Genomic DNA, 1,126,419 nt, shown 5'->3' on the forward strand with positions numbered 1-1,126,419 from the left:
CGGGTTGGGACTCTAACTGGGATATGGAGCCAGATCGGCGCCGTTCATGGCGCCGTTGGACCATTTATATCCCCCTGTCCCTCCCTTGCTGCCGCAACCTGTGCCTCGGGCAGTGGAGGGGTCTGAGGACCCTCTTTCACGGCAGTGCGAGTAGGAGCAGGAGTGGGCAGACGAGTCCGAGGATGCAGGTGGCCTTGACCTCTCGTCTGAGCCTGGTTTCCTTTCTCCTCCTGCTGTGGCCATGGAGGAGGGCGCCACATACGCTGAGGCCCTTGACCTGCCTACGGTAACTCTAAATACTAACCTCACTGAAGTCCTTCAGCTGGCGGCAAGCTCTGCTACCGTTCAATGAGGCGTTAACGGGTTTGTTAATGGGCACCTGGTCTAGGCCAGCCACGGGAGTCCCTGTGGATAAGAACGTGGCCAGGCGTCATCGCCCGGCCCCGGGTGACCCTGCCTTTTTAACGACTCACCCAACTCCGGAGAGCCTGGCCATCCAGGCCTCCACCTCCCAAAGCGCATTCCCTACTGCCCCGCCGGATAAGGAATCTAAGAAGCTGGAACAGTTAGGCAAGAACACCGCATGCCTCTTAGGCCGCTACTCTCACGCTGTGTGGGACACGGTTGCGCAGACGCTGCCTCAGTGTCCGGAAGAAGTTCGGACGGTGCTCTCCCAAGCTGTGGCTGAGGGGAAGATGCTGCAAAGTTCGCCATCCGGTATGGACTAGACACCGCAGACTCTCATTGGTTAGGGCGATTTCCACCACTGTGGCCCTCCGTCGTCACGCCTGGTTACGGTCCACTGGGTTTTCAAGATTCCGGATTCCCGACTCCATATCAATCTTTTGGAGCTTCGGGCGATCCGACTTGCACTGAAGGCATTCCTTCCCTCTGTCCGGGAAAGTGTGGTGCAGGTGTTCACGGACAACACCACCGCCATGTGGTATTGCAACAAACAGGGCAGGGTGGGGTCATGGACCCTATGTCAGGAGGCTCTGCGCTTCTGGACATGGCTGGAACATCAAGGCATTACCTTGGTGGTTCAACATCTGGCAGGTTATCTGAACGCCAGGGCGGACAAACTCAGCCGCCGGTGCATGATGGATCACGAATGGCGTCTGAACTCGGACGTGGCGCAAGGTCTCTTTCTGCAGTGGGGAGAGCCTTGGTTAGATCTATTTGCCACAGAAGAGAACGTGCAATGTCATCAGTTCTACTTGTTGGAATTTCCAAGGCGGCACTCGCTCTGCAACGCTTGTCATCGCGAGTGGAGCTGCGGTCTATTGTACGCCTTTCCGCCTATACCACTTCTGCCAAGAGTGCTGAAGAAGATTCGGTGCGACCAGGCCCAAGTCATCCTTGTGGCTCCGGATTGGGCACGAAGATAATGGTATCCCGAGCTACTCAGCATGGCAATCGATCCCCCGACCTGACTGCCTCTTCGGGAGGATCTTCTGTCGCAGCAGCAGGGGACGGTCCTCCACGCGAACCTGTCCAGCCTCCACCTCCATGCGTGGAGATTGAGCGGCGACAGTTGACAGCTTTCGACCTTCCTCCCGAGGTCTGTGATGTCATTCTGGCAGCCAGGCGTCCCTCCACTAAAACGGTATACGCCTGCAGGTGGAATAGATTTGTGGCATGGTGCACAGCAAAGGCTATGCATCCCCTTTCTGCCCCTCTTTCCGAGGTCCTTCTGTTCCTTCTCTCCTTGTCCCAGAAGGGCTCTGCTCTGGGCACTATCAAAGGTTATCTTTCGGCCATCTCCGCCTTTCTACGGCTTTCAGCCCAGCCTTTTCTTTTTAAGTCCCCAGTTGTTAATTGCTTCCTCAAAGGCATTACACACACGTTTCCCCCCGTGCCTTTCATAATGCCTCAATGGGACTTAAATCTTGTCCTGACATATCTGATGTGCGCTCCCTTTGAGCCCCTTCATAACTGTCCCTTACGTCTTCTCACTTTAAAGACGGCTTTCCTGGTAGCTATCACCTCTGCCAAAAGAGTGAGTGAGCTCCAGGCTCTTTCTTCTAAACCTCCTTTTCTTTCTGTTCATCCGGACAAGGTGGTTTTAAGGACTCGTCCTTCGTTCTTGCCAAAGGTTGTCATACCCTTCCACATCGGGCAGACCATCACTTTGCCCACCTTCTTTCTGCCTCCGCATCCTTCAAAAGAGGAAGAGAGGCTCCACCGTCTGGACACAAAACATGCGCTCTCGTTCTATCTAAAGCGCACACAACAGTTCCAGGTGGATGACCAACTTTTTGTTGGCTATGTTGGCGCCAAAAAAGGTTGGACTGTGCACAAACGGACCATCTATCGGTGGGTCGTTCTGTGCATCAAAGCATGTTACTCGTTGGCTAAGAAGGAGCCTCCTGTGGGGCTGCGTGCCCATTCTACCAGGGCAGGCAACTGCAGCCACTACTGCCTTGGGACGCGGCGTTCCCTTGCAGGACATTTGTCAGGCAGCTATGTGGGCCTCGCTGCACACGTTTACCAAGCATTACTGTCTTGACAGTCAAGTCCGGAGAGACAGCTTCTTTGGCCGTTTGGTTCTCCGTGACTTTCTGGTGTAATCCTGTTCGCAGACCCACCACCGGGGTTGGTATTGTTGGGGTATCTATTCTAAGGTAAGGAATCTGTCACTAACGTGTCTGTTTCAGTTGCATAAGTTACTACTTGTGAAACGATATATCTGTAAGACGTTAGTTAGTGATAGATTCCTTACCGCCCCACCCATCCTCCCCGTTCTGCAAACTGTTTTCTAGGGTCAAGGTCATCCCTTTCAGGGCCCTAGTTTCTTAGCACCAGTGGTCAGTTTCTTGCATGGCTCTGCATTCCTGGCGCAGAAAGTCGTGTACAGAACTGACTACAGCGCGCATGGGTGGCGCCTAAGAAGTCTCTGTGACGTCATCTCGGTGCATACGACGCCAGCGACGGACGTGGAGCCGCACGACGCCAGCTTCCGACACGCAGGGGTACTGCTGACGAAAAACTTTCCGGATCCAGCCTGATGCCTGGGGATATTCTAAGGTAAGGAATCTATCACGAACTAATGTCTCTTACAGATATATCGTTACACAAGTAGTAACTTGTGCTTTTGTGCAAAAACTGAGTCGGACTCGCTAGTGAGCCAGGTTTCGGTTAAAATAAGGTGTCAGGGAGCTCATCCTCTAAGGGCATGGAAATTTCTGTTGCATGTTTTGGTAAAGATCTACAGTTCAGGAGGAACATTCTATAAGGTACGCGTTCCCTTTTACAACTTGTGCTTTAAGAAATGGTGTAAATGTAAAAGAGCAGTGTGGGCAGGTATTAGTGATCTTGGGTGGGCCTATATAATTAAAGCAATTTTCACGTACAGCACCTCTGAGAGAATTAAGATACTCAGGGGCATATACCCGTTTTCCTTTAGACAAATGGGCAGGGTCTGTGGCCCCTAGTCCCGTCTGGGCGCAGACAGGCTTGCCTTTGGCGCGTCGCGGCTGTCATTGCCTTATGAATGTTTCAGCAGCTAGGCTGCTAACCATGGGCTCTGCCTCCGGCCCGGAAGTGCTGTTCCTAATTGCCACCTGCTCCCTCCATGTAAACAGGACAACCTGCGGTGGAACGGGGAGCGGGGCAGTAGGAAACTGGATGTGGTCATAAAAGGTGAGAGAGAGTGCTGGTACGAGTATGCTCAGATCGCCGAAAATTCAATTTAAAATATTCTATTTCTAACAATAAAAGCGTCTAAAAGCGCTTACAAGAGGTTAGAGTTACCTTGCTTGATCACGCGTCCGCTTTCAGGGAAGGTTTAAAAAGAGTCATTGCAACGCATACCCACCTCTCACACTACATGGAATTTAAACATTGTGTTAACAAGACTCATGGGCCACTATTTGAACCATTACGCAAATGTAAAATACAATTTTAACACGGAGGGTTGCATTCCTTGTAGCGTTAACTTCCCTTTGAAAGGTCAGTGAAATATTCACCATTGATAAAACATATTTTCAGGTGTTCCAAGACAAAATGCATTAATGCACAAATCCTAAGTTTCTACCAAAGGTCATATCGCCTTTCCATTTAAATCAAATTTTGTATTCACCATTTTTTTTTCCAAAACCAGAAACAGTAGCAGAACGAGCATTACACACACTTTATAGCAAAAGCACTCTTTTTATGTACTATTTGGAACGAACAATACCCTTCCGAAAAAAACACAACTGTTGGTATCTTTCGCAAATCCACGCAAAGGTAATGCTATTTCTAAATCGGGAATAGCTCGATGTATAGTCAAGTGTATACAAATTTGCTTCACCAAAGCAAAACGAACACTAACAACTATGCCTAGAGCTCACTCAACAAGGAAAAAAGAAGCAACAATGGCCTTCTTAGGGAGTTTTCCTCTGATTGACATTTGCAAAGCAGCAACATGGATAAACCCAAACACTTTTTCAAAACTATTTGTGTAGAGGTGCAAGCCAGACAACAGGCTCAAGTCGAGCAACAGTCCTACGTACATTATTTCAAACAAATTCACCATCTCATGCCTAAAGCCACCGCCGGAGGGGTACTGCTTTACAGTCTATGCAAAGCTTGCGTATCTGCAGCCAATCCATGCTACGAATGGAGTATGTTTCTTACCCTGAAAGTATCTATTCTTAGCGTGTAGTGCTGCAGATTCACATGCACCCTCCCAGAAGGTATTAAATGGTGACACATATACATACCCAAATACAGCATGTTCAACAGCGAAGCTAACTTAGCAGACTATATCATCACATGACAGGGGGAAAAACACTATCTTGCAAAGGAGCAGTTGAACATGCACAATACCTCAAGGGGGAGGAGAGAAGACGCACAATGCCAACCATAAAATGTTCTTGAGAAAAACAACTTGCAGAGTCCGGCCCCAACACTAGATGGCAGGAGTGTGCAAAGCATGTGAATCTGCAGCACTACACTCTACAAATAGATACTTACAGGGTAAGTGAAATACTCCTTTCCCTTGATGTGTCCCACGCTCAACCAATTAAGTGGAGGGTGCCTTTTACTTAAATGTAGGTATTCCTATAATGCCCAGGGGTTGAATGAATGAATGTTGTATTTATAAAGCTCACAGGTGCTCAAAAACTGAACGTTATTGCGTTAAGACTTTAACTAACTAGATGAACTGAAAAAGGGCTGTCACACAATGGAAAAGTGCCTGATTTTTAAAAGTAATAGTTTGCAGAAAGAGGCTTCAGGTGTAGTGGAATGAATGTGCAATTGTAAGATTTTTCCAAAATGTAGCAGCCCCATATGCGACAGAATGATCACTGGTGCGGAAAGTGTTAATCTAAGGATAGTGGGAGGTCTCCGCCCAGAAGATCTCAAAGGCTGAGCAGGTATGTACCATGAAATCAGTCAGTCAAAATAACTTTAATCGATTCATTAGAATCATAAAAGTTTACATGTATACTTAATAAAAACAATTAAAACATTTTAAAAAGTTGGCAGATAAATCTTGGTTTACCGACAAAATTAGACGACTTTAAAAATCATCATACCCTTCCCCAGCACAGTTTATGCAAATGACTAGATCTTTCACAGTTCCTCACGTTTTTTAATTGAAAATGCAATTTTAAATATAACTGAGCACTGCGCTTGAGATTGCAGCCGTAGATAGTGCCCTCAAATAGTCAAAACCCTCCTGATAAGAACAGGGCCGTATAGCTTTTAGTATGGGTTAATAAAGCGTGCTCTAGGATCTGAATAAAATAAACAAAACAACATAAAATGCATTGTGGTTTGTTTGGCCAGGTTATTACAGGGACAGGGGGCTAGTCTCTCACACCAGCCTGCCTGTTTCGGATAAGCCACTAAAAAATGCAGCGTACCCAACCGGAATCTGGTCAGGAGAAAACGCAATTGTACATGCGTAGTAAAAGAAAGATAAGGTTGCTGCAATCTTAGCGCCCCGCGACGTTCCCCAATTCTCATTAGACATGCTTAACTCGATACGATATGCATTTTATATAATCATTTCCATGTTGGGTTGAATAGTTTCTAGTTTATTATAATATTCTTCTAAACCTATTTTATAAAAAGTATCCCTAACATAGCACAACCAGGGGAGTGACATTGCTTTGTCCAGAGATATACAGTCTTTAAGGATACTCCTTGAGAAAGACAAATCTTCTGAGGATCAGATTTTCCCCCATAAAATAAGTGGTGCAATATTTATCTTGTCTTTCACATATTCCAGGCCCACCTCAGAATGACAAAATGCTGTTGAAGAGCAGCCGGGTATCATTAATAATCTTTTTTAAAACTTGTTCTCTAAAACCTGATTCCGGTTCCTCTTATGATAACCCCAGACTCCAACCCCTTAGGTAGCCACAGATAGACATTTTGACTTGTATAAAATTATCATTTCGGCTACCGGCTTGTGTCCTAGTTTACAAGCAAAGCGGAACAGCCCCTCTTATTCTGCAGGTCTGTTGAACCCTTATCAAAACCAGATTGTCCCACTTCAGTTTACTATTAAAAACATTACCTAGATAGGTAAAATTGGGCACCTTCTCAATAGTTTTAAAAAACTTGTTCTCTAAAACCTGAATCTGGTTGCTCTTAGGATGCAACCCTGGCGTACCCCCTCCATGGAGGCAATAGGCCTAGTCTTCTCCCCTCCTGGGCCAAAGCGAACAACTTCAGTGGTACATTCATGCAATCTACGTAGCAGGGTGATGAGGGGTTCTTCAAATCCCATTTCCCCCATCATTGTCCATAGCTTTCCCCTACACACAGTATCAAAAGCACTGGACAAGTCCATGAAGGCCAGGTGGATCGAGACCTCCCTGGCCTCCATGTACTTGCCCATAATCAGGGATAAGTTAAGACACTGCTCATTTGTTCCCATCCCCTTTCTAGAACCATATTGAGTGTCCGCCATTAAATCTGATGCATTTGCCCATTAATCTAACCTGGCTAAAATCACCCTCCCATGACCTTGCATGTAGTGTCTATTAAATGAGATTGGCCTGAAGCAGGTAGGGTTGTTTCTGTTACCTTTTTTAAAAATTGGTACCACCACTGCTTCCTTCCATGAGGATGGAATGCAACCAGCTTTTACCGACTTAAAAACGTTAAGCAGTAGAGGGGCCCATAGTTGGAAATTGCTTTTAAGCAAGTCTAAGGGAACACCATCTGGGCCAGGCGCTTTTAGGGGTATACCCTTAGCTATTGCTTCTTTGACCTCACTCACGGAAATTGTGTTACTCAGTTCATGTGCAGTTTGTAAATTAATGACTGTCTCAACCCTTATCTCTTGTGTTGATATGCCCCGTGAATTAAATATTTTTTAAAAGTGGGCTTCCCAGATGTCACCTGTTATGGTCGAGTCCATGCTCCTGGCATCATTAGAGAAAAGGGGCGATTTATAATCTCCCAAAAACTCTTAGAGTCCTTAAGAGAGCTAGCTTTCTCTAAGTCCTCCCAGGCTATTCTTCCCAGTTCATTTTCCCTACAGTTGATAGCTTTTTTGTAAGTCTGTCTCGCTATCTTTATCAGGGCCATATTCTGCGGGGTCGTTTGCAGTGCTTTCTTTAGTTCTCTTTGCGCCCTAGAGCACTCAGCATTGAACTACCTAGTTTCAGGTAGATCCCGTTCCTTAATTGGTTTAATTTGTTTTTTAGCCACATCTGCACAAATTAGCTCAAAAGACTGTATGACTATGTCTGGGGGGAATCAAAATTTAGGCAACTCATACATTTTTTTGATTTTCTTTAAGAATAGCCTCCTCAAATAGCTTAGAATCTATTAAATTCCATTTGAGTCTCACCCCTTGGTTGCGATTATACTTTAGAGGGTGCTCATTTCCCCGGGCTTTCTGTGCTGTGACACACAAAGCCAGAATAAGGGGATTTTGGTCACTGACAGGATGTGATTCAACGGCAACACTATCTATAAACCAGGTGTATTTGCTGATGATTAGCATAAAATCAATTGTACTCCCACTACCTCCTCCCTGGTAGGTTGGAAACTGCACGGAGAGATTACTATCCTGCGGTTTCAGCATGCAGAAGTCGTTTACCATGAAATCCATTAGGATATTTAGTGCTATGCTTATAGCTTTTCCATGTCCACTAAGAGGGATGTTTCTGTGAAATCTGACAGAATCATCCTGTAGGGAGTTGGTCCTAGAGAACTGTTTTTTTCTTATTTTTTTCAATCTGAAAGAGACAATTAGTTATGGATACCTCACCTTAGAATTACACCCAGGCGTCCGACTGGATCCAGATAATTTTTTCCTCAGCAGTACCCCTGCACGTGGATAGGTGGTGTCGGTCGACTCTGCGTTCGTCGTTGCCGTCGTAGTCGCTGGAATGACGTTGCAGTATCTACTTAGACATCGCCCTCGCACGCTGACTTCAGTTCTTTCTTTTTCCGCTCCAGCCAGCGCAGATCCGGAGAGAGCAGTACCTCGAGTCACTTTTTTACTCCACTTTTTGCGACTTTTGTCGACAACTTTTTTGAGTTGATCGACTGCTGGTGCACGGAGGAATGTCACGTCGAAATGGCTTCAAGGCTTGCGACTCCTGTCGTAAATTGATGTCGGCAACGGACCCGCATCTCGTGTGCCTTTGGTGCCTGGAGCGCAACCACGCCAAGTCGTGCTCCGACTGCTGGGCCATGAACCAGAAATGTTTTGCGGGAGTGGTCCCAAAAGCTTCTCGAGTCCCGGCGCTCCGCTCCGTTCGAGGTCCCGGTCGAGAGGGAGGTCGCAGAGCCACCGCCACCACTCCTTGTCAAAGTCTTCGTCTTCGGGTAAGTTGCAGCACAAGATGAAGGCGAAGCAACGTCGTCGGTCTTCGCGTTCTCCCCATCCGTCAGCCAACGGGATGCGGGAAGTAGAGGGTACTCGTCCGGCTCCGCCCGTGGAGCCTGTTGGGTCGACACTGGCCTTCCCTCTCTTTCCCGGACCCGGAGTGACCCCTGCCCAGCTTCGAAGCTTTTGCGAAGCCTTACACTCCATCTTCAGGCAGCCTGACACCGCTGGTGGGCCTTCGGGCCCTGCGGACCCAGTGGGGGAGTCTAGGCCTTTGATGTTGGCGGCTTTGGCTCTGATGCCACAGGCCCCCCCCAAGGATCCAGGCCTGGATTCGGATCGGCGCCGGTCGACCTTGTGATACCTCCGGTGCCGAATCCAGTGATGACACCGGTTGTGTCCCCAACTGGCGTCGAACCCGGCCTCCCCCTCGATGAGAACACGGACCCGGACCGACATAGCCCAATGTCGGAACCGGCGCAGACCGGTACTTTTGTACCACTGTTCTCTCCTGATGTTTCCTACCATCCTGAGTGGCTAACATGAGAGGGTGAGGAGGACTGGGAGGGGTCTCTGGACTCTCTTGCAGAACAGTTGGAGGTCTCGGACTGGAGAGAGGAGTTGGGTGAGGCCAGTGATCTGGATACCTCCCCAGACCTTGGCATGCTATCTCCCCCAACCGTGGCTACGGAGGAGGGTGCATCTTACACAGTGGTGTTGCGTAGGGCAGTCGAGGCCCTAAACCTCAAGCTTCCTACGGTGGCGGTCAGGACTAACCTCTTGACAGAGGTGTGCCAACCAGCAGCAGCCTCTTCGGAGCCCCTGCTGCCGTGTAAGGAGGCCCTTACGGGCATCCTTTTGGGTACTTGGTCCAAGCCCAACACAGAAGCTCCTGTGGACAGGATGATTGCCCTAAGCCACCACCCGGCCCCGGGCAACCCAATTTTCCTCTCTTTCCCATCCTACTCCTGAGAGCTTGGTAGTCCAAGCCTCAACGTCCAAAGGCGCATTCCCTAATGCTCCACCTGATTGGGAATCCAAGAAGCTGGACCACCTTTGGAAGAAGATGTTTTCTTCCTCCAGCTTGGGACTGCGGTCGGTGAACACCGCACGTCTATTGGGCCGTTACTCTCACTCGGTGTGGGATACGGTTGTGCAGGTGCTGCCACAGTGCCCGGAGGAGGCCCGGGCCGTGCTCTCCTGTTCTGTTGCTGAACGGAGAGACGCAGCGAAGTTCACCATCTGGTGTGGGCTGGACACCGCTGACTCACTGGGCAGGACGATTTCCACGTCAGTAGCACTGCAATGCTACGCCTTGTTGAGGTCCACTGGCTTTTCGGGTGATGTCCAAGCAACACTTTTGGATATGCCCTTTGATGGCCGTTGCCTGTTTGGCGACAAGGCAGACAGCGCTTGAGAGCTCTAAGGATCCCAGGGCTACGGCGAGATCCTTAGGCCTCGCTTCCACCTCCAGCCGAGTGCAGTCTGCTTTTTGCCTCTTTTGTGGCTACGGAAAGGGTGCCCCGTCACGTTCTGCCCAGAGCCACAGGCCTGCGCAAGCTGTTCTGCCTCTGCACAGCCGGGGATGTGGTTCCCACCGCTGTGGGTCAGGGGGCCAGCGGGCAGGCCAGTCCAGTCCACCAGCACCCTCTCTGCAGCAGCCTCTAAACCCTCCTAGTCCGGTCTTTCAGGCCCATCAATCGCCAGTGGGTGTCGGGATTCGCCATCACCTCCCCCACTGGCTCAACATCACGTCGGACAGGTGGGTTTTACAGATAGTCCTTTGGGACTACTCCCTACCCTTGCATTTCATGTGGTAGGATCATCTGGCCCTTCTCCAGGAGGAAGTTTCGGCTCTCTTGGCCAAGGGAGCCATCAAGCGAGTTCCTGTCCCAGAAGTAGGTCGTGGTTGCTATTCCCACTACTTTCTAAGGCCCAAGAAGGACACAGGCCTGCGTCCTACCTTGGATCTCAGGAACGTCAACCGCTTCCTCTGGAAGGAGAAGTTCATGATGTTGACACTGGCTCAGGTCCTGTCTGCCCTCGACCAGGGAGACTGGTTGGTAGCGTTGGACTTGTAGGACGCTTATTTTCACATCCCTGTTCTTCCAGCCCACCGGCATTACCTGCGGTTCACGGTAGGCCACAAGCACTTTAGGTTTGCCATGCTCCCCTTTGGCCTTACCGGCACCCCTCGGTGTTCACAAAAGTAATGGCGGTGGTCGCAGCTCATCTGCGCAAATCAGGGGTTCCAGTCTTCCCCCATCTCGATGACTGGCTGTTGAAGGCAGGCTCGCCCCAGGCAGTCGTCTCCCACCTCCAGACTACTGTGGACCTCCTGCATTCACTGGGGTTCACTATCAACATGCTGAAGTCACACCTGACTCCCTCTCAGAAGCTCCTTTTTATCCTCCCGAGCAGCGAGTCTGGGATATTTGGGCTATGATTCCGATCTTTCAGCCTCTATACCGGGTTTCGGTCAGACTGGTTCTTAGGTTGCTGGGCCCCATGGCCTCCTGCATCCTGCTGGTGGATCATGCCAGATGGCATATGCGGGCTCTGCAGTGGGACCTGAAGTTCCAGTGGGCACAGCATCAGGGGAATCTGTCAGATTGCATCCAGATCTCGGAGGGTGCTGCTCGACAAATGCAGTGGTGGCTCACGAACCAGGATTGGGTTAATGGCAGATCCCTCTCCCTTCCCCAACCAGAGTTTACAATGGTGACCGATGTATCCCTTCTGGGGTGCGGCGGCCACATGGGAGAGGCGGAGTCCGGGCTCCACATCAACCTTCTGGAGCTTCGGGCAATTCGTCTTGCACTGAAGGCATTCCTTCCCTATGTCCGGGGAAGAGTAGTGCAGGTGTTCACGGACAACACCACCGCCACGTGGTACTGCAACAATCTGGGCGGGGTGGGGTCGTGGACCCTATGCTCTCCGCCTTCGGACATGGCTGGAACATCAGGGCATACCCCTGGTGGTTCAACACCTGGCAGGTTCTCTGAACGCCAGGGCGGACGAACTCAGCCGCAGGTGCATGATGGATCACGAATGGTGTCTTCACTCAGAGAGATGGTGCAAGTTCTCTTTCAGCAGTCAGGAGAGCCTTGGTTAGATCTATTTGCCACCAAAGAGAACGCGCAATGTCAGCAGTTCTGTGCTTAGGAATTTCCAAGGCGGTACTCGCTAGGCGATGCTTTTCGTCACAAGTAGAGTTACGGTCTTCTATACGTCTTTCCGCCTATACCACTTCTGGCCAGAGTGCTGAAGATCAAGCGCGACTGGGCCCAAGTTATTCCTGTGGCTCTGGATTGGGCACGAAGAGTCTGGTATCCCGAGCTGTTACACATGGCCATCGATCCTCCGATCAGACTGCCTCTTCGGGAGGATCCTCTGTCGCAGCAGCAGGGGACGGTCCTCCACCCGAACCTGACCAGCCTACACCTACTTGCTTGGAGATTGAGCGGGGGCAGTTGACGGCTTTCGACCTTCCTCCCGAAGTCTGTAACGTTATCTTGGCAGCCAGGCGTCCCTCCACTAAAACGGTATACCCATGCAGATTGAACAAATTTGTGGCATGGTGCACAGCAAAGGCTGTGGATCTCCTTTCCACCCCTCTTTCTGAGGTTCTCTTGTTCCTCCTTTCTTTGGCTCAGCAGGGCTCTGCTCTGGGCACTCGTAAGGGCTATCTCTCTGCCATTTCAGCCTTTTTTTAGGCTTCCTGCTCAACCTTCTCTTTTCAAGTGCCCTATTGTAAATAGATTCCTTAAGGGCATTACTCATCTCTTCCCACATATTCCTTTCATAATGCCTCAGTGGTACTTGGAACTTGGTTCTGACTTATCTTATGTGCGCTCCCTTTAAGCCGCTACATAATTGTCTCAAACTTTTAACTTTCAAAACTGCCTTCTTGGTTACCATCACCTCTGCTCGCAGGGTGAGTGAGCTTCAAGCCCTTTCTTCTAAACCTCCTTTCCTGGCTGTTCATCCGGGCAAGGTTGTCCTTTGCACTAGGCCTTCTTTCCTTCCCAAAGTGGTTGCCTCTTTCCACATAGGACAGACCATCACTTTGCCCACATTCTTTCCGCCTCCGCATTCTTCTAAAGAGGAAGAGCGGCTGGATCCAAAACGTGCGCTTTCCTTCTATCTGGATTGCACAAGACAATTCCGGGTGAATGACCCACTCTTTGTTGGCTACGTGGGTGCCAAGAAAGGTTGGGCCGTACAAATACGGACTGTCTCTCAATGGGTCGATCTTTTTATGAAAAATCTGCTATTCCTTGGCGAAATCGGAACCTCCAGTAGGGTTGCATGCCCATTCCACCAGGGCAACGGCAGCTACTACTGCTTTTGGACGTGGAGTCCCTCTTCATGACATCTGCCAGGCAGTTACGTGGGCTTCACTACACACGTTTACCAAACACTGCTGCCTGGACAGCCAAGTCCGGAGAGACGGCTTCTTCAGCCGTTTGGTTCTCCAGGACACTCTGGTGTGAACCTGTTTCGCAGACCCACCACCGGGGTTGGTATTGCTGGGGTATCTATTCTAAGGTGAGAAATCCATACCTAATTGTATCTTTCAGATGAACAAGTTACTTTACCTTCGGTAACGATATATCTGTAAGAGACATAGATTAGTTATGGATTCCTCACCGCCCCACCCATCCTCCCCATTCTGCGAACTGACTTCTAGGGTAAGGGACTCCCTTTCAGGGCCCTAGTTTTCGTGCACCAGTGGTCAGTGTCTTGCATGGCACTGCGCTTCTGGTGTGGAATGTTGTGTAAAGAACTGACGTCGGCGTGCGAGGACGGCATCTAAGTAGATACCGCAACGTCATTCTGGCGACCACGATGCCAACGACGAACGCAGAGTCGACCGACGCCACCTATTGACGCGCAGGGATACTGCTGAGGAAAGAATTCTCTGGATCCAGTCTGACGCCTGGGGGTAATTCTAAAGTGAAGAATCCATAACTAATCAATGTCTGTTACAGATATATCTTTACCGAAGGTAAGTAACTTGTTCTTTGGAGGGAGTAATGGAATTGGTCTGTAGTTAGATTAGCCGGATCCACTGAAGGCTTCTTTAAAAGCAGGTTTGCAAAACCCAATTTCCATACAGAGGGAACCATTGACAGTATGATTGAGTGGTTAAGCAGTTATCTGAAAATTGGGCCTTTAACTATTAGTCCATTGGAAAAGGTCTGTGCATGGGCATGGATCCGTAGGGTAGCCTGGCTTGCAGTTACAGATCGTAACAGCCATATATTCTTCTGACAGCAAATTGAAATTAGGAAAAGAGACATATCCAGGACCCTTTGAGGGTCTCAAGAGTATATTGATCATGTTCTTCTGAAAAACCTTTATAGTAATGTAAGAATTTTGGTCCTGATAGAATTTGGGCAAGTTGTCACATAGTTTTTTTTTATGAGGATATCGTCTGACTACAAGTGGTGGATTGAAGGAAATATTTCTCTACAGCAAAGATTTCTCTAGCTGAATTGTTAGCTGAGCAGATAAAATTGACATATGTCTGGACATGTTTTACAGGCTAGTTTATAGTATGATTTCAGTAACTTCTTATATGTGTCTTTGGCTGTACAGGCACGGCTGCGACGCTAAAGGAGTTCAACATGTTTACATTTGCTTTTGGCCCTTTATACTATATCACACTAAGAGAGCAGTGTTTAGACTTCCGCTTCCTTATTCAGGATATTTTGTCCTAGGCTTGTGAAATCCAAGCAATGAAATTGATGACATCTGTGATTATAACCCTGGTAGCAGAAACCAATGGGTCAGGCAAAGAGCTATTAAGACTTTCAGCTGTGACTTTACTCGACATGCTCAAATGTTTGGTTGGGGCAGTGGTGGGAATGGGGGATGCACACGTAGATTGAAAAGGGAAGGACATTTCTCCATGATCAGCCCAAATAAGAGCGGAGAGCCAAACATCCATTGATTACTGCAGAGTTTGAGAAAAAGAGATCAAGGGTCGGACCTGCTAATTGTGTCGACAAGGTAATTATTTGGACATGGTTTAAAGCCATCCAGGCTTCAGTAAAGAGCATGCAGAATTTAGTGTGTCAGATTGCCTGGGTCAAGGGGATATCAGCAGGCCATAGGACTAGAAGAACAATAAATGAAAGCCCTCAGTAAACAGAAAGATGGATTAGCTTGAATACAGAATTTATTTTTGCTTCCTGAAACCGGGATTGATTTCAGATGGGGCAGATAAACTGGGAGCAGTAAATTATGGTATTACCACCTCCATTAGGAAATTGGCAGTCATGAAGAAAGATGTTGCAACTATCTGATATAGCAAGTGAGCTATAGAGGTGGGAACTGTTTTAGAAATAATATATCTGGTTTTTTTGTCAGAATGAAATTGTGTAATTGAACTCAGCATTTAGGGAGTGATCTCACATCCATAAAATATCACAATAATAAATTAGTTGTAGCAGTAGTGGCAGGAACTGGCTAAGAGTTAGAATTTTGTTTGTAGCCTATGCTTGATAAGGGGGCTTCAGGTGATAACAAGTGTGTCATTTGGTGGCACGTACCTTTGCCATATAGCTTGTGAAGAGTTTAGGTAGAATAGGTAAGGCACCCCTGGAAAGCAGGGTCCAGAGGACTAAGGTTTCAGGTGCAAGGAACAGAGAGGGGGCACAAATGTATTTGCCTTTGACTTGCCTACTGCATGGATGCACAGTAGCATCTTTAATGAAGGTCACCATGAGAGGGTGAGGGCGTTTCATAGACCCACTAGAGGACGTAGCACTCACTGCGTTACAATGGCGTTCTGCAGATAAAACCTGGGGAACAAAACTGGAGCCGGCCGGGCAGCTCCTGTGCCTCCAGCTCTGTCTGATGTACTACAAGGTATTAAAACATAATCGTGACGAAATAGAGTGAATAAGCATAATAGAAAGTATTTTGAGAGTCTTAAAAGTAGAGCCGTGCACCGCCCAGAAAAGCCTACGAGGAAATGACAATGGCAAAGTGCAAATAAGATTAAATGTGGTAGTCCAATATCCAGTGAAAGAGGGCAACACCACCTGCATGGTCTGGCGGTAGGACATGTGTAGCATATTTTTTGAAGCTCGCCTGAGTGGTTGGACAAGATGTAAGAGAAACACTGGATCAGTGGTTCTTAACCTGTGGTCCGTGGACCTGTGGCTGTCTGCAAAGCCTATACAGGAGATCCACGACTGCTCAGAATATTAAATCATATTAACAGATTATTAAAGTGTATATAAATAAAGAAGCAAACTTTAAAGATGAAAATTTTAAAATGTTCTTTGAACTGGAAGGAATTTGAAATTGAAGGCTACAAAGTTAATATTCTCAGACTGATTCATAGGAGAATTGCAAGTTCATCAAACATATATTAGTGTGGACAATGAGTGGCCTAAATTGAATTTAGATATGTTCCAATCTTCTGATTCAAATTGTGATTTTTTTTTTAATGTTCGTTTGTGAATGAAATAAAACATTTCACCGTTTGTGTATTTGTTTGACTAATGATTGTTTCTGTAATTTGATATATTATTTTGTGACTCATATGGCAAATGCTTATGCCCTGTGTTGGGACAGAAAAGTCTCCCTCATGGTGATGGACATGCACCCCTGCCCTAAGTACCCCAGCTGCAATGATGTCTGAATCCCCGGTGCTAATTTTTGTTGTCACCAAACAAGGATAATGCATGTGCACCATGCCATAGGCTTATCTCACAGATTGCTCTCTTGTTGGGCCAGGAGGGGCACCCAAGCCCTACTGTCATAGTTGTGAAAGGCTCCTGCCTTTGCCAGGAGGCAAGTAGCATGAGCGCGGTGGTGGCAGCATACTGTGAATTGATTAGAAGAGAACAGGCATTTTTACCTGTGTCACTGATATGAGTCCATAGGCTCACTCATGTAAAGTTCCACCGCTGTGTGCCTAACCCACCCTTGTCCTACATCAAATTAGTATATAGTACTGTGCAGCACAAGTGTGGTTGTGGTTGCCTGTGAATAGTACAATTCATTAAAGACTTTGAGTGCCATTTTGGGATACCTAGAGCTGACTGGAGGAACATAAGGAGGTTGAAGAATCCCCCCAGACAGATTTGTGGATTGCTGTATTTCTGTGAGCTGGGTGGTACACACACTGGAGGAAGGCGAGACAGGCCCTTCAGTACACTTCAAAGGGTGCCCTTTGATTTAGGGAGTGGTCACATCTTAGGAAGGAGATGGGGCTGATAAGAGAATTTTAAGGAGTAGTGCTTGGGCCCTGGGATGACCTTTTTATATAACCTTCTGATGCATATATCACTGTAACTAACATTGAGGTGTGAACCTCTAGTCACTCCCATGGCCTGTGCTGTGGGGCTATCTGATTTGGAATAATTCCTGCTGTGACAGATTGCTTTCTGGAGAAAGAGCAGGACAGAGGATTGGGTGCTTCAAAAGGAATCAGACATCCAACACAAACGTTAAAGGCTCGGCTCCTAAATCATATTTGGTGTCTAGAAATGGACTATAAGAACAGGAGCTCAAGGCCCCCCAAAATTGTCAGTCGGGCTGTATGTGAGGTGGAGAAGCTGTGCGAGACTTCTGCCTGTGACCAGGACTGTGGGCTAAGGTCTACCAATCTTCCTGCTGAGTGAAGGAATAGCTCCCAAGAAAATCTAAGACCAGCTGTCTCTGGAGCACCAGTGCCTGCATTCCAATACCAGTGTGCCCTTTGAGGAAGAGGAGAGCGCTTGCAGGGAGCAAGGTCCAGTGGGGGTATCCTGGCGAGTAAATCCCCTTAGTGAGGTGTGAGGAGACTGCTGCACTGACCGGGCAATCCACCATGTGCAGATTCAAGTTGGTGACCCCGTATGACAGAAGGGGCTACGTGAAGTTAGCCATAGTTGCACTGATCAGGTCTTCGTCTGTGTGCAAAGTGAAGTCAGCTACTCTGTATGCTAGTGGGAGTCGCCGTTAATATTGCATGACTGCCATTGTAATTGGGCCATAACCCATGTGCAGATTGAAGCTGGCCACCCCGTATGCCAGAAGCAGCTGCTGTGAAGAAGAAATTACTGCCATGCTGATCGGGCCGTTGCCAACGTGCAGAGTAAGAGCAGTGACCCCGTATGCCAGATGGGGGCCACCATGCAGAACAAGGAATGTTTCCTGGCAAGTATTTTACTGGACCATCATTTATTTCTGCTATTGAGAGTATTTTGAGTTGTGAAACTGTTCACCCCCTGAATTTACCCCCCACTGAGATGACTTGGACTGCTCTACCCGCGGTACTGTTGAATCAAGTGCTGGAGGGGTACTTGGCCCAGTTGCTCAGGACCCATAGTGAGTCATCTCTCGGAAATCGGGAGTAAAAGGCCTCTACTCCCACAGTTTGGCTCAGTAGCTCCTACTTGCCCCTTGGCCTTCTGAAAGGACTTCTGACACCAGGGTTCCTGACTTCCAGTAATAACTCCATATGGGTCCCCAGATCCCGAGTTCCTGTAATGATTAAGTGGAGGTCCACAGAAGTCAAAAGGTTAAGAACCACGGCGCTAGAGTCCGCAGTGCTCATCGCACCACAATAGCGTTGTGCAAATAAAACCAAGGTGGACAAAATAAAATATAAACTGTAGCCCAGCGGCTCAGTAAGGCTAAGAGTTATGCACATCTGGCTGGTAGAGGGTCTATCTGGAATGAGTTAGGAGTTAACAGTGTCCGCGTTAGCACTATTGGGGCCGTTTGTTGAGGACCAAGGGCTGTCCTGGGTGTGCACAGCTGACGCTTCAGAGGTAGAGCAAAGACCAAGGCCGCAGTTATTCTTGCCTGATTATTTCTTGTCCGGTTTTTTCCCAGGTGTACCATTATCATTCATTGACTCGCTCTCTATTACTGTGGCGAGCGAGTCCTGTATAGCAAACCTAAATATTAGTTACCAGATCAACACTTAGATCGTCCATCCTGAAAGTTAACACTTAACTGTTAACAGTTAATGGTTTACAGGACACCTATAGCTTATTACATCTCCGCATGATGGGCCTGCAGTTTTTCATTCCCGCATTTCCAAAGTGATTTCCTCTTATCATATTGTCGTTTTTTCAAGCTTTTAAGTTTAAGCATATACCATATTTGTGTGTGTGGGTGGGTGGGTATGGAAAAGTTACTTATGTTTGATGGGACCAACATTTATTTTCATAAACTCCGAATATCTCCACCCATGCGAGGGAGCCTGGTTCCCTTTTAAAATGGAGAGATGAGCACTTAAAGCGAGGTCTTTGTAAGTTAACATTTTATTTTTATTTTCTATGTTTTAATTCAGATATGTAAGGGAAGTGGTAGGTTTATTTTCAGACATATATGTTATGTGCACTTAGTATAGCTCAGCAAATCACCCCTGGAGGGGTATTTCGGCACTGGAGCGCAAATATAGGCAGAAGAGGAGAGTCAGATAATTAAAAAAACAGGTCTTAAGAAGCTGTTTGAAGTCGTCAAAATCTGAGCCGGCCCTAGTGTACAAAGGTAGTCTGTTCCAGTGAGAGGGGCCAAGATAGGAGAAAGATCGGGGCCATATTTGGCCGATGAAGAGATTTTAGGGTGAGCCCTGAAGGAGAGCAGGGAGAAAGTTTACAGACCAGACGTGCAGCAATGTTCTGAACCACTTGAGGCTCAGATATTAGCGATTCATTTGCTGCTACCAAAAGGGCATTGCCATAGTCAAGTGGCTTACAACTAGTGCCTAAGTAAGAGTTCTTCTAGTGAGTAATGGTAACCACTAAAAAGACTTTGAGCATGCGCCGCAGGTGGAGCCTACCTACTCACAATCTAGATGCCAAGATTTTTTACTACCTTTTTAGGGTGAGGGTTGCGCCCAGTTCAGATGGCCACCAATCATCCGACCAGACCAGTGCGAGTAGGCCTTCCCAAACAGCAGGATCTCCATTTTATTGCATTTCAGCTGAAGGTAATTCAGGGACATTCAGGAAGGACATTTCCTCATACATTACCCAAATTAAATTTTTGTGGTTTCTCGTATACAACCCATGGAGATGATCAATTGTGTGTCATCTGCTTATGAGATGACTTCAAAGCTGCATGATCTTACCACTTGAGCTAAAGGGGCTACATAGATATTGAATAGCGTGATGCTTAATAGCAGTATGACTACCTAAAACCTTTTCCCATTTTTAAAACAAAAAAATGAAAGTGAAATGTTCCCATAGGCATCCAGTGTCACAGAGAGGAAAAGCTATGCAATGACTTAAAGGTTGCCCATGGAGGCCCATAATGCCAAACTCTACCTCAGTGACCACTCATCAGCTCTATATTCTGGCTCTCTGGACACATCGGTCATATAATGTTAGTTGTAATGGATACATGTACCTACAGGCTCCTAACCTTTTGAAAATCCCCAGGCACAAGACTGGAGTTGGAAACTTTGCAGTGATTTTCCTACACGAGGAGGTGGTGCAGGCGTCTGTTGCCGCACGGATGTGACATCGCTAGAGACATATCATGCTATCCTGGCGCCCTCATGTCAGTTAGATATAATCTGAACCCTTAGCTGCAGTTTCAATGTTGCTCTCCATTAATTATTTCCCTAACAATATTGACTTTTTGCAATCATTAGGGAGATCTCTCCCAGATAAATCAGATTTTAAGCCCTGCATCACTTGTCATGGAGAGATATCCAGTTATACAGATATCAAGTTCAGTCTTTGGTGCTTGAGGCCGAAGCATGAGTCAATTGACAATTGAAGCCTCAAGTGAACTATTTATGTTAAGGAGTGGGAAGCAGAACCTTTTATGGTCCATGATGAGTGCTGGGCTCAGAGTCCATCGGACTCCAGGTCAGAGACAAAGTTTAATTTTTCTCCTTCCTTAAATCCTTCAAAGGAGAAAAAAGGAATCACAAAAAGAGAAGACATGATTCCTCACCCAGATATCGGCCCTGCTGAAGGAGTAGGTCCCCTTCACGCTCTTCACCTCTGGTGGAGTCCTCCTAGGAGCTAGTGGATATTGCTCCAGTAGAAGAGTCCCTCCTCTCGAAGGATCATCATCTTGAAGTGGTTGTGGGGCATGTCTCAGTGACGAGGAGAGTTATGCTGGTGGGACCTTAGTCTGCTGGCAGAGTCGTACAAGCCGAACAGGTCAAAAAGTAGTGACTAGATGAAGCAAGATCCCCTGGTTCTCCAGGTTGGCAGTTGGGCACAAGGCTAACAACCATGTCCCATAATAAAAAAAAAGCATGTGTTACGGAAACAGCAGCAAGAACATCTAAATCGTCTGGGCAAGAGAGACTTCCAGTCTCTACAAGAGACATGCATGATGTACAGTAGTAAAAGCTGCAAGGAAATCACTGAAAGGATGACGGAAGTTCAGAGTTAAAAGTGCAAGACCAGAATTGGATTCTGTAACATACGGACTATGTATGACATAGGAAATCTGGTTCAAGTAACATCTCAGATGAGGTACTACAACCTACACATCCTTCGCGTCAGCAAAAATAGGTAGACCGCACCTATCAGACTGAAAACCACCACAGGAGAGACGGTACTGTTTTCAAGAAGGGACGATGACCAACATCACAAAGGAGTAGCCGTCATCCTAAGCAAGGAGACAGAGAAAAGCCTAATTGAGTGGAAGCCAGTCAACAGCAGACTCATGACAGCCAGCATAAAAGGCCGACACATAAACACCACCACCATTCTCCAGTGCTATACTCCAACAAATCACACAGAGGAAAAAGTCAAGAACATATTCTACAAACAGATGAAAATTGAGCTTGAACCAGTGCCGAGGCAGTTCCTGAAGATTGTAATGCAGACTGAAATGCTAAAGTGGAAAATGACAACACGAACCATGACAGAGCCATAGGAAAGGAAGGTTGTGGAACATTGAACGGCCATGGAGAGAGACTGTTGAAAGTTTGCACCACAAATGATCCAGTCATAGGAGGAACTCTCTTCCCCCACCGAGATAGTCACAAAATTACTTCTTGCTCACCCAGTGGCAGCAACAGAAAGCAGTGACAACCTAATAATAAACTGCACCTGGAGATGCTCACTGCAAGAAGAGCGGCGTAGATATCAGCAGTGATCACCTTCTAGCAGCTATTCTTGTGAAGCTGAAGCTTCACAAGTAACTACCATATGACAGGAACCAAGTGTGAGAAAGTGGCTCTGTATATACTGTTCCCAAATAGGTACAGTGTGTACAGAGTCCACAGTCCCCAGACGTTTGGCAGAGGTTAAAGTTAGATATAACCTTACTCTCTAAAGTGGTAGCTTGGTCGAGCAGTAAGGCAGTATCAGAGGACAGTGTAAAGCATTTGTTGTACACACTCAAGTCAGCAAATGGTCTCACACACTCAAGAACTGAACTCTAGGCCAATGGTTTATATAAAAAATATATGGTTGTTTTATTTTAGAACCAACAATAGGTATCAAAATATACTTTCTCAGAACGAGAGGCTTTAGTTAAATACTTTTGCATTATGCAATTGGCTTTTGTAGCTAATAATACATTGAGCTCAATGTGAGTTTTAAGTTATTTGCAATAGATTACTTTCAGGATTACTTCTCTAATTTCAGGACTGGAGCCTAGATTCAGTCCTGGGACAGTGAGTAAATTCGTTTTAGTTACTGTTGTGATTTTTAGGCAATATTTTGCTATTTTAAAAGTTGACAGTAGAAATTTCATAGAAAACAGTCAATGATTCCCTATGGGAGAAAATTCAAGTTACAGGTAAAGTATGTTCTTGTTACTTTGTAATCCAGGGCTGGGCTCCTAGGCTCAGTACTGGGACCTCTATCTCTACAGGTAAGTAATTAAGTTTTTACAGTTGGTACGATTTGTAAAGAATATTTGTAATTTGCAAAAAATCGACAAGAAATTTCACAGAAAAACAGTCAATGGTTTCCTATGGAAGAATATTGGGTTACTGGTAAGTACATTTGTGAGTACTTTTCAGGGTCATTGCTGGACACCAAGATCCAGCACTGGGATCTCTCCTAATAGCAGGTGAGTATTTCCGTTTTCGTTACTCAGTTGATTTTAGGTGAATATTTTAAGTTTTAGAAATTCCACACTTAGAATGAATTTCAGAAGAAATCAGTCAATGTTACCCTATGGAAGAAAATTGGGTTATCTGCTTTTGGGTAAGTACTCGTCTGGTAGAGTTAAGGTTCTGGGCACAGACTCAGGGGTCTCCCAGGGTCAGGTTGGTACAGTTGTTACACCCTCAGCCCGGTGCAGAGTGAGTTAGGCCCAATGTTATCCTATGGGAGGCAGGGGGGCCTTGGTTGGTGGCTGCTGACTAGCAGGCCATGCGGCTGTGGGAGCTGGGCTCCTGGTCACTTGCTCTGGGCAAATGGAGAAGTAGGTAGGAGTAGAAGTTACACTGCCAGGGCCACTCGGGCTGCTGGTTGCAGGGTGCTTTTGAGCCTTCGGGCGCTCAATGGATTTCAGTGGGAAAGCTCCAGGACGAACAAAGGCTGCAAGCTCGGGGACAAAGATGCTTCAGGTGCTACCACCACTTCGAGAAATAAGTTGGGTAGTTGGAGGATAGGTAGGTACCCAGGAGTCGGGCACAGGGTGCTTCAGGGCGCCGGGTGCAGGGGTGCCTTTTGGTGTCGGAAAATCTTACCCTCTGTTGATCGTGGTTGGGGGGGCCCCTGGTTCTGGGGCTGCAGGCGTCGTCAGGAACGTCGAGGTGAGTCCTTGGGTGCCGGATTCGGGGTCACAGTCACCGGGGGGACGTCCTCGGGGTCTTTGTCCACTCCGGCACAGGCCAGACTTGGCGGGTGCAGAGTGTGCAGGGTTCGCGGTTCCGGGCTGATGCCAGGGGTTAGAAACTTGCTTTGAGCAGAGCCACTGCTCATGGGAGTCCCAGAGTCACAAGGTAGCCAGGTCCTCCGGGGTTTGTGAGGTTGCTGGCCACAAGTGGTGCTGGAATTGAACAGGAGAAGGTTCGAGGGTCAACAGACTGGTAGGGCTGGGGCCGAAGCAGGTGGTGTCTTCCTCTTCTTAGCAGCTGCACGGCGGGTCTTCTTTCTTCTTGCTCTTCTTTGCCTTTTCGGAATCTGGAATCTAAAGAAGGAAGGTTCAGGGTGCTCCTAAATACTAGATTTAGGGTCGTTACAGGTAGGTAAAGGGCACGGACCAATGGGTCCCTGCCCTGGGATGGGTACCCCGCCACTCTCCTGGGGGAGGGGGGCAGTAGACTAGTCCTGATTGGTCAGGGCTTCCCATCTTCAAGATGGCGAGTGCCCGGAGATGTGCTTCACCTTGCCTCCCCCACCTGAGGGGTGGGGTTGGCAGGCTGGCACATCCCCTGTCCTTACTTGGGGTTTCCGGACAGTCTTCCCGCCAGAGTAGGGGTCAGAACCGGTGGGGGCCAGTTTGCTGGGTACAGCAAGTGGCCTGGAGAAGCTCACAAAGGCGGCATGACTTTGAAGCTTCCCCCTGCCCATCCTGTGGGAGGAGACCTAGCACCTCGCCCAGGATGTGCATTGTTGCAGGCCCAGGAGAGCGGGGTCTCTTCACCCAGGGTTCCAGCAACATGTCTGCTGTGTGGCAGCCTAGGGAGCCTCCCAGACCAGATGTGGATTGTAGGTTAGGTTTCAAGGGGCATCTCTAAAATGCCCTCTGTAGTGCTTTGTACATTAAATCCCACACTGGCATCAATGCGGGTTTAATGTGCTGAGAAGTTTGATACCAAACTTCTCAGTATTCAGTGTTGCCATTATGGTGCTGTGGAGTTCGTGTTTGACGAGCTCTCAGCACTATATACTCTTAAATGGCAGCACTGCACTTACAGTGCCCAGGAATGGACCTGGGTACTGTAGGGGCACAGGGCTCATGCTCTCGTACCCACACCACTGGCATAGGGCACCCAGCTAGAGGGGTGGCTGATGTATGCCAGGGCAGTGTAGGTTGTGGGCATGGCACACAGGGATGTTTGCCATGTCGACTATTTGTTTTGCCTTGTACCCAGACACTCAGCCTGCAAGGGCAGTGTGGTTGTGTTAGGGTACAGGGCCTCTAAGGGTGGCACAATAAGTGCTGCAGCCCTTAGAGGCCTTTCCTTGTCACAGGTCCCTGGGTACCATTTACCAGGGGCTGACATGTGGCCAGGGTTTGCCAATTTGGGATTCTAGGTTTTTAGGGAAGGAACATAGGCCCTGGGCACCTGATTGGCAGGAGTCCAGAGCACACTCAGTCAAAGTACATTCAGCAATTCAGCAAAAAGTGGGGGCATACCATGCAAGAAAGATGGCACTTTCTCACACCACATCTTTCTTCTGAGGGGACGACGACGGCTCATAGAGACTATTCTGATGGCAGAAGAAGTTTGAACAGGATCCGAAGGGGCGGTCGCGGCTACACCCGGCGCCCGCTCTGCCTGCGGGGATCGAGCCGGAGGAGAGTGCCGCCTCTCGACGAGAGACTTCACGTGAGGTTGCGGCTGCGGCCTGGATTGAGACTGGATCTGCAGGTGGGGGCTGGTGGCGCTGCCATCCCCGGAGGTAAACTGAGCGAGCGCCAGCCGGTTCCCTGTTCTACGTGGGTGTATCGCGGCACGGGTGGGGCCCTGGCGTGCATCGAGGCGACCCCCGCACTGAAGCCGTTGCCTGCATTGTGTCGGGGGCCCTAACATAGAGGCTGGCTTCACCCGGACCTTTTCCCCCCGCTGCTGATCTTTCCTGACGTGCCCGCCTAGTGGTGCAGGCAGAACAGAGGGCCTGAGTGACGGCTGCTGGCCGACCCGAGTGACTCCCGGGGAGATGGGCGGACCTGAAGGGGGACGTGAGAGAAGCTGAGATACACGGAGGCCTCGAGGGGGTCGAGTGCTCCGATTGGTGGCCCGGGCTGTTCTAACCCTTCCTGTGAATGCTGGACAGGGAGACCAGAGAGACTTGGGGCCCATTACTACCCACTGGTGGAAATAGACTAGAGCGGCCATTACCGGCCCACGGGGAGGGGAGACTTTGCAGTGGGCCCCGCAAAGAGTATTGAACTGCTGTGGCTCCTCTTAACAGCATCACGGACTGCCTCCCTTGCCTGTCCCGGGGCTGTTCCGGTCAGTGGCCTTCACCGTACCTGACAGGAGGCGAATATATCCGGCCCTGGACATACAGCCCCGTACTGGGTCCCCCTGAACTCGCCTGGTGAGTGTTCTGGGCCCCTCGCACCTCCTTTGAACGCCACCGGGAGTGGTATTGATTGAACGGCTGGGGTTGCACCTGCCAAACCCAACAGGCCGGGTGGGGGAATTCACCGCAGTCGATGGTGAGTAGCGGGTGCAGCTGGATCCCCCCCACCCCGTTGCCCCCTGAGGGAGAAGGCATGGCGACGTGCCGCAGCGGTCGCGTGACGACACAGGCCAAGCTGGACAAGTTTGCTTGGCAGAAATAGCAGGGTGAGGTCCACGGCCCAAAGTGACACATCGGAGCCCACGAATAAAGACCTCCTTGCAGCGATCACCGCAGTGCGTACCTCCCTAGAAACTCGGATTGACACAGTCCCTATGGAGGTGACCCTGATAAGGGAGGACATGCGGCGGATCGTGTAAGTACTGTCGAGGCCACTATGGCTGAACTGGGGACTGACACCACCCTCCTTAAAAAACAGGTTTCCGAACTGCGCACCTCTCATGAAGCACTGGCTCTACAACTGGATGACTACGAAGGTAGGATGAGGCGCAATAACGTCCGCATTCTTGATATTCCGGAGCGAGCGAAAGAGCAAGCAGCAGATCTTTTCATGGAAGACCTCATCTTGAAACATCTTCAGCTGCGTGGCCTGTCTAAGTGCTTTTCAATTGAACGGGCCCATCGTGTACCTAGGGGAAGGCCGAAACCGGGTGCTCCCCCCGACCGCTCCTCGGCCGCGTCTTCAATTTTTGTGACCGAGACGTAAACCTCCACATCGCTCGAGCGGCCCCCCGTTGACAATCAAAACAGCCGGGTCACATTCTTTCCGGACTTCACCTTGAGGGTCTGGAAGCAAAGATGTAGTTTCTTGGAAGTGAAACTGGCCCTCAGGGATCAGGAGATCAAGTACGCCATGATGTTCCCAGCAAAACTCCAAGTTGAATATGATGGGAAACTGTGGTTCTTCACAAGGCCGGAGGACGCTTGGGACTGGCTCGATGGCTGGTGGCCCATTGGCAAGAAACAGCTTAAGTCTGTGTCTGCAACGACTGGCCATGACAACTGGCGGCAACAGAGGCGCTCCCCTCCACACTCTGATTCTGACTCTCAAGGTCCCACTGGGTGACTATGAACACTGATCTGCGATGATAGATTGATTGGTGGCCCGTTGTTTTTTCCTGTATATTGGTGTATTATTGTTGCTTCGAATGTATTAAGTTCCACACTTGTATCTGTCTGGTACCTCTGCCGTCCTCACGGTTTATGAGCTGTAGGTAACACAGCCTATCTATGATTTTTCCTTAACATTTGCAAGGTGTGCCCTATAACATTGTGTTATTAAGTTTTGCCCTAAGGGCCTAATGGCCGAGGCGGATTCTGGGTGTTAAGCACAGTGGTTCAAGGGAGTGGGATTGCTCATGTTCCCGATGTTGGCAAGGGTGGGCGACAGGCACTCTGCAAGTTGGGGGAGGGCGGGCGGTTTTAGGCTCGCTGTGTAGGGAGGCAGGGTGGGGTTTCAGTTTGGATGGGGAGGGGGGTTTGTTCAACATGTTTCTTTTGTTTTTTGTATTGGTGCATCATAACGCTTGTCATTCTAATACCGCACATGTTCCTACATTCAGCTCTACCTGTGGACATTATTGGAGCTGTCATTGGCAAATACATGTTCTTGCAGTCTTCTATACATGTGGAAAGTATTGGTGCTGCCTTTGGTAAATTATTAATCCCGATCGTGCCTGGTGGGGGGATCCATGCTATCCTTCCTGGGTGGGCCCATCCGAGATATGATCTCTTCAACGCCAGGGTTTGATGGCACCCGAAAAAGGACTTCGAGTGGCCACTTGAAATGTGAATGGACTGGGGGACAAGATCAAGCGGGGTATTGTCCTACGCTATGTTAAAAGGCAAGAACTTGATGTGGTAATGTTGCAAGAGACTCATTTGGTTGGAAACTCATGCCAGGCCCTGAATAGGAAGGGGTACACTATGGTGGTACATTCGGGGTTCTCAACGGGATCCAGAGGGGTGGGGGTTCTTCTCCAGAAAGGTTGCCCATATATTATACATAACACATGGACTGACACTCTGGGCAGATACTCAGCCGCTACGGGCACTTGGGAGGGACGCACCCTGAATATAGTCTGTCTATGCCCCCCTGGACTACAGCAATTGACACTACGTGATGTTGGGACGTTGTTAATGGAACTACCCCTGAGGACAGTGATTCTGGGAGGTGACTTCTATCTAACAATGGACAGCTCTAGGGATCGTCTCCCACCCCGAGTGGACCCGGCATGAGGCTTGCAACTCCAGGAGTTTGCCAACGCCCTGGGTATGGTGGACATATGGAGGTGGCTGAATCCCATACACACATACTACACCTTTCAATCGGGAGTGCACGGAAGTCAATCCCGCATTGATTACATGTTCACCCACGCCCAGGACATACATACTTTCAACGAGGCCCACTGTCTAGCACGTGGCATCTCTGATCACTTTTGGAACGACTTTTGGAATTTCCCAGGCCAGGCAACCTGGCTCAATTAGGATACAGCCGTGGGCGCTTAAGGTACCTCACATTAGAGAAACTCTCTTGCAGGAAACTGTCTATTATTTTGAGGAAAACGTAGGGTCGGTGACCTTGGCAGTGACGCTCTGGGGGGCGCTTGGTGCAGTAATAAAGGGCAGGGCACTATCTCTGATGGTGGGGCATCGTACTGAACGCTCCTGACGGGTGGTTGAAATAGAAACAGATATACTAGCTCTGGAGGCAACCCTCTCACAAGCACCTGATCCCACTGTACAACACACTTTTAAAATCAAATGGCAAGATTATAGACAGGCATCTGATCTATGAGCAGGGCGAGCGTACAGGCAAGCTCCTGGCTTGGCTGGAGCGGAAAGAGCAGGCATCACGCTGGGTCGTGCGATAATTGGCTCCGACAATGCGCTCCTTACCGATTCTCAGGAAATCGCGAATACATTTGCCTCTTATTTTGAAGACGTTTATAGGGTCCCCGATGCTTCTCAGGCCCCACTATCTGCTGATCTCCTTGCCACAGTCAATATGGTGTGTATTTCCCCACAGGATAGGGACGCATTAGAGGCAGCCATTACCGTGCTGGAGATTCAAAAAGCCATAATGGAGGTCCGCTCCGGCAAAGCGATGGGCCCTAATGGACTTCCCATTGAACTCTTCAAACCCATGTCTGCAAAACTAGCAACCCATCTTTTGAGCCTTTATAACGAATGCTATCAATCCGGGCTACTTCCTGCTGATAGCCGTACTGCAGCTATAGTGGTTGTGCACAAGCTCAACAAACCTGCGGAAGAATGCAAATCGTACCGTCCAATATCCCTACTCACAGTAGAAGCTAAAATCCTCGCCAAGCTCCTGGCTAATCGACTCCTCCCTTACATCACCGATTTAATTTACCCAGATCAATTCGGCTTTATGCCGGGTAGGAATACGGCCAGAAATCTGCGACGGGTGCATGGGGCCCTGGGTAGACTCGGTACCATTGAGGAGGAAGCAATCCTATTATCCCTGGATGCCACCATGGCATTTGATACCATTGAATGGGACGTCCTCTTTGCAGTGTTGAGTCGCGTAGGATTCGGTCCCCAGCTGATTGGCTGGATCAAGTTATTATACACACAACCCACTGCATATGTCACTGTCAATAACCATCGTTCTGCCACTTTTTCCCTCCACCGGGGCACAAGACAAGGATGCCAGTTATCCCGCTCCTTTTTGCCCTAGTATTAGAGCCCCTCACGGTTTTTGATCAGGGGAGACCCAGACGTGTGGGGCCTCAAATGGACAAACAACCATGAAGATCGTATTTCCCTATACGCGGACGATATCCTCCTCTACCTAGCTTCTCCCACACGTTCGCTGCGGAGGGTACTCCATATATTTCATATATTCGGAGCACATTCTGGATATCGGATAAACTGGTCCAAATCCCAGATGTACATATTGTGGGGTGAACCCCCACCTAACCCGAGGGGATACGAGATACCGGTTGCCACTCAAGGCTTTCAATATCTGGGAGTGTTTGTAACCGCAGATATTAATACTTTTTTCGAGCAGAATCTATTGGAGCCTCTCCAGCATCTCAAATCGGACGCCCGACATTGGCGTTCTCTCCCTCGGACACCCTTCTGGGATGTGAATCTTTGTTTAAGATGCTTGCGCACCCGCGCTTTCTTTATGCACTCCAAAATGCTTCTTACCCCATCCCAGACTCATATTTTGCCCAGATTGACACTGTGGTGCGGGGATTACTCTGGGAGGACCGCCCACCTCTGGTCGATATGAACAAACTCACCATGGCTTGGTACGACGGGGGGATAGAATTGCCTGATATATGTCTTTACTACCAGGCATCCCAACTGACGGCGATTAATAGTTGGGTGTTCGGCCCACAAGACGATCCCAATTTCCGCACCGACCACTGGCTCATAGGACGAGGTGGCTATACTAGGGCGTTATATACCAACCCCCGTAGACTTAACTTGACAGGTTCCACTGCCCGCACAGTTGAAATATGGCACGGCACTACGAGAAGACTGGGTTGGCACAACCGCCTATGAAAGCAACTCCGCTATGGGAACCGGATATCCTGGGTCGTCTCAGTAAGTGCCCCGGGTTTGATAAGTGGGACACTATCGGGAACTCTACTGTAGGGGACATGTGGGTGAAGGGGAAACTGGCCACATTCTCTGACCTCCAGACTAAATACCACCCCGCGCCTTTGGAGGCATTTAGATATCTCCAGATCAGGCACGCTATCTCCACTGCCCTACCTAGGGGAGCCCCTCTCCCTGACTCTTCTCCACTTGAGGATCGGTTGCTATTGGACCCAATGGAGCACAAGGTTATTTCCCTAATGTATAAAAAATTGGTAAATATTAGCACTGATCCTATGCAGAAATGATGTATGCACTGGGAGTCTGATTTGGGAGCTAACATATTTTGATGCTAAGCTGCTATTTCGACGGAGGAGGCGACCAGATTTGCTCTGTCTGCGACATTGCAACCAGGTCGGCACTTTTACACATATCCTATGGAAATGTCCGCACATACAAACCTATTGGGAAAGGGTGACACGCCAAATGGCTAGGACATGCGACAAGCCCTTGCGTCCCTCTCCCAAACTTTGTCTCCTTAACATATGGGAGGCTACCGACCTTTCCCAGATGGAGCAGGAGTGGGCCGCCATGGTTTACTCAAACAATTTGGTTTTCCAAGCAAATGCCTTTTTTTTACCAAAGGTTGTGACTCCATTCCATGTAGACTAGAACATCACCCTGCCTGCATTCTTTGCTTCACCTCATCCCTCAAGAGAAGAGGCAAGACCCCACCACCTGGACCCAAAAATCACGTTGTCGTTCTACCTTGACTGCACAGGAGAGTTCCGAGTAGACGAACGACTCTTGGTGGGCTATGTGGGAGCAAAAAAAAGGGAAAGTTGTACAGAAGAGAAGCATCTCACAATAGATTGTCAAGTGCATTAAGATCTGCTAAGCATTGGCCTGGAAACAGCCACCTGAGGGCTTGTGGGCACACTAAAAGAGCCAAGGCTGTGACTACTGTGTTATCGTGTGACGTTAGCACCACTGTACACATACACAAAACATTACTGCCTGGACAGTCAGGTCTGTCATGGTGGCACTTTGCCCGTTCGGCCCTGCAGGACTTTTTGGTTTAATCAGGTTTGCAGATTCACCTTTAGGGAGGTATTGCTTGAGCATCTATTCAAACGTAAGGAATCTGCAGCTAGAAGTCTTTATCAGATGAACAAGTTACTTACCTTTGGTAATGCATTATCTAGTAGAGACTCTGTTTAGCTGCAGATGCCTTACCGACCCTCAAATCCTTCCCGCTCTGCAAACCCGTTCATGTGTAAGGGACAACGTTTTCAGGGCCTTAGTCTTTTCCACATCAGTGATCAGTTCTCATTGTGGCTCCTCGCTCCTGGCATATAAAGTCGCAAGAGTAACTGACGTCAGCGCGCCGAGGTGGCGCCGGCACAGATGATGCTGATGCGTAGCCAAACTATGGCACCTACCAGCGCACATGGATACTGCTTGAAAATCTACCAGATCCAGTCTGATGCCGGGGTATATTCAAAGGTAAGGAATTGGGGGTTAGATAGAGTGTCTACCAGATAAGGCATTACCAAAGGTAAGTAACTTGTTCTTCAAGGACCTTTAGTGGAGTTATATGGCTCAAGTCACATCACATCTGTGCTGCAACTGACACCGAAATGGAGCTGGGACCACCTACTTGCACAATAGAGCAATTGCAAAGTTTCCAGATCCATTCTGATGCCTGGGGATGTTACTGAGGTAAGGAATCTGCAAGTAGATAGACTATACACCAGATGAAAGATCATCACTCAAAGGGAAATTCCTTTTTCTCTCATCGTTTAGGTCCCCCTTTTCCTGCAAAAGGAATTTCTGAGGCTTTGTTTTGTGGATGGTCTTTTTCATTTGGTTCCTTGCTGATTTTTTCTAACATGAGTTTTTCTCCAAGTGGTGCATTGTGTGAATGAAGGAATGTATGCAGGCATTGCACGGCTTAATTCCCCTGAACATTTGAAATGTATTTCCAGGCTGTGGAGTAGAACAGCGAAGGAGGCAGGAAGGAATCGGACCTTTACTTTTACCAATTTGCTGCCTTCTTTGAGTTCCGAGAAAATGAAACTTAGTCATTTTCTACATTTCCTTTATGCCCCTTGACATGGAGAAACTGTTCAGTACTGATCTCTTCTACACTTGAATGATGTGTGCATTTTTCTGCAATATAGTGGTTGGGAAAGTTCCCTATTTCTATTTTTTGCTCTTTTGTAGGCACTGACCACAGGAGTTGTCATAATATATGTTGTAGTATCCTGCATATGTATTGTAATGTATTTTCCACCGCCTGCTCAGCCAGTGCCTGTGCTCTGAACTCAATAGAATGTTGGAGTCTGGATGAGCCTCGGAATGTTGGGACACAGAGAGGTGAAGTGACAGTTGGGAATGTGCTGAGCAGCATACAGGCTGCTCCTGGTGGGGCTCTCCTTCAGAACTTAACTAATTGTTGTCTAGAACTATACTACTTGTTACCTGCATGGATAAATCATCTTTAATTACAACGTACCTGCGTGGACCTCTTTACTACTTATGTCTTATGTTGAGTATAAACCACAATGCCCCAGCAAGTGTTTGCCATCTTGAGATTATGTTTTTTCCACCTATGGGTTCAGGAGAATTGACGAGGGTGCTGGGTCAATGAACTTTGAAAGCAGAAAGGAAGAATAGTGACAAACGTTGTAGAAGAGACTGTGAACCATAGCTTTATGGCAAGGCAATGACATGCATAGAAGCCCCAAGACAATGAAAGACTAGCATCAACAGTTTTTTTTCCTAACTAGACTTCGACTACAAGAGCCTCAGGAAGTGTACAGTTCGGGATCAGTGACGATCTCAGTGTCTCTTCAATGTTTTGGAAACAAAAAGAATGGAACATTCTTTGCCCCACCACCATAAGCTACTCTTAAGGGTTCATTGACAAATTTGTGACATGCAAATGCCCTGTTCAATGGCCTTGATAGAGATCTTACTTGAAGTAGCCTTAGGTACATTTCTAATTTCATCCTGGTGAGCTGAGTTGAAATCCAGAACCCAATGCAGTTGGAGGACCCCATTACACTTTGAGTATGTGGTGCATCCACAGGTGTCCTAATGCTATTCCACAAAAACTGCGCCTATTGAGGGGCTTGCTGCCAAACTATGCGGTCACAAATCATGGCTTTGTCTCGAGCCGGTGACTCCACATGGTTTTCATTCATCCAGAATTAAACATCACAGGAATGTCAGACAAACAGATGTTTGCATGCGTAATAACAAGGATTGTGGTACTCGTGTAGCCATGCCAGAGAGCCTGTGACAATGTAAAATTAAGCTCAATGTTAATCTAATACTACAGAAGACTATGCTTCAAGACGGCCACAGCTTCTGAGAGTGATCCTACTTCATTGCGCTGTCTGTGGTTCTCTGATGATCGCTACATCACTCAGCTATGCCTTCTGAGGTCAGCTGCTCCTTTGGATTCAAGTTTTCTTTGAGATCCAGGAATATGGTATCGCCTCTTGATGTGTTTGACCTCCGGGTTTAGTTTGCAGCTTGTGTTGTAGTAGATCATACACTGTCCTGCTGTCTCGGTGTTGAACATGAAATCATATACATTGTTTACTTCAAAATGTAAGTTTCAAGAATGACTTGGGATCACATAGCCTAACCGCGCAAAGCATTAGTAAGCAAACTAAGATATTTTTTTTTCTGTTTGTTGGTTTCAGAGCTGAAGTTGTGTTGTCCATCTTTGAGACTGTGTTGATTGGAAAAACTGAAATATGTTTAGCACCAAAGAACAGACTGTACCGAACCACATTGAGACCATTGAGTCCCACACCATAACCTTCCTGGTCATAGGAGAATGACTCCATAGGTGTACTGGGTGGATGGCAAATGTGCCATTCGATTATGTTTAGGGTGCAATAAGTAGATGGCCCTATCCAGTCTTCACCAGGCCTGTAATATGAGTCTACCTTGAGATCACGATGAATAACGTGTGCCAGGATACCAAGTGTAAATGGACTATCCATAATGGTTGTGTTCATGGGTGGGGGCTTATTACGCCGCCATGGACTTGAAAGAACCAGCTAATGTTACTTCAGCCAGCTAGTAGTTTACACATAAGAAGGGCAGTAGTAAAGTCTGGGGAAGGTAAGAGATTGGCCCTTTCGCTGTCATCCTCATCAAGATCTTAATCTACCAGAGTTGGGAAGACAAATGTACCTGAAGCTGACCCAGAGATACCATGCAGGCATTGAAATACCTCTGGTTCATGTAGAGATGGATTAGATAGCAGTCTTAGTTCCTACAGCCTATACAGTAGGCTGTCTTTGTCTTATTATGCAAAAACGAGACTTCTGACAAATATGTTGAATTACAAGCTTAAGGTCTGACTTCCAAGGAAGCTTTAGAACAGATGTTGAAGGGATTACAAACATGGGTGTTGAAGGGTTCTAAGAAAAGACCAAAGTTGTTGCCAATGGTCACAGTCGGTGGAACTGAAACATGTAGAGACCTCGATGGCCTAGGCAGGTTCACTAAGGGATGGCACAGCAAACCTGGCCAACAAAGGCCCTCATTACAAGTAGACACTTATTCACAGTGAGTCCTGTGACGTCACTTACTTGCCCCACTGGAGTTATGACTTTCATGCTAACACCCCTGAACTGTTTAATTTCATGTGCACATTTCTCAAATTGAAAGTCTGTGGCAAAATGTGGAATTACTGGGGAAATTGAATCCAGAATTACTGATTCGACAAGCTGTTCCTCATTTCTTAGTGAACCTTCAAAGTCCAACTCCTAACGGACTGCATTTTCTCTGTCCCGGGAGATACATTCTATCAGTAACTCTAGAGGTGGGGAAATACTAGCACATTTCCCTTACCCCTTTCAATGAAGGCCACAGCCTGCTACAAGGCTTCTATTACAGGGACATACACCGCAGGTTTTGCAAAACTCACCTTGTACGATATACCCTATAACAGAGGGATTGTTTACAATGAAAGAAATGAACGTTTCCTTGCACTTGCATTTTTTCCATAGTGAGATCAATCAACCAAACAACATTTGTGGAGCGCACTACACACCCGTGAGGGTCTCAAGGCGCTGGGGGGACGGGGGAGCGGGGGGGGGGGGGAGGCGTCGCTACTGATCGAACAGCCAGGTCTTGAGTAGCCTCCTGAAGGTCTGCAGGTCTTGGGTCTGTCGTAGGCTCAGTGGGAGGGAGGACCTCCCGTCGGTGGTTGTTCTACGGATGCGCGGGACGGTGGCAAGTGCGAGGTCGGCGGAGCGGGGCTGGCGGTTGGGGGTGTAGAAGGAAAGTCGTTTGTTGAGGTAGGTTGGGCCGGTATTATGGAGTGCCTTGTGTGCATGGATGAGGAGCTTGTTGATGGGCAGCCAGTGCAGGTTTCTCAGGTGGGGGGTGATGTGGCCCTGGCATGGTACGTCGAGGATCAATCGTGCCGAGATAGCAGACAATTCTATTTTTTATGCTTCTCGAGCCACTTCTACGAAGAGCAACTCCTGCAATGGGCCAGGAGGCAAATCTTCTACCTCAATATTGTTCATGGCACCTCCATCATCCAAAGCACTTTAGGAGGCAGCTGCTGACAAGCGTTCACGTACAGAATCTAGGAGAATATGTGACCAATAAAGTTATTATTTAAATGATTAGCTAGATCTGTAAGGGGCAGCCAAATATCCAAGAAGGATAGAACATTTATTGGAAGCTAGCTCTTGGTGGCAATGTGAGCATCCTCTGATATAGTAAATCTTAAAAAAGAGCTCAAGCTTGACATAGATTTCACTGTGCAATTTTTCATGACTCATTCATACATGTAAACGACTTGGGACTGTCCGGCTTTTAGCCTTTTTTACCATGCATGGCTTTATCTGGAATTTTTCCCATCCGAACTCAGGTGATTTTAGACAAATGGATATTGTTGTTGTTAGCACAGCTAGGAAAACATGCCCCTACCTGCCTCCACAAGAGCTGTAGGCCATACAGTACCTTCGTTTCTGGAGGAGAGAGTAGTGACCTTCAAAGTTCAACACCTGTTTTTCAGGTTCATGTTCTGCTTAAGTTGTCTCTATCATTGGCTTTATAAAGATCCCTCAAGTACACATAAGGATACATAAGTAGGGAGCCTGAAGTCCTGATGAAGTTGTTACCTTGTTTATTAAAAGATTAAACATATTGACCCTATCTAATAATCGATGAGTAAACATTGAATTTGCTTTAATTTTGTAGGCGGTGTGTAACTTCAGAAACAAAAAAATGTGAGAAGGTCCTCAAGTGATTTAAAACCAACCATGACATGGCTCATTTGGTGCCTTGAGGTTTGATGGTAATGGACATTTGGTCATTTTTTGGAGTAAACTATAAATATGAGTACAATCCACCATTTTAAGAATAGACTGGGGTGAAAATGAAGGTGGTGGAATATGAACTATATTTACTGTTTCATCTGGAAACTGGAAGATTTTCAGTTATTGTCAAACTCTAAATATGGCCCATGGCGCTTCTAAAAGCGTCCATATCACATGAAATATTATCAACTTCAATGCCACGCAGTGTCCTTTCTGTTGTTCCTTACCCTAAACGTACAATCATTTTTTAATCACTAGGTAATCTAGTTTTGTCACTGTTTTCTGAGGGTGACGCTTGTTATATGCCCTTGCAGTCCCCTTTTTTAATTACTATGCGCCGTGGTAACCCCCTGCACTGATCACAATAAAGCAAAAACTAACGTCTTGGGGTACTGGTATAACCAACAGGGATGTGGAATTCTTATAGCCCGACTCCCGAGACATATTGTTTGGGGTCAAGGGCAACAAGTTTTCATGTGCATTTTGTCCTTGGGACATGCAGGCCCAACCCCCTTCAGCACAAACCCCTTGGCTGCCAGTTTACAGTACTACATTATGAATCAGGGAAGGGCATTGCCTGCAGTTAAGGTAATATTTGTGTCCATGTGTCAGTGCTATTCAAACTTGTATTTATGGTTCACTAATGCAAAAAAAATATTATTAGGTTAAGCGCTCTAAGTAAATGTAAACTCAGACTGCACTACTGACAGTGGTTCCAGTATAAAAACATGTACACATGTTTTCAATGTTTAGCAATATGAGGCTATGTATAATGCTCCCAGAATGCTCTCTGATTAGATGCCAATATTTGCAGAAGCTTGAATGCAAGATTGATGATTCTTTGCTTTCAAAATAAAATGTTCATGAAAAAATGCAAAAACATTTAGCTAAACTACGGTAACATTTTAGGGACCATTTCTTTGCAGCATCATTTAGTAAAATGTGTTGATGTATGCTAGTATTTCCCAAAAATATTCCTAATGGAAAATCAGTGTAACCAGTTTTAATAAGATTATGGGAAACAGAAAAATAAATAAGCATTGGTAAAGCCAGTAGGTCTGAAAATGTTGGTCAGCCTTTTGGTTTTGTCAACTCGTGACTTGTTTTGGCATGGCTTTTGTAAAACCTTATTGGTGTGGGAGTTCCTGGGCCCTCACCATTATAAACAAACTTTGGCAAAAGCACAAATAGTTTTTGGACTCAAAAAGCACACATTGCCACATTAGTTCCTGGCACTGAACAAAACGACTGTGTTGATATGCTCCTTGTGAGAGAATAGAACGCTGTCACTCGCAGTTAAGGTAGCCGATAGACAGAAAGACAGAATTGTAATAAACACAAAAGGTCATGGTTAACACTAGACCTAATTAGGGGTCCAATTATGAAATAAAGTCTCAAACGTGCACCAATGTCCTTGCATTAAGTGCAGATATACAGTTTTTGTGAATTCACAAGACTTTACAGACGTAGGCCAAGAAATGGTACTCCTCGAAAATATTTGTGAACTGCCCTTAATTATGAGCAAATATGCAGGTGTAGATTTGCTCGTGAAAATCTGAGTGTTTGCTAGTTCACTTTCCCTCCAACCCCTTTTTTCCCAACCCTGGAAGAAGTTTTATGTCTGCCATTGTCAGGAGTAAATTTCCCACCTTTCTCAGTATGGAAAAAGATTAGAGTTGGTGGAAACCCTTAAAACATGCAAGTTAGTAGGTTTGCACAGACTCAAAAAGGGCATAACATCCCTGGAACTATTGCTTAACATTACTTTCAGCCCCAGTATGTAGATTTGCGGAAACATGGCAACATAAGGGAATTTCTAGTATTCGTCCCCTACTTTGGAAGGAGCCCTGACATAACCAGAGAGACTATTTCAGAGCTCTTATATAATGAGATTGCTGCCATAATTTGTCACCGCATTACATGGCACAAAAGGGACAAGTGGATTTTGTTACAGGACAAGTACATTTATCAAGCAACCTACCCCATGGACAAGTAGATATTTTATTAAATTCCACACCCCTGAACCATAACTTTCTTCCTTGGCACGAAGTATGTAAAGCTGAGTGCAACTATGAATTAGGGTGTGCGTGAATGTGTGGCCAAGTGACAGACACACTAAATTTGTGGACCCGGGATTAATTCAATAAATAATTGCACAAATGTTTGTGTGTTTCTTAGTGCAGGTATTGTTGGATAAAAAATGTCACTCTGGGGTCGTACTTAGTACGTTTCTTCCTACTCCTTTAAATGTTCATTGCACGACACTATGGCTTTAGCTTTGTGATTGGATGGGTTTGTTAACTTTTTCCGACTACTCTTTCCTTTTACAGTGAAGTTCCATCCAGGTGACATTAGTGATATAATCTGTAAAATTTAGTATGTTATGTACGAAGTTATGCATGAAACTATTAATAGTGCCTGGTGGGGATTCGTTTTAAGGTTTTGTTAGTACCCTAAATGGTTAATTTTAAGCCTTTTAAAAAAATCTTTTGTCAATATAGTCAGAATGCCAACGTGCCACTCGTCAATCTTACCTAAAGTTTCAGTGAATTCTAGGATGGTCAAATGAGTGGAGGAATTCACATATGACATCGCCAGTGAAATCATTGGTGAGATCACTTAAGTTGTGGTGAAAGGGCCTCCGTCCAGTCATTGTGCTCAAGCCCCCTCTTGAAAGGGTTTCAGCAAATGCTATTGGCCAGTGGGCCCAATATGGTTTCCATACATGTCATTTGCTTAGTTCTCATGCACACAAACACACTTGGTCCAGCCTTTGGCCAAGTGCAGGGCCACTGTGAAATATCTTGAATCCAACCCTGATGCCACCTAACCCACTGCTCAGAAGCTTAGGATGGGAGACTGAGAGAGGGGAGGAGATTGAGGGGGTCTATTGTGGACTTTCAGCTCCATGTCACTGTCACTGGTTGGAGAGCGTGAGTGCGAGGCCCCTCCCTAACCATTGGGAAAGAGTGGAGGAGGCTCACTAGGCAATGCATTTCCCTCCCTGACCCTTGGGCAAGGCTGGTGAACGGATACAACTACTTCTGACCGTCTGTATGGTTGGGGGAAAAGGTTGGCATGTTTTCCACCCTAGCCCATCAGCAAGGTCAGGCAGTGGGAAGGCCGGGGAAGAGTAGACTTCCACCCCGACCAATAGGAAAGACCTGGCTGCATCGGTGATCTCCCAGGCCGCCCTGGGCAGGAGCAGGGACTGTAGCCAAGCCCTCTTTTTTGGAAGAATTCTCCCAAGCGGCCATGACAGGTCATGGATAGAATTAGCAGCACCCCTCCTATCACCCCCTTCTGTTGTGCAGCAGTTTTCTTAATTGCTTATAACGTTCAGGAATGTAAGGAGTTTTGTGTGCAAATAAGGTGTTTCCCCCGAAAAAAATGAAAATGCTACATCATGGCGAACATTAATAATAGATGTTGTGTTCCTTTTTAAATAGATAAACAGCACATTTATTCTGTTTTACCTCCTTTGGTACTAAACATCTTGATAACCGCAATTATATGAGAAGGAAACCAGATGGCTGTCCCCGTGAAAATTTGTCAGATGGATTTCTGTTTGAAAATGTTTGGAAATAAAAGCCATCAGGCAGCTTCTTTGCATGTTTGAATTATCGTGAAATGAAGGAGGGGACCAATAGATATATTCAGAGCTCATGCGCAGGGCACAATTACATTTTTGGAGTTTTTTCAAACATGGATGAACTGAATTTCACCAAACCTGAAAAAGGCTTAATAGGAACAAGCCACGCGCACCCTCTAAATTCAGTTGATTGTCGTTTACCCCCTTTCGAGTTTTTGAAAGAGAAAGTTTCAGATTGTAATTCTCATTCAGACCACTTACTGATTACCGAGGCCTCCATTATTGGGTCACAGCCTACAGTTTGCTAAAGACTTTTTGCGGACATGCAGAAAGTTGACCTAGGAATGCATTTCACCCACTGTTTACCATTTCCCTTTGTGGTTTGTAACTCACAATTTCTGGCTTTCTATTTGCTGGCTTTATTTGCTTTAGGTAGTCCCTCTCGAGTTTGTCCCTCCCGTTGTCCAAACCTTGTTTACTGTATTCTTCCACAAATTTGCTTTCTGTAAACAGGCTTTTAAATCTTGTTCTTGTCACATTTGCTGTGCTTTCAAAGACAGAGGTTAAATGTCAGGCTGTATCTTCCAAGGAGCGTGGTATTTATTTTTCTTTCTTTGACTTCAAAGTGAGAGGATTAATGTGACAATCATGCTGACTAGTGGGGATCTGCTTGAGGAAGGCTGTACAGAGTTATTTTTAAGGTTTAGCCTTGGCAGCGCATGCGCTGCTCTGCGAGGCATGCTGTAATCAGGTATGGACTTGAAGCTCAATCCACTCTCCACCCATCTTTTCAAGTGGCTCCTGTTACTGTCCTTTCTAATTGGTTGCTTTTGATTCATGAATAGGCTTAGTAGTCCCTCCTTTGTACCGCCTTTTCTACATTTGTAACCTCCCATGAGGACTGGCCCATTTACTGGTGTTGTTACACAGTATGTGTTATTTACAGTCTGTGAGCACTATTTTCTTTAATGATTTTCTCCTATTGCAGGCAATACATGCATTCCTGCAAGGGTGCCTGCTTTGCCACCGGGTGCCGTGTTTTAGGTTTCAGCACGGCCCCAACCTTTACGTTTATATTATCAATGGCTTTAAAATTTCACCTTTTTAGGTCTCGCCTGAGCCAGCGCATGCGCTGGTCTGGCGAGACATTTGGTGAGTGGGAGCTTTAGAAATGTGACCACAAGCTTTTGCTTGTGGCCGAAGGCTTGCTGTTACGCGCACGTGCACGCGCACAGCCGCCATCTGGCTTTTCTCACGATGAGGCGTCATCTGGCTTTCCTCTCGCTTGCTCTTCAGAACAGCGCATGCCCCTCCCCCACCACAGAGGGCATCTCGTGGCCGCAGGGTCAGCACGTTTTTCGCAATGTTTTTCGCAATGTTTTTCGCTTCATCAGGGCCATGTAGTGTATGCAAATAATTCACTTTTAATTTTCAAAGACCGAGCACCTCGGGATTACCTGAGTACTTCCACGCAGACCGCCGCCGGGTGACCGGCTCCAGCGCAGTGGTCTGTTTGAATCGGTTGTGTCGTTTCCAGTGTCGGAGCACGTCAGGCCGTGGTGTCACAGGGAACCTGGGAGATGGAGTCCCATCTTGGCGCTTCATCTTGTAGCATTTTGCAATCATTGCCAAATCTTTCGCATTTGCGGTCTGCAGAACTAGATAGGCCATTCTCTGTGGTGTTATCAATATCTTAAATTGTTTTTTTGCCCCAAGAGTCGGATATCTTGCATCCACCAGGGGGCATTTGCCGCCATTGTCATAGAAACCCTTCAAACGACGTGTTCAAACTTTCCCCTTTGTACATTTTCAGTAAGTTTCTTGTGCGCTCGAATGGGCCCCATCAAGAGTGCTCACTCGTCGTCCCATAATATTCACTCCTCTCACATGCATACTGGACTCACTTCTTCAAAGACCAAGCACCTCGGGATTACTTGAGTGCATTCCACGCAGACCGGCGCTGGGTAACCGGCTCCAGCGCGGTGGTCTATTTGAATCGGTTGTGTCGTTTCTAGTGTCGGAGCACATCAGGCCGTGGTGTCACAGGGAAACTGGGAGATGGAGTCTCACTACCTCAATAACTATCGCACTATCTTGCTCACTCAATAACTACATCACTAATTCTATCTTCATCTATATAAAACAAAAAACAAAATACATCTCTCTAACTTACTCTCAAATACTACCTAAATAAATATCACACTCTATCACTAACTAACTAGATCTCTCAATAACTATATTCCATCTCTAGCTAACTCAGCGCCACCACAGCATCACTCAACACCACAACACCATCACTCAGTGCCACCACCCACTCTCTCTCACTGACTAACTAACTGACTCACTTACTCTCATTAACAAACTCTCACTGACAGACTCTCTCACTAACTGATTTACTCACTCACTCTCACTTACTGACTGACTCACTAACTGACTCACACACTCACTCACTCACTGACTCGCTCTCACTAACTCACTCTAATTAACTCACTCTCACTTACTCTCTCTCACTAACAAACTCTCACTAACAGTCTCACTCTCTCTCACTAACTAACTGACTCACTCTCACTAACTGACTCACACACTCACTCTCACTAACTCACTGACTCGCTCTCCCTGACTCACTCTAATTAACTCACTCTCACTTACTCTCTCTCACTAACAAACTCTCACTAACAGACTCACTCTCTCTCACTAACTAACTGACTCACCCACTCTCTATCACTTACTAAATCTCTCACTAACTAACTATACCACTCTCTCACTAACTGACTGACTGACTCACTCTCACTGACAAACTGTCTCACTCTCACTAACTATCTAACTCTACAACTCTCGCTTACTAACTCTCCCGCTCTGTCTCACTAACTAACTCTCTCACACTCACTATCTAACTCTACAACTCTCTCTTACTAACTCTCCCACTCTATCTAACTGACTAACTCTCCCACTCTGTCTCAGTCACTAACTCTACCACTCTCTATCACTAACTGGCTCACTCTCTCTCACTAACTAAATAACTAACTAACTAACTATTCCACTCTCTCTCAATAACTAACTCACTCTCCCACTCTCTTTGACTGACTGACTGACTCTCCCACTCTCTCTCACAAACTAACTCTCTGTCACTAACTGACTCTTGCAGAAAAAAATACTAATTCTCGCTAAAAAACAAAATCACTCTCGCTGAAGAACTAACTCACTCTCACTAAACACTTATTCACTCTCACTAACTTACTATCCCACTAACTCACTCTCTTTCACTCAATAAGTAACTAACTCACTCTCTCACTCTCATTCACTCTCACTAACTGACTCTCACTCTCACTGTCACTAACTGACTCTCACTAACTAACTCTCACTAACTAAATGCCTCTCTCACTAACTAACTCTATCACTCTCTCAGTGACTCTCACTTTCTCACTTACTCACTAACTCTCACTCTCTCACTAACTAACTTACTCTCTCACTCTCACTAAAACACTAACTAACTCTCTCACTAACTCTCGCTCACTTACTGACTCTCTCACTCATTCTAACTAACTAACTAACTAACCTTCACCGTCCTGTTATTTATGTCCCCCCCCCCCATAAAAAAACATTGGCATAGCCAATAGGTCTCGCCTTGGGGACCTTATAAATGTTTAGCCATTCAATGATTAATGTTGTTGCACAAAGGATATTGTGCTACATAACTAAATACTTATAAGGTCCAGAAAGCGAGACCTATTGGCTATGCCAATGCTTGTTATCTATGTAATGTTTAGTATGCTTGGAGTGAGGTCTCGCATTTACGAGAGTTTGAGGTATTAGCATTGTAAATAACAATGGGCACCATGCATCAACGAAAAAAACGGTCGCAAACGGGCAGATTCTCAGAATCTGACCCTTTGTGACTGGTATTTTTGCATTTGGGATGCATCATCCCAAATGCAAAAATCACAATTTAAGTAATAGCAAAATTTGCGATTACTTGAATTGTGATTGCATTTAAGGAATCGTAAATTGCGATTCCTTAATTGCAATGCATTACCTTTAAAATTTTGCGATTTCAACCCGGTAGGCCACCGGATCAGCACGCATCATACAGACCCATTTCCCTTTTGAACGTGGAGGCCAAAATCTTGGCGAAGGCCCTGGCAAATCGCCTGTTACCACATATTGCAACTCTGGTCCACCCGGACCAGGCGGGTTTTATGCCTCAGAGGGCGACTAGACACAACATTAGGCGGGCAAATATAGCAGTGGCGGCAATCCAACGACTGGGTGCACCGGCGGCGCTGTTGCTAAGATACATGGATAGGGTGTTCGACTCCCTTAACTGGGTATACCTCTTTGCACTATTACGCAGGCTGAATTTCGGACCACGGTTTATATCCTATTTGACTCTACTGTATACTGACCTCACTGCTTCGGTGCGGGTGGCTGGCGCAGTCTCCTCTGTATTCTCTATAGGTCGGGGAACAAGACAGGGTTGCCCCCTATCCCCATATTTATTTGTCCTCACAATGGAGCCGCAGGCCGCGTGGGTGCGAATAGACACGCAGGTTCAGGGCTTTCAATGGGCTCAGGGGTTGTCGGATAGGATCGCATTGTACGCGGATGACGTCCTCTTCTTCCTTACAAATGTGGATAGAACGGGACCAAGGCTCCTGCGCATAATGCAGATTTTTGGGGAGACCTCTGGATTATATATGAATCCCCGCAAATCTATGCTGTGGTTGCTCGGAGGTCAGGGAGAACTGGGCGCCTGGGCATCGTCGATCCAGCTGGCGACGGGAGGACTGAAATATTTGGGTGTATTAATAACACATGTGCCCGCAGTCGCCAGGGAGCGTAATCTAGTACCGGTGTGCGAGCGAGGGTCTGAAGATATTAAGACCTGGTTCCGTATGCCACTGACTATCTATGGCAGATCAGCCATATTTAAGATGGTCGCACTTCCCCGTCTTCTTTATCAGTTGCAGAACCACCCATATCCGATCCCCCCCGTTGGTTCCGGCAAGTAAATGCGGCCCTTGGGCAGTTCTTGTGGGAAGGGGGCAAGGTGCGTGTGGCCCTGCGGACGTGCTTTTTTTCTACCTACTGTGGGGGGACTAGCATCGTCAGACATCCTGTCATATTATCAAGCATCTCACCTACTTGTATTGAATGAATGGTGGTATGGCAATTGGTAGGACCAGGCATACGCGGTAGAACGGCGGCTTATAGGAGATCATTCGCTACATACGGTATTATACTCGGCACCACTGCGGGGATCATTGCCTTGGGCAACAAAGGTCGTGTTCCAGGTCTGGAGGCAGGCATTGCGTAGAATAGGGTGGTGGAACAAGCTGACGAAGGAGACTCCCCTTTGGGAAAATGGGTGCTTGCCGCAACTAGCTGCCTTGCAGGGATTCAGAGGCTGGGATCATATAGGGATATCGGTCTTGGGGGATTTCATGAGCGGTCCAGTACTGAAATCATTCCAGGACCTTCAGACGGAATTCCATATGCCAAAGTCCCAATTCTTCAAGTATCTTCAATTCCGGCACGCCCTGTTACCCAGTCTGGTAGGATTGGAGTCTGTAGCTGAGTTCAGCCCCCTGGAGGCCAAAGTCTTTATGGGAGAACTCCAGGACCTTAAGAATTCCAGGATATATCAAACCCTAGTTATCCACTGCACCTCCACACTACAGAAACTCTGGGAGGATTGGGAGGGGGATTTAGGACCCTTGGCAGAAGAGGACTGGGTGGATGCCCTAGCTGCTCCTCGCGGGCGGCCATTGCGGTGCGTCTGTGCCTGGTCCAGTTTAAATACCTACATAGGGCCTATTACACACGAATGCGGTTGTGGAAGGCGGGTTTGATTGCCTCCCCTGTGTGCCTCAGATGCTACCGGGAGGACGGTACGTTGATGCACACGGTCTGGCAGTGTCTCTCACTGGATCGTTTTTGGAGGGGGGTTTACACTTGCTTATCGGAGGCTCTGGGCTGGGACCTTCCCCGCTCGCTGAAACTTGCTCTGCTGCACGTCCTGGAGGGGATAGGTGGCAATGTTTATAAACGCCATTTATTATTATTGGGTCTTATCTTAGCAAAAAGAGACATAGCGAGGGCGTGGAAAGCTCTGAGGCCCCCTGCAGTGGCCGCATGAAAGAATGGCTTGGACTTTTGCATGGGACTAGAGAAACCCATCTTCATTTCCAGGGGTGCCCCCTAAAACATTTTAAAATATGGAAAAGGGGGGCAGACTATCCGGGATTGCTCCTAGACCCGGTTCCAGTGGATCGGGACCCGCGTTTATAAGATTTGGGCTCGTTGGGGAGGATCCAGGGAGCAGGGTGGGTGGTGGAACCCCGGTGGGTAGCTCTACTGTAAATATTCGAATGGTTCTGTCTAGAGTGGATGTATAGTGCAATCGGGGGAGGAGGAGGGACAGTTAGATTTTTGTTGTATTACCTTTAATGTTTCTTGGGTATCATTATGAAAAATGTCAAAGTCAATATTACATGCTCTGATTGTGCATACGCCTCTGGGTTACAGGGCCCTGCTGTATATGTGCCGCTTGACAAATAAAAGTTGATGGTAATTTGCGATTTCTTTGAAAAATGCACTAAAGTGCATTTTTCAAAGTCCCATGTTACACACACACACACATATCCTTGTGGCATGTGTGTGCGCAACATGTGGATAAATTGTAATTTCAGGGGCGCAACAGGGTGTCCTTTTGGCACCCTTGCAATTGCATGCGCAATTTGAGAGTACCTCCTATGGGCCTCTAGGCCCCTAGGAATGAATGGGAATCAGTTCCTTAATTGCGACTCGCAATTTGCGAGTCGCAATTAAGGAATGTGTAGGAATCGCAATTTTGTTTTGCGATCCCTACATGCATAGGCAATAGCGATTCCTTAAAAATCGCAATTAAAGAATCACTATTGTCTATTTTGATGCATGTGCACCAATGCCTTTTACTTATGTGTTGGTTTTCAAAAGAGATAAATAAAAGGCATTGTCATTCACAATGCCAATAACTTAAACTCTTGCAAATGCGAGACCTATTGCATTGCAAATGCTTGTTTTTCTATCACTCAACCAAATGTAAATGTCTGTAAATAAACTGTGGTGACGAGCAAATCAATACATTAGGTGATACATGTGAGTGCAAATATAATAGTTATTTCAATTCAAGATGTGTTGTCTATAATGGTAGTACCTCTACCATACTATGCATACTCCATGTTACCCCACTCCAGTCTTCTCTGCACCACTTCATGCCACTGCACTCTACTGTACACCATCCACTACGCCACTTCACTGCACTCTTCTCTGAAACAGTCCCCTACTCTCTACTCTGCACCGCTCCACTCTATTCCACCCTACTCTGCAACACTGTGCCACTGCATTAACGCCAATGCACTCTACACCACTTTACTCAAACCAAATGTACTCTTCAACAATCTAATCTGCACCAAATCACTCTACGCCTCAGCACTCTATGCCATTCGATTCCACGTCACTGCACTCTATGCCACTCTATTCTACTCTGCGCCTCTGCTCTCTACGCCACTGTACTCTGCGCCTCTGCACTTTACACTCTAATCTAAACTCTATGACACTGTACTCTATACCACTGCACTCTATGCCTCTTACCTCTACTCTGAAACACTCTACTCTGCCACTGCAGTCTACGCCACTCTATTGCACTCCGAGCAACTCCACACTACCCCACTGCACTCTACTCCACTGCACTTTACACCACTTTACTCAAAACCAATACACTCTATGCCACTACACTCTATGCCAATCTACCCTGCACCACTGCACTCTATGCTACTCTACTCTATGCTACTGTACACCATTGCACGCTGTCACTTCATTCTGCACTACTGTACGCCACTGCACTCTACGCCACCCTACTCTACACCACCCTACTCTACACCACTGCATCTTACGATATTCTTCGCTGCAGCACTGCACTCTCTGCCACTCTACTCTGCACCACTTTATTCTATACCTCTGCACTCTACTCTGCTCCATTCTACGCCACTCTTCTGCACTCTATGCAAATGCACCCTATGCCACTCTAATTTACTGTGCACCACTGCACTCCACTATGCCACTTCACAGCACTCTACTCCACTCTGCCATTCTACGACACTACTGTGGTCTACGCAACTCCCTCCATGCCACTTTACTCCACTCCACTTTATTCCATGACACACTACTCCACGCCACTCCACTTATGACAATCAACTCCGCTGTATGCCACTCTACTCCACAGCTCTCTACTCCCCTTTATAAAAAACCCTCTATGTCACTCCCCTCTGCTCTACACCACTTCACAACACACTATGCCACTCCACGACACTCAACTCTGGCTCTATGCTCCACTCTGTGCCACACAACTCCATGCCCTTCTACTCTACGACACTCTACTCCCTCCATGACACTCCACAACCCTGTTCACTACTTCACTCTACTCCACTTCACTCCTATCCATAACACTCAACTCTACTATACTCCACTCTACTCCACTTTACGACACTCCACGTCACTCTCCTTTACCCTACTAACTTTTAGCCATGCTGAACAGCAGCCACTCTGGTGTACAACATTGCTAAAACATAGTGGCAAAGCCAATAGCTCTTGCGTAGGTGAGACAAATTGGCTTTGCTAGTGCTTATTTTGTGTACCAACACCCTCAACTTCCACCCCTCTCACCTTCCCATGTCGTGATTCATGAACAGGAAACATGCCTTGGATTATTAATGTGCCCGTAGGTTTTTTTGGCAAAGTTTGTGGCAGCCTCATCAACAGAATGGTTTGTGAGCATGGCTTAATTTGAGCAGGTGGTTGCAGGTATTCAGCGCCAATATTCCTTTTTGGCCACGACGATTACTTTTCATCTTCAGACTTTGATCCAGAGCAAAACAGAAAAGGGAGAAAGAGGCCAAAAGAGAACGATAGGGAAAAAATTACAAAGTGAGAAAGCAGAGATGAAAAACAATATATAAAAGCAAGATAAAGAGAGAGAAGTATATGGTGGTGGAGGAAAAATGCATGAAATGAACTCAAGACAAAGCAGTCTTCGTAATTAGCAACGACGGGGGAGGTTCCTATGAAAAACGTTGGGCCCTTGAGCTTACCTTTTCTTACTAATTAAGCATTGTTTGACGGGCAAAGTTACTATTCAAAAACATATTTTCCTATAACACGCACGCTCTCTCCGTCACGTAATTTCATTCTCACGGGTTTCCAAGGAAGCTATTTTGTTTGCAGAGTCCAAAGGACAGATGGACCGGCTCCAGAGTATGCACCAGGAGGCTGCCGCAACCGCATGTTCTATGCTAATTTGAGCCCTGGGCCACGTCACTCAGTGATATTGTTGCTTGCACCCCGGGGTGAAAAATCTCTCTTTTACACATCTAAATATAAAAATATATATAGTTTACTTAGAATAACTCCCATGCAAGCTTATTCAGACCCTTTATTTTTTATCCAGCTACTTTCATTTGTTCTGCAAAATACCTTCCTCATTTTTCCTCCTGCTGACATGTCATCTTTTTTACCAGTTGCCTTTTCTTCTAGCGCCTTCCCAGTACTCATGTCTGAAATGGGTAAAATATTTTAGACCATAGAGTTAGTGTTCTGTCTTCCCCATCCGCGCATTATTTTCTACACAAATACTGCGCGTTGTTGGCACAACCGCAAGGGTTACTCTTTAACCAGGGAAGATATAAAAACCTCATAGAACAGCTGTTCCTCTGTACAGTTTATTATATTTTTTTCGTTGTGAGCCCCAGTGCCAAGAGCATTCCTGTTAACAGCACTTCCTCGGAAAACTAAGCCAGGTGTGAGGAAGTAGGTGCAGGTGGACACTACAGGATTCATCAAAAGTGCTAAAAGAATGTAATAGGGATAGGATGTGGTCTCTCGGCTAAACTGCGAGCCTGAGCTGGGAAACCAAGGTTCGAGCCTCAGGGTCGACTCGACATCCTGTGATTCTGGGCAAATCACTTAATCTCCCCGTGCCTACCCAAAAAAAGCATTTGCAATGCAATAGGTCTCGCAGTTGCAAGAGTTTAAGCTACTGACATTGAAAAAGACAATGCATTTTATTTATGTGTTTAAAAAACCTGCAAGCGGTACGTGAACACGTACTTATAGTCGTTGCTTACGCGAAGCAAGGCTGGCAATAACTATGCCTCTTTTACTGCCAGCCTTGTTTCTCGTAAGCAAGGACTATTAGTACAATGGATATGAAGAGACAGGGTTCATCACTTCATGTAGCTGCATGGGGAACAGTGTCATAAAGAAATACTGCCTAGTTAATAAAACTTGAGTTTTGCCACTTTGGACTCACAAATGACAGATGTGCCTCAGAGAGTAGTCAGGACTATGATAAAAAACGGTGCATCAAAGCAAACAGCACAATGCATGACAAGGAAGGGAATACAGGACTGGCAGAACATTAACTGGAAAGCATCAATCCACCACCACAATACAGTGTTTATGACCAAACCCGATAAACACTAAGCAAACTCATCAATTAGTCGGAGTTATGCAAATAAATGTCTGAAATGCCTATTGTGGCAATCAATCGCATGCATTTGTGTCCTGTAAACATAGCTGGGGTTGAGGTTTCATGCACATTTAAACTTCCATCAAGTGTAGATGGAGTAAAGAAATTACTTACAAATATGTCAATATTACAAAAAGTATGTTAATGTAAAAACATTCTTGCACAAGGCACATACATGTTATTTCAGATGTCAATGTTTCATAAATCAATTGATGACCTTGCAGCTGCTCGGAATGTGCTGGCAGCCACATGTGAATTTGTAGAAATTAATCAGAAACAAGTGCAATGTGATTGGATCCTTATGCACACCAAAAAGTAAGAAAAACAGGAACGGCCTTAGAATGGAAAAAGTCCCAGTCTCCAGGACAAACTAGCAATAATGAGAACATTGAGCAATCTTAGGAATGTGCATATGTGTTACATGCGAAGGGCAATGGGGAGGTCTGGTTCATCAATAGTAACAGGGAAAGATGCTTCATATGCAGGAAGGAGGGATATCTTGGAATCTTAAAGTATGACTTGCTTGGATCAGGATGTATAGGGTGTAGGTTAAAGAGCATTGAATGCAGAGACATCGACAGCAATTTTGCAATGGGGTTTCTATTGAAGAAAGGTGGGTGGCATTGTTGCGTCGTGACACATGTGCACAGTGACGCACAGCTTTCTAATATGGTGGAGGGACAAGTGAGAATGACATATTAACAGTAATAACGAAAAAATTAAGTGTGCACAAGTGCAAAAAAAGAAGCAAGTGGACTGGTGGGAAAATGCAGCTGCCTATCTCTCTCTCAAAAGAATATATAAATATATTGAAATCCGGAAGTGAGAAGGAGAGCGGGACAGGGAGCCTGAAAGAACAGGGGAATGAAATGGGAAAAAAGAAGTGCATGGGTTAGGGAGCCCTTGATCAAACGAGGGAGAACAAGGACCTGCAAACACACCCATGGGCACTAACTGCTAATTAAGAGTTCCACTAGGTGAGCAGTGAAAGGATACAAATCATGGAATCAGAGCACTGAGACTGAAATGCTCCAGGGCAGCACAAGAATAGGGAGGAAAGCCACTGCATTAAAGGCAGACACCTGGGATGACAACAAGGTCATCAAATCATGAAGATGGGACTGACCCACCGCCTACTCTAAGTATATGTTATGCTTTGGAAACTATAAGTCTGTCAATAAACAGCTAAAGCTGCCTGGGTTAAAACCTAAAAAAAACCTCAACAGTGAGATAAAGACAGCAAGTGTAGGGTATTCAAAAAAAGATGTCTGAGGGGGTTATAAAGGTCAGGCAGCCTTGGCATTTGGAAACCCCAACAGTAGGAAGTGGGCTCCTCAGAATATCTTTGGGTCAATGCACTTACATATTTTTTTTCACACATTACGCTCTGGATTTAGATAACCATCCAGGGGCTAATGGCGACATAGCAAAACACTGGATAGATATGCACCGGTTAGCAAGGAGAACAAAGGCAAAGTTATTCACATCAGAGAGAGTTGGAGGGAAAAATAGTCAGACTGGTTAGCATGTAGGTAAAACAAGCTCTACAAATAAGACTTGATTAATGGTTTCAGAAAAGAACTTTAGCTGCAGCAGACAGAGCAATCTCACTTCTGCATTTGAACCTCAGCAGCACAAATAAATGTACCCAGGCGCCTTCCAGCGGTGACCCCTGAGTGCCTCGTGGTGGCTGTGTGGTATGAAGGTGATGGGCATTGTCACAACATGAGCAGGTGATTGCAATTAGCAGGGCCTCTTGAAATGCCTGAAATAATGGTTGTGGCACCGACATATCTGACGGACACTTCTCTGCTTTCAGTTGTCTCCCTGGGTGGCAGCTCTCGGGCAGATAATGAGCGCATTAAAAGGGAGAGCGTTCTTTCCGGTTTCAGCACTGTGCCGGACACGCCTCGACGCTCTACCAGCCTGGCTGGGTGCCAGGGCGATAGCGCGCCACTGAAACCTGAGCTCGGGAGCAGTCCTCGGTGCAGCAGGCAGGGCGGGGAGGTGCAGGTGTAACCAGACCCGCGCTGCAGCGGGGACGGATTTCCACCGAGGCCTGAGTGACTGAAGGAGCGGATAGATCTCCAGGGGAAATCTACCGGAGAGATCTCGGGGGGGAAATCTGCAGGATCTCGGGCACGGATATTCAGGGGAAATCTTTCTGAGCAGAGAATTGCACAGCCTTCGAGGCGATCCCAGCGGCATGAGACACATCCGCTATTCGTCATATTAATTATATAATATTAAGAAGCATCGGCAAGGCAGTCTCACAGTGGCAGGTTGCGCTTGTTACAGAAGCTTGTGCAGGTAGCTCATTCCTAGTAGTTAAATACAATGTCATATATGGCATATTTACAATTAATAACAAGAAGCACACAAGATGTCAGCGGTTCTTTCATGTAGTTGCTTCCGTGAAATGGATCCAAAAAGAGAACAATCCCGCGAGTGGTGCGTGCGCGCGCGCGCCACAGCGAGACATGTGCTTTCAATTATCGCGCCCGTGTCTGGGCACGATAATTGAAACCACATGGCCTTTGGTGCACGTAATAGACACCAATAGGCCATGGGCGGAGCAATGCGCCCGCCTTTGGCCTCTTGCGTGCCATCTTTGTGAAAAACACGCACGCAAAGGCCAATCGCGGAAGCCAAAAGGAATCGCACGAGCGTGTGCGATTCCTAGGGCGATTTTAAAACCCCATACAAGAGGTCTCTCGTGCACGAGCAGTTCTGCGCACTGCAACGCTAGGCGTGAGACCTAAAAATTAATATGTTCTTGCATAATCTAACTGGTGCTCATGTAAAGCGCTCCAATACCTTTGGTACGAGTTCGCCCTATATAAATCTGCGCGCAAAAAAAAAAGTACAGGCTATGGCGTGGCTTACTTACAAAAGTATCATGGCCCAGTAGAAGTGGATGGGTTGCTGTTTACTACAGACGGTGAGAAAAATAAAAGTGGGTAGTCAAGATAGCACAAAAATGTGCTGATATATAGTTCGTTATGCCCTCCAAGTGTTTGCAAAGGAATATTGATAATAGGATATTCTTCATGTTTAGCATCAGTAGCTGAAGGCCTCTCAACACAATTTAATTGCATTCACACGTTTAAGACTCGTATCTACCTTAAGTCTTTCAGGGACTGCAAGCTCATATTTGCCACAGGAAACTGAATAGCCTGACCCATGTAAAGAGAGATGCTGCCTGCGAGATCCGACCCCATTCTGCATTTTTTGCAAGATAATGCTGAGTAATCTAGCAGAATAGAGACATAACATTGTCAAAGAGTTATGTTTAATTTCACAGTGTTGTTTAGTGCAAAAACCTGCCAGACATGGTGCTCTAGCGGCTGAACGCTCTCAATATGCAGCTAGTACCCAAGGCCCAGTTAAGGACAGATACATTTAATACCGGAAGCCCTGTTGATGGGAGAAGAGGAGCATGGCCGGGCAGAGCCTGGGGGTGATGCCATCCAGTTAAGATACCTCTGCAGCATGAAAGGACTCAGGGTGAGTTACATGCTCGGAATTCGCCTTCTGAACAGTGTCTCTGGGCTTGGCATACAGGAAAAATGCTTTGCAGGCTGGAGACTAAGACACTTGGAAATCCCTGTTCCAGTCCTGTCCCTGCTGCAGCTCGGCAAGGTGCCCAGTTGCTGCCTGGATAGCGGTCTGCACGATCTCCGCAGCAGTTTCATGGAGTAACCTTTTCTCACGCTCTTGTGAGTCCACGCTGAGATCGCTCCCCTCATTGGCGATGGGACTGGTCTGCCTACTAGCATTTTGTGGACCTCCGCCAGACTGCAAGTTCTTTTCCAGACTGGTCACATCCACAGCTCCGGCCATTATATTTCCCACACTTTTCATTCTAGCCGGGCTTCTGTCTTTTTCCTCTGGCCTGAAGTTTGGGTATGTCGTAGAGCCCTCAAACTTGCCATCTTCATCCTGATTTGTTTTGTTGGAGGGGTAGCTCGTAGGGGAATCCTGTATGATTTTGTGGAAATTCCCTGTGTGCGCCTTGTCATCGCCAGACGAGATCTTTCTGTTATCCTTCGGCATGTCCTCTCCATAGGCAGACTCAATGTGTTGTCTTGTGCTTTTCTCTGATAATATCTGCACAGAACTGTATCCAAAATAAGTGTCTGACAGGACATGCGCTAAAGGGATCTCTAGGTCGTTACTTTCACAGCACCCCAAGATCTCAGCAAAGTCTTTGTGTGTGGTTTCTTGGGATGAGGGATGCACACATGACGGAAGCGGAGCATCCCACTCATTCTGATTCTCCGATTCGTTACCACCATTAAATTCTGGGCAAGACTCCAGGGATATTGCAGTGATATGAGTGATATTGACATTAACCTCTTGCATGAGTTTATCTGTTGGCAAGTGTGATAGATCTTGAACCCTCTTCTTGACCCTTGCACTCTTATCCTGGAGGTGCAGATCAGCCAACAGTCCGCAGGATGTGCTGGCCTTTGCATCTCCTTGAACTGATTCTTTTTGTGAGTCTTCTTTGCCGGTCTCATTTGCCTTATCTCTGCCAGCATGAGTGACCCTGGCAGGTGCTTCAGTGTTCACCAAGTTTTTACACTCATGGTGGTCTCCGGAGTCACTGTGGGCTGTGACCAATGGGTTCTTCATATCATTGGCATCTCTGTACATTGCCAGCATCTTGCAATTGCTTTCAGGTTCGTTGATGTCACATGCTTCTATGAATATTTCTGTGACAAAATTGTTTTTCTCCTCTCTTTTAGTTTCTAGTGAATACCGCGTCGAATCACAAGCCAAACTGTGGCTTGGTGATACCTGGGCCTGCTTTCCACGGGATATGTGCTTCCTACCTGAAATTACTTGGGACCCATCTGAGGTTTCATTACCAGAGTCTACATCTTTAACTGATTCTACTTCACTATCTAGAGGGAATAGTGCCTGTTCCAAAGTGATGTTCCGGGATTCTGTGGGCTCTGATACCTTTGTCACAGTAAATTTTTTCTGAGATACCAGGGAACCAGTTACTTTTGCGTTAATAGCATCCTCCTGACTTAGCGGAGGAACGTCCACATGGGAAGTAATGGGGGATTCTGTCTTTTTTTCAATAACCATGCGGTGCGATATAACTGGGCCTGATACCTTTGCTGCTGTGCCATCCTCTCGAGTGATTAAAGATCCTGATAACTCTTTTGGAATGCCGTTCTCCTCTGATGCTGCGAGTAATCCTGTCCTTGAGGCAGTTTCATCCTTCTGCGCTAAAAAGAGGTGTTCCGGTTTCTCTGTATCAACATTCCCTGGAAGTACCATGACACCTGCTGATTGTGGTACCGTATCAACCTCCGGTTCGGCCATGGGCTCTGCTACAGTAACACTGCTTTGAGATTCCATGGTGCCCATTAAATGCGGTGCACTAACATGAGCTTGTGAAATCATATCACACGCTCCAGTAATTTCCTTATGGCAAACAACGTGGGCTGCAAGGTCTGAAACCTCCTGATCTACTGTTAGCCCAACTACAATAACATCCTCACAAAGCTTAGGTCCTTCTGCCTCTGCAGTAGTGTCATCCTTCTGAGATACCATGGGGTTTGCTGTGGAGAGGTCTGCTAATGTTGCAGCAGTGTCTCTGGTAGTGGGTGCAGTGCGCTCTGCTATACGTGTTGCAAGACTGTCATTTGGAGAGATCATGAACTTAGAGGCTACCTCTACTCCAGATACCCTCTCACTGGAGGCATCATTAGAAGCATGTTTGTCCTCATAAACAGACTCGCGTTCAGTGTTGGCATTTAAGACCTCGGTCGTCTTATGCAGCCGATTATATTGCCTTATCTTTCTGAAAAAAGATAACTTTGAGTATGGTTTGGAAACTTGAGCTCTCCCATCAAGATCATCAGAACATTCTGATATTGGTGTAGAATTAAGGACTGTGGATTCAGAATCTCCTTCACTGGGGGCTTCATTTTGTCTGCATTGTGACTCGGAATTGGTCATAAAAGGGACTGTCCTCCACGACTTCATTTTCATATAGTTTCTGGATTTTAAAACCCCTTCAGACCCTGCTGCGCCCTGTTTCGTGTGAGCTAGCACCGCCAGCTCCTCTTTATTCCTTTCAGTTGTGCTGGTAACCATTGAGTTCTCTAGGGAGATGTCAAGGGTTCTTTCTTTTTGTTCCCATTGGTTCGGGGTATTACAATGGTGTTTTCTTTCACCACGAATTCTCTGTAATCCTTCACCTGTGTTTTCTGACCTCGTAAAGTCTTGTTTGTGTGTTGATTGACATATGGTAGGTGATTTCTTTAGGCTTGGTATCGCAGGGTTGCCTTCCTTTCTTTTGCTTTTGTTACCAGACCTCCCTTTCCTCCATCCTGTTAAAGTGGTACCTTTACTTTCCTTGACTAGCTCTGCAGGTGTGAACTGTCTATTGTCCCTGGATTTCTCCTGTGGTGTTTTCAGGCACAGTAGTATGTTTAAAGAAAAACAAGGCGCTCTACCTTTCTTTTCTGACTCAGAACCTGCGTCTGATTTTGAGCTGACAGAACATAATTTCTCCTCATCAACACTTTTCTCCACTTTTCTTGTCCTGGAATCTTTAGCTTCTGATGCCATACCGTTTCCTTCACCTGACTGTTTAGCTTCACTTTCCTTACACCCACAGGGCGATTTTCGTTGAAAGAAGAGTAGGAATTTTCTGTGATGGGAGCCTCTTTTAAGCATATGCCCTCTAGTTTGAATTTCATTTTCACAAGTGGATTTGAAACAGTTTTTTTCTTTGTCGTCAACATTTTTTACATGGAACAAATGTAATTCTTGACAATCAGCCTGGTCATGAAACTCTGTCTTTCCTAATGAATGTGGCCTCAAAGCAGCTACTTTTCCTAACTTGGCCAGACTTGAAGTCAGTCCTGCAGTAGTCTCATCACTTGCCATGGAGGCTGACTAGGATGGGCTAGTATTTATATTCTCGGAAACTTTAATGATCTCAACTTAGGTTAGACTCATGTGGTTTATGGCAACTGTTCTCGTGAATTATGGTAGTTACTCCTTTCCAGAGGATCATGGGAGCAGTACATTCTTGTGTCTTCCTTGTGTCACTAGAATGCTCAAGTCCTCCAGTAATGCTGTGCTCTATTTTTCATTCTTCTTGACTTGCTTTCTCCTTTTAAACTTGCCGCACCAAGGATTGTCGAGGTGCAGAGACAACCTTTGTTAATTCCACAGATTGAGAAATTGCCATCTACAGGGGGTTGTAAGGCCAACTTTAAAAGATGCAATCAGAAAGCACTCCCTCTTCCGTGTCCTTTTACAGCAGAGAATGGGTGTCCTCTTTAGAGGCTGCAAAGCTTGAAATGAACTTCTGGTCCGTGCCACTGGAGAACTATTGGAAGGAGCTGTAGAAAATCTTCTGGTCATTCCAAACAAACTTACTCAGGCTTTAAATATGCTTGAAGCTTAACCTGAAGATAAAGAGTAAACAGAATTACTTTCAGTAAAAAGATTCCACACTCAATTACACTCAACATGAATAGGTCCGTGTACATTGCAATGTATTTCCCTCTGAAATGTTCTTGTATTGCATTATACATTTTAATAAACACTTACTTAAATGTTTTTGTTTCATTTGACGTTCTGTAAAGTTGGATACAGAAAAGTGGTTTGGGTTACAACACTTGCTACACGTACACTCTCCTCTCAAGAATGATGTATTGTAATTCATAAAATAAAAATCTGCAGAATTTTAGAAGCGAGTTGTCAGTTTTAAAAGCTTAATTTCTGCCACTTGCGCAGATTCTGCAGTCATAAGTGAAACCCAGGGCCTGACTTACTATTTTTCAAGCAACGCATCGCAGTGCAGCACAGCAATCACATTTGCTGTGCTAAGTTGGGCAAGTGCGAAGACACAGCCAGAGCCATATCCGTTAAGATTTACATGCTGCTGTAGTCATCCCCTCATCTGGTGCACATAAGGCCAGCCTTGCGCCAGCCTTGCAACAGCCTTGCACCATGATGCAGAGGTAAGTATGCACTGTCGAGCAGCGAATATGTACTGCAAGCTCCTTGTTCTAGTACAAATGCCTATCCCTATACAAACATAGGATTCATGCATTGGATGTGTGCTTTGCACTGCAGCATACTTGCGATGCATGGGTATTTTGAGAAATAAACCGTTTACCCTTGTTATTGCCTCCTTCAAGGAGTCGTAGGCTTTTGAGGCAAAAGCCCAGTCTGGCTCTCTTAGTAGACTGGGCTTTGCATTCAAACCTATGTGTATTTGTGCTGCTCTGCCTGAGTTACACCCTCTTGACGCAAAGCAAGGCAAAGGAACTTTACACTGAGAAAAAGCCACCTTTCTGGCACAAGACTTCTTTTGGACTGGATAGTAAATAGCCTGGCAAGACTGCATTGATTAGCATTGCTTTGCATCCGCCCGCACAAATCTTTCGTAAATCTGGGCCCAAGTGAGGAAACAAATCCTTGCAAATATGGCAAACCAACCAAAAAGTTGTAACCCTGTTGGTATTTCAAAACATTTACAATTCTGTTCCAAATCTTATCTATACTTCTAGACTTGCGCCAAAATGAACCAGCAATAAGTGTTACGCAAGCTTAACCCCACGCACTCATCCATGCACTAGGGTGCAAGGTTGTGTGTGGTGGTGCATGGCACCCTAAAGGGCGCCAGCGCAGGGACAGAGGAAAACAGCAGCATATCTTAGTTGATATAGTGTTGTTCTGCTCTCTCCCTTTCACGCAAAGCAACGCAATGACTTTGGGGCTGGCACTCCGTTACATGAAAAGTTAGCAAATCTGCCCCATAATATTGTTAAATAAAAGTAAGGGGGATGGTTTCCTTCGAGGATATCCTCCAGTACAGCGCATAGTTATTTGGCCACACATATACACAAATCAGAGCCAGTTTAATTTCTGTGTTTGCAATACATTTAATCCTCACCTCTAGCCATAGTTGACATAAAGGTGTTGCACGCAAAAATGTTCTCACTAATTGCAAAAAGAATTGACAATTTATAACTTCAGATTTCTGCACCGAACTAACAGCTTTTGCTTGATAGACCTTTACCGTCAGATCCATTGATTGGGACCCAAGTTTAGCTTTAAATCTGGTCAGAGGATTAATTACTTTCTGATCAGGCCAATGCAGCCTAGCTTGGATACTGATTTCACATTAATCAACGGCTTCAGCGTTTTCTAGTTCATTACCATTTATCTGTGAGTTAGGTGTCAAGAGTCAGCAGGTACTGAGGTCTAGACTTATCAAACCTCTGCACTGTCCTTGTGTCACGCAAGGCGGAAAAAGGACAACACAAAGGCTCCGGTATTAATTACAAAGCCACTCGAGGTGCGATTTGCACTGTATTGCTTGACCTTGTAAAGAAACTACCTACACTGTGTTGTGTTATATTTCAAACTGGGGGGCCTTCCCAGGGTGGAACATGGCCTTCCCTTGCAGGAAATGGGTCAAAATTACACACATTCCCTAGTGAGGTGTAACAAGGAGAAATATCCTTATTTCTCCTTGTTACTTCCTCTTTACATGTGTTCTGTGTTCTGCAGCATTCTTAGAAAGAGGAAAATGCCTCTAAGGATTGTTCTTTCTTGTGCAGGAAGTTATCCATTACTGCACAAAAACAACCTTGCCTGTAATGCAGGTACCCTTGTACTATGGTGCAAAGGTGTCTACATTGGTGCTAGGCAGCACACATGCACCAGTGCAAGGAACAAGCAGAAATTAACCATATCTTCATAAATTTGGAGCATTTCTGCTTTCGCTGTTTCATGCAACATACTGCAGCAACTTTGTTTGCTTCCCTGTGTTGCGTGAAAGATTAGTAAATATGCCATGAGTCTTTCCATCTTGGCCTTAATTTCACTAATGACTAAAACCTTGTTTTGCACGGATCTCTGAGTATTGTTAACCTAAGATACAAAGACATTTTAGCCAAGGAATTAATTAGGCCTCATCTTCCAATAATAACATATTTATTAGGATGCGCATTCATTTTTAGGTTTAAATCGATTCAAACATCAAAGTATATTTCCAAATCGTTTCAAAAGATTCTGAACAGTGCAGGGGTTTATGGAGAGGCTCGCATAAAACCTGAAGGAATTCGAAATTCGTGGCTGCATTCACAGTTTAACTTATTAAGCATATCGTCATTGCTGAATGACTTGCATAAGTAATTCCTATCCTCTGGGCCAAACACACTTTTCACGCCAATAAAGTTTATGCACAGAAGCAACCCTAATCCCTAAATATTTAAAACAAATCAAGTATGGTGTAAAATATTGGTCAATTTTGCTTGTGAAACACCTGAAGCCAGCTTCTGTGTATGAGAGACTTTTTCCCTCATCTAGTGAATTTTGTATGTAGAGCGGTAATACTTTGCCAAATCTCGTTCCAGATGTATCCGTGAGGGAAATCAACCCATAATTTAAAAGATCACTTCTGTTACTCTTTGTATGCTTTCGAATAATGACATCTGCCTCATTAAGGGCGAAGCTTAAATGGAGTTTTTGCAGCACGTAGCTCAGTAGTCCAGCATGTAACATAGGGGAGCAGATGTCAATATCAGTTAAGAATACGGTGCTAGACACAGGGGAGCAGATTAATAATAATTTCATGCAGTGTAGAACAGCAACCAAATTTGCTGCTCTGCACTTAAGCAAACACAGCACAGCGACATATTTACTAAGATATGTTACTGCTGCCTTGTTTGTCACACAGCATCGCAGAGGTCAGTATCTTGTGACTCGCACAGGATTTGTACTGAAAGAATACTGTTGCATTCAATAAAATAAAGATGAAAGACTCCTCGTTGTAATGTTCAAGTAGTGTATTTATTATTGAGATTAGGTGGTCAGGTACAGCATTCAAGTAGGAATGTAATCTGGTAAGAAACCCCACCGGGAGCAGATAACCTCCTGCTCAGCCTCCAGGAAACTGATAAAATCCCTTGAACAGCAACAGGTAGAATCATGGATGACATCACAGAGACATGACATAGACAAGCAGACACTAACACTGAGGAGGGACAAAGAGGGAGGAAGAGCAGGATGTAACACACCTCCCCCCTTTAACTGAAAAGATGAAGAAGATAACACGGAAGATGGCAAAAACAGAAAGGCAGAAGAAAGAAAGAACATAAACGCACAAGAAATAAACACCCTCTTCAACATGGTGGAAAGAAGAGGTCACACCAAAGGGCGCAGGTACAAAGGTTGTTCAAGCACTGTGCGCTAACAAAAGAATGTAAGCATAAGTAAATGTGGTAAAGACCATAAGATGACAAATCCACAAAATGAAAACTGAACATCTCAAAACCAAATGAGCAAAAGTAAAGTATGGCTAAGTATTGTAGATAGAAAATGAAATTTCAACTCCTCAAATTCGAATATTTTCGATTCCTCTAAAAATAAATCACAATAAAATTGAGCCCAACTCTTCACAGTAAATACATGAACACCTCTAAAAATAGAGCACAATAAAAGTGGTTCATGACAATAAAACGGCTCTTCACAGAAAATGCACGACTTCTCTAACAATAGAATAAAACTGAGCCCTTGGGGCTCCTCACAGTAAGTAACAGAAAAATCACCAATAAAACTGAGCCCATGCGGCTCTTCACAGAAAATACATGAACTCCTCTACCCATAGAGCACTATAAGTGGTTCATCTGAAATGACAATAAAATTGAGCCCCTATGGCTCCTAATAGCAAGCACATGCAACACCTCTAACAATAGAGCACTATAAAGTGGGTCATAACAGAAATAAACACCAAAACTTGAGCATCACTCTAGCTCATCATCACTAAGCATTAAAACAAATTGGAGCACCTCAACATAGTTGAGCACATAAATGACCCCAATAAGCATAACGCCTGCAAATCATTACCAAAATGAAAGCAAATGAGCACCTCAACGAAGGTTGAGCACAAACGTGGCTCTAGTAAAGTAGGCAATAATAGAATACATTATTTCCAAACGCACCACTTGCAAATCCACACAGAAAAGAACATGGAACAGCATACATATATAACCTAGAACCAGAATTATAAGCATTTAGTATATAAATCGATATTTAGCACACCACAGTACTTAAAAGAAACGTCATGGCTGACACACACACTGTAAATTAAAACAATAATAATAAGGCAGGCAAATCCTTCACGCAAAGTACTTGAATAATGCACACAAGGGTAAATTACAGCACAAACAACACATTGCATAATTTAGGAAATATGCAAAATTGTTCACAACATCTTAAATATAACAAATCAAAATAATAGAAGTAGTCAACGTTGTCTTCGCAGTTGAAAGTTGTACGAACTAAAATCCCAATCAGTTAAAAAAAAATTGAAACTGCTCTGTAGGACGGATTACGTCAAAATCCATAAGGTGGCAGTACTGTCAAAAGTTTGATATTGAACTGTCTCTCGCAACCAAGTTAAGTATTCTGCGATCTCGAAGGCAAAACAAAGGTTGACAGAAGCACTTTGTATAGTCACTCCCCTCATGTCAAGAAGATTCAATCTCTCAGAGAAAATTATTGCAGTACAGTATTTAAACATGAGAGGAAGCAGCATGCTGGTAACATTAGAAACATTCCATGTGAAGCTTCTTGAAAGTGACAAAAACACAAAAATTTGCAACACAAGAGGCTTTACTGAGTCAGTGGGAGTGCTGGATGAGCACACTAATCTAATCTTCCTCCGGAAATAATCAGGTCCATATTATCCAGGCTTGTACCACGATGTAGCTTTTGGACTTTTTAGCCGTGCAGTCCTTGAGGAAATATGACAACATGAGGAATGTATGTATTCCGCAAAAATGGCGGCACGTTGACGACACATGGCGGGATGGTTCACGGAGTGTCAGTGCAGCTGGGCGTAATACAACCAGGCAGATCATAAGTCCAAGACGTCACACAAGACAGAGAAGCACGAGAGCAGGTAAGGTGCACGAGCTCAATGTGTGATTTAAATGTAATTCAACGGCTTCATAACAGTAGTGTAAATTCGTAGGCAAGCCAAATAACACAGTAGAATAGTACTTGCGTTGCCCAAAACACCTCAGAGCACACAGAAATCACCAATTTACATGAATTGAAATGGGCTGACGTTTCCAAACCCAGAAAGTTTGAAATAGTTCATCCTCATAAACGTGAAAGCCGTCTCTTCACACAAACCAGTGCACAACCTCCAAGGTACCGAAACACGCAGATTGATGCAGGCACACTTTAATTTTAATTGCAGGTACTAACGGTCCAAGTAGCGCTTTTGTAAACAGGAGACCTTTAAATAGCAGGTTGGCACAAACAGCGCAGTCACACCGAGAATAAATCAATTTCAGCATTCAGTTTAAAACGCTGTCGCCGATTACTGGCACACATCGCTGGTCCCTCTAGACAGCTTCAATTCAAAACGAGAACCAGATGTTATGCCCAACACTTACTTCTTTAGGCTGTCTGATGTTACAGACACCGGTGGGGCATCCAAGTCGTTAGGCATTTAGTTCAGTTTCTTCTCTTTAGTATTGGTACGCGTGGTTTCTTTTCACCAATAGTCGCCAGTGTTGCATTCAATAAAATTAGGATGAAAGACTCCTCGTTGTAATGTTCAAGTAGTGTATTTATTCTTGAGATTAGGTGGTCAGGTACAGCATTCAAGTAGGAATGCAATCTGGTAAGAAACCCCACCGGGTGCCGATAACCTCCTGCTCAGCCTCCAGGTAACTGATAAAATCCCTTAAACAGTAACAGGTAGAATCATGGATGACATCACAGAGACATGACATAGACAAGCAGACACTAACACTAAGGAGGGACAAAGAGGGAGGAAGAGCAGGATGTAACAAATACCCTTCAGTGCAAATTTCTATGCTAGACAAACAATGAAGAATCCCACCCACTAGATGTGTGCTGTGCACTTCAGCATACATTAAATGCATGGGTCATTTTTAGGACGAAGCCTACCAGACAGCTGCTTGCTAAAGACATCTTGGGGATATTCAGAGCGCTTCCCTGAGAATGCATTTCGCCCACACTACCCCTCCTTGTATTCTTCCACAGGTGCTCTTTTCTGTAAACAGGCCTGTAAACCTTGTTCTTATCTTGTCACATTTGCTGAGCATTTAAAGACAGAGGTCAAATTTCAGGTTCTGTCTTCCAGGGCAGTTTGATATTTATTTTTCTTTCTCTGACTTCAAAGTGAGAGGATTTATGTGACAATCTTGCTGTATACTGAGTGTAGGAAAGGTTTTTTTTTATCTAGCACACATCAACATTTAAGTTAACTATGCAAGTATTACAGAATATATCAGAATTTGGAAAGCACAATGGAAGCAATTTTTTTGTTAATTCTGAAGGGTGTTGGAAACAAATACTTTTATATGATCAAAACAAATCAATACACTAGGTGATGCCATTTCCACACATTATTGTTTGTGCACTGTATAGTTTTATTAGTAAAACTGTATGTATGTGCAAATGTAATGGTCATTTCAATAAAAATGTGTTGTCTGTAATAGCAGTGTGCTGCTACACCATGCATACTCCACGCCATGCCACTTCACTCTACTCTGCATCACTCCAGGTCACTGCACTGTACTTTGCACCACTCCACTTTACACCACTCCACACCATTGTACTCTGCACCACTCTACTCTACACCACTTTACTCTATGCCTCTCTAATCCACACCACTCTACTCTGACAATGCACTCTACACCACCCTACTCTACACCACTGCACTCTTCACCACTGCATACTACACCACTCCAGTCCAGGCAACTCCACTCTACTCTGTACAACCCCACTCCGTGCCACTCTGCAACACTGCATTCTACACTACTGCACTTTATTCCAATGCACTCTACTCTGTACCACTTAATTATGTGCCCCTGCACTCTATGCCAATCTACTGGATGCCACTCTAATCTACTTTGCACCACTGCACTCTATGCCACTGCACTCTACACCACTCTGCTCTATGCCACTACACTCTACCTTGCATCACTCCACTCTACACCACTGCACTCTACTCTTAAACAATCTACTCTATGCCACTGCACCCTAAGCCACTCTGCTCCACTCTATGCCAAGAAAGACACACAAAAGATGGACGGAATGCGGAACAAATCAAACATTCACCCCAGTCAAAAGATCTGGGTTAAATCTATTGCTCTTTTGCTCACTATGCCCCCCCCCCCATTCACCCCAAATTTAGACCCGCCAATATGCACATCATTCTTGACCCTGCTCCTCATTGGAAGAGTCTAGCTTGTTTCCGGTCCAGGAAGGACCTGGCCTGGCAGTTCTGGCTGGACTGTTCCCATGGGGGCATGGTCAAGACTGATTTGTTTATTGCTGGGTCTAAACCTGAATGGCGTGGTGAGCAAAAAAACTATGGATTTAGGCCCAGATCTCTGTACTGGGAGTGAATGTTTGACATTGCTCAGCATTCCATCCATCAATTGTTCTTTTTGAATATTCCACTGCAGTCTATGCCACACTACTCTAAAACACTGCACTCTACAACACTGCACTCTATGCCAATGCACTCTACGTCACTGCACTCTACACCACTACACTCTACTCTGCACTACTGTACTCTACACCACTGCTCCCTACTCCATTCTACACCACTGCAATCTACAACACTCTACTTTGCACTACTACACTCTATGCCACTGTACTCTGCATCACTCCACTGTACTCTACACCACTCCTCACTGCACCATTCTACGCCACTCGACTGTACTCAGCACTACTGCAACCTATGCCACTCCACTTTGCACCACTCCACTCTGCACCACTCCACTCTGCACTGCTGCACTCTACGCCACTGCACTGTACCATGCACCACTCTATTCTACGCCACTGCATTCTATGACGCATTGTACGCTGCTGAATTCTATGCTGCTGAACTCTATGCCACTGCACTCTTTCCCACAATACTCTGCAAAACTCTACACCAGTTAACTCTACACCCGTCCACTCAACTCCACTCCACACCACTTATGCCACTCTAAGTCACTGAGTCACAGAGTAGAGTGCACTGTACTAAGCACCACTGCACTCCACTCTGCCAACACTTCACTCTACACCACTTTACTCTGCACTGCTGCATTCTATGCCAATGCACTCTACACCACTGTACTCTGCATCACTCCACTCTACGCCACTGCATTATGAAGCACTACACTCTACCCACAACACTCTGTGCCACTGCACTCGGCACAATACTCTACACCACTCTACACCACTGTATTCTTCAGCACTCTATACCACTCTACTCTACACCACTGCACTCTATGCCGCTGTACTCTGCAACACTCTATGGCAATGCACTTGACACTAGTCCACTCCACTCCACTCTATCTTCGCCACTCCACTGTATACCTCTCTACGTGACTCCACTCTATGCCACTCCAATATACAACACTCTTTGCCACTCCACGCTACAACACTCTACTCCACTCTTCGCCGTTCCACTCGATGACACTCCATGCCACTCTCCTCTACGCTACTAACTTTTAGCCATGCTGAACAGCAGCCACACTGGTGTACAACATGGTTAAAACACATTGGTAAAACCAATAGCTCTTGCATAAGTGAGACCTATTGACTTTGCTAATGTTTGAGTGAGAAATTAAATACATTTTCCTTAATTGTCTGGCTTTTTTAGTAGATTCGACTTTGCATCAAAAACTATGGGTGCTTGTACTATAATATCCCTGGTCGGAAAGCGATATTTGAGCTGAGGGAAGCAATATGTTTTTGCTGGAAATCAAATACCCTTGCAAGAGCAAAGCCTTAGTAAATCTGGGCCAGAGTCTGAGATTGAAACAAACTTTTACACTCCAAAGGTACCCTTGACTTCAGATAAGGTGCCTAATGGCATTGTTAAGTGGAGTCCATGGCCATATGAATAGGACTAAATTAAGCATGTGTCCCCTTCTAATGGGATTAGCTCCCACACATTCAATACATGAACCCCTTCCCAGGTATTAGACTGGAGTCGGAATTGTTTTCTCGCAGTTCAGAAGTACTCGCATCAGGTTTTGCGGCATGGCACTAGCAAGGGCACCTCTCTCTATTTGCATAAGTGACACAATGCTCTTTGCAGCATGTCACAGCTCCAATATGAAGACTTTAAGACCTGTTTCAACTGTTGCTGACACATGTTGGTAACAGACTATCATGTTTCATGCAACCTCTATCAATGAATGCACTCTAATACCTTGTATGAGATGGACGCAAAGTTATTCATGGCTTCATGAAAAATAAAAATTGTATGTTAGTCTAATAATCACATTTACATCGCACTACCTCCACTTCACCTGCACTACATGGCGTAGAACTATGTTTTTGAGGTGATTATCACATTATATTTGCCACTTATATTACTATATCAACCCTGTGTGAGTGAAGGGACACAACAAACTTCCAGATGTCTCACCTGCAACTGCCCTGCTGACCAGCACTAAATGGACCTGCCTGAGCCCTGCTGCTGGCGTGAGTCCTGATCCCCGGGAGGTGCCCTAGTGTGTCCTGGACCCTTAGCTGGCAACAGAGTGTACTCCTCCTACCAAACTGCAAGTACTGAGCTACACATGAAAATCCAGATGTTTTGGTCTCTTAATAACTAAGAGTGGGCTCTTCACATCAGCAATGACCGCCACCTCTCCGACCAATTTGGGTTTCCGATGGCCAGCCGCTCTTTGCGCCAACAGTGACCACCTGTGTCTCCTGCCAATGTGAAGCTCTAGCAGTGAGCTGTCCTTCAAGCTGACAACAATCTACTTGTGCCACCGACCAAAGCAAAGCTCCGGCTGAGGCTCCTTGGAATGTGAGAAGGGAAACTCTTCACAGGGACAAATTTGTTCCCTGTATCCGACATGCACTCCATTGTGGTCGACTGGAACTTGTGGCTTTGGCCCAGTCCAGTACGACCAGATACCCAAGAGTGGTGCTTTGTACTTTTTGCCACTAATTTCACCTGAAACTTAAAAAAAATATCATAACTCTGTTTCTAATTATTTGATTGTTTTGTTTTTGCGTCATTGCATTTATTAAAATGTACTCTATTTTCTAAATTGGTTTGCGATTTTTCTTGTGTTGTGTTTTCACTTTATTACTGTTTGAGTGGTACAAAACACTTTACACATTGCCTCTAAGTTAAGCCTGACTGCTGTTCTGCCAAGCTATCAGAGGGTTAAGCACAAGTTTATTTAATTACTTCTAATGGTTCACCCAGACAAAGATTGTAGTTATTGCCTGAGTGGGGTTCTCACCCCTGTGTTTTTTGGTGGAAGGAGTTGTGGCCTGGAGGCCCTAACACGCACATATCCTGGCATAAGCTTATTTGCATACCTATCACCCTTCCTCTTTCCATGCCAGCCTGGTCTTTGGCTGCCTTTAGGGCTTCTACAGACTCTGTGAATCTTCAATTTCAGGAAAGTGGGGTCTGGAAATTGTAAAAAGGTGATACAAAACTGTATGAGACCAGTGCATTGATTAACGGCAACTGCAGATCCATGTTGTCCTTTAGGATATCAGGGTCTTCTTCTTCAGGGAATTCAAGAGCTACCATAAAAGGTGACCACTGTCCCAGTTCCAGAGACAGAGAGGGTATCCATAAGAATGCTGACCGGTTCAGGACTTGAAAGAAGTGACTTCCTTTCTCCCCTGCCAGCCATGATGATAACAGCACTTTTATCCATTCTTCAACTGGTAGCTTCAGGGGGCTTACTGGCTTCAATGACTCCAATAGATACTTATCTCCATGGTACCGTCCAACCACCTTCACAGAAGTACCTAAAGTTCTTTGTAATGGATCAGCACCATCAAGTTTGCATTCTACCTTTTGGACTAGCTTTGGCTCCAAGAGGGTTCACCATATTTTGGCTTGTACAGTGGGAATCTTACATCCCAGAATCTTTTTAATCTTTCCCTATCTTGATCATTGGTCAACTTGTGTCTCTTCTTCCTCTCAGGGATCCAATGTAGTTTAACAGGTATGCAAACTTCTCCAATCTCATGGCTTCATTCTGAAAGTTAGCAAATCTCATCTGACTTTATCTCAGAACTTGTAGTTTATAGGTGCAATCTTCAGGATGGATTAGGGGTGATTGTTCCTTCCTCTGTCTCGTCAAAAAAAGCTGCCTTCTCACTTAACGTGTCTACAATCTAAACCTTGGGCTTTGGCCTTTCGTGTGACTGTCAGTCCAAGAAAACATGGCAGTCAACCTCCAGCTTGTTCCTTGGTTTCTGCTTCCCTTTCAACCATCATCTACTACAGTACTTAAATTCATCCTCTGTGGAATGCAATGTTCAGATTAGATGACTGCCTAGATATGTTAAGACCTGGATTGGTAATAGGTCTCTGCTCACCTGCTGAAAGGTGTTCCTCTAACACCTCCACCTCCAGTGGTTTTAACAACAGATCCCAGCAAAGTGGGTTGGGGGCAATGTTGAAAGACAAGTGCATTTAAGGTTTTTATTCTGTGGAGGAAGCAATGGTTTTCTCCAATTCGAGAGAGTTAGAAGCAATTCATGGAGCCCTGCTCTTTGATTCTCTCCTGAAGCATAAGGCAGTAGATGTCCAGATGGACAATTGGGTGGCTTGAGCTTACATAAATCACAAAAGGTCAGATTCCATCACCACCCTGAAAGCCAACACTAAGACTTTGCAGTTTTAAGTTAAAGAGTTAAGTGCAATCTCCCAGATCCTAGAGGCCAAGTTGGAAGATTTCAAGGGGTGATCCAGGAGGAATAATGTTCGACTAATAGAGGTGCTAGAGTGCTCCGAGGGAATGGCAGAGGATCTATTTGTCGAGGACCTTATACTCAAACACCTGCAACCTTGTAGTCTCTCTAAATACTTTTCGGTTGTACAAGCCCACAGAGTCCCAGGTACCCCTCCAAACTGGGCACACCACAACGCCCCATTCCTGCTCGCATTTTCAACAACTTGGACATCCTTCTTTAGGTTAACCCGATCTGCACCACCGGTCAAATGCAATAATGTTATGATCACCTTTTTCCCAGACTTTACTATCCGAGTGCAAAGTCTATGCCACTCCTTTCTTGAACTTAAAAAGAGAACTGAGAGAATGTGACATCAAGTACTCCATAATATTTCCAGCGAAACTAAGAGTTGCGGCGAATGGTAAGATCTGGTTGGTACTTTACCACCTCAGAGGAGGTCTGGGAATGGCTTGAGGGCTGGAGAGTGGTGGGAAAAGTAGGACGCAGACCCCGATCAAAGTGACAACAAGAGGGCAGAAAGACCGCGCATAAGCCGGGTACTGAAGCCAGTTAGAAGCATCACACTGATCTGTTGGAGAATTAACTTTATCTGGGGTTTTTTTCCCCAAGAGATCTGGCTGCACATTGACTCACAGTGGTAACTTGGCACCTACCGCTAATAATTGTCTCCGCACAGGAGGAATTAATACTCCTTGCATTGGTTCAATAACTGTGGTAACATTAACCTTTTCTTCACTATGGGTGGCGAGGTGACCTTCAGGTGGTACCAGCAGCCTCCTTTGGTTTGTATCATGTTTTGGGGTGACTGGAGCTCTGCACAGTTGGGGGGCTGGCAGTTTTAGGTCTGCCATGCAGGGAGGCAGGGTAGGGGTATGATATTGGGGTTTGTGTTAACAGGTTTGTTTTCACAGTGTTTTCTCAGTCTTATGGTGACAGCATTATAATGTTGCAGCACAAAGTGGTTGATCCCGTCTCCTTTCCCCCTATTGTTCACCCCAGTCAGAAGACCCACTGTAGGCCCACACATTCTGCTCCTGACGCCCCATAGAAAATTGCTGTGGTCCATGCTGCGACATGCCCCGGACCTTGATTGGGGTTGTCGGCTGCGGGGACTCCCCACTTTTTGCCACCAGTGGTTCTCCATGGCATCCACCATAAGTACTCCTAGTTTTAAGATCCTCTCCTGGACAGTCAACAGACTGGGAGATAAAATCAAGTGAGGAATGGTCTTGCAATACCTCAAACAACACTTGCATGAAGTAGTCCTATTGCAGGAAAGGTATCTTCAAGGCAACACCTGCCGTGCCCTAGATAGGTGGAAATCCAATATTTTTCACCCATAGGGGATTTATGAAGGGGTCCATAGGGGTTGGAATACTTTTGCATATACAGCTCTCCTTTATTGTGCAGAATACTTGGCCTGACCCACACAGGAGATAAGTTGGGCTGACAGGACAATTGTAGGGTACAATCCTCAACATCATTTCACTCTATATTCCTCCCAGACTTCATGATGCAGCTTTTGCAGACCTAGGCATGCTCCTCCTTAAACTCCCTGAAGATTGCTTATTGTTAGGGGAGACTTTAACGACACTATTTGTGAGGCCAGGGATCGATGGCCCCCTCGTCACCCAAAGATGCGGCGTCGCCCACTAGCTGACTTTTTGTCAGTGATTGGCCTGGTTGACACGTGGTGTACCCTCCATCCCGCAGTATGACAATACATGTACCATTTGGATGCACGTGGGAGCTTATAGCATATTGATTGCATTCATACCCTGGCTAGAGACCTTTCCTGCTTTCGGTGAGGCCCTCCACCTCGCCAGCGGCATCTCTGATCACCCACATGTGTGCGTCACTAATGGCCTCCCAGACCTTGGTGGCAGGTGAAGGGTGGCACTTAATCCCTGGTACCCTAAGATACCCTACATTCGCAAAGGCATCCAAGAAGCCACAGAACACTACTTTCAAGAAAACGAGGGCTCAGTAGAATCTGAACAGACGCTGTGGGAAGCTTACAAGGCTGTCATTAGAGGTCAGGGTATAGCGCTGATAGTGGGCCATAAAAACTCAAAAAGAGCCCAACTGGAGCGTGACATCCAGAGGTTGTAATCCCAACATCTAGCAGACAACCAGGGCCATTTACATCAAGCACTATCCCTAAAAGAGAAGGAATACCGAGATGTCCTGACATAAGCTGCTAGAAATCATTACTGAGCCACTCAACACCGCCTATATGAAGTGGCGGGCAGGGATGGTAGATTACTGACTTGACTGGATAGGACAGGACAGGCGGTGTCTTGATGGGCTCTTGAGATCTAGAATGACAGAGACACATGGACTAGGAATAGACAGGGCAGAGGTGACACATTTGCAAATTAATACACTCACCTCTATTATTCAACACAGACAGACGCAATTGAAGAATCTCATGAGGAGCTTGCTGATATTCAGATTCCGGAACTCTCACAAACCGATAGATAAGCCCCAGCGAAAGATCTGACAGAAAGCGAGGTTATGCAGGCTATCTGTGACTTAGCGTCTGGAAAGGTGAAGGGCCCCCAATAATTACTAAGCTGAAGCATGCCACCTCTGGTGGGTGAGGGAAACTGTCCGTTAAGGGGACGCCTTTTCAGTCTTGGTGTTGATTCTGTTAGACTTACTTCTTTATATAGACCCGAAGGCTGTTGTGTGTTTGATTAATTGAGTAAAGGAAGTATACCCTTGCTGGTCTATATACCTCCTCCAGCCCCCATTTTTGCATATTTCCTTTTTGTGAAACAAACCTTGCCTTTATGGATTGCCTCTGGTTTACGTTGGGATTGATGGTGGCCAAACGTAACATTACTAGGCTTTGTTAAGCTGATACAGCACCGCAATTAAGTGACTGGAAGAGAGACATGGACTGGTGTATGCAAGCGAAGAGAATGGTCTATGAAAGTAAGGGTTGTCAGAACAAATGGACCACAGTATGAGGAAATGGAATGTCTATTGAGGGAACCTGTACTCCTGTTGTATGCGCCACTCTAAATGCTTAAGTTTGGGAGCGGATGGACATCTTTCCTACCTAGAAGGTTGTGGGGGTGGGACGGGGGATATTGAGACTCTACCACAATGTGCCAATGTACATTCTATATAATGCGTGTACCAGAATGTCACCATGTTTCTTTTTGGTTTGTATGCAAATAAAAATAATTTTTAAAAATCAGAGACAAAGGTATCTGCACAGTTTAATCAGGGCAATCAGAAGCCTGTAGCTAATAGTAGTGGCTTGTAGTCTTAGAGATATTACTTTCGGCAGCGAAGGGTAACTTCCAATGTTAGCCGACATTTAGCTGCCCCAGAGCCTTGAATTGATGTTTGTCAAGATCTTTTAGTTTGATCTCACCGTTTATGCTGGCCTTGGAGTTTGGAATCATGGCTTGACCGTCTGTGCAACGTCTATAGTAGCCAACTGCCCATGCTAGGGAGCAGAGGGAAAGGGGAGAGTTCCAGCAGTGTTAGTGAAGCTGCAGGTCATGATCCTCCAACTCCTTGTGAGGTGGTTGCTGAGCATCTCGTCAAACACCTCCAGGGAGGCCAGTTGGACCGAATATACCACACCCCTACTTAGGACTGAAGGGAGCACCCAAGTCAAGTCTTATTGTCAAGCCTCTGACAAGAGTAATACAAGAATTTGATGGGTTCTTGCTGCTTTCACACTAAAATATCCACTAGGAGTACCAATGATGACAGATACGATGAGGGTAATCAGGAAAATGGAAACTTGGTCTAGGTAGCAATTGTCAGTGACACTGCACGTCAATCAGTCAATATTCAAGCCCCATGGCCACAAGCAATAGGTCAGAGAGGGCCAAGGATTAGAGAAAGCCGCCATCTGCTCTATTCTGAAAAGGGTTCTGTGTGCCAGATCAGTCACCCACAAAGATAGGCCTCTGGTCTACTCAGAGACATGTTCGGGAGCACACTAACAAAGGGCAAACCGGGGGTGTGAAGGAACGACGACAACAATAACTGCTCACTACAGCTCCTGTCAAAGTGGTGCCTACGCAACCTCTCACTCGGTGCATCACACTTGTGTCTACAGTCATTCTAGCAAAGTTTATTATTGCTCCAATAAAGGGGATGCAGCTCATTCTTCAGCCAGCTTCTCAATATAGAGATACCTCCTCCGAAGCAGCCCCGTGGGATAGTCACGAAAGGCACCAGCTATGGAACTCAGAAATCTTTCCGTGCACACTGGTGTGTGCCACCTGAACATCGGTCAGTGGAAGACCCTGGCACACTGACTTGGGGACTCTACCCCATATTTATACCTCGCTATCAGACAGGTCTGTTATGGGTAAAGTCTGATTTTAGGGAGTCTGGTTTTAGGGTAGGTGATTTATGTTCACTCTATCTGCTCTGTCATATCTCTCTGTTCTGTAGACCTGGCAGGATGGGGCTGGAGGTGGGTGTTCCCTGGGAGGAGCTTGTGAAATAATGACACAAAAGGAGCAGTACCTTCCTGGCTTGGCTATTACAAAAAGCAATCTACAGCACACCTTTGGGAAAGAATGTGATGGAAAGGGGCAGAAACTGCCCCTACACTTCAAAAGAGTCACCTGTCCTTCTCTTCATATGAGTGGTCCATTTCAAAGAACTTCAGAAATGTTTTGGACTTTGCTAGAGTTCACATTCTCTCTCGATTTTTGTTCTTGTGAACCACACGATCACATGAGACCCAAAATTGATTACTCTCTCCCTGCAGCCAACCACAGTACAGGCACTCCAACATGCCACACATTACCACCCTTTAAATCAGTGTAACAAAATCCTACATGCTCATGTAAAACTCTCTGTATTTTAAGAAATTGCTTTGCCATGTGACCAGTCAGCACATGGTCGACTTCTGTTTGGTGGTTTCATACCCACCCACCTACAGAGCTCTGAAACCCTGCCCAGTGAGTTTGCACTATTTAAATCAAAACATAAAAAGTAAATAAATCCATGTCCCACATGGATTGAGCAAAGGACTCCATTAAATAGAATTGGCAGGCCTTTTAAAACAGAAAATGCCAGTAGGTAGCTCTGCCACTGAAGCCAACCAGTTAAAAGGCCTACTTTGGATAGAGTCATTTGCTACCCTGCTTACCCAATGTGTGTCAAGGTCGGAGGCCAGACCAAGGCCTGTTGGTGCCCCTACCACTGGTTGATGCGTTGAGGTATTTGCCCACCCTAGGGAATACCAAGTCTTCCCCTGGTAGTTTGTGAAGTAAATCTTCCTTAAGAAGGTGTATGATTCTAAATAACTGCATTATAGTCTTGGTAGCTATGGATCTCCAACCCAGTCTCATGATAGATTAGTGGATTTCATTGTCCTCCTTAATCATGTAACATTGACAGAAGTATAGAAGCCTTTCTAGTTAATAGGAGGAACATCTAATAGAAGATTGATGGGGATATTCTCAAGAACATGTGATAACCACCACAAGTTTAGCCTAATGCAACTTTGCATATCGCAGTCTATCGCGGGAAAACAACATCGCGTTAACGTAGTATTCCCAACCTTGCGGCACCGTGCGATAGTCCCACGATAACACGTCAAATGACTGTGTTAAAATCAACGCGACGCCGCAAAAATGCAAAACACGAACGCGAATAAAATTGCGATGAGGTCAACCGCGATACAAAAATCAGCGATAACCAGCGACAGGCCTGCAATTCCCACGCGTCATGCGGGAAAATGCACTATAAAAGCTGAACAAGAAAAACACACTATAAACAAAATAAACTGCGTAGCAACATGGATGCACCAGGAACGAGTGCCTAGGTCAACGCGATCCCCACTAGCCCCACAGACCACCAGCAAGGAACCTCGGGGTCGGGGAAGGTGAAGGAGAAGAGGAATAGGAAGACGGGGTACAGTCCGCAGGAAAATAGGATTGTCGTCACGGAGGTGACAGAGCACTAACAACAACTGTCCGTCACCTCCACCCTGTCATTGGCAACACAGACGGAAAAATGGCATTCCATTGTGAATGCAGCCAGAGTGCCGAGGAGGCCAAGATGTGCTGGCACGATGTGAAAAGCCAAACCCAGCAGAAACCCGCTGCCAACAAGACGGCATCAACGGCGAATGCAGGTGGAAGTTCTGCGCCACAAGAGGAACTGGAGCTAATGGTGGCCACAGTTATCAGTGTGGAGACGGTGTAAGGAGTTAGGAGTCTGGCTACTGCTCGATATGACCTGACACAACATCAACAGGGTGAGTAACGAACAGGGACTGGGGGGACGGGGAGACGGGCACAAAGGCACGCATGCACAACGATGTGTAGCACACCGCACACTCACAATGACCCTGGGTCATGTCCCTGATCACCGTGGCACACTGCAGCACACATACAAACATCAAGTAGGCCCCCATCCTCCATGTGCCCAAAGGGGTCACAGCACACACATCCCCAATTCCACAACACACACATGCACCCGTGCGAAACACAGCAAAGATGTGGATGTGAGAGCCACACTGACAATGCAAGTGACACCACATGACGAGCAGCATGGCTGGAGTCCAATCATCATGACATTGTGCACGCCATGACACTGAGGTGGCCGAGTGTGGACCACATCCGGAAAGGAGCAGGTCACACTCTGACACATCCACGGGCACAAACAACCGCTGACGTCAACAATACATCTGCAGACAAATAATGCACAAGAGTACAAAAACCGTCCAAGAGCACAAATGACCCAAATCGCCAACATCACAGCACCTTAAAAGCACAAAAGCCAATGGCACACCTCCTCCAAGGGATAAGGGGCAGCAAAATCACAGCTGCAGGTGTGACTCTCCCACAATGCAGCACACACACATAGCAATGACAGCACAGCCACATGGATGACAATGTGGAACACAGTGGAACACTTACACTGCAGAACAGAGGACAGAACTGAGTCCGCCTGTGTGTAGAAAGTGGCCAATCATATCTGACATAGCAGGAAACTGTGAGATGAAAATGTACGTGTACAACCTCACCTACGTCATGTAGTATACATGTACACTGTCCCGCATCAAATAGTCCGCCCCTCCCAAACAGTCACAATGTACATTGTCATGCAGTCTGTATGTAAACTTGAACAATGCGTCAACATACATGCCAACACAATGTCAACAAGCATCTCCCCTTCACATTGCAGAGGGACAAACAACACCTCCAGCAGAGCAGACCAGACAACTCTACAGTGATGCTGAAGAGGACCTCCACTCTTTCGACACCGATGCCCTACAACAGCTCATGGACATCTTAGGCAATCGACCTCCAGGAGCAGGGCAGCACCACTGCATCGTGGATACCCCACCCCCTGCACAGACAACACAGCTGGACGCACCCACCACCCCGTCTGGCTCCCAGCAGCCCACCGATGCACACATCGCATTCCAAGGCCAGGTGTCAGACTGCCAGAAGGGTGTGGCTGAACATGTGCGGGTGGGGTACTACCTCAAGGAAGCCGAACCAGATCACATACATGGCTTTCTAAGGCCCATCAGGGACAACCTACACTACCCAAGGGAGACCCACACTGCGACAGAGACACATGCCGCTGCACATTTCCAGTACTGAACCACATCCAGAGCCACAGGATAATCACCCACACCCCACGCTGGACTGGCATACGCTGGCCCAGTTCACTCCTCTTACGTATTGAGGGGGGGACGACAAAGCTACATGTGCAATGTCTCACCTGCTGCCTGCGGTGACATGGCTGCGTCCTATGTAAACGGCACAATGTAATGTTGTAGGGCCCAGGTCCCTAGTGCAGACATCATGAGTACACAGACACACTCAGATAGTTCGATGAACTGGCTACGGGCACGTGCGCTCAACAGCTTTATTGGCATGATGTACAGTGACGCATGTGCTGGATGTGTGTGGGGTGAGTGTAAGCCAGCCCTCATGGAGACATTGGTGCTGGCAACAACTTGAACAGTGATCACAATTAAAGCGGAAACAGAAAACACCAGCATAACAGAAACAACTGTGAAGCATCATGGTGGTAGCCGGAGAAAGTACAGTGTTCACCCAACATGTAAGCCAAATGGTTCATGATTTGTTGTGTACTGAGTTAGTGGCACCTAAAGAGCTGAGCAGGGTATCAAGCGGATGATGCCACCCACGACAGGTGTGAGCAACTCTGATAGCCTGGCAGTATGACACTTCCGACTCTGGCACCTGTTGTTTGGAGTTGGTCCTGGCAGTGGTGGCGTGTGCATCCTGTGGTGATGCGACATCCGGGCAGGTCAGAGCACGATTTGATGTGTTAGCCCAGGTAGAGCGCAGTTGGGGCCAGAGGCAGCGGACAGTGCAGGGACACAGACACATGGCCTTGATGACCCCTAGTCCATCGACCCAGAGGCCATCCAATATGCTATCAGACAGGGGCCATGACTTGAGCTGCACAGAGTTAGTGGCCCCAGATGCACTGCGGCCGGCACAGGCACACCGCCACGGGACGGTGACTTGCGGTGCAGTGAGATAGGGCCATGCGAGCAGAGCGGGTCCTCGTCGATGTCAAAGGTGAACGTAGTGGAGGTTTGAAGGGGACAGTGGAAGGTGTCCTCCAGGGCATGATGCAGAGGGCAGAAGCCAGACGGAAGCGGCAAATGGAGGAGTGGAATGCTACAGCCACGTTTTTGCCAGTATCTCCGATATGATGATGAAGACAACACCCAGTACATAGACTCAGTCGCCACCGAAGTTCGACCAGAAAAGTGTCCATGGATGTCGGGGAACAGACTTAGTGGCACCGGAGCTGAAAGGGGATGCAGATTGCGATGAGGCAAGTACAATGATATCAAGTCTGCCATAAATAAATCAAGACTGAGTTCCCAATGTGTGACCTACTCGACCGCAGTGTAGGCCGGAGGCAGCAGTAGAGTACGTCAATGGGAAAGGAGTAAAGCGGGCCTGTGTCGCGGAGGCCTGGATGGTCTGAGGAGGCTGCCTAGGTCGTGGGCCTCGGGCTTGGAGCTTGCGGCGGCACGTGGTGGGCCCTCTTTGACACACGCCGGTGTCGGCAGGTGAGCAGTGAGGCCTGGCTGCGCAGGGGAGGGCAGGACGGGTTCGCACACCAGCGGTCCGGGGTGCAGCAGGCGCACAGGATCGCAGGCCACACCGCTCACGGCGACGGCCTCGTGGCGGGGTGGGAGGCGCCGCCCTGGCAGACACGTTGGGCATTCCATAAGAGAACCACGCCCAGGGCTACATGCTTTTTATTCACACCCCTACGCTGGCCTGACGTATGCCGGGCCAGCTCATTCTGCATACACTTACAGGGGGGGGACGTCACAGGCTCACTTCCGCGATCCTCCCCACTGGCTGGGGTGACATGGTTGCGTCCACTGTCCACTGCACTCCAATCACCAGCAGTGCATGTAGACATGGATATGTCTGTGGTCTGCATAATGCAGTCTGTCCAGCACATCTCTGCCACACTTGGCATTGTGTACATTCTCATTCATGGGTCACTTGCCTCCTTCGCACATGCCTGGTTCCCACCTCTCCCCACATTCCACTATTGTGTGGCTGAGGTGCCATGCCGTTGATGGCTCATGTACATGGCTAGCCCAGGTTGCCACAGTAAGTTGTGCTGTCGTGTCTGGTGGGTGGGTATGTTGTTTGGCATGTTGTATGTGATTTTGTGATGTGTGCATTGCCAGAGTTGTGAGTTGAATGATTGTGGAGTTAAGGTGTGTGGTGTGTTCATTTGGTACTTGCCAACGAGCAGTGCATTCCCATAGGTGCCATCCTGGAAGCGCTGGTTGATGTTGGACTGTCAGAAGATGTTTGAATCATGCACACTGCCTGGGTAGTTGGCGACGACATTGGTGAAGAGTCCCCGGTGGTCCACTTTTGCCTGCACATTGATGTTATGCGTGTGCTTTCTGTTGCGGTAATTGTGTGCAGTGTTGGCAGGGGGCACAAGTAGGACATGTGTGCAGTCGATTCCCCCCAATACGTGCGGGAATCCAGCTATGGCGTATAGTCCTTGCTTTGTCTCCAGCTGTTCCTGTGCATTGTGGGGGAAGTATAGGTACTGGGGTACCTAGCTGATGATGACATCCAGGACAGGTGTGTGGAACTTGGATGGGGCTGGCTGTGAGACTCCTCCGACTCTGGCAGTTGTTGGTTGTGAGGTCCCAGTGGCCAACAGGTACAGCACAGCCAGCAGCTTTGTCTGCGGAGGGATGTTGGTTGTCCGCTTTGTTCGTACTGTCAGCCTGTGGGCAATGATGTTCAGGCTGCAGAGGATGGTTTTCCTTTTGAGCCTGTAGTGGGCATTGACATTGTCTGATGTTGGGTCTGTGATGCTGGTGCATTTCCAGATGGTCCGCTGTCTTTGTCTGCGCTGCCTCTGTGGTGGTCCGGGGGTGCGGGGGGTTCCAGGGGGGGGCGGTCCTGGGGGTGGTGGCGGTGGGTGTTGTTGCCCTCTCGGGGCTCCGGGATGCATGGTCAGTGGCTCCATGGCATCTGTTCTTCTTCATGTATGGCTCTGAGCTGGGCTCCCTTTGCTGGTGCAGGTTGTCGCCCGACTTTACACCAGGTCAGAGCAGGTGTTAATTTCCTGCTGCTAACGCGCCTTATCACCTGTTTTGGGATCTTATCGTCAATGTGGCTGGTCGTTGAGAATGTTCCGGAGTGGTGTTGTCGTGGATTTTTGCTCGGGAACGCCTACTCTGTATCTCATTAGCGATAGTTGCTGGGGTCATCTGTGGCAATGTTTTTTGCAGGTGCTATCGCAGGTAAACTGGTGGTGTCGGCTGTTAGCACCAGCTTGTGAATAGGGCGATAAATTTATCGCGACTTTGGCTGCAATAAAGGGCCGATAACTCAACGATAGCTCCTTGAGAATATGCACCTGAGAGTAATAATGTACACCATATCTGGGGAAAGAAACAATTAGGTGATACACTCCCACAGGTTTAGAGTCATCCCTATTCAAGATTCTTGTACTTCTGCTGTGAGAAAGCTTATAAAATAAGAAGGGGCTGAAACGTGCCACAACTTTTTAGAGGCTAAAACTCAAAAGAAGGAAGTTGAAAAAGTATGAGATGACTTAAACAAGAGAGTGTAAAAGAAAAAAACTCTATCAATGTAACCAAGCATTCAGTATATAATGGAATGGTATGGTGCTTATAGAACGGACTGCAAGGACTTTTTTGATGATCTTTTTAATGCTTTTGTACTTATTTTGCGATTTTTACAAAATGACAAAATGTATGACAATGGAAAAAATAAATCATATTGAAATAAATTTGCTTCGATATGTATATGACATACCTGCCTTACTGAAATGTAATACAAAGGTTCTCTGGTTTAAAAAGTGCTGTATAAAATAAGTTGAAATAATAAGTGCATTCTATTTATGAAAACACAGGACCCATGATAAAGTGACGTATGGTTCCTATTTTTTCAACTAAGACTAAATGTATCCCTAAATGATAACTTTATTTACATTATTGTGTCCATTCTAAAGCTGAGATATAGCATTGTCAGTGCATTTGCCCTCCCTCCTCCCAGGCGACTAATATATTTTGGTTGTGGTGATCATGTCACCAGGTACCAAAAGGTAGTCCCCTGAAGATCACCACTACCAGGGTATTAAGTAGGTCTCACCTTGAAATCTTCTCCAGGGTTGAATTTCCCAGGACTGTGGTTTCAGGATGAGGAATCTCCTTAATCATGAAAGAGATGTGTGATCTAGCTGGTATGCTACTCAGGATAACAGAGCTTTGCTCTGGGTCTCAATTCATATCCTGCAAACCCTGAGCTTGCATGCATGATTGGCATGCACGCTAAGACAGACAATTAGAAATACACAGAGACATGCTATCACGGAGCTCAGGGCAGTTGTTTGAGCTCCACTGAGCCATGCAGAGGACATTCCCATCCCAGCACATGGCTGTTCCCATTCTACGTCATGGGTCTTCAAGTCGAAGAACTGTCCAGATTTTTCAGCACCATGGCATCGTACAGTGATGTAATCTCACTCGTGTTGAGGACTTCATCAGCAAGACCATCTTGAACATCGACATTTTCACTATCAATAACCTTGATGCCAATTTCACTTTTCTGGCACCAAGAGACCACTGTCGGGGTTTTGGCATCAGAGGTGATGAGGACAAGTACACCCCCTCTGGGTGACTGAGACCATCCTTTAGATCTCAAATCTTCATTCGAAAACTGGCTACTCAAAGAAAGAGGATCTATTTGGTTAGTCTCCTAAAGCCCCCATTGATTCTAACAGAAAACAAGAGGTTGTCTGAAGCCGAAGGCAAGAGCTACCCCAGTTTGAAAACACTTTCTGCCATTAACAGATCCACATGTTCTCTTTGAAGAGTTCCAGTATATCAAGAGTTAGACTATTTGAAGCATTTGAACTGGCATGCTTCAGCTGATTCAAATATCAGTTTATAAAGTAGGCCACCACATCAAGGACAGTGGTAGTGTTTTGACGTAAACAGCTCCACTGTAAAAGTGTGGTTCTGCAGCTTTTTCCACTTAAATATGATTTTGCATTTGCCATTTTCAGATTTTGATAAAAGTAATAGTGTCGAGCTAAAAAGGATAAAAATCATTAAGTTATCTTCACAAAGTGTACTGTGCAGCACTTGACACTCTGCACAAGTTGAATAGTCAAGCTGAAGCTGTTGATTGATATATTCAAGTCAAGTTTAACTTTATTGAGTTTATGCCAGTAAACAATAAAAGCATCACATCAATACAAGTAAGATTTAAAAGAAGGAAAATTAATAAATAAGCATCCAAATGCACGAAGTAAAACGAAATAAAATAAAACATTAAAAATGCCAAATCCACAAGTTAAAATACAATTGCTGAAATTTTAACTTTTGGAGCTCCTTTTCCTTTCAATGTGTTCCAAATGCCTTCTCTCAGCAGACAAAGAAACAGGTTAGGTGCATTTTGAGTACTTATTGCACAGGGCACATAGTCTAAGTAAATTACATTTCCAGGGCATTCAATTAGTCCCTATCGTGAAGTACCTGAGATAAAAACATAGCAATCCGATGGCAAGCTATCATGTCTTTCAGGTCGTACAAATACTGGAAGGCCTCGTGAGGTTAAAAAAAACTTTTTTTAAAGTGTTCTAAGATGAAATTTCCTATGTGCCAAATAAAACCTACAAAAAGGTACTATGTGCTTGGCAGACTGCTCCGACTTAATATCACATTGGCATTTCCGGTGAGGGAACCCCACCCTTCCCTCCTAGGAAATGAGACCATACCATGGAAGATAAGAAGACAAAGGCGAGTCAGGGGGTATCTGTGATGATTATTATTTGTTAGCAAACGGTGCGAGTTACAATCGGGTTACTCGTTCAGTGCTGTGCATCTGAACACAGAAACCTTACAAATAAGTGCGGGCCTTATTCTCATAGCAGGCTTAGAGTATGTATTCCCTTAGGTCATTTTTGGAGTAGACCGTATGCCCCGGAATCCCTTTTTATCTGACGTAGGCCCCTCAAACTATGTTTAACATGTTGTAGCCAGGATATTTTAGTGGGGTGATCGAGACCCTATGCAAGCCTTGATAATTTGTCTGGTGAAATGTGTTTCTTCCTTAGACCAAAAAGATCACCATAGTAAGATGGGATTAAATTCCAGAGTATCTATCAGAAAGTCGGTTCCCAGTTCCCAGTGAATAATGGAGTCTGGTGTTGACTGGGGTAGAGCTAGGAGTCTCCTTAAAAACGTGTCTTGCTTCTGCATAATTTAATTATCTCCCACACCCCAAATTCCTGCTCCATAAGTAGCTGAAGAGATGGTTTTGGCGTTAAATAGAGTTAGCAGCTCTTTAATTGGTTTTGTGCCTAACTTAAAGCAAACCTAAATAGGGCGTTGTTATTTCTGTTTGAGGATAGCTAGTTTCCTAGATATTTAAAGGTTTTGGTGGTTTGTATCTTACACCCCTTATTATAGAAAATATTCAGCCCGTCCCTTTTTTAGCCACAGCTCATAGTAAAGGTTTTTGCTATATTGATTTTCATATCTCTTTCTTCCATGAAGTCAGAGAAGCAATTAATCAAAATCTGTAGGCTTTTTGAGGTTAGGGCCATAATAGCTGCATCATCAGCATAAAGAAGTATAGGAAATTGCCACCACCCAACATTTGGGGTGTCTGCACCTGCTGCCTATAATGTCTTGACTCCGTTTATATTTAGGAAGAAGAGGAAGGGGGCCGAACCCCTCTCCCTATATCAAACGGTTGGGTCAGCTCTTCTTTTGTCCCATAGCAGACTTTGGCTGTAAGATTGGCAAACACGTGCGCCAGGAGCGAGATTATCTCTTTTGGGGCCCCCATTTTGTCCATACAGACCTAAGGGTTCCTATGGCAGACCAACTTAGGTCATTAAAGCATAAGTGTAGTGAACCTGTTTTTGTTAGGGTGTACTTCCCCATCAAAAGGTCAACTCATCCGTCCCAAGCCCTTTTCTGAACCCATATTGGAAGTCTGTTAAGATTGCATTCTCCTCTGTCCAGGATTCTAATCTCTGTAACAGGACCGTCCCAAACGTTTGGCATAGGAGTCGAGTAGAGAGACTGGGAAAAAAACATTTTGGGTCATTCCTTGATCCCTTTTTAAAAAATGGGAATGATCAGTGAATGCGACCAGGATGGGGGTACGTATACTGCTACAGACGCATTTAGGGCCTTAGTCATCAGTGGAACCTATAGAGCCGGCTCTAATTTATAGGTGTCCAATGGAACCATGTCTTAGCCTGGGGCTTTTCACCCTAGGTCTTTTGTTTATTGCCCTTAAAATCTCTTCAAATGTAAAGACAATATCTGTTCTTGAGAGAGACACTCTAGACTGTTGAGTTCAGTCATCATCTCTTGAACAGGAAAATATCAAACCAAAATGGGCCTCCCATTGGGCAGGGGTGATTGAGGAATTCAGATCGGGGCCCATCCCCATGGCGAACAATGGGGCATTGATTGCATACTGTCCTTGGTTTCTGCGGCCTTCAATAAGTTCCCCCTGGCTTCCCCTTGCAGTTCTTTCTTTCTGTTTTTAATAGCGGTTTTGTAATTCGATCTGGCTTCCAGTACCGCTGTGGGATCCCTTGGGCGCTGATGTATATTCGGGCATTTAAAGAGGTGACAGTTTTGCCCGAACAGTATAAACATCCACAATTGACTAACTGATGGAAGGGCATTTCTCAGCAGCATTAACTAAAATCATAAGTACTTAAATGCAATTCAAACATGATGGAAAGAATCGTGACATCCTTCCCATGGAAGGTTCTCTTTCACTACCCATGCACATTAATGTTCACATTACAGCTACTGCTCTCAAAGACGGGACTCTGACCTTAGAAGAGAACCAAACATGCTGCATATGTTTGTAAGGTATTTTGATGTCTTGAATTTTAAAGTATTTGCTAGTGAGAGACACATAAAGTACATACAAAGGATACCATTGTTCCTCTGCAAGGCTATTTCCCAATTAAAAGAGGCGCTTTGAGAGGCTGTACAGTATGAACACTGAGCAAACCTGAAACTGAGGGCAAGTCTTAGAACCTAAATTGCTTTGAAATAGGAGCTAAAATGTTAGTTATCCCATTCATTACTAAACAACCCCAATTCTACTCTCTGGCCTTCTTCCTTTCACATTGCTCCACACACGCCAACTTTTGGCACAAATATTTAATGAAACAGTGGACTTTCAACTCATCTTTAATCTGTATGGGATCTGAGGCAATTTTAAGAAAGCGGAAATTTAAATTATATAATACATGGGATTCTGTAATCCCTTTATAAATGACAGTCACTTGATTTCTTTATAACCAGTGACGCACCAAGTTACCATATGTAAGGAAAAGACATCAGAACTCGACTATTATAAAGTAATTACAGTCGAGTTTTTACGTCACAATGCCTGCGAGTCAGCAACGGAGGTAAAAGGCAGGTCACAGAACATAAATGGTGCAGCTGTTTTAAGCAACGAAAACGGAACATTGCTTTTGTTTCTTCTGCTCTATTTCAATAGCTTACAATGCCAAGCAGAGGGAATATGTTTATTTTTTGCACTCTTTAGATAGGGAAAAAATATACAATTGTTCTGCATCTTTTTTGCACATTCTGAGCTACTGCAGCTTTTGGGTTGTGTGTTTGTCAAACTGACTTTATTGAAAGTTTTAATACCTATTTGCAACAAATATATAACGTTTTTGATGTTTTTAGTTTTGCATTAGAGGTTTTATTTGTATTCCTCATGTTTGCAAACATGCTCGCTCTTTTATATGAAAGAGCTATGCACCAATGTTTTAAGTGGTTTGTGGGAAAGGTGATGGTGTGACCATGTATTATATGGGTATAAACTATCCCCTAGCATACCTGATAAGGACGTTGCAAGTCACCTTGGACTTCCATACCCTTTTAAAGGAACTTGCCCTTAGGCTTTGTTTCTCTATATGGTTACTTGCAATTTCTGTATAATGTATGGCAGGGGCTACTTTATCCCTTGTATAATCTTTATCTAGGAACATCTGGAGTTTCCCACCTCAATCAAGAGAGATGGCACGCATGATGCTGATTCTGGCAATAGGCATTGTGATGTTACAACTCAACCATAAAAACTTATTAGAGTAGAGTATTTATTGGCGCCTCATACAAGAAGAATCCCATTGGCGGAACCTCTTTATCTATACAGGCAACAAAACTATGGAACTTCTTTCGCAAAAGACAAGAAACATCCAAAACCACAAGCAATTTAGGAAGATACTAAAGACCTAGGCACAGATTTACTAAGATTTTGCGGCTGGGTTGCATAACTGTTTTGGCGCAGCTCCGATGAAAAATCTCATTTGAGATTTACAACGCCACTCCTAGCCCATTTTGCATGACTGTTAAAAAAAAAAGTAACACAAGGCAGTGCATAGCGCACAGTGGCGTAGCTAGGCCTCAGACCACTTGTGGCGGTCCTAGCCTTTGCTGCCCCGCAGCGGCTGTAAGAGCAGGAGGGGGGTCGGGGGTGCTGGCGAACGAATCCTTTGTTTGCCGCCTCACTCGGCCACAGGTAACAGCGGGGGAGGGCCAACGCCCCAAAACTCATGCCGCCCGGGACAGGCCGCCCCGCCAACCCACACCTCCTCCCTTGCTATGCCACTGATGGCGCAGTCTTGCATCAGGCAGTCATTACACGGGAGGAGCACGAGCATTCCTGTGCACCCACCCATGTAATTTCACACAACCCTCATTTACAAAGAGTTGTAAACATAGGCTTAAGTCAAAATAGTGTGCCTACCCAAGGCTGGTGTAACAGGAAGAAACAACTTCAGTCCTCCTTTTTACTTCCTCTTTATGTGTGACAAAGATGAAAGCAAGCTTCCAAGGATAGTTTTTGTGCAGAAAGGTACCCCTTCCTGCAGAAAAGTTATCCTGACCTTAACGCAGGTGTCCTTGCGACATGCCTGAAGGGTGTCTGTGTTGGTGCTAGGCCGCCACAAATGCACCAACACTAGGTGAGAGCAGCACTGTGCCATACCTTTGAAAATATGGCACAGTTTTGCTCTCTCCCTTTCACGTAACGTAGTTCAGCAACTTCACTTGCTGCGATGCGTTGCTTGAAATTTTAGTAAATATGCCCAGCCCCCATGGTTCTTTCCCAACCACCAATGAAAAATTCGACCAACCAGTAGAAAGAACTCTTTGCCATCACAATAAAGTCATAGACACCACAGAACTCAGGATCATATCACACTAGATCTAGAGCTTTTCACCTTTAAGGATGGTGGCAGGGGTGCAGGCTTCACTCCATCCACCTGTTACAGGCTTGGATTGACACGGTAGGAGCAACCTCTTCCAGTCGCGCGCAACACCAACACATTCCCACATGTGCTAAACTGCGTTCCATGAGAATTCATCCCACACTATCAATGACATCACTCTCCAGTATCCCAGCTCTCACTCGTTTTCACTCCCCTACACGCGAATGGCACAGTAACATATGGCACAATAAAAACACAATTCTGGCCATTATGTATGATATAGGCCGCTTTATAAACCAACACCATGCCAATCAAGCATGCCCCACCATTCCACTTCCCCACCTTATCAGGGTATGAGGTTCTATATAACTGCAAATATAATAGAATATAATTTTCACATTACAGGTGGCTTGTGATTTCACAGGTAGACTGTAATAATAAGATTAGGGCCTGGTTTATATACAAGCATTGCCGGCTGCAATAACATACTTATCATCCATTTCATGTTCACAAAACTCTTTATTTGAAACTGTACGAAGTGGCAAGAACTGGAGGTGGGGCAGGCCGGTTGAACCAACAAAAAGGGTGACGTATTACAGTGCAGACGTTGATTAAACGGAGGCCTTTTGAGAATTCCGGGGTGAATGTGCCGGTGAGTTTGGGAGTGAGGGTGTACGGAGAGAAGTGTAGATTATACGGAAAATTCCCAGCTCTAAACTGTGGACCAGATGTGACGCGCACGGGGTGCTGCTGCGAAAGGAACCTGGTAGGGAGGACAGGGCCTGCATTTCCATCCCCTTCCCTCTCCTCTCATGAGCCACCGAGGAGCCAGAGGATAGTAACAACATCACTTTCAGCGGCGGTTGCTGCTGCGAGGAAGGGGTAATATCGGAGGCATTCATGGCTGGGTCCGAATGAAGCCGAGAACACCACCTCATTTATCCCAGCAATCTTTACCTAGGCATTTCGGCTCCTCCTCTTTCTAACATCTGCTTTTCAATATTTTACCTAGCTGTGTCTATTTTACCCTTCGTGGCCGGCTATGGCTATGCCATATGCCAAACAGCCCCTACCGGAGTTTCCCCTGAGGTAATCTTAGAGTGCGTACGTACCTTACCCAGCTGTTGGCGGGAAACGGACACGGGCTAACGACGCGCGTCTTCTCTGTTGTCTCCACCGCGCGCCTCCTCTAACTACAACAGCCAGCTGCGGATCAGGCTGCTGAGCGCGCGGACAGGGGAGGGGTGTGAGGAGGGGATGGAGGTGAGGAGAGCAAAGGCGAGTGGGGAGGGAGGCGGAAGGGATATAGAGTGCGTATTTGATAGTGAGCGTGTGTGTGTGTTGTTGCAGAGGGTAGTGGATGGTGGGTAGGCGAAGATGAAGAAACAAGAGGTGGCTTGTGAGGTGATGAGGGTAGAGGAAGAAGAGGCTGATTATTTGTAAAGGGAATGCGGAAGAACAAAGAGTCCAAGGAAAACGCAGGACCATTTAAGAAGGACGCGCTTGTACAAAAAAGGGACAGTGCACAGAGAGGATGTGTCAGTGAAATGAAAGGTGGGATAAGATGTGATAAATAAATGAGTGTGCGAGTTTATTGAGGATTCACCTGCAGCTAGCCAACAGAAAGAAAAAAAGCTCTAGAAAATGGCGTGAGTAGTAAGAATTAAGGGGAGTCAGACTGAAGGAAGCCGAAGGGAGTGTGAGTTTGAAGGAGTTGCCTGTGAATAGAAAGGGTTAGTGAGGAGAAAGAAAAACGTATGGCCAAGGTTTTGTAACAAGAAACGTGTGAAAACACATAGGGGTGAAGGGAAATATAGCCCTTGACTTCCTTTGCACTACTTGTAACCAAACCACCCACCTGCCTTTTATTTTTAGATTTGTCAGCATTCTTTGATGCCTTGACCATTCAATTTTTGTTCAACCGTTTCAAAGATGTCTGCCTCACTGACATGCTCTATCTTAGTTTACGACCTTCCTTTCAGGCTATCAATTTGATTTCCCCCCACATTTGTGTTTGAAAGATTTGGAATTGAAACTTGGATTTCCTCAAGTGTCTGCACTGTTATCTATTGCAGCAGTTCTCAACCTTTTGTCTTCTGTGGACTGGCCCCACTGAATCACTATAGGAAGTTGTGGTTCCACACCGTAAATATTTCTATGATTTGAACTCTAAAACAATATACAAAAGAAGGAAGCATATATCAAACAAGTACGCATATTATGAAATATTTTATTTAATGCACAGACAAAAATATGCAAACATCAGACTTTATGTTTTTGAACAGCTTCATTTATTTAAGATTCACTATACAATAGTATCATTAGCCTGGAGTGGATGTAACCCTAACTTCCACTTGGTAAAGGGGTATAAGCCATACATATCTGTCATTTCTGCAAAATAGCTAGTAGAGGATAAACAATAACAAACAGTCTATGCCCATTGACTGCAGTTCATGGTAACATTAGCCACCTTCTATAACCACATGAGATATATACAACTCATGTATTTCAATCTGAGGTATCCGATACTGAAGAATTTGTTCTCGCCACTCTCACTAGTTCAGGCAGACCCGGTAATCTTGTTGTTACCTCAGTTCTTTTGACGTATGTTACAAATGGAGTCCATATCTTTTTGAAGGAAGTTATCCGATCTCTAAGCAACACAGTTAATTTCTCCAGTCAAACTTTAATTTTAATTGGAGGGTTGGAGCTGTTCAAAACTTTGTTTTATTTCTAATAGACGATTAAATGTGCTAGACTCCAGCATATCAGTTAGTCTTTTTTGCATGCTCTCATTTTGTCTGAGGGTACCAAAGCTTCAATTGAGACCCCAATTGACCACACTGGATTCTGTTTATTGTAATTGCGCTGCTTCGTCTCATCATGTTAAGGATAACAGCTTCTTTTATAGCCTTTTTGGCTTTTAAAATTTCTTCACATTTAAAAAGAATTTTAAACGTTGCTTTTTAGGTCCGCCCAGACAGCGCGTGCCTGTCTCTTTGAAACCAGTTGTATATACTTTGTGAGCTAACAGCCAGCCCATTGTTTTTCAATTGTTTCTTTGAGTGTCCTTTAAAAAGCCTTGCTTCCACGTGGTTAATCTTTCCTATTTGTCCCTCTTTTCATGGGATGTTTACTCCTACGGAGCAACGTCCCATTACTTGTAGCCTTACTCTTGTCCCACATTAGCAACTGCTTTAGGAACTTCTTTTTTCTTTGTCTAAGAGCACTTCACATGAGCGCTCCAGTTTTCACTTGCTCCGAGTTTTTCTGTGAACAGAGCTGTAACTCTTGTTCTTATCTTGTCACATTTGCTGTTCATTCAAAGTCCAAGCTCAAATGTCATACGCTGTTTCCCCTAGAGCACCTGTTTAATTTTCTTTGTCTGACTTCAAAGTGAGAGCACTCATCCCTCCACCCCCTCACTCATCGCTGCTTGCCCCCTCCTTGCTTGCCCCCTTTGTCCCTCATTGCCTGTTTTTGAATGCCTTCTCTTAAATGCATCACGATTCGATAAGCTGTCCATCCTTGCTAATTTTTAGTCAAAATTGTTGGAGACGATCCATAATGTAGGTAACTTCTCCACTCATCAGCAGTCTACTAAGCAGAAGATAATTTGGCCAAGCATTGATACACAAGTGCTTCCAAATAACCATTTTGCTTTCTGACGATTCTCCTGTGATATGTCCTTTCTCTCTTCTTAGTTGTTTGTTTGAGTACATTACTATCGACAGTCAGCTAAAGTCACAACCTTCCTAGACTAGCATGGACCGGCTCTTTGCTTTTCCCCAGGACATAAGTAAGGTCTTTGGCCCATCATGTCGCTAAATGCTAGGAGCTCACTGGGCAGGAATTTGTTGGACTAAAACAGAGCAATGTTTTTGATAAGGATTGTTGTTGAAAAACAGTTTGTAATGTCGTTTTGGAGAAGGGGCATGCCGAGACATAAGAAAAACCAAGAAACGCTATGTATTTTAACCGCATGAAATACTTATAAATTTATCACTTAGAAGAAGAAAGAATATACTACGCCAAATCTTTTAACACAATGAAGATTTAAGTGGAACACATAGGCTTGTTCTCTCTGGTTTGTGGCAGCTGTCGAACGACATAAACACTGTGGAATTTTGGAGGAGAAATTGCTATAATGAGTATAAATGTTGAGCAAAAGTGGCCCAAGCCAAAGGCACCGTGAGGCAAGCTCAGCATAAGTTGAATTTGATGTGCTAATTGTCTCTATTCTCCGTAATAGCATGTGATTCATTATAGGGGTGTCAAGCCACACCAGGAACACTTTATTGGTTTCCTTTCCTGTCCTGCTGACCTGTATGAGAAGTCACAGTGGCCGTGATCTGAGATGAGTGGTCCTAGAGGCCTTATGAGACAAAACAAGCACATCTGACCTAAGTCCTACACAAAAAGGCGCAAGGATGGGTGTACAGACTACAAGCCCACAAGTTTGGTTTGAATGATGACATCCCTTGGTTCCAACTGGGCCATTAACTTTTCATTTGTAATTGTCCAACAAAACTATTATGCAAAATAACAATCTTACCATTTTTGATCAGTGTACGTGATGACCTCCATGGTACTGTTCATTAACTTGACCCATTTGATAGAGAATACCTTTCACCTATTTATGTGATGTAGCCAATGTTTCCTTCATTGGAAAATCCCTTTGGATGGATATCTGACTGCACTGATGCAGCATATCTACCTGTAGAATAATTATTGAAAGAGAATGAGCAATATTCAGTGTGTGCTTTCCGAACACATGGAGATTGTCATTTCATTTCATTTCATTTATTAGTCTTTATTTCGATCAAATTGATCATAAAAGACACAAATATTTACAACATCACAAGATAAAATCCGTTATTCCTTAGGTACTTTTACAAAAATGTAATAACACATATATTAAAAACATATTAAAACCCGTGCCAAAGGGAGCTTTTCTTGAAGTAAAAAATACCAAGATGCCCCTGTGCAATTATACAAATATAAACCATTTATGAATATATATAATCACAGTTTTAACAATACCAGGTGAAGGAAACTAAGCAGAAGACAGAACGCTAGGGTTTACTGTCGCAGTCTGCTTGTTTTTTTCCAGCTGTTGTCTTATTCTCCATGCCCATCCCAGAAATTTCGCTATGGCTATTACAATTAACTCTTGGGTACTAGACTTTAGTATTCTTAGGGCAGTCGTACTAGACATGGTACCAAGCTTCTGACAGACTGGTTTTAGCCATGTCCTTCTAGGAGAACAATATGCTGGGCACACAAAAAGTATGTGGGAAATAGTTTCATCCGTGTTTTTACAAAATAAACATTTACTGTCTAGGGTTGAGTACCATGATTTTGTAAAAGCTTTGGTGGGTAATGATCATACCCTAAACTGGAAATAGCATTTCCTATCCAGTGGCTTAGCTAGAATATCCCAGAATTCTTCGTAATGTGGATCCAGCTTATGTTCCAGGAAGGCACTGGTCAATGATATAGCCCCAGAATGTCTCAGTATACCTGTTCTAATCATAGACCAGTACGCATCCTTCTATTCATTTTTTGACGGAAATAGATTGCGGGCCGGATCATCCCATAGCTGTCTCATACCCATGTCCACTAGGGATCTTTTAACCTGCTGTAACCAGCTAATCTTATGGGAATTATCATTACCTTTTATGTCCAAAAGGGCTGTAGCATAATGGGCTAGTTACGGAGTGGACCATAGCCTTCTCCAGTAAGCCAATGGTTTAAATCTTGCAATCTCTGTGAGCTGGTGGCACCCCAAATCAGAGTATAAGGGAATTAGGGGGGTACTCTGAGGGAGGCCTGTCAGACCCCTCAAAAAATTCTTTTGGGCCTGGGCTAATACAGGCAAGTTTTCAAACCCCCACAATTCTGCCCCATATAAGATAGATGCCATGGCTTTGGCCTGATAGATCTGAAGTGCGGGGCCTATTGGCTTTGTTTGGGAAAGCCTATGTTCTTTCAAAATCACCCCTGCTATTTGTGAGTGTTTGAGTGCCAATAGTTTTATTTGAGGCTTCCAATCCATTTTTCGATTAATGGTTACTCCTAAGTACGTGAATATGTCAGTTTGTTCGAGGGGCTCATTATTCATTAAAACTCTTGACTTTATAACTTTATGGTTATGGAGCACCATAAATTTGGTCTTGTCCACGTTCACCATTAGTTCATGTTCAGAACAAAACACCTCAAAACGTACCAGGGCTTTTTGCAACCCGGCTTGGGTCTTAGATAAGATGAGGGTATCGTCCGCGAACATGAGAATTGGAACTTTGATACCTGCTACAGAAGGAGCATCAGTAGGGTGATCAAGGAAATACCTAACCACTCCATTTATAAATAATGAAAACAAGGTTGGGGCCAAGACACATCCTTGTCGTACCCCTTTGGAAATTGGAAATTTATTTGTGGTATTCCCTTGACCGCCCCATCGAACCTGAGCATAGGTTGATTCGTGCATTTTAATCACCAACTGCAGTAGATCTAGTGGAATTCCTAGGTCTCTCAACACAGACCAAAGTTTATTCCTTGGTACAGTGTCGAAAGCTGCTTTGAGATCCACGAAAGTGGCGTAGATGGTACCCCCGCCAACTGTACAACACGCCAGTAGATTAATAAAAAATAAAATACTTGGTCTATCGTACTCACGTAAGCCCTGAAACCAGCTTGAAAGGGGATAATATATTGTTCTTCGTGATCCATGATTGAATTCTATTCAAGACCAATCTGGCCATGATCTTTTGCGTAGAGTCAATCAAACTGATAGGCCTATAATTATTGGGACTCGAACGATCCCCCTTCTTGTATATGGGGAGGATTTCCACCCCACGCTAGGAGTCGGGGATGGATGCTCCACTGGCGATAGCATTTGCCAGAAACAGTATATACCTTAACCAGAGTTCTTTGTCTGACATGGAGATTGATAATCCCTCTTCGCAGCTTTCAGTTATAATCTCTCAAAGTGTGAAACAATTATCCTGATTTTTTTGTTCCAAAAGTCGACTTTGTTTGTGCCACAGGAATGTGTTCACATCCCAACCACAATGAAATATTATTATTTCCAGTAAAAAAGTGCAATTTCTAAGCGTTCGTCCTCAAAATGACTTAACGGTTAGTTATAAATGCGCAATATGAGGGGGAATAGAGCTCTTTATTGTGCTTAGCCAAGGTGACTTAAATGTACACACCCGAATTGCATGATGAGTTGGGATTGATCTGACCAGGAGGCACAACTCTGGCGTCACAGGCGGACCGAACACGGTCTATAAAACACATGCTACCGAAGAACTCACTCGTGTTCAAGAAGTGAAGACTCCCCTATAGGTGTCCTGCCGAGTTTATTGGATAGGATGTTCTATAGGTATAGTATAATGAGTGCAATACGGTTGCAGTGTGCTTTTCATTATTTTAAAATGTTCACAGACACTTTAGTTTCGTTTGCTAGAGTAATAATGTTATCCAATCTATTGTATTGAGTGCTTAAAGGATAAAACACAATGGCTAACAATGATTTTTGCTGTGTGCATGTTATTGCATCTTCAGAGAATAGTTTGTGAGGTTAAAGGTTTAGTATGCTCTTTTTTTACACAATAAATGTTTTGCATCCACTTACAGCTTAGCTTAATGCAGGAAGGAAGGGCAAGGGTATTCTGTGGTCCTGATAAATGCCATTGAACTTATTTTGTGAGCACACAGGAATGGCAGAAAAATGTTGACCAGTGACATGAGGATTAATAGTTACCCTTGATGTCTCAATACACTTTGATTTTAACCTTATCATAGGTAGCAATGATAAATAACATATTTTATCCACAAGCAATTTTATAAATTTACGGTTCCACTTAGTAGCAGCATACAAAATCTGGTATGACACTCTACGCCACCTCACTCTATGCCTCTCTACTCTATGCCAGTGCATTCTACCCCATTCTACTATGTACTAAGGCACTCTTTGCCACAGTACTATACATCATTCCAGTCTAGGCCACTCCGCTCTAGTCTGCACCACTCCACTCTACAGCACTCTACTCTGTGCCACTCTACTCTGTGCCATTGCACTTTACGCCACTACTCTATGCTACTCCACTCTACACTGCACTACTCCACTCACCCTCCACCACTCTACAGTACTCTACTTCACTCTACTCTGAAACAATCTACTCTGTTCCACTGCACTTCACGCCACTCCACTCTGTGCTACTTCATTCTACACTGCGCTTCTCTGCTCTAAACCACTCTACTGTATGCCAATGCACTCAACCCCACTTTAGACAAAACCAATGCAATCTACGCCAACTATTCTGCACCACTGCACTTTACGCCACTATATTTTACAACACTCTACACCACTGCATGCTGCTAAACTTTATTCTACTCTTCACCCCAAGCTACGTCACTCTACACGTTGCACTCTGTCCATGCACTCTATGCTATTATGTGCCACTGCTTCTGTGCCCCACTACTCTTCAAGACTGCACTATCCACCACTGAACTTAACACCACTCTCCTATGCACCACTGCACGCTATGCCACTCTACACCATTATGCTCTACGTCACAACACTTTATGCCACTCTGTTTTACACCACACCACTGTAATCTATGCCACTGCTCTCTGCACCACTCTACTCTGCACAACTCTACTCTGTGCCACTGCACGTCTATTGCACTCCACACTGTTGTGGGGATTCTGCACCTACACAGAACTATGCGCAGGAAAACAGGACCTCAGTGTATAGGGGTGTAACAACCTATCACCTTAGTACCCAAAATCCCCAAACCAACTAGCTATAGTGTCTCATTCGTTCTCCTCCAAAAATCACGAAGCTACGTATGATTAGACATCCCAGAACACAACACTCCCGACTCTCTCAGGAATCGTGGTAGCAAGACATACTTTTACGCTCACTCACTCGTACTTGTCCACAATAAGAATAGGCAGAGTCCCTGTAATAGTTCAAAATGTTTATTTTAGCTATCATGCTCTACAATACAGTATACGAGTCACTACCAGCAGCAAAATGCATAAACTCAGAATGATTAGCATTGTTACAATTCCATAGAATACAAAGGGGGAAGTCATTTTTATAAAGACAGTGGAATAAGGACTGTAAGGCCTAACCACCCTACCCTTGACTAGAAGAAGCTTATTTATATAAAAGAAGATCTCCGGGCTTTGACAGCAGACCCCATACCTTAAAGCCTGGATGTAAGATTTACATCATAGGAACAGCATAGCTCTTCTCCATGTAAAGGCTTTCTCCAAGTGTGTGTTTAAACAACATGCATCCCCGTAATATCAAAGCACGAGTCTCCAGTATTGCAGCTGTGTTTAGCATGTTATGTCTAGGTACTAGGGACTGACCAGAACAGAATAATAAGGGGCATAGTTTATCAACCTTGTACAACGTGTTCAGACTAAACTCAAATAACGCAGCAGAGAACGTGAAAAGCAGACGATTCTCATGTGAAAGGCATAAATAAAGTCATGTAGTAACGTGTGCAAAAGCAGCATCATGACAGCAAAGCTCATGCTAACTTAGCAATGTTGATAATGTACCTAAGGGCCATATAACGCCCTCCCCCTGGTAAGGTCATAGTTCATAGACAAAGGACTAAAACAGAGTTCAAAATCTAAGGAGCTCAATGCGCTGTTAAAAAAAAACAAATTGGGGAAAAAAAAAATATATATAAAAAAATGTCAAAATGTTCGTTGAGGGGGGCGTGGCCGGCAGCCGATCTAGATGGCCGCCGCCTAAGTGAGCTCCGTACCTCCAGCGGCTCCACCAGCTATCTGGACAGCCATCCGTACTCCAAACCACGCATAAACGACAGGGGGAGGTGTCGTAGCCCCCGGGGATCCAGTCATGCTGCCCGCAACGCCACGACTCGGAGACCCGGCGGTGTTTGGCCAACTGTAGTAGGTGCGGCCTAAGACCCACGCTGCGACCGGGGCCTCAATTGCTACGGGCACCCGGCGGGTGGGAATCGACATCGGCTGCTCTGAGGCGCAGGTAGACGGTGCACGCCCCGGCCCAGATCGGACTTTTGGGCCCCTCAAAAGAGGCTCTGCCAGTGACGCGCCAGCCTTTAGCCCACGGAAACGACCTGCCAGGAGCTCCGTAGAGCAAATCCGACAGGCTTTGGAGGCACTCGCGCTCGGATCAGCACGAGAGAGTGGATGGCACCGGGTGACGCTGGAGGAGTTTTCCAATCATTGATTGTGACGGGCACCGCGGTGGAGGCACCGGTAATGCCCTACAGCCCAGTTAGCGCGCCAGAGATGGGCGGAGGGCCCGCTACAGGTGTGCATGTGTCCAACTTGTGAAGCGCCAGAACTAACATACCCCAGCTACTAAGACATTGGAGTGAGATATACTTGGCTGGGGGCCCGCCCGGCGGCGCAGAGTTGCAAACAACAGGGCCTGGTGCCCAGAAAGCGCACAACATGACTGCTCCGCGGTGCCTGTAGACCCGGCCTGGTTGGACCGTTGCTACCCCTGGAATACACCGCCCACGATGCTGAGATGGGGTAAGACTCCATATCACAGACCGCATTGTCTCCACTACCTTGATGCCAGCAGGGCCGCTGGTTGGTAGGAAACCCGACAGGCCGCAGTCTTCGCAGGATTGCACTGGCAGGCGGCGGTGATTACTACTGACTAGCGAGTAAGTACTGAACTCTGGAACCACGGACCACAGCGCAATGGGAGGCCGCGGCCAACGAGTGCCTCAGCAGAATAAGCTTTAAAAATACGCATACTCTAAAACCACTCCAGACCCGCAGGAACACACTCCTACTGAAGTGGCCGGGTAGGGACCCGAGACAGGAAGGGACGTTACACTGCAGGACATTATGGCTACACTCAATAAAGTGCATACCTCTCTGGAGTCCCGCATCGATACAATCGCTACTGAACTCACATTAATCCGCGCAGATTTCAGAAACCTTAGTTCGTGAGTAACTGACGTAGAAATGTCGACGACTGTGCTGAGTGTGGACACCACCTCCCTGAAGAAACAAATGAAGCACCTGGAAATGGAAAATAGATCCATGGTGGCTAAGCTGGATGACTATGAGGGCAGCTCCCGTCGTAATAACGTGTGTATTGTGGGAGTGCCCGAGGGAACGGGAGGCCCCGCAGTGGCCCTCTTTGTGGAAGACCTAATTAAGACTCACCTGCAGCCTAAAGGCCTCTCCAACTATTTCTCGGTAGAACTGGCCCACCGTGTTCACGGGGGCAGACCCAGGCCGGGTGCGCCCCCTCGGCCTATATGGGCACGCATCTTTAACTTCCGCGACCGAGACCTGATTCTGCAGACAGCGAAAGTGGCCGCTTCGCTACAGTATCAGCAAAGTACGATCTCCTTCTTTCCGGACTACACGGCTACGGAGGCCAAACAACGGCGAAGCTTCATTGCCATCAAACAGGAACTCAGGAATCGTGAACTTAAATACTCTATGCTCTTCCCCGTGAAGTTGAGAGTAGAGGCGGACGGGAAGATGTGGTTCTTCTCAACTCCAGAGGAAGCACAGGACTGGCTTGAGGGATGGCGTAAACCGGGAAGACACACCAACCGCAACATGGCGGGACTGACCTCCTCACAACTGAACTGGAAGAAACGTCGGCTGCGACCACGAGCCAGGAAAATCAGCTCTAAACAAAATCATGTTTTTGTTCCCCATCAAGACAACGTGAACGGTGGCTCCCTTCACAGCCTTGGAAAAGAACTGCGAACTTACACTGCTGATCCCTACTTCCGCTGAAGGCATGGTGGCCTTCTCTGAGCCACAAACGGACACCCACTGCAGCACCGCTGCCTCTGGAACGGAATGGACACAATCTCCTGACCACTATTCGTCATTGACTGGAGGCGATAAAGCCTTTTAGAAGTGAGTTTTCCGGTGATTCTGAAGTGGTATATTGTTTATAAGGTGGCCCTAGAGGGACAACGAAGGAGCTCTCTCCCCCTTACGAAGGTACCGGGTAATGGGGAAGAGGCACTCTGCAAAGTTGAGGAGGTGGGTAGTTCTTGAACCGTCTTGCAGGGAGGTAGGGAGGGGGGTGGGAACGAGGGTTTATTGGAAAAGTTTGGTTTCAAATGGTTTCATTGTTTTCCAATGTTATATGGCACTCTATACACTTGTACATACTGCTCAGGCATTACCACAAAAGCAACCAGAACGTGTAACACACATCACCGATACGATCCATAATGACGTCACCTGACCCGGCAGATCCAGTAATAAAAAACCCACAGCACCTACCCATCATATCCTGGAATGTCAATGGGCTTCGAGATAAACTCAAGCGGGGAGTGGTCCTACAGCATCTGAAGCGTAAAGCACCGGCAATCGCTCTGATACAAGATACCCACCTAACAGGAACAACATGTAAAGCACTTGACAGTTGGGGCTTTAAGCTAGCGGTACACTCGGAATTTACAACCGGCTCCCGAGGGGTAGGGATCCTCATTAAAAAACAACACCCTATTATAATAAAACATACATATACAGACAATCAAGGCCGATTCACGGCACTATTGTGCCAATGGGAGGGACGGGTGATTAATATAATTTCGGTTTATATCCCCCTGCGCTTCACTCATTGGCGTTACCGGCGTTCAGTGCATTCCTACTCCAGCTCCCGCAGGGTAACTTAATTATAGGGGGTGATTTCAACGCCATGCTGGATGATACCTTAGACCGGACACCCCCTAGACAACAACATCAGACGCACACCAACTTTGCAGATTTCCTTGACACCATGGGTTTGATGGACACCTGGTGACTCCGCTTCCCACAGGCGCGACAATATACATACTATTTAGGTGCACACAATAGTCTATCAAGAATAGATCACATACTGGCACTGGCAGGTGAGATCGGGAACTTCCTGGATATTACACACCTACCGAAGGGTATCTCGGATCGCTCCCCGGTCAGCATTCTCTACACGTGGCACGTCACAACACAGCGTCCCATATTCCCCATATACTCCGGATATCTAAAAAATTTGGCAATTTGGAAGGGGCTGAATGATACCACCACACACTATTTTCATGAGAACAAGCCCTCATTCTCCTCCCCGCTCGTCCTGTGGGAAGCATATAAGGCGGTGCTCCATGGACAGGCGATCTCTCTTATAACAAATCACAAAAGAGAGAAAGTCCAGACTGTGGCAACCCTTGAGCGGGAGGTGGGTGACCTCGAGAGGGCCGAGGACCAGGACCCCTTTGACGCAACTGCCCATCGGTTACTCCTAAAAAAACAGGAGTACAAAGACTATTTATGGGAGGAAGCAAAAACGCGACTCTCTGCCACTCAACATACAGTATATGAATTTGGTGATAAAGTCAGCAAGCTCCGGGCCTGGCTCGACAAGTGAGAGAAGGCAGACAGGTGGATTGTGGAGCTTGAGACCCCCACGGGTGATATTACATCAAACCCCCAAGACATAGTAGACATTCTAGCACAACACTATGAGCAGGTTTACACCTCAACGCTTACAATAACGGAAAAAGAGGCGGAGGACTTCCTATGTGATATCCGACTTCCCAAGCTCACAGAAGAAGAATCCCAATTATTGGAGGTGGAACTCTCTGCAGAAGAAATAGCGATAGCGATCGGTAAACTCCAGTCAGGAAAGGCGCTACGTCCCAATGGTATCCCAATAGAACGGTACAAGCAAAATACAACAACACTTACACCCCACCTAGCGGCGATGTATGAGGCCAGCTTGGATAGGGGGGAACTCCCACAAGACCAACAGACGGCGACAATAGTTGACATTCACAAACCAGATAAACCTGTCCGGGAATGTACCTCCTACAGGCCAATATCTCTGATCAACGGCGTGGCCAAAATGCTGGCTAAAACCCTGGCCATCAGACTGACACCGCATCTAGCTACATTAATACACCCAGACCAATCAGGGTGTATGCCGGGATGAAATACAGCTTTAAATCTGAGGCGCCTTAATGGCTTGCTGGGATGTAAACATACTATACAAGAGGACACGATTGTTCTGTGCCTGGACGTGCAAATGGCCTTCGATACGGTCGAATGGCCTTTCCTCTTTGCCGTCCTCACAAAGATGGGTTTCGGACCTAAATTCTGTTCCTGGGTTAGGCTGTTATATACCACTCCCATGACGCATGTAGTGGCCAATGGGCATATCTCCAGAGAGTTCCCACTGGACCGAGGCACGAGCAGGGCTGCTTGTCACCGCTCCTCTTTGCCCTTATACTAGAGCCCCTGGCGGCCAGGGTAAGACAAGACCCGGTCATTGTTGGACTTCGCTGGATGGAAAGCTGCGAGGATCGAATATTCCTATATGCAGACGATGTTCTCCTCTATATGGCCTCTCCCAGGCATTCCCTCTCACGTCTATTAGATATATGTAGCTCCTATGGAAGACACACAGGATATACGATCAAGTGGGCTAAATCGGCCCTATATCAGACCCCCCAGGATATAGCGGAATGAATTAGCAAATTTAGAGGCACAAATATGGAAATTTAGCAGCGCAAATATGGAAATTTAGCGGCAATTTGGCGGCATTTTATTTGGCAGTTTTTCCTACAACAAACACAGATATCTTCGTTTTTTGAGTTATTTAACAACATGAAGCAATGTATATTTGGTTTATTTACAATGTAGACACTTTGTTTGGCTTCAAGGCTGCATATAGGACATAAACATGTTAATGAATAAATGCCCACAGAACCTTTATGCTTGTCGTGTTAATCTTGCAGTTCTTCTGAGCTGTCCAAATCTAGCCCAATATTATGCTGCTGATTATAATGCAAAAACAATAATGCACGGGTGGATTGCTCTGAGAGGGACCGTCGTCTGGCTGACAAAATAATTTTGTAGATGCTGTTGCTCCTTTCAGCATCTGCAGAACTGGTCACACAGTCCTTGTACACAGCTGCAAGCTGTGAAAGGACTGGTATGCAGTCAGCCATCCCACGCCAAAAGAGGTCAGTGTCAATCACCCCAGAAACAGATGCCTGTACTGCTTCTGGGCCTACATGTTCAAAGTAGAGACAAAGCTCATGATCGGGAACTTCGCTGAAACCAAGGACGGCAGAATATGCACTCTTGTCCTTAGGCAGGATGCTGAGTCGTGCAGGATTGAAAAGGCGCACTTGCTTCAAGAACCCAATGCCTGGTTGGGCCTCCCCCATGTATTTGCCCGCCTTTTCCAGAGAATTTTCAAAAGCTTCATTAAGCTGGGCTGTTATCTTTTTTTTCTGTGTGAGAGTTAATTTAGCCCCTGCAGTGGTCTGTAAAATGGTTTTAGTGACTCCAGAGTGAGGACTGAATTGTTTGTTAGGTCCATGTGAAGGTCCTCCAAATAATCATACACCTTCATTGTCACTGGTGTCTGACTCTGGAATAAGTCCATCAGATGTAAAATGTTTTGGCATTTTTCGGCCACAATGTCCAATTGCACTTTAAGGCAGTTTCTTTGGTCGCTGTTCAAAATCCTTTGCAGATTTTCAAGGGAATCTGGGGGAGACTTGCTGAGTTGCATCTCAGAATCAACAAACCCAGCATAGGCCTCAAAATGCTTGCAATGGTACTGAACAGCAGCAAACCAAGAATTCCACCGGGTACTGCAAGGGTCAGGTGCCATCCGTGGTTTCATCCCATGGTTCTCAGCAAGATGGTGCAGGTACCTTCTCTTTCTGCTACCGGCCATGTAAAAGATGCGCGAGAAGTACAGAAGGAAAGCATTTAGCTCCACAAAAGGCTTCCTAAATGACTCTCCAATAAGGTTCATTATGTGTGCCAAGCAGGTGATATGTATGGAGTTTGTGTACAGATTTCTCAAAACAGTGTTGTATGCCTTGAGCATGTATGCCGCATTGTCAGTGTTAAAGGAAATAGCGTACTGAAAGGCTATGCTGTAGTCTGTGAGCACCTTCACAACTGCTTGCGCTACAGTGCCATGGTTGCACTGTGAGAGGAACACTGTGTCTGCTAGGTGGGTGTGGATCTGACGGCCACCCTGCGCAGAGACCACTGCAAATAACACATTCAATACACAACTCCCTTCGACATCAGGTGTTTCATCAAATATAACACTGATCTTCTGATCTTGCAAGTGTTCTTTCAGCTCGTTCTTTGCTACTATATATCTCTATGGGAGATAACGTTCTTGAAGCTGATGACTTCCAGGTATCGCTCCACCATTTCGTACTCGCTCATGGAGAAACTTGCGCAACACAGGGTGGTCGGTTTTGCTCAGCTGAATGTTCAGCGCTGTGCCGACATTGACCCACTCACTTATAATTTCCTGGTTTGAGGCATCTGCAGCTGTACTCTTTGTAAAAAGTGAGTTCACAGTCATCTGACGGGCACGTTTTGGCGAAGAGTGAGGGTCTGGCTCATCTGAACAGCGTGTCAAGTGTTTTTGGGACCGCACATGCATATCCACTGTGTGTTTCCGGATGTGGTCCACCGCCACATTGCACACACTGCAAAACAGCACGCCACCATCAGCATGCATCACGGCGCTGTACTCTTTGGCCGATCTGCTGCGGTTATATGGATAGGTAGGTGTGACCGGTGCTTCACAGCCTTCACAGGCTGCAGAAACTTCTCCATCCTGCTTTTGTTGTGGTGGCTTGTTGCTCCTTTGGAATCCAAAAGATCTTGGGGTTGTTGCGCAGTCATGTAACTCACCTGCAAATGTATTTTGTGTTACTAGATGTATTTCAGAGGGGGAAAACGGATTGCAATTGTTGAATGGAAAGTTAAAAAAGCGTAGGGAAGCAATGATGAAAAATGCATGTAACTCGGAAGCACCAGCAAATGGCAAAAAAAAATGGAAAAATTGTTCAGACAGATTCACGATGGGGAACCAGGGGTGAGAGGTAAACATAAAAAACATAAGGCAAGTGTTTCCCCCAAAAATACAACCCTGCCCCAAAGTGACTGCAAATAAAAAATAACATGAAAAAGGTTGCATGGGTGGAGAACAAACAAAAAAAAGGGAAGGATGAGCCACCTGAAAAAACAATTATGAAAGCTACATGATCACACAGAATTCCATCGCCAAACCATGCACAGCCCGCCCACCCATCGCAAGTAGGACTTCACAAATATGGTTGGCGACCTCAAGGTTCAGCACGTTAGCATATGTAGAGAACCCAAAACGTACCCGTGCTGTGCAGCAGCAAGCATATATTAGTTGCCAGATGGCGCAATGGCTCTTGAACCAGCAGATTCTTTCCTCCAAGACTCGACAATGTAGACTACAAAAGAAGAAAAAAGCGTTAGAGCAGGCTCGGCTAGCCCTTCCCATGTCACCTGTCCCACAGCACTGCCACTTACCCCACTACGCCTCTTTAATAAAAACCACAGCCCACCCATATGTCCCCTGGGCCCCCCAACAAACATTTTTTTTAAATAAATGGCAGCCGGGGCCCGCCTTGCCCTGTGTGCGGCGAACCCCAAAAGAAATAACACCCGAGGGCCCGCCGCACACTGGGCACGCGGCGGGCCCTCCAACAAACATTTTTTTTTTTTTAAATGGCAGCCGAGCCCGCCGCGTGCCCTGTGTGCAGAGGGCTCCAAAAGAAATGCCACCGAGGGCCCACCGAACACTGGGCACGCGGCGGGCCCCCCAACAAACTTTAAAAAAAAGAAAAAATGGCAGCCGGGGCCCGCCGCGTGCCCTTAGTGCGGCGGGCCCCAAAAGAAATGCCACCCGAGGGCGCGCCGCGTGCCCTGTGTGCGGCGGGTCCCCCAACAAACATTTTTTTTACGAAAAATGGCAGCCGGGGCCCGCCGTGTGACCTGTGTGCGGCAGGCCCCAAAAGAAATAACACCCGAGGGCCCGCCGCACACTGGGCACACGGCAGGCCCCCCAACAATTTTTTTTTTTAAATGGCAGCCGGGGCCTGCTGCGTGCCCTGTGTGTGGCGGGCCAGAAAAGAAATGCCACCCGAGGGCCCACCGCACACTGGGCATACGACGGGCTCCTCAACAAACTTTTTTTTTTTCAAAATGGCAGCCGGGGCCCGCCGCGTGCCTCAAAAGAAATGCCTCCTCAGGGCCCGCCGCACACTGGGCACGCGGCGGGCCCCCCAACAAACTTTTTTAAACAAAAAATAGCAGCCAGGACCCGGCGCGAGCCCTGTGTGCGCCGGGCCCCAAAAGAAATGCCACCCGAGGGCCCGCCGCGTGCCCTGTGTGTGGTGGGCCCCCCAACAAACTTTTTTTAAACAAAAAAATGGCAGCCGGGGCCCGCCGCTTGCCCTGTGTGCGGCGGACCCCGGCAGAAATGCCACCCAAGGGCCCGCCGCCGCACACTGGGCACGCGGCGGACACCAATTGCAAACTTCCAAACAGCAGCAAGCAGCAGCTTACCTGGGCTACCGCACCGACGATCCGCCGACGATTCCGAGGATGCTCCAGCCAGATGAGTCAGTCAGCCTCAGAAGAATGTAAAGAACAGCACAGCAGGGCAGGTGAGGAGTGTAGATAAACATCACCTCGCCTGCCTGCTGTGAGGACCCCCCTTCTATTGGCCCGTGGCAAGAGCCACGGGGCCAATAGAAGGGCGGGTCTGGATGCCTGGATTTCGTGGGCACTTTTGTAAAAATCGCGGCATTTTTACAAAAGTGACGATTTCGTGATTTTTTTGCAAATCACGAAATCCTGGAGGGTCTGCTATATGTACTGCACGGGCCTCCACCAACACTACCAACGGGCTGTGATGTAACAATAGTGAAGAATACTTTCAAATACTTGGGAATTCATATCACCCATGATCTGGAGGTCTGCATGACTCTGAACCTCCAAGCTCCCCTGCAACGACTGCAAAGGGACACGAAACACTGGCAATCGCTGCCTCTAACGATCTTGGGGAGGGCAGCACTCTTTAAGATGATGGCGCTCCTGAGGTTTCTGTACGCCTTGCAAAACATGCCTTTCCTAGTCCCCCAGTCATACTTCCGAGCCATAGAAGCGGAAGTCACCAAACTCCTCTGGGATAATAAACCAGATCGAATAGCTATGACGAAACTGTTCCGGACATGGTACGATGGTGGCATCGCGCTCTCCAGTATACAGACGTACTATTGGGCGTCCCAATTAACCGTAATCAATCAATGGCTACATATTCCCCATACGGACCTGGCCTATGGCCCTGATAGACTTGAGTTGGGTGAGGAGGGACTATTTAGAGTACTCTACAACAAGACCCGGGCCCAGTGCTTAATTTGTGCCGGTGCTTTCCGGTGCTTAGCACCGGCCCTTAGTTATCAGGGCCGGGTCTACTTGTCTGCTGAACCACCCACATAACATTACGAATATTCACAATCTATTGATTACCTCCCACTGACTAAGCACAGTGTGTTCTCAAGGTCTCCCACAGACAGTTGCGGCTGGCTGTGCGAGCCTGAGGCAAGATTGAAGTTTCAGATATTATGGCAACGCATTGGCGCCTTTGGCGGTCCGTTGCTGGTGCGTGCAGTGGTGGGTGGGACACTGTCTGATCATTGGGCTGGATTTGGGCTGGAGGATGTGGTTCTGCAGGGGCAGGGGCTGTGCAGCAGCGCGCAGACTTCACTCAGATTGCCACGCCCCGGCACACCCGCAAGGCAGCCCAACGACTACGTTGAGGGCAGGCAGCAGCACCAGGCCAAGTTTATTTCTTGGTAGAAGTTAAAGGCAGAGTGTGCCCACAACATAACTGACCGCAAGTAAGTCCTAAATGGCGGTAGCCATTAACTGGTCATTACTGTCCGCCCCCTCCCCCCAGCCTGTGGCGTAGCTTGCTTGGGCCACCAAACTAGGCTCTTTGGTGTGGCACTGCACCAGTGTCTCTTTTTAAATAAAGATTTTCTTGACTGCGGCCCGGTGCACAAACATTAATTGCTGGTGCTAGTTCATGTACTGCAGGCTGTGTTTGGTGCGTGCACACATCTTGTACCACCTTATGGAAAGAAGATTCTGGACGTATTGTGTGTAATGTGTCGCACATTTGTTATGCTGATAATGGTTTCCGTGTTATTGTGCTACAGTGTCTGCATTGCAAACTATTAGATGGGGCAGAAAAGGTGCTGGTCAGTTTGCCTTTCATTTAGTTTTGTCACGCACATTTAGGTTTAGCTGTCATGGGGACTATTCCATTTTTTTTTATCCTTGTACTACTTCAGTACAAGTGCATCACCAGGGCTGAGCTCGGCGAACTGGGACGTGAAGGGAAGCTGCGTGCTCGCGAGCCTGGCCACCTGAACCTGCATTGTGCACTGTAGTGGGGTTTGAGCAGCAGCTTTTGCCAATTCTGTGCACGTTGGGCCCCAGGGACTCTGAACTTTGTTGGAAGTATGGGGAGTGCGCAGCTCCATTACGTGTTTTACTGCCATGTGGGACCTCTGGACTGTGGGGGTGGCCACCTGAATCTGTACCTACTACTCGCTGGGGTTGCTGAGATCATAAAAGCTGATGCAGGGCCTAGCGACTGCTCATTGCTACACTAGTCGTTTTGGGCCCCGGGAGACTCCGTCGTTGATGATTGAAGCGATAAGCATGCTTGATGACTTCTAAACTACTGAGCCTGACTGATTTATTATACTACCCTGTTGAGGGGCTTGGAGCTACAGACAGGACCCTCGATGCATAAACATTGACATTGACGGCTGTGGGGCTGCCTGGGTGAGCAGGTGGGGCGGCTGAAGGGCCTGCGAGGCTGAGGGGCTCTGTTCTCTTGCCTCCTTAATACACTCTATCTTTTTTAACATTGGTGTCTTAAGGGAAGAGCTGTGACTGCTCGAGCTCCCCCATGCCAGATAGTACGGCGGGGTCACTGTCCCTTTATGTCACTCAAACCAACTATTCAGCAGGGACTCTTAACCTTCTTTTGCTGAGGGAACTTTGCAAAGCTTCAGCAAGACCGCCAGCCTGCACACCATGCAACTACTTGTTGTATTGTAGATTTTTCGCATTAAAGGGGTGATACTGTGATAGCCTGGAAGCCCTAGCCTGCCTGGGATCACGCCTTGTCCTGCACTATTACCCCATGCTTGCTTGCCTTGGGCTTCCGGGTTACTCACCTACTGCACCTCTTCTCCTTGGTGGAGTCGTAAGGCTCATGTTCCACCCATTCACTCCACAAAGCGCTGGAAGGCCAGGGAGATGAGCCCATGCATGACGCACATCCTGGGCCCCGGCCAAGAGGAGGATTGTGAATCTCTACCTTTGGCAGTCTCTTTCCTACTGCTCATGAGGGTGCGCACAAGTATCCTACGCCAGTGCATAACTCAAAATAATGCCCCCCCTTCCCCTTGCGGAATGGGATAAGGTCAGGAGCCCATATATCTCCCATATCTGAGAAATATTCGTTGATTTTGTGCTGACTGGTGCTAAAGCCGGGCCTGCCCAAGAGTTTCCTTGACAGTTAAGCACAGAATCTGCTTGAAAGGGCCTTATTTAGATGGTTCTGGAGCAGGGCGGACACACATTTCTCAGTGATTCGATCATGAAGGTGATGCGGAAGATGCGCTGTAGTTTGAGTAGCCAGAGGGGGCAGCGTGGCCTGACTAGGGGCAGAATAGCACTGTTACAGGTTGCGACTCTGGTACATTGTCAGAAACATGTCTGGGTTTACAATCGTCAAATAATAAAAGGCGGTGTGGATGAAAAAGAAAATGTTAGCCTGTCTGTGTGGCGTTCGAAACCCTTGAAGGCCAGGCCTGGGGTGCAAGTGTAGAGATGTGTTGGTGTCGAAGTACGGGGACAGGCTTGTATTGGAAAGTAACGGCATGGTATTATGTGGATCCCACTAAAGAAATGGCAGAGGCATTGCTGCTCTAGAACAGAACAGAACTGAGGTGCACTAGCAGCGCTTTTCAATGCCCCAGGACTGGCAGCGCTCACTGTGCTGTAGGGCAGGGTTGGGATGAACTGTTATAAATGCGTGATACTGCATAATTACTGAGGCTGCGTTTGGTGCGTGCGCACATCTTGTACCTCCTTCTTATGTAAACAAGATTCCGGACGCAGTGTGTGTAATGTGTCGCACATTTGTTGTGCTGACGAGGGCTTCTGTTTTATTGTGCTACAGTGTCTGCTTTATTGCAGTGTGATCTGTGTTACAGGGGTGCGATGGAGACCTCTGGCTCTGCAGCTACTACGGTGCATGGGGCCCCACCATGACCTAAAGTATGTGAATCGCATTGCAATGCAAGCTATGAGATGGGGCACAAAAGGTGCTGCGCAGTTTGCCTTCCATGTAGTTTTGTCATACGGTGAGTTAGGATTAGCTGTCATGGGGAAGGGTTAGGGAAGGCTGTCTGGGATCCCTGACGAATCCCAAAGATTATCTTGTCAGTCAAGCAGTGTTTGCTCAGTGAAGAGCACATTTCTGTGGCTCTCAAAGTAGATTAAAGAACGGTCGAGCCACTTACATTACCAACAAGTTATCCTAACTCCAGCCAACCATAAACCATGATGTATTGCTGTAATATTCCAGTTAAGTTTTCCGAATTACTTTCAGTTTCAAATTAATAAATTAAATAGGAACAGAATTTCGTTTTTAAAAAGCACACATGTATTATACATGACTGTTTCACACACCGTGTTTACATTGCTGATCACGTGTTTACTATTTTTGTCCTTAGTGTGATGTTTGGATTTTTCACAATCTTGTAACTTTTTCAGTGATGTAACATTGAGGGCAACACCAACACTCTGAAAATTGCTCCAGCGCCACTGGCTTTGGTGCCTTTGTGTGACGTTTCCATGCTTTCTGGCCTGTGTGGCTTTGTGTGACGTTTCCATGCTTCCTGGTCTGAGTACAGTGTGAGATTTTCAAGCTTTCTGGCCAGGATGCCTTTGTGTGACATTTCCATGCTTTCTGGCCTGGGTGCCTTTGTGTGAAATTTCCATGCTTTCTGGCCTGGGTGCTTATGTGTGACATTTCCATGCTCACATCATGCTTACATCTAACTGTTAGCAGTGCCAGTTGAGGATGTGGGTGGAGCTAATAGAGTAAGTGGGTGGAGCCAGTGGGGAAGTGGGTGGAGCCATAGAAAAGTAGGTGTGGCCTCCGACAAACATTTGAGCACCTGCACTTCATATTTTACAAATTAAGCACTGCCCGGGCCCGACAGGCCCAACTAACCACACACTCCAGATATGGAACTTAGCGCGCAAAAAGCTGGGATGGCATAATAAGATCACACTAGCAACGCCCCTCTGGGTTACAGATAAATTGGGCTGGTTGGGGAAAAGCAAAGGCTTCAAGCGCTGGGACGATATAGGAATATCTAGGGTGGGAGATCTCTGGGCACGGGGAAAGGTGATCCCCTTCATACCGCTCCAGGAGCAGTATGAGATGGCACCCACGGAGCAATTCCTCTATCACCAGATCAGACATGCCCTGAAGGCAGCAATTCCCCCTGACACTACCCCACCTGAGGCTTCACCATTAGAGGACAGATTGCTAACATATCATATGCACACCAGAGCAATCTCACTGACATATCAAAAGATATTCAATAACATGACTGACCCCATGCAAAGGCTACAAGAGAAATGGGGGGAGGAGGTAGGCAACCTAGACGATACTGATTGGCAAGAAGCATTAGCATCACCCAGAGAGGTAGCGATTACATCAAAGCTACGCCTAGTGCAGCTCAAAATCCCCTATAGAATTTATTACACTAGAACCACTCTCTATAAGATAGGCAAAGCTGATACCCAACTCTGTCTATGACAATGTGGGGCGATTGGTTCCTTCTTCCACACACTCTGGGCCTACCCCGCCATAATGCAATACTGGAAATCTGTCCTGGACTACATTACGAGAGTCAGTGGGAACCCTGTCCCTCCGGAACCCAAACGGTGCGTGTTAAACATCTGGGAAGTAACAGATCTTACCGCCATGGTGCAGACATGGGCGACACTAGGAAGAATGCTGGCAAAAAGGAACATAGCCAAACACTGAGGAGTAGCTGCCACCCCCACACACACGGAACGGTGCAAAGATATGCATATGGCCATGGTGGCGGAAAAGAAAGTATATGTACGTAGAGGGTGTCCAAAAAAGTGGATAAAACTGTGGGGAGGCTGGAACAACTACAGGGGAGGAATATGTGAACTGCCAACAGTGACTAATGACCTAGAAATGTATTAAGGTGAAAGAAACCAATACATGAACAGATACGTGTATGTGAAGCCCAATGCAAGTAATGTCTTAACAACAAATGCGAACGATGAATACTATATAAGAACGTAAATGTACAATATTTGCTGTATAACTGAATGACTTAACATTGCCATTTATTCTCAAATAAAAAGAAAAGAAAAAAAAATGTTCATTGAGACTATTGGTAAATCGTGGTCTCCGGGATAATGTTATTATGGAGGAGGTGGTTAATCCATGAAAGTATGTGAAGTCAAGAATGCAATTCCCTCCAAAAGATCATTCCTGTCGATAGTAGAAAAATGGGATGCCATCCAATCAAGAAGGTCGAAGGAACACATGTGCTCCTCGTAATCTGACGCTTCCAAAAGCATAACTCAACAACTTGCGTAATATTGGATGAAAATCTGATGCAGGAAGTCCTGGCAGCCACACAGATATCCCATTCAGCCGATATTCCATGTGCTGCAGCAAGCGCCATAAGGCCATTCCCAGAACAAGCCTGGTCATGAGCCTCGAAGGGACCCATTAACTGGATAAAATCCGGGACTGAACATGACGTATTGGAGAGGCAAAAATCCATAGCCCAATAGAAGGGGCACCGCCAACAGTAGAACACTGGTTGCACGCAAATAAAGTATGCAAAGCGAAAAGTTAATCCATAACTCACGGCAAACGTTGCTAATGGCAAGCATCCAAAAACTTGTTGCATTTGATCACGGTACAGCTGTAATTGACCTGGTCTGTGCAGTACTACAAGATGAGCAGCCATTGCGCAGCAGGAACAGAAGAAGCAGGATTCCACCAGCTAACGCCAGTATTAAAGGGAATCCTCTGAAGACGCTGGAAAGAAAAGAATGAATAAAAGCCGGAATTACTCCAAATATAGTTTTAAAGAAAGTCACAAGGCTGGATCTCACACGTTAAAAAAAATGTGCAAGGACTTTAGTGTCAGATGCATTAAATATTTGATGTATAAGCTCTCCAAAATGAAGTGGGAGGTTAGTGTTCAGAAGGGACTGTATCTCGCTAGATGTCCTAGCCACCTGTAATTCGAAGGTCTCTTGAGCCGAAGTGAGAGCCACCTCTTGTTGTAATAATAGCGCTTTCAGCCTGCTCAATTTGTTGAAATCTGTTTTCAAAGTGGGAATGGAAGGCCAAATTAAACTATCTATACTGACATGCGGGGGCGCAAAAAGCACATTGCTACAACAAGTTATGCGCTGAGAAACTGTTAATAAAGACGGGATTCCTGCCCGTAAACCACAGCAGTCTTGTTTGTTCAAAATAAGATAGCTGCCGTTAGTAAGTAAAGTAAAAGCGGGAATTATTGATGGCACTAGGTTTCCTTTAAAAAAACAAGCGACGTTAGGTGCTGATACCTTACACGTGCCGTGCAATTTAACGTGTTTACAAACCAGGGAATGTCCTACTGTGGAATATCAGTCATCCCCTGTTAGAAAAACTTCCTTATCCTCCCGCTGACATCTGTAAGTGAAAGGCAGGGACCATAGTTCGTGAAGAAATGCACTACCCAGTGGTTCAAAGCAGCCAATTGGAAAATGTTGTATGCATGACTTAAATTGAAACAGTGAAAAAGGGAGAGATATAACCCCATGAATTAACCACACAGCAGAGTCTGTTTCCCCTACAGAGAACGGTAAAGGCTCCAATTGTTCAAAATGCAACAGTGTGTACACAGCAACTTTCATGGACAAACGAGGATTCAGTCTAGTCTCTATGAAGCCATGTGTTACATTATAAAAACACAATTGACACGCATTTGAATTTGTTTGCCACACCAACCACCCAGATTAATCAATTTCAGAAACATTGAAAGTGTCATTTCTAAACAATGTCTGTAAAGCATTGATAGTATAGTTCGTCTGAGCACGCCACTTTTCGTAGTCCGCTAAGGACGGAATGGATGAGATATTTAAATTCTTTACAGTGGTCAAGCAAAAACAAGTAGTTTGGTACACTGTATCATTTCAAAATAAAATTTGAGTTGGGATCAGGCAGGCACAATATAATGCTTCAGTTCCCTGAACCTGCCAATGTTTAGTGCCCCAAATTGACTTTAACTCGATGGTCTCTTTCCAGTGATCATAACCCTGTGTTGAGAGTTGAAGTTTGAATTAACAAGGCGGCCCCCTAAAAAAGTTTATTTAACAGGTCAGGGAACAGGGGGAAAGACAATCAAAACTACAAAAGTGATACTCCCTCTAGACCTGAATTTCTTTAATTTGCGGCTTCTCAAAGCTCTAAATAAGGGCATAAAGAACATTATCCTCCACACAAAATACTTAGTTCTTATTACAAATTTTATTTCATTTTTTTCTTTTTTTGATATTTCACAATATAAAACAAATTATATATATTTTCAGTTATTATCACAATGTTTTACAAAAATGTGACTGTCATGATTGTTCAGGTGATGATGTACATATAATACAGTTGATTTCAACACCTGTAAGGTCACAGTTGACTGAATAATATCAATATAATTCAACACACCCCCACACACACACTCACACCTCTCTCCACTCTACAACCATATCCCTTGCACACAGTACACTCACACTCTACATTCCAGAACAACACTGCATGCACAGAAGGAAAGATCCGGGTGATAAAATCAACCCTCTGTTGCTGTGCTGGTAGCTGGGGTGTCGCACTCTCTTTTCTGGTCGAGGTACGTTTCAATGGAAAGATTAATTGTAAACCATCTTCTTCAGGAACTGTTATTTTATACTTTATAACGGGTGGAAGGAGGGGGGGAATAAATCTGTAATTGTAACGGAGAGAATAATTAGTCTTTGCTTATTTTACAGAAGCCCAAGGAGATATCTTACATTTCTCCTAATATATATCTATGTAACAAGCGAATGTGCCACTCCAAAGCATTTTCATGGAGAATGACCTCCATTATGTGAGGTTAGTGGAGTTCATGCTCAAACTAAAGTGAAAATAAAAATAGAATAGGAAGGATTTAAACACCTTGGAAAGGAAATAAAATAGAGTAGAGCAATTATAAATTCTCTATTGAAAACTGTACACATTGGTATGTTCATATTAGTAAGTATCCCCTTGAAAATGTAGGCCTCATGCAATATGCTCAGTTTGGCCAAAACAATGTTCAGAAACAAAGAGCTCAGAATATTTTCATACATCATATTATATAGTAATAGATATTTTAGAATTTTTATTTTAAAAAAAAGTTAGCAGGCAAAAGCAGACAAGAAAAGTTATATTAGATTATGCATCTATTGTGTGTTCTCCTTTACCTTAATCTAGGGCATACTTCTGACAATCTGAAATAAGAGTAATGCTAATTACCTGTGACTGCTGTATAAGTCGATTTCTATGAGAACACTAGTACACTGAGCAGGCAATTGATTGTGTCTATACATGTACTGAACTTGGCTTCACGGAGTAGAGTCTTGCAATTATCTACAGGTGATATAAAACAACAAAGACAGGTCTATCTGTTATATCATAGTCATGATACTCATATGTCTAATGCTCTAGTATTATCGCCTCTATAAGTTAATTCACATTCGTTACCTTTTTTCCTTGGTCTCCTGATACACATTTGGGGTCCTAGTGGAAATCGACGCAACTGTTTAGTTTGTGATACTTAATATTCTCAACAAGATGCTGTGGGTGTTCTCGCACGGACAACCTATACATCTGGAGTGATAGGATCGGATTCTTGCCTACCTAGTTATCTCCAAGAATCCTCTCTGGTTGCCAGGATCTTTTTATCTGCCAAATAGTGTAGAGGGGACGAACACAATTATCAAAATATATCTACCAAAATTAGATTTCATTTGGAAAGGACCACTGACTCTGAATCTAAAATTTGTAAGATTTTATTATAATCAAAAACAGCTGAACATACAAACACCTCAGTACAAGGTGTAAAAGGTAAATAGGCACTAACACAAAAGCAAGCCTACGCAAAATTCTCATTCGACTTAAGACAAAGAGAATCATTGATTCCAAAAGCATCAAGAAAATAATTGTTAGGCTAATATCTATTTTAGGAATCATTAGTCAAAAGAAAAACATTTCTGTCTCTACACTGCCTCTAAGGTGACATCTCTACATAGCATTCCCATCCCAGGTAAGAGATCAAGAAAAAGGTGTCAGAAGTGAAGACTTCCTAAGAAGTACGTTCACTTAGTCATAGCTCGATCTAGGATGCTCCTTCTAGCTTCCCACCTAAACCTCTTCTGCTCAACCCACGGGGCACTGTCCCTAATACAAAACCCCAAAATCATAGAACACGCCCTTCGGCACACCTCTTCGGCCAGGTCTTCTTTCGGTAGTTTTCCATCAGAAATTGTCTGTCCTCCAACGTCCGTTAGCTTGACCTTGGGTCCCAGGCACCTTCCTCGCTGAAAGTAACTTCTCCACATTCCAATGCACTTCCCTGTTGGCTTCTCACAGCATCCTAACTCCTAAAACAAAGACCTATTCTCGCTAACGAGCTAAATGTCCTTGCACCTGCAACAGAAACATGGGAACGAGAAAACCAGCTCACATCTTTAAGATTTTACATTTCCCTGAAACCCAAAGCCTTTGCCAAGGGAACCATTTTCGGACTACAACATTAGCTAACATAAGAAATGAACAGGCCTTCTCTTCTAACGTATATGCAGTCAGGCCTTTACAAAATTAAACACTCTATTAAATCACACTCTAAGCATTAGTTTATCATTCTCATATGTGTGAATAAGCAATCTACACGTATAACTGTAGCATAGCACAAGTTTAACCTAATACATTGCATTGTACGAAAACTAATCATTGTGCATTTTACTAAATACATTCAAGATAGCTTGCAACGTTGATCCTCACAAGAGCGTTATTACATTTCCAATCACCTCTATGTTAAACGATTACAGCAATACATTTCTATGGCACTTCTAAACATACATTGATTAATATGCGGGTGCTGACTAATGGTGAATATGATGCACCCCTACAAATTTCAAAATCTCATAACGCTCTATCAGTTGAAAGCAATGTAATGATTAGGGTAGCCTGGTCTACCTATTATCCCTATTTATTGACACTGAAGTAGTTTGCCTCTATGCGGCGTACAGCGTCGGGAGCAACATGGGTAAATCGCATACCTCTTAGTTAACTTCTCCTTGTCAAGGGTAATTGTCCTCGCTGTCTATGCAACGTCCATATTACTTATGTGGCTTCCGGAGTGTTGCCTCCAGAATTTCTTCTCTTTATACATATCGTTCCTAGTGCGAGCTACAATGCGTGCGGAGAGGAATAAAAGTAAATAAAGTATTGTTCAAATTGCACTTGCCACAATGTGTGCTGAGAGTAATAAAAGTAAATAAAATGTTGTTCAAATTGCACTTGGGGCACTATTTGATTATACGTCTTCTGTTGTCCACCTAATGAAGTACGGATATTTTGAAAATCAAGCTCCCTGATAACGCAAACGGCTACTTTTGTATGCCAACAGTATTATGCTTTTTTAAAAAAGTTGTACATCCTCTAATAACCTACTACTGACCTATGGGTACTTTTAAAACAAAAAAAAGACTCCCCTTGTCGACGTCAATGACTGCTTGTATATGTGGACCCAGTGACAAATATACAAGTCGATATTGTGCTCTTAATGCCAGATTGCAGCAGCTGCTGGTTGATTTAAATTATACTAGCCATATCTAAATCTTGGGGAGATTTTTGCTAGTCTCGTACTCCCATCTATTAATTTGAGCGACAATCATGTTACCCGGCCCACTGTCGTGTTGCCAGCGTTAGAGGCGTTAAGAGTTCTGGGTTCAGCCTCAGTGCTTACCTCTCATTTGACGATCGCTCGCGGCGTTTCCTTCTTCTCTGGGCAGCTATCAGAAGAATGTTCTCCTCACGCATCTGTTTGATACCCCATGTGCAATCAATGCGTGGCTCCCAGTCGTGTGTGGCTGCTAATTAAGTTGACATCATTTCCGGGTCAAACGAAACTAATCGTAAAGAATACTACTATATCTCTTAGAAAAACGCGCCATGTTGGACTAGTGTTTTATGTATTAATCAATAACATAATTTTCCCGGTCGCTCGAAGCAGATCGCAAGGTGTAGTTCTGTATCTGTTAAAGAAACGCGCCATATTGGACTGATATTTTAAGTATCAGTAGATATTTGAGAATCGCAGTACTTCTATCGATTTATTTTAATTTTTACAGCTTGTCATTCATAACAAAAAAGAGGCTTTTGCCCTTTGTACATCTGAAAACCTTATATACGGTATTAGGTTATAACGCTTATTTGCCAGCACGACATATTGGACTATTGTTTAAAAAAGCGGTCGACATATAAGGTTCACATTGCTTTTCTGGTCTTATCAATGTGATGTTGTTTGGCAGCCGATAGTTCAAGACTATGGTATATACATCTGTATACTGCCATAGGTTAGAAGTGTGGGTCACTACTAAAGCAAAAAGGAACCGGTACGGGAACTATGTACGGTGCGTTATGGCAGCCATCTTGAAATAAATAGTATTGGAGATAAGCCCTTTATTTCCTCTTAATACGATACTCCATGAACAGCTGATAAGACGCCCCTAACTATTTACATCACTAACATAGTGAATAAATAGGTGGATACGCAGAACACTCTCTTTAAGTACTAATAAGAGGGATCATCGAGTGCACAAATGCTGAATAAGCTGCAGATTTCTAATACCTCTGGTCTAGAAGCTATTAAAAATAAGGATATATATATGTTGGCTCTCTTGATGTCAAAGAAGTTCATAGACATTATAAGATCTTGTGTATTATAGATATCATCCATACCCCTCATCATAATACCTTGAACTCCTTGGTCTCAATATGAGATCATTATTGCTCATCATATCAAAATCGTCAAGTTACCTGCCAGACTATCTCCTCATTCAGACCCTCTTTGACTGAGTTGAGGGTATAAATCCAAAAGGTTTCTTGACATTTCTGTACTTCATCGATGTTTTTTCCAGGGATGCCTTTTATTTTTTCCAAAATAAGCCATCTGAGCTCGTTTTCATTATGATTTAGGTGGATACAGTGTTGAACCATAGGGGACAAAACTTTCCGAGTTATAATAGCTGATCTATGTTCACTGTACCTGATTCTGAACTCACGGCTTGTTTCTCCTACATACCCTTTGTGACAAGGGCAGAGGATAAGGTACACCAAATTGTGGCTTCTACAATTTGTGAAGTCTCTTAGTTTTCCCTTCTTGCATTGGCATTCCCAAAATTGGGTAACAACTGCAGTGTCACATGCCACACACGTGCCACATTTGTGATTTCCCAAGATGGGGGGACCTGTGATAGTTGTTTGTCTCTCTTGTGGGGTCTGTCTTTCCCTCGTGTACATCAAGTTGTCCTTGAGATTTCTGTTTCTCTGGTAGGCTACAATGGGTTTCTGTATGATTTCCTGGTCCTCTTTGGTATTTAAAATGTGCCAATTTTTATTCAACACATTTTTGACTTTGAAGTTCAAAGGTGAATGGTATGACACAAACCAAGTTGTCATTTTTGGGGCGGATGTTACCTGCCAGGAGAGCCTAACGGTTGTAGTAGCGCACCCTTTTATAGGCTGTCCTGATAAGACGTTTAGGGTATCCCCTCTGTAGTACTCTTTGCTTCAGTTCTTCTCCATTTTTATCATAGTCTTCAATGTTTGAACAATTATGTCTAATCCTTAAAAATTCTCCAAAAGGAATTGAGTCTTTTTGACAATTAGGGTGTTAGCTATCATCTGTTAAGATCGTATTCTTGGCTGTAGGCTTGCGGAAAAAATTCACCTGGATTTCTTCCGCTTCGCCATTGATGACTATATCCAAGAATTCCACTGACCTTGTACTTTGATGGCATGTAAATCTCAGGTTATCATCGCTAGCATTAAGCCATTCAATGAACATTAGAAGGTTAGTTTAATCTCCTCGCCAGATGAACAAAAATATCATCACTAAACCTATGCCACCTATGGACATTCTCATAAAATGGGGCCATTTCGTTGAAGACATGTTTCAGTTCATGTTCTCCCATATATATATTAGTCACACTAGGGGCGCAAGATGCCCCCATACTGGTCCCCTTGATTTGGTGATACAACTTGCCAAGTCAAGTCAAAAGATACTTTATTCGACAAATCAATGCCATAAAAGCGAACATATAGGAGGAAACATTTCATCAATAAAAAGACATTGCTTTACAAATGACATTTAAAATTTTAAGTTTTGTAAACCAGAAGATAAAGTTAAAATTATTGGATAGAGCAGAGGGTTTCATACAAAGTGCATAGTGCCAAATTCATATTACTATATACAAGAAACAAGTTCAAATTCCTAACTGGGGCAGATGATAAAGTATAAAATATCGAATACTAACTGGTGGAGTACAAAATACTACATTCACATTATCATAAACAATTGGACAAATATTAATATTTAAGAAGTTAATTTTAGTACTCACAGAATAGTAGACACTACAATTAAAAATTACTAAATAGAACAGGGGGTATCCAGTGACGCGCAAAATGCTGTAATATAAAGTGCAACATGCTAAATTTACAATTTAAATAACAGTAAACATTCAAGTAATCATGATTACATAAACAAAAAAGATGATTTGATAGAAATTGTTAAAATGACAACTTTTTTCTACATCTAATGGCTCCTGATAAAAAACTTGCAACCCCAAAACAGACCATAGGTGAAGATAGCACTTGGAGGTATAGCAAAGCGGGCCTAACTTGAAGAAAATGGCAATCTTTAAGAAGGGGAAGTATAAATCTTTTACGCAGCTGAGCATAAAAATCACAGAAAAAGATAAAATGTAAGGTATCTTGTTCTGAAAAATCATCACAAGGACAAGGTTTACGAGTACCTTGTTTCGAAAAACCTTGTGGGACAGCTAAAAACCAAGGGATCAAGTGTAATCGAAATCTTGTTAACAGAAAACGATGAAAAACATTATTTACAATAAGTAAATATGGTTGGACTTGATTATGCAAAGGTAATGTGATATATCTTCTAACCGTTGGTTTTATTAGCTCCTTTTCCTCCCTTTGGCCCTGTTGCTTCTCCAAAAATTGTGATTTAATGGCTCTAATTTTAGATTTGCTCATCCGTTTCGGCCTGTTATATAAATCTGGGCAACCTAGCCATTTAGTTAGGTCCATTATATACTTCAGCCATGGAATATCCAAGGCTCTATCCAAGGCTATACAATCCATGATTACCAATTGGTTTAGTTTTGTGCTGGGGCTAGCCCAAACTCTGAGCCAACGTAGCAAAGGGGCTATCGCTATCTCATCCTCAATATACCCCACCCCAGCCTCTTCATGTAAAATAAACGCTGGGGTGGTGGAAGGTACTGCCAAAAGTTTACGTAAAAACTTATCTTCGGCTCTTTGAATCTCTTTACCTTCCTTATAGCCCCAAATATCACAACCATAGGACGCCATGGGGATACACTTTTCTTTATACATTTTCAACAGGGCGGGTAAAGGTTTGGTTCCTAGCTTCTTTGCAAAATTTAGGGTAGCCCCCGTTGCTCTGGTCAAGGTATTCTTTTTTTGTATAATTTGTGCTCCCCACGACCCACGGTCATCAAAGAGTACCCCCAAATATGAAAATGTTGGGACTTTTGTTAGTTCGACCCCCTTGTAATGAAATTTGAACTTCGGGGGTTTTCGGGAGCCAATAGACATTATATGTGACTTCTTAAAATGTATTGATAGATCTAAAGAGCCCATAAAAACTATAAAACCATCTAGTAATCTTTGGAGCCCCACAGCTGTTCTTGCAAGTAAAACCGTATCATCTGCATATAACAATGCGGGTATTTTCTTGTCACCAACCCTAGGGATAGCTATACAGCTAGTTGTTAAAAAATCCCCCAGCTTATTTATATACAGAGAAAAAAGGAGGGGGGCCAGTATACATCCCTGACGTACTCCCCTCTTTACATCCCAAGGCCTTGTCAAGTCACCATTTTTATTATATCTAACTGCGGCCGTGTTTTTTTCATGAATCGTGAATAAAAAAGCCACTAACTGTGGTTCAAGGCCCATATCCCTTAAAATTAGCCATAGTTTGGACCTATTTACGCAATCAAACGCTTGTGTCAGATCCATAAAAGCCAAATGTAGTACTCCCTTTTTGGCAATCGCATACTTTCCTATGACTAGATGTAAGTTAAGACATTGGTCCAGAGTCCCTTTGCCTGAACTAAAACCATATTGTAGATCAGAAATAACGTTTAACGGTCTAGCCAAGCCGTCAGGCGCTCTAGAATGACTTTGCCCATAATTTTAACAGCAGAGTCTAAAAGAGAGATCGGCCTATAAATTATAGGGTCGTCTCGTGCACCTTTTTTAAAAATAGGGACAATGACTGTCTTTCCCCAGGATGACGGGAGACTTTGTGAACACGCCGCGTTAAAAACATGTGCTAAAATTCTCGACCAAACACTAGCGTCAGCCTTAAACAGGTCTGCTGGGACCCCATCGGGGCCCGGAGCCTTTCCCCCCGCTGTGGATAAAATTGTGTTATAAACGTCCTCTACGCTAAAAATAAGTTCTGCACTAATATGCTCAACCTCCACGGGCTCTGTAATCTCCTCTATACTGGCATTATTAAAAATACGGCTAAAGTGCGAAACCCATTGGTCATCTGAAATTAAACACTCTTTATTTAAATTTCTGAAATCAGAGAGGAAAGGTCTATTGACTACTGACCAGAAATTTGCGCTATCTTTTAATACGCATGCTTCGCTCAGGGCTTCCCACACCTGCTCTTTTAACTGGTTCTTTCTGTTTTGAATAGCCAATTTGTAGGCCGTCCTTTTAGCTCTAATTTCTATTGTATCTCTGGGGATACGTTTGATGGCCTGTAAAAGCTTCCTATGAGTTTTAGAACAAGAGCTAGCAAACCATCTTTCGGCCTTCGAACAGCTGACCTTGCTCACAACAGTAAGGTCTTTGGTGATACAATTTGCCTTTAAAATCAAAGTAATTATTCTTTAACACAATTTCTAAGCATTCCAGTATGAATGCATCAGGCCTATCACCAGGCGTTCTGCCTAGGAGGGTAGCTACAGCCTCTATGGCCTGTTGTTGAGGTATGTTTGTATACAATACTTTGATGTCTAATGTCACCAAAATTTCATGGTCAGGGTCGTACATTGCATGTTCTAATTTGCTAATGATGTCCCCTGTGTCTCTGATATATGACTGATATTTAGTGGTGAGCGGGCACATGAATGTATGTAATGCCCTGATTTAGAGCTTTGAGAAGCTGCAAAAGAAAGAAATTCAGGTCTAGGGGGAGTGTCACTTTTGTAGTTCTAAAAGAGTAGAAGTAAATTAATTTAGTGTGGGTCAATATAAATTTAGATTGAGATGACAATTGTAGTTTAAAAAAATAAGGATTCCGGATTAGATGTGTCATAATCAGTAAAATATGTGAATTTATCCCTAAGAGTTTTAGAACTCCCCTGTACAGGAGTAGGACAATGTTCCCATTGAGTGTAATTAAAAACTGGTCTTAACGTGTTTGTTTTATGCAAAAAATAATGCCCATGATGTTGATAACAAAAGAGATTAGCATAATTGGCAGAATTTAAATACAAGTCTTCAGCATCAAAAGCAGCATAATATTTTAAATCGGAAAACAATGCATGTACTGCTTGCACACCCCAATCGTCAGAATGTATATCCTGTGTTACCACATCTCTTAATGAGATGCAAAATACATATGGCCCCGTTAGCACCTCAGTCAGACCGTGAATTTCGAAAGCTACATTGTCCCAAACGATGCCTTCTGCAACTGGGAATGCTGAAATGTTCACAAGTGTTTGAGCACGTTTCATGATATGGGACAATGTGTGAGGGGCCAGAATTCCATCGACCAAGTTCACAGCAGAGCGTTCAGGCAAATAATGACCATTGATGAGTAAAAAGAACACTGTCACAAATCCAATTGACATGAAGAAGAAAATCATGATAAGGACCAACCAAATGTAGGCCCATGGAGGGACCAAGTAAGTCTTTTTGAACCAAGAGAAGAAAATACTTAATTTAGTTGGCGGGACTGCCAAACTCGATGTCGAGGAGGATGAGTCAGAGGAGAAGCTGGAATGAGCTTCAAAATAACCACTTGTCATTCTATTAATTAGAGGTGGCAGTACCGGGTCCGCCTGATGTTGTCGAGGACTCGTCGGCACTTCAATCGTGGACTCATCTGTGGAATATGTGTACTCGACGTCCGTATTGGAAGATGGAGGCAGGACGGGTGAAAGGACAATTACAGTGTCCATCACTTCCTTAGCCACACAAGCACCAGTGGAAGAGGATGAAGCCAGAGGATTCAACGAAATTGCGTTGCACAAAAACAGCCGGCGTGACACTATTCAGAATCGGCCACACAGTGTACCTTGACATTATCCACTGAGATGTATGTGTTGTCTTTGCGACCAGGTAAAGGGAGTAATATGACTGTACGAATACCCTTCAGTCCGAGCACTGGAACCAGTGCACGATAAGAAGGAGCAAATTCTTTTTTGTTCTCCAGCTTTTCTCGTACCAGATCTCTGATTTTGGGAAGCCAGCCGGCAACTGGAATCAGCAGTGCAGCAGTGGAAGAGGGTAAATGTTCAGTTACATAGCTGTCACGGGTCATTTGTAGATCCTGTAACACAGTAGAATGATTATCTACGTCAAAGGTTGCAGCAGCCGCCACAACGTCTAGACCATCAAGGTCTTGCACAAACATTTTAATGCCAAAGAGCATTTCGTATGGGGTCCGCCCACCCAGAGATCTTTTAGGGAGATTATTGAGTGCATGTTGAACCCCATACAAGTGGGCCAGCCAGTTCCTGCCAGTAACTAAGATTCCAGCTGTCAAGGATTGCTTTAAGTCACGTTCATTCGCTCCACAATTGAATTGCCCTCAGGCCTGTATGGAGACGAAAACTGCACCAGCACCCCCATTGACTTCATCGCATCCTTGTATGCCTGAGAGGCGAACGCTGGACCTTGGTCAGAATGGAAGGTACCACAGGCAAACATTCCGACAAAAACAGGCAAATCCCTGATGACATTTCGAGCGTCAGCACTGCTTTGTGGCCAAACCCAAAGGAATCTAGTGCACAAATCAACTGCAACAAGTATATATTTATACGCAGTATCAGAAGAAAATGGATCGCAGTGATCAAGATATACACAGCCAAATGGTTGATTAGAGATACATAACTGTGTTTGAGGTGGGCGTGTGACCGGAGACGGCTTAATTTGTTGACAAATGGCACAAGAAAGTACAAAATTACAGGCCTGGTTATATAAACCACGCCACCAGTAACGTCGCTGTAAAATAGAGACCGTCGCTGACACCCCGGCATGTGCAGAAGCCATGCCTTTGTATGCGGCTTTGCTCAAAGTAGGTCTGCGGTCCAAGTTGGGATTCAGCCGATCACCAACCAAAGGAATCTTAGTATAAGGAACCTGTTCAGGAGTTATATGATAAGAGTATTTAGAGGGGAAACCCTGAGGATAAACAGTTCCCTCCCTCGTTGCAGATACCGCTGCCAAAATATACTTATCTCCTTTAGTCATGGATCTTGTAACTGCTGCTACGGAACACGTGGCTACTGCAGACTTGGCCGCTTCATCAGCCAAAGAATTCCCAAGAGCATATGCTCCCACACGCTGATGGCCAAGAGTATGGATAACCTGTGTGAGGGGCAGACGTTGTTTAAGGTCTGCCACTCAAACCCAAAGCGTCTTATGCTTATTTGCACTGCCTTTAGAGTCTCTATAGTCATTTTGAGACCAAAAGAATAAGTTGTCATTGTAAGATTAAACACAGTAATAAGAATTGCATACAATAAGAGTATTCACATTAGGATCAGCAAACTCGAGATCAAGAACAAGAGCATGCAGCTCCACCAATTGTGCCGTACAGTCTCCAAGTGCCTGAGTATGCACTATGGAAGACTTAAACTCTCCATTTACAATTGAGCTAGCGACAATTGTGCAAGCCGCTGAATAAGCGTCTTTCGAGCCGGTGGCCGGTTGAGCTGAGCCATAGGTATAAATTATACATTCAAACTCATGTAAAGGAAGCAACGACAATGGAGGAGGATGAACATGATCATAGTCTAAAAACTCCTGATAAACGTGACATCTGAGGATATCAAAGACGTAGCCTATTGTATCCAACGGGGAGGTAGTGCCTTCAAGTTAGGTACACTTGCTTAAGTCACGGCCTCTAAAGCAGGGAAGGGCGTGACCATAAAAATGCATTTACCTTGCGCCAGTGAGCGTTCTTTCAGAACCGCCATCTGCAACGCCGTCAAAAATGTTTCAACAGTGGAAAAACGCCTTTCAGCTGCAGTGTATAAATGTGATTTATATGCAATAGGTACTGTGTCTCCCTCATTGAATGTCAAGTAAGTGAAACCCACTGTCCCTGGAACTATACGTATCACCGGGTTCGTGGTGTTATCACGCGTCAACAAGTAATTAGTTGCAAGCATGTCAGATTGCAAAGAATGTAAGATAGTAGTATGTTCTGGATGACAGCTGGCAGAATAATATGTAGGTTGCATCAATGCATAAAGAGGTTTGATAGCATAATCGGGAATGTATGTCCTCCCGAAATTCAAGAATCCCAGCAAGGACTAAAGTTTCTTCAGTGTAGACGGGGTTGCAATTGTGCACATTTCTCCAAGAAGTGGGGTGCGAGTCCCTATCCTTGATTATTGAGCTCATAGCCTAATAAGAGTACCATCAAATGGGCGGTGTGCGATTTTGCAAAATTAAACTCGATCCATAGTCGGCAAAGGACAAAATAATATTGTCGACTCGGACTAGATGCGGCATAAGCTCGTCGTCCGTCAGGTAAATGTCATCAACGTACAAGAACGCATCTCGGTCTATGTCGTGTAACAGAGACACAACACGTTTTATAATATTCTTTTTTTTTGCAAAAACAATTTTTATTGCATAATTCAAGTACCATAGCCATCTGCAATAACCAGCATATCATTGGTCTTCTCCTAGTAACATACTCCAGTGCATAGTACAGTGCAGACCACTTCCAACTATCAACGCATTATCCCCCAACACTCCCCCAATACTAATACTCCCTCCCCCCACCCGCATGTCAGTGCACGTTTTATAATATTCTTATACCCCATAGGCAAACACGTAAATTCAGATGGCGGTAAATGGTGTCAAGTCACGACTCCAAGGTGCGAGATTATGACTGTAGAAACCATTGGAAACATCCAGTCTAGTTTTGTATTTTTTACGGGCAAGATTGTTCACCAGCGTAGAGCTGTGAGTGTTTTGCACTGCAAATGTGCGACAATGACTATTCAAATTTCGGTAATCCAATACAATCCGATATGAACCGTCAGGTTTTGATACCGTAGAGAGAAGATTATTCATTGGTGATGTACATGGTTGAATCACTCCTTGATACTCCAACTGTGTTAAAATGTCACAAACGTGAGCCTTAGCTTCACGGTTGATTGGGTATTGCGGTTGTGGCTGCGGCATGGATCCTAAATGTATCTCATGAGCCGGGGAATCGACATCCCAGCCCACCTGATTATGATATACCGCCGGGGCAAGAGTCACAGCCCACCCTGCTGCGAAAGCCTTGGCATGCTCCTCAGGGACGTAACGCGAAAAACTCAGAAGTATCATGTCCTCCCCTCTAGAAGCGGCCAACACAAAGGGTGGAGGCCAGTCTGCTTCCACTAACAAAATATCATACGAGGAGGTTAAACTCTCCCAGAAAAACCGCCTTGATTGGACGCAGTATATAACCTTCAATTTGGAAAATAATGTCATAGAGTCTATCCGGGGGGGGGGGGGGGGGGGGGGGGCGGGGGCAACCCGGGTATCTGCTGTTTCCACTGTAATAAATGTATCAGTTGCTGTCACTTTCAGACAGGGAAACAGTGCCTCTCGCACTATGGTAACCTCCGCTGGGCTGTCGAACAGAGTCACTGCCCATGTCCAGTCCTGGAGTCGCGTACTCACCGTCTGAGGCATATCTCGCTGTCAAAGCGGCAAACTTTTTCTTCTGATACGGGGGTCAGAAACGCGGCAGTTCCTCCTGTTTGGCTTTAACGTCAAACTGCCGAGGTTGATCTCGTCCCTGTTGAGGGCTCGGACCTTTGCCACGATCCTGGCGCTCCCTTCCACCGACTTGAGAGTCCGATGTGTCCTGTAAAGAACGAGGAGAGCGCTGATCAGGGACCTGAAAACTATCAGGAGTCTTAATTTACGCGCAGTCGCACAAGTCATAAGTATGCTCAGAAGACTCGGGTGTCGGTGAACCCACACGCGAACCCTGCTTCTGCTGTTGCTGCCCCTGTTTTTTATGTTTTGCGTTTGAGTAAAAGGCTTAACTCCCAGACTATTGCGGCCAATGGTTTTATAAGCCTTTGCAATAATCGTTGGCAATTCGCGTGGCTTGTCTGCATCTGGTACAGCCTCCAAGCGGTTTGCCACTTGAAAGCTCACAGGATCACTCTTGACATTGGCAAGGATCATATCAGCAACCACGTCGAACACCCCCACCAATCTCATTGCCAACTCTACTGCCGCTTCGGTACTGTGTTCCTATTGAACACGTTTTATCACAGAAGGGAGTACAGTCATGGAGGAAGTGCCCAAACACTTCGAATATACCGCCGTAAACACCTTGCCCCAGGTGTTACAATCAGCTAATTCGGGAATTAAGTCTTTAGGCAAACTTATAGTAAGAATCCTTTGTTTCTCCACAGGAGTGGTATTTGGAAAAACAGCCTCTAGGTGTCCAAATTTCTCAGCAAACCAATAAGGTAACTCATTCTTATTCTGTGGACGCATCACTGCATTAACCATAAGCTGGTTGATGGTCACAGCACCAGGACCCGCAGGTTGCGCTGCAACGCCAGGTGGCCCCACCTGAAAGTTGCGTGACATGAACTGAATGACAGCTCTATGCACACGTATCAAGGAAGTATGCAATACGCAGAGTTCTCCAAGCATTGCAATTGTCAGATAATGTGGGTGTGGGGTATACCCAGCCAAAACGGGCCATGTGGCCCCATCTATTGATAAAGGGCCTAAACGGACCGGCGTTATTGGGTGAACAAAGGTGCCATTAAACCATATTTGGTGTTGTCAAGCCGTGAGCGGAACTTCGAGAGCCCTATAAGGCTGATAAACTCAAGGAAGGGCCGTGGCAGTATATTCGTGAAACCAATTATCTGTTCCATCCACAGCCAGAAAGGTGAACCAAGAATAAAACACCTTGAAGTGGTAAGCTGCATCCGCTTCTACTATAAAAATGAGCGCAACAGCAGTATCAGGGACTCCATACTGAGTCAAATAAGCTGTGACTGCCACTCGATTAGGCGGTGTAATATCAACCGCCATAACGAATAACAAAGAACAACAACCTAAAGGGTGGCAGCGCAATAACAGGTGAAGAATAAAGAGAAGGAACCTTTTAAAACTTCAAGCTTGAAAGAACCTATAAAACATCAATATAGGAGGTTGCACTGTCACAGCTGTCTCTGGAAACAGAAGTGAGGGGATTGTGGACAAGCACAAGCACTACTCAAGAGTCTCGCAGATAACAATTAGACCAAACGTTGGCGGCGCCATGTTGCGGGTATTCTGTACCTACACAGAACTATGCGCAGGAAAACAGGACCTCAGTGTATAGAGGAGTACCAACCTATCACCTAAGTACCGAAAATCCCCAAACCAAGTGTGTGTTAAAACAACATGCATCCCCGTAATATCAAAGCACGAGTCTCCAGCATTGCAGCTGTGTTTCGCATGTTATATCTAGGTACTAGGGACTGACCAGAATAGAATAACAAGGGGCATTGTTTATCGACCTTGTTCAACGTGTTCAGACTAAACTCCAATAACGCAGCAGAGAACGTGGAAAACAGACAGTTCTCATGTGAATAGCAAAAACAGAGTCTTGCAAAATAAAGTAATGTAATAACGTGCGCAAAAGCAGCATCATGGCAGCAAAGCTCATGCTAACTTAGCAATGTCGACAATGTCCCTGAGGGCCATATAACAACACCACTACGCTCTATACCACTGCAATATACAATACTCTACACCTCTGCACTCTACCCTGCACCACTCCATTCTACATTCTACACCACTTCACTTCACTCTGAAACAGTCTACTGTGTGCCACTGCACTATACGCCACTGCACTCTACTCTGCACTACTTTACTGCACTCTAAACCACTGTACTTTACGCCACTGCACTCTATGCCACTCTACTCTGCTTCACTGCACTCTACGTTAATGCACTCTGTACCACTTTACTCAAAACCAATGCATTCTACACCACTGCACTCTACACCAATCTACTCTGCACCACTGTACTTTATGCCACTTAAGTCTAGGCAGTTCTACTCCACTCTACAATACTCTCCACCATTCTACAACACTACTACACTCTACAATGTTCTAAGCAACTCCCGGTATGCCATTCCATGCCACTTTACTCCATGCTGACACACTACTCCAGTCTACGCCACTCCACTCTTCGCTACTCGACTCTACAACACTCTACTCAACTCTGTGCCTTTCCACTCTTCTACACTACTCAACTCTGTGCCACTCCACTCTACGACAATCTACTCTGCTCTATACCATTCTGCTCTACAACACTATACTCCACTCTAAACAACATTCTCTGCACCACGCCACTCTGTTCTACACCATTCCACAACACTCTATGCCACTCCATGACACTCTGCGCCACTCAGCTCTACTCCACTCTGCCTTTCCAGGCTATGACACTCTATTCCCTCCACGCCACTCCATGAGGCTCCATGACACTCCGCTTCACTTCACTCCACGCCACTCAACTCTACGCCACTCCATAAGACTCCACTCTACTCTACGAGTTTATAAATATAATTCATTACTCTGCTTATATTGTTCAATTTTTCAAACTGTCACAGACCCCCTGAGTAGGTGTTGCAGACTCCCAAGGGTTAATTGATTACAAGTTATGATTCGCTGATCTATGCTTTTCAACACATATGTCCAGCCGCTAGGTAAGCTGATCCGGCACTTCAGATTTCAGGTGATGTCATATGCCGATGACATCCAAAACTCCATTCATTTTAACAACATGGTTTCTGATTCAGTGTTACCTTTCAAAGAATGTACGTTCGCAATGCAGGGCTGAATGGTTGTCACTTCCTTAAGTTGAATGGCAACAACATAGAAATCTTCATTACGATATGAGGCTCTGTCCAGCGGTCCAGGTTTCAATTGCCATCATCTCTGGAAGCCTTTCCCTCCACAGTCAAGGAAAAGAAAAAAAATGGGCTTTTGATTAGATAATTATCTATCTCATAAAGCACAGATCCAGAAAATCTTAAGGAAGATTCTTCCATTCTTTCAGTGGAACAACTAAGCTAGAGGGATCAGCGCATTTAATCTCTCTTATCTGGACTATGGGAATGCTTAATATCTTGTTATATCAGAGCATCAATCATCAAAATCAGAGACTTTAAAACATGTTATTATGTCTTGCAACAGGTCTGAGGAAATGTGACCATGTCTCTGAGGCATAACAGGCTCTCCACTGGCTTCCTGTCACGAAGTGGATTCAGTTCAAAGCCGTGTTACCAGTCCATAAATGTTATCCTCCTTGATCACTAACTACACTCTACCCAGACCTCTTGTGGCTGGTTCTTTGTCATTTTTCCAGAACACTGTTGTCCATAAGCAGGAGGTAGCTCTTTCAGCTTGCTTGGTCACAGAATTTGGAGCAACCTGACATTGGAGCATTGCCGGACTACCTTGCACCACGTTTTCACAAGCTTCAGAAACATTCCCCTTTCGTTAACCTAAGTTATTTTAGTCTGGTTTCCTTTGCTCCTTATTTATTATGCTGTCGCATTAGGTTCTAGGCCTTAGATAACTTCAGGCAATAGCATCATTTTACAAATGAATAAATAATAAAGGACATTGTGGGGAGAATGAAGAAAAGAAGGAAAGCAATGGAAAGAGAAATGGAAAGGGGGATTGAGGAACATGGGGTGATTGGGCATGGGAAGTGCGAGTAAGTAGGGTGAAAGGAGGACAGACCTTACCCTTTACTCATGCTTTCTTTGTTGCTTCAGCCCCTCCCTCACATTAAACTCGCTTTGAGAAGAATGGGTGGGTGAAGCGACATAAATGTAGTGTGAGAAGAACTGTGGTGTGTTATGGAAAGATTGAAAAAGGATGGAACTGTAATTGGAAAATGGGGTCCTGTCTTCTACTGAGAAAGGTGAATGTAAATGAACATAAGAATAAGAAGAAAGGAAGCAGTGTGTGGAGGAAGCGTCTTTATTATGTAGTGACAAAGTTGAATATAAGGTTAGTGAAGGAGAGTTTGTGTAAGGCGAAATATTGTGAGGGTAAAGAGGAGTATTAGGCAAAAGAGAAAGACCACAGCCCTCCATCGTAAGGTGAACTTTATAAAAATGGACAAATTATGGATGTTATTTGTAGGGGCAAGTTTAACCTAATTTCAGCCGAAACGTTTTGAATCCTGCAACTACTGTATTGGTATGGTATGGTATGGTATGGAAGAGGTTAGGAAGGGAGCAATCAAAAATAAGACACAGATTGTACATGACTCTCATTATACAACAAGTCAAAATGGGTATTTTTATATTTTATTCTTTAATATAAATAGATCCAAACCATCACAAACATGCCTATATGTTGCACTGTGAATAAGAATTAAATTGTGAAATTACTTAAGAGGTTTGGTCTACAAAATGGATGAGAGTGATAAAGGCCTCCATGTGTTTCCAATATAAAGAAAGCATCTATATAATAATTACTCTATGGTATTTGACCCTCGTTCACCTGAAGGCAATGTTCAATACTTCAAATTTGTTCTGGAAAGGTTTTACTGCAATTGGCATAGTGTTGTATATGTGGTGGTCCTGCTCCGCTTCCCCCCGCCCCCCAAATAGTGTCATGCTGGAAAGAGATTCTATTGCATGTAAATGTCATTACAAATATCGAATTAGAAATGAATCCCTTGGTACTCTCCCTGGGTGACACTGATGAAGAAGGGACCTGCCGTCTAATGGCAATTACAGGATGTCAATTGTCTTTTCCATACTTGAAGCTCCTTGACCCATGCACGGTTGCTCTATGGTGTTTGAGATTATATAGACAAAGACCAAAAAGATGGCTTTATTTTGTACTTATGCTAAAAGGGATAGGAGTGCAATAAGCAATGGAAAGTATATGTCCATGAGAATTTGTCAATCATGTGTAGAATTACCTTTTCCTCAAGTTCTGCTGGTGTACACAAATCTAATTGAATGGCTATAATATGTTAAAATTACTGAAGTTATACAATCATATGCTCTGTATGACATGCATAGGGTTTATTCTTTGTGTGCTTTAACATTGTGCCTGCCTCTACCATAATTGTTAGCTCCAAGGAACATTACACTGTACGTCAACTTATGTTTTATGCACCTACTTAATGTCTGTATTCAGATCTTAAATACAGTTGTTAAAAAAAAGATGGAAAAGACAAGAATAGGACTTGTCAGAGGACAGAAATTAAGTTAATTTGCAAAAAAATGAAATACATTAAAACAGCCCAAAAGACACTGATAAAAATATGTTCTCACATCACTTTACCTTGAAATAAATCTTTAAGTTAGAGTTAGTTGATGGGTTTTTCATCAAATTCATTTGAACAGCTTGACGTTCTCATTTTGGGTAATAACTTTAAAATGCATTTTAAATCAGCCCCACAGGATTAGAATTATGAACTGTGAGGGGTTTACTTAAAAAAAAAAAATAGTTAGAAAATTAGTTACAAAACACATTCATTTTTGAATCACAATAAATACAATATATTAAAAAGATTTTTTAATTGAAAATATTTCCATACATTAAGAAATTTTACATAATTATTAATTCTCAATGCACATTACACCAGCATAGGTTTCTGCATTTTTTCCTGACAATCTTTAAAAATCGGTCATTGTGTCTACTTCCAGTGTTGCATATTTAAGGAATGCGCAATTGGCATAACAATAAATATATTTTTTTTTTTTGAGAAATGGAACCAGTTTGAGTGTATCTTGCAGCCTAATAATATTATAAACAGATTTGATTTAATATATTGCAGCTTAAAACTGATACATTTGAAAATGTCACCAGAGATTGACTAAGACAAGGAGAGCCCCCAATCATTTGTCACCAGTCATCTAGCACATTTTCTGTCACCTAAAACAAAATGGTGAAGGACCGGTGTGATGCTTATTGAAGAGTGCAATTGCTTCCATCTAGAATAAATGTTCATTTGTCTTAAGTTAGGAGTGAAATAACTATTTACTAAAATAAAAAAAAATCAATCCATCCTTTCATTGGGATTTTATCCTGATCTCTTTTACCCATTTATTAAAGTCAATAATGTTTATGGATATCATGTTTAAGGAGTCTAAACCAGCTCCCTAAACCCTTTGTTAAGGTCACGAATAATGATTTAACTATATAATGTAAAAAGATTTTATTATGTACTACTAGGGGTGTTAAAATTATATAATCTGGTGAAACGTGACCCAATACCAAGATTGATTGTTAGTGCTATTCTGAATCTGTTCCAAGATTTCAATACTGGACTTGGTACAAAACCTGTGATTACCTTAAAGCCTATTTGTTCATATTTCTTAAGAGCACCTATCTCAAGACTGAGGCTCAGTTGTTTTAGGGTTTTTAGCATAGTGTACTCGCATGTCTCTTGAATGTGAATACAAATTAAAAGTTCCCCTTATGTGAGAGCCAGAGTTTGTGTAGATATCTGGTCTTTTTGGGCATCTCTTGATTTTACAAACACCGGTAAGTCAATTAACAGCTAATTAATCATTACATTCAAGATTGAATTATCATAATCAGTAAAACATACAGTACCATTATGAAGAGAAAAAATAATATAGTTTGAACCTGGGCAATGAAAATCTTCCTTATTCTTTATAAATTGCAGGCGTAATAATTTTAGACAGGGATGGTGGCCCCTTTAAATAAACATGTGATCTATTTGCATAAAAAAATCAGTTATAAACAGACAAAATATAAAGAAGAGACATCTTACTTAATGCCACACAATCCACAATGGAAATTGTCATCTCTGCATGAGATTCATAACTTTGTTGAGCAATCAAAGATGATTTAGCTTGAAAACATCTTTATAGTTATCTGTAATGTAAATTCCAAGATACCTAGCAAATATTTAGATTATATCTGCTACTTAAACTGACAGGTAAATTACCATTGGAGTTGTTAAAAAGAATTGTCTCAGTTTTATTATGCTCTACTCAACTTCCAAGTTTGGTACATTTTTAGATATTATTGAATGTGTGGGATATATTATTTATTCAGAATTTAAATAGAGGATCATATCATCAGCTTATCATTTTAATTTATCCACTCACTGGGTGGTTGAGTCCTATCATCTACATGAATTGAGATTTTCAAGGGTTCTATAAAAAGAGTGAAAGCAATGGTGACATAGGGCACCCTTGATGGGTGCCCTGAGTAACGTAATCATGCCCACCTGTTCTGAATTGATTATGATAGCAATACAAGTTTTGCAATACAAATTTTTAGTACATGAAGAAACTGAAATGGGAAATCAAATATTTGCAAAATCAGAAAAAAGTGCCTTGCAATTAACTAAATGGAACACGTTTTCGGCATTTCCCAAAATAATGGCAGTTTCCTGAGTATTTGGAGAAAAATAATCAATATCCTCGTACGTAATTCGTATTGCTGATATCTGCCTCCCAAGTAAAAAACATTGTGACCTGTTGTATTAACTGTTGCATTACTTCAATAATTCGATTTGCTATAATTTTTGCTAATAATTTATTGTCACAGTTTAAAAGACTAATTGGTCTATATGAATTAGGATCTACTTTTTGCTATAAAAACAAAAGTAAAAAAAAGTACAGCTGTGGCTTCCAAAAAGGAATCTGGAATAGATCCCTCCATCAGGGCTCCATCATATATCTTTTTCAGAACATCCTTTAGTTCTGGAAAAATATTTTGAAAAATTATGACGGTACACCATCATTACCGCAAGCTTTAAAATTTGCTAAGCTATCTAAAGTAAGTTTCAATTCCACATCAGATATAGGTCGAATGATTTCTTGAACCTTTTCATGTGTTATTGTTTGAATATGGATTGTATTGTCGGCAGCTACAGAGATGAATTTATAATGCTGAAGAAATATTTCTCTGAATCCTTGGTCTTGTTTTATTAGTTTCTTGGACACTGGGTCCAAAATCTCTCCAATTCTGTTCATATTAGATTTAGCTTTTGCCATCGAGGCCAACATATTCCTTGTATGTTCACTTTCCTCTTATGAACATTGTGCAATAGCTTTCGCATTAACTGATTGTTCATTCAGAAAAACATCTTTTAATGTTTTCCAGTTGTTTTACTGTCTATGGAACTTGTACGCAACATGTGTAAGACAGCATTCTCTATATTTTTTTAATTTCCATGATCCATGAGTGTTTTAACTTTTTTGCTATTGAAACATGAGCATTAACTTGTCCCCTAAATTCGGACTTAAATGTATCCTATATAACAGAAAGCCTTGCTGTACTCATGCTCATGGCAGAAAATTAATTAATAAAAATATTCACATAGCACAGCTGATCCACATCCTGGAGTAATTTCTTAGAAAAAGACCATCTGGCAATAGGGAGAATGAAGTTGTTTCAAAACTACTTCTAGTTGTATGACATAATGCTCAGATAAACTATTCACAATGATTTCAGATTTTTTCCTAATAATTTGATGTACAATTTAAGAAAAATATGTAAGGGCTGGCAAGTAAACATTTTTGGAGGAGCATAGATATTGCTTCAAATCGCCTACAGTTAAAATCGTATCCCATTACCAGATAGTCATAGCATTTCAATATGAAGCATCTGTAGTGATTTAACATCATCCTTTATTGGACCGCAGTAACTAACATTGTCATGAAGAGAAACTGTGACCATAAGCCATCCCCTATCTTTATCCAAAATAGACTGCATTATTTTGCAATTTGACTTTCGCACAAAATAGATGGTACCCCTTCCCCCATGGGCTGAGGAGGTGCTTGAGGAACACGTGGGATATCCGTCTGGACCCAATATTCTAGGTTGACTACTTTTGAAATGAGTTTCCTTCTGATAAATTACATCAGGATTATATTCTTTTAGCCATCTCATCAATGGACTATACTTGTGCTTATTATTCAGTCCAAACGCATTACAGGATACTATCTTAATCACAGGCATTGATCATTTCAAAAGAAGTTTTTCTGAGAAAACAAACAACTTTGCCAAAATACTAGCTAATTTTCATACTTTTTTTGCAAACACCAAATTGTGTACCGCTGCCTGCCTAATCCCCTTAACACCCTCCCACCACTCTTCTACCAAGTGATTCCCTGTGCGGCTGCCTGCCTTCCTGGGAGCCTGGCCCACAGAGACCCTCTAGCTGCTGGTCCTGTCGACTCCAAGTAAGAATGTGCAGTTCTGCGCCTTGTATTGTATGTAGCTACTTATCCTCTGTACTAACACCTTAAATAAAGTTGCTAAGAAAAGTGATGGAAGAAGACACGATTAGAAGCGCTGAAGGTTGGAGAGGAGAAAACTTAGTTTAGATGCCAAAAAGGAAATCTATTCAAACTGCCAAAAAGACAATGACAAAAATATGTTCTCAGATAATTTTACCTTGAAATAACACCTCAAATTAGAGTTGGCTAGTGGACTTTTCAGTTTATTTGGGGTGGTTGAGATTCTCATTTTGATTGATAACTTCAAAATACATTTAAGTTAGCCCCAAAGGGTAAAAATTACGAACTATGATAGCTTATTCACAGATCTCAGCAGGTGGAAATAGCACTATTGCATGATACTGATTGGCTCCTCGTAAAAGGGATCTGTTTAGGAGTTAAAATAAAGCAGGATGCTGAGGGTGAGGGTGAGAACAGCTGGCTTGATGCACTGAAAGATTTATATAGTAGCAGAAGTTACACTGCACCAGATTACTACTAAATTTAGACTGAGATTAATTGACCAAGAAGTGCAAAGGACTTTTTATTGGAAGAGGCTATTAGATGGGAGCAATTGGTGGACTGTGACTACATGGAGGATCCGAACTATACAAATGCAGGTAAGTATTATAATTAAAACTATTTTTGATGTAGTCCATTTTTTTGAGCTGGTATGTGCTATTACACAAAGGGACCAACCATATGTAAACCAGCCTGGCTTGGCCTAAAAAGAAGGGTCAGCCTGACCTGCCAGGCAGTGTCTCCTCTGAATAAGAACACAAGAAACTTCAGCCAGGTTTTGACATTGCACCTCATCAGTGATGTAAAGCTGGAGCCAAATGGAACAGCAAGATCAAGATCCCTGTCTAGGAACAGACTCCTGTTAAGAGAGTTCTATTTACACAGTTTACAAACAATGGTTGGAATGGCTGAATTAATCTTATCCAGTGGTAATACCCTAAACTGCACTCATCACATTGTTTTTTTTAAAAACTTGTATGTGCCATTACCAACGGGAAACAACCATATGCAAATCAGTCTTGGCCCTGACTGCAAAGAGAGTGTGCAGCCTGTACTGCCAGTTCCCACTACCTCTGAACCGGAACATAAGCAGCCACAAACCTGTTTCGACATCTTTGGGCCTCATCAGTGAAAGCAGCCTTTTTCCTATGGCACAACAAGTTCACGACCAACATCTGGGCATGTCCCTCCTACTTATGGGGACTTAATCAAACAGTACTAAAATTATGGTTTGAACATTTTACGTAATCTCAGCCACTAGAAGTCACTCCAGTCTACATTGCAGTCAATTGTTCATCAGCACATCTATGCCTTGGAGGATAAGGACCTCCATATGCAAATGAGTCTTGGCATACCGCAAAAGGAACACTTCTTTCCAAAATTCCATGCTTTGGCCACTGCCCGCGCTCCTCTAAATGGGAACACAAAAGACTCCAGGTTAATTTTGGCCTTATTGAGCTTCATCAGCGAGGTGTAGCTAAAGTTCGATGGCACAACAAACTCTGGAATCATGTCTGGGTGCACAAAAGAGTAAGATGGTTGGTGTGATTGAATTAGCTACTGGTCAACACCCTGAGCTGCATTCCAGTCCATAATTCTTAGCTCATTGTTGACAGTGCAACAGGGGCCAACCATGGGCAAATATGTCTTATATAAGTCACAAACTAATAGCCTGAACTGCCAGGTTATGTTGTCTTCCCCAAGAGGGAGGGCATTTGCTCTTTTTGACCCCTAGCCTTTTCTAAAGTCATGGAGGTATCTGTTTTTTACCCTAAAGGCCTTGCCCACAGTGGTGGCTCCCCCACAATGGTGTAGGAGCATCGCCCCACTGCCTGCTCTTGCATCGTTTTATTTAGCATTTTCTGGCTCTTAGCCAGCACTGTTGTGCGGGGCTGAGGCATGGGAGGGGGGAGGAGTAGTGCTATGTGGTGCACACTCCACTCCCTAAGTGCTTATATGTGTTTGGCCGGCCGTCTCAGGCCAACCAAAACACACATGTGCACTTAGGTTTCTCCAACAGAGTGGGCACTTTTTATTTGTATTTTTATAACACCCCTAACTTGTTAAAGGTCAAGCATTTTTATTTAATATCAGCCAATGTTCACTGACATCATTTGTACTCCCAAATATTGTGTGCAAGGCTTTAATTTTTACTCCCCTCTCCCAACTTGCATAGTGGCGGGGGCATTAGGTTCTTTTTCAACCCCACTCCACACTTGCTCAATGGTTAGGCTTTTGCATTTTTAAACTTTACGGCTTTGTCCAAGGGCAAAGCAGAGTAATTTGTATTAAACCCCAGCCAATGGGGAGCGTTCCTCCCCTTAACAGTCTGAGCCATCTTTCTGCCCCTCTGATGGGTATATTTGGGTGTTCCCTCCACAATCTGCCTCTCCGGGGTTTGGGCGGAAAGCCCACTACACCCTAGGGAAAATTATTCCAAAACAACGAAAGGCTGGGGCAGCTCGCCATCATATCTGGCCTTGGCCATACAACCCATAATGGGTCCAACAGTCTTTCTGCCCCCAGCAGGTGGACTGTTCCTGCCCTGGGAGGTAGGCTGGAGGCTTACTCTCAAACTGCCCCTTTGCGGAGGCCGAAACCAGTAGAAACCAGGGATATTGTTTTTTAAAAAAATAGAAGGGCTGGGGCAACTTACCTAGGCATCAACCGGTGCCCCCACCCAATAACGACCACCAACAGTCTTTCTGCCCCGTGGAGCAGTTTAGAGTGGCATATTCTGCTCCTCATGGGGGTAGGGGGGCAAAAAGTCCACTAGACACCAGAGAAAATGTGTCTAAAAAAGGAGTGGGATGGTCTGCCCAGGTTATACCACCACCCATAAAGCCCAATCAGTCTTTCTGTCCTTCACCTCAGAGGAATAAAGTAGGATTTACCCCCAATATGCCCCTGGGCAGAAATCTCACTGGATGTCAGGGATTTTCATTTTTTAAATGGTGGGTGGTGGCTGGCCTTTCCTGACATCAGGCCTCATCCCCATCCATAATTCTCCAACAGTTTTTCTGCCCATGGGACCTAGAGGATCCTCAACTCCATGACAAATGAGATGAATTTTGGATTCTTTGGGGCAGATTTACAAGCCACTTGCGCCACTTTTGCGTCACTTTTAACATGGGAAAAGTGACGCAAAAGTGGCGCAAGGGGCTTGTTAATCTGCCCCTTTGTATTTAGTTTTGACATAAGGGCCAACAGGGTAAATCCCAATTTCTTCACATTTACGATGGAAATTGATCGCATTATGAAAGCTGTGGGGCATCCAGCATCCAGTGAACCCTACAAACACTGTGCTTTTCTGAAACTTAGAGACCCAGGTGAAACTAGGATAGTGTGCTTGAGTGGATTTCACTGCGTTGTCTTACTGGAAGGAAGGTACTTGCACACCCTTGCTGTGAACTGAACTTGAACAATTGAATATATGTTCTGAGTGCGACGTTGTCTTACACAGAATTTCCTGTAAACTTAAAAAACTTTGGCTAGAATAACACATTTTTGTCAGATTTCTATTGAGGACAATTCAGGAATCTGCATTAATGGCAAAAACTCCTACCGCTACATGTTCCCAGACTTCTCCCAAATAAAACAGTACCCCACTAGTGTAGCTGAGCCTCTTACCTCAGACAAGAACAGACTAACCGATGGACCATGCAAAGACCATATTCATCGTAATTGGCTTCATATGGTCACAGTTTTTATCTGATCCTGTTGTGGGCGATAGGCTGACCACACAAGTGGTTCTATCAGGATATCCTCCCATTACAATATACTATGCTTAGATATAGTTTAAAACGTATCTAAAACATTTTATGTGTGGTGTACATTACAACACACATGCAAAGTTATTAACATTTTGTGAAAAGAAAATATTTCTAGAATGTTATGTTTGCCTAAAGGAGATATACCATTTCGGCACAAAGATCTGTCTGCTTTGTGTGAAAAACTATGGGTGGTTGCATGGGTACAGTCATGTACCACCCATTGGACGTCATATTGAAGCAAGGTCCTGCAAAGTAGCATTACTTTAGGGCTCCTTTGTAGGGCAAACCAAGATGTGACCTGGAAAAGAAATGGCAATTCAAGAATTTGAGTCAGTTCGTGTAATATTTTGTGACACTGCACCAGCGCAAAGCCTTAATAAATCTGGCCCTTCATTACTGTTCTCACTGATCACCACAACCTCTAGCCTAAAAACCTGACTGTTGAAGGGGGTTTCTTCTTTGCTAAATCAACGTTAAATGTACATATTAACTTTGTTCTTAGAAGTCAAAGTTTAGCTTCTTGTTCAGAAACATACACAGGGTACCAATATGCAAAAGGTGATGCAGAACCAAAGGGTGCCTTCATGAAGATATCAGGTGTATGGGCCTCATCTCATATATGATAACCTGAAGAAGAAATTATATACTGCGCTTTATTAAGCCGTGTGACATATTGGTGACAAAAAGATCCAGAGAATTAGCATAAAGCAAGGCTTTGCATATTATTCAGAGCCGAGAGTCTCAAAAGAAAACCATAAGTGCTTAATCAACCTTTGCTCACCCAACCATACACAGTTCGTAAAATGGCCAAGGCTTTGACAGGGTAATTGTGATAATAGATTTAATGACAAATATTTAGTTATTGTGTATCTTCAAAAGGATCACTGTTAGCCAACACTCTGTCACAGGTGTTTCTCCTACATGTGATTCACATCCATGTAATACTGAGTATACAAATATAGGATTGTGAACCTCAATTTAGGTCGCGCTTCTGTATTTTCTAAAGAACATGGAAACAGATTCCAATCTTGTTACTTTCTGGAGACTGACCGGTCAAGCCAAATAGGTGACTTAAGCTATGGTGCAATGCTTACAATGACAGCTCAAACAGTAGAAATAAACCTTGCTAATGTATAACTTAGTTTGCATATAGGAATATGATTGCATGTAATAAAGGTGCATGTTAAAATGTTGACTACATTAAAGTTCAGTTTGAAATTGTTGAGGTACTAATGTGATGGCCTTCATTATTACCTATGACAATTCCAAAAATGTTGACTTTTAAAAAGTTGTTTTTATTATGTGCATTCTTTAATTAATCTAACTATAACCTAATAAGCCCTTTGTACCCTTAAGGCTAATTTTCCCTGAGCCCTCAAAAACCCTTATTAACGCCTATTACTACCTCTCCCTGTACCCTGAAAACTCTTACTGCCCTTAAACGCTACCTTTTACTCCCCTTAATGCAACCCTTCCTTAAACCCGGTAAACACTTACTGCCCCTTAATGCTGCCCTTCTGTGAACCAAAAAAAAATACTATTCCTTAACGCTATCCTTTCCTCAAAACTCCTTGCTCCTCCTTATTGCTACCCATCCCTCAACCTTAAAACCGCTTACTACCATGTTAGCTTCCCATCCCTGAACCCTAAAAAGTCCAATTTATCCCTTAATGCTACTGTTCCCCAAACCCTAAAAATCCCTTGCTATCTCGTAACTCTACCCTTCCCTAAACCTAAAAAAATCCTTAGTTACTCTTATTGCTACCCTTACCAAGCCTCTAAATACCTCTCAACTATACCAATCCCTTTATACTACAAACCCTTACCTACCCTGTAATGCCGGACTTCACAGAGTCCTAAAAAAAACCTTGCTAGTCCCCCTTACCTTCTACACCTCACTGTAAATCAGAGGTCTTCAAACTTTTTTATGCCGAGACCCCCTTGTCAAACTTTTTTTTAGGCGTAAGGACCTCCTCCTGACAAATATTTCTAGAACCTGGTACTCTTCATCATTTACAACCATAAAGGCCTCTAATTCCCACAGCAAATCATTTTTATGGTTGGGAAATAATATTAAACAGTGTTTAGCCAACCAAAGGTCTGTCAGATTGGGGGCGTGGTCAGAGGTGTAGCTAAAAACAAAGGGCCTCATTTATGAAGAATTGGCGGAGGGCAGTGCTGCAAGTTTTCTTTCTGCACGGCCCTACGCCACTGTGAAAGGGCAGGAATGCACCATATTCATGAAATGCAGTGCATTCCTGTCCTTTCCGCTTGCGTTGGCGCACAAATTGCTGCCTATCACCAACATTAGGCAGGATTGTTTTTGTGCAGGAAGGGGCACCTCCCTTCACAAAAACAATCCCAAGAGGCATTTTCCAGAATGGAGAAATTAAAACATTTCTCCTTGTTACGCCTCCGCTGGGGAGGTGTACGTTTTTGGCGCTGCCCCAGGTTTACATGATTTTGTAAATTTGGGACAGCATCAAAATCCATGGGTGTAGCGTGGGAAGCCCCATGCAACGCCTAAGGAACACCTCCTTGATGCAGAGTAAGGCAACGCAGTGACTTGCGCTGCTTTGTCTTACTCCATATCTATGAGGCCATGCAAAGCCATGCAGGGTGACTTTGCGCTGCCTCATAGGTATGGTTGAGACACTTGTGCTGCCGGAGTGTCACAAAAGTGATGCTCTGTCTGGTGGCGCAAGCTTCTCATAAATAAGTTCCATAATATTCTGTATGTTTTTTAGGTCTTTCACCCTGAAGTACCTACATATAAAATAATCGGCAGCGTAAATGAAAATTAAATTTTAAAAAGTTTTCACTCAGTGGGAAATGCACTGTAGTACATTATGAAACCTCTATTAGTTAATGTACTGCAAAGGTCTGTATGTAATCAGGGAGCCACACAATTAAATCTTGGTTGGTGCAGTGGAGAATAGTCACTTGTGTATTTTTAGTGCTATGAGGTCACAGCCTGTGACAGAAAGCACTGTGAATATGTAAGTCATTATTTCATACTTGTATTCCATTAAATATAGTATAAGATAGACTGATAAAAGTGTGTAAATAGATTTACGATACAATGGTGCTTCCAAAATGTAGATTTTAGTACTACCAGGGTGTATGTAATGCAATTTTCTTTTTTTTTTACATAACTGTCCCTTCAACACCTCCTTAGGGGTACTAAGGGCAGTGTAAATACAGTTAGGATTAAAAGGAAACACTTCACAGCCCAGTTGTTATCTCTTTGCACTACTACTAGAAAAAAAACAAATCTTTGTCATCACAAAGGTTGGAGTGATTCATGCGGTCCCAATCACCCTTTGCACTTGCAGATTAACTAATAGGGCACATTTGCATTTCTTTCAGGCGACCAGGCACTCTGGCCCGTAACCTTTACCCAGCACAGGATACTCATATGAAGTAATTTAACATGCAAAATTAGCCATCCCAAGAAGGCTGTCTTTTTCCAAAACGAACACAAATGTTTTAGAATTGAGGCACAAGTAGGGTGACCAACTGGCATGGGTGCAAATTCTGGACGGTGGGTGTAAAAATTCAGGACAAAGGGTCAAAATTCAGGACGTAAATTCAGGACTGAAGGTCAAAATTCAGGACAAAACTTCTGGGCAAAAGTTACGTTTTCCAGACACATCAGTGCCATTGTGGATGTTAAGCGGCTCTGTATAGGATATAGCTAATTGGGACCTGCAGTGCTGGACTAGAGTGCAGTCCTCCGAGTGGCCAGCTTTATGTGTCAGATCGCTCCAGGTATTCCAAGTCTGTCCAGCTGGTGATGCCTGGTTTAGGAGCTGATCCAGTACTGAGTAAGGGCTAAGACCCATAGCGGACAGGTTTTGTGTGAGGGTAAGAGCATTAAGCAGGAAAAGGGAGTTATTAACCAGCCTGCATGAGATATAATTGGCTGCCCACTGCTGAGTGTTATGGTATAATTATGGGGGAAACAGCATTTACAACGCTGTTTCCACCATGCATGGCTTTACAACGCGGTCGTTACAACAACTGCATTGTTACCACGCGTGCCATTACATCGCAAGTCGTATCAACGACTTGCTGTAGGGGGCGTGCAACACAAGGGAATGTGTTGGATTTTATATCCAACACCTTCACTGCAGTTGCACAAACTGGAGTAGTAATAGTAATTAATACTATTTCTAAGTCCGGCGCGCCCCCTACAGCAAGTCGTTGATACGACTTGCGATGTAATGGCATGCGTGGTAACAACGATGTCGTTGTAACCACCGCGTTGTAAAGCCATGCGTCGTGAAAGTATGCGTGGAAGCGTCATACATTCAATTGAGGGTCAGAGTGGTTCGATAGGAGTTGAAATTACTATATAATGACCTGGCTAGTGGCACCATATATCAGCCCTCCTTATTTTACCTGTATATTGGACATAGTATGCTGCTTGGGCTGTTTCATTTCTGTGAGCTGTAAACTGCAGATTCTCATTGATGCTACAGACTAGAAAATGTATACGCTGTTGAGGCAGAAATTGTAGAGCAGAAGGAGGCACTGTCTTTTACATACAGAACATTTTCTATTGAATGGAGGCAAAATGCCAACATGCAGTTTTACTGATAAAACTATATAGAACACAAAAGCTAATGTGTGGAAATGTGGTTTTGGCAAATATGTATCATTTGATCATCACCAAGTAAAGTGTCTTGATTGTTTTGATCCTGCTTAGACTCTGTTTCCAGCACACTTCTGAATTACAAACAAGTGGCCCATTTGTGGTTTCCTAACTGCTGAAATGTTTTGAAACATTTGCACAGTTCATTTGCAGATATTTAAAAGTTGTGTGTTGGGGGGCGGAGTCAAGATGGCGGCGGAGTAGGAAGTTCACCTCGGTCCCTCCGGCGCCTGATCTGCAAAGCATTGATTTAGCGGCCTCCCGAGGACTCCTAGGACCTGCCTGGTGTAGCGCTCGGTGCCCTGCAGCAGCGGAGGAGCTGTGGGGTCTCCGGCGGGCCCTCCCGAGGTGCTGGCTGTCCCGTCCTGGTTGCGGCCTGTGGCGCGGCTGGCGGAGGAGCCGGGACCTCGCCTGCGAATCGGGGCTGACGCTGTGGAGCCCGGCTTCCCATCGGGGGCGGAGCTGCATGCCGGAGGTGGCGACGTGGTGCTGTCGTCCGGCGTGCGGAGATGCGCGGCCTGTCCAGCGGGTGAACTCAGCAGTGGGGGCACGGATTCCCACCCCGGCACTGGGGGCGAAGCCTGCGGGGGTCCCCAGAGGGAAGCGCTGCAGCGCCGGAGCTTAAGCGGACCGGCCCGCCCCGGTGATGCGGTGTGTGGGATGGCGCCCGGACCCCTCCGGGTTCCCGTGAGGCAGTGAGCAGTGGGGATAGTGACGGTGCTGCGGCCATTGGAGGGCACGAATTGACGGCGTCTGTGGGGACCTGGGGTGTGGGAGCCTGGAGTGTGCTCCGCCCGTAGTGGCGCTGGAGGGCCTGTGACCTAGCCGAGCGTGTGGGGTCTGCTTCGGCCGCTAGGACTGTTGGGGGTGACAAGGATTGGAAGGCCCCCCCCCCTTGACGTAGGCGACTCCAGTGTGGGCCCAGTAGGCTCAGTGGGGGCCCGAGGTGGGGTTGATCCCCCTGGGGGACTCTCGCTGGCGAGCGTTTGGAAAAACATAGCCCCACTACTCTCCCTGTTGGCTGTGTGTCCCTTGAGGTGGAGAGTGGACGGGTGTCTGAGGAAGCGGGGGCGTTCGTGGAGTCGCCCGGTGGCCGGGTGCGCGGCGGCCCCATAGCTGGACTATCCGAACTGCTATACGCCGGCCTGTGTCTGCCTATCCCCCACGCTTGGCACGAACTGAGTGGCTTTACCCAGAGACTGGCTTCCCCCGTTTGCAGGGTCACGTAGTGGTGCAGCGCCAAGAGTGGTGACGCGCAGCCTGGCAGTGGGTGGCAGCGAGTTGCCCCTCAATAGGGCACGATGTCTGGCAAGGCCCGGGGAGGCAGATCCGGGCGGGACGGTCCGCAGCGGGGTGCCACCCCTTCGTCGCCGTCTGGCGCTGGTGCCTCTTCTAAGCCGCCTGATGATGATGCGCCTGTCACCAAGGCATTTATGCTGGACTTGTTCAACGCCATCAAGGAGGACATCACCAGCCTCCGCTCCCAGCTGGCTTCTGACCTCCGGGAGGTGCGTCGGGATGTGGATGGTATTGGGGAGAGGGTGGCGACCCTGGAAGAGCACGACTTGGGGCTCGCCGGCGACGTCCATCAGCTCCAGCAAGATGTTCTTCGGCTCACAGAACAGAACTTGGATCTCCAGGCCCATGCGGAGGACTTAGAAAATCGGTCCCGACGGAACAATATCCGCATTCGTGCGGTGCCGTGGGATGGAGAGGCTGGGGACCTGCGGGGCTACGTGGAGGGCCTGTTTCTGCAGATTTTGGGAGAGGACGACGTCCGCGAAGTCCGGATGGACAGGGTGCATCGCGTGGGGTTGCCGAGAGGGACGAGGGCTCCTCCCCCCGACATCCTGGTTTGCGTCCACGATTACCAACTTAAAGAGCGTATACTTCGGAAGGTGAGAGGGATTCCGTCGCTGCTGTACCGGGACCACCGTCCCCAGTTGTTTCAAGATCTGGCAGCGTCGGCGCTGCAGAAGCGCCGTGACTTTCGCCCCGTGACGTCCTTCTTGCGGGACCAGAACATTTCCTACTCATGGGGCCACCCGTTCCGGCTGATCTTCCGGTGGCGGAACAGACTGGTTGAGGTCCGCTCTCTGCAGGTTGCCAAAGACATCCTTGGTTTGGACGACGGGTCTCCCCGCTGGGGGCTGGGGACTCGCCGGTGAGGCGACGTCGACGCTCCTTCCCTTGGCAGCGAGTGGGGCGCCCTGCCGCTCCTGTTCGGCCAGGCCCTGTGACCAGCGTACAGGAGCGAGATGCCGCGGTTGCCTCGGTGGTGACTGTGACGGAGGCAGCCTTGCAGGACTCTTCTTCGGCTGCCTAACTACTCGGGAGGCCTCTGCTTGCTCGACGCCGGAGGGCCACCCTCCTTTCAGGTACCACTGGGTATTGATGTACTTTGCGAGGAGACACCCTGGGCCTGTTCATTGGAGGGGTGGGGGCGGAGACCCCGCCTTACAGACTTGGGGGATAACTACAGTGGTCCCGGCTTTGGGGTTGTTGGGTTTTCTTTTGTTTCAATTTATTTCTTGGTGGGATCCTGGTTGGGGGGTCCCCGGAGAGGGTGGGGGGGGGGGGGTGGGGGGGTTGGTTGGGATTGGGGACGGGAGGGTCCGGTGGTGGCGGCCGGGGGTGGCGTGTGCGGGATATGTGGGAGATGTTGGTTGTGTGGGGGATGGAGGGAGGTCCTGGAGTGAGTGGTAGTACGCGACTTGGCTACGGGCGGGGGAGTGGGGGGCGGCATTGGCTAGGGTCCTTGGTCTACTTGACATGGCAGGGTATGAGGCGACAACTGGCTGCTGGGTCCGATGAGACGCATGACAACTTAGGATGTGACCTGGAGTCTCCCTGGGCTGGGATCCGAGAGCGAGGGATCTGGGGGACGCTGCCGGTCCTAGTTTGGAGAGGGTGTTTTGAGTACGCTGGCAGATGGGTGACGGTGCTGTGGTGTGAGGGGGGAGATCTGGCGGAGCAGGGAGAGGGGTGTAATGTAGGATGCCTGTTACATTAGGTAATTGGAATGTGAAGTGGCTGAACTCTCCCCAGAAACGCCAGAAGGTCTGGAAATACATTCTGGATCATCACCTGGATGTGGTGGGACTCCAGGAGACGCACCTGGCCCGGAGAGACGAGTCCCGTCTCAAGCATAGGCAATTCCCTCTTATCTACAGGTCTTCAGCGGCGTCGAAGCACAGGGGAGTGGCCCTGTTGTTTCGTTCGACCCTTCAGTTTCAACCTCTGGGAGTGCGTGGCGATAAGGAGGGCAGATGGCTCATTGTTAAGGGAGTGCTCCTCGGCAGGACTTGCACGTTCCTAGTGGTATATGCTCCCAATGCCGGGCAAAACCGGTTCCTCCTGGAGCTGTTGCGCTCGGTGGAAGACTTTGTGGAGGGCGGCCTCTTTTTAATGGGCGACTTCAATTTGGTCTGGGACAGGGACTTGGACTGTTCTCACCAGCAGAGAGCCGAGGCCGGCCTCTTTTCTGAGGAGACACGTCAGCGGTTTGAGGAGCTTGGTCTGCTGGACGGGTGGCGCTCTCTGCACCCCCTCTCTCATGATTACACCCTCTTTTCCCATGTGCACAACTCTTACTCCCGCCTTGACCATGTTTTCTATAGCCAGTCCCTCCAGGGGTCTCTGAGGGAAGCGAAGATTTTTCCTCTCTCCGTCTCTGATCATAGCCTCCTGGCGCTGGGCCTTCAGTGGGATCCGGAGGGGACTGCGCCGCGAAGGTGGTTTTTCCCGGCATCACTGGTGCGGGACGAGTCTTCTTGCAACGACCTTCGCAAGGCGATTCGGGAATTCTTTCAGCTCAACCCGGTACGGGACACCTCGATCTTCACTACCTGGGACGCCTTCAAGGCGTCAATCCGGGGTAGCTGCTTGGCCCTCAATGCGGCGCTCAATCGGCTGCGGAGGGTGGAGCGGGAGGCGCTGGAGAGGGAGCTCTCCACACTGGAGCAGGCGCACAAAGCCAACCCGACCAGGCAGACGTTGCGCTCCCTTACGGCTATCAAGGGCAAACTTCGAGCCCACTATAACAACAGGGCTGAGTTCACTCTTCTGAAGCTCCGTCATCTCTCTTACTCCCAGGGGTTGAAGGTGGGGAGGCACTTGGCCCGTCAGCTTCACCACCAGCGGGAGAGGAAGTACATAGGGGGCATAAGGGATGCCGCCGGCTCGCTTCAGCACAACGGCGCGACCAAGGCGGAACTTTTCGGGGACTTTTATGCGGCATTGTACTCAGGGGACGCCCTGGACCCCACTGCCCAGGAGGACTATTTGCGCACTCTTCCGCTCCCTCGCGTATCTCCCGAATGGAATGACCTGCTCTCTGCCCCTATCATTAGGGAGGAAGTGTTGGGCGCCATTAAATCTCTGAAGCCCCGCAAGGCGCCTGGCGCGGACGGGTTCACGGCCCTTTTCTACCAGACATTTGCGGTGGAGGTCTGTGGATTTCTGGTTCGCCTTTTTAATGAAATGGCTCGCTCGGGGGTGTCCTCCGTCTCCATGGCGGAGGCGGTCATCTCGGTGATCCCCAAACCTGGCAAGGACCCCTCTGTTTGTTCATCATTCCGGCCGATAGCGCTTCTCAACCTAGATGCTAAACTCTACTCTTCTATTCTGGCGTCGCGCTTACAGGATTTGATGCCGGTATTGATTCACCCTGACCAATCGGGTTTCATTAAGGGGCGGCAGACCCATGATAACACCAGACGGGTGGTCCACCTTATTGAGAAGGCCAACCGGTTTCATATTCCGACGGTGTTGATCGGATTGGATGCCGAGAAGGCGTTTGATCGGGTGGACTGGCAGTTCCTGTTCCGCACTCTTCAGGCCTTTGGCTTCTCAGACGGGTTTGTGACCATGCTTAAAGCCAACTATAGCGGCCCCCGATCTAGAGTCGCGGTGAACGGGTACCTGTCCCCCTTCTTCTCGCATTCGCGGGGTACGCGACAGGGTTGCCCTCTCTCCCCTCTGCTGTTTGCCCTGAGCATCGAGCCTCTCGCAATGGCAATCCGGGAACACCCGGACATTCGGGGACTGCCCTTCACGGGGGAGCAACATAAGATTTCTCTGTTCGCGGACGATGTCCTTCTCTCCCTTGCGGATCCGGCGCACTCCCTCCCCCATGTGCAGAAGGCCCTGGCGCACTTTGAGGAGGTTGCGGGGTTTCGGGTCAATTATAGAAAATCTTACATCCTCAATCTCACGCTCTCAGCGGCGGAGGTGGACCGGCTTCGCCCGCTCTTGCCCCTACCGTGGTCTCACTCCTCCCTCTTGTATCTGGGGGTCCGCTTGACCCCCACGGTGGGCAAGCTGTACTCGGCCAATTTCCCTCCGCTCTTGGCGTCTAGCCAGACTGAGTTGCAGCGTTAGAAGCCGCTGTTTATCTCCTGGCTAGGCAGGATCCATGCGCTCAAGATGACGCTCCTTCCGAAGCTTTTATATCTATTCCAGGCCCTTCCTATTGCTCTGGACGGGGACTTTTTTCACCGCATAAAGACTCTCATGCTACGATTCGTCTGGCAGGGGGGGAGGGCTCGCTTTTCTTTTACCACTCTTCGGCGGTCGCGGGCGGAGGGAGGGGTGGGCCTCCCTGATATGCATCTCTACTATAAGGCAGCGCAATTGAGGGTCTTGGTTGAGTGGACCCAGCCCCTTTCGGAGAAGCACTGGCTCCACATGGATAGGATTGTGGCGGGTCGCACGATCTGGGACCTGGTGTGGAAGCCTAAGGGGGATAGGCCCAAGAATGCTTATCTTAGCACCCCTACCTGCACCACCCTTAAGGTTTGGGATTCAGTCTCCGGAGACGAGCGATGGACTATTTTTCCGTCGCCCTTCACCCCCATACATTTCAATCCGGCCTTTCCGCCTGCGCTCCGGGAGGGCCCCTTTGACGCCTAGCCCTCACGCATTTGTTCCACGGCTCTGCCCCGCTGACTTTCCAGAACTGTGGGCGGAACTATGGGATGGCTGAGAGGGAACGGTTTCGTCACGGCCAGTTGCTACACTGGGCTCTATCTCCGTCGGTTCGGGAGGCGGCGACTAGGCCGCCTACCCCCTTTGAAGCCTTTCTTTCCCGCACCTTGACCATGCGTGGGGCTATCTCTTTCATCTATAGCCACCTCCTGACCACAGCTGTCTCGCCTCGGCCACGATATATGGGTCAATGGGAGGACCTTGTTGGGCGAGACATCACGGATGAGGAGTGGTCCCAATTATGGCGGGACATGGCCAGACATAATCATTCGATGGAACTTCGGGAGGCGCATACTAAAACTATGATGGATTGGTATCTCCCCCCTGCCAAACTTCATCACATTTTTCCTAACTCCTCCGACAGATGTTGGAGGGGCTGTGGTTTGTTGGGGGACTTCCGCCATATCTGGTGGGACTGCCCGGTTATCCGCCCCTATTGGGAAGAGATTTTGTCACATATCAAAGACATCCTGGGGTATCCTATCAAGGATTCACTGGAGCATGTGTTGGTGGGTCTTAGGGACCCACTTTTAGAACATCAGACACGTGCGGACAAAAAAATCCTTTGGCTTTGCATCGGAGCGGCTAAAATCACTTTGGCAGCGGCCTGGAAAAAGAGGGAGGCCCCAGCGATTTCTCTATGGCATGCGCGGATGTGGAAGTTGTTGAGCATGGAGCGAAAGGCGGACATCTTTCTGGGGGACTTCAAAAATGTTGCTTTCCGCTGGGGCCCTTTGGTGCTCTTCCTTTCTCGGGGGCTACCAGCCGCGGTGTGCCCGCCGTCGATTCAAGCCCTCCATTTGTTTCAAGTGAGAATAGCGTTGGAAGCTTGCTGTAGTGTGACTGCATGCTGCCACCACTGGAGGGTTGGGGGAGGGAGGTGGGTGGTTGTTGGGGGTGGGGGGGAGTTTTCCCGGTTTTATTTTTTTTTTCGTTATGGAAGATTATCGTGTCAGTCCTCAACGGCGAGAGGGGAGGGCCTGTGGCCATGGGTTTGGCTGGTCCAGCCCTGGTGGCTTGCCTGTTGGTGTTCATTCTAGAAGGGCGGACTTTGAACGATTGTATGGCGCCCGTACTGGCGGCCTGGACTTGGTCCCCTTTCATCTCCTTTAGAATTGATGCCCTGCTGGGCCGGACAACAGGACTCTTGCTAGTCATAGTGGCCCCCCCTTCACCTTGTGCATCTCCCCTGCGTGGGAATTGTGGCGAGATTGCCGCGTGTTTTCCTTTTTCTCCTTGGTTTTTACCTTCGTAAAATAAAAAAACAACTTTGAAAAAAAAAAGTTGTGTGTTACAAACAAACTGACAGCTTACAGCCATTTGTTTTCACACCCCCATGAAAATTTGGGGAAACATTTTGCATTCTAAAACACATTTGTCATTATATATCAATTGTATTAGCTTCTAAATCATAGTAAATGATGACTTTACTGTGCACCAGGATACGACAATCTCTAACAGGGTTCTTCAAGTATTCCCTCACTATCACCAACAGTGCCTCTCTCTCACATGTATTTCATTTGTTAGTGGGTTACCTGACTGGTATTCTGCTACTTCTGTTATTGCATCCAGAAATATGATACATTACACCTACAACAAGCCGGGACTATTGGCTTTGTCAATGGGTGTTGCATAAAATAAAAAAGAAGCAACTATGGTTTCCTTGTATATAATATTGAAAATGCGTCAGTTCTAAAATGATGAGACTATGAAAGAACTTATAACCCCTTCTTTTTAACTTCTTTCGCTGGCTTCTTTTCATGAACTGGATTCTGTAGATTTCTTCCATCTGGTGAGGTGCAACATTTTTCTTTATATACTGTTAAAACAGAATGCCCTGCCCCAGACCGAGGCAGGAGGAGGCCCACCTCATGCTTTAACAGCCCAGACTGGCCCATTGTCATTCTGTATGTGGTAATCAGCTGGCATACAGAATGACAAAGGGCGAGGTGGAGCTGCTCTTGTGCTCAGAGGATGAGTGCGAGGTGGTCCCATCAGGAAGCTGAGGCTTCTCGCAAGGGAACAGTGCTGCTCCCTTTAAACCCCAAAATTACAGACAAAAGGCGACTGTAAAAGCAATTATCATGGAGAACGGATGTGAGATCCAAATCACGAACAGTCCGTGAAATTTACAGACGGTTGATCACCCCAGGCACAAGTGAGGCTGAGGAATGAGCAACCCCCTTCCCAGGACACCATGGCTTCCCTTGGGGTCGCACCCCACACATTTAGGACCTCTGCTGTAAATGCTCCTCTCTACTTTTGGAGGAAGATGCCCTGTAGCCCCTGCACCAACTTACATTTGTCCTATTAGGCACACTATTTTTGATTTTTTTGTAGCCACAACTTTTTTCAGGTTTTTTTGCAGTAGACAACATTTTTGACACAACTACTTTTTCAGTCTTTTTACCTCCCAATATTTTTTACTGCAAACCAGTAAAACCGGGAAGCTAGGAAAGCAAAGGCCATGTACCTCAATGCTTTATATGAAGGCTTGGGGGTGATTAGGAAGTACTAGGAACCTCACATAGACTGTGAATACTTGCATAAGTGCCAGAATTGGCATGGCCAGGGATTGACAGGTCAAGAACTACTTTGAAAATCAGAAAGAAACATCTATAGAGGGCATTGTTGTATGCTAACCTTTATAGAGGACATTGCCTTATGTTGACAGCCAAGAGTGTCTGAGAGCAAAAATAGGAGGTGAAGGTGGGCTGCAAAGGTTCACGAGGTGAATTTGGTAAAGATGAAGACTTTATCTAAAGGGTGCAGGAACAATGAGGGAGGCTAAATATGAGGCTATTACAGTAATCAAAATTTCTCAGGTCCACAGTTTTCTTCAGAGTCTTAGCCAAGTGGGTGAAGAGGTACATCAGATACTGCAGATGCTGAGAAACTGGAAGTGAGACAATGCGTTCAAGCAGGTGATGCAGGCAGACAGCTCCATGCTGCTGTTGACATTAAATAGATTATTTATATATTTACAGACAAGATAAGTCTTGTTTGGAATGGTTGTCAGGCAGTCTATGATTTTGACTGGTGGTGTGGATTAAAGGAAGAAAGCAAAAAGTAGATTTGAGTATCAAAAAGGAGCCACAAAAATTTAAGAGGGGGAATATTAGCTCTTGTGTGGAGTCCACTGTGCATTTAAGCTACACAAGGAAGAAGGCAGTCATGGGGGGCAGAATCTGGTGAGCTTGGATGCAGATAGACATGTAGATGAAGAGGTGGTTAGAATCAGTGTAGAGTTCAGACATACATGCTACTTCTACAATATGTAATACTGCCTCATTTGCTGCTCCAAATGTTCTTGTTTGTATTTTGAAATTAGCTATGTGTTGGGGTTGCACTACCTCGATCTGGATCCAGTAAGAGCAATCATAGTATCCACACTTCCTTGAACCCACTGGCACCCCTACAAAGCATATTGACACCAGTCAGCAGTGGCCCCAGGAATTGTAGAACTGAACAAGAAAGAAAGAAAGACAATGAAAATCTACACTCTGCCTTTTCTTACTGTTGGGCTCAACCAGCACTGCAAAGGTAGGTGTCTACAAATGAAATATTTCTTTTAGTATTTTGTCTATTATGCTACAAATTACTATTTCAACTATGACATATATACCATGTGACAATTAGTGTATAACCCACTCTCTATGGTTGGTAAAAACTCTATGACTTAGTAGGGTGTTGAAAACTAGAATAAACGTTTGTGATAGATAAATGAAATAGCCCAAAATATAACACACATTTATCCAGTATTGGGGTATCTTTCCTTTTTTTTTTTAGTTTCATGTTGCGCGAACTAGACTCGAAGGTATCAGAGAAATTTACATGAACACCAGTTACGTTACAAACAGACACATTCATTTTTTTTGTTAGGCACGGGGAGATTAAGTGATTAGCCCAGAATCACAGAATGTTGAGCGTCCCTGCCGAGACTCAAACACGGTTCCCCAGCTCCAAGAGTGACAGCCCTAGCCGTTAGGCCACATTCTCTCCCCAAATAGATTCACATGCTTGAATCATTCCCCGTCGTTGAAGTGGGGTCCCACGGTATCATAATCAAGCTGTAATTATCACCTGAGGTTTCCGCAGGAGTGATGTGCAAGTCACGAAGCAAGGTCTCAACTTTCCTCACCCACCATTATGCCCAACTCTGTCAAAGCAAAAAATGGTGAGATGGGGGAAGAGGGGAAACAAAGGAAGAGAAAAACACAAGTTCCACAGAGTATTCAGGGATGAAGGTAAAGCTCAGAACATTTCTATGTGATTCCTGCATGTAAAGAAAAGAATATGAATGTTAGTATATGTATAGGGTTTTTAATCTAATATAACATACTCTTATTCTAAAAGTATCCACAGCTCACTGCAGTAGCTACCTGTTTAATTCCCCTCTTCCACTTATGATAGAGTGGTTGCAGATACAGTATCAGATCACAATCTATGTAAGTAAGAGAGGTAAAATTAGGTGTTTATAGCAATCAGAAAAGAGGACATATAAAGGAAGTGAGAAACAGCATATGAACACACCTAAAACATGGTATAGTAGGGAATCAATGACAGCCCTAAAACATATTTTCAAAAAAGGGAAGGAAGATATATTCTAAACTTGAATTGTTCCTCTAATCCAAACCAACGAAAAATCACACAAAAATGTGCAGGGCTATATATACTGCATATCTCCTTACCTTCAGCAATTAATGCTTCCTTTGTTTGTATATATATCTTCAACAAGAATGAACAATAAAAAATGGAATCTTCAACCGCCGTGGGGTTCATAATCAGATAAGTAGCAAAATGCTTTGTTAGCGCAGAGCACGTTACCACCTTAATTGTAAATGTTGATGCTTTATTGGCCCTTTGTATTTCATTTCCAGGTTTCAAAAACTAGCCAAACGTAGCAGAAGCAGCGCGGAGATCTGAATCAGGATTTGTGAGGGAAGGAGAACCGCCACACTGCCGCCAGATGAAACTGCCACCCGCGACGTGTGGTGACCACGGAAGGGATAGGTAAATGAAGGGCAGGACGAAAGAAACATGCGCGTCAACTAGAACGTGAAACGCTCTTCTGCCCATGCCAGCCAATTATATGCCTGCACTGCTCCGCCCGCACTACATACTAGGCTGGGTGCAGAGTAGGCATGACACACGCAATAATAAAAACCTATTGAGAACCTTCCCAAGAGAGACTGAGTCCCTCAGATTTTCACTGAACGTCATGTGTGGAGGGAGTCTCCCTGAGCTCTGGACAGTATTCTCATTTAAAAAAGCATTATTCAACTTGGATATGTCTGACAGTAAAGGGCTTTTCTGACTCTGCAGCACATGTGGGAAGAAGAGAGTTCATGCAGATGACCCACATAAGGATTGCCTTTACTGCCTCCATCCCAAGCATGAGGAAAGAAAGTGCAAGATTTGCCACACTAATTCCTCAAAAACTTTGAGGGGAAGGGAGGCTACTCCTAGGGCTTCAGAAGACCAAGACTCAGAAAACATCTTCAAGGAGGAAAGTAATTCCTCTGGCAGGTCTCACAAGAGCGCTAGATATCTTGAAGGAGCTTCAGAGAAGTCCTCCCTCATTGGCAAGCCATTACCTTGGACAGATGGGTATTGGACCTTGTCATCTATGGCCAAACCCTTGAGTTTCCAGAAAGACCACCAACTACCTTGTCAAAGGGAGCCTCTTCCCCATTTCTTTTCTTATTGCAGAAAGAAGCTCTCTTAATGCTCTGAAAAGGGGTGATAGAGAAGGTCCCAACAGCACACAGGCTGAAAGGATTCTACTCCAGTTTTTTCCTCATTCGTAAGAAATCAGGGGAGTGGAGACCGATCCTAGATCTCAGGAAACTCAACAGATTCCTCCGAAAGCAATCATTCCTGATGGTAACTCTCTGCGACATTCTTCTTCGCCTTAACAGCAGAGACTTCATGACTTCTCTAGATCTGGAAGATGCTTTCTTCCGTATCCCCAATCCATCCCAAACACCACAAATATCTTCCTTTCTCAGTATCTTGTACCCATAACCAATTCAAGGTCCTCTCCTATGGGCTCAAGTCTGCAACTTGGATATTCACCAAATGCCTTGCCGCAGACGCAGGAGCACCCAGGAAGCAAGGTCATCTGGTATTCCTTCACCTAGGCGACTTGCTGTTAAAAGCCCCAATGCCAGAACAAGCTGCCAAAGCTACAGAAAACTGTCTCTCGATGTTTTGCAAGTTGGGCCTAACTCCCAATTGGCAAAAGTCCTCCACTACTTCCAGTCAAACCATGACATTCCTTGGAGCTGATCCTGATACTATAAAGAACAAAGCCTTCCTCTCCCAAGGAAGGCAAACAAGGCTGGCACAGTTAGCTCAAAGCATTGCCAGAAAACAGTGCATTTCTGCGAGACTGTTCAAGTCGCTCCCTGGCATGATCTCCTCTGCAATAAGCTTGGTCCCTTTGGCACGCCTCATGATGAGACTGTTATAAAAGGAGTCCAGTTCCAGTGGATCTAGTCAGAAGGGTCCTTCGAGGACTTGATCTCTATCCTCAGATGTTACCCACGCTGGCATGGTGGTCTCACATACCACATCTCTTTGAAGGCCTTACATATCTATCGCCAGTGCTGGATTTTATCATGAATACGTACACCTCCATGGAGGGCTGGGGGGGCCACATGCAAGACCTCCAAATCCAGGGAAAGTGGTTGACACGTCAAAAGTCTCTACACATCAACAGCTTGGAGCTCAAAGCCATTTTCTCACCCTGCAAACCTTCCTCCTAAGGATCGCAATCTCCTCTGTGCTGGTTCGTACTGACAACACGACCAGCATGTATTATATCAACAATCAGGGAGAAACTCGATCTCTCATGCTATCTCAGGAAGCCCAAAAACTTTCGGATTGGTTCACAGCTGACAAGATATCCTTAATGGCCGAGTATCTGTCCGGATTCCAAAGACGGCTGCCACCAGTGGGAACTCGACCAGCAGCAGCTGAACAGGATATTTTCATTGTGGGGGAAACCAGCACTGGATGTCTTCGCGATGGGAACCAATAAAAAATGGCAGTTCTTCACTAGTTGATTTCCTCTCCCAAGGTCATGGGGAAATGCCCTTTCAATGCTCTGGTCGGAGATTTATGTGTGCACTTTCCCCCAATCCTACTGATTCCCAGAGTCCTCACCAAGATGAAGGCAGAATACTGTTATCTCCTGTTGATTGCTCCCAAGTGGCCCAGACAACACTGGTTCTTGGAGCCTATTCACCTTCTACCGACACCATCTCTCCAGACTTGGAACGAAGGTCAGATATGTCATCCAGAACCAGCATCTCTCGACTTGCATGCATGGCTCCTGAGTACTATGAATTTCGGATTCTGAGAATCATGCAAGAACGCAGGGATAGTCTATCCAAATCCAGAGCGGAAGGCAACGACAAGACTTATAGGTCAAAGTGGAGTAAATTCTGTCAGTGGCGTCAGCAAAATAACTTACAGCTGTCCCACGCGTCTGCTGACCAGATCTTACCTTACCTTCTCTCTCTGGCCAAGTCAGGCCTGGTATATGTATTGGTGAAAGTTCACCTTGCGTCAATCTCAAGTTACAGGCAATCCTCACAGACATTATCTCTGTTTCACAAGGCTCGTAAAACAATTCATGAAAGGATTCTTCAGAACTTTCCCTCTGGTGCAATCTCCTGCAAATAAATTCATGCCTATTCACAAATGATGAGGCAGCATTTCAAACTTATTTATCAGGCTGAATTAAAGTTTCTCACGTGGAAAGTAGCATTTCTCCTTGCACTCACATCTACCAGAAGGGTCAGTAGCTACAGGCCTTTACCACTCAGCAACCCTTTCTTCATTTCACAAATGAGTTTGTGTGTCTTAGAACAAACCCGGAATTCATCCTAAAGGTTCCTTCTCAATTTCACCTCAACGAGCCTGTCATTCTTCAGGAATTTTTCCCTAACCCAGCCACACCGGCTGAACAGGCTCTTCAAACTTTGGACATTAAACAATGCCTCAAATTTTATTTGCCGAGAACTAAGACAATTTGCAAAACTGACCAGTTGTATGTAGCTTATGGTCAAGGTTTTCAAGGCTCAGCTGTGACAAAACCCACCATTGCAAGCTGGACATCAGCGGTAATTCAATTTTGCCATACCAAGGAAGGCAAGCCTTTGGCGAAAAAAGCTAGAGCTCATTCAACGAGAGCAGTCTCCACTTCGGCTGCTCTGTTTGCAGACATTCCAATGGAAAAGATTTGATGTGCTGCCACATGAAGGATTAACCACACATTCATACAGCACTACTGCTTGGAATCACTGCAGCGTAGGTTTAACATTCTTAATGTTGTTATATGACTAGTTGGCCTTTCTCTCAATTTCGCTTATTTTCAAAACAATTAGTTAAATGCTTTTCATCTCAATGTACATAATGAAGATGTTTGCATGCTTACATATGTAGAGGAATGGTTTTCTATCTTTACGCTCTTTTAATACATTACTTGCAAATGTATATTAATATTATCCACCATCTACTAATGGTACTTGCATTTATCTTGATACTGCTTGCTATTCTGATTCAAGCATGTTAATCTATGAAAGATACCACAATACTGGATAAGAAAACAAGTTACTTACCTGTAACTGCAGTTATCCAGTATTGGTATCTTTCATAGATTCACATGCGACCCACCCTCCTCTCCGGAGAGGCTCCCCTTATGCCTTGGGTATTGCTCCCACTTTTGCTGGGAAATCTGAAGGAGTCTGCCTCTCTTGGGAAGGTTCTAGAGGGTGCTTGCAGCTGATATGTTATTGTTGAAGTTTGATCCTTTTTTAAAAAGGACACAAATAGGCTAGTAAACTCATGGCCTGCAGCTATTATAGCCTATGATAGTTTTGTTATTACTGCTTGATTATGATACCGTGGGACCCCCACTTCAATGAGGGGGAATGATTTAGGCATGTGAATCTATGGCAGATACCTATACTGGATAACTGCATTTACACGTAAATAACTTATTTTCTCATGTATAGATAACTACCTTTAAGGTAATTCTTCTGTGAACAAAGTGCAAAAGAGGTTATAATATTTGGAATGATGACTTATGTACTAATGTGCAGCTCAAAGTCTAAATCCATGATATCATGTGTTATCCAGGTACTTCTCGGAATCCAACAAACTTTGATAGCTCCTGATAAAAGCACAATAATTTCAATAAATCCATGATATCATGTGTTATCCAGGTACTTCTCGGAATCCAACAAACTTTGATAGCTCCTGATAAAAGCACAATAATTTCCAGTTTCCTGGCAACAAGCTTTCGGCTGAAGCAACTAAGAATCTCATTACCTAACAAGGAACACTCTAAAATACGAGGAACTTGTTCTTTATCGATCTAAGATGGTCACCACCATTGCAAGTCTTGTGAGAGTCCTGTGGCACTCTGCAGCATGTCCTATGTCTTGGCATCACTTGCGTATTTCGCAAAGTGCAAGTCTCACAGCCATTAAGGCTCACACCAAGTGATCTCCTCTGCAGTGGAAGCCTCAAGCCCCTCTGAAGTTTAAACAAATGCATTCTGCATACCTTCCTGGCATACATAGGTGAGTGTGGGCCACGGATCGTGACAGTACGGCTTTAAGCATGATTCAGTGAGTCTTTCGGCACTGACTTTCAACATAACCTGTTGTAATAAGGCTCAAATAGCCGCTATTGGACCCAACCACCGCCATAAGAGTAAAGCTTTTTTCTTTGGCAATATATGTGCTTTGTCGTCCATTTTCAAAGATTACTCTGCTCAGTTATGAATGTGTATTAATCAGCGAGATGGTTTATTTGTACTTGAGGGGGCCTGACATATGGGTGGATATAAGACTAAAGGCATTGAGTGCAGAGAATGATGACCTCACATCTTTTAAGATGCCATGCAACTGTTTGAAGTCTTGATGCCTTTTTGGTGGCCGTGCACTCTATAGATAAATACACTTAATAATACAACTAGGTGCAGAGATATCCCAGAGGGAGGTCAACAGGAAATGGTATAAAGAACTTGGAATCCACAAGTGGTTAACTCATCTTAAGTTACATTTTCAGCAAAATTCTACTCAGAGTTTGGAATATTTTCTTTAAAGATATTGTACAGAGATTTTTAAAGGTCACTGTATTCTAATTTCTGCACCAATCAATGATCTCTCATTGGACTATCTGCCGTCCACACACCTCATATCCGCCAGCTGTGTTTTACAAAAACTCTAAGTAAATAAAGATATATATAATCTATTTCATCTTTCTGAGTATGAGCCCTTCGGAAGTGACCTCATGCTCCAGATGAGACGTTACCGTTGATTGATAAAGTGATCTCACAACGTCTCGTTTTCGCTTGGTCTCAGCATAGGCCTGAAAACAATCATCCTTTTCTTCGTTTGGCCTGCATCTTCGTTCAAACACACTGAAAAGAACCTCTAAAACAGATCCATGGTGATGAGTGCGTTTATTTCTTGCTGGACTCTGACCGAGCAAAGGGTAGAACCTCATATCTTGACATTATCTGTAATATTCCAATGACATCACACATTCCCATTTTTCTTTAGGCTTAAACTTATATGAGCCATAACTTTATAGGGTGGGGGGGCGCTAGGTGGCGCTAAACCAAGATGGCCGCACTGTAGTGAGGCTCCTGCCCGACCGGGCACTCTCACCATCCTTCACGCTATCCTGACCAGACTGTTCCACCTACAACCCTCACCGCTGTGTGTGTGAGAGCCTGCGGAGTCCAGCGGTGTCACAAATGGAGCGCCCGCACCCTGGCGAGCCGAGATAGCTGCGGTTGTTCTGGAGAGCGGGGAACGGCCCCAACGTGTAACCTGACCTAATCGGCAGCTGCCCGCTGAGAGATCCCGGGGATCGGGGGCCTGCTTCGGGCTGCGGAGGCGGAGGCCCGCTTGGGGCACTGAGTCACGGAGGAGGGGGCACTGGGCTGCCTGCGGCGCTGACGCCCGACTACTGCCGAGGTGAGAGGAACGGAGGCGGAGAACGTATAGTTGATCCTTACCGGCCGCTGGCTTTTGCACCGGACCGCTAGTGGAGGTCCCCCCCTCCCGGAGGTATTTTCTCGAGCCACGAGACATCACACCCCGCTGCGCTGACCCCATACATGCCGAGCGGGCTCATCTGCTGTCGGTCACCCTGCGGACCGGGGAGGGGGGCCTCGGATCTTTTGCGGCCTGCCACTGACTGGTGGGGGCGGCGCTGCCGCTGGACTTAGGAGCTGGGAGGCGCGGTAGACCCGCGAACTGCGGACACGTCCTCGCCGCCATCTTGGATATCGACCTGCTGCATCGCGGTGCCCTGCCGCCCTCCTCCTGAGGGGCCTCTGGCGTCGCCCCCCGGACTGGCTGGAACCTCGTGGCCCCCACCGCAATACACAAGTTGAAACCTTTGACGCTTCCGTGGCCTGGGTTATTCCCCCCCCAAAGCATGGAGGGTGCTTCCCCCTTCGCTACAGCCTAACGGAACATAGCCCTTATCTGAGTGGAAGCCCCTGCAGAGCGGCCACGTCGCGGGGACTGCTGTGGTGTCCGGTCGCCTGGGATTGCTGAATGGGTCCCCTTCTGGGCTCGGACCCTTCCTCCCGCTGAGCCTGAGACCTGCGTTGCTGACGATTGTGCCCCCGACTGGAGTGCGGCGGGAGCGGGAAACGACCGCTGTCTGTCCCTGGGCCACTTGAACAATACACCCGGTTTGGGCCCTGTCTGCGCTGCGGACCCCCGGCTGGGCCCGCGACGACTCCTGCTGTCCTATCCCCATCGCCCTCATTGCGTGGCTGCCATTGACCCTACCGGGAGTCTGACTGATCCTGGGTGGTTTTGGTCCCCTGTCGCCTGCCAGTCGCTTTGGGGCCGGGCTTGATCGACGTCTGGACGGCTGTGGACGGTGGGCTCCTACCGTCGGGTTCCGGCCGACCCCCCCCCCTGGTGGGATAGAGGGATTAGCGGGGGGGGGGTCGACTCCTCACCGCGCCATGGGCCGCAGCGAGACGCGCCAGTCCAAACTGCCCTATGAGACCAAGAGAAACCCCCCTCCGTCGGCTTGGGCGGAGGGGGGGCCTCCGCTTACCGAGGCCCCGGACGAGGACTGGAAGTCCCTCTTACTGGGCATGAAACAAAGCCTATCCTCCATCGACTCCAAAATTGACACCATGAATGCCCGACTGGATGGAGTCGTGGCTAAACTGGATCAACATGACGCCCGCATCCAAGAGACTGAGGAACGAATCTCTTCCCTTGAGGACGGCGCTGCCTCCTCGGGCAAACAGCTGACACAAATGGACCGGCTCCTCAAAATTATCGCGGACAAGAATGAGGACCTGGAGGCCCGGTCCCGCCGCAATAACGTTCGCATTCTGGGCCTTGCGGAGTCCACCAATACTGGGAAGGTGGAGACCTTCGTTGAAAACCTGGTGATTGAACTCTTTGGAAGGGACTCCTTTTCCCCGCACCTTATCGCGGAGAGGGCACACAGATCCTTGGCCGCCCGCCCTCCACCTGGATCCCTCCCGAGGCCCATCATCGCTCGATTCCTGAACTACAGGGACAGAGACGCCGTGCTCCGCCGGGCGCGGGAAATGGGCACCGTGCGCTACGGCAATGAAACATTATCCTTCTTCCCCGATTTTACCGCCACTGTCCAGGAGTCCCGACGCAAATTTGCTGCTGTCAAGAAGAAATTGCAAGCACAGGAGATACCTTACGCCATGCTGTATCCAGCGAAATTGAAAATAACACACCAAGGTAAACAACTCTTCTTTCAGCAGCCTCAGCAGGTGGAAGACTTTCTTAAACGCCACAAGAGGGACAATGCTCGAGACAGAGATGGACAACACCGCTCTAGATCGCCCTCTCCGATGGTACAGCAGGATTGACTCCTCTCGCTGTAGTGACACTGACATTCCTATGTGCCACTGCTGCATATATCTGCTCGAGCTGCTGCACACCCCGGTGAGGTAACCCTCTACTGGTATCAATGTTCGGTCTGGTCACTGTTGATGTATGTGCCCGGTTACCCATCTCCGTCCCACATTGAGAGGCTGGACTAGCTGTCTAGTTCTCGTGGGTGTAAGTAGGGAGATGGGAGGCTGGTTTGGCGCCCCCTGGGCATTATCCCCCGATGGGTGAACCCCACTGCACCCCCCCCCCATGCGGGGTAGGGGTTGCTGCTCCACAGTTTTTTCTAGTTGGGGTGGTATTGTTTGGGACGGGGTGGGCAGGGTGGGGTCCTTATTCCCGGCCAGTTGGGGTTGCCGGCGTGGGTGGGCATGAGTTCCGTTTTCGTTTTCCTACCACTGACTCCCTAGTTACGAAGGGGTGGGGTTGGGTATTTGAAGTTGTCCCCAGGAATGTCCTCTCAGATCGTTACCACGCATGCTATGATTTGTCCCATGCTATGTCTACCGGTCATGTGTTATTGAGCCTGGATCCATGGGGAGCGTAGAGAACACTGAGCCAGTGCAGCAGATTCAGATAGTCTCCTGGAACGTGCGCGGGCTGAATGACCTGAGAAAGCGTCGCCAGGTCCTGGGATACCTAGATAGGCAAAACGTATCTGTTGCCATGCTTCAAGAGACGCACTTGTGGCCGGGTGGGAGCCCCCCCTTCGCATCGCGGTGGGCTGCATGCAGGGTCTTTTCATCTTATTCGACTTATGCGAGGGGTGTGACCATATTGGTCCGGCGTGGGATGGGGTTTATACCAGCGGGTACTGAGGTGGGGCCCTGTGGCAGATATTGCATGATCTGGGGGACACTGCATTCACACACAATACTGTTCGCATGTTACTACGGCCCCAACGTAGACGACCCGGCAACGCTTCTGAACCCGTGGGGTAAGATACACACGTTAGGTATCTCTCATGTCATCCTGGGGGGAGACTTCAACACCGCACTCAGACCCGCAATGGACAGATCGACCCACAGCCGTCACACTACTCGCGCACCCAGCGCAATTTGGTACACTTAACGGATGAGCATCAGCTGGTTGATGCGTGGCGACATCTTCACCCGACACTTCGACAAGGCACACATCATTCCGCTGTACACTCTACATGGGCTCGCCTCGACTATATCTTTCTCTCAGAGGGCCTTGCCCCGTGGTTGCTCGGGGCGCGTCACCTGGCCCGGACTTTCTCCGATCACTCCCCTGTCTTACTGTCGCTCCGCATTCCCCTTGATACCTCCCCATACCTGAACTGGCGTCTCAACCCCGCGCACCTCACGGATTCTGCCTTTATGGCGGAACTGGAGGACGACATGACAGACTTCTTTGACCGTAATACTGCCTCAGTCTCCCAATTCACTACGGTATGGGAGGCTTTCAAGGTTACCGTGCGGGGATGGTGCATGGCGAGGGGCGGGGGGGTTCTTAAGGTTCTGCGCGGGGATGTGCGCAAACGTGAGGCTGAGCTGCTCCTCTTAGAACAAGAAATGGCACGGGACCCACATGATCGCGCAGTCGCGGCGCGTCTCAGGGAAAAAGTGACCGAATACACTGACGCTGCAGCCAAAGAGTGTGAGTTTCTAGGAAAGCCTTATGTTGCGCGGCTGCATGGGGAGGGAGACAGACCCGGTAGAGCATTGGCCGTTGCGGTACGTCCCCCTAGGTACCGAAATTACGTATCCACCCTTCTGGATGACCAGGGTGTCCCACAGAGGGACCTTTCGGCCCAGCTTCAAGTCCTTACCGAACATTACGTAGGCTTATACACCTCTCGCAGGACTACTCCGATAGCTCTGCAGGAGTACCTGGAGGACACCTCGATAGCGTGGCTGGGCCCATCCCAGCAGAAATTCCTGCACCATGAACTAGAACTTGATGAGATAAAGGAGGCGATAATGTCCATGAAGTCTGGCAAGGCGCCTGGATCGGACGGCTTGCCGATAGACTTTTATAAGGCCTTCATTCATGTCCTTGCCCCTATACTGAAGCGGTTGTATTACTCCGCCCTTGAAGAGGGCATCCTGCCGGGGACGATGCGTGAAGCCCTCATAACATCCCTGTTGAAACCGGGCAAGCCCCCGGAGCACTGCGACTCTTATCGGCCCCTCTCCTTATTGAACACGGATAGCAAGATCCTAGCGAAAGTGCTCGCTACGCGCCTTAATCTTCTGATGGAGCGTCTGGTCCTTCCCGATCAGGCCGGGTTCGTCCCCAACCGGGCGACATCCCACAATCTGCGCACCCTGCAAGCGGTGATGCAGGATATTGATCCCAATTGTGAAGCCGCGGCAGTTTTCCTGGATGCCACCAAGGCGTTCGACACCCTGGAGTGGGACTATCTTCTGGCCTTGTTGGAGCGGATGGGAGTGCCCTTCAATTTCCTAGACTGGATCCGGTTGTTATACCGACATCCTCAGGACACAGTCCTGCTGAATGGGTCCCGCTCTGCTCCCTTCACTATCCACAGAGGCACCCGGCAGGGATGCCCCCTCTCTCCCGTCTTATTTGCCATTGCTATAGAGCCGCTGGCGGCCAAGCTACGGCAACACCACAAACACCGCTCTCTTATTTATCCGGAACGCCAACTCCTTATCGCGTTATATGCGGACGACATGACCCTGTTCGTCCACAGGCCGCGAGAAAATCTTAACCCGTTATTGCGTGAGGTAACTAAATTCGGAGCCATAGCGGGCATGCAAATTAACTGGGCGAAGTCTGCTTTGTTCCCCCTGACTGACAGTACTACGCGGTTCCCGTTGGATTATCCCTTGGTGTGGGAGGCGGACGAGCTCACTTATCTGGGGGTTCGGGTAACCAGGAACAAGGAAGCCATGATCAGAGCTAACTACGGGACTGTCCTGGACAAACTCACGGATCAAATCACACAATGGATCCACCTCCCTCTGTCCATGGCGGGACGCATCTCCCTGATCAAGATGGTGGTGCTTCCCAAATTGTTATACCTATTTACCAACATACCCTATAGCCCGGGGGCATACTTTTTCAAGACCCTGAACTCCCAGATCTCTCGGCTAATCTGGGGTGGGAAACAGGCCCGGATCGGACTACGCACACTTATGTTGCCCTATCATCAGGGAGGGCTCGATGTCCCGAATTTTCAGAAATATTATGACTGCGCCCAAGGCCACTTTGCGGTTTACTGGCTCCACCCCCCCCCCCCCCTTTATGGCCCACCTTGCAGTTGAAGATGGGTTCATGAGGCCTGCGCAACCATCGGGGTATCTATACACAGAGGTTCAACCGGGGGCTCGCGACCCCACTACGGTCGATTGCACAGTGCAGGCCTGGAGGCGCTTGGCGGATTACATGGATGTCAAATTTCTATATTCTCCCCGCATGGTCCTGGCGCATGATCCCAGACTGAGCGTCACTCGCGAGGAGCTTGGACGCCGGATGCTTACGCGGCTGGCGATTCACACGTGGGGAGATCTATACCATCAGGGGAGCTTTCGAGCGGCAGCACACTTTTTTGGAGACGCTACTCCATCTGCAATGGACACGTTTCTCTACATTCGCCTTCGGCAAAATATCAGGGCTGTTACGCCACACTTCCCGGCTGAGCCGGAAACTGTGGCACCATTGCACGCTCTGCTCCAGACGCCCGCCCCGACACATGTGGTCTCGCTGTTATACACACATGTGCAGGCGGCTCCCACCCCCCCCCCTCGCTCAGGGCGCGGAGGGACTGGGACGGCGATCTGGTTGATCCCATGTCAGATGACCAATGGGAGGAAAGTTGCTCCCACATTACTGCAGTGACGTGTAATGCACGCCTCCGCTTTGTGCATTATAAATTTTTGCATCGCCTTTATTACACTCCTGCCAAATTGTACCGCTTTGGACTCCGGGTAACGATCATTGTCAGCGATGCCGGGAGCCGGGTGCAGATTTCATACACCTGGCGTGGTCCTGCCGTGCAGTGGCTACGTATTGGGCTGAGGTGTTCGCTGCCCTCTCCGTGATGGTCGGGATGGATATAGCGCCCTGCCCTACTATTGCCCTCCTGGGCCGCTCCTGCCCCGCGATAAAGGCACATCGGAGATTTCTCGCGCTGGGTCTTTTGCTGGCCAAGCGCCATGTGGCGTGCAGATGGGGGCGAGGGCGAGCGCCCAAATTTGAGACTTGGCTGGCGACGATGTCAACCTGGCAGGAACAACTTCACAATTACGCGGCCCTGTTGCCTTGCAAGTCCCGTCCCAAAGACTTATGGGGGCCCCTCAAGGCATATCTCCTACGCTCTCAAGACGCGATCGAAGCGGGGGAACCTGCGCGGGGATTCGGGGGGGATTGCCCGCCCGCTACGAGCTGACCTGCGCCTACCCCCAATGGCGTTCCTCGCTGCTGCATCTCCTCACCCCGCTTGCCCCCCTTCCTCCCGGTACACACCTAACACGGCGCTTCTTGACGCATCCGGATCGGCTACATGCTCTCCAAGGTACTCACATATCGCATGCCTGAGGCTCGGGGGTGATGGGCGGGGGCTCTGCGATTCCCCTGGCTCCGAGGTCCTGGGACCCTGGTTCCCTACTGGTGTATATGGCATGGCATCTTAGATGGTAACACCACTTTCTTAGTTTCCTGATTGGTTCATACCGACCCCCCTCCCAGATCAGCAGTTTTGCGAGCCGGGGCTGCGCTGCACCACTTCATGCTCCTACTTTGTTCTGCGGTGCGCTGCGCGGTGCCGCAGCCCCGCGCTGTCAGATACGGTATTCCACATACTGTGTATGGTGGACACACCCTGGGAGGGTGCTGATGTTGTGTTTTCTTTGAGTTAGTTAATACAGATAAACGAAACCTCGACTACTCCCTGTTTGACCTCTTATTGCTTTACGACTATGCATTCGCTTCCCACATAAGTAGCTTGTTGTTCCTATTCTGCTGCCGGCCCTTGAGGGTTGTAGGCATATGAGCTGTGTTAATTGGTCGGTTTTTGCCCTGCAATGCTTATCACTCACGATATTGAGTTGTCGCTACCGGCCTGTTTCAATGCAGGATGTAGGTAACAAGCTGTGTAAAATTTGACTTTGACAATAAAGGTTTTCGAAAAAAAAACAAAAAAACTTTATAGGGTGAACAGTCTTAATATCGAAAAAAAAATATCAAATGGACATAATATCGAGTCTAAAATATAGAATGGACAGAATATCGAATGGACATAATATAGTTAAAAATATCGAATTGCAGGTAAGTAATATCGAAGTACATAATATAGGCATTAAAAAATATCGAATTTTTATTAATATTAATTTTTTTAAAGTGTTTTGCATGTTAGTATATGTGTTAAAAGTGTATATTAGTTTTTGTAACGTATGTTTAATTTTTTTAAAGTAATGAATTTTATGTTATTACATTTTTGCGTAATTTAATTCCGTAGCGGGTTGTGGGTTTATAGGGGAATAGGGTGGGAAGTAATTTAATAGTAATTAAGTAAATATTTATTTTAATTTATTGGTATTGATAATTAATGTATGGGTGGATATAAGACTAAAGGCATTGAGTGCAGAGAATGATGACCTCACATCTTTTAAGATGCCATGCAACTGTTTGAAGTCTTGATGCCTTTTTGGTGGCCGTGCACTCTATAGATAAATACACTTAATAATACAACTAGGTGCAGAGATATCCCAGAGGGAGGTCAACAGGAAATGGTATAAAGAACTTGGAATCCACAAGTGGTTAACTCATCTTAAGTTAAATTTTCAGCAAAATTCTACTCAGAGTTTGGAATATTTTCTTTAGAGATATTGTACAGAGATTTTTAAAGGTCACTGTATTCTAATTTCTGCACCAATCAATGATCTCTCATTGGACTATCTGTCGTCCACACACCTCATATCCGCCAGCTGTGTTTTACAAAAACTCTAAGTAAATAAAGATATATATAATCTATTTCATCTTTCTGAGTATGAGCCCTTCGGAAGTGACCTCATGCTCCAGATGAGACGTTACCGTTGATTGATAAAGTGATCTCACAACGTCTCGTTTTCGCTTGGTCTCAGCATGGGCCTGAAAACAATCATCCTTTTCTTCGTTTGGCCTGCATCTTCGTTCAAACACACTTAAAAGTACCTCTAAAACAGATCCATGGTGATGAGTGCGTTTATTTCTTGCTGGACTCTGACCGAGCAAAGGGTAGAACCGCATATCTTGACATTATCTGTAATATTCCAATGACATCACATATTCCCATTTTTCTTTAGGCTTAAACTTATATGAGCCATAACTTTATAGGGTGAACAGTCTTAATATCGAAAAAAAAATATCGAATGGACATAATATCGAGTCTAAAATATAGAATGGACAGAATATCGAATGGACATAATATAGTTAAAAATATCGAATTGCAGGTAAGTAATATCGAAGTACATAATATAGGCATTAAAAAATATCGAATTTTTATTAATATTAATTTTTTTAAAGTGTTTTGCATGTTAGTATATGTGTTAAAAGTGTATATTAGTTTTTGTAACGTATGTTTCATTTTTTTAAAGTAATGAATTTTATGTTATTACATTTTTGCGTAATTTAATTCCGTAGCGGGTTGTGGGTTTATAGGGGAATAGGGTGGGAAGTAATTTAATAGTAATTAAGTAAATATTTATTTTAATTTATTGGTATTGATAATTAATGTATTAATTAATTATTAATTGGTAATTAAATGTTATTAATTTATTAATTGATAATTATGCTAATTGTATTAATTTATAATTTGTAGTGGGTTGTAGGTTTATTGGGGAATATGGTGGGAAGTAATTTATTTGTAATTAATTATTGAAAATATTTTTGTGGATTGATAATTAATTTACTGTTAATTAATTATTAATTGGTATTTCTTATTATTTATCAATTTTTGTTATTGAAAATTAGTTGGTTGTTGATTAATTATTAATTGGTAATTAATTTGTATTAATTGGTAATTAATTTTTATTAATTGTTTAATTGATAATTATGCTAATTGTTTTAATTTATTATTTGTAGTGGGTTGTGGGTTTATAGGGGAATATGGTGGGAAGTAATTTAATTGTAAATAATTAATTATTGAAATTATTTTTGTATATTGATAATTAATTTACTATTAATTAATTATTAATTGGTATTATTTGAATGTACTCATTTTTGGTATTGAAAATTAATTGGTTGTTAATTAATTATTAATAGGTAATTAATTAAAAAAACAATATGTATTGGTATTTATAATTAATTGATTATTAAATATTTTGTGGTTGGGAATTAATTTTAATAATTTTTGTATTGGTATTAATAATTACATTATTTTTACAAAAATGTTTTTTTTATTATTTTCCCTACTACTGCACTCATTGGAGTGGGAATAGTACTTTTTACCCCTACTCTATCCAACGCTTTCCCTACTGTTGCACTCTTTGGAGTGGGAATAGTAATTTTTACCCCTACGCTATCCAACGCTTTCCCTACTGTTGCACTCTCTGGAGTGGGAATAGTAATTTTTACCCCTATGCTATCCAACGCTTTCCCTACTGTTGCACTCTTTGGAGTGGGAATAGTAATTTTTACCCCTACGCTATCTGACGTTTTCCCTACTGTTGCACTCTTTGGAGTGGGAATAGTAATTTTTACCCCTACGCTATCCAACGCTATCTTTGCTGTTGCACTCTTTGGAGTGGGAATAGTAATTTTTACCCATATGCTATCCAACGCTTTCCCTATTGTTGCGCTCACTGGAGTGGGAATAGTAATTTTTACCCCTACTCTATGCAACGCTTTCCCTACTGTTGCACTCTTTGGAGTGAGAATAGTAATTTTTACCCCTACGCTATCCAGCGTTTTCTTTATTATTGCACTCACTGGAGTGGGAATAGTAAATTTTACCCTCCCGCTATCCAACGTTTTCCCTACTGTTGCACTCTTTGGAGTGGGAATAGTAATTTTTACCCCTACGCTATCCAACGCTATCCTTACTGTTGCACTCTTTGGAATGAGAATAGTAATTTTTACCCATACGCTATCCAACGCTTTCCCTATTGTTGCACTCACTGGAGTGGGAATAGTAAATTTTACCCTCCCGCTATTCAACGCTTTCCCTACTGTTGCACTCTTTGGAGTGGAAATAGTAATTTTTACCCCTACGCTATCCAACGTTTTCCCTACTGTTGCACTCTTTGGAGTGGGAATAGTAATTTATACCCCTACGCTATCTGACGTTTTCCCTACTGTTGCACTCATTGGAGTGGGAATGGTAAATTTTACCCTCCCGCTATCCAACGCTTTCCCTACTGTTGCACTCTCTGGAGTGGGAATAGTAATTTTTACCCCTACGCTATCCAACGCTTTCCCTACTGTTGTACTCTTTGGAGTGGGAATAGTCATTTTTACCCCTACGCTATCTGGCGCTTTCCCTACTGTTGCACTCACTGGAGTGGTAATGGTACATTTTACCCTGCCGCTATCCTTCGGTAAAAATATTGATTATTTTTTATTAATATTACGTTAATATATATCTATTAAAAAATAAAAATATAAGTTTATTTTTTTTAACTTACATTAATTATTTATTATTTTTAAGGTTATTTAAGTATAGAGTGCAGTCCTCCGAGTGGCCAGCTTTATGTGTCAGATCGCTCCAGGTATTCCAAGTCTGTCCAGCTGGTGATGACTGGTTTAGGGGCTGATCCAGTACTGAGTAAGGGCTAAGACCCATAGCGGACAGGTTTTGTGTGAGGATAAGAGCATTAAGCAGGAAAAGGGAGTTATTAACCAGCCTGCATGAGCTATAATTGGCTGCCCACTGCAGAGTGTTATGGTATAATTATGGGGGAAACAACGTTTACAACGCTGTTTCCACCACGCATGGCTTTACAACGTGGTCGTTACAACAACTGCATTGTTACCACGCGTGCTATTACATCGCAAGTCGTATCAACGACTTGCTGTAGGGGGCGTGCAACACCAGGGACTGTGTTGTGTTTTATATCCAACACCTTCCCGGCAGTTGCACAAACTGGAGTAGGAATAGTAATTAATACTATTTCTAAGTCCAGAGCGCCCCCTACAGCAAGTCGTTGATATGACTTGCGATGTAATGGCATGCGTGGTAACAACGATGTCGTTGTAACCACCGCGTTGTAAAGCCATGCGTCGTGAAAGTATGCGTGGAAACGTCATACATTCAATTGAGGGTCAGAGTGGTTCGATATGAGTTGAAATTGCTATATAATGACCTGGCTAGTGGCACCATATATCAGCCCTCCTTATTTTACCTGTATATTGGACATAGTATACTGCTTGGGCTGTTTCATTTCTGTGAGCTGTAAACTGCAGATTCTCATTGATGCTACAGACTAGAAAATGTATACGCTGTTGAGGCAGAATTGTAGAGCAGAAGGAGGCACTGGTGCCGATCACGATCCGGTAAAAACCGGGTACGAACCGTCGGACGGAGCATATTCTCCGTCCGACGCGTACCCGGTCGTCAAAATTTACAAACAAGGAATTACGATTCGCACGGGAACACCATTTCCGTACGATTCGTAAAAAAGCCCGACCGAACAAAATAAACCTACAAATGCGATCCGGGAAAGCGCCGACCTGACGTCGGGACGCTCGCAGCCTGCCATTCACGAACCAGGAATTACGATTCGCACCGACGTCATCCCGCACGGTGAATATTTTCTGGCAGCCAAAAACTGCCGGGAAATCAGGACGAGGCGAACAAGGACCACCAGTACGCGACGGACACACAGGACGACGCCAACAAGGAGGACCAGTACGCGACAGGACGACGCGATCAAGGAGTACCAGTACGCGACGGACAGACAGGACGACGAGATCAAGGAGGACCAGTACGCGACGGACAGACAGGACGACGCGAACAAGGAGGACCCGTACGCGACGGACAGACATGGACCCGAACCTACGTGTCATCCCGGCCCTCATAGCAGTCGACCTCCTCTACAGGTTCGGACGCAGACGCCGCAGAAGGTCAGAATAACTAAGGGAGGGGGGAAAGTGGGGTGGGGTGGGGGTGGCAGGACCAGGGCAGGCCACAAAACCCCCACCAAAGTCACACAGCACACATGCCCAGGACATACCTGACTCCCATGCCCTGGTCACTACGAGGGGGTGGGGGCGTGTCCAGCTAAGCCAGCGACCGCCACAACGGAAGTCCGTCACCACGCGAACCTGCAACACAACCAGACCGGTACGTCCCGTACCCACACCTGAAGAGCGTGGGTACGAGACGTACCACGCCCACACCCACGTCACCCCAACAATGGCGGGACGGATCGTACCCACGTGGCAAAGGCCTGGGTACGGCCTGCACAAGCATCACATAGCGTGGGGACGGATATGTACGGACCCTACCCCCACCCGCGTACGTATGGAGCGTACCCCCACCCCACCAGTGTAAGTACGACTCGTACCCTCACCTGCGGACGTACGGACCGTACCCCCACCCCCGTAGGCATGGAGCCCACCCCCACCCCACCAGTGTAAGTACGACTCGTACCCTCACCCGCGGACGTACGGACCGTACCCCCACCCCCGTATGCATGGAGCTCACCCCCACCCCACCAGTGTAAGTACGACTTGTACCCTCACCCGCGGACGTATGGAGCGTACCCCCCACCCCAACAGTGTAAGTACGACACGTACCCTCACCTCGTATTCATGGAGCGTACCCCCCACCCCAACAGTGTAAGTACGACCCGTACCCTCACCTCGTATTCATGGAGCGTACCCCCACCCCAACAGTGTAAGTACGACACGTACCCTCACCTCGTATTCATGGAGCGTACCCCCCACCCCAACAGTGTAAGTACGACCCGTACCCTCACCTCGTATTCATGGAGCGTACCCCCACCCCAACAGTGTAAGTACGACCCGTACCCTCACCTCGTATTCATGGAGCGTACCCCCACCCCAACAGTGTAAGTACGACCCGTACCCTCACCTCGAATGCATGGAGCGTACCCCCACCCCAACAGTGTAAGTACGACCCGTACCCTCACCTCGAATGCATGGAGCGTACCCCCACCCCACCAGTGTAAGTACGACTCGTATCCTCACCCGCGGACATACGGACCGTACCCCCACCCCCACCAGTGTAAGTACGACACGTACCCCCACCCCCGTAGGCATGGAGCCCACCCCCACCCCACCAGTGTAAGTACGACTCGTACCCTCACCCCGTATGCATGGAGCGTACCCCCACCTCACCAGTGTAAGTACGACTCGTACCCTCACCTCGAATGCATGGAGCGTACCCCCACCGTGTATGTTCCAAGCGTACATATCCAGAAATAGGAGGTGTGTGTGTAGAGTCCTCCCAGCAGTGCCCTGAGACAGGAGGGGTGGGTGCAGAGTCCTCCCAGCAGTGCCCAGAAACAGGAGGGGTGGGTGCAGAGTCCTCCCAGCAGTGCCCAGACACAGGAGGGGTGGGTGCAGAGTCCTCCCAGCAGTGCCCAGAAACAGGAGGGGTGGGTGCAGAGTCCTCCCAGCAGTGCCCTGAGACAGGAGGGGTGGGTGCAGAGTCCTCCCAGCAGTGCCCAGAAACAGGAGGGGTGGGTGCAGAGTCCTCCCAGCAGTGCCCAGACACAGGAGGGGTGGGTGCAGAGTCCTCCCAGCAGTGCCCAGAAACAGGAGGGGTGGGTGCAGAGTCCTCCCAGCAGTGCCCAGACACAGGAGGGGTGGGTGCAGAGTCCTCCCAGCAGTGCCCAGAAACAGGAGGGGTGGGTGCAGAGTCCTCCCAGCAGTGCCCTGAGACAGGAGGGGTGGGTGCAGAGTCCTCCCAGCAGTGCCCAGAAACAGGAGGGGTGGGTGCAGAGTCCTCCCAGCAGTGCCCAGACACAGGAGGGGTGGGTGCAGAGTCCTCCCAGCAGTGCCCAGAAACAGGAGGGGTGGGTGCAGAGTCCTCCCAGCAGTGCCCAGACACAGGAGGGGTGGGTGCAGAGTCCTCCCAGCAGTGCCCAGAAACCGGAGGGGTGGGTGCAGAGTCCTCCCAGCAGTGCCCTGAGACAGGAGGGGTGGGTGCAGAGTCCTCCCAGCAGTGCCCAGAAACAGGAGGGGTGGGTGCAGAGTCCTCCCAGCAGTGCCCAGACATAGGAGGGGTGGGTGCAGAGTCCTCCCAGCAGTGCCCAGAAACAGGAGGGGTGGGTGCAGAGTCCTCCCAGCAGTGCCCAGACACAGGAGGGGTGGGTGCAGAGTCCTCCCAGCAGTGCCCAGAAACAGGAGGGGTGGGTGCAGAGTCCTCCCAGCAGTGCCCTGAGACAGGAGGGGTGGGTGCAGAGTCCTCCCAGCAGTGCCCAGAAACAGGAGGGGTGGGTGCAGAGTCCTCCCAGCAGTGCCCAGACACAGGAGGGGTGGGTGCAGAGTCCTCCCAGCAGTGCCCAGAAACAGGAGGGGTGGGTGCAGAGTCCTCCCAGCAGTGCCCAGACACAGGAGGGGTGGGTGCAGAGTCCTCCCAGCAGTGCCCAGAAACAGGAGGGGTGGGTGCAGAGTCCTCCCAGCAGTGCCCTGAGACAGGAGGGGTGGGTGCAGAGTCCTCCCAGCAGTGCCCAGAAACAGGAGGGGTGGGTGCAGAGTCCTCCCAGCAGTGCCCAGACACAGGAGGGGTGGGTGCAGAGTCCTCCCAACAGTGCCCAGAAACAGGAGGGGTGGGTGCAGAGTCCTCCCAGCAGTGCCCTGAGACAGGAGGGGTGGGTGCAGAGTCCTCCCAGCAGTGCCCAGAAACAGGAGGGGTGGGTGCAGAGTCCTCCCAGCAGTGCCCAGACACAAGAGGGGTGGGTGCAGAGTCCTCCCAGCAGTGCCCTGAGACAGGAGGGGTGTAACACATGTGTGTGAGGCTGGAAGTACACACATGCATACTGCCTACAAGGGAACATGTCCCCATGAACTCATGTCAACAGACTCCATACACATGTACAGTGATCACCAAGGATGCCACGAATGTTGCAGGTGGAGACATGGCCCTGCATGCATGGCCAAAGTAGAAGGGCTCCGTCACACACACAGCTCATGTAGACACAGCTCTGCGCTAAATATTGGGAACACCCTGCAGGGAAGATATCAGGGTACACAGAGGGAGGAATACACCCTGGGACAATTGCACCATTCAGTAACTGCTTACATGAACAAAGAAAGTTAGCTAACACCTTGTGATGGCACACAGATCCCAGGGTCCCCCCAATGAGCAGCCCACTACTACATTTCCCACACACCCAACACATAAACACCACCCAAAACCATGTAGCAGCCCCACCAACACCAATACCAGCATAGCAGTAGTGTCAGAATGAAAAAAAAGTAAAGCTTTATTCAGCATGATCACAGTGTCCGTGGATCGCAGGCAGTTAAATATTCACAAAGCCCATAGGGCAGTCAATAAGTCTCAGCTGGATGGGGGACACAGTGGGATGCGTGTCCCCTAGCTTGCCTGCACAGTTACATGCCGTCGTCTTCCACAGGGGTGAGGGCATCAGGGGGGGGGAAGCACCAGGCACCGCAGGGACATCAGGGCAAAGGGTAGGCGTTGTGGGTGCAGGGATGGAGGACTCCACCACAGGGGGTGGGGCAGGGCCAAAGGCGGAGGCCAGGATGGCACTACACACCTTTGCAAGGTCCTCCAGGGATTCCCCTGCACCCGAAGGATCCACAGGCCCCAAGGAGGGGGGGGGGTCAGAGGGATGGGTCGCAGCGCCACTGTGGGAGGGTGTAGACAGGGGGGGGGAATCAAGCACCCTGACCGGGGACCTCCTTGACCGCTTGCGGGGTGGTGTCACTGTGGGGCTCAGGGACAGAGCGGCCATGAAGGAGTCTTTGGGGGAGAGGTAGCCAGGAGAGCTGAGGGGAGGGGATTTGGAGGGAGTGGACTGGGTGGAATGCGGACTCCCACTCTGGCTGCGTGTCACACGTTTGCCCCCCGACCCAGTGGGTGTGCCTACCTCACCCTGTGTGTGCGTGTCAGGAGGAGTGCGGTGGACCTTCCCTGCTGGTGTGGTGCCTGTGTCTGTTGATGTGGGTGCATGCCGACGTCTGGGTGTACGTGGGACAGGCATGGGAGTGGGAAGTGTGGATGGGGCAGGGGTAGGTGGTGGGAGGTCGCGCTGCAGGAGACCCACTGCTGCAGTCAGTGTCGAGTCTATCGACCGAAGCAAGCTGCGTTGGTCAGCCTGCGATGAATGAATGCCCTCCAAGTATGCCTCGATGTTGTTGAGGGTCTGGCCGTGGGCATGGAGGACATTAAGGATCGCAGCCTGACCAACCTGCAGCTGCCGCTGGATGTCCACAGACTCGGCATAGGCGGCAGCAGTGGAGACAGGGGCAGGGGGTGCGGTGCCTGGCATGAAGGAGACATGCGGTGACCGGGCACGCTGGGAAGGGACACGAGCAAGTGGGAGGCGGCTGATGGGAACGGAGGGGGCGGTGCGAGGTGTTGTTCCGCTGTCAGCTGCTGGTGCAGCCTCCGCCCACTCGGAGACATCCTCCTCGGACCTGTCAGCTTCGTATTCTGACGTGCCAGTCGACAGGTCCTCGCCCACACTCTCCTCCGCCTCTGTCCCACTCGATGTGCCAGCCACGATGTCACGGCTGGCACTGGTGCTCGGTCCCTCTGCCTGGTCTGTGTCCATGTCTCCCTCTGTGTCCCCCGACGATGCTGTGGGCAGGGTGGAGAGACAGAAATTAATCAGACACCTGTACACATCTGTCACATGAGTCAAATCTACATAGGTTACATTGCATAGCCTGAAAAGGAAGATCCCTAACATCTACTAAACAAGGTACCGATGTAGGGCATGAAACACACAGTTGGTTGAGCCACCATGCCACTGAAATACCATGGAGAGCATGAGACAATAGCAAATGACAGGAAACGGAGTCTGACATAGCACCCAGGCCCTGGGGACAATCCAGCACTGCATCTGCACCACACAGCGTTGGCGAAAATTGGGATGACCTGGGACCATATCCATGAACTTGAGACACATGCTGCATAGGTAATGCTGAAAACATGCCCAACATGACTGGGTCACTGCACCTTGAGTGTATGTCCAGACAAACATCACACACTGCCCAGACCCAGCAAGTAGAAATCAGGATTTGACATATAGGCTTTGCCCGCCCCAACCACCCCCTACACGAGGCAAATTGTTGAGACACAGGTGGCACCAACATCTCATAGTCTGGGTGATAAACACAGGGGCAGGCAAAATGCAAGATTGGACGCCAGACACCCAAGGTGCGCCTGCACAAATAATGAGGTACCAGTGCCCATCCTCAGATGAGTATAACAAGACACACAGGCACTGGCAACTGTGAGTATGAAGAAGGACATTCAGGTCAGGCTGCACAGTGGACACCTGTACTAAATTTCACGTCTATGTACATGGTGCCAGGGGACAATGGCACAGAGCACAACCTACGCTGTAGACACTGAGAGTGTCCACGTTTTGGGATGACACATACAACACCGAGGAAAAGGTGCCCCAGGGGACAGTAGTGGCCACACAACTCCATGCTCCTGAATGGTAATGACTGCAACACACGCCACCATCCCTGCACTATGCGTATCGCACACTCATGCACCGCATGTCACAGGCCACTACATAGGACATGCGCGCAGTAAGGCATGACACTTGAGAGACTAACTCCCATGTCTGGACTCAGCATCAGTGCCAACTGACATGGAACCCACATGCAGTGAACTGGACAGGGCACAGGCAAGGTCCCAAAACCAGTTACACACCACCCCCACACATGATGCTACAGGCATAGTTCTCGTGGACAAAGCGCCAGCCTACATTACCTTGTGAAGGAGTGACTACACACAGACCAGGGAACACATTGCAAGGAGGGGAAGAGTGGCAGGAGCGCAGCGCTATACTGGGGCAAACTGGATCTGCACAGCACCTTTAAACCCTGGCAGTGAATTCATGCTACTGTGCCCTTACAAATGCCGGTGACACACAACAAACACACATGTACCTACCCCATTCCGGCTGCTGCATCTCCTGTAAGCGCCTCTCCAAGTCTGGAAAGACCACCGGCAGCACACGCCTGTGGAGGTGGCTCAGACGGCGGCGCCCGCGGTTCTTGTGGCTCACAGGTGAGTCCCCCAGCAGGACCCGTGCGATCCTCCGCGTCCAGCACCGGATATCCTGCCAGCGTTTCCTCACCTGGGACAGGCTCCGCCTCCGACCATCCACACCCCTCACGGCACTGACGGCGGTCAGCCAGATCTGCTCCTTGGCAGTGGCGCCTACCTGTGAGGAAGAACAAGTGACACCACATCAATACACCAGCCACATGTCACAGAGAGACATATGAGAAAAAATTAGCTGGTTACAACAAGGCATGTCATGCAGCCAACGCATTGCACCTTTGTCATAGGGACATGATCCTCTGGGGAGGGAAGAAGCAGTACGTGCCATTGTAGGTACACAGGTGGAATGATGGCAATGTCACAATCAATGATCAAGGCTCACACTGTGCATCACACCCACCCCTCCTGGCTCAGGGCACTGCTGGGTGGACTCTGCACACACCCCTCCTGTCTCAGGGCACTGCTGGGAGGACTCTGCACCCACCCCTCCTGTCTCAGGGCACTGCTGGGAGTGATAGGCCCCCACCCCTCCTGTCTCTGGGCACTGCTGGGAGGACTCTGCACACACACCTCCTGTCTCAGGGCACTGCTGGGAGGACTCTGCACCCACCCCTCCTGTCTCAGGGCACTGCTGGGAGGACTCTGCACCCACCCCTCCTGTCTCAGGGCACTGCTGGGAGGACTCTGCACACACACCTCCTGTCTCAGGGCACTGCTGGGAGGACTCTGCACACACACCACCTGTCTCAGGGCACTGCTGGGAGGACTCTGCACACACACCTCCTGTCTCAGGGCACTGCTGGGAGGACTCTGCACACACACCTCCTGTCTCAGGGCACTGCTGGGAGGACTCTGCACCCACCCCTCCTGTCTCAGGGCACTGCTGGGAGTGTTAGGCACCCACCCCTCCTGTCTCAGGGCACTGCTGGGAGTGATAGGCCCCCACCCCTCCTGTCTCAGGGCACTGCTGGGAGTGATAGGCCCCCACCCCTCCTGTCTCAGGACACTGCTGGGAGGACTCTGCACACACACCTCCTGTGTCTGGCCAGCACCTCAAAGCAGTCACATGCCACAGGCCACTGACGCCACCTCAGCAGAGTACACAGACACAGGACATTCACCTGCCATTGCCAAATGCAGATACAAACCTCACTGCACATGTGCCACTAGATCGGGGGGGCTCACAGGTGTGGGGCTGGCTCTGCACGTCAGACACACAGCACTGCTCCCTGCTCACATGAGATGTGCAGGGCATATCCAGGCCACATGCATCTGGGGTGGTCCACTACACATATGCACCCACACAAATGACATTGGACTTACACACACAGATGTCCAGGGGACGAACACATCATGTGGACACTCTCAGCATAGGTACAGTGGACAAACACACATCTGTAGGTACAGTCACCTGTCACACTGGGGTAACCACAGAATCACAGGAGGACTGTAGTAGCTCCATACCCTGGAGGATTAGACAGGCACAATGTGTAATGCCACATGCAGTGAATGTCACAGTAAACACAATGCAAGTGAGGAGAGCAGACATGCACCACAGCATGCTCTGGCTGGGAGACATCAGGCATCCCCCCCTGGGACCCCCCCTACAGTACATAGCATGTGTATCACACCAGGACACAATGCCAGAAGTCACAGTCACAACAAAGGGACAGTCTGTGCCAGTGGCCTATGCACTCACCTGATACCCTGGTCGCCCATACAGAAGGGGGTACTGTGGGAGGATCACATCCAGCAATGCCAGGTTCTCCTCCAGGGTGAATGGCTGTGACCTCTCCACAGCCCTTGACATGGTTCCAGGGAATCAGTAGCAGCAGCTGGGTCGACGAATTCAAAGATGTGCAGGCAAGTGCTCCCTCATGGGACCTGGCTGCCTTATATCTGCCTTTCTGCCCTGTCTCATGCACAGGAGTACAGAGTGATTGGTCACTCACATTTGCATCCTATGTTTCCACCAATCCCTTCAAACCTAGCAGTCTGTGTGTACTCTATCGGTTTCATTCTCCTGCATGATGTCAGCCCCCCAAACACATTGCAACAAAGTAGATTAATTCCAACTGACTTCTGCTGTGCACCTTCCAGAACAAATTCAAATTTTGAACTTGGTCTCCATGACAACCAGCATGCATGTAGGCCTTAATACTTGTCCCTCATGTGTCCCCTATGTAATTTGGAGCTTCACACACAGGTACGGTGCGTTCCGGGGCCCTAGGGCACCCCAAATGCATTGCAAGGGCCCGTACACGCGTGCCTACGTTCACTATCACTATGGGTGTCCTCGCGTATGCGTACACGTTGTGATAGTGAGCGTACAGGCGTGTGTATGGCCCGTACCACTACGAGTACGCATACGCGAGGCCACCCAAAGTGATAGGGAGCGTACAGGCGTGTGTACGGGCCGTACCACTACGAGTACGCATACGCGAGGCCACCCATAGTGATAGGGAGCGTACAGGCGTGTGTACGGCCCTACCACTATGGGTGTTCTTGCGTATGCGTACTCGTAGTGGTACGGGCCGTACACACGCCTGTACGCTCACTATCACTATGGGTGGCCTCGCGTATGCGTACACGTTGTGATAGTGAGCGTACAGGCGTGTGTACGGGCCGTACCACTACGAGTACGCATACGCGAGGCCACCCATAGTGATAGGGAGCGTACAGGCGTGTGTACGGGCCGTACCACTACGAGTACGCATACGCAAGGCCACCCAAAGTGATAGGGAGCGTACAGGCGTGTGTACGGGCCGTACCACTACGAGTACGCATACGCGAGGCCACCCATAGTGATAGGGAGCGTACAGGCGTGTGTACGGCCCTACCACTATGGGTGGCCTCGCGTATGCGTACTCGTAGTGGTACGGCCCGTACACACGCCTGTACGCTCCCTACCACTATGGGTGGCCTCGCGTATGCGTACTCGTAGTGGTACGGCCCGTACACACGCCTGTACGCTCACTATCACTATGGGTGGCCTCGCGTATGCGTACTCGTAGTGGTACGGGCCGTACACATGCCTGTACGCTCGCCATCACGATGGGTACACATACGGCAGCACTCCCATAGTGAAATGGTTACGTACACAGGCCCTCTTCGCAGCAGTACAGTGGTTTTCACACATCACAGTGGTGACAGGCGGCACACAGGTAGGGATAGGGCGGACATACTTGTCCATGGATGGACATACTTGTCCATGGATGGACATACTTGTCCATGGATGGACTTCCTTGTCCATGGATGGACATCCTTGTCCATGGATGGACATACTTGTCCATGAATGGACATACTTGTCCATTAATTGACATCGAGGCATCGTCTGTGCATTACTACATGTGTGGGGCACAGGTGTGACGGCCTGTGATGTGGAACATGACCCCTGAGTGGAGAAGGCACCAGATGTATGATGAGATGTCTACAGATGTACTGTGTGAAGGTGCAATGTGTGCCAGGCATGCCCTTGACTCCTTTGACATGTGTGCATGTCGTACTGCACACTTGGGGTGAGCGTCACTGGCATGGCACGGACACCAACACACGGAAGTGTCCCCTGATGCCCGGTACAGGGGTTACCACACCTGACTTGTCACTACCCACGGTGCACAATGTGACTATGTCATGTATGTGTGGGGGCTTCCCATCAGGTTGATGTTGGAGCACCCTCAAAAGCTGCAGCCGTTGCAGCAACCAACATGTGTCTGTGTGTAGATTGACATTGCACACTGTTCCGCACACCATGCCACATGTGGTATCGGATGTGAGGTGCACATGTATGCATGGGACACGGAGTAGCGTGACAAGGACATGTCTGCATCCTCACAATGAATGTGTGGTGAGTCATGACATGTGCACCTTCATGGCAAGGTGTGTGGGCTGTCCTAGTGTGATGTCATGTGACCTGTGGCTCTAGTGTTCCGCTACCAGTCTCTGCAATCGGCATCCTACTTCTGCTGATGTGTGGGCGTATGTCACTCCTGTCTTGCGTCTGGCTGTTCACTTGCACTGGGACACAGCTATTCCCATGGCGTGGCATGGGGAGGTTCTCAATATCCGTGTGTAGCTGGGTCTTGGTAGGAGTGTCACCTTGCATCCATACGTGTCCTGGGCATGTAGCACATACCTGACTCCCTATGTAGCATATGTGTATTGACAGATTAACATGTGCTCAGTACATATGATTTGTTGTCGTAGTGCACTCACTCTTCCTTGTCACTTCCAAATTACTGCAGAGCGCCGCCTCTTGCCCGACCAATTCCGGACTTGGCTGCCATGCAGGAGAATGACAGCATCCAGCTCTACCGCTTCACCCAACCGTTGATTCTGGAGTTGACGGCGAGACTGGCAGCACACCTGCAACCGCAGCACAGGTATCCTACGGCACTGACACCCCAGCTGAAGGTAATGGCTGCCCTAGATTTTCTTGCCACGGGTACCTTTCAATATACCATATCTAATGTTGGTGGCATGTCCCAGAGCATGTTCTGCCGTGTGCTGCATGATTTCTTAGAGGCCATGTTGATTCACCTGGATGACTTCATCAAGTTCCCAACCCCTGAACAGATGACTGCGGTCAAGCGTGGATTCTATGCCCTGGGAGGGATGCCCCATGTCATTGGGTCCATAGATGGGACACATGTAGCTTTGGTACCACCACACGCACGGGAGGTGGCGTACCGCAATCGAAAGCACTACCACTCCATTAATGCCCTTGTGGTGTGTCAGGCCAACATGGTGATTTCACATGTCTGTGCTCGTTTTCCAGGATCAGCACACGATGCCTACATCATGAGGCGTAGTAGGATGCCTGAAATGATGATGCAGCTGCGCAACGAACGGGCATGTGTTGTTGGTGGGTACAGTCTGTCTGTCCTGTAATTTTGCATAACCTACCAGCACGACCGCTTCACCAGTTCTAACGATGTCCATGTGCTTCCCATGTAGGGGACGCTGGCTATCCCAACATGCCTTGGCTGCTCACACCTCTCCGCAACCCCATCACGCCGGCCCAGCTCCGCTACAACACCGCACATGGTCGGACAAGGCGAGTGATCGAGAGGACGTTTGGCCTGCTGAAGAGCCGTTTCAGGTGCCTCCACAAGACAGGCGGCGCACTCCCATATGCCCCGGCGAAGGTCTGCAAGATCTTCATGGTCTGCTGCATGCTGCACAACATGGCAGTTGAAAGAGCTGTGCCACTCATCCTGAATCAACATGACGAGGACCATCCACCCGTGGAGGACGAAGGGCTTGGCAATGGGGCTAGTGATGTGGAGGATGTGGAGCCGCAAGAGGACATCCGGACTCGGCTCATACGCGACTTCTTTGCTTAGTGGTGAGTACCAGTGTCTGAGTGTGCACGCATTGGTCCCCGTGTGGCATGTGTTGTGATGTGTGTGTCCACCTGCATGTATGGCACGTGAGTCAGAGGTGTGTGTGGGTTTGTCACTGGAGTGATGGTGCCAGTGATGGTTGTATTTCCCCAGTCATAATTGTGACCTAGCATGTTGTCATCCATACATGTGTCGAGTAAATGCACATGCAAGTGGCTGTGCTTTTTGTGGCTGACTACTTGTGTGTCTCTCTTCCCCAGGTACTTGCGCATGCCGTCTGCTGCTTGCATTGTTGTGGCACTGCTATTCCTCATGGACATGACATCGTGGGCTGACTCAGCGTTACAGGCACGGACACGTTTGGAAGTCTCCATAGGGTAAGGGATGCATCTGGGGTGTATTGGGTGTGGCAGTTGTTCACGATGTATGCACACTGCCCCTGTCGATGTTAGGTTCCTCTGCAGCCATGTAGCCTCACCATGGGACACGACATGCAGCTGTGTACACCTGAATAGATGGTCTGCCTGGTTGACAGTCATCAGTGATGGGATAGGGGATTGTGATGATGGCATCAATGTGTGTGACACTGCCCTCGGACACATACGGTTAGCATTGGCTTGACATGGTGTGGGACTTCCACATCAGCGGATCTATGGTGTATGGCAGGCTCTCCGTGAGCAGCTGTGGGTGTTTAGCTGTTAGCCGACGCTTGTGTGCCAGTTCCATGGCGAACACGCTTTTGTGCTGCAGAAGGGGGGTGCCAGTGTTGGTCCCACATGTTACTCCACATGATGTGTTCATGTGTACTTCAAGTTGCCTCTGCAATCCCGAAAACATGACTAATAAAGGTGTCCCTATGCCTCCAAGGTGCCTCTTCTCAGTCAATGCTGGTGTGTTGCCACGGTGCATCCAGCATGTCTGGCATGGTATTCCCTGATTGTGGCTATGTGTCAATGTGTCGAGTAGCAAGATGCAAGCTGTGTGTGTGGGCTGAGACTGTGTATTGGGCATGATGTACATGACTGTGTGGGTATTGTGACATGTGCCATCCCCATGCATCCAACGTTGTCCAGGACCCCATTCTCTGCATCCACCGGACTCAAGCTTGCAGGACATGGTTCTGCCACCTGTCTACACATACCTGGATGCCCCCCAGGACACTGGACTGGATCCCTGACCTCTGCGCATGACTGTTGCTGTACTCAATGTGTCTGTCTGCACGGTTGTTCGGCCACCCCCTAAGCTGGTTGGGCCCATCACGGGTGTGTATGGTGCTCCATGTCTGTCTTGCCTAATACACTGTGACCCATGTGTCCTGTGCCAGACTCAGGCCCCAGGGTGTGGATGGTTGAAGACAAAAGATGACTCAGGCATGTTTAGACTTTACAAGACACATGTTAGGTAATAATGCAACCAGCAGGCTTCTACTCTTCATAGTGTGATTTATTATTGGGGGGGGGGGGGGGGACAAAGTGAGGGGCTTTCCGGGAGTTTGGAATCCAAAGTTCAGTAGGGGAGTTGGTGTCCTTGCCATTTGAAATCCTCAGAGTCCATGCCACAGTCTTTGTCAACATTGGTCAGCCAGTGACCAGCAGGGCCATGTGGCAGAGAATGTCTCTTGATGCTGTGATGCTGTTGCTCCAGTGGGCCAGGTGCCAGGCCAGGTGTCCTGGGAGATGGTGATGTTGCGCAGACCCTCACGGTCCTTTCCGTGGACGACCCGGCCTCCTGCGGGGACCCTCAGCAGCAGGCCATGACGACGTCTGGGATGCTCCATCGGATGTTTCCTCCTCCTCCTCCTGATCCCTACCTGTGGGTGATGATGTTCTCCGCCTTCTGGCACAGGGAGGGTCGGCCATGTTGTCGGCCATCCGACGGAGTGTATCGTGAATCCCCTGGAACGCCGTCACTTGCTCAGCCTGTCTGTCCTCCATCCTCCGTTGGTGTCGCAGTAGACAGGCATGTTGCTCCGCATGTTGCTGGGCCTGCTGGGTCTTTATCTCATCGAGGGTCCCCTTGATCTCATTGAGGGTGGACACAACCTGGGCCATGCCTGTGGTGTCCTGCCGGTATGTGTCCATGATGTTTCGGACATGTGCAAATACCGGTTCCCCAGCCAACTGGTCAGGCTCGCGCCTCCGCCGTCCTCCACTCCCACCACCCCTGCCCACTTGCACCTGGCCTGCCCTTGTGGGTACATCGGGTCTCCGGGACCCCTGAGGGGTGGCATTGGCGTTGTCGCCTGCCTCCTCCTGGGTGCCCGGGACACCGTGTCCCTCCTGGCCAGGCTGGCTGCTTTGTGGTGGTGGGGCAGGGATCCTGGGTGTCTCCTGGGATGTGGCAGGAGTGGGGGTGGTGGTTGGCACAGTTGTACCTGACGCAGGTGCTGCAGGTGGTTGGACACCAGAGGGGCCAGGTCGGTCGGGGTCCTCCACAGAGTGGTGAGAGTGGTCGCTGCCGGTGGGATCGGGCTCCCGCAGATCCGGGTCCTGTGAGTCTTCCCCCCCAGTGTTGGGGGGTGAACCACGACGTTGACCTGTGTGTGAGAGAGACAATGTTAATTTTGGTCCATGCAACATCCATCTTTCATCTGTTTCAAAGTTGGGACATTTCCTCTTGGAATTTGGATCTGTCTTGCATTCCACTCACAGTGCACTTGTGCATGGGTGTGTCCCTTGGGCACCACATTGGCCCCTTTAACTATGTGTGGCACGGTCTTACTTGCTGCGTCAAGTGTGACTGCAGTCAGCAGTGGAGTGGGCAGGTGTGGCGAGCCATGCATTGGCGCCTTCCGTGTAGCACTGTACATGTGCACATGGAGTGGATCCACACACTTATATGATCCAGGTAGCTGTCGTTGTGCTCGTGAACAGGTTGTGACATGGCCCTGTGTCTTGCCATGGTGAAGAGGGGGGGTTCTGGGACTGGCCACCCTTGTCTACATGCACGCAGTCTACCTGCTGACGAGCAGACATTCGCACACGCCACACGGCTGATTTGCTCTCCCTGTGTCTCGCTCCCTCTCTCTGTCCCCCTCTCCCTCCCTCTCTGTCCCCCTCTCCCTCCCTCTCTCTGTCCCCCTCTCCCTCCCTCTCTGTCCCCCTCTCCCTCCCTCCCTGTGTCTCCCTCCCTCTCTGTCCCCCTCTCCCTCCCTCTGTGTGTCACCCTCTGTCACCTCAGCCCAGCTTCCTGGGCACACACTGTTAGCAGATCTTTGAGTGGCCCTTGGCTTGTTGATGTGAGTTTGTTTCTGATCTCCAGGCACCCATTGGGTGTGATGTGTGTCTGTGCGCTGCTGCTGTGGTGGTGTGTGCTGCCACTCTTTCACAATGTTGGATGTTCATTAGCTGCTGTCATGTGCAAAACAGTGCCTTCACCCCCATGTGTTAATGCAAGGCGTCCGCCATTTGCTGGCGAGTCTTTCCTGTGTTGGGACACACTGTTTGTCTGGCTGTGACCTAGGCCATATGGGCAGAGGGCATTATTGTCTGCTTCGGAGGTGCACTATGTGATTTTTGGGGCCCACCCTCCCGCCATCCGGGTTACCGTGTCAGGTGTTGGTGTCTTCTGTGGCCTGTGACTTGACATTGTCCAGCTGGGTGCATGGGGCATGGTGGCAGCAGTGGCATGTGCGTGCTCATGGAGTGTGGTTGAGTCATGCGATGGCTTGGGGTGGTTGCGTGCCTGTTAGTGATTTTTGTTGTGGATGCCGTTCCCCCCATGTGAGGTGCGTTGTTTGTGTACTCACCCGGGTCTCGGAGTCCTTCTAATCCTTCGACTGCCTCCACCGGCAGTATGGCCATCACCCTCTCCTCCCAGGGCTGGTAGTGTACGGGTCTGCGGGAGGGCCCTCCTCCGGTGGCGTTGGCCTGGTCGTGTTCCTCCTGCCTCTTGGCTCGGACCCTCCTCCGCAGATCGTACCACCTGTTCTGGCATTCCTGCCTGGTCCTTCTGGTGTCCGCAACAGCATTCACAGCATCGACGATGGTCTGCCACATGGCTGTTTTAGCTGCCATGCTGGTGTTTCTGACCAATGTTCCAAAGAGCTGTGGCTCGACTCTGAGGATTTCATCGACAAGAACCTCCAACTCTCGGTTACTGAACTTTGGATTCTTGTTAGTGGGCATGGTGAGGGGTGTGGATGGTGGGGGGTGTGTGTGGATGGTTGTGGGTGTGTGGGTGTGGTTGTGCAGGTGTGTGTGTGTGTGAATGTGATGAGGGGGTGTTTGTGAAGGTGGTTGTGTGAAGGTGTGCAAGTGTAAGGTGTGGTGAAGCTTGTAGTAAGGTGCTGTAAGTTGTCTGTGGTGTCTGGCAGCAGTGAGTCTGTTGCAAAGGCTCATGGTTTGTGTGTGTGGGCCCTTTTTATTGGTCCATTGGTGGGTGTGGCTGTGTTTGAAGTTTGGGTGGGTGTCTTATAAGGAGTGGTGGTGTTTAGGGCCTCTGTTTGTTTTTGGCAGTTGCAGGTCAGTGAATGTGTGTTTTATGAGTGTTTGTTGGCCATGTTTAGTGGCTTTGTGCCATTCGAATAGTGTATTCTTGTGTTGTATTGTTTTGTCCTGGTTGTGTACGTGCGTTTTGAGCGTGTGTACGGTGTGTAGATGGTCCATTTGGTTGTACGGTTCTGTCCTTGTGTGTGGCTTGGCACGACTCGTACATGCGGTTGTGATGTTGGGGCATGGGGTGCGCTCCGTACTTAGGAGGTTGCGGTGGGGGTGCGACTGGAACGTACTGGGGTGTACTTAGACGTTGGTACGACACGTACAGGGGTGGGGGTACGACTGGAACGTACTGGGGTGTGGGTACACGGGGGTACGACACGTACAGGGGTGGGGGTACGACTGGAACGTACTGGGGTGTACTTAGACGGTGGTACGACACGTACAGGGGTGGGGGTACGACTGGAACGTACTGGGGTGTGGGTACACGGGGGTACGACACGTACAGGGGTGGGGGTACGACTCGAACGTACTGGGGTGTACTTAGACGGTGGTACGACGCGTACAAGGGTGGGGGTACGACTGGAACGTACTGGGGTGTGGGTACACGGGGGTGTGACACGTACAGGGGTGGGGGTAGGACACGAACGTACTGGGGTGTGGGTACACGGGGGTGTGACACGTACAGGGGTGGGGGTACGACTGGAACGTACTGGGGTGTGGGTACACGGGGGTACGACACGTACAGGGGTGGGGGTACGACTGGAACGTACTGGGGTGTGGGTACATGGGGGTGTGACACGTACAGGGGTGGGGGTACGACTGGAACGTACTGGGGTGTGGGTACACAGGGGTGTGACACGTACAGGGGTGGGGGTACGACTGGAACGTACTGGGGTGTGGGTACACGGGGGTACGACACGTACAGGGGTGGGGGTACGACTGGAACGTACTGGGGTGTACTTAGACGGTGGTACAACGCGTACAAGGGTGGGGGTACGACTGGAACGTACTGGGGTGTGGGTACACGGGGGTGTGACACGTACAGGGGTGGGGGTAGGACTCTAACGTACTGGGGTGTGGGTACACGGGGGTGTGACACGTACAAGGGTGGGGGTACGACTGGAACGTACTGGGGTGTGGGTACACGGGGGTGTGACACGTACAGGGGTGGGGGTACGACTCGAACGTACTGGGGTGTGGGTACACAGGGGTGTGACACGTACAGGGGTGGGGGTACGACTCGACCGTACTGGGGTGTACTTAGACGGTGGTACGACACGTACAAGGGTGGGGGTACGACTGGAACGTACTGGGGTGTACTTAGACGGTGGTACGACACGTACAGGGGTGGGGGTACGACTCAAACGTACTGGGGTGTACTTAGACGGTGGTACGACACGTACAGGGGTGGGGGTACGACTGGAACGTACTGGGGTGTGGGTACACGGGGGTACGACACGTACAGGGGTGGGGGTACGACTGGAACGTACTGGGGTGTGGGTACACGGGGGTGTGACACGTACAGGGGTGGGGGTACGACTGGAACGTACTGGGGTGTGGGTACACGGGGGTGTGACACGTACAGGGGTGGGGGTACGACTGGAACGTACTGGGGTGTGGGTACACGGGGGTACGACACGTACAGGGGTGGGGGTACGACTGGAACGTACTGGGGTGTGGGTACACGGGGGTGTGACACGTACAGGGGTGGGGGTACGACTCGAACGTACTGGGGTGTACATACACGGGTGGGGGTTCGACACGTACACGGGTGTACATACGGGGGGTGTACATTAACGGGGTGTACGACTCGAACGTAAGGGTGCTGGGGGGAGTGTTTGGCGCGTATGCGGGCACATATCTCCATGGTTGCAATGGGAGTTCGGTGCGGACGGTGTTTTTACCATACGGTTGTGAGTTCGGACGCACGGGTAGGATCGTGATTCCTCGGTCGGACTTGACTTTTCACATTTGTACGGTAAATCGTCCGAGGACGTGTCGGACACATTTTCCGACCCGAGGACGTGTGGGGATTTATTCCCGAGGCGGTTCGTATGGACTTTTTACCATGCGAATCGTGATTGCCAGTTTGTACGGCACTTGTCCGATTCGTACGGTAAAAAGACCGGATACGAGTCGGACGGGCCTTTTTTTTACCGGATCGTGATCGGCACCACTGTCTTTTACATACAGAACATTTTCTATTGAATGGAGGCAAAATGCCAACATGCAGTTTTTCTGATAAAACTATATAGCACACAAATACTAATGTGTGGAAATGTGTTTTTGGCAAATATGTATCATTTGATCATCACTAAGTAAAGTGTCTTGATTGTTTTGATCCTGCTTAGACTCTGTTTCCAGCACACTTCTGAATTACACACAAGTGGCTCATTTGTGGTTTCCTAACTGCTGAAATGTTTTAAAACATTTGCACAGTTCATTTGCAGATATGTAAAAGTTGTGTGTTACAAACAAACTGACAGCTTAGAGCCATTTGTTTTCACACCCCCATGAAAATTTGGGGAAACATTTTGCATTCCACAACACATTTGTCATTATATATCAATTGCATTAACTTCTAAAGCATAGTAAATGATGACTTTACTGTGCACCAGGATACGACAATCTTTAACGGGGTTCTTCAAGTATTCCCTCACTATCACCAACAGTGCCTCTCTCTCACATGTATTTCATTTGTTTTATAGCACCTCTCACACCAGTGAGGGGGCCAGAGCACTTTACATCAAACACATGCAGAGACAATGAATCATACATTTGTGTAAATCAGTGTATAGAAAATGTTAACTAAGTCATTGGGGACTATAAGGTGTAGGATGCATAGCACCCCTGCACATAGGCAATCTGAAAACTTCGAAGTCATGAGTCATGCACAGTGCCAGGACATGAGGTGACTATGACATGGTGTTGTTTTCAGGGCTTTAAGTGAGTTAAAAAAACGTGGAGGTCTTTCCAAAGGGGATGGCCGATGTAATTAAGGGTGTGGCATAAAACACATAAGCTAAAAATCTGTGCTTAGCATAGTGGGTTACCTGACTGGTATTCTGCTACTTCTGTTATTGCATCCAGATATATGATACATTACACCTATAACAAGCCGGGACTATTGGCTTTGTCAATGGGTGTTAGTTGCATAAAATAAAACAGCAGCAACTATGGCTTCCTTGTATATAATATTGAAAATGCGTCAGTTCTAAAATGATAAGACTATGAAAGAACTTATAACCCCTTCTTTTTAACTTCTTTCGCTGGCTTCTTTTCATGAACTGGATTCTGTAGATTTTTTCCATCTGGTGCGGTGCAACATTTTTCTTTATATACTGTTAAAACAGAATGCCCTGCCCCAGGCCGAGGCAGGAGGAGGCCCACCTCATGCTTTAACAGCCCAGACTGGCCCATTGTAAGAGTGACAGCCCTAGCCGTTAGGCCACATTCTCTCCCCAAATAGATTCACATGCTTGAATCATTCCTCGTCGTTGAAGTGGGGTCCCACGGTATCATAATCGAGCTGTAATTCTCACCTGAGGTTTCCGCAGGAGTGATGTGCAAGTCACGAAGCAAGGCCCCAACTTCCCTCACCCACCATTATGCCCAACTATGTCAAAGCAAAAAATGGTGAGATGGGGGAAGAGGGGAAACAAAGGAAGAGAAAAACACAAGTTCCACAGAGTATTCAGGGATGAAGGTAAAGCTCAGAATATTTCTATGTGATTCCTGCATGTATAGAAAAGAATATGAATGTTAGTGTATGTATAGGCTTTTTAATCTAAAATAACATACTCTTATTCTAAAAGTATCCACAGCTCACTGCAGTAGCTACCTGTTTAATTCCCCTCTTCCACTTATAATAGAGTGGTTGCAGATACAGGATCAGATCACAATTTATGTAAGTAAGAGAGAGAAAATTAGGTGTTTATAGCAATCAGAAAAGAGGACATGTAAAGGAAGTGAGAAACAGCATATGAACCCACCTAAAACGTGGTATAGTAGGGAATCAATGACAGCCCTAAAACATATTTTCAAAAAAGGGAAGGAAGATATATTCTAAACTTGAATTGTTCTTCTAATCCAAACCAACGGAAAATCACACAAAAATGTGCAGGGCTATATATACTGCATATCTCCTTAACTTAAGCAATTAACGCATCCTTTGTTTGTATATATATCTTCAACAAGAATGAACAATAAAAAATGGAATCTTCAACCGCCGTGGGGTTCATAATCAGATAAGTAGCAAGATGCTTTGTTAGCGCAGAGCACGTTACCACCTTAATTGTAAATGTGGATACTTTATTGGCCCTTTGTATTTCTTTTCCAGGTTAAAAAAAATAGCCAAATGTAGCAGAAGCAGTGCAGAGATCTGAATCAGGATTTGTGAGGGAAGTAGAGCTGCCACACTGCCGCCAGATGAAAATGCCAACCGCAACGTGTGGTGACCACGGAAGCGATAGGTAAATGAAGGGCAGGACGAAAGAAACATGCGCGTCAACTAGAACGTGAAACGCTCTTCTGCCCATGCCAGCCAATTATATGCCTACACTGCTCCGCCCGCACTACATACTAGGCTGGGTGCAGGGCAGGCATGACACTTTCAATAATAAAAAACTATTGAGAACCTTCCCAAGAGAGACTGAGTCCCTCAGAGTTTCACTGAACGTCATGTGTGGAGGGAGTCTCCCTGAGCTCTGGACAGTATTCTCATTTAAAAAAGCATTATTCAACTTGGATATTTCCAATATGTCTGACAGTAAAGGGCTTTTCCGACTCTGCAGCACAGGTGGGAAGAAGAAAGCTCATGCAGATGACCCACATAAGGATTGACTTTACTGCCTCCATCCCAAGCATGAGGAAAGAAAGTGCAAGATTTGCCACACTCGCTCCTCAAAAACTTTGAGGGACAGGGAAGGGAGGCTACTTCTAGGGCTTCAGAAGACTAAGACTCAGAAAACATCTTCAAGGAGGAAAGTCTTCTTCGCCTTAACAGCAGAGACTTCATGACTTCTCTAGATCTGGAAGATGCTTTCTTCCGTATCCCCAATCCATCCCAAATACAGCAAATATCTTCCTTTCTCAGTATCTTGTACCCAAAACCAATTCAAGGTCCTCTCCTATGGGCTCAAGTCCGCACCTTGGATATTCACCAAATCCCTGGCCTCAGACGCAGGAGCACTCAGGAAGCAAGGTCATCTGGTATTCCTTCACCTAGACGACTTGCTGTTATAAGCCCCAATGCTAGAACAAGCTGCCAAAGCTACAGAAAACTGTCTCTCGATGTTTTGCAAGTTGGGCCTCACTCCCAATTGGCAAAAGTCCTCCACCACTCCCAGTCAAACCATGACATTCCTTGGAGCTGATCCTGATACTATAAAGAACAAAGCCTTCCTCTCCCAAGAAAGGCAAACAAGCCTGGCACATTTAGCTCAAAGCATTGCCAGAAAACAGTGCATTTCTGGAAGCCTGTTCAATTCGCTCCTAGGCATGATCTCCTCTGCAATAAGCTTGGTCCCTTTGGCACGCCTCAAGATGAGACTGTTACAAAATTAGTCCAGTTCCAGTGGATCTAGTCAGGAGGGTCTTTCGAGGACTTGATCTCTATCCTCCAATGTTACCCACGCTGGCATGGTGGTCTCACATACCACATCTCTTTGAAGGCCTTACATATCTATTGCCAGTGTTGGATTTTATCATGAATACGTACAGGGGCCACATGCAAGACCTCCAAATCCAGGGAAAGTGGTGGACACGTCAAAAGTCTCTACACATCAACAGCTTGGAGCTCAAAGCCATTTTCTCACCCTGCAAGCCTTCCTCCTAAGGATCGCAAACTCCTCTGTGCTTGTTCGTACTGACAACACGACCAGCATGTATTATATCAACAATCAGGGAGGAACCCGATCTCTCATGCTATCTCAGGAAGCCCAAGAACTTTGGTATTGGCTCACAGCTCACAAGATATCAATCTGTCCAGATTCCAAAGATGGCTGCCACCAGTGGGAACTCGACCAGCAGCAGATGAACAGGATATTTTCATTGTGGGGGAAACCAGCACTGGATCACTTCGCGATGGGAACCAATAAAAAATGCCAGTTCTACACTAGTCGATTTCCTCTCCCAGGGTCATGGGGAAATGCCCTTTCAATGCTCTGGTCGGAGATTTATGCGTGCACTTTCCCCCAATCCTACTGATTCCCAGAGTCCTCACCAAGATGAAGGCAGAATACTGTTATCTCCTGTTGATTGCTCCCAAGTGGCCCAGACAACACTGGTTCTTGGAGCCTATTCACCTTCTACCAACACCATCTCTCCAGACTTGGAACGAAGGTCAGATATGTCATCCAGAACCAGCATCTCTCGACTTGCATGCATGGCTCCTGAGTACTATGAATTTCGGAATCTGAGAATCATGCAAGAACGCAGGGATAGTCTATCCAAATCCAGAGCGGAAGGCAACGACAAGACTTATAGGTCAAAGTGGAGTAAATTCTGTCAGTGGCGTCAGCAAAATAACTTACAGCTGTCCCACGCATCTGCTGACCAGATCTTACCTTACCTTCTCTCTCTGGCCAAGTCAGGCCTGGTATATGTATTGGTGAAAGTTCACCTTGCGTCAATCTCAAGTTACAGGCAAGCCTCACAGACATTATCTCTGTTTCACAAGGCTCGTAAAACAATTCATGAAAGGATTCTTCAGAACTTTCCCTCTGGTGCAATCTCCTGCAAATAAATTCATGCCTATTCACAAATGATGAGGCAGCATTTCAAACTTATTTATCAGGCTGAATTAAAGTTTCTCACGTGGGAAGTAGCATTTCTCCTTGCACTCACATCTACCAGAAGGGTCAGTAGCTACAGGCCTTTACCACTCAGCAACCCTTTCTTCATTTCACAAATGAGTTTGTGTGTCTTAGAACGAACCCGGAATTCATCCTAAAGGTTCCTTCTCAATTTCACCTCAACGAGCCTGTCATTCTTCAGGAATTTTTCCCTAACCCAGCCACACCGGCTGAACAGGCTCTTCAAACTTTGGACATTAAACAATGCCTCAAATTTTATTTGCCGAGAACTAAGACAATTTGAAAAACTGACCAGTTGTATGTAGCTTATGGTCAAGGTTTTCAAGGCTCAGCTGTGACAAAACCCACCATCGCAAGCTGGACATCAGCGGTAATTCATTTTTGCCATACCAAGGAAGGCAAGCCTTTGGCGAAGAAAGCTAGAGCTCATTCAACGAGAGCAGTCTCCACTTCGGCTGCTCTGTTTGCAGACATTCCAATGGAAAAGATTTGATGTGCTGCCACATGAAGGATTAACCACACATTCATACAGCACTACTGCTTGGAATCACTGCAGCGTAGGTTTAACATTCTTAATGTTGTTATATGACTAGTTGGCCTTTCTCTCAATTTCGCTTATTTTCAAAACAATTAGTTAAATGCTTTTCATCTCAATGTACATAATGAAGATGTTTGCATGCTTACATATGTAGAGGAATGGTTTTCTATCTTTACGCTCTTTTAATACATTACTTGCAAATGTATATTAATATTACCCACCATCTACTAATGGTACTTGCATTTATCTTGATACTGCTTGCTATTCTGATTCAAGCATGTTAATCTATGAAAGATACCACAATACTGGATAAGAAAACAAGTTACTTACCTGTAACTGCAGTTATCCAGTATTGGTATCTTTCATAGATTCACATGCGACCCACCCTCCTCTCCGGAGAGGCTCCCCTTATGCCTTGGGTATTGCTCCCACTTTTGCTGGGAAATCTGAAGGAGTCTGCCTCTCTTGGGAAGGTTCTAGAGGGTGCTTGCAGCTGATATGTTATTGTTGAAGTTTGATCCTTTTTTAAAAAGGACACAAATAGGCTAGTAAACTCATGGCCTGCAGCTATTATAGCCTATGATAGTTTTGTTATTACTGCTTGATTATGATACCGTGGGACCCCCACTTCAATGACGGGGAATGATTTAGGCATGTGAATCTATGGCAGATACCTATACTGGATAACTGCATTTACAGGTAAATAACTTATTTTCTCATGTATAGATAACTACCTTTAAGGTAATTCTTCTGTGAACAAAGTGCAAAAGAGGTTATAATATTTGGAATGATGACTTATGTACTAATGTGCAGCTCAAAGTCTAAATCCATGATATCATGTGTTATCCAGGTACTTCTCAGAATCCAACAAACTTTGATAGCTCCTGATAAAAGCACAATAATTTCCATAAATCCATGATATCATGTGTTATCCAGGTACTTCTCGGAATCCAACAAACTTTGATAGCTCCTGATAAAAGCACAATAATTTCCAGTTTCCTGGCAAAAAGCTTTCGGCTGAAGCAACTAAGAATCTCATTACCTAACAAGGAACACTCTGAAATACGAGGAACTTGTTCTTTATAGATCTAAGATGGTCACCACCATTGCAAGTCTTGTGAGAGTCCTGTGGCACTCTGCAGCATGTCCTATGTCTTGGCATCACTTGCGTATTTCGCAAAGTGCAAGTCTCACAGCCATTAAGGCTCACACCAAGTGATCTCCTCTGCAGTGGAAGCCTCAAGCCCCTCTGAAGTTTAAACAAATGCATTCTGCATACCTTCCTGGCATACATAGGTGAGTGTGGGCCACGGATCGTGACAGTACGGCTTTAAGCATGATTCAGTGAGTCTTTCGGCACTGACTTTCAACATAACCTGTTGTAATAAGGCTCAAATAGCCGGTATTGGACCCAAGCACCGCCATAAGAGTAAAGCTTTTTTCTTTGGCAATATATGTGCTTTGTCGTCCATTTCCAAAGATTACTCTGCTCAGTTATGAATGTGTATTAATCAGCGAGATGGTTTATTTGTTCTTGAGGCGGCCTGACATATGGGTGGATATAAGACTAAAGGCATTGAGTGCAGAGAATAATGACCTCACATCTTTTAAGATGCCATGCAACTGTTTGAAGTCTTGATGCCTTTTTGGTGGCCGTGCACTCTATAGATAAATACACTTAATAATACAACTAGGTGAAGAGATATCCCAGAGGGAGGTCAACAGGAAATGGTATAAAGAACTTGGAATCCACAAGTGGTTAACTCATCTTAAGTTAAATTTTCAGCAAAATTCTACTCAGAGTTTGGAATATTTTCTTTAGAGATATTGTACAGAGATTTTTAAAGGTCACTGTATTCTAATTTCTGCACCAATCAATGATCTCTCATTGGACTATCTGCCGTCCACACACCTCATATCCGCCAGCTGTGTTTTACAAAAACTCTAAGTAAATAAAGATATATATAATCTATTTCATCTTTCTGAGTATGAGCCCTTCGGAAGTGACCTCATGCTCCAGATGAGACGTTACCGTTGATTGATAAAGTGATCTCACAACGTCTCGTTTTCGCTTGGTCTCAGCATGGGCCTGAAAACAATCATCCTTTTCTTCGTTTGGCCTGCATCTTCGTTCAAACACACTTAAAAGTACCTCTAAAACAGATCCATGGTGATGAGTGCGTTTATTTCTTGCTGGACTCTGACCGAGCAAAGGGTAGAACCGCATATCTTGACATTATCTGTAATATTCCAATGACATCACATATTCCCATTTTTCTTTAGGCTTAAACTTATATGAGCCATAACTTTATAGGGTGAACAGTCTTAATATCGAAAAAAAAATATCGAATGGACATAATATCGAGTCTAAAATATAGAATGGACAGAATATCGAATGGACATAATATAGTTGTTAAAAACATCGAATTGCAGGTAAGTAATATCGAAGTACATAATATAGGCATTAAAAAATATCGAATTTTTATTAATATCGATTTTTTTAAAGTGTTTTGCATGTTAGTATATGTGTTAAAAGTGTATATTCGTTTTTGTAATGTATGTTTAATTTTTTTAAAGTAATGAATTTTATGTTATTACATTTTTGCGTAATTTAATTCCGTAGCGGGTTGTGGGTTTATAGGGGAATAGGGTGGGAAGTAATTTAATAGTAATTAAGTAAATATTTATTTTAATTTATTGGTATTGATAATTAATGTATTAATTAATTAATAATTGGTAATTAAATGTTATTAATTTATTAATTGGTAATTATGCTAATTGTATTAATTTATAATTTGTAGTGGGTTGTAGGTTTATTGGAGAATATGGTGGGAAGTAATTTATTTGTAATTAATTAATTATTGAAAATATTTTTGTGGATTGATAATTAATTTACTGTTAATTAATTATTAATTGGTATTTCTTATTATTTATCAATTTTTGTTATTGAAAATTAGTTGGTTGTTGATTAATTATTAATTGGTAATTAATTTGTATTAATTGGTAATTAATTTTTATTAATTGTTTAATTGATAATTATGTTAATTGTTTAAATTTATTATTTGTAGTGGGTTGTGGGTTTATAGGGGAATATGGTGGGAAGTAATTTAATTGTAAATAATTAATTATTGAAATTATTTTTGTATATTGATAATTAATTTACTATTAATTAATAATTAATTGGTATTATTTGAATGTACTCATTTTTGTTATTGAAAATTAATTGGTTGTTAATTAATTATTAATAGGTAATTAATTAAAAAAACAATATGTATTGGTATTTATAATTAATTGATTATTAAATATTTTGTGGTTGGGAATTAATTTTAATAATTTTTGTATTGGTATTAATAATTACATTATTTTTACAAAAAAAAAAAATTATTATTTTCCCTACTACTGCACTCATTGGAGTGGGAATAGTACTTTTTACCCCTACTCTATCCAACGCTTTCCCTACTGTTGCACTCTTTGGAGTGGGAATAGTAATTTTTACCCCTACGCTATCCAACGCTTTCCCTACTGTTGCACTCTCTGGAGTGGGAATAGTAATTTTTACCCCTATGCTATCCAACGCTTTCCCTATTTGTTGCACTCTTTGGAGTGGGAATAGTAATTTTTACCCATATGCTATCCAACGCTTTCCCTATTGTTGCGCTCACTGGAGTGGGAATAGTCATTTTTACCCCTACTCTATGCAACGCTTTCCCTACTGTTGCACTCTTTGGAGTGAGAATAGTAATTTTTACCCCTACGCTATCCAGCGTTTTCTTTATTATTGCACTCACTGGAGTGGGAATAGTAAATTTTACCCTCCCGCTATCCAACGTTTTCCCTACTGTTGCACTCTTAGGAGTGGGAATAGTAATTTTTACCCCTACGCTATCCAACGCTATCCTTACTGTTGCACTCTTTGGAGTGAGAATAGTAATTTTTACCCATACGCTATCCAACGCTTTCCCTATTGTTGCACTCACTGGAGTGGGAATAGTTCATTTTACCCTCCCGCTATCCAACGCTTTCCCTACTGTTGCACTCTTTCGAGTGGGAATAGTAATTTTTACCCCTACGCTATCCAACGTTTTCCCTACTGTTGCACTCTTTGGAGTGGGAATAGTAATTTATACCCCTACGCTATCTGACGTTTTCCCTACTGTTGCACTCATTGGAATGGGAATAGTAAATTTTACCCTCCCGCTATCCAACGCTTTCCCTACTGTTGCACTCTCTGGAGTGGGAATAGTAATTTTTACCCCTACGCTATCCAACGCTTTCCCTACTGTTGTACTCTTTGGAGTGGGAATAGTCATTTTTACCCCTACGCTATCTGACGCTTTCCCTATTACCACTCACTGGAGTGGTAATGGTACATTTTACCCTGCCGCTATCCTACGGTAAAAATATTGATTATTTTTTATTAATATTACGTTAATATCTATTAAAAAATAAAAATATAAGTTTATTTTTTTTAACTTACATTAATTATTTATTATTTTTAAGGTTATTTAAGTATTTTTAAATATGTTTTAGTTAATTATATTTATTATTTTATTATTTTTACATTACTTTTAAGACATTTAAAAAAAATCGATATTTTGACTAACTATATTTTTTACAACGATATTTTTGATTCGATATTTTTGTACTTACCTGTTTGTAGATAGGAATCCGATATTTTTGCATTCTATATTTTGTCATCGATATTTTGGTAGGTCTATATTTTGGTAGTCGATATTATGTCAGTGATCCCTTTATAGATAGAGTCCTGTTGCTTTTAATTAAAACTCATATCACTGAGTAAGTATTTGCTATAAGATTTGAGGATGTCTTTTTGCGATGAAAAGACAATCCCACACCAGGATAAATTTAGGTGAGCCCTAGCAGGCTCTGGTGAACATTTGTAAAGGAGATTTCCCCACCATTTTATCCTATAGCCAGAGGCAGTATAAACTCCTATGCTGTGCAGCGCAGCAACAACGCCTCAGCTACTTTTAGAGGCACCTCGATGTTTAGAGGACTCCAACATTCTCTTAGGCTCTCGATTCACTCCGAGCATCATCAGATAGGGGTGAGGTTGCTTGGAAAAGGATCTAATCGCTTGTGGCATGCAGTGTTGCTGGTGATGAAGTAAAGTGGAAAGTTGAGGAGATTTATGTGGGCTAAAGTGTAGAGTGTGAAATCTGGAGTGATGGAAGTTTGGATTGGTGGTCTTTAACAGATGCCCTCGTTTGTTTATGGACCTGCTCAGGATGCTTCTTGAGTTGTTCACGTCTTCCATTAAAAAGAAGACTTTCACCTCTTGGGCTTGCATCTTTATTTCCGTGACCACCACTATGTAACACATCTGACTGCCTTCAGATAGGAAGAAACCTGATAGGAAGGCAAAGTACAATAAATTGAAGTGCACCAGGATAGGTTTCCATGCAAACCACTCTTCTAATCAGTTTAGTCCAGTTTTCCTTCATCCTCCTTAACCCATCTTCTGTTAATTCACTCGCTATAGAGCTCCATCACTACATTTCAATGCATCCCACAGTAATTCGACATTTAGCATATATATTAGGGGCAGTGCCTAAAAATAAGTCCACGGCTCTCACCAGGAGGCCACTGCAGCTTGCACCGCATATTGCCCCTGCTATGCTGCATATGATAGTAACAACACAACTACTGACCATCACACTCCTATAAGTGTGACAATTTGGACTATTTCAAGCCACCAAAGCCATAAGAATAGCTTGACTGGTAGGCGATAGTCATTTTCATGTATATTGAAATAATAATTAACTGTTGTGGTCATCTCTAAATTAGCCAGACACTGCTACCTTGTGGCAGACTGTCACAACTGCCGGCGTTAACAATTGCGCGCCAGTGTCGAGCACCGGAAACCACTGGCTCAAATTAAGCACTCATTAGGGGGCAGATTTATCAATATTTAACGCAGCGCAGAGCAGCAAGCCACCTTGCTGCACTACGTGAAAGAGAAAGGGCAGGAATGCACTGTATTTACCATCATACAGCTCATCGCTGTCCTTTCGTTGTGCTGGTGCACAATGTGCTGCCTAGCGCCAATGCAGGCACCCTTGCTCTGTGGTGCAAGGGTGTCTGTGTTCCAGACAGGGTTGTTTTTGTGCAGTAAGGGACACATTCCTGCACAAAAACATTCCTTTGAGGCATTTTCCTTTTTCTATGTGCGCTGCAGAATACAGCACACATAAAATGCGAAAAAATGAGGATAAATATAACTATTTCTCCTCGTTACGCGTCACCTGGGAAGGCGCAGCATTTTGACGCGTTCCCAGGTCTACCACTAACAGTAAATCTGCAAATGCACAAAAATCCATTGGTAGATGCATGGGAACATCCACGCTGCACTCATGGAACGCCTCACTGGGGCAGAATAACGTAATGCAGCAATTTCTACTGCATTCAATTACTATAGATTTTTCGAGCCATGCAGGGCCATGCAAGATGGCCTTGCTTGGCTTGATAAACCTGACTTTGTGGTTGCATCGCCCTTGCTCCCCTATGTGTGGCACAAGGGCAACGCAACTCATTGATAAATCACAGGATGATATATTTTTTGTTGTTTTTCCTAGCAGATTTTAATAATGTTGCTCATAAGCCCTCAACTGTAAATCCAGTGTATTGCCCTAGCTCAACAGAGCGAAGCCGTGTTCTAGTTTACTGACACTTTAGCGTCTGAAATGGCGGCATAGCAACAAAACCTTTCATGTGCCGACCATAAACCTGGGGCACACGCGGTTACAGATCACTTAGTCTATGGCATTTAATTATTGCTTGAACTGTTCCAGTGTTTATGCTATAGGTGTAATATTTTCCCTTCCATCATCCCTTTTTGTACTGTATAATAGATATTGAGTTGCTAAGTAATACAGTCCCAGATCCCTTGGGTTTTGGCAGCAAGGCAAGTTTTATTGCTTTCGTCTGTCAAAATCTAATAGTCCTGGTACAGCATAACCCTGCTCTCTGTTTTGTTGAACACTTTTAAAAGCAAGATTTAAAATCTTAAATGGGAATTGAGTGCAATGCAGAAAGGGAACTCATTGTAAGGATCTCATCGGTCCCTGTGTGAACCCCCAAACATTTTTCTTCTTCTGCACCTAACTTTTGAATGACAGCGTGGTCTGAAGACTTTAAACCCACCTCAGACCCCAAGAACTTCTTTCCAAATGGGCTAAAATTTCAAATCACACTGTAATATGAATGCAGTGTGGTGCTAGTCAGGCATTTTCCCGTGTAAAGAAACACACATTGCTTTGTATTAAGTACACATAATAAATATAACTGGTGCATGTGGACCAGACATAACATTGTACTAATTATTAACTAGACTGGAGAGTAATATTTATTTATCTCCATGTGCCTTTTTTCAATCATTGTGCTTCGTCCTTTCCAAGTCAGAAACCAAATCTGCCTGTGGGCCACTGTATGAAATGTTCACTAACACTGAATTCAATTATAAATTTTTCTGGTGTTGGCAGTTACCTATACAACAAAAGAAAGGTTATCTGTTACATTGTGTGATGCTCATTGATCTGTAAGCAGTTTGATTACATTTTGTTGCAAATCCTATTTTAATAAGAGATTGCAAAATGTTAATTTAATAAAGTCAGCTAGCTCCGGGACAATAAACAAACCCTTGGATTGGTTTGAATAGTTGTTACAAATGGTAATGAGCCTGCCCTGTAAAGATTTGGCAGCAGTGTCACAACGCCTTTCTAATTAGGAAAGGAATGGTCCACACCTTCATCTGTCTCATCAGTGTCCTCTAATGCACGAGGGAAAGGATGGAAAACACCCCTACACTCTTGATTTTAGCACAAAATTGGAATATAAGGCTTGGGCAGCTCCCAAACATATCATTCTGGATTTGGCTATGTCACATTGTGGTAAACGTGGGTATGGGGAAGCTAAGGAGAATTAGTGAGGTAGCTTAGAGTCAAAAACTACCAGGGTCATACAAAATGTGATACTAATATGGCACTTGGCACAGAGGTAGTCATATGAACATTGATCTCTGATATAGACCCCAAAAATCTGCCACCTCCCCCCCCCCCTTTTTTTTAGGAGTGTGATGTCATAATACAAATTGGCAGCCACCAGGGCCAGTAAATTATCGTAAATGTAATAGGATTTAAAAATGTTTGCAATGTAATTGACTCATAGTACACTATGATAAGTATGTAGATATATCATAGATATGCAGGTTATTCCACATAACTTGCTTACCCCTCTTAACTTTTTGAACGGCTAAAGATAGAAATTTTAAACAAAAATCATGGTTCATCAAAAGATTTTGTTTATATTGTTACTATTTTAGGGGTACTTGGGCCCCACATACAGAGTGTACAAAAAGTCTATTACAAAATCTTTATTGAAACCCTTCATAATTTAGCTATATTTCTTGTTATAACATAAAACGGATTTTTTAACATTTAAACATTAAAACATTTTTTTTTTAAAGAATGAAGATACAAATGATATTGTTATTAATTTTTAAAGGTTACAATTTGGTCAGTCATCTAAAACATGTCCTCCTGATTGCATTGTCTATCACAAACACAAAGACTAGTACATGGAAGAGACAATTGTTTACATTTACAAGCATGGGTACACAGTGATTTACATCCACACTAAGCAAGTTCTTTGCAGTATTTTGAAGCATCAGGCAAAAGTGACCACAGAGGTTCATATCTAGAATATTTTCTCTCGCATCCCCACTGAGCTGGATCATGTATATCAGGATACACATTCAACCACTGAGACCACACATAACCCGCTTGGAAAATAGCTCTCTTGCTGTGCTGTAAAAAAGCAGCCTCGCTTGGTGGCACATTTTCTAGAGAGCGATCAAGTTTGTTCACCATCATTCTTTGATAGTCGTTAACAGAATCTGTTTTAATGTTCTTATTGTATATTTTAAGTACACATTTCTGAAGCTGACTGAAACTGTTATTTGAACTATCTGGTGGGCAAAGCGAGAGCTCAATAAATGTTTCCGTGACAGGCTTAAAATGTTGCCACATTTCCCAACCTGTTTTCTTGCCACGATCTTGAAATGCAGCTACAGTGTTGCAACTGGCAAATGCATGGAAAAATAAAATACCATCACAAACACTTTTGCCAAGTTTATTAGCATACTCATGGATAGGCAGTAGCCTTTGATGTTTCCCAATACCAAATTCAATATACAAATTTGAAAGATTTAAACTGCTATATTCAAAAAGAGTGGTGTCAGGTTTAAGGCCTCATTTAGATTTTGGACAATAGTGTTCTGGAACTCTCTAATTAGGGCCAACTGTTTGGCATATGCCCCTTTCCACCAATCTCTAAAGTAAAGTCCTTAATGCTTAACAATAGCACCAAGAGTAGATGCTCTTCCCCTATGTAGAGTAAAGCTTGGGCGCAATTACTTTTCTGCTATTTTTGATCTCCAATCGTTTCCTGACTTCCTGGATGAACAAGAAGAATACTTCATCCTTGTCGGTCTGCCTGGATTTAACTACTGGGGTTGGGGAATTACCTTTGCGTTCCACTTTTTGTTAAAAGCATGGATGCCTGCCGTCCAGACACCGGTATAGTCTGGTTGTTGAATATTAAGAATGAACAGAAAAGTCAGAGACCTCCAAATGACACCCTTAAAAGTTGAGATCCTCTTTGAAATAAGTCCTGTGCCTGGCTAAATGCTTAAAGGGTGAGTATGTTCTTGTATGAAAAGCTGTGACTGATTTGTAAAAATAAAATAAACGAAATTCTGCAAAATCTCAACTCCAGAATTCATGAAAACACTTTCAGTCACTGTCATGGTGTACACAGGCCACCATCGGCTCTGGAAGTAGGAGTGCAGGGAAGACAGATAACCTTATAATTCAGATAAAGAGAGAGCAATAAAAAGGCCCTTGAAGTCTGTTACTTCCAGAAGCATTGGCTGTGCTTTCAAAGGCAGACTACCAAACATTATTCAACTTCTTTTGATAAACTGCTGGTAACTATTTTAGCACAATTAATGAAATTTCAACTTAAAATTAGTGACAATCTACCTGGAAGACAGAAGTGTGTGAAAAATGGTTTAACATGCATAAAAAGTTAGTTTGCTTTACAAGGTAGATGTTATTCTGTTTTTAAAATCCTAGCAGCCCGCACATTATACATGGGGCATATTTACTCTTAATTCTGTAGTTTGTTGGATACAAGGAATTTAGTGGGATCAAACAACTGAAAATACATGAAGTTTGCTTCATTTGATTCATTGAAGAAGGTAAAAAATACTCTTCTGAATAATTTCTTATGGTCACATTAGGTACACTTCTTTATGACATGAGCAGACAGATTCTTCATAACCCTAATCCTTTCATTATGTGACTTAAAGGAAACAGCAACCTCATTCTTTTTTTAGGTTTCACCTAGACAGAGCATGCGCTGTCTCTTCAACACCTTTTATTTTCTGTCAATGGGCTTAGACACCTCCCATTGCTTACTATTGGTTTGCTTCATTGTCACTCTTATTTGCTTGCTTCTTGTTGATCAGCTGCTCCGGTCTTCATTCGTTTTTGTGTGTTTGCCCTTTGCTTGGAGCATGGACGCATTACTTGTGTCTTTCCACTACTCATTTTGTAGGTGCTACTTTTTTCTTTGTGTTTAAGCACTCTACCAGAGTGTGTTTTTTTCAGCTGGCTCCCTCGTGTACTTTTCCCTTTCAGAGTTCAGCCCTTGTCCATTTTAACGTGCCACCTTCCCTTGTACTGATGTCCCTTCTGGGCCCACTCTGGTTCTCCCTTAGTTTAACTTATTAGACGTTTTAGGCTGCTTCTGCTTTTGTTTTTGTCACATTATTTTAGAAATATGATGTAGATGTTGTTTTGTTATTCAGTGCTTCCTCTTGGGATTCCATCTGCACATTTCATAAAAGGATGTTTAGAATACATAACACCATGTTGTACTGTTTTCTGCTTGATCAGCAACAGCTCCAAACATTTTTTAAATAACATGGTAGTCCAGCCGCAGCTTTCAAACACAGTAGTTTAGTCATATAAACCACGTTTGTTCCTTGGTGGGCAGAGAGGAGAATTCTGGCAGAGAGACCTGTCCTGGAACAAGTGCACGGCAGGTATGGGGTCCTTTGCTAATCCCAGAGATCACTGATATATCCCTTTACTTACACAGTAAGAATAGGCCTAGACAGATAGATAATCTGCCATGGTTGGACTGTTCATTGTATACAGTCTGCTAGTAATTTTGATTACTTTGCTTAGTTGTATTTGCCTATTATTCACAGTACATCTGCTTTATAATAGACTACAGTAGTTTCAATAAATGTACTGTAAATATTCATCGTGTATTTCTTTTGTTTACTGAAGACATGCATGAGTGAGATTCAAAAGGTGATGATCTGTTTCCACAGTTCCATTGAGAACTAGAGATTCATGTTCTAGGTTTGCCAAAATAACATGTTACTCTGGAAAGGTTAGGAGTTCAGGTGAGGCACTGTGAACTGGCCTAGATTTGGACTGCCAGGTACTGATGTGGTAGAGAGAGAGAGAGACAGTCCCTACATTCTGACATCCTGTCATCCCAAGGCACAGTTCTGATTACTAGCAGAATCCCTGTGACATGGCGCCACCAACGACTGGTCAGGTACTTATTTAATGGGTCTCCTGAATAGTACTTGTGCATGCCCAAGGATGCTTACACCTCCTCTGGAGACGCCCGTGGTGTTGGAGTTTAATTTTCCAGAATATTTTAGGAAGCACCCAAGTACTGTTGTTGGTTGTTCAAGCTTGAACCTTTAAAAGGATTACCCATATTAGTGTTTGCATTTTGTTTTCAATACTGTTTTCTTAATGGCACAGCCACAGCCTATTCCAATCACTGACAATTGCAGACCTGCTTTGTATCCACATTTAACTTTACATGACCTTGGCAATGTAGGCAGTAACATTGCTAACACAGGACCATTTCATGAATACACTAACGCTGCACTCCAGCAAGCATACAGAGCATATCAGCTCTTAGAAATGTCACTGGTTCCGAGGTGCCCTAATACATGCAATTGCTCCCGTACGCATGGGTTTCCTTGGTAATGAAGGGGTCACCAGCCCATCGTTGGCTGGTTATACACCGTCCCTAACCTACAGGGTCTCAATGTTAATGACACATACACTTGTCTGGTTAGACTATAGGGACGCTTAACTCAGTATGTTTTGCTCACCTTGATGGCTGTACCAGCAAGGGCAGGCCTAACAGGGCAACCGCAGTTGCCTGCAGTACCTACCGGTAATTATTCATTCAATTATGGGTAAAATTCCCGCAAACCGTGAGGAAATTCCTTTTTGAATAGCTCAAAAATAGATCACATTTATGCTATGTTTCCACTTATGGGACAACAAGACAAGCACAGGATATTGACTATGTGCTTATCCCATGAGATGATTCCACAATAGGTGACTGTAATACTTCAGGCACAGTCTTTGCTGCAGTCTCTACCATCACACATGGCACTCCGTCCATGTCAGTCTTGCCGGAGGTGTTAAAACAAATACAGAAGGAACACGAGGCAGCTTCTGCCTTGGATCTGGGGATGAAGTTAAGGAGAAACTTACTTGTTGTCTCCTCAATGATTCTGTCAAACATTAAAGGCAAAGCAGCTTCTCTGGCTATACGCCAGCGGCTGTTGCAGGTTGCACCAGTCAAACAGGAACGTGAGCTACCTATATTTATTGCTGAAGTATATACTTTTATAAGTTGCAATTATTTAGGAGCCAGACCCAGTAAACCACAGCTTGTCAAACCTAGTTCCAGCAAGGACACCGCCAAGCAGAATCCAGAGTTTGTTAAAAACAATGGGACAAACCCAAACCTAAAAAAGAGGCTAGGTCTAGAGGAGGTTCTCTGCCACTTCTGTCATTACTTTACATTATTCACATTATTTCAAAAATATGCTGTACATATTGTTTTGTTATTCAGTGCTTCTTCTTGGGATTTAGTCTGCACATTACCTACAAGGACGATTAGGACACATAACACCATGATGTACTGTTTTCTGCTCGGTCCACAACAGCTCCTAAAGATTTAGACATACCATGGTGGCCCTGCTGCAGTTTTCAAACACATTAGTTTTATCATATAAACTGTGTTGTGTTCCTTTGTGGGCACAGAGGAGAATTCCGGCAGAGAGACCTGTCCTGGAACAAGCCCACAGCAGGTATGGGGTCCCTTACTAATCCCAGAGATCACTAATATATCCCTTTGCTTCTACAGTAAAAATAGGCCTAAACAGAGAGGTAATCTGTCATGGTTGGGTTGATCATTGTATACAGTTTGCTAGTAATGTTGCTTATTTTGCTTAGTTGTATTTGTCTTGTAATCACAGCACATTTGCGACATAATAGACTACAATCGTTTCAATAAATGTTTTGTAAAGTTATTTTGTGTCTTTCCTTTGTTTACTGAAGGCCATGCAAGTGTGAGATATGAAAAGGTGCTGATCTGTTTCCACTGTTCCCTTGGGGACTAGAGGTACATGCTCTAGGTTTATCAAAATCAACTGTTACTCTGGGTCGGTTAAAAGTTTTGGTGAGGCATTGTGAGCTAGCCTGGATGTGGGCTGCTAGGTACTGACATGGTAGAGAGACACAGTCTCTACATTCTGACGTCCTGTCATCCCAAGGCACAGTTCTGCTTACCAGCAAAATCCCTGTAACACCCTCCCTCCTCCTATAGTCAATGTTGCCTTTCCTCCTTGTTTTTTCCTCTTTTTATGTGTGCTGTATTCTGAAGCATGCATTGAAGGAGGAAAACACCATCAATGATTGTTTCGTGCGCAGGAAGGTGTCCCTTTCTTCACAAAAACAATCATCCCTGCAATGCAGGCACCCTTACATCATGGTGCAAGGGTGCCTGTGTTGGTGCTAGGCAGCCTATTATGCGCCAGCACAGAGAAAAGCACAGGGATGAATCGTATTGTTGTAAATACGATGCATCCCTGCACTTTCCTAATGACGCAGCTCGGTGCAGCAAAATGGCTTGCAGCGCTACGCTGCTTCATTAAAAAAATGGCCCTAGTGTGTACATTCGCCTATCCTTGCTTCGCCTCTTACTGTCATTTCCTGCACTATTTGTTTAAATGGGCATAATCTCCATAACTGCATATAATTTGCAAATGGTGGACGCTGAAGAACTTTCTTAATTGTTCTTTCCCATATCTTTCCCATTTGTCTTAAAATGTAAGGGAGTTGTGCCGTTATGTTTTTTCATCATTAGAAATCTTTAAGCAGTATAGTCTCATGTGTTCCATACAGCAAGGTTTACTCACAGTTGTGTTCTTTGTCTAGCCAATGTCCAGCAGGTAACAACTATAATGCCATATAGTACACTTTCATATCCTGTATCTCAAATTTTTTGTTTCCCCATTCCAATTTGAGAGTCAAATCTTATGCTCCCTCTTGTACTGGCCCATGAAAGCAGGTTCAGCAATTGAAAATATGCTGTGGGACTGCATATATGTTCCTCTGAAGTGATGCAAGCATCTAGACAACAGCACTATTGTAGTGAGCAAAACTCTACCCATAACTGATAATGGCAAAGTGTTCCTTATTGATATAAGTGATCTCAACCCATTCAATATTTAGCCATATTTAATGCATGCCCAATTCAGCATTATGTGATATCTGTATAACCAAATACTGAAAGTGCTTTTCGACGCATGGCAACCCACGTCTGGTTAGTCGCATCAGATTATAAACCTAAGCCTCACTTTCGGAACAGCTTTCTTTTATCTAGGTTGCTACGCAATCAAGAGAGTTCCCACAATTGTGTTAGCTCTTGTATTAGTGCCGGAACAGAGTTTATAGGATCTCTAAGATAAAGCGATGCATCATATACATAAAATGATATAGAGTGTGTGAGAATTTGGGTACATTATGTGGTAAGGCTGTGCGGCCTAACCGTATAATACACCCGCAAAAACTGTATTGAGTCCTGTCAGGCTCATTCGTAAAACCTTAAGTTCAACCCTGGGTAGCTATTGCTTTGAGTAGCAAGAATTAAACAAAGGAACCAGTGTTAAGCATTTAACAGTACCAAACAAGAAAATAAGAAAGCCACATGACACGAAAGAAATCTGACACCAATGTATAAAATTAGATTACATTTTTATGATTTTTTTAGAGTCCAGGAAGAGCAAAATCAACTGGAGGGTTCCAGAGATGCAGTTTTGCAAAGAAGACTTTAATCTCAGGTTAACCGCATTCAAGCATTGTTAATCGTAAAATTTGTAAACTTTTGAAAAGTTTGTAAGATTTGAGTTTGACTACTTCAGTCCGACTTGTACAACCAAATCCAACTGGGAAAAGGTCTGGGGGGCTAATTGGGAGTATTTGGACAGTTCCCTGGCCACTAAAGTTTTTTCCAGTCCAGTTCCAAACTTTACAGCATGACCGCCATAGACTTCATGGAGTGGTCCTGATGCTGTGGATAGAGAGGATGGAAGATGATCAAGGATGCGCTGGGTGCTGTGCGGCTGATGGGGGTGCTTTTGCAGTTATTCTTCGATCCACAGGTGAGTTTGGGCAACTTGGACCCCAGAGGTCGGGGTTCCTCAAAGTCCTCTTTGAGACAGTAGAAGGCCAGCTGTGGCTTGGTTACTGGTCTCCGTCCACAGCAGTACCAGCGATCTCTCTTTGTGGCAGCTGGTGTCCCTCTTGCACGACAAATCTGGACTCAGATGACACTTTCGGATCTGGCTGACTCTTGAGCAACAGTTGCTCACCGACGATTGGTCTCTTGGGGCGCCCAGCAGCAGTCAGTGGAGATTCCTCTGGAGTGGCTACTGACTTGAGGAGTTAGGTTACTTCAGCTTTGTTGGCCCTGGTGCTTGTTCCAGAGGGTCAGCTGACTGACCCTTGGAGTCACATTTTTGGTCTGGAGAGCTACTTTTTCTAAAGTCAGGAGCCACAGGCACAGTCCTCTCTTTGCTAACTAGAGGTGTTGCAGGTGCCGTGCAGCAGACGGTGGGGCCTCTCTTTGCCAAATCCAGGGGTCAGCAGGCAGTCCTTCTTCAGCCTTTGTCCCATTCCAGCGTAATGTTAGGTTCATGGTGCCAGTGGTGCCATACTGATTCCCAGAAAGTGGCCTGGGGAGATGAGACGATCATTAGACAATTGGCTACCAGGTCCCCTCCCTCTAGGTGATGACTTTCTGGCTATGTGTGGTATCTAGCAATCCCAGAGTGCACTATTCTGCCCACTCTCAAGACGTCAGAACCCTTCCTCGAATGTTAAGAGCTTGGTAGCCCACCCTAGAGGTTTGGCTACCTGTGGGCTACACACCCTGGGGAAAACCGGTTTGGTTACTGGTCTTCCCTCTCTCCTCTCGCCACCGGCCCATCAACCTGAACAAAGGGCAGCCACTCAAGAGTGTTATCGCCATTTCCCCTCCAAAGGCTGCTTCACATTTGAAGGTCACCTTTTGGGCCAACATTCTGAGTGTTGGTAACACCTTGCCCTGTAGCAGGCTGCTATTGTTCCTAAGCCTGGGAGCTGTTCACGCTACTCCCCAGGAGGGAAGAAAACTGTCTGGTGGCCAGTGACCATGTGAGGCCACTGGACAAACTAGGTCACAGAGCGGCAACTTTCTAAAAGTTGCATTTATTTTATAGTGACATTAAATTCAACTTTAGCATCAAGTCAAGTTTAATGGCACAATTAATTTGATACCTTACATTACCCATCTAAATAGTCCCATTTAGAAGTTAGCCAGGCTGACTGTATTAGCCAATGAGGCTACTAACTGTCTCGCAGCAAAACGATGATTAGGAAGTGTTGCTGTTAGGACATATATATAAAAATACATGCCTTACTTATTAATACAGAGCTTAGAGCTTGATAGGCGTTCCTTAAGGGAGACTTATATACATTGTTAGGGGAAGTAGGGGCCCTGCCATTGGTTTGAATGGCAAAATCAAACTAGCAGTGTTGCGACTGCCCGTCCAGTTGGCAGTGGAAAGTTGGGAGACATTTTGTACATTGCCACACACAGGGCGCCACAATTAGTGCTGCAGCCCTAGGTGGACACTCTGCCTTACATGCCCTGAGTACCATATACTAGGAACTTAAACGGAAATCAGCCTCTGCCAATTGGCGGTAGCCAATTTGACATACACTTTGTAAGCTGCTAGAACACTGGCTCTGAGGTCTGATTGAAAAACCTGCAATATCAGCTCGAAAATGTAGGTGCCCTCATCTTTACAGTCTCCCTGACTCTACATTTTCTCCCCTGAACAGTATCCTACATGCAACAGAAAGTCTCAAAATGGCCTAGAGAAGTTTGAGCTTATCACTCTACTCCTGATGATACTACAGTGGCTACCCCTCCGAGTCCGCATCATCTTCAAGATAACTCTCCATACCTGGCAAAGAAATTAAACACCTCAGCTGAACCTCAGAACACAAGTAGCCAGGGCATTACTGGAATAGTAACTGAAAAACTACAAAAAGGTGAAAACTAAAAGACAAGCTTTCACCGTCTATGCTTGCAGGATCTGAATTAACATTCCCACCAACAGCCACCTGCTCCTAACCTTCTGCAACTCAGAAAAAAGCAGAAGATTCACCTTGTCAGGGAACACTTTATCGTGACACAATAGAATTTACTACCAAGGAACATCCAGCATCATTGGAAAATGGCACTCATTAACTTGGTGGTGCGTTGCTTGCGGCAGGGCCAAGCCGTGTAGACATCACAGAGAACCTCTCTTCACCGAGAAAGGAGTGAGCCGCACACAATGCGATGAATTAAGCAGCTTTTATTGCTTTTTCAAACAGCGCTGGCGTTTCAATTTCTCTGATGCATTTCGGTCACATTGACCTTTTTCAAAGGGGGAAAGCCAGATGCATCTCGAGGCTGAAAAACGAACCAACCTAATTGCTCCTTTTCGGTGAAGAGAGGTTCTCTGTGATGTTTACACGGCTTGGTCCTGCCGCGAGCAATGCACCACCAAGTTAATGAGCGCCATTACTGCCTGAAAACGGACCCTGTTGGTGAATGTTTGTGGAAGCAACAAAGGCAGTGGCAGCCGCCAGGGACTGGACCTTGGATTTGGGCCCCAGCAACTCGAAAGTTAGTATGCACGGGGAATGCAGTGAAAATGTAAATAAGCAACAATGTCAATGCATCGCCCACTGAAGGGAAGTAATTGTGGGACTGGGAGCAAACTACCATAACCAGAATGCTCAAAGAACTCAGCCTATCGTGGCGCCCACCAGGGGGCAAACATTACAAAAGGAGCAATTAGGTTGGTTCGTTTTTCAGCCTCGAGATGCATCTGGCTTTCCCCCTTTGAAAAAGGTCAATGTGACCGAAATGCATCAGGGAAATTGAAACGCCAGCGCTGTTTGACAAAGCAATAAAAGCTACTTATTTCATCGCATTGTGTGCGGCTCACTCCTTTCTCGGTGAAGAGAGGTTCTCTGTCTACAGAAGTTGCTACCATAGTTCTGTGGGCCGTTCATCATATACTTGAGTTAGAAAGATCAACCTTACATCCCACTTACCTTGAAAGTGATTTTCTTGTAGAGTTTAGATCAAAACACTCTCTATTCAAGTGTTAAAATACAAGTAGATTCCACTCAACAAGTAATAACGCTTTGCAACAGAGTCTACATATCTTTGCACCACTTCCCCGGTTAAAGGCTATTTGAACCCTAAGCCAAAAGACCCAAGCCTGAAGATCAAATTCCAACCGAATGAATTGAATGATTGTGTTAGGTGAAGTCTAAATGACTTTCAATAAAATAGTTTCCAATTAGTCCATATTTGCTGCAGCATTAAAGTGCAATAAATCTCTTTCATAAAGAGCAATCAGCATCACTGATGTTAAGAATCATTTTAAATATAGGCCTATCAAAGGCCTTACAAAAAGACTATTCAACTTATGAAGGCCACCCAAACTAAACAAACCAAGGTTGCCTCACAATGGTCCTTCCAGGTTAGCTTAGAGCCGAAATAAAAAGGATTTCTAAGTATCTATAATGAGATACTTAATCTAATTTTTCCACCTTAGAGATAAAAGGCATTATTGTAAAAAAAAATGATAAGGTCACCAGCTAGAATAAACATAATATATGCTGTGAACCAACTTTAGGAGAAAAGGAGGTTGACTTTTCCAAAGCATATTGAAGGTTGCCCAGAAACTGATCAAATAGGGGAGGGGCCAGGTGACAGCCCTGATTGAGCTGATTGTTCACACTTACGAGCATATTTACAAGGGATTGGCATAGGGCAGCATCGCAAATAATTTTGCTGTGTTGTTCTACACCAACCTGCAAGGACATGAATGCACTGCGTTTACAAGATACGGTGTATTCCTGTCCTTTCAGCCCGCGCATATTTTATGGCCTTCTGCTAATGCAGGCACTCTTGCACCATGGTCCAAAGGTGTCTGTGTTGTTGGCACAATTGTTTTTGAGCAGAAACGCATACCTTCCTGCACAAAAACAATCACAAGAGGAGCTTTCCTCTTTCTGTGTGTACTGCAGAATGCTGCACACGTGGAAAGAGGAGAAAATGAGGAGAAATGTATGCATTTCTCCTCGTTATGCCTGCTCTAGGGAGGTGCAAGGTCTTGGCGCTGCCCTAGGTTTACCTGATGTTGTAAATATGGGGCAGCTTCAAATTCCATGTGTTTGAGTGGGAACTCCAACACCAACAGAATGCCTCTTTTCATAGGGTAAGGCAAGGCAGCAACTTGTGCTGCCTCACCTTACTCCATATCTACAAGGTTATGAAAAGCGACGCAGGTTGGCTTTATGTGGCCTAGTAGATATGGCTAAGCCCTGTGCTACACTTGAAGTTACACAGGGCTTGTAAATAGGCCTCTTAGTTTTTAGACCACTTCTAATTTGACATGTATCTAATTCCCTGTCCTGTGTACAACATTTGAATAATACACATGTTAGGTCATCTGGGATTTTCTAGTTTGTAAGCTTCGTCCATAGAACTTCACTATCAATCTTATCAAAGGCTATCTGGAAGTTGACGGAGTAGTTATTCTGTTACTTCAGTTGATCTCAAGGCACTCACCATCTGCCAACCACCCGTTCATGCTGAAACCCTTCTTGCTTATACAGAATAATCCGTCTTTCCAACATCCCTCAATTAAGTTGCATTCAAACTATTATTTAAATATAATTTAGATATTGCATCAGACAAGGGAATGAGAATATCGTTACCAGGTAACTCATGTAAACCTTTCTGATAAAGAGGTTTTATCATAGCTCTCCACTACGAATTTACCAGTAAGGGTCACCCATTAAAAGATTGATATTACATTGCAAGCCCACCATTCAGCATTAATTTAGAGTAATGACCCAGGCAAAATATTGCGCTGGAGACGCTTCAGCAGTTAAAATCGAATATTGGTTTCTTTATGTTGAAATGGGACTTCAAGAAATTCCATTCTTCATTCACCAGGAGTGAAAATTTAGCCGAGTCAGCACAGCGAAAAAAAACCTGGAAAATTTCAGGATCACTTGTTCCACACCGGGTGCATTGTTGATCAAAGATTAACCAAACCATTTGCCCATTGCCACTTGCTGTCACAACATTCATATTCTCCCAATTTGAGGCAATAAAAACAACTTTACCCTCTTCAATAAGGTACTGTAATCAAAGAAAACATTAAAATTATTAATCTTTTCATAAAATCCAAGGCCCTCATTTACAACATTTTGGCTTGGGGCAGCCACACAAGGCTTCTTGATCCGCTGCCCTGCGTAAAACAAAAGGGCAGGAATGCACCGTATCTATGAGATACATCTCATTCTTGTCCACTTTCACTGCACTGGTGCACAAACTGATGCCTTTTGCCAATGCAGGCACCCTTGCACTATGGTGCAAGGGTGTCTGCGTTGTAGGAATGATTGTTTTTGTGCAGGAAGAGGAAGGGACTCCTTCCTGAACAAAAACAATCAATGGAGGCATTTTCCTCTTTCAATGTGTGCTGCAGAATGGAATGGAATGGAATGCAGCGTTGTGATTGGTCTGAGCACCGTGGTTCGGCACTCAGACAGGGGCTGGGGCCCTGGGCATGTTCTCCACCCAGGCTGTAATGCAGCGTGTGTGGAGGACATGCAAAGTGCCCATGACACTTTGGCTGGCCGAGACGTTCTGCCAAAGCGTCATTCACACTTTAGAGTGCAGCAACCACTCCTCCTCCTCGACGTCACTGGAGCTAGGCCCGCCCTGCCCGTGACGATACTAAAAATAAAATGATAACTTCAGTTATTATAATTTCATTTTTCCTTTTACACTGCTCCTTGAGCAGTAGGGCATTGCCACTGCCAAGAGTGGAACAAATAATTAGTCTCTAGCTGAGTCATTTCTTCTCAAACCAAGAGGTAGATCTTATACTATACAAACTACACTTACACAATTTCAGAGGTCTAACATTTTTCAGCAGGCTATTCTTTATTAATAGGGCCTTCTTAGGGACTGAGGAAAAATGTAATCAATATGAATGTAAGCATGCCAATAAAATGTTCTACAAGCAGAGATTTCTAAAGCAAGACGACTGTTAAGACGTGACAGTTCTTAAATTAAAATTGCACCTGACATTTTAGCATTTGTATACTGAATTCACTCGAGATGCTTCAAGGAAACCTACATTTGGTTCCTAGATATAAGGTGGTAGATTCCTTCTTCACAAATTAATCAGAAAGGCTACTGGAGATTTCAATGTGACAGTCAGTCAGTCAAAAGTAACTTTATTTGGTTTTCACAAACCGTAAAGCATATAAAACACATTTTCAGTTCATAAAATTCTACTTAGTTCCTTTGTGGCACCAAGCCTTCAGACTTTGCCCACTATTGTGAGTAAGCTTTCTACCGCTATCATAAATTTTGTCCCCCTGCATATTATAATGTTTGATGCGGCACCCATCCAACTTGTCGCCGCCTGTCTGCAGGTGCGGATATTTAAATCTTTAAAAACTGTTCTCAGCATCTTCCTTCTTTCTGATTTTACTGTTTCACAGACACACAGTAAATGGCTCAGAGATTCAATATGATAACCACATAAACGACATGCCTTTGTTTGATCCTTATTTTTCCAGGAGGGCACCAAGTCTAATGAACAATGATCTCCAAATCTGTATGCCATAAACCTCCTTTTTAAGGACAATCGGAAATGAGCTGCTAGGTAGGGTTGTGGTCTTAGCCGTGTGTAAGAATTTATTATGACCCATGCGTGGCGGCGTCTTGATAATCCCCTCTTGTCCTCCACGAAGGATAATGCTTTTGCTTTGTTATTGCAAGCTTTTTTAAATGAGGCCTTTTCCAACTTGCAGTTCCAAAGCCCATAGAGCTCTAATTCTTCCAGGGCTATCCTCAGTTGGCCCCCCCACGAGTTTGGGATTCTTTGCTCTAGTTGTTGTTTTATTTCCAACCAGCATAAGTTGTTCAAAGTTCCCAATCCTGCTGCTCTAAGTTTCCAGCATAGATTTACCATGGTTGCCTTCCTTTGGAATACTTGGTTCTGTAGTCCGAATTCCAAACGAATTTGTGCTGGCGAGGAGCCTTTAAAGAGGTTGAATACCGTTTTATAAACCTTGGTTTGTAATTTATTTAAGATGTTACTTTCTTGGCCATGCTAGGTTTCCAGACCGTAGGACAGGGTCGGTAGCAATTGGGCTGCCATGATTTTTAAAAGATGCCCGTGTGAAGGGCTTTCCAGTTTCTTGTATAGTTGTTTGTAGGCAAATATTAAGGATTGAGCTTTTGCTGTGATCTCCTTTTTCTGCTCCACCATTAACAGATTTCTTGCCATTTTAATGCCCAAGTATTTATAAACTCTCATTTCCTCTATTTAAGAGTTCTTTGCATACCATTTGTAGTTTCCTTGTCTTGGGCCCGCTAATCTTACCACCTTGGTTTTGGATTTATTCAATTCTAAACCTGGGGCGTCCATGTATTCTATAAGTTTGTTTATTGTCCTTTGTAGCCCTATCGGAGTTTGACTTACCAGGACAATATCATCTGCATACTGTAAGTATTGAGCCGGCTCATTTGCCAAATTTGGTGGGTGTCCATTTATTTGTTCTAAGTGGCTGTTCAAATCTGCAAGGTATAAATTAAATAAGCCTGGAGAAAGGACACAGCCCTGTTTTGATCCGTTTGTTATGTTTATTTTTGAAGACACTCTTTGTCCATCCCCTAGTTTTACAGTAGCCCATGTTTCGCTGTATAGTGCTTGTATTGCGTTTATCAGTGGCTGTGGCAGTACCCTTGCTTTCAGTTTCTTCCACAAGCGGTCCCGCGGCACTCTATCGAAAGCCGCTTTTAGGTCTATATAGCAAGCCACTAATACTCCCCTTTTTCTTTCAGCTTTTTCCGTAAGAATTGTCAAGGCTGTTAGATTTGTAATGGTGCCCATTCCCCGTCTGAAGCCTGTTTGGAATTTTGGGATAATGTTGTTTTCCTCTGTCCACTCTTGTAGATGTTCCAAGATGCATGAAGCATAGAGTTTGGCCTCTACGTCGATCAGGGCGATCAACCTGTAATTCTGTTCTAATGCCGCTCTTGTAAATTGGGTGGAACAGATTACCACTCCAGGATTGTGGGATCTTGTTGTCACGGAACACATGGTTAAAAAGAGGTGTTAGATAATTTGCCCAAACTTCCGGGTCTCGTTTGAACAGGGCATTTGGTAGCCCGTTTGGGCCTGCTGCTCCTTCCGTTTTCAAATTTTTTATCAGTGTTTTTATGCGTTTAACAGTTGTCAGGGTTTGGTCGTCTACTTCCCAGCTAAACTGATTTTTTCCACTTTCAATATTATTGCTGGTTACCTCGGAGTAAGGTTCTTTTTCCTTTACGTTCGGTGACCTTACTGCTTCCACCTTTTCTAATCCTAGTTTGGGGTTATACAATTTATCAATGTGTTCTAGCCAAGTGTTTTCGCTTATTCCGATGGTATTTTGCTTTCCGTGTCCTTTCATTAATTTGTTGATTATACCCCAAAATTCTTTACTATTTGGTAGTTTGCTTGCCCACAGCAGATCTTCCCATAACTTTTCTCTGTATTTTCTTTTTTCCACTCTGCATTCCACCTTGTAGTCTTTTCTCAATTTTTGGATCTTTCCGCTGTCTATTTTTTTCCCCATTTTAATTGCTTGCCCGTTTTGTCTTACCTCTTTGGCGATGTTTCTTTTTTTGTTTCTCATCTGTATTGTGTAACATGGAATGGAATGGAATGAGGATTTGTAAAGCGCGTTGGCTACCAGGGGCGTCCCAGCGCTGTAAAGAGCTTGAGCTGAGCTGGAGAGGCTGGAATAAGGGGGGCTTGGTGAAGTTTTAAACCGAAGTTTTGCTGAATAGCCAGGTTTTAAGAATCTTCCAGAAGGTGAGAAGGTTGGGTTCAGACCTGATATGGCTAGGTTGTAGGAGAGCGAGCGGCCTCCGCATTTGGCCTTCCTGATGCGTGGTACTGAGGCGAGGTGGGAGGTCGCAGATCTGAGGGAACGGGTGGGCTGGTAGGCTTTCACAAGGGGGGAGTTGATGGAGGGACCTGTTCCCCAGTAAGAGCGGTGTGCGATGCACATGCTCTTAAATTCAATTCCGGATCACACCGGGAGCCAGTGAAGATCTCTCAGTCTGGCTCTTACTGAGGTTCGGCGGGGAATATCCAGGAGAATTCTTTCCGCACAGTTCTGAATGACCTGGAGTTTGTTGAGTGTGGATTGAGGTGCTCCAAGATATAAGGCGTTTCCACAGTCGAGGCGGGAGAGGATCAATCCTTGAACCATAATTCGTCTCGAGTGGAATGGAAGGAGAGGAAGGATTTTACGAAGCAGTCTCATCAGCCCGAAACAGGTGGCAGCGAGCTTGGTGGCCTGATGGTTAAAGGAAAGAGTGTGGTCAAGCCAGATGCCTAGGCTCTTGATTTGCTCCTTGGGTTGCGGTGGACTCCCTAAACAGAGAGGCCAGATATGGTCAATGGTTTTTGCGATGTTATTTCCAAGGAGCATTATCTCTGTTTTGTCCCTGTTAAGTTTAAGACAAGAGCCAGACATCCAGGTAGCAACTGCTTCCAAGCATTTGTGTAAACTGTGATAAGAGTTAAGGGGGGGGTCCAGCGCTACCACTAGCTGCGTGTCGTCCGCGTAAGTAACGATCTTCACCCCAAATGGGCGGACGACATCAGCTAGGGGGCGTAGATAGACATTAAAAAGGGTAGGGCTCAGGGAGGAGCCCTAAGGCACTCCACAATTAAGAGGTCTACTAGCAGAAGTGAAATCCCTCTCAAAAACCCTGAAGGATCTATCTGTCAGAAAAGATCTCATCCATCTGAGTGCAGTCCCTGACAATCCTATTCCTTCTAACCGATGGAGAAGGATATTATGATTAACAGTGTCGAAGGCGGCACTTAGGTCGAGTAGGACGATGGCCGTGGACCCGCCATCATCCAAGATCCTTCTTGTCTCCTCCGTCACTGCAATCAATGCCGTCTCCGTTCCGTGACGGGGCCTGAAGCCAGTCTGGGAGAGATCTAGTCTGTTATTGGCTTCCAGGAAGTCAGTGAGAACGGAGTTGACATGCTTCTCGAGAAGCTTACTGAGCCATGGTAGAAGGGAGATGGGTCGGGAGTTGGCAGGGTTAGATTGGTCGAGACTAGGTTTTTTTAATAGAGCTTTGACCATTGCTCTTTTCCATAGAGGAGGGACAGTACCAGTATGGAGTGAGGAGTTGAGCAGGTCTAGAACAGTGGGCGAGATCTGATGTGTGATCTGGGTGAGAGTACTGGGAGGAGCTGGGTCGGTGGGTGATCCAGATTTAACCTGTCCCATAAGTTTTTCCAGTTTAGTAGGTTCTAAGGGAGGAAAGTTATTGAGAGCGTGAGGAGGAACTGTCGTACAGCCTGAGTTGACAGAATCTGTGGGCAAAGTGACAGGGTGGGGGAAAGAAGAGTTGATGGTTTCTATTTTCTGGTAAAAAAACTCAGCTATTTCCTCACAATGGGTCTGAGTATTGTTATGATGCTTTGGTGCCTCCGGTAGTGGCAAAAGGGTCTTGGCTATTCGATAGATCTCCTTGGGTTTGGACGCGGCATTCTCAATCTTGAGTTCGAAATATTTAGCCTGAGCTAGGTGAATGTCCGCTTTGTAGTTTTTAATTGCTGTTCTATAGCTCAATTTATCTGATGGGAGGTAGCTGAGGCGCCATTTCCTCTCCAGTCGTTTACATACACGTTTGGCCTCTCGTAGTTCATTCGTGTACCACGGGGATGTAGGATTGCCCCGCTTAGGATGGGAGTTTTTTAGTGGTAATACTGTATCTAGGGAGCTGGTGATCCACGTGTTATAGTTATCATTATCTTGAGTGGGGGTAGATGTGTGAGTGGGTTTGGTACCTTGTAGGAGATCCTCCCATTCAGGTAGGTGGAGTTTAGACCAATTGCGTGATCGTTGAGTCATCGGGGGTTTGGGGGGGAGATGAGAAGGCAGGGTCCAAGTGAGCGGGATAAGGAAGTGATCAGACCAGGGAAGGGGAGAAGGTTTTCCAATGTGAAGGTTTTTACAGTTACTAAAGACGGGATCTAAGAGGTGTCCTTTTAAGTGAGTGGGACCAGTGACACGTTGGTGCAGTTCGAGGGCGCTTAAGCTTGAGGATAGTTCTCTTGCTATAGAATCATTTGGGTCATCCAGGTGGATGTTAAGGTCACCGAGAATAGTGAAATTGGCAGCGCTAACTGCAAGACTTGCTGCTATCGAGGCAAGGTCTGAAAGAAACTGCCTTTGTGGTCCAGGCGGGCGGTATATAAGCATACCCGAGAAGGTATGTGTGGCGCTGAATTTTATAAAAAAAGGAAGACATTCACAGTCAGGGAATTTTACAGGGGTACTGGTGACAACGTAATCTGATTTGTAGATTATAGCTAGACCACCGCCAATGCCTTTTTTTCGGTCAAGGCGGAGTATTTGATAGCCAGGAGGAAGTGCTTGCACTATATCAGGTTCAGAGTGTTCCTGTAACCATGTCTCTGTGGCGAAAAAGACGTCTGGGTATATCTCCTCCAACAGTAGAGAGATTTCCGTAGAATGTTTAGGAAGCGAACGGCAGTTAAACAACAGCATAGAGAATGATGTCGCTTTCTTTACGCCATGAGAGAGGTGGAAGCCACACTGATTACAAGCGGAATGTTGGGTAGAGGGATCCCAAGTGTGTAAACAGGATGGGCCAACTGTCTGGTTTAGTTGGCGAAGGAGCTGCGGGTGGTAGGTAATGGTATGGCATAATGATTGAGCAGGGGGGGTGGCCCCTGGCCCCGGTCGGTCGTGGACGGGCGCAGACGGGCTTGCCTTAGGCGCGCCTTCGGCGCGCAAACGTCGCGCCCGCTGTGCTCGCCCGCTACGCGACCGGAATATGCACATTGTTTATACCACTCCGGGGTTGTGGCCCAGGGGGCGTGGCCTAAAAAGGGGCATGGCCTCTGCTTGTGGTGCGAAGGAGAGATTGCAATGGGCGTGTAGCGTCAGCGCTGGCTCTGCTGCGACTGGCAACTAGTTTCCCCAAAGTAAGTGGCTTTTAAAAACACAAGTTATTCTGTGACAAGTTTAAAAACACAAGTACATCTGTGATGAAGAGTTTTGGGAAATGTGGTTCCTCGCTCCCGGCTTCCGCCTCTGGAGCTTGACTCTAAGCTTTTACCTGGTGCCCTGAATCGGCGTCTTTAGTAGGAGTCGGCGTGGGGGCGTGGCCTAAAAAAGGGGCGTGGCCTCTGCTCGTGGCGCGAAGGAGAGATTGCAATGGGCGTGTAGCGTCAGCGCTGGCTCTGCTGTGACTGGCAACTAGTTTCCCCAAAGTAAGTGGCTTTTAAAAACACAAGTTATTCTGTGACAAGTTTAAAAACACAAGTACATCTGTGATGAAGAGTTTTGGGAAATGTGGTTCCTCGCTCCCGGCTTCCGCCTTCCGCCTCAGGAGCTTGACTCTAAGCTTTTGGCTCTTTAATAAACCCGTGATTCCCTTTGCTTACTGTTTTTGCTGGCAATTTGTCCAGGAGTGATTCACATAGTTCCTCCCAGTTACTTAATGATTGTACTGCTGACTCCTCAGCATTCTTTATGTGTTCATTCACCATGTCCATTATCTCTTCCATGATGGCTCCTCTCCATTTAAGCTTCCGTAAGTTATATATTTCGAGCCATGCAACTAATGATGCTACACACTCCTTTTGCTTGATGTTTAAGTCTAGGACTGTCTCCTGAGGGAAATGATCGCTCTCAGGTCGTGTTGAGATGCGGAAATTGTCTACCCGGGGCGTTAGCTCTTTACTGATTATCGTGTAATCAATAATTGATTGTTTTTTTCCAAAGGAAAAGGTGATACCTGCCGGTTGATCTCCCTTCGTATTTCCATTTAGGATGACCTAAAACTCAATATGACATACATTAAATAACATCTTATCTTAATAACTAACATCAAATGAAGAAGGTTGGCTGAAACCAAAGTTAGAGGCCCTAGAGAGGTTACCACATTTTATATTAGTTGTTTTTTTGTCTCTCAAACATTGAGGAGCAGTTGTTCTTGGGATTTAGCCCTCTTTGGCCTGTCTAACTTTGGTTTACGGATTTTCTGTGTTTATCAGAATAAACCAGAAGTACCACTATGGGGTGGGGGCGGGGCTGCTTGCAATGCCGTCAGAGTTCACAGCAGTCACTGCCAGGCTCAGGTTCACTCTGAGTTCTGCTCATTCAAGCTTCTGCACACACTTGTCACTTACTTGCACTCAGTTACACTTCTGCAAGATAGACGAGTCACTCTGTGCTCAGCTCACTCACATTTGTTCTCAGAGCCACCCTGTTTTCACTAGTGCTCAGACCAGTGACTGACATGCTGTTTGTGTCTGCCCTGTGTTTGCTTGAATGCCTTGTTGGCTCTTTTAGTTCAGCTCATGCTTACCATGGGTTGTTCTTGGCGTGGGTCACATTTGGCCATGATTATAGTGTAATTGCGGATGGGGAGAATATCAGCCCCATAAGATGGTGGCTACCATTTTAGGGGCATATTATCAATGGCCTCACTGGCCGTGCTTAGCGATAAATTTCTCATCGCAGGCTATCGCTGGAATTTATCGCCCTGGCAGCACGTTATTAACAACGCATTTCTCCAGGGCGATAAAAATTCCAGAGATAGCGAGGTTATCGCCGTTTTGCAGGGAACATCGTTGGTTTTCCAGCGATGTTCCCTGCAAAACAGCAATAACCTTGCTGATATGACCCTGTGGTCGTATCATCATAATCCACCCCCTATGTCAAACATAGGTAAGTCAGGATTTTAGCAGACGTTAGATTTTGGTGAAAACTGCAGTTTTTGCCAAAATCTAAAGTCTGCTAAAGTCCTGTGGGCTGCCTTGTAAATATCGCGATGTGAACATCAGCGATATTTGCAAGGTAGTCCATCCGGGGTACGCCCAGTGACGCCCACTTTGCATCTCATTAGAGATGCAAAGGGAGGCGCTGGGAAAAAGGGTGCTAACATGCGTTTATGCATGTTTGCACCCTCTTGTAAGATACAGCCCTTGTAAATATGCCCCTTAGTTTCTAAAATGCAGTTGCCTGTTCTTACACTTGGACTGTGATCAGTTTATCATGATTGCTTCAAAAACCTGTCTCTTGCGAACACGCACTTTCTGTTCTAGTAGCGCATAAACACTTTTTTATCAGTTCTTCATCCAACATCTTCCCTGGATCCATTTTTGTGTTGTCTTATCAATCTACCTCTCAAGCTCCACTCCTGCAAGTTTAGTATTGATGTTACAAAAAATATACGAGCTCCAGTTCTGTTGACTGCATTCCAAAAGCTCAATTTCTGCACACTACAGCTTCGCAACATCTAATGGAGTAACTTCATCTCAACAACTCTGCCACTGAATGTAAAGCTATAAATGATGGTGCTGCAATCAGGCTCTATTAACCAGAAGGTGGGTTTCCAAGGGCCTTTGCCCTTTGCCTTCTAGCGGATTTGCTCTATTTTACTTTCAGAAGCCATTTTTCTATAACTCATATTGCTGTCAGTGTAAATGCTGTTGTTTCTGTCAAGGTCAGATGGACTGCACATCATACAGAACTGGAAGTAGTTATCACAGAAGGTAGGACTCAGTTGGGCACAGCCATGGATCATATTTTCCTTAACCTGCTTGTAGTGCTGTAAAAGGTGTCCTCATGATACCAGGGCCTAAGGGTAGAAGGTAACCAGGCTGAGGACAACCAAGGGCATAAGAATGCAAGGACCGACAAGTAGCCTCTGCTTGTATGCATCTCATAGATTTTCTGTTTTGTGTGAGACTTCTTTTAGAAGTTTGGAAGCTTGCAGCTTTCACAGTATCTCAATGGAGCCATCTTTGATGGCATAAAAACCCCACTGTAAATTTCAAATGCTGCTTGACATTGTGGGCCATATTTATGACCCGGTTTGGTTCACTCTTGCACCACGCAACGTGGTGCAAGAGTGACACAAACCTTGAGTCATATTTTTGAAGCCACGCAAAGCCACTTTGCATTGCTTTGAGTGACTCCAAAAATATGGAGTAACACAATGCATCGCAAATCGCTGCATTGCATTGCTCTGCCCTGGGTAGGTGGTCCATGGACAACTCCTATGTTTTTTGATGCATTCCCAGATTTACAAGACTTTGTAAACCTGGGAATACACCAAAAACATACACCTCCACAGGGTAGGTGTAACGGGGAGAAATAAATTCACTTCGCCTAGTTTTTTCCTCTTTCTATGTGTGCTGCATTATGCAGCACACATAGAAAGAGGAAAAAGCCTCTCAGGATTGTTTTTTGTGCAGGAAGGTGTTCCTTCCTGCACAAAAACAATCCTGCCTGCAACACAGGCACACTCGTTGGCGCTAGACTGGCAAAATGGTGCCACAGAAAGGGGAAAGCACAAGAATGCACCGTATTGGATAAATACTGTGCATTGCTGCCCTTTCTTGGGACACAAGGCAGCACAGCAAGGTGACTTGCTGCGTTGGCCTGCACCACCAATGTTGTAAATATGGCCTGAAGTGTCAGAGTGGGAACAACAGTCTAGCAGTCTTCTTCATTTACATTTCCCTTCAGGCCGACATGAACATGACTTCAACCTCCAGGCAACAGGAGCATCAAGCTGAAAGCACAAACTCCAAGCAGTAGGTCCAAGTCAATATTGCAAACTCGAAACAATGCATATTCTTTATTAATAGTAATGCACAACAGCCATGAGAACAGTAGCGGCTCCTGGAGGGAGTGCTGCGGGGCGGTGAGGCGGGGCGGGGGGTAGTAAACTCCGGCATACGGCCGAACCGAGGTAAGTACATAAATAAATAATTTTTAAAAATTACATTGCGCACGCTGCAACGCCAAATGGCGATGCAGCGTGGGCAATGTAATTTGTTTCATTTATTTATTTATTTATGTACTTAGCTCGGTTCGGCCGAATGCTGGAGATTACTAGCCCCCACCCTGCCCCTCCTCCGCCCCACTGCCGCGCAGCACTCCCTCCAGGAGCCGCTACTGCATGAGAAACTTTGCTGAAGGCACTCATGCAGCACAGTGCATGCACGACTGTGTGATTCAAAACTAACACTTTTGGCTGTAGTATGTGACTAAAGTAACAGCTTGAAATCAACACTTATGATTGAGACCCAAGTAACATTTTTGACTTATACATTCAATTGATACCCAAGTGACAATTGTAATAACACATGTGAGTGAACATGGGGTGATAACATAACATGCGTGTGCACGAAAATGTGCCAGAAGGGCAGAAATCAGCCAATATTACCTGTGTTGCTGGAACCAGTTAATTGAATGTTGTCCTTAATTAGTGTACATTACAGTTTAATATGTTTAAAATGTAATTTATTTTTTAATAAGTCAACTATTAATCTTTAAAATAACTAAATCTTTAATTGTTAATTGTGCCTACACACACACACACAGACACACACACAGATATATATATATATATATATACACATTTAAAAGTCCAATTAATTAAATTATTTTAGCATTATTTCTTATGGGGTTTTATATTAAGCCCCTGCCTCTTTTAAATTTCTTTGGACGTGTGTAGCAATACTTGAGAATGACCTATAGGGCTGTAGTAACTTTAGAGTGCAGATAGTGAATAACCATGGTCTTACTCTTCTGTGGATGGGTCTTTGTGCCAGCATGTTCTTACCTTATCCCTACTTACCCCTTTTTACATTTCCCTAAACCCACCAATTTAATAGTAGGTATTCTCCATTATCCAGCCACTCCAGGTAGTGCCGCCCACATTCACTACAAAAAATACTTATGTGTGATATCTTTGTACAGAAAAGATAGGAGTGGTAGAAGTGGAGGTCTCTGCACATTGTTTTGTGAATAGCATTTGTAGTATGTGAGTAGTACTACTGTAGTACTACTTTATATACTACAAAATGCAGTTTGTTGGTAGGCACCTCTGAGTAAGACATTGCTCAGTATTCACTATTGTGATTGCTGCCTTGTAGATATTTTAACCTAACATTCAGACATATGTTGTATGTTTCTGATTCTTGGGACATATATATCATGCATGTTACCCATCGCAAATGGCCGATTTGCAGAATCGGGCTGTTTGCAACTGGCAAAATGCATTTTGGTATGTATGAATTCCAATTTGCGATTCAGAAACATGTAACCGAATCGCAATTTGGAATTGCGAATACATACTGATTGCGTATCAGGAAGGGGCATGTTTATGGCGTCCCTTCCTAACACCGAATTACACCAGTATGAAAGAATGTTTTACGACTGAAAAGCAATAACAAAACATTCACATTTTACCACCTACTTCAACTTGGTGGTAACCCATTCACAATTGGGAAGAGGTCCCCAAGGGAATGGTAGCAAAAATGTTTTTTCATGGCACTGCGTGCTCTTAAAAAATGAAAAGAAAGCTTTTCATTCTTTTTTTACACGTAACATGTTTTCCTTTAAGGAAAACAGGCTGCATTAAAAAAAAGAAGATTGCTTTATTTTAAAGCAATCACGGACATTGTGGTCTGCTGACCCCCAGCAGGCCACCAGCTCCATGATTTTAATAATTTCTTATGGGTGGCAATTTGCGACTTACCTCATTAATATTCATGAGGTAGGTCGATTTGGGACCCACTAGGAATCGCTAAATGAAACTATGAGTTTCATACTTCAGGAATAACGATTACCTAATTGCGATTCGCAGTGAATCGCAATTTGGCAATCGCTGTTCTCAATATTGATACATCTGGCCCCTTGTCTTTAAACTAATTTTCGGACGCTTTTAACTCTAGTTCTTACAGAGTTTTCTTGCATGTATCTCCGTTGCTTCTGCAAGGTCATCTTAAACTCTTCATGCTCTCAACCATGTTCATTACCATCTTTGCTGAGTCACTGTCTGTATTCAGTGATAATCTCTCCATTAGTAATCAAAAATGTTTGAAACACACAAACAAATAAGTACTATGGGCCAGATCTACTTACAATTTGTGCCGTGTTTGAATCATAAAGGTGACACTAACCAGCGCAACTTAATGTGTTGGGATTCACTTTCCAGCTCTAAGCTTTGTTTGCGCTTGAAAGTAGTCCTAAATTAACATTAGTGTGCCTTTGTATTGCTGTGCATCAAGGATGTGTTTCATGGGTTTTGCCATGTGCTTTCTCATGGGTCTTGATGCTAAGCTCTGTCTACTAACAATGGTAGACATGGCTTTGCAGGTGTTAAAAAGGAGAAATGCTGTAATTTCTCCTAAGATGTCCAACATTGCATGTGTACTTCACTGAACAGTACACGTCCAATGTTGGAAAGGTTTTATACTATGTCTAAAGTATAGCTTTTTGTACTGTAAAGGTACTCTTACAGTACAAACCTTATGTTAGACATCACCTAGAGACCTTTGACTAAGGTGCAAGTGTGTGTGTGGCGGTAGGCAGGCTTGTAGTGCACCGGCCGACACATGGGGGGAAAGTAACAGCATTACATCTTAGTAGGTATTGCCCTACATCACTCTCCCGTTCACGCAACGCACCACAGCAACTTTGGTTCCTTGGATGCAGTGCATAAAATGTTAATACATCAACAGGAAAATAGATAAGGATAGCTAACCGTTGTTCCAGAGATTTGATGATCTTGATAATTGAGATAGCTAAAGAATTAGTCTCCACGTTGAAAACGGAAATCTCAGAATTGGAAGACAAAATCAATCAATCAATCAATCCAATGTACTTTATTCGGTTCCTGTATAAAACCATAAAAGTATTCTAAAACTGTACATAGTGTTGAATATAATCTGGATCAAATTATACATGCAAAAATCAATGGAATAGCAAATCTAGCTTCAAAACCACCTACAATACATAAAAATATGTTATAGGATGCATATACAAGAAACATTAAAACAGGGAGGCAGAAAATAAACACAGGATCCCTGACTAAACTGGTTGTATCACCAACATGCCTAATAAGGCACTATACCATCGTTTAAAAACCACTATCAGTTAGTCACAACAGCCTCTAAGCCTCACCGATTATTTAAAAAAGTTAAGAGCAAAAAAAGACAGTATCACCAGACAACAGTTGTAAATAGATGAAGGCTGGTCTCACCCGCTTAAACTCCAAACTTTTTAAAATAGGAGTAATAAAGGTTTTCCGGGGAGTTGCATAATACTTACAGAACATTAAAAATTGAAGCATGTCCTGTGGAAGCTTACCGTCGCAGCCACAGGACTCTAAAATCTGACCCCTACTACACCCGCGTGGCTGTGCCGACAAGAGATGGTAGAGATCAAAGCGAAACCTTGTCAGTAAAAAACGCTCATAGGTACTGAGAGGCCCTAAAAGGTATGACTCCGTCGATTGTGCAATTTTCAAAATAATACATTTACAGACACTGGGTTTCCTCAGTTCACACTTTTTCCTGCCTAGTTTCCTCTGTTAATAAAGTCTCCCGCACCCAACCCAGGTCTTTCTTGGTCACTGTGTCTGGGTTAGTAAATAGTCTTTCAAAACCTCTCTTTATATAGTTAAGCCACATAATGAGGTGAACATGGTCAGGAGCCATGCAGTCCTTCAAGATCAGTTTGCTTAAAGACGGACCGTCATTCAACCAGATCTTCATCCATAATGTTAAGGGTCGGAGAGCCGACAAGTCAGAAAGGTAAGGCACCCCCAGTTCTTCATGTACCACCATGTTAGATGTTCCCTGGGGCACGGATAAAAGGTGTTTCAAAAAAGTATTCTCAGCCACTTGTAGCTCATCCATAGCAACATAACCCCATATTTCACTACCATAGGAAGCTTTAGGGACACATTTAGCCTGATATAACTGTAGGAGTGCAGCAACCGGTCTCCTACTTAACTGTGAAGCAAATTTAAAAATAGCCGTATTAGCACACACTAAGTCTCCCCTGTTTCTATGTTTAAGTGGACCCCATTTCATCTTTTCGTCTATCAGCACCCCAAGATACGAGAAAACATCTGTACGGGGAACTTGGGCAGATCCAACCGTAAACCAATAAAGCTTTCTGGAGCAATGTCCCACCTGCATCACATAAGATTTAGAACCGTTTATTGACAGGTCCAGATCCACAATAAATTAGGAAAAAGAGTTGAGCAGTACTTGTAGCCCTCTTGCGGTCCGAGACATAAGGACCACATTGTCTGCGTATAATAAAACCGGTAGGCTGCACCAACCCACCTGAGGGTAATCTACCTTTGTCTCTAATAAAGCTGATACCAGTTTGTTGATATACAAATTGAACAAAAAGGGAGCTAGGATACACCATTGGAGTACTCCTCTTTTTACTGAGATCATACGGGAAACCATAATATCTAACCTCAGTCTTAGTATCTCTGTGAAGGTCCACCAGAAAATGAACAATATCCCCTTCCACCCCAATGGCCAACATGGTCTGCCAGAGCTTAACTCTGTCCACACGATCAAATACGGACGACAGATCCATGAAGGGTAGATAGATAGTAACGGTGCGGGCGACCATATATTAATTAAGGATCATAAATAGGTTAAGACACTGGGCTATGGTAGACCTCCCAGTATGCAACCCCTACTGGACATCGGTCAAAATATAATTTTCTTCTGCCCAGCTTTTTAATCTATCTGGGTCCTAGGAGAACTTGACCCACCACCTTAACCACAGAGTCCAGCAAGGATATTGGTCTGTAGCAATGAGTGTCATCTCGGTTACCCTTTTTGAATACCGGCACTATGGTGGAGATGGCCCAGGATTCAGGGGGGCCAGATTTTACTGCTTCATTAATAACTGCTGTAAGGACGGGGGCACAGAAGTTTGAGTCAGATTTATAAAGATCCGACGAAATGCCTTCCAGGCCCGGTGTTTTGTTATTCGACAACCCGACAATACCTTTCTTGACCTCTTCTACTATAAAACCCAATGCTGAGTTCCCTTCCTCCCTTCCATGGAGACGAGAGAATCTGGGGGACACTGAAACATGGCTTCAAAGTGGAGCACCCAGTCTTCCTCTGTGATATGTGCGCCCACCGCATCATCTGCATCCTCCTTCAAAAAGGGGCTGTTTATTATACTTCAAAACTTAGAGCTATTCAAGTACTAACCTCAATTAGCTCTTTCCATATTTCTACCTTTAACGTTGCCCTACGTCTGGTTAATTATGTCTTATACTCCCTTCGACGAGTTCTAACTAGAGTGGCATCTCTTGGGTTCCTACTTAGAGCTTCCTTTAATTTCCTAGCAGCACAGGAACACTCAGAATCGAACCATCTAGGAACCTGAGTAGCAGGTTGCCAGGCAGGAGCACTGAGAAGGTCTCTTATATTAGCAGAGATTATATTAAAGGCTTTCATAACCTCATCCGAGGAAGCTAATTCATAAACACACGAGGTGGTTAGAGATTCATAGAGTGACTCTTGGGTTATCTGGTCCCATTTTAACCTTCTGCCTCCGTCCGTCGTTTTCAATACCCCTCTCTGCCCAACCCCCCCCACCCCCACCCCCCCTGTGAGCTAGTAAAGGCCCACTAATGTGGACACATAAAGGGTTATGGTCGCTGTGTATACTGGCCTGGATGGTAAATCCCGAAATTTGTTCAAGGAGGGCCGTTGATACCAAAATGTGATCCATAAAAGTACCACCACCCCGCCCATCAAATGACGGAGTGATGGCCTTACTGCCGGAGCCTATTGTGGCCATCGTAGAGGATGAATCGAATTCATCTGAAACCTCATTTACTAAATCACCCAGTGCAGTGTGTTCAAAGTGAATCCCCCTTACACGCAAACAACCCAAATCTATCAGGCTAGTGACAATTGGGTCCCCACATATATAAATATTAAAGTCCCCGGCAATCACAAGATTTTTTGACACTGCTGAGCTGGTTCCTTAAGAAGGAGCCCAACAGGAAAATATTACACATGCACACAGGACAAGCTATTGCATTATAAAAATTCAGGAGCCCCAGTTTACGGGATCCCTTGCACAGCAACAACGACTGTAAACACAAGCTCTCCGTGGGCAACACTGATATCTTACAATCAATTGCTAAAGAAACATAAATTGCGAGCCCCCCCCTGGATCTTCCTGAGGTCGAGGGAGTAGCCGGAACAAAAAACGGACTTGTAACCCTCCAGGGGGAAACTATACACAGTCACCCAAGTTTCTTGCAAACAGATTAAACTGAACTTTTTTATAAATAGGATCCATGAGGGGTCAAGCAACTTATTAGCTAAACCAGCAGTATTCCAAGAGACAAAATTACAGGTCATTCCACCCAAGGTGCTGTAGCCTTGTCAACAGTTATCCAGTTGTGTATACATTTCCACACGAGCAGTCCACTGAGGCAATCGCAGATGTCCAGCGCACCCAGGGGTGAGAAACGATTTGAAAGCTCCATAAAAGGTGGTGCAACTTGCTGTCAGCCATGTGGTGTCCATTGAGTATGGTACGAGTTCAGATTTATAAGCGTGGAGGGCAGAAGAGAGGGCATCTGCCTTCCAGACGAAGCCCTACTATTATGGATCCTATTGTTCCAACCTGAGCAATCACGTTTCTAAAAGAATCCAAGAGGAAGGGCCACAATGGATGTCTGGGAGCCGAGAGAGGGTCAATCGGGGCTGAGGCCAAACTCCTTTTAGTCACGTGCAACCTGTTAAAACTGATTAGAACGCAGTCTCCTTTATAAGTCTTACAGGAGCTTCCTACCCAATTGACCCTGCGCACCATGCTGATGTTTTTTCCCACCCTTATACCCAAGGCAGTGTTATGGAACAGCCAGTGTAGCACTTTGTTCTTCAATTGAGAATAATCTTCCTTAACACCCGGGGGAAGAGATGGCACATTTCCCAGGATCACAACGTATAGTGTTGATTCCGGCGGAATATGTACATCAACTAAATTCCAATCAGGGCCTCCCTCTTTACAATGGAGTGTTTCCCCTGCTCCGTCGTTCTTGCTGTTAGATGGGTCCGTGGTGGGCGCCCTTCCCCTTCCCCTGGACTTAAACCTAACCTTGGTCCCACTTGGTTCTGTAACAAAGGCGGGGACCATAAATTCTGTAGATGATTAACAGCAATCTCCGTTGGTCGCTTTAGAGGAGGGGGTGAGTGCTTCCTAGTGTTAATATTAGGATGTGGAGCAACTGTATTAGGTCCCTAAGTTATCTGGTGGCCCATCGGAGTTCTTGTTTCCATACTTAAGGCCTCCATCCTCGAAGAGATACAGTGTTTGAGATGTTATGTTATGTTAATGGTTTTTATGTTATGTTAATGGTTTTTATACCGCGCACAGCTGCCCCAGCAAAGGGGCGTCCTGGCGCCAAGAAAGGTAAACACAACATCACAAAATGCAACAGAGTCAGTTGATTTTATTAAAAAGAAAAGTTTTGATGACACGTCTGAACCTGGTTAAATCTTCCAAAGCACGGATGTCATTAGGGAGAGCGTTCCAAAGCTTAGCGGCTACTACTCGGAAGGAGCGGCCTCCAATCCTGCTCAGCAAAAAGCGAGGAACAACAGCCAAATTCTGGCCCATCGATCTCAAAGAGCGAGAGGGGACATATGGAGTCAGAAGGTTCATGAGAATAGGTGGAGCCATGCCTTTCAAAATTTTAAAGGCCAGGCAGAGCACCTTAAACTCAATCCGCCGAGCAACAGGCAACCAATGGAGTGTTTGCAATGCTCTGGACACTGAGCAACGTTTGGGCAGCCCAAATATCGCTCTTGCGGCGGCATTCTGCACTCGTTGTAGCCGCAGAAGTTCAGCCTTGTTCGTGCCTGCTAGCAGAGCACTGGCATAATCTATCCTGGATAGTACCGAGGCCTGGACCACAAGCTGTCTAGTGGGGGCATCGAAGAATTTAAGCACCGGCCTGATGCCCCTAATAATGCCAAAACAAGAGGCAGCCACCCTCTTAGTCTGGCAAGTGAAGCTAAGTAAAGGGTCCAGCCAGACCCCGAGGTTTTTTAACTCCATAGCAGGAGAGGGGATCATTCCTAACTCGGGGGGCCACCAGCTGTCATTCCAACATCCAGGTTGCTTCCCAAACACCATCACCTCTGTCTTCTTTGTGTTCAATTGGAGACAATTCTGGTTCATCCAATTGGCCACCGAGCGTAGCCCCTCACAGAAGTTGAGGGCGTCCATGGCTGAGTCCCCACTTAGTGTGACCGCCAGCTGCGTATCATCCGCATAGGACACCATTGTCATGCCCCAGCCTTTGACTACCGCAGCCAGCGGCCTCACATAAAGATTGAAGAGAGTGGGGCTCAGAGATGATCCCTGTGGGACCCCCAAGGTGAGCGGGTGAGAGGTGGATTTACCGGGTGGTATCGCAACCTGAAAAGATCTATTGGAAAGGAAGGAGCGGAACCAGCCTAGTGCCAGCCCCCTAACCCCAGCTTCCTCTAACCGCCGCAACAGGATTTCGTGGGACACCGTATCAAAGGCGGCGCTCAGATCTAACAACAGGAGTGCCGCTGTTTGTCCGGTGTCCAGCACGGAGCGCAGATGTTCAACCATGTATAACAAGGCAGTCTCCGTGCTGTGGCCTGTACGAAAACCATTTTGCGTGGGATCCAAGATGTTAGCTTTGGCAAGATGGTCGGCCAGGATCCCATTCACGTGGGCTTCGGTGACTTTAGCAGCCCACGGCAGCAGAGAGATGGGGCGATAGTTCTCAGGTTTTATAGGGTCTAGGGTAGGCTTTTTTAGGATGGGGGTAACTACCGCTTGCTTCCACTTGGTGGGTACAATCCCTGAACCCAGTGACATATTAATAAGGGCAAGCAAAGGTGCGCGACATGTGGCCTGCATGTTTTTAAATAGGGCCGGTTTGAGGGGGTCTGCAGGGGAGCCAGATTTAATTTTTTGGCTCAGTAAATCAAAACCCTCCTCAGATAGGGGGGCCAAAAAATCCAGGATCCTATCATTGATCTTAGGACAATCAGATGAATCCGAGCGGTGCACAATAGTTGGAAAGGTGTGGTAGATTACTTGCACCTTTTGAACAAAGAACAAGGCCAGACTCTCGCAGTGAGAGTCAGTGCAGATTTCTGCCGCGGAGGCCCTCTTAGTTGTAAGGTCCTTTAGGACCTTAAAGATTAGTTTGGAGGGATTAGGGCTGTTCCGGAACTCCTGCGCATAAAATGCGGCACGTGTTCGACACACCGCTCTGTGATATGCCTTGGATAGAGTAAGGTAGCAGGTTTTGAGCGCGGGATCATAGGCTTTCCTCCATCGCCTTTCTGCTTGCCTACACTCTCTCTTGAGAGACGACAAGGTCTCATCATACCATGGACTATGGGCCTTGGTCCGGCACTTGGAACGTACAAGGGGAATAAGAGAGTCCAAGGCCGTGCCAATCCAAGTACAGAATGAATCATACCCACAGTCAGCATCGGAGAGAAGAGGTAGGGGTGTTTTTCCTAATAAAAGGTAGAAGTCTTCAAGTTTTAATTTACTCCACTGGCGGGAGAGAGATGTTTTATTCTGTGCCACAAAAAGAGAATCTACCACAGGGATAACTGCCTTCACCAGCATATGGTCTGTCCATGACAACTGAACAGGTTGGCATAAAGTAATGTCCTCTAAGGAGGTAAAGAACGGGTCCAGTATGTGTCTGCCAGAGTGGGAGGGGGACATCACTCTCTGTAGGAGCTGCAAGGCTTCTAGATCTGCTAGGCAGCTCTTAATGGAGGATTGAGATGGACAGTCAAAGTGCAGGTTGAGGTCACCTACCACATTGAAATTTGCACAACCAAGAGCTTCTATGCTAATGACGTCCGGGAGAGCGGCCCTAAAGGCAGCATCGCAGCCCGGAGGCCGATATATTAGAAGACCTGAAAAGCTATAGCAATGGGACAGAGAGACTCTAAAGCGAGCACATTCGCAACCTGGAAGTTTTAGTTCTTTCCATTCACAAGGAAAGCGGCGTTTCACCGCCATTGCAATTCCACCACCTCTCGAACCGCGGTTGAGAGTTGCCACGGTATAGTCAGGGGGGAAGGCAAGGTTTAAAATCGCAGTGTCAGCATCTTGTAGCCATGTCTCGGTCATAAAAAACACATCAGGGGAGTCATTGGTGACAATATCAAAGATCTCCGCCTGATGTTTGACCAGAGATCTGACATTTAGGCTATATATACTGGCAGTATTCACCCCCGACACGTTAATCTGCCGGGATGAAATTTGCAAGGAGCGGACGCGAGAAGGGGGAGGCAGGCGCCAACAGCAACAGGTGCACCAATAAGGGCCCCTTAGCGGTGCTACAGGCGGAAGTGGACAGATAGTAAAATGTTCACGTAAGGCCAATAAGTCTGCTCTACCATACCTGAGGATGGAAGCAGCCATAATGAAGATGAAAAGGTCTGCCGCACCCCGCACTTCCTTAGCGCTGACGGGCGCAGACGGGCAGACTCTGGCTTGACTCAGGCGAGAGTCAGGCGCTACCGCTGCGCGTCACCGCTGCGCGGCCCATGTGAGCATTAAATACCGGCTCACCTGGAGTCCTGGCAAGCGCTAGAGCGCTCGAGCAGATGGCACAGTTAACAAAACACCACCCCCAAGATGGCGGCCAAGCGCCACGCGAAGGAGCACAAGGGCTTCCAGCAAGGACAACAGACTCCGCAAAATGCGGTGAGGGCACAATTTATAGTGCAAGAATGTGGGCGATATTATAACAATATTAAAACCAAAAAAACGATTTACAGCATAGAGATGAAAAACGCTATCTAAAATAGGAATTGTAAGCGCTCCACGCTTAACTAGCTAGCAGCACATAGCGCAAGCATGCACCTTTCGTCAAGATGAAAGAAGCCATTGAAGAAAAGGTGAGACGTTGAAGAAAAGAATCAAATTTTGAATCCAATATAACCCTTAGTGAGCCCTGAAGAGATTCCAATATAATCGCCATCTCTGCCTTTGTAATTACTTGGTCATTGGGTTCTTTCTGACATGACCCCTCAGCCCTTGGTCTTTTGGCCTTCCCCTCAGGCGTTTGGCCCTTTTTTTCGTACCCAATCCTAAGCTGGCCATCTCTCTTCCGCCTATTCTCCCTTGCACAAGAGGTGCAATGTTTGTTGGTTGTTCATCAATACTACTGGCCACTTGCTTCTGGATTGGGGGTACTACAGCCCCCCTTTGGTTGAGTAACCTTGATGGAGGGCGAGAGAGGTATATGCGGGCCAGCCATACAGCCGACTAGGCCCTCTACTTCTTGTGCTACACTATATTTGGTGGACTGCTGACATTGTCCAGAGTCCCGAGCATCTCAGGAGCATTAAGGAGAGAAAGGATAGTAGGGGACCGAGAGAGACGCCTGGTTACCAGCTCTATCTCTATGTTGAGTACTCCAGCCGCCCTCTGTAGAAAACAGTTCATAGTCACTACTGTACCCCATGTAGCCCTTCCTTGTTCCGTGACGACTTTACATTTCCCCATGGCACATCCGGACAAATATCCGGTCTGTACTTTCTCAACTGTAGGCGTACAATCAGCTGTATCCGTGCGCGAGCAATAAAATGAGACACGGGCGTCCAGGGAGGGACTGCAACACATGATAAGAAGCCTGAGGCAAGCCGTGCAATCTGTTCAGAGAGTCCACAAATCTTGTGGACACTATAACACTATGGCCAGCAGCAATAAAATATTTAGAGTTACTAAAAACAAAACTCGAGGGGGCGCTGTCCTCCCTACCTGCTCCTCAGACGTCACCCCTGATGATGAGGACAGTGATCCAGTCACAGCTTCCACTATGCTCGATACTGATCCCCACCTCTCTCAATCAGCCAGGTGGTGCGTTGTAACCATGAGATGTTGAAATGTTGGGAAAGTAAGGAGACCAAGAGGGTGCTTCCTCAGTCTGTGACTGGCGCGGACAGGCCCGCCCTTGGCCCGCGCCATGGGAGCCAGACTTCGCTTTTCAGCATGGCGTGGGCATCCCACTGTGCCCCTCCTCCTCTGTAACAGGTGTTTTGGGACACCGAATCCCCCACAGAGCAGCAGAGTCCAAATCAGGCAAAGACAAAATCAAAAAATACAATGCCTTAGAATAGGCAAAAAAAAATTAGAAGAGGCCGATAGAGAACTAGCCTCCCTTACTATCTAGTCAAACTTAAAACTTAAAACTGACAAACTTAATAAAGATATTTGTTATAATTCTAAAAAAAAACATATCCTTACCTGTCTTAGAATTACTATAATCAAGGCCAATATCAAATTGAAGATAATTTCAGAAATCAGAAAGTTTTAACTTTCTCTGACACCTTGGATTCAGAGGCAGAAGGGAGTACCCACCATTTCGATCAATCAGGGCGACTTACCCCTTTTGGTTCTAACCAGAGCAGGATGCAACCTTTTTTAGCCCAATGTGGCACAAGCAGAGGCAGACAGAAAGCTCGCTTTCAGTCCAACTTCAGGGGCAACTTTCAGACTCAATAATATCCACCCAATAATTAACATATGTGACCGAAAAGAAATGGTCAGTATTGGAGACAGGGAATTTGAAACCCATCTTTCATTTATCTTCTGCATCGCTTGACTCTTTGTGTATTACCTTATTGTCAAACTGACTCTCTTTTGTACCCCATATCTCTGTTAATGTGTTTGAACTTTATCAAGACATCTTAGCATTCTTTCGCAAAGTATGACCTAAAAAATTCTTTGCCAGTACTGAGACATCACTTTCCATTTCTTCGAACTTATCTGGACTTTCCAAACCATCTACATTTACTCCAACTTTAGACCAAGTTGGTCTTGAAGTGGCTGTGTCCGAAGATTCGGGACTCAATTGTCTCAATAGAGCTACAAAGTACATCCCTAAACCCTGCTACAATCTTAATAAAGACAACAATTATCACATGACAAATCCCTTATTGTCATGAACTGTGACAAAGGAGGCGGGATTGTTGTACTGGATACCCTACAATATGAACAAAAAATGAATACTTTAATAATCGATTCAAGTTTTTACATGAAAATCACTGCAGATCCTACGATGAAAAAAGTATCTAGAATCCAATGTTTAACCAATGAGGCCTTACGAGCAGGTGACATCTGTGAGAAAAAGTTTGAATTCTTGAACATCACTGATCCTAAAATGCCATTTATTTATGGTATTCCGAAAATCCATAAACATTTGACAGATCCACCATGTTGTCCCATTATTATGACAATTGGATCAGTCACTGAACTGTTGTCAAAATACATAGACAATTGTTTGCGACCCAGTATACCCACTATTCCTTCTCACATTAAAGAGTCATGGGATATCATCAATAAGGTTGAAAACCTACCATTTCAATCTCAAGGTCACACTGTGGTAAATAAAATACCGGACTGAATTTCATACGGAATCTTAAAATAAAGTAAAATAGCTCAAAATAACAAGAGGCAGAATCCGTGGTATAAGAGGGTTTCTAAATGGGCTTTATTCCATTCAAAATGGCCGACTCGAGTCGCGGCCTTCAGGTTCCGTCACCACGAGGGTTCAGGAAGTGAAGTACAATACTTTATTGACAGACATGTATTTTTATAATAAGTGCATTACAATGAAACGAATGTAGAAGGCGTAACATTTGATAAGAAAAGTGACAAAATAGGTACGTAATCGAAACTAGGCGTAATAAGGAATAAAAGAAACATGATTGGTTAGGATTATCAGACATAGGTGGATCTATAAGATAATACTTGGCATAGATGCGCGCGCAGCAGCATGACGTGTAATTGACGTGCAACTAGGGGGTGAAGGGGACTTGACATTTAGCTCTACATGTGGAGACGAGAAGTCTGGGGGGTCAAGTCAACCTAATCCCAAATCATATCTACCATCCTATGTTTGGAGAACTATGTTATCCACAAGGAAGGACTCTCGGACAGAATCTATTCTATACTAACTGTGTGTGCGTGTACAAGCGTCTAAGTGTCTATATGAGATGCGAGGGGCAGAAAACTTTCCATGGCAGCAGGGCTATGAATCACTTGCAGGAGGACGGAAAGGCTGAGTCCTTTGCTTGTGAGCTAAAGGAAATGTTTACCTAAATCACTAGACAGGAATGCATCGGCTGAAGAGCAAAATAGATAATTCGAAGGTGAAATACAGCTTCTTGGCAGGCATGCGAAAACTGGCCGAGGCAGGCACCGTTAGCTGCACAGGGAGTAAGACAAAGTTCATGGATACAGATGCGAGCTCAAGTTGAAGCTGTCAGAGACAGAGAGCAGGGAAAGGCTTTGAGGACAGAATCGGGCCTACTTGCCTGAACTGTAAAAATGTAGTAACTTAGCCATATAAAGTCGGTGGCCTTTCATACCTAGGAATCGAATATCCAGCCCATCGATGGCGGATCTGACAGAGAACATGTCGACGGTAGACACACATATGTTTGCGTCTTAGAAACTGGAACTGGAGGGAACATACATGTACTTGTAACATGCATATAGAACCGTTGGGGTCCAAGATAGGGGACATAACTGATCAGGAAAATCCACATTTCCACATTCCCTCCTTGTCCCCTTCTTGCCCTTCAAGAGACATCAATCTTCATTATTCCATCGATTTGCTCATGGAGCATCATTTCTTCTTCCTTCTTCTTCCGGCATTCTGAACGAGAACTGTGATATGGAATGCATGATGTGGCGCACAGACCACAAATCGCTGGTCCACATTGCAGACATAAACAACAACTGAAGAGCATAAGAAGGCCAATACCTAGGAAGGATAGAACTCTCCATCCCCAGGCTGATATCACACTCCAAAACCACCCGGACCACGTCCAAGTGCCTGGATCCTCGTGTATCTGGCTTACAATCTTATGAAGGCGTGTTATAGCTTTATATACAGATGGCGAATTTTCTGGTATGAATATGCAGCAGCTGGATCCGATGATCCTGCAAGCTCCGCCCCTATCGGCCAGGATGACGTCAAGGACAAGACGATTCTGGAGAACAACAATTCTCATCACTGATTGTTCCTCTGTCAGATTGCCTAGGGCGGCTATAGTCTCGTTTACTACAGCTTCAAGAGTCTTGGTTAGTCTACGTATCAGCTTACTATTTGATATTGTACCTATATAGGGAAAGATACCTTTATTGAAATCTACATACTTGTCCCATGCCGTTTCAGTATAATCGACAACCGGGAGATCTCTACGCTCTCTTTTGTGTACTATATGAACATTTCGATAATAATCAGGGGGGGCTAGGAAAACAGGTGGCAGAAGGAATGCTATGTAACAGGTACCATCCCAATCTAGAGGCAGACGCATATATGCCGTCTGACCACATATAAAGTAAGAATGGCGAGAAACTCTAAATGAAGATTTGCCTTGATCACTATATTCTACTGTAGTAACGCATTGGCTATGGCCCATATGTATGGAACCAACTTTTCTTACACATAATTCACCCTTAACTGGAAATACTGACATAGTGGGCAGAATTAGTTCAACTTCGGATTTGACATTCAAAATCATAAGATTAGGCGTAAAATTACCTAATTTATACACTTCATTTTCTAAATCAGTTCCTGTTCTACTGGGGTGACCCTCCTTATTGGGGTGACAGACTTTGAATAAAACTAGATTCAGATTTCCCCATATCCAATGTTGTTGATAAACTGCTGTGTCTGGGTCTATGGAATTTAATAAACTAAACCATGCTCCACAGGAGCCATTGTGTGTGAACGGATGTGGAAAGAAAGGCAGAACTCCTTTGGTATTCTGATAGGGAGGGAGTCGGCCACACACCCAACAATTGGTGGCATTACTAGTCTGATGGGAATGATGTAACATACTAATGAATGTGTTATTGCGCAGCGCAAGTCTATAGGACAACTCATGTGGGGGTAGGTCACTAAAAGAATGTTCATCAGTTATATTGAAAGCACGTTTAGAAACAGGATAATACATATGCAACAATATACTTGCAGTAACTATTAAAAAACTCAAGGAAAACAAAATTAATAAAGTCACAATACAGTGGTTACGCAGTAATTTACAATAAGCATGTCGTTTCATTATGATTCTGGACTCTACATCATTCAGACCTAAGGGATACATGTCGGGACAGATTCAACCGCTTCACCTTGGAGAGGACTTAAACAATCAAATCGTCCGACAGTTTAGATCTGAACCTGAGTTTCTGCTTATAGAGTTCGGTGCTACTGGCCTCAGCCAAAGGTAGCTTTGAGTCAATGGGGGAAGACACACGGGAAGTACTGTTTGTGTCAGGAGGAAGTCCATGAAATTTCTTTATATGGCTGGAATGCACCCATCCTTTTCTTCCTTCGATCTTCACAGCTGTTCTGGTCGTCAGCAGGACCAACTTAGGAAGCCTCCACCTTGGCTCCAGTTGGGTTTTCCGATCAAAATTTCTGATGAGAACATAATCACCGGGAATTACGTCATGAGGTTTCACCTCGGTGTTGTCGGGAAAAGCTGCGACTACCTGTGAACGACAAGATTGTAGTGCAGACATCAAAGAAGCCAGGTAATCTGTCAGCATATTACAGTCAACATCAGTTATTTTACGGGGTATAGGCGTCCCCCACATATTCGGTGGTCTACCAAAGATCACTTCATAAGGGGATAGCCCTGTTCGAGAGTGTGCTACCATTCTCATGTAGAATAGCGCAACTGGTAAGGCTACTATCCAGTCCACACCTTTTTCCTGACATATTTTAGACAATCTGATTTTTAAAAGCTGATTGTGTCGTTCCACGAGACCTGCTGCCTCGGGGTGTCGGACACAGTGGAATTTCCACTGATATCCCAACAAAAGTGAGACATGTTTCATTAATTCGGATGAGAAAGGCTGGCCGTTATCTGAATATACAACACGTGGTAACCCGTACCGTGGGAAGAATTCTCGAACTAGCTGCTTGGCAGTAGTCGGGGCAGTGTAATCTGATACGGGATACGCCTCTGTCCAACGGGAGAGAGCGCAGACAACTACGAGAACATATTTGAATCCTCGACAACGTTCCATCTGAATATAATCCATCTGGAGGACTTCAAAAGGATGGTCAGGAGGCTGAAATCCACCCTGCTCTACGGGAACACTCTTTCCTGGATTAAACTGACAACATATCATACAGGTACGAACTTTTTGTTTAGCTGCTGCTCGTAAATGTTTGTTGAACCAAATGTGCTGAATGCTGTCTAGCATAGCCTTCTCTCCTAAATGTGCTGGACTGTGAACTGTAGCTATAATGGCTTGAACCATGGAATCAGGGAGAAACCATACAGATTTCTCCTTCGTCATCCATCCTTGATCTGTCTGGATCCCTCCTAGTTCAGTCCACTTCTTCATTTCTTCTGCTGTGGCATGTGTCTGTATGTCAATTACGTCAAGTGCGGGATCCTTAATTGTCATACACTGTGTTGGTGTCTGAACTATTGGCTTTGTCATGTCTAATGTGCGATTCTGAGCAGTCTGTTTAGCTGTTCTGTCAGCTAAATCATTGCCTTGAGAAATGGTATCAGTAACCTTCGTGTGTGCTTTACATTTCATAATCGATATAGCAGTGGGTAGATGTATTGCGTCTAACAAAGCATGAATGAGGGGTCCATGCTGAATGTGGGCACCATGGGAGGTTAAATAACCTCTCTCTCGCCACAGCACGCCGAAGTCGTGTACAACTCCGAATGCATAACGTGAGTCAGTGTATACATTAACTTTCTTATTTGTGGCTTGAATACAGGCTTGTGTTAGAGCAATAAGTTCTGCTGCTTGGGCTGACAAAGTATCTATACAATTTGTCTCAATAACTTCAGTGTCTGTTGTGACTGCATACGCGGCCACTAAATCTCCTGTACTTGTTCTCATGCACGATCCGTCTACATACAACGTCAGGTCTGGATCTAACAATGGAACGTCTGTCAAGTCTTGTCTAGGTTTCGTCTTTATTTCAATGATTTCAACACAATCATGAGCTAGTGGGTCTGTTCCAATTACAGGTAATAGTGTAGCAGGATTCAATGTATTACACCGTCGGATCTCTATGTGTGGTTGAAACAATGTCAGTTCATAACCGGTAAGTCTTGCTATGGTCAAGTGTTGTGTTTGTGTTCGGTTCACAAGAACCTCTACTGCGTGTGGTACTTGAACTGTCAATGGGTGTCCTAATACTATGGCATCGCTTTGTCTGATTGCTAAAGCTGTCGCTGCCACTGATTTCAGACATGCAGGCAAAGCCTGAGCTACGGGATCTAATGTACTGGAAAAATAAGCACATGGCTTGCGTGATCCTGCTTGGTCCTGAGTGAGTACTGACAAGGCAGTACCTTCACGTTCTGTAACAAAGAGTGTAAAATGTTTGCTATAACATGGTGTTGCTAAAACAGGTGCTTGACATAAAGCTTCCTTTAGGCTTTCAAAAGCTTGTGTATGTTCCTGAGTCCAAGGGAGAACAGTCGATGTGGCTGCCTCCTGTGTGGTTAACTGAATGAGTGGTTTTGCTAGAAATGCGTACTGAGGGATCCACTGCCTACAATATGAAGTGAGGCCTATGAAAGCTCGCACCTCCTTTTGTGTCTGGGGTATTGACATGTTAGCAATTAACTGGATGCGATCTGGTGTAAGCTGCCTTCCCTCCTTGGACAGCGAGTGACCAAGATAAATAACTCGCTGAACACAGAATTGCAGCTTAGAAGGGGACACCTTGTGCCCCTTGTCGGCTAGGAAATGTAAAACTGTCAGAGAAGCCTTTTCACATTCTGGCTCGCTTCTCGCTGTGGTCAGCAGATCATCGACATATTGAAGCAGTGCAGTATTGACTGGCATGTGGATACTGTCAAGTTCTCGTTTCAGTGCTTGGCTGTAGATGCTGGGGCTTTCTGTGAATCCTTGGGGAGCGCGTGAGAATTTAAAGCTGCGCCCATTTAAACTGAATCCGAACAAGTATTGGCTTTCCGGATCTATTGGGACGCTGAAAAAGGCATTCTTGAGATCGATTACAGTAAAGAATGTTGCTTCGGAATCAATTGCTGTCAACAATGATGATATATCAGGGACCACAGGGAATTGTGGTACAATACACTTGTTTAGTTCACGCAAATCAATAACCAATCGGTACACTGGTGGGGCAGTAGGATCAGTTCGTTTAAGAATCGGAATTATCGGTGAATTACATATATTGGAGTCTGTTTCTATAACTACTCCCTGGGCAATCAGCTCATCAATGATTTTCAGCAAAGCCACTACAGCATCATGCGGTAACTTGTATTGTCGCATTCGTGGTAGTACCACTCCTGCTTTCAAGGTGACTCGATAGGGTGTAATGTTCATGCAGCCAACATCCGTAGGGCCTTGTGCCCATAGATGTACTGGTAAAGTCTGTAGTCGGGGATCCATATCTCTAGACACATAGTGACCTTTAAAATCACGCAAAAACAACCTTACTCCTTCCGGAGAACAACATATTATGGCTCCTAGTGCTTTCAGAGTTTTAATTCCTAACAGATTTTCTGGGCATGATTTAGTAAGCAATAAATCTGTAGTTCGTGTCAAAGGTCCTATCGTAAGTGGTAGAGGCTGTGATACTTCATTAACAATAGGTTTTCCCGAAAAACCAAGGGAAACATTTTGAGAGCCTGAGAGGGGTGCCCCTGGAACTTCACTACGTTTTATTGTTGTTCGACTTGCCCCTGTATCGAGTAAGAATTTTCTATTTTGACCTAATAATTCACTATGTACATAAGGTCCTTCTTGATCTACAGGAATCTCGATGAGCGGTAAGTCAACTTCCCTCTCTAGGCTGGTTCATGCGTAATGCTGATATTCAGGGTATTCATACTGTGCAGTCTGATACATTTGTCGTGTTGTGGTTTGTGTGGCAGTAGCAGGCAACGGTGGTGCAGCTGGCACAAACTGTATGGGTTGCTGTGAGGCTGGCATGGACTGTTGCTGAACTGGCATGGACTGTCCATGCTGCATAGCTCCTTGTTCATTCTGATCTTGTCTAACTAATCGTGGTCTCTCTTTTGCAATACCTGTAGCTATATTACGTTTCAGGACTGGACAATCATGTAAACGGCTGATCTGGCTAATTCTTGCTCATCCATGGAATCGAGGAGGTGGTAACCCCTTCGTTCTCGTAGTATCTTATCTGCGGCTTGAAACGAATGTTCAGGAGATTTCAGATTTATTACAGGCGTCGGATACGTTCTGCTATTATTTGGACATACAGAGTGTATGGGATCAGAAAAACATCTAGCATTATCACAGGATCTTCCTCTGCCTACATAGGCTATGGTCTCTGACTGTCTTGCAGAGTTCCCTGATTCGGACACTTCATCTTGCTCAAACTCGTCTGTTCCCAATCTTTCTTCATGAATACGCTCTATTTCTTTACGGATTTTTCGGCACATGGCTATTATACAATTTTGTTTATCGTGTCTCCCTTCTGATATATTCTGACTCCATCTTGTAAGAATAAGCATTGCATTCGGGTCTACCCCCGGACGATCTTGATTTCTGATTACACAGTTTATGAGGAAACGTAACAGTTCCCCCTGTATTTCTACTTTCTGGAATTCCATAGCTCTGTTAATACATCCTGGATCTCGTCCTGTTTGAACAAAATGATATATGTTATCTAGATGCGTAGTCATTCCAGGACCATTTCGTCCTCTTTACCAACCACCGGGTCATATCTACAATTAACAAGGAGTTCCTTAAGCGTACGTTCACTTACGAATTTTGGTGTACGTGAATGTGCTGACTCTTGAAAGACAAGTTTATTTATTCTAGGTGGTGTAAAGGTACTGCTAGCACCTCCCGTGGCCCCCTCTGGGGCGTCGGGTGTGAATGGGTTCGTTGAACGTGACACAGCAACTATTGGTGTCGATACCTCTGTAGAGTCGACTGCGGAGACAGATGCAGAAACAGATGTGCTTGCCGAAGCTTGTGTCGGGACTTGCTGTTGCACGGGAACAGATACCTGATCCTGACGTTGAACCCTTCCGCCAGACGGTCTATGTGGTGCGGCGTTAGCATACTCGGGAGCTGCGTCGTCTAGATATGAGGAGAGAAAAACATCTTCTGCGGTTCTGGGATGCCCTTTTGGATGTACCTTAATTGGAAATAATGGGGGTGGCAAGTCTTTTGGCATCTCTGGAGCAGCCTTAGGTAGTCCTTCGGCTAGAAGGGGATACATACCATTCATAAGAGCATTTCTTTGTCTATTTATTTGTTCTGATTTCACTCGGATACCTTCCTCAATTAATAGATTTTCTTGAACTTTATTTGAACTTTCTTTACTCCTCTCTTCTTGTCTACGTGCTTTTTCTGTTCGTCTATGAGATTCTTTACGCCATAACTCAACAGCGTCTTTCTGTGACTGTCTGACCTTTCTTTTCCATAACTCTTCCTCCACTTTCATGATGCACTCTGCATCCCAGGTTCCCGCTGCGGGCCACCTTTGACTTTCCGGTAATCCCTTGGTATAATCTACCCATAGATCAAGAAACAATATGGCATCTAAGCCATGGTTATGGTACATAAAATGTCCTGGAGTGTCCCTAGGAGGAATAGGAACTGCTTCTTCAAGCACCCCTTTTCTGGTAGTAATCTGTCTTAACTTCGAGAAGAGCGGCATATTGCCAACTGATCTGATACTTACTCTTGAACTTACTTAATACGAAAAAAACACAATAATGAACAGTGAACAATGAACAATCATTCATACCACAATATGCAAGACATTTCTGAATACTTTAAACATTAAACATTAAACATTTTAACAATGACCGACAATGATGATAGTCTGCCTAACTAATCACCACGCTGAATTCTTGACAATAACTGAATACTTCGGAATACTTGATATACTGCTAAACAGTACATATACACTGCTAAACAGTGCAGACCGGATTTGTGTACCCAAATCCGTCTTGACCGGCACAACCTATGTGCGCGTCAACACGCCTCCCCGGCGATGGTACTCACCGAGTAGCTCCTTGAAACGGAAGGCCTCAGAGAATGGACAGGACTCGATGACTGCGGACATCGGACCCTCTGGACATCGGGATTTCGAAAACCTGGTGGGCCTCTGTATACCTCGGATCTTGCTCTCTCAGCTAGGCTCTGGTCGGGATACTTCGCACTTCTCACCGCCTCGTCTGGGTTGATCGCAGCCTCAGTCGCCCCCGCTTGACCGGAAGGAGCTTACAGGAAATCCTGCTGGTACGCGTTTATGGTCCGTCCAGCTGTGGCAGGAGACCGGGCCTGCAACGCACCGCCGGCGCGTGAGATGAGAAAGTGTCCCTATTCGGGCGCCATTATGTGGTAAATAAAATACCGGACTGAATTTCATACGGAATCTTAAAATAAAGTAAAATAGCTCAAAATAACAAGAGGCAGAATCCGTGGTATAAGAGGGTTTCTAAATGGGCTTTATTCCATTCAAAATGGCCGACTCGAGTCGCGGCCTTCAGGTTCCGTCACCACGAGGGTTCAGGAAGTGAAGTACAATACTTTATTGACAGACATGTATTTTTATAATAAGTGCATTACAATGAAACGAATGTAGAAGGCGTAACATTTGATAAGAAAAGTGACAAAATAGGTACGTAATCGAAACTAGGCGTAATAAGGAATAAAAGAAACATGATTGGTTAGGATTATCAGACATAGGTGGATCTATAAGATAATACTTGGCATAGATGCGCGCGCAGCAGCATGACGTGTAATTGACGTGCAACTAGGGGGTGAAGGGGACTTGACATTTAGCTCTACATGTGGAGACGAGAAGTCTGGGGGGTCAAGTCAACCTAATCCCAAATCATATCTACCATCCTATGTTTGGAGAACTATGTTATCCACAAGGAAGGACTCTCGGACAGAATCTATTCTATACTAACTGTGTGTGCGTGTACAAGCGTCTAAGTGTCTATATGAGATGCGAGGGGCAGAAAACTTTCCATGGCAGCAGGGCTATGAATCACTTGCAGGAGGACGGAAAGGCTGAGTCCTTTGCTTGTGAGCTAAAGGAAATGTTTACCTAAATCACTAGACAGGAATGCATCGGCTGAAGAGCAAAATAGATAATTCGAAGGTGAAATACAGCTTCTTGGCAGGCATGCGAAAACTGGCCGAGGCAGGCACCGTTAGCTGCACAGGGAGTAAGACAAAGTTCATGGATACAGATGCGAGCTCAAGTTGAAGCTGTCAGAGACAGAGAGCAGGGAAAGGCTTTGAGGACAGAATCGGGCCTACTTGCCTGAACTGTAAAAATGTAGTAACTTAGCCATATAAAGTCGGTGGCCTTTCATACCTAGGAATCGAATATCCAGCCCATCGATGGCGGATCTGACAGAGAACATGTCGACGGTAGACACACATATGTTTGCGTCTTAGAAACTGGAACTGGAGGGAACATACATGTACTTGTAACATGCATATAGAACCGTTGGGGTCCAAGATAGGGGACATAACTGATCAGGAAAATCCACATTTCCACAACACATTGGTCACATTAGACATAGAGTCTTTATACAGTAACATCCCCCATTTGGAGGCTCAGGAAGCAGTGATTTGGTTCATAGACACCCAGAAAATCAATTACCCCAGAAATGTTCTACTGGAATGCCTCAAGATTGTATTATCAGAAAACACCTTTGAATTTGGTAACGTCTTATGTAAGCAAATCAAAGGTGTTAGTATGGGAGCATCCGTAGCGCTATCGGTGGCTAACATTTACATGGCATTGTTTGGAAAGAGATTTATTCATAATGAGATTGCAGTTTTATGAATCCGTGACATACTGGTCACGCTATATTGATGATATATTTTTCATCTGGACCGACACAATGGACTCATTAATAGAATTTCTGGAATGGCTAAATCTTTGCAATACTATTCTGAAATGTACTGCACATACTAGCCACTCTCAAGTCGAATTTCTTCATATCTTGATTTGCGATGATAACGGTAATCTTGAAGTAAACCTTTTCGTTAAACCCACAGCAAGAAACACTTTGCTGCATTATGACAGTTACCATCCACGGATGCAAAAACAGAGCATTACTTTTGTACAGTTTCTGCAACTTCATCATAACTGTTCCAATTTACAGGATTTTGATCTTCAAACTACTGCCATGAAGAAAAAAAATTCTCACCAGCGAATATCCCAAACGCCGCATACGTGAATCTTACAAACGAGCCAGATTCTATTTTAGACACGTTCTTTTAAGATCACAATCTCGTCCGCCAGTAACCCAGCTGGTATGTGTCACAAAACATTAGATGATGAATGAAACAGTTAGATAAACTGAAAACTCAGGTGACACAAACACCCAACTTACCTAAACCTTTATTCGCTCATCGCCGTAACAAGAACATTAAAGACATCATTCTACATTCCGGTTTTGCTAAAGGTTCCTCTTTTATCCCAAAAACTATTGACAGCACTGTGCCTTTCAAAGGAACCTTTAAATCTACTCAATGCAAAGCATCTGCGACTGTACTTGAAGGCGATATTTTTACCTACAACGGGTATACCATACACGCTAATAAATTCACCAACTTCAAAACCAAAAATCTAATCCACCTGTTGTTATGTCCTTGCAATTTAGGCTATGTAAGCGAAATGGCACGTTCACTGTCCACGCAACTAACTGAACATTGATCTGCGATTCGAACGTTAAAATTGACAGCTCCTCTAGTTAAACATTATCTTGAAAAAGAAAATACAGCTAATGACATCAGATGGCACATATTAGAAAAAAATAGAAATATCTCAAGAAATCAAAAGCAACGAAGTTCACAAAATATCCTTCGTAGATAACGCACCCGGTAATTGAATTTCCAGTTCATTCTCAACATTGTGCCGCAGGCTGTGGGCCTAGTTGATATGAGTACTCAGTATTTTGCCTGTTCTCCCGCATTATCTTGACCGCATGGTTCACAGCGTCTCTCGCTTGATGACCGATCCAAAAAGCTTTTTTTTCCCTCTTGTGTGTCGTATTGTTCGATCTGATTTCTCTTATTCATCGTGTTTCCTTTTACAGCTGAAGCTCTCAGCCCGTGGGTATTTTCAAATGCTGGCATCAAATGAGGACTATCAGCGTCTTCATCATTAGGGATTCACTCATTATTGCATAGGGATGCTCTTCTCTGACTCCTTGTCCTATATGTCAGTTACTTACAAAAAAGGTACATTTTGAGATTTCTTTCTTCCGGTTTGAAAAGAGCTAGAAGACTATGTGGCTATAATGTGCTAATCTAGCATTTTATTTATGTCTGTAGATTCTGCCTTACCCACTGTTGTTCCTTTACCGAATGGATATACATCAAAACCTTACTTAAAGGTTTATCATCATATTGAGAAGGTACAGCTAGTTATTATGGCTATTTATGCTTTGACCATAGTGTCCTTTTTTTCTTATTCCATCTTTTGCTAAACTGACTACCCTGTTTTTATTTTCTCAAGTCATCCTACCGCCTCTTATAGTTGTGTATATTCCTCGGATCCGCTTTGATGTGTTTTTGACTGACTTTAACTTGATGGTCCTGATAAGCAACTTGAATATCCCTGTTTCACTATTCATTCCTACTCCATTTGTGAGATTGCACTCAGGGTCAATTCTTGGTACTCTTTCTCAATGTTATTTTACTTTATCTTAAGTTTATTCACAGGAGCACTATTATTACTTTATTTGCACATTTCTTCGTTTATTTATTTGCTTCATCTTGTCTCACTGTTGGTGCTAGAGGGATTTGAAGTATTTACTAGTTAGTTGGTTTTATTGAGACTCCATGTACTTTTCACTTTCAAGCATTATTTTGCATGTGGCTTTCCTGAGGAAGGCGCCTTGTTCGCCGAAACTCACGTAGATACATTGAAGAACCATCATTGAATGATTTTATAAGCCACCATTTTGTATTGTCTTACCCTGTTTATATTTCACTGTCTTTATTTTTTTGTGTGTATTGTTTGTATACATTGTGATGCTATTTACTTTCTGTGTGATTAGTCAGACTTCTACATGTTAAATAATTTTATGGGTACATTCAGTTGTGCCGGCTGTATGCGACATTGTAAACATACATCCCAGGTCTGAAATTGATGTGTTTTGTTTTGTCTCCTGTCTTGTTCCTGTATTTAATATGTCTTTCTGTAGAGAAATCTAGAGACCATGTGTGTTGCAGTAATTTAAAAAAATATTTTGTATTAATAAAATGAATTTTCTATTGTCACTAGTGGTACATTGACTCTATTGCTATCACCTTAGAGCTATGGTCTGATATTCTCTTGAGAGCAACCAGTTGCCTTGGGATTCTTTTCATGAACGATTGCATTATCCCTGTCCTAGGAACTATTAGCAGCAGCAGAGGGTCCTTATATTGTGGGATACATCAACCCCAGTCTTTTTGTAACATCAGCACAAATATCTTCTTTTCTACCTGTTACTATACATCAAAGAAAAAGCTGATTTTCAGTTCAACAACTGATTTCAAACTCTGAAATCACAAGCTCTTATTTAAGAGTAATTCAGCATCAACTATTTATAAAAAAAAGTTTACACCATTGTACACTACTTTGTTCAAAGCCATTTGAAATGTTTATTGAAAAATCTTTTTGCAAAAAGTTTAAAAACATTCAATTACATAATATACAAACAAGTGCAAACAGAAAAAATGTCTGGGCTGTGTTTAGGAGTTGCTTTGTGTGCAGAGCAAAGTGCATAGTTGTCCAGCTTCCAGAGTGCACCATTTATCATCATGCAATGACAATTTTTTACATATAGCCTGTTAAAGTTTGTATTACGTTGGGTAGGACATTGGAGACAGCAGTTAAATAATAGGGATTAAGAACAACAAATAGATATTATTAATGTCTGATACGAGGAGTCTTGGTCAACACTGGACTAATAGTCTAAGTAACAACAGGGCTGTGTTTATGAGGGTGTTCAGGACATTATTACTTATAGACAAGTTCATGAATGAATAACAAAGAACATAAAGAGCAAAGTTGTATTGAATATCCAGAAAACCACCACTCACCTGCAGAATGTGCAAGCGGGCACTTAGGATTCCAAGAGACAACATGCAGTTGTTACCTCATACATCAGTGAAAGGTATCAATCATTGCACTCACTCACAGACACTTCATGGCGATCAGGCAATCATGCACTAAAAAACATATTGAAACAAGTGTAGGGGACATTCACTTTTAACATAAAAAATAACACCATAAAAATGCCACACTATACGGTAAAGTACGTAGAATAACAGAGTAGATGTCCTGTTCTCTTCTGCATTACCATCTCATGGCATAGAATGCTTAAATGCAAATGATGCAAAGCTTTAATATGCTTAGAAAAGGCAACATAAACCATCATGCTAAGTGTTACATGGCATCTTGTTTGCGTACTAAAGAGTACATGGCAGTGCTTAATTTGTAAAAGAATGAGTGGTCGTGCCCTATGCTCCTCTCAGAAGCTTGTGGCCAGTGCTATTAGATGTCTGAATATGAAGATTGCATATTTTGTGCAACTTTACTCCTCTACCAGACACTCCTTGCCCCTTTATCTCACTCTTGCAAGTCCCTGCTTTCTCCCTTTGCAGTGGTTTTCGTATTTTTCTCTTCCTCCTCCTTTTCCCTTGTTGTGTTTTTACTTCTTTTGCTCTCTGTAAATGTCTGACCAGGAAGAAGTGCCAGTCCCCAAAAATGTGTGCTAGAGGACCCCACTGGCACCCACCGGCTTAAATTAAGCACCGGTACATGAACTGTAATGCTTGGGAGGCTTAGAGCTGTCCAGAGCATGTCACTTTTGCTATGTGAAAAAAAATTGGGATCCGCCATTTGAGAAATGTTATCACCAATTAAAAGCACACACTACTTGTGCAGCATAAGGGATATGACTTATAATAGAGAGAATGTGTTTGCTTTACCATGATATACTCACATTCACGAGATTGTAGCGGTTGATATTCTGAATACAATAATATAGCAGGACGATATTTTGCAATTTGATATAGTAACACTAATTTCCTTGCTTGAAACTACACTCAGCCTGTGTGTAGCTGGGACAGAGTGCGTGGTTCTAAACCTTCAACCTATGCATCCTAAGAGCACAAGAGCAGAGGCAATAATACCCACCCAATCACTCGCAGGGTGAAAACTAATGTTGTAGGTCTCTCCCAAATGGCTTGTGGACCACCCTTTCTGCCATAATAATCCACGCACCCTCATAATTTTAAACGATAAAGCAGTGTGGGTAGGCGGCATAGAGGATGCAATCATTAAACGTGTATTTGGTAGGCGGGTAATTAATTTGATTTATAAATGTTGACCTAATTCTGCATCTCTAACCTTTCACTTCCATAGACGTGATTCAGTGATGTACTTAGACATCTGCAAGAAAGTTCAAAATCGGAGGTCCAGGTGTTAGAAAAGAGTTTGTTGAGACTTTGTTGCTGGGACAATTTGCCAAATATCTTGTTAATGCAGTAGGAAAATTCTGCGGTAAATGGTGGTGAGGGAAAGGGACTGGTGTGCCCCTCTCACTCTAAGCCATCATGGGCACCAAGTTTCCAGTGCTGGAAAGTTCACTTAAAGATCTTTGCTACTAAATGTGTTAGTGTAATCTGTGCAGTGCAAGAAAATGATGCATACAACATCTACACTGCATTGCTTTGCCACATGAAAACCCAGCATTGGAAACACGAGGACATGGACTGAGTGGTCTACACTATGGATACTTCTGGAACATCATGTTTCTGAATGTGGTGAGTGGCATGACATGGAGCACTGTGAGCGGTGTGGGTGTGAGTGCCATGGAAAGGATTATCTGCTGGACACATGGATAAATGACTGAGATTCAAATGTTTGACACGCTTTGGTCCGTCTGTATACACTGTGAGGACTTTCATAACATTTAGAAGCTAGTGATGACCCGAGGGACAGGGTCCTGGAGTCAGAGTGTCACAACAGACTGATCCATTGTTTTGGCATGCATAAATGTGTATATTGTTGTGCATTTTCCAACATTCTTTTTGAAGATCAATTCTCTGATCTGTTTCCAAGACCACCATAGCTGCGGGGTTGCTATGGGCTCCGTGGCAATGGGATGGTACCTTGAACAGGTTAGACTTGTGTTGATAAAAGCACTCTATGACTGAATATTGTATTAATGGCATACATAAACGCTGGGTTCTTTTGTATCAGAAAAAACATTTTTTTACATTTCAGTTGCACCGATCGAACATGCTTTAGAGATCCCGAAGCCTTAGACTTTGCGTTTTTCGCTGAACTGTAATGAGCTTATAAACGTTCTCACAATGTTCACATTGATTTGGGTCTTGCACATACGTTGTTCTATGTAACCAATTGCTGCTGTTCTGAAATACTTTATGAGTCCATGCTGTTGTCCTCCAATTGCGTCTTCTACTTTGGGCCTCCATGCTTCCGTTGGCAAATGTATACATTGTGATGTCCTCAGTGCTTTAAAATCTGTTTCAGGGTGAAATTTCAAAACATATTGCATGGTCCTAGCTCCAGAGGGCCGCCGCCTCTATCTAGGAAAGTATGCTATACAGTTTTTTTCTACATTACTCATATGTACAATATGCAATTACATATATTTACAATTTGTAAGGCAGGAAAATAAAGATTTATGCCCACACATTCTCTGGTTAATTTCCAAAGCTGGGATTAGAACACAAGTTTCTAGATCCCAAAAGTGCAAAGAAGCGATGATACCACCTGACAGGGACTAAGTGGGGGGCGGGCCATTCACATACTGCAGCATAAAATGGCGAGACCAGGCCCTGCGGTTAGCCAGAGGGCAGGTAGTATCCAGAATATACAACACAAAAATCCCAGTTAGGAATAGCAGTGCTAGCAAAATGGACATCAGTACCAGCATCTTGAGCCAGGTAAGGAAAGACCGCTTCTTGAATGGCGGGTGCATCTCAGGGTAAGCAGGAGGCAGCAGGAGTTCATCCCTATAGAGGAAGAAAGTACAAGGGAGGACAATGAATGTCTGTTACTGTTCATTATCAATAAGATCAATAATATAAACCTACAATAAGGTACCAATCCATAAAACAACATTTTTCTGGGTTTGAAAGTGTAAATCAATTATAATAACTTGAAAAGGTGCCCCTCCTTACCTATCACTAAGCTCAATGTACACTAATAGTCTCTGAGTTTACATTTTCCCAAAAGCTCATAGAAAAGCCACAATCCAGTCAAAGTGAAGAATCTGAAAGTGTTATGACTTTAAGAGTGGCCTCTGTTTTCCTACCCATGCACCAACCATTATTTTTCAGGGGGTCGTAATTAAGTTATACGACTTTTATCTCACCTGATAATTACTGGGTGCAATAAAGTTTGCATAGTCTGTTAAATTTCGACTGGTCACATCTGTCAGATTTTAACTTGGGGGTAAAAACATGGCAGTTACCAGGAGATGCGGATATTGATGCTGAAAGGACCAAAAGCCACTGCCTGCTCTTAAAAAAGGTTTTTGCATACATTCACAAAGGGGAGGGGATCCCTTGGGGACCCCTTCCCTTTTGCGAATGGGTTACCATCAACTTGAAGTTGGTGGCAAATTGCAAATGTTTTGCGACCACTTTCATGGTCACAAAACATTCATACTTACCGTTAAGGTCTCTTATTTGGAAGGGACGCCCTAAACATGCCCCTTCCAAATACAGAATCGCAATCCCATTTTGCAATTCGGTAACAGGTTACCTATTCGCAAAAAATGGTATGATAAATGAAAACAGCCTTTTTTGCGTTCCAAACGGGCCAATTAAAATTGGTTGATTCAAGTGGCCCTCTATCTGTCAGGAACCTGGTGGTGAATGGCTTGATTACGAGTCAGTTCCACTTTCCCTTAAACTCTGAGACAACAGCGAGAGGGTGTGGCTTAACAGCTCGAGCAGCCGACTTTGAAGCTGGGGAACCAGGTTCAAGTCTGGCGGGAGGCTCAAGCATCCTGTGATTCTGGGCAAATCACTTAATATCCCAGCGCCTAAAAACTAAAAATAAAATTAATGTGTCTGTCTGTAATGCAGCTGGTGCTCATATAAACTACATAAAAACAAAAAATAATGGAAGGTACAGTTCCAGGACCCCAGGGAATGGAGTAGGAGGGAAAGAAAAACACTGGTCCAGAGTTGGAGGGTGGTAATTCTCGGGAACCCACTTGTCTTGGGCTAACATTCCTCTTAGACACAGAAAGCATCTCTTTAGAGGGAGAAGAACATACAATAAATATAAGAAATGAAATATAACAAAAAATTACAGAAAAGTCTAATTTGAACTCCCAGTGCATTTTCAACCCGGCTTTTCACGTTTGTAAGCCATGGTGAGCCCCAGGAAGGCCCGGAGGAGACAAGTCTGCAGTGAGGCACTGTCCGGACAAAAAATTTAACAAGGTGTTGTTCCATAAAGGCACCCAAGGGATGAAGAAAAACAAATTGGAGGAAGGGCAAAGGCCTGGTGTGAAGTGACAAACAGAAAAGTGAATGCAAGGACGAGAAGTTTCCGGGCACTCACCCATGGGACTTTTAAATATTGTCACCTCATGACCCAGAAATGACCTAACAAAATAAAAGTGAAAAAAAAAAAAGTAGGAGTAAGGGTACAAGTCCCGCCCTTGGTTTACAGCCTACCAGATGCAAAATCCCAGGCTCCCAAATTCGCCACGGAACTTTTCCTTGTAGCAAACTTTGCTAGGCACTTGTTCGACAAGGTGTTATCACTGATATGCAAGGCCTATTCCTTCAAGTACTTAAGAGGTATTTGTTGCCCTTCCCCCTCTCATTGATCCCCTGTAGAGTGAAAACAAAATCGCACCTTTTTTCCATCGTAACCTTAACTTCTTGTGAACTGCGCTGTCTTTGCTTCATCAACGGCTTCTGCAAATATGAATTCAGATGAACAGTAAAATACTGAAGCTGATTTGGAAAATATGATTTTGTTTTACCAAATTCCAATGTCAAAGTAGTAACCAAAAGCTGTGTATGTTTGTGGCACTCACCTGTACGAGCCTGGTTGTGGATTTTGGTTGCTGAAAATGGTGAATTGTACCCTGTTGCATAGGACAGCAATTTTTGTTTGTCTCATATTCCGTTGGAACACACCGCTGTTCTGAGGTGGAGGGTGTTGAACAAAGTGTCCCACGCTTTTCTGGTACTTCCCAAAGTGTCTTTGTGTGTGTCTGTCCAAGCCAAGTTTCAATTTGCTCTGGGTTAAATGTAGGGCGTTCTGGCTGGAAGCAAACGCCATTCATAATAATTTCTTGTTTTTTGACTCTCTGTGGTTGTTCATTCCGTTCAGTCGGTTTGGGAACTAAAGAGATGACAAACAACCAAGAAAGACTCAATTCAGTCATACTGCCTCTCTATCAATCTATCAAAAATACTTTATTTCTAAGAAATAAATTCTTATAGAAACATTATACACATTTCCCAATTCATAAAAATAGACAATTTTCAATGACCTAAAACAGCAGTACACATTCTTATAATGTATACAACAGACATATAAACATTAACATTTCTCAATACCAAGATTAAATACACTCCACAACCACAAATCTCGCATAAATTTAAAACATTTTAGAAAAATAATCAAATTTAGCTAATAGCAAACCCTTAATTTTGCCCCAACAGACATTTATAGCATACAATGCGAATAACAGCTTATCTGCAATACAGTCCACTGCCCCAAATCTAACATATTCTAAAACAATTTAGAATAATATTACGAATTTAACTTATAGCAAACCATTCATTCTACCCCAGTAGGCATTATTAAAGTGAAATGTGCATAACAGCTTATTGCAACCTCTGGAATCTCTCTTAATCATACTTCTATTACGGACATATTTCCCGTCTTCATAAAAGAACAAAAGAATTATTCCCATAGGGAGATCCTCTCATTGGGCTTAACATCTCCTTACTGAGTAAAAACACACCCAGTAAAGAAGTTACTGCCTGTCTAAAATAATATTAGAGTTACAACGGCATGCACGATCTGATTTTTATTACTTTGTACTATCTTTTTGAAAACAATTAAATACACGTTGAAGAAAAATATACAGAAAATAACCGTCAAGTTTAAACTAAAATTAGTAAAGCTGTACAGTGTAGTTCACATAGCTAGACTACAGTATGCAACGGTAATAAAGGCAACTATAGGATACAGCAAAGCTTATTTCATGTACATTCTTATATGTTAAAGTCTGTTATTAGCTAATACCAACAAACTAGGTAGAAGACAAATGTCAATGAGCACCAAAGGTAAATAGAAAGGACAACAGAAGAAAAGGAGGTGTGGGAGTTGACAAAATCAAACCACTGCTGGCATTGTATAATGCTTTAGAGAGTGTAATTCACTATATAAACTGTTTCCATATGTTCTCAAGTATGTAGCCTGTTCCATATTTATATGTAAAAGCTTCTCAAGTAATGCTTGGTCATTAATCCATTAATTATTGTCAGGAAGCATGTTCAAGTATCATCTTAGAAATCAATGCTTTATATAGGAATTATTTGTCACTTCTTTGTTAGCTACATTTGATTATCATAACCCAGAGTCATCAATGTTTTGATACTATTACATGTACTCCCAGAACTAATAACATCTTGTCAATATTGGTTTATTCATTTACATGCAAATCTTATTTAGTAGACCACTCCCTAGGCCATTGGCCATTACATGCCCAACACCTGTACTTATTAAACACCACTAATCATAAAGGTTTCAATGGTGACAATAGTTTCTGAGATGTATTAATTATTTCGGTGGATATTACATTTTCATGTTCTTGAGTTACAGTCGCAAACTTTGCTTCTTCAAGAAAACCATCAATCTCAAATTCATCAGTTGCAGTTTACTCTGGATATAGTAGTTTAGAGTGTTCTACAAACACACGAGGCATTCACAAAGGTAACTTGCACTAGTGAGTAATTTTCACATGCAATTTACTCTTACACTTTTGAGGAACTGTAGTATTTTTGGCTATTCACAAAATCGGAGTGTAAAGTTACTCAAAAGTGTAGACTTGTAGACTAGCACATCTGCATCCCATGAAAAAAGGGGTATTGCCAAAATTATGAGTGTAAGTTACTACTCGCTATAGGAAATAATGTTAGATCAAAGTAAATTATTTTAAATTGTTAAAAATATAAATAAATATAATTTAGTGTTAAACGAAATTGAAAAATATAACATATTTATTATTTAATCATAAAATATTTTAACCTTCTTTAATTTATAAATTATTGTAATATTAAGTTTTACTAAAATATAATTACATTCTTTTTAGTTAATTCTTTGCATCACTTTATTAATGTATAATTAAAAATGTATTTGTTTTACATTATGTGGGAATTTATTTTTTAATTTAAACTTTGAAAAAATCATTTTCATTTAATTTACTATATTTAAACTAATTAAAGATTTACTGCAAAATTAAGTTACTTGGGCTGTAGCATTTTTATTAATTTGTTCTACATTTAAAATAAATATATGAAATGTATTCACAATAGTATTTAACATGAAAATGTTTTTACTATTTTTTTCTAGTTACAGAAACATTTTCACTTTTCCCTAAACTTCATCATAGGGAGACTCTACAGTTAGGGTGGAGATCTCCATATGAGAAAGCACAGGGGAAATGTATTTTCTATGGGAAGGTGTTGCAGTACCAGGGATTGGCGATGTGCAGTGATGTTTCTTTTTGGCAGTAACAACTTGCTCGTGTAAATTTGGCTTTACCTCCTTTTTCAGGGGAGGCAGTTTATAATTCTATAGTTTTTAGTAACTTTACACTCAGATTTTGTGAATAGAAAAAAGTGGTAAAGTTGCTTAAAATGTAAAAAGTAAATTGCACATGTAAATTAGTCACAAGTTTAATTACCGCTGCGAATAGCCCTGGTAGTATTGGGCTAGGAGTAGCACAAAAAGGAGGGTTTGTTCAATAAATGGAAATACTCAGATGAAGGGTTAACTAATGTAACCTGTCACAGACATATTTTCTTTGCAATCCTGGGCCTGTGGACAAATGCAGAATATTTACTAAGATATGGCGCACTTCTGCTCTCTCATAGCGCTGGTGCACGCCAAGCAGCAAGCGCCAACAAAGGCATCCTTGTACCATGGTGAAAGGGTGCCTGCATTACGAGCAGGATTGTTTTTGTGCAGGAAGGGATACCTTCCTGCATAAAAACAATTCTTGGTGCCATTTTCCTCTTTCTATGTGTGCTGCAGCACACATAGAAATAGGAAGTAAGAAGGAGAATTTAAGATATTTATCCCCTTACACCAGCATCGGGTAGGCATACCATTTTAGTGCAAACCTAGGTTAATGCCTTTAGTAAATCTGGTTTTACGTCAAATTCCATGGGAGGATACATCAGAACTCTCATGCTCCACCCATGGAATGCCTCCCTGATGCAAAGCCTTGCATTACTTTTTTTTACTAGGCCATGCAAAGCCCCGCAAATCGTGCTTTGCGTCACTTAGTAAATCCTGAAATACTTTTTATGTTGGGCTGCGTCACTTTTTAACCTAGCTCCAATGTAAAGTGTTAGTAAATCTGAGCCTTCGTGCTTACCAAATCAAATTCAGCATGCTTTGGAATTTACCACACAAATGTCCAACTTTACCACACAAATTTCCCCTACAACTATTAGCAAGTTTAGCTGAAGTGCAAACATCTGTTTGCACAGGGATCTGATTGGTGCATAAGTCTCTTTTTTTTTTTTGTAAACAAATTTTATTCGTCAAATACACATGTCGCGATGCTCTGTAACCCAGAGATTTCCATAGCATCAAGAAACAACATATCGGCTTTGACAATTTTCTCATGAGATACCTAATGGAAATTACAGAAGAGACGTGCATAACAAAAACCGTCCCCCCAATGAAGTGAACATTGAACAATCCCTCCCCCCACTCCCCCACCCATCGCACCGCCAATCCAGTCAAGGCAGCAAATCTGTTTGCGGCTACAATTCTGTCATCACTACAAGTCATGTCCAATACAACACAGCTGCGCCCAATATACACATGTTGCACGTCCCCCAAAAGCAAAGAATTGAGCGCCGGCCACCCAGGCAATCATCCCACTGGAATGGGTTCCAATTCTAATCCCCTGTAATCCGCCCACCGCTTCCAAATTTTATAGTGTTTTCGCGGGCAGCCCCGCGCCACATAAATGGGGGCCTCTAGCCCCATACAGAAATCCAGCCCAGCCTTCCAAGCTGATATTGGGGGGGCGACCCATAAGTCTCTTTTTATTATTTTTCCTACCAAATGTTACCTTTTGTGGAAATACTTTGTTTGAAATGGTCTCTTCTGCAAATAAATAAATAAGCAACATACAATCATGAACAGGACTGACATACATGTTGGCCAGAGAGCTACATGCTGGCCAGAGAGCTGGTGATTCCCAAAGCTGCTTTGAAAGTTCTCCGAAACTTAGATGTAAACACTTTATTACTCCTCTAAGTAGGAGGCACCATCCTTTCTTAACAGCTAGCTCTCACATCCACATCCCTCAGCTCAGGTAACATAATTCCTCCTGTTTTGCAACAGTTACAGAACCGGGAGGGGGAGGTTTAACCAGATAGCTCTGGTCCCCTGCTTGGTAATGGAGAAGGCTTAAGACGTGGGGCATGAATTAGAGTTGGGTCGTTGACAAAACTAAAGAAACACTCACCAGGGCTGCAGTGTAGGTTATTTAAGTTGCTGTTAGGGACTGCTATGGAGTTTATGATGCCATTGCTTCTTTTCGCACCACCAGGCAGATCCTAAAAAGACCAGAAGCACAAACTTGTAAAGTAAAGACAAAAATCCGGGAAGACAACTCATTTTTACTCTGTCCTTTACTACACGCATGCAGGCATTAACATTTTGGAAAATTAAGAAAGATTGGGCCGCACAAGATATTTATTTCTTTATGTGTTTAATAGGTTTATATTGCACAGATATGACGTGGACATGTTAGAGTGATTTATAGCTTCAAGAATAGAGCTAAAAGCGTGCAATTAAATAGCAAAACCAAGTATCAGCACATTTAACGGTTTGTGGGAATTACAAACAGAAAATCTGAACAAAGACAGGTTACAAACAGACAAAATCTAAACAATTCTTTAAGTATATTTACAAAGGAACATAGTGGGAACTTTCTCAGGAGTCCCTGGTAATCAGGAGTTACTGGGCTCAGATTGTGTCAACCAGAGCAGTGTACCACTGTTGTCCATGGCCTAACCCTACAATTAGACCTAAAACTGATCACAAGAGCAACCTTTAGTTCTTTTTCCACAAGTTAGAGGAGTTGAGCATTCCAGTGCTTACTCAGGCCGGTGGTGTGCGGTTAGAATTTCCAGTCTCAACAAGCCACACATATAGGCCAATAATGGAAATGGAATACTCAGTTTGTGCTTATTGATTTAAAAACTATAACTTTACTATTAATCAAATAAAACACAATCCCGTACATAAACGCTTTCAGAAGGAATTTACAGTAAGGGAATTATCATAATTCCAGAAAAATCAGTTCCTAGGGAGAGCAGTGTGTACCACCTTCGTGGCGGGCAACTTTGCCAGGAGCTCTTGTACTACTGTCTCTCTTATTCCCATGAACCATGTGAGGGAGCTCAGGGTGTGCCCCAGTTCCCCTCCCCAATGCCCACAATGCATATGCTGTGTATACCTCCCTACTCGTGGGTTGCGCATTGTATGGTAGTATCGGGATGCTGTTGTGTCTCAAGCTCTTTCAGCTGATGTGTGACAGGATCTGCATCTCGTACGGCTCAAGGGTGAGAGGACACAGTGTCCGCACCAATCAGGGAGGTGATGTGGAGAGCACTGTGCTTGTCTCTCTTTTATGATCCCACACTTGTACGTTTTTCCTCGTGCTACGCCTAAAACCACCACCGAAATTGTGAGTTGCCCACTCCAGACTAGTTACTAGCTGCTGGTGCTGATCTCTCTGTCACATTAATTTGGGTTCTTGGTAATGCTGACCACAGATGACAGACTGACCGGTTGTAGGGTGCCACAGCCTTGTGGCACTTAGGTGATTCCTTGATGCTCCTCACAACTTTGTGGCACTGACGTGTGGAGCTTAGACAGACTTACATTCCTCAACCATTGAGGTATACAATTCAGTCGCACAGTTGTTACTCCTTATACATATCCAGATTGTATCCTCATCATAAGGCACACATCTCAACTTGGCACACAAGCTATTTCTCAGGCGTGTTATGCCTTGGCTACTTTACAGCCTCACTTTCCTGGAGTTTCATCTTGTTCATGCAAGGCCAACACCTAAGTCCTTCCTAAGCAGTTGGTCAGCTGTGCTTCTCCATAGAGTCCAGGCACCATCTCCAGAAGGTTCAAACAAACGTTCCAGGAGTTTTGGTCACTAACCAAAGCAGGGAGTTGGAAAAGGATAACCCAACCCTAAAGCTCAAAGAACTTCTTTATTCCACTTATGTGGCAACCTCGGCTTCAGAAAAGAAATCTTAGCACACTGACTGGAATTTTCTGCCCCATCTTTATACACAAATCTCAGATAGACTCTGTATTCCAGCAGTTTAGTTCTGTGTCTGGTTCTAAGATCTGCAATTTTGGTATTTCCGTGCAGACTGGTCGGGTTATGGTATTTGTCCAGAGTGTGGTATGGAAGGTAGGGTGTAGTTGGGAGTTTCTTGTCATGAAAAGCCCAAAACAAAGACAGAAAAGATGTGCAGGCTGTCCCCTGCAGCTACCCACGAATCTGGAGTCCAGCCATAATATTTGCCCAGATTGTGATGCTGTGTCCTCCTGTCCACAAAGACAAGCTCTGGGTCTCATTCCATATCACAAGAAGGCCTCATGCAAATGTATGATCGTTTTATGTGTGGTGAGGTAGGGGTCGAAGAATGATACAGCTTGCTAGGGGGGACTCAAGACAGGGGTGCACACACTCCTGATCCTTAAAGGAGACCTTTCTTCATTCCAACAAATATCTTAGCAAACCGTACTATACAATCAGCTGAATACTTACATCCACATTAATAAGCTTAATGAGTCAAGATTATATGGGTGAAATAAGGGAGAAGAGAAGGCGAAGGATAAAATTGTGAAAATGAGAATGTGATGGTATTTAAAGGCATAAACAGATTGAGAAAGTTGTGAATAATATTGAGAGTTGAGAGATTAAATCAAGTATTAAATACCCTGACAGTCTGACTCTAGAATGAGAGGGTAGAACGGGCATCCATAAAAAGAGTCATGGTTGGAAGTGTCATTCTTATCGAAGTCATGGACAGCTCCGCTCTCTGCACAAACAGAGGCTTGCAAGGAGTCAGTTTTATCCAGCCCACTTGTAACCAGGGTATTAGCTTTTACTGTTCTCTTTCCATGGGTGCCCTGTTCCCAACTCAGAATAATGATATGTCTTGGTGTTTTTAATCTTATTTGAAGGAACACTCATTCACAATCCCGTGGAGAATTACAAGATCAAAAAGTAGCAAAGATGTGAACCATAAGAAGGCCACTTCTAAAGAATAACCATAGGTAGATGCATGGGCACGGTACTACAGAGCATTCTTGTGCAATGCAGCTACACACTTCTAGCTCGAAAGGACACTTCTGGCGCTTTGCTACCTTCTGCATATATGACTATAATAGCTGTGTTGTTTGTTGTTCTCCTTAACCCTCTAGCCCTCCACACACCCACCTTGGATTTAATTTGGTTTTGCTTTGCCGGGTATTAGTGCACACAACAATGAAGCACACTAAACCAGTTTCTCTGGCTCAGGCGTGTCCAACAAGTAGCACATGAGCTGCTGGTAGCCCTTCAGCTACCTGTAAGCAGCCCAGCCTACTAAATTAGAAGCTTTTGCTTGGTTGAATTGCATGTTTATATCTGAGATAAAAATGTGTTTCTTTTCAGAACTCATGAGCTATTTAAAGGAAAATGGCAAATTTAAAAAATATATGTAAAGCTGATATTTAAGTGATAAATCATGGGGCATTGGAGAGACTTTTTACAAATGTTATTACCTTGGTACCAAAAGATTGTACTACTAGATATCGACACCAACAATATTGTGGCATACTAATATTGAGGATAGAATACCGAGGGACTACATATTAAAGGATTACTGCATATAGGAAAGTATAGATTTACTGTCCCTAACTTCACATCTACATACCTTGAAGATATATGTTCTACATAGGTACATATAATTGGGGAGTTAGGTATGGAAAATCTAGACTTACTTACCTGTCAATATTTTATTTTATATATCCTGTCTCATCAGTATTGTTGATTCGTTATTCAGAGGGTTCACCACACCAGAGGCATTGCAGCTATGGCTGTTATGTATTACTCATATAGATGCATTACTTATTGACAAGATATTTTTTACATTATTGCTTGCAGCCATACCTGATGCACTGGGGTGATCACTGGAAGTAATCTTGCATATTTTGCCCACTAATGGAATCTTGTCTTTTGTAATCACTATTACAACACTAGTAATATTGGTGGCTCTTGATCAGTTTCATTTAACACAATTACCTCTTATTACAGAAATGGTTGGAGACCCCTGCTCTTGCCACAATACCTCAATTGCCGTTTTTAAAAAAACAATTCAGCCACATAATAAAACCTTTTAATCTTCCCAAGCCCAGTCTGTGACACTGCGTTTTGCATTTCTGGTCCTCCAGGCTACTGTGTCAAAGATATGTGTTTACTAACATATTCCAATATTTTTGTATCCATGTGGTTGTGTATAGTGTATATGCAGATGTGCAGAGGTAAATTAATTACCATTGCTCAGTGAGAAGACCGATCATGACACATGAGGTCATGATACTACTCCCCTCACTCAACAATGGTAATAAATAGCATGTTACACCAACCAAAGTGAAGCCTCCTTGAGCGCCATCCTGTTGGAATATGACCTGTGAAAGTCACAGACTTTTGTATGAAGCAGGCTGTAGGAAAGGATCAAAATGTGGCATATCTGAGGTCTGTTGTTTCAGTAGAGATAGTGAAAGTGTTAGTGGCGGCTGATGATCTTTGAAAGTGGTGAGGCGTAATACCTTTCCCACTATACGTACACACATCACACACACACGCATCAACAGAGACATGCAAACCAACACACCAATACACACAACTTCCCACACCTCCCCTCCTTCTGATTCTTCGTCTCTGAAGTGTTTTAGTGAAAAATTAAATTCACAAACTTACATGATTAATACACTAATCATATTGCAATTTGTAATACTAAACACTGTGACAACAGACCAGAAATGGGACATAACTAACTCATAGCAGGGATGAGGGTGTATCCTGCCACAGCCTTGAAATGTGTAATTTTATTTTCATTACTTTACCTTTGTTGTCTTGGTATAATATTGCACTTTATTTATTTTTCTATTTCCTGCCCTGTTTAAGTTCTTTATTTTTCTTTCTCTAGTTTAATTTCCCTCTTTTTTTTATATATATATCCAGAGATGTATCTCCTTCCCTTCCTCTGTCAATTAATCTGTTCTTTATTGGTTGTCTTTTCTTTGTATTTTGTTTTCCTACTTTCGTTCTTTCAATTTTTTCTTTTCTTCCTTTCAGATTTTTCTTTCTTTTTCCTTCCTAATGGTCCTTTCTTTCTCTTCCTTTTCAGTAAAATAGCTCAGTGAGGTAAACGCTCGCCGCTTGGACTGTTTCGCTGCAGGGCACGAGTTCTACTACTGGCGTGACCAGCTCAGCTTTTCATCCTTCTGTCGTCGGTAAACTGAGTACCGTTAAACTATAACTCCACTAGTTACAGTGCTAAGTGATGGCAGAATTGGGTATGAAGTGAAGTGTAAAATGCGAGTCATTATTAGAATTGTTACTTTGCATCTGTACATTGTTTTTGTGTCTACTTTTCTTTCACTTTCTTTCATTCTCTTTCTTTCTTTCTTTGTTTCTTCTTTACATTTTTTCCATTCTCTTCTTTGTTTTCTTTTTGTTTTTCTTTCCTGTGTTCCTTTTTACATTCTTTCATTCTTGTTTCCTTTTTTTTGTCTTGTTTCTTTCGTCTCTGGATTCCTTTTCTTTGGCTCCCTTTCTGTTCCCTGCTTCTACCCCCCCATACGCCCTTTTCTCCGATTATAAACACGTAAATATCTAAACAACGTTTTCCTTTTGGAAATGAGCCCCACTAGATCCTCCGTAGCTATGCTGTTACTGAATCTACAATAAAGCCATCATTTGGTTTTGTAATCATTTTACGACGCTGTAAGACAATATAAAAAGAACTGCCTGCCGTAGTCAGCCCCATCTGTGCCCCCACCCGCTCAAGTGGCCATCGAGTAGGGTAATCATTGCCCTAATCAGAAATCAAAACGTCCTGAGTGATTAATTTGCCATATCAGCACAAATTGCAATCAAAAACTAAAACGATTTATCTAGGGAGATGCGTCACGTTGTAAAGCCCGGCGTCACATTATACCTGCGTCAGGTATAATACATGCAGGGTGGGCGTTCCAATGCAAAAAAGCCTCGTAGAAGTGACGCATTGAAATCTAAAAGATTTCACTGCGCCACTTCTAGGATGCCACTGCTTGGAGCAGGCGTAAGGAGTGACGCAGCACAATGAGGATATGCCTCCCCATGCATTGCTGGAGTTGCGTCGTGCTTGCGACATGACTCCAGCAATGTGTGACTTTTGCGTCAACAGATGCGTCAGAATTTCTGACGCATCTGTCAATCCTTGTGCCATGGTGCGCCGTATTGTAAATACAGCGCATCTATGGTGGCGCAAGGGTTTCTCAGGGTGGGGCAAGGAAAGTGACGCATCTCTGCAGATGTGTCACTTTCTTGTAAATCTGCCCCACAGTTCCGGTGAAGCCAGGGCTCCTATGTGGCTCACAATCCCCATCAAGTTGCAGGTCTCATGGATACAGAAATGCCACATCCTCGCAATGGCGGCTCCTCCGCTAAGGCAAAGGAGCATCGCACCACTGCTTTAAAGCAGTGCTGAAGAAAAAATAAAATGATAATAATGGAATGTTGTTATCATTGTATATTTTTTATTGGAGTTGCCGCCAGGTTAGGGTGAGGCGGGGCTGAGCTCCCCACGTCACAGGGAGGAGTAGTGGCTGATGCTGCACCTAAAGTGCACATCACTGTTTGGAGGGCTGCCTCGGGCCGGCCAAACGGTCATGCGCACTTTGTATGTTCTCCACTCAGGCTGCATTACAGCCTGCGTGGAGACCATACCCCGGCTTCTACTGCCTCTCTGAGTGTAGAACCACGGCGCTCAGACCAATCACAACGCTGCAATCAGCAGCATCGTGATGGGTCGGGGGAGTGTGGAAGTCTGGGTGCTTCCTATTCCTGATTCAGGAGAGGCAGTGGCTGGCGACGGCGACCAGTAGGTAAGTTTTATTTTTTATTTATATCCTAAACCCCCCACCTTACCTCGCCCCCCGCCACCATCCCCTACCAGCTGCCACTGCATCCTGGCCGGTATGATGCTGTACCAGTTTCCTGGTGTTCACTGACACCCATGAACTCACATTAACCTTACTCTTTGTGGATACTTACATGTGGTATGTATTTATACAACATATCATGTACTCGCGCATCTGAGGTATTCACAGTTCTCATTTCGTTACATGCCTCACCTGCTCACCATGTACTAACATATCTCAGATGGTTACAAGCACCATGTTTTACAGCTTCCACATGCATTTCTCAAGTGAAAATAATTTGTAGGACCCGTCCAGCTTTCTGCTATGATCTTTCAGGGTGTTCATTTAGCCCAATGAATTTCAAACGAAAGTTCAAGTCAAACAGACACTGCTTGGGACGGCAGCCCGGGATCAAAGATGCACTGTCCCTTCGGATAAAGGCGGAGCAGTCATTGGCATGAATTACCTGCCATATTCTCCTTTTTTCCACAGATAAAGGCGCCTGCATGTTTTAAAACACAAAGTGTCCAACCACGGGGGCAAAAGCCTAATGGTGTGTCCTGTGCCAATCCAGACACTGCTCCTTTGCTGTTATGTTACAGTATGAGAGCAGTGCCAAGATTGGCCTGGGCAGGCAAACCTAATGCTCATTAGGAGTCCGTGAGGCTGCAGTTGTAATGTCCCGGCTCACTTACTGACCAGATGTGGAGACTCATTAGGGCCCAATTACAAGCTTGGCAGTGCGACACCTAGTCCGCAACCCCGCCACACCGCTGCACCGCCAAACACGTGGTCAAGCCGCCCGCCAGATTATGAGTGTTCACAGAGCGCACTGAGACACCGGCCCTTTGGCCAATGCCCGACTGCCTGTGGTGCCAATCCGTCCCTGGGATGAGGCGATGGAGGTGGCCTAGGCGGCATCCCTGGTGCCAAGGTGAGGTGAGCGGCAGTCTACTGACCTTCCCATCAGGGGCCAGTGTTGTTCTGCTCCTGACCTCTACCCTGCTGGACACTGCACAGAACCACGACCCTGCAGTGCTCACAGTCTGCCACTGCAAGCTTACCGGCAGTGGGGTCTTATGCCGAGGGGAGAGGAGGGAGAATGGGGTGAGAGAAGGTGGAGAGTGAGGGGGTAGAGGTAGAAGGAGAAGTGGATGGGTTAAAGGGGAAAAAGAGAGACAGAGGGAGTAAGCGCAGATGGAGATGGGGAAGCTATCGTGGCAGCTATGGAAAGAGTAAGAAAGGCACGGAGGCAGCAGATTAGAAATACAAAGAGTGATGGTAGAGTATGATAGGATACAATTGGGGTAAAGAGAGTTGGACAGAATTAGATACAAATGGGAGAGAAGTGAGTGGGGGAGGGATCAAGAGGTTAGAGATGTGAAGACTGTTTGCTTGTTTGTGTGTACATTTGTATGTGAGAGAGAAATGAAATCAGAGAGGAAGAGAATCGGAACACTCAGGAAGAATTTGAAAATAAATGCTTGTTTCTGTGTGTATGTGTGTGCACTCTAGAATATGTAGGAATTGTGCCAACTGCAAGTAGGAATCATATGACATTAAGAAGCTGCAAATATTACAATGCAAGGAAACATTAACATATGGTGTTTGACATTCATTTTCTGATACGAGTTAACACATTTTGTTTATATTGATACGTTTCTCACATATTTTGGTATGCCCTGCGACTGGTGTAAATGCCAGTCTCTCTTGTCCTGGGGCACATTGATAATTAGCCGCAAGTGCTAATAGTACTGTTGATGGCTCGGCTCATTCAGGGTATAGCAGCTTCTTCCATTGTTCCCAGCAGGTCCTCACACCACCTTGTATTAGCATATGTAGCTGTTATTCTGCACATATGGAAAGTTTGAGACAATGGTCAAGGGCAATGCAAGGGCAAAATGAATACTCAGCAGAAGTGTTTTCGTATCATCATGTCTAACCCCGCGATCTACCTCGCCCCTAGCTCAATTTAATGAGTACCTGCACTTATTTTTTTCCATTTAAAGCACTGGGTCAAATCAATTTGTCATGTCCATATTTTGGATGGATACACATTACTGTGGAGTGCTGAGTGAACCAACAGCAGAACATTCCAGAATGTGTTTGTCTTCCATGGCTTTAACATAGCAATTTTGTTCTAGTTTGAAAACGCTGTAAGCCGGCTTCACACTGTATGCCAGTTCTCAGTTCACCTTATTTATAATCACAGTCACATAAAAAATCTATGCCAGCAGAGGGAAACATTTCTAAACAAATTAGAAACTCAATAAGAAATATTTTAAAGCTGCAATCTCTTGCTATATGTGATAATTTTTAAGTAATCCAATTTGTAAAAATTTAGGCAAAATGTTTACAACTAACCTACTCAGGCATGCAGAATATTTTCAGTCACTGTTAAGAGCTATATTCACCTAGAATGTCGACCTCTTGCAGAGGGGAAGGATTAATTTAGCTATTTTAGCGAAGTGCTGGAAATCATTGAGCTGTGTTAGTTTTCTAGGTCTCTATCTAGTTCATTATTCTCTAAACTAGTTTCCCACTCATAATGTCATGGGTATTCAAAATGGTAGGCAGTCTCTGCACTACATAACAGAGTTTATAGGATTTGCAGACTGAGGAGATCATTTTCTCTCCTTATCAGCTCCTGTTTCGGCTACAAACTGTTTGTTGAATCCAAATCAGGATTAGGACAGGTGCGCTAATAGCAAACAGTGCCTATATAAATCTAGCACATGTCATGCAGGTAAACCAAATACAACACATTGTGAGGGAAATTTCCATAGATAGAAAGAAAGACTTTTGCAACAACTAACATTGCTATTTTACTTCCAACTCAACTCCGACAAAACTGAAGTACTGATCTTCGGTAAGAACACCTTCGCATGGTACCACAACTGGTGGCCTGCAGAACTCGGACCTACACCCAAACTTACTGACCATGTACGCAACCTCGGCATCATCCTTGACAGACAACTGACCATGAAACAACAGGTCAATGCAGTCGCTTCCTCCTGCTTCCAATCACTTTGCATGCTCCGCAGGATCTTCAGAAGGATACCAACCAACACCAGAAAGACCGTCACTCAGGCCCACATCATCAGCAGCCTCTGCTACGGTAACGCCCTCTACGCTGGCATCTCCATTCAGCTCTTCAGAAGACTCCAGATCATACAGAAACCCGCAGCCAGAATCATCCTGGACCTCCCCAAACAAACCCACAGTGCCCCCCACCTGATAGACCTCCAATGGCTCCCTATCCAGAAGAGATGCTAGTTCAAGATCCTCACACACGCCTACAAAGCCTTCCATGACCTAGGACCTGCCTGCATCAACCATCGACTGAAATTTCACTAACCCTCTAGACACCTGGGCTCCTCTTCACTCGCCCTTGCACACACCCCACATCCATCGCATTGTCATAGTGGTGGTCGCTCTTTCTCCTACATTACTGCCAAGACCTAGAACGACCTTCCATTCCAGCGCCGTACAGCTGCCTTGCTGGCAGACTTCAGAAAGAAACTCAAGACCTGGCTCTTCGACGGCGACACAGAGCCCAGATAGCCCTAGGGGTGACAGTGTTGCACTTAATAAATGCTGTTGATTGATTGATCATTAAACTATTTAATGAAAGATCTGCCCTACAAGAACCACACCTACCTTGAGTGCAAATATAGTCTTGAAACAATGACAGACTCACCAGTGAACCCAATGACACACATCCTGTCATTATGATGACTTTCAAATGAATGTCAACTACATAAGTTTGAAAAGTAAATGATTAAGGCATTTTGATCAGATTTGTTATATTGAGTTTTTCTTTAAGACCAAAGGGTCTCGCTGACCCCAAAATAGTCTTACTTCCATTAAAACAGGTCTCTGTTCATATCAATTAGTGAGGCTAGGCTTTCCACTACAATTGGGTTAAGTAAACTTGAGTATTGCAACTGCATACTGGATGGTGTCCATCTCCACACCTGCATCGCACGGGTCAAAGCCTTAAACTTTGCAGATAACCATGTACAAACCCTTGTGCCTCTTCTTTTGCCACTAGGCTGGGAGCTGCGAGCAAAAAATTAGGGTTTTTTACAAAGTATTGATCTTACTTTTTAAAACAGCTAATGGTATTATTTGAAATTACCTCACCCAAACTCTCATCTCCTATGTCCTATGCTCAGCTAGTTAAAACCTCCTAACTACTTAAAAACATCGATCTTCAGTTTGTACTCCTCATTTCACTTGTATCAAACTACCCTTCAGGCTCACCTTGCAAGATAACTCTTTGCGACTCCTTTCATTCTCCAGCCCATCAGCTACTGTAAATTTGTATAATATATTCAAAATATTATGGTTTTTTTTTTGCCTCTGTCTTCACTCACGAACTGTCAAACTAACTACTCTCTATATATCTGTAACTATTGACTAAGACATTGTCTTACACACTTACGTACTTAAGGGCCAATTTATGGGGAAATCACGCAGCGCAGCGCAGCAAGTCACCTTGTTGCGCTGCACTGAGTGACGGGGAAAGGGCAGGAATGCACTGTATTTAAGGCAATACGGAGCTTTCCTTACCCTTCACCTGCACTGGTGCCCTTTTGGCTACCTAGCACCAATGCAGGGCCTCTTGCACCATGGTGCAAGGGTGCCTGCGTTGCATGCAGGATTGTTTTGTGGCACCTTCCTGCACAAAAACAATCCTGGGAGACATATTCCTCTTTATATGTGTGATGCAGAGAAATAAAGATATTTCTCCTTGTAACGGCTCCCCTGGGAAGATGTAAGATTTTGGCACATTCGCAGGTTTACAAGTTCTTGTAAATTTAGGAATGTATCAAAAACCATGAAAGTTGCATGTGAACACCCATGCAATGCCCATGGAACACCTTCCCAGGGCAAAGCAACGCAACGCAGTGATTTGCGCTGTAGTACTTTACTTCATATTTTTTAAGTCACTCAGAGCCACACAAAGTGGATTTGATTGGCTTCAAAAATCTTTCTTACGGTTTGCGTCACTCTTGCAGGGGTACAAGAACGACGCAAACACCCTCATAAATAGGCCCCTCCATTAGATTGATGTGTCAGGCATTTCCTGCAGAAATTCACCTGCTGCGTGGAGAAGTGTGGCTCACTGGTTAGAGGCGGCAGACCCGTAAGCAGAGGACGGCCTGGGACCAGGGTTCAATTCCTGACGCGGCAGGGTCTTGGACCAGGGTCAGCGGACTCGATAATTCTCGCTTCGGTGCCTTCCTTAGTCAGGGACCACACTCGGCAACTCTGGGCATTAGCTTGCCTCATCTTCACAACGGCCCCCCCAGACCGCCAGGGATGCTTGGTCGCACCTTGGAGATACCCATTAGGGACCATCTCTCAGGGTGAGCCAGGACGGGTTCCCCAGCGGTCGAAGCGCAGAGATACTCCTCCGTGAGTCGATTCTAGCGCTATATAAACCCACAATTAAATTAAAATAAATTAAATATGTACAATATACATGAAATCACGACTACCTCCAAGCTTCTGACGTGCTTTAAGTTTATATTAAGAATTAAAAAATAGGTTCTCGTGTTGATGATTTCAAGGTTTTGGTGGCAAGCCAAAAGTCCTTAGCAATGCTACAGTTTTAGGTGGATTACCCAACGCATCAGACGTGTCTACAAACAAAAGAATGAGTTTGTGCCTCAAGGCCTCTCAGCATATTGTACAGAGCAAAAGTGGCTTTTCTGTCTTTAGTATGATCAAGCTTCTACTGGAGACCTGCAAGGCTGCCACTTGAGCATCTTTAAGCGACTGCGTCAAACAAGATTCGTGCGACGTGGCGCCAAGGCTGAAATCAGATTTCACAGATTATTCTTGAAAGAAAAAAAAGTTTTCACTTCCAATTATCACATTCAAATGTTCACTGGCCTGACATCTGAGGGCGGGTGCGGCTTGGTTACTGGATTCACTAAAGTGACTAGGACTGAAGAAGATGACAAAATAAAAATTACATTGTAAATACAGGGCACTGCTTTTGCTATTATGAGTAGAATCCCCAAAAGAAGCAGTTTAAGTTAGCACTCCAGTAGTTACATCTCGGGAAAAATGACAAACAAAAAGCAACTATCATAAAATAAAAAATACTGAAACAAATCTTGAGGATGTTCATTCATTGGGTGTATTTTAGTTAAACTGTCCTTAAGAGGTTCATCATTAAAGTTTACTGGGTTAATGATGGTTGACTACAGATAATTACTGAAATGTAATTGGAACTAATTCAAGGACACCCATTGCTGAGTCCTGCCAGAGAGACCCAACAGGAAGAGCGTGTAGCTACCGTCTTCAAGGCAACACACTTATAAATATGTTTTTAATGAGTGCCTTTCACCCAGCATTTCCAAAATGATAATTGAGGTACAGTTAATCCGAACCATTTGGAAACCAACGCCTTTCTACTTCTTATTATTAAAATATGATTAAAACTTCCACGAACTTTAAACATGGAGGCTTGAGGAACTGAGCTATCTACGCAGGCTACACCTTTGCCATATTAGAAGTTACTTATAATTTTTTCAGGTCTAAAAATGATGGGGAAAAAACAAACTCTCAGTGCTGCATTGCATCAAGCATTGTTCTGGGGTATACTTGGCTGACGACCAAATGCCCGAAGAGCCCACAGTCAAAGGCTTCCAGTAGAGGGAACACTGACTCTAAATAGTTGATGGATTGAACATTCGTTACTTTTTAGACAGAGTGCCTGTGAGAAGTTGGCCTGGCATATGCTGGTCACTAGTTACAGTGACCACCTTGCACCAGTCCAATTCGACTCCTATGGTAGATAGGTTTAAGACAACCTTTTAAAGAAAGCTATCCTAGTGGTAGCTGTGGAGAGCAGCCTTCAGGCTAAGTCTCAGAGGAATGTAAAGCAGCTTGTTTACCTTATAATCTCTTGAATTACCAAATGAAACGACACCACACAGGTATATATATCAAATATATATGTATTTATTTCTAGACACACTCTACTAATCTCTTTATGAGATTAGAAGTCACGAACACATTCAAATATCAACGTTTCACAATAAGTTAAGCACAAATATGGCTGGGGCCCTAGGGGCGTACCAGACCATATACTAAAAAAGAGGTTTAGGAAAGTCAACTTGCAAGGGGACAAGGCCTAGGGCCTGTAGAATTGCTGGGGCTTCACTAATGCAGCAAAAGCAGGTAAGTAACAGACCCACGGGAGGCGCGTGCAGTGTGAGAACACAGCCGCAGGTTCCCTATTGATTTCAATGGAGCAAGTCGCGGTTGGATTTTTAAAGTTTAAGGGTACTTCGAGGAACTCTACAAGCAAGCCACTTACAAGGTAAGTAATTCGAGGGCCAACACACACTAGGGCACCGGAGTGCACGAGTTACCTCACCCAGGGAAGCCGTGTGCATAGGTGTCTTTTGGGGTCGGGTTGCGTCGCGTCGCTGTTTTCTATGGAAGCCAAAGAAGATTTGCTGCTTGCGAAGACTGAAGAAGTATCCGGTGGAATCCAAGGCTGGATTCAAGATGAAGATGACCTGAAAGCAGAAGGGACAGTGTTCACAGTCACTTGCCAGTGACCCGGGGCCAGGAAGATGGATGCCCACGGATGTCAGGTGATTTCAGGCGATCAAGGGTGTTTTGATTCTTCGCTCATGAGGACCAGGAGGGATTGACGATGACCAGCAGCTGGATTCGGAGTGTCCCACAACGTCTGCAGCTGACTGCGGTGTCGGCAACCGGATTGGAGCCAACAAGCCTTGGCAACAGCAAGTCTCGTGGAAAGTGAATTTAGTCAATGGTGCAGACCAACAAGGTCTGAGTGACTCACCCAGTGAGGGTAAGTGAGGGCAGGCCTGGAGCAGCCAGGGGAGCACTTTGGTTTGATAAGAAAGTCTTCAGGGGACCCACAAGCCAACAGGCAAGGGATCGCAAAGACGCCTTGTGAGGAAATGCTTCACAGGAGCCCACGGTCACTCGGGACGGGGTAGGCCACTGATTTTCGGTGCACAACCTGCTGGAGGCTTTGGCCACAAATGGTCCAAAGCACAAGTTCGTAGAATGTCGTGAAGGGGTTGCACTTGATAATAGTGCACGGTACGCAGGTATTGTGGTTCCTCGTCACTCGTGGGGTCCATCCGCCTCAGCTCTGCTGGGGACTCACAATGGTTGTCGAGAAGTCAGGAAATCCACTTCTGGGGCTGCAGGGACTTCGGACTCCGGCGGGAGTGGGAAAGGTTGTGACCGTTGATTCAAGTTTTTGGTGCCTGCCAAGCAGGGGAGTCACTCCTTGACTCCAAGGGAGATTCTTCCGTCTTCCAAAGGTAGTGGAATGTCGAAGGGCCAGGATTCTTCTTGTAATGCGTTGTCCATGGATATCTAACTTGCAATGGCAAGGGTTCCCTATCTTATACTAAAATACAGGGAGGGACTAGCTCTATGACCACTCCTCTGGGAGGGTCAGGGTAGGGGGTGGTTACACCCACTTCCCTTTGTCCAGTTTCGCGCCAGAGCAGGGACAGGTAGCCCCTGAACCGGTTTGAGCTGGCATATGCACAGAGGAGCCTACTGCTCCCCCAGTGCAGGACTTCAAAGCACTCTAGGAGTGCACCCACCCAGCCCCAATACACTAAATCCTGTCTGGAGGGTGGTGACATCTCCCTGTGACAGGATGCCTATTGTTGGGCCTCCTCCACTGCGAGTTTCAGTCAGCAGCAGGAGGACAGCCCAGTGTCTGTGCTGGTGGCATCCATTTTGTGATGCCAGGGCTCTTTCAGATTTCTAGCGTGTTACCACAGTAGGTACATGTCGTCCCCTCTAGAAGGGTGGGATCATACTCCCACACCAGTTACTGGTGTGGGGGTATGATTCCAAGTTGTTTGACACCAAACACAACATGTTTTGATGCAGTCATTCCAAAGTTAGCATTTACCGGGAGGTTATAATGCACTTAAGAGTATATGGTTTAACTGCATCCACAAACAGCCACAGGGAATAGACCCTGCCAGCTGCAGAGGGGCCCTGCTCAGGCAGAGACACCCCCTCACATTGTAAACCAAGCACCCTGCCCTCAGGATTGATAGGGCCTGCCTTAGGGGTGACTGATAGGTTTATATGTGTGTGTATGGTGAGATATAGGAACCTATACCTCAGTGAGGAGTGCTAACACTACCTCACCCAGGCTGCAGTAGCAGGTCTGTGGTGTCAGATTTAGTCTGCTTCCCAGGGGTGGCATAATACATGCTTCAGCCCCTGGTAGGCCTGTGAAGTACCTATGCCCTTGGTACCTAGGGTACCATATCCTAGGGGCTCATAAGGTACCACAGTATCCAATCACTAGTGCATCTAATATGCACTCCAAATTGTTTACAGAGAACAGAGAGACTGGGGCCCTGATTAGCAGGGACCCAGCCAGACTATAGCCAGAAACCAGTGTTAACATCAGAAAAAAAGTGGGGGCAACATAAATGCAGATCCTACTCTCCAACAGTGCCCCACCCGCCACAGTCTAAATAAGGCACAGTGTGGCATTTTAAGAGAAACTTCTTAACACAGGCATTTCGGTCTTTTTTTGAAGCAATACCTTGTTTAATATTTAAGGTGTTTACCCCTTGAAACATCAATATGAATTCTTGAGTTATTCAATTAAGATAAACACAGTTTTATGACAGTCAGACCCCAGTTCAGTGGCCACAAGTCAAGCAGGGGCTACTAGGCCTCAACTGTGGGAGCTGAGGTCTTGTGCCTCTCATGGCCCAGGGTCTGTCCTGCTATAGCTCTACAAACTGGGCAAAGTACAACACTGTCCTCTCCTGACTGTTTGAGGTAGCGATGGCGAGCAGTTACAGGCTTCTCAAGAAGGTAGCAGCGGAGTGCTGGAGCTCAGAGCTCAAAAATCACCCAACTACCCCATAAGAGAATATCCACCCCAGTTCTTATCTTTTCAAGAAAGAAAGCTCTTTGTTTCACAATAGAACATAATACTAGACACTATTAATATCAGAAAACAAATTAGTGGTACTCGCACTCTGTGGGTCAGTGATACGACTCCTACTCTCACACCCTCACCCTCCAGTCCTGGCTCTCTCTTTCCCAGTTCTGGGTGGTCTCCCCTTCCCCACAGGGCCAACAGTAGTAGTGTGAATGTGTGTCATGTACTGTCACAATCACCACCAAGTAGGGTGTGCACACAGTCTCAACAAGTCCCTTACCGCTTGAACTATTCCTCTCTGGTATGCTTCAACAGCTTGGACCGTTGAGCATATCCGCACACTTCAACTCAGTGGTGCACTGGCTAGCTGTTCTTCACATTTCCAACCTCAGGTGTTGGAGCCGTGCATGATGGTGCGCCCACTACAGATCTTTTTAGTGAGCAAGGGAAGGAAGAGACAGTCCTGATGGGGCACGGTCCTGACCAGACCATCAGTGAGTACCTTAGAAATTGGGATTTTGGCAATAGGCCCCTACTGGGGCTGGCTGGTCCTCGATGAGGCCCCAATTGTGCAGATGGAGGCCCATCAGGCTGTTCATGAGTTTGGTAGTTGTCGCCCTATACAGGCCATAATTTGCAGACCTTGCATACCTCTCACACCTTGACAGTTGTGGCCACATATGGTCAATCAGCTCTTGAGCAGGTGTGCCCATGCGCAGGCCAATCTTCAGCTGGGCAGCTGTAGTCACACACACAAGCCGATCACAACGTGCAATCACAGTCTCAACTCTGCCTCTGAAATTGTGGTTGGAGTTGTGTCACCTGCCAAGAATTGGGTAGCAGAGTCTATCCAATAGATTGCTCTCCAACAGTCTACTCTTCTGTGTGCCCTACAGTCACTGGTAACATTATTCACCGAACTCATGCCAGGACAAACACTCCTTCTGCAGGGTTTGGAGGCTTCTTACCTCTAAGCAGAAAGTCAGTCATCAGGATAGGTGTACAGCTCCTCTAGCAAGATATTCAAGCGTCGGGTGATTTCTCCTCACCTTTGGGCAACTGACTGTCGGGCAGACCCCAGCTCTGGTTTCACACCAGTCCTCTGACTACTCCGCAGTGCACTCCCTTCCTTGGCCATAGAGAACTTGGAACTGGAAAAACAAGTGTGGTAATGGGGTACCACTCTCATACACAACTAGCAGAAACATGTATATCCACTGTAGAAAACTTACAGCAGTTTAGGACGGTTCTCCTTTTGAGGGACCTTATCAGGCTAGACTGTGGCCACAGCCTTTGTGTAGAGTGATGCTTCTTACAGTAGTGCGGTCTCCAAACTGGGGTACCCACAGCAGAGGCAAAAAGAGATGTAAGGTTTCTGCACTTGACTGTCAACAGCCAAATTAAGGAATAATTAGAGACAGACAAGGCCAGGCCTTACCTATATATTTTGAACCTTGTAGCTGGGGGGGTCTACCACTACAATCAACTAAATGGCAGTATTAAGTAAGTTTAATCAGCAGCTCGTTGAAAAACAAAAGGCCGAATTGAATACCAAAAGAAGCCCTGTCTCCATTCACCTCACTGCAGGGTCTATTTCTCCTACCTTCAGGTACAGGAACGTGAAAAATACACTTCCACTCTCTGGGAATACAACCCTCACCTTCCTCTTGTACAAAGCCAGGACTGGATTTCCAAAATAGTTCACAGTGGCCCCAATTTCCCTGGTTCATTCACATACACCATGCAGACTACACATATCAACATTTCTAACATGCTCTCTGGATGTTAGCTCAAGGAACTGGATAGGCACATAGAAGCAGAACTTTACATGAGCTAGTAGGAATCCACTCCAGTGAGTCAGATAAAAAGTTCTGATCGCACCATGAATTCTCAAAACACATATGCCGCTACCACAACTCTGTGGCCCGTTTACAAGTTGCATGGAGCGCTATCCCTAGGGGGAATACAGCTTCGATCAGCTACAAGTTTTGCGTTGTCCGTACCCGTAATAATTAGGTCCTCAAATCTCCTAAGACACCAAACCCATACACATCAGAGGAACTGTGGAGGCTGTATGCAGCTGCTGTGCCTGACCACCACCCAACTGCATAGTTCAGTACAGGGGAGCAGAAGAAGCTCGCTGAGATGAAGAAAGATAATACATCCCTTCCCACCGTTCCACAGCCCACTTCCGCCTGCCCACATGCACGAGAAAAAGCCCATAGAGCATTTGTCACCTACTCCAAGTAGGAGATGTGGATCAATTGAATTTCCCCTCAAAGATATTTCATAGTCCCCATGTTATTCCCCACTCTGGGGGAAAACTTGCAATCCCTGTTATTGCATGAGGAGATACTATCCAGTATCTTAAATGTTAGCCCCAGTATCTTCCCATTGAGACCTTGTGATAAAGGGGGAACTAATGATGGGGTGCTAAATCTGTGACGGGGAAAAAGGTACACTGTGAGTAAATTAAGGCACCAGACGCACACAGTCGAGCACTCAGGATAGGGAAACATGTCTGTACACTATGCATGGCACATTCCTGATCAGATAATAACAATATAATTTTAAGTGGAAAACCTATGTTAAGTGACATCATGGTTAAGCCATTAAACTAAAAAGCTCTGAAACTGACAAGTAACGGTAAAAAAGGAACCCACCATAACATCACACTTTTTGGTTGTTTTTCAGTATAGAATCACTGTGCATGATTCTTTACTGAGAAACAATGAAAAAGTGTGATGTTATGGTTGTTTTCTTTTTTACCGCTACGTATCAGTTACAGAGCTTTTGTTAACATTATGAACATTACTACATGAAAACAAAAACACTCCACTGTGCAACACTGTATTTTTTACCTATGTTTGGCTAATTAGGCACCAACTAGGCCTCGCTTCCGTCTTGTTTTCTGTCACAGCCATGATGTTTGTTTTCATTTCTCCTCTCACCGCACAGTCATAATGTGCACTGTTAAAATGTTCTATATTGACCACCACTGAAAAAGCCTTTCACAAAATTAAAGGCTCTTCCTGAAGGCCTCCATTTGTGTTACATTTGGGTAACTGGAAGTGTACTGCCATACCCAATGACATTAGGTTAGAGTAAGGCACATTAATATTCAATTAGGGGATAGTGCCAGGATGGTAGCAATAGATGACAATGTATAATTCGGTGTATGGATTCTAATAGCTTTGCTCACCATGTGCGATTTCCATTGGCTTATATTGTGAATTTCTCTATAAAATGGTACATTTGGGATGTGAGTCAGTCTTCTAATTCCCCTGCTCTAGAGACAGAAACCTTGTCGGTTTATCTAAAACATCAGCCTTAAAAAAAATTCCCTCTGAATCTTGACGTCAGGTCATGCTCTCTCCTTCATTTGATTGAGCCTTACACTGATTCCCGATATTGAATTGATATGCATTTTTGTAATTTACCTTGAATTATTTAAATAAACCTTTATGGTTTACAATTTACTTCCGACACCAGAGAGGCTATTTCCTTGTAATGTTAATTATTTCATATGTGTTTGGGTGCCCTTTAGGGACAAATTGCCTAATGGATGTTTAAGGCTCAACACATTCCTCGATCCTGCGTAGGTGTTTTATCTTGTTATGAACAAGAATCGACACTTCTGGTTGCCAACTGTAGCAAAGACTGCCAGAATAAAAATCATCTTTCTTTGAGACAGCAACTGAACGTCAGGAGGTTTGGATCCGAGAGCAATGAGATCAAATTAAAGTATTGTTCCAGAAATCTATGATTGTTTATTTATATTCCAAACAGTACTGCAGAGAGATACACCAAACAACAGAAGGATTCCAAGTTAGACCAGACAACATCCTCCTGCAATTTTAGGTTAAAACATCTATTTAGAAGTTTTTGTATTACACTTGAGCAAATATCCCTATGGAAATTTCTGTTTCAGCTAGATCACATTAACTTTGTGCCTCTACTTGATAAATGTGCACAAAACGGGCAATCATATCTCTCACCCACGGGTGTGGCAAGCTTCATCATCGGGTATTTGCTCCTCATCCAGGACATGAATTGTGCCAGAGGTGGGCTCGCTTCTGTTCGATGTTCTTTTTCTCAAATCTCTTTCTTGGTTGTGCTGTTATTTTAGGACCACGTGTAAATAGTATTATTTTGTTGTTTTGGTGATTGATTTTACCATTTTTTGCAAGGGACCTGAATAATTAAAATTAAACTAAGGTCAATTAATACCCTACTTTTATTTCTGCCATCCTTCAGCCACTAAAAAGTAAGACAGTTCTTTATGGCCCTTGATGTCTTATGTGTCGACATGTTCTTGCCTCGTCTCAGGTGCCTACCTGGGTCAGGGGCAATTCTTCAGTACAAGAGGTTGGTTTAGCCCCTACTTTATTTTGCCTTTTTATCAACGGTCTTATTGACCACCTTAAAACAATTGAGGACAATGATGCCCCCTAGCTAGTTCGGGGAGGGTCCCTGCGCTGATGTTCACAGATGATACCCTGCTACTCTCAAAAACACCAATGGGTATCCAGCGCACTTTAGATGGCTTTGCCAACTTCTGCAAATTACGAGGGCTAGAGAACAACCTAACAAAAACCAAATACATGGTCTTTAACCCCCCTCACACGACCCGTCCAAACCCTTCTTTACATGGTATTCCACTGGAAAGAGTGAAGATATTTGATTATCTGGGAGTTACCCTGTCAGAGCATTTTGAATGGGGTCCACAATTGGACAAAGCAAGACTAAGGCTAATCCAGACAGTGGGCGGTATAATGAAATTGTAGAGAACCTCAGTTTTTAAACCAGACGCCCCTGTGGTGGAGATTTACAAAGCGCAAGCAAGGGGTGCCATATTATACGGGGTGGAGTTGTGGGGGCACTGCCCTACCACTAATCTGATGAAGGTGGAGAACAACTTTATGCATCAGCTCATAGGCCTACCCCGTAGCACCCCCCTCATTCCCCTTTGCATGGACTTGGGCATTAGGCCCCTTGATGAAGAAATTGCCCTGAGACCTCTAACTTTCTGGCGGAGGATATGGGTGACCCCAGAGCTATCCGCCTATAGGGCGAGCTAACTGAGCTCTTATCCATTTGTACTGTCAAGAAAATTCCATGGCTGTGGCACATAAGGGAGCTTGCCTTTAAGCTAGGCAAGCCGGATCTCTGAAAAACACCCGAGACATCATGTGCCACGCTTTCTAGGCTGGAACTAGTTAACTGCTATAGATTAGCCAAACTAGTGTCTATCCAAGAAAGTGCCTGTTGTGGTCGTTTGACAGCAGAATTTTTGCATGTAAAAGATGTATTCAGCAAAGAAAACTTTCTGGATTTTATTCAACCTCCACTGGCCAGGAAATTGTATGTGCAACTTAGACTAGGGACTCTCCCATTATTAGCGCACACCAGCAAATGGGTGAAAGATCAAACGGGTGACTGTCCTGAATGTAAATATAAGGAGGAATCTGAACTGCATGTCCTGCTCCTCTGTCCTGCTTATCGGCTGCCGCGCACGCGTTGGATAATCCAACTATGCAAGAATTTGGGATTTGTGCGCAACATCGAGGCCTACAGAGTTTTAAAGTATGCCACCCACCCACCTATTGTTTTTGCTGTATCTCGATTCCTAAACTGCCAGTGACACATTAAACGGGCCTGTTTAAAGTAGCTTCTACGGGGAATACCAACTGTATTGAACTCGCATAGGTCGAGCAATTCTGTCCCCATGCTCTGGGCTCTGCACCTTAGTCCTACAGTTTTATCTTTTGCAAAATTTTAGACTGCAGCTTATCCCTCGATGGTTGTTTTTCTTCTGTTTTTAATAGGTTGATGATAGTATTATGTATAATTTCACATCCCTGCTGCACTTTTACGTACTGTGTGTTTTGTCCTTTTCATTTTCGGGATGATCACTGCATTAGAAGATGATAGTGTGTTATCCTAATTTTTAACCACAAGTGTATATCATTTGCTTTTATTTGTTTGTACTTTTATGGCCCTAGAGGCCGAAACAAAGTTAATAAATGGAATGGAATTAACTTTGTGCCTCTAACTTGATAAATGTGCACAAAACGGGCAATCATATCTCTCACCCACGGGTGTGGCAAGCTTCATCATCGGGTATTTGCTGCTCATCCAGGACATGAATTGTGCCAGAGGTGGGCTCGCTTCTGTTCCATTTTCTTTTTCTCCAATATCTTTCTTGGTTGTGCTGTTATTTTAGGACCACGTGTAAATAGTATTATTTTGTTGTTTTGGTGATTTATTTTACCTTTTTTTGGAAGGGACCTGAATAATTAAAATTAAACTAAGGTCAATTAATACCCTACTTTTATTTGTGCCTTCCTTCAGCCACAAAAAAAGTAAGACTGTTCTTTATGGCCCTTGATGTCTTATGTGTCGACATGTTCTTGCCTCTCAGGTGCCTACCTGGGTCAGGGGCAATTCTTCAGTGCAAGAGGTCCCTAGTGCCTAAACTCTCATAAAAACCCATAAACACTTTTCTCCACATTTTCCTGGAGGTCGATCAAAAGAGGACTCAGTTATTATCTATGAAAAATGCTTTCCCTACTATTCAAAACTTAAGCATAATCACAGAAGAGTTATTGCTCTTTTTTAATTATACATGCCATAATATCTACTAAATGTCAGTTGTCCAGTGAAATGTTTTATTAAGCATCAGAGCAATAATTAGCTAATAGTCTTATGTAATACCAAAATACATCACACAACCTCTTAAATATGTCCCAGTCGAGGTTTTCATCAAACTAAAGGCCATGTTATTTCACTAACAGAAACTTTTACCTCTATGTCCCAGTCATTAATAGTGAGACATGAAATCTCCAGGAAGATGCTAAAATGCAGTCTCAACTAACCCTTGAGGGTTGCTCTAAATGATCAAGTATTCTCAGCATTCTCTTGTTTTTTCTGTCTGTGACTGAGACAAGGAACTTTGGAATATCTGCTGGTACGGAGTCTCGAACTCTGGTGACGGGTGTTCTTCCTGTGCTGAACTCAGGGTCACCTAGTCATTCTCAAGTACGTACCTGCACTCATATATGGCCGCTCCTGGTCCATGCTAACCAGTTGAAGGGGGACATGTTTGGCTCTAATGCTGGTCTAGCTTCTGCTTCACTCACCTGTGGCCTCCAAGTAGTCCAAGTGCTTTTTTTTATAAAGTACACTTCTCTGCCTTGGATTCTGACACATTCCTATCCCTTGGATCTATTCTAGATTGGGCAGAACGTAGCCTTCATCTATGGCCATCACGCCTTATTGCAGATTGTGGCTGTTGGCATGGTTCTCCTGTTTGAGTGGGGTACTGGCTTTAAACCATGATCTAATGTTTCCAAGAGTTACAGGGTGCTAGTAGATTCTTATCTCCTTGTCACAGGTCATTAACTGGAAGCAGGCCATTTCTTTCTGGTTGCAGGTGTTGGTACTCTCTATCTCCCCATATTCTCCCCGTATTCTGGCGATTATGACACCAGTCATTATAGTAGTTGCCTCTATTCTTCCTGTTGACCCATAGGCAGGGGGACCTATTCACAATGGCAAATTTACACAGGTAAATCTACACATGTAAGTTTACTCACACACTTTTGAGTAACTTTACTACTTAGGACTATTGACCATTTCCGACTGTGAAGTTACTCAAAAATGTAGACTTATATCTCTAAACTCCCTGAAATAGGGGGTGGAGTTAGTAACAACTTCAATATAACTGTAACGTTACTTCAAGTAGTGACTTTGAGACTGAATTTGATGCAATGCTGAGGATGCCGAAGCCCATTCTGTGCATTGTATGGATCTCTGTCCTGTTTGATCATTCGAGATGGTCTCTGTTGCCTTCTTTGGCAAGCATGGAATGCCTGACTCCATGTCCATGGGTTTAGTTGTGCTATTGCTGGATTCTTAATCATGCCAACAGTTTTCTATTTTGTTTTCCTCCTCTGCAAGAGTTTCTTTATCTAGTTGAGCAGGCTGTGCTAAGTCTTCCACTCCTCCTTGAATGCCTTCCCATGTCCTACTGTCACCAGATCTGTATGCTGTTGAGTTGGATCCATGTTTCTGGGCTCCAATTATCCTAGAGACTCTTTTGCATCTGCCTCTGGTTTGGTGCTCCCTTACTTTGTCTCACTCATGTCTGGGGACTTGTGAGATGACTGTATCAGACATGGATTTTCATCACACCTTCAGGTTGCCCTTTTCACAATTTCCCATGTTTCAGGTACTTCAGTTGTTTTCAGGGAATTAAAGTATTTTTGGTGGTTCCCTCAGGCCTGCTACTCTCCTTTTCCTTCCCAAGGTTCCAACATCAGTCTTGGTGGCTGCTCCTGCTACCTTCAACTTTCCTATTTCCTTTTCAGTTTGGCAGTAGGACATTGTAGTTGCTGAAACAGCTGGGGTTTTCTGCTTTGTTGACCTTCTGCTCACATTTAGGAGGGTTTGTCTATTATGTTACCAGGACATTTCTGTTTCTCCTTGGTTCCTTCAGGCAATGTTCTGAGCCTCTCAGATTCCTTGTTGCTACTGGAGCAATGTGCACCTTTTTTGTCTTTTGTAGTCTTTCTTCTTAACCTCAACTAGTACATCACCTTTTTTCCTACCTGGGACTTTCTGTGGTCTTCTTCACATCCTCAACCATTATAGATCTGCATTCTGACATTGGTGATAGTCTTTGGTTGCTGTCTCATCAACTGGCTGGGTTGGTGAGCTTCAGGCGGTTTTGTCAGGCCCCATTATCTGCAAGTTCTTTTTTGGTTCTGCTTCATTGGTACCTTTCCTCTAACTGTGGGGTTTCAGGTTCCCCCTCCTCCCCTCAGAGTGCACACTTATTTTCCTTTGTTGTTTGCAGGACTTTCATTATGAATTCAACTCCTCTCAGTCTTTCCAAATTTGAACATTTCATTGCTAGTAAATGGCAGAGCTAGATTGTCTCACTAATTCTTATCTATCTTTTGCTTATTTGTTTCACCTCCATGGCTTTGGTCTTGCTCCCATCATGGCTTCAGGGTTGGCCTGCAGGTGTTGGAAACTTCCTGGCCTGAGGTAGAGTGTATTCCTCTGTCTGGGTTTTATGATGGAGCCACTCAGTCTTCCTTTGCTGGTTTCTGTTTGACTAGGTAAACAAGGCATTAACACCTTAGGAATGTTCCTATCATATTGCCTTATGTTTACAGTAGCTGTCCCTTAAAAGAAGAAATATGAAACACATTTTTCTAAATATTGCCATATTTTCCTTTGGGTGATTAACTTCTCTTTTCTTCTGCTGGAAGCACTGCATTGAGGAGGGTTGTGTGTGAAGTTATTGTCACTTACACAACCTTTCCCTTTTTCTCTACTTTAGCAGATCATCTTGCTTCTGTAATTAAAATAAACACTTCCAGTTCACTCACAACACTCACATCCACCCTAACATATGCCTCTTCACACTCACTCACTCACTTTCTTTTTTTTTTTTAAATATATTTTTATTTTTGTTGTGCGAAAACAAGAACCAAAAGAAAGCATAATAAAATCAGGTACAGTCGTACAATGCCATTCATATACCGTCCAGATTCTCCAAGTCCCACCCAATCACCCAACTTTGTGGTAATATCTCATGCTTCTTCCCCTTCTGGGCTGTCAGGAAACAAGAGAACCAGTACTCATTGTTAGGGATGAAGGAGGAACTCCCAAAAGGCCCGTTAACCATCACCCAACCCCCCATCGAACCCATAGTATGTCCTCCATTTGCCCCATACCCTGCGGAACTTCTTTGGGCAGCCTCATGCCTTGTCGGTGACTCTTTCTGCTGCCATATACATGTTCATTCCCCCCTTCCACTCTCGGAGCTGGGGTGCCAGTGCCGCTCCCCATGTTCGTGCTACATCCCGTTTCGCCACCACCAGAGCTAGCATAGCGATTCACACTCACTTTCTTGACCCATAACATTCTCCTCCTCTTCCTAGGTTAACCTAGACATCCAATCAGCATGAGTGCTTTTCCTTCCTGGAATGCATTCCAATTTATATTGGTAAGCCTGTAATTTAGCAGCTTACCCAAACCAATCTCTCGTTTAACACGCGGAAATCACCTGGAGACAGCATGTTCACCAAAGACTTGTGGTTTATCCTTACAGCGACCTTTGTCCCCCACAAAAAACATTTTAAATGTTCAGCACCCTAAACACAATAAAGCTCTCTTTCAAGTATGGAACAATTACGTTATGAACTGTACGATACAATCCCCTCCGTTCCTCAGTCATATTGCGTGAATATCGCTCTTACACCACAATTACTTCCATCCACGCTTAATGGCGCACTCTTTCCCAATAGAACATGGTTTCATAGATGGCACCTGAGAAATTTCTTTCTTAAGTACTATAAAAGTAAAATCTTTGCCCTTGCTCCAACAAAACTTTGCATTTGTAACAGGCTTTTAAAGGCTCAACATTATCAGCAAAGGTCCCAACAAATTTAGTGTAGAATTCAGTTAATGCCAATGGTTATTATTCTTTCTTTTCTTTACTCTAGGTCACTGATGCTTCCACAGCAGCAACAGCATGAGTCATCCTCAGTTTAATGCTATGGCTGATTATGCAGTGTCCAAGGTACCCCACTCCCTTTCTTCTGGATTTTTTGGATACCTCCAAAATCAAACACATCTTATCCAGAATGGTAAAGACATTCTCCAGATCAGTCATGTTCTTCCTGGTCTTTGCTGTGGACCTGAAGGCAGTCCTGAAAAACCACACCTCTGTCCACTCCATCTAATTTCTCCTTCATGAGACGTTGAGCAATGAGGCAGTGATAGCCAACCCAAAAGTCATGCTACAGTACTGCCACATTCCTTTAACTGTGACAAAAAGCTGTAATGTGCTTTGGTTCTTTTGCTAAAAGAGCACTATTGAGGTCTAGCATGGAAAAGATATTTCTTCCCACCAGACCTGACACACTATCTCCTGTTAATTGAGCAAGGGGTAAGAATCAACCTAGATGGACTCAGTTATCAAATGTAGATATATGCATAACCTTCATTCCTGAATGCTTTAAAGAAATCCCTACTGTAGAAATCCACTGTGAAAACTCATTTTGCTCAATAATCTTGTTATCAAAGAAATTGTTCAATATTTCTTTCGGCGTTCCTTTTACACAGATGCGCCAGGTTTAAAATGCTATTTACTGTGATTGTTTAGTGACCACCCAAGAACACCAGTGTACACATATCTGAAAACAGGGAACAACACAATCCATAGAGAAGCAACAATCATAACAAATCCTGTCAACAAGTCACAGGCAGTAGGTGCTAAAGGACTTCTTATATATATATATACCTAAAACCCCCACAAAAATCCACAAAAAAGTGTATGGTTATCCATATCAAAAATATCCAGCAACATTCATAAAGGAGGGCATCTAGCATCACTCAGCTTTGAAATGTGTACCCTTCAATCCTCTAATGAACTCTATCAATCACATGTTATCTTGTGAACATAACCCAGAAGTGGTGTGACCCCACTCGCTAAGTCTCAACTTACATATGTATCTTGACAAAGGTGATTAAAATATTTCATCATAAAATAATAGTTATATTTAATTATATAATTATTATCTTTAAATTAAATGTACATATTTTTTTTAAAAAGTTTAAATGAATTAATTTATTTTAACATTATTTCCTATGGGGTTCTATGTCACTGCTTTCATTCTTTTCAATGGGAAGGTGTTGCAGTACTAGTGTTGCATTATCAGTGGATGGTAGGTGTGATGCTGGACTTACTCCGGCTCTTTAGTTCGGGTACGTTTACTACTGTTTTGGGTCCTTGTCGACTGTTGTAAATTTAGAAAGGCAGTTTGGGCAATAAGCAATCGGTTTACTCCTTTGTGGGTGTGTGTCTGTCCCTCGTTAAACCCTAATTCTGTCCCTCCCTAAACCCTAATTAGCCCTCCTTAAATCCCTCTTTACTCCTACCTAACTCCTTCCTAAGTCTTCCCTAAACCCCTACCATTTCGCAGTAGTTATGCACTAGTATCCAGTCACTCCCCCTGTTCCCTCCCTCATTTACTACTCAGTAGTAAATTTACATGTGTGAAGATCTCCCAACAGAAAATATAGCACCCGTGGAGGTGGTGATTTCAAGCTGTAGGTTTGTGAATTTCATTTAGGAGTAAGTAAGTAGTACAACTGTAGTACTGCCTTATTTACCACAAAATGCAGTTTGTGACTGAGGCCCTATGTTTTTGTTGGTATTCATAGCTGTATGAGAGTGATGTATTAACTGGGGTGAATGTAAATCCACCACAAGTATAAAAATCACATTAGGTCCAGTCAAATGTTTCAGTAATTGAAACATTAGATCAACCACTGGTAGCTATGGCAAAGAGCAGACAGAGAGAATATAAGTAAGTACTAAAACAATTTTTAAAGTCAAAGACACAACACATTGAAAATCCCACTCCAATTTCTAAAAACAGAGAAACATTTAATAAGAAAAATGACACCAAATCAACAAAAATCCAATGAGGGGAACCGGAGATATGTTTTTTAAAAGGATTACGTTGGAAAAAGAATCAAGAAAAATAAAGTACCCAATGTAAATTAGTGGACGCAGGAGACCAGGACCAAGATGTAATTTCAGGATGATCACGAAGGAGCCCGGGTTGGATACACCAAGTGGATTGGTCATGATGAAAGTCTGGAAGTCTAAATGTTTAAAAGGTTTCTAAGTGCAGTTCAGAGAGGGACTTTGTATTTTTTTTAAGAAAACTGTTGGAATTTCTCCTAAGTCCCAACACAGAAAGAGACTTAATCACTTTTTGAGTAGAAAAATCATCTCTGGGCTGGTCGTCGCTAAAACTGTAGCCACCACTGTGGAACTGAAGGTTGGTTACCTGAAGCAGGTTGGTCCCACTGGAGTGCTGGTGCTTTAGAGATTTGTCACTAAAAAATTTCAAGTCGTAGTCCAGAATAGGACCTAGTGCCTGAATATGAGTTTGGCGGTCTGACCGCCGCAGCGGCAGTCTCCTGCCTGCTGTATTACGAGATTCCCGATGGGCCGGTGGTGTTGTTTCTGACAACTGTGTCTATTTATTCATATGTGTCGATGCAGGTGTGTTTTTTTTTACTGCAGTGTACACATATGTAAGACACATGTGGAAAAATACCTACTACCAGTACTTTACTATCGCTGGAGTCTGGACAATTTGTGCCCAGTCCAGTCAATGGGTAAATAGCACAAAACATACTTACCTATATTTCGGCACCACCAGGGTCATTTTCTTTCGGGTCAGGATGCTGCTGTGAAGGGGGTCTCGGGGAAGGTATCCACGTCAGTGACTGAATGGAGGAAACGGAAATGGGTGAGTATGCACCTCAAATCCTTCGATTCGGCCGACGTGAAGTAGGCGGTCCCTCCACCATGGTCAGCTCGTTGGAAGGCCAACTCGTAATTTTGATGGAGGTGAACACCTCTGTACCATCCTATGACAGTTGCTTTTCTCCAATGGCTGGCAGTGCCAGTGGTCTCTTTTTCAGAAAACTGCTAAACTCCTAATACGGCAGTCGTGCCGCATAGTCAGCGGCGGTTAATCCGACACCACCACAACGGCGGTCTTGGGACCCCCAAGCTCGTAATTAGGTCTTAGTCGTATTTTCAGAGGTGCAGGGACATTTGAGCAAGATTAAGCTGAAATCCAATTAGAAGCCGTGGATCTGCTGATCAGGTACTTATTCTTGGGGGATCTGTGAAGCTCTGGTACTCTGGAGGAAAAGTTTTTAAAAGTTTCCAACCATTCTTCTGGTGCCCAAACAACCCCAGGAGTACACTTCTAAATCTCCCATGACATCAGGGGGAACACTTAGAGACTTTCAAGATTTCAGGCAGAGGTCAACAGCAGGATCCAGTCCAGGTTCAGTTCCAGTTGACACTGGTCAGCTTGGCACTTTAGGGAAAATGCTTCCTGCAGCTTGTTGTGTCCCTGTACCCACACAGGTCAGTCAACTGACCCTTGGAGTCCACTTCTTTGTCCTGGGTACAAGTGGGAGTAGGTCCAGCCCTTCAGGTCCCCTCACAGAGCTCAAAGAGCAGGTGGAGTCCTTCTTCTGTTCTTCCACTGGTCCAGAGAGCATTCTAAGGGTGGTGCATTGGGGTACCATGTTTATGGTGGCACTAGCCAGTAGGTGGGAGTGACTCCTAAGCACTCACTAACCAATGCAGGAAAAGTTCCAGGGGACAACCTTACCCACTTCTTCAGTAGTTCCTGCTTGCCTTACTGCAAACAGGCCCAAAATGCCATGTGCCAGAGCAAAGCCAAGATATCAAAAATCTTCAGCCACATGAAACTTGGCTCTGAGAGTGGCAGGTGTGTATGGGATGGCACTATGGAAATCACCAGTATCCTCCCACATCTAACTCTAAAATCCCCTGGGAGACAAACGTCTTGTGGGACACAAGCAGTACTTCGGCAACCCGACAGGAGATACACAGGAATTGTGTTCTGGTCCCAGTCAAGGGCACAAACGTTTTACATGTGCCGCATGTAGACATGCCAGGTAGAATTTGAAGCGGGTGTGCTAACAGGAGAGGCAGAAGACCCCACCCCTAAGTTCCAACTGCTCTTAGATGAGTAATTCCTTCCCATTCAAGACAACCTGTCAATCAAAGTGGTCGATTGTCTATTTCTTGGGAGGCATTTCACACCTCATTAAGGTTACACACTTGATTGACAGTTGCTGGTATATATGAGCCTCCAGGCGCTTCAGGCAGGGAAAAAGTAACTTTCTACAAGTTACATTTCCTAAATATTCATTGAACATCCAAGTTCTCCACTGAATTGGATCTTTAATAAATATTAAAAAAGAGTGGTTGAATGTGTTTTCTAGCTGGTTTCAAACTTGAGATAGCAGAATTAATATTTTACTCTGTACTCAAGGTTTTTCATAGGAAAGCCAGGACATTTCACAGTGAAAATAACTTTTGGAGGATTGTAACTGCAGGGGCATATCAACATTATATTTCGACATGTTCCATTTTTAAATACCGTCCATCCTACCTTATGGGCTACAAGGCCAACCTTGAGAATGACTTTTTAATATTAAAAGGACATGTGTTACCCTCTGAAAAAGGTTATTTTGGCAGGTTTAAACTGCAGCAGTCAGGTTACACTGGGAGGCCAGAAGCCATGTTTTCCTTGACATGCTAGTGGATGGCACAATAAGTGCTACAGTCTGCAAATGACATTTAACCCTCCATGCCATGGATGTAGTTACTACACCATATACAGGAGACCGATGGCCTTACAGGAGACTTAACTATGCCAATCAGGAATTAGATGATTTTGATATGCTTTAGAGGTCAGAGCACATACACTGAGCACTGGAAAGCAGTTCCCCAGTGTTTAGAGTCTAATAGTCAGCAATAGAATCCAGGAAAAAATGTGTCTGACCATGCAAAAGGGCCATTTTCTCACAGTAGCTAAAACTCTGAAACGAGGCTTGGAGCACATATATCTACAGCCTTTAATCCATTTCAATACCAAAAGGTAAACCCAGTGGATCTCAAGACTAGATGTGCAAGGTAATCGACATGCCTCATCTCTACCCAAGCATTATGACACTGCCCTCTGCCTGGCAAGCATTTCAACACTCCGTTTACATCCAAATGTATTGCATGGGGAGCAGGAGCCAAGTTAGCTACTGGAGCATGTATGTATGTATAACATATTTGTAAAGCGCTCCAATCACCCAACGGGCATCCTGGCGCTATAATCCAACTAAACCTGTATAAACAGCGACAGGCTACTCTATCCTAGGAAACAGATGAGTTTTTAATTGTTTTTTGAAAGGTAGAAAGTCCCCAGCACATCTAAGCGACAGTGGGAGATTGTTCCACAGCTTAGATGCCATGTAGACAAACGAGCGTCCCCCCATCCGCTTCCTCCGGATTTTGGGGACCGTTACCAAGCTGGCTGACGCAGAGCGAAGAAGTCTGGCAGGGCTGTACCAAATGAACAACTCCTGTAAGGGGAGTGGTCCCAAACCATGTAAGGCCCGGAAGACCAAACACAGAGCTTTATATTCGACCCGCTGAGCAATAGGCAGCCAATGCAAATCTTTGAGGGCTGCAGATGATGAGTCAAACCGTCGGCGAGAGAGCGCTAGCTTGGCGGCAAAATTCTGGACCCGTTGCAGTTTGCCCAGTGCCGTGATGGGAGCCCCCAGAAGTAGTGCATTGCAGTAATCAAGTCTACTAAGAATGATACTACGCACTACTTCTGGTCTGGCATGGGCAGGGAGCAGAGGAAGAATCTTCCGTAGGGTACGTAGAAGCCCCATACAGGAAGACACTGTTTTGTCAATGAAACCCTCAAGTTGAAGGTTGGGTTCCATGGTCACACCCAGATTGCGAACCGAGCTTGCTGCTGCTACTGTGCCTTGAACAGAAGGGGGCCAAAAGTCTTGCGGTAGAGGACGTGAAACACGATCCGCTGAGCAATGCAACACCTCCGTCTTGGAGCTGTTAAATTGCAACGAGTTGTTACTTAGCCATGTTGCCGTGGAGACCATACAATGATGGAAGGCCTCCAATGACACCGCTTTCTCCCCCTCAAAGGAGAAGACGAGTTGGGTGTCATCAGCATAATTGGTAACCGTTATGCCAAAAGATTTGATTAATTGGACCAGGGGGCGGAGGTAAAGATTAAAAAGAATAGGGCTGATGGCTGAACCCTGGGGTACGCCCTGCCCAACCCTTCTGATGGTAGACTTGAAGGGAGGGAGGGCAATCACCTGATGTCTATTGGTCAAGTATGAAACAAGCCAATCTCGGGCCAGGCCCAACACCCCAGCCTCCTCTAACCTCCTGGTCAAGATGGCATGATTGACCGTATCGAACGCTGCCGACATGTCAAGCAGCACTAAAAAGGCTGCCTGACCATGATCGGCACACGAACGAAGGTCGCTCAAGACGGATACCAAAGCTGATTCGGTTCCATGGGCTGGTCTGAACCCAAACTGCGCTGCATCTAGATAATCATTAGCTTCCAGGAAATTGGATAGATGTCTTGTGACCAATTTCTCCAAGATCTTAATCGGGAACGGGAGCAATGAGATCGGTCTATAATTAGCAGGAGATAAGGGGTCCAGTGATTCCTTCTTCAACAGCGGAGAGACTACCGCAAGCTTCCAGCTGTCCGGGACCTGGGCAGAGCCTAAAGATTGACAGCAGATTGCATGGAGAGGAGGAAACAACTCCCGCCCAAACACCTTCCAGAACTTGTGCGATAGAACGTCTAGAGGTGAGCCTGAAGACACACTATTAGCTAAAGCCACAAATTCCGTAAAGGAAGGGGCGGGAAAACTATCCAGCCTTGCTCTTCCATCCTCCGCCTCCAGTGTAGACAAGGGAGTAATCACCGAGATGTTAGGATTCATTTTACTCAGGATGGTCGCAATCTTGTCTTCGAAGGCCGCAGCCAACGAATCACAAAGTGACTGAGAGGCAGGAATGGCGGTCGACGCACTAGCCGGTCGAGAAAGCTCATTAACCATTTTAAATAGGGCCTGAGCTTTATTAGAGGCTGACAACAAAGTCTCCTCAAGGAACCTTGCTTTTGCGCCTTTAATCTGGGTCTTATATGCTGCCAACTCACGCCTAAAGAGTAGCAGATCCGATGCCAAATAATGTTTCCGCCACTTTCTCTCTGCCCGTTTGCACTGGAGTTTTAGTTGGAGAAGCTCTCTCGAAAACCAAGGCATAGCAACCCTTTTCCTGTCTCGTCTTTTTCTTAATGGGGCCAACTTATCTAATGACGCCGTAATACGCTGAATGAAGATCTCATAGCTTTGCTCCACATTCTCATCCAGGTGGAAGGTATTCAGGAGCAGACTAGGAAGAGGTTCACTCCTCAGGAGCCTAGACCATTGTCTACCGATCTTGACATTTCCCCGGCTACAATACTTTGGGTGATTTTCCGGAAGGTCGGCCAAGAACAGAACTAAGGCATGGTCCGACCAACATTGTGGTAGGATATTTTCCACCCTTACCTGACCATGATTGGCATAGATCAGGTCCAGGGCATGGCCCTTCTGATGGGTTTTTGAGGCCACCAACTGCTCCAGGTTGATGTTACTACATGCCTGAGTGAGGCAAGAGTAAGCTGAGTCTGTTGGACCGCCTGGCCATAGATTAAAATCCCCCAGCACTATGAGTCTGGCGTGTGAATTAGATAGATCATAAATCAGGTCTGTAAGTTCGGACACAGCCGACATAGCACCGGCAGGGGGTCTATAGCACACAAGTACCGTAAAGAGTACACCCCCCTGTCCTTTCAATGAACAGCCCATCAGTTCGAGGTCCCTGATTTTCTTGATTTCTAACGGAGAGAAATCCAATGACTCTCTGTAAATAAGCCCTACACCTCCTCCTCTGGCCCCAATACGTGGGTTATGCCTAATCTTGTATCCTGGGGGACAGGCCTGCCCCAGTTCAACCCCACTATCTAGCCGTGTCCATGTTTCAGTCATGAACAAGGCGTCTAGGTCGTATTGTTCTATTAGGAGCGCAATCTCTACATGATGCCTACCTAAAGATCTCACGTTCAACAGACCACAAGTCAAAGACTGAGGTCTGTTGGTGGCAGTGAAGTGCTGACATTGTGCCAAATCAACAGGATTCAAAGCACACAGATCCTCTTTTGTATATATTATGCGCTTAGGTGGGGGTGACTCCACTGTCTCAGCCGCCAGCGCGCCCGGTGCGCGAACGGGCGCAAACGGGCTTACCTCTGGCGCACCTCCGGCGCGCCCACGGCGCGACCGCTGCGCGCCAACGCTGCGCGCTAGATCCTCCATTCCTCTTTATCACCGTGGAGCGCGGGAAGCCGCCTAAGTGAAAGTCTGGTACGCCAACCAAGATGGCGCCTAGTCCCCGGCCCGTTGGTCAGCCACTCACCTAAGATGGCGCCTAACGCCGCGATGTGTACCTCCCCGGAAGCCCTACACACTAAGTCCCACAAATGTGGGTGAAGTTCCAATTTATCGTGCAGGTAAGTCTCCCTAAACACCCTCCTACGCGGCTGCACCAATTAATATACTAGCGCAAACACATGCGCGAGTAAGTTAAAAAACGATAATTTAAAAGCTAAGTAGCAAAATAGCAAATAGCGCTGTGGCGTAAGTGCAGGTTCAAAAGGATCTACCTGCTTGTGGGAGAGATCGCCTTAAATACCCGAGCAGAGCAGGCAAGATGCGAAGCAGTGCGCGGGAAGCCGCCTAAGTGAAAGTCTGGTACGCCAACCAAGATGGCGCCTAGTCCCCGGCCCGTTGGTCAGCCACTCACCTAAGATGGCGCCTAACGCCGTGATGTGTACCTCCCCGGAAGCCCTACACACTAAGTCCCACAAATGTGGGTGAAGTTCCAATTTATCGTGCAGGTAAGTCTCCCTAAACACCCTCCTACGCGGCTGCACCAATTAATATACTAGCGCAAACACATGCATGTAGGCTATATTAATCATGCAATGCTAGCAGTGTACACAGCTTAACAGAAACTCATACAAGCCACAAGAGCATATCAACTTGACAACACACACATAAAAGCCCATTATGTATGAAAGCTAACACCTATGCAAAAGAGCTGACTGATGCAGCAGGCCTTGGCGCAGGAAACACAAATGTGAGCATGTGCAGTTTGAGAACAACATTGATCTTAGCAAAACCAAACCCCACATAGTTCCATTGCCTACAAGTTGTCAGGGTGGGTACTAAAAGGTAAAGAAAGCTCTAATAGGAGCAAGCTCTTTAAATTTTCTGGTTGATGTGGCCAGCAAAATGTCGTCAAAGGCCTGCTGAAGGTCAAGGATTTCTTTGCCTTGCCACAGCACCATTGCAGGTGACACTACAGTTCCAAGGTGACATACGCTGGCTGATCTAGGTCTTGCTTTGCAGAACTGCTTACTGTGAACATGCCGCCCCTGTCCAGTGGGCTTTTTACTATTTCAGCAGACAAATGCAGTCCACTGTCCCAGTCTAGGTTCGGAGAGTCTAAGATTCCAGCAGTTGAGGCACCTGTCCAGCCTATTTTGTCCCTTGTATACCAACCTTGCTTTCTGCCTACCCATATGCATGTGTGAAGTTTGCACTGCAGCTGCCTACCCGCACTGAACCTATTCAGTTATCCAAGGGAAGCTTGCACTGTCAATGCCCATGTGATACCTGGCATGCATGGGTGTGTGCTTACCTGTTGTGTTTCTTCTACTTGTGCTATACCCTTTTTGGGGATTGTAGCTTGCATTCTGCTCATTTATCTTATATTTTATCTAATTTTACACAAGTTAATTGTTCAGATAGTTTTATTACAAGTGTAAGACCCCTTTCAGGGGTTGTCATTGAGCAAGCAGGGGCTACTGTACCTTAACTGTGGGGGTTCAGGTTGTTTGTCTCAGATGCCCCTACTATGGTTATGCAAACTAGGCCAAGTACAGCCCTTCCCACACTTAACTCTCAGGTTAGCAAGGGCGAGCATTCACTGGATTGTCAAGGAGGCAGTGTGGGGCACAGAACTCAGAAATCAATCAACAACCCAATAAACTGAATGCCCATCCCAATACTTGTCTTTTAGAAAAGAAAGTACTTTATTACTCAAAGATACTGAATACTTCACACTAATAGCAGATGAAACAATTTAGTGTCTCTGCACTATCTTGGCAGGTCTCATGCCCACCCTGCTCCCTCACTGTCCCCACTTTTCACAGGTTCTTTACCCCGTTCTGAGTGGTTCCCTATAAATCTAGGGGATAACAATATGAATCAGGCAATAGTGCAGTTTAAATCACACCAAAACAGTATGTGTATGCAGTCTTGTTAGCCTAGTACCCGCTCACGAAAAGTGGGAGGCAGCAGTCCTGATGTGCCGTGGTCTGGCCTGGACCAACAGTAAGTGTTCTGGGCCTGGCGAGGGGTCCACACTTGGGCAGCAGGTTCATGACAAAGTCCTTGACACAGCCTGGCAACGCATGGCAGAAGCATTGCATTTGTGGGTTAATCACGAATTTAGGTGATGCACCCTACATGGGCTAGTCACTCCTTCAGTAGTTGTAGCTCTCCATGAACCAGTCACAACTTCAACAGCTGCAGCCCCAGACCAACTGATCACAACTTTGGCAGTTACAGCCCCATGTTGGCTAATCACAACACACAATTCTTAGTGGCCTCAGCAATTATACTATAGTGAAGTTGCAGTTCCCACCTGGACCAGAAAGGAAAAAGTGTGGAGGCCCCTCTGTACCAGGTTCCTCCTGGATCTCTCTACAGCCCTTTGCTCCTCTGGGCAACCCACACTAAAAGGTGATGTGCTTGCATCTTGCTACTTCCTGGACAGTCCGTCCTTCTGCAGGGTAAGCAGTCTCCTTCCTTCTCCCAGCAAGAAGCAGCCTTCTAGATGCTTCAGGACAGATATATAGCTTCCAGCAAGACATACAGCTTTCAGGTGATGGCCCCTTCCTATGGAAGACTGGCTGTCAGGCAGACACCAGCCCTGGGTACACAGCAGCCCTCTGAGTAGTCAGGGCTGGAACACTCCTCTCCTTGGCCATTGAGACTCAGAACTAGAATAATAAGTGAGAGTACTTGGGTGCCACTTTTATACACAACTTGAAGACAGAAGATGTGGTTCCATTGTCTGAAACAGTAAAACCAGGGTGGTTCTCCTTTCAAGTGCCATCTCCAGGCTGTTCTGCAGACACATTCTTTGCATGCTATGGTACTCCTTACAGCAGGGTCGCATCCATCCTGGAGCTTCCCTAACAGAGGCAGAAAGAGGTCTGTGTTTTCTGCATGTGGTTAGTATCAGCAAAACTGAAAGTGTATTCAGGAAAGGCCAAAAGGGCAGTCCTCACCTCAACGTTTCCTCATGTTTCACAACAGAGTCTGCAGTCTGCATTCAAATGGCAGTGTTCAGAAAGACAAATTAGCAACTCCATTCTAAAAACACGCCTTGTTGGCTACTTAAAGGACCCCCTCTCCTCTCCCCTGACTTTGGTGTTCAAGTTTCCTCCCTCCAGTAACAGGAATGTAAGCAATACACTTCTACTGTATGGGAGCACAGTTCTCAACTTCATCATATGCAAGGCAAAGCCAAAGGAATAAAACAAATGGATCCCACGGACCTCTATTACTCTGACTCACTCACATACACCATGCATGTACTAGGCAGGCTACAAACATCACCACCCTCAGCCTGCCCTCAGAATGCTAGAGGTATTTCAGTGGGCTTCCACTCCAGTGACTCAGATAAAAGGATCCAGTCACTCTAAATATTCTCAATACATTGTATGCTCTCACTACCTCTCTAAATGCTAAACCCATAACAGGGACAGTAGTCTACTGTTAGTTAATGAACAAGTGTGGTGCTCCCCTTCAGACAGGACAGGTCCAGGGCCTACTCATAGTCAGGGACATCTAAACACAGGCGAGATGAGCGTGACCCCAGGGCAAAAAATAAAAAAATCTGACTCCACCTAGTGGGGCACTTAGGCAGGGGAGCATGCACATTTACCATATAGGGACAGCCTTGTCTCAACAGATGCCCCTCCTATATCTGAGTTCCCAGATTCCTATTCGTCATTGGAGAAGTCTGGTAGTGAGATCACCAAAACAGATGCAAAAGTCCATTCGCATCTCCTTGATTCATTTACGTTTTATAGTTCACTGTGAAATCTAGAACTTGTAATAGACCATCTCAGCAATTTAGGAACCCCACCCCTTTTTGCCATCAACCATTGGAGTTGCTTTTGATCTATTTGTACCTCAAACTCAGTCCCAAATAGATACACCCAGAACCTTCTCAAAGCTCAGATTATGGCAAAGCATTCCTTTTGATGGGAATCCCAGTTCTGTTTCCAATGAAATTTCCTACCAATGAGAAGGGCCACCAGATGCACACTACCTTGGCCATCAAGTTGAGTCATTACTGGTCTGACTCCTTAATCTGAAGCATCTGTTGGTACAATGAAGGGTTGACAATGATGTGTAGAGGTGCATTGCATAGTGCTCTCTTCAGGATCTCAAAAGCTTTCTGACACTCCTCAGTTCATATCAATTTCTTGGGCTGTTACTTGGATGTCAAAGCTGTCAGTAGGGCAACTAAGCTCCCATAGTTGGCCACAACGTTTCTGTAGTGTCCAGTGAGTCCTAAAAAGGCTCTCATCTGTGTCTGGGTGGTGGGCACTTCCCAGACACTGAATCTTGGTATCTAGTGGGCAGATCTTCCTATCACCTACATAATGTCCAAAGCAGGTGAGAGTGGACTATTCACTCTGGAACTTGGTTGGCTTGATGGTCAGTTTCACCCACTTTATCCATAACAGCAACTTTTTAAGGTGCTTCAGGTTATCCCCAAAGATTGCAACACATTGCAATGTCATCAGGTAGGCCATGCAGAAATCTTCTAACATTGATAGAACATAGTTTATCAGGTGCTGGAAAGAGGCAGGAGCATTCTTAAGATCAAAAGACCTGACCTGTCACGCTGCGCACGTCTACAGCATCATCATGGTCGGGGGACGTGACGTGACGTGACGTGACTCTGAGGCGAGGTCGACTCGAGACAGGCATTCAGAGGCCAGAGGGAGACAGTCAGGAACAGGGAAAGAGAAGGGCACCCTGTGATTTAATTCCCCCAGCCTGCAGGACGCTACGCTGATTGTGGGGCCCTTGAATCGCCTGAAACTACGGGACTGCGAGGACCGGGGAGCATTGCGCTCCGTTAATCTGGCTCACCTGCTCCTCTTCCCGCTGGTCACCTCACCGACGCCACGCCTCGCGGCCCCCGCTGCGCGGGAGCCGCTCGCAGGCTCCACCACCATCACTTAAGAACTCGGCTGGTGCATCGAAGGTTGGGTTTCCCTTTTGCTCCCTGTGCCCAGGACGCTACGCTGATTGTGGGGCCCTTGAATCGCCTGAAACTACGGGACTGCGAGGACCGGGGAGCATTGCGCTCCGTTAATCTGGCTCACCTGCTCCTCTTCCCGCTGGTCACCTCACCGACGCCACGCCTCGCGGCCCCCGCTGCGCGGGAGCCGCTCGCAGGCTCCACCACCATCACTTAAGAACTCGGCTGGTGCATCGAAGGTTGGGTTTCCCTTTTGCTCCCTGTGCCCAGGACGCTACGCTGATTGTGGGGCCCTTGAATCGCCTGAAACTACGGGACTGCGAGGACCGGGGAGCATTGCGCTCCGTTAATCTGGCTCACCTGCTCCCCTTGCTGAAGCCCCGCCCACTTCATTACTTAGTTCCGTCCACGTGAATCCGCAGCGCGGATCGCAGCGCGGGCAAAGCCCGGGCCAAGGGCGGGCCCGTTGTAGCCCGTTTGAGACCGAGAGAGACCGGACCGGGCCACCTCTCTTTCACCCACGGACCATTCCGTACGTGCTCATTTTACTGTACTCTTATTGCACTTGGTTATAACTATTTTTATACTGACCTGTGGAGGGTACATTGTTGCTTATAATTTTATCTGCTTATTGTGTTACATTTTAATCGAGCATGGCAGCTAAAGAGGGTAGAAACCATGCGACTAAAGGCAACCTCACCGGTACACTAGATCAATTTATAGTAAGAGCTAATTCGGTGATTGATCAGGGTATTGTCCTCATGGAGCGCAGAGTGTCGCAGGATTTGGCCCAAGCAAGAAGGTCTTCTTTGGGCCTCCTTGCATCTGCACGCACCCCAAATGGCACTGGTGCGAGCAGTAATGTCCTCCCTCTGACCCAATTTGTTGATGACACCTCAATTAGTGATCTTTCGAGTGACAATGATCCTACGATCAACTTAAAAATTACACCCCCCCCCCGTGACTAGGTTGGGACCGATTCTGCGGAAAAAAAGGGTTACCAAGGAAGGGCCGATTTCAAAAACCAAGCCAAAAGCAATTAGGCAAGTTAAATCAAAATCAGGGGGAGCTAAATCCGCACAACAAGGCGCAGCCTTGGTTACCGATTCGGTGGCCAGAGAGGGACAGGGCAGTCGTACCCTTCCTTCAGCTTCGACTTTTTCCAACTCCCCTGGGGAGCACCCTGCTCAGGTACCAGTCTCTCCCACATTTATGCCGCAGTCACTCGGGGACCCATTGGCTCCGCAGAAATTAGATCTTCTGCTGCGTACGTTATTGGTACCCCTGGAATCTAGGTTGGAGGGAATAGTGACCCTTCTTACTAAGCTAGAACACCAAATTAAGGGTCTAACTGAGGGTGCCATCAATAGTAAAGTACTCCCCACATGCTCCTGTAATTGTCATGGTACCACTATAGCTGGGGTTTTACCAGTCCCTATGGCCCAATGTATAGCCTCACGGCCACTATCCGTCCCAACAGCCACAGCATTGGCACCTCCAGCCACTCTTAACACTCCCTCACTAGTACAACATGAAGTTAGGTCCCCCACTGACCATCACATAGATAGTAACATCTCGGGAGAGGCCCCCCTGATTAATAATAGTGACAACGTGAGGACAGCGAGAAAGCGAATCCAGGATGAGGCTTCCAGGCCTATTTCTAGAATAGACTTGCCCCCGGAAGCTAGTCCCTACCTGGTTGTCCTTACAGGGGTCCCCGAAATCAATGATCACAGCATTGAGGAGTTCTCCAACCTGAAAAACAAGGCAATCCATTGGCTTTCTAATTTTAGGCCCTTGCCACCGCAGGTTAGTTGTGAGATCATTATGGTCAGAAGGGTGGGGTGGGTAGGGCACACCCCTAAAAATTTAACCGGCGATTGTGTCATAGTTAACTTTCGGGACGCCAGGACAGCAGATTATATCTGCAATTGGGTAAAACCCCGTCTAGACACCAAAATCGGGGTGCGTTCCCTTTCCTACTTTTACCCAAATGATCACCTGAAGATAGATGAAAGCGGCTGGACCCTTATCCCGCATTTGCTAAGGAGAGGTGGTGGGAAAGCAAGACATATCCCTTCTGGTGCACATTGGGCCTATCCTGTCTGTTCAAACAGGTTCAGCTGTCTCGACCAGGTTGATTGACTGGCTAAGTCAAACTATGTTGCTCAGGGGTCCATGGGGGGTAGTACCTTAGGTTTAGAGCCCATTGAGTTGCCTAAGGAAGGGAATCTGACTCCTGTTACCAAGGGGTACACCTCTAGTACAGTGGGGACTAGTAATAGCAATATTATTGGTACTACCCAAGTGTATTCTATGCAGCCTTCTGCTACCCTCCCAATGCCAGCCACTTTCCAGAGTGCTAGTCCCACCCCTACTGGGGAAATTGATCCCCTTCAGCAGAGTAGTACTCCTTCTTTACCAGATCCCTCATCTCATTGTACGCTTCGTCCCCAATGCATGAACCTTCTATCATGGAATGTGGCAGGCCTAAAGAATAAGCTAGCATGTCCTGCATGGGGTTCCTTTGTGGACACTGCTGATGTGATTTTATTGCAGGAGACCTGGGCTAGGGAGGAGGTTCATAGAGCCGGGTTTGCGTCCTTTAACATCGCAGCACGGTGGGGAGGCAAGGGCCGCCCTTCTGGGGGTCTGACAACATGGATAGGCGTACATCTGGGCTGCAGGGTGGATTTGATTCAGACTAATTCGGATGATATCCTATGTGTCCAACTGTCCTGGCCTAACTTATACAAACTGGCAGTTGTGAATGTTTACTCACGTCCCACTGCTATGGCTAAGGAATCTAACACCGTAGGTGAATTATCAGCCCTTCTTGAATCCTTGGACCATGATATTCACTGTGTAATTGCAGGAGACCTCAATTGCCACTTCGAGCCCCTCCAAGGGTTGGGTGAGGGGGCACTGCAGGATGAAGATGAGTTTTGGGGCATCCCGCAGTGTAGGACCACCTATGCAAAGGCATGGACCCCATTGGCTATGCAGATTATGACTTTAACCCTGCAATTCTCAGTTAGGGCGGTCAATGGTCGGATGCCCTCGGACATTCCCTCCAAATGTACCTATAACAAAAAAGATCAAGAATCCCACCTGGACTACTTCATGGTTCAGACCAGGATGTGGTCCAAAATTGTGGACTTGGAGGTTGTGAATAGATCGGACAGCGATCATAACGCCCTGCTGTTGAAAATGGAATTGCCAAAATCTGCTAACACCCACACGGAACCAACCGTCGACCTAGGATTGGTTCTTACAAACAACAGGAGGAGGATTAAGTGGGAAACCCTGTGCGAAAGGCGGGATGCATTGCCAAGATTATACTCTTCTATCCTTCCCCTGCTCAAAATGGCAAGTGATATCTGGGCCCAAGAGCGGTCTAAGGACAACTCTGCACGTCTTCTCAATGTCCATCGGGATCTAATTGATACCCTTGCAGACTTTTTAAACCCTATCGCCCCCACCAGGCATCCCAGGACCGCCACCTCATCCTGGTACAATGCCACATGTAGGAGTGCCAAATCTGCTTTGATTAATGCCATCAAAACCGGCAGTGACAGGCTAACAATCTGTTCACTCAGGACTGCCCATAAACAAGTTCTAAAACAGGCAAAGATAGATTGGGATTGGGACAGATGGGAAAATTTATCATCTGCTCTTGCTAACAAGGAATCGAGTAGATTTTGGGCCATTGTGAATTCAGGGTGTGCGGAACCCCGCAATGCAATCGAAGTTAATCTTGATCCGGGGGTGTGGGAATCCCACTTCAAAAACCTTTACGCCGCCACCTCTGATTTAGATCTTTTGCCCTTTCAGCCATCCTCTGCGGGGGACGCCGAAGTTTTGGAATTCTCCGTAGAGGATGTTAGGAGTGCCATAGGAAAACTGGCAACGGGAAAAGCACCTGGTATAGACAAGATACCCGGGGATATGTTTAAAGATCAGCCTAAGATATGGGCACCGTATCTATGTGCACTCTATAACTCAATCTTGCACGGCATAGAGGTTCCGGGCTCTTGGCTGGGAGCGGAAATTATACCTATATATAAAAAGGGTTCTCCTCTGCTCCCCGTTAATTACAGGCCCATTAGTCTCATTGACGTCCCACAAAAAATAATGGCAAGACTTATTTTAGATCGCTTGCTGGACTGGATCAATGAGAATGAAATCCTCTCTCCCTATCAGGCTGGTTTTAGAAGTAAAACATCTACCATGGACCAGATCTTCCGTTTAGTAATGTTGTACTGGAAGACTGTGGTATTGGAGGGTGGCAGCCTCCACATGGTATTTGTCGACTTACGCTCTGCGTTTGATACAGTTCCTAGGGGTAAACTTTGGGCTGTTTTGCGTGATCTGGGCGTACCCAATTCCTTATTAGGTATATTGGTGAGGCTGCATACTGAGAATTTTGCCCAGGTCAGGTGTGCAAGAGGAGGTGTATTGTCCGCTAGGTTCGCTGTCAACAAGGGAGTTAGGCAAGGGTGTGTCTTGGCCCCTACTCTGTTTTGTATATATGTGAATGGACTGATAGCCAGTCTGGATGCAGTCCCCAACAATGATGCACCCAGGTTGGCAGGCAGGAAAGTAGCAGCTATAATGTTTGCTGATGACACCTTGCTCCTTTCCAAGACATCAATGGGTATTCAACGTACATTGGAGGGATTTAACAACTTCTGTAGAGAGCATGGACTACAGATTAATGTTGATAAGACCAAATACATGATTTTTAATCCCCCGTTATACACTAGGCCACCACCTACCCTTGATTCGGTCGCACTTGAGAGAGTTCACACCTTTCAATACCTTGGTGTCACACTAAGCGAAAAACTCTCCTGGGGCCCACACCTTGCTAAATCTCAACTCAAACTGACTCAAATAGCTGGGGGAATTTTAAAAATGACAAACGCCTCCACTTATAAACCCATTAGCCCTAGCCTTGAAATCTATAAAATGAGGGCTAGAGCGGCTGCATTATACGGAGGGGAACTCTGGGGGCACGTCAATAGACCAGGATTGATCAAAGCTGAGAACAATTTCCTGAGACAGCTGCTCTCGCTCCCCAAAGCACACCTTTATTACCGCTGAGGCTCGACTTGGGTTTACTTCCCATCCAGGAGGAATTAGCCATTAAACCTCTCAGGTTCTGGAGGAGGATCTGGCTGACCCCCGAGCTAGAGCAGTATAAATTCGAGCTCCAAGAAATACTGAGATCAGGCAGGGCAGCACATATCCCTTGGCTTTCGTACATCAAAGCCAAATTTACGAATTTGGGTCTTGCAGATATGTGGGCCAATCCAGTAGTAGCGTGTAGGGAGATCTCAGGGAACACATTCACTGAGTTGTACAGATCTCGATGCTCCAACGCATGGCTCCATGACTCAAAGAATGGTACCTTGGTAAAAGCATTTATAGAGATTAAATCTGTCTACTCATTCGAAGCATTTCTGGATGTAATTTTCCCTGTTTTGGCTAGGAAGCTATACATACAATGGAGGTTTGGGGCACTCCCCCTAGCGTGTCTAATAAGTAAATGGACCCCGACTAGGTCCTCACATTGTCCTGGCTGTGGTATGATCAAAGAGGACGAAAGTCATATTCTTTTTTTCTGTCCTCTATACAGTAGAGCAAGGCGGAACTGGATCGTACCTATCTGTAGGAACCTTGGATTTAGGAAGTGCTCAGACGCACTAAGGGTCCTTAAGACTGAAACTGCAGGACACATTGTATTTGCTCTAGCTAAGTATCTGCATGCTTTCTGGATTAAAAGGAGTTTTATACTATCAAATACTGCCTAGCAGCCGGGCTTATATTTTGCTTGTGTAATTTCAGCTACTGCTATAATGGTGTATCCTATCAATGACCTCAATTCCTGATCTGTATTTGCCAAAGTTATTTTAGATGCTGTTTTAACATCGTAATTTTAATGTGTATAATACTTTATGTACTCTTTTATGGCTGAAATATTACCGAAATAAAGATTGAAAGAAGAAGAAGAAAAGACATCATGATAAACTGGAAAAATCCCTCTGGCATGCAGAATGCAGTCTTCACCCTGGCACTTGTCACTAAATCTATTTACCGACAGCTGTTGGTCAAATCAAAGGTGCTCTGATTCTTGGCAACTTTTACCCAGTTCACTAATTCATCAGCTCTGGCGATCGGGTGTGTGTCTGTTTTTTTTACTTCATTGAGAGCCACGCAGTCCACAAAAAGAAAGCACACGTCTGCAGAACCCTGCTTGGGCTTAAACACCACTGGGCTGGAACAAGGACTACAGGATCACTTAACCACTCCCAAGTCTAGCACCTCTCTGCCTTTATGTGTTCTTGCACCCGGTCAGACATCCAGTAGGTCTTGCTCTTCACTGGCAGATAATATCCTGTATTAATGTCACTGACACAGACACATGTCAACCCACAAGTCAGTGAGAAAAGGTGAATAAATCAACATGTTATTTTCTAGCCCATCCACAGGTCCATCCTGTACTTCATTATGCCGCAGATCAGGAAATCTTACTGGGGCATATTTACAATGAACTGGTGGAGCGCAGTGTTATTCCAAAATAGGTAACACCACACTCCAACAGTGTTAAAATGTAGGGATGCACCGTATTTACCAAAATACAGGCACCATAGCGCCATTTTGCCAGGGTGCCTGCACACGTGGAACGAGCAATATATGAGGAGAAATAAAACATTTCTCTTTGTATCGCCTATTTAAGACCAGGTATTTCTTGGTCTTATTTTTGGTGCTGCTCCATACCTTGTAAATATGGGGCAGCGTTAAAAAGCAATGGATGTTGAGTCGAACGACCACTGCAACACCCATGCATGTCCCTTTTATGCTGAGTGCTGCGTGAAGAGAGGCATTATTTATAAGGCAGCATTAAGCCACAAAAAGTGCCTTAACACTACCTTGTAAATAAGGCGAAGGAGTTAACACCACCAGAATTTCAAAATAAGTGACGTTCTGGTGGCGTTAACTCTTTGTACATATGCTCCACTGTCTTCCTCAGCCATCTCTACATTAGCCATGAGGTTCACTGTGCAAAGACTCCAGAGGTGAAGCTTAAGCAGGTTCACATGGAACATCTTCCTGGTTTCACTGGTGGCACCTCTACCCTCCAAGCAGTATAATTCAGAAACCTTCCTCACTGCCTTGCATGGCCCACACCTCTTATCCTACAACCCTCTGTGACTAATGGTCTTCATCTTCAACACCTGCTAACACTCTTGGTACCGAGTCAGTGTTGCTTTCTAGTCATACAATTCCTTCATTAGCTATTTGCTTGCCTGAAGATTTTTGCTCACCTTACCTATGTATTGCTGCATCAGATTCCTCACGTCAAGCTCCTAGTCCACCACATCCTTTTCAAGTGACTCAGAAGTTCCTTTGCACCCTTCTTTGATCAAAGTGAGTGAACAACGCACTGTGTGCTCAGACAAATGTTCAAAGAGACTAAAAACTACCCCTTTCTGTGTAATTTATCAGTAGGCAAATAAAAGATATGGTAGGACAAGATCCTACTTCCTCCTCAAGTAGATTTCCCGTCATGCTCGTAAGGGTCTTATTGAATGTTTTCACCAATCCATTTCTTTGGGGGTAGCATGCCACACCAGCTTGATCCCACATGTCTCTCATGTATGAGAAGATAAAAATGGGTTCTTGGTCAACAATAAAGGTATTTTGGAAATTCAACCGTAGAAAAGATATATAGGCATGCACAAGTTACTACCTTTACAGGCGTGCTCCTTAGAGGTACTGTCTTGGGGTACTGGTGGCATGATCCACCACAACCAAGATGTACTTGTTGCCTGGAGCCAAGGGGGTCGGTCAATTAGACCAACAACATAAATTCCCACCATTTGAAATGGAACTCCTACGACCAGCAGAGGCACCAATGCTATGCTTAACCTCCTGACTTTCCACTCACGTGGCGAGTGTGACAGGTTCTACAGAACCTCTCTGTGTCCTGTGCACTCCTGGCCCAACATATCCTGGTTCTTTGTGATGCCCAAAATACCATGTCACATAATTTTCACATAAGTTTACTATTTTATTTGAACCAACAGAACAAAGAACAGAATGCCTTTTTACATAATCCAAGTCCTTACCCTCCCGTCAAACAGACCACCAAGGTGTTGGAATATTTCATGAGTATGCTTTTTAAGTGGATGGCCTTTTTAGCAAATTTAAATGGAAACAGGGTGGTTAATGAACTAATTTTCCCATTTGTTTCACACTTATTTTTGGGGTGTGGAAGATACCCCCAAACTCCCCCTATGCAAGGTGAGCTTGCTGACATTGGCTTGTCTAGGTAGGCAGTGGCGGGTAAGCAGAGAACTGTCAGAGGAAGACGTGGGCCGCACCAGTGTGGTAAGTGGAAAGAAGCCTCTTAAGAAAACTTTTGCAAACCTGCAATTTTGTTACAAATGAAGCACAGGGAACAGGTATATAATATAATGCACAACTAACAACATGCATATTTTCATAAGGTCACTAAACATTGTCAGATTATTTAACACAATATGTAAGAAATTCCCTTACGTTAATCTTGGAGCTGGTTTCTCTTCTTGGTCTGGCCCGTCCTCTGTGCCTCTGCCTTGGTTTTTCCAATGGGAATATTCCTGAAATAAACAAACGATCATAGGTAACAATGGATACCCAAGTTGCTTGCAGACTTTTACTTAATTTCTCATTTTAAACACATGATGTATGTAGACGATGAGTACGATAGAGTAGTGTTTTTGACTTTTTTAAAAATAAATATTGCAGTCCTGATTAAATGACTGATGCTGCAGCTCGTACATTACTGACTCTAGTAATCCTATGTCTCCCTCTAGTATTCAATTCTGTGGCTTCCATTCTCATAAACTTGTAGGGGACTGATATACAACACTTTCTAATGGTGGCAAACCCTCCCATTTGCTAAATCAGAGCATTTGCGTCCATTGGAAACTCATTTTTGAATTTATTGAGTATATTTGCCAATTCGGAAAAGTGTTTCCGAATTGGTAAATGAGTTTAGATCTGGTTTGTAAATTGCTATTTGGAAGGTATATGCAGTGTGTGTCCCTTCCAAACAGTGATTTGTATCCTGAGTTTCATTGTTTTGCAATTTTAAATCTGGTCGCAAACCATTGATCAGTTATTAACTCCCAATCAAGGAAATAACTGATGCGCAAAGGGAAAGTGGTTCTCTTAAGACCCCCTTCATGAATGTTGGAAAAAAAGTTTCAGGGAGACTAGGCATTGGTACAAAGGATCACTGAAAGTTGAAAGCCTTTCTGTTCTGAACTATTCACTCTCAGGCACATGCATCAAGCACAAAACCGGTCGCAAACGGGCAGATTCTCAGAATCTGCCCCTTTGCGACCGGTATTTTTGCATTTGGGATGCATCATCCCAAATGCAAAAATCGCTATTTAAGGAATCTCAAAATTGGGATTCCTTAAATAGCGATTGCATTTAAGGAATCCCTAATTGAGATTCCTTAAATGCAATGCATTACAGTTTAAAAATAGCGATTTCGCTATTAGCGTGAGCAAATTACCATGAGGCTGGACCTCATGGTAATTTGCGAAAACTTAGAAAAATGCACTTATTTGCATTTTTCTAAGTTTCATGTTGCCCACACACATGCCCTTAGAGCATGTGTGTATGCAACATTTGTGCAGAGTGAACATACATGGGTGCAATAGGGTGTCATTTTGACACCCTTGCACCATCGAAATTGCGGGAGCAATTTGCGAGTACCTACTGGTACTCGCAAATTGCTCCCGCAATCTCTAATTCATTCCTATGGGCATGGAGGCCCATAGGAATGAATGGGAAGACATTCCTTAATTGCGACTCGCAATTTGCTAGTCGCAATTAAGGAATTTGTGGGAATCGCTATTTCTTTAGCGATTCCTACATGCATAGGGTTTTGCTATTCCTTAATTGCGATTCCTTAATAATCGCTATTAAGGAATCGCAAAACCCTATGATGATGCATGTGCCTGTCTGTTCCTTCTGCTTCCCCCTGCCCAGGATGTTAGTCTATCAGGCAGCGCCGAGATGCCCTAGGGTGAGTTGAGCGCTTTACAAACTTTTTAGCATACCATAACATAACACTGACAACTCTCGGTGAAACCTTTAAAAAAAATAACGTTTTTGTTTTAAACACTGTCCAGTTCCCTTTGAGGAAAGTGGTCTGCATTTACAAAAAAGGTTTTTATTTAAACACTGTGACACACAGTCTGCTGATCTTGCAGGCCCTCTGCCCTGTGATTGCGTCTAATGTCAGGGGCCGCAAATTGCAACCTGCCCAATAAATATTAATTAGGTAGGTTGTTCCTCCACCTACAGTGATTCTGTGCTTTTTTAACTGACCTATCTGTACATAAGTCAGTTTGCAAAATCTTATTCCATTCGCAAAAAGTTGGTGAGCAATCTTCCCAGACATTTTGCAAATGGAATAACAGTACATTAGGCCCTTACTTTCTAACAGAAGTAGAAAGCCAGACTGTTGCCCATCACGTTGGGGGCGTTTGTCTGGTTTATCAAAAACACAGGGTTAAATCAGGAAGTAATTCATGCAAGGTTTGCAAGAATGTGCTTCCTATTAGGAAGTTCACCGGGCAAAGTGAGGTATCCCTAATCTTTGGCAACTGGCTATTTGTGTTAGTCAAAGGGCATTCCAGTATTTCAGAGACAGGGACGGACTGGGACAAAAAATAGGTCCGGGTAGGGAAAAATAAAAGTGGCACCCATTAGCAAACCAGACAGCTAAAAAAGTGGCCCAAATTTGCAAATCAGGCCAGTTTAAAACTTGTAAAGGTACGGAATATGGTTATTTTGCAAGGAATTAGAGATTGCATGCATTTGTGCTTGTTGCAGGCAATGTTTATGATAATATCAGGGAAATCAACAGTAACAACCGGCCCACCACACCATAAAACAGCCCCACAAGCTGCTAACAAACCAGCCCATACACTGATCTGTCAGTTCAGCACTGCCTGATTGCCCTATATGCCAGTCTGATCCTGTACAGAGAGCATGGAAAAAGGTTACAACTGAAAGTAAAAGTGTATTTGGTAGAAAATGCATAAAAAATAAGACATACTAAGGGCCTGATTACGAGTACGTCAGGCACAACGCCAGCCAGTGGCGGCGGTCGAGGGAATGCCACCAAGCTAGCGCCATCCTGACCACCACATCTCGAGTTTACTGCGGGGCTGACGGTGTGCCGGCAGCGCAGCCACAACGACGGCATGCTTCGACTCTAAGAGAGAACCTGAAGGCAATGCCGGCCACACTGCTGCACCTACAGGCACACTGTTGCCATGCACCATGTCATGCATGGCAAACAGTGCATGTACCAATATGTGTCCCCTGCCACAATCCCAATGGGCTAAATTGCCCTGGGGTCCTTTTGTGGCCCTTTAGCTGCCTTTTTGCCGACCTTTTCATGACAGGGTTCCTACCATGAAAAGGTCAGCGGAAAGGCAGGCCATAATTCCCATGGCTGTGGTGACCGCCGCTGTCCACACTGCCGCCACCACCAGGGCTCCTATCTTAGTGGTGGAGGCAGTCCAACTGAACACATCATATTCGGGCAGTCGTACTGTCGAGGAAGCAGCGGTCACACTGCCACAAACGGTACAGCGGTCCCAAGACCACCAAAGCCATTATCAGCCCCTAAATTCAGAATTCCAACTTTATTCATCCAGGAAAACATGCATCAACTCTCTGCTTCCATGCAAAGATGAGGACAATGTCATTCTGCTGAAGGAATATGTAGTGCAACCGCCAAATATTTTGCTTACCCTTTTAAAGGATCTTGTATAGTTTCACAAGATTGAACTATTTCTCTGGTCAAGCTTGGAAACCGATGTAGTGAATGTCAAACAGCAGTGTTATCAGACACTCATTTAGCATTTCACTATATGCAGCCACACTACCTCATTGTATGACCCACATTTTAGGCAATTTGATGGGGAGGCAGTTTGCTATACAGCCCCTGGAGGCATCCATAGAGGAAAGTGAATCCTCTAAAGCTGAAGATGGTTTTTTCAGGCACAAGAAACAGCTAAGACTTTATATATGAGTCTAACATCTGTCTTGGAGTGTGTTACTCTGTTCTTTTTTTCTTTCTAGTTGCAGGACGTGATGGGTTTCATCTGTCTCATCTTTCTTTGCCATTCCAGTCCCAAGAAGGTTTATGACTCCCTTTAGTTTAAAGGTTAGAACCTCATCATGATTAAGATGCCATAAAAATCAAAAGATATCTTCAAGTACCTGCAAACCGGTGGGAGATACATGGTTTTTGCTGAGGACCTGCAAATGCAGTGGATTAATAAACTGCATCAGCTGTAAATCTTATCAACAAAATGCCTTAAAGATACAGAAAAAAAAGTTGTTGTTCTCCCTCCAAGTGAAGAATCAGTGGTGGTGAGTCATGATCCTCCTCTACTTCTGATGAAGAGCACAGAGAAGAGGAAGCAAAGGGATCCTAACCTCGCTGATGAAAAAAGGGCAAACGCTTTCTTTGTAGACGGTTTGCCCTGTTCGACCACTAGACCCTCTGTTGCTGTCTCCAGGGTGTAGGTTTTCCACCAAAAGCACAATCAAAGCTTTTGCCATCTAAACAAAGGATGTCTTCTTCATCATCTATGAGCGTCATACACTTGATGACCTTTTCAATGAAGAAATCAATTTCTGGAACATATACACACATACAGCTGCTAGTCACACCATTAATCATATCCTCATCAATGGTAATTCTGTCCAACACTCATACATTGTCAACGACAATCCCACCAACCATCTCATTATTGACTTTCATGCTACCTTCCTCATCAGCGAAACACTTGTTGATGAGAGATGCTACTTCAACTATGCTCCTGTTGACAATACTGTTGAGTACATTCTCGTTGAAAACAACTGTGAATTCACATGCATTGAAGGATTAACTTATTGCATTGATCATGCTTTTCAATCACCTACCATAAAGGTGTTCCACTGAAGATTACTATTATATTGGGAAATAGAATCCCTACCTGGCTATGAAATATACAATTTATGTTGCTGCTAAGAAGGCTTGTATTTACCCTTCCAGCCCTTATGTAATTGCTTTAAACAGGACTTGGCAATAATGACCTAAGCAAGAAAATATTGGCATGCCACAAGTGTGTGATAGTAAACAGGTAACTCAAGCCGCTTTTCCAATTTTAGGGCACTCTGCAAATCAAATCTGCTCGGCCCTCCTCACAATGTGAAATGCCCATTTTTGCCAAACACAAAGTGGCATGACATGATAACATTCTGGATTCCCTGGAATAGGATTTTCTTTCCGCCGAGCATCTTCCTTCCTTTCTTCATCTTCAAGAGGAAAACAGATTTGATCACCTGCATCAGTTACTAACCAGAGAGCATCATGATCCCACATCACTTAACTTGACTGCATGGCTGCTGAGAGCTTAGCATTTGTTTTTCATTTTAAAATTCTTTTTGTTTACAATTTAGACAGATTATCCGGTGATGATAGCCGAGGTCACATTACTTATATGTGTGTTTATTCAAGAGCACATTCTGGTGAAAACAATGCAATTTACAGGTCTATTTCAGGACACCTGAGACCTACCTCCTATTAAGCAGCCATAACTCAAGGGTTTCCCCACACTGAGGTTTCTAAGGTGAAGTATCATCTACTCCCACACTTTTTAATACAGAATAACTTGTCCATGGCCGGCATCTTGATAAAGTTTTGTGATCATAATCAAGTTTGATAAATCACCCTCTGCTTCCCAATGTACTGGTCCATATCAGAGCACTATCTCTCCTCTTTAGCCATTAAGGATTGCCCCATATGTAAGCAATGTTTCTGTTTGCTATCATGATTCCTAAGGAGCACATATTAAGCCCTTTTCAAGTGAGGCCAATGTAATATGCATCACCTAGTAGAGTCATTTGTGTAGTTAGTTGTATTAAAGTGCCAAATACGTCCAATAGCTCAGTTGCTTGGCCTTAGAACTTGTACCTTTAGATAGACCTAAGAATTAGAGGCACATTTTGAAAGCAGCCAGAACATAACCTGCATGTAACTCTTAAGCAGTCAATGGAAGTGCTTCTGCCTATGCACATGTTGAATCCCTTGAACCACTATCTACCAGTTCACAGGAAATTCCACACAATCTGTTCCAAATAGCAGAATTAGAATCGAAATACTCATCAATCAGGGTCAATTCAGTAAATATTTCCTGATAAAGTAACTGTGAAGCAAATAGGAGACAGTGAAACAAACAGTCTACCTTCTAAGGAATTCATCTCAGATGTATTTATTTACCTCTCCCCCACTAAAATTGGTCCTTCCCAGAAGTAAAAAAATATTTTAGGGCCACTGAGATCTCCATTCAAGCCAGTTACAGGACTTCTCTGCAAACCACGTTTAGAATTCAGCGCTCCTGCAGATAGTAACATTATTGATGCATGGAGAGCTTCAAAGCTTTATAATTAGAGACTTGTAGCGTATATTCTGTAAGGTTATCCATAAAGCAAATATGTGCTTCATCCCAAAAATACCTGCATCATTTCACCTAAACCAGCAGGTGGTTTACCTATGATTTTTCCGCAACCAACACCTACCGCTTAAAGATGGCTTTGCATTCTTCACATGAAGAGAAGTCTAATTTAATTTGACAAAACAAAGAAGTTTAAAAACTCAAATCAGTTATTTGCATCTTTTGGAAATCCAGACATAGTTCAAACTTTGTGAAGACAAGGAATTGCCTGCAGAAGAGCAGCATGTACTACTCTTTGTCACTAAGACGCTGTCAACACCTATTTGTAGGAAGATATGAACTCATTCATCCACAAAAGAACCACTTACTTTGCTCGTAAACTGCTCACTGACATATGGAAGGCCACAACTGCTTGGATGTGAAAGCAGGATCCAGTGGCGTAGCTAGCCCTTTGCCCGCCCGTGGTGGTCCCTTTGTCTTCCGCCCCGCTGCAGCCTCATTGAAGAGCGGGGGGGGTTGCTGGCAAGATTCCTCAGATGGCTGCCCCGTGACGGCTGAAGAGTGGGGGGTGATGGCGATTGCCACCCCGAGATGCCAGGTAAGAGCGGGGAAGGCTGCTACTCCCAAAACTCGTGCCGCCCGGGGTGGACTGCCCCCCCAACCCCTTGCTATGTGACAGTTATGCGATATGGAGTACTGCAAAATCTATACAGATAAGATGAGTTTCATTCAAGCCTTAAGCTCTGAATCATAATTTTAGTTGCAATTTAGTACCTGAGAAAAAATATGAAATACCAGTAAATACAGCACAATAGCAGTTGTGTTTTACACTAGCTTAGAATATCTGATGTATGGAGGCCTGTGGTGGGAAAGGAGCTTATGTCTCTCCACTTCACTGGCGAAAGGTTTGTTCATGCAGCCAAGGTGTAAAGGCTTCACAGAGTGCAATGTTAAATGAGTGCTAAGTACCACTGTTGTTTAACACTGCCAGACAACCCCAATCTGACAACGAGGAATAATTTAAGTATGTGCATGTATGAAAGAAAACAACACTGGTGAACTGTAATTAAATGTTCTTCATATTTTTCTTATGGGTAGCAGAGTGTGCCCCACGTCTGTACGTATCCAGTGTTAGAAAAGCCTAATGTGGTCCTTCAAGTATAGCTGAACTCTGCCACATTTGTAGGTCTCGGCTAGACAGTGCACGCACTGTCTCAAAGAGATGTCTTGTGTTCTATCTGTGGGTTTACAGGCCGCCCATCTCCTTCCACTGGTAAACACTGGCTTGCTCTCATTGTCTTTGATGCTATTCACAATGGCATGCGGGTGTTATGCCTTCTTCTTGTGTTTGGACCTCCCATAGCGCATGGACCAAGTACATGTCTCCTTACACTGCTCCCGGTTTGCGGAGCTATTTTTTCCTTGGTTTTCAAGCACTCCATAAGAGTACTTGTGTTTTCAGCCCGTCTCTCTTATACACTAACAAACTTACAACTATAATGCATGCGCATGTACATATGCAAATGGATTTCATAAAAAGCTGTAAACACACAAATAGCACTTTTTTTGCACGATCTGATAGTATTTGAGCTCTTGCCTCGTCCTCCATCTTGCCATAGCGCAAACACCAGCTCATGGTATTGGAGCGCTTTAAGTTCTCACCAGTTACATTACACATTGACACATTGATTTTTGTCGCTAATCCTGCTTCAATGAAGGTCTTTTTTCCCCTTCATTTTTGCTTCCCTTACCCTCTCCCGTCGTTGCTTGCCCATCTCCCCATCCCCTCCTGCTTCGCTGCTTGACTCGTCCCCCATACTTCCCTCGTCACTGCTGTTTTTATTTTTTAATTTTTTAGTATTATCCAATGGTATTGGAGCGCTTGCTCCATCCTCCATCTTACCATAGTCTCTCTTGTACACATACACATACCACTGAAGTGCATGTATGTGTGCATTTCTTTAAATGTTGTTAAAACACAAACAACACCTGTTTTATATATTATTTTTGCACGATCCAATGGTATAGGAGGGCTTGTTCCGTCCTCCATCTTGCCATAGTGCTAACACCAGCCAATGGTATTGGAGCGCATTGAGTGCTCACTTGTTACATTACACAATGATGCACTCATTGTCGTTTGCAGGAAGAAGCGTAAATGATTTGCGTAGAATCACAAATTGTTACGCCAACTCTGAGATTTAAAGCTCGTTCTCAGTTCCCCTGTCGCCAGCTCTGGCCGTTATGCAACATCCTTGCTTCACTTTAAAGCTCACCACCTGTTTCTCAGTATAATTTTCACATTTGTCAGCAAGACCCCGTCACCACAGAACAAGCATTGGCAAAGCCAATAGAGCTTGGGAATGCCTGAGCTATTGGCCTTGTCAATCTGAATGTTTTTTAGCCATGTTGTCTACTAGCACATCTGCTGTTCGGCATGACTGAAAATCATTTTAAAAAGTGCTGTGATGTGACCAGCGCAGGACACGTCATTGCGCCTTTTTAGTGTATGAGAGGCAGGACAATAAACTCAACATGGGGGGCGAAGAGACTCGGCATCGGCTCAACATCCTGTCATTCTGGGCTTTGAGTAACTTTCAGCCATGCGGACCAGCAGATGTGCTGCTAGACAACATGACTAAAAGACATTAACATTGACAAGGCCAAATGCTGGTGCATTGATGAGACCTATCGGCTTTGCCAAGGCTTGTTTCAAAAGGCTGTGGCTGAAAAAGAAAAAAACAGAAGTTCCAGCAGCATCTGTTTAACTGGAAGCACAACCAGTACACTAAAGGTGTTGGACACTGAAATATCCTTAACATATTTTGACAGTGATCCACAGATCAGATGGGAGGGTGTGCAAGAGAAGCACCAGTGATCACCAGCTGTTACTATTTAATATCGGTCAGTCTGGTGTGTGTGATAGATTGAGCATGCATAGGTATGCAACTCAATTAGAATCAAACTGCATTTGAAGGAAGCTTAGAAGTAAGTTGCTATCAGGTACTATGTAGACACTCTCTCACAATTAACAAGTTTTCTTGATAAGCAAAATATGTCCCTCTTGTCTCCCCAGATGTATACGATAGCACATTTCAAATGTTGCCCACAGGCATCCAGCATCTACGCCCTTTGTACACAGGGAGGTAACAGCAACCGAGTGAGTTCAGAAGCAAACCAGAAGAAAGAGGATATTGCCAAACAAATAGAAGAGGAAAGAGACAGGAGGCACATAAAAGCCTAGGCAACTGGAAGTCACGGAAGACAGACTGTATTTCGGTTCCTAAGGGAGAGTTAGAGTAGAAAGGAATGTGAGCCTTAGATTACTAGACGTGGTGAAAGAATGAGATAACAAATATTCAGGAATAACAGACCCGTAAAGGCACTGTGGAAAGAATCATCTTCATCATGGGAAGTGGATCCTCCAACGTCAACTGAGGGATCCCACTCCAGGTCCAGACTACCTCTGGTTGAATCGTTGCAGCGATGGACGTGGTTCTGAGTAGGGGGAAGCTCATAGCTTTCACTTGTGTCCGTGTCAAGGAATACGCAATTATCCCTTTTCTCAGGCTCTTCACTTTCTTCCGATGATATGTCAGAGAAGCGATCAGATTCCTGATTTGTTTCTTTGTCTGATTGAAACTCTTCTTCAAACACCTACCAGACAATTAACAGAAGGAATGTTAATAGAAAAGGATAATTATACGAACCACTATAATTTTTAAGAGATTCATCACAGTTTATGTAACATGAGCCCACTTTGCTCTGAAGAGCTACCAAACTTGTTTAACCAATAACAGGAAAACTTTGAAGATCAGTGTTAAGGTTGTTTTGGGAATTTAGAGGAAAAAACCATCCTCCTGCTCCCTAAGGTTTTCTTCAAATCTGGCAGCCTGCATGAGAGTGCACTCAGAGTCAAGCTGCCCCGGTTGTCTCCTAGTGTTTGGGAGGTGGCCGTGATTAAGAAGACTGCAAACTCTACTCAATGTTTGTATGGTAAGACTGAAAGCCAACACCATGTAGCAAGTTTAGGTTATACATGGCAGGTGTTCTGCATCCTCCAGGTATGTAGTACGGGTCTTAGAAATACACTCTGGGACATATTTACAATAAAGTGGCAGAGTGCGGGTTAGATCCAAAATAGCTAACGCTGCGCTCCGTCACTTTAGAAATGCAGGAACGCACCTTATTTACAATAATACGGTGCACCCCTGCATTTCTCCCTGCTCTGTCGCTAAATTGAGCTGGCTAGCACCAGCGCAGGCACCCTTGCATCATAGTGCAAGGGTGCCAGCTTTGAGGGAGTGGTTGTTTATGTGCAGTAAGGTGTCCCTTCCTGCACATAAACAATCACAAATGGCGATTTGTAACTTCTATGTGCGCGGCATTGTGCAGCACACGTAGCAGGGTTTTTTAATGATTGTTTATGTGCAGGAAGGGACACCATTAAACCATGTTAAGTGGCTTAAAGCCGCCTTGTAAATAAGGCGAAGCCTCTATCGCCAAAGGAACGTCTTTAAAAGTGACTTTCCTGTGGCGATAGGTGCTTGTAAATATACCCCTCTATATTTTCAGAATAGCTACCAGCTTTACTCTAATCCGTTTGGGGCATGTCATGGGTTTCAAGAACTGCAAATCTTAAACATGCTCCCCTGTGTCTGGTTAGGAACCCTGGGATGAACATGAGAGGAGTCTCTGATGTGGCCTTTTTGGTGTTTGGAATAAAACGCTCCATCACCAGTAACACATGCAGCTCTGATGAAAGTGGGCATCCAATTCTCCTTGGAAGACTGATTGCTGATTATAACATCCTTCAAACTAGTAGAAAAAAAAACCACTGGGCAAAAAGAATCACAAAACAGTGCATTTTCTTGAGGGATTAGTAAGAAACTACATTACATGTTAAAAGGGAGGTGGCAACTGGCAAAAGAACTGAATAAAGCTTGTGATGTCTGGTAAGGGATGGGCTGTCTCCATACCAGCCTCATGCTGACAAGCCTGCGGCGGAAACGGAAAACACGGCTGAAGACTTCTTGGCAGTAGCAGCTTAGCAATTGCAGCTCCTCCTCCAGGTACTCTGCATCCAGCGGCTCGCTCCGCTGTATCAGTTGTTCTCCAAACACCAGGAGCCCATCGACTCGGTCAGCGTTCACCTGTACATCCTGCTGTAAGGGCTGATACAAAGAACACCAGGGAGGGACTTTACCATGAGCTAATTAGAGTTTTGCAACACCTTGTACAAGACCAACCAGTACAATTTCTCAAGAACATTGTATACACTAAATCACACATGCCCCACCCTCACGTTTTGCCTCCTTTGATCTCTTGACTTCAAAGAGAAAAGCAAGCACCTTGGTTTACACAAGGCCTCTCTTGTTTCTGTTTGGTATGCCTCTTTCTTCCTCGTCTGCCCACTTATTTGCTCTAAAATAACTCTAGTGGTAGATTTATGTCTTGCCTAAAATTCAGTGTGTGTTATTTCCCAAGACAATGCTTATAGCCAATAGAATCACTGATGCCATGAAACAGAGAACTAATTTTAGAGCTAATTATTAAACAGGATATTTTACTGGACCAGTAAACACATGTGTGAATGAGGCTTCCATACAAATTTCTGTGTTGGGCCATGTACATAAATCCTCAATTTAGTAAGTTGGAAATCTACTCCAGTAAGTTTCTTACTACATGCATGAGAGATGTTAAACATTTTGGTGACTCAAAAACATCCTCATGTGTAGCCTGCAAGCAGAAATGACCGAGAAGATAGCTTAATTTTTAGTGAAAATGTTGTAATCCATGAGGTTTGCAAAGAACATCAAGCAGGATTCGTAAAGAGATTAGAAAATCTACATTTGTTTAGTTTGCATTTTTACATTTATGAAACTTTCAGAGGCTCCAGAAATTCCGAGGAAACTTTGACAAAATCTAATTGTTGCTAATGCTAAGGCATTTCTATATATGGAATAACACATAGTTAACTATCATTCATGCAGAAATGGCTGTCATAATTGCAAAGTCACTTTGAAACTTTTTTTTCCCTTCTTTCTTTAAAAAGAATATTTTCTCCCATGGTGAAGCACCTTCTTCTAAATCCCCTCATGCACATTCCAGATAGAGTAAATAGTGCCACAGTTGTAATCAGTCCACAAGCCTACAGCTAGTTCAAGGCTGGAAACAGGGCATGAAAAAAAATGAACACCCACAAACATACGTAGGTGTGCGCAAACTTTCCATGGCATTCTTGCCCTGGAGCCCTCTCACTCAGCCATTGACGGCAGATTAACTCCCACGTAATCATACGTCATACTGAGGTAATACTATCTGTTAGAAAATGAATTCCTGAGAGAAATGTAAACTTTTTTTCAAGTGCAAAAGTGGATTTGCAACCATAAATTATGTCATTTGCAAACCTAAGATTATAGTCTTTGCGAATCGAACCTATCAATTATAAAATGGTGGGAAAGTGGCTTAAGAAATACCAGAATGTGATTGGTACACTTACCACATCTGGGCTAGAGCCCAATAATTGATCGTAACTACATATCAGTGACCCTTTGGCCGTGGTGGAACATTAGATTAACTAAGGCGAAGCAACATGTAAATATGTTTTTTTCCACCAATAAAAGTAGCGATAACAGGATGAGGTGCAGGGTGCATCTAGGTCATAAGTCACTTGTATTTACCTGGGAGCCTGCCATTAGATTATGTACACCTTATAAACATATTTTAAGATTACAGTGCAAGGGTTGCAACGTGTCTTTTCCCCGTGGCTTAGAAAGACCTAGTAGACTCGGGTAAAGTGAGACAGATATCATGGGTTGGCTGCTACACCATGAAATACGGTTCACCGTGGCCATGCAACGAACAGTAAGGATTTGAAACTTTTTTGTGTGGGCAAGCATTGTCTCTACCAAGAGGGGCTGTTAAATAGTCATTTGGTTGTAAAGCGTTTAAATCCTTGCAGTGAAACAAAATCTCACTGCATCAGTGTGCCTGAAGGCCCCTTATAATATGACTTGTAGATAGCAGCCATTTGCTCTCCTACACAAAGCTCCCATCTACAAAATGTCCCAGAATGCAAGCAGAGACTGACCAAAGACACCATCCGGCAAGAGTTCCATGTGTACATTTTATATGAGGCAACTGGCATACGGCTTTACCTGAGAAATTTACTATAGGTCAGAAGCAAGGCTTTGTAACATACCCCCACAATCCTAGGCCTTCATACTTTAGTTGCTACACTACTTGTAGTCACCTGAAGCTGTTTTATCTTCTCCAGAGTGTTGCCACTCGAAAAATGTTCAACGTCAGTCAGTTTGAGGTCCAGCTCGATCAGCCACACTTCGATGATCTCCCGCTCGCTCTCAAACTCTTCTCGTTTGCTCACAAAGTACTAAAGAAAAAAATGTAAAAACACCTCAGAAGCCAAGCTCATGACTACTGTCTGGTTATTCCCCATTCCTAAAAGCACAACTTGAAATGGTGATGTAAACCTCTAGGTGAATACCACACTCAAAGGTACCTGTATTTACCTGGCACCGTATTCCGCACTCAAAGGGCCTTTCAGATGTGATTGACGCTGCCAACTGAGACAAAGTTAATACTCTCACAGTTACATTGTGCACAGTCTGTGTCACATGCCTTGATGAATGCACCTGCTGTGGAATTCTAACTTCACTAAAATCAATAAAATTGATTTATAAAAAAAGGACCTTTCAGATTGAGAACCTCTGTCTTGTCTTAAATGGGAATAAAGCACAATAGTGATGGAATAGCCTAGGTGAACTAAATATACAATAGCATTTCAGTGGATTTGGTATCACAAATATTATTATATGGTTATTTTAACTGTGGGGGAAAGTTGCGCCCAGATGTGTAATCTATTTGATTTTCTAACAAAACATTTTTCTGGATTTGCTCCTTTTGGAGCTTTTCATGTAAAAAAACATACCAGTGAACCTTGGATTTTTTTTATCATTTCACAGGCAAATGTACAGAACAAGGATAGGTCCACATCACCTAAACTGATTTGGGCCAATGTTATTGTAATTTGTCAGCAATGTAGCCAGACACAAAAACAGATTTGTATTTTAATATTTACAATTTGTCAGCTGTGTTTGAAGCTGTTAGCATCACTGTTTCATATTAGACCCATATTGCCCTATGCAATTTCAACAGGACTGACCAAATTGTTTAAGTGATCACCTCTCCAGCCTGTAACTAACCCACTGAAAGAGGCGCCTGGGACAACCTTATTTCTCCTGCAATAGCACATCAGTGTCCTAGCAGTGATTAAGAACAACATACAACTCCCATGATCCTTTTCAAAGAGTAGTCTATGGATTTATTTTCAAGAAATCTCTTGAACTCACTATGCGCCATGTCACACCACATCACCTACCATCATATGATCAAACCACCCCGTCAGGAAGCCATCACCCACTGCTTGCCACCACAATAAACAGGCAAAAACCAAATGGCCACCGCTCTAATCCTTAAGCATCCTGTCCTCAGAAATCCTGGAAATACCCCTCTGAATAACAGAAAGCTAACCTTCATCTAGGTAAAGAATCAACATTGTGTTTTCATATCATTGATTCACCTCGAATTAATACAGCAATGGTAATAACTTTGGGCCACATGCATCAAAAGAAAAAACGGTCGCAAACGGGCAGATTCTCAGAATCTGCCCCTTTGCGATCGGTATTTTTGCATTTGGGATGATGCATCCCAAATGCAAAATCGCAATTTAAGTAATCTCTAAATTGGAATTACTTAAATTGCGATTGCATTTAAGGAATCGTAAATTGAGATTCCTTAAATGGAATGCATTAAAGTAAAAAAATTAGCGATTTCGCTAATAGGAGTCGCAAATTACCATGTGTGTGTGCAACATGTACTCATATGCAGATTTCAGGGGTGCAACAGGGTATCCTTTTGGAACCCTTGCACCCTTGAAATTGCATGCGCAATTTGCGAGTACCTATTGGGTACTCGCAAATTGCGAATGCAATTCCCATTCATTCCTATGGGCCTCTAGGCCCATAGGAATGAATGGGAAGACATTCCTTAATTACGCCTCGCAATTTGCGAGTCGTAATTAAGGAATGTTTAGAAATCACTATTTTTTTAGCCATTTCTACATGCGTAGGCTTTTGCGATTCCTTAATTGCGATTTCTTAATAATCGCAATTAAGGAATCTCAAAAGCATACCTTGATGCATGTACCCCGTTATTCTTAAAAGGGGCTGCTGGTGCAGAACGTGTCCTTATGCCCATACCAAGTGTTACTATCATCACACAATTCAGTACTTAAAGAGAAGATCTGCCGTCAGCCACTCTAGCACTTAAACCTGTGACCTTCAAGTTAACTAAAAACCTATGGCATGGATGATTTAACAATCTGGACTATCGTGTTTTCCAATACTTACAGTAAGACTTTTAAAGATAGAAGCTTTGTTCTTTTCCTTACTTGTCTATAGGCTGGGTGCATTGTTAAATTGAAGCCATTGTACAAGTGTTCAGTGAAAGAGAGTCAACAGCATTCAAAGGCTTCACATAACACAGGTAATCGTGACCTTCATGGAAGGAAACAAGCTCACAAATCAATGTCCTCTTTGTAGTTTCTAGTTATTTCATGTTATGTTTTTTGCACTCACTCAACCTTAAAGTAGCTTCCAATTGTTGGCAATAGGTTTTACAAGAGTCTCCAGGAGTAAAGCAGCTTCATTGTTGTGTTGAGTTTGAGGTTCCCAGACTTGGCACTGAAGTGCTTCACGGTGAGTTTGGAAGCAGGGACATTAGTTTAGGCAATAAGGTATTGCGTGGTTACAAACAGGGTGGAGATTTGGCAGCGCTAAATAAATTACTGCCAAAGCTCAGTGCTGGCACTGACGAACAGCGGGGATGCCAAGTGACCCTGTTGCCAAATACCTAGACTGCCTAGTCTTGATTCCACCTTATGCCTACTTCTTTCTGCAGCCTACACTTCATGCCACCTTATCTCATTCTTGCAGGGTCTCTTTCATCCATGAATTCTCCCTTTGTCACTGTTTTTATGTTGCTCTCTTCTTCCTTGTATCTCCCTTTGCTGTATTCGTCTTGCTTTCTTTGGGTTCAGGACCGATGATGAAAAATAAGTCCCTGCAACCAAAATGTGTGATGGTGCCCACTACCTGCATCCACGGGCAAAACTGCTGATCCAAGCAGGTTTCCAGACTTCACACAAGTTGATTCCTTTGTAAAGATGGCGAAGAAATGTTTTGCAAGTGAGACCGTCCCAGATTTATAAATGACACATATGGTCTTGTTAATCTGCATATATTCTCAACTTTAATTTTTCCCTCCACCTCTTTGTGTACACCCTCATTAATACCTTGTGTAGAGCCCTACACAAAACCCTTTTAGCTGTACCAGTTAATAGCATCCCCCATTTCCAAAGGTGTCAGACCACTTAACTTGGACAGGGTCTATTACCTCACAAGAGGGTGGAAATGGGAGAACTACAGTAGCCATCAATAATGGACACCCCCTTAAGCGAATTACATTCTTCTTCATGGGGGAATGTTTTGTGTAAATGTGCCAGTGATTCAAGCTCCTCACAATGGCTGGCATGAGGAAACCCATAGGGCTCAGGACTTCCTTGAGTACTCTTTAACATTTAATTGAAGGCTTCAGCGCAACACATCATTCGTATAGGTGTCAGTTTGTCTATTAGACAATGACACACACATTATCTGGTAGAAAAAGGCATTTGGAAATGATCAGAAGAATCTTATCCATGCCATTTCTTTCGTAATGGTAAAAACTTTGAGGGTAAACAATTTCTAAAGTCAAACTTATTGAAGGCAGAAATCATGATTGTAAGAGCACAACTAGAAACAATAAGGCACAATTGGCAGCATTAACAAGGAAATTGTCCACCATCTTTGGAAATCGAAAGCAGTGGTTTTATTTAACACGTTTGTTTGTAGGTCCATAGATAGTTCACATTTTGAAGAGGGTTCTTGCATAAGCACTATAAAAATCTTTCCCTACCTAGACATAACACACAGAATACAAGCTATATAGGATTGCTTGTATTTGTAAATCAGATGGCAGTACACTCACAGAATGCTGCATTTTGATTGGTTCTTAGCTGCTCAACCTCTGCCCAGGACATTAATAGTCAGTCCCTGTGCTGAATAAAACATGTGACATCATCTGTGTCTGTTGTGAAGTGATGTTTTATCCTTGGGCGAGGTTCGCCCTTTGTAAAACTGCCAGAAATAAAATGTTGATTCTGCCTGTCACCCAAGCTCTAATCTCATCCTTCAGGTAAAAGCATTAATGAACCTTTGATTTCAGAAAGAGATAACCATCTAGTGGCTGAATTGCAAATTGCAGAACTGGAAAATCTGAACTCAATCCCTGCTTTCCTGTTTGACCATGTAGTGGCATAACACACAGAGTCATGTTTGTTAGAGATAGCGGGACCCCTCTGGACCCTGACGGACACCGTAGAATAGATAGGTGAGTGATTGGGTGTGGTTGAGAAAATTAATTACATAGTACGTTCAGTCAACGGTCACACTCTGAAGAATAAAGACTTATATTACTGAGCTCCCTGTGTGGCGTGATTATTTACATGTACCCGGGCTGGGGAGGATGCTACAACTGGTGGCAAGATAGGGGATTCCAAAAAACCTGCAACCCGAAGAACCAAGGGCGCTCTCACAGAGAGTTTGTCGTGGTCCAGCAAACTGCTTGTGTGCGCCATGTGTACCTCAGTCGAAGTGAAAAAAGTGACAGTTGGCGTATGTGGATTCAAATTGCCACCCAAGCCAGTGCAAGGCCAGAGATGAAAGTAAAGGCTTTACAAAACGTTTGTTTGTCGTCAACTAGAATTTGTTGGTAAAGTCGAGAAAAGAGTTCCTGCGCCACACAGAGCCATCATTCACACAGTTCGACAACACTAAAGGCAGCGACAACCAGGCACAGAGAAGCGCTAAAGGCTTTGATAGCCGAGTGCAAGGAAGCGCTAAAGCGGAAACATTTTTGATGCAAAGAAACGCTAAAGGCAGTAGAAACCAGGTACAGTGAAAAGAGGTGAGAGTGGGGACCATTCTGTGCAAGAAACAAAGCTGCTAATCATCGCCAAAGAAGAAGACGGTGGCTCACAACCAGAGAGCAGGCACGACAACCCAAATGTTATTACATGGCTAGTGCTTAATGAAGGAGCCGGTCTGTGTGGGCAGCAGGTGCTCCAGACAGCAGAATGTTTCACAGGTTATGATGCCTCCACATTCCTAAAACCACGTCTCCCTTTGATACTGCCAAAAAGTAGAATATTGGTGACAGATGGATCGAATCCTTCAATGATTTCATTGATGCGCTGGAAGAAGCAAATGACAAAAAGATAATTAAATATTCAAAGAATTTGGTGGGGGAAAGAGTAAAAGAAGTGATAAAGAAAATACCACACGGTGATGAAATGACGTACCGTCAAATCAAAGAGGCGTTAAACACCAAATTTAATCCAATGCCAAATGTCAACTGTGAAAGGTACATTTTCAGTCAAGAAAGACAGAAAGCTGGTGAAATGATGGATGAATTTATAGAAAGACTTGATTCGCTCATCAAGCATTCCAAGTTCAATGAGTTCAACGATGAAGAGGCCATGTGTCTCAGGGTAATAGATGGCTGTCTCTCCGATTCCTTCAGATGACGAATGTTGAAGCTTGGAGTGAGTGCTCATGGCTTCTAGAGCGGAAGAAAGAGCTGACACACAAGCGCCCAACACGAAGGCTGGAACAGCCAAAAATGAATCGGCGCTGAGTGTGAAAAGTAAGCCGAAATACAAGGTAGATGGCCACAAAGTAATGTCTGCTAAGCAAAAGAAGTTGTGTTTTCAATGTGCATTTTCCTTTCCACATGAAGGTAAATGTCCCGCCATTGACTGATATGCAAAGTCTGCGGGAAAGAGAACCATTCTGTAATGGTTTGCAAAGGACAGATCAAGTGCATCACATTGAGAAAACAAAATAGATGCCAGATAGTTCCAGAGACGTTCCCACCACACCCACAAGGCCAAGCGGCAACATCAGCTGATTGTCATAAAATTCCTCGTATATAAGTTCATCACCATCATTGTCAAGCAACAGTGAGGAAGATGGGTCTTGTCAACATTGACCACTGGCCAGGGTGAACATGTACGATTAGATTCCTGCAAGGAAGAATGTTGGTTGAAGCGAGATTCTTCTGGACCCTGCCCCAAATTCACACTGAAGGTGAATGGGTGCTCCATACCTTTTATCATAGACAGTGGCGCGTTGATAAACATTATGTCTGCGGAAAAGTACAATGAACTGTCTACAGTGCCCCGTTTAACTCTGTCGAAAACCAAAGAGTATACGTGGCCTGCTTTGATACCATGGCAAAGCAAAGGTTAATTTATAGCAACTGTGAAGCATAAAAAGATGAAATTCCAAGCACCAATTCATGTCTTGTCAAGCACTTCATCGAAATCATGTTTACTCACTTTCAGCACTGCTGCTGACACCGGGCTGATTACTGTAAACTACAACGTCAGTGCCTATCATGGGAAAGTGAATCAGTTTCCATCCTTGTTTCATGAACTAGGGAGACTTAAGACAATGAAAGTGCAACTTCAAATAAATGAGGACATCTGTCCTGTTACTTATCGACATCGCCAAATTGCGTTTCATTTACAAGAGGCCGTTGAGAAAGAACTTGAGATGCTATTAAAGCATGACATAATGGTGCAATCCACTGGTCCGACGCCATGGGTGTCCCCCATGGTGGTAGTGTCTTAGAAGGATAGTGGAGGATCAGGAAGGATCTGCATTGATATGCGTCAAGCTAACAAGGTGATTGAAAGAGAATGACATCCGGGTCCGCATAATGCTGACATGATTACGCAACTGAATGGAGCCAAAGATATTGCCTGGCTTGATTTGAACAAAGGGTATCACTATTTCGAACGGAAAGAAAATTGCAGGTACATTACCACCTTTTCAACTCATATTGGTTTATTAAGATATAAAAGACTATGTTTCGGAGTGCAGCTGCAGAACTCTTTCAGGATGTCATTCGTTGCATAATACAGCCATTCACAAATACTTTCAATTACAGTGATGACATATTGGATTTTGGGGCCACACGAAAGGAACATGATATAGCTCTGACACAAGTGTGTCGTGCACTTGTTGCTACAGGTCTCACTTGAAATGCAGCAAAGTGTGAGTTTCATAAAATAAAGCTCAAGTTCTTGGGTCATATCTTTACTGATGGGGGAATGACTCCAGATCTAAATAAAGTACACACTTTGTCATCTACTTCTTCCCAACAAGTTGTATCTATGCTATGATTCTTCCTTTGTATGGCCAGTTACTGTTCAAGGTACATATGTGACTTTGCCACTGAAAGTGCCCATTGAGTGACTTAACAAAACCAAATATTTCATTATGATAATCTTGTGAATGTGAACAAAGCTTCAAGAAAATCAAACATGAGATTGACAATGCCACTAAAATGGCATACTTTGATTTAAAACTGCAAACGAAGTTTGATGTTGATGCCAGCCAAGTGGGGTTAGGTGCCATGCTTGCCCAGCACTCTGGACATCAGTGGCGGCCGCCATAAACAAAGGGTGGTAGACAGGTGGAGGGTACGTGAAAGGGGTCGCATGCAGGGCAGTTAGAAATACTTTTTTTTTTTTTTACTTACCTTTAGCTGCCAGCCACCTCCAGTGTCACGTCGTGCCGCCTCTCCGCTTCCTGCCTGGTCCCAGCAGCCCCTGGGATAGACTCCCATCCAATCCCCAGGCTGCAGAGCTGCACATGGATTGGCCTGAGTGGGCTAGAAAGACTCTCCGCTCAGGCCAGGGAATCTGTGGGGTTTCTCCAGCCCAGCTGCTCAATGCAGCTGGGCTGGAGAAAACTTAAGTGAACATGTGTGTTTTGGTCGGCCTGAGAAGCCGGCCAAACACATATGAGCAATTAGGGAGTAGAGTGCGCTTAGCACTCCTCCTCTCCCTCCCATGCCTCAGCCCGCCCCTCCCAACAGCACTGGCTAACAGATGGCAAATGCAAAATAAAACAATGCAAGAACATCGTTTTATTTTACATTTGGTGGCTCTGAGCCAGGCAGTGGGGCGATGCTCCTCCGCCATTGCAGAGGAGTGACGTAAGTGATTAGGTGTGGTAAAGAAAATTCATGACATAGTACGTTCAGTTAACAGTTACACTCTGAAGAATATAGATGTGTAATTCCGAGCTATGAGTGTGGCGTGATCATATGCGTGTACCCAGGCTGAGGAGGACACTACAGACCAAATTGTGTGATCTAAGGCAATTAACTTATTTAACTGATCCTCTATTTTTGTTCACTATCACACTTGAGAGCATCTTGAAATATGTGCATTCAGGATGTATGTTGTGCAAAAATCCATAGGGTTTGGTTTAATAGCCTATAATGTTTCTCCATCTATGCAATGCTTCAAGTGGGATGAAAAAAGTGTAGGGAGGTCTCTAAATGGGACATGGCCTATTTAATTAAGGGTGTGGCCTAAAAACGTAAACTACATTTCTGTGATTTGAATAGCATGCCGCCTGACCTTTATTTTGGTGCTCCTCTGATCTTTTTGTTATTGCACCCTGATATATAACACAACAACTGACACACGTCCAAAAGCAGCAAGGTTTTGCCAGAGTTGTTAGTTGTTTAAGATAAATGAGTAAAAACAATGACTTTGTTGTAAATAGTTAATATTGAAAATGTTTTAATTCTGAAATTAGGAGACTGTAAAGTAAGTATAAGTGAGGTCTGTGGAAAGGGCAGTGGTCTTCAGAGAGTCTCAAACATTCGTGTTATTTTCACTTGGTTAGACACGCACACCCTTTTTCTATTCACATCCTCTCAATCTGCATATCTTTTACCTCTTTACTCTTTAGCAAACTCTTTTCACTCTCTCCTGAATACACCTCCTTGCATCTCCTTCACTTCACCACCCCCAATCACCCAACACACTCACTCACCTATAAGACCTGCATTTTCTTTTACTTTCACATTGTTAATGTGTTAACAATTGTGTTCAGCCTTCACACATAGTGCTTAATTTGAACCGGTGGTCGCTGGTGGGGGCCACTGGTACTCATTTTTGGGGACTGGCACTTATTTTTCTGCATCGGACATTTATGAGAGCAAGGCAGGGAAAAACAAACAAAACAGAAAGATGACGGAATAGAAAAACGGAAAATCCGTCACAAAGAGAGAAAGCAGGAACCTGCAGGAGTGAGAACAAGCATTGGCATAGCCAATAGGTCTCGCCTTTGGGACCTTATAAGTGTTTAGCCATGCAACAGTTGCATAACTAAATACTTATAAGGTCCCAAAAGCGAGACCTATTGGCTATGCCAAGCGGGCATGCGGCCGCGAAAGTGAAAGTGATCGCGATCAAAGTGGCCGTGGGGCCACGAAAGTAATCGCGGTAAAGTGCGGCTTGTGCGCCCGCGCACATGCACTGTAGCCCCAGGCTGGCCTGGTAGCACTTTTTGGAGCCCTCTCAATAAGTCTCGCCAGACCAGCGCATGCGCTGGGTCAGGCGAGACCTAAAAATGTCTAATAGTGACTAGGACTCCAGATATACAACTCAGCTGCCAGGCATTTTAGTGTTAAAGCCCAAATGGGCCAGCCAATCCCGAGTTCATCACAGGTCTCTCGGTCTCTGAATGCCTAAGAAAATATACATCCTATTGGTGTACTTTTGCATATTTAAAACATGTAACTTGATTCATGAACTACATTTAGCCTTTTAAAGAACTGGATGCCTGGTGCAGTGGAGCGCTTTATAGGCAAGGAAAATAAAACTTGCAATTGGCATTTAATTAAATCTCCAAAGCACGTGCTCCATACATGAAATTGTCAACAATGTTTTTGCACCAGTTTTTATTCTCAGCCTGCTGCTGTCACTGGCTGTCTATTAATTGAGCTCTCAGTCCAGCAGTTGGCTATCTGACTGCAGCCTTCACTTGTCTACCATAGCTGTGATGGTAAACAGCCTCCCTGGTTTGTCACAGAGTTTAATATGCACCCTACATAATTATGCAGGATTCACTGTGCTATCAAACTGCAATTCAAATCAGTTCAGGATTAAAGGCACAGAGCAGTACTGCTTCCTTAATTGCACTGTACTGTGCTGATCACATTCAAATACCCATTACTCGTTCCCTCTGTGGAGCAATAAGTCAGGGGGATTCATATTCAGGCAGGTGACAGGGCCAAGCCATTAAAAGTCAGTTATGCAGAAAGCATGGCTGGTTTTATTCACGTTAATGAAATCAGTGAAATGAAACTGTAATAGATTTATCAAAGCTCAGATGGATTGGCTGTAAATCAGTTTGATTCAGGCAATCAAACTGGACAATAGAGATGGGTTCCAGCCCTAGCCGTGGATGTCAGACAGCAGCATGTGAGAAGTGCTGATATTCCTCGTGTATGGGTCTCCTGCACATGGGGCCTATTCCCAAGGCGCTGCATTTTATTTGGTGCCTTAAGTATGTGACAGAAGTGGATAAAACCTACAGCCGAATCATTGCACAAATTGTTTTATGCCTCTTTTCAACTCGGACAGTAATAGCTTTTTTTCCTAGGGTTGCCATTTTTTTTTTTTTAAAGTTGTCAACATTTGAGATGCTTAAATTTCTGCGTCAATAACAGGTCACCTTGTAGCTCCTGCACGTGTCCAGTCGTTATTTAATAATACATTTTTTTAAAAAGGTTCATTCTTCGCCGTTGCTGTAGGAAACCAAAATTCAAATATGTCCAGAAAAGGTGCCAAATGCACCGGAGTCTGTGAAAGTGACGAAACTGCGAGTGATCGATGTGCACAGACACAATAAGTTATCCATAAGAGGGCATTATAAGAGCATAAACTAAGGACTGTGAAAAGGCATCCTTTGAAAACAACAGTGTGGCACCTTTCTTTAAATACATCTGCAGATTGCGAAACACTTAATGCCAGACGCATTGATGAATAAAACGCCCAAAAAAGCGAGCACATGAACTATATGACAACGACGACCTCAGTTCGTCAGCAAGTATCTACCAACTAAAGTTGAATCCAGGAGATTTAAAAACAAATTATAAAAACGTGCAAAACTAACCAATGACAGCAAGAGACTAAACACAGGGTGCACTTAGCTGTTTGCAAACCTCAGCACGACCTCTGCAGATTAGAACTCGGATGATTTGCATAAAACCATGAATGCAAAACGAAAAAGTTTTTTGTGATGGGAACTGTACAGTTATTCTCCGTAAAATGCCCGATTATGTGACTGTTGGGAAGCAGCAAAGAAAAGAGCGCTCCGAGACATAAGTCAGCCGGCCCATTTCAGCTGTACATGTTCTAATCAATGCATACAGCCCCGCACACTTCACCCTTGTTGGGGAGTGAAAGCTGAAATCTTAGCGAGCGAGCAGCCGGAGACGCGATATGTGGTGGGGGAGGGGGAGTAGCGGGAGTTGTGTGTGCGCGTGCGTCATCGCGATCGCTCTGAAAGCGAAAGTGATCGCGATGACGCACGAGTTTTCAAAGCACTGCTGAAGGCTAGCGCGCGTGCACGTTCGCGTGAACGCAAGCGCTAGGCCAGCCAGCAGCGCTTTGAAAACTCACATACAAAATGTCTCTCGCGAGACCTAAAAAGGTGTAAGGAATGTCTGGTGGTGGATTAAAGGGGGCCTGAGGTGGATTTAGGACTAAGCAGCCTTGGTATTCAGTGCACCGGCATTCAATTGCACTGGCCACAGGCTACTAAGTAGAACCCTGGGCACCAGCACTCATTCTTTTACAAGTTAATCGCCGTTCATGTACATTTGCACAGAACCACAATTGCAACTGGAAGAAGTGACCATTGCTCTGTGTCCTCAAAAGAGAGGCCAATGCTTGGATTGCCATGCATTCTGAATACCTTCCTGACCCCCTTACACTGTGTGAAACTCACAGTGCCTTACACCTCCACTCCACAGCCCTCAATCGTTGCTGTTATATACTCTTGGCAGTGATTCAGTTGAAAGTAAGCATTATACAACAGTAATATGGTACAAGAAAAACAATACAGAACAACAACATACTGGAAATAGCAAGCACTTTTAGGGAATGCAAGATTAAGTAAAATATGTAAAATATAAACAGGAACTAAATTGCTGACATGGATTAATTTAACGGTTTTGCACCCTCATTGGTCAGAAATCAATAGTTGATTTTGCCAGTAATGTTAATGAATATAGGGCCTGATGGGTACCCGTTTCAATGTCTGTGTTTTATTAGTACAATGTCTGAGACCCAGAAGGACCCAGCCCACTTAAAGATCTGGAATTTTAAACATGACAAGTGACTTACACCTCTGATTTCTTAGTTTGCTTATAATTTTATCAGGGTGTGGAAATAATTTTTCTCAGTTCATGTTTAAAAACTCTTACGAGTTCTCTTTTGATAAATATTCATCGAATAATCTGATGTACTAAGGTAAAACCCGTAAAGCCAGTGTTCCAAAAAACATTTTTTTTTAAAAGCTGAAGTCACCTTATCGTTTTCTAACATGTTTGTTGCAAGATTAACATGTCGAGCCTTGGCTCGTTGGTTCGGCTTTCCCTGTTAACTTGTTGGCTCCCTCACCTAAATTAGAAGTGTTCCCCATTTCTGGATAATAAGAGTGGGTGAAGATCGGTAAAAAGAGACTTTGGGACTTTCTTTATCCTGGCCTATGGAATATTCAAGATCCCATACCATCCTTCAAATACCATAAGTGCTAAATCTTTCTAAAATACAAACTGGTATTTCATAGTCGAGGATACATTAGAGGAGGGTTAGGATGACAGCTTAGCATGAGTTGACAGTGACTAGCACTCTGTACCTACCATAAGATAATATAGCTCCTGTTAGTGGAATTCCAACGCCAGACAGAGCTAATTTTGTAAAATGAGTTAAGTAGTGACTGATCAGGAGTTAGAGGGGAGGGTTGGGTTGGGGGCGTGGGGGTACCTCAATTCACACAATTTGCGACTTTGTGAACCTTTAGGAAGTCAGATAGTTATCTTGGTTGATTAATGCGTCTTTTCCTCAGGTTTTTGTAACCCCAAGGATTTAAATTCTGTCAGGGTTGGCTCAACCCTTCTTTTGCTTGTGGTAAAAAGGTTAGCAGTTTAAGTTCTAAGGACACATTTTATAGCAACGCTTAGAAACCCAAAGGAATATTCCACTGTGAGCTCAGGCCCAGTTTACTTCTGTTTTTTGTATACGAGAGAAATGAATAACACCAAAAGTAGAACTGAGCTTTTGACAATGAATTGAGGACATTGTTTCTTGCACACAAGTTTAGTGTAACACTTGTTGCTCCAGTGAAAGCAGGAATTACTTGTTGAAAAATGTGGACAACTGTGGGTCATGTTTTCAAGTTGGAGTGGAGATTGATAGCTCATGAGAGGGTTGACAGCTGCAATGTAGATTGTTAACTGTAGGACAAGTTGGCATATTTAAAAAAGGGTGGAACCAGAGGGCTTCTTTGAATATGCAGTGGCTCTGCCAAGGTTAGAAGCTGTAGGGCAGATTGACAATTATAAACAGGTTAATGATAGGGTGGAAGATGAGGGAGAAGTAGCCAAGCGTGACAAGTTTTTAAACATAGGATAGAATACTGATAACCTGAGATAAGGTGGTAAGTTGTCTTACAAGTTGGCATCTGTGAGACATTAAGCAGCTCTTATTGTTTTGGAAGATTAACTATACCTTCAGTCGCTTGTGGATGGCCTGGGCCTGCTTCTGCAGCCGATCCCATCGCTGGTTACACTCCTGGACCATGGGTCTCAGTCTAGTTTGGAGACCAATTCCATTGATCTGCGTGAGTTGCCGATACTGTCTGTTCAAGGACTCCAGCTGCCCCAACCTCTCACGAACCTGCCTTAGCAGAACCTAAACGAAAGACGAATTCACTGTGAGGGCCAACAAAAGTCTTGCATTTATACTGACCAAGAGTCCATGGGCCATATCAGAAAGGTATAAGTTACCCACAAACGAACAACTGCCACCAACACACGAGTATCTTACAGATAAGTATAAGACACTGGGGGGCATATTTACTAATCTTTCACTCAGCACAGTGCAGCAAGCAAAGTTGGAGCAGAAATCATCTATATTTACAAAGATATGGAGCATTTCTCTTTTCTCCGTGCGCTGGCACACTGTGTGCTGCCTAGCGCCAAAGCAGGCACACTTGCACATAGTGCAAGGGTGTCTGTGTTGTAGGCAGGATTGTTTTCTGCAGGAAGTAATACCCTCCTGCACAAAACAATCTTTGGAGTAATTTCCCTCTTACTATGTGTAATTCGGAATGCAGCACACATGAAAGGAGGAAGTAACAAGGAGAAATAAAGATATTTTTCCCTGTTAGGCCTCACTGGGAAAAGTGTAGCATTTTGATGCTTTTACAGGTTTACTAGGTTTAGTAAATCTGGGAATGTGCCTTAATCCATGGGTAGATGCATTGGAATACCAATGCTTCAGCCATGGAACGCCTCCCAGCTTGAAATGTAACGTAACGCTGCGCTGGCAGCTGCGTGATGTTACATTTGTTTACAAAGCCACGCAAGGTAGAGCAAATCACCCCTTGTGTGACTTTGTAAATATTTTAATGTAGCCTTTGCCTTGTCCTTGCGTCGCCTTGTGCAATGGAAGGACTATGCAAAGGCATGATAAAACTGGTACTTAATTCTTGTGTATAATGTACACTATACATGCATGCATTGTTTCTCAAGTCATGACTTCAAGCAGAGAGCTAAAACGTATTTTACCGTCACAGGGGCAGATTTACAAGCCCCGTGTGCTGCCAGTCCATCACTTTTTGTGATGCACTGGCAGCGCATTTCCCTGCCCCATATTTACAAGAACAGGAAAAGCCACCCTGCCTGGCTTTTCCTGTCCTTGTAAATTTGGCTCTTTTACACGCAGCTCTTTGCGTGAAAGGGGCGTTCCATGGGTGTTTCTATGGGTGTTCCCACTCATGGAACGAGACACATTTCCAGATTTACGAGGAATCGTAAATCTGGAAATGCGTGTGAATGCTACGCCTCCCCAGGGGAGGCGTAGGGAGGCGCAACGAAGAGAAATGTATTCATGTCTCCTCGTTTTTGTTTCCTGTTTCTATGCATGCTGCATGCTGCAGCACACATAGAAAGAGGAAATCACCTCTAATGTTTGTTTTTGTTCAGGAAAGGTTCCCTTCCTGCACATAAACAATCATTGAAAAAATGCTGTTTTTCAACTTCTATGTGTGCTAATGCAGCAAACATATAAGTTGAAAAACTGCATTTCTGATTGTTTTTGTGCAGGAAGGGTACCCTTCCTGGACAAAAACAATCTCCCCACAACACAGGCATCCTTGCACCATGGTGCAAGGGTGCCTGCATCCGCGCGTGGCATCAGTTTGTGCGTCAACGCAGGGGGAAGCGCAGAGATGCCACATATTGTAAATATGTCGTAAGTCTGTGCTTTCCAAACTAACGCAGCATGGCGCAGCAAAATGACTTGCTGCGTTAGTTTATTGTAAATCTGCCCCATAGTATCTACTTCTTTATTCGTACCCTAATACACAGATTATAGAACTCTGAAACAAGCTGATCCTACACTTTTAACATTCCAGTTTGCAGCTGGCGAGCTATCTTGCAGAGTGTTACCTTTAAAATATCCATTTTGGAGCAATGTAACTCATAAATGTTTTACTGAAAAAAATGGAACATCGGCATGCTGACTACAGAAGAAGATACATATCCTGTTACTGGTAAGTAATGTTTTTGTCTCCAGCATGAGATCTTCTTTTCTTAGTTACACATAAAATATAGAAGGAAGTATGAGAACAAATACCCAAAAACTATCTGTAGAGGTTTTTTGTAACCTCCTCAATGATCTGCAAATCTATCTAAAAAACGGTGTCAAGACAGTGGTAACTATCGAAAGAGCGTGCAATGAGAACAGCTGAGGACTGTACAGATAAGAGCGGTGGGCCCCAGGGCCGGAGTGGCCGTATCGGGCACCAGGCATTCCACCAGTGGGCCGGAGGGGTGGGTGCCGGTTTTGTGCCTGTTGGGCCAGGTTTGTCTCTGGGGGCCGGTTTTGCAGCAGTGCTGCAGTATCGGCACCCTGTAACATAAGGTGGAGCGGTGCTTCTTGCTAGCACCCCCCTGACTCCCCCACTCCCAGGGCCGGTCAAGCAGCAGTCTTCCAGGGCCGGTTACTGGTCCCATTCCGGCCCTGGTGGGGCCCGGTGGGGGGTGGATTTTGACGGATGATGATGAGGGGAAATGTATTATTTATGTAATTTTCCCTCATCATCGTCCATCGAAATCCCCCCCCCCCTTACTGGGACCCACCGCCCCACCGCTCCTACCTCCACGGGTTGCGGCTGGATGAGAATTAGGTTGCAAGCAGAAATTCAGGCCCTATAGGATCTAACTGTCCTTCAACGGCTGACTCTCCGTACAGTTCCCAGATTGGATAAGATCACCTGAGACCTTTACAAAGCATGTTCTGATATTGTAGAACCATTCTTATGTGAACCCTTTCATTTCCATATGGATAATGCTAAAAACTCTCATATGATACAGGGAGCATTAAACAAAAAGACATATAGTTCATAAGCAGGATAATACTAAGCCCGGGCGGAGCAGACGTAGTCGCACTACGCGGACCTCCACGGAGTTGGGCAAAAACTCTATGTAGATCCGCTCTGCTCCGTGCCTCCACCCCACCCATAAGTAAATAATATATATATATTTTTTAATTTGATAAAAACACACTTACGTTTATCGCAGTGTCTCCAGGCTGCCCTCCTTCTCCTCGTCATGGTCTCTTCTGCAAACAGAAACCCCTATGTCAGACATACATCGTGGTAGGACTACGCGTGCATGCACAGTCCTACCATGACATACGTCTGATGTAAGGGTCTCTGCAGGAGAGACCACGGTGAGGAGGAGGAGGGCAGCTCAGCGATGCCGCGATAAAGGTAAGTGTGTTGTTTTTTAATCTTTAGTAGGTTTTTAAATATATTTATTGGGGGTGGGTGGAGAGTCGGAGTTTTTCATAAATTACGCATTCTCAGCGGAACGCGGAGTATGCAAAAATACGCAAGCTCCGCCAGCGAAGCAGAGCTCTCTGCCCACACTTAGATAATACACTCAAGAGAGATTATGCTAGACATGGAGGCTAGTCTTACAAGCCACTTGTTAAGACATGCCCAGTTAAATTAAGGCTGGTATTTGCATTTAGAGCACCAGTATGGCTTCTATACCTTCATAGTTCAATAGATGCAGTAGAGTGTCCAGTTGTCAGAGGAACAACTATCATAGGGTCAATATGTAAAGGGTTGGGTTTGATATCAAGCTGGAGTGTTTCTCTATATTTATTGCTGGAAAAGGTAATTAAACTAATGTGGTCTCCAAAGATTTCATACCCAGGTTATTTTGCAAGAATTTTCTAAATAGCATTAATAAGGTACAGGAAGCATCCTCTCATATTGGATGAAATGGGCTAATGTTTTTTAAACTTTCAGAAGTTAATATTTCGCAAGTAGATGTCACTGGCTGCATAAGAAATAAATTAAGTATATATTAGGAGTATTTACTAGAAGGGTGAACCTTACTACCCTTGTTCGATAAAATGCCTGTTACATAAAAAGCACCACTCAAATGATTGCCACCCAGCAAATTTGGATTTTATTACCAATTTGGTACAGTGGCAACAGTATGCCAGAATACTCTTCTGTCATCTGAGTGTTTCAGAGTCTAGGGCAGGCATGCAATATATGTATTGAATGTTACACCTCTTATGGTTTGTGAGGGTGACTGTTTTGAGTTATTACCCCAAATTCTATAGCATTGAGCAAGACCCAATATAGTTTGTCAAGTACAAATTGATCAATACTGGAGTCTACAATATTAGTTGTGTTTTGAATGCATTAAAATGATTGCATTATGATCATTATACATGTATTAAAGAAGCACATATCTTTTGTAATGTATTTAATTGACCACAGTTTATGTATCATAAATGGTTTCTGATGAAATTGGAAAATTGAGATGGATTCTGGTAAAGGACTCTGGATTTTAAGTGTGCAAGAATTACAGTAATAAGATATTTTGATCTTGTTGTGTAAAAGACTATGTGGTTGTCGTAAAATATGCATACTATTCATATGCTTTATTTAAACCTATTGAAAATAATTAAATGAAATAAATTGAATACCAAAACCTGAAAGGTAGCATTTAAAATGTGAGAATTATCAATTGATTTATTTACCGACTCTCAACATTACGTTCTTGGTTTTGGTAATAACAACTAAAGCAAACACATTTATGCCCAAATAATTATTCATCCCTCTCAATTTCGTTTTATTGCTTTGAGGCATAGTATGAAAAATTGTAGGACATTGATTGGCTTGCTAAAAATCAAAAGGAATAGTTAGTGAAGAGCCTTTTGCATAAATATTGATCCTGAGAAGGCACTCGATTATGTAAGCAGGAGGTATTTCAAGTTCAATGTGGGAACGTTAGAGTTTGGCAGGAGCTTCTTCGACACTTTTGTGAGAATTTTCATTAATGGCTTTATGTTGAATAGGGTTTATCATTTAAGGTGTATGAGCTGTAGAACAACTCAGAGGTGAAGTAAGACAGAATAAGGACATTACTTAAATTGCATTTTGGGAAATGCCAATCGGGTTTTAGGAAGGGTTGCAGCACAAAAACATCTAATCTGACTATAGCAGATGACATACACAAATCCCTTGATACTAATAAATGCTGGCTACTCATTCGCCTAGATTTGTCAGAGGCCTTTGACACGGTCGACCACAAGTTGCTTCTAAAATCTCTACATAAACAGATTGGAGCTGACGGCTTGACTTTGAAATGGTTCGCCTCTTACCTATATAACCGCTTCCAAAAATTAAAATTATATATCGCAATTTCAGAGATCTCCGGCATAACCACGGGTGTCCACCAAGACTCAGTGCTCTCACCTACGCTCTTCAGTATTTACAAGAAACTCCTCACCATCATGATTAAACAAGCTAACATTTCATAGCACCTTTATGCTAATGACACCCACCTCTACTTAGAAATATCCTCACCAGGGGACTTAAGACAACTAAATACTACACACCACTCCGGACTCTCGGCGGGTAGGTCGGCAGTGCCATGCACACCGACTACAAGAATCGGTCGTGACACCACAGTACTTCCCTGGACTACGGAGCAGTCTGCCACCCTGATCGCCCACATGGGTCTCCTTTGATGAGGATCCTACTTATCGAGGATGCACTGACTACCGATGGTGTATTTAAAAAGGAAGGGTGGATGCACTCTATTATTTAGATGTGTACTAATTTCCTTCCTCCTTGTTTTTGGAGTAGTTAATAGTTGTTTTAGATCCTGAAGAAATCTTCACGATCAATCTTGACAACTTAAGGCATGAAACATTTCAACCACCACTTACACTTAAATACTTGACAAGACTATTAACGTCTGTTTTCCAAGTATTAACCATCTTTTAATCATGACGTGAAACCCACTAATTAAAGTTAGTTCAGTGGGGTCTCCATAGTTGTTTTTAACCCACATTCTTTCACACTCCACTCACCACCTTAATACACTATATCCACCCAACACACACCCACTTCATCTACAGCCAAGACTACGGTCTATAAAGATCTCCTGCAAAGAGCCCCTTTGCAGGGCCCGTTGGGCATTGCAGCGCCGGCTCAATGAGTAGCTGCCCTATGATAATGCATGCAAAAACAACAGTTGATGGACAGAATGCAGAACAATGTCATACATTCACCCCAGTACAGAGATCTGGGCCTAAATCCATCGTTTTTTTGCTTGACACCCCTTGGGGTGTGTGAGGGCCCTTGCTCCTTAGCGGAGCTATTCCTCCTTCTCTTCCTTCGTTTCACCCTTAGGAACAGCATACCTCTTGATTTACTGTGCACATGTTAGGGCATGTATGCTGGACCTTAATTGCCCTAGGTCCCCCTTTTGATTTAGGACTAAATACTACACTCATTAAAGTCCAAACCTAACCTGTTACAGGCAACAGGGATGGCTCAAAGATGTAACGGAATGGGCAGTGGCTGAAGAGGTGTGGTTCCGTCAGTGTAGGAGGGATGACTACGTAGAAGAGCATTTGCAAACATGGTTGGGGATCCTTACTTGATTTGGGGAGGTCGAGGAAGGTTCTGCAGATGTCAGGTAGGCAGGGATCGGAGGGTTAAGCTCTAAGGGCAAATGTGGGAAAGGTGGCAAATGTCTGGGAGCGAAGGATTATCAGGTGATTTTTCCTACTGTGATGTTCTGTACAAAATAGTCCCTCTAAGTGTTTATTTGACATATATGGGATGGTGGCTTAATTGTTCGAATTCATTATTGATAAAATGTTTGTTATGTACTGACTGATTTAATAAAAAAAATGAATACTTTCATAAAAAAAGAATAAAGTCCAAAACTGGTTAACACACAACCACCTGAAAGTCAACCGAGATAAGACAGAAATCCTCCTTCTAATAAACAAGGGACCGACGACCCAAGTCCGAGAATGGAATAATACCATTGATGCTCTAAATTGGAAACTGACTCCGGCTGATTCTGTCAAATCCCTAAGGATCACCTTGGACCGAAGTCTGAGCATGAACCGGCAGATAAAGAATACAGTGAAGAATGCATTCTACAACCTAAAACTCCAACATAAAATCAAGCCTTTCCTCCCCCAGAATGATCTAATAACTGCCACACAAACTTTGATTCTTTCCCGACTGGACTATGGAAATGTTACCCTCACTTACACCGCGAAATCGCACCTACCTCTTTTAAGAGCCACACTTAATGCAGCAGCAAGGGTGGTCACTGGAATCAAATATCACGATCACATCTACCCCTCCCTGAAAAATCTAAGGTGGCTAACGATTGAAGCCCATTGCTGCTACAAAACTGACTGTCTCATTCACAAAGCCCTTCACACAGGGAAACCATCCCAACTTGCTTCCAAACTCACAAAGGCAGGAATAATGAAAAACTTAAAGCGCTCCAACACTATGCTTCTTATCCCTCCCCCAAAAAACACAGACAAAAAGCCCTAACACTCTCTTTCTCTGGGAATGCCTCCAAAATCTGGAACTCCCTCCCAGTAAATATCATCCTCGACTCAACGCTCTCAATGACCAAGCAAGTCAACGCCGTCTCCTCCTCCTGCTTCAACACCCTCCGCATGCTCCGCAAGATCTACAGATGGATCCCGACAGATACAAGAAAGGCAGTCACTCAGGCCCTCGTCAGCAGCAGACTCGACTACGGAAACGCCCTCTACGCAGGAGCCCCGACCAAGCTCCTCAAATGACTACAACGCATCCAAAATGCCTCAGTGCGACTGATCCTCGACGTACCACGACATGGCCACATCACCCCCCACTTGTGAAACCTGCACTGGCTCCCAGTCAACAAGAGGATATCCTTCAAGCTCCTCATCCACGCACATAAAGCACTCCACAAGACCGGCCCAGCCTACCTCAACAGACGGCTCTCCTTCTACATCCCTCACCGCCAGCTACGCTCCGCCGACCTCTCACTCGCCACTGTCCCGCGCATCCGAAGAACAACCACCAGCGGGAGATCCTTCTCCCACCTCGCCGCCAAGACATGGAACACCCTCCCACTGAGCCGACGACAGACCCAAGACATGCTGACCTTCAGGAGGATACTCAAGACCTGGCTGTTCGATCAGTAGCGGCCTCCCCCCCACGCCTTGAGACCCTCGCAGGTATGTAGTGCGCTTTACAAATTATTGATTGATTGATTGAATATCAGGAAGAACCCCTCCTTCATGAGCTTCAAAAGACTATTAAAAATTCATCTCCTCAATCAGCACCTCAACCTCTAAAGATACATCATACAACCTGAATCCCAACTGAAACCTCCTCCTTGAGTTTCACTTTATTGTTTATCCCTCTCCAGGAATTGCTGTGATCTGACTTTATACAGACTCTATTATTCACGGGTCGGAGGTTCACATACAAGCTTGTGCAGTGTGGATATATATATATATATATATTCGTATACCTTTTCCCAAAAACAGGAATGCCGCGCACTCGCAGCATATGCGTCCTGTGTTTTATTGTTTTATGTGTAGCCAACCATCACCACAAACTGACAGAAGCGTTTCAGCCTCACGCCTTTTGTCAATGTCAATTACACTACTAAACCTAACGTGTTAAATACATAAAATTCTATTGGTAGGCGGCATATGTTACAGACACAAATAATGGATTTATGCTATAGATTGGCTGGATTCCTCTTTACACTGCAGTTCTGATACTATTGGAACTATGTTTATAATCCGGCTTTTTATATTACCAATTACACTCATTCCATTTCTGTTGGTACATATTTTCATAGTGCTGTCTCTTGAATTAAGAACACGCATAAATAAATTGATATTCAATAAATAGGTGAATAAATAAATAAATACAGTAATTTGCCAGATTATCCATACTGTCACAGTCAATCGATCAGATGTGCGCTACACTTTTTAAAAGCATGTAAAAAGTTAATTTTGCCTGCAAAGTCAAGATGGTAAATTCAAATGGATTTCCTTCTATGTGTCTACCTCCCATTGTTCCAACGTCAGTTTAACCCATGATTGATCTTTTAAAGCTCCACTTCTTCCCTCTTTTTAATTTGACCCGCCTTGAATAGATCTCAAATATCCCTGGATGGGCTATAATTTTATACTCACAGCCAATATACAAAAAAGTGCCAGTGCTTCACTAAAGTGATTATGTGCACAAAACTATATATCCCTTAATTCATAAAGTGCCAGAAGGATGCCAGTACTACTGATTAGAGACATTTCTTCCCCCAATGTGGGTCCACAGTTCTTCATCACTGTTTAGACCCCATGGGGCACGGGTTCGCAATTCAATTATATATTGTTATTCAAGCCTTTTCAAAATGCACACTCTGTCTCCTCCTCTCTCTTTGTGTGGTACCTGGTCCAAACAGAAGAAGTGCAGGAGACTGCTATCACTTCTGTGTTCTGTGGCAAAATGGCTCGCCATAGGGTAAGATTAATCTTTCTTGGTTATTGCCGTTGTGTGCTTCAGTATTCTTTTATTGGCCGGATGTATTGTGCTCCCTATGTACTGCTTCTTACAAGGGCACACCAGGCAATATACCACAAAGCTAGAATTACAATTTAACAATTTTGTGATATGTTTCCTTTTCAAGGTTCTGCCCTTAGCCCTTGTCTCCAATAGCATACTCACCTATATAATTTCTTCCTTTGGTCCATACTATTGCTTCTATAGAGCTGGCATCCAGAAATTTGTCCCATGCTCTTCATTCAACTCTGACCTACACAATACTATTTTTTTTATATATACCCTACTTTCATTGATTTTTTAATGTACTTTCCTTTGCAAGTGTCCTAAAAGCTCTGCATTATGGTAACGTCAGCTAAGATTACAAAACAGGTTCTGATGAATCATTCTGCTAGGTTGAGTCCTAATTTTTTTCTTCTGAACTGTAGTATCCACCTCTTGGGATTCATCCTTGTTTATGTGGACCATAAAGGCTGCATAACTGTTTTGGCAACAACTTCTTACACCAATTCTCCTAGTAAGGCTTTTATAGCAACACTGGTTTTTCAAGTTCTCAGTATATGGTCAGCTCTGAAATAAGACACACAATCTACAAGTGATCAGTAAAATGTGCTACATTGGCTGAGCTTTGACACAGGTAAAAAAATCACTGACCCTGTTATTTTGACTCACATAGCTCTCTGTTGAAATGTTTTACTTAATAAGATGTTCCTGAAAAAACATCAACATCCAAAAATGGAAATGGTTTAAACTGGCCCGTAATTCAACATATATGTAATATTGCACCACATCAGTCCTTTCATTACAGTGTTAATTATTTTAGTTCTAAGCGTTGCTGTTTGAAGTATGCTAGAAAGTTCCACCAGTCAAGACTTTTATGTTGGCACACTTTTGATTTTGTAGCCCAGCATAAAGCTAGTCTCACTAAACAGCAGGTAGCAGTAAAAGGTTTTGGCAGGTGCACAGATAGCTGCCAAGTTGAGTTCTTCATACTACTTACAGGCAGTGCTAGATCACAATTGTGGTTTTCACCTTATTATGTTCTAAAAGCTCAAATATGTTCTCTCAGAATTCAGACAATTGCGGACATAAAACATTGGAGTATGCCCATCAGCAGCAAAATCACATCTCTGACATATCACATCTTGCTCCTGCTATATTTTACTAAGCCTGGCCAGTGTGAAATGACGTTTTTGGAGCAGGACAGAGTTGGGTTCAAAATATGAATGCTTTCTTTCAATTTAGCTTTGATTGGTTGTTTCCAAGCAAGTTTACAAGAAAATGAGTGTAGGTTTATAACACAAGATATATATATAGTGAGTTCTGTTTTATACATTATTGCCATTTTATTTAAGGGTTGTTTATTTCTTTAATGATATGTGTTTGGGTTAATCTTGTACACCAAATGAAGTATCACAAATAAGGGAATGTCTATTAAGATTCTAAAATAACCATCTCTCTAGAAAAGGTCTTGAGTTCTATAGCATGAATACATTATGTCTGCCTTCCTATATTCAGCAACTATTCTAAATTTCGGATTTAGCCAGTCATTTTCTATTAACAGTGGAACATGTAATCAATTTCCATATGTCCCTCTGTGTGTGGCATTTGTATTTAATAATCATTTCTCTCAACTCTGCACTTATGTTCAAAATATGGACAAAACAAGGACCTGAGAAGGTGCCTACTTATTACCTACTGTTTTAACTATTGTGAGTTTTACTCCTTGTAATCGCCTATACCTGATAATTAATCGAATATGTACAATGACTCTTGTTGTTTTAGTTTTAGTTAAAACTAATAAAAAACTACTTGAAGTAAAAAAACATTATTTATCCTTATAATTTTAAAGTGACTTAGGAGAGCCATAATGGCCCAGAAAGTCTATCGGATTACAGGGGTGTATTAGGTCTATTAGGCAGTTAAAATAGACTTACCGCAACATTTTTTGTCTAAATAAAAGTTGACTGCTGTGCAGCAATGACCCTATTAATTGATGTGAAAGCTAGGTTTAGCCAGCCTTGTTTACAGACTGCCCTGCATATCCTGTAATGTGAAATCCATCTGGATGTGCTGCTCTAAATATATTTGTATTGGTGCAATTCAATCTTCCTATAGGATGTTTGGGACTATAAATAGGAATATGCTGATAAAAATGTTGGGCCCCATGCATCAAACTAAAAACCGGTTGCAAACGGGCAGATTCGCAGAATCTGCCCCTTTGCGACCGATATTTTTGCATTTGGGATGCATCATCCCAAATGCAAAAATCGCAACTTAAGGAATCGCTAAAATTTCGATTACTTAAATTGCGATTGCGATTCCTTAAATGCAATGCATTAAGCAAAAAATTGTTGCGATTTCGCTATTAGGAATCACAAATTACCATCAAACTAAAGTTGATGGTAATTTGCGATTGCTTTGATAAATGCACTAAAGTGCATTTTACAAAAAGTCACATTTTACACACACACATGCCCCAAGGGCATGTGTGTGCTCAACATGTGGAGAAAGGGCAATTTGAGGGGTGCAACAGGGTATCCTTTTGGAACCCTTGCACCTTTGAAATTGCATGCACAATTTGCTAGTAGCTATGGAGTACTCGCAAACTGCGCATGCAATTCCCATTGATTCCTATGGGCCTCTAGGCCCATAGGAATGAATGGGAATCAATTCCTTAATTGTGACTTGCAATTTGCGAGTCGCAAATAAGGAATTTTAAGGAATCGCATTGTTTTTGCGATTCCTATATGCATTGCATTTTGCGATTTCTAAATAGCGAATCACCAGTAAAATTCGCTATTTAGAAATCGCAAAATGCTGCTTTGATGCATGTGCCCCTTTGTAATATAAGCTGAATTTTAATCTTAAAATAGTTTAGTCTGCAAATTAGATATGTTGAGAGAACCTGTCATTTATTATGTAAGGAATGTTTCTCTTGCCATTTATGAGTAAAATGCAAATGTGCTAGTGATGGAGCAAGTACTCGTAGAAAAAAGACTTGCTTGGAAGTAATCCTCTCATTTAACTTTCTAACATGAAATTAATTACGTATTGTGTAAAACTAATAAGCACCACATCAAAATGAGGGTTAGAGAATCTTGCCTATGTGTTTACTAACATGAGTAACTCGAACGAATTTCTAAAATGGCTGCAAACGGGAAATCTTTATTGCGCATGCGTCAACTGCATCTACGCAGTATGACGAGCTGTCGCTTGGAGGGAAATTCTTGCGCATGAGCAGAAGATACTAATATGGAGTCTTGAAGACTCGCATGCATAGCACCTGCTTAGCTGGAACTAAAATCCAGCTATTTTACTAATGCGGGGAAAGTATTAATAAATAACTCCTTAACCGCGGCGTGAATTCCGCCACGGTGCGGGAGTTTTATTAAGTGGGTGGGGCCGTGTCGGCCAACGGACATGCGCAGCACTACCGAGGTAGTGCTCATGATGGCCGTTGGCTGAAGCGCGCATGCAACGGGTTAAAGAGGGTTAGAGTAGAGATGGGTGGTTTACAGTGAAACCATTTATTTTTTAAAGTATCATCTGTCTTTCTGACTTTATTACTAGTGCGGATTTGGGCCTCTTGGGTATGTCTGAAGGGAGCCGAGAGATGTAGGTTTTGCGGATGACAGCTGAGAGATAGCCCGGAAGAATGACGAGTAGGTTAAGAAGAGGACAAGGTCACAGTCTGCCTGAAGCCTGGGAACCCGCAATGAAGAACCTGAATGAATAAGAGCATATGTTCTAAGAAATACATTTGTTACGGATGTAATGTGAATGCGGGTGGGAAAATAAAATATGAATAAAAATTAAGGGGAAGGGTTTGTTAATAAAGAGCTAACTGAGAAGAGTGATATGTAAGCATGGTGTGATGATCTTCCCCCCTTGCCTGACCAATCAGAATTAGTATTTTTACGATATTGAAACTTTAATGGGTGGTACATGAATTATGAAGGATATAATTGAGATAGTCTTAGATAGGTAGTCAGACGGAGATTTGCTGAATGATGCAGAGCTCGGGATGCTGTCAGAGTAACGAGAGATGCTGATGAAGAATCAAATGCAGAACCATCTATCTTAACATAATTGAATTAGAAAGAAGATCGCTGAAGAATCTCGAGGAGGAAGAGAGTGTCAGAGAGGGGTGCGACGCAAGCATCGGTGCTAGAGAGGTCATCTATCCTGTCCTGAAACCTGTCCTGAAGCCTTTCTCGCCTGATCTATCCCAGGGGACCCTTACCAGCCCTTTGGCCAGGAGGTTGGTCTTCACACCATCCTAGGTAATTATAACTTCATGAATTTGCAGATGTACTTTTCTCTCTCTGTCCTCTCCTTTCTGAGCGAAAGTCATTGCAAAGTACAAAGTATGTGTTAGATGATTGATTAATTGAGTGTTCCTTCCTGTGAGTGATGGTTACTGTACTGTACTTTGAAAGTGGTTCACCTAAAATTAATTTAGATAAAGTTTTCAAAAATCTTCCAGAGTCTGTGGTCATTTCATCTTAATATAAGAAGATTAATTTATGTAATTTCACCATCAACTAGTTCAACTAATGGTCCATTGACCAGAGGAAAGAGCTTTTTGATCCGTTAAAGGTTAGTTAGGAATAAGAGGTAACTCATCTTGAATTTGGAATACATAAAACTGTAACTCCAGCAGTATTACCCAACTTTGTGTGCGTGTGTTTTTATGGGCCCAGGTGAGTATAGTAATCAAGAATAAGTTTATGCTGTTCCTTGTAAAGAAGAAGTTATAGAGTCACGGAAGACAGTGGTCCCATGGGCCCCATGTAAAGGGAATATTAATGGGAGTCCATAATTTGGATAGTAATGCCCTCACACACCTTTGCAGGTGTCATGCTTCATCATCTGGGCTGCTCCTCGTCGGGTCGGCGGTGCAATACCCGACGGGCTCCCTAAAATTAGGGGCTCTTTAACGGAGATCTTTTAATCCAATGCCGTATGGTGAAGTGCGGGTGTGGGGCCAATGTTGTGTAGATGGGGTGAGTTAAAATAGAGCTGGGAGTACCGAGGTAAATACGTTTTTTATTCTGGGGGTCTCCTACTCTAGTTAAAAATGGAGAGCAAGGTACTAGATTGAGTGCAATGTCTCATATAGTGTATCCTTGGTCTGTTAAGTGTAGGTCAACATGTTTCTCGCTGTTGGACAAATATCCATGCGATTCTTCAGGACCAAAAAAGGAAAAAATAACTATCTACACATGAGCTGTGTGGTATTACTCACAGTAGTGGTGCTTATTGGTTAGAATGTCTGGATCTACCTATTCAGGGAGACAGAAGAATGCATGGATTTCTTTCAGAATGAGAGACAATACATAATCATTCTAGACGCAGTCTCAAAGTGACTCTGGCTTCTAATCTTTAGCACACGTGTAGTGAACATAACTACATATAGAGAAAAACATTAAAATGAACACACTTGGTGGTGGATCTCCACAGTGAGCTAATGTGATTCTAAACCCCTGTAGGATACCATGGTGTAGCAGCAGAAATGGTTTGGGTACTCACCCTATTTAGTATAATCCCCAAGCATCAACAGTACCCGGTGGAGTAAGCATAACAAATTGCTCCTACAATGTTAGGACTAAACAGAGAAACAGTTATGCAAATGGCTGTTTTTAAAATGATATAACATTGAGCAAAGACCTAGCTAGTCTAGAGTAGTTGATCATTCGAAATAGTGGGGAATCTCCAGTATTCTAACGTGCCCCGTGTTGTCATTTCCTTTTGTTTAGAAGGCATTAGGGGAAAGTAAGAAGTTATCTATATCGCTCCGTAAAATATAGAGTTTTAAGTTAAATGCTTGACCCTCTTAAGACCCCTCCGTAAGAATGCAGTCTAGCTGAGTCCCTGGGTATTGAGTCCCTTGTATCTAGGAACCCGTCGTTCTAAAGTTCAGAAGGGGAACGTTAGGTAGTATGCAAACGGGTCAGTGTCATTGAATGGCTTATCTGGTGAGGAATTTGCAAAGTGAACAACAGACAATTCAACACGCCGAGTACGGAAAAACTCGGAGAAATGTCAAAAGTGGTTTAAGGAAGAGATAGCACCTGCCGGTCTTACTCACAGTTTACGTTCGTTATGCACATCAATCGACCTGCCCTGTCCACCGAGTCCGGGAGATGATGAAGTCAATCCCCCCTTCGTTTTTAATCATTAGAGTGTACCACGTGTCCCCGGGTGTGATTTGGGAGAGGGGTTGTTCCTCATCTCGTAGCCACGTAAAACGTGGCGGCCATATTGTAATGGTGACGGGAATACGAAAAAGTGGATAGGAAGACAAATATCATTTATATTATGTAGAAGGACGTGTGGTTTATAAATAAGGTCCTGCTTCTTTTGTTGATGTGGTAGTGACGCAAAAGGATATAGTACAACAATTAGCTGTCAGTTTTAATTTAGGCCGTTGTTTAAAATTGTAATGCAACATAGTGTAGAATCGGGATAAGGTACTCGGTTAAAACAACAATAGCTAGAGATGGAAGTAAAAAACATATTGGTTAGTGGAAAAAACTTTCCTCCAAGGCCCGTTCTAAAACATAAAGTGTGCACTGGGATGTAGTGATTGTGTCAGCAGCCTTCTGCATGTGGTGATAAGTACTCGCCTATGTCGGGGTTTCAGACATATCAGTAACAATAAGGTGTTATATTTAACTAGGGTACAATAACCACCACAGCTTGTATGGTATGCCGAAGGTCTAGATTCGAATGGAGCTCCAAGGAATATCATCATTGAGCCCTTTGTCATGTGAAGATAAACAGTGTATCCATCTTTGTTCTTTAATGAACAGATTGGTTTTAGAAGGGTTCTGCGAGGCTTCCAGAACCACCCATTTTAGGGAGTCTGGAGAATGCTCTTTTTCCAAAAAGTGGACGCACATTTTAGTATTGTTTTTTCTACATCGGAAAGTACTGCGATGTTCTGAAATGCGCACTTTAATGGGGAGGGTAGTCATACCCACATAGTAAAGGTCACAGGGGCAAGTCAGTAGATAAATACAATTAGCTGTGTTGCAGTTTGTATGAGTTCTCATTTCCCAAGTGAATGTCTCATTCAATGTGATGGTCTTGTGTACAGAGGTAAAGGCACAAGCTGCACAATTACCACAAGGGTAATGGCCAACAACAGCTGGTAGTTGCCAAAGGGTCCCCTGTCTGTTAGTGACTTTTTTCTTGGGTCTGGTGTTAATAAGTATATCTTTTAGATTCTTGATCGCTTGAACGCGAATCGCGGTGGCTCCAGATGTAAGGACCCAGTATTCAATATACTCCAGTGTTTTCTTAACACCTTGGTAAGTCTATTTGAAGTAGGTGTAAAGGTTGTGACGCAAGTGAGTGTCTCCTGCAAGGCCATCTCTTTGTCTCTGGGTTCTAAAGGAGCTTCTCTGTTATTATTACGTGCTCGCTTTCTAGCAAGTGCAATGCTCCTTGGTGGGTAATCTCTCGCTGTCAGGTTACTGATCAGAATTTCTGATTCATCCTTATATTCGTTAACTGTGCTACAATTCCTTCTTATCCTTAGAAATTGGCCAAAGGGTACGTTTTCTTTCAGTGATTTAGGGTGGTAGCTATTAAAGCTGAGAAGGCTATTCCGATCGGTACTCTTCCTGTACATGGTGGTAGCTAGGTGGCCTCCCTCAATTTTGATTGTGAGGTCCAAAAAAGATATGGCTGTGGGTGAAGTGGTAATGGTAAAATTCAAATAGGGATTGAGATTGTTAATCCAGTTAAAAAATGCTCTGTAAGTCTCGGAAGTACCCTTCCAAAAAATTAGGATGTCATCGATGAAGCGTTTCCATACCAAGATGTTGTCATGGTATGGGTTAGAATCATGATGAATATGTTGTCTCTCAAAAGCTGCCATGTAGAGGAATGCCACTCTAGGAGCAAAGGTACTTCCCATGGAAGTACCTTGTGTCTGATGGTAGAGCTGTCCCTTGAATTCAAAGAAATTCTCTTTTAGAGCCAGTGTGGCGCACTCCATGATGAAGCATGGTGGTGTCAACGACTCCCATATAGTCGTGTTCAGATCATCCTCAATCACCTCAAGAGTGGCCCTCTGGGGGATGTTCGTGCAGAGGGCCTCTACGTCGAGGGTGATGAGGAAGTGAATCTCCTGTGCCCGTGGAAACTGATCAAGTAAACGTAAAACGTCTGTAGTGTCCTGTAAATATGAGGGCACGAGTTTGACCAAAGGTTGTAAAAAATGATCACAGAACTGTGATAGTGGTTCTAAGACCGAGTCAATACCGGATACAATAGGTCTCCCTGGTACTGGGGTTATCCCTTTGTGAATTTTTGGGAGGATGTAAAAGTAAGGATCCTTTTTGATAAGGAATATTGCCTCCCTCTTACTCAGCCATCCCTGGTTTTCGGCTGAGTCTACAATACTTGTGATGACACTCGTGAGACGTTTAGTGGGGTTGCTAGTCAAGGGAGTATAGTAGTTCCTATTGCTCAGTTGTCTCAGGCACTCAGTGTCATAGTCATAGGTGGCCATTATCACTGTAGCTCCACCCTTATCAGCTTGTTTGATTGTGATAGTAGGGTCACTGGCTGGGGATTCTATGGCCTGTAACTCTTTTTTAGGCATATTGTTGAAAGGTCTTGAAATGGTGAGGGCTTTTACCTCTTTGAGGACAGCTTGTTCGTAGGTGATCACTTCATTGGGTATCATACCGTTACTAGGAGTAAAAGTAGATGGATTATGTAACCCAGAATCATCACTCGGTTGGTATTCTTTACCGTCAAAGAAAGCTTTTAAGCGTAGTTTACGAAAGAATCGATGTAATTCACATGACTGTTTAAAGAGATCAACTCGTGGTGTGGGCACAAAGCCTAGACCTTTTTCCAGTGCTTCTCCTTCGATTGTGTTGAGTACTCTGGGTGACAAATTGACCACTAGGGTCTTCTTTTGTTGTTCGTGTGGCTCCGGGTTTCGTATACCCGCTGCTGTGGCTCCTCCCACTGGACCCGTTTTTCTTGCTGATTCCCTCTTCTTCACCCTCGCCCTCTGCCCCAACCTCTGCCTAAAAAAGGCTGGCTCATGCCTGGGGGTGCAAATTGAGGTGGGCCTTGCGGAAAAAGGGGATATTGCCATAATGCGGGTCCCTGATATTGAGGTGGTGGTGGTACATGTTATACCCTTGTCTCCCTCCTCTCTTGAATTGGTTAAGTTGCCAATTATCTCCACTAGAGTCGCTGTTACTTGAAGACCCTCTTCGGGTCGAATTGGAGCTGTTGTCTGAAAGGTAACCTGTTCCAGAAGGTTTGAAATCCGCTTTAAGATAAGGGTATACTTTTTCCTTGTCAAAGCGTTTAATGTCTTTTTGAAGTTTAGTAATTTTCTGCTTCAAAAGATATTCTTTATGTTCTGTGATTTTATTGTTCAGTTCCGCTAGTTTGGTCTTGAAGCTAGGGACTGGTGCAATGTTCTTGAGGCTGCTTTCAGCTAATTGAATGCGGGTCAGTAGGTCGTCAGCCAGTCTCTTGGCCGTGTTGATAATCAAGATCAGCAGATCCCTGGTACATTTCCAAGAGATCTGTGACCACTCAATCTTAAAATGACCATCTTCCCAGAAAATCCTAGGAAAGTTTTTCACTATAAGGCCATTAGGTGAGATGTTTGCCCTCAGATATTCCGTCATTAAGGCGCCATGTAAAGTGATTTTGACCCATTCCCTTTTCATAGCAGTTAGGGATTGCCAGTCTTCTGATTGGCTTGCTGTTGCACCATCATTGTTGGTCGTAAGAATAGAAGGTGTCCGCTGCGTGTTCCTCTCCAAAACTCAGGCCCTGGCCCTCCATGGCTAGGTGGGCAGGGAAATAGTATGGGAGCTTAAAAGTTAGACTTAGTTCAAAGAAACCACTCAAATGTAGTGGAAATGGATAAAGAGAGCAAGAGGGGGATTGAACAATTTTCACCCACCGAGATACGGGTTGTAACCGTGCAAGGAACTGAGACCAAAAAAGACAGAGGGACACAAGGGGCTTTTTGCTGCTTACTTGGGAGCAGGAGGTCCAGCATAAATGAGAGCCCACACGAACATTGTAATCAAGAATAAGTTTATGCTGTTCCTTGTAAAGAAGAAGCTATAGAGTCACGGAAGACAGTGGTCCCATGGGCCCCATGTAAAGGGAATATTAATGGGAGTCCATAATTTGGATAGTAATGCCCTCACACTCCTTTGCAGGTGTCATGCTTCATCATCTGGGCTGCTCCTCGTCGGGTCGGCGGTGCAATACCCGACGGGCTCCCTAAAATTAGGGGCTCTTTAACGGAGATCTTTTTATTCAATGCCGTATGGTGAAGTGCGGGTGTGGGGCCAATGTTGTGTAGATGGGGTGAGTTAAAATACAGCTGGGAGTACCGAGGTAAATACGTTTTTTATTCTGGGGGTCTCCTACTCTAGTTAAAAATGGAGTGCAAGGTACTAGATTGAGTATAATGTCTCATATAGTGTATCCTTGGTCTGTTAAGTGTAGGTCAACATGTTTCTCGCTGTTGGACAAATATCAATGCGATACTTCAGGACCAAAAAAGGAAAAAATAACTATCTACACATGAGCTGTGTGGTATTACTCACAGTAGTGGTGCTTATTGGTTAGAATGTCTGGATCTACCTATTCAGGGAGACAGAAGAATGTATGGATTTCTTTCTGAATGAGAGACAATACATAATCATTCTAGACGCAGTCTCAAAGTGACTCTGGCTTCTAATCTTTAGCACACGTGTAGTGAACATAACTACATATAGAGAAAAACATTAAAATGAACACACTTGGTGGTGGATCTCCACAGTGAGCTAATGTGATTCTAAACCCCTGTAGGATACCATGGTGTAGCAGCAGAAATGGTTTGGGTACTCACCCTATTTAGTATAATCCCCAAGCATCAACAGTACCCGGTGGAGTAAGCATAACAAATTGCTCCTACAATGTTAGGACTAAACAGAGAAAAAGTTATGTAAATGGCTGTATTTAAAATGACATAACATTGCGCAAAGACCTAGCTAGTCTACAGTAGTTGATCATTCAAAATAGTGGGGAATCTCCAGTATTCTAACGTGCCCCGTGTTGTCATTTCCTTTTGTTTAGAAGGCATTAGGGAAAAGTCAGAAGTTATCTATATCGCTCCGTAAAATATAGAGTTTTAAGTTAAATGCTTGACCCTCTTAAGACCCCTCCGTAAGAATGCAGTCTAGCTGAGTCCCCGGGTATTGAGTCCCTTGTATCTAGGAACCCGTCGTTGCTGGTACGCCGCTAGATCACTAGGCTCAAAGGAATGATAACTTTAAATATGTTACTCTCTTCACTAGTTGCAGAGCACAAATTCCTTAAACTTGTTAGCTGTTTAATTCAGATTTGAATGTATTGTGTAATCATCATATTTCCAGATGTTTTATATGGTTTCAAGAACTATTGAAATGACTTCAAACGTGCTAGTCATCATCAATAGGTTGTCTTCATATAATCTGATTTGATGCTGCACTATTTCAAAATGGATACTTGAGTTCTTTGTTCTTGATGTTTTTTGTACTAGTGGATCGAGGTAGAACTGCAGGGAACAGAGGTGCCCTGTCTTGCCCAGCTCGTCCCATAAAAAATACAACATATATTTGGTGGTTGCCATTTAACAAGGAATAGGGCAGTTGACATTTCTAATAGCTTTCTCCAAACTTATAGGTGCAGCTTCATGTTCTTATACGAGTTAATGCTCTATCCATAGCCCTTTGAAAACCATGAACAGTTTTGGGATAAAGCCTACCTGAGCCTACATTGACGTTTTATTGTCTATTGAATCCTATACTTCTGCTTTACGGATCAGTATGTTAAGAATACTCATGCTGAAAGATTTGAGGTAGTTTGGGATCTTGTTAAAAAAGAGTTCAAATGATTAATAAACACTAGTTTGTAACTTATTTAAACTGACCCCTTTAAAATGCTGAGGGGCACATTCTCAAGGATCTATCACTGAGTTGTCGGCACTTTATCACAGCCAAAGTCGCGATAAATCCATCGCCCCATTCACAAGCTGGTGCAAACAGCCGATACCACCAGTTTACCTGCGATAGCATCCGCAAAAAACATCGCCACAGATGACCCGGCAACTATTGCTAATGAGATGCAGAGTAGGCGTTCCCGAGCAAAAAGCTGCGACAGCGACCAGCCAGATCGGCGATAAGACCACAAAACAGGCAATAAGGCGCGTTAGCAGCAGGAAATTAACACCTGCTCTGACCTGGTGCAAAGTCGACGACAACCGGCACCAGAAAAGGAAGCCCAGCCCACATCCACACCAGAAGGCCAACAGATGCCATGGAGCCACTGATCATGCAGCTCGGAGCCCCAACAGGGCTACAACACCCACTGCCACCACCCCCAGGACCGCCACCCCCCACCCGGACCACCACAGAGGCAGCGCGGACAAAGACAGAGGACCCTCAGGAAACGCACCAGCCTCACAGACCTAACACCAGATAATGTCATTGCCCACTACAGGCTCAAAAGGACAACCCTCCTACGCATCCTGACCATCATTGCCCACAGGCTGACGGTACCAACACAGCGGACAACCAATATCCCACCTCAGACAAAGCTGCTGGATGTGCTGCACATGTTGGCCTCTGGTACCTCCCAACCAACAATCGCCAGAGTCGGATGAGTCTCACAGCCAGCCCCATCCAAGTTCCCTACACCTGTCCTGGATGTCATCATCAGTTTGGTACCCCAGTACCTATACGTCCCCCACAATGCGCAGGAGTAGCTGGAGACCAAGCAAGGACTATACGCCATAGCTGGATTCCTGCATGTGTTGGGGGCAATCAACAGCACACATGTCCTACTTGTGCCCCCTGCCCACAATGCACACAACCACCACAACAGAAAGCACACGCATTCCATCAATGTGCAGGCAATAGCGGACAAACGGGGACTCTTCACCCATGTTGTCGCCAACTAGCCAGGCAATGTGCATGATTCCCTCATCTCCCGACAGTCCATCATCAACCAGCGCTTCCAGGATGGCACCTATGGAAATGCACTGTTCGTTGGGAAGTACCAAATGAACACACCACACACCTCAACTCCACAATCATGCAACTCACAACTCTGGCAATGCACATGTTACAAAATCACATACAACATGCCAAACAACATGCCCACCCACCAGACATGACAACATAACTTACTGTGGCAACCTGGGCTAGCCTAGTACATTAGCCTTCAACGGCATGGCACCTCAGCCACACAATAGTGGAATGTGGGGAGAGGTGGGAACCAGGCATGTGCGAAGGAGGCAAGTGACCCATGAATGAGAATGTACACAATGCCAAGTGTGGTGGAGATGTGCTAGACAGACTGCAGTATGCATACCACAGACATATCCATGTCTAAATGCACTGCTGGTGTTTGGAGTGTAGTGGACAGTGGACGCAACCATGTCACCCGAGCCAGTGGGAAGATGCCAGAAATGTAGCTTGCGGCTCCCCCCCTGTAAGAGTGTGCGGAGTGGGCTGGCCCGGCGTACGCCAGGCCAGCGTAGGGGTGTGAATAAAAAGCACGTAGCTCTGGGCATGGTTCTCTTCCGGAATGCCCAACGTGTCTGCCAGGGCAGCGCCTCCCACCCCGCCATGAGGCCGACGCCGTGAGCAGTGTTGCATGAGAACCTGTGCGCCTGCTGCACCCCGTGCCGCTGGTTCCCGAATCCGTCTTGCCCGCCCCTGTACAGCCAGGCCTCACTGCTCACCTGCTGACACCGGCGTGTGTCAAAGAGGGCCCAACACGTGCCAGCGCAAGCTCCAAGCCCGAGGCCCGCGACCTTGGCAGCCTTCTCAGACCATCACGGCCTCCGCGACACAGCCCCACTGTACTACTTTCTCGTTGACGTACTCTACCGCTGCCTCCGGCCTACACTACGGTCAAGTAGGTCACACATTTGGAGTCTTGATTGTTCAATGTCCGAGTACACATATCAATGCAGAGTTTAAATCACTATACTCCCTTCGATGTGGTGACACCAAGTCTGTGCATAGCATCCCAACCACACGTGTCTGTGGGCCCTTGATGACTACGCCTTCGGCCTACATTACGGTCCAGCAGGCCTCACACTAATCCAATCCATTACGTACCAGGCAGGACACGGCATCATCGCTGGCTGAAACCCATTCAGCTCTGGTGCTTCTACCTCCGTCAACCACAAGTCATCCCCACATGCCATTTCAACGTTGTGTGTCAGAGTTCCAGGAGGAGCTTGCTGAACAGCGGTTGGCCCGCGCTGACCGCTGCCTCCGGCCTACACAGCGGTCAAGTAGGTTACACATGTGGAACTGAGTCTTGATTTGTGTATGGCAGAGTTCATATCATTGCACGCAAGGAGAGGTGTAAGTGGAAGACGCGTTTGGTTCTGGAGGAAAAAAGGATCATCGTTACGGAGGTGATTGAACACTGCCAACAACTGCTGTGGTGTCACTAACTCTGTGCATCGCGAGCCAACGACACGTGTCTGTGGGCCCCTGCTGACCGCTGCCTCGGGCCTACACTGCGGTCGAGTAGGTCACACATTGGGAACTCAGTCTTGATTTATTTATGACAGATTTTATATCATTTTACAGGCCTCATCGCAGACTGCATCCCCTTTCAGCTCCGGTGCCACAAAGTCTGTTCCCGACATCCATGGACACTTTCTAATTGAACTTTGGTGACGACTGAGTCTATGGACTGGGGGTTGTCTTCATCATCATGTCGGTGATACTGACTTTGTGGCAAAAATGAGGCTGTAACATTCCACTCATCCACTTGCCGCTTCCAGCTGGCTTCTGCCCTCTGCATCATGCCCTGGAGGACACCTTCCACTGCCCCCCGCAACCCTCCGCTACAGTCACCTTCGACATCGACGAGGACCCGCTCAGCTCACGTGGCCCTATCTCACTGCACCGCAAGTCACCGTCCCGTGGCGGTGTGCCTGTGCCGGCCGCAGTGCATCCGGGGCCACTAACTCTGTGCAGCTCAAGTCATGGACCTTTTCTAAATGAATTATGGATGGCCACTGTGTCGATGGCCTGGGGCTCATCAATGCCATGTGTCTGTGGCCCTGCGCTGTCCGCTGCCTCCGGCCTCAACTGCGGTCCACCTGGGCTCACACATCAAATCACGTCGCATCACCGCAGGATGCACACGATACCTACCGCCGCCAGGGCCAACTCCAAACAACAGGTGCCAGAGTCGGAAGTGTCTAACTGCCAGACTATCAGAGTTTGTCACACCTGTCGTGGGTGCCATCATCAGCTTGATACCCTCCTCAGCTCTTCAGGTGCCACTAACTTAGTGCACCACAACTCATGGACCATTCTGGTTGCATATTGGGTGAACACTGTACTTTCTCTGGCTACCACCATGATGCTTCACAGTTGTTTATGTTTTGCTGGTGTTTTCTGTTTCCACTTTAATTGTGATCACTGTTCAAGTTGTTGCCAGCACCAACGACTCCATGAGGGCTGGCTTACACTCACCCCACACACATCCAACACAAGCGGCACTGTACATGTGACCCTGGCAATAAAGGTGTTGAGCGCAAGTGCCCGTAGCCAGTTCAACTAACTATCTGAGTGTGTCCGTGTGCTCATGATGTATGCATTACGGCCCCGGGCCCTACAACATTACCTTGTGACGTGTACAGTGGATGCAGCCATGTCACCGCAGGCAGCGGGTGAGACCTTGCACATGAAGCTTTGTCGTCCCCCACTCAATACGTAAGAGAAGTGAACTGGGCTGGCATACGCCAGTCCAGCGTGGGGGTGTGGATGATTATTCCGTGGCTCGGGTGTGGTTCAGTACTGGAAATGTGCAAAGGCATGTGTCTCTGTCGCAGTATGGCCTCCGTTGGGAGTGTAGGTGGTACCTGATGGGACTTGGACATCCACGTATGTGATCTAGTTTGGCTTCCATGAGGTAGAACCCCACCTGCACCTGTTCGGCCACCCCTTCTGGCAGTCTGACACCCGGCCTTGGAATGCGATGTGTGCTTCAATGGGCTGCTGGGAGCCAGCCGTGGTGGTGGGTGCATCCAGCTGTGTGGTCTGTGCAAGGGGTGGGGTATCCTCGATACAACTGGGCTGCCCTGCTCCTGGAGGTCGATTGCCTAAGATGTCCATGAACTGTTGTAGGGCGTCGATCTCGAAAGTATGGAGGTCCTCTTCAGCATCACTGTAGAGTTTGGTCTGCCCTGATGGAGGTGTTGTTTGTCCCTCTGCAATGTGAAGGGGAGATGCTTGTTGACATTGTGTTGGCATGTATGTTGACGCATTGTTCAAGTTTACATACAGACTGCATGACAATGTACATTGTGACTGTTTGGGAGGAGCAGACTATTTGATGCGGGACAGTGGACATTTGGACTACATGACGTAGGTGAGGTTGTACACGTACCTTTTCATCTCACAGTTTCCTGCTATGTAAGATGTGATTGGCCATTTTCTACGCACAAGCGGACCCAGTTGTGTCCTCTGTTCTGCAGTGTAAGTGGTACACTGTGTACCACATTGTCGCCCACATGGATGTGCTGTCATTGCTATGTGTGTGTGCTGCATTGTGGGTGAGTCGCCCCTGCAGCTGTGATTTTGCTGCCCCTTACCCTTTGTGGGAGGTGTGCCTTTGACTTTTGTGCTTTTAAGGTGCTGTGATGTTGGCGACTTGGGTCATTTGTGCTCTTGGGCGGTTTTTGTACTCTTGTGCATTGTTTGTCTGCAGATGTATTGTTGACGTCAGTGGTTGTTTGTGCACGTGGATGTGTCAGAGTGTGACCTGCTCCTTTAAGGATGTGGTCCACACTCAGCCACCTCAGTGTCATGGCGTGCACAATGTCATGGCGATTGTACTCCAGCCATGCTCCTCGTCATGTGGTGTTACTTGCATTGTCAGTGTGGCTCACAAATCCGCACCTTAGCTGTGTTTCGCACGGGTGCATGTGTGTGTTGTGGAATTGGTGATGTGTGGGGTGGGACCCCTTTGGGCACATGGTGGACGGGTGCCTACTTGATGTTTGTATGTGTGCTGCAGTGTGCCACAGGGATCAGGGACATGACCCAGGGTCATTGTGGGTGTGCGGTGTGCTATACGTCATTGTGCATGTGTGACATTGTGCCCGTCACCCCCCGTACTCCCAGTCCCTGTTCGTTACTCACACTGTTGATGTTGTGTCAGGTCATGTCGAGCAGTGTCCGGACTCCCGACACCTTGCACCGTCTCCACACTGATGACTGTGGCCACCATTTGCTCCAGCTCCTCCTGTGGCGCAGGACTCCCACCTCGATTCGCCATTGATGCCTTCCTGTTGGCAGCGGGTTTCTGCTTGGTTTGGCTTTTCACATCATGCCAGCGCATCTTGGCCTCCTCGACACTCTGACTGCATTCATGATGGAATGCCATTTTTCCGTCTGTGTTGCCAATGAGACGGTGGAGGTGACGGACATTTGTTGTTGGTGTTCTGTCACCTTCGTGACGACGATCTGGTTGACATGCAGATTGAACCGCGTCTTCCTCTTCCTTTTCTCCTTGGCCTACCCCGACCCCGAGGTTCCTTGCTGGTGGTCTGTGGGGCTTATGGGGTTCGCGTTGACTTGGGCACTCGGTCCGGGTGCATCCATGTTGCTATGCAGTTGATTTTGTTTTTGGCGTGTTTTTCTTGTTCTGCTTTTATAGTGCATTTTCCCGCATGATGCGTGGAAATTGCAGGCCTGTCGCTGGTTATCGCTGATTTTTGTATCGCGATTGGCCTCATCGCAACTTTTTTTTGCATTCGTGTTTCGCATTTTTGCTGTGTCGCGTTGATTTTAACGCGTCATTTGACACGTTATCGTGTGACTATCACATGGTGCCGCCGGTTTGAGAATACTACGTTAACACAGTGTTGTTTTCCCGCAATAGACTGCGATGTGGAGAGTTGCGTTAAGTTAATTTTGCGATAATTATCACACGTTCTTGAGAATATGCCCCTGAGAGTTTTCTCAAAGCAAGTCTCTTTTTGGCACTTTCCACCCTAAATTCATAGCACATTTTCTAGCTAGAGGTTTTTTTTGCAATTGCAGTTGGCAGGTAGATTTTTCAAAATTCATTTTTCATCAATTTCATCTACAGCACTTTTGTTTTTCCAGGCCACGTTTGACATTTCATTCTTTCAGATGGCCTATTTCAAGTGGCTGATGCATGTATTCCATATTGTCTGATTCTACCTCCTCAATAACCATCAATTGGGATATTTGGTATTTCTATAATGCAAATCTAGCCAAAGGGCAGTGGACCGCTGTACAGAGTCAAGGACAAGTCTAAAGGAAGCGCGTCATAGGAGAGTTAGCTTGGTTGTGTATTTCGTAATAATATTTATTTTACACTTTATCCTTTTTCAGAATAGAGGCAATGTATATTATGGTAGCTAATGAAAAATTTCCTAGCTATCATAACGGAAAGTTTCAATTCTATTGAGGACTCGGAGGCAAGGATTATGTTATACTTTCTTCATTTTATTCATACAGTAGCCACATCAACATGTTAACAGAAACTTCATTTCCCATAACCCCCCAGGGAAAAATAAAGTTGCAAAGAAGCAAGTCCATAATCAATCAGCTGCAGCGAGTATCTCTAAAAGGTGCTTCTGTTGCCCTCTTTCTTTCTGAAACCAAGCCGACATTGGACTCTATTCCTGTAATTTAGAGAGCACTGGTTAACCTCTGGATATAGTTCATCAGAGAACTAGAGACAGCATAACCTAGCATAAGCAAATCATTAACTCTTTCCAGCACAATGAACCCTACTTTAATATTATTACCAACTGAAATGGAAAAAACATTACTTACATCTATAAGCAGATACTATAACCCTGGTGGGTCATGATTAGGGCTCCCTGTTTTCCGTTTTTACTGATTTTTAGAGATAAATACAGACAGAAAACCATTTATTTTCCTGTCTGTATTTATTTTTAAATGTGGATAAAAACGGAAATTGGTTTTTTTTTTGGGGTGATTCTAAATGATGTCAATCATGACTCCCAGGCCAATAGCTCTGTCGATCGAAAGGTAAGGGGGTCAAAAATATAAAGGAATTTTAGTAAAGAGCCTTAGACAGCAATAGATATGCACAACCTTGATATTAAAATGTGCATGTTTTCTTAGAGAGCATATTTTATCATCTGAGTGTGTTTATATCCGTGAAACCTGTCAGTAGTTCAGACATGAGTGTCTATTTATCGGTCAAATAAATTCAGAAATATACTAATTTCAGATTAATTTTTTCACAAAACCCAAAATAAATATGGATATATACAGATAAAATAAGCAAAAAATAAATATGGATAAATACAGACGGAAATGTCCCTAGTCATGATTCATCAGAGGTTGGGCTCATATTCGCCTCCGAGTCCTTAATAGAATTGAAACTTTCAGTTACGATAGCTACGAAAATGTTCATTTCATGGCAGGAACCGGAGGCGAGGATTATGCTAGTTTAAAGCCTCTCCACCACCATAGCTGCAATGGAGGAGAAAGGCTTGAAATAAAACATCGTAACGGTCGAATCTGGGGACCAGTCCACTGCGTTCAAAACCTGCTTTGAGCTCCAAGAGCAAAGGCTTTTGAGGGCATTGCTCCTCGTGTACAGTACGCCCCAAAAACCGTGCTATCAATACCTGCTACTTGCATTATCCACTGCACCCATCTTGCGATGGTCGTTGATGATATAGCCTTGAAAGGCATCCTTAGAGCAATCAATAGTTGCTTCTACCCATGTTAATGAAGCTCCTCAGTCATGGTCTCATAGGCATTGATGCATCGAAAAAATGCACAACTTGGATGAGTCTGGAAAGGCTGGATATGAAATCAAGTGGGAATGACATTTAGTCTGTCGAGTGAAATGAAATGTGACACCGTCCTGTGTAAAGGTCCTTCCCATGATGTCCAGCGCTCTGACGTCTGATACCCTCCTGCATGAGATCAAGCACAAAAGAATGATTCGCTTGTCCGACATCTGTTTGCGTGAGAAGTACCTGTTACTTGGCCATGAGGAAAGAAGGTTTAAGACCTTTAACACATCCCAAAGGACTGAATACCTTGGTTCCAGTGTAAGAGACAATCTAATGCCCCACAGCAATTTCTTAACCAGGGGATGCTCTTCGACAGACAGAACCACAATCACAGTGTGGCCAGCAGAGATTGCTGATCTAAATGTATTGATCGATCTATAAACCATTCCAGCTGAAGCCAAGAAGGCTAGGAAATTCAGGACGTGGGCAACATCCACCCCCATGGGATCCAAACAACATTGCAGACACCAAACCATCTATCAAGACTAGGCCGCTCGATACCTCCAGACAGTACATTCCGCCCATGGTCATGAGACGAGATACGGTGCATCTCTCAAAGGCCAAGGACTTCATCAAGACCTGTAATCCTCCACACTATAAGCTGGAAGCTGCCAGTTGTCACCAGATGATGGAGATTTCAGGAGGGATCGTCAGGAGATGTGGATTTTGGGGTAGAGAGATTGGAGAAGCCCAGGGAAGTTCCATCAGAACTTGAAACCATACTTGCGACTTCCACACAAGGGTGATTACTACCAGGTCTGCCGTCTGCCTGTGCACCTGATCTGTCAACCACATAATCATGGCAAAGGGAGAAAGGCATAGCCCTCTTCCGTCAACGAATCCTGGAGGAAGGCATCAGTTGCTACTGCTCCCGGGTTCGGGCTCCAACTCAAGTACTGGGGAAGTTGATGGTCGATGCTGGATGCAAATAAGTTGATCGTGAATGGGCCCAAAGGGTGGAAAGGTCTTGAAACATTGACAGAAGTAGTCACCATAGACCCGAATCTCAGAGATGTTGAGATTGCCAATCGGCAACTTGTCTGTCTAACTCTGGTAGATGCTCCGCCATCACCCAAAAGTAGTATTCCAGGCAGTTTTTGGCCAGATCCGAGAGGGCTATGGACCACGTACCCCGCAGGTGGCTGATATAGCAGACCACTGCCACATTTTCCATCTTCAGAAGGACACAAGATTGTACTTGGTCTCTGGTCCAACATTTGACTGCAAAGGAGTTCCAAGAGGTTGATATGTAGGGACTGGGAGCTCCCCAACCTGAACCGCTGACATTGGACTCAATCACTACATCCAGTTCTGAGCCGAAAATGGCACGACCATTCCAAGTCTCCATTTGGGAGAGCCATCACTCAAGTTCCTTTTTAGTCTCTTTTGATAGGGGGAGGTACAGGGAGTAGGTGAGACAGCGTCAAAGGTGAGATGCTTTCAACCGATGAAGGGCCCAAAAAGGAAGCCGTCCTGGGAAAATGTCCGAGGTCTACCATAGGTCTACCATCCTGGCAATCTGAGGGAGGTCTGTGGTTTCACCAGCGTTTTCCTCACCTTGTGTTGTATTTTGGCCATCTTCCTGGAGGGAAGGCTCAGTATTGTCTCTACTGAATTGATTACGAACCCCAGGAATGCTATGGAGCGAGAAGGGGAGAGACTTGACTTCTCTCAGTTGATAACAAACCCCAGTGACTGAAGAAGATTCCCCACCATCCCCAGATGTACTGACAGAGCATGCAGACACTGATCCATGAGAAGCCTGTCGTCCAAATACACTATCATGCACCCTCAAGTGTTCGATCACCGGCTTGATAACCTTAGTGAAACACCAGGCAGCTGAAGAGAGGCTGAAAGGTAGAGAGATGAATTCAAAGGTTTGTCCCTGCCACTGGAACTGAAGAAACCAGCAATGCAGTGGAAAGATCGGGACTGTAAGACAAGCATCTTTGAGGTCCAGTTGGACAATCCAATCGTTGGGGTGGAGGAGGTCGCAAAGGAGGTGGATGCCCTCCATCTTAAAGTGGCAGTAAACCAATCACTAGTTGAATTCTCGGAGATTGATCACAAGGCACTGACCCAGTCCTGCTTCTAAACCAGAAACAGGTTGCTTAGAAACCCAAAGGGGTGAGGGTTGCAAGGGGGAATTGCCCCTTTGTCCAGGAGTTCTTGTGAAGAAAAAATGGAGAAGGCGGGGAGGTAAAGGCTGGAAAGGGGACCCATAGAATTCTATGTGGAACCCTTGCACCATTTGGAGCACCCAGGCGTCGGACTTCTAGGGGGTAGAATCCCTAGAAATGTGAAGAGACCTTCCATTGTCCTTGTTGGGATGGCTGGCTCCTACTGGAGGCTAAATAGTGGGATCAGCCGGACAAGCGCCCCCTACTGAGGCAGGCCCACATGCATTGAAAATGCGCTTGACGGTTGACTGGGCCTTGTCGAGAGAGATAAAAGTCGACACAAATTTGCCAAGTTCCTTGCCGAACGGGCCACTAAAGATCCCTCCTTGTGCCACTTGCCCTGCTTCTGATGTCACCAATTCCCATAACTTGGGGTCAATCTTTATCAGCAAATGGCCTGTGCCTCTCTGTAGAGATGGCGCAGTTGGCGTTGCTAAGGAATATTATTGCCCACTGGGTCTAATTGGAAAGAACCTCTGGGGAGATCAGGGACCCGGACGCCTTGGCGTCCTCTGCCATGTCAAAAATGTTCATTAACCGGCCAGTTATGTCCAGGAGCATGTGATGGCATGACCGCAAGGAGCGGTTGATACCCTTTCTTTGGGTCCTTCATATATTTGGCAAGAAAAGTGGGCATGCGAGCATCAAATTTTAATGTGACAGCCACTTTCTTGTCCACCAAAGATGGTTTCTTACTCCTTGGTCAAGGGGCTTGCGGAGTCTGCTAGCCACATACTTGGCTACTTTGTCGCCTGGAGCCCACTCGGATGAGTGGGATGCATACGTTCCTCAGGCTCTAACAAATCTGAAAGTGAGCCGCCAGGCTCCTCCGCAGTGGGACCTGCCCCGGCAGGGGGTTGGATACAGGTCTCCAGGACCGGTCGTGGTCGGAATCACCATTCGATCATATGTGGAAACCCTCTGAGGTCGAGGGGGGGGGGGAATTTTGCACAGTCTTGCTCGGGTTCAAGGAGACTCGTAGGGGTGCTGGCGCCTAAGAACACCTCCTTCAACCTCGCAAATGCGTCCACCCCTGAGGATTTTGGGTACCCGCGAGGGTTCTCGGGGGGGGAGGCAAAGCCCAACCCTGAGGTTCTTGGGCCGAAGGCCCAGGAAGTTCTTTCCTCAACACAAGGGGATGTAGGCACCGTTGTGCCAACTCCATCAATCTCTTCTCCAGGGAGGCCATTGAGTCTAAGATTGCTTTAACTATGGGGACGTCCACCGCATCACAGAACTCGTCTGTGACCGGAAAGTATGAGACTTCTTCCTCCTCCGCATAATAGTCTCCATAATCCTCCATGAGGCCGGTGAGGTCAGTACACTCAGCCGTGTACGAATCTGTATATATTGTAAGGTGGCCACCCACCAGGTAAAAAGGAATTAGGGACTGTGGGGGTTAGGCACCAGGATTATAGTGTATTAGGTTACAGACCTTATCAGGCCTACAATAATGTTGAGGAACGGTGCAGCAAGCCACAGGTCTTGTAGGGCCTTGTATGAAAGGCCACAGGCCTTGCATGGCCTAAAATAGTGAATAGCGATGATGCAGACAACTCGCCCTCAGTATCTCATGGACACTTTTCTGCCCTTATGTAGGAGTCACTGCTCCTTGAAATTTCTACCCCGCAGGGTGTTCTAAGCTCCAGGCTTATAGGGGGCCACCCAGCTGGCTGCTACCTAGGACAGAGGTGCTCAGCAATGTAGGGAAACTGACGCGCTCTCTGCGGTAGAAATGAGAATGAGCATCTAAAGACACATGTGAGGTGTGCACCCCGTGCCGCGCTCGGGCCCCAAAGCCCTCAAGGATGAGAGAAATTAATTTGGTGAGCGGCCCCAAAGGAGCAACAAGGCGTTCCAGCGGCCGCTTATTTACATGAGGCCTAAGTGCCTCAATTCGAAGACATTAAAGCAGAATAGCAAACCACAGTAAAAAACATCAAATGGGACCTGAGTCCCGACATTTAACTGACACGGACTGGGAGCAGTGAAGAAAGAGGGCAATAGAAGAGGGACAGCACCTTTTAGAGAGACTCGCTGTGGCTGATTGGTTATGGGCTTGTTTCTTTGCAACTTCACTTTTTCCCTGGGGGTTATGGGAAATTAAGTTTCTGTTAACATGTTGATGGGGCTGCTGAAAGAAAGTAAAACAAAGAAAGTATAGCATAATCCTCACCTCCGGTTGCTGCCATAGAATTGGGTATTCAATTGCCTTATTTCATCTTACAATACAGTGTTAAACTTACATCCCAATCTTTCCAATGAATCTAAAATAATGCATCATATTTGAAGGAATGACGACTAAGGGGTCTATTAGGATGGCGGACGGATGGCCGCCGCCGGTCCGGCGGTGCAACCGCCGGACCAGCAGCAGCCATCCGCCCGCTATCGAAATCCGGAAAACCGCCGGTCCGATTAGCATCACGGTCATGACCGCCACGGTGTGATTTTCCGCCCGCCACTTTTCTGCCGGTTGCAGTCCGCCCGCTTGCCTGGCAGGTGGAGCTGGACCGCTACAATTGTTGCAGATTAGGGGCATGCACCGCCGGCACGATTATGATGCCGGCGGTAGCCAGCCTTTCCGCTGCGGTGGGATCACCATGGAAAAGCATGCAGAGACATGTTCCGGGGGCCCATTGCAGGCCCCCAATGTGTTGGGGGGATGTGGGTGCACATGTCCCTGTACCAGGTGGCAGGCACTGTGCAGTGCCTGCCACGCAGTCCAGGGCTTTCCAGGACATGCTCTTTTTGACATCGCGGCGGTGCTGCTGGTAGCAGCGACCGCCGGAATGTTAATCGCCAGAACCCGACCGCTGCGGTCGGATTTCGACTGCGGAGCATCCTAATTGGACCGGCGGTTATGCCGCGGTCCTTGCGGGTGGTCTTTTCCCGCTACCATGGCGGTTGGGGAGATTTTCCGACTGCCATCCTAATGGGCCCCTAAGTTTCTATTTATCAACTGCACATTCTAAGGCATGTGTGAAATTGTTTTGAGAAAAGGCGCTGTTAAAATCAAGGCTGCTTTTGGTGAGTGCATGATGACAACGCATACTAAATATTAGTTTTGTTCTTTATTAATCATATATTGTTATTTATGAATCCCATCTAATCCTATCCATGCTTGCGTCATCTGTTTCCACCCGGATGTAAATATGTTTATTTGCAAGTGAGGTATACCTTCCCTGGGAGGACACGCTGAATTAACCTCTTCAGGTGATTTTAGTTGAATAAAAATATTTTGGGGATTTTGTAAGAATGTGATTATTATGATGCTTTATTTTATTTTATGCTTTTATTTTATTATATATGTTTTTCTAAAATAAGTTTTTGTAAATAATATTAATATAATGTAGATTTTTGGGGGTTGAGTTGTTGGGCTTATGAAGGGGGTGGGTGGCGAGTGATTTTTTAAATTATATATTAATTTTCTATTATTTAATTTGTTAAATATGCTATATCTTTAAGTTGTTATTTACTTTCTTTAAAATATGTTTAAGATTTTATATTATTGGGGAATGGGAGACTAGACTTTTTGAATAATTATATATTAATTAGGTAAATTGGTTAATTTTTTTATTGCGTTATATATTGTAATTCATTTTGTTTAATTGTTTAATCATTTTTTCATTTAGATTTTATATTCTCAATTTTGGGTTGTGGGGTTTATTGGTGCATTTGATGGGTAGTTTTTTTTTACACATATACATTAATGTTAATAGATTAATATGTTCACTTTGCATTTGTAAAATTGATTTTTTGCAATTTATTTGTTTAAATGTTTCACAGTTTGTGGAGTTATATATTGAGCTATATATTTTTTTTTAAATACAATATTTAAAAAACAATTACTTGATGAATGTATAAATTATGTTATTTTTCAGATTTACAATTAGTTAATTGTATTTTTATTATTGATGAAAGAAAACATGTTTATCTATTTTATATATTATTTTTCAAAGGTTCTTGTGTAATTTGTTTTGGTTTGAGTTGTTAAACCAATATAGATTTGGTATTTAATTAAACGTTTATATTTATAAGGTAAATAAAGATATTTGGCTCAGAGGAGGAACCCGCAACACACCCAGTACTCCAGTACTTTGCATGAAAGGGGCGTGACATGGGTGTTGCTGGGGGTGTTCCCAGGCAACACCCATATATTCTGCCGCATTTCCAGATTTACGAGAAGTCGTAACCCTGGAAATGCGTCAGAATGCTACGCCACCCCAGGGGAGGTGTAGCGAGGCACAACGAGGAGAAATGTTTACATTTCTCCTTGCTTTTGGATCTTTCTAGGGGTGCTGCATTCTGCAGCACACATAGGAAGAGGAAAACGCCTCTTTTAATTTTTTTGTTATTGTTTTTGTGCAGGAAGGTACCCTTTCTGCACAGAAAAACAATCTCCCCACAACGCAGGCACCATTGCACATAGTGCAATTGTAACGCACGGCAGCCGATTGTGCACCAGTGCAGGGGAATGCACAGGGATGCGTCATATTGTTGTAAATATGACGCATCCCTGTGCTTTGAAAGTGGCGCAGCGTGGCGCAGCCAAAGGGCTTGCAGTGCCGCGCTGTGGCACCTTCTTGTAAATAAGGCCACAAGTAACTTGCACTGAGAACATTTCCACAACTCGGGTTTGCAAGCAACTTCCTATCCAGTTTAAAGGTCTGTTTGCTGATCTGGCCTTTCAGTTGTTTTTAATTCTGGATTTTGACAGTGCAGCTCAAACAGACCTATTTCTAAAATTGAGAAGCTTTTGGGTCTAGTCCTTTCAACCACTGGCTTTCCTCAACCAGCCTCTTTTGCTATTGGCATAAGCCTTTGACAAATAAGTCTTGGCTCAGTCCAGTGGACTATTCATGCTTCACCTAAAGATAATGGCGTTTTGAAGTTTCCTTCCACTTGAATGCCTTCATTGAACTGCATGTCTAACTACTTTCCAACTATAGCTCTCTGTGTCTGCTCTTGCTGAGTCCATTTTGGGGGTCTCATTCTGATGTGCTAGCACTGCATGCGTTAGTATATGAATCAAAGACAAACTGTCTTTGCCAATGCTTGTTTTAAAATTGTGTTTTGGGTCAGAATATAACTCGCTAAAAGCTTGATGCTAAATGTATCCTAGAATTTCAAAATATGGGCTAATACACCATATTTAAATGGCACTGTCACCTCTTTACTCACTATAAAGAAAACCTGCTAATAATGCAGCACCAGCGAGCTTCACTCTTACCCAATACAAAGCTGGCCTCTTTGCCACTACTAAACATACTCAGTGGCGGATGGTGACATTTGCAAGTGGTGAGGTGTAAAACAATTGTCAGATTTAGGCCTGGGCGAAGCACTACGCTACGCTCGCGTAGTTTGCGAAGTTCGCGCTACTTCGCACTACGCGAACTGCACGTAGCACAGTGCGAACACGCGTAGCGTAGTGTTGCGTAGTGCTGCGGTCATTTTTTGCTTGCTCGCGGTCCTCAACGTCAAGTTGCCGACCGCGAGCAAGCAAAATGACATCCCGGCGAGACTTTTTCCTTGTTCGCGATCAGCAACTGCAAGTTGGCGATCGCGAGCATGGAAAATAAACCTCCCGGCGAGATTCCCAACGCGAGGAGGTCAGGTTTCTCATTGCGCGTGGTCGCGTATACTCGCGACCGCTCGCGATGAGAAACTACCAGTTCGCGTTGAGAAAGCTGAAGCTCGAGTAAAAATCTACTCGAGCAGCAGAAAACTACAGCTCGCACTGTGCAAGATGCCATTTTCAATGATTGCACAGTGCCGGTTGCTTGTCCGCACTGTGCAATCATTGAAAACAACATCTTGCACAGTGCGAACATGTTACTACGCAGTTCGCGAAGTGCTACGCGTAGCTCGCGTAGTGCGAACTTCACTTTGCGTAGCTTCGCGAAGTGCTACTTCGCGAACTACGCCCACCCCGATTGCACTTTGGCGAGCGAGTGTAGCGAGCGAGCCCGAACCACATATGGGGTGCTTTGAAAAAAGAGTGGGCAAATGGTGCCTTTTCAAGCAAATTTGAGAAAGCAGGAAGGAGCAGGAAGGTGTCAATCACTCTGAGGTCTGATGACCTCGTCCAGTCCCCGGCCCGGCCCCTCCACACCCCGCACCCCGCGGGTCCTACTAAGGTCACCCCTGTGATCTCTATTGCATTACACAAATCAAACGTGGGTATATTAAGAGGCAGGTAATAACCTCTCTGATCTTGTCCCTGCAGGATACATCCCCACATGTCTGCTCAGGGCGGGCTTTCACCATAAACGGAGGCTTCACTGCCTAGCTTAGCATTGAAATCCCCAGCCAAAATCACGTTCAGCCCACACCACTGTGATTGCAACTCCCCTATAGAGCGGTCAAAAAAAAATAAAAAGCAGGGCTAATTTGGGGTTGGAAAATGAAATACATGTGAAATTGTTATTATAAAAATGTATAACACACAGATTAAAACCATCATCCCATACCAAGTGGAAAGCCTGTGATAAATCTGAATCGGTGTTTAGTGCAGCAGTGCTACATCCCAGAGATGTTTTGAGCCATGTAGCTAGCCCTGCCCGTGCGTTACCAACCAGCGAGAGAGTAGCATAGCTGAGTAACTGTAACCCGCGCAAAAAAACTCATTTGTCGAGGTCAAGGACTTAAGTGAAGACCAGTTCCATCACCAATAACGAGAATCATCTCCATCAGTCAACAAAACCCCACAAAGAAACCAAGAAACCAGTCAGAAAACACATGTTTGTACAAATACTTCGGTGTCATGATGCGCCAGGCGCCTGTCACCACAGTACGCTCACAGGGTTCAGAAAGTGAACCACGACGGTGTGGTCGTGGACGCCAGGACGGACTCACACATGTGCGTGTGCCATGTGAAGGGACTGCCTGTGTGGGCGGCAGAGTGCAGGAATGTGCAACAGATTGCATTACAAGCCCCTGTTGCCCAGCAGTGTCCTGTCAACCGACACCACGCACTGCCTGTCGCCAAAGGCCCGACACTGCCTCGCTGCTCCCCAGCGCTGTCTGTGAACCCAACAATCAAAACTGCCCTATGACCCTCACCTCTACCCTGTCACCATAATGCCAGGACGTCCCTGTTCCACCAGCACTCTCCTGTTACCCCGATCCCAACACTGCCCTGTCACCCTACACTCAGAGATGCCTGTGAACCCAACACCAAGACCTGCCCGGTCACCCCCAACATAACACCGATTGCCTAATCCCAGAACTGCCATGATGTCGCCCTAAATCCATCACATCACCTCCAGTATTGCACTGTCACTTCACTCCCAGCACCCCCTTCTCCACCCGGACACTGCTTGATGGTCTAATCCTGCTGCTGCCCTGTGTCCACAGACTGCCCTTTCACACCGATCCGGGTACTGTCCAATGTACCTGTCACTTCCCTTTGACCCCAACACTGCCCTGTCACCCCCAGCACCGCACTGTCACCTGAGCTCAGCCCTCCGCTGTCCACAGAGCCCCTGCCTGTCACTCTAATCCCGGAAGTGCGCTGTGGCACAGGCACTGCCCTAACATTCAAGTCTGCGTACTGTCGCGTAACCCTTTCGCTTCCGTGTTATCCCCAGACTGCCCAGTTACCTCAGCACAGCCCTGTCTCCCTAATGTAATTACTGTCTATTGCCCCCCCTTAGACCAGTGCCAGTCCAGTGTCAGGCCACCTTAGCCATTGCCCTGCCACCAGTGGTTGAAGTGGGGGGGAACGGCAGGGCACGGCGTGCCCCTACTTCTTCATTTCCAGCGATTCCGTTCCCCTACTTTTTTATTTTCAAAATGCGTCCCGGGACGCAAGAAATCACCATCGCCTATAAAGCTCGACGTTCGAGCATGGGCGGAGTAGGAAGTGTGGGGGACGCGGGGGACAAGGGTGGGGGGGGGGGCGAGGGGACAAAGGAATTTCCCCTCTCCCTTCTGTTATCGCAGGGCCATTAGCACGCGAATGCGCTACCTAATGGCCCTGCACTTGACCTGCCTGGAGTCAGAGGCCACCCGCCCTCCGCCTTTTGTTCTGCTGCAGGAAGGCTCAGCCGTTCTGGGAAGGGCAGAGAACGGAGAAAAAATAAACGCTGTCTCTTTTCCTTCAAGGACCGTGTCCACTACTCCTGACCTGCCTCTGGCGGCTGCCCTCCTCTCTTTATTCCTCCATCTCTTTCTGTCTCTGTCTCGCTCCTGCTTACGTGCTGATTTCAAGAGGCAGCTCTTAAGGTACTCTCTCTTGCCTCTCCTTTTCTTTATTTGTTCCCCTGTGAAATTGATCCAAAAAAGGCTGAACACTTTGGCTGTAAATGTCCTCATTTTCTGACCGTTTTCTATTGAAAAGAAAAACCTCGGAATGGAGAGAAAAAATAGTTAAATACCTAAATAAAGCAATACAGAGTGGACAGCAGACAGGCCAGACTGTTATTCACACCCACACACATTAGCGCCACTTTACAGAGTTTGCCAGTGAAAGCGCTACTTTCTTTTTATCTTCATTCTTTGAACAACATTGTTTTCCCAGGGTGGGTAAGTGCGCCATTCCTAAAGGGACTGCAATACCCTGTTGATGGATAGAGTGGAAACGTTTAATATGATCGTTTTCAACTTTTTAATTATTTTAGCTTATAAAATGCGGCTCTGTGTTTGGGGATGTGGTCTTTTTTAAACCAAACTGCATACATTTTGAAAGGATATAAGCAATGGACATTGAAAGGGGTCCCTTCCTGGTCCTGTAGCCATGTCTTGAACTTTTCAGGCAAAATCACTTACTGATTTCTGAATAATGAGTTTAACCCCTTGCATGCCCGCCCCTTTCCCCGCCCAGTGCCGCGCCTTCCATTAGCGGGCGGAGTTCATGACGAGCTGGACTCGTCATGGGCACAGCGCCACCGCAGCCCATGACGAGTCCAGCTCGTCATGGGCACTGAAGGGGTTAAAACCGTTAAGGTAACCATGTTTTTTTCTGATTACAGTTCACATGTTTTGCTTATTCTTGCATTCCCTATGAGTGTTTGCTTTTTCCAGGGTGGTATTCATTTTTTTTCAGGCAGCATTTTACTGTTGTCTAGTGCATAATTTGAATTTAGTCGCAGCACAATTGAGTTGTGCTGAAGGCAGTGCGAGTTTCTCTCAGTGGGGCAGTATGGAGTTCAGTGTGGGAGAGAATGTGGCACTCTGGCCAGAGCTGCTGAATTTGGAACTGGAGAACCATGTTCAGACCTTCATGACCAGTTCACCATACCACACTCCTGACGGAACTTATTCCGATGCTACACCTTAGAAGGCCCGATAGACCTTAGAAGCCCAGGTGTCTTAGCACCCGCAGGTGGACCTGTCCACCACAATCCATACTGCAGTTCACTTCCAGTCTTACGGGCAGGCATATGAAGAAGCACATCCTAGATCGACAGTGAATCTGTCACTGAGGTCACAAGACCCTTGAGGCCAGTCCAACTCACCCATTGGTACCTCCATTGGCCTTTTTCCAGCACTAGTAGTGCAACTTGCCAGGGGTTGGCAATGTAGGATTTGCATGCACACCAAACTTAGGGGGTGATTATAACGGCAGTGGGACCACGTCGGTGGCGGTCCCACCGCCATTGGTGACTGCATCACAGCCCGCCATATTACAATGGCGGGTGGTTACCTGGCGGTCGGAAAGACCAACCACCACGCACCCGACGGGCTTCTTGAGCCCGCCGGTGTGGTGGAGGGGCTCGTGGTTCCTACAATGCTGGTGGTGCCTACCATGCACCGCAGCAGGGATTACGATGTCCCTTACCCACCAGCTTATCAATGGCGGTTCACCTGCCATGGAAATGCTGGCGAATGGGACATTGGGGGCCCGTAGCAGGCCCCTTTACCCCTGGCCCCCAGACATGGGTCCTGGGGGGCATCTATGATGCCCCACAACATATCACTGCACCATGTGGCAGGCACCGATATATTTAACATGTTCCTTTTTTTTTACTTTGCAGCGGATGATGCAGCCAGCAGCACCTGCTGCAATGTAAAAGATAGGCACTGCGAACACCGTAGTGGCAGTCGCATTGTAATGCCTATCGTGGGGCCTCCACCTTGAAGACCAGCGGTCCCATTCCCCGATTCGATGGCGGTGGTACTGAAGTCCGCCTGCCTTCGTAGTCAGCCCCTAAGTTTGCATTTTATGAATATGATTCAGCGGGAAATAAATTGATGTTTGCAATTTAATTGACTTTGGTTGGCCTCTTATCTATGAGATTTCCCTGTTGAATGTGCCCTTAAATTATACATTTTCGGTTGTATGAATTGATTGCATACTACACTCTCCTACAGGTATTAACTTGAGTGTCATTAGGAGTGTCTGGGACCATTTGTTTTCTTAGGAATTGTTTTCTTTACTAACCATTGCAAAGGGCCCTAAACTTCACAGCAACACAAGTCACATTTCTTTTAGTAATTTGGGAACCGTTTGAGCTACAAAATTGTTTTGGAGGAAATCGTTAGATTATGCAGCAGATGATGTATTATGTGGCAAATATGATACAGCCTTAGTTAAGTGGAAAATATTTTTCCACTTAATTTTGCCCCAACATTGTCGTTGATCAATTTGTAAGTTCCCCAAACCCTCAGGCTTCAGCAGTGCACACATGCAAGCACAGAAAGGGCTGCTGGCCTCTAAACTGCCATGCCTTATTATATTCTAGGGACTTAAAAGTAGTTCTAATCCCCCTGCCCTATTATGTACTAGGGCCTTATAGGAGAGGTCATGCCAATCATAGGGGTACCCTAACCCATAGTGCACCCTAGTGTATGTAGGTGTTTTCACTGTATTTTTAAGTGCCTCTTTCAGAATAGCACTGGCTGTTTAGGCAGAGGCCAGGGTCAGTCAGTCAGGTACCACCAGTACCAGTCAGCAAAAAGTTGGGGAGTGCCCAGGGCGGCTTCGCAACACTAGAGAAACACAAACTCAGAATGTAAAACAAAACACCATGGTTGGGGGCTTCGCTTCAATAATCAGAATTGATTTCTATCCTAATTAACCCATTTTCCAACATTAGGATAGGGAAAGACTGGGGAAAAATCATAACGTTCTAATCTATACATTGAAGTTTTTATACAGCTCTTTGATGACGGTTAATAGCTCACTGTTCAATGTTAGGATTTTAACTTATAAACTTCAAATACCAAAAGAATATCTCAGACAAAAGCAGTAACTCACTGACCTTTTGAATTAAAACTTTCACTAGACAAGCCTTCGATCTCTCTCAAAAAAAGAACATTAATCACCAAAGTTATCTTCACATTTTTATTGTTGCCTGAAAATTGCTGGAGACCAGGAATGCAGCAGCAGGTACTTTTCAAACCATAATGCACTTGCAAACACGACGCCCCCACCCTAAGTCAGCGGCCTTTGTTTGCTTTGTGCATTAAGATGCAAGATTCATATATATGTTTTTTTTTTAAACATTTGGTCTCATTACTATATGAATGTAAATAACAATAAAGCATACATGCAAACTGTGACTACATGCCTGCTTTTCTCAATATTTCACTTCGAAAGTATGCAATTGTATTTGTGTAACGGGCGGTGATTTGTATAGGGTCACTGGAAAGTGCACAAGGTTGACCCTGTCCCCCCCAGAATTTTAGTGTCTCCTACGCCCCTGCGTTCGAGGATGGGCGGCAGAGAAGTAACAGGACTCTGTCTTTTTCTTCTTACCCAGAGAAGCAAAATACAGTGTCCGCTTCTGTTCTGTAGCTTCAGCTGCCTTCCCCCCTCCCCCCAACTCTTTCCCTCTTCCCTCTCTTTCTGTCTAGCAGTTCTTCTCTTACAGAAAACCGAGATTTCAAGACAGGGTTTTCACTCTCTTTCCTCTCCTTTCTTTTATTTCCTTACCTGTGAAATGGATCCAAAAAAGAAAATAATTTTTGCTGGAAATGTCCAGCATCTGGAATAAAAGGTTAAAAATAGGAAAAATAACTAAGTAAAGTAAGACAGACTGGTAGCCAGAGGCGCTACTAGAGCCACATTTCGGGGGGGGGGGGGGGCTTAATCTTTAAGCAATAGGCAGAGTGGAGCTGCAGGGGCTCCTGGAGGGGTGAAACAACAGCAAGGCCTCATTAACATGCAAATGGTCTTTAAAAGACCTGTGAAGTGCTCGGGTGCGGCTGTGTGTGTGCCAATGGGCTGCTGGTAGCAATCAGGTAAGCCTAATTAGAGGTAAAGTTGCCTTCACAGGGACCCACCAGTCGACGGACTAGGGATCGCGAAGGGACCTCGAGAGAAAACACAAAGGGCCAGCTCACGGAACACTCATGGAGTGTAGGCGGGCAATCTTCAGTGCAAATGTTGCTCGGGGTCAGCGCTATAAGTAATCCAAAGCTTAGCTGCAGGAGTTGTTGGAAAGCTGATGCTTCTGCAAAGTGACGTGGTGTCCAGGGGTTCGGTTTGCACAGTCGCCACGAGGGATACGGGCCTCAGACTTGCTGTGGGCACTGTTCGAACTCTAAGACCACGGAAACCCACCTCCTATGTTACAAAATTCTTCGGAGTCTGGCGGGAGCTTCGGAGCTGCAAACCGTTCAGATCTGTCTTTGGTGCCTGCCTTGCAGGGGAGTAACTCCTTTACTCCAAGGGAGATTCTTTACTTATCTAGTTCAATGTAGATCGTTGAAGTTCCAGGATTCAGTATCAGAGTTTCGTCCAGGTGTAATCTAAAGTCCTGGAGCCAGGGGTTCCTTTCTTATACCCAAGGAAGGGGTGGGCCAAACTCTAGGGAGCCACCTATGGGAGGGTCAGGAAAGAGGGGTGGCTACACCCATTTCCTTTGTCCAGTTTCGCGCCATTGCAGGGGCTGGACTATGTACAGGGACACCAAATGTGCCCCCAGTGCTGAACTTCAAAGCACTCTTGGAGTGCACCCACCCAGCCCCAATACACTAAAGTCTTTCTGGGAGGTGGTGACACCTCCCTGTGACAGGAAACCTATTGTCCAGGCCTCCCCTGCCGGAGTTTCGTCCAGCAACAGGAGGGCAGACTCTTGTCTGTGGCTGGCAGCATCCATTTTGTGATGCCAGGGCTCTGTTAGCTGGTGCCGGGTATACCGGTGCTGTCATGTCTCTCCCTCTAGAAGGGTGGGATCATACTCTCACACCAGTTACTGGTGTGGGGGTATGATTCCAAAGTGTTTGACACCAAATACCACATGTTTCCGTGCAGCCATTCCAAAGTTAGCATTTACCGTTTGGTTATAATGCACTTAAGAGTGTATGGTTTGGCAGCATCACAAACAACCCCAGAATAAAGGTTCTGAAGGCTGCTGAGGGGCTCTGCTCATGCATGGGCACCCTCTCACATAAAACCCAGCACCCTGCCTTCAGGATTGGTAATGCCTGCCATAGGGGTGACTGATAGGTTTGTATGTGCAGTGATATGGAGAGATATAGTGAACCTATATCTCAGTAAGGGGTGCATGCACCACCTTACCCAGGCTGCAGTAGCAGACCTGTGATGTCATTTTGGAAGGCTTCCCAGGGGTGACACAATACATGCTGCAGCCCCTGGTAGGCCTATGGGGGTACCTATGCCCTTGGTACATAGTATACCATATACTAGGGACTTATAAGGGTACCCCAGAATCCAATCTGGAGTGTACCTATAGTACTTGTAATCAATTTAAGGGAGAAAGCAGATAGGCTGGGGTCCTGAATAGCAGGATCCCAGGCAGACTAAGTAAAAAACCAGCAAAACACCAGGAAAAAAGTGGGGCAACCATGTAGTCAGATTCCACCTTCCTACACAGATCACAAAGTGCACATAATGTAAATAGGTCAGTGGGCTACTGCTTTTGTCAGAGAGCTCCTTTTGTTACTTGCAGTTTAGAAGTTAAAATCCTAACATACAACAGTGAGCTATTAACTTTCACCTAAGAGCTGCATACAACCTGCAAGGTATAAATTAGAGTGTTATGTTTCCCCCCCAGTCTTTGATTATCCTAAGGTTGCAAAAAGTGTTCTTTTGGACAGAAATCAATTCTGATTATTAAAGAGTACCCCCAACCATGGTATTAAGTTTTAAAATTCTGATTTTATGTTTCTCCAGACCAATCACTATTAAACTATAGCGCCTAGTAGTATGGTTGTCATGTGACTCCTACACCTTGTAGTCCTTAGTCTTATGTAACATTTTCTATACAGTGATTTACACACATATTGATTGTCTCTGAGTAATGTGTGTGATGTAAAGTGCTCTGACACCCTACACTGGTATGAGTGGCGCTGTAAATCAAATTAAATGCATCTGAGAGAGAGTGTTGTTATGGAGACTTGAGGGGCACTGTTAAAGGGTGGTAGTGAGGGAATCCATGACAGAGGTGGCCATTAGAGGGTAATAACAAACATTAATGCACAGGGCACCGCCAGTGCCCTTGAGGCCAGTCTGCCTCACCCATAGTTAGCTCCATTGGCCTTGTTTCAGAAGTAGTAGCTGCAACTCACCAGGGATTGGCAATGCAGAATTTGGCACGCACACCAAACTAAGTTCGCAAACTTCACAGTCTCTCTGCTTCATTCACAAGCACTTTAAACATGTGCTGCTTGCTGTGGGGCCACTGGAATTAAATATGCAGCAAAGGAGGACACAATTATGCCACAGTGTTGACTAAATTATGCATTTAAAAAAAGGCTGCAGCGTAATGCAGTATATTTTCTGATATTTTATTATTTTGACGTGTACACATGCTAACAGTCTTTGGAAAGATTTTGCCTTATTAGCACCAGTGTAACATACAAATGCAACAGTGAGAAAGATGATCAGTCAACCTTTGCAATAAGCCATCCACTCCGCAGCAAAACAAGTCACAATTTTTGTTAACTTTTGATACATTTGAGCTATAAACAATTTATTAGTTTAAATGATCAGATCATGCAGCAGATCTTGCATTAGGAGGCAAATATGGCAGAGCCAGAGTTATATAGAAAACATTTGCAAACTAGGATATTTTGCCATTCATGTTTGAACTGCTGTTGTGGAAAAAGGGAAAAGTGCTGATGATAAACACCATGGCTCTGCGAAAAACTGCTTGTGCTTTCACATTTTATTGTATTTGGGACATTCTGTGATTAGAAGCATATCCCACTTTGTGAATGTGTTTTACTGTCAATAACTCATTATAACCTTATATAATCATGTGTATCCATTGGTTGATTAAACTGGGCAGTGAAATGCCAAACAAATACTAAAAATTGGGATATTTGCGCATTCTGGCCACACCTCTGGCTCCGCCCACTGAGCCAATCCTTGGGTTATTCCCGCCCTCTGATTCTCCGCCCACAGTTCCCCTACTTTTTTTCCCCCACTTCGACCACTGCCTGCCACCCCCACCAGTGCCTTTCCACCCTCACCAGTAAACACTACCAAGAGCAATGCAACAACCTCAGCGCGTGCTCAAGTCTCACAAACACCAGTTGCATTCACGCTGCCGCCATTTACTTTTACCGTCAATCTAGTGACGTACATGTGCGAATGTGTATACTGCTAACACAGGCACGCCACAAATTGAAATATACTCACACCCTGAAAAAATGTCTGTTTTACATATTACAGAACTGCTGCTTCACTATAAAACTTATGTGTCTTAACATTCGAACATATCCACATTACTAATAACCAGTTGCGGCCGGCAAAACGGAGGGTGGGTTCGCGTGGGGCGATTAATCAATATAAAAAAATAAACGTACCTTCCTCCGCAACCGCATTACGCGCCGCCGCCTCAGCTTCTGCTGCTCTTGGCACGTTTTAGGGAGCCTCCCTCCTCCTGCTCCCCTAAGCCACTCACAACGCTGCAATGGCCGCGTTGCGATTGGTGTGGGGCAGAGGAGAGCGCCCCAGTCGGGCGCCAGTAGGAAGGCCATTTTCTCTACATAGGCTGCATAGAGAAAATGGAGAGTGCGCATGACTGCCAGGGCCGAACAAACAGTCAGGGCCCATAACATTGGGCAAGCCACCTCCCCCTGCCCTCGAGCAGGACCACCCACAGCCCGCCACCAACCAGGCACTTCTGCTTTCTTGCAGTGCGAGAAGCAGAAACACAAAATGGTAGTTTCACCATTTTATGTTTCTGCTTCTTGCACTGCAAGAAATCAGTGAGGCGACGCCCCCACGCCCCAATGGAGGAGCCGCCAATGGACATACTGCGCTAGCGCCAAGCTTCAGCCCCAGTATTGTAGGGTTGATTTGTGCATATTTAGCAGACGTTTCATCCCATTATATGCAATCAGGTTTAACTAATCATTGCCAGTGCCCATATATGGGATAATGATGTGAAGTTTAAATCTCACTGTAAAGAACGTTGGAGAATCGCCCCTAAATAATTGGGAAACCTGTTCTATTATAGCTCCTTTGAGGTTCCAAGTAAACATTTATAACTTTTACTTTTCATTGTGGAGCACACTAAGGCCCTTGGATCTCTTTGTGCTACTCAAAACTATAATTAAATAAATAATAAGACAACATTCTGGCAGCTGATGTCCTAGACCTTTTGTGCCTTCATCTTTGAGAAGATAGATGTTTCATACAGGATTTAGCCTAAGGTTTGCACACAATTGGGAACAACTGTATACCTGTTATCTAGTCATATTTATCCTTTATTGTTTTACTAGCAGCTCAACTTTACTGATTGATATATCTGACCAAGTCTGGCCTACAAACTTCCTTTTTGATGGGTTTGTTTTATATAAAATTCTATAAGACAAGGTAAGACCCTTTATTCATATATTTCTTGGAAAGTTTCAAGAAGAGATGAACATCACCATAGTTATTATTCTTATCGTTCTCTGTGTCTTGTGGCTCTGTGGATTTATGTGCTCTCTCCTGAAATCTGTGTGTTGACATGATTGTCACAGACTCGAATCCTGGCAGGTCTCCTCTCATTTTCATCCTTGCTAGGTAAAATGAGCACCATTGAGTTTGGTAGCAATAAACCCCAACTATTCATTGCCAAAATGCCCCAAAGGGCCAATGTGTGCTATTCGGGTACATATGTTATGTAATTATTATTATTACTCCAAATGTTGTTGATATATATTTCTTTATTAGCTTTGTTCATAAACAATAATGAATACAGGGTTCCATTATTATTCACCCTTTCCAGCCATCACATTGGCAAAACTACTCCAACTTTTATGCTACTAGACAATGCATTATATTTTAAAAGTTCAGCGTGCACACAATTGAGTAGATTTTGTAACTGCTGAGAAGAATATTTAATTGTAGCCTAAATATCCCTGAGGAGGTTACTGCAGATTTCCAGAGTAAAGCTTATTTCATATTTTAAGTATAAGAATCTCTCTAGATGTTTTCTTTGCAATTCCTTGAGCTCCTGCAAAATTCTTCCTCTTGATCGTGAATGACAAAAGGTCTCGCGAGGATTAGACTGATATAACTAAACACTTCATAGGACAGCTTTGATGGTTTATCGTTAGAGGAAAGGCTTTCCCTAAGCAAGGGATAGGTTGGTGGATTGCTGTGCGACAATGTAGCCCATTATTGTTATGCTTCCTTTGAGCAGAATGAGAGTCGCAGGGCAGGGTAGAGTTCACCACCCCCTGAGGAAGGAATACATAATGAGCACAAATACAGTGTCGCGTAGCCTGAATGACATGCATTTGTTAAAATAGTATCTAAACTTAATTTTCTATTGTCTCCAGACAAACCCTTTGGGCCCGATGGAGAGTTTGGCGGTGCGGGAACAGACCGCCAAGCCGGCAGCCCGCTCCTGCACCACCAAACTCGTGGTCGGGCCGTCCCCCAGATTACCAGTTTCCTCGTGTCTGGCGGGCTGTTTTTGACATGCATCTGTAAATGACCATTGCAATGGGAATGCCAAAAACAGTTCCTGCACGAAATAGACTGTAAAGTCCATGCTGTGCAGAAACTGGGGTGCATGCACACAGGGGGGCACATGTTGCGCCCCTTCATGCATCCCCATGCAAATGGGCAACAGGGGGCCCTGTAGGGCTCCATTTGTTTCAGAACTGCCAGCCTGTTCGTGGGGGAAAGATCTCCATGACACAAATGGCGGTTCTGAAACTCCTAATATGCTTGGCGGTGCCGCAGCGGCACCACCAGTATATTACTCACGCCCTGACCCCCGCGTCACCACCAGGGAATAACGGCGGAGCAATGGAAATCCAACCGCCCAACTTATAATGGGGCGATCAGATCGCCGTTGCGGCGTGGCTGGACCGTCACTGCTACGCCATCATGAGTCTGGCGGTCCGTGAACTGCCAGACTCATAATCAGGCGCTTTGTGTCACATGAAGTAGATATAAAACAAACTGCATTAAAGGAAACAATTTTACAGTGAATTGCACCCTGATTTATATATTGGCATCAGAAAGCCAATGTGTCTACATTAAAGATTTGTAGAGAAGCTACTTGGAAATCTAGCCACACTTTGTTATGCAAGTTCTGTTATTGTCTAGTCATTGCACTCCATTTGCAATCAAGTCTTGAAAATGTAAATGTACAACCATTAATCTTCAACAGATCCAGTGGGTAATTGAAAGAAAAACAAAAGACACGGAGAAAAGATGAATCATAAACATAAAATTATGACTGAGGCACATTGGTTTCTGACCTCACATTTTTTCAGCTCTTCCTTGGCATCGGCATACAAAACTTGTGAAGACTTTGTAAAGGTAAGTACAGCTTCTGCGCCTTGTAACCAGTCTTGGTATCTTGAAAAGCAATCTACAAATTTTGCCCACAGCTGCCAGGCATACTCCATCCTGAGAGACAGAACAGGAGAACAGTGTTAGCCTGTTACGGGAATGGTGACAGAATGGAAGGCAGATAGGCAGATAAATGACTGGGGAAGAGAATACATTTAATTTATACTTCCTTAGCTGTAGGTGTGCATCTGCACTATTGCCTTCCAGAGATACTGACCCATCTATGGACTCTTATATTTGGGTTATTTTTTGTTTTGGGATTTACGCTTGCGAGGGGAACAATTTGTCCAATCTACCAACAGGAAGGGCCACCATCAGTCGTATCCACCCTCCAAAGAGTACACGCCTTATCATAAGCCGCTCCATTCACTCTTAAGAATGGGCTATTGTAGCAGTTACCTTAGCAGGAGGACACCATCTGTCCTATCTAACCTTGGGTAGGTCACCAGCGCCCTCCCCACCTATATGAGTGGACATACTCTGTACTATACAACTCCAGGAGAGGTTACCATCTACTAAATTCAGAAGGAAACTACTGTTTTTCCTTTCCACTCTCGGGAAGCATCCATCCTCAATCTTTTTCATTCTCATGAGGATCAATACCTCTTTAGAGGGGTAGTCAAATTAATTTACTTTGATGAGTGAGGGCACCATCTATCTAACAAAATCCAAAAATTCAGATCCATCTGCCTACTGTCAGAAGGGGGCATAATTTACTGGATGCCTTTGGGCAACATTTGTTCACCCTGTGCTAGCATGAAACCCAGGAGAAAGCGTATTTTTTTTAATGGGAATGGGATAAACCTTTTACATGAACCACAGATACAATTGTGTAGGTGCCATGTGTGACTATGCTATCCTGGAAATCTTTGGGTGCTTCACATTGCCAGAACACTCCTTGAAATTATGGCGTAGAGTGGAGTGAGGTAGAGTGTTGTAGAGTGGAGTGGCGTAGAACGGTGTGAAGTGGCATAGAGGGGAGTGGAGTTGAGTAGAGTGTCGTAGAGTGGAGTGACGTAGAGTGGAGTCGAATGTCATACAGTGGAGCGCTTAGAGTGAGGTACAATTTGGAAACTTATTTTTTTAATAGGATTAAAGAAGATAGCATTTGCCTGATTATAAAAGTGACTCAAATCAACAGCATTTGTAAAGCGCAACACTGTCACCCATAGGGGTATCTGGGCGCTGTACCTCTGTTGAAGAGCCAGGTATTGAGTCTCTTTCTGAAGTCTGGCAGCGATGGGACTGTACATAGCTGGAGGGGAAGGTCGTCCTTTTTCTTGGCAGTGATGTAGAAGAAGAAGCGGCCACCACTGTGGCTGCAACGGATGCAGGGAGTGTGTGCTAGGGCAAGTAAAGAGGAGCACAGGTGTCTGGGGGATTGGTGAAAGTTCAGTTGGTGGTTGATTTAAGCAGATCCTAGGTCATGGAGGGCTTTGTAGGCATGCGTGAGGATCTTGAACTGGTATCTCTTCTGGATGGCGAGTCAGTGGAGGTCTCTCAGGTGGAGAGTGATCTGGTTACATTTGAGGAGGTCCAGGATGAGTCTGGCTGCAGCGTTCTGTATGGCTTGGAGTCTTCTGAGAAGCCGGGTGGAGATGCCGGAATAGAGGGCATTGCCATAGTCGAGGCAGCTGGTGAGGAGGGCCTCTGTGAAGGTCTTTCTGGTTTTGGTTGGGATCCATCTGAAGATCCTGCAGAGGATGCAGAGTATGTGGAAGCAGAAGGAGTCAATTGCGTTGACTTGTCATTTCATGGTCAGTTAGTTGTCGAGGATGATGCAGAGGTTGTGTGCATAGTCGGTTGGTGTGGGTGTAGGTTTGAGTTCTGCAGGCCACCAGCTGAGGTCCCAAGCGGAGAGGTTTTTCCCAAAGATCAGAACTTCAGTTTTGTCGGAGTAGAGGTGGAGACAGTTGTATCTCATCCACTTGGCTAAGTTGGTTATGGTGTTGCAGAAGTTGTTTTTGGCGTTGGAGGGGTCCTCTGTGAGTGAGAGGATCAGATGAGTGTTGTCTACTTAGGTGATTATGTTGAGTCTGTGAGATCTGACGACGTCTGCGAGAAGGGTCATATAGATGTTTAATAGGGTGGGGCTGAGGGATGATCCATTTGGTATGCCCCATATGATGTCTTTAGGTGAGGAGGTAACGGGAGGCAGTCAGATGCTCTGTGTGCATCCTGTAAGGAAGGAGGTGATCCACTTTAGGGTGTCTTGCTGTATGCCTATATTGCAGAGTCTGTTGATGAGGGTGTTGTGGGAGATGGTGCTGGACGCCGCAGAGAGGTCGAGGATGATCAGGGCCACAGTTTCTTCACGGTTGAGGAGACTTTTTATGTCGTCTGTGGCAGCAATCAGAATGATCTCAGTGCTGTGGTTGGCACGGAATCCTGATTGTAACTCGTCCAGTAGATGGTTTTGATCCAGGAATTCGGTGAGCTGCTGGTTGATGGCTTTCTCGACTACTTTGGCCGAGTAGTGGAGCAGGGAGATCGTCCGTTCATTTTTGAGATTGCTGGGGTCGGCGGAGGCTTTCCTTAGGATAAAGAGAAATAAACATTCCCACAGCTTGAAGTCCACTGGTGTTAATGATGTGTTCTGCTAGAGCTGCTCTGGACTATGTGTTACCTAACTTCGTAGAGAGCAGATGTAATCTGTGGAATAATGGTTTAACTTTCCAATTTAGAGGCAGTGAATTTGCCAGACAGTGTGTTCTATAAAACATGTTTCATTCTTGGACCTCAGTTATAATTGAAATTTGAGCATGCTTAGAAGTGTGATGGTCAGTAACTTTGCAATGTTACTATGAGCATTCGCTAATTATGTCAAACTCATCAAATCACAAATAAAAACTCATTGCAGAAAAACGAAAAAGGAATACAGTTATAGAATATGGGAGTTCGCCTTGTACTTACTTGATATGCTTTTCTATAGATGCTGTGCAGATGTTGCACCCCGAAAACTCCAAAACCTTCTTAGATGGAACTTCATGTTCAGTGGGTTCCTGACCAGCGTTGGCCAAATAATCATGAGAGGCTACCATAGTGAAGTAATCTGTCGGCATGTCCTGTTCTTGGAACTGTTTCTGTGACCAGCAAAAATTAAGAGAGAAAGAGAGACAGGGAGAGAGAGAAAGAGAAAGAACGAGAGGGAGAAAGAAAGTGAATGATAAATGTTTGGATCTCACTAACGACTTTATTGCACAGTTATTTGCATTGTATTCATGATAAGCTTAAAACACATGGAGCCATGTTCATTGACACTAGATATATCTGCAAGTTACCAGGACTCCACAAATGATTATGTTGTGATCATGTCTTCCTAAAAGGAATGAAAGGAGAGTAGAAGTAAAGTCCCACTTGGCCAAGAATCTTCCTCTCTGTCTTTGAAATATTCCCTCTCAACTTGGATGTGATTACTAAGGGCCTCATTTATGAAAAGTGACGCATCGCTGCGTGAAAACAGCGATGCGTCACTTTTTATTGCACCCTCCTTGCGACATGCTGGATGCGTCATATTTACAGTGTGACGCATCATGTCGCAAGGAGTTACAGATACGTCAGTATTTCTGATGTATCAGTAGGTGCAAAAATGACGCATTGCTGGAGTGTGTCACAAAAGTGACGCAAGTTCAGATAAGGGTCATTTCACATGGGCAAGTCCCATTTCAAATGTGCCTGCGTCAGTCTTACGCCTGCAGTGAGGCAGGCGTAAAATATTGACGCATTTGCGCCCTAGAAGTGGCGAAGTGAAATCTCATAGATTTCACTGCGTCACTTCTACAAGGCTTGGTTGCGTCGGAACGCCCATCCTGCATACATTATACCTGGCGCAGGTATAATGTGGCGCAGGGGTTTACAAAGTGACGCATCTACCTAGTTGCATCACTTTGTAAATATGACGCAACATGGTGCATTTCTTACGCCGCTGGTGCGTCACAAAATGTGATGCATCGGCGGTGCAAAAGTGACGCAAGGGCTCATAAAAAAGCCCCCAAGTCCTTTTTTCAACCATCCATCAATGGGTAAGATGTTCTTTTATGACTGCATCTGTATGGCAAACCTAGGATTCCCTTATTCTCCATCAGAGATCATTGTAAAACAACGGAGGCAAAGGAGCACAAAGTAGGAAAGCCATTCTCTCTATGCTTACACTACTGGATGTTTCAATTGCTTAAAAGGTATTTCTGGAAGGAGGTAGATACAAAAAGAATTTCCCATATGCTCCAGATGGCTTTACACCCGGAGATCTGTGAAGATTAAGCAGAACATGGCTAGGGAGAGAGATCCTGGAGCAACAGTATCAAATCAGGAGCAGAAATCCCAACCTGCTGAATGATTTCCCCATATACTAATTCACCACTAATCCTTTATGGGTTCCGGAATAGCGTGCTACTCGCCGAAAAAGCGCTTTGGCGTCTCGTCAGGGGTAGTAAGCGCTATATAAATGCAATTACAATACAATACAATGGTACACGCCTTTGGCTGTTCTGTCTGATGAGTACCCCCGAAGGGATCCCGAGGGGGGGGGGGGGTTTAAAGAGAAGACAGGATACTGGGCATCTTTGGTGGTGCCCTCTAGCTAAGAATTGGAGGACTAGTCATTGGTGAAATAAATCGGTGCATTTTGTGACAGCATTTATTATATTCAATTCAAGTCGCTATTACTGAGAATAGTCCCAAAACGCACTGGATTGGAGGGGCAATCAACTAGTATTCATTTATGCAAACTTATTTTCGTTATTTTTTCAGATGCTTTATTGCTCAGTATAATTCATTCTGTATTCCTAAAAGTGAATTGTTCGGTACATATTTCATATTCTTCATCATAGGGACTTAAAGGCTACTTTTGTGTAGTACAAATTCCAATGCATTTCTGACAACTATCCTTCATCGGTGGAAATGTCGTTTTATATTTACAATGTAAAGTATAACTATTCTTAACTTGAGGAAGCTAAAAAACTTAATAATGAAATAACATGTTACCATACCAAAGATTGCATGTGAGACCCCATGCTTTTATTGTGACTGTGACGTAATGCTCACTTTATCAATATTGGGGCTTATTTACAAGCCCCTTGAGCCGCCGGTGCATCACTTTTTGTGATGCACTGGCGGCCCATTTTGCTGGCCCATATTTACAAGGACACGAAAGGCCACCCTGCATGGCTTTTCCTGTCCTTGTAAATACAGCCCTTTTACACACAGCACTTTGCGTTAAAGGGGCGTTCAATGGGTGTTGCTGTGGGTGTTCCCACGCAACACCCATGGAACCTGACACATTTCCAGATTTATGAGAAATCGTAAACTTGCCAATGTGTCTGAATACTACGCCTCCCAGTCGAACATAGAACGAGGAAATCACCTCTTGTGATTGTTTATGTGCAGGAAGGTGTCCCTTCCTGCACATAAACTATAATAAACTATAATTGAAAAAAATGCATTAAGCAGCACACATAGGGGCCGATTCCGATCCGGGTCGGAAGGCAACCGAACGCAATCCGGCCGGAAAATCTACGAGCCGTACGCGTGTTTTCCGCCCGACTCGAACAGCTGTACGAGCGAGCAAATACGATGCGAGCTACGTGAAATTCACCGACCGAGTCGTTTCCGGGTCCATACCGTTCCGTACATCTCGGTCGTAAGCTAACCGTGGCATTCAATGGATGATATTTACGACTGAGTCAGTATAATGCACGCGTCGGACAGCCTGTGCGAGCCGGAGTGTCCGGCTCGCAAAATGTCCGGGTGGTTGCTTTTTGGGGTCCGCGTCGGACACCCTGTCACCCGCAGCACTACGACTCGGACACGGGGGAGATCCAAGGGTCCCCCCAACACAGGCATGTACGGTGCGGATGGCACCGACACGTACCCACTGTAGGGGGGGGCGCCCTTGCGTGAGACGTACCCATTCAGTCAATGGGAGCCGATGTACGCGTCGTACGACCGGCTCCCATTGACTTCAATGGAAGTCCGACCGAACCGAGTCCGACAGCATACGGCCGCATCGTACTCGCTCGGTCGGACTGCAGGACTCCGGCTCGGTCAGAAAACAATCCGGATCTGGCTCGGTCGGAGTACTTTCCGACCCGGATCGGAATCGGCCCCATAGAAGTTTAAAAACGTAATTCCAGAGTGTTTCTGTGCAGGAAGGGACACTTTCTTGCACATAAACAATCATCCTTTGATGCAGGCATCCCTGCACCATGGTTCAAGGGTGCCTGCGTTGGCAAATGGCAGCTAATTATGCGCCAGCGCAGGGGAGAGCAAAGGTATCGATCATATCATTGTAGATATGACGCATCCCTGTGCTTCGGAATTAACGCAGGGCAGCGCAGCCAAATGGCTTGAGCCACCGAGCTGTGTTAATTCTTTGTAAATGAGACCCATAGTGTATTAAGAGAAAGGCACTGGAATTTCAGTGTGTATGAATTAAAAGACTGAAATAAGAAGAATCATAAAATGTATGATTAGGGCTCCCGATTGTATGGCATTTATGCTTTTTAACATTGCCATCTGTATTTGTCCATATTTATTTTGTGTTTCGAGAATAAATGAAGTTGTAAATGGGATGTTTCCGCATTTATTTAACTCTTAGACGTGCACTCATACTTGGACGCCTTTTTAGCCAATTAAACAGCCACATATAACAAAACACTATGCCCACTGGTGCATATGAGTGTTATACTACAAATATATGTTTACATATGCCTGTATCTAAGGAAATCTCACATGCTGTCTATCTGCTCGTCTTTTGCCTGAAGTTCATGAAACACAACATGGAGATTCCCTCACAAGAACCACAATTTTCAGTATTTTTCAACTTTAAAAATAATTAGAGATAGGAAAAACATTGTTTTCTGTCCGTACAAATCAGTAGAAAAGGAAAACTGGGAGCTTTAAGTATGATCATCAGCGTCTATGTTAATTTACCAAACACGTGCATTGACTCACACATGCTTAATGTCCGCATGTTTGTGCATGTACAGAGTGTGTCTGTAAACATAGCTGTCAGTGAATTCAGCCGACATAATTATTTTTCCAACATTCACTGTATTAGTGACAGGATGCTGTTGGTTGATGAGCTCAACATGCTGTGCTTGCCAAACATTCTTGCATGTGTTATGTTGATAAAGTGAGCATTCGGTCACAGTCACGAATGTTGTACAGCAGCACGGCTGCTGTGCAGCATGGCTAAAGCTATTTTCTTTTTAATGGTATGATATGGCCAGAGCATTCTTTTTTCATTTGTAGCCATATGCTTCCCTTAAGCAACACAGAGAGAGGGAGGGGTAGGAGATAAGGATGTTGGTAGGGAGAGGACAAGTAAGAGTGATTGAGCAAGAAAACAGAAAATGGAGGGTGGGCCGGAGTACCTAGGGCAAGAAAACGGACAACAGGGGTGGGTGGCAGGGGCTGGGGCATGTGCAAGGACAATGGAGGGTGGACAGGAATGGCTGGGGCAAGCACACGGACAAAGAAGGGTTGGGTGGGGCGGCTGGGGCAAGCACACAGACAACAGAGGGAGGGTGTGCAATAGGGCCTGGGCAAGGAACACCGAGGGGGAAAAGTACACGCAGGAGACAGTTGAGAAACACATGCACTCTCATAGAGTGCTCAAACAAAAATGAAAAAAGTAGCACATGAAAAATGGGCAGTGGAAGAACACATGTAATGTGTCTATGGTCCAAGGGTGGGACAACCACATGAAGAGAAAGGAAGCCTAGAGAGACTGGCAAATCTTTTTTTTAACTCTTTTTATTAAACCCATGCTCATCATACAACATACACAGTCAAGTTATGTCATATATTATATTACATACATGGCATTTTTTAGAACAATGACAGCTGAACCAGGACATATATCCTAAGTAAGAATGGCGTTTTTACAACCTATCATCCTTTACATCACAGGCTACCAGCCCTCAACTGGTATATGGTTTCAATCTAATCCAATCCAATCCAATCTAAAATACTAAATTCGGATAACAACGTATCCATAAAAGTAAAACATGTACAAGATAAAAACACATTAGAAAAATAAATAAATAGCAATGTCCAATCCATGATGTAACAAAACAACAGCAGCATAGGTAAAGTGCATATTATGAATAGCAAAATACGAATGACTTCATAGATCACACATAGATTTCCGTGCACCCGTAGCTACTCTCAAAAAGGTGCCAATGCGCAAGATCAATTCAACATTGTCCAATTTGAGTATACAGTCAAGAGCGTCTGTTGAATTAATAGGTGACAATTTTTTAATATGGAATTAAAAGCCATTTTGCACATTTCATATAATATTTACAAAAGAATAAAAAATGTAAAAGTGTTTTGCCGCTATGACCATCACATGGACATGGCAGGGAGTCAAGTTTTGTGTTATACACTTAGGGAAAAACAAAGCAAATATCTTACTGTCCTGGCTCTTAACCGGAAGAGGAGGCCTCTCTCCCATTGGGACATCGATAGTACGATATAACTTGGTAGACAATGCTCAGGGTATTCAATGGGTATACATTTTGCAACAGTTTGTTTCTTCAATTCCCTTTCTAGTCTTTCCACGCTATAAAGTGCGTACAGTGCTGTCTTTAAATCTTTTTTGTCCATTGTTACAGCTGTGTTAAAATTGGCAAACAGTCTACCGAAATTGACGCTCTCCAGACTCTTGACTACCCCAGCAAGCCATGGAATGTCCATTCCTTTCTCACAACAAAGACAATCATCTATTATGTCCCTTGTGAGAGAAGCCTCTGGATTCTTCATTACGGCTAGCCAAAATAGTGCAGGACGGGCCCTTATGATGTCTTCAATATATCCTAATTTCAGTTCGTTGTGACATATAAACAGAGGGGTGGAGATTGGAACACCCAAGAGTTTTCTGCAAAATCTATTTTCCTCTGATTGGACGCAGGAGCATTTAGCAACACCCCATACCTCTGCCCCATAGGTAGCTATTGGTACACACGGAGTCTTAAAAATCCTTAAAATAGCTGGAATTGTCCCCGATATTTTAGGGCGGGGGAGACTGAGGATTGAATTAAAAGCCCTCGAGAACTTACTTTTACAGTATGCCATGTGTTCACACCAAGTACTGTTCGCAGCGAAGACCATCCCGAAATAAGGAAAAGTAGCAGTGATAGTTAATTTTTGGTCGCCCACAGAGATACAATTAAAAGGACATTTCCTTGGCCCACAAGACATTATAAAAGATTCCTTAAAATTTGTACATAAATCTAGGCCGGACATAACATCTGTGAAACCTCGGACTAAAGTGCGTAGTGTGTTTGGTGTACGACCAATTAAAACCGCATCATCTGCGAATAAAAGCACTGGGAGAGATTTACCTTCAATTCTAGGAACGTTATTAGTTAATGTAATCAGTGATTTATGTAAATTGTTTATATATATGATTAATAGGAGGGGGGCCAGAACACACCCCTGTCTGACCCCTCTGCCATCACTGATGTTATTGGAAACTTCTCCCCCACCACCAATCCTGACCCGCGCTTTCAGGTCTGTATGGAGATAAGCCAAAAAATGAACAAGGGCCTCATCCAGTCCATAGTCTAAAAGAATGGACCATAGACAGGACCTGTTGACAAAATCGAAAGCTGAGGGCAGGTCCATAAAAGCTAAGTAAAGTGGCGAGTGCTGTGCAATAGTGTACTTCCCTATGATCAAATTAAGATTAAGACATTGCTCATTCGTGCAAACTTTACCCCTGAAACCTAGCTGACATTGTTCTAAAATCCGATTCTCTTCTGTCCAGGTAAAAAAAATTGTATATAAAACTCTGCTAAAATGTTAAGGGTGTTATCTATGAGAGAGATCGGTCTGTATCAAATAGGTTGTGTACAATCGCCCTTTTTAAAAATGGGAGCAATCGTGCTAGTAGACCAGGTCTTTGGCAGAGGGGCATTGGTTAGATTATTAAAAATATTTAACAACAGTGGGGCCCAAAAATCTGGTTTTTATTTGATAAGTTCGATGGGCAGCCCATCAGGGCCTGGGGCTTTGTTGCCTGCACTCTGACACATAGCCTCTTCAACCTCATTTATTGATATCGAGACACCTCGTGGCGCCCTATTAATAAAGGGGTCAAATTCAAAAGCAGGCGCTTGCTAAATAATGAAGAAGTGACTCTCCCAGCTTTTGCTCATTATGTGGCAGCTGATGGGAGTTAAAGGTTGTCCCATTGATCTTAACTCTTTAATGGTGGTCCAAAATATATTCCCATTATTTAAGCTGGCAGCATTGATGAGCGCATCCCAGTGATCAATTAATAACTGTTCCTTCCTATTAGCAATAGCCCGCTTATATATCAGCCTTAAGGACTTGACCAGATCATTACACCTAGGGTTTTGAGATAAGGCCTTGCAGAGCTTCCTATTGGCAATTGAGCACTCCTGGTTAAACCATCTAGGTTTGCACTCTAGTGTAGAAATGGGTTTAGAAAGCGAGGATTTAATGGCTCCACAGAGTTTGGTAAAGGCACTGATAGCCTCAGGGTGCAGATCCAGGGCCTCTAGACAGATGTTAATAAGATTCATGTTTTCCTTAACCATAGAACTGAATAGGTCGGCGTTATTAACGCCTCGCCAGACCAGTCTAAGGTTATCTGTAGATGGTAATAGGTCCCTAGCACCACATTCTGTCTGAGGCATTAAAATTGGGGACATTCGTAACATTATTTGTATTGGGTTATTGTCCCCAAAGGTTGTGGCCATAATTTCGGCTTTGAGCAAGCTTGTTTCTAAAATGGGGGAAATAAAAACATAATCGATTGTAGATAAACACCCCCTCCCTCAAAATGTGGGTTCGAGGGGGCATTATCTTTTGTAATTGCAGCAATTTCCATAACATTAATTAAGTTGTGGGTGTTTAGGTGGTCCATTAACTCTCTACCCCTATTGCATATTTGTCTGCTGCTACGTGAATATTCACTTAACCCTGAGTGAGATAGTTTAGCATAAAAATCACCCCCAGACAGATTCTTATTGACTTAAAAGAGTCTTTGGATTTTCCAATGGATGCAATGAAATGAAACAAATTATTAAATGCATGTTTGGAACGGAAAGAAAATCATTGTTATAAAAATTAATTATCCAAAGGGAAATTTTCCTATTAAATAATATGCCCTGAAAGTTGTTGTTGTCTGTATGTACAGTTTTTATACATCCCCCTGACTTGATATGGACCCAGATTGATAAGCCCCCAGATGGTCCACCCTGCTTGGGGGTTGTTACTAAGATATTATGGCATTCAAACCCCTCAATATGCAAATCTTGGGTGGCTCATGTTTCTTGAAATAAAAGGATATCTTGGTCTTTGATTCGTTGTACCCAATCTGGCTGATAAAGTTTAGAGTACAACCCTGCAACATTCCAGCTTAAAATACGGAGGTCTGAGCGAGCTGGGGCCTTTGTTTGCATAGGCAGGATAAGCGGATTGTGGGGGAATAGTACACTTAGTTACTGGCAGGACATGGGGTGACCTAGTAGCGGAATCAGTATTTTCCCCAAAAGTTGATGGTCAGTCTTGGGTATCTAACCCAGACAGGGCCTGGAACCTATTAGATGTAGTGATTAAAGAGGACTTCTTGGTGAAAGAGGCATAACTTGGTTTATAAAAATAGCCAAGGGGTAGTGTGCATATGTTAGTGCTGTTAGGTGTAATGAATTTGCAATCCCTTAGTAGGTGTCTCACCAATGAAGGTCTGCGAAAGTTAATTACAATACAGTCCCCTTCAATATTTTTTGTAGATGCACCGACCCATCCAACCCTGCGTGCCATAATGATATCCTTTATTTCGGATACGTGGAACCTTCTATGCCTTGATAGCCAATCCGCACATTTATTGCGTAGCTGATCCCATGGTTCATGCTGATCCCTCTTTAAAGTAGGTACTCCTGCCAGTACCAAAACATAGGGGCTAGAAGCGGGCGGCAGACCCAGGACATCCTGATTACCCATCGGGCAATTTATAACGGGGGGGCAGGAGCACTAATACTTGAGGTACTAAACTGTCTATTCTAATTCGAGCCGCTAGGCCTGTTTAACCTGTGGCACTATTTTTATCTATAAGCAATTGAGGACAGCCCCTGGGTTGATCGTATATCGAGCGAGGGGTGATTGCGGGTGCAGTAGCTCTGTCAGTTTGCGACACAGTTTCGGGATCTAAGATACTCTTTCCTAAGCCTACGCTATCAATCGCCCTGTTTCCCATCGACCTTGTTAGCAACCATCGTTTGTACATTTCCCTTCAGTTGAACGTCCCCTCCTATGAGTGTAGCCAAATTATCTAGACGGCTCTGTAACAAGACAAACTTTTTATCAATAAGTTCAGTAATTTGTTTGGTCACCAACGCCGCAACAATATTGGCAACAATATCCCCATAGTTCTGAAGGCTACATATAGCTTCAGTCTGTGTACTAATAGAACAACTCAATTTCAGTCTGTATGGACACAGGGGGATCAGGGGCTTCAACTGTGCCAATACCTCAGGGGCTTCAACTGTGCCAATACCTAGTGATGGCTGTATCCAGGTAGAGAGGCGTGTTTGACTACGGGCCGGGGCACTGCGAATAGGCTGCTTCCTTTTGCTACCAATTGATTTCCCAGGCACAGACTTTCTTTTCCGTTTGACAGCAGGAATTCCCACCAATGTGACAATATTGGTATCAGATTGTGGGACTGCTTCCTCAGTTATATCTTGCCCACTTGTGCTTCCACAAACAGTTGGCGAGTGATGAATTGCGGGACCCTCCAGCTGCGGTTGGGGCAAGTCTCCAGTATGCTCTGATAATGTACCTCTGAAAATTGTAAGGTCTTTCCGCCCCTCAATACCCATAGACAGACGCCGCTCCGTAAACTCAATTTCACTTGAGACAATACTAACGGCCCTTTGAAGCATACTGTCAATACTGGCAGTTATAGGTCGTGCTGGTTGTGGTGTTGTACGTTTCCCCATGGTGATAGTAACAGCTTGACGGCAACAACTGTAACAACGCCGGGTCAAAGCAACCTTTGTCAGGGGTGATAGAGCACTTGCACTGCACCCCTCACTCATACTATAAGCTCATCATTTGTGGATTTAGTCTATCCTCTAGATTATCTCAAAACATCCCTGAGCTCCTCCCTCTCAGAGAGGAGGTTGTAGCCCCCAGAGGAACTAGGTTTTTCCTCTGGGAGGAGAATCCCAAATGATGAAGCATGTCACCTATGGTGAGTGAGGGATTACGTCCTATAAAGGGATTGCCCTTAGCAATAATCTAATGGGCGTAGTCTGTTTCTATACTTCACTTCATGATTTAATTATTTGCATTTGTAGACCTCAGGGTTTCGTATTGTGTTTTGTGATAGAGCACTCACCATGTTTTTCCACCGTTTCCCAATACTTTTCTAAAAGGGGGGTGGCCCAGCCCAGCCTCGTCCAGTCACAGACGGGCACAGACAGGCCTGCCCGTGGCCCGGGCTGCGGCCAGGGCACGCCCGCGCTTGTCCCGCGGGAGCCCTGCGTGTCTTTTAAAGAGCCTCCTGGCATGTCATTCACTCTCTCGCGGCATCCCTGCCGCTAAGCACGCTGGGAGAGGTAGTTTCCTACCTCCCAGCAACGATAATGGTGAATGGCAAGAGCTGCAGCTGTGGGCTGTGGCTGCCGCGATTACGGTGACAGGCGCGCTGGCTCTCTGTGCTCCCAGGCAAATGCTCACCTTGAGAGGACTCACGCACAGCGGGAGCCCTGCGTATCTTTTAAAGCGCCTCCTGGTGCGTCCTTCACTCTCTCGCGGCGTCCCTGCCGCTAAGCACGCTGGAAGGTGTAATTTCCTACCTCCCAGCAACGATAATGGTGAATGGCAAGAGCTGCGGCTGTGGGCTGTGGCGATTATGATGGCAGGCACGCTGGCTCTCTGCGCTCCCCAGGCAAATGCTCAACTTGAGAGGACTCTCCTATATGTTTCATTCATCTCTTGGAACATGTTCTCAACACGTCAGTACCCCCTAGTTGTCTGCCTGGACCCCATACATCCTCCTATTTCTTAGGATAGCCCGACTCTGATACACCACCTTTCCAGCCCTCTGACAGCAGTCTGAATTCGGACTCCCAATCTGAGAGTCTTGGTGGGTCAGCACTCCCCATGCTCTTGCAATATTTTACTCGGCCACTCCCGCAGCTAGTCTCAGCCATATTATCTGAAATTTCATCCAAGACTCATCTACCGACATCGATAAGAGGAGCTATTTTACATCCAGTGCGATCTCAACAGACAAAACCCAGGACATAACCCCAGTGACCCCCTTCCAGTAGTCTTGTATCACTTGGCATTCCCACAGGGTATGAAAGAAAGTGCCTTCCTGTCCACACCCCCGGAGACATGTCGATGTGGGTGCCCTCCCCATCCTAGCCAATTTGGTCCTTGAATAATAGGATCTACGTAATATCCTGAGCTGGACTAGTCGAAACCCAGCCCGTATTGCTATCTCACGTGGACTCTGAATTGCTTCCACCCTGTCCTCATCTTCAAAGTCATCCACATCCCCAACCCAGGCTTCCCTCAATGCAACCAATGGATCAGTCGAATTATTGACTAGCTTTCGATAAATAATGGTAATCACCTTGTCTGGGCTGTGCTCTGGTAGGAGACAATCCTCCAGAGGTGACGCCTCCAGGAGCTGCTCTCCTTCTAGTATGTGTCTCCTCGGGTATGCCCCAGCTGTAGATATTTATAGCGTTCTGAGTCTGCAAGCTCAGGGCCTCTAATGTAATAAAAGCCTGGGATCCCCCGGTGTTCAATATCTATTAGTTCCCAGCTAACAAAACCCTTTGATCCCCCAACCTCATGGAGTTGGTCGCTGATCCACGGTGGAGTCATGTTGGTGAGTTGCTGCTCCAGCTTGAAAACCTTGTAGCCTACCTCCATACTAGGACAACTGTTTGAGTGTGGTTCGGCAGTCCTCACTCCCTTCCCCTTCAGTAGAGGATTGCTTTAAGACCACTTCGACCCATCGCACCTCTATCCACTCTATACAAACAGTTCCTGGCTATTTGTGAAAACCCAGTCGGTAACCACCACTAGATAGGTTGCTCAATAGTACTTGATTAGATCTGGAACTACCAGCCCCCCATCGTGCACCCCCCTCTGTAGTTTGGAGAGTGTGATGCGTGGTGATCCCCACTTCCACAGCAGTGAGCGGACTTCATGGTCAACTTCTTGGAGAAAATTGTGTGGGACCCTATGATGGGTGTTCTGGAGCACATATAAAAGGCGTGGGAGTGTCACCATCTTATATAACATGGCTCTGCCCACCAGGGACACTGGAAGCATGTCCCAGTGAGAAACATCCCCCTCAGCCTTTACAATTGTGGGAGAAGTTTCCAACGTATGAAACCCTGTGAGTCTCGAGTAATATATATCCCAAGGTAATAAAGCTCCTCCCTCATCAGAGGCACAGTGCAGTCTCGGGGGAGTTGTGGGTTGTCATCTGACAGGGGGAAAACCAGCAATGTGGTCCAGTTAATTTGATAGCCCGAATGGCTGCTGAAAAGGTCGAATATACGCAGGATTCTGCTCACGGAGAGGGTTGCATTTTTTTTTTTGCAGAGTTTTATATAGCGCGAACTTGACCCGAATCCAATCAGGTATCAGAGCGCTTTACATAGCACCAGTTACGTTACATGAGGACACACATTCATTTTTTGTTAGGCAAGGGGAGATTAAGTGATTTGCCCAGAATCACAGGATGTTCAGCGTCGTTACCGAGACTCGAACCCAGTTCCCCAGGTCTGAGGTCGAGCGCCCAAGCCGTTAGGCCAAGTCCTCTCCCCAGTAAGCTGTCATCAGCGTAGAGTGATGTACGCTCCTTCCAACCCCCACCACATCTCACCCCGCACCAGCGTTCCTGCCATATCCAGGTCGCAATTGGTTCAAGGGCCAGCCCTGTCTTGTGCCCTTCTGTAGGGCATAAACTCAGGATGCTGCACCATTAACACAAACCCTGGCCAAAGGCTCCTGATAAAGGAGCCAGACCCATCTACAAAATTTGTGACCTTGCCCTTAGACGTGCCAATGTAGCAAACATATAATTCCGCTCCATGCTGTTGAACGGTATTTTAGCATCTAGAGACATTACTATTGTCTGGTCTGCCCTCAGCTATGAAGTTTCATTGAGTACTCCAAATAAAAGTTGAGTGTTTCTATGTGGCATAAAGCCCGACTGGTCAGGATGTATGATAGACGTAATGACAGCACGAAATCTATTTGCCAATATTTTGGCCAACACCTTAGCCTCTACATTGAGCAAGGATATAAGTCTACACAAACCACAGTTCGTTGGTGACTTGCCATTTTTTTGTATGACTACTATTGTGGCAATTTGTTGGTCTTTCGGCAAACAACCTCTTTCGCTCACCTCCTGGAACTTGGCTAACATATGTGGAGCCACCTAGTCTAGTAACCCTTTATATAGCTCTTCTGGTAGGCCATTGGGCCCGGCCGCCTTCCCAGACTGCAAATCTCGCACTGCTACCAAGAGTACCACAAGTTCCTCTTCAGTCAAGTCAGCCTCAAATGCATCCCTCTCCTCATTTTTAAGTGTGTCGTGAGTAATCTCTCCCAGAAAATCCCCACAGTCAGCAGTAGTTCTAGAAGTCTTGGATGCATAGAGATCCTCATAATAGTCAGCAAATGCATCCAGTGGCGGCGGCCATGTACCGAGGGCGGTGGGGAGGGAGGGCAGGGGGGACGCAAAAAATAAATGAAAATAAAAAACTCACCTTGAGGCGGGATGTCCTCCTCCACCAGTGGCCTCTCTTCCCCAGGACCCAGCCAACTACCCTAGCCCATCCTGGTGCCGCTCTCACCAGCATGACAGCAGCGCCAGGGCTGGTTAGAGCGGCCTCACTCATCGCTCTCAAGAGTACTGCAGGCCTGCACTCTCTCTAATCTAGACAGCTACGTTAGAGAACTTTAAAATGTGCCTGTCCGGCTGGCTGTCACAAGACTGATGGCCAAAGAGACATGCACATTTTAAAATGCACAGCTCCCTGCTGCCGCTCGGCAGCACTGGCTTTGTCCCATCCTGTCACTTGGTTTAGGATCGGACGGTTGCTACAAAAATAAAATGGCAATAAATGAACTTTATTAACATTTTAATTTTCAGCTGTGACCTGTGGGGTGACGCTCTTCAGCTAAAATGGAGGAGCCGCCCCATAATGCCTCTGCTATGGCTGCTCTAGTTGTTCTGGGAGTGGTTTTACTATCTATCACCTCCAGTACCCAGGATCAGTGCCTATCTCTTTTTTCAAGCCAGGCCAATAGCTTATTAGCTTTGTCTCCAACATCATATAGTCAGCGCTATTCTACACCAATACACTGAGGTCTTGTTGCAGGAGACACAGCTGGTGTCTAAGTTCAGCCGTGCCCTCAGTCAGGCCTCTAGTTTCTATTGTTACAATATCATTTTCAATGCTGGAGCATCTAAGTCTTTGTTCTTTCTTTGTACCACCTATTAGTGCCTGAGCATGGCCTCTCAAAACAGCCTTGAAAGCCTCCCATAGGACACAGACAGAAGTCACAGACCCTTGGTTTTCAGCAAAGTATGTCTCCACTCCCTCCTTCAGCTTCTCCTCAAGGCCCCTATCTTTCAAATACCAGGGATCTATTTTCTAGGGCAGCACAAACTCTCTTTCTGGTCCTTTTAGTAATACTCCCACAGGAGAGTGGTCCGAGATGCCCCTGGCATAGTGTGTCGCTGCCCAGAATCTGCCCACGTCCATATTGTAGGTAAAATTGTAATGCAGATGGGAGAAACTACTGTGTGGTGCAGAATAATATGTATACTGACTCTGTTTCGAGTGATGTGACCTCCAAAGATCTACCATACCCATAGCCTCCACGAAGGGTTGCAGGGTCCCCTCTCACTTAACACGGTAGCCCCAGTCTCTCTATCAACCCCAGACTCTACCACATAATTCATGTTTCCCCCCAAAACTAGGGTTCCCACAGGCCTATCAAATAATAAGGCACTTACATCTTGCAGGGTCACTGCGTGTAAGTGTGGAGGAACATACATAGAACATATATTTAGTGTTTTGCCTTCCCATACTCCAGATATTGCCACATATCTACCCTGGGGATCATGCCACGTGTTCCACAGTATGAATGGTAGTGACTTCTTGAGTGGGATTCCCACCACTCTGGAGTCTGTGGTGTAGCCCGCATGTGCCACCAATGAGTAGCAAACCTGTCCAGGGCCTTATAATGGTTCCCTTTAAGATGTGTCTCCTTGAGAAGTACGAGGTCTGGGGCATGCTGACATAAATGCTGAAGCACCAATGTAAGCTTAATCTTATTGTCCAACTCATTTACATTCCAGGTCCAAATATTCCGCTCCTTCTGGGATCAATCCCCCAATGTAGTGTCAAATTAGTCTCTTCTAAGCTCTGCTCATATGGAACCTACTTTATGTGGATTAATCCGTATCCTGTCACTCGCTGTACCCCCTTTATCCTTGACTGTGGTGTTCGTGAGCAATTAGTCGAACCAACAAAAGCAACAATTAACATCAATCTTGTATGTACCCCTTTAACTCCCCCACCCCACTACCCTGCTACAGGCATCAAAAACCACCCACTTCCCCAACTTGCAGAGTGCCTTTCACCCAAAAAGAAGCATCTTATGATGGGGAAGGCTAGCTCTGCCACTATGAAATCTGATATGGATACTCAGACGGAGTTTGTTATTCCCACAAGGCTAGTGGCTAAAGAACCAGTGCCTCATTTAATATCATGCATCTTCTTCCGTGATACCCCAGTCCTCGCACAGCCCAACCGACCCGACTCTTCCCGCTGCCCCCCCACCCAGAGACAGTACCAATCATCAGCCCTCAACCCCCACAAAGCTATCATGTGTCCTTTGATGAATCTCTGGTCCGTAGATGTTCCGGCGAGGCAAAGCGCCGTATCTCCCTCTCATTCTCCCATCACTTGTCCCTCTGGTTTTTGGCACCTTTTTTACCTGACACACGTCAACCCTTGATCCAGCTCCACGCTTCCTCTGGGGAGGTGAAATGCCACAACTTGCCACACTCCACCATTCGCAGTCTAGCCATATAAAGCATCATGTACTGTATTCCTTTGGCCCACAGGTCCCTCTTGACCTCCTCAAAGCTTCGTCTTTGTTTTTGCACCTGGAGGGTAAAGTCTGGGAAGAAGCTAACTATTGCATTTTCGACCTGTAGTTCCATATGCTTGTGGGCTGCCTGTAGGATAGCATCTCTATAGTTCTATATCCTGTCAATTATGGTTCTGGGAGGGGCCCCTGGCCTCGGCCGTGGCCCCAGCGTCCTGTGGGCCCTCTCCACTGAGAAAAGGTTGGATAGCCTTTTAGGCCAACAGGTATTTAGGATAAGATCTTCAAGGAAGAGGTTAACACGTGGGCCCTCAGAGCCCTCCGAGACTCCCATGATCCAAATATTATTGCGCCGGGCTCTTCCTTCCTGGCCTTCCAGCCTGGCGTTAATGACTTCATTGGGTTTTGTTAGGGCCTGGACCTGCTCCTCCAGCCGTTTCCTCATAGATTGAAGGCCATTTATTTGCGCCACTGTCACCTTCTTTGAAATTTTCCCAAAATCTGCTCGTAACAGATTGACGTCTATCGTGACGGCATCAAATTTGGGCTCAATTGTGCCTTTAAGATCTTGGATTGCTGACATTATTTCTCGCAGCGAGGGTTCAGCCACGCATACCATCGTCAGGCCTCCATCTCCCCAATGACATCACTGGATCCTCCACCTGGTGTTGCCATGGCTACCGTGTATTGGTCCAATATATTGGATTGGGTCAGTTTAGAGCCACAATTTCTGATCTTGACCCCAGGGCTGCTACCTATGAACTCCCCTGCATGCCCGCCTGAAATCAACTTGTAATCTGTATCAGTCGACCAAGAGCAGTGCACTCCACCACAGAGGGCAACCCTCCACTGAGGTTGTCCCCCCCCCACATTCGTATGGCCAGGGTCTCCGCCTCTGCACAATTCACCGTCAGTATCGGGTGAACTTGATCCACTCACTCCACTCCTGACCAAGACAGTCTCACCCAAAGCTGAGTCCCTGCTGCAAAGTTGGCCTGCCCCTAAGGTGTAGCAGCTTGTTGCCGCCCACGCCATGTCAGTGGAATATATAATGAGCAGCATAGCACCGGGCGAAATTCAGGTATTAGGCATCAAAAAGGCAGACACAAAATCTTCATCCAGAGATGGCCGTAGGATCAATGGAGGGCATCAAGGCAGCAGGTCACTCAAGGAGAAGTGTCTTCCCAACACACTGGAACCACTACAGCAGGCTGTGGTCGATCGTCTGCACCCACAGCATTTTCAGAGTCTATGAGAAAGGCAACGTCTATGAGAAGGGCACAAGGGGAGGGGTGGATATCCTCAAAATTTCCTTTGTGGCTGACCGACGATATGGAGACGGGTCCCCTGCACAGTCCAACCCCTCTTATCTCAAATATGCCCAGCGAGGCAGGATAAGTCCCCTGGCTGCTCGTAACAAGTTACAATTTCAGGGCCCCTGTGTCCGCCCCAAGTCTGGGGCCCGGTGAACCAGGACCTCCTCTTGGCAGATGTGAAACTCAGCTTCCCCTGCCAGTATGTGAGCGACACTCCTCTCTGCACAACTTCAGGCGCTCAGGGTGGATTACAGGCCTCCTTCAATGTGAAGCCCCAGCGTAGGTCCTAGCCTCACTCCAGCTGCCCAGCCGATCAGGGCCACTCTCGACCCCTGCCAGCCCCAGCATACGGGGGGGACATGAAGAACAATGCCACCTCAATATCGGCGCGGCAGCCAGGTATGTTCAACCCCCAGTGTCTCCGCCGCAATGCGCCATCCAGGGGCGTCACAGCCCTCAAGGCAGCCTATATGCCCAATCCAGTCTTTAGGGCCAGCGATCTGGTCCCACGTGCACCCACGAGCGCCTCCGGGTTTAGCTGCACATCCCGGCTCCCACTCCCCCATCAGGAATTGTTGGGGGGAGTCTATACCGGGCACTACATCGCTTCGATGTGGGAGCAGCAGCCAGGCACATCCCTCTCAGCCCCTACGTCCACATTGTCAGCTCTAGGGCTTCGCAGTCACACCAGCGGCCAGGCCCCAGTCTTGTTTCACGGGTCAGCAGCCACTCAATCCTGGCACCCATAGACACCTCTCTACACCACCAACTCGCCCCCATCTCATGTGCCTGAGGGGAATGGCGCTCCTATTTGTAGGCTGCGAGGTTCACCACTGTAGGCCCTCACTCCTCTGGATCCATCGCACCGCCTTAGGTTTGTCTTGATGCATCATTTGCACCACCTGACAATTCTTCCAGGGCCCAGAATTACGGCAAGAAGGGGATATAATGGCCCTCAAAGTCTTGGGGTATCACTGTCTTCGTCGATTGTAGGTCACAGGATGGATGTTTGCTGGATTGCACGGGATACGTTACCGGCGGCTAGGAAGCTGACTCAATGTGCATCCATTTTCATCAGTGGCTAGCCATGCCCAAACCCATCAAATATTAAGTAAACATATGAGAGTGACAATAAAGGCAATGAATGATAAGCAATGGTTTGCCTCTAAACAACCGGAAAGATAACAAAAGTCATGCAAGAGACAGCGCATGCGGGGGCATATTCACAAGGATCTATCGCCGAGTTAACGGCACTTTATCACAGCCAAAGTTGCGATAAATATATCACCCCATTTACAAGCTGCTGCTAACAGCCCATAGCACCAGGCTTACCTGCGATAGCAGCCGCAAAAAACATCGCCACAGATGACCCCGGCAACTATCGCTAATGAGATGCAGAGTAGGCATTCCCGAGCAAAAAGCCGCGACAACATCACTCCACAACATTCTCAACGACCAGCCAGATCAGCGATAAGATCACAAAACATGCGATAATGCGCGTTAGCAGCAGGAAATTAAAACCTGCTCAGACCTGGTGCAACGTAGGCCCACAACCTGCACCAGACAAGGGAGCACAGCCCATAGCCACACAAGAAGAACAACAGATGCCCCAGAGCAACTGAACATGCTGCACCCAAGAGGGCCACAACACCCACCGACACCACACCCAGGCCCGCAACACCCGCCCCCCCCCCCCCCGGCCCACCCCCTACCACAGACAAAGAAACTGCACACCAACACCACGAATCCCAAAACAAATATTTTGCCTGATGTCACACAAGCAGGAAAATCAACATACATTCGTGGCCAGAAAATGGAGAATCAGTCATACAGCAATGCAATCACCAACACAAAACACCATTCAAACAAAAGCCTAATCAACCATTCGGATGAGTCCTAGTGGGTCCTCACTGGACAATCCGTAGGACACAGCCTGGAAGACAAAATCCAAGAGAAGAAGGTGTTCCATGCGCCCAACAAAGGAAAGAGAGGGAGAGAGCGAGGAAGAGAGACGGAGTGAGATTGCACAAGCAGCACAAGCCCTCTCGGGCACCTGGCTCCACATGCCAACATGTGTGTGTGTATTGCCATCCGTACAGCATGAGCCCAAGGCTGTGTCCCAATCCAGCACCAAAGCCACATCACATTCCGAAAACGTAAGTAGTAGTCAGACAAACATCAGGGATGAAAGCTCCATTGTCCCAATGCAGAAGGCGGGAGGACACCTGCACCCCTGACCTTGGTCCAGAACGCGGCTGGAACACCCTGAGAGAGATGCCATTGCAGATGGGGACGACTCCCACACAACGCATTGCACAAATAAACTATCCAACTTATCCATACCCCACACACAGATGCCCTTGCCTGAGGTACCCCCGTATGGGATGCCCTTGACACTCATGGAAACAGCAACCCATTCTCCCCAACGTCCCAGAATAGGTCCCAAATTCTAACCCATGGATAAATCAAAACCCTTCCTTTGGAAAGTAGCATTGTTAAAATACATTACGTCTGCTTGCAGTATGAGTAAAGGTCAGCCTATCTCAATAGATGAGTCATAGACAATATTTCAAAGGTAGAATATTATGTGTCATACTCATCAAACATTTTTAACCAAAGTTACTTCTGACTTTCATGTGGCTAAATCTGGTATCCATCCAGTTTGCTTTGCAAACCACCTTCAGTGGCTTGGCAATCACTCCTTGTTCTTGATATACAGCACACTTTGAAGTAATATCTTAATTGGCGTGTGGCCGCTCCATTGTTTCTAATACTTGTATAAATGAAGCCAGCACCGCTTTACAACTGCTCCCTTCACTGATACTTTAAAAAGGATTTGCATGAGGAGAGAAGAAGTGGTATGAGGAGCCTTCATTAAAATTCTCTGGCAGGAGAAAAGGAGGTAGGCTGCAGAATGGAAGCTAGCTTTAGTGCCAGTTCCACATTTGTTCCAGATCACTGCCCAGCTCCAAAACTGTTTGCCCAGCGTCTATTTTCCCTGTCAGATTCAGACAGAAAAATAAATTATGCACTGCTGTGGTGAACCACAAAGGACTTCCATCACAGTTATCGAGCATCAGAGTGAGAGAAGCCTTTATAAACAAAAAAAGCAAAGCGATTGGAAGGCCGCCTGTGCTATGAGTGTGATGGTGAACGCCTTGCAGTGAAATCTCCTTAAACCATCGATAAAACTACAAGAGTGAGAGCTTCTAGATATGTATTAGTAACATGAAGTAGTTCAGGTTTTGTGCATCAGTATCTAAACGGGGAAACTTATTGCTTCCTGAAAGAGATTTTGTTAGTAGAACTCAAAGTGTGCACTGTCAGAGATCTCGAAGGCTCATTCCACAGGTTGGTACTAATAAATATCTCTCTCTGAGGGCCCAATTACGAGTCTGGCGGTCCGATGACCGCCAGACTCGTGGCTGCACAGCAGTAGCGATCCATCCACCGCCGCACTGGTTGTCCGCCCACCCCATTATGACTTGGGCGGTCGGACCGCCATGGGACCGCCGAAGCTGGCAGGGAACCTCCATTCCCTGGAGGTGGTGCAGCGGACCTGAGGCCGCAATTTGCTTAGCAGGACGCTATGGTCCCGCCAAGCATATTACGAGTTTCCTCTCCACCATGATTTTCATGTCGATTCCACTGCATGTGGTTGAACACTGGGGGGTATACCATGTACCAGCTTGAGTGCCTGCACACCAGTTCCTGCATGTCATGGACATTCGAGTCCATGCTATGCAGGAACCTTGCATGGAGTAACGATTGCAGTGCCTATTCCAAAGGCACCGCCGCCTTTAAAGAAGGCACCGCAGTGGCAACCGCCACACGCCCATCCGCCAGGCCATTTTTAAGTTGTAATCTGGGGTGCAGGCAGCTGCGATTCTAGGCAGTGCAGTGGCGCAATGCAGCGTGCCACCCGCCCCTGCACCGCCAAAGGTCTTAATCGGGCCCTTAGATGTTTGCTGTACAGCAACTAAAAGATTTGCTCCTTTGGCAGCATATTTACGAGGAAGTGGCGGAGCGCGCCGTCAGGCACCTTGGCTTAACGCAGTGCTCCACCCTTTCCAAAACGCAGGGCTGCACTGTATTTACAAGGATATGGTGCAGCCCTACGTTTCCGTCTGCGCAGGTGCTAATTTTAGCTGCCTAGCACCAATGCAGACTATAGTGCAAGGGTGCTTACGTTGTAGGGGAAGATTGTTTATGTGCAGGAAGGTGTCCTTTGCGGCACATAAACAATCTGAGATGGCATTTTGAAACTTCTATGTGTGCTGCTTAATGCAAAGAAGTTGCAAAACGTCATTTTTTAATTAATTGTTAATGTGCAGGAAGGGTCACCTTCCTGCACATAAATAATCAATGGCCTTTTGCTGTTTCTATGTGTGCTGCACAATGCAGCACACATAGAAACAGCAAAAACAAGGAGAAATGAAACATTTTGCCTTGTTGCGCCTGTTTAAGACCAGGTTTTACTGGTCTTAATTTTGGCGCTGCACTTGTAAATATGGGGCAGCGTCAAAATAAATGGGTGTTGTGGCAGAACGCCCACTGCAACACCCATTGCCCACCCCTTTGACGCTGAGTATAGTGTGAAAGGGGGCCTTATTCACAAGGCGGTGTTAAGCCATGTTAAGTGGCTTAACGCTGCCTTGTGAATAAGACAAAGCCCCTATCGCCACCACAACATCAGAAAAAGTGACGTTCTGGTGACGATAGGGGCTTGTAAATATGCCCCTTGGTTTGGAAACATTACTCTTTTGGCGCCGGTGACCACCTCACTCAAGAGTACTATGTTATGTAATGTTAAAAATTCTTGTAATGCGCACGCACACCATACGGTTTCATGGTGCTGGAGCCCAAGGACACTGTCTGCAGTCCCAAGTTCCTCACCTACAAATCATTGATTTCATTTATGTTCATTTTGTTAATTGGTGGGTGGGAGATTCTTGCGATTTCTTTTGTTCATGCAAGAATGCACTGTTCATGATGAAACTTGTCGGATATAATATTAGTATTATTGTGAAAATCAATAAAAATATGTTTACATTTTTAGTTTTACAAAAATGTTAATTTAGTTAATTTAGTTAATGTAATCTAAGGAAAAGAAGACTACAACATCTAGAATACATTATGCTATAACACAAAGGTCCAGGACTGGACAGAGTGTGCTTAGTGACATAGCGGGAGGTGGCCATCCCATTGCTCACACTTATTCCAAAGCATACTCATGAGAGAAACAAATCTGACTAATAATTCGGTTCCATTAAAGGCACATTTGTTCTACCTTTCTATATATTGCTGACAATAGATTGGATTGCTGCTTGTGACTGCTGGACAGGTGATGAATAAAGATAAAGATCTGAAGATCCTGTGATGGCTTTCAATCATGGGAATCTTCATGATGTTCATAATGGGACCATGCTTGCTCCTTTCCATGTAAGAGAACCCTACAATATGATTGATTGCACTCAAAATGCCCTATGTTTACAACAAGACAGCCCTCATGCAATATTTGTCCTCCATGTCTAAAAGACTGAAAAGCCTGAATGGACAGAATCTATCCTTGCCTTAACCAAAAAGGACTGTGATTCGGGTTCTAGGAACAAGAAATCTTACAAAAATCCCTTTTAATTGGATGATACATTTAGAGCCTCCTAATGCTCTTACTAAAATTGCAGATAACCTTAGAGTGAATGACTCTGAGTTCTCATTTACCCCACAATTAAAAGTGGTGACAAAAAACGCTCACTGCCAATTATAAAACCCACTCAAAATATTCCCAATACCAGGCATCTTCCGCAAGGTTATATTCACCCAAGCTATACCATCCATAGCACTATACTGTTACACAGTTTATCGCAATACATTCCAGCCCCTTATATCAAAACTGCAGGCTATTTAAAACAAAGTTATCAGAATCATCATCGGACTGAAAAAACATGCGCTTCTCTCCAGGTCGCACCTTACATAGAACTAGCTTCTTACTGAATCATATATCAAGATGGACACCAAAAAATCAATTGGAAATCAATCCCCCACCAAACACCAAAATACCCCATCAAAGTCTTTCTATTTTCTATTTCTCAGAAACTTACAATCTTCTCTTGAGTCAAAAAGTTCCATCAGCAAATAGTATTGGCAAAGACTTGCCAGAAAAAGTTTGACCAAGGCTGGAGCCACTCTATTAAATGTAATATCCAGGTCCATTTGAGACTCTACCAAAAGTAATAACTTCAAGACTGTGGTAAAAAGAGTTTTCTCATTCAACCAACATACCATGGCTAGTCTTTTTCCAAATACATCATACACCATTAACACCTCCTAAATCCTATATACCATACACCATTAACACCTTCTAAAGCATCATCCCACCCCACACTGTTACAATAGGTTATATAGATGATGAAGATTCCCAAGGTGGAGAACACGATTGTAAATATGTAACTTTTCTTTTTGCGAAATAAATGACTAATTGGATAACATACTACATCGCTAAATGAAATCCGGGGACCTTCTAGTTCAAAAGGCATTAATGCACACTGTGCCAGAGCTAGGGCGGTTTCCATGCCTTTCCTGCGAAATGTGTTAGTCACATCGGAAGGCGGTCCCAGTGACTTCACATAACCTCTGTAAGCATTATGCTCAGAGCACTTTACGGAAAATGCTGTGCTTGGAAAAGCTGTTCTTTCGCAATATATTACGTTAAAGATTAGCTTGTGTGTATTCTAAACCCTTCCAAAATTCCTTGCTTTTAAGTCTTACTCCTCAGGTTTGTCAGTAAAAGCTGATTTAAGATTGAGGAAAATTGACCTTTATGGTGACTTTGTTGCTTTTAGTTAATAGGATTTTTCCAAATACACCATACACCATTAACACATCCTAAAGCCTCTATATCATACACCATTAACACTTTCTAAAGCCTATATATTATACACCATTAACAGCGTCTAAAGCCTATTCCTTCTCAGTACTTGGTAAAGCCTTCTTTGTAGCCAGCTTCGAGCTATCGGAACTGTAGTGGGTGCTCTGGGATGTAAAAACTGGAGAGGTAATGATGGCTGCTACATGGCAGTTGTGCATACATGCTACTAACAATGTGTGATGTTTATTGCTTTCAGATAGAGCTAACACCGCCTTGTGAAAGTGCTATACGATGGCACGCTATCTAATACAGAAAAATGAATACACAATTGAGGTCAAGAGAGCCAGATCTAGATATTTCAGACTCAATGTTAGACACAACATGTGGGTTTTCAATCATTTTATGAATTTCATGAAGTCCTTTTCTATGTGCCAGTGGAGAATTTTTCAAAGCGTGGAACCCAGTGTGTGAGAGATCCACCACCCAAGAAATGTATACCTTGCAGGTTGAGTAGACAGTGTATCATGCAAGGTTGAAGAAGGGATCCTGTGGCTAGTTTGCGCAGAACACTCTTAAGTTGTAAACATGGTGGATCCTGTAGTTGCTTGAGCATCATGCCCAAGACTTTAAAGTTGAGGAGATGCTAAACAGGCATCAAATGTTTCAATCTGGAAATCAACTGGGTTATACTGTCCTTAATTCTTTGCCGTCAGAGCAGCGATATGCCTTTCTTAAATATTACAGCATATACGAGGAGCTCCTGGTCCCACCATTAATTGTTACAGATGCAACATACTGGTACTGGCAATGAGCCCTAGTACTGACAAGTACTTTGTGTCACCTTAAAGTGTCATGCATGAGAGAACTCTGCTTCCTAACTCTTACTTTCTTTACCTCGATTGCAGCCAGCATTGGTGCGTAGTCTCAAAAATAGGGACAATACTTCCCAACTCCACCTCCTCTTTGTCCCAGTCAGCTAGCCTTAACAAAAAGACAAGTCCTCCTCAGATCTACTTGAATTACTACACCCGGACAGAAGGACTCTGTTAAAATGACCACCTTCAGGAGATTCCAAAGAAAAACATAGACAAGGGGTAAACGGAAGAGATGGTGTTAGTCAGTAAAAAGAAAGGATGAACCAAGACCCCTGTGCACTGAATTGTTTATGCCGCTTCCCGCTAAAAACCAAGATGTGTCTTAAAATAAAGACTAATCAGAGTATGCCGGAATGCATTTTGAGTTTTGTTCGGAACCGTGCACTGAACCAGTAAATGGTTGCTCCTGGGCATGTCCATACCATGTAGGTTGGAATGCAAAGAAAGGTAAACAGTTGGAGGACAGAAAGAAAAGACTGGAACTAGGATGAAGGAACCAAGGAGTGAAGTGACAAAGGCGTAAAGATGTACGCCACCATAGGGTATGAAGAGGGAAAACCTGAGTTCCTTGACCAATAGTAGGTGCCATGGTAGCTTATTGGCACTCTTCGCTGGGTTGTGGTATCCCATAATAGGGCGTGGAAGCAAAAAGAGTCAATAGGCTCAGAGATCCTCACCTAGAAGTATAAATTTGGCTGCCGTTGTGTTGGATTCTGCAGCACAAGAGGAAGTTTTTTTGGGTGGGCTAAAGGCCAAATTAGTTTCAGGGTGAACAAATTTATCAAAGACGTTGGACACTAGTCTTTGTCCTGAAATAATCAAAAGAGCATTACAGCCCAGTGCCAGCGGGTAGAGACAGAGCAGTCTGCGGTTAGATGTTCTTAGGAGCAGATCAGGTTTACCAAGGGTGTGAACATACATCACCTGAGCAAAGTCTTTGGCACGAGAGGCAGAAGGAGAACAATGGGCGGCTTCTGCTGTGTGTTTCACTTCGAGGGATATTGAAATGCACACCCCTCTGCACAACTTCCTCCAAACTGACTGTACTAGGGAGTAGGAGGAGCTTACAAGAAAACCTAAGTCTGATGCCTGTTTTACCCCCAGTTTAAAAAGGTCCTTATTTCTGTACTGTCCTTGCCTGGTTTTTAAAATCCCATCCCAATGAATAAGGTATTTCCAATCCATTAGTAGAGCAGATCTAGAATCGCCAGGAAGCATTGGAACATGTCAATGTAACTCAGGAATGGATTACGGTATCCCGCTCACGCCTGGATAACTTTACTACTATATTGTTTTCACTCTGACCTGGTGGCAAATAGAAGAGACGATATGCTGGTGAGGAATGGTTTTTCCAAAAAGTAGCCCAACATTTGGGTTTAAAACATGACATTCCACCACTTTTTCTATACTTCAAAATAGATTTCTGTTCTCTTGGTAAGATAAGCTTGTAAAGCTGGGTCTCCCTTCAAAACACTATTTCCGCACAGCACTGGAATAACCTCATCTCCCCAAACCAAAGTCTAATCCTGTACGGTCAGTTGCATCTTAGTGACCCCACCCTTGAGTTCTGATCAATCTCGTCAATCAATGACAAGCACACCTGCATCCATTTTCTTCCAGATAAGTAAATATTCACAAGAGGGATATATTTTTATATCAGGAATATATTATGCCATTGTGCTCTACATTGGAACCTCTCTGTGTCTAATGCTCAGAAAACAATGAATTCAGAAAACCCCTGCCAAAAATACACCTAAATCCGCTGCGAAAGCCTCCACTTCACCGCGGCCCTCCCTGCCTTGCACTGGCTTTCAGCTGCAGGACGTATCTCTTCTAGGCACTCTGCATTGCTCAGTGGGTGGTGCATAGTGCACGCTCGATTGCCTTTCATTCAGAACTGTGGGTCTTATTTACAACAAAGTGACTCAGCACGGTGCCACAAGCCATTTTGCTGCGCCGCACTGAGTCACTTACAAAGCACAGGTTTATGATTTCTTGTAAATCTGGAAATGGGGCAGAACCATGGGTGTTGGATGGGAACGCCCCTAGCAACACCCATGGCACGCCCCTTTTACGCAACGTGTTGCATGTAAAGGGGCTGTATTTTCAAGGACACGAAAAGCCACGCCGGGTGGCCTTATGTGTCCTCGTAAATACGGGGCAGCAAAATGCGCCACTGGTGCCTCACAAATAGTGTAGTGTGACTCTACCGCTAAAAGAGTAAGCTCACGCGGAGTACTCTGCTCTCGGGGATACCCACCTTAAAAAATCACATGCGTAGGAGCTCTTACTCTATAAAGAGACGCTCCCTAAAAATATGAATCGCAAATCGCAGATTATAAGATGTACCGGCAAACAGCAACCTGATCTCTCACATTCTCAATTCATGCTGATGCACTGATAAAAGTCACCGCCAAACCTCCGAACCTCACGCATGCACCAAACAGCACACGCGGGCTGAACCTTATAACAACAACGCAGAGCAGAGACGATACCTAGTCAACCCCCAAGGAGGGCATTGAGCCATCTCTAGGAAAGCGCTACACAACTGCCACAATGAAGCAACGTATTTCACAAACTAAAGTAAACTGGAAATTCTGGTGCAGGCAAACTGGTATGCATTGCAGACCTACTGAGTGCGCACTGGTGAAGAAGATAAAGGAAACCCCCAGGGACTCCAGCTTCTTGCTCAAGTTGTTATTTCAAAATAAACTGAATTGTCATAACTAGTCCTCCAATGCGCATTTGTTTTTAAATAAGCAAGCCTTAAAATGTAAGTAGTTCGCTTGTATAAACATCCAAGGTAACATCTGGTATCTGCCAGAAAAAAACTTATTAAAAACAAATAAACCTTACTTATCAATGAAACGTTATCTGTATGAAATGCATCTATATAAATTAATGAAGCTGTAAACTCTGACTTTCCGGCAACTGGTGTCATCTTTGGTGGAAGAAAGCGCTACACAAATGGTACGAAAGTAAAATATTTCACAGACTAAGGTAGCAGCACATTTTGGGTAGAGATATATTTATTCTGAGTCGAAGGCATGCAAGACTTTTTGAGGGGGATGGAAAATGGAAGAGTGGCCTTGCGCTCTAATTTTGGAACATCGATCATCAAGCCACGTCTCAAGAAAAAGAAAAGACAGACTTAATCGGTCTGTACTGTCTCTGACGCGCCCAGAAAGGTGGGCTCGTGGCCAGGTTACTGCAGTGCTCGAAGCAGGTCGCCTCTCCCTGACTGACTCCTCATAACCCTGCCACGCGGTGAAGTCAGTCTGTGTGCTGACGCAGCAAGCAGCCTGTTGTAACGGCTACAACAGTCTCCGAGCAAACCGGTTTTATTTTGATCATGATATCGCCTGGCAAAAGTTCAGAGATTACAATGTTTGCAGTTCTTTTTTATTACTGCCGTGCAAATAAAGCCAGCGATGTTTGCCTTTTGCAAGTTACAATGAAAAGGATGGTACAGCCAGCTGGTAGAGCATTTTGCCTGCCGCTTCCACTTGCCAGATGGTAGGATGCAATATGGGCGACAGAAGAAGCCCAAACGTGAGCATGAGTTCTCCTTTAATGAAAATTAAGATTGGTTTACTCAAGCAGGCGTATAACAGAAAACACGAGCTAAAGCTCAAAGTTCTTTGCCACCTTTGCACGCCACTGATATGACAGTCAGCCACCCTAAGAAACGGAGACCCTTTATAGTATCCTTTTTCATGAGCTGATGAAAAAAAATTGTGGGGCATATTTATCATTATTTCACGCAGCGCAACGGGCAAGCCACCTAGCTGCGCTGCGTGAAAGGGCAGGGATGGGTCGTATTTAACATTATATGGAGCATTCCTGTCCTTTTCTTGCGCTGGTGCACTTTTGGCTGCCAAGCGCCAAAGCATGGTGCAAGGGTGCCTGGGTTGCAGGCAGGATTGTTTTTGCGCAGGAAGGGATACTTTTGTGCACCAAAACAATCTTCTGAGGCATTTTCCTTTCTCTCTGGGAGAAGTGGCAAAACAAGGAGATATAAAGATATTTCTACTCATTGGGCCCGGCATAGGGAGGTGTAGCATTTTGACGCATTCCCAGGTCTACCAGTAATAGTAAATCTGGGAATGTGTCAAAGGTCCATGGGTGGATGCGTGAGAACATACACTCTCCACCCACGCTCTACCCATGAAACACCTCTCTTAGGAAAAGAGTAACGCAACGCAGTGAATTGCGCTGCGTTGCGTTACTCTAGATTTATCAAGCCGCTCAGGGCCATGCAAGGTGGCTGTATGTGAGTTGATAAATTTGACTTTAGTGTTGTGTCGCCCTTGCGCCCCGTTGCGTGGCGCAAGGGTGACGCAACACTAGGATAAATTTGATCCTGCATTTGTGCCCCTTTCAACACTGATTCATTTTAGAAAGACAGCACAAATTGCACTTCGTCTATGTTTGCACGGGCAGTCACCACCGGCCTTTACCTGGTGTTAATTACGGGTGCAAACCTGTGTGCAAAATGTAACAGCATGCGCAAAACGCTATGGCGGCTGGTAGGGAACGGTGGCGGGGCAGGGGGAGGTAGAAAATAAACAAAAAAGATAGAAAACGTACCTGATGGTCACGTCGCCAGCCGCCCGCTCTCCACCACCTCTCCTCCGTCGCAGGAAGCACCTGGACTCCAAGGCTCCCTAAGCCAATGACAACACTGCAATGCAGTGTTGAGATTGATCTGAGCACAGTGGTTCGGTGCCCCAATGGGGACAGGGTGCATGTTCCCCACCAGGCTGTGTAATGCAGCCTGGTCGGGAACATGGAAAGTACGCATGATTGTTTGGACGGCCCAAGACGGCCGGCCAAACAGTCATGGGCACTTTGAGTGTGCTCACCACTCCTCCCCCTGGCCCCTGCTCTGGCAAACCCTGCCCAGTCACCGCACCTAGGAAAGGAAAAAGGAAATGATAATAACGTTGCGTTATTATCATTTTATTTTTCCTCTGCACTGCTCTTAAAGCAGTGGGGTGACGCTCCTCCGCCTTAGCGGAAGAGCCGCCGCTGGCAAAACGATTGCAATTAACATACGCTAGTCTCTTTTTACTAGCTCACAGGTGCTAGTCGGATTCAAAAACAAACCAGAGTCCCGCCATAAATGTACTTAGTGCTGGACATTTTTTCGACCCACTACTACAAGGGTAAAATTACCCTGAATGAATTTCCACCCTCTATCACTAAGGTTTATTATGAGTCTAGAGCACAAGACAACCTTCTAAAGTGCTACTGCCATCTCCATAAACCTTTTAGCAGGATTCAGGAACTTTCATGAGGTCAGTAGCAGATGTGAGCCCACAGACAGAATTGCGCCATACATTGATAGACTCTCAGCCCACCCCTTAACGACAGAAACATGGCCCAGATTTACAAGGACTTTGCAACAGGTTTGGGTTCATTTCTTAAAGCAAACCAGATGCACAATGGGGTGCTGGTATTTACAATCTAACTCTAACAAAGTGAGTTGGATTGTAACCAGAAGTAAGGTAAAGCTGTCATGTGCTGCTTTGAATTACTTTGCGTCACAGGGGTGTTGCATGGATGGGTGTTCCCATGCAATCACCTTTAGGTTTGACACAAATCCCTGTCTACAAATAATTGTAGACAGGGATTTGTGTAAAAATCCTGCACCTTCCTGAGGCAGGTGTAATGAAGAGAAATATTTTAATTTCTCCTTGCTTTTCGCTCTTTGCACACGTGCTGCATTGTACCGCATACATACAAAGAGGGAAATGCCTTAAAGCAGTGGTTCTTAACCTTTTGACATCTGTGGACCAACACTTAATCATTAATGGAACCTGGGGACCCCAGTGAATCATTATTGTGATCTACGGACCCCCATTGTGTCATTATTGAAAGCCGTGCAACATCTCTGCAGCTGTGTGGCTGAGCATTTCTACCAGTTATACTCAAGAGATCTAGCCCAGGTACCATTCTGGGCTTTGCCCCATACCTAGGAGACCCAGCAGGGGATTAGTACATCTGCTGGTGTGGCTTTGGATGAGACATCTATTGAAACAGTGTCAAAGTGGGCCCATTCAATAACTAACATAGAGCTCTTCAAAGCACGGGATACGATCATACCTAACAAGTCTGCAGGCCTGGACAAATGCCTGGTGATCTCTTTAAGTCTTAAGAGACATATGGAGCCAATATTTTGTCCTGTTTTTTAACGCTATTTTGACTGGTACTCCTTTGTTGCCTACTTGGGCCAGGGCGGAGATCACTCCAAATTTTAAGAAGGGATGGAGATCCCTACCTTCCAACTACAGACTAACCAGCCTGATGGACAGCTCGCAAAAAATGTTCAGTCGGATACTTTTGAATAGGCTGAGTGAGTGGATGACTGATTTGAGCATTTTGATTCCACTTCAAGCTGGTTTTAGGGACGGTGTTGCAACAATTGATCAGGGTTTTCTCCTGCAGTTGTTGTACAGAAAACATGTTGCCCTGGGGGAGGTAGATGTATGTGATCTTTGTGGACCTCTGGTCTGCATTCGACGACTTCGTCCCTCAAGAGTCTCTTTGGAAGGTTCTGGTTGAGTTGAGGGTTCCTGCTTATCTTTTAAAAGTCTTAGTCAGATCACATCCTAACAACTATGTCCAAGTTATGCAGGTCCCAGGGCAAGCAACAGGTCAAATTCCTGTAAATTGGGAGTGAGGCAGGGGTGTGTGCTGGCCCCTTTCTGTTTCTCATTTATATTAATGATTTGGTATCTCAACTTGAGAAATGTGAGGGTGATGCTTCGTGTCTTGCTGGGGTTAAGATTCCAGCCTCACTGTTTGCGGACAACATCTTTTTGTTATCCAAATCCCCTATCGGGATTCAGAAACTCCTGGACTGTTTTGGGTCCATTTGCAGACAGCGGGGCTGGAGTTCAATCTCGGCAAAACCAAATACCTGGGGGCTTTTTTACAAGCCCCTGGCGCCGCCGGTACATCACTTCTTCTCATATTAAAAGTGACACACCAGTGGCAAAAGGGGCTTGTAAATAAGCCCACGTTTTTATCCTATGTTCAACTTCCCATGCTAATCCAACTTTTAACAGGTTAGCCCTGGAGCGTGACCAGGTGTTTGACTATCTAGGGGTCACGCTTCCAGATTGTTTTGACTGGTCATCCCATGTCCAAAAGTGCAGGCTCAAACTTGAGAAATATTGAGGAGGCATTCTGCGGGCCCACTGTAGCTCCTCCTTTCACCGAGTCACACCAGCTATTGAGATCTACAAATGTCAAGCCCTAGGGGCAGCATTGTATGGTGGAGAACTGTGGGACTTTTTAGACAGTAGAACCCTCCAGTCAATTGAGAATTGATTTATGAGACGCTTAAGTAACCTCCCTTCCAGTACCCCACTGAGGATAGATCATGGCCACAGACGAATCAACTATATAGTGGGTTTATAACTGTTGTTGTTCTGGTGGAGGCTATGGTCAGTTAATGAGTTTATTCCTTTTCGTAGGGGTCTTGAAGATGTATTGGGGCAGCTTGTGACCCGTAAGATCCCCTGACTTTTTGTTATAAAAGATCTATTGAGGCAGATTGGGTTTGAGAATATTTGGTGTACCCCATAAGAAGCCATCTCAGTCTACAAGTCTGAATTAAAAGGGGCCTATTGGCGCCATACTGACCATTTAGACCTACACTCTCACAGGGGTGTATCCCTTACTGGTCCCTTCTTTGAGTTTAAGGCTGATTACCATCTGGAGGCGTTTTTAGATGAGATTGAACCTCCCCTTGTGAAGTCCTTATATATTAAATTTCGCCTTGGGATCCTGTCCATTCGTTCCTTCACAGCCTCTTGGAAATGTGAGGACTCCGACTCCAGCAGGTTCTACCCATTTTACCCCCGGGTGGTGGAAACGCTTGAGCATGTTGTACTCTTCTGACCAGCTTGCCACGGTTTTAGAAGGACGTGGATTCTACCAGTCTGTTGTAATTTGGGGCTTAGGAATTATAGGACTGTGTTTAGATTATTTAGGAGTGATACAAGACAATGTGTCATTTTCGTTGTTTCTTGGTATTTGATGCACATGTGGAGGCTTCGGCAGACGAGGCTGTTCACCTGATGGATTGGGTTTTATTCTTGCTCTTTTTATTTTTTTTATTTTAAACTGTATTTTATCTTGCCCTGTTTTACCTGCACCAATTGGATCATCTTGACATGTATCATTACAGATTTGAATAGAAGGCCATATGATTTGGAAAATGGTCGTAAATGCTTTTATTGTTTTATTTATCTTATGTATTGTATTTTAACTTCCTTTTTTATAACCAGTGAGCCAAAATAAAGGTTTTGATGATGATGAGGAAAGCCGAGCACTCAGTCATAAGCATTTCTGATGATTTCAACCAAAAACAATAAACAGAAAATACAGAAACAAACATTCATTAAACAAATACAGAAATAATAAAAAATGTAACTCACAACTAAATGTAAAAAAATCTAACTTTTTATGGGAAGAAGGGAGCTTCAATAAATTCGATTGAGGCCACTCATCGTCCATGATCTATTCTGTCTGATACATAAGCACTACTCGCACAAATCAACCTGAGGATACTAACTTAATATTTAGCCCCCATGTTCAAAGTTTTTCATATTTACAGAATTTTTTTTGAACTTCATCTTTAGATTTTGCTTTTTTATTGAGATACACTTCATTAATCTGTTAATATTATTAATTTTCTAAGCAGTTGTGGATCCCTTGAATAGGCTTCGCAGACCCCAGACCACAGGTTAAGAATCACTGCCGTAAGACCCAGTTTTTGCAAAGGAAGAGAAACCTTCCTGCACAAAAACTTTGCTTACCACAACACAGACACCCTTGTACAATGGCGCAAGAGTGTCTGCGTTAATAGTGCAAGGGTGTCTGCGTTGGTACATGGCTGGGCAGCCACTCAAGTGCCAAGGATAAGATGATCTCATTCTCAGCACAGTCAGCACCAGTGGAGCGGAGGACGAGACCATCTCATCCTTAGAATTCAAAGGTTTAAAGTGTGACATCACAGGGAAAGAGCAAACAGCACCACATCTTAGTAGATATAACACTGTTCTGCTTTCTCCCATTCACACAACATAGCACAGCAACTTTACTTGCTGCTCTGCTTTGAGTTATTTATTTGCAAATCTGGGCCAGTGTTTGCAAGGGCTCAGTGTTGGGCCAGGCTGAGGGGAGCATGTAATGGCTAGAATGGCTTCAACAGTTTTTTTCTTTTTTTAGAATCACGATACATAATTTTACACTCACCTGAGCAAGTTTCTGGTCCCTCTGTAGACAATCTGAGGTGGCTTGTACTGCCACAGAAGATGTTTACCTCCCGAATCCTTGCATAAGCATTAACCAGCACAGCCCATTGAAGAGCCACCCTTATAAATAGCATTACTTTCATGTATGCAGAGGTCAAGGTGGCTCTGGTGGCAGTCACAGAGGAGGCAAGGCGGATCCTAGATCGGGGGGGATCAGTGGCAGTGATCCTCCTTGATCTGAGCGCCGCCTTTGATACGGTGAACCACAAAATCCTCCTCCACCGCCTTCTAAGCCTGGGAATATCAGGAGAAGCCCTAACCTGGCTAGAGTCCTTCCTTAAAGATCGCACTTTCCGAGTCTTCGAAGGAGCCTCAGTCTCCTCAAGCAAGCCTCTGGGATGTGGGGTGCCACAGGGCTCTTCACTTAGTCCCACGCTTTTTAACGCATAGATGAGACCACTGGCAGAGATTGTTCATCCGCATGGCATTAAGATCGTCACTTATGCGGACGACACTCAGCTAGTGGTCTCTCTTGCGCATGGGAACAGTCAGCATTCACCGACCAACTTGATTCCCTGTCTGGAGCAGGTGAAGAGCTGGATGACAAAGTCATGCTTAAAGCTCAATGGGGATAAAACCGAGCTAATGTTTCTCGGCCCCTCAGCCCCTTCCACCTTAGAGCTTCTGTGGCCCCCCAACTTAGGCGCCCCCCCTGCTCCCAGAGACAACATAAAAAGCCTTGGAGTATGGCTAGATAAATCCCTGACATTTAACACGCAAGTCACCAAACTGTCAGCTACATGCTTTGGTCTGATTAGGCTGATGAAAAAAATTCCCTCACTTCTCCCCTTCGTGGCAAAACAGGTAGTCATCCAGGGCCTAATTCAGTCCCGCATTGACTACAGCAATGCTCTATATTTAGGGGCCCCTGAATACTGCCTGAATAAACTCCAGGGGATCCAGAATTGCGCAGCCCGCACTCTCCTTGGAATCCCCCGCAGAAATTCCATAGGTCCTGGTCTAAAAACTCTGCATTGGCTCCCTATTTGGGAGAGAATTAAGTTCAAGGCCATGTGCATTACCCATCAAGCCTTCTGGAAATCCGGGCCTGCAATCAACCACTCCCTGATTACCCCCTACTACCCCAGGAAAGAGCTTCGCTCCTCCAAAGCCTTTCTAGCCGTTGTCCCACAAATACGAAGATCCAGATCAGGAGGCCGTTCCTTCTCCTACAACTCATCCAAACTGTGGAACTCTCTCCCCTTTCATTTAAGGTCCAACTCCAACTTACTAACTTTCCGTAAGCAATTGAAAACCTTCCTCTTCGACTAAAATAAATTAATAATAACCTACCCCCTTAGCTATCCACCTCAGCAGAAGGTTCATCTATTCACTAGCGCCTGGACGCCTCAGCGTTACAACAAACAAATGATGGACGGAATGCTGACAATGCAGACATTCTCCCCCAGTCAAGAGATCTGGGTTAAATCCATCGTTCTTTTGCCCACTACACCACCCCAGTTTAGACATGGCCATATGCAAATCAGTCTTGACCCTGTGCCTCATGGGAACAGTCCAGCCCGAACTGCCAAGCCATGTCTTCCCTGGACCGGAATCAAGCATCCTAGGACCGGTTTCTGGCTATCAACCGTCATCAGCCAGGATAGCTTGACTCCAGTGGCGTAGTGAGCACGGGTCCCACGTCTGGGAATACCCATCCCACTTAGGGCGAAAAGCGTTACAACAAACAAATGATGGACGGAATGCTGACAATGCAGACATTCTCCCCCAGTCAAGAGATCTGGGTTAAATCCATCGTTCTTTTGCCCACTACACCACCCCAGTTTAGACATGGCCATATGCAAATCAGTCTTGACCCTGTGCCTCATGGGAACAGTCCAGCCCGAACTGCCAAGCCATGTCTTCCCTGGACCGGAATCAAGCATCCTAGGACCGGTTTCTGGCTATCAGCCGTCATCAGCCAGGATAGCTTGACTCCAGTGGCGTAGTGAGCACGGGTCCCACGCCTCAGGGCAGCTGTTCGCGCTATATAAAAATTCTTTTCATTTCATTCAAGGTGGACGGGCTCTGTGAGGCGCAATGTGCCCATGCTTTTTTAGTTTAACAAAAACAGTTCCCCTACTTTTTGTTAAAGGACAACCATCCTGGGACAGTTAATTTCAATAGCCGAGATGCCCCAGCTTAAATGGAAGGAAGGGAGTCACCAGCTCAGTGAAGCCGAGGGAGGGACAGACCACTTATCAAGAAACAAGCCTTCTTGGCAGAGTGCCTTCTGTCTCAAAGAAATGTAAATGCATGCAATTGGTTAATCTGCAGATGTAAAGCCTGCATGGAAGCTGGTATTGGCATTAATAAATGGAGGCACTTAAAGTTTCCTGATGACAAAGATTTATCACTAAGCAGTAGAGCGCATGCTTTTAATTGACATTTACAAAAAATGTTTGCATTAGATACAGTCTGATTATGTTTTACTAAAATATATATTTTGAAAGCATTTTTTTATTCTAAGCCTACGTTTTTCTGCACATTTTGTGACCGCCTGTCCTGTGCATAATGCAAGTTTAAAATGATGACTTACATATTCATAGTGTTTTCAGTCACAGTCTGGGACCCTGTAGCACTAAAAATACACAAGTCACTCTTCCCCACTGTACCAAATAGGATTCAATTCTATGGCTCCCTAGTTACACACACAGACATCTGCAGTGATCACATTAACCAACAGAGGGCCCAGATTGTAACATAATGCATTTCCCACTTATTAGTTTAACTTTCACTTATTTTTCATTTGAGGTGTGTGCTATTTTATATGCAGGTACCCGAAGGTGCAAAATCAACAACATTGTTACATAATATGTTGTTCTTTTTAGCACACCATAGACCCGGCCCCTATGCTTACTGACCCCCTCCATTGTACTCCGGATCATAGTTCCCAAGTTTTACTAATGGACTTTGACTGCTGCATTTGTGTTGCCTTCAGTTAGTCCTGCCTGTCTAACCAGCTGCATGATGCAGTCTACATCTTGTAGATTCGCATTAACATTGCAAGTAAAGTGCAGCTACTATGTGTTATTGGATACAAAGTGCGAAGTGACTCAAGGTGTTGTACTTGACATGAGGCCACTTGACTATGCTCCTTCACAGCTATAAATCTACTTCTCACATTACACTTTTGCACTATTAACCCCTTGTGGGCCAGGGCGTAGAGGTGTATACCTCTATACCTGATCTCCACAGGCAAAGCCTGATGAACCTTAATCCTTAAACTTGAAAAAACAAAACAAGTCCTGGTGCATAAAAAATGAGTGCTACTCTGCTCACCACCCGCAGCCAGTGGCACAAAGTAGGCAAGGGGTACAGTCTCCAAGGTCCTGAGAGAACCCAGAAAGAGATCTAATTGCTTACAAAGAAGACTGTGGTCTCTTGCTCCAGGGAGGCCGAGTGGCATACCTATTGCCTTTCTGTGTAATTTATGTATAATTTATCATTTTTTATTCACCATACAATAGAGCTCATACTTGGCTAGAGGAAATCTTTGATTCTCAAGAATGCCATCTGAAGAGGTGATCGCCATTACCTAAGTGGAATGTGGTTGTCAGGAGGAGCTTTAAATTCCCACCATAGAATTTTCTTGTCTATAGTCTTCCGCATATCAGGGCTTGGAGGGGGTCATATGAATTTTTTTTTTAGGCGGTGGGGTAGAGGGACAGGTAAACCTTATTTTTTTCTTCTAACTCCCATAGATTGTTTGGGAACAGCTACTGACAAGGTTGTGTGGTATACACAAAGGCTTGCAATGCAGATTTAACACTAATCTCCACTTTCAAACTTGCACGCCTCACTGGATCAGACACAGGTGCTACAGTAAGTATAAGGAAGTGCCCACAACATAATATTCTTCCGCAAAGATAGATAATATATATGTGTGTAATTTCACCATAACCATATCCCCAAGCTAGGTGGTCTTCTGCAAGGCCTACAATCGATTCTATAGGGTCACAACAAACATGTGTATGCCATGGAAACTTCTTCTTTTTCCAAACACGTATGTCTGGTCTTTACACATGCTTCTGGGGAATGCCCACATTTATTAAGAATCCGATCCAAATTGTTTACACCTTCATCCACTTAAAGGAAGTTGAATAATGTTTTGTCACCTCATTTAACTATAGTTGATGTGGGCCATTGTTAGGGATATGCAATATTAATTTGCTAGTAACGTTTTGTAAGGTTGGAACACTTGGGAACTTTACAAAGTTTCAACATTTGTCAACTTTGAGAAACTTCACAAGTTCGTGAATGTTCTCATAAATTCTAACAAAAATGGTTTTGGTGAGCAATTTCCCCCACAAAAACGTGTTTTAAGAGGGAACAAGGGTTTTTATTGAAAACAACTTTGCTACCTTGAGGGGTTAACAATGTTTTAAAGTTTTAAAAAGAATCATTAATGACGTTAGTTAGTCAAGTCCAATTAGCAATTTTCTTACCCCACCTTCACTGTGTGCCATCATTACCTGTCATACTTGTTTCATATAATTATCCGGTTCTTTAAATTGTCTCCTACTCAAGTGCTTAGACCATGATACATGAGGGAGAGAGCAATTTTACCCTTAGGAAGTGCTTAAAGTACATTTGTGCATTTTATTTTGCATTTTATTTTATTTTGCAATTTATTTTATTTTGCTATTTTATTGATAAACACTCATTTGAATTTATTATTATGCTCCATAAGAAAAAAAAGAAAAAAAGCCTAGTCTGCAGAGAAAGCTAATGTACAATATGTGTACAATTGTATTCATCTGCAGAAAAGCAATTGGCAATTCAAAGGTTGTATAGTGATGGAACCTTGAACCTATTTCGGTAAAAGTGTAAAACAGTTCCAAGTAGCATAGAAAAAGCCATAAGGTTGAAAACAGACTGTATACAAACGTAGCATAATCAATAACATAATATACATTTTATTATTGCCCTGATCACAATAGATGATGTCTTCTTGACGCATTAGAAAAAAAATTCATAACATTTTCTCTTAAATTTGACCAGAACTCTGAATACTCAATAATAATCCTATTATTATTGTGTCTGGAGGGCCTTTTTACGAACTGTATTTATGCTACTAAAGGTCAACAAATGGCACATTTCATTACATCCTTACATCTAACAGTGATTTTGACATCAAATAACTCAATTTAATGCCTAACTGAAAGAGCAGGGGCACCGCTTTGGGCCACTCACCTACCCCGGTGCACATTTCCAGGGGAATGGATATAGGTGAGCGGATAGGTGTATCTGCATGTGGCCAGTGGCGTAACAAAACTTGAGGGCCCCCCCCCCGGCAAGGTACAGGGAGGGCTGGAGTCCCCCCCTCTAGACTAAATCAGAAGCTCTCAGGCCAGGGTAATGTGCTGAGGGGGGCCCCTGCAGCTTGGGCCCCCGCGTACCGTAGGGGCTGCGGGGGCCTATGGTACGCCACTTCATGTGGCGCTCCTGTGAGTCGTGTCATTCTAAAAATTGGTTTGTGGTTCTAAAATGTTTGGGAAGCCCTGACCTAGCCACAATTCTTTGTGGTGCTACAGACGCACAGAAATACATTATTGCACCCTTGATATTATTCAAAGTGTTAGTGAGCACTATTTGCACACACTTCCAATATATTTGCCTTCAGTTCCCCTTTTCTCTCAAATAACATTTATAGGCTTCAGGCTTTTCCCAATGGAAACAAACAGAAACCACATACAAACAGTTCAAAGTCCTATATAGATAAACCTATCAGGCAACAACTCATCAAGTAGATCTATTTAATCACTTTCCCAGACAGGGAGCAGGAAAAATAGAATATTATCTCCATTCGTGGAGAGGTGTATGTACCTATATTTTTTTTATGTTGGAAAGCAATGGAGCAGACCATATTCAAGAAACTAGAGTAAGCTCTAGTATGCCTATACATCATCCTCTGGGAAGGGTAGATAGAAGCAACACCATTCTGAGGTATTATAGATTCTGAACTAGAAACTCCACTCAGCAGACTATCTCAACCCGTTGCTATTACACTATTTTAGTACTTTGCAAAAAGAAAACTTTATTGTGTGTCCTTTTAAGGTCTCTAGTTTTAATTACTGTGCCAGCTGTGGCAAGGTGCACATAGTGATGGGATGGAGTGCTTGGCTCTAGAGCTCAAAGAGTTCCACTGTTGCACTTGCTGTATACTGTATGCATTCTTTGAAGATTTACCAGATTTGGCAGAGAAAACTTGCCTTCACTTACTTCTGCGCTCAAAGTTTGTGGCTTCATAACCTCTGAGACAGGCTGGAGTAAGTTAACTTCCTCTCGGTGTTTCAAAATTTAGAACAAGGTCAGCTCTTCGTACTACAAGGAAACAAAATTCCTAGTAGCCAGAATTCAACTCTATAAGACAATGGGTTCTCTGACAAGAGAGGGGGAATAAAAGGAAGCATACATTCTGATCATTCTGATTCAGTAGCCAGAGCAAATGTTCATTATTTAGGAGAGTGTACCTATGTATGGACAATAGCAGTAGGGACGAGCATAGTTTTTACTTTTTTATTTTGAATTGAATGCAAGTTTAACATTGGTTTATACAAAAAGCTATAAAAAGGTAAGAACATAATTCATAATAGTTTGCTCTAGTAAATTAGAATTTAACATGACTTTAAAATGACTGCTGTATGGAGGTCCTGCCACAAGTAAAGGAACTCCGCTGTGACTGCGAGGCCTCCGCCGCGACTGTGGAGGCCATTTGTAAATCAGGCCCTCAGTTTTTAAGATGTTACCAAAATTAAAATACTAATTACATTTGTGTGCTTACTAGGCTAAACAATTATTCTTTAAATGTAAATGCTTGTGATACTGAGCTAATAGGTGTTCAGTTGATTCAAATTCTTTTTTGTTGGCATCTGCATATACATCGTACCCTATTTTCCTCCATGTACCTGTAACGGTGAAGACTGGAATGTGATTAAAACCTAATACACATGTGTTTTTGAGCTTCTGATGACATTGTAAATATTCATGTTGTCTCAAATTGTGCCTGTACATAGGTCCAAATAACCTTTGTTAATTTTATTCCTACTTACTGCCCATAGATCAGCTTTACATGAAAGCTTAATGGTGTGCTATTGCAATCCGCTTTTCTGTTTCGCTGCATTAATAGGTGGAATGTGGAACACAATATTTAAACTGAGTGTTTCTAGCTAAAATCACAGAAGTGAGAAAGGCCCATCTTTAGCAGTAAGGATGTGTGAAGTTGTGATGTTTTTCTCTTGCAAACTTCCGATAATTCTCAAGAACTCCACAATTATTACCCATAAGTCGAGAAGGTTTCAACTGTTGATTTTCATATTAAAATCTTGATTTTCATGCCACTTTTAAGCATTAAAGTTGGTTTTAAAAGGGTGGTAATTTTAACTCGGGAGAATACTAAGATAACAATTTGTTTTCAAGGAAAAAGTACATGAGTGCATAGGTATAGGAAGACTGGATTACAGGTAGGCAAATAATCATAAACTATGCATAGATAGATACAGGTGTGTGTGTGTGTGTGTATTTATATATATGTATAGATAGATAGATAGATAGATAGATAGATAGATAGATAGATAGATAGATAGATAGATAGATAGATAGATAGATAGATAGATAGATAGATAGATAGATAGATAGATAGATAGATAGATAGATATTACCTACTGGCGGTCACCAGTAGGTAGCTATAGTTAGGACCATGTTTCCATAGGAAAAACGTTTTTTGACTTGCCTATATCTTTGACATCGGTTGACGAATCTTTAGTCACTCACATAGCCTGATCATACAACCACTCACACTCACTCACACACCCACACAACCACTTACATACCCATTCAAACATCCATGCAACCACTCACACAACCACTCACTCACCCTTACAGGCAATCCCACACTCATTCTTCCATACATCCACTCACACAACAAATCACTTAACCAAATACTCACTCAAACAGTCACTTACACACCCCATCACTCACTAGTACAGCCATTCAGACACCCCTTTACTCACCCATACAATCACTGACACACCCACTCACCCACCCACAAAGCCACACACTCACTCATCGATATAGCCACTGACACACCCACTCACTCACCAATACAGCCACTCACACAGCCACTACTCACCCACTCAGCAGCTCAGACACACACTTATACACTCATACAGACACTCAAACACCTGTACAGTCACTCAGACACACACTCACACAAGGATACACACAGTCGCACAGCGACTCACATAAACTATGTTAACAAAAGGTGCCTTAGTATATAAGTTTAACACACAAAAACATTTAGAAAACACTCACAATCACTGGATTATGTCATCAGTGATGTCATTTGAGATGTCATCAGAGATGTCATGAGTGATGTCACTGATCATGTCATGAGTGATGTAATATGTGAAGTCAAAAGCAGTGCATTGCGGGAGCGTAAATTATAGTTAGCTCAAGGAACTATAACTGCTGAATTTCACTGGTTTTGTATGAGTAAAATCTGAGCCTAACTATAACGTGACAGTAACCTTTTTTTTCAGTGAATACATATATGTATACACATGAAATCAAAATCCTAATATACCTACCTGCCATTTTTTTAGGGATCCCAATAAATGGTAATCCGAAATTGTTGTGAATCCAAAGCATTGGATCCAAAATTGTGGATCCAAAATTGTGGTGGTACACTGCTGAAAATTATTTTGCCGGGAGTAGGTATGAAATCTTTCCTGGTCCACTGCTTATGCGAGCAAGCTCCCCGACTCAGAAGGGGTGTATTTAGGTGGTAGCCTTAAAGAAAATCCCAAAGGTAACTGAGGTCTTGGGTCATTTAGCTATTTTTCGAATACTACAACTTTTTGCCCCACTGTTGGACTACTTTTGGGTCACCTTGTGGTGTGCTGAAAGTTACAGTTGAAATTTCTGCTCTCTGAGGATGGAGAAGTGTGCAGCCTATAATATCCTAGGCCCAGAGCTAGTTGCTTACAGGAACTTTGTTTTCCTTCGAGCCCAGCCCTCAGTTTAGATGGTTGATAAGGCAAATTTTTGAGTTTAATGTACAATATAGCACTGTGTTGCCTTCTGTTGTTCCCCTGTTCATTGTATGAAAGGCTGGACATGTCAGGAGTGTAGTAACACTTTACTTACTCTTCTTCGTTTTAAACATGGTGATATATGGTTATTGAAGATTAAACATTTGTATATTTTTCTCAGGTGGGAGCCATGAAGAATCAACACTCCTTTCTTAGACACACGAGGCTCTTGCCCATGACTTGTGGGCCATGGGATGGGGATGGTCTTGGACAGGATGTATTGGACAACTGCCTGGTATAGTATGTGACTGGACACATCAGTGATGAAATATGATGGTCTGAAGTAGGATTTATATTGATTTTATTTTCAGTTTTAAAGCCCATGACTGCATATATCAATCGGAGCTCTTGAGCAAATGGAACAAATTCCTCACTAAAGTACACTGCCACACATTACATAAGGACATTCCGTACCAGAGAGTACACTAAATGAATAATAAATAACATCAATAAAGAAGTATTGCATATAATATTAACTTCCCCATTATGAAACTAAAGAAACAGTGCATGTGGTTAAAAGGTGACATAATATTTACATTTGACAGGTAATACAGTAGCACAGCCACTCCTTGTTCTTAGTTCAGTCGTCACCAGATCTGATTGATCAGACCCCACTAAAATACAATCACCCATGTAGCTCTGAGAAGAAGAATCAGAAACAACATGTTCAGAGTTTAATAATGCAGATCTCATACCAGGATTTCCCTTCTATTTCCCACATTGCTTTTCTTGACTTACAGTTTTGGTGTCACTAATTTAAATGTTAACCCAAGTAGCACAATCAGAATTGTTATTCAAATCACAATGTCCATTATTTATCATACGTTGAGCTTGCTCAAAAGTTATCTGGACAACTGCATTAATATTCCATCACCATTTCTCTTTAAAAAATGGTACACCTAGTCATCTTGACAACTTTAACTGGATATTTAGATTCACCTTTAACAACCTTGACATCATTTTGATAAGTAGCCAGTCCCTTTGTTTCAACTCAACACTCCTAACATTTTTCCTTACATCTAAATATTTTGTAATATTATCCTGTCATTCTTCCACTTTGATGTCATCAGTGATGTCATTTGAGATGTCATCAGTGATGTCACTGACCATGTCATGAGTGATGTAATATGTGAGGTCATAAGCAGTGCATTGTGGGGGCATAAGTCATAGTTAGCTCAGGTAACTATAACTGCTGAAGTTCTATGGTTTTGTGTGTGTAAAATCTAAGCCTAACTATAACATCCCTGTAACCATTGGTATTTGTAGTGAATTTATAAGGTTTTTTCAATTCTATTTCCTAATTATAACGACCCTGTAACCTTTGGTTATTTGAGTAAATTTCCAAGGTTTTTAAATTTGTTTTTCCTAACTGGAATGTCCCTGTAACATTTATTTTTTTTAGTGAATTTCTAAGGTTGTTTAAATTCTGTTTCCTAACTATAAAGTCCCTGTAACCTTTGTTTTTTTCAGTGAATGTCAAAGACTTTTCAAATTTCTTTTTCCTAACCATAAAGTCCCTGTAAGCTTTGTTTTTTTAGTGAATTTCTAATGTTTTTTTTAATTCCATTTCCTAACTATAATGTCAATGTAACCTTTTTTTGTGTGATTTTCAATGTTTTTTTATGCTATTTCCTAACTATAATGTCCCTGGAACCTTTTGTTTTTTTAAGTGAATTTCTATATTTTGTTAATATAAATTCCTTACTATAAGGTTCCTGTAACCTTTGTTTTTTTAACTGAATTTTGAAGGTTTTTAAAATTTTGTTTCCTAACTGTAACATCTAGCCTTTGTGAGTGGGTGAGTGATTGGCTGTATGGGTGTGTGAGTGGGTGTCTGAGTGGCTGTATGGGTCTGTGAGTGGGCGTGTGAGTGGCCGTATAGATCTGTAAATGGGTGTATTAGTAGCTGTATGGATGTGTGAGTAGTTTTCTGGGTGTGTGAGTGGTTATGTGGGTGTGTGAGTGGCTTCATGGGTGTGTGAGTGGGTGTGTGATTGACTGTGTGGGTCTGTGAGTGTATGTGAGAAAGGCTGACTGGTATGTCAGTGGGTGTCTGAGTGTCGATGTGGGGGTGTCAGTAGCTCTGTGAGTGACCGGTCCAGAATGCAACCTCACATGCCCCTTTATTGAACAAGAGTCCACAGTTTTGCAGAAAAAGTCAACTGAACAGGAGTACTTTCTACTAGTTAATTAGTATGTGCTACCTACTTGGGTAGATTGCTAGGGTGTATTCTACACTACAGGTATGTAATGGGGCAGGAGGAAATGTCTCCAGTGACCTTGTGTGCGTTTCAGCAATGTGATTGTTTCACTTGCGTCTTCGTCCAGAAATCTGTGATAACATGAATCCTCCTATAGAAAAGACAACAAGACTACAAAGGGGTGAATCTTCACCAAACAAGGGTACTTCCTCTTAACTGTATGAAGCAAGTGCTTCTTTTTTTGGTGGAGATGTCCTCATTTTCTACGGTATCAAGAACACGTCCCCAAAATCACCGGGAAACACACTGGGGTCTTTTTGGTAAGCTGGCTATCATCCTGACAAAAGGCAAGAAGACCATTGGATACTACTAAGGTGAAAGGGGCGGGGACAAATGGGTGCAGATTCATGTTATTTTTTACACTTGAAAACTCATAGTCATTGATAGGAAGAACAATAGACTCTGCTCTCACCAGGAGAGGCCAAAAAATAACCCACTCGTCACAGTAACTACAGATTGTGATCCGATAGATTAACAATGCATTCACCTTCACCAAGGATTTCAGATCATTTTTCAATGTGGAATTGCAGAGAATGCACACTTGCTTTGCCTTCACTAAGCCCAGGAAGTTGAGATAATTTGTTCTTTACATGAGTGGAGCTTCTGGAGCACCTGCTATGTGTATATTTGTAAGTGCCTCCACTTGCAGTTTAATTTTTTTTTTACGAGCATCAGGGCTAGAACGGCCCAGGCAAAACTTAATGGGGAAGGGGGCCACACAGCCCCCCTCCACGGGCCAATTTTGACCCTGGGTCCCATCCCCTGGACACGCCTCCTGATCCTGGGTGCCCTGGAGCCCACCCAGGGCACCCAGTATGCAAGGTTGGGGACTGTGGGGCCCTCAATGCCCCTGTGGTCCATTGCATTGCTCCTGCAGCTCCCTGTGTGCGGGAGCAGTCATTTCACCTGTTACCCTTCCCCCTTAACAGCGGGCAGGGAAACAGATAATAAATCAGCTACCACCTGGAGGGAGCAGTTTTTCTGCCCCTGCCAGGTGGGAGCGGACTTACTATTTGCTCTCGCTTGGCAGGGGCTGTCAAAGATCCCGCCAAGAGAAGGCAAATACCGATGTCCCAGGGTGTACACCTCCCGGATTATAGGGTGCAGGCACTGGGGGTGGCAGTCCCCAGATCCATTAATGGCTCCAGGAGGGGAGGGGCACCTTTCAATTTGCAGGGTCTATCACGGGGAGGCAGTGGTCCCCAGTGCCGAGAACAGCCTCCCTCCTTCTAAATATTTAACAAACCCCAGGGGAGGCGGGGGTCCCTGGGGCCATAAATGTCCAGGGTTGGGGCTGTCGGGCCCTCCTTCTCCATTAAATGTAATTTGCGGTCCCGGGGAGGTAGTGGTCTCCGGGCCCTTAAAGGTAACAGAAAGGGGTCCCTGCGGCCCTCTACAATTTCTTTTAATTAACCCCCGGGGAGGTTGGTGGTTCCCAGGGCTCTTTAAAGCCTCAGGAGGGGGCTGCAGGGCTTCCCTCCATCACAAAACACACTTTCACAATCACTCACTCACACGTACAGTCACTTATATACTCTAATACTCACCTATACTGCTTTTCACATATGCAGTTACTCACCCATATACCACTGACAAATCCATTCACTCACTGACCAAGCCATACGCACACTCACTCACCCATACAGCCCCTCACAGATGCACTCAAGAACCCATACATCCACTGACTCACCCACTCACTAATCCATGCAGGCAGTCACACACACCCTCATCCACCCACACAGACACTCATACACCCCTACAGGTACTCGGACAAGCAATCAATAACCCATACAGACACTCATGTACCTACTCACTAACCCATAAAGCCACTTACACACCAACTGACAGACTGATACAGACATTCACACGACCTAGTCACTCACCCATACATTCACTGAGACACGTATAATCACCCACTTATATAGTCCATCACACACTCACTAAATCATCCATACAGGCACCCACTGATTCATCAATACACCTTGGTGTATATATATTTAACACTCATAAACTTTTTAGAAATACTCACAGTCACCGGATGATGTCATCAGTGATGTCAATGACTATGTCATGAGTGATGTAATATGTGAGGACATAAGCAGTGCATTGCGGGGGCGTGAGTTATAGCTAGCTCAGCTAACAATAACTGCTGCATTTCTCTGGTTTCAACGAATGAAATGTCAGCCTAACTATAACGTCCCTGTAACCTTTGATTTTTTCAGTGAATTTCTATGGTTTATAGAGTAGGAGTCATGTTTGCAGAGTAGGGGAGAAATTGGGCAGGGCCTCTGACCAGCTCTCTGGAATTCCACTGTGTAGGATTTACAGGAGGTACCAGGTGGGCTTCTTAGCCCCCAAGGTCCCTCTGGAGCCCAGGGGACTTCATCCCCGAACTAGTAGTGAACCGGGAGGCATGTTTTGGGGGGACTAGGAGAAGCTGTGTCAAGATGGCTGCCAACACTTTCCAGTTGAAGTGTTGGCAGTCAATCAGAGCAGTGCATTTCCCTGCACGAGCTCGACTTTGTTTGCATAGACTTCGTGACCACAGATATCACTATAATTTGTTACTTAATTTTCTCAACAACTATTAAATGCATTTACACCAAATCAGCAAAAGGTACTTCCTTGAGCCAACATCTACCTCCCTGCCAAATTGGTGTAAGTCTGTTCCGCAGTTCAGGCTGTAGGTGTGGCTAAAGGTTCCTATGGGAATTAACATTACAAAGGCACCCTTATTTCGCACCCCAAATTCTCGGTCCCCACTGCACAGATCCCCCCAAACTTTCCATGACAGCCAGAACCTACCTTGACACTTTTTTGGGATAATTTCATTAAGATTGGTCAAACAACGTCAAACAAGGTCCTAATTATAACTACCTACTAGCAACCACCAGTAAGTAATATATATATATATTATCTACTGGCGGTCGCCAGTAGATAGTTATAGTTAGGACCGTGTTTCCATAGGAAATCTCAAAATTCTATTTTGAATAACTTTGGCACCGTTTGACGAATCTTCGCGAAATTTTCAAAACTAATGGGGCGCTCCGCTCCGCTCCTACCCTGAAAGTCTCGGGGTGATTCGTCAAGCGGGGGCCGAGAAAAAGGGGGGGTCCCAAAACACGTTTTCCCCATGCATTTTTCCATAGGGACTTTAGTCGCAGCTACAGCCCGAACGGCTGAACAGAATTACGTGAAATTTGGCAGAGAGGTAGCCATAAGGTCCGTTTGGTGCCTTTTGCAGGTTTGGTGTAAATCTGTTTAGTATTTTCTGAGAAAATAGCATTTAAATCAATATATATATCTATACGCGCGCAGCATGCGCGCTGGGTGCGCGCACTCGGCAGTCCGCGAGCGCACTTCTGATTGGTTGTTACATCTTAGTAAACATTCGAATCGGTCGAAACCAGGAAGTGTCGGCCGCCATTTTGTCTCTCGCATTGAGAGGGGGGTGAAACACAAAGGAGAAAAACATGTAAAAGGGGCAGGCTGGACAGTTCCTGACCCCCTAGCAGGGGTCAACAGGTCCCCTGAGGTCCCCCAAGAGTAATGAAATTTTTTTTATTTTTTTTGTAAAATCGCCGAGTGCGCGTAGGCTGCGCGCACTATTGAAATTAAAAAAATATCCATATAGTTTGCGCAGCGTGCGCGCACGCTATAAATACAAAACAAAAAATTGCAATATCAATTACCCCGTGTGCGCAAGCTGTGCGCAGCGAAGTTTTTGTGCATGGCATATTGAAATCATACCAATTTAAGCCAAAACCCTTAAAAACAATGCGCATTATGTGTCCTCCGTGTGTGGACGGTGCGCGAAGCGCACCGTGCGTACATGGGCCATAACGTGTAACGTGGGCGCGCGGTGCGCATAGCGCACCGCGTGCCCACCGTGCGTGCATGGTGTGCAAAGTGCACCGTGCGTGCACGGCACTAACTGCGTGAAGTGGGCGCGCGGTGCGCGAAGCGCACCGCGTGCACACCGTGCGTGCACGGCACGAACGGCGTAAAGTAACTTAGCATTAAAAAAACTGTACAAATTCACTGAAAAAACCATAGGTTTCACACACGTTATAGTTAGGAATTAGCATTTAAAAAACCTTGCAAATTCACTTAAAAAACCATAGGTTTCACACATGTTATAGTTAGCTGGGCATTTTCCTCGTAAAAAACCAATGAAATTCCCCTGTTATAGTTAGTGCAGGCAACTATAACTCACGCGACCGTAATCCGCTGATGATGACGTCAGATATTACATCACTGATGACATATGTGTCTTTCTGAAAAAAAAAAAAAAAAATATGTATAGCTAAATAAAAAAGGAAGAAGACATGGCTATATAAATGTGTAAATACAGTGATGTAATATCTGACGTCATCATCAGCGGATTACGGTCGCGTGAGTTATAGTTGCCTGCACTAACTATAACAGGGGAATTTCATTGGTTTTTTTATGAGGAAAATGCCCAGCTAACTATAACATGTGTGAAACCTATGGTTTTTTAAGTGAATTTGCAAGGTTTTTTAAATGCTAATTCCTAACTATAACGTGTGTGAAACCTATGGTTTTTTCAGTGAATATATATATATACACACACACATACTTATATGTATATATATATATTTTTTTTATAAATATATATATATATATATATGCAAACACGCATCCTGAATGAGTTACATTGTTACATTAAATGAAGAGGGAAATTTCCATAAACCAATGCTTATATAGTGAATAAGTCCCAAGCAGAAGGAGGGAGCCGATCGAAAATATAATGCTTAACTTCTAAACATTTATGAATGTGCTTCACACAGTCTAATATTTCAGCAATTGATGCTCTGCATCTACGATACATATTTATCTTAAACATGGCCACCAAACCGCATTACACACAGAGTTGTGACATCCAAACTACATAAACATGCTCACATGATTAGCATAGGTGCGTCATTGAATTCTGCTGAGCAACATTGTTTGCCGAAAAGAGCGCTGAAATGGTAAGTGCGATGACTCACAGGCTTTTTCTTCAAGGCAATGTTTTTAAATACAAACACTGCTCAACAGTTGCCTGAAACCTTAATAATACTCTTTACGGCCAAAGTGAAAATCCAAGACCTTTTCACTCAATACCATTTAATTGTCCCAAAGATTTTCTAAACGTACTTTCAGATTTTTTTCATTAGCTGAATGACAGTTCTTTAACTATTTTACTTGCTGATGCGCAGAGCTGTTGATGATTGTTAGCAAGATGGTAGGCATACCAACTCCTGTGGTCCTCATCACCAATATGTAGTGTGTGATTGCACACAGCGAAGCCTAAACAAGCATTGGTAAAGCCAGTAGGTCGTGGCAATGTCTTTACAACAGAGCATCTGTTTATCGCGAGAGCAGCACATGTCATGGTCCCCTTGATAAGCTGAAATGCAATGCTGCTTGACCTTAGCCGAGGCCCGAGTAATGGAAAGGAAAGTAGGACTCAACTTGCACTCTGAAGAGGACACGCGGGACATCAGGCAGCTTGCAAGTGACTGCCTCATTTTCACATGTAAACAAAACAGATATTTACATATGTCAGCACAACTAAGTGAAATTAAAAACAGAACAATCATTCCAAAATACGGAGGGAATATATAGTCTGAATACTGCTTACCATACATTAACATGCACAGTATATTTGTCATAAGTCTATTAAATCAAATTCACATACATGAGCCTCCTTTATACTATTTTTCAGAAAGTTTGCCTTACTTCGTACAAAGTCAATGTTCCTGGGGAAATATTCAAAAGTTGCTGTTGTGTCCATGTATCTTTCTGAAAATAACATGAATCAGCACTAATCAAGAATGGCCGCCAAGATTCACATATGATACTATCCCTGGTTTGGATGTCAGCGTCGAAATATGCAGTTGTGAGATTCTGCTGTGGGTGTCTTTTAGGTAACCCGCTGCCTAGATTTTGATCTGAACTAAAGTGCAACTTAGATTGGGTGGTGGGGGACAGTACACGATGCAGGCAGCGCAACAGGTAGTTTGCTCCATGTGGGGCAGAGTGGACTCCTTGGTGGCAGCTCTGCTGCTGATGCGTAGAGGTAAGAACCCTAATTCTTGAATGCAGGAAGAGAAACCCCAGTATTATAGTTAGGGGATGGTATCTGGTATTAAGAGACTAAATCTAATTTTGACGAGATAAGAACAAGATTTTTAGCCAGTTTACAAACTGAGCTTAGAGTGAGCAAAAACACGAACGCTTGTCTTTACAAACGGAGCACGGAGTGATTGAAAACACGTACCCTCATGTGAAGTGCTCATAAACAAATAAAAAAGTAGTTCCTAAAACAGTGGCTAAAATGAAAGCAGTGGATGGATAGTAGTAATTGGCCCATGCTCTCGGGGAAGGCTAAACACAGGAGGAGGCATGACACATGCAAGCCATGGACAAATGGGGAGAATAAATATGAGAGCAACATTGGAGCCGGTAAATGGGAAGCCTAAGGGTGGGCTGACTCCCACAAAGTATATACCAAATGTCTCTTCGAGCATGCACTGTCTCAAACCAAGACCTAAAAAATATGTATGGAGGCTTTATTTCCAGGCATGACTGCATAAAGCGCAGCTCTCAAATGAATGGAACAAATTCATCACTGAAGAACACTGCTACACATAACATAAGAGCATTCCATACCAGACCCACTACAGCAAGTGATACAGAAAGGATAACTAAAGAACTTTCACAACATGAAAAATAAATACCATCAATATAGCATATATAACACCCAGGTTCGTTCCCCGAAATTGGTCCGTAGGTCACAAATGTTCTTATGCAGTTGTTATTTTCAATATTGTTAACCTCAAAAAAAGAAAAAAATGGCTCTCAGGATATCAAAATGTATTTATGTGCAAGTGTGGTGATGCACAAGTGCATATACATCGTCCTGTTGGAAAAAATCATTGGCAAAGCCAAATGGGTAGATTTATTGTCCTTGACAATACTCCTCAGGTTAGAAAGCAAAGGGTAGCAACAGAAACATGTGAAGGAGGTGGCTGATGAACAGGGGCCTTGGCTATCCATGTTACAGCCGGTACAGTTGCATCAGGGCTAGAGGTGAAAGGAGCTCACTGGATAAGCCACTTAGTGCAGCTGCTGCTAAACTTTCCATCTCATATCCAGCCTTTATTCCCACAATGAATGTGGATTGTACTACCCAGCCCCTCCCAAAATGTAACTGAGGGTCGGGTCTGGGCCTCGGGGGCAGGCTTTAGAATTTCCCTGATGCTCCGAATCGGTATAGTTAGAGTAGCTGGCCTGCATGACAGTCAGCTAATTATAAAGCAGCTTACTGTTGCATCAAGCGTCCCATTCCTGTGTGTAGAAATAGATCCCTGTGGCCTGTCTAGTGATGGCCCCGGTGCTTTGCGGGCACTCTCTCCCAACACACTCATCAGATTGCCTTATGGTCTCCATTACCTAAGGGGGCCAGTCTTGAATACCCCGGCGATCTGCTGTGCTGCCTTTTCTTGTCTGAATGTATCTGCCACGAGAGGCCTCTTAATTCTGATGATGCTGCTAATTATGAAATCCATGAGAACACCAAGAATATCTTTATATTCACCCAGAGACTTTGGCTGGTGAAAACAGACAAAATATCTATGTAAAAGTATGGGGTTAATGAGCAATTAACATGGGAATCAGCCTGGGAAATACCAATTCCACACTTCTAATGAGCTTGATTTTCCCCACTCTGTGTTACCGGTACCCCCAAAATCAGTAACTCTGTGGTTGTAATATCCAGCCCATTTAACAGGCTACTCATAATGAGGGCCTTATAGAGGAGCTGACGGATTGCTAAATCAGTCGCTTCCTTCACAGTGTCTCTCATGTCCATGCTTGGACTACCGACAGATATTGTGAATCTGCACAGTGAGCAGAGCATGCACATTTACGAATGTGGAAGTAAAAAACTAAAAGAAGCTGAGGATGAAAGATGGGGAATATGAGCATGGTATAGGGAAAGAATCACATGGAAATGAACAAGAGACACAAAACAGAAGTGCAAATATTATGAAAACATTTAAAGGTAATAGGTGAAAGAAATTAGAAGAGTGAGAAAAGAAGGGGAAAAGATATGGGAATTGTGGAAAGGAGTAAGGGAAAGGAAAAGAAGACAAAAAAAGGGGAAGCAGAAAAAGGAAAGACTAGGTGAGAGAAAGAGGAAGATGAAAAGTAAAAAATTGAAGGAAAGAGGTATGAAGACATAAAAAAAAGAAAAATGGTGGACAACACAGAGTGAGACATTGGGTACAAATACTCACACAAAGTTAAACAAGCATTGACAAAACCAATAAGTCTCTTCTTTGAGACCTATTGGCTTTGCCGTTGGTTTATAGCCATGCTGTGCAGCATCCCAAAGGGCACGGGTGATACAAAGCAACACAGGGGGTAAAGGTGGCTTGAAGCAACATGGAGAACTGGGGGCAGGAGGAGTCAAAAGCAACAGGTAAGGGTAAGTGGGAGAAGAAGCACATGGAAAAACATGAGGGTGAGAAAGCAACATGAGAGTGAGCACAACATGGGGGGAAGGGGAGAAGAACAGAACACAGGTGACATGAAGCAACACAGCGTGTGGCCAGCAAAGAGAAGTACACAAGGGAGGCAGCTGAAAAATACATGCTCTAGCATGGAATGCTTAAGACAATAGAAAAAAATAGTGCTTGAAAATCAAGCAGAGAAAGGACACATGGAATGCTTCCATACTCCAGGGAAGGGTCAAACACATGAAGAGGAAGGAAAGTCAAAAAAGGGTAATGAATAGAAAGCAAGAGAATGATAGACAGTAAAACCAACCAATGGTAAGCAAACGGCGAGCTTTATGCCCACAGTAAGCTGACAATAGGTCTTTTCAGGAATAGGCAGCTTGCATTGCCTGGTAGGAGAGACCTAAAATGTGAAAGGATGGATTAAAACATAGCAGAGGGGTGCATGGTAAACTCCACGACACGTTACATGAGTTTTTTCCTGCTTATCTCATAATCTACAGTCATAACAGTCTATCAGAATGAGCGCATTTCATATATTGTGAAGCATGACGGAGAATGGAGCATATGTGAGTGAAAGGAGATGAAAACTGAGAAACAGTGGAATGAAAATCTGGAATGTAAGGGAAGACAGAAAGATGAAAAGGCCCAGGCTGGTGCTACCGGGCACTAGGCGTTTTCCTGGTGGGTTTACAGGATGGGGACAGTTTTATTGCTAGAGGGGGCCGGTTTTGTTGCTGCAGACTGGCTAAATGCGTTTCCTGCCTGCAGTGTTTATAAATAAGCAATGCAAAAGAAATGGTTTTAAAGCGTGCTTCAAAACCATTTGATTTTGCATTTGGGTGGTTCCTGTATCCTGCAGGGTTGCCACAAACAGCAATAACCTTCAGGGCTTTAGGGGGTAGGGTTGTGAGGTGCTTGCTGTTGCTTGGCTCAGGGAGTCCAGTAAATATATGGTAAAGACTCTTCAAAATTCAAAACAGTGGTTAATATCCGTGAATACGATGTTGTTACACACCATGTTATATGCAGGCCTGACCACAGCAATACCAGTAAATGCAATGTTGATGTACGTCATAAAATTTGCTCCCATAACAATGTTGATGCCAGTTGAAACAATGCCAATGTATACCATAAAAAATGCATGCATAACAAAGTCGATACCAATTGTGAACAATGCCAATGAATGCCATAATCTATGCACGCATAACAATGTCATTATCATTACAGACAATATCGATGTACGGTATGACAATTGTACACACAATACTGAGGATGTCAGTAAAAATGATATCAATGACCGCCATGTTAACTGTACCCAATTTAGTAAACTCATATAATTTCTGTTGGATTCACCCATGGTGACCTCCCCATCAACCCAGAGTCAGAGATACGTGGTCAGACAGGCCCTGTGACCCAAACCCAAGACTACCGATTGACAGGTCACAGGTGGGATTACAATTAGCCCAAACACAAACGCGCACCCAGGGAAAACCCTGATGTATCCCACAGATAGGCAGCTGTACCACAAACAGGTCTGAGGAAATTGGCCCCAATAAAACATGTTTGACTAAAGGCACACGTTCCCAGAATACCGCAAAGATAGAGGCCACATGCATTTAGGAACACTCAGCCAAACAGGACAAAGCATACACACCACATGTAGTGATCACACGCTCCCCAAGTTGGACATCTAGACACATACACACTGGCCCACACTAGCTCTCCCCAAGGTCGAAAGCCACCTGTGTCCCGCTATCAGAAAGTTGTACTTGTTGTTTATGACTTGGCCAAGAATGCCGGATCAATTTTTTGTACCTCATGAACGGTATAAATGGTCAAAGAAAAACTTCCGTACAACGAGAGACTTTCTTCAGAAGCTACTTTGTCGATACACTCCTGGCTGGTGCGTTTAATTAAACCAACTTGTTTCTGTTTTGCAAAACACTGCTTGTCTTTTCATTTGTTGAGGTATATTCATATACGAGCAACACAGTGTACTTCTTTATAATATATTTTCAAGCATTTCAGTGCAGTACATTAGATTATACTTTTACTTGAATGGCACTTGATAGAAATGACAGTTTCCCCTGGCACCACCCCGACAACTATGCTATAAATGAACCAAGAGAAAAGTTGGAAGGTCCTCTCATTTGATGATGAAGGAATAGGAGGAACTGTGAAAAAAGGGGGTGCTCTGAGAAACGTAATTGCCTAAGATCACACAATGTGCTCAAGTGGAAGCCGGGATTGTTGCAAAGTTTTAGTGTAAATCAATCACAACATTTTTATCACTTTCTCTCTACTGTTTTAGTTCAAAGCTTAATGCTTTGTGTTTAATTCATTGAGGTGCTAAATCAGTACACTGTGTTAAAAACATTCAGTCTATGCATGTTTCATAAGGATTGGTGGAAGCAATGTTTCTGAAGGGTTATGTTTTAATGTGCGAGCACAAATAACAACCACAGCACCCACCCTTTGTCAGTGCATTGAGATAATTTGCTCCACGTAGCTAAACATCTTTATTCATTGCCATCCATTCTTGAATGAAGTTATCCACCCACTCATCACCATCCAACTTTTCATTCACAGAGTCATGCAGCCATGCATCCAGTTTCCACCCATCCACTGACGATTCAACAAGGTTGGATAGTGAAAACTGCTGTAAAATGCACCATATTTGCAATTTTTTCTAAAGTTTCTAGCAGGGAGAACGCCTCAAAACCATCCTTAGAGAGGTCAGGCTCGAGTGCTATGCTCGCTCCTTACCTGTAGTATGGGGACTGGCCTGACAAAATTTGCCAGGGCTGCTTTTGGCTCACAGTCCTGACCTGAAGACGACAACAGTAGGATGATTAGATTAGATTAGCAGCACAGAGTGACAGAAATAGAAACTTAGGAGTTTCAAAAGAAACTAAAAAATACAGGGGTAAGAGGGACAATGGTGTAAAATTGCAAAAAAAAGGTTGAAGCGAAATAAAATGAAATATGGAAGTGAAAAAATGGAATGTGAGAGAATAAAAAATAGGACGAGGTTTGGATAGGGATTGAGGTGATGGTGGCCTGCTGAGGTAAGTAGACCACCATGTCTGTGATTGCTTTTAAATAAAGCAATCTTTTTTTTTAAACACAGCAGTTTTCCTTAAAGGAAACTGGGATGCATTTAAATTGAAAAAATTGAAACTTGGAAGTTTCATTTTTTAAGACAAGGCAGTGGCACGTGGGACCATTGCCTGTTGATAAAAAAAATAATATTTCAACCATTCTCAAAGGTAGAGGTTCCCTCAATTAGTGGTAAATTGCAAATGATTTGCTACCGCATTTCTTTCGCAAAACATTTGTACATACCATTCCAATTTGGTATTAGTAAGGCATGCCCTCAACAGGCCCCTTCTTAATACTGAATCTTAAAACCCAAATTGTGATTTGATAAAAAAGTTACTGAATCGCAATTTGGGCTTTGTACATTCCAAACAGCATTTTTGCAGTCGAAAACAGTTTGCAACCTCAGAAATACTCTGTACATGTAGCCCTTAGTGAGAGAGAGCTAAGAAGAGAAAAACTTCTCTAGGGGACAAACAGCCATGTAACTATGACCTGAGAATATGTGAACATACATCTTTTTTTTTATAGTGGCACACATTTTTCACCCTCATCTGGATTCCGCAGAATCTAAGTGAAACAATCAAATATCGTAAGAAGGTGTGGAAGTACAGTGAATTCAGTGCTTTAAGGCACATAGCATCAAAGGGCATGAAATACATATGAGAACAGATCACTGTCCCACATCTGTCAACTTACCGTCGTTTGGCAGGGGTCACGCACTTTTCAAGGACATTCACCCTCCTAAAAAACAGCATGCCTAAATAGACTTCAATGAGGTCCCCCTTCACCTTCCAGTAAATGTCCTTTTCTTCATTCACTTAAATAGGATCATCTTAGGAATCTGCCTCACCATCACTTTAGAACCAATAGGTTGACAAGCTTGCGGTCCTTCAGCTGCAATTTCCCATAAACATCATCTTTCTTATTGAAGGAGTCATCGTCGAAAAACTTAAGTATCACCAAATAAAATAGCGACTGTTCAACAGAGTAGTATTGGTGATCAAGGAATCATCACAAGTGGCCTAGTTAATTGCCAAATGTGCGGTCACACCAATTAAGGCAAATATCTCATTTATGAGTTTTGTGATAAAAATCGGCCGATTTTTATGAAGAAAAAAATGCCCAATATTTACCGTATTTACCAGAACATGTAGATTTTGGTGCCGTAAATACCAAAATATGCATGTTATTTCCTGAAAACTTGTAGTTCTGTGGCATTTATCTCACCCAACCAATTGTGACTGCGCAGAGTCAGATTTTATCAAGTACCATACATTTTCAGAAATGCTAACCCTCCTGATTCAGGTGGGAGACTACTGATTTCAAGGCTAGTTTCCCGCCTCCCGATTCCTGCATGCAAAAACCCGATTCCTGCTCAGGCTTCTGCAGGCAGGGACTGGTCTGTGTGACTCAGAGTATGCACTGACAGTAAGCAGTAAACTTGTGCCCCCCCCCCCCCCCCTGCAAAGTACAAGGAGGGGGCCCCCCTTGCTCTGGACCCAGTCAGGAGCTTTCAGGACTAAAGGGGCCCCTGGAGCTTGGGCCCCCCCGATATTTTTACACCACTGCGTGCACATTATTTTTGTAACGCTTTCTCTGCCTGCCATCCAGGCTCCTTACAGGTATGGTAAAAACAAACTATATTTTCGATTATTCCCAGTGAATGAAAATAGGCCTGATTTAGGCCTCAATAGAAGTCAACGGGAGAAATACAGTCTGTCGATTATTTCTAAAAAATCTCCCACTTTTCACTTCTAAAATGTTGACATGTATGTAAAAATCACACCAATTATTGGGCACTCGTAATGATAAGTGGTAAAATGGCAGGTGCTAGTTGTGCCAGTGAGAATGGGGAGCAGCAAATAACTAGAAAATAAGGGGCAACAACCCTACGACAGGGCCCATTTTCCTTGCAGGGATTAGGGCCCTGGCAAGCTTGCTTTGGCACTGCAGCTGAAACACCTAATAAGGCATCATATGTGGTATGCTAAATTATAGGGTTTCACCAGTGTTGGACTAGCCTTTTGGGCTTTCTGAAAGCACCAGATGGGCCAGCTTGGGATGGCTAGTCTTTGATACTTTTTTTTTGTCGTGTGCAGCGTGACAGGACCAAAAGATCAGCCCGCTGGCCATTTCAAGCTGACCCATTTGACAGTGCCAGACTGCCCGAAAAACGTGGCAAACACTGGCTAAAACCCTGATGCGGAAATTACATCTCACTTAAGGATTTGCAGGCAGAACGCAGTAAATGAGGAATAATTGTGGGGCTTATTCATCTGAATGTTTTTTCTGCAATTTCTTTGCACATTTTCCCAACTTTTGTGACTGTAACAGCTCACAGCTTTTACGTTTTCAGCTTTTTTCTATTAGCTGAAGCATCTTTCAGTTTGGTATTCTCTCACAGTTCTTTACAAGATGCACCGTTACCCAGGTAGTTAATGCAGTTAGGTCTGACGCACCCACCTCAAAGTGTTCCACCTCTGCAAATCCTGACATGCCACAATCTTGTCGCTGATGCAAAGTCCATTTTGGTGTAAGCAGTAGGGCACACCGTAGATTGGAACCATGCCACCTTTATTTTGTTTGGTTTCAAAATAAATGAACCAAGCATTGGCAAAGCCAACAGGTCTCACCTTTGGGATCTATTGGCTTTGAGAATGGTTTTGAGTCATGCTGCACAGTTCAGGGATGATATGCTTCCTCTGTAAATAACAAAAAACAGAACCATTTTATGCGGCTACTCACATTATTTTGAAGGGATGTGCAGCATGCATGTATGCTACTACAAAATGATGCACGCACGTTTTTCTTCAGTTTAGTTATTGATATGCGATGGATTGGTAACAAAAAAGAAACAAGCATTGGCATAGCCAATAGGTCTCGCCTATTGGTACCTTATAAGTGTTTAGCCATGCAACAGTTGCATAACTAAATACTTATAAGGTCCCAAAAGCGAACCCTATTAGCTATGCCAAGCGGCATGTGAAAGTGATCGCGTTCGCGATCAAACATCAAAGCGGCCGCGAAAGTGAAAGTAATCGTGGTAAAGCGCGGCTTGCGCATCCGCGCACATGCACTGTAGCTCTAGACTGGCCTGGTAGCACTTTTTGGAGCCCTCTCAATAAGTCTCGCCAGACCAGCGCATGCGCTGGGTCAGGCGAGACCTAAAAAAACATTTTTAAAAAGTGGGTGGGGAGAAAGCAACCTGGGGGGGTGTAGAGGGGTGAAAGCAACAAAGAGGTGGCTCAAGAGCTGAGGAGAAGCAACAGGTGAGAGAGCAAAATGGAGCAGGTGGGGGGAAGCACGCATGCAAGCAATGGAGGAGTACAGGGGTGGGGAGGAGAAGCAACAAGCGATAGAGGTGGGCGCGGGTGGTGGAAGCAACAGGGAGTGCGGGAGTAGGAAGAAGAAGCAACAGGTGACAGAGCAACGTGGCGTGGGCAGAAAAGAAGCATACGGGGACAAAGCAATGGGGAACTACTTGAGGGCAAGCTCAACATGGATGGGGGCAGGAAGAAGCACATAGATGACAAACAGCAATGTGGAGTGCAGGGGTAGAGAAGCACTGGAGGCGAATATTTGGAAAAAATATATAAACTCTCGTGGAGTGCTTAAATGAAAAGAAAAAAGTAGTACTTAAAAACAAGGACGGGAAGCATAGACGCCAGCCAATCAAAAGTATTGGTAATCTATGTTGAGCAATATGTGGAGTCTAAGCCCCTGTATGATCTTGGTAAGTGCACACGTTTGGCTCATATGAGACAGCACACACACTGTGTAGTAGGCAAGACCTAAAAATAGTCATTTCTGAAACAAATCAGTTCGCCCTAATTAAGTATTTTTGGTGCAAAGGGTGATTTCAAATGCATGTGGCATACTCTGCTCAAGAAAAGGCCCTCTGGACAGCTGCAAATGAGATACATTTGGGGTAGTCTGATAATTGCATTCGACCAGGTTAAAGTGGTATGACAGCGTTACAGACGCCGTAATACCACAGAGGGTGGGAAAAGTTACCCTGTCACTACCAGTTTTTTTCCTCTGGCAAACTCGCCCAGTGACTGCCGAAAAGTGTGATGGAAACTGTATTATCTCAAGTTATCCACTCAAGCATAGAAATTGCAACCATCCTGCGTGCCTCGAAAGGGGTACTCGTTTCTGCACCAGCAGTGCTAGCACGGAATATGAGGGCCTCCGTAAAGATAGAGCCTTTCTTTTCTGGAGAAATCGAATCTCATTTAAATCTAGGTTTAGTCAACAACAGGTGAAAATTATAACCCATGGCCCAGGGGGCAATTACCCAAGATGGTGATGTCACTCACGCGGAAAAATCCTTTTTCTCTAAACGTGAGATCTGGACAGGGCACTTTAAAATGGCTGCTCTCAGATAATGTAAATTCCCATCTGATACGAGCATTAATTGTGAAGTCAAAGAGAAGCTGCGGAAGCCCCATTGACTTTTCCACCGATGGTATCAGTGCGAGGGGCAGGACAGAGGACGTCTCCGGGCGACGCATCGAAGGGGGGAGGGGCGGGGAGGATTAGTTACCATAACGGCGGGTAAATTGTGCCAGCCAGGTTGCGGAAGAGTCGAGGGGGCATTGATGTCACTCTCAATGCCCGCGTTCTCTGATGTGACCTGATACTGACTGGATTGTACTTGAACCAAGCACTTAATTCGGAAGCTCTGGTTGCCAAGGAAACCTCATACCTTTTTACTGTGCTGTACTTCAGAAGGGAAGCTGCAAAGAGCTAAGTGCATTTCACATTAGAATCTCCCAGGCACTCTCTATGGCTTCTCTCTGTCCATCAACCAAACACCAGACTGTCCTTTTCCTGACTGGGACACCCAACAACTTACCCAGAGAGCCCTAACTTATCACCTCAGACTTTAACTTTTTTTATGATCAAGGGTCTCGAGTCACACAAAGACAGCAGGTGTAACAGAAGAGATAATACACACAGTTTGACACCCCCTAGTCACATCACAAGGTCTCCCCCTTGACCCAGCCATGACCCCTCAACCTCCTCCTATTAGCTGCTGCGGAATGATTAGGGGAAGGGCAAGAAGCAGAAACTCCAGGAAGTAAATAGGACTTTCAGGCTCATGTTTACTTTTTCTACGTTAACTTGAGACCAAGGGGTAACTGTACCAAGGATGCCAGAGGGCAAGCAGGTGTAGCAATTTCTATCCCCGAATACCTGTAACTGACATCAGTTGCAATGGTTCTACGGTTCATTTTTAGGCCTGCCCTTTGAGACAGCTTTAACTGTCTCACCAGACAATTGTTTAATAAAAAATAAAAAAAAATCAATCATACACAACATACATAAAAAGAGTAGGCCTGGCTGAAATGTTAATGATACCACAGTAATTTTGCGTTAATCTTGTGATGTGAAATTACAGAAAAATATGCAATTAAGCCAGTTTGTGTAATTTGGACTAATTAAAGGCAAAAATGCTTGCCCAAGAGCACGGGAACAGAGCACGAGCAGCTACTGATTTGTTGCATTTAGCACTATTTTCTTAGTGCAAAATACGTTCCCAGCTCCATTTTGGACGCACGGGTCGTAGAAAAATAAGAGTATCACCAAATAATGTTTCTCCTTCAGTGGACTGACATCTGTGCGATCACTAGAGTTGCTAAATGTGATTTTGGGTTGCTCAGCAGCAGAGCATAAGTCTGTGCTCTACTGGAGTTGCAACCAAAGTGTACCCATGTCCTCCCTCGCCCTATTAACCCCTTCCATGCTCATGACGAGCCCAGCTCGTCATGAGTCACAGTGGAGCTGTGCTCATGACGAGCTGTGCTCGTCATAACGGCCGCGAGTTGGGCTCGTCACGAGCACTGCGGCGCCGCCGCCCCCCCCACCCCTCCGCACAGTGGGGGAATTACCCCCGCGGCAAAGGGGTTAATAGAAGTGAGTGGTGTTTGCCACATTGTCAGGGTATGGGTAGTATAAACCTTTAAAACACATTGCTTTATTTTATTGTAACTGTAGCTTGTTACAGCCATATTTTATTCTTCATGCTAACTTTGCCTACCGGATGTGCTTATCTCTGAAACTAGATGCTCTGCACCTTAGAAATTTCCAAACCTGCTTGCTCATCTGAAACTTTTTTTAGGCTAAGAAAATAGAGCTAAATGCAGCGTTGCACTCCTCACAAAATTTCACACAATTTGGCTAACATTTTGTGTAATTACACTCCAGTAAATTATGGGATTTATGCCCACCCCTAATAAAGAGAGACTTTTGGTCAACGTCTGCTAAACTTTCATTCACATTTTGCTTCCACCCACCACAGCATACAGCATGGGGCAGTTGGTCAGCCCACTTTACCCATTGGCTCCCTTTAGTGACTGCATAAAGACTTTGTGCATTGTTCACATCCATCTAAAAAGCATTCTTCTCTCTTCACTGACAAAGTGGGTTCAAAATGGACTTTATTTCTGTATGTATTCTCTTATATTAGTTTTAAGCTATTTTTGGCTGCTCGTTGAGGACCCTGTTAGATAGTCATTTATTTTTTCTACTTCTTCAAGTTGCTTTTATAACATGTTTAGTTGCCATTATAACACCAATGCTACCTGCGAATTGAGTGCTAGGTTATGTGGTGATTTCTTCTTGTATTCTTCACAATAATAGTAATAAAATGCATGGCACAACTGAAAGGCTTGTTGTTTAAAAACCATCCCTAGTTAAACAGCTGCTCGATACATGTTTTTTAAATTATTTATGGCAAGCATTTGGCTGCCACTTGTAAGTGAAATGTTTTAATATTGTTTCTTGTTATTATTGTGACAAGTTGCAATAAAAATACAATTTTTACCCTCAGAGCATATTGTCAAGTTCAGACACAGTTGTGTTGCCAATGTTTGTTCCATTGTGTCTCTATAGCTTGCAGGGAAGGGATCCCCGTGTAACCCGCTTTGTCTCTGGGTTACTGTGTTACTATTAAATTGTGCGATGACGAACACCTCAATTCCTACTCTTTCCATGTGGGTGTCACTCTAAAAAGCATGGGCTCACTCTTTACAAAGTTCTCAATGGCCCCAATGACATTCAGAGAGTTTCAGGTCTACCGATGGTCATTTTCCTGTTGAAATGCTACCTTTCAGTTCCAAACATACAAATCTCACTTCTGTAGATTCTTGAACTTCGAACTCAGAACCTTATCATATGCTATGCCAATCTCACTCATCCCATCTTTTTCTTTGACCTGTCACTGTGGTACTGTGACAGGCCTCAAGCACTGATCTCTCCAGTACATGTACGACTTGATTTATTGTTACTGTAAGATTTGCAAAAAAGGGATTACTTTGCAGTCACATATGATAATGGGCAGTAGACGCGCATTCAGACTGATCTGTTATATCTGTTGGCTTCAATGCCATACCTATTGCAGATGTTTGCTGTAAGCAAAATAACAATATCAATTACAATAGAATGTGTTTGTGTTTGATGTTCTTTGTTACCCCATGCCCAAAGAACAAATATCTAATTTAAATGACTTTAAAAGGTTAGTGTGGACAGCAGAGGAGAAGCAAGTAAGTGAATGGTGTTTTTTAGGAGAGTGAATGGAATATGGGGCATTAAAGAGGGGTTTAAAGTAACAAACATAAACAGAATGGCCCTGTTCACAATAAAATTTTGTAGTACATAATGTAGCACGCTTGTAGTTTTCTTACATGTTTTTGTGAACAGGCTGAAAAAGAACTAAAATGGGAATACTTATGGAATATTCACATACAGTTAGTACAAATAGAAAGGATTGTGCCCTCTTTGCACTTTTACTGATAGGAAGTTGGACATTTCAGAGTCAATTCACAAAGGAGTATGTACAAGAGCACTACTGTAGTACTACTAACATTACTCATAAACATTTTTGTGAATCAGCCCTCACATCTGTACAATCAGCTATCAAGGATCGTTCTGATGCAGGCTCTAAGTTAGGGGAGAGGAAGTTACGAAGGCAAGCGAGAGTAAAGAAGCTGAGGGGTCTAGGGAGCCGAACCTATTAAAAGAAACATTTTAAATATTGTATGGTCATCTGCTGACATTTTATACATAACAAACATGAACATGTGCATTTGTCAGAACATAATTTGTGACTGAAATGAGGGAGTATAATTGTATGCCATTGACAGGTCCGTTCTAGGGAGGTGAAAGTGAGGTGATCAGCAAATCTAGGGTAGAGTGAATGTTAATTTCATGCCATGTAGTCCATCATTCAGTTTACTTAATATAAGCATTTACTGCTTGTGGCAGAGGAATATAACGGTGTACAAAGACCTACATCCAGAGTGGCTCTGAGTACTACATTTAAATTGATTTTCAATTCTATTTTATAAATTTAGACCACAGTAGCACATTGAACCCCAGGATATGCACTCTTTTCCCCACTCACAAAATGGCAAAATGTTGTTAAAACAGATGGTCTCTACATGCTTTTAAGGCAATATTTAAATTGATTTTCAATTCTATTTTATAAATTTAGACCACAGTAGCACATTGAACCCCAGGATATGCACTCTTTTCCCCACTCACAAAATGGCAAAATGTTGTTAAAACAGATGGTCTCTACATGCGTTTAAGGCAATATTTAAATTGATTTTCAATTCTATTTTATAAATTTAGACCACAGTAGCACATTGAACCCCAGGATATGCACTCTTTTCCCCACTCACAAAATGGCAAAATGTTGTTAAAACAGATGGTCTCTACATGCTTTTAAGGCAATATTTGCAGAGGTGTCCAATGAGATAATGTCTTTAATCAGTTAGCCTACTGCACAAATAACTGGATTAAACAGAGGGCATTTTGCCAGAGTTATCCGGGAAGAGAAAACAATTATCTTGTAGGTTTCAGCAGCTGCTCAGAAATGTCATCCATCTCTAATCCTGCGACTGATTACTACAGAGGAAGCTTTTGGAGAATCACTAAGGTGGATTTAGTATTTTATCCCAAGAATCCCTGACACATGTTACAAGAACAAGACATTCGTTACTAAGAGATTTGACACATCGTGCACCTCAATTTTGGCACCCTTCGATTGTCTAAAAACCGCCCCTGAGAACATTGGTTTCCCACCTTATCTCAGTTGGATAGAGCACCGTGTAGGCCCAAGCTGCGAGATTCAGGGGGCACCTTTTAGAATGGCAGTGACCTCCATTATAATTCACTTTCTGGATAACCAAAATGATGTCCATTTCCATTCGCTAGACATTGAAGAAATATAAACACCGTAATTTGACAGACAAACAAAGTGACGAAAGGATATCAATTGGACGAAAATGAATGTGCCACCACGTTGTGTTTTAGGTGATACATTCTTCCTGGAATTATTTTGAATTAGAGTCTTGAACTTGTGTTTTCTACCTCTTGCCATTGCGCTAGGTCTCTACATACAAGAATATCAAATTTAGTATGCATTTCCTGGTTTAAGAGCGCTCACAAAAGCAAATGTGATCCTCATAATCCTTTAGATTTGTACTTGAGAACACAATATGCAGAGAGGGTTTTCAGGAATTCACCTGCACACCACGTTCAGACGTTTGTTGTTATTACTGTTGCTATGTTGACTGTGCCCTCAAAGCTCCTCTGAGATCATTCGTATGGCAACGAAGACACTGGAAAAATCAACGGTGGGCCGAAGGAAAGTGGCTTTTTCAGAGCTGAATCGGTTGAGTTGCCTTCAGCTTATCCAAATCTGACTGCAGTGCCATGGAAGGGACACAACTTTCATATTTGCATATATATATATATATATAATGTGTTGCTGTGGATAGGTAACTCTCCTGGGTGCCGTGCCAGGTGGTGATGTATTTGAATATTTTATCAGCTCATCTGGGATTGGTATTAACCCATTTCCAATTTCTGCTTTTAGTTTCTATTCCAGTCCTGCCACAGGCTATTAGAATTTCCTTAGGCAAAACAAGAGGCCATCTATGCATGGGCAGGATTAACAGATAAAAAGATAGATGAACCCAGGATTGGAACTTCAACATAAGGGAGTGATTCTCAAAAACAGTTGTTAATTGTGACAATTTATCAATGTATGAATCTTTGGATATTCATGGACACTGCCCTCAGACACATAAACAAATTATACAAGTCATGATTTGAGTGTGAAAGTGCATGCTATTCAAAAACATACATGATTTGTGTGCATTTTATTTTCCTAACCCTATGTGTGAAGACTGTTTACCAAAGGCACTTTTTAGGGGTAGAACAATTAACAAATGTATGCATTTTCTATTAATATGTTTTTCGTCAAAAGTAGGTCATATACACATTCATGGCACCCCTTTCCTATTCATAAAATACTTAGCTATTATTATTCATATGTCAATATCTGGTAAGGTGCAACCATTTCCATGGATAGCATACAGAGCATTTTAAAAGAGGGTGATCTTCACTATTTGACCAGTTCACAAATGTACATGAAGTAGTAATCTAGAAGGAATACTTCACACGCTACTAAATAAAAATCACCAAGGTGTGTGTGGAGACTGCCACCTGCGGTTCTCCAATACCATTGACCCCATTCACAAAGGGCCCAATTCAGAAAAATTTAGGGCCTGATTTTGATTCTGGTGGACGGGTTACTCCATCACAACAGTGACGTATATCCAGTTTGCCGAAATGTAAATCCCATAGGATATAATGGGATTTATATTTCGGCGGATGGGATATCCATCACCGTTGTAACAGTGTAACCCGTCCACCAAGATTATCATCAGTCCCTTCCTCTTGTAGTACTCCTGAATTCTACGAGTAAGCCATACATTAGACAGTTGTACTTCTGGCCTACTCCAGAAGGAGTCACTTCACAAACGCATTTTAGTGAGTGTAGTACTCCTCCTGTAGTACTACTACGGAATACAATTCACTAAAGTGTGGGTGGAGACTTCCACCTATGGCTGTCCTATCTCCTGTGCCTACTTCAGAAAGATTTACTCTGCTAGTTCTCCTTATTTCCAGGAGTAAGCCAGGAGTACTATAAAAAGTAAATCAGTTGAAATTCACTAAATTTACACCCACATCTGCTCCAATAGTGCTACAGCCAAAACAGGTTCAAATCTGTTCCAGGCAAGTGTTGGAGTTAGTCATACACCACACATGGCCACTCACAGGTGCAGCATGGGAGCCACATACAAATCAAATCAATAGAAGCATGGAATAACACTACCAGAACAAAGTCCATAATATAAAAACTAAAACAAGTAAAAGAAAAAAAAGGGCATATTACTTTACACCTTGCAGACAACCATGTACTCCACATCGCACAAATGTAAAAACATTATCAAATAAAATAAATGAAATGAAAACATATTTTGAAGATAGTCATATAAATGTAATTGTTTACACCCACGTACATGACATTCACAAATATTAAAAAATACCAAAACAATTAATATAAAAATGTACAAAATAGTCATATAAATGTAAACATTGCATACACCTAATTACATTATAAAAATATTTAAAAATAAAATAACAAAGATGTAAAAAAAGAGTTAACAACATGCAAATATTGCAGAAACATAATACAAATGTAACTATAAAAGATCCACATACATAGAAAATTACAAATATAGAGTAACCTTTGTGGATTGAATCAAGTGCTAGATACACCTACCCATTGCAAAATATTTATGAGCTGGGCTCACTAAGTTAATGTCTACAAAATGTTCTAAGTTTACATTTTACTCTGACTTCAGGCCCTTCATACTAGAACAGCTTGAAGCACTTTACTGAACGGCACCATGTACACTTAATTAGATTTATTGTAAGTTAGGTGCTCAAGTAAGTTTAGGAAATTAGGAAATTCACATTTGACGTTTTATGTGCACCCTCCGAGTTCTACCTTGTGGGTGTTAAACTAATATGTATTTGATGTGCAGGGCATTCCTCTTAGAACACCCACTTTCACACATTTATTTCGAACATAGCAGTGCATAATGTGCACATATTTTCTATACATTGTGCATGTGTATTTACCACCACACCTTGCAATTGCAAGAAATGTTGACATGCTTTAATTGATTACTGTTTCCAGATGTAAGCCACATTTAACATAGAATATAGCTTCCTGAATTGGACCTTTAGGGGCTTATTTACAAGCCCCATGCGCTGCCCGTGCATCACTTTTTGTGACACACTGGCGGCGCGGTGTGCACCCCATAGTTACAAGGTCACGCAAAGCCAACCTGCATGACTTTTCATGTCCTTGGAAATATGGCCCCTTTTCACGCATCACTTTGTGTGAAAGGGGCCTGCAATGGGTATTGTTGTGGGTGTTCCCACGCAACACCCATGGATTCTGCAACATTTCCAGATTTACAACATTCCGTAAACCTGGGAATGCGTCAGAATCCTACGCCTCTCTAGGGGGGGCATAAGGAGGCGCAACGAGGAGAAATACTTTTATTTCTACTTGTGTTTTCCTCTTTCAATGCAAGAGGAAAAAGCTGCTTGTGGTAGTTTTTGTGCAGAAAGGTGTCCCTTCCTGAACAAAAGCAATCATCCCCACAACGCAGGCACCCTTGCACCATGGTGCAAGGGTGCCTGCATTGGCGCATGGCAGTCAATTGTGCGCCAGCGCAGGGGAAAACACAGGGATGCGTCATATTGTTGTGAATATGATGCATCTCTGTGGTTTTAAAATGACACAGCTCGGCACAGCAAAATGCCTTGCGGCGCCACGCTGCGTAAATTTGTTGTAAATAAGGGCCTTATTCTGAAGTGTTGCATAGGGATGAAGAGACTGGATGTGTCAGCCAATCAGCATCTATGCATGTTGGTTGTCACTCACATAAGGCGAAATCGCAGAAATGTGAGTGTAGATATTATGGCCTGATTGCCAAATATGTTTTGTAACTGTAAGTTAAGTTTATATCTAAAAATCACATTTTACTGTGAAAGCACATTTCTCTGCAAATTTACGCTAACTTTGGGGGTAAATGTAAACATTTTGGGAATTACAATTTTTGGGAATGCACAATATTTCCAAGCTGCACAGTCGCTGCTTTCCATGAGTACTGCTAGAAACCACTGTGAGTTCCCAATTACTGTCACTCAAAGGCATTTACACATTCCTTATTGTACACAGTGCAGAGAGAAGTGCATGTGGAAAACTCCTTTGGATACGGCCATTGCACTTTATTTTTTCTTCTTTGTTTTCTTGGCATGATTTTTTTCCCTTTGAAAAATACTCCCTAGTTGAGAACCCCATCCACTATTCTCCACTATTTCGAGGGTGCCCCGCCAGCCAATCCCCCTGGAAAGTAATTTGTCCATGTCCTTGGCAGGAGTAATTCTCCAATCATTTCCAGGGTGAGAATGGGTTAAGAAAAAGCTTGTGAATACCCACAAACAAGTACTTCAGTGGGTTTTCCCAAACTTTCAGAGCATCCTGCCCTCCTCTGCACCTTCTACTCACCTGAAAACCTATGTGTGAGCAAATCTTTTTACACATGTAAAAAACATGAGAAAGTCAAAAGCAGTTTTACTCTACTTAGGCCCTCAATATGAGTGGCCCAGTATATTGGTGGATTTTCCCCACCCCTGAAGTTACTGGGTGTTGGTAAGTCAGGGAGTGGGGGACATTCGTCCCATTACAAATTGGGGCATGCGGTCCACTAAGAAATGAAGAATTACCAGGGGAGTTTGTAATTCATGAACGATTCACCAGGTAATTCTTCATAATCCCCTGGAATTTCAGATAGAGATTTCAGCTTTTTTCAGCAGCCAAAATCTCCATGAGAAAGTAAAGAGATCCGCGGTGTTATCGCGGATCACATAATTCAGCTGGGGCCTGTAGCTGTTGTGAACTGTCCCATCCGAATTAATGAGGGTCTAAAAAGGTAATTAGCCTGTGTAAACTGAAATTATAGGTGTAATAGCTTTGAGAATTTGGCGCATTGTTATATTCCGTTTTTAAGATTTAAAGAAGACTGTGTTGACTAGACGACTAGACTGCATGAGAATTGTTTAAAAAACAAAAAGGTAAATATATACTTCCCAGATCTTGTGAGCTCACCTACTGACGTATTGTTTCGAATGAGCAACCTTAGACTTGTTATTTGTAGAACATGTATGAGCTATTAGCTGCAGGCGCATTTCCTTCTCCTGTTCCTTTGAGATTACATGCGGATAGAAACACTCTGGGCTTTTATGTTAAACTTGTTACACCAGGGGGTGACAGGCGACAGCAGGATTTGGTTTACAGAGCAAGATAGTGTTTCAGTGTTAATTTATTATTTATTATAAAAGTTACAATGCATGCCACCTACAAGCCAGTCCTAACAGCGCCACCCACCCTAAGTCCCCCAGTGAAACCTGTTAAAAACATGAATGGCTGCAATGTTCAATTACACTTTTTTTTTAATTTAATGGGGCAGATTTACAAGCCCCTTGCGCCTCATTTGTGCCGCTGTTGCGTCACTTCTGTGACGCAGCGGCGGCGTAAACCTTGCGCCACGTTGCGCCCTATTTACAACATGAAGCATCTAGGGAGGTGCATCACGTTGTAAAGCCCTGCGCCACATGAAACCTGCGTCAGGTTTCATGTGGGCGTTACAGCGCAGGGAGGACGTTCCCTCGCAGGTACGCCTCGTAAACGTGAAGCAGTGAAATCTACAAGATTTCACTGAGTCACTTTTAGGGCCATGCTGCGTCAAAACCCTGCGCCTGCTTGAAGCAGGCGCAAGGAGTGACGCAGCATGTTAGGCATAGGGCGCCCCCGAGTCTTGCTGGAGCAGTGTCGCGCTTGCGATGCGACTCCAGCAATGCGCCGCCTTTACGACGGGGGAAGCGAAACGCATCTGCCCATCTGGGCGCCACGGCGCGCCGCATTATAAATGCGGCGCATCAGTGGTGGCGCACAGGTGGTTTTGCCTGTCGCAAGTGTTCCGGGGCATCTTTGCTGATTTGCAGAGATGCGCCAGACCTTGTAAATATGCCCCAATGTCTTTACTTTTTGCTCAAGCTCTCGTTGGGGGGCATGCAGCGAGTAGCCTGCACACTTAAGGCCTCATTTACTATACTTTGACGTAGGGCAAGACCGGAAGCCTTCCTGCTGCGCTGCCCTGCGTTGAAGAAGAGGGCAGGAATGCGCTGTATTGAGATACAGCACATTCCTCTCCTCTTCCACAGTGTTGGAGTACAAATGGCTGCCATGCGCCGACGCAGGCACCCTTGGGTCTGTTTTGAAATCAGGTTGTTTCTGTGGGGGAGGGGACGCCTTCTCTCACGAAAACAACACTTACGCCACACCCGGGGAGGCATAGGCTTTTGACACATTCTCAGGTTATAGTGTGGGAATGTGTCAAATGCCATGGGTGTTAGGTGAGAACACTCACCAGAACACCCAAGGCACGACTACCCATCGCACTGTGAGGCTTTCTGCCCGACATCATAATGAGGCCCTAAGTATTTGGTACACTTTTTTGAGTTTTGTTGAATCCAATTTGCCTCAATCATTTCCTTTCCTAACATTTTAGCATTTTAATGTTCCAGTTGTCAGCAATGTCCAGTCTGCTTGTTGTCAGTAATATTTCCTCCCTTTTCCAAAATTACTAATGTGCACTTTTTTGCCATGTGTACACTAAAGAATCACAGGTTTGAGCGGAGAATGAAAAGGGATAGGACTAAATGAGACATATTGAAGCGGTAGGACTGAGTGCAACAACCCGGTGTGTGCATGTCGAAATATAAAAGCATTGTGATGGCCTATGGCCACTGCTCATAAGAAACTGGAACAAATGCTGAATCAAATGAATTTCAAGGGCTGCAAAAGCATCACATAAAGAGATTACTACATAATCCCTTATCACAAGAGCTGCGGCATCCCGAAATACAGCTTCAGCTGTCACTTTAGGTAAAGGTGAATGTAATGAAAATGAGCATTACTCAGAGAATAAATTATGTAAGGTCAGTGATCCCTCTGCCAATCAACCATCCACACTTAATGACTAAGGCAGGACCAACCCTTGTTTCAAACCACATCAGATTACAAACAGCTATTCGGATGAATAAACAGAAGCTGGATACTTGTGCTGAAGTGCTACCAATAATATTTGCCATATAATTGTTGAAAACAATATATAAGCTCTTTTACGAAGATAAAACAATGATGAAGATACCATTCTCCACCTCATGCTTGAACAAATACTGATAAACCTCATTTGTCCCTCATTCGCTGCCAGCCTCTAGGCTTTGTCATTGATTGTTTTGGTTGGTCGTGGTTTCAAACAACATATGCATTACCACAGTATTCCCCAACACTGAAGAGAACTACTTTGTGCAGGTATGCTCCTTGTTAAAAGGGAGAATGCCCTATAATAAGGAATTGAATGTGCTTTATTGCAATGAAGATTTGTAAATATTTTGATGAACGCATTAATGTATGTTGAATTGACTTTATTGAAATTCACCTGAATAAATCGTAGTAATTGATTGATTGAGTTTAAGAGGGTTTTGTGGAATAATAAGGGGGTATAATGCGGTTCACTCCCCTCATACCAGCAAGTAAATCCAAATCTGGTACATCTGATAAAAATAATTTTGATTGGAAACACTATTTTTGAGAAAAAGGTAGAGGCATACGCCATGCAACAGAGTGGAAAAATACCAGGCCAGGTCCCAAAGCGAGGACTCCTGGAGGGCCATCAAGGTACTGTAGAATGTAATATGGTTCGTGGTATCACAAAGAACTACAACAAGCATTGGCATAGCCAATAGGTCTCGCCTTTGGGACCTTATAAGTGTTTAGCCATGCAACAGTTGCGTAACTAAATACTTATAAGGTCCCAAAAGCAAGACCTATTGGCTATGCAAAGAGGCCGTTCGGCCGAAAGTGAAAGTAATCGCGGTAAAACGCGGCGCGCGCGCCCGCGCACATGCACTGTAGCTCTAGGCTGGCCTGGTAGCACTTTTTGGAGCCCTTTCAATAAGTCTCGCCAGACCAGCGCATGCGCTGGGTCAGGCGAGACCTAAAAAGGAGACATTTCTGCTGTTCCTCTAATAAAGAGAAGGAAGAGTCACGAAAGAAGGATGGATCCAACTAAGTCCACCATGTGTCTATAGTTGGTAATCCATTTGTTGGATAATAATGCCCTCACACACCCTTCAGGTGTCATGCTTCATCATATGGGCTGCTCTTCGTCGGGCCGGTGGTACAATGCCTAACGGGCTCCCTTTAAAAGGGGCTCTTTGGCGGAGATCTTCTATCCAACTGCCGTATGGTGAAGTGCGGGTGTGGGGGCCTAAATGGTGTAGATGTGAAAAAGTGATGTAAAACCGGACTCGGTGGAGAGGGTAGGTCACATAGAACAGCGTGAGGTATGAAAACTCCTACTTACTGAGGAACTTTGCTCATGTTCAATCCACCGAGCACTGTTGTGGTCTGGACCTTTACTGAATAGGGTAGCTCCAGACAATAACAGGTATTTTAGTCAAGAGACACTGACTTGCTATATACTTTATAACCAAGAAGATTTTAGTTATAGCTTTCTTTTTGTAGATAGTTTTTTCTCCTAGGTCCTGAAGAATCGCGAGTGTACTAACTCTATGCGAGAAACATGTTGACCATTAATTATTAATACAGGCCACTCTTACATGAAACATTATACTCTGTTCAGTGCTATACACACACGTTTTTAATCAGGGAAGGAGGCCCTTAGAATAAAATTGATTCCTATTAGGCACTTCCAACCCTGTTTTACATCACTTTTTCACATCTACACCATTTAGGCCCCCACACCCGCACTTCACCATACGGCAGTTGGATAGAAGATATCCGCCAAAGAGCCCCTTTTAAAGGGAGCCCGTTAGGCATTGCACTGCCGGCCCGACGAGGAGCAGCCCATATGATGAAGCATGACACCTGAAAGGTGTGTGAGGGCATTATTATCCAACAAATGGATTACCAATCATAGACAAATGGTGGACTTAGTTGGATCCATCCTTCTTTCGTGACTCTTCCTTCTCTTTATTAGAGGAACAGCAGAAATTTCTCCTTTTTGTAATTCCTATCATTGGGGCACTTTTTCTTGCTGGACCTCCCACTCCTCCGTGAGTGGAAAAAGCCCCTTCTGTCCCTCCCTTTGTAGTTCATCACAAAGAACTAAACACGATATTCGTTATTCATCTTTGAGAATGTCACTTTGTAATGCATTGTTCGTGCTGTAATAAAAACGAAAGTGTAAAAGTAGACGAGCAACTATTGTATTTATTTCCTTGTAACAAACCTCTTCGAGGCTGAGTCAGCCCTAAGTCTGGAAAGAATTCAGAGAGACATTTCCTGCTGATAGGCAGAGCCAACCAGACTCTTCTGGGAGGGTTTAAATATATTGTCGGCCACAGTCCTGAACACTGAGGGCATGCAGAGGAGTGAAGCCTTTTCTGCTCATGAGCAAGAAAGTCAGAAAGATTGAAGGATTTTGCCCTGCTAGAGAGGAAAGCTGCTGAATGCCCTTCCTGGAGATATCCCAGTCGAGGAGGAGCGCCATACTTCCAGAAGGAACAGTTTAGGAGAACCCTCAGGGTACCTGTCATTTGGGGATTACATTATTCTTCTGTATTACACCTGGGTTCCTATCTCAGTCATCACATGTCTCCGGTACACCAGTGGGATGCACAGTGTTTGCTAAATTAAAGCAACATAGAAAACCATGCGAAGACAACATAGAACGTGTTTTTGATGCAAAGACCTTTTTTTCTACTAAGGATGTGGAAATAACTAAGCCATCTCCCCTGGCCATGGCCAAGGGAACCACCAAGCCATATGAAGTGGACTTGTGAGTACTGTCACCATGGGGCACATTTGCGAGAGAAGTGGCAGAGCGCGGCGTTAGCCTCCGTGGCTTAACACCACGCTCCGCCACTTCTAAAACACAGGGTTCATCGTATTTGCAACAATATGGTGCCGCCCTGCGTTTCCCCCTGCGCTGGTGCTGATTTCGCTGCCTAGCCCCAACGCAGGCACCCGTGCATCATAGTGCAAAGTTGTCTGCGTTGCAGGGGAATGATTGTCTATTTTTTGACGACCAACTATCCATGAAAAATCATGTGGTTAAGACCTCTTCCACTTGTATCACTATCATTAAGTGGTTGCGTAAGATCATTTGGATGCTCCCTCAGGATACTCAGAAAACCGTGGTCCAGGCCTTAATCACCTCCAGACTGGACTACGGGAACATTCTTCTCCTGGGAGCTTGTAAAGAGGTGACTCGTAAATTACAAACAGTCCAGAACATGGCAGCGCGTCTGCTCTGTAAACTACCCAATACATCCTCTACTTCCAACTCTTTACGCACTCTGCACTGGCTCCGTATCGAAAGCCGGACTAAATTCAAGGCCCTCTGCTTCATGCATAGAATAAATGCTGGTTCTGCCCCGTCCTATCTTAACTCCTTGGTACAGCACTACTGCCCCCCCCGTACTCTGCGATCATCTAATCAGCATTTGTTTTCGGTCCCTAGAATCAAAAGATCCAGAGTGGGTGGCCGTTCCTTCGCTTGGTTGGCCCCTTCACTCTGGAACTCTCTTCCTTTCCGGTTGCGTACTGAACCCTGCTACCTTAAGTTTCGTAGACAGGTAAAAAACTGGCTATTCAATATGTAACAGCTTCCTCCTGACTTTTCCCTTTTCAGTTGGTCTCTAGCGCCGGGAAACCTATGGGTAGCTGAGCGCTTTACAAACTTAAATATAATAATATAATAATAATAATAATATGTGCAGGAAGGTGTCTCTTCCTGCATATAAACAATCAGTAATGGCGCTTTTTAACTTCTGTGTATGCTACTTAATGCGGCACACATAGAAGCTGGCAAAATGTAATTTTTTTCAGTGATTGTTTATGTTTAGGAAGGGTCACCTTCCTGCACATAAACAATCAATGGCGTTTTGCTGTTTCTATGTGTGCTGCACAATGCAGCACACATGGAAACAGCAAAAATGAGGAGAAATAAAGCCTCTTATTTACGCCACCCTTGTAAATAGGGGGCAGCGTCAAAATCAATGGGTGTTGTGGTGGAACGCCCACCGCAATACCCATTGCCCTCCCCTTTCACGCTAACTATAATGTGAAATGGTGCCTTATTTACAAGGCAGCGTTAGGCCACGTTAAGTGGCTTAACGCTACCTTGTGAATAAAGCAAGCCCCTGTCGCCACCACAACATCTGAAAAAGTGAGGTTGTGGTGGCGATAGGGGCTTGTAAATATGCCCCCAGTTACTTTGTGGCACATGTTGGGGCAGCCACTGGTGTTTAGTGCGTCCCTCAGCCAATATAATTAAACAGAGGCTAAATTAGCTAAATTCAATGTTTGTGGGTCTCTCTAATCCCATGCAGTCCATGATCAGCACTGGATGCTGCTACAATCTGATGTTCATTAGGCAAAAATTGTAGTAATAAGTCTTTGCAGAGTGCACTTCAGAAAAATGTGACCCAACCACAAAATATCAAGACTTCGAACAGAGATAGGGGAGTTCTTTTGCTTGTTATATGCACTCTCACACAGCGAAGAAACACATCTTCCTTCTGACAATTTATGTTTGTCCTAAAGATGAAATATCAGGAAATTAACTCACAACAGAAGGTTCGATCCTCTAGGCATATCCCTAAATCCTTATCCTCTCTACTGGTCACTGTAGCTCAGATTTATCTGACTGGGCAGGGGTAGTGCACGCACCCAATTTGGACCGCTTACCTATAGGAGCTCTGGGGGTGCCAATATAGCCGTAGAGCCCGCCGTAGCAGGCTCTACCGGCCATTAAAGGCCCGCTCCAGCATTAAAGGCTCGAGGCGAAGGCTATTAGAACATTCCTCCCCTAGAGGGCAGAATGTTCTAATTTGTAAAAACAAATGCCTCTTGGAGCCCTAGGGTATTTAAATCCCCTTGGGCTCCGAGAGGGCTTTGTTCACAGCAACAGTTGTGAACAAAGTCAAACATTGGAATGTTGGAGCTCCGGGCTCCTACCAGCCATTAGAAGCCAGGAGCACTCCATTGTTTTCAATGGAGCCCTCAACATTCCAATGTTCTAATAAATCATCAATGACTACTTTGGGCTTAGGGCACCAAAACCTCTTGGCGTCAATGGCCCTAGAGAGGATGACAAGTAAGAGTTCTGCTTCTGAGCCACAAGAAACCCAAAGAGGAAAGTCACAGCTATAGTGGGATGGCGTGGCTGAACCTCCACCCGTGCAATCTTCTTGTGTAGATCCTTGGTTCACTTGGCTTCTCCCTGTCTTTTAGAGTCTATGCAGTGTCCATGGCTCTCTCCCGGGGTATTGTTTAAAAGACATTCAAAACGTCTCCATGTGTCTCTCTTTCTGGCACTCTATTCTTAGATACAGGGTCTTGGGCACTTGTGGTGTTGGGCGAGGGGTTGGGTTCTAGCAGCTTTCTTGCACTCTTTGGGTGCTTCATGTAAGGGCTGAAGGATGCAACAGACACTAGTCCCCAACAAAGAGGTGGGGGTGTTGTTGTCCCCCAGATAAAAACATGAAGTTAGGGAACAGAGCACTTATGGAGCTGTACAACTCCTATTTCCAGTTTTGTGAGACTAAAGCTTCTCTCAGTTAGTTGCATGTAGTCAGCGAGTTGTAGGTTTACTTACTGTGAAAGTCCCTGTATCTTTCACTGGTGCAGTGGGTATGAATGCCTTGCTACAGTGAGAGATAGTCTGATAACTGATGAACACCATCAGGTGTTTCTCAAGGAGAAGCCCTGAGTTTTCTGGCCTTCACGGCTTTCCAAGGAGCATAAGATAGATGATAGGATTGGGCGGTGTTCTCTTGGGGAGATAGGGAGTGTCCTGCTAAGTATGTCTTCAATTTTTCCCTGTATCCTTGTTTTTCTTTAAAATGCTATTGACTAGTGAGCTTGAAAAAGGCTGACAGGATGCAGGGGACCTTGTTTAGAGTATGATAACCAGCCAGTCGAACGAGGTTGTGGCCTCTGCCGCCCTGGCAGAAGATTGCAGCCATCTTGAGAGATCCCGGCCAAGGAATAGGGATCTCCGTGCCTTTAGCAGTTGCTGCAGCTAGGCTGAAAGTACTGAAGCTTTGCTAAGCGGGTGCCATGTGGCTTTGCCATATTGAAAGCAGCTATTCTGCAAAGTTGTGGGTGAACAGGAAACCCAAGCTGCACCAGTAAACACTAGATCTCCATGCCCGGCTCTTGGTGTAGACCTTACTGAAGCAGCTACTGGCTCTGTCTTGTCTAAATAGTGCACGAGTGCTAGAAAAAGACATATCATTTTAGAGTTCTGTTGCAGTTGTGCTGTTGTGTAGTTATAGCCTTGCTGTAGAAGTGCAGAGTTGGAGGTAAAGTGCTGTAGTGTACTTTAATGTGTTGTATTATTTTGTGGTGATGGGTGCATCTAAAGGTGTTGTGTATGCTACGGTTGTACGACGCGACAATGCAGGTAAAGACATTGTCTGCCATTACCACGCATGTTTTTACCACAAACATACCTTTACAATGCATGCCATTACCACGCATTGTTTTTATATATAAAACCAATGTATTTGTAGGGGGAGACCCCCCCAACTTACCTTAACTGTGTGGTAAAGGCATGCGTTGTAAAGGCATGCATGTGGTAAAAATATGTGTGCTATAAAATGCATGGTAAAGACACAGCGAGGTAAAAAAAAACTCGTTGTAAAGGCCGTTTCCCGTATGCTACTGACAGGTACAGTGGCAGCAGGGCCCGGGCGCTTCAGGTCTCTCCCTTAAGAGTAATGCCCACCTGCACTTTGTAATGGTACAGCTGATGCGCAGAGGCACACAGAGCAGGCAACGAGCAGGGGTGCTCTGTTTTTCTTTGGTAGCTGCCATGGACAGCTCTTGGCTTTCTTGGCCTCTTATATACTCACAAATGCAATAGTACTGGTTATAACTTAACAAGGTCAAACCTCGAAGCTGCTTAAAGTATTACATTACAGATGTTACATGTAAAAAAAAGGTTGACTACAGGATGAAAGGGTGATGCACTTTTTTGCTGAACTTGCACTAATGTTCTTGCTTAGGCATAGTTGAGGGTGACAGGGTGCCAAAGTCCAGCAGGAAAAAATAGATTAGGAGCAGTTTAGCAGTTGATGGAAAACTGAAATAAGAGTCAGTTGGTGAACCTGAAGATAAAGTAATGAATGCACTTTGCATGGGGACGGGAGGGAATCCTTTTCTGTTACCATCAGTAAATGACTGACTTGTGACAGTTCCAAGAAAGAACCTCCCAGTGGAACCAGTTGACTGCTGCATTCAGCGGCACTGAACCTAAGGGCCTGATTACAAGTGGGTCAGTTAATTCCGAACCGTGCCTAAACGTGTGATTACGCATACGACAGAATTACAAGTATGAAGGTATTTAACGCATCCAATAATTATCGGATGTGTAGGAATTACAAATTTGAAGGTATTTAACGCATCTAATAATTATCAGTTGTGTTAAATAATTCAACCTTTGTTGAATTTTGGCAGGTCAAACCTACTGAAATTTAATGGGGGAAAAGCATATGGTATTTACTGTATCATGTGAATTTTGATGCGTTAAACACCAAAATCCTCGTTATTCCCCACATACTCGCAATAGGTGCTACTTAATGTACCCGATAAATAAAGTACCCGTGGTATGGTTATTTATCAGGTAAGATAAATAGCACCTACACTCGTAATCAGGCCCTTAGTTTATAGGTTTTGGTTTCTAGACCCTAAATGATTCTATGCTTTGAACTTATTGGCATTCACTTTAAAGGAGATGTGCTGTGTGACTAGTGAGTGGTATTGCTCTTTTGTGTCAGACTACAGTTCTGTGATCAGTGTGCACCTGTTTCTATTCTCTGAATACATTTATGTGGACAAGTCTCTTTGGGTTCTGTTACAAAAACTGGCCCATGAATATTAGAATGGCATCCGGACAGTGCAAACATATTTGGTGCCCTGTGCCAAGCAAAATTTCGAAGCTCCACTTCCCTGACAATGGGGCCATAGTTCATGCTTCTTGGGTCAGTAGCGGCCACACCTTGCTGGTGACACCATAAGAGGCCTACATAGAGCCGAGCCAAGATGCACAAGGCAGCGTCTGTGACTTCTGTTGAACCAGGATGCAAGTTCCTCCTTCCAGCATATCCAGAGTTCACCTTTTCGACATCCCCCGCCACAGTCACATCACTGCCCACCTGAGAGACCTGCACTGGCTCCCCGTCAACAAGAGGATCACCGTCAAGCTCCTCACCCACACTCACAAAGCACTCCATGACACCGGACCAACATACCTCAACAAACGACTCACCTTCTGCACTCCCAACCGCCAGCTTCGCTCCGCTGACCTTGCCTTCGCCACCGTTCCACGAATCCACCGAACGACCACCGGCGGCAGATCCTTCTCCAACCTTGCCGCCAAGACATGGAACACCCTCCCCATCCACCTGCGACAGACCCAGGACCTGCTGACCTTCAGGAGACTTCTCAAGACCTGGCTGTTCGAGCAGTAGCAGCTCCCCACCCCTTAGCGCCTTGAGACCCTCATGGGTGAGTAGTGCGCTCTACAAATGCTTGATTGATTGAGTATGTTCTGCACACCAGTTGAAAGGAAGATGACCAGAGGAAGAATCAGTGGCTCTCCCCCTTTTATGGGGAAGGACTTTTCTCCTGCTGATGGTAAGAATGTCTGCTGCTAAAGGACCATGGTGGCAGCCTGCCTAGTGTGGAGAGAACCTTCTTCTGCAGCCAGAAGGCAAGTTCAGATGAATCTCTTTTGACAAGCGTGGAGAAGTCAAGATGGAGACCTTCCAACTGCTACTTCTCTGACCTGCCTGCATCTTTGAAGCTGTCGAGATTCAGCATGTTTCATGCACAACGATCGCGGGAGGCAGGTACACTTGAAGCCACTATCACTAAATCCTGTTTTGTGGTTTATCGTCAGAAGACATAACCCTGAATTCAGTGGCACTGCAAGGGTGCCATGGACCCTGGTTCAGGCAATGAGAATATCCCCTTTGACTGCTGTTGGTGTAGTAAAATCAGCAATTGTCAGGGTTCAATGAGCCCTTTAGAGCTCTGAGGCCGGGTACCACTGTATTTTCTGCACCAATGGTAGCGACGCCCCTGCCTGAACTGTCAAATCCTATTCGGGGCAAAGCAATCTTGAATCGCCCAATCCTGTTTTCTGCCCGATGATTGTGAGAAAGCAAAAGACACACAATGGCCAGGTTTAAACTGGGGTGGCATGGTGAGCAAAAGAATGATGGATTTAACCCAGATCTCTTGACTGGGGGTGAATGTATTGATTGGTTCTGCATTCCGTCCATCAATTGTGTGTCTTTTGCTTTCTCGCCCTAAGTGCGCCGGGTATGCCCAGACGTGGGTCCCGGGCTCAACTGTGCTACTGGATTCAAGCTATCCTGGATGAAGAGGGGTGAAACCCCGAAACCGGTCCTAGGATGCTTGTTTCCGGTCCAGGGAGGACCTGGCTTGGCAGTTTGGGATGGACTGTTCCCATGAGGCGCAGGGCCAAGACTGATTTGCATATGGATAGGTCTAAACTGGGGTGGCATGGTGAGCAAAAGAATGATGGGTTTAACCCAGATCTCTTGACTGGGGGTGAATGTATTGATTGGTTCTGCATTCCATCCATCAATTGTGTGTCTTTTGATGATTGTGAGAGGCTTGAACCCTGAATCGCCCAATCCTGTCCTGTGCCTGATGATCATGAGAGGCCTTAACCCTGAATCACCCAATCCTGGTCTATGCCTGATGATCTCAAGAGGCCTTAATCCTTATTCACCCAATCCTAGTCTATGTCCGATGATCGTGGGAGGTCTTAATCTTCAATTTCCCAATCCTGGTCTATGTCTGATGATCATGAGAGGTTTTAACCCAGAATCACCCAATCCTGGTTTATACCCGATGATCCCGAGAGGCCTTAACCCAGAATCGCCCGATCCTGTTCCTAGGCCAATGATCCTGAGAGTCCCTTGTGACATGTGTTAAAATAGGTACATTCCTGTGCTCAGAAGCAGTCTAGCATGTTTCTGAGATGAGCATGAGGCGCCCTTCCTGTTTTCAGAGTATTGCCTCGTCAGAAGGAGGCAGAGTGTAAAAATGATTTATACACAGAGGTTTGTTTCCTAATACTCTTTGAGACGTCACTCTCTGACTGACGTCTGGAGTGGAGCCTCACTAAACCAACAATCTTGGTTTCTCAGACATGTAGGGCGGGTTGTGCCCAAGAAACATCAATATTTAGTCAGATAGAATGCCACGCCCACTGACCAACGAAACAAACATATTTAGAAGGCATGTGAGGTGTGCTCTGCTGGTTAAGCTAGGAAGGGAAATGCGCTCTGCGCCCATCCAGAGGTGGCATGGAATAGCTGCTTGGACTGGATTGTTACTATTGGAGGAGGACAAAGACTGACTTGGCACAGGAAGAGGTCTGGATTTAGGCCCGAAGGATTACCAGGGGCTGAGATCAACTCCAGCATCCCACCCATCACTTTTTTATTTTTTCTAGATATAAACAAGACTAGGCAGCTTTGGGATTCGGCATTTCCGGCATTGGGTAGCACAGAGGGCTTTTAAGGAGAAACTGGGGGACTTATTTTCTTATAAATTATGTACTGAGGCTCTCGCCGCTAGACCCTGAAGGGTTTGAATAGTACATCAGGTGACATAATTATGGAAATTACCTCTGTAGAACAGCCAGTGTGATTCCACCTGTGTCTGTTTACATCGGCCAAACACAGATGAGTCACGTTAACGTGGCTGCGTGTACACGTGAAGTTAATGAGGTATTGGGAACGCGCGCGTGCCCTATTCAAAACGCGCCGCCTATGCCCCGAGAACTTGTTTGCATCTTCCCACCACCTCCAGGACTCTTCCAGAGCAGGCGGCATGTTTGTGTTGCGAAACGAGTCTTGTGTGTTTTTATTATGTTGTTATGCTGCAGTAAAAACAGTTGTCGCTCGCGCCAACACCCACCCGGGAAAGGCGCCCGGGTGGTGTTACCTGGAAGAGGGTAGAACGTTTTCAAATTGCAAACCAGGCCTCCTAGCGCCACTTAAGCTCTGCTCTCTGCTCTGAGACTCGTTTCACCACAAGTGCACAATTCGAAGCGCACTGTGACTAAAACAATGTAGACATTTTTAGGGCACTATCTTAGTTGAGTTGAAATTAGTTGTATTTTATTTGGCACTAATAAGTGTTCCATATTACGTAAACGAGAACGCCCCCCCCCCCCACACACACACACACACTCCCCCCCCCCCCTCCTCCTCTCAACCATCCCAAAACACGCCTCTCCACATTATCGGACCCTAGGGAGCCCGCTACACTGTGGGTATGGCGCTTGGTTGGACGGGTGTTGCACTTGCTGTGAACATTTGTGGGAGGCGTTGTGGTGTCGCGCGTGACTGACCATAGGTGTGCTTTTATTGTGTCTTTGGACACAGCACTTAGCGCTGCGAAAAGTGATGCCATAATTGAGAGATGGTGCGAATTCAATCGGCTTTATTTATTTATTCAGCCGGTCCTATATGCCGAGTTTATTCTGATTCAGTTTCATAGTGCAGTGTTTCAGGGCTCACTTTATTTCTGGCAAGGACACGGCACGTTAATGCAGAGCCGCCGACAGGGTGTGAAGAGACTGAAATATATCTGTAAATCCGCCCAGAAGCTTCTAATGCATACTCATAGCAGCAACACTGCAAACCACTCCGCTAGTACAGCGTCCGTGAGAGTTTCATAGTACAGTGTCTCAGTGCCCCCTCAGAAACTCGTCACGCGGTATCCCAGTTCACTCCTAAATCAACGTCATGGCACAACATACCAGGAGCTTCCTTGCACAATACAGTATCTCAGTTCGCCCCATAGCAGCGTGAAGACTGCAATTTACCAATGAGCCCGTCAGAAGCTTCATGTCTCAATATATCAGTGCAGTGCTCCCTCAAAGTATCATTCATAACAGCACAGTATATCGCGTGCCCTCAGGGCCGCACAACAGTACCCTCCTCCCTCAGTGAACCATTATTTCATGACTACTACATGCTCCCAGAGCTACAGTACAGCACCATAAAAGCACACTGCCTCAGTGCATCTTCATAGCATCATAACAGTACAGTATCTGAGTGCAGCCTCGTGGCACCACACAGCACACTCATAGCATCATAACAGCACTCTATCTCCCTGCACCCTTATTGCATCTTAACAGCACAGCTTCCGAGTGCAGCCTCGTGGCAGCACACTACCACACAGCACACTCATAGCGTCATAACAGCACACCACACCATCCCAGTGCACTCCTGTGACACGACCGACAACAGCACGCTGCCTCAGTGCACCGTGATAGCATCATAACAGCACTCTGTCTGCTTCTTAACTGCACAATATATCAGTGCAGCATAACATCACACTATATCAGTGCACCCTTATAGCATATGAACTGCACAATATATCCGTGCACCCCCATGGCAGAATAACAACACATTATATCAGTGCCCCCTGATACCATCTGAACTGCACAATATATCAGTGCACTGTTTGAGCATCTTGACAGCACACTACCTCACTGCACCCTCACAGCATATTACCTGCACAATATATCCGTGTACCCCATGGCAGAATAACAGCACATTATATCAGTGCTCTCTGATAGCATCTGAACTGCACAATATATCAGTGCACTCTTTGAGCATCTTGACAGCACACTACCTCACTGCACCCTCACAGCATATTACCTGCACAATATATCAGTGCGCCCTCATGGCAGCATAACATCACACTATATACCAGTGCACCCTCTTAGAGCATCATTACAGAGACTGTCTCAGAGCACGCTCATGGTAGCACACTGTCTGCCTAAGTTGGTGATGATTCTTTGAGATCCATCATATTTTAAGGTACCTGAAGAACATAGACCCTCTTGCACGCGCTTCATCATATTGTCACAATTGTGGTAGTCATCCGCGTTGTTTAGGTTCTCTGTATTATTTCCTATAATTCAAGTAATTGACGATAAAGAAGGTGTTTCCCGATTTTTATACACTTGGAGATGTGAATGTTGTGGATGTTGGTTTAATCTGGAGGAACCAACTCATAAGAATGTTTGACTGGAATGTGAAGTTAAGTTGTACGCATATTGATTGCCACATTTTTTGTGGGTGGAAGGTAAAGATTTAACCGTCTTCTTAGTTTTCACTTTTGGCAAAAACATGTTTTTTTTATTTATTGTGATTAGATTGGATATGATGGTTTTTTAAAGAGCTTTGCTATACTAATAGATTAGGATTTAAATTAAATGTAAATTTGTAATTTACATTTGGTTGTTTAGCTTTAATCTCTCTCCCATTTCTGTAATATTGTTTTTTTATATGAAGTACATTTTGGGATGTTTCAGTAATAAACTGTGAATGATTTTTTTAGGAATGTATTGGTTCAATGTATCTGTTATGCTGTATTTCCAAACATTGCAACTATCGCATTATGATGTATCATGTCTGTGATGATTATTACAGACATTGTATTGTTTTTATTTATGATAATGTTGTTTTACGTTCTATCTTTTTACAGCCTTGAAAAAGCAACAGGAGTGACGAAACACGTGTTTGCTATTTTGGCGCAAGAAACTGATGCTAATTTCATTGAATTGTTTTGCTATATTGCTAACAACTGTTATACGTGAATTGGACTTTGCTATCCGTACAAATTAGTAAAAATTAGTTCATACTGTAAGTTATGGTTGAGAGAAATAAGGATATTCTCAATAAATAATTATTTGCTTATGCTAAGGTTACTGTATCTTTGAATTCATTTTAGGTGCCTCTTTTTATCTACTGATTTCCGACCTTAAAAGCTTCGTAGCAGGGCACTATCTCAGTGCACTCTCATATATATTAACTGTACTGTTTATCAGTGCACCCTCTGGATAGTAAATCTGTCCCACAGTGTGCCTACACGGTGTCGTCGTAACATTAGACTATCTCAACGCACTCTTTTAGCATCATCACTGCACAATATATCAGTCACAGCATCATAACAGCACCGAATATCAGGGCACCCTCTTTGCCTAACAATAGCATAATATATCCGCGTCCTCTCATGCCATCATAATGGCACAGCACATAGCTCAGTCCTCATGGCATCATAATGGCACATAGCTCAGTCCTCTCATGGCATCATAATGGCACAGCACATAGCTCAGTCCTCTCATGGCATCATAAAGGCACATAGCTCGGTCCACTCATGGTGTCATAACGGCACATAGCTCAGTCCTCTCATGGCAACATAACGGCACATAGCTCAGTCCTCTCATGGCATCATAATGGCACATAGCTCGGTCCTCTCATGGCATCATAATGGCACATAGCTCAGTCCTCTCATGGCATCATAATGGCACAGCACATAGCTCAGTCCTCTCATGGCATCATATTGGTACATAGCTCAGTCCTCTCATTGCATCATAATGGCACAGCACATAGCTCAGTCCTCTCATGGCATCATAATGGCACAGCACATAGCTCAGTCCTCTCATGGCATCATAATGGCACAGCACATAGCTCAGTCCTCTCATTGCATCATAATGGTACATAGCTCAGTCCTCTCATGGCATCATAACGGCACATAGCTCAGTCCTCTCATGGCATCATAATGGCACAGCACATAGCTCAGTCCTCTCAAGGCATCATAACGGCACATAGCTCGGTCCTCTCATGGCATCATAATGGCACATAGCTCAGTCCTCTCATGGCATCATAATGGCACAGCACATAGCTCAGTCCTCTCATGGCATCATAATAGCAAATAGCTCAGTCCTCTCATGGCATCATAATGGCACATAGCTCAGTCCTCTCATGGCATCATAATGGCACAGCACATAGCTCAGTCCTCTCATGGCATCATATTGGTACATAGCTCAGTCCTCTCATTGCATCATAATGGCACAGCACATAGCTCAGTCCTCTCATGGCATCATAATGGCACAGCACATAGCTCAGTCCTCTCATGGCATCATAATGGCACATAGCTCAGTCCTCTCATGGCATCATAATGGCACAGCACATAGCTCAGTCCTCTCATGGCATCATAATGGCACAGCACATAGCTCAGTTCTCTCATGGCATCATAACGGCACATAGCTCAGTCCTCTCATGGCATCATAATGGCACAGCACATAGCTCAGTCCTCTCATGGCATCATAACGGCACATAGCTCAGTCCTCTCATGGCATCATAATGGCACATAGCTCAGTCCTCTCATGGCATCATAACGGCACATAGCTCAGTCCTCTCACGGCATCATAATGGAACATAGCTCAGTCCTCTCATGGCATCATAATGGCACAGCACATAGCTCAGTCCTCTCATGGCATCATAACGGCACATAGCTCAGTCCTCTCATGGCATCATAATGGCACAGCACATAGCTCAGTCCTCTCATGGTGTCATAATGGCACATAGCTCAGTCCTCTCATGGCATCATAACGGCACAGAGCTCAGTCCTCTCATGGCATCATAATAGCACAGCACATAGCTCAGTCCTCTCATCGCATCATAATGGCACATAGCTCAGTCCTCTAATGGCATCATAATGGCACATAGCTCAGTCCTCTCATGGCATCATAATGGCACAGCACATAGCTCAGTCCTCTCATGGTGTCATAATGGCACATAGCTCAGTCCTCTCATGGCATCATAATGGCACATAGCTCAGTCCTCTCATGGCATCATAATGGCACAGCACATAGCTCAGTCCTCTCATGGTGTCATAATGGCACATAGCTCAGTCCTCTCATGGCATCATAATGGCACAGCACATAGCTCAGTCCTCTCATGGTGTCATAATGGCACATAGCTCAGTCCTCTCATGGCATCATAATGGCACATAGCTCAGTCCTCTCATGGCATCATAATGGCTCATAGCTCAGCGTACCGTGGTTGCCTAATATCAGCACAACACCTCAGTGCACACCATAGCCGAATCATGAATGTAATTTATGTCAAATTGTCAGTACACTTTTCTATCATCATAATTGAACAATACAACGGAGGAAGGTCGAGGCGCACTATTTCGGTGTAACCACACAATACCACCATCGCATCTAAGTGCATCCTTACACAATCAAAACCCCACACTTTCTCATTGTGCTCTCACTGAAGCATCAAAGTACAATACCTGGATGTCTCCTCGTAGGATCGTGCTTCTTTCCAGGTGCCCTGGTCCAAATATCTGCGCAAGGCCTGGTCAGTTTCCAGGTCTCCCTGTCACAGCTCCCATGTGCCGAGGATCACATCACTCCGAAGGAGGCAGGCCACTGTGCGTCTGAAGACGTGTAATCATTAACCAGTAACCGAGAAACAACTGCCGAGGAGGATGGCTTCACACTGCCCTTGCTGCTCCGTAACTTTGCCTCGAACCTACCGCAACGTGGAAGCGGCGACGGGGGCAGGGACCCCCGTTTTTGGGACGCGTAGACCCCGCACGTCCCCCACGCAGCAGGTGCTGGGACACCCGGGCAGAGGCGATCACTGCACACACACCGAGGAGGATGTGCGGCTTGGCAGGTAACCCGAGTGCAGGTAAGAGAAGCCGTGGCCCCGCCCACTGCCCTGCCAGAGAGTCTCTCATCCCCATCGAATGTTGAATTTTAACCACTTCCAGCCCGCGCCTCGAAGCAGTGCAAGGGGAGAGCTGCTACAAACTCCAGGGGCCGCTTCACATACACACTGCGCAGGTCACAGAATATGCACCGGTTACCAGAAAGTTTGTCACCAACGTTTTCACAGACTGACCCGTACAAAAGGGCCCCCTTGCTCTGTTTGGGCAGTGCAAAGTCTGCGCTGGTCACTCAGTGTAAACGCAGATGCAAGTCTGCTCGGATATTGGCGATTAATAGCTCTGTCACTGGTCAATATTTTGCCACCAAATATTTAACTAGTCCTATACTCAGTGCTTCTCGCAGCTTGGCTTAAGAGCGAGAATGTTTTACGGCATGGGCAAAGTAAGCAATTGCCCAAAGCCCCCACTTCTTTCATGTGACCCCCTAAAAAGGAGACCTTTCTCTCTATTTACCCCTGTCTTTTCTATTTGTATACATTACATTCTCTCTCTCTGTGCTTACCTTTACCTCTGACTAATAATGTCTCTATCCAGTGTCATCTTAAGGATTTTTTGGATCCCTGGACAAGACATATTTTTCAACTAGTTTTGTGTTATTCCTTTTCTGAAAGTTTAACATATAATTCCATAAAGTTTGGCATCATGCGTGTTTGGATTAGTGGGAAATGCGTACTAAAATTCGAAGTTGTTCTGAACAGTGGGGCCCAAAATATGTCTTGCCCAGGAGCTCAAAAATCCTTAAAATGACACTACTTGGGGAGAAGGATTTAAAAAGAAAACCAATGCCAAGATATTGAGAAGTCAGTCTCTTACTGCAACTTTAATTGCTTCTAAACCTTTACATTTTGGGAGTAGAATCAACCCCCATGGCAAACATGAACTAGATTTTTTTATACAGCACCTCATTTCTACTTCTGGTGTTTCAAAGAAGTATAAATACTGGCAAATAGCCTTTCCTACGCAGCCAGAACTACTCAGTACCATTACAACGTGGGCAATACAATGAACGCGCTGTTACCACGTGTTCCATAACCATGCGTTCCATTACCATGCAAGTCGTTACAACGACTTGCAGTAGGGAACGTGTTGTTGGATTTTAAATACAGCACCTTCCCTACTGATGCACAGATTGGAGTGGTAATATATATGATTCCAAAGTCCAGCGCTTCCCTAAGGCAAGTCATTGTAACAACTTGTGTGGTAATGGAACACATGATACAACGCGTTCAGTGTATTGCCAGCGTTGTAATGGCATGCATTGTAAAAGCATGAGGAATTTAGCACTTAGAGACCTGAAGGTGACAATGCACTTTATAAATGGCAATTACAATTGTGTCATGCATCCATATATAACAAGTTCCCCTATCTACCAAATTTCCCTACCTCGGATGGAGGCCAGGTTTCTCTTGCCAAGATTCAACGTTGTGACCTGCTGATCACACAAGGATCCCGGTGTATTATCAATGAGACAAGGGAGTTCTGCATGAAAAATTATAGTGATCGGTGGTGCTTGTGGAGCGAATGGCTGCTCTGTGTGGTGATCAGCCTTGCGCTTTGAAGCGCAGGTGACTCATCAGTGTCTAGCGTTGGATTTGTTATTGAGTTACACCCTCCAATAAAATTGCTATACTTAGACAGTCGCACAGGTGTCAGATGTGTAAGATGTGTGCTTTCGTGCAAAGCAAGCGTTACATGTACTTATATTCGTCAATGTACTGCACAACTTCTTACCTGTGCTCAGTTTCACTAGCCGTTAGGTTATCACTCGAACCCAGATCAGCTACTTCAGTAGATCTCACATTTTGTGACAAAACATATTGCAGCATATTTACCAAAAACATGTCGCTCTGACATTTCTAAAACTCAAGGATGCACCATATTCACAAGAATACGGTGCACCACTGAGTTTGCCCTAGCGCTGGTGCAAAAAAAGCTGCCTAGCGCCAGTGCAGGCACCCTGTCACCATGTTGCAAGGGTGCCTGCGCTGCAGGAGTGATTGTTTATGTGCAGGAAGGGACACCTTCCTGCACATAAACAATCATTCACGGTGATTTGCTCTTTCTATGTGTGCTGAAGAATGTAGCACACATAGAAAGAGAAAACAAGCATTGACATAGTCAATAGGTCTCGCCTTGGGGACCTTATAAGTGTTTAGAAATGCAGGTCATTATGCCCCACTGGCTGGGAACATCGACAAAGTGAACTGATCGATGAGCTCTGCGAGAAATGGCATGGATGAGAGCGATGTGTTCGCGGGGAAATATTAAGACGAGGAAGGCCCTGGGCTCAGCGTGAAAGGATGAGAGCGGTGTGTTGTCAGTGACATTTCAGGATGCGCAGAGCAGTGGAATCAGCGTGAAAGGAAAGGTGACCGGGTGAGAGGGATTGGCTTTTGTGTGAAAAGTGAGAGGAAAGAGAAGCTGCTAGGTGAAGCGGAGACCCGTGGGATCTGGGTGAACGGGCAATGGAGAGCGACAGGCTCTTGGTGACAATTGAAAGGAGAGTGGATGGGGAGGGTGAAGGGCTGTGGGTGAAAGGACAGAGGAGCAATGTAAGTATGGAGGAAAGATCATTTGAGGAGTGCTATGGATTTGGTGAAAGGACGGACAAGGACGTGGAGTTGGTTCAGTATGAGGTGAGTGCGGGGTTGGGCTGTGCGAGTGAAAGGGGCTTTGCTTGCCTGTGCTGCTTGTGTTAGGGGCTGAAGGCAGTGACGATGCTCCTCGCGAGGACAGGACTGCCGAAGGACAGCGAACCATGAAATGGGCAGTGTGCAAGGGAGGGTGTGGAGGATGGAGAGCACCCGGAAGAGAGAGTGAAAGGGCCTTTGCTGGCCTGTGCTGCTTGTGTTAGGGGCTGTTCGCGAGTGAAGGGCTGCTAAAGGACACCCGGCCGTGAGGTGGGCATTGTGCAGAGGGATGGATGATGGGGATTACTCGATGTGTGAAGAGGAAGGTTAAGGCAGTGAAAGGGAATGATGGGCTTGCTTGCGTTCTGTGGGGCTGATATGCCTGTGGTGTGGGGAGCTGATGATGGCACCCTGGGCGGGGCTCTGCTGGCACATCATCTATCCAACAAAAGGGTATTTCTAATCGGGGGGGCTAGGATAGCCTGCACATTGTCGTGAGAGGAGGGGTGGATGGTGCCCGTGTCCGGGAACGGCAGTGAGATGAGGATGCGCGCACTCTTGGGGGAGGAAGTGCTTGTAGGTGGGAGGGTAGCATGCGTACTCAGGCAGTGTGAGGGGAGTAGAGCACACCACATACGAAGACCGAGGCGCTGGAAGGTGCGTGCGCATGTTGTGCAAGGGTATGTGTTGAGGAAGGTGAGATTTGAGCATGGGGAGGACAGCGATATCTACATAGTAGTGTCAGGTTCAGGGTATGGAAGGGTGTAGGGGCCCACATCGTGCAAGGTGAACGCGCGGGAGGGGCAAGCTCGCAGATAGATGGCATAGGAGTATTATGAGGAACAGGGCAGACTGAGGGCACTGGTGTGCACATGGCATGGAACAGTGGAATTGTCTTGGTGCCCACATGCATCGTGAGAGGTGGGGGTCACAGGAGGGGGGCAGTGCAGGTTAAGGGCGCTGATATGCACATGACATGCTCATGATGTAGATTTGTCGGGTGGAGATGACCTCATTGTGCACGAGGGGAGGCTGGTCGGACTTGCATGACAAGGGGGAGCCTGACATTCAGAAAACACTTCTCTCCCTAATAATGGGACACGGGGCTCCCAGACCCTCACTTTATAAACAAGCGTAGCATCAATCGTTGCTGGAGTCATCTATGAGAATTTTCAGGAAACGCGCGGCCGCAAAAGTGAACGTGGCCGCCAATTAACGCGAACGCAAGACAGGCAAATGGAAACAAGTGCGTGCGCGATAATTCGAAACAGATGGTGGGACATGCACCCGCCTTTGCCCAATTGCGCCCTGTCTTTTTACAAAGACGCATGCAAAGCCCAATAGAAAAAATGCTAAAAAGAAAACACACACACGAGCATGTGAAAAGTCCAGAGTGATTCCAAGAGGTCGTTTTCCTAGGGCAGCACATGCGCGCAGCGCTAGGCTCGAGCTAAAACATGGAGAAATCAATGATTTTTCCTTGTATCGTCATTCTAACGCCTGGTAAACCATGGCGTTAGAATGGCGCTGTTTTTGGCGCTGCCTCAGCCTTGTAAATCTGGGGTAGGGTCAAAAAGCAATGGGTGTTAAGGTTGAACGCCCACAGCAACACCCATTGTATGCCCCTTAGCCACAGAAGACTGCGGTGGAAAGGGACATATTTACAAGGTGGCGTTAAGCCACGTTAAGTGGCTTAGCGGCACCTTGTAAATATGGGAAACGGTGCTACGCCACCAGAGCGTAAAAAAAAAGTGAAGCTGTGGTGGCGAGAGGGGCTTGTACATATGCCCCATTGTTTTTGCGCTGATCCCACTCGACAAGTCCCCTTGAATAGGTTGACAGTTTTGTACTGCATGAGGGTCAACCTTTGGTGTAAAAAACATTTTTGAGCTAGAATGCTGATCACCGCTGCCATTGGTGCCGCTTTGTACCCTTCAGTTAATCTGGGCCCAGGTGGCAGCAGCGAGTGTTACCTCCCTGAGCCTGCTTGGTGGAAGTCAGGGTTAATCTGAAGATCCAGAGAGAACATCTCTGTTGTGCCATAATGGCAATAAAAGGGCTTGGTTTGGCGGCATGATGGTCTGCTAGCTATTAATATATCAAAACAATTTACAAACCGTCCATTAGCTAAACATTATAGCACACAATCTTTAAATATACCACAGATGCCATCCCAGCAAAGTGTTACATGACACAAAAATGTTTGTTTAACTCTCCACAGCTGGTAGGAATATGTTAAGCAAATCGTAATCTATGAGACTATTTCTTTATATGTATTTATTAGCATTTTTCATATTATACTATAACACGTACACATTCTCAAACAGAACACCCACTGTGACATTATCAGATTGCTAAAGTACAGTCTCTTACTCAACACACTCAGAAATATTAAATATATCTGATCTAAGCCAGCAGCCTGTAGTTTTCCCATAACATGCCTGTGTATGTTTGCCGCACAGTAGAGGTGGGCAAGACACAGTAGCCTGGTTCCTGATCAGCTCCAGGTCCTCGCAACCTTGAGCTCAAAACTAAGCAAGCGTTCATGGAGGCAATGTGGCTAAGTGTCTACAGGTTTCGATGATTTGCAGACATTTCGCAATGGGGCAAACATCGACACACTCTCCATACCCATTTTTGCCCTGCAGTGATCGCATTTCCCGAAGTAATCACATGCATGAAATTTATATACATGGAATTTACACCAAGTGGAGCATTTTATACATAACCAGGGTCAAAAGATAGGAGCCAAATATTGCAATAAACAACGCTTAAAAGGGAGGAAAAAGCACAGTTGTGAATAATACCATCGATATTGAATCCCATCAGCCACTATGAATAGCGCATATCATCATATGGGATTCAACCATACACACAACTCTAGTGCTAGAGACACGTGTGGTGTATGGAACCAGGGGAAGGCAATCAGGTTCACAGAATTCACAAGCCCTGGTATGGTATGATGTCGCTAACATATGATTGAAAGTGGCAAATGGTCTTGAAGCAGTGCAAAAAAACAAACAAAGTGAGTGCAAATGTTAAAAACAACTACTAGGTCAGTCCCACAATTTATTCATGACTGACCAAGTGATGTAGTTAAAAACAGTGCAGGAAGCAGTTTGAAATAATAACTGCTATTGTCCCAAAGATGGTCTACATGTTTCAGCCATAATGATTGAATAGCAATCAGGCTTTCGTCAGAACCAGATCTACAAGCTACTGCTAATTGGTGTAATAATCCAAACAAAAAAAGAAGAAAGATATGACCTACTTGAATAGAAGTATTGAAACACTCCCGAATGTACGTGGAGTGATTAGTAAATCCTAAAACAGAAAAAAATTGTAAATGACAGAGATTGTGATGGAGAACAACAACGTGGTTCACAAGCTTTTTCTCAATAATCATGTGAAAATACTTATAACGTTTAAAAAGCTCTCATTGTTAGTTTAACTAACTAACTTGTGTCAAAAATTATAACAAATCAGTTTAAATACCCAACTTGATATCACCAACAAGAAAAACTTAATTGGAAAAATGCTTACCCCTCAATGTAGGGGGTCACGCCTCACCCCACCTGGCATCCGCTCAGATGAAAGATGCCCCGCTCTGTATCAGAATAAACGGGTGTAATGATGTACATACCAAGCAAAAATTGCTGGTCAGATAAAATAAAATCTCTACGCTATTGTCCTAACGATAGGAACATGGCTAAGAACAAACAAATGACTTATTAGTAAAAACATTTTTTTATAGTCTTGGCTATAGATGTAATAAGCCAAATTACGAAAGCGCTCGTATTATTATTACAAACACAGAAGCGCCGCTAAATGTGCCTCAAAGCCAAATTCAGAAACAAAGTCAGAACTCACTGTGGTATTGAAATTGGGCAACAGGAGTGGCTATCGCGGAACTAGTGTTTCGTTGATAATGTATACTCACTCTAAGACTCGACTACTGGAGTGTCAAGCAAAGGTATAGAAACAAACAAACACGCCGCATCTACTCAGCGCTTACCTATCCGTCGGTACCTCCGTCTGGAATGAGCTGGATGGGGAGGCACCGGCGCTGGTGTCTAGCGCACGTAAATAGACGCGCGTCTCGATGACGCGAACATCAGCGTCTGTAGGGGCTTCTGGTACTAGAAGTTTTACAATAACGTTCAAACTCGTATAAATACGAGAATGGGCACAGAAATGTGTCGGCAATAACTTCTGATACTCAAAGTTTAGCTTCTAACATTGGAACCACTGAACCTCAGAGATCTCATATCCATGCAGATTTTTTCTCTTGAGAAAACGGAAGAGCTCAATACCAGGAAACTAGTAATCCTGCGGGAATGACCACAAGAGTGTATGTAGTGTATAACTCTCTAGAACAGAGGGACAGAATATGTAGACCTGTGAGGCCATGCACCATTGAACTCAGGAAGTAGATTATGTTCAATCGCGGAGTGGCTCATGAATGTAAAGCAATCTACTCAAAACTGCAAGAAAATATTAAACTACAATGCGGTACAATCCCTGGCATTGCCAACAGGTCACGAAATGGAAGAATGTCCCCCCACGAGTTTTTACAGGCTAGTCCACGGTATATCATCGTTTAGCCCTTGTGTGTCACTGTGGAGTGAATAAATCCATTTCTGTTCTTTTCTGAAAAGAAATCGGGTAATGTCGCTGACATGTGGAGGAATAAACGGCTGCTCTAACACCGTCCATTGAAGTTCCTCTGCTTTATGTTGGAAAGTGAGGAAGTGTTGAGTCAATTTGGTCGCTTGTTTTTTGCACCGGATAGTGCTCTTGTGTTCATTGATGCGAAGCTTTATTTTACGAGTCGTCATTCCGACGTACCTCAATGAACAGGGGCAAGTGATAAGATATATAACTCGTTCAGAGTTACAATTACTATGTTTTGTTAAAGCCCAAGGTCTCTGTGTCCCAATATCAATCTCTTTGGTTGGTGCAGTCTGTGGACAAGCGGTGCATGTACCACAGGGAAAATGTCCTTGCACCTTCGGTAAATCCCATAATGTATTGGTTCTGACAGATGGGATGATTTTGGGTCGAGTGTGCACGAGAGTATCTCGTAAATTAGTGCCTCTTTTGTAAGAAAAAAGGGGACTAGGAAGAGTACCTTTGCCGATGTTGAGAATTGACCAATGTCTGCGTATGCTTCTTTGAATCTTGTTCGTCTGAGTACAGAAAGTATGTACAAACGTAAGCCTCGACAAAGGTGTCTTAGTGACAGGAGGCTCCAACAAGGCATCTCGATTATTATTCAGTGCTCTCATCATTGCCTTCTTCACTAAATGTGAGGGATATTGGCGTTGTTGTAGCTGGACCGAAAGATTGTGGGCATGTTTGCGAAAATTTTGCGTATCCAAACAATTTCTGCGGAGCCGCAGAAACTGTCCTACCGGTAAATTCTCTCGTAATGCTCTAGGATGGAAACTTTGATAAGTGAGTAATGAGTTTCTGGCCATAGGTTTTTTGTATAGCTCGCAACCTAATCCACCATCTATAGGATAGATGCAAATATCCAAAAAAGATAATTTTTCTTTACTGTATTCTATGGTGAACTTAAGAAATGAATTTCGATTGTTCAACCAGTCATAGAATTCTGAGACCTGTAGGGTGGTACCTCAAAAGATGACAAAGATGTCATCAATATAACGTTTCCACACTCTAATTCGGTCTCGGAAGGGATTGTCAGAATTGAGTATGTGATTCTCTTCGAACACGTGAACATACAGATTGGCTAACGAAGGGGCAAAAATACTGCCCATCGAAGTTCCTGACACCTGAAGGTATAGTTTGTCTTCGAACTTGAAAAAGTTTTCAGTCATTGCCAATCTTGCACATTCCATGACGAAAGGTGTAGGTGTAATAGTTTCTGAATCCTGGATACTAGTTTCCAGTAGTTCACGTACAACCTCGAGGGTCTCAAGTTGTGGAATGGCTGTGTAAAGTGATTCAATGTCAAAAGACACAAGATAATCCTGGTCTACATCAAATGTTGTTACTGACAATAGTCTCAGGACATCCTTCGTGTCTTGAAGATAAGTGGGCATCTTCTTGACTAGAGGTTTTAAGAAAAAGTCGACAAAAGTAGACAAAGGTTCCAACAGGGAGCCTATTCCTGATATAATAGGACGACCTGGTGGGGGTCTTTGTGTTTTGTGAATTTTTGGCAAGGTGTAGAAATAGGGCACAATGGGATATTTCGTGGTCAGAAAATCTGCTTCATTAGAAGTGATCCAACCTTCAGCTTTCGCCTCTTCAACCAATTGTCGGATTTCATTAGTTAATCTCATAGTAGGATCAAGAGAAAGAAGACGATAAGCCGTGGTATTGTTTAATTGTCTTAAACATTCTTCACGGTAGGCTGTTGTGTCTTGAATAACAATGGCACCGCCTTTATCGGCGGGTTTTATCGTGATGGTAGTGTCATTGGCTAGAGTGGAAAGAGCTTTCTTCTCACTTGAAGGTAGGTTCTGATAAGGTTTAGAGTAGCAATCTTCTAGACTGTTGATGTCTTCTAGGACAGCTTTCTCAAACGTCAGAACTTGATCTGGTACTTGATGTAGAGGAGGATTGAAACTCGAAGGTGGCTTCAAACCAGTGTTATTCATCAGTGAATCAATTGGATCCACACTTTTATCTTTAAAGAAAAAATGTAGTCGGATTTTTCTGAAAAAAAGTGCCAATTCACATCTGATTGCAAAAGGATCTCCTGTGTTGGTTGGTACAAAGCCAAGTCCTCGGTTGAGAACTGTAAGTTCATCTTTGTTGAGAGAACGTACACTCAAATTGACCACTAGGTCATCTGGTTGGTGCTGGTACTTGGTTGTGCTAGACCTGTTCTGCTCCTGGTGTTCGGTGGATGTGGGGGGTCTTGTTCCCAATGTACCTGTGCCCGGCCTTTTCTCCTGTCTCGATTTCTCCCACGACTTTGTCCTAAAAAAGTCTGGTCAAAAATTGAGGCTGGGGTTGGAATTGTGGCATAGGATGCGAATATTGTGGAAATGGATATTGCCATGGGGCTGGTGGCCACCAAGGTCCTGGAAATTGAGAGGGACCAAATCTACCACGCCTGCGATTTCTTCTGAAAGAGGTGGATGTGCCTCGACCCTGTTGGGTATCAAATGAAGATGTCTCAGAATCATTAGAATATGTATCTGAGCCTGAAGAAGAAGAATTTGAGTCCGTGCGTTTGCCCTTCCTATTGAATTCAGGGAGTGTGTACCCTTCTTTGGTGTAAGGGTATACGTTTTCATGGGAAAAGTGTGCAAGGTCTTTTTTGAATTTTTCTATCTTGGTCAATAAGATTGAGTCTTTGTACTCCTTATTGGACTTATTAGTCTCTTCTAAGTTCTTTTTGAAGAGGGTGTTAGTGATTGTCGTTTTAATTTGCCCTTCTAGGACCTGAATCTCAATCAGGATAGCATCTGCTATCCTCTTGGCTGTGTTGATGATCAATATTAACCAGTCTCGCGTGCATCGCCACGTGATCAATGACCAGTCTTTCATGAAGGGCTTGTCTGTGAGGAACAGGCGTGGTGCATTTGTCACTAGTAGACCAGTGGGGGCACAATTCTCACGTAAATACTCAGTCATGATGGCCCCATGAATGGATGTGCGAGAATGTGTGCGTTTTAAATTAAGTAAAGTAGGCCAATCACTTGGAGTGTTAGATGTTATATCTGAAATGGTGTTCAATATGCTAGGGTTCTCTGTGAGGATGGTCTGTAGAACACTATCATCAAAAGAAAGTCCAGTTTGTTCAGCCATGTTCAACTAAAGTCAGAGACAAATTATGTCGCGTAGAGATGGAAGTAATCAATCGGTAATGAAGAGATAGAGGAAAAAAGAGCCCGCAGCCGTAGCTGCTCAATATTATACCAACAATAAATTTTGAGAGAGGGCCAAAGGGAATTATATTTACTGACCCAATGGTTACTAATCCCTTAACCTTACATGTAATAACAACCAGAAATAACCAGGGTCAAAAGATAGGAGCCAAATATTGCAATAAACAACGCTTAAAAGGGAGGAAAAAGCACAGTTGTGAATAATACCATCGATATTGAATCCCATCAGCCACTATGAATAGCGCATATCATCATATGGGATTCAACCATACACACAACTCTAGTGCTAGAGACACGTGTGGTGTATGGAACCAGGGGAAGGCAATCAGGTTCACAGAATTCACAAGCCTGGTATGGTATGATGTCGCTAACATATGATTGAAAGTGGCAAATGGTCTTGAAGCAGTGCAAAAAAACAAACAAAGTGAGTGCAAATGTTAAAAACAACTACTAGGTCAGTCCCACAATTTATTCATGACTGACCAAGTGATGTAGTTAAAAACAGTGCAGGAAGCAGTTTGAAATAATAACTGCTATTGTCCCAAAGATGGTCTACATGTTTCAGCCATAATGATTGAATAGCAATCAGGCTTTCGTCAGGACCAGATCTACAAGCTACTGCTAATTGGTGTAATAATCCAAACAAAAAAAGAAGAAAGATACGACCTACTTGAATGGAAGTATTGAAACACTCCCGAATGTACGTGGAGTAATTAGTAAATCCTAAAACAGAAAAAAATTGTAAATGACAGAGATTGTGATGGAGAACAACAACGTGGTTCACAAGCTTTTTCTCAATAATCATGTGAAAATACTTATAGCGTTTAAAAAGCTCTCATTGTTAGTTTAACTAACTAACTTGTGTCAAAAATTATAACAAATCAGTTTAAATACCCAACTTGATATCACCAACAAGAAAAACTTAATTGGAAAAATGCTTACCCCTCAATGTAGGGGGTCACGCCTCACCCCACCTGGCATCCGCTCAGATGAAAGAGGCCCCGCTCTGTATCAGAATAAACGGGTGTAATGATGTACATACCAAGCAAAAATTGCTGGTCAGATAAAATAAAATCTCTACGCTATTGTCCTAACGATAGGAACATGGCTAAGAACAAACAAATTACTTATTAGTAAAAACATTTTTTTATAGTCTTGGCTATAGATGTAATAAGCCAAATTACGAAAGCGCTCGTATTATTATTACAAACACAGAAGCGCCGCTAAATGTGCCTCAAAGTCAAATTCAGAAACAAAGTCAGAACTCACTGTGGTATTGAAATTGGGCAACAGGAGTGGCTATCGCGGAACTAGTGTTTTGTTGATAATTGGTTGAAGAGGCGAAAGCTGAAGGTTGGATCACTTCTAATGAAGCAGATTTTCTGACCACGAAATATCCCATTGTGCCCTATTTCTACACCTTGCCAAAAATTCACAAAACACAAAGACCCCCACCAGGTCGTCCTATTATATCAGGAATAGGCTCCCTGTTGGAACCTTTGTCTACTTTTGTCGACTTTTTCTTAAAACCTCTAGTCAAGAAGATGCCCACTTATCTTCAAGACACGAAGGATGTCCTGAGACTATTGTCAGTAACAACATTTGATGTAGACCAGGATTATCTTGTGTCTTTTGACATTGAATCACTTTACACAGCCATTCCACAACTTGAGACCCTCGAGGTTGTACGTGAACTACTGGAAACTAGTATCCAGGATTCAGAAACTATTACACCTACACCTTTCGTCATGGAATGTGCAAGATTGGCAATGACTGAAAACTTTTTCAAGTTCGAAGACAAACTATACCTTCAGGTGTCAGGAACTTCGATGGGGAGTATTTTTGCCCCTTCGTTAGCCAATCTGTATGTTCACGTGTTCGAAGAGAATCACATACTCAATTCTGACAATCCCTTCCGAGACCGAATTAGAGTGTGGAAACGTTATATTGATGACATCTTTGTCATCTTTAGAGGTACCACCCTACAGGTCTCAGAATTCTATGACTGGTTGAACAATCGAAATTCATTTCTTAAGTTCACCATAGAATACAGTAAAGAAAAATTATCTTTTTTGGATATTTGCATCTATCCTATAGATGGTGGATTAGGTTGCGAGCTGTACAAAAAACCTATGGCCAGAAACTCATTACTCACTTATCAAAGTTTCCATCCTAGAGCATTACGAGAGAATTTACCGGTAGGACAGTTTCTGCGGCTCCGCAGAAATTGTTCGGATACGCAAAATTTTCGCAAACATGCCCACAATCTTTCGGTCCAGCTACAACAACGCCAATATCCCTCACATTTAGTGAAGAAGGCAATGAAGAGAGCACTGAATAATAATCGAGATGCCTTGTTGGAGCCTCCTGTCACTAAGACACCTTTGTCGAGGCTTACGTTTGTACATACTTTCTGTACTCAGACGAACAAGATTCAAAGAAGCATACGCAGACATTGGTCGATTCTCAACATCGGCAAAGGTACTCTTCCTAGTCCCCTTTTTTCTTACAAAAGAGGCACTAATTTACGAGATACTCTCGTGCACACTCGACCCAAAATCATCCCATCTGTCAGAACCAATACATTATGGGATTTACCGAAGGTGCAAGGACATTTTCCCTGTGGTACATGCACCGCTTGTCCACAGACTGCACCAACCAAAGAGATTGATATTGGGACACAGAGACCTTGGGCTTTAACAAAACATAGTAATTGTAACTCTGAACGAGTTATATATCTTATCACTTGCCCCTGTTCATTGAGGTACGTCGGAATGACGACTCGTAAAATAAAGCTTCGCATCAATGAACACAAGAGCACTATCCGGTGCAAAAAACAAGCAACCAAATTGACTCAACACTTCCTCACTTTCCAACATAAAGCAGAGGAACTTCAATGGACGGTGTTAGAGCAGCCGTTTATTCCTCCACATGTCAGCGACATTACCCGATTTCTTTTCAGAAAAGAACAGAAATGGATTTATTCACTCCACAGTGACACACAAGGGCTAAACGATGATATACCGTGGACTAGCCTGTAAAAACTCGTGGGGGGACATTCTTCCATTTCGTGACCTGTTGGCAATGCCAGGGATTGTACCGCATTGTAGTTTAATATTTTCTTGCAGTTTTGAGTAGATTGCTTTACATTCATGAGCCACTCCGCGATTGAACATAATCTACTTCCTGAGTTCAATGGTGCATGGCCTCACAGGTCTACATATTCTGTCCCTCTGTTCTAGAGAGTTATACACTACATACACTCTTGTGGTCATTCCCGCAGGATTACTAGTTTCCTGGTATTGAGCTCTTCCGTTTTCTCAAGAGAAAAAATCTGCATGGATATGAGATCTCTGAGGTTCAGTGGTTCCAATGTTAGAAGCTAAACTTTGAGTATCAGAAGGTATTGCCGACACATTTCTGTGCCCATTCTCGTATTTATATGAGTTTGAACGTTATTGTAAAACTTCTAGTACCAGAAGGCCCTACAGACGCTGATGTTCGCGTCATCGAGACGCGCGTCTATTTACATGCGCTAGACACCAGCGCCGGTGCATCCCCGTCCAGCTCATTCCAGACGGAGGTACCGACGGATGGGTAAGCGCTGAGTAGATGCGGCGTGTTTGTTTGTTTCTATACCTTTGCTTGACACTCCAGTAGTCGAGTCTTAGAGTGAGTATACATTATCAACGAAACACTAGTTCCGCGATAGCCACTCCTGTTGCCCAATTTCAATACCACAGTGAGTTCTGACTTTGTTTCTGAATTTGACTTTGAGGCACATTTAGCGGCGCTTCTGTGTTTGTAACAATAATACGAGCGCTTTCGTAATTTGGCTTATTACATCTATAGCCAAGACTATAAAAAAATGTTTTTACTAATAAGTCATTTGTTTGTTCTTAGCCATGTTCCTATCGTTAGGACAATAGCGTAGAGATTTTATTTTATCTGACCAGCAATTTTTGCTTGGTATGTACAACATTACACCCGTTTATTCTGATACAGAGCGGGGCCTCTTTCATCTGAGCGGATGCCAGGTGGGGTGAGGCGTGACCCCCTACATTGAGGGGTAAGCATTTTTCCAATTAAGTTTTTCTTGTTGGTGATATCAAGTTGGGTATTTAAACTGATTTGTTATAATTTTTGACACAAGTTAGTTAGTTAAACTAACAATGAGAGCTTTTTAAACGCTATAAGTATTTTCACATGATTATTGAGAAAAAGCTTGTGAACCACGTTGTTGTTCTCCATCACAATCTCTGTAATTTACAATTGTTTTCTGTTTTAGGATTTACTAATTACTCCACGTACATTCGGGAGTGTTTCAATACTTCCATTCAAGTAGGTCGTATCTTTCTTCTTTTTTTGTTTGGATTATTACACCAATTAGCAGTAGCTTGTAGATCTGGTCCTGACGAAAGCCTGATTGCTATTCAATCATTATGGCTGAAACATGTAGACCATCTTTGGGACAATAGCAGTTATTATTTCAAACTGCTTCCTGCACTGTTTTTAACTACATCACTTGGTCAGTCATGAATAAATTGTGGGACTGACCTAGTAGTTGTTTTTAACATTTGCACTCACTTTGTTTGTTTTTTTGCACTGCTTCAAGACCATTTGCCACTTTCAATCATATGTTAGCGACATCATACCATACCAGGGCTTGTGAATTCTGTGAACCTGATTGCCTTCCCCTGGTTCCATACACCACACGTGTCTCTAGCACTAGAGTTGTGTGTATGGTTGAATCCCATATGATGATATGCGCTATTCATAGTGGCTGATGGGATTCAATATCGATGGTATTATTCACAACTGTGCTTTTTCCTCCCTTTTAAGCGTTGTTTATTGCAATATTTGGATCCTATCTTTTGACCCTGGTTATTTTTTGGTTGTTATTACATGTAAGGTTAAGGGATTAGTAACCATTGGGTCAGTAAATGTAATTCCCTTTGGCCCTCTCTCAAAATTTATTGTTGGTATAGCATTTTATACATATACATTTAAAGCACATTACATTTAACATTTGTTTCTCTATAGAAAAACAAATATTCCTTACTAAGGAGACTTTGATCCAAGTAGTCATAGCTCTAGTTTTGTCTAGATTAGATTACGCAAACTCAATTTACTTGGGCCTTCCTAAAATCCTCCTGCGCAGGCTCCAGCTAATTCAAAACCAGGCTGCTCAGCTGATATACACCTTGCCCAAACATTGCCACATCTCCAGGCAACGATGGACCTTCATTGGCCGCCAGTTGCACAGAGATCCATGTTTAAAGCATGCTGTATGGCTTTTAAGTCCCTCTACCTGAATTACTCTACTTTCCTAAAGTCTAGGATCACAAAATACCGCCCAACCAGAGCTTTAAGAGATAGCAACTTGCACCTCTTGACAACTCCGCCTTTTGAAAAACACAAAGGATCGGAGGGTGTAGGTTCGCCGTTATTGCCCCTCGTGTATGGAATAGCCTGCCTTTGGACCTAAGGTTCTCCTTGGATCTTGCTACATTCAGGAAACTCGTGAAAACACTGCTTTTTAGACAGGCTTACCGCTAAGGGAGGTTGAAGTTGACTTGCTACCTAGCGCCAAGAGACCATCTGGTGGATGTGCGCTTTATAAATGGACAGTAACATAACATAACATAACATTGTTCCTCTTAGAGAAATACCTTTCTTTACACAAGTGTTTCCCAAACTGTGGGTCCCGAGCTGATTTTTGGTGTGTCACGAAAGTCCAAGATATAAATAAAGACGCCTTTGACAAAGTGCTGCCATGGCGATTGGTGTTCACAAACTCGTCTCACCATGCAGTCTGAGAAATAAAAGTAAAGTGAATTATGTGACAATCTTGCTATGGTACAGAGTGTGAATGGAAAGGCTGTAGGATGTCGTTTTTGTAACAAACAGCAAAATGTAAACACCTGTAAACAAACTGTGCACATTTAGCAGATAGGAAAGCAAAAATTAAAAACATTTTTTGTAATTCTGAAGCAAAGAATTTAATATGATCAAAACAAATCAAGACACTTTACTTGGTGATGCAGAAAATTATTCACTGAAACCCAGTTCCATACATTAACTTTTGTGTGCAATATAGCTTTATCAGTAAAACTGTATGTTTGTGCAAATTTAGTGACCATTCCAATCGAAAATATTCTGTCTGTAAAATACAGTGCGCTTCCATATGATGCTTTAGTTAAATTTAAAAAAGCGTCTGCCTCATGGCCAATAAAGCTAGGTGGATTGCGAAAGTTTGTCATGCTCAAAAGTTTGGGAAGCACTACTCTACACACTTGTTAATGTTCTCTCACTATTCTGTTTCATGTACGCAATTGAACAGGAGAATACATGTTTGTGTTTCAATGGTAAGAAATAACCTGTATGGGTTATTTAAGTTTCCAGAAGCATATTATTTTGTATGTGCTCGCTAACCCTTTCCTGGAACCTCTCTCCAAAATGCCATAATTCCTGCCCCTTCTTCTGGGTGCAGCTGATCCATCCAACTAGCAGGTTTTCCATGTTTTCACGTGACTTCTGCAAAAGTACAATTCACGAACCAGAACTGTCATTTTGCATTTATCAAGTGACTTCTTATTCATCTAAGGGCCTTATTACGACAAAGGCCATCCATTGGACCGCCGTGGTGGTGGTGGTGGTGGTCTGTGGACCGCCACGCTGGCGTTCCACCTGTCATATCCTGACTATGGCGGTCGGACCACCACTGCTAACGCTGGGGATCCGCGATGCCTCGGCGGCGGCGCAGTGTTGTGAGGCCGCAATATGACTCCGTTAAGCATATTACGAGCTTCCTCACCTCCACAGTTTTCATGAAATCTTTTGGGATAAGGAAACTAAGGAGGCCCTACAGGGACCCCTGTTGCCTCTGTGCCAGGGGATGCATGCAAGAGGGCATATGGTGTGCGTGTGCCCCCTTGCTTGCATGAAACCCCAGTTCCTGCACGGCATGGACTTCACAGTCCATGCCGTGCAGGAACGTGCAATGGTGTTTTCATTACTGTGCCTTGCTAAGGCTCACATATATGAACATTAGACAGGCACCTCGTGGGCCAGCCGCAGCAGGACTACCCGACCTAGATTCCAGTTGGAATCCAGCAGGCAGTCTCCTTATTGGTTTGGAGGTCTTGGAGCAAGACGCTGGCATGGCGGCCTGCTCCAAGACTACCAAACACATAATAAGGCTTAAGTCAAAATGGGTCCGCTATACCTTTGGAAATCCGGCCCATTGTGTTCACTTTACGACCCATTGACCCCAACATCTTGGTGAACACTGATTTTCACCTTAGCATGGTCAACTATAACTCTTTCAGATGATAGAGTGTGTGGTGTATTCAGACATTTCCACAGCAAAGCAATTTTCCATATTGCCAGTAGGAAAGGTAGCTCTACCAATGGGCCCAAATAGCCTATTGTTTCATCTATGGACTGAGAGATCCAATAATGCTTTTTGCTGATGCTAGCACAATGTGAAGCAGTGCAGCTAGGCAGCAGTGATGTATCTTCAACAGCAAAAGGTGTCCTGAACAGGAAAGGTGACTTTTCACATTGCCAATTTTACTTTGCATTAATTTGTATCAAAGGGGTGTTTCCTGGGCAGATCTGCGCAACTCCCAAAGGTTTTGAAATAAATCCCGATCTCCTAAGATAACCTGTCCAGACTTTCCATCAAAATTTGATGTTTGGTGGAAAGAGGCAGAAACAATAGGGAATGCATTGACTTTCCCCAGAAACTGATGCACTAAATGTGTGCAGCAGTGCAGAGCACGTATTCAGCACGCCTGACCTTCTGCGGTTGTCTATGCATTGGAATTGGTACTGGAAGAGTACGCTTCCAGAATAAATCCTGTGCTGGACGAGCCTTAGTGTGAAGATGGATGTCACAAAAGGAAGCCTGTTGGTGCTTCCACGTAGAGGATGACACCAGCAGGAGGCAAATCTTAGCTCCTGATTTAGATTTTAGCGGTAATGGCTCAGCAGTCATGTTTTCAACGGATACCCCGTCCAACTACTAGGCGGTCTGCCCGCTCTATTTCGATGCTGGTGGTTCGACGTACGAAAGACCATCCGAGTGCCCCTGACTCCGTCAGGTATGTTCACCTGCATCAACGGCGCCATGGACAAAAGCGGCTGTCGGGCTGGTCACGATGTGCCTTCCCCCCGACGTGACCGTGGCGGTAAAACCTCCACACTTGATTTGGCAGTTTGGAAGGGAAATAAGGCAGAAACTCACCTTTTCTCACTTTCACACTTCCTTTTCCGCCATCGACCCGATCTTCCAAGTCCTGCCTCTGCTGCTTGATGCTGAACAAAATCAACAGTCGTGGACTGAATCGACGGTAAGCTCCACTTATACTTGTTACTTTTTGAGTAGTCTGTTAACATTTGCACTGGACTCGTGCATTTTTAAATCTCTCTTGCAAGCATTAGCATACCAATGTGCAATGCATATGTCTGTAATGTTGACGTTTAAGAAATTTAAGGAAACACATCTGTATGATCACATTATATGTATGAATGTGGTGCAAGCTGCCTTAAAAAATGGACACTTGATTTTTGTACCGTACTATGCTATACTAAAACATGCAATAAAAAGAGTTTTTTTAAAAATGGACACTTGCAGAAAAAAGGGTATCAATCAAAAAGTGACCATAAATGTGTTTTTAAATACATTAAAAAAATTGTCAAATTAAAAACAGATGGATTACACATCCTTGGGATAAGTGCAATGTAGCAAGAATTTGCACTAGACTAGGTGTAATCTTTATCTTTACCTTATTAATTACCAGTAAAATCAATGTCTGTCCTAAATTTGAATAATTGAACATATTCATCCATGTACGTTTTCCCCTTGTCTAGTGCAAGTCCTGTTTTATATCCAATTTCAATTCTCCCATTATTTTATAAGGTGTAATCTATATGTGTTCATTCCTATCAGTAATCAAGGTGAAACAAACACACCTGTAGTTGCACTTCAAAAAATAAATGTAGATTTCTATTTGTTGGTGCAAGTGTCCATTATCATGATGTATGCCTTCACCTATTTAAATGACCATCACATACTATTTTAACCAGTGTATGCACTTAACAATGCAGACATTAAAAACATATGTTGTATTTTCTGCCATAATGGTAAATAAAAATATGTACTTCACATTTTAGTCAAAACATTTCTAGGAATCAAACAATTGCAAATGAAAATGAATGGCAGGATAAACTTGGTGAAAAGAAAATTAGAGACTTATTCAAACAATGAGATACAGCTCTCAAAATAAATCCAAACCAAATGCCTGTCCATGACAATATAAAAAAGTCCACAGCACTGTTGTGGCACTGTTATGTTATGTTATGTTAAAGAGCATTTTTACAGCGCAGGTACACCATCAGGTCTCTTGGCGCTGGATTACGAAGTCACTGGTTGAGAAAGTCCATGTCTAACTGTAAAAAGCCAAGTTTTCAGCTTTTACCTAAAACTCATGTGGTCAGTTTCTTGTCTCATAGTGGTAGGCAGAGAGTTCCAGTATTGGGGTCCCTGTATTGAGAAACACGACCCTCTGTCCATTTGCGTGTGAATCTAGGGACCACCAATAGATTCATATGCATAGATCTTAGGGTGTGCTGTGGGGAATATCTGTGAATACTAGAGGATATGTACTTGGGAATTTGTTCATCTTAGTTTTATCAGAACAACCGTCCGTACAAAGGTATGTGTCATTTCAACAGAAATTGCAGATGAGCCAAGCTCACCCGCCTTATCGCCCTGCAACTTGGCGGGTTGCGTAAGTCTGTCAGTAAAAAAATGTGGGTTGGGGTTCCAAAGTTTTTGAGAAACACTGGGTTACAGCACAGACGCTACATTCATGGGACATCCTGCATTCTCACAATTTAAGCAAAGTGGTAGGGGCCTGGGGGGAAGGTACAACAACTTTGGAACACAAGGTCCAAACCTTTGTCGTGTGGACCAAGGACCAGGGCAAGAGTAATTTCTGGGTCCCATGCCACATGGCTGCAGTGAGTCATTGCGCCAGGCTCATGGGCCAGCAGGATCCTACTAAGTCATTCACCATCAGGGCAGCGCTGAAGGAATGGGCAAGAGGGCAAACACGAATTCCAGACTCCAGGTCACCCATCGAATTCAGAACATTACACGACATGAATGAAGTAGTACACAGGGCCACCCTTTCTCCTTTTGAAGCCATCCTCATCTCAGCGGCTTTCAGTTGGGCATTCTTTGGGGCCTTGAGAATAAGTGAATTAGTGGCCAGGTCGAAGAAGGATGGGTCTGGGGATGCCATAGGGGAACAGGATACCATGCTCACAGGAGAATCCCATTGAATTCATGTGAAGAGGTTCAAAAACGGAACTGGCTCGGCGGGAAAAGGTGATCTGGCTACATTTACTGGGAGATAAAAGGTACTGCCCTGTTGGCTTGGTCGCTGATTACCCAGTCCTTCGTCTCGCCGCAAGTGGCTACTTGTTCATTCATGCTGACCGAACGCCCCTTACCAAGTTTCAGGTGGAACAAGTCATGAAGTCTTGCTTGGTATTGTCAGGTAATGCTGGGCCTGGTAAGCGCTTTTGCAGCCATTCCTTTAGGATAGGAGTGGCTACCTCAGCATTCAAGGTTGGCCTGGCGTCAAACCGCATCAAGCCGGGGGGCGGTGGGAGTCTCAGTGATACAAACGCTTCATCCGCCCGGGAATTCAGACAAGGGCGGGTGCCTCTGAGCAGCAGGAGCCTGGCAGTTATGTTCTATGTGTTTGCAGTGTGGTTTTAGAGCATATCATTTTCAGTTATGCTTAGTAATTGTTTGCCAATTGTGTGCTGTGTTTTTCAATAAAAGGTGTTTGCAACTCTGCATTTCTTTATTTTGCCAGGATCAAAGGTGTGGGTGTTCGGCCACTCAGGCATCGCTAGGGTGGCGCAACGGGCAGAAAGCAGGAGTTGTAAGCATGGGTTTCCCCGCTCTAAGATAGTCTTGTTGGGGTTTCCAGGCATGCGATGGCACAGCTTGCTTAAGAACCTGCGGCACATACTAGCAGGAGACAGATTCCCTCCCAACATTTTGGTCATCCACCAGGGAAGCAATGACCTGACTTTCATGGGTAGAAAGGCTCTGCTTCAGGCTATGAAAGCCACTATGAGTGAGTTAAGTAATCAGTTAGGCCCATGCGAGTTATGGTGGTCTGAGATCATTCTACGACTGGTCTGGCACAGGGCCAGGTCAGGAGAGGCCGTTGTAATTTCACGCAGGAGAGTAAACAGCGCCATGCGTAAATTCACTGATCAGAGGGGTTTTGGCTTTATCAGACAGGGACACTGACATGCCAAGACCACAGGGTGTTTTGATGAGGATGGGGTTCACCAGTCTAGAGTGAGCATGGACCTGTTCCGGATGGGCCTGGGCTACGCCCTAGAGTCAGCAGGGTGTAAGTAAGAAAGGTGCCTGCCTTGGTGGGGGGCCCTGGATGTGACCGGTGCCACACCCAGAGCTATGGCGGAGTTGCAGGGTGATCCAGAGGCTGAATGGTACTTAGGCGTACCTTCTTCAGAAGCACAAGAAGGGTGCAAATGTCAAACAACCCCAGGAGTACTTACGGCAGGACCCTGGAGGAACGAGGCACCCCGCTAGTCCTTCGGGCGGTTGTAAACCTGAGCAACCCGGGCTTGCCTGGACACGCTCTGCCCCTAAAAGGGCGTGAGTAAAAGGGTGGACTGGTGGTCCATGGTATGTAAGGGGGTTAGTCCCCAAAATGGTTAGCACCGATTGGTTTGGCCACGGTGCAGTGACTCATCAGGTGGGCAGGGCAGCTTAGGGGAGTCACTGCTGCCTGACCTTGGATCGCCCGTTAGTTGACCCACCATGTTAGCATATTTCTTGTATGAAATAAACCTGCAGCAATATTTTCTCCAACTATTTCTGCATCTTGTGTGTTTCTTTATTATGAGATTGCTATGTTGTGCGGGTTGGGTGAGTTGGCAATATTGGCACTAAGGCCTATGCAGCCATTTCCCTTTTCGGGGGTGGAAGGCTTGTACGTCCCCGCCCAAAACTCCCCAATCTACAAACAGAAGTTAAAAAGGAACAGAAACATAGTAAACAAGTCCTCATTGGAGACCATGTGGGGCTTGGTACCGGTACTACCCATGGTCCATGAAGGCTGGGGCCAGTCATCAGGACATAGTGACTTCCCCACTGTCACCATCCCACATGACAAGCAAGCATTTTAGTGAGACAGTTCACCTCAGTCATTTAAATACTGTGAGCAACATACAATAGGAGCTATACCAAGTCATCTGCATTTTCGCAGGTGTGTCTGCCACAGCAGATCTCAGGCCTGACTCCTCAGCAGTCGAGTCAACGTTTTCAGGGCCCTAGATATCCCCATCATGCTCCCTGTGGCTGGAAAGTAGCAAGGAGGCCTGACAGGTGGAGGGCGAGTAGCGGTCAGTAGTGAAGGTGTTCAGTGCAGCTAATGCCACTGATGGGACCCACACTCGGACTAAGCACCAATCAGCAGTCCTGCCAAGCAGCAGTAAAAGACCTGTGCTCAGGTATCAGTGGGGACAGTCCCAGATTAGTGTCCATGTGTGTCGCACTGCGCAGAAGCCCCACCATCAGGAGCACCAGCAGGACTCACGGCACCCTCACGTGACCTCAGGAGGCAAGAGGAGTCCCTTGGTTCCATCTGTTGGCTGTTACATGTAAATCAGTGGGGCCCGGTAGCACAGTCCAACAATTGCTCAAGAGAAGGTGGTATGATCCCCCGCAGTCCCAAGGCTGCTGCATCTCAGCATCCATAAAGGAAGGAGTACATCAGGTAACTGATACTCATCCACATCCAGGCGAGGCACCAGTAGGGTCATCTGCGCCATAGCGTACAGAAGACAATTGGGGGCCCGCTCTAGGTGCATCACAGAGCTTCCATCACTGGTGCGAGCCTCTCCACAAACCCACTTCCCGGCGCGATACCTCTGGCGAACATACCCCGCCTCATAATAGGAACAGCACCAACCCAGTATGGCCTCACTTCCACGGCCTCAGAAGGCCCAGCACGATGGTCCTGCCACCGATCTCAGCCCAATGTTGTTAAGTGTGCACTGGCTGTATAAGTGTCGTGTCACACAGGCTGATTCCTTGCTGCAGGCGGGGAAGCGCTTTATATGGATATAAATCAAGTGACCAGTGTCCCATGCGGGCACCGTCTGTGCTCCTAAATCACCCAGCGCAATCTTGCTGGGGAGCCAATTGGCAGCTTTGGAGCACAGTGAAGTGCAGTCTTGCAGTGAGGAAGGAGGCAGGGTTGAAGCTGGCCTCAAATGCGTTTGGCATCGTGAAGTGCGGACGCCACTCTGACGTGCTTGTGATCTCCGAGCTATGAGTCGCAGAGGGGGTAGTCAGCCCCAGCGGACCACGGTGGCCCTGCTCCTTCTCAGTCAGGACGGGGGGCTGAACGCAGGCGGCCGTCGGCAACGGGGCCATCCAACACGTGGAGTTGAGCCCTCCAGCAGCACTCAAGCACCTCACCCCTTCTGGGTAGATGTCTGCCAATAACGGAGGCAGTCATCAGACTGTTGGACCTCGTTGGGCCAGAATAATAGCATAGCCCAAATGGAGCTCATTGAAAGAGCGTCTGATGCGGTCTCCAACTTGGCCACCCTTCCATGAAATGAAATGTTAAACCAACTTTTAATGAAATGAGGACGAAAGTCTGTGCAGGACATTTTTTTAGAAAGGCCAAGTACAGTGACAACCGGAGCAAAGATGTTTGCTGATCAAAGTTTTGACACATTGACTACTGTGTTCATTAGCATTATACATCTTTGATTGTTCTTAGAAAACAATTCCTCAAATATATTCATCTGTAGGGTCTCTATTTTGTAAGGCCATTTAATGAACCTTTTTGTTTTGATCTGTTTTAGGACCCTTCACCATATCATCTTCATTTGGACATTTCAAAGTTGTTACATTTGTAGTTATATGCTGCTGTTGCAAAATGCAAAAGGAATTTGGATTCCCTGTGGAAGACACACATAGACGGTATGTGTACTTATCTTGTACTGAGACAACTTGCACAGTGATTTAATGGAAGTATTCAAGATTGCACTTGACTTTTTTACTGTTGAATTTTGGTACCAAGCAAAAATGTGCTGCTTGATTTGTCCTAACCACATGTGTTAATGAACCAAAAGCAAAGTCATCTCCCTTCACATTGGCAAAATGCTCATTTTGTGTTAAGTGTATGAACACGTTGATGTGTCTCATCATTGTAGAAAGAACGTCTTGTAGCACACCACTTAAAGTTGGTTGTGACATTTCCCCAAATACTGCAACAGTGTATTGGAATGAACGTGTGTCCACAAGATTGAGTACTGCCAGGATTTTGGACTATTGGTGTTATTGTTGTGCTACAGTGTTGTGAAGCAGATCTGGCTCCAGCTGATTATATAATTGAATAATAGTTTGCCTACTGAATCTGATTGTTTTGATGATATCCCCTTCTTCTATGGAGGCAAGGTGTGGAACTGGAAATGTAAAACATGGCACTGAGTATTAGCGTTATGTATGGTGTTAGAAATGGGGTTTCTGGTTGGCTAGGGTATCTTATATATTCATGACCAAACAACAAAATCAAATTAATATCATGAGTTATTCACTTGCTATAAAGAGAGAGTACTTTAACATTCAGTTAGGTGCAGATTATGGGGATCTAGCAGCCAGTGCACTTTTATGGAGGTAATTATGGTGATATGGTAGGTCACTGCAAGAAGCGCAATGTAGCACATTGGAAACCCTTCGGTTCGAAGTGAGAGAACGAAAAGTTTTTCCTGAAGTATAGTAGTGCTACTGGGTCAGGAAGTGTTTCTAAAAAGCAGGCAATGGCTTATCCAACAGATTGTGTCAGTCAGCAAATTGCGGGGGGCTCCCTTTAAGGGAGTTATGGTGCTGTCTCTTCGCTTCCACAACAGTGCTGTCTCTGCTGCGGGGTGGCATTGACGCGGCCTCATGGGGACCGGAATGACCCAGGAAGTTCCGGCAATACTGCCACGGGCAGGGCTAGCACTTGGGGAACACTTGAGACTCATCTGCCCTGTGGTCTTCTTGACCGGTCGAGGAGTCCTCCAGCTGGTACCCTTACCCAGGCAGGCAGAACACCATGTGGTGTCTCAATGAACCTTCTCACCAAGCTGACCAAACCACAGATTGCGCAGATGCTACCATGCGGGGCAGTGCAACTGCAGTGAGCCTTGTGGGTGACAGTTCCTTTTACTTTTGTTGGGGACACTGGCCAGTCGCAGATGTGGGGCACTCCCTGGGAGAAATCACAATACTCTGCGGACTGTGCCCACATTGATCATTGGCATCTCACGGGGTCAAGATCACAGGCGCAGGTGGGGCTGGAGGTGGGACTCGGCTCTCACAGGGTCAGCGGGACCTGCAGAGAAAGTAGAGATTGCAGGAATCCTGCCGCAGCGTGGCGTATAGATGAAGGCGAGAGCCAGCAGCCCTCAGCGCTTCTCGCTGATGGCGATAGGAACAGGAGCGCTTAGGACCCCCAGCGAGGCAATCCCAATGCAGTGAGTGTGGTGCAGGGCTCAATGAAGCACTGCATTTGAGTCCTTTAAAGATGACCACGCATGCTCCTGTGATTTGGAGCACACAAAAAAGCAGCAGTAAAACACGAGGTCCTTGATGTCCAGGGGACCTCTGAGACAAACCAGAACAAGCCTGACAAGCCCTAGGAGTTCTTGGGGTGTTTGGATGAAGACAGCAGGATCCTTCCGCCCTCACTGCAGAGGCAGCAAGCAGCAGGCCAACACAGCAGACCCCAGTGCAAAGTAGCAGTCCCTCCTGACAACACAGCAATCAGCTTGTGGCAAGCCAACACAGCAGAGCAGTGGCAAAGCAGCAAGCCCTCCTGGCAGCATAGCTCCTCTTAGTTGCAGTCTCCTCAGGACCCCAATGTGAACTTGTTGGGGGTCATGGGGTGCTCAGAGATTCAGTACATATACCAAAATGTGTCTTTGAAGTGGGGGAGACAACAAATGAGGCCTTTGATCCTCACAAGGTCCCTGCCCTTCCTTCTCTGGCTCCAGACGAACTACAGGGGAGGATGCAGCTCTTTGTGTGGGGGGCAGGCACAGACCCCTTCAGGGGCAGGTGTCAGCCCCTTCCTCCTAATCTACCACAGGAAAGCCCATCAGCCCTGGCGATGAGCCATCAGGATGCAAATGTCACACAAAAACAGTACAAAATCCTTGGGTCTATACAAAAAAACAATATAAATGTGTGGCAAGCCACTACCAGAAATTTACAGAACTATCAACACAGAACCACTGGCTATACCCCACAGCAATAATTGTGGTCACTTCCCTCACTCACCAAAGGTGACATGCTTCATCATATGGGATTCTCCTCTCAAAGGAAAAACCTAGTTTCTTTGAGGGCTACAACCCCCTCTCTGAGAGGGAGGAGCTCAGGGATGTTTTCAGATATTAGTAGGATGTTCTAAATCCACATATGAAGAGAAAACCGTGTGAGTGAGGGCGCAGCGCAAAGCAAAAACAAGTGTGAAGGAAGTGAAACTAAAACTGGCAAGGGAGCGTAAAAAGGTATTCTTTATTCCAATACACCCACTGCCAGGATTAAAAGACCAGCGGTATGGATTTAAACCGCATTGGTGGGATGGAAAATAGTGGTCAATGCAAATGTCACACCCCAGCTCCCTTTATGTGACTGTCTAGCTGGAATGCACAAAGCCCAGCTATCACCCTAACCCAGATGTGTATTCAGAGACAGGCAGAGGTACAGAAAGATTAAAGCAAGAAAATGCCAACTTTCTAAAAAGTGACATTTTCAGACCTGCAATTTAAAAAACAACTTTACTAAAAGATGTGTTTTGAAATTGTGAGTCCAGAGACACCAAACTCCAATTTTCTATCTGCTCACAATGGAAAGTTACACTTTGAAGAAGTTTTAAAGCAATCCCCATGTTAACCTATAGGAGAGATAGGCCTTGCAGTAGTGAAAACAAATTTAGCAGTTTTTCACTACCAGGACATGTAAAACTCAAAAGTATCTGCCCTACCTTTAAAAAACACTGTACCCTGCCCATGGGGTTGCCTTGGGCCTACCTTATGGGTGACTTATATGTAATAAAAGGGAAGGTTTCAGCCTGGCAAGTAGCTTAACTTGCCAGGTCGAAATGGCAGTTTAAAACTGCACAAACATGCCCTGCAGTGGCAGGCTTGAGCCATGTTTAAAGGGCTACTGAGTGGGTGGCACAATCAGTGGTGCAGGCCCACTAGTAGCATTTAATGTACAGGCCCTGGGCAACTATAGTGCACTTTACTAGGGATTTACAATTAAATTAAATATGCCAATTGTGGTTAGGCCAATGTTACAATGTTTAAACTACAGAGCATATGTACTTTAGCACTGGCTACAATTCTGTTGTCATAGTAGACATTTGTTAGAAACATTATCTACTTGCAATCATTCATAAAAAAATAACCTTTTGTTTACATTTTAAAATGTATGTTGGAAGGCAAAACAATTGAATCAACACAGGAAATAACTTCAGCACCAGCCTTTAACTTAGTTATTTATTAAATAAAGCCAAATAAACTAAAACTGGACCAAAAAGAAAACTCAAAAAAGGAAAAATCAATCATGGTGAATGAAACCTTAATTGTTGAGCCAAAATTGTGTGTAATCCAGTGCCCAAAATACAAAAGGGAAATGTGTCCAGAAAATGGTCAACAGAGTGAATGGCAGTTACACACTGGAGGAAATTATGTTATGTGTCTCTTGGTGGTGGTGGGATGGTAGTCTTGCCATCCTCTCCACGTGGTCTGGTTGAACATGTGCTCCTGCGGGGGGCTGGTGGATTCACAGTTGCAGGGACTGTGGTGGGTGTAGGTGTTGCCTCTTGTGGCAAGGCCTCCCTTTCTGAGGTAGTTGGGCCAGATGTAGTAGGACCTCAGAAAGGGGAAGATGGTGCTGGGAAAGCCCTGCACATATGAGTGCACATGTCCTGCAGCACCCGAGACAGGGATCCCAAATTGGAGTTTAGATTCTACATCTGTACATTTTGCTCCCTCTGCAACTGCTTCATGTCCCGGAGCTCTGTAAGGACCTGGCCCATGATGTCTTGGGACTGATGAAATGATTCCAAGACTTGGTCGATGGTGACCAGGGTGACAGTGAACTCATTGGCGTCACTATGCTGGCCCACATATTCCCTCCAACTAACCCTCCCCCACTACTGTGTGCCCTTGCCTAGTGTGCCCCATCCCACTGATTCCTGGATGAACTGGAGGTGGTGGTGGTGTTGTCTCAACAGCAACGAGGACTGGGGGGCACAAGATCGGTGTGCTGTTGCTTTTGGACACAGGAAGTGGAGGTATACGTAGGCTGAGCTGTTGTAACAGCTGGGGTGGGAGTAATAGGTGTGGGCCAAGTGAGACTCCCTGGACCTGTCTACCCAGGCAGACCAGATTTACCAGGCTGATCCTCTTCATCCAGACATTCAGGAGTGGAGTTCTCATTGGAGGCTTGATCCTGGGCAGGAGTGGAGGTATCCTGGGTGACTGATGTTTGGACACATGCTCCGACTGTTGGACCTATTATGAATGGAAAAAAATAATATTTGGTAGAAGTGTGGATTACACATACAATGAATTCTAAGCAAACGAAAGTAGCAACCTAAAGGGAAAAGGAATGGAATATCATGATTAGACCTTTCAGTGGAAATGTAATTAATTACTCAAACAGTTTATAATTCATACAAAATGACTTCAAATAAACAGATAAGAAGATGTCCTGGAATGTGAGATTAACCATTCCAAGGCCTAGCAGGCTAAAGAAATAAACATTTACACAACTTAGAGGGCTGTTCAGCATTTGTTATCATATGAACAGTGTTGAGTTAAGTTTTCACATATGCCACTTATATTCAGCATACACATTTATGTGGTTCAACAAACTTTGATTTGTGAAACTAATGACATCAATTCAATTACATGACAAAAATTTGACAACATACACAATTCTACACAAACAATTTCCGAAGAGAACATTTAATAGAGATTAGTCAATGACTTACACTTTACCATAAGTCAACATATGATAGAAAAGGGAGAATGAGCAAAATTTAATGACAATATTATTTTCACAAAAACTGAGAAAGTAGTTGTAGTAATTTTGATGAAACATTCACTACACTTGCAAAATTGTAACTTGAACATACTTTGTGAAAATCTGCTGTAAGGAGAGAACATACATTTACTAGGTGGAACATATATTTGTTATTTGGAGTGCAAACACTTACACGCACCATAACATCATGTGAAATGTGAAGGCTAATCAAACCAGTTATCTTAAATACAACTCAATACATTCAAACAAACAAGCCAAACAAGATGTTACTATATTACAACTCAATACATTCAAACATACAAACAAGCCAAACAAGATGTTACTATATATTTAGGTTTGTATGTAAAAATAAATTGTGTAGCAAACAGGACATTTAGGTAAAGTGACATATAGAAATTATAACTTACCAGTCTCCACTCTACCCGGGATTCCTGTCAAGCCTTCAGGATGTTGGATCTGCAAGGGCTTCTCTTCCCAGGCAAAGAGTTGTAAGGGGGGGCCTAGGAGAACCACCAGCAGTCCGCTGGGCCTCCAGGTGAATGCTTGGAGGCCAGGGAATGCACTCTCCTCCGTAGGTTGTTCCACCTCTTCCTGATTTCCTTCTGTGTGCACAGGTTGTTTGCTACAGCATTCACTCTGTCAACTATTCTGGCCCACATTTGCCTTTTCTGAGATAGGGGTGTATTTTGGGGTTCAGTTCCAAACAATTGTGGCTCTACTGTTATGATTTCATCCACCATGACTGACAGTTCTCCCTCAGTAAAACGTGGGTCTCTCCCTGGCATTATGAAATAATATACATAAATGTTGGGTCTCTCCCTGGCATTATGAAATAATATACATAAATGATTGTAATAACAAAAAATAATAAATAAAAAAAGGAACAAAATTAACAAGTTACAGGGAAACAAAAAAAAACAGACGAGTGAGAAATCGCCGTGGGACAATTTTGTGCTGCTGTGGAATGGTGGAGGATCATGGTCTGAAATGGAGTGAGTGTTTTATAGTGTGGTATGGTGGTGCAAACAATTAGCCAAAACGCGTCGGTTGTGTGATGCCAGCATCCAGCCTACAGCCACAGGAATAGTCCAAAGTTGACCATGTACCAAAACGGATTCACTTTAAGCAGGCTTGGTGCAACCCACCGCCCTGACGGCAGAGAAGTACTACTCGCCAGCAGTGTAGTCCTCCGTCTTGGCAACAGTGAGCTGCGTATGCAGCACTAAAGACTCTGCCGACGCAGACAGAGATTCAGCCTGCACACATCTAAATTCTTTCAGCTTGGCAGAGTACCTGGAAATGCCGCCAAGGCTGGACAACGGTAGTCCCGCCAAGATCTAAATCAGGCCCCTAGTCCCTATATCTGTGCACTATTTGCCCCCTTCATGCAATGCAGCACAGCGTAGCAGCAAGTTTGGATGCTGTGCTGCACTACTTAAAATCTAAGTAAATATGGATCCATGCCTCCGAATTGTATTTATTAGGATTTTTTTTTAGCACTGCACATCCTCATTCATTCACTTCCAGAGCCCCGTGGTTAAGTCAGAGTCTATATTTTGAGGGGAGTGAAGTTAGAATTCTGTTGGGCGAGGAAGACCTGGGTGATACCCTTCAATTCCTACTCCTGTTTTCATAAAAATAAACTGCAGAGGAACAAGAACAATTCTGTTTAAGGATCTTTCAGAAGAGACTGTAGTTTGCTTTAGCTCTCAACTTAATGTCCCGGGGCACTCCACATTCTGGGCCATGAATTTCCAGTGCTCTATTGTAGGATAAACGGTTTGGAGTTGATAAGAGGGCTGTGTTGGGTGCATTGTGGAGTGATAGATGAGGTATTTCACGTTTGGTTCCCAGAAGTTCATATTTACAGTGAAGTGGGCTTTAACTTGATTTTTGCATCCACTGGGAGCCAGTGAAGCACTTTTAGGGATCATTTTATGTGGACACCATTTCTCAGGTTCAACCATATTCAGGTGGCCTTTTTTTGGATGCTTTGCAACATATCATTGATTTACAATAGGAAACCAACAATGTAGAGAAAGCCTATATATAATAGCAAATGGCATATCATTTTGCCTTCCCACACATCTCCTGATTAAAATAGTACTTTGTAAGTGAGGGTGAGCCTATTATCCATGACAGGACAGGAAAGGACTAAAAATGCAACCAAGAAAGAAGCTTGGAATAAGGTTGAATTTTGCAATGTTGATAGCTATTTGAACCTGGGGTCGGCTCATACCTAGGACCTCTTTGAAAAGCACACACTAGATGGTGTGGCTTCTTTAGTTGCCTCCCTATTTAGTTAATTTGCTCTGCAAAAATCAAACTTTGGTTAAAAAAACTGAATTTGCTCACATTTATGTGATGGGAAGTTGTGGACTTTGTGATGAATGGCTAGCAAACACATTTCAAGCTTATTGTATTCTACTGGCCAGTCAAACACCCAGTAAAAGAAACTTAGGATGTACAAATGTATGGTTGTACTATGTTTCCATACAGCCTAGGTGTGAAAGTTGCATACAAACGGTAAGCCCCATGAGCTAACATTTCTCTTTCAATTGCTTTCCAATGTTCCCTGATGCACTGCACCCAGTCTATCACCTGTGGGCACCCCAAACTAATAGAAAAACCATAAATGGCTGATATCCCCTCAATCCTCGGGAGACCAGAGGAACACAAATTGGTGTCACTCCTTGTCAGGGATATTTTTTTGCTTTAGAGAGAGTGGAGGGAACTTATAGGTTTTGGAAAAAAAAATGTAAAATCTGACAAACCTCCTCTTCAGTAAGCCAGTCAATTAGGGAGGAAGCGGGCTGGCACACGCTAGAAACCATTTAATTTGTACATGTTAAAAATAAATATTTGTGGTAACTGTTCATAAAGCTCAGGCACAATACATGTGAACAAGAACAGGTACCCTAAGCTGGCATTTTGCTTTCATTTGCTTTATTAATTTGTCAAAATCACTGTTTACAGTTAATCAGGGAATATAGAAGAACTCAGATGTGGGTCAAGCCTTGGCAGTCATATGGTCCTGCATGAGGGAGACTGAAGAGAATTACAATGTTGTTGAAGAATGTGTTCAGAGTGTTCTACAAGCCAATCAGGGCAAGGGATGTCTGGCCTCCCCCAGCATATTCCTTAGGTTATACAGAATCAGAAAATATGTTTTCTGTATACTTTCCATATAGTCCTGAGTTTGATGTCTATCATCAAATGAACCGTGATTCTGGCACAGTGATCTGTGATGATAATGCAGCAGGCATTTTCCAGAAAACAGACACATATTTGGAATTGCCTGACTCCAGACATTCAGGGCAACATTTTCTTGGTTACCATTTCACAATCCAGATCACCCTGCAGCAATGATATTGCTACCTTACACATAATAGACGATGCCCTGTTGACCACAGAAAAGATGGCCCCTGCATCTTGATATTGCTAACCCTCTACGTTGCCTTCTACACAGCTGAACATTCAACTATCATATGTATCCTGGAGTCTAGAATTTGATTCACTGGTAATGTCCTTCACTGGCTCTCCTCCTAGGTTAGCACCGTACACCAATTTGTTCAAATGGGCACCTCTAGGGCTGAAAAGATCTCTAGCAGGAGTGGAGTTCCCAGGGTTCCATAGTTGTTCCTGTCATCTTCAGCCTCTGTATAGAGCTTCACATGCTCTAATCACAGATAACAGCATCTGAATTCACCAATATATTGATGATACACAACTTGACGGTCTTCTCTGTTTCAGACATTCTATGCAACAAATATTGCCTGAACATCATGTAGACCTGGATGTCCAGTGCCTATCTGAAACTCAATGAAATCAAGAAAGAGTTCTTGTTCTTTGCCTAGGAAAACAAACAAGAAACAGTACCAACCTGGATCAATGCCAAGTACCTTGCCAGCTTTGAACCTCAATTCTTACTAAAAGCTAGGTGCCCGGATGTCACCTGGACACCAACTTCACTCTCAAGGAACACAGTCCTGAAAACACCTAGATGGCTTGTTATCAGCTCTCTCTTCTAAAGCAACAAACAGTTTTTATCAGGAAGGGTTGTAAGTCCTGCTATTCAAGCCCTCGTACTTTTGCATCTGAATGATGGTACTAACCTGCCCCACAGCCTCTTAGACTTCACAATGGCACCCATTATGAGCACACAATATGCTGCAGCATGTCACATCCACGGCTTGAAGAAATATGATCACATCACCCCTATCTTGATGTAACACCATTGGTTCCCCTTGCTAGCCCAAACCATCTTCAAAACCAGATGCATCATTTACCAAGCTATCACAGCCAGCACTCCCACATATCTTGTAGACAAGCTCACCATTGCACCCAGAATCTGGAACAACATCCCTGTATCCATCAGGACTGCTCCATCACAGCTGTAATTTAGGAAAGAGTTGAAAATGCACCTCTTTAAAGAACACAGCTTCACAATGCTTTAGCAGTTTACAAACTAGACATCTCTCTTAACACTATTAGAATGTATGCTTGTCCTTGACCCTGTACATCGCTCCACTGTCTTATGGCTAAGTTTGCACTTTAGAAAATCCGCATACAGACATTTGTACATTTATGCTTGGTCATTTGAGAAATGTAACACAATATTGAACATATCTGTTAAAAAAATCACAATTTTGTTGATTATATCTTCAAGCTGCAATGAAATATAGAGGTGAGGGTTTCACCTATAGGAACCCCTGAATATACTGAAAAGGCATAATTTGCATGGGTACACAAAGAGATCAAAGAGGTACATGTGCTTAAACAACCTAATGCCGATTTTCTAGAAAAATACTCCAGCACAGAGATGCGAAAACACCCCAGCAATTAAAGAGTTAATGAAGATGGCAAGGGTTGCTTTCAATTAAAAATCTATAACTAACTTTAGCTGAAGCAGTATTGAGGGAGGGGCCTATGGCCTTATGCCATCTGTCAAACCATGACAGCCCTGCATATAGAATTGAAGATATCTACACAGAACGCAGCACCCGCCCCCTTCATCCGCTCACCGTCAATCCACAGAATCAAAACAGAAATGCTATACATGGACAAGCTCCAGGTGTGTAACACCATAAGCAAAACTGTGTAAGCACACTTTAAAATTCCACAGCCAGCTGCCTTTAGTGCATCTTGCAGCCACATGCCATACATTTAATAGCATGCTATTATTTAAGGCATGTTTGTTTATTGTTTTCTCATTTTAGACGACAGCCTCTCACAGTATGAGTTATGTGTGTCCCTGGCACATTCATTTGAATGCTTGTTTTTTATGGGCTTTGACTGAATGGCTTATTTTATTGCCCCAGGCCATTGCTTTTGTTTTTGAACCCACTCATGTCTCAGACAAAGTGTTGTTCTCACAATTTTTAGTCTTTTTTTGGAAGAGGGGGGTGGTAACGCTTTATTTTGTGTGGTTTTCATTGTCTTCTTTTGGCTTAGACGTTATGTCCCCTCTCACCACAGCCCCAGGAGTTTGGGCTGCCTCTTTTGGCAGGCGTGCCCCATCTCGAACTTGACTTTCTCCTGTTCCCTCTCTGTTAGGATGAAAATGAAAGATTAGTATATTGTAAGCACTTGAAGGCACACAATGGTTTTCTAAAAAAAATGTAGTTCTGAATAAAGTTAGAAGCATTGCTTCTCGAAAACATTGTGCATGATCTATTCCAAGCTATTAGATAATCCACCCCATGGTGCTGCTACGTCATCAATCCCATCCTCTCCAGCATGGTGTGTCACTCTCCAGTTTTTCATATCTAATGTAAGCACTTTCAAATCATTGAAGTGAAACGCCTATTTCTAACAGAGTTCGTCCTCTCCACAGTCATCTTTAGCTAAAAGGACAGCCCCCTTTTTAAAATTAGAGCCAATTTCCGAAATTGTGTCACTGTTTGTGTTAGGCGTGGCATCCTTGGCGTGGTTTCCCCTGACTTTTTGCCTTTGACCTATTGTTTTACTAACTTCATTTTTGCTGGCTTTAGGACTCTGGGCACTTTACCACTGTTAACCAGTGCTAAAGGGCATGTGCTCTCTGCTTTAAACATAGTAACACTGTCTTATCCACAATAGGCATATTTAATTTACTCATAAGTCCCTAGTAAAGTGCACTACATGTGATCAGGTCCTGTGAATTAAATGCTGCTAGTGGGCCTTCAGCACCGATTGTGCCACCCACTTAAGCAGCCCTGCCAACATGTCTCAGGCCTGCCATTGCAGAGCTTGCGTGTGCAGTTTAAACTGTCATGTCGACCTGGCAAGTGACACCTCTTGCCAGGCCCAAACCTTTCTTTTTAATACATATAAGCGCTGGTGGGGAATGTGGGTGGCGGGGTGGGGTGGGGTAGGGGCAACGGGGGTTTAAAAAACCACTTACCTTTTCCACCGCTTCTCCTCCGTCTTCGCTTCTCTTCTTGACTCCAGTCCGGAAGAAGCTGCAGGAGGCATCCGGGCACATAGGCTCCCATGAGCCAAACACAACGATGCAATGCAGCGTTGTGATTGGTCTGAGCACCGTGGATAGGTGCTCAGATGGGGACTGGGAGCCTGTGCATATTCCCCACCAGCCTGTGCATTACAGCCTGGTGGGGAATATGGAAAGTGTGCATGACTGTTTGTCCGGGCCAAGAGAGCCGACCACCAAGCAGTCATTCCCACTTCAGTGTGCACAAACCACTCCTCCTCCCTGAGCAGGATAACACAGCCCCACATTAACAAAAAATAAAATGATAAGAACCTTATTATCATTTTTTTTTCTCTTTTCACTGCTCTAAGAGCAGTGGGGCGACGCTCCTCCACCTTAGCGGAGGATCCGCCACTGCATATAAGTCACCCCTAAGGCAGGCCCTGTTCAGCCCAAGGGTAGGGTGCAGAGTATTTAAAAGAAGGACATGTATTTTTAGGTTTTACATGTTCTGGTAGTGAAAAACTCTTAATTCGTTTTTCACTACTGCAGAGTCCTACCTCTCACATAGGATAACATTGGGATTACCCTATTACATCTTATAAGTGTAATTTCCAATTGGGAAGAGATGGGACCCCAAGTTTCGTGTTTCTGGAATCACAATTTAAAATCCCAACTTATGGTGAAGTTAGATTTTAAATTAAAATTCTGAAAATGTCATTTTAAGAAAGTTGTCATTTTCTTACTTTGGTGCCTCTGCCTGCCTCCAAATACACGTCTGGGGTAGGTGACAGCTGGGCGTTGTGCATTCCCTCTATACCGCCACACACAAAGGGAGCTTAGGTGTGACTGATGGCTATCCACATCCTAATTAGTCCATTTTGGGCAGGATCAGAGGTAGAATCTGACACTTACCCCTTAATAGGTTGTGTATTGTCCCCCCAAAAGAAGGCAGCATACTCCCCTATAGTGAGTCTGGAGCCAGGGCAGGAAGGGCAGGGACTCTGTGCACTTCAAAGGCCTCTCTTTGAAGTTTCCTCCACATTTAAGGCAGAACTAGTTATAAGTACTGGACCCCATATCACCACCAACTCAGTAAACGTCTGGACCTATGGATACTCTGCCAGGAAAAAGGACAGCTGTGCTGCTCAAAGGACTGTCACTCTGCTGAACTACTGCTCTGCAATGCTGATCTGCTGCCTGATGCCTTGGTTTGGGAAGGACTGAACCTGCCTCTCTCCAAGCCAGAAGTAGACTTCCATCCTCTCATCTACAGCACCTGGACTCTGCCACCTGAGAGTCTTTCCCTGCCCAGAGGTGCTAATCGAGTCCTGGGCCCTTGGAAGTAAGCATAAAGTGCTGCAACTGCCAAAATCCATGCATCGCCATCATTGCGTAGCTCAGAAACGTCTCATCCCTCTCGATGGCAATGCATTGCCGCTGCTGCTAGGACCAAAGACATCGCATTGCCTAATGTGCGGCACATTGCATACAGTTTGTGACATATCTTTGACTTGTGCGGCTCAACAACAACACATCACCTACAACTAGGGGTTTGACAACGACACATCTCCAATTTGCATGGCTCGGACAATGCGGCAAAATTCTAATGATCTACTCCGACCCATCAAGGCTGGCCCCTGTATCCGACTCGCACTCCATCGCAGTCGGCTTGAACTTTAGCATGACCAGCTAGCCCTGGATGGCGATTTATTTTTTTAAGCAGTATAATACAAGATATTCTTTAAAAATTCATACTTATTATTTCTATGTCATTTTGGTCTTATTTTGTTCATTAAATTAAGCACTGTGTTCCTAACCAGGTGTGGTATCTATTTGTATGTTGTTGTCGCTGTTTTACTGTTTGAAGTGTTGCACAAATACTTTACACATTGCCTCTTACCTTAAGCCTGACAGTTCTGTGCCAACCTACTAGACAGGCACAGGTTAATTTAGGGTGTGTATCTGACTTACCCTGACTAGGATTGTGTTTCCTGCTTGGACAGGGTGCATACCTCTGCCAACCAGAAACCCAATTTCTAACATTGCTGATCAGACGTGAGGATAGGACTTGTGTTTGTGCAGTGCCATACAGTAATTTGGTTCACACTATCAATCCATCCCACAGACTAATTCGAGTCAATTCTCCCTGATTGGCTTTTTTTAAATTTTATTTCCCTAAAATCATGTCTCTGATTGGAGGTTCTACATCTGCACCTGCATCTGCTAAAATGGACACTGAGCTGTACAACCTGGAGGCTTATACTGTGGCCCAGCCCAGGGATATCTGCAAGGGAGTTGGGATTACTGCGAAGAGCTCAACCAGGAAGATGAAGCTGCAACAGGTGCTAAGGGCCTTGGCAGAAGCTCATGCTGATTTGAATGCAACCCCAGAGGAGGATGAGGAGCTGGATGGGGAGGTGGATTTGGACCAGGACTTACAGTAGAGTCTGGGACTGGTACCTGTGGAGGAGGGGGGAACATCATGCCGGGATTAGTGATTCCACCCAACCAGGGAGCAGTGTGTGTCATCTAGAGGCCTGTCCTCACAGAAAGGAGGAGAGGAAATTAAAATTAGAACTGGCCAAGTTGAAATTGGAGAAGGAGAAAGCCTTAGATGAGAAAAGGCTGGCTACGGAAACAGAGCAAAATAAACTGGCCATAGAAACAGAGCAAAATAAACTGGCCATGGAGGAGAGAATTGCTCTGGAGCGTTTGGCTCATGAGAGGATCTTTAAGGAACTGGACATAAAAGCTATGCAAGTGGAGTCCAGTGGTGGCAGCAATTCTTCTGAGACAAGAGGGTCCAAATTCCCAAGTGTCTAGTGGTTGACTTTGTGGTGGGAGATGACATAGACAGATAGTTTGAGGCCCATGAGATTGACCTGCAGATGCACAAGATCTCTGAGGGTGATTGGGGGGCTAGTCTGTGGAGGCATATCCCTAGTGAGGGGAGGGACACCCTACTGGCCCTAGATGTGGGTGACAGGATGGATATCCTCCCCATGAGGAAGTTTGGTTTGACCCCAGAAAAATACAGGCAGATGTTCAGGGACAGTCAGAAACTATCCAACAGAACTGGGTAGATTGTGTTGATTCCTTTTGCAAGGCACTGGATGATCGAGTGAAGGGCAGTGAGGTAAAGGATTATCAGGGGCCATATACCTTGTTTCGTAAAGAGCACATGTTCAGTCTTTGTTTTACAGATCTGCAGCAACACCTTGCTGACAGTAAGCTCTCTGACTCCATGGAGCTTGCTAAGGAAGCTGACCGCTGGATCAGCACAAGGGTCCACAGGAAGGTGTTTGGGAGAGATCACCACAAGGGTGGGTAGAGTCCTCACCAGAAGAAAGGGGTGGAGGCAAAAACAAAAGCAAGGATTTGTCTAAAGGGCCCAAAAATAGTTTTTTGACTCCCATCCCGCTATTGAGAAGAAAAATAAATGATTCCCTGGCAGTAGGTCTGCAGGGAAGGCACCCCTGAAGTGCTTTGAGTGCCAGCAGGAAGGGCACTTCAAGGGAGATGCCAAGTATCCCAAGCAGGCACAGTCCCCCACCGGTCTGCAGTCACTGGGGCTGGCCAGTGTATAGCTTGGGGAGGAGAATGTCCTAAATAGTTTGGGGGACAGAGTAGATATTACCCAAGTGTCCCTGGGTGACAGAGGGATGGTGCAGATAACCCACATGCCCAGCAATACTAGGAAGTACAGGCAGAGGGTCACCATCAATGGGCAGAGGGTGGAGACTCTGCGAGACACTGAAGCCAGCATGACAACCATCTGGTGTGATCTGGCATCTTCAGAGCAGTTAGTCCCTAATGTGTTCCAACAAGATGTTGCAGCTGACAACTGTGAGAGCCACTATCCAGTGGTTCTGGTTCCCTTTGAAAGGGGGTGGGGGGGGGGGTCTCAGGTTCCTTGAAGGTAGCTGTGAGTCCATTCATGCCTGTGAAATGTCAGGTTAGCAATTATCTGGTGCATACCGCTTGGAAGAAGTTGGAGCTCGGGTCTCACTTGGTGCCTTAAATATTTTTCAGTGGTTGGTGTCTGTATTGAGAGAAATGAGAACATAGTGATGGGACATGGTCCCATACTCTGAAGAAATATTACTCACTCGGTTGAAAACCCAGTCCATGACACACAGCAGACTTACAAAGGATGAACAAAGCAAACACAAGGAGATGATGGACGGAGCGCTGAAACTTTTCAGACACTCACCCCCAGTCACAGATCTGGGTTGAATCCATCACCGTTCTTTAGCTCACTTTGCCACCTCAGTTCAGACCCAGCAATATGCAAATCAGTCTTGACCCTGTGCCTCATGGGTAGGGCTCCTGGTTTTATGGTATTTATTTTTTTGACATTTCCGTATTTATCCATATTTATTTTTTGCCAATTTTATCTGTATTTATCCATATCTATTTTGGGTTTTGTGGAAAAATGAAGCTGAAATTAGTATATTTCCACATTTATTTAACGGGTAATTATGCACTCATGCATGAATACCTACTAGGTTTAAATGTTGTAAATCCCCACTGAAGATAAATCAATGCACTGATAAGAAAATTTGCATATTTCAGTATCAATTTTGTGCATATCTACTGCTGTTAAAACCTCTTTACTAAAATTCCTTACTTTTTTAGCCCCCTTACCTATCAATCCACACAGAAATTGGCCTGGCAGTCATGGCAGACAGTATTCAGAATTGCTAAAAAAGCAACCCAATTTCCGCTTTTTTCCACATTTAAAAATAAATACAGCCAAGAAAATAAATGTTTTCTGTCTGTATTTATCTGTAAAAATCAGTAAAAACGGAAAACAGGGAGCCTTACTGATGGGAACAGTCCAGCCCAAACTGCCAAGCCAGGTCTTCCCTGAATCAGAAACAAGCATCCTGGGACCGGTTTCGGGCTACCAGCCCTCATCAGCCAGGCTAGCTTGAATCCAGTGGCAAAGTGAGCAAGGGACCCACGTCTGGGCATACCCTGCCAACTTAAGGTGAACAAACCAAACACAAGGAGATGATGGACGGAGTGCTGAAACTTTTCAGACACTCACCCCCAGTCACAGATCTGGGTTGACTCCATCATCAAGGATGAGCAGCAGATCCTCGCTGCCGAAAATATCATTCTTAAGGTATGCTAAAATTTGAACCTGTCTGTAAATTTGATCCTGTAAATGAGGACTCCAGTGGAGATGAAGTTGAACATGATTGTCTAGATGTCATGGATCTATGCACTAAGCCATGGCCAGACATAAAAGACGAACTTTTGATTGAGCCTAATTATGTAATCTTTGTAGATGGTTCATGTCTGAGTAATAATGAAGGCACCTTGAGAGGAGCTTACGCTGTCTGTACAATTCAAGATGTTGTGGAAACTTCATGGCTTTGAGGTTTTACCGCAGCAGAAGTTTCAGAATGAATTGCCCTTACAAGAGCTTGCAGTCTAACAGCCCAATTAAAAATGGCTATATTTACAGATAGTCAATATGGCTTTGGTGTGGTCCATGAGTTTGGACATCTATAGTCACAAAGAGGTTTCATGGCCTTTTCTGGTACACCCATCAGAAATAGGGAACATGTAATGAAACTGCTTGAGGCATTACAAATGCCTACAGAAGTTGCAGTTGTTAAATGTGCAGTTTACAGAAGTGGCAATGGATATGTTACCACTGGGAACAGATTTGTGGATGAAGTTGCACGGGATTGTGCACTTGTAGCCTACACATATAATGGGGCTAACAAAAATGAATTTGAAGAGGACACCGCATCTTCGATGCTGTTGCCAGTAGCGGACTCATGGGAAGAGCTCAAGTGATTGCAGGAAAATGTTTCAGAAGTAGAACAGAAGGGTTGGATCAGAGCAGGATGTGGGAAACAGCAGACGGAAGACCAGTGTTGCCTGACACTTTATTGTTTCCTATGACATAACATTTCCATGGCCCAGCACATGTAGGAAAATATGCTATGGTGAGATCATTTTAACAGAATTGGTTTAATCCTAGATTTAGCATGCATGCAGAAGAACTGTGACATTGTTGTGTGACTTATCAGCAGACCAACATAGGGAAAAGAACACCAGCAACATTGAGTCACATAGAGAGATCAGGTGGTCCCTTCAACAGAATGCAGATAGACTTTATCAAGACACCTATCTGTAAAGGGCTGATATATGTCCTGGTTATAGTGTGCACTTTTTCTCGATGATGGAAGTGTACTCAATACGGAGAAAGAACAGTCTCACTGTAGAAAAATTGCTATTGCGAGAGTTGATACTCAGGTATGGATTACCGTTTCTCTGGAGTCAGATAATGGGGCTCATTTCAACAATATGTTCCTAAGGATGCTTTGCACAGCATTACAAATCGAACAGAGATTACACTGTATTATCGACCAGAAGCTTCTGGAATTGTTGAACAGGTTAAAAGAACCATAAAGTTCCGGTTGGCAAAAGTTTGTGCCTCCACAACACTGAAATGGCCAGATGCTTTGCATTTGATGTTGATGAGTCTCCAAAGTATTCTTGACAAGAAGACATGGTTTTACCCACTTGAGATATTTATGTGGCTTGCAATGAGACTGCCTGGTTTACCTGCATATGTACTTTTGAACATCACAGATGACATGATATTCGATTACTGCAAGAAATTGGCTGATGTATCGCATTATGTTTCTCACCAAGTTGAAGCTGCTATCTTAAATAGGCATCAGGAACAGTGCCACAACCTCAGTCTTGGTAACTGGATGTTGATCAAAAAGCACGTGTGAAAATCTTGCTTGGAACTGAGATGGAAAGGCCACATCCAGGTGATTCTCATCACACATACTGCTGTTAAGTGTGCCGGAGTACCAAACAGGGTGCATGCATCACACACTCATAGAATAAGAAGTCTATAAGAAGAAATAGTGTCCTTTGAACCAGAACCAAGAGCACTGGTGACAGAATCACTGCAAGATGGACAATTGCAAGAATCAATACCACAAGAGACACAATAGCAAGAAGGAGAAAGAGGTGAAGATCTACAAAAAGTCGCATCAATCCAGATTCTTGTGATTTCACAAAGTGGCTTTGAAGTTTCTGAAGAAGAAGAGCCCAGATCTCAACTTGAGAAAACAGTTGAGAAAACACCAGAACAGATAGATGATCCGGGTGACTGGACAAGTATTGGATCAAGAAGAGTCACGGAGAATGCTGAATAGCCACATAATTATGGTAAAAGGAAATTGAGATCAAATGTATTAGTTGATCGCATACCTTAGAGTATTGCTGAAGAAACAGAGTCAAGTGTTCTAAGTGACACAGAAGAAGATCAACAGCCACTAACAAGATCAAAGAGAGCCTTGTTGAAGGTATTCTGCACATGAATGGACATATTACGCGAATCAAATGTTGAATGTATCAGTGGAGGATTTGAGTGACCTGAGATCTGAACTGTTTGAGCCCCCATGACATCACACTAAAACAAATTTGGATAGAGTAATTGGAAAAAGTTTTCTGAAAGACATTAATAAATAACAGAGTGCAAAAGACGGATTTGTTTTTTTAAAGAATTAAGAAGATTCCCTAGGCCCAAGGCTGCTGTGGAAGAGTAGGGGTAACACATTTTGAAGAAGACGGAGTTGGGTTATGGCTGACTAAACAAAGATCACTGTAAATAAAGTTGAAACAACTCACTGCAAAAGAAAAACACAAGAAGCTGCCTTAAAAACAATCTGATCTGAACTTTGAATTATAGCTGCTATATTTTTGCTGACTACAGACAAACGTGTTTCCTAAACAGGGCTAGATGCAAGATCATTATGGGTAGTATATTTTTAGTAGCCGTGTTAGTGATCATAATAATCTGATAGGGTTTTATCTCACATCAGAGAAAGAGAAAATTAAGTCTACACTTGCCCCTATAACATCTACACACACAACAGATGAGGAAAAATTGAAGGAATCATTTGTGAACTACATGAAAGAAGATTACTCAACAAAATGTTTATTCTAGGTTAGTTTAGCAATACATTCAGGCATTAGATGCAAAGGATTGCTGCATCTGTACACACTTACCTTCAGCAACTGCAGAGGAAGTGACATACCATCACATACCTTTGCATTACACAATTACAAGTAGTATTGTGCTTCGCATAGTATATAGCAAGAACACATTGAACATTATTACTCAAACTATGACATGATTCTTTCAAAAGTTTCATTAGAGAAGAACATGAATCTACACCCATAGGCAAAAGAAATGGACACAGCTTGGTATTATTTTAGGCCACTGTAGACACTGTTAAGGCATACAAAAAACATTTTAACTTGCTTAGTGAGAACTTTAGAGAAAAGTCTTAATTATGACATTAGAGGGAAGGAGAACAAACATATCATATAGTAGAAACAGAGAGGAAGACATTTTGAAAAAACGTTTGGAAGCAAGAAGAAGGCAAAAAAACCAAAGATCTATCTAAAATTAAAATTAGAGAGGAGAGAAAAGGGAAACATATGTGTTTACAAAAGAAGAAACCAATTTAGAAATAGACCAGTGGGGATTAATATTTGCAAACACACCTTTGAAATTATGGGGGGTACATGGCAAATGTTCCAAGGAGCAGAAACAGTCATTCCAGGAGTTTATTTCACTTGTGGACAGGATGCTTATTTTCAATTGCCAGATGATTGGGAGGGTATTTGCTATTTAGCTTTGCTATTTCCTAAGATTTATCATGTATATAGTATAGATGCTTTAGCGATGACATAATCACACAGACATACACATAGCATATGTGATGGAACCCAACTAGTTGGAGATATTTTGGGAGCAATCATTGAATATTGAATGACGAGAAGATTAGAAAACTTTCAACAGTGGTGGACAAGTTGGCAATCAGTACTTCTGGAGCTTTATTAGTTGTTAATACGGAATTAGTGGCTATTAGATCCATGATTTAACAAAGGGGCCTACCATTAGACATTTTGCTCGTAGAAAAATGGGGAGTCTGCAAGATGCTGAAAGTTCAGCATTTCTGCTCATATATACCGGATGAGAGTGAGAGTATTCTTGAATTCACGAAGAACATTTCGGATCTGAAACCTGAATTAGAATCATTAGAAACTCTTGGGAATTTAGAAATTTAGGTAAAGGAGTTTCTGCTATTGGCAACTGGTTTGCTGCTGCTTGGGGGGGGGCTCTTAGGGGGGTATTTGTGCCGGTAATAATAAGAGGGTTTTGCTTACTAACCTTGCTTGCTTTTTTATAAAAATTGCAGATATTATTTTAATAAAAGAAAGAACAGAGAGAGAAACAAACAGATAAAGAGGGAATTAGAATTAAGTGAGCACATCAATCAAGAATCCAAGAGGCTAAATGAGTCTGAGAATATGAAAAGAAAGAGAAATGGCTCAACTGTGGGTGAGAGCAAACTCGAAAGATTCACTTGTGAAGAAAATGTGATGGTTGGATAATCAATAGAGGTGGGAATTGAAGAAGCGTTTTAAAATTATTGAGAAGAAATATTAATTACTGTGCAAATCTACTGAGATTCATAACACAAATAATGCAATCATTTCACTAGACAAACATACTTAAATGCTAGGCCTGATATGATGAGACACTGCCACATTGATCTTGACCTTTTTTATTTGTTTCCAATGAATGGCTGCTGTGCAAAATGTTTTCTTTTTGTTATATAGCTGTTTCATCTTCTACATAGACCATTGTTAGCTAATGAATAAACTTGCTTTATTAGAAGGTTAGACATATAGTTTGTATGTGGGAATGAAGACTTGAATGGGAAAATGACTCGTGTGAAACTTAGAAATGCTAAAACGTAGCTGCAAGCTTAGAAATTGCTGTCTAAAGAATACTGTGTTCCTATCAGAAGACTCAGGAGTGAACACATTCCCATGAGAGCATCAAAAGCTGATGGTTAGACAGAAGAGAGAAGAAGCAAAATGAAGATTGCAACAATATTTTTGTTTGTCTATAATAGTGTGTGTTTCTAGAATAGGCCCGACTTGCCAGTAGGACATTTTGCTCCATGCTTCTAACTTACCCCATTCCATGCTGCTTTGAAAGTCTACTGAGTTTCTTTAACATCTCTTTATGAGAAGTTCTGCTTTGGTCGATTCTTGATTTATTGAACTGCTTTTTTTTTAGTGTTATGGTTGTACTATCACTCTCTCTAACTAGAACTCTTTATGGGATCTGACTGACACTGTTTCGCCTCATTTCTAGAATAGGGATTATTTTCTTTATGGAACACACTTAATGCATTTTATCATGATTGACTAATATTGATTAATGATTTCTGTCCATATTTGATGATTGAGATTAATACAAATTAACTTGTAACCTTGAATAAAGATTACGTACTAGAAATTTCAATATTAAAACCCTTTAACTCATAACAAACTCTCATTATTGATTAAAAGAAATAGATTAGTAAATTGTGTTTAAAATTTCATGGGGTGTACAGGCCCTGAATAATCTCACTCAATGTCAAAAGTCCATTCACCCATAAATAGCGGAGATTAGCTCTGAAGATTGTAGACTAAAATTTTGATTGAAACCAATTCTCTCACTCCCGCAGGGCCAAGTGCAAATAATTTAGGTACCTAAAGGCTGTGATGAAGAAGGCCCAGTCTCCAGCTGTTGAACATTAACAGGGTAATGGGCAGATTTATGAAGACTTAGCACCTATTCAATGGCAGGAAAAGAGATGCAAACCTGTGCAAAATCTTGATAAACCATTTACTTTGCAGGGCAAAACTTTTTTTCGTACTGAAAAATTGCATCAAAAATAACACAAATAGCGGATTGTGCTGCTTTGCGTTACTTTGCAAGACTTTGCATCAAGAGGCGTCCCATGGGTAGTACATGGACATTCTCACATTAACATCCGTGGTTTTTGATGCAAAAGTCATATCCACTAAAACTGAAAGATCTTGCTTTGCAGTGGTGCAAAGTTTGGAGAAATCTACCTCACGGTGTATTTGACTCAGGCCAGCAAGTTCTCACATTGAAGTGTGAGGAAGTGGAATGTTCACTGTACAGGAAAAGGTGTGGCTTTATGCTGAAAGAGGATCCTCTAATCGACATAACAGTTGCTGTAACACGTTTCTTTAGAGGGAACTGGAAAGTCTCCTGATGGTTGCTATCGTAGATGATGTCTGATAAAATCGTGTTATTTGTTGGGCACATAAACTTTTCATGTTTAACACTGTGGAAGACTAAGGGCCGAATTACAACTACCGCGGTCCATGGGACCGCGGTAGTCGTGGTGGCGGTCCAACCACTGACCCACTTCAGGCCCGCTGCAATATTAGAAGTGTGGTGGTCGGACCACCACTGAACCGCTGCTATCTCAGCGGATCAAGGATTCTGCGGCGGTCTGGCAGTGGTTCTAGGCCAAAATATGCTGGCAGTGCCGCAGCGGCACCACAAAGCATATTTTGAGTTGCCTCACCGCCACCCTTTTCATGGGTCAACAAAGGGGACTCTACAGGTCCCACTTGTGCATCTGTGCACAGGGGTGGATGCAGGGGGGCACATGCTGTACCCCCTGTTGTTTTGCACCCCCCGTTCCTGCGTGAGAAGGAATGCATGACATGGTGCATTCCATCTGTTTTTCTTTTTTCGGTCAGAGGATTAGCTTGGTGTATCCTGGAAGTCTTCTTCAGGATTGATAAGGACATATTTAAAGTGTACTCTAAGCTGTGGAATGCTGTGAGCTAAAAGCCAATAAGAGAACCCATCAGAATGTCCATGAAACTGATTTATCATCAGGACAGGAAAAGTATGGTCAAATCAAATAATAAATGTATCTCCTACAAACGTTCAATGGATTCCAAAAAAACTATCCCACTGAATTGATTAAAACATTTGGAACGCTCTCCAGAGACCAAAACTGGGACATTTATGTGAGGAGAAAAGGTGACATTGGGGCATCCCCATTTCCATGAAAAAGGAAAACCTCTGGTGGTTTTTTTCAGAAAGATAATAGTTTTTATTCTAACCCCGCCTCAGTAAGGAGTTGCTTTCAGCATAGGGAGGCTTTCACTTGGAAACTCACCTTCCCAAAATTAGCAAATGTGAAACGTGGGTCCACCAGAAGATGTTGGTTATGGAACTGCAGTGATCTGTTGGGGACAGAGAAAAGGGAATAGTACTCGTTACAACGCAAACGCATGCCTTTACAACGTAGTTTTTACATCGCAACATCCATTACAACGCATGATTTTACGTCGCATGCAATCACAATGCATTTTTAGAAACTACATCTACAACGCATTCCATTACATCGCATTATACCATTACAACACATACCATTACAATGCATACCATTACATTGCAGGTAAGGTAAGTGTTGGATAGTGTAGGGGTAAAAATTACTATTCCCACTCCAGTGAGTGCAACAGTAGGGTAAGTGTTGGATAGTGTAGGGGTAAAAATTTGTATTCCCACTCCAGTGAGTGCAACGGTAGGGTAAGTGTTGGATAGTGTAAGGGTAAAAACTATGTGTTGTAATGGTATGCGTTGTAGTGACATGCGTTGTAATAACATGCATTGTAGTGACATGCGTTGTAGTGACATGCAATGTAATGGCTGCTTTGTAATGGCATGCAATGTAAAGGGTGTTGCGTTGTAATGACTGTGTTGTAAAGGTAGTAATGACTGCGTTGTAAAAGTTGTTTCCCAAGAAAAGGATACGTTTTAATGATATATTTTATACAGCACCTACAAACAAAGAAATGGCAACATTCAAATTGTTATGTATGGTTAGAAGATTACACTGTATGTTACTATATTTTCAAGTATGATTGTGAAAAAGTTAACTCTCATGTCATTCATCTAGGTTTAAAATCATGTATCACCTCTCTTGTGTTAAACTGTCCACCACCATTCTCAAATCATCCCACCCTGCATATATTAGAGCATTGCTTAGTTCTTGAACAAGAGTTCCACTTTCCCCAAATAAGCCTGTCCTCTAAATACCATATCTTTTCTTACCTGTTGAACAAGAGTTACACTTATAAGCTAATAATCCATTTTCATTAATCATTTGATATAAAAATGGATCTTCAGAACCACTCTTCAGAACACTCCTGGACGTGTGAAAGATTCAGTAGGACTGCCCTGCTGCCATAAGGAATGCAATGCCGCTGGAAAGACTGATCTGCTGTCTGAAGAAAGAAGATTGGACTTGCGTGCCTTGATCCCAGGCAACCCAGAGTGACTCCAAGGGTCAGTTGGCTGACCTCCTGTGTGAGCTACAAGGACAGAACAAGCTGCCAGAGGCCTTCCTGCAACTGCCCTGCTGATCAGCACCAACCGAGCTTGCCTGGACCTGCCTGAACCCTGCTGCTGGCCTCTGCGGGAGTGAGCCCTGATCTCCAAGAGGTGCACCCCAGGTCTTGGTACCTTGGTTGGCATCATTGTGAACTCCTCCTCAAGAAAAGAAAAGATGAAAAATCCCGATGTTTGGGCTCCTCATGACCTCAAAGTTACCTCTTTGCACCAATAATTGACTACCAAAGACGACCGCCTACGTAAAGCTCTTACGGGACCTGCTCTTTGCACCGACAGCAATTGTCTATGATGGCCAGCAATTTAAGGCTTGCACTTCAGGCCAGTAGCAACAGCCCGCAACAATCAACCAATGTGAAGCTCCAGTGACAACTTGCTGCTTGTGCTGAAAGCCTCCTCCTTGCGTCCTCCTCCAACACGAATGCACCTCTTTGCATGGGACTTGAGAAGGTAACTCTTCAGCAGAACTAACCTTGTCCCTGTCTCTGACCTTCGCTCCATTTAGGTTGGCCTGAGCTTATGACTTTTCCCCGGTCTAGCATGACCAGATATCCACAAGTAGTGCTTTGTGCTTCTTGCCACTATTTTCACCTAAAACGTTTAAAAATTAATATCTACGGTTCTACCAATTGGATTTTGTTTGTTTTGGTGTTATTTTATTTATTATAATTTACTCAATTATTCTAAATTAGTTTGGGATTTTTCTTGTGCTGTGTTTTCACTTTATTACTGTTTGTGTGCTGCAAGCATACTTTACACAATGCCTCTGTTTTTTTGCCAAGCTACCACAGCGTTAAGCACAGGTTAATTTAGTGACTTTTTGTGGTTCACCCCGACAAGGATTGTGGTTGTAGCTTGAGTGAGGTTTCCACCCCTCTCAACCAACAGCCCAATTTCTCAAAGTACACTAACCCCATATTCTTATTCTACGTCTGCAATAGGGTTACAGTAAAGAAACATTGACCACAGAGGCATAACTAGTCATGGAACAAAATCTAGTACAGTTCCAGAGAGCATGTTTTCAATTTTAAGAAATCTATTTGGCAGGCTGATGTGGAATTGTGGCCACTGACTTCACACCATGGTATTGCAAAGCATTCACAACTCATCTGGCCACGGAAACTGCGTTGTCGTAATTCATGTAATGTGCGAGTGGTGAAGCAAAATGGCGTGATCTGTTCGAGATTGACTGAGGAAATGCTCTGAATGCCCTGCAGGTCCTGGGATTTGGAAGTGTTAGCTGTGAGTGACTGGACACCGGCGTCTGGTGGGGCATGCGTGTACTTTTTCCTGTAACCTATGATGAATAAACCAACGGTAATTTATACGTCCGGCGTTCAAGTCATGTTTATATTGGTGACGATTAGTAACTGAAAGTGACACTGCACTCACTGCCAACTAGAAACATTTGTCAAGCTACCAGAGAGACAAGGGGCAACAACACTTCCTGCAACAAGGTTGATTAGGGTGGCAAGACAATCCATGGAAAAGCCTTTCTTCCAGAGATGCTTATGCAGTGAAGCACTCACACACAACACATAAGTTACCTCCAAATGCCACTAACATGAGGATAGGTAAAGGACCCTAATTTTAGGGGACTTTAACAAGGGGAGCTGATATGTAATCTTCTCTCATGTTTGCTGATAAAGTGGTCAGTGCCAATAAAGAGGAATCACTGCCAGAACAGCAAGTCACCTCATAACCTGGGAAGAGGGGACATAGCCTCCCTCGCTATGTTTGGGGGTGCACTTTGGTTGGACCCCCTTGGTGGAGCTTCTTTAGTGGGCTTGCAGATTGTTGAGTCCACAGGAGGAAAAACATAAGGTAGAGCAGGGATGGCAGAGCTCTACAAAGTGACACAGTTGACCCCAACATTGGCACCTTCAATTGTGGGTCACTGTTTCCACTTGGCCGGTTCTCAAGCCCATGTGTTTCCCGAAGTCGGGGATGTGGGCTGGGACCCCTGCAGGAAGAAGTTCTATTGCATCCGCTCACCTCTCTGCACACTTGTGCTGCAGCGCCTCATGTCTAACCAGTTTGACAGGACTCACCTGCATAAATAGCCCCCAAAGCGATGCATGAGTTCTTGTAAAGATATTCATGGCACATACATAGACAATCTTGTGATGCATTGCCATTCCCAAGCACATGACTCACGGATTGACTCCTTCAGACAGTTTATAGGATAAACAAGCTTTAATACGGGGCAGTGGAAGTACAAGTGTGGATCCCAGAGAGAGAAGAAGACAATGGGACAATTGGGGAGGGGGTGGGGGCAAAGGGAGGAGTGATCTGTTAGGAGAGGAGTTTCAAAACTGCCCATATGGACTCTGTCCTTTTCTGATCAAGGTGCTGGTGATACCAGCTGTTAAAGGCCACAAACAGAAGGACACTGAAAAGAAGGTGCCACACAAAGGTGCCCGATTGACCCTCTGAGGGTCAAAGCAGTTTATGTTTATGTTTGTTTATTTATATAGCGCATGTATACCAACAGGTCTCTTAGCGCTTGACAGAAGGAGATTGCATCAAAGTAGGTACAGACAGTCCTTGTGGCGAACAAAGTTAAAGAGTGTCTTCGAATAGCAGAGTTTTTAACAGCTTCCGGAAAGGAAACAAACCCGGTTCCTTACGCAAAGAATCAGGTAGTTGGTTCCAGAGTCGTGGCAAAACAACTGAGAAGGCTCGGCCACCCTTGGTGGCCAGATTACTCCGAGGGCAGACTAGCTGGAAGGCATCTGTAGAGCGAAGTACGCGCCTTGGCACGTACTAAGCTAAGCGATCCCGTATGTAGCCAGGGGCATGGCCGTAGAGAGTTTTATGAGCTCCATTTATTACTTTTACCTGTCTTGCTGCAAATAGTGCTCGCCACAACCTCGTCTCTTGACCAATCTTTTGCTTCAATTTGGACCAAATAAGTGAGGGTTGATGCAACATCAGACATTATTTAAACCTTGTAAAGCTCGCCTGGAATAAAAATACAAAGCTTTAGATGCGGATGAAATTCCCCTTAATTGTCATCCCTCGTTGAACTCTGACGCTGCCTTGGTAGAATGAATGTATGAAGAGAATTATGCAGGTTATTTAGCACAAACCTACCTACAAAGCAGTGTGAATGAATGAGAATGTTACAGTGGGTAGTGGAGATGAGCAGGGAAGAGAGGAAATGGAAAGTTACCACAATTAGGGAGGGGTTCACAATAGTGGCGAAGGTAATACACTTCATGTCCAATCAGCATCACAAGGGAGCTCAAACTTTGATACCACAAGACCTATTGCTACCACTGAGGTGAGCTTAACACAAGCAGATGGATAGGAAAGAAGTAGGGTGGGAGCTCTTCTGAGGAGTTCAGGTTATAGATTTTATTGGAAGAGATGGACATTGCATGTCTGGATGTACCTCTTATCCTTTCTGTCTTTCCTGATTTTCACTTGAGCACTGCTACTGCTTGTCATGCCTTCTCCACTGTAGGTCCTGGTCATCAGGCCCAATGGCATGTGAGAACCAACTACTTTCTAGATGTTGTAGAAGGTCTTCAATGTGATGCAGCAGCCTCCAACAACTGCAACGGATGAATGGGCCTCTTAGCCCGGGCCGAAAGCATGCGGTGCTCTCTCCCTGCCACCCGACTTCTTCCTCATGTTCTGGTCCTGCCCTGTCATCACGCAAGATCTCTGAGGTGCTGGGCAGCTGCATTGACTTAGGTCCCCAAAAGGCTCTGCAGGATCTTTTGGCGGAAGCTAGGGGGCCACTATCCAAAAGGACCTTCAAAGAGATGACCTCCTTAGTGGCCAAGCGAGAAATCGCCCGAACTTGGACGAGGCCAGACCCCCCTTCTCTGGTAGTCTGGAGGAGGAGAGTTGACTGGTGTGCATGCCAGGAAAATCCAAAATATGAGGTGAGGGATTTCCCCCATAAACATGATAAGATATGGGATGGGTGGTGAGTGTTTCATGGGCTACCATTAACATAGCGATGTTGTTAACTATGGCTATGTTCTAACATGAAAAGAGATGATGTTATTTGATCATTGGTAGATGCTTCTCTGTCATATTAAACCTAATAAAATTTGGTTATTAAAAAAAATGTGATGCAGCAGGGTAGTAGGAAAAATGTAGGTCCTGAGCGTTGTTTGATCCTTCATACCGGAGAACTCCTTTGATGAGGAAGGCAGTTAAAGAAGGCGCTTCAACATAGTAAGCTGGATCGCAGACATACTGATCAGTAAAGCACTGCCTCTGTCAGGAAGAGAAAGGACCAAGGCTTGGACACTGGTTCTGAATTCAACTTTTGGAGAAAAAAAAATCTTCACTCTTTGAAGCTAGCCCAGGTGATGCGTGGATATCTTCGTCTTAAACCCAAGGTGAGCTCTAAAGCTTATTTTCGTGTAAATGCACAATCCCAAGGACGTGGTACTGTTGACAAGTCAAGGACTATAGCTGTCAAGACTCACCTCAAAGAACCAGCAGTGTCTTGCGCAAACATTATGACTCAATTCAGTTTGGGTTCATCTAGACACAGATCATTACAAAGTTGTGCGTCCATGATTTATGTCTGCAGATGAGAATTTCACATAGAGTTGCATGTCATATATGTCCTGGTGGATTCTGATATCCTCATTAGCAAGCAGGAGTACCTGGGCCTCCTTGTACAGGTTGAAAAACACTTTAGAGAGAGTTGAGCCTTGGGAGATGCCGCGTGTGATGGAAATGTACCTGGATTATGATGAGCACATATGAACCAGCTGGACTATGTTCACCAGTTATGGTTTAAAACACTGCAGGACAGTCACAGAATTCTTTTTAGGGCAGGATGGTGTTAAGCAGTGCTCAATGATCCAATACGCTGAAAGCTTCAGGGATGTTAATGAGACATTATGTTAAAACGTTAAGGGCTTCACCCAAGATTTCATTCTATTGATGGGAGGGAATTGTCCCACTAGAATAGGGCATTCCCTCTGCACCTTGCAGAACTTCTACCTAATGGGACCCCCTTCCTGCTGCCAGTTGGACAGCTAAGCAGGTTCCACAGTTTGGCCACATCCTCCCCTGTAGGTTACATGGGCATCCCCCTCAGGTTCAGCCTCCTCCCGGACCGTGGGAGTTTCAGGAGTGGGTTTCCCATTCCCTGTGCCCTCCATGTTTTTGGCAGGCAGCTGGACCATTCTTCCAGGCTCCACGTCCTCCTGACTACTCTCCCATGCTGCCATGTACCGTGTGGTCATGGACACACCCACCCAGGCAACCCTAACATCTCCAAGTAGGACCAGAGCTCCACCTCCATTCAGGCGGTATGCTCCAGATCATTACCAAGCAGACAATCCACAGGTATGGACAGACTCACAGCTACCCTCAAGGAACCTGAGACCCCCCCCCCATTCAAAGGTAACCAGAGCCACTGGGTAGCAGCACTCATGATTGTCAGCTGCCACAACTTGGTGGAACACATTAGGTGCTACATGCTGTGAAGACACCAGATGACACCTGATGGTTGTCATGCTAGCTCCTGTGTCTCTTAGAGCCTCCACCCTCTGCCCATTGATAGTGACCCACTGACTTACTTCCTAGTATTGTCAGGCATGTGGGTTCTCTGCACCATCTCTCTGTCACCCAGGTACACTATGGTAACTTCTACCCTCTCCCCAATCTGTCTGGGGCAATCTCCTTCCTAAACGCTACACAAGCCAACACCAGTGACTGCCGACCACTGGGGGTCGGTGCCCGCTTGGGGCACTTGGCATCCCCTTGAAGTGCCCTTCCTGCTGACAATCAAAACACTTTAGGGGTGCCTTCCCAGCAGATCTACTGTCAGGGAACCATTTCTTTTTCTTATCACTAGGGGGATGGGGGTCCTGACCTGAAGATTGATTTGGGGCCCTTTTGAAAACTCCTTGCTCTTGTTTTTGTCCCCCCGCCCACCTCCTTCTTCTGGTGAGGACCCAGTCACCCTTGTGGTAATCCCCACGGTCCTTGTTGTGGACCCTGGTGCTGGCCCAGCGGTCCACCTCATTAGTAAGCTCCCTGGGGTCAGAGAGCATGCTGTCAAAAAGGTGTTGGCGAATATCTGGAATACAAAGACTGAACATTTGCTCTTTTGCAAACAAATTATACAGCCCCTGGTAAACCTTTACCTCACTGGCCTTCACCCAACCATACAGTGCCTTGCTAAGAGAATCACCACAATCCACCCACGTCTGTTGGGGAAACTTCTGGATGTCCCTGAACTTCTGTCTGAGACATCATTTTAGAAAAAAGCAAAAATGTCAATCAGGGAGAATAGAAAAATTAAAACTGCCAATCAGGGAGAATTGATTCAAATTGGTTTTCGGTATTGATTGGTAGTATACACTAAATTACTTTGAGGCACTGCACAAACACAAGTCCTATAGACACTGCTGATTACCAATGTCAGAAATTGGGTTTCTGGTTGGCAGAGGTATGCACCCTGTCCAAGCAAAAAACACAAACCTAGTCATGGTAAATCAGATAGACAACCTAAATTCACCTGTGCTCATCATCTGGTATCTTCTCACAGTCAGGCTTAACTTAAGAGGTAAGGTGTAAAGTATTTGTGCAGCACGTAATACAGTAAAACAGTGAAAACACCACAAACAAATAATACACAACAGATCAGACAAATAGAGCTTAATTTAATGAACAAAACAACAAAAATCTAATAAATAGGACATGAGTTATCAATTTTTAAAGATTTTCTGCAAATATAGTGCTTAAAAGCATACAGTGCCAACAGGGGCTATCTGGTCACGCTTGACTTGAGTAAATCCAAATGTTCAGGTCAACCGTGATGGAGCACGGGTTGGATACAGCGACTAACCTTGCCCTGCTGAAAAAGTACCCTGTTGCACCGTCGATAGGCCCGATGCATGGAGCAGAGGAGGCTATGCGTTGTCTCGATCCAGCTGGATGTAGGCGATGCGTCGGTTCCGAGCCGCACAATCCAAGATGTGTAGGCTTTATAGCAATGAACGCAATGCATCGTCGTTGAGCTGCGCAGTTGGCTATGAGATATCTTTATCCTCAGTGGCGATGCGTCGAGGGAAGATGCATCGGTTCCGACCCGCGCAACAGTGATGCGCAGATTGTGCAGAAAAACAGCTAGAAAATCCACTTTCATGGGCCCTGGACTGAATTGGCATCACTTGGCAGGGCAGGGCTCAAGGAAGGCAGAGTCTAGAGGTTGTAGAAGGGTTGTTGGATGTCTTCGATGTCCCTGAGACTTCTGAGCAGGAGGTAAGCCAGCAAGCCCTTGGAGTCACTTTGGTTCTCGGGATGTAGAGAAACAGATTCAGTCCTTATCACTCCCAGGCAAGGAGGGCATCAGGCAGCAGGGCAGGGTCAGCAAAGCAAGAGTCCAGCAAAGTCCAGCAGAGTGACAGTCCTTTCAGCAGCACAACAGTCCTCCTTCCTGCCAGAATGTCCTCAGATCCAGAAGTGTACTGAGTTGGTGGTGTCAGGGGTCCAGTACTTATACCCAGTTGTGCCTTTGAAGTGAGGGAGACTTCAGAGAGGCCTTTGAAGTACACAAAGCTCTGTGTGCACTGCACAGCCCAAGTAACAGCTTCTGTCCCTCTACCAGCCCAGCAGACAGTGCACAGTCACAGGCAGGACAGGGCTCCACCATGTGCTGCTGCTTTCAATACACCTGCAGTCACCAGCGTTTCAGAGTTGTCACCCCCGCAGCTTATGCCCTCTGTGCCACAGCAGCCACTATCACCCATACGATCTGTAGACTGCACCAGGTACCATGCCGGGAACGGGCAGCGAGCCTGAAAAAGGAATCAGTGGCCCTTGAGATAGCTGAGTGAACAAAGGTCAACTCCTGCTCTGCAAGACGTCCTGTACACAAAAACAAACCCTTTCTCCTGAGAGGTGAGTAAAACAAAAAATTAACAAAGAGTGCCTGGGCAGAGGCCAGCAAAGAATCTGGCTTCATTTTAAAGAGTCCTTGCAGCTGAAAAGCCATTAAAATATTTGGCATGCAAATCATGCAGCACACATCATGTAAAGAAAAAATCTCCTCAGATTCAAAAATGTGTATTAAAAATTCGCAAACTAGAAGTGTTTTACCTGAAAATATAAGATTATATCACTGCTTTAAGTGGAATTTATATTGAAACTGAGTTTTTAAACAAACTTAGGAACATTTCTGCACATCTTTGCCCCACCCAGTTAACAGTGCCATTAATGAAAACTAAGAGGCAAGTCAATTGTCATGTGTACCCTATATGTAATGTAGCCAGCAACATTATAGCCTATTAAATCAAAACACCAGAGGTTTTGCTTTTGTACAGTGCACATCCTAAACCCACATATTAGAAGGTGTTATCATGTGCAATAATCAAGAAAACAACGGCATGGTGAAATACAACATCTGAGAAGGCTCTCACAATTTGGTCAGATATTGAAGCTGGGATTCATCCCATGTTTTATAGTTTCACAATTTAACCACTAGGTCAGAATCTCTCCAGTTTGTTTGTGGTGAGCCATTTCAAGACCTTGTTGAGCATCTTGTGAGTGTGGAAGCAGGAGATGAAGTCTGCATTCACTTGGCTGGTCATGGCGAGTTGGCTTGTCTGTGTTGAGCTTGGGCCAGTTTGTTTTCATCCTAGTGGAAAGTTCAGTATCTTGCCGCAGAGGGAGAGGTGGAGCTGGATGTCCTTGGCAAATGATATGATGCTAATTCCATGGCGCGGATGTTACTGACATATGGAGTCAGGTAGGCGTTGAGCAGAGTGGGGTTGAACGAGAATCCTTGTGGATTTTCACAGATGAGGTTGACGGGGTCCAAGGTGAAGGGGGTTAGGCTGACTGGCTAGGTTGACCTGTCAGCAAGGAGCAAATCCAGCGAAGTGTTGGACCTTAGGTGCTGGCTTCATGCAGTTGTTGGATAAGGATGGGGGGAGTGACAATATCCAAGGCTGCAAAAAGATCCAGTAGAATAAGGACCACGGTGTCACCTCTGTCCATGATCATCCAGATGTCACCCGTGGTGGTGGTGAAGGCAGTCTCTGTACTGTGGTTGTGCCTGAATCCGGATTGAGTGGTGTTGTTGAGGTGGTTGGATAGGCTTTTTTTAATCATCTTTTCCATACATTTGCAGGGTAGGGTAGCAGGGAGGTAGGCAAGTTGTTGGCTAGCATCTTCAGGTCTGCTAAGGGTTTCTTGATGAAGGGGAGTACCATGGTGTGTTTCCAGGTGTCTGGGTGTGTTGCTGTGATGATTGAGTCATTCACAATCAGGGTGATGGCTGCGATGATAGGGTCCAGACTTTTGATGAAGAAATGGTGAATACAGTAGTCCATCAGTGCTCCGGAGGGCATGGATTACATGGTCATTGTGGTTTCTTGAGTGTTGATGGTAGGCCATGCAGTCAGGTTGGTCCTCTGGGTGTTTGTAGATATAGAAAGGAGGGCTACCAGATGCAAAGGTCCAGTTGGGAGTTGATGTTTTCATAGACAATAGTGATCTTGTTGCTGAAGAATAGGGACAGCTGGGTGGCACACGTCCTGAGAGGGGGTTACGCTGGTGGAGCTTGCTGCCGGTGGGGTGAAGTATTTTACTATGGCAAAGATCTTCTTAATGCTTTTGGTGCTACTTTCAATACGGTCTATGAGCGCATATCATTTGTTGCCCCTGATTTGCTGATAGTAGCATCTGAGGATTTATAGGTGCTCTTGTCGGTTTCCTTCTGACTTTCTCTCAATCTTTCTCATCACTATAACCAGAAGTGGTAGGTAGTGTCACAGAGTTAGTTATCCCACTATAGCTTATTCTTCTGTTTGTTGCTAGCACCATCCTCAAAGTGCTCAGAAGCTATTATGTGGTGTGCACAGCTATAAAGGTTTATCAACAAACAGTTTATTTAGTAGGTGAGGGAGAAGTTGATTCAGAATTGGGAGTTTGCCTGCCAGTTGAAGCCTGCATTTTAGTTATGCTAACAGTAGGGTAACCAGGTTTTCCAAATGAGAAACATTACATTTTGGGGCATGTAGTACTGGCTTCATAATGGGGTAAGCAAGACTAGAAGTTGCAGAATGCAAGGGGAAACAAACCTAGATTGGAGCAGCTAGTCAAACTTAAACCTGGTAAACTTTGCAGGTTTGTGGTAAAAGGTTAATTGTCCTTGTATCATGCTGAACATGAGTTTGGGACCAATAGAGGTATGAGGATGATCAATATTTTACACATCATGCTTGTGCTTATCTGACCACATAAAACCGCAACAGGTATTTAATTTAATGAAAAATGTCAGGACAACTGGACATAGGTAATAAAAAGAGGACTATCCAAACAAATCAAATCAAGGATATCTGATCACTCTGTGAGGCAACGCTATCTCATTTGTGGCCCATGATCTATTACAGGTGGCTGTGCACAATCCACCTACACGCCACCCGCCATTAAAAAACCCCCATTTAACATTCATTCACCATCCTCAAACCGTTCCCAACCATTTATATTCACTAACCATCCATTTGTTGCCACAGGCACCATTGCAGGCCATTGAAACCAGACTTCAGATGATCCACAAACACAAGTTAGGTGACCTCTAGGAATTGACAAAAAGTCAATTTGTGCACCCACACTGTGACTATTCAGCAGCCTTCGACAGAGTAAATCGAAGTAAGCTATGGCACAAACTGACTAGCAGGAAGATCCCAGGTAAAATATTGAAGGAAATTATGTCAATGTATAGCAACACCTGGGTGAGAATCAAAGTGGCAGGGGACACAGTTACACACAAACTGCCCACTGATTGTGGTCTAAAACAGGGTTGTGTCTCAGCACCAACACTCTTCAAACAAACGATCTGGGGAAAGCCCTACAAGTCGCAACCTTGTTAACCCCAAAAATCAGACAGCAACGACTACATGTGCTCCGGTATGCCGACGATCTGGGGATCTTCGATCACACCAGAGTAGGTTTGCAAATGTGGCGGCTGGGCAGCAACAACATAGCAACAGAAAGAGCGTACCACTATCTAGGAGCATGGTTAAAGGACAAAGGAAAGCAATCACGCACCAGGCTAAGACGCAAGCCACCATCTTCGCATTGTGCAAACTACAGAGCAAATTTTACAACCCAACCACGGAACCTACAAGGAGAGTGACAAAATCTAAACTGCGCGCAGTTGCTTCGTACACATCACAAGCATTGTCAGGGAAGATGGAAAAGATCATGGAAAAAGCCCAGTGCTATTAAAGGCTTTTCAGACTTCCCAAATACACACAAAATGCCTTGATCTGCCCAGAGTTTGGCCTGGTACAACAAAAATACGAATGTATGAGTACCCTGGTAAAATTCTGGTTTATGACACTAAAAGCTCAGAAAGGATCCTTAAAGGAGGTACTGAAAACAATATTTGAAGGGGGACCGAATCCATGGCAGTAGTATTGTCTCGAGGCAGTGGCAGAGTTGGGTCTAGCCACAGCGTGCTGGCCCCAAGAGGAAGTGAAATATGCACCAAACAAGAAGGTGTTAAACAACCAAATCATCCAGCTATCAAGGAAGGACGACACAGTCAGATTCAAGGACATCGGAGTGTTGGCGAGCCTAATGAAATCATATGAGACAAACAACATCCAACCATACATGAATAGCGCCCTAGGAAAGAAGTGATTGAAAGAGATTCAATAGGCGTGTTTAGTGCCGTTGCCAATAAAGGAATTGAATCCTGGCTGGAAATCCCTGACGAAAATAACCAGATGTAGGTTGTGTAACCACAGTGCAGAATTGTTCGCACACCTAATATGTTGCTGCCCCGCCCTACTCCAAAACCGCGGCAAGATGCTAAAACCAATGATTTTAAGCCATGGGGTCAGAAAATGCGCTGCTGCAGTTGCCTTGCTCATGTCCTGCACAGTGCCTTCGGGTCAGACCACATTTGGCAAATTCATGAGTATGGCTCAAAGGGAATTAACCCCTTCAGTGCCCATGACGAGCTGGACTCGTCATGGGCTGCGGTGGCGCTGTGCCCATGACGAGTCCAGCTCGTCATGAACTCCGCCCGCTAATGGAAGGCGCGGCACTGGGCGGGGAAAGGGGCGGGCATGCAAGGGGTTAAATGAAAATAAGCCAGACGCACATTGTGCGGCCGAAACTGTTGAGATTCAGAACTCATTACGCGGGACATGCTCGGAAAAGCCGGGTCAGTAAGAGGTCTGGAGGACGCAGAACACAATCTGGCAACTGTAGGCTGGAAAACACCAGCGTGGAATATTGCTGGCAGTGAGGGGCATGAACAGCGAGATTCTCCCCCCAGAAGTTGGAGCACGGGGGCCTAGGACACATCGTGATGTATCAAGTAGACTCTCTGCTCACAATCATTGATTATAAAAGGGGCGCGGACAATTTTAATTGTAATTTTAAGCCACGTATTTTAGGGCAACAATTCCTGTTTACAAAAGGTGTGAGACCTGTTTTAATTGATACTGTGACACAATTTGCAATGATTTTAAGTAATTATGCAATAAAAAATAATTAATTCATCCACCCATACTTTGAAACAACACTCCAGATAAGTACTTCAAAAACAAACAGGTGGTCTGATCTCCAGACTTAAATACAAAATGCTACAGGTGACCTCTAAGCACTGGACAAATACTCGCCTGATTGGGCTTAATGCACTTGAGACTGAATCCAGACTGCGCTTCACGCAGGAGATGAGACTGGAGGGAGATTGTTTCAAACATCGGAGACCATCACCTTCTCACTGCACCTCTTTTCCCTAGCAGTACGACTAGATCAAGACTACAGTCCTCGCTGGTGTGGAGTCAGAGATCTTATTGTGCCCAGAACGTAGTCCCTGGAGCAGTTGGTGACTTACAGAAATACAGAGCAAAGGCAGTAAAAAGAGAGGCAAGTGGGAAAGAGTAGGGGAAACACAGAGGGACATATCGGGTCATAAATGAGAGTCATAAGGAGTTTCAATGGGACTCTAGGGCACAAGGATGTGCACACTAAGACACAATACAAGTTCACGGCATGGGGACACTGACTGGCATGACGAGACATTAGAGAACTGACATGTATCCACTGACAGGCGGCACTAACAAAAATCCTCTAACATGGAGAAAATGACACTAGGATATTGCCACTGGGACATGGATATTAGAAAACTGACACGGAGACACCAACACTGACAGGGGGATTTTGACGTGGGACAGTGAAACTGGAACAATGACTCAAGTCACAAACAAAAAAAACAAAAAAATAATTGACACAAAGACAGAGTTAGTGGCATCAACAATGACACTGAGAACCACTGCCATAGGGACCACTGATCACACTGCAACATTCATACAAGGATACAGTCAATGGAATGCAGACACAGGATGTGACACTGGAACGCTGACGGGACACAGACATCAACATTGGGACATTGGCAGGGGCCGACCAGTGAGACTGTGAGATTGAAAAGGACATGTTAGGATATCACACTAAAATACTGATGCTAAAACACAACACCAGTACACTCACTGCGGGGGGGGGGGCGGGGATATTGGGGTACTGATCTGTGGTTGCTGACATGGGTCACTGACACTGACACAAGAACACTGACATGGAGACAGTAAAGTAGGGTCACAGGAATTGATACTGACACTGGGCACTGCAACACTGCCAAGGGTTACTGCCACAGTGAAATGACCAAAAGAACTGGTATTTGGACATTGATTGTGGGGCACTGGCACTAGGTAGAGAGAAAAACAGGGGCATTGACTATGACACTGGAACACTGAAGGGACGCTGGCTCTTATGTACCAACATTGACATTGGGTCACTTACCGAGGAACACTGAGAAGTCCACAAATTCAAACATTTTCTCCCCCCCCCCCCCCATTCCATTCTATATTTCCTGAAACTGGGAGTCGTAACCAGGAAGGTATTTTGTGACCTGTGAGAGTGAGATGGTACCAGGGGGCATATGTATCAACATCACCATTTGCGATTCTCAAATAGCGATTTTTAAAGAATCGCTATTTGAGAATTGCAAAACGGGATGTATTTAAAAAATCGCAAACTTTTTGCGATTTCTTAAAATTCCTTAATTGCGATTAGCAAATTGCGAAATCGCAATTAAGGAATACCTGCCCATTCATTTCTATGGGCCAGGAGACCCATAGGAATGAATGGGAAGTAATTCTCAAATAGCGAATTCGCAATTTGCTAATCGCTATTTGAGAATAATTTCAAAGGTGCAAGGGTGTCATGATGACACCCTGATGCACCCCTGAAATGAGCATGTGTGTGCATATGGCGCACATACATGCCCTAAGGGCATGTATGAGCGTCACGTGGCACTTTGCAAAATTAAAAATAGTGCATTTTGAAAGGAAATCGCAAATTACCACCAACTGGAAGTTGGTGGTAATTTGCGATTTCTTAAGGATAATTCGCACAACTTGGGTGCTTTTTACATTTCATTTAAGAAATCGCAATTTGCGATTTCTTAAATGCTTACGCAAAATTAAGAAATCGCTAAATTAGCAATTCCTTAATTTTGCGATGGGATTTTGCCTAATACATCCCGTTTTGCGAATTTTTAATCGCAAACGCTGTATTTTGCGAATCGCAGCGTTTGCGATTAAAAATTTGCTTGATACATATGCCCCCAGGTGAAGAGAGAAGACATTTGTATGAGCTTTGTTCTACATTGCACATGGATTTGTGGTATAAACATAAGGCCTTGAACATACAGCTTTCAGTTTGGTTGGGGCTGAATGAAAGCGTAGACCTCTGTTAGGCCAGTACCTTGTACTTGAGTGAATTTGCAACATGTATATATGTAACTCTAACTGGTAGGATCTGTAGTAGACATATGTACGTACAACCATTCTCATGTGAGTTTATTTGTTTCGTATATTTATGTTATTCATGTACTCTGGAGTCCTTATGTATTGTAACTGGTCCTATTGTAAAGTGCTCTGACACCAATATAAAAAAACGCATAAATGAAAAATACACCTTTTCTGAACTGGAAGTCAATCAAGTGTTTTTAGCTTGCGTAAAATAGGTAGAGATTTCTCGTGTACCGGATTAATTGGGATGCTGTGTTTTGTAAGATCTGGACTTTATGTAACAGGTGTTTTGGTAATCCCACTAACAGTATACACTAATCCATCCTTGTGAAAATAAAGGCCTGTATAAGATACTTCCTTGCTAATGTCAGAATAAAAGGAAGGACTTTTATAACTATTAAAAGGCAGAAACCTGTGGAACATATCTTGGAAACAGAGAGGGAAAAAGTTCATTCTGAATTGACAATCACTCCCAAGTTACATGCAGAGAGAGAGAGGAATGGACCAGTTTTGAGAAAAGCTCTTTTTAGTACAAAAGATCACTGATTCAATCTTGTTGCAATTTAATACAAGGGAGTTTGTGCTCATCTGCTTGTAATGCAAAGGGGAGAGTTCTTTAAATGATGTACAGTTTCATCAGGGTTTTCTTGTAGTTTGAGAATAAACTATAAATGAGCAGCATAAGTATGGATGAAAACTCCAAAAGATTCCATGAAATTAGCCAGATGAGCCATGTACATGTTAAAGAGTTTGGGGCTTAGCACAGAGCACTGGGGAGCACCAAACACTATTGGGGAGGATTTACAGTAGTCGAGTATCACTGATTGAGTCTGACCATGTAAAAAGGATGTAGGCCAGGACTGTACCCAAGATTCTGGCTGCCTCAAGTCTTTGGAGTAACATGGAGTGGGAGATAGTAACAAGGCTGCAGATAGAGCCAGTAAAATGATGGCCTCCACTCCATTTTCCATCCAATGTGTGTCTGATGTCTTCAGTGGCTTTGGCAAGGACTGTCCTTTGCCAAAACTTGATTGCGCTTTGTACAATAACCTGTAGGATTTCAAATGGCTAATAAGCTAGTTACGTACCTCTATCTCAGTCATTTTAGCAAACAAGGCAGAAGTGAGACCTGCTGATAGTTGGTTAAGATTTCAGGCTCAAAAAGGCCTCTTTAAAAGAGGTGAACAATTTCTGTCTTCCATTTGTCTGGTACTATACCAGAGAGTAACAAATAATTGCAGGTTTGCGTAAGATATGGCAGGATGATAGAGCTAGCTGACTTTCTTAAGTTGTTGTACTGGACAAGCTTTCATAACCGAGGAAGAGACAATTTTGTTTCTGATTCATCAATGTGGTTAAAAGTGTCTCAGAGAAGCTCATGTGCTGTGTAGGGGTTTTAACGCCAACAGACCGTATCTCTAGAACCTGAGGGATAATCTCCACCAGGTCAAGAATTTAAAACTTAAATAGTATGGGAGATTTTCTATCTGCTTTAGGGAAGGGTGAGATTGGTAAAAAGTTTAAAACTTCCCTTGTGAGATTTTTAGATTCTAAGATCTTTTTTTGAAAGAAGACTTTGATTTCCTGATATTTTTAGATTAGGGATGTAAATGGGCAGGGTGTATTTCTTTCAAATATGGTTCGTAGCCTTTCTGCTATAATATTTCAAGTTTTTTGCAGTCTTGATTTGTGTTTTCAGTTCTTCAGTGTAACAGAGAGGCTGACGGTTTAGCCTGTCTGGGATTGAATGTTTTAATTGGTATCTTGGTCCAGCGAGGATGATCTCAAGTTCTCTTTGGTATCAGAGTTGTGTGTGTGTGGGGTAATGGTTGTCCTCAGCCATTTTGACAATGATGTGGGGACACAGATGTGGGGAGCTTGTGACTGAAAGCGACATTGGGAGTCACACAACGACTTTGACATTGGGACATGGGAATAAAGACACACGGTGCCACTGAAAAGGGCATTAGAAAATACACAAGGTCAATGGCACTTCGACATGAGGACACAGAGACATTAATGCATGAACACATAGACGAGGCCCGTGAGATAAACTAGAAGACCATGGACACTTAGAAGAAGGGCATAAAACAAACAAATCTATGGTCCCATCTAAATAACAGGGCATATTTACAAGGAGATTGCGCCACCGGAACATCACTTTTTTTGATGTTCCGGTGGCGCAATGCCATGCACCAAATTTACAAAGTGGCGTTAAGCCACTTTGCATGACTTAACGCCGCTTTGGAAATATGTTACCATTTCACTCAGTTTTCTGCGTGAAAGTGGTGTGCAATGATTGTTGCTGTGGGCGTTCCACCGCAACACCTGTTGTTTTTTTACGCTGCCCCAGATTTACAAGGATGTGTAAATCTGAGGCAGCGCTAAAAACTAATGCCATGCAAAAGCAGGCGTTAGATTGGCACAACGAGGAGAAATACTTTTATTTCTCCTCGTGTTTGCTCTTTCTACGCGTGCTGAAGAATGTAGCACACATAGAAAGAGCAAATCGCCTTTAAAGATTTTTTATGTACACTCAATGGGAGCTGTGGTGGAGCAGTCAACGCTCTCTTGGGGGGTTGTAGATATAGATGGGTAAACACGACTCACAACTCAAAATGCAAACCGCCAAATAATAAGTTAATGTCAGGCCAAATGCTTGCTTTTATAATAAAAAGTTGAATTTTATTTCTAACTTTACACATGCAACATTCAAATGCAACAATATAGTCCCCCTTGAGGTCGGGGCTCTAGTGGTTATTGTCCTTCATGTAACGTGTTCATGGCTATTCCCCATTCACTGGTGGCCACATCTGGGAAGGCAAATTATTAGGCCATACTCAAAAGTTACATTTTAACGCTTAATGATAGCAGTAAAAACGTATCTATGGTGCAGCAGCACCTTTAGCAGTGAATTCCCTGGGGCCTCAAAGGCCCTAGTTCAAGCCACACCCGCTCCTGCAGCAGGGAAGCCTTTGGGGTTACAGCAGGTGCCCTCAGCGTGGGCACTCGAGAGATCCGATACTGCTGAGAAGTCAGGCTGCCTGCGGTACACACGACAGAGTCAGGCGGGCACATGTTCTCTCTTCGGAGTGGGGCAACCTCTCTCCCCAGAGATTGAAGCTGATTCCAGAGCACATCACTGCGGTAAGTTAGGTTATCTCCGGCGGGGGATTTCAGTCCTTCGGCTCTCAACTGGTGTCCCGCGAGGGTGCGTTGTTATCCTCTGCTTCCTCCTGATCCATGGGGGTAAGTCAAGGCAGTTCCTTCGGTGTGGCTAGTCCTGCAGGTTACAGTCTCACTTCAGTCCCAGGCAACAGCCCGAAGTCTTTCATGATTTGGTCCCGGCAGCCCCCCTCGCCATATGGGGTGGCCGCAGGACCTTTTAGACACTAAGTAGGCTCCTCAGATTCAATCGCCCTCATCGCAGTGGCCCCTCCTGACGTGGGGTCAATGCTCAGGCATTCATGAGCCCTGGCATGCTGGCCCCACAACTTTTTAACCGGTGGCCCCCTCGGGCATACGGGGTCACAGAAACGAGGCAGTGTGGGCTTGGTGTCCTCCACACAGCGCTCGATATTTGGCACAGTATACAGCAGCCCTCTCCTGGCATATGGGGGGTCACAGAAAACAGTTTTGTCTTGCACATGGGCTATGGCTTGAATGGTGCACAGTCAAATTCTCACACCTCGTACAGGGAGTCCTCACGGTAGGGCTTCCCACTGGACCACGCTCCCTCCTACACTCTCCTCTTCCTCACAGGGTACACTGATCTTGTCAAGCAGGCAGGCATTAGTGCTCCATGCTCCAGGGCAGGTGCCTTGGTTTCCCTGGGTGATGTCCTTTCACCCAGCCTGGAGTCTAACAAGCCTTGGCCCCCAGTCCTGGTCACAACCAGAAGTCTTGCAAAACGTCAGCTTCTCACACAGCCGTTCTGGCTGCTTGGCAGATGGTACATTTTTGGGGACTCAAACTCCCCTTCTTATAGTCCTTTTTAAGACACCAAATGTGATTTAGGGTCTGGGTCTTTGAAGTTTTATGTGGAGTTCTGCTTCTTTTGAAGTGGTCACGTCTCCTTTTCATCTTCCTTCATGAAAGAGATCTGCCACAGCAGGCATGACTCCGAAGCTGATTGTCTTGCACAACATTCATGGGAGTGACCAGAGTTCACAACTGATGTCAGCCACAGTGATATGTGCATTAAAAGGTTAATCGCAGAGCCCCAGCCTTACTCTTTGTGAATCTCTTATCAGATCCATTTTCCTTCCTGAGATGTGTCCAGGTTCCTTCCTTGTGATCTATCACTGAATCAAACTGCAGTCTTTGGAAATGTAAGGGGAGTCTCGTCTTTTTCCCACCAGTGTGACTCTCCCCAGCTCATAGGAATGCAGCAATACACAAATCTGTCTGGTGGGGATTCCTCTCCTCCTCATGTCTTTACCAGGCAGGTCTGGTCTTCCTAAAATGAAACCCAGGGTCCACCATACAATGTTCAATTGTAGGCACTCCCACTCAATGAACATTCATAGAACACTTTCTGTTCAGCACTAATACTTTCATGCACTATACCATCACAGGTGCACATGCATTCAGCAGACACTGCACTGTTCAGCACTGATGCTATTTTATCTTTAGCCAGGGGTGTGTCGTTTCAAAACACATGCACTGCCAGCACACAAACACTAAACAACTTCACACTTAGGGCCATATGTAGGAAGCCAAATACCGGTCGGTAACGGCCGATTTTCGGTAAATAACCCGTTACCGACCGGTATTTTGGCTTTTGCTATGTAGGGGGATCATTTCAGGATTCGGTAATTTACCGAATCGGTAAAATTACCGAATCTGTAATTTTACCGATTCGGTAAATACCGAATCCTGAAATGAGATGTAGGGGGAGTGTGTCGTGGGTGTGGGGATTCGTTATTTACCACCAACTAAAAGTTGGTGGTAAATGACGAATAGGTGAAGAAAAGCATTTTTGTGCACGTTTAAGTGTGCAATGTGGCAGACATACATGCCCTTAGGGCATGTATGTGCGCCACATGTGCACACATGGACGAATCAGGGGTGCAACAGGGTGTCAATGTGACACCCTGCCACCCATGATGATGCCTCCCCCATTACCGATTCAGTATTTACCGATTCGGTAATGGCAACTGGCTTCCCATTCATTCCTATGGGCCTCCAGGCCCATAGGAATCAATGGGAAGCTAGTTGCCATTACCGAATCGGTAAATACCGATTCTAAAATACCGACACTTACCGATTCGGTATTTTTTTACCTACATTACATTTACCGATTCATAAATACCGAATCGGTAAAATTCGGTATTTAAGAACCGGTAAATGTAATTTACCTACATATGGCCCTTAATGTATTTTACTTCATACAAGCACCCATACACCCAGCACATGCTGTCCCTGTGCAAGCACTGCACAGCACTACACCTCTCATGTAATATATTCCTCTAAGGCAGTCATACACCCAGTCCATGTACTAACCATACATGTACTGCACAGTATTCCTTTATCCTTGTACTGTACTCTTCCCAGACACACATACAACTAACACAGAGTCACTACTCCTGTGTTATACAGCACTCCACAGCTATTTGATCTAGGTCAAGGGTAAGTTAAGCATGCAGCAGCGGAACATTTAAAAAGCTGAGTGAGTCTGTAGGCCTCAATCCAGAGACACAGGGTAAGAAGGTCCTGTTCACTACTACTGATCACTACATTGTATGCTGCCACCACAGCATCCGGGTTGCTTAACGCCTGGCAAAGGCGGTAGCACTATGAGGGCGCCCCTCCTGGTCCAACAAGACCGCAATCCATGCGACAGGCCTATGTCCTGGTGCACACGCTAGATCCTTGTTTGCCTATGTCAAAAAATCAGCATTAGGGATCCAGACAATAGTACAGTTGGGCACCCAGGGCAGGGGTACACGTCTCTTACCATGCAGAAGACTTTTACGTCACAATACCTTAGCACAAAGAGGGCATAACATTGGTAATCTGTGTTCATCAGCAATACTTCCTAAGTTTTATTCTTGAGACAATAAAGCAGTCTATCATCGTCCAAACCAAATAATTCCTCAGCTCTGCCAAAATTACTCAGAAGTCTGTCTCAGCCAATGTACATTCCCAGAATGCAGCTTTACAGTGCTGCAAGGATATCATATGCATTCTGATGTCACAGTAGAGAAAAAGGGGGCTTCAATCAAGCTAGGCCTGCTGCATTTGAAGGAGAAGACAGGCTCTTCCTTTTATATTGTTTGAGTCTTCATCATCATTAAAATTGCACAGCCTGCCACCTGGCTAGTCAATGTAGAAGCTCTCTGCAGGCAGCCAGATAAAGAAAGAGACCAGAACAGTGAGGGTCTGCCCCCAAAGTGTATTGCTGGCACTCCCTGCTAATAGTTTGGAATTCGAGATGTGCTTATCTTGTAAAGATATTAGTAGAGGGGATGAAGGTGTTTCTTAGGAGGCCTTGATAGCCTTTTTCTGAATACTCTCCGGCCGAATACCAAGGCTGCCTAATTTTGATTTCACCTTGTCACTCTCTGTTCTGCTACCGTACATTTACTGTTTCATTTGTTTTATTTACTCTTATAAGTTATTTTTCATCCATGTTACACCCTTTTGTCACTGTTTCCCTATACTTCTCTTCCACCTTTGGTATCCCTTTTAGTTTTTAGGTCTCGCGAGCCAAAGGCTCGAAGAGACATTTTATATGTGGGATTTTCAAAGTGCTACCCACAGTTTTGGCTGGCCTAAACCTTGAGTGCACGTTGGCGTGCACATGCACAGCTGCTGCTCACACTCCCTCCTCCCTTCTCCCCTTCCCTTTTCCTCAGCTTTGATCAGGCTCCTCTGTTGCTGGCATTCCCCCCTCCCTTCTCGCCCAGCCCTTCTTGTCACCTCGGCTTGTTTAACACAGCTGCTGCTCGCACTCCCTCCTCCCTTCTCCCCCTCCCTTTTCTTCAGCTTTGATCAGGCTCTTTCTTTCCGTTTGTTTTCTTTCCTTTACCTTCTTGTTTGTTTGCATCCTTCTATTCACGTTAACTCTTTACTATTGCATGCGTTTTAACTTTTGTTTACATTTTTTGTTCACATTTTGAGGCACGTAGGTTTTGTGGTGAATTTTAAATTTTTACAAGGTTGCATGTGTAGGCTTGCGTTTTTGTATCGTGTACGTTAAGGCGCATCGGTCGTGTGGCGTTTTTTTTTTTGTTTGCTTGTTTTTTTTGCATCACACTTTCACTTTAAAGCACGATGCAAAAATAAACACGCTGCTGTTTTCGTAATGGTAAAACTGTATTGCGCATAATACCCTGGTGCTTTGTTTTCTTGGTAGCAGTGATGGGACCGTCTCGGGCAGGGGGCGCGTGGACGTCCCTGAGGTAGCAGTGATGGTACAGTCTCGGGCCGTCCCTCCACCGAGGTAGCAGTGAACATAGTATCGGTGGCCAGGGCCCTGCGTGCTAACACCGGGGCACACAGGGTTAGGAGACGAGAGAGAAACTCTTGCTTGTTAACTCTCGGGCATGTCCCGGCTGCTAGTGGGAGCTGGGATTGTAGTTGGGCGTGGTGGACACTTCCAGTGACCTGGGAGCCCCTCCAACCACGGCTGTTTATTACAGTGCTAGTTCGATGGCGTCCACGAGGTACTGGACTGGAGAATGTGCCTCTAACTGGCCCGGGGCATGACAGGCCACAGTAAACATTTCAGATTGCGCTGTTGCCCGGCACGAGCGTTCAGTGCGGGTTATTCGATGCACTTGATGATCCTATACAAACGATCCGCACGTTCACATTAAACTACGCACCCTTAGCACCAGTTACATGTAAAGTAAATACAGGTGGGGTTCGTAAGTGTGTAAATGAGCTGGTACGAACAAAAAGGCACACTATTTCATTTGCATGGAAGTGTATACGTAACGCAACCCTTCAGCTAGAGAAGCCCTCGCCTCGGACTGGTGCGTAGAGAAATAAACCTCTTTTCTGACTCAGTCTCGGGCGCGTCCAATAAAGTTATGTTTTGATGCTATAGACTTGACCCACTGAGCTTTGTGTTTCCTAGGTGAATGTAGTGAAAGGAAAATGCCTTCAAAAATAGGGCCCTGCCTTTCTGGCCAGCGTCTCAGTGCAACACCTCAAACTGTCGGACTTAATACAGCACGTCCACCGTTTCTAAGCGCTGAAAATACGAGATGCCATATTACACAGTTTAACAATACCCATTTTATTTGGTGGGAAGCTGTGTAGGCCTTGTCTGAATTGAAGTAGGGGAGCTCATTGAAGGCTCTGCCCACCTTGCAAGGCTCGCAGCAGCTGCACCCCGCGGACTCCTTCACTGGATACACCTCGGACCAGGCGCGCAACACCCATTGGACTCACAGGGCTTCAGCCCCCCCCCACCCGTCGTGTGTGGCCCCCGGGATGAGACCGCTTCCCGGGCAGACACAAAGCCGTGCCCGAGCACTTCACATGTCTTTAAAAAGACCATTTGCATGTTAATGAGGCTTCGCTGTTGTTTCACCCCTTCTAAGAGCCCCTGCAGCTCCACTCTGCCTAGATTCAGCCCACCCACCCCCGAAATCAGCGCCACTCTGCCTACTGTTTAAAGATTCAGCCCCCCCTCGAAATTTTTGCTTTAGCCCCCTCCCGAAATCTGGCTCTAGTTGCGCCTCTGCCTCGGACCTCATCACACTAGCAGCTGCTGCGCTCCATTCAACAGCTTCCTACACGTTTTACACAGTTCCTGTTTTATTTAAACAGATTCAAGTTGCTTGCGCGGTTAAAAGCTGCCCTTTATTTGGTCTATTGTCACTTTCGTTCAACAGAAGAGTGAAACACGTAAATAACCCCCTCTCCCCCCCAAAAAACTTACTGTTGGGATTGTTGTACTTGAGCCGCTTTTCGTTCTAGGAGGGGCTGGGTCCTTACATCTTCACCACGTACTTTTCAAGCGCAGTTTGTGTAGTCTTCCATAATTCCCGAGTTTCCATTTCTGAGCGTCCGATTCATTCTCGAACATTGCTGTTTGAAAATAGTGCACTGTGGTGTAAATGGAGTAAAGGTATCCTTAAAACGTCCGGGACTGCCCAACATTATTATAGGTACAACACTGTTTAAAATTACTTTTTCTGTTAAGATTTCGTGTGGCAAGACGAAGAATCTCGTAAAAACGAATATTTTTCTAAGTGTAGAATTAATCAGAGCTGAGCCTCACCGCTGGCGTCGGCTATAAGAGTTCGGATCCCCCAAGGTAAACTCAGCGTTCCATGCTTAGGAGGTTGTTAAATCCAGTACCTTTAAATTGGAGCTAATAGTAACAAATGCTCTTTAGCGCTTAGAAAAGGCAAAATCGGTGTTAAACGCTATGTAAATATCACACCATTGTTCTGTGAAGGTTATTTGTCTGCAAATATTAACATATCGCGGATTCCTTGTGCTCTTTAAGATGCCAGGGCTAACAAGCATTTGCAATGCAATAGGTCTTGCATTTTCGCGAATTTAAGCTATTGCCATTGTAATTGACAAAGCCTTCTATTTATATTTTAAAAACTAAAACAAAAATAAAAGGCAGTTATTTGCAATGTCAATAGCACAAAGTAGCGTAAATTTTGAAAACCAACACATAGATAAAAGGTTTGTCATTTACAATGCCAATAGCTCAAACTTTTGCGAATGCGAGACCTATTGCATTGCAAATGCTTGTTTAGTATGGGTCAAAGTCTGATGGTGAAAACTAAGTCTGGGGCCCCAAACAATAGAGTGGGTGCCCACCACCTTGAATCATCCACACAAATAAAAGCACTGGCCCAATGATCTGGAAACATGGATGAGCAGTTGCCTGGCTAGTTCTAGCTCCTTTTGACTAGTGGAAGTGGGCACATTGCCACACTTGCTTGCTGAGCTGTGCCCATGTTCCCTCAACAACCCACGCATATTGTGTCTTTCTGTTCTGCTCACTGCTTCATTGAGGCCCCTTCTACAGAAGTCAGACAGAGTTACCACAGAGCTGACTAACAGGATCACATTATTGTATGCACTGTGTCTATGTACTCACACATGTGATGATGTATTTAGAACTGCTTTTAAATCCCATACAGTTAATATCAATGATTGTTATTAAAATCATGCGTTTCCCCAAAGGTGCCTTGATGGAATATACACAGCCCCATGTATAATTGCATTGATATTCTATTCGGTTTTTAATTGCATTGCCTAGAAATGCTTTCGAAACACCATTTACACACATTTCCTGAAAGGCTCCCACCATTCCTTTCTCACTGTGCATTAAGGGCATAATTTCCTATACTTATAGCTGTCGAGGAAGAATACTTTAAAAACTACTGTCAATGTATTGCATTCTTTAATACCCCAGTATATTGTGGTTTAAACAGAGAAATGTTTTGTGAAGATGTGTCCAACAGCACCAAAGTTATTAACAAACCATAAAAGGCATTTCCTATTGGGATTGCTGACCTAACTATAACTACCTAGCGGTGACGGCCCCTCGGGATGTATATAAAGGGAGGCTATCTGCCTGCAGGGGTTTGGCTGAAGGGCCTGTCCCCAGACCTGGTCCTGTGGACAACCCCCAGCTGCGCACGTCCTTTGTCCGTGCAGGGTGGTGGGGTTGCCTTTAAGTATGGTAGTGCATCAATATTGTACATTTAAAAAATCCCTAAAAATTCCCTGAAAAAAACAAAGGTTAAAGTGATGGTATAGTACACAGAAATTTCAGTGACATTATACATTTCTAAAATTTAAAAAACACGGAAATTCTCGAGTTAAAGTTATTTCTAGTAATTATAACTAGTGCCCTAAGGTAACTATAAATTGTGCCCTTGCCATGCACTGCTAATTTCCCCACATATTACAACACTCATGACATATTCTTTGACATTATTGATAACTTCACTGCAACATGTGAAATGACATAATTGATGACAAGACTGTGTCGGGGGCACGAGTTATAGTTACATTAGGGCACAAGTTATAGTACCTAGAGATAACTATAACTGGAGAATTTCAGTGTTTATTTTAGTTTAAAGCGTTAAGTTGCCACTGAAATTTTCACCAAACTATAAAGTCACTTTAATCTTTGTTTTTTCAGTGAATACATATACATATAATTTTTAATAAAATCAATAGTTCTACACCTAAAAAAGGAAATACCAAAGATGATAAACTGGCTTTCATCTACCTCAAATGTGCTAACACAAACTTGTGCCCAAGAAGTATCAATATTTGGTGGTGGGTAACTGTCACCACAAGATTCAAACCCTTCCGTTCAATCTGGACTCTGTGCTGTGAGTGGTCACAGGCTCAGGCAGCGGCGACTACTTATCTACACACAGACCGTAATCAGAATTCTTCCTATTGAGACTGCTGGCTCATTGCAATCACATCAACAGAATGGGTCATGGGTAGGGAGGAGCAACATTTATGAAATTTCCCTTTGTGTAATTACCTGCTGTGAGAAAGTGCCATCTTTCTTGCATGGTATGCCCCCACTTTTTGCTAAATTGCTGAATGTACTTCGATTGAGTGTACCCTGGGTTCCTGCCAATCAGGTGCCCAGGGCCTATGTTCCTTCCTTAAACCACACAAACTCCAAATTGGCAAACCCTAGCCACACGTCAGCCCCTAGTAAATGGTACCCTAGGTACCCAGGGCCTTGTGACCAGGGAAGGCCTCTAAGGGCTGCAGCACTCATTGTGCCACCCTCAGAAGCCCTGTACCCTTACACACACACACTGCCCTTGCAGGCTGAGTGTCTGGGTGCAGGACAAACCAAAGAGTCGACATGGCACACATCACTGTGTACCATGCCCATCACCTACACTGCCAAGGCATATGTCAGCCACCCCTCTAGCTGGGTGCATTACGCCAATGGTGTGGGCACAGGAGCAGGAGCCCTGTGCCCCTACAGTACCCGGGTCCATTCCTGGGCACTGTAAGTGCAGTGCTGTCATTTAAGAATACATGGTGCTGAGAGCTTGTCAAACACGAGCTCCACAGCACCATATTGGCAACACTGAAGCCTGGGAAGTTTGGTATCAAACTTCTCAGCACATTGAACCCACACTGATGCCAGTGTAGGATTTAATGTACTAAGCACCCCAGAGGGCATCTTAGAAGATGCCCCCTTACAGCTAACTTACAATCCACGTCTGCTCTGAGGCTGCCCAGGCTGCCACACAGCAGACACGTTGCTGGACCCCTGGGTGGGAGAGCCCCTGCTCTCCCGGGCCTGCAACAATGCACATCCTGGGTGAGGTGAGAAATCTCCTCCCCCAGGATGAGCAAAGGGAAGCTTCAAAGGCATGCCGCCAGTTGGAGTTTCCCCAGGCCACTGCAACCCCCCACTCTGGCGGGAAGCTTGGCCGGAAACCCCATACAAGGACAGGGGATGTGCCAGCCTGCCCACCCCACCCCTCAGGTGGGGGAGGCGAGGTGAAGCACATCTCCGGGCTCTCGCCATCTTGAAGATGGGAGGCCCTACCCTATCAGGATTAGGCTACTGCCCCCCTCCCACAGGAGAGAGGCAGGATAGGGGGTGTACCCACCCCAGGACAAGGACCCATTGGTCCCTGGCCTTCACCTACCTGTAACGCCCCTAAATCTAGTATTTAGGGGCCCCCTGAACCTTCCTTCCTTAGATTCCAGATAGAAAACGACAAGAAGAGCAAGAAGAACAAAGACCTGCCCTGCAGCTGCTAAAAAGAGAAGAAGACACCAACTGCTTTGGCCCCAGCCCTACCGGCCTGTCGACTCTCGAACCTGCACCAGCGCGGCATCCCTCGTGGCCAGCAACCTCACCAACCCCGGAGGACCTGGCTACCTTTTAGCTCTAAGCCCCTGGGACTCCCACGAGTAGAGGCTCTACTCAAGAAACCTATTTGCTATCCCTGGCACCAGCCCGGGACCGCGGACCCAACACACTCTGCACCAGCCAAGCCTGGCCAGTGCCGGAGTGGACAAAGACCCAGAGGACGACCCCATGGCGACTGTGACCCAGAGTCCGGCACCCAAGGACCCCCCTCGACATCCCGGAAGAAGCCTGCAGCCTCAGAACCAAGTGCCACCCCAGCCGCGATCAACCAGAGGGTAAGATTCCCGACGTCAAAAGGCACCCCTGCACCCGGCGCCCTGCGACCCCCTGTGCCCAATCCCGGGGTACCCACCTAACCTACAACTACCCAACTTACCTCTCGAAGTGGTGGTGGCACCTGAAACATCCTCGTCCCCGAGCCTGCAGCCTCTTTCCAACCGGAACATTCCCATTGATTTCCATTGAGCGCCCTAAGGCTCAAAAGCACCCTGCACCCAGCCGCCCGAGTGGCCCTGGCAGTGCCCTCTCTACACTAACCTACCTCCCCACTTGCCCTGAGTAAGTGACCAGGAGCCCAGCTCCCACAGCCGCGTGGCTTGCCAGACAGCAGCCACCAACAAAGGCCCCCCTATCCCTCATAGGATAACATTGGGCCCAACTCTCTCTGCACCCGGCCGTCCTGAAACCGCTGAGGGTGAACCAACTGTACCTACCTGACACTGGGGGACCCCTGAGTCCATGCCCGGAATTTCAACACTACCAGTCGAGTACTTACCCTTAAACCGCTAACTTCATTTTCCTCATAGGGTAACATTGACTGGCTTTTTCTTCAAAAATCTTCTAAGTGTGAACTTTTCAAAACTGCAAAAATTCACCAAAAATCAGCCAAGTGACAAAAACGAATTTACTCACCTGTTCCTAGGTGAGCTCCCAGTGCTGGATCTTGGTGCCCAGCCCTGACTCTGAAAAGTGTTCACAACTATACTTACCTCTAACTCATTTTTCTCCCATAGGAAACCATAGTCTGCTTTTCTGTGAAATTTCTTCTAAGTGTCTACTTTTGCAAATTTGAAATATTCTTCTAAAATCGTACCATTTCTGCAAACGAAATTACTTACCTACTTTTGATAAGGACCCCAGTCCTGGGTCTAGGCACCCAGTCCTGGATTACTAAAGTAACGATAAAGTACTCTACCTGCAATTTGAATTTCTTGCCATAGAGATCCATTGAATGTTTTCTGTGAAATATTTTCTAAGTGCTAACTTTTGAAATAGCTAAATATTATTTAAAACTCACTACAGTTATTAAGTCGACTTTCATCACTTGATTCTGCATACTGACCCCAGGCTGGTTCTAGGAGCCAGACCTGGAATTCCAAAAGTAATCTGAAAAGTAATTTATTACAAATAACCTGAATTTACCATTGAGCTCAATGCATTGTTATGTTTAGGAAATAGGATTGTTTATTACAACCAACTGTGACTGTTTACCCAAATTCATTGCTTAAAACAAAAGTATTTATATTCAACCTCTCATTCTGAGAAAGTATATTTTTACCCCCTTTGTGGTTCTAAAAATAAAACAAACATATATTTTATATATACAAATCATTGGCCTAGAGTTCAGTTATTGAGTGTGTGAAACCATTTGCTGACTGAGTGTGTACAATAAATGCTTTACACTGTCCTCTGGTACTGCCTTACTGCTCGACCAAGCTACCACTTTTGAGAGTAAGGTCATACCTAACTTTGACCTCTATCAGCCTCTGGGGGACTGTGGACTCTGTACACCCTGTACCTATTAGGGAACAGTATATACAGAGCCACTTTCTCACATTGGTGGATCAGCGGTGGGATACAAACTTGCATTTGTTGGACTACTTGGTTACCATCTGATCACACGACAGAACTCTTAAAAATTGCCTTTAGAATTCTGATTGGTTTTTCCAAAATTACTAAAAGTCTTGCTAGGGCCTTGCTTAAGTCCCATTAGAATTTTAGAAAAATAAAAGTCACTATAGTCAGGGTAGAGGGTTAGAACTGTCAGGTTAGAATGTCTCAAACAAACCCAGCTATTAGTGATAATAATAACATGGACCTGGTGGAGGAGCTCGACCTCACACCTTACTTACACTTGTCTTTCAAGGAATTGAGGTCCTTATGTAAACTCAAAAATTTACAAATGGGTCAGCATCCAACCAAACAAGGGCTCCAGGAGCTCCTGGCTGAGTATGCTAAAGACCACCCATCTGAACATGGTGATGGCCAGTCAGATGAGGAAAGGGAATCAGGGGAGGAGGACAGCAACCTCCCCATACTATTCCCTAGGGAGGAGATGGCACCCATACCCTCCAACTCAAGACATAGCATCTGGGCACCTAGAGACCACACAGGTGGCTCTGGTCCCAGAGACAACACTGGGGGACCCCCCAGTGAAGAGGACAGCCTTGTGAGGCTGGCCAAAAGAATAGATCTAGAGTCCAGGCTCCTGGCTCTAGAAAAGGAAAGGAGAGAGATGGGTTTAGCACCCATCAATGGTGGCAGCAATAATAAAAACAAGGATAGGGAGGAAACTTCTGACCTTAAAATCCCCAAAGGGATTGTCCCTAAATTTGAGGAAGGTGATGATATCACCAAATGGTTCACAGCCTTTGAGAGGGCTTGTGATATCAGGAAAGTAAAGAAACCTCTCTGGGGGGCACTCCTGTGGGAACTGTTCTCTGGTAACTGCAGGGACAGGCTTCTGACTCTCTCTGGGCCAGAAGCAGGATCCTATGACCTCATGAAGAAAGCTCTGATTGAGGGATTTGGATTCACCACTGAGGAGTATAGAATTAGATTCAGGGGGGCTCACAAAACCCAGACCCAGTCCTGGATTGATTTTGTAGATTTCTCAGTGAAGACACTGGATGGTTGGTTAGCTGGACATGGTGTGCAGGATTTTACTGGATTGTACAATTTATTCATGAAGGAACATATTTTGAGTAACTGCACAAATGAAAAGTTGCATCAGCATTTGGTAGACCTAGGTCTAATTTCTCCCCAAGAATTGGGAAAGAAGGCAGACCACTGGGTCAAGACTAGGGTGACCAAGACAACCACTGGGGGTGACCAAAAGAAGGTGGTCACAAAACCTCCCCAGGGGAAAGGTGGTGAGAATCCCCAAGATAAAAAGTCTGAGTCTTCCAAAGGGCCCCAAAAACCTGTTCAGGTGGGTGGGACCCAAACTACTCCCTATGTGCCCCAACCATATAGGGGGAAGAACTTTGATCCCTTAAAGGCCTGGTGTAATACCTGTAAGAAGCAGGGGCACATAACTGTATCTTGCCCCCAAAACAAAGCCCCTAAGGCACCCAGTACAGCCACTCCTGGGGCAGCAAGTATACAAATGGGATCAGAGGTGTACCCTGAGCAAATCTGGGAACACACTGAAGCAAGTTTAGTCTCCTTGGGAGAAGTGGAGTTTGCCACTGTGGCTGTGTGGCCCCCCAACTTAAAGAAATACTTACAGTACCCCTGGGTAAATAGAACTAGGGTAGAAGCTCTGAGGGATACAGGTGCCAGTGTCACTATGGTGAAAGACACACTGGTTTCCCCTGAGCAATACTTGATTGGGAAGTCTTACCCAGTCACCAACGCTGACAGTGTCACCACTAGTCATCCCATGGCCATGGTAACATTAGGCTGGGGGGGGGGGGTTACTGGCCTGAAACAGGTAGTGGTCTCTCCAAAGTTGCCAGCTGCATGCCTGCTTGGAAATGATCTGGAAACCTCAGCCTGGGCTGAAGTTGAGTTAAAGGCCCATGCAGCCATGCTGGGCATCCCTGAATTGGTGTGTGTGCAAACCAGAGCACAGAGCAAGAGGAAGGGTGAAAAAGTAGGTTTGGAGCCTGGAATAATGGCCCAACCAACCAAGAGGAAGGGCAAGGAGACTGGGGGACCAGCTTCTGTACAGCCAAACACTCAGAACCCCTCTCCCCTGGAGAGGATGTAGATACCCCTGAGGGAACTGAGTCCATGGAGCTTGACCCTTACCAGGTTGAACTCTTGGGCCCAGGGGGACCCTCTAGGGAAGAGCTGTGCCAGGGCCAGCGAGACTGTCCCACTCCTGAAAGCCTGAGACAACAAGCTGCTTCAGAAGCCAGGGGAGATGTCAGTGGTACCCACAGAGCTTATTGGGAAGAGGGATTACTGTATGCTGAGGCAAGAGACCCCACTCCTGGAGCCACCAGGAGGGTGGTAGTGCCACAGAAGTACAGGGAGTTCCTCCTAACTTTGGCTCATGACATCCCCCTAGCTGGACATCTGGGGCAATCCAAAACTTGGGAAAGGTTAGTGAGTCACTTTTACTGGCCCCAGATGCACCAAAAGGTGAAGGAGTTTGTCAGCTCCTGTGTTACCTGTCAGGCCAGTGGCAAGACAGGTGGCCACCCAAAGGCCCCCTCATTCCACTACCAGTGGTGGGGGTCCCCTTTGAAAGGGTAGGTGTGGACATTGTGGGTCCACTTGAACCTCCCACAGCCTCAGGGAACAAATTCATTCTAGTAGTAGTGGATCATGCTACTAGGTACCCTGAAGCAATTCCACTTAGGACTACTACAGCTCCTGCAGTAGCCAAGGCCCTCCTGGGTGTCTTCACCAGGGTGGGTTTTCCTAAGGAGGTGGTTTCAGACAGAGGTTCCAACTTCATGTCTGCTTACCTAACACACATGTGGAAAGAGTGTGGAGTGCAGTACAAGTTTACTACACCCTACCACCCACAAACCAATGGCCTTGTTGAGAGGTTCAACAAGACATTGAAAGGTATGATCATGGGACTCCCTGAGAAACTCAAAAGGAGGTGGGATGTCCTGTTACCATGCTTGCTTTTCGCTTACAGGGAAGTGCCACAGAAGGGAGTAGGTTTCTCACCCTTTGAACTTCTGTTTGGTCATCCTGTAAGGGGACCACTATGTCTTGTAAAAGAGGGCTGGGAGAGGCCTCTTCAGGAACCCAAACAAGACATAGTGGACTATGTGCTTGGCCTAAGGTCCAGAATGGCTGAGTATATGGAAAAGGCATCCAAGAACCTTGAGGCCAGCCAGGAGCTCCAGAAGCACTGGTATGACCAAAAAGCTGCACTGGTTGAATTTCAACCAGGGCAACAGGTGTGGGTTTTGGAGCCAGTGGCACCAAGGGCTCTCCAAGACAAATGGAGTGGCCCTTACCCTATCCTAGAGAGAAAGAGTGAGGTCACCTATCTAGTTGACCTGGGCACTAGCAGGACACCCAAAAGGGTCATCCATGTGAACCGCCTTAAACTCTACAATGATAGGGCTGACATCACCATGCTGATGGTGACTGATGAAGAACAGGAAGCAGAGAGTGAGCCACTCCCTGACCTCCTATCCTACAGCCCAAAAGATGGGTCAGTGGATGGTGTGATTTTCTCAGACACCCTCTCTGCCCAACAGCAGACTGACTGCAAGCAAGTCTTGCAACAATATGCTAGCCTCTTTTCCCTGACCCCTGGTCTGACAAGCTGGTGTACCCATGATGTGGACACTGGTGACAGTGCACCTGTCAAGAACAAAATCTATCGACAGTCAGATCAAGTCAAGGAAAGCATCAAAGCTGAGGTCAGCAAGATGCTGGAGTTAGGGGTCATTGAGCCTTCAGAGAGCCCCTGGGCTAGCCCAGTGGTTCTGGTCCCCAAACCTCATCAACAGGGTGAAAGGAGAGAGATGAAGTTCTGTGTGGACTATAGAGGGCTCAACTCTGTCACCAAGACAGATGCTCACCCTATCCCAAGAGCAGATGAACTGATAGACAAATTGGGGGCTGCCAAATTTCTCAGTACCTTTGACTTAACTGCAGGGTACTGGCAGATTGGCATGGCCCCAGGAGCAAAAGAAAAGACAGCATTCTCCACCCCTGATGGACATTATCAGTTTACTGTGATGCCCTTTGGGTTAAAGAATGCCCCTGCCACCTTCCAGAGGTTGGTGAACCATGTCCTGGCTGGGTTGGAGTCCTTTAGTGCAGCTTATCTCGATGATATTGCTGTCTTTAGCTCCACCTGGCAGGATCACCTGATCCACCTTGGGAAGGTTTTAGAGGCTCTGCAGAGTGCAGGTCTCACTATCAAGGCATCCAAATGCCAGATGGGGCAGGGCACTGTGGTGTACTTGGGCCACCTTGTAGGTGGAGGCCAGGTACAGCCCTTACAACCCAAAATCCAGGCCATCATGGACTGGATAGCTCCAACAACCCAGACCCAAGTCAGGGCATTCCTTGGCTTGACTGGGTACTACAGGAGGTTTGTGAAGGGGTATGGGTCCATTGTGACCCCCCTCACAGAACTCACCTCCAAGAAAATGCCCAAGAAAGTTAACTGGACAGTTAGTTGTCAAAAGGCTTTTGACACCCTAAAAGAAGCAATGTGCTCAGCACCAATTCTAAAAGCTCCAGATTATGCCAAGCAGTTCATAGTGCAGACTGATGCCTCTGAGCTAGGGATAGGAGCGGTCCTATCCCAGACCAATGATGAAGGCCAAGACCAACCTGTTGCTTTTATAAGCAGAAGACTACTCCCTAGAGAGCAGCATTGGAGTGCCATTGAGAGGGAGGCCTTTGCTGTGGTTTGGTCCCTGAAGAAGCTGAGGCCATACTTGTTTGGCACTCACTTCCTAGTTCAAACTGACCACAGACCTCTCAGATGGCTAATGCAGATGAAAGGGGAAAATCCAAAACTACTGAGGTGGTCCATTTCCCTACAGGGAATGGACTTTGAAGTGGAACACAGACCAGGGACTGCCCATGCCAATGCAGATGGACTTTCCAGGTTCTTCCACTTAGACAATGAAGACTCCATAGGACAAGGTTAGTCTCATCACCTTTCGTTTGGGGGGGGGTTGTGTGAGAAAGTGCCATCTTTCTTGCATGGTATGCCCCCACTTTTTGCTAAATTGCTGAATGTACTTCGATTGAGTGTACCCTGGGTTCCTGCCAATCAGGTGCCCAGGGCCTATGTTCCTTCCTTAAACCACACAAACTCCAAATTGGCAAACCCTAGCCACACGTCAGCCCCTAGTAAATGGTACCCTAGGTACCCAGGGCCTTGTGACCAGGGAAGGCCTCTAAGGGCTGCAGCACTCATTGTGCCACCCTCAGAGGCCCTGTACCCTTACACACACACACTGCCCTTGCAGGCTGAGTGTCTGGGTGCAGGACAAAACAAAGAGTCGACATGGCACACATCACTGTGTACCATGCCCATCACCTACACTGCCAAGGCATATGTCAGCCACCCCTCTAGCTGGGTGCATTACGCCTATGGTGTGGGCACAGGAGCAGGAGCCCTGTGCCCCTACAGTACCCGGGTCCATTCCTGGGCACTGTAAGTGCAGTGCTGTCATTTAAGAATACATGGTGCTGAGAGCTTGTCAAACACGAGCTCCACAGCACCATATTGGCAACACTGAAGCCTGGGAAGTTTGGTATCAAACTTCTCAGCACATTGAACCCACACTGATGCCAGTGTAGGATTTAATGTACTAAGCACCCCAGAGGGCATCTTAGAAGATGCCCCCTTACAGCTAACTTACAATCCACGTCTGCTCTGAGGCTGCCCAGGCTGCCACACAGCAGACACGTTGCTGGACCCCTGGGTGGGAGAGCCCCTGCTCTCCCGGGCCTGCAACAATGCACATCCTGGGTGAGGTGAGAAATCTCCTCCCCCAGGATGAGCAAAGGGAAGCTTCAAAGGCATGCCGCCAGTTGGAGTTTCCCCAGGCCACTGCAACCCCCCACTCTGGCGGGAAGCTTGGCCGGAAACCCCATACAAGGACAGGGGATGTGCCAGCCTGCCCACCCCACCCCTCAGGTGGGGGAGGCGAGGTGAAGCACATCTCCGGGCTCTCGCCATCTTGAAGATGGGAGGCCCTACCCTATCAGGATTAGGCTACTGCCCCCCTCCCACAGGAGAGAGGCAGGATAGGGGGTGTACCCACCCCAGGACAAGGACCCATTGGTCCCTGGCCTTCACCTACCTGTAACGCCCCTAAATCTAGTATTTAGGGGCCCCCTGAACCTTCCTTCCTTAGATTCCAGATAGAAAACGACAAGAAGAGCAAGAAGAACAAAGACCTGCCCTGCAGCTGCTAAAAAGAGAAGAAGACACCAACTGCTTTGGCCCCAGCCCTACCGGCCTGTCGACTCTCGAACCTGCACCAGCGCGGCATCCCTCGTGGCCAGCAACCTCACCAACCCCGGAGGACCTGGCTACCTTTTAGCTCTAAGCCCCTGGGACTCCCACGAGTAGAGGCTCTACTCAAGAAACCTATTTGCTATCCCTGGCACCAGCCCGGGACCGCGGACCCAACACACTCTGCACCAGCCAAGCCTGGCCAGTGCCGGAGTGGACAAAGACCCAGAGGACGACCCCACGGCGACTGTGACCCAGAGTCCGGCACCCAAGGACCCCCCTCGACATCCCGGAAGAAGCCTGCAGCCTCAGAACCAAGTGCCACCCCAGCCGCGATCAACCAGAGGGTAAGATTCCCGACGTCAAAAGGCACCCCTGCACCCGGCGCCCTGCGACCCCCTGTGCCCAATCCCGGGGTACCCACCTAACCTACAACTACCCAACTTACCTCTCGAAGTGGTGGTGGCACCTGAAACATCCTCGTCCCCGAGCCTGCAGCCTCTTTCCAACCGGAACATTCCCATTGATTTCCATTGAGCGCCCTAAGGCTCAAAAGCACCCTGCACCCAGCCGCCCGAGTGGCCCTGGCAGTGCCCTCTCTACACTAACCTACCTCCCCACTTGCCCTGAGTAAGTGACCAGGAGCCCAGCTCCCACAGCCGCGTGGCTTGCCAGACAGCAGCCACCAACAAAGGCCCCCCTATCCCTCATAGGATAACATTGGGCCCAACTCTCTCTGCACCCGGCCGTCCTGAAACCGCTGAGGGTGAACCAACTGTACCTACCTGACACTGGGGGACCCCTGAGTCCATGCCCGGAATTTCAACACTACCAGTCGAGTACTTACCCTTAAACCGCTAACTTCATTTTCCTCATAGGGTAACATTGACTGGCTTTTTCTTCAAAAATCTTCTAAGTGTGAACTTTTCAAAACTGCAAAAATTCACCAAAAATCAGCCAAGTGACAAAAACGAATTTACTCACCTGTTCCTAGGTGAGCTCCCAGTGCTGGATCTTGGTGCCCAGCCCTGACTCTGAAAAGTGTTCACAACTATACTTACCTCTAACTCATTTTTCTCCCATAGGAAACCATAGTCTGCTTTTCTGTGAAATTTCTTCTAAGTGTCTACTTTTGCAAATTTGAAATATTCTTCTAAAATCGTACCATTTCTGCAAACGAAATTACTTACCTACTTTTGATAAGGACCCCAGTCCTGGGTCTAGGCACCCAGTCCTGGATTACTAAAGTAACGATAAAGTACTCTACCTGCAATTTGAATTTCTTGCCATAGAGATCCATTGAATGTTTTCTGTGAAATATTTTCTAAGTGCTAACTTTTGAAATAGCTAAATATTATTTAAAACTCACTACAGTTATTAAGTCGACTTTCATCACTTGATTCTGCATACTGACCCCAGGCTGGTTCTAGGAGCCAGGCCTGGAATTCCAAAAGTAATCTGAAAAGTAATTTATTACAAATAACCTGAATTTACCATTGAGCTCAATGCATTGTTATGTTTAGGAAATAGGATTGTTTATTACAACCAACTGTGACTGTTTACCCAAATTTATTGCTTAAAACAAAAGTATTTATATTCAACCTCTCATTCTGAGAAAGTATATTTTTACCCCCTTTGTGGTTCTAAAAATAAAACAAACATATATTTTATATATACAAATCATTGGCCTAGAGTTCAGTTATTGAGTGTGTGAAACCATTTGCTGACTGAGTGTGTACAATAAATGCTTTACACTGTCCTCTGGTACTGCCTTACTGCTCGACCAAGCTACCACTTTTGAGAGTAAGGTCATACCTAACTTTGACCTCTATCAGCCTCTGGGGGACTGTGGACTCTGTACACCCTGTACCTATTAGGGAACAGTATATACAGAGCCACTTTCTCACATTGGTGGATCAGCGGTGGGATACAAACTTGCATTTGTTGGACTACTTGGTTACCATCTGATCACACGACAGAACTCTTAAAAATTGCCTTTAGAATTCTGATTGGTTTTTCCAAAATTACTAAAAGTCTTGCTAGGGCCTTGCTTAAGTCCCATTAGAATTTTAGAAAAATAAAAGTCACTATAGTCAGGGTAGAGGGTTAGAACTGTCAGGTTAGAATGTCTCAAACAAACCCAGCTATTAGTGATAATAATAACATGGACCTGGTGGAGGAGCTCGACCTCACACCTTACTTACACTTGTCTTTCAAGGAATTGAGGTCCTTATGTAAACTCAAAAATTTACAAATGGGTCAGCATCCAACCAAACAAGGGCTCCAGGAGCTCCTGGCTGAGTATGCTAAAGACCACCCATCTGAACATGGTGATGGCCAGTCAGATGAGGAAAGGGAATCAGGGGAGGAGGACAGCAACCTCCCCATACTATTCCCTAGGGAGGAGATGGCACCCATACCCTCCAACTCAAGACATAGCATCTGGGCACCTAGAGACCACACAGGTGGCTCTGGTCCCAGAGACAACACTGGGGGACCCCCCAGTGAAGAGGACAGCCTTGTGAGGCTGGCCAAAAGAATAGATCTAGAGTCCAGGCTCCTGGCTCTAGAAAAGGAAAGGAGAGAGATGGGTTTAGCACCCATCAATGGTGGCAGCAATAATAAAAACAAGGATAGGGAGGAAACTTCTGACCTTAAAATCCCCAAAGGGATTGTCCCTAAATTTGAGGAAGGTGATGATATCACCAAATGGTTCACAGCCTTTGAGAGGGCTTGTGATATCAGGAAAGTAAAGAAACCTCTCTGGGGGGCACTCCTGTGGGAACTGTTCTCTGGTAACTGCAGGGACAGGCTTCTGACTCTCTCTGGGCCAGAAGCAGGATCCTATGACCTCATGAAGAAAGCTCTGATTGAGGGATTTGGATTCACCACTGAGGAGTATAGAATTAGATTCAGGGGGGCTCACAAAACCCAGACCCAGTCCTGGATTGATTTTGTAGATTTCTCAGTGAAGACACTGGATGGTTGGTTAGCTGGACATGGTGTGCAGGATTTTACTGGATTGTACAATTTATTCATGAAGGAACATATTTTGAGTAACTGCACAAATGAAAAGTTGCATCAGCATTTGGTAGACCTAGGTCTAATTTCTCCCCAAGAATTGGGAAAGAAGGCAGACCACTGGGTCAAGACTAGGGTGACCAAGACAACCACTGGGGGTGACCAAAAGAAGGTGGTCACAAAACCTCCCCAGGGGAAAGGTGGTGAGAATCCCCAAGATAAAAAGTCTGAGTCTTCCAAAGGGCCCCAAAAACCTGTTCAGGTGGGTGGGACCCAAACTACTCCCTATGTGCCCCAACCATATAGGGGGAAGAACTTTGATCCCTTAAAGGCCTGGTGTAATACCTGTAAGAAGCAGGGGCACATAACTGTATCTTGCCCCCAAAACAAAGCCCCTAAGGCACCCAGTACAGCCACTCCTGGGGCAGCAAGTATACAAATGGGATCAGAGGTGTACCCTGAGCAAATCTGGGAACACACTGAAGCAAGTTTAGTCTCCTTGGGAGAAGTGGAGTTTGCCACTGTGGCTGTGTGGCCCCCCAACTTAAAGAAATACTTACAGTACCCCTGGGTAAATAGAACTAGGGTAGAAGCTCTGAGGGATACAGGTGCCAGTGTCACTATGGTGAAAGACACACTGGTTTCCCCTGAGCAATACTTGATTGGGAAGTCTTACCCAGTCACCAACGCTGACAGTGTCACCACTAGTCATCCCATGGCCATGGTAACATTAGGCTGGGGGGGGGGGGTTACTGGCCTGAAACAGGTAGTGGTCTCTCCAAAGTTGCCAGCTGCATGCCTGCTTGGAAATGATCTGGAAACCTCAGCCTGGGCTGAAGTTGAGTTAAAGGCCCATGCAGCCATGCTGGGCATCCCTGAATTGGTGTGTGTGCAAACCAGAGCACAGAGCAAGAGGAAGGGTGAAAAAGTAGGTTTGGAGCCTGGAATAATGGCCCAACCAACCAAGAGGAAGGGCAAGGAGACTGGGGGACCAGCTTCTGTACAGCCAAACACTCAGAACCCCTCTCCCCTGGAGAGGATGTAGATACCCCTGAGGGAACTGAGTCCATGGAGCTTGACCCTTACCAGGTTGAACTCTTGGGCCCAGGGGGACCCTCTAGGGAAGAGCTGTGCCAGGGCCAGCGAGACTGTCCCACTCCTGAAAGCCTGAGACAACAAGCTGCTTCAGAAGCCAGGGGAGATGTCAGTGGTACCCACAGAGCTTATTGGGAAGAGGGATTACTGTATGCTGAGGCAAGAGACCCCACTCCTGGAGCCACCAGGAGGGTGGTAGTGCCACAGAAGTACAGGGAGTTCCTCCTAACTTTGGCTCATGACATCCCCCTAGCTGGACATCTGGGGCAATCCAAAACTTGGGAAAGGTTAGTGAGTCACTTTTACTGGCCCCAGATGCACCAAAAGGTGAAGGAGTTTGTCAGCTCCTGTGTTACCTGTCAGGCCAGTGGCAAGACAGGTGGCCACCCAAAGGCCCCCTCATTCCACTACCAGTGGTGGGGGTCCCCTTTGAAAGGGTAGGTGTGGACATTGTGGGTCCACTTGAACCTCCCACAGCCTCAGGGAACAAATTCATTCTAGTAGTAGTGGATCATGCTACTAGGTACCCTGAAGCAATTCCACTTAGGACTACTACAGCTCCTGCAGTAGCCAAGGCCCTCCTGGGTGTCTTCACCAGGGTGGGTTTTCCTAAGGAGGTGGTTTCAGACAGAGGTTCCAACTTCATGTCTGCTTACCTAACACACATGTGGAAAGAGTGTGGAGTGCAGTACAAGTTTACTACACCCTACCACCCACAAACCAATGGCCTTGTTGAGAGGTTCAACAAGACATTGAAAGGTATGATCATGGGACTCCCTGAGAAACTCAAAAGGAGGTGGGATGTCCTGTTACCATGCTTGCTTTTCGCTTACAGGGAAGTGCCACAGAAGGGAGTAGGTTTCTCACCCTTTGAACTTCTGTTTGGTCATCCTGTAAGGGGACCACTATGTCTTGTAAAAGAGGGCTGGGAGAGGCCTCTTCAGGAACCCAAACAAGACATAGTGGACTATGTGCTTGGCCTAAGGTCCAGAATGGCTGAGTATATGGAAAAGGCATCCAAGAACCTTGAGGCCAGCCAGGAGCTCCAGAAGCACTGGTATGACCAAAAAGCTGCACTGGTTGAATTTCAACCAGGGCAACAGGTGTGGGTTTTGGAGCCAGTGGCACCAAGGGCTCTCCAAGACAAATGGAGTGGCCCTTACCCTATCCTAGAGAGAAAGAGTGAGGTCACCTATCTAGTTGACCTGGGCACTAGCAGGACACCCAAAAGGGTCATCCATGTGAACCGCCTTAAACTCTACAATGATAGGGCTGACATCACCATGCTGATGGTGACTGATGAAGAACAGGAAGCAGAGAGTGAGCCACTCCCTGACCTCCTATCCTACAGCCCAAAAGATGGGTCAGTGGATGGTGTGATTTTCTCAGACACCCTCTCTGCCCAACAGCAGACTGACTGCAAGCAAGTCTTGCAACAATATGCTAGCCTCTTTTCCCTGACCCCTGGTCTGACAAGCTGGTGTACCCATGATGTGGACACTGGTGACAGTGCACCTGTCAAGAACAAAATCTATCGACAGTCAGATCAAGTCAAGGAAAGCATCAAAGCTGAGGTCAGCAAGATGCTGGAGTTAGGGGTCATTGAGCCTTCAGAGAGCCCCTGGGCTAGCCCAGTGGTTCTGGTCCCCAAACCTCATCAACAGGGTGAAAGGAGAGAGATGAAGTTCTGTGTGGACTATAGAGGGCTCAACTCTGTCACCAAGACAGATGCTCACCCTATCCCAAGAGCAGATGAACTGATAGACAAATTGGGGGCTGCCAAATTTCTCAGTACCTTTGACTTAACTGCAGGGTACTGGCAGATTGGCATGGCCCCAGGAGCAAAAGAAAAGACAGCATTCTCCACCCCTGATGGGCATTATCAGTTTACTGTGATGCCCTTTGGGTTAAAGAATGCCCCTGCCACCTTCCAGAGGTTGGTGAACCATGTCCTGGCTGGGTTGGAGTCCTTTAGTGCAGCTTATCTCGATGATATTGCTGTCTTTAGCTCCACCTGGCAGGATCACCTGATCCACCTTGGGAAGGTTTTAGAGGCTCTGCAGAGTGCAGGTCTCACTATCAAGGCATCCAAATGCCAGATGGGGCAGGGCACTGTGGTGTACTTGGGCCACCTTGTAGGTGGAGGCCAGGTACAGCCCTTACAACCCAAAATCCAGGCCATCATGGACTGGATAGCTCCAACAACCCAGACCCAAGTCAGGGCATTCCTTGGCTTGACTGGGTACTACAGGAGGTTTGTGAAGGGGTATGGGTCCATTGTGACCCCCCTCACAGAACTCACCTCCAAGAAAATGCCCAAGAAAGTTAACTGGACAGTTAGTTGTCAAAAGGCTTTTGACACCCTAAAAGAAGCAATGTGCTCAGCACCAATTCTAAAAGCTCCAGATTATGCCAAGCAGTTCATAGTGCAGACTGATGCCTCTGAGCTAGGGATAGGAGCGGTCCTATCCCAGACCAATGATGAAGGCCAAGACCAACCTGTTGCTTTTATAAGCAGAAGACTACTCCCTAGAGAGCAGCATTGGAGTGCCATTGAGAGGGAGGCCTTTGCTGTGGTTTGGTCCCTGAAGAAGCTGAGGCCATACTTGTTTGGCACTCACTTCCTAGTTCAAACTGACCACAGACCTCTCAGATGGCTAATGCAGATGAAAGGGGAAAATCCAAAACTACTGAGGTGGTCCATTTCCCTACAGGGAATGGACTTTGAAGTGGAACACAGACCAGGGACTGCCCATGCCAATGCAGATGGACTTTCCAGGTTCTTCCACTTAGACAATGAAGACTCCATAGGACAAGGTTAGTCTCATCACCTTTCGTTTGGGGGGGGGTTGTGTGAGAAAGTGCCATCTTTCTTGCATGGTATGCCCCCACTTTTTGCTAAATTGCTGAATGTACTTCGATTGAGTGTACCCTGGGTTCCTGCCAATCAGGTGCCCAGGGCCTATGTTCCTTCCTTAAACCACACAAACTCCAAATTGGCAAACCCTAGCCACACGTCAGCCCCTAGTAAATGGTACCCTAGGTACCCAGGGCCTTGTGACCAGGGAAGGCCTCTAAGGGCTGCAGCACTCATTGTGCCACCCTCAGAGGCCCTGTACCCTTACACACACACACTGCCCTTGCAGGCTGAGTGTCTGGGTGCAGGACAAAACAAAGAGTCGACATGGCACACATCACTGTGTACCATGCCCATCACCTACACTGCCAAGGCATATGTCAGCCACCCCTCTAGCTGGGTGCATTACGCCTATGGTGTGGGCACAGGAGCAGGAGCCCTGTGCCCCTACAGTACCCGGGTCCATTCCTGGGCACTGTAAGTGCAGTGCTGTCATTTAAGAATACATGGTGCTGAGAGCTTGTCAAACACGAGCTCCACAGCACCATATTGGCAACACTGAAGCCTGGGAAGTTTGGTATCAAACTTCTCAGCACATTGAACCCACACTGATGCCAGTGTAGGATTTAATGTACTAAGCACCCCAGAGGGCATCTTAGAAGATGCCCCCTTACAGCTAACTTACAATCCACGTCTGCTCTGAGGCTGCCCAGGCTGCCACACAGCAGACACGTTGCTGGACCCCTGGGTGGGAGAGCCCCTGCTCTCCCGGGCCTGCAACAATGCACATCCTGGGTGAGGTGAGAAATCTCCTCCCCCAGGATGAGCAAAGGGAAGCTTCAAAGGCATGCCGCCAGTTGGAGTTTCCCCAGGCCACTGCAACCCCCCACTCTGGCGGGAAGCTTGGCCGGAAACCCCATACAAGGACAGGGGATGTGCCAGCCTGCCCACCCCACCCCTCAGGTGGGGGAGGCGAGGTGAAGCACATCTCCGGGCTCTCGCCATCTTGAAGATGGGAGGCCCTACCCTATCAGGATTAGGCTACTGCCCCCCTCCCACAGGAGAGAGGCAGGATAGGGGGTGTACCCACCCCAGGACAAGGACCCATTGGTCCCTGGCCTTCACCTACCTGTAACGCCCCTAAATCTAGTATTTAGGGGCCCCCTGAACCTTCCTTCCTTAGATTCCAGATAGAAAACGACAAGAAGAGCAAGAAGAACAAAGACCTGCCCTGCAGCTGCTAAAAAGAGAAGAAGACACCAACTGCTTTGGCCCCAGCCCTACCGGCCTGTCGACTCTCGAACCTGCACCAGCGCGGCATCCCTCGTGGCCAGCAACCTCACCAACCCCGGAGGACCTGGCTACCTTTTAGCTCTAAGCCCCTGGGACTCCCACGAGTAGAGGCTCTACTCAAGAAACCTATTTGCTATCCCTGGCACCAGCCCGGGACCGCGGACCCAACACACTCTGCACCAGCCAAGCCTGGCCAGTGCCGGAGTGGACAAAGACCCAGAGGACGACCCCACGGCGACTGTGACCCAGAGTCCGGCACCCAAGGACCCCCCTCGACATCCCGGAAGAAGCCTGCAGCCTCAGAACCAAGTGCCACCCCAGCCGCGATCAACCAGAGGGTAAGATTCCCGACGTCAAAAGGCACCCCTGCACCCGGCGCCCTGCGACCCCCTGTGCCCAATCCCGGGGTACCCACCTAACCTACAACTACCCAACTTACCTCTCGAAGTGGTGGTGGCACCTGAAACATCCTCGTCCCCGAGCCTGCAGCCTCTTTCCAACCGGAACATTCCCATTGATTTCCATTGAGCGCCCTAAGGCTCAAAAGCACCCTGCACCCAGCCGCCCGAGTGGCCCTGGCAGTGCCCTCTCTACACTAACCTACCTCCCCACTTGCCCTGAGTAAGTGACCAGGAGCCCAGCTCCCACAGCCGCGTGGCTTGCCAGACAGCAGCCACCAACAAAGGCCCCCCTATCCCTCATAGGATAACATTGGGCCCAACTCTCTCTGCACCCGGCCGTCCTGAAACCGCTGAGGGTGAACCAACTGTACCTACCTGACACTGGGGGACCCCTGAGTCCATGCCCGGAATTTCAACACTACCAGTCGAGTACTTACCCTTAAACCGCTAACTTCATTTTCCTCATAGGGTAACATTGACTGGCTTTTTCTTCAAAAATCTTCTAAGTGTGAACTTTTCAAAACTGCAAAAATTCACCAAAAATCAGCCAAGTGACAAAAACGAATTTACTCACCTGTTCCTAGGTGAGCTCCCAGTGCTGGATCTTGGTGCCCAGCCCTGACTCTGAAAAGTGTTCACAACTATACTTACCTCTAACTCATTTTTCTCCCATAGGAAACCATAGTCTGCTTTTCTGTGAAATTTCTTCTAAGTGTCTACTTTTGCAAATTTGAAATATTCTTCTAAAATCGTACCATTTCTGCAAACGAAATTACTTACCTACTTTTGATAAGGACCCCAGTCCTGGGTCTAGGCACCCAGTCCTGGATTACTAAAGTAACGATAAAGTACTCTACCTGCAATTTGAATTTCTTGCCATAGAGATCCATTGAATGTTTTCTGTGAAATATTTTCTAAGTGCTAACTTTTGAAATAGCTAAATATTATTTAAAACTCACTACAGTTATTAAGTCGACTTTCATCACTTGATTCTGCATACTGACCCCAGGCTGGTTCTAGGAGCCAGGCCTGGAATTCCAAAAGTAATCTGAAAAGTAATTTATTACAAATAACCTGAATTTACCATTGAGCTCAATGCATTGTTATGTTTAGGAAATAGGATTGTTTATTACAACCAACTGTGACTGTTTACCCAAATTTATTGCTTAAAACAAAAGTATTTATATTCAACCTCTCATTCTGAGAAAGTATATTTTTACCCCCTTTGTGGTTCTAAAAATAAAACAAACATATATTTTATATATACAAATCATTGGCCTAGAGTTCAGTTATTGAGTGTGTGAAACCATTTGCTGACTGAGTGTGTACAATAAATGCTTTACACTGTCCTCTGGTACTGCCTTACTGCTCGACCAAGCTACCACTTTTGAGAGTAAGGTCATACCTAACTTTGACCTCTATCAGCCTCTGGGGGACTGTGGACTCTGTACACCCTGTACCTATTAGGGAACAGTATATACAGAGCCACTTTCTCACATTGGTGGATCAGCGGTGGGATACAAACTTGCATTTGTTGGACTACTTGGTTACCATCTGATCACACGACAGAACTCTTAAAAATTGCCTTTAGAATTCTGATTGGTTTTTCCAAAATTACTAAAAGTCTTGCTAGGGCCTTGCTTAAGTCCCATTAGAATTTTAGAAAAATAAAAGTCACTATAGTCAGGGTAGAGGGTTAGAACTGTCAGGTTAGAATGTCTCAAACAAACCCAGCTATTAGTGATAATAATAACATGGACCTGGTGGAGGAGCTCGACCTCACACCTTACTTACACTTGTCTTTCAAGGAATTGAGGTCCTTATGTAAACTCAAAAATTTACAAATGGGTCAGCATCCAACCAAACAAGGGCTCCAGGAGCTCCTGGCTGAGTATGCTAAAGACCACCCATCTGAACATGGTGATGGCCAGTCAGATGAGGAAAGGGAATCAGGGGAGGAGGACAGCAACCTCCCCATACTATTCCCTAGGGAGGAGATGGCACCCATACCCTCCAACTCAAGACATAGCATCTGGGCACCTAGAGACCACACAGGTGGCTCTGGTCCCAGAGACAACACTGGGGGACCCCCCAGTGAAGAGGACAGCCTTGTGAGGCTGGCCAAAAGAATAGATCTAGAGTCCAGGCTCCTGGCTCTAGAAAAGGAAAGGAGAGAGATGGGTTTAGCACCCATCAATGGTGGCAGCAATAATAAAAACAAGGATAGGGAGGAAACTTCTGACCTTAAAATCCCCAAAGGGATTGTCCCTAAATTTGAGGAAGGTGATGATATCACCAAATGGTTCACAGCCTTTGAGAGGGCTTGTGATATCAGGAAAGTAAAGAAACCTCTCTGGGGGGCACTCCTGTGGGAACTGTTCTCTGGTAACTGCAGGGACAGGCTTCTGACTCTCTCTGGGCCAGAAGCAGGATCCTATGACCTCATGAAGAAAGCTCTGATTGAGGGATTTGGATTCACCACTGAGGAGTATAGAATTAGATTCAGGGGGGCTCACAAAACCCAGACCCAGTCCTGGATTGATTTTGTAGATTTCTCAGTGAAGACACTGGATGGTTGGTTAGCTGGACATGGTGTGCAGGATTTTACTGGATTGTACAATTTATTCATGAAGGAACATATTTTGAGTAACTGCACAAATGAAAAGTTGCATCAGCATTTGGTAGACCTAGGTCTAATTTCTCCCCAAGAATTGGGAAAGAAGGCAGACCACTGGGTCAAGACTAGGGTGACCAAGACAACCACTGGGGGTGACCAAAAGAAGGTGGTCACAAAACCTCCCCAGGGGAAAGGTGGTGAGAATCCCCAAGATAAAAAGTCTGAGTCTTCCAAAGGGCCCCAAAAACCTGTTCAGGTGGGTGGGACCCAAACTACTCCCTATGTGCCCCAACCATATAGGGGGAAGAACTTTGATCCCTTAAAGGCCTGGTGTAATACCTGTAAGAAGCAGGGGCACATAACTGTATCTTGCCCCCAAAACAAAGCCCCTAAGGCACCCAGTACAGCCACTCCTGGGGCAGCAAGTATACAAATGGGATCAGAGGTGTACCCTGAGCAAATCTGGGAACACACTGAAGCAAGTTTAGTCTCCTTGGGAGAAGTGGAGTTTGCCACTGTGGCTGTGTGGCCCCCCAACTTAAAGAAATACTTACAGTACCCCTGGGTAAATAGAACTAGGGTAGAAGCTCTGAGGGATACAGGTGCCAGTGTCACTATGGTGAAAGACACACTGGTTTCCCCTGAGCAATACTTGATTGGGAAGTCTTACCCAGTCACCAACGCTGACAGTGTCACCACTAGTCATCCCATGGCCATGGTAACATTAGGCTGGGGGGGGGGGGGTTACTGGCCTGAAACAGGTAGTGGTCTCTCCAAAGTTGCCAGCTGCATGCCTGCTTGGAAATGATCTGGAAACCTCAGCCTGGGCTGAAGTTGAGTTAAAGGCCCATGCAGCCATGCTGGGCATCCCTGAATTGGTGTGTGTGCAAACCAGAGCACAGAGCAAGAGGAAGGGTGAAAAAGTAGGTTTGGAGCCTGGAATAATGGCCCAACCAACCAAGAGGAAGGGCAAGGAGACTGGGGGACCAGCTTCTGTACAGCCAAACACTCAGAACCCCTCTCCCCTGGAGAGGATGTAGATACCCCTGAGGGAACTGAGTCCATGGAGCTTGACCCTTACCAGGTTGAACTCTTGGGCCCAGGGGGACCCTCTAGGGAAGAGCTGTGCCAGGGCCAGCGAGACTGTCCCACTCCTGAAAGCCTGAGACAACAAGCTGCTTCAGAAGCCAGGGGAGATGTCAGTGGTACCCACAGAGCTTATTGGGAAGAGGGATTACTGTATGCTGAGGCAAGAGACCCCACTCCTGGAGCCACCAGGAGGGTGGTAGTGCCACAGAAGTACAGGGAGTTCCTCCTAACTTTGGCTCATGACATCCCCCTAGCTGGACATCTGGGGCAATCCAAAACTTGGGAAAGGTTAGTGAGTCACTTTTACTGGCCCCAGATGCACCAAAAGGTGAAGGAGTTTGTCAGCTCCTGTGTTACCTGTCAGGCCAGTGGCAAGACAGGTGGCCACCCAAAGGCCCCCTCATTCCACTACCAGTGGTGGGGGTCCCCTTTGAAAGGGTAGGTGTGGACATTGTGGGTCCACTTGAACCTCCCACAGCCTCAGGGAACAAATTCATTCTAGTAGTAGTGGATCATGCTACTAGGTACCCTGAAGCAATTCCACTTAGGACTACTACAGCTCCTGCAGTAGCCAAGGCCCTCCTGGGTGTCTTCACCAGGGTGGGTTTTCCTAAGGAGGTGGTTTCAGACAGAGGTTCCAACTTCATGTCTGCTTACCTAACACACATGTGGAAAGAGTGTGGAGTGCAGTACAAGTTTACTACACCCTACCACCCACAAACCAATGGCCTTGTTGAGAGGTTCAACAAGACATTGAAAGGTATGATCATGGGACTCCCTGAGAAACTCAAAAGGAGGTGGGATGTCCTGTTACCATGCTTGCTTTTCGCTTACAGGGAAGTGCCACAGAAGGGAGTAGGTTTCTCACCCTTTGAACTTCTGTTTGGTCATCCTGTAAGGGGACCACTATGTCTTGTAAAAGAGGGCTGGGAGAGGCCTCTTCAGGAACCCAAACAAGACATAGTGGACTATGTGCTTGGCCTAAGGTCCAGAATGGCTGAGTATATGGAAAAGGCATCCAAGAACCTTGAGGCCAGCCAGGAGCTCCAGAAGCACTGGTATGACCAAAAAGCTGCACTGGTTGAATTTCAACCAGGGCAACAGGTGTGGGTTTTGGAGCCAGTGGCACCAAGGGCTCTCCAAGACAAATGGAGTGGCCCTTACCCTATCCTAGAGAGGAAAGAGTGAGGTCACCTATCTAGTTGACCTGGGCACTAGCAGGACACCCAAAAGGGTCATCCATGTGAACCGCCTTAAACTCTACAATGATAGGGCTGACATCACCATGCTGATGGTGACTGATGAAGAACAGGAAGCAGAGAGTGAGCCACTCCCTGACCTCCTATCCTACAGCCCAAAAGATGGGTCAGTGGATGGTGTGATTTTCTCAGACACCCTCTCTGCCCAACAGCAGACTGACTGCAAGCAAGTCTTGCAACAATATGCTAGCCTCTTTTCCCTGACCCCTGGTCTGACAAGCTGTGTACCCATGATGTGGACACTGGTTGACAGTGCACCTGTCAAGAACAAAATCTATCGACAGTCAGATCAAGTCAAGGAAAGCATCAAAGCTGAGGTCAGCAAGATGCTGGAGTTAGGGGTCATTGAGCCTTCAGAGAGCCCCTGGGCTAGCCCAGTGGTTCTGGTCCCCAAACCTCATCAACAGGGTGAAAGGAGAGAGATGAAGTTCTGTGTGGACTATAGAGGGCTCAACTCTGTCACCAAGACAGATGCTCACCCTATCCCAAGAGCAGATGAACTGATAGACAAATTGGGGGCTGCCAAATTTCTCAGTACCTTTGACTTAACTGCAGGGTACTGGCAGATTGGCATGGCCCCAGGAGCAAAAGAAAAGACAGCATTCTCCACCCCTGATGGGCATTATCAGTTTACTGTGATGCCCTTTGGGTTAAAGAATGCCCCTGCCACCTTCCAGAGGTTGGTGAACCATGTCCTGGCTGGGTTGGAGTCCTTTAGTGCAGCTTATCTCGATGATATTGCTGTCTTTAGCTCCACCTGGCAGGATCACCTGATCCACCTTGGGAAGGTTTTAGAGGCTCTGCAGAGTGCAGGTCTCACTATCAAGGCATCCAAATGCCAGATGGGGCAGGGCACTGTGGTGTACTTGGGCCACCTTGTAGGTGGAGGCCAGGTACAGCCCTTACAACCCAAAATCCAGGCCATCATGGACTGGATAGCTCCAACAACCCAGACCCAAGTCAGGGCATTCCTTGGCTTGACTGGGTACTACAGGAGGTTTGTGAAGGGGTATGGGTCCATTGTGACCCCCCTCACAGAACTCACCTCCAAGAAAATGCCCAAGAAAGTTAACTGGACAGTTAGTTGTCAAAAGGCTTTTGACACCCTAAAAGAAGCAATGTGCTCAGCACCAATTCTAAAAGCTCCAGATTATGCCAAGCAGTTCATAGTGCAGACTGATGCCTCTGAGCTAGGGATAGGAGCGGTCCTATCCCAGACCAATGATGAAGGCCAAGACCAACCTGTTGCTTTTATAAGCAGAAGACTACTCCCTAGAGAGCAGCATTGGAGTGCCATTGAGAGGGAGGCCTTTGCTGTGGTTTGGTCCCTGAAGAAGCTGAGGCCATACTTGTTTGGCACTCACTTCCTAGTTCAAACTGACCACAGACCTCTCAGATGGCTAATGCAGATGAAAGGGGAAAATCCAAAACTACTGAGGTGGTCCATTTCCCTACAGGGAATGGACTTTGAAGTGGAACACAGACCAGGGACTGCCCATGCCAATGCAGATGGACTTTCCAGGTTCTTCCACTTAGACAATGAAGACTCCATAGGACAAGGTTAGTCTCATCACCTTTCGTTTGGGGGGGGGTTGTGTGAGAAAGTGCCATCTTTCTTGCATGGTATGCCCCCACTTTTTGCTAAATTGCTGAATGTACTTCGATTGAGTGTACCCTGGGTTCCTGCCAATCAGGTGCCCAGGGCCTATGTTCCTTCCTTAAACCACACAAACTCCAAATTGGCAAACCCTAGCCACACGTCAGCCCCTAGTAAATGGTACCCTAGGTACCCAGGGCCTTGTGACCAGGGAAGGCCTCTAAGGGCTGCAGCACTCATTGTGCCACCCTCAGAGGCCCTGTACCCTTACACACACACACTGCCCTTGCAGGCTGAGTGTCTGGGTGCAGGACAAAACAAAGAGTCGACATGGCACACATCACTGTGTACCATGCCCATCACCTACACTGCCAAGGCATATGTCAGCCACCCCTCTAGCTGGGTGCATTACGCCTATGGTGTGGGCACAGGAGCAGGAGCCCTGTGCCCCTACAGTACCCGGGTCCATTCCTGGGCACTGTAAGTGCAGTGCTGTCATTTAAGAATACATGGTGCTGAGAGCTTGTCAAACACGAGCTCCACAGCACCATATTGGCAACACTGAAGCCTGGGAAGTTTGGTATCAAACTTCTCAGCACATTGAACCCACACTGATGCCAGTGTAGGATTTAATGTACTAAGCACCCCAGAGGGCATCTTAGAAGATGCCCCCTTACAGCTAACTTACAATCCACGTCTGCTCTGAGGCTGCCCAGGCTGCCACACAGCAGACACGTTGCTGGACCCCTGGGTGGGAGAGCCCCTGCTCTCCCGGGCCTGCAACAATGCACATCCTGGGTGAGGTGAGAAATCTCCTCCCCCAGGATGAGCAAAGGGAAGCTTCAAAGGCATGCCGCCAGTTGGAGTTTCCCCAGGCCACTGCAACCCCCCACTCTGGCGGGAAGCTTGGCCGGAAACCCCATACAAGGACAGGGGATGTGCCAGCCTGCCCACCCCACCCCTCAGGTGGGGGAGGCGAGGTGAAGCACATCTCCGGGCTCTCGCCATCTTGAAGATGGGAGGCCCTACCCTATCAGGATTAGGCTACTGCCCCCCTCCCACAGGAGAGAGGCAGGATAGGGGGTGTACCCACCCCAGGACAAGGACCCATTGGTCCCTGGCCTTCACCTACCTGTAACGCCCCTAAATCTAGTATTTAGGGGCCCCCTGAACCTTCCTTCCTTAGATTCCAGATAGAAAACGACAAGAAGAGCAAGAAGAACAAAGACCTGCCCTGCAGCTGCTAAAAAGAGAAGAAGACACCAACTGCTTTGGCCCCAGCCCTACCGGCCTGTCGACTCTCGAACCTGCACCAGCGCGGCATCCCTCGTGGCCAGCAACCTCACCAACCCCGGAGGACCTGGCTACCTTTTAGCTCTAAGCCCCTGGGACTCCCACGAGTAGAGGCTCTACTCAAGAAACCTATTTGCTATCCCTGGCACCAGCCCGGGACCGCGGACCCAACACACTCTGCACCAGCCAAGCCTGGCCAGTGCCGGAGTGGACAAAGACCCAGAGGACGACCCCACGGCGACTGTGACCCAGAGTCCGGCACCCAAGGACCCCCCTCGACATCCCGGAAGAAGCCTGCAGCCTCAGAACCAAGTGCCACCCCAGCCGCGATCAACCAGAGGGTAAGATTCCCGACGTCAAAAGGCACCCCTGCACCCGGCGCCCTGCGACCCCCTGTGCCCAATCCCGGGGTACCCACCTAACCTACAACTACCCAACTTACCTCTCGAAGTGGTGGTGGCACCTGAAACATCCTCGTCCCCGAGCCTGCAGCCTCTTTCCAACCGGAACATTCCCATTGATTTCCATTGAGCGCCCTAAGGCTCAAAAGCACCCTGCACCCAGCCGCCCGAGTGGCCCTGGCAGTGCCCTCTCTACACTAACCTACCTCCCCACTTGCCCTGAGTAAGTGACCAGGAGCCTAGCTCCCACAGCCGCGTGGCTTGCCAGACAGCAGCCACCAACAAAGGCCCCCCTATCCCTCATAGGATAACATTGGGCCCAACTCTCTCTGCACCCGGCCGTCCTGAAACCGCTGAGGGTGAACCAACTGTACCTACCTGACACTGGGGGACCCCTGAGTCCATGCCCGGAATTTCAACACTACCAGTCGAGTACTTACCCTTAAACCGCTAACTTCATTTTCCTCATAGGGTAACATTGACTGGCTTTTTCTTCAAAAATCTTCTAAGTGTGAACTTTTCAAAACTGCAAAAATTCACCAAAAATCAGCCAAGTGACAAAAACGAATTTACTCACCTGTTCCTAGGTGAGCTCCCAGTGCTGGATCTTGGTGCCCAGCCCTGACTCTGAAAAGTGTTCACAACTATACTTACCTCTAACTCATTTTTCTCCCATAGGAAACCATAGTCTGCTTTTCTGTGAAATTTCTTCTAAGTGTCTACTTTTGCAAATTTGAAATATTCTTCTAAAATCGTACCATTTCTGCAAACGAAATTACTTACCTACTTTTGATAAGGACCCCAGTCCTGGGTCTAGGCACCCAGTCCTGGATTACTAAAGTAACGATAAAGTACTCTACCTGCAATTTGAATTTCTTGCCATAGAGATCCATTGAATGTTTTCTGTGAAATATTTTCTAAGTGCTAACTTTTGAAATAGCTAAATATTATTTAAAACTCACTACAGTTATTAAGTCGACTTTCATCACTTGATTCTGCATACTGACCCCAGGCTGGTTCTAGGAGCCAGGCCTGGAATTCCAAAAGTAATCTGAAAAGTAATTTATTACAAATAACCTGAATTTACCATTGAGCTCAATGCATTGTTATGTTTAGGAAATAGGATTGTTTATTACAACCAACTGTGACTGTTTACCCAAATTTATTGCTTAAAACAAAAGTATTTATATTCAACCTCTCATTCTGAGAAAGTATATTTTTACCCCCTTTGTGGTTCTAAAAATAAAACAAACATATATTTTATATATACAAATCATTGGCCTAGAGTTCAGTTATTGAGTGTGTGAAACCATTTGCTGACTGAGTGTGTACAATAAATGCTTTACACTGTCCTCTGGTACTGCCTTACTGCTCGACCAAGCTACCACTTTTGAGAGTAAGGTCATACCTAACTTTGACCTCTATCAGCCTCTGGGGGACTGTGGACTCTGTACACCCTGTACCTATTAGGGAACAGTATATACAGAGCCACTTTCTCACACCTGCTGTTTTGGAAACAATTACGCGAAAAAACTCGAACCTCAAACTTGGTGCATGCACTATCTCTTAGTATGAAATACGTCATTAAGTCTATTTTGGATGCAAGGATGCATTTTGCGCTAAAAAAAAATAGGGCTACATCAAAGATGATGCGAACTGCAGCCACTCAATTTCTATTCATTCGCATTGTTCCTGTGCTCCTGCAACAGGATGTTTCCCTGAACAGAAGGGAAAATTATGCTACATGACCAAATGGCATAATTTGCCGACATTTCACGTAAAACGCATAGAGTGAAACGCTGGAAATTATGCAAGATTATGTGGGTGTAACACAAATTTCCCATGGACCCAGTTATGGATGCTTTCTTCTCCATCAACAGGGTTTTGCCATGAACAAGGAAAAGAAGAATTTATCCATTAGACAATTATTCTCCTTCACTGCTGAAAAGAATAGCTTTATTTTCTGTAGAAATGCTTTTGTCTGAAAGGACGGTAGCATCTATTCTGGTTTTTATTCATTTTCTTTGTTCTTCGTATCCTACTTTACATGTGTCCTGTGCAGAAATACCTGGCCAGCTAATGGCTACTGTGAACAGATTAGAAAGACCTAACAATAAGATCCTACACAGAAGCCTACATGCCTATAAACCTTCACCAGATATGATTCTTCATTGTATAGCGTGTTTTTCTTTTTTGTATAAACTGTACAACACCCTGAGATTTTTCCCCACTGTAGTTCAACCACAGTATGAAGATTCAAAACGCAGTTTAGTCAGGTAAAACATGATTTTCCTAAACGAACTGTATTTAAGCTTGCAACAAATAACACAAATCCAGATCAAAGGAGCCAAACATAAAGTGAACGGCCACCAACTAGTTACTCCCTGAAGTCAGAAGCCAGGATAAGAGCCTGGTAGGAAGCAGTGGCGGCTCCTCAGCTAAGGCAGAGGTGCGTCGCCCCACTGCTTTTTAGCAGTGAAATAAAGAGAAAATAAAATTATAATAACTCACGTTATTATCATTTTATTTTCTCCTACTTCCGCAGCTTTGCGTGAGGGGGCGGGCGCAGGGAAGGAGTGGTAGCATCCTCCTAAGTCCGCAATGACTGCTTGGCCGGCCCTCTGGGGCCACCCAAAAAAGTCTTGCACACTGAGCATGTTCTCCATCTCCCAGTCGGCGTCTGAACGCCGAAACACAGCGCTCAACCCAATCACAACACTGCTAAGGCAGCGTTGTGATTGGCTGACTGGGAGCCTTAGTGTGCTTCCTGTTTAGGTCAGTGAGGGGGGACTACGGAAGAGAGACGCGGCGAGAAGTACGTTTTTTATTTTTTATTTTTTGCTGCCTGCTTCCCCCTCATCCCCCCCTTCTCTGCCCCGCACCCCTACCTCCGATCCATGCTGGCCGCTGCTAGTAGGAAGAACATATGGCTGGTGTCTGTTGGTAATGAATGAGGGAAAAGACCCCTATGCTGCCCAAGGAACTATAGAGATAGCTTTATGCTGTCGGAATGGAAACCAATGCAGAGGTGAGGCAACGATGACTCAAAATGTCTGCTATCAGAATTGTTCTGGATGCAGCATTGTGAATCACAAATGTAGTCACTGCTCCATTGAGGGACTTTGCATCAGCAACCTAGATACCAGTAAGCACTACGGGCCAGATTTACTAACAAGTGGAGCAACACGCAATGTTATAAAATGCAGCACATGCAAAGAGGAAATAAAGAGTAGAAATAAAGATATTTCTCCTCATTTTACCAGCCTCACGAGGGTGTGGGATTCTGGCGCACATCCTTGTGTACAAGTTTTTTATAGATATGGGTTTGTGTCAAAACCCATGGGTGGATCAGAGGAAAATCCATACACCACCCACGGAATGCCTCTGTGACAAAAAGTAACGCAAGGCAGCAAAATGTGCTGAGTTACTTTTTTTCACAAAACAAAGCTAATAGCCAAAAAGGATTGTATGCCTGGTCTGCGTTCACAAAATAACACAAACCTTTGTAAATGTTGGCCTAAATCTGCAGAGAAAGTTTGCCTTCTTGAGCTATGAAGTGAAGTATTTCAAGTAGAACGTGAAATAGGTGAAAATAAGAGGCAACAACAAGAGGGGAGAAATTTAAAACACAGTTTATGAGTGGAGGTCATAGTTGCATTGCCACCAGCGACTTCCATCCATAAATCTGGTTTTTAATTCTCTTCCTGCAAGGAATCAGAGTACCAGAGGTCAGGGCTGCCTTCCAGCAACAACATTTCTGTTTTTGCCGAATTCACCATCAGCCAATCCGTTCGTGAGTTTTAGGTCGGTCATTTTACAAACGTGCAGTACACCTTTTAATCTGAGTCGGCTCTAGCTCCTTTCCACATGTATATAAAGTCAAAGCTGTGACAGTGTATGAGGTCACATCCAGAGCCCTATACCTTAAAAACAGGCGGGCGATAAAGAAGACCCATGGGGAACTCTACAATCAATGCTTCTGCAGAGTTTCTTTTTGTTTAAATCTTTTTATTAACATTTTGCACATTTTACAGCATATAACCATAGCAATGCCTATGCACCATGATCAGTTAACTGCAAGCGTTACATTATCCAGTACCCCTCCGTAGAGAAGGGGGGACAGATAGGTGGTGTAACAGAGGTTAAAAGTAGACTTCCGCCAGTGCCTGTACAAAAGGCGCAGCAGTGTTTAAAAATCTTACTTCTGGCTGGCTCGTGAAGATTTCAGACGCGGTGCAACTTGGGCCAAACTGTGGACATAGGGTACAACAAAAGGAGGACAACTGAAACAAGGAGGAATGAGGGAGTCGCAAGAGACCTGTTGCCATGCCTAGTATGACCGAGAATGCCAGCTCCATCCGGGCCTAAGGACAACAGAATGTTGCAAGGAGAGGGCCATATCGCTTCGGAGGTCGGGGCTACACATCACCTCTGCCAAAGGGTAGGGTGCTAGTCTTGAATATCACCCTACGGTTCCCCGGTGTTAGTGACCAATTCCCACAGCTTTGACACCATGGTGTCCCATTGAGATGCCTGGGGTAACTTTCGGATACCAAGCAGGTCTTCCCTGTGCAGCGTCACTCCCTCCGCCTCAGCCCAGTTAAGTAACGAAGGCTTCTGCATAGTTAGACATTCAGTTATAACCAGGTAAAACAGTTTAAACAATTTAAGACCCACGTTTAGCTTTCACGGCTTTTTAGGTCAAGCCTAGCGGCAGCGCCCATGCATTGCTTGCTTTGCAAAGGCATGCAGTAGTAGAGTATGCTGTGGAAGCCTCGCCTACTCTCCTCCCATATTTTTCATTGGCTGGTGTCATTGTCCTTGGTAAATGCTAGCTTCCGATTGATAATGAGGCTTGTTAACCCCTCCTTGTTACCGCCCTGTCCCCATTTGTTACCTCCCATGAGGACTGGATCTTTTACGTGTGGCTTTACACGGTCTCCTTCATAAGTCGGTAAGCACTATTTTTTTTAATTTGCAGCACGGTCTGGTTTCACTTTAGCCGCCGCACCTGTTTATTTAATTAATTTGCCGAGCGGGCCGAAAGGGAGCGTTTCTACTCACTAATCCAACAAGCATTTGCAATGCAATAGGTCTCGCATTTACGCGAGTTTGAGCTATTGACATTGCAAACAATGCCTTTTGTTTTTATTTACGTTTTTAAAACATAAATAAAAGGCATTGCCAATAACAATGCCACTAGCTTAAATTTGCGTAAATGCGAGATCTATTGCATTGCAAATGCTTGTTAATTAAAATATTTTAGGAATTATAAAGAGTTTAAATATATTTAAGTAGTTGCAAGTTAGAACGTTTAAACCCCCATAAAAGACAAATCAAGAAATCCATGATTATATAACGTGGTTTCATTCGTAGCTTGGTACCGGATACGATTTCTCAAACCGAACAGTTCACTTTTGTTTGTTTACTACGCAATTGCGCCATCTGCTGGCCATCGCAAGTAACACGACTTGCCTCACGTTTGCATGTCTATTTCAGGCTTAGGAGGGAGGAGCGTACAGTGAAGAGGAGGTTACACTGAAGAAAGGACCAGTAGATCCACCTTGTCAGTTGGTTTAGTTTGTCCGTTATTTTGCTGCGGAACCCGAAAGCTACTCTCCAGCTGTACTTGACCGGTCCCCCCAACTCGTACTGTCACCACAACAAACTTTCTAACTCATTCTGAACCCCTGGACACCAAATGGCTTCCCTTGATTTGTGTTTTGTTAGTCACAGGAAAGCCACAAACACCACCAACCCTTTTCACAGCACAAAATGTAGTATTCCTACTGATTTCTTCTTTAAAATTTTGATACAATTAAACATTCTGCTCAGTCATAATTCGATTTCAGCGTCTAACCACAGATTTTAGCATTCGTCCACAGTAACAAGGTTCATACTACTGACCCACAGTATGTCGCGGATATGCACATTGTTTAATTGACACCATTATGTCGCAGGTGAGGCAGACAGCCCACCTATCTTCTTCATTATTTGCATGTATGAGACTGACGCTACCATGTGTCTAGTTGCTGCATATTAATGTGAATGTGCGAGCATGCGATTGATTATATGTCGCGCTCGTGCCTCTAACAAATAATCCAAATTCTGTGGGTAGCGCGTGAGCGTAGTGTTGCATTTACACGTGTGTTTTCTCCTTCAAACGCAGCACACTGGTACAAATTAAGCTGCCCAGAATTATCTCCCGGTAACATGTTATCACATAATGCATGTTTGCAAACTGTAATATCAAATGATGCTTCCTTGTAAAACAGTACGACTCACTTATCGTTGTTGTGTGAGGGAGTGGGAGTGGGAGCATGGAATGCAGGGAGGCGATAAAAGAGTGTGGGGGAAGGATCGATGAGATTCATTGACTGGATCGGAATTGTACATGAAGGACTGTGTTGCATATTAAACTCCTTTGCTCCAGAAGTTCCTTGGCTCAGTGGAGTCATTGATTTTAGTGACATTATCAGCATATCTTACACTGGCGACGAGAGGGCATGGATTGAATGTGTCCTTGTGTAACGTAACTGGTGCTCATGTAAAGCGCTCCAATACCTTCGGGTCGAGTTTGCGCTCTATAAATCTGAAAAAATAAAAAATAAATAGTAAGATGGTGCTGGTGGCCAGGCATAGATAGCTTTGTATACCCCCAAGGAAGGATATTTGGTGATTGTGCTTCAAGCGATAAATCCGCCAGAGCATTGACTTAGGACTCCCACTCGGTTAAGTTGCCAGTGGGACTATGGAGGAAACTAGGGTTGTATATAATTAGTCCATTTGGGCTGTTACGGAGGCAGGAAGAATTTGGCATTGTTATGGTAGACTACTTTTTTAAATGGTCGAAAATTAAGATGGTAAAGGAGGTTACATCAAAAGTGTCGAGGAGTTTTTTGACCAAGTTTTTTTGCAGGGAAGGTATTCCCCAAGAGGTGGTGATAGATAACAACCCTGTTGTCAGCAATTATACTTAAAGGGACTTGAAAAGATTAGGTATTTTGCACAAAAAAATCTTAGCTTTTTATCCCAAATCAAATAGTCAAGTGGAGAGGTTCGACAGAGTAGTAAAAGAAGCGATTTGATTGTCAGTAAGGGGAGGGTTGAACTGGAGGAAGGCATTGAATCTATGTTGCTTGCTTATAGAACTTCCCCTCATTCTGTGACCTGTGTGAGTCCATTTGAGTTATTGTGGGGGAAGAAGCCGAGCACAAAGTTGGTCCTGTGGTGGTTAAGGAATAAGAAGAAAGGAAGAACTGAGGGGGCTGATTTTGATTTCAAGGAAATCAGGCGTACGATGGAAGAATACAAGTCGAAAATGAGACACATTGAGGAAAAGAAAAGGGGATCTTAGCAGATGGAGTGTTCATGTTGGGGATATGGTTCACCTCAAAAAGGGGAGAAATGTGAGTAAAGGATTAGCTACCTGGTCAGACCGTATTCGTGTTATTGAAGTGTTCAAGTATGCGGTTCGTATGGACGGCGGAAGTGTATGGAATCTTAACCAGTTCTCTCATTGTTCAAAGGTGGAATTACCAAATGGGGCTCTGGGAGCAACAGTGGGAAAGTGTTTTTAATTGGAGAAGAAAGTGCCTGAGGGGAGAGATTCTATTGTGAATGGAGTTCCTGCCACTGGTGATGGTGTTGACACTAACAATACATATAGGAGTAATAGGACACGCAAAATGCCCACCAGGCTCCAAGATTATGTGTTGCAGTGAATGCACATATATGAGTACTTTCTGGGAAAACAAAATAAAAGGGGTGGAGAGATGTTTTGGATATTAATGTGAATGCGCGAGCATGACATTGATTATATGTCACGCTTGTGACACTTACAAATAAAGCAAGTTCTGTGGGTAGCGCATGAGCGTAGTGCTGGGCTCGTTTTGTTATCACATAATGCATGTTTGCAAACTGTAATATCAAATGGTGCTTCCTTGTTAAATGGTACAACGCACATATCATTTCTGTGTTGCTGTTTGAGGGAGCAGGAGTGTGCCATGGAATGAAGGGAGGGGAAAAATGTGTGGAGAATGAACGTCCCAGAAGTTCCTTGGCTCTGTGGAATCATTTATTTCAGTGACATTATCGGCATATCTTACACTATTTTACAGGTTATAGGCAAGTCAGACAGAGAAATCTACAATGTCACCCTGAAAATCTGCTAAGTCTCCCATAACTGATCTTTCTTGCTACTTTCCACGGCCAAAATAATTGATATACATATGGCTGTGTAAATCTGGGCTTTCATGGAATTGTGATTTCAATACAATTAGCAGCTGGGGCTTTCATCCTAACTAAAAACCTAAGGCTCTAATTTAGATTTAATTTCCTTTGACAGAGTGGGAGTACTGCTGTAAACTGGAAGTGCTCTCACCCCACCAAACTTGTGGTTTCCCCTCACTATTAGAGTCAGAAAAAGCGCCTGGTTTACACCAGCAGATTCTCCACAGGTATAAGGGCCGACTGAGGGCCCGTCTGCTACAGAGCCTTTCATAGTGACCACTGCCTTACCAGTGGCGGCTCGTGAACTTTAAAAATGGTTGGCGGCTCGTGAACTTTAAAAATGGTGAGGCGAAAGACAAGACCATGTATTTGTCTGAGCAACCAAGCTCCAGGCGCAAGCACAACTGTCCAACATGAAGTGGTGTTCAGAAGAAAATTTCTACTCTAAGATAACATTTTAAAAAATGGGTAAAATAGTGCATTTTCCACCACAATTTCTGTAATAAATCAACGAAAAAGCAAGAGCTTTCAGAGCATTTCTAGTCGAGGTACCAAGGGGTGTGTTTAAAGATAATTAAGAAAGCTCAGTGAATCAATGCACTCATTTAAAAAATGTTTTTGCATCTCTAGGGCACGATATATTAGAATGACGGAAGGGATGACTCAGCCTTTTAGCATTTTGCTAAAATAAATACTGTTGGGTTAGAGCCTATTCTAACATCTGAGAACAATGGAGGATGGAGAGGATAGTTAAGGTAAAAAAAATCAGGTGATTTATGTACTCTTTAATTTACATTAGACTGTGGGGCTTGTAGGAGGCAGTGTGTTACTAACATCTCCACAATCTGACTCAGACCCACATGAAAACACTACATCCGTGGGCTACCAAAACCCCCGCTGATTGTACACAAATGGCAAATTGTGCAGTGTTCTATGGTCAAAAACTAAACATGAAAAACATTATCAGTTGGCGGGTAAATCATGAGTCTTGGTGTTGGACTTGGCCCTTTTTCCCTGATTTTTTTCGTTTTTGTAGTGTTAAGGTGCAGGTGCTTACTTCGCCCAAGATGGCTGCCACAGACCCCTGCTACTGAAGGGTGGTCGTTTTTCATAGTAGCACCCTAGCTGCCAGGAGCTGGCTGGGACCCACAACAATGTTGCGATACCAGCCCGCCTTGTTGTCCCATAGTTAGAGTGGGGAAGCTCCTGGAAGAAGCTGGAACCTTCTAGAAGGGAGGTGGGGTTTTACTTTTGCCGCCTTGGCTAAAGGTCACCTGACCTAGGGCTACTTAAGAGTGGGAGGGAAACTTTTGTGGTGAGTTGGCCATTGGGGTGAAGCGGAGCTGGAAGAATCCACCAGGAGTGTAGGCGGTAGGGCCTAGCCAGGGACTTATGCCTCTGAGAGTGACAGGATTTAGGTACTGCCTCTTAAGTGAGTGAGGTGCCCTGTGAATCCCACTGATCTTGCCCAGTAGTAGGAGGACCCAGAGACTCTCTGCCAGCCTGACTAGGAAGGACCTAGTCGCCATCTCCATCCCTACCACTGTAACAGAACCCCTTAAGGGCGCCAGATACATCTGCGCCAAAAGACTTCATCTGTCAACTGAGAACTGAAACCTAACTTTAAGAACTGAGACTGCATGACAAGAGCGAGCTGTAAGCCTTGAATGCCAGAGCTGAGACTGCGTGTCCAAGCTACCCTAGTGAACAAAATACTAAGCCGATTGCCAAGTCACCGGGGATCGACCAGGTACTAGCGCTGTGACCCCCGCGCTCCCTGTCCTGGTCTGGAACCCCCGGCAGCGTGCTCCGCTGAGCACTTTACCCCCATCCTTAATTTGAGCACCCCCTGCGACGACGAAGCCAGCGCGCTCACCGCCGCGGCCTGGAGGCCTGGAGGAGTGCCCTGCTGTGTCGCGAGGCCCAGGCGAAGCCCGGGGCCCCGTCGCTGCCGTCGCAGCCGTGTGAGGAGGTGCGCAAGGTCGGGGCCGAGTTCCCCCAACGTCGTGAGGACGGACACCTGCTGACGCCGAGACGGAGGTAAGCCCGGAGGCCGAGATCCCCCCTGGTGCGCCCCCTGCTAGTCTGGAAACCACACCGCACTTGGCCCGGGTTGTCCCCTCCGTGGGAGTCCCCTCCCCTGCCTGCGCGACGGAGAGATCCCGCCGAGGGATCCTGTCCGTGTCCCCCCTTTGGTAATACTGAGCGCGGTGCTCTGTGAACTGCACCGGAGCATAGGGACCCGCTCCTCAAGTCCGGTCACCCTCCCCGCTGGAAGCCGCCCAAAGAACAGACTGACATTACCCTCGAGTGGCGCTTCACGCCACTCGAGGGTGCTTCCCCAACCGGAGAGACCGGGACTGCGAGTAGCCCACTGTGTTATATGCTCTGCTCGAAAGTAGATTACATGCCAAGGAATGCGAGTAGCGCACTGTGTTATATGCTCTGCTCGAAAGTAGATTACATGCCAAGGAATGCGAGTAGCGCACAGTGTTATATGCTCTGCTCGAAAGTAAATTACATGCCAAGGAATGCGAGTAGCGCACTGTGTTATATGCTCTGCTCGAAAGTAAATTGCATGCCAAGGAATGCGAGTAGCGCACTGTGTTATATGCTCTGCTCGAAATTAATGATATGCAACTGATTACGAGTAACGCGTTGTGATAACTGTTCTACGCGAACGTTTCCATATGCAACTGATTGCGCGTAGCGCTGTGTTTTATATGCCTTGCTTCACAGTACTAGGGGCCAGTGGTCACGAGGAGCGCTCAGTTCGACGGGCGCCATGTTGATGACCCCAATGTTCCCCCTTACAAGTAGTGCGCTGTGTTAGACGGCCTGTTCAGGGAAAGACTTAATTTGAGCCCCCCCCTGCGACGACGAAGCCAGCGCGCTCACCGCCGCGGCCTGGAGGCCAGGAGGAGTGCCCTGCTGTGTCGCGAGGCCCAGGCGAAGCCCGGGGCCCCGTCGCTGCCGTCGCAGCCGTGTGAGGAGGTGCGCAAGGTCGGGGCCGAGTTCCCCCAACGTCGTGAGGACGGACGCCTGCTGACGCCGAGACGGAGGTAAGCCCGGAGGCCGAGATCCCCCCTGGTGCGCCCCTGCTGGTCTGGAAACCACACCGCACTTGGCCCGGGTTGTCCCCTCCGTGGGAGTCCCCTCTCCTGCCTGCGCGACGGAGAGACCCCGCCGAGGGATCCTGTCCGTGTCCCCCCTTTGGTAATACTGAGCGCGGTGCTCTGTGAACTGCACCGGAGCATAGGGACCCGCTCCTCAAGTCCGGTCACCCTCCCCGCTGGAAGCCGCCCTAAGAACTGACTGACATTACCCTCGAGTGGCGCTTCACGCCACCGACCCTGCTTCCCCAGCCGGAGAGACCAGGACTGCGAGTAGCCCACTGTGTTATATGCTCTGCTCGAAAGTAGATTACATGCCAAGGAATGCGAGTAGCGCACTGTGTTATATGCTCTGCTCGAAAGTAGATTACATGCCAAGGAATGCGAGTAGCGCACTGTGTTATATGCTCTGCTCGAAAGTAAATTACATGCCAAGGAATGCGAGTAGCGCACTGTGTTATATGCTCTGCTCGAAAGTAAATTGCATGCCAAGGAATGCGAGTAGCGCACTGTGTTATATGCTCTGCTCGAAATTAATGATATGCAACTGATTACGAGTAACGCGTTGTGATAACTGTTCTACGCGAACGTTTCCATATGCAACTGATTGCGCGTAGCGCTGTGTTTTATATGCCTTGCTTCACAGTACTAGGGGCCAGTGGTCACGAGGAGCGCTCAGTTCGACGGGCGCCATGTTGATGACCCCAATGTTCCCCCTTACAAGTAGTGCGCTGTGTTAGACGGCCTGTTCAGGGAAAGACTTTACATAAGCGCGCACAGCGCTAGAATCTCCCGCATTTAACCAGCGGGCGTGGGTACATGAACGAGGTTAGGCACTGCATAGATATCACCAAGAGTGTCGCATGTACTGAACGATGGTATTATGATTCATGTATTACCTTGTTATTTCCTGAACTGCAACTGACCAGCTATACTTGGATAAACTTGAAGTATTTGCATAATTTAAACGGTGTGGTGTCCCTTATTGTGTGTGACTCTAGTCCATGAGAAGCGTGTGGTGTATGGTTGCTTAACACATAGCCCTCTGATTGCCTGACCGGCTCGCGCCACGTTACCGCCCTTAGGGCCTGGTGAACCCAGGTTCCTACATTGTTGGCCAGCGGTGGGATCCTTGGGACTTGTGACCATACAGCACCCTTCCGTGAGGCGAAGGGCGCCACAATTAAACGCCTGTTGTGTTCCAAAGCTCTAAAAACATTGATTGCTGCATTGTTAGTTCCACTGTCCAGGTTGAGAGTGCAAGAGGCCTGGTGAGCCGGGAACTGTTGCCTATACCCTAGGAATTTTCTCCTTAGTGTCTAGGTCCCCACCTGCCAGAATGGAATCCCGGTTAGCTGACCTCGAGGGGTACACAGTAAAGCAACTAAGGGAGTTCGCGCAGGAGTTGGGGGTGCCCGGGATGCGGAAGGCTAAAGCGCCGGAACTCCGTACCGCCATTAGGGCATGGGTAGAAGCCCACCCAGAAGGGAGACGGGATGAGGGACAGGGGGCGCCAGATGCACCTCAGGAGGAGAGCGCCCAAGAAGTCCTAGACATTGTAAACATAGAGGAGTCTGAAAATGTGCCCCCAGGGAGACGTTCTGGGGCCAGTAGTAGGACAGGGTCTAGTAGGAGCGCGTCTCCAAAGGAGTATGAGGACAGAAGGGAAAAGAGGCAATTAAGATGGGAACTAGCCAAGTTGGAGCATGAAAAAGAAAGGGAAAGAGAGAATAAGAAATGGGCAATGGAGGAGAGGAGGATGGCGCACGAGCTTCGGATGAAGGAGTTGGAGCTGCGTGCCCTCCAGATGAGTGTGTCCAGTGAGGACACTGGTGGCAGCATACCGGAAGCTCCACAGGAGCTAGGATTTTATTTACCCCAGGATGACATCACTAGGGTGTCTGAGGAGGCATTGGGGTGTGAACCTGAAGGGGGTGGTGCAGGGATCTCCCAACCCAGCGAGGTGGGAGAAGTGGTAGATAGCCCAGCTAGGTCCCAGGGAGAGAGGGTTGTAGGGCCTCACGACCTATCTGTAGGAAGGCGTGAGACGGGGAGGTGTCCCGAGGTGCCCCAACCGAAGTCTCAGGGCCTGGAGAGTTCCGCAAGGGAGCCCCAGGTTGGGAGCCTAGGCTGTCCCGATGTGCCATCCAGTGCAGGGGAGCCCCTAGTGTCAGGAGGACCCAGGGCGACTGTAACCAGCGCGCCTGAGGTTCTGGGGTTGGCCCAGTTTCAGGGTTTAGATCCTGTGCTGGGGTGCCAGGCTCAGGGGTTGCCTGACCTGGCGGGTGGGACATCTATCAGCAGTGTCCCCCCAGGATTGACTTCCAGGGGTACCTTTCCCGGTGGGAGGGTGCGGAACTCTGGGAGGGGGTGCAGAGGGAGGAAGGTCTCGCCTCGGGCACCGACTCAGCCTAAGGGTTTAGACCCTAGGTTGAGGAATCAGTTGAAGGGTCAAGGCCCTAGACTGAGGAGGAAGTGGTGGTCGGAGGGTGCCTCGCAGGGTAGGGTGAGGAACCCCAGAAGGAGAGTTAGGGGGAGGAGAGCCTCGCCCCGGAAGGCTGGTCAGCCTAAGGGTGTGAACCCCAGGAGGAAGGACCAGAGGCAGTTTAGGACTGCAAGGAGGAGGACTGGAGTGGTCAACAGGCACTACAGGCCTGGGGCTACTGCCCCCCACTCCGCGAGATCACCCGGGCCAGAGACATCTGGACGGCCCAGGGGCCGGTCCTGGCCACAACTAGCTAGGGAGCCCCAGTGGGGTGGTTTCGTTGGTCCAGGGAGGTTTGTTAGGGAACCCTCGGGTTCCAGAGTGAAGAAGAATCTGCCGTTGCGGGCCTGCGTCCACCTTTTCTCGCCCCAAGCAGGGAAGACCATCAAGGCATTGATCGGTCTACCCTGGCTTTTGGCTGGAAGGGGGTTATGTTGGACTTGGCCCTTTTTCCCTGATTTTTTTCGTTTTTGTAGTGTTAAGGTGCAGGTGCTTACTTCGCCCAAGATGGCTGCCACAGACCCCTGCTACTGAAGGGTGGTCGTTTTTCATAGTAGCACCCTAGCTGCCAGGAGCTGGCTGGGACCCACAACAATGTTGCGATACCAGCCCGCCTTGTTGTCCCATAGTTAGAGTGGGGAAGCTCCTGGAAGAAGCTGGAACCTTCTAGAAGGGAGGTGGGGTTTTACTTTTGCCGCCTTGGCTAAAGGTCACCTGACCTAGGGCTACTTAAGAGTGGGAGGGAAACTTTTGTGGTGAGTTGGCCATTGGGGTGAAGCGGAGCTGGAAGAATCCACCAGGAGTGTAGGCGGTAGGGCCTAGCCAGGGACTTATGCCTCTGAGAGTGACAGGATTTAGGTACTGCCTCTTAAGTGAGTGAGGTGCCCTGTGAATCCCACTGATCTTGCCCAGTAGTAGGAGGACCCAGAGACTCTCTGCCAGCCTGACTAGGAAGGACCTAGTCGCCATCTCCATCCCTACCACTGTAACAGAACCCCTTAAGGGCGCCAGATACATCTGCGCCAAAAGACTTCATCTGTCAACTGAGAACTGAAACCTAACTTTAAGAACTGAGACTGCATGACAAGAGCGAGCTGTAAGCCTTGAATGCCAGAGCTGAGACTGCGTGTCCAAGCTACCCTAGTGAACAAAATACTAAGCCGATTGCCAAGTCACCGGGGATCGACCAGGTACTAGCGCTGTGACCCCCGCGCTCCCTGCCCTGGTCTGGAACCCCCGGCAGCGTGCTCCGCTGAGCACTTTACCCCCATCCTTAATTTGAGCCCCCCCCTGCGACGACGAAGCCAGCGCACTCACCGCCGCGGCCTGGAGGCCTGGAGGAGTGCCCTGCTGTGTCGCGAGGCCCAGGCGAAGCCCGGGGCCCCGTCGCTGCCGTCGCAGCCGTGTGAGGAGGTGCGCAAGGTCGGGGCCGAGTTCCCCCAACGTCGTGAGGACGGACGCCTGCTGACGCCGAGACGGAGGTAAGCCCGGAGGCCGAGATCCCCCCTGGTGCGCCCCCTGCTGGTCTGGAAACCACACCGCACTTGGCCCGGGTTGTCCCCTCCGTGGGAGTCCCCTCCCCTGCCTGCGCGACGGAGAGATCCCGCCGAGGGATACTGTCCGTGTCCCCCCTTTGGTAATACTGAGCGCGGTGCTCTGTGAACTGCACCGGAGCATAGGGACCCGCTCCTCAAGTCCGGTCACCCTCCCCGCTGGAAGCCGCCCAAAGAACTGACTGACATTACCCTCGTGTGGCGCTTCACGCCACCGACCCTGCTTCCCCAGCCGGAGAGACCGGGACTGCGAGTAGCCCACTGTGTTATATGCTCTGCTCGAAAGTAGATTACATGCCAAGGAATGCGAGTAGCGCACTGTGTTATATGCTCTGCTCGAAAGTAGATTACATGCCAAGGAATGCGAGTAGCGCACTGTGTTATATGCTCTGCTCGAAAGTAAATTACATGCCAAGGAATGCGAGTAGCGCACTGTGTTATATGCTCTGCTCGAAAGTAAATTGCATGCCAAGGAATGCGAGTAGCGCACTGTGTTATATGCTCTGCTCGAAATTAATGATATGCAACTGATTACGAGTAACGCGTTGTGATAACTGTTCTACGCGAACGTTTCCATATGCAACTGATTGCGCGTAGCGCTGTGTTTTATATGCCTTGCTTCACAGTACTAGGGGCCAGTGGTCACGAGGAGCGCTCAGTTCGACGGGCGCCATGTTGATGACCCCAATGTTCCCCCTTACAAGTAGTGCGCTGTGTTAGACGGCCTGTTCAGGGAAAGACTTTACATAAGTGCGCGCAGCGCTAGAATCTCCCGCATTTAACCAGCGGGCGTGGGTACATGAACGAGGTTAGGCACTGCATAGATATCACCAAGAGTGTCGCATGTACTGAACGATGGTATTATGATTCATGTATTACCTTGTTATTTCCTGAACTGCAACTGACCAGCTGTACTTGGATAAACTTGAAGTATTTGCATAATTTAAACGGTGTGATGTCCCTTATTGTGTGTGACTCTAGTCCATGAGAAGCGTGTGGTGTATGGTTGCTTAACACATAGCCCTCTGATTGCCTGACCGGCTCGCGCCACGTTACCGCCCTTAGGGCCTGGTGAACCCAGGTTCCTACACTTGGTATAATGCAGGAGGGGTGCCATGCACGTGACAGGAATCAAGTGCTCAGACTGAGTGCCCCAAGGCCACTTAACTGAGTAAACAAGAGACATTATGAGCCAGCTGGTCAACAGAAAACGCTCGCTCTGTAAACAAACTTACCTTGGCCAAATCCAAAGTCGCCATCTTGAATAATCATTTCTCTCACTGTTTCCACAGTGAGTCGCTCATGGCAATAAAAGTGTAAGTGACGTAATAGCAAACATTTCAAGAAATATATTAATGTACAGAGTTTTATTGATGGAGATAGACCTAGCATTGTTTTTTTCCTTTTGTCAGTAATACGAGGATGAGACTGCATAGCTCAGTGTCCAGTATGTTGTTGGCTGCGACATGACGGCTGAAAAGAAGTGACTACAGTATCTACCAGAAAAAATAAAACTTGAACATTGCCAGCATAGCTCATGACCACTGCGCACCAGAATAAAGTATCTAGCAGTTGTGTACCCTAGACCTGGGAAGAGGTGTGGAGCAGTGGCCTAGGCCAGATTCTGGAGGAATGCTGGCCAGCGGAACATAACAATCCTCTTACTGGTTGCGCCACAGCCCAGCCCTGCCCGAGTGTCGCCCACACACAGCTGTGATGCACGCATCGCACCTGTCTGCTGCACGTGCCGATGACTGTCTTTGTAGTGTCCCAGACGCTTTACATGCAGAAGAGAGGATGTGGCGTAACGGTCAGAGCTGCCAACTTTGTAAGTGGAGAACCAGGTTCGAAGCAGGAGAAGCAGAGAAATGAGCAGTAAGTGGGGAGACATTTATTGAGGGAGGAAATAGAGAGGGAGAAAAACAGAAAGGGCAAGATGTTAAGACTTTCAGGGTCTGCAGAGGGTAGAGAGAGGAGGGAGTAAAAGAAAGAGCATAGACTGACAATGGGAACAGGCGAGACCAAATGAGAGAGGGGAAAGGTGACACTCTATGAAGACAAAGAGAGCTGATTCTAGACACTTGAGGAAACAAACAAGAAAGTAGGGTGTGGGAGCGGAAATTAATACAGTTTAGACAGCGAAGACAATAGTGTGAGTATATAGAACTAAAACAGATTTGATCGAAGGCAACCTGCATAAAGCTATCCGGTCCCTAAGGGCACAAATTGCGTTCTGGACTTCACTCCCTTTGTCAGTAGCGGGACGGTTGGCAATTTCCAAAATGGTCATGCTCCCGCTGCTTCTGTATTAATTTGTTACTCTCCCAGTGGTTATTCACAACCTTAAACACACTTCTGATCTCCTTAATCTGGGGCTCAGGCCGAAGGCGCCTGAGCCTAGCAAAGCTGCTACTTCCATCTGACGCTGGGGGTATGGGAGCCCTTGATTTCTATACATATTGCTTAGCTTCTCAGCTACAATGGCTCTTATTCTGGATAGCTGGTCGTAATTTACAGGAAGTAGCATATTCAGAACGAATGCTAGCTCAAGGTACATTACACAGACTGCTCTCTCTGAGCGGCATATTGCCTCACACAGCTGGAACTCTTCTTAGAACTGCCATTACCTACTGGAAACAGGCATTGAAATACACAAATATTCTCCCCGCATATGCGTCGAATATTCCCTTACTAGGCATTCCAACTACCTTAGGACCACTTACCACTTGTAGATTGGATCCATGGACACAGGCTAGAGTGACAACGACAGTGGACCTATTTGGCGATAGAACGTTACTCACGCATACTGATTACATAAACGAGAGAGGTGTCACAGAATCACTGTTTATGACCCATGCAAGTTTGACACGCTATGTAAAAAAATATTGGGCACCCCATGGTACAGAACCCGATACTCATGAGCTGGTTCATATAATGTACCTTATGGGGACTGGCAGCCACCTAACGAGGTGGTTCTACAGGGGTATACATGCTCACGTCCTAACCCTCTCGTCGCCACACGTACCAAATGGGAACAGGATATTGCAGGATATTGATTGGCCATTATCTGACAAGGAGTGGGCAACAGTACTGGAATACCCAAAACTAACCTCCTGTAACGCTTGTTTTAAATTCATTCAATACATGATCACACAAAGCGCATACTTGACCCCCCATCGTCTACATGCCATTTTCCCTACTCTCGTACCACATTGTCCTAGATGCCCGAGCAAGACGCTAATTTGTTACATACGATATGGGACTGTCCTGCCTTGGAAGCATATTGGGGGGGAAAATCACTATCTTACGGGAAGTAATGGGGAACATGGGATGGCATAAATTAGAAGTATACTAGGTCTATACAAAAGGCGTAAAGAACTTAAGGTACAAACCAGGTTTGCAGACTTAGCTTTAAAACTTGCTAAACGTGGTATCACAAAGAGGTGGAAATCTCCAAAGTCTCCCACAATACCCAGCTGGAAAGATGAAGTGGAGCGAAGGGGTTTGGCAGAGAGTGTGGCGATCCGTAGGGAGGAGCAAAGAGGCCTAAGGAAGGAACCTATTGCTATGAGCTGGGATCAACTGTTGGAAACTTTCAAAGCATTTGATATTGTGAAGTTATAGACGTTATACTCGGGGGCCTTACCTTTTTTGCTGATTAATTTATGTACATGGGTACTTCCCTTATTTAATTTCGATTCGAACCTGATAAGTGTGCTAACTCTAGATACCAGGCAACTGTTGATTGAACTGGGAATGATGTGGGGATGTATGAGCCCGTCAGCAGGGGTGGTTGGTGGGGAGTTAATAAAACGTATGTAACTTAATTTATTTACCCAGGTACTAAGGTAATTGCTACACAACATGGCATGAAGTAAGGATCCGTTTAAAGGATGACTGCTCAACTGAATACCGGAATAAGTGAGACCACGTTTGTATTATATAGACACGTAATGTTATACCCTTTCTTGAGCGCTATCATACTACACATGTTTATGGTTATGTTATGATAAAAATGAATTTTTCCCCTTTTCTACCTGTATTGTAACTATGAAAATTAATAAAGTCTGAAGAAAAAAAAAAGACAAGAGTGTGAGAAAAGCAGAGAAAGTATTAGGGGGAAAAGAGAAGTAAACAAGCATTGGCAAAGCCAATAGGTTTTACCTTTGGAACCTATTTGCGGATGGACATGCGAGACTGCAAAATGATGAAGCCGCATTTTCTTTTCTTTTTAGTTACCGATCCAAGAACCCAAACTTTTTATTTTAAATCAGTGGGGGCAGAGGGATGAGCAACATTCTGGCTGAAGTAACGCTGTGGAGGGAAGCAACACGGGGAGTGGACGGGGTGTGGGGGGTGAAGCAACACACGGGCATGGCAATAGCAAAATGGGGGGACGTGTAAGAAGAAACAACGAGGGGGTGCGGGGATCAAGAGAAAGACAGCAACAAGAAGCTGGCAAGGAGAAAGTACACAGATGAGAAGGCAACACTGCAGAAAAGCACACAATCGAAAGAGAGGAACACGGAGTGCAGCAAGGGGGTAAGAAGCACACAGGGGCGAAAGTTAGTAATCACATGCACTCTCTTAGAGTGCTTAAACAAAATGGAAAAAGTAGAGCCTGAAAAGGCGAACAGTAGGACACAGTAATGCGTCCATGCTCCAGGGGAGGCACAAACACAAGAAGGAAAGCCTAAACACACTAACAAACAAGGAGCCAGAAAATAAGAGCGACACTGAAGTCAACCAATGGAAAGCAATGGGCAAGCTCAAACTCCACTGTAAGCTAACAGTATACGAGAGAGACTACTTTCTGGAAGGGGCAGCACTGCGCTACACATCTACATACAGAGGGACAGATCCTAAGAGGGAATAAGGGAGAACTTAGCAGTAACAAAGCCAATGAGATACAGTCTAAGATAGAAGGTGGTGCCTCCCAAGCTTTCACTGTAAAGAGTCACTGCAGGTGCGGTGTCATTGGCAGAGAGGTGAGAGGAGAACCCCACCTCCAAACGTGGGTCCCTCTAAGGCTTTTTCTACCATTTTTTCGGGTGTGAGTTAATAAAAAGTACACCAAAACCAGAGCCGCAGATGTGAAAGCGGTGAGAAAATACTGAATGAAAACTGTTATGCTGCAGCTGTGCTAATGGAATGCCTGAAGGTGTGTCATCTTTCCTTAGCAAGAGAGGTCACATTACTCTACGAAAGCAGGAGTACGGGCACTCCAGGAGTTTCATTTCAGGACAAAGAGGAAAACAGCATTTTATTTCTATTTTTGCATTGTCTTCAACAGAACGCTTGCTTTGCACTGTGTTATTCAGGGTGTAGTGAGGGGTCACATGAATTTTGACACGTTTACTGTTCACTGTTACCTTAAAAACATAATTAATGTGATACAGTCATAATGGATAAATATAGTGGTCAATAATAACACTGGAATGGAGCCGTCCGGCAAGCTAAAAGTACCTTTTTGACAAATGGAGTAGGTACACAGGTGGCTTGGAATCTGTGGTGTTTGTTTGGTAGGGGTTCAAACTGAGGCCTGATGTCCGCGTCTCTGGCTGGCAATGTGGAAAGGCAACTGTAATGTGTCGTGTCCCTGCATATTCATAATTGTGCCCACTATTTTCTCAGCTGACAGATACCTCCCAAGGAATTTAATCAAAACCATTTCCTATTTGTCAAGCAAGTGCCTGCTACTTGAGATTACTCCATGTTGCAGATCTGTACAAAACCCCTGCTTCAATTATCGAACATAGAGGGATGCTTGTTATCAGCATAAAAGAATAAAGGACTAAGCCAGTGCAGTCAAAATTCAGCTCTGGCCTGCATTTTCAAGCATATCTCTGTAGGCAGGAGCTCAACCCACCTAGCTACATTCAAGGAGTACTACATTCTTTGTGTGCCCCACAGACTTCCAGTTGTCCTCGATGTTGGTGCAGCATCTGACTCAAGCGTCTGTTACAAGTGGCCTGGATGCTAAGGGGTTAACACATGAGCAAGCGAGGCATCGGAGGACTACATGTGCCAAGAACCGTGCTTTAAATGGGCCGGTACTGTCCGGTACGGAGTACCTGCACTTTTTTATTTTGAGAGGGAAAGTACCGGCACTTCTCAAAACAGAGATAATACTTTTAATTGGAGAGTACTGACACTTCACAAAACAGAGATAATACTTTTAATTGGAGAGTACTGGCACTTCTCAAAACAGAGAGAATACTTTTAATTGGAGAGTACTGGCACTTCTCAAAACAGAGATAATACTTTTAATTGGAGAATACCGGCACTTCTCAGGAACAAGCAGGTACTCTGGTACAGAGTACCAGCACTTCTATTTTCCCATTTCAAGCACTGGCCAAGATTACTCACTTTGTTCATTACCTCTTAAGTTTGACCACCCCTTTCCCTGCCTGCCTTGGGTCTGCCTGTCAACCCCCACGAAAAAGTAAACTGTAAACCCGAAGCCAAGCCCCAGGCATTAACTCACAGAAAGAGATATCTGATCAGGACACTCGTATAATATCTGCAGCTGCTGCAGGGCAGGCTGACCCTCTCCTTCCACAAGCCCCGGTGACACTGCGCCACTGATAGCTAGGTTGTTTTGTCTCATGAGACAGGAGAACAAGCGATCCAAGGCACTGGACAGCTGTGCGTGAGCCCCACTCCTTTCTTAGCGCATCAAAGGTTGACGTGTGGTTAATAATTCCTGCTGAGCCCACAGCACCCTGTGGCGATGTGGGAAAGGAGCACCCACACAGGTTGGTATCAGCCTCGGGCAGCACAGGGCTCAAAGCGCCCAGGCTGCGTTCAATCAGCGAGGGGCCCTGAGTCGCAGCAGGGTGTGGCCCTCCAGCCTGACAGGCAACAGAAACCAGGGATGGAACTTGAAAGCAGGTAGGCCCTAGAAAACCTGTGGCGTGGCACATGTGAACCAGTGCATGTGCCTATCGAAAATGCTCTGACTGTCAGAGTGATGGTCATGATGGTAAGGACAGTACAGTATGGAACTGAAAAGAGTACGAGGTGAAGAAGGGAGGGGTCGGAGTCCCAAAGCCCATATTAATGATCCATAACTGCTCCTCACCCTACTTGGGCAGGACAATTATGTCTAGATTTCCATGCTCACGACTGCCTTGTGAGGCCCGGTGCAGGCCCAGGCAGGGACCAGTAAGTGGCTTTCCTGGAAGACGACACGTAATCATTCCTTGTAAAACCAAAGGCTAGTCAAAGCCTTGAATTCGGGGATATCTGGCACACAGACAAGGCTTAGTTCAGTTTAGTTCAAATCATTTTTTTTCAGCCACCAGAGCCATAAAAATACAAACATCATAAATACATAAAATGAATAACACATGCTTTAAAAAAATGTTGCTCAGCCAAACAGAGAATGCATTTTTGGGCTAGACCTAGAAAAAGAGCATTGCTGTGATCCACCCAAGAAGTAACCACTGTCACGATTAAGATAGCTCTAAAGCAGAGGTCTTCAAACTTTTTGATGCCGAGACCCCCCTATCAAAACATTTTAAGTGTAAGGACCCCCTCCTGACAAAAAATTCTAGAACTTGGTCCTCCTCATCATTGCCAACTATCGACAACCATAAACACCCCAATTCCCACAGCAGATAATTTTTACATCAGGGCAAAATATTAAACAGTGTTTAGGAAACCAAAGGTCAGTAAGAGAGCTTGGGGGCGCGGTCAAAGGTGTGGCTAAAACAAAGAGCCTTATTTATGAGGCATTGACGTTGGGCAGCGCCGCAGGTTTTCTTGCTGCTCTGCCCTATGCCAATGTGAAAGTGCAGGAATGCACTTTATTTATGAAATATGGTGCATTCCTGTCCTTTCCCCCTGCATTGGCACACAAATTGCTGCCTAACGCCAACATAGGCAGGATTGTTTGTGTGCAGGAAGGGGCACCTTCCTGCTAAAAAAGAATCCTGAGAGGGGTTTTCCTCTTTCTGTGTGGTGCAGAATGCAGCACACACAGAAAGAGGAACACACATTCTGCAGCACACATAGAAAGAGGAACACACATAGAAGCAGGGAAAAACAAGGAGAAATCAAAACATTTTTCCTTGTTACGCCTGCTTTGGGGAGGCATAAGGTTTTGGCACTGCCCCAGGTTTACATGGTTTGACAAATCTGGGGCAGCGTCAAAATCCATGGGTGTTTCGTGAGAACACCCACTGAAATGCCTATGGGACGCCTACTTGATATAGGGTAAGGCAACGCAGCAACTTGCGCTGCTTTGTCTTACTCCATATCTATGAGGCCATGCAAAGCCACGCTGGGTGACTTTGCGTCGCCTCATAGATATGATTGAGATGCCTGTATCACCAAAGCTTAAAAAAAGTGACGCTCCGGCAGCGCAAGCCTCTCATAAACCACCCCTAAAATATTTTGTTAGTTTTTTAGGTCTTTCACCCTCAGGTAGCTACATATAAAATGAAATCTGTAGCTTAAATGAAAAATAAATTTACTAAATGGAAAATGCACTGCAGTACATTATGAAACCTCTATTATTTAATGCACTTCAGAGGTCTGTGTATAACCAGATAGACACAGAATTAAATTTGGCTGACTCAGTGGAGAATAGTGACTTGTGTATTTTTAATGCTATGAGGCCACAGCCCGTGACAGAAAGCACAGTGAATGTGTAAGTCGTTATTTTATACTTGCATTACACACATAATATAGACTGCTACAAACTGTGCAAATAGTTTTAAAATAAAATGGAGCATCCAAAATGTAGATTTGAGTAAGACCATAAGTAATGTTTTTTGTTGTTGTTTTTTTTTGCATACCTGTCTCTTCAACACCTCCCCAGGGGTACTAAGCACTGTGTAAATGCAGTTATGGTTAAAAGCATGCACTTCACAGCCTAGTTGTTAACTCTTTGCACCACCATGCAAAAAAACCCCACATCTTTGCCATCACAATGCTTGGAGTGATTCAAGCAATAAAAGCCAGAACCACTCCCAAGCCCCCTTTACATTTGCAGAATAACTCCTAGAGCACATTTGCATGTTATTCAGGCAGCAGGCACCCTGGCATGAAGGGTCGTTTTACCAGGCCTCTTCGTTTTACAGCACATAAGTGAATTAGCTTCAGCTAATCATTTTAATGATCGGAATGAAGGGTCCAAGCCGTTGTCTTTGTCCAAAAGGTAAAGCACATTTTGCATTCCAGGCAGAAGATAGGCCTGGAAATGCGCGACCCCTTCCCAGGACTCCACGCCCCCCTGGGGGTCACGCCCCACAGATTGAATACTGCTGCTCTAAAGGAAGAATAAAATTAACAATTTGTTTACAAACACGTGGAATATGACGTTCTTGGTAGTATGCTTCACCTGGCCTTCACAGAAAATAGGCATCTAAGAGAGCACTTAGAACCTTAACTCTCTACTTAGGTGGAATGTTCTCATTGGAGTTTGGCTTCACCAAATTGACTGTGTTAATGTTATAGAGTCTGACATTGATAACAAATACAAGGGCTTTGGTTTTGCTCCAATTTAGATTAAGTTAAGTGTGGCTCATTCACTGTTTGATATCATCGAGGCACAAAAGAAGAGCAGGAGAACGGGGCTCACATCCACATAGAATTGAAATCTTAACTTACAGGTTTAGATGATATTCATCAGAAGAACAAGGTAAATATTTAACAAGCATTGGAAAAGTGTAGATCCTTGTAGGACCAGCAGATGATCAAAATGACACAAACTGGACCCATTAACCTCTCTATTAAAGAAATGATGAGAACAACTGGATGACCTGAGTGGGTTTGAGCATATGCCATAAAGCTACCCTATATTAAGGGCCCCCTAAGTATTTATCCAGCGAACTCTAGATAATCCAAAATTTGGAAGATCGCTCACTACTTGTGTGGAGATTGTAAGACTGGTTGAGTGTTACAGGTGCTTAAAAGCCTCCACTGACTTTCTGTGGCCTCACAACCCAGATTCAAGCTACTGTCAATCAATCAATCAATCAATACATTTATAAAACGCGCAACTCACCCGTGAGGGTCTCAAGGCGCTGAAGGGAGGGGGGGCCGCTACTGCTCGAATAGCCAGGTCTTGAGGTGTTTCCTGAAGGTGAGATGGTCCTGTGTCAGTCGTAGGTGTGCGGGGAGGGAGTTCCATGTCTTGGCGGCCAGGTAGGAGAATGATCTTCCTCCTGTGGTGGTTCTGCGAATCCGTGGGACGGTGGCGATGGCAAGGCTGGCGGAGCGGAGCTGGCGGGTAGGAGTGTAGAACGAGAGGCGGTTGTTGAGGTATTCGGGGCCCATGTCGTGGAGTGCTTTGTGTGCTTCGGTGAGGAGCCTGAACGTGATCCTCTTGCTGACGGGGAGTCAGAGCAGGTTTCTCAGGTGGACAGATATGTGGCTGTGGAGAGGGATGTCGAAGATGAGTCGTGCGGAGGCGTTCTGTATGCGCTGAAGACGTTTCTGAAGATTGGCTGTGGTTCCTGCGTAAAGGGCGTTCCCGTAGTCCAGTCGGCTGGTGACGAGGGCCTGGGTGACCGTCTTTCTGGTTTTGGTGGGGATCCACCGGAAGATCTTTCGGAGCAGGCGCAAGGTGTTGAAGCATGAGGATGAGATGGCGTTGACTTGTTTGGTCATCGTGAGGGAGGAGTCCAGGATGAATCCCAGGTTGCGTGCGTGGTCCGTGGGTGTCGGTGCGGTGCCCAGCGCTGTAGGCCACCAGGAGTCGTCCCAGGCGGATGGGGTTTGTCCGAGGATGAGGACCTCCGTCTTGTCTGAGTTCAGTTTCAGCCGACTGAGCTTCATCCATTCTGCGACGTCTTTCATTCCTTCCTGGAGGTTGGTTTTGGCGGTGGCTGGGTCTTTGGTGAGGGAGAGTATCAGCTGGGTGTCGTCGGCGTAGGAGATGATGTTGAGGTTGTGTTTGCGTGCGATGGCGGCGAGGGGGCTCATGTAGATATTGAAGAGGGTTGGGCTGAGCGAGGAGCCTTGGGGTACGCCGCAGATGATCTTGGTGGCCGCAGAGCGGAACGGCGGGAGGCGGACTCTCTGGGTTCTGTTGGAGAGGAACGAGGTGATCCAGTCCAGGGCTTTTCCTTGGATCCCAGTGTTGTAGAGACGGGTTATTAGGGTGCGGTGGCAGACGGTATCAAAGGCGGCTGAGAGGTCTAGGAGGATGAGGGCGGTTGTCTCCCCGTTGTCCATCAGGGTCCTGATGTCGTCGGTGGCTGCGATGAGGGCGGTCTCGGTGCTGTGGTTGGCTCGAAATTCGGACTGGGATGGGTCGAGCGAGTTGTTTGCCTCGAGGAATGCAGTCAGCTGTTTATTGACGGTCTTCTCAATGACTTTTGCCGGGAAGGGAAGAAGAGAGATGGGGCGGAAGTTCTTGAGGTCTTTAGGGTCTGCTGTGGGTTTTTTCAGAAGGGCGTTGATCTCTGCGTGCTTCCAGCTCTCTGGGAAGGTGGCTGACGCGAAGGAGTTGTTTATGACGTTCCGGAGGTGGGGGCAATGATGGTGTCGGCTTTGTTGTAGATGTGATGGGGGCATGGGTCAGAGGGAGAGCCAGAGTGGATGGGGTTCATGACGTGGGTGGTGTCTTCTGTGCTGATGGGGGTCCAGGCGCTGAGGGTGGTGGTGGGGGTCGTTGGTTTGGTGGCTGGAGGCGGAGTCTGGGCGTCAAAGCTGTTGTGTATATTTGCGATCTTGCGGTAGAAGAACGTGGCGAGGGAGTTGCAGAGGTCTTGCGATGGTGTGATGTCGTTGTTGCTGGCGCTGGGGTTGGAGAGCTCTTTTACGATGTTGAAGAGTTCCTTGCTGTTGTGGGTGTTGATGTCCAGCCGCTCTTTGAACGATGTCCTTTTGGTGGTGCGGATCAGCTGGTGGTGTTCGTGAGTGGCGTTCTTGAGGGCTGTCATGTTTTCTGTCGTCCGTTCGTGGCGCCAGGTTTTTTCGAGAGTACGGCAGGATTTCTTTGAGGGCGTCGGTGAACCATGTGGTTTTCCTGTTGCTGGTCTTGCGTGGGGGGTTCTTCAGTGGAGCAAGGCTGTCGGCGCAGTTGGTGATCCACTGTGCGAGATTGTGTATGGTATACTGCAGTATCTGTTGGAAAGCTCCAGAATTTCTATAGCCGAACTGGTTAGTTAAACTCTTTGCTTACTGACCACAGCAGTTTGCTTGTTCCGCCACTTAAGAAACAGAGCACAGAAGGTTGCTCAATTTCTGGGATGGCCTCTAGGTTCTGGAGCTGACTTGTATCAAGCTTTGACAAATTGACCATGTTTTTGAATTTTGGAAAAGACTGAAGAGACATTAACTTAAAATTAAGGTCTGAGTTACCGTTCATGCTGGGCACTAAGGCATGCTGAGCAAAGAAGACTTAGAATGCATGTTACTTGTAGGAATAGCACATCAGACTGCACAATAACGTTCCAATTGCTATTAAGTCTGATAATCATCTATCTACATAAAAGTTATCTGGGCCAATCTATTTGCATATATAGTGATCCTATTCACATTTGATCAATGCTGAATAAAATCAAGATATTCTGCCAGCATGCTATTCAAGAAAAAAGGAGTAAGATGGCTGTCTTTGGTGCATCTGTACGTGCAGTTTAGAGGTAACTTGGGGAGTTTAGGGTTGATACAAGGTATTTTTTTGCACTTTTGGTCCCATTAGTATACTATGTTGAAGCTCACCAGTTGGATTAAATAAAAAATAGACATCAGCACATAGTTTCCATCCTCCATGAAATAGATTACAATCTGTGGCCTAAAGGGTGTGGGTTGGTAGCCAATGAAAATGACAGTGTTCTTTCAGTTCCCTTGTCAAGGTGGCTTTTTGCCTCAAACTTCAGTACTTTTCAAGAGAACCTGGGCTACAGACCCTGAGGCCATTAATGGGTTACTCCACAGAACATTCTACTGCAGATCCCAACATTTTGGCAATATGCAGGAGTGGCTGGATGAGGGTGCCTGGCTTCCCCTCTTCCATACCAACAAAGGCCTAATGCAGTGGGAAATGAAGGACCCATTTACCCCTCACAATACACTGCTGCATTTACCTCTGGGTGACCTATAGAAAGAACCAATAGCACTACTGGTAAAACATACTTTTATCTTCTATCCACTTATGTAGTAAAGTTTAATGAGTTCTTAATATAATTACCTCCCTTGACAACCAGCTACGCATCTCTATTTCAAACTACACAGAACTCCTACTACAATTACACATTAAGCAGAAAGTGCGTGAGTAAAATATTTATGAGCATATTGTTACCTGGAAGTATCAAGGTGTTAAAAATGGAAAAGAGAAGTAAATGAGACAAGAGGAAGAACACTGGTGATAAGAAACTAATGCATACAAAGCCTCTATACATAGGCTTAGGCTAGACCAAGAAGGTGGACATAATGGCAGAGCCTGGTCTGAAAGTACATAGGCCCTGTGCCAAAAGAGGCCCGATTGGCAACACATAGACCTTCAAACTGAACACATTCTGAGAATATAAGCCAATCGACAGGATGTGATTCGGAGACATGCAACTTCTGCAAATCAAATCAAGCAGAAGCCTGGAATACCTATTCTGCTATCAGTGGAGTTTCTTAATGATATCACGTGTCAGCCTAAGGACGCAGTCATTGGAATATTCGAGTATGGATAGAGTACTGGATTCTACCACAGGGGCCTACAATACCTGTGGTCGCATGTTTGGCTCCTGGCTGCCTGACCTGAAAATGAACAGTGTCTGTCAGGCTGACCTTTGTTCAGCCTGATAGACACTGTTTGTGAGGGGCAAAAGGTGAGGGGGTGGACCCTCAGCCCCAGTGGACCGGCCGCAACTGGAGTCACCACCTTCATCAGGGGGGCGCAAAGAGAGAGCTTTATCATGAAGTAAACCCAGGCTCTCATTCGTGGACACCACAGAGGATGCCAGAACCATATGCATAGGCCACAGCACGTCACACCCGAAAAGCATGGTCCCACCCTTACTACTGGTGTTTCAACAAAATATCATGGAAAGAATATTGTGAGACACATATATCGTTATTGAAATAATGTGATATCACAAAACCTGTGGGGTAGAATATCACAGATAAGATTGATGTTATAAAAAAATATTTCTATATTGTTGTTAAAAATATTGTTTTGTGTTAGATCATTGCAATTTATAAGTTTTAAGTTTATTTTTGCATTCATATATTGATTTGTTTTTAAATTTGTTTTGTATAGTAACTTTTGGAGCAGGATGTTTGGTTTATAGGGATATAGGGGGACAGGTACATTTAACGTTTTGAATCTAAATGTTTATAATGTTTAAAATAGAAAGAATAATATATCATTGTTTTATGAAATTTGATTTTTTTTTTTATAATTTAGAATTATGTAAAAAAAAATATTTTTATGTGTATGTTTTTAACAGATTAATTTTATTGTTATATTTTTGAACATTTTTATGTTTAAAACGTTTTTATTGAAACAAAACAAACCATGGGGGAGGGGGATAGGAGGTTAGGGTACATTTAATACAATCAAAGAAAAAAGGTGCAACTCAAGAGGGCTGTCGATGGATAGCTCGATGGGCCAGGGGAAAAGCACAGTAAATGAAAGGCTAGAAATGCAAACTGTGGAATCCCTGCGTGCATATCCAACACCCCAAATCTGAGCAATGAAAGCCAGCAGCAACTTGACAAAGCACAATCCACCCCCCCCCCCATCCCCCAAACCCCCAGTAAAGAAAGGGGAAGGAAAAAAAAAACAATACCCCACCCCCCCCGTCCTATGGTCCCGCGTCAGATTAGTCCTCACCAAGACGCCCCGCACCCCCCCCCCCCCGGAGGCCTCTGTCTCACATGTGATCTAGTCCGCCGGGATCACCGGCGGCGTCAGCCTGAGAAGCCTAAGATACCTCGGACAGGTGAGCTCCCGGAATTCGGTGGACAGCAGCGCTAGAAAGGGTTGCCACAGCTCTTCAAATTGGTCTATTTCCCCCGCCACCGTGAGCGACAGCTTCTCCATTCCCAGCACATGCCAAAGCCTATGCAACCAACCCGTGATGGAGGGGACAGTGTTGGTGCGCCAGTGGATAAGGATGTTCTGGACCGCAGACCCCAGCGCAATCGCGATCTGCCTGCCCCTGCGGGACTTCAGTGGGTACATTAGGTCATTGGGGAGGCCCAGCAGGACATACGCCGGGAAGCGCGGCAGCTCTATCCCAAAGTGCTTATCCACCTCATCCAAAACTTCCTTCCAGTAAGCGGTCAGCACGGGGCAATCCCAAAGAATGTGTGAGAGGGTACCCTCCTGCCCGCAGCCCCGCCAGCACCCCTTGTCAGTGTGTTTATGCATTTCATACAGTCGCTCCGGGGTGTAATACCAATAAGTGGACACCTTAGTGAAGGTCTCCGTAAGGCCCGTGTGATATGCAGAGTGCCGCGCCCGATACGCAATTTTGTCCCATTCCTTGTGGCTAAGTGTCCTACCCAATTCCCTGTGCCAGCGCTCCCTCCCCGGATTGTAATAGTGAAACGGCGGGGGTTGTAGGTACTTGTACAGATCGGTAATTAGCTTAGCGTCAGAGGTCCGGGTAGCCAGCCACCTCTCATACGGTGTAATTTGACGAGCCGCGGTGTCACGCACCTGGGGCTGGAGGGCCCAATGCCGAACCTGCATGTAGCGCAATCTGTCCAGCTCCGTCAGGCCGAACTCCTGGCGGAGTTGCTGAAACGGAATCACTCCCTCCGGGCCATAGATCTGGAAGAGCACCCTGCAGCCCGCCTGCACCCAATGGGAGAAAACTCCCGGCTCCATCCCTGGGGAGAAGTCCGGGTTGCCCACTATGGGTGTGAACGGCGAAGGGAAGGTGGTGAGGCTCCGAGCCTCACAGACTGCGTCCCACACCCGCAGGGGGACCCGCGTAATAAAAGAAGCGTAAAGGTTAGGGGGGCGGTGCGCGCGGCGCAAGAATGGAACCTCTTGTAAAGTGCGGCCCGCCACTGCCTGGTCTTGAAAGAGCCAGTGTTTGTCGGACTCCCACCTGCTCCACTCCACCAAATATCGCAGCTGTGCCGCCTGAAAGTACTTACGGAGGTCTGGAATACCGAGGCCCCCCGCCTCCGGAGCAAGCGTGGAGAGGACCCTCTTCATTCGTGGCTTGCGGCCCTGCCAGACAAAGCGGGAGATGTCAGCCTGCATTTGTCGTATCCAGTCCACCGGGGGCTGGAGAGGGAGGGCCCGGAAAAGATACAGTATCTGGGGCAACACCGTCATCTTAACCGCCGCAATTCGCCCCAACCAGGACAGTAGGCCTTTGCTCCAGCGACCAAGCTCCTCCTTGATCTTCCTGCTGAGGAAGGCATAGTTAGCCGTAACCATCTCCGGTAATGTGGGCGCCAGCAGAATCCCCAAGTATGGCACCGTGGAGGAGGACCACTGCATGGGGAAGAGTCGCTGAAGGTCCCTCCTGGTGTCCGCAGCCAGGGACACGTCTAACGCCACCGACTTGCTCATATTCATTTTGAAGCCGGCCACACAGGCAAAGGCGTCTAGTTCCTGGAGGCAAGCAGGCAGCGACCTCCTAGGGTCGTCCAAGGTCAACAGGACGTCGTCCGCGTAGAGACTGACAGTGTGGACATACTGGCCCATCCGGACCCCAACCGCATCCGGGTTATCGCGAATCCTCTGAGCAAACGGCTCCATGTAGAGGGCAAACAAGAGCGGCGAGAGGGGGCAGCCCTGCCTCGTGCCGCGTTCGATGGCAAATCCACCGGAGCTGCACCCGTTGACCCGCACCGACGCTGAAGGATGCTTATAACAGTTGAATACCATGGTGCGGAACTTATCCCCGATTCCCAATTTCTTGAGAACCAGCTCGAGATACGGCCAGTGAACTCTGTCGAAGGCCTTCTCCGCGTCGACGGACAGCAACATCCGCTCCCCCGGGATCCGCGAGGCCTTCTCCAGAACATGCGCCACCCGCTTGGTATTGTCAACCGTCTGTCTGCCGGGTACAAAGCCAGCCTGGTCCGCCTCCACCAATCCGGGGAGGTGTGGACCCAGCCTGGACGCTAGAATCCCTGTATACAACTTGAGGTCGACATTTAAGAGCGAGATGGGTCGATACGAACCGCAAAGGGCCCGGTCCTTCCCAGGTTTCGGAATTACCGCGACCGTCGCCCTCAGGAGATCCGATGGGATGGCTCCCGGTTCGGAAAAGGAATTAAATAGCCGAGTAAGGACAGGGGCCACAGCCGTGCAAAAAGTCTTATAAAACAAAGACGTGTACCCGTCCGGGCCCGGGGCCTTACCATGCTTCAGCCGCGCGATAGCGGAAATCACCTCCTCAACATGGATATCCCGCTCCAGGTGGACCGCCTGAGCCGGATCCAGCACCGGAAGGGTCACCGACTCCAAATAGCCTTCGGCGTCCCGTGGCGAGGAGGGCTCCTCCGCATACAGCGCCTCGTAGAAGCCGCGGAAAGATTCCGCTACCGCTGCGTCCCCGGAGACTACCACCCCGTCCGTGCCCACCAGTTCCCTCACGACGCCACGCTGCTGCGTGACCCGGAGCCGGTGTGCTAGAAGCTTGCCACATTTGTCCCCCCCAGTGTAGAAGGCGTGTTTCAAGCGCAAGGCAGCATACTCCGCCCTATCAAGATCCAATGCCGACAGGAGCTTCCTCGCAGCCTTCAACTGCCTCCACACCCTTGGCGCCCCCGTGCGTCGGTGGACCTGCTCAAGCTCCCGGACCTGAACGGTCAGCTCGTCCCTCTTCCGTTGCCGCTCCCTATTTTCGGCTGCGGAGATAGAGATAAATTCCCCCCGGAGGACTGCCTTCAATGCCGCCCACTGTGTCTCCTGCGAAGTGTCGGTGTTGCTATTGTGAGTTAGGTAGTCCTGTATGACCTCCCCAATACGCTGCACTACAGACTTTTTGTGTAAAAGGGTATCCCGGAGGCGCCACACCCCCCGAGAGGGGGAGGCCGCCGGCCACTGGAAAACGCCGGTGACTGGTGAATGGTCAGACAAGGTCAGGACCCCGATGTCCGCCGCCGTGGCAGCGGCATGCATCGGTCCACTCACCAGAAGGTAGTCCAGCCGTGAGTAGGTTCGATGTGCGTGTGAAAAGTAAGAGTAGTCCCTATCCGTGGGGTGCATGGAGCGCCAAAGGTCGTGTAAGTCCATTTCCGCAATCCGGGCCTTCACAGCCTGGGACAGTTCACCCGTCTGCGGGAAGCGCTGCGCCGATCTGTCCATCACAGAATCGAAGACAATATTAAGGTCTCCCCCCCACAATGACATGGCGGTCGGGGGAAGCAGTGACATCCACCAACACGGAGTCTAGGAAACGCTCTTGGTGGTCGTTTGGGCTATAAACGGAGCCGACCGTAAACGCTATGCCCCCTAAGCGCATGCGATACGCAAGAAGCCTCCCCTTCTGTTCAGCACACTTATACAAAACCTCCCCCCTAAAGGAGCTCGCTAGAAGAATGGCTACCCCCGCCGTCTTGTTCGCTGCCGAGGAGAAGAACTGGGTAGGGAACTTAGCAGAGCGCAGCCTATGGCAATCCCGGGACAATAAGTGGGTCTCCTGTAAAAGGCAAATGTCCGCCTGCGTCCCCTCCAGCAAAGATAAGATCGCTCTGCGCTTCACGGGGTTATTCAGACCCTGAACATTAAGGGTCACTACCTTTAGGGCCGACATTCCTCTCGGGGATCGGGAGCGCCGTGCAATGGGCAGGGGATCAGCGGGTGGGGCGCGCGGGGCAGCCGCACAGGACAAGCCATAACATACCAAGCGTGGGCATGGACAACATCGGACGGGACCTCCCCAACCCCAGAACAACCCCTACACCCCCCAAAACACAACCCTGGCAACTAGCCAAACGCAAACTCAAACCCCCCATTGTCCCAGTCAAGCCCCAAAACGGGCAAGTCCGTAGAAAAGAACGAAGTGGACGTCCAGCCACTCACCTCCAGCCGCTCCCCCCGACCCCCCCGCCCCGCACCCAGCATTTAAAGAAGCTAAAGGCATCTCCCCCCGGAGTGTGTATTAGGCCGTCAAGGCCACGCCGGTGGAGCCGGCCGAGTCCCTGGCCGCCGCCCTCAAAGCGTCGGCCATGTCCGCCCTGATGGTAGGGGAATCAGGACGCCCTGCGCTGGCCGCTGATCGTCGCCTCGCCGACCACCGCCGGCTCCGTCTCTCCGAGGCCCTCCACGACGGTGTAGCTCCTTCCTCCTCCGCCGCCGTAAGCCCCAAGACTCCACAAATGTCCTGCAAGGAGCGTAGCTGGTGTAGCACCCCGTTCCATCGAAAGATCAGGCGGAAGGGATGACCCCAAGAGTACGGCGTCTCGTGTTCGCGCAAAAAGTCAGTGGCAATCCTGAAGGACCTGCGTTTCTGCAGCGTGATGGCGGAGAGGTCCTGGTAAAGCGCCACCGGCCGTTCCCGGAAAGTCAGGGGCTGTTTCCTGCGGGCCTCAGTCATGATGCGTTCCTTCAGCGGGAAATCGGGCAGGAAGGCCAGAATGTCCGGTGGAGGTGCCGATGATTGGCGCTGCCGGCCAACCCTATGTGCCCTATCAATGCTAATGGGGAAGTCCGCAGCTTCCCCCAGGATCTCTCGGAACAGGTCCCGCAGGTAGCTCCCCAGATCGGACCCCTCGTCTGCAGTCGGCACACCACGCACTCGAATGTTGTTCCTCCGCGATCTGTTCTCAAGGTCCTCAGAGTGGGCCTGGAGCTCAACACACTGCTCCCGGAGGCGGAGAACGTCCTGTTGAAGATGGACTATCTCCTCCTCCCGGCGTTGGGCCTCCGTCTCCACCGTTTCAACGCGCTCGCCAAGGCCCTCCACTTCCCTGCGCACTTCCCGGACCTCGCTGGCCACCTCCCGCTTCAGTGTCTGGAAGTCCTCCCTGAGGGAGCTAAACAGCTCCTCCATAAAGGTCCTCGTGACGGGTGGCTCCCCCCCAGTCACGTCCGCCGAGGCCTGGGAGGTCCCCGGCGAAGGCTGTGTTCTGTCCCGCAGTTGCTGGGCCCTGCCAAGCATGTCCGGCAGGGTGCGGTCCCCCTTCTTCGAGCCTCCTCTTCCAGACATCGCAAGCACTACGGTCGGGCACTGGTCCAGCTGCCCCAGGGATGCCTAGCTGCTGGCAAGCACTCGACGTGGGTGTCCCCCCACAAGCAGGGTCGCTGCGTCACAGGTGACAAAATGGCGGTCCAGCCCGGTCACCGCCAGCCGCGGGTGCCCATCCGAGACAGGAATGGAGGCTACAGTGGGGGGTTCCTCATCAGCACAGCCCCCAAAAAGTCAGCCCGGCAGCAGCGGCGGTCACATACATCCGCCAGCAAGGGCTCCGGCGAAGGCCAACACCACTGATCCCACGGGGACAAGATGGCGGCAGGGCGAGGCAGGGCAGAGCGACCAGGCCCGGCGACACCACCGGGGCCCCCAAAACGCACAGCAATCAAATAGGTTCCACCGCCGGTTTCAGTCTGTCACACGCAGGGGCCCAGATGGTCCGACCCCAACAGAGAGTCCACCGTACTTCGGCCAAGGGACAGGGGCCTACACAGTGCGAAGTGTCGCCGACACCGGTCTGAGTGCCAAAGCACCCGTCCTAAGTCTTCTGCACCGTCGGGTCCCCTCCCGCAGGGCTCCTTCACCCTCCGTCGAGCGACGGGCCAGATTCCCTCCAGATCGCAACTTTCAGCACCAGGCCCAGCCGAGGCGCCCGGACAGCACTCCGATGCGCTCCGCCTCTCAGGCCCTCCTTCGCTCCTCTAGCTCGATCGGACTTTTTGGGGGCTTCCCCCGAGGCGATCAGAACCAAAACGGCAACAACGTGCGCACCAGGTGCTCCGCCACGCTCCTCTTCCACGCTGAGCCTCAGCGGGGGGAGAAAAGCATAAGAAAAGGGCTCAAGCTTGGCCGGGCCGGAGGAGCTACGGGAGGAAGCGTCCGCTCACCCCGCCATCTTGGCCACGCCCCCTTTTTGAACATTTTTATGTATGTTTTTCTGGAAAAAAGTTTCTAAAAATTGTTTCTTGAAATGGATTTTTTTTAAATTTATTTTTAAAATTAAATTAAAGGGATTTCATTAATCTTACTATATTTCTTGTTTTTAAATGTGTTTTAGTAATTTATTTTATTTCATTGGGATGTTTAAATTCTATGGAATTAAAATTAAAAATGCTGTTAACCTTTTTAATAATACAAATATTTTAATTATTTATATTTCTCAATTTTCATGGTACAGTAATATTGTTGTTAGAAGTTTAGGTGGTTGTCCCAATCTACCTTATTTATATCATGTGGTGTACTTTTGGGATAATTTAAATGGTTTTCTATAATGTATTACTTTTAGTGTAATGGCCACTATAACTATGTGGGAGTAGTTAGTTTTGTAAACTAAAAGTACAGCACTTGCCCCAATGTGGTGACAGTGGAAGTGGGATTAGTAAATTTGACCCTCCCTCAAAAGTCCAACACTTTCTAAAATGTGGTCAAGTGTGCTGTGACAATTGTAAATCTGACCTCCAGCCCCACCCAAAACTTCACCACTTTCCATTATGTGGTTTAGTTTGGAGGTGGAATTGTAAATTTGAACCGGAAAAGGTCAGCACTTTCGCCGAGGTGGTGATGTTTGGAGCTGGAATAGTAAATCTGACAATCCCAATCTTAAATCAAACCCACACTCTAACTCCTACACTTTCCACAATTTGGTTAAGTTTGGAGTTTGAATAGTAAATATGAACCCCTCAAACTCTCCCTCCCCCCCAGTCTCACATGTTTCCCAACATGGGTAAGTTAGGCGTGAGAATAGTAAATCAGACCTGTTTTAACTGTTAGTTTTGTGCTTTGGTTACAACACTTCCTTTTAAGGAGGTCTTTTTTGTATTTCAAGTAATTCGTTGTCTGTATCTTTATTTTCAGTTCATTTGAATGTCTTTTCCTTTTTGTATTGTTTTCTCATGTAACTTGGAGATGTAAACATGAAGCATAGTTTTAATTGTTTGCTATCTTAATATAGTTTTAGTGAATAATTACATTTGTTAGTTTTCATTTATTGTCAAACTTACTTTTTTGTAGTATTTAGTTGTTGGTTTAAGGGTTGAAGTCTTTTTCTATTGGTTTCCAATAGGGCTTAGTAACACTGCTGTAATTCTTTTTCAGGAAGAATGTTTTATGCATTTTTGTGGCCTATTTCCACTGTTCCTTTAGTTGGAAAGAGATACTACTTGTTAGGGGTTATTCAAATTTAATTTTCTTGGTTGGTTGGAGACTAGTTTGCTGCATTTATGGTAAACGTTATGTGTTTTTGTAATACATTTAATGTATATTAATTTTATTTTAACTTATTTTTATATGTGTAATATAATATTGTTTATTATAGTTAGAATTATATTGATTTTTGATTTTCCGGTGTTCGATATTTTGTTTTTCTTGATTGTTGTTATGTTCCTTACGTTTTAATGTGTAAGCAATAATAGTTTTTTCTTTATTTTGTTTGATATATTGTTATATTTTAGATATTTTTTCTGCAATACTTTTGTCATCAATATCTGTGCCTTTATTGTTAAGTATAGTGTTGAGATATTTTTTTTTAATTCAAGTAACTCAGGATGGTGAGTCAATGGGCTAGATATTTTGCTCAGATCTTGGATACTGCAGGAAGGGCCATAATGGGTTGATAATTGGCCTCAATGGAAGAGGAGCTAATATTAGTGATACCAACATAGTCTTTATTTCAGATTCCATGACTTATAAAATAAGACCCAGGCTAGCAACAGCTCAATCTCACTGTGGTTTTGTCAGGGACTGGCAGAACTGGTGTACTCGAGAAAGCTTCTTATAAAATTTGAACACGCCTCCCCTCAATTTTGTTTCAGAGTGATAGCTCACCACCGTGACCCCTCCAGATGCAGGTGAGAGTAAGGGATTTGAGACACAAATCAAAACACTGCTGCTGCACCTCTACTAGACTCAATATAGAGTTTAACAGTTGAAAAACATTCGATCAAAAGAGTCACTGTATAGTTATGGTAGCTTTAAGGAAATCATTACTATATACAAGTAAGTCTTGATATCAGTCAAATTAGTGTGTTTGTATGCTCAACCCAATGCTCTAGAGATCCAGAGAATGGGTGGAATACAAAACTTGGGACAGCATCAGGCGACCCTCTGGAGGTTCGGGAGCACAGGAATCAGCTGAGTGATGGCAAAGATGAAACTGCCAGGAAACTTTTACAAACTGAACAAATGGCAGAAAGTCTTACAAAGAAAACACAAGGCAGGAAAAGGAAACAAAAAATATGCAGGAACCACTAAACAGATGGCAAATTAAGCGAAAGTGGGAACCTTACCACAAAGTAAGTTGTGAGGCAAAGACTGATTCCTGCTGCCTCTACTGAAAGTTACCCAAAAATAACCACCCTACCCTGTTTATTCCAGATAGCAGGGATTTGGTCTGCCCAATCTACACCACTATTATGAAGTCACACAGGAATGTTACATGATTGAGTAGCTTTGGGGCTTCATAGACCAAAAGTTAACAGCCCGCCCACTGGGAGATGCCCTGTGGGTACCGAAGAAGCAAAGATGTCAGAATCTACACACATATTAACAGAGTATCACTGGGATTGTTTCTTTAGTCCGAAACCTACGCCTTACCTCATACCACTCTCCATGACCCCTGTCTTGGACAACTCTGACTTTTCCCCCTGATATGATAGGACTGTCCTTCAAGACATTGAAAACACAGGGATGCTTCTGTCTCTGCGACTTCTACCAGAATTTGGGAAATTGTTGTATTGACAACATCAAAACTAAATGTCAGATCCCTGAGGAAGAGAGGTTCCAGTTACCTGCAACTCAGGCTCTGTGTCACACAACCCTGCATAGAGGAGGGAGCCACATGGCCACTTACAACTTTTGAAAGATGTCTGCAAACCCTCACAACAACACGGTACTTCTAGAGTCTATGCTATACTCCATGCTCAACCCCTTCAGTTAAGCTTTGCCTATCAGATGCAATGAGGCAAAGACGTTAATCTCATACTAGACTACAAACATTGGGACACCATTTATATATGAGAGAATAACTTCACACGTCACACAAAAGGGAAAGAAATGCTTTACAAAAGCTTAAACGTTGATATGATACTCCAGCACGACAACATACTATACAAAATATACGCCCTACATTCTGCTGGATTTTATGTGGAGAACTGGGTACAATCATGCACATTTTATGGACATCCCCTAAACTCAAGGACTTCTTAGGGGATTTGCTGAATAATGTATCCTGAATTGAGGGTACAAAGGCAGACAGAAACTCTGTGCCAATCATTTTAGGGGCCGCAGTAGCCAAAATATACCTACTACACTTGTTTAAAGGGAAAATAATTTCCCACCTATTAAGAGCAGCCTAACAAAAAAGTTTGGGACTGTGAGCTAACGCACTGGCACAGACTCTTGAACTGTGGCTCCACAAGCTCTAGTGATTACCTGTAAATGAGAAAATAGCTTAAGATTTGAAAGGGGAGGCTCAGAAGTTTAACAGAATTTGGGGCCCTGTCCTGACATCACTGAATGACGACAACAGATGCTTGACATGTCCTGGCTCTGGGTCTGCTGAACAATGAGAAGTACATACTAGCAGGGTGCCGGACACGGTGAACAGTGAGGGGAGAAGGGTGGACTACATGCTCTGGGTCAGTATTACGGTAGGGAAGTTACAAAGTGTGAGAGGGGAGAATGTTTGCTTTTAGTTCACAGTGGGAATCCCCACCTTAAGTTCTGTTTGACAAAACAACTATTAAAACCAACATTGAAACCTAGAGTACCACTAGGGTGTGGATGTTATTGCTATTGTGTTACACCAATAATTCAAGGAAGGCAACAGGGTTGTACAAGGGCAGTTAAAATCTCGTCTCCATGTCTACAGAAATAAAAGCAGATGGAATTATACATAAGAAATCAATATTGTTCTCTCCCGACAGCCTGGTAAGAAGTTCCTTCAATTAGCAGTTGAGCACACTTTGGTGGACCTATTCCCCTCTAGTAGAGCCTGGAGCTCTGATGGGGAGCAAACAAAAACAATGTGCAGCACTTCCAGGGGGCTGGCAGATGACAGTTCAATCAGAAGGAAACATACAGGGTCAGCCTGAAAGAAAAGAGAGCAGCAATATGGTACAGCTCTTTGATCCCTAAATAATCCATAACTAGGCTGCCTGTTAGATCTCAGTTCTGTGGTGCAGTGAGGTACAGGCATTCTGCAGGGATTCATACAGGGACATCAGGAAGGCAGCAGAGCAGAAAGAACACATACAAGAACCCAGTCATACTCAAAACCAAAAATTGCATAATTGCCACAGAATCCCAGTCCCAATGCCAAACCACCCCTGAATAGTTTCTGCTCTCAGTCCCCAGGGCTTTCCTAGAACCTCAGTGGAAGCCGCAATCCAGAAATCTTCCCTCTCCACTGTAAAGTTCTGCTCTTAATATAGTATCTCTCTCCCTCTGCAAGCACTATTTACAATAAAATCTGAGAGAGCTATCTGGGTATTTGTTCCTCTTGGCAATTATGTTATCGTTTTCAATGATATCTTATCTAACGCCGCTCATATTCTGTCTTTATTCAGCATATTTACATTTCAACATACTGTGCAAAAACCAGAACTCTCCAAACTGTTCGTTTTTTCAAGTAATAACTGCTGGCTTTCTCCATAGGTTTTGTGTCACTATAAGGAGATTCGATTGAGTTCAAATGGGAAGTCCCAAAGGCCTCCTACTCACCGCAGTGACAGTTTGTAAGGCCCTCACCCACTCCAAGACACTGTAATGCTCCATGGTTTCCTTCTAAGTGGTGAGATGCAGTGCGCTGTGCCGTAGGTGACTCAAAAACTCTGGTGAAATGTGCAATGGCAAGTATGGTGTGTTTTTTTTTTACCTGGAGCATAGCTGGTTGATCTAGGATCCACTCCAAGAAGATTCAGATTGTCACAGCCAATGTGTATCTAGAATTCTCCTAGCTTCAACTTGAATGCAGTAGTATAATCTCATCTCTTTCAGGACCTAAATGAATCAGGTTACTGCATGTCCAATGTATCCTGATGCTGACAGCCCAGTTGTATGGCTTCTTTCTCCTCACTGAGTCCAACAAGGGGACAGCTCAGACTCCTAGTCACATTTCATTGGCGCAATGTGTTACTCTCTACGGCTGTGAATCAAGTTGAAGTCCATTTTGCAGATCAAAGTCATATACTATGATACCATGTTCATCTATGTAAAGAAAGCTTGCTGTCTGGTCAAGAAGGCAGCATATAGTCTCACTCCACTGCAGGACTCACTGATAGTGCCCAGATCAAGAGGCACCATAGTGGCTTATGAGTTCTCTGTGTTTGGATCTGGCAGGACCTTGAACCAGTTAGGATTGCAGTGTGAAGTACTGACGAGTTTTCAAAACTATTAAAGAAAACCCAACTGCTTCAGATTCTAAGGTGAAAAGGCATACTTCTCTTCTCATTTTCTTCTTCCTAAGATGATAGTTGTCTTTAACACCTTTGGGACGTGGCGGATAGTAAGGGACACCCGGGTTCCTCTGTTTAGCATCTCTCCTGGTTTGGCGCTGCAGCAGGCCACATTAGCTACTTTCTCTGTGATGACATCGGAAGAAACGTTCTTGATCCCATGGAGATATTTCACATACATATCATCCCTTAGAACAAGGAGGCTCCACGGCTCCACAAGCAGAGACAGGGAATGACGTTCCTCCTCCGTCTGGGGCTTGATGACCTGCACAAAAAGTCAACATAGCACAATGCAAGTGATGTTAGAGAGACTAAACAAACATATACTGGTAAAGTTCACAGTGTTAATAATGTACTATAGGGCGCAGATAGTTGACGGCTTTTAGTTTTGCTGACTTGTGGCTGATCACTAACCCCTTGACCTCAACTCAGTATGGAAATTCAGAAAATGAACCTCCTATACCAGACCTTCCTTAGGAATCTGCAAATATGTGCATTAGGCTGAAAATACATTGAAAGGCTCTGTGTAGAATGAGAAATGTTGCATAGGTTTTGAGGAAACCAGGATTGGACAAAAGCCTTTACACCCGCCTTGTTTTGTGATGGAGATGTGGATTGAATTTCTTCTTCTAGCAGCTAATAGGACAAAGTTTAGCCAAAAAATTCAGAGAATTAGATCACTATATTTATGATTATCTAGCTGAAGCCAAATAGTCCCAGGATGCTTGCTTCCGATCCAGGGAAGACCTGGCTTGGCAGTTCAGGCTGGACTGTTCCCATGAGGCACAGGGTCAAGACTGATCTGCATTTGCTGGGTCTGAACTGGGTGACAAAGTGAGCTAAAGGTTATCAAAATAAGGGGGGGAAAAAGAGGTTGATGGTTAGGTTCACCCTCCAGCAGTATATGTATCAAAGAACAACCTGAACTAGTCAAGTAAAAGAACCTAACCTTAGGGGGAAGGAAGGTATCAGAAGACAAATTGGTTCTGAAATACCAAATATAGAAAAAGGAAAAGATTGTCCTTTTCTTGAGTCCCCTCACTCACCAGGGTTTCCCCACGGTGACAAGCTTCATCATTGGGGTCCTCCCAGTCCTCTACGGACTGAGGCGTGCTGCGACTTGCGAATTACGTAGGAGCACTAAAAAATCAGACTATGTGTAGTGCAAGGGAAAAAGTGGAGTGGAATTTAAAATTAAAATTAATCAGCTAGTGGGCCAAATAGACTTTATTAATGCTCTAAGCTGAAAAAATTAAAAATGGGGTGATATACTGAGGTCCCTAGTTATAATGAATAGGTGTACCTAGCATATTGTCTGGTCAACTAGTTTCGAGCTTCCCCAGCTCTTCGTCAGGACAACACTGGGACCAGCCCAGTGAGACAGTGCCACTCCTAGTTAACCTTAATAAGGTGCAAAATGTAAAACGCTGCAACTGTGAGGCATGCGTAACTTATAATACATACGTAATGTACGTCAGGCGAAATCTGTGGGATATAATAAGACACATATTATTTCGAAAAAAAGTAGTTTGTAAGTACTATTATCCTTAGAAATTGTGAGCACACTACACCCAAGTGGTCAATCACTTCAGTCTATGACGTGCCTCGTGGTCGTTTCTTTATAAAAAGAAGGAAACAGAAGAAAGTTAAATCGCTATCTCCATGCCGGCGTTTTTGTGCTGAAAAGTGATTTGTGATTTGACATACTTAACCAACATGTCTGACATAACACGAAACACATACACAAAACATATAGATGACAAAAATAGGCGTTTACATACTTTTTAAAAGACATTAATATGCCTCATGGTCAACGGAGGGGCAATGGCGGTCTAATACATCTAAAGGAAAAATGTAAAGATTGCCGTTAAAGCTGTTGAGTGCTTCGTGGTCAAAGCTCACCCTATTCTGGAGAGAAAAACGGAAAAGATCGATGTTCTCCGTGAAGTGGGCGGGATGAAATGGACAAACTATCCCAGAGCGCTCACTTACTTGTACAAGGACAGCCACGCTTCGGAACACCTACTTGGGCCAACACCTACCGGACCGCATTCTGGCGTGTCTCCGGTGTGGTGTTGTTTATGTAGATCTGACGGAGTAGAAACTGAAAAGGGGGCCTCGTACTCGGAGAGGCCTCCGGGGGCGGCCATCTTGGATCGGGACCGTTTTACCAGGATCTTAGAGTTGATACCAAGACGTTTTTTTCGCAAGCCACTTAGAGTTCGGCAAGGTTAATTTTAAATGTTGATGAACAAGAGGAAAGACTTGTAAAAGAGCGGAAAAATCTTAACAAGTCAAAAGGGGATGTTTAAAGAGGTATAGGAAAACTATGTTACAGTTACACTCCTTATCTTGTTCATTTTGAAAAAAATGGTTGCTAGATAATTACAATCAGGATATTGCTGTCAAGAGGAATCCCATGGGGGTTTGATGTTTCAAGAAATCAAAAATTGTTCGGATCACAAGTAGTGGGAACAAAAGGAAGAACATGACAGTCCAGGTGATACAGTATAGGACTTTCGCAGTGGGTGTCACTATCATGTGAATTGTCCCCAGGGAATATCATCGTTCAAACCATGGCTATCAGAACGTAGCTTAAAAACCCATCGCTGTTCTTTTTCATGTAGTTTCTTCTCAATGTTTAACTGGTTGCTTACGTGTTCCAGAATGACCCAATTAAGGTCGTTAGGTGTGTGCTGTTTTTCCAAAAAATGGGTAGTCATTTTGGTGTTATTGCGTTTGCACCTAAAATTGCTCCGATGTTCAATTATCCTGGTATTTACCTTCCTTGTGGTCATCCCCACATAGTGAAGGTTGCAGATGCAGGTAATCAGGTATACCACTCCTGTCGTATTGCAGTTGGTGAAGGATCGGAGGTCCCATGTCATTCCATTGTTACAGTTTACTGTTTTTGTCACTTTGGTTAAATGACATACACTGCAGTTGCTGCATGGGTAATGGCCCTGAGGTAGTGGATGTAACAAACGTAAAGGGCCCGTGGTATTTGTGGGGTTAGGGCGAGTGTGGACTAAAAAGTCCCTCAAGTTCTTAGCTTTCCGATGGCTGAACATGGGTTTCTGTAAGTCTAAACCTCCACTGTTTAGGGTTCGCCAATGTTTTTTTATTATTTTGGTTACTTGATTCGATGCAATATTGAAGGTGGTAATACAAATTTGTCGTTTTTGATCTGGTTGCATGTTCTCAGGTTTGTCTTCCAGTAGTGCCTCTCTGTTGTTGTTTAGAGCTCTTTTTTGTGCTCTGGATACAAGATGTTGTGGATATTGCCTACGTAACAGTTTTTGAGACAAGTCATTGGCTTGAATGTTATAGTCTTGACGTGTGGTGCAGTTGCGTCGCAGGCGCAAAAATTGTCCGAAAGGAAGGTTATCTTTTAGACTTCTGGGATGAAAACTGTCATAGACTAGTAAGCAATTCCTTGCTGTGGGTTTGAAATGTGTAGTGGTAATTATACGTCCTTCATGTGCTGTTATGTTTAAATCAAGAAAGACCACACTGGACTTACTCATAGTGAAAGTGAATTTCAAAAAAGGATCTTGTTGGTTTAACCAGATCAGGAAGAACTCTGCTTCTTCCTCATTCCCCTCCCAAATCAAAAGCACATCATCTATGTACCTTTTCCATAATTTAATATGGTTGATGTGTGGATTGTGCTGATGGAGAATCTTTTGTTTCTCTAGATGGTATACGTATAGTCCTGCTATGCTCGGCGCAAATGTACTTCCCATGCTGGTACCGTGGGTTTGTTTGTACAAAGTGTCATTGAATTGGAAAAAGTTTTCAGTTAAAGCAAGGCGACAACATTCCAGAACCACATGTCTGGGTGTATTGTAGTCCCAGGTGCTTAGAAAAAGTACTTCCTCCAGGATGTCCAAGGTGTCTTGGTGTGGGAGGCTGGTGTAGAGGCTCTCCACGTCTAAGCTAATCAGTATACTGGTTGAAGGATTGAACTCTAGGTCCTTAATTAAATTGAGGACTGCCTTAGTGTCCTGTAAGTATGTTTCGGTCGCTTGGACCAAAGGTCTTAAGAATGCATCTGCAAACTTAGATAAAGGTTCCAAAATAGAACCTATGCCAGATACTATTGGTCTACCAGGTGGCGCCTCCATTGACTTGTGTATTTTGGGACTTGTGTAAAAGTAAGGGATTATGGGTTTTCTGTTTTCCAAAAAATCTGCTTCTTTTTTACTGATCCACTGATTTGCCAAGGATTCCTCCACCAAACTGGAAATCTCAATCCGTAGACGTTCTGTGGGGTCTTGGTGTATTGCCAGATAGTTGCGCTCATCTGCCAACAATCGTAAGCATTCTTTTTGATAGTCAGGGGTGTTTTGTAGAACTATTGCCCCACCCTTGTCAGCTGGTTTTATAGTTAGTTCCTTGTTGTTTGAAAGTTGGTTTATAGCCTCTTGCTCGGCTTTACTAGTATTATGAAATACTTTGATTGATCTCGGGTCTAATTCCGTTACCTCCTTCAACACCGCTTTTTCGAATGCTAGTAATTCGATAGGAAGGTTGTGTGCTGGGGGAGTGAAATTGGATTTTTTATGTAGTCCTGTATCCGTGGGGATACTGGTATTAGGTTCCTTGTCTCTAAAGTAGATTTCCAGTTTGATCTTGCGAATAAACTCTTTTAATTCGCAGACAAGTCTGAATTTATCCAGTGATGCTGTAGGTACAAAACCTAATCCTTTTTCCAAAACAGTTTTCTGAATAGTAGTGAGATTTATTTGAGACAAGTTCACTACTAGGCTGGGTTGTTGCTCGTCGAGGGCATGTTCGGTGGTCCCATGCTCCGTGTGTGGCTCCTCTCTGTCTCCAGAGGCTGGGCCCATTGTACTTGTTGGCCTCTTCTGTTTTTTCCTCTTAGAGGAGTCTTGCCTCTCCCTAAAAAAGACTGGCTCTGGTCTTGGTTCTGTGGTCCATCCCAGAATGGGTAGGGTTGTTGTGGGTAAGATGGGTGAAATGGGGGAGGGCCATAGAAGAAATGTGGTGGTGGGGGGGCGTATGGTGGTATGTTTTGATATGAAGGCCAACCAAATCTTGGTCCGCCTCTATTTCTTTGACGTCCTCCTCTTGATCGTCTGTTTCTGTTGGTAAGGTTGTAGTTCCTGCCAGAGTCTGAAATATCAGAACCTGTATCAGAGCCATCGCTGTCCGTGTTGTAGCCTGGATTGCGATTGGTGGGGACGTAATCATCTCTGGTGTAAGGATACACTTTCTCTAAAGAGAAATTCTTCTGATCTTTTTGTAATTTGACATATTTGGTGTCTTTGAGGCTTATTTCAAACTCCGTCATGGTCTTGTTAAGTTCCTCAAGTCGTTTTTTTAGTTCCGCTGTGCTTTGGAATGTTTTTAGACGGACCTCCAAGTTGTGGATGCCAATTTTCATTTCCTCAGAGAGGCGTGCTGCAGTCTTTATAATTAGCACAAGCCAGTCTCTGGTGCAATGCCAGGATATTAGTGACCAATCCTTCTTAAAGAGTTTGTCATTTTGGAAAATAAAGGGTTCATTCCTGACAATCAAGCCACGTGGGGCAATGTTGGCTCTTACATATTCCGTCATCATAATTCCATGAATCAATGTTTTGATTTGTTCTCGTTTTAATTCTGTCAATTCATCCAAGCATTGACTGGCTTCGTTCGTGTCCCTGGTACTGGTCCCAGCCAGGGGAAGCATGGATGCTATGATTCTATCAACCTCATCTTGTGAGTAGGTGAGGCCTGTTCTTTCTGTCATATTGACTAATGTTGGAAAAGTATGTGTGAAGGGAAAGTCAGACAGTGGTTGGTTTTGAAATTAAGGGGGGCGGGGGTTTCCCACAGCTGCACGCTGTAAATAATGGTTATCAAAATAAGGGGGGGAAAAAGAGGTTGATGGTTAGGTTCACCCTCCAGCAGTATATGTATCAAAGAACAACCTGAACTAGTCAAGTAAAAGAACCTAACCTTAGGGGGAAGGAAGGTATCAGAAGACAAATTGGTTCTGAAATACCAAATATAGAAAAAGGAAAAGATTGTCTTTTTCTTGAGTCCCCTCACTCACCAGGGTTTCCCCACGGTGACATGCTTCATCATTGGGGTCCTCCCAGTCCTCTACGGACTGAGGCGTGCTGCGACTTGCGAATTACGTAGGAGCACTAAAAAATCAGACTATGTGTAGTGCAAGTGAAAAAGTGGAGTGGAATTTAAAATTAAAATTAATCAGCTAGTGGGCCAAATAGACTTTATTAATGCTCTAAGCTGAAAAAATTAAAAATGGGGTGATATACTGAGGTCCCTAGTTATAATGAATAGGTGTACCTAGCATATTGTCTGGTCAACTAGTTTCGAGCTTCCCCAGCTTCGACCGAAACATACTTACAGGACACTAAGGCAGTCCTCAATTTAATTAAGGACCTAGAGTTCAATCCTTCAACCAGTATACTGATTAGCTTAGACGTGGAGAGCCTCTACACCAGCCTCCCACACCAAGACACCTTGGACATCCTGGAGGAAGTACTTTTTCTAAGCACCTGGGACTACAATACACCCAGACATGTGGTTCTGGAATGTTGTCGCCTTGCTTTAACTGAAAACTTTTTTCCAATTCAATGACACTTTGTACAAACAAACCCACGGTACCAGCATGGGAAGTACATTTGCGCCGAGCATAGCAGGACTATACGTATACCATCTAGAGAAACAAAAGATTCTCCATCAGCACAATCCACACATCAACCATATTAAATTATGGAAAAGGTACATAGATGATGTGCTTTTGATTTGGGAGGGGAATGAGGAAGAAGCAGAGTTCTTCCTGATTTGGTTAAACCAACAAGATCCTTTTTTGAAATTCACTTTCACTATGAGTAAGTCCAGTCTGGTCTTTCTTGATTTAAACATAACAGCACATGAAGGACGTATAATTACCACTACACATTTCAAACCCACAGCAAGGAATTGCTTACTAGTCTATGACAGTTTTCATCCCAGAAGTCTAAAAGATAACCTTCCTTTCGGACAATTTTTCCGCCTGCGACGCAACTGCACCACACGTCAAGACTATAACATTCAAGCCAATGACTTGTCTCAAAAACTGTTACGTAGGCAATATCCACAACATCTTGTATCCAGAGCACAAAAAAGAGCTCTAAACAACAACAGAGAGGCACTACTGGAAGACAAACCTGAGAACATGCAACCAGATCAAAAACGACAAATTTGTATTACCACCTTCAATATTGCATCGAATCAAGTAACCAAAATAATAAAAAAACATTGGCGAACCCTAAACAGTGGAGGTTTAGACTTACAGAAACCCATGTTCAGCCATCGGAAAGCTAAGAACTTGAGGGACTTTTTAGTCCACACTCGCCCTAACCCCACAAATACCACGGGCCCTTTACGTTTGTTACATCCACTACCTCAGGGCCATTACCCATGCAGCAACTGCAGTGTATGTCATTTAACCAAAGTGACAAAAACAGTAAACTGTAACAATGGAATGACATGGGACCTCCGATCCTTCACCAACTGCAATACGACAGGAGTGGTATACCTGATTACCTGCATCTGCAACCTTCACTATGTGGGGATGACCACAAGGAAGGTAAATACCAGGATAATTGAACATCGGAGCAATTTTAGGTGCAAACGCAATAACACCAAAATGACTACCCATTTCTTGGAAAAACAGCACACACCTAACGACCTTAATTGGGTCATTCTGGAACACGTAAGCAACCAGTTAAACATTGAGAAGAAACTACATGAAAAAGAACAGCGATGGGTTTTCAAGCTACGTTCTGATAGCTATGGTTTGAACGATGATATTCCCTGGGGACAATTCACATGATAGTGACACCCACTGCGAAAGTCCTATACTGTATCACCTGGACTGTCATGTTCTTCCTTTTGTTCCCACTACTTGTGATCCGAACAATTTTTGATTTCTTGAAACATCAAACCCCCATGGGATTCCTCTTGACAGCAATATCCTGATTGTAATTATCTAGCAACCATTTTTTTCAAAATGAACAAGATAAGGGGTGTAACTGTAACATAGTTTTCCTATACCTCTTTAAACATCCCCTTTTGACTTGTTAAGATTTTTCCGCTCTTTTACAAGTCTTTCGTCTTGTTCATCAACATTTAAAATTAACCTCGCCGAACTCTAAGTGGCTTGCGAAAAAAACGTCTTGGTATCAACTCTAAGATCCTGGTAAAACGGTCCCGATCCAAGATGGCCGCCCCCGGAGGCCTCTCCGAGTACGAGGCCCCCTTTTCAGTTTCTACTCCGTCAGATCTACATAAACACCACCACACCGGAGACACGCCAGAATGCGGTCCGGTAGGTGTTGGCCCAAGTAGGTGTTCCGAAGCGTGGCTGTCCTTGTACAAGTAAGTGAGCGCTCTGGGACAGTTTGTCCATTTCATCCCGCCCACTTCACGGAGAACATCGATCTTTTCCGTTTTTCTCTCCAGAATAGGGCGAGCTTTGATCACGAAGCACTCAACAGCTTTAACGGCAATCTTTACATTTTTCCTTTAGATGTATTAGACCGCCATTGCCCCTCCGTTGACCATGAGGCATATTAATGTCTTTTAAAAAGTATGTAAACGCCTATTTTTGTCATCTATATGTTTTGTGTATGTGTGTTTCGTGTTATGTCAGACATGTTGGTTAAGTATGTCAAATCACAAATCACTTTTCAGCACAAAAACGCCGGCATGGAGATAGCGATTTAACTTTCTTCTGTTTCCTTCTTTTTATAAAGAAACGACCACGAGGCACGTCATAGACTGAAGTGATTGACCACTTGGGTCTAGTGTGCTCACAATTTCTAAGGATAATAGTACTTACAAACTACTTTTTTTCGAAATAATATGTGTCTTATTATATCCCACAGATTTCGCCTGACGTACCTTACGTATGTATTATAAGTTACGCATGCCTCACAGTTGCAGCGTTTTACATTTTGCACCTTATTAAGGTTAACTAGGAGTGGCACTGTCTCACTGGGCTGGTCCCAGTGTTGTCCTGACGAAGAGCTGGGGAAGCTCGAAACTAGTTGACCAGACAATATGCTAGGTACACCTATTCATTATAACTAGGGACCTCAGTATATCACCCCATTTTTAATTTTTTCAGCTTAGAGCATTAATAAAGTCTATTTGGCCCACTAGCTGATTAATTTTAATTTTAAATTCCACTCCACTTTTTCACTTGCACTACACATAGTCTGATTTTTTAGTGCTCCTACGTAATTCGCAAGTCGCAGCACGCCTCAGTCCGTAGAGGACTGGGAGGACCCCAATGATGAAGCATGTCACCGTGGGGAAACCCTGGTGAGTGAGGGGACTCAAGAAAAGGACAATCTTTTCCTTTTTCTATATTTGGTATTTCAGAACCAATTTGTCTTCTGATACCTTCCTTCCCCCCAAGGTTAGGTTCTTTTACTTGACTAGTTCAGGTTGTTCTTTGATACAAAGTGAGCTAAAGAACATGATGGATTCAGCCCAAATCTGTGACTGGGGGGTGGGTGTCTGAAAAGTTTCAGCACTATGTCCATCATCTTCTTGTGTTTGCTTTGTTCGCCCTAAGTTGGCAGAGTATACCCAGACGTGGGTCCCTTGCTCAGTTTGCCACTGGATTCAAGGTAGCCTGGCTGATGAGGGGTGTTACCCCAAAACCGATCCCAAGATGCTTCTTTCCAGTCCAGGGAAGGCTTGGCTTGGCAGTTCGGGCTGGGCTGTTCCCATGAGGCACAGGGTCAAGACTGATTTGCATATAGCTGGGTCTGAACTGGGGTGGCGAAGTGAGCTAAAGAACGATGATGGATTCAACCCAGATCTGTGACTGGGGGTGAGTTTCTGAAACATTTCAGCGCTCCGTCCATCATCTCCTTGTGTTTGCTTTGTTCGCAAAAATGGTTAAAGCCAGAATATTCCAAATCTAAAAAGGACTTCATTTTTTTAATATCACAATGAGCTCAATCCACTGTCTACTGTTATTTTCGTATACCATGGCTTTAATTACTTAGATTAAGCTAATAAATATAATTGGAATACATGAACCATACCACAAATTGCCAAGCCCATTTTTCTCACTTATTTATTAAGTTTGGAACAATAGTTATGAAAAACCAACTTTTTTCGCTCTGTTGTTGGTAGAATACGTGGCCAGCCATTTGATTATAAACTCAAGACACTACTTCTAAGAGGCTTTCAAAGAAGTGGCTAGATAGGGAAGTATATAAATGACATTGTAGCAACTCAGAGCTAGCGACAATACCTGCTCACTGTCCCCTTCCTGCTCCTTGCTGACGGGGCGGTAAAAGTCCAGCATGGTGTGTGACCCCAGGCTGATGGTAGTCACTGTTGGAAAGTAGAGAGGGCCATCCTCATGGGGCTGAAACAGAATTAATCAAATTACAAAATATATTGGCAGCTTGAGTTCAAAGAAAATTGCCTATGTAATTTTGAGAACCGATTCTTATATAATCTGCAATATTGCAGAGAAGTGATTCTAAACTATATTTTGCTACTTCTATAATTGGTAGTGCTTTCTGCACTTCTAATATTCACCTATGCCTTCCTTCTGAAAAAATATTGTTTGCCCCTCATGGTTTTCCAAAATATTTTATTTGTAGAGCTTCTTTTTTCTTTTCGGGTGGTTAAATTGTTTTGAAGGTTTTGCTGCTCTGCAATTAGCTTCCCATATTTTCAAATATGTTTACCAAATTGCAATGTTGATCTATTGACTTTAGCAGCATGGTTCATTGGAAAGTTCTCAGGGAGGCTTCCTTCAAGCACTGACACTGAAGAGAAGATGGCGCTCTGGCGACGGAATACTGTGCCCGAAACTGAATCACTGTTCAAATCACCTTGTTGAGGATGCTCAAACATTGTATTTAAGCCCTCATGAACCATCTCACCTTTCAATGCCTGAGGGAAGGGTAGTCTCTTTTATGTGCAGCTTCGAAGATGAAGCCATTCATAGGTCTCTAATAATAATAGGTAAAACTTCCAATTGTGATGCCCTTTACTGGAGTAAATAGGTTATGGGGCAACCACAGAGTTATTGTCATTTACCAATGGTATCCTGGGGCCACAATACTGTTGTACTCAAACTGCATGACCATGTTCTACTCCTTTTCATGGCTTGATTTCCTCAGGGTAAAGGGGTTGAGCAGTCAAGCTTAAAGGAGATGGAGTGGGGTTAGAAACTCAGAGGCATTTCAAAGGACACAACAGTACTTTAATGTCCAGACAATCCTTCACTTTCCCAAAGAAAATTGCTTTATTACAGGTGTTGGGGTGGAAATGTTATCTGCATGGTAAACGCTGCATGTAATTCTGCCCTGAATGCCTAATCGCAAGTGAAAATGGTATCCTGGCGATTGTTCTGGCCCTGCCTTCATACTAATTTAGCATATGCTCAGAGACCTAGGCCCGTTTATGACAATGTAAGGTCCTGGACCTGTCCCATGACGTAGAGGTGCGCACCTAGGGTTTGCTAATCGTAGGGAAGGCACTACTATCTATGCACTGCGTGTATCACATGAAGCGGTGGTAGAAAAAACATACAGTGTTTTAAATCTTTAGTGCGAACATACTGTTTTCCTATGTCAGTGTGAGTGCAGTCTACTGACCGAAATTATGTAAGGTCCCACTGTAATGTGAAAACCAGAAGCTTGTGCTGGCAATCTGTATACCTAGCAAGTGCACGTATGTGCAGTGAGTGGGTAGCACATGTATGGTAGTAGGACTCTGTGTCTTATGTGAGTCTGAGTACTGGGACCAGTGGGATCATTTCGGAAAGCCCTGGTTTTGGCTGACATAAGATGATGGAGGAGGACAGCCTTCCCAGAGAGTGGAAATGCCTGCATTTTTGTGGCTGGAGGGTGGAGACAGACATTGAAGTGAGGAGGATGGAGACAAGGCTAACTTTAGAAACTTCATGAAGACTTTGTTAACAAGGGGGCAGATTAGTTCCTCCTGAGCACTGCAATCTGGTGGATGGAATGGGTGTGAGGTGGGACTGCAGCTTCTGTTGTTCAAAGTGAGTACTTTTTAAAACTAGACTCCCCCCTTTATTTGTCTCTGATTATTGTTTCAGGAAGGCTGGTGACAGCCAGGTGCAGAGAGCTCACAAAGTTTTGTGTACAGCCTGCTTGGAGCCAGGCCTCGTGCTCCCTCGGGCTAGAGAACCAACACTGAACAAAGGCTGGGTCTGGAGAGATTCCCTTTCTTTTGAATGTCATCAGACAGTGCATTCATATCTCCAGACTAGAAACTAAAAATAATACTTCAAAAAGGGCTACTACCCTACTTCATTCCAGTCCCAAGTTCTTCTTGACTAACGAAGGGGGTTCTCCAGAGTACTCGAATAGCTGCTGTGCAAGCAGGTTGGTCTCTGATAGCCTGTCTCCCAGAGTTATGGGGAAATCGCCTGCAGTCAACTTTTTTAGCTACAGGTACTGAGGATCCATCTAAAGAGACTGGAAGCGTGTTTGCCTGATGAGAAAGGAAGGGACTGTGACTGGCCCTGAAGAAGTAGAAAATGAACAGGAGGAGAAGCCCAAAGTATTCAAGGAAGCCAACAACCCAAGACAGCAATCCAGGAGTGATCTGTACTATAAAGGATTCCCCGGTCTCTCAGTCCAGTTCACAAGTGAAATCTCTCAAGACTGTAGAAGAGTGTATATTCCCTTGAAACCTGTCAGTCTACTGCAGGCTGAAAGACTGGTGCTACCGTTGCGTCGAGGAACGGACAACTGTGTCACTGCCAAAAGCTGAGAACCGTGATCAGTCCAGGAGTTGCAACTGCAATCGACATCTTCACTAAAGGGACCTTGGCCAGGAGGTGAATGCCACTGCTGAATGCCTGACTACAGCTGATCAGGAGAAATGCTGCTGCTAGGGTCAGGTGCTGCCACAGACCAGCCTCCCAGAAACAGTCCTGCAAAACTTGTCTGAGCATGGCTGCTACTGCAGTTCTCCCAAGAAAAAATAAAACATCAGTCAAACAACAGGGGACAAGATGTTGAGGTGTTTGGGTGAGCACGGCTCAAATACTTGAGACTATTCCCTAAAGAAATGAAAAGATAGAACTGAGCTACTCATCGAGCCTGTGCGAGTTTTCTTGAGCCATCGGCACCTGAGCCTAATCCTGTGTGAGCCCACAGTGTGTTGTGGATGGCACCAGCGGGATCTCGACCACAACAGGTCGAGCAGATCGATTATCGGGAAGGGTGTAGCGCTTCACTGTCAGAAAACGGGTTAGCCCAACCAGTTTAGATTGTGTAGTATTAAGTACTGCTGTGATATTAAAGCACTTTCTTTTTCCAGAAGACATAAGCACTGGACTGGACAGTTAGTTTGTCAGTAGCTTGACTGTTAAGCTCTGAGCTCTTGCCTCTCATATTCCATCCCTGAGAAGCCCATGACTGCTCATCGTCGCTACCCTGACAGTCCAGTGTGGAAAGCACTGTACTTGGCCCAGTTTGCAGAGCCCTAGTAAGATGGATCACAGGACACCACTGGCAAACAACCTCAACCTACACCGTTGGAGCCCAGTAGCCCCGGTCTGTCCTGTGGTTCCCCCAAATGGGGTCTGACAACAGGTCTAAAATAATGTACACTTTAATCAAAGATTCACCAAGCAAATTCTCGAACACTTTATGAGCTAAATGCAAAATGTTTATTTAATACTGTGCTCTATGACCAGTACTATTCTACAAGAGCCTCTTAATGTTGACTTGGGTCTCTTCAGAAGCATTTGCATTAATGACTCACAAAGTCACAGATACAGGATCCATCTGATTATTCCTTCACTTTTGGTATTTTAGTGAGTTTAGCTACATGAATGTACTCACAAATGCACACACATGAAATCCTGAAATAGCCCACTGTCGAAAGATTACGTGTCCACTCTGCGCAATACTTTTTAGTTGTTTCATGGGTTCATCCTAGGAGTGTCCAAGAATCTCTATGTCTTTGTTCACTGGTCTGTGGTTAGGGAACACAAGTATAATAGAATGGTGTTCAAAGGTCCTATAGCCACTCAGCTATGGAGGGAACAGTGCCTGGAGAGGGTGCCAGTTTACCCGAGGTGGAAGTGGTTTTGCATTTCAGGAACCACCAGTCGAGGTCAATAACTTCTGTTGCCAGGGGCACCCACAATGAAAAATCCAGTGGCAAAGGGATCATGACCAGGGCTTCAAATTACATTATCTCCAGAAGCTAGACAAATGAGTCGAACATTTCCATAATCACTGTAACGTGATGCAGATGATGAATAAAGATGCCAGGCCAGCTTTTAAGTCCCCCAGAAACAACAGAAGAGGTGAGTAAATGCAACTCTCAGGCACAGGGATGGTTGGGGATGATGCAGGCTCACGCTTCTTAATCGTGAACACGTTGGAGTAGGACCTTGGGATGGAATGGTACACTTAATTCTGGCCGGAGCATTCCGCCTCCTCATGCAGACAGGTATTGTTTTCTGTCTCTGCACAGGTCTAACAGCCACACAGATCCACAGACTTCCCAACATAGGCCCAGTCTGAAGGTTGAGTGGTGGCTCCACAGAACTCCCACTCTTTTGTTCTTTAGTATCTGCTCTCCTGCAGTGGTGTACATGACCTCCTTGTTGATGAGTCAATACTGAACACAGTACTGTCTGAAGAGGCCTTTTCTGGTGGACAGGCAGTGACAATCAGAAATGTTGCACCCTTTAAATTCAGGAGTGCTCTTCCAATGCGGAAGGCTCATACTTCTGAACTACACTGCCTCTGGCTAGGCAGGCAAACCAGGCAATACCACTTGGGACTGGTGTGGAATGGTCTAGGAGGATGTGAAATGGCTCCAGAGACGGAGGCCATTCCACAACGTGATATTGATTACAAACATGAAAAGGGATGGTGGCTTTACTCTAGCATGGTCAATGTAGCTACATAAAAGAGATCTGGATGGCTAGCTCCAGTCAACCAACAGGCACAACTGTTTCAGGAAGGGGGATAGATGAAGAATATATGCAAGTCTCTGTGTCTGAGATGGACACTGACTGAGACGGGCACACAGCGACAAAAACACAGAGCGATACAAATACGCACACCCACACGGCCTGAATATATATATCATGACGGCAAAAGATCCCCCTAGAACTATTTCATAGGGAGCCAGAAGGCAATCCAGAAAGGGGGTACAGTTAAAATGTTTGTGGCCCCTGCAAGAATTTTCGGTTGACAACACTATCTGGAGAGCAGTCATCCTCGCGAAGGGACAGATACTAAACATTGGACCTCAACTGTACCTCCACTAGTCTCACATGAGTGCAGAGCTCAATGAGGGGAAAACAGACCAAGTCACGCAGAGGACTTTTGGCCCAAACAATGTACATACAGGTTGAAATATTAACACCCACATTCTGAGCTGTGTGGAAAGTGAAAAATCGAGAACATATTTTTCCATGTGGGTTTCGCACTTTACAGCCATTAGACATTGAGCCCTCATATCATTCACTCCCATTTACAGAGGGTACCACTTACGCCAGGTTCTACCGCGAGGAAATTGAGTGGCCAAGAGTGTATGGTATCAGTAATATTGCATTTTAAATCAATGCAAAAGTGCTTTCACGACTATTCACCATTATTTACTGCAGGAACTGTAGACACGCAAAAACAAACCTGATACCATTTACAAACAGCAATCTATACCAAGGTCTTATATTGGCCATTATTAAATTGCCACTTGGAATGTATTTGTTTTTTGTTATTTTCACACTTTATATAGCTTGAAAAAACCCAAGCAGGATGACTGTGCGCTTTACAAGTACAACAACCTTGGAGAATGGAAATGTCCTGGACAGTGAAAAGGAAGAAAAATAATGAACATTAAATGTCAAAATAAACCAGTTGCCCAGAAAGGACACATTTAGCAGCTCATTTATTAAAAGAAAGATGTGTAAGAAAAGTAGACTTGGGAGGCGAAGTAGGGTGAGAGGAACGGATAAGAACAGACGATAGAAGGCGTATAGCGAGGTATATCATGGGACAAGGTTAGGGAAGTGGTTTGTGAGGAGTGACGGAGCAAATAGGGAAGAAAACCAATCAGGAAGAATGAGGTTGCTAGTGGTATATATTTCGTTTGAAATGGTTACCTATTTTAAACATAGTTTGACAACAATTTGCTAAAAAAGGTTTGAGGGAAAATTTTGAAACTTTTTTTTTATATACAAAACTCTCGACCTTGCTTCTGCCCATTGTCTTGCTGTTAATTCACCAAAGAAGATTTACTGGCACGTTATGGATTAGTAGTGAGAGTGTGAATTTAAAACAGGCTGACCTGCTTGGGTTTTGTGATTGCATACATGTATATTGTTAATGGGGAAAGCTATCAGGGTCATGAAGACTTGTTTGACACTTGTGTGGTGTTTCTTCTAACATTAATGCAGTGGACTTCAACAGTAAACATGACTTAAGATTCTAAAGAACTGCTTTACATGCAATATAGCGTACTTTTCATCAACCCCCTGTCACAGGGAGAGACCTTTAAAGTATGCTCAGTCCATGCTCCTATTCTGCTGAATCCACTGCAGGACAATATTAAGTGGGTGTCTAAGAGAAAGGGGGTATGTGGTGACCTAGCTAACTTCATCAAATACCACTGTGAGAGAAACTAGACCATGGGACTGAAAGAGTCAACACCTAACAACAGCAGATGAAGGTATTATGCCATCTTTGCTAAGTACAGGGCGCTTGCCTACATTTATGATTCTTGAGCACCCTCAGGAATGTTTACATCCTCTAAAACCTGAAGCCCTAAAATAAACAGTACCTTGCATAAACCTGTTTCAACAATGAGTCTGACCAACCACAAAACATTTGGATAAAACGGACATTAGGCATTGTGTAATATACCATCAGATCTGCTGTCACAGCTCCACTTTTCAAAGAAACACATATTTCTAAGGTTGTTGCATGCTACTTCTTGGCTCTTTTTTCCTGCTACAGTAGCAGCCGCATGAAAGGAATGAATATAAAACACAGAAATCCCTGAAGTTACCATAATCCCCTCGCCAGGGCGATACTCATTCACCAGCACATGGTTCGCCACTTTTCCATCAAACAAGCCAAAGGAGGAGATCTTCTCTGCGTACTTCTGTAGCCAATCGGGCAGGCTTTCAGCCAGCATCCCTCTAGGGTGTGGCAAACCACCTATGAGAAGTAGATAAAGGAGGAGTGAGAGAAAATGATGGAGCATCACATTGGTAAAAATAAAGGTTTATGACCAAACATTTCAAAGGCCGGAAGCGTTTAAGTTGTTGTCTGAAATGAGTTACTTAGATGTAATTGTAGTTGCATTTATGTAATGCTTACTACCCCTGACAAGGCGATGAGCCGTCAAAGCGCTTTTTTCGGCAAGTAGCGCGCTACTCCGGAACCCATAAAGGATTAGTGTTGACTTTGTAGAGGGAAATATGAAAGTAATTTGAGTGGTGGATATGTTAGTCAGTTATTTGGATTCGGAAGGATAGTAGAAGGATAGAAGAGGGAAAAAGGTTTGCATTTATATAGCGCTTGTTACCCCTAATGGGGTGTTAAAGCGCTTTTTCGGCGAGTAGCAAGCTACTCCGGAACCCATGAAGGATTAGTGGTGAATTAGTATAGTGAAATATGAAAGCAATTTGAGTGGTGGATATGTTAGTCAGTTATTTGGATTGAGAAGGATAGCAGAGGGATAGAAGAGGGAAAAAGGTTTGCCTTTGTATAGCGCTTGCTACCCCTGATGGGGCTTTGAAACGTTTTTATCGGCGAGTAGCACGCTACTCTGGAACCCATAAAGGATTAGTGGTGAATTAGTATAGTGAAATATGAAAGCAATTTGAGTGGTGGATATGTTAGTCAGGTATTCGGATTGCGAAGGATAGCGGAGAGATAGAACAGGGGAAAAGGTTTGCATTTATATAGCGCTTGCTACTCCGGATGAGGTGTTGAAGCGCCTTTTTGGCGAGTATCCCGCTACTCCGGAACCCATAAGGATTAGTGGTGAATTAGTATAGTGAAATATGAAATTAGTTGGAATTGCACATTTTATATTAGCTGTCAAACTACATTTTTGGGGATGTGATGCTGTGGGGAATTTGGGGTGCTAAATGTTTTTATATTGTATAGTTGCTCCACTGTTTTGGTATATTTTTAATGGACAATCGTCCCAATATACTTGTTTAACCTCTTTCTTTCTAAAGGTTAATGAGGGAAGAGCAAAAAAGGAGGATGTCGTAAGCGCTATTTCTCACTACTAATGCTTCAAAAACCACAGCTGCCAGGCACACAACATCTCTTACCCTTGTTCAAAACTTCAGACCATCTCATGAGCACAGGAAGAAAACCACAACATAATATCTATTGGACACTCCGCATCTCGTGGCTACATTCAAAGTACTACACAGCTCCTTATTTTCAATTACCTTCTAAGATTGCTGCTTCTGTTACTGACTCTTTCAAGGTGATGATCGTTTTAAATAACTCTTAAGATCAGAACATAGTGCGCTCCACGCTAGCCCGGTGCATCAGAGGGGCCGGTCCTGGCCTACTCGGGCTGAGTTCCCGCCTAGGAGTGCCGTTGGCGGCGCGGTCCGCGCGGCCAAGCTGCTGAGCAGAGGAGCTTGGACCTCTATTTGACGACGCACTCCTAAAGGGGGCTGATCTGTAAACACCCAGGACCGTCACCGACGGTGGGAGGCGCCCTGTTGGTCGGTGAAGTGACCACCCAATATTCACGGTAGGAGGACTCGGGGGGCCTCAGCTGGACCCCGGCTGGACTGCGACCTTCGAGACGGCCCTCGGTTGCCCTAGTGCCTGGAGTGCAGAGCTCTGGGGGACACTTACCCAGATAATACTCAGCCGACTGGTAGACTAAGGTGCAGTGAGGGAACCACACACACGCCTCCTGGGCCCGAGTTGCCCCGTGACAGTTTTTCTGGGCCTGGGTTTGCGGAGTGGAGGGCCCCGGGGACGACCTTGACAAGTCCGCACTGGAAATGGGAGAGATAGGCCCCTTAGAGGAGCACAAGCGAACAAAATTATGCAATATACAGTACCGGGCCCAACGTCGGCCAAGCTCACCAGACCGAACCCTGAGCAGGGACCGCCGCAGGAATCGGCGGCCCAAGATAAGGCAGACATCCTAGAGGCCATTAGAGACTCACGGGCGGCATTAGAATCCAAGATGGATGGTATGGCCATGGACATAAATCATCTGCGCCTGGACCTACAGAAGGTGGCGGATCGGGTCACTACTACGGAGGGGGACTTGGCCTCCTTGCAAGCAGAGGTCCAACACTTGCAAGCGACGGTGTCTGCGTTGAAGGAGCACACCTCTCATCTTGAAGACAGGGCGGAAGACGCTGAGGGGCGCTCGAGGAGAAACAACCTCCGTTTTTTGGGCTTTCCGGAAAGGGTGGAGGGGCCGGCAGCGGACCTATTCCTGGAGGAGTGGATCGGATCCGCCCTCCCGGGTCTTCGACTATCCAAGATGTTTGCGGTGGAAAGAGACCACCGCTCCCTTAGCCCCCCACCCCCCTCCCCGAAACCGTGGTCCCCGCCTAGAACTCTGATCACTCGCTTGTTCAATTTTAGAGACCGGGACACGATCCTGAGGTTCATCCGCAAGAATGGCCCCCCGGTTTGAGAACCATGAGATCCATATCTACCCGGACTACACGAAAAAGGTGCAAAACTTGCGGAACGATTTCCTGAGGGACAAGAGGAGGTTGAGAGATCTCAATATAAAATACAGCCTAATGTTTTCCGGCCCAGCTCAGAGTACAATATGCAGACAGGGTCCACTTCTTTACTGGTCGACAGCGGAATCAGCCTGGTCGCACTGGAGGACAACGGTCCGCGCCACAGGGGACACCAGACGGAGGTCGCATCATGGTGGGGCCGGATGGCACCCTGAGAGAAGAGCTGGGGGGCATACCGACGCAAGACCAGTTTGCCCCATTGTGCCTCGTCCAAGAAACTCAATCGGAACCGGAAGGCACTGCTGACCCACTAGCTGGGACAGCAGTATTTGCAAGTATGGGAACTGCCAATTGGGGGATGGTGGTCGGCGGGGCTGCACTAGACGCTGTAAGTACGGACCTCACCGATACTGTAACCTGAATCTACTGTGGAGCGCCTGTGGGGGGGGTCCTCAATTTCAGGGACTATAAGGGGGGGTGGGAGCGTAGCTGTTGGGGTGGGGCGCTGTTCCACCACACTGCAATCTAGGTATCCCAACTGTGGTGTGCGGTATCAGCCCGGCTAGCCCGTTGGTTGGGCGGGGCTGTGCAGAACCGGGCAGTTTGGTTGTACAACAAGGACTGGGGTTCTTCCTTCTGCAGACTGTCACTGTTGTTTACACTGTTGCAGGGGGGTTTTCAGGGGAGGGTGGCGGCTATGGGGCGGAGTCCTGAGTTCTCAGACCTAGGTTGGGCTGTGCGAATGAGGTTCTACTGCCTGTGGGTGGGGGAGGGGGAAGGTTCACATTGTTTTGTTTAACTGTTCTATGAGGGGAATGTTTTATGCCGGGTCACCAGAGGTCATGAGAGCGTTTGGAGGGGTTCCCATCACTACACATGATGGTCCCTACCACTTCTGCATCAGTTATTGCGGTCAACCGGAATTCTCTACTTATGGCAGGTGATCAGCAGACCTATAAACTTATAAGGTGGAATGTTAGGGGCTCAGCAACAGGGTCAAACTGATTCGGGTAGCAACATACCTTAGGCGATATAAGATAAGTGTGGTCTTTCTACAAGAGACGCACCTCTGGGGAGATTGCCTGACGTATGTCCAACGGCGGTGGAGGGGCCAGTTTTTCGCGACCTCCTACTCGGGGTTAGCCAGGGGGGCACTTATATGGGTGGCGCCTGGAGTCCCCTTTAAGGTTTTAAAATGTAGTCCTGACTCAGATGGGAGATACATGGTGGTGGAAGGGACACTGGATGGGAGACACATGTGTTTAGTGAACGTTTATGCTCCAAACACCGACAATGGGGAATTTTTGGCTAAGGTCCTGGGGAAATTAGACCGGACACCTGACGTGGAACTCATTATAGCAGGAGACTTTAATTGTGCTTTAGATGGGGAACGGGATAGTTACCCCCCCAAAGGTGGATGCTAAACCCAAGGCACGGGAATCCCAATGCCAGATGATTAACAACTATCACCTACTAGATATATGGTGGCACCGTAATCCTGGTAGTCAGGTATACTCTTGTTATACTCCGGCAGCTAATACGCATAGCAGGCTGGACTATTGTTTTGTACAGGAAACGGCGGCCGGTCGGATTCTAGAGACACAGTACCTGGCCCGATATCTGTCCGATCTGTCCCCCTTGCTGGTGGCCTACGCTTTGGGCCACCCGCGCTCCAAAATACCGTTGTGGAGACTTAACACCGAGGCCTTGACGGACCCGGTTTATAAGGAGGCGATTGCGACAGGGTTGGAAGGCTATTTCGAGGTGAACTGGAACACGGCTTGCTCAAGGGCGTTCAAATGGGACACCATGAAAGTGGTGTTGAGGGGGATATGTATGTCCACGGAGGTGGGGGAGAGGAGAGTGTTAGAGCGGGACCTAAAACAACAGAAGGAACGCTTAAAGACCCTAGAGGTAGAACTTCCCACAGACCCAGAGGCGCCGGCCAAATGGACGGAGCAGCGGCAAACGATAGGGGATCTATGGGAGTCACTGGGCAAGTACAATAGGACCACGAGTATGCGTTGGTGGTACACTGAGGGTGATTAAGCCGGGCGCCTATTGGCGCGCTTCATTAGGGTGGAGACTCAGCCTCTCCTGATACTGGCCCTTAAAGCCGGTCACGGCCGAATGGTTTATACCCAGCATTAGATTAACGCAGTATTCACCTCACACCTCCAAAAAATATATTCCCAGCCCAAGTCCAATGTCACCCCACAGGCTCTGGAAGCCTACCTTGCTGAGATGGATCTGGTGTGTTAACAAAAGTGATTTAAAGACTTCCTTTAAATCACTTTTGTTAACACACCACACGGGTTGAGAGAAGTGGGACTTTTATTTGGTCTTGGTTCCCCTCTCAAAGCAGCACTTCCGTGCATCTCCATCCCCGAGAATGTTTTAGCTTGGACCAGGGACCTCTTGATTAAAATACTCAAGGTCCTTGTTTCATTTTTAAACCTGCACTCACTAGCACACACCTACCCACACACCCTCACTCACAAATGCGGCAACTCCATAAAAGAACTCCACCAGAGAGCCCCCAACCAAGGGCCCGTGAGGGACTGCAGCGCCACCCCCACGAGGAGCAACCGTGCCCAATGATGATGCTATACATCCGCGAGGGTGTGTGCGGGCACTCAGTACCACCACAGGAGTACTCTCTCCTCACTCTGCACACTCACCCTACCTTTGGAGACATTCCTTACTATTTGCAGCTTACCTGCTGGCTGTAACTCACCTCGTATATTATAGGAACTGCAACCATCCATTGGAACAATGTAAAATATTACTGTCTCAACATGTGAAGTGAACCTTAAAACCGCAATAAAGAAATATTTAAAAAAAAAAAAAAAAACTCTTAAGGTCAGAACATCAACATTTTGACTGTGGGTTATCATTCCACCTTTGCCTCCTTCCATTTTCCTTGGTCTCTTGATCCATAACATCTGAGAACCACAGTATTTTAATTTGAGCTTTAAAGCTTCTGTTACTGCTATTACAAATGTGATACATTTGAACACAGTGGCGTCACCATAAACTTTTACGTAGCATATTTCTTGCATTTGTGATAATACCATACCGAGACCTATTAAAGTTTACCCCCCCCCCCCCCCCCCACTGAGAGGTGGGAATTTTGCTTCTGTATTCAAACAGTAAAGCTAACAGCATTCTAGCGTTACAGAATATAACAATTCTCAGGCAGTATTTATTACAATTAATAAATACGACATTAAAAAACTTTCACAGCACTGTTGCATATCATTTACAATATGTACATCACTTCACTGGTGATAACTAATACATGAAACTCCTAACAATAGCTGTCAAATGAGTCATGGTTGACCACCCCCAAGGCACCTATGGCATCAACTATTCCAATTGACTCAGGGGCCGTGATCCCCCGCCAACAAGTTACACATCACAAGGCAAACTTACCTGCCCCTTCAAGATAGAGGGAGCGTGGGCCAGCATGAAATCTGGACCGCCAAAACAACTATGCTAGAGCCAATCCAAAGAAGGGATACCCCTGGCACCCAATGGGAGATGGGCTAGTGCCACCGGGCCATACCTTGGTCCCCTGGTGCAGTCGCCATCCCCCGACATCCACAGGGCCATGTCATGGAGTACCTTGGAAGGACATGGACAATAACTGTAGTGGGTGTCCTGAGTCCTTCTTTATATGATGCCTTACCCCAGCCCCGGTTTGAGCCAAAGGCGTCTAATTCCATCTTGAAATCGTCTATACTTCTATTCCTGATGCCAAGGTTGTCCACCTGCTTTATGTCCAAATGTGACTTCTTCCCTGCCACAGGACTGGGCGGTTACCCGACCAACCAGCCCTGGCCCCAAAAATTGACATACCTAGTGTTGAGAAAAATACTGTAACGCAAAGGCCACTAAACAGTCCATGACCACTATCCCACAGGTGGACCCCATCCTTGCGGAATAGTGACTCCCCACGGAGGCACCCATTGGGGATAGTCTTTAAACCTGCCATATGGAGTAGCTGCTTCATTTAGCTATTCAGACGTCTGGCTGACTCACTAGTCCCCTATCAGACCGGCCTGACTTTCATACTAAACTAGGTATGATGTGGGAGCATGCAATGACAGAACCATAGCACCTTTTGGCTAACCCAAGGCCACATGCACATAGGTATTTTCAGGTAACACACGGCCCGATTCATAGAATTGGACCGTTTGCGAAAGGAAAAATGTATTTTGCTATGTACCAAACCCATTTTAACCTATTACCAAATCACAAAGGGGCACATGCATCAAGGTAGGCTTTTGCGATTCCTTAATTGCGATTATTAAGGAATCGCAAAAGCCTATGCATGTAGGAATCACACAAAAAATAAATTGTGACTTGCAATTTGCAAGTACCTGTTTGGTACTCGCAAATCGCGCATGCAATACTCATTCATTCCTATGGACCCACAGGCCCATAGGAATGAATGGGTATTGCATGTGCGATTTGCGAGTACCAAATAGGTACTCGCAAATTGCGCATGCAATTTCAAGGGTGCAAGGGTTCCAAAAGGACAACCTGTTGCACCCCTGAAATTGTAATGTGCACCCAAGGGCATGTGTGTATGTAACATGTAACTTTGAAAAATGCACTTTAGTGCATTTTTCAAAGTTTTTGCAAATTACCGACTAGTTTTATTTTTAGGTAATATGCGACCTCTAATAGCGAAATCGCTATTTTAAATTGCTTCTAGCATTGCATTCAAGGAATCGTAATTTGCAATTCCTTAAATGCAATCGCAATTTGCGATTTTTGCATTTGGGATGATGCATCCCAAATGCAAAAATACAGGTCGCAAAGGGGCAGATTCCGAGAATCTGCATGTTTGCGACACGTTTTTAGTTTGATGCATGGGGCCCCAGATGGGTTAGCGATTCGATATTAGGAAGAAGCTTGTTAAGGGTGTCCCTTCCTAAGGAGACCACTTCCCCTATGTGAATGCATGCAAAATCATTTTTAAGAGCGGGCAGTGATCCCACGGACACTGCCTACTCTTAAAAAATTAAACAGAAAAGTTTCAGTTTTCTTTTTGAAACGCATCCCTTTTTTAATTTTTTTTTAAAAAAAGGGTGCTTTATTTAAAAGCAAACACAGACATGGTGTTCTGCTGTCCCCAGCAGGCCATCATCCCTGTGTTTTTAGCGATTCCCGATGGATCGCAAATTGAAACCTATCTCATGAATATTAATGAGGTACGTCAATTGTGACCCCATTAGAAATTGCTAAATGTGTCAAAGACACATTAGTACATAGGTGTTTGTGATTTCCTAACAGCGAATCGCAAAATTTCACTATTAGGAAATCGCAATCGGAAATGTTAGTGCATGTGGCCCCAAGAGATTTCCACCATTAAATTTTAGAAATGGCTCTTCTGCCCATTGATGCCAAGTAATTCCCCCATATGTGTAAAATGATAAGCGCAGGCGGTGGAAGCCGTTGACGCAAAACATCCTTGACGAGCTGATAAAGACCATCCAGGTGCACAGGGTGGGGCGCATGCAGCCTTCCTGACCTTTATGTGCTGCCCCCTGGTCAACAGCAGCACTGGTCTGCTGTTTACTCAACATAGCACTAACATTAAAAATATTTTCAATTAATTGGGAAGCATTTATTTAAAGGTTAATTGCTCTTACAAAGAGGAAGTAACAAGGGTGTCCTGCACTGCTTAACTTTAGGAACACTTTAACCCCTTGCATGCCCGCCCCTTTCCCCGCCCAGTGCCGCGCTTTGTATTAGCGGGCGGAGTTCATGACGAGCTGGACTCGTCATGGGCACAGCGCCACCGCAGCCCATGACGAGTCCAGCTCGTCATGGGTACTGAAGGGGTTAATTTATAAAGATATTAGTGCATTGAGAAGTATCTTTCTGTAAAAGTGATAGTTTTCAAACATGATTCTAGAAACATTCATGCTTCCCCCCAACCTAACAACAATGCAAATAATGAACTAAGAGGCAAGTCAGTTAAGTGCACCATTGAGTGATAAGGGTTGCTGATATAAATGAAGAATATTATAGTTTATTAAATCAAACACAGGAGAAGGTTTTGTATGGCACACATCCAGAAGTCATGTATTTCAAAACCTCTTATATGTGATAATGAAGGGAAAGTAAAATAAAACAATTGCCTACGATCACACAGTTTGGTCAAGTGGGGAAGCGAGGATTAAGCCTAGGTTTTCTGGTTCCACACTGTGTAATTCAATTCAGACAGTAGCTGTATATGTGTTGCATCACCTACACTAAACTTAATCCCATCCACGACCACCCCCTACTGGTATCAGTATGGCCCTGCGTCACACCATCGACCAATCCTTTTGGCCCCGGGGAAAATGTTTGCCAATACCCTTGGTACAGAGTATAGTGGCGCACGGTGCACTGGTGCAGAGTAGATTGGCATAAAGTGCTGTGGTGTTCAGTGTATTGATTTTGAGTAAAGTGGTGTAGAGTGAATTGGAGCACAGTGTAGTGGCATAGAGTGCATTAGAGTGGAGTGGTGTAAAGTGGGATAGAGTGGCACAGACTGCAGTGGCATAGAGTAGATTGTTTCAGAGTACAGTGAAGTTTAATAGAGTGCAGTGGTATATAGTAGAGTGTCAGAGTGCAGTGGTGAAGAGTACATTGGTGTAGAGTGCAGTGGCGTAGAGTGGAGTGATGCAGAGTTCAGTGGTCTGGAGTTCAGTGGCACAGAATGGCATAAAGTAGAGTGGCATAAAGTAGAGTGTCAGAGTATAGTGTCAGAGTATAGTGTCAGAGTGTAGAAGTGTATAGCAGAGTGGCGTGGAGTGCATTGGCGTAGAGTGCAGTGGCGTAGAGCTGCAAAGAGTGCAGTGACAGAGTACAATGGCATAAAGTGTAGTGGCATAGAGTATACTGGCGCAGAGTGCAGTGGTAAAGAGTAGATTGGCATAGAGTGCCTTGGTTTTGAGTAAAGTGGTGTAGAGTGCATTGGCATAGAGTGCAGTGGCACAGAGTGATGCAGAGTGGAGTGGCACTGAGTGCAGTGGCCTAGAGCAGATTGTTTCAGCGTAGAGTGCAGTGGTGCAGAGTAGAGTTGCATAGAGGGGATTGGCATTGAGTGCACTGGCGTACAGTGAGTTGTACAGAATAGAGTTCATTGGTGTAGAGTGCAGTGTTGCACAGTAGGGTAGCATAGAGTGCAGTGGCGCAGAATGTTGTAGAGTACAGCGGCGCAGAATGTTGTAGAGTACAGCGGCTCAGAATGTTGTAGAGTACAGCGGCTAAGAGTACAGAGGTGCATAGTAGAGTAGCGTGGGGTAGAGTGCATTGGCATAGAGTAAAGAAGTGTGGTGTAGAATAGATAGGAGTGGATTGGTGCAGAGATGAAGTGTGAAGTGGAGTGGCATAGTGTGGAATGGAGTGGTGAAAAGTAGAGTTCAATGGAGTTGAGTTGAGTGGTGCAGAGTAGAGTAGAGTGGGGTAACGTGGAGTAGGGAACGTACGGTAGCCCACTGCCATTACAGACAACACATCTTCAATTGAAATCATTTGCACTCACATACGGTTTTACTGATAAAATGTATACAGCACACAAACAATGTGTGGAAATGTCATCACCAAGTGTAATGATGAGGTCGTCTGTGCAGTTAATTTACAGACATTTAAATGTTGATATGGATGTAAAGCCTTCCTCGTGCACTTCTCCAGAGCCAGCATGATTGTCACATAAACTCTCTCCCTTTAAAGTTGGAGAAAGAAAAATAAACACCAACTCCCTGGAAGACTCAACTTGACATTTGACCTCTGTCTTTTAATGCACAGATAAGAACACGATTTAAAGGCCTTTTTACAGAGAATGCAATGGAAGAATACAGTAAACACGGTTTAGGCAACAGGAGGAACAAACTGAACCTGGAGAGCCTAAAGCAAATATACCCAGCGATAGAAAACCAGAAAATGTGTTACAAATCACAAAGCCAATGCTAATTAACAGGCGGCATGCATTCCTAGGTCAACTTTCTGAAAGTCCCCAAGATGTCTTTAGCAAATTTGACAGCTGTGCTGTCTGGTAGGCTCCGACCTACAAACTATCAAGAAAGTAGAGGGATTTCAACAAGTATTGAAACAATGTTAATGATAATGTGGACATTTGTATACTCCTATGGGATCACTTAGGTAGTTGAATAAAATGCCACAAATGTGCAGAAACTACTTCTACTTACTCAGCAAGGGTACAATAAGAATCACTTTTTCTCTTAATCAAAATATGTAGGATAGTGCCCTAACAACTAAAGACATATTTCATGTTACCAATCATATAATGTATTTCCATGTATACATGCTTCTTTGATTTGGGATACCAAGGCATGGTGACTCTAAATTCTGAAACACTAATGTGCCAGCACCTTGATCTGTCCATGTATCTCCGTTGGTACAAAATGTAAGTTGTGCGTTCAAACTACTTCTGAAATACTGTTTCTCTGCAATTCCCAACAGAGAAACTGTCTGTAACTGCCATCAGTCAAAAAAGTGTGTAGGTATATGTACAGGTAGAAATGTGCGTTACACCCATTTGTGCAGTAAAAGCCAAGCGCAATAAAATAATTCAGCAGCTGATTTTGCAATGTGCTTTGAGCGAGCACCATGGTGCATTGGAGTGTAATGGTGCACATGAAAAAGAACTGCAGAATCTGTGCTAGTCATAACTGATCCCTGGGACATTTTCTTGGGAGATGGTTCTATGTCTTGTGGCACTGTCATTAAGAAATATGCAAGCCGCAAGAAAGGTCCATTCTGTGAGGACATTTTAATGCACTCTTGTTTGATAAAGAGTTTTATGAAGTTAGTCCGAAATCTAAATATAAATTTATTTTGTATTCCGAATATGATCTGGGATGAATTAATGAAACCCCATAAGTACTAATAGGGGTGTACTGATGCTAAGACTGCCCTGCATGGGAGAAAGTAAATTAAAGTATAGAAGTGAATAAAGTGTTTGTAGAGCCAGGGTTATAATAGTTTGTGGAAAGTAACAATTATTCTGAGAATGGGGCAGGATCTAAAGGGATTTGAAGAAGAATTGAATCTTGGTCAGATGCAGCGCTATTGCATAAATCAAGACTTTTGAAAACAGAACGTTTGGCATAGATTATCAATGATGATTTTTTAGATTATTAAAAATGGAGGAGTGGAAGGGGAGCCCAAGAACTAGGCAGGCAGTTTCTTTCTGGATGATCTGAAGCCTTGTAATCCACCATCTTGTGCAGGCCAGCCATTTGGAGAGAATCTGTATCAGCACTGAGTTAGAATAAGCAGTTAGTAATTACTTTATTGACTGGGAGATTAGAGAGGAATTTGTCAGAAATTAATCCCAGGTGGAGAACCAAACTCACTTGACTGATGGGAGATCCTAACGCAGGGAAACTCTCCTGAGACTAGATGGTAGGGGTGGGGTGGGAGTCCTCTAACCACAGCAGCTCACTTTCATTCAAATTGTATTTTATTCACTAGCAACAGGAACACACTGTAGTTCTGACTCACACTCACCCCAGTTCTGAAGCTTCCTTCCGGACAGGTGAACCCATTTGGGTTTAGGGGCACTGTACACCTGTGGGAAGTAAAGAACGGGAGAGGTATTCATTTTGGTAATATTCTTTGCACAACTTCATTACCTGATACAAAGATAAAAACGAAAAGACAAAACAGAAAGATGAGTTCTTGGGAAACTTTACATTATGGAGCCTTTATGGAAAAGTGAACAAGCAAACACAACAAATGGGTGAGCGCAAAGGAAGCTGGGAGAGGTATGAAGGCGACATCTGCAAATGTTAAATTAAATGATTTTATTATTTAATTATTTCATGATGCCAATTTTATGTTGTGTTATAGGTTTTTGGTGTCGCCCCATGCTTGGTAAATGCTTTGCCTCTTGTGTTTTCGGTTCTTGAAGGCAGATGCCTGCAATTCTGAATTACCTGACAGACGGTCTCAGTTAGCTCATCGCACCTGCCTGAGCAAATGTGGGTTATGTGGTTTGTGGGGTGAAAATCTTCCCCACTGATGTGTTCTATAAGAGAGACACATTTTTTGACCTTCTGAACAATGGCGTGGATTCTCCCTGCATGGTGATTCGGATGAGCAGTTCAAGTCTTATGGCCCGCCACCTAACGCTTATCAGCATGGCAGTATTGCATGTCTTTTTCTGGGTCTTAAGGGATCTCTTTACTAATAGATCCTGTGACTTTCCAGTCAGAGTGTTTGTAGATCCAAGTTTGTGAATCTGTTTTATGGTCTGTGGTGTACTGTTCCTGACATCGCTTCTACTGGACTCAATGCTGTCTCAACTACTTGTTACTCAGTCTCCCTTTAGTTGGGATGGGTTTGTCTTCTTCTTGACCTGATTCTTTTTGTAGTAGACTTTAACACTGAATACAATGAGGTACTTTGGAAGCCTGACAACAGCAGAATCAAGCGATATAGCACAGCAATACATAGGCCCCAAAAATCATGGAAAGAGGAATACTGGTGTTTATTCAGGAACATAGTTGGTCCTTGGAATAAGCTGTGAAAAATACAAATTTCGGTCTTGTGGAGGAAAACAAGTCTTGACACAACAGCAGCTATTGACAGGAAGGCAACTGCATGCCGATGTACATCATGGAAGGTGTTTGATGAAATCAATAACTTTCTTAAAGGAAAGATGAGGTCCAGTCCTGGCTCTTACGCTCCAGGTTGGTGCCTCAATACCAGTGGAAGATTTGCCATCTTAGTGATTCAGCATTGTCTGAAGTCTAATTGGCAGTTTCCAGGAGAATATCATTATTGCTAGGTTTCCAAAAGTTGTGATACAGCGGATTTCTCTATGGTCAATTTTGTGCCCACTCTACTAGTGGTTGTGAGTCCATGGAGCACAGTGTTGTCATCATGGAGATGCAAGACTGTGAAGGCTAGAATGACAGTTCTGAAGTCACTTTCAGGGAGGAACCATTTGACTTTCTTTAGCAGACAGAATTGGCCGCGGGCTGCCTTGGCTTTTTTCATGCAATGCTTCTTTGAGGGTGCACAAGGTCAATATATAGGGTGAATCCGAATGACTCTGCATTGGGTGAAAATTGAGGTTCGAAATGGTACAGCCTAAGTTTTGTTGAGCCAAGTTTGAGTAATGCGGCAATGAGGAGGCATCTAATTCACACCTTCTCTCGCCTCCTGATCTTTAGAAGGCAAAAATTAAACCTCTTATGTCAATCCATTTTATGTCAAAACTTACAGAGATATTGTTACTATAAGAGACACATCTGTTCCACTGAAAGATTCTTTTTCTAGGTCAACTGGGAAAGAGTACTCCTAATCCTCTTACTTCTTTGGGTTCTCCTCAGAGTCAGACCTGATTAAGATATAAAGTGTGAGATTGTACATTGAGGGTCTAGTCGAAGATAAACACAACAAAGAGATCAAAGTAAATGATAAGGCGATTTCAGGTATTTTTGTAAAATCGGAATTCATAATCTTCTATAGCAGGGAAGAAAGATTTGATTCAACAAAAATGATGCTGACGCATGGAAATGATCTCATTCAAACCTCCACTTTCTTGGGTTCCTGGCATTAAATAAAGAACTCCTACGCATAAACCCCTCCACTGCCATTTCTGCTACCATTGGTAAGCGTAAAGGTCATGCCCTCCTGCATCCTTAGTAATGGAGAAGGAATCAAAGACTTGGGTGTCTAAAAGAAAAAAGCAAATGGTATTGGACGAATATAAATGCAGTCTGTGGTATGCTGATCAGAGACAAATGTTACATTGGAGATGAAATAGATAAATGTTCTGATTTTCTCTCCCCAGAATTACAGAAACAGTTCAGTTTATGTTATGAGATTAGGCACATTCCCAGCTGCTTCATATAAGCAAGGGGAATATCTCTGCTACTTCCACTGACTTCAATGTCAACTTGGAAACTCCAGTTCCATCTGGTACTGCTGGCCCCACTACCACACTCTGTTCAAGCTCCTGGGAAGGCACAGTTGAAAATAGTACAGTGGTTGAGCTGACCTAGTGGTTGCTGTGGAACAACCAGACCCTTAATTGAAACACATGACTGAAAATTACTGGCTCCTGCAAGGAATTCTGAGGAGGACCTAATCTGACTGATCAGTGGGCAACGGTAAAAGTAAGCAAGCTATAGAAGAGCACACGTTTGAAGAAACGTGGCACTAAATTGATAGAGTTCAAGTAATTGAAAAATGTATGAGGCTGATGGAGCGGAGTAAGTGTTTCTAAAGGGAACTGGGGATGAGTCTAATAGGCTTGATTCTTGGGTGCTGCTTGCTGGATAGCATCTCTCGTAACTCCCCTGCACCCTGTTTCTTTTGGGTGCTGCTACACGCAGTGATATACTATTATAAGTATGAGGAGTGGGCGGTGGTGTTTCTGCAACTGTCTGCCACTGTTGCTGCCATAAAAAGCAGGTGAATTAGAACTAAAACATGTTTAGCAGGACAGTGCTGGAACGTGATTAACCATAGGAATTAATATGCTTTAATTAGCATTTTTTCAACAATTAGGAAAGGATACTCCTGGCACAGTTGCTACATCAATGGTGGACATTGTATCCCTGAGCAGGAAAGCTTGTCTTAGATCAACTACAATTGTTCAAAATGTTCAAGACAATGACCGTGAGGGTGGCAGTCCTTTTCTCCTTGGTGGTGGGGGGGCTTGTAACACTTGTGTGTTGGACGAAGTGGTGTCTTGCGGACATGGTCCATAGCGAAGGGAGAATTGTAGCTCTGAATGTAATTGCTGTTATTGCTGGATTGGCAGTGCGAGGGGTGGGGGGGTGTGCTATGTTGGGTTGTTTAGAGGGGTCGCATTTTTTTTATGCATGTCCCTTATGTAATCCTCTTTTGGTATTTCATGCCGAAAATGTCAAAGCCAAGATATTGTTCATTGATGCTACGGAAGCCTCTGGATCGCAGAGCTCCGCTAATTGCGTATTTGACTAATAAAATTTGTTTACAAAAAAAAAAATGTTCAAGACAAAAGAAGGAATCTCACTTTTGATGGCAAAACTCTTTTTGTGACGCAAGACAGGAGTTTTGACAGCAGGGTCTCTTAGTGCTATCACTGCTACCTGTGTTTGTTCCTCTTCCGTTTTAGGTCCTCCCTGGAATCGAAAGCCTTCAAGACATAAGGTAAGTAATCACTGGTCAAACACCAGGAAGAAAAACGTATTTTTCCCCAATCAGCTAATACTTCTCCAAGAAATAGCCTTTTGTGAGAGATGATACTTCAAAGATTTTTCTGAAGCAGCACCCCTCTCCTCTATATAGATGGCCAGGGTTTGCACTCTCGATATTCGACCACTTCTAGGAAACTTAGCTTCATCTCTCTTATTCTGGATTTTTACTATCTAAAAAATATTATAATTTCTTGAATCTTTCTATGATTACTTTCACTTGGGTCTTGATAAAAAAATAAAACAGCCAGGAATGGTCACATAATCAGATTTGACAAGGCAGAAGAGGGTAGCAATCCGGAATTGTTAGTAGCCAAAAACTGCATTACTGTAGGCTGCAGACCTTCGAATATTTAGCAATCCCTGCGGCTCAAGTATTATCTAAAAGATACGTATTTCACATGCCACATAATTCTGGTCCTAATTCCACTCTGGTATTTCATCACTGCCCTGTTAGTGTCTGGATTTAATATCTTTGCACGAATCAGTACCGGAGATGTATCTCGAACACACTTTGTCAACTGTCTCAGACATGTGGGATAATTCTCAACCCCTCGTTTCTGTTGATAAACTAGAAAGTGTGCATCCGGCATGAATGGCTTAGGCTCATAATAATCTTTATAATGCCTATCCAAGAGCATGCACGCTGCTAGCAAAGACTCCATGAGCAATCAATATTAGAATAAAATGAATGTGGCTCGGCCAATGAGTTAAGAGAAAAACTACTAAATCCCTTTCAAGTAAACATTGTTGAGGTCTTTTCTTTAACCTCCTGCATAGCGAGCTCTAACTTTAAAACTAAGCATATCATAATATCTTTAATAAAGACCAGAAAATGCTTCCCACCATACATTCCTTTAATTTCCTCGGATTTTCTCATAATTACCTTAAGTCATAAGGATTTATTGAGCGCACATATCACCCGGGGGTCTAAGAGTTCTAGAGAACTCCAGTAAAAGGCAAAAAAGATGGCTGACAGAAGCAACGAGGTCAAAAAAGCCAGGCAAGAAGTTCTCCTTCCAGTGGTTTAATCTAGACCTCTAATACTTCCTCCCACGGAGGCTTTACGTAATTTTGAGATTGTTAATTTATTTGTGAGTATTATGTAAGTCCAAACTTGACCCGAAGGTATCAAAGCGCTTTACAGAGCAGACACACACAGTAATAACAAACAATAATAACATGCAGTACATAACACCAATAATAACATGAGGTTCATAAATGCATATATATAGTAATGGTAAAACAATGCACATGGTATACAATGGGATACGGAACAAAATAGTAGCACATACCGGGTTACACAAAGTGCCACTCAAAATAAAAAGCAACAACTGTATAAAGAAGGAGTCCGAAGAACAGTAGGATACAAGGCACCAAAAGTCCTGAGGGAGATATGAAAGGGAGCTGCCATGGAAGTGAGAGCAGATGAATAAATTCGTCCAAGGTAGTGAAGGTACAAGGCATCTTAGGACTCATGTTCAGGGCAACTTGGCGCTATACAAAGTAGGGAGGATATCAGTAACATGAGTTACAAAGAGAGAAATATTTAAATATATAGTACACCAGGAATAGTGGGATATATAATCAGAATAGCAGCGGTACCCGAGCTACGTAAAAGTGTAAATAGCCGTGCAGATAGTAAAACAAGGAAGAGTACGATCAACAGTGTACATAAAAGTACTGAGGTAGCTAAGGAGTGAGCAAGCCGGGTGAGGGGACCAGTGGCACAGTTATCCACGAGATAGTGAGGTGTAAAATAATTTTTTTTCACTTCTTTCTTGAAGAGAGATGAGGATGGGTTACATCAAATCTCAGTGAGGAGAAAATTCCAGATATTAGGGGTCATTCTGGAGAAGGAATGGTAAAAGGTTTTCTTCTTCTTGAATTTTTGTGGTTTGAGCAGTAAGGAGCTGGTACTTCTGGAGGATCTGTTATCGCCCAAAATGGTCAGTTTCTGGGACAGGAAGGAAGGGGTATTGTGGTGCAACTCTTTATGGGTCATGCAGGTAATTTTGCGATGCATCCTGGCCTCAAGTGTAAGCCAATTCATAGCACGTAGGTCAGGAGTGATGTGATCGCCTTTTTTGGATCCTGTGATGAGCCTGGCTGCAGAATTAAGGGTGGCTTTAAGAGGAGCAAGTGAGGTTTTACGGAGGCCCACCAGATTAGCGCTACCATAGTCCAGTTTTGGAAGCACAAGTGCCTGAGTCGCAGTTATGAGGTCACCGCCGGGAGGAAAGGTTCTTAGTTTTCCCAGGATATGCAACTGATGGTTGGCTCCTCTGGTGATGACACTGATGTGTTTATGCATGGAGAGGTCATAACTATCAAGTTATATTTGGAGAGGCCCTCAAGACAACAATTAACAGATTGATACTTTAATGTATTATCAAATTAAGGTGCTCAATTACCTGAGAAACTAAACAACAACATTACAACAAAGTTAAGGCTACATTGCTGGTCTAAAAGAAGCATAGAAAGGACTGCCATGCGGTTCCCTCCCAATGCGTCTGTAGCCGTTACTCCCGGAATACTTCCTTTGGTCAGGCTATTTTGTGTAGACAATTATAATGCATCTGCTCAAATTTTATATTTGAAAAAATATGTCCCAAATATGTGTGGATGGAGGAAGAGCGAGATATAAAAGATACTTCAATGGTAATCTCAGGTTCTTTCAGTCCTTGCTCCCTGGCCTCCACAATAACACTTAGCCTTTCATGCAGCATACATGTGGTAGCTTTATTTCTAGGCATATATGCCTATTGGTTCAGTCAAGGGATATCGACACATCCTATATCTTGACAAAGGAGACGTTAGTATTTTGTCACATACCTGCTGCAAGAGCAATGTTTCCTCTGATTCTGTGATGAAATTTGGGACATAATACACGGTAGGCGGTGCCTGAAATAAAAGAGAAGCAGCATTATGAGTTATTTGGCATTAAATCATTTGGCTATTCAAGCGAGCTATCCACCAATGCACTGTGCTAAAAGAGGACTGACATATTCCAGCAGTCTCTGTCTCTTTAATTAGTACTGGATTTCATGGAATTGGAAAAAGTTAACTTTTCTTGCTGGGGTGGTACATAAAATCTATCCCTCAGCCTACTGTCGGAATGACACAAGAAAAACACATTTTTAAAACTCAGAAAGAGAGTAGAAACACAAAGTTTGAATAACTCTTTCCTGTGTTATCAGCGACCTCTTAAGGCCAGCACCTGCAGTTATTATGATTTCAAGGGAGATCACTGTGCTAATCTTTTGCCAAGCTATGGGTGTTTTCTATGGAAGGCCCTCAGTCATAACCTATTTAGGCCACGCATAGTTCTGGATCATACATTGGCAGACCACACATAGAGTGCTCAATATCATTTGCAACACAGAGCCGAGGAACAAACAGAGTGCCAGATCACGCAAAGCTCCCCCTCAAGGGGTGAATTGTACCATATGCAGCTCTGAATTACTGTTTGCATCACATTCGGGTGACTTACCCTGCTGCACAGACCTGCAAATCCAAACATTAATCAATAGTCACACAAGCCATGTGCACACCTTGTAAATCCATGCAGTGTTCTAGGAACTGAAATGGGAAGAACGTTGCCTAGCTAAAGTTTATGAGCTGCTCAAGACAGTGCTAGACTGTGTCAAGAGAAAAGCCATCATCAGGATTACCATATCAAGCATAAGGGCAGGAGGCTCAGAGGTCCCTGCTTAGACGTGCCTCAGACCATATAAAGCTCTGCATTAAAAAGGGCCGCAGAATATGTAACAGTCTAACCCATGAAGAGGACCCTCACCCTATGCAGAGATCCACCTTGTCTGGTGTTTTGCAAAAACAAGGGTGTGAGACTTCATATCAAGAAGTGTGTGAGACTATGCTGACCTCTGTATTTAGAAAAGTGGCAGATCGTGAGGAGCTACATATCAGAAACCTGGCCATGAAGATTCCCATATCAATAAGTCAGTCAGATGATTCAGTGCTCTATATGAAGAAGTGTACAAAACCAAGTCACAACCTCTATCAGACGGTGCATCAGAAACAAACCTGTTAGGTATGTTTATTTTCTCTATCTCCCTCTTCAATCACACTGCCCCCCCCCCGCATTAATTTGTAGTGTGCTATGCATAAATACACAATGATGCTTGCTATTGTCTTGTTTAAATTGGTTTTGTACAACAAGTAAAAAAGTACATTTTTAAACAAGTACATTAAACTAGGTAGAACTCTATATACAAAAGAGTGTCAGTGTATGTGGACGACCATATTAAGTGTGTTTCACCATGCAGAGATCCGTACTACAAAGTGTGTCAGGCTATGCAGAGTTCTATTACACAAAAAGTGTCAGCCCATAGAAAGTGCCATATTAAGCGTGTCTGACCATGCAGAGATTAGTGCCACAAGGTATTGGGCCTTGCAGAGCTCTATTACATGAATAGAGTGTCAAGCCATTCAGCACTCTATATTATGAAGTGCTTGAAAAATGCTAAACTCTGTATCAAAAGGTGTGTCATCCGAGGAGGAGCCTAGCGCGCAACCAAGATGGCCGCGTAGGTGCGAAGCTCCCGAGGACCTCCGCGACCTCCCGAATTAATCCTGATTATATCCTGTCGTTGATGAGGGGACTGTGTCTGTGTACCCGAGCTGAGGCGGCACCCGTTTTCCGTTTTCGAATCGGACCCCAGACACTGGTGGGAGCACCGATCGAAGATTGCGGCCTTCTCCGCGCCGGCCCCCCGGATTGGAGTTGTGGGGCGATCCGGGGACAAAGCGAACAACAGCGGCGGGCAGGGCTGGGCGACTCGCGTTCCCCGCGCTTTCACTTTCGCTTTTGCGCCCTCCTTGCCCTCAAGCGAGGTAGGGTTGCGGAGCGGGGTGCGGTGGTGTGGCCTTGTCCCGGTGCCCGGCTGACCCGCCGGCTGTGAGTTGTCCTGCGGTCCAGTGGTCACCCCCCCCGGAACCCGTGAACTGGTTTATCGGCCCTTTCGAGGAGATTGGCACGATCTTGGGAGTGCGACATGTCCACAAAGCAAGATGGCGACCGGGCAAAGGTGAAATCGACCCGCCGTGGCCCGGCACATCAGTCAAACAGTATGGACCGCTACACCCTCCAGAAGGGATCCCCAGAGGCACAGCGTACATCCCCCGTGGGCCCGGCCGAGGCGTCTGCTCAGCCTGCGGATCTGACCCTCCGGGACGTCATGGGCGCCATTGCTGAGATGAAGGCCTCGGTGGACCAGCGCTTTGATACTCTGGCGCAGAAGATAGACTCGGCCCTGGTGGAAGTGGGCCTGGTGAGGGCCGACTTGTCTAAAACGAATGACCGGGTCGATTCCCTGGCCCACACCACCTCGAGTCTCACTACAGACGTGGCGGCCCTTCAAAAGGAGGTGCACCGGCTTGGACAGGCGAGCGCCCTGATGGACCGTCGATTGGAGGACGCCGAGGGTCGGGCCCGGAGGAACAACGTTCGTATTGTCGGGGTGCCGGAGGGACGGGAGGAGGAGGCGGCAGATTTGTTTGTGGAAGACCTGATCCTCACCCATCTCCAGCCCCGGGGGTTGAGTAAACTTTTTGCGGTGGAACGTGCTCACAGGGTCCCCGGAGGAAGACCTAAGGTCGGAGCCCCGCCGCGGCCTCTCATTGCCCGGATTTTTAACTTTCGGGACAGAGACGCTATCCTGCAGACTTCCAGGCTACAGGGACCGGTCAAGCTCGATAATATGGACGTGAATTTCTACCCTGACTTTACTCCGACGGTCCAAAAGCAGAGACTGAGTTTTCTCGGAGTTAAACGTCGCCTACGGGACCTGAACCTTAAGTACTCAATGCTTTTTCCAGCTAAGCTAAGGGTGGAGGTGGACGGTCGCACGCACTTTTTTGATCGTCCCGAGGCGGCTGGGGACTGGTTGGATACTCTGCCTGGGGATCGGGGCCGGGGGGGTGGGGGGGGTGCGGTTGGCGGGGAGGGCTCGCCGGATCAGAACTGAGGGGTGAATAGTAGGCCTTGCTCTGGACAACATTTCGGTTACCATTTACTGATCGTGTATGTTCCCCTCCTATTGAGGTCGTACGGGGTCCATTGGGGGCTTTCCCTCCTCCTCTGGGGGACTAGTTAGTTTTTCGTCTATGGGGCGACAGGCACACTGCACTTTGGGGGGGCTGTCTGGGCTCATGCAGGGGTGCAGGGAGGGGGGAGTTCTGTTGGGATGGGTGGGTGGGGGTGGAGTGTTGTTTGTTTGCACCGCAAGGCGAACCCTTTACTGTATTGTTGTTTTTGAGATGCTCTTTGGGGGACGATTGATGGCTTCCATGTATGATGGGGGGTAGGGATCTGACTGTGTTATCATGGAACGTTAACGGACTGGGGGATAGGATTAAGCGTGGTGTGGTCCTGCAGTATCTGAAACGAATTTCGCCAGATGTGGTCTTCCTGCAGGAGACACACCTTATAGGTAATTCCTTTCATGCCATGAATCGGAGAGGCTATCGCTTGGTGGCCCATTCGGGCTTCACCTCGGGCTCGCGGGGGGTGGGCATCATGATTAAGAACTCGCTCCCATTGGAGATTGATGAGGTGCGCCATGATGAGAGGGGACGTTACACTGTCTTGGTGGGTAGACTGGAGGGCAGAGTGGTCGTTTTTGTATCAGTGTACGTTCCGCCGGGGTTGCAATCTACCACGTTTGCGGACCTGGGGCGCCTCCTCCTTGACCTCCCGGGTGGGCTTCTGGTAGTTGGGGGGGACTTCAATGCGGTGGCCTCTGGGTCTATGGATCGTCATCCCCCCAGGGACCTCCCCCGGGCACAGGCGTGGCTGTCCGGCCTTTTAGATACACTAGGATTGGTGGATTGCTGGCGACTAAAGCATCCCGCGCAGCTGCAATACACTTTCCACTCGGGTGCCCATGGTAGCCTCTCGCGGCTTGATTATGTTCTTGTTCCTGCGGCCTACGCTGGGAGAGTGGGAGAGGTGCGCCATTTGGCGCGGGGTATTTCAGATCACTCCCCACTACTGTTGCACTTGGATGTCTTCCCGAGGGGGGAGGGCAGGGTAGCCTCAATCAATGCCTGGTACCTGCGCGACCCCACTATTCGAGCCGAATTGATCAAATCCTTGCAGCGGTACTTTGAGGAGAATGTGGGGTCTGTCCCTTCGGCTATCTCCCTTTGGGAGGCTTTTAAGGCAGTTCTCAGGGGGGAGGCCCTCTCCTTTATCTCCCATGCCCGGAGGCGCGAGCGGGAGGAGGTAACCCGGGTGGAGGCCGAAATCACTGAACTAGAGGGTGACCTGGGGAGCGGGGTGACGGATGCCACATTACATGTTCTACACCTCAAGCAGGAGGCCTATAGGGCCCTCGTCACGGAGGCGGCCAGGGGCCTCAGTAGAGAGCAACAGGGGCGACTGTATGATGTGGGTGATAAGGCTGGTAAATTGATAGCGTGGTTGGATAAGAAGGAGAGAGCGAGTCGTGTGGTTCCGTTGATCGAGAGGATGGATGGTGTGTGTGTCACCGAGCCGGCCGCCATTGTCTCCTGCTTCGCGGATTATTTCCGCGAGGTGTATTCCCCGGTTTCTCCCTGCTCGGAGGAGGATTCCCATGCCCTGCTTCGGGACATCGCGTTGCCCTCCCTTTCGGTGGAGGACAGGGATTCGCTGGACGCTCCTCCCACCTCGGACGAAATTGCCCTTGCTATCCGCTCGGTCGCATCTGGCAAGGCCATGGGCCCCAATGGCATCCCTATCGAGCTGTACAAGCTGCGACCGGATGTGCTGGCGCCCCACCTGCGCGCGATGTTCCTGGCGGCCCGCTCGCGGGGTTCCCTTCCGCCGGACCAGCGTCTGGCCACGATCGTGGTGATCCACAAGGAGGGGAGACCCCGTGAGCGGGTCACATCCTATAGGCCTATCTCGCTCTTGAACGCGGAGCCCAAGATCCTCGCCAAGGTGCTGGCCAACCGGCTGGTCGGCGTGGTGGGCGACTTGGTCCACCAAGACCAGTCCGGCTTCATACCCCACCGTAACACGGCCCTTAATCTGCGACGCTTGCACGGGGTGCTCGCGCGTGTCCCGTTTGTGCGGGAACCGGCCATCTTGGCGTCCTTGGACGCCACCATGGCGTTTGATACGCTCGAGTGGCCATACATTTGGGCGATGCTGGCGAAGTTTGGCTTCGGACCGGGCTTCATCAGCTGGGTCAAGTTGTTGTATTCCGGCCCATTGGCGCAGGTGGTGGTGAATGGACGAGTTTCGGCCCCATTCGCACTGGGACGGGGCACGCGACAGGGTTGCCCCCTGTCACCTCTCCTGTTTGCACTGGCCCTGGAGCCCCTGGCGGAGTGGCTGCGGTGGCACCCTTCCATCCGTGGTCTCCGCTGGACCCCCGAGCATGAGGACCGTGTGTCCCTCTACGCTGATGATATCCTTCTGTATCTCGCCTCCCCGCGTAAATCACTGATCGTCCTAGTTGATGTTTTGCGCTCATTCGGTCGCAACTCAGGTCTCGTCATCAACTGGGCGAAATCCTGTGTCTATGTGCTTGCCGGGGAGGCTCCGGTCCTACCACGGGACTGTCCGATCCAGATTGCCTCCCAGGGGTTTCGGTACCTGGGTATATATATTACTCTGGACCCGGAGGCCCGCTATGAGCGGAATTTGCTGCCCCCCCTCCAGCGCTTGAGGGAGGACGTGGTGCGTTGGCGGCGTCTGCCGCTTTCGCCGCTCGGCCGAGCGGCCTTGTTTAAGATGATGTCCTTGCCGCGCTTTCTGTACGCTCTCCAGAACACTATGGATTTGGTCCCGGCGCGCTACTTCCGGGAGGTGGAGAGTTTGCAGCGTCGCCTGTTCTGGGACGGGAGGCCACGTATTGCCTTGGCTAAATTGACGCTCCCGTGGTACGATGGGGGGGGTCGCCCTCCCGGATATTAAACGGTATTACTGGGCCTCCCAGCTAGCTGCGATTAATCATGGCCTTTACGGGCCCGCCCTGAACCCGGCATTTGAAATGGACAAGATGCTCCTGCCCGGTGGCGACTACAATCGAGCGCTTTACTCTGGCGCGCCGGACCCTCGCCTGACGGGACCGACGCGTGTCATGGTGCGTGTATGGCACGCGGCTAACGCAGCTATGGGGTGGAAGGACCGTTTGACCCGGGCGTCACCGCTATATGCGTCGGCGAGGTTGGGCTCCCTGTGGACCTCGAAGGGCTTCGAGAAGTGGGACACGATCGGCATCAGCACAGTGGGAGATCTCTGGACGAGGGGGGGATTCAAAACTTTCGAGATGTTGCAGACGGAGTTTCAGTTGCAAGGCAGTGAGTACTTCCGGTACTTACAAGTCCGCCACGCGCTGGGCTCTGTCTTCCCGGATGTCGCGTCCATTCCGGAGTCTTCCCCCCTGGAGGACAGAGTGCTGGATGGCCATGTCCCAGACAGCACGATCTCCCTTATATATAAAAAACTGATCAACGACCGATCGGGCCTGCTGGCTGGCCTCCGCGAGGCCTGGGTTGCCGATGGGCTGGAGTTGGACGACGAGGACTGGATGTCCGCGGTGGCCTCTCCGAAGGAGGTGGCCATCCCGGCTCGCCTTCGCCTCGTCCAGCTTAAGATCCTCCACCGGGTTTACGTGACGGGGCCAAGGCTTCTACGTATGGGCTTTGCTGAGGATGGACTGTGTAAGCGTGGCTGTGGTGCTTTGGCAACTTTCTTGCATATTCTGTGGGAATGCCCAAAGGTGGAGCGATTCTGGCGTGGTGTGCACGAGGTCCTGCGAGTGGTTACGCGTGTCGTGCTGTTGCCTGAAGCGAGGAGATGCTTGCTGAATGTGTGGGAGCCCACTGACTACTCGGTTCCGCAGACGCGGTGGGTGACCCTGGGATACATGATAGCTAAGCGTGACATTGCTCAATTGTGGGGATCCCGGAGGCCTCCGGCAGTGTCGGCCTGGAAAGAACACATGGACTGGTGTATGTTTCGTGAAAAGGTGGTGTATGTTGCGAGGGGTAAGCCTGGGGCGTGGGTGAAAATCTGGGGCCCCTGGAACGCCTATCGCGGGGGTATTTGCGAGCCGCCGCTGCTGCCGGCTGCCTCACCAGCCCCGTCCCCCTAGCCGGCCCCCTCCCCCAGCCATGGGCACGTGGTTCCCCAGTCCCTGATCTGTTCTCATTCCCCTCTTCAGAGTTTGGTGACTGGTTGGGGTCCCCCACTTAAGGAGCGCGTGCTGTCACTTGGGATTGCGGGTTGCCTTGCGGGTGTGGTTGTTTTTGTGTTGTTGTGTTTCGACAAAAGGAAACCGTATTGTGGGTTTGGAGTTATGTGGCCTGCACTACTGATATCTCCTGATTTACCCTTTTTGCACCGCCAAGAGATTTTTCTGTATGTACGTCGTATGCTTCTGCCACTCTAGCGGCCGGCCAGATGGTTGTAGGCCCATACTTGTAATTATTTGAGATTGTAATAAACGGTTTCAAAAAAAAAAAAAAAGGTGTGTCATGCTAGGCAGTCCTCCATCGCAATTAAAGGTACCAGGCCAAGCAAAGCTCCGCATTAAGAATGTGTCATGCTAGGTTTGGGTTTTGTCAGACAAAAAGGATAGCATGTAACAACCTAACTGGGATAAGTCAGACACTCTGGTACAATAGTGTCTGGTGCGGAGTTCATGAAGGAACAACTCAGTGTGCAGAAGTAAGAAAAATAGTAGGTAACCCTGGACCCCAAGCCCACCCAACCCACAAGGATCTAGCACATGTAAAGTCAATGGTATTGTTTCAGGGTGCCAAGAATGTCAGGCCCTGATTAGGAGTGAGCCATTAAAGGTTGAAATAGTAACCAATTGGTTCTCTTATTTTAATCTGTTTATACAGCTCATTTCCGCCGAAAGATTTCAATTCGAAAGACTGAAAGCTAGGGTAGAAAGGGAAACGAGGCAAACTTCTCATCTCAAGCCTTTATTCTGGACTTCCTGTACTGGTACACCTCACTAGACCTTGCCCTCCTTTAAGAAGGCTTAACTCTCTCTCAGACTGTCCCTAGGTCAAACATGGGTCAAAAGTAAATTACAGCTTTTTCCTATAAGTAATTGCTCTACAAAATTGCAAAGATCTCCATGACTCTAGCAGCTTACGTCCCCTTTTGCACTCTTTACATGAGTGGTTTCTGAGGGTCTCACTCTGCCCGTTCTCGTTCCTCTTTTCCACTGTGTGTAGTTCTGTGAGGTGCATCATTGGTCCACCTCAAAGCGACTACTTTCCATCCCAGTTGTCACTGCTGTTAAGTCCTAAGGCGGCTCCCATTCCGCTAATCTGCCAGAGTACCACAGGGAAACCATCCGTATTTAAGACACAGCATGAGTTCTGTAGTTGACCCATGCTTCTTGGCACCCAAATCCTCGATGCAATCACTTTCTCTGATTAGAGATCCTGCCGTCTGAAGTTCTATTAAGTCACTAGCTCGAGAGATTGACTTTAAAGTTCAGTTCAGCGCTTCATAGATTGTTCGCTGCAGGCTCATCATTGCGGAATCCTTTTTGGTTTTTTTTAACCGCTTTTAAATAGTGGCTAGTGGAGAATCTGATCCAAGACACACTCACTACAGGGCTCTTGGTTAAAATATGCCATTGGGGATCCTTGGGATCTCCTTCAGTTATGCAGTGATTATCGTAATACAGAGGCCAAGCAGTTTCCAGGGCTCCTGGCATCACAGCTGCCCGTGTGGATAACTCAGCCGCTACAGTCAGAAGTGCCGAAACAGCGTACCTGTCTCTCTGCTGCACTCTGTAAGTAGGAGTCTCGCGAGTATCCTCTTACTATCTATATTTAGTTAGGGGAGTCTCACCAGTCTTCAACATCTCTGGCCGAGCAAACATTACCATTCTGTGTTATCAAAGCTTCTGAGAAAGGTAGGCTCTTCAATGAAGGATTGTTCTTCCTCTTCCCCGTCAGTTCGCTTAAGCATTATTTGGATACCCACAAATACACAATCGGATTGGCAGATCCACTCATGATGAATGTGTTGGAGCATCAGGAAGGCATGACCTCCTTAATGCCTAGCTAGCTCAACCAAGGAGTGAAGTCCTTGATGCCTAGCTAGCTCCACCATGGAGTGAACTCATTGATGCCTAGCTAGCTCAACCATGGAGTGAACTCCTTGATGCCTAGCTAGCTCCACCATGCAGTGAAGTCTTTGATGCCTAGCTAAATCAACCATGGAGTGATGTCCTTGATGCCTTGCTAGTTACAACATGGAGTGAAGTCCTTGATGCATAGCTAGCTCCACCATGGAGTGAAGTCCTTGGTGGCTAGCTAGATGCCTACCTAGCTCAACCATGAAGTGAAGTCCTTGATGCCTTGCTAGTTCCAACATGGAGTGAAGTCCTTGGTGGCTAGCTAGATGCCTAGCTAGCTCCACCATGGAGTGAAATCTTTGACGCCTACCTAGCTCCACCATGGAGTAAAGTCCTTGATGCCTAGATAGCTTCACCATGGAGTAAAGTCCTTGATGCCTAGCTAGCTCCACCCTGGAGTAAAGTTGAAATGTATGAATTTAGAGGAAACACAGCACATCTGCATTTATGGATAATTACTTTGTAATGCTTTTTTTATAACCAAATGTATTGTTTTAGGTAACACACCATAATACCACAGCTTCACATTGCACCAATTACAATGATCAACTGCCCCAGTGCGGGTCACTGTACAGTTACCATCACCTACTGAAATGATCATTAAGTATCCCGGAGTAGCCCCACCAGCATCCCCATATTTTGGAATGTTTACGGGGCTCTGTATATGGGTTCTTCAACCTTAGCACACCTGTCTTATTGCGGCAATCCACATTGAGATGTTGGAGGCCACCCTAGTGTTCCAGTGGCGGGCTATGCCCCTTTTGGCCAAGAGTGTAGCAATGCCCAACAACAAGAGCTAACCCTGGTTGCCCCCAGGTCTTCCAGGATGCCCAGTAGTGCTACTCTTGCGGAGAGCTCCATGGGCCTCTATAGGACATCAGTCTGTGTTGTCTAGCAAGGTCTTCTAGTATTTCACTATCACTGGGCACCGAGGTAGAAGTCGGCATCCGGAAAGGAACAGCTGGGGCATTTTGACATGGTTGATTTTCCCGCTCTCCACATCAGCATGGATGTGAGATAGGGTGTGTGTAGGTAATTACGCTGGACAAGCCGTAAGTAGGCAGAAATGGCCAGGGTACGGTGGCCCATTCATGCGTCCCTCCAGTATGCCTCCCCCAGATCCAGGTTTCCCACTTCTGCTTAAGGGGGTCAAAAGTGTTTGGAGGTTAAGTATAAGTGATTTATATATTTGATAGATCCCCACTTTCCCTAGTGTGCCTTGAAGGATTTTCCCCCGATAACATGAGAGTGCATGCCTCAGCTGCAGGCATTTGTTCAATTGGATGGAGAGGTTGAATTGAGACTGGAGATCTTGAAATTATTTCATGGATGGCTCTTGCCAAACGTCACCCAGGAATGTTAGCTCTATTTTGTCCCATTTAGCAAACCCCTCCAGTCGTGAGGCTTGGCCGAGCCAGCAACCCTTCCAAAGTGGGGTTTGTTGTATGTGTCTCTTATCCCAGTCCATCATCTGCAGTGTGGCAGGCCACACCTGGACTACAACTCTGGTGGGCTCTGGAAGCTGTTAGGAGAGAGTGGCCCATTATAGGACATGCAAGACATTGCCCAGACCCAGCTGAGACAGTTTCAAGTCTATATGTCAGGTCCCTGAGCCCACGTTGAGCCAGTCATCGATTACTAGGAATTTAGAGGCCCAGTATTAGAGACGGATATTGATCATGCCTATGCAACCATCATAGATCACTTGACAACAGTTGTGCCCAAGTGTGGAAGTTATATTTCATAAGAATTAGCAGAGGGGACAAGTTGAGGGAGCAGGTCAGCTTAAGGATCACCGAAATGTGTATGCCTAAGTATTGGAAGCTGAGCCTTTGGGTGAAGATCTAAGATTGCCATGCAGTGACATCTGAGTCTTCTGTAAGGGGAACTAGAAGAGATTTAGGCCAGTTGGTGCTTAGACCAGAAACGAGACAGGATCTGCAGGATCCAGGGGCACCGAGTCGTGGGGGGGTTTTAGCTGTAGAGGAGTACATTGTTGGCATACAATGAGATCCTGTGCTCTTCATCCTCTACCTAGCGCCAACCCTGCGCATCACCCCAAATGAATTTCACCAGGGGATCGATCACAAAGGCGAAGGGAGAGGTGATAGGGGACAGCACTGCCTCGTGCCTCTGCAGATTGGGCAAGGGTCTGAAAGTGACCCATTGATGCACACCTGTGCTTCCAGCGAGGAGAACTGGAGCCTTATGTATCAATGAAATCTTGGTTCCAACTCCATGAGCTGCAGAACCTCCTCCAGAAAGGACCAATCAATGGAATCAAATGTTTTTTCAAAATCAACAAGGAGTAGAACACACAGGTGTCGGATCTCCGATCGCCAAGCAAGTGCCAGGTATACTTGCCTGATACAGTGTTGTGTGCTACTTTCCGGAGTAATGACACACTGATTGGGATGGAGAAGTTCCAGGAGCATCTGAATGAGCCTTCGGGCAAGTGACTTGGCAAAGATTTTGATTTTGGGATTCATTAAGGAGGTGGGTCTGTAGGTAGAGCAGCGCTCAGGAGGGTGTCCAGATTTGTAGAAGACAACTATGGTTGCGAGGTCTAATCCCTTGGGAATGCTCCATTAACTTCAGCCTCTACATAAAGGTAAAGCAGTCGGGTGAGAGTATCTCACAAAATTTCAGATACTATTTGATGGGATAGCCATCGGGCCGATATCTGTACTTTAACATCCTTAATCTCTTACTTCATTTAACATCTTGTGATGTATATCCTAAATATACACAACCTTGAAGAACTGATTTGGTAAAGAATGCACATCAATGGAAGTTCTAACTTCAGAAAGGTTTAACAGTTCTGTCATTAAATTTTTGCTACAAAAACTCTGTGGGAATACAAACTTTACTTGTATTTCTCCTCATCCCTAGGTACTCTGATATGTTACACCCGTAAAGGCTTTATTCTTCAGAGTCAATTTGTAGGAAATCCACCTTTTCTGCCTGGTCACCCAGGATTTTTTGCATTTTGCTGGACTCTATATTTCTATAGCTTTAGAACTTTGTACACTTTACCACTTCTAACCAGTAGTAAGGTGCCTGCGCGCCCCTTTTTGTTTGAAATCTGTTTATTGTGTACGCCCCTTTTTAACATGGTCAATGTGGCATACTCCTAATTGGTATATTTAACTTGCCTATAAGTCCCTAGTATATGGTACAAAGTGTACCCAGGGCCTTGAGGAAATATGCAACTAATGGACTGGAAAACCTAATGTGCCATCCACTACAGAAGCAGTGCAAACATGGCTTCAGTCCTACCCTTTTAGCTAGACTGAAGCTGACCGCATTTCAACTTGTCAAAATAAACCCTTTGACAGGTCCCAATATTAATAAGTTACCCCCATGTAAGCCTTGTTACCCACAAGGCAGGGGGGCATGGTATTAAAATATAATGCTGAAGACTTGGCTCTTCACCCAAGCGTATTGCTAGACCTGGACCTTCTAACTAGTGACCCCAAATGGAAAAATTCCAGCGCCAAGAAACCTGTTGGTGAACGAGTGCTCTATAAGTTCTGATTAACACAAAATAACATAAGACATGTAGAAATGTAATGTTAATATGTCCTTACAGTGACTAGCACCCAAAACCTGTTTTCACTGTGGCAGGCCTATGTAGAACACCAGAGTACAGGTTAAAATCCTAATACTGTATCTTGGGAATTGAACTAGCTAGACGCATCATTAAACAACTATTTTACTAGTTATTAAAATTCCAATTCATTGGCGAAGTCAGATTTTTAATAAATATTAAGAAAAATTAACTTCTAGGAACTTACCTTTTCCCTGCCTAAAGTTCCAGGAGGTTAAATTTGCATTTACTCTTCCACTTCCTACAGCAAGTAATACGCATTTGCATAGGCGCAAAAAAGGTGTGAAATTACTCTCAAACAACAGGATGACTTCTGAGCCTCCCAAAATATGCAGGATCGGGGCTATGAGCATCCTTTTTGTCTTTACAGAGTCAAATCCTGCTCGAGCGTCAAAGCCTGCTTGACAGATCTGCCTTTTTTTTTTACATATAACACTTAGGGACACACTTGCCTTGTTGCTGAAGGACCTGCTTTATTCCACCGAGCTTCCGTCTCTGGGTTTACAATGGACACTTGGAGCGCACTTGAAAGGAAGGGAAACTGGATGCCAAAACAATTCTTGTGTATCCACGGTCTGGTCACTGGGAAACCCTACTTTTGACCCATCAGACTTCTGTCTGATAGGTCAGCCCTCAGAGCCCAAGTTGAGTGTGTCTGAATACTTGCACCATCTTGAAAATGCTTAAAGTAGGCAGGGTTGGTCCCAGGAACTTTTACCCCATTGGTTAAGGCGTATCCAGGAGTTATTCCATCCACTAACTTGTGCCAGACATAAATTTGACATCTCCAGGCACCCACTTGAGAAAACTCTCTGGACCTGAGGAAGAACAGAAGAGGACTGGACCTGCTGCCTGGGACCTGAGAGGACTCCCTCTTGTACCCAGGGCAAAGAAGTGGACTCCAAAGGTCATAAAGCTGACCACCAGTTCAAGCTACTGTGATACAACAAGCTACAAGAGGCCTTTTTGGCAACTACCCAGCAGGAAAATTGCAACTGGCTTGTATTGGATCCTGCTGTTGGCCTCTGCCTGACACCCTATGATCTCTAAGTGCTTCCCATAAGGGCCCCAGAAGCTTTAGAGGTGTACTTCTGTGGTGGATTTGCACTTAAAGAACTAAAGTCAGAAGGTAAAATCTTTGACCAAGAAGAACCTGGTTGGTATAGCCAACCCATGCCCCATCATGGGCAGTATCAAACTGCACCTAGTTCCCAGTCTCCCATCACCATTGACTACCATTGGCAATTTGTGCTTCTTGGTGCTATTCTTACTTAAAAATGTGAAAATCCATATCTCTGTTTCTCCTTATTGGATTTTTGTCATTTTGGTGTCATTTTGTTTATTGAATTTTACTCTACTTCTCTAATTCGGTTTCGGGTTTTTTTTGTTTTGTATTTTTAATCTATCACTGTTTTAGTCCTGCATAAATAATGCCTGTCTGCTCTGTGCCATAGCTACTGGTGTTGAGCTCAGGGTAATTTAGTAACTTTGAGGATTCAGCATGGCAAAGGTTGTGATTGTTCCTTGAGGTGGGTAGTTACTCATCCCAAATGATAATCCAATTTCTTACACAATCTTACCTAAAAAAAACTTATTTCCCTTATTTAACAAAAGATTCACACAACCTTATCCAAAAACTGCATTCTGAATGCTTTGTTGGCAGATGGTACAAGGAACAGACCTCCCAGTGATTCAGATATGTTCAGCATAACTTGAAGTGACATTCTGACATTCTCTTACCATGTAGAATTGAAATTTACCTGTGTTATACGAAAAGGCTCTAATACATCAAATCCAGTTGGCCTGTCCTCCATCTCCAGAAGGTTTTATTACACCTGAATACTCCGTCCCTGTGGTCCCAATTCTAATAAATGGCATCAACATATGCATCCAGAACTGCTCACTGTTAAGAAATGGACAAAAAGTAAAGTTAGAAGTTAAATGCTCAGTAAGCGAATAGGCCTTCTTATCCCGCATTTTTTTTTCCGCATGGAATCACAACGCGGTCGTTACAATGACCGCGTTGTGATTCCGCATACCATTACTCCACAAGTCGAAACAACGACTTGCGGAGGGGGGGGAGCTGGATGTTGGAATAGTATAATTTACTATTCCAACTCCAGTCTGTGTGGACACTAGGGAAGGTGTTAGATTTTAAATCCAACACTTTCCCCCCCTCCGCAAGTCGTCGTTCCGACTTGCGGAGTAATGGTATGCGGAATCACAACGCGGTCGTTGTAACGACCGCGTTGTGATTCCCTGCGGAAAACAACTTTCGTTATAAACGTTGTTTACCTCAGTAAGCAGGATCACAGAATCATGTGTTCTGTACTGGTTGGGTCGGTGGACTTTATGCAGAGGATTTCTAGTTTTAATATGTAGCTCTCTATTAAACAGTGTCTGTCAGAATATCAGCAGTTCATTGGGCTTCCAAATGTTCTTTCTGGAAGTGCAAACAGCCAGAAATGTTGTTAAGTCAAAAACTGTCGATCAAACAGTAAACTGTGGAATGCTCTCCCAGAAAACACCAAATTGTCCCTTTCCCTGCTCCTTCAGAAGGGCTCTAAAACCCCGCGTGTCCAAAGCATATTTGCTGAAACACACTGTGGGCCTCAATATGATGTCAGGTGGTCGCCACCGACAGACCGTCATGGTGCCCGACACATGGTGCATGGATGTTTACAAAATGCCTTTTTCTACTAAGGCATGTGCTGTGGACCTTTTCCTAGGCAGCAGCACCAGCCGCTGCAGAAAAAGGCACTTTCTGCCCGACAGCACGGCGGTCCCTACCTAATTTGGCAGATGGGACTGCCGATTCATTGCAGAAAGAACCAATTTTGGTTGGCAGCCCAGCCGACCACCATCGTAATAAGGGCCTTTATTATATCTGTGCACTGCTGCCATGCTTATCTCTCACTTAACTATAATGTTGATTTGCTTGATTTTGTGTGATATGTATTTCCAAGTTACTTGAACAGTGCTTGAATACTAGTTGATAGACACTAAATACCAGAACAATGGTGCCTCTGGTCTCCAACTACGCTTTCTCCTACCACCGATACTCACATTTATGATTCAGTTAATATTGAATGCCCAATTAGGATTCCAATATTCCCCTCATGGGCTATCATCTTCTATAATGTGAAATTCCCCCAAAAAACTATGAAACGGACCCTGTTCCTGATAGCTCAAATACTCAAAAATGTATTTATTGGAAATAAATTAATGGAAATAAAGTCTGAGCAAAACAAACAGACCAAAACACAATAAATGAAATAGCTATACATTATTTACTAAGAAAAACTTATTGCAAGAGAAAAATGTGTAACGCAAACCGAGTCCTGTTTAAGGAACACTGTTTTAACATTAAAGCAGATAACAAGAGGTAAAGAGAAAAAGGTGACGAAAGGGGAAAGAGTTAGTAAGAGGAATCAGGGTACAAAACGGTGACCTGTACAAAAAGTGGAGTGAGGAAAAAAATGTTTTAACTGAATAAAAGACAAGGATTGGGTGAAGTGGGAGGTAGAAGAGGAGGGAGGGAAAAGGAAATTGGGAGTGAAAAAGCAATGTAAAAAGGAAATGTAAGTAATTTCCCAGTACGGAAATGAAGCGACAGGACGTGCAAAGAGGAGAATGAGGGTGAAGAGAAAACATATTTATCGCAATATTTTAGAATAACCAACAGAGAGAAGCCATTTTCAAATGCACTGGCATCCACACCTTTAAACAAGCTTTGGCAAAGCAAATAGGTCTCTGCAATTCGAGAGCTATAGGAGTTTGCAATGTTAATGCATTTGTGTTTAGCGCTGGGGATGGTTTTATTGACATAGGGGTTCTCGGCAGAAGAATATTTCCGTAGCTGGTGTTGGCCGTTATGTCACCACTGAGCGCTGGGGGAGCTTGGTTTTGTGCATTAAAATTGAGATCCCATACCGCCTTCCTCAACTGGGTGAGTTATTAACAATTTGGCCATTTGCAGGTTGTTCCTCGGCAGCCATGGCCCATATTTTGAATTCTGCAATTACGTTATTACTTTGTCAAATGGAGACAGCTGGAAATTGTGCCATCGCTCTGTATTCTAAATCTAGTCCAATTATTAAAACAACAGATAATAGTTATTTTTGCTGTTTACATTATTGCGCTGTTCCAGTTACACGTCAGACAAAGAGACTGGCTGAAGCATGTCTACTGGTATGTAAGGACATCCCTCGGCGTAATACAACCATCACGGCAACATGATTGGCATTTGGCAGCAATCATTAAATAGTATCTGTGTATTTCTGCAGCACCCACATATCACACAACAGACGAGATGAAGCCAGTCAACTGTGTTCAAAATACACAAGATGATGGACGGAATGTTGCACATTGGCAAAACATTCACCCCCAGTCACAGATCTGGGTTTAATCCATCGTTATTTTGCTCACCACACCACCCCAGTTCAGACATGGTTGTGATTCTGGGCTCAAATCAAAACCTTTGGAACCCAAGACACTGGCCATCCGAAATGGGCTCCCTACCCACTCCTTCACAAAAAGTTCGCAATCTAGGCATAATCATTGACAATGGCCTAACCATGGAGCCCCAGGTTATTAACCTAACATCCACCTGTTTTACTATCCTCAGCTGGCTCAGGAAAATCATCTGGATGCTACCTGACGACACCCAAAAGTCTGTGGTCAATGCACTAATCACCTCCCGTTTAGACTACGGAAACGTTCTTTACCTGGGGTCTTCACAGGCAATCATGCGTCGCCTACAATTGGCGCAGAATGCTGCAGCAAGATTGCTCTGCAAATGCAACAGAAGGGAACATATGTCCGGTCATCTCAAGGCACTCCATTGGCTACCGATCGTAAATAGGGTCAAATTTAAATCACTCAGCCTTATGCACAGAATCAAATGGGGCAATGCCCCCAGTTATCTGCAAGTCCTTGTGCGAACTTACACTCCGGCTCGCTGTCTGAGATCTTCATATCAAGGTCTTTTCTGTGTACCTAAAGTTCGCTTAGCAAGGATGGGGGGAAGATCTTTTTCCCTACTGGGTCCTAAGCTCTGGAATTCCCTTCCTCAGCACTTACGTTTGGAAACCAGCTATACTCGCTTTCGCAAAGCCATCAAGACCTGGCTCTTCTGCCAGTAATTTGCTTCAGCCTCTCCTCTAAGTTTCTAGTTCTCCTAAGTGGTCAATATCTCTTAGCGCCGGGAAACCCTTTTGGGTAGCTGTCGCGCTTTATAAACCTAATAAATAAAATAAATAAATATGCAAATCAGTCTTGACCCTGTGCCTCATGGGAACAGTCCAGCCCGAACTGCCAAGCCATGTCTTCCCTGGACCGGAATCAGGCATCCTAGGACCAGTTTCGGGGTTTCACCCCTCTTCAGCCAGGATAGCTTGACTCCAGTGGTGTAGTGAGCACGGGACCCACGTCTGGGCATACCCTTCCCACATAGGGCGAATAGCAAAAAACACAAGATGATGGACGGAATGTTGCACATTGGCAAAACATTCACCCCCAGTCACAGATCTGGGTTTAATCCATCGTTATTTTGCTCACCACACCACCAAAACACCGAAACCAGTCCTAGGATGCTTGGTTCCAGTCCAGGGAGGACCTGGCTTGGCAGTTCGGGCTGGACTGTTCCCATGAGGCACAGGGTCAAGACTGATTTGCATATGGCTGGGTTCAAACTGGAATGGCATGGTGAGCAAAAAAACGATGGATTTAGGCCCAGATCTCTGTACTGGGGTGAATGTATGATATTGTTCTGCATTCTGTCCATCAACTGTTGTTTTTGCAACTGTGTTCATCAATAGGAGAGGGAGAGGATGTGGCATAACGGCCAGAGCCGAGCCTACTTTGTAACTAGCAAATCAGACTCTTGTTGAAGTATCTGCTCAACATCCTGGGATTCTAGACTCCGTCATGCCTAACAAAAACAAGACTACTGCTTGAGTAAAGCATGCACTCCCTCCTCTAGAAATTAATACACTACAGATAGCGGTCGCGACGAGAGGGCTGCTTGTGTTAAGTGCTGAAAACAAAGTAAAAAATGCGCACAAGAGCACGCTGCTGAAAACACAAGTGCTCGTGTTAAGTGGTGAAAACAAATAAAAACAAGCACTCGTGTAAGTGGTGAACACAAAAAATGTGCGCTGTAGCACAGTGCTGCTCAAAACAAGTTAGTGATCGAAACAAAATAAGCACTCGTGTTAAGTGCTGAAAACAAACAAAAGAATATGCATCAGAGCGCGGTGCGGCTCAAAACACAAACGCTTGTTTTAAGTGTTGAAAACAAACCAAAAACGTAGTCCCTAAACACGATTCTAAAATAGGTGGAGTGTATGAATGGTAGTAATTGGTCCCTGCTCTCGGGAGGGGGGTAAAGACAAGAAAAGGCATGAAGCATGCATGCCATTAAAAAAGAGGAGAAAATTTAGGAGAGTGATGACGGAGCCAGCAAATAAGAAAGTTAAGGGCGGGCCCATGCCCCTAAATTATATACAACATGTCTCTCTTCAAGACAGCGCATGTGCTCTGTTTGAAGCCGAGACCTAAAAAGCACATAGAAGGAAATATTAAGAAAATACGTTTTATAAATTGGTTGCTATCAATCTGTAATAATATTTCATATTGAACATTCCCATTAAAATAATTTGCAGCAATGGTTTATCGGAATCAGTATTCTATAAATTTCTTTTTCTTCAACATCATAAAAAACCTGTATTCTTTGTGCAACTAATATAAAGCACCAAAAATGTATTCAGTGAGAATGGGATCATCCAATATGTGTCAATCATTTGTCAATCCTCACTACAATGCAAACCAAGGAAGAGGAAATCTGTAAATTCATGATTTTCACTATCTGATCTAACTGTACATCATTCCAACTAATGCTCCACACCTTCTTGAGGATTCATAGTGCACATATGGCTTTCGAAACTATACAGGGTATGAGTATCAGCGTTTGTTTTTTATTTTCCTGTTATGTCTATAGACTTCTTGATCATTACACACATCCTCCCTCAGTAGCTGTGATGAATACAGGCCCCAGCTAGGCCCGCAAAGCACAAGGGTTCGCTCTCCTGTAACAGAATCTATAAGGAAGTTGGCACGGAAACTGCAAAGTACAAAGACAACGTTTATTAACCCTTAAGGGTGGTCCTACAATCCACACAACACTCTTCAGTATTGCAAGGAGTAGCACAAAGAACTTGCGTACACAGTCCCCTTTTATACACAACAGAGGGGCTCATAGTGGGTGGATACAACGTGAGGTCGAAGAACATTACCGTTTATGGTCATTCTTGATACTGAATCAATACATGGGCGGAGCTAACACACTCTTTGAGCCCGCGAAAACACATGGTCAAGCAAAGCTAATTATAACAGATGTGGTCAAGTCTGGGCATGCGCCAGATGGACAAGAGAGCTATTTATAAACTGTTACTAGGCAGATTACAGGAGCAACTAACACAGAGGTCGGACTCTCCTCGTGACGAACACGTGGCAGCATGTCAATACAAAATGGAGTCCGGACTTCTGTCAACATAACGAGGAAAACACGATCTAAAGGGGAAGCATTAATGTTTTCAGTAAATGCTTAATCACATTCTGCTTTAATTTACAACAGACGACCCTTTCAGCATTTACTGAAGACATCCGGCTTCCAAGAATAATCATCATATATATCAATTATCATCATTCCCTTAACCTCTTTAGCTAGACCCTTCTGGCGAGCAACATTGGCAATAGCTTTCTTATCTGGAATGCAGAATGAAATGCATACGGAACAGCACAATGGTCCACATTGAATACACATACAGAAAAGGAACAGAACTGCTATAATAATGCAGAGACCAGTTAAGACCTTCCATCCCCAGGCAGTAACCAACGCCCAAAACCATCCAGAAAAGGACCAAGTGCCGTTTTCTGTGTGGATTTCAGCTGCTATTTTATGCAGCTTGTTAATGGCGTTATAAACGGATGGCGTATGATCAGGGATGAACACACAGCAGCTACTTCCAATAATTTTACAGGCTCCACCTCGATCAGCTAGCATTACATCCAATACCATACGATTCTGTAATGCAACAATCCTAGTTATTTGTAATTCTTCCGTAAGATTCCCAAGAGCGGCAGCAGTCTGATTTGTCACAGCTTCTACCACTCTTGTCAATCTTCGGATCTTCCTACTATTCAAAGCAGCTCCAACAAAGAAAAACAGTCCTAGGTTAAAATCAATATACTGTTGCAAGCTGGTATCGGTTTGATCCACATCATCAACGGATAGAGTACGTTTATATCTATTTACAGTCACATTATTCAACAGTTTCAAATCCTTATGATATGACGCAGGTGCTAAGAATACAGGAGGTAATAGGAATGATACATAGCATACCCCAGACCACCCAGCCGGCAAACGGTAATAACCTTTATTTCCACATACAAAATAGGTATTATGAGACGCTAGGAAGGTACTGTTGTTCAACCCGTCAATGTTCAATACGGTTATGCAATCACTGACACCAACAGGGATAAAACCCACACTCTGGACACACAGGTCCGCTTGGGCTTGGGCCACTTGGATCACAAATTTGTCCTTCCCCCCAGTGTCTCTGGTGTTCGTGAAGATATAGGGAATGGATTCATTATCTGGTCGGTACTCTTCCCATTCCCAAATTGTCCCATTTGCTTGTGGATATCCATTTTTGTCCTGATGACATTCTTTATTGAGTCTGAAAAGCAATCGTCCCACTGTCGGTTTCCGAGTGGCAAACAGCAAAGTGTACCATGCTCTACAAGAGCCATTATGAGAGAAAGGAAGTGGTATGAATGGCGTACCTCCTTTCTTCTGATGGGCTGGCATCATCCCACATATCCAACAGTTCGTAGCGTTCGTGGCAACGTGGGTGTGATGCAGCATCTGAATGAAAGTGTTATTCAAATAGGATTGTCGATGCTTCAACTCTTGATATGGCAATGTATAAAAGTAGTGCTCCGCAGGCACTGGAGTCGTCAACACAAGCGTCTTTCGAGCAGGAGTTGCCTCCTCCACAAACCATGTGGTTATACCAACGATAGCTACGGTTAGCATGAACCCCAACGCACAAAGAATTTTCTTCTTCTCCATGTCAAAGCAAACAATACCCTGATATCTTCCTGAAACTAAAAAGGTCTGCCAGAACTCTTCCCCTTGGGCAGCGGTTGATTTCTTCACCAGCGGGCCAAGACGGGTGTCACTACACTAATGCAGGGCTGATCCCCCCCCCTTGCCTCATCGGCTCTCCGTTTCACTAACCCAAGGGCCGTTCTGACAGTATGTCCCGGTACTGGAAACCTCACTTCCTTGGTCGCAGATGATATCGCCTTCCTCCAGAAGTCGCGTGGTCCGGAAAGAGCTCCTCAGTGTCGTTTGGCTCCGCAGCACGGCCTGTCTCTGCTGCTAGGATTTCTCGTTGATCGGTCAGCACGGCAGACTCCACCAACCCGGGCGGTACCTTTCGACAGTGTAAGGAATGGATCCAATTCTTCCTGTTCGAAACTCGCACTGCCGTCCTCGTTGCAAGGAGGACTTGCTCAGGTCCGACCCATCTCGGCTCCAAACTGTTCGTTCTGTCGAAGACCTTCACCATGACATGATCCCCAGGCCGGAGACCATGTCCTTCGCCGGTAGACCGATCAGGGAGCGCCTCTCGGACCTGTTGATGAATAGAAACCAAATTATCCGTTAACTGTGCCAGATAATCGCTCATCATTACACAAGGTACTTCATACACCGCCTTAGGCCTTGGTGGACCCCAAATATTCATTGGGCGTCCAAATACGATTTCATATGGCGTAAGGCCAGTTCGAGAGTGTGGCACCGACCTAATTGACAATAACGCCAGTGGCAGGGCGTCTGGCCAAGTCAAAGATGTTGAAGCTTGGATTTTGGCGATCTTAAGCTTCAGTGTACCATTATACTTCTCGACTAGTCCTGCAGACTGGGGGTGGAATACGGCGTGGAACTTCTGGGTGATGCCTAGGCCCTTCAAGACATATTTTATAACATCCGCTACAAAGTGAGGGCCATTATCACTCCACAGAAGTCTACAGACGCCGTATCGAGGAAAAAACTCTTTCAGCAATAGCTTCGCTGTAGTCATTGCAGTATTGTCTTTCGTAGGGTACGCCTCAACCCATTTACTAAAGGCGCAGACCACTACTAGAACATACTTCAAATTGTTACAGCGCTCAAGCTGGATATAGTCCATCTGCAGAACCTCAAAGGGTGCAGTGGGCGTCGCAAATCCTCCTGCTGGAGTTCGAGTGCCTTTCCCTGGGTTATACTTCAGACAGATCATACAGGTCTGCACCACCCTCTTTGCTGTGCTAGCAATCTCTGGATGCTCCCAGACTTGGGTAAGCAATTTCACAATTGCGGAAGCTCCAACATGTGCTAGCCCATGTGCCATTTGAACCATAGGTTGTACGAAAGCCGTGGGTAACTTCCATCTATCCATCTGCTTATTTCTCCAACAGCCCTCATCATCCAACTCTCCCTCGCTAGCCCATTGCTCCCGCTCTTTATCAGAAGCGGTCCTTTGCATTTCTCGCACTTCCTCCTTCGCATCACGCCATCTTTCCACCTGTGACTTTACTACATACATGGCAGTAGCGCCGGGCTGCATCGCAGTCTCCCGTGCTACCCGGTCTGCTAACGCATTCCCTTCTCCAACTTTATCAACTACTTTCCTATGGGCACTACACTTAACAATGGCAATTTTCTTCGGGTATGTCAATGCGGTTAAGAGATTGTGGACTAACTCCCCATGCATTATCTGTACCCCATGTGACGTTAAGAACCCTCTCTCCTTCCAGAGTAGGCCGAAATCGTGCGCTACTCCGAAGGCATAGCGGCTATCTGTGTAAACATTCACACACAATCCTGTACTGAGCTCACATGCTCGTGTTAAGGCTATCAGTTCCGCTGCTTGAGCTGATTTCTGCGGTATGCGTGCTGTCTCCACTATCGTCTGTAACGTGGTAATTGCATACGCTGCTGAAGTCGTACCATCTGGTAGCTTCAGGCATGATCCGTCTACCCACAACTCTCCATCTACCTCTGAAAAGGGCGTATCCTGGAGATCAATACGACCCTTTGTTTGTTCCTCAGTCACAAGAATACAATCATGCGCTTTCTGCGCCTCAGGCTGGGTCTCGGGGTATGGCAACAATGTGGCCGGGTTTAATGTCACGCACCTTTTTAACGTAATATGAGGAGCCAAAAGCGTCAACTCATATCCCGTTAAACGGGCACTGGTCAAATGCTGCGTCTTTGTTTGATTAAGCAGGGCATCAACAGCGTGGGGGACTAACACCAACAGCTTATGGGACAACACAATTCCTTCACTCTGCCGTATTGACACAGCTGTCGCCGCAACCGAGCGAAAACACCCTGGCAATGCTCGGGCGACAGGATCAAGTACAGCCGAAAAGTATGCACAAGGGCGTTGCTTATCGCCGTGCATCTGCACTAAGACTGATAATGCACATCCATCTTTCTCATGCACATACAACGAAAAGGGTTTTGTATAATCAGGGGTCCCTAACACTGGTGCTGAACAAAGGGCCTGTCTCAATTGCTGAAAAGCAGCGTCACACTCATCTGACCAGGGGATCGGGATGGGCGTGTCTTTTGTCAAGAGAGCTAGTAATGGCTTAGCTATGTGTGAAAACCCCAATATCCACTGTCTACAAAAAGAAACAAGACCCAAAAATGCACGCACATCCTTCTGCGTGGATGGTCTCGGTGTGTCCAAAATTACTTGGATACGATCTGGTGTGAGTGCACGCCCCTCCTTAGACAAAAGGTGACCCAAATAAGTCACCTTTGGTCTACAGAATTGCAATTTCTTCCTAGAGACCTTGTGATTGTGGGATGCTAAAAAGGAAAGTAAGGCTAGCGTGCTTTTCTCGCACAACTCCAGGGTGTCAGCCGCCAACAGGATGTCATCGACATATTGAATGAGGGCGACCCCCTCGAGTAAGGCAAAGGAGTCCAACTGTCGTTTCAAAGCCTGACTATAAATACTAGGGCTTTCTGTGTAGCCCTGGGGAATTCTACAAAAACGATAAGATCTATTGTTTAATGTGAACCCAAAAAGAAATCGGCTATCAGGGTGAATGGGAATAGAAAAGAAGGCATTTTTCAAATCAATCACTGAGAACATGGTCGCCGTAGGCGGGACCAAGGTAAGCAACGTCGTGATATCGGAGACCACCGGGTACTGAGGTATCACGATCTTATTAACCTCCCTCAAATCAATTATGAACCGATAGATCCTTGCATCTGTATCCTTTTTCAGAATAGGGAGAATCGGACTGTTACAGATATTATAGGGAACTTCTTCCACTACTCCTACTGCGATCAAATCTTGCACAATCTGTATGAGAGCTTCCTCGCCCTCCTGGGAAATACGATACTGCGGGAGGCGTGGTAGCACCGCCCCCTCCTGGACACTAATGTGGACCGGAGGAATCACCATTTGTCCCACATCTGTGTCCGAAGTCGCCCATAAAGCTCGGGGGAGGGTAGCCAACAATGCATCCTCTGATATCGTACACATCCGCCCAGACCTGGGATAGTTGTCATTTAAGATCACCCTCACACCCTCAGGGGAGCAGCGGATTGTAGCCCTAAAGTACTTTAACATATCAAGGCCCATAATGTTATCCGGTGTATACGGAGCAAGCAGAAACGGACAGGGCGCAGAAAAACAATCAACTTTAAATGCAAGGGGCTGTGAAAGAGGGCTTCGGGAGAGTGTACCGTCAAACCCTACCGATGTAACTATTGAGCCGGATGGGGGAGCCCCCGGAACCAAGTACCTAGACAATGCACTACGTGTCGCTCCTGTATCCACTAGGAACTGATCAGTAGAACCTAAAACCTCAGCCGATACATAAGGACCCGTCTGATCGACCGGCACCTCAACTGATTCGGACCCCCATCCAACGCATTCCTATGCATGCTGAGAATCATGATATCCCGATTGATCGATGTCCGATACATGATACTGGTGCTGGCGATCAAAAACATTTGAGCTATCTCGGTGCTGCCCGGCAGTATCGAAACGGACATTATCGTTAGAATTCCCTCTAAAGTTCGAGAAGCCCCCTCTACCTCTCGGGCCACCCGGAGTGTGCCCCTGACGCGAAGCACGCAACGCTGGGCAATCCCTGGCCCAATGGCCCAACTGCTTGCAGTACGCACACTGGTTCCTATTCAAATCAGATCGGCCCGAAGGGGGACCATAAGATCCGCCCCTTCCTCTATTATTATTACCCCGTCGGGGCGGGCCATATACTTGTGCTAACATCACCTTGGTTTTGAGATCTTTCGATTTCTTCTCCTCCTGGCCCTTCGCCTCGTGCTCCTGACGCTCATAATACTGAGCGATGGTCAGAAGGGCCGTCGGTGTCGCGGAGGACCAAGAACTCTCACTCGCTTTCAACCGGGCCGCCACTGCCGGCAGCAGATTAGCCACATATTTGTCCGCGAAAAGATGGCGGCCTGTGTCGTCAGTAAGCGACTGGCCACTAAAGTCATGAAACGTTTCTTCAAAGCGCGTGAAGAAATCTGCAACTGACTCGTCAACTTTCTGTTTACATGCTGCTAACATATTCCAGTCAATCTTTTTAGGGGGGATAATCGTCTTTAACTTAGTCACAATAGCAGCGGGGAGATCTAAAATACTCTGCGGCGGTTTCTGCGCGGGCTTCCTCTCCCTGTCTTCATCCTCAAGCTCAGACCACCGGGCCTTAAAGGCAACTATATCATCTACCTTTCGTACAGATCGCCACATATCCGGTGGTAGAATAAGGCCAAAGAACAGGTCTATATCCGCTAAAGTCATAATGCAAGAATTCAAGGCCCCCTCGACTTCCTCATAGAAGGCCGCTGGATTCTTGCGGGGGTCAGGCAACGCATTCTTCAATGCCATAACATCGGCTCTATGCCATGGAGTATAAACCCAATTATACACAAAATATCCCCTAGCATCGACAGAATTAATGTCCGGGCTAGTCCCCGCTCCTTTAGGAGGAACATACAAAGGCGCCGCCTCTCGCATTGGTTTAGCATGCACTACATCATCCTTATCTGACTGGGAGGTAGATGGGTAACCCCCTGCCGCAACCGAATCCGACTGCTTCTCCTCCTCCGCTTGTTGGCGTGCTTTCTCTCGAAGGGCCAGCACCTCGTCCCGCAAGGCGAACAGCCGCCGAGCCGCCTCAGGAGCCTTAGAGGGAGAAAAAGCACCGTTACGTATTGCTCTAGCGTCCGAAGACACTTCGTCAGGCTCAAGGACATGAGAATATTTTCGGAAAGCAGTAATCACTTCTTCCGCGAAATGACCCAGAAAATACACTTTATCTCTCTCCTGCCACGGCCCCCAAGTTTGAAATAAGTCCTCCATGGATACCTTGCCTTTAAGCGCACGGAAGGAAAGTGTCCGAAGCTCAGCCATTTGCTCGGCCGACAGCATGGACCGTGTGTCTACCTTACCCGAAACCGGGTCAGAATCTTGCGGCCGTGGAGCAGATGCGCCAACATAAGGGGGCGGAGAGCGATCTAGCAAATAAAAATCATCATCAGAATTATTAAGGACAGGATAAAGCGGCTGACGAACAACATATTGACCCGAAACTTGTAGCCTATGCTCTTTCTCTTGTCTGTCCGTTTGCTCTTTGTCCTCCCGACGCTTCGCTTCCTGCGCTCGCACATGATCATTCTTTCGTTGCTCCTTATCAAACAGCGCTTTCTCACGCTTCTCTCGCTCACGCACTTCCTTCACCCATAATCGCACACACTCAAACATATCCTGACAAGCACGTCGTTTACACATACACTGTTCCACATACTCAATCTTACGTATATCAAACGATCCATACAAAGGCCATCGCAACTCAGGATCCTTCTTCGTGTATCTCCTCCATAGCGTGCTGTACATTATGGAAGAGAGACCATGCTTCACGTACATATCCCTATTAGGAGTCCCCTCTGGGGGAGCTGGAGCAGATTCCTCGAGGTTCAACCGATTTCCAAAACAGCAGCACCACTTACGGAGTGCGCTAAAAGCAGGCATGCTAGGAATAATGCAAAATATGCAATATTATAAAGAAAATGGCACTTAATCGTTGCGCCGTTCAAAGTTTACACAGCTCCGGTGAAATTTCTCCACATTACCTGCCTATATGTGTTGCAACGCATATATTTTCACAAAGACAAATTCAAAATATGACTAGTCACCATCAATCAAACTCAAATAGCCATAGCAGGCTTCAAAACTCGGAGCAAGTACCGTACAACGGTTCTTACCAATCAAGAGTCCAGGTTCCAACTGCCAAGCTCCACAATCGCCCAAACGGCTCTCACGGCAGGACCGACAGAAGAGGTCTCAGTCGATGACCGGCGCCACCCAGACGGTCAGCTCGGAAGGGAAGGAAGAAAAACCTCGGGATGCCAGGGCTAAGACGCCGCTGGCAGTGATCACGTCCCCGGCCAAACTCCTCACCTTCGTCGCGACCAGTCCTTCGAGCATCCGAGTCGCCGATGAGCCCCACGTGACGGGCGCCAATTGATGAATACAGGCCCCAGCTAGGCCCGCAAAGCACAAGGGTTCGCTCTCCTGTAACAGAATCTATAAGGAAGTTGGCACGGAAACTGCAAAGTACAAAGACAACGTTTATTAACCCTTAAGGGTGGTCCTACAATCCACACAACACTCTTCAGTATTGCAAGGAGTAGCACAAAGAACTTGCGTACACAGTCCCCTTTTATACACAACAGAGGGGCTCATAGTGGGTGGATACAACGTGAGGTCGAAGAACATTACCGTTTATGGTCATTCTTGATACTGAATCAATACATGGGCGGAGCTAACACACTCTTTGAGCCCGCGAAAACACATGGTCAAGCAAAGCTAATTATAACAGATGTGGTCAAGTCTGGGCATGCGCCAGATGGACAAGAGAGCTATTTATAAACTGTTACTAGGCAGATTACAGGAGCAACTAACACAGAGGTCGGACTCTCCTCGTGACGAACACGTGGCAGCATGTCAATACAAAATGGAGTCCGGACTTCTGTCAACATAACGAGGAAAAACACGATCTAAAGGGGAAGCATTAATGTTTTCAGTAAATGCTTAATCACATTCTGCTTTAATTTACAACAGCTGTCTTCTTTCTAATTTCTCTTCCATTTCTTGACACTTTCTCTCCTCAGCAAACACCTACTTCTTCAGTGTGCCTAACTCCATACAACTATCCACCCTCATGGACTAGTAAAGGTTAGTCAAAGGGAGATCCAAAACCTTGTCTCATCCTAAATTATCTTAAACAGATAATGTTCACTGCAATGGGTAGACATGAAAAGTGGAACTTACGCAATCTCCTCAGCAGTGTTATGGTTTCCACCATACCACCCGAGCCAACAACAGAAACATTTGCTTTAATGAATAATTTTCTCTTTACCACCCTGTTTCCCTCCTCCTCATCCTTCAAGGGTTATGATGTATGTAGCTTTGGCAAAATGAACGTCGTTATCATGGATGTATGCCAGCACAGTTCTCTCACCTCATATGTATGTAAATACAACATTTGTCTTACATGTACATCACTCTGAGCGCTCCTAAGAACCTCCATCACATCAAACACTTCACACATCACTCTCTTCAATCATCCAGATTCTCAAACACATAAGCAGACTCCAGCCTGCAAACAATTCACACAAGGTAACAAAAAGCATTAGGAGATCAGACCAGTGGTTGAAGCATGCTACCCAAATGACAATAACAAATATTAAACGCAACCCGGGGAGGTCGGTCTCTGGCTGGTCTTGAAAGCGCACAGTATCCATGTTCTGCAAATCACATATATGTACAGAGAGTTACAGCAGTGTGCTGCCCAAGTCTGTCTGAGCTCAGCCACAGAAGTCGAGGGATCTACCCAACAACACGAAGAGACCACATAAGGTCTTTTGACAGAGTGCAAGAAAGGGTTCTAAGGACCCACAGCACCATCCTGCCTTGACAGTTTCAACCATATCTTGTGGTTCTTTTGAAACTACGCCTTGAACAAATGCACTTACCAAGACAGGATACACATAAACATGGAACAGGCAACCATGGTCTGAAATGGCAGGGTACAGATATATATGAAAACAAATACATTACAAACCAAAATACCTAGGATTTACTCAAAATATTAGATAACGAAGGGGCCCAATTTACTCTGGATTGCTCTTTTAATGCGAATGGTCTCATCTGCTCAGATCGAGGCACTCAATCATATAGGGTTTAGAGTGGCTGTCTTAGGAATTAATATTTTATTGTACATGATTAATTCATATGAACATTATATTATTAGAATTCCTTATAAATAATACAAAGTACACCACACACAATAAACTTGAGATTTTTTAAGTACAGTTATTGCGGTTCCTATTGTGATAGTCTTAAAATCAATTAATGCACAACTGTTAAAACAGAATGACTGTGCGCAGGCAGTCCAATACTGCCCCGTACATGTTCGATCTTTAGTTGATGCAACTTTATAAACCAAGTAATCTTCCAGCGTTATATATTTATGGTATAAGGAAAAAGGCTTTTTTGCAAGTTTGCCCACACTTTTTGACTACTGGATACTGGATCAGAGACACAGTTTAAAAAAGTTGCTGAACTTTTAAAATGTTTTTCTTAAAGCTCTGACAAAGTTCCAACAAGTTTCAAAAGTTTGATAAAAACGAACAATGCGGCTGACCAGTGTTCAGCACCTCAATGTCAAAGTAAATATAAAAGTCCTTAATCTGTGCACACAACGTCCAGAGCTCGCCGCACTTTCGCTCCACTGAAGATCAGATACGCAAATCTTTAAAGAAAAGGACGGTGCACCAGAGAGTAGAGTCAAAAAAGCTTCCAATTTATCCCAAAATATCCTTTATTCTTTTTTTTCTATCTTTAAAATTCAACCACAGCCAACTCGTTTCGTTCCATTGGAACTGCTTCAGGGCAAAATAATTACAAATTAAGTCCAAAGTTGTCATGAATCCGACAGTCCAAATTTTGTGGGGCCTCTCTAAATAACAGAAACTATAAAGTTGCAACAATAGACCCCCTGGACAAGAACGTATCCAATGGTCTCGGATACCAGCCCACAGACCTAATTATAAACAAAACAAAATCCCAAAAATCTCCGCAAACGATGAACAGTAATAAAGTCAACAATGTAGTTGTAATTCAATGAACTAGAGCATATGGAACCTGGTATCCATTCCTATAAAGTATCGGTCCACAATCCTCCGTATCCGAATAGTACGCTAACCGTGATAAGGAAGGACGGCCACGACATTGGCTTGTCAGTATACAGTTATATATTTTGTTGGGCCAATACTGTCAATCGAATACGGAGGATTGTGGGCCGATACTTTATAGAAATGGATACCATGTTGTTTGGATTTTGTTTTGTTTATAATTAGGTCTGTGGGCCGGTATCCGAGACCATTGGATACGTTCTTGTTCAGGGGGTCTATTGTTGCAACTTCATAGTTTCTGTTATTTAGAGAGGCCGCACAAAATTGAGACTGTCGGATTCAGGACCACTTTCGACTTAATTTGTGATTATTTTGCCCTGACGAAGTTCCAATGGAACAAAATGCGTTGGCTGTGGTTGAATTTTAAAGATTGAAAAAAAAGAATAAAGGATATTTTTGGATAAATTGGAAGGTTTTTTGACTCTACTCTCTGATGCACCGTCCTTTTCTTTAAAGTTTCAAATGTTTGACAAAGTATCAAAAGGTTGTTGAAAAGTTTGGGAAGTCACTTTAAGCAAGGGAAACATAGAGCTTAACATGGCCAGTCTGTCCAATCTCAAAAGGAGCGAGCTGGGGAAGTTGTGGTGGGACAGAAGAGTCAATGCGGAAAACATGGTCAATAAGGAGGACATGGTGAAGGCCCTCAAAGCTTGGGAAGAGGCCCACACAACTCCACATCAGTTGGAGAAGGAGATACCCCAAGGTAGTGCCCTCCACCCCTTCCAGTCCATAGGTGCCCTCCAGAGCAAGAAGTGTAAGGAGCCCCAGCACCAGCAGCGATTACCTTCAAGAGGAAGTGGTAGCGCTGGAGCTATAAGAGAGAGCCCAAGCCCTGGCAAAAAGGAAGCTGGCCCTTGCGAAAAGAAAAGTCAGGCTGGCAATGAGGCCCAGATAAGATGGTGGCAGCAACAAGGAGACTGAGGTATCTGACAAGGATGCCCAACAGTTCAGATTGCCCAAGGTGATTGTCCCTAGATATTGCCCAGGGGATGACATTGACAAGTGGCTGGACTCATAGGTGAGCGCTTTCAGGATGAAGAAGGTGTTCACACAACACTGGGGGACAATACTCTGGGAGTTAGTGACAGTAGTTGGTACGGATAGACTGCTTATACTTGAGGATGAGGTAGCAGATTCCTATCCACACATAAAGGCAGTACTTGTTGAGCTCTTTGGACTAACGCCTGAGGAGTACAGGCAGAAGCTTAGGACATCACACAAGGTGGCAACACAGACCTAGTGGACGTTGTAGATGCATCAGTAAAGGCACTGGATGGTAGATTAAAAAGTAACAGGGTGGACACTTATAAAGAGCTCTACAATTTGTTGGTTACGGAGCACATTTTGTCTAATTGTCCATCAGAGAAGTTACGCAAAGCTAACTTTTTGGGCAAGATAGCAGATGAGTGGGTTCAGACAAAAGTACCCAAGAAAACCCAATGAGGGGGGGTGATCCCAAAAAGGGGGGTTAGGCTCACGGGGAGGAAAGAGGGAGATAGTGAACATACTAAAGAGGTTCCTTCAGAACCCCAAAATCCTATGATGAGGGTCAAGACCCAGCCCACCTCTAGCAAGCAGAGTAGTGGGGACCCAGGGTTAAAGAAACTCTTACTCAAGTGGTTGTTTTGACTGTCAGCAGCCAAGACACCACAGAGGGTATGCAGCCTGCTCCAAGAGAAAGGTTACCACTGGGGTGACTAATGTAGCTTTTGAGGAGGACACCTCAGATGAGGAGGTCTTAGTAGCTTTTAACTGGGAGAAGGGTGCAGATGGTAAGCTGGTGATGCAGAGGGTGGTAGTAGGCCCTTCCACCAGGTCAAGGTAAATGGGATCTCAACCACTGCCCTGATGGACACAGGTACCAGCCACACCATAGTGTTGAACTGGTTAGTGTCCCCAGACCAATTGCTGCTAGGAGAGGTACAAAGGGTAAAGGCAGGCCCAAGGCAAGGCAGTCCCCCTGTGGCCTTAGTTTCCCTAGAAGTAGGGGTTACCCTTAGCTGGCATAGGGTGGTAGTCAGCCCTGACCTCCCCCTAGACTGCCTCCTAGGCAATGACCTATTAGAGATATATTTGGAACAAGAAGGGATGGCTGCCCAGGACGCTGGAGGTTCCTTCCCCCAAGGTTAGGAGTTGTAGGCCCCAGAGGAGAGGTAATGGTAGGAAGGGGAGATCATCCTTAGGTGGAGACGCGGGGAGTGCTGGGCAACCTACACAAGTAGGGGAGGGGCCCCAGACTGGCCCTGGCAGAGTCTCTCCTGGCCCCAAATAAGTACTGGAGTGTTAGGCACCTGCTCATATTCAGTGTATCCACCCTGAACTAACAGGAGGAGTGAAGAAGGGTGCCTGGCACCGGAGGTGGTGACCCCCCCCCCCCCCCCCCAGAAAAGCAAGGCCCCAAGAATCCGCAATTGCCACTCAAAAAACCCATCCACCTGTCAGGGAAGAGCTCATAGTGTGGTTCTTTGCACTGACAACTGTAAGTAGACTCTATCGGGTGCTTGCCTTTGTGGCAGCCCTAGTCTTTGCATGGGGATCAGACCCTCTGCTTTGGAGGCAAAGTAGGCGCCTGCCCTGTTGGTCATGGTGGGGTTACTCCAGTTTTGGGTAACCTCTGCAGGTAACCTAGATGCAGCCCTGGCTAAGGTGGGGCTAGGTGAGGGTGGCACCTCGCAGTCTCAAGTAAAAGGGTGAACAAAAAGTTGGCAGCGACACAGTCCTCGCTATGGGCCAATTTAGGATGAGGCCTGTCATAGTTGAGATAGGTAAGCTCCGAAGAGGGAATGACTCTAGCAGAAGAATGTGAGGTTAAATAGGCCCCGTAATTGTTAACCAGTTTCTTACAGCCTTCTGCGCTGAATAATCAAGGAGAACTACCCAAAGTCTGGTTAAGTTCTCCTGGATGTATTAGCTGGGACGGGAGGGGTTGCATAAGGAAAGAGACATTTTGCAGGTTTGCCCCCACTTTTTGCCCCCGTTTTGACTACTGGGTACTGGTGTAATGACTCTGAAAAGACCTGAGCCTTGCTAATCAGGACTCAGTGCATGTGCCCTGAGCCTTAAAATGGTGTATGTTTAACTGGCTTGTACCCAATTGGCATAGCCTAACTTACTTGTAAGTCCCTAATTTATGGTACCAGGGGTAATCAGGGACTGTAAGTTAGTGTCCCCTCAGGGACTTCAACACTTGTCGTGCCCCTCTGAGTGGGACATGGTAAAACATGGCTCCTATTCTGCCACCACCAACTGGAAGGGTAGTTATAAACTGCTAACCCGACTTTGCCATTACATTTAAAGTAATGGCAAAGCCAAGTCCTAGCTCTTTAATAATATATGTAAGCCACCCCTAAGGCAGGCCTAACGCGCCCTCCAGTAAGGTGCTGTATATTAAGAAATGGAACATGTGTTTTTACATGTTCCAACAGTGAAAACGCTATTTTTTTTGTTTTAATGTGCAAAGGCTAGCAGTCCCATTGGTAAGGACAGAGTTACAGGCTGATATCAGAGCCACCTTAATTTCTGATTCTGACTACTAAAACTGGTACTGTAAGGTATCAAAAACAATCAGTGTATTAATGCGGATGTAATGGTTAAATCAAACTTAATGTTATTGGTAGGCAATGAGCAATTTTTAAGTTGCCTCTTTTGTTGCCGAAGGTTTCAAGTGCCTGTTTACAGTTGTACATGGGGTCTGTCCTCCAGACAGCATTCTGCCCTTCTAGGGAGACAAATGTGTGACTCCCAGGAAAGGTAACAATAGAGGTTTGCCATTGGAGGAGGTGTTACCTCCTCCAGGCAGGAAGCCACATGGGGTGTTGGCCCAAAAGGCAAGCTTTAAAGGGGAAGCCACATTTGAAGGGCAAATGACTAACACTTTTTTATTGCAGATTTATATAGCGCAAACTCGACCCAAAGGTATTGGAGAGCTTTACATGAGCACCGGTTACTTACACATTCAGGCACGGGGAGATTAAGTGATTTGCCCAGAATCACAGGATGTGGACGCGAGCCCGAGGCTCGAACCCTGTGTTTCCAGCACCAAAGTCGGCAGTCTAGCCGACGGACCACATTCTCTCCCCACTAGGGAAAGTGGCTGCTCGGTTGTCTAGGTAGAGAGGCTGCAACTAGGGACAGAGAGGAAAAACCAGATGCCAGATCATTTTTTACATAGGTGTGTAGCCCTCAGGTAGCCACACTCCATGGAGAAGTCACCAGGTAGCCAAAACCAAGGGATGGGCTACTGAGCTCTAAAGACCGAGAGAGGGGTTCTGGCATCTTGAGAGTGGGCAGAAGAGTGCACTCTGGGATAGTACAGAGTTACAGGCTGACATCTGAGCCATTTTAACCTTTGATTGTGACTACTAAAACTGGTACTGTAAGGTATTGAAAGAATCAGTGTATATTAAATCCGATGTAATGGTTAAATCAAATTTAATGTCACTGGTAGTCAATATGTAAATTTTAAGTTGCCGATTTTGTTGCCCAAGGTTTACAGTGCCCGTTTACAGTTGTATATGGGGTCTGTCCTAAAACCCAGGGATGGGCTACTAAGCTCTAAAGACCGAGAGATGGGTTCTGACATCTTGAGAGTGGGGTGAATAGTGCACTCTGTGAAAACCAGATGTTACACTTCACAGGAAGTGGTTATCAGGAGGGAGGGAACCTTGTAGCTCATTGGATATCATACATGTCCTACCCTGAGCCATTTACTAAGCATAAAAAGTACACCCCTTTGACCCAGAACTCAGATCTCAACAAGACTGGAAGAAGAACTGAAGAAGGATGGACATACTGCACGCAAGTTTCCGGGCGAAGAGAGGCTGCACCGACAGAATGCACCTGCTGTACCTCGTGGCTAGCAAAGGAGAAGGGACTGTGCCTGCAATGTGTTGCTCAACGAGACGTTGTCTCCAGAGCTCAGCCAAAGATAGAGACTCCAAGGGTCAGTAGGCTGACCTCCTGTTCGCAGCTCAGGGACACAACAGCTGAGGCGAGTTGGCAGCCCAAATACTCAAGCCACCTTTTAGTGTTGCCGTGCAGCACCAGAGACCGGGACCCGATGCTCAAAGTTGCACCCGAGTCCGCTGGACCTGGGGGAGTCATTGGAGTGCAGCTTGGTCACCCAGAAGGCAAGTTACCACTCCAGAAAGGATTTCCCTGTGACCATGATACCAGGGGACAATTAGTCCTGTGGTAACTGGACTTCTGCCAGCCTCAAGAGGGCTTCGAGGGAAGTTGCCCCTGTGGACACAACAGCATCAGCAAGCCTGTGGACACGGCGGAGTAGCTGCAGGAAGACCCCCATCAACCAAATCGCATTCACAGCATCCTAAGAAGATCTTCAGCATTTTGTAACCTTGGCATCAGGATCACTTCCATAGGAGTGTATGGCAAGGAGATAAAGTACTTCAATGCTTAATTTATTAAAAACAATAAGTGCCATTGCCCTTTTCAGGAGGCCACTGCAGCATGAACCACCCATTGCCCCTGCCAGTGCTGCTAGAGACAGTAACAACACAACTACTAACCATCATATTGCTACGAGTGTGACAATTCAGACTATTCCAGGCAGCCAAAGATATGAGAATGTTTGGTTGGCTGATCTTAGTCATTTTTAATGTACATTGAATTAATAAACAACTGCTGTAGTGCTCCTCTCTAAGTTAGACAGCGTCACCCTGTGGCAGACTGTCATAAGTGTCAGTGTTGATAATTAAGTACCGGTGTCGAGCACCAGAAACCACAGGCTTAAATTAGGTACTGAAGTGTTTGGATCTGATTGGAGACTGCTTCTTCTCTGGAGGTAATGATTGCTGAGGGACTTGCTAGTTTCCGTGACTGGCTCCCTGCCCGAGGTGGTTTTCCAAAGTAACTCTAACCGACCCCAATACAACTAGCCAAAGTTTTTGCTCAAAAACTTTGTAACTATCAAATTTGTTTAATTTGCCAATGCCTGTTCACCTTTGAGTAAAAAGTGAATTTTTACTGTACCTTGCAAAATTTATATCGACAGAACCTTTCGGTGGATGTTTTTCATTGTGGTGTTTAAGAGTACATAAAATATTCTATTTTTATAAATTGGTGTTGGATTTTGTGAGTTTCTCAGGTATTTCTTCAATTGTTTTGGTGCTGTTTAAATGCTTTACACTTATTCCTTTGAATAACCCTTGCTCAGAGCCACAGCTACCCAGGGTTGAGCTAGAGAGTTTATCAGACGAAACCTGCTGGTCCTAAATGGGTTAGTAAGTGTGTTACACGTTGAGGTCACACCACCACACCATATAATACACCCCATTTCCTCATATAAGGTACTTAATAAAAACAGGTGACAGGGTCATTTAGTTTGAGTTAGTTCCAAAGTTTAAATCTATTCAACGTAATTTTAACAAATGTCCATATCGAGCAAACACCGTAATGTCAGGTAGTTAAAACAGAGTAATAATGCTTCCTTGCAGGTATGTGTTCCTTTCCGTAAGAGCATGGGTTTCAGCAGGGTGCGATGAGCGGTCCCAAATTCTGGGCAGCAAAAAATGTAGGTGCATCAAGGATAATTTTCTGAAATTACAAAACCTACATTTTGGAAGAGTGGTGGACCTGTTTCTCCAATTTGATTGAAGGCATTTGATTGGGAGTGACAGGAACCTGGCAAGCATAATGTTACTCCTATATTCCCGACTCAATAATTCTTTCAAGTAATATTGCAAGCGTGGAGTTTCAAATGATGGCAAAGTGGGTATGTACTGTTCATGTGGTTGCAAGGGATTAGATCTGCTTCTCTTGATGTTGCTGCACCTGTTTTTTCATAGTTTGCTACAAGGCCGAATAAGATAGAGTGTTTGATCTTAACATGTCTAAGTCAGAACTCACAGAGTTTAGGGGTCCGGTCCGTTTGTTATCTGGTCCATTAAAAAACTCTTGCAGTACTGTTTTAAGTCCCAATTTTAACATGGATTAGCTGATAGTAATTTTTAAGAAGTTGAAATTTACAAACTAGATCTTGCTTTGTTAGTCCAAATTTCAGTTGAATTTGGGTCCGTCAGGTGTACTCTGGTAGCTGTAATATATGTATGTAGGTGATGCATTGCAGCTTGTCTAGGATAGAATCCATTTTAGACGGTAAGGCTTGTTGACCATACGAGATTGCTGGGATTAGGACTCAGAGAATAACACCATTTCTGCCTTCAAAAGATTCCCTCAAAAAACATACAGTTGGAATGTAATGATATCAATTACTCTGGATTCCTGGGCCAGAAATCACCAACCTGCCCCTTCCTGGGCATCAAGGTAATCTCGCTTCCCCCCCTACTGGCCCTTAGTCGAAAGTGGGAAGCAGCGTTAGCTAGGGAACTGAACGACAGCGAATGGGCTTTGGCACTAGAACATGCTAAGCGGGTCTCCTGTAACTTCCGACTAAAAACAATACAGCTGTTGTTGGCAATACAGAAAATGTACCCTACTGCTTCCTCGGACTATCCGAGATGTTCTCGTCCGGATGCTGACTTTATTCACATGTTATGGGCTTGCCCCTCCTTGAGGGTTTTTGGTCTGAGGTTACCCGGGGTCTCGCCCAGCTTACCGAATGTTCCCCTTGGGCTACCATAGAGGCCTGTCTTTTGGGCCTCTTTCCTCTTCCAAGGAAGGCAGCCCTGCTGTGCCATTTTGCGGGACTAGCCCTGATGCTCGCTAAAAGACTAGTCACACAACGTTGGAAATCCCGCACCGTTCCGCGCAAGGGTAGGTGGAGGGAAGAAATACTTAAATGGGCCACAGCTGAAAGTGAGGCGCTACAGTGTGAGGAACACAGAGGACTGAGGAAAAAGCTGATCTCCTTGGACTGGGCCTAACTGATAGAACAGTTTAGATGACCCTACATGAAGTGCTTGATTCATAACCATACCACGGAGCGCAAATATGGGTCTGTTTTTCTCCCCTGCCATTCTTCCACTTTTCTTTCCACATTCCTCTCCCCTCCTCCAGGCCCACCCCCACCTCCTTGTTCTCCCCCCCCCCCCCCCCGTGTGTCAGGACTCTTGCCCCAGCTGGCAATATTGTAGGACAGGACAGATTAGTTTGCAGCTGCAAAGTTAAGGGAATGTTTTTGAGTGGGAAATATAGTGGGAGGGATCAAACATTTAAAAATGTATTGATGCCACTTGATTGGAAGGAAGTTTGTTTGTAAGTGCAAAAAAGTCATTGTATGTTAGATTACGTATATAGTCACAAAATGTTTTCAGATATTTACGTTACCATGTGAGAACAATTATCTAATGTATGTACAATGTCAACAGAAACCCTGATGCCTAATAAAATCTGTGTTCAAAAAAAGGTAATCTCGCTTCCTTTGACATGACCGCTTTAGTCAAATAAGTCAATATTGAACACACAGTCAAGCTTCACTTCGAAACATCTGGCAATGTTCCTGTGATAGGTATAAACTACTCACTATATGCATGTACGGGCCTAGATATTCCTGTGGCTAGATTAGTTATATCAAGATTTACAACTAGGTGAAAACCAGCCTATTTACAGTCGATAGTCACTTGAATCTAGTCCAGATCTTCACAGTGATGCCTTCCCCCACATCACCCTGAACCTTTACCAAGTACCATCTTCAGTAGTAAATTTTCTGCAGTTTTATAAAGCTCGAATTCCATCCAAAAGTGTTAACTTTCTGTGAACGCCAGTTACTTTACACAAGGCCATACTCATACTTTTTTGGACACGGGTAGATTAAGTGATTTGCCCAGAAACAGAGGATTTTGAGCCAACGCCGAGACTCGAACACAGTTCCCAAGTTCCAAAGTCAGCAGCCCAGGCCGCAACGCCATATTCCAACTGCAGTATCGCCCCAAAACGTGCAGTAATCTCATGAGCACAAACTCCCGATCAGGTATATTAATTCTTTATGAACGAATTCCCCTCTTGCAGTGATCCTTTCTTCATTACCTCACCTACTCTTAAAGGAAGTCTCCCAAACGACTTTACTGTTACAATGATCCTTTCTTCTTTAACGCACCTACTTTTGAAGTAATCCTCTCTTCTAACTATCTTCTACTTAACATTTCTGGCACCGAAAGTAAGGTGGGGCGTTAGTGAACAGAAGCTTGCTGAAGATTACTGCAAGAGTCATGTTTCCTTGTAGAGCGTCTGATACAACTCACCCTTAACAGTAATGTTTCTACTATGAATCCCACCACACTTCTATTAACAGTAACCCCCCTAAAACGATCTGATTCCCAAGTAATACGTGCTGGGAAGTACCTGATAACAATAGCAGCACATTCACGCCTGAAGAGGCGTGGCAAAAGGACAGCGCCAGCCAATCACGGCACGAGCTACAATACAATTAACAGAGAAAACGGACGAAAAGTGTCAGTGTTCCTTTGTCTTGTAACAGCTATCGCCATTTCCAAAAGACAGTATGTTGCATAGTGACTACTGACACCAAACGAATAAGATAAAGTGGCACCAATTATAGTGAACACAATTGCTAAATAATTTACATAATTCACTAAATTGAGTATTGTTAATATATCACTTAAATCGTACTCTTAAAAAAAAAGCTAAAAAAAAGAACAACTAGTTTCAAAAAGTGCCTCATGGCATATCGATATGTCTGTATGTTTCGAAATAGTGACTTGATTCCCTTAAGGTAAACTGACAAAAAAAAGCGAGCACTGGCGAATGTGACAGTGCTGAAGCTACAAATTTTAAGAAAGTAAGCGCAACTTCCTTATAAAATAAGACCCAGCGAGCCCAACTCTATTAAGAACAGAGAAGAATTACATAATATTAATTAGAAATGTGAAATAATAATTAAAAATTTGCGAACATACGTGACAAGAATTTTCAATTCTATTAAGGACACGGAGGCGAGGATTATGCTTCTCAATTTTCTTTACTGAAAATTCTCAGCAGCCAATCATATAACGTAAAACAAATAAATAAACTACAATACCCATAAACACCAGTGGGTATCACGTGATGACCATAGAGAGGTCCCCTATATAAGGCATACCAGAGAATACCATATCCTCTTTCTTTGTATGAAAAAATAAACAGTTTAAGTCCAAGAATAATCAAAACACATGTTGAAGTCCGGAAACAGTAGAAAAGGCAGAACCAAATATGGAAAGAAATCCAGCAGCCAACGGGCAGGAACGAGACTGGAAAGCAGCTTCAATGGACAGCTTCTCCTGAAGAGGCGCAAACAAATCCAATAGCGAGGATGAAAGCAACTCATTTGAGATCAGAACCTGAAAGGAAAGATAAGCCGTAATACCACACTCCCAGTAAGAGGGACATAATAACAAAGGGAAGGGTATCAAAAACAATAGGAGCATAGAATGCAATATATACAGCAAAAAGCAGAAATGTAATATAATACAGTACATAATAATATAATACAGTACAGTCAAGGGTGGGATAATCCTCGCCTCCGTGTCCTTAATAGAATTGAAAATTCTTGTCACGTATGTTCGCAAATTTTTAATTCTATGTCAGGACCGGAGGCTCCGATTATGCTTGTTCAAAGCTGAGCCACCACCACAGGAGCAATATTTACAATTGGTTTATAATAAAAGGTCTTAAATGTAGAATCAGATGACCAGTCTGCTGCCTTCATAATGTCCAACAGACTGACACCTACAGAAAAAGCTTTAGATGCCATAGCACCACGAGCCGAATGAGCACCAAATTTAGAAACATCAATACCAGCTTCACCCATGAGCCAACGCACCCATCTTGCAAGGGTAGCCGGGGTCACAGGGTGAAAAGGTGTCTGTAAAGCTATCAACAATTGACCCCCCACATCAGGACGAAAACCTGCAGTACTTACTTCATAATCCCGGATACATTGTACCACACAAAGTTTAGGATTAGCAGGAAAACTGGGATAGGTGACAGAAGAGGTGTTACATTTAGTGTGTCTGGTGATGGAGAAAGTAACACCCTCCGGAGAAAAACTACGACCCGCGAGGTCAAGCGCGCGGATATCGGAGACTCGCTTACAGGACACTAGAGAAAGTAACATTGTTGACTTAGCAGAAAGTTGTTTGCGAGAGAGAAACTGATTATCTGGCCAGGCATCCAAAAAACGTAAGACAGTGGAAACATCCCAAAGCTCCGAATATTTAGAGGAAGGTGGTTTCACTATTCGAATACCCCTGAGTAATTTACCCAATAAAGGGTGTTCACCAATCGGTTTGCCATCAATTGGTACATGGCCCGCAGAAATGGCGGACCGGAAATTATTGACTGTGCGATAGGCGAGGCCGGAAGCAGCAAGGGATGCCAGAAAATTCACTACGAGGGAGACATCCGCGAAAGCGGGATCCATCTCCCGTTGAGAGCACCAATCACACCATCGTTTCCAGGCGGAGGCATAACGCTTGTGTGTGTTGGGTGACCAAGCTTCATTGACAAATCGGGCAGCGTCTCGTGAAAGGCCTGGGACTTTCCAGCGATCCCCGAAATTTGCCATGCGACCAGCAAGAGTTGGCCGGATGTTATCAGAGGATGAGGGGACTGAAGGGGGTCCAACAACAGATTTCACCGATGGGGAAGGAGGGGAACCGCACACAACATTTCCAGAAGTACCGGGAACCACGGCTGAGCTCGCCAAAGGGGAGTGACTAGAATCAACTCCGACTGATAACACTTGGTTCGGGCCAAAACCCTGGGAATCATGACAAACGGAGGAAACGCATAACATAGAGACTGAGGCCACACCTGAAGAAAAGCATCCATCGCCAGAGCTTCCGGGTCGGGACGCCAACTGAAGAATGCTGGAAGCTGCGTGTTGAGTCGGAAGGCAAAAAGATCGATCTGACAAGGACCCCATGTGCGTATCAACAACCGAAAGACTCGAGGATGAAGCCTCCAATCGCTGAAATCCCTCAGATGTCGGGAATTCCAATCGGCAACTTGGTTGCTGCACCCGGGAAGATACTCCGCCACCACAAACAGTTTGTGTTGAAGGCAAAAGTGCCAAAAATCTTTGGCAATCTCGGCCAGAAGGCGGGACCGAGTCCTGCCCAACTTGTTCACATAACGAACCGCTGACACATTGTCCATGCGGAGAAGAATGCAACAATTCGTCTGACGAGGGGAAAGGCAGCGAATCGCAAAGGAACCCGCCAGGAGTTCCAGACAATTGATGTGGAGATTTAATTCCTCCGGAGACCACCGACCGCCCATTGACACCGGGCCGCAACGGGCTCCCCAACCCCACCGACTGGCATCGGATTCGATCACCACTTCCGGTGTTGTTTAAATAGGGCTCGACCGTTCCAAGACTCCATGTGCTCTAGTCACTAAACCATCTCCCACCTCGCTTCCTCCGTGAGAGGACTCTGATCGGAATACTTGAGGCCTTTCTGGAGATGACGGATCTTGAGTCGTTGGAGCGCTCGGTAATGAAGGGGACCCGGGAAGATCGCTTGGATAGAGGAAGCTAACAAGCCGACGATCCGGGCTATTGATCTCAAGGACACAATCTGCTTGCGCAAAATCAACCTCAATTCCCTATTGATTGATCTGATCTTCTGATTGGGCAAGAGGAGTTGACAAGTAAGGGAGTCTACAAGAAAACCGAGGAACTCGACAGACTGAGACGGAATCAACACCGGTTTTTGAGGATTGACCAAGAAGCCCAGATTCTGCAATAGATCCACCGTCCAAGCCAGATGTTCCATGACTAGGGGAGGAGTCCGACCCAGGATGAGAATATCGTCCAAATAAATGATGAGGCGAACCCCGCGGGCTCGAAGAAACTCGACTACAGGCCTCAGAAGTTTCGTGAAGCACCAGGGTGCTGACGAGAGGCCGAAAGGAAGGACCTTGTACTCGTACCAAGTTCCCTGCCATTGGAATTGAAGAAAGCGACGATGAGGACTGTAAATGGGCACTGACAGATAGGCATCTTTTAGATCCAGACGTACCATCCAGTCCCCGTCTTGAAGAAGATCGCGGAGAAGATGGATTCCCTCCATCTTGAAATGACGATATACAACCCATCCATTGAAATCCTTGAGATTTAAAACAAGCCTGGATCCACCCCCCTTCTTCTGAACGAGGAAGACGTTGCTGACAAAACCGTGAGGATGACGGACCGTCCGCTCTATAGCCCCTTTGTGAAGAAGAGAATTGATTTCGCTGGAAATGAAATCTTGATCTTGAAGGTAAAAAATCAGTGGACGAGGAGGGCGGGACTGAGAGGGGGGATGAAAGAACTCTATCTTGTAACCCTGCACTGATTCCAGTATCCACGCATCCTGCGAGATTTTTTGCCAATTGTGGAGAAAAAATTGAATCCTGCCCCCCAATTGAACATTGGAAAAAAGGAATTAAGCTCACTTGAGGTGGAGGCGTCACACTAACCTCCTTGGTTGCCTCCATAGCGACCTTTCCTGTTGTTATTTCTGGAACCACGCGTGGGGTAGAAATGTCGGGGAGTCTTGAAGTTTGCCACGGGCGTTATTATACCCCCGCTGGGCGCCTTGATGATTACCTCGGCCGAACGACCGCCCCCGATGTCGTCTGGCCCGGCCAAAAACCGGGCGAAAAGCCCGCCTCAGTGAACCCTGCGCTTTATCAAGGCCACTAAATGTAGCGACGAACTTTGTCAGTTCTTTTAAAAATGGTTGCCCAAAAAGGAGACCTTGTGCTAAAGGGCCAGCCTCAGATGTAGACAATTCCGCCAACTTTGGGTCAAGTTTCAATAAAATAGAGCGACGACGCTCACAGGACATGGCACAATTAGCATTGCCCAACTGACAAATGGCTCGTTGAGCCCAGCCGATCAGATCGTCAGGATCAATAATTTGCCCAGATGCCTTAGATTTAAATCCTAAATCTAAGATTTTTGTAAGAGGACCAGTTAAATCAAGTAGTTTGTCTTGACAGGAGCGCCAAGCCCGGTCGATTCCGTTTTTGGGATCCTTAGTATATTTCTTTAAATAGGTGAGCATAGAGGGGTCCACTTCCGGAGTGTCCGCGACCTTGTCCGCTAAATCAGGTCTGGGGCATTCGGAACGCAAACGTGCACGGACATCCTGTGGAAAAGCTTGACGCAGATGGGACTGCACATACTCAGCAACCTCCGTAGAGGGAAGCCAAGACGAGGAGTTGGGATGGATAATAGCCGTGGGCTCAAAGGTAAGTAACTGCGGATGGGTGGGAGCATCCACAAAATGCTCTTTGCGTGTCTTTTTAGCTGGTGGAGGAGAAGCCTCCGGATCAGAGGGAAAATCAGAGGAGGAATTGCCATCATCTCTGAGGGGCGAACTAGAAGAAGCGTCCTTTGAAGAACAACCATAGGAATGGTCAGAGGCAAGATTTTTAGCCAATTTGGCAAAGTCTGAAGAATGTGGATTCTTAGACGGTTTGCTTGTAGAATGAGTCGAAGAACCAGGTAGCCATCCTTGTTTTAGGGCATAATTACACAAATGGCGATTTAATGGCTCAATTGCCTTGATCATGGCCGTATTTTTTTTTTTTTTTTTTTTTTTTTTTTGAAACCGTTTATTGCAGTTTGAAAAAGTTACAGGTATGGGCCTACAACCACTCGGCCGGCCGCTAGAGTGACAAAAGCATATTGCATACAGACAGTAAGAGTCTCTTGGCAGTGCAGATTAGCAAAACAGGAGAAATCAATGTTGCAGGCCGCATAGCTCCATGCCCACAGTACGGTTCCCTTTTATCAAAACAAAACAACACAAAAAAAAAAAAAAACCACACCCGCAAGGCAACCCGCGATCCAAAGTGACAGCACGTGCTCCGTAAGTGGGGGATCCCAACCAGCAGCAGAACTCTGGAGAGGGGAATGGGAATAGATCAGGGACTGGGGGACCGCGTGCCCAAGGCCGAGGGAGGGGGGCCATCTAGGGAGACGGAGCAGGCGAGGCAGCCGGTAGCAGTGGCGGCTCACAAATACCCCCGCGGTAGGCGTTCCAGGGGCCCCAGATTTTCACCCGATCATGGCCTTATTGACAGAGTGCTGGACTCCCGCATCAAGAGCCTCTACGAGCTCATGCTCCAATGACCCCGAAGGGTCCTCCTCATAATATTCCTCCTCATAATAATAATCAGACATTGTCACTGGAGAAGCGACAGATATACCCACCGGAGGATAATGAAGGAGCAATAATCACTGTCTTGCGCAAAAACAGAGGAGCTTGAAACAACGAGGCGCAGTCAGTGAATAAATAAGGGGGAGTGGTAACCCAAAGCAAGCCACAGTAGTACAAAAATGTGTGAAACACTGTGTACAGTAATAAATTGAATGTGGAGGGAGGGCTTGCCTGATTATCCACTCTAGGCAGAGCCTATGCACAAGTTTACAGCCCAAGGCACAACACAATAAGCCTGAGCGTCAGTGGAGGTCTGGCAGCAATTGGTGGGTAAAGGGCAAAGAAAGCGCTGCCCCTGCGCTCTGAATGAATCCAAGAGGCTTGTGAGGCTAAAACCGGCAAAAATCGCCGTTTTCGGATTCAAAATGACTCCCGCGCATGCGCGGAACGGCCCGAGAATTGCACCAGAAAGAGGACTACGCGTCCTAAGGACGCGCGTCCTCCCCTCCGTCTCCCGCTCCACAAAAAGAGAAACGCGCTCCCAATGCTGCAAAAGTAACGATAAGAGCGCGTCAGGGAGAATGCACACAATGCGACTGAAACTAATGGCTAAACACCCTGAAATGAAATAGCGCGTGTGGCGCGTATGCAAGGCAAGCAAGCGAACACTAACAACCTGAAAGCATGCGCATACAAGAACAGAATAATATAGCGCAATAAACAGAGATAAACAAGTAATGCACTTAACTGGCTGCGGAGCAGCAAAGAAAGAGGATATGGTATTCTCTGGTATGCCTTATATAGGGGACCTCTCTATGGTCATCACGTGATACCCACTGGTGTTTATGGGTATTGTAGTTTATTTATTTGTTTTACGTTATATGATTGGCTGCTGAGAATTTTCAGTAAAGAAAATTGAGAAGCATAATCGCAGCCTCCGGTCCTGACATAGAAATAATATATTTGCTGCTGCTGCTGCTGTGGAACCTATATGGTCAATGCATGCAGCATAAAGGACTAGCAGACACATAGTTACCTGCCAACTGGAAGAACAATCTCATAGGATGCCTCATCAGGGGCAGGAAGCGCTATATAAATGCAATTCTATGTCAGAACCGGAAGCTCTGATTATGCTTCTCATTTTCTTTACTGAAACTTCTCAGCAGCCAATAAGATAAAAGTAAAACAAATAAACACTATAATACTCATGATCACTTACTGGGTATCACATGACAACCATAGAGTAATCCCTATATAAAGAGTACAAGAGAATACCATATTGTCTTTCTTTGCTGCTCCGCAGCCAGTTAAGTGTTTTTACCTCTTGCTTATTTGCATTGCCTCTGTTGGTACCATATTATTTCATAACGTGTTTCTAGTACTGTTGCGCTTGCCTTTGATCTGTGTTACATTGTATTGCTTTGCTCTGTGTCCGATTGTGTCATTTTTCCCCTCCGCGTTTCCTTGCAGCTTAGCGCAGCTGACGGGGCGTCCCTTTCAGCCTGCTCGGATCGTGTGTTGGATTCTCGGCGCACAACCGACAAACTGTTTCTGCCTACCTTTTTCTCATGTCCCTGTCGGTGCATGGTCTTACTGAGGCTGTCGCTTTCCCGCTGTGTCTTTGGGAGCGTTTTATCTTCCCCGGTTCAGGCGCTTGCCACCCGCGCTTTCCTTTTGTGGAGTGGGAGTGCAGGGGTGTGAGGACGTGCATCGCTTCGACACGCAGTCCTCTTTCTCGTTTCACAGGCGGCTCATATCGCGCATGCGCGGCAGCCATTTTCCCGTTTTTTTCTTTCTCAACCGGGTTTGAAGGAGTGCGGGAGCAGCGCTGAACTTGCTCTACACCCACTTGCCTGTGCCAGACCCCAGTGATGCCCGTTTTCATATTTAGGGAATTGGGCTGTATAACAATTGCATAGGCATTGCCTAGAATGGTCTTTCTTGGGAAACCCTCCCTCCACGCTTTATTTCATTGGCACGCGCTGTTAATCTTTCAGTGTCTCATGCATTGGCTTGTCTGGGGTTCGCCACTCCCCCTTACTGACTTGTTCTATTTCTGGTTGCACTTTCTATAGTGTTTCAGCGCACAAAATCTCCTCCAGTGGGTATAAGTATCACTTTATTGTGTCAACATGTCGGATTTTTATTTTGATGTGGAGTATCTTGATGAAGGACCCTCTGGGTCACTGGAGCAGGAGCTTGTTGAAGCTCTTGATGTGGGGGTTCAACAGTCCATTAACAAAGCCCTGGTCCGGGCTATTGAACCTTTGAAACTGATAGAGCGCTTTTAGCACTCTATTTTGTATGGGTGCGTTATAGTCATAATTGTCATGCACCTAGATATTCATATATAGTTTGCAGTGTTTTGTAATCATGAAGATGTATTCAATAGACTCATTTACACATTTACTGTAGCGCCACGTTATAAAATGACCATGTATGTATCATCATGCCTGCGTATACAAAAGGCAGGACAACTTATATCCATATAATGTAATCATTTTTGTTTAACTTGCCCGATTTCCTAGACCAAAGGCTGTACTTGTTTTGCACCTCCTTGGCCTCTCGAGAATTAAATGATGAAATGCATGTTGTTTTCAAGAAATAGCAGTGTGCTCATCCTACTGCAGGTATTGGAAAGCCAACTCATTATTTTCAGAAGGGAGAAGATACAAGGAATGCTTTGAAGACAGAAGGAAGCAAGAAGGGAGGATATCTTTCGAGTCTGACTGTCCTGAGAACCAAGGCCTCTGCACCACACAAAGCCTTCTTAATTAAAAGGCGTGAAAAAGTTGCAATGGAAATTGTGAGAACTAGGGGTCTCTAGTTGGCAGAGGTAGGTACCTCTGACCAAATAGGGACCCTTGCTTCTAAGTCAGGGAAAGGGGATTACACTACTGGATAACCCCTGCTCACCCCCTTGGTAGCTTGGCACAAGCAGACAGGCTTATCTCTGAGGCAGTGTGTTAAGCATTTGTGAACACATACAGTAATACAGTGAAAACACTACAGATGGACACCACACAGGTTTTATAAAAATAAGTATTCTTTATATAGACTTAACACAAGACCACAAGCGACAAAAATCCACAATACTGTACTCAAAATTGACTTAAAGATGGTAGAATTAGCTTAGTTCATGTTGTTGGTAAATGCGACACAGTTCTCACAAAAGTACCTGGATGCGTAATACAAAATAAACAAAAGGCTCGCAGCGTTGGAGATGCGTAGGTTCCTTGCTTCGGGGGAGACGATGCGTCGCGCCTCAATGCTTGCGCAGAGTAGGGGATGCGTCTTGATCCTTACTGGAAAGGAGGTGATGCGTAGGTTCTCGTGCTGCAGCCCGGTTGTGATGCGGCAAGATGGCGCCGCGATGCGATAATCCGGTGCGATGCGATAAGATGGCGCGCTTGATGCGACGACGTTGAGACGATGCGACACGCCCTGACAGCCTTGCGACAACTCTGTACTTTGGAGCCGTGACAGGACCTGCAACACGCTTCTCCCATGATGCGACAGCAACTCTCACTGTTGCAACGCGCTTCTCCGGTGATGCGACAGCAGACAGCTGCGACTAAGGCACGCTTCTGGGAGATGCGGCGGCGGCACGCTTCTCCGGCGATGCAATGACTACAGCTGCGGCGGCGACCCACTTCTTCTCGTTGCGTCGCGCTTCCAGCTCCCAGCGACACGCAGGCTTCTGCAGATAGAATTCCCAGCAAGGAAATTCAGAGGGGAGCTGGTGGTGAAGTCTGTTGTCCCTGAGACTTCAGCAGGAGGCAAGCACAAGTTCAAGCCCTTGGAGGAATATTCTGCAAGATGATGAAAGTTCTGTATAAGTTCCTTCTCCTCTCCTTGGCAATGAAGACACCACTGCAGGCTAACCCAACAACACAACACACTGGCAGGGGGGCAGTCCAACTCCTACAACTTCCTTTGGTTCTTCTACTTGGCAGAGGTTTCTTCTTGTTGTTCCAGAAGTGATCTAAAGTCTTGGGGTTTGGGTCCCCATATTTATACTACTTTCTTCTTTGTTCTCTGAAGGCAGAGATGCCTTTGCCTAGTCCAAACCAGTTCTGGTCAGTCCTGGAGCACTTTGTTTACCTGACTCCTTCTTTCCTTTCAGAGTGCAGGGCAGAGACATCACACACACCACAGGAGGTGCAGCCAGCATTGTGGAGGGAAGGCACAGCCCTATTCAGGTCCCAGGTGCAACTCCTCCCACCCATCTACATGCAGATCTTCCTATTCAGCCCTGTGCTGACTCACCCTATCCCCTGGAATCCCCAGCCCCTGTCACTCACAGAACCAGACACACAATACACAACCTAGCAGAGGCAGGCTTGGACAGTTAAGCAAGAAAATACCTACTTTCTAAAAGTGGTATTTTCAAACACAGAATGTTAAAACCAACTTTTCTAAAAGATGTATTTTATCATTCTGAGTTCATGCATATTAATTTCGAATTTCTACCATGTGCCCTGAGTTATGTTAGGATTATAAAATGTAATAATCAAACTGCCCATTCTAGCCTATGGGGAACAGGTAGCCTTGCAATATTGAAAAACGAAAATGGCTGTAATTCACTATTAGGACATGCCACACACACCAGGGCATGTTCTACCTTATACTTACAATGCACCCTGCCCTTGGGCCTACCATAGGGGTGTCTGATATGAAGATAAGGGAAGGTTTAAAGACTGGCAAGTGGGTGCACCTGGTCAGTCAGCATGGCAGTACCAGACTGCACATAGGCTCTGCAATGGCAGACCTGAGACACACTTTACAAGCTGCTTCTGTGGGTGGCACAACCAGTGCTGCAAGCTCACCAGCAGCATTTGATTTACAAGCCCTGGGCACACATGGTGCACTGTACTAGGGTCTGATAAGTAAATCAAATAACCCAATCATGGAGTCACTAATCAATACATCAATTTAACATAGGGAGCGCTTGCACTGTGCACTGAATAGCAGTGGCACAGTGCCCAAAACATCTAAACCAGCAAAACATATCAAAAACAGAGGAGGCAATCAGAAACTATCATTTGCAATGCAATAGGTCTCACATTTGCAAGAGTTTAAGCTATTGGCATTGTAAATGACAATGCCTTTTATTTATTTGATAATTAACACATAAATAAAAGGCATTGTCATTTACAATGCCAATAGCTCAAACTCTTGTAAATGCGAGACCTATTCAAAGAAGCGGCCGACATTGTCCCGGCTGCTCGGAAAATAGGTACGGTAGCTGTCTATACAATCAGTGGGTCTAGGTCCATACTCCACTGTAAAATGGCCGACTCCTTTCCACACCACAGAGGGTGGTTGCGGTAGTCCCTTGTCTCTTTTTTGAGCGTTTGTTTAATAGGGTTCCGGATACACTCTGTGTACACGGAGCTGAGGCAGGACAGCTCAGTTGGAAGGACGACACTCGGTCCGGAGTTTAACAGAATAACCTAGAAGGTAAGATTAGCAAGGATTTGTAGGCGCGCGTGGCCCGCACTTTGGTTAAGACTTCCTCTCGTTTTCCCGCGCTGTCCTTGTTTTTTAGTTTGCACACCACGAGGGATGCAACGCCACATTATTGACCAGTTTGGAGCTTATTGATTTGTACTCCTCGTATTGCAGCAGTGCACCCTATCTTTGGAGATACGGTAGTTACCGTTTAGGATTAAAGATGTAACGCAGAAGGTAAGATCAGCTGTCACGTAGACACGTGTTAATAAGACTCAGTACTGATTCCGTATTTATTGTTGAGCTATGGGTAGTCAGTTGTATACTTCTTCTCACCATAGCGGCCACACCGAGATTGATGCTCCGCCCTTCTTGTAGACTTGACGTTAGCAGAGTCCTTACCTCTTCTAGCCCTGGCAGATCAGTGTGACCCTTATGGGCGGTAAGGTATAATTTTTGGATTTCCTTCCTCCTCCGTTACAAGTGAGACACATGCGAGCCTGAGTGATTTGATTTCAAGATAGTTTTCCTCCGTCATAATCTTGCATCGCACAGCATGGAGGTTTATTTTCACAATATGTTTGCTGAGATGGATACCATAAAAAGGTCGTTTCTGCTCCTATTCACGAGTATAACGCGCTCCTGACCGATTTAAAACAGCTACATAGAGATGGCGTTGGGCATCATAGACAGGGATGCATAATGTGTGATATGGGCACACTTATATGCACGTAGAAATTGAGATCATTTTATTCCTACGTTTCTAGAAATGTGCACCACTCTCTCGGTGACTTTTTGTGGTGGTGGACCTATCTATATGTTTCACAGGGAAAGAGACCTGTATATAAACCGGCAAGGATAATTATGTAGTCATTTTTCGGTTTGTATATGTTATTGGAGCTCATTTTTTGTTTTTTGTAGAATGCTGCTGTTGCTTTTGTCCTGAAGAAGCCGTAAGAAATATACCGGCTGAAACGCGACCGCGTCGACAGTTGTTTTATAGAAGGATCACAAATTTATTGAATTGCTTATGGATGTTACAATCTTACATTGCCCCCCCATGAATAATTTGGAAAATGATGTTCCTATATGCAATGTTCGAATCTTCTAGGTAGTTCACACTATTTAAAGGTGGCTCCACAATAAGAAAAATTTCCCGGTGAACAGTAGCCTTAGTTTGTGTTTTTTAGCCGTCGAGGTGTTAAGTGTAAATATATGTTTTTTGCATATGCTCAATGACAAAATGTTCAAATAACGAAAATGCGAATTTTGACGCAGATGACAGGATAATTAAAGGTATCCGTGTCCAAAAATATTTGTGTATCTTTTCCTCCTTACCAATTGTTTAAATATTGTGTTTCAGATACCCAGGTAAAAGGGAGGGTGATTGATGGGTATACCCCTAACCAATATAACTGCATTTTTACACTTTTTCAAGTGTGAGGGCTTTAGTTTAAATGCAGTGAATATACTTGGTGCAAAAATACAAGTAATGAATGAGCAATATATAATTACATATATGGTATAAAGTTTTGTGAGTTTTGTGTATTCTTTTGATTTTGTGATTGCACATTAAAGGGTTGGCTATTGAGATCCCCCTTGGGGTTATGGCACTTCCCCACATGGTGAGTTTCTCAGATGATGAGATTAACAAATTGATAGAGATTCCCTCGTTATTAGGAGGACAGATAAGTGACTCCACAAATATCACTACCGACAAAGGAGAAAAATTAATACAACTCAGAAAGAAAAACACCAGGACACAACTTCATGCACAGGTCCTACTTGAATATCTCAAATCTAACACCATTCCAGTAGGCCTGCAGGTTAAAAATATCCCAATTATTTTTGTAAATGATAAAACCTATCTCTTGGATTTCAGTGGAGTCGGCACTAAGTGTTCCAGAGATTGGCTGGTTTTATCTATTCACACAGCACTAAGAATTAGCGAAGAAGAACTAAAAGAAATTCGTAAGTTAGAGGAAGAAATCAGTGGTGACAGTACGATTCAGGACGCCAAGGTACTCCTGGAGTCTATTGAAAAAACACTTGTGGACTTTAAAAATCAAACCACGAGTGCTAAAACCGCAAAAGTTACTAGAGATGTTAAAGGATTTGACAACCTTACAGTTTACCCTTACCTCAAAGAAGACTTCTACAAAAATAATAACCCCAGCACTCTGAATCTACAATACAGAACACGATCACGATCCAGATTCATCACTTTCTCCGACTCTTCCTCAGATTCAGATCAGGGAACCGGTCCGTACCCTCCCCCATATCTCCAACACAATCAATATCCACGTGCACCCCCTCCTTTTTTAGGCAGAGGCAGGGGGAGAGGATACAGAAGCAACTGGCGAGGCCAACAAATATGGCAACCCCCAGTTCCCCAACAAATTCAAGAACAGAATTACTTACGGACCAGACAAAGAGCCTATCGGAGATAGATTCTTCATTACCCACTACTCCTGGAACTATGCATGAAGCAATACCCATTTACAACCTGTCCAAACATCATTTACCGGAAACTGAGATTCAAATGCTCAACAAAGGGTTGTCATTTGTTCCACATACTATACAAAATCCAATCGACACCAAAAAAGAGGTCCTTCAGTTCCTCCGCAAAGTAAGACTAAGAGTCTTCTTCTCGGAGTTTAATGAAGTCTCCGAGAGGAATATTAGTGGTCTACGAAACAAATCGACTTTTTGCCCTGAAAATGCAGCCATGCCTGAACAAATTCTTATGTTCGAAAATCAAATACTTAGGGAGCTTGATGGTCTGCATTCTAAAAGAACTTTTTTTAAACCCAATTTCTCTAAAGATGAACGAAAAGCACTCACAGACTTGACTAATAATCCCCTTGTGGTTGTAAAACCCGCCGATAAAGGCGGGGGAATCGTCCTATGGGATGCAGGAAATTATGATGAGGAAATCATCAAACAACTAAGTAACCAATCACATTACCGGCCTTTGACAAACAATCCCACAGCAAGACTAAAGGCAGAAATATTACACTTAACTAATGCAGCACTTGAAAACGGGTTCCTTTGCAAAAAGGAATTCGAATTCCTAAATGTTACAACTCAAAAAGTTCCAACTCTATATGTCTTGCCCAAGATACATAAAGACGCCACTAAACCACCAGGGAGGCCAATTATTTCAGCCTGTGGGTCCATTTTGGAACCCTTGGCTAAACATGTGGATCATTTTTTGAAACCATGGTCCCGGAGACAAAAGCATACATACGTGACACAATGGACTTTATTGCCAAGATTGAGGGTTCGATGTTTGACGGTAACCATAACCTTCTGGTTACCTTCGACATCGAAAGCCTCTATACAAACATTCCTCAAGATGAGGCTCTCTTGATTATGACGGTGGTTTTAAACAACAGACCCAGACCACACCAAGTTCCGACTGATTTCTTAATTGCCTTAGCCAAAATATGTCTCAAAAATAACTTCTTCAATTTCAAAGAAGACCTATTCCTACAGGTAAAAGGTGTAGCAATGGGTTGTAGCTTCGCCCCTGAGATAGCGAATTTGGTTATGGATCACTTTGAGACCCGGTTTATCTTTGATGAATCTGGTCCATACTTCACCCACCTGGGAAGATGGGTGAGATTCATCGACGATATATTCTTGATATGGAATGGAGATGTAGAAGAGCTGGAAGCATTCCATAATTGGTTGAATACACGAACACAAGATCTTAAATTCACTAAAAATGTAAGTGACAACCAAGTCAACTTTCTGGACGTGTGGATAAGAAACAATGAAGGTGTTCTACAAGTGAGTCTTTTTACTAAACCTACCGATAGAAACACTCTATTGGCATACAACTCAGGACATCCTAGACACCTGAAGGACAATTTACCCTACGGGCAATTTCTTAGAATTCGCCGTAATTGTTCTAACAAAAATGATTTCTTTGACAATGCTGCAATCCTGAAGACTAAGCTTTGCAATAGGGGATACCCTAAGAAATTAGTCAGAAATTCCCTTAAACGAGCGTGGTTCACACCGCGAGAAACCTTACTGGTACCAAAAAACAAAGTCAAGGAAGATCTACTCACTTGTGTGCTAACATACAACCCGAAAGCCAACAAAGTGAGACAAATCATCCAGAGAAATTGGCGATTGGTTGAGCACCTTGATCTAGGTACACCTTTGTTCGCCTTTCAGAAAGGAAAGAATCTAAGGGAACACTTAGTCAAAGCATCTAGACCGTCATCATCTAAAGATGTAAGAGCTATGATGGGTCTACCACCAGTACAGGGACATTTTAGATGCCAGAGCTGCGTTGTATGCCCACAGACAAGTGACTCTAAATTCACAATCATTGGAGACAAAAAGCATGTGCAACAGAGTTTCTCAAATTGTAATTCAAAGAACGTGATTTATTCAATCGAATGCCATGTAAAAAAACTTACATTGGCCAAACAACTCAAGCAGTCAAATCCCGAATTCAGCAACATAAATCACGGATAAGGTGTAAAATTCTGGGTGCTCCTTTGGTCCAGCATTTCCTGGAACTGGGACACCAAGAAGATGAATTGAGGTGGATTGTCCTTACGGTCATGCGACCGATGAATAAAGTTTTATTACAGAATACACTCAACCGCCTTGAAGCACGTCTAATTGAGAAATATCGCACAGCTAGTGATGGGTTAAACGACAAAGACGAAATATGGGCATTGATACAATAATATCTAAACAATTAAAGAATTGTTCACTTTTAACCTGGTAGGGTGACCCGATTTAGTCAACCTATATATGTGCACTCTTTATGTAAATATGTAACTGTGTAATACTGATTTTTTTATATGCTCCTTTAAGAATGTAAGCCGCAATGTCTACCAGTTCTCTAACTCTGTTCCTCACACATATATGGTGTAATGGTGGTGGTTAATCGATCTGATTCATTTTCTTTTATTTATAATTCATTGACTTTATTCATAACATTCGTCTTCTTTTAGTATGTCTGCCAGCCCAACAAAAAACTCCACAAATTAACGATCGTTCTTTTGTGTGAAGTTTACTGTTATCTTTAAGCTTTTGAAGCCTTGATAAAAAATGTTTTCCCCCTGTTCTGTAGTGCAAGTCATTTATGATTAAAACGCACTATATATTGCCTGACCCCAACGAACACAGCCCCGGCCCATAGGTACGGTAGCTGTCTATACAATCAGTGGGTCTAGGTCCATACTCCACTGTAAAATGGCCGACTCCTTTCCACACCACAGAGGGTGGTTGCGGTAGTCCCTTGTCTCTTTTTTGAGCGTTTGTTTAATAGGGTTCCGGATACACTCTGTGTACACGGAGCTGAGGCAGGACAGCTCAGTTGGAAGGACGACACTCGGTCCGGAGTTTAACAGAATAACCTAGAAGGTAAGATTAGCAAGGATTTGTAGGCGCGCGTGGCCCGCACTTTGGTTAAGACTTCCTCTCGTTTTCCCGCGCTGTCCTTGTTTTTTAGTTTGCACACCACGAGGGATGCAACGCCACATTATTGACCAGTTTGGAGCTTATTGATTTGTACTCCTCGTATTGCAGCAGTACACCCTATCTTTAGAGATACGGTAGTTACCGTTTAGGATTAAAGATATAACGCAGAAGGTAAGATCAGCTGTCACGTAGACACGTGTTAATAAGACTTAAGACTGATTCCGTATTTATTGTTGAGCTATGGGTAGTCAGTTGTATACTTCTTCTCACCATAGCGGCCACACCGAGATTGATGCTCCGCCCTTCTTGTAGACTTGGCGTTAGCAGAGTCCTTACCTCTTCTAGCCCTGGCAGATCAGTGTGACCCTTATGGGCGGTAAGGTATAATTTTTGGATTTCCTTCCTCCTCCGTTACAAGTGAGACACATGCGAGCCTGAGTGATTTGATTTCAAGATAGTTTTCCTCCGTCATAATCTTGCATCGCACAGCATGGAGGTTTATTTTCACAATATGTTTGCTGAGATGGATACCATAAAAAGGTCGTTGCCGCTCCTATTCACGAGTATAACGCGCTCCTGACCGATTTAAAACAGCTACATAGAGATGGCGTTGGGCATCATAGACAGGGATGCAGAATGTGTGATATGGGCGCACTTATATGCACGTAGAAATTGAGATCATTTTATTCCTACGTTTCTAGAAATGTGCACCACTCTCTCGGTGACTTTTTGTGGTGGTGGACCTATCTATATGTTTCACAGGGAAAGAGACCTGTATATAAACCGGCAAGGATAATTATGTAGTTATTTTTCGGTTTGTATATGTTATTGGAGCTCATTTTTTGTTTTTTGTAGAATGCTGCTGTTGCTTTTGTCCTGAAGAAGCCGTAAGAAATATACCGGCTGAAACGCGACCGCGTCGACAGTTGTTTTATAGAAGGATCACAAATTTATTGAATTGCTTATGGATGTTACAATCTTACATTGCCCCCCCATGAATAATTTGGAAAATGATGTTCCTATATGCAATGTTCGAACCTTCTAGGTAGTTCACACTATTTAAAGGTGGCTCCACAATAAGAAAAATTTCCCGGTGAACAGTAGCCTTAGTTTGTTTTTTTAGCCGTCGAGGTGTTAAGTGTAAATATATGTTTTTTGTATATGCTCAATGACAAAATGTTCAAATAACGAAAATGCGAATTTTGACGCAGATGACAGGATAATTAAAGGTATCCGTATCCAAAAATATTTGTGTATCTTTTCCTCCTTACCAATTGTTTAAATATTGTGTTTCAGATACCCAGGTAAAAGGGAGGGTGATTGATGGGTATACCCCTAACCAATATAACTGCTCGGAAAATGAAAGCACGCATGGCGTGCCTGCAGTAGGAGAAACTCATTCAAGAAAATAGTGCTTACAGACAAAAAAAGACTCACTGTGTAACAACCGCAGCAAAAGGGTCAGTCCTCATGGGAGGGTACAAATGAAGACAAGGCTGTACTAAGGAGGGACTAACAAGCCTATTAACGAATCAGAAGCCTGTATTTACGAAGGGCAATGACACAAGCCAATGACAAATATGAGCGGAGAGTAGGCAGGGCTTCAATTCCATACTCCAATACATCGTCTCGTAGAGCGGCGCATGTGCGCTGACTCTAGGCTCGACCTAAAAATATATAGAGAACAATCTGCAAAGGTCCTTCCAGCGCAGTATGGATGCACAATAGGCAACATGTAGACATGTTCACAGCTGCTGCCTAGGGAGTGGCTCAGGGGGGCACTTTGGCTCATGGCTCCACATCCCTTCTCCTTGCATCTGTATGAAACCTACCAATAAAAGATTTCTGAACATTTTTTCCCGCAACTCTTTAAAAAAAAAAAAAAGCATTGGCAACACCAATAGGTTTGACTTGCACTCAGAATCCTGAGGAGAACATTTAAAAGCAGTCTACTGCAGTGGAAAACAAATGTAGGCAAAGCAAACAGGTTTCGCCTTTATAATGAGTGCGGATCTTTTGGCTGTCCCAATGTTTGACTGAAAAGTACTATTTAAAAAAAAAGGTAAATCCTGGAGAAAAAGCAAGCATATGTTATAGTATCTCAAAACTGTACATAGAATCCAATTTTAATAAGTGGCATGGTCTACTTTTCAAATACTTTTCACTCTGGAAACTCTAAACAGAATTGAAAAAAAAACAGGAAGCGTCAGATTGTATAGGGAAATGCTTGTCAAGGCCAATCTACTATTCACAGGATTCAACCAGTTGGTCCTCTGCAATAGCCCAGTGAACATATTTGTGGCCCTCCAGGAGAAGTGTCATGCTGAGTACACTTTCTTCAGGCAACAGCTGAGTGTGTGCAGTACATGGCCGGTTCTTCCCCCCAGCACCTTTAAAGCCTTTGTGTGCCAAAGCTTGTGTTTTCAAACAATGTGTGGAATGCAGGTAATAAAACAAACAACAAACTTTAAAGTCTGTTCTTGAGCCAGACAGCAGAAAGAATATCTCTGATGCTGTGCTTTCTAAGACAAGTTTGGAGGGGTGGGAAGCAAGACAGCACGGGGAGAGGTGTGGATTTGAGGGAGGTGGTTCAGCACACGATGGAGAGAGCTTGAAAATGCATACACGCTTGTGAAGTGTTGACAAAAGACAAAAAATAGATACTGAGTCCTCTAAATGGAAGCGGTGGAAGGATGCCAAATGTAAACATCACCCGAAGCTAGGTACACTGCAGGGGGAGTCAGCATTCTAGCATATTGGCGACTGGGCTTTCATGGTGGGGGCAGGGACAGGAAGTAAGGGCACAGAAGTACGGCTGAGGACTTCGACCCACATGTCGGATGATAGCTTTAGTAGGAGCAGGCCCTATGCCTGGATTTACTAGGGTTTGCAGGAAAAAAAGTAACCTACTCAAGCACCGGCTCCTGTCAGTCACTGTGCACCCGCTCAATCCCCAGGGCTGGCGGGAACATATCACAAGTCAGCTAACTAAATGGACCACAAAGAGGCTCTGGGAAGGTACACACAGAAACAGAGGAAGGCAAACCATCAAACAGCAAGCAGTCTCTCAACCAGACAGCTTGCGCTATCTGGGAGGAGAGAAATACAAGCAATTACAGTAATTATACAACTGATGTATTTCGAGAGAAATAATTTAAACGTGCTATGAATCAGTGTACTTTTGAGATGTAAAAAAGTCTCATGCTCTGCAAAGTAGCCACTTATATGAGGATGAAAGAAGCTTTAAACAACCAATAGGATTGAGTGATCGAGTAATACTACTCTCGATAGGGCAAACCTCACTCTATTTTACAGACGTGGTAACACTGCATGGTTACAAAATTAAATCACCAGGTAATTGAAAACTCCCATCGGCCAGAAAGAGAGACCCAGGAAACAGCCAAAAACACAGACTACAAATACACAGGGGACGTCCCCAGCACCCATGAGAAATCCCCATCCACTGTAATGGAGATCCTCAGCAACACCCCTCCCCCCACCCCCTCGCATTAACCACACTGCCAGTAGGAGACCACTACCTTCTGCAAAATCCTTTCCCCCAACACACTCCAGAACCCCAACTCAAGAAACCCCCCCACAACCCTGTGGGAAGTTCCATCACTGTTGAAAGGGTGAACCCAACTGACCCTCTAAATCCACTGACCCCTACCAACCATACCTATGAGACCCCAGAGTCCAGCTGAAGGAAGACCACCATCAGCCCACAGGGGCAATCTATTAGCTGAATTGCCACCCAGGAAACCCACGAGCGTCCACGGTAGCTCCTCCGTCCTGTGCTCACACACAGGAAGATGCACTATTGTACCCTGGGGGGCAAAGGGGGGTATCTAACGCAACCCCTGGAAGCCTGTGCTGCATTACTAACCGGTATCAACTTAAAGCTAAGGAAAATGGAATGCTGCACTGCTCTCTCCAGCGCCAACAGCCACCACACTGTGCCCACTGCACCAACAGGTAAACCCCCCACAGCGAGACACTACCCACAGAACAATCCTTAAAGAAATGTTATCGCGCAACAGGTTACAGCAAGGGAAGCTGTGCGGGCACTGCATTAACCTCACCCGCCTGCTTCCAGACCAATCAGTGGTGATACAACATCCCCGGTCCCAATGTGGTGCCTCTGGGTACCTAAGAAGCGGCTCTGCCGCGCAGCATACCTCGCCTACCCCTGTGCTGTCTCATCCGGACCCGCCCTTCACAAGTTTGCTCGGTCCGTCGTAACACCGCTGCCTCCAGCACTCGAACCGCATGCTCTGCCAGTCCCTCAGCCCGTGCACGACGCCGCTCACCGACTGCTGTGCGCAGGCGCACACGGAGGACATCCAGCGCGTGCCTGCTGCCCGTGGTCCTCCACGCAGTGAAAACACAAATTCCAATCCCTGGGAGTGTGCGTCCTTTCCACCGCCGTCTGCCCCGGGGATCGCGCGCTGTAACCACGCCCCTGCCCTTAGACCACAGCTACGAGAGGCGGGACAACGAGGGGAGTAGACGAGCAGTGTAGATCGCTGTACCCGCTCGTTGGCTGCTAAACAGAGAGGTGGCTATTTCAGAGAAGTGGTATGCTGGGAATCCCTCTTGGTGACAAACGAAACAAGCAGTACAGGAAGTCTGGTGGGAGCCCACCCTGCCTTCGTGAATGCCGCATGGTGCGGCCAAAGCAGGATTTCAGGTGAGGCTCCTGTGAGCAAGACAGCTGAAGACGCGAGACCAGCCAGGGAGCAGCGCAGAGTCCCCACAAGAGCCGGTGAGTGGGGTGAGGCATGCTGGACATGGTAAGCACGCCGCGCCTGGACAGGAGATGTGCACGCATATGGTGCGAGCAGGAGTTATAACGCTGCGACCCGTACGCGTGCACATCTCCTGTCTGTTAAGCTTCGGCACAGACAGTCGATGTGCACGCGTACGGCTTGCGGCGTTATTACAACTCCTGCTCGCACCATACGCGTGCACATCTCCTGTCCAGGACTTGCCGTACGCGTGCACCTGTCCTGTCCCGCATCACAAAGAAAGTCGGCAACAATAGATCTCGCCTACGCGAGCAGCGCATGGCGCTGCAGCACTAGGCGAGACCTAAAAAAGGAAGGGAGACTCATGCCAATAGTACCAGGTCTAACATGTGTCCCCTCCAGCTGAAATGTGGGCAGAACTACCCTTCCCCTTGAGAGTTCTGTTCACTAAGGCCGAAAAATTTGGACAGACCATCAGCATTGGCGTGTTCTGTATCAGAGCGGTGTTCTACCGTAAAGTCCATCCCCTGTAGGGAAATAGACCACCTCAACAACTTCGGGTTCTCACCCCTCATCTGCATCAACCATCTGAGGGGCCTGTGGTCTGCCTGAACCCTTAAGTGAGTCCCAAACAGGTATGGTCTCAACTTTTTCTGTGCCCAGACCACAGCAAATGCCAAACGCTCAATTGCACTCCACCTCTGTTCCTGTGGAAGTAGCCTCCTACTGATGAAGGCTACAGGTTGGTCTAGGCCCTCCTCATTAATCTGTGATGGAACAGCACCCACACCATGCTCTGAAGCGTCTGTTTGAACAATGAATTCTTTTGAGAAGTTGGGCGACTGAAGCACGGGTGCTGTTCACATGGCAGTCTTCAGGGCGTCAAAAGCCTTCTGACAGGTGTCAGTCCAGTTCACTTTCTTGGGCTGCTTCCTGGAAGTCAACTCAGTCAAGGGTGCAACAATGATGCCATACTCCTTGACAAACCTCCTGTATATTACCCCGTGAGTCCTAAAAAGGCTCTCACCAGTGTCTGAGTCCTTGGGGGTTCCAATGCCAGGATGGTATCAATCTTGGGTTGCAGGGGTGCCACCTGGCCGCTCCCTACCTAGTGCCCCAAGTACACCACGGAACCCAGCCCGATCTGGTACTTACTCGCCTTGATCGCAAGGCCTGCCTTGCGCAGTACCATCAACACTTCTCAGAGGTGGCGCAGGTGTTCTTCCCAACTGGTGCTGAACACTGCAATGTCATCCAGGTAGGCGGCACTGAAATCTTCCAGCCCAGCCAACACCTGGTTCACCAACCTCTGAAAGGTGGCAGGGGCATTCTTCATCCCAAAGGGCATAACCCGCAATTGGTAGTGCCCATCTGGTGTGGAGAATGCTGACCTCTCTTTGGCCCCATCTGCCAGTACCCAGACGTCAAATCTAACGTGCTGAGGTACCGTGCACCCCCTAACCGATCAATGAGCTTATCAGCTCTGGGGATGGGGTGCGCATCAGTCCTGGTGACTGAACGGAGTCCTCGGTAGTCCACACAGAACCGGAGTTCCGGTGTGGCACCAGGCGAGGCAGCCTTTGGGACCAAGACCACTGGGCTGGCCCAAGGACTGTTGGAGGACTCAATCACCCCTAAGGCGAACATCTTGGAGAATTCCTCCTTGATGTAAGTCCTGACCTTGTCAGTCACTCTGTAAGCCTTGTGTTTCACAGGAGGACTGTCCCCAGTGTCCACATTATGGACGCACCACTCAGTGACACCAGTAACCAAGGAAAACAAATCAGAGAATTGTCCCAACAGTTGGCGACAATCTTGCTGCTGATCAGGGGTCAGTGTGGCAGAGAGGCTGACACCATCCACCGACCCATCTTGCTCTGTTGCAGACAGGCGGTCAGGAAGAGGCTCTGTCTCCTCCTCCATTCCATCATCCGTTGCTAGGAGCATGCCCACTTCGGACCTTTCTAAGTGGGGCTTCAGGCGGTTAACATGTAGGACCTGCAAAGGGTTCCTTGGAGACCGCAAGTTCACCAGATATGAGACATCACTCTTGCGCTCCACCACCTCAAATGGACCGGTCCACCTGTCCTGGAGCACACAAGGCTCTACTGGGGCCATGATCCAAACTTTCTGTCCAGGTTGAAGCTCAATCAGAGTGGCATTCTGATCGTACCTCCGCTTCATCTCTTCCTGGCTGGCTTCCAGATTCTCCTGAGCGAGCTCTCTGAATCGCAGAGTCTGGTTCCTGAAGGCCAGCATGTAACTATATACATCCTGGGGAGGTTTCCTGGGAGATTGCTCCCAGCCTTCCTTGACCAGACTCAAAGGTCCTCTTACCGGGTGTCCATACAACAGTTCAAAGGGACTGAACCCTAGGGACTTTTGTGGCACCTCACGGTAAGCAAACAGAAGGCATGGCAAGAGGACGTCCCACTCACGCCTCGTTGGTTCTTCAAGACCCATGATCATGCCGGTTGAATCTTTCAACCAGCCCATTACCTTGGGGGTGGTAAGGAGTGGTGAACTTGTAGGTAACACCACACTCCTCCCACAGGGACTTCATATAACTGGATATGAAATTGATATCACGGTCTGACACCACCTCTCTGGGGAACCCCACACGGGAGAAAATCCCCATCAGTGTACGTCCCACCACGGGGGCCGTCACTGTCCTCGAGCGGGATGGCTTCCAGGTACCGGGTAGCATGGTCCACCAAGACCAGGATAAACCTGTTGCCCATGGCTGTCTTGGGGGCCAGCGGCCCCACAATGTCAAATCCCACCCGTTCAAAGGGGGTACTGACTACAGGGAAAGGTTGGAGAGGAGCCTTGTGCTTCCTTCCACTTTTCCCACTTGCCTGGCAAGTTTGACAGGTCCTACAATGAGTATATGAACTCTTCTGCATCTGGGGCCAATAAAAGTGGGTGACAAGCCTTTCAAAGGTCTTGTCCTGCCCCAGATGTCCAGCTAAAGGTACATCATGAGCCAACCCCAGTAGGAAGGCTCTGAAGCGCTGGGGTACCACCAGCACACGGGCTGACCCAGGCTCCGCAACCTTAGGCTCTGTATACAGGAGGTCGTTCTCCCAGTAGATCCAATGTGATCCAGACTGATCACCTGCAGCCTGGTCTGTGGCCTGTTGCCGCAAACCCACTGGAGAAGGGCACTTCTTCTGTTCTGCACAAAATTCCTCCCTGGAGGGTCCTCCTTCTTGCTGCCAATGGGTCAGCTCAGGTAGGCCCCCCCAGTTCAGCAACCTGTTCCCCTGTAGGTTCCAGGGCATCCCCCTCAAGGTCTGCCTCCTCCTAGACCGTGGGAACAATGGGGGCTGGTTTCCCACGCCCCCTACCTCTTCTCTTTAAGCTAGGTCCCTGGGCCATACTTTCAGGCTCCAGGACCTCTTCAACACCCTTACTGGCTGCCATAGACCGAGTGGTAACACACGCCCACTCAGGCAGACCCAACATCTCCAAATGAGCCTTCTTCTCCACCTTAGCCCAAGGGGAGCTCTCCAAATCATTGCCCAACAGACAATCCACAGGCATGGCTGGCCTCACAGCTACCTGAAGAGTACCAAAGACCCCACCCCACTCAAAGGGAACCTGAGCCACCTTGCACTGGCTCTCTGTGTTGTCAGTAGCAACAACTGGGTAAAAGGCATTGGGGACAACCTGCTCTTGAGACACCAGATGACACTTGACAGCTGTCACACTGGCTCCTGTGTCTCTAAGAGCCTCCACTCTATGGCCATTGATGGTCACCCACAGCTTGTATTTCTTAGTGTTATGAGGCAGCGGAGCTTGAAGGACCATCTCAAAGTCTCCTAATGAGACAAGGGACATTTCTGCGGGACCCCACCAAACTTGGGCACACTTCTCTTCCACTTCCAGGGCTACACTGGCCATCTGACGGGGGGGGGGTGCACGGGGTGGCACATACTGACCCTTTTTGGGACACTGGGGATCATACCAATGGTGTCCCACTTGCTTACACTGAAAGCTGGTAACTGGCCCCCTATGAACAGGTTTACCTGTCGGGGGTCTGACTTCTTCTCAGGGGGAGACTGGGAACCTTTATGGAACTCCTTCTGTTTACCCTTGTCCCCCCCACTCTTCTGTTGGGGACCCTACCCGCCTTTGGCAGAATCTCCCACATGACCCTTGTGGACCCTGGTACTGACCCAGCGGTCCGCCTCCTCAGCAAGCTTCCTAGGGTTAGTTACCTTGTTATCAATAAGGTGCTGGTGTAGCTCTGGACAACAATTAGCAGATAAATGCTCCCTGGCAAATAAATCATAGAGATCTTCAAAAGTATCCACTTTGCTACCCTTCACCCAACCATCCATAGCTCTGCAAAATAAAGACACATATTCTACCCAAGTGGTTCCCTCCAGTTTCTTACAATTTCTGAATCTCTGTCTATAGTAGAGTTCTGGGGCCAAACCATACCTTGTCATCAGGGCTTCCTTCATGTGGGCATAAGACATCCTATGTTCACTGGGCAGGTCTAACAAAGTATCCCTCCCCTCACTCACAAAGCGGCCCCACAACCCAGTTCCCCAATCCTTCTCAGGCACCCAGTGGGCCAACATTGCTATCTCATAGGCTGCAAACCACTGCCCAATATCCTCATGCTTGTGGAAATCTTTGATGACATCATTGGGAATATACACTCTGCTTTCTAAAGACACAGATGGTGCGCTGCCAAGAGAGGGATTGATCTCTAAGCCCTTTGCCTTGATCTCTAACTCCCTCAACATCCTCTCATGCTCCATTCTCATTCTCTCTCTCTCCAAGGACAACTTGTTATTCTCCATTTCCCTCTGACCCTCCATCTTAAGCTTAGCCATCTCCAGCTTGTGTGCCCTATTTCTCTCCCTGTCTTCCAACTCTCTGGGGGACAGGTCTTTGGAAGAGACACTACTGCCAGGTGGGGACGTCACCCCTTCCCTGGCTGGAAACACTGGCCTATCCAGTTGCCCATCTGCATCGCCCTGGCAGCCTTGCGATGACTCTGTACTTTGGAGCCGCGACAGGACCTGCGACACACTTCTCTGATGATGCGACGGCGACCCTCACGGTTGCGACATGCTTCTCTGGTGATGCGACAGCAGACAGCTGCGACTAAGGCACGCTTCTGGGAGATGCAGCGGCGGCACGGTTCTCCGGCGATGCGATGACTACAGCTGTGGCAGCAACCCACTTCTTCTCGTTGCGCCCTGCTTCCAGCTCCCAGCGACACGCAGGTTTCTGCAGATAGAACTCCCAGCACGGAAATTCAGAGGGGAGCTGGTGGTGAAGTCTGTTGTCCCAGAGACTTCAGCAGGAGGCAAGCACAAGTTCAAGCCCTTGGAGGAATATTCTGCAAGATGATGAAAGTTCTGTAAAAGTTACTTCTCCTCTCCTTGGCAATGAAGACACCACTGCAGGCCAACCCAACAACACAGCACACTGGCAGGGGGGCAGTCCAACTCCTACAGCTTCATTTGGTTCCTCTGCTCGGCAGAGGTTTCTTCTTACTGTTCCAGAAGTGATCTAAAGTTTTGGGGTTTGCATCCCCATATTTATACTACTTTTCTCTTTGTTCTCTGAAGGCAGAGAGGCTTTTGCCTAGTCCAAATCAGTTCTGGTCAGTCCTGGAGCACTTTGTTTACCTGACTCCTTTTTTCCTTTCAGAGTGCAGGGCAGAGACATCAGACACACCACAGGAGGTGCAGCCAGCATTGTGGAGGGAAGGCACAGCCCTATTCAGGTCCCAGGTGCAACTCCTCCCACCCATCTACATGCAGATCTTCCTATTCAGCTCTGTGCTGAATCACCCTCTCCCCTGGAATCCCCAGCCCCTGTCACTCACAGAACCAGACAAACAATACACCACCCAGCAGAGGCAGGCTTGGACAGTTAAGCAAGAAAATACCTACTTTCTAAAAGTGCTATTTTCAAACACCGAATGTTAAAACCAACTTTACTAAAAGATGTATTTTATCATTCTGAGTTCAGGCATATTAAATTCGAATTTCTACCATGTTCCCTGAGTCAGTTAGGATTATAAGATGTAATAAACTGCCGATTCTAGCCTATGGGGAAGTGGTAGCCTTGCAATAGTGAAAAACGAAAATGGCTGTAATTCACTATTAGGACATGCCACACACACCAGGGCATGTCCTACCTTATACTTACAATGCACCCTGCCCTTGGGCCTACCATAGGGGTGTCTGATATGAAGATAAGGGAAGGTTTAGGGACTGGCAAGTGGGTGCACTTGGTCAGTCAGCATGGCAGTACCAGACTGCACATAGGCTCTGTAATGGCAGACCTGAGACACACTTTACAAGCTGCTTCTGTGGGTGGCACATCCAGTGCTGCAGGCCCACCAGCAGCATTTGATTTACAAGCCCTGGGCCCACATGGTGCACTGTACTAGGGTCTGACAAGTAAATCAAATAACCCAATCATGGAGTCACTAATCAATCCATCAATTTAACATAGGGAGCACTTGCACTGTGCACTGAATAGGAGTGGCACAGTGCCCAAAGCATCTAAATCAGCAAAACATATCAAAAACAGAGGAGGCAATGCGCAGGGTAGCTGGGAGGGTGGTGGTAGGTGTTGGGGGAGGGAGGGGGCTTTGTTGGGGTTTGTTTGTTCGACGACATTGACGGAGACAGCTCTTGGTGACAGACACACACTTACAGTAACTCATGGCTACACAGTGGGATAAAGGTTTTACCCTGATGAGCTGGAATGTCAATGGGCTGGGCGACAGGATGAAGCATACATTGGTTCTCTAATACCTTAAACAACACTTCCCTGATGTAGTTTTCCTACAAGAGACGCACCTGGTGGGTAATTCATGTAGAGCGTTAAACAGGTGGGGGTACAAACTGATAGCCCACGCTGGTTTCAGCTCCGCATCCAGAGGGGTTGGAATCCAGGTCAAAAACGCTTTCCCCTTCCATACACAGGTGACACACACCGATGGACTTGGCAGATTCGCTACAGTGACAGGTCGATGGGAGGGAGGTACGCTCACCTTAACCTCTGTATACGTGCCGCCAGGCGAAGACATTTGCTGCTGACCTAGGGACCCACCTGCTTTCCCTGCCTGATGGTTTGCTCCTCCTGGGAGGGGACTTTAACGTGGTTGGCTCTGGTTTACTTGATCGTTGCCCCCCCCGTGACGTCGGCCCAGCGCAAAACTGGCTCCCTGATTTTTTAGACTCCTTTGGTCTGACGGATGCCTGGCGGGCGCATCACCCTGGCGACACTGAAAACACATAATTTTCGGGTGCCCACAGCAGATTTTCTCGCATTGACTACCTCCTGACCCATTCAGCCCACACTCCACACATCCGGGAGATCCGACACCTCGCGCGGGGAATCTCCGATCACTCGCCACTATGGTCCAGACTGGTCATTGGGGACACCAGAGTGGGCATGCTTGCGCCCATCAGTCCCTGGTACCTCCGCAATCCAGCAGTTCGCAAAGCTCTCCTATCGGCGATTGACCATTATTTTCTGGAGAATCAGGGATCCGTGGACTCCCCTCTGACTCTTTGGGAGGTGTTCAAATCCGTACTCAGGGGTCAGGCCCTCTCCCTCATTGCTGGAGTTAAAAAGGAAAAGCAGAAAGACCTGGAACGCATTGAGGCGGAGATCATATCCCTTGAAAACAGTGCATCCAGGGACCTCGACCCAGACACAATCCACCTCCTACGGCTTAAGAGGGATGAATACAGAAGCAGTGTTACAGACAGGGCCAAGAGTTGGGGGAGTGAGAGGGATGGGAGGGTATACGAGTGGGGCGATAAAGCAGGGAAACTCCTCGCTTGGCTGGACAGAAAGGAGAGGGCCAACAAGATGGTCCTCGAACTGGTCGACGACCGGGGTGGGGTCCACTCCGACCCTGGGGCCATAGTCGGCGAATTTGCATCCCATTATGGTAACATTTACCAGTCCACATCTCATTTTCGTGAGGAGGACTCTTTCGACCTCCTTCGCGATATCCGCTTGCTCACACTCTCTGAGGAAGATGCTAAATTCCTAGACAGTACCATAACCAATGATGAAATAGCCCAAGCTATTCGGAGTCTTCGACCGGGTAAGGGACTCTGGCCTAACGGCCTACCCATCGAACTTTACAAACTGCGTCCCAATGGCCTAGCCCCGTATCTCCGCTCCATGTTTGAAGAGAGCAGGAGGGTTGGCGTCCTTCCCCCTGACCAGAGGCTGGCATCCCTGGTCGTTATCCCCAAGGAGGGGAAACCCAGAAATAAATGCACTTCCTATAGACCGATCTCCCTCCTAAACACGGAACCTAAGATACTTGCCAAACTCCTAGCCACACGACTCACACGGGTGATCACGTCTCTGGTGCACCAGGATCAGTCGGGCTTTGTGCCCCACCGTAACACCGCCCTCAATCTGCATAGGGTCCACGGGGTACTGGGCAGAGCTGCCACTGTGGATGAGCCCGCGGTAATAGTGTCCCTCGACGCCTCCATGGCGTTTGTCACCATGGAGAGGCCCTACCTCTTAGCGGTCCTTGCTAAGTTGGGGTTTTGGCCGGTTTTCATATCATGGGTAAGACTCCTTTATTCGGCACCAATGGCCCAGGTGATAGTCAACAATAAACGGTCTGACCCTTTTCAGCTGTACCGCGGGACCAGACAAGGGTGCCCATTGTCCCCCCTGCTCTTCGCTCTCGCTCTTGAGCCATTGGCGGCCTGGATCCGCGCTGACCCGATGATCCGTGGGATGCGATGGGTCGGCCGGCTGGGATGACCGAATCTCACTTTACGCAGATGACGTCCTTCTGTATCTAACCTCACCCAAAAAATCCCTTATTTGTGTTCTGGATATTTTTAATACATTTGGCAAATACTCAGGATATTCCATTAACTGGGGCAAGTCACTCATATATGTACTGGGAGGCTCTGCTTCCCCCTTGCCTAAGAACTGCCCAATGCAGACAGTGAGAAGCGGCTTCCGTTATCTAGGGGTTTTTGTTACCACAGATCTTAAACTTCGGTACGAACGCAACCTTGTCCCACCCCTGCAGTGCCTGAGGAGAGATGTAACCTGTTGGAAAGCCTTGCCGCTTTCGCTTTTGGGGAGAGCGGCACTATTTAAAATGATGTTGTTGCCGAGGCTTCTTTATACCCTGCATAATTACCCAGATCCAGTCCCGGCACGCTACTTCAGGGAAATAGAGGGGTTGCAGAGAGAGCTGCTATGGGAAGGGAGGCTGAGGATAGCACTTAATAAGCTGGTCTTGAACTTTTACGACAGAGGCATTAGTCTCCCGGACATCCGTAAGTATTATTGGGCGGCCCAACTAGTGCCAATTAATGAAAGCACATATCATCACCCAGATGACCCTGCGTTTAGGATGGATAAGTGGCTGCTTCCCGGAGGGACTTTTATCAGATCCCTGTATTCCAGCTCCCGGAAACTGCCCCTCACGGGCCCCACCAGACACTCTGTTACCGTTTGGCACTCCGTGAATAGGAGTCTCGGTTGGGACCGTAGGCTTACCCTGGCCACGCCATTGTGGGACTCAGAACTGTTGGGGAGCCTCTGGTCCACTAAGGGGTTCGATAAGTGGGACCCGATTGGCATATCTTGATTAGGTGACCTCTGGAACAGGGGCACGGTGGTTCCCTTTGCCACTCTCCAGCAGCAGTATGAACTCTCCATCACAGAACAGTTCCGGTACACGCAGGTTCGTCACGCCATAACCACCGTCCTGCGGTCGGGCACGGACCCCCCAGAGTCTTCGCCACTTGAGGACCGCCTGCTTGACGGATACCTTCCACAAATAGCAATCTCCCTAACTTACATGAAATTAATCAACAACACCCCAGATCCGTTGGGGCGGCTTCGCGAGGGCTGGGAGAGGGATGGCTTAGAATTTGACGACGAGGAATGGCGGGAGGCGGTGGCCTCGCCCAGGGAGGTTGCCATCTCGGCGCGCTTGCGACTGATCCAACTCAAAATTCTTCATCGTACCTACTTCACGGGACCACAACTAGTCCACATGGGGAGGGGGAATGGGGGCGACTGCAGGCGACGATGTGGGCACATGGGTACCTTCATTCACATACTTTGGGAATGCGACCAGATACAACGGTACTGGCGGGAGATACACGATGTAATGCAGGAAGTGTTGCACAAAGACATTCGTCCGGAGGCAAAGCGATGCCTCTTGAACATGTGGGGTCCCACTGATCTGACAGGCGGGGAGAGGGTGTGGGCCACACTGGGGGCCATGGTGGCCAAGCGGGAGATAGCCCGTCTATGGGGAGCGCAGTCACCACCCACCCTGGCCGCTTGGGAAAAGAGTCTTGACTGGTGCATGTTTAGAGAAAAGACTGAATACATAGCATGTGGGTGCCCCAAAAAGTGCTCAGCGGTGTGCTCCGGGTGGAATGCTTATAGAGGAGGGATCTGTGTGGCACCTGTACACACCCCTGAGGAAGAGGCGTTGTCCCCTTGACCCAGCTTAGGGTTACACGATCGTTAATTCTGTAATGTGTATTCATTTGGTGAATGTCGCCACTGTGTTTATTGCATCTGATTTGTCTTGTCTGTTCAACATCTCTCAAACTGGTCGAACTGTTTAATTTGTTTTTTCGTTCTGTCTTAAATAATAAAAAAATATAAAAAAAAAAAATAAAAACAGAGGAGGCAATCAGAAAAAATGGAAGGGAGACTCACGCCAATGGTACCAGGTCTAACAAATTTTTTACCAGGATGTAACTGAGAATCGAATTCTATATTATATGTTACGCAGGGACAAAGACCCCAGACTTCTGCTAACTTTCGGAGAGAAAGGAGCATCTTAGATCTCGCTCCTAGCCTTAAGCACTCTAACTCGTTTGACGTGAGTACTTCTCTGGTAGTCAACACGTGCTGACACCTTTGGGATCTGATAGAAAGGCATTAGATGGGAACCCTTTTATAATATTGTAGGGACAGATTTGATTTATTTTCTCATGAAAAGAGAATTGGACTCCGTTTCTATTTTAAGTTGTATCCTTCTCTTGGAGTTCACCATTTTATTTCTATTGTGCCAAATCACTTATATTCATCTGCTCTGTATGGAAACTGGAATGGCATGGTGAGCAACAAAACGATGGATTTAGGCCCAGATCTCTGTACTGTGGTGAATGTATGACATTGTTCTGTATTCTGTCCATCAATAGTTCTTATTGCATTAGTCACCCCGAGTGGGACGGGTATGCTCAGACGTGCGTCCCGTGCTCTCCATGCCAGTGGAATCAAGCTATCCTGGCTGAAGAGGGGCGAAACCCCGAAACCGGTCTTAGGATGCTTGTTTCCAGTCAAGGGAGGACCTGGCCTGGCAGTTCGGGCTGGACTGTTCCCATTGGGCACAGGGTCAAGACTGATTTGCGTATGGCTGGGTCCAAACTGGAATGGCATGGTGAGCAAAAAAACAATGGATTTAGGCCCAGATCTCTGTACTGGGGTGAATGTATGACATTATTCTGCATTCTGTCCATCAATAGTTCTTTTTGTGGTAATCACTGGAGGAGTAGAAGCTGGGATAGAGAAGATCGTTCTACAGCAAAGGGGGTAGAAGGAGCCATACCGAGAAGAACACAGAGTTGTGACAGAGAAGATGTAGAAAGGGAAAGAAATCAGAAAGTGTTGCAGAGTGCAATAAAAGCGCCAATGTTGGATGTAGTTCGATTGAAGGTGGAAATAGATGAAGTGGTAGAAGGGAATTTGCCTCTGGAACGAATTGAGACATATGACCCGAATGAATTGTTGTTTGTAGCCAAGGCTATTACAAGAAAGGCAAAGAGGGCTTATGATGCCCTATGGCAGTTAGCACGGAAGTATGATGTTGATTTGACAAAGACTAAGATGATGCGGGGTTCTTGCAGATTAAATTACACAGACAAGGAGTTGGAAGAAAAGCGAAGTGTTGGGTTGACAGCTCAGATTAGAGAACTGGTAATAGGCATGCGAGCTTGGAAAGCATTAGACAGATGGGAAGAGAGGTGAGCCAAAAAGAAAAGCGCTAAGACTGGAATAGGTACCTCCTCATCTCAGGGGGGAGGGACGGAAGCAACTGGAAATTTCTCTTTGAGAGAAGTGCAGAATGGAGGATATGTACATGTGCCATGGAGTATAGGTGATTTGGCTGCGTTTACGAATGATTTTCCTCGGCTGAGGGAAAAACCTGCGGAATGGTATAAGCAGATAGACCGGTTTGTCAAGATCTCGAAGGTGTTGTGGATTGATTTGAACACTCTCTTTGATATAGTGGTTCCGGCAGATTTGTGGGCTGCATTCAAAATTGCTAATGAATGGCCAACAGCAGAACCACCCAGAGACTCCGTAACGCATGGTCCTTCACCTGATGTAATGAGGAAATATGACCAAGTAATTACTTGGTTGCAGTCTAAGGTAGCGCCGCAGATTGTTGATTGGCTTAAAATTGATCGTACTACGCAAGAGCCTAAGGAATCAGTGCATGATTATTATGAACAATTGTTATTGGCTTTCAAACAGCATAGTGGATTGGATACTATTGATCAGAAGGATATGGGACAGTTTGTCTCTAAGTTTGTGTTGGGTTTGAGATCCGATATTAGTCTGATGATACAGCACCACCTGATATGTGGGCAGAATAAGTCGGTGGACGAAATACTGCGTTATGCTAAATATTGTAGTGACCAAGTAGAATCAGCACAAAAGAAATTGAAAGACAAGGTGATGTTGGCTCAGTTGAGAAGTGCAGACTACATGCAGGGGGTTGAAGGAGGTATAGGTCGAGGCAGAGGAAGCGGCCGAGGTATGGGTCAGCAAATGGCAACCCAACCAGGTCAGGGACAAGGAAGAGGTACAGAAATGAGTACAAGTGAGTGGGTGGCACAACAGAAAAAGGTGTACGGAGGTTGTGAGTCACAAGTGCAGGTGTCACAGCCTCCCTGAATACCCACGTACAATCAGACTTTTCAACAGATGCTGTATTTTGAAATACGAGATAGATACGATCAATCGCAGGGCCCTCTAGAATATCAGAGGGGGGTGCAGGAAGAATGCCCTCTCGATACCATCTTGGAGGTAGATCAGAGTGGGCCATTTGTAGATGCAGATGTGAATGGATATCCTGTTACCTTTTTATTAGATACTGGAGCTGCGCGTTCCACAGTAAGAACAGATGTGGTCCCCAATCCATCTCTTTCAGGTCAATCGATTCAAGTAGTAGGTGTCAGCAATCAGGGAATGACCAACCCATTGACGAATGCATTACCTGTCCGGATAGGGCTGTTCAAAGATAAGCACCAGTTTGTGGTATGCAATACAAGTCCGGTCTGTCTCTTGGGCCGTGATTTGTTGTGCAAATTAAATTGTAACATCTCATGCACTCCGAGAGGTGTGGAGTTGCAGACCTTCGATGACGATGCTGATTTCAAAATGGCTAATATGAGCATGTGTGCAGAACTGTTTGTGGTTCTTACCAAGGCTGAATTGCCACATGATGTGAGAGACTCAATTGATCCGCAAGTGTGGGATTTCACAGGTGAAGAGATAGGGTTAATCCGAGGTGTGAAACCCGTGAAGATACAGGTGCGATCGAATGCCGAATTTCCAAGAACCCCGCAATACAAACTGTCTGTAGAAACAGTGCCTTGAATAACTCCTGTCATTGAGTCAATGATTGCCCAAGGCATTCTAAAAGAGATACGAGGAAGTCCCTGTAATTCACCGATTATGGGACTACAGAAGCCTAGCGGCAAGTACAGGATAGTACATGATTTGCGCAGGATTAATGAAATTGTGATTCCCTGTTGTCCTGTGATACCAAATCCAGCCGTGATTCTCTTTCAAATACCATGTGAAGCGGAATGGTTTACCGTCATAGATTTGTGTCAGGCATTCTTTTCCATACCTTTGCACGAAGACAGCCAGTATTTATTAGCATTTCGGATGGGCAACCGTGTCTTAACAGGGTGTAGAATCCCACAAGGGTATAAAGAAAGCCCCTCCATCTTTAGCCAGTGCTTGAAAAAGAATCTCGAAGGACTGGTGATGCCCCAGAAATCAGTTCTGGTTCAATATATAGACGACCTTTTGGTCGCCTCGGAAAATGAGGATGCGTGCAAGATCGATACAGTGGCTTTGTTACACCATTTGGCAGAGAATGGACACAAGGTATCTCCAAACAAATTACAATACTGTCTACCTGAAGTACAGTATCTAGGACATCGCATTGAGAAAGGAAAACAAAGAGTGTGACCAGAGCTTGCAAATGGGAACTCCGAAAACTCAAAAAGAAGTCCGTATGTTTTTGGGTATGGTCGGCTATTGTCGACAGTGGATTCCAAACTTCTCCTTACAAGCAAAGCCTCTGTTAAGATTGACACATAAAGACATCAGTGATCCGGTACCATGGGATGAAGAATTCTTGAGAGCCTTCCATGAGTTGTGAGAAAGCATATGTCATGCCCCAGCTCTTGGAATGCCAGACAATAAAGCGTTTTCGCTCTTCTGCTGTGAGAAGGAGGGATGTGCATTAGCGGTCCTTGTACAGACACATGGTGGTGCCCGTAGACCAGTGGCCTATTTTGTAGCTACCTTAGATCCAGTAGCTTCTGAGTTGCCCGGATGTCTGAAATCCGTTGCTGCATTGAAAGATGCAAGAGCATCGTGATGGGTCATCCGTTAATTGTCTATGTGCCCCAGTCTGTGGAATTATTCATGACCCGTACAAAAACGCAACACCTCACAAACAATAGATTAACTAAGTATGAGCAAGTCATTTTAGCATCTGAAAATGTTACGTTGAAACATTGCACTACCCTGAACCCCGCAACCTTGTTGCCTGTTCCCCAAGACGATGGAGATGACAATTGTGAAGAACATGACTGTTTGGATGTCACTGAACTATCTACCAAACCCAGACCTGACATTGTCGATGCACTGTTACCTGACTCTGATTTGATCCTTTTTGTTGATGGTTCATGTCTAAGAGACAATGAAGGGTACTTAAGAGCAGCATTTGCTGTATGCACTATCACCGGAGTTGTAGAAGCTGCCTGTTTGACTGGAGAAGTTTCTGCTCAGGTAGCAGAATTCATTGCATTGACACGTGCCTGAACTATTTCACATGGAGTCCGAGTGATGATTTATACGGACAGCCAATACGGGTTTGGTGTAGTTCATGATTTTGGACAGCTGTGGTCTCACAGGGGGTTTTTAACATCCTCAGGGTCTCCGATCCGAAATGGTGAATATGTGCGCCAATTATTGGACGCTTTGCAAAAGCCCAAGGCCATAGCAGTTGTAAAATGCGCTGCTCACAGAAAGGGAGAATACTTTGTCACAAAGGGCAATACTTATGCAGATGAAGTAGCTCATTTTTGTGCCATACATGCATGTGTTTTTAATGGGCAATATACAGGAGAAAGCACAGAAGAGAGCAAGCTCAGCATGATGTTAGCTGTAGCTGATACATGGGATGAGGTGAAACGGTTACAAGATGAAGTCTCAGAGGAAGAAGCTGCTTCATGGGTCAGAGCGGGTTGTACAAAGAGAGATGATGGCATTTGGGTGTCAACTGATGGCAATACTTCCTAATTGTTTGTTGAGCCCAATGGCAATGCAGATTCATGGAGCAGTTCATCTGGGACGAGATGCCGTGGTGCGAGTGTTCAGGCAGACATGGTTTAATCCATGCTTTTGTGTGATTGCTGAAGAAGTATGTCATAGATGTGTTACATGTCAGCAAATGAATGCAGGGAAAAGAACTGTGGTTACAATGAGTCACATTGGAAGATCAGGAGGTCCCTTTAACAGAATACAATTCGATTTTATTGAGATGCCAAGAGGCAATAGGCTGAGATATGTTTTGGTGGTGGTGTGTATCTTTTCACGTTGGGTTGAGGCATATCCAACTCGACGATGTGATAGTCTCACTGTGGCAAAGCTACTGTTGCGAGAACTTATACCGAGATACGGATTTCCGACCTGAGTGGAAACAGATAGAGGAACTCATTTCCACAGTGAACTTATGAAACTGTTGTGTGCTGCTTTAAATATATTCAATAGGGAACATTCAAAATGTGCTTCGAACTTTCACCAGAACATCTGTCCTGCGTAATCATTGTTGATCTTCCAGAAGGGTTGTTGTCACTAACAATCTTTCAGTGGTTGCAGTGGTGTCATTCTCTCCTCGGTCATACATCAACAAGGCGGGGTCAAACTGAGAAGAAAAGTGGTGGCGTTGCTATAGATGCATAAAAAGTGGCGAAGGGACTACTCAAGGTCCCATTTTGTTCTACCCCATTTCTGATCATTTTTTTGAGAGTTCACAAGAATCTTTCTCTGTTGGCTTTTGATGTCTGGGGTCATTTTGTTGTGTAGGATATTCAGATTGCGTAGATATTCAGCAAAATCAGTGCCTCAAAAAGATGGGCTATTTTCTATTTTTGCTTCTTGAGGCAACTCATGCATGACTTAGATTTCCTCCAACGTATGTTCTATCAAAAATCTTGTAAGTCAAGATTTCAACGACAGATTAGAGACTATTAGCAGTAGCCTACGACCATCCAAGGTGATGCAGAAATCCATGATAACTTTGCTCCATGGTATATTGCACTCTTCCTATGTGATGGCTGGTGCAGGGGCAATTGATGCGGCTTAGAAGTGAATGCAGCCCCATACTGTTTCTCCCCTATTCGCTCTATTTCTGGGAATGGTGCCTTTTCTCACTGGTGGGCTTGCATGCACAGCACCCATTGGCGACTCTGATGGGCTAACTTAATGGTTCTTAAGATGAGAGATGAAAGAATAACAATGCAATGCCCCTCAGCACAATGCCAATTATATATGGACGCATTTCATGACATACCCTCCTAAGGGAGTGGAGAGTAATTTGGGGCTTATTTACAAGCCCTTTGTGCCACCAGTGCATCACTTTTAACATGGGAAAAATGACGTACCAGCAGAGCAAGGGGCTTGTAAATAAGCCCCCTTGTGTCTGTGAGCCAAATTGTCACTGAACTTCAAGAATCAATTTCAAAGAGTTGTCATGCACTTCCTGTTTGTGAACTGTAGGCATTCGTCAGCTTCTGTGCCTCTGTAAAGTTCTGGAGAAGAAAGGTGCTGAATTAAGACCCTGATGTTGTGAAGTATACATGTTCTTCATTTCTCTTCACCTGGATGCACTCTGCAGAGTGACAGGACACAAATAGCATGATATATGGCCACCCTAGTTGTTGGCATCTGTTTGTAATAATACTTGGCAGACATATTTGCAGTTGCAGCACCAATTTTTCAATTCTGTGCAACAGGGGAAAAGGGGGTAACATTGAGCAGGCTCATAAGTGATTTGTGATCTGTGGCAACACAAAATTGGTGACTGTACAGGTAGAGATGTAAATATTTGACAGCCCCAGTTGATTGCCATAGAGTCATAGTCGATTTGCGAATATCTCAGCTCCGTTCCAGTTAGTGTATGACTGGCAAACACAACTGGGAGCCAGGCACAAGAGCCTTATCTTGCAGCAGTACATCCAGAGGCAACAATTCAGAGCTTCATTTATGAGGTTTTGGCACATGGAAGTGCCGCAAGGACTCTTACTAAGCTGCCGTGCGTCAAAAGAAAAGGCCAGGAATGGGCCTTATCTGTGAGATATATGCAAAAGAAACAATTGATGGACGGAATGCTGGACAATGCAAACATTCACCCCCAGTCACAAGGATCTGGGTTTAATCCATCATTCTTTTGCTCACCACACCACCCCAGTTTGGACTCAGCCATATTCAAATCAGTCTTGACCCTGTTCCTTGTGGGAACAGTCCAGCCCGAACTGCCAGGCCAGGTCCTCTCTGGACCGGAAACAAGCATCCTGGTACCGGTTTCAGGGCATCACCCTTCATCAGTCAGGATAGCTTGAATCCAGTGGTGTAATGAGCATGGGACCCACGTCTGGGCATCCCCTTCCCACATAGGGCGACATATGCAAAAGAAACAATTGATGGACGGAATGCTAGATAATGCAAACATTCACCCCCAGTCACAAGGATCTGGGTTTAATCCATCATTCTTTTGCTCACCACACCACCCCAGTTTGGACCCAGCCATATGCAAATGAGTCTTGACCCTGTTCCTTGTGGGAACAGTCCAGCCCGAACTGCCAGGTCAGGTCCTCTCTGGACCGGAAACAAGCATCCTGGGACCGGTTTCAGGGCATCACCCTTCATCAGCCAGGCTAACTTGAATCCAGTGGTGTAATGAGCATGGGACCCACGTCTGGGCATCCCCTTCCCACATAGGGCGACATATGCAAAAGAAACAATTGATGGACGGAATGCTAGATAATGCAAACATTCACCCCCAGTCACAAGGATCTGGGTTTAATCCATCAATCTTTTGCTCACCACACCACCCCAGTTTGGACCCAGCCATATGCAAATGAGTCTTGACCCTGTTCCTTGTGGGAACAGTCCAGCCCAAAATGCCAGGCCAGGTCCTCTCTGGACCGGAAACAAGCATCCTGGGACCGGTTTCAGGGCATCACCCATCATCAGCCAGGCTAACTTGAATCCAGTGGTGTAGTGAGCTCGGGACCCATGTCTGGGCATACCCTTCCCACTTAGGGCGACATATGCAAAAGAAACAATCGACGGACGGAATGCTGGACAATGCAAACATTCACCCCCAGTCACAAGGATCTGGGTTTAATCCATCATTCTTTGATCACCACACCACCCCAGTTTGGACCCAGCCATATGCAAATCAGTCTTGACCCTGTTCCTTGTGGAAACAGTCCAGCCCAAAATGCCAGGCCAGGTCCTCGCTGTGAGATATGGCACATTCCTGCCCTTTTCCCCTGTGCTTGCACACAATGGGCTGCCACGCGCCAATTCAGGCACCCTTGTGCCATGGTGCAAGGGTGTCTGTGTTGTAGAGTTCTTTGTTTTTGGGCAGGCAGGGCCACCTTCCTGCACAAAATCAATCACGAGAAGTGTTTACCTCTTCGTATGTCTGCTGCAGAATGAAGCACACATAGAAAGAAGAAACAACAAGGAGAAATAAGGATATCTCTCCTTGTTGCGCCTTCCTAATGCCACCCCTGGGGTGGCGTTAGAATCAGATGCATTTCCAGGTTTACAATTTCTCATAAATCTGAGAATGCGTCAGATTCCATTGGTGTGGCGTGGGAACACCCACAGCAACACCCATTGAGTGTCGCTTTCATGCAGTGTTCTGCATGAAAGGAGCACATATTTACAAGGCCATGAAAAGCCACACAAAGTGGGTTTGCATGACCTTGTACATATGCTGTGGCATATTGCGCCACCGGAACGTCAAAAAAGTGACACTCCGGCTTCAAAAAAGTGCCACTAGAGCCTTATAAATGAGACCCTCACTTGTTATATCGAGGTCGAAGTATTTCAATTTGGTACCATGGAGCAGAGCATTTTTCACTACATTGAAAGCTGCTTCATGAGGCAGTAGCCATTCCATTGTGTCTTGGTTTTGGTCAGATTCATCAAGGGCCCAGAGAGACCAGACAGGTTGTAAATAAACATCCGGCAGTAGCAGCCACAGCCCGTGGAGGGAGTTCCGTGGGGCGGAAAGGCGGGGCGGGGGAGGGGCAGGGTGGGGGGTTCTAAAAACCGGAATATGGATAATTGCAGGTAAGTAAACAATTAAATAAATAAAACGAATTTCGTTGCGCGCCCTGCATCGCAAAATGTGATGCAGCGCACTACGAAATTAGTTTTATTTATTTAATTGTTTACTTACCTGCAATTATCCATATTCCGGTTTTTAGAACCCCCCACCCCGCCTTTCCGCCCCACGGAACTCCCTCCATGGGCCGCGGCTGGGCAGTAGGTGGCTCTTCTCTGAAATCTGGACACCACTTTGATGTTCTCAGGGATTTTCACCATATTGATATCTTGAGTCTTCTTTTGCTTTAAACAAACCACGGTACCTCAAAATATGCAGCCAAAAATTTCAAATAAGTCGATGTGGAATTCACACTTGCCACGGTGCAGGGTGAGCTCATGATTAGAGATACGCAGTAGAATTGCTTTGAGGCAAAAGGCACTCTTCCAGTACAAAATACTATGCTTAGACATGGTTTAAAACTTTTCCAAGTTGGAATATATGCTGCAAAGGAGAGTACAAATTCAAAGTTGGAATAGTGGGAAAAAAAATAAAAAAGTTTCTCCAACATTACGCCTACCTCATGGAGGCGTTAATGATTAGTACATAGGGTTTGCGTCAAAGTGCATTGGTGGTTGCATGGGAACGCCATTGAACCACTATAGTATGACCTTTTTACACAAATTAGCACAAAGAAGTACAAAGTAATGCATAGCGCGAATTTGTGTTACTTTAGGGCCACATTCCAGCATGAAAGAAGTTTACCGCTGGAACGGAAATCCCAATTCTTCTGAGCCGGTTTTCATTACTTTTGTGAAGCAAACCTGGTAAAAAAGTGTTAATAAATCTTCCACACAATGTACAATCCATAGGTCCTTAAACTGCTCTCCTGGTTCTAACGACAGCCAGTGTAATGAGTAGGGCGTTGGAAACATGTTTTAAGTTGCATAGCTTGCACACAAACAGACTGCAAAATTTAGAATTTTTTTTCAGTTTGTTCAGTAGGAATCTTAAGAACTCCGCATAAAGACTGTCTTAAGAGCAGCACCACTATTGGTTGTTTTTCTTGGTGTACATTTTGTAGAATCTTTCTGAGTTCAAAACAAAGGTAGAGACAGCTGAATTAACCTCTGAGGAGAGGGAGAAGTCAGCATCAATGGTGACACCCAGTACTTAAGCTTTGGGTGCGGCCAATGGGAGGCCAAAGTATGTTATTCCATCGAATATGACTCTTTCCCATAAGCAGAAGTTCAGTTTTGCCTGCATGGAGTCTTCGCAGGTTGGAGTTCATCCATTTTTGTATTGCGATTGGACCATCTTTCAATCTGATTGCCTAGTTTGGTGTGACCTTGTCTAGTGATAATTTGGGTGTTGTCAGTGATGGAGCATGGTTTTTGCGAAGTAAAACCTGCTCGGATTGAACCTCTCATTTAGTGAAATAATCGTCTAAAAATGTTAACTGCATGTTATTAATTGCGTTTGAATTAGACTGCGCATGCACATGAGAAAAGGGGAGACGTGTTTGGGGTTGGCCGCAAGTCTGTGCATGACTAATGCAGAAACTAATGACTAAAAGACTGCAACTTATTGCTTAATCGGCTCTTCATGTGTCTCCAGTGATGGCCAAGGTTATGCAGAGGAATACAATGAATACATTTGCAGTAGAGTTCCTCTGGAAGCGGATATGTGGATATAATTGTTACACTGGATTATGAGCATGCTGCGGAAGAAGGAGATACTGAGGCCTGCAAGTGACGCAGCCCTTCATGAACAATAGTGTGTTTGAAAAATGGAACTTGTCCGGAGTGGTGTGACCGAGACACCCCTTGTTTTATCCAATTAGAATCTTTAGTTAGGTGGGATGGATAGAGTTGGGGTTGGACTTGTGAGAATTTAGGGTATAACTACACCTAGACAGTAGGTGGGGTTGCCGGCATTTTCCTAACTTTGCGAGAGGAGAGAGCTGTGACGCTGTCTCCTATTCTTGAGGGCTGGCTGATGATCTGCTGATCCTGACTCTTATATCTTTGCACTTTAAATCTTCTTGAAGTACCTTGCTTACTCTCATGGACGGAGGGTAGTGTTTCTATTTCTAGAATCTTGGGTGATAGGTAACTATACATGATTTCTGATTTGCATAATAATTTGCAAATGTTTTTCTTCTTTTGTCTATCTATCTATCCACTCCTTCAATGCGCTAATCTTGAGATATAAACTGATTATTGAATGTTTTCTGTATGAATAACTTGTATTTGAGCTGTATTTGTATTTCCTTGAGCATTTTCATTATTTAGATAAAGACCATTAACTCTAACAAAAGGTGTCTGTTGTTATTATGGTATTGTATTAATTCAGTTCAGTTCAATAAGCTATTATTCGGTTTGCATAACACAACCATGTAAGCTGTACAATTTATTCTACATTTATCAAATCCCCCTCATATATAATTAACAAACACAATATAATCAGTACTCCTCCTTCTGGATAATTACTATAATACATGTTCTCAATAAAACATCAAAATGTGCAAAATCGCTAAAGAGTGACCTATGCTAAATGTGCAAAATTGCAATATCAACTAATTTTTACAGTACATGAAACTGTGCAAATTCGCAATAGAAGAACATCTCATAAAAATTTATAAAGTGCAAATTTACATTTTCTAACCATCTGTTGCAGTACATAAATTTGTGCACATCCGCTTTAAAGTGCCATATGTTTATGTGCAAATTGCAATAGTAACACATTTTTAAAATATTATAGACTTTCTAGCAGCTCTACATTTCAAGATAAAACTAGCCACATAAAAACAGATATCTGAACTCTTCAGTTTGCATAGTAGTCTCATGGAATTTGCGGTTAAACGAATATTATATTTTAAAAGGATTGGTTTTAAATAGTTTTTCCTAAGAGATACATAAAATTTGCAAAAAAGTAAAAAATGGCAGCAACTCTGACTAGAAATATTGTCACATGGACATTTAACTTTGGAACGTTTACCCATATCCGGAAAGGCTACAAGATGGTGGACAATACCCAACCTGAGACGGGATAATACAAATCGATGTGAAGAATTTGTCACATCTTCCAAATACTGTTGGAATCCACTTTTAAGATCAAGTTACTTGTAAAGCACAAGTGTTTTTTGGGTCTCTAGTAATTTATTCTCTCGTTCCCCCCTCTTAAAGGACAAAAAGCAATCTTTCATCTCTTTTTTGGATAGTGTTATAACATGTTCGGACTCATCAAGGATGTTAAAATCAAATAAAAATTTGTACCAGTGATTAATATAACTTATCCAAGGTATTCGAGTACAAAAATCCAACTTTAAGCAGTCCCTAATTATGGATTGTGTAAACTCAGTTTCGCTCTTGGACCAGATAGAGCGCCATAAAAGCAAAGGTCGCAGGGCAGCCAAATCAGAAATATAATCAAGACCGGTTTCCATATGAATTAATTCATTAGAGGCTGAGACAGGTGCGCTCAACAATCGTTTTAAAAAATTGTTTTCATCTAATTGAAGTCGGTCAGCAGGGTAATGGCCCCAAATTCCAGCCCCATAAAGGGCTGAGGCGACACATCTTGCATTATATATATTTACCATGTCCTTTACCCTCCGGTCCCCTAGTTTGGCCGCAAACCTAAATATTCCATTCATGTTCCTAGTCATATTGTATCTGATATTTTCATGCTCCTTATTCCAATTACCACGTCCAGTAAAGGTAATACCTAAATAACTAAAGGAGGTAGCAGCTTGAATTTTAAAACCATCTAAAAAGAAAATCCTAGATGAGTTCGGCTTTTTGCCACATGTCATAGTATAAGTTTTGGTTTTATTTATTAGGAGTTTTCTGCCTTTAATAAAATCTATAAAACTGTTAATAAGTCGCTGAAGGCCTAGTGGGGTACGGGATAATAAAACGGCGTCATCAGCATATAATAATATTGGGACCACCTTTTTATCTATTATCGGTGCGTCTGCTGGAATTTGATTTAAAACCATAGCTATTTGATTGATGAATAGGGAGAATAAAAGCGGGGCCAAAACACACCCCTGCCTAATGCCTCTTCTGACATCAAAAAAGGGAGTTTGTTCACCAGTTGGCCCATATCGTACACTACAGGATAGTTTCTCATATACTCGTGCCAGAAAGAATATTATTTCTTTCGGGGCCCCAGATTCGAGCAGTGCAGACCACAAGAGAGAGTGGTCCACCAAGTCAAAGGCACTGCTTAAATCGGCAAAACATAAAAACAGATTACCACCCTTCACTAATGTGTATTTATTGATCAACAGATCCAGGTTCACGCATTGTTCAAGAGTGCCTAGTCCTTTCCTGAATCCATATTGGACTGGAGTTAAAATCTTGTGATCCGTTGCCCAGGTTTCCAATCTTTTTAGAAGGACCCTGCTCATAACCTTTATTGAGGAGTCCAATAAAGATATTGGGCGATAATTACAGGCTTCAGAACGGGAACCCTTTTTATATATTGGAATAATTAAAGATTGTCCCCAAGATTTGGGGAAATTCCCTACTGCCGCAATGTTAAAAACTCTTGTAAGAATCGGGGCCCATAGATCCATTTCTCTCTTATATAAATCAATCGGAACGCCGTCCGGACCTGGAGCTTTTCCCCCTTTACTGTTGATTAGCCCTTCCTGTACTTCATCCACTTCAATTAACATAGACAAGAAAGGCCAAAGAGGGTCATTATTTGATGTTATAGTTAAAAGGTTCTTATCTGGGTTAAAAATATTAGTAAAGTGGTTGATCCATTCAGTGCAATTTACTTGGGACGTCAGATCCGGTGTACATTTATCTCTCAAAAATAGACAATTTATAGTTTCCCAGAAGAGTTTACTATTATTAGTGTCTGCTGCCATATTTAATTTATCCTATGCCTCCGCTTGTAGCTTTTTTTTATGTGTCAATATAGCTTGCTTATATGCAACTCGCAGCTCGTGTATATACAATTGGTTTCGGGGAATTGTCCTCAATGCCAGTTTTAATTTTTGTAATACGAGTGTACATTTTGAATCAAACCACCTCGGTCCTGTTTTTTCCGAATTTTTAACACTTTTAGTTAGTAGAGTCTTTATTGATTTATTAATGTTCGAAAAGGCCTCTATCAGTGTATCAGGGAGAAACTCTTCACTAAGACAGTAATCAATTTCTTTCCTACAAATTGTAACCACCTCTTGTTGGACTTTTGGTGGGTCTACTCCAGTCCATTTAATTCTTGTGCCATTAGATCTAACAGGGAGGATATTTAAAATACAATCCTCAGTATTCACCAATTTATTACCCCAATCTAAAATTACAATGGAAATACTATTATGATCACTCACTACCTGTTCAGATATCCATAAATCAGTATAAAAGCTATTCTTTGAAATTAAGATGTGGTCGATATTACTGAAAGCATTTCGCCCCGTAAAAGTTGGACATTTAGTATGACCCTTACTAAATGTGCAGTCTAATAAATCAAGATCAAATTTTGCCATGATCATGTTTAAAATTGCACCATATCTGCAATGGGGGAAGTGTAACATATCATCATCATTCTTGTTATTATTACTATGAACTTTCATAAAGCCACAAGAATTAATTTGTGATGTGGGACATGTTCGTATATTAAAGTCTCCAACCCAAAGGATAATGGCGAGTTTACCAGAGAGTGCCAGTACCCTATCTATTTCCTTTTCTAATGCATCCAGCAGATCTCCCCTGTCGTTGGAAAAGATGGAATTATAATAGTTAATTAATATTAAATCCTTACCCTTTGGAAACTCAAATCTCAATACTTGGCTGTGATTACATACAGATGAGTAACTTACAACTTTACACCCAAGTATTTTGTTTGATATAAGCATCAGCAATCCTCCCTTCGCTCTTCCTGATGTGGACGGTAAAGCACTTAAACAATATGAGGAATATCCTTTGACCACAACAGGATTTATACACCAAGTTTCCTGTAAACAGATAAAATCATTGCTGCATGTAATAAAGTCCTGCCAAAAAGGGGTATCTAATTTTTTACCAAGGCCTGCAATATTCCAGGTTATAAATTTATAGACCCCATGTGTTATTGTTTGCATTCTTTGACTAGTGGAAGGAGTCATAGTGGTGATAGTGCCTGTTACGATTTTAACATTCCGTGACCCAACTTCTTGCTCATTAATATCATTTATAACAGGGACAGTATACACAATATTGTTGTTATCTAAGGCCGCCTGCTTAAGTTTTGTATCTTTATTAATTTAATTTCTACTAACAACTAGCCCATAATCTATCCCACTGTCTTTCCCATCAATTGATGTTACCATCTCGGGTCTCTCTTGTCAATCATTATCCACCAGTGTGCCCAAAGTTTGGAATCTGTTATACAACGGGATAGTAAAACATGTGGCACGGGGCGCTAATGGAGGCATTGAGTTAGTAATTGGATAATGGATTTTTTGGTATGCAACACAATCACGTGCAGGTAAGGATCTATAAAAGTAACCCAGCGGCAGTAATGTCGTGTTGAAATCCCAACAAGAAGGTGGAGGGGCATTGGTTATGGTTTTATAAGCCCAACCTGGTGACCTAAAATTAATTATTATACAGTCCCCAGCGAAGTTTTTGGATAATGGGCCTATCCATCCAACCCTTTGGGTAAGTATTATCTGGTTGGCCCTCATTGTGGGGAAACCACAGTATTTGGATAACCAATGCAGGGTTTTATTTTTTTAAATTTCGTTGTTTTCTAGTTGCCCTTCCCGTAATTTGGGTACGTTGGAAAGAACAGCCACGTATGCCTCACATTGTGGTGGTAAGTTGATAACCGCTGGTATGTGAGTGTTATTAAAATTTTCAGTATCACGTGGCTTTCTTACCTGCTCTAGGGTTTCATTCCTGTGGGTTCCTTTACCATTTGGTGGCATAATATTTTTAACTGGTGTTGAATTAATTAACTCCTGTAAATTATTCCTATTATCTAGGTTACTGTCGGTAGTTGGACCAATAGTAGGATCAACAGGTACTAAATTTAACGAATTACTAGTTACTAAACTCCTGGAGACATTATTTATCGTCGTGTTAATCTGGTCACAAGGATTAATTAAATGGACTTGCGGTCTATGGTTATCCAGATATCTACCAAGTCTATGAACCTCTCTAGTCAGGATATCTATTTTCTCGTGCAATGGTCGAATTATCTCGGTAATTTTCTCAGTAAGGACCTCCAAACTAATGGAACACATCGGTTCCCCATTGTTCAATGCTACTTTCTGTTTAGTCAACGTCCCACCTGTTGCTATATGCTTTCCTTTGGCTGTCTTACTAATACCCTGGCCTAAGTTTCTCCGTTTGCCCCCTTTATCTAAATTCTTAGGCTGTGGCGAAGAGGGTGGATTGGGTGAATCTGGTGTATTAGGGGTCCGGGAGCTATATGCATTCTCTAGTATCAGCCAAGGCTATAACAGAGATTATACCCGGTGTCCCATCTGCTATACTCAATCCGTCCTCCCTATGTGTATATACCTCTGCGGTCACATCAACTTGATCCCCGCCCCTTATGCCTGTTCCCATTGAAATCCGTCTCTCAGTTCGATCTATTTCCTCAGCCAGGGCACTGACTGCTTTAGTTAAATATGTATCTATAGTATTGGGTTTGTTATCTGCTGCAGGTTTTACTCAGCGTCTCGACATGATTGCTCGGTAAATTTAAGATAGCAGTGTTCTCAACCCACACGTTTAAACTACACCTATATACAAGCAAATGACGCGTAGAGAATTTACCTAATACACATACAATGTCACGCTCTTACTCGAATCGAATAGTGTCAATAAGGTGGTCCAGCCCGGCCTCCTTCGGCCCCTGACGGTCACAGACGGTCCCGCCCTTGTCCCGGGCTTCTCCCGGCGCGGCCCGCGCGCGTCCCGCGGGACGAGGATCCGCCTTGACCTTTGTGCGCCTCCTGGCGCCCGGTACCAGCGTCTGCGGTGACCTCGCTGGTAGCAGGGCTGCTGGGGGATGTAGTCCTGGTCACGTTGTGGAGGGGGGGGGGCAGCGGAGCTAAGCCCAGCCATGGGGAGAGTCAACGAAGGGGTGCGTGCGGCGGAGCAAAGCCCGGACGAAAATAAAAAATCACCAAACAAAGTTCCACAGATTCCTCGGCCCCGCCCTGACCTTTATGTGCCTCCTGGCGCCCGGTAGCAGCGTCTGCGGCGACCTCGCTGGTAGCAGGGCTGCTGGGGGATGTAGTCTTGGTCACGTTGTGGAGGGGGGGCAGCGGAGCAAAGCCCAGCCAAGGGGAGAGTCAACGAAGGGGTGCGTGCGGCGGAGCAAAGCCCGGCCGAAAATAAAAAATCACCAAACAAAGTTCCACAGATTCCTCGGCCCCGCCCTGACCTTTATGCGCCTCCTAGCGCCCGGTAGCAGCGTCTGCAGCGACCTCGCTGGTAGCAGGGCTGCTGGGGGATGTAGTCCTGGTCACGTTGTGGAGGGGGGGGCAGCGGAGCAAAGCCCAGCCAAGGGGAGAGTCAACGAAGGAGTGCGTGCGGCAGAGCAAAGCCCGGCCGAAAATAAAAAATCACCAAACAAAGTTCCACAGATTCCTCGGCCCCGCCCTGACCTTTATGCGCCTCCTGGCGTCGGTAGCAGCGTCTGCGGCGACCTCGCTGGGAGCAGGGCTGCTGGGGGATGTAGTCCTGGTCATGTTGTGGAGGGGGGGGCAGCGGAGCAAAGCCCAGCCAAGGGGAGAGTCAACGAAGGGATGCGTGCGGCGGAGCAAAGCCCGGCCGAAAATAAAATATCACCAAACAAAGTTCCACAGATTCCTCGGCCTCGCCCTGACCTTTATGTGCCTCCTGGCGCCCGGTAGCAGCGTCTGTGGCGATCTCGCTGGTAGCAGGGCTGCTGGGGGATGTAGTCCTGGTCACATTGTGGAGGGGGGGGCAGCGGAGCAAAGCCCGGCCAAGGGGAGAGTCAACGAAGGGGTGCGTGCGGCGGAGCAAAGCCCGTCCGAAAATAAAAAATCACCAAACAAAGTTCCATTAATTCATGGTATATTAATAATAACCAATCCCTGCCCTCTTACAAAGATCCATTAGTCAGTAGAGATAAACCATTGGTAAGTTGTAATAACTCATGCAGTGTGGAGGAAACTAATTATGATTTGGGTCCAGTTTATAAAAGTATATCATTAGGCTCACGAAAACCCTGTATCATCAGCATGCTACAAAGCTTTTAGTCACTTCGGGGCCTATTAGCATGGCGGGCGGATCGCCACCGCCTGACCAGCGGTGGCGATCCGCCAGCCAAAACTCCCCACCGGACGGCTATTTACCCCCTGCCACATTAGCATGGCGGGGGTACCGCGGCAGACGGAAAGACCGTCTGCCGCTTTTCCGCCAGTAGGCAATCGTCACGATTGCCTGCCGGGAGGAAAAGGCCCATAATATGGCGGCGGTGCCTTGCAGGCACCGTCATTCATATTATGATGATGGCGGTGGAATGCCTTTCCATGGCGGAGACTCCGCCATGGCAAGGCATGTGGTTTTTACTTTGGGGGCCCGTTGCGGGCCCCTGGGGAGATGGGGTGCTGCACTTGGGGGTACCCTGGTACCCCTCCAACATTGGCATTTACAAGGTGGCAGGCACCGCGCGGTGCCAGTCACGTTGTGCATGCCAATGCACAACATGCATGCTCAACATTCTGTCGGGTACTGCTTACAGCACCGCCCGCCACAATGTTGAATATGCGGGATAAGACCGCCAGGGTGGCGGTCGCATCCTAATTGGCAGTGCGGGACCGCAGCACCACTGGCGGCCGGTCCCAGCACCGCTATAGTGGCGGGCGGACTGGAGTCCGCCCGCCATCCTAATGGGGGCCAATGGATCTAATCAAATGTGATAGAGGGTGGACAAAGATGTTAAAAAGTGTTGGAGACAATGAAAGCAAATGTGTGCTTTCTCTGAGACATATGGTGCAAGAGAGTGTACACGAGGATGGTTTGACCAGAAACATTGAAACCAAGCTAAAACCATACCCTGCAACTCAGTTTCCCTAACACGGCCAATAGAACCGGCTCTCACCTTCTTATAGGGTATGTGTTTCTTTCCCTGTGGCTGCCTCAAGAACACAAGTGAAATGGTACTCGTCTCTATGAGAGGTGAATGTCTTGCTTCTGGCAGTACACGTCCCAGTGGCATGTGCCTTAAATCCACAATTATCATATGTACGTTTTCATGCTGCTTCATTGTCAAATCAGTGATGTCTGTGGAGCCAAGGCACATGGGCCTCTCTATGTATTCTACCATGGCAATGTCATTTTCATCTAGCCCTTTCTTGCTGGGTATGTGCGCGAGAGAGGATTCTTTCCTTAAATCTGTGGTATTTGATACCTTGTGGGAGCGACTCTAGGTGGTGATTGCTCGAGGCTTACTCTGACTTGCTGGATAACCTGTTCCAGTACAGATGATTCACAGTCCTGTGGTGTTTGGACTCTGACTTCCTTGTTTTGATCATTGACTTTGGAGATCACACACTTTGCCTCAAAACTAGGGGTGGGCGTAACTTGTGTAACTCAATGTAGCGTTGGAATTACCAAAGAATTCTGCCAGATTACACTTGAATTACATGATAAGTGTAATTCTGTGTTTAGCGCTATTTCAAAATGGATTCATGGATGCATTTTGAGCTAAGAAATACTGCAAAATGCAACATGCAACAGCTGTTCGCTCCTGTTAAATGTGCTCTTGGGGTAGATTTTTGTTTGCAATTTACTACCGCCATTGAGTGCTATTTTGTTAGCGCAAAATTGACGTGAGGATGCATTTTGTACTAAGAAAAACCAGCACTCAATGCAGCATAACATGAATAGCGGTGCTCTTGCTGTATAATGCCCCCCCAAACAAATACTCTTAATTACGCGGGTAATTAATGCAGAATTACCAAAATTACTCTGATTACTCCAGCGTAATCGAAATTCTGCCAAGGCCTACTCAAAATAAGATTCTCATGGTCTAGTTCATTTATTGGTTGAAGTGGGTAATCCGCGCAGGCAGCACTTTGTCATAATTATTGTCATCTACCATGTTGGGACAGAAGTGAAAGAGTCTACGAATTTCCTGCCCTACCTGGGAGAGGAGTTTTACCCTGACATCAGTCTCTCTTATTGCCATGAAAAGGTTGTTCAGTCTGTCATATTTTTTTATTACATTGCCTAGGTCAAGCCTGGCTGGAGAAGTGGTGACGAAGGCGAACTGCTGACGTCAGGCGAAGTGGCTTAATGTAAAATGATGAGATCCCCCCTGCAGAATGTGAAGAGTGGCCTTGAGTCTCCCATATCTCACAGATATACATTGGTCATGACCCAAGGAAGCTATAACCTGCTGTCATTAGCTCTTTGTGTTACAGAACTCCACGCCATTTTGGTAGTCAGCATTTCCTGCATTACATTTCTCACAGTTGGACATATACTTACAATTAGTAAAGTGAGACAAGCATCTGAACTGCTGGACAGTCCTGCAAAAAGTGGAAAGATTGGAACGGTTGGCCATTCTACTTTTGTGCCAGATGGTGGGTCTAGTAGCGTTTGCTTTTACCTACTTTCATAGAAACCTTAGACTGACGCATGTGAATACACATGAAATGATAACATGAAATAATAACAGGTATATTTACCACCTAACACAAAAACACAAACTCGGCATATTTTCTTGAAATAGCGGTAAAAGATCGGTTAAAATGACCGAGGGTACAAAGCTGTCCATTTGCAAACCTTCTAAATTACACTCCTTTGATTCAGTTTAAACAATCCGGGTGGTGCTCATTAAGGGAAGAATGATTTTTGATTTTGGCTGTCCCACCCCCATGGAGGATGTTCCAGAAAGTCATGGTCGCATTCATAGAGCATGGATGGCTCACCCCAAGAAGAGGTGCAGGACCTGGTGGTGTACAGCAAAAATAGGTTGTTAGACACTGTTAGGCAAATTCCCCAAAGCTAGAAAAAAGCTGAGGATGAAGATTCTTGCAAGGAATGCCTGACTAGAGGACTCTTAGGCAGTAGTAAGTGGGCAGCGCACTACCAGCCACAACTTTAGGGCTACCAAACTGATTGGATTGGCATAAAAATAGGGCTCTTGGTTTCATGGTATTTATGTTTTTTGACATTGCCGCCCAAATTTATTTTTGGTTTTATGGAAAAATGAAGCTGAAATGAGCATATGTCCATATTTATTTAACCTGTAAATAGGCACTCATGCTTGAATACCTACCAGGTCTCAATGCTGCACAGAAGATAAATCAATGCTCTTATAAGAAAATATGCAATTTTCAGAATCAACCTTGTGCATATGTACTGCTATTTAAGGCTCTTTACTAAAATTCCTTTCCTTTTTAGCCCCCTTACCTATCAATCCACACAGCTAATGACCTGGCAGTCATGGCAGACAGTATTTAGAATTACTAAAAAATCAACCCAATTTCCATTTCTATCCATATTTAAAATAAATAAAGACAAGAAAATAAATGTTTTCTGTCTGTATTTATCTGTAAAAACCTGTAAAAACGGAAAACAGGTAGCATTACTTATAAAGCAGAGCAGGACAAGTGTTTAGTCGACTGCTCTCTGAACAACAAAAGCCACCAGGCTTGTCTTTTACACATCATATGAAACAGAACAGAACAAACTGCGCATGAGCATACTTTCTAATTTTCCACTAAAAATGTCACAAAAAAGAGTTATCTGACTTATGTGAGGCAGAGTGCAAGGCATTTTGTTTGCTTGCACTCTTGTGCTGTCTGTTGCTTTTTAAGATGGGAGCTGCAGCAGTGCAAATAGAGGGGTTTGGAAGAAAAGCGGAGATAAGGCAGCCCAAGGATGCAGTCCACGAATGTTGTTTTACAGGAAGGGGAAGATTAAGAAGTGAAGTGAGACAATGGTGCCTGAAGCCTCTCAGCACAGAAGAGGGTCCTTGTTCAGGAACAGTCTGTGAAAACACTTTCCAGAGCTGATGGGATGGGCACAAGTGAGTTGTGCCTTCTTTCTGCAGCAAGGAGATAGACCATACATTATTTTAGTTCAAAGATTACGTAATAGAAATCAAAACTCTGGTGAATCATTATGTAGATAGAAAAAGTACAACTGAGTACAAAAATATGATGTAAAAATAACAGAAAACCTTCAGCTCATCATCTGGCTGAATGTCAGATGCAGCACTGTGTCAAATTTGTCTAAGCCAGGCCTGGGAGTTTATGGATAGTCACCGGTTAAAAATTAACGAAGACAAGAATGATGTCCTGTGATGACATTTCTAAGTGTTGCGTAGTGGCAAGGTGGATAGGGTATCTCTATAGTGACAGTCCAAGGAGTGGGTGGGTTATTTATGACAGAAGCACAAAAACATTTGGAGATTTCCTTCCTCTTCATGGATTGGTTGGTGTTAAAACTGGGTGTCTCTAGTTGGCAATGGTTTGCACCTTTGTCCAAATAGGGACCCTTGCTTCTAGTCAAGGTAAGGGGGCTACACTCCTAAAATAACTCCTGCTCAACCCTGTGGTAGCTTGGCACAAGCAGGAAGGCTTATCTCAGAGGCAGTGTCTAAAGCATTTGTGAACACATATAGTAATACAGTGAAAACCCTACAGATGGACACCACACAGGTTTTATAAAAATAAGTATTCTTTATATAGACTTAACACAAGACCCAAACGACAAAAATCCACAATACAGTATTAAGAAAATGACTTTTAGATGGTAGAAATAGTTTAGTTCAAAGATGATGGTAAATGCGACACGTTTCTTACAAAGTACCTTTGGATGCGACACGCAAGATAAACAAAAGGTTTGCAGGGAGAACGATGCGTCGGTTCCTTGCTTCGGGGAGGTGATGCGTCTGTTCCTCAGTGCTTGCGTAAAGTAGGCGATGCGTCTGTTCCTTACCGGAGAGGAGGTGATGCGACGATCTCGTGTTGCGTTCCGGTTGCAATGCGACAAGATGGCGCCACGATGTGACGATCCAGTGCGATGCGACAAGATGGTGTCTTTGATGCGATGCGACGATGTGAAGGCGATGTGTGCACGCCTGATGGCCGTACCGCAAATCTGGAACTTCTGAGCCACGACAGGCCCTACGACATGATTCTCCGGTGATGCGACGGCGACCTTTGCAGTGGCGACACGCTTCTCGGGTGATGCGAGGGCAACAGCTGCAGATGCAACACGCTTCTTCTTTTGAGTCGCGCTTCCAGCTCCCAACAATACGCAGGCTTCTGCAGACAGAATTCCAGGCAAGGAAATTCAGGGGGGAGCTGGTGGTGAAGTCTTGTATCCCTGAGACTTCAGCAGGAGGCAAGCACAGTTCAAGCCCTTGGAGAGTCTTCTTCAAGATGATGAAAGTTCAATAAAAGTTCCTTCTCCTTTCCTTGGCAATAAAGAAACCACTGCAGGCCAACCCCAGAAAATAGCACACTGGCACAGGGGCAGCCAACTCCTTCAGCTTCTCTGGTTCTTCTCCTTGGCAAAGGTCCGTCTTGATTCCCAGAAGTGATCTAAAGTCTTGGGGTCTGGACCCCAATATTTATACTAGTAAATCCTTTGTCCTCTGAAGGCAGAGGGGGCTGTACCTAGCCAAAACCAGTTCTGTGCAGCTTCCTGGCAGGAGGTGCAGACAGTATTGTTTAAAGCAGACCTGGCCCAGGTAGCTGAAAGGAATTCTCCTCCTACCCCTACTCTCTTTACTATGAGGGCTGGGGGCACTGAAAGGAAATCTCCTCCACCCCACTCTCTATGCAGCCAAGGTCCTATTTAGCCCAGCCCTGACTCATCGGACTGCTGGAGCCCAAGCCCTCCTGTCACTCACAAACCAGACATGCAATACACAACCTAGCAGAGGGAGGCTGGATGATTAGGTCAGAAAATACCTACTTTCTAAAAGTGGCATTTTCAAACACAGAATGTTAAAACCAACTTCACTAGAAGATGTATTTTATCATTCTGAGTTCAGGCATACTAAATTCGTTTTCTACGAATGTTCACCGGGTCAGTTAGGATTATAAGATGTTATAACCAAACTGCCCATTCTGTCCTATGGGGACAGCTAGCCTTGCAATAGTGAAAAACGAAATTGGCTGTAATTCACTATCAGGACATGCCACACACATCAGGGCATGTCCTACCTTATACTTACAATGCACCCTGCCCTTGGGCCTAACTTAGGGGGTGGCTAACATGTAGAAAAGGGAAGGTTTAGGGACTGGTAAGTGGGTGCACTCACCAAGTCAACATGGCAGTACTGGACTGCACACAGGCTCTGCAATGGCAGGCCTGAGACACACTTTACAAGATGCTTCTGTGGGTGGCACAACCAGTGATGCAAGCCCACTAGCAGCATTGATTTACAGGCCCTGGGCACACATGGTGCACTGTACTAGGGTCTGACAGGTAAATCAAATAAGCCAATCATGGAGTCACTAATCCATTACAATAATTTGCAATAAGGAGCACTTGCCTCCTTACATAACTGAAGGCTCCTCTGAGCTAACCTTGTTAGGGATAGAACCTACTGCTGGTCTGCTTTGCAATGATGAGATTGTTGTCACTCTGCTAGAGAGGGCCTGAGGAGAGAATGGCTCATCCTCAGCCTGCAGTGAGACATCTGCCAAAGCTCTCCTTCTCCATCAAAAGAGGACATCCGTCAGCATCTTGAACACAGCCTGCATTCCCAGTGCCTGCTCATCTTGACGTCCAGCCAACCTTCAGGCCACTGATACTTCTGTAAAGAGGCTGTAAGTCTGTCTATTCTTTTTTAGCATCTTCAGTTGGCAGACTCTCCTGGCTGTCGAGATTCATCAGGAGGTGAGGGATCCTTCGGGATGGGGTAGGGTGTGGTTCATGTCAAGTGGGGTGAGGGTCATGTCAAGTATTCACCTGGAGGGAGATGGGATGCTAAGGAGAAGCACCTAGCACCTACACTTACAGTTTGTTGTCATTGCCCCCGTCATTTCCTGGGGTTTTTGAGGATCATTCCTGTCAGGGAGATGCTCTTTTTGGATATGGCTATTTCTCTTAACCAAACAAGCCTCCACTATTGATAGATGTCTGGCAAAACTGCCATATCCCCAGGAAGGCTATCCTTTCTGTGGGACTCACAGACTGTATTGGCCTCCTGCATCATAGGGTGTTGCCTCCATTTCATCAGCCTTTCCCCAAATGCTTCCATCAACTTCATCCAAAGGGGTAGTGGGTGGTGAGGACGAGTATTGTTTTGTAGCCAACACAATGGTCAACAGATTGAACTGTGAACGGATCTCATCTGCCTGTAAACCCATTGAGGGCAAAGCACCAGCATCTTCCATTCCTGGGGAGGGCAGGTGTCCATCAGCTCTGCACACCTTGCACTTATGGTGGAATTTCAGCTGCAGAATAAGGTACAAAAAGCACATTCCACTAGCAGTCAGCCCAATGGGCTCTCTCACAGAGTTCTTTTCTAGTGTGCAATCTGGGGTGACAGGGGAGGGATCTGTGCAACTTTCCTATAGATGCTAGTTTACCATGCTTGGGAATGTATTTATTTACTTTATGTACAAAGTATAGCCATTATCTGGCCTAGTAGATATCTTACCTAACCTTTTTTCTTCCCCATCGTCGCTTTCATAAATTGTTTTTTGTTGTTTATACACTGCAGGGAGGGGCATTTTATACAGGGGATGTGGTGACCATACTTTCTTGCATTGCTAATGCCGTGTGTTGTGCTAGGATCAGGTGTAATCATTTTTTTTGGAGGTCACAGCCACAAAATGTTGCCCACGTGCCTTGCCCTCTTACTTTCAGATCTACCTACGTCTACCACTGGCATGAAGAGCCTTAGCCATTCAAACTCTCCAATAATCCCTTTGTTGCCACTATAACATTCCAGCAACATACTTTAGGATGCACACCCCTGTAATGGGCAACCATGCCAAGCGGGAGCCAGTCACGGGGCTAGGGTAGTTTTCTAACTAGGCATTTAACAGTGCAAACAACAGGCAACCCACACCTCTTCTGGCGATTACCATTGCCGATAAACTCACTGCCAGTCTTCACCTACATTTACCCAGCATGCTTTAGGGCCCACATCGGGGAATATATGAGCGTCACATACGGGCTCCTGTGCCTTGTGAACTTGTGCCTTGTGAACTCTAAACATCTGCGCATCACAAGCGCTCCGACGCACGCTCCAGTGGCGTAACAAAACATGAGGGCCCCCCTGCAAAGTACTTCGAGCTTCCCCCCCGCACTCTCTAGACCCACTTAGAAGCTCCTAGCCGCCACCCGTGCACAGTGCCGGAGGGGGGTGCCTGATGCTCGCAACCCCGCCCCCATTGCTGGGGCTACGGGGACTTTTGTAACACCAGGGGCACGCTCGATGTAGCACTCACTGCCTACATCCTGGACGTGCATCGCCTCACTTGATTAACCACCATACGTTCCTTCTCATGCAATAATGATGTATATCTGGCAAATATTAATACTGAAATGTCAACCCTTTACTATGTTTATGTAATTTTTCCGAAAACCAATAATAAGATTAAAAAAAAAAAAACAGAAAACCTGTATCTCGTTCCAATCTACACTGCACAAAACATAAATCAACGAATAAACACATGCAGCTCGGTGGTCGCATTGAGAAGCATGGGTATGTGCTGGGAATTTTGCATTGGAATATTTTTAAGAATGAAAGAGATAAGGCTTTAGAGTAGTTGAATTTTGGCTTCGTGCTGGTTGGTAGAACTTGGTGAATGCACTGCTGTGCAGCATGAAATGAGATTTGAGAAGCAGTTGGGCAGTGCTTAGTTTGTAAATAAATGAGTGCCGGTGCCCAAAGTTTTTCCCCGAAGCCCGGCTGAAAAATGTACGGATTTCTGAATACCAAGGCTGAGTAGTCATGTTTCTATCTCGTGCTTCTTTCCTACAGCACCAGACACTCCCTGCCCTTTTATTTCACTCTTAAGGGTTCTTCGTCATCCTTCATTTTAGCTTTTGTCATTTTTTTCTGTCTTTCTCATCCTCCTTTTGTGTTTCTCTCACTTTTTCTGAGGAAGTCTGATGAGGAAAAGTAAGTGCCTAAAAATGAATGCCACTAGGCCCCACCTGCAACCAGCAGCTCATATTAAGTACTGCAGTTAGGTGATGTGTCATGAGTAGATTTAAGCACCATGGGTCTGATTCACAAAAATAACCTTAAAAGTATGCCAGAAGATTTAAATCTCTGCTTGAATATACTTTATTTTCCAATTCGCAAATCTTTCTCAGAAAATGCCTAAAATTCTACATCAGTTACTGGTTTCCAGACTGAATTCCAGGAATTATCCAGTGACTTTTTCAGGCATTAGTATTTTCTTAGAATGAACATATTCTTGCAGTACAACACTCTGTTCCCCTTAGGGTAAGACAGGCGAAATTGCACATTTTGAGTCATATTTACAAGGATTAACGCCACCATAGCGTCATTTTTTTTAACGTTACAGCAGCTTTTTTTATCCCCATATTTACAAGTTGCTGTTAGCTCCAGTCATCTGCATTTTTCATGCATAAACGTGATTTTTGAATAGCGCCACTCCTATTAGCATGACCTACCGAAAATGAGATGCAAGGTAGGCGTTCGCGCGTAAAAACTCCCACAAAAAACACAACGCAATATTTACAAGGATACCCTTGTACGTCACAAAATATAAAAAAATGCTTCAAAGTCCAATTTGTGACAGTTTTCTAACGTCAATACTTACTTGAACTTAAAAATGGTGCAAACACACCTGTATGTAAGGAAGACAATCCCAGTTCATCATTGGCACCCCAACCTCAACAACGCCATAGAGCTTCTGCTACTGCAACTTGGAGCACCAAGAGGATCACCACCACCACAGAGGCAGCGCCGCCGAAGAGAGCGGATCTGCTGCCAGAGGATCACCCTCATACATAGTTATGTATGTTCACCCCCACCACTATAAGCACTGATCGAACCCAACGAGACTGTAGACCTACCAGCATGACACCATCGGGTCGAGCCCGCGCTGTATACAATAAGCTCAAATATTGGCACCGCCCCGCACCCTTAAACTATCTACAATAGCAAGTAGAACCAACGTGCATGCAAGAGAGAAAAAACATAGCTCTTTTGAGACAGGTAGAACTCTTTGACTAAACAAGATCCAATTGTCATCCCCCGCACGTAACTTCTAGGAAAAAGACAAAGAGAAGAAAAGAAATGCATTTAAGGCACCAAGCCGTCATCAGCCATCACGAATAGATCCCCATCCGAGTTGGGCATCGAACATAATTTGTGAAACACTAAGACAAAAGACCGGTATGTACTTAGTGTAGGAACAGTAACATCACTTATACAGTTCCCTGTAGTAGCTTCCCCAATTAACACTTCCTTGTCCCTTACATGTATTTTCAGTGTCCAACAAGAACCTATCCCGCCCTGAGGAAGACCTTCAACCCAAACTTCACCCAGGTCCACCCCCGAAGGTCAAAACCTGTCGACACATCGTTCAAGCCGAGGCCAAGAGTTATTATGACTAGTTGTTGGAAAAAGTACCAACATTTCTATGCATAATTAAGATAGCTTAGCCAAGAATTACCACACTAATACTCTGACCTCCACTGGACCTTTCATTACCTTAAAAGTGGTCGAGGATGCAAGGGCAACAGGTCCCAAAGCTAAATTCCAGTAGGGCATACAAGGATGCAAAAATTATATAAGATTCACAATGCCTATGTTAAATAGGTAAAAAATAGGCAGGCATAGTTCTGTATTAATGTAATGTCTAATATGATTACTTGTAAAATGTACTGACATTTTCTGTTCCATTTTTTGATTTGTGTATCATCTCACATAACGTAATGTTATTGCCCTAAGTGCAAATATGTATGTTACTGTCACTATTTACTGTTACCTTGAAAGATAAATATTTAATACTAGGTAACAACTTGTCACATGAGTACTTATTTGATGCAACCAATTTGGTTGTACACTCTAAATAAAACCAGGGAAACTTTATTATTTTCTTTAAATTTAATAAAGCAAGGAGCGTTCCAAAATTGAACCAAAGTAGAGAGACCCTTTGAGCTCTCTACTTACGAAATAATATATGATCTATGGTCTGGGAGGCATTGTTTTTCAGTAAGTTCAATAGTGAACATGACACATGTGCCACCTCATGACTGATAAATACTCCTTTTTCTTGTGTCACAGCCGGACGACCATTATTCACTCAAGGTGACATTGATGCCTTCAGGGATCCACATGCCAATGGTGAGTGCCTTAGTCCATGTATGTTACTTTCCAAAAAAGATTGTTTGTGATGACTGGTCCGGTATGATGTTGCACACACTCTGGGTGTGCAAGACATGGATATCACCTCTACCACGATGAGGCAGCATCATGAGAAGATTTTGGGTCATAATTACAATAAAGTGATGGGACGCAGCATTAGCCTTCTTGGCTGAACGGGATGCATCTCCAGTTCCGGAATATAGCCCTGGACTGTACTCACAATAATACGGCTCAATCCAGCATTTTGCCCTGCGCTGGTGCAAAATTAGCTGCCTCCCGACAATGTAGGCACTCTTGCTCCATTGTGTAAGGGTGCCTGCGTTGTTGCTAGGCAGCACAAGATGGCACTGTTGTCTTTGAAAACTGCTGAGTGCCCCTTAATATGGCACATTCCTTGCTTCCATGTATTTTCTACATGTTGGAGCAGATTGTCAACCAATTTTAAATTACACCACCCTACACCAGTCTTTTCAAAGAGTACCCCCATACATTCTTTTCATTTGATGATCCATACTATGGTACCCATTGGGTCCATCCTTCAAATTTGTAATTGATGCTGTGACCTGTTGGTGCTTCTACAGACCATAATACTGTGTGAAGTTGTTACACCATGTACCTGCAATGGGCGTAGCGTTGTGAAGTCAACTGCAACTTATTTTTCATCTCCCTAAGGGAATATGCCTTCTTGGTAGACTAGCATGTGTACATGGCAGCATTAGTATGCGTTGTATGGCTACAGAAAAAAATACACATGGTGTGGGCTGTAGTGACTCTGTGAGTATGTGAATCTTGTGAAGTTCCTGTAGCACTTTCACCGTGTCCATATTTGCAAATTGTGCATGTTACTTTAGCCAATGCACCTGTGTTTCACAGTGTACATACAGATAACAATATGTTGGGGGGATGTTGGTGATGTGCATGACCAGACATGGAATCCATGTACACACTGGTATGATGTAGCAATCACTGAGGATCAGAGCATTGGAGCGACACTTGTCAGTGACAAGTATCATTACAATGTGGCAGTCTCATACACAAGATGGGGATCTGGTGTACATGACAATGTTGGATGAGTGGTGTAACCCAGATCTACAGCTGGCTAGAATAAGCAAATACAAGGTTGAGACATTGTGATATGCCCAACAAGACTTTCAACCATTGTTGCCTGTCTTACTTTCAATGTGCAAATTATATGACATGTTGTGGTTCAAATAGCTGTCTTGTGACATACAAATACTCAGATACTTCAAGTTGATGTATACAGCATGAATCCTGGGTGTGTAGCTGTAGAGACACATCCAACTATGTAGTGGTTGGAGGATTTGTGATTTGGGTGACTGTTGTATAAGAGTAGCACTTTGGTGCTTAGTTGTCTGCCACTCTTACAACATCCTATGTCTTTGGGTAAATGTCATGCCCTGGGCCTACAAAGGGCCTGTAACTCAGTCTCCTTGGGTACATTCCCCTGGTAGACTCTGTCTGAGTTTGTGTCAACATCATCATTCAACTTAGCTAACCTTCCACTGTTGTTCCTGGACTCTGCAATTGCTATATCTCATGCCGTACATGACCATGATGGTATCGATGTCAAGTTGTGAAAAGAGTTTTGCTTCACATGTAACTTGCCAGATCATGTTTGAAGTAGCAAACAGTTGATAAGAGTGGAACGTTCTCGTTGTTGTACATTTCAGTGTGGAAAATACTTGCAGGACCTTGTTCTTTGTCTTGTTTATTACATCTTGTCATGTGTGTCTTTCATTACAGACAAAATGTCACCTGAGGCAGACAAAATATTTAAGCAGACCAAGGACAGATACAGGCATATCCATGAAGTTGCCAAGGGGTACCATGCAATGGAGAAGAGGTACAATGAGGAGAGGGTGGTAGGATGGTGGAAGGCCATTCCCCAGGGTGCCTCAAAACCCTCCAGTCAGAGTGATGTGCTGCCTGCCACTTCCAGGCACCAGAGTGACAGTGAGAACCTTCCTAGCACTTTGGTTGTGCAACGTGTAACCCCGGAATCAGTGCCATAAGCAGGTCTACAACATGCGGCACCTGCCGCACAAACGGGAGCTGCTCAACCGGCTGCATCAGCACCACCTGTCCCACCAACTACAGCTGCTCAACTGGTTGCACCAGACCACCTGCCCCACCAACGTCAGCTGTCCAACTGGCTGCACCAGCACCACCGGCCATACAGAAACAGTCTATCCCTTACACCTTGGATGACCGTGGGTTATTGTTGGACCAAAATGTTAGGGTGGCGTCAGTTGAAAGAGATATGATGGAGGTGTTAACCCATCTTCAGGACATTAAGGGTGCCCTTTTTCCCATCATTGAATGGAAGGGTACGCCAAACCAAGAACACCGTAAATTACATACTATGATAGAATGTGCATGAAAGGGATATATACACTCTAAGATGGCGGCCAATGTAATCAGGAAGGACTGTGATGACAGTGCAGTCCTTCTTTGCTGAACGCTGTGCAGGAGGAGCCTAATGAGGTTTTTAAATACATCAGAATACCTGTATCCACCTTGCTCACCGAAAAGCATTTGAGAAAGTCGAGAGACGAAACGCGTAATGGTGGGTGAAATAAAGGATTCTCAAACCCGAGAGTGCTCCGTGTGTGTTCCTGGAAGTAGGGACCTCTTTTGTTGATTCATATTAAACGTGCACGCCACTTGCACGAAGGAAGCACCCGTCAAGCAAAGAGTTCGGCAAGTTTGTGTGGCAATTTGTTGGGACCTCATATATATATATATATATATATATATATATATATATATATATATATATATATATTACCTACTGGCGGTCGCCAGTAGGTAGTTATAGTTAGGACCCCTTTTCCATAGGAAATCCGCAACATTCTATTTTGAATAACTTTGGCGCCGGTCGACGAATCCTCGCGAATTTCTCAAAATAGGTGGGGCGCTACGCTCCGCTCCTACCCTGAAAGTCTCGGGAGGATTCGTCAAGCGGGGGCTGAGATAAAAGGGGGTCCCAAAACGCGTTTTTCCCATGCATTTTTCCATAGGACCTTTAGACAGGGCTACAGCCCGAACGGCTGAACAGAATTACTTGAAATTTGGCAGAGAGGTAGTCCTCAGGTCAAGGAAGTGCCTTTTGTAGGTTTGGTGTAAATCTGTTCAGTAGATTCTGAGAAAATAGCCTTTAAATCAATATATATATCTGAGCCAGCTTACGGTACGCTTACCGTAAGCTTACCGTACGCGTACGGTGGCGTGCGCGAGCGCGATTCTGATTGGCTCTTAGATCTTAGTAAACATTCGAATCGGCCGAAACCAGGAAGCGGCGGCCGCCATTTTCTCTCTCACACTGAGAGTTAGGATGTAAAAAAAAACCAATACACATGTAAAGGAGCTGTTTTGACAGCTCACACACACATAGCCATGATGAGGGAGTCCCCCAAGACCCCCCAAGGCCAAAAACGCCATTTTTATTTTTTCGCTAATTTCGCCGATTACGCTTACCGTACGCGTACGGTAAAAAATGTAAAAAAAAAACACTATCCACACTCTCCCCACCTCCTGTGCTTTTGGTGGCCGCAGGCCACCAAATGTGCAGTGCTTATCAGTAGTGAGAAAAACCACAATATTTTTAACTAAAATAATCAAAGAAAAAATTATCCACACTCTCTCCACCCCGTGTGCAAATGGTGCCCGAAGGGCACCATTTGTGCATGGCTTATAAGCACAGTAAGCACAGTAAGCACCGCGTGCTTACTGTGCGCGCACGGTGCGCGAAGCGCACCGTGCGCGCACGGAACGAACTGCGTTAAGTGGGCGCGCACGCCACGAATGGCGTAAAGTAACTTAGCATTTAAAAAAACGTACAAATTCACTGAAAAAACCATAGGTTTCACACACGTTATAGTTAGGAATTAGCATTTAAAAAACCTTGCAAATTCACTGAAAAAACCATAGGTTTCACACATGTTATAGTTAGCGGAAATTTTACTGATAAAAAACCAGTGAAATTCCCCCATTATAGTTAGTGCAGGCAACTATAACTCACGCGACCGCAATCTTCTGCTGATGACATATGTGTCTTTATGAAAAAAAAATATTTGTAATATATGTATAGCTAAAAATGTATGGAAGAAGACATGGGCAAATAAGTGTCTAAATACAGTATTAGCATCAGCAGAGGATTGCGGTCGCGTGAGTTATAGTTGCCTGCACTAACTATAACGGGGGAATTTCACTGGTTTTTTATCAGTAAAATTTCCGCTAACTATAACGTGTGAAACCTATGTTTTTTTCAGTGAATATATATATATATATATATATATATATATATATATATATATATATATATATATATATTCACTTAAAAAACCATAGGTTTCACACATGTTATAGTTAGGTGGACATTTCACTCGTAAAAAACCAATGAAATTCCCCCGTTATAGTTAGTTCAGATAACTATAACTCGCGCGACCGCAATCCACTGCTGATGACGTCACATATTACATCACTCATGACATGGTCAGTGGCATCACTCATGACATCAATGATGACATCATCCTTTTGATAGAGTGGCGGTCGCGCGAGTTATAGTTATCTGAACTAACTATAACGGGGGAATTTCATTGTTTTTTTACGAGTGAAATGTCCACCTAACTATAACATGTGTGAAACCTATGGTTTTTTAAGTGAATTTGCAAGGTTTTTTAAATGCTAATTCCTAACTATAACGTGTGTGAAACCTATGGTTTTTTCAGTGAATTTGTACGTTTTTTTAAATGCTAAGTTATGTATTTATTATTATATTTTTTATATATTTATTTTACAATAAACTACGTATTAAAAAATCTTTTGGGTTTTTCACCGTGCGTGCACGGTGCGCGCAACCCCCCGATATTTTTGGAAAAAAAATTTAAATGTTTTTTTCTGCCTTCGGGGTCCTTCAGGGACCCCCTGACAAAGGCTAGGGGGTCAGGAACTCTCTACCCTGCCCCCTTTTCAAGTTCGCCACCTTCCTTTTTCACTCTTGCACTCAAAACAAACGAAATGGCGGCCGACACTTCCTGATTTCGACCGATTCGAACGTTGACTGACATGTAACCACCAATCAGAATTACGCTCGCGCACGTTAGGGTGCGCGCACGGTGCGCGCACGGTGCGCGGCTATAGATATTTATGTACTTTAACTGCAATTTTCTCAGGAACTACTGAACAGATTGACTCCATATATGCAAAAGGCACATCCCTGACCTGAGGACTACCTCTTTGCCAAATTTCAAGTAATTTTGTTCAGCCGTTCGGGCTGTACCTTCGACTAAAGGTCCTATGGGAAAATGTATAGGGAAAGCGCATTTTGGGACCCCCTTTTTTCTCGGCCCCCGCTTGATGAATCCCCCCGAGACTTTCAGGGTAGGAGCTGAGCGGAGCGCCCCATTAGTTTTGAAAATTTCGCGAGGATTCGTCAACCGGTGCCAAAGTTATTCAATATAGAATTTTGAGATTTCCTATGGAAACAGGGTCCTAACTATAACTACCTACTGGCGACCGCCAGTAGATAATATATATATATATATATATTCAAACTCAAATCCTTCTGACAGGAAGAAATAACGGGCCGCACTCCCGAAGTACTATTGACACTTTTTATTATTTATTTTTCTCCTTCATTAGTAAGGGCATTTAAAGCAGGATAGATCAACGCATTTCGATGTCTCCTAACACCTTGCTCACGTGAGCAAGGTGTTAGGAGACATCGAAACGCGTTGATCTATCCTGCTTTAAATGCCCTTACTAATGAAGGAGAAAAATAAATAATAAAAAGTGTCAATAGTACTTCGGGAGTGCGGCCCGTTATTTCTTCCTGTCAGGAGGATTTCAGTTTGAATAAGTAGCGGCGAGGTTCGGCCGCAGGAGATCGCACCCACATGGAGCGCTGCGAAACCGGCTTTCAGGAACCGAATTGGATGCAATATATATATATATATATATATTCACTGAAAAAACCATAGGTTTCACACACGTTATAGTTAGCTGGACATTTTACTCATAAAAAACCAATGAAATTCCCCCGTTATAGTTAGTGCAGGCAACTATAACTCACGCGACCGCAATCCTCTGCTGATGCTAATACTGTATTTAGACACTTATTTGCCCATGTCTTCTTCCATTAAATTTTAGCTATACATATATTACAAATATTTTTTTTTCATAAAGACACATATGTCATCAGCAGAGGATTGCGGTCGCGTGAGTTATAGTTGCCTGCACTAACTATAACGGGGGAATTTCATTGGTTTTTTATGAGTAAAATGTCCAGCTAACTATAACATGTGTGAAACCTATGGTTTTTTCAGTGAATTTGCAAGGTTTTTTAAATGCTAATTCCTAACTATAACGTGTGTGAAACCTATGGTTTTTTCAGTGAATTTGTACGTTTTTTTAAATGCTAAGTTACTTTATGCCGTTCGTGGCGTGCGCGCCCACTTAACGCAGTTCGTTCCGTGCGCGCACGGTGTGCTTCGCGCACCGTGCGCGCACAGTGAGCACGCGGTGCGCTTCGCGCACCGCGCGCCCACTTTACGCAGTTAGTGCCGTGCACGCACGGTGGGCACGCGCACCGCGTGCCCACGTTACGCTGGATGGGCCATGTACGCACGATGCGCTTCGCGCACCGTCCGCTCACGGAGGACATATTATGCGCTTTGTTGTGAAAGGTAATCTGTTAATTGTTCAATTCCCTTATATGCCATGCATAAAAGGTGCCCTGCGGGCACCTTTGGCACACGGGGGTGGGAAAGTGTGGATAATTTTTTTTTTATAATTAATTTTTACCATACGCGTACGGTAAGCGTAATCGGCGTTTTTTCGAAAAAAAATAAAATTGAATTTTTGGCCTTGGGGGTTCTTTGGGGACACCTTGAACAAGGCTAGGTGGTTGGGAGCTGTCTAACCTGCCCCTTTACATGTTTTCACCCTTTGTTTTTCCTCCCCCCTCAGAGTGCGAGAGAGAAAATGGCGGCCGCCGCTTCCTGGTTTCGACCGATTCGAATGTTTACTAAGATCTAACAGCCAATCAGAATCGCGCTCGCGCACGGAACCGTACGCGTACGGTAAGCTTACCGTAAGCGCACGGTAAGCGCACCGTAAGCTGACACAGATATATATATTGATTTAAATGCTATTTTCTCAGGAACTACTGAACAGATTTACACCTGACCTACAAAAGGCACTTCCTTGACCTGTAGACTACATCTCTGCCAAAGTTCAAGTAACTCTGTTCAGCCGTTCGGGCTGTAGCTGTGTCTAAAGGTCCTATGGAAAAATGCATGGGAAAAACGCGTTTTGGGACCCCCCTTTTTTCTCAGTTATTCCAAATAGAATGTTGCGGTTTTCCTATGGAAACAGGGTCCTAACTATAACTACCTACTGGCGACCGCCAGTAGGTAATATATATATATATATATTACCTACTGGCGGTCGCCAGTAGGTAGTTATAGTTAGGACCAAGTTTCCATAGGAAGAGCATTTTTTGTTTTGCTTATAACTTTGGCGTCATTTGATGAATCTTCATGAAATTTTACAAACTAATTCTTTGTTCATATCAGCTCTTATGTTAAAAGTTTGGGGGTGATTCATCAAGGGGGGCGATAAAAAAGGGGGGTCCCAAAACGTGTTTTCACCATGCAATTTCCATAGGAAACTTTAGACAAGGCTACAGGTCGAACGGGTGAACGGTATTACCCCAAATTTGGCAGGGAGAAGGGTCTTGGTCTAGAAAGCACGCTTTTGTTTATTTGGTGTAAATCCGTTCAGTAGTTTTGGAGAAATATCGAAATTTGCAGATATCGATATTTGGGAATTCTGCCATCTGATTGGCTGATGCGTTGCGAGCACGAGCTTGCTGCTTATTGGCTGCGAGCTGTTGCAACTAGGTAGTGTTGGCAGCCATTTTGTGATTCCGTTGAAATGAATAAGGGTAAAAAAGGGCGAAAAGAGTAGGAAACAGGAGGATAGGAGCACTGTAACCTCTGTGGGGGAGTGCGAAGCGAAGTAGTCACTCCTACCGATCTGAAAGTGTGGTGTTGCTTAGAGGGACATGGTGCTGAGATGAGATGCTGCTACACTGGGGTATGAAACTGAGAGCCTAAACCGTGAGCTCATTGCTGTAAAGTGATGTGCTCTGGTCTTTGTAGCATACCTGTGCAAGTAGTGTTAGTAGGCTTTTATTCCATACAGGGAGTGGGAAGCGAACTACTGACCTCTACTGTGCATTTATACTATACCGGAAGTGGAAAGCGAAGTACTCACGCCTACCGGTGTGAAGACTCGGGGATCAAACCGAGCTGATTGCTGTAAAGTGATGGGCTCTGGGCGCTGTAGCATACTGGCCGCTGTAGTATAACTGTGTAAGTAGCGTTACTATGCGTTTATACTATACAGGGAGTGGGAAGTGAACTACTCACCCCTACTGGTCTGAAGACTCTGGGATTAAACCGTGAGCTCATTGCTATAAAGTGATGTGCTCTGGGCGCTGTAGCATACCTGCGGAAGTAGTGTTAGTTTGCGTTTATACAATACAGGGAGTGGGAAGCGAACTACTCACCCCTACCGGTCTCAAGACTTGTGGATGAAACCATGAGCTCATTGTTTTAAAGTCATGTGCTCTGTGTAGTATTCTAATGTAAGTCATAGTAGAATGTTAGTATGTAATGCTACTAGAATGCAAGTATGTAAGGTTAGAATGTAGGGCTGTCATGAGGGAATCTTGGGGAGTTTGTACACGGTGCTGGAGAAGACGGTTGCCTTGCTGTCTGCTCCTGTTGGTGGCTGTTTAAGCTGTCTTCTTTTCCTGGAATAAATCTACTTATCGGATCCACTGCTGTCTTCCTCTTCACTACATAAATTTGGCGACGAGCAGGAGAAGGTAAAAAGAAGGCAGCACTCACCAATGATTTGAGCTTCCTTGCGTTCTGCTGAAGACCCGTTTTCTTGGTGAAGCTGTTTCTACTCATCCCAGGGTCGTCGGCTCATCGAGCTATGTCATCCGACCTCTGGTAGGATTTACATTTTTGGATTTTGGGCTTCCTCTGCCTCTTCACTACACTCTGGTCACTGTATAACACGTGTGCAAGTAGTGTTAGTATGCGTTTATACTAATTCTGTAGTTATGCAGTAACCAATGCATCATGGCCCTATGAAGCGCCACCTCCCAGGCTATGTCCCGGGGTGTGCATCCGCGGGACATTTATGTTTGCTATTACAGGGCGGGAGCATGGCTTCCACCCTGTGATAGCAAATCCTTGTTTGCCTCGTTGAAGCGAGAGGAGGAAAACCTCGTATCGCTTCAATAAAGCGGATCCGAATGGTAAAAATGGAGAAAAAAAAATGAAGCAGGGTCTCACCCGTTCATTTAAATCAGCCCCCTGGTGGGTAATGTTCCGGGGCCTATCCTATTATTATATTGCTGGGTCTCTGCAGCACTGGGGTTCTTAATCTCACATGTAAATTAGGCGCCGGAGGGCACAGAGACGTTTCGCAGCCTAGGGGATCGCCACCTCCCCTGGGATTATTTAGTAATTGTTCGGGGGGCTTCGAGGCCAACTCAAGACCGGGGTTCGCCACCCTCCGGGACTTCACTTAAATATGCAGGGTGGGCGTCCAAAGTCCCTGAAGCCTCGGTGGCCCTAGGCAGTGCCTTATTGGTTCTGTAATCACACGGGCAGTACTCATGGTGTTATAAAGTGATACACTCATAGAACCCTTGTAGTTGTAGAATTACCTAGGCTTCATTTATGTAATAGTCTGTTGGCTTATATTTGGTAGGTGCACCGCAAAATTAAAAATGTTTTCCCTCATAACCTCCTATCAACCGCCGATTTTCACAATAAACTACAGACAAGTGTTGTCAGAAAAAGAAGACCCATACACTCACTTATTTATTGGTAAAAAAAATAACTTTTAAGAAAACAACACAAATAAATGGAAACGCAACAAACAACAGTAAAACATGAAATAAGTGGGTGGGACTCCTCAGGAAGCAGCATACAAAACCTGTAAGACAAAAAAGAAACATAAGTATGTGTGCCATGTCCAAGAGAAAGAGAAAGGTAGTCAGAATGAAAGGAAGAAAGTGAAAATGGGACAGAGAGCAAGTGGGTGGAAGGGAGAAGGGGAGTAGAGTCAAAAGAACAGAGGGAGGAGGAGACAGAGCGTCGGCCTACTGCACCCAGCCTTCACTGTTCACCTCCTGTCACTCTTGTGTCTGAGACGCTGGGGTACGCGAGAAAGAGTGCGGTCCAGCAAGTCTTTAAAATGAAACAGAGATATGAATGAGGCCAGAGATTACATTATTATCTACGGCAACATCGTTTGCTAGCACCTGTGCACCTAGGCTGCTGCACCCCAGCCCCTTCCCCCGCACTGTGCTCAATTGCAGCTCCTACGCACCGAGGTTTCACTGCTCACCTGCCACAACTGGAGCTCCAACTCCGGGGTGCCGCTCTCAGGGTGGCACAGCAGGTCTCCGGTCAGGGATGGTGTCTTGATACCATGATGGAAGGCGTTAGAATGCCCAGGGCCTCATCACGGGCTGAGCATCCGCTCCGCCGATTATGGTGCCACTAACTCGGTGTCTGAAAAGGGACAAATAATATAATGCTGGAAACGTCTTGAGGTAAATGAAGGTTTATTTCAAGCTTAATAGAGAATACCAGTTGAATGCATCCTTCCTTCTTGAAGTACGATCTACCAACTGTTAGTGGTAATCATGGTTCAAAGAGGAGTTGGAGTGCACGAGAATACACAAGGTTAAATAATAATATGTTATGCCAACTGTTAGACTTGGGGGTCTCTAGTTGGCACAGGTATGCACTTGTGAAAAATAGGGACCCTCGCCTCTAGTCAGGGTAAGGGGGTACACTCCTAAAATAACCCCTGCTCACCCCCTTGGTAGCTTGGCACGAGCAGACAGGCTTATCTCAGAGGCAGTGTGTAAAGCATTTGTGAATACATACAGTAATCAAGTGACAACACTACAGATGGACACCACACAGGTTTTATATCAAAAATAAGTATTCTTTATATAGATTTACCACAAGACCATAAACGACAAAAATACACAATACTGTTACTTAGAATTTTAGCTTAGTTCTCCTAAGTTCTTAGATGCGACACTTTAAGTCAATGTACCTGTTAGATGCGACACGCAGGGCAACGAAAGTGTTGCAGCGTTGTTGATGCGATGAAGTTTTTGGTGCAAAGAAATAAAGACGTGAAGATCTTCCAGATGCGGCACGCTTCTCCGATGTTGCGAGAAGACTTGACTCGATGCGTCAGCTACAGCCGCGACATCCCTTTACGCGATGCGACGACAGCGGCCTTGGTGGTGACACTCTTCTCCGACGTTGCGAGACGCTTCCGCTCGATGCGATGTTGCAGCGGCGACACCCCTTTACGTGATGTGACGACAGCAGCTCTGACGGTGGCATGCTTCTCCGTGGATGCGAGGCGCTTTTCTTGATGCGGTGCAATGCGACAACTACAATGGCTGCGATGGCGACACGCTTCTTCGGCGTTGTGAGACACTTCCTGGATGATGTGAGACGTTTCCGCTCGATGCGATGCTGCAGTGACGACACACTTTACGCGATGCGACGACAACAGTTCCGACGGCTTCTCCTTCTTGAGTCGCGCTTCCAGCTCCTTGCGACACGCAGTCCCACAGAAGGCCCAACAACAGCAGCAGGTCCTTTCAAATAACTCTGGGGAGCTGGGGGTTGAAGTCTGTTGGTCCTGAGACTTCAGCAGGAGGCAAGCTCTTTTCCAAGCCCTTGGAGATCCTTCACAAGTTGAGCAAAAGTACACACAAAGTTCCTTTCTCCTCTCTTTGGCAGTAGGCAACCCCTGCAGGCCAATCCCCCAGTTTCAGGGATAGTCTCTCCTCAGTTTGTTCTTGGTTCCTCTCCTCAGCAGAGTTTCTTCTTGTTTCCCAAAGTGATCTAAATTCTTGGGAACAGGGTCCCAATACCTATACCCCAAAATCCTTTGTCCTCTGAAGGCAGAGGGGCCTTTGCCTTGTTCAAACCAGTTCTGGTCAGTCCTGGAGCACTTTGTTTACCTGACTCCTTCTTTCCTTTCAGAGTGCAGGGCAGAGACATCAGACGCACCACAGGAGGTGAAGCCAGCATTGTGGAGGAAAGGCACAGCGCTATTCAGGTCCCAGGTGCAACTCCTCCCACCCATCTAGATGCAGATCTCTCTATTCACCACTGGAACACCTTACCCTGTCTCCTGGAATTCCCCAGCCATGTCACTCAAAACTCCAGACAGGGAATACACAGCCTAGCAGAGGCAGGTTTGAATGGTTAGACAAGAAAATGCCTACTTTCTAAAAGTGGCATTTTCAAACGCAGAATGGTAAAAACAACTTCACTAAAATATGTATTTTTTCATTCTGAGTTCAGGCATACTAAATTCGAATTTCTACCATGTTCCCTGAGTCAGTTAGGATTATAAGATGTAATAACCAAACTGCCCATTCTGGCCTATGGAAAACAGGTAGCCTTGCAATAGTGAAAAACGAAAATGGCTGTAATTCACTATTAGAACATGCCACACACACCAGGGCATGTCCTACCTTATCTTTACAAGGCACCCTGCCCTTGGGTCTACCATAGGGGTGTCTGATATGAAGAAAAGGGAAGGTTTAGGGACTGGTAAGTGGGTGCACTTGCCCAGTCAGCATGACAGTACCAGACTGCATGCAGACTCTGCAATAGCAGACCTTAGACACACTTTTACAGGCTGCTTCTGTGGGTGGCACAACCAGTGCTGCAAGCCCACCAGCAGTATTTGGATTACAAGCCCTGGGCACTCCTAGTGCACTGTACTAGGGTCTGACAAGTAAACCAAACCAACCAATCAGGAAATCACAAATAATACATTAATTTACAAGAGCATATGCACTTTAGCACTGATCATCAGTGGTAAAGTGCCCAGAGTCATAAAATAGCCAACAATAGGTCAGAAAAAATATAGGAGGAAGGCAAAAAGTTCAGGGATGACCCTGCAAAAAGGGCCAGGTCCAACACCAACGTTCACAAACAAAGGAACAGAGCGCATGCTAGAAGTATAATGTGCGTGTGCAATTCAGTGACGGAAGCCTGTGTGCATGTACACTTAGTAATCAGCTCACTACAGTGTCCCAAAAGCCAACGCCACGTGTCTGTAGGGCAGCGCTGCCCGCTGGCTCAGGCCTACAGTACATGTCCAGCAGGTCCTTAAAATGAGACAGAGATGTGACTGAATGAGGTCAGAGATCACATCATTAGGCACGGCAACATCTCTTGTTTGCACCTGCGCACCCAGGCTGATGCACCCCACCCCTCCTGCCGCACTGCACTCAATTGCAGCCCCTGTGCGCCCAGGTCCTACTGCTCACCAGCTGTCATTGGTGTGTGTCCAAACACGACGGCCAGCAGGGTTCACAATTCAGATCTAGTTTTGATTGCCAGGATGGTGTACACCTCATGGATCCCTTTTTTTTTTTATTGCGCATTGTGATATGCGAGGTGGATGCGGCCATATCATCTGAGGCAGTGTGGAAGAACTGGGACATGTGGCATAGTCGTTATCCTATTTATATATACGCAAAGTGGGCTGAGCTTGCGTACGCTAGGCCAGCGTAGGGGTGTGAATAATTATTCCGGGGACCTGGGCGTTGTTCAATTCCTGCCTGGGCAGGAAGTGTACTTATGTGTGTGTCCCTGTTGCAGTTTTGACGTCGCACAATCCGCAATTTACATTAATGTAGTATGTACCAGGAGGGCGGCAACTATCGCTAATGAGATACTGTCCGAAAACATTGAATGGACAACATCACATGTCACTGTCAAGCCTGTGGATATGCACAGACATGCATGTCAATGGTGTGCGGTATTATTGAAAGTGTTGCTTTCGCGAAGCGCACACATGTGAATGTGCTCGGATGGAGGGAGGATCAGCAGTGAGGCTACGTCATACACAGCCACTGGATTCAAGCTAGCCTGGCTGATGAGGGGGTCACCCAGAAACCAGTCCCAGGATGCTTGTTTCCGGTCCAGTGAGGACCTGGGTTGGCAGTTCGGGCTGGACTTTCCCCATGAGGCACAGGGTCAAGACTGATTTGCATATGGCTGGGTTTGAACTGGGGTGGTGAAGTGAGCGAAAGAATGATGATGGACTCAACCCAGATCTGTGACAGGGGTGAGTGTCTGAAAAGTTTCAGCACTCTGTCCATCATTTGTGTTTGCACTGTGAGATGTAAAGCAGCTCACATAGGATGTAGCTAAATGGGTCCTGTACTGCTAGACTAGAGTGCAATCCTCCGAGTGGCCAGCTTTGTGTCAGATGAATATATTATACATATAATTTTAGCAAAATCAAAAGGTCTTTGCTAATGTGATAAATTGTGCCAACATCCATGGGCAAGTACATTTGCTGTTAATGATGATGACATTGCACCCCAGTCTGAAAGATGAAAATTACACCAAGTCACTGAACTGCTGTTGTTCGCATATACAGCAGAAGAGAGCACAAGGATAGTACCACATCTCTCCTGCCCCGTGTGTTCCTATTTCCAGAGCGCTGGAAGTATGCTTTCTCTTAAATCCATACATTGTGCATGAGAAAATGAGAGCAGACTCTGGGAAAAATGAAACCCGCACATTCTCTTCGTAAAATGTCTAGCCTAGCAGTTTATTTTCTTTTTTCCAGTTGTGCAGACTCCACTCAAACCGGCTTGAGGGATCTGTAAAATGAATATGGAAGGGTAGGGGGAGCACATGATGAAACTGTTACAGCGCACTACACAATAGATTTCACAATACCAGGAGTGCAGAGAAACAATTTAAGGAGCGCTGTATAAAGTGTTGTCATAACAGGAGTAAACATATAGAGGGAAAACGGTAGAAACGGTAATTATTGTTTTATGCATAAAGAATACCGACATGTCAATCCACCAGAGGCCGCATGTCATAAAGGTTTTTTAAGAGTGGGGAAAGAGTTTCTGAATTGTGAAAGGGGTTTTGCAACACCTTCCAAATTGTAAACATGAGACTGCATGAAAGAGCTATTCGCATCCTCTTTGTGAGTCGCAATGTAATGTGATGTAACAGTGGTTTCTGACCTCAGTTGTAGTTGCAAAGCACACACTTCACAGCTCAGCTAGGAACACCTTAACAATACCATGGAAAAAGAAGATATCTTTCACCTCAGGCAGCTTAGGTCAATTAACACCTATTTATTTCTCATTCAAGCAGCCTTTACATCCCCAGATTAACCAATCCCCACATTTACATTTCTTTGAAGCAGCCCAGCACCCTGGCTGCCCCTCCCTCTGAATCACTGCATGGAAGTCCCCCATTCTGGCTGAGCTGAGCCATCTGAACTGCTGAACATTTGTCCTTTGCTCCCAAGGCTAAAATTACGGACAAATGCCGTCCGTGGAAACTTCCTTCATGGACAACGGACACAACAGTAAATTCACGGACTGTCCGTGAAAATTACGGACGGTTGGTCACCCTAGCGGCAAGAACATTACTCCCCCTCATACCCCACATGACCCTGCTTGTTACTCACCCTGTAGCTGATGTAGCTGGTCATAGTCAGCACTATCCTCTTCTTCTACTCCCACCACCAACTCCTCACAGATAATTGCGGACACCTGTTCCTCCAAGGCATCAAGCTCCTCCTGTGGCGCTGGACTCCCACCTCTGGTCTGCAGTGCTGCCTGTCGATTGCTGCCCAGTTTCTGCTTAGTCTAGTGCTTGGCATAATGCCAGCACTTTTTACAATCGGTCACTGTCCTCTCGACTTCTGCTACAGAGTTCACCTTGCTGACAATGGACTGCCAAATGGCATTTTTGGTCCCCAATGACACCTTGGAGCTGACGAAGGGCTGGTGTTGATTCTCTGTCACCTTCGCAATCAGGATCTCATTTTCATCCTGAATTAATCTGGTTTTCCTCTTCCCCTGAGGCTCTGGCTGGTCATCCTGGCTGTTAGGGGGGTTACGGAGGTTGTTGTCAACTGCTGAACTGGGTCCAGGCTGCTCCATTTTGCTTTCAGGTGTATTTTTAGTTTTCCAGCGTTTTTGTGGGGGTTTCTCCCTACTAAACGCAAGAAAGTGATGTCTGGCTGCTTAACATGAGTTTTCTTGCCGCTAATTGGCCAGCCGGCACTTTTTTCATGCTAGTGTCAAGATTTTTATTGACGTGACATTAGAGTTAGCGGCAATTTTCACCACCACGAGCTGACCCTAACGTCATGTAACAACGTATTGTAAGTACGTCGCAATCATTGCGATGGATTTCGGAGATGGACAGCGGTAAATAAATTGCCGCTAAGCAGCATGAAAACTGCCCCCTTTGTTCCTTTACTTGGGAAAACGTTTTCTGTGTAGAAAAACATTGCAAAAGTGTAATTGTAAGCAGTGGAGATATGCAACAACACATGTTTAAAATGTTTACACCTGCTACATTCCCTTTTGTGACTATTAGCCTGTTTTCAACTGTTATCATAGGTTGAGACCATAAATGCATTTGAGAATTAGAAAGGGTATCAGGGTATCGGATGGGAAGCAAGTGAAGCATTCAAGGGACAATGATGACAGGAAAGTAAATATTTCTTAACTTGGACAAGTTGAGCACCTTACGACACTGAGACTTACTCTGAAACAGGGTAGTACTATTTGAAAAGAGTGTTTCTCTCATTTAATTTTGTAATATGTGCTGTTCATGTCACATTTTTTAATAGAATCTTAAAGTTATTTGTTTGTGTTGAATTAAGACCTTATATTAAGTAATGAAAGCAACAGACAATCGAGGAACATTTATACCAGATGAAAACAAATTTCCCTTAACCTATGTGTGTCCAAGATGGGGTCATGAGAGCTAGATTATCATCAGATGTTTAAGATAACCACTGACTATATAAAGGATTGCCACCTCGATTCATTATATGTACGTTTATTCCATAGTATCTCCTTAAAATATGGTATTTATACTTCCCCAGTGACTATACAAGGGATTCCGATTTAGATTAAATATATGTGTCTTGAACCCTTGGGATATCCTTAAAATATGACAAATATCCTTCCCAGTGTTGGCCAAGCTGACCAGAAAGAAGCATTAAGGAATCTCATAAATGAAAACTGCACACATCAGTACACAGTTGTCCAAATTGAATGTACCATTTATTTATGTGCACATTGCATAAAATATTACATCTGAATTACAGATTGGATGAAACGTTAGTGATTCCATATATATTTACAGTCCATACAGTCTAAAACATCCAAACTCTACATGTCAGCAAAACTGAGTTAATCCCATATTTCTACTCAATTAAAGAGACAGTTAAGACAAAATTCTGTACGGGTAGTCACGGTATAGAGATCGAGCGATCATAGCGTTGTTGATGGAATAGTGTAGACCACACTTTGGTTAAAAAGCCAATGGTTTGTGAAATTTGGTCAGAATGCAGAGAGAGACTGCTCATCTGTCCCCCATTATTAATCTTATGGTAATGTAATAATAAGGTGTTATGAAATGTAGACAGCGCAAGGAACCCAAGGACAATGCACAGAGCTACACAGTTTACTAATTACAGTTTAGCAACAGCATTACTGTACCAAGGTCCTCATGCAACATGGTGCACGATATAAGATTTAGGAGGCATGCAGTTGATATATACAGATCAAAAGCAGAGGAAGGCCTTGTACAGCTAAGAGAGCTTCTAAAACAAGGAGTGACAAGGAGAACTTGGTTATTTCAATCTGTATCTACCTGTTTTTTTTACCTTCTTCAGGAAAAATAACCTACAATTCGTCGGCATCAATTTGTGGTCTTCCAGTTATTAAAGCTTTCTCTTTCTCTGGGGCTGTCCAAGCACAACATGAATGCCTTGACAGTAACTGCCAAAGCAGGACATAAGGATTCTGTAACATGGCCAATAAGTTCCTGGCAAATGCCCCCTTTAGAACTGCATGAAATCCCAAATGTTGTGGGGGATTGTGTTTAGACCAACAACTCACCAAGATCACTAAAATGACTTTTTAAGAAGTAGGGGTTGGCAAAATTTGGTATTTGGGTCATTTAGATGCTTCCATAAAATAATATTCTTTAGGACTTTGTCTGTGGGAAGTTAAAAGGAGTAGTGGACTCTATTTCCAAAAGTGTCTTCAACTGGTGGGTTCAGCAAAAAGAGCATCTGTAGAAATTTGAAAAAATAAAATCTCAGTTGATAATGAAATTCATGCTAGTTAATGACATAGCTCCAGGTTCCAATGTTAGCCACATTCACAAAGGCAAGCAACCATCCACTTTGTACTGGTTAAAGAATATTCTTGCTTAGTTTTAACAATTTCCAAATACATACAGCCCTTGAAAAAGATAAACATTTTGTCAAAACCCTGTGTCAACTGCTGGTGCTAAGCTAGTAACCAGTGTTTGTAAATGTAAATTGAATCAAATGTTGCTGAGTGAACCTATTAAAGGTTCCGTAAAAACTTTCTTTGAAAGTATTAGAACAAAGAATTCCTAATTTAGTCAATACAAGATGGCAAATTTCCAAAGCAGTGATCAAGAATGTGCTGAAGACACTAGGTAAGCATGAGTGATTAACAAAACAAATTAATTTGAAATTGTGAAGGACTCACTAATACCAAGGAGCTGCTCATCGCATTTTGTGTGTAATCCCTACTCATCATGATCACTCCCTTAGAAAATATTTGATTGTTGCATTTCATAGACAAGGAGGTTTTGAACCTTGTCCACAAGTCCATTAAAAGCCATTTTAGCTCAATCAGGCAACCCAATTGAGCTGATATTGTCTTGTTATGATAAGGAACTGATCTGAAAGTGGTGAAGTGTATCTAGAAAATTATCATTATCTTCCTGTATAGCAAGTCAAAAGGCATTGAAGCTGTTTCCATCTTCCCTTCGATCTGAACTAGGTCTTGTTACACAAGAAGAGGTATGTTTTGAAGAACAATTACAATTTACCAAAGCAGGGAGGTGGAAAGCTCCAGAGAGTTGGAAATGCACAAGCAATACTTCTGGTTTCATTCCAGAGAAGCGTGAAAGAGGCAAAATGTTTGTATAATGCTGACATTACAAATTAGCAATGTATCGTGTCTTTCGGACAGCATAACAATTCCCAGAAGAATTTGGCTGAATTCCAGAAGCCAATAGGGGCATTTCTTCTAAGGTTGGAATAATCACAGGTTTCCTTAAATACAGCACCCGCTTCCCAGACGAGAGTAGAAGACTTGGAAAAAATAGAGTTCAGAGATCTGAAGAAAATAGAAAATTGTGGGGGGGGTCTTCAAGATATCCAGGAAAAAACCCTTAAAATGAATAATATCCAGGGATATATCATGCTCATTATGAAAAGAGTTGTGGGGTCGAGTCAAGTGATTATAGCAGTATTTATATAGATTAAGCGACTGAAACAAATTATAATAATTACAAAAAGCCAGTACATCAGATATCTTTACAAATATTGACATAATATATATTGAAATAAAAAACTAACACGCTCATCAAGGCAAAATACTCCCATGAACATTTTACTAATTTTTTAAGATTCTCTCCACATATTTGTTATTTTCTACTGCAGAATTTCCCAAAGGTTGAAACATTTGGCAGGAAATGGAATTTATATAATTGTAATAGATGTGAGGTAATATTTAGCAAATGCAATGGAACTAGCATGATACATTTCCCAATGTGCATTTACTCAGAATTACAAGATAGAGGATAAATTGTAGGCCATTGTAATTCCACTTCTTTCCTCAGATGAATTTACCTGTGATTATGCTGTCTTTTTCGGTACGTTAAGAATGCCCACTGTAACATCTACAAAAGTATTTTTCTTTACTAATGTGTAATGATCTAATGCCTGAAAGAAACAATTAGTTTCATCTGTCTTAAAATATGGAAACTGAATTAGTGGTGTTTTTGGATCTCCCAGTTATGCTGCTAATTTTTATCACCTAGCATACTGAAATCTGGGATTAGGTTTATTAATAAAATGCATTATTACCAACAAGTCCTTGCCATGAAATCTGAACATGAGTAAGGTAGGAATAGACGCAAACCTCCTCTAGTTCTTGTTGTCATAAACAGAGAAGAGGGAAGAAAACAGGAACAAAATAAATGCATCATTCATATACAGTACATTATTCGTGCCTGGCCAACAAGAAGGATTGTCACTTCCAATGGGAGACGCTGGATCCAAGGACGTTTTTCTGAACATACAATGGCCAGGACTCTCTGGGACATTTAAAAACTGAAGTTCAGTAACAGCCAGCCAGGGCAAGAGAAGCCTTGGTGCAGCCATCTTGGGGCGGAAGTCACCACCATGCCCCAATGAACAATCGAGCACAACCTTCCTCGCAGACGGTGGGAGACACTCAACCAAGAACAAGGCACTGGGGGTCACGAGGACGGCAGAGTGGGTAGAGGCATGGGTAGGCCGTCTTCAATTCTTTTTTTTTTTTTTTTGCTTCCGGGATGAGCGGAGAGGAAGAGGTCTGGAGGCAGGGTGAATGGCTCGGACTCATTAGGGCTGCATCTCTGCACGAAGCATCCAGGGAAACCAGCAGCAGAAGAGTAACCTGCGACAGAAACAGAACACCGCATCATCACATTACTTGTTATTAGTATATGTGTGCTGCAGTCTACCATTAGTACGGCCACTTGGCACTGAGGGCTTAATGAATTGTGTAGGGTTACACAGGACTGGGTTGCTTGGTGTGTGTGATCCTTCTTGGCACTGGACTATCTGGATTGTGTGTTGCTACTTTGTACTGAGCTGTCTGGAATGTGTGTTGCTACACTGCATATGACTGTCTGGAAAGTGTCACTTTGGGAGGGGTGTGAGTATGTCTGTTTGTGCGTGTGCCTGTGTTTGATTTGCCAAGGGTTGGTGTAGTGTGTGGTAGTGTGTGCATTCGCGTTTAACATTTTACTGTAATTGTGTTGTATTTATATAGGGTTCATACCTATGATGAAGCCCTGATGTGCACTAGCAGACAGGTAGCTTGCTAGTGAAGTGGAATGTTTGGTTGGAAGAATGTTGAATTTCAGTGTGGCCTATGTGGAACATGTTTTAGTGTTGCAAATGAATTGTGCTCTTATTCTCAAGTTGATTGCTGTGCCTTAGGGAGTAGTAGACACAAAGGAGTGAGGGCTAGAACACAAGGGTTTTACATCAATTTGCTGTAACTGGTTGGAGGGCTGTGGTTAATGAGTGTGGCTTATGTGGGAACTGTTGTGATGGTATGCATGGTGAGCAGTTGAGTGCATTCGTTATGTCATTGGAATGGAGTGGAATGGCGTCATCCGCAACTGAGCCTGTGAGAGAGGGACCACTTTCTTCCAGAGAGCACACAAACTCCACTGGCTGGACTTTGTGAAAGGCTCTTGTGGTGCATGGAACTCTGAATGTCAATGGTATAGCTTTATTTAGGTCCGGCCAAGAAAACCTAATCAAGTAGTGATCCATCCAAACTTGAGGAATGGGGTCTCCTATTCAAGTGACATTGGAAAACACTTGGTCAAGCACATGACCCACTTGAAGTATGGGGCTAAACACATGTTGTGTAAGCTCCAGGGATGCCACAGTATCCAGTAGTGCCTCTACCTCACTATCATCCACTTTGTCTGTGTATAGATTGAGATCCCCCAATATTTAAAAACATGAACGTATCTAAGTGCCAGATGCACAAGGGCATTGTCCAGTGATTTAAGGAAAGGACCTGCTGGGCTCGGGTCTATATATTAGTACCCTGGCCAATGACTGTTGAGGAGACAGGGTAAGGCAGAAGCCCATCTCCTCTGCTCCTTCAAGGCCATTGGCAGAGATTGTCTAGCAGTCATGCTCTTATTTATAAAACAAGGCAACCCCCCCCCCCTTCCATTCAGGCAGTCTTTTTTATGTATTTTGTATCCTTTAGGGATGGAAGTGGCAATTGTAGGGTGACCTCACCGAAAGCCACGTTTCTGTCACAATCAGCATGACTGGGATTTCCTCACTCAGAAAGTCAAGATTTCGACAGCCTGCTTCTGCAGTGATCCGACATTATTCAAGGCTGCAAAAAACTATGTATTACTATCCTTAATCATGCGAGTGAAGGTGATGCCCATGTCCTGTAGTAGAGATTTTACTTGGAAACCACAGTGGGAACAGAAATACCCATCCTTAGGTGAAAGTGATGGGACCTGTACAGTACATTTTTCCACAGGGGCACGACTAAACTAGATGTCCCTACTGTAGCAGATTGACACTTTACCTTATGATGAGCCACGGGCAGATTGGCTGGCCGCTTTGGGGACGCTGACTGGTGCAGACAGGTTTGTCTTTGTAGCACTGCACGCCGGTACACCCGCGCAGCATCGCCCCGTTACAAGCATATGGCCCTAAACAACTAGAGCATGAACTTCCAAAATATGGCACCTGTAGTTGTCCCCGAGTGGGAAAAATGACCGATTTTAAAGGGGAAGTGAAATTATAGCTGCTCCCAACCTCCTGTCAAAGTAAACACTGCCCTCTAATTTGAAAACTTAACGCAAGTCTAACAGTTCCCATTCAAGTATTATAGGCTTTAGAAACTGTTAAAATAAGCTTTTCAGTTAATTAAAACAGAGCGCCGATCTTGTGCAATAGAGCAAAATGACCTTAGAGCTGCTGCGTCCGCGCAGCCTCGCTCTTTTTAAGCATGTGGCCTTGAACAACTAGAGCCCACAATGCTTAAATATGGTGCCTCTAGTTTTCCCAGAGTGGGAAAAATTACTGATTTTAAAGGAGATGTGAAACTATAAAGGAGAAGTGAAACTATAGCTGCTCCCAACCTCCTGTCAAAGTAACCACAGCCATGGTGTCTGTGAAGCCTAGGGTTGGTTGCTCTGTTGGGAGTTTATCTAATATTCTGACTAATATGTTCTGTTGGAAATTGCGCTTATTTAGTTTTGTTGGTATTGTGAGCTCAGTATTACCCAACTATATGCAATACCTGAGCTGTGTAGTGTGAGGGCTAAACATTCTATCTCCCTCCAGTCGCACCATAACCTGGTGGTATGTGGTGGCAGTAGTTGCCATTAACGAGGACTGGAGTAAACTGTGGGTGTATTGCATAACTTTGGTGTCTTTCCACATCCCCTGGTACTTCTACTTCATAACTTTGTGGGTTTTCGACCTTACTAGTTTAGTAAGAGCCTAGTAATTAAGCTCCCTTTACCCAGAACACATTGTTGGCAGACACACTTTTCCAGGTCCAATCAACACTGAGTACTAATTTCCTAAATTAACAAACTGATCAAAATCTCTGCATGCAATCAGCAAGAGGCTTACTGCTCAAATGAATGCCAATCACAGATGCTAGCACCTAATTTTACTGTGGTGGGTTTATCACTGATTTGCCCCCACTCCAACACAGAGTGTGATTCTTAACTACCACTTTTGTGAGCTGAAGTCTGGTAACTGAGGAACTGCCACCCAAGCACATTCTTGGCAGCAAAACTCTGGCTGCATCATATCAACAATTCAGACTAACCTCCACATCAGCTCAGGACCTGACTCAAACTATTTATAATAAAGATAGGAGCTTTCAACAGTCATGAAGGGACAAAGGCAAAGGCAGAGAGGGTACTCCGTCGCAAAATACTCATCTGGACCTAAACACTGCCTACTCTAAGCATGACAACAATGCCTACTTGACAGATAACCTACAATAGCAAAAAATTTACTCCCGAAAAACACTACAGATCTTCCCGGCTACATTACCATATTCAAGAAAGATACCCTAACTCTCCTTTGACTTTCAGTTTAACTCACCCCCTCCATTTCATCCTCCCTATCCGAAATATCTCCTTTACTCAACCCATCCCTCCTTCCATCTCCCCTTCTCATCACACTTTGTTTCAAATTCTTTTTATTAGAATTTTCTTTGAGAGTGAAACATAAGCTTGACATATGCAACATCAGTCAATTAAAAAACCAGAAAGAAAAAACAAGCTGCTCAGAGTTACAGATTTCACATGTCGGTTACAGCTTCTGCACTAGGTCTGTGGCAAACAAGCTTTTAAGCTCAGCACAATCACTACATGTTGCAAACAGACTATTTCTTGTGAATGTTCGTCAACCCTCATAAGAGAGTAACCTGAAAAGGAAACTTACACATACTTAAGAAAAAAAGAAAGAAAAATGAACAAAACTATGATGTCATGGTGCAAATCATAAGACTGTGGTCAGGGGGATGGGAATGCTGTGACCATCGCATGGGTGGCTTTAGCACTGCCTAGTGCTCCTATAACTGCAGAGTGGTTAGATATGGAATAAGTTGAGGGCCATAAGCGTGGGGCACAGGCCGTCAGTGGGAACCTCTCCGAAAGGTAGCTCACCATAGCCGCGCATGCCATTGGGTAAGAGATGGTGCGTCTTATTTTTTCCATGCAGCCGCCACTTCCATTTTTGCTGCCCCCAGACAGAGCCACATGATGGATCTATCACTCTGTGTTTGGTGTTTCAAGGAAGGAGCTTGTAACCCCAACAACGTGTGTTCCAGAGAGCTGGGAATTGGATAACCCAGGATAAGTTTAATTTGAGATAGGATTTCCTTCCAGAAAGGCTGTATAGAGGGACAATCCCACCAGATGTGCTGGAAGTCGACTAGCATGCAGCAACCCCGCCAGCACCTGTCTGAAGCGGTAGGAAAAATCTTGTGGAGTTTCTGAGGGTAGAGATACCAATCGTACATAAGCTTATAATGCGCTTCCCGTAGGAACATTGAACAATTGTATTTCACTTTATCCCTGCTGACATGTTCCCATTGTTTGTCGCCTAAGGGGGAATCCAAACGTGCCTCCCAGAAGCGCTTAAAGTGCGGGGTCAATCTAGGGCTCAGGGTTTGTATAAGAGCATATAAGAAGGAAATACATCCCTTAGAGGTGGACCCAGACTGGGCGAATTTCTCAATGGGGAGCAGAGCCCTGGTAGCAGCCAGCCGCATCAGGGGTTGCTGAACCCAATGTTTCAGCTGCAAGTAATGATATTCTTCTTTGGCGGACAGTGCGAATTGTGTCTTACATTCTTGGAAGGTAAGGAGTTTCCCTTTGTCAAATAGATGAGAAATCATGTGGCACAATCTAAGCCTAAAAAGGTTCCTCCTTAAGTGCAGGGGGAACGCAGCATTAAAATGGATAGGTGTGTAGGGGGAGGGGAAGGTGGAAAGGTGTAACTTCTTAGTAAGGACATCCCAAACCCTTAAAGTGGTAGAAGTGGGGTGCTGATGTAGGCATTGAGTAGTCTATCCTGCCTCAGTTTCCATAAGAGATCCCAGATGGTGTGCCCCGCTACCTGTGTATCTATATGAAGCCAATGCTTCTCAGAGGCCCGCAATGACCATTCCGTGATTACTCGCATTTGGGGCGCCCGATAGTATGCCTGAAAGTCCGGCAAAGCCAGGGCCCCCTCTTTACGCGGTCTCGTGAGCAAGCCATAGGGTAAGCGTGCCCTCTTCCCTTGCCAGATAAATTTAGTAATCATGTGTCAGAGCTCTCTGAAGAGACAGTCCTCCTCTGGGATAGGCAATCCTTGAAAGAGGTAAAGCAAGCGGGGGAGAGCATTCTGTTTGATGGCATTAATCCTACCCAGCCAGGTGATATATGCCACACTCCACTTGCCTAGATCAGATTTTAGCTGACGAAGGAGGGGGGGAAGTTAGCTTTATAAAGATCTCGTATGCAAAGGGTGAGCTTAACTCCTAGGTAGGAGATCTCCTTCGTGGTGCAGCCAAAAGCCGACTTCTCTGTCACCCTTCTCCACTCTTCTTTGGGGAGGTTCAAATTCAGTAAGAAGGTCTTAGTTAAATTGATCTTAAATCCTGCAATCCGCTCGAACCTCACCAGCTCGTCTTGAATAGCCGGCAGGGAGATCAGGGGTGCTGAGACTGGGAGAAGCACGTCATCGGCAAAAAGCAAGATTTTATGATCGTCTGTGCCAAAATGTATCCCTCTTACATCCAGGTTCCCCCTAATCCTGTGGGCCAGAGGTTCTATGCTCAGAGCGAAAAGGAGTGGGGATAGTGGGCAACCCTGCCTCGTCCCGCGGGCCAGGTTGAAAGGAAGGGAAGCAACTCCATTGACCAGGACACAGGAGCAAGGAAAGTGATAATTGTTTTAAATCATCCCTATAAAGGCATCGTTAAAGCCAAAGCACTGAAGTACTTGAAACAGAAATGACCACTCCACGCGATCGAAAGCTTTCTCCGCGTCTAGCGAGAGAAGCGCTGCTGGAATGTTTTTATTTTGGGCCTTTTCAATTAAGTGGATAATTCGACGCAAATTATCATGGGTCTGTCGACCCTTCTCATCAAGCTTTGTCATGCCACCCTTAACGGCAACCCTCTGATACAACACTCCCTACTATCCTGCCCCTTAAAAGTGTATAATTCGTCATCTATCTCTAAGTCCACACACATTTTTATATCCCTTCTCAACAATCACATGCCTGTCTTATGTTCAATCTCCTACTACAAATCTCCGAAGCACAGAAACAATAATTATACCCTGCTTACTAATGCCCATAATTGATCATACATCAGAAAAGATGTAGACCTGGACCTCAAAATAAAATAACGAACTGCTCAACCTTTAAATCTCTCAAAGATGTTCATCCTACTTGTACTTCTACTCTTCCCATTCACAAATCTGCTGACCAACACCTTCACACTTAACTTGAACCACTACCCTACCTTTTAGTCATCCTTATATACAGTTTCCTTCAAACATTTTGAATACTTATACCTCTTTCATTCAAACCAGCCCAGTAAGGTCAATTCTCATCATACTAAAGCAAGTTGATAAATCTACCACTAGTTCCTGCCCATCACTTGAGGTATTCAAGTTATTATGGTATGATAGCGCAGTATATCTAATGACGGTATGCTTAGCCATGGTACATTCGAAGGATCGAAATTCCCTTTTCGTTCAGCCTGACAAAAGGGCCGAGAACCAAACTGCCTCCATCTTGGATTGCGGCTCTTTCTCTTAGGAGTCACGTGGCCCTCTTACACACCATCTGCCTTTCCTTTTCACGGTAATTATTAGGAGACAGACAGAGTTGCTGAGAAGCAAGGTCACATCTGCGAAAAGGGAGTATCAAGCGAATTCCTCCAGACCTGGGACGAGAAGGGAGTCACCCTTCCGACCTTCCCTGTAAAGATAGTAACCCTTTGTATGTGTAACCGAAACTAGAAATAGGCATGAGCTCATTAGGGGCGCGAGGGCTAACTGGTACTTTTCCACATATAAGGTTTTGTATGCTGTGCTGATAATGTATAAAAGTGTGTTGCTGTCAAGGAGTCTTCAGTCTTCCTCGGCGCACCTGATGGGTGAGGATCGACGAGGCTCCTCTATATAGAGATCTATGGTGATTAATAAACGTTTGAACCTTCCACGTTGCCAACTGCTCCTTATTTAATGGATATTGCGGGCCAATGGTAAGTGTGGCCCTTGGAATAATTATTTTTGACACAACAGTTGGCGACCACGAAGGGACCCCGTGACAGGGTCAAACCCCCCCCGTATTCGGGTGGTGGGATTGGGGGCGTCCTGACCGGTCGACGGGAGAAGGAGCCTGGAGAGTTCTCCCACCCTGCGTGACTTTTCGGTACGTCCCCTGCTGCTAGTGACCCTTCACCGGGGTCCTACGGGCTTGACCCAGAGAATGGACTAAGTTGGTCAGGAGGAGTTGGCAGCGGAGAACGAACATTCGTATCTGGGTGCACCCGGTGAGTATAGATTGATTTGATTTGATTTAACGCACGCGTTGTAAACGGTGCATTATGTTTTGTTGAAGCACGCGTCGAGGACGGTGTGCTAATTGATTGATTTGAAAGCATTCGTTGAGAACGATGCATTCGTCTTGACTTGAGCACTGGTTGCATTTATTTGAAGCTCGCGCTGGACAGCGGTTCATTGATTCGAAGACACGCACCGGAGAGTGGTGTCTTGTTTGATTAGGTTTGCATTACAGTGGTTTGACTCGAAGTACGTACAGATGATATTGGTCTGATTAGAAATAGCGCGCCGGAGTAATATAGGCGGATTGCACAAGGAAGGACCTGTGACCTGGACTGGGTAACCACAGGCCATACTCCCGACGAGGCAAGTCCTTGTTGGAGGAGGGGTTGGTCTTAGTGGTGAGCCAGGAGGGTAACCGGAATCCCTGTGTGCAGTTTGAAGCCTGGACCCTGAACCAGAGTCGACGGGCTTGGTTCTCTGATATTGATTGTATGTTGTGTTTGATTGTTGTTTTATATGTACATGTCTAAAAACTAACCAAAATGTCTTGTTTCAGTAAATTGAATTGTTTTGGCTGCTGCTGCCGCACAAGTGACTCTAGATTAGCTGAGAGCCAACCCGCCCCACCGGAGGGCAGTCCGAGCCATTTTATGTATGTCAAGCATGGAATCTCTCCTTTACTGTTTTGCACTCTATGGCATAAGTATACTAAGGGTAATGAAGAATTACGGTGGCCCAAGACTGGTTCATTTGATGAAAAGAAAATTGCGTTCCTACAAGAACAATTGTTCTCTAGGCGAAGTAGGCAAGCCATGTTCGATGCTCTAATTGCATGGCAGAAGGAGGCCAAACAACGGCGAATAAAAGAAGAGAAAGTGGATAGAGCTAAGGCAGGACAGAATGTTACTCAGAAGGCTATGGCCTATGACCGAGAAAGAGTAGAGAAAGGATTGGATTGCATGAATCGCGATTTTAGACTAAAAATTGATAAAAGTTATGTGACCCGCCCAAATTGCTGTCGATGAAATAGAAGATCTGTTGGATACCAGGCCACCGCCCCCTTATGTGCCCCAGAAACTATACCCCGAGGTGTCAAGGGCCACAGCCCCGACACCCGATACGTCCCTGGGAGCCTCGGCTCCGGCTCCCCCGGCCAATACTGCCTCTCCCTCCCTGCCTAACCTCTCCCAGTTGTCGGCATCTGTGTCCGACGTTATAGCCCTGTTACCTAATTTATTTTCGACAGCTGCTGCCGGGACCCCTCAGCTGCCGACGGGGTCAATGTCTTCCCCTTCTGTTCTACCCTCCTCCTCCGCTAGCACAACACCAGTAGCAGCTGTAACCACTCCGGTACATCCGGCCAGTCTAACAGAGGGAAGGAGATTGTTCACTCGTTCTGCTTTGGGAACGGAAGAAAGGGCAGCTATTGCCACACAAGCATCCCAGTGGATGCGACATTCTATTTATACTCTTGCTGATATCTGGAGTACCATGAGGGACTACGAGCCGGTAATGCAGCAGCATGCCCTGGAGCATATGGCCAACCGTCTCATCTCTATATGGGAACAGGTACACCAGGAGGGGAGAGCTCCGGCCATATTATATGATATTCTTGATCATGGCTCACAGATCCAGATTGACACCTGAAGACGTGTATGGTAAGGTGCAGACTTTGGTCTCTTATAGAACTCGTCTGGAGTCCGCCCTTCCCGCCGGATCATCCCAATTCCCTATGCGGGAGGTACACCCTATCTTCCATCCGGAAGTTGCCGCGGTGGTGGATGGTAACGGTGTCGTTACCCGTCCGGGAATAGACGCCCGGTTCCAGGAACAATGGGTCTATACCCCTTGGAAGCGGAGTGAGGTATTATCCTTGAAAAGCCAGTTGCCCGACCCTCGAAAGAACCCCACTGCCTATTATAAGGAACTGACCGAAGCCGCCTCGTCAGCAGTGATGACGTTGGCAGATATCGAATTATTTTTCGCCCTACTAGTACCGGTGGATATTTGGCGCCAAGTACATGACCAGGACCATGTCACGGAATTTGGGGGGACATGGGACCAACTGAGAAACTGGGATAGAGATCGCAAACCAAGGAATAAGCCCCGAGCTGAGATATTGGCTCTACCCGAGAGAATAATAACATATATGCATTCATTGATACCGCCCAGAAAGGTAGATTGGGACAAGTTGACGGCCTGTAAACAAAAGAAGGATGAGAGTGTATCTGATTTCTTCACAAGGTTTGAGGGAGTATTCATTGATTTCAGCGGGCAGGACCTGGCTACGGAGCGAGGTGTACGTTTATTTGTTAATAGATTTGTGACAAATTTGCTACCCGAGGTATCGGCTCGGCTACAGGCAGCCGAGAGTACCTGGACGACCACCACGCCTTCCACGATATTAAGCATGGCCCAGTATTATGAGCATCGGGAAAATGAGAGCAAGGATAAGACAGAAAGAAAATCGAAGGATTTGAAGACACGAGTATTGTTACAGCAAGTGGAGAGGGGTAGAGGAAGAGGGAGAGGGTTGCAGAATTTCGTTCCGAGAGGGGCGGGGCCCGTGCACTCGACTGGACGAACGGATCTTGGCATAAATCAATGTGCTTTCTGCAAGGAGGAGGGGCATTGGAGAGCTCAATGCCCGTTATTGCATGAGCAGAACGCTGCTTCTAGGGGACGTGGAAGGGGTAGAGTAAGTGGACATCGAGGTGGATACACGAGGCAAGAACAGGCGGTCAGAGGTGAGAACAGTCAAAATTATTTCGATCAGAGTCAGGGTAAACAATACTACCATGACGGACGTGTGACGGATGAGGATATTGGGTACACTCAAGCATAGGATAGCCAAGGGCAGAGTAAGGGGCATGTGTCAATTCCGATAGATCAGGCTGGACCTTATGTCAATGCACAATTGCTGGAGGCATCAGGTAAGTTTTTGGTTGACACAGGGGCTATGAACAGTTCTGTTTCACGTGCCTTGGTCCCGGGGGCTGCTCTGTCTGGCCAGACTAATGTGTCCGTGGGGTTCTCTGGAACTCCGGTGGTAAGCCCCATTTCGAAACCACTTTCCCTTACTGTGGGACCAGTAACAATTGAATCACCCTTTCTCCTCACCTCTCAGTGTGGGGAAAATCTCCTGGGTATGGATATACTAAAAAGATTGCATGCACGCATCTTTTGCTCCCCCGATGGAGTTTACCTAACTATTAGGAATAACTCTGTCCCCTCCATCCAATGTTTTGCTAAAACCGATTCCTTACCCCCTGAGCTCGCGACACTCCCGAAAGATCTTTGGGCCCTGGGGGACACTGATGTGGGGTACTTACCAATCCCACCGGTGTCCATCACCTTAAAACAGAATGCTCAACTGCCAAGGATTCCGCAATACAAAATAGCCCCCGAAGGTGAACGTGCCTTACTGGCCATTATTTCCGACTTAATTAAAACAGGGGTGGTGGAAGAAACGGCGTCCAATACCTGTAACAGTCCGATTCTCCCGATTCTTAAACGAGCCCCTGTACCCCAGTCCCCTGATTATGCTAATACCTATCGATTTGTGATTGACCTACGAGAAATCAATAAAATTGTGGTACCCCAGTATCCTGTGGTGCCGGACATCAATTCTATCTTAACAATGATTCCTCCCACTGCCACATTTTTTTCGGTGATTGATTTAAAGAATGCGTTCTTTAGTATTCCCATTCATCCGGATAGTAGACATTTGTTCGGTTTCTCATTAGGAGGCCGCAGTTTCAGATTCTGTCGCGCTCCCCAGGGGTACACTGAAAGTCCTAGTATTTATAGCCAAGCCCTGAAGAGGGTATTGGACTCTTTGCAATTGCCCCCAGGTAATGTCCTGCTGCAGTATGTGGATGACCTTCTTGTGGCTTCTGATACAGAACAGGGTTGCCGCGATGCCACGGTTACCCTGCTACGACATCTGGCCACTCACGGTAACAAGGTGTCGCTCTCTAAATTTCAATTTTGTCGACCGGAGGTGACCTATCTCGGTCATCTCCTGTCGAAGGAGGGACGACGGTTAACTGCTGAACGTATTGCAACCATAACTAACATGCCTGTTCCTCGCACGCAACGTGATGTCCGCGCTTTGCTTGGCATAACCTCCTACTGTCGCCAATGGATTGCTAACTATTCTCTCTTGACTAAACCTTTCCTGTATTTAACTACGAAGGATGTGCATGAACCTTTACCTTGGACTGACGAATGCCAGACCGCTTTTTCCGCTCTGAAAACTGCTCTTTGCTCTGCTCCTGTGCTTGGCACCCCTGACTACCGGAAACCTTTTGTGCTCTATGTGCATGAGGTGGACGGTTGTTCTCTTTCAGTGTTGACACAAGACTTTGGTGGTAAGCAAAGGCCTTGTGCATATTTCTCGGCGGTTTTGGACAACGTCGCCAGAGCGCTTCCCAGTTGCCTGAGGGCTGTAGCGGCAGTTGCCATAGCCATCAGACAATCGGAAGGGCTAGTCCTGAATACGGATCTGACAGTGATGGTGCCTCATGCTGTGGACGTATTACTAAACAGGACACAGACGCAGCACTTAACTAGTGCGCGTCTTACGGGGTACGAATTGACCCTGTTTTCACCTCACATAACGATCAAAAGATGTGTTTATTTGAACCCTGCCACGTTGTTACCCCTCCCTTCGGGGGGCGGTGGACAAGACATGCATGATTGTATCTTTCGAACTGAAGAAGAAACCAAGGGTCGGATAGACCTAACTGACACCCCACTCTCTGATGCCCAAGGGGAATTATATGTAGATGGGTCATGTTTCAGATTACCGGATGGTAAGACAGCTGCGGCCTATGCGATCACTACTCTACAAACGGTAGTCGAGGCAGCGAAGATACCATACCGGTCAGCCCAGGCAGCCGAATTGGTTGCATTATTCAGGGCTTGCGAGCTAGGAAAAGGCATCAAGCTGAACGTCTACACCGACAGCCAGTATGCGTTCGGTGTAGCGCACAGCTTCGGCAGGTTGTGGGCAGAAAGAGGATTCTTGACATCTCACGGTGAGAGAATAAAGAATGGGCCACTAGTTGAGCGGTTATTAGCCGCGTTAACATTGCCCAAGACCCTGGCTATAGTCAAATGCAGTGCACACAAAACTATAACTGATGATGTGGGGAGGGGAAATGCCTTTGCAGACCAGATCGCAAAAGAAACAGCCCGGTCTGACACCACTTCCATGCTTGTAGTGACAAAAATGATAGAAGCAGAGGTTTTTTATAACACCATAAATAGTGTGAAAGAGCTACGGAAAGAGGCGACCTCGGAAGAACTGATATACTGGCGAGAGCAAGTGGGGAGGCTTGATGAGAATGGGTGTTGGACCGACCTGTCAGAAAGGTGTAGATGGTTGCTACCGAACGCCTTTGTAAATGCAGTGGTAACCATGGCACACGGACCTTCGCATGTAGGAGTTCAGGCCATCTGTGCCATATTGGATTCTGTTTGGTATAATGTCAATATCCCCAAGACAGCTAGGAACTTGGTCCAACATTGTATAATTTGTCTCCAGCATAATCCTGGGGTTAGTATCCCCGTCCTAGCAGGTAGTTTTGCACCACCCACCTTGCCTTTCGAAGTACTCCAAATGGATTACATACAGCTAGAACGAGTTAACAATCTGAAATATGTGCTGGTGGTGATTTGTACCTTTAGCAAATGGGTAGAAGCGTATCCCACGAAGGAGAACACTGCATTGGCAACGGCGAAAGCCCTGGTAAAAGAGTTCTTTCCTCGATATGGGTTGCCAAGGGTGATTTGGAGTGACAATGGGACCCATTTTAATGCTAACTTAGTTAAGTATGTATGCAAGGGCCTGTACATCCGGCAGAAGTTTCATGCCGCTCGACATCCCCAGTCAGCGGGTCTAGTTGAAAAATATAACGGAATCTTAAAACTGCGATTGGCTAAGCTCCAGGATACGACGGGATTAAAATGGCCCGATCTCCTCCCCCTGGCCCTGTTGTCCGTAAGAACTACTCCCCATTCCCGGAGTGGTATCTCCCCTTACGAAGTCATTTTTGGCAGACCCGCCAACGTATGGGGAGTACCCCGGCCCAAGTCTTTCAGGGACATTGAATATCCTATGTTGACTGATTACTTGTATGCTCTGACTAAAGATCTTCGTTCCATTCATCAACAGATATCTGCCACACTGCAGCCCCTGCCGGAGGGTCCTGGACACGGCGTAGAACCAGGACAGTGGGTCCTGGTCCGAAACTACCAACGGAAATCGAGTTTGGATCCGCGCTGGTCCCGGCCTTATCAGGTGCTCCTGGCCACGCGAACAGCGGTGAAAGTCGAAGGGAAGCAGCACTGGATCCATATCTCCCATCTTAAGCGAGTTCCTCTCCCATTGCCAAGGGAGCAACTGGACCAGGAGGAAGGTCAGCCGACTCAGGGTGAGCCCAGCGCAGAAGAGTCACTTTCCCCGGACACCCGCAGAGAGGTTGACGGGCGAGGGGAGAGTGCTGAGGGCATTGAAACCCCTTTTTGTCGCCACCCAATCGTCCAAAGTGAAGAATCTGGTTGGGAGCCCAGCTCCTCATCTGACCCCACTGTGCCCACCTTGTTCACGAATCCTGAAACCCCTGGTCGGGATCGATATCACCTGCGGCCCCGAAAATAAACGAGTCCCAGGTCTAGCCCCGGCAAGTGCAGCTGGAGGCCGCTGCAGAGACCTGAGGATTGTCGGAACACTGGACTGAACTCGTTGAGAGCATGGAACTTTAAGTAAAGCTCTGTTCAGAACGAAGATAGAGACATTGATGAGACGAACGGGGGGCCCAGGTGGAGATCTCTTTTCAACACGAGTTGCGTCAAGTGTGACTCCAACGCGAGAAGTTTTTGCCTTTTCTTTTTTTTGTTTTTCTGAACAATAGGAGTCTGCCTGTGAGGCTCTGAACGGACACAGGAAAGAAGCACCCTCCGGCAGGTCGGACTGCTTGTAGACCCCCTTGTTGCCCGAGATTATATTGGACTTTTAGTGAGGAAAATGTACCCTTTTGCTCGTTTTGTCCCTGAAGACGGGCGTCCCCTAGCACCCCGTGCTGTTCCCCCGCATTTGCCAATGTTCTCTTCATGGAGCTTGCGTGTCAAAGTTGTTTTCATTTTTATACTGATGGTATCATTTGTACTATGCTTAGGTTTGTTCATATATTTGGAACTTCGTCATCCTGTGCACACCCTGATAATGTCTACTCCTGCCCCTAAAGAACATCATTTCCAGACTTTCGCTCCTCATAAAGAAAGACATCGACAGACATATGTCCATAATGCCTTTATCGAAATGCTGCACCAGACTCATAGTTCTACAAATGTTACTGATTGTTGGGTCTGTGGGCTTCTCCCGTCAGTAATGCATAAGCAAGACTTGTTTATATCAGTGCCTTTTTCTTACCTAGGTAGTTGTGAAGCCTGGTTTAAAATGTTATCCATGTTGTACGAACACTATGCTATAGATGAACATCGATTCTCAGAGAAGGATTATGCCTTGATTTTAGCATACATAGAGACACACCAAGGTTTCACCCCTAATGCTGAGGGAACGGATGGTACCCTTGACCCCACCGCCTGTATGAACGTGTATACTGATCATGAAAATGATACCTGGTTGAGGGATGAAATACTGGATTTCATGACTTTTAACTTTACTGAATATTTCAAATACTTCCAAGAGCGAAATGTCTCAAATGAAAAAATCATTCCGGTCCCGGTGTTGAATACATCCTCCTCTTTCTGTGTGCAGGGGATGGGGCATTTGTTCGTAGGATATAGCAGAAGTAATTACACTTATAAACTACAGACATACAGTAGCCCCCCTACACTCACCCCTCCCAATGTTTATTTTGTATGTGGTGAAAACGCCTATACCTGGTTGCCCAGAGGGTGGATGGGTAGGTGTTACTTGTCTTTCCTTTACCCCCCGGTGTACATAGCTCCTTCTGACTATCATAAGTCTCATACTTTAAATCGACGAAGCCTAACAGCTGTAGGCGCCAGTAATGATGCCACTGACCAAACCGACACTCCAGCGCAACATTTTGTTGATATTATAAAAGGAGCGTTGCCCATATGGGGACCCATCCTAAATAGTAAGGAGGTTAGGAGGTTATCCAGAGTGGTGGAGGGGGTGATTAACACAACGGCAGGGATATTGACTAATATCACAGTGGAGCTCCAGGCGACCCGGCTCGTGACCCTTCAAAATCGTCTTGTTTTAGACGTTATCCTAGCTGATCGAGGTGGAGCTTGTAGGGTCATCGGCAGTTCCTGTTGTGTATATATACCTGACTCCGCCCCTTCCGTTCATCTAGCTATCCAGAAACTGCATCGACTAGCCTCTGAAATTCACACCGACACTGGTACTTGGTCATTGTCCGGGTGGTTCTGGGGTTTGGTGACCACCTGGGGATGGAAGTTATTTATGATTCTCCTGGGGGCGGTAGGATTCCTTTTTACCTGTTGCATTTGCCTGCAATGCGGGCCGGCCTGTTGTGCATATTGTGCTACTCAGGTTCGCCGATCCATTCCTAAGCCCACGTCCAACCAAACCAGAATCGATGCTCAACGGACCCAGAAGGAGACGCATGATTTAATGCAGATTGATGAGGGTATTTTCGAAGACTGACTTCGTTATTAGCTATGCTGCGCTAAAGGGCCGTTCTGAGGTATTCAAGTTATTATGGTATGATAGCGCAGTATATCTAATGACGGTATGCTTAGCCATGGTACATTCGAAGGATCGAAATTCCCTTTTCGTTCAGCCTGACAAAAGGGCCGAGAACCAAACTGCCTCCATCTTGGATTGCGGCTCTTTCTCTTAGGAGTCACGTGGCCCTCTTACACACCATCTGCCTTTCCTTTTCACGGTAATTATTAGGAGACAGACAGAGTTGCTGAGAAGCAAGGTCACATCTGCGAAAAGGGAGTATCAAGCGAATTCCTCCAGACCTGGGACGAGAAGGGAGTCACCCTTCCGACCTTCCCTGTAAAGATAGTAACCCTTTGTATGTGTAACCGAAACTAGAAATAGGCATGAGCTCATTAGGGGCGCCAGGGCTAACTGGTACTTTTCCACATATAAGGTTTTGTATGCTGTGCTGATAATGTATAAAAGTGTGTTGCTGTCAAGGAGTCTTCAGTCTTCCTCGGCGCACCTGATGGGTGAGGATCGACGAGGCTCCTCTATATAGAGATCTATGGTGATTAATAAACGTTTGAACCTTCCACGTTGCCAACTGCTCCTTATTTAATGGATATTGCGGGCCAATGGTAAGTGTGGCCCTTGGAATAATTATTTTTGACACAACACACTGCTGCTGCTGCATAGTCTGGAGCTGCTACCTAGCTAATGTTCAGAACACCCTACGGAATCTCTCAACACATCCTGCTTGTCTAAAGATTAGCTTTACCCACAGAATCATGAATCATAGGAATGTAGAATAGACCATACTACAACTTCACCCAAATGTACTGTTCTACAAATCCCAATAATTTAAGTTAATACTACCATGCAGTCTAATTTCTTACACCCTCACTATTCAACCAAATCCAAAAGAAACACCTCCAAGCATAATGGAGCAATCCAACAAATTTTCCGCTATACCTTGTTCGCTACCTCGTCTGCCACTCGGGCCGAAGCTGTAACCAGACAATACCCGGCCCTGAAGCAGCATCAGCTATACAAATCTACAGAAGAACATCCTATGGACCCATCCATGTTCACTGTTCCCCAAGTCTCTGATAATACCTTACAACCTACCAGTCACAAGGGGTGAAGTAGCAGAAAGTGCACCTAAAATCATATAACTTAGGACAATCTCTCCAAACTCCACAAGTGACTTCTACCCAGCAGAAAGACCGATAATTAGTAAGACACAACCAACCATATTTCTCATCCCTATTTGACCAAAACATCAAGCAGTTGTCACATATGGTAATCAATTCTAGCTCACTAAGTAAAAACAGACATCAAATCTATGACCTAATAACTGGCTACAAACCACCCCTCCATTTCATTACAGAAACATGTTTAAGATAAAATTCTACATCAATGGGGAAAAATGGTTCTCAAAACTTGATTTGAATTCAGGGAACCATCAACTAGTACTAAACCTGGACAGTCGCTACATTATTACGACTTTTTCAACGCACTTGAGGCTCAGACGATACAAGAGACTTAACTTTGTGATATTCTCAGATGTTGAAGTGTTTCAGAACGCAACCAGAAAGACACTATCAACACTTGAATGGGTCCTAAACATTAGTAATGATATTTTGATATACTCAACCACCCTGGCAGATCATCACACATTACTCAAGGCCACCTTCCAGAGGCTGAAAGAGACTGGTCTGACCCTACATTAGGACTAGTGCTCGTTCTTCGAGTCCAGAATCAAGGTTTATGGATTCACATTTTCCAAGGAAGTATTACAGATCGACCCCAGAAAATCAGCAGCAATCAAAGAAGCACCTCTGCCTAAGAATGCAACAGGCGTCCGTAGCTTTCTGGGTATGGCGACCCACCATGGCACCAGACAGGGTGCTGAAGGAGAACAATGATGAACTGGAAACCCATGATGTGATAATACCTGAGGGTGCGAATGGAGCGACAAAAGCTGACCAACGGGAGGCCCTGACACTACAGAATCCAGGTGAACAATCAACCTTCACAGGCTAGGTCAGGTCAGGGACCGACAGTGGAGGAGGCCACAGCCTTGGGAGAGGCCACTGATACAAACTGAGACCTAATCAATCCAGGGACTTTGTGATTTTGTGTGTACCAAAGTAGGGGTAGCCCCAGATATCTAACATTGGATAGGGTTTTATTGAGCCACCTGAGCTCAACGTACTAACAGTGACGCAGGCACGCAACACTTCAGCCAGGTGCGGCCGAGGTGATAAATAAAAGGGGACAAGCCACTCATGGCTCAGTCTCCACTATGTGTAGCGGTGTGTCCGTGTGACTTCTGGGGACAGTTGGGGGCCCAGCGATATCAGGGTGCAGGAGCAGCCCAGTCTCTCCCGCACCGCAACGGGGTAAAAGGGATCTCTCATCTCCTTACTCTGAGATGAAAATGGCCAATCATACAATTAACACTTTGAAGCCACCAGTAATGGACAATAATTTCCAGGTATTACAAGCATCAGTGATCAAAACACCAATGGTGAAACAGACGACCATTATCGCCAAAGGAAGAAAATCGATTCAACTGATAAAAACGAGATGGTTTCAAAGTGCACCTGAAATATTACCAGGAGCTTAGATGCACTATAAAGGGAGTTGAGGCAAGCTTCTATGCTTTCAGATTACAAATTGAAATAGTAAAGCTCCTTGCCGATGTCAACAACTATCACTTCCGTTTTTACTGTCTGGCTTTAACCCATTGTTCTGCTTGTTCTTACAGATAGCCTACAGGAAAGATCACAACATTACAGTGAAAACACAAGAGTAAGGAAGATCTGGACCCTGGGTGACTTGTACAGATTTAAATTATTTGTGCTACTACGACATATTGGTCAAGAAACTTGCAAGAGCAAATGCTGAAAAATTCACCTACTTTGCTGGATGCTTAGGACCCAATGAAGGATTCTTTGGCCATGGTGCAATCAAAGAATGTTCTACTTCTAAGTGAGCTACTCTGGTGTGCAAGGAGGAGTTAGTCACAGCTCAGAGACCAGGGAATAGTTGTGTATTCATTATGAAGTAATGAGTGTGGCTGAGGGTTACGAGGAGAACTGGGAGATGCAAGATCGCCATTACATTTTGATGTAATAGCTGGAACATCAGCTTAATTATAGTCAGGAGATCTCAGGGAAAATATGCTGAAAGTTCAGGAGAAGTGTACAGGATCATCTTACATTATGATAGGGCACGGTCCCAATCTGAACCTTATTACTTAAAGATGCTCTTTCTCCAGAGCAGGTGGAAACTTGCACCTTCACTGAAGATAGCACAGCCTTAAACGATGGAGCACCAGTTTCAAACTGCTTCAGTGCATAAGGACCAGTGAGCTTTAGAAGAAGGAGGTGGGGGCCCCCCACACCTAGGTGCAGTGTTAACTGCAGCCACTTGTATGGTATGCCTGGATCGGTTCTTGGGATCTCCATGGCACCTCCCAAATGTCACCCTGTGTGCGGTGGTGGGCGGGGCACATGAACAGAGGTATTCCTAAATCTCCATGGACTCCTGGCCTAATGCAAATGACGTAACACCATCTTGAAATACTGCACAATTGGAATTACCAAAGGGCCCACAGAGGCAAGTGCAGTCCCTTCTTAGTGCAGAAATGCCCTAGGGGTTACAAAAGAAACGACTGCAGATGTCCATTGCATCCCCACTGCATTCCTGTAATAGAACCCTGGTGAAAAATGTTTGACAGTGAAAGAAGGAAATTTCGCCAAGAAAATCAGTGGGGCTAGAGCTATCCAGGCACTTGGAACTGGCTAACTGAAAAATGCAAACACTTGTTTATTCAGAGTTTCCTGTTGAACACACATGATAAAAGTGAAAGCGCTTAGTGTGTGTTCACATGAAGCTTTCTATGTGCTTATAAGGATATGTAATATATGTGCACACACATTTCCTCTGCTCCTAAACAACAGCTACATTTAGGAAAATCATTGTCCCAAACTACTGTGTGTCCTGCAACACGCATTTGCTTCAAAATCCTAACTATGTTAACTGTTGTATGATTAAAAAAAATCTATTTTTTTTGCTTTAATTGGAAAAAAAGGATCAAAACACTCAAAATTGTGTTTTTGGTTTACCTCCAATAATCTTGGCATTGCACCTATAAATGGCCTTCATCGCTTTCAAAATGCCCTTCAACCCATCTTAGGCAATTACCTGGACTATTCTATGTTTCCCCACCAGCCACCCCTTTCGTTTTACCTGGAGAGGGAGTTTTCTGAAGTGATGTCTTTCGGGGTCCGGACAGCTGTGAAGTTACGCTTTGGCTGTGATACTGAAACAAGAAGAAACATTTGCTTTTTTGAAGAGTCACATCTGTAAAACATGCCATCAAAGAAACAATCCCCAATTTCATGGACCATCAAAAAACTATAGTGAATGCTGTATAGTCGGTGCGGAAAGTGGAAAATGTATGTTAATATACATGCAGAAGGAAAATACAGCTACCAGTAACGATGTTTATAGCAAATAGCTCCTCCTAGTTCTCAAGATTTATATGTGAAATATTTTGCATTATCAAGCACTATTCAGATCATCTGAATCTCAGTATAAGGAGTCCGCTTTCATCTCCACAGTATATCTACAAATACCATACTACAATGCAGGGGCGGCTACTCCGTAATGGCGGCGCAGCGTCGCCCCACTGGTCAAAGTCAGACACAGAACAATAAAATTATAATAAAGCAATAATTTCATTTCATTTTCCTGTGACTGACTGGGCCGATGCCAGTGGAGGTTGGGGCGGGCTGGGCCGTAGCAGGGGGAGGAGCGATGGGCACTCTAAAGAGTGCGGGAAACATCGGTTACATCGCGGTCTTCACAAACGCAATACCTTTACCACGCGGGCATTACTACGCAAATCATTACAATGACTTGCGCTGGATGGTGCTCTAAGCTAAGGAATAGTTTGATTTACTAATCCAACACCTTCCCTACTGTAACGTAGGCTAGAGTTGGAATAGTGAATCATACTATTCCTAAGGCCAGCGCCCTCCAGCGCAAGTCTTTGTAAGGACTTGCGTTGTAATGCCTGTGTTGTAAAGGTTTCGCGGTGTGAAGACCGCGATGTAACATCACATATTCAAAGAGTGCATGTCATTTGGCCGGCTGTCTTATGCCGGCCAATCAAACATGTGCACTTCTATTTCTCCAACCCAGCTGTGTTGCACAGCCAGGTTGGAGAAACAGCACAAACTCCCATGCAGCTGCGGCGCGCAGTGGGGCCGGGTGGAGGGGGGGATTTCGACGCACGATGACGAGGGAACATTAAATAAATAATGAATTTCCCCTTCTCATCGTCTGTTAAAAATCACTATCACCCGGTCCCACTGCTCTTACCTGCACGGGCCGCGGCTGCTCCCATGCACTATCTGAGTGGCATACCAGGCAACTCAGACCAATCCTGGTGCCACTCTCATGCTAGTTAAAGCATGAGGGCAGCGTCTTGATTGGGCAGGCAGCCTGTGCTTTCGCAGTGACCACCAAGAGCAGAGATACACAGAGACGTCTGTTGGCGTCAGCGACAGCTAACATTTTTTTAATTATTCTTATTCCCTGTCTTACACCCAGCCCTCCACTGGTGTCAATACAGCAGTGGCGGAAGCCGCCACTGCTGTTTTGACACCTTCTTCTATATGTTTGTCAAAATTACTCATAAGAGATATACTATAAACAAGCATTGGCAACACTTTAAGGTCTGGCCAGCTTGCAATTTGTTTTTTACATTTTTGCTTTGCTTACATATGCAATATGCTAAATAAATTTGGCAAACGTATAAAAATCATAAAAAGTAAAGAAATGCCCAGCAGCCCAGGCAGCCCAGGAAGACCCGCACTGGCAATGAAGTTGGGTTCTTATCAGGCAGCTGGACACATGTGATCAGGCAAAATGTCCTCACTCAAAGTGCCAGGCAGCCAATAGATTGAGAGATCTGACCTATAGACCCATGCAGTAGGCTGCTGAGGGTGAAAGCAAAATTAATTTATGAATTTCTTGGAAAGCATCAGGCTAGCTGGCTTCCTAACCTCAGTGCTCTAGTTTTTCATAGGGATTTAAACCCAGGGGCAGAGCTTAAAAGGATACAAATTCTATTTGCTCCCGTTTTAGTACAAACTCAAGCTGGGCATCAAGTGCACTTTTTATGTACAATCAGAGTCACCCCCAGATTTCAACAGATGGAAAATGCCTGTGCAAAGTTGTGTACAAAGGGTAATAATACCACGACGCATATTAATCGCTTTCTATTTTATAAATGCAGTTATTTAGTTATTGGTAATTTGTAAGGTGCTCTATGTACCACTAAAAGCAGCTTCAGAGTGTCAGGAACAGGGGACATGAAGTAGGAGCAGTGGCGGCTGGCTTTGATGGTACTAGTGTGGTGGGCGGGGGAGGTTGTAGAAAAATAAAAATAAAAACTTACCTCATAACAGCATCTCTACTTGCCGTCTCTCCTGCATCTGGAGTCCAGCCGGAACGGAAGCAGGAAACGCACAGGCTCCCCTAGGCCAATCACGAAACTGATGTCACCATCATCGTGATTGGTCTCAGCGCCATGGTTCGGTGCTCAGACAGGGACTATGAGCACACATGGATCAGCAAAAATGCGACAAATAAAGCAGTTCTCCTTGTTTCACCAGGTTAAGACCAGATTTTCCCTGGTCTTAATTTTGGCCCTGCCTCCTATGTATGCCACCCTTTTACATTGGTGGCAGCATCAAAAACAATGAGTGTTGCGGTGGAATGCCCAATGCAACACCGATTGCCAATCCCTTTCATAATAAATACAGCATGAAAGGGTGTCTTATTTACAAGGTGGTGTTAAGCCACCTTAAGTGGCTTAATGCTGACTTGTGAATAAGGCAAAGTTCCTATCGCCATCACAACATCACTAAATGTGTGGCGGAAATAAGGGCTTGTAAATATACACCAAAGGGTTATTAAAGTATTTACTTTCCAGAGCAAGACCTTTTGTGCGCTGAAACTGTGCCCTTGAAGTAGCGCAAATGGCATTCTGGCTGCATTGCACTGCACTAAGTCAAGAGGGTGTTCCAAATGTGATACTTGGGCCCTACCATCCATGGTTTTGACAGCAAGCCAGATCTACAAAGATTGTCAGACATGGCCTTGCATAAAAAATAATGCCTGCAATGAAAAGGCGTCCCTTGACACAAAGGCCTGGATTAATAAACATTTTATGCTGGGTTTCTGCCACAAAAGTGGAGCAAACCTGCGCAAATTGTTCTTTTTAATTTACTTTCCATCCCAAAACTTGTTTTGTGCTGGACCGTTGTCTGAATGTAACACAAAGCAGTGTAAATCACTGCTTCGCATTACCCTGTGATGGGCGTTCCCATGCAACTACCCATGTTTTTTGACACACCTACTAACAATAGTAGACATGGTTTTGTGCACAAAAAATAACACCACTTTAACGTAGGTGTTAAAAAGGATACAAGTTTTTTATTTTCCCTAACTTTTCCAACTTTGCATGTGTGCTGCACTGTACAGCACACATCCAAAGTAGGAAAAGTTTTAAAGTTAGTCAAAGAATAGTATTTTATATTGGAAGGATATCCTTCCACTACAAAACCCATGCTAGACTCACGCAGACACCTTTGCATGGGAAACATCCATTACAACGCAGTCATTAAATCGCACTGCTTTTACAACGCAGTTGTTGCAACGCAACTATCTTTACATTGCATGCCATTACAACACATGCTATTACAATGCATGTCACTACAACGCATGCCATTACAAAGCAAGTTTTAGGGTGGGTATGGGCTTTGCGGTAGATGGGAATAGTAATTTTTACCCCTACACTATCCAACACTTACCCTACTGTTGCACTCACTGGAGTGGGAACAGTATTTTTTTACCCCTACACTATCCAACACTTACCCTAATGTTGCCCTAAAAGTATTATGCGTTGTAATGGTATGCGTTGTAAGGGGATACGTTGTAATGGAATGCGTTGTAATGGTAGTTTTTAAAAATGCGTTTTAATGGCATGTGTTGTAAAATTATGCAATGTAATGGTAGTTGCGATGTAAAAAACGTGTTGTAAAAGCATGCGTTGTAATTGTTTGCGTCGTAACATCATATTTTCCCTTTGCACTATGCCGCACAGGTATGCATGGCATTCAGCAGCCTAATTGTGCGCCAGGGCTAGGGAGAGAGCAGGATAATTCTAGATGTTTGTAGATATGGCGCTTTCCTGCACCCTTCTTCTAATGTCACATTGCAACGTTTGGTGTTGTGCCTTGTTGTGTGAAAGTTTTGAGCCAGAGCAGAGCAAAGCGCTATTTACGCTACCTTAAGGACAACATTTTTTGCACTGGAAAGTAAATACTGTTCAATGGCATGTATGGCTGTAGATACACATGCTCTGGAAACTCCTGCCATCTAGTTTGGGTCCATAGCTGTGCAAGTTGTTTTTCTTCAAAGAAATCTTTCGAGTCACAAGACTGAGGGACTCCTCCTGTCAGTGATATTGCTCATGGGCGTCGACACCTTTGTTTGACAGTATTATCTTCGATCGCGCTTTTCAACTTATGCACTGCACTTGAATTTTGTTGGTTCCGAATTTGACTGACTGGCCTTTGGGGTGCCGCCCATCTCAGGCCTATCTTCCGGCATGTCACCGCCTCCATCGAAGATGTGCTTCTAATGGAACATACGGTGTGCATACCACCACCATGTTGAATTTTCTAATGGAACATACATTTTGATTCTGCCCGCGTTGCCACGCAAAATATCCGCACACCGATCAACACCTTATGTGCAATCTGTGCCTTTCACCCGACCATAAGGAAGCCAACTGCGATACGTGTAAGTCGTTCTGGTCCAAAAAGACCCTTTGGGATCCAAAGGCCCGTTGGTTAAAAATGTTTTGGAGGAGCGGGGATGACACTCCCAACCATTTCTCCCAACTATTTCGGTGGAAAACATGCACATGAATAGCCAACCGTGGAAGAAGAGGAGGCTTTCTCTATCGTGCTTTGTTATTAATATCAGTGTGCATCTTAGAGGACACGCATGGCTTAGTTGTTCAGGATTCAAGCCAGAGGTCCAGCAGGCAATCTTGAATGTGCCTTTTGATAAAGAGCACCTTTTTGGGCCGCATGTAGATACTACCCTTGATAAAATGACAAAGGTACACCGAAAGAGCTGAAGTCACAAACTCCCACTCCTAGAGGCTCCTTTCGTCGCTCTGGCTATTAAGGTGGATATAAATCCACCTCCACAGACACAGGCACTTCCCAACAAAACAAAACCTAATCCAACTACAGTAAGGGTTATTTTAGAGGTAACTTATAGAACGGAACAAAAAGGGAAGGGGCAGGGGTGCTTCCTCGTGTGGAGAAGGACCCACTGCAAAGCAGTGACTACCCAAAATTTCCCCTTAACCACACAATACCTGTCAGGGGAAGACTTCAGTTCTTCTACCCACTCTGGGATTCTATCACCACAGACAAATGGGTCCTAGCCATCATCCAACAAGACTATTGTCTGGCGCTCATTTCCACACTACCCATATTCCACCCCATTCTCACCCGTTGCCACAGGAACATCTGACGCTTCTCAAACAACAGGTCCTAGGCCTTCTTCTTCAGGGGGGCATAGAACCTGTCCCACTTCAACAACAAGGCTCAAAGGTATACTGTCTATACTTTCTGATCCCCAAAAAGGATGGGTCATCAAGACGAATCCTAGATCTCAGACCTCTGAACCACTACACCCTATCAGAGCACTTCCATATGGTCACTCCACAGGATGGTATTCCACTTCTCCTGAGACCTAAAGGACGCCTACTTTCACATACTAATATATCCTGCTCACAGCAAATATCTCAGATTTATAGTAGCAGGCAAGCACTATCAATTCAAAGTACTTTCATTCGGGGTCACTACTGCACCTTGGGTATTCACCAAATGCTTGGCAGTGGTCGCAACACATCTGCGAAGACAAAATAGTCACATATATCCAAAGCTGGATGATTGGCTCATCAAAGCTAGCTCTTACAAACAATACTAACAGCACACTCAGGTGACAGTGGATCTGCTTCACAAGCTAGGGTTTACTACCAATATCCCCAAGCCTCATCTTAAACCTCTGCAAGTTCAGCCTTACTTGGAAGCAATCTTAAACACACAGTTAGGATTAGTCTACCCCAATCCCGCTCATATTCAGAACTTTCAGGTAACTATATCACAGTTCCAGCCAAACAAAACACTCACCATAAGGACTGTCATGCATCTGCTAAGAATGATGGCTACTTGTATTGCCATAATTCCCAACGTAAGGTTACAGATGCACCCTCTACAGCATTGTCTAGCTCAACAGTGGTCTCAGTCACAGAGTCACCTCCAAGATCTAGTGTTGATAAACCGCCAAACTCCTGTTCTCTGCAATGATGGAACACTAACAATCTGTTAAAATGGCGGCCTAGACCCTGTTCCTCACATCACTCTCACTATGGACGCACCAAACACTGGTTGAGGTGCTCACTTACAAGACTTGACAGTACAAGGTCTGTGGAATGTCAAACATCAATCTCTACACATCAACCACCTGGAGCTTCTGGCAGTATTTGTAGCACTGAAAGCTTTCCTTCCTTACTTGTCAAACAAGTTTTCCTCATCCGAATGGACAATATGACAGTCATGTATTACGTAAAAAAAACAGAGGCGGACAAAGTCTTCACAACTATGACACCTGTCTCAGACCATATGAAATTGGGCTTTTCAACACAACATTCACCTGCTTGCGGAATATCTCCTGGTCTGATTTTGCAGACCTGCTCAGCAGGATGCAGCAACAGACACACAAGTGGGAAGTCCACCCACAAGTCCTCCTTCCCTACGTTCAAAGGTGGGGTGCCCTTAGATTGACCTTTACGCCACAACAGAAAACCCAAAATGCCCAAACTTTGCCTCCAGAAACCCACACCCAATATCCAAGGGCAGCGCACTATGGATGAGTTGGTCAGGGATATTTGCCTAGGCTTTTCCACCTCTCCCTCTCATTCCATTTCTGGTTTGGATATTCAGGCAATCCTCTTGAACCATGATCCTTTTAGCTCCCACATGGGAGTGTCAGCCCTGGTTCATAAAACTGTTAGTACTCTCATTAACTCCACACGGAAATTTCCCCAACAGGAAAGACCTTCTCACTCAAAATCAAGGACAAATCAGACACCCAGACCCCAAAACACTTCTAGCAATTTGTCTCCTGAGGTAATAGAGTTTGGCTACTTCAATGTACTACCAGAATGTATGAACATTCTCAAAGAGGCATGTAGATCCACAATGAGAGCCTGTTATGCTGAAAAATGGAAATGTTTTGTTTGTTACTGCCAGTCAAATCAAATTGACCCTATTAAAGATACAGTAGAAGACAATATCTACTACCTACTTCAGTTGCAGAAAGCAAATTTAGCCTACACTTCCATAAGGTTATGCCATTCAACAATGGCTTCCTCTCTCCAAAATAGACAGCATCACTCATTATTCAAAATCCTAGTCATCAAAGTATTCATGGAAGGACTCAAACGAGTTATTCCACATAAGGTTCTTCCAGCACCCTCTTGGAACCTTAACTTTGTTTTCAACAACTCATCCTTTTTTGGTGACTCATGGGTCCCCCTTTTTGAGCCTCTCCACTCATGCCCCCTGCAATTTCTTTCCTGGAAAGTGATATTTTTAATTGCCATTACCTCACTTAGACGTATTAGTGAGCTCCAGGCTTTAACCTTCGAAGAACCATTCTTCAAAATACATAGAGACAAATTTGTTATTCGTACCAATCCAAAATTCCTATCTAAGGTAGTCTCACAATTTCACCTCAATCAAACCATTGAACTCCCAGTTTTATTTCCTCTCTCTGACTGTTGCAGAAAGAGCTCTTTATACTCTAGATGTAAAAAGAGCACGCATGATCTACATAGATAGAACTAAAACTTTCAGTAAAATAAAGCAACTCTTTATAACCTTTTCTCCACCTCATAAAGGCAATCCAATATTCAAACCAGGCATAGCCAGATGGATAGTCAAATGTATTCAAACTCACAACATTTAGGCCAAAACACATTTACCTGTTACTCCCAGAGCACATTCCACTAGTGAAAGGGAGCCACTATGGCGTCTCTGGGAAATATTCCCATAGCAGACATTTGTAAGGCAGGTACAACACACACATTCACCAAACACTACTGTGTTAATATTTTAGCACACCAACGAGCCAGTGTAGGCCAGGCAGTGCTATGTACTCTGCAACTTCCACAGGCTAGCCACTGTTTCTAGGAGGAAGTGCTCTACAGTCTATACAGAACGTGTGTATCTACAGTCACACATGCCATTGAACAGATTATGTTACTTACCCTGTAAGCATCTGTTCGTGGCATGTAGTGCTGTAGATTCACTTGCACCCCTCTTCTACGGATGCCTGTTGCCGTTGTAGTTACATTTTATGTTTATCCAGTATACTTACTTTTAGCATAGACATCGCTTTTCTTACACTTACCTTACACTCCTTTCTCACCGTCTACGGGAAAACAATCTAACAAATGAGTTGATGGCCATGCGCAAGATCACCAAGAAGAGTCTCTTAGGGCCAGATGTAGGTGATCCACAAATACCGAATTCTTAATACCGCATTTTACCGATTCAGTATTAATAAATCGGTATGTCTTATGTAGGTAATGAATCGGCAAAAAATACAGATTCCTTAATATTCCTTATTACCGAATCGGTAATACCGATTCGGTAATAAGGACTACCTACCCATTCATTCCTTTGGGCTTGGAGGCCCATAGGAATGAATCTAAAGCCATTCTGTATTAGCGATTCGGTATTACCGAATCAGCAATACCGGAAGGTATTTCAAGGGTGCCAGGGTGTCCAAAGGACACCCTGTTGCACCCCTGAAATGGGCCTGAATGAATGAATGAATGCAATAAATTTATATTGCGCAACTAAAACCCGAAGGCATCAAGGCGCCTACAAAACAGATCCAAATGAGAAAACAGAACACCACTACAGGTATGACTTTGCGAAAAGATGAGTTTTCAAGGCAACTCTGAAAAGCTGTAATGTGGGAAGAGACCTAAGTTCTAGTGGGAGATCATTCCACCACTTAGGTGCCAGAAAAGAGAAGGCTTTGCCTCCCCATCTAGCTTTACGAATACGGGGGACTAGAAAGAGAAGTCTGTTGGAGGAGCGCAAGTTCCTGGAGGGGCTATAATGAAACAGAATAGAACCCATTCCAGAAGAGCTACCATTAGCTAGAGCCCTATAGGTCATACACATGGTTTTAAAGAGTATCCGGTCCTCTATAGGAAGCCAATGTAACAATTTTCTGGCAGAGGAAGCCGAGGCATGCCTGGGCAGATCAAGGACAAACCTAGCTGCTGCGTTCTGGGCTACTTGCAAGCGCTACAGCAGACTTCTATTAAGTCCCGCATATAGCGCATTGCAATAGTCCAGCCGGGAACCGATGAGAGCAACAGCAACTTGTTTCCTTGCCTGCTGTGAGAGATAGTGTCTAATTTTTCCCAGTGTGTATATAATGCCCCAGCAGGTAGAGACCATTCTGTTAACTTGTTGACACATGTTAAGGGTGGGATCGATCAAAACTCCTAGGTTTTTGGCCGACGAGGCGGGATCAGGACACATTCCCAATGAGTCCGGCCACCAATCATGAGACCAAACCTCTTCCTTTCCTCCAAACACCATCACCTCCGTCTTCTCCCCATTCAGTTTCAATGAGTTGTGAATCATCCATTGTCCTACTGCCTCCATACAAGATCTAAAATTGGAGGCAGTCGACTTAACTGATTGGGAGAGAGAGACGAGGATCTGTGTGTCATCTGCATAGGAGACTACCTCCCTCCCAAAAGATCTAATAAGTCTGGCAAGGGGGGTCACATATATGTTAAAAAGGGTCGGACTTAATGCCGACCCCTGAGGGACCCCACATTGCACAGACATGGATGGAGATAGAAACTCCCCCAACTTCACTCTTTGCTCTCTTTGACCAAGAAAAGAGGTCAATAGGCACAGGGCTGCTCCCTCAACCCCAATCTCCCTCAGACGAGATGATAGGACTGAGGGAGAGAGGGTATCAAAGGCTGCCGTGAGGTCCAGCAGGATAAGGAGGGCGGTCTGGCCCCCATCCACACGAGTGCGGATATTATCCAGCACTATGGTGAGGGCCGACTCAGTGCTATGTTCCCTCCTAAAACCATGCTGGGAATGATCAAGGCAGCCTGAGCTTTCTACAAAAGCTGCGAGATGTTTATTGAGGTGGGTTTCTAACATCTTCGCAGGGGCAGGGAGCAGTGAAATGGGGCGGAAGTTTTTTAAAACCCCAGGATCAAGAGATGGTTTCTTTAGTAAAGGCTTCACTACTGCCCTTTTCCATTGAGGGGGGAAGATACCATCCCTTATGGCCCTATTCATGATGTCAACAAGGGGAGGCAGGAAGGTTTCCCTGCATTGCTTGAGGATCTTAAGGGGACAGATATCTAGAGGTGAGCCTGACTTGGTGTTATTCAGGAGGATCTCTAAATCCTGCAAGGAGAGGAGAGGGAAGGACTCCAAACGTCCCCGAGAGGAATTCCCCATGAGAGCAATGGGAACATGAGCCACATCCCCAAATACCGGGGGCTCAGTAGTCAGGGTCCTCTGCAGCTCTAAGGTGGAATAAATATCAGAGATCTTCATCTGAAAAAAGACAGCTATGCTGTCACAGAGCTGCTGCGAAGCAATAACAGGGTCCGGGGTTTGAAGGGACATAAGGGAGTCCACTATCCTAAAGAGCTCCTTAGGGGAGGAGAGAGAGGAGGAGAGGGCCGTGAAGTATTCCTGTTTAGCCCTTATCACTTCCCGCTTATACTTCCTCATCAAGAGTTTGTGGGCCTCTTTTTTCATCCAATCCCAACTAGAATGCCAAAGCCGCTCCCGTCTCCTAACTTCCTGTCTAAGAGATCTTAGATGCTCCGAAAACCAGGGGGCAGAGGGCTTTTTTCTCGCTGAGTAACGCACCCGGATAGGCGCCAACTCATCCAGTGCGTCAGTAACAGCCTTTTCAAATAGCGTAACCGCCACCTGAACATTCTCCTTTTGAGGAACGGCCAGGCTGGGAGCCCAAGGAGCAAAGGAGCTGTCAGTGATTTTCTTAAAGTCCCTAAGGAGTTCCGTTATACTCGGGGCTTTATCGTGCCTGACCATGATCGGGCAAGACACCTCAAACGGAACAGCCAGATGATCGGACCATGAGAGGAAGAAGGGGTCCCTTACCACCAACCTCTCATCATTCGAAAAAATCCCGTCAAGCGTATGACCCGCTCGATGGGTAATACCTCTGACCAATTGAGTCAATCCACAGGCTGACATAACTTCCAGCAGGGAGAGAGTATCAGTAGGCTCCAGTAATTCTAAAGGATAATTTAGGTCTCCCAGAACCGTTAAATTTTTACGACCAAAATAGGGTTCTAAGATATGAAGTAGCTGATGTCCAAAGTCCCCTCTGGGACCGGGGGACGATAAATCAGAATCCCATTGAAAGTGGACTCATGAGCACCTTTTAAAGAAAAGTACATGGCCTGAAAATTATCTTTAGGGTCTGATAGAGATAGGGTATGGCAATAGAAAGTGTCTTTGTACAAAATTGCTAAACCTCCTCCTACACGACCAATTCTATCCTGCCGAGACAGGCAATAGCCCATGGGGACCGCTTCCACCAAGTCTGGACCGGAGGAGTCCCTTGCCCATGTCTCCGTGACAAAAACCCATGAGGGTTTCCTGTCCAGTACAAGCTCCTTAAAAGACGTATTGTTTTTTATCAATGAGCGAGCATTAATAAGGATACAGTCTTCCCTCGCCGTACTGATTCCAATATAGGTATTATGTGTTAACGGATGGGAAGATGAGGGGAGGATCGAATCCCCAGAACTTACCAATGAGCATCCACAGCCTAAAGGAAGTAGGAAATCATCCGGAGCGTTCCTATGGGAACATGGGAGTCTGGAAGGTTTCAACCTGAGTAGGTCATTCAAAGAGTACGAACGGGATATAAGACTTTCCCTTTACCGGCCTGAGGTCCAGCCGGCCAGCCCGTCCTCAGCGCGGACGGGCGCAGACGGGCTGGACTCTGGCGTGACTCCGGCGTCACTGTGGCGCTCACGCTGCGCGCAAACGCTGCGCGTCATAATGTCCGGTAAAAATAGGGCTCTGCCCTAACCACCTGACTGCTAGAGCGCCGGGGGAGGAGAGAGCTTCCCTGAGACCAATCCAAGATGGCGCCCAGTACGAGCAGAACGCGAGGGCCAGAGCCGCCAAAAAAGCGGTGAGGGACACAATTAGAGTGCGGCAGTGCGGAGGATGCCCTAAGGGCATGGATGTGTGCCACATGGCACTTAAAAAAACATTCTAAAGTGAATTTTTAAAGGAATTAGTTAACTACCACCAACTTGAAGTTGGTGGTAATTAAAAAATTCTTAAAGCACATAAGCACTCTTTTATGTGCTTTCTACATTGCATTTACCGAATCGGTAAATACCGATTCGGTAAATACCGAATCATCACCTACATTAAGAATGGCTAAATACCGGTCAGTAACCCTGAAATTTACAGAATTTCGGGTTACCAACCGGTATTTAGCCACCTACATCTGGCCTTTTGTCTTTTGATTCAAAAGACTTCTTCGAAGAAAAACAGCTTGCACAACTCCAGACCCAACACTAGATGGCAGTAGTATGCAGAGCATGTGAATCTACAGCGCTACACGCCATGAAAAGATGCTTACACGGTAAGTAACATAATCCTTATCAAGATTTTGCGCCACCATGTCTAACTTGCCAGCGCTACAAAGTTATAATAAATCTGCTCCGATATGATGCTCTGAGGAATTCCTGCGTATATGGTAGTACCACAGATTTAGCACTAAAAGAAGGCATACCTGTTTTCACATTCTGTCCTACAAATGCATCACTGGACTAAAAACAGGTGTAATCCTAATAAAAATGTTCAACCCTTAAACAATTTAGTGAAGAGCTTGATGACTTGGATTGGTATTGTCTAAGTATTTACCATTTCCTTTAATTGAATCTTTTTTACTAATCATACACAATTTCACTGCATTTGATGAACTTACTTTGCTAATCATATTGAAGTTTATATTGCTACCACTTTCTCCATGTTCTTGTGCATAGTGTGCGATGAACCGCGGTCGGATAGTTCAATCACTGTCCCAAAACGTCAATACCTTATAACGCTTTATTAATTATTGTATGATTCAATCACTACTTAATTTGAGCTGTTGGTTCCAGTGCTGGGCACCAACACTTAATTGTCACCACCGGCACTTGTAACGGTCTGCTACATGGTTAATCCATTTGTCTAATTTAGAAATGATCACAACAAAAGTAGTTTTTTTATCCAAAATGCATATAAAATTACTAATGCCTGCCACCAAAGGCATTTTTATAGCTATAGGGCTTGAAATAGTTTGAATTGTAACACTTGTAGGAGAGCGATGGTTAGAAGTTGCGTTGGTAGTGTGATTGGCAGTACAGGCAGGGGCAATGGGGGGTGTAAACTAAGGTTCTCCTGAAGAGGGCCCAGTCACTTATTTTTTTACAAATTAAGCACTGATGGTTCGGGTTATGTATTTAAGAGTGCAAAACAAACACTCCAATCTGTAGACAATAAGCCAAATTAACAAACATTTTGCGCTGGTTTTGTATCACAAAAGTGACGCAAAACTGCTCTAAATTATTATTTTGGATTTACTTTCCAGTGCAAAACTTGTTTTGCACGGAAATGTTGCCTAAAAGTAATGCAAAGCAGCACTAAGAGCTGCTTCGGCTTACGCTGCATCAAGGGGGCCTTCCATGGATGGTACATGGTAAGGCTGGACCAGGCATCGGGCACCAGGATGGAAGGGTGGGGGACTGTTTTTTTTTTACTAGGGGACCGGTGTTGCAACAATGCTGCAATATCGACCCCAGTAACAAAAACAGCAGGCCGGCATTATCCACTCAGCACTCACTTTTGTTTCCAGTTTCCCTGTGCTCTGAAATATGTTATGGTTTAAAAGCACCTGCTCCCTGCCTACCCCATCCTCAGATGGTGATCAAATGAATACATTGGACACAATACACGATCACATCACTCACAACACTGGATAGCATCTTGTTCCAGGGGGGAGGGGGAGTTTGTGGGAATGTTACTAGTTTCCTTATGTACTGCATAATATAATAAAGTTAAGTTAGCTTTTGATGATGCTTTGTTATATTGCTATGTACAAGGATCTTAAACCTAATACAAAGATATAAACGATAAAAGCACACGCTGCAGAGTTCCTTGTGTAGCCAGCAGTTTTCAAGCAACAATAAATGTGTCAAGATGTCTCTGGTGATTAACATTCCTGCTTGAGAGAGACCGGAGTTTTGTCTAGTGGCAGTTTTGACTCATATTTGGTTGATGTAATGTAATGTAAGTATGTCTTTTTCTTACTTCATGATATTTATAGAAGTGAAAGACTTCATGGTTAATAGCATTGGACTTTTCCTGGGATCCTTTTGACTACCACTTGGGTCTTATTCAAGAAATGTGTTTATTTGAGTAGTCTAAATCTCAACTTCTATTGTTTGGTGAATAAAGTGTGCAGGTCCTCTAAGTAGAACTTATGTATTGTGACCAAAGAAGGAATTCCATCTTGAAATTTTTTGTTCTATTATTAAGCATCCCAATCCCAGGTTTCAGTTGCAAATTCTCCATTAAGAATGCTCTGTATTGCTCAACAGAAAGGTTCTTTTTAATTGGAAGCCTGCAACAAGGCACTCTACTCAATGACAGAAGACACATGAAGTTGACATCCCTGTAATCCGCTAAAGCTTTGCGACTGGTAACATAAGAATAAGAAATATACAACAATTTCTTTAGGACAGAATGAAATGAAAGTGGAAATCCAGCAAACACATTATACCTACTAGTAACTTGGTGAACCTTCTTCGCTAAATTACTGTCACTTTGTGAGTCTTTGCCTGCTCCAATTCTGCAACAATAAAATGGATGTTTTACCACAAGAGCTATTACACTACTGTAAATATTCCAAGCTCTAACTTACTTTATTATTAATTTATGCTACGTAATCTTCAAGTTTGCATTGAATCGTGCGTTTAATGTGTTTTTCTTTATTGTATATCAGCTTGTAAGCTTATCTGTGAGGTGCTATAGCCTAGCTCTGTTGTATACTTCCTAGGGCTTGGGGGACTTCATTTCAGTGCACCTATCCACTTCTTCAGAATATTCACTTAATTTAATGACACCAAAACGTTTTTTAGGAACCACAGAGTGAGCTGAATGTTCTCAATGCAGATCTGAACATTCATGTCTACTCATATTTCACAGATTTAAGGGGCAGGATCAGACTTTGTTATCCCTCTGTGCAGTCATTATCATCCTACTCACTAAGGTAGTATGGAGGGTATTTCTCTATAAGTGCATTTGGTTGCATGTCAGTATTAAACATTAAACCAAATCAGAGACAATCTCACCAACTTAACCATAACATTTTGTTCATGTCCTGTGCCATACAACTAATTGTTTTAAAATGGTTTGCCTCCTAAATTTTGAGAGAGAGAGAGATATTCCAAACCAAATTTCATTACATCAAGAAAACTCCGGGACACCTCAGGATGGTTGATTAGTTTATTTGCAGAAAATGCTCTCTACCAACACATTTCAACTTTCGGCTTGATCACGGTATGGCTTGAGTCCCCATACATCCTTTTACATACACATAAAAATTGACAGTGAAAGAGGACGAGCGCACTATACAAGTTCAGTATGACCAAAATCTGTAAGCGCCATTTTGGAATGTCTTTCAAAACGAATACGTCAGTTTATCAACTGGCATACAGGAAATGTTATTCCTTCATTATTTACATAAAGATGCATTGAAACCGCCAGGAAGGCCTATAGTCTCCTCCATGGGTTCACAACTGGAAATGACTTCCAAGTATATCGATCATTACTTAAGACCCTTTGTAACAGCCTTACCCGCCTACTTAAAAGATACTACACACTTTTTAATGATGATTGATGGATTAACATGGGAAGAAGACTACATGTTGATTACATTAGATGTGACCAGTCTTTATACTTGTATTAGACATGACCTGGGGAGCCAGGCCATTAGACACTTTCTACGTGCAAGGCCAGTGTCATTGTTATTGCACACAGAGATGTTGATTGAAATGGTGTGGTCCTGATTAATGACTGACGTTTACTTCTTTGATCAAAGAATATACAAGCAGATAAAAGGCACGCAATGGGCACCTGCTTCGCCCCCAGCTATGCGAATCTTTTCATGGGCTGGTGGGAGTAGCAGTTGTCCAGTTGCTGGGAGACTGGTGTACAGTTGCTAGGAGACTCAAGGTGAACAAATTGTGATGTGGACGAGATTCACTGATGATACTTTTTTAATTTGGAAGGGCGTTGAGGAATCAGCAGCAGCCTTTATGTCATCATTGAATGAAAACAATATGAATCTACATTTCACATCAGCTATGAGTACGAAAAATATTATATTTTTGGATGTGGAAATTGCAGTACAGGGCAACCAACTGGGGACTAAGTTACAGAGAAAGGAGACTGGTGGGAATAGCCTCCTTAATGCTACCAGTGCACACCCATACAGTCTAATCCAGAGTATCCCCTATGGGGAGCTAATTAGGGCCAAAACAAATTGTAGCACAGAAAAAGAATATGTAGAGGAAAAGCTGGTGATGAGTAAGAGATTTGAAGAACGGGGCTATAGCAAGAAGACAGTCAGGCAAGCTATAGAAAAGACTGATACGCTGCAAAGATATAATCTCTTGCATCCTAATCCAACAGAGATTGCAGGAACTGACAGCCAGGTGAGATTTATAACGACATTCTCAAACAAGGCATACAGAATTAGAAAAATGTTCAATCAAAATTGCCATATTTTGAAGACTGGTTCCATTATCAAAAAATACGTACATGATTCCCACCTAAATCACTTTTAGAAAATGCAGGTCCTTAAAGGACGAGTTGAGCTGCAATCTAGTATCCTCACGGGTTGTGGGGGTGGATTGGAAGAGCGGGTGGCTTTCCATGTTGTATGCATTCAGAAGCATGTGCCAACAGTACTAATTGCACCAATCATGGTCCCAAACAGTGGGAGAGAATTTATGATCAAAGGGAGCTTTGATTGCAATACCGAGTACTGCATATATTGCCTAATCTGTACCTGTGGTAAATATTACATAGGGAGCACCATACATAAAGCCAAAAAGAGGGTGATAGAACATCAACAAGCTATAAGGCATAATGATGAACAAAACTGCATGGTCAAAATGAGAAGTTACTGACTTATGTGGTTCTAGATGCGGTTAGACCACAGGAAAGAGAAGGCGATAGAGAACGTCAATTGAGAATTATGGAATCTAAATATATAATTGATTTTGAGACTCTGACACCTGTTGGCCTTAATTCCAGCAAAGAGTTGGTTATACATTTAGGACAGGGAGATCCATTTCGTATATTGGGAGTATAGCCAACTATGCTTATTTGATTAACTGTGGTTTAACCTGGAATGCACCCCCATCTGTGGAGTGATTAGGAGAATTGAATTTAGGTCTTCTCCTGGACTTTAACAAATGGAGTTTTGTAAAACATGAGCGTGTATTTCTTCTCTTTTTTGCAAAGAGTTTTGTATTATGGCTTTTTAATGTATAAATATAGTTTTTTACATTTCTTTTTCTTTGTTTGTTCCGTGTTTGCACACAGGGAGAAAGCGCGCAATTGAAAGAATAGAGAGCGGAGTATCATAACTATTGCAATAAGAACATGAATTAAGAAAAGATTAGAATAAGTTTCATCATGCAAAAAATAATTTGGAGATGACGAACATTGCACAAGCATTATGCGTAGAACAGTGATTATGAATTCACCATTGCCCACATGGGCATGTTTGTTTAATCATAAGTGATTATTAGTGAACATGATTTTGAAACATGAGGCATCTGTTTAGTAGGGGCCAATATTGGCTGAAGGTCAATGTATATACATTAAGGTTTTATGCTATAATGTACATGAACAATATGTATAGAACATATGCCCACTAGGGCGGGACTACCTGATTAAATACACTAGGAGGTACTGTTATTGAGCTACATAGCCTTCTTACACATGTGCCTTTCAAACGATGTCGAATTGAAAAATATAGGCTTGGGATAAACATGGCATTATAAATATACATATATTGCATGTTGTCTCCTATCTAAATAATGAAGGAATAACATTTTCTGTATGCCGATTGATGAACTGACGTATTCGTTTTGAAAGACATTCCAAAATGGCACTCACAGATTTTGGTCATTCTGAACTTGTATAGCGCGCTTGTCCTCTTTCACTGTCAATTTGGGTATGTAACCAGAAGTTTGGGGACTCAAGCCATACCGTGATCAAGCCGAAAGGTGAAACACGTTGGTAAAGAGCATTTTTTGCAAATAAACTAGTCAAGCCTACTGGGGTGTCCTCGAGTTTTCTTGATGAAATGAAATTTGGTTTGGAATTTAGTGGATTACCAGAATCCGTCCAGGACCGCCGCAATGACAAGCCCTAAACTTCCGGACTTTTGTGTGGTAATATACATACACACACACACACATATAGATATAAATATTCTCAAGTTACGTAGGTACGGAGTCGAGAACTATACTTTCCCTATTTGCATTTGCCTTTCAATATTTTGTCCCTCAACATCTTTTCTAAGATGTTCTACCACAATATTCCTATGCTCTATATTTCGTGCAGGGATAATTCACTCAAAAACCACTTCAGTATTTTCTCCTTTTCATATTAATAGAGTAACGTAATTGGCAATAAAATTAAGACTTGGTATTAACACCCACCTTTGTACTCTGGAGGGTGGAGCAAAAACTCCGTATTTTGGAGGGCAGGTAAAGTAGCGGACCCCGAACACAGAGCCGTCATGTTTCCCGGTGGGTTTATCCAGCTCGACCCCAAACCAGTAGCCTGAGGAAGAGAACAAATGAACAGATGCTGTCAGCCTTGTCTTCATGGACTACCTTCAGTGCTTATTCTCAGACATGCTCTGCATTAGCCAGCATGGCGCTTCCTCGTGTGGGTGGAGAAGATCGTGAACATGACAGTGCAAATAGAGTGTATCACAGAGGTAGGGAAAATTTGGCAGCTGGAAAATGAATAATTCAAATAAAAGCAGTAAACTGGGAAGAAACGAGAGACCCACAAAATCCCATCCCAGAAATCAAGCACTGAAAAGGTGAAAGACTCTTAATTTTGGTCATTGACATGAATTAAGAGTGGCCACGGGTTGCAGCTTCTATCACGGTGCTTGACCTTTAGTACTCCTGGAAGTGTCTTTGCTTACAGCTTTAATATAGAGAACTGAAAGTAATCAGGTCTATAAACCCTCTTTATTTTTAGTTGTTTCTTCTCCTTCCCTTTTACATAACTCCTCAGCAGCAAACAGGAAGCTTGTGAGAGGCTAAGGTTGGGATAAGTCGTCAACCCTGTGCCGTCAACGGAGGGTAAAAGGCATATGATGTCACATCTACTCCCACTGACTTATGGTGATTGGACATTGATGAGATGATGTTTTTGCTGACTTCGTAGCCTTATAAAACTACATGCAGTTGCAGTTTGATGCTGTAATTCTTCAAAATCTATCAATAGCATTGGGATACTTCTTGCATTTGTAATACAGGCATTCTTTTAAATGCAATTTTTTGTGGTTTCAGAAACACCGTTTTGGAGAGAGAACAAACCCAGCTTCACTGTTACTTGCCTGGAGCAAAGTCTGTCTTTCCGTAGAACTGCACGATTCCCTGCTTCTGTCCGGCCACCAGCACCTGATCACCAACTTCGACCTTGAGTCCCTCTCTGTCCAGACTTGCTACAGATGGTGACTTCTTTCGAATAGCTAAGGGTGATAAAGACACATCATGTCAAGGCACATTCAATTTACAATACCTGTGGTTATATGTGTGGCTTCTGGCCAATCAAGAGCTCCCCAACATGGATTGCCAAATTTTAAAAACCCAGAGGGACAGTTGGTAATCCCCACCATTATATTTGGCCTTTCTTTGTACCTGGATGTATATTTAAGAACAGAGGTCGTCTTATGTTGGTCTTACATTGGGCTACATATGTGACTTATTTTCTGGCTGTCTACGCGAGATAAATTTGCATACAATTAACCTGAAGTAAGATCATGACATTTTGAGTTGCCCTGAAATTATGGTACAGCTCCACTTCTCAATAATAAATGTTGGACACACCTGCCTTAAGAGGTTTATTTTATATGATTTTGGGAACAAATGTTTACAGCAGATACTACAAGACACTTGAAAACCAATCTAGGGAGGGGTTGGCATCCAACACACCTGAATACGAACAGAAAAAAACGCCTTTGGACGTATGATATGAAATAGTCCCTGAAGAGGATGGATGTTTGCAATATAGATGTATAGATGTGTGCAGATATGCTCTGTAGATAACAACTCCAACAAATAGGTTTCACATTCATTGACAAACCTTCAAATGTAAACCTTCAGAAAGTTTTGTAAAATATTTTAAAGCATACTGTGCTTTAAAAGTAAATAAAAAAAATTAATTTTACAGTTTGTTTCTCAAGAAAATATGCATTCTTTGTAGTTCTAAAATTACATCCTATGTGCAGTGTTTCAAATACAACATTAAAAGACATCTGCTGTAATGAAATATTACTGAGGTGCTGTTTTGTAATCCTTAATTATGGACTCTAGTCTGCTATACTTATCCCACAATACGAAGGCCCACAATGTAACACCAGTGAGCACCAGTATGAAACCATAAGAGTAAGTTGGTATCGTAGAATGATAGCACCCACTTTTATTTTGTTGCTGCCCTTAGACGAGGAACAGTAAACAGAATGGCTATCATTCTCGTAATGAGACAGTGCAAATGGTTTCTTCTTAACTATTAGCCATCATACACAATATGTAAAGGATGGAATAGGCCTCTATTCACTATCAAACTGCACTCTGATTCTTAAACACTGCTCACATCCTATATTTCCCCCGCTATGTTGCAGGAATTGTTCATCCCACCTTATAGGTCTTGTCACCTGGAAGAAGATTTCAATAGAGCCCAGAAAGCATGCCATCTGTCTAGTTTTCATGAAAACACTTAAAAATAACTTGCTTTATTACCTATCAGTATGCAACGTTGGGCCATGAAAAATAGTGTTCTGTCAAATGCTCAGGATAACTCCAGTGTAGATAATTATTTTCTAGATTAATTGTATGAAAATGTATGTGATGTGGCTGAACCTAAAATCTGAAAAAAGCTAACCTTTGTGGACTTCCTCTGGATGTCCTTTGTGGGCATGGCAGTAGCAACCACCTAGCAATGCTTATGTCTTTCAATGAGGTTTTAGTGCTAATTCATTCAACATAATATTACTAGAAGTGAAATAAAATGACCTTAAATACTTTTCCTGGACAACAAAAGGTTCTTATAAGCAGCACAATCCCTGGGTCTGAATGATGGACACTTTTAGTAGAAAATGGCCTTCTTAAGATGCTGATCAACTGATGTTGGGGGATGCACTCTTTGTAACTGGAATACACCAGGCTCCTACATAAGCCAACTCAAAAGAACTTACGTTTGAATGTTGTACACTTACAACCATGCCTACCTTTTTCTTTCTTCTCCTTTCTGCCTTTGCCTGTCATGCGGGAAAAGTCCATGCGTGGGGTTTTTGGTGTAGAAGTGACCGAAGATGGTGTTTGTTCCAGAGGGGCTTTAGTGATTTTTGATACAGAAGCAAATACCCCTGAAGAGGAAAGAAGAGTCGGATTGAACAAGCACATTTATCATGACTCCATTTAAGTCTACTCTACACTCACCATTTTATGCAGGTCCACCTTTATAGTTGTCAAGAGTAATGCATGAATCCCAAACCAAAACTTTGTGTGGGCATACCTGGCTTAAATCATCTCTAAGAATACTTTCTATTATGTTGTTGTTCATACAGCTTGCAACCTATAAGGCCTCTTAATCCATCTAATAAATTTCAGGCCAAAATTTAGATCTACAAGTATGTTGCAAGCCACACCCACTGTATTGAATCTGGGGCCTTTTTGTGAGAGCCTATGGACACAACTACAATTTCCTCCTCCCAATCCTGGAGTTCTTCCAATACATAGAAAATTCTCCACAAGTTGTGAGTTTCACTTCTAGCTGGTATACTCTGCTTGGTCTTTTTTCTTCTAATCATATGATCTGTTTCATACTACCCATTATAACCTTATTTCAGTGACACATTTAGCATTGATAGTGATCTATGGGACTTAGAATAACAGGGATTCATATAAGGTTTCGGTAATACTACTACATTTGTGTGAATTATTCGTTGCAGGGTTTTTATGAACTTTGCCCTCTCAAAAACCGTTAAGAGATGGGGCACTGGCTATTTTTTGTAGATATTAAAACTTCAATGTGATTCCATTGCTACCTGTGGTCCATTATATAATTTATTAATTCATCTTATACCCTAATAAACTCTTTGAGAGTGTCTATTTCCTACCTCATTTTTTAAATGTTGTTATCCTTTTCTATATTGTGTGGATCTGATTAAGTAAGTTGAATGTACAATTTTCCATTTTACTGGAGGAACAACATGTTAATTTTAAACTGTGTGTTCACTTTGTTTACCATACTTTAAGTATATGTGTGTGATATCCATTAAGGCACCCTTCCCATTTACTAGTGTACCTAGTCATCTACCTCCGAAGGCCGGTCACTTTGCTTCATAATGCAGTATTCGAAATATTCATATATTCCTAACTCATTAAGGCCTTTTCACATTCCTTATTAAAGACCTCCAAAGCGTGTTTACTTTTCAACTTTGTGCTCTTGTTATTGTAAAGCCAATATTTCACTTGCATTACCATTTTCACGCCTATTCTGAAGGTAAAACAAACACTCCTCATTAACACTTTGAATGCTTCCCAACTCTTTTCCTCCTTATGTAATTTTCTCCCTTATCCTGTAAACAGTGTACAACGCAATGGCTAATGGTCTGACAATGTTCTTCTCAAAGTTTCTGCCATTAACATCACATAACAGCTTATATTCTGGTGATAAAGTGGCTAATTCTCATGTGTTGTTTATGCATGAATAAATAGAAGAAAACAAAATTCTTTGTAGTCCATGCTTTCACCTTCAAAATCCTAACATGTGCCAGTCCTCCATCTCTTTCACCAGGTATTAGCCAATGGCCTTGTAAATAATGTTGACCAATATTGTACTTTATCTAGCGCACAATATCCCCACTCCATATTACCAGTCTGTGCCTGTATTGTCCCCTTTTAGCCATAACTGTTGAGGAGAATGTTGTGTTGTCAATGTTGTATGCATGTGAGTTTACCATGAACAGATTTTTGACATTTAACTAACCCACCACTGTTGTTTATCGGACAATGGTACCCAAGAGAGTTTCATCAGTTTCAAACAGCGGACCTTCACCATCCACATTGCTACTCCCTAAGCATATCTACAATCAGATGATTCCGTTATCTGCCCCTTCCACTCCTGGTCATCTTGAAAAGCTTTTTCTTTATCAGATTTGTTTCATGGAGAAAGGTATTTATATTTGTCTATCTTTGAAGTTGAATTGTGCCCTGTATATTTGTAAGTGTCATTTCATTTATTTAATGAGCAATATGGTGTTAAATTAAACAATGAGGTTCTAGTTTTAACACTTCCTAACTTATAGATGTCTTCTTTTGAGCCTTTTGCCTCTTTTTTTCTCTGCACTATCTCCAGTCCTAGTATATTTGTGGATTATCAATGTCTTTGGTCTACCTCCTTGTCCTTTCACCAACCTTCTCATAAAGTGAAAGCAACCTAACACCACCCTTGTCGATCCTCCTAGGACAACTTTGGGATTTGATATCCTAAGGTATTCCCTCCCTTTCACCATTGGAATGACCAGCTTGTACCCTGTTTGCTTGCCCAGCCCAAGGAGCTCTTGTTTTTCTTTTTTTTTTGCATGATGTAATGTTGCTCGAACATCAATTTCTGGGTTCATGGCACAGTTACCTCTGGTGTGGTACATCAATTTCATCCACAGAGTAAGCCTCAGATAACAACCTATATCTATCTCACACTTTCTTCATTATATTTGCCTAAACTATGTGACCTCATCCATGTTAAAAATATATATACCATCACACTTCTGAGTACTTTTTTAGGCAGTACTAGTAGTGGGCAGTGATAATACTTATATCATATGTAATCAAGCCTAGTAGTGCAAACCTCTTAATTTCATGTCTCTTTAGTTTAGCGGATATCTATTATGGGTGATTTCTCACTCCCTTCTTCTTTTGTTGCAGTTTTAGCCATTTCTTGTTGATCCTTCTGGTATCATCTGGTTTTGTCCCTATATTGTCTATCTATTTCAGATATTTTATGTCCCCTTTGTGTACTTCTTTCCAACTTCCATTTACAACTTCCTCTATCATTTCATTCATTGAGTTTGTTTCCTGCTTCACTACCACTTCCCCAGCATATCCCAGGCTTCCATGGGGAGCTCCAATGCACCCCTTTAGTCGTTGCAGCTCATTTTTGAGATTTTAAGTTAATATTACTTCCTTTGTTGGGTCAGATCAGGACCGCCACTTTCAGAGGTAGCTGGGGAACAGCCAGGCCTTCAAGCTACCCCTCACATTTAACATAGACCACTATGTTAACATGCTTTGGACAGATATATTTTGTAGCCTTCATTGAACTTTCTCGAATAATAACTTTTTAAATTCTGCTGGTGCATAATTTGGTAGATCATCTGCAAATCTCAACGATGAGAATTCATTGTTTTTTATGGTGACGTAGACCTGCTTTTCTGGATTCCTGCAATATGACATCCTTGTTGTTCATGAGTTTTACTATAGTTAGTCATGGTGCACCCTTGGATGATTGAATTTCCCTGGAATTCTACGTGCCTGTGTATTATCAAGTAAAATAGTTTACCCATTCCCACCATCTCCTTCTGGCAAATTTGTTTATGCATATGAGATCTTCCAATAGCTCTTTCATTGTTTTAACTCATTCCCTATCTCTGTCTTTTGTTATTGCTGACTCTTTATCTAGGTCTTTTGGTAGAGTAACCTCTATTGCCAGTGTTTCAAACATTTGTTCTAGAACTTTTTGAAGTCATTTTTTTTTTATTGTGTAGTTAATTAAAACCATAACAATATAAAACATTTCGGAGACCTTGCCATGCCCTAAAACGTGACCAACATATAGTACCTAGGGGTAGAACCCACGGTCTGAAATCAACTTTGTTTAATTTTTTTTTTTTTGTGTGCAATTTAACTGTTTAAAACCCGTATAAAAGATATATAAAAAGCAGTGAATCATAATAGGGCTATCTAACACAAACATGCTTGTAATTTCCAAAGAATAAAATCCTCTACATTTGCTTTGAATACGTAGTGGCTATTAAAAATCAATTACAAGAGAGTCAGAGTGTGAGATGCCTAAAGTTCGTGGTACAGAAGGTAAAAAGTCGTCAAAGGAAGACATCTCCTGACTTTGTTGTGTGTTTTTTTAGGAGGTCCTGCACTGCTTTAAAAAATTTACCAATTCTTGCCAGATCAGCGGGAATGATGGTGCTAAAAATAAAATTCATTGCATTGTTACATGTTCTAATGCCATGGGTTAAAAAGAGTGGCTTTAATAGTATTCTCCGGAGGTGTAGCAGCGACTGACAACAGAAGAGCAGATGTGTAAATGTTTCAAATTTATAGCCGCATAGTCTGCACTTAACAATATTAGATGGCAGTGGCCAGTTTAAAATCTTTAATTAGTAAAGCCATAATTTGGGTTAAGCAGGCTTTCCCAATTGTACAATTGAGGTAAGATTGGGCATTGGGGCCAACATGTCGCTCATTATTATACGAGGCTGTCAGGGTCCTTATTAGCGGCGGTGTAGACTTGATATTTTCCATGTCCGCGGTGTTCAAAATGAGTTTTATCTGTTTTTTCAGAATGCTTTTTACTGCAGTGTGCATAAGTGATTATTCTAGAACTTCTCTGATGTCCAGGTTCACTTTCAAGACATCATATATTGATGCTTCACTTGTCAGGTCAGTTGTTGATCGTGAAGTACCTGCCATCAAATCATCATCTGCTCCTCCTTTCGTTTGCTCTTCCTTGTGTCTGTCAATCCTCGATTGCTCTGATCCTTATATCTAAAGAATGTCTTTTAATGGATGATACTTGTTTTTATTTCTGTAACGGCCTATGGTGGGTGATGACACTTAGACATCTTACTGTGTCAAGTTGTCCTCTTGACTCGTATACTACTTTTGCACAAAAAGCTCTCCCTGTTGGTATCTAATATTAGTTTCCTGTACCCTCATTGTCAGGTATCAGTGTTAAGATTTAAAAGTCTTGTGCTGCCTCTATTTTGGTTAGCCATCTGTCTGCTTCTTTTAAATAAGCAGCCAGGGCACACAATGTAGATGGTTAATTTCCACCACTCACCTAATTATCAGCAGTCCATTATGTGGTCACAGGTCTAAACAGTTTGCAGAAAGGCCCAAGCCATCTCTCTATGTAACTTGAATATTTCAACTACCTGGTGTAACCTCAATGTCTTCACACTGGTGTGGCTCATATGCCTGCTGCTTTGTGCTGTATTCTTAATTATTTCCCTAATCACCTGGTAGATCCAATTTCCTTGGTGTGGCCCACTCACCTTCAGGTCCTTTGAGCAATTCTCTTCCTTGTTCTCAGTGAGGGATTTTTCCTAGCATGAGTTTTCACAGCTTACATGTGTACTCTTTTGTGGTGGTTATCAACTGCTTCCCAAAAGGTATGACTAACTGTCTTCCTGTCCCACATAAGTGCTGCCTGCTGCACTTATGTCCTGCTTGATTCGGCTACCATCTGTAAAATAAAGGGATAGTGGGGACCGGTGCCCCTCAGAGCTCGTTCCTCGCCCCTCAAGTGGCTGCCTCCTCCTTTGCAGGGTCCAAATGTGGCCCAGGCGATGTAAGATCATTACTGCACCCAGAGCTGTCTTACACAACCATATGAGCTGTTTGCTAATGGCTTTCTGGCTTACACTCTCCACTTCCTCATCAAACGTTCACTCTGCTGTAACACAGGGAGAGCTCAGTATGCTGGCGTTATCTCAACGCAACACAACCCACACTATGCCAGCCTAATGGTACGTCAAAGAATGCTGCAGTTCCATTGGTTGCTTCCAATCACTGTCTGAAGCAAGCTGTAGCATTCAGGAAATAACCTTTAAAAGTATGTGTTGAATGCAATTAATGATATGTGAGTCTTCTCTAAATATATCAGTGAACATACATCATATTAAAGATTCCAGAAAAAGCCATTATGCATCCGTTTTAAAGGCAATAAATCATAATCAACATTTTTGTCCAGTTTTTCAAAGCATTTTGATGGTAAAATAATTTCTTTTTATTATTTATTTAAAGAGTTTTATATAGCGTGAACAAGACCACAGGGGGCATCAGAGCGCTTTACAGATTGGTAGTTACGAAGGTACAAGAAATAACAACAAGGGGACAGACTGGACCCGAAAAGGACAAAATCGATCAGAACAATCATAACATTTCATTAAAGGCAAGAGTAAGAAAGCGAGTCCTATGGTGAAACTAGAGATCTAGCCAGAAGTTTCTTCATCAGAGTCTCTTTAACTTTCTTATGAAGGAAGCCGTAGTTAATAGCACAATCAAACAGGACAAGGACATAACAGATAGTAACAATCATAGCAGTTCACTATAGACAAGAGTAATGATTTGGAGTCCTAGGGTGGGAGGGTGAGCTAGTACTTTAATACTTTGTATTGCCATACAACTGTACACTTAAAAAAACATTATTTGAGTGATGTACATGAATAGTTTAGATTTCATATATTGCTTTGACTGATAAATTACTAACCTACTTTCAATGCTTTATGGTACATATTCACATTTAGAATTATTCACAGAATACGATAAATTCTGATACATTATCTGGATGTTTTAGTTTGTACTACAAAATTATTTAAGTCTAAATGCTATTGCTAAGGAGTACAACGTATGACTTGTTTTTAGGTTTTCCATTACAATGCAGCCAGTCAGGCTCTAAAAAGAGATTTATGTATTAAGAGACATTGTTGCTATACAGTAGAGCAAGGCTAGAATTGTTGTGAACTAACATCCCTCTAACTTGACTTGATACCAGACAGAACCATGAATTACAGAATTTCTTGATTCTCACAATAGGCTCAACTTTTTAACATCAGTCGCGGCCTACCACCGTAGAAAACAAAGAACTGCACATGCACACTGCTATGTCCAGTGGCCCACAGGACATAGCAGGAGCTTTGAACAATGCCTCCTCTTTCTATTCTTGCTACCGTCCTGCTCACTTCTTATAGACCCTCATTTATTTCCTTACCCCTACTACTCAGTTATCTAAAAGTGGCAGGTGGTGCCTAACAAATGATCAATTTAAATAAATAATTAAATAAACTCTATATATTTTTCAAAGTGACTCCCAAGTCAAAATGGGGGATTATATCATGTAAGAATTCAGTGTGTATCCTGAGATTATTGCATATACTCTGGCAAGGTAATTCCCTTGCTGCAACAGTACATGAATAAAGTTTATAAGGCGCATTTAAGGGCTGCTCTAACGTGTGTTTTGTCTGCACTTATTCCATTTAAATGCTCATGGGCTTTTTTTGTAGCTCCCTTTTTGTCTGACTGTGCTTTCCTGTCTGCTCATTCTTTCCTCAGACTAGTTGAGCTACTCAAAAGCAGTATTCTTTTGCCGAGCACAGTAATAGACCTAACCTATGTGCCCCATGGTGCAGGAAAATGACCGCGGCTGCTGCCTAAACTAGAAACCACATTTATTAAATAAGTTCACAAACGGGTTCAATACAAATTATCATGTCATTTGGCCATTCTGACATAATAAACCCTGTCATGTCTGACATAATAAACCCTGTAAGGATTATTCATACAACTGTACGCGAGTCACAAAGTTAGTCCAATGTCAAATTGATGATAGTGATGCAAATAGTCAACAAAGTCATGTAGTTTTGTGAAGTAATTTTCCTTGTTATCTTCTATTATATTATAATGACATATTGTTATTCAAGTGATGAAATGCAGATAATTGTAGCAAGCTAGCGCCTTCCTGCTTTGCAGCAATACTTTACATAGCACAGGTTGTCTGATAATACAGATCATATCATATTGACCCATTTATCTTCAATTTTAGGATATTTTTCCTCGGAAACATGATAGAGTCTGTTTCTCTGTTTTTTGGTTTTTTTTAAAGTGAAGGAAATTAAGAAAGTGGGTAAGCTGCACAGTGCCAGTGCTTACCATGTTTTGGAGGGCAGATAAAATATCGAATCCCTCCAACGCTGCCATCATTTTTACCCTCTGGTTCATCAAGCTCCACACCAACCCACTGTCCACTGGCAAATTCGGTAGTGCCACAGAATCGCAGCGTCCCGGCCTGAAAAGGGATGGACAGGGTGTTAAAGTGATGCAGGTTGCTTCTTTCCTTGGTACATCTTGTGTTCGTCTCTTCCCTCAGCTCATCATCCTTTAAATACTTGCACTTCTAGTCATACAGTCTTTCATTGGGACACAGGTATATGCATCAAGGACAACTAAACACTGTTATACCTGGTGCTCAGTCAGTGTGTTTGGGTGCATGGAATGTTGGTGTGTGGAATGTTCGATGAGTATGGTGTCAGTTGGAGGATGGGCTGAGCAGCAGGAAGGCTGCTCCTGGTGAGGCTCTTTATAACATCTTACATGCATCCATGTTAGAAACATACACATACACTCTATACCACTGATCCTAGACACACAAACACCTCTAATAGACCTGACTCAAGCATAAACATTCCAGACACACAGACAGACACCAGAGACTATCCGTCGTAAGAGAATGAGAGTGCTGAAAGATTCTGTGGCAAGTCTTGATTCATAAAGTCCCCCAAATCAGGCTTTCCACATCACACAAAATAGGAAATATGACTTATTAATAGCATTCGATCTGATCAGATTAACTCTTGCAGGTGCCTTATCATATTTCTCAGGAGAGACTCGAGCATCAGTCTAAAGTCGTTCAAAACTGTGAAAATATTATGATCGAAAATCACAATGAACAAATAACAAAATACAAGAATTTATTAAAGTACCTGGAACAACAAAATACATTAACCAGTATTAAAGAAACATAACTGGATAAAAGGTGGCGAACATAATTAAAGTAAAAAATGTTACATAAAGTGGTGAGGTAACCTTTTTACCGGATTAAAAAAGTTAACCAGAACAAACCACTAGGATGAATCTGGCACAAACGGTAGACGTCATTGACTTCAGCCTACTGAACATAATGGAGGGACTACAGGTGGTGGTGTAGAACCCAGTGCTTCGAGCTTTGCATAAACTACAAGTAGGTGAGTTACGAAGAGAAAGGTTGCCATGCTGAACTCAGTGACAAAGGAATTTATTAAGTTATTAATGTTTGAGAACCAAGCAAAAATAATTTCTGGCTAGGCAGCATGTCCATCTGCAGGATGGGGATTCATCTCACTTGACAATGGTTAGTGGAAGACCCTTTGTCTCAGGATTTCAATGGGGAGTTTATTGTTGGGCTTCTAATCTGCTGCAACTATGTCTTTTCACATATGCTAAATTCTTTTTTCTCCAACAATGCTGGAGCACCGGAAGATCGTTGATAGCCTATCTGGTGCAGTTGAACTTTAGGTGGATTACCAGAATGGCTCTTCCGTGGTAGCCCTCGCTACAAAACCAACTTGTAGAGCAGATACGTCCTGCATGACCTTGGTAGGTTCAAGTAACAGATAATGATCAGGACTTTAAATATGTTTCAAAAGGATTCCTCTGGTGTGCATTTAGTTAATTGACACAAAGCCTTAGTGGCTGCTTAATGGGCCTTGAAACATGTCCCAAGATTCACACAAAGTGAACAGGTTATTACCTGTCTTCATCATGAGTTTCTCTCCACTTCAGACAGCAAGTTTGCTTCCAAACCTGCCAGTGTAGATGGGCAAGTAACCAGCTTGTCTTTCTTCTGCAGGTTACTGCAATGTGACTAAATATTCCATGCAGGGCAATCTGGAGGAAAGACATGATCTTTCATCTGCATCTCACTGGCTGAGGTCCTTTACATATATTTTTCAGGTCCTCTACCAAGATGGAGAACTCCAAGCAGAATTCAGGTAGCCTTCAATAACCAGCATCTTATCGGGAAACAGGATAGTGAGATAAGTGCATCCCGCACGTCCTGCAAGGAACCATCTAGATGTTTACCTCAACCTAGAAATTGAGCAGATCAAGGAGGAAGGGGACATTTGTAAGGTTTACTAACAAATGAACTCTCAGACGTCAAAAGTCCTGTCCTCAAATTGACTTGAATGGATTAAGAAAGCAGCTTCGCCGATTTGTAACCCGACCAGGAGTGAAATTACAAGTCCCAGGGTGCGTGTGCCAGAGCCCACACTTGAGCCTGCTTCATCGGCGCCAACATTGTTATTATAAAACGCCCTACAAGATCTGCTGCGCGGACGTGCTCAGACGTGCACCGGTCGAATCCCGGGCCAAGGGCGGGCCCGTGTAAGCCCGTTGGAGCCCGGGGGAGACCGGACCGGGCTCCCGTCTAACATTTAATCCATTGAAGGTTGGCTTACTGTCCTGTAAGTACTCATTGAGTGTCAACAGTTTATTGTTTGCATTTTGTCCTCATAATGGCTGGGCGCGATGGAAGGGGGAAGAAAGCGACGACGGGTGGCTACGTAGCTGGGTCACTAGACCAATTTATTACGAGGGCCACGTCTGTTTTGGCTCATGAGATAGCCATAACAGAGCGTCGGCTCTCTCAGGACCCAGTCTTTACGAAAAGATCCTCGCTAGGGGCCCTGTCAAAGGCTCGTACACCTGAGCAGCGTCAGCAACGGGCTGCTGTTGCTGGACCCCCGAACCGGACTAATAGTCAGTCATCACAAGATTTGGGCAATATCTCTTTGACCGGAGAGCTGTTTCACTCGGCGGCAATGATCGATAAATTATTGACAAATCCCAATTGCAAGACGGAAGCCCCTAGTACCTCTTTACAGCCACAAGGGCACCCCCAGGGGGTGGTTCTCAAGAGGAAGTGGGGAGGAGCTGTCCAGCGGGGAAGAAAGCCCAAGATTTCAAAATTTAATAATAATAATGACTTCGTTGTTTTGAAATTGAAATTGAATTGAAAAACAAATCTCTTCATTGGTTGAACAATAATAGGCCTCTTCCGATAAATGTTTAATGTCAAACTCTATTTGTCAGAAAAGTGAGATGGGTAGGACGCAGACCCAAAGATATAGAGGGGGATTGTATTGTCATTAATTTAAAGGACAGTAGGGTGGTGGAACATGTTTGTATGGGTTTTCTTAAAAACTTTAGATCTATAATCCAGACTTTGGATCTAAGTTATTTCTATCCTCCCCCAAATCATAGTGCTAACCCAGGTTATTATGGAAGAAACAGGGGATGGCGATGCCAACATGTTAGGCAGGGTCATAGAGAAGAGGTGGGTAGCAATTTGTATCCAACAGGTGTCCCAGTAAGTAATAGATTCAGTGTACTAAATCTTGTGGATTGACTACCATTCACTGTTCCTCCCACAGAGATAACGTCCAAGAGGACGAGGGATATCATCAGTGGAAAGGTGGACGGTGGATAAACCGAGCCCCCTTGATTAGTGAAGCAATAGGGCCCATTTTGATAGTGAAAGAGCACCCACAGTTGATTCTGAGGCAGAGGATGAGAATTTTGTTTTTCCAACGGATATATATATCCCACCCAGTGAAGTTAGATCATACCCCGAAGCAGTAGTCCCCCCCTTTCCTGTGTCGAGTTCCCTGGATTGTCGGATACCGAAGGGTTGAAGGTAAATGTAGAGAGTGGTCTGGAATTGCAATCTGGTGGCCCTAGAATATTGTCATGGAATATTGCGGGCCTCGCGGCCAAACTTGATTTGCCGAATTGGGGAGATTATATTGACTCTCATGAGATCTGCCTTTTCCAAGAAACTTGGGCCCTAAGCCCCCTCTGTAGAGTAGGGTTTGTGGCGTATTGTGAGCCAGCTGTTAAGGGCCCCAGAGGTAGACCATCGGAGGGTCTGTGTACATGGGTGGGAACTCACCTCGGATGTGTGGGAAAAAGAGTTGATACCCACTCTCCAGATATTATTTACATCCTCCTGACCCACAGAAATCTACCAAAACTGGCTATTATTAATGTTTATTTTCGGCCAGTTCAGTACGGTGGGATATCCTCGACTCTAGACTTTTTGGTTAATCTTCTTAATTCCCTCTCGGGTAATGTGTTCTTTTTGATTGGTGGGGATTTTAATTGCCACTATGAACCCCTCAATGGTCTTATGAAACCTATTACCAGCGATGAGGATGCAATTTGGTCAATTCCAGCGCCTAATACATACCCGATAAGGGGGTGGACCTCACTAGTCCTTCAAATGACCTCTCTTACCCTTACCTTTTCTTTGAGGGCTTGTAATGGACGATTTCCGAGAGATAATCCAGGGCATTCTACCTTTTAGAGATCAGGCCAGGCATCAGTAATTGATTACTTTTTATCTAGTGTTGAAATTTGGCATAAAGTGGCAGATTTTAGCGTTGATTCGCGTATTGAAAGTGACCATAATCCCCTGGTCATATTGCTAGATTTTTTTATGATTGAAACAGATCAAGGTTTTTTAAACCCCCCTAGAATGATCTCACAGTGGTTGATGGAGGGAGACGTATTCGCTGGGCCACAATAAACCAATCCCCAGAAATAATGTCAAAAATGTATAATAGTATTATCCCCCTTCTAGAAAAGGCAAGCTTTGCATCCGGTAATCCTGTTAATCCAGGACACGCTGATGACCTGGGGAAAATTCACCAGGTAATGGTTACAACCTTGGCGGACTTCTTTTATAGTAGTAGGCCTTCCAAGTGTAAACACCGTGGTGATAAAAACCCCTAGTTTAGCAGGGGGTGTAGGGTGGCAAAGCGAACCCTGTTAGCATCTCTTAAGGGGGGCGACAACCTGTGTATCAGGGAAGCTAGGGCTGCTTTTAAGAAAATTCTTTTTAAAGCAAAAACAGAATGGGAACTAGATAGATGGCAGGCTATTAAGATTGCCCTAGACTCAAAAGACGCGAGAGCTTTTTGGAACTTGATCCACACTGGAAAAATAGAGGGCAAGACTAATATTGAACCAAATATTAGGTGAGGAAGCCTGGCGTCTATACTTTAAGGAGTTATACTCAACTTTGCCAATTGAATCGAGTGAGCCACCGGTCTGTTGTCTTACCCCTGATACTTCATGGAATATACCATCCTGTACCTTGGTTGAGGTATTATCAGCCTTAGCCAAGCTACAACTGAACAAAGCTCCAGGATGAGACAGAATCCCCGGGGACCTGTACAGAAAAAACAGGTAGTGTGGGCTCCTTATCTTCAATCACTTTTTAACGCAATTCTTCATGGTCTCCCAGCTCCCCCCACGTGGGCTGGGGCAGAGATTATCCCTATCTATAAAAAAGGGTCCCCCATCGAACCGGCCAATTATAGGCCAATTAGCCTCATCGATGTATCACAAATAATCTTTGCAAGGGTGCTATTGGAAAGACTGCAGGAATGGATTCAAGACTATGACATCCTGGCCCCGTTGCAAGCAGGTTTTAGAGCCAAAACTTCCACTGTAGACCAGTTGTTCAGGCTCCAGTTAATTTACTGGAAGCATGTAGTTCTGGAAGGTGGGAGCCTGTACCTAACCTTCGTGGATTTGAATCAGCATTTGATATGGTGGACCGTAACCAGCTGTGGAGTATTTTGCTGGCCATGGGAGTTCCACCATATCTTTGCTTTCAGTTTAAATGCCTCCACAAAGGTACATTTGCTAGAGTAAGGTATGGCAAGAACGGGCAACTGACGGCACCGTTTCACGTAGGCAAGGGGGTGAGGCAGGGCTGTGTGCTTGTGCCAACCCTTTTCTCCCTCTTTCTCAACGGGCTAATTGAAGATCTACTTGCCATCAAGGATATAGACTCCCCGAAACTGGCACTCCGTAAATTTCCCGCATTAATGTTCGCGGATGATACCCTGCTGCTTTCGAAGTCAGCTATGGGACTACAGTGTGTGCTAAAGGAATGTAGCCAGTTCTGCAAAAAGAGGATCCTTGTGGTTAACATCAACAAAACCAAATATATGGTCTTTAATGCCATTTCCACCAACTGCCCGCACCCAATGATGGATGACAGACCCCTCGAGAGGGTCCCTATATTTGATTATTTGGGCCTCTCCTTGAACGACAAAATGGGGTGGGGTCCTCAAATCAACAAGGCTAATTTCAAGCTAACCCAGGACGCCGGGGGAATTTTAAAAGTTCAGAAGAGTTGTGTTTTAAAGATTATAAGCCCACCGCTTGAAATTTACAAAGTTCAAGCTAGGTCAGCATCCCTATACGGGGCGGAACGTTGGGGGCACAGTCCATCTAATGCTCTCACACTAACTAAAAATAATTTTATTAGACAAATTCTGACCCTACCAAAAAATACACCACTTGTACCGCTAAGGATGGATTTGAATATCCTCCCAATAGCGGATCTTATCTCGTCACGTCCGTTGATTTATTGGCGGCGGCTGTGGAGCACTCCCGAGTTGGGCTATTACAGGGACGAACTAAAAGCGGTAATTATATCATTGGGGGCTGGCAGTATACCCTGGCTATCATTTGTAAGGCACTCTTTCCCGTGCAATTGGAAGGGAAAACCTATGGATTAACCCAGAAAAAACCTGCCCAGCCATTTCTAAAAAAATCTTGACAACTGCACTGAAAGAGTATAAACTGACTAAAATTTTGCAGTCAGTTAATCCTATGAGTTTAATTTATGGGTTCCTGGATTTTAAGTGTCACTATGAATTTGAGCGGGTGCTGGACTCTATACAACCGTTACTAGCTAAGAAGTTGCTTTTGCAATTTAGATATGGGACACTACCGCTATAGGCGATAACAAATAAGTGGGCGGGAGTATCCCATCGCCTTTGTCCTGGTTGCCACGTGGAGGAAGAAACAACAGTTCATGCAATGCTCTTCTGCGTGGCATACAAACAGGCTAGGGTGAAATGGATTATCCAACTTTGTAGAAACCTGGGCATTAGGAACTATCGTGAATCTTTTAGGATCCTAAAATCTGACACCGACCCGGTTCATGTGGTTGCAATTTCGAAATTCCTTTTTTCTATGTGGTCAATATGAAGGAACTTCTTAGCCCTTTTTTTGCACCCGCCACATTGACTTATCCTGTGATTTTTATGGTTAGTAGGATGTTACTGGAAGTATACTCAAGAGAGTGGTAGAAGTATATACCAGCAGGCTGGAAGTCGACCCTGGGCTTTTTAGATTTTTATGAATTTTTTTCACCTAAATTATATTCCTATTGTATGTTTTAACTTATGAAATTCCCATAATGATGATTTTCTGTTTTCCATTACCGTAGTGGTATTATTATTCATATATGTTTACATTTTAATGTATCTTATGATCTGTATTCTTTATCTAGCATGGATTCCAAATTGGTGTACATTTTTTTTTTTTTTTTTTTGAAACCGTTTATTGCAATCTCAAGAATATACAAGTATGGGCCTACAACCTTCCGGCCGGCCGCTAGAATGACAGGAGCATCTGACATACGTACAAAAACACTTGGCGTTGCAGAGAAGCAAAATCAGGAGGTATCAGCGTCGTGGGACACATCACTCTGACCCCACAATACGGTTTCATTTTATACAAACAACACAAAAACCACACCCGCAAGGCAACCCGCAATCGAAAGTAACAGCACGTGCTCCCCGAATAGGGGACCCCAGCCATCCACAGGAGTCTAAAGAGGGGAAGGGGAACAGATCGAGGACTGGGGGAACTCCGTGCTCGGGGCTAGGGAAAGGAGTCAACTAAGGGGACGGGGCTGGTGAGGCCGCAGGCAGCAGTGGTGGCGCGCAGATACCCCCGCGGTAGGCGTTCCAGGGGCCCCATACTTTCACCCATGCCCCAGGCTTACCCCTCGCCACATACACCACCTTTTCTCGGAACATGCACCAATCCATGTGTTCTTTCCAGGCCGACACCGCCGGGGGCCTCTGGGATCCCCACAGTTGAGCAATGTCACGCTTAGCTATCATATATCCCAGAGTCACCCATCGCGTCTGCGGAACCGAGTAGTCAGTTGGTTCCCACACATTCAGCAGGCATCTCCTCGCTTCAGGTAGCAGCGCGACATGCGTAACCACTCGCAGGACCTCATGCACACCACGCCAGAATCGCTCCACCTTCGGGCATTCCCACAAAATATGCAAAAAAGTCGCCAAAGCACCACACCCACGCTTACACAACCCATCCTCAGCATAGCGCATACGCAGAAGCCTTGGCCCCGTCATGTAAACCCGATGAAGTATCTTAAGCTGGACGAAGCGAAGGCGAGCCGGTATGGCCACCTCCTTCGGAGAGGCCACCGCGGAAATCCAGTCTTCGTCGTCCAACTCCAGCCCGTCGGCAACCCAAGCCTCGCGGAGGCCAGTCAGCAAGCCCGAGCGGTCATTAATCAATTTTTTGTAAATAAGGGAGATCGTGCTGTCCGGAACGTGGCCATCCAGCACTCTATCCTCCAGGGGGGAAGACTCCGGGATGGAGGCGACGTCTGGGAAGACTGAGCCCAGCGCGTGACGGACCTGCAAGTACCGAAAGTATTCACTGCCCTGCAGCTGAAACTCCGTCTGCAGCGTCTCGAATGTTTTAAATCCCCCCCTCGTCCAGAGGTCCCCCACTTTACTGATGCCGATCGTGTCCCACTTCTCGAAGCCCTTCGAGGTCCACAGGGAGCCCAATCTCTCAGACGCATACAACGGTGATGCCCGGGTCAAACGGTCCTTCCACCCCATAGCTGCGTTAGCCGCGTGCCATACGCGTACCATGACACGCGTAGGTCCCGTCAGGCGGGGTCCGGGCGCGCCAGAGTAGAGCGCTCGATTATAGTCGCCACCAGGCAGGAGCATCTTGTCCATTTCAAATGCCGGGTTTAAGGCGGGCCCGTAAAGGCCATGATTAATTGCAGCTAGCTGGGAGGCCCAGTAATACCGTTTAATATCCGGGAGGGCAATCCCCCCGTCGTACCATGGGAGCGTCAACTTCGCCAGGGCAATACGCGGCCTCCCGTCCCAGAACAGGCGGCGCTGTAGACTCTCCACCTCACGGAAGTAGCGCGCCGGGACTAAATCCATAGTATTCTGGAGAGCGTACAGGAAGCGTGGCAACGACATCATCTTAAACAATGCCGCCCGGCCGAGCGGCGAAAGCGGCAGGCGCCGCCAGCGCGCGACGTCCTCCTTCAAGCGCTGGAGGGGGGGAAGCAAATTCCGCTCGTAGCGGGCCTCCGGGTCCAGAGTAATGTAAACCCCCAGGTACCGAAACCCCTGTGAGGCAATCTGGATCGGACAGCCCCGGGGGAGGACGGGAGCCTCCCCGGAAAGCACATACACACATGATTTAGCCCAGTTGATGACAAGGCCTGAGTTGCGGCCGAAGGAGCGCAAAACATCAACCAGGACAATCAGTGATTTACGCGGGGAGGCTAGGTACAAAAGGATATCGTCAGCGTATAGGGACACGCGGTCCTCATACTCGGGGGTCCAACGGAGACCACGGATGGAAGGGTGCCACCGCAGCCACTCCGCCAGGGGTTCCAAGGCCAGCGCGAACAGGAGCGGCGACAAGGGACAGCCCTGTCGCGTGCCCCGTCCCAGCTCGAATGGGACCGATACTCTTCCATTCACCACCACCTGCGCCAATGGGCCCGAATACAACAATTTGACCCAGCTGATGAACCCCGGGCCAAATCCAAACTTCGCCAGCATAGCCCAGATGTATGGCCACTCGAGCGTGTCAAACGCCATGGTGGCGTCTAAGGACGCCAATATGGCCGGCTCCCGCACAAACGGGACACGCGCGAGCACCCCGTGCAAGCGCCGCAGATTAAGGGCCGTATTGCGATGGGGAATAAAGCCGGACTGGTCTTGGTGGACCAAATCGCCCACCACGCCGACCAGCCGGTTGGCTAGCACCTTGGCGAGGATTTTGGGCTCCGCATTCAAGAGCGAGATAGGCCGGTAGGATGTAACCCGGTCTCGAGGTCTCCCTTCCTTGTGGATCACCACGATTGTAGCCAGACGTTGGTCCGGCGGGAGGGAGCCCAGCGAGTGGGCCGCCAGGAACATCGCACGGAGGTGGGGTGCCAGTACATCCGGTCGCAGCTTATACAACTCGACAGGGATACCGTTCGGGCCCATGGCCTTGCCGGATGCGACCGAGCGTATGGCGAGGGCAATTTCGTCGGAGGTAGGAGCGGCATCTAACGACACCCTGTCTTCCACCGAAAGGGAAGGCAGCGCGATATCCCTAAGCAGGGCATGGGAATCCTCCTCCGAGCAGGGAGAAACCGGGGAATACACCTCGCGGAAATAATCCGCGAAACAAGAGACAATATCTTCTGGCTCGGTGACACGCACACCATCCATCCTCTCAATCAGCGGGACCACACGACTCGCTCTCTCCTTTTTATCCAACCATGCAAGCAGTTTACCAGCCTTATCACCCACATCATACAGTCGCCCCTGTTGCTCTCTATAGAGGCCCCTGGCCGCCTCCGTGACGAGGGCCCTGTAGGCCGCCTGCTTAAGTTGTAGGACATGTAGTGCAGCATCTGTCACCCCACCCTCTAGATCACCCTCCAATTCAGCGATTTCGGCCTCCACCCGGGTCACCTCCTCCTGCTCGCGCCTCCAGGCATGGGAAATAAAGGAGAGGGCCTCCCCTCTAAGAACTGTTTTGAAGGCTTCCCACAGGGAGATAGCCGAAGGGACGGACCCCACATTCTCATCGAAATACCGCTGCAAGGATTTAATCAAATCAGCGCGAATAGTGGGGTCGCGCAGGTACCAGGCATTGATTGGAGCTACCCTGCCCTCCCCCCTCGGGAAGACATCAACGTGCAACAGGAGCGGGGAGTGATCTGAAATACCCCGCGCCAAATGGCGCACCTCTCCTACCCTCCCAACATAGGCCGCAGGGACAAGGACATAATCAAGCCGTGAGAGGCTACCATGGGCACCCGAGTGGAAAGTGTACTGCAGCTGCGTGGGATGTTTTAAGCGCCAGCAGTCCACCAATCCCAGTGTATCTAAGAAGCCGGACAGCCACGCCTGCGCCCGGGGGAGGTCCCTAGGGGGGTGACGATCCACGGTCCCAGAAACCACCGCATTGAAGTCCCCCCCAACCACCAGAAGCCCCCCCGGAAGGTCAAGGAGGAGGCGCCCTAGGTCTGCAAAAGTCGTAGACTGTAACCCCGGTGGGACGTACACTGATACAAAGACAACTACTTTACCCTCCATTCTCCCCACTAAGACAGTGTAGCGTCCCCTCTCATCATGGCGCACTTCGTCTATTTCCAACGGGAGCGAGTTCTTCACCATGATGCCCACCCCCCGTGAGCCCGACGTGAAGCCCGAGTGGGCCACCAAGCGATAGCCACGCCGATTCATGGCACAATAGGAATTACCAATAAGGTGTGTCTCCTGCAGAAAGACCACATCCGGCGAAAGTCGTTTCAAATACTGCAGGACCACACCTCGCTTAATCCTATCCCCCAGTCCGTTAACGTTCCAGGACAATAAAGTCAGGTCCCTACCCCCCATCACATACAGAAGCCATCATTCGTCCCCCCGAGAGCACCTTAAAAACACCAATACAATAAAGGGTTTGCCTTGCGGTAAAAACGAACAACACCCCACCCCAACCCACCCATCCCAACAGAACTCCCCCCTCCCTGCACCCCTGCATGAGCCCAAACAGCCCCCCCAAAGTGCAGTGTGCCTGTCGCCCCATGAATGATTACACTAACTAGTCCCCCAGAGGAGGAGGGAGAGCCCCCAAGAGACCCCGTACCACCTCCACAGGAGGGAGACTTAACGAACAGTCAAAAATGACGACAATGTTGTCCAGAGCGAGGCCTACTATTAGTCCCTCAGTCCTGATCCGGCGAGCCCTCCCCTCCAACCGCGCCCCCCCCACCCCCCCGGCCCCGATCCCTGGGCAAGGAGTCCAACCAGTCCCCGGCCGCCTCGGGACGATCAAAAAAGTGCGTGCGGCCATCCACTTCCACCCGCAACTTAGCTGGAAAAAGCATCGCATACTTGAGGTTCAAGTCCCGTAGACGACGTTTGACTCCGAGAAAGCTCAGCCTCTGCTTCTGGACCGCTGGGGTGAAATCAGGATAGAAGTTTACGTCCATATTGTCAAGTCTGACCGGTCCTTGTTGCCTAGAAGTCTGAAGGATAGCGTCTCTGTCCCGAAAGTTGAAAATCCGGGCAATGAGAGGCCTCGGAGGGGCTCCGGCCTTAGGTCTTCCTCCGGGAACCCTGTGGGCACGTTCCACCGCAAAGAATTTACTCAGCCCCCGGGGCTGGAGATGGGTGAGAATCAGGTCCTCCACAAACAGGTCCGCCGCCGCCTCCTCACGTCCCTCCGGCACCCCGACAATGCGGAGATTGTTCCTCCGGGCCCTACCCTCGGAATCCTCCAGTCGACGATCCATCAGGGCGCTCGCCTGGCCAAGCCGGCGCACCTCCTTTTGGAGGGCCGCCACGTCCGCTGTAAGGCCCGAGGTGGTGTGGGCCAAAGAATCGACCCGGTCATTGGTCTTGGATAAATCAGCCCTCACCAGGCCAACATCCACGTGGACCGAGTCAATCTTTTGCGCCAGTGTGTCAAAGCGCTGGTCCACCGAGGCCTTCATCTCGGCGATAGCGCCCATGACATCTCGCAGGGTCAGATCCGCGGGCAGCGCAGGAGCATCAGTCGGGCCCTCAGGGGACCCACGCGGCACCTCGGGAGATCCCTTCTGGAGGGTGTAGCGGTCCATGCTGTTGGACTGATGGGCTGCGCCACGGCGGGTCGATTTCACCTTTGCCCGGTCGCCATCTTGCTTTGTGGACATGGTTTCAGTCCCCAAATCGTGCCAATCACCTCGGAAAAAGCCGACAAACCAGTTCACGGGCTCCGGGGGGGGGCAACCACAGGTCCGCAGGACGGATCACAGCCGGCGGGCCAGCAGGGCACCCCAACGAGGCCACACCACCGCACACCGCCCCGCAACCCAACCTCGCCTACACAGCAAGGAGGGTGCAAAAGCGAAAGTGAAAGTGCGGGGTACGCGAGTCGCCCAGCCCTGCCCGCCGCTGTTGATCACTTTGTCTCCGGATCGCCCCGCAACTCCAATCAGGGGGGCCGGCGTGGAGAAGGCCGCAAACCTCAATCGGTGCTCCCGCCGGTGTCCGAGGTCCAATTTGGAAGCGGAAAACGGGTGACACCTCAGCTCGGGCTCACCAACACTGTCCCCTCATCTAGAACAGGATATTTTCAGGATTTATGTAGGAGGTCACGGAGGTCCTCGGGAGCCTCGCACCTACGCGGCCATCTTGGTTGCGCGCTAGGCTCCTCCTCCTGATGTACATTTTTAATGTGCTTTTATGGCTGTAATAGCCGCAATAAAGTTTTCATGAATGAATGATTGATTAAGAAAACCGGAAATGAGGAAAGGTCACCCTGAAAATATATTTCCTCTGTTTTCTATTAGGCCTCTAGATATAGAAGCTGGAACAGCAAAGAGTGCATATGGGACAAAGGAAGATTCAGATTTCAGAGAATTGTGTCCTTCTTACATACACTTTTGATCACACAAAGATCAGAGTTTTCGACCAAAACAAGTAAACTTTAGAAAACACCAGGTAGCTAATGAAAGTGATGACAATGTACCTAATCTAGCATGTACGTACCCTGGAGTTCCTATTACCCATGGCTGAAAATTACTGCAGCTTTGTCTCACTTGGGCGAAAAATCACAAACCAAGTGTGGAAATATTCAAAGTGGTACAGGGCTTGATGGATTTTTTGACAAGATAAGTGCTTTTGAGCGTGGGAGACAGAAATGCACTGCGTACACACGGATAGACAGACATATATCCTAGGAGACTGACACAGGCATATACATACACCCACACCTACTGCCTTTAAATTTGTTGTAGGGGAATATTTGGCACACATAAAAATATACATTGCCTCCAGCTGTGACACCAGTAACCACAGTGCAGAGACAAATTGTCACACATACTGCCAGGGAATGTGACACAGGCTTATACATCATATACACACAAAGGTCCTTATTAAAAGTGGCCTGGTTTGATGGGCAATAATTATTGCACATGACAAAAAATGGCGCTAATCTGTGCCCAGATTCATTGTTTGCAATGATTATCACCTGTTACAAGATTTGCCCCAGAAATGGAGCATAGAATGCGGTTTATGGTGTTTATGCACCGAAATCTGTATGTTTAGGTATTTAGCGGGTATTTTTGCCCCTCAAAGTGTGATACTTTATAGGCACATGTGCACAAATTCCCTCTGAGTTTCACACTATTATAGCCTCATATAAAAAGTCATATTATTACATGTAAACACATTACACAAAACAAACACACAAGAACACTGCCTCTGTGTGTGACAAAGGTGTTAATATTGCCTCGCACACTCATACATACACTCCTCTTACCTTCTCACTATCCACGAGGACACGGTCCCCAAGCTTGAGTCCAATGGAGATCAGCATGAGATTGCCAGGGATGTTGTCGTAGTTGGGTAGGGTGATTTTAGGTAGGTTGCAGCTCAGAGGCACTGAGTCAAGGAGCAGCTGCTTCAGCTCCTTGGCCACCATGGCAGACTCAGCCTTGTCCAGGGTCATGTCCATTGGGTCAGGCACCACATCAGCCGGGTTCTGCCCTTTGCTATTCTGAAAAGGCAGAGAGTGAGGTTTTGTAAATGAGCCGATCATTACATTTTTAGCATTGTCCCTATGATTTCACCACACACCTAGGAACTATGCCATTTCCTTTTGAGGAAATTAGATGTATTTGTGTTGTACAGGGTAACATGATTTATATGAGGAGGCGTAGTTTCTCTATAAGTAAGATCAATAAAGAATTTAAATAGTTCTGCTCTTGGTGAGTGTATAGAGGACAGTAGACAAAGCCCTATGATAGTTCTGGTCTTGTTGTGCATCCCCTAGGTTTAAGAATTGGAAAAATTGAGAATCATCTCCCTGTCATCATCCACAGACTTCAGACTACAATAGCCCTGCTGTCAGAAAGTGCCTCTTTGGTGTCATAGTCATTTCACTTTATTCGGTGTCATGACCAAAAACATCCATAAAAGCAGTCACACAATTTAAAACATCTCTCGAAAACATTTCATTTCAGACATTAAGAACATGATCCAATACATTTAAATCCGTCACTTCAAGTTACAAAAATGATCTGCCAGCAAAATGTTCCTATTTGTTGAATATGCAATATGGTCCATAATCTTATGTATAAAAGTATACAATATTTTCCCTCTTAAGTTCCAAAGTATAGTTATTCTCAAGGTGTTTGGTAGCCATGCCCCTAAATTGTGTATTACAGTTGACTTGTTCTAGATATTAGTTAAATATCATACTTTTTCTAACATAGAAAGCGGCCCATAGAAATGAGGACATTCTACAGAAAATTTCAAGGGAGGGCAAAGATTGTAAATACAAATAAGAGGGACAGCACTGTGTGAAGTCTAATTGTTTTATGATAGGTAAAATGTACCGCTTCTTTTGTAGTGAATAAAATTTACATAAAAGAACCAAGTGCATGGTATTTTGGGCATCCTACTGTCACAAGGACAATTTGACAATTTTATGGTCCAATCGTGCATAATGGGAAAAGAGGATAGTCGATGGAATATATCTAATCTTAGGCGTGTGAGGACAAATCTATGCCGTGAATTTAAAACAGGTTTAACATATGGCTGCATGTTAAAAGTTGTTAAAATCAATTGGTTGTTTAAAACGGAAGGTTTTGGGAGTTTGGATATCAAGTCAAGGTTCTCCAAGTGTGACATCGCTTCCCTTTTCAACAGTTTCCTGCTTATTGTCACCAGTGCCTCTGGGTTCTCAAAATATTCTAAGTGATCCATGTCACAGAGAAACCGTTGTACATACGCCATCCATGGGATGGACAAATGTGAGGATAATTTAAGACAATCAGCTATCAGCGATCTGTTAAGAGCTGTATACTCTGTTGTCCAAATTTTGCACCAGAGTAAAATAGGTTTAACTTTGATTATGTTTGTAAGTAGGGGTACACCAAGTTCAGAGTGTAATACATGTACTGGTGTACTTTTTGGAGTTGCCAGAAGGTATATAAGGAATTCATTTTCTACTGCTTGCAACTCTGCACATGTCTTGTGTCCCCATATGCCGGCCCCCTAAAGTGCTGTACTAGTGCATTTTGCTTCATAGATCTTCATCATCAAGTCAGGAGGGGTTGTTCCCAAACGTCTTGCAAAACATCTCACAGCCCAGCAGGCCTTGGTAAAAAAGGTCTTTCTGTTTCCAATGGTCTTCCTCCACAGCCCCTCCTTATCAAACAGGACTCCAAGATAAGAGAAGGTCTCCATGAACCCTATTTTAATTCTGTTTATTACTATGGATCTGCATTTGTTACTGTTTTTTCCACACATCATAATAAATGTCTTGGCCTCTTTGGTGTCATTCTCAAAACTATATGGGCAATATGGGTCAATTGGGTCTGAGAACCCCAAAACGTCTTCTCTAAAGTATGCCCAGTAAACCGCACTCCAGTTTAACGTGAACTCTGAGGTGCAAACTGTAACCTTCAGGATCCTAACCTACTACCAAGATGGCTTTAATAATGGAGCAAAGTACAAACAACAGTGATCCTCAAATAGTTGGGATAGTGATTAGATAAATATAGTTCTGAATCGATACTATATTCTGGAAGTCCAGCCGGACAACCGATTTAATTATTCCAATTTTTAGATTTTCATACATATAACAAATTACATGTGGGACACAGTCCTGTGTCCAAATAGAACAATGACATTAACAAAACAAAACAGGGCATTTCAGGCAAGACAAAATTTGAAGCTTTTTCGATTATCCAGTGTTATAAGCTTTTTACAAAACAGCTATTGCACTTTTTCAACACAATGGACTAACGTGCATGCTATTTTAGAGGGGGTCGACGACGTTTCGATCCTTTTAAAGGAATACCAGGATCATCATCAGGACTTTGATGTGTACAAGCCTGATAGTGAACGAAATTGCCTGCGGGGAAACAAAAAAAGGGGGGTGGATGTAGAAAAGGAAAATAAAGGAAAAATAAAGAGATTTTTCAGGCGGTCCGCTCGTGGTCTGTTGAACATGGTGAATTCACACAGGGGATGCAAGTGTCGTTCCAGGAGTGCATGCGGATGTGTAGGCATGCGTAGGGTACATGGGTAAGTGAACGGATGGCCTATCGAGGTGGAAGAATGAGAAGAAGTCAAGGCGGTTGATGTGAGAACATATATCGGAGGAGCATGCGAATGAAGGGCATGCATAAGGAATAGAACTTAGATCCACTAAGTAACGGGCGCGAGTAAGCTATATGTGGGGGTAGCTAGGAAGGATAACCGGTATTGGTGATGACTTGACTAATAAGAGCAATTAAAGGAGCCGCCGGTTGGACGTGTGCTGAGTGTGAGATGATAAACTCATGCGACTAAGCAGGGTGGGGGGGCAGGAGTTAAATTGCATATAGAGTAACCGTAAGTTGGATGGACGCGAAGTACGTGATGAGGACTCATGCGTCTAGGCAGGGTAGAATGACCATGGGTGCCGGTGGTGCTATGTAGCGACCAGGTGGGGGGCTGAACCGTTAGAGGAAGTGAAACTCACCTGTTCTCGTAAGAGAGCAAAAGGACGTTGAGCAACTATGGTGAGAGCTCAACGGTGAGAGCTGGAGGGCAATGGCGCGGAAGTGCCGGAGCCACGGGAACAATTATTCACCGATTTAAGGCAGACAGGATTACTAAAAATGGAGTGGGCTCTCTCCTTGTTCTTCCTCTCTAAACTCTACCCCTTGTTATGTCTGACCATGCACCTCTATATTCCGATGATTACATCAAAAAAATTTGTGAGGGCCCTTCGCTTTTCTCAGACTCTGTAGATGGCCCTTCCTCCACAAACATATCATCCGCTGACCAATTAGAAAAGTGCAAAAAGAAACAAGTACGCCTCCAACTAATGACCCGTATGCTCACAGAATATCTTAAAGCAGAAACAATCCCCACTGGATTACAAGTACGTAACATTCCTGGAATCTTCACCGATAACCCTAAGTATATCAACAGCTTCAGCTACATTGGCACTACCTGCTCTAGACACTGGTTGGTACTAGATATCGACACCGCCACAGAAGCCCTTAAAAAATTAGCAGAAGAAATCAAGGAGATTGAAAAACAAATTAAGGAAACGTGCCCAATCGCTGAGAGTAAGAAATTACTAGAACAAATACAAAAGACAGTCGATGAGTTCTACAGAATAGAGCAAAACAAAAAAGCAGTCAAAGTAAGAAAAGACATCAGATCATACAATACTGAACGCACTTATCCATATTTGCAAAAAGATTTCTATACAAATAGGTCGTACTCCAACCCACAAAACAGTAGACCTTGGGGCCGTTTCAATAGACGCAACACTCTGGTCGGCTTTTCAGACACATCAGCTGAATCCTCAGATAACTCCGACGTAGGTGAAGGTACCAGCACTTCAAACCGTACCCCTGGCCCCAACTTCCCAGCCCCAAGCAGTAATTTTTTAGGACGCGGCCAGAACGGACCGCCCAGGCGCGGCCGTGTCAAACAGGCCCAGAGATGGTACAACCCACCGGGGGAGCGCCAAACGCGTCACAAATTTTACCAATGGTAACTGATGACAATTTGCAACGCATACCCATTTTCAATCTCTCACATCACAAACTTTCAGACCCTGAGTTATCATTACTTAGCAAAGGCTTATCGTTTGTCCCCACCACCCATCCCAATTTTTGGGAACTTCATACGGAACTACTCAGATTTTTTAGACGTCTTCGTCTACATACATTTTTTCTTTTAAATCCTTCCCCTTCTTCAATCTCTAACACTCCCTTCAGACCTCCATCCACCTTCTCCCCCTCCACCAACATGATTCCCAGTGAAATAGCCACTTTTGAAAAACTGATTCTGAACGATTTATCCATCCTGGAATCCAAAAAACGTTTCATTCCCTACAATATCTCTCTTGCGGAAAAGAAAGCCATCACCTCCCTGAAAATGAATGATTCCCTAGTCATTAAATCAGCCGACAAGGGCGGAGGCATTGTACTTCAAGAAAGAGTAACGTACATAGGAGAAATCCAACGCCAATTATCAAACACAGATCATTACTGCAGACTTCCCACGAACCCAACCAAAGAGCTACAGACACTTATCTTACAAATCACTACAGAAGCAAAATTGGAGGGCTTTCTGAGCCAGAAAGAATTCCTATTCCTCAATGTGAAATCCCCACGCACACCAGTCATTTACACCTTACCAAAGGTCCACAAAAATCAGACCAACCCCCCCGGACGACCCATAGTTTCTGGTTGCGGGTCCATTCTAGAGCCCTTAGGTCAATATATTGACCACTTTATCAAAGATTTCGTACCACATACTCAGTGCTATATTAGAGATAGTATGGCGATGATAAATCTTATCGAGCATCACCCCTTTGATCCCACCCTTGATATCCTCTGTACCATGGATGTAGAATCACTCTACACTAATATTCCACAAATCCCAGCACTTCTCGTGATCCAGGGGATCTTGGACTCGAGGCCGCGCCCCCACCCTGTCCCGACACTTTTCATTATCCAGCTGCTTGAACTATGCCTGACCCGTAACTTTTTTACCTTCGAGAATGATTACTACCAGCAAGTAAAAGGTACGTCGATGGGCGCAGTTTTTGCGCCTAACCTAGCGATCCTCTACATGGATCATCTAGAAATGACTACCATCCTTGATGCCACTAACCCATTCCTTCCAGGCATCATTATATGGCGTCGCTATATAGATGACATTTTCCTGATATGGCATCAAAACGAGGACACACTTTCCCAATTTAATCACTGGCTCAATAATAATTGTTCTGGTCTCAACTTCACCAATACACATGACAGATCACAAATCCCATTTCTTGACCTAACCATATATCATTCTGAAGGTGAACTATTAACCAAACTGTACAGAAAAACCACAGAGAGAAACACATTACTTAGGTATGAAAGCCACCACCCCCGAGCACTCAGAGACTCTTTACCATATTCCCAATTTCTCCGCATTAGACGTAACTGTTTTTCAAAGGATGACTATTTTTCTGAAGCTCTCGTTCTCACCAACAAACTGAGAGCCCGTGGTTACCCCAAAAGATTGGTAAGAAATGCACAAAACCGAGCTTGGTACTGTCCAAGAGAAATCCTACTGTCACCAAAAGTCAAAACCAATGCCAACCGCCTAGTCTGTGTCACCACCTTTTCCCCAGCATCCAACCAAATTCGAAAATCCATTTTGCAACACTGGCCGGTGATCAATGCAGGTAATTTCTCAATAGAGCGCCCTATTTTTGCGTTCCGTAAGAACCGGAACCTAAAGGACCATTTGGTAAGAGCAGCTTTACCTTCCCCCCGTCCGATGGTCACTCTTGATGCACTTTGGGGGTTAGACCCTCTAGTTGGACATGCCAAATGCGGCAACTTTAATGTTTGTAGCACTACCATGGAAGGTAAAGACTTTGTATTTAAAAATGTGCCCATCACTCTTAATTCCTTCTCGAACTGTAATACGAGTAATGTTATTTATCTCATCTCTTGCCCATGCAACAAGATCTACATTGGGCAGACAACACAGAAGGTGAAATTGCGGATTGGCCAACACAGAAGCAGAGTGCGCTGCAAAACCCCAAATGCCCCCCTTGTTGAACATTTCATTGAAATGGGGCACAACGATGTTGATATTAAATGGACAGTGCTTAAATGCATCAAACAGCCGCCAAGAGGAGGAGACATTGCGAAAATCTTGAATAAAGAAGAACTCAGAATGATCATCCTCACTGACAGCATCAGGCAGGGCCTGAATCGCAGTGAGGATTGGACTAACCTCCTTTGACATTATGAACCCTCTTGTTTTTTGAAATTCCGTACTGTTTTCTGACACATTGTACTCTCATGCTCATGTCAATTCTGCCTTGGTCCTGTAACAATTTGTCCTATATCGGTTGTTTGCCATCCTTAGATCGCGCTGCCTCCTCTCCCCTTGTAACTCTTAGAGGTCCTCCTCCTTTGGTTAACTATGTGGTTTAACACGATTATGGCACAGTTTAGACCGTAATGTAATGAGTTGTAATTCCTTCGCATTTTATACACCACAGGTCCATTGACAGCATATTCTCTCCTACTTCAGATTCCTTGGTCAACTTTTCAATTTAATACCCTCATAATTATGAACTGCCGCAATTGCGTTTTTGTGTAAAATATAACAATTGATCTGCTTGGTCTGTCTTCACTTCCCTTGCATTCTAAGGAACTTCCTTAGTCTATCTTCCCTGGCTATCTTTCTTCCCCAAGACGGCGCCGCTCTCACCCGCTCTAGTCCCCCAAGCACACCTCTTCAGTATTTATGGACACTCCACGCTCCTCACCCCGTCACTCGGTTCACTGTAAGCCGCAGTACCTGGCAGAATCCCGGTAAGCACTTGAATCCTTTTTGTCCCTGTCTCGTGTTAGGCACCAACACCGCGCTTATACCTTGATTTTCTCCGCAGTGCATCGTTTGGACCTCGCATAATTGTGGAATTACTTTCTCACCCAGGTAACTATTATTCCACCACTTCCTGGTTGTTCGCCACAAATCACTACTCGTTTTAAACGCACCAATTTTAACGCACCATTTTCCGTTTTTAGTAATCCTGTCTGCCTTAAATCGGTGAATAATTGTTCCCGTGGCTCCGGCACTTCCGCGCCATTGCCCTCCAGCTCTCACCGTTGAGCTCTCACCATAGTTGCTGAACGGCCTTTTGCTCTCTTACGAGAACAGGTGAGTTTCACTTCCTCTAACGGTTCAGCCCCCCACCTGGTCGCTACATAGCACCACCGGCACCCACGGTCATTCCACCCTGCCTAGACGCATGAGTCCTCATCACGTACTTCGCGTCCATTCAACTTACGGTTACTCTATATGCAATTTAACTCCTGCCCCCCACCCTGCTTAGTCGCATGAGTTTATCATCTCACACTCAGCACACGTCCAACCGGCGGCTCCTTTAATTGCTCTTATTAGTCAATTCATCACCAATACCGGTTATCCTTCCTAGCTACCCCCACATATAGCTTACTCGCGCCCGTTACTTAGTGGATCTAAGTTCTATTCCTTATGCATGCCCTTCATTCGCATGCTCCTCCGATATATGTTCTCACATCAACCGCCTTGACTTCTTCTCATTCTTCCACCTCGATAGGCCATCCGTTCACTTACCCATGTACCCTACGCATGCCTACACATCCGCATGCACTCCTGGAACGACACTTGCGTCCCCTGTGTGAATTCACCATGTTCAACAGACCACGAGCGGACCGCCTGAAAAATCTCTTTATTTTTCCTTTATTTTCCTTTTCTACATCCACCCCCCTTTTTTTGTTTCCCCGCAGGCAATTTCGTTCACTATCAGGCTTGTACACATCAAAGTCCTGATGATGATCCTGGTATTCCTCTAAAAGGATCGAAACGTCGTCGACCCCCTCTAAAATAGCATGCACGTTACTCCATTGTGTTGAAAAAGTGCAATAGCTGTTTTGTAAAAAGCTTATAACACTGGATAATCGAAAAAGCTTCAAATTGTGTCTTGCCTGAAATGCCCTGTTTTGTTTTGTTAATGTCATTGTTCTATTTGGACACAGGACTGTGTCCCACATGTAATTTGTTATATGTATGAAAATCTAAAAATTGGAATAATTAAATCGGTTGTCCGGCTGGACTTCCAGAATATAGTATCGATTCATAACTATATTTATCTAATCACTATCCCAACTATTTGATGATCACTGTTGTTTGTACTTAACGATTACCCAAGGTCCTCAATTACCTTTCTGGGTTCCCTTGTTTCTGATAAATATATTTAATAATGGAGCAGCCATGTGTGTATGTGTCACTGATTTATTTTTACATAGCATGTTGCAATTATTTAATCTTAAGAATATTTTAAGGGGCAACTGTTTTTAAGCAAATGATAATGTAATTTTATATTAAATTGTATTAACTGTGATACTGATGTTAGTGTGATTGTTTTCTAACATCTGAAATGCTTTGTATTTGATGATGATTATGGTGTCACTGATTTATTCAGCCAGGTTGTTGGTTAGTTTGGAGATAGAGAGATCTTAAGTCAGAGGTTAAGCTAGGAACAGCTTAAGCTCTGAAATCCAGTGAAATGCATGCAAACCTAAAGAAGAAAACGGAAGCTCGGAATTCAAGTGTGAAACATGTACACCAAGTGAAGCTCTGTACTAATTCTTATGCACATGGGAGCAAGAAAGAGTTTTGATTGGTTCATTGATTCAATCAGATTTCTAAATCAAGCTGTCTTGGTGAAAAATGTACCACATGTACCCTGCACTGCGTGCTGTGCACATCACCTAACCCTCACCTAATACAATGTACTGCATTCTACGGTCTCTAACTTGCAACTCTGCACTGCATCCTAAACACTAATGATGCACAAAAGAACTGCATTACAGGAAAACCAACCTACCACAACACACAGGGACACTAACCAAGTACATTACATTACATACCAAGATCACTCATCCATAATAGTGTATTATAAAAACAGCAAATCATACTAGACAACACATCCTAGTGACAGTACACACCACTTGCCCATGGAACACAATCCAATCACACTCACTGCACCCTATGTGCCCTAACCCACCATCTTGCTCTTGTCTATACTGCCAGATAGTCTTTGGGCATAAGTGCTCTAAACACAATTAACAACATAGCATAACTTAGAGCTACGTCATGGGGATAATAACCCACTACATTGCACAGGAGCCTACATACACTGAGCACTGCACTTTAGGAGGGCTAACCCCATACACAGACATACACGTACATTTATTCAAACAAACAGCATTATTAGCTAAGGAGACTAACCCAGAGGCCGGACCTGCATTCTAGGGACACTACCTAGGCACAATACATTGTATCCTAGGGACACCAACCCACTATAATGCAAGCTCTGGAGAACAATACTGCTTCCTAGTGACACTGTACTGCATCCTATGGGTACCAGCCTATCACACGGAACCCATGGATGCTAGCACATCACAGTAATACACTGTAAGAACACAAATCTCAACTGTACCCTATTGATGCTAATTCACCGCACTGCACTGCATGCATCCTTATGACACTAGTTAATTACCCTACACTTCCACTATAAATGCTAAACAATCTCATCTTAGAGTATCCTATCCAAACCTCCATACCAGACTGCTCTAAATGCTGAAGCGCACACCAATCACAGGCACTCAATCATAGGGACACATACCACTCTGCTGTAATCTAGAGGCACTAATCCACAAAGCTCCACCTATGAGACCCTAACACACCACAGTGCAGTGCATTCTCATGGATAACTTAATAGACTGCACAATATTCAAGGGGTTGTATCCCACCACTTTTTATTGCATCTTAATTTTAACTAAAAAGTACTCTGCACAGCAACAAAGTGATGCTGGCCCAATACATTGAAATACATCACAGGGACACTAAACAACTGCATTGTACTGTAATACTGATACTCTAACACACCACAACCTCAGTGGTTCCTAGAGACAAATCATTTTAATCTCTGGTCTCTTCTTCAAGAAGAGGCCACGAAACATACAAACCGGCAGCCCTTAAGAACTCACAAACCATGTAATCTGCCCCTTTCCTGTGTAATCATGGTCCTGGATTGTACTGTTGTTTAATTAGTGTTTGCATTTAGTGTCCCCTTATCGCTCATTTAAAAGATTGTCCCCTTTCCACATAGAATTTCAATGTAGATGGCCCAGAAAGAGGAGTTGTGGATTGTGTTTCAAGACTCTGAAACACACACAATTTTGGAAAATGCGGAAATAATTGGGAAAGGGTATCAGAAACTTGAAGACTTTTCTCCAGATCACTTAAAATTCTTACCAGCCATACTCTTTTTATTTTTTAAAGAATGCAAAACCTTCAGTGGAACAGTCAAGAAAAAGGATGCCTAATAGAAAAGAGATCATTTAACAATTTTGAATAAACTATTTCTCATGCAATGGCAAGAATTTTTTTTAAAAACCTTAACGCTCCTTGTCTTATGACTGGTTTTGCTTTTTATTCCACATGATCGTCAACCCCTTTGCCCAAATTAAATCATATTTTTCAATTATCAATTATCCATCTAGATGCTCAGGAGTCTATTCACAAACTGCACCTTGTAGTGTGTGAAGTAGTACTGCAGTAGTGTTATTTAAGTACTACAAAATACTATTCACAAAACTAACTGTGGACACCTCTGCCCCTCCCTATGTTTTCTGTGTGGAGATCTCCACTAACGTGGCAGTGGTCTCTGCACATGGAGGTATACGTTTTTGTAATATATGTGGGAGGGACCAGGTTGAGTGGCTGGAAAATGGAAATACTACTAAATGTGAGGGTTTTAGGAAAATTTAAGGAGCTGTTTAGGGAAGGATAAGGAGGATTTTAATGCGGGACATGCTAATACAAAAATACAAAATACAAAAGTGAGTCTAGTATTTCACATGGCAACTCGAAGGTATGGCAACACACTACCAAATGTATATATATATATATATTACACTATATGTATGTTTGCTCCAATCCAACAGGGGTGTTTTCTCACTGGCGGTGCCAGCGCTTGGCAGTGGGTATCGGACCCCACTAACCAATGAGATCCACAGTTCTTCTCTCCTACAAAAATAGCACCAGCAATCCAGAGGGATTTCAGATCAAGTTGTTTATTCCTTCACGCAGTCAGTGACCCGTTTTGGCAAAACCTGCTTTCATCAAAAATATATGTATATATAATTCAGTGTAGTCTTAAAAACTATACAAAATGAAAAACGAAATATTTTATTATTTAGAAAATTAATACTTAACATTTTTAAAAATAATATATATTAAGTTAACACAAGTTTTAATTACATTTACCAAATATCGATTAACAAAGATAAGGCCTCATTTAGGAGGTTTTTCAATAGGACAGCGCCGCAGTACTTCCTGTGGCGCTGCCCTGCGGCAAAAGAAAAGATCAGGAATGCCCCGTATCATTGTGATACGGTGCATTCCTGTCCTTTTCCCCTGCGCCGGCGCACAATGCAGGCACCTTCGGACCATGGTGCAAGGGTACCTGCGTTGCAGGGATGATTATTTTTGTGCAGGAAGGGAAACCCTCTTGCACAAAAATAATCTCAGAGGCTTTTTCCTCTTTCTATGTGTGCTGCAGAATGCAGCACATTGAGAAAAAGGAAAAACGAGGAGAAATAAAGCTATTTCTCCGCGTTGTGCCTCCCTTACGCCTCCTCCTGTACTGAGATAGAGGTGACAGGTAAAGTCTGTAGCTGGAAATGTTGAATGGCAAAAAAGTGTAGACTTACATCCTGTGCGTGAGTAGAAATATGAGTGAGTAAATTTACATGTGTACATTTATCTTTGTGAATATGGTCCAATTATAGACTCTCAATAACATGGTCCTTTAAGTTCATTCCACCATTCTTTGAGATTTAGTGCATTTAGGGCTAGATGTAAGAAAATAGGAATCACGATTACCTAATTGCGATTTTTTTGTGAATCCCAATTAGGAAATCACTATTTCTTTTCTATGAAACTGCTGTGTTTGTTTGTGGCTATTAACTCCATTGATTATGACATCTTAATCAATATCCTCTTGCATGATATTCCAGTGCAAGTACACCTATATTGTCCTTACCCTTACGTTGGGGTTGGCGCCATGCTCCAACAGACACTTCACAGCTCCGAGGCACAGATTGGATGCAGCAATATGCAGCGCAGTTCCGTGGTTGAAGTCACTGCACGTTGTATTCACCACTACAACAAACAAGGATCAAACACAAGGTCTATCATAAAAGATAATGATTACCAACCTGTCCTTATGTGACAGACACCATAGAAGCCCCCTAAAATCCATTGATAATTGAGTTATGTGACTGACAATAGCATAGCTTTTACTTTTCCTCATCTTTATCCGCGCCTCATTGCTCAAGTGGAAACTCGCAGTATGATCAGATTTAGCTAGCTTGTATTGCACACTACGGATTAGCCACAGGGTTGACCTGTAAAGCCACCACTTTTATGGTGTAAAAGAGCTTTAGAAGCAGCAATTTAGTCGAGTTCTGAGTCATGCTCTGTAATCAACTAGATCACAACTGCTACTTTCATGTAATTTAACGGGTGAAAGTTATATATGCACTCGTTAGCAGCAGAAAATCACTTAATTCCCACAAATAAGTGAAAGGAGTTGTTTCTTGACTTACACCAGAAAATATGTCTGGTGAGCCATGGTGTTTTCCACATTTAGGGCTAAGAATTGGTTTGATATCATTTTTACCTAACACTTGAACTTGAGAGGAGGTAATCTCACTGGCCACAGGATTTGGGAGAAAGATATTAGTACCTGACGTGTCATATCATAAAATATCATCTACTACATCACTACCACTACATCAAGCTATCGCATTATAAGAGCCACTACATCGCACTTAATACATACATGGTCAAAGTACTGCAGGTACTTTCACCATGTATGTATTAAATTAAATTAAATTACCTACTGCATAGATTTTACTACATCACGAGTACATCTACACCACATTTAGCCTTTAACTTAACTCTAACACTCCACCTTATCCCAATCTTGGCCCTAACACAAACTCTAGCCCCCCCCCCAACCTCAACACTAATTTTATTCTTAATACTCACCCTCACCCTATAAATTCAGCATAAGCTTGAATCTTACCCCATGAGCAATCCTAACCATACACCAAAGGGTAAATCTCCCCTTGCCCTTATCCTAACACTAACCCTCCCTCTTCCTTTAAAGCTTACCCTTGAATGGAAGGTCAATGCTGATTCATTGTGATAGTTTTATATGCTATTTGAAGGAACTAAGGGCCTCAATTATAAGTTGGCGGGCAGCCCATTATTATGCCAGGGGGATGGAGTAAATTGCTTCATCCCCCTGGCTGAGGGACCGCCCGCCACAATTATAAATGACCACCAAGCAGGCGGTCGTTTATAATGCATCAGCAGTGGCGTAGCTAGACCTACTGCCACCCGCGGTGGCCCCTAAGTGGGGGTAAGAGCGGGGGGGTGCCGGCCGAAGGACGACTTGTTCAGGGAGGGGGTGGGGGGTTGGCGGCCGACAAACGGCTTGTTCTTGAAGGGGGGCCGGGGATGATGATAGTCGACAGACACGACTTGCTCACCTCAGCCGCCCCAAAAAAGAGTGCTGCCCAGGGCGGACCGCCCACCCCCTGCCCCTTCTAGCTACACCACTGATTGTCAGGGACCACTGTCACAGCGGTTCCTGCCAACACATTTTGCTGTGTGGTGCAGGGCTGCATCAGCATGACGCAGCCGTGCACGAAATAGTTTTCTTATTTTATTTTCAAGATGAAAATCCCAAAATGTGATTTTCTTTTTGAAAGTAAACAATGTAATGTTCCCCTCACCATAGGAGTCATCTCCCATGGTGATGGAGGCATTATTAGCATTGTACTGTGTCCCACAGCAAAGATTTGCCTGGCAGTTACAGAAAGTTTAAGAAATGGCTTTATGTCTGCACATCCTGATTGGGTTAGCCAAACCTATGATCCACCTGCATCTACATCGTGGTAGTATTAATCTCCTTTGTTCTAGTTTTGATTTAGGGCTGTCACTGTAACTGTACATTGATGTAGTACATTTGATGTCATGGAAGTCCACTTATGACTTGTATTCTCGGAACACCCACACCTCTTCCAAATATCTCAAATCAATGAATCTTATAATGTATGCCATTCATACATGTCTGACTGCATCCTATGCTTTATCGCACCATCTTTGAGGGCGAGCAGAGTCTCTCACTTTGTCACAGCAGTCTTGCTTCATTGAAAATAACTCAGGAGCAAGGAACTGGCCCCCTCTGAAACCCTCCCCTAAAAGTGAAAAGTCTATGCTGTACTCTCCCTCATAATGAGTTGTGCTATTTCACCTGAAGCGATAACTCCAGGTGAAATTCTGCAACTCTGGGGTCAATAATACCAGACCTATAGACACTGGGCCTGTCTGTATTGCTGCCGGCCTTGGCCCATTCAGATAAGAGCGGTTAGGTGGTTGGGGGGTCTGTCGAAGTACCCCCAACCCTGCCTCACCGCTCTTATTGCATGGGCCGCTACTGATTGCTGCAAGGGCAGAAGCAGTGGGCAGCATGACAGCCTAGCACCCATCCAAACCCTGCAGTAATATAGGGGGAGCAAACAATGCTTCCTTCCAGGCTGACACAAGCCTGTCTTGCACCCCTTTCCCCCACTAAGCGCCCTGACCCTTCACCGGCCCTCCAGCTGACACTTTCTTCCTGCCCAGAGTAGGTGGAAAATGTCAGCATTTTATTATGCCAGAATCAAGAAAAAGTGCCCTGAAAAATTTGCAGTATTACTAGGTCTGAGCAGTAATTTTAGATTCCTGGGAAACGCTAGTAATCGTTGGAACCTGTGGTGGGGATACCGGTCAGAATGTTAGATTCCCTCCTCCAGTATCCTGACACCAAATTCCACAATACTCATAATGAGGACCTAGGAAGTGGTGCCAGAACTTCCTAATGTGACATATACACAGCCTTTCCTCTCTTAGCCTACAACCTGACCAGCATCAGGGTTCATGAAGTGCGCCATAGCCCCCTCCTTTGTAATGTACCTTTGGGTTTAGAAGACTTGAGCAGGATACGGATCAGTTCAGGGACATCAAAATAGGCTGCATAGTGCAGTGCGTTCATGTTCGTCCATCGGCTGCGCAATGTCACATCTGCCCCCAGGAGGAGGAGCTGGTTGGACAGTCGTACGGCAGCAGCTGGATCACCTGCAACAGGTAAGTTTGGAGGTTATCTCTGTTTTACAACAATTTCCAAATTAAAGGCTAGTTAGGAGTGAGGCTAGAGCTTGAATTACATGGGAGTATTGACAACAGCACAGTTTGGTAATACTTTAGACTAATGTTACAGTGTCATACTCTTAATGCTATAGTCAGAAAATCCACACATAGCCAATGAAGCCACCACTGGGTATTGCTAAGGTTTCACCCACAGTATAAAACCCACTGACAGTAAAGATCTAGTTTGAAGCATCAAGTCACAAGTAAATGCAGCTGAGGAACTAGCAAATTGTTGCCTGATGCAGGTGAGTGTGATACCACATCACACTTGACTACATCTGACATTACACAGAAGAGGTAATCTGTGTATCCATACCCCTGTGGAATTGCACATTTGTTTCTTGCATCTATATATCAGAAAAACACTGAGCCTCCCTCTGGCCCATCAAACAGTTGCATCAAATGTCTGCTTAGGGGGACAGCAGCTGGTGTTGTGCTTCCTTACCCACACCATGAGCACCGGCCTTGCACGCGTAGTGAAGGAGAGTCATATCGGTCAGCCCATCACGATCATTCACATGGCCACCACGCTTCAGTATCTGCAATCAAGGTAAGGAAAAGCAATTCAGATGGATGCAAACAAGAAAGTTTAGCGGCAGAAATAGAGGCACTGAAAGGTGAGTTAGCAAGTGAGATGTTCCTCGTGCAAAAGGTTTACGTTATAACGGTCCTGGGAATAATTTGTCTATTTAAATTTGCAGGACTAAGTTGCTAAACTGATGAAGGTACTGTGAGACACCGCAGGAGTTGCAAGGTTTTGTAGAGCACTGGGCAAGCCACATGCTTGAAAAGTCAAACACTGCACCGCCTTAAAAAACAGAAAGATGATGCAAGCCTTTATTTTGGACATATATTGTTGGGATTCTGATTGGTTCTCCTTGCAGGGGCAACAATGTATGTGAAGTCTCTAATTTTCCAGAAAACTCAACTGTAGTTAGAACTGGTTGATAGCAGTATGTAAACTTATGGGAGTGAAGCATTATTGGGAAGCTGCAAGGCTATTGAAAAGTGACCCAAGAGAATAAATAGTTTTTGCTGTATCTCACTATCCACATAGTGCTTGGAACCAAAGGAAGAAGGCCCTAGGTAATTGCAAATTTTAAAATGTTGAATATCAAACATTTAGAAAAGCCTTTGCAAGATTTCTTGGTTGCTTTTTACTCTTATAGGGTTCTTACTGTCTAAACCATTTTGTTATGACTTACTTTTTAAATATATAAATGTTTTTGTAGATTGCTATTTGCACCTGAGGTTTAATCTATTTCAATATAATATAATATAAAGTTGTATATAGTATCGACATGAACAGTTATTGGAATTATTTTTAAATGTATAAATGTTTTTATGGATTGCTATTTCCACCTGAGGTTTAATATATTTCAATATGTCATAAAGCTGTATATAGTACCAACATGAACAGTCACTGGACTAACTATCTTCCAATTTTATGTAAAGTTTTTATTTCGTGTAAATAGGAGGATTGTATGAAATATTGATTATATCCCTTTTTATGTGTTTGCAAACTTTTTATGGCTTGGTAGTCGAAATAAAAGTTATCGATTGATTGATTGAACTGATCTCAACACAGGTTCTTGTGCGCGAACACTGCTCATGGGACAATGCTTCCAGGTTTTTACCCTGCCAACCTTAGTAGCAGGAAGACAGTTATCGCTTCTTCAGGAGGAACCTTGAGGATGGGCAATACTCTTTAGGTACCTTGGGGAAGGCAAGTCTTGAAACTAAACCTAGTCAAGTGACTGACAAGCAGGTTCCCACAGGCTGTTCATAGCATCTGGCTGGTCTTGCGAGATACAACTGAGGTGCAGAGGATGGAGAGGAGTCACTGCAGCCAAACCTGTGGCTCCTCATATTGCCAGTAGATGTGGGATGTTTAAAGAGTCACCTCCATGCCCAGCAATCAAGGTATGCATTTTTAGAGGGAACAGTTGGATTCTTGCCTAACACACTAGGGGCGGACCTTTGGCCCTAAGTCACGGCTACATCTCACGCTCTGCAGACAGAAACTCTAGGAGTAGTCAAACACTTAAGTGGACTCTTGGCAGAGGAATAGACCTCACACCTACTTGCACACATTTACTGATGTCTGACCAATTACTGCGCAGTCACCCCAGAGCAGGTGTAGGTAATGTTTGGTAGATGCTGCCAGGGAGGGCGGAATAGCCCCTGGCTTCGATGGATACAAAAATTAACACTATTTCACGATTGTGTGTGGACCACAAAGGTCTGGTGGAGGGCGGGGGCATATGGCTATGGTTCTGCATTCTTAGGTTCTGCCATGTTGCAAAAGGAGTGTTGTGTAAATAAAGCTATGGGGTATGGGATCTAGACAGTTGAATATGCACATTTTCTTCTGAGCGAGGCTCACAAGCAGAGTTCCTGTGATTTTCCCGCTGAGATGGATTTACCACGGATAGTTTGCAGGAGAGTAGCGTACATCCCTATAGTAGACAGGCACACTTAAGCATGCTCTTGCACAGGTAGTGCTCAGCTAACCCACAGACAGAGGTATGTAACACAAGGGTGAAAGAGAGTACCTTAATGGGCAGCAATACACTGCCATAACTTTCATTAGAATAACATTAAGAACACAAAAAAGCAATAATGGATTTGAATGGTACAAGAGTACAATTAGCAATGAAAAGACACAGACTCTGGTTTCATGGTTCCCTCAGGTACTTCTCACTGGAGAAGAAGAACTTGTGCAATTCTAGGCACACATAAGCTGTCAGACTGCCTTTGGCAAACATCCAGGAATACACACCGCAGACTAAATCACTGTGTGTGTGAACCACACAAATTGCATGTTCCATTAAACTTTGGTGGGTACTACTTATAGCAAAAGAAACTAGGAATTATGGCTTCATTTAGAGCTTGGTGGGCAGGGTATTCAGTCACAAACTGGGCAGGTGTCCTATCCGCTGTATTATAAGTGCACTATTGTCAACAGCGCTTGTAATAGGGCAGACAGTCCCTGTCTGTCAATCTCTAAATAAGGCCCTTAGACTTTCCAAATATCGTATTATATAGCATCTACTTCACAACATTGTGTCGGTGTTAAAAAGATGCTTTAAAAAAGTTATTTGAGGAGGAGCCTAGCGCGCAACCAAGATGGCCGCGTAGGTGCGAGGCTCCCGAGGACCTCCGCGACCTCCTGCATAAATCCTGACAGAATCCTGTCCCAGATGAGGGGACTGTATTTGTGAGCCCGAGCAGAGGTGACGCCCGTTTTCCGTTTTTAAATCGGACCTCGGACACCGGCAGGAGCATCGATTGAGGTTTGCGGCCTTCTCCACACCGGCCCCCCGTACTGGAGTTGTGGGGCGATCCGGACACAAAGTGAACAACAGCGGCGGGCAAGGCTGGGTGACTCGCGTACCCCGCACTTTCACTTTCGCTTTTGCGCCCTCCTTGCTGCCAGGCGAGGTTGGGTTGCGGGGCGGTGTGCGGTGGTGTGGTCTCGCTGGGGTGCCCTGCCGGTCCGCCAGCTGCGGTCCGTCCTGCGGAGCGGTGGTCGCTCCCCCCTGGACCCCTTGAACTGGATTGTCGGCCCCCCCCTTTCTTGAGGAGACTGACTCGTCTTGGGGATTGAAACCATGTCCACAAAACAAGATGGCGATCGGGCTAAGATAAAATCGACCCGCCGTGGCGCGGCCCAGCAATCCAACAGTATGGACCGCTACACACTCCAGAAGGGATCCCCAGAGGCGCCGCGTAGGTCCCCTACGGGCCCGACTGATGCTTCCGCTCTGCCCACGGACCTGACCCTCCGAGACGTCATGGGCGCCATCGCCGAGATGAAGGCCTCGGTGGACCAGCGCTTCGACACTCTGGCGCAGAAGATTGACTCGGTCCTCGTGGACGTGGGCCTCGTGAGGGCTGATTTGTCTAAAACCAACGACCGGGTCGACTCTTTGGCCCACTCTACCACGGGCCTCACAACGGACGTGGCGGCCCTCCAACAGGAGGTGCGCAGGCTTGGCCAGGCGAGCGCCCTGATGAATCGTCGGCTGGAGGATTCCGAGGGTCGGGCCCGGAGGAACAACGTCCGCATTCTCGGGGTGCCGGAGGGATGCGAGGCGGAGGCGGCGGATCTATTTGTTGAGGACCTGGTTCTCACCCATCTCCAGCCTCGGGGGCTGAGTAAATTCTTTGCGGTGGAGCGTGCCCACAGGGTCCCCGGGGGTAGGCCTAAGGTTGGAGCCCCTCCGAGGCCTCTCATCGCCCGGATCTTCAATTTTCGGGACAGAGACGCTATCCTACAGACTTCCAGGCTACAAGGGCCGGTCAAACTTGACAATATGGACATCAATTTCTATCCTGACTTCACTCCGGCAGTCCAAAAGCAGAGATTGAGCTTTCTTGGAGTTAAACGTCGCCTAAGGGACCTGAATCTCAAATATGCGATGCTTTTTCCAGCTAAGCTGAGAGTGGAGGTGGATGGCCACACGCACTTTTTTGATCGACCCGAGGTGGCCGGGGACTGGCTAGACACTTTGCCCGGAGATCGGGGCCGGGGGGGTGGGGGGGGTGCGGTTGGTGGGGAGGGCCCGCCGGATCAGGACTGAGGGACTAATGGTAGGCCTTGCTCTGGACTGCGTTGTTGTCACTATTGACTGTTAGGGTAAGTTCCCCTCCTGTGGAGGTCGTGTGGGGTCTCTTGGGGGATCTCCCTCCTCCTCTGGGGGACTAGTTAGTTTTCTTATCTATGGGGCGACAGGCACACTGCACTTTGGGGGGGCTGTTTGGGCTCATGCAGGGGTGCAGGGTGGGGGGAGTTCTGTTGGGTTGGGTGGGTTGGGGTGGGGTGTGGTTCGTTTCTACCGCAAGGCAAACCCGTTATTGTATTGTTGTTTTTGAGATGCTCTGGGGGGGACAAATGATGGCTTCGTTATGTGATGGGGGGTAGGGATTTGACTTTGTTGTCCTGGAACGTTAACGGACTGGGGGATAGGATCAAGCGGGGTGTGGTCCTGCAGTATCTGAAACGGATTTCGCCTGATGTGGTCTTTCTGCAGGAGACACACCTTATTGGTAACTCCTTTTGTGCCATGAATCGCCGTGGCTTTCGCTTGGTGGCCCACTCGGGCTTCACATCAGGCTCGCGGGGGGTGGGCATCATGGTCAAGACCTCGCTCCCGCTAGAAATAGACGAGGTGCGCCATGATGAGAGGGGACGCTACACTGTCTTGGTGGGGAGGATGGAGGGCAAGGTAGTTGTCTTTGTCTCTGTGTACGTCCCACCGGGGCTACAGTCCACCACCTTTGCAGATCTGGGACGCCTCCTCCTTGACCTCCCGGGGGGGCTTCTGGTGGTTGGGGGGGATTTCAATGCGGTGGCTTCTGGGACTATGGATCGTCATCCCCCTAGGGACCTCCCCCGGGCACAGGCGTGGTTAGCGGGCCTTTTGGACACACTGGGATTGGTGGACTGCTGGCGTTTAAAGCATCCCACCCAGCTGCAGTACACATTCGGGTGCCCATGGTAGCCTCTCGCGGCTTGATTATGTCCTTGTCCCTGCGGCCTATGCTGGGAGGGTGGGAGAGGTGCGCCATCTGGCGCGGGGTATTTCAGATCATTCCCCGCTCCTGTTGCACTTGGGTGTCTTCCCGAGGGGAGGGGGCAGGGTAGCCCCAATCAATGCTTGGTACCTGCGTGACCCCACTATTCGTGCTGACCTGATTAAATCATTGCAACGGTATTTTGAGGAGAATGTGGGGTCCGTCCCGTCGGCTATCTCCCTGTGGGAAGCCTTCAAAACAGTTCTCAGAGGGGAGGCCCTCTCCTTTATCTCCCATGCCCGCAGACGCGCACAGGAGGAGGTGACCCGGGTGGAGGCCGAAATTACTGAATTGGAGGGTGGTCTGGGGAGTGGGGTGACTGACGCGGCGCTGCATGTCCTACACCTTAAGCAGGCGGCCTATAGGGCCCTCGTCACGGAGGCGGCCAGGGGCCTTAGCAGAGAGCAACAGGGGCGACTGTACGATGTGGGTGATAAGGCTGGCAAACTGATTGCGTGGTTGGATAAGAAGGAGAGAGCTAGTCGTGTGGTCCCGCTGATTGAGAGGATGGATGGTGTACGAATTACTGAGCCGGAAGGCATTGTTTCTTGCTTCGCGGATTATTTCCGCGAGGTATATTCTCCGGTCTCTCCCTGCTCGGAGGAGGATTCCCATGCCCTGCTGCGGGACATCGCGCTGCCCTCGCTTTCAGTGGAGGACAGGGATTCGTTGGATGCCGCTCCCACCTCGGATGAAATCGCCCTCGCCATACGCTCGGTCGCCTCGGGCAAGGCCATGGGCCCGAATGGCCTTCCTATCGAATTGTATAAGCTGTGACCGGATGTACTGGCGCCTCACCTCCGCGCGATGTTCCTTGCGGCCCAATCGCGGGGCTCCCTCCCGCCGGACCAGCGTCTAGCTACCATCGTGGTTATCCACAAGGAGGGGAGACCGCGAGACCGGGTTACATCCTATCGGCCGATCTCGCTCTTAAATGCGGAGCCTAAAATCCTCGCCAAGGTGCTTGCCAACCGGCTGGTCGGCGTGGTGGGCGATCTGGTCCACCAAGACCAGTCCGGCTTTATTCCCCATCGCAACACGGCCCTTAACCTGCGGCGCTTGCACGGGGTGCTCGCGCGTGTTCCATTCGTGCGGGAGCCGGCCATCTTGGCGTCCTTGGACGCCACCATGGAGTTTGACACGCTCGAGTGGCCGTACATCTGGGCGATGTTGGCGAAATTTGGATTTGGCCCGGGATTCATCAGCTGGGTCAAATTGCTGTACTCTGACCCATTGGCGCAGGTGGTGGTGAATGGTCGAGTCTCGGCCCCATTCGTGCTGGGACGGGGCACGCGACAGGGTTGCCCCCTGTCGCCGCTCCTGTTTGCACTGGCCTTGGAACCCCTGGCGGAGTGGCTGCGGTGGCACCCTTCTATCCGTGGTCTCCGTTGGACCCCTGAGTATGAGGACCGCGTGTCCCTCTACGCCGACGACATCCTGTTGTACTTAGCCTCCCCGCGTAAATCACTGATTGTCCTGGTTGATGTTCTGCGCTCCTTCGGCCGTAACTCAGGTCTTGTCATCAACTGGGCTAAATCCTGTGTCTATGTGCTTTCCGGGGAGGCTCCTGTTCTCCCGCGGTGCTGCTCGATCCAGATTGCCTCGCAGGGGTTTCGTTACCTGGGCGTCTATATTACGCTGGACCCGGTGGCCCGCTACGAGCGGAATTTGCTTCCCCCCCTCCAGCGCTTGAAGGAGGACGTCGCGCGCTGGCGGCGCTTGCCGCTTTCGCCGCTCGGCCGGGCGGCATTGTTCAAGATGATGTCATTACCGCGCTTTCTGTACGCTCTCCAGAACTCGATGGACCTGGTCCCGGCGCGCTACTTCCGTGAGGTGGAGAGTTTGCAGCGCCGCCTGTTCTGGGACGGGAGGCCGCGTATAGCCCTGGCAAAGTTGACGCTCCCGTGGTATGACGGAGGGATTGCCCTCCCGGATATTAAGCGGTATTACTGGGCCTCCCAATTAGCTGCAATTAATCACGGCCTTTACGGGCCCGCCTTAAACCCGGCATTTGAAATGGACAAGACGCTCCTGCCCGGTGGCGATTACAATCGAGCGCTCTACACTAGCGTGCCCGATTCCCGCCTGACGGGACCCACGCGTGTCATGGTGCGAGTATGGCACGCGGCCAATGCAGCTATGGGATGGAAGGACCGTTTGACCCGGGCGTCACCGTTGTATGCGTCTGAGAGGTTGGGCTCCCTATGGACCTCGAAGGGCTTCGATAGGTGGGACACGATAGGCATTAGTACAGTGGGGGATCTCTGGACGAGGGGAGGATTCAAAACATTCGAGACACTGCAGGCGGAGTTTCAGCTGCAGGGCAGTGAATACTTTCGATACCTGCAGGTCCGTCACACACTGGGTTCTGTCTTCCCAGACGTGGCCGCCATCCCGGAGTCCTCCCCACTGGAGGATAGAGTGCTAGATGGCCACGTTCCGGACAGCACGATCTCCCTCATCTACAAGAAGTTGATTAATGACCGCTCGGGCTTACTGACTGGGCTCCGCGAGGCTTGGGTTGCCGATGGGTTGGAGCTGGACGACGAGGACTGGATTTCTGCGGTGGCCTCCCCGAAGGAGGTGGCCATCCCGGCTCGCCTTCGCTTCGTCCAGCTTAAGATACTTCACCGGGTGTACATGACGGGGCCAGGGCTTCTGCGTATGGGCTATGCCGAGGATGGACTGTGTAGGCGTGGGTGCGGTGCATTGGCGACTTTTTTACATATTCTGTGGGAATGTCCGAGGGTGGAGCGATTCTGGCGTGGTGTGCATGAGGTCCTGCGAGCGGTTACGCATGTCGTGCTGGTGCCTGAAGCGAGGAGATGCCTGTTGAATGTGTGGGAACCGACCGACTACTCGGTTCCGCAGACGCGATGGGTGACGCTGGGTTATATGATTGCTAAACGTGACATCGCTCAACTGTGGGGATCCCAGAGGCCCCCGGCAGTGTCGGCCTGGAAAGAACACATGGATTGGTGCATGTTCCGAGAGAAGGTGGTGTATGTGGCGCGGGGTAAGCCTGGGGCGTGGCTGAAGGTGTGGGGCCCCTGGAACGCCTACCGTGGGGGTATTTGCGAGCCGCCATTGTTGCCTCCCGCTTCACCAGCTCCGTCCCCCTAGATGACCCCCTCCCTCAATCCCGGGCACAGTGTTTTCCCAGTCCCGGACCTATTCCCCTTCCCCTCCTTCGATTTTAGTGTATGGTTGGGGTCCCCCCATTTGAGGAGCATATGTTGTCACTTTCGCGCTCGGGTTGCCTTGCGGGTGTGGTTTTATGTTGTTGTGTTGTATAAAACGAAACCGTATTGTGGGCTCAGAGTCATGTGGCCCACGTTGTTGATACCTCCTGCTTTAGCGTCTCTGTAACGCCAAGTGCCTTATTGTATATATGTCAGTTATTTCTGTCACTTTAGCGGCCGGCCGGAAGGTTGTAGGCCCATACCTGTATATATTTGAGATTGTAATAAACGGTTTCAAAAAAAAAAAAAAAAAAAAAAGTTATTTGAAGGAATACAATAGTCCAATAACCACAAAACTCACCGAAAATAATGTGATTTGGAGCATGCTTACTGTCTTAATGTATCAACCCAGCTATCAGGCAGGAGCAAACCACAAGCGTCTCTACGGCAGGATATCTGTGGTTTGCCCTTCGACCATCCAGAGAGTCTTGGATTAAACTCAGCATATGCCACTTGTCCATAAACATCAAATGAGACTGTTCAGGTTCTAGATTAATTGCAAAAACTACGCCTGCATTTGATGTTGATTATTTGCCCTTATCATCTCGAAGATACTTATCGGTGTACGCGCCAACTAGCATATCAAACATAGAGAGATCTTGGTCTTGTCTCCAAAGTTCTCTAAACCATCACATTTGTGATATGTTATTTTCCATCTTCTCAGAGTTCAGAAACACAAGAGAGAAAAAACGTTCAGGCATGAGATGGTGCAGTCTGGAAATATTAAATCTCAAATCTCGACGGGACAGAATATCGTTACTACAATAACGAGGGATAAAATATTGGCAGGTTTGTTTCAATACTTCTTCTACACCTAACTCCACCTTGGTGATATATCTATCTTCAAGGTACGAAGACGTGGAGATAACGATAGTAAATCGTTACCTCCCTCTGTGCATATACCTTTGATAATCGAAGAAGTCGAGAACACGATAAAAACTATCAAAAGCGGATCTCCTAGGGACCCCGCACCGCTACGGATCCTCAAGGAAGTAGCTCCCATCATTATCCCCCCCCTCACCCATCTGATTAACGCGTCTTTTCAACAGGGAACCGTCCCCCTTAGTTGGAAAGCGGCAGTTGTTAAAGCGCTCTTAAAGAAACCCTCCTTTGATCCAGCGGAATTAGCTAATTATAGACCAATATCCCTCCTCCCTGGGAGTAGCAAGATCGCCGAGAAACTGGTGAATAAGAAACTTTCCCAGTTTCTTGAATCTAATAATCTGCTAAAAAACTCGCAGACAGGTTTTCGCCCAGGACAGGGCACTGACATCGCCCTCCTGGCGGCGGTGGAGGAGGCCAGAGCACTCTTAGACGAAGGAGGATCAGTGGCAGTGATCCTCCTCGACTTGAGCGCGGCCTTCGACACCGTCAACCACCAACTCCTGATCAAACGGCTCAAGAAGGTAGGAGTAGAAGGTACTGCTCTATCCTGGCTTTCCTCCTTTCTGGCCCAACGTTCCTTTCAGATCTGGGAGAATAACACCTGCTCCTCCGAAATTCCCCTCCAATGTGGGGTGCCTCAGGGCTCCTCCCTGAGCCCCACACTGTTTAACATATACATGGCCCCATTGGAGGAGGTTGTCACCCCGTTCGGAGTGAGCATCGTCAGCTATGCGGACGACACACAATTAGTCGTCTCCCTATCCCACCCCAGTCAACAACCTGCGGATTTATTCAACTGCTTGACGCAGATACAAGGGTGGATGAACAACTCAGCTTTAAAGCTGAATGGATCAAAGACGGACATCCTCCTTCTGGGTCCGAAAGGTCTTACTTTTCCCTTGAACATCTGGCCACCCCTGACAAGGAGCGTTTGCAGCAGGAGCGTTACGGCGCTGCCGCGCAAATTTTAAAATTTCACCTGATTATTTTTTCTTTTAGGTTTTCGGACTTGCGCTTCATTTCCCCCTCACTTGCACCGTAATTCGTGCCCCTCACCACCGTTTGCCGGGCTGGTTCCGGGGTGGCAGACATCTTGGGTTGGGGTGTGAGGATCGGGCTGACAGCGCTTACTGCGCATGCGCCAGCGGGGGAACGTGCATTTAAGGCGAGTCCCCGCCTTCCCTCCCCCCTGACAAGGAGCGTTTGCAGCAGGAGCGTTACGGCGCTGCCGCGCAAATTTTAAAATTTCACCTGATTATTTTTTCTTTTAGGTTTTCGGACTTGCGCTTCATTTCCCCCTCACTTGCACTGTAATTCGTGCCCCTCACCGCCGTTTGGCGGGCTGGTTCCGGGGTGGCAGACATCTTGGGTTGGGGTGTGAGGATCGGGCTGACAGCGCTTACTGCGCATGCGCCAGCGGGGGAACGTGCATTTAATGCTCCTCCCCTAGCGCAGCGGGATCGCGCAGCGGGCGTGTCCTCGCGTGGCCGGAGTCGTGCCAGAGTCCTGCCCGTCTGCACCCGTCTGCGCCCGTCTGCGCCCGTCTGCGCTAAGGCCGTGCGGGTCGTGGCGGACTCTGGCTCGGGTGCGTGAGAGTTGAACATCGTGTCTGCTGCCATGCTGACATACACCAGGGAAAGTTTGATGTTTATCAATCAGGTGAGTCGCTGCTGTGCGCACCCGCCTATCCATCCTCTCCGTGGCCCATACCATTGCCCATGTAACGGCCTGATACTTGGCCCCCCAAAGCCGCTTCTTCGGAAATTTCACTCGGTTGTCCAACGTAGCAGGGTGTCTTCTCCCGCTTTGCGGATTATGAACTTGAATGTGAGGTCGATCCTGAAACATCAACAAAATCTGTATGATCTCATTGAGGGTGAAGCTCCGGACATTATGGCTTTAACTGAAACATGGCTTCAGGAAGCTGATACTGCCATTCTCAATCTGGCATGCCCCTCTGGCTATTCGATGTGCACCTTGAATAGAGCTTCTAGAGAAGGGGGAATAGCGCTGATAGTTAGGTCTTGTTTTCCCTGTGTGTGGAATAGCATTAAGATCGCTGGCTGTGAAAGTGCCTCGTTCAAAGTTTCTGTCAACCCTGAGTTTACACTGTCTGGGATGGTGGTATATCGTCCGCCTGGCAGTGATGTGTCGTTTAGAAATGCTTTTGTGGATACTGTCGGCACTCTGACCACTGACTGCGCCAATTTTTCTATACTGGGCGATTTAAATCTGCACTTCGACACACTGTCCAGTTTGACAGCTCGTGCCATCTCTTTGGATCTAGAGGCTTTTCAACTATTCCAGCTGGTCTCACAGCCTACGCATATCGGGGGACATACTTTGGACCCTTTCTTTACCAACTTGACTGAGGCCAAAGTTAATGCAGTTACACCAGTAGAATGGTCTGACCATTTTCTGGTGTCTATTCAGTGTCCCGTATCAGTGACCTTTCCCATTTCTTCAGCCAGACGGGTACTTAGGAGATCTTGGAACAAACTCAGGCTGGAAGACTTTCACCATTTTCTGTTGGTGGAACCCTTGGGCACATCGGACAATGTGGATGAAGGGTACGATCTCTTTTGCTCTTGGCTTACTAGGGCGCTGGACGCTCTGATACCTATTGTATCAATTAAAATCAACCCCCGTGAGTCTAGTCCCTGGTATGGCGGGGCCTTACGCGCTTTGAAGGGGGCCTGTAGACGGGCGGAGAGGGCATGGCGGAAGACCTATGGGGCTGTCTTAAAAGCCGCATATGCTGCTTCGGTTAAGCTCTATCACCGGGCCATATGTCGGGCTCGTGCGGCCTTCTATGCTGAAGAATTTCGGAACAGCACCAACCCGTCGAAGGCCATCTTCAAAGCAGTTAAAGATCTTATGGCCAAACAAACTATCCCTTTAGCCGAGAGCTCGGTCTCCCATTGTGAAGCCCTAGCCTCTTATTTTCTGGGAAAGGTCCAAGCAATCTATCGGACCTTCCCTAGTATTGGGGCTCCGCTGGAAATTTCCATCGAGACATTACGTCAGTTCACCCTGCCCTCATTTCCCCCCCTCACCTCTGATGGGTTTGACAAACTTGCTTTGCAAGTTAAATCAGGATCTCCATCTGATCCGGTAAAGCCTGCTCTCTTTCGAGACCAGACCTTTCTGGGGCGCCCTGCGGTGCGCTCCCTTGTCAACCTCTCCCTGGAGTCGGGGGTAGTTCCAACTAAATGGAAGCAGGCGGTAGTGTCTCCGATTATTAAAAAACCCTCCCTAGACCCGTCTAAGCCTGAAAGTTTTCGCCCCATCTCGCTGCTACCGTGGCCGGCAAAGTTGACAGAGGCCCATGTCAATCTGGCCCTGTCGGAACATCTAGCCCGGACCAATGCCCTTGATCCCACACAGAACGGTTTTCGTGCTGGTCACAGCACGGAGACCGCTCTCCTCACAATGGTGGAACATCTGCGTGCTAGGTTGGATGCGGGTCAGACGGCGGCGCTGATATTGTTAGATCTTAGCGCCGCCTTCGACACTGTATCTCATGGCATCCTCCTGCATCGGCTAGAGGAGATTGGTGTCCGGGGTCTGGCGTTGCAGTGGTTCCGCTCCTTCCTGGACAATCGTTCCTTCTGTGTGGCCATTCCTCCCTTCTCGTCCAGTTTTCAGCCTCTGGCCATGGGGGTTCCGCAAGGGTCTTCGCTAAGTCCCACGTTGTTCAACCTTTACGTGAGACCGCTGGCTGATGTCGCGAGGCAGTGGGGCCTTACTTTGGTCTCATATGCCGATGACACTCAGCTGGCGGTTACTCTTAGCGGAGATGTCCAGCTAGACGCCCCTAGGTTTCAGTCCGGACTGAAGGCGGTGGCTTGCTGGTTGACAGAAAACTGTCTCCAGCTTAATGCCACAAAAACAGAGGTGATGGTTGTTGGGAAGGGAGTGGAGCTTTGGGGTGATCAGTGGTGGCATTCTGAGCTGGGCCCCACTCCGACCCCTGTGTCGGAGGTGAAAAATCTGGGGGTCTGGTTGGACGCTGGCCTTACTTTCACAGGACATACTAAAAAAACGGCAGCCTGTTGTTTTGGCCTATTAAGAGGTCTTAGACCAGTCCTCAAATACTTTGATGCCCCTACCAGACAGCTTGTAGTCCAGGCTACTATCATCTCTCGCCTGGACTACGCTAGCTCTCTTCTGGTTGGGGCGAATCAGGCTGAGTTAACTCGCCTACAGCGGGTTCAAAATGCTGCGGCTAGAGCCATTGTCGGCCTGCCCAGATTTTGCCCGGTGGCGAATGTCCTTCGTTCCTTGCATTGGCTCCCTGTAAGGAAGCGTATTCTTTTCAAGGTCCTCTGCTTGGCTTTTAAGATACTAAGAGGTATTGGCCCTGAAATCTTGTCCAATCTTATCTCCTTCTATGTTCCCACTCGTAGCCTCCGATCTCAGGGCCAGGCCCTTGTTGTGGTCCCCAGATTTAGACTCTGTCGGATGGGGGGTCGTTCCTTCAGCGTGAAAGCTGCTCTAATTTGGAACACCCTCCCAGTTGAAATCCGACAGTTAGACGATCTGCTTTCTTTCCGTAGAGCGATTAAGACTTTTTTGTTTTAGCTGTCTATCTTGGGCGTCTTTGTTTTGCTGTGTTGTGTTCCTCCTTGTCTTTGCGCCGGGACGCTCCTTGGCTGGAGTAGCTGTGCGCATAATAAATCAACTTAACATAACATAACATAACCCTGTCTGGGTCCCCCCCCAGACCCAAAACAGGAAGTAAAAAGCCTGGGAGTATGGATCGAAGCTGATCTCTCGTTCACCACGCAGGCCAAAAAAGTAGCCGGTACCTGCTTCGGACTACTGAAATCTATGAGAAAGATCCTGCCCCTACTTCCACCCACATCCCAAAGACTTCTCATCCAAGACCTCATACTCTCTAGGCTCGACTATAGTAACGCAATCTACCTGGGTACACCTGAAGCAACTCTAAATAAACTTCAGAAAATCCAAAATGCGGCGGCCCGGATCCTCACTAACACCCCGGCCAGAGCTTCAGCCAAACCTGCCCTGAAGCTCCTTCACTGGCTCCCAGTGAGGGAACGAGTGATTTTCAAAGTCCTATGCCTGGCGCATAAGCTACTGCAGAATCAAGGCCCTCCGATTCTTAGAAAATTCATAAAATCTTACAAAGCACCAAGATCCCTTCGATCGGATAAGGAGTCCCTTATCATCATGCCTAGATTCAAGAAAGCCCGCTCGGGTGGAAGACGCTTCTTGGTCCACACTGCTCGCCTCTGGAACGCTCTCCCCCGAGACCTGAGAAAAGAACCCAACTACCTACGTTTCAGGAAACGGCTCAAAGCTCACCTGTTCCCTTAATTTTAATTTTCCTCCTTCTGATACCTGCCGTCCCCCCCTCTCAGCCGCCCAACCCACAGAGGTAGGGATCTCTAGCGCTGGGATACCTCAGGGTGACTACGCGCTCTATAAAATGTTTTAATAATAATAATAATAATAATTGGGGGGATATTTACAGCAAAATCTCGGAAGCGCGGTGTTTCACCAAAATGGGTAACGCTGCACCTTCACATTTTTAAAACAGAAGGATGGGCCCTATTTACACAAAAATATGGCACACCCCTGTGTTTCCCGTATCGCTGCTGCTAATAAAGCTGCCTCGCGCCAGCGCAGACACCCTTGCACCATGTTGCAAGGGTTCCTACGCTGCAGGGGTGATTGTTTATGTGGAGGAAAGCACACCTTTCTGCACATAAACAATCTTGAAAGGCGATTTGCTTTTCTATGTGTGCCGCAGAATGTAGCACATTTGGAAAAAGCAAAAAACGAGGATAAAGCAATAATTTCTCCTCGTATCGCCAGTCTAAGACCAGGTATTCCCTGGTCTTAGTTTTTAGTGCTGGCCCAGCCTTGTAAACAGGGGGCAGCGTCAAAAAGCAATGGGCAAGAGGCCTTATTTACAAGGCGGCATTAAGCCCCTTTGTAAATAGGGAGAAGGGGATATCACCATCAGAACGTCGCTAAAAGTGACATTCTGGTGACGATATCCCCTTGTAAATATGCCACTTGGTCCCATGATATTGTGGTAACATATTCTGTCCTGTCAATATTTGGGATCTGATAATCCCTAGTACAATCCAACAGACGTCATGGACTGATTCTTATTCAACACATTGTAGAGCACTTTGCCTTTGTTGTAGACTGATCAAGGAACATTTCATAAAACAAAAAAAAACATCATGACGAATTTTCAAGAAAGAGCAGCCTTTCCACTCACTTCATTTCCAATGATATCGATTTTATGCTGCACTTGCGGGACCCATTGGCGGATGATGGCGAAGAGCTCTGGGACCGTGGTCTTGGGGTCATACAAAATTTCTTGGCAGGCAGGGTCGTTTGGGTCGAAGAATGTGAATGCTGAAAATATGGAACAGCATGACATCATCAGTGGGGACACGTATGGAATTATTAAGAAACATACCTGAGAAAGCAAAGGCAATTTAAGGACTTGACCACCAAGAGAAAGGTGTTCCACCACTGCATTCCTGCCTGGTTTTATCCATGAGATTGACGTACGTGAGACTTATGTATGTCTGACTGAAGTATGTCAGAGAGGAGTCTGATCAAAACAAGGTCCAATGCAATTACATTTGCAGCTGCTCCGGATTCCCTTATGTTTGCATGCCATGCCTACAATCTTGTGAAAATGGTATTAAATCTCTTTGTTTTTGCTGGACTGAAAGGGTGTAGGGGCTAGCAAGAAGAAAGAGCAAGGCACATGGCATTATGTTCCTCTATCAAGAGCTTATATGAATTTATCATTTTAAAATTTGAAAATTGTATCTGCATTATGAAACACCCATTGGGCTGAAAGGGCTTTAACTGTTGTGTATCTTAGCCAGTAGCTTCCAAGACGCACACTATTCTTCAGCTAATGAAAACTGGGCTCTGGTGGAGAACAAAGTGTTTCCTAGATTATCCAGCAGTTGAGGTGCATAAAAAAATACTCGAACTCTGATCCTGAATACAATGTAGGTGATGTGGCTAAAAAAGAACAAAATATTCTGCAACTTTTTTGCTGTCTTTCACTCTTTCACCTTCAGGTAAATATAAAATAAACGCACACAGCTTAAATGAAAAAAAAAGTTAAAATAATCGGTGGAAAATATCTTCTTTTATGTTGTTTGTGAAAGCTCAGTTGGTTATTGTTGTGTGTGTGTGCACGCATATGTGCGTGTGTGTGTGCATGAGCGCGTGTGTGTGTGTGAGAGAGAGAGAGAGAGACCAGTCACACAAATGAATCCTGGATGGCGTAGTGGTAGACTATTGCCGTGAGTTTTCCCCCATCAGCACAGGAAGTGACATCACGGGATCTCCCATTATCCACCTACACAGGAAGTGACATCACTGAATTTCCAATCATCCACCTGGACAGCAAGTGGCCTTACTGGTTTTCCCACCAAAACCGTCTTTAAGAGAAGAAGCCAAGCAAGAGAACTTCATTTCCAATCACCCATTAGCACAGGAAATTACATCACAATACCCTGCACTCCTCTCTCCTCGCAGGACCTACTTATTGACAGCTGCAACATGGACGTGCAGCGGAAACACGCAGCAGTCACGTCACTGGTGCACCTAAGGCGCGCCAAAGGCGAGCCCCTCAATGCCCATCCAAGCCTGGCCCGCAAGCAGCACCAGAAGCCCTGGTCCATTCACCACCCAAAAAAACTCTGCAGCACTCCTTAGGACGCTGTACCCCATAAGCAATTCCCCCAAATGCTGTTGTGCCACGCCTCACACCACGGTAGGAACTTTCACCTACATCCATTGCTAGTTTTCCAACAGCCACTCAACCCCACCCCCAAACAGACACTAACAACGCACTCAACACCCCTTCTCAACACACAAGCACAAACAATGCCTACATCCTCACCCTACAACTCAGGCTACAGCAAACCCACACGTCAAGACCCACTCGCATGCATACGATGACCCAGCAAACACACAACCGAAATATGGGGCTTGCTGAGTAGTGACGCTCCTGACATCTTCTTCATCACAGAGATCTGACTCAACCCCTCATTGGCTCTCGACATCGCCACAGCAATCCCAGAAGGCTACACAATTGATCAACAGGACAACCTACCCAAGCCAGGAAGAGAACTGGCTGTCATCTACAAGGAATCCACCATCAAATGCACGACATCCACAGAGAACGCCACTTCATTGATAAAAAATACCTTCACTTCAAGCTGAGAATCTCTGAAAATGTCACCCTGAAAAAATCACTTGCCTACTGACCACCCAGACAACGAGCCACCTTTATCAAACTCATCACCAACTTTGTTGCTCCACTCATCATTGACCCCAGAGCCTACATTCTACTCAGTGACCCCTACTTTCACCTGGAAGACCAAAATGACCCCTGCTCCACAGCACTCCTCAAAAGCTTGAGCAACATCAGACTCGCCCAACTCGTCCCAGAACCAACACACACCACAGGACATATACTGGACTCCATATTCACTACAAATGACAGCATCAAATACAACTCAACCACACCACTCACATGGATCCACAACTCGATCATCCACTTTCCAATCATCACACCTCAAGTCAACACCCTGCCCAGGTTAGGCATTCCAATTCGCAGCTGCACCAAAATCACAGAAGACGACTGGCTCAGTGCTCTCAGCACTGATCAACCTAGCCCCAAAGACAACCTCAACAAGGACATCAACACTGGGTCAAGAACTGTGCAGACTCACTTGCACCCATTAAATGTAACAAGCATATCACAACAAACAAGCAACCAGCTGGCACACAAAAGACCTCAGAGACAGCAAATGACGCTGTAAACAGCAAGAAAAGAAATGGAGAGAAAACCACAACACCACAGACAGAACTGCCTACAAGCCTGCACTCAGACACTATCACCCGCAAATATGAGACACCAAGAACAAATCACTAGTGAACTGCATCGAAGGAAGCTCCGACAGATGCAAGGAGATTTTCTCAATCGTTAAGGATTTCACCTCATCCTTAGCCACTGTCAATAACATCAGTACCTCACAACACCTCTGTGACAACCTATCTAACACCTTTCACAGCAAAATCGCAAACAACTACAGCAAAATCGCAAAAATGTACAGCAAAATCGCAAACATCTACAGCAACTCCGCAAACCAACCCAACCCCAGAGAACTCATTGCTAACCTACCCACCACCAACCAAGACAGCCACCTGACTGGACGGACAACCCTCACTAGAAACGACACAGCGACAATCATCCGGACCATCCACTCAGGGAGCCCAGCGAACCCATGCCCCCACTACATTTACAACCTGGAACATCACCATCAGCACCAACCTGACCCACATCAATACCTCCATCATGTCTGCCACTTTTCCGGATGAATGGAAACTTGCAGAAATCAACACCCTCCACAAGAAGCCCACAGCTGATCTGAATCAACTGAGCAACTTCTGACTCATCTCCCAAATCCCCTATTTAGCCAACGTGATTAAGAAGGCCATCAACAAGCAACTCACAACCCACCTCGAACTTCACCATCTTCTAGACAACACTCAATCAGGATTCAGAAAGAACCACAGCACCAAAACATCACTTACTCCGGCCCCCAAGGACATTCGAAACTTCCTGGGCTGAGGTGAAACACGATCCTCATCATGCTCAACCTCTCTGTGGCCTTCGACACTGTCTCCCATAACACCCTCATCAGAAGCAGGGCCGGACTGGGAACCAAAACCCGCCCTGACAAAGTGCTCGGCCGGACCCCCGGGGGGTTGGGGGTGCGGCCGAGCTCTTTGCCAGGGCCGGTTTTCAGCCAATTTTGTTACAGGGCCGATTTTGCAGTTATGCTGCATAAACGACCCTGTAACAAACACGGGCCCCAGGGGCCCAAAATCGCCCCCAACCCATGCAGCACACCAGGGGATTGCCCGGTGCCCGCTACGGCCAGTCCGGTGCTGATCAGAAGACTCCATTAAATTGGCATGGAAGGATCTGCTTTCAGATGGATCTGTTCCTTACTCACAGGAAGTACCCAAAGGGTGAGACTGACACTCTTCACATCAGAGACCAAGAGATTGAATGAATGAACTGTCATATATAGTGCAACAGCTGCTCCAGCAAGAGCTTCCCTGTGCTAGGTCATAGAGAGAGAGCAAGAGAGACCAATAACAGTGACTTAGACCATTAAGCCAGAGCAATGCTCTTAAAGATCGATATGTGAGTTCACACAGGGATCGTCCCTCAGCCCTACCATTTCAACATGTACTGACACCAACATCATCCGATCACAGGACATCACCGTCATCTCCTTCATCGATGACATCCAACTCATCCTCTCCCTGACGGACAAGACAACCATCATCAGGACCAACCTCACCAACTGCATGACCATGGTAGCAGACTGGATACGAACCAACGGCCTGCAGCTTAACTCTGACAAGATGGAAGCACTGGTCTTTGGCAACAAGACCTCCCCATGGGACTCCACCCGGTGGCCGTCAGAGCTAGCACCAACAGCCACACCCTCAGACTATGCAAGAAATGTAGGAATCATCCTAGGTGACAAGCTCAGCATGACGGCTCAAGTCAACCCAGTGTGCACCTCCTGCTTCCACATCCTATGTATGCTACAAAAGGTCTCCAAATGGTTGCCTCAGAACATCAGATGGACCGTCACGCAAGCATTCATCACCAGCAAGCTGGACTACTACAACACTCTCTATGCTGGAATCTCCAAACCTGGACTGGCAGTAGGAAGCACTGGGCGTTTTCCCAGTGGGCCAGAAGGGTGGGGGCAGTTTTTTGACTGGTGGGGGCCGGTTTTGCAACTCCAACACAGATTCCAAACCATTCAGAGCACCACTGCAAGACTCAATCCTCCCACAATGCACCCACACCACACCGTAACAAACTTTACTGGCTCCCAAATAACAAGCGAAGCCAATTCAAACTTCTCACACACATACATATTAAGCCCTACACACCACAGGGCCAGAATACCTGAGCAGATACATACACTTTTATCAACTCACCAGATACCTATGCTCTGCCTCACACTTACTCGCACACATTCCCAGCATCCACAAAAACAAAATTGGAGGTCACTCATTCTCCTACATCGCAGCCAGGACATGGAACCAACTCCCTCAACCCATCAGAGCCTCCTCCTCACTTCTTGAGTTACGCAAGAAGCTGAAGACCTGTCTCTCCGCATAGACACCTTGGGGACCGCACACCTACACACCTGCCCAAGTGCCTGGATATCTCCTTGGGCGATTACTGCACTATACAAATCAATATAACATAACATGTATTTATAGTGCTTTGAGGTCCAAGTCTGTGACTGAAAGCACTGTAAATATTTTAAAACAGATTTACACACAGAATAAGAAAGTGTGGTGCAAAATATGCACGGTAGCATTTAACGCATTGCAGTGCAGCAGCTAAAGTTGCTCTGTTGCATGGAAGACAGAGAACAGAACACCACCATATCTACAAAACAAATGGTGCTGTTTTCTTTTCTGCCTGTGCTGGCTCCCATTAGGCTGTAATGCACCAATGCAACCTCCTGCATCAAACAGCAAGGGCATGCGTGTGCTGTCAAGCATAGGTTTTGTACTGAAAGGGTATTCTTGCAGTAAAAAATACTATGCTTAGTCATGGTTTAACACTTTTCCCACTTTGCATGTTTGCTGTACAGTGCACCACACATGCAAAGTTGGAAATGTTTGGACAAATAAAAACATTTCTCCAAGTTATAGCCAGCCAAGTCTGCAGTTTGCGCAGGTTGGCATCACTTTTGTTACCAGGCAGAGATTATAAGTAAATCAGTCCCTGCATGTGTTAAAGATATATTTGTAGTAATACACAAGTAGAGCGCAAACCTTTTTTTACATGTTTCCACTGATAGGGCGTTCTCCTGAACACAGATAATAACACCATTACAGTACCTCTCAAAATGAATAAACCTTTGTCATCATGACGCCTCAAGTTACTAAATTAATTAAAGCCAAATACGGACTCCTACGCAGCCTTTAGATTTACTGATTAACTAATTGCCTACATTTATATTTCTTTCAGGTAGCAGCCACCATAGCGAGAAGCCTTGCTTCTTCTTTCGCTATCTGCCTCTCCCTTGGCTTCACCGAATAGGTGACCTCTTTCCTCCCTTTCAGTCAGAAGAACCAGAAGGTCCCCATTATTCATTCTGGAGTGGTAGTTGTTTTTTTGGGGGGGTGGAAATGGGGTTGAAAAAATGTTTGGGAAGGGTTTTCGCGATTGATCCCGCCCTCTCTAACCACTAAGGTCATCCTAAAGCCATCTATTGTTATGGGAAAAGGCTACATTGTAGCCTGAACCACTTTCATGACCCCTACCTAAATATCCGAGAATGCACAGTGGAGCATTATTTGCTCCCACTTCCAGCTAACATTCTCCACTCCTTCCTTCACTCTCACTGGACCCTAATCTTACAACAGCCCCTGTACACTTTTACCATGGACCCTTTTACACTGTCATCACCTGCTTAAGGCAGGTAGTAAATGTGAGCGTTAAACCCCACAGAAAAAGGAATACCATGTGGAACACCACCAAGTAAATCTGGGACGGAACAGTACTTTCCCATCCCGTTGAGTTTAACTCGTAATCGTGCAGTACTGGTGGATTGTTACCTCATTGTACTGGTAGTTACTGATAGGGAGTTTGCACCTCATCAGTACTGTGCAATTTGTAATGAGGGTCATTTAACGCGCCTGGGGATAGATCAACAGGGATGAAAGACATAGGGCCATATCAACAACAACCGGCGATAATTATCGCTAAGCGCACTTAGCGCTAGGATAATTATCGCCGGCTAGCGTTGATTTTTATCGCTGAGATAGCGTGCTATTAGCAACGCTTATCTCAATAGCGATAAAAATCCTCACGCTAAGTGGCTAATGTGAGATTATCGCTGGAAACCCAGCGATAATCTCACGTTAGCTTGTTGATAGGGACAGACAAACTTAGCCATGGTATCCTCCTTCCATAGGATATCGTGGCTAAGTCAGAAAAATACCAGACGTAAAAAAGCAGCGTTAACCGCGGTTAGCGCTGCTTTTTTTGTCTCTAACAGGGTTAGCGATATTCTTGATAATAGGAGAAATGTCGCTTAGCGACATTTCTCCTATTATTTTACTCTGGAACGCCCCCTTTGCATCTCATTAGAGATGCAAGGGGAAGCGTAGAGTAAAAGGGTGCTAACATGCAAATTTGCATGTTAGCACCCTGTTGTTGATAGGGTGCTAGTTTTATCTCTGCTTTTTTGGCTTTTAAAGACAAAAAAGCAGAGATAAAGCCCTTGTTGATATGCCCCAGAGTTACCATATTGCACCAATTTACAAATACACAGGAAGGTACTTCACAACACTTGAATTTCATTAAAAGACATAAAGAACAAAATGTCATCGAATGGATCTTAAATAAAAACCTTCCTGTGATTCTGGGCTGCTGAAAGCTTGTGTTGTTAAAGCTGCTATCATGATCAGTTCTAGAGTGAACTACTAGTGCTTGCTACGATGGTCTTCCTAAGTCAGCTATTTACTAGCTTCAAGGCTTTTAGAATATTGCAGCATAACTTGTCATGAATATTATTTCCGAGGCTTGCCATAACCTGCATTGGTTGGCAGTTTCTAGAAGGATCCTTTAAGTTTAAGTCATCCCTTCATTTTGGCTCTTCCCTCCCGCTATCGGCCCCCTGGTGGGTAGATGGGGATGTTCCTTCTCTTTTGTTGCTTCCTTTATTTGGAATGCACTCAGTATCAGCCTGCACAAAATAGATGACCCTTCTATGTTTAGGAAGGCTCTTAAAAGTAATCTATTCTATTGATTATCTTTGTATCTTTTCTGATGTTGTTAGTTTATCGCCAAGATGCCTTACGGCGTTTGCTGCATTTTATAAGTAACAACTCAGCTCAGCTCATATCTTGCATGTATAGATTTTCAATATATTTAGAGGGTGTCATCAGACATTAAACGCAGGACTGGGGGATGTTTTTAGAAGGAATAGAGCAGAAATAGTAGGTTGTGGCTCTTGTTCTTTGAAGATGTAGCATGTAAACTGAGGGATAGCTTAGGTGACTGATGCCTGATATACGGGTAGTCTGAGAGACAGCTCAGCTATGTGAAGCCTGAACATATAATTTATGTCTAACCACAGGTATATCTCTACTACCTAAAGCTCACACCTATATGATCAGTTTCTCATAGTGCATTGTAAGGCAGATATAGAATTGGTTTTAATGTATGTATTGTGGTTTTCTTCATGATGTTGTTTATGCAGAGGAAGTACACCAGCATTTCCCTTGTGTAGGCGTTTCATCGCTGTGTTTTGCCTGTTCAAACTAGCATGATACGGCAGAAAAATGCTTATGAAATCTAAGCCTGTGTCTGTCAAAAACATCATAACTCTGATAATGGGTATAATAGGTTACCAATGCAAAAGCAGTGCACAATGAAAACACTACTTTGTACACTACTTATTCCAGTGTTACAATGACAAACTAGTTACCATGTTGTGGTCAATAAAAGGTTGTCCCTTCCACTACCCAGGCCCTGTTAATTGCTATAATTAGTATAGACATTTAGGAACAACCATTGTAGAGAATATAGTCATTCTTTTCAAATGAAGTTTGGAGAAATGAGTAACAAATGTTGCATTTTATAATGCACTTTGCCCCTGTAGTATTTAAAATCAACATTGATATTTTACTGGATTTCACACGCTATGTGCTGGGGCTTCAGAACAAAATTGAAAGAATGGTTGTTGCAGCATATGCTATTAAGTGGCACTATGGAGTGGATTCTTTGCAGGATCTTTTACACCAGCCACACATTCAATGTGCTATGGAGCTTGAAGGAATATTTCTGCCTTTTGCATGCTAGACTGCTATTTGTTGAAAAGGTATTTCAAGGCAAACTACATTTTTTTCCAGTTCTTTAGTCCTGGTGGTTTCCTCCATGGAAGTAGCTCAGTCATCTCATATGAGAACTACTCAATCTGTATTGCTAACAACAACAATTCTGTTTTGATTTAGAATATTGCAGATTGCTGGTCGAGTAATGAACAGGTGGTAATGGAATGGCACTCAATTAGTCAATATGAGGTGGAACAGAAGATGCATTAGGAATCAAACCTGAGACTTGCCAGTTACAAATCCCAAAAAAGCGTGTTAACCCACTAAGCTCTATATTCTGATGCCTGTGCAAGTGTGCGGTTTCAATAAAGCTTATGCACCTATTAGCAGTTAGCAGTCAGGCCTCATCGTCTTTCTGAAGATGGAATTAAAAAGATTTCATGAGTGTGTTATTTAACAGAAGAAATGTTTTGAAGAATTAGCAAGAAAGGGTAGTCATCTTAAAAATAACTTTGCAAAAACTGGTTCCAAATTGCCTTGGATGGAAATCTGAGAAGCTGATTTTTGGTTGTTAAATAACTTATTCCTCTTATTAAAGATTTGTATCAGTAGCCTATAAACATTCTCAAATCCACCAAAACCTGTCAGACTCATATGCGGGTTGACCAATATGTTTCATATGCAAAATGTATCATTCTATTTTCTTGTACTGGCTCCAAGAATGGCTGTGCCCCATTGTTTGAGGTCTTAGCCCTGCCTTCACATTGGTAGACCTGTTAGCCCCCCCCAGCCCCTGAAGTTCAGGTCTAGTTCCACTCCTAATTTATTTCTATTCTATTACATTACATTATATTTGCAAATGGAAACGGTAGTCGCTCAAGTAGAAGTGAGCAATGGCTCATGTGGTTAGGAAGTGCTCTGATGTGCAGATACCCTTCAATATGAGTATGACACACCCACCATTCACCAACTACAAAGAACACTTGCAGCCCCTTCTGTGGGCCGCCACTTATTTCAACAAAACTTTACCAGCCATTTTCAAAACATCTCAACTCATTGTCATCAAAACTCATATATATTCTATGGTTATAGTTAGGTCATAAAAAATGCCTTTTTTGTTCTGCTAATAAATTTGGTGGGATGTATGACGTTACAACGCACACTATTACAACGCATGCACTTACAACGCATTTTTTACAACGCATAATCCATTACAACGCATGACATTACAACGCATGACACTACAACGCATTTTTAAAAAATACCTTTACAACGCACTACCATTACAACGCATACTACCTTTACAACGCATACCATTACAACGCATAATATTAAATTACATTTAAGGTAAGTATTAGATAGTATAGGGGTAAAAATTACTATTCTAACTCCAGGGGGTGCAACAGTAGGGTAAATGTTGGATAGTGTAGGGGTAAAAATTACTATTCTAACTCCAGGGGGTGCAACAGTAGGGTAAGTGTTGGATAGTGTAGGGGTAAAAATTACTATTCTAACTCCAGGGGGTGCAACAGTAGGGTAAGTGTTGGATAGTGTAGGGGTAAAAATTACTATTCTAACTCCAGGGGGTGCAACAGTAGGGAAAGTGTTGGATAGTATAGGGGTAAAAATTACTATTCTAACTCCAGGGGGTGCAACAGTAGGGTAAGTGTTGGATAGTATAGGGGTAAAAATTACTATTCTAACTCCAGGGGGTGCAACAGTATGGTAAGTGTTGGATAGTATAGGGGTAAAAATTACTATTCTAACTCCAGGGGGTGCATCAGTAGGGTAAGTGTTGGATAGTATAGGGGTAAAAATTACTATTCTAACTCCAGGGGGTGCATCAGTAGGGTAAGTGTTGGATAGTATAGGGGTAAAAATTACTATTCTAACTCCAGGGGGTGCATCAGTAGGGTAAGTGTTGGATAGTATAGGGGTAAAAATTACTATTTTAACTCCAGGGGGTGCATCAGTAGGGTAAGTGTTGGATAGTATAGGGGTAAAAATTACTATTCTAACTCCAGGGGGTGCATCAGTAGGGTAAGTGTTGGATAGTATAGGGGTAAAAATTACTATTCTAACTCCAGGGGGTGCATCCGTAGGGTAAGTGTTGGATAGTATAGGGGTAAAAATTACTATTCTAACTCCAGGGGGTGCATCAGTAGGGTAAGTGTTGGATAGTATAGGGGTAAAAATTACTATTCTAACTCCAGGGGGTGCATCAGTAGGGTAAGTGTTGGATAGTATAGGGGTAAAAATTACTATTCTAACTCCAGGGGGTGCATCAGTAGGGTAAGTGTTGGATAGTATAGGGGTAAAAATTACTATTCTAACTCCAGGGGGTGCATCAGTAGGGTAAGTGTTGGATAGTATAGGGGTAAAAATTACTATTCTAACTCCAGGGGGTGCATCAGTAGGGTAAGTGTTGGATAGTATAGTGTAATATTATGCGTTGTAATGGTATGCGTTGTAATGGTAGTATGCGTTGTAATGGAATGCGTTGTAAAGGTAGTTTTTAAAAATGCGTTGTAGTGTCATACGTTGTAATATCATGCGTTGTAATGGATTATGCGTTGTAAAAAATGCGTTGTAATGGTAGTGCGTTGTAAAAGTTGCGTTGTAAAGGTTGTTCCCCAATTTGGTGCCATTTGACAAACCTTCATGAAACTTTCCCAAAAGATGCTTTTTTTTGCCTAGTTTGTGCATGGAAAGGTTGAGGGTGATCCGTCAAGTGGGGCCCAGAAAAAGGGGGGGGTCCCAAAACGCAAAATCCCCATACATTTTCCATAGACGTATTTGGGAAGCGTTATGCAAAAACTGTTGAACGGAATTACATCCAATTTGTCAGGAAGCTATATCTTGGTCCAGAAAGTGTGATTGTTGTGATTTGGGATAAATCCATTCTGCAGCTTTTGAGATATTTGGTCTAAAAAATATCTGTAAATCTGGACAGGTGGGTCCGTGGGACTCTTGCAAGAGTCCCTCATACCCAATTTTAAAAATATAGTGTTCTGATTGGCCCAGGGGGGTTTTTTACCCTTGGGCCAATTCGCTCCTATAGGAGACAAGCTCCAGAGGGAGGGAGTGCTCTGATCTGCTGCCTGCAACATGAAGAAAAATGTTGCAGGCATCTATTATAGGACTCTGGGACCGGGGCTCTTTTTATTTTGATTATTTGGGAGGAGGCAAGAGTTGGGCCCTCAGTGGCTCGGGGAGGGTTGAAACTGAAGTTTTAAGGGGAAGGGTGCATGGCCCTCCCCAGAGCCTCTTTTGGGCCTCAGGACCCCATCCCCCGAGGCAAAAATGCTAATAAAAGGGGAGGGTGGCCGCATGCCTCTCTCCCCATGACAATATCAACCGTGAGATCCCCATCCCCCCTGGGCATTATACTCTACAGTGTACCGGGGAGCCCACCCCTGGACACTGTGGTTCCCTTCCAGCACTTTCCTCGGCAGGCAACTCGACTTTACTCCCACCTGGCAGGAGCAGTTAAAAACAGCTTCTCTCATGGGGGGGACAAAGACAGAGAGCCGGCTCGCACCAGCGGCTAGTGTGGGGCTGACTCAGGAGCCAGCTTGGGCCTTGTGGGCCTTGGTGCTCCCCATCGAGGCCCCTAACATAGTGTTTGATGGGAGCCCCAGGTGGAAACAGGGCACACGAGGCACCCCTTGAAAGCAGAACAGGCCCGAGGGAGGGGGTCCCCTGGGCCACCAAAGGCTCGAGGGGCCGTGCACTGCCCCCCTTTTTAAAAAATTAAGTCCCCCGGCGGATTGTGAGACCAGGGCCCATAGGAGTATGGGAACGGGGCATACGAGCCCCTCTTCCCTTTATAATAAAAGATGGCCACAGGGATGGGGTCCTTGGGGCTCCTAGGGGCTTCGGAAAAAGTCTGCGTGCCCCCCTCCCCTTTATAATAAAAGAACGCCCAGGGAGATGGGGTCCACGTCTTCCAAAGTAGCTTGGAAAGGGGGCCACATGTCCCCTCATCTTAATAATGAAAGAAGACCCCAAAGGATGGGGTCTACGGGCCCATAGTGGCATAGGGAGGGGGTAGCGCACATTTTAAACAAACAACACAAATCACCGAAATTCACCAGCTATAGTTATCTCTTATAACTGTGACTCTCTACTTCCCAAGCTCCCTGGTACACAAGAAGAGAGCTGGCCCCAGGTGTTAAGGTCCCTGGGGCTTTCAGAGTCTTGAGGAAGGGCCACGCACCCACCTCCCTTTTTTTGTAAATATTGTCCCTACGAGATGGAGTCACCAGTGTCTGTAAAAGCTCAGGGAGGGGGGCACACCTCCCTCCTTTTTAAAATTAACATGGGGATGGAGTTCCTGGGACCGTCAAAGGCTCAGGGAGGAAAGCTGCATCCCCTCCCTCATTTTTGTATTTCAGAAACATGGGATCGGTCCCTTTCTTTTTCACAGCGAGCCCAAGGCGGTGGGGTCCCAGGGGCTGACATTGGCTCAGAGAGAGGAGCCCCTCACATGTCACCTCCCCAAATAATGTATTAAATTGACCCGCGGTATCTAGCCCACACCGGAGATCATTTGAAAGTAAAAACAATGTCAGTTGCCGTTCTTTTTTTACCGCAATCCATCCATTGCTCCTAGTACAAATTTATAGCCCTACATACCAGTACTGCATACAGCTACAGAAAAAAAACTATTTTGCGATTGCTTATAACTTTGGCCCAGTGTGACAAATCTCCACCAAAATTTCCAAAAACAAAATATATCCACTTTAGGCTAATCTTGGAACAGTCTGTGCTGAGTGGTCAGGAGACTGAGGAAATTATATGTGGGGGTTGTAATAGTTGTTTTGTTTTTGGAATTCCTATAGGGAGCCCAAAGAAAGTAAGAATGGAAATCTTGCTCCAGTAAATCTCTAATGCACCACCTGACACACAGTGACTATGATTGTGTAAAGTGTACTGAGTGTATTGAAGTACCACCATATTCCTTAGTTGTTGCACATCTATTTCAAGATGGCTCAAAAGGAGTGGTTCTTTCATTTTGTATAATACTAATATGAGAATAGTGTTACCATAATCCTTGGGCAGTGGAGCGGGTGCGGCCGGATGAACCATTGGTTTCTTTCTCCTCTCAAGGAGAGCGCTCTGGAACTCTAGAGGCCTGTGTTCATCCTCCGACGGAGGATCAAGCACATCTTCTTTCGTCATGGCTCCAGGAGTCTCCTTCCTACCAGAAATAAAGAATGGAGTGTCAGGCCAAGGATTTGACGTATTAGGAATCAAACAATGCGTGTCCTCCAAGAAAGAAGGTCGTCCATGTATTGTACATGACTGTTCAGAAAAGAATACATTACATATATAATGTCATAGATCATAAACAATTAACTAAACAATTTATGATAACTGCACTAATTCTAACATAGCATGACATAAATCATAAATTTGATGGCTACGAGGAACATGAGGGTATAGCAACAGGAGTAACTCCTAACACCAAACTCATTCACTTTTGAGAGCTAAAATGTGGAAAAAGATCATGCAAAGTAGATGTGCATATGTGTTAGGGTGTCCCTAATTTTCTGGGCCAGTTCCCTTTGGTACCTCGTTATGTGTTTTTTCCAAAATGGTGAACGCAGTCAATTAAAATCCAATATTTGAAAGATTATCTTTGTCATTTTATTGACCCGTAAATCCTATTTCTATACACCAGAAGACATCTTTCAGGGTGTTCACTGTAAATTTAAAATCGCATGTATCACAATTACATGGAATAAGTGTCATAAATATGTTGATTCAATCTTATTCACACCAATCTCTAATATAATAAGTGCATAATTACTTATTGCATGGAAAAATCATATTTGTCATGCCTGATTAATTACAGATCTCTAGAAAATGCTGTGGGTGAAATGTCTGCTCTGGTCATACTGACCAATCAGATTTCATTATTTATTCAGTGTAATAATACACAAACAAAATTCATCCATACCAATTTTCGTCTCACCGGGGAAGTAGTGTTAATGTTTCGGGCTCTCTCCAAGTTATGAGTCGCCTTCATCAGGACCATGCATTATTAAAGTACTCTTATTCAATATGTTGATGCGCCAATAACCATAAGAATTGTCAACAAAACATCTACTCAAGTTCCCAATTATAAACAGCCTTTATACATCTCAACTTCTGTGATTCGAATCATATATATGAATTAGTTAATCAAACAGGCATCCACGCAGGTTCCCACGACCAGATCCAATTATCTACCTCCCTCTTTTGAAAGTGTGATCCCTTCTCAAACTATTGTCGCTATCACCTCATTTATCATGTGTACATACCTAAAGTCTCCTGCTTGACTAACTAGCCAATGGAGGAACAGAGGCACATAGGATCCCCTGTTCAACCCGTCATTTAATGGAAGCCATGAAAAGAGAAAAGGATCATCTGTGGCTAACAGAGAGAGAAGATTACTAGAATGTGAATGCACCAGTGGATGAGGAGAAGAGACTAGGGGGCTTATTTATGAGCCCCTTGGGCCGCTGGTGCGTCACGTTGCGTGACGCACCGGCGGCGCAACCTGCTGCATGAAATTTAGAAGCACACGTAAAGCCACTCTTCGAGGCTTTACAATGTCCTCGTAAATATTGCCCAATTTCACGCAACACGTTGTGTGTTAGGGGTGTGACATGAGTGTTGCTGTGGGTGTTCCCACGCAACACCCATGTCCGCTGATGCATTTCCAGATTTACGAGAATTCGTGAATCTGGAAATGTGTCAGAATGCTACGCCACCCCCAGGGGTGGTGTAGCAAGGCGCAACGAGGAGCAATGTTTTCATTTCTCCTCGTTTTTTCCTCTTTGAATGCATGCTGCATTCTACAGCATGCATTGGAAGAGGAAATCACCTCAAGTGATTGTTTTTGAGCAGGAAGGTGCCCCTTCCTGCAAAAAAACAATCTCCCCACGACGCAGGCATCCTTGGACCATGGTGCAAGGGTGCCTGCGCCGGCGCATGGCAGCAGTTTGTGCGCCATGAGATTCGACATGCTGCTGTAAATATGTCGCATCCCTGTGGCTCGAAACTAACGCAGTGAGATGCAGCAAAATTACCTGCTGCACCGTGCTGCATTAATTTCTCATAAATAAGCCCCTAGAAGTGAGCAAGATAGAGATGCAAAGAGGAGAAATGAAAATGAAATGGAACGATGGGGGAATAGAGCAATACAAAATGGAACAACAATTGATAATAGTTGTAGACGATGGAAGAAAGCTAAAAAGCAGGTTACATAAATTGGCCTAAGTGCAGCAGAGAAAGAAGCTAAGTCAAGAAGAAGCGGGAATAAAATCCAGGAGCAAGAGCAATGCAAGAACCATCCAGAGTCACGAGAGACAGTACTAAATGGAATAAATGAGAGGAACCAAAAACAGTGGAAGATGGAATAACTGTAAAAAGGGGTAGAACCCCCAATCCTCCCCAGGTTTTGTAGCCACTCTACTGAACACCCGAATGCAGCTCTAACTTAAGTCCTCACAGTGATCAGTTCTTATCTGTACTGAGTTCCATTGAATACTGCTGCACCCATGTGGCCACTTTTGGCTGACAAACTGATAAGCTCATTCCTCACAGTAGCATGCCTGGAAGTTGCTTACTGAGCTGCTTATCAGCGCCACAGTTATCACACTACAGGGACAGCTCTGTCTGATTTCCTAAGCCTTTTAGCACAAGTGGTAAATACCATAGAGCCCTGTGAGACACAAGGGCCCTGGTTCAGATTATCACTTCAGTTCTGACCATTTTTAAGGCCCTGAAAAGGCATCTTGCACTTCTGCACTAATTGTATTCCTACTTGCCATGGATAGCAATAGTGTTCGGCGTATTTGGCCCATAATCCTAAATCCTAACTCATGTGTTACAATGGGTTTATGTTCTTCTAGAGAAAAGTGGTTTCCATCAAATACTTATGTATATTCAGCCTTATGTGTATTTCACCCAATTTGGAATCAACGTTTTGGAAACAATCTAGAACCTCCAAACTAGTCATAAATATCGAGCCATGGTTTATGCAGCAAATATTTAATGTGAGAGAAATAAATCAATTTGGTGCAACTCCAAAAATGTAAATAACTTTCAGTCAATGAAGCATTTAGACTAATAATAGACAAATAAGCACCTCAAGACACATGTGTAAACATGAAGTAGATATCAAGGGGCATATTTACAATGAAATGACGCAGAGCTGTGCTCCATGCGATTTTGCTGCGCTGAGCTGCGTAGTTTAAAGAATGCAGGGATGCACGTATTTACAAGAATATGGCGCACCCCTGTGCTCTCCTCTGTGCCGGCGCACAAACAGCAGCCGTGCACCAATACAGGCACCCTTGCACCATGGTGGAAGAGGGCCTGCGTTGCAGGGATGATTGTGTTTGTGCAGGAAGGGACATAAACAATCATTAATGGTGTTATGCTCCTTTTATGTGTGCTTCGAATGCAGCACACATAGATCGAGCAAAAAACGAGGAGAAATAAAAGTATTTCTCCTTGTTGCGCCCTTTTACCACCTCCCCTGGAACGGCGTTAGTTTTTGGCACTGCCTCAGATTTACGAATCCTTGTAAATCTGGGGCAGTGTTAAAAAGCCATGGGTGTTACATGGGAAAACCCACAGCAACACCTCTGACACGCCCCTTTGACGCAGAGTGCTGCATGAAAGAGGGCCATATTTACAAGGCAGTGTAAAGCCATGCAAAGTGGCTTTGTGTGATTTTGAAAATGTGGGCCAGCACACAGCGCCACCGGATCATCATAAAAAGTGCGCTCCGGTGGCGCTAGGGGCTTGTAAATATGCCCCCAAGTTTCTGAGCTCTTGTTGGGTGAACATTTACCATTGAAACATGTTATAGCGATAAAAAACACACAGCAGAGTGTGGCAGCCAACGTGAAGTAAACAAAGTTTTCAGAAAAATAATTTTTACAGTTCTCTGGGGACCTACTGTTATTGTGCCACTGTTAACCCCTTCAGCGCGGCGCGGATTACCGCGCCGTGCTGAAGGTTCGTTGCGCGGGCGGGGCCGTGACGGAGCGGTTCCGTTATGCGCACAGCACGACCGACGCGCATGACGGAACCGCTCCGTCACAAGCAGCGATGAGGTTAATGTACCACTGTGAAATTACAGTGGTCTGCAAAACATAATATCTACCGGGAAGCACTTGGCACTTGCAAAAGAAATAGAACTCTCAGTCCTTGTAGCTATTGTTCAGTGAATTTTTAAGGGGTTCCACTTGGTACATTGTATGCCGAAGGCCGTGAGTTAGCAGTAGTAACTCTTTGGGTGAAAGGTGGGAAATATGGACAGGAGAGTTGACTTAGCTGTATATTTATGAGCCCCTCGGGCCGTCGTAGCATTACTATTTGTGACGCTCCGGCGGCGCAAACCACAAAATCATATTAATGAGGCCACGCTGAGCCACTTTGCATGGCTTTGAATGGCCTCATAGATATGGGATAAGGCAAGGCAGACCAAATCGCTGTGTTGCCTTACCCTGAGCTAGAGAGGCGTTCCATGGGCTTTGCCGTGGGTGTTCCCATGCAACACCCATGGATTTTGATGCTTCCCCAGATTTACAAGACCATGTAAACCTGAGGACGCGCAAACACCTTACGCCTCCTCAGGAGAGGTGCAACGAGGAGAAATAACTTTATTTCTCCTCGTTGTTTCCTCTTTCTATGTTTACTGCATTTTACAGTCCACATAAAAAGAGGGAAAAGTCTCCTAGGATTGTTTTTGTGCAGGAAAGTGCCCCTTCTTGAACAAAAACAATCCTGCCGACAACACAGGCATCCTTGCACCATTGTGCAAGGGTGTCTGTATTGGCGCTAGGCTGCTGAAACGGCACCAGCGCAAAGTGAAAGGGCATTTAGCTCCAACACATGCACCCTTGCACAGTACGTCTAGGATTTATGGATAATAAAATGTGGGCGGCTGGGTCCTGAGTCAGTCTTCTCTTATATGAATGTGGCTGTTAACTGTCCATTACCACATATATGGTTGGATGAAGATGTTTGAAGGATAAACAAGTAATCCGCTGGCATTGGATAATGGATGTTGAAAAATAATTGGATTTGTTACGCCGTGTTAAGAAGAGAGTTAATTCAATTTGTAGAAACATGAGAGAGGCTTTGCAGCAAGCTTGGATTCTCAGTACAGTGGTTCGGTGGTTGCACAGATGGCTGTTATTTGTATGGCTACTGATCATCCATGAGTTTTACTTTCTTTTCATTGCTTTAGCTATTTATTTTTATATGAGGAACTGGAGAAAGGTGGGCTGGCGCTCCCTAATCTCAGGGATTACTACTTCGCTTGCTTTGCTCAGTATATGTCTAGGTTTCAAGCAAAGCCCCACACAGGAATATTTAATCACTTTATGCAGTTGATTTGTCTGGAATATCAGATAGGCAATGTGTCAAAAATTGTGAAATCTGCCAAAAAAGCCCACTATATGTGCATGCTGTGTCTTACAAAAATGCAGGGATTTTTTTTAGAAGATATGCTATTCCTTATATCCATGCTGCAATACCCCTCTCAGAAGTCGCTATAGAATCAGGTATGAAATTGTCATCAGAAATAGTTCAAAGGACGGCAAAAGCAGGGTTCCCAAAAATATCAGACTTTATTTCGAAGAAAAGGTGGCTCACAACTTCCGAAAATCCACAAGCTATGCCCAAACGATTTTTTCCTTTTGGGCTCGCATAGAATAATATATAAGGTCTTAGGTAAATTGGAATTAGGCCTTATAAACCATAGTAAAAAGATTGTTTTTGTATTATTCGAGGACAATAAAGATAAAAATTCTGGGGAGTGGGAAAAACTGCTGGCCCCTATTAAAAGCCCGAATCTTACCCAGAAGGTAATAAAAAAATAGGGGAAATATGAAGGTCTAGAATTAACAGCTAAGATGTGGGATGAAGTTAATAAACTTAACCTTGGTGTGTTAAGAGGGGCCAATTGGCACTGAATGCTATTTTTCAGTAAATGGCTATTATACAGAACCCCCCAATTTCTCTCACAAGTTAACCCTAACTTGCCGAGCATCTGTTTCTGCTGCCTAACCGGTCGGCAGCCCACTGAACTCATATGTTATCGGTCAGTGCCCTCTTGTGCAGGGGTTTTGGAATGAAATATTCATATTCTTGGAGTCTGAATGGCAAGTTAGGCTGGTTCCAAGCATTTGGTTGAAGGCTTGGGATATGACCCGTCTTTCAGCCTAAGCAATAAATGGGTAAAATTTGTTTATATCGCAATGGCGGTGGCCAGATCCTTCATGCTCCAAAAATGGCGATCACACCAGATTCCAACATACATAGGAAACCATTATACACAAACCAGTATTCAATTCCTAAGAGACCCAGATTAGATATTGGAATGGCAGATGACTAATCAAAGTATTCCGCACATTCCATCCCTTGCCCAGAGATTAGGGGGATCCATTGAAATGATGGGCAGTACTGTGCATATCCAACTTCTCTCTGGATTCCGTATAGACACGCAAAAGACAGTATATCTCTGCAGTGCTTGGCTCTGACTCATGTCACCTCAAGACCAACAACTACTCCCAGTTTTCGCATCGATAGCATATATCCTGGCCTTTGGGGAGGGATGGCAAGAAAGGCCAAAGGAAGTGATAGAGCGTCATGTGATTCTGAAATTTGTAGGGGTGCATCATATTCACCGTTAGTCAGCACCCGCATATTAATCGATGTGTGCTAAGAACGCCATAGAAATGTATCATTAGAATCGTTTTAATATAGAGGTGATTAGTTTTCATGTAATGCAATGTGTTAGGATAAACGTGTGCTATGTTAGAGGTACATGTGCAAGTTGCTTGCTCACGTATATGAGACTAATGAACTAATGCTTAGAGTGTGATTTAGTAATGTGTTTAAGTGTAAGGGCCTGATCGCATATACGTAAAGAGAAAGGCCTGTTATTTTTCTTATGTTAGCTAAACGTTGTAGGCCGAAAATGATTTCCCTTGGTAAAGGCTTTGGGTTGCAGGGAGATATAAAATCTTGGAGACGGGAGATGTTTTTCGTTTCCATGTTTCTGTTGCAGGTGCAAGGACATTTAGCTCGTTAGTGAGACTAGGTCTTTGTTTTAGGAGTTAGGATGCTGCGAGAAGCCAACAGGGGAGTACATTGGAATGTGAGGATGATACTTTCAGTGGAAAAGGTGCCTGGGACCTAAGGTCAAGTTAACCGTCGTTGGACGCCATACAAGTTTGTAGGAAAAGTACTGGAAGAAGACCTGGCTGAAGAGGTGTGCCGAAGGGCGTGTCCTATGTTTTTGGGGTTTTGTATTAGGGACAGTGCCCCGTGGGTTGAGCAGTTGAGGTTTAGACGGGAAGCTAGAAAGAGCATCTTAGATCGACCTCTGACTAAGTGAATTTGCTTCTTAGGAAGTCTTCACTTCTGACACCTTTATTCTCCTTGCCTGGGAAGGGAATGTTAAGTAGGGATGTCACCTTAGAGATAGAGTAGGGATAGACTAACGTTTTTCTTTTCTTTCTAGACTAATGACTCCTAATTTGGATATTGGCTTAACCATTGCTTTCTTGATGATCTTAGAATCAGTGATTCTTTTTGTTTTGAGTCGGATGAGAATCTTACGTAGGCTTGCATTTGTATTAGTGCCCATTTACCTTCTCCACCTTGTATTGAGGTGTCTATATGTTCAGTTATTTTTGGTTGTAAAAAAGTCTTATAAATGTTAGATTTGGAGTCAGTGGTCCTTTCCCGATGAAAACTAATTTTGGCGATTATGTGTTGAAAATTGTTTTTCCTCCCCTCTACACTATTTAGCAGATAAAAAGATCCTGGCGACCTGAGAGGATTCTTGAAAATAATCAGGTAGTCAAGAATCCGGCCCCATCAGTAGAATAAATGTGGGAGGGCTTCAATTATTTATTTTATGGTCTGGCTTGACAGCACAGCTGTCACCAGACAATTATGTCTGAATCACCAAGAGAGGGGCTTGGCTCCACTTACATGTTGGGGGCCAGCCGTACATGTTCTGATTGGGCCAGGGGCAACTCCTCCGATATGGCAGAGGAGCAGCGCCCCACTGCTGGAATCAACAGACGCATATAAATTGAAATGATAATAAAGCAGTCAATAAAACTGCTTTGTTATTATTTTATTTTGCTTCAGACCCGCCGCAGAGTCTTGAGGGTGGGTCCATTAGGAGAAGGAGGAGTGGTGGGCTCATGGCACTGCCAATGCACATGTAGGTTTGGCTGGCCTGTTTTAGGAAGGCCAAACTGACATGTGCATTTGGATATCTCCAGGCCATTGCTTGGAGATATCGGCAGGCTCAACAGCACAGGCTTCCAGTCCCTGCTGGAGCGTGGGACCAGCCCACTCTGCCCAATCCCTTCACTTCTCTCATGCTGGGTAATACCAACATGAGAGTAGCGTTTGGATTGGCGCTGGGGACTCTGAGAGCCTGTGTGGACAGTGGCGGATCCTCCGATAAGGCGGAGGAGCATTGCCCCACTGCGCAAAAAGGAAAAATAGAATGACAATAACATATCATTATTGTCATTTTATTTTTCGTATTGCATGCAGCCTGCGTGCAGTTTGGGGGGGGGGTTACTGGCAAGAGCAGGGGAGGAGTGGTTTGCACTTCCAAAGTGCGCATGAACTGTTTGGCCGGCCATCTTGGGCCGACCAAACAGTTCATGCGCACTTTGCATGTTCCTACCAGGCTGCATTACACAGCCTGATGAGGCACATGCACAGACTCCCTGTTCGAGTCTGAACGCTGATCCACGGCGCTCAGACCAATCACAACGCTGAATTGTAGCGTTGTGATTGGCTATGGGGAGCCTGTGTGCCAGGTGCTTCCTGCAGGAAGAAGGAAGACGCAGGGGAGACAGCGGTTGGCGGGCCGTTCTAAGGTAAGTTTTTTTGTTTGTTAATTAATCTCCCCCACCTCACCACCCCCGTCCGGAAGCAGCTGCTACTGTGTGTGGACATCATCTGAAGAGGCAGCTAGGCGGCAGTCGTCAGGCTGCAGGTAAGCTTCTATTTTCCCGCGTCCCCTCCCCACTCCCACCCCCTGCACTGCCCCGCCAATTTCCCCAGCTATTGCCTGCCACTGGTTTGGGCAGAATTTGTGTGCTTCTACAAAAACAGTGCTTGCCTTCCACATAGCTGTAATCATTTTGTTCATTTATCCAGATGCCTAAGCTTCAATTTTCAGAGGTGCACACATGCCACTGTAATCCTATTAAAGTATCTTAAGATAACTAGATAATGTATGGTGTGTTTGTCTGGCAGCAGCACAGACAGAAGGAGGGTAGCCATTAACCTACATGGATTTTCAGGCTTGACTTGACAGTGCAACTGTCACCTAACCTTTTAAGCTGCACAAAAATTATTCTACAGTTCTTTGCTTCCTCACCAATGCATATCCATTGCCCTGCTATCTACTTCTAAAGCTTCACATTACCATACATTCCTTTAAATCCAGACTTACCGGCATTGCCAATGCTTGTTTAAATAAGGGAGAAGGAATCTGATGTAAATTAAGAAATATATATTGTGAGCAATTCCTCATGACTCCTATCCCCCTGCCGAGGTCATCACTGGGAAAGCATAAAGAAGGGAGGTTTCTCATGTGGGGAACATGTACAGCATCAAATGTTAGGTGGTTTCCACTTCTGTGTTTGAGGTGGAATTACAAACAATTCATGCTTGGCTCTCGCTGACCGGACATTAATTTGTGAAAAAATAAGTGCAGGGACCAGAAATGCTTCTTGAGAGCACAATGCGAGCACTGCTGAATGGCGGGTTTGCCAAACATCAACTCTGTTTACTTTTGATTCCACCTCATGCCTTTTACTTGCACCACCCTACACTTCAGTCCTTTTGTCCCACTCTTGTAGGTTATTTTGTATCTCTGCTTTCGCCCTTTGTCACTGTTTTTCTGTCTTTCTCTTCTTCCTTCTTTCTCCCTTTTCTACGTTCCTGTCTTGGTCTCGATCAAAGCCTGATGATGAAAAATGAGTCTTGACCCCAAAACTGACTACTGGTGCCCATCACCTTCAATTACCTGCACAAATTAAACACTTGTGTCCATGAAAAACAGTGACATCTTAGGGAAATGTTAAGTGTAAACAAGCAAGCCTCAAAACGTCTTCAACTGTGGGACTTTAAATTACCATAACATATACAAATTTTAATACTGGTTCACCCCTCTGATGCAGGCTAAACAACACAGCTGGGGGACAGTCCAACCAAGTCACTTTCATTAACGTGATCTTTATTTCTTTCTTTAATTTCTCCTTGGTGAAGATACATAACCATTGCAGGTTTGAGGGCATCCTTTAAACTGACTATATCTGCAACCAATTGAAGGATTTTTGTCTCCTACTTCACGCGGTTATCGCGTGGTTGAACACGTATTGCATTTTGTAAATTTAATCCACTCCTCACTGTGTCTCCATGGGGAGTGCTCATGGCAGCATGCCTATGGGTGCGCTGTGTCCTTAACTTAACCCACAGCAGTGTTTTATTGATTGACTGACAATTCTCAGATCAATAAAGGCCGGCTATAGTGCACTCTACCTGATTTGCACATATTTCTCTGTCTGGTTCTTCAGACACAAATATAGATTATTGCTCAATGCCCTTTTCAAAAGCCTGCTGTGAACAGTTTGTTTCCTTAACCCAATCTGCCAGAACAGACTTAAGAAATTGTGCAAATAGCATATTTTGAGTGTTGCACCACATAGTTATGGACCATATATCAATCAATCAAAGCCATTTATGAGTGCGCAGATGCCTTCATTGAGGCGTCCCGGAGCTAAAAGCGAGACTGAAGAAAAGACCGACCAGCTAATCTACGCCTGACTGACACATTGAAAGAGGAAAATGCCTGTAGTGATTGGTTTCAGAATCACCCCATGACGCAGGCATGCTTGCACCATGGTGCAGGAGTGCCTGCATCGGCGCATGACAGCTGTTTGTGCGCCAGCGCAGGGAGAGCACAGTAATAGGCCATATAATTGTAAATATGTTGCATTCCTGTGCTCTGAAAGTGACTCAGGGCTGCGCAGCCAAATGGCTTGCGGAATGCACTGAGTCACTTTCTCGTAAATCTTCCTCCAAGTTTCTTCATTTCCTGGCTTAACCATACCTTTGATCCATTGTTTCTCTAGATACTCTCTCTCGTTCTCTGCTTTCTGCTTCACTGCTTTTCTTGTTGTGCCCCAACCTCCTGGTACACTCATTATCTTCCAATTTATGGAATTTAGTTCCACTTTCTATCAGGTTAGCCCTTTCACTTGCCAGCTTCAAAAATATAAAGGATCACAATGTGTCACCAGGCAATCAGGCATTGGCGGCTCGCACAGGTAACGCTGTGGGGCGGTGAGGCAGGGCGGGGGCAGGGCTGGGTGGGGGGTAGCGGAGTGTGACATACGACAGGAAAGTCGAGAGTAGGAAAAAATAAATAAAAGCACTTACTTTGCGCTCGCAGCATCGCCGACTCTGTGATGCTGCGAGCGTAAAGTAAGTGCTTTTATTTATTTATTTCCTTACTCTCCACTTTCCCATTGTATGTCTCACTCCACTACCCCTCAACTAGCCCCGCCCCCGCCCCACAGCGTTATCTGTGCGAGCCGCCAATGCAATCAGGACTTGGCTTTTATCAAAGTTGGGTGCCATGGGGCAGATTTATCAATAAGTTGCGATGCCCTTGCGCCACACAAGGAAGAGCAAGGGCAAAACAACTACTAAGTTAGACGTTTCAAGCCATGTAAGGCCACTTTGCATGGCCCTGTGTGGCTTGGTAAATGTAGGTTATCACAACGAAGCACAAATCACTGTGTTTCGTTACTCTGTCCCAGAGAGGCGTTTCATGGGTGGAGCATGGGTGTTCCCAAGCATCCATCCAAAGATGTTGGCACATTCCCAGATTTACCCTTACTGGTAGACCTAAGAATGCGTCAGAATGCTACCCCTCCCCAGGTGAGGCGTAGTTTGAAGAAATATCTTTATTTCCCTTCATTCTTTAACTCTTCCTATGTGTGCTGCCTTCTGCAGCACACATAGAAAGAGCACAATGCCTCAAAGGATTGTTTTTGTGCAGGAATGTGCCCCTTCCTCCACACAAAAACATGGCTGTCTGCAACGCAGGCACCCTTGCACAAGGGTGCATGCGTTGGCGCTAGGCAGCACATTGTCGACAGTGCAAAGAAAGGTCAGAAATGCACCATATGATGTCAAATACAGTGTTTTCCTGCTCTTTCACAGGACGCAGCAAGGTGGCTGGCTGCGCTACATTGTGTTACGTGAAATATTGATGAATCTGTTTCCTAGTGTGTTGTGGACTGTCATGCATGTTTTGTTAAGCACTTTGACTAACAAAGCGCAATAGGTAATCAATGCATAAATGAATAAATAAAGTACGAAGATGTATGTTTGTTATATGTCAGACTCAGGTACTGTGCTTTCTCAACTACCTGAATGCTTATTTGAAGTGACCAATTGGATGTATAAGAGTTAAATCAATTTAAACTTTGACATGATTGATGACAAGATTGTAACTGAGATTATAAGTGACAAAGGGAAAGATAGGAGTTCCTTTGTTTAATGGGGTGGGTCATCCCCATTTGCCGGGGTCCTTAATCTTGAAATCCTATTCTGCTCTAGGATCAACATGGTCTACAAGGTAAATTAGTTCTATAGTCAAAACTAGGTTTAATGAACTAATTATATAGTTGGCGGCATCTCCCAACACCTGACCTTTGTTTGCTTGTCTAAAGCATTCATCGCGACAAGTTGTACATAAAAAAGAGATCAATTTCACATAGTAACAACAGGCTAGGCAACAAATAAGTAATTTAACCCCATCAGCAGTTAAATGCTTTTGGCAAGAGTACAGGCCATATCCCTTACAGTCCAGAACACCTTGATCTATTATCAACAAACAACAACAGAACCACAAAGATACCACTGATGTTAAAGGTCACAAAGCCCAACAGACTCTGGTCAGCGTGAGAGAAGATACAGGATCCAGAATGCATAGTACATAAACATTTCTTACATAATACATTACATAGAGTTTACATATTATGATTTTCAATGTATAAACAATGATCCTAATGTCAATAGTTTGAAATAAAAGCCTCTGGAGGCACATCTGTGTGTGAGCAGATAGTTGAGCATGTGGTTGAGGAGACATGCATAGTGCACCAGTAGAAACTGAATCCATCATTACCAAAATGAGTTAATATCGGGAGGAGCGCACTTTAAACCACAATATGCTCAGAACAGACAGCATAATTAAATGAAGTCTCACTTTGTGAGTAAGAAGATGTGTTTTTTTCATTTTCACATGGTGGTGAGGTGATTTGCATGACAGCATGCAAAGACTTGAGTGCCTTCCATGGTCTGAGTTCCTGAAATGCATAGTGGGACCTGACCTAGAAGTCACAGGCGTCATCTGGAAATGTGAAGTAGAGTCAGATTCGGTGAACAGGGTTTTGAAATGTGGGTTCTTCCTTAAGGGCAAATAGCAACTTGTGAGTGAGGCGTAGGTTGTTGAAGACAAGTAGGGTGCTGATGGAGTGTCCTCAGGACATTCCATGTTACATCCCTTCATACTAGTTTGGTTGAAGAAGGACTGGACAACTTGGAAGCAGATATTAAATGTTTGTGACTTTGGCAACTGTATCCATGGAAACTGAGAGTGCATCCAAACATCTTAAAATAGACGTTCATCAAATCAAATCTTCTAATCTGCTCCTTCTGGCTCAACTTTTGGAAAACACTGGCAATGCAGGTGCACGCCTTTGTTAAGTATGATGGACTGATTATGTACCTTTTTACAGGTAGGTTCTCTCCCCATTGGGACAGTCAGTCATAGACAAAGAGTACTGTTCCAAATTAGGAGGCTGATTATGATGTTGGTTAACCCGCCACCGACAGGCTGTCATTGGAGGGTTCACTGCCATTGTGAGGCCATTTCCTGCCCGCCATATTATAATAGCAGGCGGTACCGTAACGGTCGGAAACTCCGATGGGCTCCTTGAGACCTCCGGTATTGTGGAGGCCTCCCAAACCCTGAAATGGCGGCGGTGCCAACCAGGCACCGCCATAGGGATTACAATGGTCCATTCCCGCCAGTCTTTCCATGGCGCTTCACCCGCCAGGCCCTTTCGTTTGTGGGTGGGGGCACCATCCCCCCAACATCTCCATGCACCATGTGGCAGCAGTGGCGGACGGTGACATTTGAAAGTGGTGTGGCGTAAAATGTTTTGCATACTTCAGCATAGCGAGCGAGCGTAGCGAGCGACCCCGAACAACCTAAGGGGGGTACGGGGGGTTCTCCCCTGAGAAAATTTTGAAAAAAGAGTGGAAAAATGGTGCATTTGCAAGCAAATTTGAGAAAGCAGAAAGGTTAATAAAGCAATGAAGAAAGTGCAGTTATGACAGTAATAAAGAGATCATGTCATATAACATAGGTAGCTGCTTATTCAGTATAACCACAGAGCTTCATAACAGACTTTGAGATATAATGCATTTCTGAGTACCTCACAGGTGTTTTTTATTTAACAAACAACTAAACAGGTGGTCGGAAACTAGCAGCATTGAACATACATATGTTTACTTTTTGTATCTAAACTCAGCACGTCTGTCTTTAAGAGCAGCAAACTTTTCAATTACTTGAACGTTAAAATCAGAGATAGTTTGAACTAACTTGCTCTCTATAGAGAGCATTGCCAAAGCATTCAGTCTTTCCTGACGCATGGTGTTTCTTAGGAATGTCTTAATCCTCTTTAAGGCGGAAAAAGATCGTTCTGCCTCTGCTGTTGTCATAGGAGTGGTTATGACAATTTTAAGTAAAGTCACTGTCTCTGTAAATGTCTTTTCCATATTAAGTTTATGAATTAAAGTCAGCAAAGCCCTGGCATCTCTGGCATTTCGGTACACAGGCATTGAGTACAGTACAGTCAGCTCACTTTTGAGGTCCTCTTGGTTGAGCATGGGATAAGCTTCCACAGCCTCATGCAGAGCATGCTCAGGGAAGGATTCACCATATTTTGCAAAGTTTTGACTTTCCAATAATGCGGCACTCACCAAATGTTTTGTGAAAGCAAAACGTTCTTGTGCATGCACAATTACAATGTCACATATCTCCTTTGCATTTCGGACCAGAGTGGTGACGTTTTTTCTGTGGTTTCCAAAAAGTGTAGCCTCTGGCAGTTTGCTGTCTAAATTGTCAACCTCATTTCTCACTATGCTTATGCGCTCGACAAACATAGCGGTATTTCTTTTCACAGAGACAGTATCGTGCTTGTAACTGATTGTATAAATTTTCGACAGCTGACATTATGTCTTGAAATAAAAACAGAAAGAACTGAAACTCTCTATCTTCTAGTGTTCTAGCAAAGCCACGGGCTTCACTTTGAGTTTTGAAATCAAAGGTTTCATTGACTTCTATATTATGAAAACATTTCACAAGGTCCTCCCTATATTGATATATTAGTTGGACTGTACGTATGTTAAAGTTCCAACGAGTTGAGGATCCCCTTGGAACCCTTTTGTCCACAATCACCTGAAGTGCTTCCGTTCTTTTTGGGGAACGTGAGAAGAATGCTGCCTTGCCTCCTACATCCAGAAAGAAAATTCGTGTCTCGGAGATCTTTGATACTGCCTGCTGCATAATAAGATTAAGTTGGTGGGCGTAACAGTGCACGTAATGAGCATAAGGGTACACATCTCTAATTCTTTTCTGTACTCCACCAAGGCTTCCACTCATTACGGACGCACCATCATAGCTTAGTGCAATAAGTTTTTTTTTTGGTGCACCTCTGGAAAAATGAAGTTCAGTTGACGCAGTATAGCTGCAGTAATGGTTTCTGCAGTTGAGTCTCTTAAATGAGTGAAACCATAGAACCTCTCCACAACATTATTGTCATTGTCCAGGTACCGAAAGACTAATACGGACTGTGTTTGTGTGGCCACATCAGTGGTGTCATCAGCCTGAATAGCCACATAGTCTGTGTTTTGCAACTCTTGGACAATATGGCTTCTCAGAATTTCGAGCATACACTCAAGGAGTTCATTTTGTATAGTTTTAGAGGTGCCCTTAAAGACTGTAGCAGTTGCTAAATGTACTTCCATTTCTTTGTCTATGCTTGCTATTAAATCCACAAGGCCTTTGAATATTCCTGGATTTGTGGAATCTTCTGATTCATCATGGCCTCGCAATGCCAGTTCGAAAGCACCACAGAAACGAATGCAATCAATTATTTTTGATAGTATGTGCCTATTCCTATCAACTGTTTCATTGTGTTTCTGTATTGTTTGGTGGTATGCACTGTTTATGTGCTGCTCAATCGGTGTGTCTCCCAACATTCCCAGTCTTGTCACGTTTTCCATATGCTTTCTTGTGTGTGCATGCTTCTTGATTTTTTCAGACAGATGCTTCAAGTCTATCACTCCTTCTCTTGTCCATGGAAAATCACCATTAAACAGCAAGCAGGGGAAGCAGAACAGTTTGTTTCTTGACGGACACCCTGTAAGCCATTCAGCTTTTGTGTACCAGGTGTTTGAGAATGTACGTGTGTAAGATTTTCCTCTGTCCTGGGTAACTTGTTGTAGTTGTAGGTCTGGCCGATCAGGTCCTAATCTCTTTATCTGTAGTTTCTCTTCTAGTTGCCGTGCATGGAATGACCGTGTAATTAATTGTTGTACCGTATTCATCATGTCGATGTTGTCCTTACCAATATGAAAGAAGCCTGTCAATAGTCAAAGTACAACGTATAAGATATGGTGCAATAATATCAAATTTCAGTATAAATACATCTATCTTGTGCATTTTCGCAATATATCTCCAACAGCTCCCCTTTGCGCAACAGGACTGCTAAAAATACAGCCTTACCGCTGCTCGCTGCCTCTGTGTGCCATAGTGGTTGCTGAAGGCACTGAAACAGACACTGTTTGAGGGCCTTGAAGAAGGCAAGGAATAGATAATGCCTTTCACAACCGTTATTGCCCAAACCACAGGGCTAAGGCTCAGTATTAGTAAATTCCATCCACTGAGGGTCCGGGAGGGTACAATGTACAGAATGTGCACCCACCCCAACCACCATGTAGAGTGACCACAAACATAGCCCTAACTCCAATCTAAATAAAAATATCATCAGTTTCCTTACCTTTAACACTGGTGTTTGCTGGGTCGTAGCTGGGATGAAAGAGCAGCAAAGGAGGTTGGGGCCTCTTGTTCTTTGTCCAAAAACTGCCCAAAAATTAGGTAAAGGTTCCAGTTGCAACTTGTCAGGCTTTACCAGGTGCTGAAAATAAAAATATAACAATTTATTTTTGAAAGATTAGGGTAATCAAACAAAGACTGGGGGAAAAAAACATAACGCTACAATTTTTACCTTGCAGTTTGCATGCAGCTCTTAGATGAGAGTTAATAGCTCACTGTTGTATGTTAGGAGTTTTACTTACACACTGCAATTAACAAAATGATCTCTCTGACAAATGCAGTGACTCACTGACCTCATGTGCATTTTGTGACCTGCATCAGGTACATGAACTCTCCTGAAGCCTAATGCTAACACTGGGGGTTTCCAGCTCAGAGGGTGATTAAAGCATTGGTTCGTTCTGTCCACAGGGGCAAAATGAAGTTTCCTGACCCCATTTAGGTGGTCAAACACAGTCGTAATTTCAATGACTATTTGATACAGGCTTATAGATCATCTACAGCTAATCAGACCCTCAATGCCCAATGGGGATTAGGACAGCACACATGTGGTAATTGTGCATCTTGTGACATTTAACAGCAAATTCATAAGTCATGGTTCTCAGTCATGAACGAATTAATTAATACATTGGCAAACATTTATGAATAACTTAATGGAAACGCTACGTGAATGGTTTAATGAACGAATGAGTTATTAAATAAACAGATGAACGAATGAAGTGGCACACATGCATTGAACCCCTCTACAAGGCAGGGCACCCTAATTCTGCTGTGTTGTTCACAACCCCTCTGGCATGTCAGAGCTAGACACTGGTCAGCGTGTTATTTATTTATTTTGCGGTTTTATAGATGGCGTGCTCGAGCCGGTGGGCGAAGCAAACAAGCAAAGAAAGGTGCTGGGTAAACAAGCACCGAGCTCGAGGCATCCTGCACGTGCGCCGCGAGATAAGAGGGCAATAAATCGGCAAAGTGGTGGACAAGGTGAGGCTGGCGCCTTCTACGTTTGAAGCAGCCTCGGCCGTGGTACCAGTAGCGCCTGGAAACGGCTTCAGTGGCACCATGTGAGCATGCCATCCATAAGATGACATTGCAGAGAGGAGAGTTTTCCGTGTATATTATCAGAGCCTCGTAGAAGAGGCGCTCTCAGCTCCCCCCATCCGGAAGCGAGACAGATAGGCAGCGAGGCAGCGACTGGATATTTATTTACCCAGCAGAAATGGCGGCCTTGGAGTTTATTAGTCGCTGCTGCTGCCCGGGGCCGGGCCATACTTTGAGAACCCCTGGACTTTAAGAAGTTTCATTCAAATGGGACATTTAGTTTTGTAAGATCATTGATTGTGATAATCAAGCAGCGGGAAGGAAGGCATTTTTCTGAAAATGGGGGGGCACCGCCGGGCCCTTATTAATGTGACAGAGGGAAGCTGGCCAAGCGAGCGTGGCACGAGGCTGCGGGACAAATAATGACGGCGGAGGAGTAGGCTGTTTCTTTAGTTTACGTGCGTGCATGTTGCAAAGTTGAAAGTGTAGATCTTGAAATACAGTGAATACACACTCGAATTTTCTCTATTAGTATTATTATCACGTTTTACATTGCAAATAATTTGCTTTTTGCCCACTGCATAACGCATCAAGGATTCAAGGCAGAATGGCATAAAAGCTGACCACCAGTATACTCTTATCGTCATGTCAATCAATCACAATAGGAAAAGCTCACGTACTATTGTCGTTCTAGGGCCCGAGTGAGTCAGGAGTCCGAGTCACAATGCAATATTGTAAATCTATGCACCCAGATCTTGCCAGATGCTAGCTTACGCCGTCGCCTAGTCCGCCTACACATAAGTTATCTGGATCAGCCATGATTGTGGACGCGAGTCACGCGACCTCGAGGCTCGAACTCTGGAAACTCAACTGGAAAGTGAAACAAACCGCACCAAAGTCAGCAGCGTAGCCGACGGACGGATCACCACATCCTCTCCCCAGTCCCCATTCACGGTCGTCCATGTGCTTAGTGGGGCAATGCCCCAACGCCCCCAATGGACGCACCGCCACTGTGTGGCAGGCACCAAATGTTGCCTGTCACGTAGTGCAGGCAAATGTGAAATGTGCCGTTTCTACCTTGCGACAGGTCAGTGGCGGTGAGTCCATTGGGGGCGTTGGGGCGTTGCCCCACTAAGCACATGGACGACCGTCACAGTCATGCTAACATTATGAAAAAAAATATTTTGAAAATCGATCGCACTGACTCGCACTCTACAGGTGTCAACGGCACGCTCTAGCTCCCGGGACAAGCCCGACTCAATCAGGACGGCGCTGAGGGTGTGGGGGCGGGGCTGCTGCAGTGAGTGACACAGCGCGAAAATAGCGCAGCAGGCCAGCAGCAGCAGTGTGCGCATGTCAATTTTTGGGCTAGTCATTTCTATGACTGGCCCGAACATGCGCACACGCACACAATACCTTGACCTTCCCTCCTCCCCTAGCCACTCAGACAGTGTGGCGAGGCGAGGGACCCTTCATACCGCAGCCCCCGGGTCTCATTATGGGCAGGGAGTAACCCTGCTCTTAGCCAATCCTGTTGCAGTGCGCTGCTAATGCAGCGCCAGGATTGGCTAAGACACCGCAGCCTGCATGGTGCCGCGCGTGGGTGGTGGCAACTGCCCAGTGCCGCACTTGTATGGCCAATCACAGTGTGGCTGGCTTATGTGAAGCCAAGCCATGCAGTAGTGATTGGCCATTGATTTCCCGACCTCTACGCTGATACGCTCGCTGTCGGCACGTGTCGCTCATCCCCGCGCCAGTGCTGCCACATGACTCGAGTCACTCACGGAGTCAGTCACTCACGAGTCGTCGTCGTCAGTCTATATTTGTCTAGTGCTGCACTGCTGCTGGCTGCTAGTGGTAAGTAAGTGGCCGAATGTGAATGAGGACTGGGGAGAGGATGTGGTCCGTCCGTTGGCTACGCTGCTGACTTTGGTGCGGTTTGTTTCACTTTCCATTTTCCAGAGTTCGAGCCTCGAGGTCACGTGACTCGCGTCCACAATCATGGCTGATCCAGTCCAGATAACTTGTTATGTGTAGGGTAGGCGGACTAGGCGACGGCGTAAGCTAGCATCTGGCAAGATGGGTGGCGGTGCATAGATTAAGATTTACAATATTGCATTGTGACCTGACTCACTCGGGCCCTAGAACGACAATAGTACGTGAGCTTTTCCTATTGTGATTGATTGATTGACGTGACGATAATGGTGGTCAGCTTTTTTGCCATTCTGCCTTGAATCCTTGATGCGTTATGCAATGGGCAAAATCGTCGTCGTACCACGGTAGACAGTGACACAGACCTCATGCTGCCGGTGTGTCAGTCTATATTTGAATGTCTAGTGCTGCTAGTGGTAAGAAGTGGCCGAATCATGTGAATGGGGACTGGGGAGAGGATGTGGTGGTCCGTCCGTCGGCTACGCTGCTGACTTTGGTGCGGTTTGTTTCACTTTCCAGTTGAGTTTCCAGAGTTCGAGCCTCGAGGTCGCGTGACTCGCGTCCACAATCATGGCTGATCCAGATAACTTATGTGTAGGCGGACTAGGCGACGGCGTAAGCTAGCATCTGGCAAGATCTGGGTGCATAGATTTACAATATTGCATTGTGACTCGGACTCCTGACTCACTCGGGCTCTAGAACGACAATAGTACGTGAGCTTTTCCTATTGTGATTGATTGACGTGACGATAATAGTATACTGGTGGTCAGCTTTTTTGCCATTCTGCCTTGAATCCTTGATGCGTTATGCAATGGGCAAAAAGCAAATTATTTGTAATGTAAAACATGATAATAATACTAATAGAGAAAATTCGAGTGTGTATTCACTGTATTTCAAGATCTCCACTTTCAACTTTGCAACACGCACGCACGTAAACTAAAGAAACAGCCTACTCCTCCGCCGTCATTAATTGCCCCCCGCAGCCTCGTGCCACGCTCGCTTGGCCAGCTTCCCTCTGTCACATTAATAAGGGCCCGGCGGTGCCCCCTCATTTTCAGAAAAATGCCTTCCTTCCCGCTGCTTGATTATCACAATCAATGATCTTACAAAACTAAATGTCCCATTTGAATGAAACTTCTTAAAGTCCAGGGGTTCTCAAAGTATGGCCCGGCCCCGGGCAGCAGCAGCGACTAATAAACTCCAAGGCCGCCATTTCTGCTGGGTAAATAAATATCCAGACGCTGCCTCGCTGCCTATCTGTCTCGCTTCCGGATGGGGGGACCTGAGAGCGCCTCTTCTACGAGGCTCTGATAATATACACGGAAAACTCTCCTCTCTGCAATGTCATCTTATGGATGGCATGCTCACATGGTGCCACTGAAGCCGTTTCCAGGCGGCGCTACTGGTACCACGGCCGAGGCTGCTTCAAACGTAGAAGGCGCCAGCCTCACCTTGTCCACCACTTTGCCGATTTATTGCCCTCTTATCTCGCGGCGCACGTGCAGGATGCCTCGAGCTCGGTGCTTGTTTACCCAGCACCTTTCTTTGCTTGTTTGCTTCGCCCACCGGCTCGAGCGCGCCATCTATAAAACCGCAAAATAAATAAATAACACGCTGACCAGTGTCTAGCTCTGACATGCCAGAGGCGTGGTGAACAACACAGCAGAATTAGGGTGCCCTGCCTTGTAGAGGGGTTCAATGCATGTGTGCCACTTCATTCGTTCATCTGTTTATTTAATAACTCATTCGTTCATTAAACCATTCACGTAGCGTTTTCCATTAAGTTATTCATAAATGTTTGCCAATGTATTAATTAATTCGTTCATGACTGAGAACCATGACTTATGAATTTGCTGTTAAATGTCACAAGATGCACAATTACCACATGTGTGCTGTCCTAATCCCCATTGGGCATTGAGGGTCTGATTAGCTGTAGATGGTCTATAAGCCTGTATCAAATAGTCATTGAAATTACGACTGTGTTTGACCACCTAAATGGGGTCAGGAAACTTCATTTTGCCCCTGTGGACAGAACAAACCAATGCTTTAATCACCCTCTGAGCTGGAAACCCCCAGTGTTAGCATTAGGCTTCAGGAGAGTTCATGTACCTGATGCAGGTCACAAAATGCACATGAGGTCAGTGAGTCACTGCATTTGTCAGAGAGATCATTTTGTTAATTGCAGTTTGTAAGTAAAACTCCTAACATACAACAGTGAGCTATTAACTCTCATCTAAGAGCTGCATGCAAACTGCAAGGTAAAAATTGTAGCGTTATATTTTTTTCCCCCAGTCTTTGTTTGATTACCCTAATCTTTCAAAAGTAAAGCCTGACAAGTTGCAACTGGAACCTTTACCTAATTTTGGACAAAGAACAAGAGGCCCCAACCTCCTTTGCTGCTCTTTCATTCCAGCTACGACCCAGCAAACACCAGTGTTAAAGGTAAGGAAACTGATGATATTTTTATGTAGATTGGAGTTAGGGCTATGTTTGTGGTCACTCTACATGGTGGTTGGGGTGGGTGCACATTCTGTACATTGTACCCTCCCGGACCCTCAGTGGATGGAATTTACTAATACTGAGCCTTAGCCCTGTGGTTTGGGCAATAACGGTTGTGAAAGGCATTATCTATTCCTTGCCTTCTTCAAGGCCCTCAAACAGTGTCTGTTTCAGTGCCTTCAGCAACCACTATGGCACACAGAGGCAGTGAGCAGCGGTAAGGCTGTATTTTTAGCAGTCCTGTTGCGCAAAGGGGAGCTGTTGGAGATATATTGCGAAAATGCACAAGATAGATGTATTTATACTGAAATTTGATATTATTGCACCAAATCTTATACGTTGTACTTTGACTATTGACAGGCTTCTTTCATATTGGTAAGGACAACATCGACATGATGAATACGGTAGAACAATTAATTACACGGTCATTCTATGCACGGCAACTAGAAGAGAAACTACAGATAAAGAGATTAGGACCTGATCGGCCAGACCTACAACTACAACAAGTTACCCAGGACAGAGGAAAATCTTACACACGTACATTCTCAAACACCTGGTACACAAAAGCTGAATGGCTTACAGGGTGTCCGTCAAGAAACAAACTGTTCTGCTTCCCCTGCTTGCTGTTTAATGGTGATTTTCCTTGGACAAGAGAAGGAGTGAAAGACTTGAAGCATCTGTCTGAAAAAATCAAGAAGCATGCACACACAAGAAAGCATATGGAAAACGTGACAAGACTGGGAATGTTGGGAGACACACCGATTGAGCAGCACATAAACAGTGCATACCACCAAACAATACAGAAACACAATGAAACAGTTGATAGGAATAGGCACATACTATCAAAAATAATTGATTGCATTCGTTTCTGTGGTGCTTTCGAACTGGCATTGCGAGGCCATGATGAATCAGAAGATTCCACAAATCCAGGAATATTCAAAGGCCTTGTGGATTTAATAGCAAGCATAGACAAAGAAATGGAAGTACATTTAACAACTGCTACAGTCTTTAAGGGCACCTCTAAAACTATACAAAATGAACTCCTTGAGTGTATGCTCGAAATTCTGAGAAGCCATATTGTCCAAGAGTTGCAAAACACAGACTTTGTGGCTATTCAGGCTGATGACACCACTGATGTGGCCACACAAACACAGTCCGTATTAGTCTTTCGGTACCTGGACAATGACAATAATGTTGTGGAGAGGTTCTATGGTTTCACTCATTTAAGAGACTCAACTGCAGAAACCATTACTGCAGCTATACTGCGTCAACTGAACTTCATTTTTCCAGAGGTGCACCAAAAAAAAAACTTATTGCACTAAGCTATGATGGTGCGTCCGTAATGAGTGGAAGCCTTGGTGGAGTACAGAAAAGAATTAGAGATGTGTACCCTTATGCTCATTACGTGCACTGTTACGCCCACCAACTTAATCTTATTATGCAGCAGGCAGTATCAAAGATCTCCGAGACACGAATTTTCTTTCTGGATGTAGGAGGCATGGCAGCATTCTTCTCACGTTCCCCAAAAAGAACGGAAGCACTTCAGGAGATTGTGGACAAAAGGGTTCCAAGGGGATCCTCAACTCGTTGGAACTTTAACATACGTACAGTCCAACTAATATATCAATATAGGGAGGACCTTGTGAAATGTTTTCATAATATAGAAGTCAATGAAACCTTTGATTTCAAAACTCAAAGTGAAGCCCGTGGCTTTGCTAGAACACTAGAAGATAGAGAGTTTCAGTTCTTTCTGTTTTTATTTCAAGACATAATGTCAGCTGTCGAAAATGTATACAATCAGTTACAAGCACGAGAGATCGATACTGTCTCTGTGAAAAGAAATACCGCTATGTTTGTCGAGCGCATAAGCATAGTGAGAAATGAGGTTGACAATTTAGACAGCAAACTGCCAGAGGCTTCAATTTTTGGAAACCACAGGAAAACCGTCACCACTCTGGTCCGAAATGCAAAGGAGATATGTGACATTGTAATTGTGCATGCACAAGAACGTTTTGCTTTCACAAAACATTTGGTGAGTGCCGCATTATTGGAAAGTCAAAACTTTGCAAAATATGGTGAATCCTTCCCTGAGCATGCTCTGCATGAGGCTGTGGAAGCTTATCCCATGCTCAACCAAGAGGACCTCAAAAGTGAGCTGACTGTACTGTACTCAATGCCTGTGTACCGAAATGCCAGAGATGCCAGGGCTTTGCTGACTTTAATTCATAAACTTAATATGGAAAAGACATTTACAGAGACAGTGACTTTACTTAAAATTGTCATAACCACTCCTATGACAACAGCAGAGGCAGAACGATCTTTTTCCGCCTTAAAGAGGATTAAGACATTCCTAAGAAACACCATGCTTCAGGAAAGACTGAATGCTTTGGCAATGCTCTCTATAGAGAGCAAGTTAGTTCAAAATATCTCTGATTTTAACGTTCAAGTAATTGAAAAGTTTGCTGCTCTTAAAGACAGACGTGCTGAGTTTAGATACAAAAAGGAAACATATGTATGTTCAATGCTGCTAGTTTCCGACCACCTGTTTAGTTGTTTGTTAAATAAAAAACACCTGTGAGGTACTCAGAAATGCATTATATCTCAAAGTCTGTTATGAAGCTCTGTGGTTATACTGAATAAGCAGCTACCTATGTTATATGACATGATCTCTTTATTACTGTAATAACGGCACTTTCTTCATTGCTTTATTAACCTTTCTGCTTTCTCAAATTTGCTTGCAAATGCACCATTTTTCCACTCTTTTTTCAAAATTTTCTCGGGGGGAGAGCCCCCCCGAACTCCCCTTAGGTTGTTCGGGCTCGCTCGCAGCGCTCGCTCGCTATGCTGAAGTATGCCAAACATTTTACGCCACACCACTTTCAAATGTCACCGTCCGCCACTGCGACAGGTGCTGTAAAATATGGGAAGGGCACCGTGGTGGCGGTCGCATTGTAATCAGCACTGAGGGATCGCCGCCTTGGAGGCGGGCGGTCTATCTTCCCGATACGATGGCGGATGGACAGAAGTCCATCAGCCATCGTAATCAGCCCCTAAAATCTTATGTGTGACTATCCTGATTCAAATTGCTTTTCACATGGTATGGTCGTGTTAGTTGGAATAAATACTTTATAAGCATTCACTGCACACCTCTGAGGTTTGCCTGCTGGGAAATTTTCCAAGACCTAAACCAGAAAAGAACTGATAAATAATGCATTTCTAGATGTGGCCTTGAAATTTGCAAAGAGGTGTGTAGCCATGTTCCGAAGGCCGCATCTTCCACCCCTGTTTGATAGTTGGCAAGCAGACATGAGACTATAGGTTATGTCTGAAAGTTGTATCGCATACCGGGGAGCTGAAGTCCCAAAAGCAACATCCTATTGCATCCCTTTGGGATGAAATAGTGTTTGCCTTTGATCATCCTGAAAAAGTTGCGAAGGAAGAACTTGTTGGCGATCAAAAGGGGGGCGCTTCAGACTAACTACCCCTTCCCGTTCTATTAATTGTATAGTATGGATTTGCAGAGAGATGTTTTTGTTTGTCTTTCTTTTTGTTAACTTTGTTTTCATTATTTTTTTTATTGCCGAACAGCATCTGAACCCATGGGTCGAATCATCCCTCTTATATGAGGTCTGTGGGTATCTATTTGCATAAAGTTCCGAACTAACTATTGGTGGTGACTTTACCCCAAAGATATTGATACGTTTATACAGACTTGGATAACTCTGGCATTTTTGCAGACTTTTTATGAGCGTGTAACAAGTCATTAAAGCTATGCACATGTATGTCTTTAATTAATGATACCCAACAGGTTTAAAAAATGCCTGCCAGTCTATAGACAGTGCTTGGCTACATCTTATTAAAGAATCAGAGCTGATCATATTACGATATTTGTATGCCCCGTGGATTCCCAGATTTTGGACACATTGGTTCCCGCCCTTCATCTATTTGGATAGCTCTGGGATTGCCATATTTCCATCAATTATGCATGTTTACTCACTCCTAATAGATCAGTGGGGACCAAGTTTCTGAGATCCTGGAATGGAATGCCTTGAATCCCACCTTGAGATCAAAACCAAACCATCTTTGCTCTGAAAAACACTTTACAATTGATTTATTTTTCAGGATGTCGCTTTTACAGACTGCACGGTTACCTCATGACAACATTTTGCATAGGGGCATCCATTTTGATGTCAATAATGGACTCTAAAGGCAATACAAATATATTTTATTTATGACAAGAGTTGCTATACAAAACTTCAAAATAAATAAAAACATCATTCCATTCTTTCTTTACTTAGAATCACTCATCCAAACTACTATCATATCCCCACTTCTGGACAAAGGCAATTGTCTTTCCTTGGAAATGTGAGGAATGCTAAATTTACCAAAGCAAAAAATGGTTCCACACAACCGCGGACACAGTGACCGCACTACCCTGTGTAGTTCCCTTGTTGATTTTGAAAAAAGTAGTCAATCTAGTTGAGTTTACACAAAAAAACCACTCCAGTACTCCCCGTCGTTGACTGCCAACTGCTATGCAGATAAATGAGAAAGTCTGAGTTGTGGAGTGGTGCACCACTCGATGTTTAAGACAAGCGGTAGTTAATTAGTCCATGAGTCTTGTGATTTAAAAGACTGGAATAATTCTTTATTTTTCAAAATGTCAGCCAACTCTTTACAAGCGGACAGCTCTACACTCAGCCTCATTACCAGACTTAGCGCACATCAGCCCTTATCAAGGTGGCCCGTGCAGCCCGGACTACCATCAGACACTATCGTTTTCCCCAACCAGGAGTTGATACGCATGCCCTGAAGAAGTTCATTCTGATGAACGAAACACGTTGGCTGACATTTTGAAAAATAAAGAATTATTCCAGTCTTTTAAATCACAAGACTCATGGCCTAATTAACTACCGCTTGTCTTAAACATCGAGTGGTGCACCACTCCACAAATCAGACTAAATTTACCAAAGCATTCACATTAGAAAGGCTGCTGCGTGCATGGTGTCAGTTGAAAGTAGACGAGAACATATAATCACCGTAGTACCTACTGTGCTACTATCCCCTTACCTTAGGATTGGGAACAAGGGGGCATATTTACAAACAAATCATGGCACTGTGCTGCGCTGTATGATAGGGAAAGGGCAGGAATGTGCTGTATTTAACATTATACAGTGCAGAGCAGGCACCCTTGAACCTTTCACCATGGTGCAAGGGGGCTTACTTTGTAAGCAGGATTGTATTTGTGCAGAAAGAGGCACCTACCTGCTCTAATGCAACCCTCAGAGGCATTTTCCTCTTTCTATGTGTGCTATGAATACATTCCTTGGGGGCGCAAACTTTTATGAAAAAGTATTGCGCCCTCTAACCCGTTGACCGTTCCCACTTCCTGAGCTAACGGCCCATGGGTTAGGGGGCGCAATACTTTCTTTTAAAATGTTATCCCGGACCCTGGAAACCCACGCTACGCGGCCGGCAGCATGTGTTACATTTTGTGTTGCAATGTTACATTAAGTTGTGCTATGTTACTTTATGTTTTGTTGCAGGTATTTGTAGCACTATGTTGATGAAATAGTGCTTCTCTGGACCATCACAGTCCCCAATGCAAAACAGAAAAAATGCAGTGTTGCTACGGTGTTAGGGTGAGTAAAAACTGTGTTGGCGGATGTCTGGTTTTGTGCATGATGGCCTGGACTGTACTGTTGTGTACCTTGGCGACATCTGTTACATGCATGTGTACCTGAGTAGGGTGTTTCTTTGCACAACATACATCTCATGAAAGAGTGGCAATGCAGTAATTACGTAGAGAGTTTCCAATGTCAAAAATGTTCACAGTCATGTAAACTTGTCAGCAATCTGTCATGGGCAGACTGTCCTTGTACCATATTGCTGCAGGAAATGTGCATCTATGTACAGGGCTGGCTTTAGGATGGTGTGACAGGTGCAGCAGCACTGGGCGCTGACCTGGAGGGGGGGTTGTTTGTTTAGCAATAACGTACGATTTAAAAGCACATGTTGCAGGGTCCAGCTTTTTCAGGCAGCAATAAAAATGTTAAGATCACTCTTGTGATTAATGTTCCTGCTAGAGAGAGAGAGATCAGAGTTTTGTCTAGTGGCAGTTTTGACTCACCATAAAGTAGCACAGGGGGTTAATTTCCCTGCTGCAAAGAACAGATCTGTATTTTATGTGGATAGCTTGTTAAATTACTAAAGCGGGCGTTTACCAGCTCTTTAAAAGCAAGGAAATGTATGTGAGAGAGGAGCTATGGAGAGATGAGCAAGGGGCTCTTTTGGGGGATGGTAGTGCAGTGATAGAGCTAGATTTCATCAAGATTAGGCATTGCTTTAATTTTTCTGCTTCAGACAGACTGCATTTAAAATGACGCAGATTTTGGCGCACGCAAAATGAAAACATGACATAAGGCCTGGTCAAATGTATTCTTTTTAAGTGGAAAATTTTGGTGCATGAAAAGTGAAAACATGAATCAGATGCTTTTAAAGGGTAACATTTTTGGTACCTACAAGTGAAAATATGAAATAAGACTTAGTCAGAATGTTTTCAGTTCAAGAGTGCTTTCATGTAAAAAAAAAAACATGCTAAACAGCCATGTTTAAATGTGATTAATCAATATATAATCTCACTATAGAATGCACATTAATTTAGAAAATATATTTGTACTTTCAAAATAGCATATAATTGTACTAAGTTAACATGTATTTTTGAAAGAGTAGAAATGTGTTTTTTTACTGTAGAAAACCACGTGATTTCAGTTGGCTTTAGTGGACTCAGCTTACTGCAGTTTTTTGCCCTTGAAGATTAGAATGGAATGTGCTTCTCTTCCCTACCAACTTTCAATGAAAGGGCTTTGTTAATAAATCACGCCCTCCTGTTTCCGTCTCTTCGACCGTCACTATGTTGAATATTTTTTATTTTTTTTGTAGCCTGTTTAAACAGTGGAGTGAAGATAAACTGCAGAGCACACATTTTTCTTATACAATGTATTTTTCTGTTTCCTCATAAATATTGTAATTGTTTTAAAGTGCAAAAGGAAGTGAAGTCATGTAATGTAGAACACGACTGATTGATGACGTATCCAGTCAGCCCATGGGGAGACGATGTGTCTTGAAGTTCTGTTAGGACCAGCTACGAGGACCAAGCACGTGGACTTTTGCTTGAAATATAGCTTACAAGTGGGAGGGGTGTTTTTTTTGCTCATTTTTTCCTGAGGGCCAGGCCCAGCTTCTGTGCTGCACACAGAGACGGGGAGGAGAGAGAAGGAGGGGCTGCATCTGTGGGGGCTTTTTTGCTGCTCCTGAGACAGAGAGGCAGACAGAGAGAGCTGAGAGGATCAGAACAGGTTTAGATTTTAGGTGCTAAGCTTTAAACTTCATGCTTTGACAAACTGCTTTTGAAAAGATGTATTTGTCCTATGCATTTATTTCTCTTTATGGAAGATTTTTGCCATTATTAATTATTGATTAGCCCTGCAAGACTCACTCTTTAAGAGTTTCTGACTGACAATTTTGCACCACATTTTCTTTTCTACATATGATGCTATTATGCAGACTGTAATATGTTCTGTATTAATGCTATTTTTCCAAATTTCCAAATTCTGTAACCTGATTGGTATTTGACTAAAGGAATAAAGGGTCAGAAAAACTTCACTTTTACATAGAAAATAAAACCCTTTAAAAATACTCACAACTTGGCTTAAATATTAAATGCATTTTTGATTTTTCATGTTTATGTAAAGTCTCCTGAAGGTAATTACAGTGGGAAGGGTCCAATACCTTTACAGCGGTAAATTGGAGGTAATGAGGTTTTGCATTCAGAAAGTACCGTGAAATTACAGCTGCATCAGTTTCTGGTAGCAAGAGGATGGTCATTATTGATTAGTTTGTTGATTAAGGATTATTATTATTTTTTTTAAACGTTATTTTTTATTTTTATACAATTCAATAACAATACTCCTGACAGATGGGATAAGAAGTCATCCGTACAAGGTGTATGATCAACCTTAGGCATGGAGGTACAGCACTGGTTGATGAATCTCGCAGCAGGGTTACTCAAGAGAAATCGTTCATATATATCAGCAGTGACAATCCGACTAATACATAGGACCATTCTGCCAAAAGGTCTATTCGCAAACACAGGGCGTGAAAGCGATTCTTATGAGCCAGAACCAGCCTTCACATGAGATAGTGTGAGGGCTCCCTGTTTCACATCTAAATCGAGCTTGTAGTACTTCAACCACGGGGACCAAATTTTCCTGAATTTACGTGGGCAGCCCCTCGCTTTATAAACCACTTTTTCCGCAGCGGTGATTAAGGATTATTGATATACCCATCAACTATTCAACTAATGGATCATTGACCTTAGGAGGGAAGTAAAATAATTGCCCAAGTTAGATAAATGTCCAAGTCCTGATTCCTGATTCCAATGCTCAGAACCTGAAGACTGGCAAAGCAGTACTGGAAAGTGATGCAAGAAGGCGATTGCTGGAGTGGTGTTAGTATCAATAGGGTTGTGAAATGTTGTTATTGTGCTTGGATGTATTTTGAAGTGTTGAAGATTGTAAGGGTTTTGACTGTTGGTGAAAATTGTGCTCATTTTTTAATTGGTTTTATTGATTATATTGGTAATTTCATAGGACAGGATTTATTGGTTATTGATTACATGTTTTAACTTTTCATGTTAAGCAAGTTAGTGTCTTGTTCTATGTTGTCTGGAAAAACAGGTATGTACACCTGTGGAATCCCGGGAAGGAATAGCGGATGGTAACTGGAAGCCACACTGCAGGAGGTTACTCGTCTGTTGGAAGTAATACTGAGAAGCTACGTAGGGCTGGCAGTGTTAAATTAGGGACTATTTTCTGTGTAAAAGTGAGAGTGATTGATAGCAAAGAGTTTGCCGGTGAAACTTTGGTGTTATATCACCTAGAAAGGGTAACACCAAAGGAGTAGCAGGCTCTTCTGAGCTTGAGTGAAGGGTAAGCGGAAGGGATTTACTTGCAGTGTTTGAAGAGTAAACGGAAGTTCTTACTTTGTGAAGGGTAAGCGGAATGTGTTACTCACAGTGAAAAGAAATCTATCCTTTGTTTAGTGGAACAGACAGAGTAGCGAATGTTTTTATGTCGTTAGTAACAGAATTTTGATTAAGAAAAACTCAGAAAATATTTCAGTGAGATTTTGTGGAGGGTCAGTGGTAGGAGTAAAACTGACTGAAATTAAAACTGACAGTATTAAAGAAAATAAATTGCATTCAACTATTGCAGAAATGAAAATGTTTGAAGGTTTAAAGAAACTGTTGGGAGGTAAAGTGAAAAATTAGTTTTTAATTGGTGATGCTCCTGAAGGAACACCCGTGCATTTTGTGTCTACCAATTTGGGACAAAATTCATGTGTGTGGGTTCACCAATGGTGCAAGATTACTGAAAAGGAGGGTCCTTTGAAGTTCCCAAAAGATGGTACTTTTGAATTGAAAGTTATTGACAAATTAAGGGAAGTGTTATGTGAAATAAAGACACCATCTAGAGCTGCACAATTTGAGGCCTTAAGCATGTGGGAAAAGACAGCAAGAGACAAAGCAAGTGAGGATAAAAAGGTAAAGCACCAGATGCAGGAGAAGGGAATTAATGATGATAAAAAGCTTCAAATAAATAATGATTCAGGGGATGAAATAATGGATGCATTGTTAACTGAGTGCCCGTCACTTTATGTGGTTCCCATTAAAAATACTGAAAATAGTGTACCAGTAAGTACTACAGTGGCTACTGCTTCTGTTGAACAGAGAGAAACACAGATTGAGAGAACTGTGCAGACATTTCAGATTGACCCCCTACCTGTTGATTCAGCACTGACAGTGATACCTCCAGGTGTTACTTCTTCAAATATGACTGATTCAGTCCAAATATCACAAACTGCAGATGCACAGGCCGTGCCTAGAAAAACTGTGACTGTCCCAATAAATATGGTACCTACTCAAAAGGTTCAAACAGCTGCAGAAGGAGTAATTATGTCAGGGTTTATTTCAGAAACTCAGAATTCACAGATTATTGAACAGAAATTACCCCAGACAGTCTAAGCACTGGAAGGTGGGGGAAAATGGTATTTACAACATCTGCAGCCCAGGATAAAATGAATATATTTGAATATGGGATTTGTCAAACCTGCTGTGAGGAAGCAGCACTGCTTAAAAAGATAGAGAGCATGGGGGACCAAATTAACCCAGAGCCTGGGAAAGAGAAACAGCTTAGTGTTTTAAATTCAACATTTGAACATGAAGAAATTAACAGTCCTTGCTATTTAAATCATGAAAATGTGAACCAGTGTCAGGAAAAATTATTTATTTCCCCGAGTAAGAAAACAGCTACATGTGCAGTAACTACAAATGATATACTGACTGATTTGGCTCAAAAATAGGAAATTGATGCTTCAGGAAGTTTTCCATTTCAGAAAAGTTTTAGGGTACATATGAATGATGAGGCAAATGAGACAATGTGTTCTTCAGGAATGCAATTGCACATTGCAGAAATTAAATATCTTTTTAAATGCAATGGGTTTGAGAAATTAGGAGACAAGTGGGCAAGAAAATATGAGAAGAAAAAGAAACCACCAGATCTAGTTGAGGAAAATAATAAGCAGAATGGGGGAGAAGCTTTTGCTTACTCATTCAGAGAAAAGGTGGGAGAAGTGCATGTTAATTTGCAACGGAACAAAGGTGAACTTGCAGCATTTCTGAACACATTCCCACAATTGAGAAACAAACTTATGCTGTGGTACCCACAAATTGATGGATTTGTTGAAATCTTAAAGGAGTAATGCATTAATTTGAAAATGTTCTTTGACATTGCCATGCAGACTGAATTGTGGTTTGAATCTAAAGTTGTTGTGCAAAGGCCAGGTGAGGAGACAATGACAAGAGTTTGCATGAATGCACCATCATTTTCTGTTGTTATGGAGAAAAACGTGCAGTGATTACTTTCCTGAAGGGTAGAGTGCCAGCAAAGGATGTTGATTGGGTAAAGATTAAAAGAACACAGGATGGAAGTAAAGTGTTTTGCTTTGTGCAAATTCGGGTATGGATGTTGCACTGCTGGAAAAAGTATTCTTTTGCCATCTTTATAACAGATTTGAGCATTGGAAGAAGAAATTTAAATTTAAACATGATGCAGAAGTTGGAAATGTGCAAGAATAGAGAGAAATGCAGGTGCAAAATGTGTCAGCCAAGCAAATGCATATGTCAGTTCAGAAACAGGTACCAATGGTAGGAGTTTTTCAAGCCCAAATGGTCCCACAAAATATGGAAAATGCTCAAATTAATTTAAATACGTTGTCCGGAGCAAATGTGGATTATTTCCAGAAACAAGGCCTTGCAGGAAAACAATTGTTTTGCAAATTAAACAGCACAGATTACTGCACACCAGATAATGTTAATTTTCAGATTCCTGATGACAATGTACATGTACATTTTAAAATGGCCCAAAAAGAGACTGCTGTAGCATTGTTTTCAGAAAAGACAGTTGAAAAATAACCTTCTGAATTGAAAGAAATAATAAACACAGAAGTAAGGGAGCTCACAGAGAAAGATGTCAGATTAATAAAATGTCCAGAGCATGTCTTATTCAAATTAGAATCAGATGACATGTATTCAAGGACAGCATCAATTGCAGAAATGTTACTCATAATTGGAGATAAACTGAGTAAAGTATTTTTGATGGAATTGATTAGGAGTTTATGTAACTTTCTGATCACAGGTTCACAGAAACTAAATGAAAAGAACAGATTAGTGCAGGAGATTAATAGCATAACATTGCCATGTTGTCCTGTGGTACCGAATCCAGCCAATATATTTTTTCACATTCCATGTGCTGAAGAATGGCTTACTGTTATTGATTTTTGTCAAGTTCATGTCACAGTGCCATTGCATGAGAAAAGTCAGGAGATCTGTCAAAAAGAAAATGAATGTCTGGGACACATAATTGGAACGGGAGCTAGAAAGGTGTCACCAGAGAGAGTGGAAATAATTCACCAGATAAATCCACCTCAAATTCAGAAAGAAGTCAGGATGTTTTTGGGAATGGTCGGTTGCTATAGTGAGTGGTTACCACACCTTTCCCTAGTGGCTAAGCCTTTACTGAGGCTGACACACAAGGATGTGTCTGATCCGCTTCCATTGGACAACAATGCACAAAAGCATTCATAGAGTTGAAAGAGAAAAGGTGTTGGGTCCCAGCACTAGGAATGAAAGTTTATTTAAAAGAAAATACACCAATTTGCAGTGAGAGGGAGGGCTGCGCTCTCTCATTGCCTGTTCAAAAACATGAATGTGTTCAAAGGTCTGTGACGTATTTCCCAATGACCCTTGACCCCAACATTACACAAATGCTCACCTGCCTTAATTTAGTAGCTGTGGTAGACTCAGTCATAAAAAGAGTGAGTTTCTAATAATGGAATTTCCAATTATTGTAATGGTTGCTTCCTTTGTGGAGTTATTTTGGGAAAATACTGTGACCAAGAAATGTCTAAATTCAAATGTATTTAGCTTACTGCCAGCAAATGAAATTGTTTGTGATCAAACTGAACCTAAATGTTTAAATGTCATGAATTTCTGCCTGAAACCAAAGTTAGACTTCAATGATGAATGTCTGATTCAGCCCAACCATTTTGTAGATGGCCCATATTTGAAAGGTAACAATGACACATTAAGAGCAGCACATGCTGTGCTTCCTCTACATTATGTTGTCAAGGATTCATGGCTTTCAGTAGTTACCTCAGCCCAAAATTCGAAATTGATTGCCCTTACCATAACATGCAGTATAGCTGCTCAAATGGGAGTCACTGTTGTCATGGGAGAGAGAAATGCTAATTCAGTTGCACAAAATTGTGTTCTGTTAGCATATACATGCAATTGAATCTTCACAGATGAATTAAAAGAGGCTCAAGAAGATGTTTTAGAAGCAGAACAACAGGGTTGTATCAGAATTGTTTTAGAGAAAAATGACAACTGCATAGTGGCAAATGTGTTATTGCAAAAACTGATACCCAGGTATAGATTGCCAGTTTCTCTGAAATCAGATCATAATGAGGTCTCAAGGATGATATGTGCACAACCACAGATAGAACAAGTATTGGATTGTAGCTATCTGCCTGAAGTTTCAAGCATAATAAAGCAACACAAAGACAATACAGAGTTGCACTTTGCAAAAGACTGTGTTTCAGCATCACCGAAGTGGCTTAATGATGGACATGCAAATGCACTTGTGAAAATCACAGATGAAAAGACTAGCCATTGCTGTGAAGGTCTGACTGATGGGGAGCATGCAGTTTCTCACCAGATTGCAGCTGCTACACAGGATCTACATAATGAATGGTGCCAAAACTTTGATCTGAGAGATGCTGTGAAATGGAAAGGCCTGTTCCAAAGGATCCTGGCAAAGTCCGTTGTGAAATGTGGTGGCCTTCCAAATTGGGTGCATGCCTCTCACACACGTATGGTCCTGTATCTCCCTGATAAAACAGGTCCTCTTCAAGAAGATATGCCAGGAGTGGTCAAAAGTCCACAGAAGAGGGTCAGTCAAGCTGTAAGGGAACACACAGAGTCTGAAGCAGCACTAGAGAAAACTGAGGTGGGACTGGAAAAGCAAAAAGTGGAAACTGACTCCGATGAAAGCAGTGTCCAAAGAGTGAAAGAGTCAGATGCAGCCTCTGAAGAAGAAATTAGTGCTGTGGGCCTACGAGTGGAGGTAGGAAAAAGCTGGCTGAAAGGGAATCCAAAAAGTTTGCAGTGGTCCCTTGAACAATCATTTGCACCCATAGCTGAAACATCTGAATGTGATCAAAGTGAAAATAAAAGTGAAAGGATTGGAAAAGTGCAAGGAATTGATGGTGCTCTGTCAGAGTGGTCAAATTGCATGGAAAAAGTACAGAATTCCACACTCTTTGAGCCACCCTGAAGGCAAGCTGGTGACAAAGAGAAAAAGAAAGGCTGAAACAATATCTGAGAATTGTCGAGAGCTGAAGAGAAAAAGAATCTTTGAATGATGAAAGAAAAAGAAGAAAAGAAAAGAGAAAAGAGAAAAGAGAACTGTTCTGTTGAATTTTCCTTTTATTATTTTAGTTACTTATTTTAGAAAAGACTAACAGTTCCAAGAAGCTACTTACAGAACTCTGCACTAAACTTGAGCTTGGCTATCTATGATCTGATTACAGACAAGATTTGTGTTTGCCTTAGTAATAGAAGTCAAATTGTTATATGCTCAGCTTTTGCAATAAAAATGTCACCTGTAAAATTAAATAAGTGTGATGATTTACAAATCATTTGAGGCATGATTTGATATCATCAAAAGGGAGGTCTGATAGAGCTAGATTTCATCAAGATTAGCATTGCTTTAATTTTTGTGCTTCAGACAGACTGTATTTAAAATGACGCAGATTTTGGCGCAAGCAAAATGAAAACATGACATAAGGCCTGGTCAAATCTATTCTTTTTAAGTGGCAGATTTTGGTGCATGAAAAGTGAAAACATGAATCAGATGCTTTTAAAGGGTAACATTTTTGGTACCTACAAGTGAAAATATGAAATAAGGCCTGGTCAGAATGCTTTCAGTTCAAGAGTGCTATCATGTAAAAAAAAAAACATGCTAAACAGCCATGTTTAAATGTGATTAATCAATATGCAATCTCACTATAGACTGCACATTAATTTAGAAAATACTTTCAAAATAGCATATAATTGTACTGAATTAACATGTATTTTTGCAAGAGTAGAAATGTGCAGAAATGTGTTTTTGCACTGCAGAAAACCACGTGATTTCAGTTGGCTTTAGTGGACTCAGCTTACTGCAGTTTTTTGCCCTTGAAGATTAGAATGGAATGTGCTCCTCTTTCCTACCAACTTTCAATGAAAGGGCTTTGTTAATAAATCACGCCCTCCTGTTTCCGTCTCTTCGACCTTCACTATGTTGCATTTTTCTTTTTGTTTTGCAGCCTGTTTAAACAGTGGAGTGAAGATAAACTGCAGAGCACACATTTTTCTTATAAAATGTATTTTTCTGTTTCCTCATAAATAATGTAATTGTTTTAAAATGCAAAAGGATGTGAAGTCATGTATTGAGGAACACGCCTGATTAATGACGTATCCAGTCAGCCCATAGGGAGACGATGTGTCTTGAAGTTCTGATTGGGCCAGCTACGAGGACCAAGCACGTGGACTTTTGCTTGAAATATGGCTTACAAGTGGGAGGGGTGGCTTTTTTGCTCATTTTTTCCTGAGGGCCAGGCCCAGCTTCTGTGCTGAACACAGAGACGGGGAGGAGAAAGAAGGAGGGGCTGCATCTGTGGGGGCTATTTTGCAGCTCCTGAGACAGAGAGGCAGAAAGAGAGAGCTGAGAGGATCAGAACAGGTTTAGATTTTAGGTGCTAAGCTTTAAACTTCATGCTTTGACAAACTGCTTTTGAAAAGATGTATTTGTCCTATGTATTTATTTAACTTTATGGGAGATTTTTGCCATATTAATTATTGATTAGCCTTGCAAGGCTCACTCTTTTCTTAGAAACTCTTTAAGAGTTCCTGACTGACAATTTTGCGCCACCTTTTCTTTTCTACATATGATGCTATTATGCAGACTGTAATATGTTCTGTATTAATGCTATTTTTCCTAATTTCCAAATTCTGTATCCTGATTGATATTTGACTAATGAATAAAGGGTCAGAAAAACGTCACTTTTAACTAAGAAAATAAAACCCTTTAAAAATACTCACAACTCTCTTTATTGGCTTAAATATTAAATGCATTTTTGATTTTTCATGTTTATGTAAAGTCTCCTGAAGGTAATATACAGTGGGAGGGGTCCAGTACCTTTACAGCGGTAAAATGGAGGTAATGAGGTTTTGCATTCAGAAATTACCGTGAAATTACCGCTGCATCAGCGGGAATCTGAGGAGGAGGTCATAAGGGGGTGGTGCTTAAAGGGAAAAAAAAGATTTTTGTACCGGGTGCCACCAGTGCTAAAGCCGGCCCTGACTATGTATCCAAGTCAAGAGTTGACAAAATCAATATCCCACTTGAAGTCGTAAGACTCCATCCTATATTCATGTTGTTAGCTCTTGTATCTCAAGCCTTACTGGACAAGTACAATATGCTACATATAATATTCACTAGTGCCTTACAGCGATGATCAACCTGGCCCACCGAGATTGAAGGCATTGGAAACATTGAATGTAGAGCATGGGGCGTGGGAGAGTCCTGTTTTACACCACCATGAAACGGATAAAGGAAATGATTTTCACCTGACACCTTGCCAAAAAAGTAGGCTAAATATTCTGGTGAAACTCTTGGGGGGGTGTTACCTTGAGGATATACCACGCAATCCCTGGTAATTACCTTTCACCCCAAACTTAATGATTGCCCGGTATCTGTAATTGTGTGGTGGATGTGGTTATACTGGGCCACATACAAGATCACTCCTAATGAGGTACAAAATGGTAGAAGAGGTAGGGTAGGCATATCAGGTAGGCTGAGTTTAACTGCAGCTGATTGAGTTCTTCCTACTCCTGCATTGTGCCTCCCTCCTTACTTTCATTTAGAGCCCTGGGAGCAAACTAGTCTAATCTTGGCAGAAGAAGCTGTCATTGTACACCGGGGAACGGGTGGTTCCATGCTGCCAAACTTTAAAAGCATGGATCACATGGTGTACCGATCACCAGACCGCTCTCTTGTACTGCCCTTCGCTGTGACTTCTGTTATGTACAGTAAGGAAAGAATAATCCCTCCACTCTCAAGAGATCTGAGGACCTCAAAGCAGTGGATCCCAGAGAGGATGGCGATAATGAGGATTCCAAAGATAAACCAATGCAACAAAAGCTACTGTCCCCTGGGAGTAAGAGATTTTAAATGGGCTGGTGTTCTTGAACTTAAGATGTGTGACATTATACAAGCACACAGGGACCCAGGGACAAGGTTCACTCCGTTTGTCACTTGTGTGCCACCATCTACCCTAAATTGGAGATGCTGATCCTACGATAAAAGATATCTACAAACTTACACCATAACACTGACAGTCAATGGCAACGATACAGGCCTGGTCTAACACATCAATCAGGTAGTTTATGAGAATGTCACACTCAAGAAATAAGACCAAGTCTTACAAAGCCAGTACACAATGGACAGGGAAGAGCAACCAAAGAAGTACAGAAAAACAGAACTACTATAGATCCATTCATAAATATTATAGCTGCTAACTGGCCCCCAGTTATGTGTGGTAACTTCAACCATCAAATTCTTGGACTTGAATCTCGGCAACCCATGAGGCACCTTCACCGTCAGAAATACAGCGCAAAGACTGCTACGGAGACAGTGACTAAAATCTGGAGAACAAAACAGGTCCACGCACATAAAAAGTAGAAAAGCGCAGAGTCTGAGAACCGCATCTAGTGTAAATAGGCCCAAGAGGAAAGTATTCATTTAGGGTGGAATAGAAACAAAGATGTACTTTCAACTACACTGACCAACATACAATAGTGTGAGAGGGACACACAGTTGTAGGGTCTCTGTTATGTTATGTTAGTAAGTCTTGTAGAGTGCACAAATGCCCAGAGGTGTCTTGGAGCTAGCTGAGCTGCATAGAAGGAACCCAGAAAGCTAAAAGGTGGAGAACGGCCAAGTTATCAGAGATTTCCTAAATGCCAAGAGGTTTGGCAGACCCTTAATGAAGAGAGAGAGGTCATTCCTCAGCTTTGCAGCATTGTACACAAAGCCTCTGCCGCCCCAGGTGGCCCGCTGGAAACTAGGCACCACCACACATAATGCAGAAGCCAAACGTAGAGATCTGGCAGGTGTCAGCAGTGTAAAGCTTTTTTAGGAAGAGGGGGACCTTGGTCATGCAAAGGTTTAAATACGATGCAAAGTGCCTTAAATCGCACCTTCTGCCTGATAGGCAGCCAGTGAAGCTTCCCAAGGGATTGGGAGACCGATTGATATTCAGGGATATTTAGTAGCAACCTTGCTGCCGCGTTTTGAAGAGTCTGAAGTTTATTTAGAACTTGTTGGTGGGCATTAAGATAAAGGCTGTTGCAGTAGTCGATCTTCAACAGTATCAGCAAAGTCACCACTGATTTTTGGCAGGCGGCAAGAATGAATGGTAGGATTTTTTAAATAAGCCAGAGGGTGTAGAAAGCGGCAGATGTAATCGTATTTACCTGACCGTGATAGGACAGTTTGTCATTTGTAATGACTCTAAGCTTTTTAATAGCCCTCACCGGTGTGGGATGGGTGCCTAGATCAGATGGCCATCAGGCAGAAGACGAGAAAGGTGGTGGTGGACCAAAAATCAAAACCTCTGTCTTATTTGAATTCAATTTCAGGCAATTTGAGGACATCCAAGAGCTGACTGCCTGCATGCTTTCCCGAAAAATAGATGCAGTCCCTGACTCATCCGAGTCAAACGCGAGGACGAGTTGGTGGTAAAAAAAACAGAAAGAGAAATGTTTTATTATAGGATAATTAAGAGAAAGATAGAGACACAGGAGAGTTGGGGACAAAAACGGAAATAGAGAAAAGAGAGAGAAGTTGAATGAGAGAAAAAGAGCAAGGTGAGAGAGAGAAAGACAGAAATTTAGAAACAGATACAGAAAAAGATGAAAGGAACTCCACTCTAGATAAAAATACATTCACAGTGAAGAGCTCAAAAGACAGAAAACCGATGAACAAGCATTGGGGCAGTGGCAAAAGCCTAGAGAGTGAAAGAAAAGTCATAGCCTGATCAGATGAGTGAACAATGGGATTTTGACCTGGTAGAAAACAAACTACATTTTTTCATTCACTATGTCAGGAAGTGTGTCAGGGACCTGGCTTACCGCTTATGGCTCAGGCGTGTAATACCACAAACCCATTCATACTGAGTTCATTACACAGAAGGAAAGGCTGGTAGTCCTCACAGAGTGCCAGTCTATCCGGTGTGAGGCTTTGCATGTGTGGAGAACGCACTACAGGGCAGCGCCCTGATGGCAGACTACATTTCCAAGCATACCCTGAGCTCTCGCATTGTTTGGAGATTGTGGTGGCCATCTTGGATTATCGGGTATAATGTCTCTTGAATTTCACAGGGTCCTTGTTACGCTATGGTGCTACAATGTTGGTGCATCTGGGACCTTGCTACTCGGATTCAGAACTGCCTCTTGCAAAGAACAACTGCTTCTTTGACAGTTTGTTGGAGAATATTTGTGAATACTGAGAAGTATTCTGAAATTCAAGACACTTTGAGAAAACAAACTTAGAACTATTTTGAACTTTTGATTTTAAATTTTGCTGAAAGACTCCGGATTGTTTCATTTAAACTTCTGGTTGATCCTGTGACTGAACAGGAGAAATTATCATACCCAAAATAATGCCACACATAATATATATATATGATTTTGCATAAGGTATTGAGAATTTTTTGCAAGTAATATTGCAAATGTGAGAAACCACACAATATTAATGCCTATTAATTCCTTATTGTGTGGCACAAAAAGTAATGCAGAAACTAAGCTCATATCCAGCAGAGAGCACATAATTAAGAAGCTTAAGATCCAACTGTTAGGAAGAAGGTTTTTAACCCCTTGGCTGCGGCAGGAATTCCGCCGCAGCGCTGGGGGGGGGTTTGGGGGCAGCGCGGTGGCGCTGTGCTCATGACGGAGCCACTCCGTCATGAGCCACGGTTGAGCTGTGCTCATGACAGAGTGGTTCCGTCATGACTCCGCCCACTGCGCTAATCACCCGCACAGGCGGGGAATCAGCGCAGCGTGGGAGGAGCGGCGACCAACGGCCGCAGCATGACGGAACCACTCCGTCATGAGCACACGGCACCCGTGGCTCATGACGGAGTGGTTCCGTCATGAGCGCTGAAGGGGTTAATAACATATATACAACACTCATATTTTGATACGCTTTAGAATTAAGGAATAGCAAGCATCATATCAGAGCTGTTAGGAAAGTGGAATATTTTGTGGTATGGGTGAGTACCCTTACCATGCAATATTATCACAATACCTCAAAGATGATCCTTGGATTCACAATAATAATCCTTAACTCAGTCCTGGTAGTGTGGTAGTGTGGCAAAGAGTAGTCAGGTATCATTACTGGAGGAACATGTGTTAAGTATTTTACAGTACAATTATGGTTCGTAAGTAATTGATAAGACTAGTGAAAAATCCAACACACATTTATAGAAATAGAGTATATCTTTATATAAATTTAGACAAAAAAAGGAACTTTTTAGCATACCTATAACCGGAGTATGGATTTTCAAAGTCTTAGAAAATAAATGCAATTAAAAGTACAGACATTTAAGATTGTGGTCAAAGGGAAAATCTGATAGTGGCAATCGGTCACTTAGGAGCCGAGTTACGTTTTACCTCACAGGGTAGATGTCCTTGTGGCCCCAGGACCAGGGCCCAACGGTCAGTTAATTTTTACCTGACCCATGGAGTTCGGGCAAATTGTTTGTATTGGTTGTCAGTGTTTTTTAAACGGGAGCCGCTCCCAAGCTGCTTTTACCATTGGGACGATGCCACCAAAAAGGGGATGCAAATACACCAGAGTGGGGTCATTCCTGACATCGGCAGCAGGTGTTGTAAAGTGCCCACTTGATGTAGCATCGAGTTAAGGAGTCAGTTACCTGAATGGTAACCAACAAGCCTTGGTTACGGTCAAAGTACGAAAAGGAACTTTGACAACTTGTGGTCTAGGAGAATTTGGTAGTGGCTTGTAACTTCGGTGAACGCCAGACAACAACTTCCAGAATGCACCTCACAATTTACTTTTGGGTGATTGAAATGGCCTGATGGTCAGCGATTCTTTAGATGCAGAGCACCGTTTTACCTGCACTTTGCAGGGGACTGGTCCCACCAATCCAGGGAAGTCTGAGGGTACTTATGACTTCCACAGGGGTCCCTCACTTCAAAAGTGTCGAGTTTTAGCCAAGGACGAGGGTCGTTCACTCAGTTCCAAGTCTGTTGCCTCAGGGACGCAATAACCCTCTTTTGCTTTGTGATGGTGGGCAAAGTCCTGTTGACGGTGGCACGGGTCTCCTCTTGGCCCTTCTCTGCATTCTCTTAAGTAGATGGTTCAGAGTTGAGGTTATGGTGTCGGGAGGTCCCTTAAATCCTAGATGTAGGGGAGTTAGGGCAGTGGGAGCTAGTAGCCAATGGGCAGCTAGTCCTTATTGCTAATTCGCCCCTGAAGCAATTACATCTGTGGTGTGGGTCACCTTTTCTACCCAGAGCCCACTATTTCTGCCGTCCTAAAAATGGCAGACATTAACTTGAGGTGTGTAAATCAGGCTGCTTTCTCTGGAGGTGTGGCCAGCCTTCCTGGACATGCACACCTCCTGCATACCTAATTTCCCCCCTTGCCAGTATCCAAGCACTCCTGGGGGCAAGGAGGAGGGCAGTGTCCTACTCAGTGGGACAACCCAAATGCATATCAGAGGCAGAGCAGCCTTTGAAGCTCACCGCCCAGACGTCTTATTTCACTTAGCCCACTTATAAGGGGGGTGGTGTACCCTCCTTCCAGCCCAAGCCTTTGTTCTGATTCCTGGGAGTGCTCACACTGCCTAGCAGGAGGTCAAAAATCTGTCCTGATGGCAGCCAGGGCAAGAAAAGCTGGTCTTACTAGCCAAAGCATGCCAGTTAGGGTAACAAGGTGGGCAACCACTAGGTAGCTTCCTGGGTACATGCCAGCCTTCCCTTGGCACCAAAGTCTTGTCAGGGGAGAGAAGGCATGTTGTTTAACACCAAACTCAACATATTTAGGTGGTACCATAATGGAGCTATCTTCCTGGGTGCACGTCCCATGCTGTCCTGGGGACCTTCTATCACTTGTAGTGTACTTCAATGGTATAGCCACTATAGAGACATATGAGCTTGCACTCACATGTCTACACTCTTAATATACTGCACCCTACCTCATGGGCATGGGAGACCTTCTCTAGAGGTGACTGACATGCAATGAAGAGCAGTGCTGTGACCCTGTCACACACGGTGAGGGCAAAGTCGAAATTGAGCAGTGAACACTGTTCCTGCAGTCTGCAATGGCAGGTCTACTGTCATCTGTCTACCTGGGCCACTCAGGATGGCACAATCAGTGCTGCAGGCCCTGAGTACCCCTTTACCACCCCTGCCCTGGGTATCACAGAACAACTTACTAGGGACTTGCAAGGGCCGGTATGGTCTCTGTCATTTGGGGATAGCAATTACACATGTCACTTTTAGGGAGAGAGCACTGGCACTGCAACCTGGTTGGCAAGCTTCAGTGCACTGTCAGAGTCAAAAACCAACATCTAGTAGTCCAAATGGGGGCAAAAAGTGCAGGTACATCGGCAAAAAGTCCTGTTTTCTTACAAGAACAAAGAGAGTTGGTTATACAAAGATGCTGATAAGATATATCCTTTCACTGCTACCATAAGATACAGAGAATTCAAGACAGATTAAAGATCTCTCCTATTGTTTTTAGATAGTCACTTGACAAGCGCACAAGTGCAGGTGCCCAGAAGAAGTGACACGTCAGAGCAGTTTCCAGTAGCTGTCTTTCACCATTGCCCTTTCCCGTTTCTTCTACTGGCCCTCATATTCTCTTTGTATGTGATCAATGGGGAATGTGGCAACAGACTTCAAGTGCATTGCTCCCGCTAGATCCATATTTAGTGTATTCTGATACACTGTCCCAAATAAGAAGAAACAAGGAACTTCTCCTGCAGGGATTTTGCGTTCAAGATCACAGACTTCACAGATTTTGAGCAAGACTTATAAATCTATATGAATCTGACAAGAAGGAAGGAGGGTAGTGGAGAGCCCAGCACTGGCAGAAAAAGGCAGCATAGAAATGTTCTGCATGTGACAGAACCAGAGACTCAAAATCCATTTTAAGGCAATTGCAACACCTGTGACCCCATAGAGTTTTAGAAACACTGGTAGCCCCACAAGTCATGTCAAGTATTACTAATTTAAAAAGAGAATAAAAGAATGAAAGTGAGCCAGAAGGAGAGAGCGGGAAAAGGATATAGTGTGTGCAAAACAGAAGTAATGAGAAATATAGAGCGAATGAACAAGATAAAATAAAAAGAACAAGAGAAGAAAACGATTACTAGGAAATAATGAAAATCCTACTGGCATGCTTCAATCATTATATTGTATGACCTTTCTAGCACTCTACAGCCTTTCTTTGAAGATCTTCTAAGTTATAAGCTACTGGTGGCAGGTCTCATACTGCTCAGGATGACCTTCTGACAATTAGTCAAATACAGTTTGCATTACACCAACATGAAAGACGGATCCGCAAAATTGACTCCCATCTAGAGATTTTGATTTGTAGATATCACCACTAACATATCAATAAGCCTGTGATGAATATGTGGGTGTAATTCAACACTGCGAACCAGTGGTGTTGGATCAATTTTCAGAGTGTGGGTGCTGCCATCAATGTTACGTCACTGAGGTCACAGAGTTTGTGAAAAATCAAATCGCTACATAAAAGGCAAGTATAGCAAATCATCCAAGCCCATTCAGCAGGAGAATGTTAGGGTAGTATGTGTGTTCAGAGGTGCATTTTGAAGCACATTGTCCCATACACATGAGTAAAGCGTGGACTGGAAGGGTACATCCATGTATAGAGAGTACATTTTCTATTGAAATGTCCTCTTAAAACATCCATTAACTTTGCATCAAGCATAGCTTTAATGCTAAATTTATATAGCGCACAAACTGTAAATTGTTACATTTGGCATCTGTGTTTATTTATCATACAAGTAAAGTGTCTTGGTTTGTTTTGATCCTATTAAATCTCTGTTTCAATCACACTCCAGAAATAGAGAAAACGATATGCCTTATTTGCTACTGATATAATTTTAAATATTCGTAAAGTTTATTTACAAGTTTTTAAATTTTGTGTGTTATAAAACATTACTGTAGCTTTCTCCTTTCACACTCTCTGCTACCCAGGAGAATTATAACTTGGCTGCAAAATTCACTCTCTTTACAGTAAGGGAAAAGAGAACATCAGTCTCTCCATGTTAAAAAAGAATAATCAGAAATTTGTCAGAAGACATCCCTTGACATTTGACCTCTGTTTTTGAATGCACAGAAAATTCTACAGGATAAAAACAAAATTGAAAAGCATCTTTTTTTTATCATTTTCTTCTGGAACTCCTACTTGGTTATTTTGGGGGTACTGCAGCAGCTCCCACACCCCTAGTTTCAGCTCCCCCGCCACTAACCTGAAGAAATGATCTTTAAATGCTGGATTTACCAATCTTACCAATGGGTTTCCACATTTCTCTCCAGAATAAGTAGATGAGTGACAAACATTGTAATTCGCTATTATGTATTAGAGTAGTGTCTTGATGAGTCTTGCGGTAAATCATAAACCTTTATCAGTGCTTAATTTGAGACGGTGGCTGCAGGTGGGCCCACCAGGACTCATTTTGGGGAACCTGCACTTACTCTTCCACTTTAGGCTTTGACCCAGAGCAAGAGAGAGAAAAACACACAAGGGGGAAAGATACTGTGACAGAAAGACTATAAAAATGTGACAAAGGAAGGGAGAAAGAAAGGATGATAGAGAACCTGCAAGAGTAAGATGAAAGAGAAGGAATTGTCTGGGGTGGATTAAAAAAGCATGCGGTAGACTCAAGATTATTCAGCCTTGGTATTCTACAAGATGACTTTCAATAGTGCCGGTTATGGGCGTTTAAGCAAAACTTTGGGTCCAGCACTTTTTCTTTTACAAACTAAGCACTGCCCTCTGTAGGTTAAATTAGCTCTTAATATTGATCTTGGGCCCACAATAGGCAGTGCATTAATGAACATTCTATGATTTTGATTTGATTTGATTTTTGAGTTTGGAAAGCGCCCGAATGCCCGGAGGCGTCTTGGCGCTGCTGCTGTCTAGTTGTTCAGAGAAAAAAAACGAGAGGGAAGACTGATTTGCTGATGCTACTAACGTGTGAATAGCCAGGTCTTTGTCAATTTCCAAAAGGCCAGGAAATCATAGCATTTCCTTTCAGCAATTGGTAGGCTATTCCATAGCGAGACAGCTCTAAACAGAAAGCTCCTGCCACCCCAGGTGGTACGCTTTGCTCTTGGGAGAGTTATTTGCATCAGATCTGAGGATCTAAGCCTTTTACCAGGAGAGTACCAGGCAACTTTCGAACGAAAATAACTCGGTCCTGTATTGTGCAGGGCTTTAAAGGTAATGCATAGTGCCTTATACTCCAGTCATTAGGCTATAGGTAGCCAATGCAGTTTGATCAAAGCTTGTGCTGCTGACTTGTGTTTGGGGATGCCAGTAAGGAGTCGAGCAGCAGCATGTTGTAGCATATGGAGTTTTTGTAAAGCCTTTTTCCAGATGCCGATAAAAAGGGCATTTCCATAATCTATCTTGGCCAGAACTAGAGTTGTGACGACTGTTTTTGAAGATCATGGGGGATGTAAGGGCAAATCTTCCTTATTATTTTCGGTGTGTAATACACAAAAGATGTGAGTGCCTTTACTTGATGATCAAAGTTAAGTTTATCATCGAAGATGATTCCCAGGTTTCTTACTTTCTGTACTGGCATTGGTACAGGTCCAATATTCTGGGGCCACCAGATTGGTGACCAGTGCAAATTCTCTTTCCCGAATAATAGGACCTCTGTTTTTCCAGCATTTAGTTTTAGGCAGTTTGCTTTCATCCAATGATCTATTTGGACCATGCAGGAATTGAACCTATGTCCACCTTCCTCATGATCATTGGAGTTTGACACCACGATTTGGGTGACTTCGGAGTAGGACACCACTGTAAAACTTAAGGTCTTTATGAGTTTGACCAAAGGGGCAACATACAAATTAAAAAGGGTAGGGCACCTCTTATTCCAAGCTCCTGTAGATGGTCAATCGGAATGATATGGTTGACCTTATCAAAGGCCGCCGAGAGATCGAGCAGTATCAATACGCCTTGACCTCCATTATCCATCTCAGTTCTTCTGAGGCAGTGAGTAGAGCTGTTTCTGTACTGAGTGCCTTCCTAAAACCATATTGGAAGGGATCTAGCACATTGTTGCTGTCAATGCATGACATGAGTTCATTGTTCAGGGCTTTTTCCAGCAGTTTAGCTGGGAAGGGAAGCCTGGAGATGTGCCTATAGCTCCTAGGTTCGTAAGGGTCGAGATTGCTTTTTTTCAGTAGAGGAAGGATTGAAGCCACCTTCCATTCAGAGGGAATGTGTCCTGTACTTATAACTTTATTTATGATTTTTGTCAATTGAGCACCAAAAATTCTAGGCGCTGAGTGTACGAAGTTTGGGGGGCAGAGATCTAATCGGGATCCTGATTTGACTTTATCAATTTCAGAACCTGCAGTTCGTTCAGAGCCATGAACCTATCCAGTATTGTATCTGATGGTGGTGAATTATTCCTTAGCGGTTTGGGTTCATCTTGGTGATTTAGGGTAAAGGAGACAAAGACCGCTGTTACTTTGTTTTGAAAAAAAATTGCAAGAGTATCACAGAAGGTACTGTTTTCAGTGATACCAGTTTTTATGACCATCTTTGATACTTTTTTTTACCGTACTAAAGAGTTCTTAGGCTGAGTTTTCTGCTTGCTGAATTTTATCAGTGAAATCTAGAGGGCCGTATCACTAGATGACAGCCGCATTTATAAGCTATGCATCATGAACTGAAGCGATGAAGCATAACTATACTAAAAGAAAGTTCTCTCATTGATACAATGATACAATGTTCATTTGTGCTATTACACCATTCTCTCTAAGAGTTGCAGGGGCTTAGACAACACCTGAGTTTTAACACTAAGGGCCAGATGTATGAACAAATTTTCCCATAGACACAGAATGGGTAAAACTGTTTGATACATCTGGCCCTAAGTTCCTGCATGAGCTATGTGTTTTTGCTTAATGTACTTGCACGGCAGCGTCGGTGGCAATCAGTACCTTGAGCAGCACTATGCAGCAGGAGAAAAAGCTGTGAAGGTAGCAGTTTGGTAGGTTGATGCAGAAGCAATAGACTTGGGGGCATATTTACTAGGAGCTTGCGCCGCCGTAACATAATTTTGGCGGCGCTTTCTTCGCTCCATATTTTCAAGGTGACGCATCTAGGCAGATGTGTCACTTTTTGTCGCCACACGTCGGTTTTTATCTTTGTCGGAATCGGCTGTGTTGCGTCCGTTTTAATATATGCAAGGTAGGTTTTCCCACCTAAAATCCCTGTAAAACGCATGCATTTTGCAAATGTGACACATGTTCAGGAAGTGGGTTGCTGAGCTTGAGATGCATCCAAATTGCTATGCCTCGAAAACCCAGGCATAGGAATGGCGCATTGGCTGTGGCATAACTATCTGACCAGCTGAAGTGATTTGAAACAGTGAAATCTGCAATCAAGTCACAACCCCTCAACAGGTAAGTGCACCCATAAAGGAGGTAACACAGTAAATATCACATTACACACCATCACAGACTTGTATGCACTCACATTGTACTGTCACATAAGTCACACACACGTAGGCATAGTGGCACACGTAAATACACTGTGCCCCCTTGTATGTGTGACATCCAGGACCAATGTAATAGAGTGCAAAGTGAGTTTTTCACCTTTTCACACTACTTCATTGGTCCCCACACATGAGGCTACTTTTGTCAGTCAAAACGGATACATCGTCTCTGATTTCTGACTCATTGCTGTAGTTGCATCAGTCTTATGACCAAGTACAGCAATATGCCACTTTTGGGCCGGATGGATTGCAGCATCCTACACATGGATGAGTCAGAATTTAGGATGCATCCTTGGGACCTTGCGCCATGAAGCCCCATATTGGAAATACAAGCGCATCCATGGCATCATAAGGTTTTTTTACGCAAGCTCACATTGCTTCCTTGGTGTAGAGATTCGTCATTTCTTGCAAATATGGCCCTTCGAGTGGTAGAAAGAAGGCCTTTACTGGCGAGTATGCCCTCTTTCTGAGTGAGCTAATTGGTCAGCACAACCTGACAAATTGCACAGTGCACAGTTTCCTTTCCTGTTATTTCAAAGCTCAGTACTGGGCTGGATTCCTGAAACAGGAGTGCTTTGACATTGTAGGTTATATCCCATTCTCTGACTCCCTGGTTGCCCATATGAATGGTTCCAAAGTTAAAATAAAGAGTGGTGGGTAAAATGATAGCATGATCATGTATATCTAAAGACTTATTTAGGTTCAGAAAAGGCACAGTTCAGAACCACATTAACTGAAAGAGATGTGTATAATGTTGCTATCATGTTAACAAAGGAATTAATGAAAAATGTCAAATACAAAAACATTTATGTTACCACTCAATTTGATTGAATGCCTTTTCAGCCCCTAGGAAATTGTTATCCACAACTGATTAAAACATACTGTCCAAACAGCAACATCTACACGGATCCTGATACCATGTGCTAGAATTCCCTCTTTTTTAGAAATTCTGTGCAATTAGGATGTATTACTTTTAGAATAACCGCCTTCAATGTTGTGACCAAAGTTACTGCAGAGTCTTTTGAATCACACTTGCTACTGAAAGTTATTATTTGTTTGTTTTTATTAAATATTCTTAAGGCACTTGGGCCTAGATTTACTATTTTAAGCGCTGTGCAGGACCACATTTGCTGCACTGTGTAGTGCAAGGGTGATGGGGGTGGTGTAACATAGAGCAGGGCCTGCTGTTACTGTCATCCCCTGCACCGGTGTTGTAAGATGGCTGCCTTGGCGCAGCTCATTTATCTCACATTATGGTGTAGAGGTAAGTGTGCGAAATCTCACCTAGTATCTGATCTGGAAGTATGCTCTTCCAGTACAAAGTCCTCAAGAAATGGTGAATGCTGTGCACTGCAGCACACACAAAATTAGCATTTCTTTTTTTAAGAAATTAACACATGTCCCCTTGTTTACACCTTTTTTTTTAAGTTCAAGAAAAGGTTTATTGAAAAAATTAATATGATCATAAAAACAATACTTCACATATGCAGTTATTTGTTGACACATAAATACATGAACCCCCTTGTTTACACCTGTTTGAAGTAGCTATTTGTTTTTGGTGCAAAGCCCAGTCCGTCTATCTTAGTAGATTGGGCTTTGTGACATAACCTACGGGTGTATGTGCGGATGTGCACCAGTTACACCCAAGGGAGCATAAAGTAACACACCAGGGTGAAGCTATTTTTTGTTGAGAAATGGATACCTTTCCAGCCTGAAACACCTTTTCCTATAGGTAGGATGGGTTTGCTCCAGCATATGGCCTTAGTAAATCTGGGCCCGGTAATGTAACAATATTGCACTGGTCTTTTTTTATATAAATGCTTTTATTAGGGTTTTTCACAATACAAAAACAAAGTCATGCAAAAGAATTCCCAAAGAACTGTGCTTAATTTGTAAAAAATAAGAAGTGCCAGGGCCCTCCTCCAGAGGCCACTGCAGCTTGCCCCACCCATTGCCCCTGCCAGCTCTGCAAATGTACAAACAGAACTGCTAACCATCACACTCCTACAAGAGCGACAATTCAGACTATTCCAGGCCCCCAAAGCTAGGAAGAGGGCTTGGGCAGCAGGTATTAGTCCTCTTAAATATTTATTTAATTAATAAACAACTGTTATGTGCTCATCTTTAATTTAAACAGATAATGCCACTATGTGGCAGACTGTCATGACTACCGGTGTTGACAATTAAGTGCCGGCGCCGAGCACCAGAAGCCACCGGCTCAAATTAAGCAATGACCGAAGTAGGCATAAAGAATGCAACACCTACATGTAGTTTATACATAGCGCATAATATCACAATGTTCTTAATCCATGTTATGGACCTAGGGGTTGCAGAATCTGTGTTGTGGCTGGAGGGATAGGTCAGTATTGTCTTGAAGGTTCATTAGAATTCTTTATTTAGCAATGTAAAAGGACACAGGGAGGTATTTTTTATTTTACAGTTTAGGGTGTAGAGTTTAGCACAAAATAGGGATTTATTCTCAGAAAAAATATTATTTTGCTGTATTTATTGGTAAGATGCAAGGCACAAACATAATTGCCTCTAGTGTCAAGCTCATAAGGAATAAGTGACCTTTCATGACATACTACAAAGATAGTACAATAAGAGACAAATCAGTTCATGAACATGAATGGTTGTAACTTCTTCTAAAGGCCAACAGAGTATTTTTTCCTTGAGATTTAAAGGTGGAGAGTTCCAGATCCCTGGGCCTATGATGGCAACTCTTCAGTCTCTTGCCATCATGAGGATATGCAGAAGGCATAAGCTCCTTGTCTAGAGATTGCAGGTGGGTATGTATCCGGCAATGTCCTCCTGCAAATAAACTAGAGCAAGTTGTATCGTACACTTGAACACCAAGCAGGAAAGCATGAAGGTGATCTCTTGATTACTGGTGGCCAAAACAGCTGTGACATGATTGCATTTTTCTAAATTAAGGCTTAGTCTTGCTTCCATGTTTTGCTCTATATGTGAGCACACTACAAAGTTGAGAGCCCACTCAATACAGCATTGGCATATTCCAGTTTTGAAGTAATTGATGAGCAAGTAATGGCTTTATGGTATTTTTCAATACATTGGTGGTGTCTATTTTAGCAGTCAAAGCTGGATAATGCTGATGCAACTATCGAGCCAATATGAGCCTCAAAACTGAGCTCAGCGCCCCATATGATTTCCAAACTCTTCGCTTGTTTAGCAATAGAGGTGAGATCCCAGATCACAGTGAATTGAGGGATTTTGCTGTATTTCGCACGTTTTGGCCTGAACTCACGAGCAGCACCTGGATTTTTGTTCCTTTAAGCTGGAGACACCGCACTTCATCTCAGTGGCCATTTCTTATAAGTCCTAAGTCATCTAATTAGACCTTTTAAATGCAGATAAGTCTGTGTATCATCTCCCTGTGAATGGTATCTCAGGGCTAATTTTTGACAGTAGATTGATGCACATACTTAAAGAAAATTGATGACAAGAGTGACCCTCATGGATCATGTAAGCTTCACCTCAGAAAACAGAAGGGTGCAGTGAGAGAATGTGGCCTAACGGCTAGGGCGGTTGACTTCGGAGCTGGGGAGCTAGATTCGAGTCTCGGCAGGAACGCTCAACATTCTGGGCAAATCACTTAATCTCCCCATGCCTAACAAAAATGAATGTGTCTGTCTGTAACATAACTAGTGCTCATGTAAAGCGCTCTGATACCTTCAGGTCTAGTTCGCGCTATATAAAACTCCACAAAAAAAAAACTGACAGATTCTGTCCTCCCCATAAGAAAAGAGTTCAACTATATAAAGGTTGCAACCCAAATGGTGGCATTCCTTCTACGATAAACAAGTAATAGATCATGCATAGATGACTGATATTGTGAGTGAGTCCCTGGCCCCTTCCATGGGATTATGAATTGGCTTGGTGGCTGAAAGGGCAAGTTTCAGGTATTCTTGAGTGAATGAGGGGGCGTGGTCAGATTTTTTGTGCAGGCCAAGGGAGTAAAAGCACTCACTCTGGGGTTGTAGTATGTAAAATATCGAGCTCAGTTATATAATGCAACAAAAAATTGTAGCCCGAATATTGACTAGAAAAACACTGCAAAGGAAAGTGTAAATAAGACTAATTACTATCGTTATCTCCTCATTTACGTAAATTGAAGATGTGTCTATCGACAATGTACATATATGTGGTAAAGTCACTTTAGTCAAAAAACAGGGCCTCCTTGTCATCAATACATGGCAATCAATACATCACAATCAAAATACTTTACACATTACCAAAGGTGAGGATGGACAGCACAAATGCGATCACAATAACTGGGAGAAAAAATATATATAAGTCATGAAAAATTTATTAACAATTTCATTAAGGAAATACATAAAAATTACAATGCTGTACTATATATTGTCATATAGCTAATTAAGAAGCAACAACAATTTAGACACAATAATACATAATAAAAAGCATCTTCAATAATAACAATACAATCAAAATATAAGATTTCGGGACACAATAAAAAAGGACAAAATGGTCCTATTGGCAGAGGAAAATCACCAAACCAAAAAACTCATTTGTTTCGACACTGGTTGATATTATTTTCTATTAAATGTGTCACAGAGAGCTGTAATCAAAGATTTTGTGTGATTCCCTCAATTAAGAGCATCGACGAGTTTCGGTGGGCAATAATTCTCGGCCAACACCTTCATCAGGAAAGATAAAAATAGAGTCCCAATAACCGATTACATTAAAACCAATGATCTCAATTATTTACGGAGCTGTATTCATACAGGTACCGCCACCAGATCTTTTTATCCTTGTCCGCGGCCCAGATAGGTCATTCACGGTGGGTATATGTACACCTTGATTATGTCCACATTGAGTCTAAAAAGACTTCACGGCACATGTGTTTCTCTAATTGGGTGTTATTATTATATCTCCCACGAGGACGATTTAGGCACCTTAGGCAACTTTTGTCTATAGAATCCTTGTTTCACCTTCAGATATAGATATAAAAAAGTGTTCGAATCAGGGTTTGGTGCCAATAAAGCACTCCGTTTTGCCTGTTGCGGTGCGTGTAGTGAAGCGTGTAGTGAAGCCTTCTGTATCGATATGTGGTAAAGTCATACTTAACGCAAAATGCAGCCGCGGCCCATGCAGATAAGAGCGGTAGAGTGGTGGGGCCAGGTGGGGGGGATTTCGACAGAGAACGACAAGGGAAAATGTATTATTTATTTAATTTTCCCTCGTGGTCGTCTGTCGAATTCCCACCAACCTGGGCCCCATCGCTGTTACTTGCACGGGCTGCGGCTGCCAATATGCTTACCTTCACTATACTGATTGTGTGAAAGGATCGACAGAATAGCAATCTGTAATGATGGCAGAATGTGTGTGATGGGCAGAAGGTATACCTGGAACCCTAAAGTGGGACAACTATGTGTGTGAAGGGCGGGGTGCAGCAGACACACAAACTCGGCAGACTGCATATAAAAGGCAGGTGAAATAGAAGACATTTGCACACTGGGCGTGTTTTTTCATGAGGACAGTAGGCACAGCTGCTTCCCTTCTCCCACAGGGCGTTAATATGAGGGTAATGCATCTCGCCGCTGCGGGGGGAGGAACAGCAAGTGCTGTGCCGAAAGGATTGCAGGGCACCATAGGTTTCCTTCCTTGGGAACATTCTTTGTCAGGACTGCACGTGGACAGCCTCATTTTTCCAGACCTCACAAAGGGCAAATTGTGAGGTGATGCAAGTGTGGCAGCCGGTGCCAGCATGGTCCACAATTAGAAAATTGTTGGTATGGATTACAGGGGGCTGCTGCTGGCTCCACAGATTTTTTAGGACAATGTCGTATCCATGTGAAACTAAGCAGGACAAATTGTGCACCGGGTAGCAGCAGAGTCATAGTGTTGTGGTGGGACAGGAGAAAGGTTTACGTGCCCATCATGGGAACAGACCTTGTCAAAGAAGTGGGCCCAAGTAGCTGCTTTCTGTTAGACCCTGTTCCCGTGATATCTGCAGCTACAAACAAGGGCTGGACCATCAGCCTGACATTTATGATTGGCACATGAAAAAACAGGAAGTGGAATGTGCTCGATTTCTGATCTTCCTGTTTTGGTTTCCGCTTATCTATACGCACCATCCAAACAGTCTCTTGTTTTGGAAAGTGCTGTCACACTATTATCTTACCAATACTTACACAGAAATAGCAATCTTGGTTATGTGTAATAAAATATTACTGACACAACACGTTTTACAATAATATAATATAGTAATATGATGAAATAATAAATACTGCAATTATAATAAAATTAACATATTACAACTACAATATGGAGAAGGTTTTTGGGCTGAAAGCCAGAATATTCAAGCACATAATTCAGGCTAATGTTTTTGTGAAGAGATTACATTGGTTTCTCAATTTTACAATCTGACTATCAATTGCCTCGCATCCAAAATTGCAATTCACATGAGTTTATTAGAATGTGTTCAGTGCACGTTTTGCCATTGGTATGCCCTCAAAGGATTCAATTTTCAGCATTCTATAGCTGACTTTCCAAATGGTTCTGATGTGCTCCTCTTAAACTAGAGTCCAAATTGAATAGTGCTGGTAACTTACGGATATTGTGTTCTGATATCATTTTGACGAAACGGTCTTATTCATTGAGCTTTTTGTGTATGATTTTGGTGGGTAAAGGTTGGATCAGAGGATTTTATCAATTACGTATGCATCATCTAGTTTAGTTGGACTGACTATTATACCCCGGCAGTGCTGGAATGAAGGGGATCCAGATGGACCCAGGAACCGGAGACTATTAGTGTAAGTAATAGTAAGTAAGATAAGAACATGTAGGCAACAGTAATGGCATGCCTCAGAGGAGGGATCGTCCAGCTGGCGTGTCGCTTCGTACAATTCATGGAAGCGGCTGGGGTGAAACTCGGCTGATAAACCACTGGTATCCTCCATAACAGCATCATTCTTCAGTTTTTGCTTTCATAGCAAACCACACACACTTAGATTGCCCCTCTTCCGGACAACAGATGCCCCAGTACTACTGTCAACTGCAACCTACCTCTACCGCAGTCAAAAAGCAACTGGTCTATTGTATAATTAATCCTCTAATCAAACTGGGCATGTGTTTTATTAAAATTTTAATCTGAGGAGGGTCTGCAGAGCTTGATAACAATTGGGAAATGAATGGATCATAGCGCTTTGATCACATTGTGTGGGTATTGACTTCAAATTGGAGATTCATGTAATGTGCCGACACTTTGTTTCTTTTTTGATAATAAAAATTGTTTACCAAAAAAAAAGTTTTTTAAATCTTTTAGAATCTTATTTCCCCCCTAAAAATGCTCAGGATCTGAAAACCCATCAAGATATAGAACGATTAAATCTCTTATCAATGTACTGTAATAGACACAATCACGGACATTTGCACTAAAGATGTAAATACAATGCACGGATATTTTATGAAATGATATTATTGAGAAGTTTTAAACCATGAACTTTGTTGCTGTAATTTTTGCCACTTTCATTTAAAGAGAAATTGTAAAGGTTTTAATTGACCGGACAATAAACTATTACTTATTACTTACTATTAGTGGGTTGGATCAGGGATCCATCTGTCCTCATTGTTTTAATCGAGTATGACCATAGCTGGGAGGTATTTGGAGCCTAACACCCAGATGCCAAAGCAATGGAGGGAAACAAAGGCGTACAGCTTGTTTTTTTTTTTACAATTACTTAAGACAAGCTACAATTTGGAGGCAAGCTTTAGACTTTGTTCAGTCCTTGTATAGAAGAGACATGCACGCACTGTAAGAATGTCAAATGTATTGGTCTGTACAAGTATTTTCATGAATAACAATTGAAATAGTATTTGATTTTTTTATAGTGATACTCATCCCAATATAGTTAGTCAAAGAGCTTTACCACACATTATACATTGACAATATATCATGCAGGTATGTAAATCAATGTAGAAGGTGTTACATAAGACAATAAGAGTTTCTAGGTGTAGGAGTAATACGTTGCCTTTACTGTAAGGAATTAGGTGTTAAAAGTGCATGGCCGGCAGAAACACAAAGTCAGGATTTAAAACGTAATGAGGTGCTTGGGGTTATCTGTACTAATAAGACTTTATTACTACCCAAAGAAATCCCTTTTAGCAGCCTTATAATACCAAAAGATTGAGGAAAAAACACAAAAGTTCTAAACCCATGTCTTGCAGTTTGCATGCACGTCCTTGATGGCGGTTCATAGCCCACTGTGCTATATTAGAAGGATTGAAATTTATGAACTGCAAGTAGTAAAAGGAATTCTATGTCAAAAGCAGTAACCCACTTACTTATCTATGTAAAATACAAATCTATTTTTTTTTAAACCTTTATTTTTGTATTTTAATCTCAAGCAATGAACATTACATTGTTATGGAAACGAGAAGAAAATTATGAAGACGTACCTCAAGGACCATAAACATTACATTTTGTAACAGATAGTGCATTCCCAACCAATAGCATGCGGAGAAACTTTCCAACATAGCAATCAGATGAACCCTTACGTGCATACCCCAATGTCAGGTGTCCACCGAACACGAGATGCGCAGGTCAGATAGAATCATGAGATATTATATATACATATATACAGGGGAATGAGACAATTTCATACATAAAGCGACAGGGCACAGCGCGGGTATGGCCTATAAAGGTTGACAAGGCAGAGAGAATCCACACACAAAGACACTGGGTCGGGGGGACAACCCCCATCCGCGCCAGCGAAGGAGAGCAGTACCTGCAGGTAATGCCAGCACAACACAGTTAAGCAGCAACTTCCAGAGCAGTAGTGTCCGATCTCTCTGCGCCTTCTAAAAGAAGGTAGCTTTGCAGTGGGCCCCAGATATCTCCAGGCCTAGAGGCGTGCGGCAAAGTCTCAGCGTAAATGTTAGATTGCTCCTGACAGTAAAGCAAGTCGCCTAACCAAGTCTTGAATTTCGGGGCCCTCCCCCTGCCCCATTGACAGGTGACCCTACGCTTTGCCAGTAGAAACGACAATGCCAGGAACTTACGTTGTGGCTTGGGTATCTTTGCAGTGTAACTTAAAAGCGCCACCCGGGGATCTCTCACTAGCGTGGGGCATTCCCACTCCAGATGAAGAAAGTCGGCTGCTGGCCTCCCACATCTTTCACAGCAATCATTGTCAGATAGTTTAAACCTGAATTTCTTGGCCGGGGTATAATATAGACGATGTAGGAATTTGCAGTGTATGACTCGATGTCTACAACTAGAGGAGATCTGTGAAGTCTGACGGCAGCAGTATTCCCATTGTTCATCTGAAACTTCCTCACCCAGTTCTACAGACCATCGCAGGCGCGCCGAGCTTGAAACAACTGCCCGCTGCATGCGGATACTGGTATACAACTTTGAAACCAAATGTTTACCATCTTTAGAACCAAGCAATAAATGCAGGGGTGCTAGAGTTGCTGGCTCCTGCGGGAAATCAGGGAGAACTGACCGCATAACTTGTCGTAGACGAACATATAAAACATATTCCAGAGGAGAGGGCCGTTCGTCATGAAAGAAATGATCTGCAGAGCGGAACGCGCCCTCATGAAATAAATCCCCCCATGTTGCAATATTAACCCACTCACATAACTTGTGAAACCCCTTTTCTTGCAGCAGCGGTATACTCGGATGATAGGTTAATGGTAACAACGGAGAGTATAGCAAGGGAGAATCTGATATATCTGTAATGCGATGCCAAGCATCCACCGTGCCAGTGACTGTAGTAGGTGGCGTCGTCGTGTCCTAGAGGGGGCATATATAAGACCAGACAGTGGAATAGGGTCCGCGAGCCAATCTTCCGTGGCAAATTGCGGCATGTACCTAGGGGGGTGTACCCAATAGTACGCATAGTGGGCCTGTGCACTAAGAAAATAAATCTCAAAGTCTGGTATGTCGAAACCCCCCCCTGTGCATAGGGCCTTGTCAATGTAGACCATTTGAGCCGTGGTTGCTTCCCTCCCCACAAAAGACGCAACAGTTCAGTACGCAGAGTTTAAAAAAATAAGAGCCAGGATGATAGGGAATATTCATGAATAAATACAGAAACTGCGGGAGGACAACCATTTTAATAAGAGAGGCCTGACCCGCAAGCGAAAGGGGGAGACAAATCCAGCGAGTGATATTGTCCGCCAGTTTTGTAATAGCTGTACCATAGTTGAGCCTTATGGTGGCTTCTCTATCTCCCGTCAGCTGAATACCTAGATAGCGCAGGTCAGTGCCGCACCACTCTAGGGGGAAATTCAGTGCGAATCGATCAACTGCAGGTGTTAGGGGAAAGAACTGGGATTTACTCCAATTAATATTAATCCCTGATAACCTGCCGAACACGAGGAATTCTCGCAGGATAGGGTTCACGTTTTGTTGGGGGTCTCTGATGTATAAGGTAATGTCATCCACATAAAGAGATATCAAAATTTGACGCATACTGCAGATAAACGCCCAGTCGCGATGATGCTGGCGAAGTTTAGATGCCAGTGGTTCGACCGCTATGGCAAATAAAAGCGGGGATAACGGGCACCCCTGCCGCTTGCCCCTCGTTATGTGAAAAGCCGGCGAGAGGTGGCCATTGATTAATACCTTAGCAGTGGGCTGCTGATATAGCAGCTTAATCCAAGAGATGAACAGTTTAGGAAAACCCATGCGTTGTAGAACTCCAATTAAATAATCCCACTCCACCGAGTCAAATGCCTTAGTGGCGTCTAAAAAAACTGCGGCCAGCGGCAAATCAGGCGCGACATTTTGTACTAGAGAAAAAAGAGTGCAGAGATTATGAGTTCTGGCCCTACCTGGGATGAATCCCGATTGATCGGGTAAAATGAGCTTATCCAACAGGAGAGTGAGCCTATTAGCCAAAAGTTTGGCCAGTATTTTTGTATCACAATTGATTAGGGACAGTGGCCTATAGGAATCGCAAAGCTCTGGGGCCTTTCCTGGTTTCAGCAAAGAAGTGATCAGCACTTCACACATCGAGGGGGGGAGTATTCCCCTTTCAAGGGATTCTTCATAGAGTTCCCTAAGGACTGGAGCCATGATATCTATGTACTGCTTATAGAATTCAGCGGGAATGCCATCCATGCCAGGCTCCTTCCCATTTTTAAGCTGCATAATCGCCTCTCTGACTTTATCCAGTTCGAAGGGGAGGCATAAAAACTCCCTTTGCATATCGCTTAACCAGCCAAGTGCAACGTCCCCCAGACAACTGTCCATATCAGGCGATCCGCTGCGTTGCGTGGTGTACAGCGCTGTATAGTGTGAAGTAAAGGTATGAAGTATGTCAGGTGTGTCGCGGTAAACTGTACCCTCTAACCCCTTAACTTCGAGGATATGAGTGGAGAAGCGCGGTTGTCTAATAACTTCAGCCAGAACCCTACCCGGCCTCTCGCCCTCTCCATACCTTCGGGCCACCCAATACCGCCCTCTAAACTTAGCCTCACGTGCTGCGGTTTCCTTGTAATCTGATAACACCGCAAGAAAATCAGTCTGTACCTTGCCCATTTCCCCAGACCCCATCTGTACCTCCAGCCCTCTCAGGTCCTGTTCCAACTTTTGAAGCCTTGCTTGGATATCCCTGAGTACGCCGAAGCTCTTTGCCATACAGTATCCCCGTATTGTGACCTTAAAGGCCTCCCAGATAATTTCTACATCTTCGACAGAGCCCTTATTTCTCAAGAAAAAATCTTGTATCTCTTCCCCCAGCTCAGTACGAAAGACCTCGTCCATTAGAGCGGTAGGCTGTAGCCGCCAACTAGTCCTAGGGGTGTCATACCCTGGAAGTGTAAGTACGAGCTTTACGGGACAATGATCAGAGAAGGTCCTGGCCAAGTGAAGTACTCTCTGAATGGCCTGGCCCAAACCCCTAGACAACAAACAATAGTCTAGTCGTGCCCACGTCCCAGCATGCGCCGTGAAGTGTGTGCCCTCCCTGACCTGTGGGTGGGTGTAACGCCAGCTATCTATTAATCCCCCCTCTGCCATTATGCCTTGTAGGGACGCCTGAGAGTTAGTGTAGTGATGCGGCGAGGCATTAGAGCGATCCAGGGCTGGATTGAGTGCAATGTTGAAATCCCCACCCCAAATTACATGTGTGGATCCTACACCCACGACCCTGCCCCAGATGACATTAAAGAAGTCAGGCGTGTCGACATTGGGGCCGTAGCAATTAACTATAGTTACGGAATCTCAACCCAAACTGCCCCATATTATCACATAACATCCCTGTGGATCGGTCAAGACACCTGCCAGTGCAAAGGGAGTTTGCTTCTTTTTCAGGATAACTGTGCCCCTGGCATATGATGAGTACGAAGAGAAGATCCTGCCATCCGCCCACTTGCTAGCGAATGTACCCGGGGAGTGTGGATCTATGTGGGTCTCCGGGAGCAACGCCGCACTTATCTGTTGCCGATCTAAATACGCTAATATCTGCCTACGCTTCCTCGGATCACCAAGAACCCTAACATTCCGCTCCATCCCCCATGCTTCGCCATTATGCAAGAACTGTTAGTACACCACATTACGTAGTACCACAACCGGACAACATGAGAAGCACCATAAAAGGAAATGAGCCCCGAAGTACGTCTACCATGAAGTACAATAATCCAAACCCATACCACCCCCACCCACTGAAGCACCCCAATCATGCCAGTACTTAACAACCCGCCCCCCTCCCGTATACCCAGTAAACATCTAGTGCTATAAACTGTGATGGTCAGCGACCGGGTCGCGTATGAGAGAAAAGGGGGATCACCCGCTGGGGGGGGGAAACAACTAGGTGGCCCACGGGTAACCCTTCGCCGTTCCAGAGGCGCCTGTGATTTAAAAGACGTCCCCTAGTAGGCTTCGGGGGTGCCTGGTCAGTTCAATCGTCACGCCCCCATGTAAAGAGTTCTTTGACCAATCCAGGAATTGCCCCGTCGTGTCATTGATCATATGGTAGAAGCACAGTCCAGTCAATCGTAGGACCACATCCGCGCCACCAAGCAAGTGACCTGCTGAATATCTAACAGTTGACGTAGTTGTCAGTCCGAGGAAGATGACTGTGATCTTGGCGAGCCCGCCTGTATGGAAGATGCAGCTGCCCGTTTTTTAATCTGATTAAGGAACTCCTCTACCTGCTGGGGGTTAACGTAGATCATTTGTTTACCCTGATATGTAATCCAAAGTTGTGCTGGATAGAGCAGGGCATAATCAATTTGAGCCTGCCGCAGTTTTTGTTTCACTTGGAGGAATTTGCGACGCTCCTCCTGGACATGTGTAGTGAAGTCCGGGTACATTGGGAAGGAAATTCCCTCAAAATGCAGCTGCTTCCGCTACCTTGCCACCTGCAGGGCACATCACGATCCCTATAATTCAACAATCACGCTATGATGGGGCGGGGAGTACCACCTGGGGGTGGTGTCGGCCCAAGGGAGCGATGGGCCCTTTCAACTATGAAGTGGGAAGATAACTGCTCCACCCCCACAACCTCCAGCAATAATTTTTCGATGTATTGTTCCAGCCTGCCCGTGTTGGTACTTTCCGGAATATCAATCACGCAAATGTTATTTCTCCGACTGCGCGCTTCGATATCCTCATTTTTCGTGCTATTATTTTGAGCAGCTTGTCCATCTGTGTGACCATGTTGCGGAGGTGGCTCGTGGTATCTTCAGTCTCCGATATGCGATGCTCAGCTTCTTTTATGCGCGTCTTTTGGCCCTCAAGCTTGTGGACCATCGCATCCATTCGCGTGACTAGAGTATCCATCTTATCAGCCATATTTGTAAACCCCTATCGCGCTTCCTGTAGGATGGCCTGCATGCCATCACCCTGCACGGGGTTAGAGTCCAGTGTGGAGCACTCTGCACCATTATCCACCTCTGTGTTCTGCTGCCGCGGGCCTTTTTCGCGTCACATGTGAGGCGCGGCTGGCGCGTGTCAGGCTTGCCCATAGCGCCTTGTTAATAGTCTATCCCAATGTATGCTGTAAGAGGGCCGTTAGTGGCAATGTCAGGGGGGGGTAATAGTCTGCGCGCACCCAACGCAGTCCCCAGAGTGCCACCCAAGAGGTGTAGTTGGGGTAGCCTGGTCCCTCCTGTCTTCACCTCTCTTGTACCCCAGTGCTAGTGCGCCCAATCATCAGAGAACACACAGGAGCAAAGGCAGCAGCAATGTGATCCCTCCTACTCGGGAAGCCACTCCGTCCTGTCTACTGCCTCAAATCCTCATCAGGATAAATACTCCTCGCTGTGTATTATTGCAGCGCTTCTTCCACATTCAATGCCTGCCACAGCGGGGAGCCTGCCGCATGTGTCTCTGTGGTACTTCCGTGCTCATCTCAGGCAGACAACAAGGGCACACAGAAGCTATGGCCGCCACCTATGGCCGATCCGCCACCCGTGTGGAACCCCCGGCCCGATACCTGCTGAGCCGCACCTACGTAGCCTGCCTCCTCGCTGTGCAAATACAGGGACCCTCCGTAGCACAGGCAGTCTGGGTTCGCGAGCCGTGCCACACAGGCACTCACCACAGCTGCATTACTTTGAAAGTAAAGGGATGCGTCACATTTAAAACAATATGACGTATCCCAAGCTCTCCCCTGCGCTGGTGCACAATTGGCTGCCATGAGCCAAGGCAGGCATCCTTGCAACATGGTGCAAGGGAGCCTGAGCTGCGGAGATGATTGTTTTTGTGCAGGAATGGAAACCTTCCTGCACAAAAACAATCACAAGAGGATTTTCCTCTTGCAGCACGCATAGAAAGAGAAAATAACGAAGAGAAATGAAAACATTGCTCCTCATTCAGCCCCCTTATGCCTCCCCTGGGGAGGTGTAGCATTCTGACGCATTCTCAGATTTATGAAAGGTTGTAAATATGGGAATGCGGCAGAAGCCATGGGTGTTGCGTGAGAACACCCACACCCATGGCACACCCCTTTCACACAAAGTGCTACGTGAAAAGGGGCCTTATTTATAAGGACACGAAAATCCACGCAGGGTGGCTTTATGTGTCCTTGTAAATATGGGGCAGCAAAATGCGCCGCCGGTGCGTCACAAAACGTGACGCACCGGATGCACAAGGACTTGTAAATATGCCCCTAGATGTATATTATTTCCATCCATTGGTGTAACTCAAAATGATGGGACCCCCTGTACAATGTGATTAGGGTCCCCTGAGTCTCCCGTGTCTGACAGATATTCATTGGCCTTTGGCTGAACTGGAGCCTGCTGAAGAATTGGGGGCTCCTTGAATAATTGTGGAACCCCGTGCACAGCAGGGGCTTTAAGGGCCTGTGCTGCACCCCTACTTCCATCTCTCTAGCTCTTCCAATGGAAGTCCATTCCTGTTATTCTTCCCCCTCACTCCTTCCTCCTGTGCTGCTAACGTCCTTGTACCTAGTGTCTCTCCTATGGCTCTCTCTATCGCCCTCTATCCAAAACTCCCTCTCCCCTATCAGATGTTGTCCTTTCTCTCGGTGTTGGCCTTTCTCCTCCCACTCTATCTCACCCTTTCTTGCCCCAGTGACTTCATACGTCTATCTAAGGCTCTAACCCTCCTTCCTTCGGTCTGCTCTGTCCATTTCTTTCTCTGTCTCTCTTCCCCAGTACTAAATTTGCAACAAAAATAAGTGTCAGAGCCAAAACATTTCCTTAGGTGCCCACTGCTATGAGGTTGCTGTATAAGAAGACTGCCTTTTTTATTCCACCTCAGGCCTCATTCTTCCTCCACCTCACACTTCATGTGCATTTTTATAACACTCTTGCGTTTTCCCTTGCCTGTTTTCTCCCTTTCGCAATTTTTCTGTCTTTCTCTTCCTTCTTCTTTCTCTTTTGTTTACCTTTCTCTTTTTTGCTGTGAACAGGCTTTGGCCTGTTGAAAAATAAGCCCCGCTCCACAAAAATGATCACTGGTGCCCACCACCTGCAACCACCGGCACAAATTAGGCCCTGTAACCTTCAATCCTCCGACTACTTTACTCTTTAACATTCTTTTTATTTCCATATCTGTCTCTCTTACCCCTCCGCAACCTAGTTCTTTTTTCCCTGGCCCTCCCTCCCTCCTCCAGCTTCTCTCTGCCTGGGCAGCCCAGAAACAAGTTTGGACTGAGGCCATTTACCGTCAATAACTGAATTCATGGTGCGAATGAAGTGAGCTGTGTCCTCGCAACAGTGGCCTTAGTGCAGCGGCCATCCGCATTCACTCCACTCCAAACTACCGCCTCCGCCCCACAGCTTTTCTATCCTCCCGCCAATACCAGCGCTTTCTATAGACAAAGACGAGACTTTGCTTGGTGTAACCAGAATTTTAGAACCAAAAATCTTGATGGGCACAGACATAGAAATAGGACAAAATGTTGCCACTGCCCATGTTCACTGACACTGAATTATGGGCTGTGCAGCCCCCATTTACCCCTCATTAAATCTTGCTGTATTTACTTGAATAAGACGAGGCACCACAGCATGCAACTGTGAGTTAAGCCATATTACTGGTGTCATGAGAGGATCGGTTGAAACGTGAGCCTATACAACACTGTGATTAATGTGCACGTTCAACCAACCCCTAAAAACCAAGGCATGTATTTCTATCAGCAGAAAGTGTTGGGACGCCGGGAGAGTCCATTAAAAAACTGTACTGTTTGAGCAAAACCAAGATGTCTGGTTATCTTAACTTTGCTGTAAAATTTACAAGCCCCTTGCGACACTTTTGTGCAGCTGTTGCGTCACTTTTTGTGATCCAGTGGCGGCTTAAAAAATGCGCCACATTGCAGCCAATTGACAACGTGATGCATCTATGGAGATGTGTCACCTTGTAAAGCCCTGCGCCACATTATACCTGCGTCAGGTATAATGTATGCAGGGTGGGCATTCCCACGCAAAAAGCCATGTAGAACTGACACAGTGAAATTTACAACATTTCACTCCTTCACTCTACAGCTTCACTGCGTCAAAATCCCTATGCCTGCTCAGACCAGGCGTAAGGAATGACGCTGGGCTTTTTGAATGGGACTCACCTATCTGTTGTGGTGCATTGCTGGAGTTGCATCACTTTCATGAGCAACTCCAGCAATGCGTCACTTTTGTGCCAACAGATGAATATTATAAATACGGGCATCCAGGATGGCACAAGGGTTTCGCAGACAGGCGTAGGGAAACTGACGCATCTATACAGATGCATCTGTTTCTAGTAAATCTGCCACTAAAAGCTCTTCTCTCCTGTCATAGAAGCAATGCTAGCTAAGGACAGGCTGCGCCCCCTGCTGGTGGCTCCCATGGCTTTAGTGACTAAGTAGACACATGGCCGTACAGCCCACTTTTCTAGAACACAGTCTTTCCACTTTACCTACACCAATCCTTCTCAGAAGTCACTACTGGGGTAACCCGCTAATAAAATGTAGTTGGGTGTACGATTGTCTCTTATTTGCAGTACTTAATTTGTAAAAAAAACATAAGTGCCAGGGCCCTCATCAGGAGGTCACTTCACTTCCAGCTGCACTGCCAATTGCCACTGTCAACACTTCCAACTACAGTGACAACACAACTACTAACCATCAGACTCCTAAAGTTATGACAATTCTGAGTATTACAGGCCCCCAAAGCTAAAAGAATGGCTTTGGCAACAAATATTAATCATTTGTAACGCATATTGAATTCATAAACAACTGTGTTTGTCTCTAAATTATACAAACAGTGCCATCATGTGGCAGACTCTCATAATTAATGGTGCGTATAATTGAGTGCCGGTGCCGAGCACTTGAAACCACCGAACAAATGAAGCACTGCTTATTTGGTGCCCATGTCATGCTTTTGTGCAACGTTGGGCCAAGCAGGACACATCGGCGAAGCATCAAGTGTGCCATGGATCACGCAAGCAAAATGTGATCACTCCCCGACTAATGAATGAATGAATGAAATTCACTTTTGTATAGCGCAACGTTCACTCCAAGGACTATCTTGGCGCTGTATGCGGAGGGAGAAGGCACAAAAAAGGTTATAATTGGCATGCTGTGGGGCACTCACAACCAGGGCCCGGTGCCCGTGCACCGACTGCATTAATGATAGCTATGGCGCTGTGCAAGGTACCCAGTCTTCTTTTATACTGAACCCTAACATGCCTCTCTTCAATCTGTCCCTATATGGATTTCCCTCATCTTCCACACACAGCAGGACTTTCAGACGCGCGCACAGTACACCTCCCCCTCCTGCCCCACAACTTTCCCTCTTTGGATCGGTCTGGAGTGCTGTCGATGCAGACCCAATCACCTAATTGGCCTGCCTGTTCCAGCCTCCTTTATCATATTAATGCTCCTGTCACGCTTGATATGGAGCCGCGAGGCCGCCGTCCCTCGGCGCGTCTGCTTTTAGACGTTCCAGAATGTTCTGGTTTTTAAACCCAGAGGGGATTCGCTCTTAGCATTTTACATGAAGGCAGCGCCTCCATCCATTTAGGAAAAAGTGGGGACGGTTGGGGCATTGTAAAGGCTGGAATGCATAGGTAAGAGTGAAAGAGAAGAGAGGCAGAACAGAGAAACGAGATGGCTGTGAGAGCCATGCAAAGAAATGGGGGCGAGGGGATGGCAAAGGAAACAGAGGTGGGCACAGGCAAAAGGAAAGGGATTGTTGAGGTCTGTCGGTATAAAACAAGCATTGACCAATGATTCTGGTTTTAGTGTTGCAAGGTATGCAAAAATAATGTTCCCATGGAATAGGACATTAAAAACCGACCTATTGGCTTTGATAATGCTTCGTAGTGGTAGTGGTGATAGCGTGATGTTGGTGGTATTGATACGTGTGGAGGTGGTATTAGTAATGGTGGTGTGGTATTGTTGGTTGTGGTGGTAGTGGTGGTAGTATTAGTGGTATTGTTTTTGGTATATATGGTGGTATTAGTGGTGCTGCAGGTACTGGTGGTATTGGTGTGGCATCGGTGATTGTAGTTGTAGCGGTGGTATTGGTGGTGGTGGTGGTGGTGATGATGGTACTGGTGGTGGAGGTACTGATGACAGTGTTAGTGGTACTTGTTGTTGCATTTGTGGTGGTGATGCTGCTGAGCGTGTTATTGATGATGAATGGGTACTGACAGTGGTGGTATTAACAGTGGTGTTTATGATTGTGATGTAGTATTGGTGGTGGTATTGTGATGGTGGTCTAGAGGCCTGTAGAGTGAAGAGAGAGATAGAGTCACAAAACTTGACAAGGGAACCACAGTAGGGACATGTACAGAACAGTAAGAAACTAACCAAGGTAGACAGTATAGGACCATTCACTGAAAAGACACAAAGAGATGGGCAGCAAAGAATGAAGGGGGATATAATTTGAAACGATGACAAAGAATCAATACATTCTGTGGTTAATAAAACCCAGGCTTACATTTAACCATCAAATTTGAGAAAATAAGTTAAAAGAACAAATGCAATCATGGCTGAAACATTTAATTATCTTACACTTTTCTTTTTTTTACAGAGTTTCATATAGCGTAAACTTGACCCAAATCGGGTATCAGAGCGCCTTACATAGCACCAGTTGCATTACACGAGGACACATTCATTTTCGTTAGACACGGGGAGATTAAGTGATTTGCCCAGAATCACAGGATATTCATTGCCGAGACTCGAACTAAGTTCCCCAGATTTGAAATCAACCGCCCTAGCCATTAGGCCAACTCCTCTCCCCCACTATTTGTAAAGGACACCTTTTTCTATAGAATGACCTTTTTGCAGCTAGATCTTGGTGGTATGGATTTAAACGTGTTAAAATTAATTTTCTGAATGTCATATTTTACTCCTTCTTACCTGTAAATGTACATTCCCATGTTGCTCATGAATAAGATATGCATGCCGTAATGTGTTTGCATAATCTCTGGGGTATTTATTTGCATTGAGGGTGTACGCTTACTATCCTAACCTCGTGTTTGCATATTATAAACAAATATGTAGCCAGACAAAATAAAGAATATGTCGCTTGTACTATTTTATGCAAATAGTAATTCTTATGACACACTTACCTACCTCCCTTCCCAGCATTCATGCTGTAAATAGTGTATGGATTGCTCCACTTTTATGTATGACATACACTGGGGTCATTTCAGCATATGTTTGTGCACAGGTAAGTGTACCAAGACTATTTGAGTACTGTGAGAAGTTGGCCTGAAATGTGCTGTCCACTAGTTATAGTGGGCACCTTGTATCAGTCCAAACAACCCCTTATTGGTTATAAGTTTAAGACAACCTTTTTTGAAAGCTATCGTAGTGGTAGCTATGGAGAGCAGCCTTCAGGCTAAGTCTTGAAGGAATGTAAAGCAGCTTGTATTACCAGTCTATAATCTCTTGAGTCACTAAATGAAAGATATCCACAACAGGTATATATACACAATATATGTATTTATTACTAAACACACCCTCCTAGTCTCTTTATGAGACTAGAGGTCAAACACATATGTTACACTTCAATAATCACAGTAACATAGCACAAATACACGTCAGGCCCTAGGGGAGAGCCAAACCATATACTAAAATAGTGGTATAGGAACAACGACTTAACTAGACACAAGGCCTAGAGCCTGTGGAATCGCTGGGACCCCAAGGAACCACCAATGGTAGTGACACAGGGGACCCACGGGGCCGTATGCAGTGTGTGAACACAGTCGCGAGCTCCCGTTAGCTTCTATGGGGAAAGTCGCGGTTAGATTTTTAAAGATTAGGGACACTTAGAAATGAGTCAGGACCAAACCCTTTTGGACTTAGGAAGTTCTAGGGCTAACACCCACTGGAGCACCGGAGTACTCGTGTTACCTCACCCAGGGAAGCCGGGTACATAGGTGTCTTTTGGTGTCGGGTCGCGTGGTTGATTTCAATGGGAGCTGGCGAAGAAGTGCTGCTGCCGTGAAGATGCGAAGTGTCTGAAGAGATCCAAGCATGGATCGAAGATGAGAAGAACCTGAAAGCAGAGGGGACAGAGTCTGGGTCACTAGCCAGTGACCAGGGAGGCTATTGACAGATGCCCACCGATGTCGGGTGATTTCAGGTGAAAGAGGTGAAGCTTGACTCTTCAGTCACGAGGACCAGGAGGTGTCGAGGACAACCAGGAGCTGGATTCAAGCTGTCCCACAAAGGATGTTGAGTGCTGCAGCATCGGTGCCCGGATTGAACACAACAAGCCTTGGCAACAGCAACCCATGCAGAAACGAGAAAGATGCTTCGGTGCAGACCAGCAAGGTCTGTGGGACTCACCACTTGGTATGGAGTCGGGGCACGTCTGGAGCAACCAGGGAAGCCCAAGCAAATTCAAAGTTACCCCCTCAGGGACCCACCAGTCAACGGACCAGGGATCGCGAAGGGACCTCAAGACAAAACACAAAATGGCGGCCCCACGGGTCTCTCGGAATGACCAGGCCAACAATATTCGGTGGATTCAGGGCTCGAGGTGCGGGCTACAAGTCAGCCCAAGCACAACTTCAGGCGACGTCGAGAAGTCAATGCACTTGCAAAAGTGCACAGTGACCAGGAGTTCCGGTTCCACGCTACTCACGAGGGCTGCGGGTCTCAGCTTTGCTGGGGACTCGGGTCGGCCTCTGAGATGTCTGGAAATCCTCTTCCTGGGCTGCAACTATTTTGGAGTCCGGCAGGAGCTTCGATAATGCAGACTGGCAAATTGCTTCATTGGTGCCTGCCAAGCAGGGGAGTCACTCCTTGACCCCAAGGGAGATTTCTTCAGTCCTCTGGTCTTTAGCAGAGCATTGAAGGTCCAGGATTCGGCTTCAGAGTTTCGTCCAGGGTAATCGAAAGTTCTGGTTACAGAGGTTCCTTACTTATACCTATGTAAGGGGTTGGACAAGCTCTGGGGACCCACCTATGGGAGGGTTTGGAAAGAGGGGTGGTTACACCCATTTCCTTTGTCCAGTTTCGCGCCAGAGCAGGGGCTGGAAGCCCCTGAACTGGTCTGAGCTGGACTATGCACAGGGACACCAAATGTGCCCCCAGTGCAGGACTTCAAAGCACTCAGAGAGTGCTCCCACCCAGCCCCAATACACATAATCCTGTCTGGGAGGTGGTTACACCTCCCTGTGACAGGAAACCTATAGTCCAGGCCTCACCTGCCGGAGTTTCAGTCAGCAGTAGGAGGTCAGACTTGTGTCTGCAGAATCCATTTTGTGATGCCAGGGCTCTATTAAGTTTCTACCGGGTATACCAGTGCTGCCATGTATCTCCCTCTAGAAGGGTGGGATCATACTCCCACACCAGTTACTGGTGTGGGGGTATGATTCCAAGGTGTTTGACACCAAACACGACATGTTTCCGTGCAGCCAGTCCAAAGTTAGCATTTACCGTTTGGTTATAATACAAGAGTATATAGTCAGGCTGCACTACTGACAACCCCGGAGAAGAGATTCCGAAGGCTGCAGAGGGGCTCAGCTCATGCCTGGGCACCCCCTCACATATAACCAAGCACCCTGTCTTCAGGGTTGATAAGGCCTGCCATAGGGGTGACTGATAGGTTTGTATGTGCAGTATATGGTGAGATATAGTGAACCTATTTCTCAGTAAGGAGTGCATGCACCCCCTTACCCAGGCTGCAGTAGCAGACCTGTGGTGTCATTTTGGGTGGCTTACCAGGGGTGGCATAATACATGCTTCAGCCCCTGGTAGGCCTCTAGGGTACCTATGCCCTGGGTACATAGTATACCATATACTAGGGACTTATAGGGGCACCTCAGCTCCAATCTGAACTGTACCTAAAGTACATGGAATCATTTTAGAGAGGAAGCAACTAGGCAGGGGCCCTGAATAGCAGGGTCTCAGCCAGACTAATGTTGAAAAACAGTGAAACACCAGCAAAAAGTGAGGGTAAACATGTGAAGCAGATCCTACTCTCCTACAAGTACCTTTGCGAGTTACAACTTTGCATGTGCTTGTTTGATTTGCATTGCAAGTCAATGTTCTCTCCTCTGACACTCCACTGGGAATGCCCAACCGGTTTCATACCATTGGTCAAAATGCTCACATGCAATGTATACATACATACATAAATATACTGAACTTGTGTATACAAATGTTACAACACTTCCCATATGTAATTCAAACTGATACCTAGAGAGTTTGCCAGTCCAACTGTAGAGCCTCTGAAAGCGAATTTTACCACCAAGATTTACTAATGTTTAGTGAAGGTGCTTGGCATCATTAAGTGATGGAAAGTGGTTCCTACAATAGCATCATTCAAAGAAACGTGGATACATAGATGGTGATTTGGAGGTGGGGTTGGGTGGTTTACAAATGGTTAGGCATTGTATATTTATACCAGCACTGTAGGGAACTTGGCTTTTGTTGCAGTTACCACACACACACACACTTTTTGCCCCCTTTTTAGCTACTATATGCTGGTTTTAGACTCTGACATTGCACTGAGGCCTGCTAACCAGACGTCAGTGCCAGTGATCCTTCCCTAAAAAAAGGTAAAGCACCCATGTAAGTCCCTAGTAAATAGTACTCCAGGTAACTAGGGCAGGGGTACTAAAGAGTGTCCCTAAGGGCTGCAGCTCACCTTATGCCACTCTAAGCAACTCGCATACAAATTCCACACAGACTGCCATTGCAGGCTGTGTGACATTGTGCAAACTAGGGGTGGGCGGAATTTGCATATTCGCGAACATGCGGAATTGCTTGTTCCGCCTGTTCGCGATGCTTTTTTCCTGTTCGCGAACGCCGTTTGCATGCTCGGGGGAAAATATCTCGCGAACAAGCATTTTGAAAGCGCGAACACGCAAAAAATTCCGCAAAGCCACGGATCGTGGAATTTTTGGCAATTGCAGTTCAATTCTCCACAGAACGCAAAATTACCCAATTTCCGCAAGCGGAACGGAATTTACCGCCCAGGCCTTGTGCAAACCATGAGTCAAAACATGACACACTCCTATGTGTAATGCCAAAATCGCAGGCCTTTGAGCCCTAAGGCATGGTGCATTATATTTTATGTGAGGACATATCTGCATGAGCAGATGTGCCCTTTTTATGTCTAGTTCTATTGCTAAATATTGCAAGTGAGCAGGGAAGTCATCTTAAGGTATGTACTGGGCACTGGTCAAAACGAGTTCCCCAGCAACATAATGACTTCACTGAAACGTATGGTGTTTGTTATCAAACACCTCGTATTAATAAACTCACACGGATTCCAGTGATAGATTTATTAACACATGCACCCATAGGGTACGTTAGAGGTACTCCTAAAACCTAACAGCCCTCTACTGTGCTAGCTGACTGGTTCAGTCCATCCTGCCTCCACAGATGAGTTTCTGACCCCCACAAAGCTGCAGCCCCATGGTACACAGAGAGCCTCAAGAAAGAAAAAGCTGCATGCAGAAATAGGGAGAGAAAATCAAAACTGGAGGGGGACAAACTAGCCTACAGAATAGCACATGGAGCATATCTAAATAGCTGCAATGTAGCCAGAAGAGCGCACCTAGGCACTAGAATCATCGAAGCAAAGAGCTCTTCTAAAGAGCTGTTTAAGATCCTTAAGGAGTTCACTAACCCTAGAGAAAACAATCCTTCCCTCCCGCCGACGCAAAAGCTATGCGATGATTTAGCAAATCATTTTAAACAAAAGGTCGATAAAATGTATAGTTTTTTGGGCACGGAAGAGGATCTCAGGGTGGTATCACATCTCCCGGAAGATCCCTTTTCTCCCTGCTTGGAGTCCTTCCCAGTCATCACCTCTGAGCAAGTACTGCCCCTATTAGGGCACACTAAATCAGGCTCCCCGTTAGACCTGGCCCCTCCCTTTATCATCCCAGATCTCGCACTGGACCTCACAGACTCGATTACGGAAGTGTGCAATATATCATTAGCTACGGCCACCTTCCCTCTTAAATGGAAGAAGGCGCAAATAAAGCCATTACTAAAAAAATCACTAGCCAATCCCTCAGATCTACAAAATTACAGACCTATCTCTCTTCTCCCATTTTGCTCTAAATTCATGGAGGCTCTGATTAATAAACAACTTACGGGATACCTGGAATAAAACAACCTACTTGATGCTTCTCAGTCAAGCTTCCATGCGCTTTATAGCACCGAATCCGGGTTGACTGAAGTAATAGACACGATAAGGATGGCTTTGGACAGGGGGACACCAACGATGCTAGTTCTCCTTGAGTTGCCGGCAGCTTTTGTCACCATCTCTCATAGAATTCTTCTGGATCAGCTACAAGAGATTGGTGTCAGAGGAATGGCCCTAAAATGGCTACAAAGCTTCCTGGCCGACAGAACACAATGTGTCCAATTGGACACGTTCAGATCACAGACCATGGTGGTGGACAAGGGGGTACCTCAGGGAGCCATCTTAAGTACCACCTTGTTCAACATCTCTGTGTCCTCTCTGGCCACTATCATTAGATCTTGTGAGTTCGATACGATCTCGTACGCGGACGATACTCAAGTGATAGTCACTATGGAGACGGATCCCGCGTCGACCACAGCAAAATTTAAAAACTGTATGCTAAAACTAGCCACATGGATGACTGTGTACTTTTTACAGCTTAACTCCAATAAAACAGAGATCCTGCTGTTCGGGAAAGCAGAGGAGCTATGGACCTCAGATTGGTGGCCAGTAGACCTCGGGGAATCTCCTACGCCAAAAAAGTGGGCGAAGAATCTGGGCGTCATAATTGATGACAGACTTTCCATGGAGGAGCATGTGAAAACCATCTCGGGCACCTGCTTTAGTGTGATGCAAATGCTGAGAAAAATCTTCCCTTGGATCCCCCTTTCGGCCAGAAAAGCCCTTATACAGGCACTTCTAGTCAGTAGACGAGATTATGGAAATTCTTTACTGGTAGGGAATAGGGAAGACTTACTGTCCAGGCTGAAAGTTGTCCGAATACAACCGCGCGTCTAGCCCTCAATCAACCTGTGCGAACTCCGTCAGGACCCCTTCTGAGACAACTGCACTGGCTGTCTTTCAGGAAAAGAGCAGTCTTCAAGCTCCTGTGCCTAGTGTTTAAAGCACTCCAGGGGATTGGTCCAGCCTATCTAATGAAGAAATTTAAACCATATATCCCCGCACGCCAACTGAGATTGAGCAACTGACAGCGGCTCTGTTCCCTGAGAATCAGGAAAGCCAGAGTGGGCGGCCGTGCTTTCTCACACCTTGTCCCAGTCCATTGGAACAGATTGCCAGATGACATCCGAGCCTGCTCCAATTTTAGACAGTTCCCATTAATGCCCCTAAATTGAGTATTTAGGGGACCCTTGATACCGAGACTTCAGATTTCATTGGACACAAAAGGAGTGGAAGACGAAGGCTGCTAACCCGAGAACCGGGGAGCACGACTGACATGGTACCAACCCTGCCAGCGAGCCTGCTGCACCAGACCCTCGTGGAGCATCTAACTCATCCTGCTGGTGTTCAGAGCTCAAGAAACCCAGAGGGCTGCCGGTGCTTCACAATTACCAAAGAATCTCCCTTGGAGTAGAAGAGATACTCCTCTGCAGCTGCAGGCACCAAAGACGCGAGGTGCAGTTCACCAGGTTGCCGCTCTCCAGCCAGCCGATGCAGCAGCTCCCCAGGAAGAGGACTCTGTGCTCCCGGAGGTCAGATCTGCCCTCCCACCGAGTGAGAGGACACCAGGACTACCCAGAGCAGCACAGGACTGATAGCCGGGGTATTGGACCCCTTGCAACAGCCAAGGTTTGTTGTGCCCAGTCAGGACACCAATGTTGAGCAAGACCGACCTGCACATTGAGGGACTTCAGGGACAGTGAGACCCACTTTGTGAGTGGCCCAGCAGTCCTCTTTGCCACTCTTCTACAAAACAAAGACCAAGACATGAGTCTGTGACTGCCGCTACCCAACTCCTTACAGGACCTATGCACCCGCACGCCACAGCCCGAGTTCAAGGGAGGGGACAGTGCCAACGGGGTCCCCAGATCCACAAGAGCTAAGCCCATGCTTGAGTTTCCCAGATTTGTCTTCCAGTCACCGCCTACAGCCTCTTGCTGCAGGCCCTCTTTAACCACAAGAGACTCCAATGTCAAAAGACACCACTGCACCCGAGCCCCACAGCCTGAGGAGAAGTGGACCAAAGGCGTCCCTATGTGCCTGAGGATCTCAAGGGCTGAGGCCCCGTTGGTTCCCACAGACTGGTCCCCAGTTCCTGCTTGCAGCCTCTTGGTACCATCTTAGGACCATTCTCCTATTGAAGTGAATGGGACACCCGAAGTCGTGACACACCTCAGCACCCGGATGCCCCAGAGCCTCCCAAGGTGACTTGGTGTGGCCTTGGACCTTGTCCCATACTCACCGTAAGTCCTGAAGTTTAGTCCTGTAGGTCTTTGTCAAGTGCCCAAATGCAATACATGTTTTTCCTCCATAGGATAACATAACCGATCTAGAAAATGCAGTGTCCATTTCTGAAAACTGTAGAAATTCATAACTCAAAAAGTACTTACCCGATTCAGATGATTTTGGTATCTAACTTTATATAAAAGTATGTGTTATTTTTATAAATTGGTGTCGGATTTCTTTATTGAGTGTGGTTTCACTTACTGCCTTTGTGTGTGTAATAAATGCTTAGCACTACCCTCTCATATGCCTAACTGCTCACCCACACAACACAAAAGAGAGCATTTGGGGTGTCATTTGGGCCTTTGTAATTCCTCTGCGGTTCGTCTGGACTCTCTACATGGTGTGTCTCTTTTTGGTCCACCATATAAAGAGCCAGCTTCGTACAAGCACTGTCCTCATTCTCAGAAAGCCTGTTGTCAAATCCTCTTCTTTCTTCAACTAACGCCGCAATCCCCCTTCCATTCTTCTCCAAAGTACCGACTCAGACAAGATCTAATACTTCTCTTCCAACAATCTCTACAGCAAACTTCAATCACATTCCATGGATCACACAACAAATTATCTCCAAGTTTATCACCACAACCATCAATCGTCCAGTCTCATCTTTCTCAATGGCACTGCCTCCTCTGACACAGTCAGCCGTAGCGCACTTATTAACTCATTGTCTACCGTTGGCAACTTAAAATGATGGCAGATCATGAACTGTCTTATGGTGTTCATTCTTCTATGGTCAACTCGTCTACCTATGAAGTCTCTTCACAGTCCCTTCTTCTGCTCGCTAAAAACAACCACTTTGACAGGTTTGACATACTTAATCAGCATCTGACATGGGATAGGTATAAAAAAGAATCTGCTTTATTTTTCTGTCAAAAATAAAACGTATTCTTGTCACACTCAATTTAAAACCCATTCAATCCCTATACAAAAGCGGGAGGAGGATGAGTGTATTCATCAGAGACCAATGGCTCTCACTATGGCCTTCTTTGTTTTACTCTTTCTGTGGTAACTTGTTACATGATAAACAGGCAATGGAATACAAATTTAGAAAACATATTTTTATATAATTTATTGTGATAATCTCTGTTTTCTGGTCTGAATTTTATTTCTATGTAACTCAGGATCCATGGGCCTCATCCTTTTGAAACAGTAGCATACTTTCTTTATCAGAGAAGTAGACACTTCTGTTTTAATTGTCATTATTATTATTGTTAACATTATTAATATTATTATTTGTCATTTATATAGGACATAGGGCCATATCTATCAAAAAGAGTTTTGCGATTCTCAAATTGCGACTTTTAGCGAACTGCAATTAGAGAATCGCAAAATAGAATTGCAAAACATTTTGCGAATCCTACATATTCCTTATTTGCGAATCGCAAATTGAGATTCGTCAATAAGGAATACCTTCCCATTCATTCCTTTGGGCTAGGAGGCCCATAGGAATGAATGGGAAGACATTCTCAATTTGCGATTACCAATTAGAGAATCGCAAATTGGAATGCAATTTCAAGGTTGCAAGGGTGCCAAAAGGACACCCTGTTGCACCCCTGAAATATGCATGTGTGCACATTGTGTGCACATACATGCCCTAAGGGCATGTATGTGTGACATATGGCACTTTTAAAAAATCAAAAAAGTGCTTTTTTAAAGAAAATCGCAAATTACCTCCAACCTGAAGTTGGTGGTAATTTGCAATTCCTTAAGGCCAAATAGCAAATTTCTGGTGCTTCCAGAATTGAATTTAAGGAATCACAATTTGCAATTTCTCAATTGCATTTGCAAAATAGAGAATCGCAAATTTTGCAATTCTCTATTTTGCGATGACCTTTTGAGAAGATACATCCCAAAAGGCTTTTTCCAATACGCAAACGGGCCGATTCTGAGAATCTGCCCATTTGCAAATGGGAAAAAGGCTTGATACAAATGGCCCATAGACATCTATTGAAATACTCAGTTGAACAATTTGTACAGGTCATTCCAAATTTAAATATACTTCATGGCCATTTACAGACACAAAAAACATAATGGTTGTTCCTAACCTACCAAAGATCCCTCCACACGTCCATGATTCTGGTCTTTAGATCTATTATCAGATTTTTCCAAATTTGTTCTACTGTGTGTAGATGCGCACTCTTTCCACCACCATCAGCCATCTACGATTTTAAACCCTGTTGCCAGCTCTTTTCATTATCAAGCAATGGTCCAGTGTTTCAGACCACAGAGCCCTGCAGTGCTTAGGATAAAGTTCATCAGGTGAAATGATCTTAACCTAATTTCTAAGCCATTAAAGGCCCGCTCCAGCATTAAAGGCAAAAGTCGAAGGCGAGGGCCCGCCTTTAATGGTCGCAAGAGCCCCCTACGGAGGGGTTTAAAGCTATTGGAACATTCCGCCCCTGAGGGCAGATTGTTCTAATTTGTAAAACAAAGGCCTCATGGAGCCCGAGAGGGTTGAAATCCCCTCGGCCTCCGTGAGGCCTTTGTTCACAGCTGTTGCTGTGAACATACATTGGAATGTTGATGCTCCGGGCTTCTATCGACCATTAGAAGCCTGGAGCACTCTATGTTTTTCAATGGCATGCTCAACATTCCAATGTTCTAATATGCAGTAAGCATAAGAGGACAAGGTGTTTGCTAGCTGCTTGTGCCTTGCTAAACCTTAGGACCTCTCAGAGATTTATACCAATCAACTGCAGAGTCCAAGAGGGATTGTGAATTCCAAGTCTGTTCTTAAGACAGTCTAGAGCAACCCCAAACAGGGACCAGTGGGTCAAGCAGAGCCTACCAAATTTCATTCTAACCTTAACAGGAATCTAGAACAATCTTCTAATAGTGGGGCAGGACTGGTCTTCCCTAAGGACATTGGCAACCATGCTAGCAGCTGAGTTTTGAAGAAATTGATGTTTTTGGATCTGTTTCTTAGAAATGTCAATAAGTAAGACACAGCAATCGTTAAGTTTCAAGCTAGTGATTGGGCTAGCAATTGTGTCTCTATGCTGCGCTAACAGGAAGCAGTGAGCCTCTATAACTGCTCAGTGTACTATAGCTTTAATATGATCCTATATGGAGAAATGACACAAAGCATTTTTAGCCTGTCCTGAGTGCAGAGTCAATAATTATCATGTGTTGCTTCTCTTGTTTAACTTCTTCCAGTTTTGCTGAGGAAGCTATCTGTAAAAACGTTATTGTAAACTTATTTAAGCTTGGCCAGCCATTCATCCTTTCCTGTGCAACAGAGAAGGTAGACTGAATAACATCTGGGTCCTATTCAGGGTTATCAGATCATCTGAAAATGATCTGAACATTGAATGCATACTTTTAGAATGACACACCTGATTAGGTAGGAGCTGGTAAAGGGACCCTACATAGAGATTAAAGGGTCAGGAGAGTGACAAGAGCCAAGCAAAATAGAATTAACAAACTGGATCTCAAATTTCAGGATGGTCCCACTCTTTGGCACCCTACCACTGTAAATTCCTCCCTTTGACCACAGGTAATAGGTCATCCTCTTCGTCATGAAACGCCACTTCTAAGTTGAACAACACCCTACCAGGCCCTCAACCCACTGAGACCTTTGTAAGGCCAGCCCACACTCTGAACACCCCGTGCTTTCATGGAACTATTAACCGGCATTCTGAGAGTGGCCATGAGTGGTTCTCTACACCACCACCAGTCCATGTTGTCACCTTCTGTCATGATCTCATGTATACCTGCTACTATCTGTGTACAGACAGATAATTCGGTTGTTGTGTATGTCTCTATAGTTAATTTCAATGTATAAATGTCATATCTCACTGCTATGACATTGGCAACAGTTGATAACAAAACTGGTTACCCATTGTTGTGATGTCCCAAAGGCCTTCCAGGCCATGCTGTCTGACCTCCCTTATAGCCTGTCTGCTTTAATTGAAAGCAGAAAGCCCACTGTAGCAGGAGGACGGAAAGCCGAGAAGGTGGTCAGGGTTGGTTAGAGATTGCAGATATGTTTTAAAAAATAATTTGGGACTGGGAGGAGAGGCTGAGTTAGTTCTGGCTCCACCATTACGCCACTGCGTAGCAGTTGAAAGCAGGAGAAGGTGATTTTGGAGCCATACATAGCATAAAATTATAGATGGGTAAAAAGTGAATTAAGGGGACGTTTTTCACCTCGAGGTTCTGAGTGACATCATAAACAACTTGAGCGTTGCTCTTGTTGTCTGTCTATTGACACTCAGAACAGCTCTGTGAAAAACATCTCCGTAATTCACTGTTACCCATCTATAATTCTATATGTGATATTTCTGAAAGAGCTATTTAGTACATTTTCTTTCTCAATGTAAGGGATTGTGGGAAAATCGGGGCCAAAAATTGGTTAAGCAGAATTTGTTATCACACTGAATTGAGTCCGTTTTTGCACCCAAGTCCAAGTTTCCCACCTCCTAATGGAGAATGAATGTGAGAAAGGTCTCTAACATCAGTTTTTACACATTATAATTCACTTAACTCACTGTTTCTTCTATGGAAATGTATCTGCGTATTTCAGGAAATGGCGGACACACAAAAAAGGGGACCGAACTCAATTTACCAAGAAAGCACCATTGTATATTTGATACAAATATGTATCAAGTTTAAAGCTACTGTACATCCTTCGAATGAGGTTGTGAATATATTTCCCCCACACACTGCTGCGCAGAAAGCTGAAAAAACAAAATGGTAATAAAACAATTTTATTACCATTTTATTTTTCCAGCTTTCTGCAGAACGGAGCATGTTGGTTTGTTCGGATACCTTGCTACGGCCAAACCGACATGCGCAATTCAACCTCTCCAACCCAGGGTTGGAGAACAGGCACAGGCGTTCCGTGCTCTTCGGAGCGCTGAGGAAGCCTGCTCCAGCCAATCCAGACGCTTCTCTCATGCGGCATGAGAGCAGTGTCTGGATTAGATAAGGACCTGTGGGAGCTGTGGGACCTTGTATTTGGAGGAGTCTGGAGCTAGGGGTTGGAGAATATCGAGGACGTACTGCAGGCTCAGGTAAGTGAAAAAAATGTTTTCCCATATTTTAATGTTTATTTGTATGTATATTTTTGAATTCTATTTATGTCGACCACCATTTTTGTGGGTCACCAACCGCCACTTCCATTGTGTTGATGTTTTTACCATTAAAAAGCAATTCGGGCACAAATCTTAGTACATTAGGGCAGTGAGCTTTACGTCTTCAGTGTTAGAGGATGCCCAAAACAAACATCGCTTTGATACCTTAACCCCTTCGATGCTGCGCAGATTCCGCCGCTGTGCTGACGGAATCTTGCGCGGGTGTGGTCATGACGGAATGGTTCCGTCATGAGCACAGCTCAACCGTGGGTCATGACGGAACCATTCCGTCATGAGCACCGAAGGGGTTAATATGCAGATGTAAAAACGAACAATAAACACATTGATAGAATCGGGCACATGGAGGACTGGAAGGAACCATGGCTCCCTCGACGGAGGGGGGTGTCTGACTGGTGGATATGCTAATACAATAAATGAGCACTACATGACAGAGAACAGATCCCAGCCTGCGTTGGGCGGATGTTGTTTATCTGCACAGACTCCCTCTCCACCCAGTACCGTTAGAGTATCCTCCGCCCCCAGCTTCACCCAGCATCCTCCCTCCCCTCTATTTTGCTCTCTTTACGCCTTCTATGTCTATCCCTCTTTCACTCTCCTTCGCATCACTCCCTCTTCTTCCCTTCATACCCCTTTCATGCCTTCTTCTCTCTAGATCCCGCTCGCAGCTCCATGCAGTCTCCCCCTTGACCGTTTCTTTCAGTCCCCTCCAATTCCCCAATCTGCCTCTCTCCCCACTTTCTCCTCGCGCCCCTCTTTCCTTTGCTCCTTCCATTTAATCTTCTGACCCCCTCTATTCGACCCATCCTCTTCTCGTCATTACCCTCTTTCTGCCTCAAGCTTCCTTTCCTTCTCGTCTCCATCCTTTGAAATCCTCAAATTAACCCTCTCGGGCGCATCTTCTTCTCTTCGACCTTTCTCCGACGTACCAATAGCTCCTCGGTTCTTCTAACCCCTCTCCCCCATACCGTTCCCTCCACTCTCCCTCTTTCTCATCTCCGTTTCTGCTTCTGTCCTCCACTCCCCTCCTCACCCTCTACTCGCTCTCCTCTGCTGTGTTTATTCTTTCATGTACCCTTTTATCCTCATCCCTACTGTCTATCCTCGTCCTCTCTTTCCTCCATCCTCTTCTCACGTTCCCTCTTCACATTCTCCTCGGGAGTCATATTCCGCTCTCTCCTTCATCACCTGAGATCCTCCCTCTACCACCCAGCCTTCTCTTTATCTGCGCTCTGCCCCATCCACCCTCTCTCTACCAACAGCGCCCCACTTCCATCCCACCTGTCTCCCTTCTGCCGACACCCCCTTCAAAAAACGTCGTCTGGTGGTCTGACCTGGGCTGGCGGGTCAAGGTCCGGCTTGGATGCTCCTGGCTGTGCTGCTGATGCTGCGGGTACCACAGCGCCTTCTCCCGTGATGCCGTGACGCACCAGTCTCCCTCCCCGCAAATGATGCTGTGACGCACTGACTCTCCTCCCCTCCAGTGATGATGTGTGACGCATCACCTCACCCCTCCTCTTTTTCATCAGTGATGCTGCTCTAGACAGGCAGCTCCAACCGGGAACCAATAACCGTCCCTCCCAGTGTTTGTAAACAGGCAGCTTGTGACGGCGGGACAAGGGAAGAGCGGCTGAGAGGTGGTACTGTACGAACGTAACACAAAACAGCCTACCAGAAACATCTCGACGGCAGGGCGGCGGTATATAGTATTGGTTGGAAACGATAAGGTGAAACAGGATTAAAATGATGGGAACAAATTGGAACGGCGATATTGGTCTTTTATATTTCTAAATACACAGAGTATAATATCCCGGGCCGCTGGAATTATGCAGCAGGTGACAGGTGTGAAGCAAGTTATGTAGCAGAGTTGACTAAATTATGCATCAAGAAAAGGCAAATTATGCAGCGTAACAGGGCACATTTTGTGACAGTATTACTTCAACAAATTGTCATTTTTAGGTGTTGCCTGAACAGCGCTTGTGCTGTGCTTGTGAAATCTTTTGTATTAAATACATCTTAAATGGGACTTACATTCCACCCCCAGGGTTTCTTTGCTTTTCATTGGTTCCTGTGCTTGCCACTTACTTTTCCTCTGTTTCTATTGGCTTAGCACATCCTATTTCCTCGTGTTGTTCCTCTTGTGTGCTTCTCTTAATGGTTTCCCGGTACCGAAGTACTGTTTCCATCTCGTTTCTGGAACTACTTTTTAAAGGTTTTTACCTGCACAGCAAGCATTTAGAGTGTCCATTTACAGCATCTGGCAGCACTCATTTCAAGCTCTCAACATGGCACCCTCTCATACGCATGATGTGCTTCATCAGTTTCATGCTGTCTCTCCCTTAGCATTAGCTTCCTCATGCTGACAGCCTGACTTTAACATGTCCGCCTCTCAGGACGTTGCCTTGTTACTTTGTTCCTAGACCTCTATCGGAGTGCACCTCTTTTCAGTCACTTCTCCTCTTAGCGTTGTTGTTTGCACTTTCCCCTTCTCGCCCTCCATTGTCTTGCTGCTCCCTCCCCTGTTGTGTGTTGTCCCATCCTTGCTTATTCTTCACAGTATCGGCCCTGTAGTTTTGTCTTTTTGACTTAAATAACAGGATACAAATCAGAACGCAGGCCTTGGTGAGCTGCCCGCACCTGACATGGGACAGACTGGTCCTCTGATCATTGCATGATGTGCTTGTTTTCTCATGAACTAATGCGCCCAAGCCCAGTGGATTCTTCCGGGCAGTCTCCCCACCTCCCGGCTGTCAGTGCTATCTTTCCCACCCCGCCCGCCCTTCCTCAGGTTATTTGTTGCAGCCAGCACTGTGGAAGTCAGTTTAATGACATGGTGAGCATAAAGTGCATTTTCAGCCATTCTTCGATTCAAAAATATTTCGGACACACCAAACGTTAAGTTGTTCCTACATTTACTGAAACACATTTCAAAGATGACACCATAAAGCAGTAGAAATTGCAAGGTCTCTTTTGGCAAAAAACCGAAGGAAAGTGCTCAAACTGGAGAGCGCTCGTTGTCCAAGTCAACTCAAGCCTCTTCTTACAGCTCAGGTGGCCACTTTGTGTTGGTCGTGAAGGTATTTCTGAATATACCCAGTTTCAGATGCATTTGCATTATTGCACAGCTACATGTTCAGCTACCTATTTATACTGTATTTTACATTTATTAGTGCATGGCCACAGAAATCCGGCCATGATTGCAGGGTGGGGTTGTTCATTCAGTGGTTGTGTGACAACCTAGGGTAATATCAAGGCAGACTAGCCTGCTAAAGAGTCTAGCAAGAGACTGGGCTTGTGAGAGGACACACAACAGTGGCAAAACGTAAAATAATGCCCCCCACTCTGAGGTCTCTGAGACTCCTGTATCGTACCAAGAGCTTCAGTGGACTGCATTAATTGAACTGGACAGCGAGGTTCGCTGCTTGCCAGTTGCGGTGCCAATGGGGAACGCTTGCCAAATCGACAGTCTATTACTTTGGATGAGATAGCTCAGTGGTCTCCGGGAACAAAGACTTCATGGAAACCCCACACCAAAGAAATATGTGTACATTTCTATTCTTTTATGATTCGGTCACTCTCACATACTGCAGCTAATTAGCACGTGAGTAACATTACTTTACTCCAGAACCAACCATAGGTTTCACGCCTGGAAGCAGAAGCATGTCACCTGGATCCCAACTTTCATGGGCAGCTCAAGGTGCGTATCACTCTCACATTGCAGGGGGCCGGAAACCTTTTGTGAAAGGCTGCAAAATGAATGAATGTGTCCTTGTGTAATGTAACTGGTGCTCATGTAAAGCATTCCAATACTTTCGGGTCAAGTTCGCGCCATATACAAACTACAAAAAAGCTATACTTCACATCCCATAAACAGTGCCCTGTCCTTTCTGAGGAACTCGCCCTCAATGTAGATCAGGCAGCAGGTTTGCAGATTTTCAATAAGGAGTACATTGCCAACAGTTATATATATCCATACTCCATCTTGGCGGCTTCAATCCGATTCAACATGCCGCTGGACTATGACCTATGTCACCTGACTGACCTTTATCCTGAGTTGACCCCCCCACCCCTGGGTCTCGTACACCCCTCAGATCTTGCCCAGTCACCGAGACACCGGATGTTATGTTTGATGATCTCCTAGCCGGTTTGTTTTGACTTTCACATTGACTTTTGGCTCCCCTGAAGTACTTTCCCCTTTACCGGTTCCACCTGGCCTGATCTACATCCCACCCCTTTTTACTTTTCCTCCTCTACCTTCTATTCCCCATATGATGCGTGTATATGGTATTCTATGCTATAGTAACTCTTGTTACTGTGTAACACAGTTTTTTTTCCCTATGTGAAACTAGGCTTCTGTAACTGATGCAATTTTGTATTTCGGTAATCCTCATGTAAAGTGCTCTGATACCCCTGGGTCTAGCCAGCGCTATATAAAACTCTGCAAATGAAAACAAAAATATATATATATATTTTATTCCACACCTGTCGAACTGGAATCCCAACACCCTGTTCTTTCTGATGCATTTTCAGTTAGTCTTGGTAGTTATTCTACATGTTCTAAGCTACTTTTTATATTGCACTTGCCAAAGCCTTTTCCATGCATGCCTCTTAATCATATACAAGTATCGTAGGTGAAACCTAATGCATTTACCAATGCTCGTTACCAATGTTAACACTGTCTTAGCAAAGGCTTCACCTCATTAGCACCACTTTAACATTCAAATACAGCAAAAAGCTACTGAAAAGTGACTAGTTAACCTTGGTCAAGGGCCTTCCACTGAGCGGCAACACGTGTTGGGCTAGAAACAAATTTTCTGTTAAAATCTGCTAATTATGCTGCAAATGATGGATTATGTGGCAATTGTGGCAAATCCATAACTAAATGAAAATTGCCATGGATGTAGAATCAAATAATTCCAGCGGCCCTGATAATATAACAACACTTTAGAAATAATGTTTATTTTGTTTAAAAAAAAGAAAAAGTTAAACTATTTTGCATGGCCAAAGAAGTGTACCTAAGAATCCTTACCAAGTGGAGTGGCCTAAGTAATTAAAGGTTGCACGAGGACCCGTGAACCAGAAGCAGAAGGAGAGCAGGCACGTGTGGTTGCAGTCATGAAGCGGGGGTCAGTCAAGGGTTGAGTGGAGGGTGAGCAGTTGGGCAGCCGGGCAAATTTCGGCAACTGGCAACTGCCAGAAAGCAACGGGTCAGGACTGGCGTTGATTCCACCAGCAACGGCTCTGAGGGCCCTTCCCCTGCCATATCCGGCATCCCAAATCTGGCTCGCAGACCTGCGGAGGTGTAGAGCCGTTGACCCCTGAGCCCTCTGTCCGTCTCTCAAAGCGATCCTCTTCCTCAGACTAGCCCTCAGGCTAGCCGTGCTCCAAGCTTTGCCCTAGTCTTGCTTTCCGCCCCAGCTCTCACCCCAGCCCTCTCTTCTCCTCCCATTATGCCCAGTTGCTGGATTCTTAGCGCCGGACTCACAGCACTGCAGCAACATAAGATAAACACAGGGCAAGGACTAGCACAGGATAAGGTTGTGAAAATGAAGGACTGGAGCGGGTGCAGCATAATCTCACCTAACTTGCTTGCCTGTCCGAACTACTGTCATGATATAAAGGAGAAATCTGAGCTCTTGGGAGACAGGAGACAGGCAGTGGTAAGCCCTTGGACTCATATAATAGCAGTGCACAAGGCTCCTTCGCGCAGCTGCTAACACCATGGACACGGGCACTTGGTGAGTCACAAAGGGGTGTTGCTTCTAAACACTGATAATATATTTTGGAATGTACTGGCCCAGGCCAACCTCAAAGCCAAGCGACAAGACCTAAATGGAGAAAAACAAGTCATGACACTGGAATTCTTTAGAAGGGGGGTCCTAAATGGAAGATTCCCAAATAACACGCCACCAAACTACACATACCACAACCCCAACTCACAATCTATCATTGACTATACAATAGTTTCTCTGCCGCTGATTCCATTGGTCAAGCATTTCTCAATAAAATGCACCACCTGCAGTGATCACACCTGTCAGTTCTTGTCGATAGGAATAGCTCCATGCACACACGTACAGATCTCAGTAGAAATCAGCGTGACCACTACTATAAATTTGAAGCGATTGCGATGGCTAAATGAAACCATAGCAAACCTCGGGTCACTGGTCAAAGAACTAATGATTTGCAGCATAACCACTGTGGTAAATATTTAATTACCGGTACTATTTTTTATGCGGTAAAGTCTATTAAGAATAACTCAGTAAATATAAGAGGCAGAATCCATGGTATTAGAGGTTTTAAAAGGCTTTATTCCTATACAAAGGAATACAATTCGAATTGTAGGCCTTCTATTCCATCACCACGAAAGTTCAGGAAGGAAGGGCATACATTATTGACAGATAAGCAGTTTTATAGAAAATACATTACAGTGAGACAGATGCAAGAGGCGTAACAGCTGATAGTACAGATAAAAGGTGCATACGTAACTAACAAAGGCGTATACATGGGTGTAACTAAAATACGTCATTAAACATGATGTCACAAGTGGGTGGATCCATAAAAGAATCCTGCAATGTCAGCAGAAATATCTGGCAGAGATGCGCGCGCAGCCGCATGACGTGTGATTGACGTGCAACGAGAGGGTGAAGGGGACTTGACATTTAGCTCTACATGTGGAGACAGAAGTCTGGGGTTATGTCAACCTAATCCCAAATCATATCTAATATCCTATGTTTAAAGAACTGTGTTATCCAAAAGGAAAGATCTCTAGGATAGAATCTATTCTATACTGACTGTTAGTGCGTGTACAAGCGTCTAAGTGTCTACATGAGATGCGAGGGGGTAGGAATATTCCATGGTAACGGAGCTATGAATTACTTGCATGAGGACAGCGAGGCCTGGCCCCTTTGCACGGTAGCTGAAGGAATGTTTACCTAAACTGCTAGACAGGAATGCATCGGATGAGGAGCGGAGTAGATAATCTTGAAGGTGAAATACAGTTTTTGGCAGGCAATATGCTGGATCAGGCACCGTTAGCCGCGCAGGGAGTAGGACAAAGTTCATGGATACAGATGCAGGCTCAGACTGGAGCTTTCAGAGGCAGAAGGCAGGAAAAGGCTTGATGACAGAATTCTGGGCCTACTCGCCTGAATCTGTAAAATGTGGAAAGTGAACCATATAAAGTCGGTGGCCTTTCATACTTAAGAATGGAATATCTGACTCATTCATGGCGAATCTGAAAGAGGACATGTTGACGGTGGACGCACATATATTTGCGTCTTCAAAACTGGAGCAGGAGGGAACATACATGTACTTATAGCATGCACATGGAGCCGTTGGGGTCTACGATAGGGGACATAACTGATCACAAAATTCATATTTCCTCATTCCCTCCTTGTCCCCTACGGACCCTCAGGAGATATCGATCTTCATCAATCCATCGATCTGTTCATATAGCATCATTTGTTCTTCTTTCTTCTTCCGGGATCTTGAACGAAAACTTGGATGTGGGATACACGATGTGGCACACAGACCACAAATCGCTGGCCCACATTGTAGACATAAACAGCAACTGAATAGTATGAGAAAGCCAATACCTAGGAAGGATAGGATTCTCCATCCCCAGGCTGACAACACGCCCCAGAACCAACCGGACCAAGTCCAGGTGCCTGGACTCTGGTGTATCTGGCTTATAATCTTATGAAGGCGGGTTATGGCTTTATATACTGACGGCGAATTTTCTGGTATGAAAATGCAGCAACTTGATCCGATGACCCTACAAGCTCCGCCCCTATCGGCCAAGATGACGTCAAGGACAAGACGATTTTGAAGCACAACAATCCGCATAGCAGACTGCTCTTCTGTTAAATTGCCTAAGGCGGAAATAGTTTCATTCACTACTGCTTCAAGGGTTCTGGTTAATCTACGTATTAGCTTACTATTAGTGACTGTACCTATATAGGGGAAGAAACCTTTATTGAAATCTGTGTATTTTTCCCATGCTGTTTCAGTGTAATCGACAATTGGGAGATCTCTCTGTTGTCTATTGTGTACTAAATGGGTATTTCTATGATAATCAGGAGGAGCTAGGAAAACAGGTGGCAGAAGGAAGGCTATGTAACAGGTACCATCCCAATCTAGAGGTAGACATATATATGCGGTCTGGCCACATATGAAGTAGGAATGATGGGAAGCTCTAAATGTAGACTTGCCTTGATCACTGAATTTTATTACAGTGGTGCATTTACTATGGCCCATATGTATGGAACCATTCTTTCTTATACATAATTCCCCTTTTACTGGGAATACTGACATGGCGGGCAAGATTGGTGTAGCTTCAGATTCAACGTTCAGGATCATGAGGTTAAGTGTAAAATTACCTAATCCATATACTTCATTTTCTAGATCAGTTCCTGTTCTTTTGGGAAGTCCCTCCTTGTTAGGGTAGCAGACTTTAAGCAGAACTAGGTTCAGGTTTCCCCATACCCAGTTGTCTTGATAAACTGCGGAATTTGAATCTAGGGAATTAATCAAACTAAACCATGCTCCACAGGAGCCATTGTGCGTGAACGGATAGGGAAAGAGGGGCAAAACTCCCTTATAATTCTGATAGGGAGGGAGTCGGCCACATATCCAACAATTTGTGGCATTGCTGGTCTGATGGGAATGATGTAACATACTAATGAATGTGTTGTTGCGCAGCGCAAATCTATAGGACAACTCATGCGGAGGTAATTCGCTAAAAGAATGTTCTGCAGTTATGTTGTAAGCACGCTTAAGAATAGGGTAATACATATGCAATAATATGCTGAAAATAATGATCAGAAGACTTAGAAAAAACAAAATTAATAATGTTACTGTGCAGTGACTACGAAGTGATTTACAATACGCATGTTTTTTCAGCTGCATCTGTTGATTTCTTTCTCTATTCCGGTCTAGAGGATACATGTCAGAGACTAATTCAACCGATTCACCTTGGAGAGGACTTAAACAATCAAATTGTCTGACTTGCTAGACCTCAATTTCAGTTTGTACAGTTCTGGTTTTGATTTCTCAACCAAGGGGAGCTTTGAGTCTGTCTGTGAGGGAATACAGGGTTGAGTATTCACACTGGATGGTAGTCCATAAAATTTCTTGATATGACTCGAGTGCAGCCACCCTTTGCGACCCTCAATCTTCACGGCAGTCCTTGTAGTCAGTAGAACCAACTTAGGCGACTTCCACCTAGGATCCAGTTGGGTCTTCCGGTCGAAATTCCTGACCAAAACCAGGTCACCAGGAACCACGTCATGGGGCTTCACCTCAGTATTATCGGGAAAAGCTGCGACTACCTGTGAACGACAAGATTGTAGTGCAGACATCAAGGAAGCCAGGTAATCTGTCAGCATATTACAGTCAACATCAGTTATTTTGCGAGGTATAGGCGTCCCCCACATATTTGGTGGTCTACCGAAGATCACCTCGTACGGGGATAGCCCTGTTCGAGAATGTGCTACCATTCTCATGTAAAAGAGTGCAACTGGTAAGGCTACTATCCAATCGACACCTTTTTCCCTACATATTTTGGACAATCTAATTTTCAGAGTTTGATTATGGCGTTCCACGAGACCTGCGGCCTCGGGATGCCGGACACAGTGGAATTTCCATTGGTAGCCTAACAAAAGGGAAACGTGTTTCATTAGTTCGGATGAGAACGGCTGGCCGTTATCTGAGTAGACAACACGTGGTAAACCGTACCGTGGGAAGAATTCTCGAACTAACTGTTTGGCAGTAGTCGGAGCAGTGTAATCTGAAACCGGGTATGCTTCTGTCCAACGGGAAAGAGCACAGACAACTACGAGAACATATTTGAATCCTCGACATCGTTCCATCTGGATATAATCCATCTGGAGGACTTCAAAAGCATGATCGGGAGGTTGAAATCCACCCTGCTCTACGGGGATGCTTTTACCTGGATTAAACTGACAACATATCATACAGGTACGAACTTTTTGTTTAGCTGCTGCTCGCAAGTGTTTGTTGAACCAAATGTGTTGAATGCTGTCTAGCATAGCTTTTTCTCCTAGGTGTGCTGGACTATGTATTGTGTTAATGATGACTTGAACCATAGAGTCGGGAAGAAACCATATAGATTTTTCCTTCGTCATCCATCCTTGATCCGTTTGGATCCCTCCTAATTCAGTCCATTTCTTTATTTCTTCTGATGTAGCATGTGTCTGTATGTCAATTACATCAAGGGCGGGATCCTTAACTGTCATGCAATGTGTTAGTGTCTGAACTATTGTCTTTGTCATGTCAGTTGTGAGAGTCTGATTCTGAGCAGTCTGTTTAGCTGTTCTGTCAGCTAGGTCATTACCCTGAGAAATGATATCGGTAACTTTTGTATGGGCTTTGCATTTCATAATCGATATTGCAGTAGGTAGATGAATCGCGTCTAATAGGGCTTGAATGAGGGGTCCGTGTTGGATGTGGGCACCGTGAGAAGTTAAATAACCTCTCTCTCGCCACAGTACGCCGAAGTCATGGACGACTCCGAATGCATAACGTGAATCTGTGTATATATTGACTTTCTTCTTTGTGGCTTGAATACAGGCTTGTGTCAGAGCGATGAGCTCTGCTGCTTGAGCTGACAAAGTGTTAATACGATTTGTTTCAATGACTTCAGTGTCTGTTGTGACTGCGTAAGCGGCCACTAACTCTCCTGTACTTGTTCTCATACATGACCCATCTACATACAATGTCAAGTCTGGATCTGACAAAGGGATATCTGTCAAGTCTTGTCTGGGTTTCGTCGTGATAGTAATGATTTCGACACAATCATGTGCCAATGGATCTGTTCCGCCCACTGGTAACAGTGTGGCAGGGTTTAACGTATTGCAACGTCTGATTTCTATGTGTGGCTGAAACAATGTCAGTTCGTAACCAGTGAGTCTCGCTACAGTCAAGTGTTGTGTTTGTGTGCGGTTCAGGAGAACCTCTACTGCATGTGGTACTTGTACTGTCAATTGATGTCCTAACACTATGGCATCGCTTTGTCTGATTGCTAAAGCTGTTGCTGCCACCGATTTCAGGCACGCAGGAAGAGCCTGAGCTACTGGATCTAATGTACTAGAGAAATAAGCACATGGTTTGTGTGATCCTGCTTGTTCCTGAGTGAGTACTGACAAGGCAGTACCTTCGCGTTCTGTAACAAAGAGTGTAAACTGTTTACTGTAACATGGTGTTGCTAAGACAGGTGCTTGGCATAAAGCTTTCTTTAAGCTTTCAAAGGCGTGTGTATGTTCTTGAGTCCAAGGGAGGACAGTTAATGTGGCTGCCTCCTGTGTTGTCAACTGGATGAGTGGTTTTACTAGAAATGCATATTGAGGGATCCACTGCCTACAGTATGAAGTGAGGCCTATGAAAGCCCGCACCTCCTTTTGTGTCTTGGGTGGTGGCATGTTAGCGATTAACTGGATGCGGTCGGATGTAAGCTGCCTTCCCTCCTTGGACAGCGAGTGCCCAAGGTAAACAACTCGCTGGACACAGAATTGCAGCTTAGAAGGGGACACCTTGTGCCCCTTGTCAGCCAAAAAATTTAAAACCGTCAGTGACGCTTTTTCACATTCATGTTCGCTTCGGGCGGTGATCAGCAGATCATCGACATATTGAAGCAAGGCAGTGTTAACTGGCATGTGGATACTGTCAAGTTCTCGTTTCAGTGCTTGGCTATAGATGCTGGGGCTTTCTGTAAATCCTTGAGGTGCGCGTGTGAATTTAAAACTTCGTCCATTTAAACTGAACCCGAACAAGTATTGACTTTCCGGATCGATTGGGACGCTAAAGAAAGCATTTTTGAGGTCAATTACAGTGAAGAACATTGCTTCTGAGTCAATAGCTGTTAGTAATGAAGAGATATCTGGGACCACAGGGTATTGTGGTACAATACATTTATTTAATTCGCGCATATCAATAACTAATCGATATACTGGTGGTGCTTTTGGATCCGTTCTTTTAAGAATCGGAATTATCGGGGAATTACATACATTGGAGTCGGTTTCGACAACCACTCCTTGTGCAATGAGCTCGTCAATGATTTGCAGCAAAGCCACAACAGCATCGGGTGGTAACTTGTATTGTCGCATTCGTGGTAGTATTACTCCTGTTTTTAGTGTGACACGATATGGTGTAATATTCATGCAACCAACATCAGTGGGGCCTTGTGCCCATAAATGTGTAGGTAAATTCTGCAGTCGGTGATCCATGTCTCTGGACACGTAGTGACCTTTGAAGTCACGTAGAAATAGTCGTACTCCTTCCGGAGAACAACATATTATAGCTCCTAGAGCTTTCAATGTTTTTATACCTAACAAGTTTTCTGGACATGATTTAGTAAGCAATAAATCTGTAGTACGTGTCAATGGACCAATCGTGAGTGGAAGAAGTTGTGTTACGTCATTTATTATAGGTTTTCCTGAGAATCCAAGGGAAATATTTTGTGAGCCTGAGAGGGGTGCCCCTGGAACTTCACTGCGTCGTATAGTCGTTCTGCTTGCCCCTGTATCAAGTAAAAACTTTCTGTCTTCCCCTACTAGTTCACTATGTACATAAGGTCCCTCTTGGTCTACAGGAACCTCAATAAGAGGTAAGCCAACTTCCCTCTCTAGGCTATGTCATGTATATCGTTGATAATCGGGATAATCTGCTTGTGCATACTGATACATCTGTTGTGTCGTTGCTTGTGTTGCAGCAATAGGCTGCGCTGGTGGTGGTGCTACGGTCGGTTGTGGAGCTCCCTGTTGCGGAGCTAGTTGTTGCGGAGCTAACCTAGGTTGTGCATGCTGAGGGATTTGTTGTTGATTCTGATCCTGTCTAGGTGGACGTGGTCTCTCCTGGGTTCTACCTGTAGCAATATTATGTTTCAGGACTGGACAATCGTGTATATAATGACCTTGTTGTTTACAATAGTTGCATGTCCCTTTCGTAGGACCTGCGGAATTACCCTTTTGATGACTATCGGCTGGAACTGACTGAGCAACAAGCATTTTCATTTTTGTATCTTTCATACGTCTTTGTTCGTGTTCTTGTTCTTCTCTAATTCTATTGTGGTGATATTGTAACATCTGTAACATCTGTGATGGGGTATTACCTTGCCAGGTACTTTCGAATTTCAATACTCTATTCTTAACTTGTAGCAGAGAATTTTCAACTAATTTTGTCACAAACAGATGTGGATATGACTCACTACTGGCTTTTATACCACTATTTATACCAAAACATTTTTCAAATCGGGAATAGAAATCACTAGTGTCTTCATCTGGTTTTTGTTTACAGGCTGATATTGCACCCCAGTCTTCCTTTTTCGTAGTTAATAAACGTGGCAGTACCTGCACTAGTAGTCCTGCTAGTGCTGTAGTCTTTTCCCAAGTCCTGCTCCTGCAGCTCGGGCCCTTTCTTCGTTTTCTAATGCTGTCCAATCTATCTTTTGGTCTCCCACCTCCCATTCCTTTTCTCTGAGTTTCTCATAAACACCGGCGGGTAATAGGACTTTTAATATTTTCATAATATCGGGGTAGGTATACTCTCCCATGAGTAACATGTCTTTTATCTCGCGGTGGAAACCTGCTGGGTCCTTGTCATGGCTGGGTACTACTTTCTTCATTTCTAATAATTCCAGTTTAGTTATAGGCGTGTACACAAACACGCGTGTAAAGTTATTACCGTCACCTCTGATTGGGTGTACTTCGCGTAACGGGTTCTGTCTATCTATGTGATACATTTTTCTTCCTATGATGGGAACTGGAACGTGTTCTGGGCATACGAAATTTAAATATTGGTTTCGGAATTCTAGAATTTCTTTGATCAAATCAGTACCTGACCCTCTCCATATATTCGTGAGCAGTTCTGTCAATATGTCAGGTAAGGGTCCTGGATCGGAGTGTTGGCTTTTATATAATATAAGGAGGTGTTGAATCATGTATATACTAGCTAAACGCTGTTCGTATGGGTCAAGATTCAGAAACGTGTGTGCAAGTACATCATCATTGTAGTCGCTGGGACTGTCAGCCCATTGTACTGCTGACCTGGCTAATTCTTGTTCGTCCATGGAATCGAGCATATGGTACCCCCTTCGATCTCGGAGTAATTTATCAACGGCTTGGAATAGGTGTTCGGGGGATTTTGTATTTAACATAGGGTTTGGGAAATGTCTATTATATTCTGGACGTATTGGTCGTATCGGGTCGTTAAAGCCTCTAGTATTATTATGGGGTCTTCCTCTACCTACATAAGCTATTGTTTCTAATTGTTCTGATTCTTGCTCCTCCTCCTCTTCTGATTCTACTCTGTCTGTTTCTCGTCTTTCTTTATGTATTCGTTCTACTTCCTTGCGGATCTTTCGACACATGGCGATTATACACGCCTGTCTATCATGTTTCTCTTCTGATATGTTCTGACCCCATTTGACAAGTCTTTGCATGGTATCGTGATCTGCCCCGGGCCTGTCTTGATTCCTAATTACACAATTTATGAAAAAACGTAGTAGTTGTCTTTGTACATCCACTTTCTGGTATTCCATAGCTTCGTTAATACTTTCTGGACCTCGCCCTGTTTGGACAAAGCGATATATTTCGTCTAGGTGTTCACCCATTCCTGGTATTGTCATTAAATATAATGTAGCTCGTCTTATACGTAGTGATGATATGAGCAATTTATCCTGTCTACCTGGTACTGGGTCGTATCTACAATCCACAAGCTGTTCTTTAAACATGTCGGATGTCGCTAGTTGGGGTGTACGTTGGAGTGCTAAATCTCTAAGGGTCTGTTTATTTCGCGGCGGGGTGGCAAACATATCTGTCGTACCTCCTGTAGCACCATCTGAGGTGCTAGGCACGAAAGGATTCGTTGGACGTAGGATAGAGATTGTAGATGCGGGAAAAACTGTAGAAACGGACGGACCTGTGGGAACTTGTGTAGGAGTTTGTAGTTGCGGGGATACAGACGGATGCTCTTGGTGTTGAACACCATCGGCAAGCGGTGCGTGCGGCATGGCATTAGCATACTCGGGAGCTACGTCATCTAAATAGGAGGAAAGGAAAACGTCCTTTGCTGTTTTGGGATGTGTTTTGGGATGTGCTTTTATCGGGAGCAATGGAGGAGTTAAGTCTTTTGGTATTTCCGGGATAGCCTTAGGTAACCCTTCGGCCAAAAGAGGATACATACCATTCATAAGAGTGTTTCTTTGTCTATCTATTTGTTCTGAGTTTACTCGGGTACTTTCCTCAAGTAATAGATTTTCTCGAGTTTTATTTGAATTCTCTCTACCTTTCTCTTCCTGTCTGAGTGCTTTTTCTGTACGTCTGTATGATTCTTTACGCCATAATTCAATGGCATCTTTCTGTGACTGTCTGGCTTTCTTTTTCCATAATTCTTCTTCTACTCTCATGATGCAATCTGCATCCCAGGTCCCCGCTGCGGGCCATCTCTGACTCTCTGGTAATTCTTTGGTGTAGTCCACCCATAAATCAAGAAATAATACGGCATCTAGGCCATGCTTATGATACATAAAGTATCCTGGAGTGTCCCTAGGTGGGATGGGAACAGCTTCTTCGAGTACACCTTTTCTAGTTTTGATCTGTCTTAGTTTCGAAAAGAGCGGCATTTTTAGACCTTATTACTAGAACACACTTTATACAATAACCACAATAATGAACAGTCATTCACACCACAATGTATAGAACGTATTAAAACATTTAACATTTAACAGTTTTAACGAACAATGATAACTAATAGAAAACTAGTTACTGACATAATACTGACACTAGATAATACTTATTTATATGCAAGACATACTATATATACTGCTAAACAGTACAGATACACTGCTGAAACAGTGCAGACCGGATTTGTGTACCCAAACCCGTCTTGACCGGCACAGACTATGTGCACGTTAAATGCCTCCCCGGTAATGGTACTCACCGGGTAGCTCGGAACGGAAGGCCTCGGAACGGAACTGAAACTGGACCGGACTGAACTCGACTCGACTGGACTCGGAACTTCGGAACCTGGTGGGCCTCTGTATACCTCGGATCTTGCTCTCTCAGCTAGGCTCTGGTCGGGATACTTCGCACTTCTCACCGCCTCGTCTGGGTGTTGATCGCAGCCTCAGTCGCCCCCGCTTGGCCGGAGGGAGATACAGGAAATCCTGCAGGTACGCGTTTTTTTTGTCCGTTCAGCTGTGGCAGGAGACCGGGCCTGCAACGCACCTCCGGCGCGTGAGATGAGAAAGTGTCCCTGTTCGGGCGCCAATTTATGTGGTAAATATTTAATTACCGGTACTATTTTTTATGCGGTAAAGTCTATTAAGAATAACTCAGTAAATATAAGAGGCAGAATCCGTGGTATTAGAGGTTTTAAAAGGCTTTATTCCTATACAAAGGAATACAATTCGAATTGTAGGCCTTCTATTCCATCACCACGAAAGTTCAGGAAGGAAGGGCATACATTATTGACAGATAAGCAGTTTTATAGAAAATACATTACAGTGAGACAGATGCAAGAGGCGTAACAGCTGATAGTACAGATAAAAGGTGCATACGTAACTAACAAAGGCGTATACATGGGTGTAACTAAAATACGTCATTAAACATGATGTCACAAGTGGGTGGATCCATAAAAGAATCCTGCAATGTCAGCAGAAATATCTGGCAGAGATGCGCGCGCAGCCGCATGACGTGTGATTGACGTGCAACGAGAGGGTGAAGGGGACTTGACATTTAGCTCTACATGTGGAGACAGAAGTCTGGGGTTATGTCAACCTAATCCCAAATCATATCTAATATCCTATGTTTAAAGAACTGTGTTATCCAAAAGGAAAGATCTCTAGGATAGAATCTATTCTATACTGACTGTTAGTGCGTGTACAAGCGTCTAAGTGTCTACATGAGATGCGAGGGGGTAGGAATATTCCATGGTAACGGAGCTATGAATTACTTGCATGAGGACAGCGAGGCCTGGCCCCTTTGCACGGTAGCTGAAGGAATGTTTACCTAAACTGCTAGACAGGAATGCATCGGATGAGGAGTGGAGTAGATAATCTTGAAGGTGAAATACAGTTTTTGGCAGGCAATATGCTGGATCAGGCACCGTTAGCCGCGCAGGGAGTAGGACAAAGTTCATGGATACAGATGCAGGCTCAGACTGGAGCTTTCAGAGGCAGAAGGCAGGAAAAGGCTTGATGACAGAATTCTGGGCCTACTCGCCTGAATCTGTAAAATGTGGAAAGTGAAACATATAAAGTCGGTGGCCTTTCATACTTAAGAATGGAATATCTGACTCATTCATGGCGAATCTGAAAGAGGACATGTTGACGGTGGACGCACATATATTTGCGTCTTCAAAACTGGAGCAGGAGGGAACATACATGTACTTATAGCATGCACATGGAGCCGTTGGGGTCTACGATAGGGGACATAACTGATCACAAAATTCATATTTCCTCACCACACCGGAAAATTGAATTGACGCTTGTTTATGCTTTGGAACAACTTTATTAGAATAAATTCCTCCTCCAACACAAAGAAAGTCCTCAGGTCCAAAAGACAGGACAAGAAGAAAACTTCCCCTCTCGAAGCACTGCATTGAGCTGAAAAGGGAGCAAAAGAAAGTCGCCAGGCAAATGAAAGCGCTTCCCTTAAACTCCCCATTATGGGCAAGACATGTTTCAAGAAAGAGTGCAAAACGTAGCTATGGGAAGAACAAGAAATCTGCGAAAGAACGCCTTCTAGGCTAAAATAATATTCAATGCCAGGCAGACTAGTTCAAGACAATTCTGGGAACCCCAAAAAAAACTCAACTCAAAAGGAAAAATAATAAAAATAATAAATAACTCAAACATCACAGAATTAACATGGGTGACCTAACTCCTCACTACTTGTTCAATAAATCAACAACCCCTTAGTGTTGAGCAATCCACACGCAATCAATAGGGAAGTCGATCAGCAATCACAGTTTCAGATCCAATTGGAGAAAAAATCACATACACCCCAGAACTAGTCCATACAACCCTCCGAAAGGTGCATTGAGAAGGAGCGCCAGATCCAAGTGGCCTACCACAGGCCGTCTTCAAAGAAGACTTAGAATTCTGACCAGGGGTGCTGGCCTTGCTATTCAAGGATGTTCAGATAAAAGGTGGCATTCCTGAAAGTTGGCGGGGCTCCATCACAAATCTAATATATAAAGTTGGGGACAGTGCAAACCCTGCCAACTACAGGCTTATTTCCCCCCTGGATTCAGAGGCCAAACACTATACATCCCTGCTACTTGCAGATTTAACAGCCTGGCCAAATAAAAATATCATTATTCCACAGAACCAGCTCAATTTCGGAAAAGGAGTGGGTACCACAATAAACATACTAGCTACCACAATCCTGGTAGATCAATGTAGACAGCTCAAGATTCTTTTTTATCTCGGCTTCATAGATTTTTAAAGCCGCCTTTGACAGCATTAAAAGAGAACTGCTGAGGAGCAAGCTGTACTCAGACCCCTGGATCCAAGCAAAAATTGGAGATGGCGTGAGTATATCCAGAAAGATTCCAAAATTTCAAGGACTAGAACAGGGGTGCATGTTAGTGCCTCACCTTTTTAATCTTTTTTATGGCAGACTTTCAGCCTCCCTGGATCAGGGAAATTCCCACCCTCCTCACCTGGGTCCTCTTCGCCTTACACACTTATCATATGCAGACAACATTGTGCTATTTAGCCAAACGAAAGTAGGCCTACAAAGATCATTCATTGAGTGTGCTTGCCCAAAATGCAAGAATCAACCACCCGGAGGTAAACATGGCCAAAAGTAAAATAATGTCTGTCTACAATCGACCTGGGAGACCACCTTAAAGGTTTTAAATAGTGTCCGGTTGGAGTCAGTAACAAACTAAATATATCTGAAGCTATACCTCAATTTGAGAGGAACCTTCATGCAGCAAAAAAATATATTGAGAAGGAAGGGTCTGCATTAATTCATGCCTTCATCACCCTGGCCAAATATTGGAACGGCTGTCTCGAACTCGAACACTCGAACAAAGCTTTATTTCGATTGTATTGTAACAATCATAAAAAGCACAAATAAAATACATCACAAATTTAAAAATAGATACACATTTTTGTCTGATAGGAAAAGTACATTTCATGTATATTTAAGTCACATAATCAAAAGTACGATAAAAAGAATAAAAACAATACATCTAAAATGAGCCGCCTCCTCATTCCTAGATTGCAAAACTCTTTCTTTGATGCAATATTTTTTTTTAAGAACATAGACATCCTCCAAGCTACATTCTCATTTTCTAAAAACTGAAGCTTAATGAACGCAGGGCGACATTGTCTCAAGCCAAAGTTCTGTAAAATTGGGGCTATCCAAGTCTTTCTTAACTCCTTATAGAATTTGCAGAATAAGACCAAATGTAGAGAGGATTGATTTGACAAACAGTCACATGGACATAGTTGTAACTCCCTGCCCAGTCGTTCATATTGGGGAAAGAGACTAGTCTGTGTATTGTCCCCAATCTAAATCTTATTAATAAAAACCTATCAAAAACACTGGGAACAAATACTAAATATGGCTGCAGATTAAAAGTTGTAAGTACCATCTGATGCTGTAGGACACTGGGCTTAATGATTTCCCCCGGCAGTCGTAGTGTGTCCAAGAAAGACAGGGTCTATTTTCTGAGGTCTTTCCTGGGTACCAAAGTGATAGTGCTAGGATTGGTAAAGTATTCGGGATTACCCATATCTTTAGTAAAATCTCAAATATACTTTACCCATGGTATACTTTGGGCACAGTCCAGCCTAAGACTATCTTGTAGTAAGTCCCTGTTACATTTAGTCTCTTCCTTGGACCAGATCCTGTGCCAAAGCAGAATTGGCTCAAGTTTTATGAGGTCGGATATATGCGGGAGACCCAGCTCCGTATGACAGACATAGGTGGATGTACTAATAGATGCTGACAGAACATATCTTAAAAAAGAGTTCTGAACCAGTTGAATTAAATTAGTGTCAGCAAAACCCCAAATCCCAGCACCATAAAGACCAGTTGAAACACATTTGGCTTTGTGAATCTTCTGAAGTTCCAGCGGTGGATTACGTCCCAATTTTCTTGCATAGCTAACAAGAGCAGTTGTTGTTCTGATTAATGCTAACTTTTTGGCTGTAACAGCTTTTGACCATGTGTCATTATGGCTAAACAAAATGCCTAAATATGACAAACTGTTGGTTGGAGCTTTTGGAATTCCCTCCACAAATATGTCCTTACGTTTCTAGATCCCATGACCGCATCTCATTATAAAAGTTTTTGAGATGTTAATTTTAAGATCCAAATCCTTCATAAAGACCAACATCATTTGGCGAGTGTTTAACCTACAACAGAATTCATCTCCAGCACAAATTTGCCTTAAGTTTGGCCCCATAAATCAAGGCCTGGCCAGAAGAGCAACAGCAATAAAAAACTGGTACATAATCAGCCACGTCCAAGACACCTTAAATAGTGCCTTATGGTCAGTCTCCAAAGCAACCAGCACTCGGAACACTACAAATACTTGTACACTTCTATCAATAAATTGAACCTAACAGAATTATGGGTGGCAAGTGTACCATATGATGCCATCAAAAAGGGAACCAACAGGGCCACAAAACTACAATTGTCCCTTGAAGACAAAATTAAATTCAGCGCCAGCTCGCACACATGGATGGAAATCAAGCATTATAGCACGCAGTCCCCTGCACTGTACTTGAGAATTAAATTTTCAGTTCATATTAAAGGCAGCCTCATGACCCTGTGCAACATACCATCCTAGCAAACAAACCAATATGGAAACATTCTGGTCCCATAGCATACAGGCACTGCAAAGAGGAAGACGAGGACCCATTCATTTGATTTGCATTTATCATCAGTTGTGCAAGCTCTGTCTGAAACTATTAAAGAGAAGCTTCGATGACAGAGCCATTCGTACACGCAGAGAAGCCATAATAGCGTGCCTTAATCCCAGCGACTCACAGTTAAACTGCAAATTTGTCAAATTTCTGGCACTGTCCCTCCGTAAAAAGCCTTGTGTGACCAAAACTTTATAAAACTGGTCCGGGCCATATCCGCAGCGAAAAGAAGTCCATATTGGTCCAACTTTTCTTCATATACTCAATGAGCAGCCTGCGGTTATTCAAATTTTATAAATCTGGTCTGAGATGTATCCATGATGAAAAGAAGTCACTAGCAGCCCAACTAACCCCATGCCTTCCTGGTCTACTAAAATTACCACAATGACTTACTCCCACGTAATGATTGCCCATGCCGGCACCTTGTTAATTCCATCTCAACCTCAATTTAGTCAGGCTTTGTGAACACATAAAATTTGTAGTCAATACATATTCCACCAGCTCCTGCTCCTACTTAATAATGCATTTAACAAGTTTCGTAAAAGGAAGTATTCATGCATTTGAATATGTTTAGCTATAGAAAGTATGCAAAGTTCCATCTTGCATGTCTGTCTGCATATCTCCGGTTTGTACTATTTTAATCTCTGCCTGCTTTGCACAAACACATACTAAATTTGTAAGCCTCTAACTCGTTCTAAGATGCATTTTAGAAGGAAGCAAACTGAATGACCTATTAACTTCCCTTTTAGCACTACTTTTTATGAGATCTATAAATTGTAATGAATTATAGTTTTAATTTTTTTTATATTTTTAATTAACTGAAACAATACAAATGACTTGGCATGACTTTGTAATTCAAGGTGTGACTTCAAACATATGAAATAAAATCCTGGGATCCATGCACCGGCCCCCTGACTAATAGCTGGCTTCCTCTAGGTGAGTTTTCTGTTATTGCATCCAGTCATGTTACACAGCGTCAGCAAGCCAGACCTATTGGCCTTGTCTGTGCTTGTTTTATAATTATTCACAAGACACCGCCGTTGTACTGATTTGTCAAATATCAGTAACAACAATGATGTTCTTTTGAATAATTTGAATTGAAAATGTTTAAATTCTGAACATATGAGATTGTGAATTAAACATTATTAATTTCTTTGGCAGGAATAGTGGTCTTTGCGGTGTCTCTGTAACTCCTAATCTCCCATTCACAACACTTTCTTCTGCAGTCTCTCACTCCGTTAGACATGCTCTTTTCTCCTTACATCTTTCTAAAATCTTCCATCTGCACCTCAGACGTAATCTCTTTCCTCTTCAATACAGTATTTTAACTCTCTCCCTCAATCTGAATGTATTTCCTTCCGTCACCACCACCCTTTTGCCATTCTCATTCTCTCTCTCTCTATCTCTCTTGAAAACTTATTTTTTTATTCCTTTGGCACTGTCAAAATTAGCACATATGTAACCATCGCCCTGTACACTCTACTGGGAGACCAAGAATAGAACGATCATATAGTGACCACTGTGACTTTTGTCACCACTGACAAGCACAATGAGGAACTCACACTGCTTTCAAACTCAACTCCAGAGCTCTCAGTATTTCCCGGACATAAACACCCATCCTCACCCAGACACAAAGAGGTGGCTCTGTTTACAGTATACACTATACAAGAGTCATATGTTGCATCAAAAACTACGGAAACACAAAATCTGGAAAAGAAAATACTTCTAGGGAATGCAAGATAAATTATATAACAAGTTAAATATAAACGTGGACTGCATCACTTTCATGATTTACCTTAGAGTTCTTTCTCAGTTATTGTGAAATCCATTTGTTTTTACCTCTAAACTTAAGGACATGAATATGCAGCCTGTGGGGAGCTCTTATATCTTTTCTAAGTGTCACATGAAGCAAAGAAGTACTGTAGGCTTCCTACAGTAGAAAGTAATGTCAATGACTCACATAGTACTTGTGTCTTGTCATATATGTTATATCCGACTTGGAGAACCGTTTGCTCGCCCTCATTTTAATAGTGTTTTTTTTTAAAATCCAGCCATAGACAATTTCCCATTCCTAGAAATGCAATCTCCTTAATTATAAAACTGAGTTTAGGAATAAGCCATGCAACAGTACAATAACAACACATATTCCCACTCCAGTGTAACCCGGTATTGTAGATTTAATAAGGCATACATTATCAATACAGTTACCGGAGCGATAGACAACTCTAAGGCAATTGCCTGAATCACGATGGGAGACCTTAGTTCAAGTGACAATTCTACATGAGGCCTGTGAGCTTGTCAAGGTAAATTCACCATGTGGGCTACTAAAACATGCTCAATGGCACAACACTGGCCAAATCACGGCTATGTAAACTAAGATTATAGTTTTCCAGACAAGACCAATCGATCACTGTATTTAGCATGGAATATGAAGAGTAATTCTGTTGATGCTCTAATTAACTAATTAAAAGGTTAGATGTGCAAGATCGGGACTGACAAAGTCTGTGTAAGACTTAGTGAGTCTTGGTAAGACTTAATCTAAGGCTAATAAAAAAAACAGCAGGGTTAAAACCTCATGGGTGTATTCAAAATATCACCATTATAGAAAGCAAAAAGTGATTATGTATTCAATTAAGGAATGTGCATGTTCAAAATAATCAAAGTATAATTCTGCAAGGGGACTAACATAACATCTGCTTTTGAAGGACACCAAAGGAAAGGCTAAGTAAAAATCAAATAGATTGACTAACATAGAGTCTGTTCAGTTAGAAAGGTAAAACGAGTCTGTCTCATCTCCAAAATATCACAGCTTTTATTATGTTTCAGGGTACAGAAGCCACACGCATTTTATGGTATGATGTGACTCTTGTACAAGTTTTATAGAATCTTGTACAAGTTTTATAGAATCTTGTACAAGTTTTATCATTTGTAAATATGGAGTTTTTTTATGATACTGTCCTGCTCTATTGAAAGTTTATATGCAACCTATTTTTCACTAATTTTCCCCAAACAGGATTGCTTTATAATCTATGTACGACATTTTCTATGTACGACATTTTTGATGTATATTTCTTGAATATTTTTTTGTAATGTGCTTTTATGACTATATGTCGAATAAAGCTTGTTTGGATTTTGGATTGGATTGGATTGGATTGGTATGATGTGACATAACATGGTTGGACTAGCAATGTTGAAAACATATAAACCAATCAATATTTTGGTAGACATGATACTCCTAGAGAGTTAATCTATGCACAACTAATTAAGGTAACAATTTGGCATTTTATGTAACAGCAATTAAATGACTTGTTCAGCTAATGAATGACATTCACAGGACATCAGCATGCAATTTCGGAAAGTTAGATAAGAAAGGAACATGCTGAGCATCTTCTTCAATACACAAATAATACAGACACCACAGTTGGGGCTTTAATTTAGATGATTTTCCTGTAATGGAAAAACACACAAGCACAGAGAGAGAAAGGCTCACTCTCATAACATAAAGGCGCACTAGTATTCTGCAAGTATGTATAGCTGTTAATGTTTGGTGACTGCAACCTAGTCATGCTAACTGAAACACGTTTAAATTAGGTATTATTTTCTAACATGTAAAAACTCACTTAAAATGTAATCATCATCACACTGTTGTTTTACCTGGAATTGTAATGAAATTTCCACCTCAAGCTATTGTCAATTAAGTGACCTAAATATGAGTATTTTTTCACGATTTCCAGGCTAGACCCCCAACAAGCCATGCTACTTTATTTGCAGAATTACCAGGAAATATAAAATAAAATTCTTGTTAGTTTAAAAGCAATGATAACAGTAGTAGCACATCACTTTTTCTGATGAGCTCATCTGTCCCAATGTGTCATCAGCATGAAACAATGAAGGCAAAGGAGGTAGTTACTAAACTTTGGTGGAAAGTTAAGATTATCTTGAAATTTTGCATAAACATCTTCCTGATAGACAGTAACTTCTTTGTGGAAGTGCACATAATTTGTCTTGCTTGTGTTGACAAATCCTCTGATACTCAGCCTTTATAATGATGGTCCACGGAATGCCAATTAGTTTCTAATTACCGTCTCTGAACTTGTACATTGTGCATTTATTGTATATGATAAGCATGCAATAACTAAACAGCATCAGGTCTCACTCAATTTTAGTGTTATGTCCTTGTTCTAAGTAGTGAACACAATATCGTGTATGTCATATGGAACCAGAACATAGTGTAGGTCATGTGGAATGTTAATGTTCAATCTCTTGGGCAGTTACTTGTAGCTTACTGGAGCTGTGGGTCATGCCTTTACTTGCTCCTCAACTCAATAAAGGAATTTACTTCAGTAATCTGATTCAGTGTTCCTTCTTAACACTGACGACCAGGAGTTGAGGAGCCATGAAGCTGGCAAAATGTCTGCTGCTCAGAAGAAAAGGCTGCTTTTACATTCATTGGGACCTGTAGGCTTAAAAGTATTTAATGAAATGATAAAACCTAATATTTCAGGTGATTTAAATGTGTATGCGCTAGCTCTTATTCACCTTGACAATTACTTTACACCCAAGGTTTGTATTAGAATAACAGGATTCAAATAATTTTCCAGGCTGCGGGATTGTGTGATGTGTGAGGTGTGTTCCATGCTTTGTCTTCCCATTGCCCCCCACTACCGCTTCCTGTCAAGAACTGCTTTGGACACTGTACGTTGTTCCCCGCCCTGGGAAGAGCACGCTGCTATTTCGGACTCTCATTGCCTTGAGTGTGTTTTATATTTAATAGAAAATGAAACTGGTTTTTCCGATTGCTCCTGGCCTATGGCCACGGCCTGTTGCATGTGCTCACGAACTGCCGGGAGCTTTGCTTCTGGTTCATTTGAATGTGTGGCGTTGCATTGCGGGCCCTCGGGCTTTCTAGCGGCCGGCCTTGGTGGTTGTAGGCCCTTCTATGTATTTTATCGTGTAATAAAGTTTTCTAATAAAAAAAAAAAAAAAATTCCAGGAAACATAACAAAACTGAAACGGTGGATCAGTATGTTTCTGATCCCAAAAGATTAGCATTGGATTGTAAATTTGGTGTCATACAAGACGATTAATTAGAGACCAGGTAGTAATGCACACTTGTAATCCTGTAATACAGGATAGACTCTGGGTTAATGGTGATGCACCTTTGGATGATAATCTTGCTATTGTGCGTAAAGCGGAAATTTCCAGTATGTGTGCTAATGTTCTCAAACAAGATCATAATGTCAGCGAAGTAGTAAGTAAGGTTGGGATTTACACGGAAAAAAAGAAACCCTTTACTATCTCAAAAGACAGTACTAATACCAAATTTCAACCCAAGTGTTACAGATGTGGCGGTTTAGAATACTTAGCCTATAGTGAAAATTGTCCTGCTATTAAATACAAGTGTAGTAATTGTGGCATCAAAGGCCATTTTGCTAAGGTCTGTAAGAAGAGAAGAAGCAATGTTAGGTTTGTGAACAGTACTGATGAAACCGCCAGAGACTTCATGGGCATTGAAGAGAGTGATGATAATGCAGGTGATGTTAACAGTTTAGTTATGAATGTTCATAACAACTTGGTTCTCAGTATTTGTGATGAGACATGCAAGAACAAACCTGTATGTTGGATGGAAATTGGGGGAGTGATGATAAAAATCTATGCTGTCTCCGGCTCTCCATATACTATTATTAATGAAGAGCTTTGGCAATCTTCTTTTGTACAAAAAGTAGTTAGCCAGTTATTGGAACCGAATATACACCCTGAAGGGTATGGAGGTGAGTCTATTGACCTTCTTGGTTATCGTTGGTTTTCCTTCAAGTTTAAGGGGCGTGAAAGCAGAGGCAAGTTATATATTGCTAAAACTGGTCCACCAGTGTTAGGGTGGTTCAACCAGAAACAACTACACATTGTCCTTGACCCCCAACAGCAAGGAACAGGTCTTAGTAGCGGATGAGTGTAGCACTGTTGGTGCCAATAGCCTTAAACAATTTCCCAAAGTTTTCAACAAGGAGTTAGGGAACCTTCAAGGGTTTGAACACACAATTATTCTCAAACAGGATGCTATCCCCAAGGTACACAAATGTCGTAACATTCCCATATTGGTGAGAGAAGAAGTGTCCAGTGAGCTAGATAAATTGGTTGCAGCACACATTATTGAGCCTATTGAGGCATCTGATTGGGGTCCTCCCATTGTAGTGGCCAGATGGAGCAACGGTAACATTAGGCTCTGTGTTGATTTGAGAGATTTAAACAGCAATATTGTGGTGGATATGTTCCCGTTACCGAAAATAAATTACATGGTAACATGTTTAAAGAATGCTAAATGATTTTCTACTGTGGACCATTCATCTGCTTATCCTCAGATCTCTTTGTCGCCAGAATCTATGAAACTCACCTCTTTCATCACCCATTCGGGTGTTTCCAATTTAAACGTATGCCGTTCGGGCTAGCTTCAGCTGCTTCTGTATTTCAACAGTTAATGTTTCAACTCTTTAGCAAGGAGCATGGTGTCACCTTCTTTCAAGATGACATTCTTGTTTTTTGGTGCTGATGAGGAGGAACATGACTTAAGACTAAGAAAGGTTTTCAGCATTTTGGAGAAAAAGGGACTTACTGTAGAGCATTCTAAATGCAAATTTCCACAAAGAAGCGTTACGTACCTGGGACATGTTATTGATTAATGTGGTGTTAAACCAAAACCTAACCTTGTATCGTCTATTTCTGAAGCTTTGGTTCCAACTTGCAAAGAAGACGTCCGATCATTTTTAGGGATGGCTGAATTTTGTTCAAAGTACGTACCTAACTTTGTTGAAAGAAACTTTAACATTTGCCAATTACTCATAAAGAATTGCACTTTTGTTTAGTCCTTGGCATGTAACAGTGATTTTAAAGACATCAAGCTGGCCATCACCAATGCTACTGCACTTTGCAGTTTCGATCCTGCTTTAAACAGTGTAATTACTACTGACGCCAGTAACAAGGGGTTAGGCGCTGTATTGTCGCAGATGGGCAGTCAATGGAAAGAGTATATAATTGCCTACACTTCAAGATCACTGTCTCCTTGTGAGGAGAAATACCCCATTTTTGAAAGGGAGGCTTTATCTTGTGCCTGGGCGTTAGAACATTTTAAATCTTTCATTTGGGGGAAAGCTTATACACTTTGTTGTGATCATAAGCCTTTTGTCAAAATTCTAACTACGGAAAGTGCCATTACTGCCTCTGCAAGGCTGGCTAGAATTTCGATAATTTATATGCCAGGTAGAAAAAATGTTGTAGCAGATTTTCTTTCTAGGATGCCTGTGATGCTTGAAAAGTGTGAAGATGCAGAATGGAATGAATTGCAAGTAGACCTTATCCACGATCATGGGTTATCTGCCATTGGCAAAGACGAGTGGACTGCTGAGTACACGAAGGATCCTATCCTTCAATCTGTAATTTCACATATTTTGCACAATTGGGCAAAAAATAAACTTTTGGATTCTTCTATTAGACCCTTTTGGGAAGTCAGATCAGAATTAACTGTGGTGGAGGGGACTCTATTGAGAGGTGAAAGAGTAATACCTCCTGAGAATTTGCGCAAATGGATTATTGAGTTATGTCACGAAGGCCATTCAGGCATCATCATAACCAAATCAATTATCAAAAGACTGTTCTGGTGGCCCGGAATGGACTCCCAAGTTGAAAAAATTGTACAGGATTGCATTACTTTTTCCACATGTGACAAGTCTTTACTAACCTTTTGCCCACCCATGAGTAATTGTTTGTTGCCTAAGAACCCCTAGGAGACTGTTGCTGTGGACATTATGGGTCCCATTGGTGAGTCTCATAACTATTTTTAGTTCTTATTGATTTGTTCTCTAGATGGCCGGTGATCAAAGTATTCAACAATGTGGATACTGATTCTGTTCTTGAATTTTTAGATGAGGCTTGTGTTTCAGAGGGCATACCTTCAACTATCATAAGTGACAATGGCGAACATTTTTTATCACTTAAAGCCAAGGCTTATTTTAAATAAATTAGGCATTATCCATAAAACTACTTCTCTTTACAATCCTAGCGGCAACAGAATGGTGGAGAGATTTAATAGAGTCCTTAATTAGCACTTAAAAGTAACCAAGATTGGTCCATTCAGGTTGGTAAAGCTGTTTGGGCTTACCGTGTCACATGCAATAATGCCACATGTTTTTCTCCTTTTGTGTTAATGAGAGGTAGGAAACCACGGTCCAAGTTTCCCCGACTTAGCTTTTTCCTTCCAGTACATAATTTTGGTCCTCTAGGGAGGTACGAAATTGCATGGAATTAGTGCACAACAAGAGCAAAATGAACTATAATGTTAAACATGGTGTTAAAAATCCAGAAATAAATATAGGTGACTGGGTGCAAATCAAAAACCTGGGTGGGTTCCTAAAGGGAAAAGTCAATATTTTGAACCAGAAGAAGTGGTTGAGATTCTTCCCAATGCAGGAAGGGTGAAAAGTGGCAAAGTATGGAATTCAAACAGAGTTGCTAAAAGCAAAGCTCCTATTACTGATCATATTGTTAGTTATGATTGGATGTCAGATGAACTCAGCAATTAAGTTATGGAAGGTGTGAATAGTTCTTCTGCCCCTTCAAGTTCAAATGAATGTAATGTGGATTCTGATCTGATTACTCCTTCTAACAGTGGAAATGGTGTTGAATCTCAAACCCCCCAAGAGCCTCCTTCCTGTGTTGAGGGTGAGATTAATTCTCATCATTCGGTAAGAAAAAGGATGGCTCCGGCGTGGTTGAAAGATAATATTGTCAGTAACATGTGATATCTTTTAACTTGCCTTTTTTTCAGTTGACTTTGATTTTTTGTTTTTTTGTGTTATCATTTCTTAGCCTATTCTCTTGCTTTAGAAGGAAGGGGGATGTGTTATGTCCTTTTTCTAAGTAGTGAACACGCCATGTTAGAATATAGTGTATGTCATATGGATCCAGAACATAGTGTTGATCATGTGGAATGTTTATGTTCAATCTCTTGGGCATTAACTTGTAGCTTACTGGAGCTGTGGGTCATGCTTTTACTTGCTCCTCAACTCAATAAAGGAATTTACTTCGTTAACCTGATTCAGTGTTCCATCTTAACACGTAGCTCAAACTTTTCTGGAGCTGTGTCTATCATTGTTACTTTCAAATGTAGGGGCCCCTCCATACAAAGAAAAGTCTCTGGTAAGTGCTGTGAGTTCAGGAAACACCCAGAGGAGCCCGGCCCACCAAATTATTGATGGGGTGCACATCATATGAGTAGCTCCTTCGAGGTGAGATGCTAAATATGCCCCATGTGATGCTCTGAGTTTTGTGATTGATGTTTCATGGAAAAACCTGAAAAGTAGTGAACACCAGTGGCTCTGCAGCCATGCACAAGTCTAACATACAAGATCTGTGAAAAAATTGGGTTGTTTTTTTGAGGAGGGTGAAATCCTACTCAAGCAATAGACACAATCCTTGTCAGGGTGAGCCACAATTCACAGAACTAACTTAAGACAAAATCCTAAACTTACTACCATTTTGGTATTCACAGAAGGCACTTACTCAGGTCGGTATTCACAGAAGTTAGGACTCCTAACTTTAGGACTCCTAAATGCCTTCTGTGAATACCGAAAGTCTTAAAGTTAGGATTTTTCTCAGTCTAGGAGTAGTAAAGTTAGGACTCCTAACTTTAGGACTCCTAAATGCCTCCTGTGAATACCAAAAGTATTAAAGTTAGGATTTTTGTCAGTTTAGGAGTAGTAAATTTAGGACTCCTAACTTTACTACTCCTAAACTGAGAAAAATCCTAACTTTAAGACTTTCGGTATGCACAGAAGGCATTTAGGAGTCCTAAAGTTAGGACACCTAACTTCTGTGAATACCGAAATGAGTAAGTGTCTTCTGTGAATACCAAAATGAGTAAGTGCCTTCTGTGAATACCAAAATGGTAGTAAGTTTAGGATTTTGTCTTAAGTTAGTTCTGTGAATCGGGCCCCTTGTATTTAGTTTTACCCCTTTGTGACTGCCTTGCGTGTTCCTGCTTGATCGCCAGAATCCGTGGGCACAGCTGACTACCTAGGTGGTGTTTCTTGTTCACTGTGAGTATTGTCTTTGAGTTACAGTTATAACATCACCATAGGTATAAGCTCCACAGACCCTGCCTTTGCATACATATCCTATATGTGGGTATTTCAGTCAGTATCTGTAACAGCAATTGTGGATGAGGAACTTACTGCGCTTCAGTCTTACCATGTGGAGCTCCTGAGTGCTTTACCCCACATCTCCTTTATTGTTAATGTTGTTTCATATATATGTCTTGCACATTCGTCCTGGTTGTAGTTTTTCTGAATGATGAATTACTTCATAAGTGCCTGTCCTTTCTGGGTCTTAGCCATCTTGTTCACTTGTACAGGCTTCCCCTTTGGATCCATTTTCCTCCTCTGACTTCCTGTGTGATCCTGGGCAACGCTGTACTCCTCCGTGTATATATTTTTTACCCCATTCCCAGTCCTTGCCCAAGTCCCTGACTGTGTTCCTGACATAGTCCCGGACAGCCCCTGACACCGCCTTGTATTGAGTCAGTGATGGCCCATTTTGCTAACGCCCCACCCCTCTATTGTGATGCTGTCTGAGAGAAATACATGAAGGCCAATTGTCAACTACACCTAGTCATGTGACCCAGGATCAGGCTGCAGGCACCAAATGATTACGACAAGAAAATGCCAACTTTCTAAAAGTCACATTTTCAGAATTGTGACTTAAAATCTGAGTTTACAACTATAGGGAGTTTTACATTATAATTTCTCAGATACCAAACATGACTTTCCTACCTGCTTCCAATCAAAATATATCACTTATTAAGGGGCCGATTCCGATGGCCAGTCGGACAGCTGTCCGTAGCCTTACCCTGCGACCGACACGTACCCGGAGCCGGTCCGTCCTGTATGGGAAGTACGATGCGCATAGCTGCCAAAAACACGACCGACACGTAGGCTCTGAATCAAGACCCATTCTCCGTCCGAGCCGTAACTCCCAAAGAGGAACCGTGTCGCCCGGAAGCAGTATCCATAGCAGTTTCCGGCATGACAAGTACAATGTGTACTTCCTACACGCCGGATGGGTCAGCTACGATTCGCGCCACAACTCAATACACGGCTATGAGACGTAACAGCTTGCAGTGGGTACGAGACGGAGCAACAAGCAGCGTGTACGACACGAACACATCATGAATCCCATCGCGCAGGTCATACCAGTACTCTACATCTATGACCGGATCAGGGACCGACGCCGACGGCGCAGACGGTAAGTCAGACACCTACCACATAAACAAACGACACGTACCCGCAAAATGGCACACACACACAGGGGATACATATCCTGGCCACTAACAACAGCCCATCATAGGGGTTGCATGGCCACCACCACTAACACCCCCACCCATAGGGGGCCTGTTGCCCATCACCCCTGCCACCCCCACTCACAGGGGACCTGTTGCCCATCACCCCTGCCACCCCCACTCACAGGGCTTATGTTGCCCATCACCCCTGCCACCCCCACTCATAGGGGACCTGTTGCCCATCACCCCTGCCACCACCACTCACAGGGCTTATGTTGCCCATCACCCCTGCCACCCCCACTCACAGGGCTTATGTTTCACACCACCTTTGCCACCCCCACTCACAGGGCTTATGTTGCCCATCACCACTGCCACCCCCACTCATAGGGGACCTGTTGCCCATCACCCCTGCCACCCCCAGCCATAGGGGACCTGTTGCCCCTCACCCCTGCCACCCCCACTCACAGGGCTTATGTTTCCCATCACCCCTGCAACCCCCACTCACAGGGCTTATGTTTCCCATCACCCCTGCCACCCCCACTCACAGGGCTTATGTTTCCCATCACCCCTGCCACCCCCACTCACAGGGCTTATGTTTCCCATCACCCCTGCCACCCGCACTCACAGGGCTTATGTTTCCCATCACCCCTGCCACCCCCACTCACAGGGCTTATGTTGCCCATCACCCCTGCCACCCCCACTCATAGGGGACCTGTTGCCAATCACCCCTGCCACCCCCGGCCACAGGGGACCTGTTGCCCATCACCCCTTACACCCCTACTCACAGGGCTTATGTTTCCCATCACCCCTGCCACCCCCACTCACAGGGCTTATGTTTCCCATCACCCCTGCCACCCCCACTCATAGGAGACCTGTTGCCCATCACCCCTGCCACCCCCACTCATAGGGGACCTGTTGCCCATCACCCCTGCCACCCCCACTCACAGGGCTTATGTTTCCCATCACCCCTGCCACCCCCACTCACAGGGCTTATGTTTCCCATCACCCCTGCCTCCCCCACTCACAGGGCTTATGTTTCCCATCACCCCTGCCACCCGCACTCACAGGGCTTATGTTTCCCTTCACCCCTGCCACCCCCACTCACAGGGCTTATGTTGTCCATCACCCCTGCCACCCCCACTCATAGGGGACATGTTGCCCATCACCCCTGCCACCCCCAGCCACAGGGGACCTGTTGCCCATCACCCCTTACACCCCTACTCACAGGGCTTATGTTTCCCATCACCCCTGCCACCCCCACTCACAGGGCTTATGTTTCCCATCACCCCTGCCACCCCCACTCACAGGGCTTATGTTGCCCATCACCCCTGCCACCCCCACTCACAGGGCTTATGTTTCCCATCACCCCTGCCACCCACAGCCGCAGGGGACCTGTTGCCCATCACCCCTGCCACCCCCAGCCATAGGGGACCTGTTGCCCATCACCCCTGCCACCCCCACTCACAGGGCTTATGTTTCCCATCACCCCTGCCACCCCCACTCACAGGGCTTATGTTGCCCATCACCCCTGCCACCCCCACTCACAGGGCTTATGTTTCCCATCACCCCTGCCACCCCCACTCACAGGGGACCTGTTGCCCATCACCCCTCACTGCCACTCCCACTCACAGGGCTTATGTTTCCCATCACCCCTGCCACCCCCACTCACAGGGGACCTGTTGCCCATCACCCCTGCCACCCCCAGCCATAGGGGACCTGTTGCCCATCACCCCTGCCACCCCCGCTCATAGGGGACCTGTTGCCCATCACCCCTGCCGCCCCCAGCCATAGGGGACCTGTTGCCCATCACCCCTGCCACCCCCAGCCATAGGATGGGTGATGCGCAACACATCCAGCATACGCAAACATCAGGTATGTCCGCAAAATACATCCCCCACGACATCATGACAACAGCGTGTAGTCTGTGACAAATACCCACAACAGTGAATATGGCTACGAGCATACAATGTAAGTAACAGCACATGTGTGATCAACACATGAGTGTGACATACACAAGGCAAGCATCACCATAGCACTGTGGCAATGTAAAAAGAACACCCCCTCACTGTGTAGAACAGAAGTCAAGTGGGGGCTCACAAAATGCAGCAGATGTGGAGCATTGTGGTGATGGGGACCAAACCCCCCTCAACACAGTGACCAAAAGGTAAGTGTCATCATGGTCAAAGCTGCAAATAACTAACAGCATGTATGATCCCTGCTCCCAACACATCAAACACTTCTGGGGGAAAATAGTGGTTGTGTCCCATACACACAGAGATGTGTTGAGGCAAACGGTGCTGTGAAAACCTAACACTCTCGGCCATGTGCAGACAACCACCACACATGGGGGCTGACAATGCACACAGCGTACAATGACACAACAGCAGAAGTGACCATCACCAAGCATGCACACATCTCGAAAACAGACACACCAACCAAAACAACATGTGTAGACTGTAGGTGTCAGCTCACTAACTCACATTCCATGCCAGCAATGGCACCCAACAACCAGGATGAATGTGCACAATGATGTGAAATGACTCACAGGGACAGCATGCAAAATCACAGAAACAGCATCCAGACAAAGACCCACAACAGCAATACCAATGCACTGGTGCAGATGCACAAACACAAACAGGCAAACTCACACTGCACATCGGACACAACATGTGTGTGTGTGTGTCACAGTATCCACAGGCAACTACACAACACATGAGAGGGGCTGAACCACAGTGACACAGATGTGGACACAGTGCCATACAAAAGTAAACCATCATTGGGACACCCTCAGTGGGCAATAAGGCGTTGGGAGATGAGAGGGAGCACAACAGACACATGTGACACTAGCTGGAATGAACACCAACTAACACAGCAAGAGACTGACACACAACAGCACAATCCCCAGGGACAAGACATTGGTGTGACACAAGCATGCATGGCACCTCCACTGTGATGACAAAGGCAGATGTCGTAGAAAACTGGGAAACCCAGACATGTGTCCTGTGCCACAAACGTACATCACACATACACAAACACAAATCACTCAGTATGGCCCCTCATCCATGGACAAACGGGAGCTAAGGGACCAATCATGCAAACATTCACATCAGTCCACCATCAACACCACACACCTGAACTGCAACAATGTGTATCTGTGAAGCCCACATGGACAGGTGACATTGCACATGCCCACATGACAAACACAGGAATGTTGGCAGGAACTAAGGTGCACACACACATCACACAAGGACTGTTTACAACCCTGGGGAATGACAGACACACTGCACAGTATGCGGTACATGGCCATGACCTCAAAGCTCATGTGACCTTCACAATCCCTACCACTGTCCCAGGACTATGCAGATGCCAAGGAGGAACACAAGGCACCCATGCTGACACCTGCCAGCATCGCTGCCGTGAACCCGACAAGTGGGAGCAGTCACACACACATACAAATGTCTCAAACACTGAAAACTACCACCTAGGGACAACTACATGATATTGCGAACAAAAAAGTGCCTTGAGGAACCCTCACTGTGTCCCATCTGTGTCTGACAACATCATCAACACTCAGAACTGACAAATCACAATGATGATACACCAATTAACAGGAGTGAGTCATGCACCCACACATCTGGTAGCCCATTGGGAAAGTAGTGGGATTAACCCAGTACTACTCAGCAAGCATCGACAACACAAACATATCAAGGGAACACTGTCTGTGTATGAACAGGGATGTGGACACACACACATGCACATACAATACACACCATGGGCCCAGGCCATGTCACTGAACAACACACTAACTTGAGGGGACACAATTCCTGTGGGAGCCCAGCTGTGCCAAACATAATCAGCGCAAGTCCCACTCATGTCTGCAGAACACTTGGTCAGTCAGCCATCAGTTACAGCACAATGAAGGCTCTGGTCACAACAGCATGGGTACGTGAGTCTCCCTTAAGTCATCTGCACATACTCAATACATATGTACAGCAAGTTGCACACAGGACCCAGTTGCTCCTATACCAATGATGCCCACACCTGTAGGGCCAGTAGTGATGAGCACGAAGTATGTGGAAGTGACAATTTGGACAATGGGAAGCACATCATATGTGCAGGGGTGCAAGCCACAGATGTGACCATATCAATTAAATGCTCACAGAGAGATGTACACAAATGGTTGATCCAGACACACCCAGGTAGCTGCAAAGGATGACATGGATACCCACCGGAATAGGATACATATCTCATGGACCACACGGAGTACCTCACATCAACACATCAGTATGCAACATTATAAACCAAGCATTACAGGTGCAAGGGCATCTAAAACAACCTCAACATGATGTACAGCTAAATCAAGTTCACAGGGACAAAGTAAAAAGCTTTATTCAGCATATGAAAAGTGAAACGTCTGTTCCAACAAAAGGCCAATGGCCAGTCCATGTCCAAAGGGCAAGGAGTGAACTAGAGTCACAAATTCAGTATATGAAATTCGAAACGTCTGTGCAACCAAAAGGCCAATGGCCAGTCCATGTCAAATTGCCAAGGAGTGAACTAGAGTGACAACTGTCACACCTTGCTTGCCTGCACTGCTACGGACCGGGGTCATCCCCTCGGAGGGGCATACATGGGGGCAGGCCAGGCACCGCAGGGACAGGATCAGGGCGCAGCAGAAGGAGGCAGTGAAGAGGTGGGGGATGCAGGCGAGACACTTGCAACTGCAGTGGAGATGGCTGAAGTGGTGGGTGCTGCCACAACTGTGGGGCACAAGTCAGATGGGGTGGGTGCCGGCACAACTCCAGTGGGCAGGTCAGATGGAGTGGATTGGCTCACCACTGCAGTGCCCAAGTCAGACAGGGTGGGCGTGGACTCCAAAGCAGTGCCTACATCCATGGGAGCGCAATGGGGGACAGGTGAGGTCTGCAGGGCAGGGGGTGGTGACACGGTCCCCACATCAGTGGCAGCAACTGTCTGACCAGGTGTGGAGGAGCAAGTGCTAGGGGGGATGGCCTTAGCATTTTGGGGATGGTGTATCTGTGTGTGGGGGAACCCGGGGCAGGGAGTGGCGAGGTAACCTCTGGAGTGGTAGCCTGGGGGATGGAGGCCGGAGACTTTGCCTTGGAGCTGCGTGCTGGCGGGGGGGGGTCTTGCTGTTCTTGCGCCGGGGGGACTTGCGGGTGGGCGTCTCGATCTAAGTGCGCCTGGGGGAGGGTGTCTGGGTGTGAGGGGCACTCCCTTCTGTGTGTGGGGACTTCCTCTTCCCCTTGTAATCAGGATCAGCTGGGTCGGTGGGGAAGAGGCCAAGGTCACAGAGGAAGAGCTTGTGGGGGGATGGAGTTGCAGGTGAGGCAAGGGAAGGGGGCTGGGAGGGAGAGGTCTCGGAGGACTGTGGAGTGGTTGTGGATGACTGTGTGTGTGTCAGCAAACCAGCCCCTGTGAGTGTGGAATCAGTCCCCTGCGCTTGCTTGTGTGCACGTCTAGACCTTGGTTTGGGGGTTTCGGGGCTTTGGACAGGTAGTGTGCTAGGAATTGTGGGTGCTGCAGGGGTAGGAGGGGTGTGGGACTGTTGGAGGAGGGACACTGCTGCCGTCAGGGAGGAGGCCACGGACTGGTTGGTCCTCTGTAGGGCAGACATGCCAGAGGAAATGCCCTCCATGAATGACACCAGTTGTGTCAACTGACCTGTGTGTGCATGGAGGACCTTCAGCATCGACGTCTGCCCCACATGCATCTGTCTAAGTAAGTCCACCGACTCCTCACTCAGGGCAGCAGGGGACACAGGGGCAGTGGGTGCGGTGCCTGGCACAAAGGAGGCATGCTCACGAACACGGGAGCCCACAGGGACCTCTGGGATGGGAGCCGATGGGAGGGGGGTGGTGGTGGTGGTGGTGGTGGCGGTGGCGGAGACTGCCTCACTAGCTGGGGTTTGGTGGCTGCTGACACCCGCCTCCACAGGGGAGTCATCCTCAGAGCTGCTGTGGCCTTCAGCTGGGGGGGATGGTGCTGACGACTCCTCTGTGTGGCTGAAATCGCCCTCCGTGCCACTGGGTCCACCTGACTCCTCTCCTTCTGTCCCTGTAAGGCTCTGTGGCTCCTCCTGTTCCGTGGAGCTGTCCCCTCCTGTGGCCGTGGATGTATCTGGATAGGAATAGGAAGTAACAGAACAACATCAGTCACCTGCACCAACTGCACACACCACAGTGAGTACATCACATCACAGGGCAAGCCTTGGCATCATCAGCTGAACACAGCTCAAAGTGCCAACACTGTTTAGAATAAGACAATTGTCATTTCCAACATCAATCATGGCACACATATCCCTCCTTGATTTGCACACATATGTCTGTTGCATGTTGGATGCTAACACCCCAAAGTGCCAACATGCACCACCCACACATTAGTTGTACATGCAAGTGAACATGTAGGAGTATGTCACTAGACCCACAGCACATCTCTTGCGACTGACTCAGCACAGGTGTCCCGATGAAGGGATGGGCAGAGACTCATTTCACATGCTTGGGATGCATGCCAGCAACACACACTATGATGTACTCATGTCCTGATGGGCAAGGCCACAATGGGGTGCATGGTGCACACTTGAACACAACGCAGGCTCACTCATAGCAAGTTCAATGCCATGGCACTGGGATGGCCTGTAGGTCAGTCAACACTGTCTCCTGTCACGGGGGCAGGGCATCCAGACAACAACAATATGCACTGACTCACAATCCTAGCTCAAGGGCAAATCTGACTCTGCAGATGACCGGCGCACTTGCCCATCCCATGCAAACAACATATCCAGGACCCAGACTGTGAGAAGTTGGCCTGGTATATGATGTTCACTAGTTAAAGTGACCACCTTGTACCATGCCAAGCAACCCTTATGGTGTGGTTGTAAGTCAACCTTTTCGGACTAGCTGCCCTAGTGGTAGCGTAGGCTAAGCAGTCTTTGAGGCTAAACTCGTTAAAGCGTGTTAAGCAGGCTGTTTCACCATATGCAACCCCCCTTTATACCAATGAAAGGACACCACACAGATATATATTCAAAATATATATGTATTTATTACTCAAAGTATCCCCTAGACTCTTTATGAGCACAGGAGCACAAATCGTTAAACAAGAAAGTATTACAATATACAGAAGTTGCACTTTATATGGATGGGCCCTGGTGGCCACTCAAACCATATACTAAAATACTGGTATAAGTACCACGAACAGGAAAGGGAAAAGGCCTAGGGCCTCTAGAATCGCTGGGCCTACAAGGAGCTAACTTCAGTTAGTGACCAGGAGGTCCACGGGTCGCGTGTGCAGTGAGGAAAGTTACACGCGGACTCCCATAGGTTTTCAATGGGTGCGTAAAAGTTCAAAAGTTACTGCTAGAAGGGTCTTCTGGATGGACTACGAACTTAAGACTTAAAACACAGACACTAGAGATGATTTTCTACACTTGGGCACCGGAGTGCCAGCTTTACCTCACCCACAGGAAGCGGGTGCATAGGTCTCGAAGTGCGTCGGGTTTCGTCTATCGATTCAATGGAGCCTGATGACAAAGATGCTGCAGGCGGTCGGTCCAGAAGAGATGCGGTGGATCCAAGAGTGGATCGGAGTTGTAGAAGACCTGAAAGCAGAGGGGACAGTGTTCACAGTCACTAGCCAGTGACCGGCGTGGCACCAGGTAGGTACTAGGCGATGTCGGGTGCAAACAGGTGATGAGGTGTAGCTTGTCTCCGCAGCCACGTGGTCCCTGAAGGTTGACGACGTCCAGGAGTTGGTTCACAAGCTGTCCCATGCAGGCTCTCACTGTCGGCAGTGTCGGCAACTCAAAAGAAGCAAACAAGCCTTGGCAAAGGCAGGAGTCATGGAAAGTAAAGAAAGCTGATTGTTCTGACCAGCAAGGTCAGAGGGGCTGCTCCTTTGGAGAGCAGCTGGGGCCAGTCTGGAGCAACCAGACCAGCATCGTAGATTTCAAGGTTCATTGCCAAAATGGCCACTAGCCAATGGGCCAGGGACCGGGCAGGCGCGTCGAGATGCAAAGTGCAGAGGGGCCCCACGCAGATCGTGGAGATGCTGGAGGGCTCACCTTTGGTGCAGATGCTGCTCGGATAGTGGGCTTCTCAGGACCCAAAGCACAACTTGGAGGGAGCCTCTGTTGTTGCGCTTGCAGCTTGTCGTCGGTCTTTCAAGATGGCTGGCTCCACGTGTCTCGGTGCCTCCACAGGTTCCTCCTTTGCAGGGACTGTGGATCGGGCTGTGAGAGGTCTGGAGGTCCAGGTCTTGTTGGGCTCTGGGCTCGGGCTCCGGCGGGAGGCGGCAGCAAAGCAGACGTCAAGTAGCTGGTTGGTGCTTGTGTTAGCAAGATGGTCACTCCCTGACCATAGGGGAGATTTCCTTCTGTCCTCTGTGCAGCAGAGCGTCGAAGTTCCCATCTTCTTCGTGTAGTTAAGTTGATTCCAGGATGTCTGAAGTCTTAGGACACAGCTCCTACCTTTAAGCGGATTCTAGGGGCCGGACTACCTGCTAGGTCCCTCCCTAAGGGTGGGACCAGGAAGGGGGGTGGTTACACCCCCAATCCTTTGTCCAGCTCGCCCCATGTCCGGGGCTGGTGTGCCCCAGGACTGGTTTGAACTGGCATATGCACCGAGGCTCCTTGTGAGCCTCAGGCATGTCTGATTCCATTCAAGCCCTACCTGACCAATACACAAAATCCTGTCTGGGGTGGTGCACGCACTTCCCCTGGCAGGAAACCCTTTGTCCACGTCTCCCCAGCTGGAAGGACTCCCAGCAGCAGGAGGGCAGACTTGTGTCTGTGGTGGCAGCATCCATTTTGTGGAGCTGAGCCTATGTCTGATTTTACCCGGGTTTCAGGTACTGTACATGTCGTGTCCCTCTAGAAGGGTGGAATGCTAACCCCGTCGCCAGAATTGGCGAGGGGTTAGTATTCCAATTCATATGACACCTTACTCGACATGTTTTGATAAAGCCAAACCAAAGATAGCATTTAACCGCGAGGTTCATAATGCACTTAAGAGTATATGGTATGACGATATCGGAAAACGGTAGAAGGAAGTTGTTCCGACCACTGCAGACAGGCTCAGCTCATGCCAGAGCACCATCTCACATGGAACCAAGCACTCTGCCTTCAGGATTGTTAAGGCCTGCCATAGGAGTGACTTATAGGTTAACATGTGTCCCATTTAAGGTTAGGTATAGGTATACTACACCTAAGTAAGAGGTGGTTACACCAACTTACCCCAGCTGAGTGATCAGCCAGTTGTGTCAAATTGCTAGGCCAGGCCAGGGGTGGCACAATACATGCTTCAGCCCCTGGTAGGCCTTAGATACACCAATGCCCTGGGTACCTAGTGTACACTGGTACAGGGGCTCACAGGGTGATCCAATTCCAATTGGGTATGCACCTAGGGTACATGGAGTCCATTTTAAAGAGAGAGCAGATGGGCTGAGATCTTGAATGGCAGGATCACAGGCCAACTAAGTCGAAAAACCAGCTAGACACTAGGCAAAAAATTGGGGGTAACCATAGTCAGATATCCACCTTCGTACACAACCCCCCCCCCCCCCAAACGAAGGGAGATAAGGCTGACCTTGACCAGGTAAGCCTATATTGCCTAAGTGGCCATATAAGGAAGAACCAGCACTGGCATGGTTACCCCCTGTCTCATGGTCCACTAAGCAATCCCTCACCCTAAGGGTATCAGAGGGTCTCCACCATAGGGAATCTCTACCTTTGGTGTGTCTTGGCAAAGTAAAAGGCTGGTGTTGAGATGGAGTACTGAAGTGAGTGTCCTCAAAGTGAGGCATCAGCTTCCTCCAATCATCCTCCACCATGGATGCCTTTCTTTCTTTCACTGAGTTGCAGTGCGCTCTCAGGGTCAGCCTCTGGCTACCTAAAGCTGGAGGCTGGGTCCCTTTTGTGGGCTTACTGGAGGGACAGGTCAGGTTTGGGGCCCTAAGGTCCCATGTTTGCCTGTGCCCAACAGAATCCCTCTGGGGGAGGTCCCTAACTACCTGTAAAGGGGATCCCTCAGGAATGTGTTTAACCATCACCTGGCTAGGGCTACTAGCCAGGCAATCCTCATTCTTTTGATGGGGGGGTTCTTGTGGACAGGGGCCCTCTTGGGGTCCACTGGCCTCCCTGACCTCTGCAGCCCTGGGCTGACTGAGGCAGGGTAGAGAGAGACAGGCTACCTGCGCCAGACTGGGTCCCACCTTGGAAAGGTCCACTGACATCAGAGGCTCTGTCAGGCTAGGCCTGGCTACCTCTGGGGCTGTTCCTTCACAAGGGGTGGGGTCAGATCCCTGGGGAGGCTGACCTTTTCATAATGTCTGGGGAGAGGGAGACTTTTCTTCCTCCCCACTACTCTCTGTTTGTGTGGAGTGATCCATAGTTTCAGGCTTCACTACACCTATGTCAGTCTGAGTATGGACTGAGATCATTACAGTCCTGCCAACCTTTTCAGGGGGGCACTCAGTTTGTGTTTGAGCTGTGACTGTCACAGCTCTGCTAGTCTCTACAGGGAAGTCTGTCTTTGCCTGGGCTGTGGCTACCACTGCCCTTCCAACCTTTTCAGGGAGGAAGTCTACTTGGACAGGGGTTGTGGCTGGCACAACCCCACTACCCTTTTTTGAAAGGCCTACCATTTTAGAATGGGTGTCTTGTTCAACTCCAGCCCAAGCTGAGAGTTCTAAGTCATTCCCCAGTAAGCAGTCTACAGGCAAGGTTGGGGACACTGCCACCCTTTTAGGGCCAGTGACACCTCCCCAGCTGAGACACACCTCTGCCATGGGATGACTGTTCTGTTTGCCATCAATGTTAGTCACCTGGTAGGAGCAACCAGGCAAAAGCTGCTCAGAGGGAACTAGCCAATAGGCCACCATAGTGATGCTAGCTCCAGTGTCTCTGTAGGCCTCAGCTTTTGTACCATTGATGTAGGGCTCCTGTCTGTACCTACCCAAAATGTTGGGACAGGCAGTGAAGTTGGCAAACCCCATGCCACCATCACAGACAAGAGTAGTTGCTGTAGGGGAATTGGCTAAGCCAGGGTCACCCTGTGTTCCCCAAGTAAACCCACCCAAATTTCTGGGGGCACTCCCACCACCTGGGGGATTACTGCTGACAGTAATAGGTGGTGTGACAGGAGTAATTGGAGGAACAGTTTTGTTTTTAGCCTTTGGGCAACTGCTGTCAGTTTTCCAATGCCCAGGAATTTTACATTCATGGCAGTAAGGCTTTTTACCTGTGGTAGAGGAGGGAGCTTGGGACCCACCACCCTGTGTGGAGTTTTGGGGCCCTGAGGAAGATTTCTCTTTTGTTTTATCCCCACCCTTCTCTTGAGGTTTGGTGGTATCTTTCTTTTGGTCACCACCCTGATTTTTAGGCCTGATCCTAGTCCTGACCCATTTATCTGCCCTCTTTCCCAATTCTTGGAGAGAGGTCAAATCTGAGTCTACCAGGTGTTGATGGAGGAGCTGGTTTTGACAGTTACTTAAAATCTGTTCTCTCATCATCAAATTGTACAATCCTGTATAATCTGAAACCTTACTTCCCAGCAACCAACCCTCCAAAGCCTTAGTGGCACATTCAACATATTCAGACCAGTCCTGAGTCTGTGCCTTCTAGGTATCTCTGAACATTAACCTGTACTGTTCGGTGGTTAAGCCTAACCCATCAACTAGGGCACTCTTCAGGGCTCTGTAGTTTCTGACATCCTCCTCCCTAACAGTGAGGAGTCTATCTCTGCCTCTTCCTTCAAAGGAGAGCCATAAGATTGCTGCCCACTGGTCTTCAGGAACCTGCTGCACTTTGCAGGCTCTCTCAAGAGCAGTCATCCACTTGTGGATACCATCCCCACTTTTGTAGGGGGGCACAACCTTGGACAGGTTCCTATTATCAAAGACCCTATCTTTGTCCACTACAAACGCTTGTACGCGGCTCAGGGGACGGGCTCTCGACACCTTCTTGGGGAGTTCCTCGCTTCCATTCGCCTCCCTGCGGCCACCAGGGAGCATAACGCGGCACTCGGTGGCCCCCTCTCCCTCGAGGAATTGGGGAGGCGATCCAATCATTGGCGACGGGCAAAACTCCGGGACCGGACGGATTGCCCACGGAGTACTACAAGGCTTATCGCGAGACCCTGGCACCGTTACTGCGCGAGCTTTACAGCAAAGCGTTGGAGGAGGGGTCGCTCCCACCCTCCATGCGTGAGGCGTTCCTGGTCTCTCTGCCGAAGCCGGACCGCGACCCCACGGCCCTGAGCTCCTACCGCCCCTTGGCGATGCTCAACGTCGACTACAAGATACTGGCGAAGGTCCTAGCGGACCGGTTAGCGACGGTGGTCCCGCACCTGGTGCACACTGACCAGAACGGGTTTGTCCCTGCGAGGTCCACGTCACTCAACCTCAGGCGATACTTTAGGGTGGCCGGCGAGGCAGTGCATAGATGGCCCGGAGCGGGGTGCCTTCTCCTAGACTTGGAGAAGGCGTTTGACTGCCTGGAGTGGGGCTATCTGTCCACGGTGTTGCTGCAGTACGGGCTGGATGGGGACTTCCTCCGGATGGTTGACCTACTCTACAGGAACCCCACGGTCCGTGTTAGGTTGGGCCCCCATGTCTCGGAGGTGGTGCCGGTGGGCCGGGACACCCGCCAGTGATGTCCCTTGTCCCCGTTGCTGTTCGCCCTGGCGATGGAGCCGCTGGCGGAGGCTCTGCGGACGACCCTGGGAGATGGTATACCACTGGGAGACGCGGTTCACCAGGTGTCGCTTTACGCGGATGACCTGCTGGTGTACGTTAGAGATGTAGGTAGTATGCCGGAGCGGCTGGCCCCGTTGCTGCGGTCCTTTGCCACTATCTCGGGGCTCCGCGTGAACGCGGGTAAATCTTGCCTGTACGCTTTCGGCGAGGAGACTGAGGACCCGGGCTACAGCCTGAATGGCACGCCGGTGCAGTGGAGGGGCGGCACCTTTCGATACCTGGGGATACACATCTACCGCTGCCCAGTCGACCTGTTTGATGGCAACCTGGGGAGGGCGGTCACGGCGCTCGGGTCGCAAGTGGCCTTTTGGAACACGCTCCCGCTGACGACCACGGGCAGGGTGGCACTCGCCAAAATGGTCATGCTACCTCGTCTCCTGTACTACTTTGTCAACCTGCCATTGTACGTCCCCCCCGCCTTTTTCGGCAGACTCAACCGGATGCTGCGGGATTTTGTCTGGGGCAACGCCAGGCAGAGGTTAGCGCTTGCAAAGCTCTTCCTCCCGACGGACAGGGGAGGTCTGGCGGCGCCCTGCTTTGAGCATTATTACCTGGCGGCCCAGCTGCAATGGATCGCCCGCTGGTTGGCAGACAGGGGCAGAGATGACACAGCCACGGTGGCTGCCCCCTACTCGCTGGAGCGTGTGACCGGGCTTTTCCACCCCTTGGCTGCGGTCCCGGGACCGCTGCCGCTCCTCCTGGCGGTGGCGCACAGGTGCTTCCGGAGGGCCTTATACCTCACACGCGCGGTGGTGCCATATGCACCGGCGATACCCCTAGAGGGCTCTCCTGGAGGTGGGGGGGTGCTCGCGGCCCCCGCGCCGACGGGCTGGTGGGCGGCGGACGTACACACGCTGGGGGACCTATACAGGGACGGTGAGCTGATACCGTACGAAACCTTGGTGTCGGAGGACGGGCTCCCACCCGGCGGGTTCCTCACACACCGCTCACTGCTGGCGAGCCTCACCGCCAAATGGGGAAGTATGGCCACAGACCCTGCCCAACACCTAACCATGCAATACCTGCATGTCATGGGGAGGGGCGGACACCTGGTTCGCTGGTTCGCCGCCTCGTTGCGAGAGCACACGGCGGTTGATCTGGGCCCACTCCGCGGCAAGTGGGAACTGGAACTAGGGAGGCCGCTGACAGACAGGGAGTGGGAGAGAGTCCTCAAGAGCCCAGCGCGTATCCCCCGCAATATGCGGTTCCGTCAAATCCAGCTGTTCATAGTTCACAGGGCCTACCTCACACACGCGCTGATTAATAGATACTTCCACCGTGCTGACGCGCACTGTCCTCGGTGCCGTGAGCTAGGGGCGGGGCTGCTGCACTTGCTGTGGGGCTGCCCAGAGTTGCACACCTATTGGAGGGCGGTTAGTGGGCAGTTGCGGGGGAGTACAGGGCGCAGCATTCCCTTCGGCTGGCCCGAGCACGTCTTGCACCAATTTACCAGGCCGCCCAAGGATAAGGTAGCGTCCCGATTCCTGGATCTGGGGCTTGTGGGGGCGAAGCGCCTCATCACCCGGAGATGGAAGGCACACGACCCGCCGCACGTGCGGGCCTGGAGTTTATCGTTCCATGCATGGGCCAGGTCGGAGGGGACGGCTATCCATAGGGAGGACACCCTGGGGCAGCGGAGGGAGCCCATGGCGGACCGCTGGGAACAGCTGCTTGTTGAGTTCCGGCGCTCGGAGGGGGAGGGTGCCACAGGCTGCACAGGCGAGGCCAGACAGGATGACACTGGCGCAGGCGGCGGCGTAGTGCAGGCAGACCCGCTGACGGGATAGCATGGCCCCCATTACCGCTGGCTCACGGATGGGGCGTATGGGGACGCGCGGGGACAACTGCGCCCATTGGGACTTTGAGGGGTACTCCTGGAGTTCGGGGGGGGGGGTTGGGGTGGGAAGGGGGTAGGAGCGCACCAAGCGAATCGTTGTCACCGCTGCCATTGTTATGGGTTCTTCCTTTTGTATTACATGTAACCTTCCCGACTTTACTGACGCCTCAGTTGTGTAGGCGAGATCAGTTGCCCTCGTACGGCTCAATGGCTGGTGGGTGGTGGTGCTGGCCCCCCCTGCATAGAGGACACCGGAATTGTTAAGGGTGGGGTGGCTGGCTCCCGGGGGGGGTGGTGGTGGGTGCGCGCGCAGACACCAGGCTGTTCCCCCCCCCCCCGTCCTGCCAGTCGGCATGTCCTATAAGTTTGTATAAGTTTATGTCTTACTGAATGTGAAACATGATGCCGTACATGGTCCTCCTGTACGAAAGTTTAAACTCAAACTCAATAAAAACAGATTTGCAAAAAAAAAAAAGACCCTATCTTTGTCCCTAGGGACAATGCTGCCACCAGTGGGTATAGACCCACTCTCTCTAGGTTGCCTAGCCTTGTTCAGTTTCTCTTCCATCAGGGCTACTTCTAGCTCCTGTCTCCTGATCCTCAGCTGAGCTTCCTTCATTCTGGCCTCATGTTCCCTCCTCTGAGGGCTGGTCATCCCCCTTCTGGAGCGACCTTGAGAGCCTCTAGAGGCATGAGAAGCATTAGAGTCACCTGAGTGATTCCTCTGCCTCCCAAACCCCTGGTTAAGTCCACTAGGGAGATCCAATGGGGTGATCCCATTGTCAGTCCCCAGTAGCCTTAAGTTAGCTGGGCCACGTATAACACTTGGCACTGGGCTAGTTCTCCCTTCATCCCCACTACCATCTGTATCAGTACCCTTATCACTTTCATCCTCTGTAGTATGATTCTCATCTAAGGGGTGACTATTGGAAAGGGGTACCTCAGTAGCATCTTCAGAAGGGGGGCCTCCTGTTCCAGTCCCTAAGGGGCCTAACTGGGAGGCTTTCTTGAGAGCTCTCTGATCTTCATCAGCCTGTAAGAGTTCTTTGAGTTCAGCAGAGGTAGGGTTCCTGGGCTGTTTAAGGCCCCTGATATTTGCCAACTGCCTGAGCTCATTTTGATTTAGGGTAGCAAAGATGGTTGGTGCCCTCTGGGGGTCACTCTCGACAGAGTTGGACCCCTCTGCCCCAGCCATTGCTCTTAAGTGTGGGTGGATGTGTTGCAACTACCTACACTTGGGTTTTCCTACTAAAACTATCTAGTAGTTGTAGTCAGGGTGTGCTACTCCCTTTTCTCTACAACAACTAAGTTCAGTAGAACTTAAGTATATCTAATCTTGTTTTATATGTACCTAAAGGTACCTGTATGATCTTTCAATTGGTAACAAAGAGATTACAGAGGTAAAACACAGCAAGCTCAAATCCAACAGCTGCTCACCAATGTGAGAAGTTGGCCTGGTATATGATGTTCACTAGTTAAAGTGACCACCTTTTACCATGCCAAGCAACCCTTATGGTGTGGTTGTAAGTCAACCTTTTCGGACTAGCTGCCCTAGTGGTAGCGTAGGCTAAGCAGTCTTTGAGGCTAAACTCTTTAAAGCGTGTTAAGCAGGCTGTTTCACCATATGCAACCCCCCTTTCTACCAATGAAAGGACACCACACAGATATATATTCAAAATATATATGTATTTATTACTCAAAGTATCCCCTAGACTCTTTATGAGCACAGGAGCACAAATCGTTAAACAAGAAAGTATTACAATATACAGAAGTTGCACTTTATATGGATGGGCCCTGGTGGCCACTCAAACCATATACTAAAATAGTGGTATAAGTACCACGAACAGGAAAGGAAAAGGCCTAGGGCCTCTAGAATCACTGGGCCTACAAGGAGCTAACTTCAGTTAGTGACCAGGAGGTCCACGGGTCGCGTGTGCAGTGAGGAAAGATACACGCGGGCTCCCATAGGTTTTCAATGGGTGCGTAAAAGTTCAAAAGTTACTGCTAGAAGGGTCCTCTGGATGGACTACGAACTTAAGACTTAAAACACAGACACTAGAGATGATTCTCTACACTTGGGCATCGGAGTACCAGCTTTACCTCACCCACAGGAAGCGGGTGCATAGGTCTCGAAGTGCGTCGGGTTTCGTCTATCGATTCAATGGAGCCTGATGACAAAGATGCTGCAGGCGGTCGGTCCAGAAGAGATGCGGTGGATCCAAGAGTGGATCGGAGTTGTAGAAGACCTGAAAGCAGAGGGGACAGTGTTCACAGTCACTAGCCAGTGACCGGCGTGGCACCAGGTAGGTACCAGGCGATGTCGGGTGCAAACAGGTGATGAGGTGTAGCTTGTCTCCGCAGCCACGTGGTCCCTGAAGGTCGACGACGTCCAGGAGTCGGTTATCGAGCTGTCCCACGCAGGCTCTCGCTGTCGGCGGTGTCGGCGACTCGAAAGAAGCAAACAAGCCTTGGCAAAGGCAGGAGTCGTGGAAAGTAAAGAAAGCTGATTGTCCTGACCAGCAAGGTCAGAGGGGCTGCTCCTTTGGAGAGCAGCTGGGGCCAGTCTGGTGCAACCAGACCAGCATTGTAGATTTCAAGGTTCGTCACCCAAAATGGCCACTAGCCAACAGGCCAGGGACCGGGCAGGCGTGTTGAGATGCAAAGTGCAGAGGGGCCCCACGCAGATCGTGGAGATGCTGGAGGGCTCACCTTTGGTGCAGATGCTGCTCGGATGGTGGGCTTCTGAGGACCCAAAGCACAACTTGGAGGGAGCCTCTGTTGTCGCGCTTGCAGCTTGTCGTCGGTCTTTCAAGATGGCTGGCTCCACGTGTCTCGGTGCCTCCACGGGTTCCTCCTTTGCAGAGACTGTGGATCGGGCTGTGAGAGATCTGGAGGTCCAGGTCTTGTCGGGCTCTGGGCTCGGGCTCCAGCGGGAGGCGGCGGCAAAGCAGACGTCGAGTAGCTGGTTGGTGCTTGCGTTAGCAAGATGGTCACTCCCTGACCATAGGGGAGATTTCCTTCTGTCCTCTGTGCAGCAGAGCATCGAAGTTCCCGTCTTCTTCTTGTAGTTAAGTTGATTCCAGGATGTCTGAAGTCTTAGGACACAGCTCCTACCTTTAAGCGGATTCTAGGGGCCGGACTACCTGCTAGGTCCCTCCCTAAGGGTGGGACCAGGAAGGGGGGTGGTTACACCCCCAATCCTTTGTCCAGCTCGCCCCATGTCCGGGGCTGGTGTGCCCCAGGACCGGTTTGAACTGGCATATGCACCGAGGCTCCTTGTGAGCCTCAGGCATGTCTGATTCCATTCAAGCCCTACCTGACCAATACACAAAATCCTGTCTGGGGTGGTGCACGCACCTCCCCTGGCAGGAAACCCTTTGTCCACGTCTCCCCAGCTGGAAGGACTCCCAGCAGCAGGAGGGCAGACTTGTGTCTGTGGTGGCAGCATCCATTTTGTGGAGCTGAGGCTATGTCTGATTTTACCCGGGTTTCAGGTACTGTACATGTCGTGTTCCTCTAGAAGGGTGGAATGCTAACCCCGTCGCCAGAATTGGCGAGGGGTTAGTATTCCAATTCGTATGACACCTTACTCGACATGTTTTGATAAAGCCAAACCAAAGATAGCATTTAACCGCGAGGTTCATAATGCACTTAAGAGTATATGGTATGACGATATCGGGAAACGGTAGAAGGAAGTTGTTCCGACCACTGCAGACAGGCTCAGCTCATGCCAGAGCACCATCTCACATGGAACCAAGCACTCTGCCTTCAGGATTGTTAAGGCCTGCCATAGGAGTGACTTATAGGTTAACATGTGTCCCATTTAAGGTTAGGTATAGGTATACTACACCTAAGTAAGAGGTGGTTACACCAACTTACCCCAGCTGAGTGATCAGCCAGTTGTGTCAAATTGCTAGGCCAGGCCAGGGGTGGCACAATACATGCTTCAGCCCCTGGTAGGCCTTAGATACACCAATGCCCTGGGTACCTAGTGTACACTGGTACAGGGGCTCACAGGGTGATCCAATTCCAATTGGGTATGCACTTAGGGTACTTGGAGTCCATTTTAAAGAGAGAGCAGATGGGCTGAGATCTTGAATGGCAGGATCTCAGGCCAACTAAGTCGAAAAACCAGCTAGACACTAGGCAAAAAATTGGGGGTAACCATAGTCAGATATCCACCTTCCTACACAGACACATCATGAAAATCAGACATATGAGTCTCAGCAAACACGACTCCATGTACATTAACACATCACAGTCTGCCATGCATATAACCCAGCTGCATGAGGGACAGAGTTGCATACACCATTGTGCGCTGTCAGATGCTCACACACCTATATGTCACACAGGTCTTGTCTCCCACAGTCACATTGCAGATGTCATGTTGACCCTCAGAATCATGGACACCCCAGTTGTACGTAGCCACAAGCCACACCCTAATGACACAGAGGCACACACCTGAGGGCACATGTCATGAAGCACAACCTGCAATTTCACACACAGGAGTGGGATTACAGAGTGTTTCTGAATGCCCTTGAGGGGGCAGGACGGGGCAGGACTAAGTGAAACAGTGTTTTGCCCCGGACAGTAGTCAGGTGGCTAAGCGATTGTGGCATACTTGCGCCATACCTACTCCTGATGCCCAAAAATTGGAGTACCTTGCTGCATGGTTTTGTATTGAATACCCCAGAAACATGTTGCGAGTCAGACCAGCAATTGGTACCCATCTCAAGGGCACACACAGTTCACATGTCAGATCTCAGGCATTGTGTAAACAATTGACCCACCCATGACACACACAACAGAGTCACGGGAACTGATGCTGACTGGTACCTGATACATAGCTGACTGCAGGGACACAGTGCCCTAGTGACACAATCCAAAGACTGTAGGGGCCACACCTGTGGAAGAGATGAGGAGAGTTCATCACACGGATGAGGGACCTGATTTGGGGACTACAAGACCTACATAATGTGAAAGTGTGACCCGGACAAAAGACTGCTATTTGCATGTCAGATATAGTACACAGATCAGGCATGGACTTACCCCCTTCCTGCTGCCGTCTGGCCAACAGCTGCATATCCAGGTCCGGGAAGACCACCGCCAGTATCCGGAGCATGTGGGGAGGCAGGGTCCGGTGTCCGCCCCTCCTGCGTGGAGGTGACAGCTTCAGCTGGACTCTAGCTATCCTCTGGGTCCAGCCACGAAGGTCCTGCCAGCTCTTCTGGCAGTTGCGGATGCGGTGCTTGTAGACCCCCACAGAACGAACAGCCCGGGCGATGGTCAGCCAGATCTCCTGCTTCTGGTGGGCATCAACCTGTGAGGAGGAAAAAGTGAAAAGTACATTAACACACATGCCCTAGATTTGTGCAGTACACAATTAGATATACATGTCATCATCACAAAGGGAAAATAATTACACAGATAGTGCAACCATGGGGAATGAAAACTCACATGCATGTCTGACATGTTAACAATGCATGGATAGTCTAAGCTGGCAAAAATGCACTTTAGCAGCAGGAAATATATTCAGTACATGTCCCTACACACTTTGGGGGATGAAAGTAGTCAGTGATAATGCTTGCCACTGCTGTACACACTGCTAGTACTGGTAGTCAAACAACATGCTTAATTAGGAAGGCAGTGGACAGCACACTCACCTGCTCCCCTGGTGTCCCATAGAGCATTCTGTACTCTGGAAGGAGCCCGTCCAGCAGGGCCTGGTTCTCCTCCTCAGTGAAGGCTGGGGCCCTCTCCAGTGTACGTGCCATAGCAGGAGCCAGAGGATGCAGAGACAGCTGCAGTGGTAGCAGGGATGTGGTCCAGTAGCATGTAGTGCAGGCAAGTGAGCTCCCTGGGGTCCAGCCAGCCTTATAGAGGAAGACTCTGTGCCATGTGTCCAAATTGATAGGTCCAACACGGTTGCATTCTATGAATCTGGCCAATCCATTTAAAAGTACGACTGGTACACGCCTTCCGCATCGTTCAAATCTTCACCTTCATGGAACACTTGAAATTACAACATTGTTGTAGGCATCCAACTGAATTTCCAGTGCACAACTCGTACAAGTTTTGAATCCGCATCCGTCTCCATGGCAGGCCTGAGCCAATGGGTGTGCCCGGCTCGTTCAACTGATTGTACAACGCGTATTTTGAATGTACATATGCACCCGTCTCCATATGATTCAATGGCCAAGGCGTACGCACGGCTCGGACATGACCCGTGCAATGCGTACGCGTTGTCACCCGGATGCAACACACATATACTGGCCATGGACACCTGCACACACCTGCCACACTATAGCATTGGCCACACAGTGTCCCATGGCATGTGAGGCTGCATTCCCTGGGTGTTTGAGGGGGCCACAGCAGTTTTTTTGTCTGGCACTTTGTGCAGCCACTCCCAGACTGTTATCTTGTACATGGGGGGAGAGTCCTTTGTGTGTTGTGCACATTTGCACTGTGATGTGCAATTGGACAGTAAATGGCATGAGTGAAGGCCACAGTGTCAGGTTGGATATGTTTGGGGCATGTCACATACACCCTGAGTCCTGGGGATGATGGCATGTACGTTACAGTGAGACCTGTAGCCCCAATACTGATGTGCACCCACAGTCTGTGTGCATGTTGTGTCTCAGATGTGTCTGATCCCATGTTACCAATGGTTGACAGTCTCCACATCCATGTGGTATGTGCATCAACCTTGATGGGGTGTGTGTCTAAGAGACGTACATGTAGGGCCGGCATGGACAACAGAGGCCACTATCTGTGGGACTTACGCTTGCCTTGTGGTGTGTACGTGCTACGCCATGTCCATTGCTGTGTTGATGTGGCAATACAGGGAGCCTGGGTTTCTGCATGACAAAGATCTGTGATGCCCGGGAGACATGAGTCCTCATTAGTCACTGGGGTGGGTGTTTTGAACGTTGCAGCAGCACATAGGTTGGGTGACACAGCCAGATGTTTAGCCCATTGCACTACATGGGACTCATGTGGACATGTGGAATTGAGATGTGAGGTGGTGGTCTTGTAGGTGACATATGTGTCCATAACCAACAGCACACACCTCAGTACATTGTGTAATGTCATGAACTAGCATGTGAGAGTGATCGTGGTCATGGCCACATGGGGGGATGTACTGACAATCTTCCTTTGTGCATCTCTGTACTGCAGGGCACCAGCTGTGCATCGTCCGTTCCCAGACCTTGCAACCATGCAGGAACGCGACAGCATCAGACGGTACCGCTTCACCAGGCCACTGATTGAGGAGTTGGCGGAGCAGTTGGCGCCACATCTGCTACCTGGCCGGACATACCCTACAGCACTGACCCCAGAGGTGAAGGTGATTGCAGCCGTGCACTTCTTTGCTACTGGTACCTTGCAGTACACTGTGGCTACTGCTGGTGGTATGTCGCAAACGATGCTTAGTCGGGTGCTACGCGATGCCTTGGAGGGGACGTTGCAATTCCTCGACCTGTATATCAAGCTCCCGAGCCAAGATGAACTCCCTGAAATTAAGGATGCCTTTTATACACTGGGGAGGATGCCAAACGTCATTGGATCCATTGACAGGACACATGTTGCCCTGATACCACAGGAGCCACATGAGCAGGCATACCGTAATAGGAAGCACTACCATTCGATCAATGCTCTGGTGGTCTGTCTTGCTGACATGTTGATCACACATGTGTGTGCACGGTTCCCTGGTTCGGCGCACGATGCCTACATAATGAGGAGTAGTCACATTGCAACGCTGATGTCACAGATGCCAGCTCAGCGTGCCTGGCTTGTCGGTGTGTACTGGCTGTTTCTCATTGTGTGCGTTTGTCATTGTTGTATTCCACACTCCTACCAAACTCATCTACTTGTTCATTTTTGTGTGTGTAGGTGACTCCGGATACCCCAACATGCCGTGGTTGCTGACACCCATCAGGAACCCTGTGACACCAGCCGAGCTGCGCCACAATGAGACACATGGTCGGAGCAGGAGGGTGATTGAGCAGACATTCGGCCTCCTGAAAAGCCGCTTTCGCTGCCTGGACAAGACCGGAGGAGCCCTCCCATATGAGCCTGCAAAGGTGTGCAAAATAATACTGGTCTGCTGCATGCTACACAACATGGCGGTGCGTAAGGAGGTGCCTCTCATCCTGGATGAGGATGACGACGACCAACGTCCGGCACCTGTGGAGGATCCCAGCCTGGGCCAGGATGCCAGTGATGATGAAGATGATGGTGACGTCCGCTCCCAGCTCATCAACAACTTCTTCACCTGAAAGTGAGTTTCCGGGAATGTGTTGAGCCAGCTCTGTTGCTGTCTGAGTGTGTCTGTGTGCCACTTGACTGGATGCGTGCTGTGATGTGTCCATTCAGGTGGTGTGTACTCCACAATAGGGTAGTACTGCTAACTAGTGTTTGTGTAGGTGTTTTGCGACATGTTTTGTGCATGTGTATTGCATTTCTCTCCTGTTCGTCTGTGCTTTTGACTGTATCTTGTCTGTCCTTCCCAGGGTCCTTTGCCTGTTGTGTGGTCAACACTGACCCCCAACACCCAGACGCCAACACCAGTGTGGAAGTTGAGAATTCCCATCAACTGATGTACCACACATCCCTGGACTTCCATTCTCCAAAACATTGTGAGCGTGTGTCCACTGTTACGTAGAATTACCGTGCAACTATTGTGGAATAAACGTGTTGCTGGTGTGCAATGAACCTGTGCTACACTTTGTTATGTGCGTTGTCTGTCTTCCCACATCTGAATGACATCTGCTTACCTCACCTGTGGACTTGTTACCACTGACTGTGCTTGGTGTTGTGTCTGTGCATGCCAATGTGTTTCAGGTCAACATCATTGTGTGTGATGAGTCACATGGCCATGGTGATTATGTTTTGTGTTGCCATAGTGGTGTGTCTCCCTCACATGTGTCACATCCCCATGACTGACCTTACGTTGGTCACATTGTTGCAGTATTTGGCATGCACTGTGTTGTGTAGCAGATCGACTTCGCCCTGAACATGACAAGTTTGAATCACAACAGAGGCAAGTATGGTGTACTGGTCAGTTTATTTACAAACATGTGTGAGTGAGGTGCACAGGATCTTCGGTGCTGTACAGTGGTTTAGGAATCCAAAGTTCACATTTGAGTTGGATGTGCTGGTAGATGAAATGTCCAGAGTAAAGTCCACAGTCATCTGATACATTGGCCCAACATGAACCCTCCATGTCATGTGGGCGAGTTCTGTGCGATTGGACAAGGTGAACGGGTTGCGCACAAAGAACATTGTCCAGAACAGGTTTAGAGGCCCTGGGGGATGTGCTGGGACATCTGCCTCTCACATGTCCTTCTTCGGACGACCCCTCTTCTTCCGGTGGGGGGGATCCTCATGTGCAGGCCTCTGCGGTGCAGGGGACTCTCCGCCAGAGTCCTCCTCCCTCCCTGTGGCGCTGGCAGATGGTGTTGCGACAGATGTTGTGGGCACACAGGGGGGTGGGGACAGGTTGGTGTTGATCTGGCGGAGGCATTGTAGTATGTCCCGATGCACCGCAGTAAGGGCATCCCACTTTGCCTCCATGCGGGCATGGTGCGCGACCTGCTCCTGTTGCATATCCTTGAGGATCCCCACTACCTGGCCGAATCCTCGGGTGCTATCCTGGTACGCATCTATGATGCGTGCCAGTTGGGGGTCATAATGCAGTCCAGACCCCTCTGCAAGGCGTGCCTTGTGCCTCCCACCCCTCCTAGCACCCCTCTCCACACAGGCAGGACCAGCGGCGGTACGCACAGGTGACCCTGGGACCCCTTGGGTGGTGTTGCTGGTGATGTTGGCTGTAGCTTCCGGGGGGTCCTGTGTCCCTGTGCTGTGGGTGTTGATTGTCCTTGGTCTGTCCGTGTTGGCGGGGGTGCCCTGTCGGTGTCCAGATGGTGGAGGCGTGGGTAAAGGGGGGGCAAATGTTGCTGTTGCTGGTGCTGCATGATGGCTCACACCGGAGGGGCCAGGTTGGTCGTCGTCATCTGAAGAGGACAGTGAGAGAGTCAGACCAGAGAGCTCAGTGTCCAACAGAGTCTGGGACTGGGTATCCTCGTCATTTGTCAGTGGGTGCCCAGTACGACCTGTGTTTGGAAGAGACACACAATGTGATTTATGTTTCTACTTGCATCGTTGGTTCACAAACATGACATTATCTACTTTTATAACAGATGCCTGCCTGTACACTGCTTTTTCCCAGCTTGTCACGGACAGAGTTTGATCTTGTTGTTGGCCATTTGCCAGCATGGCCTTGTGCTCCCCACAACAGAGCCCAGTGTCAGACATCTTGTCGGTCCCTTCCCACTCCCTGTGAGGCGAGTATGGTTCAGGTTGATCTTGCTGGGCCATGTGGGTGGGTGTCGGTTGGGTGTGACTGCGAGTCCCATCAAACTCTTGGCTACACCCCCCTACCCAGCATGCCCATGCTTCCTCCCTCTTGACTCTGCTTTCCTGTGAGGGGGTGTGACAGCAATGGCAAGATGGCTGACTGTGGAATCCTGGTGTTTGTTTGGCTAGCAGTCCCAGCATGGCCTTGTGCTCCCCACAACAGAGCCCAGTGTCAGACATCTTGTCGGTCCCTTCCCACTCCCTGTGAGGCGAGTATGATTCAGGTTGATCTTGCTGGGCCATGTGGGTGGGTGTAGGTTGGGTGTGACTGCGAGTCCCATCATATTCTTGGCTACACCTCCCTACCCAGCATGCCCATGCTTCCTCCCTCTTGACTCTGCTTCCCTGTGAGGGGGTGTGACAGCAATGGCAAGATGGCTGACTGTGAAATCCTGGTCTTTGTTTGGCTACAAGTCCCACGTGAGCCCCTGTGCTTCACACAGCAGCAGCCAGTACGGGGGATCTTTTGCTGATATTTCAATGACGTGTGTCAAAGCATTGTACCCGGTGAGTTGTGTGGAGTTTGTGTTGGGGGGGTGTCTCCCCATGCTGATTAGTATGGTCAGGGCTGTCAGTCTTCCTTCCTATCATGACACGTGCAAGTTGTCTTTCAGGATGTCAGTCAGTGGTGTCCTGCTTCTGATTTGCACACAACCCCTAGCAGGAGCCAGTGTCAGCCATCTTGTCAGTCATTTTCCACTCCCTGTGATGTGGGCATGTTTCAGAGAGGTCTTGATGGGCCAATGAGGAGGGGGAGCATTATCTGTGACTACAGGCCCCATCATGCTTTTGGCTACACTCACTTCACCTGCATCCCCACTATTCCTCCCTAACAGTCAGCTGCACTGTGAGGTGGTGTGTTTGTGGTGGCAAACTGTCTTGCTGGATGTATTTGGCTTAGTGCCAGTGGCTTTCTCTATTTGTTTGTAGGTTGGTGCATATCATGACAAAGTCTCCAGCCACTATGAGATGGCAGGTATTGTGTTTGTGAGACTGGCATACACATCTTGGGTTGATTATTTATTGGTTAGTGTAGGTTTGCTTGGGGTGCATGGTTTCACTGTCCCCTTGCCAAACAATCTTGGGTTTGTTGTTTGTGTACTCACCAGTCTCTGGGATGTCTGTTAGGCCATGGACGCTCTCTGGTGGTAGGATGTCCCGCACTTTCTCCTCCCAGGTCCTGAAGTAGACTGGTTTGGCAGGAGGGCCACCACCGGTGCGCTGACTCAAGGCGTGATCTTTCTCGATGAGTTTCTTGACCCTCCTGCGCACGTCATACCACCTGTTCTGGATATCGTCCTTTGTGGGCAAAGTTGGTGCTTGTGCGTTCACCTTGTCCACAATCCTCGCCCACATCTTTGTTTTCTGTAAGATGGGGGTCCTTTGAACCAATGTACCAAACAAATGTGGCTCTACTCTGATGATCTCGTCTACCAGCACTTCTAACTCACTATCTGTGAACTTTGGATTCTTCTTTGGGGGCATGGTGATGGGTGGTGGTGGTGAGGGATGTGTGTGTGAGGGTGCAAGTGATGTTGGTTTGGTGTTGGTTTTGCTGTGTGTATGCTTTTGTATGAGGTGCTGATGGTGTGTGAGTTGTGTGATGGGTGAGTTGTGAGTGTGTCTGTGGTTGCTGTGTACTGGTGTTTGCTGCTGGCTGTGTCTCCTGTTTGCAAGGGATGATGGTAGTGATTGTAGTCCTTTATATAGTTGTAGTTGTGGGTGTGTCTTTGTCCAATTAATTTGTGTTAGACATTTAATGGCTTAGTCATTGCTTGTTTGGTCCTTTTTTTGTGTTTTTTCCTTTGTGTTTTGTAGGCATGTAGGAGACGTTCATGTGACGGAAATAGACGCTGCTGTTGTCTCGTGCAGGCTTCTACGCCTCGTTCACGCTGCCTGTCTTCTGTGTTTGGTAGGCGTCGTTCGCGGCGGTCTCTATTGCTTGTGTGCCGGGTTGTCTGTGCGTGTCTGTTGTGCGGCTTGGTCTCCGTGCGAGTCGGTCTGGTTTTACACGCATTGCATCGTACTGCGCTAATCGTACATCGTGGGAACGGGTCGGTTGGGTTGATTCCGGGTTCGTGTCGGTCGGTGAATATCGCGTCGGTTTTCCGGCCGGATCACTATTTTCCCTCCGGCTCGGTTGTACGGCTTGTATTCCGTACGTGTCGGTTGTAATTCACTCGAGTTGCATCGTACTGCACGGGTCGTACGGCGCTGGTCCGTGTCGGTCGGTATTCGGTCCGGGTCCGTGTCAGTCGGTTCGTTTTGCGGCCGGAATCGGAATCGGCCCCTAAATGTAATAAGGTAACTCAACATTATCGTATGGGAGAAGTCTTGCAAATGTGAAAAATTAATTTGAGAGTTTTTTATTACCAGAACATGTAAAACTTAAAAGTACATGTCCAACTTTTTAAATACACTGCACCTTGCCATATAGGCTGTTTCGTCCCACCTTATGGATAACTTATATGAATTAAAAAGGAAGGTTTAGGCCTGGCAAAAGGTTTATTTATTCAGATTGAAACAACAGTGAATAACCGCACAGACATGCTGTAATGACAGGCCTGAGACATGTTTAGAAGGCTACTCAAGATGGTGGCACAATTAGTGTGGCAGGCCCATTAGTAGTGTTTAATGTTCCTTCCCTGGGCACATGTAGTACCACTTTACTAGGTACTCACAAGAACATAAAATGAGCCAATTGGGTGTAAGCCAATTTTACCGTGTTTAAAGGAGAGAGCACAAAAACATTTTAACTGGTTAGCAGTGGTACAGTGCACAGAGTTCTAAATGCCAACAAAAATGGGCTCGGAAAAAAGGAGGATGAAGGCAAAACATTTTGGGATGGCATGGCAGAAAGGGCCAAGTCCAACAACGTCCATTAAATTACACCATCATCCCCCTTCCATCAACCATCTTCCATCATATCTAATCCATCATCCCTTGTTCACCTATCGTCCCTCTTTCATAATCCACCACCCCTCATTCATAATCTACCACCCCTCATTCCTTATCCATCTGTCATTCTTTATCCTTCGTATATCATTCCATCATTCCTCATCATCATTCCTCATTCCGCATCCCTCATCCCACATCCCTTCCTCCTCTTTTGAATAGTGAGAAATTAAGCTGAAAAACTAAGATCCCCTAAAACAGACACATATTTTGCCACTGTTCATCTCTCATTCCTTATGCCTCACCCCACATAAGTAAAAGTGCTCATGGTTTGTTATGCCCACCCAAAACAAGCATTCTGTCCTGGAAATTCTATTTATAGTAATTGTATTTATATAGGACTTACTACCCCATTCGAGGCATTGAAGCGCTTTTCGGTGAGTAGCACACTACTCTGGAACCCAAAGTGGATTAGTGGTTGGTTAGTACAAGGAAATCTAAATTCTTAATTTGAGCAGTGGCTAAGTGAGTCTGTTAGTTGAACTGAATAAGATAAAGAAGGGATAGAGGAAGGAAGAGTCTAGAAAGTGTTATTTGGGAGATCATAGAGGTAAAATGAGGTTTGGGGTAAGTCAAAGGAGGGATAGAGGAGGGAAGAGTCTAGAAAGTGTTATTTGGGAGATCATAGTAGTAACACAAGGTTTGAGATGAGTCTAGAAAGGGTTATTAGGGAGACCATAGTAGTACAATGTGGTTTGGGACAAGCCAGAGAGTGGAGGTAGAGGATATATTGAAAGAGGTATAGGATGAGACATAGAAAAGTGAATTGAAGAGAGTTGAAGGTTTTTATTTCTTCTATAGTAAGAGTAATGTAATAAATATATAAATATGTAACTACATAGAAAGGTATACAAGTATATGTGGAAAAAAGAGATATAAAGTTGTATGTATATAAAGTCCAATATGTACATATATGGATAAATAGTTTGAAACTGACTTTTAAGTGTTGCTGCACATAAAGCTAAATTAATTTATATATTTTGAAAACTTTGAGGAGGATTTTTTTTATTGTAAGTCTCTTTTTTTTATTCGTTTATTTATATCTATCTATATATCTATATCTATATATTTCTATATATATATAAGGATGGGGCCTGCTATTGATTTCCATGCCAGCAATGGCATGCTCCAAAGTGGCTGATCATCCCTGAAAGTGCTTCTCCCCATTCTCTTTTTTATTATGTTTTCTAAGACATGATTTGTTGCAGGAAGCTAAAGATGTCTCTGAGCAGACCTAAAAAAAGCATAACCTGCCCATGTGACACACATTCAGAAAGAAGCAAGGTCGGTGATTAACAACACAGAGTATCAATTGTGGGTGCAGGAGAGCCGGTTCCATGCCAGATTTCCAGGATGGTCACATTAGGTAATTTAGGTACAGTGATTCTGAAAAGAGTTTATTTATGCACTCAGTAGTTATCATGAAAATCTTTGCCACACCAACAATATAGTAAGTTATGAACACTTTTAAGTAGTGTCTGTTTGGATACTCTAAGGCAATGCTTCCCAAGCCTTTTAGATGCATGACCCAATTTTAGAACGGCAGATTTTCGCAACCCACCTAGCTAGAACGAACATGAGCAGGCAATTTTTTTATGTAACCAAATTATTGTCTGGTAGCACATTCTCATTTACATACAACACATTTTCCATTAAAATGGACACTACATTTGCACAAATTTACAGTTTTACAGATAAAACTATATTGCACACAGATGATAATGTGTGGAAATCTGGTTTCAGTGAATATTTAACATTTATCATTATACGTTCAGAATTACAAAAAAAATGTGCGTCATTTTTGCTTCCCTAACAGCTGAAAATGTACAGTTTATTTACTGTTATTTACATTTATATGTATATGAACATGGAAGTGAAAGATCAGCTTTACATGATTTATTGGATTTTAGTTATTTCAACACTTACATTCAGGGTGCAGATGCAACATTCTTTTACAAATATTGTACCATCAATAGACTGAGCCACACACCTGGAGGGCATTTGATACACCCTTACCTGGGAATGGGATATTTGCAAAGCCAGAGCACTTTGCACTATATATCATTCCAGTTCCTATTCCCATATGAATAACTATGCACATCAATGTTGTGTTACTTCATACATATGCCACATTACTATCTTATAATGTTCAGAACACACATCAACCATCATTTGGAGTGCTAAGAATAGAGGGAGTGTTTAACTGATTGAGTGAATAGGGGAAATGTTTCCTACTTGGAAACAAAGGAAATAGAAGAGTTGTGAAACAGACAGGTTTGTATTAAACTAAATGTGATTTTCAGAATGTCAATTGATGCGCTTTTCATCTCTAAGCTACAATTCTTGGAAAGCTAGTTAGTGCCCAACTTGTCAATTACCTTGAAACGCACGATATTCTTCATCAATTTCGGTCTGGTTTTAGACCTCAGCATTCAACCGAAGCTGTGCTACTGGAAGTCTCTGAAATTATAAAATTTACATTAGATAGAGGCAATAATGAAGTATTAATGCTTTTAGATATGTTGATAGCATTCAACATGATCTCTCATGACATTCTACGGCAATTACTGGCCGATATCGGAATACAAAGACCTACTTGGGCTTGGTTTCAATCTTTCAGAGAAAATAGGAAATAGGCGGTGACTTTGGCACGTTTAGGTCTACCGAAAAAGTACTCACTCATGCTTTCCTTCAGGGCTTGTCCCTTAGCCCCATCCTGCTTAATACATATCTGTCTCCCATAATTGCGCTGATCAAGTCCTTAGGCATCTCAGTTATGTCTTATGCTGAAGATATACAAGTGATTTTGCCACTCGATAAGAGCTCTTCTAACTCTGAGTTAAATTTTAAAAACTGGCTCTCTCAAGAAACTTATTGGATGAATTGTAACTACTTAAAGTGCATTTCTGAGAAAACTGAAATCCTCCTTTTTGTAATTTCCAACCAATTCTCTGCCTTACACTGATGACCTAATGATACTGATATGCCTACTCTGCCCATGGAGTCAGCTAGGAATCCAGGAATTATATTCGACAATGACTTCTCTTTTTGTCATCAGGTGTTTATTGTCGAAGGGACTTGTTTCTCTTTGATCACGTCCCTGAAAAAGGTTTTGGACCTCCTCCCTCTTGCTGCAAGGAAAATGGTTGCTCATGTTTTGATCGCTTCAAGATTAGACTATTGTAACAGTCTCTATATAGCCATGTCCACATGCCTGATGAAGAGGCTTCAGATTGTCCAAAATGCAGCAGTTAGACTTGTGCTCAAGGTATCCAGATGTTGCTCCACCACCAACCGTCGGAGAGATGTTCACTGGCTTCCTGTAGAGAAACGCATTATGTTTTTATGTTTAAATCCTTAACTATAGTCTACAGGGCCTACCCCCAAAAGGGTCCCAGGTTTCATTCTAATTGCTTTGTTCCATACTCTCTGTCTAGAGTCTCAAGATCTTCTAAAAACAAACTTCTACAGATTCGTAAATTTAGGTTACACACTAGAGGTGCTAGGTCCATCACGGTATTGGGGGCCCGGCCTGGAATCGGTTTCCCCTTTCCATTTGGTTAGATGGAAGCAACATTACGTTTAGAAAGCTCCTTAAAACTTGGCTCTTCTCTTACTTTTAATTGGTCATCTTCTAAACATACTTCACCTTCAATCACTTGTTCAACTGGTTTTAAGTGCCAATGTTGCCCTGTTCCGGGGTGAGAGTCTGCTTCTTGTAAATTCCTCTTTTAATTTCTAATCATTTTAAACAGATGTTTGTGTTAAATTTGCTATTACAAGTCTGTCATAAAACCATTTGTAAATTATCAAAAAACAAAACGTAGATTATTCACTATGGTGTGCATGCAAATCTTTTCCATGATTGAATGCTTGTTTATCTTGTCTCAACTACTAATAACAACAGTTTCACGTATCACTTAAGGAGGAATCAAAATGAGAGTTGAGGGATGAGAAATTAAAGCGAAGCATGAAGAGTGAGGAATGTGATGAAGGTTGTGGAGTGAAAAGTGAGAGATTACGGACAAAGGATGATGAATGGTAGTTGAGTAATGATGGATAAGGGGTGATGGATGAGGAATAATTTATGATAGATGAGGAATGATGGATGAGAAATGAGGGATTATGGGTGGGTGATGGTGGATAATGGATGAGATATGAGGGATGAGAGATGAAGAACGATGGATGAGGGACGAAGAATCATGGATGAGAAATTAAGAATAATGGATCACAAATGAGATGAGGGATGATGGATGGGTAATGGTGGATGGGTGATGATGGATGATAGATTATGGATGAGGGGTGGGAATTGATGGTGAAATGAGAGATTATGGATGAGGAATGATAGATGTGATATAATGGATGAGCGATGAAGGATGATCGAGGGGTGATGATAGACAAGGTATGGTGGATGATAGATGAGGAATGCAAAGATGATAGAAGAACCATAGGAAATCATATATGATGGATGACAGATGTGGGATGATGGATGACAGATGAGGGATGAAGGGTGATGGAGGGGTGAGGAGGTATGGTGGATTATAAATGAGAAATGATGGTAGGGGGGTCATATTAATAATGTATGATGGATGACAGATGAGGGATGACGGATGTTGCACAAATATGTCCTAAAATGAATGCTGTACACATATATATTTATTTTGTTTAGCTCCAACTATCCATCACTGGACACCTATGCTATCCTCCAGTGAACCATGAAAGCTGAAACACGTCTTAGTGATATCGGGGAAATATTTAATAGAAACAATGTGCCTCAATGTGACCTCATCCTTGGTAGGGCTGTCACAATCTTCTCATAACACCCTCTGCGGTCATAGCTGAGTTAAAATCTTTGCAATGTATATTATAGATGCATGTAAATATATGATTTGCCATTTGTATTTTCATTATTTGTATCTACAAACCACATGCATGAATTGCAGAGGTTTATGATCCTGTTTTGTTTTTATGAGTGCGCTGAAGAAGTCACCTGAGTGTGTAAGCGCTGTCACAAACTGAAAGCTAAATATTATCCTAAAAGAACATTTAAAAAGAACATTTAACTGCTGTTTTACCTATTGTAAGTCTTATGCATATTTTCCAAAATAGGTCATCATATATAGGAGGCAAAATTACATTTTAAAATAAAGTAGATGCAAGGTTGCTTGGATCATGTTTAAAAAGCAGTTCTTCAAATACGTGAAACAAATATGCTGCATTGAATGTTATAAAGCTTAGTTATTTATGAAGCCCCATGCAGCACTTTTGCGCTGCCAGAAAGTCACTTTTTGACATTCCAGTGGTGCAATGTGCACCGGCATATTTACATGGCCACATAAAGCCACTTTACTTGGCTTTCCATGGCCTTGTAAATATGTGCCCCTTTCACGCAGAACACTGCTTGAAAGGGGCGTTCCATGGGTGCTGCTGTGGGTGTTCCAATGCAACACCCATGTAATCTGTAGCATTCCCAGATTTGCGAGAAATTGCAACGAGAAGAAATGTTTTCATTTCTCCTCATTTTTTCCTTTTTCTATGTGTGCGGCAGAGCTGCAGAAAGCCTAGAGATAGTATAAAATTATAGGATTCCCCTAGTGCATGAGAGTGGTTTGATAAATTGTGCTAGCGGGATGTGACTGCTAGTGTGCACAAAGCTGGAAGATGATTGGCCAGGAGAATAGAAAGGCATGCTTCGTGTGTGTAGTCACCCAATCCAGAGATCCAGAATGTTCATAGAGTTGGATGAGAGACTGTTGTGGTGGCTCCAGAGTAGCAAGTCTCCCAGGAGGCTGGTGCTTAGGGCTTTCTTTAGTGTCCTTGTTTGAAGAGGTCAGTCGAGGGCTTTAACAGGACTCAGTGTACAGTCCAAGAATAGGGCAGGTGGGCATTTGTCCCAGTAGGAGCTAGTAGTGGTGGTGCTGCCTAAAAATCTTGAAAGCAATACTTCTAAAAGATAACATTTCTCAATGATTAGTTCTGATTAAAAAAAGAATTGATAAAGGAACATATTCCAAAATGTTTGTTCCCAAAATGTATTGTAGTAAAGATAGTGTGGAAGGAATTGTGGGATTAAAGGTTTGGAGGTAAGGGTTAGGGATATGGAGATAGTAGTTTCAGAGAAAGGTTTGAGGATTTGGTTAGTTGTTTAAGGGCCTAATGTATATGTGTTGTGTATTAAGAGATTAGGGATTTAGGATTAGGTAAAGCATATAGAGGTTATGAATATGTGGTTAGAGATATACTATTAAAAGTATACATTTAAGGGTTTGGGGTAGATGTTTAAGGTCTTGGGTTACAGTGCAAATGATTAAGGGTTTGAGCTAAGGGTTGTTGGGCAAAAGGGACTGAGTATAAGGTATAATGGTCAAGTGTATGGAGTTAGCGTTTAACTATTAGAGGTATAACTTTAAGGGTATGTTATTAAGGATTATGGGGATTAGGGACCTGGGCCTATCACCCATGGCAGAAACAGATGAAAACTGTGAATATAAGAAGTTAATGTGCTCTTTGCATGGACCTGGTTTGCTCCATTCTTGTTTCAGGTAATTGGGCCATCACATAATTACTGGTGTCAAGAGGGGTTTCTGAGCTCCTTGTGTGGGTGCAGATTGAAGGTAAATGCCCGAGTCCTCCCCCCGAAAAGACTGTTGCTGTCATTTGGGGGGTTGGGGCATGGCCTGATGCCAAGGCAAGATACCTCTACCTCCTTTTTTAAATAAAATTCTCCTTGGCGCTAGTGGGCTTTCGGCATCCCCAGGGTAGCAGAAAGACTATTTGAATTCTGGAGCACATGCCCATAGCCAGGGAGGCCACTCCCCCTACGAACACATTCCCTGTTGTCTAGTGGGTGGATCTTAGCTTGGGGATCTCAGTTATAGGGCAATTCTCAAGCAGGGATCCACTTGGGAGAGATACTACTAGCAAGGGAGCATTGCCACTGGATGTAAACTAGCCTGGCTGATGAGGGATGTTAAACCGAAACCAGTCCCAGGATGCTTGTTTCCGGTCCAGGGAAGACCTGGCTTAGCAGTTCGGGCTGGACTGTTCCCATGAGGAACAGGGTCAAGACTGATTTGCATATGGTTGGGTCTGAACTTGGGTGGCAAAGTGAGCTAAAGAACAATGATGGATTCAACCCAGATCTGTGACTGGGGGTGAGTGTCTGAAAAGTTTCAACGCTCTGTCCATTATCTCCTTGTGTTTGCTTTGCTTGTGTTCCAGTTCAGGGAAGACCTGACTTGGCAGTTCGGGCTGGACTGTTCCCACTGGAGCATAGTCAAGACTGATTTGATATAGTTGGGTCCAAACTGAGGTGGCATGGTGTGCAAAATAATGATGGATTGGGATGCACCCGGAGTAATTACCAATGGCTGAGATTAATTCAAACATTCAATGTTTTGCTTTTTTAACATTTTTTTCAAAGGCAATACTGACTCATTTGAAAGACTGGATAAAAAATCACGCATTAGTGCCCATTGAACAAGGGGTTTTCAAAGAAGGGCATTCTACAATGGAACACTGCTTTAGTATGTGGGCCATGGCCCAAAAATAATCGAGACAAGAGGCAATCTCTTCTGCTGTTTGTGGATTTTCGGGCGGCCTTTGACCTAGCAGATCATACTATTCTTTGGGGGAAACTTAGTAAGATGAATATTCCTAGTACTCTGTTGGTGGTACTGAAAGCACTGCTTAATGAGAACTGTACTAGGGTAGTTCTGGACAAGAGTGGCACTCTGTCCCATACAATATCTATTAATATTGAGGCTCGACAAAGGTGTGTCCTCGTGCTGACATTGTTTGCATTGTAACTTACAGCTCTGACAGCAGTTTTACAATCAACCCATTCATTTTCCCCAGGCATGGTAGAGCAGCATACGTCTTGATTATTTTATACTGATGATCTGGTTATTTTAGATGTAACACCGGTGGGTTTGCAAAGAAAATTGGACACTTTTGATAAATACTGCCAGGAGAACAAACTCAGAATTAAGTTTGAAAAAACAAATACCCTTGTACTTGGGAAAAATGCAAGCTGTTTAATTGAAAATTAGGAGATATATCTGTGAAATTGCCCTTGTCCTACAAATATCTAGGAGAAACATTTACAAACAAATTACAGTGATTTACACATCTTGAAGCTTTGAAAACCCGAGCGTTGGCTAAGGTAGATGGGCTAAAGACAGTTCTAAGACATTTTGGAGGACCCTCACTTGAACATGTTAGTGCAGCTTATAAAACAATGGGACTCCACATCTCAATTGCTTTATGGAACAGAGATCCTTAGCCTTGGATGTAGGCACGATTCGGAGACATTGGAAGGAGCTTGTCTTAAAAAAACTCCTAGATATTCCCTCATGCTCCATGGTCCAGGCTGTTAGGTTGGAAGTTAAGTTGTATTCTTGGAATATCGCTGCTTCAACACTTGGCAGTTTTAGCATAAACTGATAACAGCAAGTAATATGGAAGTGTCCGTTCTCTGTACTAAAGAATTACACACTAGTGAGTTATATTGGGCGAGACTAATAAGAGATCAGTTGGTAAGGTTAGTTGTTTTTTTTTATTTAAAAAGTGTTAGAAAATTGATCTCCCTCTGCAGTTATCCAAAAGGGATTTAAAGGACAGAGGTGTATTGGAATCCATGAACAGACACTTGTAATATTTAAGGACTAAGAAGTCCACTGTTATTTTAAGAGACTCCTGGACTCATACGTCATCCTTCACCTACATACCTAGGCTACCCAACCTACAATGCATTCAGCAGTTTTAAGATTTTGGGTGGTACTGCCTGCAAACTATGCAATAGGGAAGAAGAAACACTGATTCAAATCACTTGTACCTGCCCTGCACTCCTAATGGAGCGAAGAGGGCTACTGTGCAACATCTTTAACAAACTTGGTGTTCGAACTTGAAGGCAAGCTGTAATTGTATCCTTGATCCCAAAAACACGTCTCTGAACATACAGATTGTCAGATATATGGCTTATTTAAAAAGAAAAGCTGGGCAGCAGCCTGATGGGAAATAGTAAGCATTTGTAACATGTTCTAACAATGCCAATACCATACCACGCTTAACCAGTACATTAACACTAATCCCACATTACCACGAACCAGTACCGCCACAATCAGTACTACCACTATCACAATACCACCACATTTAATATCACTACCACCAATTAAATCACTACCCCTATCACCAACCATTGCCAAGACCATTACTGTAACTGTAATGTTCTATTACATGAAAGCATCATCTCTGAATGCATGTAATAATAAGGCTATTTGTAAAGCACCTGCTTACGCCTAATGGCGAGTGTCAGCGCTTCGAGAGGGGGAGCAGAAAAAAAAGATATCATGCCATATGTCTATTTGCTTGACGGAACTGAGATTCATGACTGCGCTGGCATCTAGATGTAATAGCCATGTTTTTAGTCTCCTTCGGAACAGTAGCTCCGATGGTTCCATCCTCAGATGGAGGGATAGGGAATTCCATGCCTGAGCCACTAAAAAGGCAAAGGAGGAACCGCTCCATCTGGCTTTCCTTAACCGCGGAATAACTGCCTGGTTTGTTCCCAAGGATCTGAGATTACAGCTTGGTTTGTGGCATTTCACCAGAGAGGTGAGGTACTCTGGACCTCTGTCATTAAAGATTCGGTGACAGAAGCACATGTCTGTAAATAGGATTCTTTGATTTGGTGGCAGCCAGTGCAGGCTAGCCAGAGCAGGCCTGGAAGCAGCATGTCTCGGAAGATTTAGTACAAGGCGGGCCCCAGTATCGTGCACTCGCTGTAGTTTCTGTAATCTCATTTTAGTAGTTCCCAGGTAGCGTATATTGCAGTAGTCCAACTGGGAGGGAAACGTCCATTACAACGACCTACCTTTACAAAACAATTGTTAAAACACTACTGCCTTTACATCGCATGCCATTACAATGCATGCCATTACAACGCATGTTACTACAACGCATGCAGTACAACGCATACCATTACAATGCAACCCATTACAACGCATTATAAGGTAAGTAATGGAGATTTTTTTAGTATTAGGGTGGGTATGGGTTTTGGGGTACATGGGAATAGTCATATTTACCCCTAAACTATCCAACACTTTCACTACTGTTGCACTCACTGGAGTGGGAATAGAACTTTTTACCCCTACACTATCCAACACTTAGTCATTTTTACCCCTACACTATTCAACACTTACACTACTGTTGCACTCACTGGAGTGGGAATAGTAATTTTTACCCCTACAGTATCCAACACTTACCCTACTATTGCCCTAAAAGTATTATGCGTTGTAATGGTATGCGTTGTAATGGTATGCATTGTAATGAAATGCATTGTAATTGTAGATTTTAAAAATGCTTTGTAATGACATGCGTTGTAAAATCATGCGATGTAATGGTAGTTGCGATGTAAAGACTGCGTTGTAAAAGCATGCGTTATAATTGCAGGCGTTGTAACATCATATATTCAACTGGAAGAGGACTGATGCCTTTACGATGATTTTTCTTGCCGATAGTAGAAGGACGTCGAAAATCTTTTTTTAACATTTTAAGGATGTTAAAGCACTTTAACGCCACAACAGCTATCTGGTGTTCTAATGATAATACCAGATCTAACCACACTTCCAGATATTCTTCTTTTTTTTTTCTATGCATGTGTTTGCATGCAATGTCACATTAAACTCCGATCTACTGGCTTTGCCTGTGCTTTTCTATACAATTGGAGAGCAAAAGCATCAACTGTGCAAGCCACCCTTTTTGAGAATACAGGACACAGTTGATTGAAGGAAGGAGATTTATTGGAGTAACAGCGTAACGACCCCCAGAGGCCAACCTCTCAGCTCCTCAGTCAAGCTTCACTGCTGGACTCTTCAACCCAGATCCCAACAGTAGAACCTTGTTGCTAGGAGATGGTAAAATCACATACAAAGTGTAATTGAAAACATAACACACCTAGCAGACACTGAACAAACACAGCATAGAGAGTATTAATGCAGATATTCCTTCAAACACAGAAGATGCACAGCAGAACGTGGCAGCGGTGGGAGATTCTGCCGCACACAAAACAGGTACATCACAGACAGCAACAATGCAAGCTTGCATCACAGAATAGCTATACCATAGCCAATAGCTAAGCATGCAGGGACACGGCCAGGGATTTCTAACTGAATGTTACCAAAGTAGGGGGGCTTAACTGACTACTATGTAAAGCAATTTTACAGGGGTTTGGTGGGTTGTGGTTCTGCTCCAAATATTTTATTGAAAACATTAGTGGTTAATGGAGTATTTTAGAGAACATTAACCAACTGCCCACGGTTAAATAGGAAGGTGGTTTACAGATCCTTATTCACTAAATCTTTACTAAAAAAAATAACACTTACCCTCCCCTCACCTATCTCGCTAGGGTATTTTTGACAGATGTTCGTGGCAAATAGGTAATTTGTTAGCACTTTGGACCAGAACTGTTGCTCAAAATAGAATATAGTTTAAATAGGGTGTAAAGGCTGCATCAAATGCAGCAATGTAAAGCCCAGCTAAGTGATAGTGACCAAACTGGACAGAATTAAAAATAAATTTCACATGTGGATTGGGCATCTCCCACACATCCACTTAGTCGTCTCTCTCTGGCATCTCAAGTCCCTCAGCTAGCTAATGGTTGTCCCTAAGTCTGCACTGAGGCAATCCCAGTGGGCTAAGATATCACTTGGTTTGCTATTAAAGACACTCTACTGATTCTTTTTTAGTGTGGGGTTCTGGGATGAAGTGGTACTCACATTACTACAGCTCTGTGGCATCCTAGCTGGAATCGCAGTGTGAAATGTTGGACTGGATTGTACCCTGAAATTTCAGAAGCTGCCAGTTAGCCCAGGCTTCTCTCCTATGAAGATGCAATTTGATGCTATGGAAAAAACTTTCCCTAACTCAATCCTGAAGTATCATGGCTGTCATTAAAAAAAAAGGGCAAGATACTGGTGATGACCAGGTAATTCGGGTAGAAACCTAGAGCCCTGCTGTGATGTGACTCCATTGGTTTGGGCAATCCTTCAGATGTGGTGTGTTGAGGCCCTTTTAGATTTCGGCTGAGACATGACTCCTGGACACAGAAGGGTGTGGCGGTGGCAGAACTTCACCCAGAGCTAGAGAAGAAAATAGTTTTTTTGATTAACTAATTGCATTAATCAAGCGAGGTGAGGCATGCAAATGGAGTCGGCGTGAGACTCCCTTTGCGTCCTCGAGGAAAATGTGTTTTGAATCATCTACTGCCGCTAGTTACTCATAATGCTGCTTTTCATTTTATTCGTAGCCTGGCAAACGAGAGCGTATGCTATGCTGTGGTTTCTTATGTACAACTAGCGATTAAAAGAAGGAAGGCTAATTCACATCTTGAGGCCTTACTCTATGAAACTACATAGGCTATACATTCATGGGGTGATCCTTATGTTATGTCCTATACAGTGGTCGAAGTGGGGGAAAAAAAGTAGGGGAACTGTGGGAAGAGAATCGGGGGGCAGGAATAACCAGAGGATTGGATCAGTGGACGGAGTCAGAGGTGTGGCTAGAAAGAGCAAAACATACCAATTTTTAGTATGTTTGGTATTTCACTGACCAGTTACAGCTTATAATGTTATTTAATGCAACCAATAGATACACGTTTATTTAAGGTTTAATATATTAGTTATTCACATTAAAATACATTTACAATGTGGGATATGTTTTCAATCACAGAATGTCCCAAATACGCTTATAAGTGGAATCATAAGCCATTTGTCTCCGAGCCATGCAGTTTCATTCATCAGCACATCTCCTCCCTTTTTCAAACCATTTCTGAACATAAAATGTCGGTTTAAATTCTATGACAGGAGACCCCACGTTTTGGGGAGCACTATTGATTACATCATTCTGTGCCCCACAGTCAATGCAAAATTGTAGTCCTACATTTTTTATGTGCTTCACACACCATGTCATTAAGCCAGCATTAGATGCCTCATAGTTTCCTTTTATCGTATCTAGACATAGCACTCAAAAGTGAATATATACACCTAAAACAACCCAGACAAGTTGGATTTGCAGATGCTTTAAGCAGTATCAGATGAATGAGATACAACTATTATATTAGTAGTTTGTGTAATTACTACTCAAGGTAGTTAGCAATGAGAATTGCAAATGTATCCGCTATGGAATTATGAGTGTAGGAAGCTTGCTCTGTATATACTATACCAAAGTAAGGTATAGTGTACACAGAGTCCAGTGGATCCCCAAAGGCTTACAAAGGTAAAAGTCGATAATAACTTACTCTCGATTTGTGGTAGTGTGGGCGGGCAGTAATGCTTTATCAAAGGGTAGTGGTGAGTATTTATTGTACACACTCAGGCAAGAAATTATAGCACACACTCAAAGAATCAACTCAGACCAATTGTTTGTATAAAAACACTTCTTTAATTTTATTTTAAGAACCAATCAGGACTTGATAATGGTAAGTAAAATTGTAATTTCAGACAGGTTGATAAGAATATACAAGCTGAATGAATTTGACTTTGTTACAGGTAGGTACAATGCTTAAAAACAGTTGTAATTACTTTTGGATTACTTTGTGATTACTTTTTAAATTACTTTTTCTACTCAGTGTGATATGCCTAGATATCACACTGGGACCTTTCCTAGACAAAGGTAAGTAAAACACTTTTACATTAAAAACACAGTTACTTAGGTTTCCACACAAACACAACTCAATACAACTTTTTCAGAGAAAAACAGTCTATGCAATCCTATGGCGAAAAATGTGGTTATCGGTTTGCAGGTAAGTTATCGGTCTTGAGGGTTGAGTTTCAGGGGTTAGAACAAGGAATCCCCCAGGGTCAAGGATAAACTCAAAAAGCACCCTCAGCGGCACTAGGGCAGCCTGGTGCAAAGGAAACCGCCAAATGTTAGCCTATGGGGCTAGGCGGGCTTTCGGTTGGTGGCTGCTCACGGGCAGGCAACTCGGTCTTAGGAGCCAAGCTCCTAGGGTTAAGGTCTGGGCAAAGGGGATCCCAGGTCAGCACTAGGTCCACAACACGAGCGGTGACGGGGTGGCCGAGCGCAGATTGCTTAGGAGGAGTCGGGAGCCCAATGCAATCCTATGGAGATTGCCTGTTCTGCATTTCAGCTGCAGGCTCGGTCCAAGAAGTCTTCCAGGAGGAACCAATAGCTGGCAGGTAAGTTTGAGTGCTTGAAGATGTAGGTGCACCTCAGGTCCTCTTCTTCAGGGTGCAGCGTGGCCGGATGCAGGGGTGCCTTTTGGGGTTGTATTTCACCTTACCGGGCCACTCAAGGTTGGGGGGTCTCCGTACAGAGGCTGCAGGCGATGTCAGAGATTCCTGGAGGGGTCAACCCACAGAGGACTTGGGACTCTGGAGCGCTGGGGGACCTCACTGGGACTGGTGTGCCACTTGGACTCGAGCCGTAGGTGACGGGTGGAGTGGTGGCTCCAGGCATCGGGTTTCTTTGTCTTCAGCAGGCTCAGTCTTTCTTTGGAGATTCTTTTGAACAGAGTTGCTGTTCACAGGATATCCTTTGTTGACAGTAGTCAGTCCTCCCAGGGGTTCTGTAGCTCGCTGTCTGCAGGACAAGATGACTTCTGGCGCAGAACCTCTGGAAACTGCAGATGGGCTGGTAGAGCTGGGGACCAGTCAGTTCTCCTCTGCAGCCTCCTCTGCTGTGCATCTTCTTTCGTCATTCTTCTTCATAGGTTGTGGGAATCTCCCTTCTGGGTCCAGGGCAGCCCCCAAATCACAGTTTTCAGGAAGCGTTTTAGGGGTCTCAGATTAGTAACCAAAAATCTACTGACCTCAGGGTGACTGCACTCTTGGTGTGCTCACCCCACGTGGGTGAGTGAGCACAATCCCTAATCCTGATTGGACAGTGCCTGCCATCTGCAAGATGGCAGGCACTGAAGAGTGGGCTTCACCTCACTTCCCCACCTGAGGGGTGGGTATGACAGAGGCGGGCACACCTTCTAAGCTGTCCTATTTTTGCCCGCCTGTCTTTGTGCCGAAAAAGAGGTGAGGCTGGAAGGGGGCCTACTCCTGATAGCAGGAGAGGCTGGGATGGCTTTGCAAAGGCGGCAAGGCCTTTGAAGCTCTCCTGCTACAGATGGCTCTTCCTGATCTGGGGGAGGTGTGAAGGCTCCCACCCCAGGGGTCCAGAAACTTGTCTCGCGGTAGCAGGCTGGTGTCTACCAGTCAAGGAACCCACCAGACGCTGGTTGTTTTTCAGGTGGCATCTCTAAGATGCCGTCTGAGTGTAATCTAGAATAAATCCTACACTGGCATCAATGTACCCTTCTGCACAAAAACAATCCTGAGAGGCTTTTTTCTCTTTTTATGTGTGCTGCACATATAGAAAGAGGAAAAAACAGGGAGAAATAAAGATATTTCTCCTTGTTGTGCCTCCCTTGGGGAGGCGTAAGATTTTGATGCATTCCCAGGTTTACAAGTCCTTGTAAATATGGGAATGCGTCAAAAACCATGGAAGTTGAGTGGGAATACCCACTGCAATGCCTTCCTTGTACAGAGTAAGGAAAAGCAGCGATTTGCGCTGTGTTGCATTACTCCATATTTATGAAACCATTCAATGCCATGCAAAGTTTGCTTTGCGTGGCTTCATAAATATGACTTGGAGATTTGTGTCATGATTTACCACGTTCTGTGGTGCAAGCATGACGCAGGGCCCTCATAAATATGCCTATTAGTTTGGTGTGCGTGCAAATCATACATTGCTGATCCCTGGTGAGTTGCACTACTACTGCTGGAACAAGGCCAATGGAGGCACCAATGGGTGAGGCGGACTGGCCTCAAGGGTCCTGTAACCTCAATGACAACGTCTCTGTTGATTTAGGGTGTGCTCCTTTGTAGGCCTGTCTGCAAGACTGGAGGTGAACTTCAGTATGGATTGTGGTGGACAAGACTTAATGGTTAACCCACACTGGCCACTGGTAAGGTACACCTGTTGGTGCTAAGAGACTAGGGCTTCTATGGTCTAGTGGGGCCTTCTAAGGTCCAGTAGCAAAACGTGCTCCCTCAGGATAGTGGTCTTGTGGACTGGTCATGAAGCCCGATGCTGGTTTCCCAATTCCAAATTTGGTAACTTTGGCCACAGTGCCTCATCCTCTCCCCACTGAACACATTTCTGCCCCACTGAGAGAAACATGCACTGCCTTCAGCTACAACCTAATTGTGCCCTGTTATAACAGCCTGGATGTGACTCAATTCAAATTATGCACTACCTGGAAAAAATAAGAACATCCTGGATAAAGCAAACTCTCATAGGCAATGCAAGATTATGTAAAGCATGCAAAATATAAGCAGGAACAGCATGGTTACCTTAACGCTTTAACACTCACCATTCAGAAATCAATGAGTGTACAGGAGAAGCCCTGTATTCATGTCCTCAACGTTTGAGGCAAAAAACACAGGTGTGCCATTGTTACACTTGTGGACAACAAGGAATGGGTTAAGCATGGCTCAGAAGATAAAGACACTCTTCAGGAACATCTGATCTGACTCACGGACACCCACAAGGGCTTCTCCACATTCATGTCGGGCAGCTAGCTGCTCAAACATCGACATTATATATTCAAGTGTCCTGTAAAGGATACTTTCTGAACTGTCCAGCTTGGCTAACTCTACTACCCACAAAAAACTTGAGAGAGCTCTTGAGAATTAAAAGGCAAAAATTATATTTTCATTTGGGAAGTGAAGGATACATCCATCTTTATATGTGAGTGATGCTGAAAAGCATCGCTAAAAAAAATCACAAACCGAAGAGGTCCCAAAGGCAAGACCTATTGGCTTCACTAATGCTTGTTTAGATATCTCATTTGCTAAATGGGGCACTTTTAATTTGGTGCCAGACAGGGCTGAACTGGGAACCCAAACCAGTCCTAGCAAGGAGGTCCCAAAGACAAGACCTATTGGCTTTACCACTGCTTGTTTAGATATCTCATTTGCTAAATGGGGTACTTTGAATTTGGTACCAAACAAGGCTGAACTGGGAACCCAAAGCAGCCCCGGCACTTTGTCCATCCCTTTACATGTGTTGCAAGCAAACGCAGTAAGCGAGCCTGACCCCTACGAAGGGGGCATGAGAAGAGGATGTTCTCTTCCCAAGAAAATTTAGAACAAATTACATAAATTGTGCATTCTACAACATATGTTATTATATATTCAATTGTATGGGCATGTAGAGCACATTAATTGATGACCTTACAGTGCACCAGAATATGACAATCTTTTTGGGGCTCTTCAATGCTTCCCTCACTATCACCCTCCAACACTGCCCCTCATCTCTCCATAGCCTCTCTCACATGTATTTCATTTGGTTTATAGCGCCTCTCATACCAGTGTAGCATTGTGCGACAGGGAGGGAGCAGGATAGCGCCATATTTTCACTCCTCCCCTTTCCCTTGCGCCGGTGCTCATTACAGCTGCTGCACGACACACACACACACCTTAGTGCCATAGCGCTACGGTGTGTGTGAGTCCAGCATAGGTTTTGTACAGGAAGGGTACCCTTCCTGTACAAAATACGATGCCCAGGCACAGCCAACGTTTTTCCCACTTTGTATGCACGCTGCACAGTGCAGCACACATACAAAGTCGGAAAAGGAAGGAGAAATTAAATCATTTCTCCTTCTGTACGCCTACTTGAAAAAGGTGCAGTTTACTCACTCTAAACCCAATCTACTTCATTTAGTAAATTGGGTTTAGTGTGAGAAACCCTGGGTGGGTGCTAGGGAATACCCATGCTCCACCCTTGATACACCCCCATGGCGCTAAGTAATGCGAAGCAGCGCAGTGCTTTTCTGAAATAACGAAATACTTTTCCGTTATTTCCAGCGCTAAACAAGTTTAGCGCTACTAAGTAAATTGAGAAAAAATGATTTTGTGCTAATTTCCGTCCCTTTTGGGACGCCTACACGGTGCAAAATCTTAGTAAATCTCCCCCTTAGTGTGCTGGACAGCCCTGCTGGTTTTGTTACTGGGGGGCAGTTTTTCAGCCCACAGTAATAAAACCAGCCTCCCACTCCTCCAGCCTCCAGCCCGATGCCCATTACGCCAGTCCTGCCTTGGTCTATTTGTTTTCACATTCCGACCCTGGATGGGGTCCACAAGGGTCTTCGGTGCTCGGGCGTCACAGAACTGAACACCTCTGGCTGCTTTTATGCTATATCCTTAAAAGAGGTGTTAGACCTGTCAGCCCTTTGGGTGGTCCCTCCTCATCATTATTTATTTTGTCCCACTTTTGCCTCAAACCCTGTTAGTATTTTTCCTTTTTGGGAACCACCAGACTTTTTAGTGTTGATGCAGGGTCAGGGAGCCATTTTCCCTACCCCTGGAACTTCTGTCTGAGGGCCTGAAACACAAAATGGTGGCCACCCATTGTCACCTGTGACATCACTGGAACCTACTAGTACCTTCCAGAACATTCTAGAACCCTGTGACAGTGTGAGGCAGGTTTAGAATGTTGGGAAGCCAGCTCAGAGTTGGCAGTTGGAGTTGGCAGTTGGCACCTGACTGGTGAAGGGAGAGCAGCACAACACTGAAGGAGGAAGGAGTGAGGCAGCAGGGGTGGAAACTTGTGCCTGGAGTGGGGTCCAGAAACCCACCCTTGATACTAGTCCCTACTGACTGAGCCCAGCCTGGAGCCCTGTGTGGGATAAAGTCAAGAAGAACCAACTCAAGGACCTGAACAGCCGGAACAGGCCTTGGAAGTAAAGAACAGCAAGTTCCTGACCTGTCTATTGGTATCTTCCTGGAGTCCGACGCCGAGAAGCCTAGAGACCTGGGGCCGGAGGTGAAGAAGCGGCGCTGACTGGAAAGCAGACGTCGTACCCGGAGCCGCCAGAGGTCGAGAGAGGGCGCCGACGGAGGTCATGGAGACACCAGAGGTCGAGGAGGAAGTCACCTGAGGTCGAGTGTGCGGCGTCGACGGGGGAGTGAAGTCCACCCTCCGGAGTCGCCGGAGACCGAGGTGAATCGTGCCGGAGGTCGGGAGTGGAGATCGCACTCCGGAGTCGCCGGAACCTGAGGAAAGGAGCACCGGAGGTCGGGAGTGGACATCGCACTCCGGAGTCGCCGGAACCTGAAGGGAAGAGCACCGGAGGTCGGGAGTGGAGGTCGCACTCCGGAGACACCCGGAAGTAGGGAGATCGAGTCCCTGTGACGCCGGAGACCGACATCGAATCGAGGCTGCCCAGCGACATCGAGCCGAGGCCGCCCGCCGACATCGATCCGGAACCACCTCACGGCGTCGACAGGAACTGACATCGAGCCGAGGCCGTCCGCCGACATCGATCCGGAACCGCCTCACGGCGTCGACAAGAACTGACATCGAGCCGAGGCCGGCTAGCGACATCGGACCGGAACCGCCTCACGGCGTCGACACGACTCCGGCGGAGTCGGAAGTTCATAAAGAGGGCAGTAAGTGGAATAGAGGGCGCCTAAGGCCCTGTGGAGCCCTAAGAGACCATCCTAGGGGCTAGAGAGGTGTTAGGACCAGCCTGGGAGTGCCAGGGGTGGACTGAGACTGATACAGTGACCTGTGTGAGGGGTTGTGTAGTTTGGGAGAGCCAGATTCCTAGATTACCCTTGATCTACCTCAGTTTTAGCCTCAGCCTTATCCAAGCTAGGTGAGACACCCTCAGGCCATCCACATAACCACAAGCTGTGATTGGGCCAAATCAACCCTTAGTACCTCACAAATGTGACCTGATTTGAAAGTGTACTGATGGCTTATATTTATTGAGAGTATTGTATTCTTTGTATTTATCCTATTTATTGTCTCACAGTATTTATTGTCTCACAGTATTTATTGTCTCACAGTATTTATTCCCTCACAGTATTTATTTGCCTATGTATTCTATGCACATCTATTTATTCATTGATTATTTATGATCTGAGCTTATTTATTTGACCTACCCTTTTTACAGAAGAAGCTTTGTGTACTGTAAGTGTGTTATTATTTATTTAACCTGCAACTAAGAGAAAACAAGATAAACACAGAGATATTTTCATACATTTTTACGGTGTAGTGTCGTTTTTGGAACGGATGCACGCATGGTTATTGTGAGGGTGTGACGTACGCTTAACACGGTGCCTGACCCCCGACCGCTCGAGCCAAGCTACCCCTTGTGCTAGGAAACACCGGGTGACTGCTAAAACCCGGTTGCCCGGGGTTTTCTAACATAATTGGTGTTCAGCGGTGGGATAGAGCTGTGCTTGCGTCCACTCGACAATAACTGTGGGTAGTCCATAGGCCTACACCGGGAGTTTTCTCAAAGCGGACTTCCTAATTCTGAGTTTTGTTTTTTCCAAATTTACTCTGGTGGTGGGAGGAGGTATTACAAAAGGTACCCCCCTGCATAGCTTCTGTAAACACCTGTCTTCTATTCTGAGTGGGCAAAATGGAGTTTGTGTTGGAAGACCTGGAAACTTATACTGTGGCCCAACTCAGAGAGTTTTGTCAGAGAGAGGGGGTGTATTGTCCCCAAGGTGCCAAGAAGGGTGAACTCCAGACCAGCTTGAGGGCTTGGGGGGAGGCACGACGAGAGAGTAAGGCTGAGCAGGAGGACAGGGATGGAGAGCCTGTTAGCGAGGGGGCTGGGTTGTACCAACCTGAGGTGGGGAACCTGTTAGCGGGGCCCAGAACACTTTCCAGGAAGGGCAGCACTGTCTCTAGCGGTGGCTTATCAGAAGTAGAATTAACTGACCGGAGGGAGAAAAGACAGCTTACATGGAAGTTGGCGGAGCTGGAGAAAGAGAAGGAGGGACAGAGGATGGCTCACAAGTTGAGGCTGAGGGAAATAGATCTCCAGATCCTACGAGTCGGGGCACAAACTGTTCCTAATGGTGGCAGCAAAGACAAAGGAATCACCAGGGAACCCAAACCCTATCTGCCAAAAGACATAGTAGCTAGCTATAGTGCAGGGGATGATATTGCCAAGTGGCTAGCGGCCTATGAGGTCTCTTTAAGGGCCCATGGGGTGCCAGAGAAGTACTGGGGAGGGGGATTGTACAAATACATGCCTCCAGCTGGTAGGGATGCATTATTGGCCCTAGAGCAGGAGGAGCAGACCCACTACCCCACCATGAAAGTGGCGCTCGTAAGAAAGTTTGGACTAACACCCGAGAAGTACAGACAGAAGTTCTGGGGTAGCCACAAACTGGGCACACAGAATTGGGTGGATTTCCTGGACTATGCAAAGAAGGCATTAGAGGGTTGGATTCAGGGCAGTGAGGTGAGGGACTATGAGGGGTTGTTTGATTTAATGTTGAAGGAACACCTGCTCGAAAAAAATGTTTCCCTGAACTGCGTCAACACCTGGTGGATAGCAAGCTGACCAATCCCCGGAAGCTTGCTGAGGAGGCGGACATTTGGGCTAGTACCCGGGTGTCCACAAGGGGGACTGGAGGGGATACTCAAAAGGCCGGACAGGGCGCCCCCCAGAAGAAAGAGGGAGGGGAAAAGAAAAAGGAGTTCTCTAAAGGCCCCCAAAATAACTTCCAAGGAAAGGGAACAGGATTCACCCCTAGGGCTAACCCACCCAGAAACCCTAATCCTGGCCAGAGTCAGCAGCCAAGGGTTGTCCATTGCTTCGAGTGCGGTGGCGTCGGACACTATAAGGGAGATGCGAAGTGCCCGAAAAGACCACCCCCTCCCATTGGAGGAAAGGCCCCCGGAGTAGTTAGTGCAGTGCTCGGGGAGGAGATGCCCTTAACTAAGGGAAGGGAGTGGGCGGGTGTCACTTTAGTGTCCCTGGGAGAACGGGAGATGGTTCCTAAGATCCAGGTGCCCGCAAATACCATAAAGTATGGGCAGTGGGTCACCATTAATGGCCAAAGAGGGGAGGCTCTGAGAGACACAGGAGCCAGTATGACTATGGTACGTAGCCAACTGGTGTCTCCAGAGCAGGTAATTCTCGATGTACTCCACCCAGCCGCGATGGCTGACGGCAGAACTGGCCACTATCCGGTGGCCGAGGTCCCCTTTGAATGGGAGGGGGTTGCAGGTTCACTTCGAGTTGCCGTAAGCCCTGCCGTGCCGGTCGATTGTCTACTGGGGAATGACATGGAGCACAATGCTTGGAAGGAGGTGGAATACCGGACTCATGCTGAGATGCTGCGTACACCTGACTGGGCCTGTGTTAGCACAGGGTCCGCGACTACCCGGAGAGGGAGTTTGTTTCGACTGGAGCCTGGAACAAAGGCACAGCCGGCTGCCGACCAAGGGAAGAACCGAGGACAGGAGGAGCCTGCCTCGGCATCCGCGCCCCGTGTGACGGATAGGCCACCGGAGGTGGTGGACCAGGAGTCCGCGGTGGGGGATGTTACCAAACTGGAGGACCTACCCATCCCGGCCGAGTGGCACGTGGAGGGAGGGCCGACCAGGGAGGAATTCTGCAAGGGCCAGAGGGAGTGCCCTACCCTTGAGGGACTGGGGCGACAGGCCGAAGCCCAGGCAGCAGGGAACGTTGAGGGGAACTACAACCTTTACTGGGAGGATGGCCTCCTCTACAGTGAACCCAAGGCACCCCTACATGGATCGTCACGAGCCTTAGTAGTCCCTCAACGTTACCGAGCCTTCCTACTGGAATTGGCTCACGAGATCCCCTTGGCTGGACACCTGGGGCAAGACAAGACCTTCGCCCGTCTTGTCCAACACTTTTATTGGCCTCAAATGAAAGTGTCGTCCGACACCTACTGCCGGACATGTGTGTCTTGCCAAGCTAGTGGGAAAACAGGGGTGAAGCTGAAAGCTCCCCTGGAACCACTTCCTGTCGTTAGCACCCCCTTTGAAAGGGTGGGCATCGACATTGTGGGTCCATTAGATCCGCCTACTACAGCTGGTCACAGGTTTATCCTGGTTCTGGTGGATCATGCCACACGGTACCCAGAGGCTATACCTCTAAGGACCATTACAGCACCTGTTGTGGCTAGGGCCCTGATGGGAATCTTTACCCGAGTGGGTTTTCCCAAGGAAGTTGTGTCCGACAGGGGGACCAACTTCATGTCAGCATACATGCGGGCCATGTGGAAGGAGTGTGGAGTGACCTACCGGTTCACAACTCCTTACCACCCCCAGACCAATAGTCTGGTGGAGAGGTTTAACAAAACCTTGAAAGGCATGATTAGAAGTCTGCCTGAAAGCCTGCGGAGGAAATGGGACGTCCTCCTACCCTGTCTATTGTTTTCCTACAGGGAAGTGCCACAGAAGGGAGTGGGCTTCAGCCCCTTCGAACTTTTGTATGGGCACCCTGTGCGTGGACCTCACAGCCTGGTGAGAGACGGATGGGAAAGAACTCCCAGAAAGCTTCCCCAGGACGTGGTGAGCTACATGCTGGCCTTCCGAAGCCAAATGGCTAAGTTGTGGAAGCAAGCTTCTGACAACTTGGAGGCCAGCCAAGCAGTAATGAAGGCGTGGTATGACCACAACGCTCACCCGGTGGAATTGGAGCCTGGCCAGAAGGTGTGGGTGATCGAACCAGGAGAGCTTAGCGCCCTCCAGGATCGCTGGTCAGGACCCTTTGAGGTATTGGAGAAGAAGGGTAAGGCTACCTACTTGGTGGATCTTAAGACCCCTCGTCAGCCCCTACGGGTGCTGCATGCCAACCGCCTCAAACCCCACCACGAGAGGCCCAAAGTCATTTTGATGATGGTGACTGACGGAGCAGAGGACGTGGAAAGCGAGCCTCTCACCGATTTATTTGCGTCTCAAGAGAAGGATGGGTCGGTGGAGGGAGTGATTCTCTCCCCATCTCTAACTCCTGAACAGCAGGAGGACTGCCGCCAGGTCCTGGGACAGTACTCTTCGTTGTTCTCCCTTGTTCCGGGTAGGACTCACCTGTGCGTCCATGATGTGGACACAGGAGACAGCCCACCTGTGAAGTCCAAGATCTACCGGATGTCAGACAAGGTGAAGGCCAGCATTCACAGTGAAGTCACTAAGATGCTGGAGCTAGGAGTGATCGAACCTTCCAGCAGCCCCTGGTCCAGTCCGGTGGTGCTAGTACCAAAAGCAGCACCACCGGGTGCCGAACCGGAACTGAGGTTCTGTGTGGACTACCGGGGACTGAACTCAGTAACCAAGACTGATGCTCATCCGATCCCAAGGGCGGATGAATTGATTGACCGGCTGGGAGCTGCCCAATATCTAAGTACCTTTGACCTTACTTCTGGGTACTGGCAGATCTCTCTGACTGACGGAGCTAGGGAAAGGTCAGCCTTCTCCACGCCCAAAGGCCACTACCAGTTCTGTGTGATGCCCTTTGGGCTCAAGAACGCACCTGCCACGTTTCAGCGTCTGGTGAACCAGATCCTCACTGGAATGGAGAGTTTCTCTGCTGCTTATCTGGATGACATAGCCGTCTTCAGTAACAGCTGGGAGGATCACTTGCGTCACCTGCAAGCTGTTCTCCAGGCCCTGAGACAAGCTGGTTTAACGATCAAGGCCAGCAAGTGCCAGATCGGGCAGGGGTCGGTAGTGTACCTTGGACACTTGGTGGGTAGGGGAGCGGTGCAACCCCTCCAGGCGAAGATCGAGGCCATCATGGCCTGGGAACCCCCCAAGACTCAGACTGAGGTCCGAGCTTTTCTGGGCCTCACCGGATATTACCGCCACTTCGTGAAGGGATACGGTACCATTGTGGCCCCCCTCACGGAGCTTACGTCCAAGAAACAACCTCGACGGGTAGTCTGGACGGAGGCTTGTCAGCAGGCCTTTGTAAAACTGAAGCAAGCCATGTGCGAGGCCCCGGTCCTACGGGCCCCAGACTTTTCCAAGGAGTTCATTGTCCAGACGGATGCATCGGAACATGGCATTGGGGCAGTGTTATCGCAACTCAATGAAGAGGGTCTGGATCAACCCGTGGTCTTCCTATCCCGGAGACTACTTCCCAGGGAACAGAAGTGGAGTGCAATAGAGCGTGAAGCCTTTGCAGTGGTATGGGCTCTGAAGAAGCTGCGGCCATACCTGTTTGGCACGCACTTCCTAGTTCAGACCGACCACAGACCCCTTCGTTAGCTGATGCAGATGAAGGGGGAGAATCCCAAGTTGCTAAGGTAGTCTATCTCCCTACAGGGAATGGACTTTCAGGTGGAACATCGGCCTGGAGTGGACCACGCCAATGCAGACGGTCTCTCAAGGTATTTCCGCCTTAGTGATGAGAACTCCCAAGGGGTTGGGTAGCTCTCCCCACTTTCAGCTGGGGGGGACGCGTGTTAGACCTCTCAGCCCTTTGGGTGGTCCCTCCTCATCATTATTTATTTTGTCCCACTTTTGCCTCAAACCCTGTTAGTATTTTTCCTTTTTGGGAACCACCAGACTTTTTAGTGTTGATGCAGGGTCAGGGAGCCATTTTCCCTACCCCTGGAACTTCTGTCTGAGGGCCTGAAACACAAAATGGTGGCCACCCATTGTCACCTGTGACATCACTGGAACCTACTAGTACCTTCCAGAACATTCTAGAACCCTGTGACAGTGTGAGGCAGGTTTAGAATGTTGGGAAGCCAGCTCAGAGTTGGCAGTTGGAGTTGGCAGTTGGCACCTGACTGGTGAAGGGAGAGCAGCACAACACTGAAGGAGGAAGGAGTGAGGCAGCAGGGGTGGAAACTTGTGCCTGGAGTGGGGTCCAGAAACCCACCCTTGATACTAGTCCCTGCTGACTGAGCCCAGCCTGGAGCCCTGTGTGGGATAAAGTCAAGAAGAACCAACTCAAGGACCTGAACAGCCGGAACAGGCCTTGGAAGTAAAGAACAGCAAGTTCCTGACCTGTCTATTGGTATCTTCCTGGAGTCCGACGCCGAGAAGCCTAGAGACCTGGAGCCGGAGGTGAAGAAGCGGCGCTGACTGGAAAGCAGACGTCATACCCGGAGCCGCCAGAGGTCGAGAGAGGGCGCCGACGGAGGTCGTGGAGACACCAGAGGTCGAGGAGGAAGTCACCTGAGGTCGAGTGTGCGGCGTCGACGGGGGAGTGAAGTCCGCCCTCCGGAGTCGCCGGAGACCGAGGTGAATCGTGCCGGAGGTCGGGAGTGGAGATCGCACTCCGGAGTCGCCGGAACCTGAGGAAAGGAGCACCGGAGGTCGGGAGTGGAGATCGCACTCCGGAGTCGCCGGAACCTGAAGGGAAGAGCACCGGAGGTCGGGAGTGGAGGTCGCACTCCGGAGACACCCGGAAGTAGGGAGATTGAGTCCCTGTGACGCCGGAGACCGACATCGAATCGAGGCTGCCCAGCGACATCGAGCCGAGGCCGCCCGCCGACATCGATCCGGAACCACCTCACGGCGTCGACAGGAACTGACATCGAGCCGAGGCCGTCCGCCGACATCGATCCGGAACCGCCTCACGGCGTCGACAAGAACTGACATCGAGCCGAGGCCGGCTAGCGACATCGGACCGGAACCGCCTCACGGCGTCGACACGACTCCGGCGGAGTCGGAAGTTCATAAAGAGGGCAGTAAGTGGAATAGAGGGCGCCTAAGGCCCTGTGGAGCCCTAAGAGACCATCCTAGGGGCTAGAGAGGTGTTAGGACCAGCCTGGGAGTGCCAGGGGTGGACTGAGACTGATACAGTGACCTGTGTGAGGGGTTGTGTAGTTTGGGAGAGCCAGATTCCTTGATTACCCTTGATCTACCTCAGTTTTAGCCTCAGCCTTATCCAAGCTAGGTGAGACACCCTCAGGCCATCCACATAACCACAAGCTATGAGTGGGCCAAATCAACCCTTAGTACCTCACAAATGTGACCTGATTTGAAAGTGTACTGATGGCTTATATTTATTGAGAGTATTGTATTCTTTGTATTTATCCTATTTATTGACTCACAGTATTTATTGTCTCACAGTATTTATTGTCTCACAGTATTTATTCCCTCACAGTATTTATTTGCCTATGTATTCTATGCACATCTATTTATTCATTGATTATTTATGATCTGAGCTTATTTATTTGACCTACCCTTTTTACAGAAGAAGCTTTGTGTACTGTAAGTGTGTTATTATTTATTTAACCTGCAACTAAGAGAAAACAAGATAAACACAGAGCTATTTTCATACATTTTTACGGTGTAGTGTCGTTTTTGGAACGGATGCACGCATGGTTATTGTGAGGGTGTGACGTACGCTTAACACGGTGCCTGACCCCCGACCGCTCGAGCCAAGCTACCCCTTGTGCTAGGAAACACCGGGTGACTGCTAAAACCCGGTTGCCCGGGGTTTTCTAACAAGAGGTAACCAGTATTTTTAAAAGTACTGCATCTCTCCATGAACACTGAGCAGCAGTACACAATTTATAAAATAAAATGAGAAAATAAGGAAGATATTAAACGTTTTCAACAGCTTTTTTTTGTTGTTAAAAAGCGCCAAGGTTTGGGCACAGTTTGCCAAAGTCCACGCTGGAGTCTTCTTCCTTTTCTTGTGGCGTCGTCAGTCTGGGTGAGTCCGAAAATAAACGGCAGAGGAGGTCAAGGGCGGGGCGCCAATACATCCTGATGAGACAAATTGTATTAGTCACAGTAGGGGGCAGGCAGGTAGCATCATCAGTGAATGAGATGTAAATCATTCCAGCAGCCGGGCCATCATTGGAAGTCACTTTCTCACGCTGCTTAATTGTTCCTACAGTTCAAAACGGCCTTTACAGTGTTGCTGGGCAGGCCCCTTCCCACAGAAACAGAGGGGAAGGGGGAAGAGGTCCCACCACTGCAGAGGCCTTCCTCATTGTGCACCACACATGGCTCCTAATATTTTTTCAAGTTCGGACCATTCCTTCCGTCCTGGGACGCATTTTAGAAATAAAGAAGTAGGGGAACGGACTTAGTTAAATTTAAAAACTAGGGGCACCCCGTGCCCTTCCGTTCTCGCCCACTTCGACCACTGGTCCTATACCACTCTTGGACAGGTTTAAAAATATTACATGCGAGGGCGTGGCCAAGATGGTGACAGAGAAGGACGTGCCTACTTGTCGCTCCAATCCCTGGGCTAGGTCAACGACATACAACGGTGCAAAGCGGACCCCCTGACCTCGCCTTAGCTCTCACCTTGGTCCGGTGACAGCTACAGAGGCGTAATTATGGCAGCGGTGCGGCGCCAGCAACTACTTTGACGGCTGGCATCCCGCACAATGTCGAGTGAACTATGGCCTATCCAACGGCCAGGCGGAGAGGCGCCGCGGGTGGCGGTGCATACTTGTGAGAATCCTCCCAGGGGTCCCCAGTGAGCCTGCCGCGGGTGCCATGGCAGAGGGACGACGCCGCAATCCGCCACAGACCGGTACAGCAATCACACCAGTGTAGCGGCTCCGCCTGTGAGGCAAGAAAATGGCGGCTTGCGGTGGATGCCGCTGGCGGAGCTGATTTTGCCGCTCCCAGCAGGTGAGCCCGCACACAGCAACAGAAGACCCCATGGCACCTATTGAAGCTGCGATCTGCCCCCACTAGAGGACTTGGGAGCTGGGAGATCAGGCCTTGACCAACGGGCTGGACTCTTTGAGGGGCGCTCTCCCCCTTATTCTGGCCGGCGGGATGCCCTGGTTGCGGCCCTGTGGAGTGCTGGGCCGAAATCCACGTGGGAGCACAGCCCAACTCAGCGTGCGGGCCAGAGTGGGGGCCCTCTTGTGCATGGCGGGGTACGGAAGCTGAACGGACTGCGAGATGTCGTTGTGAGCTGTTCTAGCGCCGCAGTCACAACCGCAGGGCCCAGAATTTGAGTGGGTCAGCTCAGAGGCGTCTTTCAGTTTCTGAAGAGAGCGCCTGCTGGAGAGGCCCTGAGGAGTTGACACAGCATTGCCCATACGGGAGCTCTAGCCGAGGGGACGGTACGTAGGGAGCAGAGCGCAGGGGCTCAGTTACCCAGGACGCTTGAAACATCACAGGCGGAGGAGCCAGCGTAACACTTTGGGTGAAGGTCTGCCCATTCCCTGGCGCCTACGCCCTCACCTTGGTATAGATCGGTCTTCCCCTTGCAGGCACAGGGAGTTCGCTCCATCACGATGGCTACCACCAAATCCCAGAAGGACAGATCTGTGAAAGACCTCCTTCTCAAGGCTGGGTTTGGAGGAGCTGAGGCACCGGCGACACAAAGCGGCTCCCTGGCGCGACATGGCCTGGATGATCCAGAGGGTCCTGTCACAGGTAGTGTCCTGGAATCCCTCTTTGCAGACCTCACGAGGGAATTCCACTCCATGAAGAAAGACCTGACCATGGAGATCCGAGAGATGCGAAGGGACTTGGACTCGGTGGGTGAGAGAGTTGATGACTTGGAAAACCAAACAGCCACATGAGACGAGGAGATGTCTCAGCTTCAACAGGAGGTCTTGCGACTCCAAGACCAGCACTTGGATTTCCAATCCCACGCTGAGAACCTCGAGAATCGCTCCTGCCGGAATAACATCAGGATTCGGGTGGTTCCTCAAGGTTTGGAGGGGCAAGATATTGAGGCCTTTGTTGTAGAGCTATTTCATCATATCCTAGGGGATTCTCTGGAACCACGGATCAAGTTGGATCGCACACATCGCGTGGGGCCCAAGTGGCCTGCGATAGCCCCTCCTCCCGATATCTTGACCTGCGTACATGATTTTCAACTCAAAGAACGTATTCTGTGGGAGGCGCGGGCTAAGCATCCCATAGAGTTTTGCTCCTGCCGGCCCCTTCTTTTTCAGGATCTGGCGGCCTCGACTCTGCAGAAACGACTAGAGTTCCGGCCTGTGATGGCGTTCCTGCGCTCCAAGGACATCTCCTACTCATGGGGCCACCCATTTCGGCGTATCTTTAAATGGGAGGGCAGGCTTCATCAGCTCCGCTCTCTTGATGAGGCCTCGTCACTTCTTCATCTACCAGGAGAGGATTGCAGCACGCCAGAGAAAGATGCCCCTGATGGACGTCGCTCCAATTCAGCAAGATGGCAGTGCGTTGGGAACTCATCACAGTGGCTCCGTCCGGACCCGGAGACCATCGCTAAGGAACGTATGGCTGTGCTGCAATCTCTGTCAGAAGACTCGAATACTGCAGACTGAAATGCACCGACCTTGGTAACGTTTGCTATAATGTTCTGGGATCCATATTGATTTGACTGGCTGGGCTATGTGCGGGGTCGGCGCGGCAAGGAGCTCCTGCTTTCATCTCACGTCTCTCCACAGGGCTGTTTGAACGGGACATTTGTGAACTTCATCAATCATGTTTTCAGTTGTAAGTTTCTTGTTGTGGGTTTTAGGGTTCACTTCTCCTTCCCCCAGCCAAAATGGGTTGATGGGCTTTGCAATTGGCCCCTCATGCCCGCCTCTACAGATCCAGGGGCACCTTCTTGTAGCTTACTTCAGGATCTCCCCTTATGCCGACTGATATTAAGATCCTGTCCCTTAACGTTAAGGGGCTCAACAACCCCACCAAAAGGCGAGCAGTCTTTTCCTTTCTCGAAAACTCCGAAACCCACATCTGCATGCTTCAAGAAACACACCTTCTACAGACCGACAATCATTGGCTGAGGTCCAAGGCCTTTCCCTTTCAATTGTTCTCTTCTCATTCCTCTAAAACAGTGGTGGTGGCGATCCTGTTCTCAGCTCAGTTCCCGGGCCTGATAGGTTGCAAACGGGCCGAGATCAAGGGTAGATTTCAGGCCCACACCTTCACCCTGGGCACACACACTCTTGCGGTAGCGACTGTATACGTCCCCAACGGAGGCCAAGAAGGATTCATCTGGGATATAGTACGTGAGCTCACAGGCCTCCCTGACAAAACTGTGCTCTTAGGGGGGGGATTTTAACCTGGCCTTTGATGGCACATTGGACCGGTCGGGGCAGCGATGGGGGCAGACGGGGGCTCTTTCTGGGGATGGGAGACGTCTTCTGGCAGAGGCTGGTCTCAGACATTTGGCGGCTGCGCCACCCAGGGTCCAGGGAATACACTTTTTACTCCCACCCCCACAAGACATATGCCAGAATTGATTAAATGCTCACCTGACACATTGACCCTACAGACACGAGATGTTGAAATCCTTCCCTGTCCCTTATCAGACAACTCGGCGGTGCGGATTTCTCTATCCTTTCATCAACCCAGGTCCTCACGGCGCTTTTGGCGCATCCGTGAGACTATGCTTCAGCGCCCCTCAGTAGTACAGCAAATTCAATAGTGCATAACTGACTACCTAGATCTCAATGACTCCCCTTCCCTTTCTACAACGACTCTTTGGGAGGCCCTAAAGGCAGTAGTTAGAGGGGAATTCCTGGGTATAGCTGCAGCAGACAATAAGGATAGGAGAGAGAAACGGGAGCGCTAATCCAGGGAAGTAGCTGAACTAGAGCGCATCCACCAGTGGACGGGGGCTCCCTGAGTCTGGAAACAGCTTAAGACTGCTAGGATGCAGTTAGCGGGGCTGGATGTTGACCGGGCTGATTATGCAGCACTTCGCCTGAAACATGCCTTCTATGTGGGGGGGACAGGTGTGGGAGGCTTCTTGTCAATTGGTTGTGTGCGCAGCGACAGGTGTCCCATGTTACTATGATCCGAGACCACCAGGGGAGAGAGTGTACTACTGATCATGAAATTGTGGAGGGGTTTCGACACTTTTATGAGACCCTATACACGGCCCAGACTCTTCCTGATGAGGAGCCAGCCCGCTATCTGCAAGAGGTCGCTACCTCTAAACCTTTTACCAAGCCAAGCGGAGGAGCTCGCAGCTCCTATCCGCTTAGAGGAAGTCATTCCTGCCATCTCTCGTTTGAAACCGGGACCGGACGGCTTCTCCTCCTTTTTTTATAAAACGTTTTGCGCGCTGCTAGCCCCACTGCTGGTGCCGGTCTACAACTCGATCGGTACTGCTGACGCCACCTCTCTCCCGCCCTCCATGGACTGGAGGCATTGATCACGGTAATACCTAAACCAGGCAAAGACAGGCGCTTGTGTGGTTCCTTTCACCCCAGATCCCTCCGGAATGTGGATTTTAAGATTTTCACTGGGTTCTTGGCGTGTAGGCTCTCTCGTCATCTGCCCAGGTTAATAGACCCGGACGAATCCGGGTTAATTCCCGGCGGAACGCATGATTATCTCTGTCGACGCTGAGAAAGCGTTCATTGGCCGTATCTCAAGGCAACTCTGTCTCACTTTGGTCACCCATACCGCTTCATTGACTGGGTAGTTAGTAGCTACGCTAGCCCCACGGCCACAGTGCGGGTGGATGGGATCGCTTTGTCGGCCTTTCCCATATGCAGGGGGATGCGACAGAGTTGTCCCCTGTCACCGCTTCTGTTCGCCCTGTATATGGAACCTATGGCCCACCGGGTCCGAGATGACCCAAGCATCAGAGGGGCACGCTTCGGGGGGTCAGAGCACAAACTCTGTTTATACGCAGATGAAGTGGCAGCCACGCTGGAGCATCCCCGGGAATCTCTGCCCGCTTTCCTGGCTGAGCTAGACAGATTTGCCCTGGCCTCGGGGTTTAAGATCAATGTACATAAATCTCAGACCTTAGCTCTTTCCTTGCAGCCTGAGACGCTGGGGCTCCTACAGCGTTTGTACCCGGTCCAGTGGGCCCGCGACTCAATCCCTTACCTAGGATTGCAAGTCTCTGCTACTATACAAGCCACCAGAGTGACAAATCATGCGGCAATCTCCCAACAGGTCCGAGACTCCCTCTGCAAGTGGAGACCGCACTCGCTCTCCTGGCTGGGACGAATAGCTGCAGTGAAAATGGTGATATTGCCCCAGCTGCTTTATTTATTCCACACATTGCCACTTGTACCTCCACCAGGGGTCATACGCTCATTGCAACGGGACATAGAACATTTTGTCTGGCTCGACCAAAGGGCTTGGTTACGCCGGGTGCTCACTTACAGAGACCCTGTTGAGGGAGGCTTGGGGATCCCCGATCTCCATGCTTACTGGCGGGTGGCCCAAATGAGAGCTCTGGTGGATTGGTCTCGTCCGGTGTCCGAGAAACATTGGTTATTTATGGATCGGTCTCTTGCTGGCCAGCCCCTGTGGGGTGTCCCCTTCCTTACACAAATGGGTCGGCCCCAAAACCTATACCTCTCTGAGGTGACTAGACCTACTTTGTTGGCATGGGATAAGGTTGCTGTTCCTCGAGGGCTTACGACCTTCCCAAGACCAATTATGCCTATAGTCCTTAACTCCGACTTTACACCGGTACTTGATTCTGAGACTTTCTGACACTGGATTAAGGAATCCTGTCGCTCCATAGGGCATGTTTTCGATCTCTCTGGGCTCCGCTCCTTTACTGATCTTCTCAAGGAGCAGGCCCTACCAGAAACGGAGAGTTACCACCATTTGCAGGTACGCCATTGGGTGTTACATGGGGAGGTACGGGGGTGCGGAGAGACACCTCAATCCATTTGAGAAGTGGCTGCTGACACATCATAATGATGCACACCTGACCTCGGACTTATATAGGTTTGCTAGGTGTACCTCAGATTTCGTGAAGACTCCTGGCCAATTGCGGTGGGAGGGGGAGTTAGGTAGAGCCCTGTTGCAGAAAGAGTGGAATGACATCTATTTTAGGGCCCGCCGCACAGCTCGCAATGTGTCCTCCATTGAGAAAGCTACTAAAGTAGCCACCTATTGGTACCTTACTCCTGTACGACTTCATAGAGGTAACCCCACACGTAGCCCGCAATGTAGTCTGGGACATTGCATCGCCGCCATCTTGGGGGTAGTGTAGAGGACTCTGTAGAGGCGCCACTTCCGCGTGTGCTCTAGTTGGAGACACAGGAGGCGGGGCCCCTACTTAAAGCTGCCATGACAACGCGCAGCGGTGACGCGCAGCGGAAGCGCCGTCTCAGCGCCGGAGTCACGCCAGAGTCCAGCCCGTCTGTGCCCGTCCGGGCCCAGACGGGCGTAGGGCAGGATACTATGGCGAAACCTAGGTCCGCGATGCGTTCTTACGAGCGCAACGAACTTATGGCTCTTCGGCATGCACTACCTAACAGCGAGGATCTGTTTACGCGACGTCCTTCCCCCCCTTTCGTCAGAGAGGTAAGGAGGAATCCCTCGGCTACTAAAGATAAAAACAACCTGGCTATCGGTCTGCTGAATTGCAGATCCCTCCCTCGTCATGCGACAGAAGTCAATCTGCTCATTCAAGACTCTGCCCTAGACGTTTTGCTTCTAACGGAAACGTGGTTGACCCCCAGCTCCGATGCAGACATCGTGGAGGCCCTTCCGCCAGGCTACCTGATTTGTCATGTAGATAGACCAGAGGGGCGAGGGGGTGGCCTCGCCATTATTTACAGGAGCCTGTTCGTTTGCAGGGCACAGAACGGCCAACTCTCGGATTGTGAGAGCTGCCATTTCGCCCTCAGGATATCCACGACAGTGTCTATATCGGGCCTGCTGATTTACCGCCCCCCAGGTGTAGTGGGCAATTTTGTGAGTTCCCTTGTTGAATCAGTTACGACTCTGGCCACATCGACGGCTAATTTTATGGTGTTGGGTGACCTTAATCTTCACTTCAACGAGCCCACTGACCAAACGGCTCTGGATCTCCAGAGCGTTTTAAAAGAGTGTGACCTGAACCTAATTAATTCTGGGCCTACTCACGAAAAGGGACACCTACTCGACCCGATGTTCTCGAACATTCCTCGCCTTACAGCGAAGCCCGCCCTCTCTCTCCCATGGTCAGACCATTTCTTGGTCCCAGCTTGCTGGCAAATTGACCCACTACCTGTACGTACCAAACAGGCCTTCCTAGTGGATAGAGCCTGGTCCAGACTATCGGTTGAGAAGTGGACCTCGAAACTGGAAGACACGATCCCTCCCTGTGCGTCGGACCCAGTTACGGGCGACACCAACATTAACAACTGGCTATCCGCCTCCCTTGATACTCTGATTCCTAAAAAGAGAGTTCAAAAGAGGGAGAAACGAGTTGGATCAGCTCCGTGGTATTCGGTAGAACTACGCACCCTTAGGAAAGGATGTAAAAGGATGGAGAGGTTATGGAGGAAGAACTGGGAAGGTCATAGGAGAGAAGAATATCGTGCTGCAATGAGGGGCTATAAGTCAGCTGTACGACTTGCGAAAGCCCTATTCTTTGAAGACCGTATTAAATCTGCTTCTAGTTCTTCCAGGGAAAGTTTCAGAGTGCTTAGAGAACTGCTCAAAGTTCCGGAGCCGGTTGCCATGCATGATAAACAAAAAAGCACGGAACTAGCGGAGTTCTTCCACACGAAAATTGAGAAGATCTTAAACTCTCTTCCCCAGCCCAGGTTATCTCAGGACCACGGCAAGCAGATTGGGGGAACTCAGGCCAGAGAGAGCGCTCCCGGCCTTGACACCTTTGGCCCAGTGTCAGTGAGTGACGTCGCCAAAACTCTATCGTTGATTAAAAGCGGCTCCCCCATGGACCCGGTTCCCATGAAGTTCCTTAAGCAGGTAACAGCGGCCATTGCAGCCCCCGTGACTGATCTAATGAACGCCTCTTTCACCCAGGGTCTGGTTCCACCCACTTGGAAAATGGCAGTTGTTAGGGCTTTATTAAAAAAATCCAATCTGGATTCTACGGTCCTCTCGAACTTTAGACCCATCTCACTGCTGCCGGGCCTCGGCAAAGTTGCTGAGCGACTGGCCAACAAGCAGTTGTCTGCCTTTTTGGAGCTGAATGGTCTCCTTCGGCCATCTCAAACTGGATTTCGCCCGGGTCAGGGCACCGACACGGCTCTCGTGGCGGTCGTGGATGAGGCCAGACGGATCCTAGACTCAGGAGGATCAGTGGCAGTGATCCTCCTGGACCTCAGCGCGGCGTTTGACACCGTGAGCCATCAGTTGCTGATACAGCGGCTGGCTGAGGTCGGGGTGTCTGGGGTGGCTCTGCAGTGGTTGAGATCTTTTCTCTCGGATCGAACTTACCAGGTTTGGGATGGATCGGAGAGATCTAAATCAATCCCCCTCCAGTGTGGAGTGCCACAGGGCTCCTCGTTGAGCCCTACACTATTCAACGTTTATATGGCCCCGCTGGAGGATGTAGTCTCCCCTTATGACATCAAAATCGTCAGTTATGCTGACGATACGCAGCTAGTTGTTTCCCTATCCCATCTGGCCGACAACCCGGACATTTTGAACTCCTGTCTGGTGGATGTCCATACTTGGATGGGAGAATCCTCCCTCAAGCTAAACGGCTCAAAGACGGAATTACTGCTGCTGGGGAGTAAAGCTACCCTCCTTCCCCCACTCAGCTGGCCTGGTTGTATGGGTGAGCCTCCAGCCCCCAAGGAAGCAATTAAGAGCCTTGGAGTCTGGTTAGAACCGGACCTGTCACTTCGCACTCAAGCCAAGAAAACAGCAGGAGTGTGTTATGCCTTACTCAGGTCGGCTCGGAAAATCTTTCCTCTTCTTCCGTTAACATCGAGGAAGCTGTTGATTCAGGGTCTTATAACATCTAGACTAGATTATAGCAATGCTATTTTCTTGGGCGCCCCTGAATCTACTTTCAAGACCCTTCAACAGGTCCAAAACGCGGCGGCAAGGCTGCTCATGGACATTCCGAGGACGCAATCTGCGAAACCGGCACTGAAGGCATTGCATTGGCTCCCTGTGCGGGAGAGAATGACTTTTAAGGCACTTTGTATTGCCCATAAAATCCTCTTGGGGAAAGGCCCCCTCATGCTAAAAAACCTAGTTACGGCATACAAAGCAAGCAGAACGCTGCGATCAGAGAGGCAACACCTCTTGCTAGTTCCTAGAGTAAAAAAGGCCCGAACAGGCGGAAGAAGATTCTCATTTAACACGGCAAAGCTTTGGAACTCGCTTCCGCTTAAACTACGCGCTGAGCCTTGTACACTGCGCTTTCGCAAAGGTCTTAAAACCTTTTTGTTTCCCGGATAATGTGTCAACGCTGTCCTCCACCTTTCATCGGATGTTTTGTCTGGAAGCGCCGGGATGCCCAAGGGTAGCTGCGCGCTATATAAGATTTTAAATAATAAATAATAATAATGTTGGCGTGACTGTGGCCAGTTGGGTACCCTAACTCACTTACTGTGGGACTACCCTTCCATGGGGACATATTGGCAACAGATCCTTGATGATGTGGACTCCTATTTTGACACACAGATCCCTCGATTCCCAGTGTATATTCTTCTGGGCCTCCCTAATGCTATTACCTTTCCCCTCAAATCTCGAAGGGGCAAACAGATGGCACTTGCTCTGGGGGCAGCAGTTAAAACATCCTCACTCACTGGGGCACTAAGACAGTTCCAACCAGGCTGGGATGGCTTCATAGGATGTGGGGCATCTTGGGCATGGAAAAGATTTCACTTTCTCTAACTCATCCTGGGGCCTCCTTTCATGACTTATGGGAACCTTACCTCACACTACTAACGTCCGAGTTTACGGAGCTTACTCGTCCCAAATATTTGCGACTCCTGCGACTTGCAGACCCCCCCAGGTTGCCAGCCTCAAACATCTCTGCTACCTAGTGTACTTTTCCCTGCGGGTCTTCCCTAGTTTGACCTTATTGTTACCATTTCCTGGACGTATAGCTTATAACTGGAGGGAGGAGGGTGGGAGGAGTCGGGTGTTCTCTTTTTTTGCTATTTTTGTTATTTCCTTGGCCACACATGATAATGCACTTGCCGGGTTGCATCCTGATGACCATAGAGCACATTGGCTCGTTCGTTGCTTCCTTTGTCTAGGAAATTAATAAAAGAAATGTTAAACAAAAATAAATATTACATGCTACTATTTACATGCACCCTATCGTTTTCTTAGTCAAAATTCTGTTAGTAACATTACAAAACAATGCTACCTTGTCTGTTCCACTAATAAAGAGATAGTTTTCACTTTTCAAAGAGAAATTTCTTCACTACAAGTAAAACAACGACCTGAGCTATTTTACCTTTCAAACGAGCCACAGGTGGACTTAGTACTCCTCTAGGGATAAGGCCTAAGTTTTGCAAGAGGACTTTTTGATGTGAAAAGAGGTCTTGGTACTCCCCTAGGGATAAGGCCAGTGTTTCGGAAGCGGACCCTTCGCTATTTCAAGCACTCTACTTACTTACGAAATTGTCCCTGAATATAACACCTACGGCCCTTCCGTAGATTCGGTATTATTACAACAGACAAACAGGCACATGCATCAACCATTTTTGCAAGCGCAAATGGTGCGATTCGCAAAAATCAGCCGTTTGCGCCCGCAAAAATGGGCTTCTTCGATGCATCAACCTGTCACCCCCTCGCAATTTAAGAAATGGCTAATTATTGAGATTTCTTAAATTGCGATTGCATTTAAGGAATTGCAAATTGCAATTCCTTAAATGCAATGCATGATGGAATCGCAAATTGCGATTTTGCTAATAGTGAGCGCAAATTACCATCAATTTGTACTTGATGGTACTTTTCAAAAACTTTTAAAAATGCACTAAAGTGCATTTTTCCAAGTTGTAGGTTACACACACACATGCCCTTGGGGCATGTGTGTGCAACATGTGTGCACAGATCAATTTCAGGGGTGCAACAGGGTGTCCTTTTGACACCCTTTCACCCTTGAAATTGCATGCGCAATTTGCGAGTACCTATTGGTACTCGCAAATTGCACATGCAATCTCTCATTCATTCCTATGGGCCTGTAGGCCTATAGGAATGAATGGGAAGGCATTCCTTAATTAAGACTCGCAATTCGCGAGTCGCAATTAAGGAATGTTTGGGAATCGCTAATTTTATAGAGATTCCTACATGCATAGGCTTTTGCGATTCTTTAATTGCGATTCCTTAATAATCGCAATTAAGGAATCGCAAAAGCCTACATTGATGCATGTACCTGAAAGTACTTCTGCAGTGGGATTTCTTCATCCACACTCTTCTTCTGCCTATTTCAGGCTAAATTCATTCCTCAGGTAACTCCGTACCTGTACTTCTAGACAACATACAACAGGACACTAACTTTTCATGTTAAGAACATATAGTCAATAATCAATAATCATAACCAAACTAATCGATAATTAAACCGTCCTCTGCTACCAGAAAACTGATCCAGCATTTACACCTATTCAGGGATCAATACCCGAAAAACTCATACAAATGGCCAATACACCTTAACCTAAATCCCTGATGCCCTGGGGGTCAAGTTTTAATGATGTGAATATTTATTGACATCACTGGGTAATGTTTGCATTTCTAAATACATGACTAATACCATATATCAACTCTCTTTCCTCTCGGTCGATGGACCAATTAGTTGAGAAGTTGATGGTAATGATAGCACTTTATCTCACTAACTGTCTAGTTAGCTAAATAATCACAGACTCTTGGTAAAGTTAATAATGTTTTATCTCAAAATGTTTGATGCTCATTGCATACGGTCACAAATGCAAACAATGAAATTCACAAGAGAAAGAGAATAACATCAGCATATGCAATTAAGAGTCAATCTCATGATCAATATCAAGATGCGCATGAAGGAGTGGATAGATCAGGAGACATCAGTTTCAGAGACAAAAATACATTTGCAAATAATTATGCAGCGTATGAGTCAGAAGGATAATACAAACCCAAAGGATCTGTGAAATACCACGCCCTTGGACGAGGAGATGGGGGGGGTTCCCTGAAATAGAGTCGGGGAACAATGATTTAGGACCCAGGAGTGGGGCAGAGACAGGAACAGCTAGGCCCCTGCAAACCGACGAACAGAGACGCATCACCCCTCTCGAACAGCTAGGAACCAAGAGCGCGAACCTCCTCTCTCTCAAACCACACCCTGAAAGGCACCCCAGTTGCACCCTAAAACCTACATGTCCGTCCCAAATCAGTTGCAACATTTTACAGGATTCTACAGCTTATTGGTGGAACGAGGAGGTGGTCTGTCACACCACTGTGACTTTATTCATTATTTGCATATGTCTATTGTATGACCTCCCTTCCCATTACATCAATTTTGACTCGTTCTTTCATTATAATGTTCATACATTCACAAATATTCTCAGGCTGCTTCTTCTACTACTTCCGTGTAAGTGGTCTTGAATCCCACAACTAGTCACATTTCTTGGCAGGCAAACAATACACTTTGTGCAGTCCAACCTTGATTTATTAATAACTATTGGGCAAATCTTATGCAGGCAAACACGTTAAAAAACAGTAAGAACTTTTGGAAAGCAGTTAAGGATATGAAATCCATGGGCAATACTTCCTCACCAATTGCTTGTAACATCTTGAGCGAATCCTGGGAGGCCCATTTTAGTAAAATTTACGCTGCCCCAATCTCTAATGACCCTAAAAAAGAATATATATATACTGGTGGGATACAGATTGAATTATCTGAGGTTGAAGAAGCAATAACCCAAAGCCTGGGGGGTAAAGCCCCCGGACCAGACGGCCTTCCTATCGACCTCATTAAAAGTAAACCTGATTTTTGGGCGCCACTTCTTACGAATGTTTTTAACAATCTCACTAATTCATCTATTCCAGATACATGGTCACTTAGTACAATAGTCCCAATTTTTAAGAAGGGGGATCGATCTAATCCGAGTTGTTATAGGCCAATTTCACTGATTGACAATACCTTAAAAATTCTGGGCAGGGTGATATTTAATAGAATCAACCTGTGGGCCGAGGATAGTAAGGTCTTGCATTCGTCTCAACTGGGTTTTAGGAGTAAGGTTGGCACAGTGGAACAATGCCTGAATCTCCATTTGACTGTTAGTAAATATACCATAGCCAAGAAAACACCAATGTACTTGGCATTCATGGACCTTACGTCAGCCTTAGACTTTGTAAACAGATCACGGCTGTGGTAAACCCTTTTAAATTTTGGTCTTGACGACTCACTAGTCTCTTTCCTGGCATATTTGCACAGAGACTTGAGAGCCAGGGTGCGTATAGGTAGGAACGGTGAGATTTCTAAGCCTATTGAGATTGGAAGGGGGGTCAGACAGGGCTGTGTCTTGGCCCCCTCCTATTCATACTATATATCAATGACTTATCTAAATCTCTAATGTCATTAACTGAGGACGTCCCGAACATTGGTGGTAATAAGATCCCCTCGTTGCTTTACGCTGATGACGCCGTGTTAATGGGGCGTACTCCTAATGCCTTGCGCGCCCTGGTTCATGGCTTTGTGGAATTTATGGCAACATTGGATTTATGTACTAATTTTAAGAAATTATTTTTAATGTCATGTGGGTCCAAGAAGCATTTTAACCTTTCAATTGTATCCAATTCCACTTGATTGTCAAGCACTCGCACTTTCCCGTATCTTGGTCTGGTATTTGCATCCAACGGCATATGGAACGACCACATCGTCCACTGCAAAAGGAAATTTGTTAATTCTATTAACACAATTCTTAGGCTACCCAATCCTAAAAAAATAGAGGCAGTGCCTTCTATCATTAAAATGTATAGAACACAATGTATTCCAACTGTTACATACTGTGCAGAGGTATGGGGGAACATTACCAGCACACCCATTCAACAAGAAGAGAACAGGTTCTGTCGCAAAATTTTGGGTGCCCCATTTTTCTCCTCTACATATGCTTGTCATAGCGAGCTTCATGTATCTTATGTAGAGGATTTTATTAAGGCTCGCCCGATATTGTTTTGGCTAAGGATCTGGAAGAACTCGGCTGCGCAATTGACCAGGGAAATTATTCTGGATTGTTTAAAATGTGACAGAGGAATGGTTATACCATGGTTGGCTGGTGTCCACAAAAGTTTGAATAGCTTGAACCTGGAACATCTCTTTTCAAATCCTCTAGTTCCCAGCCCCATTAGTATTAAAACTCTGGAAAAATTACTCTATGCATCTTATAAAGAAACAAGGCTAGTAGCTGAACGTAATAAAACCTCAGTTGCTAGATACATGCAAATTGAGCATGCAACCCCAGTTATGCCCAAGTATCTTTTAAAACCTGTTGGCTGCTGGGAAAGGGGCTTATTTTTCAGGCTAAGGACAGACACTATGAAATATTTGTTGTCATTCCCGACTGGTTATTCTGTGAATCTTGATCTCACCCCCTGTCCATGTAATCACAACCTAAAACAATCAATGTTACATTTCTTATTTTTCTGCTCCTTCTATTTACCTCTCACAAAAAAAATTTTGATTCCGTATTTTAAATCTCGATGTGTTACCGACTACAAAATAGCTTACGAGTTGGTGCTAGCAATTGACAATGATGAATTATGCTTTCGAGTTGGATCCTTTTTAAAAATGGCTGTTCGTTTTCGTAATTCTATGCATTCGGATTAATCTTTTTTATGTGACATTTGTATATTTTTGTATTTTTTACTGCACTTTTATGGATATGCTGTTTTTATCCGAATAAAGTTCATATTGATATTGATTGATTGAGTCCAACCTTGAGCCTGTTCATTTTTTCTGCAGCGCTCAGCACTTGCGTCTGTTTAGGTCAAGTGTTCACTTTTCGTTCATCTTCCACCCCTCATTTATCCGACTTACTTTAGAATAATGGCAGCTCATTTTGACTCACTATGAAAAATGTAACATAAACATTCATTATTTACACAGAAATGTACTTTTCACTGTTATACCACCCACCTTAGCACTGTTCCCTGTTATTACTTTCCTAGTAGAAGCTTAAACAGAAAACGGCATTATTTATTATTTTTAAAGAAAGAAGCGTAAAGATGTAAATTGTGGCCTGTTCATGCATTATTTCTCGTGTCTTTCAAAGCACAACGTAAATACGATTTAGTTTTCATGCATTATTCTCACATTAGTGCATGCATGCGCAAAAGCAGTTCCCCCCGTGTTTATGTGATGTGTATATTAGTCTTTACCTTACACTGCTAGTATGTATTATGGGGGTGTTAATCCGAGCAGGTTTATTTTTTGCGAAAACCTGCTCCATCACCTCTGCGCCATGGGGTGCATGCAGGGGAGCACATGTCAAAGCCACCGCAGTGGGGACTCCAAAGAAAGGCCAGCCAGAGTAAAAATAAGTCATACTCTGGCAGGCGGTCTTTAATGGCATTGACAGTGTCAAGGCGGGGCGGCATCATGCCGGCCCCGCGCCGAGACTGCCAAAGTCATAATAAGGCTCTAGGCCACAATAGAACCCTTGTTGTGTAACAAAGGGGAATGTGTGGCTTTCTAGTTGGAATCTCAGTGTGGAATGTTGGATTGGAATGCACACTGGGATCACAGAGAGTGCGAGTTGGCCCTAGCTTCTCTCCTATGCAGATGCAATTTGATGATATGGAATAAACTTTCCTTACCTGAACTCTGAAGTGTCTCAGCTGTCATTGAAGAAGAAACAATACTTCCATAAACTGTTATATGACTTTCATAGAAACCCAGCCAACACTAAGAGAGCCAAAGCATGCCCTCACCCACCCTCAGAACCCTCTGGTAGATCACAGACACTTAACTAACCGATAATCATTTCTCAATTGACCCTAAGACTTACTCTGCCAGGTCTCAGAGCCACTCCACAGGTATTCAGAATCTGTCAGACTGTCTTTGAAGCCCCAAGGGCTTCCTAAAAACACCCTCAATCTGCTACAACCCCGTCTTACAGGATTCTTTGCTGGTCCTCCGAAGACGCAAGAGATCCTCACCTAACCCCATGGATCCTGGAATTATGCAACAGCAGCGGACCAAATTTAGAAAGGAGGACTAAATTATTCATCATGGAAAGACAACTTAATGAAGCAATTATGCAGCCCTTATAGGATATTTATTATGCATGTGTTTCACTAAATAGTGCTTTTGGATTGAAGACATGTAACCTTAATAAGAGAAGCAACTTATTAGTCAGTTTTGAGTACACTGGTGAAATAAATGCATCTTTGAAAAGACTATCAATAAAGAGCATATATGTATTTGTGTTATTAGTGAAATGGAAAGAAATGACGACATAGAACGAATCATTATGTCCTCCGTGTTTGAATTACATTTAAGTTTTTAACAACCCTTTACCCGGCCATCAGAAGGAGATGTTTACTCTATCAGTGCTACCCTGGCATACATTTAAATATATACAATTGCAGCAATAAACAGCTGAAGGAAACAATGAATATAATGTGCAGAACTGCCCAGCATGTACAAGAGTTTTAGTAACTTTTAAAAATGTATTGACTTTTCTTTAAAAAAAAAAAAAAAAAAAAAATAGAACATATAACATGTCGGTATAGAACAATATTGTTTGGAACTTTTATCCTATTGAACTAGAAAACCGTTGTTGTTGTAAATTATGCGGCAAATGCTGGATTATTTGTAGTGTGCCATACGTGTATTTAAGTGGGGTATGCCTCTACTATGTCTTTCAGTCGTTCTGCCTAGCCCTCAGAAGCCCCGAGCTGAACATTGCATATCAGTCCCTCCCTGCCAGCTCACAGACTCCCTGATACTGCCTCTTCTGGTTTTTAGAGGTCAGCCCTGAAGAGCACATTAGATGTTGTACCTGCTCTGCTGATGTCACTAAAGCACCACTGTTAGTCCTCAAAGCCTCATTCAATATCTCCTCGGCTCTCTGAACATTGTAAAGCGTACCCTCCCTTTTCTGGGTACTACCATATCCTGTATTTTTTTCTCAAATATGATATTGTTGTTATTATTGCTTTTTTTTTTGTTTGGTCTCTGCCCTCTGTATTTTGTAAAGCGCTCTGATACCCGCAGAGGTCATGTTCGTGCTATAAAAAACTATCAAAATAAATAAATAAATACACTTTTAATAAACCCCTAACCCTCCTATGTTACCCTCAGACCAGTTTTGACACCCTACACTAGGTTTCAGAGCCCCTCTTCTAGCCTTCCATCCCAGTGGACTTCCTGCCACTTGTCATCAGCACAGCACTTCACTAACTTGCATTTTACTGACTTTAACCCCAATTGACAGTTACATGTAGTGTCACCACAGTCTTGCACTGTAGTGGTAATGCTAACATATTTTCTGCACAGTATTGTCTGTTGTGTAAATTGTAATTATAAATGTAATCAATCAAACATTATTGTTTTGGTTAATTAAAACCGTAACAATGTTACTTATAACATTTACAGATAATCGATATACTAAATAAAAATGCATAAAATAATGAGCAAAGCTTTATAAAATGCAACAATTCCTCCAGTTCATTGACTTATGAAAAATCGGCAACAATTGAATTTCGCTAATAAAGAATATAGGGGCATATTCTCAAGCTCCTATCACCACGAGAACGTAACTTTTTTTTACGTTCCTGTGGCGATAGGGCAGCGTTAAGGCACTTAACGTGGCTTAAAGCCACGTTAAGTGCGTTAACGCTGCCTTGCGAATAGGGCTCCTTTAACGCTAAACTTAGCGTGAAAGGGGGTGTGCAGTGAGTGTTGCAACACCCATTGAGTTTGACGCTACCGTCTATTATCAAGGGCGGCAATAATAGGCGGCAGCGCCAACCTTAAGACCTAGAAAAATCAGGTCTTAATGTGGCTAAACAAGGTGAAACCCTTTATTTCTCCTCGTTTTGGCTTTTTCTATGTGTGCTGCAGGTAGCAGCACACATGGAAAAAGCAAACTGACATTTTCGGTTTGTTAATGTACAGGAAGGGACACCTTCCTGTGCATTAACAAACCTCCCTGCTCGCAGACACCCTTGCGCTCTGGTGCAAGGGTGCCTGTTCTGCCATTAAGTCGTGAGCTTAAGCGCCGTTGATGGGGTACACGCCAGGCTGCACCACTGATGCAGATTGGGGTGTACAAAATCTCCCTACTTCCACGGATAGAGTAATTTCACAGTTACACGCACATACACTCACCATACACTAGGGCCCATTTCACTAACATACACTCAAATACTCTACTAGCATTGAACCTGTGGAAAGAAAACTCCTAAACTCCTAAACCCCACACCTACACCGAGGTCGATAAGACCTAGCTATTGCAATTGTCATAATCTAAACAATCTATACATCAATAATCAAATAGAGTACTCAATAATTGACAAGAAATAATCACCAACACCGTATTAAAAATTATGATTCTTTATCTAAAATTAGTCAAAAGAAATTAATCAGAATAAATCATTTTCTCATAATTACCTATTCTAGCTAAATGTCAGAATGGGTCATCAGGACAAGTCTCTCGGTAACATCTCCCAAGTCACCGTCCTCACAGCATCGATCCTCACCAACACAGGTTTGGGAAGAAAGTAAAACCGCAATGGAATGGAACCCTCTCTGGTCTAACATTTTATAATAATTCAAACAAAGGAAAGAAACATTTAATTTCCTCTTCATCCGCCGAACCGCTGAGCAGAGCGAGAAGGAAAGGATGTAGCATCGCTACATTTTGAAAAATCTCCGCTCAGAAAAAGTCACAAAAATAAAAAGACAGAACAGGAACTAAGCCTACAAATGTTTCTTCTCGACTTCCACATATTTCCTCTGGTGAGCTCACAGCTTAGAGTCTTTCTTTAAAGCTCCTTTGTTTTCCAAGGCTGCCAAGGCTGCTGTCCAGTGCATCTGGAAACATGCCCAGATCTGCTGCTGTCCTCACGGAAAGTTTTAACCAGGCTAGGACTGTGGACAGATGACTCGCATCCATATTCAGCAAGGCCTTTTCCATCACAAATTCTCTCTCGTAACCAGGCTTCAAAAGTCAGCCATCTTTTAGTAGGCCACAATAGGCCACAATAGACCATCTTAATTAAAAGAGACAAAACAACGTTACCACAGCATAATGATTAAACAGTGTTAACCCCACTAATACCCTTATGTGTATGCAATTATCTAGCTTTAGCAACACAAAAAAGCATTAATTCAAAAGCGTTTCGTGCTTAAAAATAAACAGCACTCAGCTACGTTTATTTAATAAAACATGCACATTGTCAATAGCAACACGTAAGCATTTCCCTCGTGTCGGTTTTTCTCTTGTTAATACATACGTATTGATTAATAAAAAAAAACATTTACACAAAACAAATAATTAATGATTAAAAATTAGTAATTTTATTTTTACCACGTTTAGACAACTGAAGCTTCAAAACCCAATGAATTTTCAACAGAAAACTCTGCTCCAGCACCACATTCTTGTGAATAGCGTGCAGCCTGGTGTTTCCGAAGTGGCGGTGAGAGGCGTTAAGCCAAGGAAGCTAACGCACCTCACAGCCACTTCTTTGTGAATATCCCCCAAAGTCGGCTGATAAAGTGCAATAGTGCTAACGTCATACCACCATCTGATTAGTGCAAGGATCTGTCAAGGGGTTCCAACTAAGCGCAATTCCGTTCCCTTTTCGCCATCCGATCCATGGCAGTTGGCATTTGGGTTCATTCCAATTTCAATTGTACTGATTTTTCCATGTAACGACAGATATTTCATCGGCTTGCAGTTCAGTGCCCTTTTCATCACCTGATCCATGGCAGTTGAGTTAATTCCCATTTGAACTGTACTGCTTCTTCATGGAACAACAGATATTTAATCAGTTTGCAATTCAGTTGGGGGTCAGCAGGATCAAGACTTTTTATTATAGCAGCCCTACATGTTCGTACGCCTCCAGCGTGAAAGCTCTCCCCCCCCCCCCCCCCCCCCCACCCCCCCCCCCAGAGTGACACATGTCTTTTGTGGGAAAGGGCATATACTAATCAAATATATAAAGTCCTCCTTCTCGGATCCATAAAGTCTGCATGATGTAGGGCCACTATATTTCCAAGACGGTTGGTCCACCAGCAATGGTAATTGGCCAAATCGAATCACCATCAACCTTCTCTTTAAATGTGCCGAGAATGTAAGGCTTAATTAAGTATGGTGCTGGCTTCAGCCTGTAGTATTTATGCACCATCCAGGCGTGCCAGCGGCAGCTAAGGCTATTTTTGTTGTCCGGATAAAAGTGCACTTTTGTGGCTTTATTTACTACTTGCCTAAAAGTTGAAACTGCGGATTCTTATTCCAAAACTCAGCTATATTTGCTAGTTTTAAAGACGTATAGATATTTATGGTAAGTAGATTGAGGATTTTTTTCCAGGGCTGACCATAGAGTCCTTTATTTGAACTAATTGTAAACCAGCACTTTATGGTGGTGTACATTCTCCCCAGTACCTCATTTGTATGCTGAAGAGGAATTTTGAGGAAGCCTGAACACCTATTTAAATGCGCTCACCTGCAGTCTGTCTAAAAGGGGTGCATCTTTCCCCATGCAAAGCAACACTTGCACAAGGCACGGTCTATAGCAATTTGGCCGCTATTACTGACAGTAATGGTTTGAAAGAGGGGCCATCTAATTTCTTGGCAAGTGTGCAAAACACAAAGATCAGGGTGTTTCCTTTCCTTGTCATGTATTGTTTCTGCTCATGGTGATTTACTCTGTTGTCAATATATACTTCCAGATACTTATAACTGTTAACCTCCTCTAGCAACGTCTTGTCCAGCCAGATCTTGACCGGGGGCTCTGGTAAGTTCCTGATAGTCATTGCTTTAGTTTAGGTTGTACTCCTTTCAAGTTTGTTAGCAAAGACGTAGTTTTTCAGTTCAATGACTGATCTTTGGATTAAAACTTTTGTTAAACTAAGCAATACAACATCATCCGCATATTAGAGATGTGATAGACTTTAGGGACCCAGGCGCAGAGAATGTGAATGCGAGTTTACCTGGTCTAACTTGGGTACATCTGCTATGAATAGGTTGAAAAGATGTTGCACCAGCATGCACCTCTGCTTCAGGTCTTTTTCCATAGCGATCTTCCTCAAAATCCTTATGCCATCTCCCAATTTGACTAGAATCTAGGTTTGCGTGTACAATTGTTCAATGTCTTAGTTGAGATGTTCCAGTCCCTTAATTTTCTCCACAAGATGCCTCGATCTGCGCGGTCAATTTAATAATACATATACATGTCAAAAAGACACATTATATATTCTCCACACCAGTATTTAGGACAGAATGCACATCGGCTTCTACGCCCTAGTTTTTAGGTCTCGCCTACGCAGCGCACATGCGTAGCATAGGCAAAAAGACCTTTTGGAATGGCTTCAGCTTTTAAGCCAAAAACGTACACACGTTCCATTGCCTTCAATGGCAACGCGTGCACTTTGGCAATTTACTTGTGGGAGCAAGCGGCGCCATATGGTAGTAATTATCGCGCCTAGCGCCGCTCGCTCCCGCAAGGGAAACCTGCGCAGGCCGCCCTCCCCTCCCCCTGCAGGCCCCCCTCCCCTCCCCCTGCTGCGGCGCATGCTTGTTTACTTTTAATGTGAGGGGCGGCGCGCGCTTGTTCTCTCTCTCTCCTGCTACTGCTAGCTCGCTTCCTATTTGTCTCTGTCGCTTTCTAACATCTCCCTTTCTCTGTCCATCTTTTTTCCTGGGTTACTCAGAGTCTCACTTACTCTCTTATCTTCATCTCTCCATAGTCACCTCTTTCTTTTGAACCCTTTTCTTTCCATTCCCGTTTTCTAAGCCACCTCTTCTTCTCTCCCTTCCTCTCCTCTCTTCTCATCTCTCTTCCTCTTTCACTCGTTTCCCCTCTGACTTTATCTCTTTCCAGCTTTATCCATCTCTTACTTCTACCATCTGCCCCGCTTCTTTCTACATACCTCGCTACTTCTTTACCCTTCTCTCTCGTTTTCTCGCCCTCTTACCCATCCTCTAAGCTTCTCTTCCCAGCGGGGGCCCCTTCCCTAATCTCCTTGCGATTCATTCAGCACTCTCCCTTTCACCCCCTCCCGTCACCCTCTCCTAGCTCCCTTTGCCTCTCGCTTCTTTTATCCCCCACCATTTCTCTATGGGAACAGAAGGCAGTAAACAGGTGAGCTTTGCCTGCAGCTCACGCCCATCCATTACCGTCAGCTAGCGGGCCCCTGGTGTTGATGGAAGCTCCTGGAAGCTGCCGTTTGGCAGGCCTGCAGACTTTCTGCTCTCCTGTGCCAGACCATGAGCCGGGCACATAGTAGAAGGGGCTCAGAAGGAGACCGGGTTATCTGGAATTGGCCTGTAATTGGCAATACTTTCGCCTCCCCTCTCCCAGGCTTACTGGCCTTCAGGGACGAGCTGACATGCGAGAGGCGCCATTCTGCCTGCACTGTCAAATCTGAGGGACTCTTCAATTACGTTCACGCCCCCTAATTATATTGTGACCAGTTGCAGTAAAACTGTTTCAGATTTGTTGGCTCCAAGTGCAGGATTTGTTTGCAAAATTATCCTGTTCTTCTGGTCCTGGGTGCAAGGTCATTTCTATTGTCAGGTGTTGTGTACAACTAAATGTTCAGTTTATACCCTAGTTAAAAGGGAACATTCTGGAAGCGAAATCTGTTTTTTTACAGATTTTTTTATGGCACGAATTCCAACAGAAGGTATGCAGCGCTTTACGTGAGTACCAGTTACGTTCCAAAACTACATTTTAGTTGCAGGGAGAATAGGTCAATCTATATTGGTTCAGGTTCACAGCATATTGAGCGCCCGCTGAGACTCGAACCTGGGGCCAGATTTATAAAGGGCTTGCGTTGTCCTTGTTAGCGACGCAAGGGCAATGCAAACCCTTAAGTAAGATTTGCTATGCCACGTAGAGCCACATTACATGGCTCTGCGTGCATAGTAAATGTGGAGCAACGTAAGGCAGCGCAAGTCGCAGCCTTTTATTACTCTGGCCATTGAAGGCATTACACGGTGGAGCATGGGTGTTCCCATGCATCCAGCCATGGTTTTTTACGCAGTTCCAGATTTACTAACACTAGTAAACCTGGTAAGGCGTCAGAATGGTAAGCCTTCCCAGGTGAGGTGCAACAGGAAGGAATATGTTGATTTCTCCTCGTTTTTCATTTTTAGGTCTCGCTAGAGCCAGCGCAGGCGCTGCGCTGGCGAGAAATTTAGTAGCTGGTTTTAAAAGTGCTAATCACAGACTTTTGCCGGCCACCAGCTTGCTATTACGAACACAAGCGCGCACGACGTGCACAGCTGCCATCTGGCTTGCTGTAATGGCTCATTAAGCCTTACAGCGCCCACTGCCTCAGCATCGCTCGCCATTACTTTCACTTTTGCGGCTGTGTCACTTTCACAACGTTCTGCCCGCCAGTATGAAACAGGCACCACAGCTCCTCATTAAATAGTTACACCGAATCACCGCCTGTTCACGAGGGCTTAGCACACATCCCTCCAGAGACCTGCAGTCAGCAGATACTACACACATGTTTTCGTGGTCAGTATTCAGGGTGTGTGAGCAACTAATCTGCTTGAAAAGACGATCCTGTTACGATAATTACCAAAACAAAGCCCTCTGCTTGGGGTTTAAAAGCAGAGTTCCCATTAAACAGACTGAGCTCGTAAAAAAGGAATATTTGGGAAAAGTGAATTTGGAAATGAAACTACGTTACTTTCAGACTTCTCAAGGCCAGAAAGGCCTCGGTTGTTTGTGAAAACGCATGTGTCACTAGCAGTGAGAGACAGCGAGGCACCCTTTCACTGGTCACATCTGCCTCTGCTTGACCCCCATTCAGTCACATTTCACACAGGGAATCTTTGGAAGTGCAGCCGCACGTTGGGCAGTGGGCTTCCATTGGTCTAGGTGGGAAGCCTCATTAGCTACTTGAAATGCGGCGGCAGCTTATCTTGTGAGGGATTGTCTGACAAGGGCTGCCCCGGGGTCTGTTTGCAGTGGGCGCCCTTCCCGGCTCCCTTTACAGTTACCCCTTTTCACGGGCGCCTTCGGACACCTCTTTTGTCATGCAAAGCCTTTGTGTCCCCACAAAGGTCGCTTCGATGTGTCTATCCGATGTATTCAGCTGATAAGAAATCCTGGGAGAAGGGCATTCCACTTGCAAGAAACATCTTTTGGAAGTCTGTGTGTGTTCTTTGCTCTAGAAAAAAAAGTCTTCATAATGCATTTAATTTACGTGAAAAAAACGAACAAAACAACTCCCTTTGAGATAATCGTGAAGTACACTTTGTGTGCGTCTCTTCCAATTTCAGCACCTCGTCAGGGGTAGTAAGCGCTATATAAATACAATTACAATTTTGTGGGAAACGGAAGGGGAATCAATTATTTTTCTCTGTACGAAATTAAGACAGCCCCCTTCAAAGAGCGTGCATTTAAATGAGCCAATTACGCCTCAACCTATTAAAAAAAACCTGCAAGTCACAATCAGAATGCAACATTCGACTAATTAGAAAAAATATCAGTTTTTCTAAGGTCTGACTTTACTGGAAGAAAGATGAATTTTGGAAGATTACTTCTAAAGATATGATAGTGAGCAAAAAGAGTGGCAGGCCATAAATTACCACACGCCATCTGTCCCCTATTTTTATGGAAAGAAAGGCGATCAGTTTAATTTATTTTTCATTCATCCCTTTTCTCGCCCCTTACCTAAAGCACAAATATTTCAAGAATGAGATGTACAAACATATCTTCTATTCGGTTATTTTAATTATTTTTTTTTCTGCTGCACCTAGAAATTCAATGCTTAGGCTCCTGCCAATAAATTTGTCACTGCTAATACATCACATTTATAACTGTTTAGAATTTAATTTTCATTGGCAACATGCATGTGGGTAATAACATTCATGGCATCGGTGCATAAAAATTTGAATATTTATTGTCTATGGTGGGTTACTTATATAGCACTTCCGCCAAAGCATCATGGCGCTTAAATACGAAAATTAAACAATGAAGCAATATAATGAATGCATAAAACATACATTTCCAAGGCTTCCTCAAATGGAGTTAGATTTGATTTCTTACGAAGTGAAAGAGATGGGGTGTTTCAATTTTTAGCAGGGGCAACAGAGAAAGCCCTCTCACCCAATACACATGTCCTAGTTTTATGAACTGTTAGACTAAATGAATAGAACTCTGCTTGGGCTGTGAAAGGGATTTCTTTTTGCTCCAATTTCTATAATAGGTAGATAAACTGCTCTATATACTATTGCCATAGCTTTCAAGCGAATTCTACTTTTTACTGGCAGCAAATCCAAATGGTTCAAGGTTGGTGAGATGTGTATTCTTTTCTTAATCTGGGTATTATATTAGTCTTGCCGCACGTTTAGAACAAGCTTTAGCTGGCGTAATGAACTATTCGCACAGTCCATATAAAAGGCATTGCCATAATCCAGTCTAAACAGCACAAACACCTTTACAATTGTGACTTGGTGTTTTTCAATTCAATAACAGAAGCAACAATCTTGACTTGGTGTTTGAATTCGATAACTGGAAGCACCAATCTTAACAACTTTAACTGTCAGAAAAGCATCTTTGCTACATGACACACTTGTTGGTCCTATTGCAGTTTTGCAACAATCAGGACACCAAGTTTGCAAATATTTTTTGTTATCCGGAGGACTTCGGGCCCGTTCAGATCATAGAAAGGAGTTTGAGAGGGTGGATGAGCTGTCGGTCAAGGCAGAGGTTGGGTTTGTGAAGAGTTTAATCAATTGTGTGTCATCTGCATACACGGAAGAATATGTTGCCATGATAAACAAAAGTGTTGCCAGTGGCTGCATATAGATGTTACCCAATAAGCCTTGAGAAACACCACAACTGAAAGCTCTTGGTTTTGCGCAAACGATGGAATCGTGACCATTTGAGTGTGGCTTGCCAGAAAAAATGCCAAACAGTCAAGTACTTTGCCTGAGATTCCTATGTCAGTCAGCAAGATGTTAAGTGTAAGGTGTCAAAGGCTGCAGACAAATTGAGTAGCACCAACCCCTCCATTCTGTCTCTTTCTACCATTGGATGAAGATCACCTAGAGTTGAAACTACAACAAGTTCTGTACTCCTGCCTTGGTGAAACCAGTTTGGTGGGTACTGGCCTTGATTCCAGAGAAGTATTAAAAAGATGAGCAAACATAGCTGGACTGGTTAACATAAGCTGCCATAGCCATGATGCTGGAGCATTATCGCCTCAGGAGGCAGAGGCCCGCATCGTCCAGCTCCTGATTGGCCGAAATCTTACCAGTGTAGCTATGGTTGCCTCTTACATTGAACTTTGAGTGAGACAGGCAGGTTAAAAGAACAACTCCTTCCCAGTTTGTACTCTGATTTTCTGAATTTTATTACCAAAGAAAGAGGTACAACTTTCTCAGAATTTAACCAGTGGCCTTATAGAAGTTAGGCAAACAGCAGGTACATGCATTTCACTTAGAATACAAAAGAGATTTTTACACAAATTAGGTTCATTTAAACAGTCACTCTGAATAATATAAAGATTTTTTCTCTTTTTTCTGGGCTTGACAGATTTTAATTAAGAGGTCATATTCTGTGTTACACTTAGGATCATAATTTCTGCACCATTTTTGCTCAAGCTGTCTTCCTTGTAGCTTGATTTCACGTAATTTACAACAGGGCTGTTAATGTTTCATAATTTTTTAATGTTTGCTTTGTTGCAGGCATCTTCTCATCTAAAATTCAGGCCAGCAAATCATGCAAGCGACATCATTCCATCTGGAAGTGTATTTCTCACAGAATTCAACCAAGATAAAAATTTTGGAGACATATGATTTGATATTTGCTGTAGAGAGCACATTTTCTATTTGCATATGATTCTAGTTTCATGGACGTGCATTCGTGCTTTTGTTTGAAGTGTTCGGATAGTTAAAAGTGAAACAAGATTACTTCAATTTAGTTGGATGGGATATATTATATCAACAATATTGACTGATGTAATGATTGCATAAAGTAAATGTCCAGCTTTATGTGTCGATTGGTTGTTGGTCAAATTCAGATTAAAATATTGTGGCGAGCATCTAAATTTGTTTGGCTGGGCTAGCTTGAAAATCAAACCATAAATTAAAGTCACCTAGCAAGATGATCTTTTTAGGTCTCGCCTACGCAGCGCACATGTGTTGCATAGGAAACAGACCTTTAGTAATCGGCACAGCTTTCCCGTCAAAAACGTGCACGCGTTGCATTGCTTCCAATGGCAACGCGTGCACGTCTGGCGATTCACTTGCGGGAGCCAGCAGCTGGCGCCATATGTTATCAATTATAGTGCCTTGCTGCTCGCTACCGCAAGGGAATCGCGCAGGGCCCCTCCTCTCTGCCGCGCGCACTTGTTTTCTTAATAAACGTTCCATGTCTGTGATAACCCACATGCTTTCTAAGTAAGTTATCTAACTGGTGGATTAATTCTCCCAGGAGCATCTATTTTAAATGGTGGTAGGCTCCGCTTGCAATGCTTTATTGTAGTGCTAGAGATGATACTGCTTCGCCCCAAACACAATAGTGGTAGGTTACTAGCAGTGTTTTCAGTGCGTTTGATGCAGTGCTCTTGCCTAGTTCTCAAAGTACCACAGGTATTAAAATATTGTGATCATATTTGCACACTACATAGTGGCAGAGGGCCTAAATGTAAGACTGTAGAATTTGCAGTGAGATTAGATTAGATTAGTGGTAACTGTGTTTGTCTCGTAAGTGAGTGACCAAAGCTGTGCTCTCAGTGTGTCTTGGGTTGCTGCACTTGGCAGAGTGGTGGCAGAAGATGACGGAGAGAGCAAGCCCACGTTAAACTTACTAGCTGCTGTTACTTACTATGCAGGTCCCTTGCCTATTTAGAATTGGTTAATTAAAAGCTATCAGTCCACCTTTCTGCAATGAAATTCAACTTCACTGTCTGTTTGAAGCCTTGAGTTTTGTGGGAAAAGAATCCGTCAAAGGCATGTCCGAAATCTGCCCTTATGGTGTATAGCAGGCATTTCTGTTAATACTGTTTTACTGTGGCCGCATTTAATTTGGTGCAGACTACAGCCCAGATCTGTAATAATGAACCATCTATAAATTTCCAAAATACCATCTATATTTGGCATGCCTACATGCTTGGGATACCTGTCCTCCTTGGTAAGACTAGATTACATGGTATTTCTGAACGGTTATGAAAATGTTTAGCCAGGCAAGAATGTTTTACCAACCCCAGTGAGTATAGCTGCAATAAACGTGCCTTGATTACAAATGTCTCTAATAGTTTAATTATGATAATTCCTATGATGTATCTGCACACATTATTTGCCATCACTGACTGCAGTCGACAAGGGTATAGTTTTGAAGTGTTGATTTTAGCGCCACTTGCACCACACTGACATCTGGCTAGTTCTGATTCTAACATACAATGTGGTATCTGTACAATTCTGACTGCATGGAAGAGATTTGTATTTCTTTTTAAAGGACTCTTCCCCCACTGTTGCTTTTGTTAGTGACATGCTTCATCATTGAGTCCTCAGGTACAACTAAGTATCTGGGTGTACTAAACTGCAAAAGATTTGAGGGAACTCTTCATGGTAACTTTTGTTTTGGGATCTGTATGATTAAATTGTCTCGGGGTACTCGGACCAAAATCAATTTCAGTTTTATTAGTGATTTAGATAGCTGAAACCCTGGCAAGATTAAAAACAAGCATTGGCACAGCCAATAGGTCTCGCCTTTGGGACCTTATTAGTGTTTAGCCATGCAACAGTTGATGTTGTTGCACCAAGGATATTATGCTGCATAACTAAATACTTATAAGGTCCCAAAAGCGAGACCTATTGGCTATGCCAATGCTTGTTTCAGTTATCATTATACATTTTCTACAATTTGTCCTTGAAAATCCTATGACTTTGTAAGTCTAAACTTCAGACCGCTTCAGCGCTCAGTTTTCAAGACCTATTGTCTCCAATGCATTATATATACAAAGAGTCGAGCCCCTTGTTGGTAAGAGGATGGCTTTGTCTATCTCGCTTCCCTCCTCGTGGTTCAATGACATTCCTCCCTTTTCTTGCGTTTGTCCCACCGAGGAGAACTTTGGTCTCACAATGGGCCGCCCCCGGGATGATGTATCCTTTCCTTGCTGAGATCAGACCTTGCTTTGCAGTGCCTGGGAGAACTCTTCCCCACTTCTCCCCTACAAGCCCTTGTTTTTTTTTTTTTTAAACGCTTTTTTCACATTTATGGAGCCCACAGCACTGTGTTGTTGTTTTTTTACTATTTCAAGTAGGCTGTTGTTGTGTGCATGCACAGGAAGCACCTAAGATGGCTCTGTTTTAATCCTTAAAGAGGTGAAGCTCTTCCACCAAAGAGCAGAGACCTTTTTTGGCTATTTGGGGTAGTTCGTGCTTATGCCTTCATAACTTTTGCTCACATAAAGTATCCATGCCAAATATGGGTCCTTTTTTCCAAACATCCTGGGGTTTGTAAGGGTACTCAGGGTTTGTGCATTCACATGGTGGGACTGGGAAAATAGTCAAAATATAGCAAAAGTTTGGGTTGTTTAGAAAAAAAGTGCTGCATAAAAAACTCTCTGTTTTTCCATGTATATGACCTCAATGAAAGGTTTGCTGTGCTATAATCACCATCTTCCCAGCATTCAGGAACAAGCAGAGCTGAATCAAACAACATTTTTTAACCAAAGGTTTGATATATGTATATGAGGTACACCATTTTATTCCTACTTTTTGTGCTTTAAACCTACTTCCAGTTTGTAGTGAAAATAGGTACGAACCCCCTGAGTGACCCCAGAAAGCTATACATTTCTGAAAATTATACAAAATTCATCAACAGGTCATTTGTTTAGAACCCCCAAGGTATCCACAAAGAAACTAACTTTTGAAATAAAAACTATTGAAATTGAGTAAGAAAAATGTAATCTGTTACTTTTCCATCTGTAACTTCATGACATGATGGCAGATTTACAAAAGCAATATACTGTTACATTCGCTAGACCCTTCTGGTTGCGGGGATATATAGGGTTTGTAGAATCTCCAAGAATCATAAGTACCCAGAACCAACAACTGAACTGCACCTTACAAAGGTTTTTCATTTTATTCCGAGTATAGAGCCATTCATTTTGTAAATTATAAAGAAGGAAAAATAGATATGATGGAAGCCTATGTATTTCTGAAATGGACACCAGATCTTGAATTTAGAAGCAGTAGTTATTTGCACATTTCTGAATTTATGGATACCCATACTTGCATGTGATTCAGATGGCATTTTGCTAAATGTCTTCTTTCTTGCACATTGGTTACATTTGGAAGACAAAAGGGCTGAGAAATCCAATTTGGTTATAACAGATATTCTACTAATCTGTATTTCCACAGGTCTCCCAAACGAGTGATTTTGTTCCTCTCGGTTTGTTGAGTTAAAACAGTCATTGTGTTGCCCATATGTATCAGCACTGTCTGTCCCCTTACACATGCTTGGAAGGCTTTCAGTGCTAGGAAGACTCGGAAGTTTATGTGTTTCACTGCGCCTACTGGACTCATGCCCTCTGACCTCCAGGTTGTCCATGTGCACTCCCCAGAGCTTGTGGGATGCGTCCATTTTTATTGTCACTTTGGACGCTGGCAAGTTGAAGGGTCTCCCTATTCCCACATTCACTACGTTCTACCTCCTTTTGAACTTTTGCAGTGACAACCAGAAAATCCTCCTAGTTACCTATGGCTTGTGACCATTTGTTGCAGAACCTTTGCTGTATGGGTTTCATATGCAGTCTTACCTGCAGTATGAGGGGGATGTCTGATGCCATCGTGCCCATTACTTAATAATTTCAAGACAATCCTTACTGTTGAAGATTGACCCTACTGGTAGAGATGAGCTTGCTCAGTTACCGCTTTAGCCCTTTCGGGGACTGGGGATGCTGTCCTCTACTTCAGTGTTGCCATCGGGAATACTTTCACCAGTTCTAGGTGCAGCAACAATCTCTCATAGTTTATGGTAAAACCAAGCTGTTGTAAAGTAGCAATGACAATTTGTATCTTGTTGGCACCTTTGCCTTCACCAGCCACTTGTCCAGCTATAGGTAGACATGTACACCCCTGTTTTCTCAAGTGTGCAGCTACTGCTGCTAGGCATTTTGTGAACACCCTTACTGCTGATTTTATGCCTAAATAGAGCACTCTGAATTGGTAGTGTACATTGTCTAAGACAAATATGAGGTACCGTTTGTATCTTTAATTTATTGGTATGTGTAGGTAGACATACTTTAGGTCTAGGGTGGCCGTGTAATCTCCCTTCCTTAGGAAAGGGATTAGTTCTTGTAGAGTTGTCATCTTTAAGTGTTGTGATCGTATGTTCATATAGGTATCTAAAGTCTAGTACTGGTCCGAGTGTTAAGTCATGTTTTGGTTCTAGGAAGTATACATAGAGTAAATAAATCTTCCAGTCTCCCTTGGGTGGGCTCTTTCTATGGCTCATTTTTTAATAAGTTCTTTGACCTCCTGACACAATTGCACGAGTTCTTGTTCCCTTAATGGTCTTTTAGGGGGAGGGGGAGCCGAGTGGCAGTGTCTTAGTGAGATCTATGCAGGAACCGTGTTTTACTATGTTTAAAATCCAGTTGTCTGAGTGATTTGACCTCCACTTTCTTGATGAATCTTTCTCCTCGCCTTCCCCAACTGGTTTGGTGTGGCAGGGTTGTGACATAAGTCAATTTTTGCCTCTCCCTCCCTTCTTCTTGCGGGCTGGCCTGCACCTCTTCTCGATTTTGTGCAGAAAGGATTTCTCACCTTATGTTGCAACTGTTGTTGGGTGGGCTGGTGCGCGGTTGTTTGGGCGATGTCTTGCTGCTGTGAGGCTGGGGACAACCCTCCCATGCCAGCAGGCCTCCTGTTGCTCATTCCTCCTGTGAGAAACTGGGTTGTGGGTTGACTTGGGGGTGTGAGCCCTGGTCAAGCAACAGCCACAATTCCCTTTCAGGGTGAACCACAAAAAGTCACTACCTTCGAGGCAATGTGTAAAGTATTTATGCAGCACACAAACAATACTAAGGTGAAAACACAACACAAGAAAAATCCCAAAACAATTTAGAAAAAGAGTAAATTCTAATACATTATTTGACACCAGAACAACAAATATCCAATCAATAAAACCGGAATAATTAATTTTCAAAGTTTTTTGTTGAATCTAGTGCCTAAAAGATCAAAGCGCCTGTTAGACCTGGCATCTTTTGGCGTGGCTCCCAAGTCTTTTGGCTTCTGACCTCCTCTTTTTAACTGTGTGCTGAACTTCGTTTTTGCTGGTGTTAGGACTCTGGGCACTTAACCACTGCTCACCAGTGCCAAAGTACATGTGCTGGTTGTGTAATGGAACAACACATGCTTCAACAACGCATGCCTGAATCACGCGGTCTTACCCATGACCGCATCTTTACCACACAATTTCATGGTAAAGAATTGATTAGTAAAGGGACATGTGTGGTAAAGATCACACTACTGCACCTCGGTCCGGAGCTCTTAAATTCGACCCTCCTCCAGTCTATTCTACCCACCCTAGCCTTATAATCGACCCCAACCCCCTAGCCCCAAAAAACAACTCTGACCCTAGCGCCCCTTCCCAAACCCTAACACCAGCCCCCACCCCCTAAAACCTACCTCCACCTTCCCCCAGCCCAACTGTCCCCTCGGCCTGAAAACTGCCCCATACCTGTCCCCTGCCCGGAGCCCTAAATCCCAGCCCCTTAAAAACTACTCTGACCCCAACCCCCCTCCAAGAGCCCTCAAAACAGACCCATCCCCTTAAACTTACCCCCACCTCCCCCTGCCCAACTGCCCCCTTGGCATGAAAACTGCCCTGAGCCCTATAACTCTAGACCCCCCCAGCCCTGAAAACAACCCCCAACCCATACAAACAACCCCACCGCGTCCCGTTCTCTCCCGAACCTTCCTCTTCCTACTTCAGCCAGTTAGCCAGCAACTAGACCACACACATGCGTGGTTAAGGCATATACGTGGTTACGCTTGCAATATCGGAACACGCATGGCTGTGGTGTTCCGTCTGATTCCCACATGTGCTCTAGGTCTAAAATGTATTGGCATTTGGTTTCTCCAGGATTGGCATATTTGATTTACTAATACGTCTATAGTACAGTGTACTGTGTGTGCCCAGGACCTGTAAATCTAATGCTACTAGTGGGCCTGCAGCACTAATTGTGCCACCCACGAGTAGACCTTCAAACATGTCTCAGGCCTGCCATTGTAGAACCAGTATGTGCAGTTTTATACTGCTGTGTTGACCTGGAATGTTCACCTACTTGCCAGGCCCAAACATGCCCTTTTATTACATACACACCTAAGGTAGGCCCTAGGTAGCCCCAGGGGCCGGGTGCATTGTATTTGGAAAGTAGGACATGTGGTTTTAAGTGTTATATGTTCTGGTAGTAAAAAACTGCTAGTTTTGTTTTTCTCTACAGCCAAGGCCTATCTCTCCCATAGGTTAGCATTGGAATTGCCGTGCACCCTTTTCAGGTGTATCTTCCAATTGGGTACAGATATAAATTGGAGTTAGAGGTCTCTGGACTCACAATTAAAAAACGCATCTTTTAGTGATTTTTTAAAATTAAATTGCAGGACTGATAATGCCACTTTATAAAGTTGTATTTTCCTTACTTTAAACCATTCTCTCTCTCTGCCTATCCCTAGAATACACATTTGGGTCAGGGTGACAGCTGGGCTTTGTGAATGGACTCTAGACAGTCATACACAAAGGGAGTGGATGTGTGCCCTCCATATAGTGATTTCCCATCACAAGGCAGATGGGTCTTCCTGAGCTAGAGTGGTGGGAGGAGTTGGCACTTGCACCTGAATACGGCTGTACCTGTCCCCACACAAAGAGCTGCCTAACCCCCCCCCCCCCACCAGCCCTGCCTCCCCCCGGCAGCCCTCCCCCCCTCCAGCCTGCAGTGGGGCTGGAGTCAGGCTCAGTAAGTGCAGGGTCTTGTGCACTACAAAGACCTTTCTTTGAAGTCTCCCTACTTGAAAGGCTAAAATGGGTTTAAGTACTGGACCTCTGACACCATATACTCAGAACACTTCTGGACTGAGGACATTCTGCCAAGAAGAAGAGCTGTTGTACTGCCAGGAGAGACTGCTGCATTGCTGCTTGCTTTGCTGTGTGGCCTGACGTCTGCTGCTTCTTGCCTGTGAGTGTGAAGACTGGACTTTGTTCTCTGTATCATGCTTTCCAAAGTTTCTCCAAGGGCTTGAACTGAACTTGCCTCCTGTTGGAGGTCTGAAGGCCATCAAAGACTACACATGAATCTTGCTTCCCCGACCTGGGCTCCTCTGCTGTGAGTCCTGACTTGTCAAGTGGTGCCAAACCCAGTCCTGGGCCCTAGGTGGTGATTCTGGTGCTGTAACCAAGAAATCGATGCATCGCCTCCAAGCGTCACATCAGAACCAGCACATTTCTGCAAAATCGGTGCATCGCCGCTGCCAGCACCAAAGCCGTGGTCTGTGCTCGCTGAGTGCATGACGCAATGACTGACTTACAATGCAAGGCCCGGCTTTGCCGCAGTGCTTCCAACTACTGCTGATGCGTGAGTTTCGAGCAAAGCTTCACCGAAGACCATGATGCGCCGCTCTGATGCAGCACCAGTGGCCTGGTCATTTGACGTAGACACCATGGAAGACATGCACCCCGCTGTGACACCAACGCATCATGTACATGTTCAGGACCCAAGGTCTTCTACCTGCAACCAACGCATCCCCTCCTCTGCGCCTCACATCATACCTGGGTGTTAGGGACTCAACGACCCTGCACCGCCGCCAGGAACGGATAAATCACTTTGCAACAGTGACGTCTCACCTCCTTTGTGCAAAGCATCGTCCCAGAGCATCAACATGCCAGCGGCCTGCATAGCAGTACGGAACCGACGCATCACATGCCTTTGCAACACGTCACCTCCTCTGCGCATCAGTCTTTGACTTTTGACACATCCACAGTACTGTACTGGGGTCCGCGTGACTCCTGTAGCCCCTCCACTCCATCGTGGTTAGAGTGAACTTGTCCTGGTCAAGCACGACTGAATAGCCCCAGTTGGAGCCATTATTTTCTAAGCACTATGTTTTGACTTAATCTTTTAAAATTCATATCTTGACCTGTGTATGTTGGATTTTTGTTTTCATTTTGGTCTTGTTTCACTCAGATAAATAGCAGCTATTTTTCTAAACTGGTGTGGAATACTTCTGTTGTTTTTTCACTGCGCTACTGTGTGTGTGCGCACAATTACTTTACACATTGCCTCTTTAGTTTCGCTGGACTGCTCTGGGCCAAGCTACAAGAGGGTGAGCACAGGTAAACTTAGTGTGTACTACCCTAACCCTGACTAGAATGTGGGTCCCTACTTGGACAGGGTGCAAACCACTGCCAACCAGAGACCCCATTTCTAGCAGTGCCAACCGAGGACTTCTAGTCACATGCGACTGGGACAAAGTCGACATTAAGGCTAACCGCAATGGAGTGCAGTTTGGATGCAAAAAGGGATTTGGCCCGGTCAGAGCCTAGTGTCTGAGAAGGTAGAAGTTCAACAGGGCAAGGCTGCAGGAGTGTCCAAGGCGGAAACATCATCGTTGGATGGCCGTGGAGCAATACCGTGATTAAGATTTTGACCTTCGGACTTAGTCACTGAAATGGAAGTCAAAAATCTCCAGCGGGACGAGGTGCAAGATGCAGCCGGAGACAGTTCCACGAGGTCAAATACCCCTTTGGCGAACGCCAGCTGAAAAGGATTTGCTCTTGCGGAGAAGAATGTAGTGGGAAAAGCCGGGAAGTCCATTCAACTGGCGATGCACTTCGGGCGGATAGGCGAGCAGGTTGGACCTGGTCTTCACCAGGTTCTCAGTACACTTTTTGGCCAAATTTTGTCCAAGTCCTCAGTTGTGGAAATTGACCATCTGGTACCTTTAGCACCACAACCAAGGATCCAGGACTGGTGGGACACCTCTGGGTAGTTCAGGACTAACTAAAGCTGAGGCCAGGTGCTGGTTCAAGATGGTGGGAGCCTTTTATGTCCCTGTGGCTCTGAACAGGAGGCAAGCAAACTAGCTCTTCGCGTCACTTCCGGTAGTCTTGGGTGCAGGTGAAGATGCAGGGTTCAAAAGCAGGAAGCACAAATGATGGACGGAATGCAATTTTTTTTTTATCACTACGCCACCCCCAGTTTGGACACAGCCTTATGCAAATCAGTCTTGACCCCGCTTCCCATGGGAATAGTCCAGCCCAAACTTCTAGGCAAAAAGGTTGGGGGTGGACTTGTGATGGCGGTTGGGACAAAATTGAAATGGGGTGTTTTCCACGACACTACATTCTCCGACCAAATGGTACTCACCGGCAGGTCCCCAATCAGGGGTTGGGAAGGCTTCCCTTCTCTGGCCTTCGAGTGCTATTCTTCCTGGTGGGGATCGTTGTTTCTCGGTGAGAAAAAATCTCGATGTTAGAGCTCCTCCACCATGCTTTCAGACATAACAGCAGAAAAAAGAATATGAAGATGGTGCCCACTCACAGGAAATTTCAGGGCGCACGTCAGACATCACACAGGAGATGGACTTACCACCAAATGGTGGTCAATGACACCCACGGGGGAAAAAAAGAGAAGACAAGACTCTATTCCGGACCCAACCACAAGAGGGCAGAATGGATGCACAGCATGCGAGTCCAGCAAAGGATTCATGCTACAAAAATGAAAGTTATGTTCATTTGGACTGAAATGGTGGAAGTTGAGCTGCAAAGCAATGTTGTTCAAAACGGATAAGACTGAGAGGAGAATGGCAAAGTCGAGGTGAGAGCAGTTCCTCACGGGAGGCCTGGTATCCCGAAAGTGATACTGAGGTACTTAAAATGAATACCATGACACCTGTGATAAGTTTCAGAAACTACGCATGTTTGGTATTGCCAGACTCAGTATAGCATTATGTTAGTGTGTTCAGGAATTCAAATGTCTGGAAAACTCAAAGGTTTGAGCAATTTTATTAAAAATCCTTGCATTTCCATTTATATCTTCAAGTGCAGATATTGATGCTGGAATTTGATCAAGAAGTTTGTCTGGAATGCACTAGAAGTTAAATATAAATGGGTTTGAACTAACATCATACAAACACCTTTGGATCAAAAGGAATATTTCCTTAGCAATATTTGCAATTCATTTTATGGTCACTGATGTCGACTCGCTTGCCTATAGTGCCCAGTTTGTTATGTTTTCCGTTATGCTCTCACCTTTTTGCACGCACATCAGACCGTTTTCCATATTCTGGTTCCCTCTCTGTCCACAATGCTATGAATGGGTTTCCTAGTTGTGCTGCCATTACTTCTCTAGCTTGCTTTATACCCTTTGTTTGCCTTGCATTATTGACACCACTCTATGAATCAGCTCATTGAAGGGCTTCCTGCGTGTCTAGGCAATTCTATTAGAGATATAAAAAGATGTACAAGTGGTACAATCAAAAAGTTATATTAAATAATGCTATGTCGTCTAAAAAGGAATGAAGCAATTGGTCCCTTATTCTTTAATTAGAAAAATATTTATCTGTACCATTCTTTATTCAGTAAGCATCAAACAAAACAATGAAAAGAAGCAATGGTAAAGGCAAGAGGTTTGGTCTTGGCAAGCTGATGCAATGGTTATGTATTTTTTTTTTAAGCCTGTCTTCAGCCAAGACATTTTGATTTTAGTAAACATAAAACACAAGTAACTTTCTTGTGTAACGATATATCTGAAAGAGACATTAGTTAGTGATAGATTCCGTACCTTAGAATATACCAGGCGTCAGACTGGATCCGGAACGTTTTCGTCAGCAGTACCCCTGCGCGTTGGTAGGCGTCGTTGTGCGGCTCCGCGTACGTCGCTGGCGTCGTAGCCGCCGAGATGACGTTGTCGGAGCTACTTAGATGCGCTCACACGCGCTGTTAGTTCTGTACACAACTTTTCCGCGCTAGGAGCACAGAGCCATGCCAAAGACCGACTACTGGTGCAATAGAACTAGGGCCCTAAAAGGGATGACCTGAACCCTAGAGAACAGTTCGCAGAACAGGGAGGATGGGTGGGCGGTAAGGAATCTATCACTAAATAATGTCTCTTACAAATACATCGTTACACAAGTAACTTGTGCATCTGAAAGAGACACGTTAGTGATAGATTCCTTACCTTAGAATACATACCCAAGCAATACCAACCCCGGTGGTGGGTCTGCAAAGTGAGATAACACCAAAAGTCACGGAGAACCGAACGGCAAAAGAAGCTGTCTCTCCGGACCAGACTGTCAAGGCTATAGTGCTTTGTGAAAGTATACAACGAGGCCCAAGTGGCTGCCTGACAGATGTCTTGCAGGGGTACACCGCGTCCCAATGCTGTAGTAGCTGCTGTCGCCCTGGTAGAATGGGCGCGCAACCCAACCGGAGGTTCCTTTTTAGCCAGAGAGTAACAGGCTTTAATGCACAAGACAACCCATCCGGAGACAGTTCGCTTGTGCACAGCCCGGCCTTTCTTGGCGCCCACGTAGCCAACAAAGAGCTGGTCATCCAACCGGAACCGTTGCGTGCAGTTGAGATAGAACGAAAGCGCACGTTTTGGGTCCAGACGGTGGAGCCTCTCCTCTTCTCTTGAAGGGTGCGGAGGCGGAAAGAAAGTGGGCAGTGACAGTTTGCCCGAGATGAAAGGCAGAGACTACTTTTGGTACAAAGGAGGGACGCGGTCGAAGCACAACCAGGAAAGGAGGTTTACAGGAAAGAGCCTGGAGCTCATTCACGCGCCGAGCGGTGGTGATGGCCACCAGGAAGACAGTTTTCAAAGTTAATAACCGCAAAGGACAGTTATGAAGAGGCGCAAAGGGAGCGCACATCAAGTATGTGAGAACCAGGTTCAAGTCACATTGTGGCATCACAAAAGAAATAGGAGGGAAAAGGTGAGTAAGGCCTTTGAGAAATCTATTGACAACAGGGGACTTGAAAAGAGAGGGCTGATCAGGCAGCCTAAGAAAGGCTGAAAGAGCAGAAAGGTAGCCCTTGATAGTGCCCAGAGCAGAGCCCTGCTGGGCCAAAGAGAAAAGGAACAATAGGACCTCAGAAAGAGGGGCAGAAAGAGGATCTACAGCTTTCGCCGTGCATCATGTCACACATTTTTTCCACCGACAGGCGTATATCGTTTTAGTGGAGGGACGCCTGGCTGCCAGAATCACATTACAGACTTCAGGAGGCAAGTCAAATGGAATCAGCTGTCGCCGCTCAAGCTCCACGCAAGGAGGTGGAGGCTGGACAGGTTCGGGTGGAGGACCGTCCCCTGTTGCTGCAACAGGAGATCCTCCCGAAGAGGCAGTTGGATCGGGGGATCCACGCTCATACTGAGTAGCTCGGGATACCAAAATCTTCGAGCCCAGTCCGGTTCCACAAGAATGACTTAGGCCCGGTCGCGTCTGATCTTCAGCATTCAGCACTCTGGGCAGAAGTGGTATAGGCGGAAAGGCGCACAATAGACCGCAACTCCACTCACGACGAAAAGCGTCACCGAGCGAGTGCCGCCTTGGAAATTACAACGCGCAGAACAGCTGACATTGCGCGATCTCTTCGGTGGCGAATAGATCTAACCAAGGTTCTCCCCATTGCTGAAAGAGACCTTGTGCCACCTCTAAGTGAAGACGCCATTTGTGATCCAACATGCACCTGCGGCTGAGTTCGTCCGCCCTGGCGTTCAGGGTACCTTCCAGGTGTTGATCCAACAAGGAAATGCCTTGACGTCCAGAGAAGTAGAGCCTCCTGACATAGGGTCCACGACACCACCCCGCCCTGCTTGTTGCAGTAACACATGGCGGTGGTGTTGTTTGTGAACACCTGCTCTACTCTCCCCTTGAGAGAGGGAAGGAATGCTTGCAGTCGAAGTAGGATCACCCTGAGCTCCAAAAGGTTGATATGGTGCTTGGACTCCGCCGGAGACAAGAGGCCTCTGATCTCCGCCTCTCCCATGTGGCCGCCCCATCCCTGGAGGGACGCGTCAGTCACTACTGTGTGCTCCGGTTGGGGAAGGGAGAGGGATCTGCCGCTGACCCAACGCTGGTCCGTGAGCCACCATTGCAAGTCCTGTGCAGTGCCCTCTGAGATCTGGATGTAGTCGGACAGGATTCCCCGAAGCTGCGTCCACTGGAACTTCAGGTCCCACTACAGAGCCCGCATATGCCATCTGGCATGATAGATCAGCAGGATGTAGGAGGCCATGAGGCCCAGCAGCCTCAGGGTCTTCCTGACCGAAACCCAGGACCAGGGCCAAAAGATCGGAATAATAGCCCGAATGTCCCGGACTCGCTGTTCGTATCCAGAACTGCTCAGATGAAAAGGAGCTTCTGAGAGGGAGTCAGGTGCGACTTCGGCACATTGATGGAAAACCCCAGCAAACGCAGGAGGTCGGCCGTAGTCTGGAGGTGGGAGACGACTGCCTGGGGCAAGCCCAACTTCAACAGCCAGTCATTGAGATAGGGGAAGAGAAACCCCTGATCTGCGCAGATGAGCTGCGACCACTGCCATCACTTTCGTGAACACCCGAGGGGCGCTGGTAAGGCCGAAAGGGAGCACGGTGCTCTTGGCCCACCGAGAACCGTAGGTAACGCCGATGGGCTGGCAGGATGGGAATATAAAAATAAGCATCCTGCAAGTCCAACGCTACCACCCAGTCTGGGGCAGACAAGACCTGAGCAAGCATGAGCATCTTGAACTTCTCCTTTCGGAGGAAGCAATTGACGTTCCGGAGATCCAAGACAGTATACAGACCTTTGTCCTTCTTTGGAACCAAGAAGTAGTGGGAGTAACAACCACGACCTACTTCTGGCGTCGGAACGCGCTCGATGGCCCCCTTGGCCAAGAGGGCCGCAACTTCCTGCTGGAGAAGTGCCAAGTGATCCCCCGACATGCTGGCGGGGTAGACTCGAAGGGGAGGGAATAGCCCCTTCGGACTATCTGCAGAACCTACCTGTCCGAGTATTGGTGCGCCACTGGGGGAGGTGATGGTGAATCCTGCTGCCCACTGGTGTCTGGTGGGCCTGAAACACCGGACTAGGAAGGTTTTGAGGTAGTGGTGGCAGGGGCGGTGGTGGATTGACCCGCCCGCTGGCCTCGGGACCCACCACGGCAGGCCCCACGACCGCAGCTGAGCTGAGACTGCGCTGGCCAGCGGTTCTGAAAGGAACGCACTTGGGTGCCTCGACCCTGACCTCGAAAGGTTCGAAAAGCAGACCCCGAAGGAGTGCGCGTGGTGGCGAGACCTAAGGACTGGGCCATAGCCCAAGAGTCCTTAAAGCGTTCCAGGGTGCTATCCGCCTTATCAACAAACAGGCGTGTGCCATCAAAGGGCATGTCCAACAAAGTGTTCTGGACATCCCCGGAGAAGCCAAGCTTAACGGCGGAGCTCCACCGTTGTGGAAAGTGCCCTGCCGAGGGAATCGGCCGTGTCAAGTCCACAATAGATAGAGAATTTAGCAGCATCTCTCCCTTTTGTAATGGCCTGGGAGAGCACCACCAGAGCTTCCACAGGGCACTGAGGCAGCACCTGTGCCACAGTGTCCCACACAGAATGTGAATAGCGGCCCAACAGGCACGCAGTATTCACCGCCCGCAACCCGGAACTGGCAGAAGTAAAAATCTTTTTCCCAAACTGCTCCAGTTTCTTAGATTCCTTGTCCGGAGGAGCAGAAGGGAATTCGCTCGGCGAGGCAGAAGCCTGGACAACCAGACTCTGAGACGTCGGGTGTTGTGTGAGAAAGCTGGGGTCGCCGGGCGATGGCGGCACGCCACACCCTTATCCACGAGCCCCTGTGTTGGGTTTGTACCAGGTGGTCAACAGGACATCAGTAAGTGCGTCGTTGAAGGGCAGCAGCGGCTCCGCAGAGGAAGACGCTGGCTGCAAAACCTCAGTCAGGAGATTGGTCTTGATAGGCACAGAAGGGAGCTCGAGGTTAAGAGCCTCAGCCGCCCTACGCAACACCACAGAAAAATTCCCAACCTCCTCCGTAGCCACAGAAGAGGGGGACAGTGTACTAGGATGTGGAGAGAAATCCAGATCCACTGGACCTTCCATATCACCTTCCCATTCTGGCTCATCCTCGCATTGAGCTGCGAGTGGGTCTGCAGACCCCTCCCAGTACTCCCCTTCGTCCACCAGTTGTGGAAGAGGCCGGTAAGGACGAGGTGCCAGGGGAAATGGGAGGAACTCCCCACCAAGAAACGGAACCGGGGGGGGTAATAGACCAATCCCGGTACTGCGCCGTCAGGCGCCGAGGCCAGAGCTAGCAGCGCAGTAGGGTATCGTGCCGGCGTAGCCAGCACAAAGGCGGCGGCACGGGAACAGAACCACCCAACTGGTCCACGGGGCCCTTAGGCGCTCCGGAGGGACCCGATGGGCCACACAAACGGCTCATGGCCGACAGGAAAGCCACTTCGTCTGGAGTCGCGTGCGGGCCTGGAAAGGGCGGGTAAGCCGCAGGCAACAATGGAGGCTTCATCGGAGCCGCGGAGGAGTGACCGCCCCCCCCCCCCCACCACGTCCCATGACCAGTGAGGGGTAGACGAAGAGCGACGTCACTTCGACTTTTTATGGCACCGTGACTTACCTGTCCCCGAGTCCGATGAGCGATGGTGACGGCGCCACGACTGGTCCCTCGACCTCCCATGGGAGCAGGACCTAGACCGGCGTGGAACCGATTGCCGGACCTCCAACAACTTTCGGGAACGCTCCCGCAAAGCTTTTGGCGCCATGGCCCGACAATCAGGGCACGCCTCGGTGTCATGGGTGTGCCCCAAGCAGGAGAGAGACACATTGTGCGGGTCTGCTAGCGACATGTTCTGACGGCAGGCCCTACAGGACTTAAAACCGGGCATCCCTACTGCACCAGGACTTGAGTACTCGACAAAACCAGAGAAACAAGCTCTCAGAAAGCAAATTAAAACATTAACTAGGGGTACCGCTCTCTCTCTCGGATCTGTGCTTGCTGGCACGGAAAAAGAAAGAACTGACGTCAGCGCGCGTGGGCGCGTCTAAGTAGCTCCGACAACGTCATCTCGGCGGCTACGACGCCAGCGACGTACGCGGAGCCGCACAACAACGCCTACCGACGCACAGGGTTACTGCTGACGAAAACTTTCTGGATCCAGTCTGACGCCTGGGGATATTCTAAGGTAAGGAATCTATCACTAACGTGTCTCTTTCAGATCTTATAATATACTTACTTAAAGGGGAAATCAGTCAGCCCTCTCCGTCCTTTGGTCTGTGTTGAGTCATTCACATTTTTCTTCAACTCACTACAGCATGTATGATGGGGCAATGTGTCTGCCCACTTTACCACTGGCAAGTGACAGCATTCTGCTCTTTCACAAGAATCACTTTTGTGCAGTTTTTTTAATATATTATAGCACGAACTTGGCCCAAGGATGTTTGAGCACTTCAAATGAACACCAATTTACATTACACAAGGTCAAATTATTCTCTTTGTTAAGGTACAGGGAAATTAATGGATTTTCCCAGAATCAGAAGATGCAGAGTAAAGGAAGGGCTAAAACCTGGTTCCCAGTCCCAAAGTCAACATCTTCACTGAACAAGAAGTGCTTGATTTAAGAGTTTGGAGAAGAGGGTACTCAGAGTACCTTATCAGCTAAACTGAAGGTCTACCCAACTCGTTTAGAGTCGAGCAGACCATCAGTATGTTGATGGCAGAGACTACCCAGTCTCCAAAGCCAAAAAACACCTACAACGGCCCGACAGAGTAAGGGCTGTCGGAGGTTTTGCCATTTGTCCACCCGTCCTCTTTAGAGTGAGCAATCAAATGGTAAAATTTCACTGTCCATCATGTCAGGTTGACCGACAGGTAAGGGGCAGTGAAAACTGCTAAATGACCACCACACCATAAATAAAAATCAGATGGCTGTTTTTTTCTTACCCAAAACAAAAATTCCCCTCTGGGATTTTGTTTTGAAAATAAAAACAAAAAAAGCTTGCCGTACAGCTCAATCATGTTGACAGAACAGTGTCTCAAATTCAATGCCGTGACGGCGGTTCCTGTAAAAGAGAGGTCTGCAAGGCTGCTGGCATCTCTAAATTTGACAGAGTACCCTTGGCATGGTGATGATGAAGTACTCCACCATGCTGACAGTATATGCTCTGTCGCCAGTCTGTATATGAGGCCCAAAGTAGTTCCCTCAGTGCCATCGACTACTATGGAAATGTGTGCTTTTTAGGACCCAAACCATATTTGTGATTCTCTCCCTCCTCCCCCCCCCCCCCCCCCGCCCCAATACTGGCGAGGGTATGTCTACTTCCCCAATAATAACATGCTACACATCCATGGCAAAACAAGCATTGCCAAAGCCAAAAGGATGGCAGCCAAAGCCAGACCTACTGGCTTTGCCAATGCTTGTTTTTGTTGGAAGTATATGTCACAAAAATACAAAAGGCTGTGGTTAAAACTGTGCTCGCAATATACATTTTAAGTTTAAAAAAAAAATCTCAATTTTAATCGGTCAGTAGAAAACAAGTTACTTACCTGTAACTTTGGTTCCCCAGTATTGGTAACTTTCATAGATTCTCATGCTTTGTATCATTCCCCGTCGTCGGAATGGGAGCCTCGGTAAACAAAAAAAAAATATATATATATATATATATATATATATATCATAACCATAGAAAGAAAAGAGAAAAATAGGCCTAGGCCTCATCTCCTTTTGTAGTATATCACCCTCTTTGTGCAAAAGAGCCCAAACTTTTGCCAGGACCAATCAGCACAGCCTCACCCTCTGGAACCTTCCTGAGAGAGCTCAGAGCCTCAGATTTTCGTAGCCGTTGTGCCAACAGCCACTACCTCAGTAAACCGGCAGAGCTTTCCCAGGGGAGGTGGGTGGGCGCATGAGAATCTATGAAAGTTACCAATACTGGGGAACCAAAGTTACAGGTAAGTAACTTGTTTTCTTACCCCAGTATTGGAACTTTCATAGATTCTCATGCTTTGTATCAGAATAGTAAGCAGTACATCGGAAAAAAGCACATTTGGAAGACACATGGCGTTACCCAACCACCTCAGTGTACATGAAAAAACAATCATTACTGAAACCAGATGTGCTTACCAGGATGGCGGGATTGTAGGGAAAGCTCACCTCTCATTGAAATAGATTCCGGAGGACTGCTTGACCAACAGCAGCTTCATCTCGTCCCACCGATTCCAGGCAGTAGTGCTTCGTGAAGGTGTGTACACTGCTTCACGTTGCTGCCCTGCAAATGTCCTTGATCACCACTCCAGCAAAGAGAGCCACTGAAGACGCCATCGCTCTCGTAGAATAAGCCCGGGCCCTTTTATCCAAAGGTTTGCCCGCAGCCTGATGACAGTATTGAATTGCACTGGAGATCCAGCGGGAAATGCCACTCTTGGCGAGCGGCAACCCCTTCCGTGGTGCACTGTAGGCAATAAATAGCTGAGTAGACTTTCTGAACGAGCGTGTGCGCTCAAGATAGAATTTCAGACATCTCTGGACATCCAAAGAATGCAATGTTCGTTCCGCCTGGGGGGAAGGACGCGGAAAAAAGGAGTTCAAAATTAAGGGTTCATTCAGATGAAACTCCGAAGGCACCTTCGGGATGAATTTTGGGTTGGTTCTCAAAATCAGCACATCCCTCTTGAACTGCAGAAAAGGCTCCACTATAGAGAGAGCCTGGAGTTCACTAACCCTCCTAGCCGAAGTTAATGCCAAGAGAAGGGCTAGTTTCCACGACAGGAACTTCAAGTCCGCCCTGTGAATTGGCTCAAAGGGCGCTTTCATCAGTTGAGCCAGTACTAGGTTAAGCTGCCAGATAGGAGGGGGTGGTCGGACCGGAGGATACATCCGAAATAATCCCTTAAGGAACTGCTTAACAATCCTTGCGGACCATAGAGATGGCCCCGATGTCTTCCGTCGAAAACGGGATATGGCAGCCAGATGTACCTTGACCGAAGAGTGCGCCAGACCTGATTTAGCCAGAGACAGGATGTAAGGCAAAACCTGATGTGGCCGGGACTTATAAGGATGGAGTTTATTCCTGTTGCACCATAGACAAAATCACTTCCATTTTGCCCTATATGTCTTATTAGTGCTTGGCGCCCGCGAGCACTACTACCTGGCCGCACAATTACAATGGGTGGCCCGCTGGCTAGCTGATAGGGGCAGGGACGACACGGCCTCGGGGTTGGCGCCTTACTCACTGGAGCGAATAACCAGGTCCTTCCATCCTCTCCACAGGGTCGCGCGCCCGCTACCACTCCTTCTGGAAGTGGCGCATAGGTGTTTCCGGAGGGCCTTGTTCCTCACGCGTACTATTGTCCCGTATGCGCCGGCAATACCGCTGGAGGGCTCCCCTGGCGGAGGAGGGGTGCTCACGGCCCCTGTGCTGGCGGATTGGTGGGGAGCTGATGTGCGCACGTTGGGAGATCTGTACCGGGAGGGCGAGCTCATACCGTACGAGACCCTGGTATCGGAGGACGGGCTCCCGCCCGGTGGGTTCCTGACGCATCGCTCGCTGATAGCGAGCATGACCGCCCAATGGGGGGATATGGCCTCGGAACCCACCCTGCATCTGACCATGCAATACTTGCATGTCATGGGAAGGGGAGGGCACTCGATCCGCTGGTTTGCAGCTTCGCTGAGGGAGCTGTCGGCCATTAGCCTGGACCGCCTCCGCGCTAAGTGGGATCTGGACCTGGGAAGACCGCTGGAGGACAGGGAGTGGGAAAGGATACTCAAGGGCCCGGTGCGTATACCCCGAAACTTGCGGTTCCGCCAAATTCAGTTATTTATTGTGCACAGAGCTTACCTCACGCCGGAGTTAATTAACCGGTATTTCCACCGTACTGACGCAGTGTGCCCTAGATGCAGTGAGCCGGGGGCAGGTTTCCTGCATATGTTGTGGAGCTGTTCACGGTTGGGCGTCTACTGGAGAGCGGTCAGTGGGCTGCTGCTAGAGAGTGTGGGCCGCAACATCCCATTCGACTGGCCCGAACACATATTGCACCACTTTAAACGATCGCGTAAGGATAAGGTGACGTCTCGATTCCTAGACCTGGGGCTAGTGGTAGCGGCACGCCTCATTACGAAGCGGTGGAAAGCACATGAACCGCCGCGCGTGCAGGCTTGGAGTGCCTCATTTCAGGCATGGGCCGGGGCAGAGGGGACCGCCATCCAGAGGGAGGAAACACTGGGCCTGCGGAGGGAACGCATGGCAGATCGCTGGAGGCAGCTGTTGGGGAAGCTCAGACGCCTAGGCGCGGAGGGTTGCGCGGGGTCACAGGAGGTGGCCGACGGAGCTGGCGTGGGCGGGGGTGGATCGGGGGATGCCCCTCTGTCGAGATGATAGGACCCTGCCTGCTTTCTCCCTTAGCGCCGCGACACCCACACTTGCATAGCGACGTTCACAGCCGAGGCACACACATGGGGGATCCTCGGGGGGGTGTGGAGGGGCGGGGGGTTACTGACAGCTGGGGGGGTATTGAGCCTGTATGTACAGTCTATGCTGCCATTGTTAAGGTTTTGTTATGTATAATCTTTGGGACTTGCGGGTATTTTGCCTGTTCCTCACTACCTGAATGGGGCGGGAGGCACCCGCGCACAGACACGGAGCCTAGCCGGGGTACGGTTACTACCGTTACTTCCGATGTGACTGCACCGGGACTGCACCGGGACTGTCAAAGAGACTGTAGCTGGCTCCGCTGCGGACAGTGACCACAAATTAGTCTGAATGCATGTCATGAAGTAGTAGTTATTGATCCTGATGCGGGATGATCCCCCACATATGTTTACAACTTTCTGCTTACCTATTGTGTCAAATGCCAAGGAATGTTCTTGTTTAAAACAATAAAAAATAGATTTAAAAAAAAAAAAAAATTAGTGCTTGGCGCCCGCGCCCGAGATAAAACATCCCTGCACTCCCTGGAGAGATTCAGATGACGGAATTCTCTGTGTTCAGGAGCCACGCTGTCAAGTGAAGTGACTTCGGATCCGGATGGAGCACTTGCCCCTGATCTCGCGACAACAGAGATGGAATCAGTGGCAAGCGAATCGGGCGATCCTGCCGCGCCCATACTGGAGCAATGAGAATCATCTTGCATGGTTCCGCCCTGACCTTCCTGAGAACTCGAGGAATGAGGGGAATGGGAGGAAAGGCGTAGCAAAATGCGCCGAACCAAGCAATCGAAAGGGCATTCCCCAGAGACCCTTGATGGGGAACCTTGCTTGCGTAAAACCGGCACTTGGCGTTCTCCGAGGACGCAAAGAGGTCTATGGTCGGACTACCCCATCTCTTGAATACTGCCTCCAGCGTGGCTTGATGTAACTCCCACTCGTGAGTCACTTCCGTCTGTCGACTTAGAGCATCCGCTGTGATGTTGAGACACCCTGCTAGGTGCTCGGCTTGCAGAGTGATCTTGTGAGAGATCGCAAAATCCCAGATCGTCTGAGCTTCCTTGGACAGAGTCCGCGACCTTGTTCCCCCCTGCTTGTTGATATAGTGCATGGCCGTCGTGTTGTCTGTCCGGACCAGCACTGCACGATTCTTAAGTCTGGGAAGGAACGCCAGCAAGGCTAAGTGAATGGCCCTCAGCTCCAAGAGATTGATGTGGCGTAGTCTGTCTGCTGGACTCCAGTGACCGCTGACCTGAAGCTCCTGGAGAACAGCTCCCCATCCTTCTAAGGAAGCATCTGTGGTCACCACCATAGGAGAAGGAGGGATCTGAAACGTTAATCCTCCTGCGATGTTCTCCTTCACCAGCCACCATTCGCAGGCTTTGCGCATAGCAGGTGTTATCCACACCTTGTCGTTGAACGACCCTTCTGCCTGGCGCCATTGTTTGTCCAACTCCTCCTGCAGAGGACGCATATGAAGCCTGCAATGCGGTATTAAAGGTATGCAGGATGAGATCGATCCGAGTAAGGACTTGTACCGTCGAACCGATACATATCTCCTGTGCAGCATTTGACGAGCGGAGGCGGTCAGTTTGCCTTGACGCTCCTCCGATGGACAAGCCGTGCATAGGTCCGTGTCCAGAATAGCCCCAAGGAACTTTCGTGACCTGGAGGGTATCAGCACCGACTTGGACCTGTTGAGCTGAAGACCCAAATGGGCGAACAACCGTATGCAAGTTGACACGGCCCGAGACGTTGCCTTGAACGTCGGAGCCTTGACGAGCCAGTCGTCCAAGTATGGGAACACTTCCAAGGACTGCTTTCTTAGAAAAGCAGCGACTGGTGCCAGCATCTTTGTGAATATTCGAGGTGCCGACCGAAGGCCAAACGGAAGCACCTTGAACTGGAAATGGCTCTTGCCTACTGTGAAGCGTAGATATTGCCTGTGAGCTGGGTGGATCGGAACGTGGAAGTATGCATCCTCCAAATCCAGGGACGCCAAAAAATCTCCCGGATTCAGTAGTCGTAGAATATCTTGGAGAGTGACCATCCTGAAAGAGAGTTTGATGAGATAGGTGTTGAGCTCCCTTAGGTCTAGTATAGGACGCCATGCATCTTCCGTCTTCCGAACCAGGAAGAACCTGGAATAAAACCCGTTGCCCCTCTGCGAAAGAGGTACGGGCTCTATCGCCCCCTTGATGAAAAGTTGGTGGGCTTCGAGATGCAACAGTCGGAGATGTTTTGATGGACGGGCGTCCGGAGCTCTTGTTGGAGGAAGATCTTGGAACTCCAACGTATGGCCACTCTGAACAATATTTAAGACCCACCGGTCCGATGTTAAAAGAACCCAGCTGTCCAGACAAAAAGATCCTGCCCCCAACCGGTGTTCTTGGTAGGGGAGGAACAGTAGCCAGAGCCAGGAGGCCGCTATTGCCTCTTGGCGTTGTCTCGTCCCTGACGATTCTGACGTCCTCTCTGGGACTGACGAGAGAAAGACGCCAAATGACCTTGGCGTTGACTGGAGTATTGACCTTTATAGCACTGTCCTGATTGTGTGGAATATTGACGTTGGTTTCCTCTGTAATTAGAAAACCCCCGACCACGTGCTCCTCTGAATGGCACCTTGCGATGGTTCAAAGACCCCAAGGACTTAGCTGTGTCCGTGTCCTTCTTTATGCTTTGGAGGGCGTCATCCACATGCTTACCAAAAAGCATCTCACCGTCAAAGGGAGGGTCCAAGATCTTATTCTGGACCTCCTGGCGAAACCAGGTCGCCTTCAACCAGCCTTGACGGCGCAAGACCGCTGACCCTGCCAAAGCCCTGAAAGCAGTAGAGGCTATGTCCATCGCACAGTCAATGACTTCCGAAGAGCATCTTTCCCCTTCCATCAGAACCTGCTTGGCTTCCTCCTGACTCGACTCTGGTAGCTGGTCCATAAACGGCTCCATGTCGCACCATATCTGGCGGTCGTACCTGCCTAGAATAGCCAGAGAATTAGCCGCACGCACCAACAAGCTGGCCATGGTGGAGAATCTTTTTCCCACATTGTCCAGCCTCCTGCCTTCTTTATCCGGAGGCGTTGTTAAAGGAGTGGACGGATTCTTTGACTTGCTCTGTGCGGCCTGAGATATTACGGAATCCGGCTTAGGTTGTCCTAGGAGACATGCAGGACTGCCCTCAGGTGCCTTGTATTTCTTCTCCAGCCGGGGAAGAACCGGGATGACCGTCGCAGGATTCTGCATCGTTTTAATTCCCTCATCCCAGACATGTTCTATGATGGGAATTGATGTGACCGACTTCCTATATTGTGCTTTAAAGTCATAAAGGAAACAGTCGGACTGCTCCACTGTAAGGGGCAGACCAAACCTCTTGGCTGCCCGTTCCATCAAATTATGGAAACCACCAATATCTGCTGGAGGCGATATATTTGTCTCCCGGCCCACAGCATCCGGATCCTGCATACCAGTGTCATCAGGGTCCCCATCCGGATCCCCTGGATCAGTAAGGGGGATCACATGCACCTCATCGTCCTCCTCTGTATCCAAATCTTGTGTGTCCTGATTGGCAGGTTCCGAATATGAAGGCTGAGGAACCACTAACGGTACCACCGCAGAAGTGGTACGAGGTATGTCCTTAGGCAGAGGTGGCAAATCCATTGCCATGTCTCGTGGCACCACAGACGTAGAAGGACGCACCGGTGTGAGGTCTGGTAATGACGGAAAACGAGCTTTATAGTCTTGCAGCATCATTTGCAAATCCGTCACTAAAGCCACTGGCACGGCTATCATATCCTGCCTCAGAGAGCGGGGTTGTATTTCCTGTGAAAAGCTTTGTCGCCCCTCCTGCACTTCTGGACCATAAAAGTCCTCAGTATCTGTGTCCTGCTGTTTCACATTCAGGTCTGAAGGGCTGTAGGCGTCCCCATACTGCCCATCCTCTTCCTCCTCCGAGTCATCGAGAAGCATGGATGGTGGCAAGGCGTGACCCGCAAAGGGGAAGTCATGTCCGGCGTAATTTTTAACCTCTGGATGGCAAATCCCGAATTTTTCGTCGTCGACGGACCCGTCGACGGAGTCGTTGGCAAAGGGATTCCATGCGTCGACGAACTAGACGACGACATCGTCGACTGAAGGGTAATTGTCGTCGACGGGGCGAGAATTGTCGTCGACGATGAGGATGTCGACGATAATGGAATAGTCGTCGACGGTAAGGTCGTCGACGGAGCATGTTTCATCGTCGACGGGACAACCGTCGACGGTCTCGTCGACGAGCTCGTCGTCATCAACATAGACGAACTCGTCGTCGTCATCGTTGATGTGGTCTTCGTCGTCGACACCGCCATCGAAGACGAGAAAGAAGCCGTCGTAGACTATGAAGTAGATATCGTCGACGGGCCCCATGGAAACAGTCTTAACTATGGAGATCGTCGTCGACGTACCTGCTTTAGCCAGCGTCGACGGGCGCTGTTTCTTCACTGGAACGGTCTGAGGAGTTTCTGCAGCATGTTTCTTCACAGGTTTCTCCTTTTGGGACGGAGGAGAGGATGTTGTAACCTCCTTCTTGTCCTAAAGGGCTACGTCCACACCAGCAGCCCGTCCCTGCCTCTCCTTTACACTTCCGTGAGGAGATTTTATGGGACCAGCCTCCACAGACCTATCAGAGATCCCGTGAGGGGCTTTGAGAGGGGGTTCCGCAGAGGGAGATGACCTACCCCTCTTCCTAGATCTCCTGGAGGAGGTACCAGAGATTGAATCCTCCTCATCCGAAGAGAGAACCTCCGTCCTGGTCTTTAACTTCTGCAGCCACGTCAGCAACCAACCCTCTGTCTCTCAAGGTTTTGGTAGAGAAGGTCCGACAAATTTTACAGTCTGTGGCCTTGTGCTCCGGGTATAAGCAGTATATGCAGTTTTCATGCTTATCTTCCACAAACAGCCTCTTCTTCCCACAAGAAGCACAAGGTCTGAATAAGGCTTTCTTCTCCTTTTCTGACATTATGTCACAAAAGATAGCAAATAAAGATGTCCAATAGTAAAGTTCTGAGAAACTGAGCAGAGCTCAGTGGAGACTCCCTAGCACAACGTGCGGTAGAAAAATCTGAGGCTCTGAGCCCTCTCAGGAAGGTTCCAGAGGGTGAGGCTGTGCTGATTGGTCCTGGCAAAAGTTTGGGCTCTTTTGCACAAAGAGGGTGATATACTACAAAAGGAGATGAGGCCTAGGCCTATTTTTCTCTTTTGTTTCTATGGTTAGGATATATATGGAGTAGTTTCTTTTCTGTAACTCCAGTTCTGTAGTAGGGGTATCTCTGTTATAGTCATAATCTAGTGAATAGTCCCGCCCATGTGCGCGGACCCCGGAGCAATAAAAAATAATCTCTAAAAGGTGACAAATCATGCAGACCTGCATACACCTTTAAGAGAGAATTTAATTTAAAGACAGATAATGCAGCCTATACCCACAGGCTACACTGTCCAGTACTTCAACTAGAATTCCACCAAAATCCACAAACAGCACTGCCTGTCCAGTTTTTCTCCACATAGGAAAAAACCCTGCCTCTACCAGCAAAAGCCTCTGGAATGATAGAGAGGAAGGAGTGGACAGACAAGCCCCATAGGCTGCCATTATGTGGCTTGGAACAGGATACTGTGCCTTTAAGAAAACTTTCCAGTTTTCCAGAACTTTCCCCAGTATCCCAGAATGCCCAGCAGGTCCCATTTACTTTCAGTTCTTTTTGAAGGCGTAGCACGCCAGACCTGTAGCATTCTACATATGAATAAGTATCTCTCCACCGGGGAGGAGGGCGGGCGCTTATGACTATAACAGAGATACCCCTACTACAGAACTGGAGTTACAGAAAAGAAACTACTCCTTCTGTAGTAGGGGATCTCTGTGTATAGTCATAATCTAGTGAATAGAATGGCAAGCCCATCCCCACACAACAAAAGCGGTGGAGAACACATAAGACACTACCACTACTGTGCGAACAAATTTCGCAGCGAAGCCTGCCCAACCTGAGCATCTGCCCTGGCATCCGTGTCCAGACAGTAATGCGCAGCAAAGGTATGGACCGACTTCCAAGTGGCCGCCTTACAGATTTCCGCAATCGGAACATTACGCAGCAAAGCCGTCGTGGCAGCTTTGCCCCTGGTGGAATGAGCCTTAGGTTTACCCCCTAAGGTCTTATTAGCCTTTTGATAACACAACTGTATGCAGGACACAATCCACCGAGAGATGGACTGCTTAGAGGTCGCAAGACCAGTCCTGACTGAGCCATAATTAACAAACAATTGGTCAGACCTACGAATATCCTTGGTCTTATCCAGATAAAATTTCAACACCCTTCGGACATCCAGGGAATGGAGAGCCCTTTCCGCTGGTGAAGAGGGATTCTGAAAGAACGTAGGTAAAGTTATGGTCTGATTGACATGAAAGTCAGAGATAACCTTAGGAAGGAACTTAGGGCGAGTACGCATCACAACCTTAGAAGCATGAAACACAGTATAAGGTTCCTGACAACATAATGCCTGAAGTTCACTCACCCTGCGGGCCGATGTAATGGCCACTAGGAACGCCGCCTTCCAGGATAGGTGCTGCAATGAAGCCTTGTGAATAGGTTCAAAAGGCTCTCTCATCAGTCTGGACAGCACCACATTCAAGTCCCAAGAAGGCGAGGGAAGTCTGACAGGAGGGAACACCTTCTTCAAGCCTTCCAAAAAATCCTTGACCACAGGAATCTGAAAGAAGGACGTCTGTGAAGGGCACTTCCTGTAAGCAGTCAAAGCAGCCAGATGAACCTTAATGGAATGGAAATTAAGGCCAGACTGCGCCAGATGCAAAAGGTATGGAAGGATGACATCTTCCTTACAGGTTGTCGGATCAAAGTTCTTGGACTTACACCAGATACAGAACCTCTTCCACTTGTAAGCATAGGATGTCCTAGTGGAAGGTCGCTTAGACTCCTTCAGAATGTCCATACAATCGTCTGGTAGATTCAGATGACCATATTACACTATTTCAGGAGCCATGCCGCCAAACTCAAAGACGAGAGGTTGGGGTGCACCATCCGCCCCCCGAACTTCGTGAGAAGGTCCGGCCTGCACGGCAACCGCATGTGAGGAAGGAGAGACCGGTGAAGAAGGTCCGTGAACCACCACTGCCTGGGCCACTCCGGGGCGATCAGGATCATCCGCGCCCTGGACTGGGACAGCTTGATGAGCACCGCCGGAATCAGGGGAATGGGTGGAAAAGCGTACAGAAAGCTGTTCGACCAATCGATCCATAGCGCATTCCCCAGCGTCCCCCGCTGGTAGTACCTGGATGCGAAGTCTCGGCATTTGCTGTTTTCGGCGGTGGCGAACAGATCTACGTCTGGAGTCCCCCACCTTGCGAAGACTTCTCCTAGTACTTCGTCGTTTATGACCCATTCGTGGTTTTCCTGAATCAGCCTGCTCAAGGCGTCCGCCTGAGCATTCTGCACCCCTGGCAGATGCGTGGCCGTAATCGTCAGTCCTCGGGCCAGCAGCCAGCGCCAGATCGCCTGCGTATCCTGCGACAGAGTGCGCGATCTCGACCCCCCCTGCTTGTTGAGGTAATACATCGTGGTTGTATTGTCCGTCTGTATCAGCAGCGAGTTGGTGTGGAAGGACGGAAGGAAAGCCTTCAGTGCCAGGAAGACAGCTCTGAGTTCCAGGAAATTGATGTGGTACGTCGATTCCAAAGGAGACCACTTCCCTTGAATCTGCAGGTCCCCGGAATGCGCACCCCAGCCCTGGAGAGAAGCATCCGTCACCACATTCGTCGTGGGAATGTCCTTGTGGAAGGGAACCCCCTGGAGGAGGTTTTCCGCCGAACACCACCACTTCAGAGACTGACGAGCATGTAGAGACAGTCGGATCTTGTCGTCCCAAGAGCCTGTCTTCTGATCCCACTGATCCTCCAAGCACTCCTGCAGTGGTCGCATCTGTAGACGTGCGTGCGGAGTGAGGAAGATACAGGAGGCCATCGATCCCAGTAGAGACGACACCTTCCTCACAGTCGTCGATGGAGCAGTCCTGAGGTCCTGAGCCTTCCGAAGGAGTGATAACCGTCTCTCCTCCGAAGGAGACACGCTTGCTGACCGCGTATCTATGGAGGCCCCCAGGTACTGTATGCACTGTACCGGAGATGGGACCGATTTGGACATGTTGACGTGTAACCCCAGCTTGTTCAAGAGCTCGCACGTCCAACGGAAGTGTTCTTGCGCTTCCTCGAAGGATGACGCCTTGATCAGCCAATCGTCCAGATACGGGTAGACAAACACCTTGTTCCTCCGCAGGTGTGCCGCCACCACCGCCATGCACTTCGAAAAAGTCCTGGGAGCAGACTTTAGCCCGAATGGCAGTACTGTGTATTGATAGTGATTGGCGCCGACTTGGAATCGCAGGAACTTCCTGTGCTTCTGTGCTATGGGCACATGGAAGTACGCATCCTGTAGATCTATGGCACAGAGCCAGTCTCCCCGTTGCAGCTGAGGGTAAATCTGGTGCAACGATAGCATGCGAAACTTCTCTCTGCGAATCCACTTGTTTGCTTGTCGCAAATCCAGAATGGGCCTGAACTCGTTCTTGTCCTTCTTGCGAACGAGGAAGAACCGAGAGTACAGACCTCTTCCCCTTTGAGACAAAGGTACTTCTACCGCCTTTTTTCTCAACAAGATGTCTGCCTCCGCCTGGAGCTCCCTCAGCTGGAAGCGAGAGCTGACCGGCGGAATCGCTGGAGGCGGGCTGATGAACCGAAGACTGTATCCATTGCAAACAATATTCAGCACCCACTTGTCCTGAGTAATTTTTCTCCACTCTGCCGGAAAAAATCGAATGCTTCCCCCCACTGGAGTGGGTAACGGTTGAGGGGGAAGTAACAGCTCAGGGCCGAGACCCGGCCGGGCCCTTGTTTGTGGTAGTAGCCTGCTGGCCACCTCTACCCCTCTGGCGCTTCTGGAAGGGCTTGCGGAACTGCTGCTGTTGTGGCTGCTGCTGTCCCGAGCCCTGCCCACGCCCTCGGCCCGACGACCCGAACCTCCTCTGGAACGGTCGTTTCTTTTTCTCGGCCTTCTCTAACCCGACGGCCGTCAGGGTTTCCGCTTCAGCCTTCATGCGGGCCATTTCATCGTCCGCATGCTTCCCGAACAGGGTTTCCCCCGAGAAGGGCAGGTTGGCCACTCTCTGCTGCGCCTCCGGCTTGAGGGACGTCAGGCGCAACCAGGAATGGCGCCGCTGGTGGACGCCATGACAGTAGGCGTGGGCGGCCAATAGCGATATATCCGCTGCTGCGCTGATCGTTTGGTTAGAAACCAGCATGCCTTCGCGCACCGTCTCCAAGAAGTCCTCCTTTTTGTCTCGTGGCAGGAGGTCCGCATATTGCTGCAGGGATTCCCACAGGGCCCAGTCGTAACGGCCCAACAACGCCCCTGCACTCGCCGCCCTCATCGTGGTGGCGGCGGTACCACACACCTTCCTGCCCGCAGAGTCCAGCCAGCGGCTTTCCTTGTCCGGTGGCACCGTGGAGGCCGGGGCGGTCGCATGTTGTTTTCTCGCCGCCGTCACGATAACCGAATCCGGCTTCGGGTCCCCTCTCAAGAATGACGGATCCGACTCCGGGGCCCTATATTTCTTCATGAGCCTGGACGGAGCGGCCTTCGCTGTTGCGGGAGTGAGGAACAGTTCCAAGGCTGGTTCCACCAGTCCAGGCACGAGAGGCAGGAGGGGGCGAGACAAGTGTCTTTTATGAAGCGTCTCAAATATCACGGACGTCGTGGGTGTTGGAACCGTCACCGTGATATTCAGCTTCGCAGCCCCTCGCAACAGCACCTCCTGGAACGAGACCAAGTCGTCCACTGGCGACACCCTAGTCCCCGGGGAGTCCGACAGCGTCGGGGAAAGGTCCCTGTCCGAGGAGCGCGACCTGGACCTATACCTTCTGCGGCGTCGTCTAGAGTCTGACGAGGATCGCCCTCGGCTCCGCGATCGTCGCCTCCTGTGAGAGCGGGAGCGCGACCTCTTCGGCTTAGGCCTGTCCGCCGGTCTCGCTGGTCCAGGCGACCGTGGGCGTCGTGGCTTCGGGGTCCCCTGCGGCGGAGTCGGGTACCGTGCGGCGGTCCCGCAGGAGTGCTTGGCAGCAACAGAGGCCGGGGCGGCGGAGACAGAGTCCGCGGCCGCGGAGGAGGCGGTGGAGGAGGTGGAGACGGTGGTGGAGGAGGTGGCGGTGGTGGAGGAGGCGGTGGCAGAGGTGGGAGAGGAGGAGGCGACGGAGACCTCCGAGGCGGGGTATACACCACTGAGTACACCGATCCCGGCGACTCTCCCTTCCTCGACGTCGACCTGTGCCTCGACGGCGACCTTCGCCTCGACGGCGACCTTCGCCTCGACGGCGACCTTCGCCTCGACGGCGACCTCCGCCTCGACGGCGACCTCCGCCTCGACGGCGACCTCCGCCTCGACGGCGATCTCCGCCTCGACGTCGATCTCCGCCTCGACGTCGATCTCCTTCTCTTCATCGACGGCGAGCTGCGATCCCTCGACGCCGAACGCCGACGCCAGGCCTTCTCTCGACG

The 1,126,419-nt window shown here is 45.4% G+C and overlaps 5 protein-coding genes across 9 annotated transcripts; 1 reads left to right on the forward strand and 4 right to left on the reverse strand.

The window, feature by feature from the left end:
* Nucleotides 1-54,349: 54,349 nt before the first annotated feature.
* On the reverse strand, nt 54,350-89,845 carry LOC146797984 (uncharacterized). The gene is made up of 2 exons (XM_085627843.1): nt 89,740-89,845; nt 54,350-58,521 (listed from the first exon to the last, which is right to left on the reverse strand). The coding sequence occupies exon 2, from the start codon at nt 57,992-57,994 to the stop codon at nt 54,668-54,670; it is 3,327 nt and encodes a 1,108-aa protein (XP_085483969.1). The 5' UTR covers nt 57,995-58,521; nt 89,740-89,845; the 3' UTR covers nt 54,350-54,667.
* Nucleotides 89,846-257,219: 167,374 nt separating this feature from the next.
* Nucleotides 257,220-486,522, reverse strand: LOC146797985 (nesprin-2-like). The gene is made up of 12 exons (XM_085625213.1): nt 486,094-486,522; nt 396,317-396,486; nt 393,310-393,460; nt 343,224-343,406; nt 329,694-329,831; nt 327,418-327,612; nt 325,813-326,095; nt 316,485-316,564; nt 267,368-267,458; nt 262,679-262,989; nt 262,495-262,556; nt 257,220-260,630 (listed from the first exon to the last, which is right to left on the reverse strand). The coding sequence occupies exons 2-12, from the start codon at nt 396,463-396,465 to the stop codon at nt 260,399-260,401; spliced, it is 1,875 nt and encodes a 624-aa protein (XP_085481339.1). The 5' UTR covers nt 396,466-396,486; nt 486,094-486,522; the 3' UTR covers nt 257,220-260,398.
* Nucleotides 486,282-770,961, forward strand: LOC146797986 (uncharacterized). Of its 4 annotated transcripts, none has more exons than XR_014968578.1 (3): nt 486,282-486,497; nt 510,977-511,094; nt 629,794-630,547. XR_014968578.1 is itself a non-coding variant. In XM_085625216.1 (3 exons), exons 1-3 carry the CDS (start codon nt 486,467-486,469, stop codon nt 770,378-770,380), a joined length of 360 nt encoding a protein of 119 aa, XP_085481342.1. In that variant the 5' UTR covers nt 486,330-486,466; the 3' UTR covers nt 770,381-770,961. The 4 variants fall into 4 exon arrangements, 1 of the variants encoding a protein (XP_085481342.1); XM_085625216.1 differs by lacking the exons at nt 510,977-511,094; nt 629,794-630,547 and adding exons at nt 768,267-768,326; nt 770,112-770,961 and having other exon boundaries at nt 486,330-486,497; XR_014968579.1 differs by lacking the exons at nt 486,282-486,497; nt 629,794-630,547 and adding exons at nt 768,267-768,326; nt 770,112-770,961 and having other exon boundaries at nt 510,995-511,094.
* ALKBH6 (alkB homolog 6, nucleotide demethylase) lies at nt 629,680-706,976 on the reverse strand. 2 transcript variants are annotated; one of them, XM_085625214.1, is made up of 7 exons: nt 706,918-706,976; nt 681,056-681,198; nt 666,396-666,464; nt 659,878-659,938; nt 647,661-647,812; nt 640,888-641,004; nt 629,680-630,858 (listed from the first exon to the last, which is right to left on the reverse strand). In XM_085625214.1, exons 2-7 carry the CDS (start codon nt 681,107-681,109, stop codon nt 630,586-630,588), a joined length of 726 nt encoding a protein of 241 aa, XP_085481340.1. In that variant the 5' UTR covers nt 681,110-681,198; nt 706,918-706,976; the 3' UTR covers nt 629,680-630,585. The 2 variants fall into 2 exon arrangements, with proteins under 2 accessions (XP_085481340.1, XP_085481341.1); XM_085625215.1 differs by lacking the exon at nt 706,918-706,976 and adding an exon at nt 681,591-681,738.
* Nucleotides 770,962-788,796: 17,835 nt separating the features above from the next.
* CLIP3 (CAP-Gly domain containing linker protein 3) lies at nt 788,797-982,065 on the reverse strand. Its single transcript, XM_085625217.1, has 14 exons — nt 981,949-982,065; nt 898,000-898,154; nt 884,301-884,440; nt 868,780-868,873; nt 868,101-868,262; nt 865,117-865,235; nt 852,754-852,990; nt 838,399-838,534; nt 830,676-830,813; nt 828,783-828,917; nt 827,866-827,989; nt 823,912-823,976; nt 809,118-809,190; nt 788,797-788,997 (listed from the first exon to the last, which is right to left on the reverse strand). The coding sequence occupies exons 2-14, from the start codon at nt 898,133-898,135 to the stop codon at nt 788,943-788,945; spliced, it is 1,614 nt and encodes a 537-aa protein (XP_085481343.1). The 5' UTR covers nt 898,136-898,154; nt 981,949-982,065; the 3' UTR covers nt 788,797-788,942.
* Nucleotides 982,066-1,126,419: the final 144,354 nt, after the last annotated feature.

The sequence above is a fragment of the Triturus cristatus genome, chromosome 9, assembly GCF_964204655.1.
Source record: "Triturus cristatus chromosome 9, aTriCri1.1, whole genome shotgun sequence".
NCBI classification, from domain to species: Eukaryota; Metazoa; Chordata; class Amphibia; order Caudata; family Salamandridae; genus Triturus; species Triturus cristatus.

Excerpts from the sequence above, each read along its gene's own strand:
- LOC146797984 (XM_085627843.1), bottom strand. The coding sequence starts at position 57,994 with ATGGCAAGTGATGAGACTACTGCAGGACTGACTTCAAGTCTGGCCAAG.
- LOC146797985 (XM_085625213.1), bottom strand. The coding sequence starts at position 396,465 with ATGCCGACAGATTACTTCACTATGGTAGCCTCTCATGATTATTTGGCC. Across the intron at positions 343,407-393,309 it reads AAGAGCTGAAAAAATGTGAG|GTTCTGCTAAGGCAGGTTCG; the intron begins GTCAGAAACCAA and ends TCTTTCGTTTAG. Across the intron at positions 267,459-316,484 it reads AAACCAGCTCCAAGATTAAC|GATCTGCCTGGTGGTGCGAA; the intron begins GTAAGGGAATTT and ends TGGTCTTTTTAG.
- LOC146797986 (XM_085625216.1), top strand. The coding sequence starts at position 486,467 with ATGTGCGGCTTGGCAGGTAACCCGAGTGCAG. Across the intron at positions 486,498-768,266 it reads GGCAGGTAACCCGAGTGCAG|CCGGACGACCATTATTCACT; the intron begins GTAAGAGAAGCC and ends CTTGTGTCACAG. Across the intron at positions 768,327-770,111 it reads CAGGGATCCACATGCCAATG|ACAAAATGTCACCTGAGGCA; the intron begins GTGAGTGCCTTA and ends CTTTCATTACAG.
- ALKBH6 (XM_085625214.1), bottom strand. The coding sequence starts at position 681,109 with ATGGAGGACAGGCCAACTGGATTTGATGTATTAGAGCCTTTTCGTATA. Across the intron at positions 666,465-681,055 it reads AGCCTTTTCGTATAACACAG|GCACCGCCTACCGTGTATTA; the intron begins GTAAATTTCAAT and ends CTTTTATTTCAG. Across the intron at positions 641,005-647,660 it reads GCCCTGGCGAGGGGATTATG|CCCCATGAGGATGGCCCTCT; the intron begins GTAACTTCAGGG and ends ATTCTGTTTCAG.
- CLIP3 (XM_085625217.1), bottom strand. The coding sequence starts at position 898,135 with ATGACGAAAGAAGATGTGCTTGATCCTCCGTCGGAGGATGAACACAGG. Across the intron at positions 830,814-838,398 it reads TATCTGCCCTCCAAAACATG|GGGTATTTGCTTCTGTATCA; the intron begins GTAAGCACTGGC and ends TTTCCTCTTCAG. Across the intron at positions 827,990-828,782 it reads AAAGACAGACTTTGCTCCAG|GCTACTGGTTTGGGGTCGAG; the intron begins GCAAGTAACAGT and ends TCTCTTCCTCAG.